The 1,153,433-nt window shown below is 48.0% G+C and overlaps 8 protein-coding genes and 2 long non-coding RNA genes across 30 annotated transcripts; 6 read left to right on the top strand and 4 right to left on the bottom strand.

Annotated features, from left to right (window-relative positions):
- Positions 1 to 100,750: 100,750 nt before the first annotated feature.
- LOC128825284 (zinc finger MYM-type protein 1-like) lies at positions 100,751 to 103,980 on the bottom strand. The gene is made up of 2 exons (XM_054007640.1): positions 103,572 to 103,980; positions 100,751 to 103,196 (listed from the first exon to the last, which is right to left on the bottom strand). Exon 2 carries the CDS (start codon positions 102,891 to 102,893, stop codon positions 101,634 to 101,636), a length of 1,260 nt encoding a protein of 419 aa, XP_053863615.1. The 5' UTR covers positions 102,894 to 103,196; positions 103,572 to 103,980; the 3' UTR covers positions 100,751 to 101,633.
- A 56-nt stretch (positions 103,981 to 104,036) lies between these two features.
- NSMF (NMDA receptor synaptonuclear signaling and neuronal migration factor) lies at positions 104,037 to 180,649 on the top strand. Of its 5 annotated transcripts, XM_054007637.1 has the most exons (15): positions 104,041 to 104,438; positions 122,371 to 122,432; positions 134,969 to 135,448; positions 143,699 to 143,774; positions 148,563 to 148,631; positions 155,479 to 155,531; positions 158,288 to 158,377; positions 160,658 to 160,779; positions 162,258 to 162,341; positions 163,143 to 163,176; positions 163,516 to 163,586; positions 166,210 to 166,289; positions 167,417 to 167,519; positions 169,222 to 169,297; positions 171,816 to 180,649. In XM_054007637.1, exons 1-15 carry the CDS (start codon positions 104,332 to 104,334, stop codon positions 171,911 to 171,913), a joined length of 1,605 nt encoding a protein of 534 aa, XP_053863612.1. In that variant the 5' UTR covers positions 104,041 to 104,331; the 3' UTR covers positions 171,914 to 180,649. The 5 variants fall into 5 exon arrangements, with proteins under 5 accessions (XP_053863609.1, XP_053863611.1, XP_053863614.1 ...); XM_054007634.1 differs by lacking the exon at positions 171,816 to 180,649 and having other exon boundaries at positions 104,037 to 104,438; positions 169,222 to 169,935; XM_054007638.1 differs by lacking the exon at positions 148,563 to 148,631.
- A 24,597-nt stretch (positions 180,650 to 205,246) lies between these two features.
- On the top strand, positions 205,247 to 210,571 carry LOC128825296 (uncharacterized). The gene is made up of 3 exons (XR_008442646.1): positions 205,247 to 206,612; positions 207,929 to 208,111; positions 209,455 to 210,571. It is a non-coding gene; the product is annotated as an uncharacterized LOC128825296 (long non-coding RNA).
- A 49,940-nt stretch (positions 210,572 to 260,511) lies between these two features.
- Positions 260,512 to 329,925, top strand: LOC128825150 (ectonucleoside triphosphate diphosphohydrolase 8-like). Of its 2 annotated transcripts, none has more exons than XM_054007310.1 (10): positions 260,512 to 260,572; positions 298,677 to 298,811; positions 301,841 to 301,958; positions 306,418 to 306,568; positions 308,443 to 308,602; positions 309,323 to 309,556; positions 310,552 to 310,824; positions 322,338 to 322,448; positions 323,505 to 323,642; positions 324,420 to 329,925. In XM_054007310.1, exons 2-10 carry the CDS (start codon positions 298,689 to 298,691, stop codon positions 324,600 to 324,602), a joined length of 1,491 nt encoding a protein of 496 aa, XP_053863285.1. In that variant the 5' UTR covers positions 260,512 to 260,572; positions 298,677 to 298,688; the 3' UTR covers positions 324,603 to 329,925. The 2 variants fall into 2 exon arrangements, with proteins under 2 accessions (XP_053863285.1, XP_053863284.1); XM_054007309.1 differs by having other exon boundaries at positions 309,320 to 309,556.
- A 780-nt stretch (positions 329,926 to 330,705) lies between these two features.
- LOC128825149 (ectonucleoside triphosphate diphosphohydrolase 8-like) lies at positions 330,706 to 351,190 on the bottom strand. Of its 3 annotated transcripts, none has more exons than XM_054007306.1 (10): positions 351,123 to 351,190; positions 344,461 to 344,586; positions 343,695 to 343,812; positions 342,653 to 342,803; positions 341,526 to 341,685; positions 340,687 to 340,917; positions 338,524 to 338,790; positions 336,457 to 336,567; positions 335,585 to 335,722; positions 330,706 to 333,455 (listed from the first exon to the last, which is right to left on the bottom strand). In XM_054007306.1, exons 2-10 carry the CDS (start codon positions 344,572 to 344,574, stop codon positions 333,243 to 333,245), a joined length of 1,503 nt encoding a protein of 500 aa, XP_053863281.1. In that variant the 5' UTR covers positions 344,575 to 344,586; positions 351,123 to 351,190; the 3' UTR covers positions 330,706 to 333,242. The 3 variants fall into 3 exon arrangements, with proteins under 3 accessions (XP_053863281.1, XP_053863283.1, XP_053863280.1); XM_054007308.1 differs by lacking the exon at positions 351,123 to 351,190 and adding an exon at positions 345,724 to 345,964; XM_054007305.1 differs by lacking the exons at positions 343,695 to 343,812; positions 344,461 to 344,586; positions 351,123 to 351,190 and having other exon boundaries at positions 342,653 to 343,685.
- A 23,456-nt stretch (positions 351,191 to 374,646) lies between these two features.
- ENTPD8 (ectonucleoside triphosphate diphosphohydrolase 8) lies at positions 374,647 to 399,234 on the top strand. The gene is made up of 10 exons (XM_054007730.1): positions 374,647 to 374,754; positions 378,702 to 378,833; positions 379,353 to 379,470; positions 383,012 to 383,162; positions 383,798 to 383,957; positions 384,926 to 385,156; positions 389,833 to 390,099; positions 392,436 to 392,546; positions 393,059 to 393,199; positions 398,694 to 399,234. Exons 2-10 carry the CDS (start codon positions 378,708 to 378,710, stop codon positions 398,883 to 398,885), a joined length of 1,497 nt encoding a protein of 498 aa, XP_053863705.1. The 5' UTR covers positions 374,647 to 374,754; positions 378,702 to 378,707; the 3' UTR covers positions 398,886 to 399,234.
- A 650-nt stretch (positions 399,235 to 399,884) lies between these two features.
- On the bottom strand, positions 399,885 to 441,119 carry NOXA1 (NADPH oxidase activator 1). Of its 4 annotated transcripts, none has more exons than XM_054007725.1 (15): positions 440,736 to 441,119; positions 439,458 to 439,540; positions 431,154 to 431,262; positions 420,160 to 420,294; positions 415,690 to 415,797; positions 413,274 to 413,333; positions 412,291 to 412,328; positions 409,227 to 409,368; positions 407,326 to 407,385; positions 405,988 to 406,072; positions 405,275 to 405,396; positions 404,093 to 404,256; positions 403,004 to 403,109; positions 402,788 to 402,911; positions 399,885 to 402,527 (listed from the first exon to the last, which is right to left on the bottom strand). In XM_054007725.1, the coding sequence occupies exons 1-15, from the start codon at positions 440,907 to 440,909 to the stop codon at positions 402,430 to 402,432; spliced, it is 1,608 nt and encodes a 535-aa protein (XP_053863700.1). In that variant the 5' UTR covers positions 440,910 to 441,119; the 3' UTR covers positions 399,885 to 402,429. The 4 variants fall into 4 exon arrangements, with proteins under 4 accessions (XP_053863700.1, XP_053863701.1, XP_053863702.1 ...); XM_054007726.1 differs by having other exon boundaries at positions 404,093 to 404,259; positions 405,338 to 405,396; XM_054007727.1 differs by having other exon boundaries at positions 405,338 to 405,396; positions 440,736 to 441,118.
- Positions 441,120 to 445,306: 4,187 nt separating this feature from the next.
- On the top strand, positions 445,307 to 1,044,195 carry EXD3 (exonuclease 3'-5' domain containing 3). 9 transcript variants are annotated; one of them, XM_054007606.1, is made up of 23 exons: positions 445,307 to 445,395; positions 451,910 to 451,977; positions 511,781 to 511,861; positions 551,963 to 552,062; positions 607,514 to 607,578; positions 612,347 to 612,517; positions 613,833 to 614,000; positions 629,493 to 629,546; positions 630,788 to 630,927; positions 633,326 to 633,417; positions 646,824 to 646,897; positions 648,244 to 648,282; positions 684,941 to 685,107; positions 688,477 to 688,618; positions 689,685 to 689,886; positions 690,616 to 690,725; positions 692,147 to 692,348; positions 693,551 to 693,717; positions 695,097 to 695,267; positions 719,065 to 719,118; positions 721,717 to 721,848; positions 1,025,237 to 1,025,330; positions 1,043,646 to 1,044,195. In XM_054007606.1, the coding sequence occupies exons 4-23, from the start codon at positions 552,026 to 552,028 to the stop codon at positions 1,043,978 to 1,043,980; spliced, it is 2,616 nt and encodes an 871-aa protein (XP_053863581.1). In that variant the 5' UTR covers positions 445,307 to 445,395; positions 451,910 to 451,977; positions 511,781 to 511,861; positions 551,963 to 552,025; the 3' UTR covers positions 1,043,981 to 1,044,195. The 9 variants fall into 9 exon arrangements, with proteins under 9 accessions (XP_053863581.1, XP_053863584.1, XP_053863580.1 ...); XM_054007609.1 differs by lacking the exon at positions 511,781 to 511,861 and having other exon boundaries at positions 612,350 to 612,517; XM_054007605.1 differs by lacking the exon at positions 511,781 to 511,861.
- A 37,406-nt stretch (positions 1,044,196 to 1,081,601) lies between these two features.
- On the bottom strand, positions 1,081,602 to 1,099,617 carry LOC128825037 (uncharacterized). 3 transcript variants are annotated; one of them, XR_008442579.1, is made up of 4 exons: positions 1,099,118 to 1,099,617; positions 1,085,534 to 1,085,667; positions 1,083,623 to 1,083,816; positions 1,081,602 to 1,083,184 (listed from the first exon to the last, which is right to left on the bottom strand). It is a non-coding gene; the product is annotated as an uncharacterized LOC128825037 (long non-coding RNA). The 3 variants fall into 3 exon arrangements; XR_008442578.1 differs by having other exon boundaries at positions 1,085,534 to 1,085,664; XR_008442580.1 differs by lacking the exon at positions 1,083,623 to 1,083,816 and having other exon boundaries at positions 1,085,534 to 1,085,664.
- Positions 1,099,618 to 1,099,710: 93 nt separating this feature from the next.
- Positions 1,099,711 to 1,102,842, top strand: NRARP (NOTCH regulated ankyrin repeat protein). Its single transcript, XM_054007311.1, has one exon. It carries the CDS (start codon positions 1,100,441 to 1,100,443, stop codon positions 1,100,783 to 1,100,785), a length of 345 nt encoding a protein of 114 aa, XP_053863286.1. The 5' UTR covers positions 1,099,711 to 1,100,440; the 3' UTR covers positions 1,100,786 to 1,102,842.
- The last annotated feature ends 50,591 nt before the right edge of the window (positions 1,102,843 to 1,153,433 follow it).

The following is a 1,153,433-nucleotide window of genomic DNA, read 5'->3' as shown; positions in this document are numbered from 1 at the left end:
ATGGTCAGATTTCAGAATGGAGAGAGGTAAATAGTGGTATCCCCTGGGGTCTGCACTGGGACCAGTCCTATTCAATATATTCATAAATGATCTGGAAAAAGGGGTAAACAGTGAGGTGGCAAAATCTGCAGATGATACAAAACTACTCAAGATAGTTAAGTCCAAGTCAGACTGTGAAGAACTACAAAAGGATCTCTCAAAACTGGGTGACTGGGCAACAAAATAGCAGATGAAATTCAATGTTCTTAAATGCAAAGTAATGCACATTGGAAAACATAATCCCAACTATACATATAAAATGATGGGGTCTAAATTAGCTGTTAGCACTCAAGAAAGAGATCTTGGAGTCATTGTGGATAGTTCTCTGAAATCATCCACTCAATGTGCAGTGGCAGTCAAAAAAATGAAAAGAATGTTGGGAATCATTAAGAAAGGAATAGATAATACAATAGAAAATCTCATATTGCCTCTTTATAAATCCATGGTACGCCCACACCTTGAATACTGCGTGCAGATGTGGTCGCCCCATCTCAAAAAAGATATATTGGAATTGGAAAAAGTTCAGAAAAGGGCAACAAAAATTATTAGGGATATGGAACAGCGGCTGTATGAGGAGAGATTAATAAGACTGGGACTTTCAGCTTAGAAAAGAGATGACTAAGGGGGGATATGATAGAGGTCTATAAAATCATGACTGGTGTGAGAAAGTAAATACGGAAGTGTTATTTACTCCTTCTCATAACACAAGAACTAGGGGCCACCAAATGAAATTATAGGCAGCAGGTTTAAATCAAACAAAAGGAAGTATTTTTTCACACAACGCACAGTCAGTTTGTGGAACTCTTTCCCAGAGGATGTTGTGAAGACCGAGACTATAACAGAGTTCAAAAAAGAACTAGCTAAATTCATGGCGGATAGGTCCATCAATGGCTATTAGCCAGGATGGGCAGGGATGGTGTTCCTAGCCTCTGTTTGCCAGAAGCTGGGAATGGGTGACGGGATGGATCATTTGATGATTCCCTGTTCTGTTCATTCCCCCTGGGGCACCTGGCATTGGCCACTGTTGGCAGACAGGACACTGGGCTGGATGGACCTTTGGTCTGACCCAGTGTGGCCGTTCTTATGTACAGGGATTGTCTGTGGCAGAGCAGGAACTTGAACCCAGATCCCCCAAGCACTAGCAAGTGCCCTGACTACTGGACCAGGCAATGCATGTGCACCAGGTCCTAGGCAGGCTGTCCTCATCATGGCAACATCAGATCTGAGCCTGTGTCACATCTCCCCCTCCTGTAAATCCCAGACTACATCTGCAGCGGGCTTGACATCAGCTCTCTCCTGCTGCTACACTGGCACTTTCCAAACTGGTTTCCTATCAGCCTTTCTCACTGACGCCTTAATTCTGCAGAGCTCATAAAGCATGAATTTCATTTTAAGCAGTGCCTGTGTCTATTCAGCAAATCATTTAAGCACGACTTTAAGTCCAAATGACTTCAGTGGGACTTAAGCACATGCTTAATTGCTTTGCTAAATAGGGAGATTTGCTTTTTGCATTAGGCCCTAAAGTTCTGTGCAATGAAATGTTCTGTAACGTTAAACATCACTTCCTCTATCAAAGTTGATGTTCATTCATAACACTCGCATGGGTGTACAATTAAATCATTATGTGTGTTTATTTATTTGTTCATATAACTTAAAAAAAAACCTGAGGGAAGTTCAAACCTGTATAACTGAATGAACATCGCCAACCTCCCTTCATACAACCACGAACATTAAATATACAGGAAGCCCTGAGTTCATTGTCATCATAGCAAATCCCAGAAGGACGAAGCCTCCTTGCAGATCTAGCATCATAAGCTGTTTCGCGGAGTCAGGACTCAGGAGGTGCTGGGGGGAGAAGCGAGGGCGCAGCATACTCGGGAAAGGGGTGGAACTGGGCAGGGGCGGGACAGGGGTGAGAAGAAGCAGGACAGGAGTGGGGCCTTGGGGGAAGGGGTGGAGTAGGGGTGGGACCCAGGCAGAGCCATGAGGAGCACCACCCAGCAGATTATAAACTCAGCGCCTATGTCTAGCATCCCCTGGATTGATCTCTAGCTAAAACCTTGAGTTCTTCAAGATGCATGTATTCCACAGTTTGTTACGCATGCGCACCATGCTCCCAGAGTCGGAGAATTTTGAAAGTAGTGTCCATTGATACGCGTGTGCCCTGGCTCACCTTGTGCGCCCGACTGAGGTGATGAGGGGCTTGGGGGCAGACTGGCCACCTCTTCAGTTCCTTCTCACCTCTGCATGAACCTTCAGTATCCTCATCTCAGATGTAGTTCTAAATAAATAGTTGTACATAGTTTTATTCTTAAATAACCTATAGATTAGTAGTTTTACTCATTTTAAATAGTTTTAGCGTAGAATCAGATTACAGGGATCCTCACCCCCCAGCCTTCCTTGTAGGCTTACTATGCCCAGAACGCCGAGCTTCAAACTCTGCACCCCCTTCTTGGTCAGCAATGACTGTCAACGCTGCCTCTATTTCCTGGGAGAAGCTCACATTGTGACTTGGTGCGGTATTTGCCAGTCCTTCCGCAGCCATACCCGAGAAGGGTGGGCACTTCACCTCCACAAGTATCTCATGGAGATGGCTATGAGACACCAATCGGACCCAGGCTGGGGAATCTGCCCCCGCTTTACCCCAGACATTGGCCTAAATCAGCAAGGAGGATGCCTCCTCCTGTGAAGTTGAGCTCCAGTGCTGGAGAATCCACCCCCACAAACCACAGGGTGGGGCCTACTCAGGAAGTTAGGAAGCTCTTTCATAAGCATTGGGCTCTAAATCCACTTAAAAAAAAACGGACGTCCCATCCACCAGCTCTGCCTGTGATGACTTAATATGTCCTAAGTTTCTTAGGCAGGAGAAGAAAGCCCAGAAACACTGAGCTCCACCAGCTCCAGACTGTGCTACCTTTAAATCTGCTATTGTGTGTCCAGGGAGGTTGAAGTGTTCTCCTACAGATTTTTGTATATTGCCATTCCTAATATCTGACTTGTGTCCATTTATCCTTTTACGTAGGGATTGTCCAGTTTGGCCAATGTACATAGCAGAGGGGCATTGCTGGCACATGATGGCGTATATAACATTGGTGGAAGTGCAGGTGAATGAGCCGATGATGTTGTAGCTGATCTGGTTAGGTCCTGTGATGGTGTCGCTCGTGTAGATCTGTGGGCAGAGTTGGCATCAAGGTTTGTTGCATGGACTGGTTCCTGAGTTAGAGTTGTTATGGTGCGTTGTGTGGTTGCTGGTGAGAATATGGAACACCCTTTCAGGTAGTTGAAGGCTGCTATCAAATCCCCCCTCACTCTAAGCTTCTCATCCACTGTAATCCCCAGGTCCTTTTCTGCAGAACTGCTGCTTAGCCGTCGGTCCCCAGCCTGTAGCAGTGAATGGGATTCTTCATTCCTAAGTGCAGGACTCTGCACTTGTCCTTGTTGAACCTCATCACATTTCTTTTGGCCCAATCCTCCAATTTGTCTAGGTCACTCTGTATCTGATCCCTACCCTCCAGCGTATCTACCACTCCTCCCAGTTTAGTGTCATCTGCAAACTTGCTGAGAGTGCAATTCATTCCATCATCCAGATCATTAATGAAGATATTAAACCAAACTGGCCCCAGGACTGACCCTTGGGGCACTCCACTTGATACTGGATGCCAACTAGACATTGAGACGGTGATCACTATCCAATATAGCCAGCTGTCTATCCACCTTATAGTCCATTCAGCCAATCCATGGTTTTTTAACTTGCTGGCAAGAATACTGTGGGAGATCATATCAAAAGCTTTACTAAAGTCAAGGTATATCACGTCCACCGCTTTCTCCATATCCATAGAGCCAGTTATCTCATCACAGAAGGCAATCAGGTTGGTCAGGCATGACTTGCCCTTGGTGAATCCATGTTGACTGTTCCTGATCACCTTCCTCTCCTCCAAGTGCTTCAAAATGGATTCCTTGAGTACCTGCTCCATGATTTTGCCAGGGACTGAAGTGAGGCTGACCGGTCTGTAGTTCCCTGGGTTCTCTTTCTTCCCTTTTTAAAATATGGGCACTATATTTGCCCTTTTCCAATCATCCGGGACCTCCCCCAATTGCCACAAGTTTTCAAAGACAATGGCCAATAGCTCTGCCATCACATCAGCCAACTCACTCAGCACCCTTGGATGCATTAGAGCTGGACCCATGAACTTGTGCACGTCCAGCTTTTCTAAATAGTCCTTAACCTGTTCTTTCACCACTGAGGGCTGCTCACTTCCTCCTCATACTGTGTTGCCCAGTGCAGCAGGCTGGGAGCTGACCTTGTCTGTGACATAATCTGTCACTATGTTGCCTCCCTCATTCAGTAAGGGTCCCTAACCACCTTCTTGTTGCTAACATACCTGTAGAAACCCTTCTTGTTACCCTTCACATCCCTTGCTAGCTGCAACTTCAATTGTGCCTTGGCCTTTCTGATTACATCCCTGCATGCTCTAGCACAGGGGTTGGCAACCAATGGCACGCGTGCCAAAGATGGCACGTGAGCCGATTTTCAATGGCACACTGCTGCCTGCCCGAGTCCCGAGGACACGCAGCCAGTGAGGGGCAGAGCCTGCGCCGCCCCAGAGAGGAGCCGCCTTAGCGGCCTGCCGGTGGGCTCCCGCGTCCCCTCACCCGGCGAGGAGCGCTGCCCGGGGGCGCAGAGGGGCCCGCTCACCAGGGCCGCCTTGGTATAGCTGGCCATGGTGGATTGGCGGCACACCTGGGGAGCGGGTTCGTTGCCGGACCCGGTCCTGACTCCCGGCGGCAGTAAGCTGGGGCGGTGGAGGCGGGAGAGGCCGATGGTGGCAGCAGCAGCGCTGGCTGCTGAGCGTCCCCAGGAGGAGGCGCCCGGGCGCGGCCATGGATTGGTACTTGCTGGGAGGAGCAGAGAGCCCTGCTGCCCGGCGGCGCTGAGCGCTGAGCAGGTGCGGGCGAGCGGGAATCGATGGTGGCCAGAGAGCCCTGGGGAGAGGAGCTCGCATACTGCAGGGTCATGCGCTGCCCGGAGTGGCTCCTCCAGACACACAGAGGGAGGGGACTGTCTCACCGGGTGGCGCTAGTTGCACTCGTGCGGTGTGCCACGGGGCCCCAAGTGGGTGAGCCAGCTGGGGGCCGCAGGAGTGGGGGGAGCCCTCTGCCCTGACCCCCCCCACACGCCCTCTGCCCTGATCCTGATTGAGAGGAAAGTGATCAGGAACAGTCAGCATGGATTCACGAAGGGGAAGTCGTGCCTGACTAACCTAATTGCCTTCTATGATGAGATAACTGGCTCTGTGGATGAGGGAAAAGCAGTGGATGTGTTATTCCTGGACTTTAGCAAAGCTTTTGATACGGTCTCCCACAGTATTCTTGCCGCCAAGTTAAAGAAGTATGGGCTGGATGAATGGACTGTAAGGTGGATAGAAAGCTGGCTAGATCATCGGGCTCAACGGGTAGTAATCAATGGCTCCTTGTCTAGATGGCAGCCGGTTTCAAGCGGAGTGCCCCAAGGTTCGGTCCTGGGGCCGGTTTTGTTTAATATCTTTATTAATGATCTGGAGGATGGTGTGGACTGCACTCTCAGCAAGTTTGCAGATGACACTAAACTAGGAGGAGTGGTAGGTACACTAGAGGGTAGGGATCGGATACAGAGGGATCTAGACAAATTAGAGGATTGGGCCAAAAGGAATCTGATGAGGTTCAACAAGGACAAGTGCAGAGTCCTGCACTTAGGACGGAAGAATCCCATGCACTGCTACAGACTAGGGACTGAATAGCTAGGTAGCAGTTCTGCAGAAAAGGACCTAGGGGTCACAGTGGACGAGAAGCTGGATATGAGTCAACAGTGTGCTCTTGTTGCCAAGAAGGCTAACGACATTTTGGGCTGTATAAGTAGGGGCATTGCCAGCAGATCGAGGAACGTGATCGTTCCCTTTTATTCGACATTGGTGAGGCCTCATCTGGAATACTGTGTTCAGTTTTGGGCCCCACACTACAAGAAGGATTTGGAAAAATTGGAAAGAGTCCAACGGAGGGCAACAAAAATGATTAGGGGTCTGGAGCACATGACTTATGAGGAGAGGCTGAGGGAACTGGGATTGTTTAGTCTCCAGAAGAGAAGAATGTGGGGGGATTTGATAGCAGCCTTCAACTACCTGAAGGGGGGGTTCCAAAGAGGATGGAGCTCGGCTGTTCTCAGTGGTGGCAGATGACAGAACAAGGAGCAATGGTCTCAAGTTGCAGTAGGGGAGGTCCAGGTTGGATATTAGGAAACACTATTTCACTAGGAGGGTGGTGAAGCACTGGAATGCATTACCTAGGGAGGTGGTGGAGTCTCCTTCCTTGGAGGTTTTTAAGGCCCGGCTTGACAAAGTCCTGGCTGGGATGATTTAGTTGGGAATTGGTCCTGCTTTGAGCAGGGGTTGGACTAGATGACCTCTTGAGGTCCCTTCCAACCCTGATATTCTATGATTCTATGATTCTATGATCCCTGACCCCCCTCACACACATCCAGCCCTCTTCCCTGAGCCCTGACCCCCCTCACACACACCCAGCCCTCTGCCCTGACATCCCCCACACCCAACCCTCTGCCCTGAGCCCCGCAGCCCTGCACGCCCCCCAGACCCCTGCCTTGAGCCCTGTACCCACCTCACACACACCCAGCCCTCTGCTTGACTCCTTCACCCCCCCCCACGACCTCAGCCCTGACTCTGGCACCCCCACACATACCCAGTCCCCCCTGCCCTGACACCTACACCCCCTCACATGCCCCCAGCCCTCTGCCCCGACTCTTGCACCCCCCCACATTCCCAGCACCCCCACACCTCAGGCACCCCTCACATCCTGGCTCTTGCACCCCCCGCATCCCCACCCCCACCCTGAGCACCAAATGGGAGCTCCTGCACCCCCACACACACATTCCCACCTGCATCCCTCGCACCAAATGGGAGCTGCCCAGGTAAGTGCCCCACACCCAAATCTCCTGCCCCAACCCTGAGACCCCTCCCTCATTCTAGTTCCTGGCCAGACCCTTCACCCCCAGCCCTGTGCTCAGTGCACTCCCACCCGCAGAGAGAGGAAGAGAATGGGCCAGAACCAGGGAGAAGGTAGGTACCCACTGAATGTGGGCAGGGCCAGGACCCCAGACCGGCAGCGGGCTGAGTGGGTCCGGCAGCCGGCATCCCGGCTGGCAGGAGCCGGCGGATGGAACCCCTGAGCGGCAGTGGGCTGTGGGGTCCCGGCCACCGGCCCCATACAGCCCGCTGCTGGTCTGGGGTTCTGGCTGCTGGACCCTTGCCAGCCGGGGTCCCGGCCGCAGGCCCCACTCAGCCCGCTGCCGGCCTAGGTGAACAGAACCCCAGACCAGCAGCGGGCTGAGTGGGCCGGTGGCGTAAGATCAACATTTTAATTTACTTTTAAATTAAGCTTCTTAAACATTTTGAAAACCTTGTTTATTTTACAATACAACAATAGTTTAGTTATATAATATATAGACTTATAGAGAGAGACCTTCTAAAAAACATCAAAATGTATTACCAGCAAGCGAAACTTAAATCAGAGTGAATAAATGAAGACTCAGCACACCACTTCTGAAAGGTTGCCGACCCCTGCTCTAGCAATATCTTTATACTCCTCCCTAGTCATCTGTCCAAATTTCTACTTCTTGTAAGCTTCATTTTGAGTTTAAGCTCACCGAAGATTTCACTGTTAAGCCAAGCTGGTCACCTGCCATATTTGCTATTCTTTCTGCACTTTGGGATCGTTTGTTCCTGTGCTCTCAATAAGGCTTCTTTAAAATACAGCCAGCTCTCCAGAACTCCTTGCCCCCTCATATTAGCCACCCAGGAGATCCTGCCCATCAGTTCCCTAAAGGACTCAAAGTCTGGTTTTCTCAAGTCCAGGGTCCGTATTTTGCTACTCTCCTTTCTTCCTTTTGTCAGGATCCTAAACTCAACCATCTCATGGCCTCTGCTGCCTAGGTTGCCACCCACTTCTACTTCCCCTACCAATTCTTCCCTGTTTGTAAGCAGCAGGTCAAGTGGAGCATGGTCCCTAGTCAGTTTCTCCAGCACTGTACCAGGAAGTTGTCCCCAACACCCTCCAAAAACTTCCTGGATTGTCTGTGCATTGTTATATTGCTCTCCCAGCAGATGTAAAGATTGAAGTCCCCCATTAGAACCAGGGCCTGTGATCAGGAAACTTCAGTTAGTTGTCCGAAGAAAGCCTCAATTGCTTCATCTTCTGATCTGGTGGTCTATAGCACACGCTCACCATGACATCACCCTTGTTTCTCTCACATCTAAACTTAACCCAAAGACTTATAACAGGCTTTTCTCCAGTTTCAAATGGGAGCTCTGAGCAATCATACCACTCTCTTACATACAATGCAACTCCTCCACCTTTCTTCCCATACCTGTCCTTCCTGAACAGTTTATACCCATCCAGGAGAAGTGCTCCAGTCATGTGAACTGCCCCACCAAGTTTCTGTTATTCTGTCATAGTTCCTTGATTGTGCCAGGACTTTGAATTCTTCCTGCTTGTTTCCCTGGCTTCTTGCGTTCATGTATGTGCACCTAAGATAACTAGCTGATTGCCCTACTTTCTCAGTATGAATCAGGAGGCTTCCCGTTTTGTAATCTCCTCCTTGTGTTTCCTCCCGGTATTCTACTCCCCCGTATCCTACTTACCTCTGGGCTTAGGTCACCATCCCCTGGCAAACCTAGTTTAAAGCCCTCCTCACTAGGTTAGCAAGCCTGCCTGCGAAGATGCTCTTCCCTCTCTTCATTAGGTGTGGATCCCATCTCCTAGCAGTCCTTCTTCCCGGAACAACATCCCATGATTGAAGAATCCAAAGCCTTCTCTCCGACACCACCTGCGTAACCATGCTTTCACCGCCACAATTCGATGGTCCCTACCTGAGCCTTTTCCTTCAACAGGGAGGATGGACGAGAACACGACTTGCGCCTCAATCAGCCATGTAGTCTGCAGTGACCCACTCAAGGTCATTCCTGGAAGTATCATTGGTGCCCATGTGGAGAAGTAGGAAAGGGTAGCGGTCCGAGGTCTTGATCAGTCTCGGCAGACACTCTGTCACATCCTGGTTTCTAGCTTCAGGCAAGCAGCACACTTCTCGAGTCTCCAGGTCTGGTCGGCAGATGGATGACTCCATCTCCCTTAGGAGGGAGTCCCTGACCACTACCACCCGTCTCCTCCTCTTGGGAGTAGTGGTCATGGAACTCCCATCCCTAGGACAATGCATCCCAGGCTTTCCGGCTGATGGGGTATCTCCTTCTGATACCTTCCCTCAGAGGGCTCTTCCAAATCCTTCTCCGCAGCAGTATCTGTGCAGAGAGCTTTCGCACCTCTATCTGGACTAGGGGTACATGAATTCTTCTCTTTCTTTTTCTGGAGGTCATATGCTGAAAATATTCTTCCCCGCTCTGCACTGCACTCTTTGATTCTTCAGCACGTTTTGCTTCCAGAACCAAACACTGACGTCTATCACTAGTGACCATGCTCTATTAAAGTCAATGAGAGCATTGCCATTGCTTTCAGTGAGTGAAGGATCATGCCCCAAGCATGCAAATCCCTGAAGAAGTCATTTTGCTGTGGGTAACAGGTCAGCTACTAGTGGGAATCCTGGGGTTCCAGCACCTCTCTGGTGGGGATCTGTGCATGCCACTGATACGTTGCATAGTGTGGCATAGATCGCACCAGGCTGGGGTCGAGTGGCCCATGGCTGAGTAACGGGGGTGCTGCAGGTCAGGGGAATGGCTTAGCGGAGCGGTGGGGGGCTCAGCAGTAGAGCTGCTGGAGCACTGCAGTGCAGGACTGCCGGCCCGCAGCGGAGCGCTCACAGCCTGCATACCTGCTCTGGGCTGGCACTAGTGCAGCCTCACCGTCAGGCCCACAACATTCACACAACGCATTGCATGAAAACCAAAGTAACAGAACTAGCCACCTGCCAGGGGCTGGGCTTGAGTTCCCCCCAAGAGGTGGGGGCCAAGAGTGCACTGGGCCAGCTGTGGGACAAGCTGTTAGTGGCATTGCAGTGTCTGAGGAGCTGGCTGGCCAGGTAGGGGGCGGGAGGGCAGGCTCACTGCTTGGAGTCCGATGATGATGGGTAGGGGTGATCATTGGTCTCCAATTAAGGGCCACTCTGAGCCCTGGCCAGAAAAGAGACCAGCCGAGATGTTTGTTGAGCTGGGAAGAGCCATTGGCAGAGCAAGCAGGGGCTAATTTCCTTAGAAGGGGAGAAATTAAACTCAGTTTAGTACAGGCAATGCATGGGCAATGGTTCTCCTATGCATCCAGGACTGAGCGTCACCTGGTTACCCCCTGCCAGCCTCCTGCCTGAGGGAGACCTGCGTGCGGTAGCTGGACCTTAGCTCCCTCACACCACCAGCCTTTCAGCGCCCTCCTGCGAGCTGTGCCAGCCTGGCTTTGCCTCGCAGATTAACAATAGCTGCACTGCAGCCCCCGCGATGCAGCCTCCTGTCTGCTATAAGGTTCCTTTTACCGCCAAGTGGCTTCAACAGCTTGCAGTTGTCTGTTTTACACAGACTGTGCTGGGGTGGGGACGAGGTAGACAAGTGAACCTTGCATTATATCAGCAGGAAGAGGTGAGCAGCCCACGGCATACGGGAGACGTGGGTCCCGGTAATCTCTGCGCAATACTGTGACTATCTTGAACACTCTGATGGGAACCTGGCTCTGACCATTGGCTCCGATTTCTGACTGTGGCCCTGACCCTTGGTTCTATTCCTGGCTACTGACACCTGCTCCCACCACTAGGTATGGCCACCCATGTCCTGGTCTCTGACACACCACTGCCCTTAGGCATAGCTTTGCCGCCTGGGCTGGTCTTGGTGAAACCCAGCGAGGACTCCCTTGGTCGCTGAGTGTAGATGAGCTCAGTGGGTGGTGGGCTCAGGTGGTCTGAGCAGATCTTCTCTGGGTGGGATGTCTGGTGTGGGTTTCCATAGCTGCTGGAAGTGGAGACACCAGAACACTTCACAAAGATTGAAGGGTCGGAAACCTCGAGCAACGTCTGTGCATTCCCAGTCCCCTGAGCCCCGCTCTCTACAGCTGTGCCTGCCCTAGAACAAAGGTGTGTTCTTCACCCAAGCCAACCAGCCAGCATGAGGACCAGTCCAAGGCTAGACAAGGCAGCTGCTGACTGTGAAAACTGCCAGTCATCTTCCCTAGGCCTGTTGCTGGTGCTGGCTTGTGCCATGTGCTGAACACACAGGGAGACATTCTCAGATGCCTGCTGCCCTCCCCCACGTGATGTAACAGGTGCTGGGGTAAGGCTAATCCCAGCCGCTTGCTCTGCCTCTTCCCTGCTCTGTACAAAGCCAGCCCCAGGAGCCAGTTATTAGTGTCATGGCTTTCTAACAGCTTGCAAAGTGAACGTGCTTTTGAAGGTCCTAGCTGATGTGTCCTCCCCCATCTCCTGTTCTCACTCTCCAATTATAGTCATTACAGTGATGCCTTTGTTTTCATCCCTTTGCAGAGAAGCAACATAATACAGCACGCTGCTGAGCGCATGGCCAGAGGGAGGGTTCCCATACCCCGGACTGAAACTGCTAGGGCTCGTGGCTCTGACATGCATGTGTTGGGAGCCTACGCAGGGTGGAGGGGGAGGCACTGTCTTGCCAGCATGTGACTCTTTGCATATGTGCAGGAGGAAGTGGGAGAGGGGTGGATATGCCTCCCCATCACTTCCCTGGAGCTCAAGCTTTCTTGGAGTCATGATACACGAACCATTTCTAGACAGGCTCTGAGGCAGGTCTCCTGAGTGACGGCCAGCCCCTTGCACCTGCACTAGGTTTGATCACCTGCCAGGCTCGGCCACATGTCAGCTGCAACATTAGCCTCTTTATGGCCAAATGCTTTCGGCTGCTTTAAAATGAGTCTATATTGCAGCTGTGCGCCAGTCCACTGGGTAATTCTGTCGGCGGCGTGTGAGGGTGCCTGGCACTGGAAGGCCTGAGCAGCATGTGATAATACTTCAGAGCAGAGTGTCCCACCAAAATGATCCCTGGGTGCACTGGCACCTTAAGTGAAGATGGCATTTGGCACCACTTCTCCCCTAGTCATCCCCAGTACCTTCCTACCATTACTCACCCACCTTCGCAAGTCACCTGCTCTGCTCTCTATCTCCTTCTTCAGGTTCTGCTTCTGCCTTTCGTGGTAGAAGAGACCTTTGCACTGGATACTACAGTGCTTCACATGCAATACCATCTGCATCACCTGATGCAGAGGATTCTGAGAAGCAGAGGTGCTCACAGCCCATTAGCAGAGCACAGAAAGGCTTCTCAGGCCAGCTGGCAGTCACTCCCCACCTAGAGAAGAGCAGGCTCAGGATAGGCATGGTGGAAGGTCCTTGCCAAGAGGAAGGTTACTAGTGACGTTCCTGAGGGATCGGTCTTGGACCAATCTTATTTAACATTTTTGTTAATGACCTTGGCACAAACAGAGGGAGTGTGCTAATAACATTTGTGGATGACACACAGTTGGGAGGTATTGCTAATACAGGAGGAGGACCAGAATATCATACAAGAAAATCTGGATGACCTTGAAAACTGGATTAACAGAAATGGGATGAAATTTAATAGTGCAAAGTGCAAGGTCATGAACTTAGGGACTAACAAGAATTTTTGCTATCAGCTGGAGACTTATCAGTTGGAAGCGACAGAGGAGGAGAAAGACCTGGGTGTATTGGCTGATCACAGGACAGTTATGAACTGCCAACATGATGTGGCCGTGAAAAAGGCTAGTGCGGTGCTAGGATGCATCAGATGAGGTATTTCCAGTATAGACAGTGCAGTATTAATACCATTATACAAGGCCCTGCTGAGACCTCATCTGGAATACTGCAGTTCCGGTCTCCCATCTTTAAGAAAGATGAATTCAAACTGGAACAGGTGCAGAGAAGGGCTACTAGGGTGATCTGAGGAATAAAATTTTTTTCTAACCATCAGAGGAGTGAAGTTCTGGAACAGTCTTCCAAGGAGAGAAGTGGGGGACAAAAAAACCTAACTGGCTTCAAGACTGAGCTTGATAAATTTATGAAGGGGATGGTATGATGGGACTGCCTACAATGGCAAGTAGCTGATCTGCAACTACTAGTAAGCAAATATCTCTAATGCCCGGAGATGGGACACTAGATGGGGAGGGCTCTGAGTTACCACAGAGAATTCTTTCCCAGTTGTCTAGCTGGTGGGTCTCGCCCACATGCTCAGGGTATAACTGATGGCCATATTTGGGATGAGAAGAAATTTTCCCCAGGTCAGATTGGCAGAGACCCTAGGGGTTTTTCACCTTTCTCTGCAGCATGGGGCACGGGTCACTTGCAGATTTAAACTAGTGTAACTGGTGGGTTCTATGTAACTTGAAGTCTTTAAACCATGATTGAGGACTTCAGTGACTCAGCCAGAGGTTATGGGTCAGTTACAGGAGTGGGTGGGTGAAATTCTGTGGCCTGCACTGAGCGGAGGGTCAGACAGATGATCATGATGGTCCGTTCTGGCCCTAAAGTCTATGAGTGTCCCCACCAACCCCTTTAGGTGTGTGTGGGGGTGCCATTGGCAGCATCCTGCTTCGCTTGTGCCTTAGGCCCTCTCTGACTGGCAATGGGAATTGTCCCAGGCTGTTCCTTGGAGACAGTCCGAGTCAGAGTGTCAGCACAAGGAGTTTAGATAAGAGCGGCTCTGTGCAGCTGGCACTGACAATGTGGGAGCACAGTGGCTGTGCTGTTTTGGAGTGCACCGAGCTTGCACTGCTGGGCAGGTGAGCAGCTCTGCGAAGGTTGTTTCTGGGAATGTGGAGTCCAGCATGGACACACTCTGTTTGGATACTGTTCAGTGACAACAAACTGCAGCAGACCAGGAAAACCTCCCTGCTGTGGCTGCTCCTGGGCTCCCAGGCCCCTCTCTGAGAACAGAGCTGCCTGTGAGGCTGAGATCCTTGCATGGAAGCAGCCATTTAAATGCAAACTCTCAGACTAAATTATTGTTCCCCTCTTTAATGCTGGGGCTAGTTCCATGAGCTGCTTGCCAGGCCTCTCTCAACAATAACAAGATTCCTGGTAGCGCTGGTGCTTGTGTCATTTGAAAGCTGTTCAGTGACGGGTGAACCCCCACAGCAGCAGAGGTCTGGCATGTCTGTTTATTCACAGCATTTTGGGCTGCAAAGCTTTCACAAACAGACTCATTTCCAGTCTTTCCTAGCTAGGACAGGGCTGGAAGGAGCCTGAGACCAGCTTCTGTCTCGGACACACATTACTGCTAGTGAGGAGCTGTGGGGAGAAGCACAGTGATGCACAAAAATAATGGTGCAAGGCACTGCTCTCCTGACTGTATCGAGCCCTGTCCAGTGCAAGGAGCGACCATGAGGATCGGTTCCTATTTTCCTCAAACTCCTGCCCTTGGTCCTGGCTCAGACAAGACAAGCAGTTGAGTTGTCATCACAATCCCCTTTCTCTTTGTTCAGGGTTATTGCTAAAAATGGCAAGCTTTTAACTAAGAGCAGTGCTGCTGAGCTTTCAGCAGGATGGCCTGGCAAGGCGCTCGGCCCCAGAGAATATAGTGGGGGAGAGGGAAAGCAAGCAGCAAAGAGGTATTATCCGTGCTGACCCACGTTTGATAACTCCAGGGGGAAAGTCACCTCATTTCCTGGTGTTCAATCTCAGATGGAGGCAGCTGGCTGGGTGCACGGCTGGGCCCCAGGTTGGGTCTCAGCCAGCTGGCTGGGCAGCAGGAGGTGCCATGTGAGGGGGCTTGTTGAATGGATTTAAAGTGTTGCAAGGGTGATTGGATGAGGTATTAATCTGCAAAAGGAGGAAGGTGTCTTAGGTGCTTCCTTGGAACCCCTGGGAGACGGATGGAGTGAATTCACCTTAGGGCTTGGGGATCTGCCAGTCTCTGCTGGGGATTTCGAAGATCTGGGGGGAGAGGGAGGGCGGGAGAGTTCTGTAGCTAAACAGGGTGAGACTCTGGAGTCAAGAATCCACAGGGCCCTCTCCAAGGGAAAATAACTCTTCACCCTTGAAGCTGTCAGTGCAGCCTTGCAGTAGCTCATCCTGGGAGGCTCTCTGGCAGTGGGGCCATGTTCCTGGTCATGATTCACTCCTGCACCTGGGTAGTGTCCCCTGACTCCCTCTCTCCAGGAGCAATCAGAATCATAGGACTGGAAGTGACCTCAAGAGGTCATCTAGTCCAGTCCCCTGCACTCAAGGCTGGACTAAGTATTATCTAGACCATCCCTGACAGGTATTTGTCTAACTTGCTCTTAAAAATCTCCAATGATTGAGATTCCACAACCTCCTTAGGCAATTCATTCCAGTTCTTAACCACCCTGAAAGTTAGGAAGTTTTTCCTAATGTCCAACCTAAACCGCCCTTGCTACAATTTAAGCTCATTGCTTCTTGTGCTATCCTCACAGGTTAAAAGAAGAACAGGAGTACTTGTGGCACCTTAGAGACTAACAAATTTATTAGAGCATAAGCTTTCGTGGACTACAGCCCACTTCTTCGGAAGCAGAAGTGGGCTGTAGTCCACGAAAGCTTATGCTCTAATAAATTTGTTAGTCTCTAAGGTGCCACAAGTACTCCTGTTCTTCTTTTTGCGGATACAGACTAACACGGCTGTTACTCTGAAACTCACAGGTTAAGAAGAACAATTTTTCTCCCCCCTCCTTGTAACAACCTTTTATGTACTTGAAAACTGTCATCATGTCCCCTCTCAGTCTTCTCTTCTCCAGACTAAACAAACCCAGTTTTTTTCAATCTTCCCTTATAGATCATGTTTTCTAGACCTTTAATCATTCTTGTTGCTCTTCTCTGGATGTTCACCAATTTGTCCATATTTTTCCTGAAATGTGGCACCCAGAACTGGACACAATAATCCAGCTGAGGCCTAATCAGCATGGAGTAGAGCAGAAGAATTACTTCTCATGTCTTGCTAATACATCCAAGAATGATGTTCGCTTTTTTTGCAACACTGTTACACTGTTGACTCATATTTAGCTTGTGATCCACTATGACCCTTAGATCCCTTTCTGCAATACTCCTTCCTAAGCAGTCATTTCCCATTTCGTATGTGTGCTACTGATTGTTCCTTCCTAAGTGGAGTACTTTGCATTTGTCCTTATTGAATTTCATCCTATTTACTTCAGACCATTTCTCCAATTCGTCCAGATCATTTTGAATTATAATCCTATCCTCCAAAGCACTTGCAACACCTTCAAGCTTGAATATCATCCACAAACTTTATAAATGTACTCTCTATGCCATTATCTAAATCGTTGATGAAGATATTGAACAGAACCAGACCCAGAACTGATCTCTGCAGGACCCCACTGGTTACTCCCTTCCAGCTTGACTGTGAACCACTGATAACTACTCCCTGGGAATGGTTTTCCAACCAGTTTTGCACCCTTATAGTAGCTCCACCTAGGTTGCATTTCCCTAGTTTGTTTACGAGAAGGTCATGCGAGACAGTAACAAAAGCTTTACTAAAGTCAAGATATAACACACCTACCGCTTCCCCCCTATCCACAAGGCTTGTTACCCTGTCAAAGAAAACTATCAGGTCGGTTTGTCACAATTTGTTCTTGACAAATCCATGCTGACTGTTACTTATCACCTTAGTATCTTCTAGATGTTTGCAAATTGATTGCTTAATTATTTGTTCCATTATCTTTCCGAGTACAGAAGTTAAGCTAACTCATCTGTAATTCCCTGGGTTGTCCTTATTTCCCTTTTTATAGATTGGCACTAGATTTGCCCTTTTCCAGTCTTCTGGGTATTAGAATCATAGAATATCAGAGTTGGAAGGGACCTCAAGAGGTCATCTAGTCCAACCCCCTGCTCAAAGCAGGACCAGTTCCCAGCTAAATCATCCCAGCCAGGGCTTTGTCAAGCCGGGCCTTAAAAACCTCCAAGGAAGGAGACTCCACCACCTCCCTAGGTAACGCATTCCAGTGTTTCACCACCCTCCTAGTGAAATAGTTTTTCCTGATATCCAACCTGGACCTCCCCCACTGCAACTTGAGACCATTGCTCCTTGTTCTGTCATCTGCCACCACTGAGAACAGCCGAGCTCCATCCTCTTTGGAACCCCCCTTCAGGTAGTTGAAGGCTGCTATCAAATCCCCCCTCATTCTTCTCTTCTGGAGACTAAACAATCCTAGTTCCCTCAACCTCTCCTCATAAGTCATGTGCTCCAGACCCCTAATCATTTTTGTTGCCCTCCGCTGGACTCTTTCCAATTTTTCCACATCCTTCTTGTAGTGTGGGGCCCAAAACTGGACACAGTATTCCAGATGAGGCCTCACCAATGTCGAATAAAGGGGAACGATCACGTTCCTCGATCTGCTGGCAATGCCCCTACTTATACAGCCCAAAATGCCGTTAGCCTTCTTGGCAACAAGAGCACACTGTTGACTCATATCCAGCTTCTCGTCCACTGTGACCCCTAGGTCCTTTTCTGCAGAACTGCTACCTAGCCATTCGGTCCCTAGTCTGTAGCAGTGCATGGGATTCTTCCGTCCTAAGTGCAGGACTCTGCACTTGTCCTTGTTGAACCTCATCGGGTTTTTTTCGGCCCAATCCTCTAATTTGTCTAGGTCCCTCTGTATCCGATCCCTACCCTCTAGTGTATCTACCACGCCTCCTAGTTTAGTGTCATCTGCAAACTTGCTGAGAGTGCAGTCCACACCATCCTCCAGATCATTAATAAAGATATTAAAAAAAACCGGCCCCAGGACCGACCCTTGGGGCACTCCGCTTGAAACCAGCTGCCAACTAGACATGGAGCCATTGATCACTACCCGTTGAGCCCGACGATCTAGCCAGCTTTCTATCCACCTTACAGTCCATTCATCCAGCCCATACTTCTTTAACTTGGCGGCAAGAATACTGTGGGAGACCGTATCAAAAGCTTTGCTAAAGTCAAGGAATAACACATCCACTGCTTTCCCCTCATCCACAGAGCCAGTTATCTCATCATAGAAGGCAATTAGGTTAGTCAGGCACGACTTCCCCTTCGTGAATCCATGCTGACTGTTCCTGATCACTTTCCTCTCCTCTAAATGTTTCATAATTGATTCCTTGAGGACCTGCTCCATGATTTTTCCAGGGACTGAGGTGAGGCTGACTGGCCTGTAGTTCCCCGGATCCTCCTTCTTCCCTTTTTTAAAGATGGACACTACATTAGCCTTTTTCCAGTCATCTGGGACCTCCCCCGATCGCCATGAGTTTTCAAAAATAATGGCTAATGGCTCTGCAATCTCACCCGCCAACTCCTTTAGCACCCTCGGATGCAGCGCATCCGGCCCCATGGACTTGTGCACGTCCAGTTTTTCTAAATAGTCCCGAACCACTTCTTTCTCCACAGAGGGTTGGTCACCTTCTCCCCATGCTGTACTGCCAAGTGCAGCAATCTGGGAGCTGACCTTGTGCTTGAAGAATTCCGTGGGGCTCTCCTCCTGCCAGGCTCCTGTTACACCTGTTGCCCCACCCCCCACATTTTAGATTTGTCTCCCATATTCAGTTCATCCCAGTTTTTTTGGCTCCGACCCTCTTCAGGGGAAGTAGCTTCTGGGTGGGGCCTGCTTCCTGCAGCTGGGGGATCAAAGAAGCCAGAGCCTCCAGCCATCACGGAATTGAGCTGAAGATCAAAGACACAGGCTCAACACACAAGGTTATTTTCTACAAAGAATCCTGGCCCTGAGGGACCCCAGCTCTGTTACCGAAGGGGAGGTACTACATGGCAACCTTTAAGGGGTGGAGGCTGAACTCCTTACCTCGTGGAGGACAGTGACAAAACTCCCAGTGACTTACTGGGGCCAGGATTTCATCTGCAGAACGTGCGGCATGAGTCGCTGTCCCTGGCAGACAGCTACCCGCCACACAACCATGGGAAGGCTTTCACACCATACAAATTGCTCAGGCTCCAAGACCTGCCTGCAATTCCCTCCTCCGGTTACAGATAAACACCTCGTCCAAAGAGCTAAACTCCCTTTAAATGCACCCCAGCAGGTCCCGTGAATCACACCCGTCTCCACGCTTTGCTAGCTGGAGGAGTCTGCATGGAAATGGCCTGCTGATTTGGCAGTGCTCTCAGCAGGCTGCCCTAGGAAGGCACCCATGATTAGGAATTCCGAATGTGACGTGTGCTATAGAAGAGAGGGTTTGATGGTACCTGTTCCTCAAGTGCATCCTGCTGCAGGATCTCAAATTGCTCTATCAGCATTAATGAATTAAAGCTCTCAACCTGCTTGGGAGGTGGGTATTTGTTATTATCCCCAAATACAAACGGGGAAACTGAGGCATGGAAGTGACTCTCCTGAGGTTGTCCAGAGTGAGAGATCAAGCTAGAACCCATCTTTCTTGACTCCCAGCCATTCCCCTGCCCTAATGAGTATTACCACCCTGGCTTCATGAAAGCATCACATAACCCCTTTGTCCTGAGCAAATACTTGGCGAATTCTTGCAGAGCATGGCCCTCAGGCCATACCATACCAATGGCTGCTGGGGGGAAGATCCCGTAAGTAACAGGGGAAAGGCTGATAAATGCTTTAGCTGCTGAGTCACTTTGAGCCTGCTCATTCTCAACTCCATTTGGCCTCCAGGAGAGTTGACAGCGCCTAGCACCGGCTCACATCCATGGTGAATACAGGGTCTTCTGTCTAGGCCCTTCTGCAGGGGAGGGGATAGCACAGCCATACACCTCCAGATCTTTCTAGTGGGAGACAACGGGTTCTCACAGTGGTCACAGCACAGTTCATCTACTGAACGTCCGGTCATGTGTGAAGGGAGCCCTCTGAGATAACATGGGCATCTGGTGATGCACAGCCCTTTGCGCTCATGCGAAGCAGGCACATTTAGCAAGGACAAAATGGAACAGTGGCCTAGAGATGCAGGTGCCTGCTAGGATCTGCTGCTTCATTTTGCTAAACTAGGTCATGCCATGAACTTGAAGGATGTGTCTGGTCCAGCTAAAAACGCAGGCTCAGCATAAAGTTTTTATATAGCAGTTGCTGAGAGTTGCTGGCACTGCTCTGCCAGGGACTGAGGTTGGATTACTGGGCTTGTGCCACCCCAGCTGGCAGGTAGCTAGGAGTGCTGCAGAGGTGCTGTGATCAGCCTCTGGGAGAAACAGGAACCACTCACTGCTCAACAGTGACCCGTTCGGGCACCCCAACTGCGGACTGTTGGGCCAAACTGGGGGCCACACAAAAGTCCCCTGGGGAACTAGATTGAGACCTTCCAGATTCATTTCACTTTGTGACCAAGCCAGGGCAAGCAGGTAATAGACTAGCGCATTGCTTGCCCTCCCTTACAGACCCCATCCTGGCCAGCTGCCTCAAGACGTCTTCCATACTCCCTGCTTTAATCCCCAGGGTGATCTCCTTGGCAAAGAGTAATTACCTGTGCCCCAGGGTGGCATTTCGGCTGGTGTTCTGCTGAGGGGCACTGAGACGGGAGGTGCCATTTCTGTTTGCTGTCATCTCTTTTATTTGTTTTGTAATTTGATTATTTTAGGAAACTGGAAACCTGCATTTGAAACAGGGAGGAAGGGGTTAACGTTTGCCCTCAGTGGGCTGACTGGTTTGCAGAGCTGTAACGAAAAGTGACAGCTGGAGCTTTTAGTCTTTCATGGTTTATGGATGAATTTTCCAAAGTGGCCGGAGGCCATCCCGCAACCCCTTTGCCATGTCAGGAGTTCTAAAACCTGCCTCAGCCATGGGTGAAATCTAGATCTGACCCAGGGAGCATCAGTGCCATTTCTAACACAGGTGCGTAACTTAGGTGTGTCGACAGCTGTGGCCAAGAGTGCTTTGTGTCCTTTGGGACTGGCAGGAAGCATGTGAGCTCTCACTTCGTTCCCTTGAGGTTAGACTGCTGCAGTGTGCTATGCTGCAGAACCTCGCAGAAAGCGAAGGGAGTACAGACTGGGGGCATGCCTGAGTTTCACGCCAGGAGCAGCACTTAGTGTTATGGTGTATATTACAGTCATGTCTAAAGCCCCATGTGCTAGGGCTGAATAAACACTCAGCCCCTGCCCCAAAGAGCTTACAATCTAAACAGATCAGGAGGGGAAACTGAGGCAGTGACCATCCCAATGTCACTTAGCAGGCTGGTGACTGAGCCAGGAACAGAACTCAGTTCTCCTGACTCCCAGGCCTGTGCCCCAATCCATTAGGCAATGCTGCCTCTCAGCACCGGCTGTGAATTGGCTTCTGGGAGGAATTGGAGGACTGGTTTATCCTATGACGCTCTAAATGGCAGGGAACCTGGGTACATGGGAGCTGCCTCTCTCCCTGCCATGCTGCTGCCATTGAAATCACGGGTGCGTCTCATACTGGCACCCCCTTGATATAAACAGAAGTGGGTGACTGGCAGGGTGGTCTCAGCTTTACAATCTGGTCCACCAGAGCCTGCAAGGCCCCTTTTCTCTCCTTGGCCTACGGGATAGGGGACTGGTAGTCCATCGTATTTGCATTTATTGTGGAATTATATTGTCAGGGTGCCCAGAGGGGGGATGGAGGCTGTTTCTGTTTGCACAGCTCTGAAAGAACTCGCTCCAGCCCATGCAGATGCAAGCCTTGCAGCTCAGAATTACAAGCTCAGCTTTATGGCACGCTTCCCATTGCGTCTGCCCCCCGCTCTTAGCTCCTTGGACTCTCTTTAACCCAGGACTGGGGCAGGGGTTTTGCAGCAGCTGCTCTCTCTTCTGGGTGCTATTGTCATTGCCTGGAGGGCCATCCCAGAGGAGAGAAGCTATTTGTGTGCGGGGAGTAAGGTGACACTTAGGAGAGGAAAATTCCAAAGGCTCATGCAGTCTGAGACAGCTGTGTGGCTACTGGCCCCAACTCGCTGTTCATCGCAGACAGGAGCTGGATTTTCCACTGTGTGCAGCAAAGTGGGTACAAAATACTGTTGAATTGCAATGGGAACTTAACAGCCAGTGCTCTGCATCAGCCTGGGGACGCGGGGCTGATTCTGCCTCTGCTCTGGTGGCTCACAGAGGCAGTAAAGGCAGTGCAGCCACTGGGAAAACTTCCACTGGCTGAAGGGCCACTGTATGCAGCCTACGCTGCCTCTTTCCCCAGGCAGTGCTTAGGTGGCAGTGTGTATCAGGGGAGGAAGGGATGTTCTGGCTGAGTAACACCGTTAAAAGCCTAATTCTAGTCTGAAGTTCTCTAGCTTCAGTTTCCAGCCATTGTGTCCTTTTTGGTTAGATTAAAGAGCCATCTACTAGGGTTACCATATTTCAATCCTGCAAAAAGAGGACACTCCATGGGGCCCCGGCTCCGCCCCAACTCTGCCCCCAGGGTGACCAGAGGGGGGGAAAAAACGGCGGCAGAGCAAAAAACAAAAAGCCAACCCCCCCCGCACCATTCCTCCTCCCTCCGCAAGTGCTGGAGGGAGGCCCAGGAGACACAGGGGGAGCGCGGAGCCGGGGTGAGTGTGAGTCTGGCCTGGCCCCAAGCAGGCAGGACTCGGGCAGTACCTGGAGGGAGAGTAGGGGGGCCGCGGTGGCTGTTCGTTCTCCCCACCTGGGCAGCCGGACTCGGGAGCAGCCACTGCTGCAGCTCCCACTGCCGCGGGGGGAGGAAGCGGCCATGGCGCTTGGCGGCTGCGGCTTTGGCGCCTGGGCCCGAACCCCCTGAGGCTGGGCCTGTTGTGGGGACCCAGCAGTGCGCACGCTGCACCCAGCCCCTGGCCAGTCACGTCTGGGCTGGCTGCCCAGCTGGTGCTGCAATCCCGCAGCGGTGCTGGGGCGGAGGCATCAACAGCCCAGCCCCGTTTGTTCCCCTGCGGGACCCGAGCGGGACGGGGGGGCTGGGGCCTGCTGCCCCCACTCCGGGGCCGCCTGCAGGATTGCACCAGCTGGGTCCCCGCAGCAGGCCTGGGCTCAGGGGGTTCATGCCCCAGGCGCCAGAGCCGCAGCCGCAGAGCGCCACATGCTTGGCACTTCCCCCCACAGCAGTGGGAGCTGCAGCAGTGTCTGCTCCCGAGTCCGGCTGCCCAGGTGGGGAGAACGAACAGCCGCCGCCTGGCCCCGGAAAGTTGGAGCCCGGGGAGGAGGCGGTTCCCTTACCATGCCTCCCTATTTTCCCGGACATGTCCTGCTTTTTGGAAATTCCTCCCGGATGGGGATTTGAGGACCAAAAAGCCGGACATGTCCGGGAAAATCCAGACGTATGGTAACCCTACTGGAGCAGGGCCCCTGGCCCTGGATATTGCTGGAGCTCGGGCACCACAAAAGAATATAACCCGCCGCCCCACCACCCCATATTCACACCCCCACCCCCAGACAGGCCCCCAGGACTCCCACGCTCCATCCAACCACTCCCCGCCCCCTGACAGCCCCCCCCCCGAACTCCCAACCCCCAACCTCCCCGACTGTGCCCTGGGACTCCCCTTACCATGCCCATGCCTGCTGGCTCCATGTGTAGGCAAAACACGCTGCTGGGGGGGACTGTTTTTGTTGTTACTCTGGGCTGCAGGCGGGGGGGGGGGAGCAGGGAAGGGGCTCTGGCTGCTGGAGGCCAATGGGAGTGGCTCAATCAGGCCCAGCCACCCAATCAGCGAGGCTGCACTCTGCATGGACAGGAGAGAGGGGAGGGAAGGAGGAAAAATCCCGGCCCTTTTAACCTTGTTACCAATTCCTCTCGGACAGCTATTTAAAGACACAAAAGCCGGACATGTCGGGGGAAATATGGACAGATGGTAACCCTACATCTACGATGAGAAATGTCTTTCCCATGTAGGTCCTTGTAGACTGTGATCAAGTCACCTCTTAGCCTTCTCTTGGATTAACTAAATAGGCTGAGCATCTTTAGAGTATGTCTACATTGGAGCTGGAAGTGTAATGTTTAGCTCAGGTTGCCTTATCCATGTTAACTCAGTCAGAGCTAGCACACTAAAACAGATGTGTAGCTGTTGTGGCATGAGCGGCTAGCAGCCCTACGTACGTGCCTAAGGTTTCGGATGGGATCGTACTCAGGGTGGCTAGCCTGTTGGGCCACCATGACTACATCTCTCTCTTAGCATGCTACCTCCATGATAGTTAGTGAGTTCCAACCCTGAGTTGGAAATTGCACCTCCTACTCCAGTGTAGACATACCCTCAGTTGCAAAAACTGTCAGGTTTTCAGACCTCGAATCATTCTTGTATCTCTTTCCTGAAGCTTTTCCAATTTTTCAACATCTTTTTGAAGTGTGGACACCAGAACTGGACACAATATTCCATTCACTAATGCCATCTTCAGAGGTAATACCAAATCCCTACACCTGTTTGATATACCTCTGCTAATATAAACAAGGACTGTATTTTTACCCACAGCATCACACTGGGAGCTCATGTTCAACTGGTCCTCCACCATGACCCCCTAAGTCCTTTTCAGAGTTTCTGGTTTCCAGGATACAGTCTCCCATTTTGTAAGTGTGGCCTACAATCCTTGCTCCTAGATTTACCTTGGACCTAGCATTTGGCTGTGTTAATATGCATATTGTTCAAATGATTGCTCTGTGTAATTGATCTGCCCCCAACATTATTTACCACTCCACCAGTTCTTGTGTTATCTGCAGATTTTACCAGCAATGATTTTATATTTTCTTCCAAATCATTGATAAAGATATTGAAATGCATTGGGCTAAGAACAGATCCTTGCCACTTGCACTAGAAACACCCCCCTCAGATGATGATGCCCTTTTGAGAATTACTTTTTGAGATCTGTCAGTTAGTCAGTTTTTAATCCATTTAATGTGTCTACCTTGATTTTTGTGTAAGGCTAATATTTTTACCAGTCAAATGCCTTACAATAGTCTGTCTGTTATGTCACTATGGTTACGTTATCAACCAAATGTGTGATAGCATCAAAAACCAATATCCTGTTTGTTTGACAAGGCCTAATTTTCATAAAACACGTGTGACTGGCATTAATTATGCTTCATTACTGGCAATTTTGAAATGAAGATTGGATATTTTTCTAAAGATATTGTGTAATTCAAACAGGAATTATTTTGGGGCAAATTCTGTGACCCGTGTTCCACAGGAGATCAGACTAGATGATCACAGTGTCCTTCTGGCCTATGCTGCCATCCTTTCATTCTTCTGTTTTTATGTCTTAGTTCTCTTCCATTCTTCCATAAAGCCCCACTCCTGCTTTCCCTGGCTTGGCTCACTGTGTTCCTTCCCCTCTTCCCCTCCTGACCTGTTCTATGCCTCTTCAAAGCACCAGGCAAAGGATACCACTGTGCTGTCCTGGGCACCTGGAAAATAGCAAATGCTACAGTATACATGGAAATAAACTGGTAATTTCCTGCTCCCATTCAGCTGCTCTGTCTTAGGAGCAGGGGGAGCCCCCTTCAGGATTGGGGGAGAACACAGATTCCTTTTTAATATCAAAGAATTGGAATGAGTAACACAGTGTTGTCAACTCTCTGTGAGTCTCATAATATCTGGTGCTTTTCTTAAAGCCCCAAGTCCTGGAGTCATGTGATCAAAAGAGAATCTCAACTTTCATTTTTAAAAAGTATGTTTCTAGCCCTAACGGTTGCAGAGAAAAGCTTGGGACTGTGATCCGAACGTCACCTAAAGCTCAGAAACCAGAAGGCAAATAAAAAGAACCCATTTTTTAAAGGATTTTAAGGATTTTAGGCCAATCTCATAATGTTTTGAGAATTGCCTCATGATTTTTAAACTCTAGGGTTGGCAGTCCTGAGCAGTGTTTCTAAGCCTAAAGGAATAAAGCTTTTATTTGGGGGGGCCATGTTTGCTGCTGCATGTGAACCTGGAGTCCTGAGGCATCAAATAATTCCTTAGGCCCTGCAGTCTTGTTTTAGAGTTGCCCCTTGCCCTGTTGTCAGTGGAAGGATGATTGATGTTCCTGCAGCAGGGTGAGTGATGCCTCACAAAGCTCTGTCAGTGGCATGCACCTGGGCCCTCATTTGATGCGCTGCAGCCATTCTTCATGCCGGCAGCAATCATGAAAACAGCAGAAATGTGGGACTGACAATACTAGCTAGATGCCAGTCCTGAGGCTAGACAGGTGCTCTGTAATCCACCCATCCACAGCTCTGCCTGCTGGCATAAATTAGACCAATATATCTTTCCCATTAGAAAATACATTGACAATCCACTCTGCAATCTATATGGTGTACACTGAGGAGTGGCCGGGAAATATGGGGGTTGTGAAAGCTCGTTTGAAGTAAATATGCCTGCCATACCCCTTCACTGTGATTGATGTTTCTGTTCCTTTGCTCTCTCCCCGCTCCTCTTGCAGGCGAGGGGAGCCCAAATCCCTAAGGTTAAACTATTGTAACAAATCTAGGATTTCTCACTGGTCACCATTCTGCACATCCTGCCCTGGGATAGAATCCTGTTCCCACTGCACCATGTGCCCAGGCCTGGCCCTGCTATTAGCACTAATGGGCCTTTGTTAGCTGGAGCACCAGATGGGAGCACAGCAAATCCCTAGAGAGCCTTTGTGCAAGCATTGGTTAGAGGCTCCCATCCCAATGCTGAAATCTAAGCTTTTGCTCACTGTTGTCAGTGGCTACCGCTGTGGTGCTCTGCTCTTGTTCGATGATGATAACAGTCGGCTGCGTGTGTGTGTTCCCTCTGTGTGCTGCCCCGGCTCTGCGCAGCTCGCTGGCACAGCAAACCCCGAGAGAACCCCCAAAGACCACAGACTCCGATAAGGTACGAAGGAACCTGAGCTAGGTTTATTGTTAAACGAAGCACAGTAATAGTTTCCCGTAGACTCTACAAGAAATACTACGAATTTGTGCCCCCTGGCAATGGACTGGCTCAGTCAGTGGCGGGACTTTCCACTGCCCCCTAGGCCAGACAAAGATGTGCACTCCGGGATCTATTTTTATACAGTTACAGGACAGATTACTCATCCCTACTGACATATTGAGGTACAGCCCCTTGACTTATTGCAGGCTGTCTCCCCCTTTGATCATGTCGGTTCAAACAAACAGATCTATCCATCATGTTGTCCTTTTGACCCTTTCTTTAAGATGCACCTGCCTTTCCTTGTTATCTCTGTGGAGTGTTCTGATGCCATTTTGGCACAAGTTCCTCTTTTTAGCACTTATGTGTGGGTGCACATGCTTCTAGCAGCCCTCTTCTTGCCAACTTCTGTGAGTCGGGCCTGCCTCTGGCTCACAGCCCAGCTTTTGCTTAGCAATGCCTGGAAGTACTTTGGTTCAGGCTTCAGGCCTCAGACTGGGCCTTTGATACAAGAGTTATATTTCAGGGCCTCATCTTACTACACTCACCTTTACCATCTTGAAAAATCAGATCATATCCATTGTATCCATAAATGCACCAACCCAGCATGCAGGCTGTCTACACACAGAAAAGTTCTATTTACACATTTATACAAAATGCTCACTGGCAGCGATGTAGCGCTATATGTTATTGTGAAGGAGCCATTCAGAAATGAGCTCAAGTTGGTAGGTCTGCCACATGAGAGAGTCTCCAAATCTTATGTGTGATGTCATCATAAGACAAAGCGCCATATTCAAAACTTAACTAACATTTTATCAGTAAATTTTATGTAGTAGAAAATCTGCACGACAGCAATTATGAGACTTTCTACATTAGTGATAAATACACATATCATAGCAACATAAAACACAAGTAACACAGCTTTTTCTGTGCCAAATTTTAAACTAAGTACTGTAGCAAGGCACATCCAAAGCACACATGTAGTCAGTCAAAAAGCCAAGCGCTTGAATCACTGTAGAGTTACTCTGGTTTCAAGTTGGTGCAACTCTCTAGGCACTAAATAACTGGGGTTACCTCTCAACAGAAGGGGAATAATGCAATGGGGAAATCAAGCCCCAAATCTTCATACCTCAACCCACAATTTTTCGTGTGGAAAAACTTGCAATCTGAGCACACACCGCATTTGCTTTGCATTCACTAATCGTGTGGCTGGGCACCAAAGGCAAAGATAGAGACCACTTTTGAAAATGTGGTCTCTGGATTACAGAAACCAAACACACAGCTCCATGCTGCCATGCAATTAAACAAACAACCCCCTGTTACAACAATTATGTCCTCAGCACTTTTCACAGATCATGATACCTAGTTGATGTTATATTAATAGCTTAATCAGGGACTTATGATCTCTCTGCTTATGTATCACAGAAATGATGCCTGACCTAGATAAAAAGCCAGCCTTCACCAACTATGTAACTTCCTTTAAATACAGTACAGTAACTCCTCACGTATTGTTACGTTGCTAATCAATTTGGGAACATACTCATTTAAAGTTGTGCAATGCTCCACTCTTACGTTGTTTGGCTGCCTGCTTTCTCCACAGCTGGCAGCCTCCCTACGCCCTGCTCCCCCCAGAGCCTCCCGCCCGCCAGCAGACCCCGCGGATCAGTGCCTTTCCCCTCCTCCCCCACCTCCTGCCCGCGGCAATCAGCTGGCTTGCGGCGTTTTGGAGGCAGGAGGGAGGGGGAAGGAGCGAGGACTCAGCACGCAGGCTCCCCCTCCCTCCTGCCTCCTGCCTGCGGCAATCAGCTGGCTTGCAGCGTTCGGGAGGCAGGGGCGGGAGGGGGACCCTGCGCGCCGAGTCCTCGCTCCTTCCCCCTCCCTCCTGCCTCCAAAACGCCACAAGCCAGCTGATTGCCCTGGGCAGGAGGAAGGCGGGAGGAGTGAGGACTCGACACACCTCCCCCCTCCCTCCCCTGCCTCCTACCGGTGGCAATCAACTGGATTGCAGCATTTTGGAGGCAGAAGGGAGAGGGGAGGAGCGAGGACTCGGCAGGCAGGGTCCCCCTGCCTCCCGAACGTGGCAAGCCAGCTGATTGCCCCGGCAGGAGGAAGGGGGAGGAGCCAGGACGCAGCGAGCGAAGTAAAGGGGGAGAAGGTGGGGGGGGAGAAGAGGCGGGTCAAGGGTCAGGGCTTGGGGGAAAGGGTGGAGTGGGCGGGCTGAAGGTTGAACCCCCGACGCCAGGTACTTGCAGAGTAGGGGAAGCTGCCCTGGAACCTAACCCCCCCACCATTTACATTAATTCTTATGGGGAAATTGGATTCGCTTAACATCATTTCACTTAAAGTTGCATTTTTCAGGAACATAACTACAACGTTAAGGGAGGAGTTACTGTACCTCTAAGGCTTGGTCTACACTACCCCCCCCAATTCGAACTAAGGTACGCAACTTCAGCTACGTGAATAACGTAGCTGAAGTCGAAGTACCTTAGTTCGAACTTACCTTGGTCCACACGCGGCAGGCAGGCTCCCCCCGTCGACTCCGCGGTACTCCTCTCGCCGAGCTGGAGTACCGCAGTCGACGGCGAGCACTTCCGGGTTCGACTTATCACGTCCAGACTAGACACGATAAGTCGAACCCAGAACTTCGATTTCCAGCCGTCGAACTACCTGGTAAGTGTAGCCAAGGCCTTAGATACATCTGCTGTTCTGGTAGGGTTGTCCATATGGCGCAAGATTCTCTTGTATGCTCCACCTACTTTTGGGCCACTTCATAAACTCAATTTAACTGATTGATCAGACCAAGATGACAATGGTTTTCCATTGTCAAAATGTTGCATAGGAGCTAGAGTCCACCAGTGAATCTAGCCTAGTTAGGAAACACACATTCTAACAGAGTAAAGAGATTAATTCTGATCAGGGGCTGCTGCCCATCCAGCCCTTGCAACCTTACCCTGGCCTCTTTAGCCTCTATCCACGGGGCCAGAGACCCCCTCCCCATCTGCCTTCCTAGCAACACTCCCCTGGCCTCCTGCCTCAGGGTTGGGGACCTGCTGCTCAGCCCCTCTGTCTTCCCTCTAATCTTTCCCCTGGAGCTGCTCAGCTCAGCTACAGCGGGACCCAGGCACCCCTTTGCCCCAGCCCCTTGCACTCTGCACCCCCATCCCATCCTGCACACCCTCCCTGGCCTCCCACTGCACCACCCCCCATCCCGTGTGCCCTGCCTGGCCCCCCCACAACACATGCACCCTACACCCCCATCCCATCCCAGCCTGCATGCCCTGTTTGTCCTCCCCACAACACATGCACCCCCCCACACACCTGCCACTCCCAGCCCAGCCCAGCACACCCGCCCTGCCTGGCTCCCCACAGCACCCCCCAGTCCACCCTCTGCACCTTTTGGGATGAGTTCCTTGCTGTTGGGCTCATAGTGTGCAGTGGCCACAGTGCAAGGCCAGGGTATTGACAGGGGCTGCCTGGGCTGCAGAGCCTATGGCGGGGAAGGGAGGCAGGCATGGATTGGCAGGTGTGGACTGCGCGCTAACGTGAAGTACTGGCAGTGCTCACCCAAGCCCCTCAGTGCGTGAGCCACAGCTACCATCTTACCTGCACTGGGGATGGGGAGCTGGGAAGCGGGCAGGAGCACTTCCTTAGCAGCCTGGCAGAGGCTGCTTCTTGCTCCTCAGAGCCCTGGCTGGTAGGCAGCTGCCTAGTCTGCCTATAGGTGTAACCACGATGGTGCCTAAGATAGAAAGGCCTATGCTGGGTGGGCCCCCATAACCCTGAGGGTCCTGGTGCGACTGCACCACTGTAGCTATGAGTGGCACAAATGTGCCCAGGCTGGTATATTCCATCTGGGTCTGACCATCTTCTCGCTATTACACCGAAGGGGGTCATATGGGAGCTCTGATGAGAGCTAAGACCTCCCTATTTGTCATGGTTACTGCCAGAAGGTCAAGAGCCATGTAAACTGTAAGCTGTTAGGTTGCAAACCCTTTGAAGTGAGCTGGGACATGTCACCTGTGGCGAGATGGGGTCTCAGGGCTAATGCACTCTGTGGTGAGACCAGTGCACATCCGTGGAGGTGGCACTTTTTTCCTATCTGGTTGAGCTTCACACTTGAGCAGTGAGAAAAGCAAACGAACCTCAGGAGGATTTTCAGGGGGAGGGAGCTAAGAGACAGTAGCTTGTGACTGGATAAGAAATGGCACCAGTGGCTAGTCGTCACAGGAGGACCTTCTGCTAGTGGGGAGAGCTCATGAAGGATTGGGCCCAGCTCTTTGGACAGGACGAGCACTGCAAGGAATAACCGTGAGAGACTTTATTAGCCAGGAAAGTAACTTGGTAAGATGTTATAGGCTATAGTGTGTGTGTGTGTTATGTTCTTTTACCTGAAACCTTACACCTCCAGGCCCTTATCCAGGCTTTCACATGAATCTCTGCACTGAGCTCTGTTAAATAAACTTCAGTGTAGTTTTACTATAGACCTGTCTCAGGGCCGTGTGCTTAGGAGGGTGTTGAACTAAGGTAAAACTGTTGATTGGGGTGCCCGGAGGCAGCAAATCGGTGTGCATTGTAGGGGGCCAGAAGATGGGGACTGGGCACTGAGTGTCACAATCCTGGGTGTGTATATTGCTAGCCTTCAGCAGAAAAGAGCAGGACTCCCAGATCAGATAGCTGGCACAGCAAACTTTGATCAAACTGCCCAGTAATCACAGACCCATTCACGGTGAAGGAACTCGTCAGGTTTATCATAGACAAAGCACAGCATGGGTGCCCTATACGTGCTACAAATACACTCAATGCATGTATGCCATGACAATGGACGCAACTCAGTGAATGGTGGAACGTTCTATTCCTCACTCAGCTGGCCAAAGACACCCCTTTGAGACCCCTCTTTATACACCAATACAAACAAGTTACGTGATGCCCCTCTGATGTAGTTAGTTGCTGCCCCTGATGTGGTTAGCTACCACCCATTATCTTGTACATGTTGATTTGATCAAAACATCTCTATCCATCACACTGTCATCCTGAGGGGTCAGTGTGTTCTCATTACCTTTGGGGGTGGGGGCTATACCATATGTGGTGTCAGGGTGTTCTGGTACCACCCTTCTGGAATGTGCTTGCATGAGTGTCCTGTGACTGTACTTTGTAGGAATGTGTGAGTTTTTTGCAATACCTTGTTCTTAACAGATTCTGAGAGCTAGCATGTAGGCAGAGCCTGACTTCTACTCACAGCCTGTCTTTTGCTAACTTTGCTTTTTATCTGCAAAGCTTGCTCACTACTTTTGTTCAGGCCTTAGGGTTCACACCAGGCTTCTGATACAAGGCCTTATGTCATCATTGAATATCAAGGTTAGAAGGGACCTCAGGAGGTAATCTAGTCCAACCCCCTGCTCAAAGCAGAACCAATCCCCAACTATTTTTTTTGCCCCAGAGCCCTAGCTGGCCCCCTCAAGGATTGAACTCACAACCCTAGGTTTAGCAGGCCAATGCTCAAACCACTGAGCTATCCCTCCCCCCCATGCCTCAGACTCTCTTTCTACTACACCTTGAAAAGTGGCACGCTGGACCACTGGAGAGGGTGACCAAACAGCATCAAAATCACATCTTTCGTTGTTTCCATTTCCCATTGAAATGTTGCCGAATGTGTCTGACATGCTCTAGTTACGAAGAGCCGCACACGGGCCATTAGGCCCAGCCCAGCTGTTCTGGTAGGACCCTAGGTGCACCATGACATGGAGCCCTTGTGGCTCTGGTCCGACCCCACATGGAGTGGTGAGGGCAGGGGGGCCTCTTCCCCTCCCAGGAGGCAGAGCTAGCATCTTGGGCACCTTGTCCCCCACTTGCATAACAGCAGCAAGGCACCCCTTTTCCCTGTAGAGAGGCAGCAACCCCCTCGGTATGTATCCCAGCAGTGCAGCATCTCTGCATGAGTGCGGAGGTGAGATTGGCCTGCTGCGCTCTCCTCTTGCCACACCCACACAGTTCCCTGCTGGGGAGGGGCACTGGCAGAGCTCTCTGGAGAAATCCTGGGATGGGTTGCCAGTGAGAAGCATGGGACAGCTCCCCCTCTCTCAGCTGTTGTTTTCAGCTGGGTGCTGACTGGTAGATGTCAGTGCATTGGGTCTACAAGGGTCAGGCTTTTCAAGCTTTTCTTCACAGTTATGGAGGCTTGGGACCTAGTTTGTTTTAAATGAAAGCAGATATCACAGAACTCCAGAAGCTAAGGCCCTGGTGCACACACACACTAGCAAGGTCATTCCTGTATTCCAGTCTATTTTAATTGAAGCAGCCGTTGGAATTTATTTTTCCTTGCACTTTGTGTCTGGACACTGGCTATTTGCTGGCCTACATCTGTGCATGGTACTGTAGCTGGGACAAGGGCTGTATGTTATGCTATGTCCTATTTGTATCTAAGAGCGGCAGACTGTCATAGAATCATAGAATATCAGAGTTGGAAGGGACCTCAAGAGGTCATCTAGTCCAACCCCCTGCTCAAAGCAGGACCAATTCCCAGCTAAATCATCCCAGCCAGGGCTTTGTCAAGCCGGGCCTTAAAAACCTCCAAGGAAGGAGACTCCACCACCTCCCTAGGTAACGCATTCCAGTGTTTGACCACCCTCCTAGTGAAATAGTTTTTCCTGATATCCAACCTGGACCTCCCCCACTGCAACTTGAGACCATTGCTCCTTGTTCTGTCATCTGCCACCACTGAGAACAGCCGAGCTCCATCCTCTTTGGAACCCCCCTTCAGGTAGTTGAAGGCTGCTATCAAATCCCCCCTCATTCTTCTCTTCTGCAGACTAAACAATCCCAGTTCTCTCAGCCTCTCCTCATAAGTCATGTGCTCCAGACCCCTAATCATTTTTGTTGCCCTCCGCTGGACTCTTTCCAATTTTTCCACATCCTTCTTGTAGTGTGGGGACCAAAACTGGACACAGTATTCCAGATGAGGCCTCACCAATGTCGAATAAAGGGGAACGATCACGTTCCTCGATCTGCTGGCAATGCCCCTACTTATACAGCCCAAAATGCCGTTAGCCTTCTTGGCAACAAGAGCACACTGTTGACTCATATCCAGCTTCATATCCACTGTGACCCCTAGGTCCTTTTCAGCAGAACTGCTACCTAGCCATTTGGTCCCTAGTCTGTAGCAGTGCATGGGATTCTTCCGTCCTAAGTGCAGGACTCTGCACTTGTCCTTGTTGAACCTCATCAGGTTTTTTTCTGCCCAATCCTCTAATTTGTCTAGGTCCCTCTGTATCCGATCCCTACCCTCTAGTGTATCTACCACGCCTCCTAGTTTAGTGTCATCTGCAAACTTGCTGAGAGTGCAGTCCACACCATCCTCCAGATCATTAATAAAGATATTAAACAAAACCGGCCCCAGGACCGACCCTTGGGGCACTCCACTTGAAACCGGCTGCCAACTAGACATGGAGCCATTGATCACTACCCGTTGAGCCCGACGATCTAGCCAGCTTTCTATCCACCTTACAGTCCATTCATCCAGCCCATACTTCTTTAACTTGGCGGCAAGAATACTGTGGGAGACAGTATCAAAAGCTTTGCTAAAGTCAAGAAATAACACATCCACTGCTTTCCCCTCATCCACAGAGCCAGTTATCTCATCATAGAAGGCAATTAGGTTAGTCAGGCACGACTTCCCCTTCGTGAATCCATGCTGACTGTTCCTGATCACTTTCCTCTCCTCTAAATGTTTCATAATTGATTCCTTGAGGACCTGCTCCATGATTTTTCCAGGGACTGAGGTGAGGCTGACTGGCCTGTAGTTCCCCGGATCCTCCTTCTTCCCTTTTTTAAAGATGGGCACTACATTAGCCTTTTTCCAGTCATCTGGGACCTCCCCCGATCGCCATGAGTTTTCAAAAATAATGGCTAATGGCTCTGCAATCTCACCCGCCAACTCCTTTAGCACCCTCGGATGCAGCGCATCCGGCCCCATGGACTTGTGCACGTCCAGTTTTTCTAAATAGTCCCGAACCACTTCTTTCTCCACAGAGGGTTGGTCACCTTCTCCCCATGCTGTACTGCCCAGTGCAGCAATCTGGGAGCTGACCTTGTGCGTGAAGACAGAGGCAAAAAAATCATTGAGTACATTAGCTTTTTCCACATCCTCGGTCACTAGGTTGCCTCCCTCATTCAGTAAGGGGCCCACACTTTCCTTGATTTTCTTCTTGTTGCTAACATACCTGAAGAAACCCTTCTTGTTACTCTTAACATCTCTTGCTAACTGCAACTCCAAGTGTGATTTGGCCTTCCTGATTTCACTCCTGCACGCCTGAGCAATATTTTTATACTCCTCCCTGGTCATTTGTCCAATCTTCCACTCCTTATAAGCCTCTTTTTTGCGTTTAAGATCAGCAAGGATTTCACTGTTTAGCCAAGCTGGTCGCCTGCCATATTTACTATTCTTTCTACACATCGGGATGGTTTGTTCCTGCAACCTCAATAAGGATTCTTTAAAATACAGCCAGCTCTCCTGGACCCCTTTGCCCTTCATGTTATTCTCCCAGGGGATCCTGCCCATCTGTTCCCTGAGGGAGTCAAAGTCTGCTTTTCTGAAGTCCAGGGTCCGTATTCTGCTGCTCTCCTTTCTTCCTTGTGTCAGGATCCTGAACTCGACCATCTCATGGTCACTGCCTCCCAGGTTCCCATCCACTTTTGCTTCCCCTACTAGTTCTTCCCTGTTTGTGAGCAGCAGGTCAAGAAAAGCTTTGCCCCTAGTTGGTTCCTCCAGCACTTGCACCAGGAAATTGTCCCCTACACTTTCCAAAAATTTCCTGGATTGCCTGTGCACCGCTGTATTGCTCTCCCAGCAGATATCAGGGTGATTAAAGTCTCCCATGAGAACCAGGGCCTGTGATCTAGCAACTTCTGCTAGTTGCCAGAAGAAAGCCTCGTCCACCTCATCCCCCTGGTCTGGTGGTCTATAGCAGACTCCAACCACAACATCACCCTTGTTGCTCACACTTCTCAACTTTATCCAGAGACTCTCAGGTTTTTCTGCAGTATCATACCGGAGCTCTGAGCAGTCATACTCCTCTCTTACATACAACGCAACTCCCCCACCTTTTCTGCCCTGCCTGTCCTTCCTGAACAGTTTATATCCATCCATGACCGTACTCCAGTCATGTGAGTTATCCCACCAAGTCTCTGTTATTCCAATCACATCATAGTTCCCTGACTGTGCCAGGACTTCCAGTTCTCCCTGCTTGTTTCCCAGGCTTCTTGCATTTGTGTATAGGCACTTAAGATAACTCAACGATCGTCCCTCTTTCTCAGCATGAGACAGGAGTCCTCCCCTGTTGCGCTCTCCTGCTTGTGCTTCCTCCCAGGATCCCATTTCCCCACTTACCTCAGGGCTTTGGTCTCCTTCCCCCGGTGAACCTAGTTTAAAGCCCTCCTCACTAGGTTAGCCAGCCTGCTGGCGAAGATGCTCTTCCCTCTCTTCGTTAGGTGGAGCCCGTCTCTGCCTAGCACTCCTTCTTCTTGGAACACCATCCCATGGTCGAAGAATCCAAAGCCTTCTCTCCGACACCACCTGCGTAGCCATTCGTTGACTTCCACGATTCGACGGTCTCTACCCCGGCCTTTTCCTTGCACAGGGAGGATGGACGAGAACACCACTTGCGCCTCAAACTCCTTTATCCTTCTTCCCAGAGCCACGTAGTCTGCAGTGATCCGCTCAAGGTCATTCTTGGCAGTCCCAGATCTGTGTGCAGAACTCCTGACGGAGCATGAGTCTCACTGCCCCAGCCACGCAGATTTGCTTTCCTTTCATGAGTACCAGGCCATGAGAAATATTCTGAGCCCAGGCCAGGCTGTCGGCTTTCCCCAGCTCACTGAGCAGTGGGATCCCAGGGCAGCGGTTTGGTCTCCATCGGTATTGACAGAGAGCCCCAGGACATGAGTAAATAACCACCACTACTCTGGGATGACAGATCCCACAGAATAGGTCTCTTGTAAACCTCAGCATGGGCACGGGAGGAGTCTCTCTTACTCAGATGTGCTTTCCTGCTGTGTGCCAAGCAGGATGGAGGGAAGCCATGGAAACCCCTGGAGACAGACAGACGAACACACTCTACGTATGGTAAAGCACAATGACCCCTTCCACCAGGGCTGTCTCCAAGTTTTTTGCTGCCCCAAGCAAAAACATTTTCCCATGGCCCCCCGGCCCTGCCCCAATTCCGCCCCTTCCCCGCCCCATTCCAACCCCTTCCCCAAATCCCCGGCCCTGCCTCCTCCCTCGGGCGCACCGCATTTCCCCTCCCAGGCTTGCCTGGGGGAGGGGAGAAGCAGAGCGGCGGCGCGCTCGGGGGAGCAGGCGGCAGTGGAGTGGAGGTGAGTGGGGGGGAGCGGTTCCTCTGCCCCCCCCGGTTACTTCCTGCGGCCCTCCCAGCTCACCTCCACTCCGCCTGCTCCCCTGAGCGCGCCACCGCTGCTCCGCTTCTCCCCCCCCCCAGGCTTGCCGCAAAACAGCTGATTTGCGTGGCAAGCCTGGGAGGGAGGGGGGAGAAGCGGCGTGGCAGCGCACTCGGGGGAGCAGCCGGCAGTGGAGTGGAGGTGAGTTGAGGGGGGAGCGGTTCCTCTGTCCCCCCCCAGGGTTACTTCCTGTGGCCCTTCTGCGCCCCCCACCGCTGCAGCTCACCTCCACTCAGGAGGCTTTTTGCGCCCTAAGCAAAAAAAAAGGAGCCGGAGTGCTGCCCCTTGGAAAGTGCCATCCCAAGCACATGCTTGGAGCGCTGGTGCCTACAGCTGGCCCTGCCTTCCACTCCCCTCCATGTCACCATCTCATCTCCCCTGCCAGGATCATTACAAATGGTTTCCTTCTGCTCATGGAAAGTGAAAGGTCTTCAGATGAATCTTACATCTGGATAGATCAGCTTATGTTGCTGCAGGTAGTCATTCTGGGTCATCCAGTATGAGTCAACAGTGTGCTGCTGTTGCAAAAAAAGCAAATGTGATTCTGGGATGCATTAACAGGTGTGTTGTGAACAAGAGACGAGAAGTCGTTCTTCCGCTCTACTCTGCGCTGGTCAGGCCTCAGCTGGAGTATTGTGTCCAGTTCTGGGCACCGCATTTCAAGAAACATGTGGAGAAATTGGAGAGGGTCCAGAGAAGAGCAACAAGAATGATTAAAGGTCTAGAGAACATGACCTATGAAGGAAGGCTGAAAGAATTGGGTTTGTTTAGTTTGGAAAAGAGAAGACTGAGAGGGGACATGATAGCAGTTTTCAGGTATCTAAAAGGGTGTCATAAGGAGGAGGGAGAAAACTGGTTCATCTTAGCATCTAAGGATAGAACAAGCAGCAATGGGCTTAAACTGCAGCAAGGGAGGTCTAGGTTGGACATTAGGAAAAAGTTCCTAACTGTCAGGGTGGTTAAACACTGGAATAAATTGCCTAGGGAGGTTGTGGAATCTCCATCTCTGGAGATATTTAAGAGTAGGTTAGATAAATGTCTATCAGGGATGGTCTAGACAGTATTTGGTCCTGCCATGAGGGCAGGGGACTGGACTCGATGACCTCTTGAGGTCCCTTCCAGTCCTAGAGTCTATGACTCTATGAATCCTCTCAGTACTCTTCTACTGTCTCCTCCTCTGGTGTCCCCCTCCTTCCCCTCACACTGTCTTCTCTGTGGCCAGAGCAATCTCTGTGTTATACAGTAGCTGCCCACTCTCTGCACGTCAAACCCACTTCGCAGACTGCTGCAATCAGCATTCATCAGAATCACATTGATGTGACAGGCAGATTGATCTTTAGCACAGCCATGTGGGCTGCAGAACAAGGATATTGTGTTCATAATCCTGCCTGAACCCAGTCTCCAGTCAGTCACTGGCAATGGAAATGAACACAGTAAGAGTGATGGGTATTGTTATGTTTCACACCATGCAAATAGAGAAATTAGATAACAACATAAATGCGCTTGCTGGACAATTGCAAAGTCACATGACTTTATTTCGTAGAATTCAGAATGATAACACACAAGAACCCAAAACAGAGAGAGATAAAGCAGGCTGCCTTCTAAAGCAGAGAGACAAAACTCACCACATCCTGCTTTAATCCGTTTCTTTTCAGCCTGATGACTGCAAACATTGATGCTGAGCCCTCCTAGCCTTCAAAGAAGCCTAGGAAACTGTCTTGCTCTTGAAGCGATGGCTTGCAATTCCAACATAGCCCTCAATGCACCACAGATACGATTTTGTTTCTGTGTACTCAGCATTGCCAACCACAATGGTCAAAAATCATGAGTTGGGCTCACCAAAAATAATGAGATTGGCTTTAAAATCATGAGATTATGTACAAATAATAGCTGTAGTGTTCTTTTTCTTTGCCTTCTGCTTTTTGAGCCTTTAGGGTTCACGGGAGTCACATTGGGAAGCTTTCTTCACAGACACGAGGGTTAGAAACTACTTTTTCTTTACGAATGAAGGCTGAAATCATCACATCGCCATTGGACTCCAGGAACTGGGGCTTTAAGGAAACAATAATTTATCATGAATCTCATGACAAGATCATGAGCATTAGCAACACACTACACCTTTAAATGTAGGCAGCCTGTCTGCACGAGGTGAGACAGTGGGGCAGGGCTGTGAGGGGGATTCAGGATGGAGGCTCTTCGAGAGAGAGACACTCTGCTTGCCTTCTCAAATAAATTTTATATTTGTTTTTTATTTCTTTGCAGTGTATGCAGATGGAAAGTGTGTTGTTTGTCTTATATGTGTGGAAAGTACGACAGACAACTTGGTGATGAGGGAGATTTGAGGAAGGAAAGAAGAAAAGAAAAAGAAAGACAGACTCCAATATCCTGGAGCAAGACAGAGAGCAGAGTGTGTCTGTTGTTGTGTGAGAGCTCACAGGCCCACACTCACCTCCCCGGCAGACAGGCAGGCTGGCAGAGTGCAGAATCATCGTGAGGGAACTACCACTATATTGGGTAAAAGGGCAGAGGGAAATCAGCCCAAGCCCCTACTGCACCTCCAGAGCTGACCTTCCTCACATGAAGCCCTTTCATTACTTCCATGGGCATGTCTTCACAAGAGAAAGCCAGAGTTAGCTCATGCTCCTGAGGAGCTGTGTTAACATGGTGTTAATATGACTTAGCTGTCAATGTGGACAGGGACTGTTGTGATTAACATTGTGACAGTTGGCTGTAGGTAGACTCAACTGGTGCCATAGCTGTTACTGTGATGGAAGTGGGGATTTTCTGTAGTAGTTTTATGACTGATGTAGGTTCTGTGACCTGCAATGAGCACGGGTCAGACTAGATGATCATGATGGTCCCTTCTGAACTTAAAGTCTATGAGTCTAGGCATCTATGTGCATGGAAGTTGACCCATTTGGCTTGGTATTGCTACCCTGTGGGTGCAGAGGGGTTAAAATGCTTCTTCTAGGGCAGACCAGGTGACACAAGGAGTTTGTGTCCTGTAGCTGTCTGGGGTGATATGAATGAGCCATCAAGGGCTGGCTAGAACAACACACATCTCAGTGTAGGATCCAGAAAAGACAATGGGACTCCATCGGGTAAGGAATGGTGTCCCTAGCCTCTGTCTGACAGAGGATGGAGATGGATGGCAGGAGAGAGATCACTTGATCATTGCCTGTTAGGTTCACTCCCTCTAGGGCACCTGGCATTGGCCACTGTTGGCCGACAGGATACTGGGCTAGATGGACCTTTGGTCTGACCCGGTACAGCTGTTCTTATGTTCTTATGTTATGTTCTCCAAGGACCCAACAATTGACACTTAACAATGGGAAGCTCAGGTAGCTGCACATGGGAGCCCAGCATGGGTTTGCAGCAAAAGGACAATGGGAACACAGATGTCATGAATGTGTGTCAAGAACCGGGCTCACAGAGACACAGCATCTCTCACTTGGGACTGATAAAGGGGGCAGAGAGAGTGAGGTTAGGGCTTATGGAAGCAGGGAATGGCGAAGCCACAGCTTCTTCCAATAGGAGGCCTATCCTAAGCCTGCCCCCTCATGCCAACCCAAAGACATTCAGCTTCTGTACTCCAGATGACTAATACATTGTTGCCTTGCTCTGAAAAGGCTGCTTGGTGCCGAGAGCACTGTGCCCCAAAGGAGTGAAAAGAGTCTCTTGAAAGAGTCTGGCTGGACTTGCTGCAGGGAGCCATGGAGAGAAACAGGGATTGGAGTCCAAAGGCCCAATTTTGGAGCTGTGGAGGCCACTGGCCTGCCCTGTGGACCAATGTGTGGATCCCTGGATACAACACACTAAAGGGATATTCCCAGGAGAATGGTTAAAGGCTGAGCCCCTGTGAATCTGTGACTGTGACATTCTATACCTTGGGGGAGCATCTTGCAATTTCCATTTACTGATATCCAGGCTGAGGGGACCATCCAATGTGAAAGATGCCTGCTGGTGGAATCTCTCAGGCAGCAGGTGGGAGAGCTACAGGAGGAGGTGGCTAGGTTGAGGAGCATCCGAATCCACGAGCAATTCCTGGACAGTGTCCATGTGGAGACCGCTGAGGTAGCTGTCCCAGTACACAGGACTGCTGATACATCACTGGTGGAGGAGGAGATGGCTCAGAGTGGACACTGGCAGCTGGTTACTTCTGGCAGCAGGCAGTGCTCCACCCCTGCTCCAAACCCTCCCGACGTGGTAATAGGTAACTCTTCTTGATACAGGAGAGAAGGAATCACACCCTACAGTAGAGGAGGAGAAGCCTCGTACCCCTAAGGCTGGGAGGTCTGCTGCCACCACTGCGAATAGGAAACGTAGGGTAGTGGTGGTCGGAGACTCTCTGCTGAGGGGTACGGAGGTGTCCATCTGTCGTCCTGACATTTCATCTCAGGAGGTATGCTGCCTGCCGGGAGCCCGTATCCGAAATGTTACGGAGGCATTGTCGAGGATTATCCAGCCCTCTGAGTACTACCCCATGCTACTCATCCATGTGGGCACAAATGATACTGCGAGGTGTGACATTGAGCGGATCAAGAGTGACTACAGGGCTCTGGGAGTACGGGTGAAGGAGTTTGGAGCGCAGGTGGTATTCTCTTTGATTCTTCCTGTCAAAGGTAGGGGCCCGGGCAGAGACAGATGCATCATGGAGGTGAATGCCTGGCTGCGAAGATGGTGTCACCAGGAGGGCTTTTCCTCGACCTATTTGAGGAAGGACTGCTAGGCAAATATGGTGTTCACTTTTCGAGGAGGGGAAAGACCCTATTTGGACACAGATTGGCTAACCTAGTGAGGAGGGCTTTAAACTAGGTTCGACGGGGACAGGTGAGCAAAGCCCACAGGTCAGTGATCTGGAGACTTGGGAGATGGGTCGGAAACAAGAGGGAGCGTGGGCTATAATGGCAGAGAGAAAGGAGGGTCAGGGCAAAACTGGGAGGCAAGATCAAACCAGTATCTTAGATGCCTATATACAAATGCGAGAAGTATGGGTAATAAGCAGGAAGAATTGGAAGTGCTAATAAATAAATACAACTATGACATTGTTGGCATCACTGAAACTTGGTGGGATAATACACATGATTGGAATGTTGGCGTGGCTGGGTACAGCTTGCTCAGGAAGGATAGACAGGGGAAAAAGGGAGGAGGTGTTGCCTTATATATTAAAAATGTACACACTTGGACTGAGGCGGAGACGGACATAGGAGACGGAAGTGTTGAGACTCTCTGGGTTTGGCTAAATGGGGTAAAAAACAAGGGAGATGTCATGCTAGGAGTCTACTACAGGCCACCTAACCAGGTGGAAGAGGTGGATGAGGCTTTTTTTAAACAACTAACAAAATCATCCAAAGCCCAAGATTTGGTGGTGATGGGGGACTTCAACTATCCAAATATATATTGGGAAAATAACACAGCGGGGCACAGACTATCCAACAAATTCTTGGACTGCATTGCAGACAACTTTTTATTTCAGAAGGTTGAAAAAACTACTGGGGGAAGCTGTTCTAGACTTGATTTTAACAAATAAGGAGGAACTCATTGAGAATTTGAAAGTAGAAGGCAGCTTGGGTGAAAGTGATCATGAAATCATAGAGTTTGCAATTCTAAGGAAGGGTAGAAGGGAGTACAGCAAAATAGAGACAATGGATTTCAGGAAGGCAGATTTTGGTAAGCTCAGAGAGCTGATAGGTAAGGTCCCATGGGAATCAAGACCGAGGGGAAAAACAACTGAGGAGAGTTGGCAGTTTTTCAAAGGGACATTATTAAGGGCCCAAAAGCAAGCTATTCTGCTGGTTAGGAAAGACAGAAGATGTGGCAAAAGATCACCTTGGCTTAACCATGAGATCTTGCATGATCTAAAAAATAAAAAGGAGTCATATAAAAAATGGAAACTAGGACAGATTACAAAGGATGAATATAGGCAAACAACACAGGAATGCAGGGGCAAGATTAGAAAGGCAAAGGCACAAAATGAGCTCAAACTAGCTACAGGAATAAAGGAAAACAAGAAAACTTTTTATCAATACATTAGAAGCAAGAGAAAGACCAAAGACAGGGTAGGTCCACTGCTCAGTGAAGAGGGAGGAACAGTAACAGGAAACTTGGAAATGGCAGAGATGCTTAATGACTTCCTTGTTTCGGTCTTCACCGAGAAGTCTGAAGGAATGCCTAACATAGTGAATGCTAATGGGAAGGGGGTAGGTTTAGCAGATAAAATAAAAAAAGAACAAGTTAAAAATCACTTAGAAAAGTTAGATGCCTGCAAGTCACCCGGGCCTGATGAAATGCATCCTAGAATACTCAAGGAGCTAATAGAGGAGGTATCTGAGCCTCTAGCTATTATATTTAGAAAATCATGGGAGACGGGAGTGATTCCAGAGGACTGGAAAAGGGCAAATATAGTGCCCATCTATAAAAAGGGAAATAAAAACAACCCAGGAAACTATAGACCAGTTAGTTTAATTTCTGTGCCAGGGAAGATAATGGAGCAAGTAATTAAGGAAATCATCTGCAAACACTTGGAAGGTAGTAAGGTGATAGGGAATAGCCAGCATGGATTTGTAAAGAACAAATCGTGTCAAACCAATCTGATAGCTTTCTTTGATAGGATAATGAGTCTTGTGGATAAGGGAGAAGCTGTGGATGTGGTATACCTAGACTTTAGTAAGCCATTTGATACGGTCTCGCGTGATATTCTTATCGATAAACTAGGCAAATACAATTTAGATGGGGCTACTATAAGGTGGGTGCATAACTGGCTGGATAACCGTACTCAGAGAGTTGTCATTAATGGTTCCCAATCCTGCTGTAAAGGCATAACAAGTGGGGTTCCGCCGGGGTCTGTTTTGGGACCGGCTCTGTTCAATATCTTCATTAACGACTTAGATATTGGAATAGAAAGTACGCTTATTAAGTTTGCAGATGATACCAAACTGGGAGGGATTGCAACTGCTTTGGAGGACAGGGTCATAATTCAAAATTATCTGGACAAATTGGAGAAATGGTCTGAGGTAAACAGGATGAAGTTTAACAAAGACAAATGCAAAGTGCTCCACTTAGGAAGAAAAAAATCAGTTTCACACATACAGAATGGGAAGAGACTGTCTAGGAAGGAGTACAGCAGAAAGGGATCTAGGGGTTATAGTGGACCACAAGCTAAATATGAGTCAACAGTGTGATGAGCAAACGTGATTCTGGGATGTATTAACAGGTGTGTTGTGAGCAAGACATGAGAAGTCGTTCTTCTGCTCTACTCTGCGCTGGTTAGGCCTCAACTGGAGTATTGTGTCCAGTTCTGGGCACCGCGTTTCAAGAAAGATTTGGTGAAATTGCAGAGGGTCCAGAGAAGAGCAACAAGAATGATTAAAGGTCTTGAGAACATGACCTATGAAGGAAGGCTGAAAGAATTGGGTTTGTTTAGTTTGGAAAAGAGAAGACTGAGAGGGGACATGATAGCAGTTTTCAGGTATCTAAAAGGGTGTCATAAGGAGGAGGGAGAAAACTTGTTCACCTTAGCCTCTAAGGATAGAACAAGAAGCAATGGGCTTAAACTACAGCAAGGGAGGTTTAGGTTGGACATTAGGAAAAAGTTCCTAACTGTCAGGGTGGTTAAACACTGGAATAAACTGCCTAGGGAGGTTGTGGAATCTCCATCTCTGGAGATATTTAAGAGTAGGTTAGATAAATGTCTATCAGGGATGGTCTAGACAGTATTTGGTCCTGCCATGAGTGCAGGGGACTGGACTCGATGACCTCTCAAGGTCCCTTGCAGTCCTAGAATCTATGAATCTATGAATCTTGTAACCCCATATTCCTCATTTTTTATATAATCGTGATCTTACATATAAAACATGCCTTGTAAGGTATCAGGGGAAAGATTATGATCTCCTGAAAGTCATTTCTCTGTCCATATATGTATATCATTAATGCATATGAAGTTATGAGAATTGTGTTGTATGGTTGTCACTACCACATGCTGTAAGTTGGGGAATCAGCCAGATATTAGCTCCCCATTGGCAACAGCAAGGAAAGTAAGCAACACCCAGGCAGGGTGTCAAACAACCATCAAAAGCCATTGTCCAGCAAGGGAGCTACAATTCAGTGACTCACCTGCCTGAGGCCACATCAGGGGAATTGCTCAATCTTGCCTGGAGACTCAGCAATGCCCCAGACATGTCTGGACTTGTGCTCCCTAAGCACATAGGACTGGGGGTATAAAATAGATATAGTGGCCACGTGCTGGGCCTTTCTCCTTCACCCACTATGCTGCAAGACTCCAACTGAGGGGACTGACCCAGATTTCAAGGGTGAAATCCGTATACTAGGGACTGCAGTATCCAGTGGGGTGAGAAAAACTGCTTAATCTAGATGTTGCCTAGTCTAATAGAGTTGAGAGTTTAGACTGTGTGGTTATATTTTCTTTTCTTTTGGTAATTAACTCTGACTTTTGGCCTATCACTTAAAACCTGTCTTCTGTATTCAGTACATTTGTTTTACTATTTATCTTTACCAGTGAGTTTGTATGAAGTGTGGGGCAAATCTGCTCAGGTTTGCAAAGGTTGGTGTATATCCACTTTCCATTGATGAAGTGGTGAACCAATTAATACACACCCTAATTTTCTAGTGAGGACAAGCCCATGTGTCTGTCATTAGTGACTTTGGATGTTTCACCTGCTGGGAGATGTAGGGAGGTGCTGGTGCTGCTTTCATAGATTGCAAGGCCAGAAGAGACCACTTTCATTGTCTAATCTGATCTCCTGTAGAACACAAGCCAGAGAACATCCCTGAAATAACTCCTGTTTGACTTAGAGTATTTACTGCTTTCCCTCTGGTTGGATGTGCACATGTGTACAAATACACGTCCATTAGGTCAGGTTTGCAAAGTGCTTTGTATCTGTTTATATTAGTGCTTTGTGTGACTATTATTATTTATGGCTGTGTGGCTGTAAAGTCATTCATGGACATCCCAAGAAGCAGCACAGAGATGGGGGCTGGGTGTGAGCTCCGGGGATGCAGATACCCGCTGGGTAGAACTATGACTTCTACTTGTTTGGAGAGCCTGGCCAGATTGTCAGCTGGAGTAAATCCTCGTTGCTCTGATACCAGTTTACACTAGTGGAGAATCTTGTCCTGATACACTAGCCCTGGTGTATGTGTGGCAGTGTGGTTTTTACCCTACATTAAGGTGAATGGAGTTGGATGGAGCAAAATAATTAGGATTTGGCCAGTTACTAGTAATTAATTAATTAATATAGCTCCCAAGACTGTACTGCGTGCTTTGGACACATGTAGCCCCTGTCCCAGGGATCTTGTAGTGCAAGGCTCCAGTTCTACACACCCATGCTTGGTGAGTGGTTCTTAGCCAGGTGAGTAGTCCCATTGAAATTAGTAGGACTATGGCCCAGGTCCCAAAAGGTATTCAGGTGGTAGTTAAGGGCCTAAATACCCTTTGAAGCTCTGGGCCTAGTCACGTGAGGTGTAGAATCAGGTTCTTAAAAGCCAAAATGCAGACAAAGGACAGACGAATGGGAGAGATGCACCATAAGCCTTCTTTATATTAGAACCCAGGCCCCTGCAGGTTGGTATTGCCTTTGTTTGGTTGATTTCTTTTATTTAATGCAGCCTCTTTCAGGTCAGTGAATGCATCACTAAGGAAGCGTGATAGTTAAGTCTTCCTCTGCTATAGCCAGTGCACATCGGACTGCCCCAGTCCTTTTATTTTATGTATCACTTCTTTTATTCTGGAAAACAAACAACAGTAGGATTTTAAAAAAATAACCAAAGCCTCCCTTTGCGTGTATCCCCCAGCTTTTCAGTCTCAGTGCAGCCTCCACTAACCCTGAAATGAAGCATTTCAATCCAGGCTCCTAATTTGCAGTTAAATAAAAAGTCACACACACAGTTATTATCCTTGCAACACAAGCTGACATTTAGGGATATGCTTTCAAAACCTATACAGCAGAATGGCCCACATAACACATGCAGGTCCTTGTGCCGAGACAGTGACTCTGGCCTTGCGGACCATTTGCAGTCTCCCGAGGCTCCATTTGCTAGTGCAAGTTTGGCATGCCAGGAAACTGAACACTGCATCTTTATGTCTGAATGCAGTGTAGTCAAATGCTTTTGCAAATGCATTCATACATGTCAAGAGATGCTGAGTTTGCAGCAGTATTCTGCGTGGGCAGTGCTATAAGAAGGTGCAGCAAATGATGCTATCTCCCTTCAGCTTTCAAAGGGTACAACGGGTATACTGGGATGACAGGTTTATGAGCTCCTGAGATCCTTCATTTGTATTTAGGAAAAATTCCTAGTGAAGTCAGTGATGGTGAGCCTGAGAATGCCTTCTATCCACCTCCACTCCCTGGCTCCTGCCACCCTCCCCATCTGCTGCTCTCCACTCCCCACCCCCGACCCCAGCTCCTCCCCTTTTCCATCTCTACTCTGTGCGCCCTCCCCACCACACCTTGGCTCCTGGTCCTTTCCTCCTACACTCCTAACCAGCTCCCCACCCCAAGAATCCTGCTACCCCTCCTCCCCCCACTGCTCCTACTCAACCACTCCACCCCGTGGCTCTTGCCTCCCTCCCTGTCTGTTCCTATAGATCCCCAGGCCCTGGCTCCTATCCACACCCCCCACCCATGCCTTCCTCCCCCTCTGCACCTGTTTATCCAGGTGTAATAACTGGGGCCCACAAATCTACCGTAACTGAGAAAATTCAGCCCAATCAGTTAAAATATGGCAAAGTTCTGAGCAACTGAAAACAAGGTTTAAAATGAGAAGTGTGGGCCAATCTTAATTGCACAGACTCTTCTGCCAGGTGTGCACCTGCTATCGCACTACACCGCTGCCTGCTCCCAGGTGCTGTGCCTGGGTTTGTGATTTACGCCTTGTCTACACTGGCATAGTCATGTAGCTACATGCTTCAGTGAAAAGCAAGCCACGTCCACACTCTGGTGCGTAGCTACAAGTGGCAGTGAAAGGCTCTGGCTGGGGGGGAAGCAGCGCGGAAAGGTTCTGGGAACAGGGAGCTGCTGGAGCCTTTCCCTGCAGCCTCCTCCTCTCTCACAACTCTTCTCTGCTGCCTCCCCTCCACCACAGCTCTTCCCTGCCGCCTCCCCCTCCCCCGCAGCTCTTCCCTGCCGCCTCCCCCTCCCCCGCAGCTATTCCCAGCCGCCTCCCCCTCCCCCGCAGCTCTTCCCTGCTGCCTCCCCTCCACCACAGCTCTTCCCTGCCGCCTCCCCCTCCCCCGCAGCTCTTCCCTGCCTCCTCCCCTTCCCCTGCAGCTCTTCCCTGCCTCCTCCCCTTCCCCTGCAGCTCTCCCTGCCGCCTCCCCCTCCCCCGCAGCACTCCCTGCCGCCTCCCCTCCACCACAGCTCTTCCCTGCCGCCTCCCCCTCCCCCGCAGCTCTCCCTGCCGCCTCCCCCTCCCCCGCACCTCTTCCCTGCCTCCTCCCCTTCCCCTGCAGCTCTCCCTGCCTCCTCCCCTTCCCCTGCAGCTCTCCCTGCCGCCTCCCCCTCCCCCGCAGCTCTCCCTGCCGCCTCCCCTCCACCACAGCTCTTCCCTGCCGCCTCCCCCTCCCCCGCAGCTCTCCCTGCCGCCTCCCCCTCCCCCGCAGCTCTTCCTTGCCACCTTCCCCGCCCCCGCAGCTCTCCCTGCCTCCTCCCCTTCCCCCGCAGCTCTTCCCTGCCTCCTCCCCCTCCCCCGCAGTTCTTCCCTGCCGCCTCCCCTTCCCCCGCAGCTCTTCCCTGCCGCCTCCCCTTCCCCCGCAGCTCTTCCCTGCCTCCTCCCCTTCCCCCGCAGCTCTTCCCTGCCTCCTCCCCCTCCCCCGCAGTTCTTCCCTGCCGCCTCCCCTTCCCCCGCAGCTCTTCCCTGCCGCCTCCCCTTCCCCCGCAGCTCTTCCCTGCCTCCTCCCCCTCCCCCGCAGCTCTTCCCTGCCGCCTCCCCTTCCCCCGCAGCTCTTCCCTGCCTCCTCCCCCTCCCCCGCAGCTCTTCCCTGCCGCCTCCCCTTCCCCCGCAGCTCTTCCCTGCCGCCTCCCCTTCCCCCGCAGCTCTTCCCTGCCTCCTCCCCCTCCCCCGCAGTTCTTCCCTGCCGCCTCCCCTTCCCCCGCAGCTCTTCCCTGCCGCCTCCCCCTCCCCCGCAGCTCTTCCCTGCCTCCTCCCCCTCCCCCGCAGCTCTTCCCTGCCTCCTACCCTTCCCCCGCAGCTCTTCCCTGCCTCCTCCCCTTCCCCCGCAGCTCTTCCCTGCCGCCTCCCCCTCCACCGCAGCTCTTCCCTGCCGCCTCCCCTTCCCCCGCAGCTCTTCCCTGCCTCCTCCCCCTCCCCCGCAGTTCTTCCCTGCCGCCTCCCCTTCCCCCGCAGGTCTTCCCTGCCGCCTCCCCCTCCCCCGCAGCTCTTCCCTGCCTCCTCCCCCTCCCCCGCAGCTCTTCCCTGCCGCCTCCCCCTCCCCCGCAGCTCTCCCTGCCGCCTCCCTCTCCCCCGCAGCTCTTCCCTGCCGCCTCCCCCTCCCCCGCAGCTCTTCCCTGCCGCCTCCCCCTCCCCCGCAGCTCTCCCTGGCTCCTCCCCCTCCCCCGCAGCTCTTCCTTGCTGCCTCCCCCTCCCCCGCAGCTCTCCCTGCCGCCTCCCCTCCCCCGCAGCTATCCCTGCCGCCTCCCCCTCCCCCGCAGCTCTTCCCTGCCTCCTACCCTTCCCCCGCAGCTCTTCCCTGCCTCCTACCCTTCCCCCGCAGCTCTTCCCTGCCTCCTCCCCTTCCCCCGCAGCTCTTCCCTGCCTCCTCCCCCTCCCCCGCAGCTCTTCCCTGCCTCCTCCCCCTCCCCCGCAGCTCTACCCTGCCGCCTCCCCCTCCCCCGCAGCTCTTCCCTGCCGCCTCCCCTTCCCCCGCAGCTCTTCCCTGCCGCCTCCCCTTCCCCCGCAGCTCTTCCCTGCCTCCTCCCCCTCCCCCGCAGTTCTTCCCTGCCGCCTCCCCTTCCCCCGCAGCTCTTCCCTGCCGCCTCCCCCTCCCCCGCAGCTCTTCCCTGCCTCCTCCCCCTCCCCCGCAGCTCTTCCCTGCCTCCTACCCTTCCCCCGCAGCTCTTCCCTGCCTCCTCCCCTTCCCCCGCAGCTCTTCCCTGCCGCCTCCCCCTCCCCCGCAGCTCTTCCCTGCCGCCTCCCCTTCCCCCGCAGCTCTTCCCTGCCTCCTCCCCCTCCCCCGCAGTTCTTCCCTGCCGCCTCCCCTTCCCCCGCAGTTCTTCCCTGCCGCCTCCCCCTCCCCCGCAGCTCTTCCCTGCCTCCTCCCCCTCCCCCGCAGCTCTTCCCTGCCGCCTCCCCCTCCCCCGCAGCTCTCCCTGCCGCCTCCCTCTCCCCCGCAGCTCTTCCCTGCCGCCTCCCCCTCCCCCGCGGCTCTTCCCTGCCGCCTCCCCCTCCCCCGCAGCTCTCCCTGGCTCCTCCCCCTCCCCCGCAGCTCTTCCTTGCTGCCTCCCCCTCCCCCGCAGCTCTTCCTTGCTGCCTCCCCCTCCCCCGCAGCTCTCCCTGCCGCCTCCCCTCCCCCACAGCTCTTCCTTGCCACCTCCTCCTCTCCCACAACACTTCCCTGTTGCCTCCCCTCCCCCTCAGCTCTTCCCTGCCGCCCCCTCCTCCCCCGCAGCTCTTCCCTGCCGCCTCCCCCTCCCCTGCAGCTCTTCCCTGCCACCTCCCCCTCCCCCGCAGTTCTTCCCTGACGCCTTCTCCTCCCCCGCAGCTCTTCCTTGCCACCTTCCCCGCCCCCGCAGCTCTTCCCTGCTGCCCCCTCCTCCCCCGCAGCTCTTCCTTGCCGCCTCCCCCTCCCCCGCAGCTCTTCCCTGCCGCCTCCCCCTCACCCGCAGCTCTTCCCTGCCTCCTCCCCTTCCCCTGCAGCTCTTCCCTGCCGCCTCCCCTCCACCACAGCTCTTCCCTGCCGCCTCCCCTCCACCACAGCTCTTCCCTGCCTCCTCCCCTTCCCCCGCAGCTCTTCCCTGCCGCCTCCCCCTCCCCCGCAGCTCTTCCCTGCCTCTTCCCCCTCCCCCGCAGCTCTTCCCTGCCTCCTCCCCCTCCCCCGCAGCTCTTCCCTGCCGCCTCCCCTCCACCACAGCTCTTCCCTGCCGCCTCCCCCTCACCCCGCAGCTCTTCCCTGCCGCCTCCCCCTCCCCCGCAGCTCTTCCCTGCCGCCTCCCCCTCCCCCGCAGCTCTTCCCTGCCGCCTCCCCCTCCCCCGCAGCTCTTCCCTGCCGCCTCCCCCTCCCCCGCAGCTCTTCCCTGCCGCCTCCCCCTCCCCCGCAGCTCTTCCCTGCCGCCTTCCCCGCCCCCGCAGCTCTTCCTTGCCGCCTTCCCCGCCCCTGCAGCTCTTCCTTGCCGCCTTCCCCGCCCCTGCAGCTCTTCCCTGCCGCCCCCTCCTCTCTCACAACTCTTCCCTGCTGCCTCCCCTCCACCACAGCTCTTCCCTGCCTCCTCCCCTTCCCCCGCAGCTCTTCCCTGCCGCCTCCCCCTCCCCCGCAGCTCTTCCCTGCCTCTTCCCCCTCCCCCGCAGCTCTTCCCTGCCTCCTCCCCCTCCCCCGCAGTTCTTCCCTGCCGCCTCCCCTTCCCCCGCAGCTCTTCCCTGCCGCCTCCCCCTCCCCCGCAGCTCTTCCCTGCCTCCTCCCCCTCCCCCGCAGCTCTTCCCTGCCTCCTACCCTTCCCCCGCAGCTCTTCCCTGCCTCCTCCCCTTCCCCGCAGCTCTTCCCTGCCGCCTCCCCCTCCCCCGCAGCTCTTCCCTGCCGCCTCCCCTTCCCCCGCAGCTCTTCCCTGCCTCCTCCCCCTCCCCCGCAGTTCTTCCCTGCCGCCTCCCCTTCCCCCGCAGTTCTTCCCTGCCGCCTCCCCCTCCCCCGCAGCTCTTCCCTGCCTCCTCCCCCTCCCCCGCAGCTCTTCCCTGCCGCCTCCCCCTCCCCCGCAGCTCTCCCTGCCGCCTCCCTCTCCCCCGCAGCTCTTCCCTGCCGCCTCCCCCTCCCCCGCGGCTCTTCCCTGCCGCCTCCCCCTCCCCCGCAGCTCTCCCTGGCTCCTCCCCCTCCCCCGCAGCTCTTCCTTGCTGCCTCCCCCTCCCCCGCAGCTCTTCCTTGCTGCCTCCCCCTCCCCCGCAGCTCTCCCTGCCGCCTCCCCTCCCCCACAGCTCTTCCTTGCCACCTCCTCCTCTCCCACAACACTTCCCTGTTGCCTCCCCTCCCCCTCAGCTCTTCCCTGCCGCCCCCTCCTCCCCCGCAGCTCTTCCCTGCCGCCTCCCCCTCCCCTGCAGCTCTTCCCTGCCACCTCCCCCTCCCCCGCAGTTCTTCCCTGACGCCTTCTCCTCCCCCGCAGCTCTTCCTTGCCACCTTCCCCGCCCCCGCAGCTCTTCCCTGCTGCCCCCTCCTCCCCCGCAGCTCTTCCTTGCCGCCTCCCCCTCCCCCGCAGCTCTTCCCTGCCGCCTCCCCCTCACCCGCAGCTCTTCCCTGCCTCCTCCCCTTCCCCTGCAGCTCTTCCCTGCCGCCTCCCCTCCACCACAGCTCTTCCCTGCCGCCTCCCCTCCACCACAGCTCTTCCCTGCCTCCTCCCCTTCCCCCGCAGCTCTTCCCTGCCGCCTCCCCCTCCCCCGCAGCTCTTCCCTGCCTCTTCCCCCTCCCCCGCAGCTCTTCCCTGCCTCCTCCCCCTCCCCCGCAGCTCTTCCCTGCCGCCTCCCCTCCACCACAGCTCTTCCCTGCCGCCTCCCCCTCACCCCGCAGCTCTTCCCTGCTGCCTCCCCCTCCCCCGCAGCTCTTCCCTGCCGCCTCCCCCTCCCCCGCAGCTCTTCCCTGCCGCCTCCCCCTCCCCCGCAGCTCTTCCCTGCCGCCTCCCCCTCCCCCGCAGCTCTTCCCTGCCGCCTCCCCCTCCCCCGCAGCTCTTCCCTGCCGCCTTCCCCGCCCCCGCAGCTCTTCCTTGCCGCCTTCCCCGCCCCTGCAGCTCTTCCTTGCCGCCTTCCCCGCCCCTGCAGCTCTTCCCTGCCGCCCCCTCCTCTCTCACAACTCTTCCCTGCTGCCTCCCCTCCACCACAGCTCTTCCCTGCCGCCTGCCCCTCCCCCGCAGCTCTTCCCTGCCTCCTCCCCTTCCCCTGCAGCTCTTCCCTGCCGCCTCCCCCTCCCCCGCAGCTCTTCCCTGCCGCCTCCCCCTCCCCCGCAGCTCTTCCCTGCCGCCTCCCCCTCCCCCGCAGCTCTTCCCTGGCTCCTCCCCCTCCCCCGCAGCTCTTCCCTGCCTCCTCCCCTTCCCCTGCAGCTCTTCCTTGCTGCCTCCCCCTCCCCCGCAGCTCTCCCTGGCTCCTCCCCCTCCCCCGCAGCTCTTCCTTGCTGCCTCGCCCTCCCCCGCAGCTCTTCCTTGCTGCCTCCCCCTCCCCCGCAGCTCTCCCTGCCGCCTCCCCTCCCCCACAGCTCTTCCTTGCCACCTCCTCCTCTCCCACAACACTTCCCTGTTGCCTCCCCTCCCCCTCAGCTCTTCCCTGCCGCCCCCTCCTCCCCCGCAGCTCTTCCCTGCCGCCTCCCCCTCCCCCACAGCTCTTCCCTGCCACCTCCCCCTCCCCCGCAGTTCTTCCCTGACGCCTTCTCCTCCCCCGCAGCTCTTCCTTGCCACCTTCCCCGCCCCCGCAGCTCTTCCCTGCTGCCCCCTCCTCCCCCGCAGCTCTTCCTTGCCGCCTCCCCCTCCCCCGCAGCTCTTCCCTGCCGCCTCCCCCTCACCCGCAGCTCTTCCCTGCCTCCTCCCCTTCCCCTGCAGCTCTTCCCTGCCGCCTCCCCTCCACCACAGCTCTTCCCTGCCGCCTCCCCTCCACCACAGCTCTTCCCTGCCTCCTCCCCTTCCCCCGCAGCTCTTCCCTGCCGCCTCTCCCTCCCCCGCAGCTCTTCCCTGCCTCTTCCCCCTCCCCCGCAGCTCTTCCCTGCCGCCTCCCCCTCACCCCGCAGCTCTTCCCTGCTGCCTCCCCCTCCCCCGCAGCTCTTCCCTGCCTCCTCCCCTTCCCCTGCAGCTCTTCCCTGCCGCCTCCCCCTCCCCCGCAGCTCTTCCCTGCCTCCTCCCCCTCCCCCGCAGCTCTTCCCTGCCGCCTCCCCCTCCCCCGCAGCTCTTCCCTGCCTCCTCCCCTTCCCCTGCAGCTCTCCCTTGATGCCTCCCCCTCCCCCGCAGCTCTCCGTGGCTCCTCCCCCTCCCCCGCAGCTCTTCCCTGCCTCCTCCCCTTTCCCTGCAGCTCTTCCTTGCTGCCTCCCCCTCCCCCGCAGCTCTCCCTGCCGCCTCCCCCTCCCCCGCAGCTCTTCCCTGCCTCCTCCCCCTCCCCCGCAGCTCTTCCCTGCCGCCTCCCCCTCCCCCGCAGCTCTTCCCTGCCGCCTCCCCCTCCCCCGCAGCTCTTCCCTGCCTCCTCCCCCTCCCCCGCAGCTCTTCCCTGCCGCCTCCCCCTCCCCCGCAGCTCTTCCCTGCCGCCTCCCCCTCCCCCGCAGCTCTTCCCTGCCCCCTCCCCCTCCCCCGCAGCTCTTCCCTGCCGCCTCCCCCTCCCCCGCAGCTCTTCCCTGCCGCCTCCCCCTCCCCCGCAGCTCTTCCCTGCCGCCTCCCCCTCCCCCGCAGCTCTTCCCTGCCGCCTTCCCCGCCCCCGCAGCTCTTCCTTGCCGCCTTCCCCGCCCCTGCAGCTCTTCCTTGCCGCCTTCCCCGCCCCTGCAGCTCTTCCCTGCCGCCTCCCCCTCCCCCGCAGCTCTTCCCTGCCGCCTCCCCCTCCCCCGCAGCTCTTCCCTGCCTCCTCCCCCTCCCCCGCAGCTCTTCCCTGCCTCCTACCCTTCCCCCGCAGCTCTTCCCTGCCTCCTCCCCTTCCCCGCAGCTCTTCCCTGCCGCCTCCCCCTCCCCCGCAGCTCTTCCCTGCCGCCTCCCCTTCCCCCGCAGCTCTTCCCTGCCTCCTCCCCCTCCCCCGCAGTTCTTCCCTGCCGCCTCCCCTTCCCCCGCAGTTCTTCCCTGCCGCCTCCCCCTCCCCCGCAGCTCTTCCCTGCCTCCTCCCCCTCCCCCGCAGCTCTTCCCTGCCGCCTCCCCCTCCCCCGCAGCTCTCCCTGCCGCCTCCCTCTCCCCCGCAGCTCTTCCCTGCCGCCTCCCCCTCCCCCGCGGCTCTTCCCTGCCGCCTCCCCCTCCCCCGCAGCTCTCCCTGGCTCCTCCCCCTCCCCCGCAGCTCTTCCTTGCTGCCTCCCCCTCCCCCGCAGCTCTTCCTTGCTGCCTCCCCCTCCCCCGCAGCTCTCCCTGCCGCCTCCCCTCCCCCACAGCTCTTCCTTGCCACCTCCTCCTCTCCCACAACACTTCCCTGTTGCCTCCCCTCCCCCTCAGCTCTTCCCTGCCGCCCCCTCCTCCCCCGCAGCTCTTCCCTGCCGCCTCCCCCTCCCCTGCAGCTCTTCCCTGCCACCTCCCCCTCCCCCGCAGTTCTTCCCTGACGCCTTCTCCTCCCCCGCAGCTCTTCCTTGCCACCTTCCCCGCCCCCGCAGCTCTTCCCTGCTGCCCCCTCCTCCCCCGCAGCTCTTCCTTGCCGCCTCCCCCTCCCCCGCAGCTCTTCCCTGCCGCCTCCCCCTCACCCGCAGCTCTTCCCTGCCTCCTCCCCTTCCCCTGCAGCTCTTCCCTGCCGCCTCCCCTCCACCACAGCTCTTCCCTGCCGCCTCCCCTCCACCACAGCTCTTCCCTGCCTCCTCCCCTTCCCCCGCAGCTCTTCCCTGCCGCCTCCCCCTCCCCCGCAGCTCTTCCCTGCCTCTTCCCCCTCCCCCGCAGCTCTTCCCTGCCTCCTCCCCCTCCCCCGCAGCTCTTCCCTGCCGCCTCCCCTCCACCACAGCTCTTCCCTGCCGCCTCCCCCTCACCCCGCAGCTCTTCCCTGCTGCCTCCCCCTCCCCCGCAGCTCTTCCCTGCCGCCTCCCCCTCCCCCGCAGCTCTTCCCTGCCGCCTCCCCCTCCCCCGCAGCTCTTCCCTGCCGCCTCCCCCTCCCCCGCAGCTCTTCCCTGCCGCCTCCCCCTCCCCCGCAGCTCTTCCCTGCCGCCTTCCCCGCCCCCGCAGCTCTTCCTTGCCGCCTTCCCCGCCCCTGCAGCTCTTCCTTGCCGCCTTCCCCGCCCCTGCAGCTCTTCCCTGCCGCCCCCTCCTCTCTCACAACTCTTCCCTGCTGCCTCCCCTCCACCACAGCTCTTCCCTGCCGCCTGCCCCTCCCCCGCAGCTCTTCCCTGCCTCCTCCCCTTCCCCTGCAGCTCTTCCCTGCCGCCTCCCCCTCCCCCGCAGCTCTTCCCTGCCGCCTCCCCCTCCCCCGCAGCTCTTCCCTGCCGCCTCCCCCTCCCCCGCAGCTCTTCCCTGGCTCCTCCCCCTCCCCCGCAGCTCTTCCCTGCCTCCTCCCCTTCCCCTGCAGCTCTTCCTTGCTGCCTCCCCCTCCCCCGCAGCTCTCCCTGGCTCCTCCCCCTCCCCCGCAGCTCTTCCTTGCTGCCTCGCCCTCCCCCGCAGCTCTTCCTTGCTGCCTCCCCCTCCCCCGCAGCTCTCCCTGCCGCCTCCCCTCCCCCACAGCTCTTCCTTGCCACCTCCTCCTCTCCCACAACACTTCCCTGTTGCCTCCCCTCCCCCTCAGCTCTTCCCTGCCGCCCCCTCCTCCCCCGCAGCTCTTCCCTGCCGCCTCCCCCTCCCCCACAGCTCTTCCCTGCCACCTCCCCCTCCCCCGCAGTTCTTCCCTGACGCCTTCTCCTCCCCCGCAGCTCTTCCTTGCCACCTTCCCCGCCCCCGCAGCTCTTCCCTGCTGCCCCCTCCTCCCCCGCAGCTCTTCCTTGCCGCCTCCCCCTCCCCCGCAGCTCTTCCCTGCCGCCTCCCCCTCACCCGCAGCTCTTCCCTGCCTCCTCCCCTTCCCCTGCAGCTCTTCCCTGCCGCCTCCCCTCCACCACAGCTCTTCCCTGCCGCCTCCCCTCCACCACAGCTCTTCCCTGCCTCCTCCCCTTCCCCCGCAGCTCTTCCCTGCCGCCTCTCCCTCCCCCGCAGCTCTTCCCTGCCTCTTCCCCCTCCCCCGCAGCTCTTCCCTGCCGCCTCCCCCTCACCCCGCAGCTCTTCCCTGCTGCCTCCCCCTCCCCCGCAGCTCTTCCCTGCCTCCTCCCCTTCCCCTGCAGCTCTTCCCTGCCGCCTCCCCCTCCCCCGCAGCTCTTCCCTGCCTCCTCCCCCTCCCCCGCAGCTCTTCCCTGCCGCCTCCCCCTCCCCCGCAGCTCTTCCCTGCCTCCTCCCCTTCCCCTGCAGCTCTCCCTTGATGCCTCCCCCTCCCCCGCAGCTCTCCGTGGCTCCTCCCCCTCCCCCGCAGCTCTTCCCTGCCTCCTCCCCTTTCCCTGCAGCTCTTCCTTGCTGCCTCCCCCTCCCCCGCAGCTCTCCCTGCCGCCTCCCCCTCCCCCGCAGCTCTTCCCTGCCTCCTCCCCCTCCCCCGCAGCTCTTCCCTGCCGCCTCCCCCTCCCCCGCAGCTCTTCCCTGCCGCCTCCCCCTCCCCCGCAGCTCTTCCCTGCCTCCTCCCCCTCCCCCGCAGCTCTTCCCTGCCGCCTCCCCCTCCCCCGCAGCTCTTCCCTGCCGCCTCCCCCTCCCCCGCAGCTCTTCCCTGCCCCCTCCCCCTCCCCCGCAGCTCTTCCCTGCCGCCTCCCCCTCCCCCGCAGCTCTTCCCTGCCGCCTCCCCCTCCCCCGCAGCTCTTCCCTGCCGCCTCCCCCTCCCCCGCAGCTCTTCCCTGCCGCCTTCCCCGCCCCCGCAGCTCTTCCTTGCCGCCTTCCCCGCCCCTGCAGCTCTTCCTTGCCGCCTTCCCCGCCCCTGCAGCTCTTCCCTGCCGCCTCCCCTGCCCCCGCAGCTCTTCCCTGCAGCCTCCTCCTCTCTCACAACTCTTCCCTGCTGCCTCCCCTCCACCACAGCTCTTCCCTGCCGCCTGCCCCTCCCCCGCAGCTCTTCCCTGCCGCCTCCCCCTCCCCCGCAGCTCTTCCCTGCCGCCTCCCCCTCCCCCGCAGCTCTTCCCTGCCTCCTCCCCTTCCCCTGCAGCTCTTCCCTGCCGCCTCCCCCTCCCCCGCAGCTCTTCCCTGCCGCCTCCCCCTCCCCCGCAGCTCTTCCCTGGCTCCTCCCCCTCCCCCGCAGCTCTTCCCTGCCTCCTCCCCTTCCCCTGCAGCTCTTCCTTGCTGCCTCCCCCTCCCCCGCAGCTCTCCCTGGCTCCTCCCCCTCCCCCGCAGCTCTCCCTGGCTCCTCCCCCTCCCCCGCAGCTCTTCCTTGCTGCCTCCCCTCCACCACAGCTCTTCCCTGCCTCCTCCCCTTCCCCCGCAGCTCTTCCCTGCCGCCTCCCCCTCCCCCGCAGCTCTTCCCTGCCGCCTCCCCCTCCCCCGCAGCTCTTCCCTGCCGCCTCCCCCTCCCCCGCAGCTCTTCCCTGCCTCCTCCCCCTCCCCCGCAGCTCTTCCCTGGCTCCTCCCCCTCCCCCGCAGCTCTTCCCTGCCTCCTCCCCTTCCCCTGCAGCTCTTCCTTGCTGCCTCCCCCTCCCCCGCAGCTCTCCCTGGCTCCTCCCCCTCCCCCGCAGCTCTCCCTGGCTCCTCCCCCTCCCCCGCAGCTCTTCCTTGCTGCCTCCCCTCCACCACAGCTCTTCCCTGCCTCCTCCCCTTCCCCCGCAGCTCTTCCCTGCCGCCTCCCCCTCCCCCGCAGCTCTTCCCTGCCGCCTCCCCCTCCCCCGCAGCTCTTCCCTGCCTCCTCCCCCTCCCCCGCAGCTCTTCCCTGCCTCCTCCCCCTCCCCCGCAGCTCTTCCCTGCCGCCTCCCCTCCACCACAGCTCTTCCCTGCCGCCTCCCCCTCACCCCGCAGCTCTTCCCTGCTGCCTCCCCCTCCCCCGCAGCTCTTCCCTGCCTCCTCCCCTTCCCCTGCAGCTCTTCCCTGCCACCTCCCCCTCCCCCGCAGCTCTTCCCTGCCTCCTCCCCCTCCCCCGCAGCTCTTCCCTGCCGCCTCCCCCTCCCCCGCAGCTCTTCCCTGCCTCCTCCCCTTCCCCTGCAGCTCTCCCTTGATGCCTCCCCCTCCCCCGCAGCTCTCCGTGGCTCCTCCCCCTCCCCCGCAGCTCTTCCCTGCCTCCTCCCCTTCCCCTGCAGCTCTTCCTTGCTGCCTCCCCCTCCCCCGCAGCTCTCCCTGCCGCCTCCCCCTCCCCCACAGCTCTTCCCTGCCTCCTCCCCCTCCCCCGCAGCTCTTCCCTGCCGCCTCCCCCTCCCCCGCAGCTCTTCCCTGCTGCCTCCCCCTCCCCCGCAGCTCTTCCCTGCCTCCTCCCCTTCCCCTGCAGCTCTTCCCTGCCGCCTCCCCCTCCCCCGCAGCTCTTCCCTGCCTCCTCCCCTTCCCCTGCAGCTCTTCCCTGCCGCCTCCCCCTCCCCCGCAGCTCTTCCCTGCCTCCTCCCCCTCCCCCGCAGCTCTTCCCTGCCTCCTCCCCTTCCCCTGCAGCTCTCCCTTGATGCCTCCCCCTCCCCCGCAGCTCTCCGTGGCTCCTCCCCCTCCCCCGCAGCTCTTCCCTGCCTCCTCCCCTTCCCCCGCAGCTCTTCCTTGCTGCCTCCCCCTCCCCCGCAGCTCTCCCTGCCGCCTCCCCCTCCCCCACAGCTCTTCCTTGCCACCTCCTCCTCTCCCACAACACTTCCCTGTTGCCTCCCCTCCCCCGCAGCTCTTCCCTGCTGCCCCCCCCTCCCCCACAGCTCTTCCCTGCCGCCTCCCCCTCTCCCGCAGCTCTTCCCTGCCGCCTTCTCCTCCCCCGCAGCTCTTCCTTGCCACCTTCCCCGCCCCCGCAGCTCTTCCCTGCCGCCTCCCCTTCACCCGCAGCTCTTCCCTGCCGCCTCCCCCTCCCCTGCAGTTCTCCCTGCCGCCTCCCCCTCCCCCACAGCTCTTCCCTGCCACCTCCCCCTCTCCCGCAGCTCTTCCCTGCCGCCTTCTCCTCCCCCGCAGCTCTTCCTTGCCACCTTCCCCGCCCCCGCAGCTCTTCCCTGCCGCCTCCCCTTCACCCGCAGCTCTTCCCTGCCGCCTCCCCCTCCCCCGCAGCTCTTCCCTGCCGCCTCCCCCTCCCCCGCAGCTCTTCCCTGCCTCCTCCCCTTCCCCTGCAGCTCTTCCCTGCCGCCTCCCCTCCACCACAGCTCTTCCCTGCCGCCTCCCCTCCCCCGCAGCTCTTCCCTGCCGCCTCCCCCTCCCCCGCAGCTCTTCCCTGCCTCCTCCCCTTCCCCTGCAGTTCTCCCTGCCGCCTCCCCCTCCCCCTGCAGCTCTTCCCTGCCACCTCCCCCTCTCCCGCAGCTCTTCCCTGCCGCCTTCTCCTCCCCCGCAGCTCTTCCTTGCCACCTTCCCCGCCCCCGCAGCTCTTCCCTGCCGCCTCCCCTTCACCCGCAGCTCTTCCCTGCCGCCTCCCCCTCCCCCGCAGCTCTTCCCTGCCGCCTCCCCCTCCCCCGCAGCTCTTCCCTGCCTCCTCCCCTTCCCCTGCAGCTCTTCCCTGCCGCCTCCCCTCCACCACAGCTCTTCCCTGCCTCCTCCCCTTCCCCTGCAGCTCTTCCCTGCCGCCTCCCCCTCACCCCGCAGCTCTTCCCTGCTGCCTCCCCCTTCCCCGCAGCTCTTCCCTGCTGCCATGACCTTTCCCTGCCGCCTCCTCACTGCCAAACGTTATTCCTGCTGCTGGAGCCTTTCCCTGTGGTGGGAAAAGACTCCACCAGTGGGACACTACACTGCTTAAAATAGCAGTCTAGGCGGGAGGCAGCGCTTGGGAAAGTAGAGAGCTGGGAAGGGAAGATACCTTAAGGTTCTGGTGTGTTTTTACTCCACTCAGCCAAGCAGTGCCTCCCCATCCACACTGCTCCTTCCACCCATGCTTGGGGTGGCAAAAAGCTAGAGCTGGCCCTGCTGCACAGTACCAGTTTACACAAACCAGGCTGGTTAATATTTCCATAAAGAATAACTTCAGGAATAAACGGTGCTAGACAATGCTTAGCTGCTGTGCTTAATTGTGAAATGGACTTATCTACACTAGGGCAGCTTTTCAAAATGTTCCCCCCTTTTGCTAACTCCATTTCATTTCTACTGGTATTAGCAAGGTTGGGAGACCTAGTGTAAACAGGGCCCTAGCTGGTGCTGCTGGTGTTGTAAGCACTGTATTGATCATACCCAAATCTGTGTAAGCGATGACGGGAAATGTTTACAAAATTGCCCTTGCATAGTGGGGCCCCTAGTGTATATGCATCCCCTGTTGGAAGCTCATTAGCAGTGGGGCTGTTGAGAGATCCTTCTTTTGGCTTGTAGCTGGTGGGTATGTTTGCAGAAACGCTGAGACCTTCAAAGTAAAACACACTTCAAAGAAGACACAAGAAAGCCAAGCAATGTCCTTTGGGAGGACTACAAAAGGATGTTGAGGGGGCTGTCTGCCTGATGCTGCTTTTAGAGCTGTATTAATGAAATTCAGTGTAGCGCAAAAATAGACTGGAAGGAAAAACATTCATTTTTCATGAGGGTAAAGTCACCAGTTGCTTCTGTTGACAAAACTATTCCACCTTTTCTAACTAATTATCCTGCTGAGTCTCTTCCCTGGCTATTCACCTGTTTACAAACAATGTCCCTAGTTTATGGCCCATATTTACCTCCATAGAATATCAGAGTTGGAAGGGACCTCAAGAGGTCATCTAGTCCAACCCCCTGCTCAAAGCAGGACCAATTCCCAGCTAAATCATCCCAGCCAGGGCTTTGTCAAGCCGGGCCTTAAAAACCTCCAAGGAAGGAGACTCCACCACCTCCCTAGGTAACGCATTCCAGTGTTTCACCACCCTCCTAGTGAAATAGTTTTTCCTGATATCCAACCTGGACCTCCCCCACTGCAGCTTGAGACCATTGCTCCTTGTTCTGTCATCTGCCACCACTGAGAACAGCCGAGCTCCATCCTCTTTGGAACCCCCCTTCAGGTAGTTGAAGGCTGCTATCAAATCCCCCCTCATTCTTCTCTTCTGGAGACTAAACAATCCCAGTTCTCTCAGCCTCTCCTCATAAGTCATGTGCTCCAGACCCCTAATCATTTTTGTTGCCCTCCGCTGGACTCTTTCCAATTTTTCCACATCCTTCTTGTAGTGTGGGGACCAAAACTGGACACAGTATTCCAGATGAGGCCTCACCAATGTCGAATAAAGGGGAACGATCACGTTCCTCGATCTGCTGGCAATGCCCCTACTTATACAGCCCAAAATGCCGTTAGCCTTCTTGGCAACAAGAGCACACTGTTGACTCATATCCAGCTTCTCGTCCACTGTGACCCCTAGGTCCTTTTCAGCAGAACTGCTACCTAGCCATTCGGTCCCTAGTCTGTAGCAGTGCATGGGATTCTTCCGTCCTAAGTGCAGGACTCTGCACTTGTCCTTGTTGAACCTCATCAGGTTTTTTTCTGCCCAATCCTCTAATTTGTCTAGGTCCCTCTGTATCCGATCCCTACCCTCTAGTGTATCTACCACGCCTCCTAGTTTAGTGTCATCTGCAAACTTGCTGAGAGTGCAGTCCACACCATCCTCCAGATCATTAATAAAGATATTAAACAAAACCGGCCCCAGGACCGACCCTTGGGGCACTCCGCTTGAAACCGGCTGCCAACTAGACATGGAGCCATTGATCACTACCCGTTGAGCCCGACGATCTAGCCAGCTTTCTATCCACCTTACAGTCCATTCATCCAGCCCATACTTCTTTAACTTGGCGGCAAGAATACTGTGGGAGACAGTATCAAAAGCTTTGCTAAAGTCAAGAAATAACACATCCACTGCTTTCCCCTCATCCACAGAGCCAGTTATCTCATCATAGAAGGCAATTAGGTTAGTCAGGCACGACTTCCCCTTCGTGAATCCATGCTGACTGTTCCTGATCACTTTCCTCTCCTCTAAATGTTTCATAATTGATTCCTTGAGGACCTGCTCCATGATTTTTCCAGGGACTGAGGTGAGGCTGACTGGCCTGTAGTTCCCCGGATCCTCCTTCTTCCCTTTTTTAAAGATGGGCACTACATTAGCCTTTTTCCAGTCATCTGGGACCTCCCCCGATCGCCATGAGTTTTCAAAAATAATGGCTAATGGCTCTGCAATCTCACCCGCCAACTCCTTTAGCACCCTCGGATGCAGCGCATCCGGCCCCATGGACTTGTGCACGTCCAGTTTTTCTAAATAGTCCCGAACCATTTCTTTCTCCACAGAGGGTTGGCCACCTTCTCCCCATGCTGTACTGCCCAGTGCAGCAATCTGGGAGCTGACCTTGTGCGTGAAGACAGAGGCAAAAAAATCATTGAGTACATTAGCTTTTTCCACATCCTCGGTCACTAGGTTGCCTCCCTCATTCAGTAAGGGGCCCACACTTTCCTTGATTTTCTTCTTGTTGCTAACATACCTGAAGAAACCCTTCTTGTTACTCTTAACATCTCTTGCTAACTGCAACTCCAAGAGTGATTTGGCCTTCCTGATTTCACTCCTGCACGCCTGAGCAATATTTTTATACTCCTCCCTGGTCATTTGTCCAATCTTCCACTCCTTATAAGCCTCTTTTTTGCGTTTAAGATCAGCAAGGATTACACTGTTTAGCCAAGCTGGTCGCCTGCCATATTTACTATTCTTTCTACACATCGGGATGGTTTGTTCCTGCAACCTCAATAAGGATTCTTTAAAATACAGCCAGCTCTCCTGGACCCCTTTGCCCTTCATGTTATTCTCCCAGGGGATCCTGCCCATCTGTTCCCTGAGGGAGTCAAAGTCTGCTTTTCTGAAGTCCAATGTCCGTATTCTGCTGCGCTCCTTTCTTCCTTGTGTCAGGATCCTGAACTCGACCATCTCATGGTCACTGCCTCCCAGGTTCCCATCCACTTTTGCTTCCCCTACTAGTTCTTCCCTGTTTGTGAGCAGCAGGTCAAGAAAAGCTTTGCCCCTAGTTGGTTCCTCCAGCACTTGCACCAGGAAATTGTCCCCTACACTTTCCAAAAATTTCCTGGATTGCCTGTGCACCGCTGTATTGCTCTCCCAGCAGATATCAGGGTGATTAAAGTCTCCCATGAGAACCAGGGCCTGTGATCTAGCAACTTCTGCTAGTTGCCAGAAGAAAGCCTCGTCCACCTCGTCCCCCTGGTCTGGTGGTCTATAGCAGACTCCAACCACGACATCACCCTTGTTGCTCACACTTCTCAACTTTATCCAGAGACTCTCAGGTTTTTCTGCAGTATCATACCGGAGCTCTGAGCAGTCATACTCCTCTCTTACATACAACGCAACTCCCCCACCTTTTCTGCCCTGCCTGTCCTTCCTGAACAGTTTATATCCATCCATGACAGTACTCCAGTCATGTGAGTTATCCCACCAAGTCTCTGTTATTCCAATCACATCATAGTTCCCTGACTGTGCCAGGACTTCCAGTTCTCCCTGCTTGTTTCCCAGGCTTCTTGCATTTGTGTATAGGCACTTAAGATAACTCAACGATCGTCCCTCTTTCTCAGCATGAGACAGGAGTCCTCCCCTGTTGCGCTCTCCTGCTTGTGCTTCCTCCCAGGATCCCATTTCCCCACTTACCTCAGGGCTTTGGTCTCCTTCCCCCGGTGAACCTAGTTTAAAGCCCTCCTCACTAGGTTAGCCAGCCTGCTGGCGAAGATGCTCTTCCCTCTCTTCGTTAGGTGGAGCCCGTCTCTGCCTAGCACTCCTTCTTCTTGGAAGACCATCCCATGGTCGAAGAATCCAAAGCCTTCTCTCCGACACCACCTGCGTAGCCACTCGTTGACTTCCACGATTCGACGGTCTCTACCCCGGCCTTTTCCTTGCACAGGGAGGATGGACGAGAACACCACTTGCGCCTCAAACTCCTTTATCCTTCTTCCCAGAGCCACGTAGTCTGCAGTGATCCGCTCAAGGTCATTCTTGGCAGTATCATTGGTGCCCACGTGGAGAAGCAGGAAGGGGTAGCGATCCGAGGGCTTGATGAGTCTCGGCAGTCTCTCCGTCACATCGTGTATCCTAGCTCCTGGCAAGCAGCAGACCTCTCGGTTTTCCCGGTCAGGGCGGCAGATAGATGACTCAGTCCCCCTGAGGAGGGAGTCCCCGACCACCACCACCCTCCTCCTCCTCTTGGGAGTGGTGGTCGTGGAACCCCCATCCCTAGGACAGTGCATCTTTTGCCTTCCAATCGGTGGAGTCTCCTTCTGCTCCCTTCCCTCAGATGGGCCATCTAGTCCACTCTCCGCATTAGCACCTGTAGAGAGAACATGGAAACGATTCCTCACCTGTATCTCCATTGCTGGTGCATGGACGCTCCTCTTTCTTCTTCTGGAGGTCACATGCTGCCAAACCTCCTCACAATCCTTCTGTCCCTGCTGCGCCTGCTCTGAATCTTCAGAACATTGTGGCCGTAGAAGCATCTCCTGACGTCTGTCCAGGAAATCTTCATTTTCCCTTATGCAACGCAGAGTTGATACTTGTTTCTCCAGCCCTCGAACCTTCTCCTCCAATATGGAGACCAGCTTGCATTTTGTGCAGACAAAGTCGCTTCTGTCCTGTGGAAGAAAGACAAACATGGCACAACCTGTGCAGGTTACAACAGCTGATCGCTCACCTTCCATATCACCGTCCTCTTAGGAGCTTCCTCAACTGTTGCAGGAACTACTCGGAGAAACCTGCAGATGAAAGCCTCAGTGCGCTCTCCCCACGCGAACTCCCAGGCAAACTCCCCCTGTTAGCCTCTGCTGTGCGCCGCTCAGCTGGTTCGCTGCTGACTGCCCTTATATACCAGTCAGGCCCACTCAAGGCCCAGCTGGAACAAAGCACTCCCAATTCACACTTTTCAAACAAACAAGCAAGCAATCAAGCACACGGTCAAACTGACCAACTGTCCCAGCAGCAGACACTCAGATACTCACCAACACAGCCCCCCTAATGCAGCACTTAGCGTACCTCCTCTCGGACAGCTCCCAGGCAAACTCCCGCTGTTAGCCTCTGCTGTTCGCCGCTCAGCTGGTTCGCTGCTGACTGCCCTTATATACCAGTCAGGCCCACTCAAGGCCCAGCTGGAACAAAGCACTCCCAATTCACACTTTTCAAACAAACAAGCAAGCAATCAAGCACACGGTCAAACTGACCAACTGTCCCAGCAGCAGACACTCAGATACTCACCAACACAGCCCCCCTAATGCAGCACTTAGCGTACCTCCTCTCGGACAGCTCCCAGGCAAACTCCCGCTGTTAGCCTCTGCTGTTCGCCGCTCAGCTGGTTCGCTGCTGACTGCCCTTATATACCAGTCAGGCCCACTCAAGGCCCAGCTGGAACAAAGCACTCCCAATTCACACTTTTCAAACAAACAAGCAAGCAATCAAGCACACGGTCAAACTGACCAACTGTCCCAGCAGCAGACACTCAGATACTCACCAACACAGCCCCCCTAATGCAGCACTTAGCGTACCTCCTCTCGGACAGCTCCCAGGCAAACTCCCGCTGTTAGCCTCTGCTGTTCGCCGCTCAGCTGGTTCGCTGCTGACTGCCCTTATATACCAGTCAGGCCCACTCAAGGCCCAGCTGGAACAAAGCACTCCCAATTCACACTTTTCAAACAAACAAGCAAGCAATCAAGCACACGGTCAAACTGACCAACTGTCCCAGCAGCAGACACTCAGATACTCACCAACACAGCCCCCCTAATGCAGCACTTAGCGTACCTCCTCTCGGACAGCTCCCAGGCAAACTCCCGCTGTTAGCCTCTGCTGTTCGCCGCTCAGCTGGTTCGCTGCTGACTGCCCAATCTCACCACAACCTTGCGGAATCACTGTACTGATGCCAATGCAGGTATGATGATATTACCTCTGTATATGGCATCAGTGAGACCATTACTAGGTACTGTGCCCAGTTCTGGTGGCCACACTCAGGGCCAGCCTTAGGGAAAATGGCACCATGGACAATCTCATATTTTGGCATCCCTGGCCCCCGCTGCCTCCCCCACATCGCCCCTGGGCCCTGTTGCTTCCCCCCAGTGCTTAATTCACAATGAAAGAGGTGCCCAAGCCCCAGCAAAATTAAGCACTGGTGGCGTGATTGCTGACCGGGCACCTGTGCTGAAGGCTGCATTGCTGCTGGCAGCAGCGCTGCCTTCAAAGGGGGGCATGGTATGGTATTGATGCCCTTACTTCTGCACTGCTGCTGGCAGTGGCGCTGCCTTCAGAGCTGTGTGGCTGAAGAGTGGAAGCTGCTGGCTGGGAACCCAGATGTGCCAGGGCTATGAACTGTCAAGCCCCAGCACAAATTAAGCACTGCCTCTCTCCCCCCCCCCCCCCATTGTCCCGAGCTCCCTTTACAGCCTCACACAAGGCCCATCCTGCTCCTTGACTCTTGACCACGGCGCCCACCCCTAAGGCCAGCCCTAGAGAGGTGACTTGATCACAGTCTACAAGTACCTACACCGGGAAGAGATTTCTGACAGTAGATGGCTCATTACTCTAGTACGGGGTGGGCAAACTTTTTGGCCCAAGGGCCACATCTGGGTATGGAAATTGTACAGCAGGCCATGAATGCTCACGAAATTGGGGGTGGGGGTGAGGGCTCTGGAGTGGGGCCAGAAATGAGGCATTCAGGGTGTGGGAGTGGGCTCCGGACTGGGGCGGGGGGTTGGGGGACAAGGAGGATAAGGGCTCCATCTGGGGGTGTGGGCTCTGGGGTGGGGCTGGGGATGAGGGGTTGGAGGTGCAAGAGGGTACTCTGGGCTGGGACTGAGGGGCTCAGAGGGCAGGAGGGGGATTAGGGCTAGGGCAGGGGTGCAGGCTCTGGGTGGTGCTTACCTCAAGCAGTGTCATATCCCCCCCGGCTCCTATGTGGAGGTGTGGCCAGGCTGCTCTGCACGCTGCCCTGTCCATGGGCGCCACCCCTGCAGCTCCCATTGGCCACAGTTCCTGGCCAATGGGAGCTGCGGGGGCGGCACTTGGGGTGGGAGCAGCGTGCGGAGGGGGGACATGCTGCTGCTTCTGGGAGCTGCACAGAGAGGGGCAAGCCCTGGACCCCGCTCCCTGGCGGGAGCTTGAGGGCTGGATTAAAACATTCAAAGGGCTGGATGTGTCCCCTGGGCCATAGTTTGCTCACCCCTGCTCTAATTGAAAAAGGCACAATGCGACCCAATGGCTGGAGGCTGAAGCTAGACAAATTCAGTCTAGAAATAAGGCCCTGATTTTTAAGTGAGGGCAATTAACCACTGGAACAACTTACCAAGAAATGTGGTGGAGTCTCCATCACTTGAAATCTTTAAATCAGAATTGAATATCTTTCTAATAGATCTGTTCTAGCTCAAACAGAAGTTATAGGTTTGGTGCAGGATTTACTGGGTGAGGTATTATGGGCTGTGCATGTGTGTGTCGGGTGGGTAGGGGGAGTTAATAGAATCATAGAAGATTAGGGTTGGAAGAGACCTCAGGAGGTCATCTAGTTCAACCCCCCTGCTCAAAGCAGGACCAACCCCAATGAAATCATCCCAGCCAGGGCTTTGTCAAGCTGGGCCTTAAAAACCTCAAAGAATGGAGATTACACCACCTCCCAAGGGAACCCATTCCAGTGCTTCACCACCCTCCTAGTGAAACAGTGTTTCCTAATATCCAACCTAGACCCCCCCCCCCCAAAAACTGCAACTTGAGACTCCTTCTTCTGTCATCTGCCACCACTGAGAACAGCCTAGCTCTATGGCTGCTATCAAATTCCTCCGTACTCTTCTCTTCTGCAGACTAAACAAGCCCAATTCCCTCAGTCTCTCCTCATAAGTCATGTGGCCCAGCCCCCTAATTATTTTTGTTTCCCTCTGCTGGATTCACTCCAATTTGTCCACATCCTTTCTGTAGTGAGGGGACAAAAACTGGATGCAATACTACAGATGTGGCCTCACCAGTGCCAAATAGAGGGGAATAATCACTTCCCTTGAACAGCTGGCAATGCTCCTACTAATGCAGCCCAATATGCCATTAGCCTTCTTGGCAACAAGAGCACACTGTTGAGTCATATCCAGGTTCTTGTCCACAGTAATCCCCAGGTTCTTTTCTGCAGAACTGCTGCTTAGCCAGTCGATCCCCAGCCAGTAGTAGTGCGTGAGATTCTTCCTTCCTAAGTGCAGGACTCTGCACTTGTCCTTGCTGAACCGCATCAGATTTCTTTTGTCTAAATCCAATTTGTCTAGGTCACTCTGGACCCTATCCCTACACTCCAGCGTATCTACCTCTCCCCCCAGCTTAGTGTCATATGCGAACTTGCTGAGGGTGCAATCCATCTGATCATCCAGATCTTTAATGAAGATGTTGAACAAAACCGGCCCCAGGACCAACCACTGAGGCACTCCACATGATACCGGCTGCTAACTAGACATCGAGCCATTGATCACTACCCATTGAGCCTGATGATCTAGCCAGCTTTCTATCCACCTTATAGTCCATTAATCCAATCCATACTTTTTTAACTTGCTGGCAAGAATACTATGGGAGACAGTATCAAAAGCTTTGCTGAAGTCAAGATATATCACATCCACTGCTTTCCCCATACCCACAGAGCCAGTTATCTCATCACAGAAGGCAATCAGGTTGGTCAGGCATGACTTGCCCTTGGTGAATCCATGTTCATAGAATCATAGAATATCAGGGTTGGAAGGGACCTCAGGAGGTCATCTAGTCCAACCTCCTGCTCAAAGCAGAACTTAATCCCAACTAAATCATCCCAGCCAGGGCTTTGTCAAGCATGACCTTAAAAACCTCTAAGGAAGGAGATTCCACTACCTCCCTAGGTAACCCATTCCAGTGCTTCTCCACCCTCCTAGTGAAAAAGTTTTTCCTAATATCCAACCTAAACCTCTCCAACTGCAACTTGAGACCATTACTCCTTGTTCTGTCATCTGGTACCACTGAGAACAGTCTAGATCCATCTTCTTTGGAACCCCCTTTCAGGTAGTTGAAAGCAGCTATCAAATCCCCCCTCATTCTTCTCTTCTGGCGACTAAACAATCCCACTTCCCTCAGCCTCTCCTCATAAGTCATGTGCTCCAGTCCCCTAATCATTTTTGTTGCCCTCCGCTGGACTCTTTCCAATTTTTCCACATCCTTCTTGTAGTGTGGGGCCCAAAACTGGACACAGTACTCCAGATGAGGCCTCACCAATGTCGAATAGAGGGGAATGATCACGTCCCTCGATCTGCTGGAAATGCCCCTACTTATACTGCCCAAAATGCCGTTAGCCTTTTTGGCAACAAGGGCATACTGTTTACTCATATTCAGCTTCTCGTCCACTGTAACCCTTAGGTCCTTTTCTGCAGAACTGCTGCCTAGCAACTCGGTCCCTAGTCTTTAACAGTGAATGGGATTCTTCCGTTCTAAGTGCAGGACTCTGCACTTGTCCTTGTTGAACCTCATCACGTTTCTTTTGGCCCAATCCTCTAATTTGTCTAGATCCCTCTGTATCCTATCCCTACCCTCCAGCGTATCTACCACTCCTCTCAGTTTAGTGTCATCTGCAAACTTGCTGAGAGTGCAGTTCATGCCATCCTCCAGATCATTAATGAAGATATTGAACAAAACCAGCCCCAGGACCGACCCTTGGGGCACTCCGCTTGATACCGGCTGCCAACTAGACATGGAGCCGTTGAGCCCTACCCATTGAGCCCGATAATCTAGCCAGCTTTCTATCCACCTTATAGTCCATTCATTGAGCCCATACTTCTTTAACTTGCTGGCAAGAATACTGTGGGAGACTGTATCAAAAGCTTTGTTAAAGTCAAGGAATAACACATCCACTGCTTTCCCCTCATCCACAGAGCCAGTTATCTTCTCATAGAAGGCAATTAGGTTAGTTAGGCATGCCTTCCTCTTGGTGAATCCATGCTGACTGTTCCTGATCACTTTCCTCTCCTCTAAGTGCTTCAGAATTGATTCCTTGAGGACCTGCTCCATGATTTTTCCAGGGACTGAGGTGAGGCTGACTGGCCTGTAGTTCCCCGGATCCTCCTTCTTCCCTTTTTTAAAGATGGGCACTATATTAGCCTTTTTCCAGTCATCCAGGACCTCCCCCGATCGCCATGAGTTTTCAAAGATAATGGCCAATGGCTCTGCAATCACATCCGCCAACTCCTTTAGCACCCTCGGATGCAGCGCATCCGGCCCCATGGACTTGTGCTCATCCAGTTTTTCTAAATAGTCCCGAACCACTTCTTTCTCCACAGAGGGCTGGTCACCTTCTCCCCATGCTGTACTGCCCAGTGCAGCAGTCTGGGAGCTGACCTTGTTTGTGAAGACAGAGGCAAAAAAAGCATTGAGTACATTAGCTTTTTCCCTTTTTTAAAGATGTTGACTGTTCCTGATCATCTTCCTCTCTGCCAAGTGCTTCAAAATTGATTCCTTGAGGACCTGCTCCATGATTTTTCCTGGGACTGAGGTGAGGCTTTAGTTCCCCAGATTCTCCTTCTTCCCTTTTTTAAAGATGGGCACTAGGGCTGTCAAGTGATTAAAAAAATTAATGAAATTATTGCGCTGTTAAACAATAATAGAATACCATTTATTTAAATATTTTTGGATGTTTTCTACATTTTCAAATATATTGATTTTAATTACAACATAAAATACAAAATGTACGGTGCTCACTTTATATTTATTTTTATTACAAATATTTGCACTGTAAAAAAACAAAATAAATAGTATTTTTCAATTCCCCCATTACAACTACCGTAGTGCAATCTCTTTATCATGAAAGTTGAACTCACAAATGTAGAATTATGTAGAAAAAATAACTGCATTCAAATATAGAACAATGTAAAACTTTAGAGCCTACAAGTCCACTCAGTCTTACTTCTTGTTCAGCCAATCGCTCAGACAAACCAGTTTGGTTACATTTGCAGGAGATAATGCTCTTCTTGTTTACATCACCTGAAAGTGAGAACAGGCATTTGCATGGCACTATTGTAGCCAGCATCTCAAGATATTTACATGCCAGGTATGCTAAAGATTCATATGTCGCTTCATGCTTCAACCACCATTCCATGCGTCCACGCCAATGATGGGTTCTGCTTGATAATGATTCAAAACAGTGCAGATCAAAGCATGTTCATTTTCGTCATCTGAGTCAGGTGCCACCAGCAGAAGGCTGATTTTCTTTTTTGATGGTTTGGGTTCTGTAGTTTCTGCATCCGAGTGTTGCTCTTTTAAAACATCTGAAAGCATGCTCCACACCTCATCCATCTGAGATTTTGGAAGGCACTTCAGATTCTTAAACCTTGGGTCAAGTACTGTAGCTATCTTTAGAAATCTCACATTGCGTTTTGTGAAATCTGCAGTGAAAGTGTTCTTAAAATCAACAACATGTGTTGGGTCATCATCCGAAACTGCTATAACATGAAATATATGGCAGAATGAGGGAAAACAGAGCAGGAGGCATACAATTCTCCCCGAAGGAGTTCAGCCACAAATTTAATTAACACATTTTTTTTTTAAATGAGCGTCATCAGCATGGAAGCATGTTCTTTGGAATGGTGGCTGAAGCATGAAGGGACATATGAATGTTTAGCGTATCTGGCACATAAATACCTTGCAACGCCAGCTACAAAAGTGCCATGTGAACGCCTGTTCTCATTTTCAGGTGACATTGTAAATGAGAAGCGGGCAGCATTATCTTCCGTAAATGTAAACAAACTGGTTTGTCTTAGCGGATAGCTGAACAAGAAGTAGGACTGCGTGGACTTGTCAGTTCTAAAGTTTTACAGTTTTGTTTTTGAGTGCAGTTATGAAACAAACAAAATCTACATTTTGTAAGTTGCAACAGAGGGTCCTGTGGCACCTTTAAGACTAACAGAAGTATTGGAGCATAAGCTTTCGTGGGTGAATGCCCACTTCATCAGACGCAAGTAATGGAAATTTCCAGAGGCAGGTATAAATCAGTATGGAAATAACGAGGTTAGTTCAATCAGGGAGGGTGAGGTGCTCTGCTAGCAGTTGAAGTGTGAACACCAAGGGAGGAGAAACTGCTTTGGTAGTTGGCTAGCCATTCACATTTTGTAAGCTGCACTTTCACGATAAAGAGATTGCACTACAGTACTTGTATGAGGTGAATTGAAAAATACTATTTCTTTTGTCTATCATTTCTACAGTGCAAATATTTGTAATAAATAATAATAATAATATAAAGTGAGCACTGTACACTTTGTATTCTGTATTGTAATATATTTGAAAATGTAGAAAACATCCAAAAATATTTAATACATTTCAATTAGAATTCTATTATTTAACAGTGCAATTAAAACCAAGTAATCGCTATTAATATTTTAATCATGTTGTTTTTTAGTTAATTGCGTAAGTTAACCGCGATTAATTGACAGTCCTAATGGGCACTATATTTGCCTTTTTCCAATAATCTGGGATCTCCCCCGATTGCCACAAGTTTTCAAAGGTAATGGTCAACGGCTGTGCAATCACATCAGCAAACTCCCTCAGCACCCTCGGATGCATTAGATCTGGCCCCATGGACTTGTGCATGTCCAGCTTTCTAAATAGTCCTTAACCTGTTCTTTCACCACTGAAGGCTGCTCTCACCTCCTCCCCATACTGTGCTTCCCAGTATAGCAGGCTGGGAGCTGACCTTATCTGTGATGACCAAGGCAAAAAAAGCATTGAGTACATCAGCTTTTTCCACATCATCTGTCACTCGGTTGCCTCCCCCATTCAGTAAGGGTCCCACACTTTTCCTGAGTAGAAACCCTTCTTGTTACCCTTCACATCCCTTGCTAGCAGCAATTCCAGTTCTGCTTTGGTCTTCCTGATTACACCCCTGGATGCTTCAGCAATATTTTTATACTCCTCTCTAGTCATCTGTCCAAGTTTCCACTTCTTGTAAGCTTCCTTTTTGTGTTTAAGCTCACTGAAGATTTCACTGTTAAGCCAAGCTGGTCGCCTGCCATATTTGCTATTCTTTCTGCACATTGGGATGGTTTGTTCCTGCACCCTCAATAAGGCTTCTTTAAAATACAGCTAGCTCTCCTGAATTTCTTTCCCCCCTCATATTAGCCTCCCAGGTCCCTGAGGGAGTCAAAGTCTGGTTTTCTGAAGTCCAGGGTCTGTATTCTGCTGCTCTCCTTTCTTCCTTTTGTCAGGATCCTGAACTCAACCATCTCATGGTCACTGCTGCCCAGGTTGCCACCCACTTCTACTTCCCCTACCAATTCTTCCCTGTTTGTGAGCAGCAGGTCAAGAGCACGGCTCCACCACTTGCATCAGGAAGTTGTCTCCAACACTCTCCAAAAAGCTTCCTGGATTGTCTGTGCATTGATGTACAGAGGTCAGGGTGATAGAAGTCCCCCATGAGAACCAGGGCCTGTGATCTGGAAACTTCTGTTAGTTGTCCGAAGAAAGACTCATCTACCTTTTCCTCTTGGTCTGGTGGTCTATAGCAGATAACACCCTTGTTGCTCTGGCCTCTAAACTTAACCCAAAGACTTTCAACAGGCTTGTCTCCAGATTCATACTGGAGTGCTGACCAATCATACTGCTCTCTTACACAGTGCAACTCGTCCATCTTTTCTCCCCCGCTTGTCCTTCCTGAACAGTTTATACCCATCCATGACAGTACTCCAGTCATGTGAGTTACCCCACCAAGTCTCTATTATTCCAATCACATCATAGTTCCTTGACTGTGCCGGGACCTCTAATTCTTCCTGCTTGTTTCCCAGGCTTCTTGCGTTCGTGTACAGGCACCTAAGATAACTAGCCGATTGCCCTATTTTCTCAGTATGAATCAGGAAGTCTCCCCTGTTGTACCCTCCTCCTTGTGTTTCCTCCCAGTATCCCACTTCCCCACTTACCTCAGGGCTTAGGTCTCCATCCCTCCAGTGAACCTAATTCTGCACTTAGGACGGAAGAATCCCATGCACTGCTACAGACTAGGGACCGAATGGCTAGGTAGCAGTTCTGCTGAAAAGGACCTAGGGGTCACAGTGGACGAGAAGCTGGATATGAGTCAACAGTGTGCTCTTGTTGCCAAGAAGGCTAACGGCATTTTGGGCTGTATAAGTAGGGGCATTGCCAGCAGATCGAGGAACGTGATCGTTCCCCTTTATTCGACATTGGTGAGGCCTCATCTGGAATACTGTGTCCAGTTTTGGGCCCCACACTACAAGAAGGATGTGGAAAAATTGGAAAGAGTCCAGCGGAGGGCAACAAAAATGATTAGGGGTCTGGAGCACATGACTTATGAGGAGAGGCTGAGAGAACTGGGATTGTTTAGTCTCCAGAAGAGAAGAATGAGGGGGGATTTGATAGCAGCCTTCAACTACCTGAAGGGGGGTTCCAAAGAGGATGGAGCTCGGCTGTTCTCAGTGGTGGCAGATGACAGAACAAGGAGCAATGGTCTCAAGTTGCGGTGGGGGAGGTCCAGGTTGGATATCAGGAAAAACTATTTCACTAGGAGGGTGGTGAAACACTGGAATGCGTTACCTAGGGAGGTGGTGGAGTCTCCTTCCTTGGGGGTTTTTAAGGCCCGGCTTGACAAAGCCCTGGCTGGGATGATTTAGCTGGGAATTGGTCCTGCTTTGAGCAGGGGGTTGGACTAGATGACCTCTTGAGGTCCCTTCCAACTCTGATATTCTATGATTCTATGATTCTATGATTCTAAAGCCCTCCTCATTAGGTTAGCCAGCCTGCCTGCAAAGATGCTCTTCCCTCTCTTCGTCAGATGGATCCCATCTCTCCCTAGATCTCATCTCTTCCTCTTCTTCTGCAGCATGTGGGTCCAGGTCACTTGCCAGGATTATCTCATTTAACCATTTCCCCGTGTAGCGGGGCAGTAACCCCGCTTCTGCCCTTAAGGGCTTAAAACAGCCCTGCGAGAGGGCTGTGGTGGGGAACCAGTAAGCCAGGGCTGATTGGGGAAGCAGCCACAACTGGGCAGGGTACCTAAAGTGGAGCAGGGCTGGGGAAAGGCCAGAGGAGCTGGGAAGCTCTGGCCTGGAAAACCCCCAGGCTGCAGGCCTTGTTAAAGGCCAAGAAGGATACTGGAGTTGCAGAGGGGCAGCTCAAGGGTAGGCAGAAGCAGCAGGTCCAAACCCTCCTTGCCAATGATGAGTGGCAATTATACTGCAGTCCACCCCAGTGAGCGGGGTCTAGATGGGGACTGGCAGTAGCCCAAGACTGAGGTGAGGTGGGGATAGGGGGTTGGGAGCTCCCCGGGAAGGGGAGACCCAGTGAGACTGCCGGATACTGCAGGGGGCAGAACCCCAGCAGAAGGGGCACTGGGGTCTGGAAGAGACACCGGGGACCAGCAGCAAGGCGAGACACCTGTAGAGGTTGCTCCGGAGGCTGGCGTGCTAATTCCCAGGATGACCAGCAGGAGGCGCTGCACCGGTGAGTCGTCGTCCCATTACACCCTGCCATTGGTTCACCTTGGTCCTTCCTGTTCTCTGCCTGTGGCACAGAATAGTCTAGTTTCCTGTGGGCTGTGATACTTCGGTTTAATTTTGGTTGTTGGGGCTAGTGAGCAAGTGCTGGGTGGTGTTGGTGGCCTGTGATCTACAGGAGATCAGACTATATGATTGTAATAGTCCCCCTTGGCTTTAAAATCTATGAATCTCATTTCTTAGTCCTGTAGACTATCAACCTCAGAGATACTGAAGTGCTGCAGAGTATTACACATGAGGTTGCAGAAATGTGCCTACCTTATTCCTGTTCTGTTGTTCTTGCTATTGTGTCTCATGTATGGCAACAGCCTACAACAAGAAACAGGCCAGTGTCTCACACCCAGCCTTGAAAACCTGAGAACTCTGCTCCCTGTCTTCACGTGGCTTGGAAACTGAAGATGACTCTGGACCTTCTTAATCCTTTGGTTAGAGAAATTGTTCTTCTTTCTTTTTTTTTTTTTTAAATATATGCGTGTGTAACAGTGCACTGGAGCAAATGCCAAGACTGCAATTGCAGTTGCAATTGCAAAATGAATGCCAGACATCTGCCACCTCTTCAAATAGTAATAGATGTTACTAGGACCAGAACCATTTGATGTGGGCTTTTCTTATAAACATAAAGCCCAGGGTAGCGTGGCCAGAACTGTTGCTGAGGTTCAGGACCATGGTCTGGTTTATGGGCTTGGATGGAAAGAAAGTGACTTTGCAAGGAAACTGCAGACTTGACTGTTCTGCACTGGGCATTTGGATTCATTTGAGCAAGGGTATAAACTTCATGTGGATAAATTCCCCCCCACCCCAAAAGGAATAAACCTGATTTCTTCCAGCTGAATTCTCAGCTCACTTGCCCCTCTACTTTTGGGAAACCTGAAGGCAGTTCTTTCTTCCTTGCTCTGTTCCAGTATGTCATGGAAAATGCAGCTATTTAGAGCTGTAATAATGGGGACACTTGTTAGATTGTTATGATGTTTTCTGTGAAGCACTTTATTTTGCAGACAGCCCCGCTAAGTACCTTGTCTCATCCAATTTTCTCCTCTTTCAAAGCAAATCAGTGGCAATTCAGAGTTCCATTATGTGTAATGGGCATGTGTGCAAAGAGCATTAAAGAGAAGATAGTTTCAGAAACTGTTTCCTGGCATTTGCAGCAGTGCACACAAAGGGGTCCCCCTACAAATGGGCAGATCAAATGTCTTAGCCCTGGTCTACACTATGAATTTAGGTCGAATTTAGCAGTGTTAGATTGATTTAACCCCGCACCTGTCCACATGACGAAGCCATTTTTGTTGACTTAAAGGGCTCTTAAAATCGATTTCTGTACTCCTCCCCAACAAGGGGATTAGTGCTGAAATTGACCTTGCTGGGTCGAATTTGGGGTAGTGTGGACACAATTCGATGGTATTGGCCTCCGGGAGCTATCCCAGAGTGCTCCATTGTGACCGCCCTGGACAGCACTCTCAACTCAGATGCACTGAGGTGGCCAGGTAGACAGGAAAAGCCCCGGGAACTTTTGAATTTCATTTCCTGTTTGGCCAGCATAGCGAGCTGATCAGCATAGGTGACCATGCAGTCCCAGAATCACAAAAGAACTCCAGCATGGACCGAATCTGATCGCTGTTTGGGGAGACGAATCCATGCTATCAGAACTCCGTTCCAAAAGATGAAATGCCCATTTTCATTTGAAAATATTTGAAAAAATCTCCAAGGGCATGAAGGACAGAGGCTACAACAGGGACCCACAGCAGTGCCGCGTGAAACTTAAGGAGCTCAGGCAAACCTACCAAAAAACCAGAGAGGCAAATGGCTGCTCTGGGTCAGAGCCCCAGACATGCTGCTTCTATGATGAGCTGCATGCCATTCGAGGGGGTGCTCCTACAACTACCCCACCCCTGTGTGTGCACTCTGTCAATGGATTCTCAAGCAACAGGGATGCAGATTTTGGGGATGAAGAAGATAGAGCACAGCAAGCAAGCGGAGAAACTGTTCTCCCCAACAGCCAGGAACTGTTTATCGCCCTGGAGCCAATACCCTTCCAACCCTCCCAAGGCGGGCTCCCGGACCTTGAAGGTGGAGAAGGGACACCTGGTGAGTGTACCTTTGTAAATATAATACATGGTTTGAAAGCAAGAGTGTTTAATGATTGATTTGCCCTGAAGACTTGGTATGCATTTGCGTACAGCTACTGGAAAAGTCTGTTAACGTGTATGGGGATGGAGCGGGAATCCTCTTTATCCCTCTGTGTTATCCTCAGGATTCATGGTCCGCATTCATGGTCACCTGGTTGAAATAGGGGAATTTTATTAAGGGGACATTCAGAGATGGACATTCCTGCTGGGCTGTTTGGCTTTGGCTGAACAGAAATCGTCCCCGCTGTTAGCTACGCGGTGGGGGGAGGGGTGAAGCAATCATCCCAGAGAATTGGGTGTGTGTGGGGGGGGTTAGTTAACCCGAAAACCTCAGCCCCTTCTTTTAAATGGCCAACCCATTGGTATGGGAAAGGAGGGTGCTGCTGTTTGAAACCATTCCCACATGTTATGAAGGTTAAAGAAGCCAAAAGACTGTGGCTTACCATTGCTGCCTGCAAGCCGAATTCTGTGTGTAATCTCTCACACCAAACCGGCAGGCCCTCAATATAGGAGGCAAAATGCGACCTTGTAAAGAAAGCACACGTGCTATGTAATGTTAACAGCTTGGTTCACCGTGAAAGAGTCTACCTATTGTTCTCTAAAATGTCTTTTTAAATACTACTCTTCCTTTTTTTTTCCTCCCACAGCTGCAAATGTTTCAACGCTCCCCGTATCATCTCCTTCCCAGAGGCTAGCGAAGATTAAAAGGTGAAAAAAATGCACTCGCGATGAAATGTTCTCTGAGCTCATGCAGTCCTCCCACACTGAAAGAGCCCAGCAGAATGCGTGAAGGAAAGCACAAAATGAACGCGAGGACAGGTGGCGGGAGCAAGATGATAGGTGGCATCAGCGTGATGAGAGGAGGCAGGAAGCAATGCTGAGGCTATTGGAAGATCAAATTGATATTCTCCGGTGTATTATTGAGGTGCAGGAAAGGCAGCAAGAACACAGACCACCACTGCAGCCCATGTGTAACCAACCGCCCTCCTCCCCAAGTTCCATAGCCTCCTCACCCAGATGCCCAAGAACAGGGGGTGGGGGGACCCCCTCCGGGCACCCAACCACTCCACCCCAGAGGACTGCCCAAGCAACAGAAAGCTGGCATTCAATAAGTTTTGAAGTGCAGTGTGACCTTGTCCTTCCCTCCTCCCCCACCCCACCCAGTACTTCCCTCCTTCCCCCACCCCCACTCCCAGGCTACCTTGGCAGTTATCCCCCTATTATCCCTTTATTAATGTGACAAATTAATAAAGAATGCATGAATTTGAAACAACAATGACTTTATTGCCTCTGCAAGCGATGATCAAAAGGGGGAGGGGAGGGCGGTTGGCTTACAGGGAAGTAGAGTGAACCAAGGGGGTGGGTTTTCATCAAGGAGAAACAAACAGAACTGTCACACCGTAGCCTGGCCAGTCATGAAACTGGTTTTCAAAGCTTCTCTGATGCGCAGCGCGCCTAGCTATGCTATTCTAATCATCCTGGTGTCTGGCTGTGCATAATCAGCAGCCAGGTGATTTGCCTCAACCTCCCACCCCGCCATAAATGTCTCCCTCTTACTCTCACAGATATTGTGGAGCACACAGCAAGCAGCAATAACGATGGGAATATCAGTTTCGATGAGGTCTAACTGAGTCAGTAAACTGTGCCAGGGTGCTTTTAAACATCCAAATGCACATTCTGCACTTGCTCAGCCTATAATTGAACAGCTCCTGACTAGTGTCCAGGGTGCCTGTGTTTGGCTTCATGAACCATGGCATTAAGGGGTAGGCTGGGTCCCCAAGGATAACTATTGGCATTTCAACATTCCCAATGGTTATTTTCTGGTCTGGGAAGTAAGTCCCTTGCTGCAGCCGTTCACACAAACCAGAGTTCCTAAAGATGCAAGTGTTATGTACCTTTCCCAGCCATCCCATGTTGATTTGGTGAAACATCCCTTGTGATCCACCAGTGCTTGCAGCACCATTAAGAAGTACCCTTGCGGTTTATGTACTGGCTGCCAAGGTGGTCCGGTCCCAAGATAGACCGAATGCATATCCCTATCGCCCCACCACAGTTAGGGAATCCCATTGCAGCAAAGCAATCCACTATGACCTGCACATTTCCCAGAGTCACTACCCTTGATAGCAGCAGCTCAGTGATTGAGTTGGCTACTTGGATCACAGCAGCCCCCACAGTAGATTTACCCACTCCAAATTGATTCCCCACTGACATGTAGCTGTCTGGCATTGCAGGCTTCCAGAGGGCTATCACCACTTGTTTGTGAACTGTGAGGCCTGCTTTCATCTTGGTATTCTTGCGCTTCAGGGCGGGGGAAAGCAAGTCACAAAATTCCATGAAAGTGCTCTTACGCATGCGAAAGTTTCGTAGCCACTGGTAGCCTGTGCTTGTTTCCCGGGCCCGGAATCGGTGTTCCACAGCATGAACCTGCCCCATTTCCACCATGATGTCCAAATTGCCAGGGCCCGTGCTTTGAGAGAAGTCTGTGTCCATGTCCTCATCACTCTCGTCACCGCGCTGCTGTCGCCTCCTCGCCTGCTTCTGAAGTTTCTGGTGCTGCATATACTGCAGGATAATGCGCGTGGTGTTTACAGTGCTCAGAACTACCATGGTGATCTGAGCGGGCTCCATGCTTGCCATGATATGGCATCTGCAGGAGAGCAGAGTGGCAGCGGAAGCGGTCATTCGATGATGACAGTTTGCAGTCCTACTGCACCGTCTGCTGCCAGCAGCACCCAGGACACAACAGCGACGGCTGAGCTGAGCGGACTGCACGCTTGCCGTGGTATGGCGTCTGCGCGGAAAAGGCGCAAAACGATTGTATGCCGTTGCTCTCACGGAGGGAGGGGCAACTGACGACATGGCTTACACAGTTGGCCTACAGGGAATTAAAATCAACAAAGGGGGCAGGTTTGCATCAAGGAGAAACACACACAACTGTCACACTGAAGCCTGGCCAGTCATGAAACTGGTTTTCAAAGCCTCTGTGATGCGCAGCGCACCTAGCTGTGCTCTTCTAATCGCAAACAGCCTAGTCAGCAAACAGTGCTAGCAAGCTTTTAAACATCCAAAGGCACATTCTACCACCATTCTGCACTTGCTCAGCCTATAGTTGAACTTCTCCTTCCTACTGTCCAGGCTTCATGAGCCATGGGAGCAAGGGGTAGGCTGGGGTAGGTGTGACAGCATGGTGGTGCCGGCTGGGAGAGCAGCCTGAGGCAGAAGCCTCCAGCTCGCATGATATTCCAGGCAGGACTGAATCTCCATGAGACAAAACTTAAAGAAGAGAATGACCTGGAGTCACTCCCATTTATGTCCAGGTGCCCCTGACCGACCTCACCGAGGTTGGCCAGGAGCACCCAGGAGATGACGGCTAGCAGTTGTATTGCACCGTCTGCTGCCGCGAAGGCAAGGAACTGCTGCTGTGTAGCAATGCAGCACCGCATCTGCCAGTGCACCCAAGAGACGTACGGTGATGGTGAGCTGAGCGGGCTCCATGCTTGCCGGGGTATGTTGTCTGCACGGGTAACCCAGGAAAAAAGGCGAGAAACGATTGTTTGCCGTTGCTATCTCAGAGGGAGGGAGGGAGAGGGGCCCTGTACCCAAAACCACCTGTGACAATGTTTTTGCCCCATCAGGCATTGGGAGTTCAACCCAGAATTCCAATGGGTGGCGGAGACTGCGGGAACTGTGGGAAAGTCGACGCTAGCCTCGATACTGTGGACGCACTCCACCGACGTAATGCGCTTAGTGGGGACACACAATCAACTGTATAAAATCGATTTCTAAAAAATTGACTTCTATAAAATCGACCTAATTTCATAGTGTAGACATACCCTTAGTGTAGGATGTGTACAGGGATGTGAATGACATGTCAGGGTCATCAAGCAGCCCCTGCTGTGTGGAACTGTTAGACTGGAAATCTGAGGGCATCTCAGTAAAGCATTAAGCAAAACAGGAACTGGAACATAGTTGGGAACATTGCATTGAGTTCAGACAGAGCACCATGGATTGCTTCAAATCATCTGCACCATGGATTGCTTACAAATGGCAGGGATGGAACCACTTGCGTGTGGTAGCTTGGATTCATTTGCTGGCACACTAGGCAGTGTGCTTACTGGTGGCATGATGGGATTCATGATATAGCTTGCTCTGGGCAAGCTGGCATGTTAACTGATATTATGATATGCCCAGCTGGTCCCATTAAAAGTCGCAAGAACCATAAGACCCTCCCAGACTATCCCTATCTCTCCTTGCCCAATAGAAGAGTTGCCAATTACTGAGTGACATTCTATGGCCAACTAAATGATCATAATGATCCCTTCTGGTTTTAAAATGTATGAATCTGTGACATGATTTATGCTGGCTAAGGAGAGGTTAAGATGAAGACAGCTGCAACTTTCCCTATAAAGATATGAAAGGTATATACATGTAAAAGTTGTGCGCATTTGATTATATCCTTCTGCCCTCACTCCACGCCTTCAGGTTTAGCTTGTCTTTTTAGATTGCAAACTTCTCAGGGCAGGGACCATGTCTCCATATAGGTTTGTACAATGCCTAACCTAATGGGGCCCCAATCTTGACTGCAAACTGTAATATCAATATAATAAACAATAACTATGGTTTAATTATGAGGCCTTCATTCTGATTGTTTGTGGGGGATTATTTCTATGCTCCAGCTGCTCTTGTACTTTGTTAATGATATCTGGATCCGGATCAAGCAACCTGGTTGGGAATACAGTACATGATTTCAATGAGAACAATAACTAATTAAGACTATCTCAGTCATGAAGAACAGAGAAAAAAACCAAACCCTTCATAGAATGGGAGCAAATTGAATATCAGAGAGATCTGAATGTGGGCAGATAATTAGAACTATATTTCATGGGAACATTTGCTGGGGTAAGTATGGAAAAGGCTGGCAACTTCACATATTCTAAGTATCATAACATCTTTCACCAGGGGTGGGCTCATGCCAGTGCTGATCACGGAATCATAGATTCATAGGACTGGAAGGGATCTCAGGAGGTCATCTAATCCAACCCCCTGCTCAAAGCAGGACCAATCCCCAACTAAATCATCCCAGCAAGGAGATTCCACCACCTCCCTAGGTAACCCATTCCAGTGCTTCACCACCACAGTTTTTCCTAATATCCAACCTAAACCTCTCCCACTGCAACTTGTTCTGTCAGCCTCCTTGTAAGCGGGGACTTACATTTGTAAGTTGCACTTTCACAACAAAGAGATTGCACTATAGTACTTATATGAGGTGAATTGAAAAAAACTATTTCTTTTATCATTTTTACAGTGCAAATATTTGTAATAAAAAATAACATACACTGATTTCAATTACAGCACAGAATACAATATCATAGAATCATAGACTTTAAGGTCAGAAGGGACCATTATGATCATCTAGTCTGACCTCCTGCACAACGCAGGCCACCGAATCTCACCCACCCACTCCTGCATCAAACCTATGTCTGAGCCATTGAAGTCCTCAAATCATGTTTTAAAGACTTCAAGGTGCAGAGAATCTTTCAGCAAGTGACCCGTGCCCCATGCTACAGAGAAAGGTGAAAACCCCCCAGGGCCTCTACCAATCTGCCCTAGAGGAAAATTCCTTCCCAACCCCAAATATGGCAATCAGCTAAACCCTGAGCATGTGGGCAAGACTCACCAGCCAGACACCCAGGAAAGAATTCTCTGTAGTAACTCAGATCCCACCCCATCTAGTGTCATATATGAAAATGTAGAAAAACATCCAAAATATGTAATAAATTTCAATTGGTATTCTATTGTTTAACAGTGCGATTAAAACTGTGATTAATCACAATTAATTTTTTTAATCGCAATTAATTTTTTTGAGTTAATCGTGTGAGTTAACAGCGATTAATCGATAGCCCTAGTCACAATTAATTGACCATGCATCACTGAAACCATGCAAAAAATACCGTGTAAATCGAGGCCTGACTGTATTTTGCATTTGTCCTTATTGAATTTCATCCTATTTACTTCAAACTTTTTCTCCAGTTTGTCCAGGTCATTTTGAATTTTAATCCTATCCCCCAAAGCACTTGCTACCCCTCCCAGCTTGGTATCATTCACAAACTTTATAAGTGTACTTTCTATGCCATTATCTAAATCATTGATGAAGATATTGATTAGAACTGGACCCAGAACTGATCCTTGGGAGACCCCACTCGTTATGCCCTTCCAGCATGACGGTTTGTTTATCAGAAAGTCATTCAAGACAGTATCAAAAGCTTTACTAAAGTCAAGATATACCACATCTACTGTTTCCCCCCTTTCCAAAAGGCTTGTTACCCTGTCAAAGAAAGCTATCAAGTTGGTTTGACATGATTTGTTCTTGACAAATCCATGCTGATTGTTACTTATCACTTTATTATTTTCTAGATATTTGCAAATTGATTGCTTAATTATTTGTTCCATTATCTTTCTGGGTACAGAAGTAAAGCTGACTGGTCTGTAATTCCTCGGGTTGTCCTTATTTCCCTTTTTATAGATTGGTACTATATTTGCTCTTTTCCAATATTCTGGAATCTCTCCCATCTTCCATGACTCATCTATCTCCTCAGTAGGCTCCTGGAGTATTCTAGGATGCATTTCATCAGGCCCTAGTGACTTGAAGACCTCTAATTTGTCTAAGTAATTTTTAACTTGTTCTTTCCCTATTTTAGCCTCTGATCCTACCTCATTTTCAGTGGCATTCACTATATTAGACGTCCAATCACTACCAACCTTCTTGGTGAAAACCGAAACAAAGAAGTCATTAAGCACCTCTGCCATTTCCACATTTTCTGTTTTTGTTTTCCCCCCCATTGAGTAATGGGCCTACCTTGTCCTTGGTCTTCCTCTTGCTTCTAATGTATTTGTAGAATGATTTCTTACCCTTTATGTCTCTAGCTAGTTTGATCTCGTTTTATGCCTTGGCCTTTCTAATTTTGTCCCTACTTATGTTATTTGTTTATATTCATCCTTTTTAATTTGACCTAGTTTCCACTTTTTGTAGGACTCTTTTTTGTTATTTTTAGATCATTGAAAATCTCCTGGTTAAGCCCCGGTGGTCTCTTGCCATTCTTCCTATCTTTCCTATGCAGTGGAGTAATTTGCACTTGTGCCCTTAATAATGTCTCTTTGGAGAACTGCGAACTGTCTTCAATTGTTTTTCCCCTTAGACTTGCTTCCTTTGGGATCTTACCTACCAACTCCCTGAGTTTGCTACAGTCTGCCTTCTTGAAATCCATTGTCTTTATTTTGCTGATTTCCCTCCTACCATTTCTTAGAATCATGAACTCTTCCATTTCATGATCACTTTCACCTAAGCTGCCTTCCACTTTCAAATTCTCAACCATTTCCTCCCTATTTGTTAAAATCAAATCTAGAACAACCTCCCCCAGTAGCTTTCTCCACCTTCTGGAATAAAAAATTGTCTCCAATACATTCCAAGAACTTGTTGAATAATCTGTGCCCTGCTGTGTTATTTTCCCAACAGATGTCTGGGTAGTTGAAGTCCCCCATCACCACCAAGTCCTGTGCTTTGGATGATTTTGTTAGTTGTTTAAAAAAGCCTCATCCACCTCTTCTTCTTGGTTAGGTGGTCTGTAGTCATAAGCACTGACTTGCCCTCTGCCCGGTGGGTGCTTGACCCTTCCACCCCTGCGCCACCTCTTCCCACCCCTGCACTGCCCTCGCCCCGCTCCCATTCCACCCCATTCCCCCAAGTCCCTGCCCCTGCCCTGCCTCCTCCCCTGAGCACGCCGCATCCTCACTCCTCCCCCTCCCTTCCGGAAAGTCCTAAGCGCCGCCAAACAACTGTTAGGCAGCGGGCGGGGGGGGGGGAACAGGAAGCACTGGGAGGGAAAGGGAGGAGTGCAGACATGGTGCACTTGGGGGGGGGAGAAGGAGATGAGGAGGGGGGAGCTTGGCTGCCGGTGGGTGCGGAACACCCGCTAATTTTTCCCCATGGGTGCTCCAGAGCTGGAGCACCCATGCAGTCAGCTCCTATGTCTGTAGTAGACCCCTACCATGCAATCGCTCTTGTTTTTTACCCCTTTTATCCTTTCCACAGAGATTTGCAACAAGTATGTCTCCTATTTCCATCTCAACCACAGTCCAGGTGTATAAATTTTGAATATAGAAGGCAACACCTCCTCCCTTTTTACCCTGCCTGTCCTTCCCTTCTATACCAATATTCCAGTCATGCGTATTATCCCAAGTCTGCCAAATTTGTCATAGTTGTTTATTTACTAGCATTTTGAGTTCTTCCTGCTTATTCCCCATACTTCTCACATTAGTATACAGCCACCTAAGATACTGATTTGATTCCCCCCCCCCAGTTCTGTCTTGTCTCTCCTTTATCCCTGCTATAACAGCCCATGTTCCCCCCAAATTCTGACCCTACTCCCAGGTCTCCATGTTTTTGACTTACCTGTGGGCTTTGGTCACCTTCCTCCTTCGAACCTAGTTTAAAGTCCTCCTCACTAGGTTAGCCAGTCTGTATCCAAATATGCTCTTCCCCTTCCTTAATAGGTGGACTCTATCTTTGCTTAGCAGTCCTTCTTCCTGGAACAACATCTTGTGGTCAAGGATGCCAAAGCCCTCCTGGCGACACCATCTTCCCAGCCAGGCATTCACCTCCAAGATGCATCTGTCTCTGCCTGGGCCCCTACCCTGGACCAGAAGGATCAAGGAGAACACCACCTGCACTCCCAACTCCTTCATCCTTAGTCCCAGAGCCCTATAGTCACTTCTGATCTGCTGAGGGTCATACAGGGAGTTTGCCTGGGAGCTGTCTGAGAGGAGGTACGCTCAGTGCTGCATTAGGGGGGCTGTGTTGGTGAGTATCTGAGTGTCTGCTGCTGGGACAGTTGGTCAGTTTGACCATGTGCTTGATTGCTTGCTTGTTTGTTTGAAAAGTGTGAATTGGGAGTGCTTTGTTCCAGGTGGGCCTTGAGTGGGCGACTGGTATATAAGGGCAGTCAGCAGCGAACCAGCTGAGCGGCGAACAGCAGAGGCTAACAGCGGGAGTTTGCCTGGGAGTTCACTTGGGGAGAGCTCACTGAGGCTTTCATCTGCAGGTTTCTCTGAGTAGTTCCTGCAACAGATGAGGAAGCTCTTAAGAGGACGGTGATATGGATGGTGAGCGATCAGCTGTTGTAACCTGCACAGGTTGTGCCATGTTTGTCTTTCTTCCGCAGGACAGAAGCGACTTTGTCTGTACAAAGTGCAAGCTGGTCTCCATATTGGAAGAGAAGGTTCGAGGGCTGGAGAAACGAGTATCGACTCTGCGTTGCATAAGGGAAAATGAAGATTTCCTGGACCGACGTCAGGAGATGCTTCTACGGCCGCAATGTTCTGAAGATTCAGAGCAGGCGCAGCAGGGACAGAAGGATTGTGAAGAGGTTTGGCAGCATGTGACCTCCAGAAGGAGAAAGAGGAGCGTCCATGCACCAGCAATGGAGATACAGGTGAGCAATCGTTTCCATGTTCTCTCTACAGGTACTAATGCGGAGAGTGGACTAGATGACCCATCTGAGGAAAGGGAGCAGAAGGAGACTCCACCGATTGGAAGGCAAAAGATGCACTGTCCTAGGGATGGGGGTTCCACGACCACCACTCCCAAGAGGAGGAGGAGGGTGGTGGTGGTCGGGGACTCCCTCCTCAGGGGGACTGAGTCATCTATCTGCCTCCCCGACCGGGAAAACCGAGAGGTCTGCTGCTTGCCAGGAGCTAGGATACACGATGTGACGGAGAGACTGCCGAGACTCATGAAGCCCTCGGATCGCTACCCCTTCCTGCTTCTCCACGTGGGCACCAATGACACTGCCAAGAATGACCTTGAGAGGATCACTGCAGACTATGTGGCTCTGGGAAGAAGGATAAAGGAGTTTGAGGCGCAAGTGGTGTTCTCGTCCATCCTCCCTGTGCAAGGAAAAGGCCGAGGTAGAGACCGTCGAATCGTGGAAGTCAACGAATGGCTACGCAGGTGGTATCGAAGAGAAGGCTTTGGATTCTTCGACCATGGGATGGTGTTCCAAGAAGGAGGAGTGCTAGGCAGAGACGGGCTCCACCTAACAAAGAGAGGGAAGAGCATCTTCGCCAGCAGGCTGGCTAACCTAGTGAGGAGGGCTTTAAACTAGGTTCACTGGGGGAAGGAGACCAAAGCCCTGAGGTAAGTGGGGAAATGGGATCCTGGGAGGAAGCACAAGCAGGAGAGCGCAAGAGGGGAGGACTCCTGGCTCATGCTGAGAAAGAGGGACGATCGATGAGTTATCTTAAGTGCCTATAGACAAATGCAAGAAGCCTGGGAAACAAGCAGGGAGAACTGGAAGTCCTGGCACAGTCAGGGAACTATGATGTGATTGGAATAACAGAGACTTGGTGGGATAACTCACATGACTGGAGTACTGTCATGGATGGATATAAACTGTTCAGGAAGGACAGGCAGGGCAGAAAAGGTGGGGGAGTTGCGTTGTATGTAAGAGAGCAGTATGACTGCTCAGAGCTCCGGTATGAAACTGCAGAAAAACCTGAGAGTCTCTGGATAAAGTTCAGAAGTGTGAGCAACAAGGGTGATGTCGTGGTTGGAGTCTGCTATAGACCACCAGACCAGGGGGATGAGGTGGACGAGGCTTTCTTCTGGCAACTAGCAGAAGTTGCTAGATCGCAAGCCCTGGTTCTCATGGGAGACTTTAATCACCCTGATATCTGCTGGGAGAGCAATACAGCAGTGCACAGACAATCCAGGAAGTTTTTGGAACGTGTACGGGACAATTTCCTGGTGCAAGTGCTGGAGGAAACAACTAGGGGCAGAGCTTTTCTTGACCTGCTGCTCACAAACAGGGAAGAATTAGTAGGGGAAGCAAAAGTGGATGGGAACCTGGGAGGCAGTAACCATGAGATGGTCAAGTTCAGGATCCTTACACAAGGAAGAAAGGAGAGCAGCAGAATACGGACCCTGGACTTTAGAAAAGCAGACTTTGACTCCCTCAGGAAACAGATGGGCAGGATCCCCTGGGAGAATAACATGAAGGGCAAAGGGGTCCAGGAGAGCTGGCTGTATTTTAAAGAATCCTTATTGCGGTTGCAGGAACAAACCATCCCGATGTGTAGAAAGAATAGTAAATATGGCAGGCGACAAGCTTGGCTAAACAGTGAAATCCTTGCTGATCTTAAACGCAAAAAAGAAGCTTACAAGAAGTGGAAGATTGGACAAATGACCAGGGAGGAGTATAAAAATATTGCTCAGGCATGCAGGAGTGAAATCAGGAAGGCCAAATCACACTTGGAGTTGCAATTAGCAAGAGATGTTAAGAGTAACAAGAAGGGTTTCTTCAGGTATGTTAGCAACAAGAAGAAAATCAAGGAAAGTGTGGGCCCCTTACTGAATGAGGGAGGCAACCTAGTGACCGAGGATGTGGAAAAAGCTAATGTACTCCATGCTTTTTTTGCCTCTGTCTTCACGAACAAGGTCAGCTCCCAGATTGCTGCACTGGGCAGTACAGTATGGGGAGAAGGTGGCCAGCCCTCTGTGGAGAAAGAAGTGGTTCGGGACTATTTAGAAAAACTGGACGTGCACAACTCCATGGGGCCGGATGCGCTGCATCCGAGGGTGCTAAAAGGAGTTGGCGGGTGAGATTGCAGAGCCATTATTTTTGAAAACTCATGGCGATCGGGGGAGGTCCCAGATGACTGGAAAAAGGCTAATGTAGTGCCCATCTTTAAAAAAGGGAAGAAGGAGGATCCGGGGAACTACAGGCCAGTCAGCCTCACCTCAGTCCCTGGAAAAATCATGGAGCAGGTCCGCAAGGAATCAATTATGAAACATTTAGAGGAGAGGAAAGTGATCAGGAACAGTCAGCATGGATTCACGAAGGGGAAGTCGTGCCTGACTAACCTAATTGCCTTCTATGATGAGATAACTGGCTCTGTGGATGAGGGGAAAGCAGTGGATGGTTGGCAGCCAGTTTCAAGCGGAGTGCCCCAAGGGTCGGTCCTGGGGCCGGTTTTGTTTAATATCTTTATTAATGATCTGGAGGATGGAGTGGACTGCACTCTCAGCAAGTTTGCAGATGACACTAAACTAGGAGGCGTGGTAGATACACTAGAGGGTAGAGATCGGATACAGAGGGACCTAGACAAATTAGAGGATTGGGCCAAAAAAAAACCTGATGAGGTTCAACAAGGACAAGTGCAGAGTCCTGCACTTAGGACGGAAGAATCCCATGCACTGCTACAGACTAGAGACCGAATGGCTAGGTAGCAGTTCTGCAGTAAAGGACCTAGGGGTCACAGTGGATGAGAAGCTGGATATGAGTCAACAGTGTGCTCTTGTTGTCAAGAAGGCTAACGGCATTTTGGGCTGTATAAGTAGGGGCATTGCCAGCAGATCGAGGGACGTGATCGTTCCCCTTTATTTGACATTGGTGAGGCCTCATCTGGAATACTGTGTCCAGTTTTAGGCCCCACACTACAAGAAGGATGTGGAAAAATTGAAAAGAGTCCAACGGAGGGCAACAAAAATGATTAGTTTCAGAGTAGCAGCCGTGTTAGTCTGTATCCGCAAAAAGAAGAACAGGAGTACTTGTGGCACCTTAGAGACTAACAAATTTATTAGAGCATGAGCTTTCGAAGAAGTGGGCTGTAGTCCACGAAAGCTTATGCTCTAATACATTTGTTAGTCTCTAAGGTGCCAAAAATGATTAGGGGGCTGGAGCACATGACTTATGAGGAGAGGCTGAGGAAACTGGGATTGTTTAGTCTCCAGAAGAGAAGAATGAGGGGGGATTTGATAGCAGCCTTCAACTACCTGAAGGGGGGTTCCAAAGAGGATGGAGCTCGGCTGTTCTCAGTGGTGGCAGATGACAGAACAAGGAGCAATGGTCTCAAGTTGCAGTGGGGGAGGTCCAGGTTGGATATTAGGAAAAACTATTTCACTAGGAGGGTGGTGAAATACTGGAATGCGTTACCTAGGGAGGTGGTGGAGTCTCCTTCGTTGGAGGTTTTTAAGGCCCGGCTTGACAAAGCCCTGGCTGGGATGATTTAGTTGGGAATTGGTCCTGCTTTGAGCAGGGGGTTGGACTAGATGACCTCTTGAGGTCCCTTCCAACCCTGATATTCTATGATTCTATGATACCTTGCAGTATCATTAGTACCCGCATGGATGAGTACCATGGGGTAGTAGAAGGCCAGATGATCCTCGACAATCCCTCCGTAAGATCTCAGATATGGGCCCCTGGCAGGCAGCATATCTCCCAGAATGCCATGTCAGGGTGACAGATGGGTGCCTCTGTGCCCCTCAGAAGAGAGTCACCAAGCACTACTACCCTATGCAGGGCCGGCTTTAGAAAGTGTGGGGCCCAATTTGAATACCTGGCAGTGGTACAGGTCTTCGGTGGCACTTCGGCGGCGGGTCCTTCACTCGCTCCAAGTGTTCTGAAGGATCCACTGCCGAAGTGCCACCGAAGACCCGGACTGCCGCAGGGTGAGTAAAAATTAAAAAGTTAGGCGCTCTTCTTGCAGACGCGGGGCCCGTTTCAGGGGAATCGGCCTAAAGCCGGCTCTGACCCTATGTTTCCTCCTTTGAGTGGTGGCTGCGATCCTCCCAGCCTTGGGGGTACATGGCTTCTCCTCCTCCACCATGCCTTGAATAGTACACGTAGTGCTGGTCGCCCCATCTCAAAAAAGATACATTAGAATTGGAAAAGGCACAGAGAAGGGCAACAAAAATGATTAGGGGAATGGAAGAGCTTCCATACGAGGAGAGACTAAAAAGACTGGGATTGTTCAGCTTGGAAAAGAGATGACTAAGGGGGATATGATAGAAGTCTATAAAATCATGACTGGTGTGGCGAAAGTAAATAAGGAAGTGTTATTTATCCCTTCACATAACACAACAACTAGAGATCAACAACCCATGAAATTAATAGGCAGCAGGTTTATAACAAACGAAAGTGCTTCACACAACACACAGTCACTCTATGGGACTCATTGCCAGGGGATGTTGTGAAGGCCAAAAGAATAACTGGGTTCAAAAAAGAATTAGATTGATGGACTATCCTCCACAAATCTAATCTATGGGGTCTTTAGTAATGGGACAGCCCAGCAACACCCAGAGATATTGGGTTTTAAAAGTATGACATTATTATCTAGATCTAGAAGATCTGTCTCTGACCCAATGTGACTCTTGCCCATTCTGGGTCTTGGGCAGCAATATTTTGGGGGAAATGCCACATTTATGGGGAGAAGGAGGAAATGTTTATCTGCCAGGTTGATCTTTTTGAAGCTGTTCTGTTTGAGTGAAAGTATAAGCTCTGGGGACACAGATTAGTTAATGGTCTGAGTGCAGGGGAAGCAGTCAAAGGTGGGCGATACATTCTGTGTCACAAGTATGTCATGCCCACATACCTGGCCTGTGTGCATGTACATGTGTATCTCACCAGACCTGTTGCCATGGTGAGCCTGCTGGCGGAGCAGCCCTCCCATGGTGCCAGGCCCTGCTCTAGTAGAGGCTGCGCCTGCCTTGGCTGTTGGCTACATCCTCTCTGGCTCAGAGTACCTGATCTGAAGCCAGAGCCACCTATTGCAGCCCCCTTCCCCAGCAAGAGGGACGTGGGGGAGAGGAGACCCCATGCCAGGAAGCAGCTGGGTCAGGGCCTAGCATTCCCCTCAACAAGGGAGAGAGAGGAGAAATTCTTTCCCCCCACACACTTTGGGGTGGAGATGGGGAATGGAGCAGAAAGTCCTAGTGGGGACTCTTTGGGATGCTACTCTGAGTAAGAGAAATGGGGATGGGGAGACAGACCCCCCGAGGGTTGGGAACAGCGTGGGGAGGGGGATTCCCCATGGAGGAATGAGAGGAAATGCAGAGAGAGAGAAGCCCTAGTATGGAGACCAGTCAGAGAGACCCTCAAAGTGGAGAAGGGGAATAAGGGGAGAGAGATCCCCAAGTGGGTAGGAGGACGAGAGAGAGACCCCAATATGGGGGGAGAGGCCTGCAAGAGGGAGAACCATAGGAGAGGAGAAACATAGGAGAGACCTGTCCCCAGAGGGTGTAAAGTGAGCGGTCTCCCCACCCATATAGGAGGTGATTAAAGGGGGAAGGCGAGTTGGATGAGCACCTGCAAAAAGAGAGAGCCCAGAGCAGAGGCCAGAAGCAAGCAGAAACACCAACAGGGAAGAAGAGGAGAGAGACCTCAGTTGGGAGACTCAAGATGGGGTCAGGATTGGGTGGGGCAGGAGCTAATAGGGCAGCCAGGGGTGGGAGAGTGTGGGAAAGGAGAAAAGAGGAACATAGGCAGCAAAATTAATCAGACCCTGAATGAGACATAAGAGGAGTGAGGAATGAAAGATGATTCATAGACTTTAAAGCCAGAGGGGAGAGCTATGCTCATCTATTCCAGGAGTTTGGGGCCACAATGGCTCTGCCCCTCCCATGCTGCTAAATGGGAAGGGGCTCCTGGCCAGCTGCCAATTAGATGACCAGGGGAGGGGGGGTGTCCAATGATGGAGAACCACTTAGTCTGATCTCCTGCAGATAACAGGCCTTAGAATTTCACCAAGTGCTTCCTACAGCTGAGAGAACTAATCTTCCCTGCTAGGTAAGTGCCACTATTGAGCCCAGTAATCTGTGGTTTGAACTAGAGAACAGCAGAAAAATCATCAGAGGCCCAGCACACCACTGTTATTTGTATTATCTGTGTGCCATGTACTTTACAGATTGGCAGGAATAGTGGGAGGCGTTCTGCTATGTGCTACGGCCGCGTACAGGGGCTTTAAATGCCCCTTTGCCAGCCAGGCAAGAATTCCCCTGGCACAAGCCTTATGCAGGACAGCTGCAGGCTGCCCTGTGCAGGGCCCTCAGTTTGGGAGGGCATGGGGCTGGGCACAGGTGCTAGAACTAGGGGTGCTGCTGCACCCCCTGGCTTGAAGTGGTTTCCATCACATACAGGGTTTACAGTTTGGTTCAATGGCTCTGAACACCCCCACTATACAAATTGTTCCAGTGCCCCTGGGGCTGGGAGCGGGAGGAGGCAGAACTGGGGTCTACCTGAAAGCAGGTGAGGGAGTGGTGGGGGTGGAAGCAGTAAAACAGAGCAGCTCCTGACTGCGCTGTGCTATACTGAGGGTTGCTTTGGACCACAAAGCACCCTAGAATAGAAGAATCAAGAGTGGTTTAAAGCCACTTGTGCCCTCCCTGGGCTGCGCCTTTCTGTACTGAACCTTCTGGAGGCACAGCACAGCATCTCTGCCAAGGTGCCTGCCCTGGAGAACTGGATCTAAATAGACAGCCTACATATGACGGAAGAGGGCAGCAATGAAAACCAGAGTGATGGAAAGGACATGTGCAGGATTGCCAACTCTTCCCATTTTATTTCAAGTCTTGAGATGTTTGGAGTTTTCTTAAAGCCCACCTCCTGGAAGATATCAGTATCCGTTTGCATTTGGAAAGGAAGATGATATCTGTCTGTATTTGTGCAAGTTTCTTCATGAGGTTGATAGATTTCCATTCCATACGGCTAAATGCAGTGCCTTGCATGGTGTCGAGTATCAGTTGCTCTGTTGCTCCTGGAAGATGGTGATTATGACAGCTTTTAGTTTTCAGCTTTTAGTTTAAAAAAGAATAAGTTTCTAGTCCTCATGATTGCAGAGAAGAGCTGGAAAAGATGACCTGAATTTAACCTAATGGCTCAGTAAATAACAGACAAATAAAAGGAACCCCAAAGTTATTACTTTTGAAAAATTGAATGATTTTTCACCAATCTCATGATTTTCTGTGGCCTGACTCATAATTTCTGACCATTTGGGGCTGGCAATGGTGGAAACTGTGCTTCACTCAGCCTTTAACTAGTTGGATGTTTTAAAGTTTTAAAATATTTTTATAGACTGTTGCCTAGAAAATACAACCGTACTTTGATTTTGTAAAGCAGGAACCCTATGGGGCACAATTCTGTACAATGAGGGTGAGGTGTTGAGTTCTGTAAATAAGAACCGGAATGGGTGCTCCACATCCCTGTGTGCAGGAAGGAGTATGATGCTTTGGTATTATGTTGGGTTTTGTTTGCTTTTTTAACAGTGATGCCATGCTTCTGAATCATTTTTGGATGTTCCAGTGTGCGACTGGTAGGAAACAGGCCAGCATGGTTCAGGCCTGCAGTTCTGTTGGTTTTCGTGTTTGTTTATCAGTGTTTTAAAGGAAGCAAAATATTAAAACACAGAGATAAATAACAGGCAGGTGGTTTTGCTTAAAAATTATTTTTAAATATCTTAAATATCTTCAAAATTGTCCAGTGAAGGCTCACTCGACCCTTCCTTTAAAAATCCTCAACGGTTCTTTTATAATCTCTTGCTTTGCTTGGCTGTATGTGTATTTCTATCATCTGCATCTGTGTTTGTCTGCATCACCTGAAGAAAGACTGACTATTCCTGCTCAGCTTCACCATAGCTATGCCATGCCTCAGCTATCGATTTGTTTCCAACAAAGAGAGGGAAATGGTCCATGTCTGGGAATCTAATCTCAACACAGATTGTTGAATGTATACAATGTTTGAAAACTGTCATCAGGGCCGGCTCCAGGCACCAGCTTCTCAAGCAGTTGCTTGGGGCGGCCGTTCCGGACAGGGGCGGCAGTTCCAGGTATTCGGCGGCAATTCGGCGGAGGGTCCGTCACTCCCGCCGAATTGCCGCCGCAGATCGCGATCGCGGCTTTTTTTTTTTTTTTTTTTTTTGGTTTTGGCTGCTTGAGGCGGCCAAAACCCTGGAGCCGGCCCTGCCTGTCATCAGGTAGTTAAACACAGAGAAAGGGAATAGTAAATAATATCTAAAAGGAAAAAAAGAGGTTTGTGATGCTGCATAGACCCCTAATCATCACAAGAGAAAGACCCACATAAAGAGAAAAGGCAAAGCAAAGCAATAATCGGGAGGAGCAGGAGTGGCTAGCTAGTAGCACTGATTTGCTCCAAATGTAACTCCATATGCAGCCCTCCATGGGGGTGGCCAGCATGGAACAAAGTGCTAAGGTGAAAGCTGTATTCCTGAGGGAATTCTGTGCCACTTCACAATGCAGAATTTTGCAGAAATTACCGTTGTGATGCAGAATTTCCTTACGCCACAGAAATTGGCTGCAGTGCTGTTAGCTGCCACTGAACCCGACAGAGCACAGTTTGCACATAGAAGATACTGCGGGGGGCGGGGGGGAGGGGGGAGCGGGAGCTAGAGGGTTCCTGACAGCTGCAGTTCCCAGCATGCCCTGAGGGAAGGAGAGGGTGGCATGCACGAAACTCCATGCAAGGCTGGGACCCAGCATGAGGCTGTTTCTTCCTCTGGATCCCTGGGCTCTGGGGGAAGGGGATGCGGCTATCTGGGCCAGGGGGCTCCTACGGCTGGGATCTGGAGGGGAGGGAGTGTGGGTATCTGGGCAAGTGGGGGACCCATGGCTAGGCTCTGGGGGGGAGGAGGAAGGGTATCTGGGTCAGGGGGTCCCATGGGTGGGCTCTAGGGAGGAAGGGGTTGCGGGTATCTGGGCCAGGGGGGCCCGTGGCTGGGCTTGGGGAGTGGGGGGAAGGAGGGAGTGCAGGTATTTGGACTGAGGGCCCCTGTGGCTGGGCTCTGGAGGGGAGAGGGTTGGGGTGTATTGGCTGGGATGGGCCCCGTGGCTGGGCTCTGAGGGAGAGGGGTTGTGCATGTCTGGCCACCCGGCTGGGCTCTGTGGGGGAAGAAGGCAGAGAAACAGGACTGGGTTGTCATAGGGTTGTTTTTAACTCTCTACTCTTGGGGGAATTTTTGTGTGTGTCTGTATTGTTACAGACATACTTGCTGACAGGTATTTTGAAATAAATTACCAAAATAATTGAAACCGGCATGATTATGTAGTGTTATTTTGACAAATAAAATTTGCAGAATTTTGCAAAATTTTAAAATATTGTGTGCAGAATTTTAATATTTTTGGCACAGAATGCCCCCACAAGTAAATCTCACCAGGGGCCTGATCAGAGAGACACACATGTCACACAGATGGGCTGAAACGTTGCCAAAAGCTTAACTAAAACAGTGACACTTAATGGTTAGCAAATTGGCTACAATTGGTTTTGTGGGTGCCCAGCATGTTGTCAAATCAAGCCCATTTTTGTCTGTTAGATGGAGATAACAAAATTTACCCATGCAACACAGCTTGAGGGTGTGAGAATTAATGATAGATATTGTTTGTAAAGAGCCTTCAGAAATGTAGATGATATAAAGATTCATAGAACTTAAGGCTAGAAGGAACTTTTCTGATAATTTAATCTGATCTGCCGGAGGCCATGGGATTTCACCCAGAAATTCCTGCAATGGAGGGAAATATTCTTCCCTAGTATGTAAGTGACTACTACTGAACTAGCTCATAGAAATATGCTGCAGACGGGCATAATATCTATTTATTTACATCACCAAGACTTGAAGCCATTACTGCCTATAGGTAAATTCATGTGGAGAAGCTGATATTTTTCTGAAAATTCATGAATTACAACCTGGGGTAAAGGGCTGCCTTTTCCTTCAAGTGAAATAAATGTTTTCATGGCAATAATTATTGATTTTGTAGAGAAATTTTGCAGTTTTTGCAACAAAATGGCCATTTTACAGGAGAAAAATGCTGAAGTGGTTTCCCATCATTGAGCCTGATGTTCCTCACAGTTACAGTGGAGTAAAGAGAGAGCAACTCCATTAAGACCAGCAGAGTTTCACCAGTGTAAAACCAGTGGGAGTGAATGGAGAATCAGATTAGTTGCATGGAGAAACTGCCATTAATTTGTATGAAGAATTTCAGGCAGGAATAGAAAATGATTTGCCTTTTAGTGGCCAGATAAACAGGTGATGTTTTTAACTAGTGATCATGTATTCTTTTCTTTATTATTGTGTCATAATAATGCAAATTACAGAAACATGTGCATACCCCAAGGAGTTTATCTTGTAGGTGCGTGAGGGGTGTGGACTGGGGAATATGGAGAGCAGGAGGTCCTGGGTTAGCAGTTTGGATGGCAATTAGAATCTCTCTGCATTGATTTCATATTGTTAGGGTTTGAGTGTGTCTCTCTCTGCCCCAACACAACTAGGGTGACCAGATGTCCCAATTTTTATAGGGACAGTCCCGATATTTGGAGCTTTTTCTTATATAGGCACCCATTACCCCCCAACTCCTGTCCTGATTTTTCACACTTGCTGTCTGGTCACCCTAAACACAACAAAGAGTTCAAACCCACTGGGGCAGATTCTGTCCCCAGCTGAGACCCCTTTATGCTACTATGGGGCCAGAAGAGCTCCCTGATATAGGCATCCCTACGCTGTCTCCAGGGCCGGCTTTAGCAAGTGCGGGACCCGATTCCTGGGGCTTGTACTCACCAGGTGGCGCTCCCAGTCTTCAGCGGCACTTCGGATTGCCGGCCAGGGGAGGGGGGCCGCGAGGCTTGCCGCGCTCCGGCTGGGGGAGCGGGGCTGGGGGCTCTGGCTGGGGTCGTGGGGCAGCCGCGCTCCAGCTGAAGCTCCAGCCAGGAGAGCGGGGCCGCGGGCTTGCGGCGCTCTGGCTGGGGTCATGGAGCTGAGGAGCGGGGCCTCAGGGCTTGCCGCACTCCAGCTGGCGCTCTGGCCAGGGGAGCTGGGCCACCGAAGACCCTGGAGCGGACCGCCGGCGGGGTGAACAAAAAAAATTAAAAGGCACCTAAGGCGCAGGGCCCGATTCCAGGGAATCGGGTGAATCGGCCTAAAGCCGGCTCTGGCTGTCTCACATACACAGGACCCTGGGTGTTTGGCGGTATAAAGGAGTGCTGGGGGAGTGGCTGAGGTGGCATGGAACAGTCAAAGAGTGGCTGTGAGGAAGCCACCATTAGCTCAGCCCCTTGTCCAGGAAAGCCCCACACACTTCCTGTTGAGATGCTGGGAGCCCTTAGCTGTCACTGAACTTAACTGGAGTTGAGAGCACTCAATGCTTTGCAAGGCCAGCCCTTGGGGTATGTCTACACTGCAAAAAAGAAAAAGAAAGTTAACTTGAGTTAAAATAGTAATGAAGACACAAAACTCCATTTTTAAATTTGGGTTAGCAGCTCAGGTCACAGCCTAAAGCTAACCCCAGTTAAGAACACACCTTTGCAAGTGCACTTCACTACATTGGAAGTGGTGGTGTGACTGTAGTGCAGGCACACGTATCTGTGCTAGCATGGGTCCCAACAGTAGTGTAGATAAACGTGGTAGCATGGTGGGCTTCAGCCGGTCCCCCACATCAGATAGCTTGAGAAGCACTGAGCTAGCTCACATCATCCCTTGCAGAGCATTAGGAGTAAGGTGGTTGGAGGCTGGCATGGGGTAGGTGCAGCTTGCTACTGTGGAAGTCACAGGGCTAAGGCGAATTCCCCAGTGGGACTGAGTAGGTGCAGCTGTGGAAAGGGGCAGCAGTATAGGTTAGAATATTAATGATATTTCAGTGGGCTTGTTTGTGAAAATACCTTGTGCTCAGGCTGTAGCTCCCTCACCTCCTTCTCCTCAAGGCTTCTAGCCTAGCAGCTGGATTTCAGGACTGAGTGTTGATTTGGATGGCCCACTCTGACTGGGAATTGCAGGTTGGGAAAAGGCTGGCTAGGGAGACCTGTTCCCAGGCAGCAGCCAGACCCTCTGCTCTGCAGTGCTGTAAAGGCTACTTTGATTTGGGGATGACTTCAGCATGGCTTTAAAAAGGGGATTGTTTGCAAATAAGGAATGAATTTAACACCCCAACCTGTGAACGAAGCACTCGCTGGGCACAGCTCTTACCAGTTTCAAAAGCCCTGCACACAGAGATAAACACAAGGCAAGAGCTGGGGGCAGATTTCACAGCTGGCCCCTGGCTTTCTAATGGGCTGATTGAAACCCCCTGCTCCCGCCACCCAGAGCCAAGTCCCAGCCATCTCCCCCTCCCAGGGCTGCAGCAACAAAGAACGTGGCCCCCTCCGAACATATGTCCGGGAGGGGCCCCTTACAATGCAGAAACTGGAATGCGGTATTTATTTTATACAATATACAGGGTTCATATTATGTGTACACAGGCCTACAGTGTACATGTATTCCGTATTTATGCAAAGCGCTTCTTTCGAGCCTTGTTTTCCGCAAATTGGTTAATCAATGCATCATAGTCCAGAGATCTGGCAATCTTTATTTCGATTGAGATAACTGCAAGCGCCGAAAGCCTGTCATCTGTCATGGTTGAGCGCAGGAAATTCTTGATCAGTTTCATTCTGCTGAAGCTCCTTTCAGCAGCAGCGACAGTAACTGGTGTGGTCAGAAGAATTCTGATGCAAATGCAAAGATTCGGATATATCTCCAGAAGGCTGTTCTTGTATATGTACGTTAAAAAATTGTTTGCCGTGACAAGTCCTCTCTCTTTCTTGATGACATAAATAAAACGATTCAATTCCATTATGAGTTCGTTGGCATCAATGTCTCCCATTTTTCTTTCAAAATTTTTGCTGTGATTCTCCAGTTCATTTTCTCTGTGACACTGCTTCAGGCTGTTAACGTTGTACAGAAATCCAAACAACTTATACCACTCCACAAGTTGGTCAAATCGCGACAAAACAGAAGATATGGCCTGATCAGTGAGAACAAGAAAGAACTGCGATTTGAATTTTTCTTCGGCAGAAAGACGACTCAAATCATCAGCACATTCGTAATCAAACATTCTCTTCTTTCATCGCACCCTGGTTTCTGGAAACACCTGATCAATACCCATATGCTCTGCTATTTCACGTGCATTTGTGACCACAGAGATATATCCTGTATTTCGATAGTCTTCCAAAAACTTCTGTGTAGCACCGACTTCTGCCTGCAGTACGTCAATTGACACATCTGGTGACTGAATTAATTTGCTGGTTTTATTGACATGAAATAGTATATCGCACCACGTGTACACAGTCAGAACAAAAGGCCATGTGGTAATGGTCTAAAAGCGCACCGGCTTCTGTTGCTGTATTGCCATCTTTCTTTTCGAGCGCATATTCTCGCAAAGATGACAAAGCATTGCACAATTCTTCAAGGTGATAACGCAATGGCTTCACGGCATCAATTCTCGACTCCCAACGAGTGTCCGATAACCCTTTAACAGATATTGGCATATGTTCTTGAAGTATATCCCAACGTGAAGGTGAAGAAGAAAAGATAACGTATATTCTGTTAATCAGACTGAAAAAGTCAACGGCATATTTCGATGACTTTGCCGCGTCTGAGATCACAAGATTCCAAGTGTGAGCTCCACATGGTACATACAAGGCACGATCATTTATTTCTAGCATGCGGGCTTGAACTCCTTTATTCTTTCCTCTCATATTTGCGCTGTTATCATAAGCTTGGCCTCTCATATCAGCAATGTCTATTCCTAAGTTGTTTGCCTTTTCAAGAAACGCTTCCAATAAGCCCTCGCCAGTTGTATCATGAACATTAAGAAAACCAACAAACGCTTCACGAATATTGACACCATCTTCACCGTTGCATTCAACAAAGCATAACACCATGGACAGCTGTTCTTCATGTGACACGTCGGGAGTACAGTCCAAAATAACTGAATAATATTTTGCTTTTTTAAGCTGCACTATGTTGGCCTCTTGAATGTTACTGGCAACAAGTTGAATCAGCTCGTTTTGGATCTGTGGACTGAGGTACTGAACATGTGTCTCTGCCTTCTTAATCCTCTGTAAAAGTTCGCTGAGGACAGTATCATACTTTGCAAGCAATTCAAACAGTCCCAAAAAGTTGCCATTCGAAGGATCGCCGAGCTTTTCATTACTTCCTCGAAATGCCAAGTTTCTTTCGGACAAGAAAATAACGACATCAACCATGCGTTTGACAAAATTTCTCCAGCAATCTCTTTCTTTCAGAAAAGCCTGCAATTCGAGTTGGTCAAAAGATGTACGGTTTACTATGCCTGACCGAAGGTCAAACCATTTCACCATACAGTCTTGATGACCTTTGCCTGTTTCATGCTGCTGAAGTCTTTTTGACAGTGCTTTCCAAGCAGATGTTCCACAACGTAGCGGTATGTCGCCAGTGCCAAATAATTTACAACAAAAACAAAAAATGGCATCTTTCTGAACTGAGTACATTAACCATGAACGTCTTATTTTTTCGCCATTTGCCATGGTTCGATAGAAATGAGTACTTGTGAACTTCCGTCTTTCCTCGTTAAATGGAAATTCGTAACTTTCATTCTACTGCGGTGAGCCACATGCAACAATGTCACACACTTGCCTGTCCGATATTATAGACGGCCAATCTCCTGGATCATCAGATTCAGATACTTCTTTCCCGGCAGCAGCTGGAATATCTGTCACAGTTTGTTTGGTAGAACAACTGGCTTCACCTTCGACCTCACTTGAAGCACTTCTGGATATTTCTGGATACGATTCGTCGCTGCTAGCGCTGTCCGTTTCATGTGCCTGTACCTGTATGTTGGATTGCAGCGCAAAATACGTTAACAACTTTGGAATTTTCTCAAGTTCCTTCTCGGCATCTTTTGCTGCCTTTCGTTTACTAGCGCCGCTCTTATACGTTCTCTTAGACATCACAAAGCACACTTCTGCGTTGGAAACGAATCGTTTCAAACGATAAAAAATTAAACAACTAAATTAATAACATTTATCCGCCGACCGCCATTATGAACGCAAATACACATTCTTTGAATGGGTCCAACTAAAATTCGAAACTGACCGACAGACAACTGATGTAGCCAATAGCATTATGATGTATCATAATGACTTCACGGTTTTGTCAGTAAAACCGACATGGATTGTGCAATAGCGTCAATAAATGTCACTTACCTAGTTATACCTTATATATTTTTTGCCACTTTTAGGGGCCCCCTTCCTTGCGGGGCCCCCTCCGGTCGGAGGGTAGAGAGGGCGCTTGCTATGCCTCTGCCCCCCCCCCCACGTGAGCAGCCTTTAAGAGTGCTGGCTTCGGAGGAACTGCCCTGGGCCCGGGTCAGGGTGCACACAGCTGATGCACGCGTTGTGAAGTGACACAAGCGAGGGCTGAGGTTGCTGGAGCAGATGCATTTTGCCTGCGCTGCCCCTAGCCGGCGGCCTCGGTTTCGTTGAGTCGCATCCTTTTCTCCTCGAGCTGGTTTTGCAGCTTTCACTCCTCGCTGCTGAGCGCCCCTTTCCCTGGAGACGAGCCCCCTTCTCCCCTCCTTCACATGCCTTCCATGATGTCAGCACGGCGGGGAGGGGAAGGGAGGGAGGGAGCTTCCTTAAACCTCCCATTATCCAGCCTCCTGCAGCCATCAATGAGAAGGCAGCAAACGGGGAAACAGGCAACGGCTTTGCTGAAGCGTTTTACTAGCAAGAGCCGGGTCTATTGTGCGTCTCCTTCAGCCTGCCAGGAGATGAATGGCAGGAGGCAATACAGATCTTGTGCCATGGCAGGGCTTGGCCCCTTGAATGCCAAGCTGGGATCCTGAGTACACATGGCTCAGCGACAGGAGGAATAAAGCAGCAGATCGGGGCATACTGCAGGACTTCTTGCCGTCTCTTTGTTATCGCTATTTCCCCTCAGCGTTATGGGCAGAGGTTTTGTGCAATGAATGTTGCCTCCAAAGCTTTTCTCCGAGCGAATATGGGCACAGCTGTATCCAAAAGGAAGACTCTGAGGAATGATGCTATGTCTTCTGTAGCAGCGAAAGTTAGGTGAGTGATCACCGCTGTCTAGACAAGTTTATAGCAAGGGTGGGATAAAAATAACTACCCAAGAAGATTCTGGCAATGCTGGGAAGAAAACAATGCCTTGCTCAACGAAATGCCAATTCAATGTGATACCTGGGGTGTGCAGTCTAACTGGGCTAACTGCATTACACATGTCAGCATAGAAGAAATCTGGGCATTTGCAGAGGGCAGGGTGTGTGTGTGAGGGGGCATAATGAGACTCAATATTGCAGGTGTTTGCATTTGTCTCCTCTCTTTCTTTCCGGTGAAATTCACCAGGCGAGTAGTGCTCGAACATGCAAACATTTTAGATGCCTCATTGTTTTTCCAGACAAGGTAATATCGCTGCAAAGCAAACTAAACTGACAAGACAATCAGGCTGGTTTGTGGGGTGAGGAGAGAATAAGATGCTGGTTTCCTTGCTCCCTTTCACGTAGGCTGACCTGCAGGCTCCAGTGGAGAATACTGCTTATTTATTTTTAGCTTTATTCTGGCTTTCCAGTGGGTTTAAATAGCAAATGACATGAGGTGTAAGGAACCATCTGCTTAGCGGGAGGCCTGTCAAAAAAACCCACTCATGGGGAATAACACAAACAAATCTCAAGTAATTAATGGCATTGATTTGCAATCAGGAAATCACATTTGGTATATGAACTTTACATATATAATGACATAACTTTTTGTGTTCCTCAGAAACACCCTGTGGGGGCAAAATCTCACTGTCCCTTTGGTTACTGTATGTGTGAGTGAGCACCTCAGGACTAATAAACAGTGCAGTTCATGCTGCATTTATTATGAGTGCATTAAGCTAATAGAAATAATCTCTCTCTCTCAACAGTCCTTCTGTAGGTAATGTAACTAATGGCTAGTTAGAGTAGGAACATTTTTCAGTAGAAACTACATTGTACCTCTGCATTCTAGAAATGCTGAGATATACATGCCATATACGTATGGCTAATATTTGAAAAATGTCTAATATATGATAAATATTTGCTTATCCTGTACAAAACAGAAAGTTCACTCCTAAATGTCTGACATGCATGATCATACCATGCAATTCTCTCAAGTGTCGTATAACTGTTTTCAAATTAACAACCTTCAAAGAGTTAATTCATCTGTGAAGGTTCTACCCAGGGCATATTCCCCAGTTTTGCTAGCATCATCAATTGGTATTGCTCATTATGCCCTCTGCCAAATGCCAGCCCCACTGAGGCAGGGGTTTAATGCTTTAATGAGCTAGTCATCAGAGTGGATCCTTTCAATCCTTGTAAATGGCAAATACTTTGAATTTGCCTAGTTTGATTTGCATCTGAATGTCTGACCACACAGCTGGTGGTAGCTTTCTCAGTGAGGTGATCTCCTGTAATAAAAAAGCCATCCTGTGAAAAGTCAAACCTACCAAATATCCCCATTTATTGGAATGTCTCATTTTACCCTTTTACCCTTTGAAAGGTTTTCTTTTCTTAGTACTTGGTCCATGCTATAGAATTTGGGTGTATATTGCCCATTCCTGTTACCTTTTAATATGGTAAAACTTATGAGGAAAGATTAATAAAACTGGGAATTTTCAGCTTGGAAAAGAGACGACTAAGAGAGATACAATACAGGGCTATAAAATCATGACTGGTGTGGAGAAAGTAAATAAGGAAATATTATTTACTCCTCCTCATAACACAAGAACTCGGAGTCGCCAAATGAAATGAATAGGCCGCATATTTAAAAAAAACAAAAGGAAGTATTTCTTCACACAATGCATAGTCAACCTGTGGAACGCCTTGCCAGATGATGTTGTGAAGGCCAAAATAGGGTTCAAAAAAGTCTAGATAAGTTCATGGAGGATAGGTTCATCAATGACTATTAACCAGGATGGCCAGGGAGAGCCTCTGTTTGCCAGAAGCTGGGAATGGGCAACAGGGGATGGATCTTTTGATGATTACCTGTTCTGTTCATCCCCTCTGAAGCATCTGGCCTTGGCCACTGTCAGAAGACAGGATACTTTGGTTTGACCCAGTGTGGCCGTTCTTATGGCTCCTGGGAGATCCTGAAAAACTTCTCTGTTGCTTGATGGGACTTGGGATTTTTTTTTTTAATATAGATGAGCTTCACATCTTAAACTGACTGTGGAATATTGGCCATGAAGATGGCAGAGAGCTGGCTCCATCCCTGCTGTGTGGCAAACACAGCTGCAGCCCTCTAAATATATTTTCCTTTTGCTTCTTAGTGGCTGCTGGGCTGATATTATATGGACAATCATAGAGGTCCATTAGTTAGGGTTACCATATTTTGTGCCTCCAAAAGGAGGACACTCCACGGGCCCCGGCCCCGCCCCCAGCCCCGCCCACGCCCCCCGCCCCAACTCCGCCCCCTCCCCAAAGTCTCCGCCCCCTCCCCTGCTTCCCGCGAACATTTGAACCGCGGGAAGCCTGAAGCAGGTAAGAGAGGTGTGGGGGGGAGGAGGCGCGGCCCAGGCTGGCCCCCCGGCGGCTCCAGCCTGGGTCGGCTCCAGCCCTGGGGTGCCGGCCCCGGCCGACCACCCCCGGCCCGCCCAGCACTGCCGGCCTCTGGGCCCCCGGCTGAGCACCCCTGGCCCGGCCCCCGGGTCCCCGGCCCAGCACCCCTGGCCCGCCCAGCACCGCCGGCCTCCGGCGGCCTGGCGCACCGCCCGGCACTGCCGGTCCCTGGCGGTCCGGCGCAGCCCCTGGCGGCCCGGTGCCCCCCCCCGGCGCCCCGGCACCGCCGGTCCCCGGCGCACCCCCCGGCCGCCCGGCACCGGCCGCCCGGCGCACCCCCCGGCACCGCCGGTCCCCGGCCGCCCGGCGCACCCCCCGGCTGCCCGGCACCGGCGGCCCCCGGCGGCCCGGCGCACCCCCCGGCCGTCCGGCACCGGCGGCCCCCGGCGGCCCGGCGCACCCCCCGGCCGCCCGGCACCGCCGGCCCCCGGCGGCCCGGCGCACCCCCCGGCCGCCCGGCACCGCCGGCCCGACGCAGCCCCCAGCACCACCGGCTCGGCGCACCCGCCAGCCCCGGCCCAGCCCCCGGCCCAGGATTTTCCCGGACATGTTCGGCTTTTTGGGATTTCCCCCCGGACGGGGATTTGAGTCCCAAAAAGCCGGACATGTCCGGGAATATCCGGACGTATGGTAACCCTACATTAGTAGCACTGGCTGCTTCCCCAGTCTTAGCCGTTCACTGCTAAGCAGATTGGAGGAAGTGAACTTTTCATATGAACCCAGGGGGAGGCTCTTTTTGCTAGAAAAAATTATAGCCGAGTTCTCTGTAGAGCTCAGTCGATGCTGCACTGACAAATAGACTTAAAGCAACTTGTCACTCTGAAGCTCTAAGGCACAACATTAAATCCCAATGATGGTAATAGTGGGGTAAGAAGAGAGGAAGTGATGTAGTTAGAAATGGACAGTGCAGAAGGCAATATAGTTCAGATTATTTTTAGGGCTGTCAAGCAATTAAAAAAATTAATTGTGATTAATCACGCGATTAAAAAAATTAATCACGATTAATCTCACTGTTAAACAATAATAGAATACCATTTATTTAAATATTTTGGATGTTTTCTACATTTTCAAATAGATGGATTTCAATTACAACACAGAATAAAAAGTGTACAGTTCTCACTTTATATTTTTGATTACAAATATTTGCACTGTAAAAAACAAAAGAAATAGTATTTTTCAGTTCACCTCATACAAGTACTGTAGTGCAATCTCTTTATCATGAAAGTTGAACTTACAAATGTAGAATTATGTACAAAAAATAACTGCATTCAAATGTAAAACTTTAGAGCCTACAAGTCCACCCAGTCCTACTTCTTGTTCAGCCAATTCCTCAGACAAACAAGTTTGGTTACAATTTGCAGGAGATAATGCTGCCTGCTTCTTGTTTGCAATGTCACCTGAAAGTGAGAACAGGTGTTTGCATGGCACTTTTGTAGCTGGCGTCGCAAGATATTTACATGCCAGATGTGTTAAAGATTCATATGTCCCTTCATGCTTCAACCACCATTCCAGAGGACATGCTTCCTTGCTGATGAGGGTTCTGCTCGATAACTATCCAAAGCAGAGTGGACTGACGCATGTTCATTTTCATCATCTGAATCAGAGGCCAGTAAAAAGTTGATTTTCTTTGTTGGTGGTTCAGGTTCTGTAGTTTCCGCATCCGAGTGTTGCTCTTTTAAGACTTCCGAAAGCATGCTTCACACCTCGTCCCTCTCAGATTTTTGGAAGGCTTTTCAGATTCTTAAACCTTAGGTCGAATGCTGTAGCTATCTTTAGAAATCTCACATTGGTACCTTCTTTGCATTTTGTCAAATCTGCTGTGAAAGTGTTCTTTAAATGAACAACATGTGCTGGGTCATCATTCGAGACCGCTATAACATGAAATATATGGCACAATGCAGGTAAAACAGAACAGGAGACATAAAATTCTCCAAGTCTTTCAGTTACAAATTTAATAAATTCATTATTTTTTTTAATGAGCATCATCATTGGGGGGAGGGATAGCTCAGTGGTTTGAGCATTGGTCTGCTAAACCCAGGGTTGTGAGTTCAATCCTTGAGGGGGCCACTTGGGGATCTGGGGCAAAATCAGTACTTGGTCCTGCTAGTGAAGGCAGGGGGCTGGACTCGATGACCTTTCAAGGTCCCTTCCAGTTCTAGGAGATGGGATATCTCCATTATTATTATTATCAGCATGGAAGCATTTCCTCTGGAATGGTGGTTGAAGCATGAAGGGGCATATGGATGTTTAGCATATCTGGCATGTAAATACCTTGCAACGCCGGCTACAAAAGTGCCATGTGAACTCCTGTTCTCACTTTCAGGTGACATTGTAAATAAGAAGCAGGCAGAGGTATCTCCCATAAATGTAAACAAACTTGTTTGTCTTAGCGATTGACAGAACAAGAAGTAGGACTGAGTGGACTTGTAGGCTCTAAAGTTTTACATTGTTTTGTTTTTGAGTGCAGTTATTGGGAGAAAAAAAAATCTGTTTGAAAGTTACACTTTCTCGATAAATAGATTGCACTACAGTTCTTGTATGAGGTGAACTAAAATACTATTTCTTTATAATTTTTACAGTGCAAATATTTGTAATAAAAATAATAATATAAAGTGAGCACTGTACACTTTGTATTCTGTGTTGTAAAAGAAATCAGTATATCTGAAAATGTAGAAAAACATCCAAAATATTTAATACATTTCAATTGCTATTCTATTGTTTAACAATGTGATTAATCGCAATAAATTTTTTTAGTTAATCGCATGAGTTAACTATGATTAATCGACAGCCCTAAATATTTTAGTTTATAAAGAAATCTGTCCATCAAAGCTTTCAATGCAGCTTCTGGAATGTCTGCCCACAACATGAGGCTAAAATGCACAGTGAGTAGTTTTTAAATATACATATTCTATAAAGAAGATGAAATTCTCTTCAGCATATGACAGCCCTGTGAGTTTAGCAAGAGGACAGAAGCTGGAGTGTAGATGTTTTAATGTGAAAAATACAACTTTGGTCCAATGGGATTAGAAAGAAATTCTATTGTGGGCCAGAAGAATTCAGATGATGGCATGGATTTTTGACAGATGGCTAATGCTGGGTGTATGGGAATCATTTTGGGGTGCTACTGTTTGTGACTTCATATCTGGAGGAGATAGGTGTTACCCAAATAATACAAATACCGTGGAATCCAGGATTGGGCCAAGAGACTCTTGCTTACTTTGGCATCTGCTGTACAGGTATGACAAGATGCTGTGGTGATTCTTATGTAGGAACTTTTAGATGCCCCTTAATCGGTTCCAGTTCACATTCTGGGATCAGGAAGCATAGCTGCGTGGGCCTGTTCTGGGTGTTCAGCCAGTCAGTTCACAGCTCTGGCTGTTCCTAGCTATGGCCTGTGGACCGCCCATACTGCAGAGACGCCAAACTGAAGGGGAGGGAAGGCAGAAAACCTCCTGACAACCCCCCTGCAGAATTCTCCCTGAACTGTTTTTTTTTGGGGGGGGCATGTTCTGTGTGGCAGTGGTGCTGCCCCCAAATTCTATGGAACTGAACACCAATAGCCAGGGTCCTCCATTCCTCTGCCCTGGTTCTGTGGTTCTCTGACAGTGTGACAAGGGTTTCCATGGCAAGTGCTGCCCCCTGGATTTCTGCAGCATGGAGGGGGCAAGGAAGTGAAAATTCAGCTCTGTTTCATTTCATGCTGCCACCTTTTTCACAGGGCTTTTAGGGGAGGATGATGCTTGGTTCGCCAGCTCCATCCTTGGCCCTTCTCCATTGGCCCCTGCCCATACCCTCTTTATCTAGGGAGAGGGCTCTGCAGCGCAGGAGATGGGCCCCAGTAGTGGATTGCACTATCCTCCACACAAAGAGAAGAAGACTCTCCATGTGGGCCTCCAGTCCCCTGTGATTTTATGTAGGCAGCCCAGGGACTATACTCTGCCCTCAGGAGGGAGATGCTCTGTGACTGTGTCACTGTAGCTGCTGAGCGGCTTCCCTTTAAGGTTTCACCTGAGGTGGGGCAGACATTTTTACTTAGAACAATTTCTAGTAGACAGCCTTTCTTCCATGTGAGATACATGAATATATCACCCTCAGGGGCAGTTCTAGCTTTTTTGCCGCCCCAAGCCCGGCAGGCAGGCTGCCTTCGGCGGCATGCCTGTGGGAGGTCCGCCGGTCCCATGGCTTCGGCATACCCACCGCCGAAACCGCTGGACCAGCGGACCTCCCGCAGGCATGCCGCTGAAGGCTGCCTGACTGCCGCCCTCGCAGGGACCGGCAGGGCGCCCCCCGCGGCTTGCCGCCCCAGGCACGCGCTTGGAGCGCTGGTGCCTGGAGCTGCTGCTGATGACCCTATTACTGAGCAGGGTACAGAATTTGTTTACTGTTGTGTGACAAGCACGATAATATGGTCTCAGCAACAGGTCTGAAATCCCTCGAACCGTAAATTCAAATCCCAGCAGGTTTGAGTCAGCCCTTCAGCTTTCCCAGGTGGATTCATTAACTTCCAAGCAGTTTACTGCAAGCTGTCTCTTTCAAACAAGTCTTTAAAAACCAAGGCCCTATCTGCTCTTCATGGACATTACCAATACCTTGATAAGAACAAGTGATTGCCCTGACATTCTTGGTCAACATTACCTCCTCTTCTGATGTAGTTATAGTATAAAGTGTAATGATCAGGTGCAATCTCCACTCCAGAAGTGGCTGCAATTCAGTGTTGCATTGCTCATACTTATAACGTCTGAAAGATCCTGTATAAGTGTAAGAGGGGGAGCCGTGTTAATCTGGATCTGTAAAAGCAGCAAAGAGTCCTGTGGCACCTTATAGACTAACAGACGTATTGGAGCATGAGCTTTTGTGGTATTCACCCACGAAAGCTCATGCTGCAATACATGTGTTAGTCTATAAGGTGCCACAGGACTCTTTGCTGCTTGTATAAGTGTAAAATAGCATCATTATTATATTGCTTTATTCCTTGTTAGAGCAATAAGTGGGAATGAAGTCTTCCCATGCTGTGTACAAATGAACAGAATGGAGGGATTTATGTTGCATGGCAGGTAGCCTCATATGATTATTCTTTGGGTGGACGTATAGGATGGCTTTCATGCACAACTCTTGTGTCCCTCCCTTGTTATATAGCAGACCTGTTTCGGTTGCTGTTGTGCTGCAAGTGAAGTCTTTACAATATACCAGCTTCTGCTAGGGTTCGTGGATCTCATGATGTTTTGTTACAATCTTAGTGGGAAAATGTGTGTCAATTTTATGAGCTTATAGCATAATACATGTGACCATCCCTTTGCTTCTTCTACACAGCTGCTGGCATGCACACAGGATACCCTCTCCCTGCTCAAGACCCCTTCTATGAGGTTACGTGAGATACAATATCCTATAGTATAAAGTCCTTCCAGATTCACCATATTGTACAGCATGCCAGCTTCTTGCCACCTACTGAACCTGTCTAAATCTCCTATGTTGCTTTGGAAATGTCAATGTCTCTTTTAAAGAGCTGAGCCCAGTGCTGGTACCTATAATAACAAAGAGCTGCAATAAGGAATCTGTTTTAACCAGCCAAAGGAAGCAGTGATAGACTTTGTATGTGTTCTGCCCTTGTCAATCTAGGCTAGGTGGAGGAAAATCTAAAGGCGTACGTTGCTCTTGGACATTAATAGTACCCTGGTTACGCCTTCTGACACCTCTGAGTTGGGGCAACATGTTTAGGCTCTTTGCAGTCACGTTATTTACCTGAGGCAAGTTTTCTCTTTTCATGCTTGACAGTTAAATGAATATCCCTTGCTCACTGTGCTCCAAGGTGTCAACCACTGTGAACGGTTTTCTGTCCAGGTCATGGATAATTTTGGTGGGTTTTGAACCACATTTGCTGAGTTCATAGTGGCAGAATTGAGGGGTGGGGGAAGTGGGGCAAACATAGAATATTAGGGTTGGAAGGGACCTCAGGAGGTCATCTAGTCCAACCCCCTGCTCAAAGCAGGGCCAATCCCCAGACAGATTTTTACCCCAGATCCCTAAATGGCCCCCTCAAGGACTGAACTCACAACCCTTGGTTTAGCAGGCCAATGCTCAAACCACTGAGCTATCCCTACCCCCCCCCAATAAGATATATTAATAAATGTTGCTAATAAAGCTTTATTGATTTTTGGTTTGAATTACAAAATTAGAGCATGATGAGAACACAGTAGCTGCCATATGATTGGTTTTAGTAAAACATTCAGTAGTATCTTATGAAATTGTTATGATTTCAAATTGGATTAGGTAGGAAAACTGCCATGTAGAATTGCGCATTTGTCACAGACTCTAAATAAAGAAAGGGTCATGGTAAACTGCAGTGCATAGGCGTGCACGTGGGGTGTGCCGGGTGTGCCCAGGCACACCATAATGCAGGGGTGGGCAAACTACGGCCAGGATCCGGCCCCTTGGGGCTTTGGATCCGGCCCGCAGGACTTGCCCTGCGTGGAGCCACAGGCCCCACGCCGCTCTCAGAAGCGGCTGGCACCACGTCCCTGGGGCCCCGGGGGTCGGGGGCAGAGGGCTCTTTGCGTTCCTCTAGGCACTGCCCCCTGCAGCTCCCATTGGCCTGGAACGGGGAACCGCGGCCAATGGGAGCTTCGGGGGAGGTACCTGGAGGCGTGGCAAAAGCAGCGCGTGGAGCCCTGTGCCCCTCTCCCGCTCCCCAAGGGGCTGTGCAGGGACGTGATGAGCGGTGTGGTGTGAGGCCAGAGTAGGCAGCCAGGGAGTGCGCCGCTGTCACTCCGAGCCACTTTAGGTAAGCGGCGCTGGGCTGGAGCCCGAATCCCTCCTGCACCCAGCCCCCCAACCTCCTGTCCTGAGCCCCCTGCTGCACCCCTGCTGCACCCCTCCTGCACCCCAACCCCCTGCCCCAAGGTCCCTGCCTGCACTTCGCACTCCAACCCCCTGTCCTGAGCCCCCTGCTGCACCTTGCATCCCCATGCACCCCAACTCCCTGCCCTAAGCCCCCTGCCTGCACTCCGCACCCCTCCTGCACCCCAATCCCCTTCTCTGAGTCCCCTAATACACTCCGCACCCCTCCTCTGCCCCAATCCCTTGCCCTGAGCCCGTTCCTGCACACCGCATCCCCTCCCACATCCTGCACTCCCTCCCGCACCCCAGCCCCTTGCCTGGCCCTGCATACAATTTCCTCACCCCGATGTGGCCCTCAGCCCAAAAAGTTTGCCCACCCCCTGCCCTAATGTCTCAAAAAAAAGTGGCTTTTTGTTTTAATTTAATCGCATGATACACTCTTTTAGTTTTAAAGTATGGATTGTTGTATTATGCAATAAGCGGCGAATTGCATAATATAGATGTTGTAGAAATGTATAGAAAGCCCGCGTTCGCTCGCATCATGCATCCCCACTACTGCGGCGCCACATTACCATTGCTCCTCCCCTCCTCTTCCAACTACTATTCTAGAAAATTCTTTGACCTATATAAGCGGCTGCGTCAGGCGTGCCCAGTGCAGTGTCTACAGTGTTTGTAATTTTGTCGCGTGTACTCTACTGAAATAGCATAACAAGCCCGTGGCTTTACGTTTTAATTCAATCGTATGATACCCCCTTTTAATTTTGAAATATGGATCGGTTCGTTGTTAAGATAAGAAAAGGAGCAGACAAACTGAATTATAATGAATGTGCTGACAGTAGTGCAAATACCTCGGTTAAGAACTTACATGAAGATAATGCCGCCACCAGTTCCAGTGCGTGCGATAAACTGAGTAATGACCAACAGAAACAGACTTTGTCTCTTAGGGTATGTCTACACTTACCTCCGGGTCCGGCGGCAGGCAATCAATGTTCTGGGATCGATTTATCGCGTCTGGTCTAGACGCGATAAATTGATCCCGGATCGATCCCGGAAGTGCTCGCCGTCGACGCCGGTACTCCAGCTCGGCGAGAGGAGTACGCGGCATCGACGGGGGAGCCTCCCTGCCACGTCTGGACCCGTGGTAAGTTCGGACTAAGGTACTTCGAATTCAGCTACGTTATTCACGTAGCTGAATTTGCGTACCTTAGTCCAAAGTGGGGGTTAGTGTGGACCAGGCCTTAGTTCAGGTCAGTGTAGTTCCTATTCAAAGCCATCAAACATTCCATCTGATGACCCGGTCTGTGATATGCCAAAAAATAGATTAGAACGCCAGTTTCAATTATCTAGAGGTCCTTATCAGCCTATATTGAGCATGTTTCCTAGAAGTAAAATAGGGAATAAACAAAGGAGTTTTCAGTCTGATTGGTATGAAAAGTATAGGTGGTTAGAATATAGCCCATAAAAGGTCGCAGCATTTTGCTTTTACTGCCGTTTCTTCTCCTCTAATGATGCAGCAAACAAAGGTCACACTGATCCAGCATTGATTGATAAGGGATTCAGAAACTGGCATAGGGCTAATGAATGTTTTAAAAACCACCAACTGTCAAAATCTCATGTGTTGAGCTGTTCTTCATGGTCAAGTTTTAATGAAGGGAAACCTATTGATGTATTGTTGGATGAGGGCAAGCAGGCTTATCTGTCTAAACAAGAAGAACGGTACCATAACTGAAGTGTAATAGAGCGACTGATTGACATTGTTCTGTGTTTGGCGAAAGGTGGGAGACCATTCAGGGGTCACAATGAGAAAGCTGACAGTTTTGAGAAAGGTTTATTTCTAAATCTTGTCAATATGCTCCAAAAAAATGATCCTGTAATGGCAAAGCATGTGCAACAATCTCCTCGAAACGCTACCTATCTGTGTAATCGCATCCAAAATGATTTAATTGTGGCCTTGCACAACGTTGTGCAACAAAAGATTGTGTCTTCGCTAAATGGAAAAATGGTCTTGATAATTGCCGACAACACTACTGACTGTGGACACCATGAACAGATGTCCATTATGGTGCGGTATTTTGACAATGAAAAACCTAGTCCAGTTGAACATTTTGTGTCTGTTCAGAGGCTATTAACAGTTGATGCTCAGTCTATTTTTGACCAGTTAAATGACATCCTTGGCATTCTTAAAATTGATTGGTCATCAGTGATGTCTGTCTGTTTTGATGGCGCATCTACTATGTCTGGATGTACTGCGGGAGTTCAAATGAAATATAAAGAAAGAAACAGTGAAATACTCTATGTACACTGCTATGCACATTGTTTGAACTTCATCCTAGTAGATGCATGCACTTCAAGTAAACAAAACAGAACTGTCTTTCTTTTTTTGGTGTTATTCAGACTCTTTATGCCTTCATGAAGGGGAGTCCTGTGCGACATGCAGTAATTGAATAGATTTCACAAGAAGTAGGATCCCAGTTGAAGACTTTGAAGTCACTATCAAACACAAGATGGCATGCAGAGCAGAAGCAGTGGCTGCTGTAAAACAAATCTACTCCATCATTTTATAAGCTTTACAAGAGATTATTGAAACAACTCGCCTTGCTGATGCTAAAATAAAAGCCAGGGGTCTTATCCATGAACTAAATTCATTCAAGTTAATCTTTGGCCTTTACATGATGCACCCTATTCTCCAGATGGTGGTAAAAGTGAGTAAGGCTCTTCAAGCTCCAGATCTCAACTTACTTACTGCAATGACAGGGGTGAAAAGCTTGCGTAACTCTTTGGCTGCGATGAGAAGTGGCCCAGAATATTTTCAATCTGTTTTCAATGACAGTGTGAAAATGTGTGTAGAGAATGATATATCGATTCCCCCAGTTAAGAAGAGAAAAACGTCCACTCGTATTGATGACGCGTTTGAGTCCCAGCATCACTTTGATACAAAAGAGGAGCAGGAAAGAATAACTTAATTTTACCCACTCCTAGACTCAGTGATTACCGGCATTGACCAGTGATTTGAACAGGAGATTTGTAAAATTGTGACTGCAAACGGAAAACTGCTGAACTTAGACATTGGTAGGGACGATATGAGAATCATTGGCAACAAATTTAAAGTGTCCTTGGATGAGTTGGAAGCTGAAGTCGGATTGCTTCGGGGTTATGACGGATCTGTTCCTAAAGGTAGCACTACGAACACCACCAGAGAGTGGCTTGATTGGCTGAAGGAATCGGATCAGTCTTCCATGTTCCAGGCCTTTTACAAATCTATTCAGTGCTTTGCAGTCTTACCTGTTACAAGCTGTTCATGTGAAAGAGCCTTTTTGAAACTAACACATGTAAAAAACAAACTAAGAAGTACAATGTCCCAACAGCGCCTCGACTCACTCATGATTTTGTACACTGAACAGGAATTGGCTTCGTCAGTTAATTACAATGATGTGATTGAGGAATTTAAGTCCATAACACCTGGTGAGCGATGTCTAGTTCCTTGACTGTGCCAGGACTTTCAGTTCACCCTGCTTGTTTCCCAGGCTTCTTGCATTAGTGTAGAGGCACTTAAGATAACTTGCTGAGCAAAACGATCAGCAAGTTATCTTAAGTGCCTCTACACTAATGCAAGAAGCCTGGGAAACAAGCAGGGTGAACTGGACGTCCTGGCACAGTCAAGGAACTATGATGTGATTGGAATAACAGAGACTTGGTGGGATAACTCGCATGACTGGAATACTGTCATGGATGGATATAAACTGTTCAGGAAGGACAGGCAGGGCAGAAAAGGTGCGGGAGTTGCATTGTATGGAAGAGAGGAGTATGACTGCTCAGAGCTCCGGTATGAAACTGCAGAAAAACCTGAGAGTCTCTGGATTAAGTTTAGAAGTGTGAGCAACAAGGGTGATGTCGTGGTGGGAGTCTGCTATAGACCACCAGACCAGGGGGATGAGATGGACGAGGCTTTCTTCCAGCAACTAACAGAAGTTACTAGATCACAGGCCCTGGTTCTCATGGGAGACTTTAATCACACTGACATTTGCTGGGAGAGCAATACGGCGGTGCAAAGACAATCCAGGAAGTTTTTGGAAAATGTAGGGGACAATTTCCTGGTGCAAGTGCTGGAGGAACCAACTAGGGGCAGAGCTCTTCTTGACCTGCTGCTCACAAACAGGGAAGAATTAGTAGGGGAAGCAAAAGTGAATGGGAACCTGGGAGGCAGTGACCATGAGATGGTCGAGTTCAGGATCCTGACACAAGAAAAAAGGAGAGCAGCAGAATATGGACCCTGGACTTCAGAAAAGTAGACTTTGACTCCCTCAGGGAACTGATGGGCAGGATCCCCTGGGAGAATAACATGAGGGGGAAAGGAGTCCAGGAGAGCTGGCTGTATTTTAAAGAATCCTTATTGAGGTTACAGGCACCTCCAGGAACAAACCATCCCGATGTGTAGAAAGAATAGCAAATATGGTAGGCGACCAGCTTGGCTTAACAGGGAAATCCTTGCTGATCTTAAATGCAAAAAAGAAGCTTACAAGAAGTGGAAGATTGGACAAATGACCAGGGAGGAGTATAAAAATATTGCTCAGGCGTGCAGGAGTGAAATCAGGAAGGCCAAATCACAATTGGAGTTGCAGCTAGCAAGGGAAGTTAAGAGTAACAAGAAGGGTTTCTTCAGATATGTTAGCAACAAGAAGAAAGTCAAGGAAAGTGTGGGCCCCTTACTGAATGAGGGAGGCAACCTAGTGCAGGTCCTCAAGGAATCAATTCTGAAGCACTTAGAGGAGAGGAAAGTGATTAGGAACAGTCAGCATGGATTCACCAAGGGCAAGTCATGCCTGACTAACCTAATTGCCTTCTATGAGGAGATAACTGGCTCTGTGGATGAGGGAAAAGCAGTGGATGTGTTATTCCTTGACTTTAGCAAAGCTTTTGATACAGTCTCCCACAGTATTCTTGCCAGCAAGTTAAAGAAGTATGGGCTCAATGAATGGACTATAAGGTGGATAGAAAGCTGGCTAGATTGTCGGGCTCAATGGGTAGGGCTCAACGGCTCCATGTCTAGTTGGCAGCCGGTATCAAGTGGAGTGTCCCAAGGGTCGGTCCTGGGGCTGATTTTGTTCAATATCTTCAGTAATGATCTGGAGGATGGTATGAACTGCACTCTCAGCAAGTTTGCAGATGTCACTAAACTAAAATTGGAAAGAGTCCAGCAGAGGGCAACAAAAATTATTAGGGGGCTGGAGCACATGACTTATGAGAAGAGGCTGAGGGAACTGGGATTGTTTAGTCTGCAGAAGAGAAGGATGAGGGGGGATTTGATAGCTGCTTTCAACTACCTGAAAGGGGGTTCCAAAGAAGATGGATCTAGACTATTCTCAGTGGTAGCAGACGACAGAACAAGGAGTAATGGTCTCAAGTTGCAATGGGGGAGGTTTAGGTTGGATATTAGGAAAAACTTTTTCACTAGGAGGGTGGTGAAGCACTGGAATGGGTTACCTACGGAGGTGGTGGAATCTCCTTTCTTAGAGGTTTTTAAGGTCAGGCTTGACAAAGCCCTGGCTGGGATGATTTAGTTGGGAATTGGTCCTGCTTTGAGCAGGGAGTTGGACTAGATGACCTCCTGAGGTCCCTTCCAACCCTGATATTCTATGATTCATTCTCTAGGACAGGAAGATGAAGAAACCTTAATCTGTTTTGGTCAATTTGGGTTAGCTCATTATCTGGTTAAAGATCATGAAAATTGACTGTATCTGTGTATATGCCTGGTTATCACTACAGCAAAAAATTGTTATTTTGTGTTGTATTTTTTAAGTAAAGTTTAGTTGTTAATTTAAAAAAAAATAAGTTTAGTTAAGTTTTAGTTTCTTTTGTTTGTTTGATGAATAAAAATAATGTCCTTTATGATTGAGTATTCAATAAATGTTTGCCTTTAAAAAACAAAAAATTGCCTGGGTGCACACCCTAATGAAATCTGCTGTGCACGCCAATGCTGCAGAGTATTGAGGAGTGGGCTGCCTGCTGCAGAGACTGGAACTAGGTCTGGTCTAATTTAACTTCCCAGTTAATGTTCTGAAGGAGGGAGTACCTAGTGCATCAGTGGCATTTGCAGATGGTGCTAAACTGGAATAGCTGTGAAAACTGGTGAGGGTAGAGAAATAACACAAAGGGTTTGGCATAGAGAGATTAGACATAAGGACAGCTACATGAGATGGAGCTTGGCAAAGTGCAAGCTAATACACCTGGGGGAAATATCTGAAACTCTGAGTCCATGAGAAGGAATTGGATACCAGAAAGCAGGAATGCAGGAGACCAAAGGGTTAGTGTGGACAGCAAATTAGACAGGAATTTGCAATGGAATTGGCTGCAATGTATTCATATAAATGGCTGAATATTGTATTGACTGGAAAAAGGCTAATGTAGTGCCCATTGTATTGATATTGTTCTAGTCTCACTGGGTGATAAGCACTGCCATGGCAGCGTTTTAACGTTGCTGCCCCGTTTGCCCCCCCAGGCCACCGATGGGGGGGAGGGGCAAAAGGGACAGCTGCTCTGGGGCCCAAAGGGACAGCTGCCCTGGGGCCCGACGATCTAAGAGGGCCTGGGGCTCCTAGCTGCCGCCGCCACTACTGCAGCAGCAGCCGGAGCCCCGGGCCCTTCTAAATCGCTGCCGGAGCCCTGGGTGCCACGGGCCGGGCAGCGCAGAAGGGCTGGCTGGGGGAGGCTGACCCCCCAACCCCACACCCCTTCCTGGGTCCCAGAGCTGGCCCCCATACTGGTAAGCCTTTTATGTTACTTTCACCCTTGCCCTGAGGCATGGGTCAGTCACATTAACAGCCCTGCATCCTCCTAAGTTTTCAAGCTAGACAAATTCAGATGGGAAATCAGGCATAATTTTTTAACAGTCAGAGTAATTAACCACTGGAACCACGTACCAAGGGTTGTGGTGGATTCTCCATCACTAACCATTTTTAAATCCAGGCTGGATGTCTTTCTAAAAGATCTACTCTAGGAACAATTCTGGGGCAGATCTCTGGCCTGTGCTATACTGGAGGTCAGCCCAGATGATCACAATAGTCCCTTCAGCCTTGAAATCTAGGAATGTCCCAAGTGCAAGGGTGGCTTCCTGCTGGTGTCCCTTGGAGTGCTACCCTGACAATGGGGTGGGGTTCTAGCTCTGCCCCTCCCCCCCCACTGTAACAAAGGCACAGGGGAGAGAGCATTCTGCACTCTCCTAAGGGGTGCTGCAGTGGGTGCTCTGCTGTGTACTTGGGAGCTCAGGGAGGCACAGGAGGGGAGCATTACCCCCAAAACAAGCCTGTCTCAAGGGAACATCCAGTCTTTGGACTAGACAAGTGTGTGGGATGGATGACCATATCAAAGCCTTAGCACACTACATTTGCTATCTGTAGCTAAGCAGAGAACAAAGCTCTGCTGCTTTCACAGGTGGAATCAGCTCTCCAGCTCAATACATTTTGCATCCTGCAATGCTGAAGTGATTAGTCCTGGGGAAATCAGATCACTTCCCTTCTTTATTGCTTTGATAGTCTCCATTCCCAGTGTAATATTGTTTGCGGCTCACAAATGGGCCTTCCATTCTTACCTATGCCAGGCACACTTGTGAATACACCCTGGGGAGATAGTGTATATGTGCAGCGTGGGTGAAGGGCTGTTGCACTGTCCTGTCATCAAGTGGCAGAATAGAAGGGGAGTCAGGAGCTGAGAGTAAGTGTAAATTTGAGCACAAGTGCTGTTGCTTTCACAAGCAGACTCTCATGGCAGCAACTGCAGCTTCACCTTGAGAGACAGAGGCTTACTCTGAGGTCAAGCACCTCCGATGGAGAAAGATAACAAAAGTCTCTAGCAGAGAGAGGAGAGAGAGCTGTCCCCATTGCAGCTCACCTTCCTGCTGTGCTACCTACTTGTTGTAAATGTAATTATTGTCATGAGCTTGTTTATTTTTATTGGTCCTAATTACCTCTTAAACAATCCTGTTCAGTAGCACCAGAGGAAGTGTAATGGGTGCCCCATAGCTTTGGGTAAGGTGAATGGATGGCTATTCATATTGTAGGAGCTGGAGCTGCTAACATGTTGGAACATAAAGAAAAAGGACCAGAAGATTGGTTGGGACTGGAATGTAGAGGCTCTCTCCACTAGGCTACCAGTCTGAATTTGACCCAAGCCAAGCTGGTAGCTGTTACCATCTCAGGGCCATTCGGCAGCTCTCGGAAATGAGGCAGTGCAGCCCAGTTCCCAGTGTTTCCAAGTCATAAGAAACAAGACCATATTGTACAACAGTTGGTCCCCTTGTTTGCAGTCTCACCAGAGGCCAAAGACTGAACAAACCATGGAGCTGCACTTCCATCTCGCTCCTAGAGATGTTCCAGTCCGATACAAGTTGAGGCACCCCTAGCCATCATAGTATACTTGTGTTGGCATCAGCTGAAAGTAGAGGGAGGAACAAGGAGACTTTTGGGAAATAGCACTTATTAAAATGCTCTTTGTGATCGCAAATAGCTGTTCCTACACTAACCTTTACTCCTCTCTTTTTGTATCTGCCGCTGTGTGTTCCCTGGCATTTGGACTTTCAGGGCAGCAAGGGCTTTTGGAGAGTATCTTTCACAAAACCACCCTGAGGGCAGAAATGGCTCAGGTAAGAGAAATCTTGTGTGACCTTTATACTGATGTGTGGATGGTGCTCGTGTGTCATAGTGGACTTTTTACCAGATGCCCTATTCTTATAAAGAGTCAGCATGGGGTGTCAGCATCTGAGAGGGGAGGGCCCAACCCCTTGGAGCCCATTATTAAAGCACTTTAGAAGAAAAGGCTGAGATAATCTACACATGGTGAGTGGGGGTATAAGTTCTGTTCATAGAGGACAAGTGCCATATCACAAAACCATCATGACAGCTGGCCTCCCTTGAAGGAAGTCTCAGCAGGGAGGATAAAGTCTGAAATGCACAAGGAGACTGAGCTGGCACCTCATGCTTAGGCCTTGTCTTCACTTGGAGAAAAGGTCTGTTTTAATGTGTTAAAAACCTAGTGCAGGCAAGGCAAGTTGTAGTGTTAACCCATAGTCGTTGGTTGAGATAAGCTCTAGGCTTGCTCCTAGGGTTTACCTTCACCAACGTGTTAAAATTACAGTTACCTTGTCTCTATTAGGATTTTAGCATGTTAGATAATGTGTTAAAATAAAAACACACTTGTGTAGTGTAGACACCCCTAGAAGTGGTCCCTTGTAAGCATGTAGGTGCGTGTGGCTCTCCGTCGCTGTCTGTCTCCGAGGGAGGCCATGCCCCTTTGCTACATCCCTACAGATCAGTGTTGAGGCATTTTGATGGGAGAAGCGTGCCCAGCTGCTCCCTTTGGTGTCCCTATTCTTAGAGAAAGACAAGAGGCTCCAAAGCTGTCGATACAAAACATTTCACTAGCAGTGCAGCCACTAAAACCCTCATGAAAACATCAGGCTCCTCCACAGGGGAGGAAGTTATTTAATAGGATGTAAAACCTAGCATTTGCAATTTGGGGCCTCAGCAACACAGCTGACATTTTGCATGTGTGGGGAAATATCTTTTGCCCCAAATGTATAAAATAATATGTCAGCTTTTGCCAGACAGCCAGATAACTCCCTGCTTAGTCAGTGCTGACAACCTACAGAATTGGTCTGCCTGCTGAAGAATGTTGATTTAAAACAATGCCCCTCCTGCTATATATTCTCTTCCCCATTCACAGAGTGTGATGTCCCTTTGCATTTGTTAGGTATGATAGTCTCAGACAAAATGACTCTGGGGTGCCGATGATTCATAGGTACCAAGGCCAGAAGGGACCATTGTGATCCATGAGGAGATCAGTAATGTCTGCTTCAATGCCGCATGCTATGGACAACAGGCAAGTGCCTTCAGCACAGTTGCCCTGAAACTGACCTAGCAGGAATAACAAAGAAACGATGGTTTTAGAATGCTCAGCATCACTGTACATGGGGGGGGAGGAGGGGGGAGAATGGAACTAACGGAGGCTCGTTATTCTCAGAACCTGTAACATGTATATGTGCACTTACAGTGGTGTATGCTCAGAAAGATGGTCTCCTGTTTCTGTTCCCATGTTCTTGGATCCATATTATTCTTGAGGGGACAAATCTGAGTGCTTGTGAAACTATCTGTCTGTGGGCACGGATCGGACAGTGAAAGGGTAAAATAAATTTACTTGTGCCTGGAGCCCTTATGGAAAAATCTTAGAGACTTGAATAGGAACTAAATCAATAGGATTCAATAGAAATTGGTCTAAAAGCCTGTAGAATATAATAGAGAATGCAGTCTTTTTTCCATAGATTTATTAATCATCCTATGACATTCTATATAATTTAGCGTATTCTGTAGGATATGATGGAGCAAAAATCATTACAGTAGGAAGGTTATTCTGCAAAATGCAGTAGGGATTTTGTGAGTGCAAAATGTGAGCACAGGTTTCTGTTGTCCTCACAAGCAGAGAGGTCAGATATCAGCCTTTCTGCAAATGTTCCATGCTATGGGTTTGATCCTTGAGTACTCTGTCTTTAATCCAGCAAAGCCCTAAAACGGTGTGCTTAACTTTAAGATAATAAGTAGTCCCATTGACTTCAATGGAATAAATTAAATGCTTAAAGTGAAGCTCATAGAATATCAGGGTTGGAAGAGACCTCAGGAGATCATCTACTCCAACCCCCTGCTCAAAGCAGGACGAACACCAACTAAATCATTCCAGCCAGGGCTTTCTCAAGCCGGGCTTAAAAAACTCTAAGGATGGAGATTCCACCACCTCCCTAGGCAGGGCCGGCTCCAGGCACCAGCTTAACAAGCAGGTGCTTGGGGTGGCCAAGGGAGAGGGGCGGCACCTGCGGCAATTTGGGGGCGGCAGGTCCCTCACTCCCTCTAGGAGCGAAGGACCTGCCGCTGAACGGCTGCCGCCGATCGCGGCTTTTTTTTTTTTTTTTTGCTTGGGGCGGCAGAAATGCTGGAGCTGTCCCTGTCCCTAGGTAACCCATTCCAGTGCTTCACCACCCTCCTAGTGAAATAGTGTTTCCTAATATCCAACCCAGACCTCCCCCACTGCAACTTGAGACCATTGCTCCTTGTTCTGTCATCTGCCACTACTAAGAACAGCTGAGCTCCATCCTCTTTGGAACCCCCCTTCAGGTAGTTGAAAGCAGCTATCAAAGCCCCCCTCATTCTTCTCTTCTGCAGACTAAACAATTCCAGTTCCCTCAGCCTCTCCTCATAAGTCATGTGCCCCAGCCTATACTTTATTGCTTTGCTGGACTGGGTCCAGAGTGCTCATCATCTTGCAGGATTGAACCTCGTGTGTGTGATTGCATAGCATGTGTGTGTGCACTATATGTGCGGCTGTGTTGTATATGTATTGTCACACTAAGAGTCATCGATTGGTGAGACCTGCAGGCTTTTTAGTGTAAAAACTGGTGTTCTAAAAAGGGATCATAGATTGCTCTTTTTATTATTTACTATTTATACTGTGGTAGTGCCCCAAAGCCGCAATCAGGATCCAGGCCGCAGTGTGCTAGGCATTTCACAAATGCATAGTGAGAGACAGTCCCTAACTTAGAGTCTACCGACTAATTTAAAACCAGACAAAACAAGTGTGGGTAATGGGGTAGGGAGGACCAGTCTGGCAGTGATAGAAACACCTGGCTACGTAGACTAGCTGTGCACACAGCATCACCACTTAACTTCCCACGCTGCTGGTATGATGAGAGAAACAATGGTGGGGAGAATTTATATTCTATTTCCTTGAAGTGTCAGTAACGGGCATTGCTGTTTACACTCCTTCACTCATTGGGATATGACTGATTCTGAATGATAAGAGAGGCCACATGTATGATAAATCCTCAACGGAGAGAAACTGTTTCACAGAACCCCTACTCGCACCCCATTGTACTAATCCACCTGGGTATCCCTTCGACAAGGGGACTCACGCAGCCATGCACACGCTGCTGGCCAGCTGTTTTAGTAGCACACTGCTAGATTGAGAGAGAGCTGAGGCATCTCTTTCAACCCTTGCTTAACAGAAGTAGGAGAATCCTTCTTGTTACCCATTTAAATCCCAACCAAGTCAATTATAGATTTTTTCCCCCCCCAGCTGTGTTGAAGGGCCTTCATCCAGTCTCCCTGCACAGCAGAGCTCTCCTGAGCACCCTGACTCACTCTCCTGTTTGGGAGTACCTGAGATATGTCTTGGCTTTGGAGGTGAATAGATTTTTGCCATCTGCAAATCACACTTGTTTCCTCTGGTGGGAATATGGCAGCTTCTTTCTGCAGGAGAGAAAGTTTCCAATGCTCTCCTGCCTATGTGTTCTTCCAAACACAGCTCTCATCTCACCCTTAAGGCATGCACGCCAACAGTCCGTGCTCTTTGAAGAGTGCTTGCCAAACTCTAACAAATTTTGCTATCTTTCATCCATTCTCTTGAAATAGCTGTGCAGTTGGTCTGTGCTCCCTTTCTCGTGAGTGCGGATTACTAGGATTGTGTGTTGTTACAGAGATCGTTGTGTTTGATCAGAAACTGCCTCCTTTCTCACTAGCCTGCTCCTATTGTCTAGTACCAGGGCCTGTGACACAGCAATCACTTTGTGGGGATGGTTGTGACATCACAGAATGGATCAGCTGATGGCTAAACTGGAGTTTATTTTCAGGACTTGAAGTATTTGAAATACGCATTCATGTTTCTTATATATTTCAGGAACCCTGGTAGAGACAGCATGGGTAGTCCTGACAACTATGGGAAACATGAATGTGTATTTCACTGCAATATTTTGGCTCTAGATTTTTCTATGCAAATTATATTTTTCACTTATTGAAAAAGAATTTCCATTTCTTCCTCCTCCCTCTTGTAACTCAGAAATAGCCGGAGGGGCATCAGCAGAGATGTATGATAGTTCAAGATTGGAATTGCAGGGGGTATTGTGTGTCAAGCAAGACTGAAAAGTGTTCCCAGAGCTCTCTGAGGGAAACTTGCTCAGTTCACATTCTGCCCGATTCTGACCGGTCCCCATCACTCTGCCCGATTCTTTCAGATGCAGCCTGTATCTCCATAACTCATGAACATTCATTTGCCCTAACATGAACCGCATGGATGCATTTTTGAAAGAAGCTGCAAATCCAAGTTTTCAAACCCTGCTGTTCCTTTCCATCTCACATTGTTAAGCGCCCAGAGGCAATAGCTGTCCCTTCATTTAATGGCAAAGCTATAATATAGCTGGAGAAATATAATAGCCAGAGAAGCATCACTGCAAAAAAAGGAAACACACATCTTCTGAAATCTGAGGTGATAGTTATTTCCTCTTTGCTCCCTAAGACGGTGGGGTTTATCTAGATGCCCATCTCTTCTTTGTCTCCAGTTCTGGGTTTGGGATTCTGGAGCCAGGATACTTTCATTCTCAGTTTGGTTGCTAATAGATTTGCTCCTTTTTATCTTCTGCTGTCCTCACTCAGTGGGCCAAATTCTGCTCTGACATACAACCTGTGCAGCCTCACTGAAGTCAGAGGGCTGATACAGAACAGAGTTTGGCCTGCTATATGGGGCCAGATCCCCAGCTGATGTAAATTGGTGACAGCCAGCTGAGAATCTGGTCCTGAGTCAGTACAACAGTGCAAGAAGGCAAGGGCAAGGTAATGCTGTTTTCCTCATTTGACAATGTCTCTGTAAAAAAAAGAGCATTTAAAGGAACATGTCATTGGGTCAGACAATGCACTCCATTTGACCTACACTGTTTTAAAATTATTTTACGCTGCGAAAGTCCTCTGGAGTCTAAGTATGTGATTTTTAGCTGGTGAAAATCCAGACTGCGCTGACAGTGACCAAGAAATATTTTTGTTCTGTTTCTGTATCCAGTCAAGGGATCACAAATGGGTTAATAAATGTTATTCACAGAATTATGCTGGTGTCACTGGCAATGTCTAATCAGTGATGCTCATGATGTGAGAGCTGTGTGGGCCTGTGCTCCATGCAAATTGGAAAAAGAAAGACCACTCTTTGCCAGATAGGAATGAGCAAAACCAGTATGGAAAGAAGTGTCACTTCGAAACTTCTGAGGAAGATGTTGGAGTGAATAAACCAACGCTAGTGGGCTGGGCTAGTGGATGGATCACAGGGCTGATAATGGGATATTGAACCTTCAGCCTCTTGATGGCCTGTTCAGATCCAGCTCCTGTGGGCAGCTAGGTAACATCTGTTACCATCTGCTCTTTGGTCTGAGGCCTCGTGGTCTCCTGTTCCTAGTGGACAAGTATCCCCACTAAAAAAACCACCACAACTGACACCACCTGGTGTCAGCAATCTCTGCAGGACTGGCCAAGCACAGACTAGACATGGAGGCAGAAAGCTAGATCCTCAGCTGGTGTAAATTGGCATCGCTCTGCTAAGTGCCATGGAGCGATGCTGATGAACAGCAACTGGGGTTTGGCCCTAAGATTCAAACTCCATGTGTCATGCCATTGCATACCAGTCAGTGTTACCAGACAGCCAAACTGAAGCACTGGAATGGGTTCCCTAGGGAGGTGGTGGAATCTCCTTCCTTGGAGGTTTTTAAGGTCAGGCTTGACAAAGCCCTGGCTGAGATGATTTAGTTGAGGACTGGCCCTGCTTTGAGCAGGGGGTTGGACTAGATACCTCCTGAGGTCCCTTCCAACCCTGATATTCTATGCTCCAAAGGGAGCAGCAATCAGGATGAAAAGGAATCCACTCTAGGAGCCCTCATCTTCCTGCTCCAATGTACTTAAGTAGATAAGATTCTATAGGGCATGCGTTTATTGTGTGTGGGGGGGGGGGGAGCAGGGAGAACAGGAGTGATTAACAAGTTGGTTTACACCATTCCCATTTGCCTCGAGAGAGAGGAGGGCACAATGCCAGGTTTCCTGAGTCCCTGCCCTAGGGCTGGCATAGCTATTGGTGGAGCAGCTGGTTGTGGGAGAGGTGGCAAGAACAACGTGGAGATGAAATGAAACTGAGCAGCAGTAACCAGGAAGAGGGTGTTAACAGAGGTCTGCTTCAGATGACTCTTAGAAGGCAGTTCCAAAAAAGCTCCTAGTTATTGCTTCTCTGCTCCCTGCAGTGAACATCACCACAGCTAATGTTTTATTCAGCTTTGGAGGGAAGTAGCTCTGCCTCCTGTATCAGCTCTGACTTGCTCCCCTTGGGGGAACAAACCATAAACCCAGCACTCTGTCATAACCAAGCCAAAGCCACCACAGTGCTCATCCGCCTGGCAACTGAACCTCATCTCTCACAGGAACAGAGGCGAAGACGGAACAGGATTGCAGTTGCAAGATGGATTCTTCAAACACCCAGTGAGCACACAAAGGCACAGGACTACTGATGCATAGCAGGAGGAACAATCCAGCACACAGACTCAGCATACCTGTGATGAGCATGGGTTCATTTCTGAGCAGGGTGGTGATTTCATGGAATTGATGGATGCATGAAAAAACCCAGTTTTTACATTTTTATTAACTTTCCTTTGTGGATTTAAACTTTCAGTTGAAAAAGAATTAATTGACTGTTCCTATTCCCTTGGCACATGAAATTGTTTTTCCTACATGTAGCTAAGCATTTGGCTAGGAAGAGAAATAATTAGCCACCCAATTGGTTGAGAGAGGCAGCACATGGAGGTGGCCTATAGAGATGTACAATATTTCTGTGTGAAAACTCCTTGCTCTTTAGAAGTCAAACCATTTTTTAATCAGGGAAAAGGAACAGACGTAGGAAAATCCATCCATCCCTCCAGTTACAACTTTAACAAATTCCATCACACTTTTTAAGTAGTTAGAACTAGGAATATTTTCACAAGAATTTTAACTTTCACAATTTACAGGTTGAATCATATGTCAGGCCAGTTCTGCTGTCATTTACACTGGTGTAAATCTGGAGTAACCCGACAGACTGCAGTGTCAATAATTGAAGTTCTGAAATCAGAATTTGAGACTGCTTAGAAATTCACACTATTAACACCAATATGCAGGCTTGTCTGACAGATGAACAGGGTGGGCCTATCAATGAAGTGTATATAATTAATATCATAAGGATGTGATTAGGGCTGTCAATTAATCATACTTAACTCAAAAAATTAATCGCGATTAATCACACTTAGAATAGAATACCAATTGAAATTTATTAAATATTTTGGATGTTTTTCTAAATTTTCAATATTGATTTAAATTATAAGTGAGCACAGTGCTCACTTTATATTATTTTTATTACAAATATATACACTGTAAAAATAATAAACAAAGAAATAGTATTTTTTTAATTCACCTCATACAAGTACTGAAATGCAATATCTTTATTGTGAAAGTGTAAGTTACAAATGCAGATTTTTTGTGGTTACATAACTGCACTCAACAAAACAGTGTAAAACTTTAAGAGCCTACAAGTCCTCTCAGTCCTACTTCTAAATACTACCAATCGCTAAGAGGAACAAGTTTGTTTACATTGACAGGAGATACTGCTGCCTGCTTCTTATTTACAATGTCACCTGAAAGTAAGAACAGTCATTCGCATGGCACTTTTGTAGCTGGCGTTGCAAGGTATTTACGTGCCAGATGTGCTAAACATTCGTATGCCCCTTCATGCTTCGGCCACCATTCAGGGGACATGCTTCCATGCTCATGATGCTCATAAAAAAAAAAATGCGTCAATTAAATTTGTGACTGTACTCCTTGGGGGGAGAATTGTATGTCTCCTGCTCTGTTTTACCTGCATTCTGCATATATTTCATGTTATAGCAGTCTCAGATGATGACCCAGCACATGTTTATTTTAAGAACACATTCACAGCAGATTTGACAAAACTCAAAGAAGCTACTGATCTGAGATTTCTAAAAATAGCTACAGCACTCGACCCAAGGTTTAAGTATCTGAAGTGCCTTCCAAAATCTGAGAGGGATGAGATGTTGAGCATGCATTTAGAAGTCTTAAAAGAGCAACACTTTGATGCGGAAACTACAGAACCCAAACCACCAAAAAAGAAAATCAACCTTCTGCTGGTGACATCTGACTCAGATAATGAAAATGAACATGCATCGATCCTCACTGCTTTGGATCATTGTTAAGCAGAACCTGTCATCAGCATGGACGCATGTCCTCTGGAATGGTGGTTGAAGCATGACGGGCCATATCAATCTTTAGCGCATCTGGCACATAAATCTCTTGCAATGCCGGCTACAACAGTGCCATGGAAACACCTGTTCTCACTTTGAGGTGACATTGTAAACAAGAAGCAGGCACTATTATCTCCTGCAAATTGTAACCAACCTTGTTTGTCTGAGTGATTGGCTGACCAAGAAATAGAACTGAGTGGACTTGTATGCTCTAAAGTTTTACATTGTTTTAATTTTGAATGCAGTTTTTTTGTACATAATTTTACATTTGTAAGTTCGTTCAACTTTCATGATAAAGAGATTGTACTACAGTACTTGTATGAGGTGAATTGAAAAATATTTTTTTTACAGTGCAATCAACAATAAATATAAAGTGAGCATGGTACACTTTGCATTCTGTGTTGTAATTAAAATTAATCCATGTGATATTTAATCCATACAGGTAACCTTTGAATGGGCCATGAGTATCTATAGCTGTCTGTGTTTTGCTATATATCACAATTCCTCTAGTTTGAGTGCACCCAGATAAATCTTGCAGTGCTTGTGCAGGTACTAACGTGTAACACAGAGAGGTACAGGCCTAGCACTGGTCTGAGCTTTTAACACAGGTTCTGGTGTGTGTAGCTCTTGCCAAAGCTGCAAGTGCTGTACGGTCTGGGTGGAATAGAAGCCAGAGTGGTGGTGGTTTGCCGAAGGCATGCTGGTTCTGGATCACTGCTGGAGGTGGAGCTGGAGAAGAAATGGAAAGCTGCAGTGTAAGAACTCCTTTCTCTGGTGTCTTGCTGCATTCTTAGGGGTGAAGAGTGACACAAGCCACTGCGGAGTCTGTGAGCTTGTACTAAACCAGCTTAGTGTGGGATGTCCAGTCTCCCAGTCCTATCTGAACCCAGGGAACAAGGAGTCTGCTGTTGAGTGACAAGCTACAGCTAATGGAGTGACTCCTGTCACTTGAGCACTAGGGGTTCATGTTGTTGGTGATGGAGGTCCTATCCACGATACTGCTGTTATCCGTGGTGCATGTCTGACTGTAGCAGAAGGTTACCTGAATGCTTCTCTTCCTCTACCCTCCACATTTTCAGTGTGTGACGTGGGGTCATGGGGAGCAGTTAGATGATTTGCCAGCAAAACCTCCCCTGTGAATGCAATGAAAAAATGATCACAGCTGCCACTGGGTGCAGGAAAACTGTACTATCCCTGAGGCCTCACCAAGTCACAAGTGAAATGAACTGGATGGGTCTGTTGCCAGCATAGGGGTGCCCGAGGCAAAGCAACAGCGGGTCCGTTGCCCGGTGTGCTTCGCGCCAATAAACACACCAGGTGGAGAAGCAAACAAAGTTTATTTGGGATCCCAAAGCGGTGCAAGGAGACTGGCAAGTCTCAAATCAAGCACATTAACAGGAACAGTTTTTCTTCTTTTATACATTTTGCAGTTAAGCCTCACCTCCCTCCCCTTTCCCCTCTAGCCCTCCCTTTCTCCCCCCCCTTCCTCCCTCTACCCCTCCCATCCCTGGTAATAGTTAAGTCATTCTTGGCAGCTATAAACCTAGCTTGTTAGTAACTTCTTTAAACCGTTATCTTGTCCTTTTTCCCTTCAGCCAGAAACATGCAGGCCTCATTATTACTGCTTGAGCAGGGGGTTGCACACAGATAACTGGTTGCTTACATATTCCAATTGCACCTGGCTTTTGAGGTTGATTAGAGTTTAAACATGGAAGGATAGAGTTTGGTTCACTTAGGCCTAGTGCAGGAAGGCTTCACTGACACTTTGTGGCCTTCCACCCTCCCGAGTTACCTAGGGTGAGGCCTAGTGACGTCAACAGGTCTTGACCTGAACTGTTCCTTAAACCGTTTCAGCCCATAGCCATGAACAGGATGACCAGTTTGGCCCCCCAGAAACACTTTCCTCTGACAGGGCCTAGTGGCTGTTGTGCTGTGTTCCTATGGAGCAGGGAAAGGAGCTGAGGGTCACGTAGCGTGTGCTCAATACCAGACATCTTAGGTGGGGGCAGTGCTGGGATCAGTGTTCAGCCCTTGGAACAAACCATACAAGATTAGTCCTCACTGCATGTGCAGGATCCACACTTGCCTCTAGTCCGAGAGCCATGGAATCAGGGGCGGCTCCAGGCACCAGCACAGCAAGCATGTGCCTGGGGCGGCAAGCCATGGGGGGCAGCCTGCCGGTCCCTGTGAGGGCGGCAGTCAGGCTGCCTTCGGCGGCATGCCTGCGGGAGGTCCGCCAGTCCCGCAGATTCGGTGGCAATCTGGCGGCGGGTACGCGGAAGCCGTGGGACTGGCCGATCTCCCGCAGGCATGCTGCCGAATCGGCATGACCAGTGGACCAAAAGCCGCCTGACTGCTGTGCTTGGGGTGCCAAAACACATAGAGCCGCCCCTGCATAGAATAGACACAGCTTGGAAGGACTCTCCTTCCAGTCAATCCAGACAGTGTGTCACCAGCACAAGAGCACCTCCCCCAGTCAAATGGAGGGACCAAATGGAGGGGAAAGGAAAGTGGGGTCGAGTGTAGGGATGAGGAGATGGGTTGGATGATTCAATGGAGCAGACTTATTTGCAGATGCATCACAGCCAGTCTCTGTCCTAAGGCTACTCCATTCATCCAGGCCAGCTCCTGCACTCTCTGGAGGGTAGTTACGGGGCTGGCCGGGATCCTGAAATCTTTTAGAGGTTCTTTCTAATCACAGCTCAGCTGCTAGAGGAAACATTTTCATTAAAAGTCTAATGAAGCAAAGGTTTGGGTTTGGTTTTTATTGTCCATGTTAGAAGTTAGTATCTCCTTGCGCTTCTCCTTGCTTCAGTTGGGAAGCAGCTAGGGATCTCATTAAAAAGTAATTGGCAGGGAATGCACCTCCTTTGCCCAAACCCCCCACAAAATGATTAAACAGCTCTCTTGGAAAAGAAAGAAAGAGGCTGGCAGATGGGTGGCGACAGCTGTTGGGTCTGTGCAAAGAATAATGCAGAGATTTACTGGCATTTCACTTACTGCATGTGCTCTGAAAGGAGATTACATTTGTAATTCCCCTCCACATGCTGGGCTTCTCTCTCTTGCTCAGCTCTGGCTACATTTATTCCATGCAAGGAGTCATTGCTTCTTCCTTTCAGTGCAGCTTTTGTAGGGATGCAAACATGGTTTACAAACAGTGATGATGGCTGTTTGCTGGTGGTGTCACCTAGAAAAGGGCTTCCCATCACCACTCCTCTTTGGATTTGTTGTGCATACAGAAAATCAGCCTGAAATCTCTGATGCTTCCCCCTCTCCTTCCGTTTGTTTTTAAATAACAGATGCAGAAAACAATTTCGTGCAAGAAGAATGCCCATACTAATAGCTTGTTCCCAGAGTCCAGAGGACATATACTCTGCCAATATGGCTGCCCATGTCTATACACCTGACCTAGGCAATCCCTGCTTTCTGGGAACAGTCTGAAGCCATGTGCATTGTGGCAGTACCAGAGCCAAGTTGGATGGTGTGTACATGTTTGCATGCCATTATTCAGAATGCCCTTCCAACTCTCCTCCCTCTCCCATGGTCGTTGCTGGGGTCTGCTCTCTGGGAATAGGCTGAAAGGTTTGGGCATGCTTTTGGGTGCATGCATGCCTTTGGTGTTTGTTCCACAAGTCAGGGCCCTATGAACCTTCCTCACCTAAGTAGCCCCTATTTAGGTGGGCAGCTCTGTTGAAGTTGATAGGACTGCTCAGGGAGTAAGCATTTGCAAGTTCAAGACCAGAACCATGAAGATGTTTGTTCCCCTGCTGTCAGCTTCCAGCCCTTTCTTGTATTTGGGACATTTGCAAGGAAATAAAATAGGCACAACTGCAAGAAATGCCTCTTGTTCAGCACCAGTTGTCGAGATTTATGAGGGCAATGGGTACACATGCTACTGCCTAGTTTCACAGGTGTATCTGCCCTCCTCTCTTTCTCCCCCTTCTACACAGATAACACAGGCTACAGCTCCATAGCACCTACTATGTCAGTGCCTGGGGTAAGCCAAGGGTCTAAGCGATAAATACCAAGTGTGCCCTCTGTTTCAGATCACCTGTTAGCGGACTCCTATATTGGACAGGAAGACTCCCCTGAGATGCAGCAGGCAGCTCAGAACAAGCGCAGGCTGTCCGTCATCTCAGATGGCAAGTTTGAGAGAAGCTTCTCTGAGGAGCAGGCCGAGAAGATCCCGAGCGAGGGGCCGAACGCACGGGTGTATACTATCTCCGGTGAGAGGCCGATGCTGTCAGACCACGAGAACGAGAGCATGGAATTGGTGGTGATGAAAGGCCCTGGCCGAGAGGACTGCCACCATGGCCAGCCTCTGCAGAGCGCTGGCAGCTCTCACAACATTAGCAGGCATTGCAAAGGCTGGGCAGGCCGTCGGCAGGGCTCCAAGGAGTGCCCAACCTGTGCTCAGTTGGCAGCCCACTCCCAGCACTCCTTTGACCTGGAGCAGCACCAGTCCAGCGAGACAGGATGGCGTAGGAAAAAACTGGAGAGGATGTATAGTATTGATCGAGTGTCTGGTAAGTGAGTGTGGATGTTGTGTGCACGAAGAGTACAATGGTTCCTATTGACATGGACTGCTGCACCTCTCTCCCAGCTTCAGAAATGAATCTCCAGGGAACAGTGATTGGCCTAGAGAACTTGAACCAGTATCCCTTGGGCTTTCCATTGAGTGCTTTGCTAGTATGTGGTGCCAGCACTGGGCAGAGGGAGGTGGCAAAACAGTGAGCATAGAATAAGTCAGGAGGATGCACTATTGGGATCTTCTGTTTGGCAGCAGGAGCAGGGTCCTCAGAGTGGAGAGCACCCAGCCTTAAACGCTCCTGATGTGACCAATGGGAGGCCTGCTGTTGGCTCAGCTCCCAGCCTGGCAGCAGCAGCAGCACTAATTGATGCCACAGAGTGTCCATAAGGAAGCCTATTGCACCATCCAATAAACTCTGTATGGTGATGCTGTAAAGTGTCTTTGATGGACGCTACATTGGGCAGACACTCTGTAATATACTGCTTCCCTGGAAACGCTATTGTGGGTGGAGTGACATAGTTCAGTGCTCCCTTGCAGTGTGATACCATACAGTGCCTTTCTATGGACACGACAGTGATATAAAATTGTACTTCTTTCCTCATCAGTGGTCTGTTTGCCGCTCACACTCGCACCATGAGCATCTTCAGGCAAAATGATATATAATGTCCTCATCTGGGACTAAGAAATTCTTTGATTTCTTTAATATCTAAAGCTTTCATCACATTTTACACCTCAATACGTACGCTGTGTGTGTGTGTTACATTTAATGCAATACTTGTATGTCTATCTCTATCTAGTCTATGCCAGTAAGAAAGGAGATGTTTGACTGTGTGGCAAAGGTGCTCACGTTGTTTTCTTGACTATTTTTTTACAAACAGCACAGACTTTAAGAGACAGGAGTCAAATTAACTACAGGAGGGCTCAGGTCTTGTTTGCAAGAAGAAGAAAATATAAGGGAGCTCAAACGATGGCTCTTCCCTGGATCATATCCTTATCTGTGTGCATGTAAAATGTCATGAAGATTAGGCAAGGGACCACGTTTTCAAACCTGGCTGCCTGAAGTTAGGCACCAAAATTTATACGTAGACTATTGTAAAGAAAAATCCCTGGATTTTCCAAGTTTCAGAGTAGCAGCCGTGTTAGTCTGTATCCGCAAAAAGAACAGGAGTACTTGTGACACCTTAGAGACTAACACATTTATTAGAGCATAAGCTTTCGTGGACTACAGCTTCTGATGCATATAGAGTGGAATAAATATTGAAGAGATATATATATACACACACATACAGAGAGCATAAACAGGTGGGAGTTGTCTTACCAACTCTGGGAGGCCAATAAGTTAGAGAAAAAAAACTTTTGAAGTGATAATCAAGATAGCCCAATACAGACAGTTTGATAAGAAGTGTGAGAATACTTACAAGGGGAGATAGATTCAATGTTTGTAATGGCTCAGCCATTCCCAGTCCTTATTCAATCCTGAGTTGATTGTGTCTAGTTTGCATATCAATTCCAGCTCAGCAGTCTCTCGTTGGAGTCTGTTTTTGAAGTTTTTCTGTTGTAATATAGCCACCCGCAGGTCTGTCATTGAATGACCAGACAGGTTAAAGTGTTCTCCCACTGGTTTTTGAGTATTATGATTCCTGATGTCAGATTTGTGTCCATTAATTCTTTTGCGTAGAGACTGTCCGGTTTGGCCAATGTACATGGCAGAGGGGCATTGCTGGCACATGATGGCATATATCACATTGGTAGATGTGCAGGTGAACGAGCCCCTGATGGTATGGCTGATGTGATTAGGTCCTATGATGATGTCACTTGAATAGATATGTGGACAGAGTTGGCATCGGGCTTTGTTACAAGGATAGGTTCCTGGGTCAGTGGTTTTGTTCAGTGATGTGTGGTTGCTGGTGAGTATTTGCTTTAGGTTGGGGGGTTGTCTGTAAGCGAGGACAGGTCTGTCTCCCAAGATCTGTGAGAGTAAAGGATCATCTTTCAGGATAGGTTGTAGATCTCTGATGATGCGCTGGAGAGGTTTTAGTTGGGGGCTGAAGGTGACAGCTAGTGGTGTTCTGTTATTTTCTTTGTTGGGCCTGTCTTTTAGGAGGTGACTTCTGGGTACTCGTCTGGCTCTGTCAATCTGTTTTTTCACTTCAGCAGGTGGGTATTGTAGTTTTAAGAATGCTTGATAGAGATCTTGTAGGTACTTGTCTCTATCTATCGCTTACAGACAATCCAGGATTGAATAAGGACTGGGAATGGCTGAGCCATTACAAACATTGAATCTATCTCCCCTTGTAAGTATTCTCACACTTCTTATCAAACTGTCTGTACTGGGCTATCTTGATTATCACTTCAAAAGTTTTTTTTCTCTTACTTAATTGGCCTCTCAGAGTTGGTAAGACAACTCCCACCTGTTTATGCGCTCTGTATGTGTGTATATATATATCCTCAATATTTATTCCACTCTATATGCATCAGAAGAAGTGGGCTGTAGTCCATGAAAGCTTATGCTCTAATAAATTTGTTAGTCTCTAAGGTTCCACAAGTACTCCTGGATTTTCCAAGGTGCTGAACACCACACAGCTCCCAGTAATATCCATGGCCAGTGAAAACCAGGGCACTTTTATTTGGTGTCTATCATATGGGTATCTAGGCTTAACCTTAAAAATCCACATTTGAAAATGTTGGCCTTAATTTATTATTTTGGTTTCTTCTGTACAAAAAATGATTAGTTTTCCTTCATTTTTGTCACACATGACTCTGCCCTGGTAAGGGATTGTTTTGTGTGTAATGACCGAGAGAAGGGTTGTGTGAGAGCACAATAAGAATGTAGTTTCTGTGGCTGGACTTATCAGAGTGAGAGCCCAGATTCTCTTTGGTTTTGTATAGGTAGTAATGGGAGTACGCTGCTCATAATTTGGGTCCAGTGTGAGCCAGGAAGGGATAACATTCTAAACTTGGTATATTTATGTTTTAAACCATTTTTTGGAATATTAAAGAATGCACTTTGCAGGAATGGAGCTCTTACAGATTACTCAATACGAAACAATGGGACAAAGCCATGAGAATGGTAGGTTGTAAAATTCAGTTATCAACATCACTTGTTGGAAAAAAAACCCAAAACAGAATTCCCAAAGCCAAACAAATGCTGTACTTGGAAGATTCCGTTCTCCATTCTGATCTTCTCCATGCAGACTTTGCCTCCTTAGACTTTAAGGGATATATTTTCATCTATGCAACCTTGTGAGGGGAAATGGCCTCTGCTAAACAGACAAATGGCCTCTACCTTTCTGAAACTTTACTTCTGAGAATGAGAAAAGTAATGACTGTCTGCTCAGAAGAACTAGAACCAACTGGGTGGCATTGGGCCTGATCTTGCAAACCCTTACATTAATAGTGCTTTCTCATGTGAGTAGCACTGCTTACCTGAGTAATGATTACACAGATGTGTAAGGGATTTGTGGGACCTGGCTCTTAAACCTCAGCAAAAACAGCAACTTTACATTTCTTGATATTAACTGCATCAGTTTTCCTCACTTATATGTGAGCTTATTGAAGGCCAGTTGGCTTCTGTCACTTCTTGTGCTGCCTTCTCAATGGCAGGCAGAAACCTCAGTCGCTTGCTCATCTGTGTCTCATTCTGCAATTCAGAGATCTACTCATGTTCTTTGGAGAGAGGGGTCCTGTGACTTGTTTCACAGCCTGAAAGTTCACATCAAACACTGCCTTGGTGTAAACAGCCAACAGCTGTCCTGTGTGAGTGTGATAGGCTTCATAGCACGCTCCATATGCACCTCGTCAGAGGTTTTGGATAGAGATGTGAGGATCTGCAAAAACTGGAAACTTTTTAAAGGGAAAAAACAGAGGGTTTTTTCTGGGTGTTTTTCCCCCTGAGGCCTGGTATGGGAAAAATTGAAAAGAAACTGTTACCTGGAATATTTTCTCTCAGAATGACCAGTAAAAGAGAAAGGAAAGAAGGAAAAACTTGAGCTATGCTAGCATTTCCCAGAATACATTAGCAACTGTTTGAATTATATTATACTGGTTCATCGGGTGGCTAGTTATGTCTACAATTTCAACACTTATGGCATATATGATAATGCACTATTAAAGAATCTGGTGTTACTAATATAAAGTTTGGCTATATATACACATTTACTCTTAGTCCTTAATATTGTACTTTGTTAACTAAATTATAAACGTTAATTTTTTGGGCTTTTTCTCTACAAGCATGAATTTCTTCTGTATCTGCCTGATAATGTCAGGTCAGCGCTATTTACATACATTTTTCTGAGCCCAAAGGACATAACCTTCCTTTTTGTTTACAACAGTATTGAGGCTTTCTATTTTCAACTATTTATATATTTTTCCTGTTCACCTTGGTGTGCAGCTGCAACCCCATCTTTATACTAGATATGTTTGTCATTATTATTCAAATAAAAACTAAATAATTTTACTTTATTTATTTAATAAAGTTGGAATTGGCAGTAACAGGGCTCAATATCTAGGGGTTTCTCTTCAACCATACAACACAAAACCAACTCAAGCCCCCACCCAGTAACATACCACCCTCTGGGCGCCTCTAAGAGGCAATACTTCCTCTCTCGCAAGCACAGAGTCTGAGTGTAGAAAATAATTTTTTAAGAAAAGGAGGGAATTAACCTGGTATTAATTTGGGAAAACGCCACAAACAGGGTTCATAAACATAAATCATGAGCAAAAGTCTGATCCCCAATAAGTTGGGCAGTGTCCTTTTCTGTCAGGTTCTTAAGTTCAGCAACCACAAGTCCCTTTAACATGCCCGTCCCTTCTCTGCACCCCACTCACAGTTGTTTTCCTTGGTCAGTGCAGACCCAGAGTCCAGAGGTGTATCTGCAGAGTTCATCTCCTGCCCTGAGTGGAGGGGGTGGGGAAGGCACTTTACTTGCTCCACTGCCCAGGCATTTGCTGCTCCTCTTCGCCACCACTCTGCCAGCCGATCAGTGCTCCGTTCCTTCCTGCCAGCTGCCCTGCTGGTCGATCACTGCACCTCTTCACTGGCCTCCCTGCCAGCCTCTCTGCTGGCTGCCCGCACGATCACCACACCTCTCTGCTGGCTACCCTGCCAGCCACTTGCTAAGCCACCTGGATGGTCCCACACCTTAACACAGCCCTCAGTGATGTCAGCTGTTACTGGAGAGCCTCACTGCTGGTGCACACTGGGCAGTCTCTTGCATCAGAGACACTGTCCCAAAGCAGGTCTAATGCTTAGACCTTGGTATCAGTGATTTCAGCTCTGCAGGGTGTAACAATACTCTCAATGGAGTCTGAATTAGCTCTGTTATTATAGAGTGGAGAGAGGAAGGGTCAAGTAGTGTCTGGGGCCCACACCACCAAACACAAGTACCTATCCCCACCATCTCTCAATTCACTGGGCTTTGGCGCCCATGTCTCCTGCCTAGCAAGTTCCATTTATATGAGGGTGAGTCCCTCAATCAGGCCATGCCAAGTACAGTTCTGCTGCCCTTGATTCACACAAGGATAACAACCCTTTGTTACTCCTGCCCCAATAACAAGGAGACTGGGGATCCAACACCAGCCAAAAGTGACCATTTGGGCAAGCAGTCCCATCATGCTGAGCACCTAGGCAGGGTGGGTGCAAACAAGATCAGCTCCTGATGTCCCTTCCACAGCTCACCGCTAGATGTCAGGGGAGAGCTCATTCAGACTCTGCTTACATAAGTACACCAAACAGTACTTTTGACATTCTAACTAAATTATAGATAATACATTTCTCATTCTTAAAGAAGTAAATAAAGTTTAGTTTTGATAAAGCAAGTAACTACTGCAGATATTTTGGTTTTTCCCAAAATTTCTATTATATTCCAGAATTCCCCTGGAAAAAAACCTGCTTTTTTCCCATGCCTTCAAAATTTCTGGAAATTTTACACCCTTAGTTTTTGATGGTTGATTCTTAGTTGACAGTTTATCATACTCTTGCCCAAAACCTTCAACGATCAAACCCCATTATACATATTGGCACCACATCCTGAAAGACTTTTCAGATCTTGTCTACACTAAAGGTTAATTCAGTATAACTTATGTCGCTCAGGGGTGTGAATAATCCACACCCCTGAGCAATGTACATTACACTGACCTAAGCCTGGTATAGATCGCCCTACGTCAGTGGGAGAGCTTCTCCCGGCGACAAAACTACCGCCTCTCGCAGAAGTTATTAAGCCGATGGGAGAGCTCACTCCCATCAACTTAGAGCATCTCCACAACAGGATGCATTGGCGCGGCTGTAAGTGCTGTAGTGTAGGTGTAGCCCTAGCCGTCTAGAAATTCACATCTGTACTGTAGTGTTACAGCCTAAGGCAAACCCATGGCTACACAGTGGAAATGCAACAGATTATATTAAATGTTGCATAGCAAATCATTCACACATGGCAAGAGCAAAAGTTATTGGAACTGTGCCCCTAGCAAGGCGTGGAAGCAAGAAATATATTCCCTCATTTCCCCAAAGGCTTGAATTTTAGTGCTGCTCTTGCCCTGCAGTGTAGGGATTCATGGTGTGAATTAAAGCTGCAATATCACTGTGCTGCCTACAGTTCAGTCTAAACCAGTCTCATCCCCTTGGTATCTGAACCCCATTCCAGAGGGTTAGGGGCTCTTGTCTCTTGTGCAGCTGCTGATACAGCCACTGAAAGGAATGTTGAGATGTTTCAAGCAATCTGGCTGGCTAATACGTCGTTGCTAATTCAGACAACATCACCCCTAAATAATTCCCTACGCCTATGACCATCCTCCAATTTTCACCATACAATAGCAACACCTGCACTGGCTCTAGTCATTTCATGGGGGTTAACAAATAAGTGGATCCATCATCTGCTTATAGCAACTGGTCATTAAACTCCAGGAAAAGCACTGCACCTCTGTTGTTTTTTGGTTAGATTGACATTTACAACTCTCAGTTTACACTGCAACTCTCAGATTGGGTGGATTATGACCTGCTTTAAGAAAAGGAGAACTTCATGCTTATAAATTAAAGTTTACCCTGCCAGATGAGCCCTGGAGTCTGAAATCTGCTCTCTAATTACCAAGCAAGCATAGCAGACGCTTCCTGGATGCCACTGTGCCTCAACCCTGACTTCTTTTAGGAGTGAGAGTATAGCTCAATCCTCCTATTCACTCTCTCTGCTGAGGATGGAGAGCAATGGGGGCAATTAATGTCTTTTGTGATGTGGACTTGTTTACTGGGAAGTAGATGGAGACTAGCAGCTCCCTTCACCCAGGCTATTCCCGGAGCTGTTGTCAGATGGTATTGACTGTTGCCCATAATTTTCCTGGTTTGAATCTGAACTAGTGACCTAGAGCTGAAAGCCTCCATAGCATAATCACAATCCATCACACTATCAGTCCCTGAGGCATCTATTCAGTAGGCGCTCTTCATCTAATTATGGGATAGGCAGGAATTCAGAGCCCCACCTGCTGGCTGTGGGTTCAAGGATCACAAACAGATATAAACTGTTTAAGGTCTGTGCTCCATTTTGCATTGGTTTCCTGTTTGTGTTTCTGGGACAAGCAGACTCAATGCTCAGTAATGATTTTGTTGCAAGCTCTTAGTCATTAGCAATGATGTGGAGATTGAGGTCCTGTTGCAAGGGAGCTGGGAAAAAAGTAGCCACTGGTTGGTGCAGGATAGTTTATACACAGAGGCGCCAAATGAGTGCCGGGGTGTCTCGGGTGCCTCCAGTCTCCCTATCGGATATTCCATTTGAATTCTAAAGGGGGGACAATCCAGATATACATGGCCTAAAACTGGTGACATTGCTTCCCAGTTTTCCTATCTCAAGAGGCATCTCTCTCCCTTTGATAGTTTCCCTTCAGAGTAACACATTAGGTAAACACATTGGAGAAGGTACAGCACAGTCCATGGCAGTTACATGTGCACATACATACACACATGCACAAACATGTCTAATGTCCCATTTAGCACAGGGCACAGTATAGGTGAGGCTCATGTGTATTTCAAGCTCAGCTGCTCTTTCACATTACTACAGAAGGTAAAAGATAATTTGTGTTGGCATGGAAGTAGCAAATTGTGTTCAGGATTCTTTCCTATGAATGGAAAGAAATTGCCAGCCTTCAAGCTTGTTTGGTTGTTGAGAAGACTGTTTTGGAAGGATGTCCCCATCACTAACTACATCTGTGTGAAACCTATGTATGTCTGGTTGGCACTCACTTTTAGCTCTGTCTCTTCCAGATGATGTCCCCATACGGACCTGGTTCCCCAAGGAGAACCTCTTCAGTTTTCAAACTGCTACTACAACTATGCAAGCGTAAGTGAAATGGCTGTTGCTGCACCAACCTCTTTTCTCAGAGTTAGTGTGTGGCCCATGCATGACTGCATCTTAGGATATCAAAACTTTGGACATGCTTGGACAACTTTGGACTGAAGTTAAGGACTGGGATCAACGGGAAACTACTGTGTGCTGCCCATTTCCTGGGGTCAAGCAGTGCTGCTGGTAGAATTCTGAGAGAAAGCTGACTTTTAGTTCCCGCTGATCTCAGTCCTTAACTTCAGTCCAAAAAACAGTGATTACAATGAGGAAAAAAAAATGCAGATGCCTTCTCCTGCACAGGGACTGTGATTGCCCAATCAAGCTACAACCCAGGATAAAAGTTCTGTTCTGTTCAGGCATACATATGCCATGTCTGAACCCTAACTATCTGCTCTGCACAGCTACCTTTTAGGAGAACCTAGCCATCGGTTTATTCATAAGTCCACTTCACACATTTAAAAGGTGATTGCTTCTGACTAGGCATGGACTATTGGACACTGAATCAGTTTATTATTAGAAACCAATATCCATTACCACTGATCCCCAAGCTAACGGACTACGTGGGCACTGCTTGGGAGTACACAAAACTAGACCTCCCGGGGGAAATAATCTAGTATGTATTAGAGCTGGGAATGAATGGAAGACTACCTTTCAAACTTCTTGTGGTCACTTTGAATATCTCGTGGTGCCCCTGTGGTTTGACAAGCATGCCTGCAATGTTCCAACATTTTATTAATGACGTTCTCCAGGACATTCTGGGCCAATATGTGGTAGCTCACCTGGATGACACACTTATTTTTTCAAACAATGCTGAACAACACACCATGTACATCCATTCCATCCTGAAGGTGCTGCGCCAACATGGCCTCTATGCTAAACTAGAAAAATTCACCTTTGATCAGTTCCCCCAAAGAATTCCAGGAGTTCATACAATCCCCCACTGATACTGAAATGGCAAAGGCAGTCTTCACCCGGGCAGCACCATGGCACATTTGTGTCCTACGCTGTTTTCTGGGGGCTGCAAATGTCTATCAGCAGCTCATCCCAAGGTTTTCAAATGGATTGTCCTTTTCACCACTCAGCTCTGCAAAAACACCAGGTTCCTTTGGTCTCCCGAGGCCCAGCAGTCCTTTGAGCAATTAAAATTCGCATTTACCACCACTCCTTTATTGGTCAACCCAGATACTGCGCAAGCCATCATAATGGAAATGGATGCTTCCAATCTGGCCATAGGAGCAGTGCTGTCCCAAAGATATGGTCCTCAATTATTGCCTTTTACTCCAGGAAAGTCACACACATGGAGCAAAATTATGAAATTTTGGACAAAGAAATCCTGGTAGTTAAGACTGCCTTTGAAGGGTGGCACCACTTATCTAGAAGGGGACCGATACCCTGTCCAGGTGTACACTGATCATAAGAACCTGGGCTATTTGCATAGGACTAAGGCCCTCTACCAACAACGTCAGTGGGCCTTATTCTTTTTGTGCTTCTGTAATCTCCTATTGTCCAGGACCCAAAAATAGCAAGGCCCATGCCCTATCCCAGAAGGGGGAAAAGTTATACTGATCCAAAGGACTCAAACCCTAAAACTTCCTGCATCCTCAAATCTCATAACTTTCTGGGCCTGGCTCCCCGCCAAGACCTGTTTAATACTCACACAATCAGCGTCAGCCCATGGGATTCCTCCTGATGAACAGGAAGCCATAATTAGGGAACCCCACAATGTTCAAGGTGGGGTAACTTATGTGAAAGGGCATATATACATTCCCCCTGGACCTCTGAGGACTACAACCCTACCTGACAGGACATTTTGGCTACTTTAAAATTCATGCCTAGTCTCTCATCTCTTTTGGTAGCCTCACATGAGGACTACAGTACAGATCTGCATCCGAAGAAGTGAGGTTTTTACTCACGAAAGCTTATGCCCAAATAAATCTGTTAGTCTTTAAGGTGCCACCAGACTCCTTGTTGTTTTAGTACAGATCTATGTATCCTCTTGCAATGTTTGCACCCACTCCAAGATACAACACAATAATCCCTTCGGACTCTTTCAACCCCTCAAGATTCCACCTGGCCCCTACATGTCATTGCCCCAGATTTTGTAGTAAAAGTACCAGAGTCCAGTGGGTTCATGACTGTTCTGACCGTCATGGACTACTTCTCAAAGATGGCTCATTTTGTCCCTTGCATTGGTCTACCCTCTCCCAGGAAGCCTCCCAGCTCTGGGTGGATCAAGTTGTCTGCCTCCATGGCCTCCCGGAGCGCATCATCTCTAATCATGGTACTCAATTTATTTCTTGCTTCTGGCGAGAAGCTCTCCAGATTTTGGGCATCTGCTCCTGTCTCTCCTTTGCCCATCACCCCCAGACAACTGTCAAACAGAACTAACCAGATCCCGGAGCAATATCTTCAATGCTACATAAACTTCCACCAGAATGGCTGGTCCTTGCTGGAATGCCGTTATGTTCTTACCTGAGACAGAGTTCACGTATAATAACGCAGAACACCCCTCTAGAGAACAAAGCCCTTTATTTTCAAACTATGGGTTCCACCCTCAGTTCTACCTGGAGCTACCACAACTTCTCAAACCCAGCAGTCCTGGGCTAAGTACAACAGAAATGTCAAGTCCAAGATTACCTAAAGGTTCACCTGGAGGACATCAAGAAGTGCTACAAATAATATGGGACTGTTGATGACAGGAGGGCCTGCGTTTTCAGTAGGCCAGAGGATGTGGATCTTAATGAAACATTTATACATGGAAAGCTATCTAGTAAATTGGACTTCCACTTCCTTGACTTTTACTGAGTTCATCTGTAAATTAACCCATTCACATCACTCAACTTAATCCATTCCCTCTGAATACACTGTTTTCCATATCTCTTCTGAAACCCTACATTCAGGACCCATTCCCTCATCAATTCTCACTCTATGCCCCCCCACTATGCAACTATGTGTATATTTTCCACGAGATGCTTGAGGCCAGAATCAGATTGGGGGGGGGGAGAGATACTCTGGTATCTTGTGGATTGGGAAGGCTACAGTCCTGAAGAAAGCTCCTGGGAAGCAGTGGAGAACATCCAGGCCCCTGACCTGGTAAATGCCTTCCACAAAAATTGCCCCGGGAAACCTGTCCCACTACCACCCAGGATGGGAGAGGGGTGATGTGAGGGATCATGGGTTTTGAATGCAGGCCATGCTCAGGCTACAGCTGCCACTCAGCATCTCACTGGAGCCGCTGGAGAAGGGGACTAGCGGACCTCTAGCTCACCAAGGGCTCCACCTACAAAGCTCCTGATTGGGAGATGTCCAGCCCCACCAATTGGCCTGGATGCTAAGCAGAAGGAGGCACAGGAAGTTGTCTGGCAGCCAGCCAGGAATTCACCTAGTTGCTCAGTCACTACAACTCTGCCTACTGGCCTAACTCCTGAGCCTGCCTTCCTGGCTGTTCCTGATTCCCACCGTCCTTATCCCACATCTGCGTTTTCCCCTGGTTCCTGCTTTTGCTCCAGGTCCCTGCTCCTATGCCACACCCCTGGCTCCCAACTCTGGCTCCAACCCTTGGCTTGACCCTGATTCTGGCTCTGGCTCTGGCCCCTGACTCCCAACTCTAATCATTAAGCATGCCTGCCCATGCCCCATCCTTGCACTCTGATCCTCATTCCACCTCGGTACTGAGGGGATAATTCCAGCTCTGAAAAGAAGCCAAAAGTTTTTCCTGGGATGTTCCTGAAGCCACGTCAGAAACGTCAGGGGCCAGTTCTCTGATGGCAGGTAGACGCCCAGGGAAGTGGTGAGGTGTAGGGTTGGTGCAAGAGGAGCTAGTTGCTGAGATGTGGAACAGGTGTGGACCAGAGAACAGTTTTCACCCACCTCCTGAACTGAACCCTGCATCGCTTGCCTGGCATATGAGCCTACACAGGGGAAACACTTCCTGATCAGAGCTGGTTGGCAGGTTCTGGTTAAGACCCTTGGGTTCAATATGCAGAATGCCCGGCAGTGGCTGAGCACTAATGCATGTCTCTTCTCTTTTCTTTCTCCGCTTCTCCTGGGATCTCTAGCATCTCGTAAGTATGGCCTTTGTTTCTGTTTCCTTGTTTGTTGGCGTCTTGGACAGAACCCCCCTGCCATCTCATTTTTCTCTAGGGCTTCCCCTGGTTGAAGGCTGCATGGTCAGCTTGCCAGATGATTGATGGCTGCACCTGGATGCCTAAATAGAACAGATTTCAGTCACCCTCATCTCCAACCTGGAGACTACAGGTCCCAGCATGCTTTGCCCTAACTTGATCCAGGCAAGAACAGGTGTTGCCATTGGAGCTGGAACTAGGAATGCTTGAAGTGGATTCCATCATATTGAGAGTTTACAGTTTAGTTCAGTGGCTCTCAGTACCCACCCTCCACAAATTGTTCCAGAACCCCTGGGTGTTGCATGCTGGATCTGTAGTCTCTAAGGTCCAAACCTCCATGTTAAGAGTGAGGACTAGTGTCAGCCATTTTGCAGGCCATACTTTGGGTATCCTTGTGCTAGCTTTGGGAGCAGCCACCTTCCCAGCCTCCTGTAACAGCTGTAAATAACCAATATGCAATGGTTTGATGGTCTCTTCTCAGTCCCTGACTTCTGAATGGTTCCATGTGGCCTGGGTCTCTTCCACAGAGCCAGACTGTGTGTTGGGAGGGTCATGCCTCTCTCTGTTGTCTGGTGAGAACTTGCTCTCTCTGTCTGTCTGTTTCATGTCTTCTTCAGTTCAAAGCTGTGTAGTTGGTTAATGGCTTAAAATGGTTTCCCAGGGCATTCAGGGGCTACGCAGAGAGGAAGAGACGGAAACGAGAAAATGATTCGGCAGCTGTTATTCAGAGGTAGGGCCTGTTTTCCTGTAACCTTGCCTGGCATTGCATGGGCCCGTCGGGTGTCATCAATGACGCTTGATGATGTTGAACATGGTTGTCCCTTGTCTGTGTTGCTGTTTTAGTGAGGACGCTAGCGGTGGCCATGCTGAAAGTCTGCAGGGCAATGAGTCTATGGTAAGCAAGCTAGCCAGTCTCCAGCCTTCTTAAAGGGACACTGTCAAGTACTTTAAGTTCCAAATCAAAACAGACAGGATCTTAAAGCTCAGATATGTAATAATGTAGGTGCATAACTTACAGATGCAATGAATTATATTAATTCAGTAACTCTGTGTGATGATGGCCAGTTAAATGCCTAGCGGGTCATTTCCATTTACAGTTGTTGAACTTTCTAACATCACAAATGTACCAGCACATGTGTATTTTTGGCAGCTGGATGGGCAGGATAAGACTCTGCATTAATGACAGCTGTTAAAAACAACCATATTCACTGCAGCTCTATTCAAAACAGAGGGAGAAAAAAACAATGTTTCTGCAACACAAAAGGATGAAATTGGCAGGGAAAAGAAGGCATTTTCTAGTGTCTAAAGTTTTCTTTTTTTAATCAGAATGGAAAGAAACGAGAGACAATTACAGACCCTATAAATGACTAGGCAGTGTTTCTTTAAAAAGGAGATGGCTCAGAGTTCTCTAGATGGCGATATGACTGTGTTAGAAAAGAGAGAGTCTTCATTGTTCATCCAGCCTGGCAGTATTTGAGCTGTGCACCTGCCATTGATGTACACAACAGTCAGGTAATTCGGTTACTGGGCCTTACCCTGAGTTGTTAGAGGAGAGAGTAAACGGAGGGTAGAGTGATGTGGTCTTTGTGGGACTATGCAATGCATCTCCTTACCTCCCACAGACCCTCGGGATCAGGGCAGGTTGTGGGGTCCAAGTCGGTTTGTATTCTCTCTTGTGGTGGAAAAGAGACAGGATTTGGTTGCAATGAATAAAGTGGATTCATTACTGAGGCTGCAGGACATAGCCAGGCCCCTGTGGTTCTCTCTAGCTCTTAGTGCCCCGGCTAACTCTGCTGCCTGCTCTGAACTAAGGGGTCAGTGCCATAAAGTTGAGCTCTCTATTCAATCCCAGCCTCTCCTCCATCTCAGAGGCTCACCCCAGCGTCCTTTCACTGTCAGGAGGAGTTGTAAGAATTTAAGCAGTGGAATTGGAGCTGCAGCATTGTGCTAACCATGGCAATGCGTCTGGTGCATTGGCAAAAACACTGCCTCAGTCGCTGGACTTGCACCTTGGCATTGTACATCCCCGTTAAAAGGGGTATGTGCCAGTGAAACCCTGGGGCTTGAGATTGCCTCAGGCAGCAACTGCAGGGGAATGGAGGGGTCCGTGGTGGTTGCAGTTAAATGTCAGGATTGTTGGGTTTAGGTCCTGTATTGCAGCAGAAGGGATCTGATTGAGAAGCTAAAGTACTTAAACAATTCTCCTAATAAAAGTGCTTCTATTGAGCATGCAGAGGAGTTCAGGAGAGCTGGCTGTATTTTAAAAAAGCCTTATTGAGGGTGCAGGAACAAACCATCCCGAAGTGCAGAAAGAATAGCAAATGTGGCAGGCTACCAACTTGTCTTAACAGAGAAATCTTCGGTGAGCTTAAACTCAAAAAGGAAGCTTACAAGAAGTGGAAACTTGGACAGATGACTAGGAAGGAGTATAAAAATATTGCTCAAGCATGCATGGGTGTAATCAGGAAGGCCAAAGCACAAATGCAGTTGCAGCTAGCAAGGGATGTGAAGGGTAACAAGAAGGGTTTCTACAGGTATGTTAGCAACAGGAAGACGGTCAGGAAAAATGTGGGACTCTTACTGAATGGAGGAGGCAACATAGTGACAGATGATGTGGAAAAAGCTAATGTACTCAATGCTTTTTTTGCCTCGGTCTTCACAGACAAGGTCAGCTCCAGACTGCTGCACTGGGCAACACAGTACGGGGAGAAGGTGAGCAGCCCTCAGTGGTGAAAGAACAGGTTAAGGACTATTTAGAAAAGCTGGACATGCACCAGTCCATGGGGCCAGATGCAATGCATCCAAGGGTGCTGAGAGAGTTGGCTGATGTGATTGCAGAGCCGTTGGCCATTATCTTTGAAAACTCGTGCTGATCGGGGGAGGTCCTGGATGATTGGAAAAAGGCAAATATAGTGCTCATCTTTTAAAAAGGGAAGGAGAATCCGGGGAACTACAGACAGGTCAGCCTCACCTCAGTCCCTGGAAAAATCATGGAGCAAGTCCTCAAGGAATCCATTTTGAAGTACTTGGAGGAGAGGAAGGTGATCGGGAACAGTCAACATGGATTCACCAAGGGCAAGTCATGCCTGACCAACCTGATTGCCTTCTGTGATGAGATAACTGGCTCTGTGGTTATGGGGAAAGTGGTGGATGTGATATGCCTTGACTTTAGCAAAGCTTTTGATACGGTCTCCCATAGTATTGTTGCCAGCAAGTTAAAGTAGTATGGATTTGATGAATGGACTATAAGGTGTATAGAAAGCTAGCTAGATCACCAGGCTGAATGAGTAGTGATCAACGGCTCGATGTCTAGCTGGCAGGCAATATGAAGTGGAGTGCGCTAGGGGTCTGTCCTTGAGCTGGTTTCGTTCAAAATCTTCATTAATGATCTGGATGATGGGATTAATTGCACTCTCAGCAAGTTCGCAGATTACACTAACCTGGGGGGAGAGGTAGATACGCTGGAGGGTAGGGATAAGGTCCAGAGTGGTTTAGACAAATTAGAGGATTGGACCAAAAGAAATCTGATGAGGTTCAACAAGGACAAGTGCAGAGTCCTGCACTTAGGACGAAAGAATCTGATGCACTGCTACAGGCTAGGGACCGACTGGCTAAGTGGCAGTTCTGCAGAAAAGGACCTGGGGATTATAGTGGACGAGCAGCTGGATATGAGTCAACAGTGTGCCCTTGTTGCCAAGAAGGCCAATGGCATATTGGGCTGCATTAATAGGAGCATTGCCAGCAGATCGAGGGAAGTGATTATTCTCCTCTATTCAGCACTGGTGAGGCCACATCTGTAGTATTGCGTCCAATTTTGGGGCCTCTACTACAGAAAGGATGTGGACAAATTGGGGAGAGTCCAGCGGAGGGCAACAAAAAAGATTAGGGGTCTGGAGCACATGACTTATGAGGCGAGGCGGAGGGAACTGGGCTTATTTAGTCTGTAGAAGAGAAGGAGTGGGGGGGAATTTGATAGCAGCCTTCAACTACCTGAAGGGGCTTTCCAAAGAGGACAGAGCTAGGCTGTTCTCAGTGGTGGCAGATGACAGAACAAGGAGCAGTGGCCTCAAATTGCAGTGGGGGAGATCTAGGTTGGATATTAGGAAAAACTATTTCACTAGGAGGGTGGTGAAACACTGGAATGGGTTACCTAGGGAGGTGGTCGAATCTCCATCCTTAGAAGTTGTTAAGGCCCGGCTTGACAAAGCCCTGGCTGGGATGATTTAGTTGGTGTTGGTCCTGCTTTGAGCAGGGGGTTGGACTAGATGACCTCCTGAGGTCTCTTCCAACCTTAATCTTCTATGATTCTATGCAAATTCCTCAATTCAGACAGACCTGCCTGCTGTGTAGTATAGGAAATTGTACCCCGGGATGGGCTGCATCTGTCTCAAGAATCTTTTGGATGGAATGCCTCCCAGGGGTATGGAGTCGTGGCTGTACAGACTGTGGTGGAAAGTTGGTGCTGGCAGCAGTAGGAGCGATATTTAGGAAGAGAAATAACAAATAGCGCCTCTTTCAATTTTTAATTTAACTGCTGCTTTCTGCATTTGGATGGATGAAGAGATTTTTGACAAGTTAAAAGATCAGATTGTGTTGTGTTGGTGAGTGCAGGCATTGGTAATTCGCCCCAAGCCCCCTCATCTCGAGTCCTGGGTGGGTCTTCGTATCTCCTGTGACTTCTGCTCCTCCAAGAGTAACTGCATCTGCTTCTTGGCTCTTTGGCTGCTCCTTATGGATAAGGACAGAGGTCAGACTCGAGACAGAGTGACATAGTTGTACAAATCAGTAAGGATGGAGAGGCCCAGCCTGCTGCCTAGTGGATGGGATGGGATCATGTCACTCCTTTCCAGAGCGTTTCTTTCTAGAGGGGCAGGGGAAGGGATCCTTTTACTCCCATGTTTACTCTCTCCTGATCTCCCACGGGCTTGTGTCATGGTGACCTTCCCTCCAGCTCTAGAGAGTGGGATACAACTCCCACAAGAGCCTGTTAGTGCTTCTCTCAGCACTGCACAGGGGATGTCTCTGGAGCTCTCACTTCGGGACAGACCATGCTGAACTTGTAGTTTTCAGCACAGTGAGAGAATGCTCTCATACTGCAGAGCCCTGTTCCCATGGGGCTGGGTCCATCCTCCAAGGGGAGCTGATCATTTACAGCAGCCTGGGTGGTTGAGATTAGCATGTTAGCTCTAGCAGGGCAATGCAAACATTTCAGCATTAACCTGGTACAATGTAGGTTTGAAAACTGCATTTTACTGGGCTCCCTTCCAGAAATGTTCCTATTTCCTTTCAAGGATGAGACGTTACACTGACGCCTCTGGCTGGGTACTGGCCAGTCGCCACAGGGATCAGGAAGGAATCCTGCCCCCACTCCAGATAGAGCACTGCACAATAGCCAGGGGCAGCATGTGTTTAGGAAGCCACAAGTCTAGGTCACAGCTAGGGACTGGATACCCATCTAAAAGGGGTGTGACAAAGTTCCTCCTCTATCTTGGTGGGTCCTGCGCTTATTGGCGGATTTTCTTGCCTCAGAAATTCACCATGTGGGTTGGGGAACAGCCCAGAGACCTTCCCCCCTGGGAGAATCCACAGTCCAGGTCAATCGGGAGGTTTAGGGGGAACCTGGGTTCCAACCCAGGGCCCTGTGGACTGCAGCTGTCTATAGTGCCTCCTGTAACAGCTGCATGACAGCTACAACTCCCTGGGCTACTTCCCATTGGCCTCCTCCCAACACTTTCCTTATTCTTCCTCCTGGTGTCTGATAACACTTGTGCTGCACTGCCACACCTCTTGCTCCCAGCTCCTCACACTCACACCACAAACTGAAGTGAGCTCCTTTTAAACCCCAGGTGCCCTGATTAGCCTGCCTTAATTGATTCTAGAAGCTTCTTCTTAATTGGCTCCAGGTGTCCTAATTAGCCTGCCTGCCTTAACTGGTTCTAGCAGGTTCCTGATTACTCTAGTGCAGCCCTTTTCTCTGGTCAGTCAGGGAACAGAAAACTACTCATCCAATGACCAGTATATTTGCCCTCTACCAGACTCCTGTACCCCACTGGTCTGGGTCTGTCACAGGGGCCAGTGGCCTGACCCATGATAATTAATATTGTGACCTCCCAGTAAAGCTGATCAGTCCTGCCAGGTGCCAGATGAGTGTAATTTACACACCAAGGAGCCAGATAGAGAAGCAAGTTGAAGTAGGATGGAGGCTTTTCTTTGTCCCCTCCCACATGCGTGAATTACACCAGCTGAGTCCCCTTGGAGCCAGCTCTGACATACTGCTCAGGTCCCACTGTGAGTCTGTGTCAGTCTCGGGGAACCTAGAGATGGCACAGTGTACCTTCGGGACTCCATCTGCATTTGGGCCTCGGCCTTGGTCTCTCTCAGGGTATATTTGCCCAGCCCACGGCAGCGAGCTCGCAGCCTGGGCCAATAGAGGTGGTCTGGTGGGACTCATGCTAGTGCCCTGACAATGGCTGTGTAGACAGCGCTTTGAAGTTGCGACTTGGGCTGGGGCTTGAACTCTGAAGCCTGGGGAGGGGGCTGGGCTCCCAAACTCAGCCCCCACTCGAGCTGTAACTAAAGTGCTGTCTGTCTACACAGCTATTTAGAGTGCTAGCGTGAGCCCCACTATTGTCCTGGGCTGGGAGGCTCCCTGCCGTGGAGCTATATCCTCTGGGCAGCTGCTGACACTCAAGTCAGATTTATATAGAACTGAGTCTGGGGTGATTTCCTGGGGGCAGTTGCCATGTATCAAGGTGCCATCCTGCGGCATCCTTTACCTCTGGGGTCTCTGCTTCCTCTGTATCCCCACCCATCCCCTGGCCTGTGAATCCCAGGCAGGAAGGTGCATGTTGAGAGATGCACTATTAGCAAGTAGAGGCAAAACACCTGCCCCAGGAGGACCTTCCTGCTTCATGACTGTCCCATTCTGGGGGGCAGTCCAGACCAGTGAGCCCTGTACCTTGGAGTGGAATTTAAAGATGGAAGAGGCCCCTGGGGGGGTCAGCACAGGAACCCACCTGCCTAGCATTCAAGTCACTGTGAATGTTAGCACTGGAAGCACCCCCAAATGTGCTTTGGGAATGGGCAGAGCTGTGAGTGTGGCATGAGCATGGGGTGGGGAAGAGGACCTCTGCACTCCTGCTGTACTGTCTGGGGCAGGGAGGAGTGGAACACCTGCCTTTGGTTTCCAAGTGAACAGGAAGAGTTAGCAGCTCCTCGAGCCCTTTGCCAGCTAAAGTGGGCAGCATGCTCTGGGGCCGTGGGAAGGTAGGTGGGGAAGGGTGAATCAGGGAGAGTGGAGGCAACAGCCCAGAGGACGTTGCGTGAGGATGGCTGATGCACAGCAGCTCCGTGGCACAGGGATTGAAAGGGAACACAGCCTCCCTTCAGCTGGCAGACGAGCCGCACTCTGGCCACTGAACAAATGCAGCTGGAGTTGCTCTGGGAGTTCTGTGGTGCCCTGTGTGACTGCATTTAAATGCCTGGAAAACGGGAGCCTTCCCCCTGCTGCTACTGCTTGGGTCAGTTGGTTTCTGACCCCAGCGCTCATCACTGGGTTTGTGTTACTTTTCTTTCAGGAATTTTCGGAAGCATTTGCGCATGGTGGGGAGCCGCCGGGTGAAAGCGCAACGTGAGTAAGAAGCCACAAGGCATGGCCGGGAGATGGGAGGCAGAGGGTTAATGCTGATGGGACATGAGGCTGGAGAACGGTGCTGAGGAACCAGACTCCTCTGTAATTAGTCATTGTTTTGCTGTCTGTTGTAAGTGGAGGGCTGGAAAGCGCCCGGCACAGGTGCTGAGATGAGGTTTTCCTCCCTCATTCTGCTGTGTGTAGAGAAGAGGCCAGCTGGTCCCCCAAGCCTCCATACACACCAATGTATGACACTGGCCTTTAACTGTGTGACGTGACATAGCATAGCATAGCAGGCAGCGTGGCGTGACGTAGACCCCTTCCCCTCATTGGGTAGGAGTCCCAACATACAGCGTCTCACGTTGTTGTCAGGGCCTTGCAGGAGCAGTCAGGAAGGGGTCCCCAGCTCTGTGTGGGATACAGGTGCAGTTGACTCCTGTACTCACTAATGCTAGAGATGGGTACATAAGAGGGCTGCACTGCACTACAGGGTTAGACTCCCCCATTAAGTCGCTCTGAGAGAGATGCAGCGCGTAATGAGGGCTGCCAGGCTTCTCACTGCTTCATGGGGCACAGCTACAAACCTGGGAGGCTTTGTGTTTTCACAGGGCTGAGCTGTCCCTTTCGCACCTCTCTCCTCCCATTCTGCTCACCGCTCCCCACCCCCCACCTGCTGCCCTCACCTCCTGCCTGCCTGAATTTAAGCTAAGAGGAAAACCCAACTCTGCCACTGTAGTGTGACTAGTGGGCTCTGGCAGCTGGGGAGCATGACAGTTTGCGCTTAAATAAAGAGTTATATCCATGGGGCCTGAAGGGCGACTGTAAGGGCTACAGACAGGGTGGCAGACATATGGGCCAGGACCCTGTCCTGCGGCAAGCAGTTCCCTCTGTAATTACCAAGGCAATCTGATTTGCAGCTCAGAAGTTGGGCACAGACCCCTGTCCCCTTCTTTCACCCTCCTCTTTCCTAGTAGTGGCCATTTGTACGCACCATGGCTGTGGGGGCCCATGAATCCCCACACCCCAGACTCAGAAGGAGTTGTTTTCCAGCTTCCTTCCCCCATCCCTTCTGCCGGTGCTGAGCCCTGTGATACCTTCTCTCTGCCTCTCCCCTACCACTGAGCCCAGCAGCACTGGGCCCGCGGAGGAGGCTGCTTTCCTACCAACCCTCCCAGCTGTTGCCACTACTGAGCCCAGGTTCCGGAAATCGCTGCTTCTTTCGCTGTCTCCAAGAACAGGACCCAGAGGGAGAACCCCTCATGGGGAGGTGTGAGATGGGTAGGGGTGGAGTAGGAAAAGAGATGTGAGGAGAATGACCAAGTGGGCCATGTGTGGAAGGGAGGAGGTGGGGGCCAGAGAGAGGCAAAGGTGGGGACCCTCATGAAAGGTGACTGGTATTAGGGACTGGTGAGCTAGTCAGCAGCAGAGGGGAACATTGAACAACACTTGGGGAAGTAGTGCCCTTTGCAGTCACACTGCCACATTTTTCTCTTGCCAGTGAACCATTTACTTCCGGCCCCCAAGCCCTATCAGCAAGGGCAGCTCACCCCTCAGCCCAGCACGTGTGTGACACCCCTGCATGGCCTGGTCCAGTTTGCTCCTGGGGGCTTGTCCAGGGAGGCCATTGCCATTGGGGTAAGAATCGAGTGTGCTGCACACAGTCATCCAGGATTTACTAAGCTCTCAATAGCTGAGCTCCCCTTCAGGCAGGTGACACCGGTTGTGCTCCCACTTGGTGCTGTCGTGCTGCTGGTCAAGGCCTGCCGAGAATGAACCACCACTCCTAGGAGAGGGGTGTGTCTTCCCAATATGACCCTTCCCCTCCTTTTGTACACACTGTGGGCACGTCTAACTGCACTCCCGGCGAGTGATTGCCACTTGAGCTAGCTATAATCTAGCTTTTACCAGAGGAGTGAAGCTACAGCAACATGTGCTTTGGTGTGGGCTCTACGAGACTGTCCAAGCCCCACGGGAAATTACCCAGGGTCCAGTCTGCGCTGATGTGGCTTCACTGCTTTGGCACCTGAGCTAGCTAGATTAAAGCTAGTCTGGGTGTGTCACATCAAACTGCAGTCACGCCCCCTGATAGCAGTCTAGACAATTCCTTTGACAAGTAATGTAATAATTAACAGTGGTGACATTTGAAGTGGCATTACTGGTATCCAAGTTAGCCCCCTTTGAAATGGATTGGGAACAACTCATCTCAGAACTATTGTTTCAGGCTCTCTGCAGACTCAGGCAGACAACATTGCGGATAACACTCAGGTCATGTTTTCAAGAGATATGTTTTTAAAATGAAAGCTGAGGCTGTAGAACAACTGCAAGGCTTATATGTGTCCCTCTACCTCCCAGCTAGTCCTTTACATCTCCCCCAAAGGTGCCCCCACATCTTGGGAAACACCCCAACAAATAATAAGGATCTTCTCATACTCTCATAGTGCATGTGCATGGAGATGTTGGAACTATAATTAATAAATTCAAGTTTGAGCAATAATGTTTAGGGGCAGATTACCAAATTCCTCTCACTCGCCAGCACACACTTGTGTGCAGAAATTGACACCTGTATCCCATCATGCATAGGCTGGACACTTGTTTGTCACATGGGATGGACTCATGTTTGTCACATGGAAGAACAAATATGCAAGCGTGTTTGTGATCTTTAGCTTTGATGGAACCCTGCTGGGTGTTTTGGTTTTTGCTGGCAGAGCAGTGGTGGCTTTGGAGTCTGTTAATGTCCCGGTTTGGTTTTATCCTAGCATTTGGTGAGCGGCGAGAGAGAAGCTTCAGCAGGTCTTGGAGCGACCCAACTCCCATCAAAGCTGATTCCTTCCATGACTCTCGAGAAAGTGAGTTCTGAGACTTTTGAGCTTCTTCCCATGGCCAAAGCTGCCAACCAAGGCATTGATTGGAATCTCATAGGAGTGAACTGTCCATCCTTCTAGCCCCCTATGATTGCTTCCTTTCATTAGAGCGAAGTAGTTAACACTCCGCATATGCACATGTAGCCTTACCTCTGGTGCTCTTTAGTTGCAGAATGAATGCCCATCAAAGTGTGGCCCATAGGCTTGTCACCACTTCCCGTGTTCCATGAGGGCTAACCACTGCACTGCACTGCCATGTTCACACACGTCAGCATTCCAGGGGTTAATCGATCGCAGTGAAGCAGGCTGGCGCACATGAGGGCCAAACACCTAGTGCCTACCTATCCCAGGCTGGCAGGAACTCCGGGCACAGGAGAGGTGGCCCTTGAGATGTGTCTTTTGGTTAACAGCTCTGCAGGTGGCACAATCTGGATTTAAAGTTTCCCAGCAGAGACGGTCTACTGGGGGGACCTGGTCTCCCATGGCCCTGCAGAGGTTTCACATAGGTAACCCCGCCCACACTGTGTAAATGCCCTGCATAGGGGATCAGATGCTTGGGTGCAGACGTCCCCCAGGGATTTTTAGTGCCCTCTCTCTGCCTTTATAATGGGGCTGTTGTTTTGTCTCAGCATGTTAGAAATAGTCCAATGAAACCACTGCAATCCCCTGGATTCCTATAGATCACTGACATATTCCAGGGTAGGGAAGTTATTCTCATGGTCGGGTAGGCCTGGGCCTTCCTGTTCTAGGGGTGGATCATATTGTTTAATCATTAAACTAATAAGCAAGGAACCAACTCCCCAAAGCCAGAGGGCATTGTGGGAGAGGGTGGGTGGGAAAAGTGTTAGAAGGACCAGGTTCAAAACATGACCTGATTGTTCCCAGGCAGTCTGAATTCTGCCCCTTCCCCAGCCATCTTAGCGACTAATGGAAAGGGAGCGTTTCAGAAGGGGTATGTTCTCCTCTGCACCTGTCACTGACCCTCTGGCTCCCACAGGCCTAGCACTGGGGGCTTGGCTCTCTTGCCTGAGGAGGTTTAGGTTGGATATTAGGAAAAACTTTTTCACTAGAAGGATGGTGAAGCACTGGAATGGGTTACCTAGGGAGGTGGTGGAATCTCCTTCCTTAGAGGTTTTTAAGGTCAGGCTTGACAAAGCCCTGGCTGGGATGATTTAGTTGGGAATTGGTCCTGCTTTGAGCAGGGGGTTGGACTAGATGACCTCTTGAGGTCCCTTCCAACCCTGATATTCTATGATTCTGTTGCTTAACAGTGCCTGAGTTGCTGGCTTCAGGAACCATTCTTAGCCTGTAGTGTGTTGTTATTTTATTTTGATTTCGAAGTATGTTTTCCCCAAGGAGCATCAAACAGCATGAGGCAGTGATTTATGGGAGCAGATTGAGGCCTGCTGGGTTTTTCTGGGACAGCTGCTGAGTGACTTTAGAGGGCTGCACCATTACAGTTTGGCAGGTCCTAAAAGTCCGATGAGTTTCTTTGACCTGCAAAGAAACTCTGAATCCTGGGTTGCCACGTTGCCACAACCTGCTGCGACACGCCAGTTCAAACGCCATCGTTTCTTGAACCGCAGGATTCCAGCTCAGTCTGGGTAGCATGTGGAGCTGAATCTAGCACTGACTGAGTAACTCCGGAGTGACTGAATGCAGCACAGCACTTCTGTGCCCCAGGGAGCGCTGCCATCAAATTGCCTCTAAAATAAGGGAGCTCTGTGCATTATTGCTCTTTCTTAGGGTATGTCAGCACTGCAGTCAAGGTGTGGGATTGTAGCATGTGTAGACAGACCCACACTCGCTTTCATCGAGCTAGCTCGGGTTCCTAGAGCCGTGAAGTTGCAGCAGCACGGACACCATCATGGGCTAGTTACCCGAGTCATCCCCCAGGGCCCTAGGAGAGCTGCTACAGGCTGCACTGCAGCCCATGCTGTTGCGGCTTCACTGCTATGTTTAGTCCTGCCAGCTGCATTCAGGCCAGCGTGGCTCTGCCTATGTGTGTTGCAGCCAGCCCCCCAGTTGCAGCACTGGCACACCCTATCGTTATCTGCCTGGTTAAACGGCCCAAAGGTTAGGGGTGAAGCACTGAACCCTTTGGAATGGTCCCTGTGCTGACTCTTGTCACTTTGGGAATGAAGGTTGTAAGTCATGATACATTGAACAAGTTAGTCACCCTGCCAACAGGATGGGGTGGAGAAGGCAAGAAGCCCTATGGCCTGGTGCCTGGTGTAATGCTTCTGTCCTGCTGTTGTCTGGCAGGCCATGATCTTCAGGACTACTGCTGTGCTCTGGATGATGACTTTGACTTGAACTGGGAAACAGAGAAGGAACTTGAAGCTATGGCATGTGATGGAGATGACTTTATTCCACCCAAAATAATGGTGAGGACTGTTCCCACCCTCCCTTGCCCATGCACCTCATTCATCTTTTCACAGTTGCTGATTAGGTATTCATGGAAGAAGGGCAGAACCTTCAGATCTCTCTTGGGGCTACTAGGGGGTAAGGGAGGATGCCATTTGTGATGAGGCATAGAAAGGAAATTACCCAGCTTGGTTCTCAGATCCTAGGGGGAGTGTGCAGGGCTGGCAGTTAGAAACACCCTCCCTTCCTCATTTGACTTGTACACTGCAGCTCCACGATGCCTTTGTGCACTTTAACCTGTTCTTATAGGCTAGGCCCTTCAGCCTTCCCTCCTTTACTCCTATTCTCGCTGGTCTGGTTTAGTGATGTCCTTACGTAGGGTCAAATCCTGACGTCCTTCCTTAGCCCTCACTCAGGCAAACGACCATTGACTGAGCAAAAACTGAGTACAGAACTCTGAGTTTGACCTCTACTCAAGTGGTTAGTTGGGCAGCAGAACCATTAGGGCATTGCTGATGCTACATCTGAATGGGCCAACTAGCATGCCATTGGGTTTCTAATATAGAGGATAGTGGTGGTGAGGTTGTCTTTTCCTTATACTCCTCCATTTTATTCTTTCCCTGGCATCCCCCCACCAAGGCAGATTTTTTTTTTCCCTAGTGCAAGGGATGGGGGTGTTAGGGTAAGACATCTCCCCCTAGGTTTAACAGGATATGGAAATATGGGGCCCGATCCTCCTTTAACTTACTGTCTGGGTCTAGATGAAGGGGGACTTGACTTGTGTCAGCAGAGCCACGATGGGGTGTACTCCCACTGAGCTTTGTCACTGGGCTGATGCTGCAGGCACTTCCTTAGTTAACATTTCACTGGTGCAGCTGACTAGCCTCCCTCAGTGCTGATGATGGCTGGCTTGCTGAGCTGTTCCCTTGCTACAGCCTGAATGCAAAAGGACAGGCTGGGACTAGAGAGGGTTTCTTAGTATGGCTGATGAAGTGAGCAGGCAAGGAGCCCAGGGGCTAGAGAGGGCCTAGCAGAGGAGTGGCCAAGATATTCCTACTGAGCAGGCTTTCACTTGAGTTACCAGCAGAGGGAGGAATCCCAGCTTTCCCCAGATACCAGTTATGAATTTTGGCTTGACGTCCTAGTTGATGCCATGTCAGGAGGGTGCCTTTAAGCAAAGGCCCTTGCTGCAATCACAACCATATTACATAATGTGTTTGGGGTCTTAGGCCATACCACTGTTTTCTATACATGGAGGGACTAGCTGAGCCCAGAGTCCCCGCTATTTGCTTTCTACAGTACAGAGAGAAAATAGAAATAGCCTCTTTTAGCAGCTTATTTCTGACCTGAAAGAAGAAATATTTGCATCCAGAGGCATTATGGAGACTTCTTATGGAATGAGGATGCAGACAACATCACTCCCACTGTACAGTACCTGCCCACAGTCCCTTTGTGTCTCTGCTCCTGACCCATTTCTATTTCTCATTTCCGTTCCTAGCTTATTTCTTCCAAGGTCCCCAAAGCTGAGTACATCCCAACGATTATCCGCAGGGATGACCCCTCCATCATCCCCATTCTCTACGTGAGTAGCCTAGCTCTTTGCATGGTCATTGGGTACTGGAACGTTGGGTTGGCTCATAAGTGGAAATGAGTTTAGTGATTGTATCCTAGTCTCTAGATGGCATCAGAATGCCTCAGAAGAACCATTGCACAACTGAGCAAAGCTGGCAAATACCTGCTCAAGAGAGGCACAGTATTTTGGCAGCAGACATATTAGGTCAGGATTCAAGTTTATTGGCAGAGCTCTGTGGGGTGTCCAGGACTGGAATAGTGGGGTGGCTGCAGGACACTATCCGAAGCATGTGTCTAGGGACCTGGGACTGGAGTAACAAGGGGGCTATGAGCTGGGACTGAGGAACATTGTCCATGCTGTGTGACACCAGGAGTTGAATAGAGTCCAGGTTGCAGGTCAGGACTGAGGCACATTAGCAGAGCTCTGTGTGTTGGAAGGCTCCACAGTTCTTTGCTGCATTTGACCCATTCCTAGACCATTCAGGACTCCACGTATCTCTGCAGTGGACCTCAGCCCTGGGCTCACTCAACACATTTCCCTATTCAACACACAAACAATGTGCAGTATTTACTTTTTGAAGTCCACCTACTTAATGTAACTTACAAAGTTTATGTTTATAGTCACACATGGGTCTTAACATAAGGGCAATGATGCTTGTGATGTTGACTGAGACCACCAGTTGGTTTAATTGAATCCCAATTTATGTGCTTACCTAGTGTAGCATTGTTCTCTGTTGCATGAGGAGATCTCTTTAAATGATGAGTATCTAGCAGCACCTAGGTTCGAAATATCCTTTCTGTTCGGTTCCAGGATCATGAACACGCCACCTTTGAAGATATTCTAGGTACGTGAGTGTTATTTTCTTTGTCTTTTCCCCCACTCAAAGTTTCACGTAAGCAGTAACAGGGAGCTCTCCAGTGCATGGGGGATTTCATTGTAATCCAGTGTTCTGTTGTATCCAGCCTCCATTGGGAAAAACTATGGATTCCTGACTCCCAAAGTTCTAAAGTCCGGGGCCTGTTTTGAAATCAGTGGGACCTGTGGGTGTTCAGTGCCTCTGAAAGTCAGGCCCATGATGTCTTACAGAATAAACACAAATGAGAGATAGTGAAAATCTCTGTAGAAGAGCCAGTGTTTCACCTTCTGTGTGGCTCACGTGTCTTTCCTTCACTGTTTTCTGCAGAGGAAATAGAGAAGAAGCTTAACATTTATCGGAAAGGCTGCAAGATTTGGAAGATGCTGATTTTCTGTCAGGTACGTGATCGGCATTGGGGCCCTTGGCACTTTGTTAAAAGCCAATATTTTCTCCAGGAACAAATTAACTCCAGAAAACAATATTCCAAAGCCAGCCTGCAGCAGGCTTTTATTAAAGCAATCACATCTATTCAATTCCCATTTCTCATTTGTTGACCTCTGAGCATCCTCAGCTTGCTGTAATGGCAGCAAAGGACATTTGGCTTAGTGCAGCAAATGCAGGTTTGGCAGCTTTTCAACAGCTTTCTAGCAAATCCATGCAATCTGACTTCAGCAGGAAACTCACAGACAAAGGGGCAGGGATTTGGAGCTTGATAGTTATTGATTACTTTCATAAAGCATCCTGCAGTATGCATTAATACAGGAACATAGGAACTTCTATACTGGATGAGGCCAGGCTTCCCGTCCCTGCCAATGGCCAGCACCAGACTGTGCTGTGAGCAGTTATGGAGTGACTTGCCCAAAGAGAGGTTTTTGCTGAGTCTTCTCATGCCCTGGAGCAGGAATGTTGCAATCCAACCAAACTTTTGAGATTTTTGTTTTTAATTTTTTGTGGAATAACTATGGATTTTCTCACAATCCATATAAATGTTGAATCCTTGTGTCTCCTACAATTAGAGTAATGATGGTTTTCCATGCCTCTGTTTGCCTATCATTTCCCTACCCCACACCATCAGAGATCCTTCAAGCAGCAATACCAATACCAGTCAGTGATTCAATGACTTTATCATTTTTGTGTAGGCTGTACTTGCTTACTAGATAGATTCATAGATTCCCAGGCTAGAAGGGACCATTGTGATAATCTAGTCTGATCTCCTGTGTAACACAGGCCAGAGAACCTCCCCAAAAGATCTTTTAGAGAAACAGCCAATCTTGATTTAAAAATTGCCAGTGATGGAGAATCCAACTCAACCCTTGATAAATTGTTCCAATGGTTAATTACTCTCACTGTTAAAAAATTTAGGCCTTATTTCCAGTCTGAATTTGTCTGGCTTCAACTTCCAGCCATTGGCTCATGTTACACCTTTGTCTGCTAGATTGAAGAGCCCATTATCAAATATTTGTTCCCCATGTAGATATTTACAGACTGATCAAGTCATCCGTGAACCTTCTCTTTGTTAAGCTAAATAGATTGAGCTCCCTGAGACTATCACTCTAAGGCAGGTTTTCTAATCCTTTCATCATTCTCCTGGCTCCTCTCTGACCTCTCTCCAATTTATCAACATCCTTCTTGATAGGAAATATCCCTGAATGTTCAGATAAAGTTTCCAAGTGAGACGAATTTCTTGGTCTCCCTTATTATTCCCCAATCTTCATACTTACACTGTGAAGATTTTAATCCAGAAATGTTATTGAGTCCTTCAAGAGCAGAGTTGGCTAAATAGTTAAAGAAAAACCCGAACTCTGATTATAAATATGTGCATGAATAAAGTGCAGAGTTCAGTTTGCTATGATCTGTGGGGGCATCCTGTTTACTATTCAAAAGTATAGGGGTGGCTACTGGGGGAAATGTTTTATATATTTTAAAACTTTCAAGAATTTAAGTGTTAAGGCTATTTGGCTGAAAATTCATACTGGGAACTGCATCTGTTGCCATTCACTAGTCTCCTGTCTCAGCCGTTTGAGTCATCCAGTCAGGAAGAAGAAACAATACCATGTGATTTAGGCAACCAATCACTCCGCATGCATAGCAAAGAGGTAATATTCTAAGCGAACAGTTTGTGGACAACCTGAAAGCTGAAAATTATTCAGCAACTCCTAATGTAGCAGCCGTGCTCCTGGAATCCAGGGGTGGTTCTCACATGAGACAGCAGCTGAAAACGGGACCAAGTTCACACCAAATTCAGGGCAGGGTTCTGTGCAGCCATGCTGCAGGTTCACAGTGGGGAAGCAGTGGCCATAAGGAGCCTTCCCCCCCTGCATGTGGCCATGTAAGAGCTGAGCAGAGCTGTAGCCCCGGCACTGTCCGGAGCACAAGGATGGCTCTCTAATGGCTCCCCTAGGGATATCTCGTGCTCCAGAGAGGAGGGGTGTAATGTAGGCTGAGCCAGGGCTCCATTCCCAGCTGGCTGGCTGGCCATCTACAGGGAGAGATCTGGGGGTCCCTCACTGAGGCAGACTGCCTCCAATGCTGCTCCTGGGCAGATTGTGCCAAATCCTGAAGCCTTTGCTGAGTTTTCACTCAGTTGTTACTCAAGAAAATGTCAAAGGGAGTTTTTCCTGAGTAAGGGCTGAGTGAAAACTTATTTGTTACATGGATACAGGTGCCCTTTGAATTCTTCAGCACCATACGGTCAGAATGCTGCACATCCGTGAGCCACACAGCTAGCCCTGACCACTATATTTGCCAGTCAGTTAACCAACATCTCTGAGGCTAAGATCCCACCTAAGGTGAGAAGTGGAGGCCAGGGCAGTTTATCCATCTGCCTGGAGCAAAGTCAACCTGCTTTGTGATTTTTAGTGTCACTCACAGACTGGAGAGTGTCAGCTCTGTCCCCTCCAGTGCTTCTCAAACAGTCCCACAGGAGCCTAGTGACTAGAGATGGGAAAAGCCAGTCCATTTCTCTGAGGCCAGGGCAATGTGGTGTGCTACCTTCTCTCTCTCTCTCTCTTCTCCTTGCAGGGAGGTCCTGGCCACTTATATTTGTTGAAGAATAAAGTTGCCACCTTTGCCAAAGTGGAGAAGGAGGAAGATATGATCCTGTGAGTCGCTTTGTTATTTCCCAACCCTGGGTGCCCTTTCTCTGGTCTATTTAATGTAGATGGGGGTGGGTAGGCTAAAGTTTTATTCCTATATTCATTGTGACAATCTAGTCTGACCTCCCGCGTAATACGGGCCAGAAAACTGCCCTGCATTCATTCATGTTTGAAGTAGCGCAGAGCTTTTAGAGAAACACCCCTTCTTGAATTAAACATGGCCAGTGATGGAGATCGATCATGATCCTTGGGAAATGGTTCCGATGGCTAATTCTCCTCACGATTGTAATGTGCATCCTAGTTCCAGTCTGGATTCGTCCGGCTTCAGCTTCCAGCCATTGGATCTTGTTACCCCCTTGTCTGCTAGACTGAAGAGCCCATTAGCAAATCTCACCAAGTCAGCCCTTAACCTTCTCTTTGTTAAGCAGACTAGCTTGAGCTCCTCGAGTCTCTCGCTTTGTCTACTGGGGTTCTCTATCTGGGCCTTTACTCACTACAACTGCTTTCGGCTGCTTTATTGCCCTCAGCATTCACCGATGCTACATTGTCTTTTTTTAAAATGTCAATGCTGGTAATATCATGCAGCACAATTGTCAGGGGCAATTGGGACAAGGGGAGAAAAGAGGAAATCAGAAGGGAAAAGATTAAAGGAAAGTGTATTTAAAAACCCTGGCAACTATGAAGATGTAAAATTTAAAAGGTTTGGGACCAGTATTGAGGGGAGAGGAGTCCAACTGTGCTGCCCTGCTTGGCAGAGGTGAGTGGTCAAAGAATTATTCTGTGGGGGGAAATGGCAATACTTGCAGCAAGTATTATTCACAACAATCAACTGGCCAAGCTCTGCTTTGGGAGCTCACCACTGTGCCATCCTGGAAGAGCATCAACAACCCACCACATGTGAGTGCAGATGCCCTGTGCTGCTTCAGACAGGTTCAATCCACCTTACAGGCATGGAACAGGTGAGGCAGGGGGATTTCCATGGAAAATCTTGAGCTCAGGGAGAGAGGCTTGTGTCTCCTCCAGGGTGGTCCCACTTTGTCTCCCTGGACAGCGTGTGTCCAATGCCAGGGTGCCTGACTCTGCAGAGGGGGTGGATTTTAAATGGTAATTTTGTTTCCTCACATTACTTCCAGCTTCTGGAAGCGGCTGAGCCGATTGATGAGCAAAATCAACCCTGAGCCAAATGTCATTCACATCATGGGCTGCTACGTTCTGGGAAACCCCAATGGGGAGAAGGTAGGCGGCCCTGGGCCATGGCCAGAAGCTCTCTATGGGCAGGTCAGCTGGTGTGGCACAGAGTTGGGATATTTGATTAAAGGGCTTTCCCCTCTAATATTGAGGGGCATGTTGTCCTTTTCCCAGCCACTCTTCTCTAAGGATTTGCCTGCTTTGCAGACATGTGCTGCACATCCCACCTCATGAAGAGAGTAGCTCGGCTGGTGTGTGTCTGTGAAAGGATAAGCCGCCCTGTGGGCCATACCATAGATCGGCAGGAAGGGACTGTTCAGTTTGGCCTTTCGGGGAAAGTGAAGAATGGGAACATCAGACTCTTCCTTGCAGCCGTAGACAAAGATCAGAGAATCATAGAAATGTTGGGCTGGAAGGGATCCCGAGACGACATCAGGTCCGGCCCTGGGCTGAGGCAGGACCAAATAAACTCAGCCCATCCCTGACAGGTGTTTGTCCAATGTGTTCTTAAAAACCTCTAGTGGCAGGGATTCCACAACCTCCCTGGGAAGCCTATTCCAGTGCTTAACTAGCATTCTAGAAAGAAAGTTTTCTCTAATAACTAACCTTGCTGAAATCTCCCTTGCTGCAGATTAGGCCCATTACTTCTTGTCTCCACTTTAGTGGATGTGGAAAACAATTAATCCCTCTCCTCCTTATAACAACGCTTAACATATTTGAAGAGGGTTGTCAGGTCCCCCCTCAGTCTTCTTTTCTCAAGACTAAACATGACCATAGGCCAGGTGCCCAGAACTGGACACAGTACTCCAGCTGAGACCTCACCCATGCTGAGTGGGACAGTTACCTCCCATGGCTTACGGACAACACGCCTGCTAATACACCCAAGAATATTAGCTCTTTTCCCAAGTGCATCACATTGATGGCTCATACTCAGTTTGTGATCCACTATAACCCACACATCCTTTTCAGCAGTGCTACTGTCTAGTGAGGTTTTTCCACCATTTGTCCCTACCAATAACCAAAAGGGCTGATCGGGTTAGCCTGGGATATTCAAAGGGAACTAGGGTCAATGTGAGTTGGGCACCTAACTCCCTTAGGTCCCTTTGAAAATCACAGCCGTACTCAGCTACCCCGTATAGGCAGGATTCTTCCAGTGGTTGTGTGCGCTGGCTCCTATTGTCCAGCACAGGAGCTGTGAGCTGCTGGGGCATGGGTGGAGCAGGACCTTGCCTAGTGGTTGTGGTGACAGCTCAGCATAATAGTGAGCATAGATCCAGGAGTCACCTACCAGTCGGAGGGTGACACCAGAGTCAGGGGCGAGAAGCCAAGCCAAAGGTCAGGGCAAGGCGTAGACTGGAGTGGACAGGAATCAGGTTGGAAGCAGAGGCTGGAGCAAGAGCAAGAGAAGGAAGTGGAAGCCTGCACAGCTGCAGCATGGCATGCTTTGAGCAGCCACTCTGCTGCTGCCACTGCAAGGCTCAAGTAGCAGGCTGCTGGCTCCCTGCCCGATCAGGAGGCATGGCCATTTGGAGAAGACTCACTGCGCTTGCTGGGTGGCCTAGCGACCAGGCTGGGAGCCAGCTGTTCTCCTGACGGGGCTGACCTAAAGGTTTGAGTCTGACTGCTCTGAAGAGTGCTGAGTTCTCTCGTTCCCCATTGCCCTGTGCCTGCCCATCAGTTATTTAATTTGAAGCACCTGGGCTGCCTCTTTTGAGTCAGCTACTAACTTTTAAATCTCGTCTCATTTCAGCTATTTCAGAATCTGAAAAACCTAATGAATCCTTATAGAGTTGTCTTTGAGTCACCACTGGAACTTTCAGCTCAAGGTAATTTCTTCTGCTATAAATGTGAGGGTGAGCTTCTCCAGCATCACTGCCTCCTCCATGGGCCTCTTTCACAAAGAAGCACTCTTCAACTTCCGGAAGCCCTGCCCCAAAAAGCCAAGTCGCTGAAACCTTCCCCGGTTTGTAATGACTTTATCATTGATTTGTATGGTGGATTCCTCCTGGTCCGGCTTTTCCCCTTTCATATTTCCTCCCCTTTTTGCCTTTCAATTGCACCTATCATTGTGTTTGTAGCTGGAGAGTGCTCTCCAAAGCTAATGCAGATCACCAAAAAGGGCCTGTAACAGGAGCTGAGCTAATAATTGATGTTTTGGTTTGATGGCAGTTCCAAACAATTGAAAAAAAATTCAGTTTGGGTTGAATCGAATCTGAAATTTTCAAAATTTTTGGTGACTCAAAAGAAGTCCATTTCAGGTCTGTGCCAAAGCAGGGACTTGAACCTTGAGCTCCTACATGAGGTAAGTGCCCTAGCCACTGGGCTTAAGGGGTGGAAAAGTTGCACCTCTTCCTCTGGCTGGTTTGTGACTGACTGAAGCTTTGTGTCAAATTTGCAAATAGTTTCAAGTCAACGGAAACTGCATTTTTTTGTCAAATAAACTTTTCTTTAAAAAAATGTTGCCCAGTTCTACATGGAACTAATACTGACCCTTCTGGGCAGAGGTAACTTAGGAGATTCGGTAAGTTACCAGAGCATGCTGAGCTCAATAGGAGAAAAGCACATGCACATCTGGGAGAAGAATCTTTTCCTTAATGATGCATGTGAGTATTTCTCCTCCAGAGGATGCTAAACAACAGCACTAGTTCTGAACAGACTTTCCATGCTAACAGAAGAGCTGAGTGTGAACCATCTTTTCATAGTCTCTTCTTGTCTGTAGTTTGAAAGACTTTAGAGGCTATAGACACCTTTTCTTTCCTTGTATGGTTGATATCTGGCTTGTGGCTTTTATCCACCTGCTGTTTGGTAGATTTTCACAGTTTAAACAGTCATAAATACAAGGGATGCATTGTTGGCCTTGCTGAAGTTATCCACTGTGGTTTGCCATTGCCAAAATCATAGTGATTAAGACCAGAAGGGACCATCAAATCATCCAATTTACCATGTGGTACTGTGTCCACATATTTTAGATCTATTTATTTGTATTACTGTAGCACAGAGGAATCTAGGCACTGTACAAATACAGAACAAAAAGACAGTCCCTCCCTCAAAGACCTTACAATCTGCAAGAAGCTGAACACCCTCATTCTGTTTGACCTTAACAAGATCATCCTCAACTCCCACTGACTTGAGTTGAGGGTCCTCAGCATTTGCCAGGAGGGGCCCTGCATTTTCAAAGTGCATGCCTAAGATCCACAACAAAACCATGCAGTGGCGCATGGCCTTGTGCAGAGAGTTAATTGTATCAATTCAACAGACAAGATTGTGCTTTCTGCAAACAATACATGTTGTAGGTGGTGCCCAGCAGAGCAGTTCTTGGCTCTGCAGGAGAGCAGGGCTTGAGACTGCATTGCAGTTTTTTCATCTCGATAAATCTAGGACACATAACGTAACCGCTTTAACCCCTGGCTACCCATCATGCAGACATCTCAAACTGACCTTAATCAGCTGTGAAAGAGAAAAGTCCTTCCCTCTGTTTTGCTTTTTAGAATCTAGGATTGTTTGTTTTTCTTATGCTTTGTGGGGGTTTGGGTTTTGTGAAGCTACACTGGCCACCTCCATTGCTGGATTTCTGTAAAGTGACTGTCCTAGTGAAATACTTCAGTCAAGCAGGTGCAAAAAGGATTCACACCAGTAGCGAAACCACCCAAGTCCACATTTTCCCCCAAAGTGTTCTGCTGAACTTTTCACTTTGGCAAAAGAGAGATCTGGGTAGTTAGTGATCTTTTGCCTTACCAAACTCACTGCAGCCATGGAGATTGGAGATCTCATAAGCATGAAGGAGAGGAGCCTCTGTTACTGTCTGACAGGTCTGACTGTACCTTCTTTTGGTCCATAACTTTCCTACAGGCCAGTGGCGTGTTCCCTGCTGTCATTCTAGCTAGTGTCTCCCAGAGCTGGAGTGAGTTGTACTGTGACTCTCGGCACCCACTGATTATCCCCTTTGCTGGCAGTTTGTGCAGAGAGGCCAAGAACAGAATGGGACATGGAGACAGAGCTGTATCTCACCTTCTGGGTGTGGGTGGGCGCACACTGGCAGGCTGTTAGGAGGGGAGCCCGTCTTGCTGTTGCTGTCTCCAATGTTGAGTATGAATAATATGATCACCCATTTTGGGGGTTGTCAAGGCAACACCTTTTATGGTTACTTTCAGATGGGGCATGTGATGCCCTGAGTGAGTGACAGCTGTCAGCAATGTCCTTACATGAGACTCACAGACAGACTCTCCTGTGCGCATCCATGAAACAGGGAGAATCAATCTTTTTGGCTGCTGCAGGCTGCTTGGTCTCTGCTCCGCCCAATGCATCACTGGGGTAATCTGTGCTTTGTTTTGGTTCTCATCCTAGGGAAGCAAATGATTGAAACTTACTTTGACTTCCGTCTTTACCGCCTCTGGAAGACTCGCCAGCATTCCAAACTGTTGGATTACGATGACATTTTATGAGCTGGAGAAGCCATTGCATGAGGAGAGTGATCACCAGTATCTCACAAGTCATGCTTGTGGCAGAGACTTTTTTCATTGGCACGGGGAGCCCTGCAGGAGGCAGCAGTGCTGAAGGGATGGAAGGAAGGGCTGTCGGGACGAAAGGCTTTTGGGTAAAGACAGAGGCTTGAAGGGGAATGGTGTGACTCCGCAGACACTGCCCGCAGAGCCTTTGTCTCTCAGAGGGAGCTGTGTCAAATGGGAAATTTCCTTGCAGGACTGAGCTGTTTCAGGTCATGATGGGCCAGAATCAATTCCAGGTCCTTTTAAAGACATTTAAAGCTCAGGTTTTCTTATAAAAAAGTAAAACAAATAATCCTTGCACTATAGTAAAGCAGCGACTTGAAGCCCAGAGCGGGAAGGGCATTGTACTGATGGGCGCTCCCCAGCAGCGATCTTTGCTGTGCTAGGGATGTTGGAAGGCAAGGAACGCCATACTTAATCCTGCAAGCTTTGACCGGCAAAGTTCAGCAACCTAATGTCAATACACATTGAAATACAGAATTAGAGTTTAACGTATTTTGGTTTAATAGAAAATAAGTGCAATTTTTTTACACAGAGGGGAAAACCCCTCCCAATATTTAATTAGTTACAAATAACACATCAGTAATCAATAGATGAGGTATTTTTTAGTCTGCTTGAAAATATATTCGAGATCGTAATATATCTTCTGTAGACATATTTAATCACCAGCAATATGATTTTAATGTTACTTAGCAGACCCTGCATGTCTGCTGCATTGATCAGTCCTGTTTGGTTTTGGTTTTATCTTTAATTTCAGAGTAGCTGTGTTACACTAATTGTATGTGTTCTTATGAATGTATTTTGCACCTCCAGTCAGACACAACTTTGTTACTTTATCTTTGCTACTTGCAAAACTGTATGGTTTTAGTTTTGCTGAAAGTTTAGATAAGTTTAGATTAGAAATACAGTACATGACTGAGTGGAATCTTGGTCAATTTCATTAAGATATAACAATGAAGTAGAAATTAATAGCCATGTTAATTGTTCACTCAGTATATTGCTACATTTTAGAAAGATGAGCTCTTCTTGCAGACTGCAGGATGGAACAGAAGTTTATTTGAGAATGAGAAATCCTCCGAGGAGGTTTAGGTGTTTGAATTAATAGAATGAAATACTTCTTGACGTAAGTAGCATTGGTTAGTAGCATTTTGAATCTTTCCCACATTCATCTAGTTGCCAGTTTTTTCCAGCAATCTATTGAGCCGTTTGTAGTTCTCAGCTTTCCCTTCCAAATCCTCTTTGTCTGAGACAAACCGCTTATATAGCTCTCATTTGTGAGCAGCTATGGTTTTCGAATCTGGATTTGTGCTGAATATCTTTTAAGATATTCCATAGTATATCCTTACTTTTTTTAGTCTTCTAGTCTCCTGAAAGTCTAGGGGCTAAATATTACTGTAGTCTGCACAGGTCACCCTGGCCATTTGGGGTGATTATACCCTTTCTCTTTCAGAGAGGTAAAATATACAGGAGAATAACCATGGAGGGTTAGTTTGGGCTCCTGGTGTGTTCATTTCTAAAAGTACCTGGCTGTGCAGTGCAGAAAAAAAATATGTATAAACCTTCTTTTGAATCATAAAAAAAAAAGATTAGTTCTGATCTGTGGAAAATCCCCTTTCTCTTTCCTGCCCCATGTGTTGTTGTAATACTAGGGAGCAGGCCACCTGCTAAAACTGCTGACCCATGTACATTAATGACCTTTTATGTCAAATTTTTATGAAATAATCCACGTACAGTTAGTAGTGGGGGAGAGGGAGAGCCCGTTTCCGATCATTAGAAATCACCATGCCGAAGCAAATAGTTCATCAATAGCTGTTTGCAAATGACATGGCCCCAGCTTTCGAGAAAGGTGAGCATGTTGCTCTGCTTCTCCAGGCAGCCATCAGGATGCTCTGCTAGCTGCTGGTCATTGGGGGCGCAATTCTTTTTCTAGTTGATTTATGCTCAGATTTTCAGACTAAAAGGATTCTTGGCATCACTACGGTGGCTTTGGAAGAAAATGTCATTGCACATTTTTTTAAAGCTATATGTCACTGAACTAGCATTTGGCATGTGATCACCTCTCTGCTACATCAGGAGGAGGTGTGAGTTGGATATTCTACGACAGCCTAGAAATGAAATGACAGTGACAGCATTAAGATGTTGACACAAAAACGCATCCATATTTGATTCTGTCACTTTCCAGTTTGCTTTCATGATTTGGGTTGTTGCTTACAATGTTAAGTGAAGAATGATAAACTGCTCTCTCATCTCAAGTAAAGCCCCACTTCAGTGAATGTGATAGCATAAATGTAGCATTGTGAAAATACTATGTCACTAGGAAAGGGCCTTTAATATATACACTTTGGTAATTTATCTGTATAACTATTGTATATCTATTATGATTGAGCTCTTCTAGAACTAGAGTTGCAGTAGAAAGGTAGACTGTACAGTTGCATAACCTATCCTATACGGAGATGTGAGTTTGAATGACTATTTCAGACTGTTTTACTGGTCCAATTGACTGTATAGTGTAGTATATTGAAAATAATGAATGCATTTCTCTCTTTTCCAAAGATCTATCCCATGTAGTTTTATATTATTATGACATGAGCAGATTCTTGTATTTGCAGTGATCATTTGACTAAAGGGATGAAAAAATGTTCTAAAAGCTATAATTGGGAGGACAGTATGGGGATTTTATACCTCCTGCCTATCAACTATTTAAAGCCTTTTGTGCTAATATCACTTTGCAAGTTAATTTTGAAAGGAAGAAATTGTGTTTTCATCCACTTCTAGCTGGCTGATCCTTTAGAATGCCTGATGGAACAGGAAGGAGTCAGCAGGGTGTAAGATGAAGAAAAACTTTGTAGCTATTTAGGCCTTAGAGGAAAACACATAGAATGTGACATCTTCCACTGGAACCAACATGTCAGCAGTTACACACAATGGGGCCTGCATTCATCAGTCAGTATATCATATGCACACAAGGTAAAATCCATCCTATGCAGAGGGACAGCCTCAGTTCTATGCGTCATTTCAAGCCCACCTAAGCTCTATGGAATGGGCTTTGGGTAGTGCATAGGCCTTGTACTGTCATGCTCTGTTGTGTACTCATTACGGCATGATGAGATACCAGAGGTACGTTTACTGACTGATGTGCGCATCCTAGAGTGTGTCATTGCACCTATAAAATGGTTCTTTTCAGTTTAAAATTTTTTTTAGCTATAAAGCTGTATTAAGCCATGCAATCTGTTCCCCAAATTAGTCCCCTCTCTAACAGTACTCTTATTTATAATTGCTATTTGAAACTTTTGGTGGAGCCCACTTCTAATAAATGTAGTGCAACTCTGTTTATAGTGGTTTCAGAGTAGCAGCTGTGTTAGTCTGTATCTGCAAAAAGAATTAGGAGTATTTGTGGCACCTTAGAGACTAACACATTTATTTGAGCATAAGCTTTCGTGGGCTACAGCCCACTTCATCGGATGTATAGAATGGAACATATAGTGAGGAGATATATAAATACATACAGAACATGAAAAGGTGGAAGTAGCCAGACCAACTCTAAGAGGCTAATTAATTAAGATGAGCTATTGTCAGCAGGAGAAAAAAAACTTTTGTAGTGATAATCAAGACGGCCCATTTTAGACAGTTTGGCAAGAAGGTGTGAGGATATTTAACATGGGGAAATAGATTCAATGTGTGTAATAGCTCAGCCATTCCCAGTCTCTATTTAACCCTAAATTGATAGTATTTAGTTTGCATATTAATTGAAGTTCAGCAGTTTCTCGTTGGAGTCTGTTTTTGAAGCTTTTCTGTTGCAAAATTGCCACCTTTAAATCTGTTACTGAATGGCCAGAGAGGTTGAAGTGCTCTCCTACTGGTTTTTGAATGTTATGATTCCTGATGTCAGATTTGTGTCCTTTTATTCTTTTGCGTAGAGACTGTCCAGTTTGGCCAATGTACATGGCAGAGGGGCATTGCTGGCACATGATGGCATATATCACATTGGTAGATGTGCAGGTGAACGAGCCCCTGATGGTATGGCTGATGTGATTAGGTCCTATGATGGTGTCATTTGAATAGATATGTGGACAGAGTTGATAGTGGAATCAGGTGAAAGTCCCTAATTGCTTAGCTACTTTTCATTTGGCTTTCAGTCCTTAAGAGCCTTGTCTACAGTGAGCTTTTTGTTAAGATTTCCCACCATTATGCTACAGCAGGTCAGCTCCACCAAAGGGAGTGCGCTACTATAGACCCAACCACAGGTATTTTAACACCTGTTTTGACTAAATCTGCTGTGATCAGGGGCTGGATGAAACAGTGGTAAAATGCCAGCATCCAGGTTATTCTGGCCCTTGTTCTGTTGCTAGCACAGTGGAAATGCACCTGGGCTAGGGCAGTGGTTGGAAATTTTAACAAAGATCACATGGTAGACCCATGGTAAACTGGGGAGACTCATGGTAGACACAGTTTATTGAGAACCATCACTCCACTCTAGTGAGTTTGAGTGCATGCAACAGTTATCAGTTCCCATGTAAATGTTCAGTACAGCTTTCTAATGGGATTGTCATCTCCTCCTCCTCCTCCTCTGCTCTGGCTGAGCAGGAGCAGAGAGAAGTTTGTTGGGCCCTGGATGGAGAAGTAGGGAGGAATCTTGCAGAAGCTGCTTCCAATAGGAAACTAAGGCTTTGTCTACGCTAACACTTTTGCTAGGAAAACTTTTGTCAGTCAGAGGTGTGAAAAAAACAACCCCGTCCGACATAAGTTTCACCAACAAAAGTGCAGGTGTGGACAGTGATATGCTGGCAGGAGACGCTCTCTTGCCGGCATAGCTGCCACTGCTCGTTGGGGTGGTTTGATGATACTGGCGGGAAAGCTCTATTGCACCAGCACAGAGTGGCTATGTGGGAAAGCTGTGCCACTGTAAGGTCTGTAGTGTAGACAAAGCCCAAGATACGGGTTTCCATAGAATGCCACTCCACTCCCACGGCAGCTACCAGCCCCCACTAGCAGGGGGTGGGGTGGTTTGGTAGGCAGGCCCTCTGTCATTACAGTGCAACTCCACTTACAGCGAAACCAATCAACCCCCCCATTTTGCTGCCACATGAGGGTTCCACTGTGCATGAACAGGAGAGCCCACCTCACTCTGCTTCTCCCCTATCCCTATCCAGGGGTCTCAGGAGTAGTTTGAGCCACACCCCCTGCAGTCTTTACTCAGCCCAGCTTTGCCTCCAAGGGCTGCTGCTTCCCTGGGTGAGACTCCAGGAATGAATAAATTCTTCTGGCTCGTCTCAGCCTGGGCCTCCCCTCCTGCTTGTTTGGGGCTTGTCTGAACCCAGTTCTGCCTGGTGTGATGCTTCTTGAAAGAGATGATGTGTACAGTATACAGGTGTTTTTGTAGACAGGCTGCCTCTCTCCCTGTGTGTGTGTGTGTGTGTGTGATGCATGTTCCCATCTGCTCTGTTCCATGCAGCAGATTGCAAGAGTTCTCTTAGTGCCTTCTTGGCCTCTCCAGCGTAACTGTCCAGTCACAGAATGATGATGTGTCTCCAGAGAAGGCAAACCCGAAGACACATCCACAAACTCCTCTTCTTAACTCAGCCTAACTAATACAGGGCCTCCAATACAGGGGTCCAATACAGGGTGGCTTGTTGCACAAAAATGAACCCTTCTAGGTCACTATAACAGGAATGGCATTGGCAGGAGTTGCCAGAACCATGCCTCAGAGATTTTCGAGGAAGTCCCTTCCCAGATCACAAATCGATTTATTTTGAGGATGCTGGGTAAAATCCTCTCTAAATGACTCCCTCCCCCCCCACACATGCGTTCAGATGAGTTGCATCAATATAAATGGGAGCACCTTCTTGCCTAGTGTTGGCTGAGGTCTATTTTGAATCAGTTTCCCATCAGTTAAACAAAAATTACAGGAGGCAAAGATCACTGAAAACAAATATAGATTGGCACTAAATTAGAGTAGCACATGCACATATGATCCCAGAAACAGTCTATTCATTTTGTCCCTGCCTTGCCTCTTAAAAGAATTGTTTAACTCTAGGAGCGTTCGTGATCAGAATCAGAATGTCCTTCATTCAAACCCTGCTGGCTGGACTTGTTATAGGAGGCCTGGACTGATGCAGCGAAAATCTGCTGAAGCCTAGGTTTGTTGCAGCTTCAAAGCATTAAAGCAGGGAGTTCGCCTGCTGGGAGACAGGCGGCCAGGGGCCTACAGCCTTCGATTTGGGGGTCTGAATGAGACACCATTGTCCAGTATGAATTTTCCTCCAACTGTTCTGTTGGATGAGGAAGTGCAAGCCAACGGCAATTGGAAACCAGTGCACCCACAGCTATGGGTCAGTCTGACTGCTGATAGCTTTGTCTGGCTCCTGGGAGTTTAATGCATACATATGAGACTTAGAGATGAGAAGCCTGATTTTGATCTCAGTTACACCACTGTAAACCTGCTGTGAAACCAGTGATGTTAAGTAGTGTGAGATTGGAGTCAGGGCCCAGGGTATAAAAACTAGAGCGCAATCTCTTACCGGTGCTGGGGAGAGACAACTGGAAGTTTTGATTCAAACATATGATACATGGGAGAGAATTTGTGAAATAGTGAATTTAGAGGTGAAAATAATGGATATTAAATTCTAAGAACCCATGTGAAGGGAAATTAAATGGCTTTTTCCTTAAATATTTAGTAAATGTCAGAGTTAAAAGATAATGATTGCTATTACACTGCTTTTAAAATATATTTTAAAATTGACAGATGAAAGGAAAAACATCTATGGGTCTCTTACCTTTGGTAAGTGATGTTACCATTCTGTTAGCACTCTAGCCTTTCTTCCTTATGTTCTGTGTTGCAAAGTGGTGGTGTCTTTAACTGGTCCCAGTATTTGACTGGTCCCTCTGCAGCTGGGGCCCTGTCCAACTCTCACTAAAGTAATTGGAAGTCTCTCCATCAACTTCAATGGGAGCTGTGTCGGGGTTTCTGTAACATGAAAACTTTTGCATAGAACCTCAAGCAGCTGCTGGAGAGGATTTTTTAATCGTGTACAACTGTGAGCCCTTCATGAGACTCCCAGTTCCTTCTGGAGTTTATATAGCAATAATGTGCCCATCTCTCCTCCACTGTTCCCACTCCCCATGTGATATACATGTTTTTTCGGCTTTTGAATGTAACCTTTCGCCTACGGCTGTGCAAATCAATTTGTGGAGTTCTACTGATGTACCCTGCGCTCTCCCTAGGGGGAGGAAAGTTCAGTGTTATTGCATTGACGGGCCTTTGGCAATTGGCTTTAAATCCTTCTGGCCTCTGGCTCCGGGGAAGAGCACATGGCTGGAGTTGGGATTCACAAACCATTGAATAGAAGATGGGGGAGCTGGAGTTTTGACTCAAACTCCAAAGACCGAGGTTGCATCTCCCTTCAAACATCCTGCTTACTCTTAAATGAGGCAGAGCAGGGGGTTTCAAGGGATACCACCCCAGAGATTAATCCTCAAATTTGAGATGTCATAAAAACATCCTAAATTAGTGTAGAAGAGGAGGGCTTTTGGTGACTAGGGAGAATTACACACATACATCTATATAAATAAGTTAGTGCATGTATACACACCCATGGAATCATGCCATTGTTTCTTGTACCCAATTATTTCCCTCAAAACCATGCACTGGTTTGTTATCAGAGCTGCTAGCACAGCCTGGATTCCTGGAATTGATTTTCCTTAAAGGAAAAAAGCCCCAAGCACTGATTAGAAAAAAACATACAGAATCACAGATCTACAAAGCAAAGAGAGAGTAATAGTAGCTCATGTCCTTTTATATTTGTGTATATCTGTTAGGAATATGGGGGAGATGGGCAAATTACCTTTCTCCCAATAGGAAGGAGAAAAAGTAAATACAACTGGCAGCATTAATGAAAACAACAAAATCTAATATATAACCATTACTTGACAATGCCATGCAAAAGAACACATGTATAGGGCCCAATTCTGTAAAGGGCACTCCGCACAAAACTCCCACTGATTTCCATGGGAGTTGAGGGCACTCAGCTTCTTGCAAAAATCAAGCCTTTCCCGAGGAGGAGTGTATGTATCCAACTTCACACATTGTGTGGCCTCCTCAGCACTGCTCTGAACAAAGCAGATGGCAGTAGCTGAGGATTCCATTTCAGCAGGCAGGCAATATTTTGGCGGGAGGAACAATCTTTCCTTTCCCCATCCCATTTCAACTGGAAATTATAGTTGGCTCAGTCCCATGCAGAGTGCTCCAAACTCTTCATCCCAAATTTCCAAAAACGGCCACTGCTACTCTCGAGTGCCCAACGTGACAGCTCAGGTGCACAAGTTGGCTACAGAAGATCTGAAGCACTCAAAATTAGTGGAGAGTTCGGAAGTGTGGGTCTTGCCTCTGTGGGGGATTTGAGCTGCGTTTCAGGGCAGATCTGCTAAAAGGCTGAAAGAAGAATCTTTCTGAGCATTCCCCCGCACCGCCCAAACCTTAAATGCCGTTTGCGATTGGTTACAGTGGTCTCCTTCCAGGTGAGATTTGCTGTGACGTGGGCTAGATCTACCCTATCCACTGGATACGTTCACACATTTCTTTGAGATGATTTGCTGCTTTGTGTATGATAACCATGTTTCAAATACATTAAAGTTTATAGGTTTTAAGATGTGATTTAATAAAAACTGACATTTTGGGGAAAGCAAGAGAAAAGCTTTTTTCTTTTCATACCCTCTCTCTCTCTCTCTGCCTGGTTACTAACACGATAACCAAGTGCTCCTTGACAAATCTGCTCTTTTGTGTCCAGTGAAGGTCTAAAGACTTTTAACATTTCTAAAATTGCAGCAGGCAAAGAAGTACTGAAGCAGAAACTCAGGGCTCTTACAGAGGGGAAGACAAGCCGGAGTGCTGGGTCCCAGGGGCCGGAGCAATTGTGTGACAGCATTAAACGATCTATAGAAAAGCACTGGTCCTTTTACCAACCACATGGCTATGTGAAGGGCTAAGCTCTGACAGCCATTGTGGCTCTCCTAGCAGAGATGGATGCACTTCTCAGCTGCACAACAGCTCCAAGTGGGTGATTCTCTTCAGAAACAAAGTATCTAGCTGCATCCTCCTGACATCTTTTGACCTTTCAGACCTTTCACTGTCTTTGTCCCTAGGTCCAACGTAATTGCAGTGACAATACAAGGGGATCCCTTTATAGAAACCCCTGGAGCCCTCCTGTTTTAATTCCCCATGTCTCCAGTGTAGACTTCTTTCCTAAACCAACACTTCACACTCCGCCCACTTGGTGGTGCTGTCTGACCACCATCCTCAGTCCCTGATAGTCTCAGAGCCAGCAACCAGAGCTAGGAATGAAACCAGCTCCCACTCCTGCAACTCAGGGAAAGAGGGGCCAGGACTAAGAATCATGCCCAGGACTCCCTTGGGTCAGTGGACAGCACTAACCCCTAGACAAACACTGTTGTCAGTTGGCTCGCGCTTGTGTTCTTTCCATGTGCTGTCCTGCTTTGCGCAGATAGCTGGCTCAGCACTACCCAGGGTGGTTAAGGGCTGGAGGTTGGAATGTTACTGCCTCAGTAGCGCTGCTTAGGCTGCTCACTCCTTGCAGCTTCAATGCTGTTAGTCAATAGTCTGCTGACCTGCTGCACCTCAGTGTTACTCATGAAGAAAGACCCCAGCCACAGCTCAGTGACAAAGGCACACGGACAGGTTCATTTCCCCCTAGACGCTGGCTCCATTGTTACAGGTACACTAACACAGGAGTGCCTGGTGTAGGGTGACCATACGTCCTGTTGTGGCCAAGACAGTCCCTTTTTTAAGACTTGTCCTATCTGTTCCAATTTCTTTTTTTTTTTTTTTTTGCAAAAATGGGCATTTGTCCCGTTTGCTCTTGCCAACTTAATCAGTTGGGATAAATGACCACTGGTGTCAAAAAGGTGGGGTGCGGAGGAATGTGCGCAGGGGACACCAGCAACCCCAGTCTCGGATGGGGGGCAGGCAGGGCTCCGGTGAGCGGTGACGTCAGCCTTGCGCTGGGGGCAGGCAGGCTCGGATAAGCCCTGTGCTATGTCCCATTTTCCCTTTGGGAAATATCGTCACCCTAGCCTGGTAGCAAGGAATCGCTCAGTCAGCAGCAGGAGTTTCTGCCATCCCCTAGGCCACACAATGAATTAAGGCGAAAACCACCAGACATATTTCCTGGCATGTCTGTTACCTCCCCTTGTTCCCTTCTATCTTGGACAAAACATCCCTATTAATTGTTTTGTCAAACCATCCCATCTTGTGCTACATTGGGATGTATCACTACTAGTGGGAATATGTTTATGTAAATCTCTAGTGCCTAGGACACTTGCAACAGCTTTGCCAAGTTCATGTACTGGGCAGTGAACCTGTGAGCGTCTGCTTTAATGCATGGCCTGACTTTTGTTCCCGGCCTCTGACTCAGGCCTTGCACCAGGCCCAGTGCTCCAGGCTCTACGCCAAACACAAGCTCCTCTCTCTCCATTTTCAAGGTTCTTTTGCTCTATAGTAATTTTAATTGGCCTCCCTGAAGGTTATTTACCATTTGGTGACTCATTCATACCACTAATCCACTGAATGCCTGAGGCAGCATGCTAGAGCAGTGGTTTTCAACCTTTTTTCATTTGCAGACCCCTACACATATTTCAAATGGAGGTGCAGACCCCTTTGGAAATTTTAGACATAGTCTACTAACCCCTAGGGGTCCACAGGTTGAAAACCACTGTTCTAGAGTAACACAGCACATAGCTGTTGCACCACAGCCGAGTTATTGGCTTTCTGGGCATACTGGTGAGCTCTTCTGTCTTCCTGGGTTATTGCAAAAGGTGACAGGTCCCTGCAAAGCTTGGGGTGGGGACAGTTGAAGTTTTAATGTCTGGTGTGTTAGCTCCAAGGTGACTGTGGGAAGTTTCATTGATGAAGGCACAAGAAGCTGGAAGATCTGAAATTCTGTTACAGGGAGTTTAATTTTTGCCTTTGTTAGACAATGTGAGGTGCCCCGCCTCCCACAGCGACACCGGACTACAGTGCAATAAATAGATTAGCAGCACTTCCACTCTGCACAAACACAACTGCCACAACAGAGAAAGGAAAACAGAGACTCTGCAAGGCGGGCTAAGCCTAGGGTGACCAGATGTCCCGATTTTACAGAGACAGTCCCTATATTTGGGGCTTTGTCTTATATAGGCGCCTATTACCCCCCACCCCCGTCCTGATTTTTCATACTTGCTGTCTGACTACCCTAGCTAAGCCCACACCCAGCTCTAAGACGTTGGGGCTCGTTCTTTGCTGCCCTCAGCTCCTTCATGTTCTGGCCATGGAGAAATACCTCTGTCATGAGGCATATCTGTCCCGTAGCACCTTGTGCGTAGGGAGGCATTGCAAATACTCCCTGCCTCTGTTCCCCTTCTCAGGAAGCCACTAACTTCAGCCACTTTTGCCTCAATAATATGAAGAGTATTAGGGCCTGTTTGTCACACAGCCTCAGACAAAAGGAGCCATAACAATAAGTCCCAAATAAACAAAAGTTGCTGCTGTAGCCTGCCCTCTAAGCATTGTTCCCAGTCCCCTTGGGGTTCTCTCTGTCTTTATGTCTCTCCTTAGGGAAGAAGTCTCCAGCCCTCTTCCTACAGCTGGGGAACCAGGGCCGGCTCTAGGTTTTTTGCCGCCCCAAGCGAAAAAAAAAAACCTCCGGGAACACAACTGACAAAGCAAAAAAATGCCACCACTGAAATTGTGCCGCCCCATGTGCTTGGTTTGCTGGTGCCTAGCGCCAGCCCTGTGGGGAACTCAAGCAATTATTATCCCTCTTCTTACCAGGAGGTCCCAGAACACTCCCTTGAGCTGGGTTGCCATTTATCTCCCTCAGCTGGCTCCACTGTGCCCTCAGGCTCAGAGGGTTCCCTGGCTGCACCCTGATAACTCAGGGCCCTGCAGGAGCCGCCTTACTCCTTTCATGCATGTAAGCATCTGCCCTGCTATGAGAAAAGGAGGCAGCATTTATGCTGGCCCCTTCTCCCAGCTCATTTCTTATTGACTGAGTGAGACGGGAGCCCTCACTATCCTATTTGCAAGGCTCCAGGTCTTGGGCCCTTAAAGATACAGTAACTTCTTCAAGGGACCAATTTTCTCTCTCCCCGTAGCTCCTCACACTTTGTGTATCACCCCCCCAAATGGTTAAAGGGCCATCTCACGTGCTGGGGTGGACTGACCAGTAGGCAGTACTGCCTGTAAGAGGCAGACTGCCCCATCACAACCCTACTGTCACCCATCTAATAACGGGCAGGGGTGGAGCACTCTCCTGTGCTAGTTGGTCTCAGCTGCTGGAAAAGCCTCTGTGGGAGAATCAGCAACCAGCTGTAACTTTTGCTGGAGTCCAGCCCCACTACAGCCCCGGTAAAGAGAGTTGCATAGTTGACACACCCCTTTGTCTCTCCTCTTGGCTGAATCCACAGCTGGGCCTTTGTCCTTCATCTCATGTCAAGAGGAAATCCACAGCCAGAGTGGTTTCTGTGCCCACTGCAGGGCTAGAATCTAGTGTCCGGGCTGAAGGAGGTCAGGAAAATCCCAGTATCGTTGACGCTGCCCCACTACAGCCTTCTGCCAGAGTAGAGGGCTCCAAACAGGGTGATGAATAGAGAAGGGATGACTCCTGGTACCACGTTGTTGCAGTGTAGCCCCGATGCAGTGGTGGGGGAAGCAGCAGCTTAGGTCTGGTGATAGAATTGGGGTGTGTCACAGCTCCAGTCAGGCTCCCCCTGCTGGTGGCTCACAAGATTGCTGTGAGGAGACCCAGCTGCTGCTCCCTGGGTGTTTTAACCTCCACAGTCTGAAAAGAGCCCAGACACTGACCCTGTTTGATGATTCTGGAAAGCTGTCTGTGCAACTTATGAATTCTGGCTGATATGAGGAAGTTATCATGCAGTTGTTATTATGAATCCCCCTCCCATCCTCTGAATCCCTCTGAGGCCCCGCCCCTTCTCCAAGGTCACTCAATTCCCCCATCCTCACTCTCTTGCTCATTTTCACCGGGTGAGGGCTCTGGCTGGGGGTGCAGGCTCTGGGGTGGGGCTGGGGATGAGCGGTTTGGGGTGCAGGAGAGGACTCCGGACTGGGGATGAGGGGTTCGGAGTGTGGGAGGGGCTCCGGGCTAGGGCAGGGGGTTGGATTGGGGGGGAAGGCTCTGGGGTAGGGCTGGGGATAAGGGGTTTGGAGTGTAGGAAGTGCTCTGGGCTGGGACCGAGGGATTCAGAGGATGGGAGGGGGATCAGGGCTGGGGCAGGGGGTTGGGGCACAGGAGAGGGTTGGGGTGCAGGCTCCGGGTGGCACTTACCTCAAGCAGCTCCCGGAAGCAGCAGCATGTCCCCCCTCCAGCTCCTACACGGAGCTGTGGCCAGGCAGCTCTGTGCACCGTCCCGTCTGCAGAGGCCGGCCCTGCAGCTCCCACTGGCCGTGGTTCCCGGCCAATGGGAGCTGTGGTGCTGGTGCTTGGGCCCGGGGCAGTGTGCAGAGCCCCCTGGCTGCCCCTATGCCCAGGAGCCGGAGCGGGGACATGCCGCTGCTTCTGGGAGCCGTGCGGAGCCATGGCAGGCAGGGAGCCTGCCTTAACTCTGCTGCGCTGCCGACTGGAGCTGCCAGGTTCTGTTTTTGACCGTGCGTTCTGGTCGAAAACCGGACACCTGGCAACCCTACTTCCAACTCACTTCAAAGCACAGAGCTTTGCTAGCTAGGTGCATCCGGCCCCTGTATAAATGCTTGCCTCACAGGCAGGTTTAGTTCAGCTGTGCAACCTTTGTATACTGCTCTACACACCAAATGGTACCTCTGCCACTAGCTTCAAAAGGACAACGGCAGCCTACTTATGACTGAAAGGGTATTTTTTCCTTTACAAGGGGAAAAAAGAGCTAAAAGCACATGCCTGCTGCTGGTTAGACATGCGGCTCTGTTGTGCTGTTAGACAGCTGGCCCTTGGCTGAGGCTTCTAATTGTGCCTTGTGTTTCCCCTCTGCCCTGGCTGCTGCACCAGCAACAGCAAGTTTGCACATGGAAGGGGACTGTTGCCCTTGCTAAAACTCTGTGTGGGGTTTTGGTTGGACATCTCCCAGTACCAAAAGAAAGGGGAGGGGTCAATGAGAAACCAGGATCCTGTGACTGACAGGTGAGCTGGAATTGCCTGGGTCAGACAGAGTGGGGCTGAGCTAAGGAGAGAGCAGGAGCAGGAGCAGGAGCTGAGCTGAGCTGGGGAGCAGAGCCGTGTCAGCCAGAGAGAACCAGAGAAGGGGATGGTACGATGGGATAGCCTAATTTTGGCAATTAATTGATCTTTGATTATTAGCAGGTAAATTTGCCCACTGGTCTGTGATGGGATGTTAGATTGGGTAGGATCTGAGTTACTACAGAGAATTCTTTCCTGGGTGTCTGGCTGGTGAGTCTTGCCCACATGCTCAGAGTTTAACTGATCGCCATATTTGGGGTCGGGAAGGAATTTTCCTCCAGGGCAGATTGGCAGAGGCCCTGGAGGTTTTTCGCCTTCCTCTGCAGCGTGGGGCACGGGTCACTTGCTGGAGGATTCTCTGCACCTTGAGGTCTTTAAACCACGATTTGAGGACTTCAATAACTCAGGCATAGGTTAGGGGTTTGTTACAGGAGTGGGTGGGTGAGCACAGCCAGGGCCTGGGCAGGGGCCTGGGCCGTGTAAGAGACAGACTGTGAACTGCCCGGACGTTCCAGAGACGCTGGTTGTGACGTCCCCGGGCCACAGAGCAGGGTTTTCCTTTCACATTCCCCATTTTTTCCTGATTTTTTTACTTCGTTGCTGGTTAATAAATTGTATTTGTTTGAACTGTATGGAATGATCAGTGGGTCAGGGAAGCGTCCAGTGCAGCGGGGATACTCTGACAAGATGGGGGGGGGGGTCGAGCCCCCCAGGAATCCTGGGCCCAGCCTTGTTGGGGTTCCGAGGACTCTGCCACACAGGAGAGTGGAAGGGGAGCCCTCGAGGTCAGGCAGGCCTCTGGGTAAAGGGGAGTGGGAGCGAGAACTCAGATCCTTTTGCCTGCCAGTTCCACCGGGATAGTGTATAAACCAAGAAAGTTCCCCACAATAGTGGGACCATTCCCCCGCTTACACACAGGAAGGACCAATATACTTCTAATGGAGAAAAGCACAGCAATGAAAAGGCCCATTGTGGTTTTCCCTCTTTTGGATTGTCCTTCTAGTGACTGCAGTGTGTCCAAGCAGCACGTTGTTCAGTGAGGATGGGGGGAGGATTGGAGTCCCTTAGGGACAAAATGTACAGCCCCCTGCTGGGACCTGCTGGGCCTTTTCAGAGCCAGCTACCCCGTCACTAGAAGACCCACAATCTTTCCCCCCTTATTAAACACTGGCCAGGGAAGCTGCTTCCAAAGCCAATGTGTATCTCCTCTCAGTCCTACCGTGAATGCTACACGTGCACACAAAGCACACAGCTCCCGCCTTGCGCAGGGAGAGAAGAGAGGGTCTGGGGAAAGGTGGCCTCCTTACCCAGGCACCAAAGCCTGGTTTACAGGTAGTTTACTCTGGATTTCCCAAATGCCCATGTTTCACTCTATGCTTTTCTGTATTAGTAAATGCTGCCCCTGCTTGGCAGCAGGAATAGATGCATGAAATAGTTGGCATCGCAGAGAATTGGTGGGGTAATATGTAGGCCTGGAATATTGGCAGAGCTGGCCCTAGATCAAATGGCACCCCAGGCAAGGAGTGTCTCTGGTGCCACCCCTTCCATTTGTTAAACTTCTGAATACCATATTTTTTATTGCATTTGTAGCCCATTTCACTACTTCGATGCACAATTTGCATGCATGATTTATCCCTGTCCTATAAGACAATACATTTGCATGCTAGGATCTGTAAATCTGTATTTTTTCATGCCAAAAAGTAACAGAATTTCTTTTATAGTATTGCGTAGATAAGGGTTTGAGGGATATCTCTGGTGTCTCATTAAATATGTCCTTTATTAGTCTCTACTTACACTCTTCAAGTCTTAAAACACAAGTACAATTACACAATAAAACAAGGTTCATAATATCGCAGCTGGGCTCGCACTTCACTTCGTTCTTATATGTCACTGACTGACTGGTGCCATCCCACCCTCTATATATCTACAAGGGCATAGCTCCAAGTGTCAGGGGGTAGCCGTGTTAGTCTGTAGCCACAAAAACAACGAGGAGTCTGGTGGCACTTTAAAGACTAACAAATTTATTTGGGCATAAGCTTTCATGGGTAAAAAACCCACTTCTTCAGATGTATGGAGTGAAAATTACAGATTCAGGCATAAATATATATTGGCACATGAAGAGAAGGGAAAAAGAAGAACAGGAGTACTTGTGGCACCTTAGAGACTAACAAATTTATTAGAGCATAAGCTTTCATGGACTACAGCCTACTTCTTCGGATGCATCTGAAGAAGTGGGCTGTAGTCCACGAAAGCTTATGCTCTAATAAATTTGTTAGTCTCTAAGGTGCCACAAGTACTCCTGTTCTTCTTTTTGCGGATACAGACTAACACGGCTGCTTCTCTGAAGAGAAGGGAGTTACCTTACAAGTGGAGAACCAATGTTGAAGGCCAACTTAGTCAGGATGGATGTCAGGGTTCCTTCCCCACTCTGAACTCTGGGGTACAGATGTGGGGACCCGCATGAAAGACCCCCTAAGCTTATTTTTACCAGCTTAGGTTAAAAACTTCCCCAAGGCACAAATTCCTTTCTAGCCTTAGTATCACTGCCACCACCAAGTGATTTAAACAAACATTTAGGGAGGGCCACTTGGAGCCCTACTTTCCCCAAATATCCCCCCAAACCCCTACACCCCCTTTCCTGGGAAGGCTTGAGAATAATATCCTCACCAAGTGGTACAGGTGAACACAGACCCAAACCTTGGATCTTAAGAACAATGAAAAATCAATCAGGTTTTTAAAAGAAGAATTTTAAGTAAAGAAAAGGTAAAAGAATCACCTCTGTAAAATCAGGATGGTAAGTACTTTACAGAATAACAAAAGACTCAAGAACACAGAGGATTTCCACTCTAGGCAAAACCTTAAAGTTACAAAAACAGGGATAAACCTCCCTCTTAGCACAGGGAAGATTCACAAGCTAAAACAAAAGGCAATCTAACGCATTTCTTTTCTGCTATTACTTACTATTTCTGCAAGACTAGATGCTTAGTTCAGATATACTTAAGAAGATGTAATTTCCCTGCCTGTTTCTTGGCTGGCTCCGAGAGACACAGATCAAAACGTTTCCCCACAGATTTGAAAGTATCTTCTCCCCTTATTGGTCCTTTTGGTCAGGTGTCACCCAGGTTATCTGAGCTTCTTAACCCTTTACAGGTAAAAGAGGAATTAACCCTTTACAGTGTAAAGAGGGATTTTATGCTACCCTTAGATGTATGTTTATGACAGTGGTTGTAGTCCACTCCCAATAATTGATGAGGAGGTGTCAATACCAAGGGAGGGAAAATTGCTTTTGTAGTGAGCCAGCCATGTCCAGTCCCTATTCAAGCCCAAATTGATGGTGTTAAGTTTGCAAATTAATTGTAGCTCAGCACTTTCTCTTTGAAATCTGTTTTTGAAGCTTTTTTGTTGAAGGATGGCTACTTTTAAATCTGTTATAGAGTGTCCAGGGAGACTGAAGTGTTCTCCTACTGATTTTTGTATGTTACCATTCCTGATGTCTGATTAGTGTCCACTTATTCTTTTATGTAGAGACTGTCCGGTTTGTCCAATGTACATGGCATACGATAGCATATATCACACTAGTAGATGTGCAGGTGAATGAGCCCCTGATGGTGTGGCTGATATGGTTGGGTCCTATAATGGTATTGGTAAAGTAGATATGGGGACAGAGTAGGCAATGGGGTTTGTTACAGGGATTGGTTCCTGGGTTGTGGCATGGTGTGTAGTTGCATGTGAGCATTTGCTTCAGGTTGGGGGGGTTGTCTGTAAGCGAGGATTGGCCTGCCTCCCGAGGATTGGCCTGCCTCCCAAGGCTTGTGAGAGTGAGGGATCGTTTTCCAGGATAGGTTGTAGATTGTTGATGATGCGCTGGAAAGGTTTTAGCTGGGGTGATATGTGATGGCCAGTGCTGTGCTGTTATTTTCCTTGTTGAGCCTGTCCTGTAGTAGGTGACTTCTGGGTACCCAACTCGCTCTGTCAATCTGTTTCCTCACTTCCCCAGGTGGGTATTGTAGTTTTAAGAATGCTTTATAGAGATCCTGTAGGTGTTTGTCACTGTCTGAGGGATTGGAGCAAATGCAGTTGTATCTTAAGGCTTGGCTGTAGACAATGGATTGTGTGATGTGTCCTGGATGGAAGCTGGAGGCACGTAGGTAAGTATAGCGGTCAGTAGGTTTCCGGTATATGGTGGTGTTTATGTGACCATCGCTTATTTTCACTGTAGTGTCCAGGAAGTGGATCTCTTGTGTGGACTGGTCCAGGCTGAGGTCGATGGTGGGGTGGAAATTGTTGAATCCAGGTGGAATTCTTCTAGGGCCTCCTTCCCATGGGTCCATATGATGAAGATGTCATCAATGTAGCGTAAGTAGAGGGGGGCACTAGGGGACGAGAGCTGAGGAAGCGTTGTTCTAAATCAGCCATAAAAATGTTGGCATACTGTGGGGCCATGCGGGTACCCATAGCAGTGCCACTGACTTGAAGGTATAGGTTGTCCCCAAATCTGAAGTGGTTGTGGGTGAGGACAAAGTCACAAAGCTCAGCCACCAGGTGTGCTGTGGCCTCATCAGGGATATTGTTCCTGACAGCTTGTAGTCCATCCTCATGTGGAATATTGATGTAAAGTGCTTCTACATCCATGGTGGCCAGGATGGTGTTTTCAGGAAGAACACCAATGCATTGTAGTTTCCTCAGGAAGTCAGTGGTGTCTTGAAGATAGCTAGGAGTGCTGGTAGCGTATGGTCTGAGGAGAAGTCCAAATAGCTAGATAAGGGCATGGCTGACAATATTCTAGGAGGTTCAAGGAAAGTGTAGTTCTCAGAGTCTGGAATGTTCCACAAGATTCTACAAAGGTCCAGAACATTCTAAGTTAGTGAAAAATAAATCCACATATGGTATACCTGAAACATGTTACTTCAAACATTCTATTTTCTCTTTTGGTGCTAACAACAAAACAGCACCCTGAGCCCGGCGCACCCTGAGCCTGGCATGCCAGTCAGTTGCCTGTGTCGCTTGCCCCTAAATCTGGCCTAGAATTTTGGTATAGAGGTACAGCTTGCTCAGGAAGGATAGGCAGGGCAAAAAGGGAGGAGGTGTTGCTTTGTATATCAAGGATGTATACGTTTGCACCGAGGTCAAGATAGAAAGTGGGAAGCAGACCTGTTAAAAGTCTCTGGGTAAGGATCAAAGGGGTAAAAAACAAGGATATTGTCATGGTAGGAGTCTACTACAGACCACATAACCAGGAAGTAGAGGTGGATGAGGCTTTTTTTAAACAACTAACAAAATAATCCAAAACACAGGATTTAGTGGAGAAATGGACTGAAGTCAATTGGATGAAATTCAATAAAGACAAATGCAAAGTACTCCACTTAGGAAGGACCAATCCGTTGCACACATAGATCACAAGCTAAATGTGGGTCAACAGTGTACCACTGTTGCAAAAAAAGTGAACATAATTCTGGGATGTATTAGCAGGAGTGTTGTAAGCAAGACACAAGAAGTAATTTTCCATTCTCCTCCATACAGTTCTAGGGACCATATTTCAGGAAAGATGTGGACAAACTGGAGAAAGTCCAGAGAAGAGCAAAAAAAATGATTAAAGAAAACATGACCTATGAGGAAAGATTAAAAAAATTGGGTTTGTTTAATCAGGAAAAGAGAAGATTGAGAGGGGACATGATAACAATTTTTCATTGTTAGGATTTCTTTTGTTCCTTGTAGACTCATAGACTTTAAGGCCAAAAGAACCTCACCCACCCACTCCTGTAACAGACCCATAACCAGGGGCGGCTCCAGGCACCAGCACAGCAAGTGCGTGCCTGGGGCAGCAAGCCGTGGGGGGCAGCCTGCCGGTTGCCGTGAGGGCGGCAGTCAGGCTGCCTTTGGTGGCATGCCTGTGGGAGGTCTGCTGGTCCCGCGGTTTTGGCGGCAATTCGGCATTGGGACCGGCAGACCTCCCGCAGGCATGCTGCTGAATCCACTTTACCAGCGGACCTCCCGCAGGCGTGCCGCCAAAGGCTGCCTGACTGCCATGCTTGGGGCGGCAAAATACATAGAGCCGCCCCTGCCCATAACCTCTGGGTGAGTTGCCGAAATCCTCAAATTATGGTTTAAAGACTTCAAGTTACAGAGAATTCACCATTTACACTAGTTTAAATCTGCAAGTGACCCATGCCCTATACTGCAGAGGAAGATGAAAAAAACCCAGGGTCTCTTGCAATCTGACCCGGGGGGAAATTCCTTCCTGACCCCAAATATGGTGATCAGTTAGACCCTGAGCATGTGGGCAAGACCCATCAGCCAGACACCTGGGAAAGAATTCTCAGTAGTAACAGAGAGCCCTCTCCACCCAGTGTCCCAACACTGGCCACTGGAGGTATTTGCTCCTAGCAGTTACAGATCTGCTACATGCCATTGTAGACAGTCTCAAGCATACCATCCCCTCCATAAAACTTATCAAGCTCAGTCTTGAAGCGAGTTAGGTTTCTTGCCCCCACTGCTCCCCTTGGAAGGCTGCACCAGAATTTCACTCCTCTGATGGTTAGAAGCCTTCGTCTAATTTCAAGCCTAGACTTTTTGACAGCCAGTTTATATCCATTTGTTTTTGTGTCCACATTGGTGCTCAACTTAAATAACTCCTCTCCTTCCCTGATATTTATTGCGCTAATATATTTATAGAGAGAAATCATATTTCCCCTCAGCCGCCTTGTGGTTAGGCTAAACAAGCCAAGCTCTTTGAGTCTTCTCTCATAAGGTAGGTTTTCCATTCCTATATCATCCTAGTAACTCTTCTCTGCATCTGTTCCAGTTTGAATTCATCTTTCTTAAACATGGGAGATCAGAATTGTACACCATATATACTTAATATATACTGATATACTTTAAAAATGCCTTCTTATTGTCTTTAGTTCTGATAGCCATGTTTTTCCCTGATATCTTTAGCTTCCCTTATCAGTTTTCTACTTTTCTTAACTTCTAATTGCTATTGATTGCTGTCTCCTCCCCATTTTTCTCATTTGTTTTATAAAAATGGAGAGGAGACAGCAATAAATAGGATGGACTAGATGACCTCTCAAGGTCTCTTCCATCTTATGATTCTATGATTTTATATATATAAATCATAGGATGGAAGGGACCTCAAGAGGTCATCTAGTCCACACACACCCCCCCCGCACTCATGGCAGGACTATATATATATATAATTTCTAAATGTGGCCTTTACTTCCCCTCTTAAACCAGATAGGCTTTAACCAACCTCCTCCTTTTTCATTGTGGAACTGTGGCTTTTTGGCCATCTAATAAATTCTTCTTAAAGAATTCCTAATATTAATTCCCATTTTATGTCTAATTTTTTTTCTTCCAATCAATTTTGCTTATAATTGACTTTAGCTTTGGGAAATTAGCACTTTTGAAGCACTAAGTATTTATACTAATGGTTGGGATTGTCCTCTATTTGCCCAAGGACACAGTCACTGGTCCCCAGGCAGCCACTAACTTCCAGTCCAGTAATCAATTCATCTTTATCCATCAAAATCAGGTCCAAAATAGTTACCTCATGTAGGGAGCAATATCTCCTATGTTAGGAAATGATCATCTAACTTTTGGAAACTCCAGTGATGTTTTACTACTGGCTGCATGAAACCTCTAGCATGCTGCTTACACTTAGGGATCTGGGGCAAAAATCTGTCTGGGGATTGGTCCTGCTTTGAGCAGGGTGTTGGACTAGGTCACCTCCTGAGGTCCCTTCCAACCTTGATACTCTATGATCAATGTGGCAGATATTGCAACTCCATGAATAACTTTGGAGGCCATGTTGTATTAAGTTTATGAATGATTTATGTATCACTGTGAGTAAGGGATTGTATGCAAATTGGGGGCAGCATAGGTGACCCCAGTTCCTCCAGAAAACCCAAAACAGTGTGTGTCTGGGGGGTGACTAAGGTGAATCATTTAGTTTATAAACACCTCCAGAGATGTAACAACCCCTGTTGAGGCTTCGTTCAAACTGGGTTTTTCAGAGACCAACAGACAAAGAAAGGACTTTTGATAGAAAAAGGCTGGGTTTAAGTTGACTCAGGGTCTTCTTACTGATCCAGGAAATGGACAGGATCTAAAGAACAGTGAGACCAAACATCCCAGCCCAGGCCCTCTTCATCCCACAGCCTAGCGTTTGGATGGTGTCACAACTAGAACATTTATATTTAGAGGCAGTTCAGTCTATTCTCAATCAAAGCAGAAAGAATTCCACCAGAAAATGCTATCTTGTCTAATTGAGATGTTTCTCCACCTGGACACAACAGAACCTATTATCCCCAGAATCTCCAGCAATTCCTGTGATTTTAGATGACCTACTCACCCTCAAGATATCAGGCCTTTCTGTTAGCTTGTTGTAGGTCCATCTTGCAGTAATCAGAGTCTTCCATCCTTAGTTGAGGGCCAATTTTTGTTCACCCAAAAGTCAGATTCCTGAAGGGCCTGGTGAGGGCTCTTCCACCACTGGTGAACCAACACTGCAACAGAATCTTTTTCTTTGAATACTTACCAGACCTGCCTTTGAACACCTGCTTCATATCCTACCTCTTGATGAAGGCCACCTTCTTAGTCACCATCTGTCACATTCTGGGGTGCAATCCAGACCAGTGAGGGGTTGTGTCACTGCCTCTCTGGTAACCTTGGGTGCCTCACAATGCTTTGCTGTTGTAGCTCCCAACCTGGGCCGCTCACAAACAGCCTGCCAGCATGCAGGTCACCCCCTGAATGTCTGTGTACAGCTGCAGCCATGCTCCAGTAGTGCGGACTCCAGCAGCCTGTGAGCTACACTCCAGCCACACTATGGCTTCCACCAGCCTTGGTTACTACCTGCAAGGTGACCTCAACACACTCCCAGTCCTGAGTTTTCCCAAAAACATAGTTTCTGCACAGTCCAGCCCTCTCCTGGGCAGTTTAGATATTAAAGGTTTGTTGCTCCTGTAAAGAGTCAATATTCAACAGTTTGTTACTTTAACTGAAGTTATGAACAGTTCAATTTAAACACAGCACAGGATTAGTTTAGATTAAAAAATAAAACAAATTTATTAACAAAAGAAGATAGGATTTTAAGTGAATTCAAGTATAAAAGATCAAATTAGAAATGGTTATCAGCAAATAAAAGTGAAAGAACACATTTAAAAGTCTAAAACTTAATCTAGCAGGTTTTGGTTCCAAGCTTTGTTCAGGATGGCCTTTCTGACGCCCAGTCTTCCACCCAGGTGGTGACTGATTCTCTCCTCAATCAGGATCTCTCTCTAAGGCCCAAAGGTGCTGATACCTTTGTCTTCTTAGGTGAAAGAGAAAGAATTTGGGTTCTCTGCCCCTTCTTTTATAGTCCAGTGAACCCTTGAAGTGGATTCTTCTGAATATTACCCCTCAAAGGAAAGTTTATTCAAACAGTAAAGAAGGCAACATGGAGTCTAGTGGTGAAGGAAGCTCCCGGCTCTTTCTTCCCACCTGTGTTTGCTGAAATGCAAGTTTGCTTTGTCTCCTGCCATCTCCTCCACCTGCTGTCTCGAGAAGCCTGTTTACTACTTAAATATAAATTGAGGTAAGCACACATGCTTTGTTTAGGAGAGACTTGTTTAACAACCTTTGCCTGGGCAGGGCTGTCTGATTTTGAACACGTACTCATAACATTATACAAGGGAATTTCATGATACATTTAATGTTGCTTCATACATTTCACCATGATAGTATTGACTAGAGAGTTAGTAGTTTTCAAATGATGCCCCACAAGGCATATTCTGTACAAAGATTATTACAATAGTGTGTAAGGTGGGAATATAGGGCTACTTTCGGTCACAGCAGTCAGACGGGTGAGCAAACTGGGAATGAATGCTCCCAGCAGAACTGCCATACACCACTTTTCATAAGGACATGGTTTCCCTTTGTCTCCACCTGAAGTTCATCCCAAAAGTAATTTCTAAGTTTCACATGAATCAACCTATCCACTTACCAGTATTCTTCCCAAAGCCTCATGCTTCTGATGAAGAGAGAAGACTTTTCTCTTTCGCCATCTGATGGGCTTTGGTGTTATATCTGCAAAGGATTAAACCAATTAGAAAGACGCCTAAGCTATTTGTTGCTTTAGCAGCACAATCAAGAGGACAGGCACTATCTGCTCAGAGACTTTCTAAGTGGACCTCCGGCTACATCATTCTTTGTTAGCATGTGGAATATATTCTCCTCCTGGATAGGGTGGGATCCCACTTCATTAGAGCACCAGCAACTTCTACAGCATCACTTTGAGACATACCTGGGAGCTCCAGCCATACTTGCACAAAACAGTAGGCACTAGTCCACATCTCTTTTACAGTTGCAGCTTGGAGGACACCAGTATTACAGACACCTGTACCAATTGCATCGTCCCCTCCTGTTTAACTACTGCTTACCAATCTCCCATGTGTGGAGTACATATAGGGATCAGCACTTGGAGAAGAAATGGATGTTACTTACCTGTAAGTGGAGGGTCTTTGAGTTATGCGGTCCCTGTCTGTATTCCACTACTCACCTTCCATCCACTCTGCAGTGGATCATGACTAGATTCATGGTAAGGAGCTGGAGAGGCATCGGTCCGCCCCCCCCCTTATACCTTCAGTTTGGAGCACAAGGAGAACAACTGCATAGGCACAGACCAATGGCCACTACTTGCTAGAACTCTCTGATTTCAGCCGCATGGTGCTGATGCCTACCCACATGTGGAATGTAGACTGGGTCTGCACATCTCAAAGAACCTCCAGTTACAGGAAAGTAACCTCCATATGTGATATCAATATCACATCATATCAATAACTCAAAATCAGGTAATGGTGTCTTGAATGGAGTATGCCTCACCCCCACAGCTCTTTTACCCATTCTATCCTTCCTAAACAGCCAATAACCAGTTACAGTCATGAGATACCCCCTTTAGCACTATCCCCTTGAGCTGTTAGTTTAATGTCTTTTTGCTGCTGTATCTCATCTTCAATCCAGATTATTAGCTCCCTATCTGTGAGATGCAGACCATTCCGTTCAGACTGCACCCTTTTCCATTGAAATGTGGCTCAGTATTCTCCAAAACCAAAACCTTCAGCTTCACACCAGTGGCAAAGCCAGCGGTTCAACTCCAGTATTTTCTTTCTTCTCTTGTTTGAGGGACTGGAAGGATCTCAGAGAAGATCACTTGAATGTTCCTGTTCCCCAACTCCCTTCTGAGATCCCTTAAGGATTCAGTATTCTGTGTAGTTCCATGGGATGCTCGATCATTGGTTCTAGTGTGTCTCATCACCAGGGGAGACTTGCCTGCTGATTGCATAATCCTGTCAAATCTTGTAGCCTCATTTTGTGTCTTTGCTCCAGGGAAGCAGCACGCTATCCTGTTATCCTTTTGTTCTTTGTTCAATTCTCGCTCCACTCTTCTTAACACGGAGTTTCTGATGATGATTGCGTTTTACTAGAATGGTTGAAGATCCTCTCTTGGTAGCTGTTTGCTTCATAGCAAAAGGACACCCATCAGGTATGTGCCCCCGGTAGCTTTCCATTTAATTTCTCCAGAGACAAATTCCTCGGTCATTACCTTGCTGAGTATCTGATAACAAGTTTATACTTTTAGCAGAGCTGATTGCCCCCTGGTTCTCTTTCCCCTACTTTTCACAGTAGCCTGTCTACTTCTTCACTTTTTACTCTCTTGTGTTTCCCTGTTGCCAGTCCTTCTGCGATCATGGGAGCCCCTCAATGGCAACTGCAGACGTCCTGCCATAATTCAATTCACATCAGGCCTGATACTCTCATGATCCCCAACACACTGTGGTCACAGTGTGTATCTAAAAGGTGTCGTGTAAATTATCACATGTAACCTGGTGACACACTGGTCCCGAACATGATGTATGGATGGGTTGTGTACAAAGAGTTACATAACTGTGCTAGAAATATGTTCTTAAAATGTGTTTGGAAGGCAATGCATAAACCCAGTCTGCCCTAGACAAAAGAATGTGCATTGAACTGTCTGACCAGCTTGATTACAGGCAGAGGACAATGAAAGTACATTTATGTATAAGGTATAAGCTCCAGCAAAGCTCTCTCTTGCTGAGACAGGGAGGTAACATAGTGGCATCCATGGCAATGATTTCCAAATCTGGTTCTCTAAGCTGTTATTGTCCTCTCAGTTGCAATATTGATGCTGGTGCTGCCAGAGCACAAATCTCCCCCTCCAGCATGGCCCCCAGCTTGCACTTCATATATGAGTATGAGAGGGGTAGCGGTGTTAGTCTGGATCTCTAAAAAGCAACAAAGAGTCCTGTGGCACCTTACAGACTAACAGACGTATTGGAGCATGAGCTTTCGTGGGTGAATAACCACTTTGTCAGATGCATGTAATGGAAATTTCCAGAGGCAGGTATAAATATGCAGAATCAGTCTGGAGATAACGAGGTTAGTTCCATCAGGGAGGGTGAGGTTCTCTTCTAGCAGTTGAGGTGTGAACACCAAAGGAGGAGAAACTGCTTTTGTAGTTGGCTAGCCATTCACAGTCTTTGTGAGCTGATGGTGTCAAATTTGCAAATGAACTGAAGCTCAGCAGTTTCTCTTTGAAGTCTGGTCCTGAAGTTTTTTTGCGGTAAGATGGCTACCTTTAAATCTGCTATTGTGTGGCCAGGAAGGTTAAAGTGGATGGATGTTCGGATGACTGGAAAAAGGCTAATGTAGTGCCCATCTTTAAAAAAGGGAAGAAGGAAGATCCGGGGAACTACAGGCCAGTCAGCCTCACCTCAGTCCCTGGAAAAATCATGGAGCAGGTCCTCAAGGAATCAATTATGAAACACTTAGAGGAGAGGAAAGTGATCAGGAACAGTCAGCATGGATTCACCAAGGGGAAGTCATGCCTGACTAACCTAATTGCCTTCTATGAGGAGATAACTGGCTCTGTAGATGAGGGGAAAGCAGTGGATATGTTATTCCTTGACTTTAGCAAAGCTTTTGATACGGTCTCCCACAGTAGTCTTGCCGCCAAGTTAAAGAAATATGGGCTGGATGAATGGATAGGTGGATAGAAAGCTGGCTAGATTGTCGGGCTCAACAGGTAGTGATCAATGGCTCCATGTCTAGTTGGCAGCCGGTTTCAAGCGGAGTGCCCCAAGGGTCGGTCCTGGGGCCGGTTTTGTTTAATATCTTTATTAATGATCTGGAAGATGGTGTGGACTGCACTCTCAGCAAGTTTGCAGATGACACTAAACTGGGAGGCGTGGTAGATATCTAGAGGGTAGGGATCGGATACAGAGGGACCTAGACAAATTAGAGGATTGGGCCAAAAAAAACCTGATGAAGTTCAACAAGGACAAGTGCAGAGTCCTGCACTTAGGACGGAAGAATCCCATGCACTGCTACAGACTAGGGACCGAATGGCTAGGTAGCAGTTCTGCAGAAAAGGACCTAGGGGTCACAGTGGACGAGAAGCTGGATATGAGTCAACAGTGTGCTCTTGTTGCCAAGAAGGCTAACGGCATTTTGGGCTGTATAAGTAGGGGCATTGCCAGCAGATCGAGGAACGTGATCGTTCCCCTTTATTTGACATTGGTGAGGCCTCATCTGGAGTACTGTGTCCAGTTTTGGGCCCCACACTACAAGAAGGATGTGGAAAAATTAGAAAGAGCCCAGCGGAGGGCAACAAAAATGATTAGGGGTCTGGAGCAAATGACTTATGAGGAGAGGCTGAGGGAACTGGGATTGTTTAGTCTCCAGAAGAGAAGAATGAGGGGGGATTTGATAGCTGCTTTCAACTACCTGAAGGGGGGTTCCAAAGAGGATGGAGTTCGGCTGTTCTCGATGGTGGCAGATGACAGAACAAGGAGCAATGGTCTCAAGTTGCAGTGGGGGAGGTCTAGGTTGGATATTAGGAAACACTATTTCACTAGGAGGGTGGTGAAGCACTGGAATGCATTACCTAGGGAGGTGGTGGAATCTCCTTCCTTGGAGGTTTTTAAGGCCCGGCTTGACAAAGCCCTGGCTGGGATGATTTAGTTGGGAATTGGTCCTGCTTTGACCAGAGGGTTGGACTAGATGACCTCCTGAGGTCCCTTCCAACCCTGATATTCTATGATTCTAAGTGTTCTCCTACAGGTTTTTGTATATTACCATTCCTAATATCTGACTTGTGTCCATTTATCCTTTTACATAGGGACTGTCCAGTTTGGCCAATGTACATAGCAGAGGGGCATTGCTGGCACATGATGGCATATATAACATTGGTGGACATGGAGGTGAATGAACCGGTGATGTTGTAGCTGATCTGGTTAAGTCCTGTGATGGTGTCGCTGGTGTAGATATGAGGGGCAGAGTTGGCATATAGGTTTGTTGCATGGATTGGTTCCTGAGTTAGAGTTGTTATGGTGCGTTGTGTGGTTGCTGCTGAGAATATGCTTAAGGTTGGTGGGTTGTCTGTGAGTGAGGACTGGCCTGCCTCCCAAGCTCTGTGAAAGCCAGGGATCATTGTCCAGGATGGGTTGTAGATCACTGATGATGCGTTGGAGAGGTTTAAGCTGAGGACTGTAGGTGATGGCCAGTGGAGTTCTTCATATATGAGAACTCTCCTCCTCTGCCTTCAGGCAGAAAGCAAATTATGGCACATCCCACACAAGTCATGACAGTTGCTCCCTTGTTGGCAATATATGCTGTCTGGTGTAGAATCATAACTTTCAAGAAGGAACCAAACTGCTGACTCTAAACTCCCTGGTTTGATACTCCTGTCCACCAAGTCAAGGGTTTGCTTGGAACCTGACTTATATATTAAGCCTCACTATTGCTGCAGCCCCTCATTGCCAGAGGATTAATCACTCTGTGACTTCAACACTAGGTTCCAGTCCTCACCGAGACACAAATAAACATACCGGTCTCGCCTGGCACCTTCAGGAGCTTAGAGCCCCTATCCACATGTGGAAAGGCAACCGATGTTGATCGATACACAGCTCTCAAAACTGGGTAGCTTTCAGGCAGAATGGTTTTCAGAGGTCTAGGAGCAGGGACAAAGGCTAAGGATGGCCATGCTCCCATGGAGAATGGAATCTGCAGATGTGCCCAGTTATGAAAATCCCTCTTCCTTCTCCCCCGCACATCCTGCTTTTATTTGGCTCCACTTCCACATCCCTGGGAGGAAGAAGAGAGAAGAATTGTCGTTTCCAAGATGTTTAGAAAGACCCTCTGCTCCACAATTAAAGGCCATATCAGAAGAAAGGGCATAACACAGCCCACCTGATACAATCAACAACGAACTACGCTCCCAGAAAGGGAGCACGTGCACTTTAAGCTTGCAGAGGACACAGGCACAATACCAGAAGGAGAATACAAACCCATGCAGCTTCATGCCCATTAGAGCATAACTCCAATAACCCATTCTGCTGAATGTGAAAAGGGAACTTCTCCACATCAACAGAAAACTCTTGAGCATGTAGGGGATTACACAGTGCCCTATGCTCTGTGAATACCATTACATGCCATATGCTTGTGCCAAAAAACTTTGAGGCCTGACTCTGTCGCTCAGGGATTATGAGTTAAAATCTTGCTGGGGGGGTCTACCCAAAGTGGTTGATTCTCGGAATTGCTCTCTTCTTCTAATCTTGCCTTGACTGCAAGAGCAGGGGAGAGTGGAAAAAGCTTCACTTAGTCTGGGAGGGGGAGGGGCAGGGGAAGAGCAAGGCAGCCAAAAGGTGAAACAGCACCCAACTACAGCTTGTGTTCATATATCAGAACTCTCCTCCTCTGCCTTCAGTCAGAAAGCAAATTATGAGAACAGCATGTCACCAGCAGGGAAATTTAAACCACAAAAATACATACCTGTTGCAACTTGAATCCTCAGTGTTAACAGCTAACCAACTCGTGACTCCATGAAGGTTCAACCAGCGAAACGATAACTTCTTTGGACACAGGTGCCGTGTAGGGTTGCCAACTTTCTAATCCCTGAAAACCGAACACCCCTGCCGTGCCTTTTCCCCCAAGACCCCGCCCACCTGTCTTGTCCCTCCGTTGCTTGCTCCTCCATCTCCCGGGGCTCACCTGCCACCTGCAGAGCCAGGCTGGGAGGAGCTGACATGGAGCCTGCCCACCTGTCCAATCGGGGCACATCAGGGTTCAGTCCCTGGAACGAGGGGCTGGGGTAGGAAATCAGGGCACAGCGGGGTGGGGAGGTGGGTCCCTGGAGTGAGGGGCCAGGGAAATTGGGGCACTGTGGAGTGGGGGGGCAGATAGGTTCCCCCCGCCCCCCAGATGGCGCTGGTACCTACTTTGGAGCCCGGTCTGGAGCCAACCAGTTCTCTCCATCAGGCTGGGATGGGCGGGAAGAGCAGTAGCTGCTAAGCAGAGCTGCTCCTCCAGGCTCCAGCAGCAGCTGCTGCTCTTCCCACCCCCCAGTGGCAGAGGCTGGTTACTGCAGGTTTCTACCGGACATTCAGGTTGAAAACCAGACACCTGGCAACCCTAGTGCAGTGCCACTCAAGGGCCACAAGTTACCCTCTAGGGACCGACTATTGAGCCTCCCATGTTCTTGTGCATCTCGACTATTAAGCCTTCCTCTGTGGCTTCTCATGGCAGGGAGCAGCATCCCCACTGGGGTCCGCTTTGAGAGACAGCCTGGCTGGAAAGAGTTGTGGCCACTAGGTCAACCAACTGGGTGTAATGGGCCTGGTTCCTGAGAGAGCCAGCGATGGCCGCCCTGCCTGGGCCCAAGTCCCTGTGGGCCCAGATGGGAGCAAAGGAGGTGGCTGGGCCCGCCTCCTGTGAGGGTTACCCTGCCCTTCTGCCCCAGGAGGGAACCAACCTCCATCCTGCACTGAGGGCAACTTTGCTATTCCACTGACGGGCTGCCCTGGAGCAGAGCTATTGGGAAAAGAGACAGAGTCTTGGGTCAAAGGCTGACTTTCAATAGGTGGCAGCAAGGTAGCTGCTTTGCTATGCATGAAACCTAAGAACCAGATAATCTACAAAGGATTTAGCACCAGCTTTCCCACAAACATGAGGTGTGCTCTGAGTAAAAGTCAGCTTCCTTCTGGCTGTGCTCCAGGCAAATGAAAAATCCATAAGAGTAGTGATACTTCACCAGCACTTCAGAGGTTCCCCATTTTTTCTACATCTTTCATGTCTCTTCACAGTGCCAAACTACAGTCAAGCTCAACATGGCCTTCTTTCCACTCTGATTTTGCCACTTTCATTCCCTTGGCTTTGGTTTCACTAGATAGGAGGTAGGAACAGTGGGGCTCTCATTCATCCATTCATGTGCATCACTAATTAGATGATGAGGCATTTAACTATTTTTGGGAGTTATTTTGGGTCCCATCTCCCCAGGTGGCCCATCTCCCATATTGTACAGCCACGTGAGCACTCATGATCTGTTGTGATCATTACGAGATTCTGTAGAAAATGAGAGGGGTAGGCAGACTGGAGGAAAGAAGTAGGACATCATATGAGGCAAATAACAGTCATGGAATCAGTATTTTCGGAACCTTCTTAAGCCAGCAGCACAAAGCATTTACTGGTCTGGTGACTCCCAGCCCAGTCCTCTATTCCAAATTCAGCCAGTGACTTCATAAACCAACCTCCAGTTCTGGTATCATGCTCAAGGATATTGTATCTGCAGAGTCCTCCTCAGCAACAGTTCACAGAGACCCACTATTGGTTATGATGTCAGGTCATCAAGTCTCCACAGTCCTGAACGCAGTGATTCAAGCACCTCACCATCACCTCAGACCTCACTTTGGACAGTCTGGGGGAGTGTACAGAAGAGTGAGCTCTGCTCTTGTGGGGTCCACCATCCCGGCAACTTGAAGTAACAGTTCTTAGTGCTTCAGACTATGCCAGAGTGGACAAAGAGACAATGTAGATGTTCTACTCAATGTTCTTAACCCAATGGTCATAGGCAGCTTTTCATGGCCTTATCACACAGATTTGTGTGGTCTGAACTATAGGATTTAATGCGTATCACAACCCTGTAGGAAAGGGCAGCTTGGCCTCCTCCATAAAGGAAAGTGTTACTGGTGGGCACCCCAGGGAGGCTGAGGTCTCTATAGTGCTGCCCTGGTAACTAGATCCCATTAAGAGAATAGTGGAGAACATTATCTTCTTACCCTAAGAGGATCAGGACTCAGTTGAAGGAATCTGCAAACCTCAAGAAGGGAGGTGCAGCCGACTTATCCAGCTGGACCAACAATATCCCAGCCACAAGAGGAGACAGCCCCCTCCCCTCCTGGAAGTCACTTCTTACAACCTCACGTGTCTGACTCAGCATAAGGAGAACCCTTAGGAAGGTCATAGTTACTCTTGCTGTTTACCTGTGATTCACTGATTCTTCACTCTGACATGCAAAGCACAGGACAGAAATCACCTAGCATCAACACCCATGGCAGGCCTTCATGGCGCTTTGTTTTAATTAAACAGTAGGATTCTCCAGTCCACACCAGTTCTAAGTCACTGCTAGGTGCTGGCCGAGCCAGAGTGCCACCTCCATTCCTGTCCCCATGGAAGGAGAGAGGAGCGTGATGCCCACTGCAGCTGGGGCAATCCACAGGAAGGGCTCGGCTCACATCCAGAGTTGCCACCTCCCCCACCCCCCAGAGAGGGCGGTGCCTTATCTAGCCGCGGCTCACATCTAGCTCTGCGTCCCAGCCTGACTGACCCAACCCTTAGAGCCGAGCCTTATCCTGAAGTTACAGATCCAGTTTGCCAACTTCCCTTAGTTACGTTGTTCTAATATGCTGTTCACTCTGGAGACCTGCTGTGGGTATGTGTAGGGCCATTTACACCATCTCCCCCAATGAGAGCTCACAGGATGCCACCAGAACCATGATGCATTCCAAGGCTCAGCCCCCCCTCTTGGGGTGAACCCATTGCAAGGTGCCCTGGCTGTCACAAAGAAAAGAGAACTCTCCCTATGTCTCCCACAAGCATCACCGGGATTGGCTGAGTTACCGCACTGGATGTCTCCTGGCACCCGTCTCTGCCCCTCTGCATTCAGGGATCTGAACCTGATTCCTTTTCTATCAGCTAAGGGCAACAGAGGCCATCGCCCATCCCTTCAGAATGGCACTCGCCTATCTCTTAGGACCTACTGACCATGTTCAACTGCTGTTTAACCCTTCAAAAGTTCTCCTTTTAATATTTGCTACTACCACCAAGATCTGCTCCTGCAGCAGTTCCACCCAGGCCCATGGCCTAAACTTCAAGGCCCATTGAAGCAGACCACCTACTTGTCACAGCACAGTCCCCACAGATCTCATTGCCAGCAATGGCTGGGTATAGGCCTGATGCTCCAGTACCTTCTGTTTTCAGGGCTAGTTGATTTTGGGGCTTCGGGAGTTGTTATACATTCCTTAGCGGGATTGAATTCCATGCCCACCGTCCTGCTGTGTGTATCAACCAACACCACTTCTGCTTACCAAAAGTGGCCCACGAGGCACTCCCATTTCATGCCCAGCTTCATGCCAGTGAGCCGGGTTTCTTACCCATTTAAAGTTTGAGCATAGGTTGAGATTGTTTCTGCCCCCAGACCTCTATTCATTCACTTTATCAGATAAAACTGCAGATATGGATGAGTGCCAGCTATCCTGAGGGAAACTTCAGAGGGAACCAGCTACTAGACGGTTCAATTAGTCTTTCACTCCAATGCCCAGGTTGGATGACTGATTTGCACGTCAGGACTACTACAGACCTCCACCAGAGTTTCCTCTGGCTTCATGCTGCTCAGGCGCAGTTCACCATCGTTACGGGTCTGTGATGGGGTGCACACTGGCCCTGCAAGAGCTGAACTGTGCCAAGTTGGCCAAAATAGCTAATTAGGCTGCAATATGGGAGAATTAAGGCTGGGAGGAAAGCCCTAACTGGGTTTATACAAAGACACAAAATTGGAAGCAGAGGGGGCTGCAGGGAGGTAGTCTGCAGTAACGCCCTGGAAGAAGGGCAGTGTGTTGGGGGCAGGGGACTATAGAGACAACTAGCCCATGGTTACTCCTTGGGAGGAGGGAGTTCAGAGGTTGGCAAATCCACAGGAGTGGGGGGAGCCAGGAGGTGAGGAAGAGGCTCAGGGAAAGGTGGCAGGGTACAGGAGGGAAACACACCATGGTGCTGTTTGGAGGGTCCCTGAGCTGGAACACAGTGTAGAGAGCAGGGCCTGGGTTTCCCTGTGAGTCACTGAGGGAGTGGGGCCTAGGGCAGTGAATGGGAGGGACGTCTGAGACTGCTGGTGAGCAGGGACTTTGATGCACATCCCGGAAGGGGACACCACACGTGACCTGGCCGGAGGGACGAGTTACGAAGAGGATGCTGCAGTTCCTGGAGTGGGAGAGGGGCCACAGGCTGAGAGAGACAGAATGTAACCGCTGGAAGGGGCATCGACCTGGCGAGCTATTCCCCAGAGTGACCAGGAGGACACACCATCTGCGGTGAGTACAGCGCCCCATCATAGGGTCCTAGCACGTACACTTGTGCACCACCGCCACGACAGGGCGGACAAGTCAGGGAAGTGGTGCACCCTCCACGAATCAGTGACCTCGGGAGCTCATCTCAGCAGGCACATGCCAGCCCTCTCTTTGCACCATGGGGCTTTCATTCAAGCATCTGACACACGCACATGTTAGACTCCTTGGTCCATGTTTCAAGACAGGTCAGGTGGTGAATGACATCGCTGCAGGCCCTGAGCACCTGGCATAGCCCTCCCAGTCCAGAGGTGAGATGTGGCTAGGGCACACTGATGACAGTCTACCCCGGTTGACAATCGCAGGGGGTCCCATCCCCCTTCAGGTCCTCACATCACCCTCACAAAGGGAGCCACAGGGGATAGTGAAATTGTGGTCATCTCCCTCAGCCCCAGGATGTGGTGAGAGCTGTGGCCAGGGGGCTGTAACTTTCACTGCTGTGAAGCAGTGAGCCACCTGCCCGCCAGGCCTTCCCAGCCAGCCCAGAGCTGGTTGTGGTGCTCCACCTTCGTGGAAATGCAACCTACTTGAGCTGTCCAGGCAGTAGTTCCCACCAAAACCCCCAGAGGAGGGCGAGGAGGATCTGTCATCTTAGGCTAGTCAACCAAACCCACTGGGTTGAATCCTGCAGGCAGACTGAGTGGACCCCACATGTTTACCTTTTACCAATTTCATGCCCTCTTGAACTCTCTCTTCAAAGTTCTTTTCAACTTTCCCGTATGGTACTTGTTGACTATTGGTCTCATGCCAGTATTTAGCCTTAGAAGGAGTTTACCACCCGCTTTGGGCTGCATTCCCAAGCAACTGGATTCCAAGGAGACTCATTCCCAGCACTCTAGGGGCCTCTACTGGCCTCACACCATTCATGGGCTGGGCCTCAATCAGAAGGCATCACCTGTCCCCCCATGTAACCAAAGCCATGCTGGTGGATGTCCACACTGGTCAGGTCCTGGACTGCTGTCTCAATGAGAGACCTCAGCGGTTGGCTTCAGAAGTGGGACCAATTCTCCTCTTTTCCTTGCCACCTCCACCTGTCTTCTGGGATAGCCTCCCCAGCTGGGAAGCCCTCCTCATTTGAACATTATCATAAGATCGGGGTAGTTTAACACAACCAAAAGAGAGGAGGAGCTCTTGGCTTGGGTTCTGTTGAGGTGATTGGCTCAGAGGGGCCAGCCATCTGTGCCGTGTTCTCACCCTCCCCCTGCTCCAGCCCTTTCCCTCTCATCAGGGTTTCAGGTGAAGGGGAGAGACAGATGGGCCATGATCTTTTGTCCCCACTACAGGAGGAAAGCAGGCTAGTCCCTCTCTGCCCAAGACTTCCTGTGGACTAGAGCATGCCAAGGGGATATGGGAGTCAGATGTTCTTCCCCACTCGATGTCCCTGTGGGTGTCCCTGGGCCACTTCAGGCCACACAAGTCTTTGAACCACTGCCTCCCCAGGCCATCAGTCTTATGGAGAGTGACAGGTACGTGGGACCTAGCTGAGGGAAACAAATCCATGCTATCAGAACTCCATTCCAAAAGACGAAATGCTGGAATATTTGAAAAAATCTCCAAGGGCATCATGGACAGAGGCTACAACAGGGACCCGCAGCAGTGCCGCGTGAAAATTAAGGTGCTCAGGCAAGCCTACCAAAAAACCAAAGAGGCAAATGGATGCTCTGGGTCAGAGCCCCAGACATGCTGCTTCTATGATGAGCTGCATGCAATTCTAGGGGGGGCCCCTACCACTACTCCACCCCTGTCCATGGACACCTGCAAGGGGGGAGTCTCATGCAACAGGGATGAGGATTTTGGGGATGAGGAGGTGGAGGAGGATGAGGATAGCACACAGCACGCAAGTGGAGAAACCATTCTCCCTGACAGCCAGGAACTGTTTATCACCCTGGAGCCAATACCCTCCCAACCCTCCCAAGGGGGGCTCACGGACCATGAAGCCAGAGAAGGCACATCTGGTGAGTGTGCCTTTGTAAATATAATGCATGGTTTAAAAGCAAGCGTGTTTAATGATTAATTTGCCCTGAAGACTTGGGATGCATTCGCGGCCAGTACAGCCTCTCCTTTTAAATGGCCAACCCAATGGGTGCTTGGTATGGGAAAGGAGGACTCTGCTGTTTGAAACCATAACCACATGTTGTGAAGGTTGAAGAAGCCAAAAGACTGTGGCCAGGGCCGGCTTTAGGAAGTGCGGTGCCCGATTCGAACAGTTTTGACGGGGCCCCGACAGGGATGACTAAAAAAAAAAAAAACCACGCTAAAAAAAACACGTGGGGCTTGTACTCACCGGGCCGCGCTCCTAGTCTTTGGCGGCGGGTCCTTCACTCGCTCTGGGTCTTTGGCGGCACTGAAGGACCCGCCGCCAAAGTGCCGCCAAAGACTCGGAGCGAGTGAAGGACCCGCTGCCAAAGACCTGGAGTGCCGCCGGGTGAGTAAAAATTAAAAAGGTGCCTCTAGCCAGGGAAGGGATTCTCTGCCACTTGCCCCCCACTCTGGGCGACCCTGCCACTGGGCATGGGGCCCTCTTAAGCGCGGGGCCCGATTCGGGGGAATTGGTGGAATTGGCCTAAAGCCGGCCTTGACTGTGGCTTACCATGGCTGCCTGCAAGCCGAATTCTGTTGTCCGGCCCTGCGTGTGTGATCTCTCACACCAAACCGGCAGGCCCTCAATATAAGAGGCAAAATGCGACCTTGTACCGAAAGCACATGTGATATGTAATGTTAACAGCTTGGTTCACCGTGAAAGAGTCTACTCGTTGTTCTCTAAAATGTGTCTTTCTAAATACTACTCTCCCTTTTTTTTCTCCTGCAGCTGCAAATGTTTCAATGCTACCCCTATCATCTCCGTCCCAGAGGCTAGCGCAGATAAGAAGATGAAAAAAATGCACTCACGATGAAATGTTCTCTGAGCTTATGCAGTCCTCCCACACTGAAAGAGCTCAGCAGAATGTGTGGAGACAAACAATGTCAGAGTCCAGGAAAGCAGAAAATGAACGCAAGGACAGGAGGGACGAGTGAGATGAGAAGGCTGGCATTCAATAAGTTTTGAAATGCAGTGTGGCCTTGTCCTTCCCTCCTCCCCTCATCCACCACCCCGCCCGGTGCTTCCCTCCTCCCCCACCCCTCCCGGGCTACCTTGGCAGTTATCCCCCTATTTGTGTGACGAATTAATAAAGAATGCATGATTTTGAAACAATAATGACTTTATTGCCTCTGCAAGCGGTGATCGAGGGGGGAGGGTGGTTGGCTTACAGGGAAGTAGAGTGAACCAAGGGGGCGGGTTTTCATCAAGGAGAAACTGAGGGAACTGGGATTGTTTAGTCTGCAGAAGAGAAGAATGAGGGGGGATTTGATAGCTGCTTTCAAATACCTGAAAGGGGGTTCCAAAGAGGATGGATCTAGACTATTCTCAGTGTACCAGATGACAGAACAAGGAATAATGGTCTCAAGTTGCAGTGGGGGAGGTTTAGGTTGGATATTAGGAAAAACTTTTTCACTAGGAGGGTGGTGAAGCACTGGAATGGGTTACCTAGGGAGGTGGTGGAATCTCCTTCCTTAGAGGTTTTTAAGGTCAGGCTTGATAAAGCCCTGGCTGGGATGATTTAGTTGGGATTAGGTCCTGCTTTGAGCAGGGGGTTGGACTAGATGACCTCCTGAGGTCCCTTCCAACCCTGATATTCTATGATTCTATGATTGAAACAAACAGAACTGTCACACCATAGCCTGGCCAATCATGAAACTTGTTTAAAAGCTTCTCTGATGCGCAGCACGTCCTGCTGTGCTCTTCTAATCACCCTGGTGTCTGGTTGCGCGTAACACTGGTCTACTATTTTTGAGAAGTCGTCTGCTTCAGAGATAAAATGTGCTATTTATTATGTATTTTGATGTGCTGAATTCAAATATGACAATTAAAACAACTGATTGGCTACTGTTTCTAAGATATTTAAGTTTTTACATTTTATGTCTATGTATATTGTGTAGATGGTAGAGTTTTAATCATAAATTGTAAACCTAGGTCTTTTCATGTGTTTATGGTTGCTTTACATGATAATATTTCACCTGTCCTGTTTATGTAACACTTTAAAAATCAGCAAAAGGGTTATATAAATAAAATGTATTATGAAACAAAAGGCAAAAAACTATTATGTACATAGTTTAGTCCTATTCAGTGTCTACTCGGCGCTTCTTGGCTCGTCTCTTGTATTCATTAAATGGAGCATCTCTTGTCACTGTCCAGTAGTAGTCTGCAAGCATTGATGGGCTCCATTTGCCCTGATAGCATTTCTCCATTGTTGCAATGTCCTGGTGAAATCGCTCATCGTGCTCGTCACTCACTGCTCCGCAGTTCGGTGGAAAAATATCTAGATGAGAGTGCAAAAAATGTATCTTTAGTGACATGTTGCAACCAAGGCTTTTGTATGCCTTGAGGAGGTTTTCCACCAATAACCTGTACTTGTATGCCTTGTTGTTTCCGAGAAAATTTATTGCCACTAACTGGAAGGCTTTCCATGCCGTCTTTTCCTTGCCACGCAGTGCATGGTCAAATGCATCATCTTGAAGAAGTTCACAAATCTAAGGATCAACAAAGACACCTTCCTTTATCTTAGCTTCACTTAACCTTGGAAATTTTCCACGGAGGTACTTGAAAGCTGCTTGTGTTTTGTCAATGGCCTTGACAAAGTTCTTCATCAGACCCAGCTTGATGTGTAAGGGTGGTAACAAAATCTTCCTTGATTCAACAAGTGATGGATGCTGAACACTTTCCTCCCAGGCTCCAATGACTGTCGGAGTGGCCAATCTTTCTTGATGTAGTGGGAATCTCTTGCACGACTATCCCATTTGCAGAGAAAACAGCAGTACTTTGTGTATCCAGTCTGCAGACCAAACAAGAGAGCAAGAACCTTCAAATCGCCACAAAGCTGCCACTGATGTTGGTCATAGTTTATGCACCTCAAAATTTGTTTCATGTTGTCCTAGGTTTCCTTCATATGGACTGCATGACCAACTGGAATTGATGGCAAAACATTGCCATTATGCAGTAAAACAGCTTTAAGACTTGTCTTCGATGAATCAATGAACAGTCTCCACTCATCTGGATCGTAAACGATGTTGAGGGCTGCCATCACACCATCGATGTTGTTGCAGGCTACAAGATCACCATCCATGAAGAAGAATGGGACAAGATCCTTGTGACAGTCACGGAACATAGAAACCCTGACATCACCTGCCAGGAGATTCCACTGCTGTAGTCTGGAGCCCAACAGCTATGCCTTACTCTTGGGTAGTTCCAAATCTCTGACAAGGTCATTCAGTTCACCTTGTGTTATGAGGTATGGTTCAGGGGAGGAGGATGGGAGAAAATGTGGGTCCTGTGACATTGATGGTTCAGGACCAGAAGTTTCATCCTCTTCCTCTTCCTCGTCTGACTCAAGTGAGAATGATTCTGGTGCATCAGGAACCGGCAGTCCTTCTCCGTGGGGTACTGGGGGTATAGCTGATGGAATGTTTGGATAATGCACAGTCCACTTTTTCTTCTTTGACACACCTTTCCCAACTGGAGGCACCATGCAGAAGTAACAATTGCTGTTATGATCTGTTGGCTCTCTTCAAATCATTGGCACTGCAAAAGGCATAGATTTCCTTTTCCTGTTCAACCACTGGCGAAGATTTGTTGCACAAGCGTTGCAGCATATGTGTGGGGCCCACCTCTTGTCCTGATCTCCAATTTTGCAGCCAAAATAAAGGTGATAGGCTTTCTTAACCATAGTGGTTATACTGCGCTTTTGTGATGCAAAAGTCACTTCACCAGAAACATAGCAGAAGTTATCTGCACTGTTCACAGAAGTACGAGGCATCTCTGCTCACTTTGGCTAAACAAAAATGTGTCCCTTTGGAAAATCAAACACTGACAAATAAGAGAGTACGACACTGTATGATTTCTAGAGCTGATATAGGGCCATTTGTTCAGCAGAGTGATGTAAGCTTCGTTATGATTGCATCATCCATGACTTCTAGGGATAACATGATGCAATTCATATCATGTATGACGCAATACCAGCTTCAGATTGCATCATTCATTGTTTTGCCTAAAAAGCAAATACTGTCCAAACCCAGTCATAGATTTATTCATAGATCCAGTCAAAGATGTATTTTAGTCATTTCTGATTTAAGTTGAGATCCCTTCCCTTTATAACTCACTTATCCTCCGCCATTCCCAAGTCAAGGGTCGTATATACTGACCCAATATCATATCTTGAAAACTAGAGCCAATCAACAATTTTAAGCATCATTTTTGTTCTCAGTGACCCAGAATTAGTAAAGTTTGACTACATTTATTTCAGAAGCATTTTGGCTGTAGAGCAGTGTAATCAGCGGCCAGGCGATTTGCCTCAACCTCAAACCCTGCAATGAACGTCTCCCCCTTACTCTCACAGGTATTGTGGAGCACACAGCAAGTGTGGAATATTGGTTTCACTGAGGTCTAACCGAGTCAGTAAACTGCGCTAGTGCGCTTTTAAATGTCCAAATGCACATTCTACCACCATTCTGCACTTGCTCAGCCTATAATTGAACAGCTCCTGACTACTGTCCAGGGTGCCTGTGTATGGCTTCATGAGCCATGGCATTAAGGGGTAGACTGGGTCCCCAACATCCCCAACAGTTATTTTCTGGTCTGGGAAGTAAGTCACTTCCTGCAAATGTTCAAACAGACCAGAGTTCTTGAAGATGCGAGCGTCACGTACCTTTCCCGGCCATCTCATGTGGTGTCGGTGAAATGTCCCTTGTGATCCACCAGTGCTTGCAGCACCATTGAAAAGTACCCTTTGCGGTTTATGTGCTGGCTGCCAAGGTTGTCTGGTCCCAAGATAGGGATATGCGTTCTGTCTATCGCCCCATCACAGTTAGGGAATCCCATTGCAGCAAAGCCATCCACTATGACCTGCACATTTCCCAGAGTCACTACCCTTGATAGCAGCAGCTCAGTGATTGCATTGGCTACTTGGATCACAGCAGCCCCCACAGTAGATTTACGCACTCCAAATTGATTCCCGACTGACTGGTAACTGTCTGGCGTTGCAAGCTTCCAGAGGGCTATCACCACTCACTTGTGAACTGTGAGGCCTGCTCTCATCTTGGTATTCTTGCGCTTCAGGGCGGGGGAAAGCAAGTCACAAAGTTCCATGAAAGTGCCCTTACGCATGCGAAAGTTTCACAGTCACTGGGAATCATCCCAGACCTGCAACACTATGCAGTCCCACCAGTCTGTGCTTGTTTCCTGGGCCCAGAATTGGCGTTCTCCTAGCCTCCTCACCTGCTTTTGCAGGTTCTGGTTCTGCACATACTGCAGGATAATGCGCGAGGTGTTTACAATGCTCACACCACCAGCGGTGAGCTGAGTGGGCTCCATGCTTGCTGTGGTATGGCATCTGCAGAAGAGCAGGAGAGCAGAGTTGCAGCAGAAGCGGTGGAGGATGATGTACATTTCCCAAGGAAGAACACACGTTCCCGGGAGCCCATGACAGACAACATGGAGAAATTCGCTATCAAGACATGAGCAGGAGACCAGAGTTGCAGCAGAAGCGGTGAATGACGACGGGATGCCACGAGAATAGATATTTATAAAGAACGATGAGAGGACCTGCGAGGTCGATTCACGGCACCAGGAGAGCAGAGTTGCATTGGAAGCGGTGGTTGGATGACGACGGTTAGCAGTCCTATTGCACTGTCTGCTGAAAGCAATATGGCATCTGCATGGAAAAAAGGCCCGAAACAATTGTCTGCCTTTGCTTTCACAGAGGGAGGGGCAACTGACGACATGTACCCAAAGCCAACCGCGACAATGTTTTTGCCCCATCAGGCATTGGGAGCTCAACCCAGAATTCCAATGGATAGCGGAGACTGCAGGAACTGTGGGATAGCTACCCGCAGTGCAATGCTCCCAAAGTTGACGCTAGCCATGGTACTGTGGACGCATTCCACTGACTTAATGCGCGTAGTGGGGACACACACAATTGACTGTATAAAATCGCTTCCTAAAAATCGACTTCTATAAATTCGACCTAATTTCGTAGTGTAGACATACCCTTAGTCTCTCGTACCCCTAGTGTCGGTGCAATGGACTCAAGCTCTGATGGTTGATGCCCTTGCCTGGGTTTGCCTTGGTTTGCTCTGCTCTCCTTCTGATCGATGTTTCTCATGTGTTTGCAGCTGGGAGGCCCACCATAGGCCAGAACTCCTCCCAGGTTGCGGGTGTTCAGGTGGAATGGGACCCTCTTTCTTTTCGCAAAGCAAACCCCAGGACAAATTTGCTCTTCTTGGGAAGTGGGGCCTGGGTGTATGCCTTGTCTCTGCCCCTCTCTCATTCTGATCAATGTGGCACTCCTGGTTGTGACAGGCAGGGGCTGCCACCATTGCCCCCTGTCTTTGAGGTGGGATCCACACTCTCTCCCTGGAGTGCAGCTTCTTGGTTGATCTTGCCAGTAGCACATGCTGGCCTCAGAGATTAAGCCATGCGTGTCTACGTACACACGGCCAGTACAGTGAACCTGTGAGTGGCTCATTAAATCTGTTATGGTTCCTTTGGTCATTTCAACTGTTACTTGTATAACTGTGGTCATTCTAGAGATACTGTATGCCAATGAGATGACCTCTGGGGACACATGCCTTTGTCAGACGAAAACCAACCCGGCCATGCTGGTGACTCTAGATAACCTCAGGCTTATCAGACACCCCCGTGGCAGCGATGATGCATTTGAATATCTGTCCTATCAACTTTATTTCCTGTGTACCATGGTTATCACAGGTAATGGGGAATCAGGGTTCGATTCCGGAGAGGGAACCTGAGAAACAGCTACCACATCCAAGGAAAGCAGCAGGTGTGAAAATTACCCACTCCTGACCCAGGGAGGTAGTGACAAAAAATAACAATACAGGACTCTTTCAAGGCCCTGTAACTGGAATGAGTACACGTCAAATCTTTTAAGGAGGATCCACTGGGGGGCAAATCTGGTGCCAGCAGCCATGATAATTCCAGCTCCAACAGCATATATTAAAGTTGCTGAAGTTAAAAAGCTCATAGCTGGATCTTGGGATTAAGCTGGCAATCTGCCGTAAAGTGATCTACTGCCTGTCCCAATCCCTTCCTCTCAGTGCTCCCTTCACAGAATCATAGCGAAATCATCTAGTCCAGCGCCATGCACTCAGGGCAGAGCTAAGTATTATCTAGACCTTGTTCATGTTCTCAACTAAGTGTCCGTGGGGTCCGAAGTGTTTACTCTGAAAAACGTTGAGTGTTCAAAGCAGGCCCCAGCCACGTCTGCCTCCCAGGCATGCTGGGAAAAGAGGGAAGCCCTGGATTCTACGGTGGTGGTTCCTCAGTGCACCTTCTGGGATCCAAGACACACAGAGGTGGCTTGTGAGTGCCACACACTACTCTGAGTGCCATCTGTCATGACATACCTTACTGAAGGTGGGAAGCAGAGGTGGGGGGGACACCCCAGAGGGATGAGAACCTTATAATTCTTGACGTCTGATTTGTGTCCATTTATTCTTTTGCGTAGAGACTGTCCGGTTTGGCAAATGTACATGGCAGAGGGGCATCATAGATTCTAGGATTGGAAGGGACCTTGAGAGGTCATTGAGTCCAGTCCCCTGCCCTCATGGCAGGACCAAATACTGTCTAGACCATCCCTGATAGACATTTATCTAACCTACTCTTAAATATCTCCAGAGATGGAGATTCCACAACCTCCCTAGGCAGTTTATTCCAGTGTTTAACCACCCTGACAGTTAGGAACTTTTTCCTAATATCCAACCTAAACCTCCCTTGCTGCAGTTTAAGCCCATTGCTTCTTGTTCTATCCTTAGAGGCTAAGGTGAACAAGTTTTCTCCCTCCTTTTAGATACCTGAAAACTGCTATCATGTCCCCCCCCAGTCTTCTCTTTTCCAAACTAAACAAACCCAATTCTTTCAGCCTGCCTTCATAGGTCATGTTCTCTAGACCTTTAATCATTCTTGTTGCTCTTCTCTGGACCCTCTCCAATTTCTCCACATCTTTCTTGAAATGCGGTGCCCAGAACTGTACACAATACTCCAGTTGAGGCCTAACCAGCACGGAGTAGGGCGGAAGAATGACTTCTCGTGTCTTGCTCACAACACACCTGTTAATGCATCCCAGAATCACGTTTGCTTTTTTTGCGACAGCATCACACTGTTGACTCATATTTAGCTTGTGGTCAACTATAACCCCTAGATCCCTTTCTGCCATACTCCTTCCTAGACAGTCTCTTCCCATTCTGTATGTGTGAAACTGATTGTTCCTTCCTAAGTGGAGCACTTTGCATTTGTCTTTGTTAAACTTCATCCTGTTTACCTCAGACCATTTCTCCAATTTGTCCAGATCATTTTGAATTATGACCCTGTCCTCCAAAGCAGTTGCAATCCCTCCCAGTTTGGTATCATCTGCAAACTTAATAAGCGTACTTTCTATTCCAATATCTAAGTCCTTAATGAAGATATTGAACAGAGCCAGTCCCAAAAATTATGGCATATATCACATTGGTAGATATGCAGGTGAATGAGCCCCTGATGGTGTGGCTGATGTGATTAGGTCCTATGATGGTGTCCCTTGAATAGATATATGGACAGAGTTGGCAATGGGCTTTGTTGCAAGGATAGGTTCCCAGGTCAGAGATTTTTGTTGTGTGGTGTGTGGTTGCTGGTGAGTATTTGCTTCAGGTTGTGGGGCTGTCTGTAAGCGAGGACTGGCCTGTCTCCCAAGATCTGTGAGAGTGAGGGATTGTCCTTCAGGATAGGTTGTAGATCCTTGATGATGCACTGGAGAAGTTTTAGTTGGGGGCTGAAGGTGATAGCTAGTGGCATTCTGTTACTTTCTTTGTTGGGTCTGTCGTGGAGTAGGTGACTTCTGGGTATTCTTCTGGCTCTGTCAATCTGTTTCTTCACTTCAGCAGGTGGGTATTGTAGTTTTAAGAACACTTGATAGAGATCTTGTAGGTGTTTGTCTCTATCTGAGGGATTGGAGCAAATGCAGTTGTATCTTAAGGCTTGGCTGTAGACAATGGATCGTGTGATGTGGTCTGGATTAAAGCTGGAGGCATGTAGGTAAGTATAGCAGTCAGTAGGTTTACGGTATAGGGTGGTGTTTATGTGACCATCGCTTATTAGCACTGTAGTGTCCAGTAAGTGGATCTCTTGTGTGCACTGGATGGAAATTGTTGAAATCATGGTGGAATTCCTCAAGGGCTTCTTTTCCATGGGTCCAGACGATGAAGATGTCATCAATGTAGTGCGAGTAGGGGCCTTAGGGGACAAGAGCTGAGGATGCGTTGTTCTAAGTCAGCCATAAAAATGTTGGCATACTGTGGGGCCATGCTGATACCCATAGCAGTGCCGCTGACTTGAAGGTATACATTGTCCCCAAATGTGAAATAATTGTGGGTGAGGATGTGATATATGCCAATGTGATATATGCCATTATGTGCCAGCAATGCCCCTCTGCCATGTACATTGGTCTCTACGCAAAAGAGTAAATGGACACAAATCAAGACGTCAAGAATTATAACATTCAAAAACCAGTCGAAGAACACTTCAACATCTCTGGTCACTCAATTACAGACCTAAAAGTCGCAATTCTCCAACAAAAAAACTTCGAAAACAGACTCCAATGAGAAACTGCTGAATTGGAAATAATTTGCAAACTGGACACCATTAAATTAGGCTTGAATAAAGACTGGGAGTGGATGGGTCATTATACAAAGTAAAACTATTTCCCCATGCTAATTTTTCCCCCTACTATTACTCACACCTTCTTGTCAACTGTTGGAAATGGGCCATCCCGATTATCTCTACAAAAGTTTTTTTCCTCCTGCTGATAATAGCCCACCTTAATTGATTAGTCTCATTAGAGTTGGTATGGCAATGCCCATTTTTTCATGTTCTCTCTCTATATATAGATCTTCCTACTGTATTTTCCACTCCATGCATCTGATGAAGTGGGTTTAGCCCACGAAAGCTTATGCCCAAATAAATTGGTTAGTCTCTAAGGTGCCACAAGGACTCCTCGTTCTTTTTGCTGATACAGACTAACATGGCTACCCCTCTGAAATGAATTATAATGTCATGTCATAGCTGCTGGGAGAAGATGTCAGCTGGTGCTCGAAGAAAAGCTCCCTCAAACTGCTCCAAAGTATGCTTTTTAATCAAACTATAGGTATTCTCTGAACAAAGCACAGAACTCACAATAACCCCTCATAGGCTAACAATTTCTCTAGCAACAGCCAGTAATAATTCATCATTCTCCTTCTCAGCATAGCAGCTTCAGCAAAAAAAAAAAAAAAACCCCACTTACAGACATAGACACCAGAATCAAGGTCAATTTTCCACACTCCTACCCCCCTCAACACCCCCATGACTCTGTCCTTCACTATATCTATCCCAGTCAGTAAAACTGAAGCTTGCAGCTGTTTTTGTCTGCCTAAACAAATCCAGATTTTTCTCCAGACTCTGTGGTGTTCTCGCTTTCAGCTTGGGGGTGGAGTGTTAAGGCTGTGGATTATGTCAAATCCAGTTCTCTCACAACATTGGCATTCTCGCATCATTTTTACCCCAGTGGTTTGGGTACTCACCTGGGATATGGGAGACCAACAGTTAAAGTCCCCTCTCTACCTTAGGGTTACCATATTTTGAGTGTCCAAAAAGAGGACACTCCACGGGGCCCTGACCCCGCCCCCAGCCCCGCCCATGCCCCCGCCCAACTCCACCCCTTCCCCAAAGTCCCCGCCCCAACTCCGCCCCCTCCCCTGCTTCCCGCGAACATTTGATTTGCGGGAAGCCTGAAGCAGGAAGCAGGCAGCAGGTAAGCTGGGGGGGTAGGGTGAGGAGGCGCAGCCCAGTCTGGCCCCCTCCAGCGGCCGGCCCCAGCATCTCCAGCCTGGCTCGGCTCGGGCCCTGGGGTGCCGGCCCCAGGCCAGCACCGCCCGCCCCGGCCCCAGCCCCCGGCCCAGCGCACCCCCAGCCGCCCAGCACCGCCGGTCCCCGGCGGCCTGGCGCACCCCCCGGCCGCCCAACACCGCTGGCCCCCGGCGGCCCGGTGCACCCCCCCGGCCGCCCAACACCGCCGGCCCCCGGCGGCCCGGCGCACCCCCCCGGCCGCCCAACACCGCCGGCCCCGGCAGCCCGGCGCACCCCCCCGGCCGCCCAACACCGCCGGCCCCCGGCGGCCCGGCGCACCCCCCCGGCCGCCCAACACCGCTGGCCCCGGCGGCCCGGCGCACCCCTCCCGGCCGCCCAACACCGCTGGCCCCCAGCGGCCCGGCGCACCCCCCCGGCCGCCCAACACCGCCGGCCCCGGCGGCCCGGCGCGCCCCCTGGCCGCCCAACACCGCCGGTGGCCCGGCGCACCCCCCTGGCTGCCCAGCACTGCTGGTCCCCGGCGCACCCCCTGGCCGCCCAGCACCGCCAGTCCCCGGCAGTCCGGCACACCCCCTGGCCACCCAGCACCGCCGGCCCGGCGCACCCCCCGGCTGCCCAGCACCGCCGGACCCCGGCGCCCCCCCCCCAGCCACCCAGCACCGCCGGCCCCCGGCCCCGGGCCAGCCCCCGGCCCAGCGGCGCCGGATTTTCCCGGACAGGTTCGGCTTTTTGGGATTTCCCCCCGGACGGGGATTTGAGTCCCAAAAAGCCGGACATGTCCGGAAAAATCCGGACGTATGGTAACCCTACTCTACCTGAAAAGAAGGAGTTTGAACAGGTATCTGCAACTCTCAGGTGATTGCCCTAACCACTGAGCTATAGAATATTCTGATGCGGGGGGGGGGGCCTCAGGCTCTCCCGTGGAAATTGTTCCACTGAGTATAACTAATTAAAGAGTCGTCGATGTAGGGGACTGGATCCTGGATCTCGCACATCCTGGGTAAGTGCACCAGGCTATAGAGTCAGCCTCAGAGACACACACTCTCTCTCCTCATCCCACCCTCTATGATTCTAATTATTTAATCCACATGGAACAGCTTCAACAGCATAGATTGAGGGACCCCCTGTGTCAGACTATCTGATAGTTCTGTGGTTAGGACACACTCTTAAGAGGTGGCAGATCCCCTGTTCAGGTTTAGCCTCCTCAGCAGACAGAGGGTAACTTGAAATGGGGTATACCATACTCCAGGTTATTACCCTATCCCCTCCTGCCCCATTTTGTGTGGAATTAGGTGTGCTCAGAATGGGCTCCACAGGGAAGTTAGGTGGAGGAATGCCTATCTTCCCTGGTTTGTGAATCTCACACTGGGCCTTAGACACCCAGGGTGACACTGCAGGGCACATGCCCAGAGGCAGAAACATAGGCACCTAGGGAATTTTTACTGCAAAAACCTAGGTGCTGAATGAGTTTAGGCACCTACAGGGTTCAGCAGCAGATGAATGGGGGTTTTGCGAATACCAGTGGTGCCTAACTCTGGGATTTGGCAGTTGGGCACCTAAATCCTTTTGTGGATTTAGCCCAAACAGACCACCTTAGGGACCTAGCTAGAGATCAATCCTGGTGCTGCTGGATCTCCAAGGAGCTATGTCCGTTTGGGATGTCCTGAATTTTCTTCTCACCTGCACTAGTAACTCCAATGAAGTCAATGGAGTTACACAGGCATAAAAAGGTGAGGTCAGAATCAGATGTGCTGTCTGCTAGGAGCAAAATGGGACCCTGCACCATTACCACAAACACAGGCGACTGAAAAACCATCACAGCAACTTTCAAAGACCGCCCACCTGCCCGGCATTGACGCTCGTAATCAAGAGGCAAAGAGCTTTGGGGTCTGTTCCAGCCCAGCCCTTTAACCAAAGTGCTCAAAGAAAAGAGCCAGGCCACCTGCCAGCTCAACGTAGTGCACCCAGGAAAGAACTGCAGTACTAATTGTAACTGAACAAGAGTGAGCTCGCTCAGTGGTCAGACAGTTCCAAACCAGACATGCCAAACCTATGGAAAAAACTACACAAATTGGGATTGGTTTTGGCTTAATTGGCTTGTGAGTTGCTTGTTGCTTGTTTGACTTGTAGCTTGTTGTTTGTTGTAGTTTGTTGCGTCTTTTTTTTTTTATTATTGGCTCCCGGCAAGGGGGACAAAGGGGTGGGCAAGCAGGGGCAAGAGTCAGGGGTGCCCAGCGGGCCCACCACAGTCCCAGATTGCATGCCGGGGAATCTAGTCACATAGAGTGTTGGGGTTCTTAGGGATTGGCTTGTTTTGGCCTTGTTTTGAAATGGGATTAGCTTGATTTTTGGCTTATTGTGAAAGTCTGGGTGCTTATTTACCACGTGAAAGTTGGCAACTGTGTTCCAACTCTATTCAGAGCTAGTGCCCAGGCAATGCCAGCCACTCTGGTGTTTGTGCCACTTTTCCAGTTCACCTTGTCTCCCCAGTTGGTCTGCGCCAGGCAGGGCGTTATGGACATATCCTCCATTTCCCATGACTGAGGAAAGCAAGAGCAAATAGCTGTGGTTTGGCCAGGGGGCTGTTACAACCCCAGTTTGAATGCTCAAAGAAAGATAAATATCAACCATGGCATGAGCTCAGCTAGGAACAAATTCCTACTCATATCAGATTACTTGTCATTGCACCATTGGCCAAATAAACTATCTGCCTTTTGCTGTCCTCCAAAGCATCAAGCAGGGCCATGGCAGTGTTCCTTGGCTATGGAAAAGAGCACGTGCTATATTCTTTGAAGGGAGCTATTACAAGGCACATTTTTCATGTGCACGGGAAGCTTGTGGCATTGCACAAGGCAGCAGTTGCTTCCAGGGCAGTTCAATATTTCTGCAAACTGCTTGCAAGACACAAAACACTCTGTGCAAATATCAGGATGACTTAGCAAATTTAGGATGGGAGGGACCTACTTTGGGCTAGTGGTGCACTAGCATTGAGGCTCCCCTACTACCAGCTCAAATCACTGAGAGCTGTGTTGGGGGGGGGGTGAGAAGACAAGTTGGTGAGTGGCTAGCAGGATGGCTCGTGGAAAGGAGTGGTTAGCAAAGAGGCATGGCAAGCAGAGCGGCTAGCAGGGCGGCTGCCAGAGAGACACAGCTGGCGGTGAAGACTGCAGCAGAACCCCATGGAGAAGCGGGGCATGTAAGATGCCCGCATACCTCCCCCTGCTTCCACCTAGGCTGGAAAGTAAACTCTGCAGAGAACTTCTGACCTCTAGGGGCTGCACTGACCAAGGTCAGAAACTCTGGGTGCGTTGAATGTTGGGTTGTTGGACTTAAGACTCTGAGGGGAAAAGGACACTGCAACTTACTTGGGGGTGGGTCTTCTGCGCATGGATTGTGTTATGAGTCCTGTTTGTGGTGATTCCCCAACATAATGCCGCATAGTTTCCCTCCTTTATTAAAAGGCTTTTGCTACGCTCAGACTCTGCTTGCGAGAGGGGAAGTATTGCCTCCTACAGGCGCCCCGGGGGGTGGTATGCAATTGTCCCAGGTCACTGGGTGGGGGCTCGAGCTGGTTTTGCATTGCGTTATTGAAATGGAACCCCTAGATACTGAACCCAGCCCTTGTTCCTGCCAACTCTGACAGGCAGAAGGGTTACATGTGCAAACAAAAGTCAGCTCCTCACGAAGCTCACAGTGCCTGTAAAAATCTCAAAGTGATCTCGCTCATGCCTGGAACAAAGAGAGAGTCACTACAGAGCAGCCAAACCAGTCTTGTGTTCAATCAATGCAAACCTCCACAAGTGCACAGTAGGTATGAGGTCAGTGCTTCTGAATGTGGTGTATTTGTAGTTTCAGCACAAAGGCACAAAGGGGTATTCCTAGTTACCAATGCATGTCTGTGCAAGTCAACAGCATGAGGCAAAGTCACCAAATCCCATGTTTAGGGAGATGCTGTCCTGTCTGTGCTTCGGGTCTGGATCTTCCCTCAATGGCTCCCCCTTGTCCTTCTTCCCCTTTAGGCCGTTAGAGTACTTCAACAATCTACTGAGCCAAAAAAGTGCCCACAGGGTGAAATTCCGCCCTGTGCAGCAGGCCGGCACAAGGTCAAGGCACCACTTAAGTTCTACTTATACCTTCAAAATACAGTTTAAGTGTGACTTAAGTGGCACATACACTTTGTGCTAACCTTCTGCCCAGTGAAGATTTCCATCCTAACAGAGCCTAGCTGGGGTGACTGGGTCAATGACTCCGAGAAGATACCCTGTGTGTATGCTTGTTGCTCTCACAACCTCTGTCATTATTAGACACTGTGCAGTGGCCAGGGCTGGCTCTAACTTTTTTGCCGCCCCAAGCAAAAAAAAAAAAAAAAAGAGTGCCGCCCTCCATAGCACCGCCATAACACACACCCTCAGCACTGTGACGCCCCCCCCCCCCCCGTGGAGCGCCCGGCCGCGCCGCTCCCCTCACCCCCTGCCGAGCGCCGCGCTGCCGAACCCCCCCCCGCCGCCACACCCACCCTCCTGCCGAGCACCGCGCTGCCAAACACCCCCACCACCGAGCCACGCTGCTGAACACCCCCCCCCCACGGAGCACCCCGCTGCGCTGCCACCCCCCCCCACGGAGCGCCGCTGCCAAATCCCCCCCCCCAGTGCCCCCCCGCGCACCCAGCCGACAAAACAAAAACAACCAACCCCACCCCCAGCGCCACCCGACCAAACCCACCCAAAAAAAAACCCCTGAGCGCCCCACCACCACCCCAAGATTGGCCGCCCCTTACCAGGTGCCGCCCCAAGCACATGCTTGGTCGGCTGGTGCCTGGAGCCGGCCCTGACAGTGGCTGATAGAAAAGCCCATGCTGCTGCGCTGTAAGTAGAAGCTTGAGCTGTTCAGATGCTTCATGATCTCATGGTAGGTCAAGAGCACTTAGAACAAGACTTAGTTACAGGGAAGTCCACCAATTTGCTGCTCCTGGCAGTGTCGCAGTCAGTCCTTTATTAACATTCAGTGTGAAAGCCCATTGTGCACAGGGTTGAGCTGGCTCAGGCTCACCCCACTTGACTGGTACAGGCTGGTGAGGATGGGAGAGAATCAGCCACTCTAACCTCATCCAGAGATTTCCCTTGAGCTCTGAGGCACGCATGTTTCTAGTAATTTCTGAGACAAACTGGGGGGGGGGGGGGGGTGGGATACGCTTTGAGATCACTGCAAATTGCTATTGCACCCGAAATGGGGGGGGAGGGAAATAGTTTGTTGTGGTTCTAGATCAACACAGAGTTTAATTAAAGGCAACCTGCAAAGGTGTTTAAAATACAAAGTGATGAAAGCCCCAAGGAAAGCAGAATGCAGAGCTACTACGGAAGGACAGCATCTGCTCTGTGTGGGGCCCCAGCAAGCTCTCTGCTGTGTGTAAGGTCACTGGCTCAGCACCTCCGACTTGCTGATCTGGTGTCAAGGGCAGCCCCTGTGACATCGCTAACTCAGCAGTTACAACTGCACTGATGTCCAGACACAGCCTCTGTTGTCACTGACTCAGCTGCTCTAGCTTTGTAGGCTTGAGACAAGGCCTAGGGGTATTACTTCGGGGGGAATTCTGCACCAAAAAATAAAAAATTCTGCAACCAAAAATGAAAAAGTATGCACACAATATTTTTAAATTCTGCATATTTTATTTGTCAAAATAACACAATATAATCACACCAGTTTCAATTATTTTTGGTCATTTATTTCAAAATACCTGTCAGCAAGTATATCTGTAACAACAAAAAGATTCAGGAAATGTTTTTTGACAAGTAGATTCCTTACTAGGCATATTAATATATAACTGAATAATAATTCATTTAAACTATAGTACAGAACCATATTTCCCGCACCCCTCAGAAGCAGTGCTAAGGCTTGGGGGAGTCAGGGGTAATGGAGGTGCTGAGAGAAAGAGAAGTAAATTGCTGAGAAGGAACCTGAGTGTGAACCTGGAGGGTTGTTGAGTATGGGTGGGAAAAGTATGGAACAGGTTTTTTGGGGTGGGGGCAGGGAGGGATTGTTAGGGAGCTTCCCCTATGCAGACTCTGGCTGACCCCTAGCCTCTCCCATTCAGTCAGGCACATCTGCCCCTGTCCCCATGTGTTCCTGAAGCCCCATGTGCCCTTGCACCCCCTATCCACATTTGTCCCTCCACCCACTCAGACACCCACTCCCCCATCCCCATGTGGCTCTGTGTCCCCACCCAGCCACTCCCCTGTCCCTATGTAGCTCTGCACCCCCTCCCCATCACCATGTGGCCCTGCACCTCCCTGCCCCCTGTGACCCTGTGCCTCCACTCCCATTCAGCCCCTGCCCCAGACTGTTCTCCCCCACTAGCCCTTATGAGCCCATCTGACCGCCCCCAGCACCCCACACTGTCTCCCCATAGCCCATGTCTCCTGACCTAGCCTGACAGGTGATGCGAAGAAGACAGGTTTTCTCTTCCTTAGTTGGCCATGAGCTGCTGCTTTGTTCTATCACCACAGCGTCCTCTGGTGAGCAAAAGGCAGAACTGCAGAAATATTTTGGCAGAAGCTTTTTTCTGTGCAAAAATTTAAAAATATGTGGGGCTCATTAATTATGCGCATGCACAAGAGCGCAGAATTCCCCCAGGAGTAGGTTATGTGAGCTTACCAGCTCAGCACCTCTAGCTTACGGGGCTTACCAAGCTATAGGCCTCTATGCTTATTGATTCAACCCTTCTAGCAGACTGAGCTGAGAGCTAGGACTCTGAGGTTACCTACACAGCACTTCTACCTTGCTGGTCTCATGTGAAGGCCTAGGTCTATAGAAAAAAGTCCCCCAGGAATATAATACAGAGTATTATTGTAGTAGCTCCTGGCAGCAACCACTATAGGTAAGGCTGAATTTCAGTTATCAGCCTATACTAGGCCTTTTGAGCTGCTCATATCTTTTGAGCTGCAGGTTTTCATGCTTGTTGAGAGGATAAAACTCACTGAAAGCAGGGAGTGCTGTGCAAGTGCTAACTATCATTGGCATCTCTGCCTATAGGAAGGTTGGTCTTGCCACTCCCTCTTGCCAGTCACTCTGTCTCTTTCTCAGTATCGCCAGCCTCAGATGATCGAAAATCATGAGTCAGACCTCCCAAAACCATGAGATTGGCCCAAAAAATCATGAGTTTTTTTTAAAAAACTATATTGTGTTTTTGGTCTGTCTTTGATTTTTTTGAACTCCCTCTGCCCATCCTCAGCATGTGTGACAAGTTGCTGCCCATGCTCCCAAATGTACTGGGAGAGGTGAGTTTGGCACCTGCTACAAGAGCTCTCACTCCCACATTTGTCTGCCCCCACATAGCAATTAATTCTGCCTCTCCAGCCCCCGCATCGGTTCAACCCCCCCAACTCCCAACCCCCTTCAATTTGGCCCCCGAATCCTCACCTCCATTTCCTCAGCCCCCATCAGTTCTGCCCACCCCAGCCTCATCTCTGTTCCTCCTGGGCTGTCCACTCCCCCCTCCCCCAGGCCTGGGGGGGCTGTAGCAGGGTTCCCCCTCCTTGGCTGGGGGGCAGCTCCAGGTGCTCTTCACCCCCCTTCTGCTTCTGCCCAGGCAGGTGCTGCAGGGGGGAGAGGGGAACAAAGGAAACACCCTGTTCCCCCAAGTTGCTCATGGGGGGGGGGCACCTGAGCTGCTGAGCTCCCCCTGTGAGCATGGCTTTAGTGGCTTAGGGGAAGGGGAGCAGGAGAGAGCTCTCTTCTTGCAGCAGCTCTGATTGGTTATCCTGCCAGTGCAGCAGGCAGTCTGTCAGAGGGCTCAAATTCACTAGCGGGTCTGAAGCTTCCGGCACCACTGTCCAGGACTCCAGCCCAGCCAAACTCACCTCACTCTGAACAAATGGCAAGAGCTGGTGAGGCTGGTGTGTAGGCCTCAGTTCCCCACTCACAGAAAGGGGATAATAAACCTTCCTGTCTGCCAACTCTGGTCTCTCTTGCCTGCTTGCATTATAAATAGAGTGACCTTTTCAAAATGCAAAAACAGGACACCTGAAATATACATTTCGGGACTGTCCTGCTCAATTCGGACACATGCAGGAGCCTCGCCCCCCTCCATGGTCCTGCCCCTGCTCCTCCTCTTCCCCCTGAGGCCCTGCCCCCTGCACAGGCTCCAGTTTCCCCTGGGTCCTGGGAGTGCTTAACCCCTCCCACTCTGCCCCAGGCCCTGCCCCCACCCGACCACTTCCCTCAAGCCCCCACCCTGCCTCTTCCCACCCCCGCTCCGCCTCCACCCACCCTCTTCCTGCCCAGTTCCACCCCCACCCCCGAGCATGCCCTGCCCCTGCTCCTCCCCCTCAGCACTTCCTGCACACTGTGAAACAGCTGATCACAGCAGGCAGGAGACGCTGGGAAGGAAGGGAAGGAGTTGATCGGTGTGGTCACTGGTGGATGGGAGTGGGGGAGCTGGCTTCTGGTGAGTGCTAAGCACCCACTAATTTTTTTTCGTGGGTGCTCCAGGGCTGTGCTCCAGTGTTGTTGGCCCCTGTGACATTGCTCTCCATATGCTTTGTGAAAATATGCTTATGAATGTGAATATAATGTAACTGGAATACGCTTTATGCAAAAGGTCTCCTGTAAGGTATCATTACAAAGCTTATAATCTACCGAGTGTGTTCATCTTATTTGTATGCATGTATCATTCTTGTATCTGAAGCTAGAAATATGAAGTACAACTCTGAGGTCCTATTGTAATTATGCAAAATATGGGCCATTGATGGTGGTTTAGAATCTTAATGGCTCCCATTGATTAGGACAATTGGTTGCAGATGGTTTGTTTACTTACAAACCTTCCTGTGTATGTGTAGGCCAGACCAGGAAGAATGGAGGCTGGGGTCTCACAGGACATTTGATCATGTCACCTGAAACTGGAATCCATCTTAAATCTGGTACTTTTCCATTTAGAAGGAGAGGTGGGGACCCAGAGAGACAAAAGATTCCCACCTTGTGCCAAAGCTATAAAAGGGGGTAGAACAGAACAAAGGGGGCTGCCAGTCATGAGAACACCCCCTGCTTTACACCTAAGATGCCTGCTGGAACTAACAAGGACTGTACCAGGGGAAAGGATTGGGTCCAGACTAGGAAGGAGCCTAGTCTGTGAAAGAAGCTTATTGGAACATCTCTGAGGGTGAGATTTTACCTTTAAACAGTTTCTTAATGTATTAGGCTTAGACTTTTGTGTTTTTGCTTTATTTTGCCTGGTGACTTACTTTGTTCTATCTTTGTTACCATGCAACAAACCTCGATGCCAACTCTGCCCACATATCTACACCAGCGACACCATCACAGGACCTAAACAGATCAGCCACACCATCACCGGTTCATTCACCTGCACGTCCACCAATGTAATATACACCATCATATGTCAGCAATGCCCTTCTGCTATGTACATCAGCCAGACTGGACAGTCCCTACGTAAAAGGATAAATGGACACAAATCAGATATTAGGAATGGCAATATACAAAAACCTGTAGGAGAACACTTCAACCTCCCTGGACACACAATAGCAGATTTAAAGGTAGCCATCCTTCAGCAAAAAAACATCAGGACCAGACTTCAAAGAGAAACTGCTGAGCTCGGCTCAGGATTAAGCAAAGACTGTGAATGGCTAGCCAACTACAAAAGCAGTTTCTCCTCCCTTGGTGTTCACACCTCACTTGCTAGAAGAGGGCCTCATCCTCCCTGATTGAACTAACCTCATTATCTCTAGCCTTACTCACTCTTGCTTGCATATTTATACCTGCCCCTGGAAATTTCCACTACATGCATCCGAAGAAGTGGGTATTCACCCAAGAAAGCTCATGCTCCTTGTAGTAGGTTTGGGCTGAGGTTCGGCCCTCAGCGGGGCTGTGGGGTGTCCCAGCGCCTCGCTCTGGTCCGGCGGTAGTCCGGGGCAATGGGCACACAGTTAGGGCCTCAGGCCCATAAGCAGGGGCTGAGTCCAGAGGTCCAAAACCCAGGCCCTCAAGCAAGGGCTGAGGCAAAGTCTATAGCGACCCAGGCCCTAAGTCAGGACGGGGCAGTAATCAAATAGTCAATCTGCGGCCCAGGCCCTTAAGCCGGGGCTGGGTCAGTAGCAAATAGTCAATCAGAGGCCCAGGCCCTTAAGCAGGGGCTGAGTCAGGGTTTGTAGCAGCCCAGGCCCTAGGTCAGGGTGGGGCAGCAAGCAAATAGTTAGTCAGAGGCCCAGGCTCTTAAGCAGGGGCTGAGTCAGGGTTTGTAGCAGCCCAGGCCCTAGGTCAGGGCGGGGCAGCAAGCAAATAGTTAGTCAGAGGCCCAGGCTCTCTAGGCCAGGGGAAACAGGGGGAGTCTGCCACCCAAGGAGTGGGTGGCAGGGGGGACGCAGGCCCTCCCACTCCACTGCGTCCCAGCCCGGGGCCCTAGCAGCGACGGAAACTCGCTGCTGTCAGTGGGGATCCTGGCCGCAACACACCCACATCGGCTCTGGCAGTGCAGCAGCCAGACTGGGGTCGGCTGCCCCCGGGCTACTTCCACACTCCCCCTCGGATGGTACCTGGGCCGTCCTACTCTCCTCGGTGCTCTCCACCAGCATGGGCTCCTCTGGGTAGGTGGCGAAGGGCAGGCTCGGCTCCTCCTTGGGGTACCTAGCATGGGCAGGCTTGGCAGTCCTCCTCAGGGTACCTGGCAAGAGGTAAGCTCGGCCGGCCTGGTGACTCAGCAGGCCGGTCACGGCCTGTGGCTGTTTCCCAAGCGGGAGCTCGGCCACGGACGTCTGCTCTCTCCGCCAGCCTGGGCTCCACTGAGCTCTGCAGGCGAGCTTTTATACTTCCGGGTCGGGGCTGTGACCTCTGAGGGGCGGGCACCTGACCCGGTGGCTCCGCCCACGTTGGGATTCAGGGAGTTTCGGCCCTCAGCGGGGCTGTGGGGTGTCCCACCGCCCCGCTACACTCCTATACGTCTGTTAGTCTATAAGGTGCCACAGGACTCTTTGCTGTTTGTTCTATCTGTTATTACTTTAAACCACTTAAATCCTACTTTTTATACTTAATAAAATCACTTTTGTTAATTAATGAACCCAGAGTAAGTGATTAATACCTGGGGGAGCAAACAGCTGTGCATATCTCTCTATCAGTGTTAGAGAGGGCGGACAATTTATGAGTTTACCCTATATAAGCTTTATACAGAGTAAAACGGATTTATTTGGGGTTTGGATCCCATTGGGAGCTGGGTGTCTGGGTGCTGGAGACAAGTAACCTGCTGAGCAGTTTTTAGTTGAAGTCTGCAGCTTTGGGGGCGTGAACCAGACCTGGGTCTGTGTTGCAACAGGCTAGCGTGTCTGGCTCAACAAGGCAGGGTTCTGAAGTCCCAAGCTGGCAGGGAAATGGGCTCAGAGGTAACTTCAGCACGTCAGCTGACAGTAATAAGGGGTCTCTGTGACCGAACCCATCACAGCCCCCAGGCAAGGCTGGGAGCCAGACCCAGCCCATGGGAAGAGCTTCCCAGGGAGCCCGGGCCACTGTGGGGAGCCCTGGACCCGCCACTTGCCCTGGGTGGGGGGGCCGGCGAGCACCACCCAGGACAGGTAGAGGGTCTGGGCTTCCTGGGTGGCTCTTACCATAGCCTGACTCCAGCTTCTGGCCTGGCCAGGGGGCGGGGCCTCATGGGGAAGAGGAGGGGCCTTGTGATGATGGGTGGCTAAGGCCCACCTCAGTCCCCCGCACACCGAGAAGAGGCTGGCACTGCCCCTGAGCCTTAGACAGGTGCGGAACAGTGCTGCAGGGAAACTGGGACAAATGGTGTCTTAGAGTCATTCAGCCTGGGACCAGGATTGAAATATACATTTCAGGACTGTCCTGCTCAATTCAGGATGGGTGGACATAAACGAGTTATAAACTCTCCAGGGTGGGACTGCCTCTTACTGTTAGAATGTACAGAGCCTAGCACAATGGGACCTTCATCTCTGCTGGGGCCTTGAGGCACACCTGTAATACAAATAATTAATAACAACTCTCATCTCCCCATCTAGGGCCTTCTATGGCCTGCAGCATCCATGCTAGCAGCAGACTGGCAACGATACACTGCCAGCTCCTTGGTCTGAGGTTGGGACTCCTTAGGGCTTGTCTACACTGACACTTTATAGTACTGCAACTTTCTCACTTAGGGGTGTGATGAAAAATGAAATTCAGTCACATTGATCTTCATGACACAATATTGAAAGACGTAATACAATGTGTATTTACATAAGAACATAAGAACTGCCGTACCGGGTCAGACCAAATGTCCATCTAACCCAGTATCCTGTCTACGGACAGTGGCCAATGCCAGGTGCCCCAGAGGGAGTGGACCAACAGGCAATGATCAAGTGATCTCTCTCCTGCCATCCATCTCCACCCTCTGACAAACAAAGGCTAGGGACACAATTCCTTACCCATCCTGGCTAATAGCACTGCTCTACAGCCAAAATGCTTCTGAAATAAATGTAGTCAAACTTTACTAATTTTGGGTCACTGAGAACGAAAATGATGCTTAAAATTGTTGATTGGCTCTAGTTATGCTATTGGGTCAGTATATACGACCCTTGACTTGTGTGACGAACTGGGCCTGTTCTCACGGTGGTCTGTGAATGCTGACAGGGGAGTGTGCTGGGATAGTCTGCATTGCAGGAGGGGATCTGCCCGAGGGCGCATACCTGAGTGTGTAACATGAGAACCCAGGAAGGGGTTGAAGGTGAGGTGACTCCTTAGCCCGGGAAACTGAACAAAGGCTGTGGGAGGGGTCGCAAAAGGAGAGTGCTGGAAGCAGGCTAGAAGGAGGCTGGAGAGATGGCTGGGAGGCAGAGATGGCTCTGACCCCCCAAAGGGGGGTGGGCTGGCATGCCCTGGGACCCCAAGCTGGACCTAACTGAGGGGGGCCCTGTTGTCTGTGCCTGCAAGACCTGTCTTGGACTGTATTCCTGTCATCCAAATAAACCTTCTGCTTTACTGGCTGGCTGAGAGTCATGTTGAATCGCAGGAAGCCGGGGGTGCAGGGCCCTGAGTCCCCCAATACTCCGCAACAACTGGTGGCAGCGGCGGGATCTACTGCACCCCGTGGATGGCGCTTCCTGCAGTAAGTGACTGGGGAGCAGTAAAACGAAGGGGGATTGACGGGGACCAGGCGCGCTGAAGAGTGAGAGAGAGACGGTTATTACCCCTGGGAGTGTGTGACCAGCGAGAAGGACTTTTGCAGTAACAGGGTCCCCCGAGGGGATCGCAGCGAGTGGTCCCAGGGGCGGAGGAGTCTGCAGCTCGACCCTGGCAGAGAGGTGGTGACCTCGAGAAGGGCTGGCACACTAGGGGGCCCCCTGGGAACTGTGGGGAGCTGTGAGCACACAGGCCGGTGAGTGGCCAGCAGGAAGATGTATGCCAAGCGGCTTAAGAGCGACCTGGTGGAGCTGTGCAAGCAGAGGCGGCTGCGCATTGGGAGGCTCACCAAAGAACAGCTCATTGCCCAGCTGGAGGCAGAAGATCGCGCGAATGAACTGATCCCTGTGTCTCAGGGAAGCAGCCTGGCAAATGCAGCGCAGGCACCAGTGTTTGTCCCAGCTGGGAGTGGTCAGCCGGCTGCTGAGGGCGTCCCGAGACCCCTCCTTCCTATGCCTAGGGGAAGGGTGGGGAGGAGCCCAGCAAATACCGAAGGCGCCGTGGCCCCCCCGGCCAGCAGGGGGTCCCCCCGGCGAAGCTCGCCGGCCAGCAGAGGATCCTCCCGGCGACGTTCGGCATCCGGGGAGCGGAATTGGCTGGAATGGGAGAAAGAGCTAAAACTGAGAGAGCTGGAGGATCGTGAACAACAGAGACAGCATGAACGGGAGGAGAAAGAGAGACAGAGACAGCATGAACGGGAGGAGAAAGAGAGACAGCATCAGCGTGAACGGGAGGAGAATGAGAGACAGAGACAGGAGAATGAGAGACAGCGTCAGCATGACCTGGAACTGGCGAGATTGAAGGGCAGCGAACCCCCGGCTGCGGTGAGTGAGGGGGGACCCAGGACTGCACGGAGCTTTGATAAGTGCATCATGGCCCCATACAAGGAGGGGGAGGACATGGATGACTTCCTGGAGGCCTTTGAGACGGCCTGCGAGCTGCACCGGGTGGATCCCGCGGACAGACTCCGGGTCCTTACCCCCTTACTGGACCCCAAATCCGTGGCATTGTACCGCCAACTGGGAGAGGCAGAGAAAGGGGACTACGAACTATTCAAAAAGGCCCTGCTACGAGAGTTTGGGCTGACTCCTGAGATGTACCGGGAAAGGTTCCGGAGTCAAGATAAAACCCCTGAGATCTCATATCTGCAACTAGCCGCCCGCATGGAAAGATACGCCAGCAAGTGGGCTGGTGGGGCCCAGACGAAGGAGGACCTGATTAAACTGCTGGTACTGGAGCAACTGTATGAGCGGTGCCCATCCGACCTGAGGCTGTGGTTGGTGGACAGAAAGCCAGAGACCCCGCGACACGCCGGGCAGCTGGCTGATGAGTTTGTAAAGAGCCGGTCAGGGGGTGGCAGGGAGGAGTCCCAAAGGAGCAATCCCACCACAACGCAGAGAGAGAGTCACCATGGGACCTCCCCGTGGGAAAATACAGAAAAACCCCATCAGAGGGGAACATCCGGCATCAGGACCATCCGACCCACTCAAGGGGACCCATGGGACATGGGCTGCTACCACTGTGGCCAAAAGGGCCACATACGGGCCCAGTGCCCCAGGCTCAGGGACAGACTGAGCAGGCCGAACCCACAGAGGGTTGACTGGGTAGAGACCCAGCCTGGCGAGAGGCAGCATTCCCAGGGAAGGGGGGCTGGCAGAGTACCACCTGCTAAGGAGGGAGGAGAGCCCCAGGCCAGCTTCTCTGGGGGGCCAGATGCTCCGGATTCAAAGTTCTCCGTTTACAGGGTTGGCGCGGGGCTGTCCCTGCGGAGCGAGTGCCTTGTTCCCCTGGAGGTGGATGGGAAGGAAGTTTATGGTTACTGGGACACGGGCGCAGAGGTGACACTGGCCCGGCCCGAGGTGGTGGCCCCAGATCGGGTGGTGCCCAACACCTTCCTGACCCTGACCGGGGTGGGCGGGACCCCATTCAAGGTTCCCGTAGCGAGGGTACACCTGAAATGGGGGGCCAAGGAGGGCCCCAAGGACGTGGGAGTGCACCACCATTTGCCCACTGAGGTGTTGATGGGGGGGGACCTAGAGGACTGGCCCAGCAGCCCCCAGACCGCCTTAGTTGTGACCCGCGGTCAGAGCCGGCGAGGGGCACTGCGCCCTGGCCTTGGGGGTGCCTTGCCTGAGGCGCGGGACTCTAACCTGGTGGGGAGGGAACGCCCAGGGACGCGGCTCAGGGAGGCTGCAGCTTCGGACCCAGCGGGCGAGAAAGAGCAGGTGGCCATCCCCGTCCCAGCTGCTGAGTTCCAGGCCGAGTTGCAGAGAGATCCCTCCTTGCGGAAGATAAGGGACCTGGCCGACCTCAATGCGGTACAGACCATGGGACGAGGTGGCCGGAAAAGGTTCCTGTGGGAGAAGGGGTTCCTGTACCGAGAATGGGCTCCCCCAGGGAAAATGGAGTCAGGGGGGATCAGGAGGCAGCTGGTGGTACCCCAGAAGTATCGCCGCCAGCTGCTGTGCCGGGCCCATGACATTCCCCTCGCAGGGCACCAGGGAACCTGGCGTACCCAGCAGAGGCTGCTACGGAGCTTTTACTGGCCTGGGGTCTTTGCTACTGTCCGACAGTACTGCGGATCCTGTGACCCCTGTCAGAGGGGGAGGAAGGCCTGGGACAAGGGGAAAACAGCTTTAGGACCCTTGCCCAGCATAGAGGAGCCTTTTCGGAGGGTGGCCAAGGTAAAAAGGGCGGCTCTAAACCAAGAGAGCCCAAAGCACAGACCTCCAGACTGGAGCGCTGGGAGAAGACCACAGCCCAGTTGGAGCCCCAGAGGTATGGGGGTGGGAAAAGGGCGCAGGCCGCATAAACCTTCCCACATGCGAACTGCGAGTGCCATCAAGCAACCCCAACCTAAGGGGGAGCGTGAAACTGGAGGGGCCTGGTGTAATTCTCACCAAGGAATGGGAGGGATGCGGGGGCATCCATGGGAACGGGGGTAGGTTCGAACTTCCCCGGGTCACTGGCTAAAGTGACCCTGCTCAGTTCGGTCTCGAAGGGGGGAGAGATGTGACGAACTGGGCCTGTTCTCACGGTGGTCTGTGAATGCTGACAGGGGAGTGTGCTGGGATAGTCTGCATTGCAGGAGGGGATCTGCCCGAGGGCGCATACCTGAGTGTGTAACATGAGAACCCAGGAAGGGGTTGAAGGTGAGGTGACTCCTTAGCCCGGGAAACTGAACAAAGGCTGTGGGAGGGGTCGCAAAAGGAGAGTGCTGGAAGCAGGCTAGAAGGAGGCTGGAGAGATGGCTGGGAGGCAGAGATGGCTCTGACCCCCCAAAGGGGGGTGGGCTGGCATGCCCTGGGACCCCAAGCTGGACCTAACTGAGGGGGGCCCTGTTGTCTGTGCCTGCAAGACCTGTCTTGGACTGTATTCCTGTCATCCAAATAAACCTTCTGCTTTACTGGCTGGCTGAGAGTCATGTTGAATCGCAGGAAGCCGGGGGTGCAGGGCCCTGAGTCCCCCAATACTCCGCAACAACTTGGGAATGGCGGAGGCTAAGTGAGTTATAAAGGGAAGGGATCTCAATTTAAACCAGAAATGACTAAAACACATCTTTGACTGGATCTATGAATAAATCTATGACTGGGTTTGGACAGTATTTGCTTTTTAGGCAAAACAATGAATGATGCAATCTGAAGCTGGTATTGCGTCATACGTGATATGAATTGCATCATGTTATTCCTAGAAGTCATGGATGATGCAATCATAATGAAGCTTACATCACTCTGCTGAACAAATTGCCCTATATCAGCTCTAGAAATCATACAGTGTTGGGCTCTCTTATTTGTCAGTGTTTGATTTTGCAAAGGGACACATTTCTGTTTAGCCAAAGTGAGCAGAGATGCCTCGTACTTGTGTGAACAGTGCAGACAACTTCTGCTATGTTTGTGGTGAAGTGACTTTTGCATCACAAAAGCGCAGTATAACCACTATGGTTAAGAAAGCCTATCACCTTTATTTTGGCTGCAAAATTGGAGATCAGGACAAGAGGTGGGCCTCACACATATGCTGCAACACTTGTGCAACAAATCTTCGCCAGTGGTTGAACAGGAAAAGGAAATCTATGCCTTTTGCAGTGCCAATGATTTGGAGAGAGCCAACAGATCATACCAGCAATTGTTACTTCTGCATGGTGCCTCCAGTTGGGAAAGGTGTGTCAAAGAAGAAAAAGTGGACCGTGCATTATCCAAACATTCCATCAGCTATACCCCCAGTACCCCACGGAGAAGGACTGCCGGTTCCTGATGCACCAGAATCATTCTCACTTGAGTCAGACGAGGAAGAGGAAGAGGATGAAACTTCTGGTCCTGAACCATCAATGTCACAGGACCCACATTTTCTCCCATCCTCCTCCTCTGAACCACACCTCATAACACAAGGTGAACTGACCTTGTCAGGGATTTGGAACTACCCAAGAGTAGGGCAGAGCTGTTGGGCTCCAGACTACAGCAGTGGAATCTCCTGGCAGGTTATGTTAGGGTTTCCATGTTCCGTGACTGTCAAAAGGATCTTGTCCCATTCTTCTTCATGGAAGGTGATCTTGTAGCCTGCAACAACATCGATGGTGTGATGGCAGCCCTCAACATCGTTCACGATCCAGATGAGTGGAGACTGTTCATTGATTCATCGAAGACGAGTCTTAAAGCTGTTTTACTGCATAATGGCAATGTTTTGCCATCAATTCCAGTTGGTCATGCAGTCCATATGAAGGAAACCTAGGACAACATGAAACAACTTTTGAGGTGCATAAACTATGACCAACATCAGTGGCAGCTTTGTGGCGATTTGAAGGTTCTTGCTTGGTCTGCAGACTGGATACACAAAGTACTGCTGTTTACTCTGCGAATGGGATAGTCCTGCAAGAGATTCCCACTACATCAAGAAAGATTGGCCACTCCGACAGTCATTGGAGCCTGGGAGGAAAAGTGTTCAGCATCCACCACTTGTTGAATCAAGGAAGATTTTGTTACCACCCTTACACATCAAGCTGGGTCTGATGAAGAACTTTGTCAAGGCTATTGACAAAACACAAGCAGCTTTCAAGTAGCTCCGTGAAAAATTTCCAAGGTTAAGTGAAGCTAAGATAAAGGAAGGTGTCTTTGTTGATCCTCAGATTCGTGAACTTCTTCAAGATGATGCATTTGACCATGCACTGCGTGGCAAGGAAAAGACGGCATGGAAAGCCTTCCAGTTAGTGGCAATAAATTTTCTCGGAAACAACAAGGCAGACAACTACAGGTTGTTGGTGGAAAACCTCCTCAAGGCATACAAAAGCCTTGGTTGCAACATGTCACTAAAGATACATTTTTTGCAGTCTCATCTAGATTTTTTTCCACCGAACTGCGGAGCAGTGAGCGACAAGCACGGCGAGCGATTTCACCAGGACATTGCAACAATGGAGAAACGCTATCAGGGCAAATGGCCCATCAATGCTTGCAGACTATTGCTGGACAGTGACAAGAGATGCTTCATTTAATGAATACAAGAGACAAGCCAAGAAGTGCCAAGTAGACACTGAATAGGACTAAACTATGTACAGAATAGTTTTTTGCCTTTTGTTTCATAATAAATTTTATTTATATAACCCTTCTGCTGATTTTTAAAGTGTTACATAAACAGGACAGGTGAAATATTATCATGTAAAGCAACCATAAACACATGAAAAGACAGGTTTACAATTTATGATTAAAACTCTACTATCTACACAATATACATAGACATAAAATGTAAAATCTTAAATATCTTAGAAACAGTAGCCAATCAGTTGTTTTAATTGTCATATTTGAATTCAGCACATCAAAATACATAATAAATAGCACATTTTATCTCTGAAGCAGACGACGTCTCAAAAATTGTAGACCAGTGTAGCCATTAATGGACTTAACCACCATGAATTTATCCAGTTCTCTTTTAAACGCTGTTATAGTCGTTGCCTTCACAACCTCCTCAGGTAAGGAATTCTGTGGTTGACTGTGCGCTGCGTGAAGAAGAACTTCCTTGTATTTGTTTTAAATCTGCTGCCTATTAATTTCATTTGGTGACCCCTAGTTCTTGTATTATGGGAATAAGTAAATAACTTTTCCTTATCCACTTTCTCCACGTCACTCATGATTTTATATACCTCTATTATATCCCCCCTTAGTCTCCTCTTTTCCAAGCTGGAAAGTCCTAGCCTCTTTAATCTCTCCTCATATGGGACCCGTTCCAAACCCCTAATCATTTTAGTTGCCCTTTTCTGAACCTTTTCTAGTGCCAGTATATCTTTTTTGAGATGAGGAGACCACATCTGCACGTAGTATTCGAGATGTGGGTGTACCATCGATTTATATAAGGGCAATAATATATTCTCAGTCTTATTCTCTATCCCCTTTTTAATGATCCCTAACATCCTGTTTGCTTTTTTGACCGCCTCTGCACACTGCGCGGACAACTTCAGAGAACTATCCACGATGACTCCAAGATCTTTTTCCTGACTTGTTGTAGTTAAATTAGCCGCCATCATATTGTATGTATAGTTGGGGTTATTTTTTCCAATGTGCATTACTTTACATTTATCCACATTAAATTTCATTTGCCATTTTGTTGCCCAATCACTTAGTTTTGTGAGATCTTTTTGAAGTTCATCACAGTCTGCTGTGGTCTTAACTATCTTGAGCAGTTTAGTATCATCTGCAAACTTTGCCACCTCACTGTTTACCCCTTTCTCCAGATCATTTATAAATAAGTTGAATAGGATTGGTCCGAGGACTGACCCTTGGGGAACACCACCAGTTACCCCTCTCTATTCTGAAAATTTACCATTAATCCCTTCCCTTTGTTCCTGGTCTTTTAACCAGTTCTCAAAGTCTTTTTAGCTCTCACTGCTTCTTTTACATGGTTGTTAAGCCACGGTGGCTCTTTTTTAGTTCTTTTACTGTGTTTCTTAATTTGGGGTATACATTGAAGTTGGGCATCTATTATGGTGTCTTTAAAAAGCGCCCATGCAGCTTGCAGGGATTTCACTTTAGTCATTGTACTTTTTAACTTCTGTTTAACTAACCCCCCCATTTTTGCATAGTTCCCCCTTTTGAAATTAAATGCCACAGTGTTGGGCTGTTGAGATGTTTTTCCCACCACAGGGATGTTGAATGCTATTGTATTATGGTCACTATTTCCAAGCGGTCCTGTTATAGTTACCTCTTGGACCAGCTCCTGCGCTCCACTCAGGACTAAATCTAGAGTTGCCTCTCCCCTTGTGGGTTCCTGTACCAGCTGCTCCATAAAGCAGTCATTTAAAGTATCGAGAAATTTTATCTCTGCATTTCGTCCTGAAGTGAAATGTTCCCAGTCAATATGGGGATAATTGAAATCCCCCACTATTATTGGGTTCTTAATTTTGATAGCCTCTCTAATCTCCCTTAGCATTTCATCATCACTATCACTGTCCTGGTCAGGTGGTCTATAATAAATCCCTAATGTTATATTCTTATTATTAGAGCATGAAATTTCTATCCATAGAGATTCTATGGAACATGTGGATTCACTTAAGATTTTTACTTCATTTGATTCGACATTTTCTTTCACATATAGTGCCACTCTCCCCCCCTCCCCCGCACGACCTGTTCTGTCCTTCCGATATATTTTGTACCCCAAAATGATTGTGTCCCATTGATTGCTCTCAGTCCACCAGGTTTCTGTGATGCCTATTATATCAATATCCTCCTTTATCACAAGGCACTCTAGTTCACAGATCTTATTATTTAGACTTCTTGCATTTGTGTACAAGCACTTTAAAAACTTGTCACTGTTTATTTGTCTGCCCTTTTCTGATGTGTTAGATTCTTTTTTATGTGAATGTTTATCATCTGATCTGGCCCTTACATTATCCTCCCCCATCCTCTGCTCCTGACTATAATCTGGAGATTCTCTATCATTAGACTCTCCCCTAAGAGTCGGCTTTCCCCCATCTCCTAGTTTAAAAACTGCTCTACAACCTTTTTAATGTTTAGTGCCAGCAGTCTGGTTCCACTTTGGTTTAGGTGGAGCCCATCTCTCCTGTATAGGCTCCCTCCATCCCCAAAGTTTCCCCAGTTCCTAATGAATGTAAACCCCTCCTCTCTACACCATTGTCTCATCCACGCATTGAGACTCTGAAGCTCTGCCTGCCTACCTGGCCCTACGCATGGAACTGGGAGCATTTCTGAGAATGCCACCATAGAGGTCCTGGATTTCAGTCTCTTCCCTAGCAGCCTAAATTTGGCCTCCAGGACATGTCTCCTACTCTTCCCTATATCATTGGTACCTACATGTACCACGACCACCAGCTCCTCTCCAGCACTACACATAAGTCTGTCTAGATGCCTCGAGAGATCCGCAACTTTCGCACCAGGCAGGCAAGTCACCATGCAGTTCTCCTGGTCATCACAAACCCAGCTATCTACGTTTCTAATGATCGAATTTCTCATTACTAACACCTGCCTTTTCCTAGCAACTGGAGTTCCCTCCCCCGGAGAGGCAACCTTAGTGCGAGAGGCAACCCCAGCACCATCTGGAAGGAGGGTCCCAACTATGGGAAGGTTTCCATCTGCTCCTGTTGACTGCTCTGCTTCCCTGGGCCTTTCATCCTCCTCAACAGAACAGGGGCTGTCTGAGCGGAGGTGGGACAATTCTACAGTGTCCCGGAAAGCCTCATCAACATACCTCTCTGCCTCCCTTAGCTCCTCCAGTTCCGCTACCCTGGCCTCCAAAGTCCATACATGGTCTCTGAGGGCCAGGAGCTCCTTGCACCAAACGCACACATACGCCACCCACCCACAGGGCAGGTAATTATACATGCTGTACTCAGTGCAATAAACTGGATAGCCCCCACTCTGCAGCTGGGCTTCTGCCTGCATTGTCTCCTAGATGTAGAGATCGTACTATGTATTTGTCTAACATTGATGATTACTAACTGCTTCGCAGAACGCTCTTTTTCTCAGCTGAAAAAAATAAAAAACCCTCATATCTATTGTGTATGAAAGTGGACATGCTTCGTCGAGTCAGTTTTGATGAACTTATCCAGAATTTTGCAATCAGAAAATCTAGAAAGAAGCTATTTTAATTTCAGCATACATGTAAGTTGTGTCATTTCGAAAAATAAAATTTTATTTTATGGTATAGTATTGTTTTTATTTTGAATTACATATGGAGGGGCACCATAATCTTTTCAGTGCTCCGACCCTGCATATCCTAAGGATTGAGCACGCTTCCTCTGCCTCACACCAGCCTCTACTGGCCTATGGAGTAAGTTTGCAATCAGACAGCAAGGAAAGAGAGCAGCCATTATTCCAGCAGGCCGGGCTTAATATAACTGAAGCCAATGGATTTCTTTTCTTCATGTAGTATAGCTTGTGAGAACAAACCTCCAATTGTATACTGCAGGTAGAGTTCTCCTCTTGCTGGAAGATAAACTCTTTGCATTAAATCAGATCAATACAACTATGCAGGGGGAATCAAATCCTCGGTTATTTTTATTCTTCCTCTATCTGTTTTGTGATGGGAAAAATAAATAACCTCACACAAAATGTTTGAACAGACCTGAGGACCCTTTTTAAATCAAATGTGCAGTGAGCAGGATTTCTGCAGTTCCTAAGAATTCAATTAGCTCAGCAAGATGGCAATATAAGAAATAAAGACAAGCTTCAGCAAGAATGTTTCTACTGCTGCTGTTGTGTCTCATGTTACCTGGAATGTCTTTGGGCTACAGGCTCATCAAAAGCACACAAGTGTCAGTGCTCCGTACGTATGACAAGAGAAGAGACTTAGGTCATGTCTACACATACAATTGATGACTGGTTTCCGCCCAGTGACCCCTCCCCTGCAGCGCCCAGCCTGGGGCCACAGCGCTTTCCCCACCCCAATTTATCTGGGGGGTGGCTCTCTGTCCTTCTCTCCTTGCGCCTCCCCCCGCACATTCGGCTGCTCTTCCTGGCAGACACGGCTCGGTCCCTCTCCCCACCCAGCTGCCAGGCCAAATGTGCTGGGGGGAGGTGCAGGGAGAAAAAGATAGAGTCCCTCTCCATTCCCACCCCCAGTAGGCCAATCTGGGGGGGTCACTTGACCCCCCTCCCATATTCCCCCCTGTGTATCACTCTGCAGTGCTGCACCGGCGCAGCTGTATCAATACCCCTGAGCTGCCGCAGCACATGTGGTGAAGACGCTCCCTGCCAATGGGAGGGAGCTCTCCCATCACCATCAAAAAACCACCCACATGAGCATTACCTAGGTCAGCAGAAGAAGCTCTCTCACTGACAGCGCTGTGCACACCAGTGCTTATGTCCGCGTAACTAGTTTTACCAGCTTAGGCGGTTTGTATAGACATAGCCTTACTTTACTGACAGTGGTGGAAACACATACTGGCAAAAGTGCAGAGATCATGCATACACGATGCACAGCATATGCAAAAACATCCCTCTTCGGGCCAAGAAACAAACATGGCCCAGACACTGCCTTCAGTAACAGCCCTGTAATCCCATAGGAGGGGCAGGAATACTTAAGGTACGTCTACATAGCCCATGGCAACGAGCCTCCTGCCCAGCAACAGACCCGGGCTAGGGGGCTTGGCACTTTATTGATGAGTGCAAGCACGTTATTGAGGTTGAAGTTGTCATAGTGTATTTGTGCTTGCGATATAAAAATTGATAGTTTTTTTTTAAATGAGGAGCTGGAAGTGATGGTAATGCCACCAGTAAAAACTAAGAAATTGAAGATGGCTGGAAAAAAAAGCCACATCAGTTCTGCAGGGAATCTATTGCTTTTGGATTCACATCTGCAAATAGTGATTCACCTAAAGCTTTGTGTCAAGCTGGAAGGGCATAACGGGTGAGGTCCCACAGGGTTCAGTTCTGGGCAGGGCCGGCTCCAGACATCATTAAGATACAATGCTACTCTACCACCTTTCCTTTTATCTTAGTGATGAGGTGTAAACAGTAGAGAAATTAGAAGCGATGGCATGGATAAGCCAGAGTCTGTTTGGGCCAAAATCACTTTGAGAAAGAAAGCTCCATTTATTCTTTTGCGTAGAGACTTTCCAGTTTGGCCAATGTACATGGCAGAGGGGCATTGCTGGCACATGATGGCATATATCACATTGGTAAATGAACGAGCCTCTGATAGTATGGAACATATGCCATCATGTGCCAGCAATGCCCCTCTGCCATGTACATTGGCCAAACCAGAAAGAATAAATGGACACAAATCAGACGTCAAGAATTATAACATTCAAAAACCAGTCGGAGAACACGTCAACCTCCCTGGTCACTCAATTACAGACCTAAAAGTCGCAATTATTCAACAAAAAAACTTCAAAAACAGACTCCAATGAGAAACTGCAGACTAGAATTAATTTGCAAACTGGACACCATTAAATTAGGCTTGAATAAAGACTGGGAGTGGATGAGTCATTACACAAACTAAAAACTATTTCCCCATGTTAATTTTCCACCTTCTTGTCAACTGTTTGAAATGGGCCATCCTGATTATCACTACATTTTTTTTCTCCTGCTGATAATAGCCCACCTTAATCAATTAGTCTCATTAGAATTGGTATGCAACACCCATTTTTTCATGTTCTATTGTATTTTCCACTTCCATTCCATTTTCCAGCTGATGAAGTAGGCTTTAGCCCATGAAAACTTATGCTCAAGTCTCTAAGGTGCCACAAGTACTCCTCGTTCTTTTTGCTGATACAGACTAACATGGCTACCACTCTCAAACCTAAAAAATTAAGGGAATTATTTAGGGAAGTGGACTGGACTGAAGAACTCAAGGATCTGAATGTGGAGGGGGCTTGGGGTTAGTTTCTGTAACTTCTGACTTAAAGTATCTGAAGCCTGCATCGCAAGCAAGGAAAAGGAATTCATAGGGGAGGGCTGCAGACCAAGCTGGATGAGCAAGCATCTCAAAAGGTGATTAAGAGAAAGCAGAAAGCCTGAAAGAAATGGAAGATGGGAAGGATCAGCAAGGAAAGTCAGAAACTGTAGGGATAAAGTGAGACCTGCCAAAAGCCAAGCAGAGTTGGACCTTGCAAAGGAAATTAAAACCAATAGTAAAAGGGTCTATAGCCACATATATACAAAGAAAACAAGGAAAGAAGAAGTGGGACGGTTAAGCACTGAGAATGGGGTGGAGATTAAAGATAATCTAGGCATGGCCCAACACCTAAACAAATACTTTGCCTCAGTTTTTAATAAGGCTAATTAAAAGCTTAGGGACAGTGGCTGGAGGGCTAATGGGAACTAGGGTATTGAAGTAGAAATTACTTCAACTGAGGTGGAAGTCAAATTCAAAAATCTGAATGGGACTTTTACTTCCCTGGTCCTTTTTGCTTGACCAGAGAGCAACAATACATGAAGTCCAAAGGTGCAACAATTTGATGTTTATTGGGGTGAACTTCCAGCAACCATGATTCCTGTTTCCTTCCTTAGTGTCCCCTTTCCCAGCTCTGACACCACAGAGCCTTGCCGGTGTCCCTGTTCCTGTTCCCATTCTCCCCCTTAGCAAAACATGATCCCAATTCCCCCACCTCCAGGCCCTGTTCCCATTCCCCCCCCTTACTTCCTGATTGACTGCAGACTATATAGTAAAACTTGAGTTCTGCTTAGCTATACCTTAACCAATCATTTTACTGAAATTTAACTAACCAATCCTAACATACTGTAACATGGTTATTTAACCAATTATATCCCACCACCTTAATTGGTTTACACCCAACAAAATTAATTATACAGCAGACAGAAACAATCACAGAACCAGACAGAGATTATACAGACAAACAATAGGGAAGTAGAGACTATAGTGATAGAACAATACAGAAATGAGGATTTTACATCCCAACTATTGATAAGTGAGTTCTTGCCAGACAGGATGCTATTAAACTAAGTTTTCTTTTACATTTTCTATGCTCTTCCCTTTCTCTGGAGGTGATAGAAATACAATTCTGTCCTGATATTCCTAACAGCCCAATAGCACCTTATTTCAATGTGAATAGTTTGGAATGTGAGGATGTGACCATACATTTCTCAGTTTATGGCTGGCCTCTGCTGCTTAGCCGAAGGCCTTAGCCTAAGAACCAGGCCTCAGACTGTCACAGTAAGAGAAGGCCCTTACACAGATAGACAGTGATTTTGATTTTTTTTATACCTCTATAACTAGCTAAGTGATAAGAATACACCTAAATTCTTAAAGTAAAGGCCTTTACAGACAGTCCTGAATATCTATATCCTAACAGGGACTAAATCAGATGGCCTGGATAATCTCCATCCAAGAATATTAAAAGAACTAGCACATGAAATTTAGAGTCCAATAGCAAGGGTTTTTAATGAATCTGTAAACTTGGGGGTCATACCCTATGACTAAAGAATTGCTCATAGACTCATAGACTTTAAGGTCAGAAGGGACCATTATGATCTTCTAGTCTGACCTCCTGCACAATGCACACCACAGAATCTCACCCACCCACTCCTGTAACAAACCCCTGACCTATGTCTGAGCTACTGAAGTCTTCAACTTGTGGTGTAAAGACTTCAAGGTGAAGAGAATCCTCCAGCAAGTGACCCGTGCCCCACACTGCAGAGGAAGGCGAAAAACCCCCAGGGCCTCTGCCAATCTGCCCTGGAGGAAAATTCCTTCCCAACCCCAAATATGGCAATCAGCTAAACCCTGAGCATGTGGGCAAGACTCACCAGCCAGACACCCAGGAAAGAGTTCTCTGTAGTAACTCAGATCCTACCCTATCTAGTGTCCTGTGACAGATTTATGTTACCAATCTGCCTGAGATGTCAGGTGATCAGGCTGAGGCCGCAGGATCTTTAGGGGAGGAGATGGAGGAGCATACCAAGTGTCTAAATTTTAAAGTTTTATTGATAAAATAATAAAATAACAGTGGTGAGCATTGGGACTGCTCCCACATCACTCAAAGGAAGCAAGAAAGCGCTAGTACCCCAGCCCTAACCCACTTTCATACGCACGCACAACCCGAGGCTGGCCAAGCCTGGGTGTAATGTAAGAAGAAGAGGGGGAGGGATGGACAGAAGTTCTTGTCCCGTGCATGGGTCATCTAGGGTCTGCTGTGATCTCCAACTTGCGTTGGCTCTCAGGAGGGTTTTAAGTCCTGGGTTCTTTTGGGGGTGTCTAGTTCAGGGACCTCTGTTCCTGGTGCTCTTTGTCCAAACCAGCTTTCTGTGGCCTCCTCAGCTTTCACAAAACACACAGGCTCCAGGGTTGCGAGAATCTGTTTTTTCCCCTCACCAGCCTTCACTGTCTCACTCGTTGTAGCTGCCTCTGCAAGTCTGTTCAGCTGAATCCTTCTTTCTCACAGCTGGTAGGGGTGGAATCCAGGCCCCCGTCCTACTTGGCAGGCAGCTGAGAGTCAGATGTGTGCTGCGGCCTTGAACTGGCTGGAGTCAGCATCTTATCTTCAGACTGAGCTAGCCAAAGTGTCAAGTTAAGCCATTCTCTCCCCCCCCCCCCCCCCCCCCGCCTTTCGGACTCTTGTAACCTGCAAAGGAACCTTCCACTCCACACCCACACCTTTGACCCTCCCCAACATGCTTTGTGATGCTTGCAACAGCGTTAGCAACATGAGAAATTCCATTAGTAACCTCCCTCCAGCCTGACAGTTCACCTTTCAGTGTAACCCATTGTGGCCACCCTTTTAACCGGTTCCTTATCCACCTTTCAGTTCTCATATTAGTTCCCATCTTCTCCACTTTAACTAATAATTTCTCATGAGGAACTGTATCAAGTGCTTTACTGAAATCCAAGTAGATTAGCTCTTTTGCATTTCCTTCGTCTACAAAAATCAGTTATCTTCTCAAAGAAGGAGATCAGATTGGTCTGGCATGATCTACCTTTTGCAAAGCCATATTGTATTTTTATCCCAATTACCATTTACCTCTATTCCCTTAACTACTTTCTCTTTCAAAAATTGTTGCATACAATTGAGGTCGAACTAACAGGCCATTGTTTCCTGGATCACTTTTTTCCTTTTCTTAAAAATAGATACTGTATTAGCATTCTGGCACTGTTTTGGTGCTTGTTGTGGGTTTGTTTTGCTCTGGGGGGTGGTGTTTTGGTTTGGTTTGTGTTTCCCGGACTTACAGGATTTAGGTGGGAAGGCTATGACAGATACAGAGACAGCAGTGGTAGTGACCCATGCAGTGGAAGACCCAATGAAGATGACTGGATGTGGAAGCTGCGGCATGTACGTGATCCTGGAGGGGGTACCTGAAAAGAGTTTTGTCTGCATGAAGTGCCACCTGATAGAGCTGATGGAAGAAAAGATCCAAGGATTGGAGATGCACGTGGAAACTCTGGTTGAGTTTAGAAGGGGGTTCGACCATGAGCTAATTCAGTTCAAACTAAATGGAAGGATAAACAAAAATAGATCTGTGACTAGGGTTTCTGATTTAAAAATGGCGAACTTTAAAAAATTAAGGAAATTAGTTAGGGAAGTGGATTGGACTGAAGAACTTGTGGATCTAAAGGTGGAGGAGGCCTGGATTTACTTCAAGTCAAGGTTGCAGAAACTATCAGAAGCCTGCATCCCAAGAAAGGGGAAAAAGCTCATAGGCAGGAGTTGTAGACCAAGCTGGATGAGCAAGCATCTCAGAGAGGTGATTAAGAAAATGCAGAAAGCCTACAAGGAGTGGAAAATGGGAGGGATCAGCGAGGAAAGCTACCTTACTGAGGTCAGAACATGTAGGAATAAAGTGAGAAAGGCCAAAAGCCATGTAGAGTTGGACCTTGCAAAGGGAATTAAAACCAATAGTAAAAGGTTCTATAGCCATATAAATAAGAAGAAAACCAAGAAAGAAGAAGTGGGACCGCTAAACACTGAGGATGGAGTGGAGGTTAAGGATAATTTAGGCATGTCCCAATATCTAAGCAAATACTTGGCCTCAATCTTTAATGAGGAGCTTAGGGATAATGGTAGGATGACAAATGGGAATGAGAATATGGAGATAGATATTACCACATCTGAGGTAGAAGCCAAACTTAAACAGTTTAATGGGACTAAATCAGGGGGCCCAGATAATCTTCATCCAAGTATATTAAAGGAACTGGCACCTGAAATTGCAAGCCCATTAGCAAGAATTTTTAATGCATCTGTAAACTCAGGGGTTGTACCGTATGATTGGAGAATTGCTAACATAGTTCCTATTTTTAAGAAAGGGGGGGAAAAGTGATCTGGGTAACTATAGGCCCGTTAGTTTAACATCTGTAGTATGCAAGGCCTTGGGGAAAAAATTGAAGGAGAAAGTAGTTAAGGACATTGAGGTCAATGGTGTCGTGGAAAAACAACTACACACCGTGTTTGGATCAGAATCGCCTGAGGCCTCTTTATTTTCATGCATGCACGGGGGTACCAGCGAACTGGCAATCCTCCCAATTACAGATTTTCAAATAGCTTATATAGCATAAAACCACAATTAGGTAATGCATACTTTCTGATCAACATTATTGCCATATTTGGAATACATTCCCCAAAAAAGGGAATATAGCTTAGCAAGCTTTCCTGTTTTTCACAGTCTGCTCTTTGTGGTTCCCAAGCTTCCCCCAAAACTATTAGTGAGCCGTTATGAATCATAGGCCTTGTGATTATAGATAGTTCTGCTTTTGTACTTTTCCTTCACCCTGCCTTTAAGAACCCTCTTCTCCAATAAACTTAACTAATGTTCATATCTGAACCAAAGTTCAGGCCCGAGCCAACTAAAGTTCAGGCCCTAGCAAATTTTCCCCCCACAATCCCCCCTTTGGCGCTTCTAGCACCACCTTTGGCCTAAACTTCCACATTTATGAGCCCTCTAATTTCCGTCCTTTCCTTTTCTCTTATCTCATCCCAACTTTTATCATAAACCTCATTAACAATTATTAAGGCTACTTGCTTCCTTGCAGAGGGCCTAGCAAAAAAATTACAGGCACAGCAATATCCCTTACAACAGCAATAGCAAAGGCACAATCCCAAAACAAGCAATCCTAATACAACAGTCCATCCACCTATAGCAACAACATAGTGTGGTTTGTGTATAATTTTGGTCACTGCACACAGCACGTCTTGACTAGTGCACAAGGAAGACAGTCGATAGGCTGTCTGAAAGGCACCTTTTTCTATTTGATACACATTCTTAAGGACATGAATTTGTCCCTGTAAGTCAGAAATTTTTTTAATTTTGGGTAACAATAAAAGCAGATTTTGGAAACAGTCTGGTACCAGGGTTGTCCAGTTAAAGGGCATTTTATACCTGAGAGTTGATTGCAAATTTTTATCCAAAGGCCAATAAATAACGTGGCTGCCTGCAGTCATAGTGAGGTTAAAATGGGCGTTGTGTACAATATGGGCCTTAACTAATACACAGCTGTTATTAGCCTGGAAGATCATGACTCCTGTCAGGAGGGTTCTCAGTCCCTTACCTTCCCAACAAACATTGTTATGGACAGTGACAACTTTTCCTGGCTTGAGTTTACATATACATTGGAGCTGTAGGGGTTCTAATGGCCAGAGTGTCCATTGGTTTTCTAATCCAATCCAAATATTGGGTGTTATTTCAGGAGCACTGGCTATGAATCAGCTAGGCATACCAGATGGCTTGATTTCCCAAATGTTTTAGTGAATAACCCAATCCCAGATGCATCCTCCCCATGGACCAGGCAGGATTCAATATGTGGGAGCCCACATCCCTCTAACCGGTCCATATGTTTGGAAGGAGCACTGTGAATATCCACACCTTCACCCGGAGAAGCTTCAAGTATGCCTCCATGGCCATAGATCAGATGGTACTCCTGAAGTGTCTGTAAGGGCAGTGAGCCAGGCCTGGTGCTTAAGATCACTCCAAATGGCCATTAGCTGGTTACTTAGAAAATCCGGGACTTTTGAACATGCAATCCCTTCCCAGCACCAGTGATATTTAAGACCATTTCCGTCAGCAACTCCTGGGTTATAAAACTAAGGGCAGAAATAACATACAATTTACCAACCCCAGCCTGAACCTGCATTAGCTGTGTTTAAATAAGACCAGTGGTTTTTTTTTCTTTCTAATTGACCTAATTTTCCCTTATGGTGTTGGCTTTTGTGAATATTCCAAATTACAGCTACGCCATTAGCCCCATCCCACAAGTATTCAGTCAAATCTCTTCTCTTTTTTTTGGGAGAAGCCAAGGTCTTTTGTTGTGCTAGCCAAATGGCAGCTCCTTTAGAGCAATTTGGATATATAAAGATAATTTGAAAACTGGATAAGGACAGCGTGAACTTAATGGTCCCTAATGTGGCATTAATTACAGTTCTCCGATGTCCTAACATCTTTTTTTTGTGAAGTATTATACCACATCCGTTGGTTAAACACCTTTACAAAGGGCATTAATATTAATGATATAAATAGGGATACATTACAATATGGTACAGGCTAAATCAAAGGCTACTGATTGGCTAAGATTTAAAAATATTACTTTCCCATTCCCACCCTAAGTTCGTTAAGAAGGAGAGGCTAAGGAAAAGTTTCATTTTTAGGTAGTTTTGGCTAGCTTCCGCAAGCTATTTTTCGAGATTCCGTAGTTTTAGTTCACTTAGCTGTTCGGCAGTGAGGCAGCAAGAGAGAGGTTACTAGCACAATCACCTTGCTTGGTTAGAGGCTTTATTATGTCCTCAGGTGGAGAGGTTGTTTTTTTCGCAAGATTCAAAGGCACAGTGGGTTTGTTAACGGACAAAGGAGAGGTTACCAGCTTTTTATCTTGTCCTTTTCTTCTGCTGTCCAGAAGAAACAGCAGCACCAGAAGGAGAAACAGCCAGTCATCAGTCGGAGAATCTTCTCACAGTGGAGGGGCCTTTTTGCAGTGCGAAGTGTGGGTTCAGGGTGGTTCCTCACTGATGAACCTTTATGTAGATCCAGTCTGCTGGTTTTAGCGAGTGGCAGGGCTGCTATATATAAAAAGACCTAACACATTTTATTAATGCCTGGGAATAATTAAGCATTGTGTCATTCATTAAATGAATGTTCATCTGAGCCAGGGCCAGTAGGGCAGTGTCGGTAGTTGCATCGGGTGCCCTGTTAGAATTTTATAAGGGCTGAGTTCAGTTTTTCTTTTTCTTTTTCTTTTTTTTTTTTCTCAATTGGGAATGGCCTTCAAAGGGCATTAGCCATATTGGATCTGTGAAGCTGCACATAACCTTTTTATAATCTGTCCAGGTATGCCAGATTGTGATACAGAATTCTTAAGCAAAAGTTTTACAACAGTTTTGGCATCTGCCTTTTTACAAAAAAAAAAAAAATACATTATTAAAACTAACACATACTTACAATTATAACATTTAAACATTTGAATAAAATTAATCTAAATATTTAGAAAAGATTCCCAAAGCGGAAAATGTGCTGCCTGCCTAAAATTATGTTGCTGGCAATAGTGCTGGGCCACAGAGGAAAAGTCTTATTCAACTGCAGCAATTAACGGTGCACGGTTATCCAGTGATGCATGCGAGCAAATAGGGCCAGAGCACCTGAGGCGCAACCGTTCAGGGAGCGCCAAAGGTGATCAGGGTGTAAGGTGTACCCAGCAACACTTCAAGAATAATTTACGGCTTTTTAGTTGATATCAGCTTTTATTTGCTATTTGTTACCAAAACAGATTTAAAATCTTCCATTCTCCTGGCTTTGACCACCCTACTGCAGCCACAACTTTGGTCTTTATTTAAAACAATTTACATCTTATAAAGCATTAAGTCACCTTAAGGATTAAATGCTAAATACCAACATTAAATAATATTAGTTTCTTTTGTTTGGCAAAAGTATTTTTTGGTTTTATAACCCCAAAACAACATTAATTTATTTTAAACTTATAAAACAAAGATTATACACACCAGGAGTGTTCTTTAACAAATTCGACTAACTTTTTCATAGTCAAATGATTTTACTTATATAACCTCTTGCCTGGACTATCTACAGACCTTCCCAAAGGAATGGCTGCAAAGAAACCAAGAATTTTTTCTTTTAACATTTATACATAGTTTAATTGCTTAATTCCCTCCAGTAACTACAGAGTTAACTTCTTCTCACTTTCCTTCTTTCAACTTCCTCAAACTGTGGTTGCCTGCTTGTTTGGGCCCGATCCTTTTTTCTTTGCTGCATTATTTCTTTCCATGGGCACAGGCATTGTTTTACTACCAATTTAGCAAGGAGGGTGGGCCTTTTGACTAACCCCCCTTTTATTTATTTATATACACCTATTTACATACACACATTACATCTAGATGCATCTTATTTAATAATAACTTTAATTCTTTATATCTGGACTTAATACAATCTTTTCTTGAGGCAATAATAACCCCTCAGCACTGGTGCATTATAAAAAAGAATAACAACAGCGCTAGGGACAACGGGAGAGGAATAAAGAACAACAGCATGAACAGCATAATAAAACAGGGAAGTCACACTTACTGACCATAAGAATAATGACTTCTTGTTAAATTAAGGAGGTAATAACAGATTGGATTCTTCCTTGGCCTGTTTTAATAGCGGGTACTGCTGCACCTTGGGAAGGGTTCTTGTTGGGTTGAGGCCAATCTTAACGGCTTGGGCAGACCCAATGCACCCAACCTGGTTGGCATGATTGGCTCACAAGGCCCACAGGGAGGGAGAGACCTTAACCAGCAGTTCCTGTTGCAACGAGGAAGGGCTGGGGTCAGTCTTCTCCTATAAACTGCCAGGACTTCATTGTGAGCGGGACCAGGCACGTCCAGATACACACCATCTGGGGTACAGCAGATTATACAATTTAATTTACACAACAAGTCTCTTTCCAAAAGGTTAACTGGCGAACAAGGACTAAAGAGAAAAAATGACAATAACAGGTTTATAAGATCGTCAGGAGGTGTGGAGGGGATACTTCAAAGGGGCTTTGCCTCCTGAAGGGGTCTAGATGGATAGAGCGATATCTGCTGGCTAGCGGGGTTACGGAAAAGAGTCAATTTCCTTTTTATTTTTTTTTAGTTGCGTTTTAAGCTTTTCTTGGGAGTCCTTGGGACTCCCTACTTGAGATTTATGGCGCCGTTTTACTGTTTCCTTACACCAATAAAAATATGCATCAAACTGATCTTGTCCGACTTTGTTGGCAAGAAGTGTGCCTCGGAGGTGCACAGTCCTGTCAAGGTCGAAGCTTTCTTCTAATGGAAATTACAAATTTGCATCATCTCTGGTATACCAATTACATTTTTTCCCCCCAGAAACTTGCAAGTAGAAGGACTATAATTTTTATACATATAAAACGCTGGTGTGCCTTTTGGCAGGACGGCAGGTTTTTTGGACTCACCGCCCCCCCATTTTCCCGGAGTCTACCTGATCCTAGGGCTTTGGTCAGCTATCCCTAGGTTACCGACTGTGAGATCCAATCTCACAATCCCTAAGTTTCCGATCGTGTGACCTGGACCCACAATCCCTTTTTCCCACGATCCTCAGCTCCCCTGAACACTATCAATCAGGCCACTCACACGGGTCATAGGGCTTGCTTTAGAGACATTACTGGTCGTAAGCCCCAAGTCCTCGCAGAAAGCTCTGGGCAGCTTCCTATGACCCTCACTCGTTTCAGTCATTCACACTTGCACACAACCACTGAGGTAAGGCCTACAACTGAGGCCTATTCTGGTGGGAACCCCGACTCCCTGCCACTTACCCTCCTGGGCTCCTCCCGGGGAAACCAAAGGGTTGTCAGACGAGTCTGGCAGCAAAGGTCCGTATCCAGCTTGCTACTCACCCAACCCAGGGCCTAGGGGCAGTCCTCCACCGATAACCCAAATAGAGATTTAAAAGGTCTCTCACCTATCAAATGCCGGCTGGGTTCGGAGGGGAACGGTCCGCGGTTTCCTGGTCCGGTGGACAGTCTGTGGATCCGAGTCACAGGCACCAAGATTGTCGTGGAAAAACGACCACGCGTTGTGTTTGGATCAGAATCGCCTGAGGCCTCTTTATTTTCATGCATGCACGGGGGGTACCAGCGAACTGGCAATCCCCCCCCGACTACAGATTTTCAAATAGCTTATATAGCCTAAAACCACAATTAGGTAATGCATACTTTCTGATCAACATTATTGCCATATTTGGAATACATTCCCCAAAAAAGCTTAGCAAGCTTTCCTGTTTTTCACAGTCTGCCCTTTGCGGTTCCCAAGCTTCCCCCAAAATTATTAGTGAGCCGTTATGAATCATAGGTCTTGTGATTATAGATAGTTCTGCTTTTGTACTTTCCTTCACCCTGCCTTTAAGAACCCTCTTCTCCAATAAACTTAACTAATGTTCAGGTCTGAACCAAAGTTCAGGCCCGAGCCAACTAAAGTTCAGGCCCTAGCAAATTTTTCCCCCACAATGGTAATTGGGACAAAATACAACATTGTTTTATTCATAGATTCATAGATTCTAGGACTGGAAGGGACCTCGAGAGGTCATCGAGTCCAGTCCCCTGCCCTCATGGCAGGACCAAATACTGTCTAGACCATCCCTGATAGACATTTATCTAACCTACTCTTAAATATCTCCAGAGATGGAGATTCCACAACCTCCCCAGGCAATTTATTCCAGTGTTTAACCACCCTGACAGTTAGGAACTTTTTCCTAATGTCCAACCTAGACCTCCCTTGCTGCAGTTTAAACCCATTGCTTCTTGTTCTATCCTTAGAGGCTAAGGTGAACAAGTTTTCTCCCTCCTCCTTATGACACCCTTTTAGATACCTGAAAACTGCTATCATGTCCCCTCTCAGTCTTCTCTTTTCCAAACTAAACAAACCCAGTTCTTTCAGCCTTCCTTCATAGGTCATGTTCTCAAGACCTTTAATCATTCTTGTTGCTCTTCTCTGGACCCTTTCCAATTTCTCCACATCTTTCTTGAAATGCGGTGCCCAGAACTGGACACAATACTCCAGCTGAGGCCTAACCAGAGCAGAGTAGAGCGGAAGAATGACTTCTCATGTCTTGCTCACAACACGCCTGTTAATACATCCCAGAATCATGTTTGCAGTAAGGCATTTACAAAAGGTAGATCGTGCCAAACCAACCTGATCTCCTTCTTTGAGAAGGTAACAGATTTTTTGGACAAAGGAAACGCAGTGGATCTAATTTACCTTGATTTCAGCAAGGCATTTGATACAGTTCCACATGGGGAATTATTAGCTAAATTGGAAAAGATGGGGATCAATATGAAAATTGAAAGGTGGATAAGGAACTGGTTAAAGGGGAGACTACAACGGGTCATACTGAAAGGTGAACTGTCTGGCTGGAAGGAGGTTACTAGTGGAGTTCCTCAGGGATTGGTTTTGGGACCAATCTTCTTTAATCTTTTTATTGGCACAAAAAGTGGGAATGTGCTAATAAAGTTTGTGGATGACACGAAGCTGGGAGGTATTGCCAATACACAGAGGAACCGGGATAACATACAAGATGATCTGGATGATCTTGTAAACTTGAGTAATAGTAATAGGATGAAATTTAATAGTGAAAAGTGCAAAGTCATGTATTTAGGGATTAATAACAATATTTTTTGTTATAAACTGGGGACTTATCAGTTGAAAGGGACAGAGGAGGAGAAAGATCTAGGTGTATTGGCTGATCACAGGATGACTCTGAACCACCAATGTGATGTGGCCGTGAAAAAGTCCCAGGATGCATCAGGCGAGGTATTTTACATAGACAGGGGAAGTGTTAGTGACATTGTACAGGATATTGGTGAGACCTCATCTGTAATACCGTGTGCAATCCTGGTCTCCCAGTTTAAGAAAGATTAATTCAGACTGAAACAGGTGCAGAGAAGGGCTACTAGGATGATATAGAACTGTAAAACCTACCTTATGAGAGGAGACTCAACCAAAAGAGGCTGAAGGGAGATATGATTGCTCTCTATAAATACATCAGAGGGATAAATACCAGGGTGTGGCAGGAATTACTTAAGTTGAGCACCAATGTGGACTCAAAAACAAATTCATATAAACTGGGCATGAACAAGTTTAGTCTTCAAATTAGGCTAACGTTTCTAAGCATCAGAAAAATGAAGTTCTGGAACAGCCTTCCAAGGGGAGCAGTGGGGGCAAAACAGCTGACTTCAAGACTGAGCTTGATAAGTTCATGGAGGGGGTGGTATGATGGCATGTATCTGATCTGCGACTGCTAGCAGCAATATCTCCAATGGCTGGAAATGAGACACTAGATGGGGAGGGCACTGAGTTACTACAGAGAATTCTTTCCCAGCTGTTTGGCTGGTGGGTCTCGCTGACATGCTCAAGGTTTAACTGATCGCCATAGTTGGGGTCAGGAAGGAATTTTCTCTGGGTCAGATTGGCAGAGACCCTGGCGGGTTTTCACCTTCCTCTGCAGCATGGGGCATGGGTCACTTGCAGGTTTAAACAAGTATAACTGGTGGATTCTCTGTAACTTGCAGTCTTTAAACCATGATTTGAGGACTTCAGTAACTCAGCCAGAGGTTAGGGGTCTGTTACAGGAGTTGGTGGGTGAGGTTCTGTGGCCTGCAATGTGCAAGAGGTCAGACTAGATGATCAAGATGGTCCCGTCTGGCTTTAAAGTCAAGAAGTCTATGAGGAACTCAGCTGGCTCTGGGTATGGTCACTGAGCAACCTAATGAGCTTGGCTGGGCCCAATAAATGGTCATTAAGTGACCGTGCTACCTGATTGGACAGAATGGCCAACAGCTCGCCCTTTAGCCTTGTAGCAACAGCAGCCCAGTGGCTGCTCAATGCATTCCATGCCTGCAGCTATGCCAGACTTGCTTCCTGTACCAGCCCTACTCCACCCTGTCGCTGCTCCCACTCCTGCTCCTGCCCTAGTCTCTGCCTTCCTCAGAACTCCTGACTCTGACTTGGCTTATCTCCTGACCATGACTCTGGCTCTGCCCTCCGAATCTGTTCCAACCACTAGTCCAGACTCCCATTCTGACTAGTAGCACTGCCTACACTCCTGTGTTTGACAAGAAGCCTAACTTCTGGGAGCATGCAAATCCCCGACCAAATCAGTTGCTTTATGAAGATGATCTCCAAACCAGCTACATATGGAGATTCCATGGAGCAGTTTCTAAAGACTGTTGCCTAATAACAGGTTTAGCTGTATGTGCTCCCTGCTCCCAATGACCAACCTTAACAGAGCATCGAGAACTCTGCTAATGTACAATATGTTTACACACACACACACACTCTCTCTCTCTCTCTCTCTCACACACACTCTCTTTCTGGCCCCAAAGTCTATGGGTCCTTTAATGCAGAGATCCCTTGCTCTGCTGGTGTTGACACAATGCTGCACCCTGCGTGGGTGACACTGACAACCAGCCACAAAACCCCACTGCAGGAGATGACAGGCATATGTGATAGAACTGAGATGGGTGTTAAAGCTGTTGAGACTTCCCCATCCACCAGTTTGCTTTTAGGGACTCCCCAGCCAAACCCAGAAGGGCTCTGCTGCCACTTGCTTTGGTTCTGTCACTAGTGTGAGGGTTTCCTCGGGCAATATTGTTTAATCACCATTCAGTAGAAATTATGAGGCGCCATAGCTGCTGCTTACACAATGCGTTATAGTTTCGAAGTACAGCATCAAATTAACTGAAGTGTAAAGATCAGAATTTGCCTAAATCCAAAGCCACAGGAGGGTTCTCTGTCCCTGAACCCATAACCCTCACAAGGACCCACGCCTGCCCATCACCCAGCAGCGAGAGGTGCTGAACCCCTGCTGGCACAATGGATATCCCGCTACATCACAAGCTGAGGTCCTGGGCAAATGAGCTCACAAATGCACCTGCTTTGACATTTGCCAGGCAAGACTGAGGAGCTGAGCCAGCAATCTCCCACTGTCCTGTGCCTTGGCATCATCCCAGTCAGATAGAGGTGCTGATCCAGAGGCCTTGCCGAATTCTGGGAATTCACATAAGTCCAGCAAACTCTAGGTGCTGAGCCAGTGACCAGGCAGGGTAAGTCTACACGGCAATTAAAAATGCATGGCAGGCCCATCCAGCTGACTCGGGCCCTTGGGGCTTAGGCTAAGGGGCTGTTTAATTGCTATATAGACATTGGGGCTCGGGCTGCAGGCCGAGCTCTGTGGCCCTCTCACCTCACATGGTCCTAGAGCCTGGGCTGCAGCTTGAGCCAGAACATGAACACCTCAATTAAACAGCCCCTTTAGCCCAAGTCAGCTGCCCCAGGCCACTGTGGGTTTTTAACTGAGTGCAAACATACCCACAGGGGCCTGTGCTTTGGCACAGGCCCAGCACGTTAGAGCTGTTGAGCCAATAACCTTTCATGGGCCTGAGCTTTGCCATCAGCCCAGCATGCTAAGCTGGTTCAGCTGGGGCTGGGCTCGGAACTGGGGGTCAGGGCTGTGGGGGGCGCTGGGCTCGGGGGGTGCCTGGCTCAGAGGGGCTTACCCCCGCCTCCCAGAGCCTCAGCAAGTCGCGTCCGGGAGCTCCTGCCGCTCGGCCCGCCGGAGCTCACAGCCCCGCCCCCTTACCATGCGACTCTGAGCGGGAGGACCTCAGGCCCTGCCCGAGCCACGCCACTGCAGCGGTGTCTGGGGCCGCTCCTGGACGTGGCGCGCTGAGGCGCCGGGGGATGGGGAAAGGTGGAGGCGGGGGGAGCCTCCGACATTCTTGTGGGGGCCCCTGCGGGACCCGGGGCCTGGGGCAAATTGCCCCACTTGCCCCCCCCTCTGGGAGGCCCTGGTCTGGCCAGTAGTCTGCATCCAGCATGTCTGAAAGGAGCTGCTCTCTTAAGGATAGAGTTGTTCTCTCTACACCTATTTCTCGTGGGGAGTGTTGCCAGTGTCAGGAGATCTCAATAATATTCAGAACCAAATTCACCCAGGTGTAATTGCATTGAAGTCACTGGAGTTACTCCCAGGGATGAATTAGATCCTTAGTGCTTACATAGCACTTCAGAATATTGATCATTAATGAATTGTCAATAATAAATAACCAATTCACTGATAACCAATAAATGATACTGATTTTAACTCTGATTATATGTCTAGTGAGAAGGGTTAGCAATTGCAACCCTGAATCGAAGTCCCCTTTTTGTACCAAGCCCCTTGGCACTTCAGTGCGTGCTGAGCTCACAGTGGAAAGTGGACTGTGGGCAGCCACAAGTCTGCCCCGTAGACAGGTGCTACATGAGCTATTTGGCAGTATTAGTGTCTGCTGAATGGGACCAAGAATGGGAACAGTGTGTGTGGGGGGCGAAGCCTGCAGGTCAGGACAGAGGTGAGCTGGCAGAGCTCTGGGGAGTGGGAGGAACTGTGAACATGGGACCAGCAAGGCTGGTGGGTTAGCAAAGAGGCGCATTGGCAGGTCCGTGAGGTCCCTTGGCTGCGATGTGCCTGGGTTCCCATGATGCGATTAGCCCCTCGCTGTTGCATGCATTACATTCACCCACCTCATTTACACACAGCAAGAGTCAAAGAAAACAAACATCTCATTTTAAACCTGTCAAGGAAATAGTGGGGTTTTCTTCTGCAAATGAGGCTATTGTGAGCTGATATGCTCCAGAGAAGCGTCATCACAGGAGCAGAAAGAGACCTGCCTGTTAATAAACAGACGGGGCAGGATATGACAAAGGGGTGTGTCAGGCAGGCACTGTATGGCAAGTAAAGATACTGCCATTGGGGGGGGGCAGGGGATAGGCTGATTGGCTGAGTAACTCTGTACGTGCCATCCACATTGTACAGCTGCAGAGTTGGATTAAAACTTCGCTGTGTTTACTTGCCAACAGATTCTCCAGCTGTGCGTTGTCAGCTCTCACAGGGCGGACTGTGCTCCCCAGTACTGCGCTGCGAAGGCAAAGGTAAGCTGAGAACCTCCTTCTGTCTTTCTGAATGCTCTGTGCAGTGATTTGTTATACTGCAGCACAACAGAGAAGTGACTTGCTTTAGGACTGGCTGCCCCAGGATCACAGCTCAGACCCAGCATCCTGCTGTGTTTACACCTGGGGAGAGTATAGAGCAGCATTTCATTACTTATTTCTCGTCCTATGGCTCAGTGGCATGAATGCAGTGGAATCATTCCTCCTCTAGAGGAACCATGTTTATCTCCAAACAACTGCACTCCCCACGGAGATTCTCCCACACTGGAGTTGCAGTCTGTGCAGTGTCCCACAATGAAATAGTTCAGGGCTGGTTTCCTTTCACTCCACCCAGAGTGTCAGCCCATGCATGCTCACAGGGAGCCTTTCCAGCATCTTGGAAGATGCTGAGGCACTAGAAACATTTCTCTCTCCTTCCTGGAGCAGAATGCTGTGTAAAGAAGTCTGTCCTCTCTGTGGTCCCTTCTTGTCTGGTTTCAAAGCTCCCTTGACCAGGATGGTCCCCCGGTCACGTCTGGAGGGTCGAGGCATGGTTACCATCAGTTACAAACAGGAAGAAATATGTTTGCTTGTTTCCTTCATTTGCAGACTCCCCATGACAGCAAGTCAATAAAGGGTTCCTATTCCAAGGTAGAGCTTTCTGAGGCCAGAAGTTACTTAATGGCCAGGTGAGGAGCAGGAGACTTGCCACATTTCCTCTGTCTCTGCATCCTGAGATGTTAACTAAGGGTGCCTGGCTGGCTCCAAGGGCAGTACATGGGAGCTGCAATGCATGTACTTAAGGGCCAATGTTGCCAAGTAAATATAAAAAACCTAGGGGCTTGATTATGTTGTTTAGACACAACCCTGAGTAAGGGGATGTGCAGAGCCCAGCTTCCCCCAGAGAAACATGGGGAGGTTTGTGCCTCAGCGAACAAATTGCTGCACAGGGGGTGGCACGTAATGCACATCTTGGTGCATGCTGCTCATGTGACACCCATGGGCTGATGCACAGGGAACACAATGTATTGGGGCTTTGACTCCTCCCCACCCCTTTGTAGGACTTATGCCCCATCCCTGGTGTCCCTGGAGGAAGCAGCCCCTGTTCCCCATTGATTGTGACTGTCCCTGGTACTCACACAGGGTTTTGTAGGCATGTGACAGAGACCTTGGCCTCTCATACCCACCTATGGGCTGGTCAAGCACCCCAGGCAAGAATGTGCTCTTCTGAGACCAAGAGACAGTGGGCTGGTTTTTTTTTCACTGTGGCACCAGTGAAGTAAGCCACTTGAGCTGGAAGCCCCTTCCAAACCAACCACCACTTCAGGGAGCAGGGTCTGCTACCTCAGCCGGGAGTCTGTGAGAACAGCCAAATGCAGACTGTGGCACAGTCTCAGCCACAGATTCTTTATTGGGCCAAACACAAGTAACTGTGTCAAAGCAGCAATGAACCAATGCAAGCAATGATAATGTTCCTGTGGGCACGTCTTCACTACCCGCCGGATCGGCGGGTAGCAATCGATCTATTGGGGATCGACTTATCACATCTAGTGAAGACGCGATAAAATCGATCCCTGATCGCTCTGCCGTCGACTCCGGAAATCCACCGCAGCAAGAGGCGGCAGCGGAGTCGACGGCGGCGCGACAGCGGTCGACTTGCCGCCGTCCTCACAGCCAGGTAAGTCGACCTAAAATACGCAACTTCAGCTACGCTATTCACGTAGCTGAAGTTGCGTATCTTAGGTCGACCCCCCGCTGTAGTGTAGACCTAGCCTAAGACTCCCTGTATATCATCTGTGCATGTAGCTCTCCTCACTTCCAGCAGCCTGCCTATATATGTTGACGTGGTGGCCCGCACTAGAACTCCTCTGACACTCCCAACTCTAAATCCTCTTGCTCTTGAAGCTGGGATTCCCCTGGGAGATTCCCATTGGTGGATGTGGCTGCCCTGAAATCAACAGCCACAGGGCTATTGTCACTAGGCCAGAAGAGGCTCCTTAGCTGCTGACTCAGGTGGTCCCAGGGAGTGTATGTAGTTATCCAAGGGTACATCTACACTACAGCGGGGAGTCGATTTAAGATACGCAAATTCAGCTACGTGAATAGCGTAGCTGAATTCGACATATTGCAGCCGACTTACCCCGTTGTGAGGACGGCGGCAAAATCGACTTCTGCTGCTTTTTGTCGGCGGCGCTTACTACCACCTCTGCTGGTGGAGTTAGAGCGCCGATTCGGGGATCGATTGTCGCGTCCCAACGGGACGCGATAAATCGATCCCCGAGAGGTCGATTTCTACCCGCCGATTCAGGCGGGTAGTATAGACCAGACCCAAGTCAGGCTGTGCCTCACCTCTCCATTCTTTCTGCTTCCTGGATCCTCCAGACAGGAGGCATTCTGGCTCTTTGTTGGCTTTCCCTGAGCTGACATTTCCAAGATACTTGCTGGAGTTTGCAGCGGGTGCTAGTGGCATGGGATAAAATGTCAGCTCCAAACACTTTACGCTTCTTAACCTGGGGCTGGATCTGATGTTTGGCCTGATAGGTTGGGAGGATTAAATGGTTAAAGGGATCTGGCTGCTCAGGACAAGCAGAGTTGTCTAAGGGATTTGTTACACAGGGTTACTAGCCCCAGCAGTACCTAGGCATTTAGACAAGGGGACCGTGCCCACTTTTCCTGGAAAAGTCCAGGGCTGTGAGGAAAATCTTCTAGGCAGATTTAGGCCAGAACAGGGCCCTGTGTTGGGCTTCAGCACAAGTGAATGGCCCTGGCCTCTCCTCTCCATCCAGAGCACAGAGACAGAGTCTTCCTGACACTGGGGCTAAGCTGCTAATGCTTCACCTCCTGCCTAGAAGGCACAAGCAGAACAAGCCAGGGATGCACTCATGCCCAGTGCTCACCCTGGGGTGCAGTGCCAGAGGGAGGGGCAGGAGCAGTTACATTATTAGAAGCTGGTTTTGCTGAATCCTCCTTTTCCGTCCATGAACCCACATCCTGTGGGTATTAGTAAAAGATCCTTGATCTTTGCAGGGCATCAAAACCCAGGTGCAAATTTTGGGAGTTGGGTTGAGTTTAATGCACAGGAAGAAATGCATCACTCATGCAGGGCTGACTATAAAGTCTAGGGTGTTGTGGGAGCATAAGTCTTCTAAAAAGGTACGTCCCATGCAAATTGAACACTGTGGCCCTGTTCCAACTGCTTTGCACCCTCTGCTCTCATCTCCATTTGTACAAAGCGGTGTAATTCACAACTAATTCAGAAAGGTAGCTTTTTACACTTATAGGGTGCTGCTGAAAATGATGACTCATAGTCAAGAATCAGGCTCGGTGTCTCTGGAAACCTCTCTATTGCTGGGGAAAAATCAGCATAATTAGATATGTTTCTGACATCAGGCAGACCAAGGGTTAGTCTGACTTGTGGAGGGAACCAGAACTCGCAAGGTGAATGCAGGGCTGTGAGAAAATCAGCGGCACTCCCCCACAGGCCTGCATTAGAGAATGAGTCTCTTTGTACACTCCTGTAAATGTAAATACTGAATTCACTGAAAATATCCCCTGCACATAGATTTGGAAACAGGTTCCACTGCGGAGCACAGCCCCAGTTACAGTGACCAGACAGCAAATGTGAAAAATCAGGACACGGGGGGGGGGGGGGGGGGGGGGGGGGGGGGGGAGGAGGGTGTTAATAGGAACCTATATAAGAAAAATACCCCAAAATCAGGACTGTCCCTATAAAATGGGGACATCTGGTCACCCTAGCCCTGGTCAGCACCGCTCATGTCAGACTCGTCCAGACAAAGCAGCACCGCCGTCAGTCCTGCAGGGAACAAAGTGACTCAGTCTCGCCACTCTCTGATTTCTAGTGTGCAGACCAAACGTACCAGCTATGATACAGCACCTTTCCAGGCTCCTCAGAATCTGTATTCAGGGACAAGGGTCTAGGTGCTTAGCCTATTCGAGTGATAGAAGGCAGCTGTTACATTCAGATCAGGAACTGGATTGTGGATGTTGCAGGGTTTGGGGTCAGGCCTATTTTTAAATAAATCTGGATCCCATTCCAACACCAAGTAAACCCACTCAGAACCACAGTATGCCCTTCTTCCTGAAGATCACATTGTAGCTCCCCTTCATTCCCCCCCTTAAAGTCAGTCAAGTCCAAGTTTCCCCAGGCTAATGGCTTACAGGCTGATGCCGCTAAGGCACCACAGTTTCACAGCCAACAGCACACAAGGGAGTGAGGTGGCCAGCCTTTGCCTGCCCTTACCCGAAGGAGCTATGGTCCTTTCTGGGTGAGGTCAAACACGACTCAGCCCCACGGCTTTCAGGCATGTAGCTGAGTGCCTTAGCCTTCTTAACGGCTTTGGGTAAAATACCAGGTGGGCCTGAGCTGCATGAGGAGAGATGGTAAGTTGCTGTCAACCACCATTCCGTCTCCTTGACGCCGGGGTCAGCAGGGACCAGGCTTATTATCAGCTTGGTCAAGGATGCAGTCTAGTGTAGAGCAAAGCACAGTGGCTCTTGCTTGCAGGTCAGCTAGACAAAAAGCTGCTCGCCAGAGATCAGCTGTGCATGGCCAAAGTAGAAATATCACCCAGCATGACAAGCAGAGGATGCACTCAAAGGCACTGCTGGGACAGGCCTTATGTCAGGGCCTGTCCCTATGGAGAGTTAAAAGCCATCAGCAAAGGGCCACCAGAGATCAGAAAGAGCATCAGCTTTAGAAAGGAAAATTACTAAGGGCTGGTCTACACTAGAATTGCTACAGCAGCTGTCAGATGTAGCTGCACCGCTGTAGCGCTGCTAGTGCAGACGCTCTATGCCGACCGGAGAGAGCTCTCCCCTCAGCATAATTCCTCCACCTCCCCATGCGGCGGTAGCTATGGCAGCGGGAGAGCTTCTCCCACTGGCAGAGCACTGTCCACACAGGCGCTGAGGTCTGTGTAACGTACAGTGGCCTGGGGGCGGTGGTTATACTGAAGTAAGCGCTAGTGTGTACAAGCACTAAGGCGCCTTTCTAATCAGCTGCAAACCAGTCGGATTGCCACATCACACACACCTGTTCGTAGGAATCCCATTCTGATTCAGCAGGAATCATTAGACTGCCTGACCTTTATGTTATATCTACATCATCAACTCTAAGAGCCACGTGTCTGCCTGATGGCTGACAAACCAGTTCCCCAAGGGAGGGCTGACTCTCCCCCGCTTCCTCTGACTGGGGAGGGGAGTGGGATTGGGGGCTCTGCAGAGCCAGGATCCGGGGGCTGACCACCTCTGAGGAGGACACCTGCTTTGTTTTATTATTTGTTTATGTGGATTTATGCGACCAGCTAAACAGGCAGCCTAACTGCTCAAATTACCCTCCCCTCCACAATTCATGGCCCTCATAATGCTCCCTCATTTTCAAATGCCCAGCAAAAAAGAGAAGGCCTGTAGCCTGCCTGGCAGGTCATCTCTATTTCTGATAGGGGAGCTAATTCACAGTTGCCCCCACAGCGAGTGCCCTGCAAATAGCCCCCTGGTTACACCAGCAGGGACTCTCTGTTAATACCCACTGTGGTAGCCAGTGCAGCAGTTAGGAAGTTGGCAGATGATTTCCTATGCAAGAAAGCAGATCTGGGTTCCATCACTCCCCTGTGAACTTGGGTGAGTTACTGAACCATTGCTTCCTTTTGTCTGTTTAGACTGCAAGCTCTGCAGGACAAGAACTGCCTCTTACCATATGTTTCTACAGCACATAGCACAACAGTAGGGTTACCATATTTCCACAATCAAAAAAGAGGACACTGGGGGGGGGGGAACCACACCTCCACTCTGCCCCGCCCCCATCCACTCCCTCCCACTTCCCACCCCCTGACTGCCCCCCTCAGAACCTCCAACCCGCCCCTGCTCCTTGTCCCCTGACTGCCCCCTCCTGGGACCCCTGCTCCTAACTGCCCTCCAGAACCCCACCCCCTACCTAAGCCTCCCTGTTCCTTGTCCCCTGACTGCCCCCTCCTGAGACCCACCCCACCCTAACTGCCCCCCTAGGACTCTACCCCCTACCTGTACCCTGACTGCCCAAAACCTTATCCACACCCCCAGCCAGACCCCCCCCGAACTCCCGACCCATCCAACCCTGCTGCCTGTCTCTTGACTGCCCCCTCCAGAACCTCTCTGCCGCTTCTCCGACCCCCTGGCCCCCTTACTGTGCCACTCAGAGTGCTGCGGAGTGGCGGGCTGGGCAGCAGGGGAGGGGGAGCAGGAGCAGGGGGAGGAGCTCCAGACTGCCGGAGGCCCGATGCGAACGGCCAGCCGGCGATCTGCGAATGCAGGGAGGGGGAGGGAGGGAGAGAGAGAAGGGGAGTGATTTCAAGCTGCAGGGGAGAGGAGGAGGGGCTCTGGCTGCCAGAGCCCCGTGCGAGTGGCAGGATTCGGCTGGCTGTGCGCGCTCTGCATGGGGGAGAAGTCCAGACATTTACAAATTCCCCCCGGACGCTATTTTTAACTCAAAAAAGCTGGACATGTCCGGGAGAATCCGGACGAATGGTAACCCTACATAATAGAGACCTGATCTCAGCTGGGGCCTCAAGATGCTCCCATGATGTACAGACTGATTATGCTAGTAAGGTCTGGGGAGAGAAAGTGGCAGACACATTATGTTACGTATCATGTACTGTGCACTCAGAACCATCACCGCATTAATGCTCACCCACAGCCTGCAAGGAAGCTCAGCACCCGCATCTGGCAGATGGAGAAACTAAGGCAGAGAACACTGATTTGTCCAAGGCAATACAGGAATTCCATGGCAGAGTCTGACTGCTCCTGAAGGCATTCTATGCCAAAAAATTAAAAATTCTGCGCTGAAAAATTAAAAATTCTGCACACAATATTTAAAAATTCTGCAGGTTTTATTTGTCAATAAATAAATGCGGAGACTCCAGCATGGCAGTGGGAGCACAGGCCACTGGCTGCATGAAGGTGGGAGATCACCCTTCAGCCCCTTCCCTCCCCCACGACACGGACTCAGTGGTGATGCTGCACCCGATCCTGACACAGCACAAGGGTTGGGCCTGCCCCAGAAATACCTTGGCGCCCTGCCCCTCTGTGCCAAGTGCACCAGGTGTGGGGAAGGCAGGCTCAACCAGGCAAGATCCAAGTGTGAAGGGACTCAGTGTGGGGAGGATCCAGGTGTGGGGTGTGAGGCTTCTGTGTGGGACAATCTGGGTTCTGGCAGCTCAGTGGGGGGGGGTCTATGTGTGGGAAGATCTGGATGCACAGAGGCTCGTTGCGGGGTTCCAAGTGCAGGGGCAATGGGACTCTACAGAGGCTTCCAGGTGAAGGTGGTTGGGGCTCAGTGGGGGGGGGTTGGGTGTGGGGTCTCAGCAGGAGAGTCTGGGTGCTGAGGGAGTGGGGCTTGGGGTGCAGCTAGCTGGGGGTCAGTGGGGTGGGATCTGGATGTGGAGGCTCAGGGGGATGCAGGAGGGTGGGACTTATCAGGGTGGGGGTTTGAATGCAACGAGATCAGTGGGGTGTTCTGGGTGCAGAGGTGGTGGTCTGGAGGAAGGGGGTCTGGTTGCAGTGGGGTGGGGTTTGGGCCTGGAGGGTCTGGATGTACAGGATGAGGTTTGGTGGGAGGCAGGTATGGGAGGTCCAGATGGATGGGGGTTGGATGGATGGGGGAGCAGCTCCCCATACAGTGACCCCTCCCCCTGTGGCTGAGGAACGATAGGGGAAGGAAGCAGGGGAGGATGCTGAGCTTCCTCCAGCTGGGGGAGATTTTGGGGGGTGGGTCTGACATAGTCCCAGCCACTCTTTGCAGGGGAAAAGAAAGCCCCTTTCCCTCCAGCTCAGCTGGGACTAGCTGCTGATCCTGGCGCAGGGTAGGAGCCACCAGCTGGGGCATCTCCAGCCCTGTGGTGATTTACTTCTCTGCCAATCGCTCCAGGTGATTGAAACAAAGTACCTGCATTGTGAGGGAGTACCTGCATGACTGCTCTTGCAGCTTCCCTTTGCTTCCCCGTCAGAAAGTCATTTTTCTGTCGGGAAGCAAAGAAATCTGTGGGGGACATAAATTCTGCGCACACGCAGCGGCACAAAATTCCCCCAGGAATAAGAGTCTGGATCGATTTCAGGAGCTCCTGGCTGTTAGCCTGTGCCTTAGAAAGCAGAGTTATTGAAACACACCATATCCGCTAAGGGACTGGCAGGCTGCCATGGCACCCCATTATACTGTCCCCCCTGGAGGCAGTGCTGTGGTTATGGAGGAGCCACAAAGGGAGCTTAAAATGAAAAGAGACTTTTTCTGCAGGTCCAGATTTCCCGGTACTCAGTCATCACCTACAACTGGGGCCAGATTTTCAAATGAATTCAGCACTAAACATGCACAGAACATGCTGAGTTCTTTGAACAATGTGGTTGCAGGTGCAGAGCCCTTCTGGAAATTCCAGCCCTAGTGTATGTAGAATCTCAGTTTCCTTGTTCAGCATTGTTGTGGTTAAGAACCTAAGAATGGCCATACTGGGTCAGACCAATGGTCCATCTGGCCCAGTATCCTAGCCAGTGGCCAATGCCAAGTGCTTCAGAGGGAATGAACAGAACAAGGCAATTTGTGGGTGATCCATCCCATGTCATCCAGTCCCAGCTTCTGGCCATCAGAGGCTTAGGGACACCCAGAGCGTGGGGATGCATTCCTGACCATCTTAGCTAATAGCCATTGATGGACCTATTCTCCATGAACTTATCTCATTCTTTTTTGAACCCTGTTATAGTCTTAGCCTTTACAGCATCCTCTGGCAATGAGTTCCACAGGTTGACTGTGCGTTGTATGAAGAAATACTTCCTTTTGTTTGTTTTAAACCTGCTGCCTGTTAATTTCATTGGGTGAGCACGAGTTCTTGTATTATGTGAAGAGGTAAATAACCCTTCATTATTCATTTTCTCCACACCAGTCATGATTTTATAGACCTCTATCATATCCCCTCTTAGTCATCTCTTTTCCAAGGTGAACAGTCCCAGTCTCATATGGAAGCTATTCCATACCCCTCATCATTTTTGTTGCCCTTCTCTGGTTTGGCACTGGCAGTAACGAACAGTGAGGCTGATATTAGCAGGATCTAGGAGGACAATATTCAATTCACCCCAGAATGAGAGAGAGGCACGTTTAGTCCTAGCTCAGTGCATGCAATCTTGTGTCCCTCTAGTGCAGTGGTTCCCAAACTGGGCTTCGTGAATCCCTGGGGGTTTGCGAAATGTTACAGGGGGTTCTCGGGAAAAAATTCCCTAATGGCGGACAGAGCTGTCCTTAGGGACCCCGGGCAGCACGGGACCAGGAGCCCGGAGCCCCTGGACTTCCAAGAGCTAAGCAGATCAAAGCAAGCGTATCTATCACACTGAGGAGATTTAAACTTCAAGACTCCTTATAAGAAATGGAAAGGGAGGTGGATATTTTTTGCTGTTTTTAAAATTAAATAGGCAGCTAGTATTGTTTTTTAAATTATTATGAGGAACAAGTTTAAGCTTTGTTGTAACGTGTGTTGTTTGCTTGAACTGCTCAAGACCTGAATGCTTGTATAAGAGGAACTCTTTGAGTTGGCTTCTTAGATACCTTCATGCTGTTTCACATCTGATACTTCTTGATGAAACATAGGAGCCTTGTCTTATAACAGGCTTATTCAAAGTGATACAAGCTACGAAAGTGAGATCTTGGAAGAGTGTTGCCATTTTCATAATGTAATAAAAATACTGTAATAATAAATAATAATTAATAATAAATAGTGTGTAATAAGCATGTCATAAAAACAAATTTTATATTTCCAAGATCACTGCTTTTATAATTTATACTCAGGTAAAGGAGAAAATCCCTGGAAATATTCTTTTTTAGGAGGGGGTTCGCAAGACTTGACATTTTGGTGAAAGAGGTTCACAGGTTGTTAAAGTTTGGGAACCACTGCTCTAGTGGGTGGTCATAAAGCAGTGAGGCCTCCTTGGTTAGCTCAAGTAGGAAGGGTTTTGGTTTATGAGCTGAAAGTCTCTGCTTTGATTCCATACCGCTGACTATATCCATATAGAAGCAGACCTGCTCGTTACGCAGGGGTGGTGATTGTTACTGCACATAACATAACTTCTGTGTGTGTCAAATGCACATTTTCTGCACTAGGCATCTTGGCTCCTGGTGCCTAGATTCTATGTGAATGGTGGGTGGGACGGTTCGCAGGTTCGCCCTGCGCATCTTTTTCACTGCTAGAGCTTGTGACTCTTGGCCTGCTGAGTTCCTGTTTGCAGAGGATTAGTAACTCTGGCAGCTGCTCCATCTCCCTTGTTGCAAATGGAGGTGGGTTGTTTTGTTCGTTTCAGGTCATTATTCTATTTACATGTGACAGAGAGAAAAACGAAAAGCAGAAATGACATGCATGGAAAGAGCTCTTTAACCCAGAGGCGGATGCAAGCTCCCGCTTCAATGGGTGCACAATATACTAAGGAGCAGGGGGCTCAGTAGGTAGATGTTGGGTCAGAGAGTGCCCAGGCCAGGGGGGTCTGTGCCCTATGTGTGGCTAGGGGGCTGCTTCCTGTTCCACCGCTCCCCGAGCTCTGGCCCACTGCCAGTGGGAGCATTATCCCCAACTGCACTCCTACCTCCAGGCTCCTGGCCTGATGGGTCCCCTCGGACCCAGCATGATGATGTCAGCAGCAGCAACAGTGGGATCCAGGCACACCCAGGGCAGGCCTGTCGCTCACTGCGCTAGCGTGGCAGGCACCAAACATGAATGGCACTGCAACCCTGTGCACTGGGTCGCCACATCACTCACTCAACTTTGGCTTGGCAGCCCCTCCATCATGAGGGATGGCTGGGTCAAACCTGCGTGGTGCTGGGACCCCATGTACCACATTGCATACCACTCACTACCAGGCCAAACCTAAATGGTGCTGTGTTCTGCTGATGCAACCCTCCTTAGAGCCACCAGTGCTTTCAACTGGTAGTGCTGTGGGCTGTGAGGAGAGCATAATGTACACCATGCACTGTATGCAGGCCAACCAGTGGATGCAGAATGGGTTATTGGCTGGGATTCTGTCTCTGCACCACTGATTAGTATCATCAGAGTTCAGCACATGCCTAGGGCCACATATGGGTTGCTATTGTCTACAATCTGCCTCCTTTCGCTGACCATATCCAGGACAGGCTTCCTAGCTCTTTCTTTGCTGAGCACAACTTGAACCTGCAAGCAGTGTGAGTGACGGATATTAGAACAGGAGTGCTTGTGGCACCTTAGAGACTAACACATTTATTAGAGCATAAGCTTTCGTGGACTACAGCCCACTTCTTGCATCCGAAGAAGTGGGCTGTAGTCCACGAAAGCTTATGCTCTAATAAATGTGTTAGTCTCTAAGGTGCCACAAGTACTCCTGTTCTTTTTGCGGATACAGACTAACACGGCTGCTACTCTGAAACCTGACGGATATTAGTAATTCCTATCAGACAGATGCAAATCTTTGGCTGAAGCAACACCACTGCAGGTCCTACCTATCTGCAGTAGACAGGGTCAGGAAATTATTACATTCTAATGGCCTCCATTTCTCATAGCCTGTTTGTGGCTGCTGCAGTCACACCATGTTAGGCTCCAGCTCTGCAATGTCTTCCGTTAGTTTACTGTCCATCCATACTGTGCCCCTTGTGGGGATGAGGAGATGGGAGCGAGTTAATAATGAAGATGAAGTGGATTTGTCATTGAGGCTGCTAGACACAAACAGAGCCTGTGGGTCGCTCACTCCGGTTTAAATAAACTCACCTGGAGATGGTTAGTGTTATCATACCAGGTATCTTAAATCCTGACCTGGATTTCCAGGCAGGGAAGGGATTTCTCACTGTGTTATGGGAACATTTAGCCTGAGCTGGGCTGGCTTATTCCAGTGGTCGCCAAACATTTTACTCCGGCCTCCCACCAACTGCATTGTCTGTTTGAAGGACCCACCATTCCATATTGTAATAAAGCTGCCCATGACCTGAGGACCCCCCCTACAGCCAGAGGTCGCCCTGCAGCACCCAGCCTCTGGTTACCAGTCTTCAGGGTCTTCTTAACCAGACTCCACACAGACTTGCCTTGTCGATTCACCACCCCTTCTCGGGTCCATGTTTAGTCACATAAATAAATAAAGCTCCAAAAGAAAATTCAAATTTTACCACAGTCCCTCTGTCTTACCCTGCCAAGCTTTTCCTGCCTGTCGTCTCAGGAGGGAAAGCCCACAGCCCAGCTCTTTCTGCTGGAGCCAGCTCACTCCCAGTAGTCTCCAATTCAGCAGAGTCCCTGGCTTTCCTGCTCTGAGCCTCTAGCTCTGACTTCCAAACCCCCTGGTATCAGGGTCTTCTCTGCAGGGAACTTCCCACAACATACTGCCCTTCTGTCCAGCCCCTGCTGCCATTTATAGGGAATGACCTGACTGAACCCAGGTGTGCCTCTTCAGGAATCAGATTTGGCTAGCCCCAGGCCTCCAACCCCTACAGGCAAGCCCCCTTGTTACACGTGCACACACATAGATATAAATTACTGTTGCTTGCTAGGAGCTGTCCTACCAGGCTGTGGAGTGCCCTGTAAGTGGGGGCACCATCCAGACCCCTGCTCCCCCTCTTCTCAGCCCTGCAGCCCTCTACTACTCCTCCTCCAACGATTTGGTCCCCAAGCCCTCTTGCTCTCCCAGCCCTGCTCTTCCTGCAGTCCCAGCCGGCATCTCTCACCAGACTGTCTGCTCGTTGGCTCCGGCCACTTCCTTTGTGCTGCTGCTGCCTGGGTGCCGCTCCATACACTGTCGCCTGCTGCCCCAGACCAACGGACATGCTACATTTCTCTCTAGAAAATCTCAAGCTGATATTTGGACTATTGCCTGCCATGTGTCCCACATTTTAAAAAGCAATTTCCCCTTCACGGTGTTCTCTCTCTCTCGTACTGGACATCATGTGAATCAAACAAAACCAAGAATATTTCTGATTTACATTACATTGGTAACTTGCATGGAGTTATATTGGGTAACAAATGACAATGACGAATAGATTGATAGATTTCAAGGCCAGAAGGGACCATTATGATCATCTAGCCTGGCCTCATGAATAACACAGACCAGAGACCAGCCCCCAAATAATTCCTTTTGAACTAGAACATGTCTTTTTAAAAAATCCAATCTTGAAATATTATCAGTGTGAAAGGGATGCGCAGATGAAATAACCACGTCTGTCATAGGGTCCTAGCCACTTACTTCTGGAGAATGTCCCAACTTCAGATGAGTGCTGCTAGCTTCATCTCTCTGGATTACCTGAAAAGTGTTTAGAATCACACAGTAGCCAAACAGCTGCCTCTAGGCTTCCAGTTGCAGAGGCTCCTATATGTGACTTATTCCAGCAGGTATACAAAGTAGGGTACGTTTATGAAAAGCAGCTCAGCTGACTTCAGTGGGACCAGGATTTCAGTCCAGCTGAGTAAATGAGCCTAGGACTGAAACCTCTCCATATCTGGGAAGCCAGAGCCTCTTGTTTTCTCAGTGTATTCCAGCACATGTGCCTTGGACATGCTGCATAGCTGTCCTAATGTGCCATTTTGAATTGAGTCGGCCCCACTTTGAGGGCTGTTATGCATATGTGAATCTGAGCTTACAGAGGAGCCTGCAGAATTGGACTGACATCACCAGGTTGTTTCATAAAGCCCATTGCAAGGCTATAACTTTCATTCACTACTAAATGGAACCAGCTTCGAAGCAGTACCTGCAAGATGAACAGCTCTGCATCACCTTAACAGTCCCCATAGTTATCCATCCCATCACCTTATATTCCCTAGGTCTTCCCCCCCCCCTTTCTGTCACTCACGCTTCATTATTTTCCCCTTCTCCTCCCCCCATCCTTTTTATCTTGGAACTTTCAGCCCCCACACACTAATTGGGATGAAGTGTTTTCCTGACTTTGATTAAAATATAGAAGTGGGCACTTTCTGATGTCCCTGCTGAGCTACATCCTGAAATTGTGGGTCAGTGGATGACCAGAACTGATCAGAGCATTCAAGCCAAAGGAGAGAACCTCAGAGTATTACTGTGTGCACCAAACAGAATCCTGGCATGGGGAAGTGGTGGCAATAGAGATTGGTTACCTTGGGTTAGCATCGACTCCCTTACCCTGGCATACCTGACTGGCTGCCTTTGCCTGGTCAGATCCTGCTGTGAAAATGTTTAGAAAGTATGAATAACACCTCCTCACCTGAACCAGGAACAGCATGATTAGCCAATAGTCTTTGTTTATCTTGTTGCAATCTACAGTATATTTAAGACTCATTCCTGGCTGAGTCATGCTATGAAACCTGCAAGCCTGCCAAGAGCAACACCATGTTTATAAAAAAGTAATCTATTCCAGTGCCTGGTAAGGTGTACAGCTGGGTGTGGAGTCAAGCAGCCTGTGATGTCACCATACAGGCAATAGTTTAGAGTTCATGACACTAAACAACCCTGGGGATGTCTGTCAGCTCCCCATCATTCTGCTCTCCAGGCCTCCTTTACATCTTGTAATTTATCTTAATAACATCCTCTCTCACAGAGATGTCTAGTCTACTCATGTGACACACACACTTTACTCACCTAAGCTGTTCGAGGTGTTGACATTGGGCAAAACTCTGTGCTTTCACTTTGCAAAATCTCAGGTATTTGGACACCAAGTTCCTTTTAAAAGCAAGCCACGTGGGTGGCTTTGGAAATCTCAGCCAGAAAGCAGAGATGGTCAACTTTTACCAAGTTCTGATTTTTCAACAAAATTTATTGTTGAGATTTTAGAAAAGGAATTTTCACAGATTTTTCCCTATGTTTCAAGAAACTTTCAAAACTTTTTTGCAGACGTGAGATTTCATTTGCTCCCACCCACGTTTCAGACACTCATTTTTTTTTTCAAATTTCACAGCTGTTTAAGAAACTGCCTGTTTCTACTGAAGTGAAAACTGCTTCTCACTTTCTGCCAAAAGATGCCAAGCAGCATTTGTGATTGAAAAGTGAGCTAAAAGGCAATTAGGCATTTTCTTTTAGGTAGAACAAGACAGAAAGCCAGAATCTACTGGTTTCTCTCCACATCTGAAACTATTCATAACAGCTAAGCTACAAAATATCAAAGACCGTAAATCCCTGTCCATTCACCGGTTCTCATTTTCCTCTCCAGAAGTGGCTGCATTTCAGAAGTGAGTGAAATGGTTCATACATATATACACATTTGTAAAGCTCTTTGGGCCAGACAGCCCCATTAAAGTCAATGAGATGACTGCTGCGAGTAACTGCTCACTGATGGGAGAAAGTTCCCAATCTGGCCCTTTGGGATTAGGGGCAACGTATAAACATCTTGCATACAGAACTCGTACAAGCATTTTACTGCACTTTACACCACCCCCACCGTGTGTTAGAGACTTTTACTAGAAGGAGCAAGTAGTTGAATGAAATAATTATTTGTTGGTCCTAGCAGCTGGCTTCCTGTGTAACCACTCATTCAATGATTTAGGAGCGTCCATGTGTCTCAGTTACAGACTCCACATCAGTGATACTTTGATAAGCTCCTTGGAATTTCTTTTTTAATTATTCTTCTCCTCATAAAAGAAAAGAGAGAAATCAGGAAATAAAATGGCGAAACCTGCTCCCTTTTCTGTTATCAGCAAAGCTACCCATAGGGTAGGGAAGTCAGAACTAACAAGATTGACTGCGTTCCAGTCTAGTCCCCTGTTCCACTTGGCCATTTCTAGTCATAACACAAGGCAATTGTCATGGCTGCAGGGCTAGCAGCATCTCCGTCCCGCCGAGTGGCCCACTCAGGTGTCAGGCATCAGGACTTTTCCTACCCTACTATAGAATCACTTGATTCTCTCACTCTTAAACCAGACCCTGGGTTACACACCCTGCATATCCACTGGGCTTACCCGGCAGGTCCAGCTGGGTTAAGTGCCTGTGGTTCTTCCCTTCAGGAGTCTGTGAGCAGTGGGGAATGCAGTAAACAGGAATTCCTTACACCCAAGGACTGTTTATTTAACAGTAGGAATAAAGCATTTAGAGATAGAGACTTTAAAACAGTCTGTGTACTTGTCTATCATACCTAAAACCATCCTGTGATGGTGGGCCAGGGAGACCAGTGGGTCCTGGGTGCTGGCCTGGACAGCCCCTCCACAACAACTACATTCCCTTGTAAAGAGCCACTTTTTTTCCATCCAGAGTGTGGTCATCCTATTTGTATAAATGTACCGCTCTTGTATCTGGGACTAGAAATATGAAATATAACTGAGGGTCTATTGTAATTATGCAAAGTGTGGGCCATTAATGGTGGTTTGGAATCTTAATGGCTCCCCTCAACCAGGACAATTGACTGGGGCTCTGTTTGCAAGCAAGCCTTCCCGTGAGTCAGGCTGGGAGGAATGAAGGCTTGAGGTCTTACAGTGACATGTGATCATGTCACATGAACTGGAATCCATCTTTAACATGGTGCTTTTCCAGTGAGGCGGGGTGGAAACCCAGAGAGAGACAAAGGATTCCCGCCTTATGCAATAGATATATAAAAGGGTAGAAGAGAAGAAAGAGAGATCCATCATGAAGAATCCCCTAGCTACCACCTGAGCTGGAACAAGAGCTGTACCAGGGGAAAGAATTGTGCCCAGGCCTGGAAGGTGTCCAGTCTGAGGAAAAAAAAAAAAAAAAAAAAACTTACTGAAGCATCTCTGAGGGTGAGATTATCTGTATTCAGTTTGATTAGACATAGATTTGCGCATTTTATTTTATTTTGCTTGGTGACTTACTTTGTTCTGTCTGTTACTACTTGGGACCACTTAAATTCTACTTTCTATATTTAATAAAATCCCTTTTTACTTATTATTAATTCAGAAAAAAGAAGAACAGGAGTACTTGTGGCACCTTAGAGACTAACAAAATATATTAGAGCATAAGCTTTCGTGGACTACAGCCCACTTCTTCGGATGCATATAGCGAAGATGCATCTGAAGAAGTGAGGTTTTTGACCCACAAAAGCTTTTGCCCAAATAAATCTGTTAGTCTTTAAAGTGCCACCGGACTCCTTGTTGTTTTTGTGGATACAGACTAACACGGCTACCTCCTGATACTTGGTCACTTGCCAAATGAGTTCTCAGATTTCTGTTCTCTCAGTTTTGATATCCAGTAGTTGGTGGCTGTCCAGGCTGTATCCCCACTTTGAACTTTAGGGTACAGATGTGGGGGCCTGCATGAAAACTTCTAAGCTTAACTACCAGCTTAGCTCTGGTTCGCTGCCACCATTCCCAGAATTCCCATGCCTGGGAAGCCTTGAGAAACCTTCACCAATTCCCTGGTGAATACAGATCCAAACCCCTTGGATCTAAAACAAGGAAAAAAATCAATCAGGTTCTTAAAAGAAGGTTTTTAATTAAAGAAAAAGGTAAAAATCAGCTCTGTAAAATCAGTATGGAAATTAACCTTACAGGGTAATCAAACTTAAAGAGCTCAGAGGATTCCCCTCTAGTCTTAGGTTCAAAGTACAGCAAACAAAGATAAGCACTCTAGTAAAAGGTACATTTACAAGTTGAGAAAACAAAGGAAAACTAACACGCCTTGCCTGGCTATTTACTTACAAGTTTGAAATAGGAGAGACTTGTTTAGAAAGATGTGGAGAACCTGGATTGATGTCTGGTCCCTCTCAGTCCCGAGAGCGAACAAAACAAAAGCCTTCCTCTCCTCCCCCTCCCCCCAAGATTTGAAAGTATCTTGTCCCCTTATTGGTCCTTTGGGTCAGATTCCAGTCAGGTTACCTGAGCTTCTTAACTCTTTACAGGGAAAAGGATTTTGGAGTCTCTGGCCAGGAGGGATTTTATAGTACTGTACACAGGACAGCTGTTACCCTTCCCTTTATAGTTATGACACGCCCCCCAAATCACAGATAGTGTTGGACATTCGGTTCTACACTGGCTGTGATTTCTTCCTGGAGTTCTAGGAGAAAACAGAGTTAAGACACATGTACCTTTAGACATACTACTGATTATATAAAAAACTAACAATATGTTTCATTCCAAGAACAATTGTTAGCCAGTTAACCCTGGGAAACTTTCCTGGGAGAGTGCATCAGCCATTTTGTTAGAAGCTCCTGAAATGTGTTGTATTTCAAAATCAAAATCTTGGAGAGCTAAACTCCACCGAAGAAGTTTTTTGTTATTTCCCTTGGCGGTATGAAGCCACTGTAGCGCAGCATGGTCTGTTTGTAGTTGGAAACGCCGTCCCCAAACATATGGGTGTAGCTTTTCCAGCGCATACACAATGGCGTAGCATTCCTTTTCGCTGATTGACCAGTGGCTTTCCCTCTCAGACAGTTTCTTGCTGAGAAACACGACAGGATGGAATTCTTGATCCCGTCCTTTCTGCATTAAAACTGCTCCCACGCCTCGCTCGGATGCATCTGTGGTTACTAGGAACGGTTTGTCAAAGTCTGGGGCCCTTAGCACAGGGTCAGACATGAGTGTTGCCTTAAGCTGGTTAAAGTCCTTTTGACACTCATCAGTCCACTGAACTGCATTTGGCTGTTTCTTTCTGGTTAGGTCTGTCAGCGGGGCGGCGATTTGGCTGTAGTGGGGTACAAATCGCCTATAATATCCAGCCAAGCCTAAGAAGGACTGGACCTGTTTTAGACTTTGGAACCGGCCACTTTTGGATAGCATTCACTTTGGCCTGTAGGGGATTTATAGTTCCTCGACCCACCTGGTGCCCCAGGTAAGTCACTCTGTTTTGGCCTATTTGACACTTTTTAGCCTTAACTGTTAGTCCTGCCTGCTGGATGCGCTCGAAGACTTTTTCCAGGTGCTCTGTCCATGAATCAGAAAAAATGGCCACATCGAGGTAGGCAACTGCAGATTCTCCCAATCCCACTAGGAGACCATCTACAAGTCTTTGGAAGGTGGCGGGTGCATTTCGCAACCCGAAAGGGATTAAGTCTAAAGTAGAGATGAATTGGGCATGTCCCAATTTCTCCAATAGCTCATCTGTGCGTGGCATTGGATAGTTGTCAGGACAAGTTACGGCATTTAGCTTACGGTAGTCCATGCAAAAGCATATTTCCCCATCGGTTTGGGAACTAGAACCACTGGAGATGCTCATGCACTATTAGAGGGGTGGATTATACCCATCTGTAGCATGTCCTGGATCTCCCTTTGTATAGCAGTTTTGGCATGAGGTGACTCCCGGTAGGGTGGGGTTCTAATTGGGTGAGCATTACCTGTATCAATGGAGTGGTATGCCCGTTCGGTCCGTCCTGGAGTGGCTGAGAAAATTCGTGCAAAGCTTGTGCACAGCTCCTTGATCTGCTGTCGCTGCAGACGTCCAAGGGTCGTGGAGAGGTTCACCTCTTCCACGCCACCGTCCTTTTTTCCTTCGTAGTAGACACCTTCAGACCACTCCACATCATCTGTTTCCTGGGCTGTAAACTGGCAAACGTTTAATTCTCTGGAATAAAAGGGCTTAAGAGAATTAACATGGTATACCTTAGGCTTTATGTTGGAGGTGGGGGAGGCTATGAGATAGTTAAGAGCTCCTAGGCGCTCCTGGACCGTGAATGGTCCTTCCCACGACGCTTCCATTTTATGGGCCTGGAGCGCCTTTAAGACCATGACTTGGTCTCCTACTTTGAAGGACCGTTCTCTGGAATGTTTATCATACCAGGCCTTTTGCTCTTCCTGAGCATTCTTCAGGTTTTCTTTAGCAAGGGCTAAAGAGTGTCGGAGGGTGCTTTGTAGGTTGCTAACAAAGTCTAGAATGTTAGTTCCTGGAGAAGGTGTAAACCCCTCCCATTGCTGTTTCACCAACTGTAATGGCCCCTTAACCTCGCGGCCATACACAAGTTCAAATGGTGAAAACCCTAAACTGGGATGTGGTACAGCCCTGTAGGCGACAAGCAACTGCTGCAACACTAGGTCCCAATCATTGGAGTGTTCATTTACGAATTTACGTATCATGGCCCCCAAAGTTCCATTAAACCTCTCCACCAGGCCATTGGTTTCATGGTGGTAAGGGGTGGCAACCAAGTGATTCACCCCATGAGCTTCCCACAGGTTTTTCCGTGGTCCCTGCCAGGAAATTAGTTCCCGAATCTGTAAGGATGTTGGAGGGCCAACCTACCCTGGCAAAAATGTCTGCTAATGCCTGGCACACACTTTTAGCCCTGGTATTGCTTAAGGGTACTGCTTCCAGCCATCAGGTAGCAAAATCCATGAAAGTCAGTACGTACTGCTTTCCTCTGGGGGTCTTCTTTGGGAAAGGACCCAGAATATCCACAGCTACTCGCTGAAATGGGACTTCTATTATGGGTAGTGGCTGGAGAGGGGCTTTAACCTGGTCTTGGGGCTTTCCCACTCATTGGCACACCTCACAAGACCGGACATAATTAGCAATGTCCTTGCCCATTCCCTCCCAGTGGAAGGACTTCCCCAACCGGTCTTTGGTTCTGTTCACCCCAGAATGGCCACTAGGATGATCATGGGCTAAGCTCAAGAGCTTTACCCGATACTTAGTGGGAACTACCAACTGTCTTTGAGGATGCCAGTCTTCCTGGTGCCCACCAGAAAGTCTCCTTGTATAAAAGTCCTTGTTCTATCACAACCCGGGATCGGTTAGAAGAGCTGAGAGGCGGTGGGGTGCTCCGCACCGCCGCCCAAGCTTTCTGAAGGCTGTCATCTGCTTCCTGCTCGGCCTGGAACTGTTCCCTTGATGCTGGAGACATCAGTTCCTCCTTGGACTGTGGACTGGGGCTTGGTCCCTCTGGAAGCGATGCAGGTGCTGGGGCGGTTTCCATTGACTGTGATCTGCTGTCCGCTGGTGCACTATGTGGTATCTCAGGCTCTGGCTGAGCCTCTTGGGTAGGGTTATCTGCTGCTTCCGCCAGGTCAGGCTCGCTGGTGCCCTCTGGCGTTGGAGTTGTAGACAGGTTTGCAAGCGCTGGACTCAGTGCTGGCAATGGTTCTGGTGCCGGTTGCGTTGCCAGTTCCGGTTCTGGGACTGGCTTTGGCTGGGTCTCTGGGATTGGATCCACTACGGCTGTTGCAGTCGTTGGCAGGGGATCTGGTTCCACCACCTTTGTTTGGGTCTCTGGTAACACAGACGGGGCCCTGGTGGACGGCTCAGGAACAGGGATGGGGGTGAAAGCTTGCTTAGCCTGGCTGCGGGTGACTATTCCCACCCTCTTGGCTAGCTTCACATGGTTGGCCAAGTCTTCCCCCAGCAGCATGGGAATGGGATAATTGTCATAGACTGCAAAAGTCCACATTCCTGACCAGCCTTTGTACTGGACATGCAACTTGGCTGTAGGCAAGGTTACAGACTGTGACACGAAGGGTTGAATTGTCACTGTAGCCTCCGGGTTGATAAGTTTGGGGTCCACTAGGGATTGGTGGATAGTTGACACTTGTGCCCCAGTGTCCCTCCAAGCGATAACCTTCTTTCCGCCTACTCTCAAGGTTTCCCTTCACTCCGAGGGTATGAGAGAGGCATCTGGGTTTTCCTTGGGATGTGGGTGGGGCCTTGGGTTGTCCCCGGTGGTAAGGTTTTGTTTCGGCTTGCCCCTTCTGATATTCGCTCCAACTGCTACTAGTTTTTTTCTTTTCTGCCACCTCCACCCATTTGGCTCCAATCTCCCCCGCCTCAGTTACAGTTTTGGGCTTCCTATCTAGGATGTACCTTTCTATTTCCTCAGGAACACCCTCTAAAAACTGCTCCATTTTTACTAGGGAAACCAGATCTTCCAGAGATTTAACATTTGCTCCTGACACCCAGGCATCACAATTTTTGTCAATGTGGTAGGCATGCCGGGTAAATGACACATCGGGTTTCCACTTTAGGGCTCTGAACCGCCGACCGGCATGCTCAGATGTTAGCCCCATTCTGATTCTGGCCTTGTTTTTAAAAAGTTCATAACTGTTCATGTGTTCCTTAGGCATTTCAGCCGCCACCTCTGCTAAGGGTCCACTGAGCTGCGGCCTCACTCTACCATGTACTGGTCTGTAGTGATGCTGTACCCAAGGCAGGCCCTTTCAAAATTTTCTAAGAAGGCCTCAGTATCATCGCCTGCCTTGTAGGTGGGGAATTTTCTGGGATGGGAAGTGGTACCTGGAGAGGGGTTGTTAGGATGGGCTGTTGTATCCGGCTTAGCCTTGGCTACTTCCAGTTCATGCTTCCTTTCTTTTTCTCTCTCCTCCATCTCTTTTTCTTTCAGCTCCATAGTTCTCTTGTGAGCCTCCTCTTTGGCTTTTTCCAGCTCCATCTCTCTTTCATGGGCCTCCTTTTTGGCTCTCTCTTCTCTTTCTCTCTGCTCTGTCTCGAGTTTTGTTAATTGAAGCAGTCTCTGATGTTTTCTTTCATTTTCTTCTGCTTCTAGTTTGGCCAGTTCTATTTTTTTAGCTACTTCTTTGGTAGTCATTTTCCTGTTTTCTTGTGCTGGGTCACACCCCTCTGCAGTTGGCTGAAACTGGGAAGCTCTCAGCTCTGCCTGCTGCTGAGTTAACAGAGACTTTCTAACTAGCTACTCCCGAGGATGTAAAAAGAAAAATAAACAATTCAGCTTGTAAATTCCTTTTACCGGTCGTTTGCTAATTGAACCCTTCTCTTAACAAAGGATCTTGTTAAAAAAAACTTAACACCTCTGCCTTCAGGCAAGGAGAGATAAGATATCCATCTACCTTCAGCTCTGCTTTTCAAGCAGCTAGAAGGAAAAAAAAAAATCTTACTGGCTTTTGGGTTTAAAATGATCCCACCACTCTGCCACCATGTCAAGGCTGTATCCCCACTTTGAACTTTAGGGTACAGATGTGGGGGCCTGCATGAAAACTTCTAAGCTTAACTACCAGCTTAGCTCTGGTTCGCTGCCACCATTCCCAGAATTCCCATGCCTGGGAAGCCTTGAGAAACCTTCACCAATTCCCTGGTGAATACAGATCCAAACCCCTTGGATCTAAAACAAGGAAAAAAATCAATCAGGTTCTTAAAAGAAGGTTTTTAATTAAAGAAAAAGGTAAAAATCAGCTCTGTAAAATCAGTATGGAAATTAACCTTACAGGGTAATCAAACTTAAAGAGCTCAGAGGATTCCCCTCTAGTCTTAGGTTCAAAGTACAGCAAACAAAGATAAGCACTCTAGTAAAAGGTACATTTACAAGTTGAGAAAACAAAGGAAAACTAACACGCCTTGCCTGGCTATTTACTTACAAGTTTGAAATAGGAGAGACTTGTTTAGAAAGATGTGGAGAACCTGGATTGATGTCTGGTCCCTCTCAGTCCCGAGAGCGAACAAAACAAAAGCCTTCCTCTCCTCCCCCTCCCCCCAAGATTTGAAAGTATCTTGTCCCCTTATTGGTCCTTTGGGTCAGATTCCAGTCAGGTTACCTGAGCTTCTTAACCCTTTACAGGGAAAAGGATTTTGGAGTCTCTGGCCAGGAGGGATTTTATAGTACTGTACACAGGACAGCTGTTACCCTTCCCTTTATAGTTATGACAGTGGCAGAGTAAATACATTTCTCTGATCCTTTTCTTATTGGAAGCTTTTTATGTGTTATTCATTTCAAGGATTTTATTTCTCTATTAACATATACTATGCATTGGAATTCCCCTTTTTTAAACAATTTCTTTTACTATTTCAAATGTATACATCAGGTAAGTGCTGCTATCTTTCAATATTCTTTCCTTCTGGTGCCATACAATTCCATATCACTTCTAGAGAAGATAGAAGCAAAAAAAAAAACCCAAATATTTTATAGCTCCTTGTTGCAGGGCAAGTACACCCCGTCATCCTGGGGATGGGGTAAGGGCATGGTAGCCCCGCGGTTAAGTCTATATGGCTGTCCTCAGCCTCAGGACTGCGTGGTCCAATGGCCGGCGCCTGTAGGACTCCCCTTGTGTACAGGGAAGCACGGCTCAACAGCCAGAGTCATCGGGGGGGGGGCCACCCCCCTGAAGCAGGGGCAGCTGGGTAGGGGGACCTGGGCCTTCCCTGCTCCCCTGGGTCCCAGCTCAGGGCCCTGGTAGTGGCGAACGGGTTCGCCACTAAGACAGTGGGGAACCCACCCACAACATGCCAATTTCTGCAGGGACACTGGCTAGTCCCTCCCTGGGATACTTCCTACCGTGACTCCTGCAGTTGAAGTCAGAGTGTCTGTGGAGTCTCGGGGCTCTTTGGGTAGCGACCGCAATCTCCCTGGGGCAGCCACAGGTACCTAGGTGCCTGCCTAGGCCTCAGCGTCTCCTGCTCCTGCATTCCTGGAGCTTGCCTGCTCCTCAGCTGGAGCCAATGAGGGCTATCCATCCTCCTTGGTGGTCAGCCCAGACTAAGCTAAGCTGCTCCCTTTCATACTGCTGCACCAATTGGAGCATGCCCAGCAGGGTCGAGGGGCTCCACTCCAGTGCGGGGCAAGTACACTCCCGTCTCACACCCTCCTCCTCCTTCCTTGTCTTCCTCCCTACCCCACCCCGAAAAGAAATCTGCATTGGCATGTGCCTTTCCCAGTCGATGGAAGACACAGAAATCATATGGCTGTAGGGAGAGGTACCAATGCATGATCCGGTCGTTGGTGTCTTTCATGTTATTGAGCCAGCAGAGGGGTGTGTGGTCTGTAATTAGCTGGAAGGAGTTTCCCAGTAAGTAATAACACAGGGCCTCCACTGCCCACTTCATGGCTAGCACTCTTCCTCGATGGTCAAATATCAAGTCTCCCTGGGGAACAGTTTCCAGCCCAGGTATAGGAACAGGTGTTCTTCTCTATCAGTTTCTTGTGAGAGGACTGCCCTGAGTCTGGTTTCTAAGGCATCCATCTGTAGGACAAATGGTCTCAAAGTCAGGATGGGTTAAAGCTGGTTCCTGTGCTAGCTGTTCCTTCAGTGTGTGTGGAAGGCTGCCTTGCATGTCTCAGACCACCAGACCTTCTGTGGTTGCAAGTTCTTAGTCTGGTCCGACAGAGGGGCTGCTAGTATTGTAAAATCAGGCACGAACCAGCAATAGTACCTCACCAGCCCTAGGAACTGCCTCACCTGCCTTTTTGTCATGGGGGCAGGCCAGTCCCTTAGGGCTTGTACCTTATCTACTAGGGGCCTCAGCTTCCCACTGCCCACTATGTGCCCCAGGTACGTCACCTCCCATTGGCCAAAGTGACAGTTGGCCAGGGTTGCCATGAGCCCAGTCTCCTTTAGGGTTCCCAGAACGTTGGTGTCATTCCTGGCAGAAACACTGGCAGTAGGACTTGGGACTGATCCCTGCCCAGTCTAAGATAGCACCTTTACCTTTCTGGGCGGCCTTGAATACAGAGTGTCCAGATTCCAGTATGCAGTCTGGGCCGGACCCATCAGGTAGGGGCCAGCAGCATGGCCCAGTGTTCAGGAAAGGCCTCAGGGTCATCTCTGGGCCCCCATCTTTGTGAGTTGCATAGGGAGGTTGTGGGTTAGGGTTCCAGCGTCTGCAGCACTTGCGCCTTTTTCTGCACCAACCGCTCCTGCTGAGTTTAGTGCTGGTCAGCCAGCTCATGCATCAGCTGTTGCTGCTGGGCAGTGATCTGCTGCATCAGTTACGCTTGGCACTGCTGCTTCTGAGTCGCCTGTTGTTGGTTCTCTAACAACCACTTCAATAGTTTGTCCGTCTCCATCTTGTTTTGCAGCAGTTAACAAGTGGGGGAACCCTATGCTTACTTCAGGTGGTCTCCCCTCAGTTGGGTCCTGTTAGCAGGCCCCAACTATTGCCTGCATTCTCCACCACGTGTCGCGGGGCAAGTACACCACGTCACCCTGCGGGGGGGGGGGGGGGAAAGCAGGGATAAGAGTGTGGTAGCTTTGCGGTTAAATCTATATGGCTGCCCTCAGCCTCAGGGCTGCGTGGTTCAATGGCTGGCACCAATGGGACTCCCCTTGGCTGCCGGGAAGCATGGCCAAATGGTCAGAGTCAGTTGGACTGTTACTAATTTGGGGTGAAAAATATTGGTGATATATATCTATATCTGTATACAAGGTCTCTCTATAGATATAAGATACATACTCTTTGAGAGATGAGTAGGTCTGTATGTCACCTAACAAGTTATTCTTAACAAGTATGAATTTACAAAAAGAACAGGAGTACTTGTGGCACCTTGGAGACTAACAAATTTATTTGAGCATAAGCTTCCGTGGGCTACAGCCCACTTCTTTGGATGCATAGAATGGAACACACAGAAAGATATTTATACATACAGAGAACATGAAAAGATGGGAGTAGCCATGCCAACTGTAAGAGGCCAATCAATTGAGATGAGCTATCAGCAGGAGATGGGGGGTGGCGGGGAGGGGAAAAAAACAACAACAAAACACCACTTTCTCTCCTGCTGATAGCTCATCTCAATTGATTGGCCTCTTACAGTTGGTATGGCTACTCCCACCTTTTCATGTTCTCTGTATGTATAAATATCATTTTTCTGTGTGTTCCATTCTATGCATCTGATGAAGTGGGCTGTAGTCCACGAACGCTTATACTCCTGTTCTTTTTGCAGATACAGACTAACATGGTTGCTACTCTGAAACCTATAAAATTTACAGTTTCTCTAAAACTTCTCCCTCTCTAAAACTTGATTAACTTACAGGAAACAATGGTTCACTCTGCAAAGGTCACCAGCATGTTACCCTTGTTTGCCAACATTTGGCGAGTTCTTTTTAGCTAGACCATTCCCTTCCTATGTAGATTAGGACAGACTCTTGACCAAGGGACTACCAATAGTCTGAAGATTTCATTTGAACAGCCCATTTCCTATTCCTGGGGGAATAGAGATGGGGTAAACAAAGGTATATCTTGTGATCTTGTTGTATCCTTAGTAGGAGAACAGAGTGATAGCTTTTCTGATTTAAGGGCCAGAAAGACCTATAGTTATTAACAACAGATTCCAGGTGTATTTGCTATCTATATGTGTCACATGGGGAGTAGGGGGGAAAAAGAAGGTGAAGAGGGAAAGTCTCTGCTTGTCACTGGCCCAGCCACGATTGTCAGAGAGGTTTTGGAGGCATTACAGTAAGGGCCTGATTCTCCTCTTGGCTACACTGGATAAATTAGGACTAACTAAAGTAACGGAAATCACACTAGTGCAAAAGTCATGTTCATAGAGGAGAATCAGACCCTCTTGCTCCACACAGCTTGCTTGAAATCTCTGCTTTCTCCCTCTAGCTTGGACTCTGCAGGTGAGCAGGCATGAGTCATAGGGAATGCTTGGAACTTTTATACTTTGATGAAAGTGAAAATACAAAGATTCAAGCCTGGCAGGTCAAGGTGCTAGAGTTGTACTGAAGAGTAGCCATGACAGCACTGGAGAGAAGTTTGATCCCAGAAGTTTTACAGAGACGTGTTATACAGAGAATACAGACTGCCGTGGGAGGCTGTAAGCACTTTGGAGCTTCAGGGTTGGAATGACCTCACTAGTTGCAATGGTGGAGAAATGAGGGAGCCCTGCATGCTGTTCCTAAAAGCACTGCAGCATTCAGAGGGTTAAGCCCAAGCTCTGTACAGTGCATCATTCTCTTTGCAGCTTGAGGTTGGCATGTTTTCCCTTGGGAAAGCTGATGTGAGTTTAATTACCCCAAATAATGCCAGTGCTTTGAGCTTTGGTTTAGAAAAACAGAAACCATCTGTTGGTATCATAGTTGGCAGGTTCTTATTGGATATTAGAAAAATTATTTAAGGGTTGCATTTGCATCAACATGATAATCACTACAGATAAGTTTATATTTTTTTTAGATACATAGGTTACAAATATATATTGTGACAAAGTCCCTCCTCTGCCTTGGTGGGTTCCGCGCTTTCTGGCGGATTTGCTCACCTCAGAGGTTTTCGGCAGTCCTCAGTTTGGCTCCTTTTGTTAGTGGCACAAACCTGCCGTTAACTCTGCTAACCTCATCACTGGCCAGCATGGGGAAAAGGAGGAGAACAATCCCCCGTAGTCTCTGCTGGCCCACCTAATGGGTCAGGGGACAGGCCAGAGACCTTCCCCTCTGGTGGGACCCACAGTCCAGATCAACTCCTCTTATATCAAATAGGGAGTTGGGAGGATGGAGGGGAACCCGGGCCCACCCTCTACTCCGGGTTCCAGCCCAGGGCATTGTGGATTGCAGCTGTCTTTAGTGTCTCCTGTAAGAACTGCATGACAGCTACAACTCCCTGGGCTATTTCCCCATGGCCTCCTCCCAACATCTTCTTTGTCCTCACCACCGGTCCTTTCTCCTGATGTCTGATAACACTTGTACTTCTCAGTCCTCCAGCAGTACACCTTCTCACTCTCAGCTTCTTGCTTGCCTATTGCTCCCAGCTCCTCGCACGCCCTCACTAACTGCAGTGAGGTCGTTTTTAAACCAGGTGCCCTGATTAGCCTGCCTGCCTTAATTGATTCCAGCGAGTTCCTGATTGTACCCTGGGAAAAGGGACCTGCTTAATCTGAGGCTAATCTATCTGCCTTCTATCACTCTCCTGTAGCCATCTGGCCTGATCCTGTCACAGATTTTTTTTTTTTTTAATTATATATATATATATATATATATATATATCACACACACACACCATACCAAACACTTTGTTAAAAAAGTAGAATGTTATTTCTGGGGCATCAAGCACTCAAAATTTATCATTACGCATGCAACCTTAATTTGACCCCCTTCTGCATCCATTCTGCTCACTGAATGAGGCAGACATCCTGTGGAAAATATTAGTTTGTGCTCAGGTAATGAAAAGCTGTATCATAATGCAGTCCCCCAGCAGGAAGAATTAAGGTTGCTAGGGCTACTGTGAATCTGGCATTTCCTAAGTTTCGAATGCTTGACTTTGGCCCCTAAACAACCTAACCTAGTAACTTCCTAGCACTTTTTTAAAGGAAAAGAACATATACAACTGACAATCCCACCACATCAGCACAATTTGAACCTTCAGCACAGACTGTGCTCACTTTAGCTATAGGCCTAACACCATTAGCTAATACCAGGAGTAGGCTATTATCCCAGAGGGGAGGGTGGATTGCTGGGTCCTGTAGCTGGGGCTGGGTGGAGTCTAACCCAGCTGGAGAAGCTCCTGTCCCATGTGGAACCTACTGAGAGGTGCATAGGACATTGGGGCCATGTGCCGAGTCTAGGAAGTGGCTGGGTTAGCCTGGCCCAGCCCTCTTTTCCTTTCCCTTCCAATCCCACTATGGGAGCTCCCTAGTATGGCCTGGGCAGTGTGCGATCTGCTTTGTCTGTAACCTGAGCCTGGTCTTCGAATGCTCCTGTGCTTTGTTATCTGCTGGCAGCCCTCCAACATTTTGCTGAGCATCAAAAGAGAGAGAAGGGAAATAATGTTTTTTAACAGATTATTGCTCAGCAAAAGCAGAACAGAATCTCATGGGCCAAAGAATAAGGCACTTCTCTAGCCCAGGGAGTTTTCCTCTTAACAATGGAGGTGTGAAAGCTTCTCAAAGAAAAGGCTGCAAGTATCCTTTCTAATGGAAAGTGTTAGGTACTCCTATACTTTGGTTGCCTACCAGCCCCACATCGTAGATGTGTAGATACATGTGTGTGCGCGCGGATGCATGTGCATTGTTTTTCATTTGTAATGTTAGTAATATCAGAAACAGGAGAGCAGGCCCCTTCAGTATTTCTTTCCCTCTGTCTCGATGAGCAGATGCTGCCACAGGCTATGATTTGATCCAATCTCTTAAGTCAAACCAGGCAGGGTCTTGTCAGTCCTTGGATAGGAGAGAATATAAGAACGGCCATACTGGGTCAGACCAAAGGTCCATCTAGCCTAGTACCCAGTCTTCTGACAGTGGCCAATGCCAGGTGCTTCAGAGGGAATGAACAGAACAGGTAATCAAGTGATCCATCCCCTTTGCCAGCTTCTGGGAAACAGAGACTAGGCACACCATCCCTACCCATCCTGGCTACTAGTCATTGATGGACGTATCCTCCATTAATTTATTTCTTTTTTTGAACCCTGTTATAGTCTTGGCCTTCACAACATCCTCTGGCAAAGAGTTCCACAGGTTGAATGTGTTGTGTGAAGAACTACTTCCTTTTGTTTGTTTTAAACCTGCTGCCTATTATTTTAATTTCATGACCCCTAGTTCTTGTCTTATGAGGAGTAAACAACACTTCCTTATTTACTTACTCTACACCAGTCATGATTTTATAGACCTCTATCATATTCCCCCTTAGTCTCTTTTCCAAGCTGAAAAGTCCCAGTCTTATTAATCTCCCCTCAAGGAAAACCAGAAGGGAGCAGAGTGATGGAGGATGGGTGACACGGTAGGTGGCACTCTTACCTATAAAGTCAGGGCTGAGCCAGTGCACTAAACCATTAGGGGTGCAGTGTGCTGCAGATGCTGACTTGCAGCTGAGACATATGGCCTGATCCTAAATCATATGCTGGTGCTAAAGATTCTATTCTATGCTACATAGTCTTTTATACCACTCAGCAGCATAGCATCTGAGTGCTCCCTTGCAGTACGTTAAGCAACCTAACATCTGTCATGAGTTCCTTCTCTTCTCTTCATACTCCCCAAAGAAGGAGAAGCGTATTCAGTGGAGTGTCTTGTTTTGGTAGGGTTGGGCTGGGGTTTTTTGATTTGTTTTTTTAATATACAAATTGCTCTGTGTTTGTTAGAGAAGGCAAGTAAAAGAAATGTGTATTGCACTTGGAGTTGAAGGAGGGCAGGTTTGGGGTGGTCTCATAGACTTAAACTCCAAGGCCATAAGGGACCATCATGATCATCTAGTCTGACCTCCTGCACATTGCAGGCCACAGAACCTCACACACCCACTCCTGTAACAGACCCATAACCTCTGTCTGAGTTACTGAAATCCTTAAAGCTTGATGTAAAGACTTCAAATTACAGAGAATCCACCATTTATTCTAGTACAAATCAGCAAGTGTCCAGGCCCCATGCTGAAGGCACAAAAAACAAAACAAATCAGGGTCTCTGCCAATATGACCTGCGTGAAATTCCTTCCCAACCCCAAATATGGATATCAGTTAAACCGTATGTGAGTGAGATCCATCAGCCAGATACTTGGGCAAGAATTCTCTGCAGCAATTCAGACCCCTCCCCATCTAGTGTCCTATCACCAGTCATTGGTGATATTTCATAATAGCAGTCACTGATGGACCATATGCCATTGTAAGCAACTTCATCATACCATCCCCGCCATAAACTTATCAAGCTCAGTCTTGAGACAAGTTAGGTTTTTGCCCCCACTGCTCCCCTTGGAAGGCTGTTCCAGAATTTAACTCCTCTGATTTCAAGCCTAAACTTAATTCTTAGTTCCAGTCCCAGACTGGCTCCCAAGAAAGGTCTGTCTTCCCCATGAACAAGATTTACCCTTATTGTAGAGAGTTCCCTTGTGTCAGAGGAACAGAGCTGTTGACCATAGTCTTCACTGTGGAGCATTAGATGGTCTTTTAGACATCCTGTGGCACTGTTTGCAAGCATGGTAATGCTAATCCCGGTGGCACACTTGGGTAGAATAATTACTGGAGCATTCCTCTCATTGATGTCAGTGAAGAGAAAGTCAGCGCCTTGACTAAGCCCACCTTTTGAGACAGTGATATTCTTTCATCGCCAGATAAGGCCAGTGGAAGAATGTCACTACAAGTTTATAACTGGGTGTTAGGTGGTGTAGGGAACTGTATGTTGACTAGGAATCTGGGGGTCATAGTGGATCACAAGCTAAATATGAGTCAACAGTGTGACACTGTTGCAAAAAAAGCAAATATTCTGGGATGTATTAGCAGGAGTATTGTAAACAAGACATGAGAAGTAATTCTTCCACTCTACTCTGCACTGATTAGATCTCAACTGGAGTGAGGTGTCCAGTTCTGAGTGCCATGTTTCAGGAAAGATGAGGACAAATTGGCTAAAATCCAGAGAAGAGCAACAAAAAATATTAAAGGTCTAGAAAACATGACCTATGAGGGAAGATTGAAAAAATTGGGTTTGTTTAGTCTGGAGAAGAGAAGACTGAGAGGGGACATAATAGTTTTCAAGTACATAAAAGGTTGTCAGAAGGAGGAGGGAGAAAAATTGTCCTCGTTAAGCTCTGAGGATAGGACAAGAAGCAATGGGCTTAAACTGCAGCAAGGGAGGTTCAGATTGGACATTAGGAAAAAATTCTTAACTGTCAGAGTGGTTATGCACTGGAATAAACTGCCCAGGTAGGTTGATCTTTTCCTCACTCACCTTGTTTCTCTAATATCCTGGGCCCATAACTACACCAATACTGCATATTTCACATTTATTTTCATTTTAACATAGAATTTCCTGGTTTTCAAACCACTTGTTTTTCTTATATCTACAACTTCCTCATAAGATGATTTTCTGAATATATTGTGACAAAGTTCCTCCTCAATCTTGGTGGGTCCTGCGCTTATTGGCAGATTTTCTTGCCTCAGAGATTCACCATGTGGGTTGGGGAACAGCCCAGAGACCTTCCCCTCTGGGAGAACCCACAGTCCAGGTCAATTGGGAGGTTTGGGGGGAACCCAGGCCCGCCCTCTACTCCAGGTTCCAGCCGAGGGCCCTGTGGACTGCAGCTGTCTATAGTGCCTCCTGTAACAGCTGCATGACAGCTACAACTCCCTGGGCTACTTCCCCATGGCCTCCTCCAAACACCTTCCTTATTCTCACCACAGGACCTTCCTCCTGGTGTCTGATAACGCTTGTGCTCCTCAGTCATCCAGCAGCACACCCTCTCAGCTCCTTACACCTCTTGCTCCCAGCTCCTCACACTCACACCACAAACTGAAGTGAGCTCCTTTTAAACCCCAGGTGCCCTGATTAGCCTGCCTTAATTGATTCTAGCAGCTTCTTCTTAATTGGCTCCAGGTGTCCTAATTAGCCTGCCTGCCTGAACTGGTTCTAGCAGGTTCCTGATTACTCTAGTGCAGCCCCTGCTCTGGTCACTCAGGGAACAGAAAACTACTCATCCAGTGACCAGTATATTTGCCCTCTACCAGACTCCTGTACCCCACTGGTCTGGGTCTGTCACAATATATTTACAACCCTAAAACTTAGTAACAAAGTTTTTGCCTGGGGAAATGATCATCCTAGCAAAATTATCAAGAAATTTACTTGAGGCTGCTCTATGCTTAGAAATTGTACTGACATAGCTATGTCAGCAAGAAGTATAAAAATATCACACACACCCCATCTGAAATAGCTGTGCCATCAAAAACCCTTGTGCAGATGCAGTTATACCAGCAAAAAATCCTTTTGTTGGTCTCAGTTAGTTTGGGGAACTAATGTAAGCTGCATCTCCAGTAACTCATTTACGCAACAGTACTATGTATTAAATATCAGAGGGGTAGCCGTGTTAGTCTGAATCTGTAAAAAGCAACAGAGGGTCTTGTGGCACCTTTAAGACTAACAGAAGTATTGGGAGCATAAGCTTTCATGAAGAAAGTGAGGTTCTTACCCACGAAAGCTCCATCACTGTGGCCAAAATGGCAGGTAAACATGGGATGCGTAAACATGGGAATCCCGAGTAGGAGTGGAAAGGTTATTTTCCTGCTGTATTTGGCAGTGGTGCGACCACTGCTGGGATCCTGTGTCCCCTTTTGGTGTCCACAATTGAAGGAGGATGTTGATAAATTGGAGAGGGGTCAGAGAGGAGCCATAAGAATGATTAAAGGATTGGAAAACATGCCTTAGAGTGACAGACTCTAGAAGGTTTCAGAGTAACAGCCGTGTTAGTCTGTATCCGCAAAAAGAAGAACAGGAGTACTTGTGGCACCTTAGAGACTAACAAATTTATTAGAGCATAAGCTTTCGTGGACTACAGCCCACTTCTTCGGATGCATATAGAATTCCATTCTATATGCATCCGAAGAAGTGGGCTGTAGTCCACGAAAGCTTATGCTCTAATAAATTTGTTAGTCTCTAAGGTGCCACAAGTACTCCTGTTCTTCTTTTTGCAGACTCTAGAAGATGAATCTATTTAGTTGACAAAGAGAAGGCTAATAGGTGACTTGATCACAGTCTATTGGTACCTACATGGGGAACAAATATTTAATAACAGGTTCTTCAGTCTAGCAGAGAAAGGTCTAACATGATCCAATGGCTGGAAGTTGAAGCTAGACAAATTCAGACTGGAAATTAAGCATACATTTTTAACAGTGAGAGTAATAAACGGTTGGAACAATTTACTAAGGGTCATGGTGAATTCTCCATCACTGACAATTTTAAAATCACGACTGGAGTTTTAAAAAAAGCTTTGCTTTAGAAGTGATTTGGGGCAGTTCTCTGGTATGTGTTATACAGGAGGTCAGACTAGACCAATGGCTCTCAACCTGTGGCCCAATCAGCACAGAGCTGCGGCCCATGTGACATCCTCAGGGCTGTACAGGTAGTACTGGATGCAGTCCGCAATGGTAAATAGGTTGAGAACCACTGGACCAGACGATCACAGTGGTCCCTTGTGGCCTGGGAATCTATGAATGAATCTGAATTCCTGATACTCCTCACGGAACAGCCCATCAGGCACATCTGAGACCTGAAGGGCCCTTCTGGAATTAGCACATGCTGTACTAAAGTAAATTTGTCCCATCATAGAGCTGCCAGCTCCTCACCAAACAAACCCCTCAGGGGATTCCTGTCCCTGCAGTGTGTGAGAGACCACCTCTCTGCATGTATGTATTCCTGTCAAATGGCAGCTGAATCAAACGTCATGCAGGCCAGCAGGACTCAGACACTGGTATGGTATCCTTCTGCAGGCTTCCCTCACAGCATTCCTGAGGATCCTCTGTGCTGAGCCCCAGTGCATTGCTGCTAGTGTCTCCCCCAGCCTGTGCACTAACATGGAGACAAGGCCATGGTCTTGGCCTTGAGATGAGGTTAGGGTTAGCCCAAGCAACATGGTGGGATAAAGCCAACACGTGTAGCGGGGAGGTGGCAGGTACAGCAAGGGCTAAGCTTGGAAAGTTTGGGAACAGTGATGCAGAGATGGTGTCTCAGAGCCCCCTCAGTGCAGAAAGTCTCTGGGTAACCCCTTCTGTGTCACACATGACATAAACAGAAGGGTCAATATGAGGCTTGAAATAGGAACACATTGCTGGCTCTCTTTACTAGGAAATTAAAGGTAATCATTACCTGTCCTTATCACCTGGGATGCAAATGAGATGTTATAATTTAACCTCTGGAATGTACAGTTCACTTTACAAGGATCCAGAGGGAGTTTATTGGAGGAACTGGGGAAAAGGCTATTTACCCCCATGAAGTCATTCTGCAGGAGTCAGTGGGGTTAGTACACAAGAGTGCTGCCCTTGCAGGAAGCTTTTCTCCACCCAGGGTGATAATCTAGGCTGTCTTGGCCAAGGCCATGTGCTGTACCATAATCACAACCCACCTTCAAAGGGAGACCCTGGGCAAAGTTCTTACTGCCACTGGCTCCCCACGGCAACAATTTGCCTTAAATCTGGAAAGGTTCCACACCTCTAAACCCTCTGGAGTGGAAAACCTGAAGCATGATGCTGCATCCCTCCAGGTGACCCCTGACAGGGCCAGCTCCAGGCACCAGCCTAGCAAGCAGGTGCTTGGGGCGGCCAACAGAGAGGGGCGGCATGTCCGGCTGTTTGGCGGCAATTCGGCAGAGGGTCCCTCACTCCCTCTCGGAGCGAAGGACCAGCCGCCAAATTGCCGCCGAAAACTGAAGCGGCAGTGGTAGAGCTGCCGCCGAAGTGCCACAGATCATGATCGCGGCTTTTTTTTTTTTTGGCTGCTTGGGGTGGCAAAAACAACCCTGGAGCCAGCCCTGACCCCTGAGGCCAGATCTCAGCACAGCCAGGCATGGGATTTCCACATCTCAGAGGCTGGCAAACTCTCCTCCCCTCCAGAGTCAAGGAAAGGGATAGTGATTGGGAGACAATAATAAGATTGGTGGTAATGATTCACCTGCAGCACATTGCAGGCAGCACGTAGCTCTGCACAAGATGGTTTGTCCAGGGAAGGGTGTGTCCGACTGGACATTTGCCTCCGGTCATGTTCAGCATGGACTTGGCCAATTTAGAAAGAGCTGCCAAACATCTGTGTATCCAGGTCTCATGCTGAGTGGCTCTGCCAGGTGGCCAAGTCCCATCCTCTGTCTGTGAGACTCTAGGGGAGCGAAGTCCAATTCTCCGCCTGCCTGAAATGACGTACTGCACGCCATGGAAAGCACCCCTTGCTACCATGGTGACAGATGCCTACCGACTGGGGTAATACATAACAAAATGAAATATCTGCCGTCACAAAGCCTCCCATAACAGTTCCCACTGGGGTCACCACCTTGTTCCCATAGATCCTCCATGAGTGACTATTAGCAAAATTTCAATATATTTCCATACCATTTTCCCTTGTCCCTGTGGCTTTCCCTTCAAAATACAGCTACTGTCATTGTTGTCAGACATCACCGGTGTGGTGCTCTGTTTTGTTCAATGTTGATAACAGTCGGCTGCATGCATGTGTTCCCTCTGTGTCCTGCCCTGGCTCTGTGCAGATCGTTGACACAGCAGACCCCAAGAGAACCCCCCATGACTCCGATAAGGTACGAAGGCACCCAGCCAGGTTTATTGTCAAATGAAGCACAGTAATAGTTCCCCACAGACTCTACAGGAAATACTACGAATATGTGCCCCCTGGCAATGGACCGGCTCAGTCAATGGCAGGACTCTCCACTGCCCCCTAGGCAGCACAAAGACGTCCACTCAGGGATACATTCTTATACACAGGTACAAACAAGTTACACATCACTCCTGATGCATCGAGGTACAACCCCTCTGCGTGTTGGGGTGCTGCCTCTCTCATAGTACATGTTGGTTCGAACAAACAAGTCTGTCCATCATATTATCCTTTTGACCCTGTCTTTTAGGACGGGTCAGCCTGTTCCTCATTATTTCTGTGGAATATGACTCTTCTGGTGCCATCCTGGTCCTTGTTTATCCTATTAGTGCTTGATACCCTTTAGATATGTGTATATGTCCAATTAGCAGCCTTCTTCTTGCCAACTTTTGTGAGCAGGGCCTGCCTCTGGCTCACAGATGAACTTTGCTTTATGTTAACAAAGTCTTGACCATTCCTTTGGTTCAGGCCTCAGGCCTCATACCAGGCCTCTGATACCAAGGGTTTATGTTTCAGGGCCTCATCTTACTACAGTCATCATCATCTGTCATGTGGGATCTGATGGATTTAGCAGCACAATCTGTTTCATACCTGGAGTTCCTTGGACAATATTACAAACCTTCTGCCCCTGCCTTGCTCTGCAAATGCTCTGAGATCCTCACAAGAGAATATCCCTGTCCTTCAGCTGAGCTGCTTGGTTGTGGGGACGGTTTGAGTTCAACCCTTCTCTTCACTGTGTATGAGGGTTGCCCTAGATGCATTTTTCTTCAGGTCACGCTGTATTTGAGATAAGATAGCTGGAAACTGGCAAATCTTTGCCAGCTCTTTCCATGGTATTAAGTCTTGTGACAGCCGCATTTAGGCTCCAAGCTGTTAAACCTTTATGAGAGATCATTTGCTGCCTTTAGTGCAGGGGGATGCATGGGTCAAACAGCCTTGGACACTGCCCCTTCCATTAATGCTAACAAAAGGCACCACATTGGCAGGGGCAGCACAAACTTCACCCATGCTAGCCCACACCTAATAGCCAGTTTCCCAGGCTAAGGAGTCCACGGTCACAGTGGAAGGGGAAGTTCAGCCTCTGCTGAAGCAGCCAGCTAGTGTCAGTTACAGTGGTAGTTTTTGCATTGCATTTTCATTGATTTGAGGATAAAGTCCAACTTAGCAATTGTAGGGCAGAGCACGGGGCTCAGGGCCAGGGATCAGAATGGACTTCTCAGCTGTATGTCTCCAAAATGTCCAGTTGAAAAAATAAGTCTCAAATGTAAAAACAGAGGCTGACCCATGAATGGCCAGTGGGGAACATTGCCTTTGAGGGATACTGATAATCCCTAGCTGTTCTACAGCATCAATTGATCTCAAAGCTCTTTACAAAGCAGGTCAGAATCATGATCCCCATTTTGCAGATAGGAAACCCTTGCTGTCTGCTAAACAGCGATGATCCCCAGTGGCCACATCAAACCAACCCTTTGAACTGCCCTTCTACTTTTCTGCGTGTGTGTGTGTTTGCAGGTGACTTTTAAAATGAGCATCGATTTGAGACGCTACATCCCTGCCATTCTGGTAGTGCTGGCTGTGTCTTCATCCATCGTCCTCATTCTCAGCCTGGTGAGGATCCAAAATGTTTCCTTTGCACCTAACAACAAGGTGAGTCCCTGAGCTACAGAATACAGAGGCCAGTAGCATTGTATGGATGCTTGGAAATTTTGGAGTTTACCAAAAATTTTATAAGTCAATACTTTTAGCAACAAGCAAAAGTGCATTGCCATAGCTTTGCAGGTATAGACTTCCCAACCTCCCTGCAGACTGAAGAAAAAGTGAAATACAGGCAGAACCCCACATGTGTTTGAAAAATACAACAGATCACACAAGAAATTGCTGGGTTATTGTTATTGCTGTTGGAACAAAAGGCCCAGTCAGCATCAGGGCTTCATTGTGCTAGGCACTCTACAAACTTCTAATCAAAGACCTCTGTCTGGGCCAGCTGGGAAGAAGAGAACATAAGTTTGGGCCTTTACAAATTAAGAACCCATCCCAATGCCATCCCCAATGCTGAATCCCAGCATATTTTCAAAAGGACTCTTACACCGTGACAGACTTGGTGGAGGTGCAGAAATTAACATGGAGCTGGAACATTATGTGCTCAGCCCTCTGTTTAAATCCATGCAAGCCCAGCTAGGGTGATCAGATAGCAAGTGTGAAAAATTGGGACTTTTGGGGGGGGGGGTAAGGGGTATAGCATAGACGCCGACTCCGTGGGTGCTCCGGGGCTGGAGCACCCACGGGGAAAAACCCCACCCTGCCCCTCGCCCCAGCTCACCTCCGCTCTGCCTCCTTCCCTGAGCGCACCGCTGGGTCCTGCTTCTCCCCCTTCCCTCCCAGCGCTTGCACCGCGAAACAGCTGTTTTGCGTGGCAAGCCTGGGAGGGAGGGGGAACCTGGCGCGCTTGGGGGAGGAGGCGGGGCCGGGGTGGGGATTTGGGGAGCGATCCAATAGGGGCAGGGAGGGGCAGAGTTGGCGCCTGTGGAGTATAGTTGCATATATAAGACAAAGCCCCAATATATCAGGATGGTCCCAATAATATCAGGATGGCTGTTCACCCTAAGCCCAGTGGGACTGCCTGGATAGGAAAGCTAGAGTAGAAGATGGCTATATCTACTCTGCTACCACTTTGGGGGAATGTCAGAAGTAGACATTCTGTGAGAGATCATTTTCATTCATTCCAAAGTTTCTCCATCCTTCCACTTTATCCTACAACAGCAGTGCTCCAGCAGTGGTCTGCAGAGACTTGCTGGTGGCGCGGAGACAGGTGGCTGCTCACGTGGTTCTAAGGGTACGACTACACTGCCCACATTACAGCGTGGCCGTGGCAGCGCAGTGACATGGGCAATGTAGTCACGCTTTATTGCTGGGGGAGAGCTCTCCCGGCAATAAAAAATAACCACCCCGAACGAGGGGTGGTAGTAGCTTTATCGACAGAAGCGTGGCTCCTGGCGATAAAGCGCTGTCTAGACTGGCGCTTTTTAGCACTAAAACTTTTGTCGCTCTGGGGAGTGTTTATTCACACCGCTGAATGACTAAAGTTTTAGCGCCGAAAGTGGCCATGTAGAGACAGCCTAAGTCTCCTTGTTTCTGGCTGCTACATCCCATAAACATACAGCTTAATGTACATCTAAACTGGGACTTTTTGAGAGCTCAGGTGCCCAGCCCCCGTTGACTTTCAAGATTTGGCCACTTAAGTCCCTTACGTCTCTTTGGAAATCCCAGCCTAAAGACTTTCCAAATGTTACTTGCTCATGTAAACAATTGTCATAGTTGCCATAGAGAGATGTTATATAACCATGAATGGGAGGGGAAGTGGTCCCTGAGATAGCAAATGGGAGATCAGGTGGCCCGGGTGATTGTGAATCAGAGGAGGGGTCCCTGAGATAGGAGTCCAGAGGGGCCAGTTGTGGCTCACCACAAGGAGGGGGGGGGAGAAAAAGAAAATCCATAATTCCAAATCAGTTAATATCTTGTGGTACAACATATACGAAAATGCCTGCATCATACTCCTATGGATCTGGCATGGTGTCACAAAGGCAGAGTTAAGGTTGTGTGGGTATCCTAATTGTGCAGTTTCATAGCTTAACATATTTAGATTTCTTTTAAGTGTAACTTTAACTCTGAACTTCCCAGGTTTATAATGCTTGGATTTGGGAATACTTACACAATCCTTGTGATGTATTTTACCCTAAATTACTCATCTGAACTCTCAACCTTAACTCTGTGTTAGCATAGTGTTTGTCTGGGAATCTCTAGTAAGTTGTGACCCATGCTTTGAAAAGTTCTGAGAAACCTCTGCCCTACAGCAAAGTCCTGTAACACGTCAGAGCCTCTGTAGATGCCACAGACATAAGATTGCACAGATCTGAATTTGTGATGTTGAAAATGCTGCATGATGGAATTGTTGGTGCAGTCACTGAGGGAAAGATGGATTGCTGAGAAGAAATTCTGGATTCTGGTCTCAGTGCACGTACGGATGTTCCCAATGAGCAGTGCAGTGACTGACCTTCCCTCAACCCCCAGACATGTACAGGGCTGCGGCACATGGAAGGGAGGAAGCTTACATCGTCGTAGCCTGTATTCTGGGGGTGAGCTCTTCAGGCCCAGGGCTGTCAATATGGCATCTTTGAACCACACTGACGAACATTAAACCAACAAAGAAAATAAAAGATCAGTAAAACTGCAACAAGGAAAATGCAGTTGCGCTGATGGTGTAAATTATCATCAGTCTGTGGACTGCAGGGGCAGGGCTGGAAACCGATTGACTTCAGTGGAGTTAGCCAGTGTGCATTAGCTGAGGCAACATGCTCAAGGGACCAGCCTGTTTCGACTTTACTTTCAACTGAGGCACAGGTTTTAAGGTTTTTAAGGCCCCGGCTGGGATGATTTAGTTGGGGTTGGTCCTGCTTTGAGCAGGGGCTGGACTACATGACCTCCTGAGGACTCTTCCAATCCTAATCTTCTATGATTCTATGACATCAGAGGGCCCATTCGGCTAAGGAGCAGAAGCCCATGTCTCTAACTCTCACTGACCTATTCAGCCCCTGAGCAAACATGAGTGCGGGGGGATGGAAGGCCCCAGTTTCTGCTCTGGCTTACCAGACCCATCATGTTTTGGTTATGCCTTCCAGTACGGGATGGTGTTCGATGCAGGCTCATCCCACACCTCTCTGTTCGTCTACCAGTGGACATCTGACAAAACGAATGACACCGGAGTGGTCAGCCAGACGTTATCCTGTGATGTCCAAGGTCAGTATTCCTGCCCCGCTGTGAGGGAAACACCATGGGTTCAGAGCTCCTCTGAGATTTCTTATGCAGCAGGGCACCTAGGTGGTGGAAATGTTGGATGAAGTGTAAGAGTCTGGTAGACAAGTCTCTTCTACAGAAGACGATCGTGCCCTACTGACACTGGGGAAGCACAGTGGTTATAGCAAGAGTTGCAGCATCTAGGTTGCCTGAAGTCAAGGGATTCCTGTTTCCAGTTGCTCCCTGGCACCATGCACAGCCTCTGGCCACAGCAAATCAACCTGACCTTGGGGGGAACTTTTCAAGGCAGCCTCCAAAATCTCAGCACTTTGGGGTGCATCACAGCTAGCCACAGTTGTCTATAGACACAGGCAACTCAGTCATAGAAATGACACTGCATGGAGAGATGAGTCCACAGCACTTATCCCTCACCCCTTGTCTGGATTCACTTATAATGGGAGGGACAACAGAACCCACCTCTAGTGACCCTCCATCTAATGTGAGTGGAAGCTCAGGGTGGCTTCATGGCATCTGCATAGGTTTTCACTCCTCTTATAGTGAGAGTGTACTATAGTGTACCACCAGAGGCAAGGTACACTGTGACAACCTCCTTGGAATGCAGGAATTATCACTGAGTTCTGCATTCCAAGAGGGTAATCACCTCCCTTTCCTCCTCTGCTCTGGCTGAGCAGGGGATAGGAACACTGCCACTACTCTTGAGGGAAAAGATAGGGAGGAATCCCTGGCTTCCAATCTTGCTCCTCACTGGGAAAGAAGATATGGCTTTCCAGAGTCTCCCCCGAACCTGCCAGCGCTCACTGCAACAACTGTGGTGAAGGAACCCTGCCAGCTTTTATGTTCATGGCACACACACACACACACACACACACACACACCAGTTAAAATGCTCTTGCTGGAAGGTTACAATGTAACTAGAGCTGTCGATTAGTCACAGGTAACTCACGAGATTAACTCAAAAAAATTAATCATGATTAAAAAAATTAATCGCAATTAATCTATTTTAATTGCATTGTTAAACAATAGAATCCCAATTGAAATTTATTAAATATTTTGGATGTTTTTCTACATTTTCATATACATTGTATTCTGTGTTGTAATTGAAATCAAAGTGTATATTATTTTTTATTACAAATATTTGCACTGTAAAAAGATAAACAAAAGAAACTGTATTTTTCAATTCACCTCATACAAGTACTATAGTGCAACCTCTTTGTCGTGAAAGTGCAACTTATACATGTAGATTTTTTTTGTTACATATCTGCACTCAAAAACAAAACAATCTAAAACTTCAGAGCCTACAAGTCCACTCAGTCCTACTTCTTGTTCAGCCAGTCGCTAAGACAAATAAGTTTATTTACATTTACAGGGGATAATGCTGCCCGCTTCTTATTTACAATGCCACCAGAAAGTGAGAACAGGCATTTGCATGGCACTTTTGTAGCTGACATTGCAAGGTATTTACGTGACAGATGTTAAACAATCGTATGACCCTTCATGCTTCGGCCACCATTCCAGAGGACATGCTTCCATGATGATAATACTCGTTAAAAAAATAATGCGTTAATTAAATTCGTGACTGAACTCCTTGGAAGAGAATTGTATGTCTCCGGCTCTGTTTTACCTGCATTCTGCCATATATTTCATGTTATAGCGGTCTTGGATGATGACCCAGCACATGCTCATTTTAAGAACATTTCCACTGTAGATTTCACAAGACACAAAGAAGGTACCAATGTGAGATTTCTAACCGAACTAAGATTTAAGAATCTGAAGTGCCTTCCAAAATCTGAGAGGGACAAGGTGTGGAGCATGCTTTCAGAAGTCTTAAAAGAGCAACACTCCAATGCGGAAAATACAGAAACCAAACTACCAAAAGAAAAAAATCAACCTTCTGCTGGTGGGATCTGACTCATGATGAAGAAAATGAACATGCTTTGGTCTGCACTGCTTTGGATTGTTATTGAGCAGAACCTGTCATCAGCATGGACGTATGTCCACTGGATTGGTGGTTGAAGCATGAAGGGACATACGAATCTTTCGCGGATCTAGCACGTAAATATCTTGTGACACCGGCTACAACAGTGCCATGAGAACACCTGTTCTCACTTTCACTTGACATTGTAAGCAAGAAGCGGGCAGCATTTTCTCCTGCCAATGTAAACAAACCTCTTTGTCTTAGTGATTGGGTGAATAAGAAGTAGGACTGAGTGGACTTCCAAGCTCTAAAGTTTTACATTGTTTTATTTTTGAATGCAGTTATTTTTTGTACATAATTCTACATTTGTAAGTTCAACTTTCATGATAAAGAGATTGCACTACAGTACTTGTATTAGATGAATTGAAAAATACTATTTTTGGTTTTTTACAGCGCTTGTAATCAAAAATAAATATAAAGTGAGCACTGTACACTTTGTATTCTGTGTTGTAATTGAAATCAATAGATTTGAAAATATAAAAAACATCCAAAAATATTTAAATAAATGATATTCCATTTTTAACAGTGCAATTAATCGCACAATTAATCACGATTAATTTTTTAATTGCTTGACAGCCCTAAATATAACACTACTTTATTTCTTAGAATTCAGAACAATCACACACAAGAACCCCAGAACAAGAGTGAATAAAGCAGCCTGTTCCCTAAGGCAAACACATCTCACTCCACCTCGCTGTAGGCTGGGTGTTTGCAGACAGACTGCTGAAGAGTCAGATTGCACATTTCCTTACAGAGCTCCCTAACCTGCAAGCAGGACCAGGAAAACCCCTGAGGACTAAAAGTGATCGCTTACAACTTCAAAACAGCTTTCAATGCACCACTCCACCAGTCCTCTGGGCAACATGGCATGAGATCTTGTGCCAGAATGTAATCCGTAGAACAAAGCTCATCTGCTGCTGCAGGGCTTTCCCCACTTCCCTGCAGGAGGGACTCTCACTGTGCAATGGTTTTCCCAGGTTAAATGAGATCTCCCTGATGTCAGTTTTTGAGTGGTGCTGGAAAGGGAGGCTGAGTCAGGCAGAAATCCCAGGCTTCCCGTTAGCAGGCAGGGCTGGGCCCTGGAGTCTTTGCTTGCTCACCTGTTGCTAAACTTATCCTGTATTATTTTGGGGAGGTTGAAACACTCCAGTATCTCTGCTTTTTTTTTCTGGGCCCAATTCCTCTTTCGGTCTCCACGAACAAATGGCTGCAATGAGGGCCAATGAACACAGATGCCTCTGCTGAGCTGGGACTCTGCGGCCTGTATCTCTGCCGTGAGCTTCCTATGTAGGAGTTTTGACCACAGGTTTGGGTACTGTGCTGGCATGGTGAGAAGCACTGAAAGGTTACAGGTGGCCCCTGCAGCACAGAAGTGTGCCATAAAGGTACAATATGGCCTCCTGTGATCTTACCTCCCAGTAGAGGGGAGCCAGGGCTAGTCTGTAATGGAAATAAAGAGGATTCATTATTGAGGCTTCTGGACACAAGCAGACCCTCTGATTCTGCGTGGATGCCTGGCTTTCAGAATAAGCCAGCCTGTGCTGCCTAGTGCCAACATGAAGGCGGTTCCTGTCTCCTGGCCTGGAGTGAGAGACTGCCCACTACAGCACAGCCTGCATGCCACCTGGCTCCTTCCACCTAATGATCATGCTTCAGGAGGCGAAGCAGAGAGTTGAGTGACGTGGTTACTGAGGGATTCACAAGCAGGTTACCCATCACACTCCCGTGAGGTACCAGGCCTCAGCCCAGGGTCGGCTCTAGGCACCAGCAAAACAAGCTGGTGCTTGGGGTGGCACATTTTTAGGGCTGGCATGGCCAGTGCCAGAATGCCACCCCTAAAAATGTGCCCCGGCCGCACTCGCTCACCTCCGCTGCTGCCACGGCACGCGAAACAGCTGATTCGCGCTCTGCTACTCGCCCTCCCTCCCAGGCTCTCAAACCAGGGAGGGAGGGGGAGATCCCAAGCAGCCGTTTCACGCGCCGCTGTTCCCCTCCCTCCCAGGCTTGGGCGCCTGGGAGGGAGGGGGAGAAGCGGCGCCCGCGCCGCGGCCACTCGGAGTCTCCCCCTCCCTCCCAGGCTCTCAAACCAGGGAGGGAGGGGGAGATCCCGAGCGGCCGCGGTGCGCGAAACAACTGTTTCATGCGCCGCTGCTCCCCCTCCCTCCCAGACTTGAGAGCCTGGGAGGGAGGGGGAGAAGTGGCGCCGCGCCGCGGCCACTCGGAGTCTCCCCCCCTCCCAGGTTTGAGAGCTTGGGGGGAGGAGGCAGGGCTGGGGATTTGGGGAAGGGGCGGAGTTGAGGCGGGGCCGGGGGTGGGGTAATTAAATAAGGGGGGGGGGGCACAGCCAAAATTGTTTTTGCTTTGGGCGGCAAAAATCCTAGAGCCGGCTCTGCCTCAGCCCTTTACGTCCTCTCATTGCACCCTGTCCCATCCCCAGTCACTCTTATCAACATAACTATGTTCCAGGACCTGGCATATCGAGCTACGCCAATGACCCTCCCAAAGCTGGTGTGTCCCTCCGGAGCTGTCTAGAGGACGCCCTGAAGGTCATTCCCGATGAGAGACAGAGGGAGGTACCAGTATACCTTGGAGCTACAGCAGGCATGAGGCTGCTGAGGTAATAACACAGGGTCTCTGGGGTAAACAAAAGTCTGTCTGTGGTGACACAACACCCCCCAGCCCAGTACGACTACAGCTGGCTCAGCACTCACAGGCACCCTTAGCTCCCGTTCTAGCACCTAAGAAAGAGACCAGATCCTCCGTAGAGCTCAGCACACTGGGTGCATGCTGGGTGCCGAGCTCTCCAGAAAACTTGGCCCTGATTGGGGATGCTAAGCCCTTGGGCCTCTGGCCCTGGATGTGGCAGTGGGAGGGAGAAGTTCACTGTTAATGATACCACCCATCCACATGGAGTCTCTCTTGCTGAACAGACTCCAGGTAGTCAGGGCCGGCTCCAGCTTTTTTGCCGCCCCAAGCAGCAATGTGGGGAAAAAAAAAAAAAGATAAAGCTGATCGGCGGCACGTTGGCGGCCGCTCAATTGTGCTGCTTCATTCTTCGGTGGCAGCTCTAAGAGGAAGAGAGAGACCCGCCGCTGAAGACCCAGACGTGCTGCCCCTTTCCATTGGCCACCCCAAGCACCCGCTTCCTTCGCTGATGCCTGGAGCTGGCCCTGCAGGTGGGGGCGGGGGCGGGATAGAGGATTTTGTGGAACCTAAACTTTGAATTGTTACTTTCAAAGCATCATCCTTAATTTGGAATTACATACATGGTCCCTAGTACTGTACTGTGTGAGCACAGCACAATCTTTAATGTATTTGTCCTCACGAGGCAGGACCATGCTATTAGCCCCACACATGGAGGGGGTAACCCCAGAGCAACTAAGTGACGTGTCCAAAGTAACACAGGACTGCTGCTGTGGTGGAGCAGGAAAATGAACAGAGGTCTCCTAAGTCAAAGGCTAGCACCCTAACCACGGGAACATCCATTCTCCCACAGTCTTTTATAACTACAAAGTTACAATGAGTTTGCTGTCTAAAGATTTTGTCTGGGAATAGACAGTGTAATTACAGCCTTTAATGAGTTCCCCCTCAGATGGGCAGCACCCTAGTAATAGTCCTGTTGTTGTCTATGGTACTTTCTTTGCTCCATTACTTTGTCACAAAATCTAGGTTCAAAATGGGGAACAAGTGTCTGCTGCTGTGAGGCACCTAGGTTTAGCTCTGACACTTTGTGGACAATTCAGCAAAGCTGATAACTTACACGTTTTTAAATCAAGACTGGATGTGTCTCTAAAAGATATGGCCTAGGAAGCTTTTCAGGAAAGTTCTATGTCCTGTGTTATAGCAGGTTAGACTATAACTATAGGTTGAAGTTTTAAATCATGATTTGAGGACGTCCATAACTCAGCCAGGGGTTAGGGGTCTATCACAGGAGTGGGTGGGTGAGGTTCTGTGGCCTGTGCTGTGTGGGAGGTCCAACTAGATGAGCACAATGGTCCCTTCTGGCCTTGGCAGCTATGAATTTCCCATCACTTGGAGTCTTCAAACCAAGGCACATGTCTTCCAAAAGAGACACTCTAGTTCAGCTGCAGTTCCTGGGCTTGATGCAGGAATTCTAGGATCTGTGCTATGCAGGAGGTCACACTAGAGCATAATTATTGCTTCTGGGCTTAAAAGCTACAAATCTATGAAATACTTAAAGCAAATAAAGACAGATGGTATGAAACAAATATACAGAACCTGGGGTGATGTTCCATGAAAGAAGGAGAGCAGTGTTATTTTTACCTTGCTTTTATCTACGTGATTCCAAATCAAGACAAAAATGCAGTTTGGGTTCAGTTAGCAGAAAGAGACATGTAAAACTACCAATCTCCTGCAGTGTGGAACGTTTGCTGCAAAAATCCAATGTCTATGAAATAAAATGTCCTTGCATTTTCTCAGTGCTGTTGATTCCATTGTTTTGGTGACTCTTTCCCTTTGCACACCCTTTAGCATGGAAAACAAGTCAGCTGCAGACCAGGTCCTGAATGAAGTCGCTAAGACCATACAACAGTATCCTGTGAATTTCCACGGGGCTCGGATTATTACAGGGGAAGAGGAAGGAGCCTATGGCTGGATCACCATCAACTATCTGCTGGACTCCTTCACCAAGGTGTGGCTAATGGGAGATGGAAACACCATCTGTGCTATTCTTATTTTAGATTCTTAAATGTGTAAGTTAATTCAGGCTGATGAAAGGTACAGGACTGACAGCAGCCCACAATGATAATGCCCAGGAAGGACTGGATAGAAACTATCTAACTTTGTATGGAGGCTACCACACTAAGCAGCAGTCAGATGGTGTCAACTTTCAGACTAGTTACTGCTAGTAACATAGGAGTGAAAGGTTCCTTATCCTATTAGAGTATCAACCCCCAAGCCAGCCAGCTCCTAGTATTCCAGTATGATGCAATATTCTCAGATGATGTTATAGTTTAAAAACCCCATGACCAATAAGCTATTGACACCTCAGAATCGCAATTATCCCAGAGACCGTATCAGATGACATAAACACAAACAAACCTGCCATTATTAAGCCTACAGATGAAAGAGAAAGAAAAATTATAAATAAGTTTCCCTGTTAAACACTAAAAGGAAATCAAGGGTCTCTCCTGGGTGAAACCAGATCAAATTTCAGTTCCAAGAGTTTTCAGAGGCTATATTTTCAGATTCTGTAGGCAGGTGACTTTTGCAGTGCAGTTAATCCCTTCTGTTTTATTCTATTTGATTCCATTCAATTTGTTTTTATACCAGTTCTTATACAGCTCACATCCCATAGGAATAACTCAAGACTGGACTGTCTCTCCATGTGATCCCTGTTTTGTCTTAGCAGTACTCTCCCAAACAACGTGACTGGATCCATCCTCAGTCAGCCAAGATCCTGGGTGCACTGGACCTTGGAGGAGCATCAACCCAAATCAGCTTTATCCCCATTGGTCCAATAACTGACCAGACAAAAGCCTCTAAGTTCAGGCTCTATGGGTTTACCTACACTATCTACACACACAGCTATCTCTGCTATGGACAGAATCAGGCGCTGAAACAGCTGATCCTGAAAATAACAGAAGTGAGAGAACGTTTGGTGGCAGTTTGACTCTTTCCTCATTCTATCAATAGGATTTTGTTTCTATTAAATGCAAATGGGAGCACAGGGAGCAGCATCAGAGGGGGCTTAGCACCTGCAGCAGGCTCTGTGGGGCCCAGGGGGGTCGTGAGGAGCAGTATCTGGTATAAAGCAGGCCTTGGGAGGAGCATGGGGGAGAGGAGGGGAGCAGAGGCTTGAAGCTGGGAAATTTTTCAAGATATCCCCGGGAGGCGAGGAGAGAAGCAGGGGCTTGGCTGATGGAGGCCTTGTAAGGCAGGAACAGTGGGGAGAACAGGAGGGATTGACTGATGCTGCCCTTCTGAGATATACAAGGGAGGAGGAGGAGATGCCATCTCCAGTCATGGCTACAGAGGTACCTACGCACTGTGGGGACCCTGAGCTAGGGCCAGGGCGAGGGGCTTGTCAAGGCTGCAGACACTGCCAGGGTTCAGAGACTCTAGCATTGTCCACCATTCAGCCTCCTGCTTTATAGGGATTCAGTGGGGAATCACATCACGCTCACCTTAGAGGCCACATGGCCATGAGGGTTTGTGTACGATGGACCTGAATTGCACTTTGCCAGATGAGTTGGGGAGGCTGCTGGGTCTCTGAGGCTTGGCAACACCTGTAGCCTCTAGGAGCCCCTGCACTCTTCTCCCATTCAGCTCAGCATGCATCCAGAGCTGCAAGAGGATTGCATGAGAGGGAGAGCAGGGGGCTGCAGATGCACAGATAGGTCTGGGTCTGACAAAGCCAACTATAAATCTGATGATAATACAACTCCATAGGAAGAAGCCCCAGCAGCTGGGCCAGTGGCCTTAAAAGGAAAACCTCTCACTGAGCTGCCTGCCTGCCTGTCCTCTGACTCCCAGTACATTCCTGCCCTCAGACTGGGATGCCCCATCATGTTTAATGAGGGCAGGGGATAGGAATGAGTCTTCACTCTATGAATGACCATGTGATTTCACTGTTCCCAGAACATGAGGGCCCAGGGCTCCATTAACCACCCCTGCTACCCTGAAGGATACCAGGAAACTACCACAGCAGCTTCCATTCACAGCATGCCCTGCACTGCCTCTCATGCACAGACCCCGTCCCAAGCCTCCTGGAACGCCACACTGGTGGGCACAGGGAATGCCTCCGAGTGCCGTATGACCATCAAACAGATCTTCAACTTCACGGCATGCGGCCAGAAGGAGTCCTGCACATTCAATGGGATCTACCAGCCCCCGGTCAACGGGGAATTCTTTGTAAGGCAAATCCTCTCTGACCCCTTTTCTGAACAATCTCTAAACCCTTGTTCTCTTTGGATGACCTTTTGTGCCCCTTCAGAGAGGCTGAGCATGCCTCCCTCACAGCCCCTAATTGCCCAGGACTGAGCTGAAGCCCCAAACTCAGATGCAGCAAACCCAAACCAGCCCTTTCAGACAACTGTGCACAGCTGATACCAGGGTGAGAGGTGCATCCCCACAGACCCGGGGGCATTTCAGGCTGGCTGCTGCCCTGAGCAAAGGGAATGCAGCTTCCTATGTGCCAGCACAGAGAGGGAATATGTATTGCAAAACAGAAATCAAAAGGGCCGCGATCGCGAGCTGCGGCGGCAATTCGGCGGGAGGTCCTTCGCTCTGAGTGGGAGTGAGGGACCGTCCGCCGAATTGCCGCCGAATGGCTGAACGTGCCTGGAGCCGGCCCTGTGGCCCAGGGTTGCCCTTCACTAGCAGTGGTAGGAAAATGGAAGGGAGAAGAGCTTTCCAGGGAAAATTTTAAAACTTTGTGTTAAAAACTCCCAGAGCTTGTTTGTTTTTTCAAGGCTTTTGTTTGTTTGTTTTGAGAATTGTTGATCTCAGTGACAGGTCTTGTTTCAGTTTGTGGAAGCAAATTTAAATATTTCATTTGGGTTGGTTGACATTAAACCACATCCTCTGGAGCTGCTGCTGCGACATGCAAATTATAGTTCGGGTGCCTCATGCCCCATTCCCTGTCGAGGCTGGGCTCTCGTCTGAACTAACATTTCCCATCCCATCATCTCCCCATCTTGCTGGTGCATCATGGGAGTCCCATGGAGGTGTTGGCTGGCTGGGTTGCACAGCCCATGGAGGAGAAAGGAGATGAGGTACCTGAACTACAAATCCCATGAGGCACTGCAAATTTTGGAATCAAAATTGCCAGTTTGTGGTGTTTGTGTAACCTTTGGGTGGGCTAGAGTTCACTTCATTGCCTTTCTCCAGTGCCTAAAAAACCCCAATTCACGAAGAAAAGCAGCTGGAGACCCAGAATTCAGTCTCTAAGGATTTTCAGTCAGGAGATTGCACAGGGTCAATCTCCCACATTCAAGTCCCAAAATGAACAAAAGGAATTAACTTAATTAAGTGCCTACTTTATAAAATCTTATAAAGAAACATAATAACTAATAACTTTGATTTTAAAACACAACATGGCTATTTTACAATCCGCATACATTATCTTCACAGTTATACGTAAATAAAGAAAACAAATCTAAACAGATCAGTCCCCACAGACTGCTAGACAAGGCCAGTTAGACAGGCAGAGCTGCAGGGTCTCAATGCGTGGATGAGACGATGGTGTAGGGAGGAGGGGTTAGATTTATTAGGAACTGGAGAAACTTTTGGGAAAGGGGGAGCCTATACAGGAAGGATGGGCTCCACCTAAACCAAAATGGAACCAGACTGCTGGCACTTAATAATCAAAAGGTTGTAGAGCAGTTTTTAAACTAAGGGCTGGGGGAAAGCCGACAGGTGCAAAGAAGCACATGGTTCAGACATCCCTTAGGGGAGGATCTATTAATAGAGAATCTCTATGTCCTAGTGAGGACGAGAGAATGGAAAATGATAAAATACAGGCAGGGTCTGATCAGAAACAATCAAATAAAAAAAAAAAAAAAAGAGTCCCATTCAAATACATTGTATAATGACAGACAGCTAAAAGGAGACAAGTTTTTAAAAAGTGCTTATATACCAATGCTAGAAGACTAAATAATAAAATGGGTGAACCTCGTATTAAATGAGGATATTGATATAACAGGCATCACAGAAACTTGGTGGAATGAGGATAATTAATGGGATACAGTAATACCAGGGTACAAAATATATCGGAAGGACAGAACAGGTTGTGCTGGTGGGGAAGAGGCATTATATGTGAAAGAAAGCATAGAATCAAATGAAGTAAAACTCATAAATCAATCAAACTGTACCATAGAATCTCTATGGATAGTAATTCCATGTTCTAATAATAAGAATATAGTGGTAGGGATATATTACTGACCACCTGACCAGGATGGTGATAGTGACTGAAATACTCAAGGAGATTAGAGAGGCTATTAAAATAAAAAACTCAATAATAATAATGGGGGATTTCAACTATCACCATAGTGACTGGGTACATGTCACCTCAGAACGGGATGCAGAGATAAAGTTTCTTAACATCTTAAATGACTGCTTTTTGGAGCAGCTGGTCCTGGAACCCACCAGAGCAGAGGCAATTCTTGATTTAGTCCTAAGTGGAGGACAGGATCTGGTCCAAGAGATGAATATAGCTGGACCGCTTGGTAATAGTGACCATAATATAATTAAATTTAATATCCCTGTGGCAGGAAAACCACCACAGCAGCCCAACACTGTAGCATTTAATTTCAGAAAGGGGAACTACACAAAAATGAGGTTAGTTAAACAGAAATTAAAGGGTACAGCACCAAATGTGAAATCTCTGCAAGCTGCATGGAAACTTTTTAAAGACATCATATGTGACAAAGTTCCTCCTCTATCTTGGTGGGTCTTGCGATTATTGGCAGATTTTCTTGCCTCAGAGATTCACCATGTGAGCCCAGAGATCTTCCCCTCTGGAAGAACCCACAGTCCAGGTCAATTGGGAGGTTTGGGGGGAACCTGGGCCCACCCTCTACTCCGGGTTCCAGCCCAGGGGCCTGTGGACTGCTACTGTCTATAGTGCCTCCTGTAACAGCTGCATGACAGCTACAACTCCCTGGGCTACTTCCCCATGGCCTCCTCCAAACACCTTCTTTATTCTCACCACAGGACCTTCCTCCTGGTATCTGATAATGCTTGTGCTCCTCAGTCCTCCAGCAGCTCTCACTCTCAGCTCCTTGCGCCTCTTGCTCCCAGCTCCTCACACTTGCACCACAAACTGAAGTGAGCTCCTTTTTAAAAACCCAGGTGCCCTGACTAGCCTGCCTTAATTGATTCTAGCAGCTTCTTCTTAATTGGCTCCAGGTGTCCTAATTAGCCTGCCTGAACTGGTTCTAGCAGGTTCCTGATTACTCTAGTGAAGCCCCTGCTCTGGTCACTCAGGGAACAGAAAACTACTCATCCAGTGACCAGTATATTTGCCCTCTACCAGACTCCTGTACCCCACTGGTCTGGGTCTGTCACATATCCTTCCCCCCTGCTCAACGCCAAGGGGTTGGGCAGCTTGGGACGCCAGACAGTGCACACGTGACAAGCCATCGGCGTTGCCATGACGGCTCTCTGCGCTGTGTTGCACACGGAACTGGAAAGGTTGGAGGGATAAGAACCATCTGGTCACCCTTGTGTTCTTCTCCTTGCTCCGCTGCATCCATTGAAGAGGGGCATGGTCGGTCACAAGGACAAATCTGCGCCCGAGCAGGTAGTAGCGCAATGTTTCCATGGCCCATTTTACAGCGAGGCATTCTCTCTCCACCACTGCATATTTTTGTTCCCTTGGAAGGAGTTTCTGACTGACGTATAGAATTATGTGTTCCTCCTCTCCGACCATCTGTGATAGAACGGCCCCCAACCCTACTTCCGATGCATCCGTCTGCAGGATAAACTCCTTGGTGAAATCAGGGGCTATCAGTACGGGGTTATTGCAGAGGGCAGTCCGTAGGTCTGTGAATGCTTCCTCTGCTGCGTCAGACCATCTCACCAGATCAGGTCCATGGGCTTTCACTAGGTCTGTCAGGGGGCTTGCCCTTGTGGCAAAGTGGAGGATAAATCGTTGGTAATACCCCACCACACCTAGGAACGCCCGGACTTGTTTCTTGAGACTTGGTCGGGGCCAATTTTGGATGGCCTCTAACTTGTTCACTTGGGGTTTTACCAAACCTTTTCCCACAATGTAGCCAAGCTATTTGGCCTCTGTACATCCTACAGCACACTTGGCAGGGTTTGCTGTAAGGCCAGCCCACCTGAAGGTATCGAGGACTGCCTCCACCTTCTCCAGGTGGGTTTCCCAGTCTGGGGTATGAATGTCCACATCGTCCAAGTAGGCAGCAGCATAACTGTTATACAGGCGTAATAGCTTGTCCATGAGGCGCTGGAAGGTAGCTGGGGCCCCATGTAGTCCAAAAGAGAGGAAAGTATATTGAAAAAGACCCTCTGGTGTAGAGAACGCAGTCTTTTCCTTTGCGTCTTCTGCAAGGGGAATCTGCCAGTACCCCTTTGTCAAGTCTAGGGTAGTCAAGTACCGGGCATTACCCAGATGGCCCACTAGCTCATCTATGCGAAGTATGGGGTACGCGTCGAACTGGGATACTTAGTTTAGTTGCCGGAGGTCGTTGCAAAATCTTGTGGTGCCATCAGGTTTGGGCACCAGCACGATTGGGGTGGACCACTGACTGTGGGATTCTTCGATGATCCCCAATTCCAGCATTTTTTTTTTTACTTCTGCTTTTATTTCCTCCCTTTTTGCCGCTGGCACCAATAGGGCCTCATTGTTACTCTGGCCCCAGGGTTCGTGACAATGTGGTGATATGTCTCAGTTGTTCGACCCGGTTTTGTTGAGAACACATCTTGGTTCCGGAAGATCATCTCAGACACCTCATTCTTCTGGTCTGGTGTTAAATCGGGAGACACTCTCACCTGTTTTCCTGGGTTAGGTCTTTTTGGACCATTGTGCATGCCAGGGTTTCAGAAGGTTAACGTGATAAATCTGTTCTTGTTTTCTGCATTCTGGCTGCTGCACCTTGTAGGTTACTTCCCGCACGGGTTCAACCACCTCATAGGGCCCCTGCCATTGGTTCAGAAGCTTGCTTTCTGCCGTGGGTACCAACACCATAACCCGAGCCCCTGGTTGGAACTGTCGCACTTTTGCCTGGCGATTGTAATGGGTTCGCTGGGCCTCCTGTGCCTTCTCCAAATGTTCCCGTACAATAGGGGTAACCCAGGCTATCCGGTCTCGCATCTGCATTACATGCTCTATTATATTTCTCCCCTCATTGGGTTCCTCTTCCCAGATCTCTTTGGCGATATCTACTATGCCACGGGGGTGATGCCCGTATAATAACTCAAAGGGGCAAAACCCAGTTGAGGCCTGAGGTACCTCCCGGATAGCGAGCATAAGGTAGGGTAGTAGGGTGTCCCAATCCTTCCCGTCCCGACTTACCACCTTCCTTATCATAGCCTTGAGGGTTCGGTTAAACCTTTCTACCAACCCATCAGTCTGCGCATGGTAGACCGATGTTCTCAGGGTATGTATATGGAGCAGCGTACAGAGGTCCTTCATTAGTTTCGACATAAATGAGGTTCCTTGGTCAGTTAATATCTCCTTCGGTAGCCCCATTCGGGCAAAGATCCCCACCAGCTCTTTGGCTATAGTTTTAGAGGCCGTGTTCCGCAGGGGGACGGCTTCTGGGCAGCAAGTAGCATAGTCCAAAACAACAAGTATATATTGGTGGCCTCGAGCCGTCTTCTCCAGGGGTCCCACTAGGTCCATGGCTATTCACTCGAAGGGGACCTCTATGATGGGAAGGGGTACTAAAGGTGCCCTCAACTGGGGACAGGGACTGTGCAGCTGACACTCTGGGCAGGAGGCACAGTACCTCTGCACTTCTTCATGTACTCCGGGCCAGGAGAACCATCGTAGGACTCGTGCCAGGGTCTTCTCTACCCCCAAATGCCCCCCAAAAAGATGACTATGAGTAAGACTTAATACAGCGTTCTGGTGTTTTTGAGGTACTAGGATCTGCTGTACCTTCTGCCCCTGTATTGGTGCAATCCGGTATAAGAGATCCTTCTTTGTTATGAAGTAGGGTCCTGATCCCTGGGTTTTCCCTTCCATGGGGACCCCATCTATTTCAGTCACCTCCTTCCTAATGTTATCATACGTTGGGTCTTTCGCCTGGTCCCGTCCAAAATTTCCTCTCCCGGGGCTAATCTGCCCAAGATCTAGGGGCCCAGTCTCTGTTGCCTTTACTGGGTCAGAAGCATTAGGGTGGGGGTCAGACTCAGGTGCTTCTCCCTCCTGCGTGGCCTCCTTTTCAGTTGCGTGGGTCCACCTACCTACAAGAGCGACCCTCTGGCTTTGGGTCAGTATTCGGGTTCCCAAGGCCTTAGCTGCCCTTCTTTCCCTTTTTGTTTTTCTATCCTGTCTGGGAGTGGAGAACAAATCTGGGGATATTTCAGAGACGACTGGGGGTTGACAGTCTGCTGTCTCACCAATTTTAGGGTCCCCATCTTTCTCCAATCCCCCTACTGGGAGTAAGTTTCCAAACCCTGGGAAGTCCCTCCCTCTGAGCACTGGGTATGGGAGTTTAGGGACTACACCTGCTGCTACCTCAGTAGTGTTCCCTTGGATCTCAGTTACTACCCCACCATCCCAGTAAAAATCAACTGTCCCATGGACACATGTTATCCCCGTATGTTTAGCCTGCAGCAGCTGACTATGCTTCACAAACTTTCCTGAGATAAGCGTGATAGCACTCCCTGAATCAATCAGTGCCGTGGTCCCTATCCCATTTAGTTTCACTGGTCTGGACACCCCACAAGGTGGATTAGGGAGCATGGATCTGCCCAGTTCCCCAGGTTACACTGCATAGGCTCCTCAGCACTGGGACACTGTGCAGCTATGTGTCCCCACTCCCCGCAGGCATAACATCTGTATGGAGCCCTAGGCGTTCCCCGGTCTCTTGGTTTGGGCAGTCTAACATCACGATCCTCTTCTCCCTCAGTGCTCTGACTCTTTGTGGCCTCTGATGGGCCTTCAGCCTCTCTTTTTTTCCACCTGGGCCCTCCTGGTGGCCCAGTCACCCGAACTTTAGGGCTTGGTGCTGCTAGTTTAACCAAGGGTGCCTCTTCCTTAACTGGTCGGGTCAGCTCCCTCGCTGTCCTTCGCCTCTCTACCAGGGCGACAATCTCGTCATAGGTAGAGGGTTCGTTCTGGCTTACCCAGGCACGAAGGTCTGGTGGTAGTCCCCTCATGTATCGGTCGATGACCAGAACCACTAGTATCTCTTCCGGACTCCGGGACTCTGTTTGCAACCACTTTTGTGCAAGATGAATGAGGTCATACAATTGGAACTGTGGGGTTTTGTCTTCCTGGTACCTCCAACCATGATACTGCTGGGCCTGCACTGCTGTCATTACCCCAGATCTGGCCAGGATCTCTGCTTTCAGCTGGGGGTAGTCTGCCGCAGCCTCTTCAGGCAGATCATGGTAGGCCTTCTGGACCTCCCCACACAGGAATGGGGCAAGGATGCCAGATCACTGATCTCGAGGCCAGGCCTCCCATAGGGCTGTCCTCTCAAAGGCCAGAAGGTATGCCTCTACATCATCTTCTCGTGTCATTTTCTGCAGCCAATGGCTGGCCAGTATGAGCCGCATCCCATCATGGCCACGATTCAGCTCTGTAAGGGACTTTACCTGGTTACCAGTTCCCGCAACATAGCTCGGTCTTGAGCAGCCTGGTCCATCAGCAGGCGATTAGTCTCTTGCTGCAGTGGCACTGCCTCCTGTTGGGCGGCTGCCTGGACACGGGTAGCCTCCTGCTGGGCCGCCATAGCTTGTATCAGTGCCCGCACTACATCATCCATTGTGGTGAAAAAAAAAAAACCCTCTCTTCTTTTTTCTTTTTTTTTTTAATCACCATCCTTCTTCCGCTGCGCTGTGCACCTCAAGATCCCACTGCTGACACCAGTGTGACAAAGTGTCTCCTCTATCTTGGTGGGTCCTGCGCTTATTGGCAGATTTTCTTGCCTCAGAGATTCACCATGAGTGTTGGGGAACAGCCCAGAGACCTTCCCCTCTGGAAGAACCCACAGTCCAGGTCAATTGGGAGGTTTGGGGGGAACCCGGGCCCGCCCTCTACTCCAGGTTCCAGCCCAGGGCCCTGTGGACTGCAGCTGTCTATAGTGCCTCCTGTAACAGCTGCATGACAGCTACAACTCCCTGGGCTACTTCCCCATGGACTCCTCCAAACACCTTCCTTATTCTCACCACAGCACCTTCCTCCTGGTGTCTGATAACGCTTGTGCTCCTCAGTCCTCCAGCAGCACTCCCTCTCACTCTCAGCTCCTTGCGCCTCTTGCTCCCAGCTCCTCACACTCACACCACAAACTGAAGTGAGCTCCTTTTTAAAAACCCAGGTGCCCTGATTAGCCTGCCTTAATTGATTCTAACAGTTTCTTCTTAATTGGCTCCAGCTGTCCTAATTAGCCTGCCTGAACTGGTTCTAGCAGGTTCCTGATTACTCTAGTGCAGCCCCTGCTCTGGTCACTCAGGGAACAGAAAACTACTCATCCAGTGACCTGTATATTTGCCGTCTACCAGACTCCTGTACCCCACTGGTCTGGGTCTGTCACACATAATAGAGGCTTAACTTAAATGTATAGCCCAAATTAAAATACATAGTAAGAGAACCAAAAAAGAGCCACCGTGGCTAAACAACAAAGTAAAAGAAGCAGTGAGAGGCAAAAAGGCATCCTGTAAAAAGTGGAAGTTAAATCCTAGTGAGGAAAATAGAAAGGCGCATAAACACTGGCAAGTGAAATGTAAAAATACAATTAGGAAGGCCAAAAAATAATTTGAGGAACAGTTAGCCAAAGACTCAAAAAGTAATAGCAAAAAAAATTTTTAAGTACATCAGAAGCAGGAAGCCTGCTAAACAACCAGTGGGGCCACTGGACAATCAAGGCGCTAAAGGAGCACTCAAGGATAATAAGGCCATTGCGGAGAAACTAAATTAATTCTTTGTATCGGTCTTCATGGCTGAGGATGTGAGGGAGATTCCCAGACCTGAGCCATTCTTTTTAGGTGACAGATCTGAGGAACTCTGAAACAGATCTGAGGAACTGTCCCAAATTGAGGTATCATTAGAGGAGGTTTTGGAAAAAATTGATAAATTTTTATCCACTAGGACCAGATGGTATTCACCCAAGAGTTCTGAAAGAACTCAAATGTGAAATTGCAGAACTACTAACTGTAGTCTGTAACCTATCATTTAAATCAGCTTCTGTACCAGATGACTGGAGGATAGTTAATGTGATGGCAATTTTTAAAAAGGGCTCCTGAGGTGATCCCAGCAATTACAGGTCTGTAAGCCTGACTTCAGTACCGGGCAAACTGGTTGAAACTATAATAAAGAACAATATTGTCAGACATATAGATGAACATAATTTGTTGAGGAAGAGTCAACATGGTGTTAGTAAAGGGAAATCATTCCTCACCAATCTACTAGAATTTTTTAGGGGGCCAACAAACATGTGGACCAAGGGGATCCAGTGGATATAGTGTACTTAAATTTTCAGAAAGCCTTTGACAAGGTCCCTCACCAAAGGCTCTTACGCAAAGTAAGCTGCCACGGGATAAGAGGGAAGGAGCTCTCATGGACTGGTAACTGGTTAAAAGATAGGAAACAAAGGATAGGTATAAATGGTCAGTTTTCAGAATGGAGAGAGATAAATAGTGGTGTCCCCCAGGGGTCTGTTCTGGGACCAGTCCTATTTAACATATTCATCAATGATCTGGAAAAAGGGGTAAACAGTGAGGTGGCAAAATTTGCAGATGATATAAAATTACTAAAGATAGTTAAGACCCAGGCAGACTGCGAAGAGCTACAAAAGAATCTCTTAAAACTGGGTGACTGTGCAACAAAATGGCAGATGAAATTTAATGTTGATAAATGCAAAGTAATGCACATTGGAAAGCATAACCCCAGCTATACATATAAAATGATGGAGTCTAAATTAGCTGTTACCACTCAAGAAAGAGATCTTGGAGTCATTGTGGATAGTTCTCTGAAAACATCCACTCAGTGTGCAGCAGCAGTCAAAAAAGCGAACAGAATGCTGGAAATAATTAAGAAGGGGATAGAAAATAGGACAGAAAATATCATGTTGCCTCTATATAAATCCATGGTACGCCCACATCTTGAATACTGCATGCAGATGTTGTCGCCTCATCTCAAAAAAGATATATTGGAATTGGAAAAGGTTCAGAAAAGGGCAACAAAAAATATTAGGGGTATGGAACAGCTTCCATATGAGGAGAGATTAATAAGACTGGGACTTTTCAGCTTGAAAAAGAGACGGTTAAGGGGAGATATGATTGAGGTCTATAAAATCATGACTGATGTAGAGAAAGTAGATACGGAAGTGTTGTTTACTACTTCTCATAACACAAGAACTAGGGGTCACCAAATGAAATTAATAGGCAGCAGGTTTAAAACAAATAAAAGGAAGTATTTCTTCATACAGTGCACAGTCAACCTGTGGAACTCCTTGCCAGAGGATGTGGTGAAGGTCAAGACCATAACAGGGTTCAAAAAAGAGCTAGATAAATTCATCAAGGATAGGTCCATCAATGGCTATTAGCCAGGATGGGCAGGAATGATATCCCTAGCCTCTGTTTGCCAGAAGCTGGGAATAGGTGACAGGGGATGGATCACTTGCTGATTTCCTGTTCTATTCATTCCCTCTGGGGCATCTGGCACTGGTCACTGTCGGAAGACAGGATACTGGGCTAGATGGACCTTTGCTCTGACCCAGTAGGGCCATTCTTATGTTCTTATGTTGTGTGTCAGGTGCCATTTCACGAGCCCCAATGTCCGTTTTTTTTAATCTGTTTTCCACGATGGCAGCCCTAGTCACTCACTGCTGATTTGAATTTAACTCACAGACAGACGCTTACCCAGTGAACGCTCGCCACCCTCAGGAGGAGGGGGACAGAGCCCAGCCAATCACAGCCCTGCACCCTGCCCGCCAAACCAATCACAGCCTACAGCTCTCCCTGTCCCACCCACTCCAGACAGCCCAACTGGGGAAAGTTTGGAAAGTTTCTCAGTCTGGAATTTGACAGGGTGCGGGAAGTGGGTGGGTGTGCAACAAGTGGGGGGAAGTGCTCTCCTCTTCTTCTCTCAGGCAGGTGTGCTGCAAATGGGGGAGCACCTGTTTCTCTTCCTTGCACACTCCCACTGTGCATGCAAGGGGTGGGACCTTCTTCTCTCTTAGGTACCAGTGCAAATAAGGGGACACTGTCCCCCAATTGGAGCATCCATGTAAATATAGCGAGCAGTCCTCCCTTTCACCCCAGCTGTATGTGCAAAACAGGGAGCTCCCTTCCCATGCTCCCCAGAACGGGTTTGCTAACGAAGCAAATCTGTGTGTGTGTGTGTGTGTGTGTGTGTGTGTGTGTGTGTGTGTGTAAATGAAAATCCCCCCATGGGGGTGCACATTGTGCTTATTTACCCCTAGGATGTGTGGGAGATGTACCTCAGAAGTGGCACCTCCAGGGCTGGGAGGGAGAGGAGCCTGTGATGGGGAAGGAGCCTCGGGAGAAGGAACAGAGAAGGGGGCGGGGCCTCAGGGGTCTGGTTACCAGCCATGAGAAAGGTGGCAACCCTAGCCTGGATTTCCCTGAGCTCGTAAAAGGGAGAAGTGGTAGAGCACAGTTTGCAGGCTGGTACTTTATGCACAAGATCATATTCCTCAAAGTCAAGCCAACAATGGAGTCCATGCTCAGGCCTCCTATTAACCTGTTGGTCTCTTGCTTTTCAGGCCTTCTCTGCCTTTTACTACACCTTCAGCTTCCTCAACCTGACCAGTGGCCAGCCCCTGGCCATTGTCGAGGACACTGTCCAGAAGTTCTGTGCGAGAAACTGGACAGACGTACGTGCTGTGAGGGGGGATGGAGGCTACAGGGGAACAGGCAGGGGGGATTGCAAAGCCAAGGGTCCTAAGAGGGGAGGGGGAAGGGAACTCTCCCAGGGGAGGCCCCACAGCACAAGGCAGGCCAGGGTTGTTGAAGGGGTAGGTGGTATCACCAAGCTCAATGCCCTGGGAATAGTCAGAGGGCTAGTGATCTCTGCTCTGAGCTGCCCACAGGGGTGCAGGCTCAGTTCCTAGGCCCAGCCACTCTCCCCAGGCTGGCAGGAGCCTGAAGCCCTGTGGATGCAGCACGCTCCCACTCTGGTGGGAGGCAGCACATCCTGTCATTCCGTGGTACCCTTTGTGGCAGCCAGAAGCCATGCTGATGGGCTCCCAGCTGGCCACCATCAGGAGTGAAATGGTCCTGAGTGATTAATTTAAATCAAGGGGAGGGGACAAAACTACCCAAAGCACCATCTCCCTCCTGCAGAAAACGTCCTGCAGCTTCCCCAGGATGACCAATGTCACTCCCACACAGGGCCGAGGAGTGGGAACAGCCAGTCAGCACCAGAGGAATTTTCACTGCTGAGGTCGCATGTACCCAGCTGCTGTGCTGTACAACCCCCTCCCCCCCCCCCCCCCCCCCCGTCTGGCCTGGCGCACAGGGACGCTCTCAGCGCAGATCCAGCCTACAGAAGGGCGGGTGTTGTTGGGGTGGGCGCACAGCCCCCTGTCTGGGGAGAGCAGGGCAGTGTAGAGGCAGACTGGACATTGGTCCCGCTGGGGACAGAGAATGAGGTCATGGCCATGTTGTACATGATTAACATTGGGGTAGGGCAGCCAGCCCAGTTGCTCGATCACAGCTCATTTGATGAGCTAGGAAATACCTGCCTGGTCCATGAGCAAGCACCTGTCTCTGTATCCTGGAGAGATGTGGGCCATCAATCCCTCCCTCCACACCTCAGACTGTCAGGGAGCTGCCAGGACACAGTCTGCCCCTGCTGTAGGCTCAGAGCTCCTGTCATGCTGCTGGTGTTAATGTCCCTTCTCTCCCCTGTGCTGATTGTTTACCCCCAGTTGAAATCCAGCTACCCCAAAGAGAAAGATCAGTGGCTGCGAGAGTACTGTGCCAACGCCAACTACATCCTGGTGCTCCTGCTCGATGCCTACAAATTCAACCAAACCAGCTGGAGCAGCATCAAGTTCCAGATGAAGGTAAGCGAGAGTCTGAGTGCAGAGGCTAGGAGGAAGAATCTCACATCAACCTGCTTGGAATCAGCACGGCTCAGTTGGGGGCACAAGTGCTCTCACCTCTGGGGCCGAAGGGCATGGCTGCCACCCCTGCTAGTCCATGCCTGCTCCTCTCCAGCCTTAACGATGCACTGCAGTGACTATGCTCCTGCTCTTCCAGCCCACAGCTCTGCCAGTGCACCTCAGTCCTGCGATTCTGGGTCCCTGCTGCATTTCAGCGAGGGCTGATGGACTGTGCGCAGTTGTGGCAAAAATCATGAGGTGGTTTTATGATGAGGACCCACAATGATGAGAAAGAGGGTCCAGATCCCCTGTGCCCCATGGCAGGGTTTGGAAGCCAAGAGCTGGGAAGGTGTTTTGCTGCCACAGTCTGTGTTCTGCAGAGCAAGAACAGCCTTTGTTCCTTGTGCCCATGCCAGTGATGCTCAGGCAGCATACGATGCACACTGCAGGTCAGGAATCTGGGCATCCCCATCTCTGTGTGGGAATTGAATCATAGACTATCAGGGTTGGAAGGGACCTCAGGAGGTCATCTAGTCCCACCCCCTGCTCAAAGCAGGACCAATCCCCAGACAGATTTTTGCCCCAGATCTCTAAGTGGGCCCCTCAAGGATTGAACTCCACAATGCTGGGTTTAGCAAGCCAATGCTCAAACCACTGAGCTATCCCTCCCTATTAGTAGCTCACACCTCTTGGGGACTGATCATCCCCTTAATACCAGGGTGCTCTTTCCTTGGGCAGGCAGCAAACACGGATATTGGCTGGACCCTGGGCTACATGCTGAACCTCACCAACATGATCCCGGCGGAGGCTCCAGAGCAAGTGAAAGGGCAGCAGTATGGGCTCTGGGTCGCTGCCATTTTCTTCATTGTCCTGACTCTGGCTTTCTGCCTCGTTGGCTTGCTCATATACATCCTGTGGTAGGAGTCATTCAGCAGGAGCAGATGGCCAGGGCTTCAGCACCTCGCACCCTCCACTAATGAGAGGCCTTAGACACCCTGTTAAATGGAGACTTGAGGGGTGGGCACCCACGGAACATAACTGACCCTACAGCAAGATTTAAACTAGGCCCTACATCACATGAGGAGTGGGAGCCACTACCCCCCGAGGCTGGAGTTTTCAAGGTATTTAGCCACCTAAAGATGCTGATAGGTACCTAGTGGGATTTTTTTCAAAAGCATTTAAGTGCCTAACTTAAATTTTTTCACACAACTCACAGTCAATCTGTGGAACTCTTTGCCAGAGGATGTTGTGAAGGCCAAGACTATAACAGGGTTAAAAAAATAACTAGATAAATTCATGGAGGATAGGTCCATCAATGGCTATTATGGGCAGGGATGGTGTCCCTAGTCTGTTTGCCAGAAGCTGGAATGGGTGACAGGGGATGGATCACTTGATGATTACCTGTTCTGTTCATTCCCTCTGGGGCACCTGCCATTGGCCACTGTCGGAAGACAGGATACTGGGCTAGATGGACCTTTGGTCTGACCCAGTATGGCCGTTCTTGTGTTCTTATGAACTCCCCTTGATTTCAATAGGAGTTAGGGGCTTAGGCACTTTTGAAAATCCCATTAGGTGACTAACTGCATCTTTGGGTGCCTAAATACCTGTAAAAATCTCGCCCTAGTGCCCCTAGTTGCAACCAGTAGCAGGCTCACAAGCCTCTCGCATGAACCAAACAGTGGAGGGAACAAGAGTAGAGCAAAGCATTATTTTTCAGAAAAATATGGTTTATTAGCTGAAAAATCAACCCAAAACTATTTGTGAATTTGACACAAATTTGCTGAATAATTTGGGCCCCCCCCCAAAAATCAGGCTGGAGTCACAAGGGGCTTAAGTGCCGTTCACCAGATGGCTGGAGTAGGATCTGACTTCCTACCACCTTTACACTGAGTGGTCAGCGCACTCACCTGCAATGTAGGAGATGCAAGTTCAATTCCCCCTGCTGTAGGGTGGAAAATGCACTTGGAGTGTGCTTACCACCAGGCTACAGGATATCTTGGTGTGGGACTTTCTCAGTCTCTCCTGTTGAAACTGTTCATTCCCTCTGAAGCACCTGACACTGGCCACTGTCAGCAGACAGGCCACAGGGCTAGATGGACCCTTCGTCTGACCCTGTGTGGCCGTTCTTATGAAACACTGTCACTTCGTACAACATACTCGAATAACATGGGCGGCGGGTATCGTAGGCACGGGGAAGCTGTGCCTCCCCAAACAGCCTAGCGTTGCCCCGCCCACGCTCCACCCCCAAGCCAGGCCCCCTCCTGAGGTTCCCAGCACTTTGCCCTGGCTGGAGCTGGCTGGCTTGCCTCCTGCAGGGACTCAAGGCAGCTGGTGCTAGGACCGTCCTGCCCGGTGCTCTGGGGCTGGCGGGGGTGCTCTGGGATCCTGCAGGAGAGAGGGGCAGAAGAGGAGGGGTGGGGCCTTGGGCACAAGGGGAAGGTTCGGGGTCTAGCCTCCCCCACCAACCGGGTCACCGGCTGCCTATGCTTGAATAGTCAATGGGTGAGAGAGAGAGACCAGCACAGACCGACTCCATAGCCCAGTGGTTAGGGCACTCACCTAGCAATAGATGAGACTCAAGTCCCTGCTCCAATAAATATTTATACACAGTGGGAAAGGTTCAGCAGCCGCTACCTAGAGAGCCCTGCGTCAGTGGCTAGGGCCCTTTTCTGTAAAGGGGGGAGACCTGAGTTCAAATCTCTAGCCCACCTCAAGTGGAGTGGGGGCATCAGACCCATTCTCCTAACGTCTGGGATAAAAGTTGTAAGAAGGAGTCCTCCTCCGCTGGCCATTGTGTGAATCTAGCCCTTTTACAATGCCTGAAAACAAAGCATTTGGGGTCAATCCAAACAATGGAAATTTTTGATCCACTGGAATTTTTGGATTCAGCTTGAGCAGAACCATATTTTTGTGGGTTTTTTCAAATTTTTGGAACTTGCAGAGATCTGAAAAAAGTCAGTTATTCACTGAGCTCTAATATGAGTCCCATGCTCTCCCACCGCAGGTTACATACATACATTGTCTTGAATGGCACTAGCTACTGGTTTTTAACAAACATTCTTGGGACGGGCAGGCCTGCGAAACCATATCTCTCTCTCTGCTCCCACACGTAGGGACTCTGGGCTGCTGAGGGACTCATGCTGCTAGCCCTCCCTTGCACTGTGGGTGCACTGGTACATGGTCCAGTAATTCATGCTAAGGGCTATACATTGCCATGCCAGGCTTTGCCAGGACCGACAGGTAGTGCAAACCCACCCTAGCAGTTAGGAAGGCATCACCTGAGTCTGCGGCAGTTAAATGAGATCCAAGCCCTAGCTCTGGTCTCTGGTAAATTTAGAGCTGACAGCTGCTCGATCCTGCATTTGATATAACTTTAATGAGACTTTTCCATTACAATTTATCTTATGAATTTAATCAATGGCACATTAATTAAAAGGCGAACTGAGTGTTAAAGTGTTAGTGAGGATTAGCAGCTATATCAGCATAACAGTCGGAGTCTTCCCACAGGGAGTCTATTCCCATCTCAGTCCCCAGGGGGTTTTCCTGGGATAATGGGGCCTTCAGTGGTTCCACCTTCAGTGGTTCCTTGGCCTAGGATCAAGTAGCACCTGGTTCCACCCTTGTGTACCACCCAAATCCAGTTAATCTCCAGTAGTTTCCCTCCCTCTGCTCACTCCCCCAGGCAGGTGGGAGGACTGTCCCCCAAAAATCTTTAAATGAGTCAGTAACGAGAGCCATGGGAATTTTGCTCTTGAGGGGATGTTTGAAGGTTGGCCTCTTTGACAGTTCCAATGGGAAAAAGGTCTCTGCACCAAAGAAATCCAGCCAGGGCTCAAGTGGGATACAAGTTTTTCCCTGGCCCATGCACTGGAGTACATTTCATCCTATTTCTTCTCTGCCTGCAACACCATCTCCATCACTGTCTTCCATTCCCTGCCTTCATTTTCTGTCAAGTTCTGTGATTTGTTTCCTAATCAATATTTCTGTTGCTAGTGCTAGGCCTTGGGTTTTACTTTCTCTGGAGAAAGTGCAGAGACTTTGCATTTATTCTTACTTTATTTCATTAGCAAACTAATTTTTACAAGGAGCAGAGAAGAGAAACTGTGACATGGTCTGTGTAAGTAAATGCCTGTAATTCTGAGGCATAAAAACATGAACCAATCAATATATCTAAAAGCTCCGACATGGCACTCCTGGCTTCGGCTCAGTCTGAAGTCTGGACTGCAGGCAAATAGCTGGGTGTCATGAACTGCTGCTTTCACAGAGATGAGAAAGACTACAAACCTTCCCAGGGTAATCAGCAGTGAAAGCTCGTCTTGCCAAGGTGCATATGCTGCATGGCTCCAGAGCGCCCTGCACATCTGCAATGTGTCATCATTGTTAAATGGATCAAAAGGAAGCCATCAATGGAATCACCATCCCATCCCAGACTGGCTGACAGGGTCGTGGGTGTGTCCGTGTCTGCATGGCTCTTGGACCAATAGTCTAGCTAAGAACAAGAATGAGCTGAAGAAAAGTAATTGCTGTGCACAGATCTCAATACAAGGATCCCCACAGGGCGGGCTCACTGTGCTGTCATGTGCTGAAGGGCCACCTGGGAAGACTTCTTACTGCTGCTCAGAGAGTGGTGGCCTCTAAACTGTGGCCGTCTCAGAGCTACTTCTAGCAAAATCCCCTGCAGCTCTCCAAACCCAGGAGTCCACAGCAGGGAGATCCAGCCTGCCCCATCCTCTCTGGGCCTTCCAGGGTGAGGAAGCTGAGGCAGCCGTGGAATCATCTGCTGCACTGTTGGTGACCCCGATGAGAACTCAGGAGTGGTGTTGGCTTTGCTGACTCACTCTTTTAAACCGCATTGCAGGCACCTCCATTTAGCCCCTTTGGCAGGCCAGGGCTGCCAGTCACGTGTCATGGCTCTGTCTGAACTTCAGGGAATTCTGTCACCCATCCTAAGGATGGTCACGAGTAAAGAATATGTCTATGAAGTTGGTTTGGATGGGTGGGTGGCTGTAGGTTTAATAATATTCTGTGTTACATGGCCCAAGAGATTGATTCTGAAATAATTTCAATGCCCAGGAAAGCTGCCCTGTCATTGATACATTGAGGAGGTTAGGGCCAGCTCCTTCTGGTTTGACTACACTCCACATACAAGCTGCTGTTACCATTGTATATTGTTGGTTGTGTGGACAATTGTTTGCTTGCAAGATTCCTTTGAAATTGCTGCACTCCCATGGGTCACGACACTGTGTGTGCCCTCCATGTAGCACAGCACAGCACTCCCGTGTGCTCTCCACATAGCACAGCACGGCAAGTTCAGTCTTTGTTCAATTACTGGGAGCCAAACATGATGAGCTGCTAAGACCCAGTGCACTCAGTATGAGCCCTTGAGAAAAGCCAGCTATACCAGGCCACCACATTCAAAGGAAGAGGAGGTGCGTGGCCCTGGACAAAGAACACTGAATTCCTGATGGGAGGCTGTCACCCAGCGGCCCGTTGGTGGTTCACTTCTCTGTGTCAGCTACTCAACAGGCCTGACATGTGCACTACACCTAACACGCTGGTGTCATGATATTTACCCAAAAGGTGGCATGAAATATGCCCTTGGACAACTAATTACTCACCATATCAGTAATATTCTGATGGCTGTATGACCAACTTGCAAAAGCTTATACAGCAGTGCTGAATTCATGACTCAAATGTATTTAAACTAGGCATGTCAAGGAGAGTTAATAAACCGGTCCCGTCCCGCCCCCCCTCAGAAAAAGGAATGTGGTTCCGCCAGCTTGACTGGGTCTCCATGTAACTGGAGCAAGGTGTGACCAAAGACAAAGAAAAGCACATCTGCGTGGCAGGCAAACAAAGCCGTCCAGAGAGCAAGTGGGGAAAAGGTGAGCATGTAAGAAGCTCAGCAGAAGATTGAGCCTGTACCCACAGGAAGGGTCAGTGACTATGAGAGACACTTTTCAAAGGTTTACTGCACTATAAGAGAGGGGCAGAGAACCCTCCATTATCCTTCACCTGAGGCGACAAAGCAAACCAGCGCCTGGGACGCTGGGGGATCCCGGCTCAGAGCCAGCCAGCCATCCCTGGAAAAGGAAGCTTGGTGAGGAAATTACCTTGAACAAAGACTGTGGCTTGTTAAGCCAAATTTTAGCTTCTTGTAGCCCTTTTATCTTTGCCCTTTGTAGTTGAACTTACTTCAAACCTGGCTTTGTAACTGAATAAACGGTTTTACTTTTTATCTAAACCAGTCTGGTGCTTTGATTGAACTGGAGGGACTGTAACACCAGGCAAGAGACCAAGCTGCGGTTCCTCTCTTGACAGTAGCAGCAATCATTTCAGTGAGTGTCCCAGGAGAGGCCTAGGCACACCAGGGAAACAGTTCTGGGAAATTTAGGACTGGGAGTGTTGGGGTCACTTTGAAACACTAACGAAGGGTAGAAACCAGGCTGTGCCCTGCATGCTTGTGTGTTGGCTCTTGGTGTCCGTGCCGTGCCCTGCACGCTTGTCTGCTGGCTGTTGGTGTCCAGGCAGTGAGCTGCATGAACAGAGCATTTAAGGCACCCAGAGTTATGCCAGACAGGCAGTGACACAACCCGTCACTGGTCTGGGTGGAACCCCAAAACAGAACAGAAGCGGTGTTGGGAAAGACCCTGCCAAGTCTACAGAATGTTGCTACAGGAAGCAGAAAACCCAGCCGTGGGTTTTAATATTATTGCAGAGCTCTCAGGGGCTCTAAGACAACTTGGGAGCTCAGTGGGAACGTGATCACAAGGTACAGTAGGGTTGTCAGCATGGGTGATGGGTTAGATGTGAGCTGAACTATGCCCCCAGCTTTGGCCATCCTACTGGATTCTTTTGACCTCTCTATGGGACTTTAAAGGGGGAGGCGGCTCTTCCTACCATCAATCTAAAAGCTGGGGTGCAAGGGAGAGCAGACAGGCTGGGGAACAGTCCCAGTATCAGCCCCTCACCCCCCACCCCGCAGAAGAGCTGATGCAGACTGTATGAAAGGGGATCCAGGCCCTGCTTGCGAGTCTGATTTTATCCTCAGAGTAGAATAAAACTTCCTTTACAAGGTGAAGTCCAGCATGACATGAGCATGTGTCACTGTCTCTTTAATGGCCCCCAAGCAGCAGGAGAAGAGATGCTGCTGCAGAAATAAGCAAAGCCTCAGGTTCCTGCATCCTATAGCCCATAGGGTTTAATGACTGCACAGGTAGCAGCCTGAAACCATAACACATTGTGCATTCATCAGCCAGGACATACACACCTTAGCGGGCCTCATCACAGAGGATGGCTGAGTCCCTTACCTACCTGCACTATTCTTACACTGACCCCTGAACCCAAACTGCTCCAGCTCCCCCAAATAATCTTGGGCCGTTACATTTAACTACAAGGCAGTCACTGATGCAGAACTACTCCTCCAGTTGGCACAGTTGTTTACAAGCTACATCCACCTCCACTGCATTGTTCAGAGGTTCAACTCCGCATGCAAACGCCTGGAATTGCCAGGGCTTTGGAATGCTGTCTCTCCGGCTGCCTGTCGGGCAGTAGCCACATGCTGCAGCCCCTCAGCGTTTGTGCTTGTGAGCGTGTTGGGGGTACCCAGAAAGAACTGGCGAGCACAGGATTTTCATTTTATTTACAAGCATGTTTAGTGAGTTATTTGGAAGTATGTACTGGGGGCCCTCAAACTTGGGCCCCCCCACCCTCTGCAGAGCCATAATTACATCTCTGCCTCAGTTTCCCCTAATGGACTTTCAGTAAGGCTAAAGAGACTGATGTATAGTGAGCAGTGTCCCTTCAGGGGTCTAGTTTAATCTAACCCAAAGGCAAACCATTACCCAAATAGGCCTCCACCCAGTATCCTAAGGTGCAGGAAGAGGCTGCATTAATTTTAGTCCAACAATTCCACTTATGTCCAGGTCCCTGACTAGCGAGTCCCTCATGATTCAGAGCCCTCTTCTGGAGTCAGGGCCACTTGTCATCAGCTCAGGAAGGGTCTCGGTCCTCTTGGGTCAAGGGCCACATAGCAGTTAAACCACAATGCCCCTGGTTTCCTCAGAGCAGCATCTAATTCCTCTCAGCTGGGGAGCCTACTGCTACCTGGTGAAGTCCTTCTATGGAGACAAGGCTTCAATGAGACTTGGCATTCATACCCCTTTGCTTTTGGAGCCTTTCACACCAGGAATACTCTTCCTTGGTTCAGGCTGCCAACCCTCCAGGATTGTTGAGTGTCCAGAAATCATGATTCATTGGTAATTAAAGATTATGTCTGTGATGAAACCTCCAGGAACATGTCCATCTAAACTGCCAACCCTATTCTTGGCTTCCTTTCCCGCTGTGCTTCCTCACCAGTCCCCACTCCTCCCCAGAAGCCCTCCCCTTTTCTGGGAACAGTTCCTCTCCCCAGCACCCCTGTTCCCTAGGACAGGCCACCAGGGGTAGATTCCTAGCCTGCTGCCCTGAGGAGTTCTTTCTCCAGGGGCCTCTTCTGGGCGTTGTTACCTGCCTGAGCCCCCATAACCCTTTAGAAGATCCAGGTGGTAATTAACTCATGTCCTGCTGCTTGGGCACTCACTTATCCTGAGAGGGAGCTGGGCTGGGCACTCACTTTAGCAGGGCCTGTCACACGTAGGCTGAAAGCCAATCACAAGGTGGCACAATGATCAGCTTGGGAAGAGGCACCCAATCTGGGTTTGATGGGAAATTGAGTTCTTTGTGCAACGCCCACAGCAACCAACAACTTGCAGCCTCACATGCCAGGGTGGCTTTCCCATGTGGCACCTGTGCCTGCCTCTCCTCTCTCCCTTACACATGTATAAGCGAGGGTAAAAAGAGTCTGACCACTGCCATATTAACCTTTTGTAACCCTGAGCCAGGGCAGCGTCTGGAGCCTGGCCCAAACACCCAGGCTGTAGCCAACACCCCGTGTGCCACAACCAGCCCTTTGTTAGTGACCATGAAAGGGCAAGTCCCTGCCCCTGCAGAGCTGCTGCAGCTGCCCCTGCATCCAGGCACTTCCAAATATATCAGCCGGTGCTCCCTGGACCAGGAGGAGACTCACACTCCCATTCCCTCCGCCTTGCCCTGGAGTCTCCTGGCACTCTAGCCAATGCTTCCTGCCTCACCAGCCCCAACTTCCCCTGCACCCCAGATCCAGTAGGTCATGGCGCGCGCGCGCGCACACACACACACACCACCCCAACTGGGCTCTGCAGGAGGCGGCAGCACCTCCTCAGGATAGACTCTGTTTGCACAGCAGGACTTGCTGACTGGAAAGGGGGCTGGGGGAGAGCAGGAAGCCAGCACAGCTCACAGGGCTGAGATTAGACTGAAAAGTGTCACCAATTTGCCAATAGATGCCATTTGTCCTTCAAACCCAATGTTCCTACCCTCCCTGGGGAGGGGTTTCTCTCCCAGACCCTGCCTCCAGCTGCAAGTAGGGGCACTGGGTTGTAAGGCCACAAACATCTAACACACAGGACTGCATGATGTCTGGGGAAAGCCTCGTGTGACTCCTGATGGCAGCAGGGCCCCAGCCTGAGGAGCATTGGCCAACTACAGCATAGTCTCATAGGTGGCAAGGGGCCACTGATAGCACAGAGCCAGGCCTGTCCACAGGATCATGGCCAGCATGAGGCAGGTGGTGACCACAGCCACTGCCCACAGGTCAGGCCGCTGCCCCTTCACTCGGTTGGGAGCCTCCAAGGGGATCGTGTTGGTGAGGTTCAGCATGTAGCCCAGGCTCCAGCCCACATCCACAGCAGCCACCTGAGAGGAGAGAGCAGAGAAGTTTTATGAACTCAAAGGGCGGGCACTCAGTGCTGGGCAGGGAAGGAGGCGAATCAGAGCCTTAGAATCATAGAATATCAGGGTTGGAAGGGACCTCAGAAGGTCATCTAGTCCAACCCCCTGCTCAAAGCAGGATCAATCCCCAGACAGATTTTTGCCCCAGATCCCTAAATGGCCCCCTCAAGGATTGAACTCACAACCCTGGGTTTAGCAGACCAATAGCTCAAACCACTGAGCTAGCCCTCCCCCCTTCTTCAGTGATTTACAGCAATACTGAGTGTGCTTGTTCTTATGTAGTCATTCTGCTGTTCAACAGCCACAGAACCTGCTCTGGAGCCCTCGCCCGGCCCTGGAGCCCACCCCAGAACCTGCCCCGCATCCTCCATTGCTGTGAAATTGTGCTCTAGAATTTAAATTTGCAACTTTAACTAAAGGGCATTGTAGCCCCCACAGTTGGGAGAAAAATGAGAGGGATGTAACTGGTGCTGGCTGTGAGCCTGCAGACAGCTCAAGATGAAAGCAGAGAGCCATGACCTGCCTCATTCATCTCAAGGAATTGTTAATTCTGAAACTTAAAGGTGGCAAGTTAAACATCAGCAGTTTGATCAGGGAGCATTTCAAGAAGCATCCAGCTAATGTGTTTCTCCCACACCACCAAACCCTGCCATGCCTTTCCAGGTACCAACACCCTCAGCTGTCCCCTGGCCATGTGCCAAAACCTCCCACCCCGCCTGACAGCTTCAAATGCAGTGCTGCCCTGTGAGTGCAAAATCAGGGGGCTGGAGACAGCATCAAAAAAATTGAATGGAATCTCAGCAAACCCAGGGTGATGGGACTGGTTTATTGATTTTCAGATTTCATTCATACAGTCTCCACTGAGCTGCCTCAGAACAGAACACAGGAGTTGCCAGACTGGCTCAGAGCCAACATCCATATGGTCCAGTACCCTGTCTCTGGCAGTGGCCAGCATCAGATGTATCAGGGGAAGGGACAAGAACGTGGCAGTTGGCAGTGATAGGATAATCTGTCCCGTCCTCCAGCACACAAATCACATTGGGGGGAGGGATAGCTCAGTGGTTTGAGCATTGGCCTGCTAAACCCAGGATTGTGAGTTCAATCCTTGAGGGGGCCATTTGGGGATCTGGGGCAAAATCAGTACTTGGTTCTGCTAGTGAAGGCAGGGGGCTGGACTCGATGACCTTTCAAGGTCCCTTCCAGTTCTAGGAGATGGGATATCTCCATTAATTATTTATTTATTATCCTAGTCTCTGATCTGCATAGAATGCAGGGACGCTGCTGCAATATTTAGGCCCACAGAGCTACAGAGGATACAGGGGCCTGGGTTAGTCTGAGCCTGTCTAGCTTAATTCACCATCCAGCTGCATGGGAATCAGCTACTCCAACCCTCATTAGGACCCAACTCACAGTGACTCCACTTACCATGACAGCTGTTGCCTCCCTGAAGGAGGACATATTTAAGGCCCTTTTTCTGCACTCTATCTGGGCTGGGTTACTGACATGCAGAGCACCTACCATCTGCAGGGTTTATAATCCAGACGGGGGGGTGGGGGGGTGAGGGGCTTGGATTCCTGTGACCTGACTGCCTCGTGTACCTCACGTGGATTTATGTGAGAGCCAGTGTAACGGAGGGACAGGCCTTAGGGGCTGCTGCACCAGACTGCACAACTAGGCTCCCGGGGAAGGAGAATCAGGGCAGGCAGGGTAACTCAAGTTGCCTTTTCAGTTCCTACTTTCTTTGGCCGTGGGGGGAGGGGTGGGAGGGGAGGGGAGAAAACACACACCAACTTTTTTCCAGACTGGCACAATTGTATCATTTGGATTGTGCAACGTAGCTGGGCAGCCACGATTTCAATGCCAAGAACTCCAGCGGGAGGGAAGAAGTGGAGAGCTATTCCAGTGCCCATGCTGGGCAGGGGGGGAGCAGGGTAAAGACTGCACAGGCCCTTTATCGCCAACTCCCCTCATCTTGGCACTGATGGAGCAGATTTCCCTCGGGAGCCCACAGTGGTAAGGCAGGCTGGGGACAGACCCGCTCCGGGGGGCGTGACCCAGGCAGTGCAGCAGACCCTGCCAGGGAGACGTCCTACCTGCCAGTGGAAATGGATGTTGCTCCATGTCTCGTTGTCAAACTTGTAGCCTTGCAGCAGGAGGGTGAGAATGTAGGTGCTGGCAGCGCAGTAATCCTGCAGGCGGGTCTTGTTCATGCCAGGATCCACCATCTGCACCTAGGGACATGGGGGGGGGGGGGGTCAGTGCAAACCTGCTGTTCCCATGTAGAGATGCCCAGTTAGCCCACTGGTAACTTTACTCTAGCGAGTCACAGGTCAGAGAGGCCCCCTCGCCCCACCCACAGACCTGCTATTTCAGCTCCAAGCCAGGCATGTGGCAGAGGCCCCCACTGTGCTTTAGATTCCAGTTGCTACCAACCTGGGCCAGATCCAAGCTGGGGACCTCAAGAGAGCAGTGAGGGCTCTATACCCTGTCACTGAACCCTAGGCATGCAGCCCCCACTCCCCTACCCTGCACTCACTACAATGACCCTCTGCTCTGCCACTGGGATAACTGGGACCCTCAGGACTTTGGGCCCAGCCGAGTGTCCATCCTGAGAGGGCAGGGTGAAGAATCTGTCGCCCAGGTTTTGTGTGAGAAGGAGCAGCAGGCCAGAGGGTTTCTCCACACACCATTGGGAAATGGTCTGCAGACCACTGATGCGCAACGAGCCAGTTAACCTTCAGAAAACTCAGGGGGGAGAAGTCCCAGAAGAATTTAGAACCCAGAAGCTAACGATTTGTCCCCCATCTTTCTGCCCAAGCCAAGGTTCCCCGCCCCCCGCCCAAGAAGATCCCAAGGGAAGGAGAATCCCAGCCTGTTAATGGTACCCTTGTGTTCTCCAGTTTCCCCATGCATCTAGATTCAGGCATTACACGACAGCACAGGCAGCTGCTAACCGGGGTCTCACCTCCTTCCAGTCCTTAGCACAGAAGTGCTCGATGGTGGCACTGACGTCACTCAAGGGATGCCCGCTGGTCAGGTTCAGAAAGTGGAAGACTGAATAAAATCCGGAAAAGGCCTTAAAACAACAAACAAAGCAGGTTAGCCAAGCAGCCACCCCTCAGCGACACGTTCTCCGCAGGCCAATGGCCTCAGCCACCCCAACTCTTCACTGCAGGCTCCATAAACCAGCTTCCATCTCCCCTAACTGAAAGGATGCAGCCACAGAAAGGAAGCGGGGCGGGGGGGGGGAGGAGGGAACGTGAGGAATTCTCCCACACTCCTCTGGGCATGAAATTAGTGCCAGTGAACAGGGCCTGATGCAGAGCAATGGGTGTGGGGACTCCATCCACAGCAGGGATAGAGCTAGCTAAGGATCTGAACACACTCACTGAGCCACTGCCCATGGCTGGAAGCATGACTTCCCAGGGCACATGCTCATAGGGCAGTATTATCACCAAGGCCTACAGGGCAGAGAGAACAGCCCAAGCTTCCTAGTGTCTCGTGAGTTCAAAGAACTGAGCCCAGGGAACCCCACTAGTTCTCCCAACACACAGAGCTGTAGATAAGATCTAAACGACAAGGGTTACATTCATGAGATGCAGCTTGCATCAGACGGAGGCAGCACTGGAATATAGTCTGATGGGTGCATGGATGGGCAAGAGGAGAAATGGGCATATGTCAGTCCAACACCTTCATAGTCTCTGCACTGGCCTGGAAGCGGGGAGCTAACAGGAGCTGGGGGAAAAGAGAGTTCAGGAAAGCGTGACTGTCCCCAAGAGACAGCATGGACTGAGGCACCAAGCTGCCCCAGAACCTGGGCACAGACATTCAGGAACATGCACTACTTCTCCCTAGGTACGATATGCATGTTGGGGAGATTTGGGATTGGCATGGTATGGGTTAGTGACGCCCATCTTTCCCTGCTGAACCACAGTGTTCATGCTGCGGGGACAGAGGGGTACCGTCCCACGTCCCTTTGATGGAAGCCACACGAGCACCACCGGCGTCTGGAAGTCTGTCTCCAGACAAGAGGGGCACTGGATTAGGAGCTGAGTGCTGTAGCTCAGAACTGAGGTGTGAGGACAGGAAGGTCCATATGACCTGCCTATTCACATACCCACAGCATGTCTGGGTGGTGCCAGTGCTCCAGAGCTGGGAGCCGCTTCCTTTCCTAAGGCCTTGTCTAGATGGCGACATTGTGTGGATTTAATGTATAGCGAGAATTTAAACAGAGCTAGGTCAGCAGATGCTCGGATTGCGGTTTGAGAGACTTATTTTGGTTTCGCTTTCACTAATTCCTAATCAACGTAGGCTAAACCAAAAAATAGCCTGGGTTGAACCAAGGGATGTCTAACCCTGCAATCTGAGGAGTGTAATCTCAGGCAGACTTACCTGCACTAGCTTCACCCACACTAGCATGGCTAAAACTAGCAGTGTAGACGCAGCAGTGGGGGTCAAGCGCAGGCTAGCAGGACAAACCCCAGGTCCCTGGGGCACTCGTGAAGCTGTGTGGCCACATTACACTGCTATGTGTAGTCGCTCTAATGCTGGTCAAACTAGCACAGCTCTGGCCACCTGTGCTGCAGTCACCCTGGCATTGCCATGTCGATGGGCTCTAAGAACCCACACAGGTTTGGGCACTGCTTTACTCACGTCGATTTAGAGTCTCACCTTAAGTTGAACCTTTGCAACTTGCCCAGGTAGACAACACAGCCACTTCACTTTCCCATGTTTACAGACAGTTAAAAATTGTAACTTGCCCCACACCCTGCCCCATGTGCCCCCAGCCAGCGATCACCAAGATGCCATATGCTGGAAGGAAAGGTCACGAGAGACATAGCAGCAGCTTGTTCTGTGCACTGGGCTGGTCCTGGCTTTCAGACATTTGCTCGCATTAGTACCAATGGGAATTTCCCCCCACAGCACCTCCCCCCCCAAAAGGTACAGGGACCCTCAGCCAGCATGAGAGCCCTCAGAACCCAGCTCCCTACAGTGTGGTAGCCAGCTAGAAGAGAAGGGAAGGCTCCCTTACGAAGAACTGCCCATGCTCCGGTGGCTGGTAGACCCCGTTGAACCCGCACGTCCTGTTGGCCCCACAGGCTGTGAAGTTGAAGAGTTTCTGGACGGCATTCCTGCACTCCGCTGGGGCTCCTGTCCCCCGCACCGTGAGGATCTGGCTGGGGTCGTGTGCAGCTGGTGCCGGGATACAGGGACTGTCATACAGGGCAGCGGCAGTGACGTTCTCCTCATATCCCCTAGGGTAGCACGGGTGGGAGATCTGCTGAGAGGTGAGGTTCTCCTAGAGAGAGGGGAACCCATTAGCAGCGCTCAGGCTAGGGATAGCAGCCAAACCCCCGTCCCCACCACTTCACACACAAGCCAGCCTTGTAGTCTGGAACATCCCACAGTGGAGAAAGCAGAGGGCAGCCCCGAGATGCTACCCAGCCCTATGCACGCTGGATTTTCTCTGGAATCCTGCTAATCTCTCAGAGGGAAACATTCCCTTCCCACTCTGGGCCCATTCAGAGCGGTGATCTCCTTACCCGGCTGCAGGAATTAAACTGTCGGATGGGGAACAAACAAACAAAGTCTGACCAGCGCCCCCGCTCTGCTCCTGCAGGCTGACAGTCCCTGTGTACACTCAGCAGAATGAGGGCTGGACTAGGACCAACCCCTCAGCACCAGTGCTCTGCATTCCTCCCCTTACGCCCCCACTGGCTCACAGTCCTGCACCCTACTGGCCTCGCTCCTTTGGGAGACACATTCATTCCCATGTAATGAAAGACCAAGACAAGATTCACATTATACTCTATGGGCAACCACAGAGATTCAGGACCATCCAGAGCCTCCTCAATGGAGATCCTAAGGCAGGGAGGGTGCTAGTTTTGCCATGGATCCTCCTGTGGTTTGCAGTTTCTCTTTCCTGTCAGGTCACCTCATGCTAGATCAGCTTGTTTTAAAAGGGAGAGCATGGGTGGGGAAGAGCCAAAAGCCAAGGGCAAGCACGGATTCATCTTTACAAAAAACACTCTGCACACTCTGACATTTTGCCCAGCATTTCTCATTCTTTCACCCAACTTTTAACAGTAACTGGAGCCAGCAAGCCAGGGGACAGCTTGTGGGCTGGCTCCCCCACCAGCAGCAGAATTTCAGTGTCACCTCAGTGGGCTGTGTCTCACAGCGACTCTGCCGCACCTTCCCATCGGCAGCCTCTCCCTGTTTAGGCTGCTAACCCTGTCCCTGCAGGAATCTCTTGCCAAACCTTTTGCCTGCCTAGTGCCAAGAGCCCCTGCTTGGTCCCTTCTTGACACTGCTGTCTGTCCCGACTGAGCAGGCTCCCTTTTCTAGGAAACGCTGCCTCCAAGCTGTCATGTGAGCTGTGGTCAGCTGTCTGAGGTGCAGAGCCAAAGCCTCGACAGAGGGCCCTGGGTTGCATGCATGTGCCCCAGCACCAGTGCCCTGTTACAGAAACCTGCTGATAGACTGAAAGGGCATCTAGTCTCCCTGCGATTCGCCCCTGTGCAGTCAGATCAGAGCTCCCTTCACAGGAAGGCCCATAGATCTGCCGTGGAAGTTAAACAGCACAGGGCCATGCAGAGCCTGCTATGCTGCTGGTATTCGTGGAGCTGGGTAAAGCTCTATGCTTCACGCACATCCCTGCCTACAGCCCGGGGAGTTAAGTGCCACTAGAACTCAAGTTCTGATCCCACCTGGGCCACAGACTCCTCCTGGAGCATAGGACAAGCCTCTTACAGCAGCTACTCGCACACAGCCACTATGTTTGGTGCCCAACGTGAGACACCTCAGGCCAGCTTTTCAGAGGTGCTTAGCATCCCCAGTTCTAGTCAGTGGGAGCTCCAGGTGCCACTTGGCTCTGAAAACCAGGCCAGAGGCACCTCCAGTGGGTACCCCACATCAGAGGTAATATTTTAAGGTGTTGTCCTCTCTGCCTGTTTCCCTTCTGCAGCACAGGGTTAACACCTCCTGCATGGGGAGCAATGGGGTAAGTAGTTGATGGGTATGGATCTCATTATATGAAGTGCCAAGTTATTACTAGCTTTGCCTTTTGCTGCACTGTACAGCCAAAGGTGCAATAGCTCCATAGGGCCATGTGCGCATCCCACTACACTTGTGCTACCAGACTCAGTGAGCCCCAGGTCTGGTGAAGAGGGAATAGGCAGATTCAGGAGAATACCTCTCTGAGGGATGCAATCAGCTTCTTCAAGGCTTGGTTTTCTCCGTAGCAAAGGTAGCTGTGGGTATAAAGCGAGTAGTTGGTCCCATACAGCCAGAAGAGGACTTCGGTGTTGTTGTCCTCAATGGCCCGACCAGGGTGAAAGGTTATCTGGGTCGAGGCTCCTCCAAGGTCCAGTGCTCCCACAACTGCAGCTGCCTCAGGGTGTATCCACGTCCCTGTGAAAGAGAACTGCCCCCACCACATGGAATCAGTTCACTGCTGGTGCTTAGAGTTAAGAACAGCGTCACTGGAGGGCCAGGGGATAGAGTGCCCATCTCCATAGGAAAGCAGCGTCACAGGCTGAGCAAGGAAGCATGTCTGTTAATCAGTGTCCATGACTCTTGCACTGGGATGTGGGGCCTAGGAGACCAGCTGCCACTCAGGGGGTGTCTTTTCCGCCACTTAACTAGACATGTCTCATCCAAAAGCTGAGGCCTGGCATGGGACAGGGTCTCCCTGAATCCCTCCTGCCATGGAAGTGCTGCTGCCTGAAGCTGAAGCAGGGAGAGACACCAGCACCCTCCTAAGTAAAGAAACACCAGCTCCTCTTGTGAGGGGTTTGGTCCTACGTCAGGGACTCAAAATCCAGCTTCCAGAGCCCTGGATTCTCATGCAGTGTGGGAATTCCCAGCTGGAGCCAAGAAGGGACAAGCCAGAGAAGGGAGCAGGTCTGGGAAATGAGCTAGGCTGAGACGACCTGCCATGTTGGCTCTTCGTCTGACCCGTTTTCTATAGAAAAGGAGCAGCCCTGCCAGCCAAGGTCACTCCCTTTCCTTCCCCCCTGCCCAGGCACTGACCTTGATGAGCGTCTCCAGCAGGTAGTTGATTGTGATCCAGCCAAAGGATCCTTCCTCATTCCCAGTGAGGATCCGAGCGCCACGGAAATCTACAGGGTACTGCCGGATGGTCTTGGAGACCTCTGCAAAGACCAGGTCGGCTTTTGTGCTGTTCTGCTCCCTGCGAATGGGGAGGGGAGAGATTCCACTGGGCCCCTGACGGATATGGTGTGGCATGCACTGTGACTGCCTAATCCAAACCCTTCCAGAGGGGTAATAAACCTGAACATGAGCATCTTCCCTGGAGGTGCCGAAGCAGGTGAGAAAAAGACCCTCTGTTCCTGATACTCCATCAAGTCAGCCAGTAACAGAAGAGGAATGTAGTTAATGCTTAATTACAAGTTTCTGGCACTTGCAGTTCCTCACATTGCCATGGCACCCCAATGGCAAGGGCCTTGCCTAGACCAACTGGTCCTGCAAGAGCCCCCCAGTAGTTTAGCAATGCACACGCTCACCACTGACATGCAGCCCACTCTGGAGTGGAGGGAAGGCAGTAGGTGGACAAGCTGCATGAGTGGGACAGAGGCACAGGGAAAATGTTACCACCTGTGCAGAGTATAGATTTGAGGTCTGTCCCCAAAGACTCCTGCAGTGAACAGCAGGTGACTGAAATGGGGGAACCGGCCATTCCCTGTGCAGAGCTGCCCTCCTCACAGTCACCTGGAGGTGCCGAAGCGGGTGAGAAAAAGACCCTCTGTTCCTGATACTCCATCAAGTCAGCCAGTAACAGAAGAGGAATGTAGTTAATGCTTAATTACAAGTTTCTGGCACTTGCAGTTCCTCACATTGCCATGGCACCCCAATGGCAAGGGCCTTGCCTAGACCAACTGGTCCTGCAAGAGCCCCCCAGTAGTTTAGCAATGCACACACTCACCACGGACATGCAGCCCACTCTGGAGTGGAGGGAAGGCAGTAGGTGGACAAGCTGCATGAGTGGGACAGAGGCACAGGGAAAATGTTACCACCTGTGCAGAGTATAGATTTGAGGTCTGTCCCCAAAGACTCCTGCAGTGAACAGCAGGTGACTGAAATGGGGGAACCGGCCATTCCCTGTGCAGAGCTGCCCTCCTCACAGTCACTCCAGGTACCTCAGCAGCCGCATGCCCGCAGTAGCGCCGAGGTAGGTGGGCGTTTCTCTCTGTTGCTCCACAGGGATGATCGTCATGGCTTTGTCCAGACAGGCCCTCAGGCTGGCTCCGGCCCTAGTGGGGTTGTCAGCGTAACTGGAGATCCCAGGTCCTGGAACGAAGCATCCCAGTGAGAGCCTGAGCTCAGCCAGGGCCCTGAGACAGGGACTGGCAATGCTGCTGGCACCTGGGGCTGGAGAGCCCAGAGTGAGGGTCAGTTGTTTGCTGGCATCAGCATGCAGGGAAGAGGAGTGTATAGATGTAGGAAAAGTCTGCGGAGCGCCAACCAAGGTCTGGGGGGGAACTGCCCTCCTTGCCCCATAGCAAATTACACTCCTGCAGCAGAGCACTGTGGGAGAGGCTGCTCCTGCCTGGCAGCTGGGCCATAGGACACCCATGCATCCTGGGTCTGCCGTCACCACGACATAGAGCTTGAATGCAGACAAAGGTCGGGGTGTCTGGGCCTGGGGCTGCGTTGGGGACATCTCATTCCCCCAGGCTCACTGCCTTTTACAGTACAGCTGGGTGTCACCCCGCTTTCCGGATAGCAGTCTAGGGATGGGGGAGGGTCACACTCACTTCTCCCATTTTGGCTTTGTAGGTCTTTCCATGGCACAGGGATGTGGTGGACAGTTCAGCTTCCACCTTTGCTCCCTGGAGTCCACTGCATTATATTGCAGGTAGCTAAAGGAGCAAAGTCCACCTGTAATATATGTGCTTGTGCTGCACCTATAATGTCAATGGCCAAACTCACACCTAGTCCAACTCCACTGACTTCTGTAGAGTCCCACCAGGGATGAATGGGGCCCAGTTGCTATCCCTGGAAAATAGAGATCCAGGCAGAAGGAGGTGGTGTTAGGCCTGAGGGGTAATCCAAGTGCAGGGCAGTAAATAGCACAGCAACCTTTGCCCCTGACAGAAGCATTTCACACACATTTCTTGGCACATGGACACAACCAAGTGGAGGGCATAAGGGTGAGAGAGCGAGAAACATCTGACTGACCTTGCACGGTGCAGGCCTCAGCCTGGCTGACGATGCCGGTGCCGTTCTCTTTATCCGCTGGCCACTTGTAGATGTAGAGAGCCGTGTGCGAGGAGCCGGCATCAAACACCATCCCATACTGAAGGGGGAGCCGGGAGGGAAGATGAGGTCACAGAGCTCACTGCTGCACAAGGGCTGCTGTATGTGCTCTCAGCTCTTGCATCCAAAGAATTGCACTTTCAGGCTTGACCTTCCAGCCTGGCTTTAACCAGGCCTTTGTTTCTATTCCTTGGGTTTTGCAGTTAGATAAAGTTCCGAGATGGAAAGGGAAGTGAGGTGTGAAACAACAAGTCTCACGCCCCTGCAGTGACATTCACAGAGCTCTCAGGAGTTGGAGACACATGTGGAATGGCTCAAACCTGTGGGGCTGTTCACCGGCTATCAGCTATCGGAGGCTGGGAAATCAGGAAGTGGTAGTTTTGCAACAGTCTTAGAAAAGTAAGAATGAAAGAGACAACAGGGAAGGAACATGAAACCCTGGGAAGAAGGACAGAGGAGAGGAAACATACAAGATGCTCATGAGATCCGAAAAGAGAAAGTGGAAATAAAAGTCAAGAGAAACTAGTTTAGTTACACAGCAGAACCACTAACAGACAGGATGACACACAGCAGGTCTGGGGACATGGAAAAGGGTGACACTATTTCTAACAGGCTATCAAACCCACACAGCTAGCAGAGGTTTCTGTATCAGTCATTGCAAGCAATGTACTCTAGCAACTGCACCTACCTTGGTTCTTGCAGGCAGATAAACGTCCTTCACTTGAACAAGGATGAGGATGAGGGTAGCTATTCCTGAAGCTGCAGCCACCGCAAGAAGGCACCTGGCATCCTGCCCTAACATTGCTGCACCAATCTGTGAGCAAAGCAGAAGCTGTGTCAAGACAAACACATCCCATCTTCCTGCTTTCCAGCCAGTTCCTGGTTTACTTTTAAAGAGAGTTCAGGACAAGGGCGGTGGGTGGCTAACGCGTCCCATTGAGCCTGTCCCCACTGCAGTGAGTCTGTTTCCAGCTTCACAAGCATACATTTGAGCAATTGTACATCCTGATGGTACAGCAAACTAGATGACCCTGGTGGTGGGTTTGGTGCAGAGAGGAGCAGAGGAGGCTCAGAGAGGAAAGAGCTCCCATAAGACCAAACAACAACAATATGCAGGCCTGGCCCAGCCCAGAGAGGCTCAACTGCTGGTGATTGCTACTTCTGCTCCATGCCACACCGTGCAGAACACAGCTCAAGTTGCAGTAGGCCCTTGGCATAACAACTTGAGCAGAACAGCCAATCACAATGCCACCCCCATTGTCCAACTCCATCATCTCTGACCCCATGGCAGGTTCTGCTCTCCTAGTTAGCAGACAGTCTCATCCCAACTGTAACCCAAAGTTGAAGTGCAAGATCCTGCACCATTTCTAGATTCACTTTCCATTCCTTGCCCCTCCCCACATTCGCCTCCCCTTTCTAGACTAGCAAAGCTGTTTGGGTCTGGTGGGAGACAGGGCACATACATTGGATCAAGGGCTATGGGATGGGGACGGGTTTGATTTTTGTTTAAAATATATTTAATACAGAAAAATAAAGAGGCTTGGGAGTGTAATTACATGCATGCAAAGAAAGCATTTTACATCATTCATAACTTCACACACACACAGCGGAGAGAAAAACCCTCATTTTACAAATGGATTCAAAGGTTAAACATTCCAGGCCCCAGAGGGAACAAGTGAACCCGGGAGTTCCTGGCGCTTAGTTCTGTGCTCTCGCATTAAGAGATGCCAGGTGTTGTCTGGGTGGGTGAGACCAGCAAGCTCAGCTGTGCTATCTGGCACTGTTTCAAGCCAATTCTTTGTTGTGAATAAGTCATTGGACAGGTTACTCCTGGGGAAATTCTGCGCTACTGCAGCGCAGCAGAAACCACCCCCCACCCAATCCCTTTACTTCCTTGCAGAAAATGGTTTCTGTGGGGAAGCAAGGAGAAGCTGTACCAGTGCTCACTCACCCCTCCAGGCAGCTCCGCAGCTCACATGCATCTGTTCAGGCAGCCAGGGGGAGAGGTAAATCACTGGCTGGAGGAGGGTCTGGGGATGGCCAGGCAACCCAGGGACATTAGTCACAGCTGGGGAAGGTGGGGGGGGGGGAGGAGAGCCGAGGAGGGAGACAGAGTCCCCCCTCCCACTTCCCTGCACAGAGCAGATGGGGCTGGGTCAGATCAAGCCCCAGAAACTTCCCCTGGCTGCACGAAGCTCTGCACTGTGGGGAGGGACGGGACGACAGGGTTCTGGGAGTGGGGGGAGGCTCAGCAGGAGGGTTTGGTGCAGGGGGGTCCAGATGCGTAGGGGCTAGGTGGAGAGGAGAAGCAGCTCCTTGTACAGTGACCCCTCCGCCCACCCGGAACCCCCCCCCCCCTTGAGCTCCCCAAACCCCCACCATGCCGAGCCTCACCCCCGCATCAGAAGCCCCTCCATACCCTGACCCCCACCCCACTGAGCCCCAACCAGCTGCACCCTGACCCCCACCCCACCAAGCCCCACTCCCTCCCCCCACTGAGCCCTAACCACCTTCACTGTGCCCTCCCCTTTGCAGAGTCCCATTCCCCCTGCACCCAGAACCCTGCACCAAGCCCCTGTGCCCCAGACTCCCCCCTGCACCCAGACCCCCCACCAAGCTGCCCACATCCAGACTGCGCCACACAGAACCCTGGTACTCTTGAGGGAATTTTGCACGGAAAAGTTTAAAAATGTAGAATTCTGAAAAGTTCTGCATATTTTAATTGTCAAAACAACAAAGAAACACAATATAATCACACCATTTTCAATTATTTTGGTAATTTATTTCAAATTACTTGTCAAATAATTGAAAATGGTGTGATTATAAAGTTGTTTTGACAAATAGGCAGAATTTTGCAAAATTTTAAAAACTTGTGCACAGAATATTTAATATTTTGGTATCAGAGGGGTATCTGTGTTTGTTGCTTTTTACAGATCCAGACTAAGAGTCCTGTGGCACCTTATAGACTAACAGATGTATTCACCCACAAAAGTTTATGCTCCAATACATCTGTTAGTCTATAACAGGGGTTAGCAACGTTCAGCATGCGGCTCGCCAGGTTAAGCACCCTAGCGGGCCGGGACAGTTTATTTACCTGCTGATGCGGCAGGTTCGGCCGATCGCGGCCACCACTGGTCCCGGGCCAATGGGGGTGGCGGGAATCGGCGCAAGCGAGGAATGTGCTGGCCGCGGCTTCCCGACGCCCCCATTGGCCCAGGACGGCGAACCGCGGCCAGTGGGGACCGCGATTGGCCAAACCTGCTACGTCAGCAGGTAAATAAACTGGTCCGGCCAGCTAGGGTGCTTAGCCTGGTGAGCTGCGTGCCAAACGTTGCTGACCCCTGGTCTATAAGGTGCCACAGGACTCTGATTTTTTGGCACAGAATTCCCTCAGGAGTAGACAGGTGGTGGGGTTTTTCTTTTGAGATCTTGTGTTCAAGTAATTTCATCACTGTTCGAACCACTCTGGTCTTTCTGTTCTCTCTGCCAGACTGGTCACACAACCCCGTGCCAACAAGGTAAAGGGCAGGGAAGGGTTAGGCAGGGAGAGGAATGTGATTGGGAAGGAAAAAGAGGGAAACAAACAATTCCTGATGCACGAAGGGAATATTCATTATCTGAATACAAAAGAAAATGAAAACATTTCAGAACAGATTGGCCATGTTCTTGCCATTTGTTTTCTAATGCCCCTGTCTTCTCGCGGCTGCACATCAGCTGAGAGGTCTGTTCTTGTCAATGGTGCAGCATGGGAAGAGCAGTCCATAGAGAAAGGTCAGCGAGCAACACACATGATTTCCAAAATGCTTCCGATTCCCCACATTCAATTCAATCCAAAAACAACACGGTCATCTCCCTGAGCTTTAACTGCCCGGGGGTAGGTACAGCTTCAGGAGAACCAGATGGGGAATGGTTTTCCTGTCCTGCAAAAATGTTCAAAAGTAAGAAATATTTTTGCGTTCTGAATCAGGATGAAAAGTCAAAACCTTGAATATTTGTGTGACTTGAAAAATCTGAACACAATTTCAGTTCAGGTCAATAAAACCATTTTGTTTCAACAATGTAAAAAATTTCATTTTGGTTTTGACCTTTTTAGTGTAGATTACAAAGCCAAAAGACATTTTGAATAGGAAAACTGGAATTTTTCATTTTGAAAAAAATCTCAAGATGAAACATCTACAGTTTCAAAACTTTTTGCTAAAAAAAACTTTAAAAATGTATCACAACCCACCGTTCCCCATGACAACGCTGGGTTTTGATGACTCGTCCATTCTTCAACACAAAACTGTATTGTCAAAAGGCTCCTGCTAACACTAGTATTGTAGCTGTGGTGGCCTGGGCAGCAGTGAGCAGGAGCACAGGCTAGCCAACCTGAGGAAGTTCCCACCGGGGCGGAGCAAGTGCTACCATGGCTACACTACTATTAGTGCATCAGCTCAATGGGAGCTAGCGCAAGCATGTCTGCTTGAGCTGGGAATCACACCCCCAGCTCCAAGTACAGCCACAGCCACGTCTACACTTACGGCAGCATGTAGAGGACGGCTGCATGCCCAGCTAGCACGGGTATAAATAGCAGTGTAGACAGCGAGGCACAGCTTAGGTGAGAAGAGTAGAGCTCCCTACATGCCTGAACCCCCACGGCAGGTACCCTACCTGGTTCTACATGCCCAAGCCGAGCCTCCCATGTCTATGCTGCTATTTTTAGCAGCTTTTTCTTACTGCCTCCCCCTGCTCCACATGTGGCTACACACTGCAGTGACAAGTGAGGATGCACCCTGCTTTCACGGCAGCATACAGCTATGCATGTAGTGCCTGTATCCTACATACCACTGCAAGTGTAGACAAGACACAAAAGTGGTATGTGGGGTGGGGTTCCTGGTTCTGCTTGCAGGTAGGGGGCTCTGTGGGGAAGCATGCGATCAGACTAAGTCTGAAAAGGCCTTTCTGCCTTGGGGAGCAGCCTGCTTCATCTCGCTCTGGTTTTGGTTTCTATATGTTATCGCTTTGGATTCTAAGAATAAAAGTAGTGCTATGCTGCAACCCTCCAGCAAGAGTATTTGATGTTCTTATTTAACTTCTGTGTTTTTGCCTTGAACACAATACCCTCTGAGGCCAATTTCTCTTGGGCTTGGAAAGAGCAATCACGTAAGATCTCTTCTTCCAAGGCCTCGCAAACGAGATAGTAAACGGATTTCAGAAATGGATCTTAGCCAAAATCTTGGGTCCCCAATCTGACTGAATCCCTCTCTCCCATCTCTATGTGTTGACTGCCTTTGTGGGGTGTAAGAATTACAGGTCTTACACCTAAGTCTTCCTCTGTTTGTATAGTGCCTGACACAACACAGCCCTGATCTGGACTGGGCCCTCCTAGCACTACCACAATCCAAATAAATAGCCATAGAGCCCCCAGACTTTGGGGGAATGTTGATCGCACTCAGGCAGGCACCAATCCCAGTTCACTAGTAGCTGTCAGCATTAGAAAGCCAGCATTTACCAACAGTCACCCCACAGCAGGATTTAAAACACTGTAATGGTCTCACCTCTTGGCAGACCCCTGGGCTTCCTCAGTTAAAACCAAGCCGGAACTATCGGGAGAAGTCCCTTTTTCACTGGCATGCACGAAGTGTGGGGCCTGGCAGAGGGATCGTACCCAGGGCAGCAGAGGAAAGCACATACCAACCACAAGCCAGCAGCTTCCGTTAGCCTGACCCAAAGCCCAGGGGAGTGCCCTGGTGGCATTGCACAGGGCACTGAAGAGGCGTTCCCAGCCACGGCCAGGAGAGTTAAGTGGAGGCTGAAGTCAACAGGAATGGTGCCCACTGACATGCGGGCTGAGCTTGGCCCCATGCTCTGCTGAGGTGCAGGGCAGCTGACAAACATGGGACCAGGGCCAGCCCTAGACCTTTTACCACCCAAGGAGGGAAAAAACAAAACCAACCTGGCCAAATGTTGCTCCAGCTGTTGGCACCCTAGGGCAACCTCCCTGGTCTCCCACCCGAAGGCCAGGCCTTACTGGGAATGGCAGCTCTCAGTGACGTGTCTGAGCCTGGTCCAAGTGTGACACTTGTTTGGCATGTCCAAATTCACCTCCCAAAACTGACCCCCCACAGCTGGCAGCCAGATGCAGCGCAGGCACAGGGCAGAGTGTCTCCACGTGCTCCTCCCCCTTCTCCCACCCTGCTCACCTCCCCAGCTGGAAATGAGATGCTGTGCAGGGAAACTAACTGGGCCATTGAGAATACAGCCATAAGGGAGCCAGTCGAGAGGAGGCAAAGGGCAGGTTCTTCTGGACTGCTAAGAGAGGCACAGGAAGGAAAGACGTGCAGGAGAGAGAGGGAGGAACAGGGCTGGCTAAGTCTAGCGACGCAGAAGCCTCGGTAGGGAGATCTCTGTTCCTGTCAGATCCTGTTGAGAGGGCCTAAAGCTCTGCAGAGTGTAAACAGGCAGGAGCCCGGGGGGGACTGTGGTGATATTGCTGAAGGGGAATAGAAATAAAGTTTCACTGAGCACACACCCGGTGGAGTCCATGTGGTTTCTGCAGGGAAGAGGATGGGGCGGAGACAGGTCCCCGTCAGACCCCCAAAAGGTGAATTATAGGAACAGCCCTGAACTAGCCCCAGGAAGATAGAGAAGATGATCTAACAAAGACCCAGTCTTAAATTTTAAATGTAATATAGGCTAGGTTAAAAGGTGGCAAATTCAAAACAGATAGAAGTCAATACTATTTCACACAGTGCACAGCTGGATGGTGGAACTCCCTGCCACAGGAAGTCAACAAGGCCAGTTTACTTAGATTGTAGGGCAGAGGCTGCCTTCTTGTGCCGTACCTGGCAAACTGGGGGTCCTGGTCCATGACTGGGGCTCCTAGGTGCTACCACAATACAGACAACGACAATGCAAGATTCAAAAGGGGATTGGGCAGTTACAAGAGGGATGGCTAACAGCATTCTGGCAGGGATCTTACAGTGCCTGTCTCCAGGTCTGAGCCAGTGCCCTGCAGACTAACGTGGGGGACAGATTATCTCACAGCTCCCTACTGCAGGGTTCTCGCCCTCCTCGGGAGCCACTGGGCCCTGTGTACCAGGACACGGGGCGAGATGGCCCTTGGGACGGATCCAGTCCGGCACTTCTGAGAGGTTTTCAGAGGAGCCGGAGGGAGCCACATGCCCAACTCTCGCTGCATGTCAGGGAACTTCCCCGGGCTCCTCCCAGTCCCGTCCCCGCCATTCTGCTGGGAGCGCCCAGCGCAGGGAGCCCGGGGAACACGAGCGACGCGCGCCCCCAGGCACCGACACGACACCAAAGGGGACTCGGAGCAGCCCGCGAGCCAGGGCAGCCGGAGTCCCGCGTTACCTGCCGTGCAGGAATCCAGGACAGCTGCGTCCCGCTGCGGAGCCTCCCGCCCGGCCCCCTTCCCCTGCAGGCAGCCCGCCCCGCCCCGCCCCGCCCCGCAGTGGCCCGGCCATCTCTTTCGCTTTCCGGCGGCCCTGCCCCCAGAACAGGGCGGCGGCGTTGCAGCTCGCCTGGGAGCGCCCCGGTGACCCCGCTTGGCGAGGCTGCTGCTCCCTGCTCCCTAGCAGCAAAGCGAAAGCAAAGCCCCTGCCAAGCCCCTCCCCGCCCGGGTTCCAGCCTCCCGCCCCAGCCCAAACGCCTCTGGTGAGGCCCAGTCTGTTGACTCGGGCTCTGAGCGCCAGGGCGTTTTCTTTCCGCTCCCAAGTTCTCTGCTGTTTTCCTCCTTCCCATCCCCTCTCCCGCTCTTTTCTTTACCATTGTCCAACAGTAAATAGACCCTTCTCAACAGGGCCACCCAGAGGATTCAGGGGGCCTGGGGCAGAGCAATTTCAGGGGCCCCTTCCGTAAAAAAAAAGTTGCAAGACTATAGAATACTATATTCTTGTGGGGGCCCCTGCAGGGCCTGGGGCAAATTGCCCCCCTTGCCCCCTCCCCCTGGACAGCCCTGCTTCTCAATGCCAAAGAGAGAAGTGCAGTCTGGGTTAAATGGGGACCGCTCTCCCGGGACAGAGGCCGAGAAATTCCTCCAGCAGACACTCAGGCCTTGTCCACACTGGGAAGCTGGGCCAGGCTCCTAGCTACAGCAGCAGAGCTATCGAACCCTGCTAGTGCACATGCAGCTGGCAGCCTACAGGACTAACCTGCTTGCTAATATCTTTCCTTATAGTTTAAGTATTTGATGTAATAGGTTTATAGATTTATATTAAAAATAAGTTTGGCTGTAATGCAGGAGACCTACAGGCAAAACAAAAACAAAAAAAAGTCACCTGTATGTTAAGCTAAGGCAAAGTTAGCATATCTATATTAGATGTTTTACCCAGAAAGCAAAGTTGACCTATATATTGAGACTTGTTACTTAAATAGATAAGCACCCATGCATATGTCTAAGACCTTTTATCTAGACCAATAGACAATGAAGAATGGCATAGGGAGTTTTTCAATTTTGTACACACAGACTTAACAGGTACACCACAAGGAAACTTGTGTATATAGAGGTCATCAATATGCACAAACATACTAGCCTATGGGGTAAGTGTACCCTAACATTTTGTGGATGAGGAATGAAATTTGGGCATAGGAGGAAGGATTTCCAGCACTTGTGCCCTATAAAAGAGGTGACCCGCCTTACTAGAGTATTCTCGCTGACTCTTAAGTACTTTCACTCACTCTTTATTTTATCTTTCTACTATGACTACTACTATTAGTAGGCTATACTTGTTTTTCTTGAAACAAAGTTTCAAGGGAACTAGGCTAAGCTTGATCTCCCTAAGTTTTATTCTTAGTTTATTTTATTAGGTATTGATTTTAAGTTTTAAGTTAGTCAAGTAAACCCTAAGTTAGAAGAAACTAATGCTAAGAGCTATCAAAACTAAGTACTGCATCCCTCACTCAAGAATTGAGAAACCTGAACCGCAAGGCTGGTCTTGTGTCTCTTATCACCAGGTCATCGAGGAAGGGTGAGAGTATATTAACCAAAGCTTTGTTGCATATAATTCTATATTACCATATGTATCTTTTGAATAGCAATAATGCAATTGTAACTTTGTAACTGATTATTTTACCATTTACTTACTATTTCATTGATTTTAATAAAGAGTCTTTATGGCTATATCGGTCTCAGTGGGAGCTTCCTGTCATACCTCCGAGGGTCCTTTGTAAATTCTGTGGAGCCTGATTCAGGACAAGAACTTTTATCTTCTGACCAAACAGACTGGCGAGCCTAAAACTCCTATGTAGTGAGGTGATGACTCACCAACGCGGCGCCTCCTGCTGATCATCCTGGGAATTAGTTCTCCAGCTCCAACGCACCCTCTGTTGGCCAATGTCTCACCTGCCGCTGGCCCTGGTGTCCCTCCCAGACCCTAGTGCCCCTCTATGTCAGGGTTCTGCCCCAGCAGTACCCACACTCTGGGTCTCCCCACCCAGGGGAACCCCCAACCCCCTATCCCCACCTTGCCTCAGTGACTACTGCCAGTCATCATCTAGCCCCCTGTGATGTTATTGATATAATCGGGGACCATATAGATCATTGTTGCAACCAAGGTCCTGTAGTGGCACCCAAATCTTGTATAAAGGGGGTCAAATGAGGTGTCTAAGACAAGGTTATGGTTTGCTGGTTATAATTATGCTGTCTATATGTGTGTATCAATTTTGTAGTTGAAGTTATGAATATTGGCTCTAGACTGCCTGTATTTCAAACTTATGCTATGCTTCTGGGTGATATCCCAGACAAGCTGGTGTTAGCTCTTCCTAGCCTGCTTGATGGCCCTTAAGGACCATCAGCTATACAATGAACCCATTGAGAGAAGGCAGATACACCTTGTAACTCAGCAAAGTATGCAGGGACTGACCCATGTGACTCCAGACTCCATTTTGCTGTAATTTTCCACAGTGAGAACAAAGAGATGTTCTTACACCTGGAAAAGACTGTATAAGGCTGATGCCTCATCTCCATTTTGTCTTCAATCCTGCTTCATACCTCTGGAGGGATTTCGTTACAAACAGAAGATCTACACCAAGAACTGATGACCCATCCCAGCTGGGGCTGTATTCCAGAGACTTGATTTGAACCTGCAGTTTATTCTATCTCTGCTGCAAGCCTGAACCAAGAACTGTGCCATTACTGTATGTAATTGATCCCATTTAACCAATTCTAGCTCTCATCTATATATTTTTCCTTTTATGAATAAACCTTTACATTTTAGATTCTAAAGGATTGGCAACAGCGTGATTTGTGGGTAAGATCTGATTTGTATATTGACCTGGGTCTGGGTCCTATGGGATCAGGAGAACCTTTTTTCTTTTATTGGGGTATTGGTTTTCATAACCATTTGTCCCCATAACGAGTGGCACTGGTGGTGATACTGGGAAACTGGAGTGTCTAAGGGAATTGCTTGTGTGACTTGTGGTTAGCCAGTGGGGTGAGACCGAAGTCCTCTTAGTCTAGCTGGTTTGGTTTGCCTTAGAGGTGGACAAACCCCAGCCTTGGGCTGTAACTGTCCTGTTTTTAGCAATTTGTCCTGAATTGACACTCTCAGTTGGGTCCCACCAGAGCCGCATCATCACACCCCTGCTCTCTGGGGCAGACTGCAGTCTATAAACCACTCATCATCAGCAAGGGGGGTTTGGACCTGCTGCTTTTGCTGCCCTGGGCTGCACCTCTGCAACCCTTCCCAGCCTTTAGCAAGGCCTGCACCCTGGGGGTTTTCCAGGCTGGAGCTCCTCTGGCCTTCCCCCAGCCCTGGTCCACTCTAGATATCCTGCTCAGCAGCCAAGCCCATCTCTCTCCACAGCTAGACTCTGTCAGCACCTGGCTCACTTGCTTTTTATAGGGCCAGCTGTGGCCTGATTGGAGCATGGCCCCAGCTGTGGCTGCTTCCCCCAATCAGCCTAACCTATTGGATCCCAGGGGAGTCCTTTCCCAGAGCTGTTTTAACCCCACCCAGGCCGGAGTGGGGTAACCACCCCGCTACACCATCCTATTAGTACACCCTAAATCAGGTTACAAGCTTACAGGGGATAAAAGTCCTGTTGCCAGCGTAGCTTATTTAATTTGGGGAATGGGTATAAGCTGTACCAGCAAAAGGACTTTTTGTTGTAGACCTGTGGCTGCACTCGGGCTTTTGCAGGCAAAGCTACATTGGCAAAATCATCATCATCATCATCACAGCCCTAACCAACGTAGCTATGCCAGCAAAAGACTAGACCTAACCCTGAGCTATGACGCTCCCAGTGGGGGGAAAAGGAACCCGCCAAAAGGCAGAGTCAGGGCAAGAGGCAGTGGCCAGAGGTGCATGATGCTGGGAACATCCCTTCCCCTCCCCAGACCTTTGTTTGACTTCCCATCACTGGTCTGTCTTGTCTACCCAGGGCAGGGACCATCTCTTACATACGGGCAAAGGCGTTTCTGCCAAGAGTGGCTTTTCCAATTAGAGCAACATTTTTATGGGAATTTTTTTAATTTTTTTTTTTAATTTTAACAATTTCAGTTTCCTGGATTTCCCTTCTCCTCACCCCTCTTCACCCAGGGGAAAAAGTAGGGGGGATGTTACTCCTGGGAATTCTGTGCCCTGTGGAGAGTGCAGAATTCATACCTTCTGCAGATTTCTTGGCTTCTCCGCAGAAAAATGGGGGAGCAAAGAAATCTGTGGGGAACACACACCCCTTCCGCGGCAGCCCGGGCGCATCTGCTGGGAGCAGCCGGCAGCAGAGACTGCAGATCACCTTGGGAGGGAGGAGACACGATAATTCGATCCCCGAGAGATCGATTTCTACCCGCCGATCCAGGCAGGTAGTGAAGACAAGCCCTTATTGTAAATGACAGTAACGGATTCCTCACCTAGTAAAGTCTATGGCCCTGTCTACACTGGCAAGTTTCTGTGAGTAAAGCAGCTTTCTGCGCTGTAACTCCCGAGGTTACACACCGCCAAGCCACTCAGTGTGCAGAAACTGCGCAGTTGTAGTGTTTTAAAAAAACCACCCAGACGAGAGGCAGACAGCTTTCTGTGCTGGGGCTAGGGTGACCAGATGTCCCGATTTACAGGGACAGTCCCGATTTTAGAGTCTTTTTCTTATATAAGCTCCTATTACCCTCACCCCCTGTCCTGATTTTTCACATTTGCTAGGGTTACCATTCGTCCGGATTTACCCGGACATGTCCTCCTTTTTGTGTTAAAAATAGCGTCCGGGAGGGAATTCGTAAATCACTAAAAATGTCCGGGATTTCCCCCCCATGCAGAGCGAGGCGCGGCTGGGAGGGCTGCAGGAAAGTCAGCCGCTCGCATGGGGCTCTGGCCGCCAGAGCCCTTCCCCCGCAGCTTGCTGGGCTGGACTCCGGAGCAGCTGTAGAGCTCCTCTTCCCCGCCCCTGCATTCTGAGCCGGCTGGCCTGCCGGGCCGTTTGCATTGGCCTCGGCAGCTCCTCCTCCCCTGCAACCCAGCGCCCCGCTCCGGCAGCACTGGGTGCGGTGGGATCGGGTTGTGTGTTGCGCTGGGGAGTGCAGCCATGTGTCCGGCTCCGCACAGAACCCAACACCATGTTCTGAGCGGCAGGGTAAGGGGGCCAGGGGGCAGGAGAAGGGGCAGGGAGATTTTGGAGGGGGCAGTCAAGAGACGGGGGGGTCGGGAGTTCGGGGGGGGCTTTTTGGTGGGTGTGGAGAAGGTTTTGGGCAGTCAGGGTACAGGTAGGGGGTAGGGTCCTGAGGGGCAGTTAGGGTGGGGGGGGTCTTAGTAGGGGGCAGTTAGGGGACAAGGAACAGGGAGGCTTAGGTAGGGGGTGGGGTTCTGGAGGGCAGTTAGGAGCAGGGGTCCCAGGAGGGGGCAGTCCGGGGACAAGGAGCGGGGGCGGGGGTTGGGAGTTCTGGGGGCGGGGCTGTCAGGGGGCAGGGGTGGGGAGAGGGATCGGAGCAGTCAGGGGACAGGGAGCAGAGGGGTTTAGATGGGTCGGGAGTTCTGGGGGGGCTGTCAGGGGGTGGGGAGTGGTTGGATGGGGTGTGGGAGTCCCAGGGGTCTGTCTGGGGGTGGGGGTGTGGATAAGGGTTGGGGCAATCAGGGTACAGGTAGGGGGTAAGGTCCTAGGGGGCCAATTAGGTTGGGGGGGAGGGTCTCAGGAGGGTGCAGTCAGGGGACAAGAGGCAGGGAGGCTTAGGTAGGGGGTGGAGTCCTGGGGGGCAGTTAGGGGCAGGGGTCCCAGAAGGGGGCAGTCAGGGGACAAGGAACGGGGGGAGGGTTGGGGGTTCTGAGGGGGGCGGGAAGTGGGAAGGGGCGGGGCTCCTCCCATCCTCTTTTTTGCTTGCTGAAATATGGTAACCCTACATTTACTGTCTGGTCACCCTAACTGGGGCTACAGCAGTGTAGACACTGTGGCGATTACAACACAGCGATTGGCCTCCGGGAGGTGTCCTACAATGCCTCGTCTCACCTCTTTGGTCATCGGTTTGAACTCTACTGCCCTGCCCTCAGGTGACCAACCATCATTCCCAACCCGTAAATTCCTTTGGAATTTTGAAAGTCCCCTTCCTGTTTGCTTGGCGATGCTTGCAATGGTCTCAGCGCATCTTTCCAAGTGGCCATGCCTGCTCCACGCACCAGGCGATCCCCCGCTTGGAGCAATGATGAGCTGCTGGACCTCATCAGCATTTGGGGAGAGGAGGCTGTTTAGTCCCAGCTGCACTCCAGCCGTAGGAATTATGATACCTATGGACAGATTTCACAACGCATGACAGAAAAGGGCCATGACCAGGACACATTGCAGTGCAGGGTCAAAGTGAAGGAGCTGCGGAACACCTACCACAAGACACAGGAGGCAAACCGCTGCTCCGGTGCTGCGCCCACGAGCTGCCAGTTCTACAAAGAGATGGATGTGATACTCAGCAGCGACCCCCATCTCCACTGTGAAGGCCCCTGTGGATACTTCGGTGGCTCACGTGCCAGTCGAAAGTGGACTAAGCCAGGAGGAGGAGATCTTGGATGAAGAGGGGGACCCTGAGGCAGAGGATGACTCGGAGGCCAAACATGCATGCAGCCAGGAGCTCTTTTCTACCCTGAAGGAGGCTAGCCAGTCACAGCTGTCGGAGCTTGGAGAAGTGCAAACAGGAGAGGAGTCCCCTGGTAAGTGGATCTGATTTTGGGAATTGCTGAAGCAAATTGTTGGGGGCAGGAGGGTTAGAATCATAGAAGAATCATAGATTAGGATTGGAAGAGACCTCAGGAGACATCTAGTCCAACCCCCTGCTCAAAGCAGGACCAACACCAACTAAATCATCCCAGCCAGGGCTTTATCAAGCCGGGCCTTAAAAACCTCTAAGGATGGAGATTCCACCACCTCCCTAGGTAACCCATTCCAGTGCTTCACCACCCTCCTAGTGAAATAGTGTTTCCTAATATCCAACCTAGACCTCTCTCACTGCAACTTGAGACCATTGTTCCTTGTTCTGTCATCTGCCACTACTAAGAACAGCCGAGCTCCATCCTCTTTGGAACCCCCCTTCAGATAGTTGAAGGCTGCTATCAAATCCCCCCTCATTCTTCTCTTCTGGAGACTAAACAAGTCCAGTTCCCTCAGCCTCTACTCGTAAATCATGTGCCCCAGCCCCCTGATAATTTTTGTTGCCTTCCACTTGACTCTCTCCAATTTGTACACATCCTTTCTGTAGTGTGGGACCCAAAACTGGACGCAATACTCCAGATGTGGCCTCACCGTGCCGAATAGAGGGGAATAATCACTTCCCTCGATCTGCTGGCAATGCTCCTACTAATGCAGCCCAGTATGCCGTTAGCCTTCTTGGCAACAAGGGCACACTGCTGACTCATATCCAGCTTCTCATCCACTGTAATCCCCAGGTCCTTTTCTGTGGAACCGCTGCGTAGCCAGTCGGTCCCCAGCCGGTAGCGGTGCATGGGATTCTTCCGTCCTAAGTGCAGGACTCTGCACTTGTCCTTGTTGAACCTCATCAGATTTGTTTTGGCCCAATCCTCTAATTTGTCTAGGTCACTCTGGACCCTATACCTATCCTCCAGTGTATCTACCACTCCCCCCAGCTTAGTGTCATCCGCGAACTTGCTGACGGTGCAATCCATCCCATCATCCAGATCATTAATGAAGATATTGAACAAAACCCCTGGGGCACTCCGCTTGATAGCAGCTGCCAATTGTTGAGCCTGACGATCTAGCCATCTTTCTATTCACCTTATAGTCCATTCATCCAATCCATACTTTTTTAACTTGCTGGCAAGAATACTGTGGGAGACCATATCAAAAGCTTTGCTAAAGTCAAGGTATATCATGTCCACCTCGTTCCCCATATCCACAGAGCCAGTTATCTCATCATAGAAGGCAACCAGGTTTGTCAGGCATCTCTTGCCCTTGGTGAATCCATGTTGACTGTTCTTAATCACCTTCCTCTCCTCCAAGTTCTTCAAAATGGATTCTTTGAGGACCTGCTCCGTGATTTTTCCAGGGACTGAGGTGGGGCTGACCGGTCTGTAGTTTCCTGGATTGTCCTTCTTCCCTTTTTTAAAGATGGACACTATATTTGTCTTTTTCCAATCGTCCAGGACCTCCCCCGATCACCACGAATTTTCAAAGATAACGGCTAATGGCTCTGCAATCACATCAGCCAACTCCCTCACACCCTCGAATGCATTGCATCCACCCCCAGGGACTTGTGCATGTCCAGCTTTTCTAAATAGTCCTAACCTGTTCTTTCACCACTGACAGCTGCTCACCTCCTCCCCATACTGTGCTGCTCATTGCAGCAGGCTGGGCGCTGACCTTGTCAGTGAAGACTAAGGCAAAAAAAGCATTGAGTACTTCAGCTTTTTCCACATCATCTGTCACTAGGTTGCTTTCCGCATTCGGCAAGGGTCCCACACTTCCCCTGATCTTCTTGTTGCTAATATACCTGTAGAAACCCTTCTTGTTACTCTTCACATCCCTTGCTAGCTGCAACTCCATTTGTGCTTTGGCCTTCCTGATTATATCCCTGCATGCTCGAGCAATATCTTTATACTCCTCCCTAGTCATCTGTCCAAGTTTCCACTTCTTGTAAGCTTCCTTTTTGTGTTTAAGCTCACTGAAGATTTCTCTGTTAAGCCAAGCTGGTCGCCTTCCATATTTGCTGTTCTTTCTGCACATCGGGATGGTTTGTTCCTGTGCCCTCAAGAAGGCTTCTTTAACAAACAGCCAGCTCTCCTGGACTCCTTTCCCCTTCATATTAGCCTTGCAGGGGATCCTGCCCATCAGTTCCCTAAGGGAGTCAAAGTCTGCTTTTCTGAAGTCCAGGGTCTGTATTCTGCTGCTCTCCTTTCTTCCTTTTGTCAGGATCCTGAACTCAACCATCTCATGGTCACTGCTGCCCAGATTGCCACCCACTTCTACTTCCCCTACCAATTCTTCCCTGTTTGTGAGCAGCAGGTCAAGAGGAGCATGGCCCCGTTTGGTTCCTCCAGCACTTGTACCAGGAAGTTGTCCCCAACACATTCCAAAAACTTCCTGGATTGTCTGTGCACTGCTTTATTGCTCTCCCAGCAGATGTCAGGATGATTGAAGTCCCCCATGAGAACCAGGGCCTGTGATCTGAAACATTCTGTTAGTTGTTCGAAGAAAGCCTTGTATACCTCATTCTCCTGGTCTGGTGGTCTGTAGCAGATGCCCACCATGACATCACCCCTGTTTCTCTCGCCTCTAAACTTAACCCAAAGACTCTCAACAGGCTTGTCTCCAGATTCATACTGGAGCTCTGAACAATCATACTGCTCTCTTACATACAGTGGAACTCCTCCACCTTTTCTCCCCTGCCTGTCCTTCCTGAACAGTTTATACCTATCCATGACAGTGCTCCAGTCATGTGAGTTACCCCTCCAAGTCTCTGTTATTCCAATCACATCATAGTTCCTTGACTGTGCCAGGACTTCCCATTCTTCCTGCATGTTTCCCAGGCTCCTTGCTTTCATGTACAGGCACCTAAGATAACTAGCCAATTGCCTTACTTTCTAAGTATGAATTAGGAGGCCTTCCCTGTTTCACCCTCCTCCTTGTGTTGCCTCCTGGTATCCCACTTCCTCACTTACCTCAGGGCTTAGGTCTCCATCCCTCGGCGAACCTAGTTTAAGCCCTTCTCACTAGGTTAGCCAGCGTGCCTGCAAAGATGCTCTTCTTTAAATTTTTTAATTTAAATTTAAATTCCCTCTCTTCGTTAGGTGGATCCCATCTCTTCCTAGCAATCCTTCTTCCAGGAACAGCATCCCAAGGTCGAAGAATCCAAAGCCCTCTCTCCAACACCACCTGTGCAACCAGGCATTTACTTCCACAATTCAAAGGCCCCTACCTGGGCCTTTTCCTTCAACATGGAGGATGGACGAGAACACGACTTGCGCTTCAAACTCCTTTATCCTTCTTCCCAGAGCCACGTAGTCTGCAGTGACCCATTCAAGGTCATTCTTGGCAGTATCATTGGTGCCCACATGGAAAAGTAGGAAGGGGTAGCAGTCCGAGGGCTTGATCAGTCTTGGCAGTCATCACATCCTGAATTCTAGCTCCAGACAAGCAGCACGCTTCTTGAGTTTCCCAGTCTGGATGGCAGATGGATGACTCCATCCCCCTTAGGAAAGAGTCCCTGACCACCACCACCCGTCTCCTCCTCTTGGGAATGGGGGTCGTGGAACCCCCATCCCTACGACAATGCATCCCATGCCTTCCTGTTGATGTGGTCTCCTTCTGATTCCTTCCCTCAGATAACTCTTCCAAACCATTCTCCGCCATAGTATCTGTGCAGAGAGCCTGAAAATGGTTTCTTGCCTCTATCTGCATTGGGGGTACATGGGTTCTCCTCTTTCCTCTTCTGGAGGAGGTCACATGCTACCAATTTTCTTCCCCGTTCTGCATTGCCCTCTCTGATTCTTCAGAATGCTGTGCCTGCTGTACCAAACGCTGTCTTCTATCCAGAAAAATCTTCATTTTCTCTGATGCAACGCAGGGTTAATACTTGGGTCTCTAGTCCTTGAACCTTCTCTTCCAATATGGAGACCAGCTTGCACTTCGTACAGATGAAGTTGCTTCTGTCCTCTGGGAGAAAGACAAACATGGCACATCCTGTGCAGGTCACAATAGCTGATCGTTCACTATCCATATTGTCTTCCTTCTAAGAGCCTCTTTTGATGTTGTATTTACTGCTCAAAGAAGCCTGAAAGGCAAAAAACTCTGTGGGAACACCCCTCAGACGAACTCCCTCTGTTTGCCTCTCCTCTGTTCACAGTCACCCCTCTCTCTGTTCCCAAAAAGTCGGCTGTATGATTGCCCCCCCTTTGGGAGGACAGTTACACAGTTTCCTCATAAAACCTGAGTCACAGGTTGGGTGCCTGGGAGCACAGATGTCATTCCAGCAAATTCCTCCTGGGCAAACCCTTCCCTGTAATTAGTGAGGAGACATTCCTGTACTCCCCACATTCCTTCTTAACTTCCTTCTCTGGGCTCCCCTCTAAGGCACACACCCCTGTGCTCCCTAGAGAGGACTCTGCCCCTGATCAGCTGTAGGCTCACAGCTAACAGCCAGAACAGACCCTTCACTAGTAAGCATTGCACCCTCCTCCCTCTTTAATTGGGTTTGTCTCCAGTTACAGAGCCCCTGAAATTTGCATCCACTGCAATGGCTTCTAGGATTCCATCACCCTTCTCTAGGGATTCCCTCCAGGACACATTTCCCTTCTGTCTTGGAGCAAAACCCGTCTTTAGCCACCAGGTAATAGCTGGTTTCAACCACACCCACCCCGTCAGCAGACGGTGTTTCACTGCTGCAGAGGAATTAAAAAGACACTCTCCCATTTCCCCAGCAGTTTCTGTGACTTTACTTTTTCCCACTGGGGCTTCACCACAAGATTCCTCCTTGTTGCTGACAGACCCCTGGACAGCCTGAGCCACATTAAAAAATCTGTTCCCCAAAAGAATTTGCGTTGGGTTATGAGGAACCACAGAAACTGTTAATTCAGCTTGTAAATCCTCAGGTTCCATGTGCACTTGCGCCAAAGGCACAAGGATTTTGTGACCTCCTACTAACAAAAGCTCTGCCATCTGTCCTGGCAGTATGTCTTTCTCCTGAACCAGGTCTCTCCTGACCACAGAAATTTCTGCACCAGTATCTCTCCATGCAGGGAGCTCTTTGCCATTTAGTCTGACCGTCTTTATGTGCTTCTTGCTAGGCTGTGCAGTGGCAACATTTACAAACCCTGTATGATAAGAGGCAATTGCCTCTGTACTCTGGGTAGCAGCATTTCCATTAATTGCCTGCTGTCTGTTCCCACTCAACATTGGGCATTTAATTCTCAGGCGAACAGTAGTATTACAATGATAGCACCTTCTGGGCTCTTCTGCTTTTACAGGAGATTTGGGATGAGGACTAGAGGAATGAATTTGGGGAGGTGAGCGTCCAGCCTCCCGTCCACCCTCCTTCTTCCCAGGGGTAAATAGAATGACCAGATCACAACACTAAAATATCGGGACATATTGGGGTGCCATCAGCCCTGCCCACAGTCCACCCCCGCTCCTCCCAGGCTCCTCCCCCACTCTGCCCCAGGTCCCGCCCCATCCCCGCTCGGCCCCCCCCACCGCGCCCTTCCTCATCCCCCGGCCCGCCATTGGCTTGCTGCATCCCCCCTCAGTCTCCCACCCACTACTCGCCTCCTCATCATCCCGGCCCGCCCGCTGCTTGCTCACTGCTCACCTCTTCATGCTCCCGCCCGCCACTCACCCCTGTGGTGCCGGAGGCGAGGAGGGGAGAGCTTGGCTGCAATTTTTCCCCATGGGTGATCCAGCCCTGGAGCACCCATGGAGATGGCGCCTCCCTCCCGCTCACCTCCTTACCTGAATATCGGGACAGATGGCATTCTGATCGTACATTGATCGGGACGTGGGACAAAGGGTTAAATATCGGGACAGTCCTGATTTTATCAGGACATCTGGTCACCCTAGGGGTAAAATGGGAACCTTGCTTCCCACCAGGCTTAAACCCCTCTGTCTGTGACTTATTCCTACTAGGTTCTTGGGATTGTTCAAATTTATCTGCAAAAGTTGGAAGTTCTTTGACCGTCTCTACCTTTATATCCCATCAACACTGTTTTACATCATCATTAGACATATTCAGATACTGTTCCTGAGCAGCCAAATCACACATTGCTTCAAAGCTTGTAATACCTTTTCCCGTTACCCACTTATCCAGTAAATCTCTCATTTGGTTCACATAAGCCCCTCTCTTAAGGCTTCCAAATTTTACTCTATAAACTAATTGGCATCTTACTGAATATGTCCAGAACTCTCCCAGACAACTTTGCAACCAGCATGGTCATCTGTTGATCCTCAGGAATCGCATGGAGCATACACCGTCTCTCAAAGGTGATGAAATATTCAGCAATATCCCCAGAGTCATTGTATGGAGGACACAACCACTCCCACTTTTGGATTTTTGGAGAGGTGGAGCCCCCTAATGTGGGGTTCTGTCTCTTCCACTCCATTATGGCCAGTTCATGCTTCATTTCTTTGTCTTTCAGTTCCAGGGCTAACTTCTGCCTGGCTGCTTCTGCTTCCATTTATTTGTCAGCCTCCAGCTGTCTCAGTTCCATGGCTCTCTGACGTGAAGCCTTTTTCCTGGATTCTTCTCCTTTAATTTTCATCCATTTTAATTCCATCTGTCTCTTATCCATGCTTTCATTTTCTTCTACTTGCAACCTGTGGAGCTCCAATTTTTTGGTAGCTTCACTTTCACTCATTTTCCTGCCATTCCTCTCCCTACTTCCCTTACCCGAAGTAAGCAAACAGAAAATAACAAACCAGTAATCACTTTGCCTATTCCACAGCCAACACCCTTAAAACTCACTTAAAATCACCACCAGTGTCTCAGAGCAATAAGTTGTGCACATTACCCTACCCGACTACGCCACTGTGACAGGTTGGACCCCCCATCCAGGATGCCTCCTGAAATACTGGCGTTTTACTGAGCCTGCCTGCTCCACTAGCCGGGACCCCTCTCCCTATTTTGCTGCATCAGGCTCTCCGGCGTCTGGCAGCACACACAGGTAGGAACCCACCAGCTGTAGAATCACAGAGTCTGTGAGCTGCTCTCTATGGGAAGATTCAGCTTAGAAATTGCCCACCACTCAAGTGTAGCTCCCCACTGGAAAATACACCCAAAATAATATTGTCTTACACTGTAGAGAACTCTGTACAATGTAAGCTCATAAATTCACCCCCTCCCTCAATGTGGAGGAAGATATGCACAACTTCTTGCCCCCCCCCAGTTATAAATTGCACAAACTGTTTTATGTTCTAAACAAGAAACAAGTTTATTAACTATAAAAGGTAAATTTAAGTGATTATAAGGGATAGCAAACAGAACAAAGCAGATTACTGAGAAAATAAAACAAAACATGCAAACTACGCTTGATTCATAAGAACATAAGAATAGCAGTACTAGGTCAGACGAAAGGTCCATCAGCCCAGTGTCCTGTCTACCGACAGTGGCCAATGCCAGGTGCCCCAGAGGGAGTGAACCTAACAGGTAATGATCAAGTGATCTCTCTCCTGCCGTCCATCACCACCCTCTGACAAACAGAGGCTAGGGACACCATTCCTTACCCATCCTGGCTAATAGCCATTAATGGACTTAACCTCCATGAATTTATCCAGTTCTCTTTTAAATCCTGTTATAGTCCTAGCCTTCACAACCTCCTCAGGCAAGGAGTTCCACAAGTTGACTGTGCGCTGTGTGAAGAAGAACTTCCTTTTATTTATTTTAAACCTGCTGCCCATTAATTTCATTTGGTGGCCCCTAGTTCTTATATTATAGGAACAAGTAAATAACTTTTCCTTATTCACTTTCTCCACATCACTTATGATTTTATATACCTCTATCATATCCCCCCTTAGTCTCCTCTTTTCCAAGCTGAAAAGTCGTAGCCTCTTTAATCTCTCCTCATATGGAACCCGTTCCAAACCGCTAATCATTTTAGTTGCCCTTCTGTGAACCTTTTCTAATGCCAGTATAGCTTTTTTGAGATGAGGCGACCACATCTGTACTCAGTATTCAAGATGTGGGCAGACCATGGATTTATATAAGGGCAATAAGATATTCCTAACATCCTGTTTGCTTTTTGACTGTTGCTGCTCACTGCATGGACATCTTCAGAGAACTATTCACGATGACTGCAAGATCTTTTTCCTGATTAGTTGTAGCTAAATTAGTCCCCATCATATTGTATGTATAGTTGGTTTATTTTCCCAATTTGCGTTACTTTACATTTATCCACATTAAATTTCATTTGCCATTTTGTTGCCCAATCACTTAGTTTTGTGAGATCTTTTTGAAGTTCTTCACAGTCTGCTTTGGTCTTAACTATCTTGAGCAGTATAGTATCATCTGCAAACTTTGCCACCTCACTTTTTACCCCTTTCTCCAGATCATTTATGAATAAGTTGAATAGGATTGGTCCTAGGACTGACCCTTGTGGAACACCACTAGTTACCCCTCTCCAATCTGAAAATTTACCATTTATTCCTACTCTTTGTTCCCTGTCTTTTAACCAGTTCTCAATCCATGAAAGGATCTTCCCGCTTATCCCATGACAACTTAATTTACATAAGAGCCTTTGGTGAGGGAGCTTGTCAAAGGCTTTCTGGAAATCTAAGTACACTGTGTCCACTGGATCCCCCTTGTCCATGTGTTTGTTGACCCCTTCAAAGAACTCTAATAGATTAGTAAAACAGGATTTCCCTTTACAGAAACTATGTTGACTTTTGCCCAACAATTTATGTTCTTCTATGTGTCTGACAATTTTATTATTTATGATTGTTTCAACTAATTTGTCCGGTACTGACGTTAGACTTACTGGTCTCTAATTGCCAGGATCACCTCTAAAGCCCTTTTTAAATATTGGCATTATGTTAGCTATCTTCCAGTCATTGGGTACAGAAGCTGATTTAAAGGACAGGTTAGAAACCATAGTTACTAGTTCCACAATTTCACATTTGAGTTCTTTCAGAACTCTTGGGTGAATGCCATCTGGTCCCGGTGACTTGTTACTATTAAGTTTATCAATTAATTCCAAAATCTCCTCTAGTGACACTTCAATCTGTGACAGTTCCTCATATTTGTAACCTACAAAATCTGGCTCAGGTTGGGAATCTCCCTAACACCCTCATCCGTGAAGACTGAAGCAAAGAATTCATTTAGTTTCTCTGCAATGACTTTATCGTCTTTAAGTGCTCCTTTTCTATCTCAATCGTCCAGGGGCCCCACTGGTTGCTTAGCAGGCTTCCTGCTTCTGATGTACTTAAAAAACATTTTGTTATTACCTTTTGAGTTTTTGGCTAGCTGTTCTTCAAACTCCTTTTTGGCTTTTCTTATTACATTTTTACACTTAATTTGGCAGTGTTTATGCTCCTTTCTATTTACCTCACTAGGATTTGACTTCCACTTTTTAAGAGATGCCTTTTTATCTCTCACTGCTTCTTTTACATGATCGTTAAGCCACGGTGGCTCTTTTTTAGTTCTTTTACTGTGTTCTTTAATTTGGGGCATACGTTTAAGTTGGGCCTCTATTATGGTGTCTTTGAAAAGTGTCCATGCAACTTGCAGGGATTTCACTCTAGTCACTGTACCTTTTAATTTCTGTTTAACTAACCTCCTCATTTTTGCATAGTTCCCCTTTCTGAAGTTAAATGCCACAGTGTTGGGCTGTTGAGGTTTTCTTCACACCACAGGAATGCTAAATGTTATTATATTATGATCACTATTTCCAAGCGGCCTGTTATAGTTACCTCTTGGACCAGGTCCTGCGCACCACTCAGGACTAAATCGAGAGTTGCCTCTCCCCTTTTGGGTTCCTATACCAGCTGCTCCAAGAAACAGTCATTTAAAGTATCGAGAAACTTTGTCTCTGAGGTGACATGTTCCCATTCAATATGGGAATAATTGAAATCCCCCACTATTATTGAGTATCAGAGGGGTAGCCGTGTTAGTCTGAATCTGTAAAAAGCAACAGAGGGTCCTGTGGCACCTTTAAGACTAACAGAAGTATTGGGAGCATAAGCTTTCGTGGGTAAGAACCTCACTTCTTCAGATGCAAGTAATGGAAATCTCCAGAGGCAGGTATAAATCAGTATGGAGATAACGAAGTTAGTTCAATCAGGGAGGGTGAGGTGCTCTGCTAGCAGTTGAGGTGTGAACACCAAGGGAGGAGAAACTGCTTCTGTAGTTGGAAAGCCATTCACAGTCTTTGTTTAAACCTGATCTGATGGTGTCAAATTTGCAAATGAACTGGAGCTCAGCAGTTTCTCTTTGGAATCTGGTCCTGAAGTTTTTTTGCTGTAAGATGGCTACCTTTATATCTGCTATTGTGTGGCCAGGGAGGTTGAAGTGTTCTCCTACAGGTTTTTGTATATTGCCATTCCTGATATCTGACTTGTGTCCATTTATCCTCTTGCGTAGTGACTGTCCAGTTTGGCCAATGTACATAGCAGAGGGGCATTGCTGGCATATGATGGCATATATAACATTGGTGGACGTGCAGGTGAATGAGCCGGTGATGTTGTAGCTGATCTGGTTAGGTCCTGTGATGGTGTTGCTGGTGTAGATATGTGGGCAGAGTTGGCATCGAGGTTTGTTGCATGGGTTGGTTCCTGAGTTAGAGTTGTTATGGTGTGGTGCGTGGTTGCTGGTGAGAATATGCTCAAGGTTGGCAGGGTGTCTGTGGGTGAGGACTGGCCTGCCTCCCAAGGTCTGTGAAAATGAGGGACCATTGTCCAGGATGGGTTGTAGATCACTGATGATGCGTTGGAGAGGTTTAAGCTGAGGACTGTAGGTGATGGCCAGTGGAGTTCTGTTGGTTTCTTTTTTGGGCCTGTCTGGTAGCAGGAGGCTTCGGGGTACATGTCTGGCTCTGTTGATTTGTTTCTTTATTTCCTTGTGTGGGTATCGTAGTTCTGAGAATGCTTGGTGAAGATCTTGTAGGTGTTGGTCTCTGTCTGAGGGGTTGGAGCAGATGCGATTGTACCTCAGTGCTTGGCTGTAGACGATGGATCATGTGGTGTGACTGGGGTGAAGCTGGAGGCATGAAGGTAGGCGTAGCGGTTGGTGGGTTTTCGGTATAGGGTGGTGTTAATGTGGCCATCGCTTATTTGTACGGTGATGTCTAGGAAGTGGACCTCCCGTGTAGATTGGTCCAGGCTGAGGTTGATGGTGGGGTGGAAGCTGTTGAAATCATGGTGGAATTCTTCCAGGGTCTTCTTCCCATGGGTCCAGATGATGAAGATGGCATCAATATAGCGTAGGTAGAGAAGGGGCATGAGTGGACGAGAGCTGAGGAAGCGTTGTTCCAGGTCAGCCATAAAAATGTTGGCATATTGTGGGGCCATGCGGGTGCCCATAGCGGTGCCACTGGTCTGGAGGTATATATTGTCACCAAATTTGAAATAATTGTGCGTGAGGATAAAGTCACAGAGCTCAGCAATAAGTTGTGCTGTGTCATCATCAGGGATACTGTTCCTGACAGCTTGTATTCCATCTGTGTGTGGGATGTTTGTGTAGAGAGCCTCTACATCCATGGTGGCTAGGATGGTGTTTTCTGGGAGGTCACCAATGCATTGTAGTTTTCTCAGGAAATCTGTGGTGTCACAGAGATAGCTGGGAGTGCTGGTGGCGTAGGGTCTGAGTAGGGAGTCCACATATCCAGACAGTCCTTCAGTGAGAGTGCCAATGCCCGAGATGATGGGGCGTCCAGGATTTCCAGGTTTGTGGATCTTAGGCAGTAGATAGAATAACCCCGGTGGGGGCTCTAAGGGTATGTTGATTTGTTCCTGTGTTAGTGTAGGGAGTGTCCTGAGTAGATGGTGCAGTTTCTTAGTGTATTCCTCAGTGGGATCTGAGGAAAGTGGCCTGTAGAATTTGGTATTGGAGAGTTGTCTGGCAGCCTCCTTCTGGTAGTCAGACCTGTTCATGACGACAACAGCACCTCCTTTATCAGCCTCTTTCATGATAATGTCAGGGTGGTTTCTGAGGCTGTGGATGGCATTGCGTTCTGCATGACTTTGGTTATGAGGCAAGCAATGTTGTTTTTCCACAATTTCTGCCTGTGCACGTCGGCGGAAGCATTCTATGTATAGATCCAGACTGTCATTTCGACCCTCAGGAGGAGTCCATGTGGAGTTCTTCTTCCTGTGTTGTTGGTGGGAGGGTATCTGTGTATCAGTGCGCTGTTCAGTGTTATCTTGAAAGTATTCTTTGAGTCGGAGGCGGCGAAAGTAGGCTTCCAGATCACCGCAGAACTGTATCATGTTCGTGGGGGTGCTGGGGCAAAAAGAGAGTCCCCGAGATAGGACAGACTCTTCTGCTGGGTTGAGTGTGTAGCTGGATAAATTGACGATATTGCTGGGTGAGTTAGGGGTACCCCTGTTGTGGCCCCATGTGGCGCCCTAGGCGAAACTTCCAGCTTGCGCCCTCCCCTCTCCCCAAGCCCTGCAGCAGCTCCCCAACCTCCCCCCGCTCTGAGGGCCCCCCTGCAGCAGCTCCCCAACCTCCCCCCGCCCTGAGGCACCCCTCCCGTGGCAGCTCCCCCCCCCCGGGGAGCCGTGTAGCAACTCCCCACCCCAGCTCACATCTGCTCTGCCCCCTCCCCGAGCCCTGCGGCAGCTCCCCACCCCCCCTCTGCCCTGAGGCGCCTCCCCCATGGCAGCTCCTCATCCCCGCCCAGGGAGCCGTGCGGCAGCTCCCCATCCCAGCTCACCTCTGCTCCGCTCCCTCCCCGAGCCCTGTGGCAGCTCCCCACCCCCCCCCCCTGAGGCACTCCCCCCCCGGTTGCAGCTCCCCCCCCCCTGCCGGGGAGCCATGCGGCGGCTCCCCACCCCAGCTCACCTTTGCTCCGCCTCCTCCCTGAGCACGCTGTTGCTGCTCCACTTCTCCCACCTCCCAGACTTGCGGCGCCAATCAGCTGTTTGGCGCCGCAAGCCTGGGAGGGAGAGAAGGAGAGCGGGGCGGCGTGCTCAGGGGAGGAGGCGGAGCAGAGGTGAGCTGGGGCAGGAAGTTCCCCTGCGTGCCGCCCCCCCCCTTACTTGCTGGAGGCGGCCCTCCTCGCGCCCCCCTGCCCTATCTCCCTCCGCCTAAATGCCGACAACAACCAGGGCGGCCGAAGATCCGGCCGCCATGGTCGCCGCCGAAGAAAATGCCGCCCCCCAAATGCTGGCGCCCTAGGCGACCGGCTAGGTTGCCTAATAGGTTGCACCAGCCCTGATTCTAGTTCACCCATCCTATTATTTAGACTTCTAGCATTTGTGTACACCCACTTAAAAAACTTGTCACTGCTTATTTCTCTGCCCTTTTCTGATGTGTCGGATTCTTTTTTATGTGAATGTTTCTTGTCTGATCTGGCCCCTACTTTATCCTCTTCCATCCTCTGCTCCTGACTATAACTTAGAGAATCTCTATCAATAGACTCTCCTCTAAGAGAAGTCTCTGTCTGATCCATGTACTCCTCTGCAGCAGTTGGCTTTCCCCCATCTCCTAGTTTAAAAACTACTCTGCAACCTTTTTAATGTTTAGTGCCAGCAGTCTGGTTCCACTTTGGTTTAGGTGGAGCCCACCTCTCCTGTATAGGGTCCCCCATCCCAAAAGTTTCCCCAGTTCCTAATAAATCTAAACCCCTCCCCTCTACACCATCGTCTCATCCACGCATTGAGACTCTGAAGCTCTGCCGGCCTACCTGGCCTGCGCATGGAACTGGAAGCATTTCTGAGAATGCCACCATACATGTCCTGGATTTCAGTCTCTTCCCTAGCAGCCTAAATTTGGCCTCCAGGATCTCTCTCTTACCCTTCCCTACGTCATTGGTACCTTCATGTACCACGACCACCGGCTCCTCCCCAGCACTACACATAAGTCTATCTACATGCCTCGAGAGATCCGCAACCTTCACACCAGGCAGGCAAGTCACCATACGGTTCTCCCCGTCATCACAAACCCAGCTATCTATGTTTCTAATGATCACTGATCTAATGATTCACTAAAGAAACAGGTTACAAAATGTAATTTGTCACCCTAAATGTTGACTTAGGCAGGATGCAGAGTTTCTGTAGCTTAGAGTTCCAGTTATTTCTCTTTACAGACTAGACTTCTCTGTCTCAGTCTGGACTCAGCCCTTGTCTTTCCTCAGCTTAGTTCTTTTGTCTCTTCAAGTACTTTTAGCAGTCTTTCTTCTTGGGTGGAAAGGCAGTGAAGGGAGAGTGCTGATGGCCTTGTCTCCCAGTCTTAAATAGAATTTACATAAGGCGAGAAGCCTTTGTTTCCAGTGGAAAAGTACCAGCAGTGTCCAAGCTGGTATTTTGCATCAGGTGATATATTGCAGTGTTGAAGCAACCATGAAACTAGGTTTATTGCAATGACCACAGGAAGGAACTCCAGAAAGATGGGAGATCCACATCTTCAAAGACTCATTGTCTTTTTCTAACAACCCATTGTTTCCTGCACCCTGGCTATTTCACAGCTGTTGGGGAATTCCATGCAGCCACCCAGAGAGGTGCTTGTCTTCTGCATGGCTGGCCAGCTCCCAGAACTTGTGTGCCAAGGCATGGGCTCCTCCACCATGATCTCCTGGACAGGCAGCCTCTGTGGCAGGGCTCCTGGAGCCCAAACCTGCTCTGGATGGGTTGCTGCTTCCTACCTGGTCATTTCTTCCAGATCCATGATGCCCTTTGCAGCTGCGTACCCAGCTTGTGCCCAGAACACTGTGAATCCAGCTCTGTGCTCACATGGCTTGCCCTGTGCCCCTGCTGTTACAGCACCTGACTTTCCACATAGCCCAGAGCAATCGTGCATGGGATATGGGGCCAGGGGCCTGGAACTCATGGAATGACCCCCACACACACACACATGTGCACTCAGCCAGCCCCCCTTACCCTCCCACCTGCAGCTTTGTGGTCTGAGGGTGCACGTCTGTGAGAGAGACCACCTCCAAGCAACAATGTGAATGTAACAGAGCCCTGAGAAAGGGGAGTCCATGCAGGGGGGTCACATTACAGTTCCGGCACACCTGTGGGTGAGTAGCGACAGCACTGAATACATCTCATGCTGGGAGTCTCATGGTGAGTGGGGGAACTACTCCACCCTGTCAGGAGACAGGAGGGGCTACAGCTCAGTGGCAAGAGAATGGCAGGAGGTGCCAGTTCCACCTCTCACCCAGCCCTGAAGTTTGCAGAAGGGCCCCATGGCAGTAACTGGATCTTCGCTGCACCATGGTCATCCTCGCAGTCCCTAGACATGCTGGGTACATGTAACAGAACTTCCCTGTGAATGCACCAGCGTGATCCATCGCTGGCAATGGGGCATGAAGGAGAATCCAGCAGTGGAGGGGTTAAATTGGCTGATTTTTGGCAAGGTGTTGCTTGGCTATAGCGCACGCACGTGCGCACACACACTCACACACACACAGTATCTCAGAAGCATGTGCTGCTTGCATGAAGCTGCCCCCTCAATGGCTAGCAATCTTGGGGTTAGTGCCCTGGTGGAGGGGAAATGACTCTGTAGGCTCGTGAGCATTCAGGGATTAGCAGTAATAGTGACAGTGGCACTGAAAGGCCCCAAGGAAGATGATGGCCCCATTGTGCAGGCTCTGCACAGACACAGACAGTCCCTGTCCCAAAGAACTTGGTGTCAATAGGCAGGAGGTGGGAGGGAAGACAGAGAAAACGTGGTGACAGCAGGTCCATACAGTGAAGCCAGGTCTCCTGACTTTCAGTCTCGTGCTTTGCCCACTGGGCTGCACTGCCTCAACCCTCTAGCAAAGCCCTGGTGGAGATCTGTGGGGGGTATGCCACAGAGCGTGACCCTGAATGCAGCATGAGGTGCAATCTCTGCCAGTCAAAACACTTAGCAGTGGAATAGCAGGGGGGGCTGGCAGGGCTGCCCAGAGGATTCTGGGGGCCTGGGGCAAAGCAATTTCAGGGGCCCCTTCCATAAAAAAAAGTTGCAATACTATAGAATACTATATTCCCGTGGGGACCTGGGGCAAATTGCCCCACTTGCCCCGCGCCCTCTGGGCGGCCCTGGGGGCTGCAGGCTGGGGTTGAAGGGCATTGGCAGAGCGTGGGGCGGGGGGAGGGAGAGTGTAGCAATGGTAGGAGGGCTGCAAGTCAGGACTGAGAGATATTGGCAGAGGTTGGGGGAGAGGGAGAAGACAGGACTTCAATAGCAGGTTGGGACTGAGGTCTCCCACTCTTTATCTCTCTATTTGCATTGTCCAGCAACAGCAGATCAGCTGGAGGGTGAAGCAGACCTGCCCCACAGATTGAGGGCCTGAGGCAGGAGGCCTCTTTTAAAGCACTGGGCCTGCAACTTAATTTGGACTGAAGACGCCTGGAGTCCTGAGCGAACATTGTTTCCACAGGGGCTCCCTGCCTGCCAGGCCCTGGGATTCTTCTAAGTGGCACAGGGTAACTTCCCGCTCTGGCTAGCACATTTACAATTGATTCAGTGAATAGCCATGTTAGCCCTTTCACTGCTGTCAGATAGTGCAGGGACACACGGAGCAGTTTCCACAAGAAGGTCCCCACCAGCTGCAGGTGAGACTTCGGATTGTATCAGGCATGGCAGCATCCAAAGGACAAAGCGAGATTCCCCAGCCCTGCTGCGTGGCCCCTCCTCCAGCAGTGAAGCAGTTAAAACCAAAGCCCTGTTTCTGTAGGTAAATAGTCCAGCCATCCCCTCACCTGCTGCGTCACCTTGGCCTGACAGGGAGAGGCTGCCAGGGCCCCTGGCCTGCTTCCAGGGGGCAGGTGATTGGTTGTGGGCCATAGGGAGGGGACTTTCCCTTGGGGTGTGCTGGGTGCTGGCAGCCTCTGTCCAGGCACACGGCACTGCACTGCCCCAGCAGCATGGACTAATGCAAGCACAGGAGAGAAGCACCACTGTGTGAGCCCAAAGGTCTCCTTATTGGCAGCGCAGGTGAGGTGCGAGGGCTGCAGGGGGGTGTTTCCTCGCAGAGTTTGGCATTTTGGGAAGCTCCTGTAAAGTGCAGTTCTGGGCTGAACAGTGACTCTGTACAACCCTCCTCTTCTCAACCAGCCACCCTGCTTCCTGTGTGTATCAGAGTCTGAGCTTGGGGACTTTGCTCTCCAGTTAGCACCACAGCTCCAGCCCGGCTAAGGGAGAAGTGCGTGTTCTGTTGTGCATTGTCAGTGGGCTACCAATACTAGGTGCAGTCAGCCATCCCTGTGCAAACCAATGCAGCCCTAGCCCCTTCACTGGGTGTGGCTGAGGGCAGAGTGAAGAGCCTGAAGAGCCCTTAGGTATAGGCAGACTGTGAGAGATGGAAAGAGTCTAGAAAAGAGCTTGGCTTACAAGTCAGCTGGGTAAAAGACCCCTGCAGAAATCACAGAATCATAGACTCGTAGGACTGGAGGGGACCTCAAGATGTCATCTAGTCCCATCCCCTACACTCATGGCAGGACTAAGTACTATCTAGACCATTCCTGACAGGTGTTTGTCTAATCGGCTCTTAAAAATCTCCAGTGATGGAGATTCCACAACCCCCCTAGGCAATTTATTCCAGTGCTTAACCACCCTGACAGGAAGTTTTTCCTAATGTCCAACCTAAACCGCCCTCACTGCAGTTTAAGCCCATTGCTTCTTGTCCTATCCTCAGAGGTTAACGAGAACAATTTTTCTCCTTCCTCCTTGTAACAACCTTTTATGTACTTGAAAACTGTTGTCATGTCCCCGCTCAGCCTTTTCTTCTCCAGGCTAAACAAACCCAGTTCTTTCAATCTTCCTTCACAGGTCATGTTTTCTAGACTTTTAATCATTCTTGTTGCTCTTCTCTGGACTTTCTCCAATTTGTCAACATCCTTCCTGAAATGTGGCACCAGAACTGGACACAATACCCCAGCTGAGGCCATATCAGCGCAGAGTAGAGTGGAAGAATTACTTCTCGGTCTTGCCTACAACACTCCTGCTAATATTTCCCAGAATGATGTTTGGTTTTTTTGCAAAACTGTTACACTGTTGACTCATATTTAGCTTGTGGTCCACTATGACCCCCAGATCCCTTTCCTCAGTACTCCTTCCTAAGCAGTCATTTCCCATTTCGTATGTGTGCTACTGATTGTTCCTTCCTAAGTTGAGTACTTTGCATTTGTCCTTATTGAATTTCATCCTATTTACTTCAGACCATTTCCCCAGTTTGTCCAGATCATTTTGAATTTTAATCCTCTCCTCCAAGGCACTTGCAACCCCTCCCAGCTTGGTATCATCTTCAAACTTTCTGAATGTACTTTCTATGCCATTATCTAAATCATTGATGAAGATATTGAATAGAACTGGACCCAGAACTGATCCCTGTGGGACCCCACTTGTTATGCCCTTCCAACACATTCCAGTGTGAATGTGAACCACTGATAACTACTCTCTGGGAACGGTTTTCCAACCAGTTTTGCGCCCACCTTATAGGAGCTCCATCTAGGTTGTATTTCCGTAGTTTGTTTATGAGGTCATGCAAGACTATATCAAAAGCTTTACTAAAGTCAAGATACACCACATCTACCGCTTCCCCCCATCCACAAGGCTTGTTATCCTGTCAAATTGTTCTTGACAAATCCATGCTCACTGTTACTTATCACCTTATTATCTTCTAGATGTTTGCAAAATGATTGCTTGATTATTTGCTCCATGTGTGCCAGCTCACTCCCTATGCTATGCAGGAGAAGCTCAGGTGCTGAGCACAATTGTCCTTTCTGGCCTTAACATCTGAACTCTATAGCTCTATGTGATGGGAAAGGTTTGGCCAATGACATCCTCCCTTCCAAGAAGCACGCAGTAAAACCTGACCACAGCACGCTTGTACTGACTGTATGTCACATATTCTAAGGCCATCTGCCCCCAACAAGACAATACAGCAAAATGCGCTGTGCTTTGCGCCCCATTGTGCAGTGAAATGCTGTGTATGTTCAGTAAACAGCAAGTGCAAAAACCACAAAACGGGGGAACAACTGTGAACTCCTACTAATGGAACCCATTTCCAATGGTTGCGTCTGGTGCTGGGCAGTATTAGATTTAAAAGGCCAACCTCCCATCACCATTGTATCCGAGCACCTCATCATCATCAATCGGGAGCACTAACCCTATTGTACAGATGGGGAAACAGAGACACAGAATAGATTAAGCAGTTTGGCCAAGATTATGTAGGGAGTCAGTGGTTCAGCTGAGAACTGAACATAGGGGATCTGTGGCCTTAGGCAACATGCCTTAGGACCACCCATCCTGCTTGCTGGCTTTTCTGTTTCTGTTTATTCCGCCCAACTCCTGAACAAGCAGAACCTAAGCAGCGGGTTGTAGGGCAGAGAGGGAGGGGAGGAAGCACAACATAGTGTCTTTACTGAGCTGTTGCATGTATTAGGTGGGTAGGCCATTGCACAGATAAAACCAGACTCTGTCATTTTCTCACACTGGTTATACTGCTGTGATTTCTCACTGAATTTTAGGTCCTGATCCTTGTAGGAGCTGAGCACCTCTTGCAATCAGTGGGAGGTGCAGGTCTGTAAGATTTCCTGGGGGCTCTCAGCACTCTGCTGGATTGGGCCCTGAGGTTGTAGGAAAGGTGTCTCATCACTCAGGTTCTAGTGCACAGTTCATGGGTATACTGAGCCTGGTGACTTTCGGACTATCCTTTGGCGCTGGATGGCTCTTTGGGACAGGTGGCCAGGATGTGTTTCTGGGACTGGTTCATGTTCTTTTGCAATAACTATGTACAGAAACAAATGAGTTTGGTTACCTACTCTGAATTCATCAGGGAACTGGACCACACACGAACGGAGTATGTGACAGATAATGGCTATGTAGCCTTAGCAGAGTCTAGTGATGCTTTTGGGGGTTCCCAGGGTCTGCTGTGCAGCACAACTCTGGCCTTGTTACAGCACTTATAGCTTGATTGAATAATGAGATGCATCTGGGATGAGGTCTTGACAGCCTGCAATTGTCTGAGCCATGTAACCCTCAAGGAGGGAGAATGATTATCTTGGGAGGTGTAAGGGGGAATGGGCCTACTTTTCTTCCTCTTTGACCCTTTCTAGTTACAGCCATGATCCCCCTCTTGATTTCACTCTGTATGTACATGATGGTAACTCAGCGACACAGACAGGGCCACCTTCCCACTCTGGCTGGGGGACCAACCGTGGGTTAGCTCACATCTCTCCCTCACTCTGGCAAGGCAGGAGCCGGACCCTTCCCAGACCAGCCCTGCATTTGGAACATTTCAATCTAGAGCGAGCAAAGCATTTTAGGGAAGGTGCCATATGGGCCCCAAGTGGAAAGCCTGGCCATGATGGTCTAACGCGCCTCCTCCATTGCTCACTGTTCTGATTTATTGATTCTGCCAGGTGCATGAGGATGGGGAATCCCAAAGGGCTCAGAGAGTCACTCAGACCCAGTGCCCCAATGCTCTGGGGGTTCCTGTTTGATTTAGAGAGCAGAAGTGAGAGGCAATGTTCAGACTGTGGGGGGAGGGGAAGAGATGGGGCAGCGGGCGTGGGGGTGGAAAACACTGGCCTAGAAATGCCAGGCTGTGAAGCTCCTGTGACTTGCAGCCTGAGAAGTGGGAAGAAGGGGGTGTCTGCCAGCAGATTGTGAGCGAAGGGTCCCCTGGAGAATCCTAGAGAGAGCCAGTGCTTTGGAGAGCTGAGGGTAGCTCGTTCAAGCCCACCTGGAGCTGTTAGCCTCACAAGACCCATCATATGGAGCTGGTCACTCTGCCCAGAAGGGCCTGAGACACTAAAAACAAAGCTATGAGCAGACGAATAGGAAGGCGATTGGGAAGTTCTCTGGCTTGTGGTACCTGCTAGGGCTGGTGCTGGGGTTAAAGATGTGACCGATCTCACCCGGGGTCCTTCATCTTGCAGGTCGCCATGGGATGCAATCCCAAGGCAGTTGCTGTTGGGTGTCTCCTGGCAGTCATTGTTGTTTCTGGCATCATTGCTCTCATCCTGGTGGTTGTGGGTGTGAAGGATGTTTATCTGCCTCCAGGCACCAAGGTAGGAGCTGTGGCTGTAGCTCAGGTATCCAGCCAATGCCCCATCAAGAGTTAAGCTCAGGCCTTTACAGGAGGTCTGAGCACGTTTGGGCACGTCAGTGAGGTGGGGGCGATGCCTGTACACAGCCCCATAGCCCAACGTGGCTAGTACTTTGGGCACTAGCGCCTGGTTTACAGGAGACAAAATCTTCCTATTGTTAAGCACTGACAGAGGCTTCCCTGCTAGCTCACGCACCAGGGGCTTGTGGTTTCAGAGCCAGCCAGACATATTGGTTTTTATCCTTGATGCTGCTCCTTGGGGGGTCTTTACACAGCTGCTACTGGCTAGTCTCTGCCCCTGGCCCCTGAACTTCCACTGCCTGCCAGTCCCCACCAGCTCCCTGTATTACCCTGCAAAGTGAAGCTGCGTCCCAGCTACCCCCTCCATGCTGCCTCCCTGGGACAGTCGGGAAATCCCCAAAGCCTGTCTGTAGCAGCAAGTGCTCTCTGACCCCATGTCCCTTTCCGGCTCCCCCTTCAGTATGGGATGGTGTTTGACGCCGGTTCCTCGCACACGGCTCTCTACATCTACCAATGGCCAGCGAATAAGGAGAATGGCACTGGCATCGTCAGCCAGGCTGAGGCCTGCACCGTGCCAGGTCAGTGTGGTCAGATGTTTCTCTGTTTCTCCTCCCTGAGCTCTCCCCTTAGGCTTTGTGCTGGGCATACTGCAGAATGGGAGAGCTGGCTTGGAAGAAAAGCCTTGATTGGTTGCTGAGCTCTGTCTTTGACACTGGAGAAGCCATCTTTATTGGGGGTGCAACCTAGAGCAAAGGGAAGACTTTACCCACAGGTTATTTGCATACACACAGACCCAGCATTAAGCAGGGCAGCATGACAGTCGCTTAGCTGGATATCCTGGCTTTACATGGGGCTGGATTATCAGTGAAATGAGTTTGCTGGTTCTCAGTCCCAGCCCCCTCAATGTTTGTCCATATCCCAAAATCACTGTTCAGATTTGACACAATGGTCAGTCTGGGCACGAGAGGCCCAGGGCTGGGCTAGCAAGGGGGCTGCAGATCGGGGTTGAGGGGCATTTGCACAGCTGTGGGGGGGAGGGGACCCAGAAGTGGACCAGCAGGGCAGCTGAGGGTCAGAACTGAGGTGCACTAGCAGAGCTGAGTGAGGACCCAGAGGTTGCTGCTAGTCAGGGTTGAGATGTGTAAGTAGAGCTGGGTGAGGCAAGACTGGGTCAGAGAGGTGTATTGCAGCACAAGCCTGAGCCATAGGTGCTGACTCTGTGGGTGCTGCGGGGCTAGAGAACACATCGGGAAAAATTGGTGGGTGTCCCCGCCCCACCCCAGCTCACCTCCGCTCCGCCTCCTCCCCTAAGTGCGCCGTGTCCCCACTTCTCCCCCTACCTCCCAGTGCTTGCCACCGCCAAACAACTGTTTCGCTACAGCAAGCGCTGGGAGGGAGGGGGGAGGAGGGGGAACATGGTGCGCTCCGGGAAGAGGCAGGGCTGGGGCGGGGATTTAGGGAAGGAGTCCAATAGGGGCAGGGAGGGGGCGGAGTTGGGGTGGGGACTTTGGGGAAGGGGTTGGAATGGGGGCAGGGCAGGAGGGGGTGGGGCAGGGGTAGGGTCAGGGCAGGGCCGGGGTCAAGCACACACCGGCGCTGGGAAAAGGTGAGGTGGGAGCGATGCCTGTACACAGCCCCATAGCCCAACGTGGCTAGTACTTTGGGCACCAGCGCCTGGTTTACAGGAGACAAAATCTTCCTATTGTTAAGCACTGACAGAGGCTTCCCTGCTAGCTCACGCACCAGGAGCTTGTGGTTTGGCGCCTATGGGCTGAGGGGTGGCAGCACAGGGACCAGTGGGAAGCTTAGCACTAAGCTTGTCTTTAACACTTTAACAGCATTAAAAGAGAACCCTTGGGGTGGGCCGAGCAGCACAGGGAGTGTTAGCCCAGCACTCCTGAGGTAACTGACTAGCTGAAATCAGTATGGACCATGCCCAGTGCATGTGGGAGCCTAGAATGAAGCACAGGCAAGCACTGCTGGTATCACATAGATTCCTCTGCTTTACAGCTCTGGATAAAAGACAAGGCTCCGAGGCCACAGGGAGCCAAGTTATTGGTTAAGTGAGCTCAAACCAAAGGTCCTGTGGCTGTGAGTGAGCTTGAACTAGTGGAACTGTTGGTCCATTGGAATCTGGGGAAGATAAATATTGACATACCCATTCCAGCTCCAGTCTCGGCCAGTGGGAGGGGCTGAGCTAATCTCATCAAGATGAAATCCCAGAAATACAATCTCAAAACAGAATGAAGAACGAGGAGTCCTTGTGGCACCTTAGAGACTAACAAATTTATTTGAGCATAAGCTTTTGTGGGCTAAAACCCACTTCATCAGATGCATGGAGTGGAAAATACAGTAGGAAGATGTGTCAAGTATCAGGGGGTAGCCGTGTTAGTCTGTATCTACAAAAACAACAAAGAGTCTGGTGGCACCTTAAAGACTAACAGATTTATTTGGGCATAAGCTTTCGTGAGTAAAAACCTCACTTCTTCGGATGCATAGAGTCTATGCATCCGAAGAAGTGAGGTTTTTACTCACGAAAGCTTATGCCCAAATAAATCTGTTAGTCTTTAAGGTGCCACCAGACTCTTTGTTGTTTTAGGAAGATGTGTGTATATATATATATACATGTTTTCTGTATGTATATATATATGTATGTGTGTATATCTATATATATATATATCTTCCTACTGTATTTTCCACTGCATGCATCTGATGAAGTGGGTTTTAGCCCACGAAAGCTTATGCTCAAATAAATTGGTTAGTCTCTAAGGTGCCACCAGGACTCCTCGTTCTTTTTGCTGATACAGACTAACGCAGCTGCTACTCTGAAAACAGAATGAGATTTTAATTGAGGCAAACAAACAGCCACGCCACATCCATCATGAACACAACTATTCGTGCCCCGTGTATATTTACTCTGTACATTCTTCCCTGCAAAGCTAACACCTGCCTTTCTCCTCCTTATATAAACAAGGAGACACCCCAACACAGGGCCGCCCAGAGGATTCAGGGGGCCTGTGGTCTTCGACAGTGGGGGGCCCCCACCGCCGAATTGCCGCCGAAGACCTGGAGCGGAAGAAGCTCCGGGGGCCTGGGCCCCACGAGAGTTTTCCGTGAAGGAACCCGCTCCAGGGCCCCTGAAAAATTCTCGTGGGGGCCCCTGCGGGGCCCAGGGACTGCCACTTGCCCCCCCCCCCCCGGGCAGCCCTGCCCCAACAAGTGGTTTCATTTACCAGAGCCAGGTGGCAATTCAGCCAATTGCACAGATCATGTGCAGGTTTAACGAGCGTGATAATCACTCCTAGCTTTATCCTCTCCTCCAAGGTGAGGAGCTCTGCCTTGTGCTCTTTTTGGCTACCTGACATCTTCTCAGGTGCTGTGCCTGCAGCCCGATCAGCTCTGAAAACTGCCTCAGCAAAAACATTCCTGGGGAAGAGTGGTACCAGCCCAGAGCTTCACCAGCCAATGGGAGAGCTTGTTGGGCTCACTTTGGCTGCTGGAGAGAATGGGACACATTTAGTCCTGGTGTCACCATTAGATAATGCTTCTGCCTTGGGTACCTCAGAGCTGGATTCAGCTCCATAACTGGATGGGACAAGGCTGTTGCTTCCTGTTCAGCTCCATTCGGTAGCTCCATTGTGCTGAACAATCCAATATTTGCAGGGTCTGACCCTTGCTGTGAGCTCTCCAGCCCCAGGGTACCAGGCCAGTCAGTGCTAGATTAGCCATTGGGACAACAGGGCCCATGTCCAGGGACCCCGGCCAATTGGGGTCCCCCAGAAAAATGAGTGCCTCCATGCCCCAACCCACCCACCCAGTGCTCCTGCAGGGGAGTGGGGTCGGGGCACGGGGGCTTGCCCCACTCTGCCTGCCTCCCGGAACTCTTGCCTGGGAGTGGGGGAAGCCCCCGCACCCCGCCCCAATTTCCCAGCAGTAGTGCCGAGGGAAGTGGGGGGTGTGTGGACTGCAGGCGGAAGGAGTGGGGAAGGGCCCCCGCTTGATCTGGCCCAGGGTCCCACACCCCTAATCCACCTCTGAGGCCAGGCCCTGGCAGCATTGCCAGTCCCTGTCTCAGGGGCCTGGCTGAGCTCAGGCTCTCACTGGGATGCTTTATTCCAGGACCTGGGATCTCCAGTTATGCTGAAAACCCTGCTAATGCTGGAGCCAGCCTGAGGGCCTGTCTGGACAAGGCCATGACGATCATCCCTGCAGAGCAACAGAGAGAAACGCCCACCTACCTTGGCGCTACTGCGGGCATGCGGCTGCTGAGGTACCTGGAGTGACTGTGAGGAGGGCAGCTCCGCACAGGGAAAAGCCGGTTCCCATCACACACACAGGCCTGTGCTCTAGAGACCATAATAAATACACGCAAATCAGGGCAATGGAGCTGGGAATGGGGGAGAGGCACTGGGAACTCCCACTGTCCATGCATGGTGGTTCTGGCAGAGGCCCCACCAATGGGGCAACCAGCAGCTGAAGGAGAGGAGAGTGGGGGATCAACAACTAGAAGGGGAGGGTACGGCAGTGGCCGTGAGGTAGGAGATGGCCATTATTGCTAGCTGATAGATTAACCATTCACCTCTTTATCCATGTACACACCAACACTGCTCAGTGGAGATGGTTAGGGCATCCCTGATCCCTCCATTCTCAGTGACACATGATTGATTGATCTTCCAGACCCTCCCCTTGTCCTCCTGAGAAGAGACATGTAACCAGATAGAGGAGGGTTCTCACCCTTCTCCTGAGCATCCCTGATGCTTTGCAATAGACATTAATGTCAGTATCCCTTGAAACCACAATGGAGTGCTGTATGCTAGGGGCAACTCTTCCTCCACTGCAGCCACCATGCATGCTGTGCTGTGTCTGTCAGGGGCCCAGTGGAATCTCTCCCCTCCCCATTTGCAGGGAGCAGAACAGCACAAAAGCCGACCTGGTCTTTGCAGAGGTCTCCAAGACCATCCGGCAGTACCCTGTAGATTTCCGTGGCGCTCGGATCCTCACTGGGAATGAGGAAGGATCCTTTGGCTGGATCACAATCAACTACCTGCTGGAGACGCTCATCAAGGTCAGTGCCTGGGCAGGGGAGAAGGAAAGGGAGTGACCTTGGCTGGCTGGGCTGCTCCTTTTCTGTGGAAAACGGGTCGGACGAGGAGTCAACATGGCAGGTCGTCTCAGCCCAGCTCATTTCCCAGATGTGCTCCCTTCTCTGGCTTGTCCCATCTTGGCTCCAGCTGGGAATTCCCACACCACATGAGAATCCAGGGTTCTGGAAGTTGGCTTCCTGACATCCCTGGCATGGGAGCAAACCTCTCACAAAGGAAGCTGGCATTTCATTTGGTAGGAGGGCTCTGGTGTCTTTCCACAACAGGGAAACCTTCAAATGGCTATAGCTGCAGTCAGTATTGCATCCATGGGGTGCTTGGACTCATGGAGGCCCTCTCCTGTGCCAAGCCATGGCATTTGCATGAAACAGAAGGCCTTATTCAGATAACTGGAGGAAGGTAATGCCTCCCCCTCAGCCCAATGCAGTAGTGAAGGTTTGCTCTTTACTTACATCTGTGTTGACGTTTGTAACAAACTCATGCAATTTGTTTTCCTTTTCAACTTAAAACCCAGAGGTGCTTTTCCTCTCAGTCAGTTTTGGAACCTTACAAATTTTGGAACATAATATTTCTACTCCTATAGGGTGCCTTTGCTGCTGCTATCACCTACAAAGAAACCACGCAAAGAGGCCTATGAAGGTGCTTTCATATAGCCAGATTTTCAGCTGGCGTAAATCATTTTAGCTCTTTTGCAGTCGGTGGATCTAGGCTGATGTACAGCAAGAGGGGCTGGCCTGCAGCTGAGGATCTAGCCCTGTGTACTTTGGCTGGGCATTGAGATCAATGCCCTGCCACTGAAGGTGTGGCTAGATAGGGACATGGCAATCCAGGCGGCCATCGCAAAGTTTACTTTACATGCAAAATCTTTAGTAAGTGATTATAACTTGGATTTTCTTCAGCCTGAATTAATCCTTAGTGTTTGGTGGGCCAGTTCTCCTTTGCAGGGAAATGGATACGGCCTCAGGCAGCTGAGGTTCTGGGAGCTCTGGATCTTGGAGGAGCCTCAACCCAAATAACCTTCCAGCCCAGTGGTACCATTGAGGACAACAGCACTGAAGTCTTCTTCCGGCTGTATGGGACCAACTACTCCATTTATACCCACAGCTACCTCTGCTATGGGCGAGACCAGGCCTTGAAGATGCTGCTGGTAGCCCTAAGGAAGGTATAAATAATTATAGTACAAGGCACTAACATTTTCCCCTTCACTTTCTGTAGGTCACTATCTTATAGTCAAACCCGATAGACCTGCTCAACAATTTTCAGTCAAAAAGAAATTTGGATGAAAAATGTCTTTTTGATCAAATGGAACATAAGTGAAAAAAATAGTTTTTTGTCAGAAAATTGGAGGCTTTCCTTTAAAAAAACACGAAAACTGATTTTCCCCCTCAGTTTTTAGCTGCTACAAACTGAAAAAAAAACATCAGTTTGAGGAATTTGGGTTTTTTTCATTCAAATCTGAAAAATATTCATTTTCACTGAAATTTTTCACAGGACAAAAATTGATCCCCAGTCTCTTCTCTACCCCAGAGGAGTCCTTCTCCAGTCAGGCCCATGTGACACCTTGCTTCCTGCTTCTGGGCAGTAAGTCAGCTGAACCATGATTGGTAGCAGAGAATAGCTGAAGTGCCAGAAGTCTCCAAGGGAGGTGCACACTTGACAACTGCCAAACCTCCAGGTGCCCCTGTGAAATGCCCCTACTCTGCTGCTCAACTGTCTGGATAGAGCAGAGTGACACACACACATGCCATGTGGCTAACTACAGCAGCTGTGTCCCCGCAGCGCACACCTGCTGCACTGCTTCCAATGCAATGATAAATGCATGCCGGCCGCACAACAGGCGCAGGGCAGGGACAAGAGCAGAAGAGTGCAGAACCCTCCATTAAATGTTTAAAAAGTTGCAGGCTGGCATGTACTGAATCTGGATGAATCAGACAATAGGTGACTAACATGTAATGGCCTTGCCCTGCTGTTATTGTGGCTCGCTTTATTCCTTGGCCCACCAGCTTATCCATGAAAACGTATTCATGAAAATGTCCAGCACCTTCTCAAACTTTAGCCTCAACGATTATTTGTCTGGAATTTATGCCAGACACCGTGTTTGTGAGTCACATTTTCTTATTTACCTGTTTTCAAGTTTGTCATCCAGTCAGGGAGTTCCCTTCTCCCTCCACCACACCCCACTCACTGTTGTTGTCCTTGGTCAGTGAAGATCCAGAGTTCAGAGGTGCATCTGTGTGCAGCATTCACCTCCCACGCTGGGGGGGAGGAGGCGGGAAGGCCCCTTGCTCTCTCCACTGTCCAGGCACTCATTCTGGCATCAACCACTCCACTTGCCACCCACCACCACCTGAATCTGCACCCTCTGGGATGTCTTGAAGGCCACTACAGGTTTTTAAGGTCAGGCTTGACAAAGCCCTGGCTGGGATGATTTAGTTGGGGATTGGTCCTGCTTTGAGCAGGGGGTTGGACTAGATGACCTCCTGAAGTCCCTTCCAACCCTGATATTCTATGATTCTATGACCACTTAATACAGCTCTCAGTGTTTGCAGCTGTTAGTGGGGGGGCCTCATTGCTAGTGCAAACTGGGCAGTCACTTGCATCAGAGACATTGTCCCAAAGCAGGTATAATCCTTACACCTGGTTATTAGTGACTTCAGCTCTGTTGGTCTGCAGCAAGACTCTCAGTTGTATCTTAATAAGGTCTGTTATTACACCAGAGCGAGGAAAAACCAAATGGTGTCTGAGACTCTTAGACAGCACCTACACCACCAGACACTTGTCCCCACCCTCTTTCAACTCCCCTGGGTTTTGGCACCCTTGCCTAGCAAGTGCAATTTAGTTGAGGGTACACCCCTCAATTGGGGCATGCCAAGCACAGTTCTGCCCCCCCCCCTTGATTCATACAACAAGGATAACAACCCCATGGATGGTAGGTGAACCACGGGCTTGGGGAGGCTAGTCCCAGGTCGGCCTGCTTCTTCTGCCTGGGGCCCCATCCATCCCACCCCTTTTCCCCTGCTGGAGCCCTGGTGGGCGGGCAGGCAGCATTGCCCCCAGCCCAATCCCCAGAGCAGCAGGCAGGCAGGCAGCTGATCGCAGTCCCCAGTGCAGCAGGTGGGCAGCGCCCCCCCCCCCCCCCCCGGAGTGCCGGGGGGGGGGCGGGCAGCATGGCCCCCATCCCTGGGTGGGCGGGTGGTGCAAGCACCAGCTCCAGCCGCCCAGAGTCCCTGGCTGCAGGCCAACCCCCACTAGCCCCAGCCCGGGGCCAGGGCACCAGAGCCCTCCCAAAAGTGTGGGGGGGCCAAGGGCCCCTCCCCGAGGTGGAGGCAAAGGCAGGCACCCCGTGCCCTTGTCCCAGGCTCCACACCCAGGGCAGGTGGAGGAACCCAGGCTCTCCTCAGCTGCCCTCACAGCTCTCCCCAACCCGGCTCCGGCTGGAGGAGGGGGGGGGGGGGGCACGGGGCTTGGAGCCACAGCCTGGCCATGATAAGCATGATAAGACTTGGGCAGGCTGCTGTGGGGAGCTGCAGTGGACCCTCTACCTGCCTGTGGTGTGGGGGGCTGGAGCAGTCCCCAGCCTATGTCCCCGCCCCCAAGGCTCCCCGGTTGGGGAGAGCCACATGGGTAGCTGAGGGAGTCGGTGTGGAGTCGCGGACAGCCCCCGACCCCCGCCCCAGGCAGCCAGGGACACGGGCAGGTGGAGGGTCTGCCGCGGCTCCCCAGAGCTGCCCTGGCTCCCCAGCTGGGCTCCACGCTGGCCTAACTACGAGGTGGGGCCTCGGGGGGAAGAGGAGGGGAAGGGGGCAGGGTCTGCCCCAGCGAAAAGTGGATGGGCCAGACGACAGTGGGAAGGCTATGGCCCCCCTGACCACCCTGGTTCTGGTGCCACTAGCCCGGGCCCCACAGCACAGAATGACGGGGAAACAGGAGGAGTCCTGGGGGTGGAGTGTGGTCAGGGCCATGCAGGCAGTTTGGCTAGGCTGAGCCTTCCCCTGCCTTTGATACCTGCCGCCCGTGAACAACCCTTTATTACCCCTGCCTCCAATAACAAAGTGACTTGTGATCCAACACCAGCCCAAAGTGATCATTTGGGCAAAGCAGTCCAGCCTGTTGTGTGCCTAGGGAGAGTGAGTGTGTCTGTGCAAACAAGGTTGGTTCATGAAGTCTTCTTCCAACTCATCCCTAGATGTCAGGCTAGAGCTCATGCAGACCCTGTGTACATTAACAAATGGGTATGGCTCTGACCTGCCAGAGAAGAGTGTGAAAATCCTTGAGAGCATCAGAAGATTGTGAAGTTGGGTGGACAGGGACTCTTTGCCAACTGCTTTTCTTTAGAGCATAGAGCAGGCAAAATAAAGCCTTTATCTGAGAAACTGAGCAAGTACTAGAGAAAAGCCCCAGTGAGGCAGGGTTTCCCTGTCAAAGCGAGAGATGGTTTCCCTTCTTTCTCCTAAGCCCTGGAAACTCCCAGAAATCACCGACGAGGGTGTGACTCATAGTTACGTGATTTATTACTCCAGCTTCCCCCCACCCCTCTTGCTGGCTAGTCCTTGGACTTGACACTGTGCTAACAATCTGCAGCAGCACCCAGGGAGATCAATAGGGGCGGCTCCTATAGCCCAGACAGCTACACAACAGTTCTCTCTCTGCCTTGGGATTTGTATTAACCCTTCACATGCCACAATAGCTGCACCATGCAACCAGCAATGGGGGAGCTATATAGGCTGCGGCAATGTGGTGGTGGATTTTCCACCTGTACTCTGGAGGATGGCAGCCCACCATGTGTCACCTTTCTACTCCTGAAGTCCTTCCCCTGACAGCCTGGCACCACCCATGTGTTTCAGGTGGAAGTAGCAAGAAGCCATGGATGTTACTGTACTTCTTCCCTTGAAACGCCCCAACCTGGGCAGTGCTCTGGTACCAGAGAGACTGTCCCGTGCTCCGCTAGGCTCTGACACCCAGGGCTGTGTCCTGCGCAGGGCACGTGAGAAGGGCTGTGCAGAGACATCCACACAGGAAGTGGCAAGCAGGGGAGCCCAGTCCTGGTGCTGGGCTGAGTGAGGCCTAACGGGGAGGCCTGCCAGGCAGGGCCTCAGGATGAGGCTGGTGCTTCGGTTCACTCTTCTTACCTTGCATAAGGGAGCTGGTGTGCAAGGGGGTAACTCAGCACAGCTCAGTGCACAGGCGACAGCTAGAGGTAGCTGGCTTGAGGTCACTCATACCCCTGTTTGTACTGAAGTACAACAGCCCTGAGCCCTCCCTCTTGTGTTCCATGTGAAGCTGTGCAGGGTCAAGACGTCTCACAGACAGCTGTGAGGTTGGCTCCCAAAGAGGCATGACCTTGGATGTGCTGGGGATGGACAAACCAGGAGGAGGATTGGGGAGTGGAGATGAAGGCCAACCCTCAGTTTGGCCTGGGTGGGTTGGGGCTGCAGAACTCCGGGAGGAGCATGTGACAAAAGCAGAGTAGGATGAGATGCCGAAGGGGCATTGACTTCCTTGCCATCATGTGTGTGTCATCTCTGAGGCTAGGCAGGGCCTGGCCTGACACTAGTGGGGGAGATGGTCAGATACCCAGAGTGGGGTTTGCATGGGCTTTGTGACCCACCCTATAGCATTCTATACCAGGATAGGGTTTGCAGTCTCAAATACAATGGGATGGATAAGAAAAACCATAGGACAGTTCTTGTTTTCTTCTAAATCCTATAGGACTTTCCTATAAGGGTTTAGCTGCCACTCTTTCAGAAGCGCCAAGCTGGATGGGATAGGGGAGAGGTGGGGAGGGGTTTGGCTGCTATCCCTGGCCTGAGCGCTGCTAATGGGTTCCCCTCTCTCTAGGAGAACCTCACCTCTCAGCAGATCTCCCACCCGTGCTACCCTAGGGGATATGAGGAGAACGTCACTGCCGCTGCCCTGTATGACAGTCCCTGCGTCCCGGCACCAGCTGCACACGACCCCAGCCAGATCCTCACGGTGCAGGGGACAGGAGCCCCAGCGGAGTGCAGGAATGCCGTCCAGAAACTCTTCAACTTCACAGCCTGTGGGGCCAACAGGACGTGCGGGTTCAACGGGGTCTACCAGCCACCGGAGCATGGGCAGTTCTTCGTAAGAGAGCCTTCCCTGCTCTTCTATCTGGCTACCAAACTGTAGGGAGTCACACTCTAATGCCTGGTCACAACTGGGGGGAGGGCTAGCTCAGTGGTTTGAGCATTGGCCTGCTAAACCCAGGGTTATGAGTTCAATCCTTGAGGGGGCCATTTAGGGATCTGGGGCAAAAATCTGTCTGGGATTGGTCCTGCTTTGAGCAGGGGGTTGGACTAGATGACTCCTGAGGTCCCTTCCAACCCTGATATTCTGTGATCCTATGAACAGGACTGTGGAGATAGATAAGGCAACAGCTAAACTGGAGGGAGGCTGTATCACTGTGTGCGCATAACCCCCAGCTAAACTTGACCTGGGATAAATGCCAAGATTCCCATTAGGAACCATGATGCTATGGAGGAGATGTTTGAAAATCTGCTGGGCCTATGTGCCAGGACTGTTCTTCCCCAGAGGGGAAGACGGGTCACGAGCAGAGTGAAACAAACTCGCCCCATCCCAGCTCTGTGTGCCATTCATGGCTGTTAATGTAATAATGCTGCCTTCCAGCAGAATCCTCCCTGGGGTCACTTCTGTGATCTGTCTGCCCTGGGAAACACTCCTGCCACTGAAAGGCCCCAAGGGAGTTGTGCCATTAGCATGACTTACGGGGGCTATGCACTGCCAACCACCGCTGAGGAATGAGGGACACTTTCAAAGCAGCCCTTAGTACAGGACACGTGCAGCTGCCCCCATTTTGTGCTAGAGTCAAGGCCAATCTGCACATGCATGCTTGAAGCTTACCATGTTGTATCATATCTCCATGTGTGATCATAAGGGCCTCCAGAGGCGCTCTGCGCATGGATTTGAATACACATTTAATTGTTATTGGGTTCGTTCTTGTCACTGCCTCTCCATAGTGCCCATCACACTCTGGAGTATGGTGTGGGAGCATTTTTCGTTTCCGTGTGTATTCAGTCACAATTCTCTTAGTTTTCTTTTTCCAAGTAAACAACAACAGAAGCAAAAACAAAGGAAATTCCATGCTAAGCAAAGAGGATTATTGCCACTTTGTGCTTAGACCTGGTCAGGGAATAGATATTAAAGTCTATTAACTTAATTTAGGGTTACCATATCTCATAAATAAAAAAAGAGGACCCTCCACGGGCCATGGCCCCGCCCATTTCCCCACCCCTAGCCCCGCCCCAACTCTGCCCCTTCCCCACCCTAACTCCGCCCCCTCCTCCCTCCCACTCCCAGCCAGGGGGAAAGGGCTGCCCCAGTGCTACCAGCATCACGGTTTCCCGGGCAGCCCCCAGCCCCTGCGCCCCCAGCCTGCGCTTCCCCAGCGCAGCTGGAGCCCGGGAGGGGAAGCACCCAGCCGGGGGCGCAGGGTCTGGAGGCTGCCCAGCAAACCGTGAAGCCGGTAGCGCTCGGGCTTTGGGCAGCCCCTGTGCCTCCGGACCCTGCGCCGCCGGAGCCCGGGAGGGGAAGTGCCCGGCTGGGGGCGCAGGGTCCGGAGGCAAGGGGGCTGCCCGAAGCCGGTAGCTCTCGGGCAGCCCGGTTCTTAAACAGAGCCTCCAGCGGCTGGGGCTCTGTGTAACTGACACTGGGTCAGTTACACAGAGCCCCGGCGGCTGGAGGCTCCAGCTGCCCCGGCTCTGTTTAAGAGCCGGGCTGCCCAAGCGCTACCGGCTTCGGGCAGCCCCCGTGCCTCCAGACCCTGCGCCCCCAGCCGGGCACTTCCCCTCCCAGGCTCCGGCGGTGCAGGGTCTGGAGGCACGGGGCTGCCCAAAGCCGGTAGCGTTCAGGCAGCCCGGCTCTTAAACAGAGCCGCCATTTTCCCGGACATGTTCGGCTTTTTGGCAATTCCCCCCGGACGGGGGTTTGACTGCCGAAAAGCCGGACATGTCCGGGAAAAAGAGGACGTATGGTAACCCTACTTAATTGAAACAAAATCTTCCCTGAAATCCACACCTCAGCCCCTCTGTTTTTAGGCCAACTCTGGCTGTAAATCAAATTGTGAGAATTTAAATGTATTAAAAAAAAAAAAAAAAAAAAGCCACTCAGGCAATTTGATGGTATAGTTTACTCTTGTTGACTGCTGACTGTTGACTATCATTGTCACCTAGGCCAAGTCACTTCACCTCACTGTACTTCAATTTCCTCATTTGTGAAATGGTGCTAATAATGCTGGCCTGCCTCAGACGGGGAGTGAGGAGAAATTAATTACTGCTATGAAGCACTTTGGGGTTCTCCTTGGATGAAGAGTTCTCCAGAAGGGAAAGCTAATTGTTGTTGTTATGCTCCTCTGCAGTGTCTTCTGAAAGGAGACAGGTTTAATCTCTCCTCTTCTTGCACAGGCCTTTTCTGGATTTTACTACACATTCTATTTTCTGAACCTGACTAACGGACAGCCCCTGAGTGCCATCAATGCCACCATCTGGGGCTTCTGCACTAAAGGCTGGAAGGAGGTGAGATTCTTGTTGGTAGCAGCCGAGAGCTCAGCATGTGTTTGCCTATTATCCTGTGAAGCCCCAGAGTTGCATGACGAGCCTCAAAACAGAGGAGCTCTGAAGGCCCATTAGCAGGTGGGAATCACACTCCTCACATTCTGGTAGAAAGGCTTGTCCTAGCAGTGTGCAGGGATTGATAGATTAGGAAGTGGGAGGGAAGGAGCCATGCAGGGCTCTCAGATCTGAACTGCAAAAAGTGTCAGGCCCTTTGGATCTCAGCTTCAGTGTAAAACTACTGGCCAAGTCCCAGCACACTGCTAAAAAGGCTCTTGGATCTGGGCTTCCTGCCCCAGCTGTGGTTTCTGCACCAGTGATGGGGCTGCTGGCTAAGCAATGGAGACAGACACTTCGTCTGTTTCATAGAACTGTATCCTGCTTGTTCCCCTTTGGTCCACCACTGGGGAAGCTGGGCTTTTTGCAGGGCCCTTGCTAACTGCTATCTGCATTGTCTGTCCCAATGGCTCTCTCAGCTGCAGGCCAGCTTCCCACAGGAGGAGAGTCACAGGCGCCTACACAATTACTGCCCCTCGGCCTTTTACATCCTGACACTGCTACACGAGGGCTACAAATTTGACGAGCAAATGTGGAGCAACATCCATTTCCGCCAGAAGGTAAGGAGCCATTGTCGGTCCGGCTTGTGCAGCCAGCTGGCAGCAACTGCCACTCCTCCCAGGGTCGCTGTCTCCAACCTTGGCCACAGTTATCACTACAGTGTGAGAATTATGCCCACTAACAGGGCTGGCCTTACCATGAGGCAAACTGAGGCGGTCGCCTCAGGTGCCAGACTGTGGGGGGGTGCCACTAGGACCCAGAGTGTAGAAAATTGTGTCTGCTGCTGGTGCATATGTATTCTCTCTGCTCTAGATGCACAGAGATGGTGGAGTGCTGTGCTGGAGAAAGGAGGGCAAAAGAGACATAACAGGCAGGCAGGAGAAAAGGAGAGAGGGAATAACAGAAAGCAGCAGGAGCTGCAGGGAGAGAGAGGAGGAGGAGCCTCTTATGTACCTCTCTAGCACCTCCAGGAGCCTGGACTGATTAACACCAGCTTCTCAGGGAGCTTCCTGGTTCCTGCTGCTTCCCTGAACCCACTTGAGGAGAACAGGCAGTCAACTGAAGTACTAGGAGCCAGTTAGGCCCTTAAGATGCTGATACCTTCCCTCAATCAGGCCCTGCTACCAGCCTGCTTATTTGTGCTCTTCAATTGAGTGTTGAGAGCCACTATAGCTGACGCAGAACAGCAGTCATGAGTGAAAGAAGAAAACACCCCTCTGGGGCAGCAATCAGAAAAAGAAAGAAAGCAAAGGAAGCTTTTCTATCTAAGGAGGAAGGAGCTCTCCTGAGATACATAGACACAAATGTTCTCGGTGAGCCTTCCGGACACAGTGAGGATGTGAGTGGTGAGGAGATGCCTGATCTTCCAGTTAGTCAGAGTGCAGGTGACCTGGCAGCTACTGCAGCATCCATATCTCCATCTCAAAAGACTAGATCAGAGAAGAGTGTGGTGGAGACGCAAGAAACAGCTGCTGCTGAGTTTAGTTCCTTAAGTCAAGATGATCCAGGACTGTGGACTGACTTGAGCAGTAGCCTGAGGGACTTCCTTGTACTGCATGCCGGGGTAAAAGTAACTTACAGGACTTACTGGTACTGCCGGAGTCCTGAGGGGGCGTGGCCTCATCCGGAAGAGGTGGGGCCTCATCCAGAAGAGTCGGGGCCTCTCAAGTTTTAAAGGCCCTGGGGCACCGGCTGTGGCTGGGAGCCTCAGGGCCTTTAAATCAACCCGGGGCTCCCAGCTGCAGAGGTGGCTGGGAGCCCCCGGGGCTCAGGGGCAAATTAAAGGGCCTGGGACTCCGGCCGCCGCGGAGCTCCGGGCCCTTTAAATCCCCACCGCAGCTCCGGCAGCCAGAGCTGCGGGCAGGATTTAAAGGGCTCTGGGCTCCCCAGCGGGGAGCCCAGAGCCCTTTAAATCCCCGTCGCCAAAGCCAGTGCGGTCCAACATGGTGTACTGGCTCTTGCCGGTACGCTGTACCGGACCGGACCGGCTTACTTTCACCTCTGATTGCATGGGCCACAGCAAGAGTAAAACTTCATGTTCCCCAAAGACAATGAAAATAGAAGTTTGCATCCAACACATTACTGGGTGAAATCCCCAATGGTGACAAAGTGTAGTGGCTTATGTACTCAAAAACCCAGAATGCTACATACTGTTTTTGTTGCAAACTCTTCCAGTCTAATGTTCCAGCCACATTGGATTCTACAGGAACAAAGGACTGGAAAAATCTGGCTAGAAATCTGTCATGCCATGAGAAGGCAGCAAATTACCAGAGAGCATTCCATAGGTGGAAAGAGCTTGAGGTTAAAGGCCACCATAGATGATCAGCATTAAGAGACGATTGCATCAGAGTCTCTTTACTGGCAAAATGTTCTGAAAAGACTCATTGCCATTGTGAGAATGCTTGCTACCCAAAACTTAGCACTGCATGGCACTTCAGATCAGCTGTATGTGCCAAACAATGGAAACTTCCTTACAATTGTGGAGCTGATGGCTGAGTTTGATGCTGTACTCTAGAAGCATCTAAGACGAGTCACCACCCAAGAAATGTACACACACCACTACCTTGGAAAAACAATTCAAAATGAGATCATACAGTTACTGGCAACAAAAGTCAAACAGAAGATTGTGGCAGATCTGAAGTCAGCAAGATATTATTCTGCTATTCTGGACTACACACCTGACATCAGCCATACAGAACAAATGACTTTAATGGTGCATTTTGTAACAACAACAGAACCTAGTGAAAATGTCCCTGCAATGGTGACTGTCAGAGAGCATTTTCTAGAATTTATTGACATTGATGATACAACAGCACACTTGGTATGACAAATGTGCTTCTTAAAAAGCTGGAAGATACAGGAATTGCGATAGCTGACAGGGCTACGATAATGGTGCCAACATGAGAGGAAAGAACAGAGGAGTGCAGACACGGATCCGAGAGTTAAACCCTTGAGCTTTTTTTGTCCCATGCAGTTCTCATTCATTGGTGGTCAGTGATGCAGCATCAGCTTCTAGTGAGGCTGCTGAATTGTTTAATGTAATTCAAAGCATCTATGTATTTTTCTAATCTCTGCATCAACTCATCAATGGCAAATTTTGAAGCAACACCTGGGAATATCCTCTCTGACACTGAAACCACTGAGTGCCACATGATGGGAAAGTCGAGTGGAGGCGATAAAGCCTATCAAACACCAAATTGGGAAGATAGATGATGCCACAGTTGCCATTATGGAGGATAATGCTATGACAGGAACTGTTTGTGGGAGAACAGTGGCAGAGGGAAATGGAATCACCAGAAACATACATAACTTCAAATTTCTGTGTGGCTTAGTGTTGTGGTATGACATACTGTTTGAAATAAATGTTGTAAGCAAGAGACTCCAAGGTGTTGACCTTGATATATCTGGAGCAATGGAACAACTGGACAAAGCAAAGTCAGACCTACAGTCTTATTGATCAGATGAAGGATTTCAAAACATTCTGAAGAGTGCACAGAAATTGGCAGAGGAACTTCACTCTGAAGCTATTTTCCCACCCAATCAAGAATACAAGAGTCACCGAAGAAGAAGACATTTTGATTATGAGGCACGGGATAATCCCATAAGAGACCCCAAACAACAATTCAAAGTTGAATTCTTTAACCAGGTGCTAGATTGTGCAATACAGTCGGTTGAAGAACGTTTCATGCCGCTCAAGGAAAACAGCAGTATACTTGGGATGTTGTATGATATTCAAAAACTCCTCACTATACCTGAAGAAGACCTATACCAAATGCAGGGCACTAGAGATAGTGTTGACACATGATGACATGCACGATATTGATGCGAGTAATTTAGGTGATGAACTGAAAGCCCTTTCAAGATACATTTCAGCAGGATCAACTCCAAAGGCTGTTCTGGAATATATGTCCACAAATAAGTTGACCACCCTCTTTCCAAATGCTTTTGTTGCTCTGCGCATACTTCTAACACTTCCCGTAACAGCTGCCAGTGAAGAACGCAGCTTCTCCAAGCTGAAGTTAATAAAAACACATCTATGCTCCACAATGACACAGGAGAGGCTGGTCGGCCTTGCAACCATCTCAACAGAGAATGAACTGGCCCAGACTGTGGACCTTCAGGAAGCAGTTCAAATCTTTGCAACCAAGAAGGCACGGAAAGCACCACTTTGATTATTCAAACAGATAAAAATGCCAGTGTTTACTATGCAGACAAGAAGTTACATTTGCTGTTCAGGTGTTTGAAAGTTAAGTGTTACTTAAAATTTTTGAACAAGGCATTTTAAGTTGTTAGTTCTCCTTTATTGGGGTAGGTAGCAGAGCAGTACCATGAGAGGCGTAGAACAGGAAGAAGGCAGAATTGAGATCTTTCATCCCGCCTCAGGTACCAAAATGTTGTGGGCCGGCCCTGCCCACTAATGCAAATGGCTATTCACCTGCACCTGGTAACTAAGAATCTGACCTGCTGAGTTCTGAGTGCCCTCAACTCCGACTGGTTTGCCTGGGAATCAAGGGCACTCAGCATCACACCAAAGGTGGCTGCACTTAGCAGGACTGAGCCCTGAAGAGGCTTGATTCTGGCTACATCCTTCCTCCTGGCTGTGAGAGGAAGAGCAGATCTTCGGTGGTAGCAGGCTATGGTGTGCTGTCATGGAAAGTTCTGCACTAGTGGCCACATGGCTTCACCACACGTTCCCTAGAGACCACACGGCCAAATTCTTTTTTCCTTTACACTGGCGTAAATCCAAATGAACCTCATTGACTTCAGTGGAGTTAGATAGGTTTCACAGCAGGCTTCTGTCACAGCTGGCTGAGGTAGTCCAGAGGTCACAGGGACATTGTGCAGGGGATGGAAGTGTGGAGAATGATGGCAGATTTGTAAGGGGAAAATAAAACTAAATCATCCATCAGAGGTGTCACTGCAGGGGCAAGGTCTGCTTCTGAATCGTTGCAATGGCTCCAGTCCCAAAGAAGTGTCACTGCTTGTGACCCCAAAGGCCCTGGGCCACAATGCTAATGAGGGCTGGCCTGTAATGGCCAGTTCGGGGTACAGAATCCAAGAATGGGGCAGCAGGAGGACGCTGGGAGAGCTGCATTGGGGGACACTAGCAATGAATGTCTGTGTAGGGCTGAATCGGCCCTGTGAGAGGAGCATTGAGGTGAAAGTAAGCCGGTCTGGTCCGGTACGGCGTACCGGCAAGAGCCAGTACGCTGTGCCGAACCGGACCGGCTTCCCCAGGCTGGCGATTTAAAGGGCCCAGGGCTCCCTGCAGCAGCCGGAGCCCCGGGCCCTTTGTCTCCCAAGCCCCGCTGCCAGAGCCCTGGGGTAGCGGTGGCAGGGCTCCAGTGGTGATTTAAAGGGCAGGGAGCCCAGGGCCCTTTTAATCACTGCCGGAGCCCTGCTGCTGCTACCCTAGGGGCTCCGGCAGCAGGGCTCAGGCGGGGCTTTAAAGGCCTGGGGCTACCCGCAGTGGCAAGAGCCCCTGGCCCTTTAAATCATTGCCGGAGCCCCAGGGCTCCCAGCTGCCTCTGCAGCTGGTAGCTCCGGGGTGATTTAAAAGCCCTGGGGCTCCCAGCCACAGCCGGAGCCCCTGGGCCTTTAAATCTTGATTTAAAGAGCCCTGGTATTTAAAGGCCCCATTTCTTCTGGTTGAGGCCACACCCCCTGTGCAGGACTCCGGTGTACCAGTAAGTCCTTTAAGTTACTTTCACCCCTGGAGGAGCACCACTTCTACTGCCCCTGTAGGAGCTGGGGGGATCAGAAGGGGATGCCAGGCTCCTGGTGTGCTGGCTCCTGCTGGCTGCATTTGCATAGCACAGTGACCTTGGGCAGAGCCATGGTAACGGCCCTCCTGCATGGGGATACATCTTTGATGCACATGGCTTCAGAGAAGCCAAGCTCCAGCTAACCAGGCCAGACTGTATTGGTCTCAGGGACCAGAACCTGCAGAGAGAGGCACAAGAATTTCTCCCGCACAAGCTCTGGAGGCAGCAGGGGCTCCAGGCTCCAAATACCTTGCCAGCACATTAACATGCTCGCTTGCTCTTTCCCCAGGCTGCGAATACAGACATCGGCTGGACCTTGGGCTACATGCTGAACCTCACCAACATGATCCCGGCGGAAGCCCCCGAACAAGTGAAAGGGCAGCAGCACGGGCTCTGGGCAGCCGCCATCTTCTTTATTGTCCTGACCGCTGCAGTGGCACTGATGGCCATTCTCGTCCTGTGCCTCTGGAATCCCACTTAGCAGCCCGAGTAATGCACGGAGAGCCCCTCTCACCAACCCAGGGAAGGGGAAGTGGCACAAATGATGGCAAGTGTTGGGAGGCCTTCAAGGCACTCGCCATCTCTTCAGGATACCTGCCTGGTTCCTCTCAGTGAACACCTCCCTCCAAAGAAGGCCAAGGGGGGATCTGATCAGCGTTTAGAACTATCTCCCGGGGGAAGAGCTCTGATCAGAGCAGACAAAGGATGACTGAGAGCCAGTGGCTGGAAGTTGAACTAGACCAATTTGGACTAGAAATAAGGCATTTTTTTAAAATAGGGAGAGTAACTAATCACTGCCTAAATATATGGGGGAGTTTCCCATCACGTGATGTCTTTCAGTCGAGACTGGCTGTCTTTCTAGACATGCTCTAGCTCACTTAGAAGTCATGGGTACAGAGCCGGAGTCCAGGAGTGTGGCTGGACAGCCTGTGTTACACAGGAGGTCAGGCTGGATGATGCTAATGCGCCCTCTGACATTCACTGCTGGATCGGAGACAGATTCTTGCAGCAGCAGCAGGAGGGCCAGCCACACATGTAGGCACGGATCCTGAGTGCGAGGAAGGCGTGTGCTCTGGCAGATCAGGATGGGGCCCTGTACCTTTACGTCATGTAGCCTGTTAGCCCTATGGTGCCCAGAATGATGCCTGCAGGTGTGTGGCAGCACTCTGGCGAGAAGATGGCAGCCTTCTCAGTGCCCTCTCCCTCTCCCTCTCCCTCCCCACGCTGCGGCATCAACTGTTCCTGCCTCCTTTGTTTTCTTTGTGCATGTTAAGCAGTACCTTCCCAGACCTACAGAAGAGCTCTGTGCAGCTCAAAAGCTTGTCTCTCGCACCAACAGCAGTTGGGGCAGGAAATATCTTTCATTGGACCACCTTGTCTCTCAGGATCGAAGTCAGTTATTTTAGAAATATTTATTGGAATTTCACAGAAGAGAAAATAATGAGCAGCTGATCTGAACACTGCAAAGGCTGCTTCCACTGGCCCTGTATGTATAGATTTGATTTAAATAAAACCCTCCACCCCACCCCAAAACCTCAGCTCTAGGCACACTGACACCTCTTCACAAAAACACTCCCTCCAACAGCATCACAGGCTCCTACTCAACTAAACCAACTCCAAGGGACCATCCAGGAATTCCCAGCAACAGAGAGCGTCGCCCCACCCCAGCCAGCCACCCCCTCAGCCCTCGTGAGGAGTGGTTTTTACAGCACCCCCTAAAAGTTAACGAATTCAGGCTCTCTTGGTCTAAGGGGAGGAACAAGAGCCAAACAAGGAGCCCTCCTGCTGGCAACTTCCTCTTCCAGGCTGCAGCTCCCGTGCCTGGGCTAGCCATGGCTGTGGCAGCAGGGCATGGGCCAGGCAATGCAAGGGGCTGAGTGAACTTACAAAGGGTATGCCAGGTCCAGGCTGTGAGTGACCTCAGAGCGGCTGTGCCTGCCAGTGGCCCTGGGGGTGGGTAAGGGTTTGAGGCAGCATACAATGGCCTGGACCAAGCAAAGGCCCTGCAGCAGGGCCGGCTCCAGGCACCAGTCCAGCAAGCAGGTGCTAGGGGCGGCACGTCGGGCTCTTCGGCAGCGGGTCCCTCTCAGAGGGAAGGACCTGCCACCGAAGAAGAAAGCGGTACGGTGGAGCTGCCGCCGATTGTGATTGCGGCTTTTTTTTTTTTTTTTTTTTTCCCCGCAGCTTGGGACGGAAAAAACCCTGGAGCCGGCCCTGCCCTGCAGGGTGGAGGGCAGGAGTGTCCTGCTCAGCCTGTTCCAGGTAAGCACCCTGCAGCGCTGAGAGGCTGTGTCATCAAAGAGCCGGCGCCGTGCACAGGCCGGTGTCAGTGAGCTGCAGGGTCAGGGGACGGAGCCACTGCGCAGACCCATGCTGGCAAAGGCTCCATGGTGTACATGGGTTGCACAACCTGTGCCAGCTGGGAGGCCTAGCACAACAGAGACGGTGTGTGATCTCACAGGGCCCTGAGCCAGGTGAGGGCTATGAAGGATTGATGGGCTGAGCAACTCCCCAGAGGCTTGGGCCAAGTGAGAGGCTAGGCAGAAAGGAGGGCCAAGGGAGCTCCCCGAGGCCAATGGGGGCTGAGTGAGCTCCCAGAGGCTCATGCACCGCATAGCTGATGGGCTGAGCGAGCCCCAGGGGCTGGTGCCCAGGAACCACCCTGCAGTTCCTGGGACCCTTTTTGCAAAGTAGAGACCCTAGGTCACCTCCCTTCTCCCCCACCAGGTTATTTTTATCTACTCCCATGAGCCCTGCTCTCTCTGTGTTCTTAGCTTCCCCATGGCTCCTTTCAGCTCCACTGACTACTTCCTTCTTCTGGCTCTCCCTGATCCCTCTGGGCTTTGCTAGGCCTGTTTCTCTGGCTGCCCTCCCCACAGTGCCTCAGCTCCTGTCACTTGTCCATCTCCCCCACCCTGCATTCCTTCCCTCCAACCCAGTGCTCAGTCCCTCAAGGTCTAGCTCCCTGCTGTGGCCCAACTTCATGGAACCGATTGGGACAACACCAGTGTTCACCTGACCAGGGACAATCCCCACAACCCAAGATGTCTGGGCACAGGGCCCTTTGCCTCTGGTCGATCCCTGGGGCTTGGAGGGGCCACCCACCCTATGCCTGATTCATGTGCATTCATTTACAGCCATGCAAAGTGGGTATGAAATGCTCCCCAACCAGAACAGCGCTGTTTTTACACTGCGTTGGGCCCAGGGAATCAAGACTGCCTCCCTGTCCTCTGAGTGGCATCTTGCCTCCCACAGTCTGGCCTCAATGGGTCTGTCGGCACTGCCATTAGACCCCTGCAGCAGGCCTGTGCCAGCTGACTCAAGCTCGTGGGGCTCGGGCTAAGGAGCTATTTACTTGCCCCAAGCCCAAATGTCTACACTACACTCAAACAGCCCCTGGGCCCGAGTCAGTTGGCACGGGCCAGCTGTGGGTATGTAACAGCAGCGTGGGCATATCCGGTGACGACAAGGTCCAGCTTCCCCCACTTCTATTCCAGCTGGTGGGAAGTGGGGATTAAGGCCTTAGCCAGGCCCCCTCTTCTGGAGGAGCCAGTTCTTCTTACCACTTAATCTGCATCTTTGAATCCCAAGTTCTTGCTACAGAAAGAGCTGGTGGCTAGGTCTGAGATGGGAAAACTCCGTTTGCTGTGTCAGCACCTCTCAGAGTGACCTTCATGAGACACCACCACCTGTCTTGCACCCAGATCCCACCTCACCCCCACTCTCCAGCCAGACCTGTCATTTCACTTTGATTATTGGGAAATACTGAGGCCAGACACATGCCATAGAAAATGCTATTTCTGCTACAGAAACGAATCCTGCAGGGTTTCTGGATAATGGGGTCCCACACTGGGAAGCGTCTTGTGTAGGCAGCTTCATTAAATACCTAGCAGGGCTGGCAATGGTCAGACCTGAATGAATTGGCGCAAGCTTCTCCTGTTCTCTGGGAGACATGAGTAAGGTGAGGTGGGGTTCCCAGCCCAGCTGGCTTCTTGTGGAGTCTGGCAGGAAGAAGCATCTCTTCTCTAAGGGCAAGCAGCCCCAATGCTGGCCTGGGCAGCAAAGCACTTGGGGAAAATGCCAAAGTTGCCATTGCAATGGCCTTCAAGCCATTCCTCATTCACTGGGAAAATACAAAGGAACAGGGTAAGGACCTAGCAATCCCCTGAATTGCCTAACCAGGGAGAGACAAGCCTTGCTAAGGGTGACATTCACCCCTGCGCAAAGGGCCAGTATAGGCCCATGCACATGTCAGTCCCCCATAAGGCCTAGTGGCTTAACTGTCAGGAAGCCTTTTGTTCCCCAACTTGTCCCCATCTCCCCCCTGCAAACAGACTCCTGAAGCTGCCCAACAAAGAACTTCAGGCGGAACTAGAAAGCTACCTTCGGAGAGAATGTCCAGCGTGTCTCCTTCATTGAATTCCAGATCCTCTGGCCTTTGCGCCGTGTAACCGTGGTGTGCTACCATCCTGTAGAGAACAGGTCTGTCTGAACAGGCATCTGTGCCCTATGGGACAAGGCCATGTTGTAAACCACAGGCAGAGCAGAAATTAAACCAGAATCTAGTGAGGCAGAACAGCATCCCAAAGGGACCCATACCTGGCACCAGAGTGTCAGCCTCCCATCTGTCACCTCCTGCCACATCTTCCCCATCTCCTCTTCTCCCGAAATCACAATGAACTGTTTGCTGTCTGAAAGCCTGCAGCTGAAGTAAGAGAGGAGGTCAGAGAGAACGTACTAGGGCCAAATTTAGAGATGAATCTAAGCTTGTGCAACTTGCATCTCCCTCTGATTCCCTAAGCATGTCAGTCCAGGAACTCCAGGGTATGTCTGTGCTGGAGCTGGAGGTGTAATTCCCCGTTCAGACAGACAGACCCGTGCTAGCTGGCCTCGAGCTAGCGTGCTAACAGGAGAAGTGTAGCTGTGGTGCCACAGGCGGGGGGAGGGGCTAGCTGCCCTGAATACGTACCTAGGTTTTCAGATAGGATTGGACACAGAGTGTTTAGGCTGGCGAGCCCATTCTGTTGCTTGTGCCACCACCACGGCTATGCTGCTATTCTTAGCACACTAGCTCAACCAGAGCTAGCGCATATGAAATTTACCCCTCCAGCTCCAGTAGACAAAACTTCAGTCTGCTTTAGACTTACACAAGACCTCTAAACTGGCCACACAAAGTGCAACTGAGTTGAACTTGGTGTGCCTTAAATGTTGTGCTGGCTGGGAGAAAATCATTTGTAGGTCAGGGGTGTCTACAATAGCATTTCTCTTTAAATTTCCCCTTCTTTCACTACTGCCGGTGCAGTTCCATATTCCTTTGGTCCTGTGAAACCTCCCTACTCACACATTCCCTGTCCCCAAGGAGTCACTGTTATGTTCTAAAGCAATGAGGTGGAATATCCAGGGACAGGGCTCTGTGTGACTATTCAGTTGGGAGAGGGGACACAGCGCTGGTTCGTATGTATTCATCTTGTGAACTGTGCCTATGGCTGTCTGAGCCCTGTTGAAGAACAACATGGACGGTAGACATGGCCTTAATGCCTAGCTCCTTGGGCAAACACCTCTTCGGAGAACTGCAATGACAAGAGGAAAGCTGCAGCTCACCAGGAAGGAGAAACTCCAACTCAGTCTTTGGCACCAGCTCAGAGTAGCCAGAGTGTGACCCTATTTCCAGTCTGTGACCAAGCCTACCTCAGCTTCCCAAGCTCTGCCTGCTGGCTGAACGTCTCCCTCAGCAGAGACCTGAGGTCTGACAGGGTCAGGGCCTTGTTCACTTTAACTGTATAGTCACAGTGGACTTTCAGCAGGATGGATCTGTTCTCGCTGGAGGATGCTTTGTCCTGAGCCAGTGGGACCTGCTGCCAAACAGGGAGCAAAGGAGAATCTGCTCTGGATGGGTTGGTTAGAGCAATTTCACCAGCAAATATCTGAATAACAATAATGCCTATTCTTATAACAGCAGAGCTCCAAGCACTTTACAACGTCCTTGTGAGGTAGGGAAATATTATTATCCCCCTTTTACAGCTGGGGTGTCGAGGCACAGATACATGAGGTGACTTACCCAGGAAGTCCCTGGTGGAGCAAGGAACCGAACGCAGGTCTCACACATCTCAGCCAGTGCCCCGACCACTAGCCCATTCTTCCATACCCGGAGTCAAGAGTAGGGGCCTAACCCAAATGCCAACCTCAGTGCCACCAAACTCCATGTGGCATAAAATCTGAGCCAGGATCCAGATGTGAATTTCACATATGGGGCCCATTTCTCAAAACCCTGGATCCAAACACTTCCATTTTTCCCCGAGGAAGAGTCTGGATCTGAATCCTATAACTCAGACACATCTACTCAGCACGGGAGTTCTGCTTATGCCAGAGGGGAGACGTACTCCCTGTGTTATCATGCAAACATGTCCCTACCGTGATGCTGCCAGGTCCCATAATTTCTTGTGGAAATTTCAGCTGCCAGTCCATGCAGCTTGGCACAGCACTGACTCCAAAATCACAGGCAGTCTAGTGGCTGTGCCAAATGAAGTGGGGCTACTGGTGACCTGACCAGCAGCTGCCTCTGACAAAGAAAGGCTCTGTAGGTACAAGTCCCACGTGAGGTAGGAAAAGGATACAGAGGTGATTTCACTGACCCCAGAAATGCACTGCTCTCTGTGATAGAACACAGTGGTTGTTAACAGCACAGAGCAACAGTATGGGCCTGGAAGAGGAAGATAAAGGACTCAGGGGTAACAGACAAAAGTCCATCTGGGAGTTAGGATCTCTCTGGGATGGGGGGGAGGGGAAACTGGTCTGGAAGAAAAGGCTTTCCAGTGAGCCCCAAAGTTTAGGGGTGGCTCTGGAGTTTTGGTGGAACTGGGCTGAATCTACCTTTATCTTTGGCACCAGTGATTTTATAGTCTTAATGGTTTGTGATGTTGGGGAACATTGCACCTGCAAGTCTGCTTGCGGATCAGCATCATTTGCAGCAGTGTCTTCTCCTTCAGCAGGTCCTGCAGAGCAAAACATTGCCAAACAGCCATCATGACAATGGGCAGGGCCTCTTTGGAGGAGATGGGGTTGGACAGCTTTGGGGGGTCCCACTGAGCCACATCTGGAGGGACTCCAGGCAGTGTGAGAAGCCACCGATTTTATTGCCTGAGCTGTCCATCCCTCCCCTCTCAGGGACTGGCATATAAAACCCTGCCTGCCCTCGTCACCATAGCAAGGGGGGCAAGTGACAAATGGCAGCAGCTACATTTATTGGACACCAGCTCTGAATCACCAGGTGCCTGCCAACCAGTTCGTTTCAATTTGGACACAGTCCTGGCCCCCAGTCTCTGTTCAGAGCAGAATGAGTGGGTCACAGCAAAGTGTGTGCAGTCATCCCTGACACGCGGAATCTACCCTGCTACCAGGGTGCTCTTGGGTTACACAGTCAGTCCCTGCCAGTAACCACATGCTGCAAGTGGGGAGCTAGCCTTGCTGGTATTGTAGGTTCCCTAGAGTAGTGGTGTTTTGGGGGACTGGTGGGTGATCCCACACAACTCCCATTGGGATCCTTATCCCCACATGCCCCTTCAGTCCCAGAAAGCAGGATTTACCTGGCTGCTGGTGGTCCATTTCTTGCAAGTGAGGCCGGTTGGGGGGCACTTTAATGGGGGGAAGAGGGATCCCATTACTGACTTTCTGCAAGAGAACAAAATGAAAACAAACTGATCAGACACATGAGGAGAGTATGGCTGAGGCCAGTGTCAAGCAGAACAGTTCTAAGGAACTAGAGTTTTGGGAAATCAGCTCCCTCGTTCCTCATTGGCCAGAAGGAGCAGGTGGCAGCTGGTTTGTGTCACTGAGTAGATTGCAGGCTATGACTTTAAGGGTGGGCAGAGCCTCAGGGATGGCTAATTCATTAACTCACTTATGAAGTGGAGCACTCAGGCTCCTCCAGGCTCCCCCAGAGTGTGGCTACCCACCTGGTACCCATATGGGGTTGTTTTATTTTGCTGCACTGTTCACTTTGTTAACCTCTCTGGGATCCCAACCCCACATTTAGCCTGGGGATGGCCACCTCCCCATCTGACCAAAAATGGAATCTGTCTTGACTGGGATTTCCATGGCTGATCCCTCTGACCCAAGGGCTCATCTGCCCCTCACTCAGCTCCAAAGTTCTGCACTGAACAGACTGGGTGTCTGCACTGAAATGGTTTACAGCAGGAAACCCTACCAACTCCATAGGATGGATGATAACAGAGTCATAGAATAGCAGGGTTGGAAGGGACCTCGGGAGGTCATCTAGTCCAACCCCCTGCTCAAAGCAGGACCAATCCCCAGACAGATTTTTGCCCCAGATCCCTAAATGGCCCCCTCAAGAATTGAGCTCACAACCCTGGGTTTAGCAGGCCAATGCTCAAACCACTGAGCTATCCCTCCCCCCAAAGAGCCAGTTTCTCAACCACAGTAGGGCCAGTGGAAGTTCATTCACTAGAGGCCACTAGTGTGTCAGAACCGAAGTGGGCTCTGAAATTCCCTGCTCACTGCAGTGGGCACGTGGGTGTGAGTCACACCTTGTCTGCTGGAGGATTCAAGTGGAGACAGCTTTCAGCCGGGTCAAGCCATTAGAGCAAGGCTGCATTGGTTACAATATGGTGGGTCCTAACTGTGAGGAGGAGGGGGTAAAAGAAATGGATTTTTTCCAAAATGGAAGCTTAGACTTTGCAGGAAACAGATCAGAGCTGTGGAAAAAATCCACCTTTTGCCTGCTGCTTGGATTTCCAATTGTCCCTGGCTGGTTGAAAGCCCTGGACCTACACATGGGGTGAGTCTGAAGAGAGAGTCCACTGCCTTGCTCTGTGGTTCAGAGCCCTGCCACTCACACAGCTCGAGTGGCCTGGCTGTGTTTTCTCTCCCTGCCTCATCCCATAGTCACAAGATTGTCCCCTTACCCACTTATCAGCCTTGGGGGCATAAACAGGCTCCAGGTGAGAGGTCGGTATACGCAGTTTCTGGGAAACACAGAGCAGAACAGAAAACAAGGTGAGACCAGGCACACTTGAAACAGACACTCTTCTGCCCGGTGCAGGAGATTCTCTTCGCTGGCCTTGACAACCCCACCTTGCCCCTCAGTCATTCACACCCTTGTGGCATGTGTCATTTCCTGGTACGCCGTCCTGACCAGGTCACTCTGTCTGCTGGCTCACTCTTCTCCATCATCCAGGGCCAGTGCAATCCATTAGGCGACCTAGGCGGTTGCCTAGGGTACTAGCATTTGGGGGACGGCATTTCAGGTCCTTCGGCGGCAGCTGGATCTTTGGCCGCCCCAGTCGGCGGCGGCATTTAGGCGGAGGGAGCTGGGGCAGGGCGGTGCGGGGAGGGCCATCTGCAGCAAGTAAGGGGGGGCGGCACGCAAAGGAACTGCTCCCCACCCCAGCTCACCTCTGCTCCGCCTCCTCCCCTGAGCACGCCGCCCCGCTCTGCTTCTCTCCCTCCCAGGCTTGCCGCGCCAAACAGCTGATTGGCGCCGCAAGCCTGGGAGGCAGGAGAAGCGGAGCAGCGATGGCGTGCTCGGGGAGGAGGCAGAGCAGAGATGAGCTGGGGCGGGGAGCTGCCGCACGGCTCCCCGGGCCAGGGGTGGGGGGCGGGTGCCTCAGGGCGGAGGGGGGTGGGGAGCTGCCGCGGGGGGGGAGGGGCCTTAGTGCGGAGAGCTGCCACAGGGCTCGGGGGGGGGGGGAGGGGGGCGCAAGGTGGAAGTTTCGCCTAGGGCGCGAAACATCCTTGCACCCTCCCTGCCATCATCACAAACACAAACTACTTGCCATCGCTTTCAAGGCCCTTCACAACCTTCCCATCATCGCTCAAGGTGCTGAATCCTGCCTGTGAGCCACCAGCCTTCCTCGCTCACTTGTTAACTTTTAAAGAGGCACCTTTGTGCTTCCTCCCATGTGGCCCCTCACATGCAGGAGGAGCTGCCTCCATCTTTCTTCAGTTTCCTCTTTATAACTCTCCTGTGCTGTGATGCCTACCAGAAAACTTGACAATGGTTAGGCTGCTGGTTGTGCCAAGACCACTGCCTGTCAGACTGACCAGTCTTACCTCACTGTTTCTTTGTGCTCCCCCATCTGTCTTTGGGCCCATCCGTTTTCTCTGCCTTATACTTTGATTGTAAGCTCTCAGGGGCAGGCACTGTCTCTTTATTCTGAGTTAGTACAGGTCAATCCTGGCCCATGACGGGGCTCCTGGCCTCTATTCTAATATAAACAGCAATGTTTACATTGGCCCACTGGGGATTGCACGTGGGTGGTGACGCCCACTTGGGGACACAACAGCACATTGGTCTCCCTTCTGAGGACCCTGCTTTCCATACAGCAGTTGCAAGAGGGCCACTGAATCAACCCTAGACACATTTTGTGCACTTTATTCTGCAGGAGGTGAGGCTTCACAATTGGTGTGAATTGTGCCCCTGCTAGTGGTTCTCACCGAATGTTTCTAGTTGCATAATCCCCATGCAGGATCCACGTGTGTCGGAAGGGATAAGGATCAGAAAAAGCTGAGGTCTCCAGTTTACTGGCCAGTGGAATTAGAGAGGTGACGGGGAAAAGTCAATGGGATCTGAACAGCCCTGAACAACTCTTAACAGCTGCTGCTATTAGTGTCCAATCCATGAAAGTGAACTGGCAGTTTCAGAGAAGGTATCGTCATATCCCATCCTCTTGGCTGCTCCAGCTCCTGAGAGCTACCAAAGGAACATCCTATTAAAGCCTCAGCAAGCCCCAGCTGGCAGGGAGCGCTGTAGTGTCTACTGATGCTGTGCTAGAGGCAGGAGCACCAGCCTGCCAGTTCCACATACCTGTCCATCACATATGGCAGTAGCCCAGCCGTCTGCCCCTTTATTTAGTACAAAGATGATAGTGCTGCCCTTCACTGCCATCTCTTCAGAGTCCTCAGGGTAATAATGAGTCACAACTTGATAGTAACCTGAGCCGCGGTCTCTGGAGAAAAAAATATAACAGCTTTATTCAGCACCCTTTGAGGCTATCACTCTCCCACTATGGGGTGTGGACACCACTGGGTTTAACGGGATTCCCTTCTCTTTGCTCCACTGGTTACCCTTCTTGGAGACATTCAGGCTAGGAATGGGCATTGCCATCCTGTGACCTCTCCACTGGCTCTTCTGTCAATGCGCTTTGAAACATAAAGAGTGGTAGGACATTCACCGCTCCTTAGGTGCCAATGCCCCCTGGAACAATGCCACTCTTCTCTGGGTGGAGTCCCCGCTGCATTCTGCTGGAGGACCTGTCTTTTTACTGGGGTCTAAGGAAAGCCACACCCTTCTACTCTGTCCATCTAGGTACTTACGTGCCTCCATCCCCATAGCATCCAAGTATCTCACAACCATCAAGGACTGTCTCCTTCCCACACCGCTGTGCATTAGGAGAGCATCATTACCCCCATTTGCAGATGAGGAACTAAGGCAAAGAGTGATCAAGGGACACATTTTCAGAAGAACTCAGGGCCAAATTTTCAGAAGAGCTCAGAACTTACAGTTGGGACTAGACTTTCACTGTGGCTCCACTCCCAGTTAGACACCTAAATTTGTCCAGGGTCCAATGACAAGAGGGTTATGGATACAGTGTCTCACTTCAGAGCTCTAACCACGAGCCCATCCTTCCTCCCACATGGTGATTCTCCCTCACCATATACTCTCAGTTGTGAGCTGAGTAAACTCGAGAATGCTTCTCTTGAGAACATCTCCCCTCATAGGCAGCAGTAGCCTTGGCCTGTGTCTCCATGGTGCAATTATCACATTTATGGTCCGTCAGAGATGATAATCCATTAACTTTTGGAGAAGAACATGCCATCAGTGGATGATGGGACAGACTGATGCAGACAGAGGTTCCCTCTTTTGCCTTCCAGCCATTTCTGAAAATTCACACAGTTCATTGCAAAGCCCCACAGCCGTATCACTGTGCTAACTAGTAGAATATAGTACTGAGTCAAACACAGAGCACAGTTTTAACTGTCCGGATCACTTTCTAGTGTGTGAACTCCAGAGCTGGGTGCAACTTTCCTGACGGAGCATTCTTCCATCAGAAAATGCCATTTCATCACAATAAAAACTTTCTGCAGGAATGTGTTGATTTTGACAAATTCTGTTTTACAAAATTTTTGCTTACAAGTGTTTCAATAAGGTCAATACGATCAGAAAGGAATATTTTGATTTTTTGTTTTGAAATGCCTTTTCATTTAGAAATGTATTTGAGTTTATACTCTATTATAAGTTATAATATAGTGTAAAATAAAAGGTTGGAATCAGAATGAAATATCTCAATTTTATTTAAATAGCACATTCTGACTGACCTGAAACAAACCATTTTGGAAAATTTCGTTTCACAACAAATTTCAATTTTTCATTTTTGTTTAGATTTGGAACGAAAACAATTTCAGAATGTTGGCATTCCTGCTCAATGAAAATGTTGAGTTTCAACTGGCTCTAGGAATAGGGTTGCCAACCCTCCCGGACTGGCAGGGAGTCTCCCGGAATCAGCCACGATCTCCTGGAGGCTATTGAAATCAATCCGGGAGATTTTAATAGGCTGCTAAAAGTCTGGTTGGTGGCACAGCGAAGCTAAGGCAGCCTCCCTACCTACCTTGGCTCCATATGGCTCCCGGAAGCAATCTGGCTCCTAGACGCAGGGGTGGCCAGTGGGTCTCTGCGCGCTGCCCCTGCCCTGAACGCCAACTCCACAAATCCCATTGGCCAGGAACCGCGGCCAATGGGAGCTGCGGGGCCGGTGCCTGCAGGCAGGGCAGCGCGCAGAGCTGCCTGGCCGCCCCTGAGACTAGGAGCCGGACATGCCAGTCACTTCCGGGAGCCACCAGAGGTAAGCGCCTCCCAGCTGGACCCCACATGCCTCAGTCCCTCCCACACCCCAACCCACTGCTCCAGCCCTGAGCCTCCTCCTGTACTCAAAATCCCTCCCAGAGCCCACACCCCCTCCTGCACCCCAACCCCCTGACCTAGCCCTGAGCTCCCTCCTGCACCCCAAACCCCTCATCTCCAACCCCACCCCCAGAGCCTGCACCCCAGCCAAAGCCCTCACCTTCTCCCACACCCCAACCCCTTGCCCCAGACCTGTGAAAATTAGTGAGGGTGGGGGAGAGCGAGCGACAGAGGGAGGAGAGTGGGGTGAGCAGGGGGCAGGGCCTCAGAGAAGGGGTGGGGCAGGGTGTGGGGTGAGCAGGGGGCAGGGCCTCTGAGAAGGGGCGGGGAAGGGGGAAGTGCACAGATGTTTGGGTTTGTGCAATTAGACAGTTGGCAACCCTATTCATGAACCACCTTCTGGCTTTTCCAGATGAAAACAATGGGCCAGATTCAGCCCTGGAGTATTGGAAGCACAAACCAGGGAAGTCAATGGAGCTGCACCTCCTTAGACCAGGGCTGAATTTGGCCACAGTTACAGCAGTGCTGATAGGAGCATTTGGAAGCCTTGTCCTGGGGGCTAGAGCCAGGAAACTGAGAGTCAGTAGTTGTGGGTTCTAACAGTGGTGCTGCCACTGACTTACTATGTGGCCTTGAATAGGTCACTTAACCTCTCTCTGTCTCTTGTTTCCCAACCTGTGACATGGTATTTAGCTGCCTCACAGGATGGCTGTGAGGCTTAATCAATGTCTGCAAAGGGCTTTGAGATCCTTGCAAGGTGTTATAGAAGTGCCAGGTGTTATTGTTATTAACTACAATGGCTATCACAGTCACACAAGTCTTTCACACACACAGTGTTTTCTCCTCAGTGATGGATCTCTGGGACTGGGATACTATAGCGTCTCCAAACCAAAACCTCTGGGGCCAAGACAAGGTGCCATGAAGAGAAATAGTGACAGAAGAGCAAAGCCACCTGGGGTTGGTCACTTACCGCACAGCATTGACACTGGGTTCGTAAAAGCCCTGTCTCTGTGGAGAAACAACAGCATCTATTTCATAGAGCCAGATTCCACGCCAGAACGGACCATTGTGATCATCTAGGCTGACCTCCTCTATAACACAGGCCAGAGAACTTCCCCACAATGATTTGTAATAGCTTTTATCAGACAGTAATGCAGAGTCTGAATGAGAGTTTCAGTCTCTGACATTTTCCCTCCTATTCTCCTGTCCACACTTGTCATGCAATCAATCACCATTCTAGGGACAGTCATCAAGGCCACTCCACACTGCTGAGCAGTGTTGGCAGTGGCAGCCCCCTCTTCTCTGCCCACCCCAGCCAGTGGAGACCAACCTACTTGCGCGTTCCCCTGCTCCTAACATTCACATGACAGTGCACCCCACTGCCCTGAAGGGTAGGTCTGTGGTGGTGCTGGGCAAGGGAGTTAAACATTACATAGACTCTGCTTCAGCAGCTTTAATTCAGTGCAGAGAAAAGAACGCTCTGCTCAGGGAACAGAGACTTATGTGCCTCATCTGAGCCCTTTGGAGGGGTGGAAGGATATCTGCAGTGATATGGCACTTAGAGGGCAGGAATTGCTAGGCAGGGGGAGACGTGCGGGACTCAGAGCCCCAGGGAAACCTCTCAGCTACACTAAAATATTATGCAAAAAGAACAGGAGTACTTGTGGCACCTTAGAGACTAACAAATTTATTTGAGCATAAGCCCACGAAAGCTTATGCTCAAATAAATTTGTTAGTCTCTAAGGTGCCACAAGTACTCCGGTTCTTTTTGCGGATACAGACTAACACGGCTGCTACTCTGAAACCTAAAATATTATGAAGTCCGTGACAGGTTCTCATCCTGATGGATGCCTTGGCTGGGGACTCTAAGTGGAGCTATATGACAGCGATGCCATTACATGACCTTGCCATGCATAAATCAAGTACCATCAGTTGTTGCACTGTCCCACTCACCTGTGGCCTGAGAGGCTCAAATCCGATGTACTCGTCATTGGGAATGACGGAGGAGATCACCTGCCAGAGGACAGACCAGATCAGATTCTGGATCACATGAAGGAACAGCAAGACCTTTGGGAATCAGCCACTCACCCTGGGTTTCCCATGAGCGAGTCCCTAGCACCAAGTGGCAGGGCTTAACAAAACGTCACTGCACACAATGGAGAGTGCAGAGCTGCATCCAGGCAGTAACCCCATCTACTCCAGGGGCCTGGTTTTCTAGCTCTTGCCACACTGGTTCCCTACATGTCTGTGGGTGAATCTGAGAGTACAACCATTCATTTGCGCTGCACTCAAGAGGCTCCTGGCCTGTGACACTTACACAAAGGGTGCAGAGGTCACAGAAATGAGAAGAGAAATCTTCTGATGACCTGCTAATATTCTCCGAAGGGCATTAACCAATTAACAAAAAAGTCATCCCACAACAAGTGGGAATCTGCTACAGCTCAGAGGGTCAAACCCTGTGGGACTGGTTAGGTGAGCCTGCTTGTCTTGAAAGTGTCATTTTTCAGCATAATGACAAAACCAAGGATTCCCTAAGTACCTGATGAGCACTTTCAGAGGCTCACAATCAGCAAAGATACAATGGTATCATCACACAGAGCAGTGTGGAGTCATGCTCTATTTACAGAGGGCCAGATCGTGTCTCTCACTGGGCATTGGCACAGGGCAGGGAAGGAAAGAAGCCCTTTGCTTGTTGCTCATCTGGAAGGTAGCAATGTAGTTGAGGGGGGAGGGATAGCTCAGTAGTTTGAGCAGTGGCCTGCTAAACCCAGGGTTGTGAGTTTAATCCTTGAGGGGGCCACTTAGGGATCTGGGGCAAAATCAGTACTTGGTCCTGCTAGTGAAGGCAGGGGGCTGGACTCGATGACCTTTCAAGGTCCTTTCCAGTTCTAGGAGATAGGGATAGGTATAGAAGCAGTGGGTGCCAGGCTGCTATTCCCACTCGTGGGCAGTGAGTGAATGGGCAGGGGTGGGCAGTAGGCATCTCCCTGCAACATGCCGGCCAGTGCAGCTGAGTCAGCTCAAAGGGGGAAGTGTGCTGTGCCAGGAAGAAGGCTAGCGCAGCTGACTTTTCCCCAAGAAGGGAGGGGGAAGCAGGGCCCAAACTGTGTCTGTCTTCACTACAGTGCTAAGAGTGTAACTTGAGTGTTGCCCCAGCCCGACTCCCACACAAATCTCCAATTGGAGCTAAGTGGTAAGTTGGCCTGTCGGGGGGTGGGTTGACGCTGGAGTGCTGCTGATGCAGCAGGTATGCAGCAACTCAAATTACAACAACTCATCAACTGCTAATCCACTCTGCTAATCCAACCAGGATACGTCTACACTACGGAGACTATCCTGCATAGCTACGTCAGCATAGCCCCATAGTGTAAACGCAGCTTACGCTGACAGAAGAGGTTCTTCTGTCGGTATAGGAACCCTACTCCCCAAACACCGTTAGCTATGTCAACAGAAATAGGTTCTTCCTTCAACATAGCTGTGTCTACACAGGTGTGCTTTTTCATGCCCTTGACCGACATAGTTGTTCAGCATAGACCAAGCTTCATTCTGTGCTGCTAATCCAATCGCTCTGTGTAATTTTAGTGTTGTTTTGCAGTGGGGTCACTCTCACTTGCATGTATTAAATCAAGCTAACTGTTGCAGTGAAGAAAAGCTCTTAGTTACTATTTGGTCCCTGCTCTGCTCCTCAGGAAGTGCAACTATGCACCACCTTCTACTACAGGCAGATGGTAAGGTTCCAAATGACCCATATTTCCTGCAACATCTTTCCACTCACAAACAGTCCTGTAACTTCAGCCACATCAGTTTCCCTGTCTGTAAAATGGACACAATAACCCTCACTTTGCTGGGGGCGAAGGAGAGGGTTACATAACTAATGTTTGTAAAGCACTTCGTGATCTTCAGAAAAAATGTACTACACAAGAGCTGGGTATTTATTTAGTATTTAATTTCAAAATAAATTTCTCCTGGATATAAAAAGCCCAACCACTGAGGAGCACTTTCCTTATGGACAAAAATGTTTCCAACAGAGCCCTGATTATTCCCCTCCACTTGTGAAATTCACCTTGCTCCAGGCAAGGACAGATGGTAGGAAAACACTCAAAGCTAGAAAAATGACAAAGGAAAACCTGAAAGACTGGTTCCTAACAATGGAGCCATTGCACTTAGGGTCTAAAGAATCTCAGCTGATATTTCCCAGGCACTGTGGCTGGCAGAGGGCCCAAGCAATGTTACTCTCAGGAGGCTGTCGGTGCTGTGGCTGGTAGAGGACCCTGGATCTTAGTTTGCTCATTGCTGACCTTAGTCATCAGGGCACCATGCTAACATTCTTACACTAGGATTGACCTTTCTGCAACCTAGGGGGCCTTACCTTTGGTTTACCCAGGAAATCTTTTGAATCCAGCTGCTCAACTTCCTCCTTTCGTGGTCTGAAAAATTCCCCCAGGGGAACATGTATGGGCTCCAGGAAGAGATGATTCTACAGTGAGGGGAAGAGATCAAACCAAGGACACTAGATATCATTAACCACAGCTTAACATTTAAAAGAGAAAAGTAAATACTGCTTCCCCATGGGGTGTGGTCAATCCAGGGAATTCAGTGTGGCAGAAATTATGGGCTTGAAAAAGTGTGACCTGGACTTGACCAACATGTAGAGGCTAAGACAGTTCACACTTCTGGGCATAAGCCAATTTCTGGAGATATCAGGGAGGGGTGAAGGGAAAGCGTGAAATAAGATTTGCTAAATAAATCTCTAATCTGCTTCTCCTGTTGATCTTCCTTGATTTTATTATTCTCTGTAAATTGTAACTAGAGTCTAGCACTCAGATCCCAAAACAAGCAAATAAATGTTTAAAAAAGTACAAAGAATGGGATGAAAATAATACTGAAAATAGCGTAATGCCATTTTGGGAATCAATGGTGCAGTCTTCTCTGGAATATTATGTTAGCTTCTAGTCACTCTACCTCATACAAGTCATGACAGAAATGAAAGGGGTTCAGGGATGGGTCTTAAAAGTCATTAGCAGCATGGCGAGAGATTTGTACAAGGAGAAAATGAAAACTGGGACTTTTTCCTTTGGAGAGCAGAGGTGTAAGATGAGACATGACAGAGATATACAAAATAATGACCAGTCTAGAAAAGGTAAATCAGGAGCTCCTGTTCATCCTCTTTGATAATACAAGAACAAGATATGAAATCAAAAAGCAACACAGTTAAAACAAATAAAAGGAAATACAGTGCTTAACTTGTGAATTAATAATTAACCTCTGAGGCTCATTGTGACAAGATATCACTGAGGGTAAGGATTAGCCATTTGTATGGACAATAAGAATATCCAGAGTTACATTCGACTGAGTTTTTAAAAGCATTTTATAGGGGAGAACATCACCGTGCTTTAGAACAGTGGTTCTCAAAGCCGGTCCGCCGCTTGTTCAGGGAAAGCCCCTGGCGGGCCGGGTCGGTTTGTTTACCTGACGCGTCCGCAGGTTTGGCCGATCGCAGCTCCCACTGGCTGCGGTTCACCATCCCGGGCAAATGGGGGGCGGCGGGAAGCGGAGGCCAGCACATCCCTTGGCTAGGGTTACCATACTTAACAAATAAAAAAAGAGGACCCTCCACGGGGTCCTGGCCCCGCCCATTTCCCACCCCAGCCCCGCCCCAACCCCGCCCCCTCCTCCCTCCCACTCCCAGCCACGCGGAAAGGGCTGCCCGAGCGCTACCGGCTTCACGGTTTGCCGGGCAGCCCCCAGACCCTGCGCCCCCGGCCGGCGCTTCCCCAGCGTAGCTGTAGCCCGGGAGGGGAAGCGCCCAGCCGGGGGCGCAGGGTCTGGAGGCTGCCGGCAAACCGTGAAGCCGGTAGCACTCGGGCTTTGGGCAGCCCCCATGCCTCCGGACCCTGCGCCCCCAGCTGGGCACTTCCCCTCCTGGGCTCCGGCGGCGCAGGGTCCGGAGGCATGGGGGCTGCCCGAAGCCGGTAGCGCTCGGGCAGCCCGGCTCTTAAACAGAGCCGAAGAGTCAGGGGAGGAGCAGAGCCGCTGCGGGACGGGAAGTGCTTGGCCGGCATTTTCCCGGACATGTTCGGCTTTTTGGCAATTCCCCCCGGACGGGGGTTTGAGTTAGGGTTACCATATTTAAAAAATAAAAAAAGAGGACACTCCACGGGCCCTGGCCCCGCCCCTTTCCCACCCCCAGCCCCGCCCCAACTCTGCCCCTACTCCGCCCATTCCCCCAAAGTCCCCGCCCTAACTCCCCCTCCTCCCTCCCAGCCACGCGAAAAGGGCTGCCCAAGCGCTACCGGCTTCACGGTTTGCCGGGCAGCCGCCAGACCCTGCGCCCCCAGCCGGCGCTTCCCCAGCACAGCTGGAGCCCGGGAGGGGAAGAGCCCAGCCCGGGGGCGCAGGGTCTGGAGGCTGCCCGGCAAACCCGTGAAGCCGGTAGCGCTCAGGCTTTGGGCAGCCCCTATGCCTCCGGACCCTGCGCCCCCGGCCGGGCACTTTCCCTCCAGGGCTCCAGCTGCTCCGCTCCTCCCCTGACTCTTTGGCTCTGTTTAAGAGCCAAGCTGCCCGAGCCAGCGCTACCGGCTTCGGGCAGCCCCCGTGCCTCCGGACCCTGTGCCGCCGGAGCAGAGCAGCTGGAGCCCGGGAAGGGAAGTGCCCGGCAGGGGGCGCAGGGTCTGGAGGCTGTCTGGCAAACTGTGAAGTCGGTAGCGCTTGGGCTTCAGGCAGCCCCTATGCCTCTGGACCCTGCGCCCCCAGCCGGGCACTTCCCCTCCCAGGCTCCAGCTGCTCTGCTCCTCCCCTGACTCAGACTTCGACTCTGTTTAAGAGCCAAGCTGCCCGAGCCAGCGCTACCGGCTTTGGGCAGCCCCTGTGCCTCCGGACCCTGCGCCGCCGGAGCAGAGCAGCTGGAGCCCAGGAAGGGAAGTGCCCGGCCGGCGGCTTGGGGTCCGGAGGCACGGGGGCTGCCCGAAGCCGGTAGCGCTGGCTCGGGCAGCTTGGCTCTTAAACAGAGCCGAAGTCTGAGTCAGGGGAGGAGCAGAGCAGCCGCGGGAGAGGAAGTGCCCGTCCGGTATTTTTCCCGGACATGTTCGGCTTTTTGGCAATTCCCCCCGGATGGGGGTTTGATTGCCGAAAAACCGGACGTATGGTAACCCTATGGGACTGGTGCCCGGGGCCAGGGGCGCAGCTCCAGCCCCAGGGGGACGCAAATCCGGACAGTGCTGGCTCCCCGCAACACGCTGGCGTCCACAACCCCCCCTGGGGCGCCCCCAAGCCCTGCGATGGCTGCCGAGCGGTGCCCAGAGACACCCCCCACCCAAAGGACAGGGGCCTGCGCTCTCCCTCCTCTCCCCCCCCCCCCCGGCTTGCTGCCTCACAGGGGCAGGTTGGTCGCGTCACAGGGGCCGCTGGGAGTTGTAGTTGTCGGCCGCTCCCCTCTCCCGGCTCTCCCTGGAGCATGAGGCCCGTCCGGACTACAGCCCCCAGCATGCCCTGGGCAGGAGCCAAGTGTCGCACCGAGATGATGTCACAGCGGGTGACCAACACACACAGATTCGGAGATCCTAGCCTCCCTATTTCCCCGGACATGTTCGGCTTTTTGGCAATTCCCCCCGGACGGGGATTTGGGGACCAAAAAGCCGGACATGTCCAGGGAAATCCGGACGTATGGTAACCCTGCCCTGGGCCCGCGCCGCTTCCCGCCACCCCCATTGGCCTGGGACAGCGAACCGCGGCCAGTGGGAGCCGCGATCGGCCGAACCTGCGGACGCGGCAGGTAAACAAACCGGCCTGGCCCGCCAGGGGCTTTCCTTGAACAAGCGGCAGACCGGCTTTGAGAAGCACCGCTTTAGAACACAAGCAGATCCCTAACTGGCAGCAGCTACGAAGAAACTTTCCCTATGACCAGATTATTCCATAACTGTCCACTATGGGGTTACTTTCCCCTTCCTCTGAAGCAGCTGGTAGTGATGGAGACAGGATACTAAAGTAGATGGACAATTGCTCTGGCAGGCTATCACACCTTCTATGCTTTGAAGGGAAAGGCACTGTAGGTAGGTGGCAGGCAGGGGCAGATAGAACAGCTGGAACATCCCAATCTTTGGAGTGCTGATAACCCAGGTGGAGGCTTTTTAACTTGGGCCCTATGAAATGTATCCCCAGGACTCAAATCCCCAGGGTTTAAACCTTTATAGTTAAGGCTAAGATTTTGTCACCGATATTGTTAGTAAAAGTCATGGACAGGTCATGGGCAAAAAAGAAAAATTCACGGAAGCCCTGACCTGTTCCTGGCTTTTACTAAAGATATCCCTGACAAAATGGGGATCTGCGGGTCCCCAACTTGCCTGAAGTGGAGCAGCTGTGCAGGAGCTAGGAGCCGCCTGCAGCAGCTGGGGGCTGGAGGGTACCCCGCCACCTGAAGCTCTAGGGGCCCACGGCGGTCAGGAACTCGGGGGTTCCCCTGCCGCCCAAGGGCTTGGGGGTTCCCCTTCCTCCAGCAGCTCTGCGAGCTCCACCACCCACGCAGCTGGAAGCTCTGGGTGTTCCCCCACCGCCCACGGTGGCCGGGAGCTCGGGGGTTTCCCCGCCACCGCAGCAGCTGGGAGCTGCAGGATTCCTCTGCTGTCTGCATCTCCTGGGGCCTCCATATGTGACAGCTTAGAGCTCTGGGGGCTGCCAGCGGTGGCAGGGGTACCCCTTAGCTCCCTGCCCCTGCGGGCTGCGGGGGATCCTGCAGCTCCCAACCACCGGAGGCTGAAGTCACAGAGGTCGCTGGAAGTCATGGATTCTGTGACCTACACGACCTCCATGATTAAATTGTAACCTTATTTATAGTCAGTCTCACCTGCACCCACTCAAGGGCAACATCCAGGCTTGTGGTTCTTCCTTCAGGCCTCTGTCTGATAGCCTCCTCCAGGGTTATTCTAGCTTCTTGCCACAGCCCAAGCCGGCACTGCACTGCTGCAGTATTGTACAGCACCTAAAACCAGCAGTAAGAGGATGAGACTCTCACCAGCAACTCAAGGGAATCAAAACAACAGGAAGTTCACTGAAGCCAACCAAGTGCAGAAACACAAGTGAAACAGAAAGGTGTGTCCAGAGCATCACAGACACAGCAACCAGCTCAGCCTTTCCTCTGCTATTGATCATGGGGATGCTGCTGCGAGAGCGATCTTATAAAACTTCACATACAGAGTTCAGAGAAAATAAACTCTGCGCTTCATGAAGCTATGCTGCTAGGCTGCTGTCATGTTATTGATTTAAACTGGGACCATATAGAACATGGTTGCAACCAAAGTCCTGTAGTGGCACCAAATCTTGCATAAAGGGGTCAAATGAGGTGTCTAAGACAAGGATATGGTTTGCTGGTTATGATTATGCTGTCTATATGTGTGTATCCATTTTGTAGTTGAAGTTATGAATATTGGCTCTATGCTGTCTGTATTTCAAACTTATGCTATGCTTCTGGGAAACATCCCAGACAAGTTGGTGTTAGCTCTGCCTAGCCTGCTTGATGGCCCATTAAGGACCATCAGCTATGCAACTGACCCATGGAGAGAAGGCAAATATGCCTTATAACTCAGCAAAGTATGCTGTAATTTTCCTCAGTAAGAACAAAGAGGTGTTCTTACACCTGGAAAAGACTATAAAAGGTTGATGCCTCTCCTCCATCTTGTCTTCAATTCTGCTTCATACCTCTGGAGGAACTTTGCTACAAACTGAAGCTCTGAACAAAGGACTGATGACCCATCCCTGGCTGGGGATGTATTCCAGAGACTTGATTTTGAACCTGCAGTTTATTTCATCACTGCTACAAGCCTGAACCAGGAACTTTGCTATTACTGTTTGTAATTGATTCTATTTAACCAATTCTAGCTCTCATCTATATCTCTTTCCTTTTATGAATAAACCTTCAGATTTTAGATTCTAAAGAATTGGCAACAGTGTGATTTGTGGGTAAGATCTGATTTGTATATTGAACTGTGTCTGGGGCTTGATCCTGTGGGATCAGGAGAACCTTTTTCTTTTAATGGGGTATTGGTTTTCATAACCATTTGTCCCCATGGCACTGGTGGTGATATTGGGAAACTGGAGTGTCTAAGGGAATTGCTTGTGTGACTTGTGGTTAGCCAGTGGGATGAGACCAAAGTCTTCACTGTCTGGCTGGTTTGGTTTGCCTTAGAGGTGGAAAAACCCCAGCCTAGGGCTGTAACTACCCTGTTTGAAGCAATTTGTCCTGAATTGGCACTCTCAGTTGGGTCCTGCCAGAACCGCATTGTTACAGCTGCATACAGCAAGCTCAGAGCCTTTGGGTCAGATCAGGATTAGCCACCAGGGTGCTGGAAGCAAAGAGGTACATGGGGCAAAAAGAGGAAGAGTTCTCAAAGAAGGATCATCTCTGACAACATAGGAGGCACTGTAGGTTAGTCCCTCTCTAGGCACCAGTGGCTCTAACATTTTCCCTGTGAGTGTTTCCTGGCTTTCTGCAAACGTGTATCCTGCTGCTGTGATTCCCTTGTTCTGTGGCAGGGATAGGCAACCTTTGGCACGTGTACGGAAGGCGGCACGCGAGCTGACTTTCAGTGGCACTCATACTGCCCAGGTCCTGGCCAGGGGGCTCTGCATTTTAATTTAATTTTAAATGAAGCTTCTTAAACATTTTAAAAACCTTATTTACTTTACATACAACAATAGTTTCGTTATATATTATAGACTTATGGAAAGAGACCTTCTAAAAACGATAAAATGTATTACTGGCATGCAAAACTTAAATCAGAGTGAATAAATGAAGACTCGGCACAGCACTTCTGAAAGGTTGCCGACTCCTGTCTGTGGCATACACTGTGCTCAACGACAGCACATTCACTAGTCACACCCTGGGAGGAAAAGCAGTGGGGAGTCACATGGACAAATATGTGCTCTTCTACAGAGTTCAGACAATAGCCAGGCAACTTAGTATGAGGATCCACCAAGTCTTGAATGCTGGCTGGAAGAGGCTGGCCCAGAGGTGCTAAGCTTGGTCCAGATGTCAATAGCCAGATGTTATATGGGGTGCCTGTAGCATTCCTGCAGCTCTCCCCGACCTCAAAACCCAACACTCTCCCCAGATCCCATGTGTTATTAATATGGCAGGTTAGGCCTGCACACACATGTACAATGAACACCAGAGCATGTAGCACATACACAGTTAGCAGTGCTATAATGGAACACACCTGGCCCAGTTATCAAATGTGGGCTTCCTAACAAGGTGTCCAATGCCCACATTTAGGTGCTCAAATCAACCTTTAGCCTCAATAAATTAGCATTTACAAGCCCAAGAGGCAATGTAAGCATCCTAATGGGAGACCTGCATGTAACTCTAAGGTGCCCACATTGAAAAGCTGGGCCCAGGATATAAAAAGGTAGGTCTGTGTCTGTGATTTGGAAGTAACCTTTGGGCTAGTGGAGATAAGCAGCATTAAGGAGGCCACAAGAATGAAGAGCATTACCTGCCTTCCCTAGGAGTGTGCATTGCTGGCAAACCCAAGGAGCAGCACTGGCTCCTGCCTCAATAGTTACTGCCCATCCTCCTGATCAGAGGGGAGAGACTGCAATGCTACTGTTCTTCTAATAGATAAAGAAAGAAGAAAAAGAGGTGGTGGGAAAGTTGACCAGAAGATCCCCCTCAGCTAGCATTTAAGTTGAGGACAGAGCAGTGGCTTGTTGGACAGTGACACCAAGGGGAATGGAGCTTGGGAGATGTCCGAGTGCAGTGTTTTCCTCAAGAATTGAAATTGGGGGGGGGGGGGTGTCGAATTTACAGGGGGGAAGTCAGGGCTGATGAGGGGTGAGACCAGGAGGATAAAGGTGAGCTGTATGGCATCACTGTAAAAATGGAAAAATGTTTCATGACCATTTTATTAGATTTATTCCATGTTTTAAAATCATCACACAAATTAAAGTTGGCTACTCAAGCCTTCTAACTACATCTACATCCTTCTTGGTTTCTTGTTATAATTTTGCACAACTCTGTTAATGAACTTCATGAATGCAATGTGTTCATCTTTGGTGGCTTCTCGTGTATCCAGTACTTCCATTCCTTCAACTGATCTGCTCATTAGTTCAGTCACATGATCAGGCAGAAGGTGACTTCTTTCAGAACATAAAATTCTATTCAATGATGAAAAAGAACGCTCAACTGTAGCTGTTGTGACTGGGAGTAGCAAGAGATGATTTCCTACCTTTTTCATCCCAGGAAACATAGCATAAAGATCGGGTTGAGCCACTAGTGATGATAAAAAAGAAGTTGAAGTCAAATCTTCATTCATTCGTCGTATGATATTCCACTGTGTTCAAATTCTCTATTCTATCCTGAGCACATAGCAGCCCCATTGCTGGTAGTGCCTCACTCCACTCAACTGTCGGTGTCTTATAGGACAGGGATCTGTAAAAGCTACATAAAGGTTGAGTAGAATTTAGAAGTCACTGTTGTAGATTTTTAAGAATCAAATCTGTGTATTTTTTCAGTTGTCTTAAACACTTCTTGTCCTCTTCACTTAAGGATTCAATATAAATGCCTTCATTAGTCAACTTCTGGACTGAAGTCTTTGTTTCTTCCAGTGCTTTTACAATGGATAGCTCTCTGATTGATCCAAATGTAGCTTTTATTGCTGGACAAAGATCTACTACTATTGTAGCAGATGCCTGGATGGCATTGTTTAATGACCAAGGTGGTTTCAACAGTAGACTTACAAGAGGGAGAGTGGCAATAGTCTTCTCTGAACGTAGTAGCAAAAGTAATCCACCAGCCTCACTACTTAGATCCATCCCATCTTAGTAGATACTTTCCAAAGCCAGTAATAACAGCTGGAGTAATTTTAAAACAACAGCCAAGGATCGCTCATGAGAAAGCCAGAGGGTTTTCCCAGGTTGGACTAATTTGAACTTCAGTCCCAGTGTATCTTCTATATTTTCCAAGATATTCAGTCTTTTTGGACTCTTGCTGAAAAAAGAATATAATGAAAACATTAAGTTTATAGCTTTTTAAATGTCTTTTGAAGAGTCTGCAGCTCATACTAGCACTAGTTGGAGTAGATGAACTCTGCAATGTGTATAGGAGAGATTAGGGTTACATTTTTTCTCTGAGCAAAGCTTGTACTCCACCATGTCTTCCAGAGAAGTTTGCAGCTCCATCAAATGCACAAGCAGCCATCTATTTGGGGTCCAACTGTCAAGCATTTAACTCTTCTCAGATGTTGGTTGTCACAGATGCAGCCGATGTGTCTTCTATAACTTGAACATCTAGAAATGCATCTACTGGCCTACCACTGACATCAAGATAACGTACACAGTGACTTAATACTTGATGTCCATTTGCATCGGTGCATTCATCAGCCAAGTATGCAAATTTTTTGAAAGTGGTAAGAGTGTTCTTCGCTTTTTCAACTGTTGAGTCTTTCACTGTTGCACCACATGCTTCTAGCCTAGGGGTTTCAAACACGCGGCCTGCGGGGTGATTTTCTGCGGCCCGCGAGCCCCTCACAGCCCCCCCACCCTCTCCCAGTGTTTTCCAGAGCGGCTCCAGCCGGACGTGCACCAGGAGCAGGGCATGCTCCCTGCCTGCCTGCCTGCCTGCCCTGCGTGGCTCCGAGAAGAGGCTGGAACATGGGGAAGGGTGGGGGCGGAGGGTCTGTGTGTGGCTGTTGCTTCAGGCAGCGCCCCCAGCAGCTCCAATTGGCTGGGAACGGAGAACCGCGGCCAATGGGAGCTGCTGGCGGCGGTGCCTCAAACAACAGAAACACACAGCCCCTCCGCCCCCCCTTCGCCACGTTCCAGCCTCTTGCGGGGGCAGGGCAGACAGGCAGCCTGCCCTGCCCCCGGTACGTGCCATTCCAGATCCTGCTCCCCGAAACCCTCCTGCAGCCAAACCCCCTGCCCTGAGCCCCCTGCCATACCCTGCACCCCGACCCCCTGCCTCACCTCGCACCCCTCCTGCATCCCAACCCACTGCCCTGAGCCCCATGCCGCACCCCTCCTGCACCCTGACCCCCTGCCATACCCTGCACCACTCCTGCACCCTGACCCCTGCCCTGAACCCCGTCACACCCTGCACTCCTCTTGCACCCCAACCCACTGCCCTGAGTCCCCTGCCGCACCCCACACTCCTCTTGCACCCCAACCCACTGCCCTGAGCCCCCTGCCGCACCCCACACTCCTCTTGCACCCCAACCCACTGCCCTGATCCCCCTGCTGCACCCTGCACCCTACCCCTTGCTGTACCCCTTGCCCCTCCTGCACCCCACACCCCAACTCCCTGCCCTGAGCCCCCACCACACACCCCTCCTGCACCCCCCCAGGGGCAGGGAGGGGGCAGAGTTGGGGTGGAGATTTCGGGGAAGGGGTTGGAATGGGGAGAGGGCAGGGGCGGGGCCTCATGGAAGGGGTGGAGTGGGGGCAGGGCCAAGGGCAGCAGGCGGGGGAGGTGTCGGTAATGCGGCCCTCGGGCCAACGTACTAGTCCTCATGGTCATTTGAGTTTGAGACCCCTGTTCTAGCCAGTCAGTTGAGTTTCTTGCAGAAAGGTAGTGAGCATTTGCTGGTCTTGTTTGGAACCAGTGTTCAAGTTCAGGATGAACAAGTGGCAATGCACTTAACATTGGCCTTCAGTTTGTAGAGTATGGTATCTCTTGCTTAAATAGAAAGTATGATGCCACAGCCATGTTTGTTCACATGAACTGTGTTGTGTCGCCAGCATTCTTAACAGCCTCATTAACACTCACCAGTGTTGTCCTTGGTCAGTGGAGACTCAGTTCAGTTCAGAGGTGCTTTCACATGAGTTCACCTCCCAGGTGGGGGGCCAGAAGGCACCTTGCTCGTTCCTCCAGCTGCTCACTGTTCGCTCTGGCCACGGCTGTTCATTGTGGCACCGTTCACTCCACCACTCTGTTGCCAATGGCCCTGCGCTGTCACCTTCTGCTGCCACCTGCCACTGTGACCTCTGCGAGTTGGTCTCTTGAGGTTCCACCAGCTCTCAGTGATTTCAGCTGAGCTCTCAGTGGGGGAACCTCACTGCTAGTGCAGACTGGGCCGTCTCTTCCACAGAAACACTGTCCCCACAGCAGGTCTAAGCACTTAGCCCTGATTATCAGAGATTTCAGCTCTAGTGATCACTTAACAGAACAAAAGACTATCTATGGAGCCTAATCAGCTCTGTCTTTAAACAGTGGAGAGGGGCAGGTCAAATAGTACTTGTGACTCAGGCAGACCATCAAGCAAAACACCTGTTCCCACCCTCTCTCTTGATGCCCTCAATCAGCACAGGCTAAGTACAGTTATTACTGCCCTTTACTCATATAATAAGAATAACAACATTTCATCCCCCCCCCCCCCACACACACACACATTCAAGTGATTTGTAACCCAATCCCAGCCAAAATCTATCACTTTGGCAACACAGCTCTGTTTGCTGGATACCTAGGTAGATTAGGTGTGAATGTAAATACAATCTGGTTCTGAAGCCTTTTCCCCCAGCCCTTAGCTCATCACTAGCTGTCAGGGAGAGCTCATTTAGACTTTGCTTATAAATCATAATTTGAAATTATTAGGTTGGCCAACATCACCGAAATGAATGTACTGACATGGTCATAAAAAACAACAGCCGTATAAGGAACCTAGTCTATGTTCATACTTTTCAAATCTATTATATTTTTTCAGATACACGTATTTTATTATACACTTTATATGCTTTTAAAGTATGTATTAATGTTTCAATTTCAATTCAAATTTCCAAACAATCACTAAATTGGCAACACTGTATGTAAATAGTTCACAAAACTAGGGGCGGGGCGGGGCGGGGCGGGAGGGGGGGTGTTGGGGAAATTCAGGGCAGGCGTAGGAAAATCCCTGTCCGAGTGGCAGATGCTGGAGCAGTGAATTGGTGTGAGGAAAATAAGCACATAACCTGAGATGGGCCATGGTCTGCCGGTAAGATCATAGGACTAGGAGCCAGAAGAACTAAGTTCTATTCCTCATTGTTATTGACACATGGATAATAATACTTATGCACCTCACAGAGGTGTTGTGGGGATTAATTAAGGCTAAACTATGGTCCAATGGATTTCAGTGGTAAAACTCTCATTAGCTTAACATAACATAAGAACAGCCGTACTGGGTCAGACCAAAGGTCCATCTAGCCCAATATTCTGTCTACCGACAGTGGCCAATACCAGGTGCCCCAGAGGGAATGAACCTAACAGGTAATGATCAAGTGATCTCTCTCCTGCCATCCATCTCCACCCTCTGGCAAACAGAGGCTAGGAACACCATTCCTTACCCATCCTGGCTAATAGCCATTAATGGACTTAACCACCATGAATTTATCCAGTTCTCTTTTAAACGCTGTTATAGTCCTAGCCTTCACAACCTCCTCAGGTAAGGAGTTCCACAAGTTGACTGTGCGCTGTGTGAAGAAGAACTTCCTTTTATTTGTTTTAAACCTGCTGCCTATTAATTTCATTTGGTGACCCCTAGTTCTTGTATTATGGGAATAAGTAAATAACTTTTCCTTATCTACTTTCTCCACATCACTCATAATTTTATATACGTCTATCATATCCCCCCTTAGTCTCCTCTTTTCCAAGCTGAAAAGTCCTACCCTTTTTAATCTCTCCTCATATGGGACCCTCTCCAAACCCCTAATCATTTTAGTTGCCCTTCTCTGAACCTTTTCTAGAGCCAGTATATCTTTTTTGATATGAGGAGACCACATCTGTATGCAGTATTCAAGATGTGGGCGTACCATGGATTTATATAAGGGCAATAATATATTTTCTGTCTTATTCTCTATCCCCTTTTTAATGATTCCTAACATCCTGTTTGCTTTTTTGCACACTGCGTGGACATCTTCAGAGAACTATCCACTATGACTCCAAGATCTTTTTCCTGATTTGTTGTAGCTAAATTAGCCCCCATCATATTGTATGTATAGTTGGGGTTATTTTTTCCAAAAAGCTTGCGTGGGACCTGGGTTTAGCCCTTATTTTTGTTAAGCTCTTTGAGATACTCAGATGAAAGCAGATCATTAGAGCATTAATCACAAATGATGATTTATCACCATCGCCATACATGTGTGCTGATGGTGAAATCCTCCAATGGGATTTTGTTTTCATATTTTGCAAAATGTGAAACCTTTTCAGAGGACATTAGAGGGTCAACATGGTGTGAATACACATCTTGATATCTTCTAAAGGATGCTTCATGAATAAATGTTTGTGCTTGCCAGCGTGTGCACCAATCCCATTCCCCCAGCCATCCTTCAGATGTGCCTGGGGCCCTGCACTCTCAAAAGGCATACCCATTGTTTTCAAAGGCATGACAACAGAGTGGAAGGAAATGCAGGGAGAGATCCATAAAGTCACACCTTCGCTGTATAGAAGCTTTAGCGCCTTGCATTTTAAGGAGCACATGCATGAATAAAGTTGCCTGACAGATTCTGGGACCTGTCTGACTGAAGACACACAATGACTCTTTTCATATTTAGGGGAGTCTAAATATTAAACTCTCTCTTTTTTCTACCTGATTTTCAGTGCATCCAAAAAGACTCAGGACACAGGAAACAAAGTAATGTAAAGGAGACTAGCTAAAAATATGCCCCTGTACAACAGCTGCATCTGTGTTTAAAATGTTTTCACTTCTCAAAACCCCTTTGTTACACAGACTGCACTAGTCTGTGATCTCTGTCCCTTAATTCCTCAGAGAGGTGTAAACAGAAATTCACTGTGCATGAGCTGGGGGAAGTCACAACAACCCATCACACCTGACACATGGGATAGAATCCCCAATATATACACTGAGTAAAGAACATACACAGACATTAAGATTATTTCCAGTGTTGTGTAAATTGTCTTTCTTTTATATGGTGCAGCAATAATTTTTGTTGTGTTTACATTTATAATTATTGGACAGAACATTGGGAGTTTAAAAGAATGTGCCCAATAACATTACCCGTTGCAGACTAGGCCTTGTTAACTACCACTTGGGATTTGTTCAAAGTTTGCATTCTTAGGGCCATGTTTTCCAGTTAGGCCCATGGGATGTGTGAAGAAATGGGAATTTTCTGTCCTATTTTTAGGAATTTATGTGTGCCTCAGTTTCCTTCTATACTTTGCATTGCTACCTTGTGGGTGCAAAAGGGTTAACACTGCTTCTGGAACAGCTCGGGAGTTATGAGGTATGTGTGTCACTTTGCTGTGCTGGGTCATTAACAGGTTGCAACTAATCCAGGTCAACAGAGGATGTGAAGAGACAATAAGACCCCCACCCCCACCCTTTGCCCCATCCTGAAGACTGAACAGTTGACACCTAACAGAAGGAACTCCGCCCCCCAGGCAGAACATGCGAACTCAGCTGGAGAACAAAGGCAAAAAGGTGTCAGGTGGCTCGAATAAGGGCTGCCCTGTGGAGGGACTCAGCAGCTCTCATCTGGAATGAAGGCAAAGAGCCAGAGCAGAACTGCAGTTGAAAACAGCTTTCATTGCATTGGCGTGGCCAGGACGGACTATGCCTTAACTTTTACTTTCCTGTGCTAACCTAAGAACTCTCAGATTCTGTAGCCAGGTGATTAATAAATTGTTACCTTGTTTTGAAAAGGCTGCCTGTGTTGCTGCAAGTACTCACTGTGAGCCTTGCGCTCTGACTGGGTACAGTACCAGCCTTTAGGGTTTCCAATTTTGGTTGGACGTATTCCTGGAGGTCTCATCACACGACATAATCTTTAATTAAAGATTAATCTTTCATTTCTGGAGACTCCAGGACAACCCTGGAGGGTTGGCAACCTTACCAGCCTCCTGTAGGTGTCTGGCTTGGCTGGATTTGCTGCAGATAGTCATGGAAAGAGACAGGGACCACTGGTGCCCAAAGGCCCAGTCTCGGAGTCTGAGAGACTACAGCCTGCCCTGTGGAACTGTGTGGTTCCCTGGTGCCCGGCCCACTAAAAGGGTCACTCCCAAGGGATGGGTTACAGGGTGGGGCATAGACCAGCCCTGTGAATCCATGACAGGTGGACCTGTGATAAGCAGCAGATAATGTGACATTTTTGTGTACAGGAACATGGATATGTGGTTTTTGCTCATGCTTCCATTCTCAACATTTATGCACAACACTGGTATTGGTCTCAAGGGATCTCTACAGAGACTGCAGTCTGGCCAAAGACCGTATCTTTAGCCCATTGCAACACTGATATGCATTCTACGGGGATGAAATTTAAGGAAAAACCCATGCCTCTCAGGAACTACTCTCTACTCCTTAACTGGATTAACTGCAACTCAACAATCTCAGTAGAACTAGAGAGAGAAAGTTGGGTGGTCTCATCTCCATTCACATGTTCTGTACACATTTCTTTTCAGCTACTCACTCTCTCAATATAAAAATACTGTTTGAATTTTGGAATTAGATCACTTTCTCCCAGTTTTCCCAAGCTAGCGGGTAAGCTCCAGGGCAGTGCTAATACACCGCTACCTCGATATAACGCGACCCGATATAACACAGATTTGGATAGAACGCGGTAAAGCAGTGCTCTGGGCGGGTGGGGCTGCACACTCCGGTGGATCAAAGCAAGTTCAATATAAGGCTGTTTCACCTATAACGCGGTAAGATTTTTTGGCTCCCGAGGACAGCGTTATATCGAGGTAGAGGTGTATTGTGCAATTTGGACTGGCAGCACACTCAGATCCTCATATAGATCTGGATATCAGGGTTTTACCGTCAAACACAGAAATTATGATGGACACAGCTTGGAAAGCATCTGGTTGGCTTTCCATTGCTGATAAGTAAAGACATATCTCCTACCCACCCACACACTCACCTCCCAGGCACAGAGCATATGCCTTAGTCCCAGTTGTTTGTAGTCAATGAAAGGGTTATTTCTTAGGTGAGTGAGGGCCATGCTGAAGTCATACAGAGCTTCTTCATACCTGCAGTGCACAAGGATAGAGATGAAGATGAGAACTGAATCCCCAAATTTGCAGGGAAAGTATCAAGCTCAGGAACCAGACTAGCAAAGAGGATTCTTCTCTTCCCAACAGCCGGGGTTAGAGGAAGCTTCACTGGAGAAACATGCAGAATCACTAAATTTAGACTATTGCTTCCCTTTCTTCCGTGATGATCTGGTCTTATCCCACTGTCGGAGTCTGTTAACTTTTGACATCCAAAATGCTGTCATGATACTGAGGAGTTTCAGAGTAACAGCCGTCCATTCCATACGGCTAAATGCAGTGCCTTGCATAATGACAAGTTTCAGAGTAACAGCCGTTACTGAGGAGATGGGAAAGTGGAAAGGCTAACAGTTCCTTGCTAACTGTAGAAACTGTTCACATTATGCTCCAATTATGGGAATTGGGATCCCTTGCAATTTTATCCTAGCTAGTGTCCTTGCAGAAATTTCAGAGAAAAAGGAAGTGCTGAAGGGTAATGCTGATATTGGACAACAATTCCCAACTAAAAGGGAAGGGTCTGAGAAAAACCTGCAGCTGGCCTGTGCCAGCTGACTTGGACTCTCAGGGCTCAGGCCTGTTTAATTGTAGTGTAGACTTACAGGCCAGGGCTGGAGCCTGGGCTCTAGGGCTCTAGGGGTAGGAGGGTCCCAGAGCTCAGGTTGCAGGCAGAGCCCAGAAGTCTATGCAGCAATGGAACAGCCCCGCAGTTTGAGCCTGAGTCATAGAATATCAGGGTTGGAAGGGACTTCAGGAGGTCATGTAGTCCAACCCCCTGCTCAAAGCAGGACCAATCCCCAGACAGATTTTTGCCCCAGATCCCTAAATGGCCCCCTCAAGGAGTGAGCTCACAACCCGGGGTTTAGCAGGCCAATGCTCAAACCACTGAGCTATCCCTCCCTCATGGGCCAGCTCGGGGTTTGTCTTTGCTGTGTAGACAAACAAACAATGTATGTATAAATACAGAGGAACTTCACTGACTACAAATGGAATTGCTCTGAATTAGAGCTGTGCAGAGGATGGACGTTCTGCTTGGAGAACGAATTCCAGAGTTCTAATTTGACTTTATTCCAAATTTGAAAAATGTGAAGTTCTCTGCAAAGGAATTTTTGTTTCATTTCAAGTTGCTGAAAACGTTTCATTTCCATACAGAATTTTAAAAAATCAAAATGAATAGTCTTTTCAAAATGAAGAATTGAAATGTTTTGTTTTGACATTGTCTAAACCTTTCCCCCCTTTCTTCTTCCTAAATGAACTTCTCAACAGAACGGTACATTCTAACAGAATATGATTCCACTGACGTTCCTCCAACCAGGTCTACTCTGAATTTACCCCAGTGTTGTTCAGAGCAGAATTTGGCTTAGCCATTTTGACCGACAGGAATGGCAATGGGCACCCTCCCTCAGCAAAGGGGAATGGCCACAGAGACACAAAGGTCACCCTATAGAGACAACTAAAATCATAATAGGGATGGGGGGAAGGGGAGTGAGGTATGTGTTGCTAGGAGCCCAGATGCCAGCTCATGCCAAGGCCCCAGGCCTCACTGAACACTGACAGATGCACAGCTGGAAACCAGTCTAACTCACCTGTGTGGTAGTATTGTTAAAATATGACTTAGATTTATAAGAATGCGTTTATTGTTTAGACTTTATGAAGACTTGTAGGATGCTGCATGTATTAATCTTACTTATAACATCTGTACCCCGTAAGGGTATATAAGATTGTATGAGGTGTTTGCATTGTAATCATCCGTAATTGTGTAAATCATCAAACAGAAAGGAGCATTAATTAATGAAGAAATACTGGCTTCCTACAGAAGGTGTTAGGTCCTGCCCACCAAGAAGACCCACAAAGGAGCCATTGTGAAACTGTCACGCTGACTGGAGTGGCTCACGACTACCTCAGGGCAGACGGTCAGAAAACAAGGGCAGACACCCCAAACTGGTGGTGTGGACGATAATTACATTTCCCCAAGCCAGTAACAAATGTGAACTCCTGGATCACTCTTACCAGGCTCACCATGGAATCACAGACAGTCCCCTTAGACTCTCCAGTCTATCTTGCCACCCAGGCAAGCTGAACTTTGTGATAAAAGATTCTTTAAACCCCAGACCACACCACATCAGGTTTCTCCCAGTCCCAAGAGACCAGTCACCCCAGATCAACTGGTACTACAGATCTTACACCAAAGACAAGGCTGGCAGCCAATTCAATAGTAAACTAACTATAGATTTATTAGCTAAGAAAAGGAAATAAGAGTTACTGAGGTTAAAGCAGGTAAAATATATGCACAAGTGAGTCACAGTTTGTAACTCCAAATGGTGTCAGTGATGTAATAAACTTCTGGTTTCCCCAAAGTCTTTTCAGGGTACCCAGATTGTCCCTGGGGATCTCTGCTTTGCATCCAGTACACTTCCCTGTAAGAGTCCAAACAGTCCAGACATGAAGAATCTTCCCCTGAATCCATTCTTATATCTTCTGACAGAAGACAAGCTGTCAGTGTCTCTTCCCACATGGGCTTTTCCTTTGATGATGGAGAGTGGGGAATGCACTTAGTCTATTGACCTTAAACCATCATACATAATGGCCACTTGCTTTTAAATAAGCGTTTTCTGTTAAAGTCCTTAAGTCCTTCCTTAGCATTTCACAAGATTTCTTTGATGGGTTATTAAGTTACAGAGGTGTACGCAATGTAGATGTTTGCTATTATATTATAGCAGGAACAGATAAGTGAAAACAATGCAAATAACATCCCATTGGTTTTCATGAAGTTTAAAAACCCAGTACACTCATTCATCTAACTATTTCTTTGATCTATAATAATACACAAGTGAATTGATCTGAATACATTGTAGCATGACTTGGTCTGCCAGCCTCACTGAAACATTAAAGAACATACAACATTGCTTCCCCTCACACTCAGGGAGAGTAGACCTGCAGGTGAACTCATCCCATCATCTTGAACTCTGGGCGAAGAGAATATAAATCCCTGACAAGAAGGAACAGTAACTCTCTGCTGCTTGAACTCCGAGAAGTGAAAATTCATATGTCCCTTCATGCTTCAACCACCATTCCAGGGACACGCATCCATGCTGATGATGGGTTCTGCTCGATAACAACCCAAAGCAGTGCTGACTGACTCATATTCATTTTCATTATCTGAGTCAGATGCCACCAGCAGAAGGTTGATTTTCTTTTTTGGTGGTTCAGGTTCTGCAGTTTCCACATCAGAGTGTTGCTCTTTTAAGACTTCAGAAAGCATGCTTCACACCTCGTCCCTCTCAGATTTTGGAAGGCACTTCAGATTCTTAAATCTTGGGTCAAGTGCTGTAGCTATCTTTAGAAATCTCATGTTGGTACATTCTTTGCGTTTTGTCAAATCTGCAGTGAAAGTGTTCTTAAAATAAACATGTGCTTGGTCATCTGCTATAACATGAAATATGTGGCAAAATGCAGGTAAAATAGAGCCAGAGACATACAATTCTCCCCCGGGGGGTTCAGTCACAAATTTAATTAATGCATTACTTTTTTAGCAAGTGTCATTATCATGGAAGCATGTCCTCTGGAATGGTGGCCGAAGCATGAAGTGCCATACAAATGTTTAGCATATCTAGCATGTAATACCTTGCAATACCAGCTACAAAAGTCCCATGAGAATGCCTGTTCTCACTTTCTGGTGACATTGTAAATAGGAAGTAGACAGCATTATCTCCCGTAAATGTAAACAAACTTGTTTGTCTTAGCGATTGGCTGAACGAGAAGTAGGACTGAGTGGACTTGTAGGCTCTAAAGTTTTACATTGTTTTGTTTTTGAGTGCAGTTATATAACAAAAAAAATCTATATTTGTAAATTGCACTTTCATGATAAAGAGATTGCATTACAGTACTTGTACGAGGTGAATTGAAAAATATTATTTCTTTTGTTTATCATTTTACAGTGCAAAGAACATAAGAATATAAGAATGGCCATACTGGCTCAGACAAAACGTCCATCCAGCCCAGTACCCTGTCTACCGACAGTGACAAATGCCAGGTATCCCAGAGGGAGTGAACCTAACAGGTACTGATTAAGTGATCTCTCTCCTGCCATCCATCTCCGCCCTCTGACAAACAGAGACTAGGGACACCATTCCTTACCCATCCTGGCTAATAGCCATTAATGGACTTAACCTCCATGAATTTTCTAGTTCTCTTTTAAACCCTGTTATAGTCCTAGCCTTCACAACTTTCACAGGCAAGGAGTTCCACAGGTTGACTGTGCGCTGTGTGAAGAAGAACTTCCTTTTATTTATTTTAAACCTGCTGCCCATTAATTTCATTTGGTGGCCCCTAGTTCTTATATTATGGGAACAAGTAAATAACTTTTCCTTATTCACTTTCTCCACATCACTCATGATTTTATATATTGGTATCATATCCCCCCTTAGTCTCCTCTTTTCCAAGCTGAAATGTCCTACCCTCTTTAATCTCGCCTCATATGGGACCCGTTAAAACCCCCTAATCATTTTAGTTGCCCTTCTCTGAACCTTTTCTAATGCTAGTATAGCTTTTTTGAGATGAGGAGACCACATCTGTACGCAGTATTCGAGATGTGGGTGTACCATGGATTTATATAAGGCCAATAAGATATTCTCTGTCTCATTCTGTATCCCTTTTTGAATGATTCCTAACATCCTGTTTGCTTTTTTGACTGCTGTTGCACACTGCGTGGATGTCTTCAGAGAACTATCCACGATGACTCCAAGATCTCTTTCCTGATTTGTTGTAGCTAAATTAGCCCCCATCATATTGTGTGTATAGCTGGGGTTATTTTTTCCAATGTACATTACTTTACATTTATTCACATTAAATTTCATTTGTCATTTTGTTGCCCAATCACTTAGTTTTGTGAGATCTTTTTGAAGTTCTTCACAGCCTGCTTTGGTCTTAACTATTTTGAGCAGTTTAGTATCATCTGCAAACTTTACTACCTCACTGTTTACCCCTTTCTCCAGATCATTTATGAATACATGAATAGGATTGGTCCTAGGATTGACCTTTGAGGAACACCACTAGTTACCCCTCTCCATTTTGAAAATTTACCGTTTATTCCTACCCTTTGTTCCCTTTCTTTTAACCAGTTCTCAATCCATGAAAGGATCTTCCCTCTTATCCCATGACAACTTAATTTATGTAAGAGCCTTTGGTGAGGGACCTTGTCAAAGGCTTTCTGGAAATCTAAAAACACTATGTCCACTGGATCCCCCTGGTCCACATGTTTGTTGACCCCTTCAAAGAACTCTAATAGATTAGTAAGACATGAATTCCCTTTACAGAAACCATGTTGACTTTTGCCCAACAATTTATGTTCTTCTATGTGTCTGACAATTTTATTCTTTACTATTGTTTCAACTAATTGCTGGGATCACCTCTAGAGCCCTTTTTAAATATTGGTATTACATTAGCTATCTTCCAGTCACTGGGTACAGAAGCTGATTTAATGGACAGGTTACAAACCATAGTTAATAGTTCCGCAATTTCACATTTGAGTTCTTTCAGAACTCTTGGGTGACTGCCATCTGGTCCCGGTGACTTGTTACTGTTAAGTTTATCAATTAATTCCAAAACCTCCTCTAGTGACACTTCAATCTCTGACAATTACTCAGATTTGTCACCTACAAAAGCCAGCTCAGGTTTTGGAATCTCCCTAACATCCTCAGCTGTGAAGACTGAAGCAAAGAATTCATTTAGTTTCTCCAGAATGACTTTATCGTCTTTAAGTGCTCCTTTTCTATCTCAATCGTCCAGGGGCCCCACTGGTTGCTTAGCAGGCTTCCTGCTTCTGATGTACTTAAAAAACATTTTGTTATTACCTTTTGAGTTTTTGGCTAGCTGTTCTTGAAACTCCTTTTTGGCTTTTCTTATTACATTTTTACACTTAATTTGGCAGTGTTTATGCTCCTTTCTATTTACCTCACTAGGATTTGACTTCCACTTTTTAAGAGATACCTTTTTATCTCTCACTGCTTCTTTTACATGATTGTTAAGCCACGGTGGCTCTTTTTTAGTTCTTTTACTGTGTTCTTTAATTTGGGGCATACGTTTAAGTTGGGCCTCTATTATGGTGTCTTTGAAAAGTGTCCATGCAGCTTGCAGGGATTTCACTCTAATCACTGTACCTTTTAATTTCTGTTTAACTAACCCCCTCATTTTTGCATAGTTCCCCTTTCTGAAGTTAAATGCCACAGTGTTAGTTTGTTGAGGTTTTCTTCCCACCACAGGAATGTTAAATGTTATTATATTATGGTCACTATTTCCAAGCGGTCTTGTTACAGTTACCTCTTGGACCAGCTCCTGCGCTCCACTCAGGATTAAATCGAGAGTTGCCTCTCCCCTTGTGGGTTCCTGTACCAGCTGCTCCAAGAAGCAGTCATTTAAAGTATCGAGAAATTTTGTCTCTACATTTTGTCCTGAAGTGATATGCACCCAGTCAAAATGGGGATAATTGAAATTACCCACTATTATTGAGTTCTTTATTTTGATAGCCTCTCTAATCTCCCTTAACATTTCATCGTCACTATCACTGTCCTGGTCAGGTGGTTGATAATAGATCCCTACGGTTATATTCTTATTAGAGCACGGAATTACTATCCATAGAGATTCTATGGAACATGAGGATTCATTTAAGATTTTTACTTCATTTGATTCTACATTTTCTTTCACATATAGTCCCACTCCCACCCCCAACCCCCCCCCCCCCCCCCGCACGACCTGTTCTGTCCTTCCGATATGTTTTGTACCCTGGAATGATTGTGTCCCATTGATTGTCCCCACTCCACCAGGTTTCTGTAATCAAAATTAATATACACTTTGATTTCAATTGCAACACAGAATACAATATATATGAAAATGTAGAAAAACATCCAAAATATTAAACAAATTTCAATTGGTATTCTATTGTTTAACAGTGCGATTAAAACTGCAATTAATGTTTTTAATCACGATTAATTTTTTTGAGTTAATCGCGTGAGTTAGCTGCGATTAATCGACAGCCCTAGTAAACAGCTTTTCCTGGGGAGGTGGGATACCAGACTTGATAGATCAATTGTCTGATTTACTACGGTGACTTCTATGTTTCTTGTCTTTGCTCAATGGCTGGAAGATTCTGGATGGACCCAGATACCAGAGTTTTAGAGAGGGTGTATGTGCTATGTCTATAAGTTATATGGTCTTTAAGTTTATTAACTTTTGCCTTTGGGGTGTCTGAGTACACATATAATGCAGTATGGTAATCAGAGTCTGTGTTCTGTACCTTGCTATGCCTGTGTAGTGGGATGGTCACCCGCTCCTGCCTGGAAAGGCTTAAAACAGCCCTGGGAGAGGTCTGTGGCAGGGGAAAAGCTGGGCTGATTGGGAGGAAGCAGGCTGAGCTGGGGCCATGCCGGCCCTATAAAAGGCTTGAGCCAGGCGCTCAAGCAGACAGGTCTCTCTCTGCATTCAGAGAGAAGGGCCTGGCTGCAGGGAGCTTAACCAAATACCTGGAGTGGAGCAGGGTTGAGGAAAGGCCAAGGGAGCTGGGGAGCTCCAGCCTAGGAAAACCCCAGGCTGCAGGCCTGGTAAGGCCTATTAGGTACTGGATTGCAGGGGGCAGCCCATGGGTCTGAACCCCTTTGCCTGTGATGAGTGGCTGATACTACAATCTGCCCCAGTGAATGGGGGCTAGATGGAGATTGGGTAGTAGCCAAGACTGAGGCAAAGTGGGGATAGTGGGTGGGGGTTCCCCTGGGAGGGGGAGACCCAGAACTGTGGGGGTACTGTCAGGGGGCAGCACCTAGAGAAAGGGGCACCGTGGTCCTGGGAGGGACATGGGGCCAGCGGCAAGGCAGATCACAGGCCTGCAGAGGGCGCTCCAAGGCTGGCAGAGCTAATTCCCTGAGATGACTATCAGGACGCGCCGCAGGGGTGAGTCTGCATGCTACAGCCACTGATTCACTGTGAGGCCTTGGGGAAGTCACTTCCTTTCTCTAAACCTCAGCTCCCTAACTGTAACAGGGAGATTATACTGACCAAAGATCTTCTGAGGCTTAACTGATATTTGCAAAGTGCATTGAGAACACTAGATAAAATGCACTTCAGAAGGGTGAAATATCATTAAAGAAAGAGAGGCAAAGAGTGAAATGAACAAGCATTACACTTACATTTCTAACTGCAGACAGACAAACCCTCTTTGAAAGAAGCCAACAGCTAGATGGTTGTCCTTGGTAACTGTTTTATCAAAGGCCTAAGAAGAAAAATACAGACATGACAAAAGTTAGCTAAACCACATAACAGAGCTGGTGCCTGAGAGATGTGATTGCAAGGCATTTGTTAGAGTGATGGAAGGGCATGGTGGCTGAAATCCAGGAGCAGTTCCTGTGTGGGGGAGAATGCATGTGAACCATCAAAATGATATCTTGCAGATTAGAACCAGTCCCAGGAGAAAGTGATGGAATGTCCCTAAAATAACCCTGTTAGGAATCAGGATTGTGGAATGCAGCTCAGGCTCCTGTAATCTGACGGCCTATTTGCCTGAAGCATAATTGGCTGTTCACGCCTGGAAGCACCTTGTATAGCCTGTTCTTGGCTACTGTGAGCAGACACAGGTGAGCCATGGGGAGAATCATTTTGGGAACCACTTGGTTTGAGAGGGGATCATTGAAAGCAGGTGGTGATAGGGTGGAGAGTGGGGGATGTGAAGGAGAAAATGGAAAGATTCCTCACCATGCACATAAAAGTCAGTATTCCTGCTTAACTTAAACCCACAGCTAATTTAGACACCATTTTATATGTATAGTTGGGATTATGTTTTCCAATGTGAATTACTTTGCATGGTGAGACTAATATAGTAATCCAGGAGCGCACATTTGTTGTTGGTTTGGTGATATCTAGTTATAGAATATACCACTAGTTTGGGGTGTCTGACTTGAGATTGGCCTCTCGGGTGTAACCACTGTGACAACTGCATAGATTTACCATTAATGAGCCACTATTAAGTCATAGCCACATTGGAAAAACCACCACTTTACTTAAATGTGCCATCACATATAAATCTAAGACACAGTTTTCAATGATCAAGGTCTTTACTGACTGAGGAAGGGGGAGAAACAGAATGTAAGAGAACCTGGCTTGTTCTCGGATTCATGAGCAGGAACGGAATTAGATTTGTCTGATATCAGGCAACCATAAATTCCTCTGAAATATGTACTGTAAGGTTTGTTCAGTAGCAAAGTATAATTTTCTTTTCCCCGTTCTATCTGCGCTATGGTAATTCAAATAATAATAACTAGAAAATCTCCTAAGAAATAATATAATGGCAGATTTCCACTTTCCATTCAGAGTTAACCATCTTTTCTCTTTCCCAGATAAAAGTAAACACAAAACACAAGATTCCCTTCCTATATTTTTGACTTGCTTTACTTTTTCTTTCTTTTGCTCACCTGCAAGGCTCCCTCGGGGTTCCCTGTTGAGAGATGCACACAGCCTATGTTGAAATAGATCCTGGAGGATGGCTCTTCGATACTGGAGAAGATTTTCAAGGCAGAATCCCAGTCCCCCTTATCCATAGCCAGAATTCCTTCATGCCAGCCTCTCACTAAGTCTCGATATGCCATTTTCTCTCTGTATACACAAATAAAACAGATTCCTCTCTAAAGTCCTTCAGGATCTGGCTATCTTGGCAGCTGCCTTAAAGCCTCACCCAGCTCTTTGCTGACAGACAGGTGCACCTGCCTGGAATTCAGGGCTAACAAGGAAGTTCAGCAGCCTCTAAGTCATACTTTGCTAAATACTCCCTTTATTACTCAATGGGTTCAGAAACACAAAGATTTCAAGGAAATGAGCAAAAGTAGGAGGAGTCAACCTAAATATTGACAGAGGAGACTGTTTAATCTCTGCCTGAACATAGACGGTGAGATTGCCATCTCAGTTGCACACACTTGTGTATAACCGAATGCAGGTCTGGCCTCAAATCTGTATAAAGCATATAAAACACAGATTTGTTCACCTATTGCATTGTACTCCAAGTATTTCACTGTATTTCACAAAGAAAAGGTGGAATGCATAAAATTAGATAGGAAGCACTTCTGGCCAGGTGCTCTGCCTTTCTCTGTGTTCTGCAAAGAGCCTGGTAAGCTTCTGGACACAGTCAAAAATAAAATAATCATATTAATATAAGACAGTAACTCCTTGCTTAAGGTTGTAGTTATGTTCCTGAAAAAGGCGATTTTAAGCGAAATAATGTTAAGCGAATCCAATTTCCCCATAAGAATTAATGTAAATAAGGGGGGTTAGGGTCCAGGGAATTTTTTTTCACCAGACGAAAGAGTGTATATATATATACACACAGTATAAGTTTTAAACAAGCAATTTAATACTGTACACAGCAATGATAATTGTGTAGCTTGGTTGAGGTGGTGAAGTCAGAGGGTGAGATATTTCCCAGGGAATGCCTTACTGCTAAATGATGAACAAGCAATCAGCTGAGCCCTCAAGGGTTAACACATTGTTGTTAATGTAGCTTCACACTCTGCAAGGCAGAACAAATAGAGGGAGGGGAGACAGCATGTCAGACAGACAGAGATACACTGTGTGTGTGTGTGAGATGCGCATTAAGTATGCTGACCCCACTCTAAGTATATTGCCTTTTTATGTAGATTAGCAAGTTGAGACAGCAGCTGCTGCCAGCAAACTCCCTCTGTCCTGAGCCCTGTCGTGTCCCCCCCCGCCCTATGGAGATGGGGTAAGTGGGGGGCAGGAGCAGGGGGGAGGGGGATACCCTGACAGCCCCCCTGTCCTCCCCCGCACAGCAAGCATGAAGCTCCCGGGAGCAGCTCCAAGGCAGAGGGCAGGAGCAGCACATGGCAGTGGGGGGGTGGGATAGCTGAATTGCGGGCAATTGATAGCCTGCAGGGTGGCAGCTGCACAGGGAACTTAGGAGAGTGGGGAGCTGCTGGAGGCAGGGCTGGCTCCAGGGTTTTTGCCGCCCCAAGCGGCGGTAAAAAAAAAAAAGCCACTTTCAGCGGCAGCTCCACCGCGCTGCTTTCTTCTTTGGTGGCAATTCAGTGGCAGGTCCTTCCCTCCGAGAGGGACCGAGGGACCCACTGCCGAATTGTCGCTGAAGAGCCCGACGTGCCGCCCCTTCCCCGTGGCCGCCCCAAGCACCTGCTTGCTGGGCTGGTGCCTGGAGCCGGCCCTGATAGGGGGGCTGCCGGGCCACCCTGGTTCCAAGCCCCGACCAGCTTGCTCTAACGGGCTGCTCTTTCTGCAAGCAGTGGACAAAGCAGGCAGCAGCCAAACAACGTTATAAGGAAGCATTGCACAACTTTAAATGAGCATGTTCTCTAATTGATCAGCAACATTACAACGAAACAACGTTAACCAGGATGACTTTAAGTGAGGAGTTACTGTACAAAAATGTTACAGCCAAATGACTCACCACAGGATCCTAAACTTCATGCACAAAATATGTTCAAACTCCACATTTCACATGTAAATGTAGGATTTATGTTCATAATTTAAACATTAGGGTTCTGGCTGAAATCCAATAAAAATGCTTTCCAAAGCCAGTTAAGGTTGCTAAATGACAACAGTATAGTTACCTATCACCTAATTTAAGTGCCAACCACTTAAAATCAAGGATATGAATAGTTAAGGACTCTGAAATGTCACGCTGCCCACATAATAAGGAATCTGTTATTCCTATGCAGTATAGAAAAGATATATTTCATCATAACACAGCAACCTCCTTCAGCAGCACAAGAAGGAGGGGCAGATAAACAGTTACTAAGCCAATTCAGCAGCAGGAGAGGTAACTCACTGCCCAATCTTCCTCTCTGGAATTTGGACCAGAGGAAGATAAGTCCTGGCTCCTTTGCCAGTTGAAGCCCTTTTCTTACTTGGAGAGACCCCCCACAAATTGTAAGCCTGCTGAATCCACCTGGAATATGTGGCTGCAAGGAGTGGGTGTGTGTTCTGAGTAACAAAAAGCCAATTTGATTAGGGACAAGAAGGGTACAGATAGGTCTCACTGTTTGTGCAGCTTTTTTGCATTGACTGATGTTGTGGCCTAGTGAACCAGTGGGTTCCTCTGCTTAGTGTTTTGGAATGACAGTCAAATCCTAGTCCCTCTTTCTGGGGATATTCAGGTTGAATAGCCGTATCAAGAGCCCATTTACAATTATGAAACATCTCCATTTTCTTTTCAGGGAGAGGAAGAACAGCTCTCCTTACGTGCTGTTTGGAAGGTTTCTTTCCTGTGCCAGTAGCAACAGGTTCTGTCAAATAGCAGATCTCCAACTGAGTCATTTTGTGGGGCACTTTATAAGATAAGAGACAGATCTTTCTAAGGGGCCATATTCTGTCAAATACACCCCAATCACTTATTGCTCATTTTACAAAAATTCTGCAGACTAGGAATTCCATAAATCATTGGTGTGCCTGAGAACTGCTGCTGCTCTCCTTTCTTTTTGGCAAGAAAACAGTTCTGTCGATTAGCAGGTTTGGGAAGCCATACTTCTGTATTTACATCTCATATCAGAATTTGATATTTTTCCTGTGCTACTTATGCAAAGTCTCTTACAAGATGCTCTTAAGAAAACTAAGTAGTCATGGGATGAGAGGTGAAGTTTTGTCTCATTAGATATTGACAGCTAGGAGAAAACAAGAAGTTTGAACTAATGATTGATCTTCAAGATGGCAAAAGGTTAACAGTGAAAAGAACATGTCCACGAAAGCTTATGTTCTAATAAATTTGTTAGTCTCTAAGGTGCCACAAGTACTCCTGTTCTTTTTGCAGATACAGACTAACACGGCTGCTACTCTGAAACCGGTTAACAGTGAGTTGCCCTAAAGTCTGTATTAGAACTGGAGTGGTTTAATATGTAAACGATCTGGAATGAGGGGTGACAGGGAGCTGGCAATATTGGTTAATGACACAAGATTATTTAGTTTTAGTCAAGGCTAGTAAGACTGAGGAACTGCATAGGGATCTAACAAAACTAGCTGACTGGGCAGTATAATGGCAGACAAGATACACTGGCAAATGAAAGGTTGCGCACAATAAGAAATAATTTAACCTATTCATACACATTGCTGGGATCTAAATGAAATGTAAGCACCCAGGGAAAAGACCTGGATGTCACTGTGGATAGTTCAATGAAAACTTCTGTTCAATACATAGCAGAAGTCAAAAAGCAAATAAAATGTTAGACAATCAAAATAACAGGAGAGAAAACAACACTAAAACCATTATATAAACTGATGTTATATTTTCATTTAGAATGCTGAGTAGTTATCCAAACTGAAAAAAGACAGAGCAGAAACATAGGGAACTGAGTACCCTGCAGAAAACAAACAAAACCCCATGACAGTGGGACTGGAAGTCTGGAGTCAACTGAGATTTAGTCTAAAAAGAGCAATATAGATGCTCCTGATGGGCTGGAATCTGGGCTCTGAGACCCTCCATCCTCCCCAGGTTTCGGAGCCCGGATTTTAGCACAGTCCGAATATCTACACTGCTAGTTTTAGTCCAGTAGCGGGAGTCTTGCAAACCCAAGTCAGTTGCCCCCGGCTCTGCGACTCACTGCTGTGGGTTTTTCTTATTGACTGAGACAGGAAACAAAGCGGTGGGGACTTGAAGGGCTCCGTATGAGAGCAGACTAAAAAGATTGGGCCTGTACAGAGAGGAGATAAGAAGAGGGGACATGAGAGGGGCACCCAAAGCAAGGACTGGAAGTACACTGGGAGCCCTCATTTACCATTTGCATAATACAAGAATGTTTGTGGGGCCATTCCGCAGGCGCTGTGTAATGTGGGACCTGAGGCTAAAGAGCGGGTCACTGAGAATGCCCCCATCCCCCGGACAACCTGCTGGGCACACGCGGGCACGAGGGCGGGGCCGGGCAGACACCGCCTGGGGGCGCTATTCAGCCAGGCCCGTTTCAGCGCCGTTGTGGGAGGGCCCCCAGGCTCAGGCCGGCAGGGGGCGCTGCGGCGAGCGGCGTGTGCCACAGGGAACCCGCCCTGCCGGGCTGCGGGGAAGGATTTGGGCGCCGCACCACAGAGCCCGGCCGCTGCTACCGGCTTCCGGCGTGTTGTCAGGTGAGTAGCCGGAGCAGCTCCGCAGATCCCCCCAGCCCGCCATGGGCCGGGCCGGCAGGGGGACGCGGAGCCCGGACCCTGCCTGGCTGAGGGACCGGCCTGGAGCTGGGGGCAGAGCAGGGAGCGGCTCGTCTCTGTGCGGGGCCGGGGCCCCGAAGCGGCCCAGCGAGGCCCAGGGGCCGGGAGCAGCTCGCTGCCGCGCGATTCTCAGCTTGCTGCGGGCGCAGCCCCAGGGACAGCGGGTCCCAGCGCCCCCCCGGGTCCGGGCAGTGCTGGGTCCGTCGCCCTCCGCGCTGGCGCGCTCCCGGGACGGACCGTCGCCCGCCGCGCCTGGCGTCCCGCGGCCTGCGCTGCTTGGATCCGCGCGCTGCTGGCTGCAGGGACCCCCCCCCCCCACACACACCGCTCAGAGCGGGGCCGCGCCGCGCCGCGCTGAAGAGGTGACTGGGTTGTGGGGCTTTGGCCAGCCCCTGCCTCCACCCCAGCGCTAAGCTGGCACTTTGGCTGGTTGCAGTCTGCGCAGCATGATTCAACACCTCACAGACTTTTCACTGGGGCTTCACTTGGTGAATAAAAACTTGAGACTTAAAAAGGGGAGACTGAACATACAGTGTTTATTGAACATACAACTGTGGCCAAAGGACTTTGGTGTTTTTGGAGACAAAAAACAGCTTCGGGAGACTTAATAGGAACCAACCTGTTAATTTATTGGGTTGTGGGGATTGTTTGGTTTTGTAAAACAGAACTGAGACTTCTTAGTTGGCAAACGATGCCTTAATGAAACTTGCCATGCAGTGCTGTTTGCTAACACACTACTAGCTAAATTCATGAAGTTTCCCATTTTTACCACAAAAAGCCACTAATGGTCAGTATTTTTATGTTGTAATCTCTGGTTGGGTTTATTATGACCCTTCATCTGTAAGCTGCTGTTGAAATCAAATGATGGAAATATATCACTACCATCAATCCCTCATTTCCTGGTACAGTGATGTACCTTCCTTTAAGCAGTGATGTGAATTTGCAATTTCCAGCGCTGCCATTAGATGTCAGTATGGCACTAAGGAGCTAGGAGAATTGCCGGATGTAAGACCGTATACAGTTCAATATTTATGTAGCATCCTTCTTACACAGCATCACAGAATGCTTTAGGGAAAAGAGAAAAGGAAGATTTACAGTTGGGGGGTTAAAAAAGAAATTGGCTCAGCTGACAGCATTCCAGTTAGTTGAGGCAGAATAAGTAAGAGTGCAAACAGGTGATGTTATCGGGAATATTATTATGCTAATCACAAGCTGCAGGGGTTTAAATAGGAAGAAATAGGCTTTGTCTACATTAGCAGTTTTGTTGGCAAACCTGTCAAGGGTGTGAAAAAACACACCTTTGACCAACGTAAGTTTTACCGACAAAAGTGCTAGGTGGACAGTGCTATGTTGGCAGGAGATACTCTCCTGCCAGCATAGCTAACGCTGCTCATTGGGGTGGTTTAATTATGCCCGCAGGAAAGCATAGAATTAATGGCACATTGCAAGATTTAAAGTAGTGTCCAAATGCTGAAACTGAGCAGTAGATGCAAAGAAGCTGTCCCATTATAGAATTTCTTTTGAACTATGTTGAAATGCCTCAAAAACAAACACATCTGCCCCATCTGATCAATATATAAACCATGGCCATGACAAAATCTTGTCATTGCTGAACAACAGTATATGCAAGTGATCAATGCAGTGTTTCACACTAACTTTTCTGTGCTATCATCTCCAAGACTGGAAATAACCATTGTCTCAGAGACAGAGAAATCTCTGAAGCATATGGAAGTCTCTAAAAATTAAAATGTTGGTTTTTTTTAATGCCATTGGGCCAGAGCTATGGTTTTTATTAAAAAAAAGTGACTTTTATTAATAATAATACTTTGTCCTTTTATATAATACCTCACATCTCAAAATGCTTCACAATTCTCCTGCCAGGTACTCTAGATAGATTGTTATCCACTTTTTTACTCTGAAGGAAGTGACTTGCTCATGGTCATACAACAGGTAACACGGGTAATTCCCAGTGCTTTTTCTAACAGTTACACACAGAGAACAAGAAGATACTCCAATACAGTATAGTGAAATGTATCCCAAAAATTCAATGTATGCCTGGGTATAAGTCCCTCAGACAGTCTTTTATAGGTGGGGAGATAATTTCTGCAGATTCTATGTGCAGAAGAAGGAGCCATATTTGGCTCACCTGGTGCACAGATAGTTTTATAAGCACTTTTTGTTGTAGTTTTGCACTTGCAGTAATTTAACAAAGGGTTTTTGTTAAAAAAAATCTGTTTTTATTCTAAGACATATTTAGTCAGGGGAAGGGTTTGAACAGTTCATTTGAAACTGCATCAGATTAACATTATGCACAGAACTCATTTGTGAGTTCTGAGGAGGAAACCTAAACCCCACAAAGTTTTGCTTTGAAGGTTCTGTGTGCAACCATGCCACAAAAAGTTTTTTTTCCAAAGACACTTAACAGTTTTTGTTAGTCCTTAAGATGAACTGTGTTAAAGGTGAAATGCAAAGATGAAATGAGCATAGCTCTTGGAAAAAAGTAGCCCCATGTGAGAATAGAAACATGCTCACTGTACTCAGTATATATCATGTTAGAATTCTGATGATCAAGGTGCTTGTTAGATATTTCATACAATAGAAAAGGGATAAACTGGTATTTCACATATATGTGTACATGTGCTCTTTGTCTTTTAATCAGCCCCTGCTCTTCATTATGCAGCTGTGACTAAATAATGTAAATATGAGGGTACTGACATTGTAGAGCAGTTCCTTTCTTGTTAACATACTCTGTGCTCTCATTGACATGTTCTTTACTAGTCTTACAGTGCAGTTTATTTGTGGACATTGTTGACATTTGTGTGAACATATCACAGTGCACTTAATGGCACATTAACCTAGCTGTGCAGATATGTTTTATAGATGGGATGTATAGTAACTAGACTATATGCATGCACTATTGAACCTCGCTACCATGAATTTCTGGCATGCATGTCTTGCTCTTTCTTCAGCTTATCAGATGAGAGGAGTAGCTGGTAAATAACGGTCTCCAGAAACTCACCACGATATAGTGTGAGGCTGTGGTTTCTCTGGTAGCAACAGTTAAGGTTGCAAAAGGTTTTCATTATTATCCCATATTTTCTTTTGCTCATATCTTTCCCCAAAATTCTCATTCTGGACTGAAAGTTTCCATGGTTGGTATACGTTCTAAGGCAGGGGTCGGCAACCTTTCAGAAGTGATGTGCCGAGTCTTCATTTATTCACTCAAATTTAAGGTTTCGCGTGCTGGTAATGTACAAGAAGTGGGGAGGAGTATAAAAATATTGCTCAGGCATGCAGGAGTGAAATCAGGAAGGCCAAATCACACTTGGAGTTGCAGCTAGCAAGAGATATTAAGAGTAACAAGAAGGGTTTCTTCAGGTATGTTAGCAACAAGAAGAAAGTCAAGGAAAGTGTGCGCCCCTTACTGAATGAGGGAGGCAACCTAGTGACCGAGGATGTGGAAAAAGCTAATGTACTCAATGCTTTTTTTGCCTCTGTCTTCACGAACAAGGCAGCTCCCAGACTGCTGAACTGGGCAGCACAATATGGGGAGAAGGTGACCAGCCCTCGGTGGAGAAAGAAGTGGTTCGGGACTATTTAGAAAAACTGGACGTGCGCAAGTCCATGGGGCCGGATGCGCTGCATGCGAGGGTGCTAAAGGAGTTGGCGGATGAGATTGCAGAGCCATTAGCCATTATTTTTGAAAACTCATGGCGATCGGGGGAGGTCCCAGATGACTGGAAAAAGGCTAATGTAGTGCCCATCTTTAAAAAAGGGAAGGAGGAGGATCCGGGGAACTACAGGCCAGTCAGCCTCACCTCAGTCCCTGGAAAAATCATGGAGCAGGTCCTCAAGGAATCAATTACGAAACATTTAGAGGAGAGGAAAGTGATCAGGAACATTCAGCATGGATTCACCAAGGGGAAGTCATGCCTGACTAACCTAATTGCCTTCTATGATGAGATAACTGGCTCTGTGGATGAGGGGAAAGCAGTGGATGTGTTATTCCTTGACTTTAGCAAAGCTTTTGATACGGTCTCCCACAGTATTCTTGCCGCCAAGTTAAAGAAGTATGGGCTAGATGAATCGACTGTAAGGTGGATAGAAAGCTGGCTAGATCGTCGGGCTCAATGGGTAGTGATCAATGGCTCCATGTCTAGTTGGCAGTCGGTTTCAAGCGGAGTGCCCCAAGGGTCGGTCCTGGGGCCGGTTTTGTTTAATATCTTTATTAATGATCTGGAGGCTGGTGTGGACTGCACTCTCAGCAAGTTTGCAGATGACACTAAACTAGGAGGCGTGGTAGATACACTAGAGGGTAGGGATCGGATACAGAGGGACCTAGACAAATTAGAGGATTGGGCCAAAAAAACCCTGATGAGGTTCAACAAGAACAAGTGCAGAGTCCTGCACTTAGGACGGCAGAATCCCATGCACTGTTACAGACTAGGGACCGAATGGCTAGGTAGCAGTTCTGCAGAAAAAGACCTAGAGGTCACAGTGGATGAGAAGCTGGATATGAGTCAACAGTGTGCTCTTGTTGCCAAGAAGGCTAACGGCATTTTGGGCTGTATAAGTAGGGGCATTGCTAGCAGATCGAGGAACGTGATCGTTCCCCTTTATTCGACATTGGTGAGGTGTCATCTGGAATAATGTGCCCAGTTTTGGGCCCCACATTACAAGAAGGATGTGGAAAAATTGGAAAGAGTCCAGCGGAGGGCAACAAAAATGATTAGGGGTCTGGAGCACATGACTTATGAGGAGAGACTGAGGGAACTGGGATTGTTTAGTCTCCGGAAGAGAAGAATGAGGGGGGATTTGATAGCAGCCTTCAACTACCTGAAGGGGGGTTCCAAAGAGGATGGAGCTCAGCTGTTCTCAGTGGTGGCAGATGACAGAACAAGGAGCAATGGTCTCAAGTTACAGTGGGGGAAGTCCAGGTTGGATATTAGGAAACATTATTTCACTAGGAGGGTGGTGAAGCACTGGAATGTGTTACCTAGGGAGGTGGTGGAGTCTCCTTCCTTGGAGGTTTTTAAGGCCCGGCTTGACAAAGCCCTGGCTTGGATGATTTAGTTGGGAATTGGTCCTGCTTTGAGCAGGGGGTTGGACTAGATATTCTATGATTCTATGATTTTTTAACATTTTTAGAAGGTCTCTTTCTATAAGTCTATAATACATAACTAAATTATTGTTGTATGTAAAGTAAATAAGGTTTTTAAAACATTTAAGAAGTTTCATTTAAAATTAAATTAAAATGCAGAACCCCCCGGATTGGTGGCCGGGACCTGGGCAGTGTGAGTGCCACTGAAAATCAGCTCGTGTGCCGCCTTTGGCACGTGTGCCATAGGTTGTCTACCCCTGTTCTTAGGTGATTACTTAAAATAAGTTTCAAGTAAATTCTTTGTCATGTTTGGGTTATGTGTCTCTGAAAGAAAAATTCCCACTTTAAGAACATTCAGGAGATTGTCTTTCCACTGCTGATCTTTTAAAAGTAGTCTTCCTCAAGGAAGGAGTTGTTAAGTCGGAAAAAGAATTGGGTGGAAAATAACAAAATCAATGCATGTGGGATTGAGTATAGTAGGAATTTTCCACTGCTTGCAAAATGCATATTTAAATGTTTGCTGGATACAACTGGCTCACTTTGGTTTTTGTCAGATATAAAATGGATTATAACTTTTGGGAAAATAATAATCATATTTATTATGGTAGTGCCTGAGGGCCGAATAGTAGTACTGTACAAACAAAAGTAGGATTGTATCCCTTTGGGATTGAAACTTCACATTTTTGGGACTAAAGGGGACTTTTCTTGGAAATGGAATGATTTTTGTCTTTTTGAATTATGGGACAGAATTGCAGCTTTTTTACTTTCAACTCAGAAATTATCAGTGTTACAAACTCTATGCAAGGCATGTTATAGTAGCCCTCAGAGGGAAAGAAACCCGTGAGAAGTCTGATAAAAATTCGCCACATAATTGAAAAATATTTTTTCCAATAAGCAATTGCTGCAGTTGCCAGAGGGACATTACATGAGTGTGAATGGGAGGGAGATGGTCTCTCTGCTAAGCTGTGGTCCATGTGGGATGTGGAAATGTGGCACAGTTAACATTGCTTTTAAAATGCTTACCTTTTGCATTTTTCACTCTTTAGTGAATTTAACTGTGCAACCCTAATATTACATTAGTGGAGATTTTGCATTTAGTAAGTAGTAGAGATGTTAGCAAGTGTTTATGGCCCCATTTCAGGAAAGCAATTAAGCATGTGCTTAAATTCATCCCTCTTCAGGTTAGCACTTAAGTACCTGCTTAACATTAAGCATGTGCTTAAATTCCATTGACCTCAGTGGGACTTGTGCATGTGTTTAAGAGCTGTCCTGAATTAGGGACTAAGTATGTAGAGAAATGAGTAAACACTAACAGGTTTGTTTAATTCCTTTTAGTGGTATACAGAGGTGGAATTATTCTGTCATCACTGAACAGGCAACACATGCACTATCCTCCTCCTTGGGTAAGTTTGCTGGTCCACTAGACCTAAATTTATTTAAGCTAATATTGACGGGTAGTTCTGCAAGCTGGATGGCTCTGTTTTCATAGTTTGACAGAGAAATTTAAAAAATAAACTCTGCTCTAAAGATCAATTTTATCATGACTTGTCCGGTGTAGAGTTCGTTCATGATGGGACTGCACCAGATCAAAAAGCACATGGAGCATGTTTGCAGGGTGTTCTACTAGCATATTTTGTTCATGTGGATGCATTGAAGCGAACCTGCACATAGGCAAAGTCACAGCTGTGAAAGCTTGTAGCAAGAACTTGCTCACAACCATTATTGTTTATATGGCCATTCTTACTGGTGATATCCTTTCGAACGAGCTGTGTTTTATGATATAGCGGTCATATCTGGGAACAGATTTGGGAGGTTCCTATACCTTTTGATCTGTGGACTTCATATGTGATTCCCATTGGTATTGCAAAGGTTGGATTCATCTGTGTCCGAAGTCATGCCATTTCATTTCATGATCCAGAATGTTCGAGTGAATTTCCATATTTAGTACATTCAGACGCCTTTGAACAGAGTAGAAGCCCAACTGGAGAAGCCTAGAGGATCTCAAGCAAATAGGATATCAGTTTATAAGGTCTCTTCAAAATGACCACTTCATTCCAGTTCCTCATAGACATAGTAAATTGCAGGGGGATTTGGAGCAATCAAATTTTTGAATTGCTCTGCTCCGGCTCCGCTCCAGCTCCAGGCATAAAACCTACTGGTCCGCGCTCCAGCTCCGGGCTCCGCTCCAAAGCCCTGGTAAATTGTGTAGAACTTAGTTTATCTGCCTTGGAAGGGCGACACTGAGCTATTGGAGCTTTGGTTTCAAGTGTGCGTGGGGGTGTGTGTGTGTGTGGTTCTAAGTATTTTTAATCTGAAGTTTAGACAACTAAACCATCCACCTAGCAGGGCCTGTGGATTAAAAAGTAACCCAAAGACATTTGCAAAGGAGCAATTCACAAATTAGCTCTATTTTATTTATTTTTCCCTGTTGTTCAAGTGGAAATGAAGTGTGGCATAGTCATTAGAAATGCCATAAAAATCTGATTCCATTCTGAGCACAGTCACCACTGTACATATTCTAAAACTTCATCTTTAATTTCACTAGGGGGCGGACTTTCATATTAAAAATATTTGGACTGCCACACAGATCAGCATTAGCAAGATTACATTTCTGTTAGAGAGAGCGATACTGATGTAAACATAATTCTTAATTTGATGTTCTGCAGAGTGCAAAGTTTAGGGTCTGGGATATATCATTCATACTCCGCGTGGGAGGTACTAGCAGTCTATCAGCGAATTATCACACTTTCTTAACTATGGATTTAATTACCTAAATAATTGCTTTTATCAATGTCGTTACACTAGGGATTGGCATGACCCCATACATGTGTTCCCTTGAGAGCTGTTACAGTTCCTTTTGTATTTTTTAATGCTCCCATCCCCCCAAAAAATCCTCTTTAAGTATAGAGCACCAAAAATCACCCCCATTAACTCTTGGGTTCTAATCCCAGCACTGACTCCCTCTATGACTTTGGGCAATTCATTTAATATCTCTTCTTCAGATTCCCATCTATAATATGCAGGATAATAATTCCTACCTTACAAGGAGATTGTGAGAATGAATTAATTAATGTGCATAAAGTGCTTTGAAATTGAAAAGTGTTTATATAAAGTGTTAAGTATTATTAAAGTATTGAGAAAAGTGGCAAACAAGTGCCCTCCTTAACTCTTACCAGTGAGGAGTGTGATTTTGTTTTTTGTTCTTTTAATACTTTAAAGTAAAGGCAAGTAATCTGCTTTAGCTTTGAATTTCCTAGCTATTGTCTCATAAGACCAGCCTTATTTGCATTTAGGAGTCATGGCCTTTCTGTGAATATACTCTATGACTTACTGACATTGATTGAAAAAAAAAATTCATACCCACTCAGTTTAATTTGATACAGTTTCTGAATAATTCACATTGGATCATACCCAGATTGAGTAGTCTTACTTAAGTAAATGGCACTTATTTCATATACCAGACCCATGGCTGTATAACACAAATCTTAATTTCAGTGCATCGCTTTACTCTAACTGTAAATTCCCTCTCCAGTTTCAGTAATATTCATTAGTTGCTGTATAGCCATTTTCATCTACAGACCTCAAAGCAGTTTATAAAGATGGGCCAGTGTTTTTATTTCCTTTTGCAGATGGGGAAACTGAAGTACCGAAAGAGATAGTGAATTGGCCTAAATCATACAATAGCTCGGTGACAAAGCTGGGAACAAAACCCAATTCTTCCCTGTCTACTGGGCCACACTACTTCATAGTGTCTTTCTGCAGAGCCTCTCAGAAATGCTTCAGAGCCTCTTAAGAAGTATGCATTATCTGGATTACACAGATGGTGAGAGGTTATGTGACTTGCCCGCGGTCACTGAGGACGCCTGTCTCTGAACCCACCATGGAATTCATATCTCCTAGCTCCAGATCCTGTGCTTTAGCCACCAGATCGTTCTTTGCTTTATGCCTTAAAGAGTTCTGTCATTTGCTGTGAACTCCTAAAATGCTACAGGTCTGTAATTTTATTTTTGGGATGCAGACTAATTTTTAAAGGTGAAGTACTGCCCACCCTATCCCCTCCCCTCTCCTGCTTTCCCCAGGTTTTCTCTGGTAAGAAGGGGAGGACTCTAGCAGACCCCTTCTCTCCCTCTAATATTGCTCCATAATCTTTGTAGGCAGGGAGTGCAATAATTTGGAGGGGAGGGGAGAGAGAGAATTTACTGCCCACAAGTCCTCGCCTACTTCCACTGATCAGATGGTGGCAGTGGGAGGAAAGCAGGAGCTGAGCTGAGCCCTGATGTGACTGACTACTGAACTGTGGGAAGGATGGGGTCTTGAGCCCCTCACACAGACCTCCAGGCAGTTGATTGGCATGAGCCAAGAACTGATGGACCTGTATCCCTGTTCAGCAGGGACTCAACTGGCCAGCCTTGCAAAGTGGAATTCTCCTACTCGGGGCAGTTGAAGACCATGGCCAGGGCTTTAAAAGCATTTAATTTCTGCAATTGTATTAAAAGCTTGGGCTTCTGAACTCATAAACAGCTTCTTAGCTTTGTTTCAGAGGTGGCTGCTTTTCAGTGAGAGGCAAAATGAATAATGTATATATTGTTCTGAAATGCTTTGGGATATTCCAGAATGAAAGGTCGTGTTGGCATGTAAATGTTAGATGGTATTATCACAATCATCATTGTATCTTCATCTTCTAAGAAAAAATTCTTTTGTGCCAGAAGGGCAAACATGAAATGGCATAAGCACAGATTTTCCAGATAGGATTCTGAGGTGACATTTTTTTACAGCATATTCACACTTAGGTGTAGGAAGGGGGTGGTTTTAACTCTTTCTGAAGGGCTTTACCCTCATGATTCCCATCAGTGATAACAGAATTTGATTGACAAAAACTTGTATCTCAAAAATTCTCCCCTTACTTACATACTATGCCATGTCCCTACTTACTTACTCATCCTCTCCCTACTTTACCACACACACAAGGTGGGCATTGTGGAACAAAATCATGGAGTATGGTTCTGCATATAAGCTGGTGAAGGGAAGCCCCAGATGCTTGTATGAAATACTTTTCTCTGCTCTGGAGTATTGTCTCCTACAATATTTTTCTCACAGTTCAGTTCCACAAACTAACTGGAAAGGCTAGTTTAGTTCTATGGCACAGTTTATATTTTGGTTTGCATCTTTCTTTGAAGACTCATCTGAGTTGTATAATGACAAGTTTGCATGTGTTAGCCAATGACTTAACAATGACATATGGGTGTTAAATGTCATTAATATGCGCCAGCATCCTCCTTCCTTGAGGGCTGTAATCAGTTCCAGGTACCATCTGATTTTTATTTAAACAGACTGCTACAGTCCTTAGTCCCATCTACAGTTACATTTCAGTATTGTGCTTAGAATGTTCTGCCAAGTTCTTCTCCTCATTTTTAGTATATATCGGCAATGGTGCAACTGTTTAGGATCTAGAGACAAATGGGGGTGTTTCTGGTGGAGTTCCATGGATGGAGTAATGATGGTAACTTCTTGAGCACCTCTTTAAATTTACTGGGAGAACCAGTGCCTAAGGATTTTGAGTCTCATGTGTTTTTGTTGGTTTCAGTACACCCTGCGTGTTAAGATGCTGTGCTGATGTGGATAGGCAGCGGCAGCCACTGCACAAAGTTTTATACATAAATAAGAATGTTTGTCTGAAAAGAAAAAGTGCTAAAAGCTATTTGGAAGAAAATAGGGCATGTGCTAGTAAAAAAGGGGAAAAACAGGAGAGGAAGAGAGGGATTGGCTGTTGGTTAGAGAAAAACATGGACTTTGTCATCTGGATTAGTGCAGGAAAATGGCAGGGTCTAATGTGATAATGCAAATTGAGTGAGCTGCTTTCTTGTCACCAGCAATGCTCCTTTGAGTGAGCTCTAACCCCCGCAATGAGTAGAGGAGTTGTTTAGATAAGAGCTCAATGGTTTTGGCAGCCTGACATGGAATAGACTACATACCAAAGAGTAAATAGCTCTAAGCAGAACAAATGCAAAACTTTTGGGAAATATTTAAAGAAAGTAAAATGAATAAATAATTTTGTGTACGGTGTCCAGAGTGATTTCAAAACACTCTTGTTTCCTGTCCAAATAAATGCTTCTTTCAGCCAAGCAGAACTCTTTCTCCATGATTTATTACACTAGTTAAGATATAAGCCCTGTGTGCAGAGCTGTCAGTTTAACAGAACAGCTTTCTTTCTCCTTTCAGATTTAAGCCACATGTTGTTGTATCAACAGAGTCTTTGCCTCTGCTCAGTTATGAGTTACCACTATTTTTTAAAAGCAAAAATATGTGATTTTTAATAGTCCCATTTAGGGATGTAAAAGGTTAACCGGTAAGCATTAGGCTTACCGATTAACCGGCCTTAACTGTTAACCCCGGTGGCCCTGTGCCAGCAGCAGATACCCCAGCCCTGGCCGCGCCGGGCCAGCAGGAGGGACCCCGGCCACACTGGGCCGGCAGGAGGCCGGCTGGCCAGAGGGACCCCAGCCCCAGCCATGCCGGTGGAACCCCAGCTACCTCAGTTAGTGGTTAACCAGTTTAAACAATATAATTTTAATAGTTTAACTGGTTAACTTTTTTAACTGATATTTACATCCCTAGTCCCATTACAGAAAAGCCAAGGGTGAGCTATATGGAGGTGAATACCAAATTGTGACTGTTTAAATAATGTGAAGGTTGTGAAGCAAACTTATCAGTCAAAGATGAGCTTTTTAGCCTCTACTCCCTTCACCATTGTGGTGGAAGACCCAACAATGTGACGTGAGGATACACTGTTATCCTTAGCATAGAATTTTCTAGCTTTTCCCAGCTTGTCCAGTGATATTAAGCATAGCTTTTTCTACTTAAATCTAATTTCCTTCCTTTTAAAAAATGGATCTTTTGTAGAAGCTTATAATTCACATTTCCTTCCTTCCTACTCCCCCGCAGAGAGCGGAACAGTCCTTTTTGCAGACCTCCTGCTTTCCCAGAAGAGGAGAATTTATCAATTGGATATTACTGATGTTCTTTTTTCTTGAGTAAATATAGATTTAGTTAGCAAAGGTGCAGCTTCTTAAGACGTCTGCATATAGGTGCAAAACTGAAAATTAGAGCTGGTCCAATAGAGTAAAACAGTACTCTAAATTAGCTGTGTCTGACAATTTGAAACCTAGAACTGGCCTTTCTCTCCAGCAGTGGAAGACATCACCTGACCATTCCCATGTATTGGAGTAGCATGGAGAAGGAGTTCAGAATCCCTGCTTCTCCCATTTCGTCCCTCCCCCTTCCCCAATCTGTCAGCTTGATGGGGTGGATACAGCCAAAGAAGGAACAGATGGAGTTTCTGTCTCAGAGGTTCCAGTTTGTGCTGTGCTGTTGTCAGCCCCCAGCACTTCCATTGTCCTTCCTCTGAGGTCAGTGCAGTGGATCCTGCCTAAGGTATTGAGATAGTTGTGTGTGGTGATGTGTAGAGAGGCCAGAATGAATATGGGTCCCAACCCACAAGGAGTCCCTCTGGTGTTTAAAGAGTCTGCACTATGGTCCAGTTCCATATGGAAGGGTTATTCTAAACAGTCCAAGAAAACGGTCTCCTTAGGGATTAGATAATCCATGGCAGGAAAAGAAAGAAGCTGTTAGAATCATAGAATATCATAGAATATCAGGGTTGGAAGGGACCTCAGGAGGTCATCTAGTCCGACCCCCTGCTCAAAGCAGGACCAATTCCCAACTAAATCATCCCAGCCAGGGCTTTGTCAAGCCTGACCTTAAAAACCTCTAAGAAAGGAGATTCCACCACCTCCCTAGGTAACCCATTCCAGTGCTTCACCACCCTCCTAGTGAAAAAGTTTTCCTAATATCCAACCTAAACTTCCCCCACTGCAACTTGAGACCATTACTCCTTGTTCTGTCATCTGGTACTACTGAAAACAGTCTAGATCCATCCTCTTTGGAACCCCCTTTCAGGTCGTTGAAAGCACCTATCAAATCCCCCCTCATTCTTCTCTTGTGCAGACTAAATAAATCCCAGTTCCCTCAGTCTCTCCTCATAAGCCATGAGCTCCAGTCCCCTGATCATTTTTGTTGCCCTCCGCTGGACTCTTTCCAATTTTTCCACATCCTTCTTGTAGTGTGGGGTCCAAAATTGGACACAGTACTGTAGATGAGGCCTCACCAATGTCGAATAGAGGGGAATGATCACGTCCCTCGATTTGCTGGCAATGCCCCTACTTATACAGCCCAAAATGCCGTTAGCCTTCTTGGCAACTAGGGGTTGTCTCATATCCAGCTTCTTGTCCACTGTAACTACTAGGTCCTTTTCTGCAGAACTGCTGCCTAGCCACTCGGTCCCTAGTCTGCAGCAGTGCATGGGATTCTTCCATCCTAAGTGCAGGACTCTGCACTTGTCCTTGTTGAACTTCATCAGATTTTTTTTGGCCCAATCCTCTAATTTGTCTAGGTCCCTCTGTATGTTATCCCTACCCTCTAGCGTATCTACCTCCCAGTTTAGTGTCATCTGCAAACTTGCTGAGGGTGCAATCCACGCCATCCTCCAGATCATTAATGAAAATATTAAATAAAACCGGCCCCAGGACCAATCCTTGGGGCACTCCGCTTGATACCGGCTGCCAACTAGACATGGAGTCATTGATCACTACCCGATGATCTAGCCAGCTTTCTATCCACCTTATAGTCCATTCATCCAGCCCATACTTCTTTAACTTGCTGGCAAGAATACTGTGGGAGACCGTATCAAAAGCTTTTCTAAAGTCAAGGAATAACACTTCCACTGCTTTTTCCCTCCTTCACAGAGCCAGTGGATCTATTGTCCATCTACCTAAAAATAAATACAAGCATTGCAGGCCTGGCAAAATGCACTGTTATCCTGGAAGGGGACATCTTCCCAAAGATCAGACAAACCGTGGGCTGGAAGACTCTTGAGGAAGAATACTGAGTATTTGGCAGCAGGCATGCAAACATTAGTCACAGAACTTACATGGTCCAATTATCTTCAGAGGACTGTTAAAAATACACAAAGAAGTGAAGTCTGTGCAAAAGGAAGCTGCTTCCTTCATTTCCAAGACATCGCTGAACATTGTCAAGTTCTCTGCATGAGCCAACGCTGCAAATGCTTCTTGCACAGACCTACTGTAGTTAAAGATTGAAAGGCAGAAAGCCAGGCTTGCGTGCTTTGTTTCCTTCCTTTATTTTCTTGCAGGTTGGCCTCCCATCTGTGCCCAGACCCTTTCCCATGATTGAAGTATGCCTCTCAAAAAAGTAATAAAACACTAAATTTTGGAAAAATACTCTCTTCAAGCTCACCAGATTTTTCATCAAGTCTTCCTTCTTTAGATCCCTTCTTAACCAAACTACCCCCTCCAAACATTGTGTGAATGCTGGATATTAAGATTAAATTCATCCACTTACCAGCTAGTCACTATTGTTATATGGGTACACAGATGTCTTCCAAGGGGTATGTCAACTCATCTAGATATTTGCCTAGTTTTACAACAGGCTACATAAAAAGCACTAGCAAAGTTAGCATAAACTAAAATTTCATACAGGCAATGACTTGCTCTGTATGTTATAGGGAATGTAAAATAGATATACACAGAGTATTAGATGTGTTTTATGTCTTTTACCGATGAGTGCAAGCACGTTAATGAGGTTGAAGTTGCCATGGTGTGTATGTGCTTGTGATATAAAAATAGATACATTTTTAAAATGAGGAGCTGGGAAGCAGCGGTAATGGTGACAGTGAAAGAAATTGAAGATGACTGAAAAAAAGCCATCATCAGTTCCGCAGGATCTGTTGCTTTTGGATTCACATCGGCAAGTGACAATCCATCTAAAGCTTTGTATTTCCTTTATGGAGAAACTCTATCAAATAACTGAAGCCAGCACATTTGCAATGACATTTGAAGACCGAACACCCTGTGCATGCAAGTAAGCCAGTAGATTTTTTAGCTTAAAATGAAAAGAAATGGAAAAATAAAATAAAAAAAAAAAGCTTCAGCTATTTCTACAAAAGCACTCATATGTAGATCATTTGGCCCACTTGACATCTGAGTTGAAGTTATATTTCCCCAACATTCAACACAACTGAGCTTAACTCAATGAGGTGAGAAACCCATTCATTTTGTCAGATGTTAGCAACAGTAACCTCTCTGTCAGTCAGCAAGAAAATCTTCTTTTGCTGTCCTCAGACTGTGGTCTGCAAATGAAGATAAATGACTCCACACTACTCTTGTTCTGGTGGTTAGTACAGAAAGAGTACAGTGACCTTGGGAACCATGCTTTGGATCAGGAGTCGGCAACGTTTGGCATGCGGCTCGCCAGCGTAAGCACCCTGGCGGGCCGGGCCAGTTTATTTACCTGCTGATGTGGCAGGTTCGGCCGATCGCGGCCCCCACTGGCTGCGGTTCGCCGTCCCGGGCCAATGGGGGCGGCGAGAAGCGGCGCGGGCGAGGGATGTGCTGGCCGCGGCTTCCCGCCGCCCCCGTTGGCCCAGGACGGCGAACCGCAGCCAGTGGGGGCCGCGATCGGCCAAACCTGCCGCGTCAGCAGGTAAATAAACTGTCTTGGCCCGCCAGGGTGCTTACCCTGGCGAGCCGTGTGCCAAACGTTGCCGACCCCTGCTTTGGATGTTCTGTTACCTTTTGGGTCAACATATCTTTGTGAAGTCTCATTTTCTGCTATGACTGCCTCAAGACAACGAGTAGAAATAGACTCAATGTGGAGAAAAACTTTATTGCTTCACTATCTCCCAGAATGACACAGCTCACAAGTGAAAAACAGGCTCAAGTATCACACTGAAATGCAAGTACAATATTTATATTCCAAATGATTTATTTTACAACTATATGGTAAAAATGAGAAAGTAAGCAATGTTTCAGTAATACTGTGCTGTGACACTTTTGTATTTTTGTGTCTAATTTTGTGCGCAAGTAGTTTTTAAGTGAGGTGAAACAAATCAAACTGCTGAAAGGGGGACAGTAGTCTGGAAAGGTTGAGAACCACTGGTTTAGACTGTCAGCGTGCTGCCAATTAGTGTGACTGTGATGTGGACCCTAAGAAATCTAACTCATTTCACACAGGTTATCAAACAGCTAGCAGACGTTAGGATAATGGTTTGGGGCCACAATTGACATGGTTTGGATTTCAATTTAGGGGTGAAAGGCTCTGTTTCTCTCTGATTACCAATCCCTCTGGGCCATATAGTTCCCAGCATCAAAAATTCTTTAAATTTACCCAAGAAGATGATGTAAAAATATTCTTTCTCTTTAAACCTGTTCTCATGATGTCTTGTATTCGTCTTTATTTTTTTATTTTAACTTGTCTTCTGTATTCAGTATTTTATATTGATGGAATTTCTTTTTAATTATAATTAAAATTAAAGGCTTTAAACATTAAATATAAAGCACATATTTTGAGCAAGAGAGGACTCCATACTTAATCCATAGGCAGGGGTTTAGTGCCATTCATGTTCTATAGAGGCGGTTTGACGTCCACAGAGTGCCTTGACAGAATCCCTGCCTGGTATGTATCCCAGGACAGATTTTTACTTTCTCTATTTTGGTGCCTTCTAATAGAACATACAAAATGTGGTAATCTTTGGCTTGCTTGGGTTTTTTGTTTTCCTTTGTTCTCATAATAATACAGATCTTGTTTGTACTCAGCAAACATATAAAATAAAGTTCAGCTAACAATATCGATAGAACTGGCAAAATGAAATACAGCCACCCTGCAGCTTGCTGTAAAGTATTAATCACTTTACCTGTGCACTTTGAAACAGCAAATGGAAAGTTACAGCTCAGCAAGAAACCCTGCACCAGGACAGAATTTAGCTGAGAATGGGCATCAGTTTTCCCCCATGCTAAAATGTATAAAGGTCAATCCAAAACTCTTGGAGCCAAAATTATTAATATTTGGATGTGTTATTTCAAGGCCATTGTTCCCCTGCTGGTTTTGCCATAACCATTCTGAATGTTCTTCGTATGTGCTCAGTCAATGCTGAGCTGGCTGGACAGAAGCACAGATCTTTTAAAAACTGACAATTTAAATCTTATTCTTCCACAATTTTGCTTCATAACTTTTCCACCATTTTGATGCAACAAATTGTGATCCAATTCCTTTAAAATATATATGTTGGATAAAAATCTGGATCTTTCAATTTTGAATGCTTGAAGAGAAGAAAGGAGCTCAGGGCTACATTCCATCAGCCATATTTTAGCCTCCTCCACCTATTTGGGGCTCAGCCTATGGCCTCTGTATTTGAGATGAGACACATTGACTAAGCAACTGAAAGTTTTCATAGCTTCTTTGATTCATATTTTAATATTATCCTTGTATGGGTCTAGTTCTGGTGTTAACAGACCAAGCCAGATTTCCACTGATACCATGACAGTAGTCAGTTGGTAATTTCAAGCCCCTTCAGAGCCTCTTTCAATTGTTTTGTAGTTTAGTATCTCTGAAGAGTTCATCCCATGTTGAATTCTGTGTTTTAACAAATTCATTATTGTTCTCAGTGCAAATATCAATAGACCTTTATGTTAGTTAGCTACAAATGTAGAGACCTCATCTTTCTGAGAATTCCAACAAGTGTTACTGAGAAGCTGGGGCATTCATTCTATGTTTTATATCATCCAGCCATTAGTCTTAAAGTAGTTGTGGAAGTAGTTTTGAACTTGGCCAGTGCACTTTATGACTATATGTGGTCAGGAGCGGCGCCACGGTTTTTGCCGCCCTAGGTGGCAGTGCTCCTCCTCTGAGCATTCGGTGGCGGGGGTCCTTCCGCTCCTCATCTTCGGGGCACTTCGGCGGCGGGTCCTGGAGCGAGTGAAGGATCTGCCGCTGAATTTCCGCTGAAGACCCAGAGCGGAAGGACCCCCTGCCGCCGAATTTCCGCCAAGGGCGGCAGAATGCCACCCCCCAAATCCTGCTGCCCTAGGCGACCACCTAGGATCACCTAGTGGAAGCGCCGGCCCTGTATGTGGTACTTCTTTCTCAGGAAGGTTTAAAGTTTAGGTTGATGGCACCTGAAAAGTTATTTCATCTTTTTCATTTTATTTCCAATGACCTAGCAAATAGCAAAGGTCTCCTTTACTCTGTATTGTTAGATAGCGTCTTCAGAAACTGGAGCAGAATATTCTGTGCTTTTCTTTTCAGATGGAGAAACAATAACATTAAATTGATAGCTTTTATTGATGCTTGTATCCATTATGGGATCATTTGTCATGTTCTGCCGAAACTGCTGTAGCCCACGAAAACTTATGCTCTAATAAATTTGTTAGTCTCTAAGGTGCCACAAGTACTCCTGTTCTTTTTGCGAATACAGACTAACACGGCTGCTACTCTGAAACCTGTTTTAATGTTGATTCTTTTAATTCTTGATTTACATTTCCTCTTTTCTTCCTTTGTAGGATCTCTTAGTTGACCTATAAGTTTGTCCTGTCTGGAAGAGTATATCCAGGATCGAGTGCTTCAGTCATTTCTTTACATTCCTAATTTTGTGCTACATTCAAGGCAATGTTGGCATAAAACAAGGTTGCAGATTTCTTCTTAATTTCATCTTTGCCTTGCAGTGATTGTTATGGCATTTTTGCTAACTGATCTTTGCTATTTTTGGGAGTGAGAGATGATCAGAGACAGGTTGAAGAACTTCTGGAAGGCTTGGAAGAGGTTTAAATTGTCATCACAGCTATGTTTAAATGACAACAGTGGCATCAGAAAGGTCATCATGCTCATAAGTGTTCTGCTCTTCAAGTTCTAAAGACAAAGTTTCGTTCACTTGCACATTTGTTCTTGAAAGATCCAAAGAAACCAATTTTCTGCATTTCTTGAGTTAAGCACACATTGCTTCTGTCTTACTGCTTAATCATTCTTGACAATGTTTACATTTTACTGTGGAGGATTTATCTGTTTTCATACTTCTGTCCATTTAATCTTTTGTTCTCTTCTAATTCCTTCAATTTGAAGCATGTTGAATCAGATAAATCCATACCTTGATTGTTGGTAATAACTAAAGACTAATCACCCATTTGCAATAGTGATCAATGACTTTCAGGTTTTCTACAGAATGAGTAACAATCACTTAGTGAACTCAATACTGTGAAGACTGAAGATGGGGGGGGGGGGGAGGGGAGGGGAGCTAGCCAGTTTCTAGACTGCCTTATATAATATACCTAGCATAGTTTCCAGTTGTTTCTGGATTCTAGCAAACTAAACCCACTAACAGTTCACGACTCCATCCCACTTCCCTTTTCAACATCCATTGAGAGTTGATTCTGCCCCCTACCTCTGCCTTTATTTCCTGTGATGTTCCCTTCTTTCCCTCTAGGCTTCTAAGCCGTTCTCTGTAGTAATTTTCTAATTGATTCTTAAGAGACACAACAAAAATATTGATGATCGTATCCCTTGTAACTTTTTAGAATATAGTTTTTACATCTTGAAATTATAGCCTAAAGTTTTTGGTATTACAATTCTTTCACATATATGTTAACTTCATGTTACGATTCAAAGTTATACAGAAGTTCAAAAAATGGGGGAAGAAAAAGCATTGGGTTGGTTTTTCGCAACCCCAGACAAAAGGGTGAAGAGTTTCTTTCTCTTGTGTAGTGATTTGCTAGTAGAAGTGTTAAGGTATGTTTGCTATAAATCCTATTTGTTCTGGGATACTACATTTATGACCCATTTGCTGGATAAAATAAGAGCCCAGAAACCCAGGAGATAGTGAAAAGAAACTAGAAAACCTGATGGAAAAGTTTATGAAGTGAGAAATTATCAAAGGAATACATCCCAGATCTTTTCAGCTATAGCTGCTAGTTTATTTTATTATTTTAATGTATAGCCAAGGTTTTTCCTTTGTTTGTGCAAAATTGTGCTTTAATGAATTTTTCCATCATATATGCTGGATGGAGTTTGTGATTCATTTTTTAGTTTACATGTACTTTGCTGTTTCTTACCTGCCATAATGCATCCAGCATCTTTCAAAAGCTCCCTCATGAAAAGGACAAATGGACTTTGTTTATAAGCTAAATAAGCAACTTTTGCTGACAGTTTTTGTGTAGAACACTGAGTTGCTATACATTTTGCCTACTCTATTGTATTTGATTGTAGAATAACGCGACCTTATATAACACGAATTATAATACCAGCTGGTCACTATTGTTATATGAGTACACAGATGTCTTCTAAGGGGTATGTCAACTCATCTAGATATTTGCCTAGTTTTACAACAGGCTGTGTACTCCGGCAGATCAAAGCAAGTTTGATATAACTTGGTTTCACCAATAACGCGGTAAGATTTTTTGGCTCCTGAGGACAGCGTTATATTGGGGTAGAAGTGTACTTGGACAGAAAATGGAGACATTTCCTAAACATTTCCATATGTTGACAATCATATCTTTGTTCACCTAATATAGTAACAATAAGAGTTTTAAGGTTCTTTAAGATCATGTTTTGATGTGTCAGTAAAGGGTAAGCACAGTAATGTACACAGGCTAAAATATGCACAGAGTCAGTCTTTGTCTCTCCTTTGGCTCCTAAGAAAGCTGTGTCAAATTCCACAAGGTTCTAAGTAATCTAGAGCTTTGTCTCCATGGATTTGGTGGCCAATGAGTTGATCCCTCCAGGAGACCTAGCTGAACAGGTTCCTAATCATGTTTGAACGTTAAAGAAGATTTAAGAATGTTAGCAAATTTTCCATTTGTAAGCGAGTTATTTGTTAGAAGTGCAAAGAACAATCAAAGCTTTGCCAAATCTATGATAAGAGTATGCAGCCCAGGTGGCCTCAAACACAATGTGTTGTCAATTTTATTTTTATTTAGGGCAGATTTGCAAAGGCTGGTATGCTGATAGAGATATAATGGGGTGTGTGATATGTCCTGTCTGTGTAAACTTTGCATTCTATAAACGGTCCTGTACAGCTGGGACTCTTTTATACCATGGTTTTTAGTATGCATTTTTAAACTGAAGATACTGGGTTTGGGAAGCTGTGCTGTATTAATTTAGTTACTGTGAAAGTCGAGTACCTTATTAAACTACCTTTGCAGTCTTCAAGATGCAGTAGACTTTTCCATTTTATAGCTTAAGAAGATAAATTAGGTTGACCCTTAGACTGTGGAAATCTGTTTTGCAGATCCTAAAGAATGATTGCTAAACATGTTTTGAGGTTTGTTTTAAGTCATGATAGGATGACCCCATTTTCATAAAAAATAAACTTTTCACAGGGTGGGGAGGGAGAAAGTGAATGCATGGGATGGCTTTGGTGGGCATCAACTGGAATGAATGGGGTGTTGGTGACAGAGAAGAGTATTGCCACCTCCTTTTCAACAGCAAAGTCACCACTCTCCTTGCACTTTCCTTACAGTCATATATTCTGAGTGAATCTACACTATTCCAACCATTGCTTCCACCAGTGGAGTGAACCAATCATTAGTGTAGATAGGGCTTGAAGACGCTGTTGTGATGTTAAACATCATCTCATCTGAATAGATTTATAGAATAGTTCACACTCTGGCGCCTGCGATTGCCTTGTTTATACTTATGAAGCATAAGTGTAAGTGGAGCTGAATGGAGTAGAAACAGTGGGGAAAGAGTTTAGGAAAAAATGCTAGTGTCGACAAGGCCGATGGCTCTTAAGTGAGAGGGTGGGGGAATCACTGGGTGCTCTGAAAGTCTGTTATCATTTCTGGTTAAGCTGGCCAGCAGCTCCTTCAGGTGGTTACAAAAACCTGTGCAAGGTTACAAAAACCATAACCAGACTGTTTTGTAAATTGTCTGGGGCACAGGAGACGTCCTGAAAATGGGGATAATTCTGTTTTTCTGAGATACATTTGTAAAGTTACACCCCATATTCTTCATAGAAATATGGTTATGATATGAATATGGCATAACTAAGACATACTTTATGCAAGATAGCAGGTTATGATTTACTGCATGTGATTATCCAATTTGTATGCATGTATCATTTCTGTATTTAAAGTGAGGAATATTAACTATGTAACCATTACAAGGGTGTGTGTACTTAGGGGCAACACCCACCAGACAATAGGCAATCATCCTGAATGACCTATTTAAGAAGAACAATAGAACTCTGAAGATACTAATCTCCCACCTTCCTGAGGTGCTTCCTGGTATACTGAATTGATACTACAAGGTCAGTTTATAATGTCACCTGATGAAATACCCCCTTGGACACTACTGATATTTTTCCAATGTAGGGGGATGGGGATCAAACAAAGGATTCCGGCCTTAGGTAAACCCTTTTTAAGGGCTGGGGAGGGGGTTGATTGGGACTCTCCTCCATTGCCTACCCAAGAAGAAGGACTGCTGAAAGAATCTGAATGGACAAAGGAACTAACCTGAAGGGAAAGGCAGGGGTGAGTCCAGACTGAGACAGGGGTCCAGTCTGTAAGAAGAAATCATAGAATCATAGAATATCAGGGTTGGAAGGGACCTCAGGAGGTCATCTAGTCCAACCCCCTGCTCAAAGCAGGACCAATTCCCAACTAAATCATCCCAGCCAGGGCTTTGTCAAGCCTGACCTTAAAAACCTCTAAGAAAGGAGATTCCACCACCTCCCTAGGTAACCCATTCCAGTGCTTCACCACCCTCCTAGTGAAAAAGTTTTTCCTTATATCTAACCTAAACCTCCCCAACCGCAACTTGAGACCATTACTCCTTGTTCTGTCATCTGGTACCACTGAGAACAGTCTAGATCCATCCTCTTTGAAACCCCCTTTCAGGTAGTTGAAAGCAGCTATCAGATCCCCCCCCATTCTTCTCTTGTGCAAACTAAACAATCCCAGTTCCCTCAGTCTCTCCTCATAAGTCATGTGCTCCAGCCCCCTAATCATTTTTGTTGCCCTCTGCTGGACTCTTTCCAATTTTTCCACATCCATCTTGTAGTGTGGGTCCAAAACTGGACACAGTACTCTAGATGAGGCTTCACCAATGTCAAATAGAGGGGAATGATCACATCCCTTGATCTGCTGGCAATGCCCCTACTCATACAGCCCCAAATGCCGTTTGCCTTCTTGGCAACTAGGGGTTGACTCATATCCAGCTTCTCGTCCACTGTAATCCCTAGGTCCTTTTCTGCAGAACTGCTTCCTAGCCATTCGGTCCCTAGTCTGTAACAGTGAATGGGATTCTTCCGTCCTAAATGCAGGACTCTGCACTTGTCCCTGTTGAACTTCATCAGATTTCTTTTGGCCCAGTCCTCTAATTTGTCTAGGTCCCTCTATATCCCAGCGTATCTACTCCTCCTCCCAGTTTAGTGTCATCTGCAAACTTGCTGAGAGTGCAGTCCATGCCATCCTCCAGATCATTAATGAAGTTATTGAACAAAACCGGCCCCAGGACCGACCCTTGGGGCAGTCCGCTTGAAACCGGCTGCCAACTAGACATGGCACCATTGATCACTACCCGCTGAGCCCGACGATCTAGCCAGCTTTCTATCCACTTTATAGTCCATTGAGCCCATACTTCTTTAACTTGGCGGCAAGAATACTGTGGGAGAACATATCAAAAGCTTTGCTAAAGTCAAGGAATAACACATCCACTGCTTTCCCCTCATCCACAGAGCCAGTTATCTCATCATAGAAGTCAATTAGGTTAGTCAGGCATGACTTGCCCTTGGTGAATCCATGCTGACTGTTCCTGATCACTTTCTTCTCCTCAAAGTGCTTCAGAATTGATTCCTTGAGGACCTGCTCCATGATTTTTCCAGGGATTGAGGTGAGGCTGACTGGCCTGTAGTTCCCCAGATCCTCCTCCTTCCCTTTTTTAAAGATGGGCACTACATTAGCCTTTTTCCAGTCATCTGGGACCTCCCCCAATCACCATGAGTTTTCAAAGATAATGGCCAATGGCTCTGCAATCACATCCGCCAAGTCCTTTAGCACTCTTGGATGCAGTGCATCAGGCCCCATGGACTTATGCTTGTCCAGTTTTTCTAAATAGTCCCAAACCACTTCTTTCTCCACAGAGGGCTGGTCACCTCCTCTCCATACTGTGCTGCCCAGAGCAGCAGTCTGGGAGCTGACCTTGTTCATGAAGACAGAGGCAAAAAAAGCATTGAGTACATTAGCTTTTTCCACATCCTCTGTCACTAGGTTGCCTCCCTCATTCAGTAAGGGACCCACACTTTCCTTGACTTTCTTCTTGTTGCTAACATACCTGAAGAAACCCTTCTTGTTACTCTTAACATCTCTTGCTAGCTGCAACTCCAGGTGTGATTTGGCCTTCCTGATTTCACTCCTGCATGCCTGAGCAATATTTTTATACTCCTCCCTCGTCATTTGTCCAATCTGCCACTTCTTTTTGCGTTTAAGATCAGCAAGGATTTCACTGTTTAGCCAAGCTGGTCGCCTGCCATATTTGCTATTCTTTCTACACATCGGGATGGTTTGTTCCTGCAACCTCAATAAGGATTCTTTAAAATACAGCCAGCTCTCCTGTACTCCTTTGCCCTCATGTTATTCTCCCAGGGGATCCTGCCCATCGGTTACTTAAGGGAGTCAAAGTCTGCTTTTCTGAAGTCCAAGGTCCGTATTCTGCTTCTCTCCTTTCTTCCTTGTGTCAGGATCCTGAACTTGACCATATCATGGTCACTGCCTCCCAGGTTCCCATCCACTTTTGCTTCCTCTACTAATTCTTCCCGGTTTGCGAGCAGCAGGTCTAGAAGAGCTCTGCCCCTAGTTAGTTCCTCCAGCACTTGCACCAGGAAATTGTCCCCTACACTTTCCAAAAACTTCCTGGATTGTCTGTGCACCGCTGTATTGCTCTCCCAGCAGATATCAGGGTGATTAAAGTCTCCCATGAGAACCAGGGCTTGCGATCTAGTAACTTCTGTTAGTTGCCAGAAGAAAGCCTCGTCCACCTCATCCCCCTGGTCTGGTGGTCTGTAGCAGACTCCCACCACGACATCACCCATGTTGCTCACACTCCTAAACTTAATCCAGAGACTCTCAAGTTTTTCTGCAGTTTCATACTGGAGCTCTGAGCAGTCATAGTCCTCTCTTACATACAATGCAAGTCCCCCCACCTTTTCTGCCCTGCCTGTCCTTTCTGAACAGTTTATAACCACTCATGACAGTACTCCAATCACATCATAGTTCCTTGACTGTGCCAGGACTTCCAGTTCTCCCTGCTTGTTTCCCAGGCTTCTTGCATTTGTGTGTAGGCACTTAAGATAACTCACTGATCATCCCGCTTTCTCAGTCTGAGACAGGAGTCCTCCCCTCTTGTACTCTCCTGCTCACGCTTCCTCCTGGTATCCCATTTCCCCACTTAACTCAGGACTTTGGTCTCCTTCCCCCAGTGAACTTAGTTTAAAGCCCTCCTCACTAGGTTAGCCAGCCTGCTTGCGAAGATGCTCTTCCCTCTCTTTGTTAGGTGGAGCGCATCTCTGCCTAGCACTCCTCCTTCTTGGAACACCATCCCATGGTCGAAGAATCCAAAGCCTTCTCTCAGACACCACCTGCGAAGCCATTCGTTGACTTCCACGATTCGACCGTATCTACCCAGGCCTTTTCCCTGCACAGGGAGGATGGACGAGAACACCACTTGTGCCTCAAACTCCTTTATCCTTCTTCCCAGGGCCACGTAATCTGCAGTGATCTGCTCAAGGTCATTCTTGGGAGTATCATTGGTACCCATGTGGAGAATCAGGAAGGGGTAGCGATCCGAGGGCTTGATGAATCTCGGCAGTCTCTCCATCACATCGTGAATCCTAGCTCCTGGAAAGCAGCAGACCTAAAAATAAAACAATAAAAAAGTTAATGGAGATATCCCATCTCCTAGAACTGGAAGGGACCTTGAAAGGTCATCGAGTCCAGCCCCCTGCCTTCACTAGCAGGACCAAGTACTGATTTTTGCCCCAGATCCCTAAGTGGCCCCCTCAAGGATTGAACTCACACCCCTGGGTTTAGCAGGCCAATGCTCAAACCACTGAGCTATCCTCTCGGTTTTCTCGGTTGGGGCGGCAGATAGATGACTCAGTCCCCCTGAGGAGGGAGTCCCCGACCACCACCTCCTTCTTTTGGGAGCAGTGGTTGTGGAACCCCCATCCCTAGGACAATGCATCTCATGCCTTCCAATCGGTGGAGTCTCCTTCTGCTCCCTTCCCTCAGATGTATCATCTAGTCCACTCTCTGCATTAGTACCCTGTGGAGAGAACATGAAAATGGTTGCTCACCTGTATCTCCATTGCTGGTACATGGACGCTCTTCTTTCTTTTTCTGGAGGTCACATGCTGCCAAATTTTTTCACCGTCCCTCTGTTGCCTCTGCGCAGCCTGCTCCGATTCTTCAGAGCATTGTTCCGCTAGACGCATATCCTGACGTCTGTCCAGGAAATCTTCTTTTTCTCTTATGCAACGCAGGGTCGATACTTGTTGCTCCAGACCTCGAACCTTCTCTTCCAATATGGAGACCAGCTTGCACTTTGTACAGACAAAGTTGCTTCTGTTCTGTGGAAGAATGCAAACATGGCACAACCTGTGCAGGTTACAACAGCTGAACGCTCACCTTCCATAATTTCTTCCTTCTAAGAGCTTCCTCAGCTATTGCAGCAACTCACAGAAGCCCGCAAGATGAAAGCTTCAGTGGTCTCTGCCCAGGCAAACTCCCTCTGTTAGCCTCTGCTGTTCGTCGCTCAGCTGGTTCGCTGCTGACTGCCTTTTTATAACAGTCAGGCCCACTCAAGTCCCACCTGGAACAAAGCACTCCCAATTCACACTTTTCAAACAAACAATCAAGCACAATAAACAACAAACTGTCCCCGCAACAGACACTCAGATACTCACCAATACAACCCCCCTAATGCAGCACTTAGCGTACCTCCTCTCAGACAGATCCCAGGCAAACTCCCTCTGTTAGCCTCCGCTGTTCATTGCTCGAAATAATTGGAACTCTGAGCTACAGAAACTTTTCAACCTGCCTAAAATAAAATTTAGAGTAAGAAACTACATTTTGTAACCTGTTTCTTTAGTGAATCAAGCTTAGTTTACGTGTTTTGTTTTATTTGTTCAGTAATCTGCTTTGTTCTGTTTGCTGTCCCTTATAATCATTTAAAATCTGCCTTTTATAGTTAATAAATGTGTTTTGTTTATTATTAAACCCAGTTTGTGCAATTTCTAACCGGGGGGGGGGGACGGGACATAAGAAGTTGTGCATATTGAGTGAGAGGGCGAATTTTTATGAGCTTGTGCTGTGCAGATTTTTCTATACAGCAGAAGACAGTATTATTTTGGGTTTATTCACCAAAAGAGGTGTGCACGTGAGTGCTGGGTGAATCCTCCCACACAGAGCTGACTTCAGTCTGTGTCTGCAGCTGGGTGTGGCCCTATCTATATGTGTGTGCTGCAAGAGGCCGTAGAGCCTAATTCAGCAAAACAGGGAGAGGGAATCCAGGCTGATGGAGCAGGAGGGCTAAGTGAAAGCCCAATACATCAGGTGGTATCCCAAGAGGGGGCTTCAACCCATCACAACATGGTCACCCTATGCTCTTACTTTCAGAATGTCAGTATGTTTAGGTTGGCTTCAGAGAGTTGCAGTCACAGATAATAGTGCCAGATGATTTGGTTTGAGGCAAGGGACCGAACAAGCACAGTTTAGATTTGATTCGCAATGTACACTTCTGCCACTTCATTTGGGGGGGCTTGGGGTTTGTTTCTGTGAATTATATCTCTTCTCTTTGTTTATCAACTGCAGAGGTTGTAACCTTCAGTTTATATGACATGATAATTTTGAACCAATCTTTTGTTTGAGATTAGAATGCCAGGTTAGAAATAGCTATCCTTGATATGGTGTTATACTGCAACCTCTAATCTTAAACCTACTTTTATAACATATGCCAGGATAGTCTTCTGTGTACCATGTGTGCATTTAGATTGAGACCAAAGGCATGAGCTGTCTTAGCCTTATTGCTAACATTGACTGCCATTAACTATTGTGATGGAGCAAGGCCAGATGGCTACAATAAAGTAGTGAGGAACAGGTATGTTAGCCCCAGGCTAAACAAATCCCTGGTACCATGGTAACCAAATGGCAGTTGCTCCAGGTTAATCAAGACACCTGGGGCCAATTAAGATCCTTCTAGCAGGCAGGAGAGACAGCTAGATTGATTGGGACGCCTGAAGCCAATTAAGGGCTGGCTGGAACTAGTTAAAAGCCTCTCAGTTAGTCAGTGCGGGGTGGGTGTCAGGAGCTATAGGAGGGAGCTGTGCTGTTGGAGGAATGAAGTAGTACGAATCCATATCAGGTGCAAGGAAGGAGGCCGTGAGGTAATTGTGAAGAAGATATTGAGTGGGGGCTGCTGTGGGGAATAGCCCAGGGAATTGTACATGCCCTATTTCCAAAAATTCAACTTTCATAGCTGCTAAGTTTCGGGTCCTTGGGCTGGAGCCCGGAGAAGAGGGCGGGCCTGGGCTCCCCCACCCCCGATTAATCACGGATAGTGGGAGACAACAGAGACTGTGTGAGGGAGGGTTGTTTCTTCTCACTTCCCTTGCTGGTTTATGATGAAAATGGCTCAGTAGACTGTGACCCTTGCCTCTAGAGAGAGAAGGGCTATGTGGAGGGTCACAGTGAGCCTCTGAGGCTAGCAAAAATCCCTCAGGAAACGCAGGACCCATGGAGTCAAGGACAGAAATTTGTCACACTATGCGTATTATGTCACTTAGGTAAATTGAATAATATAGATTTGCAGACTCATAGATGCTAAGGTCAGAAGGGACCATTATGATCATCTAGTCTGACCTTCCGCATAATGCGGGCCACAAAACCTGACCCACCCACTCCTGGAAGAAATCTCTCCCTTGACTTAGCTGTTGAACTCCCCAAATCATTATTTAAAGACTTCAAGTCGCTCAGAATCCTCCAGCAAGCGACCCCTGCCCCATGCTGCGGAGGAAGGCGAAAAACCTCCAGGGCCTCTGCCAATCTACCCTGGAGGAAAATTCCTTCCCGACCCCAAATATGGCGATCAGCTGAACCCCGAGCACGCGGGCAAGATTCTCTAGCCAGACCTTCTGGAAAAGTTCTCTGTAGTAACTTTTAATATCCCATCCTTGACCATTGTTATCGACCTATTGACTAAAATCACTGTATCCCATCAAACCATCCCCTCCATAAACTTATCAAGCTTGATCTTAAAGCCAGAGAGGTCTTTCGCACCCACTGTTTCCCTCAGAAGGCTGTTCCAAAACTTCACCCCTCTGATGGTTAGAAACCTTCGTCTAATTTCAAGCCTAAACTTCCTGACGGCCAGTTTATATCCATTCGTTCTAGTGTCCACATTAGTACTGAGCTGAAATAATTCCTCTCCCTCCCTGATATTTATCCCTCTGATATATTTAAAGAGAGCAATCATATTCCCCCTCAGCCTTCTTTTGGTTAAGGTAAACAAACCAAGCTCCTCGAGTCTCCTTTCATACGACAGATTTTCCATTCCTCGGATCATCCTAGTGGCCCTTCTCTGTACCCGTTCCAGTTTGATTTCATCCTTTTTAAACATGGGAGACCAGAACTGTACACAGTACTCCAAATGAGGTCTCACCAGTGCCTTGTATAACGGAACCAGCACCTCCCTATCCCTACTGGGAATACCTTGCCTAATGCATCCCAAGACGGCATTAGCTTTTTTCACGGCCACGTCACATTGCCGACTCATAGTCATCCTGAGATCAACCAGGACTCCGAGGTCCTTCTCCTCTTCCGTTACTTCCAACCGATGCGTCCCCAGCTTATAACTAAAATTCTTGTTAGTCATCCCTAAGTGCATAACCTTACACTTTTCACTATTAAATTTCATCCTATTTCTGTTACTCCAATTCACAAGGTCATTCAAGTCACTATTAAATTTCATCTTATTACTATTACTCCAGTTTACAAGGTCATCCGAATCTCCCTGCAGGATATCCCGATCCTTCTCCGAATTAGCAATACCTCCCAACTTTGTGTCATCCGCAAACTTTATCAGCCCACTCCTACATTTGGTTCCGAGGTCAGTAATGAATAGATTAAATAAAATCGGACCCAAAACCGAACCTTGAGGAACCTCCCTCCAGCCTGACAGTTCACCTTTTATACATAGAGGAACTTTCCAAAACAGAAATAAAAAATGTCCTTTACTAAAGTCTTTTGGAAGACCTATTAGATTAGAGCAGGGATCGGCAACGTTCGGCACGTGGCTCGCCAGGGTAAGCACCCTAGCGGGCCGGGCCAGTTTATTTACCTGCTGACGTGGCAGGTTCGGCCGAACGCGGCCCCCACTGGCCGCGGTTCGCCGTCCTGGGCCAATGGGGGTGGCGGGAAGCCGCAGCCAGCACATCCCTCGGCCCGCGCCGCTTCCAGCCGCCCCCATTGGCCCGGGACGGCGAACCGCAGTGAGTGGGGGCCGCGATCGGCCGAACCTGCCACATCAGCAGGTAAATAAACTGGCCCAGCCCGCTAGGGTGCTTATCCTGGTGAGCCGCGTGCCGAACATTGCCGACCCCTGGATTAGACCCCGATTTTGCAAAACTTGAGCATATGTATAAAGGGAGCTACTCACAGTGTGTATGTGTACGTTTTTGCATGATTGGGTCTTAAGTCATTTTTCTTTGGGTGGAGGGGCGGATGAAAGAGGTTAAATTGAAGTCTCGCTATTTCAGATATAAATATGTATTGTATTAGACAAATCCATTCTCATGTTCTTGCTGTTATATGATGAGTAATAAAAATATTTTAAATCTAAAGTAATACCCGTTTACTCTGAGTATCACAATACATTCTAAGCAACTTACCCTGAGAAGTGAAACCTTGCTGTAGAGAAAAGCAGCGCATATAGACCTTTGCTTTCAGCAGAGACTTTGGGCTGAGTTCCAGCCTGGAGGACGTATTTTTAGTTAATTTGAAAACCTGTTAAGAATAGCGAGCTGTAATGCCAATATCTGCAAACCCTTCACTATGGCAGCCCGGTCTTGCTATAATAAAAATGCTAATTTAAGTCTCTGTTGATTTTTTTACAGCATTTCCTCCCAAGAGATAAAGTAAATCAATGAGAATTAGTTGCTCAGATATTGTACTGATGGGAGCAGTATAACGTCTTAGGTAGATAGAATTACATACATTTGGTTTCTTTAGAGGAAGGGGAGTTGGGTGGTTTGGAAGAACCACCCAGAAAGGAAATATTACTTAAAAGCTATTTATTAGACAGTAACAGAATAAGAGCTCTGGCTTAGATGGCAGCACTCTTATGCCAGAACTAAAAGGAAACAGATTCAAGTTCTGCTTTATTTCAAGACTTGCTGATACAAGTGCTGAACTTCCAGTGGGGAGGAATAAGTTGGGTGACACTTCACAAGAATTGCCATCCTTTGGCTGAGACATGAATAGAAATCCCCTTTGCTCACTTACTAGTTTGAAGTCAAAGATATGCAGCACATAAGGGAAAAAAAGGTTCTCTTAATAAAAATTTTCCAAAGTGTGAGCTATTACTGTGTAGTAGCTGCTGTGTTTCCCTACAACCATTTCTCCATGCTCAGTATCTAATCATTACTTTAAGCCAGTGGTTCCCAAACTTTTTACCTCGCTCCCCCCTTATCCCTGTTTGCGTCTCTCCCCCGCCCCCCACCCACCGGGAGGGGGTGATGTGGACAGGGGTAAGGGGGCCGAGGCTGGGGCCACAGCTGGGGGCAGGGCCAGGAGCAAACCTGGATGGCGCTGTGACGGGTTGGATCACAGAACCCACCTTGGGAACTGCCAACTACTTCTGCCCCTGCTTTCCCTGCCAGCCTGGGACTCCAGCACCCTGTCTTGTTGAGCCAGACATGCAAGTCCGCTCCAACACAGACCCAGTGTCTGAACCATGTGCCCCAAAGCTGCAGACTTAACTGAAAGCAGCTTACAGAAGTGTTCCTGTCTTTAACACTCAGATGCCCAACTCCCAATGGGGTCCAAACCCCAAATAAATCTGTTTTACCTTGTATAAAGCTTATACAGGGTAAACTCATAAATTGTTCACCCTCTGTAACACTGATAGAGAGATATGCAAAGCTGTTCCCCCCCCCCCCAGGTATTAATACATACTCTGGGTTAATTAATAAGTAAAAAGTGATTTTATTAAATACAGAAAGTAGGATTTAAGTGGTTCCAAGTAGTAGCAGACAGAACAAAGTGAATTACCAAGCAAAATAAAATAGAACATGCAAGTCTAAGCCTAGTACAGTAATAAGACTGAATACAGATAAAAATCTCACCCTCAGAGATGTTTCAATCAGTTTCTTTCACAGACTGGACACCTTCCTAGTCTGTACACAATCCTTTCCCCTGGTACAGCCCTTGTTCCAATTCAGGTGGTAGCTAGGGGATGTCTCATGATGGCTCCCCTTTTGTTCTGTTCCACCCACTTATATATCTTTTGCATAAGGCGGGAATCCTTTGTCCCTCTCTGGGTTCCCACCCCCTCCTTCTCAATGGAAAAGCACCAGGTTAAAGATGGATTCCAGTTCAGGTGACATGATCACATGTCATTGCAAAGTATCAGAGGGGTAGCTGTGTTAGTCTGAATCTGTAAAAAGTAACAGAGGGTCCTGTGGCACCTTTAAGATTAACAGAAGTATAGGGAGCATAAGCTTTCGTGGGTAAGAACCTCACTTCTTCATATGCAAGTAATGGAAATCTCCAGAGGCAGGTATAAATCAGTATGGAGATAACGAGGTTAGTTCAATCAGGGAGGGTGAGGTGCTCTGCTAGCAGTTGAGGTGTGAACACCAAGGGAGGAGAAACTGCTTCTGTAGTTGGATAGCCATTCACAGTCTTTGTTTAATCCTGATCTGATGGTGTCAAATTTGCAAATGAACTGGAGCTCAGCAGTTTCTCTTTGGAGTCTGGTCCTGAAGTTTTTTTGCTGTAAGATGGCTACCTTTACATCTGCTATTGTGTGGCCAGGGAGGTTGAAGTGTTCTCCTACAGGTTTTTGTATATTGCCATTCCTAATATCTGACTTGTGTCCATTTATCCTCTTGCGTAGTGACTGTCCAGTTTGGCCAATGTACATGGCAGAGGGGCATTGCTGGCATATGATGGCATATATAACATTGGTGGATGTGCAGGTGAATGAGCCAGTGATGTTGTAGCTGATCTGGTTAGGTCCTGTGATGGTGTTGCTGGTGTAGATATGTGGGCAGAGTTGGCATCAAGGTTTGTTGCATGGGTTGGTTCCTGAGTTAGAGTTGTTATGGTGCGGTGCGTGGTTGCTGGTGAGAATATGCTTAAGGTTGGCAGGTTGTCTGTGGGCGAGGACTGGCCTGCCTCCCAAGGTCTGTGAATTCCACAATTTGTGCCTGTGCACGTCGGCGGAAGCATTCTATGTATAGGTCCAGACTGTCATTTCGACCCTCAGGAGGAGTCCATGTGGAGTTCTTCTTCCTGTGTTGTTGGTGGGAGGGTATCTGTGTATCAGTGTGCTGTTCAGTGTTATCTTGAAAGTATTCTTTGAGTCGGAGGCGGCGAAAGTAGGCTTCCAGATCACCGCAGAACTGTATCATGTTCGTGGGGGTGCTGGGGCAAAAAGAGTCCCCGAGATAGGACAGACTCTTCTGCTGGGTTGAGTGTGTAGCTGGATAAATTGACGATATTGCTGGGTGAGTTAGGGGTACTCCTGTTGTGGCCCCAAGTGGCAGGTAGGATTTTAGACAGCTTACGGTCCTTTTTCCTTTGTAGAGAGGTGAAGTGTGTAATGTAGATCTCCTGTCTTATTTTAGTAAAGTCCATTTGTGTGGAGGGTTGGTTATTTATTAAAGTCTCCAGGTTGGAGAGCTCTTTCTTGATGTTTTTCTGTTTGCTGTATAGGATGCTGACCAGGTAGTTCCTCAGTTTCTTTGATAGTGTATGGCATAATCTCTCACTGTGGTCTGTGCAGTATGTAGATAGCAATGGATTTTTCACCTTCAGTCCATTTGGTATGATGTCCATCCGTTTGGATTTGGAAAGGAAGATGATATCTGTCTGTATTTGTGCAAGTTTCTTCATGAGGTTGTCATTGTAAGACTTCATTACCCACTTGCCAGCACACATAGTATACAGGAAGACTTACAAGTAAAACAGAACAAGAGTACTTGTGGCACCTTAGAGACTAACAAATTTATTAGAGCATAAGCTTTCGTGGACTACAGCCCACTTCTTCGGATGCATACAGAGTGGAATAAATATTGAGGAGATATATATACACACATACAGAGAGCATAAACAGGTGGGAGTTGTCTTAGCAATCTACAGTCAATTGTCCTGGTTAATGGGAGCCATCAAGATTCCAAACCACCATTAATGGCCCACACTTTGCATAATTACAATAGGACTCAGAGTTATATTTCATATTTCTAGTTTCAGATACAAGAGTGGTACATTTATACAAATAGGATGACCACACAGTAGATTATAAGCTTTGTAATGATACCTTACAAGAGACCTTTTGCATGAAGCATATTTTAGTTACATTATAAAAAGAAGAACAGGAGTACTTGTGGCACCTTAGAGACTAACAAATTTATTAGAGCATAAGCTTTCGTGGACTACAGCCCACTTCTTCGGATGCATATAGAATGGAACATATAATGAGGAGATATATATACACACATACAGAGAGCATAAACAGGTGGGAGTTGTCTTACTAACTCTGAGAGGCCAATTAATTAAGAGAAAAAAAAAAAAAAAAAAAACTTTTGAAGTGATAATCAAGCTAGCCGAGTACAGACAGTGTGATAAGAAGTGTGAGAGTACTTACAAGGGGAGATAGTCAACGTTTGTAATGGCTCAGCCATTCCCAGTCCTTATTCAAACCGGAGTTAATTGTGTCTAGTTTGCATATCAAACTAGATATTGATATGCAAACTAGACACAATTAACTCCGGTTTGAATAAGGACTGGGAATGGCTGAGCCATTACAAACGTTGACTATCTCCCCTTGTAAGTACTCTCACACTTCTTATCACACTGTCTGTACTCGGCTAGCTTGATTATCACTTCAAAAGTTTTTTTTTTTTTTTCTCTTAATTAATTGGCCTCTCAGAGTTAGTAAGACAACTCCCACCTGTTTATGCTCTCTGTATGTGTGTATATATATCTCCTCATTATATGTTCCATTCTATATGCATCCGAAGAAGTGGGCTGTAGTCCACGAAAGCTTATGCTCTAATAAATTTGTTAGTCTCTAAGGTGCCACAAGTACTCCTGTTCTTCTTTTTGCGGATACAGACTAACACGGCTGTTACTCTGAAACTAGTTACATTATGTTCACACTCAGCATACTTTCATAAAATCATATAGAGTGCAACGTCACAGGTGCTCTCTTCCCACCCCCTGTGGGGACTGCCCGGGCCTCAGCCATGTGCCTCCCCACCCTACCCCGAAAGTTCCTCTGCGCTGCATTTGGAGGACCTTTGCTTTAAGCAATTTGGCATGGAGTATAGAATTTGCATCAGGAAAAGCTTTACTGTAGTGCTTATTCAGTAGTGACTGCTGTAGCTGAGGTTTCAAATAGTTTCCAGGTTTTTTCACATTTATAACTTTATGAAAAATTCACCTTTGGCCTTATATTTTCCATGCTTAGTCTTAACTCAAATGTGACTCTTTTTTTGGTAAGTTTTGAGCTAATCTTACAGTTTTTGAGGGTGTTTTAAAAAAAATAAAATATACACACTCTTTTTTTAGAGGACTACTGCAAAAATACCTGAAATTGGAAACTTGTCCTGGACACAGCCCTCAGTGGGGATTAGTACCTTTGCTCGGTTTGAGAAATACTGCTTTGGCTAGATTCATAGATTTTAAGGCCAGAAGGAACCATTATGATCATCGAGCCTGTTTCAGCTATAGCATTTGTTTTAGAAAGAGATTTATTTAGTCTTGGTTTAAAGACTTACTATACTAGTTTATACTCATTTTAATTGTGTATGGTAAGCATGCACAAAAGCATGTTACACTACTGAAACCTGACCCACACTAGCTCTCTGGCCACTGCTGGACCCAGTTCAGAGTTCTGGAGCTGATTTACAAAGCCCTAATAAAGCTTGACCGCACTGTCTCCTTGTCTCAAAGACTGATTATTCTAGAACCCACAACCATTTAGTACATTGCATCTAGCATTATGTTTATCACAGGCCAGAAACAAACCTAAGGGAGCCAGAGGAAGCGCCTTTTCCATATCAGGCCTAAGATTCTAGGAGATAAGGAATAGTTCTTCAGATCATGCTGTAAATCTTCTCTCTCCAGCAATGCAATACCTAAGAATGCCAGCCTCAAACACCCCTTTGGCCACTTCTTCTAGTTCCTTCAGCCTTTCTTCCATGCTACCCATATATAGAAAAGACCCTCACTGAACTACTCCATAAAGTTTCTCCCATTCCTTTTTAAAATCCATCTTCCAGACTAATACACTGGAGACCTATAGTAAATTAGGAACCGATCAGCAAAGTGACCAGTAGTGATCACTGATTTAATAATATATTACACACAAAATAACCACGTTAAAAGAACATTATTAAAATTACAAAGTTGAACACTCAGCAGTTAGGAAACGCCAGAATTAAGGTTGTCCCTTAGCCCCACCTATAGTTTAATTTATTTATAACTGAAAAATAAAATACAATTAAATGACTTGAAACCATCTAATTGTGCACACAGCTAGTCTGTGTAACCACATTTTCCTCCCACCAGCAGCATCCTCCTTTCCCTCCATTTGTTTGTTATATACACTTTTAGGATCTTCTCTTAAATTAGAGCCCAGTCCTGCAGTGTGCTCCAGTCTGGCTAGACCTCTGCACCTGTGTGGACTTCAGTGGGTCTCTGGGAGTGTAGGGATATTCCTGCCTGCAGCTTGCTGAAGGATCAGGGCCTTAGATTCTAATCTCTTTGAGGCAAGTGCAGTCTCTTTATGCCTCTTTGTCTTTGTGCCCTGCCTAGCATAATGTGGCCTAGATCCTGATAGGAACTTCTGGGTGCTACACTAACAGAACTAATAATAGGAAAGGACTAAATCAGAGAAGAGAATATTGCAACATCGTTCCAAATAGAAGCCAATGACTAAATCCAAAGAGCAATATGGAGATGTACTTATTCTGTCTGGAGAAAAAATATTGCTACTAGAGTTGTCAATTAATCACAATTAACGCAAGCGATTAACTCAAAACAAATTAACTCGATTAAAAAACCTAAATGTGATTAATCGCAGTTTTAATCACACTGTTAAACAACGGAATACTAATTTAAATTTATTATAAATATTTTTGAATGTTTTTCTACATTTTCAAATATATTGATTTCAATTACAACACAGAATACAAAGAGTACAGTGCTCGTTCTATATTATTTTTTATTACAAATATTTGAACTGTAAAAAAGATAAAAGAACTAGTTTCAGAGTGGTAGCCGTGTTAGTCTGTATCAGCAAAAAGAACGAGGAGTACTTGTGGCACCTTAGAGACTAACAAATTTATTTGGGCGTAAGCTTTCATTGGCTAAAACCCACTTCATCAGATGCATGCAGTGGAAAATACAGTAGGATGATACATATACAGAGAACATGAAAAAATGGGTGTTGCTATACCAACTCTAATGAGACTAATCAATTAAGGTGGGCTATTTTCAGCAGGAGAAAAAAAACTTTTGTAGTGATAATCAGGATGGCCCATTTCAAACAGTTGACAAGAAGTGTGAGTAACAGTAGGGGAAAAATTAGCACGGGGAAATAGGTTTTAGTTTGTGTAATGACCCATCCACTCCCAGTCTTTATTCAAGCCTAATTTAATAATGTCCAGTTTGCAAATTAATTCCAATTCTGCAGTTTCTCGTTGGAGTCTGTTTTTGAAGTTTTTTTGTCGAAGAATTGTGACTTTTAGGTCTGTAATTGCGTGTCCAGGGAACTTGAAGTGTTCTCTGACTGGTTTTTGAATGACATAATTCTTGACGTCTGATTTTGTGTCCATTTATTCTTTTGCATAGAGACTGTCCGGTTTGGTCAATGTACATGGCAGAGGGGCACTGCTGGCACATGATGGCATATATCACATTGGTAGATGTGCAGGTGAACGAGCCCCTGATGGTGTGGCTGATGTGATTAGGTCCTGTGATGGTGTCCATTGAATAGATGTGTCCACAATAATAGCCCACCTTAATTGATTAGTCTCGTTAGAGTTGGTATGGCAACCCCCATTTTTTCATGTTCTCTGTGTGTGTGTGTGTGTGTGTGTGTGTGTATATATATATATATATATATATATATATATATATATAGAATCATAGAATATCAGGGTTGGAAGGGACCTCAGGAGGTCATCTAGTCCACCCCCTGCTCAAACCAGGACCAATTCCCAACTAAATCATCCTAGCCAGGGCTTTGTCAAGCCTGACCTTAAAAACCTCTAAGGAAAGAGATTCCACCACCTCCCTAGGTAACCCATTCCAGTGCTTCACCACCCTCCTAGTGAAAAAGTTTTTCCTTATATCCAACCTAAACCTCCCCAACTGCAACTTGAGAACATTACTCCTTGTTCTGTCATCAGGTACCACTGAGAACAGTCTAGATCCATCCTCTTTGGAACCCCCTTTCAGGTAGTTGAAAGCACCTATCAGATTCCCCCTCCCCCTTCTTCGCTTCTGCAGACTAAACAATCCCAGTTCCCTCAGCCTCTCCTCATAAGTCATGTGTTCCAGCCCCCTAATCATTTTTGTTGCCCTCCGCTGGACTCTTTCCAATTTTTCCACATCCTTCTTGTAGTGTGGGGCCCAAAACTGGACACTGTACTCCAAATGAGGCCTCACCAATGTCGAATAGAGGAGAATGATCACGTCCCTCGATCTGCTGGTAATGCCCCTACTTATACAGCCCAAAATGCCGTTAGCCTTCTTGGTAACAAGGGCACACTGTTCACTCATATCCAGCTTCTCATCCACTGTAACCCCTAGGCCCTTTTCTGCAGAACTGCTTCCTAGCCATTCGGTCCCTAGTCTGTAACAGTGCATGGGATTCTTCCATCCTAAGTGCAGAACTCTGCACTTGTCCTTGTTGAACCTCATCACGTTTCTTTTGGCCCAATCCTCTAATTTGTCTAGGTCCCTCTGTATCCTATCCCTACCCTCCAGCGTATCTACCACTCCTCCCAGTTTAGTGTCATCTGCAAACTTACTAAGAGTACAGGCCAAGCCATCCTCCAGATCATTAATGAAGATATTGAACAAAACCGGCTCCAGGACTGACCCTTGGGGCACTCCGCTTGAAACCGGCTGCCAACTAGACATGAATCCATTGATCATTACCCGTTGAGCCTGACGATCTAGCCAGCTTTCTATCCACCTTATAGTCCATTCATCCAGCCCATACTTCTTTAACTTGCTGGCAAGAATACTGTGGGAGTATATCTTCCTACTGTATTTTTCACTGCATGCATCTGATGAAGTGGGTTTTAGCTCACAAAAGCTTATGCCCAAAAGAACTAGTATTTTTCAATTCACCTCATACAAGTACACTGCAGTGCACTCTCTTTATGGTGAAAGTACAACTCACAAATGTAGATTTTTTTTTTGTTACATAACTGCACTCAAAAACAAAACAATGTAAAGCTTTAGCGTCTACAAGTCCACTCAGTCCTACTTCTTGTTCAGCCAATCGCTGAGAAAACAAGTTTAGCATACAAATGTTTAGCATATCTAGCATGTAAATACCTTGCAATGCTGGCTACAACAGTGCCAGGTGAATGCCTGTTCTCATTTTCAGGTGACATTGTAAATAAGAAGCGGGCAGCATTATTTCCTGTAAATGTAAACAAACTTGTTTGTCTTAGTGCTTGGCTGAACAAGAAGTAGGACTGAGTGGAATTGTAGGCTCAGGTTTTACATTGTTTTGTTTTTGAGTGCAGTTATGTCAAAAAAATTCTACATTTGTAAGTTGCACTTTCATGATAAAGAGATTGCACTCCTGTACTTGTATGAGGTGAATTGAAAAATACCATTTCTTTTGTTTATCTTTTTTACAGTGCAAATATTTTTAATAAAAATAATATAAAGTGAGCACTGTACACTTTGTATTCGTGTGGTAATTGAAATTAATATATTTGAAAATGTAGAAAACATTCAAAAATAATAAACAATAATAGAATGCCATTTAAACAGTGCCATTAAAACTGCGATTAATCATGATTATTGTTTTTAATCTCACGATTAATTGCGATTTATTTTTTAAAATAATTTGACATCCCTAATTGCTACTGAATAATTAACCCCAAGTAGTTTAAAGGGGCAAAAATTCTTCAGACCATACTGCGCTTCCCTTATTTTTTTTTATTGTTTTCTATTTCCTGTACAATTGTTATAGCAGTTTTCCCAATGAGCTGTTGGGGATTTACAATCAAGGAGCCAATTTCTGGCTGCCATGTGCCCTAAAGCACTTGTCAGAAAACCTATGGTCAAAAGGGGAATGCAAGGCAAACATTTACCACTTCTCTTCTGCCCTCCTCCCACCAAAACCCACAGCTGTAAAACACAACTTGTGCCACCAATTATTTTCTTACCAATCAGAGACCACTATGCATCTAAATGCCACTGAAATGTGTTTTAAAAAAGCAAATACATTTCTCTCTTGCTACAGAGAATGGAAGGGACTTTATCCATGCAAAGACTAAATTAATCTGATTTTACATGTACATATTTTTTCTTAATTGGAGAATTTTTGTGGCAGTCACAGAATAATATTTCATTGTCTCATGGAGAGCTTGTAAATAAATATATAGAAAGTTTACGAATGATGAGAACTGCAGATCTTTCTTAACATCTTTGGGGTTGGAAGGGAGGTTTAATGCATCTTTATTTCATCCCTCTGCGTAGTAACAAAATTAATGCAATTCTTCTTAAATCTTCCCTACTGTGGCAGGTGAGGCTGGTTTTCAGCAGATATATCCAGCTATATTGCTTCAGGTTAAAGAAACATCCAGACTCTTTGTAAGCACAACAGTCCTACCCATTTCCTTTGTCAAAGGTTATACAGCATACATCTGGGGTGGAAATAAGAAGAGAGATTTAAAAAAAAATGTAATTACCACATTAAAGCAACAGAGAGAAACATTTAGGCCAGGTCTACTCTCAAAAGATAAGTCAACTCAGATATGTTCTTTGGACCCCAACTTTGACCAAGTGAAAATAGTTTTCTAATGGAGAATATTATCTATATTTGGGCCTTGATGTAGCAAAGGACTTCAGCATGTGCTTAACCTCAACATTGACATCAAGTTTGATTTAATAAGTTGAAAATTAAGCAAATGTTTTGCTGCATTGTAACCATAAAGCAATATTGGAGCAGTAAAAATTTTATTAAATGTTTGGTAGTGCCCTTTTTAAGTCAAGTGAAAGTATACGATAGCTACCTAGCCAACACTTAAGTTACCAAGTCTGTTTTGTACTCCTGAGGGAATTCTGCACCATTGTGCAATACAGAATTTATGTAAAATTAATGTTCTGTGCAAAATTTCATGTTTCCCTGAAGAATTGGTGCTGCAGAGAATCTTTTTTGTTGACTGTATTGTTACAGATATACTTTCTGACAGGTATTTTGACATAAATTACCAAAATAATTGAAACTGATGTGATGATATTTTTGACAAATAAAATATGCAGAATTTTAAAATACAGTGTGCAAAATTTTTAATTTTGGGGTGCAGATTTCCCTCAAGAATAGTTTTATATAGTGCAGCTTTCCTACATAATAATGTGGAGAACAAAATCCTGCTTTCTTAACCCTTGGTTACAGAAGATTAAAAATATTCTTGAGTTCCTGAGATGGCGGAAATTTTGGAATAAGGTCTTTCTATGATTCTTTATTCACAGGGCTTCAGAAATGTTTATTCCTTCCCTATCCGTATTGCTGGGTGCAACAGGCACATGTTTATGCAGCTTCCTCTGATAATCTATTTATCTCATTGCCCACTACTCTGTAGAATTCTCTGGAGAGCCCTTGGCCAAACAGCTGAGGGAGGTTAAGAGTGTTTCGCTCCCCTAAGTCCTTCCCAGAAACTTGCTTCCATTGTTCTCTTAATTAGAAAGTATTTAAATGACTATCCATGTTGGTGGCATGGGGACCACTTGCTCCCTTATTCATTTGACATTTATTACCTCTTTTAGAAACATAAGCATTCATTTTAGAGGAATCCGCACCAGCATGTGCCTCAACATCAGAGGCTGAAGGCTCTTTTCCAAACTTTTTGGTAATGGTTTAAAAGGAAGAATAAAAAGATATACAGAGGCTCAACAGCTGTGCCATCTTTGTACTAATGCTATCCAAAACGCTTTCACCGTTCTCTTCCTTGACTGGAGCAGATGTCCTAGAGAGTAATGCTGTTAGTGATAGCTGCTACGATAAAATGGTTGATGATAGTTAGCATCCTATCAACAACTGAACCTTCTCCATCTGTTAAATAACTAGTGCTAAAATTAACGTTGTGGGGGATGGGGAGAGAGTTCTTTAGTGACTGCAACCTGCACCATATCTGACTTTCTGCACTCCTGCTTCTCAGCCAACCTCTGAGCCACGGAAACTTTCATTGGAAATAAAGATAACCTTCTCCTGAGCCAAACATCTGTGTGATTGAGAATGCACACCAACAGTTTGGAGAGCTACCCAGGTTCAAATTTAATTCAGTCAGAAAGCCAGGTTAATTTGCCAGTTCAGAACTGTGCATACAATTTGGCAAAGCTAGCAGCAACATCTATTTATTTGTCACTAAATTGTGTTTTACATGTGCTCACTTATATGTCTCAAGGCACCTGTACAAAATGTTCATAGATGTATAGATTCTAAGGCCAGGAGGGATCATTGTGATTTAAAAAAAGCATTACAGTTTCTTTTCTATTTCAGAAGCCGGAGGAAAGTAAAGGAAGGTTCCAAAAAAATAAACAAACATCTATTTTCATAAAGATGAACCTTTCACTGTGCCCTAAAGTGCCACAGACCATGGCTCTAGTCCACCCAAAAGGGGACCAAATTAGAGAATCCAGTGCCCTACATAGACAAGGATAGCCCACCAGCTTCCAGACATTTAAATATATGGGATGTGTGACAGATATGGCCATTTACTGCAATATCCTGGGCAGACCTTATTGAATTAAGTTTAAGTATCTTAGGAGTTCATTGTATTAAAAATGCAAATGTTCATGTATTATTGTGGGATTATATGTAATGTCTGTGGAGGGGAGTCATGACTAATGTAAACCCTGAGCAATGTTATGAGCTTCAAAGGACTATTAGAAACAATGGGCCAGACAAGAATGAGCTTTCGAAGTTAAGTAGGTGTCCCAGGAAATCTCTAGGGGGAGGTGTAGGTAAATGTGCCCCTTCAGGTTAGGCAAGACCTCAGCCTTTTGAAGCTTTGCCCTGAGGAGAGGGGACCTTTCTTGGCTGATCACCTGTTACATGAGGACAAGTTCAGAAGCCCAAACTGCATAAAGGATGACTCTCAGGCTATGTCTATGCTACCGCTGGATTGACGCTTCGGCAATGGACGCACTGGGGATTGATTTAGCGGGTCTAATGAAGACCCGCCAAATTGACCGCATATCACTCTCTGGTCGACCCTGGTACTCCACCCTGAACAAGAAGAGTAAGGTAAGCCGATGAGAGAGTGTCTCCTGTCGACCCAGCGAGGGATAGACACCGCAGTAAGTCGACATAAGCTATGAGTTGCGTAACTTAGGCCAATTTACCACGCTAGTGTAGACATAGCCTCAGATTCATGGATTTAGTTATCTGATCCTTTAGTCCGAGAGAGAGGGGCTCATTATATTGGATACTGGTATCTATAGGTATGTCTACACTGCAACTAGACACCTATGGCTGGCGTTTGCCAGCTGGTTTGGGCTGCGGGGCTGTTTAATTGCAGTGTAGACTTCCAGGCTCAGGCTGCAGTCTAAGCTCTGGAACCCTCCCACCTCGCAGAGTCCTAGAGCCAGAGCGCAAGGCTTTTAATTTCAGTGGAGACATACCCTTTATCCATCCTGGAGCTTTGGCGCCAGCCTGGAACAGCAAAATGAAGTTTTGTACCTTTTTTGAAAATATTCAATCTGAATAACTTCTCCAGGGTAAAGTTAATCTCCTTCCTGTTCTTTCTGTGGTGGACTGAATTGCATTGAGAGGCCATTAAATTCAATGTGATACAGTCTCCAATGTTGGGACAAACCATTCTTTTGAGATAAGGAGGGCAAGGACATTTTAAATGGGACAGGGGTGCGGGTTTATGTATGGCTAATTCAGGGGTCGGCAACCTTTCAGAAATTGTGTGCTGAGTCTTCATTTATTCACTCTAATTTAAGGTTTCGCATGCCAGTAATACATTTTAACATTTTTAGAAGGTCTCTTTCTGTAAGTCTATAATATATAACTAAACTATTGTTGTATGTAAAGCAAATAAGGTTTTTAAAATGTTTAAGAAGCTTAATTTAAAATTAAATTAAAATGCAGAGCCCCCTGGACCGGTGGCCAGGACCTGGTCAGTGTGAGTGCCACTGAAAATCCGCTCGCGTGCTGCCTTTGGCATGAGTGCCATAGGTTACCTACCCCTGGGCTAATCTCTAGGTTAAACAATGTATCTGTTTGTTGCCATCTTGTTTATTTGGGTGTTGTGGCAACTCCCATAATGCGACCAGTGAAATGGAAGCTCTTGGCCTCCCATGATTTTCCCACAGCTGCTTCTCACACAGCTGTTCTGATTTCAAAGTGCTAGGTACACAGCATACCTACAATCAGATCAGAGGCTGGTAGGAACAGAAATTGTATTCCTATGTGTTACAGCATACGGGAACCCATCAAAACAAACAGCTGTTGGCACTCCTGCTGTATTTTGATTAATTGGACTTGACATTACAGTTTGGATATTTTTCACACTGGAGTAAACTAGAAAAAGCAATTTGCTCAACCAGTCATTTTCAGTATTTTCTTTGCTGCTATTTCAAATATTTGTGCTTGGAAAAGAGTAATCTCTCCCCAATTTGTTTCTTCAAGTCACCCATCCTCTTCCCGTCTGTTTCAAATTCAGACTTTTTGTCTTCACCTACAAACTCTGCTCCACATCCCATTGCTGTTTTCATTACTTACACTCCTTGATGCCACCCAGTGAATCCTGCCTCACAGAGTCCATGAATGTAAACTCACATCAGCCAGCCCACCATTATTAATAAAGAGATGCCCTAGATGCTTCCTGTTCTGTTGTGGCGGTCTTCCTATTTAGCCTGTAATCCTGCTAATGAGGGACTCTAGGCCCATGTAGGACAGTGCCTAATAGAAATACCTCCATTCCTCTGGATTCTGCACTGAAGTCATAATCTTTTTTCCACAGAAACTAGATCTGGAAATTGGCTTACTATGGAATCTAATCCTTTCCCCTCCCATTGTCTGAGTCTCTTCTGCTGTACATTGACTGGTGTCATTCTACTTTCATTCTAAATAATTCGAGCAAAGGCTTTTCCTCTGCTTCCCTTGGGGATGAATCCACATAATGAACCTCTCTCTTTAAGGTTTGCCCAGATAGTCAGCCTACAAATTCACTCTGTTAATTTCATCCCAATCGTTACTAGTTATCAGTACAGCCTTGTATGCAATCTTACACAACTCTTCTTCCTCCCTTCATATCTCCACCTCTCCCATACCTTGTTTAACTATTTTGAACACATTTATCCTCTTTAATCTTCCCTCCTAATTCAATACATCCAGCCCTCTGATCATTGCTGTAGGAGGTATTTGCTGAAGTCCTTCAAATGTCAATATCTTGCTGAACTGAATGCAGTATTCTAGATGTAGATGCACCATAATTACAATAGAAAGTGGTCTGTTATCTTCTTGCTCCATGAAATTATGTCTCTGGACATTCAGACCAAAATAGCATGAATGGTCTTAGCTCTATATTGCATTGTCTAAAATTGTGGCACATTCTCTTTTTTTTTTTTCTCTTAACTGAGAAATCTTCGGTGAGCTTAAGCCCAAAAAGGAAGCTTACAAGAAGTGGAAATGTGGACAGATGACCAGGGAGGAGTATAAAAACATTGCTCGAGTATGCAGGAGTGTAATCAGGAAGGACAAAGCACAATTGGAGTTACAGCTAGCAAGGGATGTGAAGGGTAACAAGAAGAGTTTCTCCATATATGTTAGCAACAAGAAGGAGGTCAGGGAAAGTGTGGGATCCTTATTGAATGGGGGAGGCAACATAGTGACAGATGTGGAAAAAGCTGAATTTCTCAATGCCTTTTTTTGCCTTGATCTTCACAGACAAGGTCAGCTCCCAGACTGCTGCACTGGGTAGCATAGTATGGGGAGGAGGTAAGCAGCCCTCAGTGGTGAAAGCACAGGTTAAGGACTATTTAGAAAAGCTGGACATGCACAAGTCCATGGGGCCAGATATTATGCATCTGAGGGTACTGAGGGAGTTGGCTGATGTGATTGCAGAGCCATTGGCCACTATCTTTGAAAACTCGTGGCGATCAGGGGAGGTCCCGGACAATTGGAAAAAGGCATATATAGTGCCCATCTTTAAAAAAGGGAAGAAGGAGAATCTGGAGAACTACAGAATCTGGGGAACAGCCTCACATCAGTCCCTGGAAAAATCACGGAGCAGGTCCTCAGGGAATCCATTTTGAAGCACTTGGAGGAGAGGAAGGTGGTCAGGAACAATCAACATGGATTCACTAAGGGCAAGTCATGCCTGACCAACCTGATTGCCTTCTATGATGAGATAACTGGCTCTGTGGATATGGGGAAAGCAGTGGACATGATATACCTTGACTTTAGCAAAGCTTTTGATACTGTCTCCCACAGTGGTGTTGCCAGCAAGTTAAAGAAGTATTCTTCCATCCTAAGTGCAGGACTCTGCACTTGTCCTTGTTGAACCTCATCAGATTTCTTTTGGCATCAGATGTCTAGGTCCCTCTGTATCTTACCCTCCAGCATATGTACCACTCCTCCCAGGTTAGTGTCATCTGCAGACTTGCTGAGGGCGTAGTCCACGCCATCCTCCAGATCATTAATGAAGAAACTGAACAAAATTGGCCCCAGGACCGACCCTTGGGGCAGTCTGCTTGATACCAGCTGCCAACTAAACACAGCGCCATTGATCACTACCCGTTGAGCCCGACGATCTAGTCAGCTATCTGTCCACCTTATAGTCCATTCATCCAGCCCATACTTCTTCAACTTGCCGGAAAGAATACTGTGGGAGACCATATCAAAAGCTTTGCTAAAGTCAAGGAATAACACGTCCACTGCTTTTCCCTCATCCACAGAGCCAGTTATCTCGTTATAGAAGGCATATAGGTTAGTTAGGCATGACTTGCCCTTAGTGAATCCATGCTGACTGTTCCTGATCACTTTCCTCTCCTCTAAGTGCTTCAGAATTGATTCCTTGAGGCCTTGCTCCATGGTTTTTCCAGGGACTGAGGTGAGGCTGACTGGCCTGTAGTTCCCCGGATCCTGCTCCTTCCCTTTTCTGAAGATGGGCACTACATTAGCCTTTTTCCAGTCATCCCTGACCTCCCCCAATCGCCATGAGTTTTCAAAGATAATGGCCAATGTTCTGCAATCACATCCGCCAACTCCTTTAGCACCCTTGGGTGCAGCGCATCCGGCCCCATGGACTTGTGCTCGTCCAGTTTTTCTAAATAGTCCTGAACCACTTCTTTCTCCACAGAGGGCTGGTCACCTCCTCCCCATGCTGTGCTGCCCAGTGCAGCAGTCTGGGAGCTGACCTTGTTTGTGAAGACAGAGGCAAAAAAAGCATTGAGTACATTAGCTTTTTCCACATCCTCTGTCACTAGGTTGCCTCCCTCATTCAGTAAGGGGCCATGCTTTCCTTGACTTTCTTCTTGTTGCTAACATACCTGAAGAAACCCTTCTTGTTACTCTTAACATCCCTTGCTAGCTGCAACTCCAAGTGTGATTTGGCCTTCCTGATTTAGCCTTTTTCCAGTCATCCCTGACCTCCCCCAATCGCCATGAGTTTTCAAAAATAATGGCCAATGGCTCTGCAATCACATCTGCCAACTCCTTTAGCACCCTCGGATGCAGCGCATCCGGCCCCAAGGACTTGTGCTCGTCCAGCTTTTCTAAATAGTCCTGAACCACTTCTTTCTCCACAGAGGGCTGGTCACCTCCTCCCCATGCTGTGCTGCGCTGCCCAGTGCAGTAGTCAGGGAGCTGACCCTGTTCGTGAAGACCGAGGCAAAAAAAGCATTGAGTACATTAGCTCTGACTTGCTTCAGCTCTTCGGAGGGTTTTAAGCCCTGGGTTCTTCCGGGGGCGTTTTTGTTCAAGGACCTTTGCCCCCCATGCTTTTGGTACCAGTCCAAACCGGTCTTCCGCAGCTCCCTTAGTTTCCCCAAAACACAGCGGTTTCAGGGTCGCGAGACTGTTGTTTTTCAGCTCACTGGCTTTTGCAATTTTACTGGTTTTGCCATTTCTTTAGTTCTGTCTGGCTTCTTTCTTTTTTTTTTTTTACGGCTGGCAGGGGTTGAGATACAGGCTTCTGTCTATTTGGCTGCAGAGAGCTTGTTTGTGTGCGCTGGCCTTGGGCTGCAGTTTTGTTCCTTATTTTTGGGCCCAGCTGCATCGTTGAGTTAACCCGTTCCTTTCTCCCTTCCTTCCCCTTTGGCCTCCTGTAACCTGCAAAGGAATCTTCCATTCAACTCTTACACCTTTAAGGGGGGGATAGCTCAGTGGTTTGAGCATTGGCCTGCTAAACCCAGGGTTGTGAGTTCAATCCTTGAGGGGGCCACTTGGGGACCTGGGGCAAAATCAGTACTTGGTCCTGCTAGTGAAGGCAGGGGGCTGGACTCGATGACCTTTCAAGGCCACTTCCAGTTCTAGGAGATGGGATATCTCCATTAATTTCATTTCATTTCATTTCCCAAGATACTTCCCAATGCATATAAAGGCGTAGTAATATACAACGCTACTGCTTACCCAGGGGACCCCATGAGGTGGGGGTGGGGGGCATTTTATTGTGACAAAATTGGAGAGAGTCCAGCAGAGGGCAACGAAAATAATTAGGGGGCTGGGGCACATAACTTATGAGGAGAGGCTGAGGGAACTGGGGTTATTTAGTCTGCAGAAGAGAAGAGTCGGGGGGGATTTGATAGCAGCCTTCAAGTACATGGCGGGAGGGGGTTCCAAAGATGATGGAGCTCGGCTGTTCTCCATGGTAGCAGATGACAGAACAAAGATCAGTGGTCTCAAGTTGCAGTGGGGGAGGTCTAGGTTGGATATTAGATATTAGGAAAAACTATTTCACTAGGAGAGTGGTAAAGTACTAGGGAAGTAGTGGAATCTCCATCTTCAGAGGTTTTTAAGGTCCTGCTTGACGAAGCCCTGGCTGGGATGATTTAGTTGGGGTTCGTCTGGTTGACCTAGACGACCTCCTGAGGTCTCTTCCAACCCATATCTTCTATGATTCTAAGTAGAATTTCCAGGACACCCTACCTAATTCCCCTTGTGGCACCTAACACTTTTATTTTAGCTCTAGACAAGCAGCAATCTTAAAAGCAATCACACAAATTGCTGTATGTGTCCTAACAGTTTAACATTACATGCACATAATCACCCAGGAGCATTAAATAATCATCTATATATAATAAATTAAACTCAGTCAGCAAATAGTTGAAAGCCTACAAAACATGCCTTTAATCCCCTTGGATCATATCTTTTATTTGTCTCTTCCCACCCCAAACCCTGTCAAATAAATACCTTTTGCATCATGCCCAGGAAGTCAGTATGCACGCGCGTGGGTGGGTGAATGTGTTGGGCTCGAGGGGGGATTCCACAATCCCAGAGCCCTCCATGAGGGCTTCTATAATCTTCTATAATAAGGGCATCCAAATTGAGCATCTCGGCTGACTGCAGCTGTGGCAGTATGTTAGGAAGAGAAATGATCCCTCAAATAGGTGATCTCCAGGCAATGTAGAGTTTTATAAGTCATAACCAACAGTTTAAACTCCGCCTGGAGACCAGTAGCAGCCAGTGCAGATCTCAGCACTGGTGCCATGTACTCCCCGTGTTATATCCTGCACAATAAGCAAGATTCTGCAGTCTGCACCAGCTTCAGTCTCCCAATAGTTTTAAGGTATAGCCTCATATAGAGTGTATTGCAGTAGTGTGTCAAATAATAGTGTATCAAATAATCTTGAAGTGACTATGATATGGGGAAGACATACAAGGGAGACATACAAAAGAAAAGGTCACATCCTTCTCATCAGATACAGCTAGAAAAAGCTGCTATGGTTACTGCTTTAATATGATCATCTAACAGCAGTCTGGTTTTATAACTTGGTTCAGAAAAAAAGAATTAGATAATTTGAGCAGGGGATTGGACTAGATGACCTCCTGAGGTCTCTTCCAACCCTAATATTCTATGATACTATGATAAGTTCAAGGATAATAGGTGCATCTATGGCTATTAGCAATGATGGTCAAGGTTGCAATGCCAGGCTCTGGGTGCCCCTAAGCTTCTGACTGCCAGACCTGGGACTGGAGAACAAGGAATGGATCACTCAAAATTGTCCTGTGCTATTCATTCCCTCTGTAGCATCTGGCATGAGCCACTGTTGGAAAACAGGATACTGGGCTAGCTGGGCCATTCTTATGTTTTTATTTAAAATTAGAACTGAGTGAAATTTGGAATTTCCATCTTGGGGGAATTACTGACATTTCAGCATTTGTGTTTGTCCTGAAATAGGATGAAAAGATGAAATTCTGAGATTTTTCACAGAACAGAAATTTGAAAAGTTTTTGATTCAGAAATGTCAATACATTTCAGCATTTTCAATCGAAATGAAACATTTCAATATTCCTAAAATCAAAATGTTTTGTTTTGTTGAATTGGCCAAAAATTCATTTCAGGGCAAATCAGCATTAAGCAGCATTTCTCTTCCTTATGGGAGTTGTAGTTTGAGCCCCCGTTGTAAAGCCCATCATCTCCCCCTTTCTCTCCTGTGGGCTGGCCTCCCTGGAAGACTACATTTTCCACACTGCTGACTGAGCTGCATGGTGCATCAGGGGAATCCTATGATTCTGGGTGTATCGTGGTAGGTGTAGTCTAGCTAGGGAGGATGGGGCATCAGTTTTTTTAAGAAACTGCATTTTCTATTAGAAAATCATTCAGACAGAAAATTCCTGATCCATTCCATTTAAAATCATCCCTAAATAGAGAATTTTCATGACCAGTGGAGAAACAGTGGCTCAATTAAAGGGGCTGACGTTACTGCCACCATCTCCTCTGACTGTTTCCTCCAACCTGTTGTCCTCACCTTAGTCTTGCTGAGCTGAGCTTCAGGCAGCTTGCTCTCAATCATGCCTCAGTCTTAACTGGTGGAAGTGCTGAACTGCATTGTTCTCCAGGTTTGAGAATTAGACACATACAGTTGTGTGTGTTCAACCGACAGAAATCAGTACATCCCATGTCTCCTTATTAACCCTCCTAGCGGCCCCATATATATTTGGAACAGAAGGAGTGACAGAATAGTATATTGGACTGGAGACCCTTCAGGGAAGAAGAGCAGTTGCTCACAGCTACTCGTGATCTTTCCAAGAGGAAAGAACCAAGACACTGGGGGGCAGTATGATCCATGGTCCATAGATGAGTCAGCAACACTTATGACTGGTGGTATCAAAGGCAGCTGATAAATGTAATGATGCTAGCAAGGACACTGGAACTTGATCCATTGTCAGTAGGAGATCATTTGACATCACAAACAGTGCAGCCTCTGTACCAAAATTAGGTCTATAGCCAGATTGTCAAGGGTCAAGGACATGAGAGGTATCTAGATACTCCGATGTCATATAGTATATTATAGTAGAGACCTAAATAGGTTAAGTGCTATATGGATGTATAAGAAAACACAATCCCTGCCCTGTAGAGCTTACTGTGCCCCATTGCTGGAATTCATATTGGGATTATATTGTGTGCTGGGACAGTGAAGCTCACTAGGGAAGAGTGATGGCAGCATGATCAATGTAAGGAATTTTTAAAAAATTCCTCATAAATGTACAACTTAATCTAAATTGGGACAAAGGGGAGGGAATGTCTGCTACTCTGAAACCTGCTATAGCTTGTTCTTTCTGACTATTGGGACCATTTACACCATCTCCAAATGTATTTTAGTTATGAGTTTTAGGACAATTTATTTAACCGTAGCAGTGGCACTAGACAAAATATGGAGGAGGACATGGTCTCTTCCCCAAGGACCTTACCGTCTACACAGGATGGACATGGCAATAAAGACACATTATATACCACATGATAGGATTTCCTTCTGAGTCACTTGGATGCTAAGGGGATAAGCACTATAAAAATGTGTTTGGGGGACTTTTGCTTTTAGATCTATAATTTGCAATGCATACGTTTAACTCTCACGATGTTTTATATGTGGTTCCCATTACAATGGAAGATTGAAATGGTTAATGGGGCAGGAACATTAATAATTATTTATCTGTTTGCTACAGCACTTTGATCATGTAATGTATTTTATAAGAACTAAATATTAAACCCTATCCTGCTCCCACAAAACAATTTTTGAGATTTGCTAGCAAGACTGGGGTTAGTTCTTAGCACTGCATCCAGCTGATTAGATGTGCAGCAGCCAGGAACACTGACATTGGAGTGCCTGATTTTTGGCACATTTCAATGAAAGTTTTACCCCACTGCTGTTTCCAACACAGCAATTTCTTCCCAGCAGTTAGATGAAAATTTCACATTTTCTTTTAAATAAAATTAAAACCACTGGTTCTAAGCCACCTCGCTTCGAAACAGATAATTGTATAACCTTCTTAACATAAGAGCTCCCCCTAAATGTAATGTGACTAGAGTCTTGTAGGAAATGGGTGAAATGATTTGTACTACACACAAAGCTAGAAGTTCTGTTCCTGCCATTCCTAGACTGTCTCTCGTAATTATGTATCCTGGGTTGCCAAGCATTTTCATTACTTTTATCAGATAATGTTTCTTAATTCTGGCAAACCAGTGCTGATGAAATGCACATCTTGACTACCAGTGCCAAGGGAGCTCTTCTTAGGAAGTGGAAGTGGGGATTCCTGCAGGATCAGTAATTGATTATTACTGGATTGCATGGCATTGGTTGAACAAATAAAAAAAAAATTAAGAAACTCCAATGAATTGCAGATGTAGATTGCAGATTTTTAACTGGGAATCCTAAAACCACTTGTCTGAGTTGAACCACATTAAGGGCTTGAGAAACAGCAGGTCTATGGGAATCCTGTTCATATTGGCATGATGTCCAACAGCCTGTTTTTAGGCTAGACACCACATTTTTAGTTAGAGACGTGTTGGGTTCCAAACAGATTTTTTTTTCATTTTGTTTTAAGTTAAATTGAAGGGGGAAAAAAGGGGGGGGGGAGGGGCAAGCAAGCAGCCAGGAAGAATTTTTGGCTTTTGTTTCTTCACCAGTTGTTTTTTTTTTCTTGGAAACTCATTTTAGCTCCTGGTGTGTTTCTTTAATTTGTAGCTTATGAATTTCAGAAGCATATAGATTCACTGTAGACTCCACCCTCTGTATAAAGCTGTGCGTGAGAAATAAGCATTTATGCACTAATTGCACAAATTAGTTGTTCAAACAACTTCTTTGTCGGGAATTCCTAGAAATTCCCTTTTAGATAAAAGTTGCTAGGCAAACTCTTGTAAATCAAAAAATTGACTACTTTTAAAATCTTGGTTTTAAGAAGGGTAGAAGATCTTTTTATATTTTCCAATTTTTTTAATGTAGCTGTGAATAATATTTGCTCCGGATCTCATTTATAGATCAGTGTGGCAATTTCTCATTCGTATTCCTGCAAATCAGATCTCGGATTTGCGAATCCTTAAAATGGAAACCACCATGTGGTGGCAGCTATTTTTAGTAGTCACTCCTGTCACTATTCCTAGTGTCAGCATTGCTCCACCACCTTTTCTTGTTCTTACTTTGACATCCCTTCTACTCTGGGAGAGTATTTAGTATCCAGCAGAGGCCAAGGCCCAATCGACCTTTCTGGCTGATTAAAACATTTACAAATATTTAATGAGGAAACATTAAGATGCTTAAGTAGATTAAAGATGACTCTCCAAGACGGCATGCAACAAAACAGTATAAAGACTCGGTCAAATAATAATAGAAAAAGAACTGAGCTCTGAACCAAGATTACTTTACCTCTAGGTAACTTTATTTAGGAACTGGATATAATGACAGCCTAATTTAAACTGAGAAGACATTAAACAGTTAAGAAACCTTCCCTTTATGAGAACAATTATATTTATGTAGGTTTAACTAGATTGCTGATATTTTTGTTTCAAATAATATCTCAACAGACCATAGAATCATAGAATATCAGGGTTGGAAGGGACCTCAGGAGGTCATCTAGTCTAACCCCCTACTCAAAGCAGGACCAATCCCCAATTTTTGCCCCAGATCCTAAATGGCCCCCTCAAGGATTGAACTCACAACCCTGGGTTTAGCAGGCCAGATGGCTGGTAGGGTATGATGGTGTCATGATTACTGAGTGACCTGCAGTTTTAGACCCCCATATAGCCCTTCTTGAATGCACCCGTTCGGTGATAGGCCTGGCTTCCTGCACCTCACTTCGGATGAAACCCACTTTTAGATGGCATCTCTGGTCTGCAGTCTTCCTACTTCCATGTTTAATGCAACAGACCCAGCTGCATTTGGCACTTGTAAGCTCTTTCATTTTGGGGTCTTGTGACGAGCAAGTTGATTAAAGCAACACAAAAAACGTCTTCAAACCACAGCCTTTATTTATTCATTCCCCAAAGGTGCAAAGCACATAGAGCAAAAGGTAAAAACAATAAAAGGCCTTAATTACACCTTAATCTTTCCTGGCCCACTTTTGTAAGTATCCCTAAGCCCAGCTAACCCCCATTTTTGGCTATGTCTGCTCTTAAAAAGCTACAGCGGCACAGCTCACTACAGTGACAGGAGGGGTTCTTTCATAATCATGGCCTGCAGCAGAACTAATCTCCAAGCAGCCTTATCAGTACAGGCACCCCAGGTTACAGTATCTGACCAAGGATCCCCGTTTATTTCCCACTTGTAGCGAGAATCTCTATGCCACCTGACTATTGAGGCCCTAACTTCAACAGCACCAGGGCACCAATGGACAAGTGGAGTGGATCAATTATGTAATTGAACAGTATATTGCTTCCTAAACTATCATCAAGATGATTGGCTGTCGCTCATGCTGAGTTTGCTTACAACAATGCCACAGGCCTCCACCAAGCAGAGTCTCTTCTTTGCTAACTATGTTTTCCATCTTCGTGCTCATCCAGAGATCCCCTCTGAATTGTCAATGCCCTTGGTTACTGAACTCATGGCCTACATCCAGCAAATACACCAAGAACTCCAGAGGTAGTTAGAAGTAGTCAAGAAAACCTACAAATGCTATGCCAACTGGTTCTGCCAGCCAATACCTGGGTTTGGGATGGGGAGAAGGTGAGGTTGTCCGCTGAGCTGGGACTGAGGGGTTTGGAGGGCGGGAGGGGGATCATGGCTGGGGCAGGGAGTTGGGACACGGGGATTGGCTGAGGGGTGCAGGCTTTGGGCGGCGCTTACCTCAAGCAGTTCCCAGAAGTAGCAGCATGCCTCCCTATGGCTCCTACACGGAGGCGTGGCGCCGGCAATACGACTCTGTGCGCTGTCCCGTCCTCAGGCGCTGCCCCTGCAGCTGCCATTGGCCTCGATTCCTGGTCAATGGGAACTGTGGGGGGCAGCGCTTGCGGCGGGGGCAGCGGGCAGAGAGCCCCCTGGCTGCCCCTATGCGTAGGAGCTGGAGGGGGAACATGTCGCTGCTTCCAGGAGCCATGCAGCAAGCCCCCAACCCTGGTCCCTGGCTGGAGCGCTGGAGCGGAGCAAGCCCCTGATCCCACTCCCTGGCGGGAGCTTGAGGGCCAGATTAAAAGGCCTGATGGGCCGGATGCGGCCCAAGGGCCATAGTTTGCCCACCCCTGGCCTAGCTCCACCCTGGCCTAGAACAGCCATTACTGGGAAAGTCCAACTTTGCCCATATATCTCTGGGCTGGAGTACGCTCAGTGGCCCTGTGGGGATGGTGCACATGTAGTCTTGTCACATGTAGGAGCTGTGACTGCTTTGAGCTTGCTCAGTGAGGATGAAATCTTCAGAAATTTTAGCTGCTACATTCTAAGAAGTCTCTATTGAGTATGTGTGAACTGGGATTTTTCAGAGGCTTATAACTTGTCCAAAGCTGGGTGGATTTTCACCAGGATGGCAAAGGATACATCTCTGACACAATGGTCACCCCTTCCCCCCGTCCATGCCACATATCAAGTCCCTGCTCCAAAGTATGGGAGTTTTAGTGTTTTTCAAAGAAAGGATTTTTTAACACAGGTAAAACAACATATCTTTCCCTAGCCTTGTGTAGTAGGAAGAGAGCCTGAGACATAAGCCCTTGTATCAGAGGCCTGGTATGAGGCAGGACCTGCTCACAGAATCTGACAAGAACAGGCCTGATATTGCAGAGATACACATTCCTAACAAGTGCAAGTCACAGAGTACTCACGGAAACACATACTGATATCAAGTGGTACCAGAACATCCCAATATCAAGGATGGTACGAAAACATTCCCCAAGGATAACAGGAACACACTCCCTCTCCTAAAAAATAAGGTCAGGATGACAGTACATAAGAGAGATGTTTTGATTGAACCAACATGTACAAGGTGATTGGTGATAACTAGCCACATCAGGGGGCAATAACTAACTATGTCAGAGGGGCAGTACTAACTTGTTTGTATCAAGGTATAAAGATGCATCTCAGAGGGAGTATCTTCGTCTGGCCTAGGGAGGAATGGGAAGTTCCACCATTCACCGAGCTGGTCCATTGTTACGGGCATACATGTATTAGTGGTCGGTTAGTCTGCGGGATACTAGTACTGTACTTCATCGACAATAAATCTGGCTGGGTGCCTTCGTTCCTTAATGGATCTTGTGGTCATTGTGTGGTTCGCTTGAGGTCTGCGCAGGGCAGCACACAGAGGGAACACACACACGCAGCCAAACAGCTATCAACATCTAACCACACCTTGTTCTTGGAAACGGCGGAACTGTTTTGGCTGAAATTTTCCAGAAAAGTTCAGCATGAGGTTGATACTCTGCATGGATAATTCAGCCTAGACAGTTATAGCAACTGAAAACAGAGTCCTGTAATGGGAAGTGTTGTGAAACCTTAATAATAGGCAGTGTTACCAGCCCTACCTATAATAAGTGTGGGATTTACTTTACTGTGGCAGAGTTATCTTTTACTCCAATGCCCTTTCACATCTCTACTGGCCTAAACAAGGATGATGTTAGTGTTGCTACCTGGCCATTTTGGACTGGCCTGATTGGGTCTTCAAGTAATGGTCCCTACTGTATTCCGCTGAGGGTTATGCATGCTTACCATGCGCCTAGAGCTGGAGAATTTGAAAGTAGTGTCTGTTGGTCTGCATATGCTCCCTGACTCGCCTTGTGCTTCCGTCTGAGACAGGCCACGCATGCAGTGATGTTGACTACTGGCTGCGCATGTCACAGCTGAAGGTGCTCTGTCACCACCTGGCCGGCACCTGAGTCTCGCACTGTGTGCATGCAATGTGCCAGGGGCAGACGCCAGCCAATAGGGAAGTGGCACCCTAGTCCTGCCCCAAAATCCCTCCAAGTTTCGCATAACTTTCTGAGAGTTGAACTCCTCCCCATAGTTGCCCCCAGCCCTGGGTCCTGGCCCCATCCACAGGTCAACTGGTTTTTCTGTGCCTTGGAGGTGGAACCCCTAGATGATGTGTAGTTGTGACAATGAGAATGCAGTGTCTGTCAGTTAAATACATCGCCTCCCATGTGTTAGGTAGACTTGGTGAGAGGGATTTTGTTTGGCAGTACTTCAGGAAGCACGTTTGTTAAAGGTGGAATGTTCTCCCTATTCTCATTTGCTGGCAGTTACTTCTATGAAAACTTTCCCTTCCCCACAAAAAACTCCAATTGAATGTATTAGGTGTTTTCCAGACGAATTATTCTACTTTGTTTTTACGAAGGCAGTCAGTCTCACCCTGCTCCCATATCATGGGTGTAGGAAGTAGTAAAAGTTTAGTAGAGCTAGCGGGGAGGTACTGATGATAGGGGAGATACTAGTGTGAGAAATAAGGCTAAATATTATTAATGCTGTAGCCCTACTAAGACAATAAACTCCTCTACTTATTTCCCAGTTTGGCTGAGGTGGAAATAAATGTGGTTTGAAGAAACACCATTAGTTTAAGCTTTCCTTGGGCCCAATTCAAGCCCAATGAAGTCAATGGGATTTTTTTTATTGGTGTAAGAATCCCCCCAACCTCCGCCATATACTATTCCCAAGAGCCATCTCTCCAACAGAGCTGTGTACTCGTCTTTTCTCATGGGGACATGGCTATTAAAATTATGAGATTAGTATAGCATGTATTATCTGTTATGCTTTATTTTTGTAACGTTATGCTTATTCAGAATTTTTATAATTAGGGCTTGTCTACATATACAGTGCTGCAAAAGCGCAGCTGCAGTGATGTAGCTGCACCGCTGTCGCACTTCGTGAAGATGCTGCACACGCTGATGGGTGGGCTTTGCCTGTCGGCGTAGGTACTATACTTCCGTGAGAGGTGGTAGCTATGTTGACATAGTACTGTCTGCACCAGGAGTTTGGTCAGTATATGCTGTGTCGCTAAGCTGAGCGACATGGTTATACTGTCATAAGTCTGTAGTGTAGACCAAGTCTTATTTGCATAGGAATTTAAAATATTGTTGCACTGTAAGGCATCAGTGCTTACAAACGTTTGACAAAATTGCTCAATATTTTTAGAGCACAGGACATGGCATTCATTCTGGATCTTTTTCTACGTCGTTTTAGTTTAAATTTATGATTGCTTTTAAGTGCTATATTGTGTTTGTTACTCCATCAGCTAAGAATGGTGAGGTATGAAAGGGGGCAAATGCACACTTAAAAAAATCTCCTATAAGGCATGTCTTTATGAACGTTAGTTTATTAGAATTATTTTGTTCCCTTTGGCTATGTAACTCTCTTGTTATTTATGTGTATAGTGGATTTTGAGGATATTTATTCTTTAGCAGTGCCATGAGAACATTCATACATCTTCCTTGAGTACTGCAAGCTCCTTACCTGTTCATCTACCTTTATGTTCTTCATCCAAAAACCTTTTTTTCCCCACATTGGAGCCCATCACATGGAAATAATTATTACTGAGAGGAGGGAAACATTTCTTTGTTGGATGACAGACAAGCCTGTTGTCAGTTTTTAACTTCAAATTTTTCATTGTGAAAAACTTCTTCTGTCTGTAGAAAAAGTGCTCACAGTAGTTTAGACATGTCAGAAGGACCTAATGAGAATGTTTTGATTTGTCTTAATAATCAGCCTGATTACTTTTAACTATTTATTATTATTTTTACCTTTCCATGGTATTTTCTCAATATGCTGTTTGGCTGGATGCCTGCTTTTATGTTTTAAGAGTGTAGCAGTGTACAAGAGAACATTTACCAGACTAGGCATAGAGTGACTTCTCAGGTGAACCACACCACCACTTACATCAGTGGACATTCATCTTCAGTAGAGTGCTGTTGCATTGTCCACTGAATAGATTATTTATTCTGGGGAGGAAAATGATTTGGAGACGTGATGGGTTGCAGACTATAAGGTAAGTTATTATTACTACTGGCGGGTGTTTCTGTTCAACTGGGTGAAATGCAAGAGAGATACCATTCAGCTACAGTTCCTTTTTACAATGTCAGATTAAAAAAAATGGGAGCAAGCAAACTTGAACTATTGAGAAGCTGCTGTTCAATCGCTAAATCTCTTGAGAGTTAAATACTTGACATCTTTATAAGGCTCTTACAGAATTTTTGTTGAGAAATAAGGTTTTTAAATACTTTGTTATTCTTTATAAGTTGCAGCTAAGGGTATTTCTGTTTGCATCTTAAGGAGTTAAATTCCAGAGTAATACATCAGAGTTTTGATGTAACTTTGGAAGACAAATGCCTACAATTTGGAGACTGTGAATTTTGTAATTGGCAGTCCTGCATTTATCAATAATCAACGGACTTTTCAGATACTTTATATTTATAGAACTCATTTCCTAATTTCAGTGCCTATTTAAAAGTTCTGGTTTAGTGTTTTGCTTTTCAGTGAACCTTTTGTATTGGTGATTCAAGTTTCAAATGAGAGGTCTTCTGAGTATTTCTGGATGGTGTCAAACAGTAATTATGTAAGAACACTATCCAAAGTATATTGAGTATCAGAGAGTGCATTTAGAAAAATATCTTGTTTGCTTATACGATATGTGAAATATAGCTGAGGACAGAGATTGTCAAATATTACTGTTCTTGTATAGTAACGATAATCCTGGAAAATTGTAGATGTGTGAAAATGGTCATAAACAGGCTCGGTAGCATGTTATGCACAGATGGTTAATAAAATATATTCCCTAATTTTTAAAAAATTCAGATTTAATCCATAAATTTTAGCCATAGTCAAAATGATATTTATGTGCAATAGATGATAGTTAAATGTTTCTAATGTATCACTTTGGCTTTCAGCTTTTGATTTATATTTGTCTAGAGAACCATGCTCGAAATAGGGACTTATTGGTATGTAGTAATTTCCAATGATCCTCATCGATAAATTTGTTGCTTAATTTATGATTTCTGTGATCCCGCCATCATTTTCATTGTAGTCTTAGTCAGTTTTGTATTTGAAATCTGCATTGCTCTGTGGAAGGCATATTTGGGCAGTGTAAAAAGAAAACAGAAAATTGAACATTTTATATTTACTGAAAAATATCTGTTTGTACAGAAGATTCAGCAAAGTTATCTGAGGGTCACCCTTTCCCCCTCTTTCCTTGCATGTCTAGCTCCCATGATTCAGATCTGATGTGATGGTTTATTGACTTAACCTGTCAATAACAACTTCCTGAATTTGGGGGTAAGGACGTGCAATTTATTGAATCTATGTGTGAAGCCATTGGCCCTGAAAAGGCTGTAGTTGGATCAGAATACAGCTGCTTGTCTAATAATCCTGGCAGGCCATTGAAAGCATCTGACCCTAGTGCTATACTCTTTGGATTGTTTGCACTGGAATATAAACATAGCTGTCCTCTATACAAGCATGACAATTCACAACAACTATTTTTCATTGGAACTATGGAACTCTTAGCCCCAAAAGTGTGACTCATGACTGTGAGGGACAGAGTATTCCTGGAACATGTTGGAATGAGAATGATTCCTGCCTTCCTAAGAACAAGATGCAAAGCTCACTTATTTGATTTACCATTCGTACAATAATAAAGGAAGGATCATGTGGGGGGAGAAATTAAGTTATCTGATACTTGTAAATAACAGATAGTGAAGGAAAGGTCCCATGATGCTGAGAATATGAGAAATGTGATCGATGAAAATGTTTTTCCCCTCACAAATATTAGACTTTTACTAGTTGTCAGTGGGCTGAGTGGCTGAAAAGATGCCTGTTTGCTGTCTGTTTTTACACACTTGGGGCCTACTCATGCTAGGGTTACCATATGTCCGTTTTTTCCCGGACATGTCCAGCTTTTTGGTAATCAAGCCCCCGTCCGGGGGGAATTTCCAAAAAGCCGAACATGTCCGGGAAAAATACTACCAGCTTTGCCAGCATCCCTGGCTTACCTTAGAGCGGGCTCCAGCGACTGCTGCTGCTCCCTGATTCCTCAGCTCTGTAAGAGCCGAGCTGCCCGAGCGCTATCGGCTTCACGGTTTGCCGGGCAGCCTCCAGACCCTGCATCCCCGGCCGGGCGTTTCCCCTCCCGTGCTCCGGCTGCACTGGGGAAGCGCCCGGCCCGGGGTGCAGCGGGTCTAGAGGTCTGGGGGCTGCCCGACAAACTGTGAAGCCAGTAGCACTCAGGTAGCTGTTTCGCGTGGCTGGGAGGGAGGAGGGGGAATGCGGGGCGCTCAGGGGAGGGGGCAGAGTTGGGGTGGGGCCGGGGTGGAGTTGGGGTGGGGAAGGGGTGGGTCCAGGGCCCCGTGGAGTGTCCTCGTTTTTAAAACCTTAAGTATGGTAACCCTAACTCATGCACTCCTTAGTCAGTGAGAGATTTTCATAAGGGCTCTGAGACTAGGCCAGAAGGTTAGTTTTTTCCTTTATTTATGCTTACCCACACCCCTACTGTAAAACAGATTCTAGCTTTTTACATGACAGGTCATTTTTGTGATGGTCAGCTCATAGAGTGAGTGAGCTTAGTGACAATGCACCTTCTGCAAGTTGCTGCAAAGATAAATTGGTGCTACCCTCTTCAGGTGGTGATGAGGCAACATTGTCCCCAAACCCATATGCTTTTCCAGGGGAGGACTTTCTTCACAGGGTTAACGTGAAAAGGTTTCAGAGCATTTACTGGAAAGAGACTTAAGCCTTAGAAAGTCCTCCCAGTTTTCTGTTTCATTTGTCGCCAATACAGTAGGTTCTGCTGATGCAAGAGAACCATGTGTAAAAGATGCTATTGCATTTTGTTTTGCTACTGCTTGTGCACTAAATGAGGCAAGAGTCCTGTACAAAAAAATATGTGACCATATAATTAAAGGTTAGATCATATGCCCAAGGGATGAAAATTAAGGTCACACAGGCATATTTCTCAACCTTTGCATCCTTGAATTGCAACTTTAATAGCATTTTTAACATAGTTTTAAATACTTAGCTCATATTACATATATTATAATATACTTACAGCTACTACAGGTAAGGAAAATTTCTTCTTTCAGCAATCGAACCAAATTTTTTTGGAAAAGCAATTTTTGTATTACTGGTATCAGCAGCACCAGTAGCTTTCAGTATTTATGGTAACATAGAGGACAATGTAAATTGTAAATAGATGCAACTTCTTTTTCTGAGAAAAAAGGTGCGAAATACTGGGATTGTTATACCCTCAAATGGGAGAGCGTGTCTTTCTGCTTTGCTCAAGAAGGAAGCAATAACCTCACATTTCTGTTCGCGTGTAGAGTTTTCCCATGATTGGCAACTCCTTCAGTCTGCCACATAGAATTTGAATTCACTGGGGCCAAACACATTTAATATATGCAGTTTGGGATGAATGCAAGTCTGTTTATAATCTGTTGTAATTTGAAATGAACTTTGATTTCTTACTATCTGGAAAATATACCTCAGGAAAAACAGGTATTTGTTTAGGCAACAGTTTCCTGAGCATTTTGATACTTGCAAAAGTCTTCAGCTTTTTGCAAGAGATTTGTATTGCTCCATAAATCTTTAAATTTGGAGAGGAAAATGGATCTCTCCATTTTTCCATAACCGCTTCATTCTTTAAATAATATGGATGCTCTTTTCTTTGGGCAGCAGGGGGGAAGAAGCTGACACAATAGCCAGTTAAAATTTTTTTGACATTTTTTTAAAGCGGTATAGCCTGCACTAATAAGCATTTTGAACCCTTCCCTCCAGAGTGCCCTGGGATGCCATGTGGCCTCATTAAGTTAGCCATTCCAGGAACAGATTGAAAGCTGCTTTTCCATGTGTATTGTTTAAAACTTGGCTGCAGTGATGAGGCTGGGGCAGGGGTATAGAGGAGGGGAGAGAAAAACAGAAAAGGGAGAAAGCAGGAAGAAAAGCCTTAAGGCTAATTTCATATAGGCTGCTTTGTTAAAAATATGGACATTTTTGTATGTTAGGATCACATCATGTTGGCTTTTCTTTGGTAGATTTCTTTTGGGATGTCTCCTTTACACTTGTTGAGTTTAACTTGGATTGAGATGAGGGGCACTTACTAATTGAAGCATAGCACTATAATCTCTCTCTTGATGATAGACTAAAATAAAAACCTTTACAATACTTCTGCAATTTTTCCTGCAGCAACCCTAGACCAGATGGAAAGTAAAACACAGACTTTTCTACTGTATGTATTTCCTCCTGGACTTCACTCTGCCTTCAGTAAAAGACACATCTGTGCAGTATCCCAGCATAATGCAACAGTATAAATCCCTAGTACACCCACACCTTGAATGCTGCGTGCAGTTCTGGTCATCTCTTTTAAAAAAAGAGAGATTAGAATTGGAAAAGGTACAGAGAAGGGCAACAAAAATGATTTGAGGTATGGAACAGCTTTCATATGAGCAGAGATTAAAATGACTGTGGCTGTTCAGCTTAGACAAGAGATGACTAAAACGGGGATATGATAGTAAAATCATGAATGATGTGGAGAAAGTGACTGGGGAAGTGTTATTTATGCCTTCACATAGCACAAGAGCAAGGGGCCACCCAATGAAATTAACAGGCAGCAGGTTTAAAACAAACAAAAGGAAGAACTTCTTCACACCACATGCAGTAAGCCTATGGGACTCATTGTCAAGGATGCTGTGAAGGCCAGAAATATAATTGAGTTCAAAAAAGAATTAGGTAAGTTCATGGAGGATAGGTCCATCAAGAGCTATTAGCCAAGATGGTCAGGGATGCAACCCCATGCTTGAGGTGTCCCTGGGCATCTGACTGCCAGAAGCTGGGACTGGATGATGGGATGGATCACTCAAAATTATCCTGTGCTGTTTATTCCCTCTGAAGTACCTGACACTGTCCACTGTCAGAAGACAGGATACTGGGCTAGAAGTTCTATTGATCTGACCCAGTATGGCCATTCTTATGTTCTTATGTAGAGGAGAAGCATCCCTATCTGAATTTCTGGCTCATAAGGTTCTCTTGAGTGAAATCAGGGAGACTGCCAGCGTGGAGAGGCAGTCACACTCTTAGGATCCATACTAGAAGTAGATTTAATGCATCTGTGACATTTTGGGGTTCAACTTAGACCAGTGAGAGGTTGTGCTACTGCCTGCCCTTTAACTCTGGGTGCTTAAATGCTCTGCTGCAGTGTCTTACAGCCAGGACATCAACAGCCAGCAGATAAGCATGCAGTTCCCTAAGGGTATGTATACATTGCAAATAAAAATCCACAGTGCTGACTCAGGGGATGGGGGGGACTCAGGATGTGCGGCTGTTTCCTTACAGTGTAGACTTCTGGGCTCGGACTGCAGCCTGAGCTCTGGGATCCTCCCACTTTGCAGGGTCCTAAAGCCTGGGCTTCAGCCCAAGCCCATAAGTCTACATAGCAATGAAACAGCCCCCCAGCCTGAGCCCCACAAGCCAGAGTCAGCTGGCACGAACCAGCCCTGGGTGTCTAATTGTAGTGTAGACATACCTGAGTGTCTGTATGCTGTGGAGCCCTGGTTCAACACCTTGACCCCAGCAGCCTGCCTATAACACAAGAGCCCCACCCTAGCCTCCACCAGCCTTGTTACTACTTACAAGCTGACTCCAACACACTCCAAGTCCCGAGTTTTCTCCAATCTGTCTGCCCTGAAGTGTCCAGTCCTCACCAGGAACACTCAGACAAGTAAGAAGGTTCATTGTTCCTTTAAAGAGACAGAAGCATCACATATCACTTTAATTGGAGCTAACAATCACTTCAGTTGGAACACAGCACTGAGTTGGTTTAGATTAAAAGTAAAATAAGTTTATTGACATAAAGCGAGTTTTTAAGTGAGTTCAAGTACAAGGGATAAAGATAAAAATGGTTACAGACAAATAAAAGTTAAAATAGGCTTTCTAATGGCTAAGATCTATCTTAACGAGCTACAGTCTTTGTTCAAGGTAGATTTCTTACCAACAGGGATCCTAGAAATCTGTCATGGAAAAATGCAGAATTTGCGTTTTTACAGAGACTCTTTAGTTTTTACATTTTGTGAAAAAATAAAAACATATACAGTGGAACCTCAGTTATCCAATCTAATTGGGAATGGGGTCAGATCAGATCATCAAAAATTTGGATAATCAGGAGAATGGATGGGGCTCTGGCTGTCAGCTTAAAAATTGTAATTATATCAGTAAAACATTGTTTTCAACTGATACCTATATATATCGTGGCCAGGGAAACTAAAGTTCAGCATTTCATTTTAACTGGGGGAAAATGCAGAATTTTGTGGTTTTTTTTTTTTTTTTTTTTTTATCACAGAAAACTAGGATCTCTGCTTACCAATCTTTCTTCTTCAGCCATGGCTGACTTTCTCTCAGTCAGTACCTTCGACAAAAGTACAGGGGCTGGTTTCCATTGTCTCCCAATGTGAAATATACAACATGGCTCTTTGTTTCCCCTTATTTCTCTCAGAGTTCATTGACCCTGTTTCAAGATGCAGAAGGACCTCATGCTGTTTTTCTTCCTGTGGAGTTTCCATCCCCCTACTGATTTGTATGTAAATTGGGCTTCCATTGTTTTGATTCCAAAATGCTTATTTTACATTGGAGACAGGTAGATAGTTTTCTTTCCTCCTGTCTGGGGGAAAACCTGCTTCTGCATGTGTTTGGTCACAGACTTTAAGCATAATATCAGTGAGTATTCATAATTCCTCATATAGTGCTAATGAATACATTTTACAATGATATTGATCGCCAATGTGTCACAGACTTCCTCCCCCACTCACTAGGTTGATGGCTTTGTTTACTTTTTAAGTAAATATACCTTAATTGTCTCTGTCTGACGACCAGCCTGGTCAGACAAAGAGTTGCTGATACAGAGTAGTGAACCACAAATGGGGCTCTGTGTCACAGAATCCTAACTGTCACGTGGCTTGGATAGCTCTGACTTGTCCTTCTGGTGGTATATTGGTATCAGTGGGTCTATTGCAGGATAAGGTTTTCTCACTCTATTGCCTTACTCTTCAGATTAGTGTTCTAGTCACAAACTCAGCCTCTGGAGATAAAACAGGTGCTTAGTTTGCTTGGCAGAGTACAGGGGTGGCTCTTTGAAACTTGTCTGTCATGAGGATAGAGCTGCTCAGGTGCAGAAAGAATTAACTGCTTACTTGCACTAAACCTTTCTCTTCCAGCTTCTTAGGCCATGACAACACTATGGGCACTACAGTGGTACAGCTACCGCACCGTAGCACTATATTTTAGACACTTCCTACAGGGACAGAAGGGGTTTTTCAGTTGTTGTCAGTTATCCACCTCCCCAAGTGGCAGTAGCTAGGTTGATGAAAGCACTCTTCCATTGACCTAGTTGCATCTACACCAGGGTTTAGGTTGGCATAGCTATGGCACATATGCTTGAGCAATGTAGTTGTGTTCATCTAAATTGTAAGTGTAGATGAGGTCTTAGCTTCTAAGTCTGTTTTTGATATTTCCTGGAATGCTAGTGAGGGATTTTATGTATCTATTGTGCCTCCTTTGGTCTTTATCATTTAATCTCCCTTGTATCCCACATAAACACTAGATCAGACCTTATCAGTGACCTGCTTGTAGTATGTTGCCCAGCTTAATAGTCTGTAGAGCCTCATGGATCATTTTTGTTTTGCTTACTCCAGGGTGTTTTGATCATCTCTTCACGTACTAATTGATCTCCCCCTCGCTCTCTGTTTACTTCTCACACAGAAGTTTTGGCTCTTTTGCTGTAATAAAACCTGAAGACATGGGATTTGATGTATCTTCTGGTTTCATATGAAATTGTTCTGATTGCAGAGACATATGTTGTCATCAATACTACTACTCTCTTGTGAGCTCTGCTGCAGCCAGCAAGGGGTGATTAGAAGTTAGCTTTAAGAAAGAAATATGCAGCCTTTGCACAGTTCCTACCTCTGGAGCCTTGGGAATGAGAGTCTGGTATTCAAAAGCGGGCTGTCCATTCCTGTTTTGAATCCCAGACTCTCAATCCCCAAGACTCTGGATGTAATAATTGTCCAAAGGCTGCATATTTTAAAAGTGATGTCATTTTATTTTTGGAATACCAAGTTTGGATTTTCAAATTCTAAATACTTGTATATTTAAGTTTCTTACACAAAACTTTTAACCTATCTTGCTCTTTATGTTACTATCTTGGTATATTTCAGAGTAGCAGCCGTGTTAGTCTGTATCCGCAAAAAGAAGAACAGGAGTAATTGTGGCACCTTAGAGACTAACAAATTTATTAGAGCATAAGCTTTTGTGGACTACAGCCCACTGTAGTGCAATAGACAAACAGAAACTCCCATGAAAGACGTTGTTAACTAGGACAACTAATGGCTATTAACATTATTATTTCTATAATAAAACAATGATAATTGAACTGTGACAGCTGGAAGTCAGTGGATTCCCTCAGCAGGAGTAACCAAAGGCAGAATTTTCACAGGATTTGCTGAAGAGGGAGGTACTCTGCCATATTTAAGCAATGTGGTATGAAGTGCATGTTGACAAATCTTTAAACTTTCAGGCTGCAAGAAAGTACTTTGGTTTAAAAAGGCTCACATTTCCAAAACTGATCTGTAATTTTGAGTAATGTAAAATGGGTCCTGTTTTTCAGTGGTGCTGGATACCCACAGTTCCTGGGGAAGCTAATTGGAATTGTGGATATGTAACGCCTCTGAAAATCAAGCTTGTGATGCTGACACTGGGCTCCCAGAATTGGAGATCATCTTTGAAAATGTGGCTCTTTAAGTCTTTAACTGTTGGCTAGTGACCTATAATGTAACAGACAGTCATGCAGGTGGAACAGTGAGCCAGCCTGGTGCCATCTTATATAAAGGCTTTTGCTTTTATCATTTTAAACTTCTTTCCTACTTGATGGTGAAGTCAAAAGTGTTTAATGGAAATGCTTGTATTTCGGCACTCTCCCTTGCAATTTGTAGATCAACGCAGCCTTTGTTGTCTTCCCCTACAGGAACCACATCTTCTTTCTTTCTAATTGTTCTCTCAGCTATTCAAAGACTGAGGAACTCTTTAGTGGCTTGGTAACAGATTGATTGCATGTGTATCTGAGGCGTTATTGTCTTCAGCTTGGCTTCTGATGCTGCTTGGAGCAGCGGTGATCTGCTGGACAGAGAAGAATGACAGATGAGTGGAGGCTTCCTGTAGGGCATGGGGCGCATCACCCAGCTGTTTAGAGGCATTGGAGAAAAGGGAGAAAGGCAGATTATCTCATTATATTTACAGAGACCTAGTCACACAAACAATGACTATCCCCTTTGACAAGAAGATTGTTTAATTAGTCAGGGATTTAATAAAGAGATGACTTAACACACTGTGCCCTTTTTAATACTGTGTACAGTAGCATGGTTCTCTACAGTAGTGTTTTTTCTTTCCTCTGCTCTCTCCAGTGGGCACTTCCATAGCTCTGTTTCAACTCTGTTGAGTAGTTTACTAGAGCTCAAATACTAGACAAGAACTGCCATCTGGAAAACAAAATTACCACGTCATTGCCTGAAAATTGGCTCTGAGCTCCCATGAGCATCCCACTAGCTGTACAGCTATTTTGGAGGTTGGGAGAATTCTCCACCACTCACCCACATTGCGTCCAGGTGCAGTATCTGCCTCTCCTTTCCTGCCTGTACCCGGGAAGACCAGACCCTGTGCCTTAAGATTCACCTCATGGATGTAGCCATGAGGCCATAGTCAGATCATGGCCGGGAACCCCTCCTGTACATTGGCCTGAGCAGACCAGGAGTGCGCCTCCTACTGCGGAGTCAGGGATCCACTGGTGCCAGCGCTATAGACCTCACGCCTGGGCCTCGCTGTGAAACATGGAAGCATGTGCATAAGCATGGCAGTAAGTCTTCCTCCAGATCCAAGAAAGAGGCTGTACCATCCATGTCAGAAGAGGAGCACATCCCAAGGCCCACAAGAGTGAGAAGAAGTCTCATTGTTCACTGGATCTGTTGGTCCCCGAACCATGCACCCCTCCTGCATTGGCTCCGCTGGCACAGCATGAATTGTTGGCATTGAGGCAGACCCCCTTCCCAGCCCTGGGTCCATCCATGGACTGGGTGGTGTTAACACAGGGGATAATCGGACGTGCTCCCAGGCCTCAGGAACAGTTTGCCCTGGATTGGATGAGGTTTCCACATGTTCCAGTCCATTCACCTGCTAAGTGAGCTCCCTCTCCTGTGTTGGATCTGTTGCCCTCTGGTCACGTTCCTACAGCACACCCTGTTCCATCAGTCCTGTCGGCACCCCGTTTGTACAGGACTCTGGTTCCTCTGAGTCTGAGGATTCGGACACTATGCAGAGTCCGCTGCTTCCATTCCAAAGGCATGCTTACCAGAGCATTCTGACGGCATTGTGGCAGTACCCTCCTTTGCCTCATCCCAGGAGCCACTGGTACAGCTGCAGGAACAGCAGGATCAACCAGGTTGGCCATATTGGAGCTCGTGGCCCCAATATTCACCTTCAGAACCATCTCGCTTCCCTGTCTCACCACCCTGCCCTTTGTCAAGTAGACGTTCGGAACCGGGGCTGGATGATACACTGGTCAGCCTGGCTCCGGCAGTACCAGCGAATCTGGAGAGGTTCCCCTCGTCATCCCTGGATGCAGCTGCGTCATCTATCATCAATTTCAGGAGTTGCTCAGCAGACTAGCTTGTCATGTTGGAGAACACCACTATGGTTTACTACGTAAACAAGAAAGGAGGCACAAGGTCCCCAGCACTGTGTGCGAAAGCTCGGCATCTTTGGAAATGGTGCTTGAAAACTGTATCCTCTTGTTGGTGGCTTACCTGTCTGGGACCAAGGATAGTATGGCCGATGTTCTCAGCAGGAACTTTGCAACCGATCACATGGTAATTGCAGACATTTTTGGTCCATGGTGAACTCTGATCAGGGACCTCTTTACATCTCACACCAACACCAAGTGCATTCAGTATGGCTCAAGGGGAGGACTTGGTGCCCATTCGCAGGATGACCCCGTGGTCTTTGACTGGTCGGACCGGGTCAACTATGCCTTTCCTTCTCTACCATTCATGTCACGCATCCTTCACAAACTCCCATGAGAGAGGGCGAAGGTCATCCTGATTGTTCCATTCTGGTCTCGCCAGTTCTGTTTTCCTCTGCTTCTCTGCATGTCGAAACATCCTTCACTCCTACTCTCAAAGTTCCCAGAACTGCTCACACAACACAATGGCAGACTCAGATCCCTCATCCACAGACGCGTCATCTGACAACCTGGTTTTTGGATGAACACTTCCATTAGTACGAGAATATTCGACAGCAGTATGAGAGGTCCTCTCCAATAGCAGGAAAGACTCCACAAGATGATCCTACTAAGGTAAGTGGGTGTGTTTTGCCTCTTGGGCCCAACAGAAAGATCTTGCCCCCGAGACTGTTGGCATCCAGATGCTGTTGGACTATTTCCTCTATCTGAAGGCATCAGGACTTGCTCTCAGCTCCATCAGGGTGAATGCAGCAGCTATTAGTGCTTTCCACCGTCCAGTGGAGGGTCATTAAGTTTTTACCCTCCCTTTGGCTGCCCAGTTCTGGAATGATCTTGTCTGTAAATACCGTCCATCCAACCTATCGTTCCTCAGTGGGACCTCAGCTTAATCCTTACGTCATTAATTAATTCTCCCTTTGAACCCATGGCCTTCTGCTCCCTTTCTCATCTTTCATAGATTCATAGATTCATAGATTATAGGACTGGAAGGGACCTCGAGAGGTCATCGAGTCCAGTCCCCTGCCCGCATGGCAGGACCAAATACTGCCTAGACCATCCCTAATGAAGGTCGCCTTCCTAATGGCTATCACCTCTTCAAGGAGGGTTGGTGAACTTGGAGCCATGATGGCACCCTCCCTTTCGCCACATTTCATAAGGATAAAGTTTCACTGCGCTTCCATCCCAAATTTCTACCAAAAGTGGTTTTCACTACCTCCTCAACCAACCCATACATTCAGGGGTGGCAGGTTTGTATAATTTTTGGTGGTGCCCAGAATGGGTCCATGTCCCGCCCCTCTCCCCACACCTGCCTAAGGCTATGGGAGGGAGTTTGGGTGCGGGAGGGGTGCGGGCTCTGGGATGGAGTTTGGGTGCTGGGTGCAGGCTCTGGTCTGGGATGGGGGTTGAGGTGCGGGAGGAGGTTTGAGGTTCTGGGTACGGGAGGGGGGTTTGGGTGCTGGGTGTGGGCTCTGGGCTGGGACAGAGGGTTGGGGTGCAGGAGGGGTCTTGGGGTGCAGGCTCTGGGAGGGAGTTTGGGTGCGGGAGGAGTGCGACCTCAGGGAGGGAGTTTGGGTGCTAGGTGTGGGCTCTGGACTGGGATGGGGGTTGAGGTGCGGGAGGAGGTTTGAGGTTCTGGGTACGGGAGGGGGGTTTGGGTGCTGGGTGTGGGCTTGGGCTGGGACAGAGGGTTGGGGTGCATGGCATGGGGCTGGGCAGGGGATGAGGAGTTTGGGGTGCAGCAGGCAGGCTAGTCTGGGGCTGGGGTGGGGGGCCAGAGAGGAGAACTTCCCCCAGCCCTCTCCCCTCTGGCACCAGTGAGCTCCGGGGAAGTGGGAGGCTCCTCCCTGGCACGACACTCACCTAAGCCCCACCAGGCTGCTGCTCCGGAGGTCCAGCAAGGATAAGCCTGCCCCCTCCCTCAGGCCCTCAGGGGGTCAACTTGGAGTTGCCTGTGGGGAGAGGAGGGACTGCCATTGTGACGAACTGGGCCTGTTCTTACTGTGGTGTGTGAATGCTGACAGGGGAGTGTGGCTGGATAGTCTGCATTGGGGGATGGGAGTCTGAGTCTGCCCGAGGGCGAATACCTGGGCGTGTAGCATGGGAGCCCAGGAAGGGGTTGGAGGCCAGGGGACTCCTTGGCCGGGGAAACTGAACAAAGGCTGTGGGAGGGGTCGCTGAAGGCAGAGTGCTGGAAGCGGGCTGGAGAGATGGCTGGGAGGCAGAGATTGCTCTGACCTCCCAAGGGGGGCTGGGATGCCTGGGACCCCCAGATGGACCTAACTGAGGGGGGCCCTGTTGTCTGTGCCTGCAAGACCTATCTTGGACTGTATTCCTGTCATCCAAATAAACCTTCTGCTTTACTGGCTGGCTGAGAGTCATGGTGAATCGCAGGAAGCCGGGGATGCAGGGCCCAGAGTCCCCCGATACTCCGTGACAACTGGTGGCAGAGGTGGGATCTACTGCACCCCGTGGACGGCGCTTCCTGCAGTAAGTGACTGGGGAGCAGTAAAACGAAGGGGGATTGACGGGGACCAGGCGTGCTGAAGAGTGAGAGAGAGACGGTTATTACCCCTGGGAGTGTGTGACCAGCGAGAAGGACTTTTGCAGTAACAGGGTCCCCCGGGGGGATCGCAGCGAGTGGTCCCAGGGGCGGAGGAGTCTGCAGCTCGACCCTGGCAGAGAGGTGGTGACCTCGAGAAGGGCTGGCACACTAGGGGTCTCCCTGGGAACTGTGGGGAGCTGTGAGCACACAGGCCGGTGAGTGGCCAGCAGGAAGATGTATGCCAAGCGGCTTAAGAGCGACCTGGTGGAGCTGTGCAAGCAGAGGGGGCTGTGCATTGGGAGGCTCACCAAAGCACAGCTCATTGCCCGGCTGGAGGCGGAAGATCGCGCGAATGAACTGATCCCTGTGTCTCAGGGAAGCAGCCTGGCAAATGCAGCGCAGGCACCAGTGTCTGTCCCAGCTGGGAGTGGTCAGCCGGCTGCTGAGGGCTTCCCGAGACCCCTCCTTCCTATGCCTAGGGGAAGGGTGGGGAGGAGCCCAGCAAATACCGAAGGCGCCGTGGCCCCCCCGGCCAGCAGGGGACCCTCCCGGCGAAGCTCGCCGGCCAGCAGACGATCCTCCTCCCGGCGACGTTCGGCATCCGTGGAGCGGAATTGGCTGGAATGGGAGAAAGAGCTAAAACTGAGAGAGCTGGAGGATCGTGAACAACAGAGACAGCGTGAAGAGAGACAGCGTCAGCATGAACGGGAGGAGAAAGAGAGACAGCATCAGCGTGAACGGGAGGAGAAAGAGAGACAGCATCAGCGTGAACGGGAGGAGAATGAGAGACAGAGACAGGAGAATGAGAGACAGCGTCAGCATGACCTGGAACTGGCAAGATTGAAGGGCAGCGAACCCCCGGCTGTGGTGAGTGACGGGGGACCCAGGACTGCACGGAGCTTTGATAAGTGCATCCTGGCCCCACACAAGGAGGGGGAGGACATGGATGACTTCCTGGAGGCCTTTGAGACGGCCTGCGAGCTGCACCGGGTTGATCCCGCGGACAGACTCCGGGTCCTTACCCCCTTACTGGACCCCAAATCCGTGGCATTGTACCGCCAACTGGGAGAGGCAGAGAAAGGGGACTACGAACTATTCAAAAAGGCCCTGCTACGTGAGTTTGGGCTGACTCCTGAGATGTACCGGGAAAGGTTCCGGAGTCAAGATAAAACCCCTGAGATCTCATATCTGCAACTAGCCGTCCGCATGGAAAGATACGCCAGCAAGTGGGCTGGTGGGGCCCAGACGAAGGAGGACCTGATTAAACTGCTGGTACTGGAGCAACTGTATGAGCGGTGCCCATCCGACCTGAGGCTGTGGTTGGTGGACAGAAAGCCAGAGAACCCGCGACACGCAGGGCAGCTGGCTGATGAGTTTGTAAAGAGCCGGTCAGGGGGTGGCAGGGAGGAGTCCCAAAGGAACAGTCCCACCACAACGCAGAGAGAGAGTCACCATGGGACCTCCCCGTGGGAAAATACAGAAAAAAACCATCAGAGGGGAGCTGCTGGCATCAGGACCATCCGACCTACTCAAGGGGACCCATGGGACATGGGCTGCTACCACTGTGGCCAAAAGGGCCACATACGGGCCCAGTGCCCTAGGCTCAGGGACAGACTGAGCAGACCGAACCCACAGAGGGTTGACTGGGTAGAGACCCAGCCCGGCGAAAGGCAGCATTCCCAGGGAAGGGGGGCTGGCAGAGTACCACCTGCTAAGGAGGGAGGAGAGCTCCAGGCCAGCTCCTCTAGGGGGCTGGATGCTCCAGACTCAGGGTTTTTGGTTTATATGGTAGGCGCGGGGCTGTCCCTCTGGAGAGAGTACCTTGTTCCCCTGGAGGTGGATGGGAGGAAGGTCAATGGATACTGGGATACGGGCGCAGAGGTGACGCTGGCTCGGCCCGAGGTGGTGGCCCCAGATCAGGTGGTGCCCAACACCTACCTGACCCTGATGGGGGTGGGCGGAACACCAGTCAAAGTGCCCGTGGCAAGGGTACACCTGAAGTGGGGGGCCAAGGAGGGCCCCAAGGATGTGGGGGTACACCCGTATTTGCCCACTATTTGATGGGGGGGGACCTGGAGAACTGGCCAAGCAACCCCCAAAGGGCACTGGTTGTGACCCGCAGGCAGAGCCGGCGTGGGGCACTGCGCCCTGGCCTTGGGGGGGGTGCAGGACCCTAACCTGGTGGGGAGGGAACGCCCAGGGACACGGCTCAGGGAGGCTGCAGCCTCAGACCCAGCCGGCGAGAAAGAGCAGTTGGCCATCCCTGTCCCAGCTGCTGAGTTCCAGGCCGAGTTGCAGAGAGATCCCTCCTTGCGGAAGATAAGGGACCTGGCCGACCTCAATGCGGTACAGACCATGGGACGAGGTGGCCGGAAAAGGTTCCTGTGGGAGAAGGGGTTCCTGTACCGAGAATGGGCTCCCCCAGGGAAAATGGAGTCAGGGGGGGATCAGGAGGCAGCTGGTGGTACCCCAGAAGTATCGCCGCCAGCTGCTGTGCCGGGCCCATGACATTCCCCTCTCAGGGCACCAGGGAACCTGGCGTACCCAGCAGAGGCTGCTACGGAGCTTTTACTGGCCTGGGGTCTTTGTTACTGTCCGACAGTACTGCGGATCCTGTGACCCCTGTCAGAGGGGGAGGAAGGCCTGGGACAAGGGGAAAACAGCTTTAGGACCCTTGCCCAGCATAAAGGATCCTTTCCGGAGGGTGGCCAAGGTTAAAAGGGCGGCTCTAAACCAAGAGAGCCCAAAGCACAGACCTCCAGACTGGAGCGCTGGGAGAAGACCACAACCCAGTTGGAACCCCAGGGGTATTGGGGTGGAAAAAGGGCACAGGCCGCATAAACCTTCCCACATGCGAACTGTGAGTGCCATCAAGCACCCCCGACCTAAGGGGGGGCATGAAACTGGAGGGGCCTGGTGTAATTCTCACCAAGGAATGGGAGGGATGCGGGGGCATCCATGGGAACGGGGGTAGGTTCGAACTTCCCCGGGTCACTGGCTAAAGTGACCCTGCTCAGTTCGGTCTCGAAGGGGGGAGATGTGACGAACTGGGCCTGTTCTTACTGTGGTGTGTGAATGCTGACAGGGGAGTGTGGCTGGATAGTCTGCATTGGGGGATGGGAGTCTGAGTCTGCCCGAGGGCGAATACCTGGGCGTGTAGCATGGGAGCCCAGGAAGGGGTTGGAGGCCAGGGGACTCCTTGGCCGGGGAAACTGAACAAAGGCTGTGGGAGGGGTCGCTGAAGGCAGAGTGCTGGAAGCGGGCTGGAGAGATGGCTGGGAGGCAGAGATTGCTCTGACCTCCCAAGGGGGGCTGGGATGCCTGGGACCCCCAGATGGACCTAACTGAGGGGGGCCCTGTTGTCTGTGCCTGCAAGACCTATCTTGGACTGTATTCCTGTCATCCAAATAAACCTTCTGCTTTACTGGCTGGCTGAGAGTCATGGTGAATCGCAGGAAGCCGGGGATGCAGGGCCCAGAGTCCCCCGATACTCCGCGACAGCCATGCACCTCCTTCCTCCCTCCGCAGACGCAGCAGGCGCCTCAGCCTGCCCCTGCCGCCGCTCCCTTGTAGCCGGCAGTGGCCAGGGAGGGAGCGCAGCGCAGAGCTGCTGGGGGCAGCTGCCTGCTGCCCAGGACAGGCATGGACACTCGGGGGAAGGGGCAGGCGGGGCCAGGCGGTGACCCCGCCCCAAACATTGGGAGAGCTGGGCCCCTAGGCCCTGAATTTGCAGGAGCCCAGGCACCATGGGCCCATACAACTCGCTGCCCGTGCATATATTTGCCAACCTTCTTTCCCAAACGGCACACCTCAGATGAGGAGCAGTAGCTTCATTCCCTCAATGTCTGTACGGCCCTAGTCTTTTACCTACAGAGGATGAAGCCCTTCCGGAAGTCTCCTAGACCAGGCGTGGGCAAACTTTTTGGCCCGAGGGCAACATGTGGGTGGGGAAATTGCATGCAGGGCCATGAATGTAGGGCTGGGGCAGGGGGTTGGGGTGCAGGAGGGGTGCAGAGTGGGAGGGGGCTCAGGGCAGAGGGTTGGGGTGCAGGAGGGGTGTGGGGTGTGGCAGGGGGCTTAGGGCAGGGGTTCGGGGTGCAGGCTCCAGCCTCGCACCAATTACCTTGAGCGGCTCTGAGGTGGCAGCGGTGCAAAGCGGGGCTCAGGCAGGCTCTCTGCCTGCCCTAGCCCCGCGCTGCTCCCGGAATCGGCCAGCACCACGTCCCTGCAGCCCTTGGGGGAGGAGGGGTAGAGGGCTCCGTGTGCTGCCCTCGCCTGCGGGTACCTCCCCTGAAGCTCCCATTGGCCGCGGTTCTCCGTTCTCGGCCAATGGGAGCTGCGGGGGGCAGTGCCTGCAGGCGAGGGCAGCACGCGGAGCCCTCTGCCCCCCCTCCCAGGGGCCTCAGGGACGTGGTGCCCGCCACTTCTTGGAGCGGCACGAGGCTGGCAATCTCGCGGGCCAGATCCAGCCCACAGGCTGTAGTTTGCCCACCCCTGTCCTAGACTATTTGTGGCCATAGCGGAGAGACTTAAAGGGCAGACCATCTCCACCCAGAGAATCTCGAAGTGGGTCTCAGGGTGCATTACACTCTACTATCAACAAATGGGATGGTCCCCATCTGATGCCTTTTCTGCCTCGTCCCTGCCCCTCCCCCCACCCCAGGCTGCAAGCCCAGGCTGCGGCAGCATCTGCTGCATACAAAGCTTGCTGTGTGTCAGCAATGTGTGTGTGGGGGTTCTTCTGGGGGTCTGCGGGTGGGGATGGCGGCAGTGCCCCAAGTCGGCATAGGGGCACCAGTTTAATACTACTACATAGGGCCTCATAAATCCTAAGGATGACCCTGTGTCTGGGTTCTTTCTCGCCCTTGTAACCACAACCAAAACTGGAAAGGGGAGAGGGGAGAAGAAGAGTTTTGTTACTTCTGTGAGTTGGTAACACTGGAATCAGGTGGTTCTTTTCTGCCCAATCAGCAGATGGAAAATGTGTCAATCTGAAGCATTCAAAAATAATGAGTTGGACTCTAAGAAATCATGAGGTTGGCTTAGAAATCACAAGATTTTTTTACAAGAATAAATGTTTGGGTTCTTTATTTGCCTTCTGGTTTCTGAGAATTTAGAGTTCATGTTTTCCAGATTTTTTTTCTGTAAAGCATAAAGGGTAGAAATGTTTTTTTAAAAAGAATGCTGAGATTCTTGCATAATCACATGACATCAGGAAAAAATCCTGTGACTTTAAGGAAAAAAACAAATATTGTTAGACTAATGATAAAATCCTTCTTTCACTAGTACTTTTGTGAAATGCTTCTATCACTTGGAAAAGCATTATCAATGTTAGCATGCAAATTGTCCACACTATTTGACGGTAACAGTTATATGGTCTTCATTACCCCACACCTATTTTGGATTAATGCATTATAATCCTGAGTCCCATCATTTAAAATGTGCCCATGCGGGCAAGCCTCACCTGATAATACCCTTGTTCAGTTTAAATAGCTCTGTGCAGTGGAATAGCCAGATAGCATCTGAGAAAAAGCAGGGTGCTTTACACTCCATTCATATGTGATGGGTATGCAGGAAGGCACAAACAAGAAACCAGGGTGAAAGAGGGATGTCTGACAGATAAAGAAGCCTTCTGGGCAGAAAATAAACATTGCTTTCATGGTGTGTTGAACATTTTGACAAAGGAAAGAAGCTGATGATGAGTGTAAGGAAAACCTCATCACAGGTGCCTAAAGAGAATCTTAGGCACATCTGAAATCTGTCACTTTCTTATTTGTAATGAGATCCACAGATCCCTGACATTGGGTCCTTTGCTCTGTGCAGTCTTGGAGGCAGATCAGATCCGTCAGTCAGAGGCAGGAGAGGTGTGTCTGGCTCCACTTCTGAGAAGCTTCCAGATTTTGTCTGCCTCTCCCAGCTTTAGTCAAGCAGACCAGCTCCTCCCTGCTGCAGAGCAAATTTGAATAAGAAGAAAAGGGGGGCAGGCTTAAAATCTCCAGGCTCTCAGGGGCTGCCTTTATCAGCAGAGAGGATTCCTTTTCTCCTCAGTCACTGGGATCGCTGTGCCCTGCTCACTCACACAGAGGGCACCAGGGCAGAGAAAGCGAAGTGAGGAAAAGCCAGACACTCAACCCGGCTGACAAGTGCCTGCCTGGAGATCTGTTCCTCTTCTGTTGAGACCCTCTCTCAAGTGCTCAGGCTTGGGCAGGGTTTGCAGCAGCCTCCCTCCCTGAGCAGGAGAGCACCCAGGAAGCAGTGGCAGCAGCTCAGCAGCAAAATCCCCTGAGCCTGGCACAAGCTACAGCTGCAGCGCCGAGACCAGCAAGAAGCCACTCCCTCTCTCCCCCTTCTCCCCATGTAAGTTGAGGCACAATAGCAAAGGGCCAGGGATGCTTCCCATTCAGCTGCTGGAGCCTGGCCTTCCCCTGTAGTACTGTGGAGGAAGGGAGCCCAGCCCTTTCCTTCATTTTACAGCATGCCCCCCAGCTCAGCCCTGCAGTGGATCAAAGCTACTCGCTGCCAGCAATGTCAGCCCAGTGCTGTCTGCCAGTGCAGCAAATGGCCAGGGACTCCCTGTGAACTTCCAGGGCTGCAGCCCGAGGCGCCTGGGGTGAGGTCACCATCTAGGAATCTGCCTTAAAGCGTGGGACCTAAGGAAGCCCTCTTCTGGAGCAGTCCAGCCCAAACCTCCAGTCTTTCTCAGGGCAAGACATCTGTTCAAAAGAGTAACTCCAAGATCCCTTCACCCCATTCCAGGTGCTGTCAGTCTGCAATTTCTCTCTCTGCTTCTGAGGTGGAGAATCAAAGGGATGCATAAGAAAGCGGTCTCACAGGTGTTCAGACCCCTTGAATCGCCCAAACGTAAAGGGATAAAAAACCCCAATCCCCTTCTTCTGAAGAGTCTGATTCAAGGGATTTTCCCTAGGAGATACTCTGACAGGTACAAAGTAGAATCTGTTTCCCTCAAAGTACATAAATTTGCAGAGTGCAGCAAAATAGGTATCCTGAGCAACTAGTTCCCCAGCATACCTTCACGGAGTGCTCCAGAGGGGCTAATCTGCCAGTGCTTGGGTTTGCCGGCTCATCTTCACTGAGTGCGGCATAGCAAATCAATGCAGAAAAGACCAGATCATAGGCAAGTGCGGTCTCCTCTTGGCATGCATACACACAGTCCCCACAAAGGAAATTCTTTCTCCTTACAGGAGAAGGCCAATGCTCCAAACCAGAGCTAAAGACTCAAATATTAAAAAAAAAAAAAAAAAAAAAAAAAAAAACCACAAAAAAGCCAACAACATCAAATCAAATCATGCAGAGAATAGACTTTCAGGCAAAAGTGTACTGACTATTCTGAATTGTAAAGGTCTGCAGATGCCTCTGACAAGCTATAGTTATACATCCCTCTTCATACAGCCCTGAGTGTCTAATAGTGGAATTGGGATTTTCCTGCCACATCTAAAAAGACTGATAAAGTACCAGCCGCTGCTGCGGGTTGCTGTGTATCTTAGCTTTTGGGCTGTCACCCCACAGCAGCAGCTGGGAATATCAGGCCCTACTGTCCTGGTTATTGCTTCCAGCTTCTGTTGCAGGTTGTCATGCCTTGCTACCACCTCTACCTCCTTCCCCCAGCAGATGACTGTGGAGTGATGAAAGGGACAACTTCCCAAATGTGGAACAACCAACTGACAGTGAGGATCCTCTTGGCCCACCATAACTTTCTTTCTACCCCTAACTTGCTGTGGCCTCCATTCTATAAGGTTCCTCAGTGTCCACCAGTCAAAATTTATCACTACCAAAGATAAATGTGCCTTTTCCCTTGTGATCAGGGGCTAATTGTTTCTAAGTGTGAAAAATGTTTACCTGAAAGAGTGGCATCTTTACTATCCAGGCCCATTCACAGACATCCAGGTCCAGGCAGGCATAATCTCAGCCCCCTCTTTTGGGCATGAAAACTATTGGGGGCATCAGGCCAACAAGAATAAATAAAAAACAACAACCGTGTCATCTGACATCCTAAGTGCCCCCACCTACTTTCATAAGCAGTGCTAATGTCCATGGACAGCATTGCAAGGATGGTCTCTTTCACCCTGTACATAAATAAATCACAAGCCTAAAAGCTTCTAAGGCTGAGGAAGAGGAGGAGTTAGGGTATGCAGACAATCATCTTAGATCTCTTTTGAATTGAAGCAATTGAAACTGTGCCCCTTTTCAGAAGAAACAAGACCTTACCCCATATTCCTCCTAGTTAAAAATAAATAAATAAGTCTACAGAGCAGTTTTTTGCCATTGAGTAGCTCTACAGGCCCATGAAGAAATCAAAATTCAAGATGGAGACCTTGATGCTGCCCTCAACAAGGACTGCCTGAGTTCAATAGATTTTAAAGATGCCTATCTCTGTATCCTAATTTGAAGTCTCACAGATGCTATCCCTTATCATCACTTAAATTTACCTTTTATAGTTAATAAACTTATTTCTTGTTTATAACTTAATCCAGTTTGTGCAATTTATAACGGGGGAGGGAAAGAAGTTGTGCATATCTTCCTGCACACTGAGGGAGGGGGCGAATTTATGAGCTTATGTTGTATAGATTTATCTACAGCGCAAGACAACATTATTTTGGGTGTACATTCCAGAGGGAAGCTGCACTTGAGCGCTGGACCATTTCCTTGCTGAGCTTCCCATAGAGAGTTGTTTGCAGACTCTGTGTGATTCTACGGCTGGTGCTTCCAGAGACCAGAGAGCCTGATTCAGCAAAATAGGGAGAGGGAGCCGAGGCTAGTGCAGCAGGCGGGCTCAGTGAAATCCTAGTACATCAGGTGGCATCCCAGAAGGTGGGGTCCAACCTGTCACAGTTACTTTCCCTGATTTTTATTTTATTTTTTATTTTATTGGTTTAGGGAGAAAAAGGAAGAAGAAAAACAAAACCCACAGTTTGCCAGTTAACATGCACCAGTCAGGCAGAAGGTGACTTAAGGATTGTTTCTGTTTGCAAGTTCCAAATGGGATTTCAAATAGTTGTAACTTGATGAGCTCAAAACCAAACAGCATTTAACCTACCAAAGCCCATAGGCCTCAGTCCAGACTACATTTTTAACTTTCAAAGTGACACCTTTAAAAAAAAACAACTAAACTTTGGACAAAGGCCATGCCTGCAAAAGTTTTGCCCAAATCAAAAATGTTCAGAAAGTTCTCAGCAAATGAAAATAAGGAGCCATTGTGGAAAACATTTTACAAACATAATTACTGTTCAGCAGTCACTGCTGACAATCACTACAATACATACAATATTAAATAGAAAACAACTTTAAGAAACCCAAGAGCCACTTAATATGTATGTTTAATGTTAAGGTGTGTATCCTCTTTTACTAATGAATACAGGCATAGTTTCTTTAAATGCTGATAATTCAAGGTCATTTGAGTTCCATTTCTTATTTTGCTTTGCTTTACTATTTCCATTTCCAGACTTTTACATAATTCTGTAAACAGAACTATTCTGGATACTCCAAATGTGACCTTTCTATTTCCTAAAACAGTGCCAGAATAGTTTCATGTTGGCTTGTTTAGAATCTTAGTTTGCACCCCAGTATTATGGTTAGAGGTTTAGGCATAAATGTTAAGCAATGGGTCCAAGGTTTTATCCACTATTAATTTTCTATTCAGTATTTTGCAAAAAAGAACATTTGAGGATTCTCTTTCAGGTTTCTGATGAAGCCTCCACAATTGGCCTCTGCAACTTTGCATCAGTGAATTTTGAGCATATAAAGATCACCAATACATTTGGGAGATGTAAGGTCTCTCATCTTTCATGGAATTCAATGGGTATTTAGGGTATTCAGAACCTCATAATATCATCCCCAAAGTGAACAAGATTAGTCCAAAGAGCAATCCTTACATATCTAATGAATTTTCTCTATCTTAAATTTTTCCCACTCAGTTTTTCTCTCTTACATCCCAGATTGTATGTATTAAAAGCAGCTCAGGCCATGCTGATTTCTGCAAAAAGAACAGGAGTACTTGTGGCACCTTAGAGACTAACAAATTTATTAGAGCATAAGCTTTCGTGGACTACAGCCCACTTCTTCGGATGCATATAGAGTGAAACATATATTGAGATATTTATACACACATACAGAGAGCATGAACAGGTGGGAGTTGTCTTACCAACTCTGAGAGGCCAATTAAGTAAGAGAAAAAAAAAAACAACAACTTTTGAAGTGATAATCAAGCTAGCCCGGTACAGACAGTTTGATAAGAAGTGTGAGAATACTTACAAGGGGAGATAGATTCAATGTTTGTAATGGCTCAGCCATTCCCAGTCCTTATTCAATCCTGAGTTGATTGTATCTAGTTTGCATATCAATTCCAGCTCAGCAGTTTCTCGTTGGAGTCTGTTTTTGAAGTTTTTCTGTTGTAAAATAGCCACCCGCAGGTCGGTCATAGAATGACCAGACAGGTTAAAGTGTTCTCCCACTGGTTTTTGAGTATTATGATTCCTGATGTCAGATTTGTGTCCATTAATTCTTTTGCGTAGAGACTGTCCGGTTTGGCCAATGTACATGATTTCTGCATAACTGTTTTATGCAAAATGTTACTGGAATCAAGGCAAAATAAGTCCAACCATCTCCTTGCAGGCAATATTTCACATAATGTGTTACCTTTGTCACTCACAGTGTTGCTGGACATTGTCTCCCTTTTGTAAATCCAAAACATTCCTCAAATCCTAACTTTCTAGACGACCACCTATAGTGCCGTCTTAGATCAGAGTTGACAGTAGCTTTTCCACTTTTGACATGAAGGTTACAGGTTTGTAGTTTATACAGGTGTCACATGTTTTACTTCAGTCTGCTGTTATCTCCCTGTCCCCTTCTCCAAGAAGGAATATTATAACCTGATAAAGGTTCCCTCGTACATTTCTCACATCATGTCCCTCAAACCCCAGGATTTTGATTTCTGGATTATTTTTTCTGGTTTGATCTAGATTTCTTTCATTATTTTTCTAATTTCTCACTGAGGATCTGTGACCCTAATGCTCCTTATTCAACAATAAAGAGCTAAATTTTTAGTAAGGTTTACATCTTCTATCAATTTATCTTTGGCATATCTCAGATCCCTGAGGGATCTCTTCTTTGTTATATGCTTGAAGCATTTATTATTTACAGAGCTTATCATAATGGATTGTATTTAACACAGAAATTATCCAGATCTTTGCATTTTCTTCCAAAACTGAGACTATGTCAAACACGCTGAATTGAAAGAGGTTGTGGGGTAGGAAGGATCAGTTAAACAGAAATACATCACCCCCCCATCTGCTCAGGGAAGGGCTTTATAGCAAACTCCCCTATTATGATGTTCAGAAAAGGCGCTCCCTAGGGAAGAGAATAGGAAAATTTATCCATGTCTTATCTGAAAACTTCCTTTCTTGGAGTAATGAATTCCACAGATCCATGACATTGGGTACTCTGCTGTTTGTAGCCTTGGAGGCAGACTAAACCAGCAATTAGAGACAGGGGAGATGGGGCTCTACCTCTAAGAAACCACCAGCTGAGACACTTCCATAGCCTAGCATAAAGTAAGCACTCTATCAGTAAGGGAAATTAAGCAATAAGACTAAATAGAACAACCTCCCATAGAGCAAGGTATTCAATGAATAGTAAACATTGAGTGACAATAAAGAATTCAATATATTTTCCCGATTAACACCCCATTCAGGGTGGGTTATGTCTGTGGAACTCATTACTCCAAGAAAGGAAATTTTCAGGCAAGATATGGATTAATTTTCCTATCCTTATTTATTGTGAGGTCTGCAGATTCATGGCACTGGAATTTTTATAGCAGTGTCCAGTTGTGGCAGGAACTATATACAGTTATACAAATGCAAAATGGAATAGCTCTTTCGTGATTGTTACAATGACACTACAGCAAGAAAGATCTGTGTACTGAAAGCAGCATCAGATGATGACTGATGCCCAGCTTGTAGAATTTGAACATGGTATGAATAGATGACCAGGTATCGGCTTTACAGATTTTATTATGTGTGAGATATGATCTTTCTGCTCATGAAGCTGCCATAGCTCTGAGGGAGTGAGTTCTGATATTGGAAGATGGAGTTATGATATTTGACTTAGATGCTTCTGAGATGCAGTACTTCAGCCACCTGGACATCAAGGATTTTTAAGCCTTCTTTTCATTTGACATTGGATAATAAAGCACAAACAAAATATTGGTCTCTGACCTGAGCAGTGGGGTCAATACATGCTTTGAGAGCTTTGCAGATATCCAAAGCATGGCATGATTTCTCTTTGGAATGTGATGGATCAGAGCAGAAGGATGGAAGAACAATTTCCTGTGCTTATGGAGTTTGTAGTATGAAGACAGAGTCAGTTCTGAATACCACCTTAGCCTTATGTTATGTACAGTATGGAGGATCCAGAAAAAGAGCTCCCAACTCAGAGACCCCATGAACAGACCAGATTGCTATCAAAAAGGCCACTTTAATGGTTAGAAAGTAAAGAGTCTCCTTTATGAGTTGTTCAAATGAGAAGCAGGTAAGATCCCATAAAAGAACCTGATGCACGTTCACAGGATGTAGAAGAAATGCTGCTCTCCTAAGCAAAATGCTGGACATCTGGGTAAGATGAAATTCTCTACTTGTCTGATGCACTAAGGATGCTAGAAAAAAGCAGCAACTGGACCACTGAGTGTCCAAACTGTCAGGCCCAGCCTGAATCCATCTTGAAGAAATTTGAGAATCTGTGTTACTTATGCAGATATGGGGGTGAAACCCTTGCCCTGGTACCAATGGTTAAAACTCAACCAGGCCCCTGAATATGCTGAGTTAGTAGATTCATTTCTAGAGTGAAAATTGTGCATATCATCTCTCTGAATAACCTCATTGGCTTAAGAGGCTCTGTTCAACAACCAGGCACCTCGGCTCATAGCATCTAGATTCTGATGCATGATTGGCCCTTGTAATGTAATATCCCTTTCGGATGGAATGTAGGTCAGAGAACCAATGCCTCCTTGGATAGAATGGGGATATCAGAATTATCAGTGTTGCTTCTCTCCTGATCTTCTGTAGCATTCTGGTGAGGAGAGGAGAGGAATGGAGAGAGAATCCTTTTTGGCCATCTTTGCAACACAGCATCCATTGCCTTGGCTCTGTGATCCCACCAGAAAAAGAACAACACTGAAACTCTGTAATTCAGTTGGGAGGCAAACAGATCTATTGCTGGGAGACTGAATTATTTTACCAGGAAATGAAGCACCTCTAGGTGTAGGTCCCAATTCTCGATGATCTAACTTTCCCCTGCTGAGCCAGTTGGCTGTAAAATTAAATTGTCCCTGGATGTGAAGGGTGCACACTGACTGCAGATACTCCTCTGCCCAAGTCATCAGGAGATGAGCTTCTCTTTGAAGGACTGTATACCTTATTCCCCTTTGTCTGCTTATGCATGGCATGACTGAGATGTTGTGTGTCATGATCAGGATGAGGCAAGTCCAGATATGAGCTTTGAGACCATACTGGGCTATCCTCAGCTCTCACCAGTTTTTGCTTTGCTTGCTCTCATTTGGATCAGATCCCTTGGACAGTCCTTAACTCTGTGTGAATGAACCGAGAATTCTCCTGGGTTGAGATACCTTCCTTGAAGGATGGATAAGGGATAGTTGAGGAAGAGATAAGAAGCGGCTCTGTAGTGGCCTAATGTGAGCACTGGCCTACTAAGAATGTCCATTTGGGAGACCATTGATCCCAGAAGCATATGAAATGGGTATTCCCCATGAGAGGCTGACTATTTTGTTAAGATTTCTCAGCTTCTCTTGTCTTTCCTGAAATAAGGAACTTTGGAGAGGACAGTGACTGTTTCTGGGAATGCATTGAGACTGTTAACTGCCTGCCTCTTTCACAGAACTGCGGCTCTGCAGCATGCTAATCCGACTGACTCTGAATGAGGTTTAGATAAGGAGGTCACCCAGGAAGAGAGAGACATAGATCCCTTCTTGTCTGAGAGCTGATTTTAACACTACCAATACTTTCATAAACATTTTTAGCACAAGCGCCTGTACTGTCAGAGCACAACTTAGAAAGCATCTGTGAGACTTCAAATTGGGATACAGAGATCTGCAAATAGAAGCAGATTACTGAGCAAATAAAACAGAACACGCAAACTAAGCTTGATTCACTAAAGAAACAGGTTAAAAAATGTAATTCTCACCCTAAATGTTGACTTAGGATGCAGAGTTTCTGTAGCTTAGAGTTCCAGTTATTTCTCTTTACAGACTAGACTTCTCTGTCTCAGTCTGGAGTCAGCCCTTGTCTTTCCCTCAGCTTAGTTCCTTTGGGTACATCTACTCTACAGGGGGGAGTCGATTTAAGATACGCAAATTCAGCTACGTGAATAGCGTAGCTGAATTCGACGTATCGCAGCCGACTTACCCCGTTGTGAGGACGGCGGCAAAATTGACTTCTGCGGCTTTCTGTCGGCGGCGCTTACTACCACCTCCGCTGGTGGAGTAAGAGCGCCGATTCGGGGATTGATTGTCGCGTCCCGTCGGGACGCGATAAATCGATCCCCGAGAGGTCGATTTCTACACGCCGATTCAGGCGGGTAGTATAGACCTAGCCCTAGTCTCTTCAGGTACTTTTAGCAGTCTTTCTTCTTGAGTGGGAAGGCAGTGAAGGGACAGTCCTGTTTGCCTTACTCCTCAGCTTTAAATAAGATTTACATACTGCGTGAATCTTTTGTTTCCCAGTGTTGACCTCCCTCTTCTTTTAGTGGAAAATTACTAGAAGTCCAAGATGGTGTTCAGTTCCAGGTGACAGGACCACCTGATCTAGTAGTGTCACCAGCTATGTCCCAGGACGCCTCTCAGGAAGGTGGGAGATTAGTATCTTCAAAATCTTATTGTTTCTTCCTAATGGCCCATCAAGGCTGATGGCCTGTTATCTGGTGGGTGTCTCCCAAATACGCACACAGTTGTATTTGTTCCAGAGTCAATATTCCTAACTTTAGATACAGAAATGATACATACATACAAATTAGATAATCACAGTCAATAAATTATAACCTTTCTGATGATACCTTAAAAGACCCATCTTGCATAAAATATATCTCAGTTATGCCATACCCATATCATAAGCATATTTCCATAAAGAATATGGGGTATAACGTCACAGTAACTTAAAAAAACTAGTAACAGTGTAAAGGTGGAAAAATCAAGCAATCCAAAATTATCAAATTCCAGAAACTCAGATTTCTATTGCACAATTTTGTGCACAAAGTATATTCTCTCTATCCCTTGTTTAATGGAAACCTTAATGTGTGATATAAAATATTTAGAATGTACTATATTACTGAGAATTCCAGCAGAAACATTCACTTTTGGTATCTGCTGACTGCAAAGTGCTTGATTTATCCCCTTTATAGTGGTCATTGCTGGATGTTTGTATTGAATCATGTTGTTTGGTGTTCATGCTGTGTATTTTATGCTTAATAGTACTCTGCATCCTCAAAACTTAATACTAAAGGAAGAGGTCACCTCCCTGATGTACACACATTTCTGAAAAGAAAGGAAGGGAATAGATGCCACACTTTTTTTTTTTTTTTTTTTTTTTTTAAAGCACAGGCGGTGGGTAAAAAAGGGAGAAGGGTAACACTAAGGAAGAGATGAGCACAGGAAGAATCATAGAAATTTAGGACTGGAAGGGACATTGAGAGCTCATCAGGTCCAGCCCCTGCACTAAGGCAGGACCAAGTAAATCTAGGCCATCTCTGACAGGTGTTTGTCCCACCTGTGCTTAAAAACCTCCAATGATAGGGATTCCACAGCCTCCTTTGAAAGCCTATTCCAGAACTTCACTACCTTTAGCGTTAGAAAGTTTTTCCTAATATCTAATCTAAATCTTCTTGGCTGCAGATTAAGCCCATTACTTCTTGTCCTCCTTCAGTGGACCTGGAGAACAATTGAAAAGTCCAATGGGTTTTGTAATATAGTGAATTTAATCTATGGACTGAAACATCAAGGGCAAGGATGACTATCTGTGATTAGTGTCAGTTTATAGGAACAGTTGGGAAAATATTTGAAGAGAACAACTTTGAGCAGTGAAGTTGTTCAGAAAAGAAAGGAAGGTGTGGGAGGGCTAGAGGGAGATGGGCCTTTCCATCCTAAAACTTCCTGTACTCACGTAGTAGTTTGTCAAATGGATTTTCTACTCTGAGCAATGTCTGTGATATTTAGCCAGCAGAGGGTGCTGGAGACCAGCATACAGACACTGCCCCTCTGTCTCTTTCCCGAACAAAGAGAGACCTGTAATGCAGCTCTGGAATTGTGGTCCAGAGTTAGCATCCTTTCTCTGTGTTAACACAGGGTAAGAAATGGCTACCCTGGACACTGAGAAAACATCCTTTGACTTAGGAACCCTTCCCTGTCTCTCAGCTGGTCCCCTTCAGTTCTACTTGATATTCCCGAGCAAACATGCTAAGGGACCAAGTCTTATTAACTTGAAAAAACAGCAAGATGAGCAAACAGAGCCTGGTCATTGGAGTTTTCAGGGTGTATCTGCTTGTGCTGCTGGCAAAGTGCTTTACAAGTTCTCTAAAGAAAGGGAAACCTAGAAGGTTAGGACCTGCGGCTGAATCACCTTTGCCTTTGTGGAAGGAAAAGCTCATTATTTCAGCTGGGGGTATGTATCCCCCTGCCCTGATGAAGCAGAAGGCTCTCTGTGGGGATTGGGCTCCTATAATAGGGGAGGCGTTTCCTGTACAGGGACTACCTACATTTTGAGGTGATGGGGAGGTGAAGATTCTTCCAAAATAGCTCAAATTAAACCTACATCTGATGATGTAGAAGAGGCAGATGTTCCCCAGCCAATGACAACTTCCCTTTCCCTGGGTGCAAATGAGGCCCTTCTAAGATCAGCTCTTAAACATGGGTTCCAGGACATGAGCAAGAAAACTGTCTGATAGGTAGATTTAAAAGTTGATTTGTGACAAGACTTGAAAGGCAGAGATGATATCTTCCTCAATAGCTGTATTCGGCTGTTCAAGGCTAACAAGAGGAAAGGGCCCAAAACTAATTTTGTCAAAAGATTTCAGGTAGAAGATGCACTGAGTGACACATGCATTCAGAGTCAGAATTTACCTCAAACCATAGCTGTTGTGAGGAAAAGATTGCAGAAGATTTGTATCCTTCCAGCAATGAAGACTCTCCCAGAAGTCATCATTTTAGAGCATTTTCCCAGCTGGGAAAAGATTTATCTTTTGAGAGCAGGGTTGTGTCGTCTTTATCAACCCTCTGAATAAACCTTCCTTATTTCATTTCTGGAAAATCAGTTAAGTGATATACCATTAAATTTGCTTCAGTTTGATAGTACCCGTGATCTATTTATCCTGGGCAGGAGGGAAAAGAGTGGGTACCTTTAACCTTGCTGCCTCTCTAATGCTGAGTAACTCAACTGCTCTGGAGTGGTCACAGGATCATGTGCCTGCTGTCTTGTGATCTGCAAAGATAATTACAGATTCTGAATGTATGAATGGTCAGATGTGAACCTCTGCTAGACTATTAGGCATTGGCATATGTAACTGAAAAAGTCATTTCTATAGATTTATTATTGTTTGTTTATTATTGGTATTCTTGGGGGGAGGGCTAGCTCAGTGATTTGAGCATTGGCCTGCTAAACCCAGGGTTGTGAGTTCAATCCTTGAGGGGGCCATTTAGGGATCTGGGGCAAAAATCTGTCTGGGGATTGGTCCTGCTTTGTGCAGGGGGTTGGACTAGATGACCTTCTCAGGTCCCTTCCAACCCTGATATTCTATGATTCTGTTGATACCCACAGTGTGGCATTATCCACACAGGCATGAAGACAATTATTGTCCCAAAGAGCTTGCATTAAGGTCTCAGATTTTATTTATTACCTTGATACCACAATAATTTGTGTATTCTTAATGCATGTTCCTTGGAGAGTGCATTGAGATAGTATAACTCCACTGACTTCAACCACGCTTGGTCTGTTCAGTGCAGGCAAGACACAAGGAGATCCACTGAATCCTGTTATAATTAACTGGTAATTTACATTTCAAAACAATCCAAAACATAATTATTTAAAAAAAGCTGTATGTATAAAACAGAGACCGAGAGTGATGGATCTGTTCATTAGATTGATTTGTAATAAACTAAATGATATGTTTAATTGAAAGAAGTCCTCCTCCATTTAGTTTGACAGTTCTGGCATTACATGCTCTGACTAATAGATCAAATGTTTCGGATTCTGCTGTGCTGCTGTGTTCTGGAATGCTCGGCAAGCTGGGTCCAGATGGGTCAGAGGTGAGCATCTCAGTCAATCCACTTTGGGCCTACGAAGTTTTATGTGCAGACAAGTAACATTCCAGACCATTGATAAAGAAGTGAAACTGCCTGGCGCTCCTTCTGCACAGAATTCAGACTGTTGCTTTCAGACTTCTTTTTTTCCCTGATGTTGATAGTTACCCTTCTCCCTTGCTGTCAAGAAATTAAGTCTAGGGTTTCTGTGTAGTTTTAAGATTTATGTATAGAGGGGGTTGGCCAAGTGAGAACAGTTTGAACTTGCCTTTTGCATTTCATACCCTTTCTACAATGAAAGGTATAATATACACACTCCCATGTATTTCTGATAAATAAAGCTGACCAAAGAAAATGTCTGGAGGTAGGCTTAATATACAGGTAACTGTACTGACGTACCAAAAAAATGTGATGACATTTGGATAACTACAGCAATGAAAACTATGACATAGGGTATAATCCCAAAACTGTTGAAAACAATGGAAATACTCCCATTGACTTCAGTGGGCTTTGGATCAGACCCATAATGCCTTTGCCAGGACCCTGAAAGCTGTGCATGTGCGTTGCTTTAACTAAAATGGACCTCCAGGACTGTTGCCCATCCCTGCCCTCCATACTCATGGTCCAGTGCTTTCTGGGGTGCGTTGAGTGGTGCTGGATGCCTCTCTGGCTCCATATCCTTCCATGTTAGGTGGTGATGGAGCAGTTAAAGGAAAACTGAAATGATTATTAACAATTAAATGTTTAATTCAAACATTGGTACTTGAGTTTGTGTAGATGACAGTATTGCCAAGCTGAAGCATTCAAAGATCATGATTTAGTCCCTAGAAAATCAAGAGATTGATTTAAAAATCATGACATTTTAAAAAATAATAAATGTTGGCTACTTTTTATTCTGGTTTTTGTGCTTTTAGGTTACATTCAATTAACCTTTTCAACCATTTCTTCACAATCATGGGGACTAGAAACTTACTTTTTTTTTTTTTTTTTAACAAGAGTGTCTCATGCTGTCTCTTCAATCTAGCAGTTGTGACTTAAAAAAACCACTAAATAATGTGATACTTGTGTTAAATTGCAAGAACTGGCAACACTGTATTTAAAAATGTCAAGGAAAAAGCAATACTTGTTTTTCTCTGCCTGCCTCCTGTTTCTTGCTTGCTCCTGCTTGTGACCCCTCTTGCACTGATAGCATTGAAAAGAAAACAGGCCCTTCAGTTCCCTGTATTGTGTTAGAATCACAGAATCGTAGGACTGGAAGGGACCTGAAGAAGTCTTCTAGTCCAGTCCCTTGCACTCAAGGCAGGACTAAGTATTAGTCATGACTAAGGCTGTCTGTCTGTCATGGAGGTCACAGAAGTCACAAATTCCATGACTTTCCGTGACCTCCGTGACTTCTGCAGCGGCTGGTGCTGACTCAGGGACTGCCAGAGCGGGCAGCAGCAGTTTGGGTGTGTGGGAGGGGGAACCTAGGTGTGTGGTTCCCGGCCAATGGGAGCTGCGGAGCTAGCGCTTGTAGTGGGAGCAGCACACGGAGCCCCACTAGCCGCTCCTCCCCCTAGGAGCTGCAGGGACATGCCGGTCGGAGCCAGGTAGGGAGCCTGCCAGCCCCGCTAACCCTGCCCCCCAGTACAAGCAGGGGTCCCAGCAGGGGTCTTGGGCCACACATCCCGCACACACGGCACCCCTGCCCCTCCCCCCCCCCCCAGAGCACCTGCAGACCCTCGGCCCAAGTTTTAGATAGGAGTATATAGTAAAAGTCATGGACAGGTCACAGGCCATGATTTTCTGTTTACTCTCCATGACTTTTACTAAAAATACCCATGACTAAAACATAGCCCTAGTCATGACCTCAGGTGCTACTAAGGCTTGGTCTACACTGCAGAGTTAAGTTAAGTTGACATAAGGTGGCTTAAGTCAACCTAACTCTCTAAGGGTATGTCTACACTACCCGTTGGATCGGCGGGCAGCAATCGATACAGCGGGGATCGATTTATCGCGTCTAGTCTAGACGCGATAAATTGACCCCCGAGCCCTCTCGTGTCGACTCCTGTACTCCAGCGCCACGAGAGGCTCAGGCAGAGTCGACGGGGGAGCGGCAGCAGTCGACTCACCGTGGTGAAGACACCCCGGTAAGTTGATCTAAGTACGTCAACTTTAGCTACATGGAAGTTACGTAACTTAGATCGATTCCTCCCCCGCCCCGGGTAGACCAGGGCTAAGTGTCTACATTACAATTAGGCTCCCACAGATGTAAGTCAGCCACTACGTTAACTTAATAACTCCACCTCCGAGAGAAGTATAACACTTAAGTCAATGTAGTTAGGGTGACACAGTGTCAGTGCAGACAGTGTGTTACTTACATCACTGGAGCCCTGTTGCCCCACACTGACAGCCTGAACTGTCAGTCCTGCGCGGGGCTCACAGCTGGAGCACTCCCTCCCTCCCTGCTCCCAGCCCTGGGGCTGTCAGATGAACTAGGCATTCATTCAGCTGACTTCAAATCATTTTCATTTTGCAAACTGATTGGTTAAATTACTGTGAAACTCATTATGGCATTTTGTTTTTTAAAAAAACCCAGAACAAAACCTGTCATTGGAGTGGTCTGACAACCATGAACTATAGCTCTCACAGCACCAACAGACCGGCAGGGTGACAGTTTCTTGGTAAAAAGAACAGGAGTACTTGTGGCACCTTAGAGACTAACAAATTCAAACAGTTTCTTGGTAGTTGCCAGTGAGATACTTGTTGGCGGGGGGAAATCATTGGTTAAACTCTGCAGTGATGAAGCTGTTTGTGGAACTCTTTTCCTCTAACTTTCCCATATAGGTTTATTTATAGGGAACTTTTTGAAGACACTCAAACACAATATGTACGCAATGACAATGGTCTGTTTCTAATGTGTCATTATTAACCACTGCAAAGCTAGTGACGTCTGTTGGAGCTGAGCTCTATGCAAGACCAAAGACAGAGACATTTCCCTCCTCCGGACATACTAGGCTCAGACCTTGATTAGACTAACCCATTGTGCGCAATCAAACTCAAACCTGAATGTAAAAATAGCAGACGTGTAGTGAGAAATGAGATAATACCTCTCTGCATGGAGAACAATTGAACTAAATTTAACATCCACTCCAAAATTACTCTAATATGATGTAAAAGAGAGATTTAAAAAAAAAAAAAAAAACTCAGGCTAGAAAGAAACCACAAACAGAAGAGAAATTGTGATTTTTACTGTTCAACAAAACTAGAAGCAGTGTCTGGAGGTTCTTTTTTCTGCCAAGAAACGTTAATGAATTATGGGATCTGTCCGTTTAATGCCAATGACTTGAAAAATTGCAAACGGCTGCAGAGGGAAACTAAAAACAGGTATTGTACAAAAAGCAGGGTTCCCCAGGCTGTCACGGTTGGAAAAAGACGGGGGGATGCCATTAACTGTATAGCTTCTTTGCACTGAAGCTAAACATTTCAAACATCACATTATGTCTGGATACCTAGTCTCATTGTGTGCAGCCCAAATGTGAAGAGTTTGTATGTTAAATAATTTCTTAGATTATTGTTTTACTAGGCTAGATTCTCAGGGCTCTATGCAATAAAAATAGTCCAAGCAGAATATGTAGAATGACAAGGTCCATCCTAATTTACATAGTTTTGAGGCAGTAGCCAAAATGGAGATATGACTTGCCTGTTTTTTCTGAAAGTATCTAAGAAAAAGGCGCTTTCCACAAATCATAATACCTGACCCACAAAACAATGGGATTTAATTAGTGCTCTGCATGGCTATATAGATGCCTGACTTAATTCCCAGTCTGTTTCTTCACACCTGAGTGAAAATGAGAGACATTTATTTCTCAGCAGGCTGCGTGGCTATAGAGCAGCATCAGTATGAGTTTCCCTGGTAGGTGACTCCTGGGAGGGACACAAAGGGGGCACCAGCTAAAAAGGGAGGACATGTGACCTCCCCACGTGACCTCCCCACATGACTCCACCCCGGCCCTAGCAAGGGCCCCCATGCTCTCCCCATCCCACATTACCTGGGGGAGGGAGGATGCTGTCCTACTGCTGCGCGGGCTCCCCCTGGCATGCTAGGCTGCTCTTCCTGACAGCCAGGTCCCAGAGCCACTCCTGGATGCTGTCCAGTGCAGCACAGCAGCTGCCTGGTTCTCACCTGGGCTTGGCTTCCAGGACAGCGGCTGAGTGAGTCAGAGCCCCCCCCGCCTTCCCCAGCATGCTCAGAGTTGGCTCAGGCGCACTCTCCCAGTCAGCCACTGCACTGCACCGGGCGGCGTCCCAGGCAGAGTGGCTGGAAGAGGAGAGGCTCTGGCCCTGCTTCTTCCCTTCCAGCTCTGGCACCACTCCTTCCTCTCCCGCCCTGAGCCAGCTGCTGGGGCACCTGACCCTGCTGGAGGGTCACTTGACGCTTTGTGCCCCTCTCACGAGTCACCACAGTGGGGTATTCTCAGGGTTCCGACTAACAAATAGAAGTAGTATTTGTGGGGAGCAGGAGCTGAAAATGTCATTTTAAAAACTATTCTATAGATCTCTGAACGTGACTCCTGATATTCTATGCAGTGGTCTTTCCTAAAATGGCTGCTCACTGAAAGAATATTGCCAATAGGTAAGAACTGTTACAGAGTTGGAATTCTGGAATTACTCAGCTAAATTCAAAAGGGAATTTGAAAGAAATCTTGTCAGAGTTCCAAAAATCTGCCAAAATACTGAGTGTTTGTACCAGTGACTGTGGTCTGGACCTCCTGCCACTGGACCTCATGCCGCTGACTACTAAATAAAACCATATTCCTCGGAGGGTCCTGTGCCATTTCAGTGGGTATGTTTGCTTGGACTGGTTAATAAGACTGCTCTACAGCCAAAATGCTTCTGAAATAAATGTAGTCAAACTTTACTAATTCTGGGTTACTGAGAACGAAAATGATGCTTAAAATTGTTGATTGGCTCTAGTTTTCAAGATATGTTATTGGGTCAGTATATACGACCCTTGACTTGGGAATGGCAGAGGATAAGTGAATTATAAAGGGAAGGGATCTCAATTTAAACCAGAAATGACTAAAATACATCTTTGACTGGATCTATGAATAAATCTATGACTGGGTTTGGACAGTACTTGCTTTTTAGGCAAAACAATGAATGATGCAATCTGAAGCTGATATTGCATCATACATGATATGAATTGCATCATGTTATTCCTAGAAGTCATGGATGATGCAATCATAACGAAGCTTACATTACTCTGCTGAACAAATTGCCCTATATCAGCTCTAGAAATCATACAGTGTCGTGCTCTCTTATTTGTCAGTGTTTGATTTTGCAAAGGGACACGTTTCTGTTTAGCCAAAGTGAGCAGAGATGCCTCGTACTTGTGTGAACAGTGCAGATAACTTCTGCTATGTTTGTGGTGAAGTGACTTTTGCATCATAAAAGCGCAGTATAACCACTATGGTTAAGAAAGCCTATCACCTTTATTTTGGCTGCAAAATTGGAGATCAGGACAAGAGGTGGGCCCCACACATATGCTGCAACACTTGAGCAACAAATCTTCGCCAGTGGTTGAACAGGAAAAGGAAATCTATGCCTTTTGCAGTGCCAATGATTTGGAGAGAACCAACAGATCATACCAGCAATTGTTACTTCTGCATGGTGCCTCCAGTTGGGAAAGGTGTGTCAAAGAAGAAAAAGTGGACTGTGCATTATCCAAACATTCCATCAGCTGTACGCCCAGTACCCCACGGAGAAGGACTGCCGGTTCCTGATGCACCAGAATCATTCTCACTTGAGTCAGACGAGGAAGAGGATGAAACTTCTGATCCTGAACCATCAATGTCACAGGACCCACATTTTCTCCCATCCTCCTTCTCTGAACGACACCTCATAACACAAGGTGAACTGAATGACCTTGTCAGGGATTTGGAACTACTCAAGAGTAAGGCAGAGCTGTTGGGCTCCAGACTACAGCAGTGGAATCTCCTGGCAGGTGATGTTAGGGTTTCCATGTTCCGTGACCGTCAAAAGGAACTTGTCCCATTCTTCTTCATGGAAGGTGATCTTGTAGCCTGCAACAACATCGATGGTGTGATGGCAGCCCTCAACATCGTTCACGATCCAGATGAGTGGAGACTGTTCATTGATTCATCGAAGACGAGTCTTAAAGCTGTTTTACTGCATAATGGCAATGTTTTGCCATCAATTCCAGTTGGTCATGCAGTCCATATGAAGGAAACCTAGGACAACATGAAACGACTTTTGAGGTGCATAAACTATGACCAACATCAGTGGCAGCTTTGTGGCGATTTGAAGGTTCTTGCTCTTTTGCTTGGTCTGCAGACTGGATACACAAAGTACTGCTGTTTTCTCTGCAAATGGGGTAGTCGTGCAAGAGATTCCCACTACACCAAGAAAGATTGGCCACTCTGACAGTCATTGAAGCCTGGGAGGAAAAGTGTTCAGCATCCACCACTTGTTGAATCAAGGAAGATTTTGTTACCACCCTTACACATCAAGCTGGGTCTGATGAAGAACTTTGTCAAGGCCATTGACAAAACACAAGCAGCTTTCAAGTACCTCCATGGAAAATTTCCAAAGTTAAGTGAAGCTAAGATAAAGGAAGGTGTATTTGTTGGTCCTCAGATTCGTGAACTTCTTCGAGATAATGCATTTGACCATGCACTGCGTGGCAAGGAAAAGACGGCATGGAAAGCCTTCCAGTTAGTGGCAATAAATTTTCTCGGAAACAACAAGGCAGACAACTACAGGTTGTTGGTGGAAAACCTCCTCAAGACATAAAAAAGCCTTGGTTGCAACATGTCACTAAAGATACATTTTTTGCACTCTCATCTAGATTTCTTTCAACTGAACTGCGGAGCAGTGAGCGATGAGTACGGCGAGCGATTTCACCAGGACATTGCAACAATGGAGGAACGCTATCAGGGCAAATGGAGCCCATCAATGCTTGCAGACTATTGCTGGACAGTGACAAGAGATGCTCCATTTAATGAATACAAGAGACAAGCCAAGAAGCGCCGAGTAGACACTGAATAGGACTAAACTATGTACATAATAGTTTTTTGCCTTTTGTTTCATAATAAATTTTATTTATATAACCCTTTTGCTGATTTTTAAAGTGTTACATTGTCAAGGCTGCTTCCCCACTCTGAACTTTAGGGTACAAATGTGGGGGCCTGCATGAAAACTTCTAAGCTTAACTACCAGCTTAGATCTGGTACGCTGCCACCACTCCCAAAGCTAATTCCCTTCCCTGGGTAGCCTTGAGAGACTCTTCACCAATTCCCTGGTGAATACAGATCCAAACCCCTTGGATCTTAAAACAAGGAGAAATTCACCATCCCCCCTCCTTCCTCCCACCAACTCCTGGTGGATCAAGATCCAACCCCCTTGGATCTAAAAACAAGGAAAAATCAATCAAGTTCTTAAAAAGAAGGCTTTTAATTAAAGAAAAAGGTAAAAATCATCTCTGGAAAATCAGGATGGAAAATAACTTTACAGGGTAATCAAACTTAAAGAGCTCAGAGGACCCCCCTCTAGCCTTAGGTTCAAAGTTACAGCAAACAGAGGTAAACACCCTAGTAAAAGGTACATTTACAAGTTGAGAAAACAAAGGTAAACTAACATGCCTTGCCTGGCTGTTTACTTACAAGTTTGAAATATGAGAGATTTGTTCAGAAAGATGTGGAGAGCCTGGATTGATGTCTGGTCCCTCTTAGTCCCAAGACCGAACAACTTCCCAAACAAAGAGCACAAACAAAAGCCTTCCCCCCCCCCCCAAGATTTGAAAGTATCTTGTCCCCTTATTGGTCCTTTAGGTCAGGTGTCAGCCAGGTTACCTGAGCTTCTTAACCCTTTACAGGTAAAAGGATTTTGGAGTCTCTGGCCAGGAGGGATTTTATAGTACTGTACACAGGAGAGCTGTTACCCTTCCCTTTATAGTTATGACATAACTGGATGCTCCATTTTATAGGTTTAATAATCTTCCTCCCATCATTGCATTCTTTTGCTGCCAACGTATTTGGTGGTCACAGAACCACAGTAGGAGGAGGAAGTCACATCTTAGTGCGATATATTTACACAGACCCATTAGAATCATAGAAACATAAGACTGGAAGGAACCTTGATAGATCTAGTGCAGTCTCCTACACTGAGGCAGGACTAAGTATTATCTATCCCTGGCAGGTGTTTAACCTGTTCTTAAAAACTTCTAATGCCGGAGATTCCACAGCCTCTCTAAGCTATTTGTTCCAGTGCTTACCCTGACAGGAAATTTTTCCTGATGTCTAGCCTATATCTCCCTTGCTGCAATTTAAGCCCATTGCTTCTTGTCCTGTAGCTAAGGAAAATTATTTATCACTCTCATTTCTATAGCAAGCACCCTTTTACGTTCTTGAAGACTGTTACCATGGTGTCCCCGCCCCGCTCATCTCCCCGTCTTCTCTTCTTCAGACTAAACAACTCCAGTTTTTTCAGTCTTTATTCATAGGTCATTTTTCTAGACCTTTAATCATTTTTGTTGCTCTCCTCTGGACTTTCTCCAATTTGTCCACATCTTTCCTGAAGTGTGGTGCCCAGAACTGGACACAGTACTCCAGTTGAAGTCTTTTATCAGTGCTGAGTAGAGCAGAAGAATTACTTCTCATTTCTTTCTTACAACATTCCTGCTAATACAATCCAGAATGATGTTAGCTTTTTTTGCAACACTATTACGTGTTGACTCATATTTAGCTTGTGATGCAATCTAATACACAGGTCCTTTTCTGCAGTACTCTTTCCTTGGCAGTCATTTTCCATATTTTTTGTGTGCAGTTGATTATGCCTTCCTAAGTGGAGTACTTTGCATTTATCCCTATTGAATTTCATCCTATTTATTTCTGACCATTTCTCTAGTTTGTCAGGATTATTTTGAATTCTAATCCTGTCCTTCAAAGTGCTTGCAACACCTCCTCCTGAGGGCATTCTGCACCAAAAAAATTAAAAATTCTGCGCACAATATTTTAAAATTCTGCAAGTTTTATTTGTCAATAAATAAATGCAGAGGCTCCAGCATGGCAGTGGGGAGCACAGGCCACTGGCTGCACAAAGGTGGAAGATTACTCTGCATTCCCCAACCCCCGGGACACGGACTCAGCGGTGAGGCTGCACCTAACCCTGACACTGCACAAGGCCTGGTCCTGCCCCAGAAACACCCTGGGGCCCTGCCTTTCTGCGCGAGGCACATCAGGTGTGGGCAGGCAGGCTCAATCAGGCAGGGTCCAAGTGTGGAGGGGCTCAGTGTGGAGGAATCCAGATGTGGGGTGAGAGGATTCTGTGTGGGACAATCTGGGTGCAGGCAGCTCAGTGGGGGTGGAGGGTGTCTAGGTATGGGGGGATCTGGATGCACAGAGGCTCAGGGTTTTTTTTTCCAGGTGCAAGGGCAATGGGACTCTGCAGGGGCTTCCAGGTCAAGGTGGTTGGGGCTCAGCGGAGGGGTCTGGGTTTGGGGGTCTCAGAGGGGGGGATCTGGGTGTGGGGAGTCGAGCTTGGTGGGGTGGAGGTCTGGGTGCAGCTAGTTGGAGGTCAGTGGCATGGGGGTCTAGATGTGGGGTCTTGGTGGTGCAGGGGGTGGGGCATCGAGCTGGGGGTTTGAGTGCAGGGAGCTCAGTGGGGAGTGGTCTGGGTGCAGGGGTGGGGGTCCGGAGGCAGGGGGTCTGGGTGCAGGGGGCTCCAGATATAGGAGTTGAGGTTCAGTGGGGTGGGGTTTGGGTATACCAGGTGAGGCTTGGCAGTGGTGTCTGGGTATGGGAGGTCCAGATGCACAGGGGTTGAGTGGATGGGGGAGCAGCTCCCCGTACAGTGACCCCTCCCTCCGCAGCTGAGGAGCAATCGGGGGAGGTAGCAGGGGAGCATGCTGAGCTTTCTGCAGCTGGGGGAGGTTTCTGGGGGGTGGGTCTGACACAGCTCCAGACACTCCTTGCAGGGGAAGAGGAAGTCCCGTCCCCTCCTGCCTCTAGCCCAGCAGGGATTAGCAGCTGATCCCGGCTCAGGGTAGGAGCCACTGGCTGGGGTCTCCTCAGTCCTGGGGTGATTTACCTCTCCACTGGCTGCTCCGGGTGCCTGGAACAATGTACCTGCAGTGCTAGGGAGTGCTGCATGACTGACCTTGCAGCTTCCCTTTGCTTCCCTGTCAGAAAGTCATTTTTCTGTGGGGAAGCAAAGAAATCTGAGGGGGACATGAATTTTGAGTATGTGCAATGGTGCAAAATTCCCTTGGGAGTAAACCCCTTGCAGCTTGGTATCATCTGCAGATGTTATAAGTGTACTGTCTGTGCCATTATCCAAATCACTTATGAAGATATTGAATAGAACCAGACCCAGGGCCGGTCCCTGCGGGACCCAACTCAATACGTCCTTCCAGCTGGACTATGAACCATTGATAACTGCTCTCTGAGTACGGTTTTCCAACCAGTTGTGCACCCACCTTATAGTAGTTTCATCTCTAGGCTATATTTCTCTAGTTTGCTGATGAGATGGTAATGTGAGACAATATCGAAAATCTTACTAACGTCGAGATATATCACATCTACTGCTTCCCCCTCCATCCACATGTCTTTTTATCCTGTCAAAGAAGAATGTTAGGTTAGTCTGACATGATTTGTTCTTGACAAATCCATGTAGGCTGTTACTTATCACCTTATTATCTTCAAGGTGTTTATGTACTTGAAAACCGTTATCATGTCCCCTCTCAGTCTTCTCTTGTCCAGACTAATCAAACCCAATTTTTTCAATCTTCCCTCATAGGTCATGTTTTCTAGACCTTTAATCATTTTTGTTGCTCTTCTCTGGACTTTCTCCAATTTGTCCACATCTTTCCTGAAATGTGGCGCCCAGAACTGGATACAATACTGCAGTTGAGGCCTAATCGGCACGGAGTAGAACGGAAGAATTACTTCTCATGTCTTACTTACAATACTCCGGCTAGTACATCCCAGAATGATGTTTGCTTTTTTTGCAACAGCGTTACACTGTTGACTCATATTTAGCTAGCTATCCACTATGAACCTCAGATCCCTTTCTGTAATACTCCTTCCTAGGCAGTCATTTCCCATTTTGTATGTGTGCAACTGATTGTTCCTTCCTAAGTGAAGTACTTTGCATTTGTCCTTGTTGAATTTCATCCTATTTACTTCAGACCATTTCTCCAGTTTGTCTAGATCATTTTGAATTTTAATCCTTAGTTACCAACTCCTTGAGTTTGCTAAGGTCTGCCTTCTTGAAGTCCATTATCTTTATTCTTCTGTTTTCCCTCCTACCGTTCCTCAGAATCATGAACTCTATAATTTCATGATCACTTACCCATTCAAATTCTCAACCAGTTCCTGCCTATTTCTCAGAATCAAATCTGGAATAGTTTCTCCCCTGATCACTTTCTCCACCTTCTGTACTAAAAAATGTCTTGAATGCATTCTACAAATTTATTGGATAATCTGTGCCTGCCTGTATTATTTTCCCAACAGATCTGTGAGCACTTGACATCCCCCATCCCCACCAAGTCCTGTGCTTTGGATGATTTTGTTAGTTGTTTAAAAAAAGCCTCATCCACCTCTTGTTCCTGGTTAGGTGGTCTGTAGTAGACCACATACCATGACATCACTTTTATTTTTTACTCCATTCATCTTTACTCAGAGACTTTCAACAGGTCTGCTTCCCACTTTATATCTTGACCTCAGTTTAAGTGTATACATCCTTGATATGCAAGGCAACACCTCCTCTCTTTTTTCCTGCGTGTCCATCCTGAACAAGCGGTACCCTTCAATACCAACATTCAAGTCATATGAATTATCCCACCCTGTGAAGCTAGTTATGTCATAATTGTGATTATTCACTAGTTCTTCCTGTTTTTCCCCATACTTCTTGCATTAGTAAACAGATATCTAAGATATCCATTAGATTTTTCCTTTATATTCCCTCTTGTCTCTACTTTCTCCCTTCTATGATTGTCCATATTCCTCACAGATTTCGACTCTTCACCCAGGTCTCCATGTTCTGGACTCCTCAGTGGGCTTTTGTCTTCTGCCCCGATGACCCTTGTTTAAAGCCATCCTCACTACTTAGCCAGTCAGTGTCCAAAGATCCTCTTCCTTTTCCTTCATGGGTGGATCCCATCTCTACTTAGCAGTCCTCCTTGGAACAGCATCCCATGGAAGAGGTTGCCAACGCCCTTCTGGTGGCACCATCTGTGCAGCCATACATTGACCACCAGGATGTGTCTGTCTCTGCCTGGACCCCTACCCTTGACCAGAAGGATTGATGAGAACACCACCTGCGCCTCCAATTCCCCGACCCTAACTCTCAGAGCCTTGTAGTCACTTCTGATCTGCTTAGTCTTACACCTTATAGTATAATGAATGCCCACATGGATGAGCAGCATGGGATCGTAGTTAGAGGGCCGGATGATCCTCGGCAGTCCTTCAGTAATGTCTTGGCTACAGGCCTCTGGGAGGTAGCACACTTCCTGCACTCTCAGGTCAGACATCCATCCCCTGGTATAGAAGATACACTGTATGTATTTGTGTGGAGCAGCTTTATCCAGCTGCAATAGAAGACTATAATTTTATTGACAGTTTCTGGTGACAGTGTAAACTGTGTGAGTGACACCCTCAGAGTGATGTGTATATCTCACTAGAACCCTGGGGTAAGTCATCTTCTACGGTTCCATATTGTCCTCTGAAGTGCTCATGAGCATAGGCGTGCGCAGAGGGTGTGCCGGGTGTGCCCAGGCACACCCTAATGCAGGGGTGGGCAAATGGCTCCACTCTCCTAGCGCGGCAAGCCGCGGAGTCAGCGCTCCCGGGCCGGAGTGCACGGCCGAACGCAGCAAGCCGCCGGCCCCTTCCCCCGGAGCCATGCTGCCGCGCGCAACACTCTAGGAGCTGGGGCTGCGCACTCCTGTGGGGCAGCGTTTGGCTCCGTGGTGAGGCAGACATGCTTCCCCCTCCCCTGGAGCCCTGCCGCCACGTGTAGCGCTCTGGGGGCCGGGGCTGCGCGCTCCTGCGGGGCAGCATTTGGCTCCGCAGTGAGGCAGACATGCTCCCCCCTCCCCTGGAGCCATGCTGCCGTGCGCAGCGCTCTGGGGGCCGGGGGCTCAGCGGGGAGTCAGACACACTTCCCCCTCCCCATGAGCCATGCTGCTGTGCACGCAGCACTCTGGGGGCCGGGACTGCGCGTTTTCGCGGGGCAGTGTTTGGCTCCAAGGGGAGGCTAGGAGCCTCATCTCATGGTAAGGGGTCTGGGGCCAGGGGGGTTGGCTAAGGGGTGGAGGTCGGGGCAGTCAGGGGACAGGGTGGGTTGGATGGGGCATGGGAGTCCCGAGGTCTCTCAGGGAGCGGGGGGTGGATAGGGGTCAGGGCAGTCAGGGGACAGGGAGCAAGGAGGGTCCTGAGGGGGCAGTTAGTGGGGGGGTCCTCTGGAGGGGGTGGTCAGGGGACAAGGAGCTGGGGAGGGGTTGGATGAGTCAGGAGTTCTGGGGGGGGGCTGTCAGGAGGCAGGGGTGTGAGAGGGATTGGGGGAGGCAGGGAGCAGGTGGGGTTCTATGGGTTGGGAGTTCTGGGGTTCCTGTCAGGGGGTGGGGAGCAGTTGGATAGGCGTGGGAGTCCCGGGGGTCTGTCTGGGGGCGGGAGTGTGGATAAGGGCCGGGGCATCAGGGGACAGGTAGGGGGTAGGGTTCTAGGGGGGCAGTCAGGGGACAAGGAGCAGTGAGGCTTAGGTAGGGGGTGGAGTCCTGGGGAGCAGTTAGGGGCAGGGGTCCCAGGAGCGAGTAGTCAACTCAGGGGACAAGGAGCAGGGGGGGTTGGGGGTTCTGAGGGGGGAAGTCAGGGGGCGGGAAGTAGGAGGGTGTGGATGGGGGCGGGACTAGGGCAGGGGCAGGGCTAGGGTGGGTGCATACCCTAATGAAATGGGCTGCGCACGCCTATGCTCATGAGACTACCATTCACTTCACATGGATTGTATTTATAACACTCAAAAAGTACACAGACCTGAAGTAAGCCTTTAACAGATTATCCAATAACTTAAATCCCTTCTCTTTCCTAGTATATTTGTATTCTGTGTATTGCTGTTTGCAAGAACACTAAATCTCGGTATTCTTGAGGGGAATTTCCTGACAAACAATCCTCTAATGTGAGTCAGCCGAAAGGATGTAGTTAAGGCACTGGACGGGGACTCAGGAGACCTGGGTTCTATTCCCAGCCACAGCCAAGATGTAATGAATGGGTGGGTGTGCAAACAAGGAGGTGGGGCAGTGTAACAGTGATGCAAACATGATTTTGGTTTCAACAGTTTGCAAAATTGGGAAGTTATGTAGGTTTTGTTTTTGTTAACAGGGGCAAATAGAGAACATTCAAGATGAGGCTTTGACTTACACTGAGGTCTGTGAAATATGAACCTAAAAATGAATGTTACATTGATGTAGAAATCAAGCTGCATTGTTGAACATGCGGGAATAATTGAGATGATGTGCTCATCTGATGTTGTGATGTCTTCCACTGCAGGTTTAGATTAATAATTCCTCACACAGTGTGTGTCTACACAGCTGCTGGAAGATGTGATTCCCAGCTTGGCTAGATCTACATGCTTTTTAGGCTCTGCTTGAGGTAGTGCCTAAAAACAGCAGCATGGCCAAGGTGGCACTAGCTAGCTGCCCAAATTCATGTCAGGTAGGATTATATCAGGTGGCTAGCCCGACCTGCTGCTGGGCTACCATGGCCACACTGCTGTTTTTAGTTAGAGCAGAACTAGCATGCCTAGGTCTACCCAAGTAGGGAATTACATCTTCCAGCTGCAGTGTAGATCTACCTTTAGGGGCCCCCATCCTTCAAACTGGAGGATGTGCTGGAGTTTCTATGAGAAAATAGATCCCAGGGCACTTTCTCCCCCACTTTGCCAAGGGTCAAACACCCCTTAGTTTATGAAGTGCAAACTTAGTATTTCCTTTGTCAAACTTGTGAAGATCTCACAGGCAGTAACTCTGCATTTTTCTTTTCAGAATTGAGAGCACTGACTGCACCATTTTAGCTCAACATTTTAACTTGGTGTCCATCTAGAAAGGATGAATCAGGAGAGCAGCCCAAGCGACCACACTGATGGTGAGTTTTCTGCCTGTGCAGGCGCTCAGATCTATCTGTAATGTTTTGGTCAGCAAGATTTGCTTTGTGTATGTTTTACTAATTTCTGTAGTGTCAGAAAATTAAACCCTAAACAGGAATAAAACAAAAACAGTGAATCAAGTGCTGAACCAGTCAAATGCATCTTGCATCTATGATTTTACAATGTACCATGAAGGTGACTGGACCTTCAACACTCTGAGACTAGTTTCAGAGTGGTCGCCGTGTTAGTTTGTATTCACAAAAACAACGAGGAGTCCTTGTGGCACTTTAGAGACTAACAAATACATTTCTTAGTTTGCCTAAATAAATTTGTTAGTCTCTAAAGTGCCACAAGGACTCCTCATTGTTTTTTCTCTGAGACTAGTCAGCTGTCAGAACGTTGGGAATTAGACTCTGATTTAAAAAAAAATGTTTGACAATTGTACTGTTTCAACAACCCCTATCTACTCACAAGAATATACAGTTTTAATTATAATGCCTTACACAAGTGATCATTCCGTTTTATCCATCGTCTAGTTTTTCTATTATTCAGTCATGTGTCAGCAGTAATTATCCTTCTAATGAAAGAGTTCCTATTTAGATTACAAAGTAACGTGCAGCAAAGGTATAGATGTGTGTCTGCACACGTACATGTGCACGTGTAATAAAAAAACAGTGGCGTCATGTCCCAATCCTATGCAGGAAAGAGGGACCTGAGAACTACGTTAAGTAGTGAGTAATTAACCACTGGAACTGTTTACTAAGGGTTGTAGTGGATTCGCTGGAAATATTAAAATCAAGATTGGATGTTCTTCTGAAAGATCTGCTCTAATTCAAACAGACGTTATTTCAGGGAAGTTCTGTGGCCTGTGTTATGCAGGAAGTCAGGCTAGAAGAACACATTTGGCCTTTCTGGCATTGGAATATATGAATCTAGAAGCAGTGACTCTAAAGTGTCAGGCTCCTACTCAGTTGTGCACTTATTTTGAGCTGTGAAGAGCTGTTCGTATTCTGATGTGAGGGCTAGTTTCATGGTTTCCATTGTTTCCAATTCTCTGTTTGTGGATGAGGAGCTTTTTTTTTTTTTTTTTTGGTCAGGTTTCTTTTGCAAAGAAGAGGCTGTTGTGAGAGCTCAGTCTACTTGCTGTTTTGGCTTTTCCGTGAGAGGAATAGTGAGTCTGTTTCTTTCTGGGTTTTTTGTTTGTTTGTTTTGATTTGGATTTTTTTTTTTTTGTTTAGGTTGGTTTGTCTGTCTCTGACTTTATCTACGTGAGGAAATTTTATCATTCTGATAGTGAGAGTGAAAATCCTCATGTAGACAAGGTGCTGGTGGCCACCATCAGCACTACATCACACAGACCTGCAAGGAACAGGGGAAGTCGACATAGTGCTTAAAAGCCTCGTGGCTGCCTGAGCCCTTTCTGCACTAGTGCTCCTATCAATGTTGTGACGACTGGAGCGGAACTGGTGGTTGTGGAGGAACAGTGAGAGGTCCCCTCCCCCTCTTTAATATGCATCCAGTCCTTGATCTAGGGCAGTGGCTGTCAACTTTTCCAGACTGCTTTACCCCTTTCAGGAGTCTAATATGTCTTATGTATCCCCAAGTTTCACCTCACTTTAAAACTACTTGCTTACAAAATCAGACATGACATAATACAAAAGTGTCACCACCACATTATTACTGAAAAATTGCTTACTTTCTCATTTTTACCATATAATTATAAAATAAATCCATTGGAGTATAAATATTGTACTTACATGTCAGTGTATAGTATATAGAGCAGTATAAACAAGTCATTGTATGAAATTTTAATTTGTACTGACTTTGCTAGAGCTCTTTATGTAGCCTGTTGTAAAACTAGGCAAATCTCTAGATGAGTTGATGTACCCCCGGAAGACCTTTGCGTACCCTCAGGGGTACGTGTATCCCTGGTTGAGAACCACTGATCTAGAGGAGTGAGAGTTCTCACTCTTGAGTGTCCTCTGTGTGTTTTGTTGATGTGGATGGAAGATGGCTCCTAGGAGGTTATAGGGGGCGTATGAATTAAGTGTGTGAGGGAGCAAAGTTTAGTGTCTTCGACAATACGTGCTAGGATGACTCTGTGCAAGGGAAGGCTCCTTAGGCAAATCTTTTTTTGTCTCCATTGAGAGAGGTGGAATGGTTGGCCAGAATGCTCCTGGGCTGCTCATTGAGGGTGAAAGCTTAACAAGATTTAAAAAGGCCTTGGGTATTTATATGGCGCTCATTAATATCTGAAGTTGTTATAATTAATGACAACAGAATTTGGGGAGGGATATTAAACCCTGTGCTTCGGGGCTTAAGCCAATCTCTGACTAATAGAGACCAGGATGAGACCTTCATGGGGGCGTGATATCCCACATGTACCTACTGGGGTGTTCTTACATCTCCATCTGGTGCTGGCCATTGTCAGATACAGGATACTGGACTAGATAGACATTGGGTCTGATCCATTGTGGAAATCCCTATGTTCCTGTGGTTTGCCAGCTGTGTTGCAAATAAGGCTGACAATCTATTTGAAAATGGCTGAAATCTGATCTCCATTTGTTCAGCTTCCAACACCTGATTCTGATTCTACATCTGCCTTGCAACTTTTAGGACCTCAATACAATTAATTCTCTTAAGCCCCACTGAGCCTACCACTTAGGTAGGAGTTATAGAAGAAGGATACTTTAATCTTTCTAAAGATTAAAATATTTTAATGTAATCCAGCTGGAATGGTTAGACTTTTCTCAGGGTCAGAGACAGCCAAGTTTTTTCCCCAGTCCCTCCTCCTCCCTTCATCTACAGGAAGGAAGTGCTGGCAAGGGCCCTCTCAGCTTCCTGTCGACTTCTGAGCACATTTCCAGACACAACCTTCTCCATCATCCATCACCCAGACCAGCAAAACAATTACTGCAGTGCAACAGGAAAAATACACGTCTCACATAAACAGTTTGGAGGCTGTATGATCCCAAACCACTGGAATTCACATACAAGCCAGATTAATCTGTGAGTTACATGTGACCGGAGATTATTCAGTACTTTCTTCCCTTCCTTTTGTAACCAGATGTCTTGGTCACTAAAATTCTCCTTTAAAGGACACTTAAAAAAAAAAAAAAAAAAAAAAAAAAGGAATAACATTTGTTTAATAAACTAGTTGCTACATGGGCAAAAGTCAATAGAATTTATACAGCCTTAGGCCAAGAAAATGACTGAGCTTGGTTTCTGGTCAGAAGCACAATGGAAGTGGTGCCTTTGGCTCCAGGGGTTACTCCTGGGGGCATTCTGTGTCAAAAAATTAAAAATTCTACATTTTTATTTGTCAAAATAACAGTACATAATCACACTAGTTTCAATTATTTTGGCAATTTATTTTAAAATACCTGTCAGCAAGTATGTCTAACAATACAGACACACACAAAAATTCCCCCAGGAGTAAAGAGTTAAAGAAACCCCATGATAACCCAGTTCCTGTTTCTCTGCCCCTTTGTCCCAAGCCCAGCCAGGGGGCCAGACACCTACAATCCCTTCCCCCTGCACAGCCCAGCCATGGGGCCCCCCTGCCAATACACCTGAACCCCCTCCCAGCCGTGGGGCCCCCTGCCCAGATACCCACACCCCTCCTCTCCAGAGCCCAGCTGTGCCCCCCCTCCCCCCCCAGCCCAGACACCCCCCTCCACCCTGAGAGCCCAGGGATCCAGAGGAAGAAACAGCCTGATGCTCGGTCTCAGGTTTGCATGGAGTTTCCTGCGTGTTGTCCTCTCCTTCCCTCAGGGCATATTGGGAACTGCAGCTGTCCGGAATCCACTAGCTCCCTCTCCCTTCCCACAGCAGTGTCTTCTATGTACGAGTTGGGCTCTGCTGGGTCCAGCAGCCCCTAATGGCGGCTAGCAGCACTGCAGCCAATTTCTGTGAGGGGAAGGAAATTCTGCATCATAAAGTTAATTTCCTCAAAATTCTTCATTGCGCAGTGGTGCAGAATTCCCCTAGAAGTACCTAGGCATAGTAAGTGACTGGTCAGTATCATATTACTAGGGCAAATGTCCCTGCCAGATGTTCAAGCAGTATTATTGATGGGTTCCAGGGCAGGGCAGGGATGAGAGCCATAAGGCTGAAGTGAGGCATCTTAAAAGAAGGAATAAATATGGTGGAGAACCTGAAGACCTCATCCCTGGTAGGGGGGCAATGGTTCTCTTTCAGAAAGGGTTAGGAGAGTCATTTATGAAATTCTGTTTCATAAAAGCTCCATATTTCTAATTTTGTTTCAGAAATTGCATTGCAACATTTAGCCACATTCTCAGTACTACGTGTTATGCATCTTTTGTCAGGCCAGGCCTTAAATCAACAGTCAGTTTTACATTTCTTTATAATATAAATCCCTTTTGGAGTAATATAGGTCTCTAAATCAAGAGATCTGCTAATCAAGCCTAGGCTGGGGTCTGCTCAGGAAAATCAGGAGCATTTGGATAAGTCTAAGTTTAGGGGAAAAACTACTTTTGAATATATTAAAACTTCAGCATCTGTTCTTAGGAGAACAGAATTCAAGCACAAGGGGCTAACAAAATCAACTAGCAACAGAGAGTCTTGTGGCACCTTTAAGACTAACAGATGTATTGGAGCATAAGCTTTCGTGGGTGAATGCCCACTTCATCAGATGAAGTGGGTAGTCACCCACGAAAGCTTATGCTCCAATACATCTGTTAGTCTTAAAGGTGCCACAAGATTCTCTGTTGCTTTTTACAGATCCATACCAACACGGCTACCCCTCTGATACTTAAAAATCAACTAGGGCAGTGTATCTCAAATGCTGCCACTGAGGCTGCATGCAGCCACCAGAGGCTTTTCATGTGGCCACATCCTCCTTGGTGGTGAGCAAAGCAGTGGCCCCTACCAGGGCTGCCAGTAGGGGTAGGGCCCTGTCCCCCTCTGGAGCCAGAAATGCTGGAGGAGCAGGCAGGTGGCGGGGCTTGGGTTTCAGATCTGGGGTGGCGAGTGGCAGACTCCAGCTGTGTGACAGCAGGCTCCATCCCCTGGCTATGGGCTTTGAGCCCTGACTCCAGGCTCACCCCCTTACCCCAGTGCCTCCTCTGGCCCCAGGCTCTGGTCGTCTGTTCTGACCCCCATCTGCAGGGTTTTAGATTCCACCCATGGGGCCACACAATCCGGCCCCCAGCCATATAGCAGTGACTGCCGGTCCCAAGCTCACCCCCCCCCCACATCGCCCCTGTCCCCACTATGTCCTCCGGCCCTGGACTCACTGGACTGTGCAGTTGCAGGGCTCCGGTCCCTGGACTCACCCCCCGCATCACCCCTGGTCCCGAGCTGCCTCCCTACCCACCTCCCCATCCAGGGCTTAATTTGTCCCCCAGCTTGCTAGGGCTGACTGAGTCTGTTGTGAAAAATGATATTTGTATGTTTGTTAATATCACTTTTCACTGCCTCCCTGCTAGCTAGCAAGTCTGCTGCTGTGAAAAGTGATATTAACAAAATACAAATATCACTTTTCACACAAACAGACTTACTAGCTAGCAAGTCTTATAAAAATAAGCAACCAAAAAAAAAGCAAAAGAAACAACAACAAAAAGGGACAAATACATGTAAAACACATTATTTGTTTCTATTGTGTTTAGGTCCAGTAAAAAATAGAGAAAACTGTACATTATTTTTATTTTTGAGTCTGCAAAAAAACACTTCATAAATAAATTACAATGATTTAGATATGTATATATGCATATTTATTTGTTTTTCCTAAAGTTAATTGAGTATTGTAGGAAAAATTGTCAGAGCAGCCACCAGCAATAGTTGGTGGTCGCAATCTGAGGCCACCAAAAATTTTCTTGTGAGAACCCCTTAACTAGGGTGTCTTCCATGTTCTAATCAGTCTTTCCATGATACCACTGAACTTTAGTTGATTGTCAGTCTTTGTTTGTTCTTTCTGAAAGAGCCATCATTATTAAAAATTTTCAGTGCGATTCTGTTTACAATGTTCCCAATGTATTACTAGCAGCAGTAAAAATGTCTGGTGGCTAAATTTGGCTAAATATGCTAAAACGTGAATAGATGCTGTAAACTCCGTACTCAGAGAAAGGGTTCATTGTGTTGATGAGACAGTTTCCAGGTTAGACTCGTAGAAGGCAGTTTGTTTAGGCTTTACTCTAAAGCCTTGTTATGTATTATTGAACCCTGGGTAGTATAGGAGAATCCTGCCTCTTCTACCCACTGGCCTAGGTAGAGTCATACAGTTTAGGGCCAGACAGGACCACCAAATCACCTAGTCTGACCTCCTGTATTTCACAGGTCACCAACACCACCCAGCACATGCACACTAAACCCATCAACCAAAATTAGACCAAAGTGTTACAGCCCATTGTGTTACTATTTTAGGTATAAAGCCCCCTGCCCCCGCTGAAGAGATCAAGGTGGTTGTACCCAATAATAAAACAATTAAAAGGCTTACAACAGCGGTTCTCAAACTTTTGTACTAGTGACCCCTTTCACATAGCAAGCCTCTGAGTGCGACCCCCTCTTATAAATTAAAAACACTTTTTATATATTTAACACCATTATAAATGCTAGCGGCAAAGTGGGGTTTGGGGTGGAGGCTGACAGCTCACAATCCCCCCCCTGTAATAACCTCGTGACCCCCTGAGGGGTCCCGACCCCCAGTTTGAGAACCCCTGGCTTACAACTTTAAAAACTTAGCCGAGGCTAGTCTAACCAAGGCTAGTCTAGCACAAGTGGAGCCTCCCCACTGGAAAGTACTATCCATGCCAGAACTGTGTGGCAGTGTCTACAGTGGTGCTGTACTAGTTGTGTGCTGGGTGGATTTCTGGCAGGATATCCCAGGGTTCTTAGTGGTGCATTAAACTGGGCCACTCTATAAATTTATTCACAGTGTATTTTGGGAGAACATGTCTGTCCTTCCTGAGCTCCTGTGCAGAAGTGTTCTTATGGGTCTTACTGATATCACACCACAACTTTACCAGAAGGCTGGTGTCAGCTTCTGGCCAGCTGGCAGCATGGACAAAGGCATCTGGATGGCATCTCTGATTCTGTGGAAGCGTAGCAGAAATAGAGCAGGCAAACATGAGGTTAAAATACAGTGTGGAATAAGGCAGGAATTAGACAAGAAAGTACAGCTCAGATGGAATTGTGGGATAGCATTGGAGGACTAACAGCCCCTGGTCTTGATTAGCCTGAGTTTTCACTGCAAAGCAGGTGGGTTTTCAGCTCAGGCTGAAGCAAAACCTGAGCTCATGCCTATATCCTGCTAGCCCAAGCTTAAAGCATCCTTGAGTCTGGGTTAGAGGATTTTTTATGTGGACGAGAGGGAGGGTGGGGCAACATCCATACCAGAATCTGGGCTAACTCTGCAGTGTGGAAAAGACTGTGTACCCAGCTAGTTTATCGAACAATCTGTTCCTGTCACTGTTAGCCTCATCCACTCCTCCATTAGTTTGTTTCATCTCCTTGTGTGTTTTGTCTTGGAGTGTGAGCCCTTGAGTCAGGGACTGTCTGCTACTTACATTATTTCTGTACAGCACCTAGCACACTGGGGCCCTTATCAGGGCTGGATTTGCACCTTACGCGTCCCTAGACACAGCATCATCAGTGGGCCCCCCCATGTGGCCCTGCCTGGAGCCCCCCTCTGGAGTCCCCATGTGGCCCTGACACCCGCCCCCCCCAGCAGCCCTGTGTGGCCCTCTCTGCCTCCTAACCTGGCTCCAAGAACGCTGATGTGACTTTTCACTTGAGAAAACAGTGCACCCGCTACCCACCTGCTAGCAGTTTGCCACTGCCTCCCAGACCAGTCAGCATCATCCAGCTCAGGCTGTTCTCGTGCCACACTGGCATCTAGTGGGCAAACGGCGGAACAGCAGCATATTTTCTGCAAAAAAAATATTCTGCCTTCCTTGGACAAGAATTCTGCGCATACTGCAAATGTCACCTAAGGAGAGGGGGCACGAAGTAAGACAAGCGGCGCGTGGGGTATCTTGGCAGGGGGCGGGGCAGATCAGGAGGCTCCCTCCCTCCCAAGAACATCCGAGCAGTGCGGCCAGTGGCAGCAGGACAGCAAAATAGCCCCAAATACCGCGACTTGCAGCTGCCAACCCCGCCCCGGCAACTGACAGCTAAAAATAGTCCAGTTGGGCTAGATAATCATATAGTTGACATTGTGATGACACCCCTAAATCTAGCCCTGGCCCTTATCTATCCTGATTATGGTCTCTAGGTGCTGTTGCAGTACAAATAATAACAATATATTTTTTCAAACCCTCTTAAAAATGCTGATTAAAAGAGTACAGTAACTAAAGAAGAGGCTAAATGGATTGGGGTAAGCAAGAAAGTGAAATATGGCATCAGATAGTTGTAATTTAATAAAAGAGACAGCTCTGAAATGCAAAAGGAATCTTGAGGTGTTTCTTTAGTGGGGGAAAATGAACTGAGACAACTGTCTATATAGAGGAGCAGTTTCCACACCCCATGGCCTTTAGCACCAACATCCCAAATACTGGCCTGGAACATAGCAGTAAAATCCCTAATATACAGAGGCATCAGAGCATGGATAGCCATCAGGATGAGGGTGGAGGAGGTGGTTAGAGGATTGTACAGCCCTCAGGGCTGTAAGAAACAATGTGTCAATTTGAAATCATGTCAATTTCAAAATTTAGTAAAAAGTATTTTTGGGTCCTACCCAAACCGTCAATTCATGTTGGTTTACAACGCTGCTCTGGAAATGTTTTCTTCTCTCTGCTTTATTAAACTGACTATACAGCCATGAAAATGGGCAATACACAAAATGTTATCATTGCAGAAATCTGCCTACTGTAGAGAGTCTTGAACCTTCTGGCCAGTCTCGAAGACAGGATACTGGGCTAGATGGACCTCAGGTCTGAGCCAGTCTAGCAATTCCTGTGTTCCTAAATAAAGTGAAAAAAGGGTTTGTCTTCATTCTTTTCAGTTACAGTTATCGAAACAGTACTTAAGATAATAATGGATAAAAAGAAATCAGCAGGAATGTGATTTTTTGACAATGTCTCATTGCCAACTTGAAATCAGTCCACCACATTCTAGCCGAGCGATGTGAGGAACGCAGGGCAGGAGTAACATGATCATAGTTACTCAAACCACTGAGCCAAAGTGCTGCTGCATTCTGAACAAACTGCAAGCAACAGAGATGCACTATCTCAAGGGAATGACAATCATCAGTTCTCATGGTCACAAAGTGTATGAAGCAGTCAGGGAGTTGAAAGTTTTCTAACAGCAGTTATGGATCATAACCCTGGTTAGAAGGGGAAGACAAGATGTCTCAGCACCAGTAAGAAAAACAGAAATCCATGGAATTCATTAGTCTCTGAGGCCTTGAAGAAATAGACTAGCTGTTGTGCTAATGCTGGTGTGGAATAGGCAATGCACTGAAACTCACCAAATGAGTCAGTCCAGCCAAAAGGGCTGACTGCTTATGTTTAGGATATGCCCAAAGACGCAGAGCATAAACCACCAATATCTGAGAATTCTTCCATGTATATCCTTTCATTGCTTGAGGGTCTGTACACAGCTGGACCATCAGCTGGCTACCTGGTGTATGGCAGAAGTAGCTAAAATGAAAGACCACAGCTTCCTCTTCCCATTCGTATTCTTCTGCATAAGATTAGTGGATTTCAGAATACCTGGCTAATCCCAGCTATACCAAAATGGCCTTGAGCAACATCCAGCCAGCTCCCCACTAGACTGCGGAAATGGACTGCAAATTGGAGTGATGCTGTGTGTGTCATAGACACTTGCAGCAATAAACTGGATACAAGTAACTAAACAGCAGTTAGAACAGTTGGTACAGAATTTGGTGACTACTGAGAAGGGCCAGATTTGAACCAGAAATGTATCTTTGTACCACCCCTGAGGTTGTTAATCCTCTTCAGTGGCTATTATCAGCATAACAGCTTAACAGTTAACATGTTTGCTGTTTTTCATCTCTCCCCTACTCCATAGACCTTCTCCACAAGATAGGCTGCGATTTCCTCAGTTTAAAAAGAATACCCAGCTATTTGTGTTCTGTAGGAGCACAAGAAAGTGACTGTAGCAACCAGTTTCAAATGTTTACATGTTAGGTATCTACACCTAAATAATAATGTAATAGAATAGAAACACAGCCTCCATGGGGCAAGGGGAATGACACTGCTATAATCAAGTTTCATTTTTATTTCTAAAGAACTATGAGGCTGTAGAAACACAACTAGTTCTGTCCAGGTTCTAAGCCAGTGTTTGCTCTTTGTGTGTATGTGATTGTGGATTTTTTAAATGAAACTATTTTGCAAGCACTTCCTTCCTGCATTTCTGAGAAAGAGGGAGGGGGGAATGTTTAACTGTTTGCCTTTGACAGAGGAGGAAAAACTGAAGAAAACAAGAGATGCAATCCTAAGTAACTTCTGACCTTTTACTTCAGACTGGTGATGTTTTTCAGTGGCAGAGCCTCCAGGGATTGACAGCATCCTCCTTGCTATTGTGCTGCCTGCTCAAAAAGGGGCTAAAGTTCAGCTTTTATGATGTTCTCACTCTGGGCTTGTCGGAAAAAAGGCCACATTCCATTTCTTAAGTCATATGAGTGCAAAAGCTGACGGAGTTCTACCGTCTAACCTCAGGGCATTAGGCCAGTTCAGAGTGAAACTGGGAACGACAGACAATTTAGGTAAATATGAAGCCAAATCTTTTTCCTGAAAGAGATTCACAGCAGGTGGGAGGATGAGGGTTCAGTGTATTTTCACTGTTAAATCAAAAGCACTGATTTATTTTATGCTGGCCTGTTGCTTTTTCATAAAAATGTGCTGCTTGTTATTACTCATAAAGGGCTCTCATGCTTTGTTGTTCAGAGAGTCTTTTCCATATTGGACTGCACTTACTGGAAATGAATGTTATTCCCCAAGACACCAGTAAGTGATTCTTTGATGGGGATTGGTTTTTTTCATCTAATATTCCCTAGTGAATCTTCTGTCCTGCAAGTCACTCTTCAGTCTGCTCTCTGATAGGGGCTGGATGGCCTTTTGTCTCCCTGATTAGTCGGGTGTCTCTCATTGGGCCAGCTAGGCGCTGGCTGGATGGCCTTCTTTCACTGACTATTATGGTTGCCATCTTTTCATTGATCTCAGTTGCTTCCACCATTGGACAGTGAACCTTATTTCCAGAAAAATTCCCTTCATTCTCATTGTGGAAAGGTCACTAGATATAGCTGCTTGGTGTTTAATATGATGATTCCCACTGTGAGCAAATGGATAAAGCTCTTCAAGGGGTGGGGCAACATTGTACGCAGAAGGGGCCACCAATCTCAAAGATGGGGTTAATATTTTACAGAGGCTCAGAGTTTTCAAATGTTGTGCAAATGGTTAAAAATAAAAATCTGGATGACCTTTAAAAAAAGGGTTCCAATCAGTTTGCATTCCTACTACAGTGCTTGTGACTTTACTCCTGATGAGAGTGTTTCTGCATTTTTGTGTAGCCCTCTTGTGACTCCCACAACCACATACTGACCAGTACTGTGTAATGGGCCTATCTGGGGAAGTAAGCTCCCTTTGCAGCTAGAATGTCCCTGGTGTATTGAGATGGGCCAGTCACTTGAGTTTGTTCGGTAGAAAACTCTTGTTGGCACATGAGAGATGCTGTGCTCTGGATTGTAGAATACAGAAATATAAAGAGAGTCCCTGCCCTAACAGGCTTACAACCAAAAATATAAATACATAGAAGGCCTGACACAATGGGAAATGTTGAAGTGAGGACATAGGTGTGGGTTGTTTTTTGAGATGGTGGTTAGTGCTGGCATGAGGAAAAAATTCCTGACAGCAGCAAAGAGATTAAATATCTCCAAAGATGTTAGTTCAAACATACTTTGGAAAATGGAACAGAGGCATAAATGCACCTCTGGATGAATGTTTTATAGATGCAGGACTGCCAGCCCTCCCCTAGCAATCACATTTCCACGTTCTCATGTGGTATACACCTGTGGCATGCCGATAGTGCATGTGTTGTGGTGGGGAGATGGCCAGCTTCAAAACCACAGATTTGTATCTTTGTTTCTTAATGTCAGTTTTTGTCCCAGTCTTTTTGTGGCTTTTCTGTACTCCTAGTTCCGTCAGTAGCATCTTTACAACAACTCATTTCCTCCCCTCAACCCTCAAATTTGGTAAATAATACTGTGGAAATAGAAATCTGTAGAGTTGCTAGCAAGGCACAAGTAGATGTTTCTGCAGACTGTGTAAGTAGTGCATTTTGAAGAACTCTTCATACTTAGTACTGAAGCTCACTGTGTAACTTAATTGTATCTCCTTTTGTGGGTAAGAATTGAGAAGCTCTGTGGATCGCTCAACCGTATGACATTTCCATTTTTATAATGAACAATGCAATGTTACAAATTCAGAGGACAAATTCAGAGGAGATGTGGAAGGGGAAGTCAGTTCTGTAACTTGGTTTTCTACAGCTCAGACCTTAAGTTTCTCCCAGAGAAAACAGACTGAAAGGGCCAGTGCACAGCTAGTCAGATTGCAGGATTCTGACAGCCACCAAAGACTTGCTCCCATCCCGTTTATTCCCTGATTTGATTTATTACCTGAAATAAATCCCATTAGTCTCATCTATTCCTCTCCTCTTGGAGAAAAATGCATCCTTTCCAGCAAGGAATCAGATTCCTCTTGGCTAGCTCAAGACATGCTGTTTGGATAAATTTACTTACATACATGTTTTTTTTGTTTCTGTATTTATCATAAGAACCATTTTCCTTTAAAGTAAGTGTAAGTAAGTGTGTGTGTGTGTGTGTGTGTGTGTGAGAGAGAGAGAGAGAGAGAGAGAGAGAGAGGTTCTGTTTACCCTACTGACAATTCATACCACCACCAGAGGTTCCAGAGGTACATTCTAGGACAGGGGTGGGCAAACTTTTTGGCCTGAGGGCCACATCTGGGTATGGAAATTGAATGGCAGGCCATGAATGCTCATGAAATTGTGGGTTGGGGGTGCAGGAGTGTGCTCTGCCCTGGGACTGAGTGGTTCGGAGGGCGGGAGGGGGATCAGGGCTGGGGCAGGGGATTGGGGTGCAGGAGAGAGGGTCAGGGTTGCAGGTTTCGGGCAGTGCTTACCTCAAGCAGCTCCCAAAAGCAGCGGCATGTCCCCTCTCCGGCTCCTACACAGATGCTCAGCTAGGCAGCTCAGCATGCTGCCCCGTTCGCAGGCATCGCCCCTGCAGCTCCCATTGACCGCGGTTCCCAACCAATGAGAGCTGCGGGGGCAGTGCTTGGGGTGAGGGCAGCGTGGGGAGCCCCCTGGCTGCCCCTATGTGTAGGAGCCGGAGGGGGGACATGCCGCTGCTTTCAGGAACCGCATGGAGCGGGGCAAGCCCCCGACCCCACTCTCCGGCTGGAGCTCGAGGGCCGGATTAAAACTTATGGAGTTTGCTGTAGTTTGCCCACCCCCATTCTAGGAGCAAGTGAAAAACTATGTGACTAGGGATGTGGTGATGACTTGGAGTCATGGGTGAGGTAAGTCCCTTGATTTAAGTAGAGCTATGACTATTAACACTAGCTGTGAATCTGGTGTGTAATGCATTCACCTCATTATGTACTTGTGCATCTGATTTTTTTAAATTTTATGAGGCGTATAAGAGCCAGTTATTATTATTATCCATTTCCATTCTGTTCTTGACATTCCTTGAAGTCAGCTAACCAGACATTATGATCAAAACTGTTAGAACTATTTATTTTTCCTGGGCTAACTAAACTAAAATAAGCATTATTATGTATCTTCATTCTACATTGTTTTACCTCAGAAAAATTTTGCACAAGGTAGTTTTCAAGTTTTGCTGCAATGAATGTAGCAGGATCCTAGAAACTCAGCACAACAGAAGTTCAGCCAGCTCCAAGTTTTAATGAGTACAGTGAAGCTTTCCTTGGGAATTTTTGAAACCTCCTAAGCAGAATTAAAACAATTCCCCAGCAAGGAAATGAGCAAGCTGGGGACTCTCCAACAGATGTAATCATTCAAGCAAATCTTTGTTTGGCTTGGCTGAGTCTCTCCTTCATTCTCGTCTGTTTCATCCTTGTCTCTCTGTGTCTCTATATCTGTCTTTGTCTCTTTCTCTCTCTATGTCCACCTCGCATCCAGTTGTAGTATCAAGCAATCAGTACTAACCTGGCCACTTCCAAGACAAACAGCAAATCGGATTGACAGAAGAGGCCTTTGGCTGTCACAAGGACTTGTGTCCACTCCTTTCCTAGAATGAAAGGCTGGGAGTTGAGCTGTCACCCAGCCAAGCCACAGACAATTACTAGGTTTCCATTTTGTGACTTTGATAGAGACCTAAATATATGCACCAAGTGAGAAAACAAAGTATATGGCAAAATAGATAGAAATCCACTTTCTCATATAGGTAGTTCCTTCCCTTTCCCCACTGAGATGCATTTTCTCTCTCAGCAGAACCAAAGCACATTTTGCTTTTTTATTAGAAATCCTGAGGTCAGGTCTATGCTGTGAAACATCAATTTGTAATCTGTCAAAGTAGTTACTAACTATGTAGTGTATCTAGTAGTTATAGCAAGGAACTAGGAGCTGAGGTTCTTGGGGCCTGATTGTGATCTCACACCTGAGTCAGTAAGGAGTAACTCCATTGAAATAAATGCAGTTACACTCATGCAAGTGTGGTGTAAGTGAGATCAGAATCAGGCCCTGGGTCTCTGTTCTCATTTCTACACCTGATTTACTGCATGACCTAGAGCAAGTCACTTAACTTCCTCAAGCCTCAGTTTCCTCATTTTTAGAAGGGGAATAATGCTTACCTGTCTTGGAAAGGTGTTGTGAAGCCTAATTATTCTTTACATTTTTTTAGATTTGCAAATTAAAATTACATATGTAGTTTAATAACAAATAACATAATCATTTACCTCAGGATACAGCTCTTTAGAGCTCTGTCATCCTCCTCAGCAGGGAAAAGCCAGAGAAAATACAGGGATTGCTATCACAGTCTTCACAATAGTCTGTGTTATTAACAAGTGTTGTGACATATCTTTTACTAAGTACAGAAACTTCTGGGAATATCATGGTAACAATAAAGACCTGCAGAGAGAAAGTATAAAGATGTTAATGACAATTACTGTAAAAGCGTTGTGCCAAGAAGGTCAATAAATTCTGACTCAACATTATGCCTTCAGATTGGTTGAGAAATCAGGTTCCAAAAACCAGAGCCCTCCAAATCCTCTGTGACGGGATACCTGGGGTGCAGTCTGGGAATCTGGGACTACTGTGCCCCCTTAACTGTCTCCAGCCTGGGCTGTCTCTCAGAATGCCTTGCTAGTGACCAGCAGCAAATCCCTCCAGGTGTTGTTATCACTCAGCACCACCGCATGTGAAGCCCCACACCCAGCTCTATTGCATGAATGCTTCCAGAGCCACTCATGAATCACACAGAGAAAGGCACCAACCAAATCCCCCCAGCTCCCAGCCTTGTACCTCTGGAATATACCGTCTTGCACTGCTCAAGATGGGGAGTGCAGATTTATTAATTGGTTCACTACTTCATCAACGGAAAGTGGATATACACCAGCCTTTGTAAACCTGAGCAAACACCCTTACCAAAAACTTCAGGCAAACTCACTGGTAAAGATAAACAGTTAAACAAATTTATTGACTACAAAAGATAGATTTAAAGTGATTATAAGTGATAGGCAAAAAGTCAGAGTTAGTTACCAAAATAAAATAAAATATAACCACTCAGTCTAAACTCTCAACCCTATTAGACTGGGCAACATCTAGATTAAGCAGTTTTTCCTCACCCCACTGGATATTGCAGTCCTTAATATACAGGTTTGTCCTTTAAACCTGGGCCGGTCTCTTCTGTTGAAGTCTTTAGACTTCTTCTGAGTGTCTTTGTTGCTTTCAGCACAGGTGGGGGCAGGAGAAAGGCCAAGCATGGGCCCCCTGTGTTCTGTTTTATACCCTTAGCCCATGTGCTTGGAGAACACAAGTCCAGGCATGTCTGGTGAGCATTGCTGAGTCCCCAGGCAAGGTTGAGCAATTCCCCTGGCATGACCTCATGCAGTTGAGTCATTGAATTGTAGCTCCCTTGCTGGACAATGGCTGTTGATGGTCGTTTCACACCCCGCCTGGACGTTGGTTACTTTCCTTGCTGTTGTCTCTGAGGAGCTAATATCTGGCTGATTCCCCAATTTACAGCATGTTTTAGTGGCAACCGTTGTATCTGAAGGAGTGAGGTTTTTTACCCACAAAAGTTTATGCCCAAATAAATCTGTTAGTCTTTAAGGTGCCACCAGACTCCTCCTTTTTTTTGTCGATACAGACTAACACAGCTACCCCCGACACTTGAAACCATACAACACAATCTTATAACTTCATATGCACTAAAGATACATATATATATATTTAGATAGAACAGTGGGTTTCAGCAGTTCATAACCTTTCCCCTGATATCTCACATGGCATGCTTTATATGCAAGATCACAGTTATATATAAATGAGGAATATGGGGGTTACAGGACACTCCCCCAAGGTATAGACTATCACACCCTCCTTCCCAAAGTTTAGAGAGGCTGTATGTAAGAGTGCTGAAGGTGATCTTAGCCTGCAGCATCATATATAGAGAGAGGTGGGTTTCTCAGGTAGCTTTGTGTAGTGCTTTATAGAGCTTGTGAGCTCCTTGAATTGTACCACAGAAGCCAGTACAGACTTCACGGGATTAATGTCGTATTCACTGCAGCAACACTACTCAATGTGACCCTCATCCTACAATGTGTTTCCTCATGACAGTTCCTTGCATCCACGTGGAGTCTATTACAGGTTTTGGGCCTACGCAACTACCTGGTTTTGCCTCAGCTATAAGTAATTAATTCTCATGGGTGATTTAAGATCCTTGGATAGAAGGTGCTAAAGAAGGGCAACGAATTGTCACAGTCAAGTGTTATGATTCCAAGTTATCCTCACATATCACCTGCCTTTTGGGGAACCCACCATTGTGTTTTAGGACAGCAGGCAATTAGGCTAAGGCCTTTGCTCTGTTGATCCCCGGCATATGCAACATGCTCCCTCTTGTCCATCTTAGTCCATCTCCCTCCTCTTTCCACTGTCCAGCTGTCTTAAATTTAACTGTTGCTGGCCCCACATTTATACCTGTTCCTTGTGACATATAGTTCTGTACATTTTGAATTTTAAGAGGGTGTTTTTATGTTCTCTGTTATCATGTTTTAATCATGTGCATCATTGTCAAGTCCATGCAACAGTGAACAAGTTCTTTGGCAGTTGGTACTTTATAAATCATATTGTATGTTTAGATGAAGACTCTGTGCCTAGTAGTATACAATGAAAACATGGTGTGATGCTCCTCAGGGCTATCCAGGGGATGTCAGGCACCTCACCACTACCTGCCCTTAGCATGAAGCAGTCTTGTCTGTGCCTGCTGTAGATCAGCTCCTTGAAATCACCAGCTTCTGGCAGCACAAGCACTGCCTTCCTGGCCTCTGCATGCCTTGCTCTCCCTGTACAGGCACACAGTAACCCCTGAGTGCTTGGAGCACGCCCTGCAGTGTCCAGTCCCTTATCCACTGAATGCTCACAGAATTACCATGCCTTCTGTTCCCAAATGAGCAATACATACCAGCTCATAAGATTCAACTCAGAATTACCACTTTGCTTAGCACCACAGCACTTAGATATATTTATAGTGAAAACGAGAACAATGTTGTTATCAAAAAACAGATTCAAGTAATAGTGAGTAAGACTATTGGAAACAAAAGGCTACATATAAAACAAAATCATAATACACTTTCTAGAGACTAAACTTTAACTAAGAAGTTACTCTCTAGTGTAAAGAAGCTTACAGCAGGTTCTCTTGAGCATTTTCAACCAAGCCTGCGACCCCTTGATCTTAAGTTCCCTCTAAGCTTTGTGGCCACCCAGCAGTCTATCAAGTGCGGGGGGGACTAATGTCAGGGTGCCCCCCTCCCTCTGTACCCCATCTCTGCAGAGCCGAGGCGGGGGGGAACACATGACAGGGCTCAGAATTGGGACGGAGCTTGCTGGCGGCTGTTGCTGTGTCTGAACAAGCAGGCTTCAGACTGGTGAGTGCCAATTTACTTAAAGGGGCAGCACATGTCTCTCTCTCTGTCTGATACACACACACACTTGCATACACTGTCTCTCTCTCTCTTTTGCACACCCTGTGTGTGTGTTGTCACTCTCTCACACACACACAGTCTTTCACACTCACCTCCCAATACATAATTGTATTGTTTTTACTTCTTGATACTTCCTGCAGTGCACATATATTTTCTGTAATTTTATTCTTTCAAAGTGCTGATATTTGAGGTTTTTGACTGGTCTATGTATTTCATAATTTGTATTTCTCTCTTATGCTTAAAATTAATTCTTTGAGTAGTGAGTTCTAAAATGTCTAACTTGTCCTGACTGGAGTAATTATACCTATGGTAACGTTTAAAAATATATATATTGTAGTGTGGAAGTGGAAAAAGGGATAAAGGGAATTTGACCACAGATACCTTAGTTTCTAGGAATAGAGCAAGAGTCAGGCTAACACTAACGCTAATAACGTGAGACTTTAAGGCAGGGCCTGGGTGAGTGGGAAGCGAGTGGAAAAAAATGTTAGATAAGAATGGAATGCAGACTGTAGCAGAAACTGCTGAGAAAAGTAAGATATCAGGAAGGAATATGTATAAACAAGACGCGGTTGTTGATCATTATGGTATTCAACCAAAGGTATAAATGCATGCCCTAATTGTTTATCTGGTGGAGACCTGCCTAGGAAGGGGGAATCCCTGTCCGTGTGCACTCTCCCCCTTGCAATTGCTTGAGAATAAACTGTCTCTGAAGTGTTGCAAACAACCTAAGAGTGAAGACTGTGTTTTCTTCCACAATATCTAGGTTTTTTGTTTCTACTGGTGGCGCACATCCACACTTTACCCCGGTAATTTGATGCACATAACAAAATTCATTCCGCACATGGATGGAAAAAATTAGAGGGAACATTGCCTTTGTCGTGAAGTTAAATCACTATCCTTTTACTTTCTTAGTGAATGATGCCCAAATGTCTTCTCTGCCTCCCAAATGTAGTGGAACAGACCTAGGGTGACCAGATGTCCCGATTTTATAGGGACAGTTCCAATATTTGGGGCTTTTTCTTATATAGGTGCCTATTACCCCCCACCTTCTGTCCCGATTTTTCACACTTTCTATCTGGTCATCCTAAACAGACCTCTGAAGTGCACCTTAAGAGGAAGTCTTCTCCTCCTCCCTGCTTTTTTTTCTCTTCCTGTTAGTTTCTTTCTGAAATCCCCAGAATCTTTCATTTGCATTCAGTTCAGACTGGTGATAGGAGACCCATTATGAGTGAGACATTTCTCAATGTGCATGTAAACAGATAGATGAATAAACATCTTTTGTCTGACAGAAAACCCATTTGTCACCCTTGCAGGTGATTAACCCCCAGGCACAGACTTTAAGAACATACTTTCAGTACAGATATGTAACTTCTTACATAGTATCTGTACATACATTTCACTCTGATATTGATGACCAGTGTGATACTGGTTTTTATTTGAGACCTCAGATGACACTCGTTGATGAACTAGAATATACATGTCAGACCCAACAGATCCCTGTAAGGCCTCAGCACTCCCTTGCCAGTTGACATTAAGAGGTTATTGTGTCCCACATGGTGCTTTGTAAGTGTTCAGGATGCCTATGTGCCTTATAGCCTTCTCCTGCAGAATGTGATGAAATGCAGAATCCCCTGTGTAGTTTTACTCGAGTAGTAACTGATTCCGAGAGAATAACTGTTCTTCTTCGAGTGCTTGCTCATATCCATTCCATTAGGTGTGCGCGCGCCGCGTGCACGATCGTCGGAAGATTTTTACCCTAGCAACACCGGCGGGTCGGCTGTGGAGCCCCCTAGAGTGGCGCCTTCATGGCGCTGAATATATACCCCAGCCGACCCGGCGCCCCCTCAGTTCCTTCTTACCGCCCCTGACGGTCGTTGGAACTGTGGAGCGCGGCATAGCTGTCCTCCACTCTCCCTAGCTTACTTAGTCATTCAAAGTTATAGTTGTAGTTGTAGTTCTAGTGTTTATAGTTAAATAGTTTTAAAGTTGTTATAGTTGTTATTGTAGTTCAGGGGGTTAAGGGGGTCGTCTCCCCCTTTCTCCCCCGGCCGCGGGCCCGGGCTCATGCCCAACGCTCCCGGCTTCAAGCAGTGCGCCTCCTGCGCTAAGCCTATGCCAACGAGCGACCCGCACGACTCCTGTTTGAAGTGCCTGGGAGAGTCCCACCAAACAGACAAATGCAAGATCTGTAAGGCCTTCAAACCAAGAACCAAGAAGGAGCGGGACTTTCGGCTCAGGCAACTCCTAATGGAGGCGGCACTTAGCCCGGACACTCCTTCCACGGGCCAGACTCCGACGCCTAGCACTTCGGTGCGCAGTGCCCCGGCGGCACCGGCTATGACGACCACGCGAGTGGCGTCAGACAAGCCTCCCCGGCACCGGACCTCGTCGGCACCGCAAACACAGCAAGTGCCGCGGCGCCGGTCATTATCCCCAGGGCATAAAAAAGCCCATAAGACGGGGACGTCCGTGCCGAAGACGCCGGCTCCCCCAGTGCCGGGGGTAGAGCCGCGTCCGCCGGTGGAGCAACGGAAACAGGCGCCTCCAGCACCGTCGACTCCGGCGCCGAGGCCGTCGAGTCCGGTACAAATAGCGTCTCCACCGAGGCCGGCGGTGATACAGTGTCTCCCGTCGACTCCAGAGACCTTCGCGGCGGCGAGAGACTTGATAGCTCTCACGGAGCCGGCACCGCCTCAACCACCGGCACCGACTGTACCGTTGACTCGCCCGGTACAGTCAAGAGGGAAACCTGCCTTGATGCGCCCTCCATCACAAGGGCTGGAACCTCGGCGCCGATCCAGGTCCCGAAGCAGGTCCCCACGCCGCTCGCAGTCCCGGCACCGAATATCGTCTCGGCACCGGTCGTACTCGCGGCCAAGATCTTCGTCGCGGCACCGGTCTACGTCTCGGCACCGCTATGATCGTCGGCACCGATCAACGTCGAGACGTAGTTCTCGGCACCGCCACGCTCGACGCTCGACGTCGAGAGGCCGCTCCCGGCACCGGGCATACTCTAGGTCCTCGTCGAGGTCCAGATCTGACTCCCGGCACCGACGAGGTCATCGGCACCGGTCGCGGTCCCGGCACCGATCGCCGGCACCGCACAGAGATAGATCATCTCCGGACCGGCACCGTGCGGCACCGCAGACCACGGGGATCGTTTCATCTTTTGCGGCACCGCCATGGCCGTCAAGATCGGCGTCTCACTCCTCGGAGGACCTGTCGAGATCGGCATACCCCCCTCAGGGGCAGGCCGAGGAACGAGACTTGGGCCATTGGCAGGAGAGGGCAGAGGACCACTCTCATGGACCATCTCACTGGTCGTTTTGGACCCCGTGGGCGTATCACCAGGAGCAAGGGGCTTCATTACCATCGACCTCTCGCTCGGGTCACTCGGTCAGAAGGGCCCCAGAATCCACCATCTCTCGGCCTCCGCCTGGAGGCGTGGAGGCTTCTGTGTCCACACCACCCGACACCGTGGACCCAAGTGCAGGTGACACTCCGACCCAAGACCAGGGGGACCGGGACCCCCCCTTGGATCCACTACCACCGGAGGCGTCCTCCTCCTCCTCTCCGGATGAGGCAGTGGCGGGCACTTCATGCACGGGTCCCCCTCCGATAGATCTTCGGGCTCACCAGGATCTCCTGCGCAGGATGGCCCGTAATATGGACCTGCAGACGGAGGAGATAGTGGAGGTGCACGACCCAATCGTGAATATCCTTGGATCGGATGCCCCATCGAGGGTGGCGTTACCCTTGATCCGCACGATCCAAACGAACGCGGATACGATATGGCAGACTCCTGCCTCCATTCCACCCACAGCGAGAGGGGTGGAAAGGAAATACTTTGTCCCATCTAAGGACTATGGGTACTTGTACACACACCCCCAACCGTGTTCACTGGTGGTGGAATCAGTGAATGCACGAGAGCGCCACGGCCAGCAGGCTGCAGCGCCAAAATCAAAAGAGGCTAAGCGGCTTGATCTGTTTGGCCGTAAGGTTTACTCAGCCGGAGGGCTACAACTTAGAGCGGCGAATCAACAGGCGCTACTGAGCCGCTACAATTTCAACTCCTGGAACTCTATGGGGAAGTTTAAGGAGTTGATTCCCCAAGAGTCCAGGGAAGAGTTTGGAGCCATGGTGGAGGAGGGTAAGAAGGTGGCTCGGACCTCCTTACAGGCCTCCCTGGACATAGCGGACTCGGCCGCAAGGACCCTGGCCGCAGGTATCGCTATGCGCAGGACCTCCTGGCTCCAAGTTTCGGGTTTGCCCCCTGAATTACAGCAGACCCTACAGGATTTGCCCTTTGAAGGACAGGGGCTGTTCTCGGAGAAGACGGACTCTCGATTGCAGAGCCTCAAAGACTCCAGGACAATCATGCGCTCCTTGGGGATGCATGTTGCGGGTCCCCAGCGCAGACCATTTAGGCCGCAGCCTCAACGTTTTTACCCCCCTCCACCTCGTCAGAGACAGGACCCTGCCAGAAGGCGAGGGCGAGGTGGTAGGAGAAGATGGGCTGGCCCTCAACCCGGTCAGAACCAAGGGCCACCAAGACCACCTTCAGGTCCTAGACAGAACTTTTGAAGGTGCGGTCGAGGACGGCGCCCCAGTCATCCCCCAGGATCCAGCTCCCTCCTTTCGGGATCGCCTCTCCCACTTCCACCGTGCTTGGTCCCTTATAACTTCGGACCGTTGGGTCCTCCGCACGGTGGAGAGGGGATACGCTATCCAGTTTTCTTCTATCCCCCCCTCCCACCCCCTTTCCCCGTCCCTCTTCAGGGACCCTTCTCACGAGCAACTTCTTATACAGGAGGTTTCTACGCTCCTGGCCATGGGGGCCATAGAGGAGGTTCCGATAGACTTAAGGGGCAGGGGATTTTATTCCCGTTACTTCCTGATCCCCAAGTCCAAAGGAGGTCTGCGGCCCATCTTGGACTTGCGTGGACTCAACAAATTCGTAGTAAAGTTGAAGTTCCGCATGGTCTCTTTGGGGGCCATTATCCCTTCCCTCGATCCTGGAGACTGGTTCGCCGCCCTCGACATGAAAGACGCATACTTTCACATCTCAATTTACCCACCTCACAGACGCTTCCTGCGATTCGTGGTAAACACGATGCACTACCAATTTACAGTCCTTCCCTTCGGCCTATCCTCGGCCCCAAGGGTGTTCACGAAATGTATGGCTGTCGTGGCAGCGTACCTTCGTCGGCAAGGGATACAGGTGTTCCCGTACCTAGACGACTGGCTGGTGCGCGGTCGCACCAAGGAGCAAGTTCAAGCTCACGTCCACAGAATAGTGCACACATTCAACAAGTTGGGCATCCTACTCAACAAGGACAAATCCACTCTAGAACCTACCCAGAGAATAGAATTCATCGGCGCAGTTCTAGACTCCAGACGTGCACAAGCCATCCTGCCAGACAACCGATTTGGCACCATCACGAACCTCATTCAAGGGCTCAAGGCCTTCCCAACTACCACGGTGAGGTCGTGCCTTACCCTGCTGGGTCACATGGCTTCCTGCACGTACGTAACCAGGCATGCCAGACTTCGACTTCGCCCGCTTCAAACCTGGGTGTCATCAATATACCGTCCACATCGGGACAGCCTGAACATGGTGGTCACGGTCCCGAACTCGGTCCTGGCCTCCCTCACCTGGTGGCTAGATCACACTGTAGTCTGCGAGGGGATGCCATTTCACGCCCCACAACCCTCCCTGCACCTGGTCACAGACGCGTCATCTCTGGGGTGGGGCGCCCATCTCAACGAACACCATACCCAGGGCCTGTGGACTGCACCCCAGCTAGCCCTGCACATCAATGTTCGGGAACTGATGGCGGTGCGCCTGGCGTGCCAGGCATTTCTCAACCTCCTACGTGGCCGATGTGTGTTAGTTCTCATCGACAACACCACGGCCATGTTTTACATCAACAAGCAAGGAGGAGCACGTTCGTCAATTCTATGCCAAGAGGCCATTCGCCTGTGGGACTTCTGCATCGCCCACTCAATCCATCTCACGGCATCGTTCCTCCCTGGAGTCCAGAACACTCTAGCGGACCGACTCAGCAGGTCCTTCCAGACGCACGAGTGGTCTATCCGTCCGGACATCATACATTCCATCTTCCAAAAGTGGGGGTTTCCCCAGATAGACCTGTTTGCATCTCGAGACAACAGGAAGTGCCACGTGTTCTGCTCCCTACAAGGTCGAGCTCCGGGCTCCCTCTCGGATGCGTTTCTCCTTCCCTGGAAAGACCACCTGTTTTATGCCTTCCCTCCGTTTCCTCTGGTCCACAAGGTACTGCTCAAATTGCGCAGAGACCAGGCACAGGTAATTCTGGTCGCTCCAGCGTGGCCGAGACAACATTGGTACACCACACTGTTGGAACTCTCGGTTCAGACACCGATCCCGCTTCCATTGTGTCCGGATCTCATCTCTCAGGACCACGGCCGGCTGCGTCACCCCGACCTGCAATCACTCCACCTCACGGCGTGGCTGCTCCATGGTTCACCCAGGCAGAGCAGCAATGCTCGCACTCTGTCCAACAGATTCTGCTGAGCAGTAGGAAGCCCTCAACACGCACCACGTACCTGGCCAAGTGGAAGCGGTTCTCCTGTTGGTGCGAACAACGAGCCACATCCCTGTTGCAGGCACCCATTCCCCTTATTTTGGAATATCTCCTCTCCCTAAAACAGCAGGGGTTGGCGATATCTTCAATTAGAGTTCACCTGGCCGCTATATCGGCCTTTCACCCAGGGGAACTCGCGTCCTCGGTATTCTCTAACCCGATGGTCGTTAGATTCCTCAAGGGCTTAGACCGGATGTACCCACAACAACGTCAGCCCGTTCAGACGTGGGACCTCAACCTGGTTCTCTCCAAGCTCACAGGTCCTCCATTCGAGCCACTGGCCACCTGTTCTCTTTTGTACCTATCCTGGAAGACAGCCTTCCTTGTAGCCATCACCTCAGCAAGGCGCGTTTCTGAATTCAGGGCGCTTACATCCGAGCCCCCTTATACAGTTTTCCATAAGGATAAAGTGCAGCTTCGTCCACATCCTGCCTTTCTCCCTAAGGTGGTTTCTCCTTTTCATATCAACCAGGACATCTTTCTCCCGGTCTTTCATCCCAAACCACATGCCACTCGCCAGGATCAACGTTTGCATTCCCTGGACGTACGAAGGGCCCTGGCCTTCTATATTGACCGCACAAAGCACTTTAGAAAGACGACGCAACTCTTCGTTGCAGTGGCCGACCGAATGAAAGGCTCACCGGTCTCCTCACAACGCCTATCCTCCTGGATTACGTCTTGCATCCGGACTTGCTATGACCTGGCAGGTGTCTCAGCACCGCACCTCACCGCTCACTCCACGAGGGCCCAGGCTTCCTCGACGGCTTTCCTGGCACAAGTTCCAATTCAGGACATTTGTAGAGCAGCGGTTTGGTCATCAGTCCACACATTTACAGCTCACTATGCACTAGTGCAGCAGTCCAGAGACGATGCTGCTTTCGGATCAGCGGTTTTGCACACAGCAATGTCTCACTCCGACCCCACCACCTAAGTTGGGCTTGGGAGTCACCTAATGGAATGGATATGAGCAAGCACTCGAAGAAGAAAAGACTTTTACTCACCGTTGTAACTGTTGTTCTTCGAGATGTGTTGCTCATATCCATTCCAAACCCGCCCCCCGTCCCCACTGTCGGAGTAGCCGGCAAGAAGGAACTGAGGGGGCGCCGGGTCGGCTGGGGTATATATTCAGCGCCATGAAGGCGCCACTCTAGGGGGCTCCACAGCCGACCCGCCGGTGTTGCTAGGGTAAAAATCTTCCGACGATCGTGCACGCGGCGCGCGCACACCTAATGGAATGGATATGAGCAACACATCTCGAAGAACAACAGTTACAACGGTGAGTAACCGTCTTTTCTTGTTCAGAGACCCAAGGCTGAGATATTTATAGGAAGCAGGCTTACTGCTGAGGAGGTTCTTAGCCCAGGATTTGGGTATTGCCCTGTAAACAGAGTGCACTCTCCAGAAATGATGCCGAAATGTGCTCTGCTCTCTCTTCTCTGTCATCTGCATGCCTGATGTAAATCCTTGTGCTCTGAATAACTGTTGCCCTCTGAAATCCCCCCATCCCTGTGTCCAAATCAAAGCTGGCCATCTCAGCTTCAGACACGGCTCCTATCCACCTTGTCAGATCACTTGCTGCACCCCCATTTTTCAACCACTGTATATAATCCTGTCTACTCCAGCTCTCTCCAAACTACCTCTATTTTAGGTGCCCTATCTCTGAGGTATCTGTGCTAATCTCACCCCCTGTCCTTGAGGAAGGCTTATTTCCTCACTTTGCCCAGGATTATATTAAGTGAAAGTTAATATTGGGTTAGATGAGAGTAGTCAGAATTTAAATTAGCTACCCTCCTGCATTATTATTTAATAATAGCTAGCAAACAGGAGCAGCTAACCGGGAAGTTTTGCAAGGTGAAGGAGGAGCAATTACGTGACCCTTTGGGTAAGTTTGTTGTCTGTAGTGTGTGTGTTGTGATGTGCTTGCTGCTTGACTGAAATATACCGTGTGTGTGCTGAGCCTAGCAGCCTGCTAGGCAAGGCTGAGCGATGGGAGCTTCTTAATGAGGCTTTGATTCCTAAACCTTTTAGCACTCATCAACCCTTAACCAGCGGGCGGGGCTACTCAGGAAGACCGGGGCTTTAAAAAGTCCTCTCCTAAGTGACCAGAGGAGCGGCTAACGGGAGTTTTGCGAGGGAGTTTACAGGGAGAGTGTGAGGGGAGCTAATTTAACATTCCTAAACTTCTTTAAACTTAAAGCCAAAACCACCCCCTGATAAAAACAAAAGAACAACAAAGGAGCGAGATTCAGGAGTTAAAATATAATGCAGGCAGAAGTCCAGCAACAGAGTGGGGGCTATCCACTTTATTGCACCCAATGCAGCATGTATGATTACCTGCCCTATGGGCAGGTGGCGTGTGTGTGCATTCGGTACAAGGAGTTCCTGGCCCTCAGAGACGGTGTACGGGCTTTGGAGACCAGACTGGCTGAAGTGGAGGCGATAAGGGAGACAGAGGGGTACATAAATGAGACTTTTTGTACACACCGTAAAACAGCTTCTGTGCTATTGAGGAGGATGAAAGTCTCAGGGAAGGAGAACATCCAACTGGAGCAGAGGGAAACAATCCCATAGTGCGGACCCTCCTTCCAGATGATGTCATGGTATCGTCTCGCACTGAGGATACCTCTTCTGAAGGGACCTCCAGTTATTAAAAAAGACAGGTATTGGTAATGTGCAATTCAGTTACTAGAAACATAGATAGCTGGATTTGCGTGGATAGAAAGCTGGCTAGATCGTCGGGCTCAACGGGTAGTGATCAATGGCTCCATGTCTAGTTGGCAGCCAGTTTCAAGCGGAGTGCCCCAAGGGTCAGTCCTGGGGCTGGTTTTGTTTAATATCTTTATTAATGATCTGGAGGATGGTGTGGACTGCACTCTCAGCAAGTTTGCAGATGACACTAAACTGGGAGGCGTGGTAGATACACTAGAGGGTAGGGATCGGATACAGAGGGACCTAGACAAATTAGAGGATTGGGCCCAAAAAAAACCTGATGAGGTTCAACAAGGACAAGTGCAGAGTCCTGCACTTAGGACAGAAGAATCCTATGCACTGCTATAGACTAGGGACCGAATGGCTAGGTAGCAGTTCTGCAGAAAAGGACCTAGGGGTCACAGTGGACGAGAAGCTGGATATGAGTCAACAGTGTGCTCTTGTTGCCAAGAAGGCTAACGGCATTTTGGGCTGTATAAGTAGGGGCATTGCCAGCAGATCGAGGAACGTGATCGTTCCCCTTTATTCGACATTCGTGAGGCCTCATCTGGAGTACTCTGTCCAGTTTTGGGCCCAACGCTACAAGAAGGATGTGGAAAAATTGGAAAGAGTCCAGCGGAGGGCAACAAAAATGATTAGGGGTCTGGAGCACATGACTTATGAGGAGAGGCTGAGGGAACTGGGATTGTTTAGTCTCCAGAAGAGAAGAATGAGGGGGGATTTGATAGCTGCTTTCAACTACCTGAAGCGGGGTTCCAAAGCGGATGGAGCTCGGCTGTTCTCAGTGGTGGCAGATGACAGAACAAGGAACAATGGTCTCAAGTTGCAGTGGGGGAGGTCTGGGTTGGATATTAGGAAACACTATTTCACTAGGAGGGTGGTGAAGCACTGGAATGCGTTACCTAGGGAGGTGGTGGAATCTCTTTCCTTGGAGGTTTTTAACGCCCGGCTTGACAAAGCCCTGGCTGGGATGATTTAGTTGGGAATTGGTCCTGCTTTGAGCAGGGGGTTGGACTAGATGACCTCCTGAGGTCCCTTCCAACCCTGATATTCTATGATTCTATGATGTCCGGGAGAACCCTATGGTGACTTGCCTGCCTGGTGCGAAGGTTGCGGATCTCTTGAGACATCTAGATAGACTTATGTGTAGTTGTGCTAAATGAGGAGCGGGGGGAGCTCCCTTTGATGGATACCCAGCCAGCCAGTTAGCTGTAAAATCCCTCTTGATGGCTGTTCTCTGCTTGCTTTACCTGTAAAGGGTTAAAAAGTCCCCCAGGTTAAAAATAAAAGTGGGCACCTGACCAAAAGAGCCAATGGGAAGGCTACAACTTTTTTAAATTGGGAAAGAAGCTGTCCCTTTGTTGTCTGTTGTTCTCTCTGGGCTGAAGAGACGGGGCAGCAGGAATGCTGTGTAATGTAAGTAAATTAGAAATGTTTTGAAAGATGCGATTAGTTTTATTTTTGCTTATTTTTTAAGGCTTGTGGACTCCTCTGTGCTAACCCCAGATGCTTTTGTTTACTTGTAACCTTTAAGCTGAACCCCCAAGAAAGCTATTTTGGGTGCTTAATTTTTGGAATTGCTCTTTTAAAATCTAGCAAAAGCCTAAATTCCAAATGTATTTTCTTTCTTTTTGTTTGTAATAAAATTTACCTTTTTTAAGAACAGGATTGGATTTTTGGTGACCTAAGAGGTTTTTGCATATGCTGTTTGATTAGCTGGTGCAACAGCTAATTTCCTTTGATTTCTTTCTCAGTTCTTCCCTGGAGGTAGGGGGGTGAAAGGGCTTGAGGGTACCCCACAGGGAGGAGTTCCCAAGTGCTCCTTCCTGGGTGCAAGGGTTTTTTTTACATTTGGGTGGTGGCAGTGTTTACCAAGCCAAGGTCAGAGAGAAGCTGTAACCTTGGGAGTTTAATACAAGCCTAGAGTGGCAAATATTAATTTTTAGAATCTTTGCGGGCCCCCACCTTCTGCACTTGAAGTGTCAGAGTGGGGTTTCGGCCTTGACAGTAGTGCTGGGGAGGAGCCGGTAGTCGTGGTACATGTAGGTACCAGTGACATAGGGAAGGATAGGAGAAAGGTCCTGGAGGCCAAATTTAGGCTGCTAGGGAAGAGATAGAAGTCCAGGAACTCTATGGTAGCATTCTCTGAAATGCTTCCAGTTTCACGCGGAGGGCCAGTTAGACAGGCAGAACTGCAGGGTCTCAATGCGTGGATGAGACAATGGTGTAGGGAGGAGGGGGAAAGGGGGAACCTATACAGGAAAGATGGGCTCCACCTAAACCAAAATGGAACCAGATTGCTGGCACTTAAAATTAAAAAGGTTGTAGAGCAGTTTTTAAACTTAGGGCTGGGGGAAAGCCAACAGGTGTTGAGGAGTACATGGTTCGGACAGTGACCAGGGCCGGCTCTAGGTTTTTTGCTGCCCCAAGCAAGAACTGAGTCCTGAGAGCGGAACTGTCCAAACAAACAAACAAACAAAAAAACTTCGGGAGCCCGGAATGCCGCCTCTGGAATTGTGCTGCCCCAAGCACGTGCTTACTTTGCTGGTCCCTAGAGCCAGACCTGAAAGTGATATCACTTAGGGGAGGATCTATTAATGGAGATTCTCTATGTCCTGGTAAGGAAGAGAAGATGGAAGATGATAAAATAGGGGTAGGATCTGATGAGAAACAGTCAAATAAAAAAAAAGTCCTGTTCAATTACATCATGTAATGGCAGACAGGTGAAAAGTGACAAGTTTTTAAAGTGCTTACATACCAGTGCTAGAAATCTAAATAATAAGATGGGTGCCTTGTATTAAATGAGGATATTGATACAATAGGCATCACAGAAACTTGGTGGAATGAGGATAATCAATGGGACACAGTACTACCAGGGTACAAAATATATCAAAAGGACAGAAGAGGTCGTGCTGGTGGGGGAGGGGCACTATATGTGAAAGAAAGCCTAGAATCAAATGAAGTAAAAATCTTAAATGAACCAAACTGTACCATAGAATATCTATGGATTGTAATTCCATGCTTGAATAATAAGAATATAGCTGTAGGGATATATTACCGACTACTTGACCAGGATGGTGATAATGACTGTGAAATGCTCAGGTAGATTAGAGAGGCTATTAAAATAAAAAACTCAATAATAATGTGGGTTTCAACTATCACCATATTGACTGGGTACATGTCACCTCAGGATGTGATGAAGAGATGAAGTTTCTTGACACCTTAAATGACTCTTCCTTGGAGCAGCTAGTGTCGGAACCCACCAGAGGAGAGGCAATTCTTGATTTAGTCCTAAGTGGAGCACAGGATCTGGTCCAAGAGTTGAATATAGTTGGACCGCTTGGTAATAATGACCATAATACAGTGGTCTCCAATCTTTTTATGAACAAGATTGCTTTTTGAATTTAAGATCAACCCAGGATCTATCCCACCCCTTCCCTGAGGCCCTGCCCCGCTCTCTCCATTCCCCCCTCCCTCCATCACTTGCTCTCCCCCACCCTCACTCACTTTTCACCAGGCTGGGACAGAGGTGGGGTGTGGGAGGGGGGGTGCAGGCTCTGGGAGGGAGTTTGGGTGCAGGGGACATATAATCACACTGCACCTAGTCTCATAGAATCCACTGAACATTTCATGAGTTTTACTTTTTATCAGTGTCATTTGTGGTTTATAGATCCAAAATTCTTCAAGGATTGTCACAAATCAGTGTAACATTTTCAACTGTGGGGTGTGCATTGGCTGAGCCTGGGGCAAGGATTGGTGTAGAGGAGTGAGGGGGACAAGCTCTGGGAGGGAGTTTAGGTGCAGGAGGGGGTTCTGGGCTGGGGCAGGTGGTTGAGGTGTAGGAGGGGGGCGAGGTGCAGGCTCTGGCTGCCTGCCTGAGCCCCACTGCATCGCCGGATTTTTAGCGGCCGGAGAGCGCGATGGACTGGCAGAGGCTCCAGGATCGACCAGTCGATTGCAATCGACCGGTTGGTGTCCACTGCTCTATATAAATCCATGGTACACCCACATATTCAATACTGCGTGTAAATGTGGTCGCCCCATCTCAAAAAAGATCTGTTGGAATTGGAAAAGGTTCAGGAAAGGGCAACAAAAATGATTAGGTGTATGGAATGGCTGCCATATGAGGAAAGATTAATAAGACGGGGACTTTTCAGCTTGGAAAGCAGACGACTAAGGGGGGATATGATTGAGGTCTATAAAATCATGTTTGGTGTGGAGAAAGTAAAAAAGGAAGTTGTATTTACTCCTTCTCATAATACAAGAACTGGGGGTCACCAAATGAAATTAATAGGCAGCAGATTTAAAGTAAAAGGAAGTATTTTTTCACACAACGCAAAGTCAACCTGTGGAACTCCTTGCCAGAGGTTGTTGTGAATGCCAAGACTATAACATGGTTAAAAAAAGAACTAGATAAATTCATGGAGGATAGGTCCATCAATGGCTGTTATCCAGGATGGGCAGGGAAAGTGTCCTTAGCCTCTGTTCGCCAGAAGCTGGGAATGGGTGACAGGTAATGGATCGCTTGATGATTAACTGTTCTGTTCATTCCTTCTAGGGTACCTATCATTGGCCACTGTCAGAAGACAGGACTGGTCTAGATGGACCTTTGGTCTGACCCAGTATGGCCGTTCTTATGTTCTTAATATGCTACAAAGCCAGTTTTGTACCTTGCATTTTCTAGCCAATAGTTTTGCCCACATATCACATGATCAGGAGAGGAGAAAAGAGGTGGCCCAACAGTCCTGTGCATCTGCTGTCATTTTATTTTCTTGGCACTGACAGCTTTGAATTTCAGCAGGTGAGCCCCTGTCCCCAACAACAATATAAGTAAGGGAAGAGGTAAGGAGTAGCGTTGGGAGGTTAGAGAAAGATGGCGAAGCATGTTTGCTGAAAGTGGAAGTAAGCAGTTATAACAAACACCAGCACTCTGAGACTAAGTGTCTACACTGCACTACACTTGTCACAGTGTAGACAAGACTAAGTGTGAGCTCTAAGGGCTGTAGGTATCTAGTGTTCTTGGTTTGCTCAGAATGTATTTTGATTATATTTTTGCAAAAGCTCGATAAGCCTTGACCTGTGTACAGTGTTATTTGCCTTTTGAAAGATGCAAGTATCAGGAAAGCTGATCTGCCTGTCAGAAGTAGAATATCTAGGACAAGGAACAATATGTTTTAAAGATATAGCAGCTTCAGTGCATATGTATAGTGTTTATACATTAATGCTAAGCTGCATAATTCATCGTTGAAATTATGCTGAGATGGTAAGGGCTGCTCCAAGTACTGAAGTCATTCTAAGTCCCATAGTTTCTGTGGTGGTTGCTCAGATTAAATGAAAGTTCCTTTGCCTCCCTCCCTTTTGGACCAGTTCCTGCAAACACTGCTGGGTCTACAATGGAGCTTACTACCACAAGAGTTGTACTGGGAGTACTTTGGGCAATGAGCACAACACCCAGCAGTTTTGTGACATCTTACTCACGCTGGGTAATACTTTACCCCTCCAGTAGTCCCTTTGAAATCAATGTTGGAGAAGCAAGGTACTACTCAGTATGAGTCAGGATATTACAAACTAATAGGATGTTCTCACTTTGTTACAGTAGCTTAATTCAGTGTCACAAATTCCTTTGTAAAGCAGTCTGTTCTGTGGGGTATTGTGAGAGGCTCTGCCTAGTGATACCACAGGGGCCAGGGTGTGACTTCTCTAGAAGTGACGTACATACAGACTTTACTTTTAAAACAAATTTATTTTCTTTGAAAAAACTTTAATAAAGAGGACTGCATTTTCCTGGAAAAAAATCTTGGAACATCTGCATATTATGTTCTAAACCAAAATGCTTTTATTTTGTAGTAACAGCCATGGTGCTCATGGATCATATACAATTTTCTGAGCAGTTTCTTCATTATTAGTGGGGAAACCCTGGTTCCATATTTTATATAATAACACTAGATAGTTTAGGGTTGGGGGAGGGAGTGTTGCCCCATAAATGTCAGAGTGCTTGCTTATCATATTCATTCAGATAAACACCTCTCAACATCCTGTTTTTGTCATACGAACAGGAAAAGAACAATTGTTTGAGATGTGCGTCAGTCATACTTGTAACCAGGCAGTCTCATAACCCTCCCCATTTACCATAGCAACCAACAGTCCTCTTAGAAATGTGTCAGTGGTATCTTGACAGGGATCCTTTCTTTTGTACTTCAGCTTCCAGTATGTGGGGTGTAATTTTACAAGCATCATGTATGTTGGGCACCAGAGCTTTTCAATTTTACCTCAGATAAAGGGGTAAACATGTCAGTTTTGCCTTGCATAAATAAATGGACATTGCCATTTTTACCTGATCTGTCTCTTTGGTGTTCCTGTACCTATTACCAGGAATCCTGAAAATTCAGAAGCAAATTATTTAGTCATCTAAAGCACTATCTAAATGGCAAATTTTAGCCTGAGTTTATTTGTAATGCACACAACTCATATTAGAGAAGGGGTTGTTTGAGCCAGCTGTTTGTGAAAATGAATTTGGTTCTTGGCTGAATTATTAAAAGGTGACCTGGAAAGCTTTGTATCTGCAAAAATCAGCCATCAAGGTTCTCTGAGCCTCCTGCAGCAGTTTATGACATTCTTAACATTAGGTCCCCGATGCTCACTGCACTTTCGAAAATCCCACCCAGGAACGTCTCAAGCAGCAGTATTGCCCATAATACCCCGTGTGAGATGTTGTAATTCACGGTTGCTGGGGAAAATAGCAACTTTGGGGTGTGAGTAAATAAAGGAGGGAATCATTTTCTAATATTTTCTTTTAAAATATAATGATTTGTAGTGCCAGTCTGCTTTTGGAAGACCTGATTCTTACTTATACTGGTGTAAATTGAGGTAATTTCATTAGCAAAGCAGAGAGGGGAACCGGGCCCAGAGTCTACTAATTATTTGGCAGGCAGATGGGCTGGGCAGTCTAGTAGGTCCTTTCTATCTCCAACTTCTGTGATTTTTAAAATTATTTTTGTCTAAGCTTTTTGGTTCACCTTTCCCATTATGCAATAAGACTTAGTTTGCAGCTTGTTGAGGGCTGACAATGTTTCTTCCAATTCAATTCTTCCCTTGAAAGAAAATGTGCTTACTTGGTGTGACAGTGTACCCTATAAGGCTTTATGGGGAGGGGGTGCTTATAAATGTGTTAGGTAAAAAGCAAGTCCTCACTCACCTCTCCAGCACCCGAGTTCGTGCGGAGTTGGTATGGGGCTCACAATCTGTCAGAGACCAGACACCAATTCGTTGATCAACGGGCTCACACTATCCTTAGCTTGAAAAGCTTCAGAGTAAGTGTGGCAAGTTTATTAGGGGTGAGCATCAATATTTATACACAGAAGTAAACAAAGTGATTAACAGATCATAATGGTCATGTATAATCAATCAAGATTCTACAGGATAAAACAGGTTAAAATGTAAATTCAGAAAGAGAAAAGGGGAGATGACTACTTAAGGGGAGGGGGGTGTCATGAGTAGTTCGCAGGTCAGAGCTTTGATTAAAAGTTCAGACAGAGACATCAAGTCTGGGTTAAGTTTAAGCTCATCAAAAGTTCAAACTCAACAAATGTATGTATGACATAACTGGAATATCTTTTGTGCTGCCTGTGCCATGTAACATATCTCCGTAAGGGTTATGATCTACTATATCTATTCATCCTATTTGTACATATATATCATTTTCTACTCGAGGTTAAGAATATGGGCTGTATGCTTGCCTGATTTCTAAGTAAGCTTTGTGAGGCATTTGGTCAGCTTCTTTAGGAAGGAATTCGCCAGGTTAAGTACCTGATCAGGAGACACTTAGGGAACAATGCATCTTGGAATGCTCCAATCCACATGAGAAGTCTTCCTGGAGACATGCAAGATGCCATGTGGACAATGGCGTCGGCCTGCAAAGACTGAGTCATGCAGGGGCATGTGACTTGCCCAGGTGACTCCAAAACTCCATCTTGGAGCTGGGCTTTGCATAGGAGGGAGGTCTCCACCCACAAGAGAGAGTCTACTTAAACCTGTGGGAGACCCCTCCATGTTGTCTTCAGCTGGCTAAAGAAGGAGCCTCTCCACCCCCCCCCCCCCAGGATACTTGAAGGAGACTGAAACAAAGGACAGTAACTACAGGGGGTGTGAGTGATTGCTGGACCCAGGCTAAAAGGAGCTTAGCCTGTAAAAGGGAGCACTCTGGAACTGGTGAGAAAATTATCTGTATTCAGTTTGATTAGGCATAGATCTGCGCATTTTATTTTATTTTGCTTGGTGACTTACTTTGTTCTGTCTGTTACTACTTTGAACCACTTAAATCCTACTGTCTGTATTTAATAAAATCACTTTCTATTTAGTAATTCACTCAGAGTATGTATTAATACCTGGGGGAGCAAACAACTGTGCATATCTCTCTATCAGTGTTATAGAGGGCGAACAATTTATGAGTTTGCCCTGCATAAGCTTTATGCAGGGTAAAACGGATTTATCTGGGTTTAGACCCCATTGGGAGTTGGGCATCTGAGTGCTAAAGACAAGCACGCTACTGCGAGCTGTTTTCAGGTAAACTTGCAGCTTTGGGACAAGTGATTCAGACCCTGGGTCTGCGTCTGGAGCCAGACGGGAGTGTCTGGCTCAGCAAGACAGGGTGCTGGAGTCCTGAGCTGGCAGGGAAAACAGAAGCAGGGGTAGTCTTTGCACATCGGGTGGCAGCTCCCAAGGGGGTTTCTGTGATCCAACCCGTCACACTTGGGTAAGGCAACAGGTCACTGCAGAAAACCTGCCACGTGGGTATGGCTCTTTGGATTGGGAAGGGTAAAAGCAGATTGCCCACTGCTGTCTGGATTGGCATTTGTCTTGATGAGGGAGGGTGCTTTACCCACATGAATCATAGAATATCAGGGTTGGAAGAGACCTCAGGAGGTCATCTAGTCCTACCCCCTGCTCAAAGCAGGACCAATCCCCAACTAAATCATCCCAGCCAGGGCTTTGTCAAGCCTGACCTTAAAAACCTCTAAGGAAGGAGATTCCACCACCTCCTAACCCATTCCAGTGCTTCAGCACCCTACTAGTGAAAAAGTTTTTCCTAATATCCAACCTAAACCTCCCCTACTGCAACTTGAGACCATTACTCCTTGTTCTGTCATCTGGTACCACTGAGAACAGTCTAGATCCATCCTCTGTGGAACCCCCTTTCAGGTACACCTCTACCCCGATATAACACGAATTCGGATATAACATGCTAAAGCAGTGCTCCGGGGCGGGGCAGGTCTGCGCACTCTGGTGGATCAAAGCAAGTTCGATATAATGCGGTTTCACCTATAACGCGGCAAGATTTTTTGTTTCCCGAGGACAGCGTTATATTGGGCTAGAGGTGTAGTTGAAAGCAGCTATCAAGTCCCCCCTCATTCGTCTCTTCTGCAGACTAAATAATCCCTCAACCTCTCCTCATAAATCATGTGCTCCAGCCCCCTAATCGTTTTTGTTGCCCATCGCTGGACTCTTTCCAATTTTTCCACATCCTTTTTGTAGTGTGGGGCCCAAAACGGGACACAGTACTCCAGATGAGGCCTCACCAATGCCGAATAGAGGGGAATGATCACATCCCTCCATCTGCTGGAAATGCTCCTACTTATACAGCCCAAAATGCCGTTAGCCTTCTTGGCAACGAGGGCACACTGTTGACTTATATCCAGCTTCTCGTCTACTGTAACTCCTAGGTCCTTTTCAGCAGAACTGCTGCTTAGCCACTCGGTCACTAGTCTGTAGCAGTGCATGGGATTCTTCCGTCCTAAGTGCAGGACTCTGTGATTGTCCTTGTTGAACCTGATCAGATTTCTTTTGGCCCAATCCTCTAATTTGTCTAGGTCTCTCTGTATTCTATCCCTACCCTCCAGTTCATCTACTACTCCTCCCAGTTAAATGTCATCTGCAAACTTGCTGAGGGTGCAATCCCCGCCATCCTCCAGATCACTAATGAAGATATTGAACAAAACTGGTCCCAGGACCAACCCTTGGGGCACTCCGCTTGATACTGGCTGCCAACTAGACATGGAGCCATTCATCACTATCCATTGAGCCCGATGGTCTAGCCAGCTTTCTACCCACCTTATAGTCCATTCATCCAGCCCATGCTGTGGGAGACCGTATCAAAAGCTTTGCTAATGTCAAGGAATAACACGTCCACTGCTTTCTCCTCATCCATAGAGCCTGTTATCTCATCATAGAAGGCAATTAGGTTAGTCAGGCATGACTTGCCCTTGGTGAATCCATGCTGACTGTTCCTGATCACTTTCCTCTCCTCGAAGTGCTTCAAAATGGATTCCTTGAGGACCTGCTTCATGATTTTTCTAGGGACTGAGGTGAGGCTGACTGGCCTGTAGTTCCCCGGATTCTCCTCCTCCCGTTTTTTAAAGATGGGCATTACATTAGCCTTTTTCCAGTCCTCCGGGACTTCCCCCAATCGCCATGAGTTTCCACAAGGTGGAAAGGTGAGGCTAATGACAATCTGGAGTTCTGAGGGTTCAAAGAGGAAAATGGCAGCCTCCCAACAGACCTTTGGGAAAGCAGTCACAGGCAGGAATGGCTAAGGAGTCCACACTTTGATACCTGAGAATGAGAGATGAAACATTGCTGGTGAGTTTCTGTGCACCCCTTTTATCTTTGCCCACTGGTTTAGATGCAAATTGCTGAATAAATAAACAAAACATAATGTATTTGGAGAGAATGTGACAGTAACATCCTTGAAAATGTAGCAGCACTGCACTTCTGTTCAGCATCTCACCGCAAAATGGGAGAAGAATAAATTGAAATATCTTCCGCTGTAAAAACTTCCTTTTGACACTAGTTCAAAATTTGAGCCATATTTCAACAGCCCCCATAATACTCCCCTACGGAGTATACGCCTTGTGACAAAGTTCCTCCTCTACCTTGGTGGGTCCTGAACTTATTGGCGGATTTGCTCGCTTCACAGATTCACCCTGTGGGTCAGGAAACAATCCAGAGACCTTCCCCTCTGGTAGAAGCTGTAGTCCAGGTCAATTCCTCCTGTGTCTGATCAGGAGTTGGGAGGTATGAGGGAAACCCAGGCCCACCCTCTACTCCGGGTTCCAGCCCAGGGCCCTGTGGACTGCAGCTGTTTAGAGTGCCTCCTGGCACAGTTGCACGACACCTACAACTCCCTGGGCTACTTCCCCATGGCCTCCTCCCAACACCTTCTTTGTCCTTACCACCGGACCTTCCTCCTGATGTCTGATAACGCTTGTACTTCTCCGTCCTGCAGCAGTATGCCTACTCACTCTCAGCTTCTTGCACACCTCTTGCTCCCACTTCCGCTCCCTGGCTCCCCCTGGCTTGACTTGAGTGAGCCCTTTTATAGCATCAGGGGGCCTTAATTAGAGTCAGGTGCTTAACTGCCTCACCTGACTCTTAGCAGGTTAATTGGAGTCAAGTGGTCTATTAGCTTGGAGCAGCCCCTGTTGTGATCACTCAGGGAACAGAAAACTACTTATCCAGTGGCCAGTATATCTCCCTTCTGCTACTCTGCTGTTCCCAACTGGTCTGGGTCTATCACAGCCTGTTTCTATACATTTGTAATTTTAAAAAGCCCATAAAGGTAAAGAATGAGGAATCATCCAGTTCAGTTTTCCAAGACTTTTCCCATAGCAAATTCCCAAGCCAAAAGATCTTTGATGGACTGGAGTTAAGATTGTAAATGTATATCTGTTACATCGTGGAATGAAACTGAATACATTGCAGTTGAAAGGCCTTGTGAAATCAGGCTTCAGTGGGCATTGAATCAGACCCCGAGAGAGGCAAAGCCCTACAAATATTGGAAAGATGGGACATTCAAAGTAAGATTAACATTTAACACACAACAGAAGCAATAGCAATGCAAGGTTAAAGTACCCCCAAAATCATTAACTCAGCTCCACTCACTGACTGCCATGCATGTTCTCCATGTCAAGCACAGTAGAGGGGATAGAACAAAACATGGTTTTTACTAGTTACAACCTTAACTCCAAAGTGACTAATGCTCTCTCTAGTACCTAATGTTATTGGGAATTTATTCTTACAGGTGACAGCTTTGGCCTTCTAGTCTATGTGTTAAGAAAAAGACACTAACTGTTATGATGATCTTTTTCCAGGAAGAACAAATACCATAAAATCTAGAAATACTTCATGTCAGAATCAGAATGCTGGAGGTTTTCCATTTTTTAAAATCGTAAAACATCTAGATCTGGCCAATTTACTAGGAACTGTAAAACAATTTGTTTAAAAAAACCCCAAACCCCAGGGTGAGATGCTCGATATACTGGTTAGCGAGGGAAAGTATTACCAAATAGGCGCAACGTGGATTAGTCCTCTCCCTTCACGTAACTGCCAATATCATCCAAGCCTGAGCAGAGCCTGACAGTGGAGACTGTACACTGTTAGTGTTTTAAGTTTAGATATACCCTTCGAACCAGAACCAAATAGCATCAAATCACTGAATAGAAGTCCTCACTATGGACAGGTTTCAGTGTAGCAGCCGTGTTACTCTGTATCTGCAAAAAGAACAGGCGTACTTGTGTCACCTTAGAGACTAACAAATTTATTTGACCATAAGCTTTCGTGGGCTACAGCTCACTTCATCGGATGCATAGAATGGAACATATAGTAAGGAGATATATATACACATACAGAGAACATGAAAAGGTAGGAGTTGCCCTACCAACTGTAAGAGGCTAATTAATTAAGAGAAAAAACTTTTGTAGTGATAATCAAGATAGCCCATTACAGACAGTTTGACAAGAAGGTGTGAGGATACTTAACATGGGGAAATAGATTCAATGTGTGTAATGACTCAGCCATTCCCAGTCTCTATTCAAACCTAAATTGATGGTATTGCATATTTCTCGTTGGAGTCTGTTTTTGAAGCTTTTCTGTTACAAAATTGCCACCTTTAAGTCTGTTACTGAGTGACCAGAGAGGTTGAAGTGTTCTCCTACTGATTTTTGAATGTTATGACTCCTGATGTCAGATTTGTGTCCATTTATTCTTTTGCATAGAGACTGTCGGGTTTGGCCAATGTACATGGCAGAGGGGCATTGCTGGCACATGATGGCATATATCACATTGGTAGATGGGCAGCTGAACGAGCCCTAGATGGCGTGACCGATGTGATTAGGTCCTATGATGATGTCACTTGAATAGATATGTGGACAGAGTTCTCATCGGGCTTTGTTGCAAGGATAGGTTCCTGGGTTAGTGTTTTTGGTGTGTGGTGTGTGGTTGCTGGTGAGTATTTGCTTCAGGTTGGGGGCTGTCTGTAAGCGAGGACTTGCCTGTCTCCCATGATTTGTGAGAGTGAGGGATCATCTTTCATGATAGATTGTAGATCTTTGATGATGCGCTGGAGAGGTTTTAGTTGAGGGCTAGTGTGACGGCTAGTGGCGTTCTGTTATTTTCTTTGTTGGTCCTGTCCTGTAGTAGGTGACTTCTGGGTACTCTTCTGGCTCTGTCAATATGTTTTTTCACTTCAGCAGGTAGGTATTGTAGTTTCAAGAATGCTTGATAGAGATCTTGTAGGTGCTTGTCGCTGTCAGGGATTGGAGCAAATGCGGTTGTATCTTAGAGCTTGGCTGTAGACAATAAATCATGTGGTGTGTCCTGGATGGAAGCTATGGATAGTTCGTTTTACATAGAAGAATCGGTATTTACGGAAAACCAGTTAAAGGCTATTAGTGTTAGGATTTGGGCATTTCCAGAGATGCTTGGAAGGGAGGAAATTGGTAAACTATATTCACTTTCTGAAATTATTTTGCATTTGATCCTTCCCTTTGAACTCCAAAGTGTTTAGGATACCTAACTGAAAGCCTGTAAACTTAGTTCCAGTCTACCATTTCTCCTGCTGTCCATTTATTGTGGTTTTCTCAGCACCATTGACTATGAAGAATAATATGTTTAGGATAAGAAAGGAAACTGTTTATATATTAATTTTAGAATTCATAATTTTTCCTGTTATTTACCAGGCTTCATGGGCTTGCAGGAAGACACTGTTGGCTTTCTATCATTGGGTTATGTTTTTCTATTGTAGTTTTGTGTCCTGTGAAACCATGATTAATGAAATAAAGGAAAATTTACTAATATTGTGATTTGGCTGAGTTGCCTATATTCTTAGATAATCAGAGATGCAACAAGGCTCAGCAAGAAACAGCACTGCTGAGGTTCGATGAGGGTCTGGATATTTGGATAGCCCATCTCTTAAACAAATAGCCCATCTGTTATTTCCGAATTATAATCCCCCATCCCACTCCTCCCTCCGTCAACATTATCATCCAAGGGGCATTTGCAGCAAGAGAAAAGTTGTCCCCTGCCCCTTTTTTTCCCCCTATCGCTTTAAAGGTATTATTAGAAAAAGTCACTAAACTGAGAGTTAAAATAAGTAAAAATTGTATTGCTATGTTCTTGGTGGGGCTTTGTGAAGTGGGTATTTTGGAAAGTGTAGTGCCTTTAAAAAAGACTTCTTAGTGGGACATTTTTTAGTACGGTTGTTGCCTTATGTAAGAAAAGATGAGTTTTGCAGTTTACTATGAAAAGATTAAAGGTGTTTTTAGGGTAAAAAATGTTTGCTTCATTTTATTAATTTGGACTTTCGTTAAACACAAGAAACACCTCTTCAAAGGCTTGAGATGCCCTTGAGCTTTAGTTTTTGTGTGATTTTTAAAGTTTTTAAATTGAATAAAAAATTAGGGCTGTCAAACGATTAAAAATAATTGAAATTAATTGCAAGATTAAAAAAATAGTCACGATTAATCGCAGTTTTAATCGCACTGTTAAACAATAATAGAACACTGTAATCTGGCGTGGCCTTCCGTCAGCTTCCGCCTCTGAGGGAGGCCATGTCTCCTCGCAGTTTGGTCTGCTATAGACTTTTCCAAGCAAAGAAAAAAAGGGGGGAATTAGTGGTTCCCAAGGGGCCCCGGCCTTCAAGTGGGGCAGGGCTATAAACAGTCTCGGCCAATGGTGGGCAACCTGCAGCCCGTGGGCCGAATGTGGTCCATCAGGGTAATCTGATTGCGGGCTGTGAGACATTTTGCTGACATTGACTGTCCACAGGCCTGGTCCCCTGCACCAGTGGCTGCAGTTTGCCGTTCCCGGTTATGTAGTTATGTAAAAAAATAGTTCTATAATTCTATATTTGTAAGTTGCACATTCACGATAAAGAGATTGCACTACAGTACTTGTACTTGTATGAGGTGAATTGAAAAATACTATTTGTAATAAAAAATAATAATATAAAATGAGCACTGTATATTTTGTATTCTGTGTTGCAGTTGAAATCAATATATTTGAAAATGTAGAAAAACATCCAAAATATTTATAATAAATTTAAATTGATATTCTATTATTGTTTAACAATGTGATTAAAACTACTAAGGGCGACTTTTAAAAAAAATCTAGTTAATTTGTTTTGTGTTAATTGCTTGAGTTAACAGTGATTAACTATAAAAAAATAACTGCACTTTTCTCAGTAAAAGTGGGGTATTTTGTGAACAGTGAGTTTTCCCTTTATTGACAACATTTTCATTTTGGGAGAGAAGTTCTGACCAGATAAATTAGCCTTTAATTTTATGTGAATAGATTTTATTTGCCTGTATTTAAAAAAAAAAAGAGAGAGAGTTTTAGCCATTTTGAAAACAAAAAATAGTTATGTGTTTAAATCAGATGCATATTTGTCTTTTTAGTATTTAATGCATATTTATTACTTAATAAATAATAATGTCTACATTCCCTTTCAATTTAAAGTATGGGGATTTTTTTTAACTGGGATGTTGCATTAGAAAAACATAAAACTTCTGACTCACCAAGAATTAGACATTTATTTGCATAATTGTCTGGTTTGCCATTTTGCTTTCACAACTTGCATTTTTGAAGAGTGGGTTGCATTTTGCCTGAGCAATAGATGAATCTTTCTTCCATTGGAGAGGAATGGATTTCTTTTTTTTTTTCCCCCAGAAAAGATGAGTTTTGCCTTCAAATGTGTGTTTTTAACAGCTTAGTCTTTATAAGAAGCTTCTCCCTTGACTCACTGTCCCATATTTTCTTCCCTTTTAGCCCTTCTGTCTTTTGCTGCAGTTGTTTGCCTTCCTCATGCTGTCTTTGTTTTACTCTTTTGTCCCCTCACCAGACTTTACCCCCTTTTTCTCTTCCCTTTGCTCCATTCCCTTTCCACTCTCACCCTTTTGTCTCCCAGTCTCTGTCTCCAAATTCCGAGTTCTCCTAGGTCTTTGCCATCATCTAGTCAACATGACAAACTCTTAGAGACATTGCAGAATGTACAGATCACGTGAAGGGTTGTTTTTGGCAATGGCCACCATTCGTTTCTGAGGAATTTCTCTGAATGTCTCAAATTTTTCTGCAGAGAACTTCAGTAAGAAACACTAGATCTGCTTAATCCCGAATACAGAAGTAACAACACAGTTAGGGGGGGTCTTCCTTTATTAGGTACTTGTGGCTTCACTTCATCCTCAAGCTCCGTCTCCAACTTCAGCTATAACTTTTGAACTGCGGTAGACTTCAAAACACTTGTCATTTAGAAAATTGTAGCTGAAGACTGAGCTTAAGGATGGAGTGGAGCAAGAAATACCTAATAAAGAAGGATCCCTCCGTTTGCTAGCCAAGTTGTTACTTCATTTTCTTTTCTTATTGCTCTGATCCAGTTAATGTCAGCATAGTTATGTATTTTAGAAAGGCATACTTGTCTTATTGGGTTTCAGGGAGAGAACCTTAAGAATTAAGAAGTACTCTTGGTAACAAAATATTGTAAATTCTAATATTTTTGTTAAAGAAAAAAGTTTGTTGCTTCTGAAAATAAGTAATCACTCATTTTGTATGATTTCATCCTTTTGTGTGTGTGTTTTCTGCAATTCATAATAAACATTGAGGGGTGAGGAACAGCTATTCTGTACAATTCAAACTTACCAGGCTCCTAGCAACTAGCCTCTACTGACTTAAATATTCCTTTAAAATGATCTGACATTCACACTGGCAACCTGTTATACATACATTAGGTGATTATTACATTATAGACAGCCGGAGGTCTCTGACTTTTTGGAGTGTGGGCTACATCTTAGTAGAAAGACCGTCCCAGAGACCATCTCCTTTTCCATTCATGAGTGCGTGGACCACCTCCTTTTCTATCCCATTGTATTTATATAACACCCTCATGGCAATGAACCTATTGATGTATTTTTAGCTGTGTGGAGAAGGTATGGGAGGGGTTGGGGTCACTGAGGGAGAGGCAGTTTTTGAAACTTCCCAAACATCAGAGAAGGGGGTGGGGGAGGATGCATCGTAACTAAACTGCTATGAGAAATCAAGAGAACTGGTGGTGCTGTTTGTGGAAATAAAGTGGAAACAGTATGGTTCCAGGAAGAATCACTCTGTCTTGGGCCTCAAGAACACACAATCTGTGATAAAAGGGACCAGAAGGTTAATAGAGTCTCTTCATGCAGAGTGAACTTTCAGATGAGAACAGTTGGAGAACTGAGTCTCTTTGTGTACTCCAAGGGTGTGGCTCTGCAAAGGCAATACACTCCTTATGCTCTAGTTCAGTGTTTCTCAACTTTTTTGATGCCAGAGACCAGCTTGCTGCCTTCCTAACCTGTGTCAGGGAGATCTTAGGGACCAGTGCCGGTCCACAGACAGTTTGTTGAGAAACACTGTCCTATTTCAAAAAGGAGTTACTTTGAGGAAGTTCTATTGTCTGTGTTATACAGATCAGACTAGATGATCACAACGGTCCCTTCTAGCCTTGGAATCTCTGAGCATGACCGTGACGGGGTGTACCTACTCCATACTGGTTCAGCGGGGGTTGATCACATTCTGCGGGTTGAGAAGGCCATGCCCCCTCATCCCTTCTGGGCATGGTCCAACTGGAGCCAGGATATAAAAGGGAGCTCAGTTTGGGCTGGCCGCCGAGGGGAACAGAGTTGCATTGCAGACTCCTGCGGAGGAACTGCTGGCGCTCGCAGATGCAGAGGCCAGGTGGGCTGCGGCTCCAACTGACCACCAGCCACCCAATGCTACAGACAGAGGAGACCGCAGAACCCCTGAGACTATCAGCCATGGAAGAACGGGTAGGAAGTAGCCCAGGGGGACTAAGTATTGATCTGGTTGAGGTACCGGGCTTTGACTCATTGTGTTTCAGAAGGATACCTGCTGACTCGGTGGCAGATAATTCTGCAACAGACAGGGCCTGGGCTGGGACCCAGTGGAGTAAGGAGGGCCCAGGTCCCCCAACACAGCCTGCAACCCACCCCTGGGTGGTAGTCCACCCCACTTTGGCCAATTAGGCCACACTGCCCTGCCACAGAGAGCGATTCTGTTGACTCTAGACACTAAGCTACACTGCCCTGCCACAAAAGGGTAGTCCTATTGACTCCGGCCACTAGACAACACTGCCTTGCCACAAAAAGGTAGTCCTATTGACTCCATGCACTAGGCCAGGGGTGGGCAAACTACGGCCCGCGGGCCTATCCGGCCCATCAGGGCTTTGGATCCGGCCCACGGGATTGCCAACCGTGGCGCTGCGAGTCCCGCGCTGCTCTCAGAAGCGGCCCTCGGGCAGAGGGCTCCACGTGCGTTGCCCTTGCCTCCAGGAACTGCGGCCAATGGGAGCTTTGGGGGAGGTATCCAGAGCCCTCTGCCCGCCCTTCCCCAGGGGCCGCAGCGCTTCCTGGAGTGGTGCGGGGCTGGGGCCAGGGAGCTGCTTTAGGTAAGTGGCGCTGAGCCGGAGCTTGAACCCCTCCTGCATCCCACCCCCCAACTCCCTGCCCTAAGCCCCCTGCCTGCACCTCGTACCTCTCCACCCCAACTCCCTGCCCTGAGCCCCCTCATACATCCCGCACCCCTCCTGCCCCCCAACCCTCTGCCCTGAGCTCCCTGCTGCACCCTGTACCCCTGTGCACCCCAACCCACGGCCACACCCCTCCTCCACCCCAAGCTCTGCCCTGAGCCCCCTCCTGCACTCCACACCCCTCTTGCATCCCAACCCCCTTCCCTGAGCCCCCTCATGTACCCCACACCCCTCCTCTGCCCCAATTCCTTGCCCTGAGCCCCTTCCTGTACACCACACCCCTTCCCACACCCTGCACTCCTTCCTGCACCCCAACCCCCTGCCCCGGCCCTGCATACAATTTCCCCACCCAGATGTGGCCCTCGGCCCCAAAAGCTTGCCCACCCCTGCACTAGGCCATACTGCCCTGCCGCAAAAGGGTAGTCCTATTGACTCCGGCCACTAGGGAACACTGCCCTGCCACAAATGGATAGTCCTATTGACTCCAGCCACCAGGCCGTATTACACTACTAGAAGGGTGGTCCTAGTGACTCAGGCCATGCTGCCCAAAACCAAAGGGCTGCTGCACAGACTCTGAGCATTAGGTCCCGCTACCCTAGGAGCCAGGTCTGCTGTGGTGACTTGGGAGACTAGGACATTTAGGCCTCCCAAGCTCTACTTTAATTCTCTCACAACCAGACATCCCCTGTACAGGTGGACCTACCCTGCGACAATGACAATTTCATGTTAGTAACTTTCCTTGCTTTGTTACTCATCTTTATGATAGAGTTTATCATTGCTTTGGAACTCTGCCTCTTCCATTACCTCCTGATGTGTTTATTTTTTGATCACTATAAAAAATGTTCATATTGGAAATCTGTATTTTTAATTTGTTTATATTTTTACAGATTGTAACTTATCACACCAACCCTTGTATACAACTATACCACATGATGCCGTGTTCTATTCAGTAAAGTGCTCTATGAGTTGTCTATTCAGGATAGTGACCAGAATGGAAATATTAAAAGAAAAAATGACTGTACAGTTGTAGAAAATGAATAGTGGTGATTTTAGCTATACTGTTCTAGCAGCATAAATACAAAATAAGCAGGGGTTGCATTTCACTGCGAATGTTCGGAAAGTATGTGGAAATTATGGCTATACCGTTAGATGTCATTTAAAACACATGTTCTTAGGAGGAGAATGCATAGTTGATTGGTCTGAAGGAGATGGAATGATAGTAATGAAAAACCCGCTTCTTAATGCTGTAGATTCTCCTAAATCCTGATGGGCTAAACCATTGCCATTCAGAGATTGAATTCCGCCTACTTATATTGCTTATTCTGATTTACTGATTGCTTGGCCCCATTCCTTCTCTCGGCAGCCAGAGAAGCTTTAAACCAGAAGAGGGTTATGTTAGTTGGCCATAAGTCTGATTTTTAATTGGATGCCCCTAGTGCTCAAGCATGATAAGTTTTGCAAAAGGAATTGGAAAAAAGCTAAAAGCAACAGAGAATCCCCAGTTCTCAGAAACATGTTTGTCTCCTTCCTTTGAGCTTCTAACTTCTGAGGGATTTCCCCATTTAGCTCCTATATTCCTCAGGGACCTCCTCATGCTCATACTGAAGCTGACAGAGGGTTAAATGAGTCTTTTGGGAGGCAGTGAGGCTTCAGCACAAAGCAAGGAGGGGGTAGCAGGATCCAACAATATTGTAGTAATAAGACCCTAACTTTAAAAATCAATGAATGATCTAAACTATGATCATTTCGGCTAGGTAACCATAATCTCTAATTGGTATGAATTTCCATTCCACCAGCTAGTCAGCATGTTGGCAGTGCTTTTCCTTTTTCCTACATGTCTGAGTAAAATCCGGTAGTAATGAGTTGTTTAATAAGCCTCCTATAAAGCACAGGGAGAGTAGCACTCCCTTCTGTATGCTTATATCCGGGTATTTATACATTCATCTTTTCTCCAGTCTCTCAAATTATCCAAAATTCATCTACCGCTTGTTTTGCCTCTCCTCTTAATGTCTGCTTTCTCTTAGCGAGCTCTTAAATGTGGTTATAATGCAGGGCTTCAAAATGTATATTGTGAAGTATAATGCTGGCTCTTATAAAATTGCCCAAATATTTAAAAAATGTCTCGCTTCAGGTGTTTGTTACATGTATTTATATGAATGAGTATATAATTACAAAGAAAAGTATGGAATTCACGATGGCAAGAGCAATTCTCTGTAAAATCATGTTCACAAGCTCAAAGAATCCCTTTACACAGTGTAGTAAAGATGTAGAGGCTAATTATTCCAATCAGTATGTGGTTAGATTGAAGTTTCTTTATGTGAGATGTGCGTACATTAAGAATAGGCAAGGCTGAAGACTTCAAGGTTGTAAATATCTATCCGTTACTTATGGAGGAACTTTGTATCTTTTTTTTTTTTTAATCCCCAATGTTAGTTTGAAAATTCAAAGTTAATGTTCTCTTAAAAAACAATATCTGATCATCAGAAAAGATAGAAATTTATCTTTAATGTCACCCAAACAATTTTAACTTGGTCCCTGAACCCACTAACCTTCCACTTTATGTATCCAGCGTACCTTGCGTGTCAGGATACAAATGTTTTGCTGGGAGACTGTTGACAAATCAGGTTTTGATAGAGACTTCAGTAAATCTAAGCTGTTTATTACTTTGCATGTGGAATCAAGGCAGTTGAGACAATGGCTTTGGTTTTGTACATTTGTGTCTGTGATACGAGTGTGATTGCCCACCACCCTGCACCTCCTAGCTTGTGAACTACTTATTTGTTGAGTTCTTAGCTCCAGATATGCTGCCTACATGTACGTACAGCTTCACAGTATGATATTTAAATATTTACAACCTTCTTTTCTTTTGCAGAATTGTCCCAAATGATCATTCTGTTAAACTGAAGATGTTCATTGAGGATAGGCTTGTTTCCTGGTTTTAGTATTATTTTAGGCAAAAACCATAAGGGGAGAGTTAAGGTTGTTTATGACCTAATTGATGGGTCGATTTGGTTTGGAAATCATTATATTTATTATCTGCCTCTTGTTAGACATGGTAATAAAGACTTAATATTAAAAAAAAAAGGAAAGCCTGCCCATTTTTCAGGCTAGAGATGTTAGTTAACATTGCCTTAGCGAAGGCCTGAGCATTGACAAATAGAACTTGACTAGCTATAAAGTGCAGCTGTAATTGACTGGTTGATGCAATCCTAAATTTCAATCACATTATCTTCTTTCTCTTACTTTCAGTTTATTTTAATTAGCTGACCATAACTCTTCCAGGCCTCAGGCTGTGTGGCATTTATTGGCTCTTGACACAAAGGAAAACCGCCGAGAGATTTTTCACTGGTGAATTTCTCCTTTGGGGTTTGTCGTCTCATTTCCCCCTGCAAGATACACGAGTGGCTTTGGTTAGAAAATGGATTTCTGTTGCCAGTACATTTCAGTAAAATTGGTGAATAATGTAATTGAATTTTGAGATGGCACATGACCAAACCATCATTTTACTTCACCAGCCTGTGTGTGCCAGTTTTGTCGTGATCAAAATGTGTTCTGAATGATCTATGCAAAAAGAAAAAAGAGAATGAATAGAAAGAAGTTTCTGGCTTTCCTGAGAGGCACTTTTCCAACTTAAAAATATAAATGCAACCACAGACATTGAGAACTGGGAAAGACTGGATTTACAGTCACCCTCTTTTATTACTGGACAAAGGAAGGGGGTTTATTTTCTTAATTAAAAACGTTGAATGCTATTGAATTACTGGAAAAAAAAAATGTAAAACATGAATGTAGTGTTTGGGGAAGGGGCCAGAGGGGAAGCCAGGTTGTTTGCGCCTGCAACGAGCAGGTGCAGAGTACAGTATGCTTCTTTCCCAGGGCTCCACCAAGGTACGTTAGCCTTTTTCTGCGGGACCTCTTCTAGGGCTCAGAGGTTCTGGAGTGCCCTCAGAGCTTGGCACTTCTGTGGATCCTGCCGATGAGGATGTAGATCAGTGCCCATTGCAGAGATTGTTTATGTGCTATTGATGTCTCTGCTCTGCCTTGGGAAGTAGAATAGATCACCAATCCAGGGCACTCTGGGACTTTTGACCACAAACTCATGGTCTCATTGGCTACACTGGACTTTGCTCTCCACTCTTCTAATTGGAATGCATGTTTTGGAGGCTAAGAGTGCAGACCTCCTCCAGCTCTCCCACACCATCTTCTGACACCTATTTGTTGTGGGTCCATCCCTGTGTCATTAGTTTATCTAATTCAGGACTTGAAAAACCCACTTGCCAGTAGTTAGTGGGGAGCTTCCCATAGCAAGCCATCAGTTTCTCTAGAATATAATTTTCATATGAAAAATAGCTAGTCTGGTTGAAAAGAAACCTGAGGCGATGCAGTGTGGTCTTCCTGAATCTGCAGACATTCAGCTCCTGTGCTGCTGCTGCTCCCCTTGTGCTGTTCATAGCACACAGCAGAATGAAATTGACAAGACCCTGCATGGGCAGTTATTGACAACCCTGTGGCAGCAGCACTATTTGACACTGTTCTGTCAAGAATAGTGTTGATTTCATGCTGTTGCTTGTGAAATCTAAGGGCTGCAGCAGGGATAGGCTCTAGAGGTATTCTCAGAGGAGAAGGGCCAAACCATGGAGGGAGAGGGAAAACATTGAAGAGATCTCTCCACCCCTCACAGTAGCCAGGGGGATGGGGGAGAGACCTCCGCCCTGCTCCCAGAGGTTCTGGTTGGGGAAGAGGAGACAGACAGCTCCTCCTCCCTTCCAATAGCCGGAGAGGGTAAGAACTTCAAATTTATATCATGTTTCCTAGCCCAATGTTAGGGGATTGTTAGCCCTTTACTAAAACTCATGGGGTTTTTTTTGGTTGGCTAGCTCCCAGTACCAAAAGAAAGGGGAGGGGTCAATGGGAAATCAGGACCCTGAGACTGATAGTCCCCAGGAACAGTGGGGAGAGGCTAATGCTCCAGGTCAGCCTGATTGACAGGACGGGCAGGCTAATGAGGGAGTCAGGAGGCCCGGGGGGTCCAGTCCTCTGGGTGAGCTGGAATTGCCTGGAACAGAGTTGGGCCGAGCTAAGGAGAGAGCAGGGGCCCGAGTCGAACTGGGGAGCAGAGCCGCGCCAGCCAGAGAAACAGCCCAGAGAGCTGGTCAGTGCTGGGAGCAGAGCCACAGAAGCAGCTCAGGGAGCAGACCTGTGCTGGGGGCAGAGCTGTAGCAACCAGGGCCAGAGGGGCCAAAGGAGCAGCCCAAGAGGCTAGAGGCAGAGCAGCAGCCATGCTGAGGCAGAGTGGAGTGGAGGTGGAGGTGGAGCTGGAGGGAGCCGGATGTGGTGAGCAGATGGGAAGGGCAAGGGGGACCCTGGGCAGCGGGCCCAGCACAGGGAGATGCCCCCAGCCAAGAGGCCTTGCGGGCCAGATTTGGGGGGGATTGTAACCCCAACGGGGGGCTGACACTGGGAAGAAGGGTCCTGCCACCTAGAGCCTGAAGGCGTGTGGCTTCCACCAGAGCAAGTGTCTGACCCGCAGCGTTCCTGCAGCACAGCCGGGGCCTGGGCAGGGGCCTGGGTAGTGAGGGACAGACTGTGAACTGCCCGGATGTTCCATAGATGGCTGGTTGTGATGTCCCCGGGCCACAGAGCAGGCTGATGGGTTTTTCTTTCACCTTTCCCATTTTTCCTTATTTTTTAAAATTGATTGCTGTTTAATAAATTGTATTTGCTTTGAACTGTATGGAATGCTCAGTGGGTCAGGGAAGCGTCCAGAGCAGAGAGCGCCCCCCAGAGTGGGGACCCTCTAACCCCTGCCTTAAGTGACCACAACAAGGTGGGGGGAGGGGGTCGAGCCCTCCAGAAATCCTGGGCCTAGCCTAGGACTCTGCCACACAGGAGAGTGGAAGGGGAGCCCTCGAGGTCAGGCAGGCCTCTGGGTAAAGGGAGTGGGAGTGAGGACTCAGATCCTTTCGCCAGCCCATTTCACTGTGGTCGTGTATAAACCAGGAAAGTTCCCCACAGTAGCGGGACCATTCCCCAGCTTACACAAAGGCTGATAGGACAGATAAGGGTGTCCAAGCAGAGTTCAGTACAAACTCCAACACTCTCCCCGTTTTCCTTGTGAACATTGCAGTGGGGCTGGGCAGCAAAGGGTGTTGACTCTGAGCTTCATTGGTGCCCCCCCCCCCCATCTGTCCTTTTGTCTGCCACCGGGTAGTAGATGATATATTCACTGAACCTTGATCAAATGTTCTCATAGACATCCTACGTCTGTATGAAGTTGTAGAGGAGAGAGGAGGGGATTGCTGCTGAGAATTAGGATTTGTGTAGTGTACCTACTATTTCTATATATGATTCCTTGTTCAGTAGAATCAAGCAGGAATTGCTTTTTTCTTGGATGTAAACACACGGATCTGCAGTGAGCTGGTGTGGTTGCTTTCCAGGAGAGAAACTGTAGTTTTGTTTTTTTCTCACTATTGTGCTCTCCCACATACACACACCCTGTACATGTACCTCTTTGTCCGATCCCACTCTCCACTTTCCTTTCCTATCCAATTGGCCCTGCTCTTTCCCTCTCTCCCATTGTTTTCCTCTGTTCTCCCACCAGACCTTCCGGCAGCAAGAGAGACTGCGGCAGGCAGTGCTAGCCTCCACTGCCACCTCTTTTTTTCTCTGTCAGCAGTGTGGGAAGACAGGACAGACAAGTAGAAGTAGCCTGGTTGCCTGAAACTGTGTCTTGACAGCAGCCCTGGACAGCCAGGAGAACATAAGAACGGCGATATTGGGTCAGAACAATGGACCATCTAGCCCAGTATCCTGTCTTCCAGTAGTGGCCAATGCCAGGTGCTTCAGAGGGAATGCACAGACGAGGACAATTTTGAGTGATCCATCCCCGGTTGTCCAGTCGCCGCTTCTGGCAGTTGGAGGTTTAGGGACACCCAGAGCATAGGGTTATATCCCTGATCATCTTGGCTAATAGCCATTATCCTCCATTAACTTATCTAATTTTTTCAAAGGAGGAGTAACTGCTGGGAAGATCTTGCAGTCTGCTGAATGCCTGGGTTCCACCAGGGCTGTGGTTATGCAGGAGCAGGATAGACAGGAGATAGCTCCAGGGATGACACTTGGCTGTTGTATACATCCCATTTAAAATTCTTTAATTATTTTTGAAGTTGGTTTGCACGTGTGATTGCATTGTAGCATTTATCCTGCATCTGAGGAGATGAGCATATGTTTTTCAGAAGAGCTGGTGACAATGCTGCATCACTGGAAGTGGACTGGAGAGACTATTTGCATTGCTGCTGTTCAATCCTTGTATTCAAGCAGTCATGAGATTTGGGTGGGATTTCCCTTCAACTGTGAAAAGATTAGGGGGGAAAATCACCAAAGAAGGAACTTGTTTTGATGACAGAGGTCTAGAAAGCTTGTAATGGGTTTAACTGTTAGCCTTATGCAAAGTCATAACTCTTAGTTTTTCTACATCATCCCAAAGTGTTCCACACATTAATAATGGTTCAGATTTGCAATGGATTCTATTAAACACTTCGGGCTATATATTGACTTTTCATGCGGGCACACCTCCCCTTTGAAATCAGTGGGAGAGGTTTATGTGTGTGTGTCTGCATGTGCGTGTGTGTAAACGATGCATTTTTATTCTTGCAAAAGTCAGTGACTCTACAATTGTTGTGGAGCCTGACTTTCCCAATGATGATGTAAAATATTATGCAATAAATTGTAAATATGACCGAGTCAAGCTCATTGTGGTATTTCCTAGAAGGAACTTCATGATAGAAATACCTGAACAAGTGATACAATGCTGTCAGTTCAACATGCAATCTACTGGCTTCTTACAATATTCTATAATGATCACACTTCATAATGTAGCTGAGTTGAGGGAAAAGTTTTGCACTTGAGGTAGCTTTTCTGTTGGCCGAAGTGGCATACTAAGATACAAGTCTTCCCACATTTTGAAGTCAGTTATTCAGGTTTTATATATAGCATACAGAGAGTAGTTTAATTGTGTCTTTTTTTCAAGTTTATTTAATTAACCAAGAAGTCTGAGCCTATTTTTAATAAGACTACATTCTGGACTTCAGAGTTTAGCAAAAAATTCCCCCGTAGCATGTTCTAATTGATGCAGAATTGAGTAAGAATATGCTTATGAAACATGCAGAGACCAATATTGAGAATTGTATTGCCTTTTAAATTAACTATGCCTAAATGTTGATGGTTCCAGGAACCCCATTCTGACTGGCTTGATGCATAATAAGAGATTTTAATTTAAATTTTCAAGTAGTTACAAAATCTACTTTTAAAACTTTCTGATGACACTTTTCATCAAGAAAGCTTTAAAAGTTGCTGTGATTATTGGTTTGGTTTGTAAAAGCAGTGGAAAAGCCTAGATGACGTTCCCATAATTTTAGTCTGCATTGAATTTGTGGGTTTTGGGTATATCATCCTCTCTCATCCTCCAATAAATTATGCCTTGCCAGGATCACCATAAACCTTGGGCCTAATCTAATAACACAAACAAGTATAGCTGAAGCACAGCAGCCTGGCAATTATTGCCAACTGACAGAGTGTCTCCTACAATTACTAAGGCGGTTTCCAAACAAATTCACCCACTCCTGTCTCTCGTCTGAGTGCTGGGATGAGGTCCAAGCCCAGGTCTATTCCATCTATTCCAGTGAAAGTTTCAGAAAGCATTGATAATCTTTTCTAAACCAAGCATGAAACTAACTCTTCTAGGACTGTACAGTTTTTTATTTAAAAAATGGGAGAGATCAGTCCGGTCATATTTGCTGAAGAGTGGTGACATGATTTCGTTGTAAATACACCCAGAGAGCTTTGCACTGAATAAGCATTTACGTGTGTGTGGGTGTTTAGTTAAACCTATGCATGGATGATGTCTGTTGTGGTTTTGTTAGGCTTCCAGAGTGAGGGGTTTTAGCACTTTAATCCTGAATGACAGTTGGAAGGTTGGTGGTTTCAAACAGTGGCATGGAGGGGCCTATTTCTCTTCAGCAGAACAGTGCCCCAGTGTATCTGGACTGCCTGTACAGAAGCACTAAATCTGTTTTGTTTTGTTTTTCTCCTATATCCCTCTTCCCCCGCCCCCCCAGGCCAGGACTCACTCCTATTGCTGAAAACCCTTCAGTCCCTCTGGACAAAGAAAGAGATGAACAAGGTAAGTCTGTATAGTGAACCTCCCCTTCACACTGGAGCTAATAACGGTATGCAAAACATGTCCAGCCTCAGAGCCCTTGGGTCAGACCCGCAATTCTTCATGATTGCTTTCAATTCCAATACATAGGGGAAGGACCTATGGATCTGCAGTGTGAAGGGAAAATAAAAGGCAGCCTTGTCCAATGTTCAGCAGTCGTGGGACACACATACAAGGGCTGCAGTAGACAGGCTGAGTTGTTAAAAGAAAACAAAGTCAATCTTTTATTTTAAACATTTTTTTTGTCCAATTAATGTAGAGAGTAAGAAATCTGAAGATGTGAAGTACCCTGTTATCCTTACACCTGTCAAGGAGAGTGTTGAAATTGCCAGCACATCTTCCCATGGTGGGGTTGGGGCGCTTTGCTAAGTGGATAAATATTTAAGCCTTCATATTTCATGACGTCTTTTCATTTTTGGAGCAGTATTCTGCGGTTTGGTTGGACAGTGTCTCTGTGAAATTATTGATATATTTTTAAACAGCCCTATGTTTTCTAGGTGCTATGTATAGATTTCTCCAAGGGAAAGATACATACTTCATCTAAATTTGGGAACTCAGAAAATTAACAAAAAAAATTAGATATAACTGGTTAGTGTTTAGCTTCCCATGCTTAGCAGTTTCTGCTTTGCAGCCAGGTTAATAGCATAAATGTTTTCCTGAAATATCTGGGAACGTGCAAAATATTATATCGTTGTGTGGAATATACCCAATCGACTATATGCTAGTATGCCCAAAGTACCATAGCCTACGTGCTCCAGCCTAGTTGTCAGATTTGCTTGGTCATCATACTTGACTGGTGCATTTCATAGAATCATAGAATATCAGGGTTGGAAGGGACCTCAGGAGGTCATCTAGTCCAACCCCCTGCTGAAAGCAGGACCAATCCCCAGACAGATATTTGCCCCAAATCCCTAAATGGCCCCATCAAGGATTGAACTCGCAACCCTGGGTTTAGCAGGCCAATGCTCAAAACGCTGAGCTATCCCTCCCCTCTTCCAGAATTTATACCTTCCAGCTCTTCTGGCTTGCAGTCCCCCACCCTTAGTAATTGAACAGCTGGAAATACAACAATCGAGAGGTATCTTTTTGAATCGTCAATTACTGACACAGACTAGAGCTCAGCAATTCTGAAGACTGAGGCTTTCTATCAAGTTATGCTAGAGCAAGAGGAAAACATTAATTGTTAGGGTTTGAGGACAGTTCATTCCACCAGAACAACAACAGAGAAAAATAATCATCAAAATCTATACACTGTGCAAACTGGAGTTTGAGTGGATTGCAAACCAAAATATTATGAAAAAGAGTTTCCCATTAAAGTGTCCTGGGCAGACTATACCACATCTTTTTTCAGAGTAACAGCCGTGTTAGTCTGTATCCGCAAAAAGAAGAACAGGAGTACTTGTGGCACCTTAGAGACTAACAATTTTATTAGAGCATAAGCTTTCGTGGACTACAGCCCACTTCTTCGGATGCATATAGAATGGAACATATAATGAGGACATTATATGTTCCATTCTATATGCATCCGAAGAAGTGGGCTGTAGTCCACGAAAGCTTATGCTCTAATAAAATTGTTAGTCTCTAAGGTGCCACAAGTACTCCTGTTCTTCTTTTTGCACATCTTTTTTGTAACTTAAGGGTCTCCATGACTCATCCCAGCCTACATAACATTTTCAGCAAGTCTCTCAAACTGTGTCATCCCAGGAATGCATGTGATTTCAGGTTATTTGCTGTGAACTGCTCCTGAATTACTCAAAAGGAAGACAGACCCCCTTACAGAGTAAATGTTCATCATACACAATGTGCGGGCTCATGACAGGCATGCACAGCCACATGGATCCCACTTACTACACTACTTTCCATATCTTCCAATGCAGATGAACCACTTCTCTCTAAAACTGAAAGATGGGCTTGCAGACCAGGAGAAAAGTAATTTGTATAGATGAGACAGGGAAGCATGGCAATGACAGTGAGGGGGTAAAACGATTCAGTCATTCTAATGTTGGGACTGTACTCTTGATGTCTACACACACTCCCACACACAGTCACTCTCTCTTTTCTCCCTCTGTTGTCATCAAGTTGCTGCCACGCAACGGTACTAATCAGTTTTTTGGGGCATTTCCTACCTTCAGATATACAGTTGTGTCCCGTGTTGATGCCAAGGGGCGTTGTGTGCATTCATTTGAGAACAGAATAAGGCCCTGAATTTGTAACCACTCACCCCATCCTTATCTACCATTTGCCATCATCACTGTTCCAGACAAAATAATTTGAAGCAAAGTGACCCTAACCTTGAATTTACAGTAAATGAGTAAAGTTAAAGATTAGATACATTGATTTCACCAAGGCACCTATTGCTTCAACCTGGCACAGGCTGTGGTGGCTTATGTATGTGATTTCTGTTAATGCTAAAGAGAGTTTATCACTTCCATTAACCTCCCCCACCTCTCCACCCCTTGAATACTGATTGAAAAATAGATCTCTACATTAGGCTAGGACTCCAATTCTGGGGGTTTAGAGAGTTCAATGATTTGTACATAGAAGAGAAATAAACTTAATTTTTGAGTAATCCAGCAGGATTAGCAGAAGGTTCTTTGCTTTTGTAACTCAGAATAATGGGCAAAAGAACATAGACTGGACATCAGCAAAAAGCTTCTTAACTGTGAGGTTTATTATGGGGGAGGAATACTCTCCCAAGGAAGCGTGGTTATGTGAATCATTGCTAGACTTGCCACATAATTGTAAATGTATTTAAGAAAGAATCCTGCACTGGCAGAGTGATGAGCATGCTGACCTAACAGGTATTTTCATCTCTGATTTCTGATATTCATTCAGGTAATACTTTCTGTACATTACATGCCATTTATCACTCCCTTAGATCATTAGCAGACTTTAAAGAGAGATTTTCCCACTGCTTAGAATATCTAAGTGATCCTTAATCAAAAATCAATCCAGACATATTGTCATTGCTGTTCTTGCCAGTTTTGCAACTTTTCTGAGATATGTGTGTGTGTGAGAGTGAGGGCTTGCTCTCTTATGAGGCCATTGTGTTCTGTAGCGCATCTTGCCAAAGCTTGGATTCTGACTCCAGCCAATGGAGATGCTGAGCTGTGCGGAGAAAGCTCTTGTTCAATTCCAAATGTGCTGAAGTGGGGCTTTGAAAAAAGAGACCATTTATACATAGTGCAGTTTACTTGGCTAGTCGCTTTGTTTTCCTTTGGCTGTTGTGTCAGATATTTGTGGTTGGCGTTCCACTGTAGCCTGGCTTCTTCTTCTGCTGAATTTTGCAGTGAGGTTAGAGTCCTGTGTTTGACATCACGATCCCTTGCCACAGGGAAAAATACTTAGGGAGACTTAGCTTAGCAGACTTTTGTCTAAACACACATCTTTGTTAGTCATCAGCATTGTTCTTGATGCAGTTGATAACCTAGTAAAGAGAAACAGATTTATATTTGTTATAGTCTCGAGGTTTTCCAACATGAAAGGGGATACGGAAAATTACTGGCAAATCACACTGTCTTCCAATACATATTTTAGATGAATAAAAAGGAAAAAACTGACTGACATATTTTCTCTAGATGTTCTTTTGTTTTCCATGTCATTCTTCAGTCTTTTTTATACTGTTTCCATTGGAAGCTGCAACTGGGATCACCATGTAGAATAAATTAGTAAAACTTGCTGCAAGCAGGAATCAGCATCCTTCAGATTTTGCCTCTTAGCCAGAAAAAAGAGAGCAGCTGCTGTTATTGAATTCTTCTCTTCTGTTTCTGCTCTCCCCTTGCTCCATGCATGTACCATGTGGTGACAGGTACTTGTGGGGCTACTGAAGGATGCCACTTCTTCTCCCTGCCAACCCTCTGAGCTCCTTGGAAACTACCCTCTAATGTAAACATTATAAAGATATTGCCCAGTACTGTTAATTTATCACTTAGACCAGATGGGTAGTAAGTTGCCTATTAACTTTCACAAAGTGAGCGTTCAGTTCCTTAACTTTTCTAAACAGATCACCCTGAAATTCCTTAGATTTATAGTATAATTTTTTTCCATGTTCCAAGCTTTTCAGCACTCCATCTTATAACTTTAATGAGATGTCCACTATAAAATTGCAATGGTAGCCTAAACCAAGTACCTCACCCTTCTTTGGAGAAGGGGAAATTGGATTTCAAATAAGGCAATTTGAGTTTTCAACAAGTCTGATGCTAAATGTTTTATCCTGTATTTAAAACCTTAATTATTTTAGTCTCAGGGTTTTCCACTCTAGTGTAAGGTGTTGCATAATTGTGATTGCAGTGGTTATGTGATGAATATAAACGTTTGCAGTGCAGGAATGGGGAGTTTTTTTTTTATCTGTGTTCTTATCTGTAGGTATATTAGAAGTGCAGATAATAGGATTTGTAAACCTGTCTGCCTTTACTGTCGCCACTTCTCCAATAACACCCCTCTCCCCCAAATCCTAAGCCCCTTTGTCTGTCCTGCAGAACAACTTCTCTGTCTTTATGGGATAATTAGTGTGGACAATTGCTGCTTTTCCCATTGGGTTTGAGGTGCAATGGGCCATGAAGGAATCTGTAATGACATGAAAAGTCACTATAAGCACGGATGGTGGTTAAATAGCAACAGTTACCTCCCTGAATAGATTAAATTAAATAATAATAAAAAATCTTTGTGTTGAGCTGGGGGAAGGGAGGATTCACTAATCTTTTGTACATGACAATGTATTTTTGTATCTCAGCAGCTCAAGGAAGAAACCAGGCGGGGTTTTGCAGCTCTGGAAGACCCATTGGCCGGACTCCTGGACATGCTGGAGAGCAGCAGTGACTGGAAGGGGAAAGGGCACTCCCTGGGGTATTACATCACCAATGAGTTGCAACTTTGGATAAAGGAACATCCTGCTGTTCAGGAGGTTAGAGAAAGAAAGAGACAGAGCCTGGAGAAAAGAGAGAGGGATTTTCATGCTCCCAAAGTGCCTCCCTCTCCTCCAATTACTTTATTCCATAGTCCAGTTCCTTTCCATTAGTGCACCCACAAGCATAATGTGACCTGCTGATGGAATTCATACTGAGGCAGTATGTCCAGTGATGCTGGCCTGAAAGTGAAACAACACCAATGGTGCTAAAATGCCTTCCCATTTCCTCCCACTGCCTGGGATTTCTATCTCCCCAAATCAAGCTGCCTTGCTGGAATATGGACCTTTCAGTCTTTTCCCTGGCTGGAGGCTTTCCCATTGGAACCAATGTCCCATAAGCCCAATCACTGTATGCTCTTCCAGTTTTGCACATAGAAGACAATTACTGAATAATTATTTAACTCTGGCAATGTGGTAGCAGCTTCTATCACTCAAAGTGCTGAAAGTGGTAACAATATGAATCTCCTGGTAGCTTGAGTGATCAAGCTGAAGTTGTAGGGTCATCAAAGTAGTAATTCATCCATTTCCTTGGCCTGTTGCATTCTGATACCTTGAGATTTTTCCTTTCTCTATCCTGCTCCCTGTGATTTTGTCACAGGTGGTTTTGTCTTTGTACTGTTTCATTTTTCATTTTTTTCCCAAGTGCCTTAGTTTGCGAGTTCAGCTTCTCCATTCAGAGCCCCAAGATCTCTATTTTCTGCCATTACAGTCTGTTGTAGTTGAATCAAACACAGGACTGAGAGTCAAGAACTTCAAAGTTTTAATAGAATGATCATGTATGAAAGTATGTATTAGTAGTTGTGTCCCTGTGTCATCACACCATCCTTTTGCCTCAAGGCCGCTCTAGGACCTGGCAACAAGACTGGGAATGAAATTGAGTTCTCATGCATGGCCGGGAAGGGTTGCCTGTGGAGAGCTGGTGAATGCAAGAGCCAGGAGGCTTGTTTCTGCTGAGGGCACTTATCACAAAAGGCACCTCCTCTGACCTGGTTTCCAACTCCCACGTTGAGTTGGAGGTGTGACTACTGCAAGAAGTTCTGTTAGCAAAAAGGGGTGTTCCCTATGCTCAGATTGATATTTGTACTGGGCCTCTCCAAGTTCTACCCCACCAACATTTAATGTTGTTTTAATTGGCCACTGTGAAGTGATGTGTATAGCATGTTGCCCTGATTTGTGTGTCAAAATCCAAGGGGGAACTGGAGAACCCCTTTCCAATGGATTGCCTTGTCTGATGTTTTTAAAAGCTACATTTTGGACTGTCATTGAATTCTGTTGGTCTTTATGAAACCTGTGTTTGACTCTGATTTCTTAGTCTGGCTTGAGGCTGAAGAAACTCCAGACCCGAGTGTTCAGAATACTAGCCCAGAGCCAAGTTAATCTCCTTGACCCGCTGATCAGCATTTTTCAGCTACATACGGCAGACCAGAACAGTTTGCTTGGACATGTCAGTCACGTTTACCACAAGGGCAAGTACAAAGAGGTGGGTCTTGGTTTTCAACTTGATTTTCACACTGAGAGCTCTGATTCTCTGTTAGTGTCTGGGCCTGTTTTTCATTATATTTCTGTGTAAATTCCATTTCATAACGGCAGCAAGGCCTGTGTGTGGTATAATTTAGTATGATTGTTGTACTTGTTGGTACTTATTTACTCTTCCTTCAGTCTCATGCCTCATACTGGGAGAGCACAAAACTCCTGTCAAACCCAACTCCCTTTGTGAATTTTGCAAGAATTTTGTTAATTTTTTGGGGTACTTTATTTTGGGTGCTTAATAAAATAAAAAATTATCCATTCCACATGTCCTGGTTTTGACCAGAAATGGAGTATTGTGAGGGACATCTTTTGTGGTATATATCACCTGACTGAAAATCTTAGCAGACAGATTCTCTGTTTCATGGGATTACTGAATCAAGGTGTTCAACTAATTTCAAGTGTGATTGTAAATAAGATTTTGCTGGACATTTGAGGCTCCAGGGACACAGATGAGTTTTTCACTGCTTTCTTTTGGAAATGCAGATTCCTTCAAGCATTTTGAACTTGAAAGCTCCAAATTATTTGTGAAGCTGTTTCTCTAGGGTCCTTTCCCTGACTTGAGCACTTCTCAGGCAGGAAGAGTTGGTTCACAACCTTTTTTCCTTAAGAAGAAGAACCAAATATGTTTTTTCTCAGTGTTGTCCCGTCCACGGGATATCAGAGCTATTTCATTTCCCTTACCCATATCTTCCTCCCAATTATAGTATCACCAAAAGAACAAATGCAGGTCCTGGCCTGTACACTCCAAGACAGAGAAGAGTAATAGAATAATGTGACAGACAATCCTGGCACTAGGACTATGAGGCCTCTGCTGCAAGCCATGGTGAGGATGTCTGCATTGTGCTGATTCTACTGTAACCTCTTGTAGGGCTCCTTTCAGGTGGGGCAGTAACAAACGTTCAGATGTGAGCCTCTTCGCCCCCTTCTGTCCCACCTTAAGTCTTCGGAAGGTTGAAATCCTTCTAAATATTTGATATTATTCTCTGCTTTCTCCAACCCGTTGTTTAAGCCCTAAGGGTTATCTAGAATGGGGCACCAACATTCCACCAGAGAAATACACTCCCTTTAGTCCACTGGACACATTTAATATTCTCATGTGAACAATGCATCCTTGCCTCCTGTGTTCATGTCCCACCTCTCACAAATCGCATAAGAGAACAGTGTCTCTGCAGACAATGAAGTCCCTGATGTTCCTAGAGACCGGTGTGCTTGTTATCTCATTTACTTCTAAAGCAGATCTGATCCCTCCCATGGCCTTCAATATTAGAGCTTCTCAAAGGCTGAACCAATTTATCTGTCAGAATAACAGTAATTTGTGCAGCTGAGCCAAGCATTCTCTTGGGATTTGTGAATTTTGGGTTGTCACCTCCAGTGCTAATAGAACACTCTGGCTATGGATGGAAGTAGTGGGGGGATAAAAAGTAGTAATGGGAGATAAATCTTGAATTATTTGGAGATAGCACCCATTTGTTGGCAGATGCCACAGATGTGAATAATTCCTGCTACTCAGAGTTATGAGCACCTCAGGAATGGAAGTTGTTTGCAACTCTGAAATGTTTGTAACTCTGAACAAAATGTTAGGGTTGTTCTTTCAAAAGTTTACAGCAGAACATTGATTTAATACAGCTTTGAAACTTTACTATGCAGAAGAAAAATGCTGCTTTCCCTTTAATTTTTTAATAGTTTACGTTTAACATAATACTGTACTGTATTTGTGGGTTGTTTTTTTTTGGTCTCTGCTGCTGCCTGATTGCATACTTACAGTTCCAAATGAGGTGTGTGGTTGATTGGTCAGTTAGTAACTCTGGTGTTCGTAAGTCTGAGGTTCTACTATAATAGTCGCGGCTAGTAAATGCATTCTGTGAGACACTCCTCTGAGTATGGGAGGATGAGATGAGCCTCACTGGCCACTGGATGGCACCACTGCTCCCAAAACACGTAGTGGGAGCTTTATTTTTCTGACTGTAAGTAAGGTGACAGTTAAGGAAAAAGGCAGAAGTGTCTGTGTGGCAAGTTTCTGGGTGTGTATCTGTTCTGGTGTGAATGCAGTTGATGGCAGCTGCTGATGGAATGCAGTACGATGGTGTTGACAAAAAAGGGTTTTAAAGCTGACAATTAGAGTGTATACTATTGTTTGGTAATGGGGATAGTATCTAAGCAGAGGGATTTAAAATGTCTATTTATATAGTTACAGCTGGGGTGCCTTTAGATATATTTCCTCTTTCTTATACAGCTGCTTTCATGAGCCAAGCATAGTTGCAAGGTGAGTTTCAGTAGTCATCCTAAACCATACATTGAGCTATCTAATGTTAGTGTATTAGATTGTTTTGTGTTCAGGCTGAGCCTGGACAAAATGCCATGCACACCATGTGTTGTGCAGGACTTCAGGGCGCTGATAGTATTGTAGTCTTTCAGAACTCTCTTTCTTGAGCTCTCCATTTCGGTGTTGGTGAATGGCTTTATGAAAACCAAGATGGCCGCCGGTATTTTTTAAACAATGATGGAATTCAGCAGACCAGAGGCTAATATAGTGCGATGCTATTCTGTGAAGAGACGCTGAATAGGCCAGGCTGTGCTTTAGAAGAATGAGGGGTAGGCAGAAGGCAAGCTAGTGTTTCATGGTCATCTTATGTTACACTTCAGCCTTTCAAAGAGTGTCTGGGGCTGGTTGAATGAACCTCTCCTGCACTCCAAATGCAGGAATCTAAAGACAAAGGAGACTCTTGTCACTTGCAGGCCCCTTTAGCGAATAAAAGCCATTGTCACATGAACAGGGGCAGTCTGGCAGGCTGTGCATGCTTCAGTGCCCCATGATATCGCTAAGTCTCAGCAGAAATCACATTCAGTGCCCTGTCAGCTTTGATTAGCGGGGTCTCATGACTTAATGTGCTGCGATATTTCATGTCTAAGGGTGGCGGCTGTCTTTCTGTGGGATGAATGCCCTCTATTGTCCACTGAGTTATTTTATTTACATTTTTTAAACAGCTTATAAAGGTAAAAAGATAGCTGTGCTAAAAAAAAAATCAAATTCCTTTGCTTGTGGATCAGTAGTAAGTACTTCTAGGGTCAGATACAGTGAAACTTGTTTTCGCAATCAGCATCAAAGTTCTGGTTTTGTTTAACAGCTTTATATTAAATTCTGAACAGGTGGCAGTGGAGCTGGGTTTAGGAAGGAAACAATAAATAATCTTTTTAGCCTCTGACAACCAGAAATATTCCTGGGCTTGAGGGAACTCCCACTCAAAGCTCTCTGCATTAGAAATCTAGGGACTTTTTTCTTCTTCTGTTTGTTTTTTATACAAGAACATTGGGGCGAAGGTTTAGCAGGGATGGGGAGATAATTTTTGTGTTTCATTTTTAACAAATAATGACACTCTCCTTCTGTATTTATTGTTTTTGTACAGAAAATGGATTTCGTAAATATGTTAAATTGAGCTAATATTTGCTAGTTTTCAATCAAAGAAACTGATTTGTTAATTATATCTAGGGCTAATTGCTAAAATTAGGAATTAGGTGATAAAGGCATTAAAATATAACATTTATTTATTTTAAATACACCCATCTTAGTCTTCTCAAACAAAAACTACATTAACACAGGGTTAGGGTTGAGAGTACATCAGTAATTTAGAGTAAAATACATTTCTGGGGTGGTTTAATTACACTGCTCTACAGCCAAAATGCTTCTGAAATAAATGTAGTCAAACTTTACTAATTCTGGGTTACTGGGAACGAAAATGATGCTTAAAATTGTTGATTGGCTCTAGTTTTCAAGATATGCTATTGGGTCAGTATATACGACTCTTGACTTGGGAATGGCGGAGGATAAGTGAGTTATAAAGGGAAGGGATCTCAATTTAAACCAGAAATGACTAAAATACATCTTTGACTGGATCTATGAATAAATCCATGACTTGGTTTGGACAGTACTTGCTTTTTAGGCAAAACAATGAATGATGCAATCTGAAGCTGGTATTGCGTCATACATGATATGAATTGCATCATGTTATTCCTAGAAGTCATGATGCAATCATAACGAAGCTTACATCACTCTGCTGAACAAATTGCCCTGTATCAGCTCTAGAAATCATACAGTGTCGTGCTCTCTTATTTGTCAGTGTTTGATTTTGCAAAGGGACACATTTCTGTTTAGCCAAAGTGAGCAGAGATGCCTCGTACTTGTGTGAACAGTGCAGATAACTTCTGCTATGTTTGTGGTGAAGTGACATTTGCATCACAAAAGCGCAGTATAACCACTATGGTTAAGAAAGCCTATCACCTTTATTTTGGCTGCAAAATTGGAGATCAGGACAAGAGGTGGGCCCCACACATATGATGCAACACTTGTGCAACAAATCTTCGCCAGTGGTTGAACAGGAAAAGGAAATCTATGCCTTTTGCAGTGCCAATGATTTGGAGAGAGCCAACAGATCATACCAGCAATTGTTACTTCTGCATGGTGCCTCCAGTTGGGAAAGGTGTGTCAAAGAAGAAAAAGTGGACTGTGCATTATCCAAACATTCCATCAGCTATACGCCCAGTACCCCACGGAGAAGGACTGCCGGTTCCTGATGCACCAGAATCATTCTCACTTGAGTCAGACGAGGAAGAGGATGAAACTTCTGGTCCTGAACTATCAATGTCACAGGACCCACATTTTCTCCCATCCTCCTCCTCTGAACCACACCTCATAACACAAGGTGAACTGAATGACCTTGTCAGGGATTTGGAACTACCCAAGAGTAAGGCAGAGCTGTTGGGCTCCAGACTACAGCAGTGGAATCTCCTGGCAGGTGATGTTAGGGTTTCCATGTTCCGTGACCGTCAAAAGGACCTTGTCCCATTCTTCTTCATGGAAGGTGATCTTGTAGCCTGCAACAACATCGATGGTGTGATGGCAGCCCTCAACATCGTTCACGATCCAGATGAGTGGAGACTGTTCATTGATTCATCGAAGACGAGTCTTAAAGCTGTTTTACTGCATAATGCCATCAATTCCAGTTGGTCATGCAGTCCATATGAAGGAAACCTAGGACAACATGAAATGACTTTTGAGGTGCATAAACTATGACCAATATCAGTGGCAGCTTTGTGGCGATTTGAAGGTTCTTGCTCTCTTGCTTGGTCTGCAGACTGGATACACAAAGTACTGCTGTTTTCTCTGCGAATGGGATAGTCGTGCAAGAGATTCCCACTACATCAAGAAAGATTGGCCACTCCGACAGTCATTGAAGCCTGGGAGGAAAAGTGTTCAGCATCCACCACTTGTTGAATCAAGGAAGATTTTGTTACCACCCTTACACATCAAGCTGGGTCTGATGAAGAACTTTGTCAAGGCATTGACAAAACACAAGCAGCTTTCAAGTACCTCCATGGAAAATTTCCAAGGTTAAGTGAAGCTAAGATAAAGGAAGGTGTCTTTGTTGGTCCTCAGATTCGTGAACTTCTTCAAGATGATGCATTTGACCATGCACTGCGTGGCAAGGAAAAGACGGCATGGAAAGCCTTCCAGTTAGTGGCAATAAATTTTCTCGGAAACAACAAGGCAGACAACTAACTACAGGTTGTTGGTGGAAAACCTCCTCAAGACATAAAAAAGCCTTGGTTGCAACATGTCACTAAAGATACATTTTTTGCACTCTCATCTAGATTTCTTTCCACCGAACTGCGGAGCAGTGAGCGACGAGTACGGCGAGCGATTTCACCAGGACATTGCAACAATGGAGGAACGCTATCAGGGCAAATGGAGCCCATCAATGCTTGCAGACTATTGCTGGACAGTGACAAGAGATGCTCCATTTAATGAATACAAGAGACAAGCCAAGAAGCGCCGAGTAGACACTGAATAGGACTAAACTATGTACATAATAGTTTTTTGCCTTTTGTTTCATAATAAATTTTATTTATATAACCCTTCTGCTGATTTTTAAAGTGTTACATAAACAGGACAGGTGAAATATTATCATGTAAAGCAACCATAAACACATGAAAAGACCTAGGTTTACAATTTATGATTAAAACTCTACCATCTACACAATATACATAGACATAAAATGTAAAAACTTAAATATCTTAGAAACAGTAGCCAATCAGTTGTTTTAATTGTCATATTTGAATTCAGCACATCAAAATACATAATAAATAGCACATTTTATCTCTGAAGCAGACGACTTCTCAAAAATTGTACACCAGTGTTATTCAAAAAAACAAGCATGATAAACCCAGGAAATTCAGACTTAGTGATAAACGCAAAATAAATCCAAACATGCTAAGGGTCTAGCAATTCACATTTCAGGCACGCAGACTACCTTAACTCAGCCCTCTAGTGATGCCTAATATGATTATGATTATGGCATATTCATGTTTGTAGTCTTAAATTGATTAGATTCAACTGATGTTAGAATATACATTATATTGTTCTTTTGCTATGGTGTCACTATAGGGCAAAGTTAAAGCTGTTTGGGTTCCCTAACTGACTTTCCAGACCTTAATATGTTTGGATTGCTTTTAAATTTAATCTTAACTCGGACTTTCCTGGGTTGTTTTGTGCACAATTAAAACATCCCTGTAATGTGTTTTACCCTAAATCACTGATATGTGAACTGCATTTTAATATAGTTTTTGTGTGGAAATTTTCTTTTTTTAATTAAAAAAATAATACGTGAACATAAAATAAGAAACTAAATGAGGATATTATCATGTGATAATTCTAATTGGATAATTCTAATAAGCTTAAATCTTTTAGGGCCAGATTCACAGATACACTCTTGATGCTTTATGCCACTCAGGTGCATCACAAAGAAACCTGGTCAGACATACTGACTAGTTAAACTGGGTTTAAAGCTGTGTTGTGTCATTGGAGCTGCACAAAACAGCCAGTGTTCAGTTCAGTTTCCCCCTCCCTCCTGTATTCCAACATGCTTATGTGCATGTGCATACACACAGGTTTCCAATACAAATTCCCTCTCCCTCCTGACCTCCAGATTCCTCTGCACACACAAACCAATTCTCCTCCATCATGTTCTCCACAGTCCCCTGCATGTGTACACACCTGATTTCCCATCCCTCCTGTGCTTTGCACTACGCTGTGCATGTGTGTGCTCACACGCACACAGATCTGAGTTTCCCCCTCTATTTGAGTAGATCTGGTGTAACAGGTAATATCTGAAGAGAAATACTTGCACTTATTAGTAAATGTTTTTATTTATTTATTTATTTGTTTGTTTATTTATAGCTTGAAGTTTTCCCATCAGTAAAGGATAACACATAAAATCTTCTTCAGATAAACAAAAAATCATCCTCTTTCAAAATGTCCCCCTCACCTCATCATTCCTAATGGTCACCTCCAAATTGTGCTCAGGGAAGATGATGGCCCCCTATGGGATGAGGTGGAGAAGAACACTGAGGAGTCAGTAAACAGGGTCATCTTTGCCTGTCATCCGAGTCCCACTGAGAACCATAGGAGATGGTAGCCATTTTAAGAAGAATGTCTTAAGTGAGGGCAAGCTGTGGGCATCTGTCCCCATGTGAATAGCACCTTGGATTATTTTTGTGTTTTGTCCAGATATGATGTTTATTCTGACTGCTGCTCGAACAGAGACTGACCCAAAGCCCTTGGAAGACAATAAAAGGACTCATTGACTTCAGTGGCTTTGAATCAGACCATTGGTCATCACCTTTTCCTCCTATCTTACCCTTTTTCCTATATCAGGCATCCCTGTCAGTACATAGCCCTCATCACGTACCTGCTCCTCCATAGGCTCGGGAAGGGAAATGGAAGAAAAGCATAAACCTTTCCCATGCTTCTGATTAGATCCACTTTGGAAATGAACGGGAAGGGGGGGGGGGGGGGGGGAGTTAATGTAGCCCAAATGCTTGTCTGGTATATTTCTTTGCTGTTATTTTTATTCATACTGGAAATTGGTATGCATTAGTAGGAGCAGAAAAGGCAGCGCATGCTAGTATTCAGGATTGTAAGAGGCATTTTCACATGTGGGTTATGTTGGTTTCAGAGTGCATATAGAGGCCTTCTTAATAAATGCATTGTGTGTGTAGACATTATAAGGATATTAGGGTTCCTGGATAATGTGCTGAGGGGATCATTTTTAAAAGGTAGCTGGTCTTGCTTAACAGTTGGAGGAGTGGTGAAGGCAGCTAGGATTTGGAATTGCTATTGCCTTGCTGATCCAACTTTGATCTAAGGCTTCTACAACTTAGTTAACATGATTACTAGTTTGCAGTTATTCTGGCTACTCCTGGTCCAGTGTAGAGTATGCACAAAGCTGTGTGATGGAGAAATACTCAGTTACCACAGTGGGGTGTATCTTTAAGTATCAGCTAAAGCACATAATCTATATGCTTAAAAACTTATCGGTCAGCAAAATTAGACATGAATGAGTTGAATCATAGAATCATAGAATATCAGAGTTGGAAGGGACCTCAAGAGGTCATCTAGTACAACCCCCTGCTCAAAGCAGGACCAATTCCCAGCTAAATCATCCCAGCCAGGGCTTTGTCAAGCCGGGCCTTAAAAACCTCCAAGGAAGGAGACTCCACCACCTCCCTAGGTAACGCATTCCAGTGTTTCACCACCCTCCTAGTGAAATAGTTTTTCCTGATATCCAACCTGGACCTCCCCCACCGCAACTTGAGACCATTGCTCCTTGTTCTGTCATCTGCCACCACTGAGAACAGCCGAGCTCCATCCTCTTTGGAACCCCCCTTCAGGTAGTTGAAGGCTGCTATCAAATCCCCCCTCATTCTTCTCTTCTGGAGACTAAACAATCCCAGTTCTCTCAGCCTCTCCTCATAAGTCATGTGCTCCAGACCCCTAATCATTTTTGTTGCCCTCCGCTGGACTCTTTCCAATTTTTCCACATCCTTCTTGTAGTGTGGGGCCCAAAACTGGACACAGTATTCCAGATGAGGCCTCACCAATGTCGAATAAAGGGGAACGATCACGTTCCTCGATCTGCTGGCAATGCCCCTACTTATACAGCCCAAAATGCCGTTAGCCTTCTTGGCAACAAGAGCACACTGTTGACTCATATCCAGCTTCTCGTCCACTGTGACCCCTAGGTCCTTTTCAGCAGAACTGCTACCTAGCCATTCGGTCCCTAGTCTGTAGCAGTGCATGGGATTCTTCCGTCCTAAGTGCAGGACTCTGCACTTGTCCTTGTTGAACCTCATCAGGTTTTTTTCTGCCCAATCCTCTAATTTGTCTAGCTCCCTCTGTATCCGATCCCTACCCTCTAGTGTATCTACCACGCCTCCTAGTTTAGTGTCATCTGCAAACTTGCTGAGAGTGCAGTCCACACCATCCTCCAGATCATTAATAAAGATATTAAACAAAACCGGCCCCAGGACCGACCCTTGGGGCACTCCACTTGAAACCGGCTGCCAACTAGACATGGAGCCATTGATCACTACCCGTTGAGCCCGACGATCTAGCCAGCTTTCTATCCACCTTACAGTCCATTCATCCAGCCCATACTTCTTTAACTTGGCGGCAAGAATACTGTGGGAGACCGTATCAAAAGCTTTGCTAAAGTCAAGGAATAACACATCCACTGCTTTCCCCTCATCCACAGAGCCAGTTATCTCATCATAGAAGGCAATTAGGTTAGTGAGGCATGACTTCCCCTTGGTGAATCCATGCTGACTGTTCCTGATCACTTTCCTCTCCTCTAAATGTTTCATAATTGATTCCTTGAGGGCCTGCTCCATGATTTTTCCAGGGACTGAGGTGAGGCTGACTGGCCTGTAGTTCCCCGGATCCTCCTTCTTCCCTTTTTTAAAGATGGGCACTACATTAGCCTTTTTCCAGTCATCTGGGACCTCCCCCGATCGCCATGAGTTTTCAAAAATAATGGCTAATGGCTCTGCAATCTCACCCGTCAACTCCTTTAGCACCCTCGGATGCAGCGCATCCGGCCCCATGGACTTGTGCACGTCCAGTTTTTCTAAATAGTCCCGAATCACTTCTTTCTCCACAGAGGGCTGGTCACCTTCTCCCCATGCTGTACTGTCCAGTGCAGCAATCTGGGAGCTGACCTTGTGCGTGAAGACAGAGGCAAAAAAATCATTGAGTACATTAGCTTTTTCCACATCCTCGGTCACTAGGGCTAGGTCTATACTACCCGTCTGAATCGGCGGGTAGAAATCGACCTCTCGGGGATCGATTTATCGCGTCCCGTTGGGACGCGACAATCGATCCCCGAATCAGCGCTCTTACTCCACCAGCGGAGGTGGTAGTAAGAGCCGCCGACAGAAAGCCGCAGAAGTCGATTTTGCCGCCGTCCTCACAACGGGGTAAGTCGGCTGCGATACGTCGAATTCAGCTACGCTATTCACGTAGCTGAATTTGCGTATCTTAAATTGACTCCCCTCTGTAGTGTAGATGTACCCTAGGTTGCCTCCCTCATTCAGAAAGGGGCGCACACTTTCCTTGATTTTCTTCTTGTTGCTAACATACCTGAAGAAACCCTTCTTGTTACTCTTAACATCTCTTGCTAACTGCAACTCCAAGTGTGATTTGGCCTTCCTGATTTCACTCCTGCATGCCTGAGCAATATTTTTATACTCCTCCCTGGTCATTTGTCCAATCTTCCACTTCTTGTAAGCTTCTTTTTTGCGTTTAAGATCAGCAAGGATTTCACTGTTTAGCCAAGCTGGTCGCCTGCCATATTTACTATTCTTTCTACACATCGGGATGGTTTGTTCCTGCAACCTCAATAAGGATTCTTTAAAATACAGCCAGCTCTCCTGGACCCCTTTGCCCTTCATGTTATTCTCCCAGGGGATCCTGCCCATCAGTTCCCTGAGGGAGTCAAAGTCTGCTTTTCTGAAGTCCAGGGTCCGTATTCTGCTGCTCTCCTTTCTTCCTTTTGTCAGGATCCTGAACTCGACCATCTCATGGTCACTGCCTCCCAGGTTCCCATCCACTTTTGCTATAACGTCATAGGGCTCGGGAAACAAGTATTGAATGGTGGGATTGTATCGTCATGCAGATGAGGAATGATGAGCCGTGGCTACAGATCTTTTGGATGTGGAAAGCCGCCTTCCGGGAACTGTGCGCGGAGCTCGCCCCAGATCTGCCTCTTGGTAGAAAAGTGTGTGGCAATTGCTGTGTGAGCAAAAGCTGGCAACTTTAGACTGCTACTGGTCGGTCGCAAACCAATTTGGGGTGGGGAAGTTGACCATTGGGGCTGCATTAATGCAAGTGTCCAGGGCAATAAATCGCATCCTCCTATGAAGGACCGTGACTCTGGGACATGTGTGTGAATTAGTGGATGCTTTGCAGAAATGGGTTTCCCAAACTGTGGAGGGGTGATAGATGGCACACATATTCCAATTTTGGCACCAGAGCACCTTGCGATGGAGTACATCAATAGGAAGGGGTACTTCTTCATGGTGTTGCAGATGCTTTGGCGTCAACGTGGCTGTTTCACTGATATCAACATGGGGTGGTCTGGGAAGGTGCGTGATGCATGCATCGTCAGGAACACCGGCCTGTAGAGAAAGCTGCAAATGGGGACTTTCTTTCCTAACCAGAAGATTACAATGGGGAGTGTTGAAATGCCCATAATGATCCTGGGGGACCCTGCATGCCCTCTACAGCCATGGCTCATGAAACCTTACATGGGACACCTGGACAGCAGTAAGGAGCAGTTCAAAAACAGGCTCACCAGGTGCCGGATGAAATGGAATGTGCCTTTGGCAGATTAAAGGCGTGCTGGCAATGCCTTTATGGCAGGTTGGTCCTCACTGAGGATAATATTCCTACGGTCTTAGCTGCATGCTGTATGTTGCATAATCTCTGTGAAGCTAAGGGTGAAAGGTTTGCTCGGGGGTGGAGTGCTGGGGTGGAGTGCTGAGGCAGACCGCTTGGCCGCTGATTTTGAGCAGCCAGATACCAGGGCTGTCAGAGGAGCCCAGAGGGGAGCTATTTGAATCAGGGAGTCTTTGAGGCAGCATTTTGACGATGACCACCAGTAACATATATCTCTGTCCGAGCTGCTTCAATGTTATGTTACATGTAGTTTTACGAGGGGGCAATCAATGTTTCCTTACATGTTCAATGTTACATTACATGTAGTTTTCCTAGGAGGCAATGGTGACATTTGGGGCCTTGTATTCCTGTAATAAAGTGATTACAATGCCTGTGCATGTATTGGCAGTGCCTGCAATCTCACCTTGTAGAAAAAAAATAAAGATGATTTACCATTATAAAAGTTTGCTTTCATTGCACAAGAAACAACACACACAAACACACAGATGCTTGGTGGGAAAGGAGGATCCATGGAAAGGCAGACTCTCACAGCTGTGTTTAGGCCCAGCTATCATTGTGAAAGTTGTCTGAGGAGGTGGAGTGAAGGGGAAACCGGGAAGCCCTGGAAGGTAGAAAGGAATGTGCGAGTGGAGTTTGGGGGGAGGCATGGAAAAGAGTTCTGAATGTGCTGCAGTGGAGGTTGAGCACTGATTTGCTCAGTCTACAGCACTTTAAGGACTTCAGCATCTGCGTTTGCTCCTCCATTACTTTAATCATCTGCTCAGTAGCGTCCTTAACAAACACATGATTCTCTTTTCTGTCCGACCGTTCGGCTTCCCAGCACTCCTTTCGTTCCTTTTTTCTGTATTGCAGCACTGTAGGACCTCCTGGAACATGTCTTCTTTGCTGCATCTTGGACGCTTTCTTATCTGGTGGAGATGCTTGGCCGGGGTGCGTGGGGTGTTCCTGAAGTCCACATCTGATGAAGCACAGGGGACAATGCACAGAAGTGGGATTGTTAAATTCACGCACAGCATTGAAACATTTCTGTTAAACACACCTTTTGCAACATTGCCATCACTTTCTCACTGACCCTAGCCAGGCACACATCTCCGCAAACAGCCAAAGCATGGTGAGTGTTGGCAGGGGAGCTGGGGGGTGGGGGAGGGCTACACCACATGTGGAAAAGAGCACATGCTGTTTGCAAAGGTTGTGGTGCAGTATTCTAGGGAACAAATTCTAAAATTCTCCCACACTTTTCCACAGGCGGGTGTAATTCTAGCAGACATCTCACTACTAAGAGTAAGCAGGGAAATGATGGTACATCTACTCCATGCTTGTGGCTTCCGCCCTGCTCCCTATGCTGCTCGCCTATGTGTTGCTTTGGTCTCTGCACAAGTGATTGATGAGTGGCGAGGGAAAGTTTCCTACAATGGGGGAAGGAACAAAGCTACTCTGCCATGGAAACTTCGGCAGAGGATTACCAAGTAACTCCAGGAAACTTTCCTGGAGATCTCTCTGGAGGATTCCCGTGAGATCTCAGCATGCAACAACACCCTGTTCCGCCATACTGATTAGCTGCACAGGGAAATGTCCAGCACACAGAAACACAGCCAACATCCCAGATTTCTATAGCTTGAACCCATCTCTACACTATACAAACCACAGCCATTTACCAGGAGTCTCATCTCCTGCTTCTTGCTTGCCGTAGAGCAACTGCTGAGACTGGCTAGACACATCTGGAGTGGAGAATAGTTCCTGGCTGCCTGCCCGCCCTACCGGGCGACTGCTGGGAGCTGCATATCCTCATCTAACTCCATCTCTTCAATAATAACTTCGTCCTCCGAGTTAGGTCCTCTTTCCACCGCCTCTGTGCCCTCCAAAGTATTCATGGGGCTCTTGGCCATGGAGGTGGGGTCATGACAGAGGATAGCATCCAGTTCCTTATAGAACCAGCAGGTCTTAGGAGAAGCACCTGAGCATCAGTTTGCCTCCCTTTCCTTATGGTACACCTGCCTCAGCTCCTTTATCTTCGCTCTGCACTTGCAGAGTGTCCCAATTACAGCTGTTTTCACAAAAGCCTCAAGAAATCTGCCCATTGATTCCTATGGTTCAAGCGCAGCTGGGACTGCACAGCCTCCTCTCCCCATATACTGAGCAGATCCAACTGCTCTGCAGTGGTCCAAGCGGGAGAGTGTTTGCTGCAATAAGCTGCCATGGTCACCTGGGAAAATACGATGAGACCTCTCCACGCCGAGCAAACAGGAAATAGAATTTCAAAAATTCCTGGGGCTTCTAAGGGGGAGGGGCGGATGATTGTTTACCTGGCTGCAGGGCAGTGGAGTTCAAATTGCTGACCAGAGTGGGTCAGGATGGGCATTGTGGGAAACCTTCTGGATGTCAATTAAGGTGATGAAATGAAGCATGGTGTCTACACTTGCACTTTGTCGACAAAAATGTAGAGGAAAAAGACTTAAATCTCTCTTGAGGGTGGATGAATTTTGTCACCCAAACCAGGCATTTTGCCCAGCAAAAGTCGCCTTGCAGTGTGTCTGCGCTCACTGTTAGGGTTGACAAATGGCAGTTTTGGCGACAAAACCTGGTAGTGTAGACAAGGCCTGAGACTTAAGTGCATGCTTAAGTAATTTTCTGAATAGGGATGGGCTTAAGGACTGTTTCTTTGCCTGGCTGAATCAGGCCTCAAAGAACATGTTTTAGCAACCATTTGGCAGAATAGTATGGGTGTATTGATTTTGAATTCACAAGCAACAGTTATCCAATGTTTTGCATCACCTTATTGTACTAGGGTGGGAGTTGCACCAAATAGAGGAGGGAAACTGAAGCCGGGATGGAAGCAAGTTCTTGGGGTTAAAATACAGGATGGGAATGCAGAAGATCTTGGTTCTATTCCTGGCTCTGCCACTGACTGCTTGTGTGACCTTCCTCAAATCATTTTGCCACTCTGTGGCTCACTTTCCCATCTGCAGAATTAGGATACTGATTCTGAGGAACTTCACATGGGGAGTACAAGACTTAGTTCATCATCATTCAGAACACAGCATAAAAGGGCACAATATAATTATTATCATCCTTTTATTTGTGATTCATAGCATCTAGGATACGTGGAGCTACATTTAAATGATTGAACCTAAAAATCTGATTTTTAGTTGTATTCACATTTATGAATGTAGTTGTATTCACATTTATGAATGAGATGTTTTCACAAAATATAACTGCATAGCAAATTTAAAAGCAGCAAGAATTGTGTTCAAGTTAACTCACAAATATCCTTTCTTGTTCTGTTTTTAAATTTATATTCCTGGAGAAAATTACCTATCAGTTGAGTCTTTCCAAACATTTGACTAGAGACTCTGTTTTTTTTGCTCTAAATTTTTTACTAGAGTGCTTGATCTCAGATTTTTTTTTTCTGAGGTTTAATACAGTTTAAAACATGTAATGCCACTGATAGTGTTTTTGTGGATTTCTAAATGAAATCTGTGCAGCCAATTGCATTTAATTAGCACATTCAAAATATAACAATAAATAGAATCATTCTGCGACTAATGTGTAGAAACCATCTATACTTCAGTTTAGAAACACATCCGTTTATAAGCTCTCCCAAACACACATTCTCCTCTACAACCAGAAATGTTTTCTACCTTTTGTGTTTTCTAGGCAGCCATTCTGAGTATAAAGCTAAAATTACAGCTGGATCTAGATGTGGAGAAGGTAAGTCTGTTTCCCCTGTAGTCTTCTCTATCATCAGATGTATCCTTTGATAAACAAGACGCACAGTCTTGCACAAAAGTGGAAGTTATATACCAGTACTATACACTAATATCTAATTTGCAAGAAGTTGCTAGGGAGCTGCTAAAAATGATGTTTCAGTCTGTGAAGTGACTGAAAGATTTTTTATACCACATTCCATCTTAATAGAATATTTTTCTAACTGGAATCTGAAACTCCAGCTGTGTTGATTCTGTTTTCATAGATTCATAGATTCTAGGACTGGAAGGGACCTCAAGAGGTCATCGAGTCCAGTCCCCTGCCCTCATGGCAAGACCAAATACTGTCTAGACCATCCCTGATAGACATTTATCTAACCTACTCTTAAATATCTCCAGAGATGGAGATTCCACAACCTCCCTAGGCAATTTATTCCAGTGTTTAACCACCCTGACAGTTAGGAACTTTTTCCTAATGTCCAACCTAGACCTCCCTTGCTGCAGTTTAAGCCCATTGCTTCTTGTTCTATCCTTAGAGGCTAAGGTGAACAAGTTTTCTCCCTCCTCCTTATGACACCCTTTTAGATACCTGAAAACTGCTATCATGTCCCCTCTCAGTCTTCTCTTTTCCAAACTAAACAAACCCAATTCTTTCAGCCTTCCTTCATAGGTTTTGCAAATTATTATTTCTGTAATAAGGCTTATTAAATGCAAAAATAATCCCATCTCCTCCCCTGCTCTCCCCATTCAGAATAATGGGTGTAGGAAGATAACTGAGGTATTTTCTACCTATGTGGTGATAAGAGGTGGCCTGGGTTAAATAAATTCTAATGCCGAAGGTTTGTAATGTTATTGGTAATATTTGTGTTGAAAATTCTGTGTAGAAAACTCCCTTTAGGCATATTTGGATGTAGAAATATTTTTCTAACATTTAAGCAATTTGGAACACTTTTCTCAAGCACTTACAGACCTCAGTATGGAAGACTTCGAGCTAGAGTGTGGCCCATCCCGAGCACCCATGCAGGGGTATAAGCTCACTATCCACATTCTGAGCAGCAGCAAAATGGGCCGGCTCCTGCTCCTGTGCCTGTGTCTATAGGCTGGGAGTGGCTGGAGACTTGGCTCTGCCTCTCCAGTGCTGCAGCCAGTGCTGCTGAGGCAATGCAATGGGAAGCAGTTTGCACCAGGTATAGAGCACAATGTCTCTGTAATGCTTTACAAGTGCAAAACTATTTTTCTTTCTAGATGTGCACTCCATTGCTACTTCAAGAGAAAACTAATCTAGTAGAGGCTTATGTGGCAGAATATCCTGATCTCCAGCGCAAACTCTTGCAGATCCTGGATATGTGGTGTGAACCTAGTTTTAATACTACAGACATCTCAAGGTAGAAGATTATTCTATTTTCCAGTGTTTTGTCCTTCTTATATCCAAACAGTATACAATATTATATGACATTATGAGCAGGTGCTAAATAGCTATCAGCTAAGGACAATATGTTTCCTAGTCCTCTTTCTACATTCACTAATAACATGTTGAAAGCCACGGAGTAAATTGCTAAATGTTGTACAATCACTTCCCATCAGAGAAGGGAAAAATTCTGGTAATTGTGAAATTTGGTCTTTCCAAAGGCCTTATCCTATGAGGCACTGAGCACCTATCACTCCCATTGATGTCATTGGAAGTGGCAGGGGCTGAGCACTTTGAGGCTAAACATGAAAACATTGCAGTAGAACTTATCCAGGAGACCTCAACAGCCTGACTCTGGTGCTTTGCTGTGGAAGGCTGAGTCGCAATATCCATTGTGCGTATCTGGCAGTGAGCTGTGGGGAGGGGAATAAGGATCATCAGTTGGTAACCCTGATTTCAGTTGAATTCAGTTGGTAACCCTGATTTCAGTTGAATTCAGTTGGTAACCCTGATTTCAGTTGAATTTTCAACTGAAAATTCCCTTTCCGTCAGCTTCAGATAGCAGTGCTAAACCAGGAAATGGTGCAGTTGTGAGGGAGCCATCCGCAGATAGTCCTAGTCAAAGTAAAAAGCCTTTGCACTCACTCCATGCGTGTGTGTCTAGTATTCCCATGATACAGTGGCAAAAAACAAGAAATAAATATACTCATCATTCCTTTTCCAGTGAAATTATCAGGGTTGTTTTTTAATATATAAACCACCTCTCACCAAAGTGGCTTATGCCAAGTAAGCACCAGCAGTGCAATCAAAACAACAGCATACATGCAGCAGATACAATGCTAATAAAAGCAGAGTGGGTCTTAATACCAGGTTGCTGGAAATCAGGTACTGACATGAACTCTTAAAGCCCTTGAATGGAGAATTGGAGACTGATGAAGATGCGAGTATCAGCTAACTGATGGGAAGAGCAGCATTTACCTTAAAGTAAGCTCTCCACCTTGCTGCTGTCTCAGAAGCAGTGTATTGAAGGTTTAATTGGACCAGATGGTGGCTTTATTGGCTAGGACTTTCCAGAACATAAGAATGACCAGATGGGTCCGACCAGTGGTCCATCTAGGCCAGTATCCTGTCTTCTAACGGTGGCTGATACCAGGTGCTTCAGAGGGAATGAACAGAACAGGGCAATTATTGAGTGATCCATCTCCTGTCATCCACTCCCAGCATCTGGCAGTCAGAGGCTTAGGATGCCTGGGGCACAGGGTTGCATCCATGACCATCTTGGCTAAAAGCCACTGATGGACCTATCCTCCATGAACTTGTCTACTTCTTTTTAGAATTTAATTATACTTTTGGCCTTCACAACATCCCCTGGCAACGAGTTCCACAGGGTGACTGTGCGTGTGTGAAGTACTTCCTTTTGTTTGTTTTAAACCTGCTGCCTATTAATTTCATTGGGTGACCGCTGGTTCTTGTGTTATTTGAAGGAGTAAATAACACTTTCTTATTCACTTTCTCTACACCATTCAGGATCTTATAGACCTCTATTATATCCCTACTTAGTTGTTTCTTTTCCAAATGTAAGTCCCCAGTCTTTTTAATCTCTCATACGGAAGTTGTTCCATATCCCTAGTAATTTTTGTTGCCCTTCCCTGTGCCTTTTCCATTCCTAATAGAACTTTTTTGAGACGGGGTGACCAGAACTGCTCACAGTATTCAAGGTGTCGGTGAACCATGGATTTATATAATGGCAGTATGATATTTTTTGTCTTGTTATCTGTCCCATTCCTAATGGTTCCTAACATTCTGTTAGCTTTTTTGACTGCTGCTGCACATTGAGTGGATGTTTCAGGGAACTATCCAGGATGACTTCAAGATCTCTTTCTTGAGTGGTAACAGCTAATTTAGACCCAATTGGAGGAAAGAATGGTATAGGCCAGGGGTAGGCAACCTATGGCACGCGTGCCAAAGGCGGCACGCGAGCTGATTTTCAGTGGCACTCGCACTGTCCTGGCCACCGGTCCGGGGGGCTCTGCATTTTAATTTAATTTTAAATGAAGCGTCTTAAATGTTTTAAAAACCTTATTTACTTTGCATACAACAATAGTTTAGTTCTATAGTATAGACTTATAGAGACCTTCTAAAAACATTAGAATGTATGACTGGCATGCAAAACCTTAAATCAGAGTGAATAAATGAAGACTCGGTACACCACTTCTGAAAGGTTGCTGACCCCTGGTATAGGCTCAGCTGTGATGGATGAGGAGGGAAAAGAAGTTGTCACCCAGCATCAGACAACATCCCTGCTATTAAAAGGGAGAAGTATCTTATCTGCTTGCATTGATGTTTCTTCCTCGCTTTGCTTGTTTTGTTTACAGGCAATATCAAGGTTTACGACCTAACAAACTCAACCATAAAATGTTAAGCAAACTGGTCTTCAGGCTCCTAGAACAATATAACCTAGATCCAGGTATGTGATATTACACTAAATCATTTAATCACCTTTCCTGTGAACAACAGATAAAGCTAGTCTGTCTTCCCACGTGTCCAGCAAGGAATGTCTACTGTCATTTGGAGCTTAATTGATGTTGTTTAAAAACAAAGCACATAAATTATGGAAATTTTCACTTTGTGTTGTTGAAAAATTAGATGTTGGTGACTAATCGGCTGTTTCTTCCATAATATGACATAAATCTTGGCTTCAGAATGGTTCTGCATAAACATGTGATGGTCAGTTTTGAGTACTAGCTCCATCGGGCTCACATAAGAGGCCACACGTTACTCATTTGGGGATTCTGACTTTGTGAGTTACAAGACCATCAGCTTAAAAGAGAGAAACCATGAGAAGAAGGAGGCACATGTAACTTTCCTGTGAAATAGGGGTGGCTGCTGCTGAAGGGAATTTAAAGGGCTGTTGCAACCTTACGGGAGAAGTAATACAGTTTACATTCTTCTAAGGGATCTGCTTCACTCCTAAATGTCACTTGAAATCCATTCTCTTTAACATTTTGCATTGCTTATTACTGTGAGATGTGTTAGGTTTCCTTGCATTGTGACATTAACAAATAATGACTCCTGGCAGAAATCCTCAGGTGTCCCCTATAATTTGCATCCGGTGTAGGTCCCTCACTCCATCAGCAACACTGAATATTGCATATTTCCCTGTTTTCTGGGACTGAATATTATTTGCTAACCTAAGCTGCGAATTCCATTCCATCTTGTAGTGATACTGTGTTGCATATTCATCTTCACATCTCCAAAATGCTGCTAAACATAAATGAATTATCCTCACAAACCCTCCCTTGGAGCATGTAATTGTAATTAATTCCCATTGTATTGGTGGGCAAACTGAGGCACAGAGGAATTAAGAGATTTGTTTAAAACCATACAACAGGTTGATGGTTCATGCAGGGTTAGACCTGAGGGTTTTCTTCCTCGTAAGCCTGGACATCCACTAGGTCATACGTCCCCTGTCAATTTACAAAGGGAGTTGAAAGAATTGCTCTCCCAAACCCGTGAAAGACCCACACACACAGGAAACTGACTGTACAGGAGAAATGATGAAATTGTCCATGCATAAACTGCTGTCAAAGCACAGAGCGAGCAAACTGAAAAAACAGAGATTTGTGTCCTTTAACCTCAGATGTTACTTGTAACAACAGTAAGAAAAAAATGTGAAGCCAAAAATGTGCTTTTGGAGTTGATAGTGCCTGTTTAATTGTCAAGGTTTTATAAATCATACTGAAGGTATAAAACACGGTACAGTATAACTACAAAGCATCATTATTATTGTCATCTCCTGTTGGTGAGTTTTTAGCTTCTCCAGGATTTTTATTCATACACTGCCAGATCTGTCTAGCTGCACCTGCTGTATTAATGACTGTAGGGTAGGGGTTCCCAACACGGTGCCCACGGGCGCCATGGCACCCGCCGGGGCATCTAAGTGCGCCTGCGTACTGGCCGGCAGACGAGCATCCGCCGAAATCCCACCGACAAGCAGCGTCATCCAGAGGCGTCAGCGGCATTTCAGCGGCGACACCTCTGGATGATGCTGCTTGTTGGAGGCATTTTGGCAGTGACGCCTATTGACATTGCTGCTTATTGGCGGCATTTCGGCGGATGCTCATCCGCCGCCACGGTCCTCCGTGGCTCATCCTCTGGCACCCACCCGACGAAAAAGGTTGGGGACCACTGCTGTAGGGTATGTACTAGTGGTTCTGCAAAAAGAGATTGTGAGGGTAGAGCAGATGGGGGTAGCTGGATCCGCCAAGGCAATGAGTGACCTTGAAAGACTCCAGCAGTTTGAAGGAGTCTGCCTGTTCTAATGGAACTTCCCATGTGGATCTATCTCTGAACCCTGGGTGGGACTTTAAATGCACTGCCCCAATGTATGTTCATATTTCCAAAGGTTTCCCACATCTTTTCCTCAACAAGGTACCTGCGGTGTGAAAGAGGTTTGGCCACCAGCTTGATCTGTAACACTGTTATTTGTATTATTGTTAGTGCAGGATAATAAAAACAATGCCTCAGTTAAAAAATTCAGCCCTTGAATTTACCTGTGGGTATTAACATACAGTATAACTGAAGAATTACTTTGAACCTTTGATTCAATTTTATTTTTATTGTAAAGAAATTCCGTGCATATGTGCAGGCTAATGTTCCAGAGACAGCTCATGCTGCAAGTCAGGACATGCATTGCCAGATGTTTGCGGTTTTTGAGGATTTAATTGGAATTGTTCTTCTTTGAGTGCTGTCCCTGTGGGTCCTCCATTTTAGGTGTTGGGGCGCCCCTGTGCTCATACTCAAAGACTTTTGGTGGCAGTGCCCGGTTGGGTCGTACATGCGTGGTCCCTGTCTCCTGCTGCTTCAGGCAATTAATTGATGCTATGCTAACGACCCCCCCACCAGAGTTGGAGCAATCAGCAGTGCTTCACTACTTATTAGTTAATTAGTTTAACAGTTAGTTACTTAGTTTCCTTGTTAGCAGCCATTTACATTGTTTTCCTTTTCCTTTTATCCCTGTCACCATAGCTTCAAACCAAACCAAACCCTTTTTCCTTTTACTTTCCTTTTGAACTACCAGCTGGGGAGAAATTTCAGTTGAACCTCCGCATACGCAGCTGCTCTGAAGGTGAAAGCCCCCCACCCCCCCCCAGGAATGCCTGGTTTCCCAGGCTTTAAAGGATGTCTCAACTGCAAGCTTGCTATACCTGTCTCAGAGGGCCACAATCAGTGTGTTCTCTGCCCAAGTGAAAGACACACAACTCAGAAGTCTCAGCACTGCCTCAAGCTCACTGCTGGGACAAGAAGAGCTAGAGATTTGCTGTTAAAGCTCCTCCTTATGGCGAAGTCTCTCAGACCTGCATCTGAGCCCGGAACCCTCCTGGTGAAACTTCGCCAACCACGGCTTCTGACATGGGTCCCTCCTCAATCCATGCATCTGAGCAAACTGTCAAAAAGGCAGGCACCTATGTCCCCAAGGCAGGAATCCGCCAAGAAGTACCGTTCCGTGAGAGGACACTCAGCACCGGCAGGTGACCCAGCGGGACCACCCGGCATCGCTGGTACCTCTGGAGCCAGAGACTCTAAAAGAGCTGGCTCCGACAGAGGCACCAAGGGGAAATCTGAACCCAATGCCTCGGCACCGCCAATACCAAAGCTGCGATCCACATGCAACGGCACAGCACCGGGACAGATGGCGGCTCCTTCAAAGACACGGTTGGTGCACACAGCGGCGCAGCCTTCAGTACCAGCTTATACACAGCAGCTCCAAGCATTGGAGCAAGGGCCAATCAAACAGACATCACAGCAGTTTCTCAGACAAAAGGGTCTCTTAGTCGGTTCTGCCCCTGACTCCCCTATCATCGGCACCAATGTGAACATGTCACCCTCGGCACCGAGTCTCCTCGCGTCTCCAATACAATCCACTCCCCCCTATTCGAGTGAGGATGAGAGTGAGGAAGGAGATCTCCCTCCAGAATCTCTACTGTGAACCGACTAACTCAGGACCCCCTCAGGGAACATATTACACTGATTCCAAGTATTTTCAATGTTATGGCCAGCCCTGGGGGCCCCCCCATGTCTCCCCCACCCCAATGGGCATACCCCACACAACAGGGACTGCCTGCCACATCCAGACCTGGCACACAGCAGTCACCTGTGCCTGGACCTTTGATGGTGGCAAGGGAACTGGGGGAAGATGAGGAAGACCCCTGATCGTGGAAGGGGCACCACCTACCCATTTCCCATCACTATCTACAGATGACACTGTTATGCCTCCTCCCCATAATAAAGGGGATGATTTCAAACTATTCCAGGATCTATTTAAAAGGGTGGCTAGCTCCCTGGACATCTCCCTTCAGGAGGTCCAAGTGACACAACACAAACTAATGGACATTTTGCATACATCTGCTTCATCCATAATCGCTATGAATGATGCGCTGATGGACCCTGTCAAAACCATTTGGCAGAACCCTGCCACTGCTCCTCCAACCTGCAAGAGGTCTGACAAAAAATATTATGTACCAGCCAAAGGCACCGAGTTCCTCTTTTCACATCCAGCGCCTAATTCCCTAATGGTGGACGCAGTCCAGGAACATGGTAGGCAACAACAGCCCCAAACCACACCTCACGACAAAGAGTGGAAAAGACTTATCTTTTTGGTCACAAGGCTTATTCCTCGGCTACACTACACCTCCGCATAGCCAACTGCGAGGCATTACTGGCAAAATATGACTATAGTAACTAAATGTCTGAATTGACTGATTTTATTTCTGAGGACAAGCGAGAACAATTCACAGCACTTGTATCAGAGGGACAACTCATCTTCAAAACAGCCCTGCAAGCCGCACTTGATTCTGCGGACACAGCTGCAAGTTCAGTGGTGACGGCTGTCGTGATGAGCAGGGCCTCATGGCTCCACCTCTTCAGCTTTCCTAAGGAGGTGCAATCCACGGTTGAGGATTTGCCATTTGAGGGTCCCAAACTCTTTGACAAGAAGACAGATGACTCTCTCCACTCATTCAAGGAGTCACGGGCGAAACTCCGATCCTTGGGAATCTATACACCCAAACCCAGGAAAACACAGAGAAATTATTATGTACCCCAACGTTACTGCCAGACCATGTATTCGCAACAACAATGGTGATTTGAGTCACAGGCCCACAAACACAGGCCCCTGAGGGGACGCCAATCCACTTCTTCAGTAGCTGCGTTCCAACCATCAACCTCCAGACAACAAATTTGAAGCCTTGGTCGAGGGCACGAGAACCCCAGGTCTATCTGTGCTGGTGACACCATCTTTCTCCCAACCATTCAGATATCGTCTAAAGTTCCATTTTATCCAATCTGGAAGACCATCACATCCGACAAATGGGTGCTAGAAATCGTACAAACTGGTTACTCCATCCCCACCTCTTTTCCCCAGCCCCCCTACCCATCCTCCCTCCCTGTCCCTACTGTACCAGGAGGGTAAGACACCTCATACAGCTAGGAGCAGTAGAACCTGTTCAAAGAGAACACAGAGGGAGAGGATATTATTCCCACTATTTTCTCACAAAGAAAAAGTCCGGCGGATGGAGACCAATACTCGATCTATGACGACTCAACAAGTTTGTCAAAACACAATTCAAGATGGTCAAACTAGGCACCATAATTCCAGCTCTAGAAAGAGGGGATTGGTTCTCGTCCCTCGACCTCTGGGACTAGATGACCTCCAGAGGTCTCTTCAAACCCTGATATTCTATGATGCGTATTTTCATGTAACAATACATCCCTCTCATCGCAGATTTCTCTGTTTTACCATCGGACAGGACCACTTCCTTTCTGCCTCTCTACTTCCCCTCAAGTGTTTTCGAAGGTACTGGCTGTGGTTGCAGCATACCTGCACAGAAATGCAATTATGATATTCCCATACTTGGACGACTGCCTGCTAAAAGCGTCAACATGGCAGGCAGCAATACAAGCCACCAAACAGATGGTAACCCTTTTCATGAGATTGGACCTCCAAATAAATACCGAAAAGTCCACCCTGACTCCAGTGCAGGAGTTGGAGTTCATTGGGGCCCATCTCAAATCTACCGAGGCCATAGCCTCTCTACCAAGGCGATGGTTTCTCACTCTCACCAGCCTCATATCCATGACACAAAACAGTCCACAGATATCAGCCAGGACTTGCCTACAACTTCTCGGTCACATGGTAGCCACAATGTTTGTCGTCAGACACGCCAGATTAAACATGCATTGCCTGTAAGGATGGCTCCTTATGAATTATGTCCCACACAGACACAGCATAAACAAGTGTGTTACGATGCTGGACAAAATAAAGGGCTCCCTACTCTGATGGATACAGGAGTGCCCTTCCTTCAGAAAATGCCAACACTAAACATCACTGCAGACGCCTCACTGTTGGGATGGGGTGGCACACATGCATCCACATCCAGGGCCGCTGGTCTCCTGCAGAATCCCTTCTACATATAAATCTATTAGAACAGCCTAGCTCCATCCTCTTTGGAACCCCCTTCAGGTAGTTGAGGGCTGCTATCAAATCCCCTCACACTCTTCTCTTCTGTAGACTAAACAAGCCCAGTTCCTCCGCCTCCCCTCATAAGTCATGTGCCCCAGCCCCAGGGCCAGCTTTAGCAGGTGCGGGGCCCCAAGCCAGGACGTGAATTGTCTCGCGCGCCCCCCCCCGCCCCAACCCCGCACCACCCCCTTCCCGACTCCGCCCCCTCCCTGCCCCATTGGATCCCTCCCCAAATCCCTGCCCTGACCCCGCTTCTTCCCAAGCACACCTCATTCCTCCTCCTAACCCCTCCCTCCCAGGCTTGCACTGATCAGCTGTATGGTGGCGCAAGCCCTGGAGGGAGAGGGGAGAAGCAGGACACGGCTTTTTTTTTTCCGCTCCGCCGGCAGCCCTGGACATTGTGGGACCCACTTAGGCGTGGGGCCCCATTCCGGGGAATCGGCTTAAAGCCGGCCCTGCGCAGCTCCCTAATCATTTTCGTTGCCCTCTGCTAGACTCTCTCCAATTTGTCCACATCCCTTCTGTAGTGGCGGGCCCAAAACTGGACGCAATACTCCAGATGTGGCCTCACCAGTGCCAAATAGAGGGGAATAATCACTTCCCTTGATTGGCTGGCAATGCTCCTACTAATGCAGCCCAATATGCCATTGGCCGCCTTGGCAACAAGGGCACACTGTTGACTCATATCCAGCTTCACATCCCCTGTAATCCCCAGGTCCTTTTCTGCAGAACTGCTGCTTAGCCAGTCGGTCTCCAGCCTGTAGCGGTGCCCGGGATTCTTCCTTCCTAAGTGCAGGACTCTGCACTTGTCCTTGCTGAACCTCATCAGATTTCTTTTGTCCCAATCCTCCAATTTGTCTAGGTCACTCTGGACCCTACCCCTACCTTCCAGCCTATCTACTTCTCCCTGCAGCTTAGTATCATCCATGAACTTGCTGAGGGTGTAATTCATCCCATCGTCCAGATCATTAATGAAGATATTGAACAAAACCGGCCCCAGGACCGACCCTTGGGGCACTCCGCTTGATACCTGCAGCCAACTAGACATCAAGCCATTGATCACTACCCGTTGAGCCCGACAATCTAGCCAGCTTTCTATCCACCTTATGGTCCATTCATCCAGCCCATACTTCTTTAACTTGCTGGCAAGAATACTGTTGCTGGGTTATTTTTTATGGTTTTTGCCATCAGCTTTTCCCTTAGATTTAATCCTGAATTGCATTTTGTACAAACCTTTAAGCCCTAGAGATAACAGTGTACAATATATACTGAGAATGATTATTTCTCATGTATTTAAACAGTAGAGGGCAGAAGAGAGCTGCTCAGAACTCTGTGCATTAGTTCAGGTATGTCACTACCATCCTTAGACATTGCGAGAATGCAGTGTGTACCAGAGGACAGCCAGCATGGGACGCTCCACCAGTACTTCACAGGGTTTCTTTGAGTTTAGTATTTTCAAAGGATGTTACTCTGGAGTCAGGTGAACGAGTGTAATATTAGAACTAAAGAGAAAATGCCTGATCTATCAGAAGATGATAGGCAAAGTAACTTTTGTTCCCACAAATATCATTCAGTTGTGTGCAGGCAGAGTAGAAGGATACGCTCTTCCATTAAATTAGATCACCCGGGGTTGTAAACCATTGTTTCCCACCACTTGTGGATGATTTTCCTGCTGCATGTCTCAGCCCTATTGTCAAATACCAGGGCAACTTTGTCTATGAAAATTGCCTGTGTGAATTCACATTGTTTAGGAGATGTGAGCCTCTCACACAAAGTCAGGAGCTTTTACTTGGCAGTGACCACTGGCTTGTACACCCACCTTCTCCCCAATAGGATATGAAATACGGCATAGGCCAAATCACCACTCAGTCCGTTCAGGCTGCTGAAGGAGAGTTGGGCTTGGGACATGCTGCTGACCTTGACCCTTCCCTTATCATTTCCCCTGTTTTTCTAAAGAACTGTTTTTTCCTTTTGAAGTACAAGCTACTGCTGAAGATGACCCCTAAAGGGCCCTAGTTAATCTAGGGAGAAGATAGAAGTGTGAGGACTCTGGTCAAATCAAAGCTCTCTTGGTTTCTGCACTCTGTTAGGGCCAAATCCACTCTTGCCTTCTTGTTCTGAAACAGCATTTGCCACGTTGTCAGATGCGCCAGAAGCCCACCGTGCGGCACTCGTTCTTTAGGCTCTCATCTAAGTGCCTTCTTGGGAGGCCCAGCTGGTGTCTGGACTACAAGTTTAATGGGATGGTCAAGAGCCTCCAAGAGTCTGTGGATTTTTGCTCCCTTTCCCCTATGGAGACTGCTTTTCCTGTTCTCTGGGGCCATGGAATGAAATGATGTAAAATCAGTGAGTCCTGGAAATTACACTAAAAGGATATCCTATCCTGCACTCTATGCCACTTCACCCTAATCTGCATGAGGAACTCTTCTCATCAGAAAGTGCTATGGATCTAAAACATTTCCCTCCTCCAAATAGACCATAGCACAGAAGGTAAAGGCTTTAGTTCTCTTATTTCCAACTATTTCAGCTCTTGAGGGCTGGTTCTTGTTTATACTAAGGCCCCTCAACATTGCAAGAGCAGTGGGAACCGAGTTAGTGCAAATGAGAATCAGGCTCTTGGTGTAATGTAAAGACAGGGTTGAGTGGGACCTAATAGTGAATCAGAAGGAATGCAGTGCATCGTCAGTTTTATACAGTCAACCACCAGATCTACAAAACTGAAAAGCTGTCATCCCAAAACACACACACACACCATGTAACACCAGTGCAATGTGTGTCCATTTCAAGCCCTGTATGTAAAGAGGACATCACATTTGGTTTTGCTTTCTGGCTGTTAGTATCAGGCTTCCTCCCTACCAAATGCTGAAGATGGGTGGAAGGGTAGAATTCTGGGTTCTACTTTTGTGTCTATCCCAAATGCAAAATGCAATCCAGACTAGATCCCATTATGGTGCTACTGCAAGATTTTGTAATAATACACATCCAGTGATATATGTTGAGGGAGGGAGTATTTATTAGAATCATAGACCCATAGGGTTAGAAGGGACCACAGGGGTCATCTAGTCTAGCACCCTGCCAAGATGCACGATTTGCTTTGTGCTGATGCGTAAGAACCTCAGCCATGGAGCAGGCCCAGGACCATACAAACACGTAATGAAAGTATGGCCCCTTCTCCAAAGCGCTTACAATAGATCAGGGGTTCTGAAACTGGGAGTCGCAACCTCTCAGGGGGTCGCGAGGTTATTACATGTGGGGTTGCGAGCTGTCAACCTTCACCCTAGAATATTCAAGGAGCTAATAGAGGAGGTATCTGAGCCTCTAGCTATTATCTTTGGAAAATCATGGGAGACAGGAGAGATTCCAGAAGACTGGAAAAGGGCAAATATAGTGCCCATCTATAAAAAGGGAAATAAAAACAACCCAGAAAACTACAGACCAGTTAGTTTAACTTCTGTGCCAGAGAAGATAATGGAGCAAGTAATTAAGGAAATCATCTGCAAACACTTTGAAGGTGGTAACATGATAGGGAATAGCCAGCATGGATTTGTAAAGAACAATTCATATCAAACCAATCTGATAGCTTTCTTTGCTAGGATAACGAGTCTTGTGGATAATGGAGAAGCGTATCAAATGCCTTACTAGACTTTAGTAAGGCATTTGATACGATCTCGCATGATATTCTTATCAATAAACTAGGCAAATACAACTTAGATGGGGCTACTATAAGGTGGGTGCATACCTGGCTGGATAACCGTACTCAGAGAGTTGTCATTAATGGTTCACAATCCTGCTGGAAAGGTATAACAAGTGGGATTCCGCAGGGGTCTGTTTTGTGATCGGCAGCATTTCGGCGGTGATGCCTCTGGATGACGCTGCTTGTCGGTGGCATTTTGGCGGATGCTCGCTCGCCGGCCAGTACGCAGGCGCACTTAGACGCCCCGTGGGCGCCATGGCACCCGCGGGCACCGTGTTGGGGACCCTTGGTCTAGAGAACATAACCTATGAAGGAAGACTGAAAGAATTGGGTTTGTTTAGTTTAGAAAAGAGAAGACTGAGAGGGGACATGATAGCAGTTTTCAGGTATCTAAAAGGGTGTCATAAGGAGGAGGGAGAGAACTTGTTCACCTTAGCCTCTAAGGATAGAACAAGAAGCAATGGGCATAAACTGCAGCAAGGGAGGTTTAGGTTGGACATTAGGAAAAAGTTCCTAACTGTCAGGGTGGTTAAACACTGGAATAACCTGCCTAGGGAGGTTGTGGAATCTCCATCTCTGGAGATATTTAAGAGTAGGTTAGATAAATGTCTATCAGGGATGGTCTAGACAGTATTTGGTCCTGCCATGAGGGCCAGGGGACTGGACTCGATGACCTCTCGAGGTCCCTTCCAGCCCCAGAATCTATAAAACTCCAAACCCCGCTTTGCTTCCTAATTTATAAAGGGGGGTCACACTCAGAGACTTGCTATGTGAAAGGGGTCACCAGTAAAAAAGTTTGAGAGCCACTGCAATAGATTGTCTTATGCTATCTTGGAGAGGGCACTGTGCTGGGACTCAGTAGACCTGAGTTCAATTCCCTGCTCTGTCACTGGTCTGTGTAACTATGGGCAAGTCACTGTATCTCTCTGTGTCTCAGTGTCCTCATTTGTAAAATGGGGATAATGATATTGACCTGCTTGGGAATCTGCTGATGAAAAGTGCTGTATAACCAGGGGGCGGCGTTTCAGACTCAATTCTGAGTGCCAGAGTGGAATTGGTTGCAAATCTAAAGGCAATTTGAGTGAAAGTGATCACGAAATTATGAGATGTCATGGTTCTAAAGAAAGGAAGGAATGAGAACAGCAGAATAAGGACAATGGCCTTCAAAAAAAGTAGACTTCAACAAACTCAAAGAACTGGTAGGTAAGGTCCCATGGTGAGAAATTCTGAGGGAAAAGGATGTTTGGGAGACCGGGCAATTTTTCAAGAAGATAGTATCAAAGGCACAACTACAAACTATCCCTGTGCAAAAGAAAGATAGCAAGAATAGTAAGAGGCTAATATGGCTCCATCAGGAGCTCTATAATGTCCTGAAAATCAAAAAGGAATCCTACAAAATGTGGAAACATGGACACATTGCTAAGGAGGAGAACAAAAGAGTAGCACAAGCAGGCAGGGACAAAATCAGAAAGGCTAAGGCACAACAGGAGTTACACCTAGCAGGAGACATAAAAAGCAATAAGAAGACGTTCTTTAAATAAATTAGGAGCAAGAGAAAGATGAAATAAAGTATAGGTCCTCTAGTGTCTTAGTCTCATAAGCAAACTAGGGAAATGTGATCCAGATGAAATTACTATACAGTGAGTGTACAACTGGTTTAAGAAATGTACTCAAAGAGTATTTATCAATGGTTCTCTGTCAGACTGGGAAGGGCATACGCAGTGGGGTCCCCCTGTGGAGAATATGCTTATAAAATTTGTGAGTGATACCAATCTGGAAGGGCTTGCAAACACTTTGGAGGATAGGCTTAGCATTCAAAACAAATTGACAGATTGGAGAATTGGTCTGAAATCAACAAGATGAAATTCAATAAAGACAAGTGCAGAGTACTTCACTTAAGTAGGAAATATCAAATGCACAGCTACACAATGGGGAATAACTGGCTAGGGGGTAGTATTGCATAAAAGGATCTGGAGGTTATAGTGCATCACAAATTGAAGATGAGCCACCAATATGATGCAGTTGTGAAAAAGGCTACTATCATGCTGGGTATATTAACAGGAGTGTCGTATGTAAAAGACGTGGGAGGTAATTGTCCCACTCTACTCAGCTCTGGTGAGGTCTCGACAGGAGTACTGCATTCAATTCTTGGCATCATGCTTTAGAAAAGATGTGGACAAATTGGAGGGAGTCCAGAGGAGAGCAACAAACATGATAAAACCTGTTGTATGAGGAAAGGTTAGAAAAATTGGGCATGTTTAATCTTGAGAAAAGATGACTGAGGGGGGAACCTGATAACAGTTTTCCACTATGTTACGGGATATTATAAAGAGGATGATCAGTTGTTCTCCATGTCCACTGAGGGTAGGACAAGAAGTAATGGGCTTAATCTACAGTAAGGGAGGTTTAGATTAGATATTAGGAAAAACTTTCTGACTATGAAGGTAGTTAAGCTCTGGAACAGGCTTCCAAGGGAGGTTGTAGAATCCCCATCTTTGGAACTTTTTATGCCCAGGTGGGACAAACACCTGTTGGGGATGGTCTCGGTTTACTTGGTCTTGCCTCAGTGCAGGAGGATGGACTAGATTACCTCTCAAGGTCCTTTCCAGCCCTAAATTTCTATGATTCTATAAGAACTGAGAATTACTGTCGCTATTTATTTATTTATTATGCCAACTTAGCAAAAAACATAATAGCTAGATGCAGGGCAGCCGAGTTCAAAACAGTGAGCAGAGCGGTCACGATGGGCATTGTGGGATACTGGGTGAGTATAATGAATGGCCGCGTCTATGCTGACGTTTTGTCGCTTTAACTTTGCTGCAAAAAGTTCAATGCCTCTCGTTGAGGTGGTTTTATTTTTTCAGCAAAACAGCAGAGTTTTGCCACGAAAAGTAGCTTTGTAGAGTGTACACCTCCCCTGTTTTGTCAGCAAAAGCTGCCTTTTGTTGACAAAACTGTGTAGTGTAGACAAGGCTTAAGTCACATTTTTAAGGTGATTTACAATCTTAAATCTCACTGAAAGTCATTTGGGCGTTTTTGAAAATGTACCCCTTGAGTTTACTCTTTTGTATTAGCTTGTTTTTGCTACTGGAACATCTTGGTGCATCAAAGATGTGTGTAGTGTGTCTATTGCAAACCTATGACTTTCTGCTTCGGGTGTTGGTAATTCTATTTTCTTTTGAATTTGTTCTTGGAATCTGTGCTCCCCAGCTTTTAAATTCTTGTACATTTTCATCTATATTGGAATGTATCCTGGATGTTTAGGATATATGTTATGTCCAGTGTACATATCGCTACGACTTAAATGATTTTTCTTACCACCCCCTCCAAAAAAAAAAAAAAAAAGAGAGAGAGAGAAGCAAAAGTAGCAGGAGCAGAAAACCGCCTATAGTAGCACATGCCAAATTGCAAAATATATTTATGGGCTTGTTTACACTACAAATGCTAATCTGGTTTTTAAACACAATTAGCAATTTTAATATAGGCAAGGCCAGAATGCTTCTGGCCCTCTTTGTTTCAGGTTTGGATAGTGTCTTTCTGTGTTGGCATCATTTAAAGTGATTTTTATATCAGGGGAGGAAAAAAGTACTGTCTAGAAAAGAACGCTTCAAGCAAGTTCATATGTTGTGTTGACTTAAAGGCCTTTCTTTCGTTTCAGCTCTCTGTCCGAATGTCATAAATCAGCGGCACCTAGGATCTCTGAAATATCTCTTCTACAAGAGGTTTGTTGAGGTATGTTTGTACAATGTATGTATGGATTTATTTTTGTTGTGATTTGAACAATATAATAGAGATGCTGGAAACATGAGGTTGGTATGCAAGCAGGGTGTAGTCATGCTGTAGTGATACTGAAAGGCATTGAGACTCAAATCTCTGTTACGAGTGCTTGGACTGAGATATTATAGACTGATAAATCTAGTGCAGAATTATGGATATATTTTATTATACTATTATATTTATGATAGGGACCAGTCCTGCAAGGCAGTAAATGCCGTCCACTCCCACTGACTTCAGTGGCAGTTAAGGGTGTTCAGTAAACTGCAAGAGATGCTCTCCCAATCAACTGAGGACCCAATCAGTTGGGTCTCAAGGAGGACAGAATTGATCCACCGTGTTTGGCAGTGTAGTCATCCTAAGTACATTAACAAAGACAAGGCTGGTGTTCAGGGGAAGGGTACCTTCCATTTGTTCTGTGCAAAGCTCATTAATTCCCTGAATATAAGCACACTCATGTTTTAGAGGGATGCTTCTCCGTAGTACCAATGTGAACATTTTTTGCAGTATTCAGTCGCTCAACAGCAGCCTGAATAGGCATGGAGGCTTCTCCTGTGTTTCTGGGAGATTGTGTTGAGTGTGCTAAAAGCATCATGAAATTTAAGTATTCTGTTGCTTTACTGAGTCAGTCTTTACTCTGTCTTTTTTGCCGCCCCAAGCATGGCAGGCAGGCGGCTTTCGGCGGCGCGCTTGCGGGAGGTCCGCCGGTCCCGCGGCTTCGGAGTACCCGCCGCCGAATTACTGCCGAATCCGCGGGACCGGCGGACCTCCCGCAGGCATGCCACCGAAGGCAGCCTGACTGCCGCCCTCGCAGGGACCGGCAGGGCGCCCCCCACGGCTTGCTGCCCCAGGCACGCACTTGGAGCGCTGGTGCCTGGAGCCGCCGCTGTACTGAGTTCAGCAATGTCTCAGTTTTCAGCAGTCTTACCTACCTGTGCAGTTGGAAGTTATCTGTAGTTTTGCACCCACTACAAAGTAGGTCTGGTTGGATTATCTCTATTTTATAAGGTATATGAGGAGTTTCAATATGATCTGGATAGGATTCTGTGTGGCCTTCATATTGTAAGTTCAGATTGAGGTTTGGATAATAGTCTTGTGCTGTCCTCAAACATTTCTCTGAATTAACTAATCTAAGCAATATTTTTCTAATGTGCCCTTCATGTTGATATATAAGAACCCAGAGATTTTCAGTGCATATCAGATTGCATTCCTATGTCATAAATGCTGTCTGTGTGTTAAATTTCCACTTGGTGTGTATAATATGCTTTAAAAACATATTTTAGAGATTTTTTTTGTCTTTTCAGAAAACCATGACTCAGGAGAATTGGGCCGATCATGTTCAGGTGAGTGTGAAATGGTCCCTTACCACTTTTTTAAGGTTTCTTTGTGTGGACCTCATTTTAAGACCATTTAAAAATATCCCATTCTGGTGTTAAAAGAATTTGCAATATGTTACACTAGTACAGCTTTTTAGCTTTGTCAGAACTGCCTACACACATGTGGCACAATTGTGTGTGTAGAGGGGTATGTATGTGTCTATGCATTGGCTTTTAAAAACTTGCCATTTTTACCTAGGGTAAATAGGTAAGATTACTGTGGTCTTCTCCTGTGATTCTCTGTATTTACTGTAGGAAACACGCTGAACACTGCAAATACTGAGGTTATCTAGTTACAGATACTTATTTAATTATCTAAGGCAACTGTCAAGGGCTACCAGTAAACACAGTCAGAAAATCATCTTCTTTGTCCTGAGAATTTTCAGCAGGTTTACTATATAAATGTAAGGTATTTATGGTTTCTGGGTCTCATGGTACAGTATATAGTAATGATTCAAACATCATTAGAGCAGGGGCGGGAAGAGGCAGGGTGGGGGCTTGCGGGAAGTGGTGGAGTAGGGGTGGGCCTGGGGCGGAGGAGGGGTCGAGCGCCCCGTGTAGAGTGGGAGTCAGTACCTATGCATCTCTAGGACTGTAACCAGATTATGAAGGGTCTAAAGATGTGGTAGAGGGAAAGGAGCTGCTGGAGTTTCCCTGACTCTGCCACCTCAGGCCGTGACTACACTACACAGTTTTGTCAACAAAAGTCAGGTTTTGTTGACAAAACAGTGGAGGTCTATACACAACAATGCTCTCCCTGCCGATTTAACTCTCCTGCTACGTCAACATAATAAAACCATCTCGATGAGTGGCATAGAGCTTTTTGCGACTAAGTTAGAGCGATGCAGTGTCATTGTAGACAATGTGCTTGCTCGTGTCGCCCTAAGTGGTCTTCAGGAGCTGTTCCACAATGCCCATCATGATTGTTCTTGTCAGCAGTTCCTACTCTGCTGCCCTGCAGCCAGGTACACAGGCATGCACCCCTCTCCCTTTAAAACCCCAGGAATTTTTGAAATTCCTTGTCATGTTTGCTCAGGGTGGACAGCTCACATTGCATCTTCCCAACTGTCCATGCCAGCTTTCCCCAGCAAATGCGATCCCGCCTGGAGTACACTGGAGTTGCTGGATCTGTTGGGTCTGTGGGGAGAGGAGACTATGCAGTTGCAGCTCTGTTCCAGCCATAGGAATTTGACACCTATGAGCAGATTGCTCGTGGCATGGCATGAGAAGGACATGCAGCAATGCCATGCTAAGATCAAGGAGTTGAGGCAGGCATATCAGAAAGCAAGGGAGACTGATCGTCCCTCTGGTTTGGTGCTGAAAACATGCTGCTTCTACAAGGAGCTGCATGCCATCCTTGGTGATGACCCCACCTCCACCGCCAAGAGCCCTGTGGATACTTTGGGGGGACTGGAGGCAGTGGCCAGCAGAGTCAAACCTGTGGATGAGGAGATTGAGTTGGAGAAGGATGTGCGACAGGCAACAGGCTCGTCTGGTGGTGTGGCGAGCCAGAGCCTCTTTTTAACTCCGGATGGGTCTAGCCAGTTCCAGCAGTCTGGCTCTGACGTGCTTGAAGCCGAAGAGGGAACTCTGGTAAGTACTCATTTTTCTTTGGTACTGCACGGTGACATGAAGTAGAGGAGTCCTTTATTTTGTTACATGATGCATATGGGATTGAAATTAACAACACTAGATATTGTTTGCACCTGCTTTGCATTCCCCTGTGCAGCTATGCAGTGGAGGCCCTGCAGAAAAGATTGTTAATGTACTCCGAGATCTCTTGGAAATTCTGCACGGAGATTTCTTGGAAACTTTCCTGCAGGTACTCTGCAATCCTCTGCCGAAGGTTCCTTGGCAGAGCTGCTGTGTTTCTTTCCCCGTTGTAGGAAACTTTGCTGCGCCAATCAGCATTTACTTCTGCAGGAACCAAAGCAGCATACAGGCAAGCAGCATGCGGACCTGGTCTGAAGCCACACGCATCCAGGAGATGCATCCTTGCATCTTCAGTTACCCTCAATAGTGTGATTTCAGCTTCGATCACCCCCGCCTGTGGAAAATGGTGTCAGTATTAAGAATAGTGTCCCTAAGTGCTTGTACTGATCCCCTTCTGAAGCCACCCAGACCCTTTGTCCCACCTTCTCTCCCGCCCTCACCATGTTTAGTTCTCGGGCCGTGCTTCATGCTTGCCAAGGGAAAATGAGACAGAGGTGTGTGTAACTTTTATGATTCAAGACTCTGAGTGCACATGCAATACTGACTCTGTGTATTGTTTCTTTTGCTTCTGCAGATGTGCCTTTGAGGGCCAGCTCATACACACCGGTGGAGTGCATCTGTCAGATAAGGAGGCAAATGAGGAGGATTCAGGAGGACATGTTTTGAGAAGTGCTGCAATCATCTGATCAGGCTGATAGCAAGCATAGAGCATGGAGAGAGACAATAAATGAAAAACTAGAAATAGATAGCTAGGAGACGAGACAGGGGCAAGAGCAGAAAATTGAGGGCCAGGAGAAGACGATAAAGCTCATAGAGGACCAATCAGAGATGCTCAGGTCCCTGATTGTGCTGAAGTTGGAGCACATGCATGCTTGACTCCCCCTACAGCCCTTACAGAACTGCTTTCTATGCCTTCCCCAAACTCCCCCCACACATTCCTCACATATTCCCAGCCCACCGCAGTATCCCTGGCACTTCACCCCTAGGGACATTTTCCATAATGACAACTGGACTTACACACAGCTGTGAGGTCCTCATTTCTGAGAGTGCTACTCACTGTTATGTCCCTTGTAAGAAATGTTAATCTGTGTATTGCTGTTTAATAAAAATTTAGTCTTACAAAGACAACGATTCTTTATTTTTGACCTACACAGGGCAGTTTCAGCAGAAATTCATACACAGTGGCAATCAGCACATTTTCAAACTACAATTAATGCTCAGGCAGGAATCATTACAAGGGTCATTCAAGGTGGCAAGTAAACAGTGCCTGGCTGCATGCATTACAGCAAGACACATTACTGTCAAAACCTCCCTGATTCGAATAGCCTTCCGTTTAGCCCCCCCCTACTAGCCCTGGTGTCTGGGTGCTCAAAATCAGCTGCCAGGTGATACAGATCAGTGTTCCACCCCTGGGGAAACTTTTCCCCCTTGACTCCATAAATGTTATGCAGAGCACAGCAGGCTGCTATGACCATGGGAATATTTTCCTCATTGAGGTTTAACCAGCCAAAAAAGCAGCACCAACGGCCCTTTAATCTGCCAAAATGCACATTCTACAGTTATTCTTCACCTCCTGAGCCTGTTGTTGAAGTGCTCCTTGCTGCTGTCAAAGTTTCTGGTGTGAGGCTTGATGAGCCACGAGAGTAAGGAGTAGGCTGGGTCTCCCAGGATCACTATGGGCGTTTCCACATCCCCTAGTGGAATCTTCTGATCTGGAAAGAAAGTCCCTGCATGCAACTTTCTATATAGGCCGATGTTCCTGAAGATGCATGCGTCAAGCACCTTCCCTGACCACCTCGCATTGATGTCAGTGAAATGACCCCAGTGATCCAGTAGCGCCTGCAATATCATAGAGAAGTATCCCTTTCTGTTGATGTACTCTGTCACAACATGGCCTGGGGCCAAAATTGGGATATGCGTGCCATCTATCGCCTTGCCACAGTTAGGGAATCCCATTGCTGCAAAGCCATCCGCTATTTCCTGCACATTCCCCAAAGTCACAGTCCTTTGCAGCAGAAGGCGATTAATGGCCATGCACACTTCCATCACCGCAACCGCCCACAGTGGACTTCCCAACTCCAAACTGATTCACGACTGACCGGTAGCAGTCCGGAGTTGCCAGCTTCCACACAGTGATCGCCACTCGCTTTTCCACTGTTAGGGCAGCTCTCATTTTGGTGTCCACGTGCTGCAGTATAGTGGTGAGCTTCGCACACGGTTCAAGGAAGGTGGCTTTGCGCATACAAAAGTTGTGCAGTCATTGCTTGCCATCCCAGACCTGCATCACAATCCCACCACTTAGTGCTTGTTTCCAGAGCCTGGTAGCGATGTTCCAATGTGTGTAGTTGCTCCGTGAATGCCAACATCAATCTTGAATAGTTTCTTTCCATGGCACACAGCAGGACAGGCACCATGGATTCCTGTTCAGATTCACAGCTCATGAAATACTGCAGGATCAGCCATGTTGTGTTCATAATGCTTATCACAAGACTGGTGCAGGATCTGTGCTTTCAGGCAGAGATGGCAGGTGCAAAGTTTACAGGGGTAGTTGAAAAACGTCACAAAATGTAGTTGGAAGCCCTTGGAATTATGGGATGGAAAAAACTGCCTCATGAGGCAGTGATCCCACCCCCATGATGCACTGCAATCCATTCCCAGAACTCCTAGTGGGAGAAAGTGGCAATTTGAACAGTGGGATGGCTACCCACGGTGTGCTGCTCATTCTGTCAGTGCTAGAGCACCAACTGTGGACATGCTCCGCCAACACAAGGGGAGCGCTGTGTGAACAGGCACAAGCAATGTAATTACAGTGGTTTATGATTGTCAATGTAACGTAAGTCGGCTTAACTCTATAGTGTAGACATGGCCTCAGTTACCTTCTCTTTTAATGCCCTCAGTCAGCAAGGTATATAAGCATGCGCCTAATTTTGAACATGTGAATGTTCCCCTTTACTTCAGTGGGCTTACTCAGATGCTGAAAGTTAGACATGCTCAAATACCTTGCCGAATCAGAGCCTGATGAAAGATTAGCAATGGGTTGGTAATCGTCATCTTTGCAAAAACCTCTGAATTCCCGTTTGTATTTGAAATGAAGGTATCTTCAGTGATACTTGTTAAACCCAATATTATTCATGTCTTTGTTTCCATTATCTAACATTGACATATAGAAAACAGTTGGTATAAAATTACAAAATGTATCAGCCAGTTCATGGAGAATGTGTGCATTACATATACAGTCTCATTGAAGGATTGTACCTACTCCAGGAGCTGAGACACCTACCAGTACCATAGCAGAATCTATCTTTGTACATCAAGAATTAAATAAGGCCTCACTAAATGATGAATGTAGCCAGGAGTTTCTTTGTACGTCTCTAAACTAGAGGATATGCAAACGCTGTACTGTCTGAATCTAGAAGGAAATGTATGCATTGGTTTCTGCAGCCAATTTATATCTTTCTGACAACTAAATAATAATCACAGCAGTACCCGTGCCTGTTATCAGCCCTGACTCTTATGGTTATCAGTGATTACTGTCTTTGGCTTTACATTAAAGAAGCTAGAGTGTGTACCCGTACTTCTGAAGGGAAACCTAAATAATCCCACATGTAGATATGCTTCTGTTTCACAGTGCCAACAACACGACTGCAGTAAACAAAGGAAAGGTCAAAGCAGCAATGTGCTCCATGCATGTTTCAGAAATCCTGTTTTCTGTATTGTTATTCTTGGGTGATTTTTCAGCACAAACTCAAGAGTTGTCGCTGGCCCCTTCTAAACATTCGGGTTTTGACTAAATGAATTTTTTCACACAAAGTATCTGCTTTCAATATGTGATACAGCAGGGCCAGAGAGCAGCAGGAGAGTGATAGATGTGAGGTATATAAACCCTAGGATGATCAAGGCCTTATTCCCTACTACAGGGTAATTGGAGCACCTGGAGCCAATTAAAGCCCCACCCAAGACCTAATTAAAAAACCCCCGCTTCAGTCAGACAGAGTGGGAAGGAGAGCTGACTAGAGTTTGGAGGATTATTGTTGTTAACCAGTCGTACAGAGGACTGAGGGAAACCTTACCCAAGGTAAGAGAGGATAAGCAGGCCACAACGCTGAAGGGGCTGGGCCCCGGAGCAGGAGAGCGGACCTGGACCCCTTCCCTGCTCCCCTCTCCCTCCCACCGGGCACTAGCGGAGCCCACAACACACAAGAATAGGGGCAAGGGGCGGCGCCCTGACCCACCACACCAAGAAAAAGTTCAGGACCCACAACAGTAGCATCAGCCATTTGCCACACATGGAAAATTTTGACTTTTTGTTGAAAAACAACACACACATACTGAAAATGTTTGACTGAAAATTTAAATTTGGGTGTGCTGCTGCAGTGCTACATGGGAGATGGAGTTCAGGTGCCTCCTCCGCATTGGCCAGGCGCCACAACCTGATTATATCTCTCATGATACACTGAGCAGCGCAGCAAGGGGGAGACTGTTGCATAACAGGTGATACAGTCTAGACAAAGAGCCTACAGGAGAATTAGGGCATGAGGCATCTGGACTATAACTCCCAAGAGGCACAACAGCGACATTTCTGAATTAACCAAAAATTACTCCCTTCTCTTTATGTGTCATTATATAATGCCTGCATCTGTAACTTTCACTCCATGCATCTTAAGAAGTGAGGTTTTTTACCCACAAAAGCTTATGCCCAAATAAATCTGTTAGTCTTTAAGGTGCCACTGGACTCCTAGTTGTTTTTGTGGATACAGACTAACACGGCTACCCCCTGATACTTGAAACCATGCCAGGCACTAAATTTAGCTTTATGGAGTGGAAATCCATCAACCTCAACAAAAAACTCGCACAGATGCAGACAGACATCATTTTCCTCTCCAAGTGCAAACAGATGGACATCATACCAAATGGACTGAAGGTAAAAAAAATCCATTGCAATTGACATACTACACTGACTATGATGAGAGACTGTGTCACACGCTCTCAACAAAACTGAGGAACCACCTGATCAGCATCCTGTACAGCAGACAGGAGAAGATCAAGAATGAGCTCTCAAAATTGGAGACTCTCATACAAAACCAACCTTCCATACAAACTTCCATATGGCTGGACTTTACAAAAATGAGACAAGCCATTTACAATGCACACTTCACTTCTCTACAGAGGAAAAAGGACAGTAAACTATCTAAACTCCTACCTGCCACAGGGGGCTACAACAGTGCTACCCTCAATTCACCTAACAATATTGTTAATCTATCCAACCACACACTTAGCCTGGCGGAAGAGTCTGTCCTATCTCGGGGACTCTTTCTGCCCGACCATCCCCACGAACATGATACAGTTCTGCAGTGATCTGGAAGCCTACTTTCGTCATCCCCGACTCAAGGAATATTTTCAACACACCACTGACCCACAGGAACCCTCCTACTAACACTACAGGAAGAAGAACTCTGCGTGAACTCCTTCTGATGGTCTAAATGACAGACTGAACCTCTACATAGAGTGCTTCCGCAGACATGCACAGGCTGAAATTGTGAACAAACACCATCACTTGCCCCATAACCTCAGCGATACAGAACACAATGCCATCCACAGCCTCAGAAACAACTCTGACATTATAATCAAAGTGGCTGACAAAGGAGGTGCTGTAGTCATAATGAACAGGTCGGATTATGAACAGGAGGCTGCCAGTTAACTCTCCAACACCACATTCTACAGGCCACTATCCTCTGATCCCACTGAGGAATACCAAAAGAAACTACACCATCTGCTCAAGAAACTTCCGGCTACAGCACGGGAACAAATCTACACAAACATACCCCCAGAACCCTGACCAGGGGTATTCTATCTGCTACCCAAGATCCATAAAACTGGAAACCCTGGACGCCCCATCATCTCCGGCATTAGCACTCTTACAGCAGGATTATCTCGCTATTTGGACTCTCTCCTCAGACCGTATGCTACCAGCACTCCCAGCTATCTTTGAGACAACACCGACTTCCTGAGGAAACTACAGTGCATTAGGGATCTTCCTGAAAACACCATCATGGCCACCATGGATGTAGAAGCACTTTACACCAATATTCCACATGAGGATGGACTACAAGCTGTCAGGAACAGTATCCCTGATGAAGCTATAAGGTGGATAGAAAGCTGGCTAGATTATCGGGCTCAACGGGTAGTGATCAAAGGCTCCGTGTCTAATTGGCAGCTGGTTTCAAATGGAGTGCCCCAGGGGTCGGTCCTGGGGCCAGTTTTGTTCAATATCTTCATTAATGATCTGGAGGATGGCATGGACTGCACCGTCAGCAAGTTTTCAGATGACACTAAACTGGAAGGAGTGGTAGATACGCTGGAGGGTAGGGATAGGATACAGAGGGACCTAGACAAATTAGAGGACTGGGCCAAAAGAAACCTGATGAGGTTCAACAAGGATAAGTGCAGAGTCCTACTCTTAGGACGGAAGAATCCCATGCACTGTTACAGACTAGAGACCGAATGGCTAGGAAGCAGTTCTGCAGAAAAGGACTAGGGGTTACAGTGGACAAGAAGCTGAATATGAGTCAACAGTGTGCCCTTGTTGCCAAGCAGGCTAACGGCATTTGGGGCCGTATAAATAGGGGCATTGCCAGCAGATCGAGGGACGTGATCATTCCTCTCTATTCGACATTGGTGAGGCCTCATCTGGAATACTGTGTCCAGTTTTGGGCCCCACACTACAAGAAGGATGTGGAAAACTTGGAAAGAGTCCAGCAGAGGGCAACAAAAATGATTAGGGGTCTGGAGCACATGACTTATGAGGAGAGGCTGAGGGAACTGGGATAGTTTAGTCTGCAGAAGAGAAGAATGAGGGGGGATTTGATAGCTGCTTTCAGCTACCTGAAAGGGGGTTCCAAAGAGGATGGATCTAGACTGTTCTCAGTGGTACCTGATGACAGAACAAGGAGTAATGGTCTCAAGTTGCAGCTGGGGAGTATTTGCTTCAGGTTGGGGGGTTGTCTGTAAGCGAGGACTGGTCTGCCTCCCAAGGTCTGTGAGAGTGAGGGTTGTAGATAGGTTGTAGATCGTTAATGCGCTGGGGAGGTTTTAGCTGGGGGCTGTACATGATGACCAGTGGTGTTCTGTTATTGTCCTTGTTGGGCCTGTCCTGTAGTAGGTGATTTCTGGGTACCCGTCTCGCTCTGTCAATCTGTTTCCTCACCACATCACAGAAACACCAACCCAGGAACCAATCCCTGTAGCAAAGCCCATTGCCTACTCTGTCCCCATATCTACTCTGGCGACACCATCAGAGGACCCAACCACATCAGCCACACCATCAAGGGCTCATTCACTTGCACATCTACTAATGTTATGTATGCCATCATGTGCCAGAAATGCCCCTCTGCCATGTACGTTGGCCAAAAGTGGACAGTCCCTACCTAAAAGAATAAATGGACACAAATTGGACATCAGGAATGGTAACATACAAAAGCCAGTAGGTGAACACTTCAATCTCCCTGGACATTCTAATAGATTTAAAAGTCACTATTCTTGAACAAAAAAACTTCAGAAACAGACTTCAAAGAGAAACAGCAGAACTAAAATTCATTTGCAAATATAACACCATTAATTTGGGCTTGAATAGGGACTGGGAGTGGCTGGCTCATTACAGAAGCAGCTTTGCCTCTCCTGGAATTGACACCTCCTCATCTATTATTGGGAGTGGACTACATCCACCCTGATTGAATTGGCCCTGTCAAGACTGGTTCTCCACTTGTGAGGTACTCCTTTCTCTTCATGTGTTATTATATAATGCCTGCATCTGTAACTTTCACTCCATGCATCTGAAGAAGTGAGGTTTTATACCCACGAAAGCTTATGTTCAAAGAAATCTGTTAGTCTTTAAGGTGCCACCAGACTCCTTGTTGTTTTTCCAAAAATTTTTGCATTTTGATTTTTCGCTGAGCAGCTGAAAGTTTCCATGGGGTTAAAAACCATTTTGTGAGCAGTTCGATGCAACAAAGATCTAAACTGAGAGTCAGAACCTTGGAGCTCCCTGTCCTCATGGTGCTGGCAGTATATCACATTTGTGTGGCCAGGTGACATAACATATCTATGCTGAGTAGTTGAATTAGGTTTATGTTCAGCCAAAAAGGCATGATAGAGCTTTGTGTCATTTTCCCATTGATGAAATCCCTTCACCTGTGGGGTAGAATGGTGTAACTTTATAACAGTACATAGCAACACTACCTGTTACTAACAATAGTGGTGGATGCAGTTGAAACTAGTTAGTGTATTTAATGTTGGCAGAATATAATTGTCCAATGGAACATAGCCAGGCTGTCAAGGTTGAAAATAGTGCCCTGGCATGTTTTATGAGCTCAAATGATCAGGGCCTTTTTACATTGTCCGAAAGATGTCCTGTACTAATTGCTAAAGAGATGTTTTCATGGGAAAGGACATTGTCTAGTTTCTCAAAACTGAAACACCTGCAAAATTTTATATTCAGACCATGAACTGACATTTCTAAATTATTTCACTGATTTATTAGGCACCCATTGTGAAGCTGTAGTTCATCATCCTTTCCTGTTTTAGGTTAGCTAATGCTTGGCAGCATTGTGTACTTTTAAGTTGGTATGCACTGCTGTACTATCCTAGAGTACCTACAAGAGTACATTTGTTCAGACCTCTGATTTGCAGACATTCAGCCTACCCTAGTCTAGTGTTAATAGTAATGCATGCTGGACTCTGGAGCCAGCTGTTAGCCAGGTTCAGCTCTGGAAGAAGCCGCAGCTAATCAGGGTCTCCTTTCCCAGCTGTGACAATGAGAGAATTTATTTATTTATTTAAAATTTCTGACCATGAAAATCGAACATGCTGAGCTCATAAGCCTTGTTCTCTGAGGGCCCTGGAGTCAGATGCTAGGATTTGCTGCAATTATATAACTCTATTCCCACAAAAATTCTAGGCTTGTTACTAATGTGACTTTACAATATAAAGTAACCACAAAATGTAAAACAAAAAAAAAAACCTACCCAGAATACCAAGTTCTAGACCATATGAAATGCTATTCCAATAGAAGTCCTGAGATAATATTCAGAAATAGGCATGGACCATGTACCCTCCTTTATCTAAAACATACTTTAATGATTGTCAGAATTTGAGACCGCAGGCTTAAATTTTCTTAGACTATTACAAGGACCTGATGGAGCCTTATTATTTATCTGTTTGTCTTTCAAACATCTTAAAGAATAATACCCTATAGTTATAGAACACCTTCCATCTCCAAAGACCTCAAAGTCCTTTAGCTAAAGATCCTTTAATCCCTTTTAATCCCAAACGATCTACAGGGACCTCTTCATCCTCCATTGAAATGTAGCTATCCCTGGAGTTAAAATGCAACAACCCACAGTGGTTGCAGGATAGGAAGTGAAGAAGAATCCTGTTGAAACTATGAGGGGAATTGAAATAGGCAGAAAGCTATTACTTAAGTTGTTTGGCTATGATAACAGGCTAACAGGCTAATGAGAACAAGAGGTCACAGGCTCAGTTTGTAAACATGTTCCATTCGGGCTTCTGACTTCTGTCAACCACTTTAGTTGACCTGAATTCCCTCTGATGTACTGCAAGGAACTCAAGTGCGTGGTAGCCATGTTAGTCTAGATCTGTAAAAAGTGACAAAGAGTCCTGAGGCACCTTATAGACTAACAGACGTATTGGAGCAAGGAACTGAAGATCTACAAGGCATTAAGCAAATTACAGTGTCATTCAAGGAATAGTTATCAAGTGATATATTGATGTCTTTCTGTACCTGTCTGTCTAGAGAATCTATTTTTACTCTATATTTGAGTCAACTATTTACCTAGCGATATGGTAGATTCTCCATCACTTGAAGTCTTTAAATCAAGGCTGGGTGTCTTCCTGAAAGGTAGATTAGATGATCAGAATGGTCTCTTCTGACCTTAAAATAAATGGGGTAGATCCTCCACTGGTGTAAATTGTCATAGCTCTACCAGTGGAACGGTGACAGTTTACACCAGCTGCAGATCTGCACTTAGGATCTATGTAGCTGTGACTACAGTGTGTCTATGTGACAGCTGTCAGTCACCTTTGACTCCTTGCATACACTCTGCCTGTTAATCCATCTGCACCAGAGCTGCTTCTAACATTCCAAAACTTGGAGCAGCTTTTAAACAGCTGCCATTTTTACAAAACGTGAAAAAGGGGGGTTTCTTTCTCATTCTCCCCTCGCTTGGGGAGTTGCAGAACGGGCAATATTCAATCCTGGATCCGTGACAGATTTAAAGTCCAAAATCTCATGAACCTAGGAATGAGATCATTGCTTTATACCAGTTGAGAGCTGGCAGTATCGCCCCGCTTGCAGAGGCTGTTTCAAGTTTTCCCTCGCTGCTGCTACTATTCCTTTCATTCTGCTTCCTGCCTTTTGTGTCTGACTTGTGACACTATCATGAACTGACCAGAAGCCCAGTAGTGGAGGAAGTCTGGAAGAAGCAACAACCATGAAGATCTCTCTGCTTTTGTTTGTTGCCTCTTGTGTATACATTACTCAGTATCACAGAACTTTGGAGAGAGTGTGTAGTTTGTAGATAGGTTCAATCTGAAATGAGAAGGAGCTCACAGAAGTCAGGGGAATGGAAGTAGCTGAAACATTGGTGTTATAGAGATTTCAGAAATAGTTTTCTTTATTTTTTCCAGTTAAATTTGGTGAGTAGTTTCATTTCTTTATTTATAGCTGACATAACATCATGGGCATTGAAAACTAACGTAATTTGATGAGCACAGTGCCTGGGTCTGATCTAGAAAGCAGGTACATCTGCATATACTGGGAGACAAGCACCACTTAATCTTTAATTACATTCTGCTTTCTATACTGACCGCAGTAAAATGTGCATCCATATTCATAATGTTAGTGTTATTGGTCTAAAGGAAATTGGACCTTCTTATTCAACAAACCTGAAGCTGTTTGGGGGGAAATATATGGGAAAAGTTGGACAAATGGCATGTTCTGCCCCCCCCTCCTCCCAAAGACCCGGCAAAGCGTGATTTGTGTCACCAAGTGTAAATACCAAAACATACCTGCTGTATGGCTTGATGGGGGATTGCTTGTTAAAATAACTAGAGAGCTGGCAGTTGTAATTATAATGGTTTGTATTTTTGACGACAAACTAGCTATTTCCAGAGCAGTCAGTTGTCATGAGGCACAAACGAGCTAATGGCTTGACGTGAGGCTGGGGTAATGGAGCAGGAACCATTGAACGTTTTAAAGGAAAAATAACCAGCATTTTCAAAACTGAATGCCAAAAGGTTTGAGAATGGGAGTAGGGTGGTTCTCAAAGGTTCTGAGCAGCTACAAAGCTGGGAGCTGCAGCTGCACAATATCTTTGAAAATCAACCCTCTTTTATTTAGCTGGGATTTTCAATGTGAGTTAGATATCCAACTTGCATTTTGGGGGGATATTGACACCTAACTCCCTACACCTCAGCTTTGAAAACAATGGCCAAAGCTCCTTAATTCATGTATCCATTAGCACGCAGGAGTGAGAGGAGAGCTGGGGAGAATGTACTGCAAAGAAAAATTTCTTTACACTGTTTCAAAATGTTTTTTGGTGAGGCAACATCAGCTTTCTAACCCTAAAACCCCTAACCTAAGGTGCTAGATTGCTGGTACAGAGTATATACAAGTTTTGGTCACTAATAAACACGCCTTTGAAAGTACAGCTTCACCAGAAAGTGATTTTATACTGAATAAAGAAGAAGGTAATTGGCTTATGGCTACAGGTTCAGTAGGGTCAGTATTAGATTAACAAATGCAACTGTCAGCAAACTGTTAAACTCTACAGCAGGGGCACATAGGAACTTGTTAGCTAGCTAAATATAAGGAGCACAATTGCTGTGAATATTACAATACAAAGTGCAAAGCATCCCAAGACTTTCAGGGTGATGTGAAAAAAGCAGAAGCACACTGAGGACCAAAGGCCATTAAAGCCAAATGGAGGATCTCATGGATGTATTTGTTTCCGCAGTGCCTGTCACCGCCTACTAACAGCAATTGCCAGAGGAATATGTCAGTTACAGTTATAACCAAAAAGATGAAACTTACTAGGCATAAATCCTAATAATCCCCCATTTTTGGAGTATAGGACTGCACTCTAAATAGTAACCTGTACTACACATCTAAACTGGACTCCACCTAACGCTTGAAAACACAGCAATCCACAGGATGACTGAAAAACCCAAGTCTTTGTGCTCCCATTGCACCAAGACAATGGGAGTCTAGGAGCCACAGTGATACTGGACTCCCCAAAGGAGGCAGGGAGATGCACACAAGAGGTGGGGGGCCATGGGCCTGCCCACTCTTCCATACTGGCTAATGCAGAGGAAAGAGGAAGTGCTCCCTGTACCATAAAAAGAGGCATCAGCAGTCCCTGCTACACATGTTTTCCCCAGAGCTCTAGAGGCACCCTGCGCATATCTTAACCTACCCCCTCCCCCCCCCCAGTTTGGGGAGGGTCTTACTGCTACAATCCAGTCCTTTATAACTATGTTATATGTGCCCAGAAGAGGCACTTGGTTATCAGAGCTACATTTGCTCAATGTTATCAACATTTTATACACACAAACAACCCTCTCCCCTGCATTCTCTTTCCTCCAGCAGTAAAACAGTCTAGTCATCCAATAATCATCCTGGATTATTTCATAGCCCTGTAATGGATCACTACCTATCTGAGTGCTTCTGCAAGAAATACACTGGATTGTGAAGGGACTGTGCAAATCCTAGGCATTTCATAAAGGAGTTTGGGCTATTTTCAGTTGATACTTTGTCTGTGTTATACTTTTAGGCAAGATTACTTCACCAGTTTGTTGCCAAGAAGAGAACCACATAAACAGATGATTGTTTACAAGCAAAAAACAAAACAAAAATAACAGGAAACTAATCTTTGCTTGTTTGGTCTGAAAGAATGTGTGTCTCTGAGGAATGTTGTCATTATGGATTTAGGAAATCAGTCCAGTTTGCCAGGGTGTGAATTTCAGAGTTCATTCAATCTGCCCTCTCAAGCATTCCTTCAACAGAACAAAAAGCGCCAGGAGTTTAAATGCACCAAGAGAGATTAAAGAAAAAATATCCACTGCCGATCCTTCCATTTGCTAAAGATCCCACAAACATACTTATTATAGCTCTGGCTTGCTGCCAAGTGAGCTCCTTGACTGGTGAAATAGAAATGAGATGTTGTAAACCAAGTCTTGGTCATTAACATAGGCTTCTATTATTCATACCCTGCCAGTGATGGGAGTCAGTACTATTGGACAAGTATTTTCCTCTTCATTCTTTTATTTAAGCATTTTGAAGAATTTTAAAAATAGAAAATGTCATTCAGTGGGAATCTCATATTAGCATATTCTTGGAAAGGAAAATGTCTATAGCCAAGTCTCCAAATAATATGAAGCAAGAAAGAGGAACCAGAGTGATAATAGGAAAAAACATGCTGCCTAATACACGTGTGAATTTAAGAACACCTGTTCTGTTGTCAATATTCCACATTGTTTCATCAGGCAAAAAAGATAGGTCTTGCTAGGTGACTCTTCCATCAGTAGGGGGTGGACCACACCCCATACACATAGCACATATCAGTGGACATGGTGGATGTGGATTGAAGACACAATAGGGCCCTAAAGAATTATGCAAATAGTATATACTGTTCTATACACTACCAAAAACGACCCAGAGCAGAACTCTGAGCTTGAACTCTCAGAGGCCAGTTGAAGTGAGAGGCAGCTAGTGAAGAAGACTAAATAAATCATAGAAGATTAGGGTTGGAAGAGACCTCAGGAGGTCATCTAGTCCAACCCCCTGCTCAAAGCAGGACCAACACCAACTAAATCATCCTAGCCAGGGCATTGTCAAGCCGGACCTTAACAACTTCTAAGGATGGAGATTCCACCACCTCCCAAGGGAACCCATTCCAGTGCTTCACCACCCTCCTAGTGAAATAGTTTTTCCTAATATCCAACCTAGACTTCCCCCAAAGAAACTTGAGACCATTGCTCCTTCTTCTGTCATCTGACACCCCTGAGAACAACCTAGCTCCATCCTCTTTGGAAACCCCCTTCAGGTCATTGAAGGCTGCTATCAAATCCCCCCTCACTCTTCTTTTCTGCACACTAAATAAGCCCAGTTCCCTCCGCCTCTCCTCATAAGTCATGTGCCCTAGCCTCTTAATTATTTTCGTTGCCATTTGCTGGACTCTTTCCAATTTGTCCACATTGTAGTGGGGGGCCAAAAACTGGACACAATACTCCAGATGTGGCCTCACCAGTGCCAAATAGAGGGGAATAATCACTTTTCTTGGTCTACTGGCAATGCTCCTACTAATGCAGCCCAATATGCCATTAGCCTTCTTGACAACGAGGGCACACTGTTGACTCATATCCAGCTTCTCGTCCACTGTAATCCCCAGGTCATTTTCTGCAGAAGTACCGTGTAGCCAGTCAGCCCCCAGCCTGTAGCAGTGCATGGGATTCTTCCATCCTAAGTGCAGGACTCTGCACTTGCCCTTGTTGAACCTCATCAGATTTCTTTTGGCCCAATCCTCCAATTTGTCTGCATCATTCTGGACCCTATCCCTACTCTCCAGAGTATCTTCCTCTGCCCCAGCTTAGTGAAATCCGCGAACTTGCTGAGGGTGCAATCCATCCCAACATCCAGATCATTTATGAAGATGTTGAACAAAACTGGTTCCAGGACCAACTCCTGGGGCACTCAGCTTGATACCGGCTGCCAACTAGACATCAAGCCGTTGATTACTACCCGTTGAGCCCAACCATCTAGCCTGCTTTCTATCCTCCTTATAGTCCATTCATCCAATCCAGACTTCTTTAACTTGCTGACAGGAATACTGTGGGAGACCGTTGTGACATTGCACTCCATATGTTTATGGAAATATGCTTATGAGTGTGAATACAATGTAACTTGGAATATGATTTATGCTAAAGGTCTCTTGTAAGGTATCATTACAAAGCTTATAATCTACTGAGTGTGTTCATCCTATTTGTATGGCTGTATCATTCTTGTATCTGAAACTAGAAATATGAAGTATTACTCTGAGGTCCTACTGTAATTATGCAAAGTGTGGGCCATTAATGATGGATTAGAATCTTGATGTCTCCCATTGTCTAGGACAATTGGTTGTAAATGGCTCTGTTTACTTGCAAGCCTTTCTGCATTCCTGTGAATCAGGCCGGGAAGAATGAAAGCTTGGGGTCTCACAGGACATGTGACCATGTCACCTGGTATTGGAATCCATCTTAAACCTGGTGCTTTTCCATTTAGAAGGAAGGGTGGGAACCCAGAGAGAGACAAAGGATTCCCGCCTTGTGCCAAAGATATAAAAGGGGGGTGGAACAGAACAAAGGGGGCTGACAGTCATGAGAAATCTCCGAGTTACCACCTGAGCTGGAGCTAAAAAGGACTGTACCAGGGGGAAAGGATTGGACCCAGACTAAGAAGGAGTCTAGTCTGTGAAAGAAGCTTATTGGAACATCTCTGAGGGTGAGATTTACCTGTGTTCAGTTTCTTAAATGTATTAGGCTTAGACTTGCATGTTTTGTTTTATTATGCTTGGTAACTTACTTTGTTCTGTCTGTTATTACTTGAAACCACTTAAATCCTACTTTTTATACTAAATAAAATCACTTTTGTTTATTAGTAAACCCAGAGTAAGTAATTCATACCTGGGGGAGCAAAAAGCGGTGCATATCTCTCTATCAGTGTTATAGAGGGCGGACAGTTTGAGTTTACCCTGTATAAGCTTTATACAGAGTCAAATGGATTTATTTGGGGTTTGGATCCCATTGGGAACTGGGTGTCTGTATGCTGTAGATAGGTGACTTGCTGAGCAGTTTTTGGTTAAAGTCTGCAGCTTTGGGGGCATGGTTCAGACCCTGGTCTGTGTTGCAGCAGGTTTGCATGTCTGGCTCCACAAGACAGGGTTCTGGAGTCCCAAGCTGGCACGGGCTCAGAGGTCGTTTCAGCACATCAGGTGTGTAGCGGGGTGGTCACCCGCTCCTGCCCTGAAGGGCTTGAAATCAGCCCTGAAAGAGGGCTGCAGCTCTGAAAGCTGGGCTGATTGGGAAAGCAGCCACAGCTGTAGCTGGCTTAATAAGGGCCCAGCTGGCCCTTATAAGAGGGCTGTGGGCTAGGAGCAAACAGTCTCCCTGTAGCTCAGGAGGGAGATGGACCCAGCTGCCTGAGTGCTAAAGGGTACTGGAGTGAAGCAGGGCTGGGGAAGGCCAGAGGAGCAAGGAAGCTCCAGGCTGGCAACTCCCCAGGCTGCAGGGCCTAGTCCAAGGCCCACAGAGGTACTGGAAGGCAGAGGAAGGAAGCAGGTCTGAACAATCTTGCCTATGATGAGTGGCTTTTACACTGCAGTCTGCCCCAGGGAACGGGGGCTTGGTGATGACTGGCAGTAGTCCAGGCTGAGGCAAGGTGGGGATAGAGGGTTGGGGGTTCCCCTGAGAGGGGAGACCCATAGAGACTGGTGGGGTATTGCCAGGGGGCAGCCCCAGGGTAAAGGGGCACTGGGGTCCGGGAAGGACACGGGGCCAGTTACAAGCAGGACACCGGCCTGCAGAGGGCGCTCCAGAGGCTGGAAAAGAGCTAGTTCCCTGGATGACCAGCAGGAGGCGCCGCAGGAGTGAGTCGCACACCTTTACAAGGTGACAGTCCCAAGGGGGTCTCTGACCGAATCCATCACAACCGTATCAAAAGCTTTACTAAACTCAAGGTATATCACGTCCACCACTTTCCCCATATCAACAGAACCAGTTATCTCATCATAGAAGTCAATCAGGTTGTTCAGGCATGACTTGCCCTTGGTGAATCCATGTTGACTGTTCCTGATGACCTTCCTCTCCTCCAAGTGCTTCAAAATGGGTTCCTTGAGGGCCTGATTTTTCCAGGGACTGAGGTGAGGCTGTAGTTCCGTGGATTCTCCTTCTTCCATTTTTTTAAAGGTGGGCACTATATTTCCCTTTTTCAAATTGTTCAGGACCTCCCCCGATCGCCACGAGTTTTCAAAGATAATGGCCAGTGGCTCTGCAGTCACATCAGCCAACTCCCTCAGCACCCTCGGATGCATTGTATCTGACCCCATGGACTTGTGCATTTCCAGCTTTTGTAAATAGTCCTTAACCTGTTCTATTACCACTGAGGGCTACTCACCTTCTCTCCATACTGTGCTACCCAGTGCAGCAGGCTGGGAGCTGACCTTGTCTGTGAAGACCGAGGTAAAAAAGCATTGAGTACTTCAGCTTTTTCCACATCATCTGTAACTAGGTTTCCTCCCCCATTCAGTAAGGGTTCCACACTTTCCCTGACCACCTTCTTATTGCTAACATACCTGCAGAAACCCTTCTTGTTACCCTTCACATCCCTTGCTAGCTGCAACTCCAATTATAAAATCATAGAATATCAGGGTTGGAAGGGACCGCAGGTCATCTAGTCCAAAAGCAGGACCAATCCCCAACTAAATCATCCCAGTCAGGGCTTTGTCAAGCCTGACCTTAAAAACCTCTAAGGAACCTCCACCACCTCCCTAGGTAACCCATTCCAGTGCTTCACCACCCTCCTAGTGAAAAAGTTTTTCCTAATATCCACCTAAACCTCTCCCACTGCAACTTGAGACCATTACTCCTTGTTCTGTCATCTGGTATCACTGAGAACAGTCTAGATCCATCCTCTTTGGAACCCCCTTTCAGGTAGTTGAAAACAGCTATCAAAGCTCCCCTCAATCTTCTCTTCTGCAGACTAAACAATCCCAGTTCCCTCAGCCTCTCCTCATAAGTCATGTGCTCCAGCCCCCTAAGCATTTTTGTTGCCCTCCTCTGGACTCTTTCCAATTTTTGCACATCCTTCTTGTAGTGTGGGACCCAAAACTGGACACAGTACTCCAGATGAGGCCTCACCAATGTCGATAGAGGGGAATGATCACGTCCCTCGATCTGCTGGCAATGCTCCTACTTATAAAGCCCAAAATGCCGTTAGCCTTCTTGGCAACAAGGGCACACTGTTGACTCATATCCAGCTTCTCATCCACTGTAACACCTAGGTCCTTTTCTGCAGAACTGCTGCCTAGCCCCTCGGTCCCTAGACTGTAGCAGTGAATGGGATTCTTCCATCCTAAGTGCAGGACTCTACACTTGTCCTTTTTGAACCTCATCAGATTTCTTTTGGCCCAATCCTCTAATTTGTCTAAATTGTGCTTTGGCCTTCCTGATTGCATGCTCGAGCAATATTTGTATACTCCTCCCTAGTCATCTGTCCGAGTGTCCACTTCTTGTAAGCTTCCTTTTTGTGTTTAAGCTCACTAAAGACTTCTCTGTTAAGCCAAGCTGGTCGCCTACCATATTTACTATTCTTTCTGCACATCTGAATGGTTTGTTCCTGCGCCCTCAATAAGGCTTCTTTAAAATACAGCCAGCTCTCCTGGACTCCTTTTCTCCTCATATTAGCCTCCCAGGTGACCCTGTCCATCGGTTCCCTGAGGGAGTCAAAGTCTGCTTTTCTGAAGTCCAGAATCCATATTCTGCTGTTCTCCTTCCTTTTGTCAGGATCCTGAACTCAACCATCTCATTGTCACTGCTGCCCAGGTTGCCACCCAATTCTTCCCTGTTTGTGAGCAGCAGGTCAAGAGGAACACAGCCCCTAGTTAGTTCCTCCAGAAGTTGCACCAGGGAAATTGTCACCAACACTCTCCAAAAACTTCCTGGATAGTCTGTGCACCGCTGTATTGCTCTCCCAGCAGATGTCAGAGTGATTGAAGTCCCCCATGAGAACCAGGGCCTGTGATCTGGAAACTTCTGTCAGTTGTCCAAAGAAAGCCTCATCTAACTCGTCCTCCTGGTCTGGTGGTCTATAGCAGATGCCCAGCATGACACCAACCTTGTTGTTTTTGCCTCTAAACTTAACCCAAAGACTCTCAACAGGCTTGTCTCCAGATTCATACTGGAGCTCTGAGCAATCATACTGCTCTCTTACATACAGTGCAACTCCTCCACCTTTTCTCTCCTGCCTGTCCTTCCTGAACAGTTTATACCCATCCATGACAGTGCTCCAGTCATGTGAGTTACCCCACCAAGTCTCTGCTATTCCAGTCTCATCATAGTTCCTTGACTGTGCCAGGACTTCCAATTTTTCCTACTTGTTTCCCAGGCTTCTTGCGTTCGTGTAAGGCACCTAAGATAACTAGCCGATTGCCCTACTTCTCAGTGTGACTCAGGAGGCCTCCCCTGTTGCACCCTCCTCCTTGTGTTTTCTTCCGGTATCCCACTTCTCCACTTACCTCTGGGCTTAGGTCTCCATCCCCTGGCAAACCTAGTTTAAAGCCCTTCTCAGTAGGTTAGCAAGCCTGCCTGCGAAAATGTTGTTCTTCACTCTCTTCGTTAGGTGGATTCCATCTCCTCCTAGCAATCCTTCTTCCTGAAACAACATCCCATGGTCAAAGAATCCAAAGCCGAATCATAGAATATCAGGGTTGGAAGGGACCTCAGGAGGTCATCTAGTGCAACCCCCTGCTCAAAACAGGACCAATCCCCAACTAAATCATCCCAGCCAGGGCTTTGTCAAGCCTGATCTTAAAAACCTCTAAGGGAGGAGATTCCACCACCTCCCTAGGTAATCCATTCCAGTGCTTCACCACCCTTCTAATGAAAAAGTTTTTCCTAATATCCAACCTAAACCTCCCCGACTGCAACTTGAGACCATTGCTCCTTGTTCTGTCCTCTTGTACCTCTGAGAACAGTCTAGATCCATCCTCTTTGGAACCCTCTTTCAGGTAGTTGAAAGCAACTATCAAATCCCCCCTCATTCTTCTCTTCTGCAAACTAAAGAATCCAAGTTCCCTCAGCCTCTCCTCATAAGTCATGTGTTTCAGCCCCCTAATCATTTTTGTTGCCCTCCACTGGACTTTTTCTAATTTTTCCACATCCTTCTTGTAGTGTGGGGCCCAAAACTGGACACAGTACTCCAGATGAGGCCTCACCAATGTCAAATAGAGGGGAATGATCACGTCCCTCAATCTGCTGGCAATGCCCCTACTTATACACCCTACTTATGCCCTCTCTCTGACACCACCTATGTAACCACACATTTACTTCCACTATTCGATGGTCCCAACCTGAGCCTTTTCCTTCAACAGGGAGGATGGATGAGACCATGACTTGCACCTCAAACTTCTTTATCCTTCTTCTCAGAGCCACATAGTCTGCAGTGACCTGCTCAAGGTCATTCTTGGCAGTATCATTGGTGCCCACGTGGAGAAGTAGGAAAGGATAGCAGGTCAAGGGCTTAATCAGTCTCGGCAGACACTCTGTCACATCCTGGTTTCTAGCTTCAGGCAAGCAGAATACTTCTCAAGTTTCCCCGTCTGGACGGCAGATGGATGAGTCTGTCCCCCTTAGGAGGAAGTCACCAACCACCACCAGCCATCTCCTCCTCTTGGGAGTGATGGTCGTGGAACCCCCATCCTTAGGACAATGCATCCCATGCCTTCCGGTCGATGGGGTCTCCTTCTGATCCCTTCCTCAGATGCCTCTTCCAAACCATTATCTGCCATGGTACCTGTGCAGAGAGCCTGAAAATGATTTCTTACCTCTATCTGCATTTGGGGTACATGGGTTCTCCTCTTTCTTCTTCTAGAGGTCACATGCTACCGATTTTCATCCCCATTCTGCACTGCCCTCTCTGATTCTTCAGCATGCTGTGCCTGCAGTACCAAACGCTGACTTCTAATGCTAAGAATGAAGGGAGTTTGGTCTGAGGGGGGGCTAGTGCCAAAAGGTGGTGGATCTTAGAAACAATACAAAAAGCACAAAATTGGCTTCTTTGGCTCAACAGATAGAAGAGTTTTTGAATTAATGATACCTGAGAATTTACAGATGTTTTTGTTGTGATAATGGTAAGGATGAGAACATGTTGCTTATTTCAAATATTGTCAGTAGAATGTTGTAGCTTAAACGTCACCTAAATTCTAGGGTTCTTTGCCGTGTATTACAAGGATGTCAGGGCAGATTCTTTTATCTTTGGTATTTGAGATTCCTGTTTGAAAGGGCTCCTGAATTTGTCAGTGGACGATTGTTGAAGTCCAGCTGCTGGTGGAAGATGCAGGACCCACGGCTGAGATATGTATAGTGTGATTCTTGGCCTCATAATTTGGTGGCTGATCTGAGAGAGTGGGGAAGGTGGGCTCTGGAAGCTGTATGATGCCTGAAGAGCAAGGAGCTGCTGAGCATGAGGCCCTACCCACACTCAAGTCCCCCTCTATGCTCCATGGGCTTAGGGCTAAGAAGGTCTGCACCAGCTATGTAGAGTAAACAGGGTCAAGACAGATAACTGGATTGTATATACATGGTAGGCTCTCTGACCTCTGTTGGGAGGGACCCCAGAGTAAGTACAGTGGGATTTCCAGCCTGTTTGGAAGGGGAGGATGAGGTTATGAAGGATGTTGGGTGGTGGTATATTATTTATAAATACTGTTTGGGACTGGGTTGTGGGAATATTGCCTGTGTGACTATATTGGGTTAATTTACTGTTTGCATATGTTAGTTTCATTTAATAGCAGGGCTGTTAGGAGACAGGCAGGAAGGTAGCACAATGGCTCCAGATAAAACAGTTCCTGGTAATCAGGTCAGGAGGTTTGGAGAGACTACCTGAGCTATTGGCTGTGAGGATGAGACTTCTGGGTCCCAGACACAGATACACATCAGTTTTGCCAAGGCTGGGAATACACCGATCAGAAGGACTGTAAACAGTTAAAAATCTCTCACTGTCTGGAGCTGGGGACAGTGGTCACGGAGTTTGTGAGGAATGGAGGGACATAGACCTAGAGGGAGGGTCTGAATCAGTTACACCTTGCCTTGGCTTTCAGGGGATGGTAAGCCTTCCGTAGATAGACATGCGTGCAGATGTTTTGTTATTTTAAGAACTTTTTTCTCTGTGCTGTGTCCCTACTGTTATATTTAAACAACACTGTTCAATACAAAACAAGGCTGTTTATGTCACTGTATTCACCACTAGTCACAGCTCCCAAAGGACAGATTTGCAGGTGCAGAACCCAAGTGGACCAGCTGAGAACTCTCAGTTCTCAGCTGGTGGGAGAAGCATGGGATTCCACCCTGAGAGAGGTGAAGGCACAAGCCTGACACCTGAGGGAATGCAGCCTGCCAACCTGGTTTTAACCAAGCAGTAGCTCCTGGACTCTGCTTACCCAGTGCCTATCCATGCATCCCTCTATGCCTCCTTTAAGCTTCCTTATACAATATTTTTGGTACCAAAGTTCTTTCCTACACAATTATATTTGGGTCTGTCACAAGGTGTCAGGTTGGCATTGGGGTAGCTATCCTCCTGTGTAGGGCACTGTGGCCTAGTGGCCAGAGTCAATAGGGCTGGGCAGGCAGCCCTCACCAGTTAGGGTGCAACAGCCTCCTGGCTGGGGCAACTCAGCAACAAACTCGGGCCTTGCGACCAAAGGAGAGCAAGTCGCCAACCAGTGCTGAAGCTGGCGGCCAGGGGTAGGGAGACAGACAACCCCCCAACCTAAAGCAAATACTCACCAGCAACCACACATCACTGAACAAAACCACTAACCCAGGAACCTATCCTTGTAACAAACCCCGATGCCAACTCTGTCCACATATCTATTCAAGTGACATCATCATAGGACCTAATCACATCAGCCATACCATCAGGGGCTCGTTCACCTGCACATCTACCAATGTGATATATGCCATCATGTGCCAGCAATGCCCCTCTGCCATGTACATTGGCCAAACCGGACAGTCTCTACGCAAAAGAATTAATGGACACAAATCTGACATCAGGAATCAAAATACTCAAAAACCAGTGGGAGAACACTTTAACCTGTCTGGTCATTCAGTGACAGACCTGCGGGTGGCTATATTACAACAGAAAAACTTCAAAAACAGACTCCAAAGAGAGACTGCTGAGCTAGAATTGATATGCAAACTAGACACAATCAACTGCGGTTTGAATAAGGACTGGGAATGGCTGAGCCATTACAAACATTGACTCTATCTCCCCTTGTAAGTATTCTCACACTTATTATCAAACTGTCTGTACTGGGCTAGCTTGATTATCACTTCAAAAGTTTTTTTTCTCTTAATTAATTGGCCTCTCAGAGTTGGTAAGACAACTCCCACCTGTTTATGCTCTCTGTATGTGTGTATGTATATCTCCTCAATATATGTTCCATTCTATATGCATCCGAAGAAGTGGGCTGTAGTCCACGAAAGCTTATGCTCTAATAAATTTGTTAGTCTCTAAGGTGCCACAAGTACTCCTGTTCTTCTTTTAATGATAAAGAGTGTATGAACATGTGGGTTTGGGTGTGTGTGTGGGGTGGTCCTATGGAAAATGCAAAAAATCAAAACAACCTCAGATCACTAACCTACACAAACAAATTATCCGGATTCTTCTTTGAGTGATTGCTCATGTGTATTCCACAGTAGGTGTGCGTGCTCGCCACGTGCACCGGTGCCAGAATGCCCCAAGCCCGGGATTTAAGTCGTGTGGTTATTGTCGGCGTTCTATGCCAAGAAGCAACCCACACACAGACTGTTTGCACTGCTTGGGAGAAACCCGTATCAGCGAGAGGTGCAAGATCTGCAAATCGTTTAAGCCTCGGACCAAAAGAGAGAGGAACATTAGGCTCCAAGCCATTCTGATGGAGTCGGTGCTGACCCCGACCCTGGCACGCCGCTCCGAACCGGTACCCGGCACCATGGTGTCGGTACGCAGCGATCCACCAATGCCATTGACCAGTCGGCACCACTCCCCGTCCATGGGGCACGCCAAGAGGGCCAAGAAGACTCCCTCTTTGCAGGCACTGGCACCGAGGGAAGCTAGGCCCATGTCGGGCAGTCCTCAATCCCCACTGGGCCCTAGGCCTCCGATTCACGTAGAGCGGAGTAGCCCGGCCCCTTCGGAACAGGCCTCTCCGGATGTCCGGATGCTGTCCGCGCCCAAAGCCCTCCAGGTGGCCCGGGATGTCTTGTCCATGCCAGTGCCTGGAGCGCTGCCGATGTCGGCCCCACGCTCCAGAGGCAAGCTGCCGCTGGGATCTCCGCAGTCGCCCCTGGCTCAGTACTGATCTCAGTCGAGGAAACATTCCCCATGCTGATCACCGCCCAGTGTCCGCTTGGGGCAGAGTCCAGGTGGATCGCTCTCAACGCCGAGCAGATTCTTGGGCTCGGTTCCGGTCGGCCATAACTCGTGGCACCGGTCCTCCTCATAGAGAGCGGATATCGAAAGGACCGCAACGGACATAATCGTAGGTCCTCGTCCCGGAGAGGGTGCCACAGTCGGTCATGGCACGGTAATTGATGCTGTTCCCGCTTGGGCTCCTGCTCCAAGTCTCCGCCAAGGCACCGCAGCCCCGGGCACCGATCGCCGTCGCCTCACTGTCGCGGGTCCGCCCGTCGAGGCCGTTTGTGGAGCAGCTATTACCGTCGGTACCGGTCCTCCACGTCGAGATCGTGGTCCTGTGACTGTCGCAGATCTCCGCACTGCCGCTTCTCCCGGTCGAGAGACAGCAGCGGATCCTATGCCAGTCTGGTCTCCATTCGTAGCCGTCCTTCGATGGGCCAGACCGGCCAACCCAGGCAGCCGACCCCGCCGGTATCATAGCAGGTGCAGTGGCACCAAGCGTCGAGCCGGCCCAGTGGTACCAGTGGGCACCGTGGCCTCTTGCGCAGCCCCCGGTGAGAGCTCATTCAGTGGCCGGAGCTTTGGAAGCACTGTCGGCCTCCCTCTCCAGACCCCGACAAAGGAGTTGGTCGGACACTTGTCCTCGGTATCGCGCCCGGAGTCCGACCAGGTGGTGGATCCTCCGATGCCAGCCGACACCCAAAGCACCGCATCGGCCTCTTTGTCCTGCCCGGAGGAGGCAATTGCAGCCCCACCTCCCTTCATCCTGCAGGATTACTTCAGGGCCCACCAAGAGCTCTTAAAGAGGGTGGCAGCAAGCCTCCACTTCCAAGCAGAGCAGCTGGAGGAGCCCTCGCACTCCCTGTTCAACATGTTGTCCCCTGCAGCACCGGGTAGGGTGGCTAAAATTTCAAATGCCCTGTGGCAAACACTGGCCTCGTTGGCCCCCATATCAAAAAAGGTAGAACACAAGTACTTTGTACCCACTAAAGGGCATGAGTACCTATATACCCACCCGGTGGCCAACTCCCCTGGTGGTCGAGTCGATCAACCACAGGGAACGACAGGGTCAGCCAGCTCCGACCCCAAAGAACAAAGACTCTCGGAAGCTGGACTCTTTCGGAAGAAAAATTTATTAGTCTTCGAGCTTCCAGTTACGAGTGGCAAACCATCAGGCCCTCTTGGGTTGATACAAATTTAATCTGTGGGGCTCCCTGCCTAAATTTAAGGTCTCTCTGCAGGAGCACAATAAGGAGGAGTTCAGGGTGCTGGTGGAGGAAGGGGCAGCGGCAGCTCGGGCTTTCCTGCAGGCTGCCTCGGATGCTGCGGACATGGCCGCACGTTCAATGGCCTCCATGAGATAGGCGTCATGGCTCCTGCTCTCCGGGCTCTCCAGTGAGGCGCAATCTTCCATGCAGGATCTCCCGTTTGATGGGAAAGCTCTGTTCGCAGAGGAAACAGATACAGGGCTGCATGGCATGAAGGACTCCTGCATGACTTTCTAGACCCTGGGTCTCTATGTCCCAGCTCCGGCAAAACCTAAGTTCAAGCCTCAGCAGACTCCAACCCCGGCCGCCCTCCCGAAGTACGAGGCTGCCCATAAGAAGCAATGGGACTATAAGAGACACCCTCACAGGCAGTCTCGGCCTGCCCCCCAGCCTGGACCCTCCAAAGGCAAGCAGGCGGGGAAAAGACGATTTTGATGGGACGCTCGGGGGCAACCCCCCAGTCCTCATCAGGGATCCAACCCCAATAAAGCTTCCCTTCTCCAACCGGTTGTGTGCTTTCCTTCCGGAATGGTCTCGGCTTACTTTGGACTGATGGGTCCTCAACACCATCTCCTGGGGTTACACCCTCCAGTTTACCTCCTCCCTGCCCAACCACCCCCCATCCCCGTCCCTCCTGGGGGACCCCTCACACGAATCTCTGCTCGAGCAGGAGGTGGGGCGGCTCCTAGGACTAGGAGCGATAGAGGTGGTGCCCGAGGAGTTCGTGGGCAAGGGGTACAACTCCTGTTATTTCCTTATCCCGAAGGCCAAAGGGGGTCTCAGGCCCATACTGGATCTATGGGGTTGAACCAGCACATGGTGAAGCTCAAGTTCCGCATGTTCTCCCTGGCCTCCATCATGCCTTCCGTGGATCCCGGGGACTGGTACGCTGCCCTCGATCTACAGGACGCGTACTTCCACATCCACATATTCGAGGGGTACAGGCTCTTCCTCCATTTTGTGGTGGGACAGAATCACTACCAATTTACGGTCCTCCCATTGGGCTGTCCACTGCCCCCAGAGTGTTTACAAAATGCATGTCGGTGGTAGCGGCCTACCTCAGACGGCGGGGATGGGGGGGGTACAGATATTTCCCTATCTGGATGATTGGCTTGTCAAGGGCACCTCCCGGTCGCAGGTGAGGGATCATGTGGCGCTCCTCCTGTCCACGTGCAGTGCCTTGGGCCTATTGGTAAACAATACCAAGTCCACATTAGTCCCGGTCCAATGCATAGAGTTTACCGGGGCGCTCCTGGATGCAGTTTCGGTCAGGGCCTCCCTCCCGCCAGACAGGTTCGAGACCCTGAAAGGTCTCATCGACTCGGTCACAAAGTTCCTGGTGACAACAGCCAGGGTTTGCCTGCAGCTCTTGGGTCATATGTCGGCGTGGTCTATCACTCCAGCCTCAGGATGAGGCCCCTCCAGCTCTGGCTGGGTTCGAATTTCTCCCAGGCCATGGACAGGATGGACAAGGCCCTCACCGTGCCAGACGCTGTGATTACCTCCCTGCGATTGTGGTCCACCCCGAACAACATGCTCCAAGGGGTCCCATTCAGGGACAGGGTCCCGTTGCTGGGACTGGTGTCCGATGCGTCGGACCTGAGCTGGGGGGGGCCCATGTGGGGAGCTTTCAGACCCAAGGCCTGTGGTCGGCTCAGGATCTGACCCTACACATAAACGTTAGGGAGCTCAGAGCAGTGCAGTTGGCATGTATGGCCTTCCGCTCGCTCCTGGAGGGCAAGGTAATCAGGGTCATGGACAACATGGCCTCGATGTTTTATATCAACAGGCAAGGCGGGGCCTCTGCCCTCTGCCTCGGAGCCCTCAGGCAACGAGAGGGTGGATCGCTTGAGCAGGGACTTCTGGCAACACAAGCACTTCTTCCACCTGGAAGTGGCCCACTGGCTCTTCCGAAGGTGCGGAACTCCCCAGATGGACCTATTCGCGACTTGGCAGAACCGTCAATGCCCCCGGTTCTGCTCGGGGGGGGCCTGAGGAGGGGCGCTATCGCCGATGCCTTTCTCCTGTCCTGGTCAGGCTGGCTTCTCTATGCCTTCCCCCTGTTCCCTCTAATCAGCAGGGTCCTGGAGAAGATAAAGTCGGACAAGGCCCGGGTCCTCCTGATTGCCCCGGCGTGGCCCAGGCAGTATGGGTACGGGACCCTCGTGGGCCTGGTGGTAGTTCCGCCATGGCCATTGCCACTATGCCCAGACCTGCTCTCACAGGACCAGGGCCGCCGCCTTCACCCCAACCTAGTGGCTCTTCACCTTATGGCGTGGCTGCTCAATGGTTAGGTGGAGAGGAAAGGACATTCTCACAGCAAGTTCAGCGCATCCTCCTCGAAAGTAGATGGCACTCCACTCGCCACGTTTATTTGGCGAAGTGGTCCCGGTTTTCTAGGTGGGCGACAGACCAGGGTGTCTCCCCGGTGACCGCCCCAATCCAGCTTATCCTTGATTACCTCCTCCACCTGAGAGCCCAGGACCTGGCGCCCTCATCCGTCAAGGTGCACCTGGCGGCCATATCGGCCTTCCATCCGTTGGCACAAGGACACACGGTGTTTTCCCATGCTATGACTGGCCGGTTCTTTAAGGGTCTAGACCATCTTTTCCCGTATAATAGACCCCCGGTTCCACAGTGGGACCTAAACCTGGACTTGGCTCGTCTCACGGGGCCCCTGTTTGAACCACTGGCCACGTGTTCCTGGTCTCACCTCTTGTGGAAGGTGGCCTTCCTCACATCGGCCAGGCAAGTCTCGGAGCTCAGGGCCCTGACCTCTGAACCACTGTACACAGCCTTTCATAAGGACAAGGTCCAGCTCCGCCCACACCCCACGTTCCTCCTGAAGGTGGTCTCTGCCTACCACATGGGTCAGGACATTTTTCTACTGGTCCTCTGCCCCAAGCCTCATGCATCCAGTGAGAAATGCCGCCTCCGTACACTCGACATGCAGCGGGCTCTGGATTTCTGCCTAGAGTGGACTAAGCCGTTCAGAAAGTCCTCACAACTGTTTATTGCTTTGGCTGAGCGCACGAGGGGTCAGCCGATTTCCACTCAGCGGCTTTCCAATTGGATCACTTCGTGCATCCGCTCCTGTTATGAGCTGGCGGGCATTCCCCCGCCACCCATTGTGAGGGCACACTAGACCTGGGCACAGGCCTTGTCTGCTGCCTTTGTGGCCCATGTCCCAATCTAGGACATTTGTAGGGCCGCCATGTGGTTGTCGGTTCACACGTTCACCTCACACTATGTGATCGTCTCCCAAACCAGGGATGACACTGGGTTCAGCAGAACTGTCCTTCATCCTGGGAACTTGTGAACTCCTACCCACCTCCAACAGATATAGCTTGGAATCACCTATTGTGGAATACACATGAGCAATCACTCGAAGAAGAAAAGACAGTTACCTTTTCCGCAACTGGTGTTCTTCGAGATGTGTTGCTCCTGTCTATTCCACATCCCGCTCTCCTTCCCTTCTGTCAGAGTTGTCTGGCAAGAAGGAACTGGGGGGGGGGGCGGGAGCGCGAAGCTCCCCTTATACCGCGCCAGGTAGGTGCCACTCCAGGTATCGCAGGGGGTGCTCCCCCCTACGGGTACTGCTAGGGGAAAAACTTCCGGCACCAGTGCACGTGGCGAGCACGCACACTTATTGTGGAATAGACATGAGCAACACATCTCGAAGAACACTAGTTACAGAAAAGGTAACTTTTTTTTTCCATTCTGGGTTCTTCTGGTACTTAATAATATTTTTACAACACCTCCTGAACTGGGTGGCAGAAACACTGAATGGCACCATTAGCAGAAATGTTTTCCAATGTTACCAATTTATCTTACTGTAGCTGAACAATTTAATTACAGCAGATTGTTTTCAAGGCTGGTTTTCAAATCTCTCCTTTGGGTGTTGTGTAGAGTAACTCTCTTCATAGATTGATTCATAGAGTTTAAGGCCAGATGGGACTATTAGGTCATCTAGTCTAGTGCGACCTCCTGTCTAACACAGGTCATTAAATTTCATCCATTCACCTTGGTATTGAGTCCAGTAACTTGGTCCAGACCCTCAGCTGCTGTAAATCGGAGAAGCTCCACTGAAGGCAATGCCATTTTATGAAATCTGTGGGGCTATGGCAGTTTACACAAGATGAGGATCTTGCTCACATTATCTGTTTAGTACTAGCAACAGCCATCATTGCTCTGTATCTGACCAGGAGGGTAGGAATGTCTGCTTGCTGAGAAAAGGGGTGTCAGCCCATCTGTCAGTTAGTAAGAGTGCTCTGATTCCGGTGATGTCTGTTCCATAGAAGCTGAGCATGCATATTTCATTCTGTCTTCATTCCTATTTGTTCTCAATCTAGAAGGTATTTACACATCCCAATCAATCCCTGTAGAACAGAAGAAAACAGTGGGTCAATTCTCTGCTCACATTCACTCTCACTACTGTCCAGCAGCACGGCTGTTCGACAGTTGGTATGGCTGTTATTGCAGCACATTGCTGTGTGTTACTACATCAGGTGGACTTTCTGGAGCTGGTTCTTGTGGTAAAAGTTTATTCTCCTTAGATATATGATCAGAGTGTTTTCTGGGTAGAGTCCCGTGTTCTGATATTAATCCTTCAAGAACTTCTAATGTGACAAAAAAGTCACATTTTCCTTGTGAAGACACCTCAGATCTCAAGATACAAACCAAAATCCAATTATTTTAGGGGTGATGTTTGTGCAGTTGTTTCTGAAGGCGCTTCACAATGTTACCTGTGTCACTGTCCTTTTGTACAGTGTCATGGTAAGAGAGTTGCTGCACCGGCCCATATTTTAGGGTTTTGAATCAGCACATTATGGGTGCAACACAGTACTCCTCCCTTTGAAATCTGGTTCATTTAATAATGGAGCAGTCTGTTAGTCTTTTGTAAGCACTTTTTCTCTTGTAGAGGTAACTCCTACCCTCTCCTGAGTAGTGTGCTGACTCTGGGGAGGGAAGTGGTGTTGGGAACCTTATTCCCTCACACACAAGCAGGTGGACAAGTTCTTTGACTATTCTGGAGGACTGGCTAATGAACCATCTCACACGTCCCCTAAGGGTGTGATCTGCTGTTTGAAGGGCTTGGTCTGGAGGAGAGTACAGGCTAGGGAGGTGGTGTAGTCTGGAGGAATCGTAGGGTTAGAAGGGGCCGCAAGGGTAATCTAGTCTAACCCCCTGCCGAGCTGCAGGATTTGTTGTGTCTAAACCATCCAAGACAGACGGCTCTCCAGCCTCCTTTTGAATGAGCTTCCAGTGAAAGAGCTTCCACAACCTCCCTAGGTGTCTGTTCCATTGTCCGACTGTTCTGACAGGTACGAAGTTTTTCCTGAGATTCCATCTAAATCCGCTATGCTATGGTTTGAACCACCCAGTGCCTCTTGTCCTGCCTTCTATGGCAAGAGAGAATAACTTTTCTCCATCTTTTTTCTGGCAGCCTTTCAATATTTGAAGACTGCTCTCATGTTCCCCCTTAATCTCCTCTTCTCCAAACGAAACATACCCAGCTCCTTCAGCCTTTGCTTGTATGGCTTGTGTTCCATCCCATCGGTCATCTTTGTCGTTCGCCTCTGAATGCTCTCCAGTTTCCCTACATCCTTTCTGTCCATTGGTGACCAAAATTGGACACAGTCCTCCAGCTGAGGCCTAACAGGCACAGACTGGGGAAGTAGATGTTCCTGAGTTCTAATTGTGGCTTTGCTGATGGCTCTCTGAGAGGCTTTGGGCAAATGACTTTCCCGCCCACCTTCATTTCCTCCTTTGTGAAATAATGACACTAATGATGATGGACCTGCCTCACAGAGGGGTTATGAAGATTCCTCAGTTTGATTACAAAGTGCTTTGAATATGTGGAATTCTGGTTCTGCGCTGGGAGGTGCATGCTGCTGTTCCTATTTCCAGCAGCAAAGTATGTTCCAACACTCATCCCCTAGGCCTGTGTGTGGCTGTGGATTAAGGGTAGGATGATATGTCTAGGAATCTGAAAGGGATGTAAACATGCCTTGCTGATGTATAATTTTCTCTTGCTTGGAGGAACAGTGGAGCAGGTCATTGTTGACATTAATCAGAACAGACCCATTGTAGTCTGGTTTGCTAATAGACCCATGGGAAAATACCTATTTTCTCTTTTAATTTACAGAAACCGAAATATTTGTGTAATGGCAAATGTCATCCAGGAGGTATGTTCCCATCTCCATCAGTTCACATGCCATTCTGGAGACAAAACACCCCCATGATAGCCTCCTGCAGAGTCATTCATTTGCAAGCCTTCTCCCTCTATGGAATAGTTAGTTTTGCAGCAAATGCATTTTTTTCTGTTGACCAAAACTACTTTCCATTTCATGCAGATTCAAAATGTAATATCTCTGAGGAAATTTAATTCTGTTACCATTTAAAAAAAAAACCCTCATCCCTCCCAGATGTAAATCACTGAAACAATAATATTTACCTATTAAGTACTGACTATGTGCAAAGTAAAGGCAGTCCCTGGTCCAAAGAGTTACGTTGTGAACGATGGACAGAGAGATGACAGGACAGAGGCTGTGAAACCCAGAGGAAGGACTGACTTTGTATTCTTACTGTGTTATTAATTCATTGCAAAAGAAGTGTGTGTTCAGGAGGGACTTTGAATGAGGATAAGGAAGTGGCTTGGCACACCAGGACAGGGAAGAGATTCAGGTTCTAATTCAGGAAAGTGCTGAAAAACATACTTCAGTGCTTTTCTGAAGCGGGGCCGCATTGCATAAGGTGCCATAGAAGAAGGTACAGAGATGGGAGATGGACAAAGCATCCAGACTGGCATGCTTAGTAAGGGAGGTGTGGAGGGGGAAATGAGTTATTATTACAAATACCTAAATCAAAAAAAGTCATGGATATGAGGCCACAGAAATAATCGCTTTATGACGAGATTGGTCTTCTGTGTGGTGAATAGGAGCCAAATCCAATAGCCATGCTCGTCCATGGAAAGACTCCCATTTCTGCAGTGGGTGCTGGAACTGGCCCGTGGGAAGGCCAGTCCTGTCAGGTTTATTGCTGCTCTTTCCTGTTTTATTCAGATTTTTTTCCCATGTGCATGATCACTGGGGGATTATTCTCTCCCTTCCGATCATGGTAACCCCATCCCTTGCCAAGCAGCGCTGCTTCTTCAGCCATGAGGAATACAGCTCCTATGATCCCCATTACCTATTTTTCCCCTCCCCAAGATCCTGCCCTCCTCCTTTCTGTGCAGAAATATGCAGACATAGAATCATAGAATATCAGGGTTGGAAGGGACCTCAGGAGGTCATCTAGTCCATTTCAAAGAGAAGACTTCAAAACCTGCTGTGACCTCTCACCTCCTCCTCCTCCATCGCTCTCCCCTCTAATACCCTCTCCTCCTTTTCCCCCAGGATAGACACTGACTTTCCTTGCCTGCTAATCTCCACACCTGCCTCTTCCATCTCCTGTTACACCGGTCTACTTGTGTCTCCTCCTGGATGTCTCTCCTTCACCTTAGCAATAGGGTTGAAAATAATGATGCTGTCATGAGAAAAAAAAATGTTTCACCATTTGGCAGAGCCATGGAAATGCGACATTAGAGTTTAGCCAGTGATACTTGCAATGAGGTTAACTTCATGCAGCTATCTGTCTTAACTCATGTTTGTCACCTGCAAACATGATTCCTCCTCTTCTTTTTCCCCAATCACTAGCTCCTTTGCATCTCTGTGTTTTTCTTTTCCCTTTTCTGACTTTGGGCCTTCAGCAGATTTATTTCCTGATCTGAAGCAGGAGTGTCTGTTTTGAAGACAACTTCTTACCTTTTCCTTGCTAAAAGAATCTCAAGAATGAGGCCTGATGGCCCTAGCAGCATTCCACAGGTTCAGACTTTGTTTGCACATGTCCTGGGTGAAAAAGCAAGGTTCAGAGAATCCCGGGGATGAATTCCGACCCTGCAAATACATTTTAGGTGCAGCTGTGCTACTGGGCAGGGATCTTTGGTGTATGTGTAGAAGGAACATGGAGCTTTCAATAAAAATGCATGTCTGTACATTTAGCTCCTGTGGCCTTGTCTACACTAGAAAGGGTTTGCTGGTATAGCGTATATTGGCAAAACAGTTCTTTTGCCGGTATAGCTTATACCAGGTCCCCAAACAAAATAAGCTATATTGGCAAAACGCTTTTTCAAAACACTATGGCTTTTGCTGGCTTAGCTATTTTGGTTAGTGAGTGTTCTTTTCAGACTCCTAACTGACAGAGCCATGCTGTCAAAACTTTGACCAGGTCTGTAGTATATGGCCATTTGTACAGTATTTTTGTTCTTTGGTAGAACCACCATGTCTGCAGTTATGAAGAGTGGCATGTAGTGTCACCACAATAAGGATGCCATTCTGCTGATGTTCTCTCTGTGGTGCTAAGTATCAGAGGGTTAGCCATGTTAGTTTGTATCCACAAAAACAGTGAGGAGTCCGGTGGCAATTTAAAAGACTAACAGATTTATTTAGGCATAAGCTTTCGTGTGTAAAAAACCCACTTCTTCAGATGCATGGAGTGAAAATTACAGATTCAGGCATAAATATACTGGCACATGAAGAGAAGGGAGTTACCTTACAAGTGGAGAACCAGTGTTGACAAGGCCAATTCAGTTAGGGTGGATGTGGTCCATTCCCAATAATTGACGAGGAGGTGTCAATACCAAGAGCGGGAAATTGCTTTTGTAGTGAGTCAGCCACACCAGGATTATCTGGCTATTTGGACTCTCTCCTCAGACCCTACGCTACAGGCCTGATCACCTACACAGATGCTTCGAGGTGGGGGGAAGAGCCCCATCCTACTATTCCTCCCTAGGAGGGGAGGAGAGCCAGTGGGGTAGTGTCATGGTGAGACCACTGTGGGCCCTGTGTCATGGTGTGCCTCAGTCCAGACTGCCTTAATCCAGTCCTGTTTCAAATAGCTAACAGACTCTGGAGACCTTTGCTCTCTGGCTGACCAGCTGTTCATCTGACTCTGCTTTATTTTGTCAGTATGTGAGATGAACCGGACGTGCTGGTCATCACCCAGTCTGAATTGCATTGTCCTTCAGTACACTGCTGGCACGCGTCCTCTCTTTGCTTTTCCTATAGTCTTTAGGGCACTCCAGCTCATCTGGTCACATGCTCCCCAGGAGCAATCCATCTGCATGGGAGACAAATAGGCCTGAACAGTAAGCTGTAGCAGTCTGGGCTCAAACAATGTTACTTCTAAAGTGGAAAGGACATGCACATGCTCATTTCTTGCTCCCTCCTCTGCCACGCAGCAGGGAGTCAATTCAGGCTGCCAGTTCCCGTCCTGAGACCGAGAGTTCCTCACTTCGGGCACTCTGTCCTTGGAAATGTATAGTCATGTGCTGAAAATGGAACCTGCACCAACAGTTTCTGTTACTCTTGCTTCCTTGCAGAACACAGTTGGGGAGAATCGATGGCTACAAGAGCAGCTGATCCAACTGCTAGTCAGCTACTGTGATCTGAACACAGCAGCCAGGTGGGCTCTCCGCTATAGCTTACCTGAGAAGACCCTGCCTTATGGAGTGGCCAATGAACTTCAGAAACTCAAGGCCCAGGAGAGGTAAATATTGTGGATTATACTGACTTCAGAAATGTCTGAATTATGCCAGTGACCTCTCTGGCTCCCAGAGCAGCTCGGATCTGGGAGGCACAAAGGTGGCTTAAAGTGCCCTCAGGAGGAGAGTTCTGTACTTTCTCTCTTAGAGACACAATACAGAATCTCACCCTCCGCCCCTGTTTGAGTAAATTGGAAATCCCAGCCTGCAGAGAGAGAGGCTGCATTTGGATAAATGACCTACTGCAAATGATTGTCTGAGCTCCAGCTGTTCAGTTAAGTCCATAGTATAAAGTTAAATCCACCACACTTTCTGAAGAATCCATGTGCAAATATCTGAGAACAAACTGCTGAGGAGTCTCTTAGTTTGGCGTTCCTCCTCTTTTTGCTTCTTTCTTGAATGTTGCTTTTCCTTCCTGACTTGTGTCTCAGAGTATATTTTACCCCCTTATTTCAGGCAGTGTACAATCAACAGCGAAACATCTAGTAGCCAGATCTTAGGGTGGGAGCACTAAGTTTAAAGAATCCAGAAGTTGCATGATACTGGTGGTATCGCTACCTGAGGGGCACATCCTGCCCATTCCCTCTAGCACGTAGGATATAAAAGATAGTAGAATTGGTGTGGTTATGCGGTGCAGGGAGGCAGTATGCAGAGAATCCATGCAATGGTGTCCATGACTCCATCTGCAGTAAAAATGTGTTCCATGGGGCTTAAGCCATGAGAGCATGAGGAGGTGTTTTGGATATGAGCCAGGCTGGAGGAGGCATGTCCACCAGCCAGATTGTCACAGCAGCCAGATTCCTGCAGGGGTGCAGAGCCTCAGTCAAGGCTATTGCGGTCCTCTGGTCTTGCAAGAAGGTGCTGGTGGCTCTACCAGCCCACTGCAGCCAAGGAAAGAGGTATTCTTTCCCCCATCAATCACCCCGTGCATTTACTTGGACTTTGCACAAGGAAGATGATCTGGCGCTGAACATTTGGTACAAAGCCGGAGAGCTCTAGGCTGTGTCACTGAGTGCAGAGCAGCACTCATGCTTGCAGAGATTGGGTGCAATGGCGGGCCTTGCACTTGGGGACTCATGGACTGCATAAGGTTATCACTCCTGCAGCCGCTAGCCTCTGCCAAAGGAGACAGATGATAGCCTGCCCCCACCTCATCACCAGAGCCCAGAGGAAAGGGAAGCACAGCAGCTATGCTCAGGAGACACTGAAATCTGGGCCTGCAGGAGGCTGCCCGTAAGGGGGGACAGTGTCTCACAGGCAATGTAAGCCCCCAAACAGTGGGTAGGTGGGGACCATGCCTGCGAGAGAGCCACAAACTCTGGGCATGTACCACGGCAGGAAACCAACATCAGAACTTAACATGTCAGTAACCTCATTGCATATGCCAGCTCTGCCATTCTCAGTGTATTTGGATGGGTAAGTGAAGCCCTCTGTACCTCAGTCTTCCCACCTGCAAAATGGGGATAAGAATCCTAACCCACTATGGTGAAGTGCTTTGCAGTTCATGGAGCTCTGGATCCAAATGCAGCCACTTCTCTTTTCTTAGCAATTGAAATAGTCTAGCAGCAGGTTCCCACAGAGGGCATTCACGCTGCAAGGGAAAGAGAGATGGTATCAGAGTATAAATGATGACATCATCTCTGCTGTGGTCCTACCACATGCTCCTCTTGAGCTGTGCAGATCAGAATATTCCCGGAGACATGAGATTTCACACCTTCATTAAATATTTTACACAAATATTGACTTCGCCGTGCACACATACCGTCTCTGCGAGGGAATGTTTGCACAGCACCAAGCTGCTATGTTACAAAATTAGTCACACAGTCCCCGAAACACAAGGTTAGTAAATATTTTCTCAAATAATAAACCATTTAAAGACTCTGTGGGAAAGAGACTAGCCAGAAATTCATGATACGTACAAAATAGCTGGGTTTTCTCTTGCTCTTACTTTCCTCGGATTGCATCATCTGGACGGGACACAAGTGCAAAGCTGTTACAGCATTTACAAAGCTATTGCAAGAGCCTCTGCTGTATGGGGAACCAACTCGTGCTGTGTAAGATCCTGTTCTAGGAAATCCGTGATAACTCGCAAAGCCCATTTCGGCACGCATCTCCCTAACAGTGCCAGGGTGTTAATGCACTTGCATTACACCTCTCTCTGGGACATGGCCTGAAGTCTTAGTGTGGGAGGGGAGGGATAGCCCAAACAGGTGGGGAATCTGTCTGGTTGTGAGTTCAGCTTACCACTGTTCTTAGCATGTAGACCCAAAGTGCAGGGAGATGGTGGAGTAGTGTGAACACCTTCTCAGGGCTTTTGTATTTCCAGCTCCATGGAACAGAGGGAACAGCAGGTGTAGATGCTGAACAGGAAAAGGGCTGGGGGAAGCTGGCATAGGAAGGAGAGATTAGCGAAGCCTTTATGAGCCATTCCACTCTAAGCTCAATGGAGGAGGAGGCCTCTTGAGCCAGAGGTGGAGCAGCCTGTGATTCTCTGCCTGTTCCTGTCTAATGAGAAAACCAAAGCTCTGGTTTGGGCACTGAGCCGGTCAGAGCCAGCCTGTCCATGTGGATGGGGCCATGCCAGCTAGTGGCTTCCTGGGGGTGAGGGGTCCTTACAATGTGCTATCTTTGAAGCCGGAGCTCACTTGCTGGCTTTACGTTCACATCAGTTCTGGAAAAGGGAGTGGAGTGTGAGCAATGCATGATGAGAAGTCTGGGTTTGGGAGGCTTTTCTAGTCTGGAGGTTACTTCCAATGTGTATGTGTTATTGAATGGACTTGTGCTCCAAGCTTCCATCTCTGTCTCACATGCACTAGATCAGGGGTAGGCAACCTATGGCACGGGTGCCCAAGGCGGCATGTGAGCTGATTTTCAGTGGCACTCACACTGCCCAGGTCCTGGCCACCGGTCCAGGGGGCTCTGCATTTTAATTGAATTTTAAATGAAGCGTCTTAAACATTTTAAAAACCTTATTTACTTTACATACAACAATAGTTTAGTTATGTATTATAGACTTCTAGAAAGAGACCTTCTAAAAACGTTAAATTGTATGACTGGCATGCAAAACCTTAAATTAGAGTGAATAAATGAAGACTCGGAACACCACTTCTGAAAGGTTGCTGGCCCCTGCACTAAATGTTTTTGTGGTTATTTTTTGGTGGGGGGAGGGAGAGAAGGTGAGTCAAGACTGAAAGGAACAGAGAGAAAGAGTAGAGTAAGGAAAGGGTCAGAGAAAGTGGAGAGAGAAGAGAGATCGAGTGAGAAGAGGTGACAGAGGGATGTGAGGAGAGGGGCTCTAGGACTTTCTGATGTCCCTTGGGCCCTGAAAACTTAGGATGGCCCTGTTAAAAGTTGCTGGCTCTTCTTTTGTGCAGGGTAGAAGATGCTGAGAGCAGAGTGGGTGACTATGAAAAGGATAAGAAGGAGGGTTATTACCAGCTCCCCATTCCCAGGGAGAACATTCACTTTCTGCAGACATGGGAAGGGATGCTGAGGTGGAGGGAGAAGGTGCTGCAGGTAAGTGTCTCCCTGCTGTTGGCTTTTTAATGTCAATCATGTAACGGAATATTTGTGACCTTCATCATCAAATACACATCAGTCTGTGCCAGGAGCAGCAGGAGCACTCCTGGCACTTTCAGTAGGAAATCTCTGAGGCCTGTGGGCTCGGAGATTGACTGGAATAGCTATTGTGGAGTAAGCTATCGCAGGGGTGGGCAAACTACGGCCCACAGGCCACATCCGGCGCTCCAGCCAGTTTAATCCAGCTCTCAAACTCCCTCTGGGGAGCGGGGTCTGGGGCTTACCCTGCTTCCGTGCTCCAGCCGGGGAGCAGGGTCGGAGAATGCTGCGCGTGCGCCGCCTGGAGCCTGCACCCCTGACCTCCTCCTGTGCCCCAACCCCCTGCCCCAGCCAAAAGCCTCCTCCCGCACCCTGAACTCCTCATTTCTGGCCCCACCCCAGAGCCCGCAGCCCCAGCCAGAACCTTAACCCCCCCCATGCCCCAACCCCCTGCCGCAGCCCTGATCCCCCTCCTGCCTTCCGAGTCCCTTGGTCCCAGTCTGGAGCCCCCTCCTACACCCAAATCCCTCATCCCCAGCCCCACCCCAGAGCCCACACCCCCAGCGAGAGCCCTCCTCCCACTTCCTCCCCCCCCCGCCCGCACCCCAACCTCCTGCCCTAGCCCAGAGCCCCCTCCTGCACACTAAGCTCCTCACTTCTGGTCCCACCCCAGAGCCCGCACCCCCAGCAAGAGCCCTCACCCCGCCCTGCACCCCAACCCCCAATTTCATGAGAATTCATGGCCTACTGTGCAATTTCCATACCCAGATGTGGCTCTAAGGCCAAAAAGTTTGCCCACTCCTGAACTATCGGAAAAAATCCTATGGGACACTGTATTCTGGATAAAAGCCACTTTATTCACAATAATTAGTGCACTTCCAAAGCAGAGTAATTATTCTGCAATAAAGTCATTCTTAGTCCAGAGTAGTGTGTCCAGCCGGGGAGTTGTTCCACCATTGCTGTTCCAGTCTGTATCCCATGTGGACAAGCCCTGAGTAAAGACAGCGTTTTGTGTGTGCTGCAGCCCGGCCAGGTTGTTGGCGTCGATATGGAGTGGAGGCCGTCATTCGGTGTGGTTGGAAGGCCACGCGTCTCAGTGCTGCAGATTGCTATCGAGGAGCAGGTGTTCCTCCTGGATTTGCTGCAGCTCCTCAAGCCAGATGAGATGGAGGAGCTTTCTCACTTTGTCCAGACCCTCTTCTCAGATCCAACCATCATTAAACTAGGTAACTTAAGCTTTCCCCTATGCTCTGCTTTCCACTGCAGGAACTGTCAGCCTTTCTCACTACTTCACATACATAGGAACAACATCCTCTACCCTGCCCTCTGTACGTGGGGCCTTCCCCTAGTAGGGTATAATCTAGTCCAGTTAGAACATTCTTCTCTTATCGCTTCGGGAGCCCTCTAGATTAGATGGCTGCCATGGCAGGCAGCAGGGTGAACAGCTTCCACCACTGCCTGCCCCACATCAGAAACTACAGCTCTGTGGGTTAACCCATCTGGTATCAGAACAAACATCAGTCTGGGTTAGCCTGCTCCATACCAGAACCCACAACTCCCTGGGTTAGTCCACCCAGTATCAGGACCCAGAACGCTTGGGGTTAGCCCACTGAGTACCAGAAATCAAACCAGGCTAATCAAGAGAGCACCCAGTACCAGAACCCAGAGCTTTCAAAGTTAGTCCATCCAGTTCTAGAGCCCATAGCTCCCTGGGTTAGCCCACTCAATACCAGAATTCATAGCTCTCTGGGTTAGCCCACCCAGGACCAGAACGGATATCTTTCCGGGTTAGCCGACGTGGAACCAGAATCCCATAGCTCTCTGGGTTAACCCACCCAGTACCAGAACGGATATCTTCCTGGAACCAGAACCCAGAGTTCTTAGGTTAGCATGCCGTGCACCAGAACCCAGAACTCATTTTTCTATCTGTGTGATTTGAGGCTTTGTCTCTGCAGGTTATGGGATGTCCGGAGACCTGCACAGCCTAGCTGCTACGTGCTCTGCTTTTAAAGAAATGGATAAGCACGTGCAAGGCATAGTGGACCTGCTTGCAGTAGATAAACAAGTAAGAATGGGAACCTGAAGATTTGGAAGAGTCCTTCTCTTGACTGTACTGGAAGATAACTCATCATTTCACAGCATTTTCTTTCTGCATCCTATATTGGCAGGGAGATGGCTAGATGACCTAATAGGTCTTTTCCATCTTTAGTTCCTAGGGTGTTGTGATTCTTTAGAGAGAGACACAAGCATTTAGTTTTGATTAGCTAAAAAGACATGGCTGGGCATTTTAATAGCTCTCCACTTTACCTTTAAAAAAGGAACTAAAATGGAGCCAGTGGTCCATTCACCCAAGAGGGGCTTTTTGAACACAGCCATCACACTCATACTTGCTATGAGCAAATTCTTGTAGAATGATCTTTAACTTATAAAAGTTTCATTATTCTAGCATTTGGTAGTGTCCATAGAGTTGTTATGGATTTAATAGACAGCTCCTTATAGAGCATGGAGTATGAGCCTAGGACTCAGTGCAGTACAGGATTTGCATTCATCTGCTACTAAAATGCAGCTGGCTCTGGATTAGAACTCAGCAGCTATGTAGCAGCATGCAGTAATTTTAGTAAGAAAATGAAAACATGCATCTGTTTGAAACTGCAGGGGACATTTAAGGAGGTAGGTTGGGATTTAGCGAAACTCCTGGGGTTGTCATCCCAACTCAGGAAGTGCTGAGGACACTCTAGTGTCCATAAGTAGTCACAGCCGTAGTTCTATCCAGACCGAGTGGGGGACATTTCAGAATCATCATTTGCTCTAATCCTGGGGCACCTTTTCTGTTTAACATATTAGCTCAGAAAACAAAATGGGGAGGAAGATGCTGGGGTTCTGTGGTTATTATTTCTTTATTATTTGTATTGCGTTCGTGCCCAGTGGCCTCAGTTGGCTCAGGGACTCTCTGCTCTAGGTGCTTTGCAAATGCATGAGAAGAGACACTCCCTGACCCAACTTCTTAACATCTTAGGAAAATGCTCCAGGAGAAATTTGGTCACCCTTTTTAGCATACTCAGAGGAGGAAGACTCCACAGTCAGCAAGCCAGAATCTTTAGCCAGGTTCTTTGAATATGAACTTGATCCTGACTAAGTAATAGATAATGTACAATGTCGTTTGTTAACATTTTATTGTAAGTTTGCTTTAATAAAAAGTTTCAAATAAAAAATTTCCAAAAAGCGCTCCAGATATGATGCAGTCAAACTAGGCCGTTGTTTCCCTTTCATGCTTTGAAACCAAGTTCATTTCCAACAAGTGTGTTTGTCAAACATATATCCAATATCTGTTCGGGTATCCAGTTTGCCATGCCAGCCCTTGTCTGAGATGGCTGGGCTGTGTATACCCACATGCCTTGATTGTACTTTCCACCCCACTGCAACGTGTGATATTTTCAGGCTCTGTTTTGAAATCTGTTTGTTTTGCATCTTTCTCTCCCTCTTCAGTTACAGAAATGCTGGAGGAAGAGCAGCCTTCAGGTTGACGTACTGTCACAGGAGAAGGGCTGTGGAGACAGAGGGTTCAGGCAGCCGGAAAGAGGGCTCAGTCTGCTGGTGCAGCATGTCCTGGGGAAACCTCTTGATAAAACTGAGCAGCTCTCCAACTGGGAGAAACGGCCGCTGCGGGAGGAACAAATCCTCTATGCAGGTCTGGTTAGCATGTAACTGTAGAGCAAGGTGCCACGCACAACTCTGTCATGGGCCTGCATTTCATTAGATGTGTAGATGTGGAAAAAATGTTAACCAGCAGAGGGGAAAATGGCTTTGCAGATTAGTTCCTGTTCAAAGAAGCCAGCACATGTTTTGTTTGTCCTTTTATGGACCTAATTTTAATGGCTGGAGTATAAGCTGTTCAATGAATCATTATTTCTCTGATAAAAGAATTTCTTTACCAGTCAAATTATTCTGATGAAACATAATCTCAATGGGAACTCCTCTGAATAGTTGAAAAGGAAAAAAAGTCCACTTCCTTCTGCCTCATTTCACTGCATATGGCTTTTCTGGGAAACCACTATTATGTCCCGTATGTCAACTGAATTCAAGATGGGCATGGATGGCATTCGGAGCTATAGTACAGGGGCCTTGGTTCAGGCAGGTCAATGTGAACTGTAGGTATAAATCCAGAGATGAGTCACAGTGAGACAGCGGAACTCCATCGAGTGATAAAAAAGTACCAGCCCAGTGTTAAATTCAGCCCTTCTGTAAGCAGGGGCAACTCCCAATCAGGTCAGTGTTTGAGATTTGCATAGCTGACTAGGAGATTTAGTCACACAACTTCCATTGAAATGATGGGGGCTGCATGGCTAAATCCTCAAGTTAGAATTGTATCAGAGGGGGAGCCGTGTTAGTCTGAATCTGTAAAAAGCAACAGAGGGTCCTGTGGCACCTTTGAGACTAACAGAAGTATTGGGAGCATAAGCTTTCTTCAGATGCAAGAAGTGAGGTTCTTACCCACGAAAGCTTATGCTCCCAATACTTCTGTTAGTCTCAAAGGTGCCACAGGACCCTCTGTTGCTTTTTAAGTTAGAATTGAACATCTCAAGCAGTGGTAGTTGCAGCTTCTTTGTGTCAAGGCTGAGTGTGGCTCCGTGTCTTTGAATTCTGTGAGGGGAAAGATACCACATTTGTGCTAGTTCTGGATTGATGAAATGGGATTCTGGGTCAAAGCCTATTTGATTATTATATTTACTGAATCTATACAAGACTGTAAGATACAATGCTAGATACCTGCAGCTGCCAAGGGCGATTGGATGTAGTTGCATTTATATAGGTGTAGACCCTCTTCTTTTCATCACAAAAGCCTTTCTTTCTTGGTCAAAGCCAAACTAATGGGGATATTCTGTTTTGTAGCTTCTGATGCGTACTGCTTGCTGGAGGTGTATAAGAAACTGTGTGAGGATCCATCAGGCTTTGGCCTGTGTTCAGATCTCACTGAGAGCCTGGTGGGTAAACCTACCACAAAATCCAGGGCAAAGAAGCAGCTGAATCAACAAGAAATGCCATCACCTTCCGAGCAGGTTTGTAAACATCTTCAAAGAACTGTACATTGCTCCCAATCTCTTCAAACTATACATTGGCATCACCTCTCAAGCAGGCTATTAGCCATGCCTGTCAAGCCTGTCTGCATGCCTTTCTCTAGTCCTGGGGTAGCAAAAATCCTTCTCACTCTCCTATTTTACTGGGTAAATGTGTTTAACCCCAATAGTGCCAGTACTCAAAGTTCCCTGCATAGGTCAGTGCATTTATTTCCTCCGCTGGAAAATGTCATTTAGAAATATGAACAACATAGCAAGTTGCCATTGATGTTAGCACCTTCCTATTTGCATACAAGGTTTTTCAGCAGAATTTACTAGCCATCCTAAACTAATGGGAATATTGTAAATTAAACATATTCAGGCTATTGCTGCAAAGGTTGCTACAATAAGTTTTACAGTCTTGGTCTTCCTTGTGAACTCAGGATCCATCACTGTCACCTCTATAATCCAATTAATTAGTCAAGTGACTATTGTTGATGTTTATTACAGTAGTGTTCAGGGACCCACTGAGATCCGGGCCCTACGAAGTGTGAGAGGCCCTGCCCCAGAGAGCTTCAAGTCTCTTTGAGAAAAGGCAGTAACATAGATTTAACAGTGTAAGTATCTTCATACTGTATCACCGTCGAAAAGTGAGCATTTACTCACAGCGACCACCCACTGGTATTTGAGATAGGAACATAAGAATGGCCATACTGGGTCAGACCAGTATCCTGTCTTCTGATGGTGGCCAATGCCAGATGCTTTAGAGGGAATGAACAGAACAGGTAATCATCAAGAGATCCATCCCCTGTTGCCCATTCCCAGCATCTCGCAAACAGAGGCCTGGGAGACTTTGGAGCATGGTTTTGCATTCCTGCCCATCCTGGCTAATAGCCGTTGATGGACCTATACTCCATGGACTTATCTAGTTCTTTTTTCAACCCTGTTAGTCTTGGCCTTCACAACATCCTCTGACAAAGAGTTCCACAGGTTGATTGTACATTGTGTGAAGAAATACTTCCTTTTGTTCATTTTAAACCTGCTGCCTATTTCATTTGGTGACCCCCAGTTCTTCTACTGTAGCAATACTGCATATAATAACGGATCCTGCAGCAATTCCCTGTTCTAAGCACAGTAACCACCTACAAACTGTAAATATGTCTTCAAGCAACCCAGCCTATTAATTTTAAAGATACTAGAAGCAAAGCTGAGCATTGGAGGCTGGTTTGGGGTTGTAGCCCCAATTATCCTGAATAGGTTACCTGCTACATTAATACAGCCTCCCAAAGACGGGAGGGTATCTCAGGGGACTCTCCAGGCAGCAGACATTTGAAATAAAATAAACAAACTTCAGTCATTCCTGTATGTCTTTTTTTCTGTAGCAAGCCAAAGTGATAGGCATGGAGGCCTTGAGCCCCCCTCCTTCCATCTCCCCGAAGGAGTTCAGCGTGGTCTGTGATAACATGCTGCAGGGACTTGGACGCCATCTTCGCTGCCTCGGAGTGGACGTCCGTATGCTAGAGAATGATGACAACCATAGAAAAGCTGCTGAGGTCAGTCCTGGGTTGGGTCACTTTAGCTGTCACCATGTAGGGAAAGCACAGTGTTTAAACGAATGTGATTTCAATGGGTATTAATATTCCCGTGTCCAATGAGCCTGGGAGTGTTGCCTGCTACACGCTTACCCTGTGCCTTTGCTAACACCCCACTGTCACAAGTGGTCTCGCAGACCTGGCCATTATCATTTTGGCTATGCTTTCCACTTCCTGGGGAGAGAGGGTGGGAACAAACCCTGTTTGCATGGAGCTCTGTGATTTTGTGGCTTGTTCATAGCTGCACTTTTCCGTCATGGACAGCAGTGCTGGGAGCTACCAAGCAATTAAGAGAACAAAAGTGCATGAGGTGTGACCAATAGTTTATGAGCATTTATAATGGTGTAGTGCCATCATGGCTAGGGCAAAAGACGGGGGCCCAGAAGGCATTTGGTCTGTAATGGCATAGAACCACAGGAAGTGAAATAATTTGTCTGGCTTGTTCCTTAGACACCCCAGATGGAATGTAATCAAAGCAGGACTGTGCTGCGTGTGAGTGAAGATTTCCGGATAAAATATCAGGAAACTTCCTAGCTAGGTAGCATAGGGTACACCCAGCCTAGCTAAACAAATCTAGGATGTCTAGAAATGAATCAGAATTGAACATTCAAGAAGGAATTATCTGTAACGTGCTGGGTTGGCTAGCACTGAATCTGGACTCCCATAACCACTCTGTCTGACCCTCTGTTTCTAGGAGAAAAGAGACACATGCTCTTTCATTTCACACATATTTCTGCTATGACAGAAATGGAGATATCCAGCCCACACAATGTGTTGCTATCAAATATGCAGTGATCACCAAGCCTAGAGTACAGGATGTTTCCTCTTCAGATGTCTGCTTGGCTGGAATCCTGAGCAGTCCTTAACTTCTGAAGAAATAATTAATATCTCATCCCTGACTTACATGAGTCATTAAAACACACTAGCTATCCCTCATTCTCTCCCCTCCCCCCCATCCGTCTCTTCTCCTTCTGATGCCTTATCATGCTTCGGACAGGATATTTTAGATTGTACTCTCTATGGTAACCAGGCAGACATCCTTTTGCTATCAAAAGCCCTTGCAGAGTTACTGCATTGCAGAGGCTTTGATGTGTGCTTGGATAATCAGAGATAAAAATGGATATCTCTGCCTCCTTAATATCTGAGAATCCTGATTTAAATAAAAATCTAACACTGAACATGGCACATAGAGAAAGTCAGCAAGCAACTCTCCCAGGGACAGGAGAAAGATTTGAATAGTGATCACCAGGGCTTGGTATGTTTGAAAGAAGCTATCACAATAATATACCAATGTCACCTGGGCTCACAGCACGCACATGCAAAATTAGGGTTTGTTTTTCCATTACAGTTATTGCAATTATATTATTAATCAAACATACATACACACATGTACATCTTTCTTGCTCTCATATTGCAAAGATCACCCTAGCAACTCAGAGACTAACAAATTTATTAGAGCATAAGCTTTCGTGGACTACAGCCCACTTCTTCGGATTTCCACTCCATACGGCTAAATGCACTGCCTTGCATAATGACAGGTTTCAGAGTAGCAGCCGTGTTAGTCTGTATCCGCAAAAAGAACAGGAGTACTTGTGGCACCTTAGAGACTTACATGAGTCATTAAAACACACTAGCTATCCCTCTAATAACAAATTTATTAGAGCATAAGCTTTCGTGGACTACAGCCCACTTCTTCGGATTTCCACTCCATACGGCTAAATGCAGTTAGTCTCTAAGGTGCCACAAGTACTCCTGTTCTTTTTGCGGATACAGACTAACACAGCTTGTACTCTGAAACCTGTCATTATGCAAGGCACTGCATTTAGCCGTATGGAGTGGAAATCCGAAGAAGTGGGCTGTAGTCCACGAAAGCTTATGCTCTAATAAATGTGTTAGTCTCTAAGGTGCCACAAGTACTCCTGTTCTTTTTGCGGATACAGACTAACACGGCTGCTACTCTGAAACCTAGCAACTCATTTGCCAAGCAAGGCCCCTTAAATAGTCTTGCATTTGCTTCCTATGGTTTTTCCTGCACCAGTTGCTAAAGCAACTGTGAATATTACTAAGTGGATGGTCTCACTTTTTGGATTTTATCTGAGATGTTGCTTAAAAGCAAGATGCAAGCCTGAATCTACGGGTTTGCACTGTACCCTCTTGGAATAATGTGTATGGTAGCGGTAGAGCAATATCCCTCCTTTGGTTTGGGAAATACTGCTCCCTAAATCCACACCAAACCCAGTGTTGGTGCTGGGTGGTGCTTCGTAGTCTTCTGCAGTTATCTGCAGAGTGTCTTCTTCTGCATGGTTGCTATCCTAGCAAGACTTGTCTCATCAGACCTGTAGTTTCAAATCTTATGTGCTGCACTGAATGTGAGAGTGAATTAAAAATATAGAGGAATTAGAATTTCTTATATAAATCTCTTTTCAATTAAATCTGCTCATCATGGGAAGAAAGGGTCTCATAAACTGACTTTCAGTGAATAAATCCTTTCCAACTTTCTTTGATTAGCCATTAACTTGCAAGTGAACAACTATTTTGTGCTAGACTGTGGGCACAAGATTAATTTTGGAAATCCTCTATTTTTGAGGCATGGCTGGGCAAGTGATCGACAGTAGCAAATATCTCCAATGGCTGGTGATGGGACACTAGATTGGGAGGGCTCTCAGTTACTATGGAGAATTCTTTCTCAGGTGTCGGCTGGTAGGTCTTGCCCACATGCTCAGGGTCTAACTGATCGCCATATTTTGGGTCAGAAAGGAATTTTCCCCCAGGTCAGATTGGCAGAGAGCCTGGGGTGGTTGTTTTTTTGCCTTCTTCTGCAGCACAGGGTATGGGTTATGTGCAGGTTTAAACTAGTGTAAATGGTGGATTCTTTGTAACTTGAAGTCTTTAAACCATGATTGAGGACTTCAGTGACTCAGCCAGAGGTTAGGGGGTCTATCACAGGAGTGGGTGGGTGAAGTTCTGTGGCCTGAAATGTGCAAGAGGTCAAACTAGATGATCATGATGGTCCCTTCTGGCCTTAATGTCTGCGGCTATGAGCATGTTTATACTGTGTGTCTAGAGGTCTAAGCCCAGATCCCCAGCTGCTATGGAGCAGCCCACTGTGTAGCTTGGCAGAATGGATTCAACTGTGGCTCTTAGCGTTGCGTGTCCTAATCCTGCGCCAGGTGAACACTGAGCTGATCTCTTGGCTTTACATAGAGCAGCCTGGGGGCCCCAAGGAGTCTTCAAGAGCAACTGGGGATTGATGAGGTGCAAAGAAGTCTTGGCCACATATGGCCTTTATGTTAACTGTGGGGGGTAGCATAGGAGCCATTACATCAGTTCTACACCACTGGTAGATCCCAGCTTCAGGAATGCTTTCAATAATGGGCCCAGAGCAACCCTCACACAGGAGAATCCTGGCCTCTGTGTCTCTAACCAATGCATAACTCCTCTGATAGGGATAGGAACTATCTAAAATGGGAATGCACCTCATTGGAAGGGCTGCACGCTTTTGAGAATTATTCATGATGAGGCTTTGAACTCTATCTTGAGCCCAGTATTAATTTAAAATACATCTCCACTTGGAATAATGTTCCTTTCGTCTTTGACTATTTGTCCCTATGGGTGCTCCACCAGAGGACGCACATGTATCTGAACGCGCTCGACAGAGAAGCAAAGCAGTGTGCACAGGCCCATGCCTGCGCAGGGCAGCGCCTCGTACCTCCAAATGAGGACATGTAAGGAAGTGTGGGCCCACGACAACTCAGTTGCTTCTCGACTGCCTGTGCCTTGAGACAGAGCAATTGCATGCCCGCTGATTCTCAGCTTCCCGCCTTTCTTAACTCAGTCATTTTCATGTTTTTTTCTTTCTTAGTTTTCCTTTATTTTGTTTAGATATTTTATTTCTCTTTTAGTCTTAATGCACTTGTGTTTAGAAGGTGGGTTGGTTGCCCTCTCCCCCTTTTTTTCAGTCTCCTATTTTTGGACCATTACACTCCAGGTTATGCCACAGACCATGGGATTTAAGCCCTGCCAGAATTAGCACAGGTTTTTATCCCCATAGCAATGGACATTCGAGCTGCCTCTGCTGCCACGGAGACATCCACATCCCGTCACGGTGTAAGGTCTTTCCGGGATTTAAGGCAGGTCTCAAAAGGAGAGAAAGGAGAGACTGAAGCTCCTTGTAATGGAATGCTCACTAGCTCTGGGGAGGTGGGGTCCATTTCCCACCCCATAAATTGGCATCACCTTGCTGGGCTGCTCCACCGGCCCACCATTTTCAGAAGCTAGGACATAGAGGAAGAAAAAGCTTCTTTCTCCTACCAGGGAAACAATAAATTTCACTCTGAGGCAGGGGTAGGCAACCTATGGCATGTGTGCCAAAGGCGGCATGCAAGCTGATTTTCAGTGGCACTCACACTGCCTGGGTCCTGGCCACCTGTCCGGGGGGCTATGCATTTTAATTTAATTTTAAATGAAGCTTCTTAAATGTTTTAAAAACCTTATTTACTTTACATACAACAATAGTTTAGTTATATATTACAGACTTATAGAAAGAGACCTTCTAAAAACGTTAAAATGTATTACTGGCATGCAAAACCTTAAATTAGAGTGAATAAATGAAGACTCGGCACACCACATCTGAAAGGTTGCCGACTCCTGCTGAGGAGACCTCAGGTCCACTCAAGGGATACAGCTGAGGCTCTGTCTGATACTGGTACCGGGTCACTGGTACTGCACAAGAAGCAGCAGGTGGAGAGGCCTTCTAGTAGACAGCACAGGGAGCCCTGTGTCAGTACTGACAGACCCCTTTTGGCCCCGAGATGCACACAGCCAGGAGGCACTCCAGTTCCTCCATCTTCCCTGCACCAGAGCTCTGAGGTCAGAGAATTTCCTCCACAAGTCGCTCTGGTACCATGCTCACCATTTTGGCACTGACCCCTTCTCCAGACCCTGATACCGACTCAGACTTCTGAGGAACCACAAATGGAGGGAAACTCACAGCCATCAACAAACACATCTTCATCTCCAATAAGGCAGTAATGCCCCACCACCCTCTTCTGCTGATGACTTTTGGCCCATCCAAGACCCCATGAAATGCCTGTCAGAATCCCTCCAGATCCTGTTAGAAAAGGTTCAGGAGTCTCAGCACTCCTTGATAGCCATTATAAATATCACCCCTCAGGGGAAATCCCCTCCTAACCAATGAGGCTCTGTTATTGCCTACTCTCACAGTCTGGTAAACACCTGCCACAATCCAGCCCACCTGTAAGCAGGCAGATAAAAAGGACTATATTCCATCGAAGAGAATGGAGCATTTATTTTCACACCCCACTGCCAATTCTCTGGTGGTGGATGAAGCTAATGAAAGAAATCAAACAACCCACTCCAGATCCTCTCCTTATGATAAGGAGTCCAAACATTTAGACATCCTGGGCAGAAAGAGCTGTTCTCCAGTTTTGGGTGGTAAACTAGCAAGCCCTGTTGGCGAAATATGATTTTAACACGTATTCCAAGTTCACCCATTGTACTGAACATCTGCCACTGGTCCAAAGGGAACAATTTCAGGCCGTTATCTCTGAGGGTCAATTGGTATCTAAAACCTCCCTCCAAGTTATCCTAGATGCCACAGACATGGCTTCTAAGTCCTTAGCCATGGCTGTGGTTATGCGCAGAGCATCCTGGCTCCAGTCTTCTGGTCTCCCAAGGGAGGTTCAGAAAACAGTTGAAGACCTTCCCTTGGAAGGCCCAAGCTCTTCTGTGCTGACACAGACTTCTCCCACCATACCTTGATGGACTCAAGGATGACCTTACTGTCTCTTGGAATTTATGTCCTTTCAACAAAAAGATGGTTTAGTAGGTCCCAAATGTCCCAGGTTCTTGACCATGCCAGTGCTATCTGAAACATACTCTTCTCAGACATTCTGTCTTTCAGAGGAGATCTGCCTCCCCCTCTACTTAATCATCATCTGCACCTCCCTCTAAGAAACAGTTTTGACATCTTGGTTGAGGGCCTTAAGCAGCCTACTTTCCCATATCCTGTGCTGCACAATTGCATCCACCCCTCTTTGAAAACCAACCAGCCCACTTCCTCCCTGTCTGGGAACAGCTTACCTCAGATAAACGGACCTTGGAGGTGACTGATGTAGGATATTCTGTCCACTTCAATACTATTTCCCCCTACCACCACCCTTTTCCTATGCCTCTTCAGGGACCCCTCTCATGATGATTTCTTAACACAAGAGGTCCAGTCTCTCCTACTCTTGGGGGTGATCAAACTGGTTCTCCCAGGGTTCACTGGAAGAGGATTCTATTCCAACTACTTCCTAGTTCCAAGCGGGGCAAAGAATGGAGACCTCAGATCTTGACCTCAGAAACCTGAACACCCTGTATCCTTTCCCAGCACTTCAGGATGGTGACACTAGCAACCGTAATCCCATCCTTATATCTGGGAGATTGGTTTGTCACCCTTGACCTTCAGGATGCCTACTTTCATGTAGCTATTCACCCATCCCCCACTAACGTTTCCTACACTTCAGAGTAGGCTCAGAACACCACCAGTACCGAGTCCTTCCCTTTGGGCTTTCCACAGCCCTGAAGGTCTTTGCAAAGCTTTTCTTAGCAGTGGTGGCCCATTTACGTTAATGGGGCATAGCAGTATTCCCATATCTGGACAGTTGGCTCCTCGGGGGTTGATCAGCTCTAGAGGTCCAGTCAGTAGCCTCCAAGGATGTAGCCCTATTCAGTCTCTGGGCCTTCGCATCAACTGGAAGAAGTCTACATTGACCCCAGTTCAAAGAATAGACTTCATCAGAGCCCCTCTAAACTCTGATCACCAGAGCCTATCTTCCCAAAGAGAGACTCCCCACTCTGCCAAGTCTAATCTTGATGATACAACACAGCCCACAAACAGCTGTGAGGACCTGTCTACAGCTCTTGGGCCATGTGTTGGCCTCTACTGTCATCACACCTCATGTGAGACTGTGCAAGTGCCTTCAGGCATAGCAGAAGACTGTATACATCCCAAATGCATCACAATACCTCAGAAAGTTCTGGACTCTTTCAGGCGGTGGAAGGATCCATTTAACGTCTGTGCGGGAAACCCATGCTTACATCCCCCATGTCAAAGATCCTCATAACAGATGCTTCTCTTTTGGGAAGCTCACCTTCAAGGGGACACAGCCCAGAGCAAATGGTCTGCACAAGAGGTCACGTTCCACATCAACATTCTAGGGTTAAGAGCAGTCCAATACGCTTTTCAAACCTTTCTTCACACCATACAGGGCCACCATCAGAGTAATGCCAGACAACAGGGCAAAAATGTATTATATCAACCGATAGGGCAGAGCAAGATCCCAGTACTTATGTACAGAATCACTAAAGCTATGGAACTTGTGCATTTCCCATCAGATAGAACTCTCAGCAATTTGTCTTCCAGGCCTTTAGAATAGAATTGCAGACTCCGTGAGCAGAAACTTCCATCAGGACCAAAAACTGGAGCTCAACAATTCTGTCTTCCACAGCATCTGCCAAACCTGAGGTATTCCAGAAGCAGACCTCTGTGCCACCCCAAACAACAGGAAATGTCACCTTTTCTGCTCCAAGGGAGGACACGGCCACAACTCATTTGGAGATGTTCTGATAATACTATGGCCCCGTATCCTGCTGTTTGTTTACCCATGTCTACTGCTAATTCTCAAAACCTTAATCAAACCATGACAAGAGAGAGCAAGATTTACCCTCAGAGTGCCGTCCTGGCCAAGGCAAGTGCCTTTAGTGCCAGGTCATTGACATAAATTAACTTGTATATAATTTAAAAAGGGATGATGCTAGTACTGATCCCTGTGGGAGGCCATTGTGCAGACTGTGCTTTTTGTTAATCTGATTCCAAGACGGACACAGAAGCTTCCGTCTGAAAACACCGACATAATGAGTTGAAATGTCTAGTTGCCTTAAAGCAGGTTGGATAGCTTCAACACTACCTCCTCCACCTCTCCGCCTTCCTTTCAGGAAGGGTCTTCTGTCACAGAATTCTGGGACCCTGATCCATCCCAGCCCTTCCTCCCTGAACCTGAGAGCATGGTTCCTAGCTGGTTCTTGAGCACAGAAGTAACCTGCTCAAATAAGGTTCCAATCAGTTGTCCTAACTATAAGAAAACTCAGTACCAACAAAACCTACCTTCAAAAGTGGAAATGCTTCCATTCCTGGTGTTCTCTTCGCCCTTCTCAAGAATTGGAGGCTCACAAAAAGAGAGGTGAAAACTGCTCTTAAGGACTCCAGCACACAAAGTGCCCCTTCATCAAGTGTCTGTCAATCCTTCACAAGAGCCTAGATCAGTACTGCCCTTTCTGCTACCAAAGCAGGAAAAGTAGCGGCATTGACAGCATCCTTCCAAACTTACTTAAATATGTTGGGCCAAGAGGGTGCAATTGGATGGCATCACTATTCACTGAAGTCATCATCAGCAAACTCCCAACAGCTTGGAGATGATAAACCGTCTTTTTAAAACCTGGAAAGCTGCCTGATGACCCAAAACGCTACTGCCCCATATCTTTCCTTTGTGAAAGAAACAAATTACTGGAGCAGGTTATCCTGGTGAGGCTGACCTCCATCCTAGAGACTGCAGTCCCCCTGGAACAAGCAGGTTTCAAGGCAGAGAGAAGCTGCTGGTATCAAATGTTTCCACTGACTACACATATTGAGACCTGCTTCCAGCAGAAGCTTAAAATGGCTCAGCTTTTAACAACTTGTCATCAGCCTCTGACACCATCTGGCACAAGGTAGTGTTGAAGCTATCCAACCTGCTTTAAGGCAACTAGACATTTCAACTCATTATGTCGGTGTTTTCAGACGGAAGCTTCTGTGTCCGTCTTGGAATCAGATTAACAAAAAGCACAGTCTGTACAATGGCCTCCCACAGGGATCAGTACTAGCATCATCCCTTTTTAAATTATATACAAGTTCATTTATGTCAATGACCTGGCACTAAAGGCACAGGCCGCACCACTCAAGGAAGCAAAGACTCCCTTAGTACTGATCTGAAGAGGATGGAAGACTACTTTTGGTACTGGTGCCTCAAACATACTCCCTCAAAAATGGTGGTGTTAGCTTTCCATCTCAGCAATTCTGAAGCTGAAAAGATGCTGAATGTCAATTTCTATGGCAAGGCACTCACCTGCTATGTAGGAGTCACTCTCAATCACAGCCTTACCTGTCAACAACATCTGAAGCAGGTGAGCCAGAAAATGAAGTGTCACATCAGTATCATCCAAAAACTGGCAGGTTCTAACTGGGGTTATGGTGCTCAAACGCGACCAATGGCAATGTTGGCTTTAGTTTATTCCATCCTGAAGTCCACTCCTCTGCCTTGGCTTCCAGGCATTACAAACATCCCTCCTCCAACCATCCAGTGAGAGATGGCTACTTTGTACAGGTACAAGAAGACTCTCACTAACCAAAAGCTCCTGCTCCAGGTCAAGCTTGTTCAGCCACCACGTATTCATCTTAAGTCCCACCGACCATTCTGGGCAGCCAGAGAAGTTCTTCTGTTATCCAGTTTCAAACCAGAAGACATCTGGCAGATGCAGTGGGCAGGCTCTGATGTAAACAACAACAAGCACCTCATAGATGATCCCACTGTCAAACCGACTGGTTTCTTTCTCCACTGAAGACAGTGTTACCTGATGCACAAATGGAGAATCAAGGATTTGCCACAGTATGAATGTGGAGACCCCCAAACCATCTAACACATTGTGAACTAGTGCCCCCTCTTTTCATTTTCAGGGGTACAGCAAAGGTGCACTCTGCATCTCCTAAAGCCCTCAAATGGATTTCAAACCTTTCTATTAACTTGTAAATGTTGCTATTTCCATACAAAAGAGGAAGAAGGGGTTCCACTTTCCAAGATCCTAGACTGCCTTTTGGATTTAAAAACAAATGGCCTATCAGTGAGCTCACTCAGAGTACATTTGGCCACCATCACATCCTTCCATTTGCCTATCAAGACTTACTAGTATTTGTCCACCACACTCCAGCCAGATTCCTCAAGGTCTTTGTAAATGATTGGGGCCTACCTTATTGCCCCTTCTTCTAGCTGACCCAGGCTTGTGTCTGTTGAGCCTGCTCCCTCCCTGGGGGAATTCTGCCTGGAGCCCTCTCAAAATCTAGGGAAGGGAGTTTCCAGACAGATGAATTGTTGTGAGTTTCATTTCAAGCCTTTTTAATGAAAACAAGATTCACAGCCTCTCCCCTCAAAGTCTGTAAGGTTACATCCCTTTCCCAAGTTTGTCCCTCACCCCACGAATTCATCAACCCCAAAGTTCCTGGCTCTTACCTCAGAGCCTTTGTGATAACAGGACTTTCCCCAGTCTTCCTTCTGTCAATCTGTTTCTTGGAGCCATTCCTCCCAGTAGTTGCTCCAGCCTCTGGCAAATATTGCAACCCCCTTCCATTTCTTGCTCCTCCTTTTATGAGGATCAGCTAATTAAGTTTGTAGGTTTTTCTCAGGTGTAGTGGTTGGGGCTAATTAGCCAGCCAGTTGCAGGCCCCAGAGGAATGGTACCGCGTATGGCTTTACAGGCTTACACAATTTATTTCCTTACAGAACTAGCCCTCTCCATTCTCCTGTGGGACCTTAATTTGGTTCTCAGTGCCCTGAGAAAATCTCCTTTGAACGGATGGCTACCAGTTCTCTCCTCCATCTCTCCATCAAGACTTGGTTCCTCATAGCCATTACTTCAGCTAGACAAATGGGAGAGGTTGGTGCTCTTATGGCAGACCCACCATTTACGACCTTCTGTAAAGATAAGGTTACACTGCGTCCCCATCCTTGCTTCCTTCCTAATGCCATATTAATCAAGAGATCCGCCTATAAAAAGCTTCATGCCTCCAGAGGGGAGACCAACCGACATATATTAGATGTCAGAAGGGCTCTCGTCTTCTACTTTGAGAGGACTAAGAACTTCTGGGCCTTTTCTAGGCTGCTTGTATCATTTTCTCAGAGGATGAAGAGACAATCTGTTCCCACTCAAAGACTATCAAAGTGGGGTTGGGTTGCATTTTAACCCATTATGAATCTGCTGAGATGCAGTCCCCTCACAGAGTGACTGCACATTCCACTAAATCTCAGGTAACATCTACAGCTCTACTTAAAGACATTTCCATAATAGAAATCTGTAGGACTGCAACTTGGTCTTCCACCCATACGTTTGTCAAGCATACGTTTGTCATTTGCTTTTAGGGATGAGGCTACTTTTGGTGACACAGTCCTTTGAATTGTCTTGGACTTGCCTCCTCAGCACCCAGCCTCCTTACTGAGTTACTGCTTGGGATTCTCCTACAGTGAAGCACCCATAGGCACATATACTCGAAGGAGAGGGAGAGGTTACTTGTCTTAAAGCAATTTGAGATGTTTGAGATGTTTTGTCCCTAGGGATGCTCTGCTCCTGCCCCTCCTTCCCCTCAGCTGTGGACACTCTGCTTTGCGGTTGAAAAGGAACTGAGTGGTAGTGGGCCCGCACCTCCTTTTATGTCCTCGTTTGGAGGAATGAAGTGCTGCTCTGCACAGGCACAGACCTGAGCACACTGCTTTTCGTTCTGTGGTCAAGATTCCAAGGGTATGCGTGCATCTTACAGTGGGGCACATCTCAAAGAACTCCATTTACTATAAGGTAAGTAACTACTCATAGAATACTAGGGTTGGAAGAGACCTCAGGAGGTCATCCAGTCCAATCCCCTGCTCAAAGCAGGACCAACACCAACTAAATCATCCCAGCCAGGGCTTTGTCAAGCCAGGCCTTAAAAACCTCTAAGGATGGAGATTCCACCACCTCCCTAGGTAACCCATTCCAGTGCTTCACCACCCTCCTAGTGAAATAGTGTTTCCTAATATCCAACCTAAACCTCCCCCACTGCAACTTGAGACCATTACTCCTTCTTCTGTCATCTGGTACCACTGAGAACAGTCTAGATCCATCCTCTTTGGAATCCCCCTTCAGATAGTTGAAGGCTGCTATCAAATCCCCCCCCTCACTCTTGTCTTCTGCAGACTAAATAACCCCAGTTCCCTCCGCCTCTCCTCATAAGTCATGTGCCCCAGCCCCTTCCCCCCCAATAATTGTCGTTGCCCGCCGCTGGACTCGCTTCAATTTGTCACCTCTCTTCTGTAGTGGGGGGACCAAAACTGGATGCAGTACTCCAGATGTGGCCTCACCAGTGCCGAATAGAGGGGAATAATCACTTCCCTCGATCTGCTGGCAATGCTTCTACTAATGCAGCCCAATATGCCGTTGGCCTTCTTGGCAACAAGGGCACACTGTTGACTCATATCCAGCTTCTCGTCCACTGTAATCCCCAGGTCCTTTTCTACAGACCTGCTGCTTAATCAGTTGGTCCCCAGCCTGTAGTGGTGCATGGGATTCTTCCTTCCTAAGTGCAAGACTCTGCATTTGTCCTTGTTGAACCTCACCAGATTTCTTTTGGCCCAATCCTCCAATTTGTCTCGATCACTCTGGACCCTATCCCTACCCTCCTGCGTATCTACTTCTCCCCCCAGCTTAGTGTCATGTGTGAACTTGCTGAAGGTGCAATTCATCCCATCATCCAGATCATTAATAAAGATGTTGAACAAAACCGGCCCCAGGAATGACCTCTGGGGCACTTCGCTTGATACCAGCTGCCAACTAGACATGGAGCCATTGATCACTACCCATTGAGCCCGACAATCTAGCCAGTTTTCTATCCATCTTATACTCCATTCATCCAATCCATACTTCTTTAGCTTGCTGGCAAGAATACTGTGGGAGACAGTATCAAAAGCTTTGCTAAAGTCAAGATATATCACATCCACTGCTTTCCCCATATCCACAGAGCCAGTTATCATAGAAGGCAGTCAGGTTGGTCAGGCATGATTTGCCCTTGGTGAATCCATGTTGACTGTTCCTGATCACCTTCCTTTCCTCCAAGTGCTTCAAAATGGATTCCTTGAGGACCTGCTCCATGATTTTGCCGGGGACTGAAGTGAGACTGTAGTTCCCCCGTGTTCTCTTTCTTCCCCTTTTTAAATGTGGGCACTGTATTTAACTATATTTATATTTAAACTACATTAACAATTAAACTATATTTATATTTATATAACTACTCCTTATTATTAAGGAGGGCTAAGCTTTGCCCCCAAGATGCAGTATTCCATCATGTTTATAGCTGATAGTAAACCAGTCCTTGCCTAGGGAAGCTGCCCAGTGCTTTAGCTGCTATTCCTATTTGAAATTAGCCTGGTTTTCAATACATGCTTTTTGTTCCTTGGTTTAGATGCTCCAGTAGTGCCAAATTCCTATTGCCCCAATATTTTGGGTTGTACCATTGTTTCTCTTGCAAATTCTGATATGCGAGGCATTCTAAGAACCCATAAAAACTGGCTCCTGAGTGAAACTTGTCTCCTGATGCAGATCACCCCAGGATCGCTCTGGCCCACTGGAGGCAGGAAGTCTCAGAAATCTCATGGGAGAGCATGTTTTCTTGCCCAGTTCTTCAGATTCAGGAAGTGTAGCTACAAACCCAATTGTCTGGATACTTTTCAGACAGTACCCTTTGGTGGTTCACCTGTCACCCTGTTGCTGGCAGCACTTGCTATAGGCGTTACAATGCCATCCATTTAAAATGGAGCAGGATCTCACAGGAAATGTGCATTAGTTTCCCAGTTCATTGATTTCCAATGAGAGGCTTGTGGGATCCTGCAAAACACTATAAACTTTCTGGAGTCTTTTTTTTAATGGACAGTATTGTGTGTTCAAAATCATCTACTCTTCAGAGCTACCTTCCATGCCTAGGCATAACTTGGTGTATTGCATTGTGATGGGGTGTCCCAGGCTCTTTAAGGCCCCATGTTGGAGGCCTCCCTTTCCTACTGCACCCCACCCCGGTAAAGGAGCAGTGACGGTGGGTCCTCGTGGTCTGCCTAGAAAGGCTGCAGGGAAGCAGCCAATCAGAGCGCGGCAGGCTCAGCAACCCAGAGCTGCAGAGTGAGCAGGTCAGTTCCTGGCTGGGACCAGAAGAGTGGGGTAGGAAGGCGTGAAACTCTCCAGCCAAGGAGGCTTGGGGAGACCCAGGGAACAGATGGAGGGAACCCAAGACCTGTGACCCTAAGGTAATGAGTGAAGGAGATGGGACCAAGTAGGAAGCAGCCCAGGGAAGGCAGTAGCAGCAACTACCAAGGGAAGCTTTTTATAGAGATCCTGGGCAGGGGCCTGGAGTAGTGGGTGGGCCCTGGTCTCCCCACCGGCCACTGGGGAAGTGGCCTTAGTCCCAGAAAGTGAACAAGACTCTTTACTAAATGCCTGAGAAAGGGGCTGGAATTTAAACCAGCCCAGAGCCAGGACTGAAGACCTTTGTGAGGGCTGACCATTTGTAGAACTTTGTTATCCCGGAAGGGGTTCATCCATTCACCTATTAACTGGGTGACTTAGCTGGAGGACCAAGCCACCGAAGACCTATCTAGGAAGCTCAACAACCCACAGGGGGCGCCAGAACCAAGAAAAGATTGCAGCACCACACTCAGCTACTGGGAGGCATTCACAAGAGCTGAGTGCACCCCATCATGCGTGCAGTGTTGTAAAGCAGCCAGAAAGCTGGTAGAACAGGGTGCCCATTATTTCCCTGGTGCAGGAGAGTCATTGTACACCAGCCCACTCCCCATTCCTACCCTGCAACTCCAACATGTCAGGGGATGGCCAGGATAAGTGGCTCTCTGCAGCTGAAGTGGCCCTCAATTAGATCCAGGATCAAGGGGCACAAAGGTGATCTCCTCTGTCATTGTGTTGAGCAGAGCCTGGCCAGACCAGAGTGTCAAGTCTGTAAATCTCATCTTCAGCTTTGAATTTCTTGTCCTTTTATGGTTTAAAAACAATACTCTTGGTAGCTAGACAATCTTTTCTCTCTCCCATCCAGAGAAAACATAAACAGAGAAGACAAGTGGAGAATTGAAATAAGGTCTGAATGTCAATGCTTAGCCTCTGGGTGAAGGTGGAGAGGATCCAGGAAGACCCTTTCATCTCTAGAGATCTTGGTACAAATGAGTTGGGTGGTTTTGGTCTGGTCCATAAGTCAGTGTTATGAAACTACTGCCATGATTTGGTGCAGTTGCTCATTTTCAGGAATGTGTGCTTAGGAGAGATCTAGGATGGGAATAGCAGGTCAGGGATATAGCAAACGCACAGCAGGTCAGGACTAAGGTGTATTTATAGTTGTTTAAGGCTCACAACTGTTGCTGGCTAGCATGAGATACATTTGCAGGGCTATATTGTGCTCAGGCCTGGCATAGCAACTGGGTGCAAGTGTGGATTGAGATGTATACTGTGACAGACCCAGACCAGTGGGGTACAGGAGTCTGGTAGAGGGCAAATATACTGGTCACTGGATAAGTAGTTTTCTGTTCCCTGAGGGACCAGAGCAGGGGCTGCACTAGAGTAATCAGGAACCTGCTAGAACCAGTTCAGGCAGGCAGGCTAATTAGGACACCTGGAGCCAATTAAGAAGAAGCTGCTAGAATCAATTAAGGCAGGCTAATCAGGGCACCTGGGTTTTAAAAGGAGCTCACTTCAGTTTGTGGTGCGAGTGTGAAGAGCTGGGAGCAAGAGGTGCAAGGAGCTGAGAGTGAGAGGGTGTGCTGCTGGAGGACTGAGGAGCACAAGCGTTATCAGACACCAGGAGGAAGGCCCTGTGGTGAGAATAAGGAAGGTGTTTGGAGGATACCATGGGGAAGTAGCCCAGGGAGTTGTAGCTGTCATGCAGCTGTTACAGGAGGCACTATAGACAGCTGCAGTCCACAGGACCCGGAGTAGAGGGCGGGCCCGGGTTCCCCCCAAACCTCCCAATTAACCTGGACTGTGGGTTCTTCCAGAGGGGAAGGTCTCTGGGCTGTTCCCCAACCCACATGGTGAATCTCTGAGGCAAGAAAATCTGCCAATAAGCGCAGGACCCACCAAGATAGAGGAGGAACTTTGTCACACTGGTGTCAGGACTGGGATCTTGGGGTGCACAGCGCAGTGGAAGAAGGAGGGTGATTTAAAAAACAACAACCACCACCAAATTTAAAAAAAAGGGAGAAGGTTTATTTATTTTTTCACCACAATGGATGACGTAGTGCGGGCACTGATACAAGCTATGGCGGCCCAGCAGGAGGCTACCCGTGTCCAGGCAGCCGCCCAACAGGAGGCAGTGCAGCTGCAGCAAAAGACTTATCGCCTGCTGATAGACCAGGCTGCTCAAGACCGAGCTATGTTGCGGGAACAGGTAAACCAGTTCCTTACAGAGCTGAATCGCGGCCATGATGGGACGCGGCTCATACGGGCCAGCCATTGGCTGCAGAAAATGACACGAGAGGATGATGTAGAGGCATATCTTTTGGCCTTTGAGAGGACAGCCCTACGGGAGGCCTGGCCTCGAGATCAGTGGTCTGGCATCCTTGCCCCATTCCTGTGAGGGGAGGCCCAGAAGGCCTACCATGATCTGCCTGAAGAGGCTGCGGCAGACTACCCCCAGCTGAAAGCAGAGATCCTGGCTATATCTGCGGTAACGACAGCAGTGCGGGCCCAGCAATATCACGGTTGGAAGTATCAGGAAGACAAAACCCCGCGGTCCCAATTGTATGACCTCATCCATCTCACACGAAAGTGGTTGCAAACAGTGTCCCGGAGTCCGGAAGAGATACTAGTGGTTCTGGTTATCGACCGATACATGAGGGGACTACCACCAGACCTTCGTGCCTGGGTAAGCCAGAACGAACCCTCCACCTATGACGAGGTTGTCGCCCTGGTAAGAGGCGAAGGACAGCGAGGGAGCTGACCCGACCAATTAAGGAAGAGGCACCCCGGGTTAAACTAGCAGCACCAAGCCCACCAGGAGGGCCCAGGTGGAAAAAAAAGAGAGGCTGAAGACCCATCAGAGGTCACAAAGAGTCGGAGCACTGAGGGAGAAGAGGATCGTGCTGTTAGACTGCCCAAACCAAGAGACCGGGGAACGCCTAGGGCTCCATATAGATGTTATGCCTGCGGGGAGTGGGGACACATGGCTGCACAATGTCCCAATGCTGAGGAGCCTATGCAGTGTAACCTGGGGAACTGGGCAGATCCATGCTCCCTAATCCACCTTGTGGGGGTCTCACTAACCCTACATATGTATACCAGACCAGTGAAACTAAATGGGGTAGGGACCACGGCACTGATTGATTCAGGGAGTGCTATCACGCTTATCTCAGGGAAGTTCGTGAAGCGTAGTCAGCTGCTACAGTCTAAACATACGGGGATAACATGTGTCCATGGGACAGTTAGTTACTACCCCACTATCCCAATAAAAATCGAGATCCAAGGGAACACTACTGAAGTAGCAGCATGTGTAGTCCCTAAACTCCCATACCCGGTGCTCATAGGGAGGGACTTCCCAGGGTTTGGAAACTTACTCCCAGTAGGGGGATTGGAGAAAGATGGGGACCCTAAAATTGGTGAGGCATCCACAGCAGACTGTCAACCGCCAATCTTCTCTGAAATATCCCCGGAATTGTTCTCCACTCCCAGACAGGGTAAAAAGACAAAAAAAGGAAAGAAGGGCAGCTAAGGCCTTGGAAACCCAAATACTGACCCAAAACCAGAGGGTCGCTCTTGTAGGTAGGCGGACCAGCGCAGCTGAAAAGGAGGCCACGCAGGAGGGAGAAGCACTTGAGTCTGACCCCCACCCTAATGCTTCTGAACCAGTAGAGGCAACAGAGACTGAGCCCCTAGATCTTGGGCAGATTAGCCAAGGGAGAGGAAATTTTGGATGGGACCAGGCAGAAAACCCAAGGTATGACAACATTAGGAAGGAGGTGACTGAAATAGATGGGGTCCCCGTGAAAGGGAAAACCCAGGGATCAGGACCCTACTTCATAATGAAGAAGGATCTCTTATACCCGGTTGCACCAGTACAGGGGCAGAAGGTACAGCAGATCCTAGTACCTCAAAAACACCAGAACACTGTATTAAGTCTTGCTCATAGTCATCTTTTTGGGGGGCATTTGGGGGTAGAGAAGATCCTGGCACGAGTCCTACGACGGTTCTTCTGGCCCGGAGTACATGAAGAAGTGCGGAGGTACTGTGCCTCCTGCCCGGAGTGTCAGCTGCACAGTTCCCGTCCCCACTTGAGGGCACCTTTAGTACCCCTTCCCATCATAGAGGTCCCCTTCAAGCGAACAACCATGGACCTAGTGGGACCCCTGGAGAAGACGGCTCGGGGCCACCAATATATACTTGTTGTTTTGGACTATGCTACTCGCTAACCAGAAGCCATCCCCCTGCAGAACACGGCCTCTAAAACTATGGCCAAAGAGCTGGTGGGGATCTTTGCCCGAATGGGGCTACCGAAGGAGATATTAACCGACCAAGGAACCCCATTTATGTCGAAGCTAATGAAGGACCTCTGTACGCTGCTCCATATACATACCCTGAGAACTTCGGTCTACCATCCGCAGACTGATGGGTTGGTAGAAAGGTTTAACCAAACCCTCAAGGGTATGATAAGGAAGGTGGTAAGTCGGGACGGGAAGGATTGGGACACCCTACTACCCTACCTTATGTTCACTATCCGGGAGGTACCTCAGGCCTCAACTGGGTTTTCCCCCTTCGAGTTATTATATGGGCATCACCCCCGTGGCATAGTAGATATCGCCAAAGAGATCTGGGAAGAGGAACCCAATGAGGGGAGAAATATAATAGAGCATGTAATGCAGATGCGAGACCGGATAGCCCGGGTTACCCCTATTGTATGGGAACATTTGGAGAAGGCACAGGAGGCCCAGCCAACCCATTACAATCGCCAGGCAAAAGTGTGACAGTTCCAACCAGGGGATCGGGTTATGGTGTTGGTACCCACGGCAGAAAGCAAGCTTCTGAACCAATGGCAGGGGCCCTATGAGGTGGTTGAACCCGTGGGGGAAGTAACCTACAAGGTGCGGCAGCCAGGACGCAGAAAACAAGAACAGATTTATCACGTTAACCTTCTGAAACCCTGGCATGCACAAGAGGCATGCACAACGGTCCAAAAAGACCTAACCCAGGAAAACAAGCCTTCCAAACAGGTGAGAGTGTCTCCCGATTTAACACCAGACCAGAAGAATGAGGTGTCTGAGATGATCTTCCGGAACCAAGATGTGTCCTCGATAAAACCGGGTCGAACAACCGAGACATATCACCACATTGTCACGAACCCTGGGGCCAGAGTAACAATGAGGCCCTATCGGATGCCAGCAGCAAAAAGGGAGGAAATAAAAGCAGAAGTAAAAAAAATGCTGGAGTTGGGATCATCGAAGAATCCCACAGTCAGTGGTCCAGCCCAGTCGTTCTGGTGCCCAAACCTGATGGCACCACAAGATTTTGCAACGACTTCCGGCGACTAAACAAAGTATCCCAGTTCGACGCGTACCCCATACCTCGCATAGATGAGCTAGTGGACCGTTTGAGTAACGCCTGGTTCTTGACTACCCTAGACTTGACAAAGGGGTACTGGCAGATTCCCCTTGCAGAAGACGCAAAGGAAAAGACTGCATTCTCTACACCAGAGGGTCTTTTTCAATATAGTGTCCTCCCTTTTGGACTACATGGGGCCCCAGCTACCTTCCAGCGCCTCATGGACAAGCTATTATGCCTGCATAACAGTTATGCTGCTGCCTACTTGGACGATGTGGTCATTCATACCCCGGACTGGGAAACCCACCTGGAGAAGGTGGAGGCAGTCCTCGATGCCTTCAGGCGAGCTGGCCTTACAGCAAACCCTGCCAAGTGCGCTGTAGGATTTACAAAGGCCAAATATCTTGGCTACATTGTGGGAAAAGGTTTGGTAAAACCCCAAGTGAACAAGTTAGAGGCCATCCAAAATTGGCCCCGACCAAGTCGCAAGAAACAAGTCTGGGCGTTCCTAGGTGTGGTGGGGTATTACCGACGATTTATCCCCCACTTTGCCACAAGGACAAGCCCCCTGACAGACCTAGTGAAAGCCCATGGATCTGATCTGGTGAGATGGTCTGACGCAGCAGAGGAAGCATTCACAGACCTACGGACTGCCCTCTGCAGTAACCTTGTACCGACAGCCCCTGATTTCACCAAGGAGTTTATCCTGCAGACAGATGCATCGGAAGTAGGGTTGGGGGCCGTTCTATCACAGATGGTTGGGAAGGAAGAACACCCAATTCTATACCTCAGTCGGAAACGCCTTCCAAGGGAACAAAAATATGCAGTGGTGGAGAGAGAATGCCTCACTGTAAAATGGGCCATGGAAACATTGCGCTACTACCTGCTCGGGCGCAGATTTGTCCTTGTGACCGACCATGCCCCTTTTCAATGGATGCAGCGGAGCAAGGAGAAGAACACAAGGGTGACCAGATAGTTCTTATCCCTCCAACCTTTCCAGTTCCATGTGCAACACAGAGCAGGGAGCCGTCATGGCAACGCCGATGGCTTGTCACGTGTGCACTGTCTGGCGTCCCAAGCTGCCCAACCCCTTGGCGTTGAGCAGAGGGGAGGGATATGCGACAGGCCCAGACCAGTGGGGTACAGGAGTCTGGTAGAGGGCAAATATACTGGTCACTGGATGAGTAGTTTTCTGTTCCCTGAGTGACCAGAGCAGGGGCTGCACGAGAGTAATCAGGAACCTGCTAGAACCAGTTAAGGCAGGCAGGCTAATTAGGACACCTGGAGCCAATTAAGAAGAAGCTGCTAGAATCAATTAAGGCAGGCTAATCAGGGCACCTGGGTTTTAAAAGGAGCTCACTTCAGTTTGTGGTGGGAGTGTGAGGAGCTGGGAGCAAGAGGCGCAAGGAGCTGAGAGTGAGAGGGTGTGCTGCTGGAGGACTGAGGAGCACAAGCGTTATTAGACACCAGGAGGAAGGTCCTGTGGTGAGAATAAGGAAGGTGTTTGGAGGAGGCCATGGGGAAGTAGCCCAGGGAGTTGTAGCTGTCATGCAGCTGTTTCAGGAGGCACTATAGACAGCTGCAGTCCACAGGGCCCTGGGCTGGAACCCGGAGTAGATGGCGGGCCTGGATTCCCCCCAAACCTCCCAATTAACCTGGACTGTGGGTTCTTCCAGAGGGGAAGGTCTCTAGGCTGTTCCCCAACCCCCATGGTGAATCTCTGAGGCAAGAAAATCTGCCAATAAGCGCAGGACCCACCAAGATAGAGGAGGAACTTTGTCACAATAGACAACACTGTACAACGAAGCTTGTACAACACCTACCAAACCTAGATTGTGCTTTCATATTGAAGAACACTATTCTTATTCCATAGCTAATGCCATTGAAAGTAGCTCCACAGCAGGACAGGACAGTTCTTTTGGCATGTGGTGCCTTTTCAAGTAATAAATACTAGTAGCTAACTCTTATACATCTTTCTTCCTCCAGAGAGCTTAAAGCGCCTTACAAAGACAGGTCTGTCTCATTATCCCTGCTCTACAGAGCGGGAAGCTGAGGCTCAGAGAGGTGAAGTGACTTAGTCAAAGTCACCCCGCTATTTCCTGGGAGAGCTGGGAACAGACCATGTCCCCTGACTCCCGGTCCAGCGTGCTGTGCACTGGCCACACTCCAGCTTGCTGCTACAGCCTGGAGTTTGGTGTCTGTCCGTTTACTTGACTCCTGGCCAGTTAGTACCAACGTTACATTTGTTTATTTCTCTCTATGAAGAGGAAAGAACATGCTCTTCTCCTTGAATTACGTTTCCCATTGGTTTCCGTCTAAGGGTGCTATCCTACATGGCTCCTCTGGCCTGTGTGCACTTCAGGCAGGCATTGTTACAAAAGCTGACAAACATTTCAGGAAAAAATATTGCTTTTCTTATTTTTATTTTGTGTGACTTGCCTTGTCTTTCCAGTGCCATTTAGATAAGAGGCTTTATCAAGCTTGAACTAATTAACCGTGGCAGCAGGATGTCTGAATGGAGTGTTCCCAAGCTGTGAAATCCTCAGACTTATCTTGAAATACACATGGGTTTGAGGGAATTTAAGAGAGCTCTTTTCTCTTGTTGGCAAATCCTTGTAATTTAATTGAGCTATAAAGGTCCAGCAGGGCAGGCACTAATGTGCCATAAGCTCTAGCAGTGATTCACCATCAACCAGTCACATTGTGGATTTCCTGATGCTGTTTCCTAACGCTCACTGAACAGTGTGAGTTGGAGCTGACTTGGGAATTTCACTCCCATGGCCCCAGTTCTCTAGAGACTTGTGCCTTACTAAGAGAGTAAACTTGTTGTCTGCGGTAAGAGCCACCATCCAGCATGTTAGAGGGTGGCCTTGAGTGCTCTCTCAGCGTAGTGGTGGTAGCTAGTAACTGTACAAAGGTAAGAATAAAAAAGGACCCTCTGGCAAGACATATTCAGAACAAAGCTCTGTGTAGTCCACCCTTATGATGCTCCATGTGATGGGCAAGCTCCTGACGATTTAATAATGATAATAGTACCTAGCTGAATCATGGATGAATCTACTGCAAAGGGAGGTTATGACTTCAGGGATTTGTCTCTCTTCTAATGTGTTTCTCTAGGCTGGATGGGCCCAAGAAGAACATTCAATGGTTTGTAGCTGAGAGAGAGTTGAAGTGGTTTTAAGAAACACACAGTTTAATTTCTAAAGCTTTGCCTTTCCTGTTTACACTTAATGACAGCCCAGCTCATTCTGGGGTGAAAGGAGAGAGACTGCATTGCGTTGAGCTCTAGGCATTTCCTTTTGCCAGCATAAGGACTTGTGTTGATAGGAGCCAGAGGGAGCTTCCCAGACTCCTAACGAGAGGAGAGGCCTCAGTGACTTGAGGTCGGATACATAGAGAGAGAGTAAGGTCTCTAACAGAATACAGGTCAATGCATAGAGATGAGAAGTAACCCCATTCCTAGTGCAGTCTCTGTTAGCAGTGAAACTTAAATCCATATACAGTAGCCAAGGGGAGATGCTGGTTTTACATGTTTCAGAGTGGTAGCCGTGTTAGTCTGTATCAGCAAAACCAGCGAGGAGTCCTTGTGGCACTTTAGAGACTAACAAATGTATTTGGGCATAAGCTTTTGTGGGCTAAAACCCACTTCATCAGATGCATGGAGTGGAACTATATGGAGGTACTATAGGGAGGTACCTACTGCATGTTCCACTACATGCATCTGATGAAATGGGTTTTAGCCCACGAAAGCTTATGCCCAAATACATTTGTTAGTCTCTAAAGTGCAACAAGGACTCCTCGCTGGTTTTACATGGGAAATCTTCTATCACTATAGGCTGTAGTACATTTACATGTGGGGATACTGCTCTATCACATAGAGATCAGGCAAATTTTCATCTTCATGAAGCATCTTGGGGTTTCAGATTCACAAGACTGTTTTGTTACCAAAGCATTCCAAATGAATCTTACCAAATCATGAAAATCAAGGGTATGGCCCTCAATCGTTCTGAGCAAACTCTGTGCTGGAATGATGGTCTTGTGGTTAAGGAATTGGACTGGAAGTCATGAGATAAGCTCTGCCATAGACTTCCTGTGTGAGCTTGGACAAGTCTTTGTTCCCCATCTGTAAATCGGGATAATAGCTCTGCCCTATCTCACAAGGGTGTGAGGCTCATTTCATTAATGTTTGAGGCTTTCTGGCATGGTAGGAGAGCACTTCTCCTACAGAGTGAGAGTTTGTGTCACCAAATGTGTTTGTTTTTTAATATGATCTGATTGGGAGGTATTTTTCATTGGTATTTTTTACCCGTGTTAATTATGGCTTTTCCGTTGTTCCCAGATTGCCAGGCAGGAAGGAAGGGTCATTTTAACCTCTGGACTCCCATATCAGACAGTAAGTGCTAAGTGTTTCTGGCAGTTCTCTTGTCTAGTGTCATTTCATGGACTCGGGTGCACAAAGTGGAGGAGAGGAAAAGTCAAATGTAAAAGCAACAGCTGGACTGACTTTTTTATCTGTTTCCTCTATTGAAAGCCATTGATATATAAAGAATTTTGTAAGGCTTGTTCTAGCTCTCAATGTCAGAGGTTTGAGAATAAGTTTCTTTTACACTTTATATTCAGCCAGAGGTGAGAGCAATTACACTGCATCTCAAAATGTAAAATAAAGCAAACACATCCCAGCACAAAGTGGCTCTGTGCAGCTTATCCATCATGATTCAATGCAATTCACTTTCCATCCATTTCACCAAGGAGTCAAAAGAGATTCCTGTTTCGTGACTGTATCAGTACTGACAACACGATCTGCTGCTCTAATGCCCTGGAGCTTTTCTTTAGGCTTGGAGCAGATAGGCTGGAAAGGCCAAACACAGGCCCAGTTGGAAGCTTGAGTTGCTTTATGTGCATGGAATAAATAAAACAGCTCCTGCACTCAGACCCATAGCAAATGCCCATATCCCTCAATGAAACGGAATGCAATTACCTTCCCAAATACCATTAATGCAATGTTGGGGGCATACGTTTAACTATACCATTCAGTAATTGAAATGATACAATACCCATTGTAGAAGGTCGTGTGCCCTGTATTGTGACCCACAAATTCATTTAGAGCAGTAAAACCGCTGGGGATCATGAGGAGGATGGATTCCAGACTGCAGATACAAAAGATCCTAACTATCTTCACTTTCTGTTTGTACCTGGAACTGGAGTAGTCATAGAACCTACCTTGCGGGTTTACTAGTTAATACAGTTTGTTGCTGAGTGCATGAGAGAACCCTTTAAATACTGAGGCTATGTCTACACTAATGAGCTTGCAGCTGGACTGATGTAGCTGCGCTGCTGTAAGATCACTCGTGTAGCCGCTCTATGCTGATGGGAGAGAGGTCTCCCGTTGTCATAATAAAACCACCTCCAGGAGTGCTGGTGGCTGTGATGGCGGGAGAAGTTCTCCCACTGACATAGTGCTGTGCACACTGCCACTTATGCCGGTGAAACTTACGTTGTTTAGGGGGATATTTTTTTCACACCCCTGAGCAACATAAATTAGGCTGACATAAGTGATAGTATAGACATGGCCTTTGTCTGGTTATTTAGAGCTCAATCTGCAGTCATAACAGAAGTAGAGCTTCCATTGACTCTACTTTTATCACTTCTCGTGTCTCTGTAGATCAGGGTCGGCAACCTTTCAGAAGTGGTGTGCCGAGTCTTCGTTTATTCACTCTAATTTAAGGTTTTGCATGCCAGTAATACATTTTAACGTTTTTAGAAGGTCTCTTTCTATAAGTCTATAATATATAACTAAACTATTGTTGTATGTAAAGTAAATAAGGTTTATAAAATGTTTAAGAAGCTTCATTTAAAATTAAATTAAAATGCAGAGCCCCCTGGACCGGTGGGTCAGGACCTGGGCAGTGTGAGTGCCACTGAAAATCAGCTCGCGTGCCGCAGGTTGCCTACCCCTGTTATAGATACTTCACGATCAGGCCCATTGGTAGGAGGCAGAGTGAGGGAATGGCACTAGGAAAATAACTACTTTAGGATGTAGAGTATTGTATTGGGAATTGACTGCTGCCATTTGATACATAGCACTTGTACGTCCCTTGTGTATATACAAAATGACAGCAGGATTGTACACTAGTAAACATTAGGCTTGTTTACTAAAGTTAATTGATTGCCAATTATCTCAAGTAGTTAACACATTTACAAAGGCTAGTCTGGACATTCCCTAAATGTGTGTTCCAGAATACAAACATCTGTGCTAAATCTGTCTGTGGAACACATGTGTGGGGAGTGGCCACATTCACTATCCAAGCTAAATGGCAACCAGCTAACTTGAGGTAAAAAGGTGCAGTGCAGATAAACCTAGGAGGGTGAGGTGGTGCCAAGCAGTAGCGTAGCTAGGGGGGTTCTGGGGAAGCAGCCGCGGGCGCAGCATGGCCGCAGCGTGGCCGGAGGAGCCAAGGGGGACGGGGCGTGGAGCGGCCGGAGGAGGAGCCAAGGAGGGGCATGGGCAGAGGAGGAGCCAAGGGAGGGGCGCCTTTTTTATGGTTGCTCCCCCTGCACTGAGAAGCTGGCTACGCCACTGGTGCCAAGCTATTGTCAAGTGCTATCTTCTCATTTCTTAGCTTGTTTTTTCTCATGCCAGTGTACAGTCTTCCAGCTGACCTCAGTTTGAGAGCCATGGTTAAATAAAATCCCCCATTGTCATCTTAGAGAGCACCACTACAGTTGTGTATCTAAATTAAAGGGGAATTCAAACTGGCTATCATGTATGGTATATTCTGAACATTATATTGCTCCAACAAGCTCAACGTTCTTTACAAAGGTGGCTAAGTGTTAAATTACCTTCTGTGTTAGATCTGAATGTACTGAGTTAACACAATAGCATCAAACTTTGTTATTAAAACCAAAGCTACCATATGGGAATGAGCCCAGATCCCAGTGGTGTGAGTGCATTGATTGACATCTCTTTGGTGTGTGATTTTGTCTTTTGAAGCTACAATCCCAGGTAGGAGAAGGAAGGTGTTTCTCTGTGGACTGCTCGGAAAAAGCAAAGGAGCAGGCCCTCCAGGTTCTGAAGCACTTCAATGTTCAAGTATCCCTTGCAGATGTCTTCAGCCGTTGTCAGGTAGGACTCTTCCTTTCTGAATTAGCAGCACTGCTTGAGCTGTGCACAGCTGACACCATTGTAGTACTCAGGCTTCACATCCTTTGGTCGTGCTTTGAGTTCGCAGGTTTCCCACCTGGACTTGGGAAAGGTTTCACAAAGGAGTGTGTCTTTTGGAATGTGCTAATATCCTTTAGAAACATCGGTGAACAAGTTAGAATAGCACAGATGCACATGAAGAGTGTTAGCCTCTGGTTTCGGATCTTCTTTTAACCTTAATGTTCATGGATATAGTCTTCTTTGTTCCTCCTTTCTCTACCTAGCATTTGCTGTTTTAATTGTAAAGCATGGTTAATATGGCTCTGTCATTTTGATAACTATTAATTACATTGATGGGGAAGGATCTGTAAGTTTTGAAGGCTAGGTTTTTTTGCCTCAGGGTCTGTTAAGTTAGTTCACTTCGTTGCCAGCTGATAGATTCAGATTGTGTTTGGCATTGGATACTCTTGGATTGTTTTTTTGTTTTGTTTTTAATAATTATTGATTGTGTTAGGCCTCAATCTTCTCCATACTCTGATCTCCTCCAGTTTCACTGTTTCAGTCATTACATTAACATGCTGAAATCGATTCCTTTGAAAACTGTAATATAAGCCGTCTTGTGACTTGTAACATCTCTTATCTTATCAGGGTTTTAAAGAGAGGAAGGGAAGAAATACACAAAACTAACTAGAAAGGAAGCATTCCCTTGTGGGTAAATGAGCCAAGTCTAACGTTTCAGTATCTTCTGTTTCATTCCCTCTGGTAAATAGCTAGCAGGGTCTCCCAGCACTGTGGAGCTTGCGAATTTTGCACCAAATGCAATGAATATTGGGAAAGCACATCAGTGTGTAGTTTCCTAGAATTCCACTTATATCTGATTTCAAAAGCTGTTGAAACAGTGTCTGTAAGTCACTCGGAAAATGAGTGGTCCAGCTGTTCAGGAGCACTCATAAAATGGGAATATCACAGTGCTGAGCAGATGGTGTAGACATAATCTGGGTCAGATACTGCATCAGGACAAATGGATATATTCAGATATCAGATAATGTACTTGTTCTTGTGGTTTCATTCTTCTCAGAAGAGATTTTAATATTTTTCTAAAAACACAAGCAGGCTTCTTGGTTATTTTTGTTTACAAATCTTCTAACCAGCCATGTAGCCTCTAGTAGTGGGATTGCTGAAGATTCCATAAAACAGGAATGTTCTTCCTGAAAACCAGTAAAAATCCATTAGAACAAATAAATGCAGAGGGTATGAATGCTGCAAATACCAGTTGGATGATCTATAATAACTGCAGTTGGGTATCAGAGTAGTAGCTGTGTTAGTCTGTATTAGCAAAAACAACAAGGGGTCCTTGTGGCACTCTAGAGACTAACAAATTTATTTGGGCATAAGCTTTCATGTGCTAAAACCCACTTCATCAGATGCATGGAGTGAAAAATACAGTAAGCAGTATATATATTGCAGCACATGAAAAGTTGGGAGTTGCCTTATCAAGTGGGGGGTCACTTTTGTAGTGCTAACGAGGTCAATGCAATCAAGGTGGATGTTGTCCATTTCCAACAGTTAACAAGAAGGTGTGAGTATCAGCAGAGGGAAAATTACTTTTTGTAGTGACCCAGCCACTCCCAGTCTTTATTCAGGCCTAATTTGATGGTGTCCAGTTTGCAAATTAATTCCAGTTCTGCAGTTGCTCGTTAAAGTCTGTTTTTGACATTTTTTTTATTGAAGAATTGCCACTTTTAAGTCTGTTATTGAGTGTCCAGAGAGATTGAAGTGCTCTCCTACTGGTTTTTGAATGTTACAATTCTTGATGTCTGATTTGTGTCCATTTATTCTTTTGCGTAAAGACTATCCAGTTTGGCCAATGTACATGGCAGAGGGGCACTGCTGGCACATGATGGCATATATCACATTGGTAGATGTGCAGGTGAACGCGAGCCCCTGATGGTGTGGCTGACGTGGTTATGTCCTGTGATAGTGTCCCTTGAATAGATATGCGGACAGAGTTGCAACGGGGTCTGTTGGAGGGATTGGTTCCTGGGCTAGTGTTTTTGTTGTGTGGTGTCTAGTTGCTGGTGAGTATTTGCTTCAGGTTGGGGGGCTTTCTGTAAGCAAGGACTGGCCTGTTTCCCAAGGTCTGTGAGAGTGAGGGATCATCATTCAGGATAGGTTGTAGATCCCTGATGATGCGCTGGAGAGGTTTTAGTTGGGGGCTGTAGGTGACGGCTAGTGGCGTTCTGTTACTTTCTTTGTTGGGCCTGCCCTGTAATAGGTGACTTCTGGGTACCCTTCTGGCTCTGTCAATCTGTTTCTTCACTTCACCAGGTGGGTATTGTAGTTTTAAGAATGCTTGATAGAGATCCTGTAGGTGTTTGTCTCTGTCTGAGGGATTGGAGCAAATGCGGTTGTATCTTAGAGCTTGGCTGTAGACAATGGATCGTGTGATGTGGTCTGGATGAAAGCTGGAAGCATGTAGGTAAGTATAGTGGTCAGTAGGTTTCTGGTATAGGGTGGTGTTTATGTGACCATCGCTTATTTGCACTGTAGTGTCCAGGAAGTGGATCTCTTGTGTGGACTGGTTCAGGCTGAGGTTGATGGTGGGGTGGAAATTATTGAAATCCTGGTGGAATTCTTCAAGGGCCTCCTTCCCGTGGGTCCATATGATGAAGATGTCAACAATGTACCACAAGTATAGTAGAGGCACTAGGGGACGAGCGCTGAGGAAGCGTGGTTCTAAGTCAGCCATAAAAATGTTGGCATACTGTGGGGCCATGTGGGTACCCAGAGCAGTGCCGCTGACTTGAAGGTATACATTGTCCCCAAATGTGAAATAGTTATGGGTGAGGACAAAGTCACATAGTTCAGCCACCAGGTTTGCCGTGATATTATCGGGGATACTGTTCCTGACGGCTTGTAGTCCATCTTTGTGTGGAATATTGGTGTAAAGAGCTTTTACATCCATAGTGGCCAGGATGGTGTTTTCTGGAAGATCACCAATGGATTGTAGTTTCCTCAGGAAGTCAGTGGTGTGTTGAAGACGGCTGGTAGTGTAGGATCTGAGGAGAGAGTCCTCATAGCCAAACAATCCTGCTGTCAGAGTTCCAATGCTTGAGATGATGGGGCGTCCAGGATTCCCAGGTTTATGGATCTTGGGTAGCAGATAGAATACCTCTGGCCGGGGGTGTGTCTGTGTAGATTTGTTCCTGTGCTTCTTCAGGGAGTTTCTTGAGCAGATGGTGTTGTTTCTTTTGGGAACCCTCAGTGGGATCAGAGGGTAATGGCCTGTAGAATGTGGTGTCAGAGAGTTGCCCAGCAGCCTCTCGTTCATATTCTGACCTCACCCACCTTGTCTCGCTAATATTCTGGGCCCACATGGCTACAACAATACTCCAGTTTATGATACAGGTGCTAGAACTACTTAACTTTGCAGTTCTGTAATGTGTGCTGCTCTTCAATCATTGTTATTTATGTTGTTTAAAGCAATGCCTAGCAAAATCCATTATGTACCCTCATCCTTCCAGAAGAAATCTGCACCTGTGTATTATGATGGTAAAAGAGCTGTATTTATTCACACATGCTAGGGGACAGGCCCTGCTTTTGTGTCAAACTGGTTTGTATTTTTGAAAAGATATGTAGAGGGAAGCACACAGGTAAATATATATTTATAAAATAGAGAGATAGGACTAAAGCTTGTAGTATAGCGATATGCATGTAGGGACTCAAGTATGCGGTGCAGTATTGTTCTATATAAGAGGCTGCCTAAATATTGTTGCAGTATCTTGTTATACATTGATATGTCTACACGTAGTTGCTGTACTTGTGTAATTTTAGCTCAAAATCTGTTTGTTGGATGTTACAAGTAGCTATTGGCTAAAGCCCTACTGCTTCTCAACCCGCTCTTGGGGCAGTCTAATCCACCCTGTTGATCTCATCTATATCTTATATTAAATTTAACCACATTGTAAGGATGTGGCATTTCAGTGCTGACTTGCATACAGATTCAGATGTCTCTGAGGTTGCACTACTAACTTAATTTGTGTACAGTACCTTTCCTCTCACATGGAACCCAAATCCCTTACAACTCTATACTACAGGAATCGCTTCCTCACTAGCTATCGCCTGATTCCAGTGGGAGTAGTAGGTGCTCAGGACCTCTGGAAATCAGGCTACCAGAGCAGATCATGCTGCATAACCATGTTGGTGGGCCATTTTTAAACCCCCCCCCCCCCAAAAAAAAAAGAGAGAGAGAGAGCCGCGGGGCAAAACCCTACTGTTCCTTGGGATCTTCAATACGAACACAGAGTATGCAAAACTTAGTTTTTAAGATCTTATCTAAAAGGCCCCACTGCACTTCCCACAACAAACTTAATGGAGTTAATTGTGTTTACTCAGGATGAATGAAGGACAGACTAGACCTTAAACCACTATAAGCCACCCCATCCCCACCACATTATGTACTCTGACTTTGTCTTGACCGGCTTATGGACCATAGCCTTTGAATATGAGCTCACTCTGGTGCTCCCTTGGCATGAGAGCTGTCACTTCTGCAAAGGCAATCAAGAGCTTTCTACTCTTGCACAAGTCCATGGGGCCGGATGCGCTGCATCTGAGGGTGCTAAAGGAGTTGGCGGATGTGACTGCAAAGCCAATAGGCCCTTGTCTTTGAAAACTCATGGTGCTCGGGGGAGGTCCCAGATGACTGGAAAAAGGCTAATGTAGTGCCCATCTTTAAAAAAGGGAAAAAGGAGGATCCAGGGAACTACAGGCCAGTCAGCCTCACCTCAGTCCCTGGAAAAATCATGGAGCAGGTCCTCAAGGAATCAATTCTGAAGCACTTAGAGGAGAGGAAAGTGATCAGGAACAGTCAGCATGGATTCACGAAGGACAAGTCATGCCTGAATAACCTAATTGCCTTCTATGATGAGATAACTGGCTCTGTGGATGAGGGGAAAGCAGTGGATGTGTTATTCCTTGACTTTAGCAAAGCTTTTGATACAGTCTCCCACAGTATTCTTGCCAGCAAGTTAAAGTAGTATTGGCTGGATTAGTGGACTGTAAGGTGGATAGAAAGCTGGCTAGATCATTGGGCTCAACGGGTAGTGATCAATGGCTCCATGTCTAGTTGACAGCCGGTTTCAAGAGGAGTGCCCCAAGGGTCGGTCCTGGGACCGTTTTTTTTTCAATTATCTTCATTAATGATCTGGAGGATGGCCTGGACTGCACTCTCAGCAAGTTTGCAGATGACACTAAACTGGGAGGAGTGGTAGATACGCTGGAGGGTAGGGATAGGATACAGAGGGACCTAGACAAATTAGAGGATTGGGCCAAAAGAAATTTGTTGAGGTTCAACAAATACAAGTGCAGAGTCCTGCACTTAGGACGGAAGAATCCCATGCACTGCTACCGACTAGGGACCGAATGGCTAGGCAGCAGTTCTGCAGAAAAGGACCTAGGGTTTACAGTGGACGAGAAGCTGGATATGAGTCAACAGTGTGCCCTTGTTGCCAAGAAGGCTAACGGCATTTTGGGCTGTATAAGTAGGGGCATTGCCAGCAGATTGAGGGACGTGATCATTCCCCTTTATTCGACATTGGTGAGGCCTCATCTGGAGTACTGTGTCCAGTTTTGGGCCCCACACTACAAGAAGGATGTGGAAAAATTGGAAAGAGTCCAGTGGAGGGCAACAAAAATGATTAGGGGTCTGGAGCACATGACTTATGAGGAGAGGCTGAGGGAACTGGGATTGTTTAGTCTGCAGAAGAGAAGAATGAGGGGGGATTTGATAGCTGCTTTCAGCTACCTGAAAAGGGGTTCCAAAGAGGATGGATCTGGACTGTTCTCAGTGGTACCAGATGACAGAACAAGGAATAATGGTCTCAAGTTGCAGTGGGAGAGGTCTAAGTTGGATATTAGGAAAAACTTTTTCACTAGGAGGGTGGTGAAGCGCTGGAATGGGTTACCTAGGGAGGTGGTGGAATCTCCTTAGAGGTTTTTAAGGTCATGCTTGACAAAGCCCTGGCTGGGATGATTTAGTTGGGGATTGGCCCTGCTCTGAGCAGGGGGTTGGACTAGATACCTCCTGAGGTCTCTTCCAACCCTGCTAGTCTAAGATTCTATGATACTCTCCTCATAGCACAGAAGTCCCATTGGCAGTCTGGCAAAGGCTAGTGCTGAGATTTCAGGGTAACAAATGGCAACGCCCAAGCACTGTATAGTATTTATTCAGCAGGGTCAGCTGGGTAATGTGGATGTCTGACCTCCTTCCTTGTCTTCATGGAGCTTAATGGTCTCTGAACTACAGGCCTTTGGATGAAGAAAGTTTCTATTCCACTGCCAGAGAGCTGGAGGTTCATTATCAGCTGTGATAGTCAATCACAGATAAGCATTTTCTGTGTGTTGCAGGAAGCAATGTGGCATCCTGCCTGACTCCCTGTCGCGCAGAGCAGGGGTTTGTTTTGTCTCTTGGGCTCATGTTCTGTAAGTGATTTGATGAATGTCAGCAAATATTGTCACTGTAACAATTACCACATGTAACACGGAATGCATTAAAAATAGCCACCAGTTCACTTTGGTATCCAAGATTGTTATAAAGTGCACTTCCTCTTATCAGCTCCCTTGGCATGGATGGGGGATCTCTCTTTGGAGTTGAGAGGAATCTGTCTTTCTTTTTTCCCCAGCCATGAGATCAAATCTTTCTCAGTTAAAACAAGTGCAAATGCTAGTTACCTCTGTGTGACTTCTCCCTGGAGGCTGAAGAAAAGGTTCACCTGCATGCTCTTCTTCCTCTGCTCTGCTTTGTGTTTTGATTTCTGAAGGATTTATTGATTTGTGCAAGTGATAAGCCTCATAGGGTGCAAGTCACTAATTGCCTTGCTGTCTTTCTCAGTCTTACCGTTGCATCTCTCTGTTGAGAACTGCATCTTCAGGCCTGTGTGATCAGCATGGATAACCCATCAGCACTTAGTATTGTTAGTGAGGCCTGTTCTATGGAAGGTTCTACCTTTAGAGGTGAGAGGATCTCCTTCAGCGAGCTCCCCCTTGGAGAAGTCTAGATGGTTTCTACTCAAGGCCCGTTCTTTATGGGTGAACAGAGACCCCCCAAGGGTCTCCCAGTTTTTCTCTGTTTTACTCCCCACACGCCAGATACCTTGCTTGTATAGAGGCAACTCCACTGGTTTCAGTTGAATTCCATGTATTTACACCAAATAAGAATCCTTGTTCCTCAAAGCTCATCAGAGATAATCCACCAAAGGCAGTACTAATATGTTACCTAACTTTAACATCTTTGCAATTAACCATTTAAGTTAAAATGTGGTATTTACATCCATTTGAAAAGTGGGTCTCTTCTGACCATCGGCTGTACTACATATTTCTGAACAGTCCTGTCTGTACTACTTACTTTTCTCTCAGATATACATATGCAGCTGAAGTGAGTGGAAGTGGTGTGCATGTCTCTGAGTTTAGAAGATGGATTTTAGATCATACAATTCATATACTGGTGCCTTTGCTCATCTTGAAGGACCTAAAGAAGTTCTTAGGGACTGCCCTGGGATTTTTTAAGGTCAGTTACCAAACCAGGTTTATGAAGCTTAGGTTGTAAAGTTATGCCTCAGCAGACCATTGTGTGTGTCTGTCTGTACACACAGGTACATCTAGCTGAAATCTAGGACATTCTAAATTAATTGTAAAGTTTGAGACCCCATATCAATGCCCATTTCCACTGTTCACCAACATCAGCTTGTTGTACAGCATCCTGAGCACCTTGATGGGTGAGGTTATTATATGCTAGCCATGGGATGATCTCTGAAGGGAAAGAAGTCCACTGCTGGGACATTTAAAACTAGATTGGATACAGCACTGAAGATACTGTAGGGAACGAACCTGTCCTGCAGAGACTGATGACTTACTAGGTCTTTCTTCTCTGCCTCCTGTGGTTCTATGAAATCTCTGTCAATGAAATCTCACATGAACTCTAGTGAAGCAGCTGCAGATAGTTAGAAATGTAAATGAAACTATACAGTGCTAAGTTTGTTTAATGATCTTTTGCAATGGGACTGAGGTACATAGGACTATCATTTCCTTTTACTGGCTCAGGTGTGATGTCTGGGCTAAACAAATTTTTGCCAGTGAAAAAACACTTGTGACAGTGAAGCTAAATTCAGGACAGGGGAGCAGGAAACTTTCCACTGTGAGTAATACTACTCTATGCAATATCTTATAGGCAGAGTTGCAGTTTCAGTGGTGATGAACTGAGGAGATATGCAATGGAAGTTATTAGCTTCAGAGCCCTGGTAACCTTCGTACTGCAAGTGCTTGTCATTGTGACTCAAAGAGCAAACAGATAGATAAAAGTTGTTCTTGTTATATAAGCGCACAGTCTGTAAGGGTTTATAACTTGGCTGTAAAATCTTGCTGGCCCGAGAGCTTACACACACGTTCTGAGCCAGGAGGGCCTGTTCATCTCCAGATGTGCTGGGTTTGTTCTCCTTGGATACAAAGTTCAAGCTTTGAACTGGAATGGCAAAGTGCTTGTAAGCTGCTGTTTGAATGTCTGGTGTGAAATGTTGCTCTTCCATTGAACGTGGAAAGAATTCTCCCCCTACCCAGGGCTGCCCAGAGGGGGGGCAATTTGCCCTGGGCCCCGCAGGGGTCCCCATGAGAATATAGTATTCTACAGTATTGCAACTTTTTTTAATGTAAGGAGCCTCCAAAATTGCTTTGCCCCAGGCCCTCTGAATCCTCTGGGTGGCCCTGCCCCTACCCGCTTGGAAGGCAGTATTGTCTAGGGGATAAATAACTGCATGGGACTCAGGAGACCTGGATTCTATCCCTGGTTCTACCACTGAGCTACTGGGTCACCTTGGTCAAGTCACTTCCCCTGTTTGGACCTCTTGTTTCCTTTCCCACCCTTTGTCTGTTGCGTCTATTTAGCTTTGAAGCGGTTTGGGGCCAGGATTGTTTCCTGCAATATGTTTGTACAGCACCTAACACAATAGGGCCCTGATCTCAGTTGGGGCTTGTAGGCAATTCTGTATCATAAACAAAAGTAATACCCCCTCCAAAATCAAACCTGCAGAAAAGAAAATTACATCTCTGATGCCTACTGCAGTTTTTGCATCTGAACCTCCCTCTGTTTATTGTGTAACTATCTATGTTCTAATAGCTTGTTTCTTTCCCTTCATTGAATGCTCTGATCCCCAATAAGCAAACCACTTCATCTTTACTGATGTCCTGTTTAGCTTATGACCTCGGCCTAAGTCCTGCAGGATGTTATTTTTCATTGTCTGGAGATCTGAGATCTAATGTTCTTTGCCCTTTCAGTTTCAAAGCGACTTGCTCCAGCCTTTTTGAAAGGCATTAGTGTGGGACTGGGGGTGAGAGGAAACCACCAAGTTAGAAGCTGAAATGGTACAGCAGTTTCAGCAAATGTTTCCATCTTTGTGCGGTTCAGGTAACAAACCTCATGGCTGTGAAGCTCATCATGTGCAAGCTCTGATTTATGCAGAGTGAACATGGCACGGAGCAATCCGTTTGTCTGGGACAAATATAAAGGCCTTATGATTAGATGAAAAACCCTATGCTTGGGGCACTTTGCAGGAAGCTTTGAAGCCAGCCTGGGAACCCTGGCAATATTAGTCGATAAGTAATAATATAGATCCCTCAAGCTGTAGTTTAGCTTGAAAATGTGCATGTCTTTCATGAGCTTCTATCACTGCAATCTGATCAGCAGGCTTTTTTGTTCCTTTTATGTGGGTTGTGCTGTTGGTCCAGATGAGGATGAGAACATCCAGCCATCTCCTCTCTCACAAACTTGTAAGCTGAGTAGTTATCTCCCCATTTTATCGTGTTTTGGAAGCGGGACCAGAGCAATTTTGTTTTGTGGTCCTTTTTCTGAGCTTGGGAAGGCTTGACAGAAATTTTACAAAAGGGCAATAAGCATGGGTTTTTAATGTAACTGTTGTGCTTTCCGTTATGCTCTGCACAAAACCTGGAAGATTAAAAGGAGCCAAATTGTATAAGGCCTTTCTTCTTCTCCAGAGACAGAGGGATTCTCCCACTGGGGTTGTGCCATCTTTTTGAAATAACAATTCTCACTCAGTTATCTTTTTAACTAAAGCATGACCCACAAGATCAGCAAAGAGTGTAAAAAACCTGAAATTCACAGAAGCCGCAGCATTGCAGTGTCACCAATTGTTGTGTCTCCAATTCCTACTTCTTGGCTCTGTAATCTCTCTGGGAAGGGCTGTGTCTTGCTGTGTGTGTAAAGCGACTAGTACTATGTACATAAAGAAATAACAAGGACCATATGCACTCTTTTTTACCAGCTTGAGAGCTTTGTGAAATGTAATATTGCTTTGAAACCCTCTGGGGTTTAATAAAAGGCTCATCCATCGGCTGCAATTTGTCAGTGCCTGCAGGTGAAGAAGACCTATGATTAACAGCATTCATGGTTTCCCCAGATGGGAGTTAGCAGCTTAGTCCTCCCACCCTCTCATCTTGAGATGAAAAATCAGTCCGATTCTTGTCCAATGTGGTTGATTTCTTGCTTCAAAGTGTAATTGTTCAACACAAAGGGTGAGACCCTCTTACTGTTTATCCTGGGCCTTGCACTTTAGATATAATCTAAACTGCTTAGATTCTGACTGGGAAACAGAGAGCTGGTACTGTTCTCTCTTTCTAGGGCAGCAGAAGGAGTGAATTGACCTCAAAAGATACTTGTCCATGGGATTGTTTTGCGTTTGAGATAGCAGGCTTCATCAATGATTATACCTCTCAGTTACATAGTGTTTTCATCTTCAAGCTCCGTATGGACGTCTCTAAGAGGTGGGCCTCCTTTTCAGTGTGGCAATTTTACACAACAGTGTTCAGTCAGCAGCAGGTTTGTACTAATTTATCAAGGGCAAATTGCACTTCTTTAGGACCTTAATTTGAGGTACTGTATTTGTTGTTCTCAAGTGGTTTACAATCCTTAATTAAGCCTCATAACATCTTATAATAGGCAGGTGTTGTTCATACCCATTTTATAGATAGGTTAACTCAGGCATCCAGAAGATACATGCCTTGTCCAGGGTCAAAAATTTAGTTAGCTGTGGGGATAGAAGTCAGAAGTCCTGAGACTCAGGGCTGGTCTACACTTAGTCCGGACTTCGGACTAAGGTACGCAAATTCAGCTACGTTAATAACGTAGCTGAATTCGAAGTACCTTACTCCGGACTTACCGCGGTCCAGACGCGGCCGGAAGTCTCCCCCCGTCGACGCCGCGTACTCCTCTCGGCGAGCTGGAGTACCGGCGTCGATTGTGAGCACTTCCGGGATCGATCCCAGAACATCGATGGCGTGCCTCCGGACCAGCCGGTAAGTGAAGACTAGGCCTTAGTCTCCTGTTCTAACTACTAGAGACTACCAGTCATGAATACAGATCCCTTTATTCTCATGCTGTAGCATGTGATAGGAATCACTAATGCATTGTGATAGGAATCACTTTTGCCAGCTCTTCCGGAAATGGTGCTCACTTGAAGCTGAGGGAAAAGTCAGGGACAACTCTGCTTCTTTCTGGGGTACTGGGAACACATTCCAGTGAGCTTTACATGTAATGAATAAAGATTCCAGTGAGTGTGTAGCCCTGTGATGAGTGTAAGAAAGTGCCTTGGGGTTCCTTGTTTGTGTTACAAAACCTCACCTAAGTTGTAAGCATTAACACCTGATGCTTACAAAGAAGGCAAAGAAAAAAGCATAATGCACCAACCAGTTCTGCAGTGTGATATACAAGTAGAAAAAAAATCTCTTCCTGACCTCTGCTGCTAATCAGCTTATGCCCTGGAGCACAAGGTCTGAATAATTTCCAGCGTGAAACTAGCATTCCACTGCATTATCTTACATGTATAGCACAGGGCCAAAAAAAAAAAAAAGGAAAAGAAAAAGAAAAAGAAAAAGAAAAGAAAAAAAAGGCTTGACTGGGCCTAATTCTTAGCAGCGAGCCTGGAGAATAGTGCCTGGTTCCCACAGACTGTACACTTTCCTGCCAAGATTTCAGTATCTTCAGAAATCCAGTGGAGCATGAAGGTCACAGCAAGGGAAGAATGACAGCCTGGGATTTTTTTCCCCTTTTACCAGCTATGAGCAGACTGTTGTTTCTCTAGCATGTTGACTATTTTCATAGGGTTAGCATGAAGTTTATATTTTTCACAGACCAGTGGAAGTCAAATATGGGAATTCAGCAGATCAGCTGTGTTTCTTCAAGGAAGACAATTTGAAGTTTTTCTTCTTCAGTTTCTGCAAAAGCTTCACTTGCAGTGAAATTTCCCATTCAGAGTTTTGACTGCAGATCCTTTTTGTGTGTGTGTATGAGTGTCTATCCAGGTTCTGTTTTGTGTAGTTGTATACCTTTTTCTCATTTCTCTTGATAAGGCCAAATTAGCCATTACAATTTAATTATCCTCAGCTTACAAAGCAAATGTTTTCATTTGAGGACTCTCATCCTTATTTCTTGGAGCTGGACTAGTCCTGCTGCACTGAATACACTCAAGGTATGGATATGCATTTTTTTCCTGGAGAGCAATACCAGTTGGAAATATGCTGGATTTAGCCAGTGGAAACAGAGCCAATGAATAATGAGCCAAAGTGAAAATGGCTTATGTATTTAGACTAGCATAGTAGAGGAGACGCAATGTAACACAAATTAAACTTCCTTTTATAGAGCTCTGCATGAGGCTTTTCCCCTTTTCTTGGTTTTGGACAGATCAGTGAAGTATATTGGTCAGCAGTGATTCTGGTGCACAGGGAGAAAGTAAGGAAAAGTCACAGTGACAGAGTGACTGTAAGGAAAATGCAGAATGCTCTGTAGAAGGCACTGACACAGCTATAATTCCCATGTATCTGAGAAAAACTGTCCCCTATGTTTTCTCTCCAATTGCATGAGAAAACAGGAGATTTGAGGCCAATTTAAGTTCTGTTGGTTTCTAGTTCCTGGTGTCTCTTAAAGGTCAGAGTTCAGTGTGTTGACTATGTCAAGAAGTAAAAATTCTGACTCCTATTTCTCTTTCCGTCTGTAAGCTTGAGAGCTTTTTTGTGTGTGTCCATTGTTGCCCTTATAATGTTTATTGTTCACACATCATGTCATATTAATGATTCAGTGCTCAGTTCTGCCAGTGTAATATAGTACAGTATATCATACCTACTGATTCCAGTCATAGACTTCGTCAGATCGGTAATTTTTTGACAGCATCAGTTTTGCATTGAGCATTTGTTTTGTAATACTATTACTTTGGACTTGCACAGCAATGATCATCTGTGGATCTTAAACATTAAATCACACCTGTCCAGAAAATGGACAATTTCTACCATTCATAGTGTTGGTCATATGAAGTATATCACACCCAAAATCAAAGAAAACCTTGTTGCTATGTACCATAATTCAAAATAGTATGTCTTTTGATGCAGGTGCATTTCATCTGTTGATATGAAGGCATTCTCAGTCAGAAGCTAATAGATGTTAAAATTAGTGAGCAACATATACAGGGCTTGGGCCTTTCAGGGAGACTTTACAGTAACTCCTGGCTTAACGCTGTAGTTCTGTTCCTGAAAAATGCGATTTTAAGCGAAACGATGTTAAGCGAATCCAATTTCCCCATAAGAATTACTGTAAATGGGGGGGGTTAGGTTCCAGGGAAAATTTTTTCACCAGACAAAAAACTATATATATATACACACACACCATATACATTTTAAACAAACAATTTAATACTGTTCACAGCTATGATGATTGAGAAGCTTGGTTGAGGTGGTGGAGTCAGAGGGTGGGATATTTCCCAGGGAATGCCTTACTGCTAAATGGTGAACTAGCACCCGGCTGAGCCCTCAAGGGTTAACACGTTGTTGTTAATGTAGCTTCACACTCTACAAGGCAGCAGGAATGGAGGGGAGGGGAGACAGCATAGCAGACAGAGACAGACACACACCTTGTGTGTGGGAGAGAGAGAGAAATGCAAACTGCCCCTTTAGGGAAGCTGACCCACTCTTAAGTGCATTGTCTTTTTAAGTGGATCAGGAAGTTGAGACAGCAGCTGCTGCCCCAAGCTCTCTCTGTCTCTCTCCGTCCATGTCCCTACCCTGCTCTATATGGAGAAGGGGTAAGCAGGGTGTAGGAGCAGGGGGGAGGGGGACACCCTGACATTAGCCCTCTTCCTTTTCCCCCCCCTGCACAGCAAGCAGGGGGCTTGGGGAGCAATTCCAAGGCAGAGGGCAGGAGCAGCATATGGCAGAGGTGGGAGGGACAGCTGAACTGCCCGGCAATTGATAGCCTGCTGGGCAGCTGCTGCACAAGGAACTTAAGGGAGTGGGGAGCTGACGGGGGGCTGCTGGTCCACCTGGTTCCAAGCCCCCACCAGCTCACTCCAACGGGCTGCTCTTCCTGCAAGCACTGGACGAAGCAGGCGGCTGCCAAACGACATTAGAAGGGAGCATTGTGCAACTTTAAACGAGCATGTTCCCTAATTGATCAGCAACGTAACAATGAAACAACATTAACTGGGAAGACTTTCAGTGAGGAGTTAATGTACTTCCCAAAAGGTTCACTGCTGTAAGTGATATAACAGATGACAGTAAAATAATGTGTTGGACAGGGAGAGTTGATCCAGGTGGGAGAACAACAGGCAGATGGAATGTTAACATAGAAACTGAAGTCCCTGAGGATGAGTGTTATATGGAAAAGAACTGTAAAAAACCACTAAGGCCAAACATGCTGATGTTTTGCTTTTTGCACACTGGGCTAACCGTTGATTTCATTTAGTTTGCTGCTGTTGCCATGATTTCTCACACTCTTCCTGATTTTGACTATTTAAACAAGTTGGGTAATAAGCCAAAAGTAAAAAGGCACAATGAATTTTTCACCATTCAGAGAAAAAGATTCTGCTTCTATGGAATGATCCAGAACTCCCTACCGATGGCAAACCCATGTCTTTACCCTGCATTATCCCTCCATGTCTCTGGCAGATCTCACATTGCACCAGGTTCTGGTGTTAGGCCATACCTCCCCAAAACAGGGCTTTCCCTGTATCTGCAGCATATAGTGGCTTTTGCTGGAAAGCTCATATTACCCCAATGAAAATAATCGGTTATGCAAAGTTCCACCATTTAGATTAGATTTCTTATTTGTGGCCATTGAGGTGTGAAAGTGAAAGCTAATCTGCACTGCAAGCCTGGGGCCACTATGTGTATGCTAACTCCTTATGATACCTTTACATTTGGCTCATGGGAACGGAGCAGGCCAAGTCCTGCAATACAAGTCAAAGGAAAACAAAACACAGGTGGTCAGTTTACATCAATGCTCTGAGGCTTGGCATGTCCGCAGAATACTGCTCTGCAGTCCAGACAGGCCCAGAATAGCCTTAACAAAGAATAAACCAAAGGAAGTGGTGAGGTTTGGGCCTGGCATTTGGCCCAAGGATTTTCCTAGTAATTTCAGTTAAGAAGTGTCGGACCATTATTCCCGGGGCCTTGCACAGATTAGGCCAGGTTCTTTCCCCAGAAGTAGTACCTGATGGCTGATGGTTTCTCTCACAGGCTCACCTGGCTGCCCACTTAGGTGAGCAGTACAGAGCCGTAGGCATTGTTAAATGCTTCTTTTTGGGATGCAGATTCCATGCAGACAGAATGAGCAGGTTTGATTTCATAGGCTTCTGTCATGTGCTTTCTTTTTTTATTACCACCACATCACTGCCAACCTCAACATTTTACTGGGGGAGTCAGGAGAGGAAAAGTCACTCTTCATATCAGCCCCCCAAATGTGTCTGAAGCACATCACTCACTTCTGTGACACTAACATGACTTTTCTCCTGTTAGCGCTGTAGATCCAGTATGATAATAGGGGAGAAAGTGGCAGTCTCTATTCTACTTCAGGCATCCTCAGCAAAACAGTCAGCTGCCACACTTCCGAGAAAAACTGCTTGAGCAATGTTTGTAGAGCTATTTATTGTTTCCTTCCCCCGTAAACTCAAGTTGCTTTAGTGGCATGACCCAAAGAGGCTTCAGAGAGAGAAAAATTATAACCAATACATTTACAAAACTCAAAACATTAATTAAAAGAGATTTCATATACACAGTGTCATCTTAATGCCTGGTGTTGCATAATCTGTCAGGGCTAGCAAAAGATCATCCACCTTCTACCATTGGGAAAGAGGGTTTCCAGTTCTCCAAAAGGATAAAGCACCCATTTCTAGAACTAGCTCTTCTCAAAATACTGGACCTTAAACCTGTCTCTAGTGCCCATCCTGTGCCTCAGAGAGCGGGGGAACAAATTGTGTGGGTTTTCTTCTTCAGTGGCAGATGTTTGGCATGTTCAGAGGAGTGAAATGATAGTTGATGGATTATGACAGAGTGCAAGTGATATGGTCAAAGGGGAACGATATATGTAAGTTATCACCTGGATGAAATCTAGAATAGCAAGACTTAACTGAACTGAGCTCTCCCAATCCTCTGGAGAGCTTTCTGCACCTTTAGCTCTGGAGTTGTTAGTAAAATATTTGTTCTGGTTTGGTATAGTGCTTACAGCAGAGGACTGGGAATCTGGATTCCTGGATTCTACCTGAGTCTCAGTCTTTCACACACTGGCTGACTTTGGGCAAATCACTTACTCTCCCTGTGTGTCTCTTTCGTTGGGGAGGCGGGAACAAGAGTGATCCACCACCACAGGGGGCTGTTTGGCTAAACCTTAAGCTGTCATGGGATAAGAGGGAAGGTGCTCTCATGGACCGGTAACTGGTTAAAAGATAGGAAACGAAGGGTAGGAATAAATGATCAGTGTTCAGAATGGAGAATGGTAAATAATGGTGTCCCCCAGGGGTCTGCACTGGGACCAGTCCTATTCAACGTATTCATAAATGATCTGGAAAAAGGGGTAAACAGCGAAGTGGCAACATTTTCAGATGATACAAAACTACTCATGATAGTTAAGCCTGAGGCAGACTGCGAAGAACTACAAAAGGATCTCACAAAACTGGGTGACTGGGCAACAAAATGGCAGATGAAATTCAATGTTGATAAATGCAAAGTAATGCACATTTGAAAACATAATCCCAACTATACATATAAAATGATGGGGTCTAAATTAGCTGTTACCACTCAAGAAAGAGATCTTGGAGTGATTGTGGATAGTTTTCTGAAAACATCCACTCAATGTGCAGCGGCAGTCAAAAAAGAGAACAGAATGTTTGGAATCATTAAGAAAGGGATAGATAATAAGACAGAAAATATCATATTGCCTCTATATAAATCCATGGTACACCCACATCTTGAATATTGCATTCAGATGTGGTCACCCCATCTCAAAAAAGATATATTGGAATTGGAAAAGACTCAGAAAAGGGCAACAAAAATGATTAGGGGTATGGAACGGCTTCCGTCTGAGGAGAGATGAATAAGACTGGGACTTTTCAGCTTGGAAAAGAGACAACTAGGGGGCGATATGATAGAGGTCTATAAAATCATGACTGGTGTGGAGAAAGAAAATAAGGAAGGGTTATTTACTCCTTCTCATAACACAAGAACTAGGGGCCACCAAATGAAATTAATAAGCAGCAGGTTTAAAACAAACAAAAGGAAGTAGTTCTTCACAGAACGCACAGTCAACCTGTGGAACTCCTTGCCAGAGGATGTTGTGAAGGCCAAGACTATAACAGGGTTCAAAAAAGAACTAGATGAGTTCATGAAGGATAGGTCCATCAATGGCTATTAGCCTGAATGGGCAGGGATGATATCCCTAACCTCTGTTTGCCAGAAGCTGGGAATGGGTGACAGGGGATGGATCACTTGATGATTACCTGTTCTGTTCATTCCCTCTGGCATTGGCCACAGTCGGAAGACTGGATACTGGGCTAGATGGACCTTTGGTCTGACCCAGTATGGCTGTTCTTATGTTCTTGCCTTAGGATCCCCTGATGATAGGTGTGAGGGAGGGGTCACGTTCTGTTACGATGGTCACCGTTTCCACAGGTGAAAAAACGGAATAATGGTAATACAACAGGAAACAATGAACATATATTTGAAAGGTGTCAGAGGTTTATGCTTTCTGTGTTACGTGCCTTTATACAGTGTCATTCATATTCAGTTTAGTGTCACAGACAATACTCAGTTGCCTTCTTATTTGTTAACAAAAACACATCCTCAGTGACCCTTTAAAGTCCCCAATGAAAATTCCCAGTACCTTGTTATTGTTGATGTGACGCATCCCTGCCTATAACAGGAGCTTCTCCTGACAGCTACTTCTGCGCAGCTTTGTAAAACTCTGCGATTCAAACCCAAACTATAGATAGTTTTAAATGGCTAATGATGGGCCTCCTGGGAGATTTCTGCCAAACTCTTGAAGACCGCCGAGCTTTAGAAGTTGCAGGATGTCCTTTTCCAGAGCCCCAGGGCAGGAGGAATTGGCAGAGACAGATTCTCCTACCAAAGCAGGATCATACTGGTTATTTTTTCAGTTACAAGCAAAGTATAATTCATTCTGTTGCTTAGCAGAAGAGAGAGAGCTGTGGGATATCAAATAATTTATATAATAATAAATAAATAAAGCAGATTTGGGCAGAAATCCTTAGAAGACTTGAAGTTTAATTACTTTGAAAATCTGTCACTGTTACTCTAAAACAAACAAACAAACAAAACCAAAAGAGCTTGAATAATTTAAACATTGGATTATTACTGAACTTATATAAGAGCTATAACTATATATTTTCTAATGGTATAACAATAGCATGGTAATATTTATAGACTGAGAGTAACATTTTCAAAAATGTCTACGTGACTTAGGAGCACAGATCCCATTTTCAAAGTGATATAAGCACTTAGGAGCCCAAGTCTTGTTGAAAGTCAGTGACTAAATCACTTTGGAAAGTGGGACTTAGGCTCCCAAGTCACTTAAGTACTTTTGAAAACGTTACTCTCAACTCAACTTATTCATGATATGGCTTTCACAAGAAGGTGGGGTTTCTCCTTCCATTTGGGTCTCTTCTTTATGTCTGAAGTTTGGTGGCCCTTAGTGACAGTGAATGTCAGTCTCTTGCTTAGCTCAGATATTGTTCAGAAAATCTCCTCAATTTAAAACAGTCAGTTGTGGGAGAGGCTGGCACAGTGAAAGGCTCCGCAACAAGCTCCTTCCATCCCAGCAAAACCCACACAAAGGTTTATTTTTAACTGTGACACTGGCATGCTGTTGGCTGCCATCGCATTGATCAGGCAGCTTGCAGCAGGCTCAGCCTTTAACATTGGTTTCCTTTCTATTATATTGAAGCCTTTTGCCACAGGGACTGCTTCTTACTTGAGTACAACGCCTTGCACTGGGGCCATGCCCTTAGTCCCTGGCACTACCGTAACACAAATAATAATAGAGGAATGACCCCCACAACTACGGGCTTAGGAATGTCACCAGTTTACCAAGGTGAGCCAAATTCAGCCCCAAGTGTCCTGGGGTAAGTGGAGGTAGCTCCCATGGGAGTCTGGGCCAAATGCCAAGATGATATTAACAGTGGTGTAACTTACTCATCATGTTGGTCAGAAGGCAGGTGTAAGTGGAATTAATGCAATTAGCATTTGCTTGACAGTCAGTGGGTGTGCAAAATGAACTAAGGGTATGTCTTCACTAGCAACGTTAAAGCACTGCTGCGGCACCAGCGCTGTAAAACACCCCCCCACGAGGGGAGTAACTGGGATTGTTTAGTCTGCAGAAGAGAAGAGTGAGGGGGGGATTTGATAGCTGCTTTCAACTACCTGAAAGGGGGTCCCAAAGAGGATGGATCTAGACTGTTCTCAGTGGTACCAGATGACAGAACAAGGAGCAATGGTCTCAAGTTGCAGTTGGGGAGGTTTAGGTTGGATATTAGGAAAAACTTTTCACTAGGAGGGTGGTGAAGCACTGGAATGGGTTACCTAGGGAGGTGGTGGAATCTCCTTCTTTAGAGGTTTTTAAGGTCAGGCTTGACAAAGCCCTGGCTGGGATGATTTAGTTGGGGATTGGTCCTGCTTTGAGTAGGGGCTTGGACTAGATGACCTCCTGAGGTCCTTTCCAACCCTGATATTCTAGTGAGTGAAAGGAAATCAGCTCTTCCTGTGGGTCTCCAGCCCAAGCTAAACCCTTTGTTGAGGTTGGTTCCTGTCCACGGAGGGGAAAAATGAGGGAGCCTTTTGTGTGCGTGTTGCACTGTGGCAGAATCCTCATTGAAACAAGGGCCATGTGGGCAGAATTGCTGGGCCGTTTTGTCAGTGTGAGGATTGCTCCTGCATTCCCACCACAGTGGGTGCACCTCAAGGAGAGACTCTCCTCCTTCCCATTAATGTACTTCCAATAACAGTGTGAATGCAGGGAAATGTGTTCCCAATTTGTGATTGCGCCAACAGATAATTATCACTATCATAGGGCTGTTATTTTGTTGTTTCCAATGTTAGTTATTTGATTTTGTTGGGCTGGGATTTTCCAATGAGTCTACAAGAGTTAGGTGCCCAAGTCCCATTGAATTTCTATGGGAGCTGGGCACCTAAATCCCCTGGGCTGTTCAGAATCCCAGCCTTATTGGGATGTATATACAGGAGGGAATTGAGACCCTAATCAATGCTCAAGGCACCCGGCCACAGGCTCCAAAAACAGAAATAAACAGCCAACTAACAAAGATGAAAACCCTCCCCAGTCTTGAATAATCCAAACACAGCCTTACACATTAATGTGTTTGTTGGCCCAAGTGCAACACTTTGTCTTTGGAGTAGCCTAAAGCTGAACAAGAGCATTCTGAAGCAATGGAGACAGTGCCTGTAAGTGGTGGCACGTGGTTGAGCTGCTGTGTTAAACGAACAACCTCCTGCGGCAGAGGGACAATCTGATGACATCCTTTTGAGACTGTTTGTTCTGGGGGATTTCCTCCCTTAGACCAAAGGCCCTAATTTACCTGTACTCATTCAGCAACAAAAGCAAGCAAGAAACCCAGTGTCTTCCCCTTTGAGAGAGGCTGGAAAATCTTCCCTGTATTTAAAGTTCCCATGGCTGCAGTTAGAAATTGGCACAGAGCTGGCCAGGGGGTTATCTGAGGTCATGTACTCAAATAGTTGTAGATAAAACAAGGGCCTGTTTGCATTGGAAATCTCCAGAGGGCTTTTCCTTTGTGAGAGGGGTAATGATATTGCACGAGGACATGAGCCAAAATAAAGATTCGACTCTATGTGCAGTAGCTCAGTAGAATAAAATGAGTGATGGAAAAAAATGAGATGTTATTTTTCTGAAGTTACTATTGGGATGAAAGAATTATAGCTGAGGAGAGGGAATCTTGCAGTGAGGCCACATCTAAGACTAAGGGCTGGACTCCACTACGGGGAGATGGATACTGCTGCGATCAATGCAGCAGGGGTCAATTTAGTGGGTCTAGTGAAGACCCGCTAAATCTACGGCAGAGCGCTCTCTGGTAGACCCCGGTACGCCAGCTCTCCAAGAAGAGTAAGGGAAGTCGACTGGAGAGTGTCTCCCGTCGACGTAGCACAGTGAAGACACCGGGGTAAGTCAATCTAAGCTACATCGACTCCAGCTACATTATTCATGTAACTGGAATAGCGTAACTTAGGTCGACTTACCCCCATAGTGAAGACAAGCCCTCAGTTTACAGTGCTACCACTGGATGAAAATCATACTAGCTGAAAGAGGAAGAAAAGAGGTAACCAGTCTGGGGCCTGTAATAACCATTCTTTGCATCTGTTTATACATCTCTGTAGGCTGTTATCCCAAAATGAACCTGGGTTCCATTCTGGGCAATGCTGAGCCACTGCATTCCCATATTGCAAAGCCATTTGGGCATTGTGGACCAGTAATCAAATGCTCAGTGTTCTGGTCCCTGCTTGAAAGAGTCGTCCTTTGTTACCTGTTGATCCTCCACTGAACATGCTCCATTTCCAATCAAACCGTATCCGTTGTGGCAAATGCACAAAGAGAACTATTCAATGGGTTTTGGAGGCTAAAGAGGGAATAAGACTCAGCCAAGCCCTTCTGCAGACCCTTGGGAAACTATTTATTCAATATACAGGCCTGTACACTAAAGCATATTAGTACATGACGTTCCTGCCAGGTTTTTTCCCAGTTCCTGTTAGTGAAAAATGTATGCTTGTAATAACAACTTTCTCCCTTGCAGCTCAGCTTCTGCAGTGATGTTTATGGTTTCATAGTCAGTTATGAAAATAAATGAAATTACAAACAGAAAATAGCAAAGCAGGGAGGAAATTTGGACTTTGGGGGCTTTCCATCTTCCTGTGGCAGTCTCAGATGCCACATTTGATGGACACTGCTGGAAGAATATAAGTGGACAGACTGAGAATGAGTAAAATGGAGAGCAAGAGGCAAGAAGCCCTGGACATACATTTTGCCACCCCTCCCTAGCATCCTGAGTGTTTAAATGCTTTGAAGAGCTGTTTACTGAGCATCTGCACTAGAAGCTCTATCTTTTGGGAGACCTGAATGGAATTCCTAATTTTGGTGCATGAACCCTTAACCCTTATCCCCACTTGCGACAGCACTCAGTGACAGTAGCAGCTGAAGCTGATGTGGCAGCAGTTCTCAGGCCTCAGAGGTGTCCACTTTGGGATAATCCACACAAGCAGGCTGTGGAGAACCAGTCCTCTTGGGCATTGGTGGAGGCTCTTCCTATGTTGCTGAGTATTCATTACTTTGCCTTTTAGTTCCTGCATATGGTCAAAGTGAGAGGAATCCCTTTGTACACTGTTAAGATCTATATTCAGTGTGACTGGGCAAGTCCTGCAGACCTGAGGGGTTGTGGTTATGTACTTCAGATTTTCTTTGTGGTGGGTAGCACGTAGGCAGCGTACATGCTTTAAGATCAGAAAGGGGAGAAGGTTAGTGCTAAGTAAGCTGATACTATTTTTGTGCCATAAAGAATATTGCCTGACACTCAAAGGGACACCGAGACTTTTGGGGGACTTGCTATATGTTCTTCAGGATGTTACACTGAAAATTATAATGAGAAAATAATATACTTTATTAATTTCACTTCTGAATCTTGTCAGAAATTTCATACAAACTGCTTACAGTTTTTCTCCATTCAGTAATTTGTACGCGACTTGAAATTATTTGCTGATGATTTTCAGTCTGGGATCTTTGAAGGCATCTGTGAGAGTTAGGATTCCAATTCACACTGCATTTCAATGGGATTTGAGCACAAAACTCCTTTAGGGTCCTTTGAAAATCCCAGACTCAGTCAATAGTGCTTGGTCTGTATATTGGCCCAAGAAGTTCATTGGAGTATTTTAACATTTGACTTGCTAAATTGTTTTATTGGTATGTTTCTGTTCCCTGATTAGTTGAGAAGAACTGTTAGAACCAGGTTTTCAATGCATATTCTAATATTTACAGCTTCAAAATTCAATTTCTGGGAATATTCTCCAGAATTTCCTTAAAATTCATTGTCTGTGCACATTCCTTCCAGTAAACTAATGTGTTAGAGATGGAAAGACATAAAAGGAGTTCAGACAAGGCTATTGTGTCTTTGAACCCTAATCTTCTATGACTCTCTGAATGTGAATTCATGGGTTTTGTTTAAAAAAAAGGAAATCTCTTTGCAGTGTTCCCCCAACTCCTCTTATTCTGCAGATCATCATCATAATGGCAACTCAGCTGCCAGGATCCAGCTCACACTGACCTATAACAGTGTTATAGAGGAGTTTTTACTAAGCTGGGAAAACAATTTTAGTTTTTAACTAAGGTGATCAGGAGATTCTGTCTATCTGATCCTCTTAGGGTTTTCTATAGCAGTAACTGCTCCAGGATCTGAGTTCTGGATAGACACTACATGGCATATTTCTTAATGTATTTGTTTTAATACCCTCTTTATCTCAAAAGGCAAATTGGTAATAAAATACTTTTGATGCACAATCATCCATCAAAAATACTTATGGACCACTAAGGTTCTTTCCCTGTATGCATGGACATACTGGGGACAAACACTAAGTTATCAGTAGGGAGGAGAGAGGCTAAAAATAGAATATTTAGCACTTATAAAGTTCTTTATGTCTTCAAAGCTCTGTGCAAACCTTAGTCTTTCTTCATAGGAGACCTGCATGAAAATCCTTGTCTAGGTTGCTGATAGACAGGCATCTGAGTGTCATGCTTATTCCCATTGGACAGTTGTCCATTTTACAGTATCACTCCTCAGTTTAGTAGATTTGTTGGTCACTGCTCAAAAGGGACACAGGAGTGGCACAAGAGTTGATGTCACAGGTCAAACTTGAAGTGGGAGAGAGATTTTGCCATCTAAGGAAAAACTGAGAAGCTCTTTATGACAGGTTTCAGAGTAGCAGCTGTGTTAGTCTGTATCCACAAAAAGAACAGGAGTACTTGTGGCACTTTAGAGACTAACCAATTTATTTGAGCATAAGCTTTCGTGGGCTACATCCCACTTCATGCATCCGAAGAAGTGGGATGTAGCCCACGAAAGCTTATGCTCAAATAAATGTGTTAGTCTCTAAGGTGCCACAAGTACTCAAGCTCTTTTTGGTTTAATTGAACTTACAGTCTTTGATTGGTTTAGGGTGGAGGCATTTTCTGCTTGTTTCGTGCCCAGTGGAAATGCAGTACTCTGAAAGCATGACTTGTAAGAATCTTACATTTATATACCCACAGGAGATGGACGTCAGATACTGTGCCTGCCATCAGCTCAGCCTGATGGTTAATTTACTAACAAATTGAGCTGGATTTTAGCTTTTTACTGGAGAATTTCTGCATTTTTGTTTGTAGGTGACATGTGCTAATTTGGCATCTGTTTCCAGGGCAGTTTTAGTTTTTTTTTTTTTTTTTTTCCAGCACAAACGCTTAGTTGGTACAATAATAGGAAAACTCCTGTGCTTTTTTTGTTGTGGGGAGAGGTGTTGGTGAAAGTAGCTCACTAGAAGGGTGAGTCACTAGAAGGGTGAGTAGGGGCAGCTGTTGTCTTTGGCTCAGGAGAGCTTTGGCATTTGTTGAATCTACTGAGGAAACACATGCTTAAAATCTACAGCAGTTAAACCCAGCTTCTAAAACAGCAGATAAAAGAAAGACCACATGTTCAGTTTCAGTTGGTTCAGTTCTTGTTAATAACTATAGCGTGCTCTGACTATAGAGCCATAGGTGTGGGTGATACTTTACCAGGTTCCCAGTCTCGAGGGACTTACAGTCTAACACAGTATAGGGTCTAGTCTGGTATCACTCTGCTGAATTAGAAGATACTGCATAAAATAGTTGGGACATGAGGCTGTAAGAGCATGGAGCTAAACAGGTTTCATCCCTACATCTGAACTTGGAATGATGCCCCCTCTAACTATAATGGGGGTGAACTTCAGCATGTTTTTAGCAGGTTATATAACATGAATCCTAGTATCCTGGCATCTGCCTTCTCCCAGTTTAGCCAGTGCATTTGGTCCTATACCATTGAGGTCAATGGGAGTTTTGCTGTTAAGAAAAATAGATGCAGGGCTGGACCCAACATGTTGGAACATCAAATACATAAAACAAGCCTGAGCCCTCCTAATGCCGTGTGTATGACTGAACCCAAGGAGCATACTAACATAATCTAAGTGGGGCATCTCTAGCCCAGAATGAGGCACAACAGTGGGCCCAGAGGTACGTTCCTGTTCTGCAGAATGGGGAAAGGACCTGCACCCTCACCACAGACACTGAGTAGGGAGTTTCTAAGAACATAAGAATGTCTTCCAACAGTGGCCAGTGCCAGGAGCTATAGAGGGAATGAACAGAACAGGGCAATTATTGGGTGATCCATCCCATGTCATCCAGTCCCAGCTTCTGGCCATCAGAGGCTTAGGGACACCTAGAGCATGGGATGTATCCGTGACCATCTTGGATAACAGCCATTGATGGACCTATCCTCCATGAACTTATCACTTATTTTTTGAACCTAGTTATAATTTTGGCCTTCACAATGTCACCTGACAACGAGTTCCACAGGCTCACTGTGCGTTGTGTGGAGAAGTACTTTTTTTCTTTGTTTTAAACCTGTTGCCTATTAATTTCATTGAGTGACCATGGATTTATATAGTGGCATTATGATATGTACTGTCTTATTATGTATCCCTTTCCTAATGGTTCCTAACATTGTTAGCTTTTTTTCTGCCACTTCACATTGAGCAGATGTTTTCAGAGAACTAGCCACAATGATTCCAAGATCTGTTTCTTGAATGGTAACAGCTAATTTAGAACCCATCATTTTGTATTAGGGCTGTCAGGCAATTAAAGAAATTAATTGCAATTAATCATGAGATTAAAAAATTAATCAAGATAAAAAAAATTAATCGCAGTTTTAATCGCACTGTTAAACAATAATAGAATACCATTTATATATATGGAGATATATCTATCTTATAGAACTGGAAGGGACCCTGAAAGGTCATCGAGTCCAGCCCCCTGCCTTCACTAGCAGGACCAAGTACTGATTTTGCCCCAGATCCCTAAGTGGCCCCACTCAAGGATTGAACTGACAACCCTGGGTTTAGCAGGCCAATGCTCAAACCACTAAGCTGTAACTATCCACCCTCCGCCTCCTCACTTTAGGTCCTGGAGAACTCCCAGGTCGAGTTCCTACAGGAGGAAAGACAAGGACAAGGGGCATAAATGGAAATATCCTTCATCCTGCTCAGTTGTGCAACCTGATGCCCCCCAGAAACCAGGGAGGCCAGAAGCAGTCGTTTTGCGGATGCGCCGGGAACAATGTCCCAGTCAATCTGCTGGATCCATCCCTATCTTTCCTCAGCTGCCTCCACCCTTTCCAGTCAGCCTGGTCTTGTATCATCTCGGACCATTGGGTGTGCGACACCATTTCGTTGGGCTAGACCCTGCAGTTTTAGCCGGCCCACCCCCCTTTCCTGTCCCTCTTCAGGGACTCTTCTCACAAGCAATTGTTATTCCAGGAGGTCAAGAACCTCCTGCGCCTGGGGGCAGTAGAGGAGGTTCCTCGGGACATGGTGGGAAAAGGATTCTACTCCTGTTATTTCCTAATCCCAAAGGCAAAAGAGGGTCTCAGATCCATCTTGGACCTGTGTCTCATGAAGTTGAAATTGTGCATGGTCTCCCTGGCTTCCATCATCCCCTCTCTGGATCTGGCAGTCTGGTACACCGCCCTCGATTTAAAGGACATATATTTCCACATTTCCATTTTCCGGGGGCACCGGTGCTTCCTCCATTTCATGCTGGGCCAGTGCCATTTCTAGTTCACGGCAATGCCTTTTGGTCTCTCGTCAGCCCCGAGAGTGTTCACAAAGTGCATAGAGCCAGGGGCCACTTACCTGTGACATTGAGGAGTCCGAATTTACCTGCACCTTGATGACTGGTTGATAAAGGGCTGGACCCAAGATCAGGTGTGGAGGCATCTTGATCTGGTCTGTTCCACCTTTCGTGACCTGTGGCTGGTAATAAACAAGAAAAAGTCAATCTCAACCCTGGTGCAATGCATAAAATTTATTGGGGCAGTCCTCGACTCCACTCGGGCCAGGGCCTTCCTCCCTGAGACCAGGTTCCAAGCCATAGTGGACCTCATCTTGTCTGTGTGAGCCCAACTTCTCACCACCGTCCACACATGCCTGAGACTGTTGGGTCACATGGTGGCATGCATTTATGTGGTCTGGCACGCACAGCTCCGCCTCAGTCTATGACCCCAACTGGCACAGCATGGACTGGGTGGTCAGGATTCTGGACAGCTTTCTGTCATCATTCACGTGGTGGCAGGATCCCGCATCGGTGCTGGAAGGGGTCCCCTTCACAACTCCATCCCCGTCGGCAACTCTCGTCTCCGATGCCTCGGACCTGGAGTGGGGAGCCCATCTGGGCACTCTCAGCATGCAAGGTCATTGGTTCAGTCGCGATGGCTCCCTGCATATCAATGTCAGGGAGCTCAGAGTGATTTGCCTGGCCTGCCATGCCTTCCTGCCTCAGTTGGAGGGCACCGTGGGGCAGGTCCTGATGGACAACATGGCGACCGTCTTTGATATCAACAGGCAGGGTGGAGCCAGGTCATCTGTCCTCTGCCAGGAAGCACTCTGGCTCTGAGACTTCTGTCTGCAGCACGATAGCCATCTTGTAGCTGCTCACCTGCCTGGAGCCAAGAACGCCTGGGCAGATCGCCTCAGCAGATCCTTCTTGTCTCACCACAATTGGTCCCTCCATCCGGCTTTATCTTCTGCAAGTGAGGAATTCCCCGGGTGGACCTGTTCGTGCTCAGGCAGAACAGGAAATGCCGCGCTGGTGCTGTCACAGATAATGGGTCCCCTCTTTGAGCCTTTGGCTTCCTGCTGTCGCCTCCTCCTGTCCTGGAAGGTGGCATTCCTGGTCGCAGTGACATCAGCCTGCCGGGTCTCAGAGATTAGGGCGCTCACCTCGGAACCACCCTATACGATCTACAGAGACGAGGTCTAGCTGAGCCCACACCCGGCCTTCCTGCCAAGGTGGTCGAGCCAGGACATTTCATACAAGCCAAGACATTTTCTTTGTCTTTTTCCCAAAGCCGTATATGTCAGAGGAGAGTAGGCTACACTCCCTAGACGTCAGGAGGGCGCTAGCCTTCTACATTAAAAGGACCAAGCCATTCTGCAATTTGCCTCACTTGTTTGTCATAGTGGCAGGCGGGCGGACGGAGGGATAGCTCAGTGGTTTGAGCGTTGGCCTGCTAAACCCAGGGCCGGCTCTAACTTTTTTGCTGCCCCGCCGGAATCCCCCTCCCCCCCCCCGAGCGCCGCGCCGCCGGAGCCCACTGAGCGCCGCGCCACCGGAACCCCCCCCCCGAGCGCCGCGCCCCGCGCCGCCCCCCCGCCAAGCGCCGCCGGAGCGCCCCCCCCCCGCGGAATGCCGCGCTGCACCCCGCCACCCCAAGATTGGCCACCCCTTACCAGGTGCCGCCCCAAGCATGTGCTTGGTTGCCTGGAGCCGGCCCTGGCTAAACCCAGGGTTGTGAGTTCAATCCTTGAGTGGGCCATTTAGGGATCTGGGGCAAAAATCTGTCTGGGGATTGGTCCTGCTTTGAGCAGGGGGTTGGACTGGATGACCTCCTGAGGTCCCTTCCAACCCTGATATTCTATGATGAGAGGCCAGCCAATGTCTGCGCAAAGAGTTTCATCGTGGATCACCGCCTGAATCAGGCAAAGGTGCCACCTCTGGCAATTGTAACTGCCCACTTGACCAGGACACAAGCCTCTTTGGCAGCCTTTCTGGCCCAAGTGCCTATTCATGACATCTGCATGGTGGCCACCTGGTCATCCGTCCATATGTTCACATCCCACTATGCGCTGACCCAGCAGGCCCCAGGATGATGCCGGCTTCGGTAGGGCAGTACTGCAAGGCGCCAGATTGTAAACTCGAGCCTGCATCCAAGGATACTGCTTCTGAGTCACCTAGAATGCAATCGACATGAGCAAGCACTCGAAGAAGATAAAACGGTTACTTACCTGTTGTTCTTTGAGATGTGTTGCTCTGTCCATTCCATTACCTGCCCTCCTACCCTTCTGTCGGAGTTACCAGCAAGAAGGAACCGAGAGGGCCTAGGGTTGGCGGTACCTAATATACCAACACATGAGTGTGGCACTCAAGGGGGTGCCATGGCCGACCCTTTGGATACCGCTAAGGCAGAAATCTCTGACAACTGTGCATGTGAGCGCGGATACACCTAGACTGGAATGGACATGAGCAAGTATTGTAGTGCAATCTCTATCATGAAAGTTGAACTTACAAATGTAGAATTATTATTTTGTTTACATAACTGCACTCAAAAATAAAACAATGTAAAACTTGAGAGCCTACAAGTCCTTTAAAGCAGGAAGAGGGTCCAGGAGGAGACAACATGAAGGATGAGGTGGGAAGGGGGAAAGCAAGCAATGACTTGTGCAGGAGGAGGGTGAGGGATATGTCTTGCTGCTGCTTCTGGAAGGGTGGTTTCTGGTACTGAGCTCGCTGGGCTCGCCTCCTTTTACTGAGCTAGGTGGGCTTCCTTCAGCTGAGCAAGCCCTTGTTTGGAAGGGAGTGTGGATTTTACCTCAGGAACTCGGCATGCAGCAGGGAAGAAGGGGCTGGTTTAGGGGGGGCCGAGCTCGCCAGGCCCCTGTTCTCTGTGGGGTACTGTCTGGGGGCAATGTGGCACGGTGTGGGATGGGGGAGTCGGTCCCTGGAGTAAGAGTCTGACCAGGGGCAACGGTGCATGGTGTACAGGAAGTAAGGAGGGTCCCAGAGCAAGGGGCTCGCTGGGGCAATGGGGCACGGTGTGTGGGGGGTGAGGGGCCAGCCGTCTGGGGGCAATGGGGCACGGCTTGGGGGCATGGGTTGGTTCCCGGAGCGAGGGGCAGGCCGGCCGGGGGCAATGGGGCACAGCCCCAGGGGGCAGGGAGGGGTTGGTCCCCGGAGCGAGGGGCCGGTCTCAGAGGCAATGAGGCACAGCATGGGTGAGGGGTGTTGGTCCCTGGGGCAAGGGGCCAGCTAGGGGCAATGAGGCATGGTTGCGGTAGGTGCCTCTCTCTGCTCTCAGAGATATGCGATTAACATCGTTAAAAAAATAAATTTTTAATTTTATTTTCAGTTAATCGCAGGCATTAATTACAATTAATTGACCGCCCTATTTTGTATGTATAGTTGAGATGATGTTTTCCAATGTTCATTACTTTGCATTTATCAAAGTTGAATTTCATCTGCCAATTTGTTGCCCAGTTCCCCAGTTTTGTGAGATCCCTTTGTAACTCTTTGCAGTCTACTTTGGACTTAACTATCTTGAGTAACTTTATATCATCTGCAAACTTTGCCACCTCACTGTTTACCCCTTTTTCTAGATCATTTATGAATATGTTGACCAATACTGGTCCCAGCACAGATCCTTGCAGGACCCCACTATTTACCCTCTGTCCATTCTGAAAACTGACCTTTTATTCCGACCCGGTGTCTCCTGTCTTTTAACCAGTTACTGATCCAGGAGAGGACCTTCCCTTTAATCCCATGACTGCTTACTTTGCTCAAGAGCCTTTGGTGAGGGACCTTGTCAAAGGCTTTCTGAAAGTCCAAGTACGCTATATCCACTGGATCACCTGTGTCCACGTTTGTTGACCCCCTCAAAGAATTCTAATAGATTGATGAGGCATGGTTTCCCTTTACAAAAGCCATGTTGACTCTTCCCCAACAAATCATGTTAATCTCTGTGTCTGAGAATTCTGGTTCTTACTATAGTTTCAACCAATTTGCCTGGTACTGAAGTTAGGCTTGCCAGTCTGTCAATACCAGGCTCGCTTCTGGAGCCTTTTTAAAAAACTGCCATTACATTAGCTACCCTCCAGTCATCTCTATAGAGGCTCATTTAAATGATAGCTTACATAGCATAATTAGTAGTTCTGCAGTTTCATATCTGAGTCATTTCAGAACTCTTGGGTGAATACCAGCTGATCCTGGTGATTTATTACTGTTTCATGTATCAATTTGTTCCTACATCTCCACTAATTTTACCTCAATCTGGGGAAGTTCCTCAGATTTGTCACCTAAAAGGAATGGCTTGGGTGTGGAGATCTCTCCCACATGCTTTGCAGTAAAGACCAATGCAAAGAATTCTCGGTGGGGAACTGCAGAGTGGATTCTGATTTTCTGCTGCCCTGTGCCTAGTGTTATCATTTACACTGGGGTGGGTGTGAAACATGACCAGGTCACCATGGTAGCATTTTACACCCATTTTGCATAGGAGTAAATGACAACACAGGAACACAGAGTGCAGGGCCTAGGCCAGGCCCTGAAACTGTTAGGAATAGGCTCCCCCAGCCACCTTCTGAACAGCCCAGGAGGGAGCTAGCATCACCCCTAGATACATTGCAGGGAGACAGGCAGTGCATGCCTTCCCCTCAGAAGAAGCTACAAGAGGAAGAGAAGACTGAACGTGGGCCCAGGATCCTGGAAAGGGTTGCAGCTCTCCTCCTCCAGGCTACTGAGCCTGGCTACCACAGGCTCCAGCTTCCAATTTTCCCTGGGGGGTGCTCAACCCCTGCTCAGTCCCAGGCCCCAGCCCCCACTCCACCCCTTCTCTTAAGATCCTATCCCTGCCCTGCCTCGCCTCTTCCCACCCTTGCCCCACTCCGCCCATACCCACCCCGCCTCTTCCCCACCCAGTTCTGCCCCCTCCCCTGACCGTGCCCTATCCCCTTTACTCCCCCAGTGCTTCCTGCATGCCGCAAAACAGCTGTTCCGCAGTGTTCAGGAGGTGCTGGGTGGGGGCTGCTGGTAGGCAGGAGTGGGAGGGGGGGACAGCTGGCTGCCGGTGGGTGCTAAGCATCTGCTAATTTTTCTCTGTGGTGCTCCAGCCCTGCAGTAAAAAACCTGAATGTGGACGTGTTTGACTTGGCATTAGGTTTCATCACACCAAGTCTGCACAACTCTTCGCCAGCAGGTAAAGTTAAAGATTTCTCAGCATTCCTTCCCTCCTGCCCTACCTAGTGTCTCAAGTATCGGTCACTGCGGTGAAGTTTCATGTTCAACTAGAACCTCACAGAAGCTCAGTCCAGGGGCAGGTCTTTCTACAAAGTCTGAGAAATCATCTTTAATTTGGGGCAAATCCACAATTCTTGGATTTCTGCCACCTCACCACATCTCCCCCTTGCAGAAGTGAGGCAAGCAGCTGGGCAGGACAGCAAACAGCTGGGGCCAAAAAGGTTCAAAATCCAGGACACCCTGGGAGAGAAAATTAGAGATCCTTGATCTTCTCTGTGGCAGGACCATCTGTGGGTCTCCCTGCCCCCACACCTGCTCTGAGGCATTTCCTTTTGTTGCTCTCAGCCCCCTTATTGAGTGTTTAAAAGCTGTGGAGGGGAGTAGTCAATGGTCCTTATGATGCCTCGTAATTCTTATGGAGTTCAAGGGAAACATGCTTCAAAGAGCAGCTTTCCCCTGACACAGCCAAAGGGAACAGGGCTTCATCACAGCACATGTGGCTAGGTGAAGATGGATGCATACTGCATAGCCGCCTTGCCTTCCTTGCATTCTGTCCCTGTCTCCAGGAGATTGGCCCTTTCAGCTCCCCTCCACCCTGGCTGTTGGTGCTGGTGGGGAACATATGGCTCATTAGTATTATCAGCTCTCTTATAGCATGCCTTAAAAATAAATAAAGGCCCAGTACAGCTAGAGTACAGCAACAAAGTACAGGTGCCTGTTGTGCTGATGAAGCCCTGCATTGGTGTGCCCAGGTCTGGGCATGGCTTGCAGAGGTGCCTGCACACTCACCCTTGCTTTCTTTGCTTTGCAGCAGTGCTGGTGTTGTAAGTTTGGGGGAAGAAGGGGTGTGTCTTCATTTTTGTGGGTGTGCCCATTCCTCCTCCCTGTGAACATGTGTTCCCAAAGGTCTGTTCTAAACTCAGAAGAAGCAGGAGGTGTAGAGCAGAGGGTTCGAATCCAACCTAGTGCCCTTGCTGTAACACCTAGCAATGGAGTGTTGGTTGCTGTTTGACACAGCACCAGCCTGCACTTGGGCCAGGCAGGCCACCCTCTGAATTTCCCTGCACATCTCAGCTGCTCCTTTGGAGTCCAGCTTAGTTGTGGGAGATTAATATTATTAATCAGCGAACCCTTAAAAAAAATTCTACTGGGCATTTTGTTTTCAGTGCCTGGCTTGGTGATGTAAGTGTTTCCGTGGCTGCTGCTTGCTTTCACAGGTTGTGGGGAAGGGCTTGTAGAAAGGATTTCCCAAGAAGAAAGCCTCCCTCCACCCCCAATGTATCTTTGTGTAGCCCTCCTCTGTCGCTTGTTTCCCATGGCAAGAAGTGTCTAGTTCAGAAAGCATCAGCCCCAAACCCTTTGATCTTTTCTTTCTCTAGAGAAAAAGATTAAAAAGAGACAAGAAGTTAAGGATTTGCAAGGGGGCCTGGAACATGAATAGCTAATTCAGCGGCAGCGGTCACCTCCCCCTGCAGCATTCTTCCTGTGTGATCAGAGGGACAGTGGGGTGTGGGAAGGGCACCAGGGAGGCCTATTGGTGCATCACCAGGAGGGTTGGGGAAGAAAATGGGGGCAGGAGCGTGAGGGCTATAGTGGTGAGCCCTTCAAAAGAAACAATGACTCCAAGCTTCTCCATTGTTAGGCGGTCTTTTACAGAGAGTGCCATGAATACAGGTTATAAATTCTTTTCCATTGAGAGAGCTATCCAAACCTGACTTCATCCTGCCCTAAACCAGGCCATGGTATGCCTGAGCCCTATCAGTTGCATAGCAATGAATTCGTTTATATCTGGATACTTAATCTCCAATTCACTTGCCGTTTATCTTACCCCTGGAACAGTGAATAATGCAGCTCTATTGTGCTGAAGTCCATCTGTAATCATCAGCTAGGAAAGCACTTCTTTTCTATGCACACCAGAGATGAGGAGGATGGTTATAAGATATTTTGCTTTTGAACCACATAGTTACCAGAGCGAGGCTTTCACCACGGCTTTGCTTACTCTTTGATTTGGGGGAATTTATCATTTGCTTCCTCAGAGTCTGGAAAAGCTGTCTAACTATATCCCTTCTGAAGGTTGAGTCATTAAATATTGGCACAAGAGGTTAGAACCTTACTTAATATGTTTCCAATATAATTAGCAAATACAGACCGATTTAGCTAATCCACAATAACATTAAAATAAATGGGAGTGCAAAATGTTCAGATGGGGCAGCAATGGGAAGAGGAGGATGATTAATGCTGCAGGGGAAGTGTGGGTCAGGATAACAGAAGGTGTGACCCATTTCAGGAGGTGGAGCCAGAGTAGAATATTCTACTCCTAACAGGAGGGTGGGTCAGGAAAGAATGACCTAACAGGAGGGTGGTGAGGACAGAGTTAAGGATGAGAATTCTTTGAATTGTACTTTAAATCCCAACTTTAATTCCCATGATCAGTAGATGTATACGTGCAATTTGGGTTGTGCATAAGCCAAGGAAACCCACTCTGGCTGCAGTGTCCTTTTGCTTTTACGTGGAGTGGATAAAATTTTTAGAAAGTCCTCTTAGCTTTTTGTTTCCTCCAACACCAATGCAAAAGGTTCTGCTCTTACCAAGAAATCGTGACTGGACGACTTAGTTCTGTCAGCCCAAGCATTCAAAATTAATGAGTCAGGCCCAAACAATCAGGAAACTGACATAAAAAATCAGGAGATTTTAAAAATAATGTTTTTGAGCCTTTAGGGATCAGATTTTCAAGCTATTATCCATAACCCCAAAGGCTAGAAACTGGCTATTTTTTAAATGAAAGCTGAGAGTATCATATAAGCACATGACTTTAGGAGCTGGAACTTAAAAATACCAAATATTGTGAGACTTCCATTATAGTCACAAGAGTTGAGGCTCTCTAATTACATCACTCACTGCCATAGTCCGGAAGGCCTGCAGCGTGAAGGTCATGTGAAGGCTCATTCTGTTCAGGGCAGAGCAGCTTTGGCTGTCAGCTTCAGATTGGCCTCAGTCCAAGACTTTTGCAAAGCACCCACATAGTCTTCTCTTCAGTGGTGGCCCGAGCAGTGGGAGAGGGCTGCCCCAACTACAAGCCTCTTGGACAGTGGCGGACTATCCAGTGGCCCCAAGGGCCCTGGCCAGTTGGGGGGCCCTGGAAAATGGATGCTGCAGCAGAAATCTGTTCGAAAGCCCAGCGTCTGGCTAAAGCCGCAGGGTGGACAAGGGTAGCTCTAGCACCTGGGACAAGGGAAGCCCCATGCCTGACCCCAGTCCCTGCCAGAAGCTGTGGGGTGGGCAAGGGAAGCCCCAGTACCTGATCCCAGTGCCTGGCAGAAGCCGTGGGCAGGGCCGGATTAACTTTTTGTGGGCCCAATGCCAAACATATTTGTGGGCCCCTCTGGGGAATGATTGTAAAAGGGGCTGGAGGCAAAAGCACAGAGGGGTGGGAGCTAGGGTAGGTCCCTGGAGCAAGGGAGGGGCCGGGGGTAAACTGCAAGCACAGCAGGGCTGGGGAGGGGGTAAACAGGATCCCCATTCCTCCGCCGCCCACATAGAGCAGGTACCTACCTGGTTCTAGCCCATTCTCTTCCTCTCTCTCTGCACTGAGCTGCCCCTCCTCCCGCAGCAGCAGAACAGGTTCTCTTCCAGCCCTCTGGGGTGGTGTTGGGAGTGGGAGGAGCGGAGGCTAATGTGGTTACTCCTATAATCGGACTTTTTGTTTCCAGTCAGCACTGCTAACCGGACACTCAAGTCATGTTTTCTACTGGAGTTTCCAGTCTAAAACTAGATACCTGGCAACGGGGCTGCTAGAAAAGCGTGGCGGAGGGGAGGGGGGAAGCAATCATTTTTAAGCGGGGGCGGGGAGCAAGTGGTGGGTGGGCTAGGGAGCGGAGAGGAGCTAGTGCGCAGGACCATGTCTGCTGTCCTGCCCAGGTAGGTTGGAGACTGTGGGGATCAGTCGACATAGTATCCCCAGCCCAGGTGACGTGACAGCCAGTGGTGGATTTAGAGTTACTGGGGCCCCCCAGCCCTGTGCTCAGCTTCATTTTGGGAGCCCCTCCTTAGACCCAGCCAAGAAAAAGAACATTCTCTCTTACCTCCCCCACCCCCGTTTTTCAGTCTTTTTTTCTTCATTCTTCTCCCACTGCTCTACAGCCAAAACGCTTCTGAAATAAATGTAGTCAAACTTTACTAATTCTGGGTCACTGAGAACGAAAATGATGCTTAAAATTGTTGATTGGCTCTAGTTTTCAAGATATGCTATTGGGTCAGTATATACGACCCTTGACTTGGGAATGGCGGAGGCTAAGTGAGTTATAAAGGGAAGGGATCTCAATTTAAACCAGAAATGACTAAAATACATCTTTGACTGGATCTATGAATAAATCTGTGACTGGGTTTGGACAGTACTTGCTTTTTAGGTAAAACAATGAATGATGCAATCTGAAGCTGGTATTGCGTCATACGTGATATGAATTGCATCATGTTATTCCTAGAAGTCATGGATGATGCAATCATAACGAAGCTTACATCACTCTGCTGAACAAATTGCCCTATATCAGCTCTAGAAATCATACAGTGTCGTGCTCTCTTATTTGTCAGTGTTTGATTTTGCAAAGGGACACATTTCTGTTTAGCTAAAGTGAGCAGAGATGCTTCGTACTTGTGTGAACAGTGCAGATAACTTCTGCTATGTTTGTGGTGAAGTGACTTTTGCATCACAAAAGCGCAGTATAACCACTATGGTTAAGAAAGCCTATCACCTTTATTTTGGCTGCAAAATTGGAGATCAGGACAAGAGGTGAGCCCCACACATATGCTGCAAAACTTGTGCAACAAATCTTCGCCAGTGGTTGAACAGGAGAAGGAAATCTATGCCTTTTGCAGTGCCAATGATTTGGAGAGCGCCAACAGATCATAACAGCAATTGTTACTTCTGCATGGTGCCTCCAGTTGGGAAAGGTGTGTCAAAGAAGAAAAAGTGGACTGTGCATTATCCAAACATTCCATCAGCTATACGCCCAGTACCCCACGGAGAAGGACTGCCGGTTCCTGATGCACCAGAATCATTCTCACTTTGGTCAGACGAGGAAGAGGATGAAACTTCTGATCCTGAACCATCAATGTCACAGGACCCACATTTTCTCCCATCCTCCTCCTCTGAACCACACCTCATAACACAAGGTGAACTGAATGACCTTGTCAGGGATTTGGAACTACCCAAGAGTAAGGCAGAGCTGTTGGGCTCCAGACTACAGCAGTGGAATCTCCTGGCAGGTGATGTTAGAGTTTCCATGTTCCGTGACTGTCAAAAGGACCTTGTCCCATTCTTCTTTATGGAAGGTGATCTTGTAGCCTGCAACAACATCGATGGTGTGATGGCAGCCCTCAACATCGTTCACGATCCAGATGAGTGGAGACTGTTCATTGATTCATCGAAGACGAGTCTTAAAGCTGTTTTACTGCATAATGGCAATGTTTTGCCATCAATTCCAGTTGGTCATGCAGTCCATATGAAGGAAACCTAGGACAACATGAAACAACTTTTGAGGTGCATAAACTATTACCAACATCAGTGGCAGCTTTGTGGCGATTTGAAGGTTGTTGCTCTCTTGCTTGGTCTGCAGACTGGATACACAAAGTACTGCTGTTTTCTCTGCGAATGGGATAGTCGTGCAAGAGATTCCCACTACATCAAGAAAGATTGGCCACTCCGACAGTCATTGGAGCCTGGGAGGAAAAGTGTTCAGCATCCATCACTTGTTGAATCAAGGAAGATTTTGTTACCACCCTTACGCATCAAGCTGGGTCTGATGAAGAACTTTGTCAAGGCCATTGACAAAACACAAGCAGCTTTCAAGTACCTCCGTGGAATTTTCTAAGGTTAAGTGAAGCTAAGATAAAGGAAGGTGTCTTTGTTGGTCCTCAGATTCATGAACTTCTTCGAGATGATTCATTTGACCATGCAATGCGTGGCAAGGAAAAGACGGCATGGAAAGCCTTCCAGTTAGTGGCAATAAATTTTCTCCGAAACAACAAGGCAGACAACTACAGGTTGTTGGTGGAAAACTTCCTCAAGGCATACAAAAGCCTTGGTTGCAACATGTCACTAAAGATACATTTTTTGCACTCTCATCTAGATTTTTTTCCACCAAACTACGGAGCAGTGAGGGACGAGCACGGTGAGCGATTTCACCAGGACATTGCAACAATGGAGAAACGCTATCAGGCCCATCAATGCTTGCAGACTATTGCTGGACAGTGACAAGAGATGCTCCATTTAATGAATACAAGAGACAAGCCAAGAAGCGCCGAGTAGACACTGAATAGGACTAAACTATGTACATAATAGTTTTTTGCCTTTTGTTTCATAATAAATTTTATTTATATAACCCTTTTGCTGATTTTTAAAGTGTTACATAAACAGGACAGGTGAAATATTATCATGTAAAGCAACCATAAACACATGAAAAGACCTAGATTTACAATTTATGATTAAAACTCTACTATCTACACAATATACATAGACATAAAATGTAAAAACTTAAATATCTTAGAAACAGTAGCCAATCAGTTGTTTTAATTGTCATATTTGAATTCAGCACATCAAAATACATAATAAATAGCACATTTTATCTCTGAAGCAGACGACTTCTCAAAAATTGTAGACCAGTGTAAGTAATAGCAAGTAAATGAAAATAAAGTGAGGTACCTTGATCTTGAGTCTATCTTATTTTTCCACAGACCACTTGAAAATCGCGGAGGGTCTCGATGGACCACTTAATGATCTTTCCAAATATTGTTTGTACCATTAGCTAACTATCGTAAAGAGCTTTGGATAAGAGTGCTTTATTAAAAAAATTTTAAAAAGCATTGGGGTGCGGGATCTGGCCAGGAGCTAGGGTGAGGGGGAGGGGGCTCTGGGTTGTGGCAGGAGGTTGGGGTGTGGAGCGCTTACTTGGGGCAGCTCCTGTTTGGTGCTCAGGTTGGGGATGTGACAGGGTGCAGGAGTCAGGGCATGGGGTGTGTGGGGGCTGCAGATGTGTGCGGGGTGCAGGAGTCAGGGTAGGGGGCTGGAGAGGTGTGAGGGGTGCAGGAGTCAGGGCAGGGGGCTGGGTGTGTGTGTGGGAGCATGCAGGAGTCAGGGCAGGTGGTTGGAGAGATGTGAGGGGGTGCAAGGGTCAGGGCTGGGAGTATGTGAGAGAGGTGCAGGGGTCAAGATGGGCAGAGGGCTGGGGGTGTGGGCTGGGGTTGTGGGGGTGCGCACGGCAGGGGGCTGGAAGGGTATGCCCTGATTCCAGCCCCACCCCCGTGTCTTCTCCTCCCCCACCCCCCGAGTGGCAAGTGTGCTGAGGCTCTGCTCTTCCCCCTCCCTCCTGCCAGCAAACAGCTGATTGGCGACAGGGAGAGGGGGAGGGGAGGGAATGTAGCACCCTCCGGGGAAGAGGTGGGGGAGGAGCTTGGCTGCCAGCAGAGTCTGCCCTGCTGTAGCAGGAGCCGGCAGCATCAAGCTTCTGCCCCCACAGGACAGAGTGGGGGGAGGGGCGGAGAAGAGTGGGGCGGGGCCCCTTTGGACTGTGGGCCCGGCGCCATGGTAAATCCGGTACTGGCCATGGGATGGGCAGGGGAAGCCCCAGTGCCCCGACCCCGGACTCTGGCAGAAGTGCAGGGTGGTGAGGGAAGCCCTAATGCCTGGACCCCCCGCTGCAGCTCCAGGACTGGAGGACCTCTCGTTCCCTATTGCAGCTTCTGGGCTGGAGGAGTTCTCACTCCCATCTGTGGCCCCGAGGCCATGGTAGGGGGACAGAGCTTCTCCGGTTTTGGAGCTGCAGTGGTGGGAAGCAGAAAGGAGCAAACAGGAGGTGGAGCAGAATAGGGCAGGACCATGAGTGAAACGGGAGCTGGGCTGCAGGGAAAAGAGGTGGAATGGGTGCAGGGCCACGGGGGAAGGGTGGAACAGGGGCGGGGCCATGGGGGAAGGGGAACAGGGTGTGGCTGTGTGTGAAACAGGGGTGGGGCTGCAGGACGAAGGGGCAGAATGGGGGCGGGGCTACGGTTCTGATGCTGGACCTCGCCACTTGCTCTGGCCCAGGGCCCTAGGAGAGCATCTGCCTCTGCTGTTGGAGACCCTATTTTTGGTTACTTATAATTTTGCCAGACTTCAGTCATTTGGGCAGGTTAAATTTTCAGTAAAGTTTCAACCAAAACAGGTCAGCTGTTTCCAAGAACGGAGGCTAGGGAATAATACGTCGTTTTCCAATATTTAAAAAAAAAGTGTGACCTTTTGTTTGAGAAGTTCTAGTGCCCCCAGGCTTTGGAGCAGGACTTGATATTTGACAGGTGCTGTTTCTGTGAAAATCTGCTCTACTTTGGGACTCTGACAAGGATCCAGAGGGGGAGATTAGGGCTATTGGTTGGTCAAATAGAATGGGATGGGGTGAGAAGCCTGAAAAGTGGAACAAGGTAGGCAAGGTGAATGGGAATGGGGGCCATGTGTAGGGAAGAGACAGGAGTGGGACAAGGATAGGTTGGCGAGGACAAGGCAGAAGGGGTTAAGCTTGGGCGTAACAAGCAGAAGCAGGAACCCAAGATTCTTGAGTGTTATCTTTCCTCCACTGTCAGCAAATATTTGTGAAACCTCCTGGCAAAGTGTGTATCTCATCTCCTTGGGTTGCTGGTCCACATAGAGGATGACAATCTATTACTGCTCTCAGTTACTCCATTAAATCAATGGCAGAGGTCTGTGCAGTGGATTTACGGGGTCCAGCCCTGCAGATGACCCATGTGGATGTCAGAGTGATGGCACATGATGGAATTTCTATTTATTTTTTCCATTTGCTGTTTTAAAAATCTAGGAAATTATACACACAAAAACACATTAAAAGAAAATTATTTATGTAATTAAAGACTGTCATAATGCATATGCACAAGAGGGTTGAAATAAGGTTGTACGGGTAACCTTCATTCTGGCATTTCCTAACTCCTGAGTGTTTGACTTCGCAATTGTAATAATGTTTTTAATGTAGTTTTGTGTCTGTAATTTCTCCACATAGCTTCAGAGAATAAGAGCAATAGGCTATTTCTTTTATTGGAATGAGTGTTGGGCTGGCAGAGCCTCTCTGCATGTCAGTATGCCCACTGCCAGAGCAGTTTAATACAGTATTTAACATGTTGAATGATGTCTGAGAAACCAGCTTCTTCTGACAGAATGCACCTTCTGTTCTGCCTAGTGTCTCCTAGTCATCCCCACCCCCAAAAATGTCCAGCAATTGGCTAAGGTGACACCCTGCCCTGGAACAGCTGACTGTGACTAAATAACCTGTCCCTAACCCCATGGTGTTTAAGTGGATCACTCTTGTCCACAGTCTGTTACTGCAGGTTTCTTCCCATTTCAGGGGGTGGCCCAGTGGTCACAGTTCCTTGTTATTCACCTTCTCTTTCCAGTAGGAGGTGGTCTGAGAATTTAGGTGCTAGTTGATCGTTTCTTTGAGGCCCTCTTGCTTCCTCTTGGTATTTTACCCAGTGAGGCCTGTGAAAGGAGCAGCACAAACCAGTTGAGAGTATCCTTCCCACTTTTAAATACCCTTGGGAGCTCACCCTTAATGGCCCTTCTCATTGAGCGTCCATAAAAGGTGGGAGCCCAAAATGTCATTGACAATGCACAGTGAGGACAGTTTGCAGAGGATGGGAATGCCCTTTGGCTGCATCACTGTGCACTCTCTCAGGAACTGTGGGTCTTGAACCCAGGTCCATAGGACTCTTAAGAGCTAGGAAGCCCCAACCTGACACCCAGTGACATGCTAACAGTTCTTAGGGCGGAAGCTGAATCCCCACAGAGGACTTCAGTCCTGGAACCTGATTGGCAGAATCCTGAGAGTCCTGATTGGTCCACAACTTATATATAAACCCATCACAGGAACAAGAAGTTGTTCATACAGCTGGGATTCAGCCTACTCTGAACTATGTGCTTCCCGCTCCCGCCACTTGACTTCCTGGCATCCCAAGCCAGCTTGACTCCTGGTGTCTGACTTGTGGTTCTGATCTCCAGTTTGTCTCCTGCCTCTGACCCCTTGGTATCCAGACCCAGTCTGACTCTGGTTACCAATTTGTGGTTCTGCTCTCAAGTTTGTCTCCTGCTTCTGATCTCCTGGTATCCTGACCCGGCTGACTCTTGATTCCCGTCCCATGATGGTGGACCCCTGTTCTGACAGCTGAGACACACTCACACCACACTGCTTTGAAAAGCAAACCACAGGCTTGCCACTGCTGGGTTTGTGTCAGTGTCCAAGTTACCAGGTAACCAGCATCCTATCTTCCAGTTCAGGGAGCAAATCATAGAATCATATGACTGGAAGGGACCTCGAGAGGTCATCTAGTCCAGTGGTTTCCAAACTGCGGATTGCGACCCAGTACTGGGTCGCGGAATGTAAGGCACTGGGTCGCGGCGGCTCTGATAAGCACCACCGACTGGGCTGTTAAAAGTCCCGTCGGCGGTGCTGCCCGGCTAAGGCAGACTAGTTCCTACCTGTTCTGACACCGTGCTGTGCCCCGGAAGCAGCCAGCAGCAGGTCCAGCTCCTAGGCCAGGGGGCCATGGGGCTTCGCGTGCTGCCCCCGCCCTGAGCCCCCTCCCCCAAACCCTGAGCCCCTTCCTGCACCGCAAAGCCCTCATCCCCAGCCCCACCCAAGAGCCTGCACCCCCAACCCAGAGCCCTGACCTCCTCCTGCACCCTGACCCCTTGCCCCCATCCTGAGCCACCCCCCAAACCCGGAGCCCCTTCCTGCACCCCAAACCCCTCATTCCTGGCTCCACTCCGCACTCCTCACGCCCACACCACAACCCTCTGCCCCAGCTCCGTTGGGTCATGGGCATCAACAATGTTCTTCAACTGGGTTGCCAGAAAAAAAGTTTGAAAACCACTGATCTAGTCCAGTCCCCTGCACTTGGTATTATCAAGTTACCTTAATTAAAATGAAAAGCCCTACAGGACAGAGGACTGTGAAACACCACTTGGGTTTAGCTGAGGTTTGGAAGAAGAGAAGTTACAGTCTCTGAATGAAATCCTGCCAACGCCCCCTTGCTGTTAGGATTACTTTTAAATTTGGTGGGGCTGTTGGCTAGGCTGGGATTTTACTGGCATCAGTAATAAGCAGCACTTTCCCATGGCTGGTGTTCCCTGGGCTAAGTGGTAATGTGAGTAACAGCTGTAGCTCAGTCAAGGTTGAGTAATGCTTTTATCCTTTCACCATTCCAAGACACAGGTCCCCCTCTGCCCTTAGGACCAAGGTCAGAGTTCACTGACAAGTGTCACAGGAGCAATCTCCTTGCAGCCGGCTCGGGAATGTCATTCACCCATCTCTCTGCCATTTTACTGGGTGTGATTCGAGAAGTTGCCGCTTCTGCTCCCAAGGAGTCAGAGGCAAACAAACAGGAAAACCTCCCAAGAAATAATAATATGGGGGACGAGGGGAGAAGCGGAGGGGATTTATTAAAGGGAGAGAAAACAAACATCATGGGTCCTGTTTGTTAAAGATACAGGGTGGATGAGAAGCAGTGATATGAGTTCAAAGGGTGGCCCTGCAGGGCTTCCCATCAAGCAGCTTGTGATCCTCATCATCACTTATTGATTATGCACATTCAGAGAAATGCCAGTGTTTTGTAGGTTGTTATTGTTATCTCTGTACTGACTGTATCCCTTGATGTGCTGTTTGCTAATGGCAGCTCTGCATGTATGCACTAGTAGGAGGTTAGGAACATAGTATTGCCAGACCAGGGCACTCCAATGAGCCAGGAAGTCCAGCAGCCTGCCTCCAACACCCACCAGTAGCAAGTGCTCCAAAGGAAGGTTCACAAGAGCCCCTGACAGAAAATGATGTGAACTAGGAGGTAATTTCTTCCTTGCTCCTGCCAGTTGCTGGTTGGCTTCTGTATAAGGGCTTAAAAGCTTTACAGCCTTGGAGCTAGGTGACCAGATCTCCCAGGTGAAATATCGGGATGCAGGGGGGGGGCGCAAAAAAAAAAGGAGAAAAGCTGCCGGAGCTCTACGCCCCACCCCCCCACCAGCTTGCTTCCACTCCGTCTCGGAGACACTCTGCCACAGCTCGTCCGCTGTGGGCCCGTGCCCGCCCGGCTTGCCTCCCCCACCAAACACACACACACACACCCCTGCACAGACACCGGTCACCCCGCCTCACGCACACACACACACAGCCCTGCACAGCTCCACTAGTCACTAGACCAGCCCCTTTCTCAGCTAGCAGCTCTGGTATCCCCAGACCAACGCGTCTCACTCGCCCCAGCCCAGGCCGGGCCCCTCCCGCCGCCACTCGCTACCCAGCCCAGTGCACCTCATCCCTGCGGTGGGACGGGCAGGGGACCGGCTCCCCGACCCGCTGCGGAAGAGGCTCTGCGTGCCAGCAGCCAAGCTCCGGCTTCTGGTCCCTCCTCAGTCACCCGCCCCACACGCTGAGCCAGCTGCGGCCAGGGGAGCAGACCAGGCTGGCTGCAGCGTGCCCAGAGAGTGCTTGGGGAAGAGGCGGGGTCAGGTCAGGGATTTGGGGAGGGATCCAATGGGGGAAAGAGGGGGCGCAAGCGCCAGAGCGGAGGGCAAAATTGTTTGTTTGTGCAGTGTCCCGGCCGAACATCAGTCGGGACGTGGGACAAACAAGCAGATATCGGGACAGTCCTGGTAAAATCGGGACGTCTGGTCACGCTACTTGGAGCAGACTTTGCTTGTTGGCTCCTAGGGCTGCATCTGTACTCAGCTGTTTCTGAAAACTCCACTGTGGAGGAAGCCCTGGAGCAGCCCTAGGAAATGGGTGGTGGGGGCAGGAGGGGGCAATTTTCAGAAGTTCAGCGCAGATAGGGCTAATATTTGGTTAAAGCAAACTGTCAAAGGGGACATAAACATTGATGGGATACTCCTGATGGGGACAATGCGGAGGTTCAAATGTGGGTTTAGAAAAATCCCATGAAATAGCACTTTGGGGTTTATTTTTTCAGGCTAAAAATCTATTTTTCAAATTGAAGATGGGGTTTGTGCCGGGGGAGGAGCAGGTTTCGGGGTTTGAAGTTAATAATTTCTCCAAGTTCAATTTTTACTAAAACAAGTTGAGAAGCATTGTCACATCAGTGCCTCACCAAGGGCCCTGAACTCAGTGGTAGTTCTGAGGTTTTACTCCAGTGGGAGCAGATTCAAACACCCAAGCAGATTTTGTCACCTTGCTTCCTTCAAGATCTTCACTAATTATTAACAATGTTTACACACAGCTTGGGGGAAGTTGGGGGCTGGCAGCTCCTCATGGGCAAAATCAACAGAAACATCCTTGGGCACTGATGTTTTTGTCAGTGGCAGCAGGCTCTCCAGTTGTAGAACCAGTGCCATTTGCACTCTGGCTGATGGCCACCACTGGTAAGTTGAGCCATAGGCCTGCTAGTTGGCCATTGGTAATGCAGCAGCAGCAGCAAATAGCCCAGGGAAGATGGCATCCAGACACACAGGGAAAACTTTCATTATCAGGGAGAGATTAATTTTGATATGTGGATTCAGGGGATATAGCTCTTACTTTTTTTAAAAAGGGGGAAGGGACAAATCCTTCATCAACTTTCTGATTAAAAGCCTCACTCTACAAGGTGCTAAGCACCATGGGAGTTGGGGGCGCAACACTTTTTGGGGTTGGGCCTTCAAATTGTAAACTCCTCTGAACAGGGACTGTGTTTAGCACCAAGCCATTACGTAGAAAGGAGATTTTGGTTTTGGCTGAGCAAAATTACAGGGCTGAACCCAGGGTGCAAAGCAAATCCTGCTGTGAAGTATAATATGAAAACTCTAAATACTGCTGTTATCATTGTGCTAACTTGATTTGTTGCTTTCTGTCTGATAGCTTTGTATTCTGTACCTCTGTAACTATGTCAAATGTATGGTCTTGCCAAATGTTCGCCTTTTCGTATAAAGACAGTAGACCCCATTTACTAGTGTAACCATCTCTACTGAGGAGTCCAAGTAGAAGTGATCATTCATGCACAACAGTGGCCTAACTATTAGCAGTTGCTACACATTTTCAGTGTGGTGCTGGGAGCTGATAGTCAGTGAGAGTGCTGTTTTGTCTCAAGTCATTTGTTCCATCTTGCTGAGTATGGATGCTGGGTCACAATTCCTTTACCTTTGCTAGACTCTCATTGCTGTGTGAGCCACGTATCAGTTCTGCTTCCTGCTGCAATGGGATTAATGTGATGTCACCTGAGCCAAAAAGCTATGAGAAGCATGTGAGTTATTCACATACAGAATGAGCCCAGCTCTCCAAGACTCTGTGGCTTGATTCTTCTTCGAGTGATTGCTCATGTGTATTCCACAATAGGTGTGCGTGCTCGCCATGTGCACCGGTGCCAGAAGTTTTTCCCCTAGCAGTACCCGTAGGGGGGGAGCGCCCCCTGTGACCCCTGGAGTGGCGCCTGCCTGGCGCGGTATAAGGGGAGCTGCGTGCTCCCCCCACCCTCAGTTCCTTCTTGCTGCCAGTGAAGGTGCGTCGGAACTGCACAGTTCCAGCTTTGCTGCAGCTTGTCCCCAGAACTGTTGTTACTTCATTAGTACCTTTAGTCAGTTAGCTTTTCAGTTAAGTTTTGTTAGTTAGTGAGCCCAGCGGGGCATGCCCCGTGCCCCGGGATTTAAGTCGTGTGGCTCTTGTAGGCATTCAATGCCAAGGAGTGACCCGCACACAGACTGTCTGCTCTGTTTGGGAGAAACTCATATCAGCAAAAGGTGCAAGATCTGGAAGTCGTTCAAGCCCCGGACTAAAAAAGAAAGGGACATTAGGCTCTGGGCCATCCTGATGGAGTTGGCGCTGGCCCCGACCCTGGCACGCCACTCCGATCCGGTACCCGGCACTGCGGTGTCGGTGCGCGGAGACCCTCCGGTACCATCGACTAGTCGGCACCGCTCCCCTTCCATGGGGCACGCCAAGAGGACCGGAAAGACTCCCTCTTCGCAACGTCACCAAGGGAAGTCTGGGATAGAGACTAGGCCCATGTCAGGTAGTCCTCGATCCTCACCAGGCCCTAGGCCTCTGACTCATGCGGAGCAGAGTAGCCCGGCCCCTTCGGAGCAGGCCTCCATGCCGGTGCCCGGAGCTCCGCCAATGTCGGCCCCACGCTCCAGAGGCAAGCCGCCGCTGGGATCACCGCAGTCGCCGCCGGCCCGGTCTCGGTCTCAGCTGGGGGAATGTTCCCAACACTGCTCACCACCCAGCGACTGTTCAGGGCTCAGTCCATGTGGATCGCCCTCGACACCAGCCAGGCTGTCTGGATGGGTGCCATCCAATTAGGACTTCTGGCCCATTTGTCTTCGCGGAGCGAGCACAGACGGGACCATGGCAGACATCTCAAAGGAGGTACCGCATTTGGTCACTGTTCCCTCTTGGACTCCTGCTCCAAGTCTCCGCCAAGGCACCATAGCTCCGGGTGTCGATTGCTGGCGTCTTGCCGTCGCGGGTCCGCCTGTCGAGACCGTTCATGGCGCAGCTACTGATGTCAGTGCCGTTCCTCCGCCTCAAGGTCGTGGTCCCGTGGTTGATGTAGATCCCGGCATCGTCACCACTTCCAGTCCAGAGGCAGCAGCGCGTCGTACGCCAGCCTGGGTTCCACTCACAGCCACCTGTCTACAGACCAGGCTAGCCAGCCCGATCAGCCGGCCTTGCCGGTGCCTCAGCAAGTGGTACCAGTGGGCACCGTGGCCTCCAGCGCAGCCCCTGGTGGGGACTCGCTCCATGGCTGGGGCGTCGGAAGCACTGTCGGCCTCCATCCCTAGACCACTAAGAAAGTAGTCGGTGGGACTCGTATCTTAGGCGCCGTGCCCAGAGTCCGACCAGTTGGTGGATCTTCTGGTGCTGTCCAACACCGGCCTCCTTGCCCCATCCGGAGGAGCTGATTGTGACCCCGCCCCCCTCTGTCCCGCAGGAGGACTACCGGGCCCACCAAGAACTCTTAAAAAGGGTGGCAGCGAGCCTCCATCTCCAGGCAGAGGAGATGGAGGAGCCCTCGGACTCCCTGTTCAATGTGCTGTCCCCCTCGGCACCGGGCAGGGTGGCCTTGCTGCTCCATGAAGGGGTGGCAAGAATTTCAAATGCCCTGTGGCAAACACCAGCCTCTTTGGCTCCCATCTCTAAGAAGGCGGAGCGCAAGTACTTTGTACCCACTAAGGGGCATGAGTATTTGTTTACCCACGCGGCACCCAACACAGGGAGTGGCAGGGGCAGCCCCGACCCCTAAGAACAAAGACTCTCGGAGGCTGGATGCTTTTGGGAGAAAAGTTTATTCGTCATTAAGCTTCCAGCTAAGAGTAGCAAACCATCAGGCTCTCCTGGGTCGCTATGAGTTTAATCTCTGGGGATCCCTCCCCAAGTTCGAGGACTCCCTCCAGGAGCACGATAGAAAAGAGTTTAAGGCACTCGTGGATGAAGGGGCAGTGGCCACAAAGGGCATCCCTGCAGGCCGCTTCGGATGCAGCGGACACGGTCCATGGCCTCGGCGGTGTCCATGAGACAGGTGTCATGGCTCCTGCTCTCTGGGCTATCCAGCGAAGCGCAGTCATCAATGCAGGAGCTCCCTTTCGATGGGAAGACGCTGTTTGCGGAGGAGACGAACACCGCCGGCCCGGTCTCGGTCTCAGCTGGGGGAACGTTCCCAACACTGCTCACCACCCAGCGACTGTTCAGGGCTCAGTCCATGTGGATCGCCCTCGACACCAGCCAGGCTGTCTGGATGGGTGCCATCCAATCAGGACTTCTGGCCCATTTGTCTTCGCGGAGCGAGCACAGACGGGTCCACATATCTATTCAAGTGACATCATCATAGGACCTAATCACATCAGCCACGCCATCAGGGGCTCGTTCACCTGCACATCTACCAATGTGATATATGCCATCATGTGCCAGCAATGCCTCTCTGGGGGGACTAGGGTGACCAGACATCCCGATTTTATCGGGACTGTCCCCGATATTTGCTTGTTGTTGACCGATGTTCGGTCGGGACACGGGACAAACAAGCAATTTTGCCCTCCGCTCCGGTGCACAGGTGGAACACGGAGGGGCTTGCCCCCCACCCCGACTCCGCCCCTCTCTCCCCCATTGGATCCCTCCACGAATCCCTGCCCTGGCCCCGCCCCTAGCCCTGCCCCTCACTGCCCCATTGGATCGCTCCCCAAATCCCCGCCCTGGCCCCGCCTCTTCCCCAAGCATGCCGCATTCCTCCTCCCTCCCAGGCTTGTGCTGATCAGCTGTATGGCGGCGCAAGTGCTGGAGGGAGGGCGTGACACCAGCACGCATGGCGCGTCCATGGAGAAGGTAGGGCCAGGGCGGGGATTTGGGGAGGACAAAATTGCTTGTTTGTCCAGCGTCCCGAGCCATGTGAAGGTGGGAGAGGCTGCGGGGCACCCAGCCGGGCTGCCAGTGCCACGCCCAGACCCTGCACCTGAAAGACAGAGCTGCCGCCCACCAGCCCCCTCCCCTGGGGCGGCTGACGGCCCCCGTTCCTCGAGGGCTCCCGTGTCCCCTGGCCCCTTTGTCCAGGAGTTTCACATGCCGTGTGCCCTGCCCCGAACCCCCCAGGGCCGCAGCGCAGGGATGGGCCTGCAGCTGCTAGATCACATGTCAGTGTGCAAGTATGTGGTCCGCCACACCAAATTCAGAATGAGGCCCCTCCAGCTGTGGCTGGCCTCGCAGTTCTCCCAGGCCACGGACGGAATTGACAAGGTCCTCACCATGCCGAACTCGGTGATCACCTCCCTGCGGTGGTGGTCCGCACAAAGCAACATACTCCAAGGGATCCCATTCAGGGACAGGGTCCCGTCATTGGAGTTGGTGTCCCATGCATCGGACCTGGGGTGGGGGGTCCATGTGGGGAATTTTTAGACCCAAGGCCTGTGATCTCCGCAAGACCTGACCATTCACATAAATGTCAAGGAACTCAGGGCTGTGTGTATGGCCTTCCGCCCACACTTGAAGGGCAAGGTAGTCAGGGTTCTCACGGACAACACGGCCTCCATTTTCTATATCAACAGGCAAGGTGGGACTCGATCCTCTGCAACATCCACCTAAAAGCCTTTCACCTGCTGGGCACCCGGAACGTGAGGGCGGATCGCTTGAGTAGGGACTTCTCCTCTCAGCACAAGTGGTCTCTACACCCAGAAGTGGCCCACCAGCTCTTCCAAAGGTGAGGAACTCCCCAGGTGGACCAGTTTGTGACCTGGCAGAACCAACGATGCCCTCGGTTCTGCTCCAGGGCTGGTCTGGGGAGGGGCGCTATCTCTGATGCCTTTATCCTGTCCTGGTCAGGCCAACTCCTATATGCCTTCCCCCCGTTCCTGCTGATCAGCAGGGTCCTAGAGGAAATAAAGACGGACAAGGCCTGGGTCCTCCTCATTGCCCCGGTGTGGCCCAGGCAGCCCTGGTAGTCGGTCATGGCGGTGGCTCTGCCGTGGCTGTTGCCACTCCGCCCAGATCTGCTCTCTCAGGGCTGCTTCCTCCACCCCAATCTGGCAGCTCTTCACCTCACAGCGTGGCTGCTCAGTGGCTAGGTGGCAAGGAGAGGACATGCTCAGAACAGGTTCAGGTTGTCCTCCTCGAAAGTAGACGGCCCTCCACTCGGCGCTCCTACATGGTGAAGTGGTCTAGTTTTTCTAGGTGGGTGGTGGACCAAGGTGTGTCCCCAACGGCTACCCCGATCCAGCTTATCCTTACCTCCTCCACCTGAGGGCCCAGGGCCTGGCGCCCTCGTCAGTTAGGGTACACCTGGCAGCCATATCGGCCTTCCATCCCCCGGTGCAAGGACACACTGTGTTCTCCCATGCTATGACCAGCTGGTTTGAACTAGCTTTACCCATATTCTAAGCCCCTGGTCCCATAATGGGACCTGAATCTGGTGCTGGCTTGTCTTACGGGGCCCCCGTTTGAACCGTTGGCCATGTGTTCCTGGTCTCACCTCTCGTGGAAGGTGGCCTTCCTGGTTGCTATCACGTCGGCCAGGCGGGTCTTGGAGCTCAGGGCCCTGACCTCCGAGCCACCGTATACGGTCTTTCATAAGGACATGATCCAGCTCTGCCTACACCCCGCATTCCTCCTGAAGGTTGTCTCAGCATACCACATTGGTCAGGACATTTCTCTACCAGTCCTCTGCCCCAAGCCTCACGCAACTAGTGAGGAGCGCAGTCTCCACACGCTTGATGTGAGGCGGGCTCTGGCTTTCTACCTCGAGCGGACCAAGCCGTTCAGAAAGTCCTCGCAACAGTTCGTCGCCTCAGCTGAGTGTACGAGAGGCCAGCTGATTTCCACTCAGTGGCTTTCCAACCGGATCACTTTGTGCATCCGCTCCTGTTATGAGCTGGCGGGTGTCCCCCTGCCGCCCATTGTGAGGGCACATTCGACCCGGGCACAGGCTCGTCTGCTGCCTTTGTGGCCCATGTCCCTATATAGAACATTTGTAAGGCCGCCACGTGGTCTTCAGTTCACACATTCATCTTGCACTATGCGATTAGTCTCCCAAACCAGGGATGACGCCGGGTTCGGCAGGGTGGTACTCTCAGTGGCATAGCCAGCTTCTAAGAGGAGGGGGAGCAAACATAAAAAAGGCGCCACCCCTTGGCTCCTCCTCTGGCCATGCCCCCCTTGGCTCCTCCTCCGGCTGCTCCGCATCCTCTCCCCCCCTCATGGCTCCTCCGTGACACCCCCGTGCCCACCCCCTGGCTGTGCCCCCCACTCCTCTGGCCGTGCCCGCCCCCCCCCCCATGGCTGCTGGCCGCGCTGTGGGCCACCGGCCCCCTGCGCCCCCCCTCACTCCTCCAGCCACACTGCGGGCCGCATGCCGCGCTCTTCCCCCGCCCCCGCTTCTCCGGCCGCACCGCCTGCGCCTCCGGCCGCACCCGCCGCCCCCCATGGGTGCCGGCCGCACTGCGGGCCGCCAGCCTGCGCCCCCCCTCGCTCCTCCGGCTGCTTTTGGAAAGACGGGGGAAGCAGCTGCTTCCCCTGCACCCCACTAGCTACGCCACTGGGTACTCTGTCCGAAGAACTTGTGAACTCCTACCCACCTCCAGCAGGTACAGCTTGGAATCACCTATTGTTGAATACACATGAGCAATCACTTGAAGAAGAAAAGACAGTTACCTTTCCGCAAGATGTGTGTTGCTCATGTCTATTCCACATCCCTCCCTCCTTCCCCGCTGCCGGAGTTGTCTGGCAAGAAGGAACTGAGGGCGGGGGGAGTGCGCAGCTCCCCTTATACCGCGCCAGGCAGGTGCCACTCCAAGGGTTGCGGGGGGAGCTCCCCCCTACGGGTACTGCTAGGGGAAAAACATCCAGCACCGGTGCACGTGGCGAGCATGCACACCTATTGTGGAATAGACATGAGCAACACATCTCGAAGAACACCAGTTACAGAAAAGGTAACTGTCTTTTTCCAAGGCTGTGCTAAAAGCTTCCAAAACATTCCCTTTCCCACATTATGGGGAGCAAGGGTATGGTTTCTATAGAAATCATCCACTGGGCTTGACCATCATTCCTTCCTTTTATGATCTATCATTAAGTTACTTTATATAGACAAAATCACTATTAAATATGCAGGAGGCATCTTATAGAAGATCGACCCTTTCGCACAGAATAAAACGTGAAGAGGCCTATTTTATATTCACGTATTCAGTTCAAAAGAATTTCTTTGAGATGGTTTATTTTTTGCTTTTTGTGTTCAATCAACATCCGCCGTTAGTGGTTCCAGCTTTGCACCTGAGGTCAGTGGGTGGCTGAACTCTTGCCAGGGTGGCTCAGACAGTGTGGAATTTGCTCTGCTTGGAGCATCCAGGCCCTTTAAAAATAAAGTGGTTTTAGTTATTGTTAATTAGTTATTACTTGCCAGCTCAGCTTTCTAATTACATATACTTTTCACTGCATTGTGCACTCATTTCACTGGTTTCTTCCTGTGCTTGTTTTCATTGCATTTCTCCACAGATTTTGAGTTGGTGCACCAGAAATGCATTATATTAATTGACTATTTAAGATGTCAAATCAGTGACAGTAGGCTTTGAAAATTACAAAAAAAAGAATAAACAAGATATTTCAGTTTCTCCTTTCTTTACCTACCAGGACGTGGCTTGTGGATGCCATGTTTTCCTGATACTTTAGCTAATGCCAGGAATCATTTTTAGGTCTATGCGTTTTTGTACCGTACATTCTGTGACTGATTTAGGATCTTAAATCTTTGTTGTCACATTAGTAAATGTCTCTTTCCACTTCGACATGTAGTAATATTGCAACCAAATATGGTCATTTAGGCTGCAGTTCAGCAAAGCATTTAAGCACTTGCTTAAGTCTCATTGACTTAAGGTTCTCAAAGTTCATTGCACCACGACCCCCTTCTGACAATGAAAATTACTACACAACCCCAGGAGTGGGGACCGAAGCCTGAGCCCCAATGCCACGGGCTGGGGAGGGGGTGCCAATGCTGAAGCCCAAGGGTTTCAGCCCCAGGTGGGAGGCCTGTAACTTGAGCCTCGCCACCCAAGGCTGAAGCCCTCAGGATTCAGCTTCAGCCCTCGGCAGTGAGGCTTGGGCTTTGGCTTTGGCCCCAGAGCCCAACAAGTCTAATGCCAGCCCTGCGACCCGATTAAAATGGAGTCATGACTCACTTTGGGGGCCCAACCTACAGTTTGAGAACTGCTGATAAAGTTAAGCAAATGTTTAAGTGCTTTGGCTCAGGAAACACACCTTTTATAGGCACAGTTCTGGCACAATAAAGATTTTCCTGGTGCAGTACTTTCTGTTCTCCTATAACTTTCCCCCAAAGCATCCCAATGAACTTTAAATACCTTATTGATCTTGATAAGTTACTGAGGAGGGTAGATGTATGGTGTTAAGCCTTAAAGGAGAGAGGACTAAATCTGTTTGATCAAAGGAAGAGAACTGCAGCTTGAAGGGATACGACAGCTAAAGCTCAAAATCTAAGCGTTTTGAGCTTGTTTCTAGGAGTCCCCGGAAGACTAGCATTGCTAGACTTCAGAGAAAACCACAGTTGTTGTCTATGGGAACACAAGGTCACTAAGATACTCAGGTCAGGGAGCTTTCATGTTGTCAAGACAATTTTCAGTGCAGTGTAAACTGTAATGGAAAGCCAGTGTAAATATAGTAATGTTGGCTAAATAAGCTGATAACTCAGTATGAGTCCCTTGGGGGCCAGTGCTTTGCACCTGCTGATGTCTGTGAAATGTTTTGCCTGTTACTCCATAAAGTGAGACCATAGTCAGAGAATTTCTTAGCTCAGAAGGATGGGTTATCCCCTTTGCATAGGTTACATACCACACAGGTTATTTCTAGTGTTGGTTCAGGGATGGTAACAGGAGATTGTGCCTACAACATCAGTATAATCTCCTTTTTCTTTCCTCTGGTTGTATAGATTTCCATTTGTGTGGTATAGTCATTGTGGGAGTATAACAAAGACTTAAAGATGTTAATTAATTAATACAGGTACTTCAGATACTTCCTCCAGGGTGAACGCCTCATGTGAAAATTACACAGCAGGTGTGCCTGCTCAGCCTGACCTATCCTGGTGTAAACCACAAGGAGAGAATTCAGGAAGACACTTGGATGACTTACAGGCCTATAATTGCACCTCCCAGCTATGGGTTGGTTTGTGTGCCCACTGCTCTCCCTCTGCTCTGCAGTCTGTTTTCTCTCTGAAAACATGAATAGAGTTTAGTTGGTGACTTCATTTGGTTTAAACAAGCCAGGCTGGTTTGTTCGGTGGGATTTAGTGTGTGGGTAGTGGGTGGTGTTGGTGGCCTGTGGTGTGCAGGAGGCCAGACTAGATGATTTGGTGGTCCCTTCTGGCCTTAAATTCTATGACTCTCTGAGTATAATGGGATCAGATACTTAAACCTGGTGATTCTTGCTCATATGCACACATTTGGAAACCTCAGCCAATGGGGAGTTGGGAAGGCATTTCCCCCATGGAATATGGGCACAGACCATGGGACTTTTCACTTACCTTGGGAGCACTCAGGAATTGTCCATTGGTGTCAGGCTGTTGCCTCCCTTAAGACTGATATCCCTCAGTTATAGGGGTCTTGAGCATTGATAGACATTGGTCCTTCAGATCTGCTTGTTCCGTGACAAGTTTTTAGCAGTCTTTCATATTGCATCTGACGAAGTGGGTATTCACCCACGAAAGCTCATGCTCCAATACGTCTGTTAGTCTATAAGGTGCCACAGGACTCTTTGCTGCTTTTACAGATCCAGACTAACACGGCTACCCCCCGATACTTGATTTCATATTGCTGTTTATCATAGGAGCAAATTCTTCCTTCTCCTGAACTCAAACCAGTGTCTGGGGACCCAAACAAAGAAAACTATGAATAAGAAAGATATTTGCTATCTATCTGATCTGGCCTGTGGTTTGTATTTTAAAAGCTGTCAGACACAGGTTTTTTACTCTTTCCTTAGTGTGTGTTTGAAATAAAAATACGATAGATTAAATGCTAAAACTATATTAATGCAAACATTATGGTTAAGATTTAAAACACACATAAATCAGGAAATTCAAAATGGTATTTTTCACAACAGCTATAACTAGACACCCGCACTTATGCTAGACTTTGTGTTACTTGATAAAGTGATAAATATGTGCAATGTGCTTTTGTTACAGCTCCTGTCAAAATCATAACTTGAATTTCTTGGCATTTGTTCATTTAAAATATCATCTATGGTGTCACACTAACTCAGTTGCTTGGATTTAATTTCCTTAGATATTGTAATAAAAACCAATCTTTAACTGTACATTAAATAAATGCTTGAGTATTGAATGACATAAACACGGCTCAATCAGTACGTAAGGCAGTTCGCAGTCTCATAAAGGGTTAGAATTTAAACACTTATGTTATTATTTGTAAATCATATTGGACATGTGAAAGACTCCAGTCCTTGCTGAGGACTAACTCCATGCCAGGGTTGAAGATTTAGGTTTTGGGCGATACAAGGAGTTGCTCTTAGCTGTGCTGTTTTTAAAGCAATTTTTAAGTTACTCAAGCACAAAGAATGTACCTGGAAAATGTCTTAATTAACTAGTGATAAACACAGGATTTTTATGCTCCGCAATCTCAAAAATAGCTATACAGGATTGTGTCAAATACTCTCATCTGGATGCATGTTTGTCAATTTTTAGATCCTGGAATTACTGTAATGTTTCCTCTTCAAATTTAGCTACTGTTCCTTCAACATACAACAACTTGACTATCTAGTGATTTGCATGGCTATTGCTGTGTAACGGAACAGTATTCCTCTTTTATACTGTATGTCTTGCACTGGCTGAGAGTTTGTGTGAATATTGTTGTTCTGCTTGGCAAAACCCAGTTAAATGATGACTGCTTCTTCTGCTATTGAACTTTCCAAAAGAAATTCAGCCTGGGATAAGAACAAGCATCACAAATTTCAGCCCAAAGGATTTGGTGTGTTTTAAATTACAAGCCATTGAAAATAGGGACTTTGAATGGAAAATGACTCCGCTGCCATAACGCTAGCTTTTGTCAGGGAAGTGCTGGACCCTGTATAAACTGTACAGCTACAAGAAAACACCTTTGGTAGTAGAGCAATTGTTCATGCGTAAGATGCAGCCTCTCTAACTGTGTACTTGGTGTGGATTCAGCTAACAGGCAATCATAAAATAACATCCTTTTACACTGGGGGTAAAAAAAATCCCACAGGTGATCTTTAGACAGTAAATATATGTACTGACTTTTTTGTGAGAGGTGAAGCACAAGGCACGTGGCTGGAAAAAGCCACCAATTTGCTTCTAGGACTGTACACCTGAACTGAAACAAAACCAAAGAGATGAAATATACATTCACTAGAGCGATTATGGTGGCTTTTCTTCCATCGCTCTCTGTGTTTTGTGTGTTCCCGTGTACTCTTGGGAGGGCTGTATGATGAGTGAGAGCAGTATTAATCAGAATGGAGATGTGCAAACAGCATGGGAAAGATTTATTAAGTGCTAACTCTCCCATTCAGCAGGGAGGGCCCAGTCGTGGCCTTCTCTCACTTCTGAATGTGCCCCTGGAGTATAGCTTTTCTATAGCAGGCAGGGTGGGAGAGGAGTTTGTCTTGGGGGCAAAAGTGGCCGGAGAGGATGTACCCTTTCTCCTATCTGTTCATTGATGTAGGCATCCTTTTTCCTTTGCACTCCCCTCCTGTCTGATCTGATTGATGTGGGGAGACCAGTGCCCTGCCCTGATGCCACAGAGAGCTGCTACCTCAGAGCTGCCACGGAATCCATTTGGATGTACTTGTTGTTGCTGGAAACATGATACAATTTTTCCACAAAGCCTGGAGTCAGTCCTGACCTTAGTGTTAGAGATCATTATTTCTGCATTTTTTCCTGGTAGGCCAGAAGAGGCCAGCAAGCCTGTATTCCCTGGGGATGGGAGAGAGGCTGCAGTCTGGAGTCCCAGCACTCACAGCCAGCTTTGGTGGTGGTGGGGAAGAGATGATGATATGGGGATTCGTCACTCAATACCAGAACATGAGAATAATGGTGTCAGTGCCGAACCATAGGCAAGCAATGGCTACTGCCGTCTGTGGGTTAGGTCATGATGCAGAGCCCAAAATTATTGTGGCAGAGGACCACAGAGCAGAGAGAGTCTGAGAAATGGGCAGAAGTCTGGAGAGGGAAGACTTTTTTCTGTGCGTTCTTGGAAGTCATGATAGTAACAGAGGAATATTGGGACACCAATGAATTTGCCATTTTACAATGTTTCTGACACTGTAACATATGTGATGTGTGGGTGCACATGTTGCAAGGGATACTTAGATAAAAGTCACTTCAGTCTTTCAGAAAGTATAAAGTAGTGCTTTCTAGTATAAAAATAATAGAGCTAAGCTCTGAAACATTCTCTTCTAACTTTCAAATAGGAGGGAAATCATTGATGTTTTAAAAGAAAACAGTGAATTTCACATACTAACTATTTGAGCTGCTTTTTCCCCAGTTTCATTCCATTTGCTGTCAACAATTTCTTAGCCCTTCTCAAGATGCATCTGTCAGTTTAGACTCATCTGTTCATAAATCTTAGTGGTTGGAAATGGTTGGAAAAGCCCAGTGACCAAGCCTTGGCAGTGTGAGGTTGTCAATGTCTCTCATGGCTCCATTCTTACTGACAGCCATCTGAGCTGCCAAGGAAGGGCAAATTATGAAATATAAACATTTTTTTTTATCTTCAAACAAAGGCTGTACCTGCGTGGTGGTGGCACTGTACTGTTGCATAGGAACTTGGTATTGCCAGACTGGATCAAACCCAAGCTCAATCTAGCCCAGTATCCTGTCTCTGGCAGTGGCCAAAACCAGCTGTTGCTGAGAAAGGGGCAGGAACTATACAATAGCAGATGTGAGTTAAACCTCCCGTTACGTTTCATCCTGATCTCTAAAGAAAGAGACTGGTTTAATCCTGAAGCGCAAGGTTTAATTGCTTTTTGCTATCTTTTATCATCTCAATTGTATGCAAGGTCTTAGAACAAAGTTTGAAAGAGAGGGTAACTAAACACATAGAGGTAAACAGTAATTGGGATAAAATACAATATGATTTTACAAAAGGTAGATCGTGTCAGACCATCCTGATCTTTTTCTTTGAGAAGATAACTGATTTTGTACTGGGTATATTGGTCGATCCCACAATGACTATGAGCTGCCAAAGTGTTGTAGCAGTGGAAAAAGGCTAATGCAGTCCTAGGATGCATCAGGTGAGGTATTTCCAATAGAGATAGAAAAGTGTTACCATTGTACAAGGAACTGGTGAGACCTCATCTGGAATACTGTGTGCAGTTCTTATTTCCCACGTTTAAGAAAGAGGAATTCAAACTGGAACAAGTGCAGAGAAGGGCTACTAGGATGATCAGAGGAATGGAGAACCTGCCTTACCAAAGGAGACTTAAGGAGCTTGGCTTGTTTAGCTTAACAAACTGAAGGCTGAGGGAAGATATAGTTGCTCTCTATAAATATATCAGAAGGACAAACACCAAGGAGGGAGAAGAGTTATTTAAGTTAAGAGCCATTGCTGGCAGAGTAACAAATGGATATAAATGGACAATCAACAGGTTTAGGCTTGAAATCTGACAAAGATTTCAAACCATCAGAGGTGTAAAGTTCTGGAATGGCCTTCCAAGGGAAGTAGCAGGGGCAGAAAACCTAACTTGTTTCAAGACTGAGCTTGATAAGTTTATGAAGGGATAGTATGATGAGTTGCCTACAATGGCATATGGCCCAATTGCAACTGCTATTATGAAATTTCTCTAACGCCCAGAGATGAGACACTAGATGGGGAGGGCTCTGAGTTACTACAGAGAATTCTTTTTTTTTTTAAATTAAATTAAATTAATGGAGATATCCTATCTCCTAGAACTGGAAGGGACCTTGAAAGGTCATCGAGTCCAGCCCCCTGCTTTCATTAGCAGGACCAAGTACTGATTTTGCCCCAGATCCCTAAGTGGCCCCCTCAAGGATTGAACTCACAACCCTGGGTTTAGCAGGCCAATGCTCAAACCACTGAGCTATCCCTCCTCCCGGAGGGATATCCTTTCCCAGGTGTCTGGCTGGTGGGTCTTACCCATATGCTCAGGGTCTAACTGATCACTACATTTAGGGATGGGAAGGAGTTTTCCTCCATGTCAGATTGGCAGAGACCATGGGGGTTTGTAGCCATTGCGGAGAAACTAAATGAATTCTTTGCATTGGTCTTCATGGCTGAGGATGTGAGGAAGATTCCCAAACCTGAGCCATTCTTCTTAGGTGATAAATCCGAGGAACTGTACCAGACTGAGGTGTCATTGTAATCGTGCCTTTGTGGGTCACAACTGAGAATACCAAATTCAGGACAAACTGCTGAGAAATAGGGCGGACACACCACAAAACTGGAGGTTATTCTCCCATGAGATATACCAAACCAGCAACAAAAGTAAACTTCTGTTTCACCACACTGGCTAACAAGAAGCCATAAAAGCAGTTTCCTTGGGTATTTCAGTCCTTGTATCACCACCAAAAACACTAGACGCAGAGATAAGTGGTTCTTTAAAGCCAATCTCCTCAAATAAGATTTTTCTGATCCCAAAGGACCAGCCTCACACCCAGATCAATATACAACTCAGATCTTACCCAAAAATCAAGCTGTTGCCAATCCTTTAGTATCTAAAATCTAAAGATTTATTCATAAAAAGAAAGAAAGGTAAGAGTTAAAATTGGTTAAAGGAATCAAATACATACAGTAATTGCAAAGTTCTTGGTTCAGGCTTGTAGCAGTGATGGAGTAAAAACTGCTGGCTTAAATCAAGTCTCTGGTTGCTTCTGTATCATTGGAAGGACCTCAGTCCTTTGGTTAGAATGCTCCCATTAGTATAAGTCCATAGTCCAGAGGCCGGAGGAGGAAAGAGGCCAAATGAAGGTGTTTCCAGTGCCTTTTATAGCTTCTGCCATATGGAGGGAAACCCATTGTTTCAAACAAAGCCCTCAGCATAGCTAGTGGAAAATTACAGGTAAAGGATGGGCGTTTGGAATCACATGGGCAAGTCATGTCCATGGATAATTTTGCTTAGTCACAGCAGGAAATCATTACCTATACCCCAGACAGAATGTCTACAGGACAGTCCATTCAGTGTAGATGGGCTCTCCCATGGTCCATTGTCAGTTAAGTGTTCCTTGATGAGCCACTTAATTTGAATAAAGAACAGGAGTACTTGTGGCACCTTAGAGACTAACAAATTTATTAGAGCATAAGCTTTCGTGGACCACAGCCCACATCTTCGGATGCATACAGAGTGGAATAAATATTGAGGAGATATATATACACACATACAGAGAGCATAAACAGGTGGGAGTTGTCTTACCAACTCTGAGAGGCCAATTAAGTACTCTACAGGTAAGACAACTCCCACCTGTTTATGCTCTCTGTATGTGTGTATATATATCTCCTCAATATTTATTCCACTCTGTATGCATCCGAAGAAGTGGGCTGTGGTCCACGAAAGCTTATGCTCTAATAAATTTGTTAGTCTCTAAGGTGCCACAAGTACTCCTGTTCTTTTTGCGGATACAGACTAACACGGCTGCTACTTTGAAACCTGTTAATTTGAATAGTCCCTTCAAGATGTGCTGGCTAACTACCTTGTGGGCATTACCCCAGGAGCAAACATTTTAAATACAGGTATAGAGCCAATACTCATAACTTCAAATACAAAAATGATACTTGGATACAGATAGCATAATCATATTCAGCAAATCATAACCTTTCCATAGACATCTTACATGCCACATTTGTACTAGATTTGTTGCAAATATATAACAATGATTGCAACAATGATCTATAGGGTCATATTTTTTACTCAGATAACGTCACAGTCATTAGAGGATGTTTTGGAACAAATTGGTAAACTAAAGAGTAATAAGTCACCAGGCCCAGATGGTATTCACGCAAGAGTTCTGAAGGAGCTCAAATGTGAAATTGCAGAACTACTAACCGTAGTCTGTAACCTATAATTTAAATTAGCTTCTGTACCAAATGACTGAAGGATAGCTAATGTGACGCCAGTGTTTAAAAAGGGCTCCAGAGGTGATCCTGGCAATTACAGGCCGGTAAGCCTGACTTAAGTACCTGGCAAACTGGTTGAAACTATAGTAAAAAACAAAATTGTCAGACACATAGATGAACATAATTTGTTGGGGAAGAGTCAGCATGTTTTTTGTAAAGGGAAATCATGCCTCACCAATCTACTAGAATTCTTTGAGGAGGTCAACAGGCATGTGGACAAGGGGGATCCAGTGGATATAGTGTATTTAGATTTTCAGAAAGCCTTTGACAAGGTCCTCACCAAAGGCTCTTAAGCAAAGTAAGCTGTCATGGGATAAGAGGGAAGGTCCTCTCATGGATTAGTAACTGGTTAAAAGACAGGAAACAAAGGGTAGGAATAAATGGTCCATTTTCAGAATGGAGAGAGGTAAATAGTGGTGTCCCCCAGGAGTCTGTATTGGGCCCAGTCCTATTCAGTATATTCATAAATTATCTGGAAAAAGGGGTAAACAGTGAGGTGGCAAAATTTGCAGATGATACAAAAGTACTCAAGATAGTTAAGTCCCAGGCAGACTGTGAAGAGCTACAAAAGGATCTCACAATACTGGGTGACTGGGCAACAAAATGGCAGATTAAATTCAGTGTTGAAAAATGCAAAGTAATGCACATTGGAAAACATAATCCCAACTATACATATAAAATGATGGGGCCTAAATTGGCTGTTACCACTCAAGAAAGAGATCTTGGAGTCATTGTGGATAGTTCTCTGAAAACAGCCACTCAATGTGCAGCGGCAGTCAAAAAAGAGAACGGAATGTTGGGAATCATTACGAAAGGGATAGATAATAAGACAGAAAATATATAAATCCATGGTACACCCACATCTTGAATACTGCGTGCAGATGTTGTCGCCTCATCTCAAAAAGGGTATTTTGGAATTGGAAAAGGTTCAGAAAAGAGCAACAAAAATGATTAGGGGTATGGAACAGCTGCCATATGAGGAGAGATTAATAAGAATGGAACTTTTCAGTTTAGAAAAGAGATGACTGGGGGGGGGGTATGATAGAGGTCTATAAAATCATGACTGGTGCGGAGAAATAAAAATAAAGAAGGATTATTTACTCCTCATAACACAAGAACTAGGGGTCATGAAATGAAATTAATAGGCAGCAGGTTTAAAACAAACAAAAGGAAGTATTTTTTCACACAACACACAGTCAACCTGTGAACTCCTTGCCAGAGGATGTTGTGAAGGCCAAGACCATAACAGGGTTCAAAAAAGAACTAGATGAGTTCATGAAGGATCGGCCCATCAATCGCTATTAGCCAGGATGGGTAGGGATGGTGTCCCTAGCCTCTGTTTGACAGAAGCTGGGAATCGGTGACGGGATGGATTACTTACCTATTCTGTTCATTCCCTCTGGGGCACCTGGCATTGGTCACGGTCGGAAGACTGGATAATGGGCTAGATGGACCTTTGGTCTGACCCAGTGTGGCCGTTCTTATGTCTTCCTCTGCAGCATGGGACATGGGCAACTTGCTGGTTTGAAGTAGAGTAAATGGTGGATTCTTTGTAACTTGAAGTCTTTAAATCAACATTTGAGGACTTCAGTAACTCAGCCTGAGGTTATGGGCCTATTACAGGAGTGGGTGGGTGAAGGTCTGTGACCTGTTGTGTGCAGGAGGTCAAACTAGATGATCATGATGGTTTAATCCTCATGCATCCCTCTGAGTAGGTCTCTATCATCCTCTTTTTACAGATGAAGAAACCAAGTCAGTGAAGTGAAATGACTTGTCCAGCGCCCCATTAGAAAGTTAGTGACAGAGCCAGGAGTAGATCAGGAATCCAGACTTGAAGCACTGGCCACACTGGTTGAAGAAATGTAGTTCTAGGCCACTGTTGTAGTACTAGGCAGCAGTGAAAATCCAGACAGCAAGTCAGATTCCTGACAGGGTCCAGAAGCCAGAACCCCTAGCATTGCCCAGCAGTGCCTTATCTGCAACTCTTGAGGAAATAAATCTCAACTGATGAATCTCTTCAATGAGAATTCTGATCAAATAAATTAGCTTCCTTCTCACTGTTTTGAAAGTAACTTTGTGAAACATACTGAGCTGGAAGTTATCAATTCTTATCCTAAAGCGTCTCCTGCATGAAATTTTGATTTACAACGTATATTTTCTGATCAACACATTTGCTTTATTAAAAGTAGCAATAGACCCTCTATGTCTGTCTGCCCCAGGATCAGGATGTCTCTGCATGATGGAGAGCCCTGAGTTCCTCCATATCACTTTTGATTCATAGATTATAAGGCCCAAAGGGACTACTGTGATCCCCTAGCTTGTTCTGCTGCCTAACACAGGCCATAGGACGTCCCTGAATTAATTCCTGCTTGTATTGCAGCCATCTTAGAAAGCAATCCAGTCCTGATTTTAAAAATGCCAGTGATGGAGAATCCACCACAACCTTGGGTAAATTGTTCCCATGGTTAATTACCAATCTACTGAGGACTGGATAGGACACCCTTGACAGCACCCCATCAACTCTCTTAATGGTCTTGAAGGGTCCCTGCTGAGCGATAAAAACTTCACTTCCTGGGCCTGCCATACTTCCCACTTCTATCCCCAGGAACCTGGGGGATCGGGAGATCTGCAAAGTGATGCAAATTGTACCACTAATTTAAGCTTCTGACACAATTTGTTGTTAAGATTTATAAATTCTATGGTTTTTATGCAACAAGTGTTTGTTCATATTTTAACAAGTTCTCCTAAGTAATTCTGACATTCAGTCTCTAATTATAAACAAGATTCAAGGATAACTTTTCAAAGGGTCATCATAAATGTTTGATTGTAGTTCAATATCCTCCTCATTTCCCCTCTGATTCTTGCCCTTGGCTATTATGAAGCCTGTCTCTTCCACCATCTAGTCATCCATAACAGTGTCCCTTTGTACAAATTATGCTAAATGTCATTGCTGGCAAATTGGCTAATTTCCTGCATACTGGTTTTTGAGTGGATGCATTGTGCTTGCACACATCTCACTGTGCCTAAGAATCATCTGCACTGTGGAAGTGTGTCAGCTAAACTAAGGCATGTCCACAGGTCAGCCCTTGAAGTACACTTCAAATGCACTGTGTTGTCAAACCACATTATTGTAATAAACTCATCCAGTAGCAAAGGAAATGTGCACTTCACTGATTTATGCCAAGACCATCATTAAGGACAGCATTAGAAAAATTCCAGAGGTGGCTCAGATTAGATTGCTGGGTCTAGTACTAGGTAACCATGGAAAAATGCAAATTTGACTTGGAGTCCAATCTCCAGTTGTTTGTGAATGTGGAGTCTTTTGACATCTTACCTTTCCATCCTGAAAAGTTGATATTTTTAGGTTTATGCTGGATTATTTTCAGTGCTCGAGGCCATAAAGCTATTGTGAAGGGAGGGTGGGCTGTTCTTTTAGCTTGTGGAATGAAGTCTGTACTGAGCACTTTGTTTTGTAAGATACTGTATGTTTATTGAAATTTACTAAACTACACTTTTAGTTCTTCTTCGAGTGATTGCTCCTGTGTATTCCAAAGTAAGTGTGCGTGCTCGCCACGTGCACCGGTGCCGGAAGTTTTCCCCTTAGCAGTACCCATAGAATGGGAGCACTGCTGCGACCCCCAGAGTGACGCCTCTATATCGCGCTATAAGGGGAGCTGCGCACTCCCCCCACCCTCAGTTCCTTCTTGCCGCCAGTGAAGGTAGTCGGAACTTTGTGCTCCAGCCTTGCTGTAGCTCTTCTAGTAGCCTTAGTAGTACTCAACTTCTCCATAGTTGGATAACTTCTTTAGTTAGTTGCCTGGTGCAGGGCATGCCCCGTGCCCCAGGCTTCAAATCGTGTGACTCCTGTCGCAGTTCTATGCCAAGAAGCGACCCGCACACTCAGTGTCTTCGCTGCTTGGGTCAGACCCACGTAACAGATCGCTGTAAAATCTGTAGATCGTTCAAGCCTCAAACTAAATGTGATATCTGGCTCCAGGCCCTGCTAATGAAATCTGCGTTGGCCCCGGCACCGGCACGCCAACCGGATCCGGCACCGGGCACCACGTCCTCGGTGCGGAGCGAGGCTCCTTCCACTAGCCAGCACCAGTCACCCACTAAGAAGCAGGGAAAGACTCAGCAGCGCCGACAAAAGGACAGGGGTGAGGCCGGACCCGAGTTGGGCAGCCCATGATTCCCCCCAGGACCCAGACCTCCGACTCGCGCTGAGCAGAGTAGCCCAGTCCCATCCGCACAGTGAGAATGCCGGCAACGTCGGAGGCTGCACAGGCCACGTGTGACATCCTCTCCCTCCCAGTGCTGGGTGCGCCGCCCAAGATGGAAGCCCTCCCCGGCAAGACACAGCCCGGGCTCCGAGGACCATGTGCCCCATTCAACGAGACCCTCACCTAGCTCACGTCAGCACTCCACTCCGCTCAGACTGGCTGACTTGCCCGCGCGGGAGTCTCGAAGGTCCTCCACTCCCCATTGGGGGCACAGGCACCAAGACAAGAGGCGTCGACGCTCCTTCTCGACTCAGAGCAGATCTCGACACCACCGGCACAGATGTTCGGGTTCAAGTGTCCGCTCCACCAGACTCCATGCTCGGAGCTCCCCTCGAGCATTACTGGCACCAAAGCATCGTAGCTACGATAGCCAGGATGACTACGAGAGCAGCACCTCGGTCGAGTACCGCTCCTTGTCGTCATTGAGGTCCAGATCTCGAAGTCGGCACCGACATGACCGTAGACGCTCCTGCCGCTCTTACGGCACCGTGCGGTCAACGGCGACCTCAGCCTCGGCACCCAGCCGCCCTTCCCCAAGCCGCAGTGCTCCTCAAGAGCAGCCTGCACCCCTCGGCACCCAAGCTGGTCCGTGGCAAGGGGCACCGTGGCAGGGGCAATGGTGTCAATGGGCATCATGGCTGCAATTGCCCACCCAGGCTAGACCCCGTTCGGTAGCTGTAGCGTCCGAGGCCCATTCGGTGTCCCTCCTTGACAGAGTCAGAAGTCGACCGGCACCGATCTGGTGGCACCGGGCCCAGATTCGGTCTTGGGGGTCGAATCTCCAGCACCTCCTGACGCCCTGGGAGCTGGACCGGCCCCCTTGCCGGTACCGGAGGAGACCATAGCGGCCCCTCCGTCCATCCTACAGGAGGACTTTAAAGCTCCTCAAGAGCTCCTCATGAGGGTGGCCTCAAGTCTTCAGCTCCAGGCTGAGGAGATGGAGGAGCCATCAGACACCCTTTTCAATGTGCTGTCTTCCTCGGCACCGGGCCATGTGGCCCTACCTCTCCACCAAGGGGTGGCCAACATATCGACCGCCCTATGGCAAACCCCAGCTTCCTTGGTGCCTATCTCCAAGAAAGCGGGAAAAAAAGTACTTTGTGCCGGCCAAGGGATACGAGTACCTGTACTCCTACCCGGCACCCAACTCGGATGCGGCCAACACGGCAGCCCATTCGATGGCCTTGGCCATATCCATGTGCAGGGCGTCATGGCTTCTCCTGTCCAGTCTGTCTGCAGAGTACCAGTCACTGATGCAGGACCTTCCCTTCGATGGGAAAGCATTGTTTGCGGACCAAACCGATGTCCGCCTGCATGGGATGAAAGACTCCCGTACCACCCTGCAAACTCTGGGCCTGTATGTCCCACCACAAAGGACAAATCTAGGCTGCAGACCTCCGCTCCTCCCGCTATGGGCAGATATGAACCCCCGCCTAAGAGACCGAGGGAGCAGAGACGCAGGTTCCAGCGTCAGTCCCACTCAGCCCCGAGACCAGCCCCTCGAAGGGCAAGAGGCAGGGGACCAGTGGGTCCTCAGTATGATTTCCAGGGGCTACATGTTGCAGTTTGCCTCACACACACCCCCCCTCCACCATCTCCCGTCCCGGGAGGACCTCGGGGACCGGAACAGGCCCTCCTTCTAAGCCAAGAGGTGGCACGCCTCCTCGAGCTGGGCGCTGTGGAAAGGGTACTGGTAGAATTCCAGGGCAAGGGGTTTTGCTCCCGGTATTTCTTGATCCCGAAGGTGAAAGGCGGGCTCTGGCCCGTCCTGGACCTGCAGAATCTCAACGGCTTTATGGTCCGCTACAAATTCCGCATGGTATCCCTGACCTCCATCATCCCCTCCCTGGACCCGGGGGATTGGTTCGCGTCCCTGGACCTCTAGGATGCGTATTTCCACATTCACATTTTCGAGGGTCACAGGCGCTTCCTCTGCTTCCTGGTAGGGCGGGACCATTACCAGTTTGCGGTCGTCCCTTTCGGCCTTTCCACGGCCCCCAGGGTTTTTACCAAATGTATGGCTGTGGTGGCAGCCCACCTCCAGAAGAACGGGCTGCAAATTTTTCCTTACCTGGACGATTGGCTCCTCAAGGGCAGCTCTCGTTCCCAGGTGCAGGCCCAGATGCAATTCCTGCTGTCCACATGCACGGGTCTGGGCCTAGTGGTGAACGAGGCCAAGTCCACGTTGGTACCAGTCCAGCGCATACACTTCATAGGTGCTCTGCTAGACTCAGAAGAGGCCACAGCCTCTCTTCCCCAGGACAGATTTGAGACACTCAAAAGTCTCGTAGCCTCAGTCACAACCTTCCCCGTGACGATGGCAAGGGTGTGCCTTCAAATTCTGGGTCACATGGCAGCATGTACGTCCATGGTGTGACATGCCAGACTCAGAATGAGGCCCCTCCAGCTCTGGTTGGCCTCCCAGTATTCCCAGTCCAGGGACAGCCTGGACAAGGTAGTCACGATGTCACCCAACGTGGTGGCCACGCTGCAATGGTGGTCCCTCCCGAGCAATATGCTAAACGGGATCCCCTCCGGGAAACCCCTCCTTCACTAGACCTGGTGTTGGATGCCTCGGACCTGGACTGGGGAGCCCATATAGGGGACATTCAAACCCAAGGCAGGTGGTCGACCTTGGAATTGTCTCTGCACATAAACGTCAGGGAGCTCAGGGCAGTACGCCTGTCGTGCATAGCGTTCAGTTTGCACCTTCGCGGGAAGGCGGTCAGAGTCCTCACGGACAACACGGCCGTGATATATTATATAAACAGGCAGGGGGGCACGCACTCCTTGGCCCTATGCCGGGAAGCCCTGGATCTCTGGGAGTTATGTATAGCCCACGATATCTCCCTACGGGCCTTCCACCTACCTGGCGCACGCAATGTGCAAGCCGATCACCTCAGCAGGGTGTTTTCCCACCAATACGAGTGGTCACTCCACTGGGAAGTCGCCCAACAGCTCTTCCGAGAGTGGGGCGCTCCCCGGGTCGACCTCTTCGCTACCGCCCAGAACAGACGCTGCCCCCAGTTCTGCTCCAGGGCAGGGGCAGAAAGGGGGGCGATCTCGGACGCATTCATCCTCCGGTGGTCAAGCCAACTGTTCTATGCTTTTCCACCCTTCCTACTGATAGGCAAGGTTCTGCAGAAAGTAAAAGCAGGCAGGTCAAGGGTTATCCTCATAGCCCTGGATTGGACCCGTCAACATTGGTACGAGACCCTTCTGCAACTTTTAGCGCCCCCCACCCCCGCGGAGGCTGCCGCTTCGCCCGGACCTCCTCTCCCTGGAGAGGGGATGCCTTCTCCACCCCAACCTGGCTGCGCTCCACCTGACAGCGTGGTTGTTCCATGGTTAAACGAGGAGGAGGGAAGGTGTTCGTAAGACGAATTCTGCTGGAGAGCAGAAAGCCGTCCACATGGCGGACGTACCTTGCCAAATGGTCTAGGTTCTCCAGATGGGCGGGGGAGCGGGGTGCCTCCCCGTCATCCGCATCTCTCCAGCTCATTCTCCGTTACCTCCTGTCCCTTAGGGCCCAAGGACTAGCTCCTGCCTCCGTCAGGGTACATTTAGCGGCCATTTCAGCCTTCCACCCTCTGGTGCAAGGTCACTCGGTGTTTTCCCATCAAGTGACCTCCCGTCTTTTAAAGGGCCTAGATCGTGCATTCCTGTACGCCAGGGCCCCGGTCCCGCAATGGGATCTGAACCTAGTGTTATCCCGCCTCACGGGTCCTCCCTTTGAACCCTTGGCCATGTGTTCCGAGTCCCACCTATCATAGAAAGTGGCATTTTTGGTGGCTATCACCTCAGCCCGTCGGGTCTCGGAGCTTAGGGCCTTGACCTCGGAACTCCCGTATATGGTTTTCCACAAGGATAAGGTCCAGCTTCACCCACATCCCGCTTTTCTCCCAAAGGTGGTCTCCACCTTCCATATGGATCAGGACATTTTCCTACCAATACTCTGTCCTAAGCCCCATTCCTCCAACGAGGAATGCCGCCTACACACGCTAGTTGCACGTAGAGTGCTCGCCTTCTACCTGGACCGAACCAGGCCATTCAGGAAATCCTCGCAACTGTTCGTTACGTCGGCCGAGCATCTGAAGGGGCACCCAGTTTCCACCCAGCGCCTTTCCCGCTGGATCACCTTGTGCATACACACGTGTTACGACTTGGCAGGGGTTCCCCCACCGCCTATCGTGAAGGCGCATTCTATGAGAGCGCAAGCCTCGTCGGCCGCCTATGTAGCCCACGTCCCTATCCAGGACGTATGTAGGGCTGCCACGTGGTCCTCTGTCCGCACCTTTTCCTCGCACTATGCGATCGTCTCCCAAGCACTGGATGACGCCGGGTTTGGTAGAGCGGTACTCCATCCCACTAACCTTTAAACTCCTACCCACCTCCATCAGATATAGCTTGGAGTCACCTACTGTGGAATACACAGGAACAATCGCTCGAAGAAGAAAAGAGAGTTACCTATTCCGTAACTGGCGTTCTTCAAGATGTGTTGCTCCTGTCTATTCCACATCCCGCTGTCCTTCCCCTCTGTCGGAGTTGTCTGGCAAGAAGGAACCGAGGGTGGGGGGAGTGCGCAGCTCCCCTTATAGCGCGATATAGAGGTGCTCCAGGGGTCGCAGCGGTGCTCCCCTTCTACGGGTACTGCAAAGGGAAAAACTTGCGGCACCGGTGCATGTGGCGAGCACGCACACCAACTGTGGAATAGACAGGAGCAACACATCTCGAAGAACAGCAGTTACGGAACAGGTAACTGTCCTTTCCAATTCAGCACATCATTTAAGCACATTGGCTTAAAGAAATCACATGGACTGGGAGGAAGGTGAGCAGGACTTAAAATGAATCAGAGACTTGAGATGGTTAGGGCCTGTTCTGCAGAAGTGCTGAGCACTGTTGGCTTTCATTGATAATCTCTTTCTTTGGCTATAATTTGGAGGTAATTTCAAAAGTGGTTACAGTGGACAGTCCAGCTGGCACCCAATTGGGATATAAACTTCTCTCAAGTGCTGTCAGGAATACAGAACCTGTATCTGCTCCTCATTTGGCTAATAATTGTGCACATCTGATTATTTTTGTTACCCCATTTTTCCTCCAACTGAATGGAAGAGAATCCAGCCTGCTGGGTCTTAAAGGTCTAATTTCAAGCTAGCCTACTCTGCAGTGAAACAACTTTTCAGTTGTTAATTCCAGAGCATACTATACTATGGAGCTACTATAAGGTGGGTGCATAATTGGTTGGAAAACTGTTTCCAGAGAGTATTCATCAGTGGTTCACAGTCATGCTGTAAGGGCACAACAAGTAGGGTCCCGCAGGGATCAGTTCTGGGTCCAGTTCTGTTCAATATCTTCATCAATGATTTAGATACCAAGATGGGAGGATTTTCAAGTGCTTTGGAGGATAGGATTATAATTCAAAATGATCTGGACAAACTGGAGAAATGGTCTGAAATAAATAGGATGAAATTCAATAAGGACAAATGCAAAGTACTCCATTTAGGAAGGAACACTCAGTTGCACACACACAAAATGGGAAATGACTGCCTAGGAAGGAGTACTGCGGAAAGGGAGCTGGGGGTCATAGCGGATCACAAGCTAAATATGAGTCAACAGTGTGACACTGTTGCAAAAGAGTGAACATCATTCTGGGATGTAGTAGCAGGAGTGTTGTAAGACACAACAAGTAATGCTTCCGCTCTACTCCACACTGATTAGGCCTCAACTGGAGTAGTGTGTCCAGGTCTGGGCGCCACATTCAGGAAAGATGTGGACAAATTGGAGAAAGTCCAGAGAAGAGCAACAAAAATGATTAAAAGTCTAGAAAACATGACCTACGAGGGCAGATTGAAAAAACTGGGTTTGTTTAGTCTGGAGAAGAGAAGACTGAGAGGGGACATGTTAACAGTTTTCAAGTACATAAAAGGTTGTTACAAGGAGGAGGGAGAAAAATTGTTCTTCTTAATTTGTAAGGCTAGGACAAGAAGCAATGGGCTTAAACTGCAGCAAAGGAGGTTTAAGTTGGACATTAGGAAAAACTTCCTAACTGTCAAGGTGGTTAAGCACTGGAATAAATTGCCTATGGAGGTTATGGAATCTCCATCATAGGAGATTTTTAAGATCAGGTTAGACAAACTCCTGTCAGAGATGGTCTAGATAATACTTAGTCCTGCCATGAGTGCAGGGGACTGGACTAGATGAGCTCTCGAGGTCCCTTCCAGTCCTGTGATTCTATGATAAACCCCTTTCCTAAAATAATCACTTGCCAGTAACTTTGACAAATCACACATGAAACAAGAAAGATTTACAAATAATAAAACTTGGAGCTCTTATGGTGCTTTTAATGAAATAATTGCAAAGCATTTTACAGCCTAGTAATCAAGGTGTGCACTCATTCTGTCACATACACGCTGAATGCTGGTCTACCCATTTTACAGACTCGTAAACAGATGCACAGAGCAGATACCAGACTTCCTGAAGGCTACACAATGAGGCAGTGGCAGAGCCAGTAGACTATAACCAGTAGACAACACCTCTTCCCTTTCCCTTTAAAATGTGTAAAGCCTCCCCACAGGTGACACTGTTTTGGGCAAGGCTGATAACAGACCCTTTATCGTGGGCACTTGCTCCAACTCCTACTTCATGCAGTATTTTACAGGTCACACCCTCTCGCTAAGATTACGGTGGAACTAGGGATCTAAACTATTAAATGGTTAACCGATAAGTATTAGTCTTACCGTTAATATATTGCAGTTAACGTTTAAAATGATTGGCAGCAGTCCTGCCCCCTGCTGTGTGGGGCCATGTGACAGCCCTGGACCTCAAGTTCTGAGCCCCGCTGTGCGGCAGCCCCGGAACCTGAGTCCTGGACCCCAAGCCCTGTTGTGCAAGTCCAGGCGGCAGCCCCGAGCCCTGCTGTGTGGGGCTGGATGGCAGCCCCAGACTCTGACACACACACACCCTGGTGGGGCTGGATGGCAGCCCCAGACCCTCACACACACACGCACACACACGGCAGCCCCGACACCAGACCCTGACACACACACACTTTGGTGGGGCTGGGTGGCAGCCCCGACACCAGACCCTGACCCCCGTCTATTACACAGTTAACAGATATAATTTTAATAGTTTAAACAGGTACTTTTAAAAATGATATTTACATTCCTAGGTGGAACAGGGGAAAGAAGATAAAGAACCTTAAGTAAGGGCTAGGGTTTTCAAAGGACACTAAGGGGGTTAGACACCCATTGAGGACTGCTGGGATTTGGGTATCTTACTTTTCTAGAGTCCTTAGAAAATGTCATCCATATAGAGTATCAGGGGGTAGCCGTGTTAGTCTGTATCTACAAAAACAACAAGGAGTCTGGTGGCACCTTAAAGACTAACAGATTTATTTGGGCATAAGCTTTTGTGGGTAAAAACCTCACTTCTTCAGATGCATAGAGTGAAAGTTACAGATGCAGGCATTATATACTGACACATGGAGAGCAGGGAGTTACTTCGCAAGTGGAGAACCAGTGTTGACAGGGCCAATTAATCAGGGTGGATGTAGTCCACTCCCAATAATAGATGAGGAGGTGTCAATTCCAGGAGAGGAAAAGATGCTTCTGTAATGAGCCAGCCACTCCCAGTCCCTATTCAAGCCCAGATTAATGGTGTTAAATTTGCAAATGAATTTTAGTTCTGCTGTTTCTCTTTGAAGTCTGTTTCTGAAGTTTTTTTGTTCAATGATAGTGACTTTTAAATCTGTAATAGAATGACCAGGGAGATTGAAGTGTTCACTTACTGGCTTATGTATGTTACCATTCCTGATGTCCAATTTGTGTCCATTTATTCTTTTGCGGAGGGACTGTCCGGTTTGGCCAATGTACATGGCAGAGGGGCATTGCTGGCACATGATGGCATATATGACATTAGTGGATGTGCAGATGAATGAGCCCTTGATGGTGTGGCTGATGTGGTTGGGTCCTCTGATGGTGTCGCCAGAGTAGATATGGGGACAGAGTAGGCAACAAGGTTTGCTACAGGGATTGGTTCCTGGGTTGGTGTTTCTGTGGTGTGGTGTGTAGTTGCTGGTGAGTATTTGCTTCAGGTTGGGGGGTTGTCTGTAAGCGAGGACTGGTCTGCCTCCTAAGGTCTGTGAGAGTGAGGGATCATTTTCCAGGATAGGTTGTAGATCGTGGATAATGCGCTGGAGAGGTTTTAGCTGGGGGCTGTAAATGATGGCCAGTGGTGTTCTGTTGTTTTCCTTGTTGGGCCTGTCCTGTAGTATGTGATTTCTGGGTACCCATCTTGCTCTGTCAGTCTGTTTCCTCACTTCCCCAGGTGGGTATTGTAGTTTTATGAATGCTTGATAAAGATCTTGTAGGTGTTTGTCTCTGTTTGAGGGGTTGGAGCAAATTCGGTTGTATCTTAGGGCTTGGCTGTAGACAATGGATCATATGATGTGTCTTGGATGGAAGCTGGAGGCATGTAGGTACGTATAGCGGTCAGTAAGTTTCCGGTATAGGGTGGTGTTTATGTGACCATCACTTATTTGCACTGTAGTGTCCAGGAAGTGGATCTCTTGTGTGGACTGGTCCAGGCTGAGGTTGATGGTGGGGTGGAAATTGTTGAAGTCCAGGTGGAATTCTTCAAGGGCCTCCTTTCTGTGGGTCCATATGATGAAGATGTCATCAATGTAGCGCAAGTAGAGGAGGGGCATTAGGGGACGAGAGCTGAGGAAGCGTTGTTCTAAGTCAGCCATAAAAATGTTGGCATACTGTGGGGCCATGCGAGTACCCATAGCAGTGCCACTGACTTGAAGGTATAAGTTGTCCCCAAATCTGAAGTGGTTGTGGGTGAGGACAGAGTCACAAAGCTCAGCCACCAGGCTTGCTGTGGCCTCATCAGGGATACTGTTCCTGACAGCTTGTAGTCCATCCTCATGTGGAATATTGGTGTAAAGTGCTTCTACATCCACGGTGGCCAGGATGGTGTTTTCAGGAAGATCCCTAATGCACTGTAGTTTCCTCAGGAAGTCGGTGGTGTCTCAAAGATAGCTGGGAGTGCTGGTAGCGTAGGGTCTGAGGAGAGAGTCCAAATAGCCAGATAATCCTGCTGTAAGAGTGCCAATGCCTGAGATGATGGGGCGTTTATGGATCTTGGATAGCAGATAGAATACCCCTGGTCGGGGTTCTGGGGGTGTGTCCATGTAGATTTGTTCCTATACTGTAGCTGGGAATTTCTTGAGCAGATGGTGTAGTTTCTTTTGGTATTCCTCAGTGGGATCAGGGCATAGTGGCCTGTAGAGTGTGGTCTTGGAGAGTTGCCTGGTAGCCTCCTGTTCATAATCCGACCTGTTCATTATGACTACAGCACCTCCTTTGTCAGCCCCTTTGATGATAATGTTAGAGTTGTTTCTGAGGCTGTGGATGGCATTGCGTTCTGTACGGCTGAGGTTATCCATATAGAATATTTGTGTCTTACAGAAAACATATGTGAATGAGGTGCTTTGAAAAAGCACAGGCTGCGTCCAGGTTTGTGGAATAAACATTTTTAATATTAAAAACATTGAGTGAAATGTTTGAAGTCCCCTGGAGTTTTGCCATTGGCTTCATTGTGGCCAGGATTTCACCCTGTATGTGGAAACAAATCTTCTGCTCTTTTCTGGACATCGTATCAAAACAAGATCCTCTCTTCCTATGCTCTTGGTGCTTATTTCTTGCTTGCAATTTTGACACCCTGTGCCACATCATGGACCAGTATTTCAATAGCAACTCACTGGAGGGTCTTAGGGCATGGATCCTGACTTCAGACTGCAGCTAAGCAGCAAGCACAGACACACAGAGTAGATATGAAACCCTACATCCATGCAAATCACTTTCCCTTGGAATAATGTGGGGAAGAAAGAAACAGGTAAATAGCTCAGTGGCTAGAACATTGGCCTGCTAAACCCAGGGTTGTGAGTTCAATCCTTGAGGGGGCCACCTAGGGATCTGGGGCAAAATCAGTACTTGGTCCTGCTAGTGAAGGCAGGGGGCCAGACTCGATGACCTTTCACGGTCCCTTCCAGTTCTATGAGATAGGTATATCTCCATATATTAATTAATATTAAAACGGTCTCTAATTAGAATGATCCTCAGAGGTTTCCAGGAGATGCTTTCAGTATAGGTAAATACCAGACTAGCACTCTGCCTTTACCAGAGGGAATGACTGTTTGCTGAAACTTATCTAATTACACAGTGAGCAAGTCTGAGAGAGTTGGTTTGGTAAGAGAGAAGAGCAGCCTCTTAGAAGCGAGACAGATGCATGGAAGTAATGACAGGGATAGTTACTTTCAAGAATCCTGCTACAAAAGAAAAATGAGAATTATTTGTGTAAACACATGCAGACAGTTTACTCAGAGTTAACTATCATGTTGGAAATACAGGTACAGTGTAAATAACAAGGATACTGGAATATATTTAGCTACATAAGGGGAGTAGACTAGACAGTTCTGGGGAAATATTTTAGGACAATGACTTACCATCTTTTTTAATGTTAAATACCCCCAAACAAAGCAAAGCCTCTTATGGTGTGTCTACACAGCTGCTGAGCGCGAGTTTCATAGCCTGGGACAACAGGCTCTCGCTAGCACGCTAAAAATAGCTGTGTAGACGTTGCTCTGATATTTCAGCTCTGAAGCACCCCCCTCCTAAATGTGAGAGCCCAAGCTCCAGCCTGAGCCAAAACATTCCCATTGCTATTCGTAGCATGCTGGCGCGAGCCCCACTAGTGCGAGTCTGTGAGACTCAGTCCAAATAGCTGTGTAGACATATCCTTTGTGACTATCCTTCTCTCCAGAAACACACAACTTTGTCAAGTGACTTCACTCATTCATGAATGTCCTTTGAACTTGATATTGTCATAGATGCACTTGCCTGGACAAAAATGTACAAGCAATGAGTGCATGATTTTTGCATTCAGTTACCATGACGAGTGCACACATGAATTAGGTATTTGCACACACAAATGGGCAGAGATGCACATTATCAAGGGGCTTCTGAATGCAGCTAGCCAGTTTATGCAATAAATCATGGTATCTGTGCATGTAAATTAAGTGTGCACTTGTGTGTGCATTTTGAAGCTGTGTTTCTAAGGAATGTAGATAGTTCTAGATTTGAAACCACTAAGCTCTTCTGTATTCCTTTTTTTAACCATAGTTCTGAGATCACTGGAAAAAGAATTACCCATTGCTCATTATCCTTTCATATTTTGAACACCCACATATTCAAAATCACAAATCTCAGCCATACAGGGAAAAGAGGATAGAGAGAGAGAGATGGAAGTGCAAGAGAATCCACAGAACATGTGCACTTGTGATGGGAAGGGAATGCTTCATTGCAGGGCAGCCACAAAGGGATTGAAAAAAGTATAGAAAATATCCATACATTGTTCACAAGTAGTCTTCTATCCTGTTTCTTGTATCATCAGTGTTTCAGACCATAGGTTGGTTCCGAAGAGGCAGTAACTCTGGAGGCAGTTTCTTTTGAGTCTTCCCAGCAATGTCACCAGACTTTCACCCTCCCCCTCCTCTTTGACTATCCCACCAGCCTTTAAACTGAATATACAGAACACTATCATGTGCGAGCCAACAATTGTTTTCAACACAGTTGTCCATTCAAGCTGAGGAAATAGGACTTCCTCTAAGACAGTTGATCCATTCATTACGTATGGAATTCAACTTCTAGCAGTGGCCAATAGCTGATGCTTCAGAGAAAGGTGAAAATCCCCATATTGCTCCAAGCCAATTGTGTAATGCTATGGGAGGAGGTAGGGGTCCTTCCTGACCCTGTGTGGTGATCAGTGTGGCCCCTGGAACAAGGGAATTGATTATCAACTTAGTCCCCTTCCCACCTTCAGTCCTACCTCCATGACTCTGTGTGTGAGATAGAACTAGATGTTGCTAAGATATAGGCAGCCTCTTATGACACTCTCATGAGTGATGTACCTGAATACTTGGATGCTAATATCTAAACTGTATTGTTAAATTTATTCACCTAGATTTGGGTTATTGCTGATTATGCACTATATGCATTGTGACAGACCCAGACCAGTGGGGTACAGGAGTCTGGTAGAGGGCACATATACTGGTCACTGGATGAGTAGTTTTCTGTTCCCCGAGTGACCAGAGCAGGTGCTGCACTAGAGTAATCAGGAACCTGCTAGAACCAGTTAAGGCAGGCAGGCTAATTAGGACACCTGGAGCCAATTAAGAAGAAGCTTCTAGAATCAATTAAGGCAGGCTAATCATGGCACCTGGGGTTTAAAAAGGAGCTCACTTCAGTTTGTGGTGGGAGTGTGAGGAGCTGGGAGCAAGAGGCGCAAGGAGCTGAGAGGGTGTGCTGCTGGAGGACTGAGGAGCACAAGTGTTATCAAACACCAGGAGGAAGGTCCTGTGGTGAGAATAAGGAAGGTGTTTGGAGGAGGCCATGGGGAAGTAGCCCATGGAGTTGTAGCTGTCATGCAGCTGTTACAGGAGGCACTATAGACAGCTGCAGTCCACAGGGCCCTGGGCTGGAACCCGGAGTAGAGGGTGGGCCTGGGTTCCCCCCCAAACCTTCCAATTGACCTGGACTGTGGGTTCTTCCAGAGGGGAAGGTCTCTGGGCTGTTCCCCAATTCACATGGTGAATCTCTGAGGCAAGAAAATCTGCCAATAAGCGCAGGACCCACCAAGATAGAGGAGGAACTTTGTCACAGTATCTTATGAATTTAAAAACAAACTTTGTATTTGTGGATAATCTAAGCACTATGCCCAGATGTTCACACACTCTTTTCTTAACCTGTGTATTATATCATTTTTTTAACATTAGCTTTAATACAATTTTTATATCCAAGTGAAGAGTTACTGTTCCCCAAGGCTAATGCATCCCTGGGTGCTGCCTCTGCAAAATTGGAAGGCTAAAGCCATGTCTTTCCTCATGCTGGTCAGCACAACTGGCCAGACATGGAAGAGAGTGTACACTGCACCCTTCAAAAAGTTATACAGTGCTCAGCACATCCTGGGGCCCTTTAGCCCTGGGCTTTGCCTTAATGGCACAGTCTGGCTGTTTTTTAAAGCAAGGTTAGTATAAAGTGGGGACTAATCATTTTGTGGTAGTGAAGCATCGTGCATTCCAGTCTGACAGGAAGGGGCTTTTCTATGGGTGGGAAACCCATATCTTCATAAGGAAGAGAAACTGGTCAGTGTGCTCCAGAAATAGGAACCCTAGAGTCCAGATGTGAGAGACTCAGAAGCAGGCAGGCTTGTCTTCCCAATAGGTAGAGACATGCAGTATCGTTACACGTTTATAATCCTCATCTTGATTTTGTATCCCAGTTCAAATGGCTTGATTGATCTTCCAACACATTGACCATGCTCTTTGAATGGACTCTCACCAATTTGGAAAACTACTTTTTTTGATTTATTTTCATTTTAATTATCCTCATAAGAACTTAGTGAAAACACTCTGCCCTGATAACCCACCTTTCCATATACATAAAAATGTCAAGACTCTAAAGTCCAATGTCTCAAGATCCTGCAGGGCTATAAATGGGAGTTTCCTCCTGTGGAAAGAGGGCCTGGCTCTCAATTATTGCCAGGAAAGGGCCTGGGATACTGGAGTTTAAAGGGATGACATCTTTAGGTCTAGAAAAACTATTTTAGGTTATGCTGGGTGGGAAGTATATTACATTTATTAGCTTTAACCGAGTTCTCCCCCTTAGCCCTGCACAGCTAACTAAAGCACTTAGCTTTACAGGTGGAAGGATACCAGAAATAGTCATAATAGACACTTTTAAATACTCCTACATTGTTTTTTTCCTGTAAATATGCAGCATATACAAAGTACACAGTAATGTGGCAGGGTATCAAGGCTTTTGCTTGTGATGATTTTCATAATTCATGTGGCTTCACCATCTATGAGTAACTTGTCCCAGCCCAACTCCTGTTGATAAATCCCATCACAATCCACTCTCGTTTGTTCTGGACACACACACAATATACATGTAGCCGTTATAGCCATTTGTGAGGCCCCTTTTCCCACCTCAGCTCCCATGGGTCCTTCCAAACACTCCAACCCCTGGAGCAGCCTCAGAAGCAGACTCCTTTTCACTTTTTTTTTTTTTTTTTAAATATTTAACTTGGTTAAATAAAGTTTTGCTTCATTCTCTGAAGCAATAGTATCAAGCCTTGTGTTTTGTAACCAACCTGAACATGCCCTGTAAAGTCATGCATCAAGCACCCCACAGCCTGCTGAGTCTTTGAACAGGTTGTTTTCTTTCTTGTTAACCAGTGGATAGTCTAGTCCATTGTCAGGGTTGGAAAAATAAACTGCTCAAAACTAAGATATCTATATGGCCCTCATCCACATAGTACCTGAGCATCTCACAATCATTAGTGGACTTTCTCCTTAACACTCCTGTGAAATAGGGAAGTATTATCCCCATTTTATAGATGAGAAGCTAAGGCATGGAGTAGTTTATCTGATTTGCTCTCACAGAAAGTCTGTGGCTGAGCCAGGAATTGAATCTAGGTCCCCAGAGTCCCAATTCCATGGCTATTCACGAGACCATCCTTCCTACTTATACAAGAGAAAGAAGCCACCAATAAATTCAACAATATATTAGGTTGTTTATGGCGCTTCTGTCAGCCTGTTGTCCCAGTCCTGGTTTCCATGACCCTTCATGCTCACCTGAGGCATAAAAGTGTTTGTCAGTGCTAAGGGTGCCAATCTTTGTTTATTTAAATGTATGTAGGTATTAGTAACTAGGCTTACAGCTGGTCAAAAATGAGGGGAGAGAGTTCCAATGGAAAATGTTGGTGTTTTGGCATAAATCTGAATACCTTTTTTTAACCATAGTTCTGAGATCACTGGAAAAAGAATTACATTGATGTAGAAATGCTGCCATATTGCCTCATGGGAGTTGCAGTTCAGGTGCCTTAAGCTCCCATTCTCTTCTATAGGTTGGGCTCCCGGTTGTACTACATCTCAGTGATACCCTATAGTCTCTCCTCTTGGAGAGGAGAGGCAGTGTATCATGGGGTTCCTGGCCATGGTGCATCATGTAGTCTGGCTAGAGAGCCCAGCACATAGAGGAGATTGGGAACATGAGGCAATTGAACTACAACTCCCATAAGGCACTGCAGCAAGTTTTCCAAATTTTAATATTTCAGTTGTGGACTGAAATATTTGCTTTTCAGGTGTTTAGTCATTCAACATAAAATCTAAATTTTCCATAGAAAGCAGACACTCTTTGCAAAGAATGTTGTTTAGCTGAAAGCCCAGTTTTCCACTGAAAAATAGTTTCAAGGAAAATTGTAAGCACCTGTACTGAGTGTTGCTTCTTGGCCTTCTGACTTTCTTGGTGGAGGCAAAGAAAAATCCTCCAGCTTGTTTGAATTCCATGATTTTCCTTCACACAGAGCCTCTATCTGCAACTTCTTTGGAAAATTCTACTCAGCAGTTTCCTGTCGTGAGTTCCATATTGCTTGCAAATGATGGGTTCCTTGAATCTTTAACCAGTATTAAATTTTGGTATGCCTTTTAAATTAGCATTTTAATAGTATGTTAGAATTACAGGAACTCTGACAACTTAAAATTCATGCTTCTGTCTGAACACTTTTTTAACTACTTATTGTGATTTGTAAACCCTAGGATGTCTATAAATGAAACAGTTAGAAAAAAGTGCTTCTCTTTTATTAATTTTTTTAATTGGGCATTTAACAGCACTTTGTGTGACCTCACTTTCACTGTTTCCCTTGATTAATTTGCTAGGCAGTTTGCCCGTTTGTTTGTTTGGGTGTTTCATACAGCAGCAGGTTAGAGAAAACATTTTAAAAATTAAACAGAAATATGTAAAAGTAAAACCAAAAAAAGCTGGCAAAGGGACTCAGGATAGGTATAGTATTTGATTTTATTAAAATTAACTAGATTTCAAGTTCTCCCTATCATTGTAAAGAGTTATGCATTTGGTTGCTTTTACATATTGATCTTAACTTCATTTTCAGCAGTAGGAAAGCTATGTACAAAAACTACAAATGTTTCTCTCTTTACCTAAGGATTAGATTCTGTATTTAGAGAAACAAAGCAATTACTTCAAAGTAAATATGCAAACACCTTGGTGTAATACAAACAGCATAACTTGCCCACAAAAGACAATTAAAAGCAAACACATTTAAAAAACCAATTGTTTTCATGAAAGCAGCAAACAGTCACATGCTTTTCCAGACAGCCTTTAGGGTAGCAAAGAGAACCGGCCTTGTATCCCCTGAAAAGGAACCAGAAGGATACCAGGGAAGTGAAACTATGATAATTCATTTAGTCCTCAGAACAGAGTCCTATGATTGGACACAGTGTTGTCACATGAAAGGTGGGAGAATACTGAGAAGTTGGTTACGCTTGCATTTCTAGAGTCAAAAATAGCAAGCGAACCAGACAGTTACTTCATTAATGAGGCCGCTCTCATGAAACAAACTGACCAGAGGGATCCGCAGAATTTCATTGAGATCTTCTTGGGAGGCATCCCACATAGTACAAAGGGTCAGGACAATAAAAAGTAAGTCCTGCTCCTCCAATAGAGAAATAGTCCATGATTACACACACACAGTGGTTTTAGACCACTTGGCTAGAATTATAAGTGAATGGAAGGCTCTGGTCAAAGGCATCCAGATGAAAAGGTATTTTCCAATTCCTCATCCGATACATCCCATCTCAATGCTGACTTTATAACAAAATAAAACCAGAGACTAATTACACTGATTCTAAAGAATAATGTTTAACGGCAGTTTAACCTGCAGCAGTTCTCCAGGTGTATTGTATTTACTGCCCTAATCCCCACAAACTATCCAGTTGTCAGTCTGAGGTGTAAATGGGCAATGTTATGGAAGTCACAGGTCTATAGATTTCATTACTGGGTGCGGATACTTTAGAGCTCTAGCGTATTTCCATTGCAGTCAATGGGAAACTTTGCAGGATGAAATCCTGGCCCCATATTAGTGAACAATAAAACTCCCATAGACTTCAGTGGGGTCAGATTTCACCACTGTCTTCGACAGCAGCAGGATCCATCCCTTAGCCCTTTAGAAAATCTGGAATCCCAGCTCAGCAGTGGGGTAAAACAGCTGGGTCTGGCCTGGCTGGTTCACCAGGTGTTAGACTGTCTCTGATTTAGAGCTGAATATTGCACTTGGGCGGGGTGGGAGAGGAGGGGAATTCCCTCCTGGGGGGGATGGAAACCCGTTTTAGTGAAAGATCATGTCAGCAGTGTGAAGGTGCCCAGGGGGCCACCCTGTTAGTAATGGGCTGTGTGGAGTAGAGTGCTGGTGCCCACCATACACAATCAACTTATAAAGCTGATGTCCTGACTGGTAACTGAGCCTATCTGACATATGCACCGCTGAGTGTCGTTTCCGGTCTTAGGGAGCCCAGATTGTTCCTGACTGGCCCTTGAACAGTGTGTTTAATTCTTATCTTTAGTTTATTTCCTTTGATGCTGGAGCTGTTCTTCATCTCGCTCCCCACTAAATCTCCTTATCACACAGCATATGAGAGACACTCAGCAGCTACTGCAGCTTTATTTATGTGCTGACCTCCTGTTGGGTGTGCTGATACAATAATGCAGAGGGCATGGGTGGGGGTAGCATAGTCAGGGGAAGGTGTGCCACCCCAAACAGCCTGGCGTTGCTCTGCCCCCAGGCCTCCATCTGCCTGTTTCCAGTTCCCTTCCCAGTGTGGACGAGAGGCTGGGGCCAGTGTTCACAAGGCCCAGGGTTGGGGGAGCTGGGGCCACAGCTGCGCCGTCTGGCACTGGGGATGCTGGGACTGAGAGCACTCCGGATTCACCGCCCACCCAGTGCTGGGGCTGGGGGTGCTCTGGCCGCGCCAGCCACCCACCCAGCGCTGGGGCTGGCAGCTGCGGGAGGATGTGTGCTCCAGGAGGCAGGAGGGGTGGGGGCGGAAGGGGAAGTGCGGAGCAGAGGGCGAGGGGGCAGGGGCTAGCCTCCCCAACTGCACATTCACCCACTGCCCATAGCAGAGGGGGTGTTTGTGCAAAGCCTCCCTGAGCTCTGGGCAGCGTGGTTCCAAACACTGGGAGCACAGCCCCTCCATAAGCAGCTGCATCCATGGCCTAATGCTAAAAGCAGGACAAGGATATGGAGAAAGGCTCTCTAGCCCTGTGGGGTCCTGCCTATGACTAGGCTCCCAGGTACTACAGAAATACACATAAATAATCTGCACCTGTGAGGGCAGGAAGATGTAAGTCACCAGCCCAGTCTGGGTGAACTGAAGCTAGTGGTTTAAGGGCTTAGTGGGAAGGGAAGGGAAGCCCCTTTGTGGGTTGCTTGCTCCGATTCCAGCTCCCCAGCACATTCAGGGAGTTAAGTGGAAAGTCAGTAGCAGCAGCAACCACTGGACTCAGCCAGCAGCAGCTGCAAATATTTCTGCCCATGAGCTTAGGCTGTCTATGCAGAGCCACGGCAGCAGACGTTTCAAGCCAGCTCTGTCTGCTTGTGTTTCTGAGGGAAGCTCTCCACTTTGAATCCTCTCCAAGGCAATTTATTATTAATTAGCAACTTCTGGCTTCACTATATAGCTTCTCTGTTTATCTTTTGTCTGAATTAGTTCTCCTCTCTTCCTCTTGTTGTTTCTTCTTCCTCAGTGGGATGGGGGCCATGCAGACTCTCTCCCCATATCCCGGTCAGTGCACTGTGCAGCAGCCATGCAGATCTCTCCTTGCCCTTCGCCCAGCCTATTCACTGCACTATACAGGGTCCATGCAGATCCCTCTCCACTCTACAAACATAAGAATGGCCATTCTGGGTCAGACCAATGGTCCATCTAGCCCAGTATCCTATCTTCCGGCAGTGGTCAATGCCAGGTGCTTCAAAGGAAATGAACAGAACAGAATCATCAAGTGATCCATCCCCTGTCATCCCATCCCAGCTCTGGCAAACAGAGGTTTAGGGACACCCAGAGCATGGGGTTGCATCCTTGAGTATCTTGGCTAATAGTCACTGATGGGCCTATCCTCCCTCAACTTATCTAATTCTTTTTTGAACCCAGTTATAGTTTTGACCTTCACAACATCCCCTGGCAATGAGTTTCACTGGTTAACTGTGCATTGTGTGGGTTGTGTTGGGTCTCTTCACTTCATAGATTCATAGATTCCAAGGTCAAAAAGGACCATTGTTGTAGTCTAATCTGACCTCCTGTGTAACACAGGCCAGAGAACTGCCCCAAAATAATTTTGTAGAGCAGATTTTTTTAGAAAAACATCCAATTTTGATTTTAAAATTGTTGATGATGCAGACTCCACCAGGACTTTGTTCTCATTGTTAATTACCCTCACTGTTAAACATTTACATCTTATTTCCAGTTTGAATTTGTTTAGCTTCACCTTTCAGCCATTGGATTATGTTAAACATTTCTCTGGTAGACCAAAGAGCCCAATATTAAATATTTGTTCCACATGTAGGTACTTATGGACTGTAGTCAAGTCATCCCTTAACCTTTTCTTTGTTAAGCTAAATAGATTGAGCTCTTTGAGTCTTTCATTACTAGGCATGTTTTCTAATCCTTTATGTAGTCTCACCAACAAAAGTAGGTCCAATAAAAGATATTACCTCATCCACCTTGTCTTTCTAATCCTTTAATCATTCTCATGGCTCTTCTCTGAATCCTCTTACAATTGTGGAAACCAGAACTGGACACAGTTTTCTAGCACTAGTAATGCACAGGTAAAATAACACCTCTACTATTTGAGATTCCCCTGTTTAGGGATTCCCAGGATTCCATTAACTCTTTTGGCCACAGCATCACATTGGGAACTCATGTTCAGCTGATTATCCACAACTCCCTCAAATCTTTTCTCAGAGTCACTGCTTCCTAGGATAGAGTCCTTCATCCTATAAATATGGCCTACATTTTTGATTCACAGATGTCTGTATTTACATTTAGCTGTATTAAAATGCATATTGTTTGCTTGCGCCCAGTTTAACAAGCAATCCATATCAGTTGGAATCAGTGACCTGTCCTCTTCATTATTTATCATTCCTCCCATTTTTGGGACATCTGCAAACTCTATCAGTGATAATTTTATGTTTTCTTCCAGGTCATTGATAAAAATTAGGGCTGTCAATTAACCGCAGCTAACTCACGCGATTAACGCAAAAAAGTAATCACGATTAATCGCAGTTTTAATTGTATTATTAAACAATAGAATACCAATTGAAATTTATTAAATATTTTTGAATGTTTTTCTACATTTTCAAATATATTGATTTAAATTACAATACAGTACAGTGTACAGAGCTCACTTTATATTATTTTTATTACAAATATTTGCACTATAAAAATGGTAAAAGAAACAGTATTTTTCAATTCTCCTCATACAAGTACTGTAGTGCAATCTCTTTATCGTGAAAGTGCAATTTATAAATCTAGATTTTTTTGTTACATAACTGCACTCAAAAACAAAACAATGTAAAACTTTAGAGTCAAAAGACAAACAGGTTTGTTTACATTTACAGGAGATAATGCTGTCAACTTCTTATTTACAATGTCACCTGAAAGTGAGAACAGCCTTTCGCATGAGACTTTTGTAGCTGGCATTGCAAGGTATTGATGTGCCAGATATGCTAAACATTCATATGCCCCTTCATGCTTCGGCCGCCATTCCAGAGGACATGCTTCCATGCTGGTGACGCTCATTAACAAAATAATGCATTAATTACATTTGTGACTGAACTCCTCAGGGGAGAATTGTATGTCTCCGGCTCTATTTTACCCGCATTCTGCCATATATTTTATGTTATAGCAGTCTCGGATGATAACTCAGAAAATGTTCATTTTAAGAACACTTTCACTGCAGATTTGACAAAACGCAAAGAAGGTACCAATGTGAGATTTCTAAAGATAGCTACAGCACTTGATCCAAGATTTAAGAATCTGAAGTGCCTTCCAAAATCTGAGAGGTATGAGATCTGGAGCATGCTTTCAGAAATCTTAAAAGAGCAACACTCCGATGCGGAAACTACAGAACCCAAACCACCAAAAAAGAAAATCAACCCTATGCTGGTGGCATCTGACTCAGATGACGATAATGAAAAAGTGTCGGTCCGCACTGCTTTGGATTGTTATCGAGCAGAACCCGTCATCAGCATGGATGCATGTCCTCTGGAATGGTGGTTGAAGCATGAAGGGACATAAGAATCTTTAGCGCATTTGGCATGTAAATATCTTGCGACTCCGGCTAATAGAGTGCCATGAGAATACCTGTTCTCACTTTCGAGTGACATTGTGAACAAGAAGCAGGCAGCATTATCTCCTGCAAATGAAAGCAAACTTATTTGCCTGAGCGATTGACTGAACAAGAAATGGAACTGAGTGGACTTGTAGGCTCTAAAGTTTTACATTTTTATTTTTTAATGCAGTTATTTTTTGTACATAATTCTACATTTGTAAGTTCAACGTTCATGATAAAGACAAGTACTGTAGTGCAATCTATTAGGTGAATTGAAAAATACTATTTCTGTTTTTACGGTGCAAATATTTGTAATAAAAAATAAAGTGAGCACTGTACACTTTGCATTCTGTGTTGTAATTAAAATCAACATAGTTGAAAATGTGAAAAACATCCAAAAATATTTAAGTAAATGGCATTCTATTATTGTTTAACAGTGCAGTTAATTTTTTTAGTCGCTTGACAACCCTAATAAAAATGTTAAATAGAGTATGGCCAAGAAATGATTCCTGCGAGACCCCCCTGGAAAGACATCCTCTTGCTGATGATTCCCTGTTTACAATTACATTTTCAGTCATATCAGTGAGCCAGTTTTTAATCCATTCAATGTGTGCCATGTTAATTGCATATCGTTCTGGTTTTTTAATCAAAATGTCATGCAGTACGGAGTCGAATGCCTTACAGAAGTCTAAGTCTATTCCTGCAACGCTTTTACCTTTATCAACCAACCCTGTAATCTCATCAAAAAAGATATCAAGTTAGTTTGACAGGATATCTTTTTTATGAACCCATGTTCATTTGCATTAATTACATTACCCTCCTTTAATTCTTTATTAAGTGAGTCCCTTAGCAGCTGCTCTGTTATCTTGCCCAGGATCGATGTCAAGCTGACAGGCCTATAATTACCTGGATCATCCCATTTATCCTTAAAATTAGTAAAACGTTAGCTTTCTTCTAGTCTTCGGTAACTTCCCTGATGCTCCAAGAGTTATTGAAAATCAACATTAACATCCAGTGAGTTCCTCAGCCAGCTTTTTTAAAACCATTGGAGGCAATGGTGTTTTCAAAATGTCTAATTTTAGTAGCTTCTGTTTAACATCCTCCCAAGCTACTAGTGGAATGGAGCATTATCATCACCATGTGATGAGATATCTGTTTTTCCCCAGATAGAGAATAGAAATATTTATTCAACACTCCACTTTCTGCCACTATGGCTATGTCTTCACTAGGAAAAAGGTGTGTTTTTAACTCTACAGAGCCCCCTTGGGTTAACTAACTCACAGCACAGTCCTCGGGAAGACGAGGCTGTTTATAGTTTTCACATGAGCTCACAGATGGAGTTAAAAATGATGGCGGAGCCTAGTCCTTAACTCAACCTGCAAACTCATGTGAAAACTACCAAGCCAAAGTGAAACTACTGGACGTGACCTTTCAATCCGTTAATCAAAGCGCCTGCCATTACAGGGCAGGTGAAACAACAAGATATTGAGCAAAGAAAGATCCTCTCTTTCCAGAGCAGTTTATTCAGTTGAAAGTGACCCCCATATCCATTCCATGCAGATCTGTTGGCTCCTGTGAGCTTAGCTGTTCCTTTTGGGATTTCCACCTAATCAATTAAACTGCGACTGTGTTTACTGGAATTGTTTCTTCTCTCCTAATGCTTCTGTCCTGGTTCCTCTGTCTCGATCCTTTCTTATCCTTCCTCATAGAGGATGGAACACCCTCTCCATACACATCTCGGCTGGACTGGGCTCAGTCTCTATTAGTCTGTTCTGAAGTGATGGCTGCCCTAATAAAGTCTCCACCAAACCTAGTTTCCTCTGTTGCAAAGGGAACTGTGGCTCCCTTTTGACCAGTTCCTCATTGCAATCCCTCCTGCTCTCCTCTCCCGGTTGCCCAGTACAACATGCAGGCAGATGGTTTCTTTTGCAGCTGACACTCCGCAGCTGTGCAGACTGAAGCTCAGGAACTCTAAACAGTAGCACACACGGCATCCTGTTCACTCAGCGCTGTGTCATGTTTCCAGGCTGCTCCTTCCCTTTTCCCAGTCTGGCCACTACACAGGTGACATGGGCTCTTCAAGCTAAAAGCCTGAAATAAACAGGATGGATCAGATTCTCCTCTCCTTTCCATTGGAGTCTTTTGTGGAGTTACGCCGGTTTTACACCTGTGTAGCGGAGATTGGAATCTGGCCTGATGTCTGCAGATTAACACAGTCCTTTGTTTCTCCGTTTATAAAATCCACCCCCCAACCTTCAAGTAATTTTGTGTCGTGCTTTGTAGGTCTCTGCCACTCAGGCCCTTCTCCAGAGGCTGATTTCTTTTTCCTTTTGTTTTTTTGTGTTAATACTTTTCGGGGTAACCCAGAATTTCCTTTTCCCTTTGCAGGCCTGTAAAACAGTGGTTATCAACCTATTTACCATTGTGGGTCACCTATGTAGCGCTCTCTGTGTTTGTGAGCTGTATCCACACAATATATATACTACCTGTATGGCCCTGAAGACGTCACATGGACCGCAGCCATGTGCTGATCGGGCCACAAGCAGGCTGCAGGATGAGAACCACTGCTGTAAAATGTAGAGGACAAAATTATAGTCATTGGGGATTGTTTGAGATTCCTTAATTCCTAAAGTTCCTCACTGTTTCTGATCAGGTCCTGAGCACACAGACAGCTCTGCTAATGCACCTCAGTCCTGATCTTAGGCTCTGCCTGCGGTTCCATTCATGAACCCCCTTCCCCAAGTGCTGCCAGTGCATCCCAGTCCAGTTCTGCAGCCCCCTTGCTATTCCAGTCCCGAGCAAAGGATTGCAACCATAGAATCATAGAATATCAGGGTTGGAAGGGACCTCAAGAGGTCATCTAGTCCAACCCCCTGCTCAAAGCAGGACCAATTCCCAACTAAATCATCCCAGCCAGGGCTTTGTCAAGCCGGGCCTTAAAAACCTCCAAGGAAGGAGACTCCACCACCTCCCTAGGTAACGCATTCCAGTGCTTCACCACCCTCCTAGTGAAATAGTTTTTCCTAATATCCAACCTGGACCTCCCCCACTGTAACTTGAGACCATTGCTCCTTGTTCTGTCATCTGCCACCACTGAGAACAGCCGAGCTCCATCCTCTTTGGAACCCCCCTTCAGGTAGTTGAAGGCTGCTATCAAATCCCCTCTCATTCTTCTCTTCTGGAGACTAAACAATCCCAGTTCCCTCAGCCTCTCCTCATAAGTCATGTGCTCCAGACCCCTAATCATTTTTGTTGCCCTCCGTTGGACTCTTTCCAATTTTTCCAAATCCTTCTTGTAGTGTGGGGCCCAAAACTGGACACAGTATTCCAGATGAGGCCTCACCAATGTCGAATAAAGGGGAACGATCACGTTCCTCGATCTGCTGGCAATGCCCCTACTTATACAGCCCAAAATGCCGTTAGCCTTCTTGGCAACAAGAGCACACTGTTGACTCATATCCAGCTTCTCGTCCACTGTGACCCCTAGGTCCTTTTCTGCAGAACTGCTACCTAGCCATTCGGTCCCTAGTCTGTAGCAGTGCATGGGATTCTTCCGTCCTAAGTGCAGGACTCTGCACTTGTCCTTGTTGAACCTCATCAGGTTTTTTTTGGCCCAATCCTCTAATTTGTCTAGGTCCCTCTGTATCCGATCCCTACCCTCTAGTGTATCTACCACGCCTCCTAGTTTAGTGTCATCTGCAAACTTGCTGAGAGTGCAGTCCACACCATCCTCCAGATCATTAATAAAGATATTAAACAAAACCGGCCCCAGGACCGACCCTTGGGGCACTCCGCTTGAAACCAGCTGCCAACTAGACATGGAGCCATTGATCACTACCCGTTGAGCCCGACGATCTAACCAGCTTTCTATCCACCTTACAGTCCATTCATCCAGCCCATACTTCTTTAACTTGGCGGCAAGAATACTGTGGGAGACCGTATCAAAAGCTTTGCTAAAGTCAAGGAATAACACATCCACTGCTTTCCCCTCATCCACAGAGCCAGTTATCTCATCATAGAAGGCAATTAGGTTAGTCAGGCACGACTTCCCCTTGGTGAATCCATGCTGACTGTTCCTGATCACTTTCCTCTCCTCTAAGTGCTTCAGAATCGATTCTGAGGATCTGCTCCATACCAAAATATGTAGAGTTGTATGACATAGTAGTCAAAGCTCCATTAGGAACTAGAGCAAAACTGCTCAATCCAGGGTCTGCTCCTTGGTCCCCAGTAACCCCCACTGCACCCTTTAATCCACAGAAATCCTGCTCATGAAAAGCATATGTAATACATTTCATACTCTCTACCATTTCAGATTTCCCCAGAATTTCAGCGGTATCTAATGCCATTCATTGCCAGTTCCTGCAGTATCGCAACTCTGTGATTAACCACCAAAAGCTTTGATCTGTTATTGAGACCTTCCATGTAAGGGTGGGTAGCTGAGGGGCACTTTTCCGTTATGGAAGAGCAGTCTAGAAGACCCATTACTAATTCCCTGTGTCATGCCAGCTTGGCTGTCGAAATGTGCACTTACCACTGTAAAATGCACCAGGATTTCAGTGTCATTTTCAGCAGTTAACACAATCCAGCTCAGCTTCTGGACTTGGGCTAGCAGAGTCTTCTTTCAGCTTTGTGCTAGAGAGTTTGCATCTGGAGAGACAACCCATTCATAACACTAAATGGGTCTAATATCATTGCGACCAAACTTGATCCCATATATGGGAGAAAAAAGTTCTGGCATAGAACTGTCCTTTGCTCTTCTCTTCTCCTCCCTCCTGTAGACTCTCTCCCACAGTGTTGAGCAGTGAGGACATGCTCCCCCATTCCATGTGGTCCTATCTAGGGGAGCTGGAGGATTCTTGTCCTGGCCTACTCTTGGGCTGCTCTTCTGACTAACCTGCCAGGTGGCATTTCAGACTATTCCTGGAAGTTGCTGCTTTTAATAGCGTCAGGGCTCATCTGAATTCACAGCACTGTGGTGCCCCTTTCTGTGCTAATGTCCTGTCCTTTATGCAAGCAGAGAAGGCGTGTGGTTGACTGTCGATGCTGATGGGCTTTGGATGTGGCAGCGCCACATCCTACCATTATGATTACCCAGGGTTTGGAGAGACCCTCAGACCACGTCTGCACTGCAGAGGCACTGTAGTGTAGACACTTTTGACATCAATGGAAGGGGTTTTTCTGTTGGTGTAGGTAATCTACCTCTCTGACAGGAGACAGCTAGTTTGACCAAGACCACATCTACACTGGGGGATAGGTTGATCTAACTATGGTGCTCAGGTCACAACATTTTTCACAGCCACGTAGCTAGGTTAGTCTAATTTTTAAGTGTAGATAGAGCTGGTTTCAGCCTCCCACACCCTAGCCTGGTGAGACTATACATTGCAGAGGTGGAGCAGTTTTGGCCACTCTGAGAGGATCCCCTGCTAGCTGAGCTATAGAATGGCACTAGCAGCCGCTCTGGTCTGCAGAGCGGGGCAGCAGAGGAGATCAGTGAGAGGAGGGATGGCTCCAGAGTGAAGGGGCTGTGTGCTTCCTTCCCCACTGCCTCCCGTATGTATAGAGGGATGCATTGTTTCTGATTCAAGATCCTTGTTCATCATTTGCACCTTCAGAGCTAGATCCTGGGGAAGAGCCTTTAGCCTTCCCCTTCCAAGCTGTTTCAGACCTAGGAATGTGCAGGGCATTGCCATCCTGCTAAATCATGTGAGATTAACTCATGGTGATGGAAACCTCCCCGTTCCAAGATTTTCCTACCCCCAAGGCAGAGGGTGCCCCACCTTCCCTTTAGGGAAAGAAGAGCATGGCCATTCCTGTGGAACAGGCTCCGTTTCTGCACAGGGGACTACAGCCATGGTGAAAACTAGAACAATGGAAAATATCCCAGCCAAACCAGGACACTGGCCTAAACCTGATCCCAGGGCAGGTGTCCTTGTACTAAGGGGATTTTGTCTCCTGGCCTTCTGGAAAATGATGACCGAGAGAAAGGGGGACTGTAGCGAGGAGATGTCGCCTCCCTCCAAGATTGACAAGGAGGGGCCACAATCCTTCCCTTGGTTTGCAGAGCCAGAAAGGCCATGCTCGCCCCGCTGGAAGCTGAGGGGCGGGACAGGAAGCGGAAGTATAAAAGGCGGGCCCTGCAGCTCAGTTGGGCTGAAGCTGCTGAGGGAGATAGATGTTTCCCGCTTGCTGCTGGAGCCCGAAGAGGACCCCGGCCATACTGAATACTTGCCATAGCTGCTAGTTAACCAAGACGCCGAGTAGCTGCTGGGGCTGCCACTGGCCACCTACCTCAGGGAGATGGAGGTACCTACCTATCAAGGGGAAAGTAGGAAGTAGCCCAGGGAAACTAGACTATAATCTGGTTGGGTTTTGGCCTGAGACTAAGTCAGCATGTTGCGGGTGGATCCCTGCGGATCCCCAGACTCTGTCACTGTTAGAGCCCGGGACTGGGACCCGGTGGAGTAGTATGGATCCAGGTCCCCCTACTACCCCACCCCTGGGATGGCAGCCTCCCCACTCTAGGCCACAAGATCTGTGTTTATTGGCGGTCTGCCGGAGTCAGGATGCCCAGCTGTTCGATGCTCTGTGCTGCCTATGGGCCGGGCCCCCTGACTATTTACTGCTCTGACCTCCGCAAGGGCCAGGGCTCCCGACCATTTACTGCTCTGACCTCCCTGAGGGGGCCACCCACTATTCATTGCTCTGCCCTGCTTGAGAGCTAGAGCCCTCTAACTGTTTGCTGACCCACCCTGCCTGAGGGCCTGGGATACTAGACTTTTGTTGCCCTACCCTAACTGCAGAGCCCCTAACTGTTTGGTGCCCCGCCCTGCCTTAGGGTCAGGGTTCATAGACTCATTATTGCTCAGCCCAGCTCATGTGACCTGAGCTTCAGAGATGGCTAATTCCCCCCCAATTGATTGCTGTGCTAAGGGCGTGACAGCAAGGAGGTGTGGCCTCCCTCAGATTGACAAGGAGGGACGTCCACTCACTCTTAAAGGAACCCACATGGTCCTTACAGAGGAGCCAGTCCACATTAACCCATAGTTATCTTTATTGGGGTCCTGGAGCTGGATTTACTTCTCTCTAGGTCCTCTCCTCCTCTTCCTCCCCACATGCAGGAGTCGGGCCACATTGCCCTCAATCATACATGCCTTTTCCACATCCCTACCTCCTCTGCCAAGTGTGAGAACAAGTCCTCCTTCCCTGAGCTGGACCATAGCCTTGCACTTAAATCATCACCAGTAATAAAAGGGTTGAAATGACCCCATCCCTGGCAATTGTGTTGCTGATGCACAGGGCAGATCAAATGCAGCTCACCTTCGCCCAACTGGATCATTTCTGCAGGGCTAACCGGACACAGTCCTGGTTAACGTCTGTCAAATTTGCAGTTAGGACTCAAGGACACGCAGGGTCAGAGCGCCTCAGTTCACAGGTGCCACGTCGGTAGTCACATTTCTGACTGTAATTGTATAACTGTTGTCTAAAATCATCACTATTCATTGTTGGGTAATTTGGCTCAAATAAAAGGATGGGTTAAGAAATGGGAATGACAACTTGCCAAGATGTGTCATTTTTTACCTGAGCTTTAATATATGCATCAGACTAATAAATAAGCAGTGAGAAAAGTAATTACAGGACTGGAGCCATAAACCTTGCAGGGTTGATGTATGAAACTAAAGCCCTCAGATAGCTTGGTCATTACCTTCCTCGCCTTTCTGATTTTTCCAATAATCTCTGTCCAAGTATTTCCTCACCCTTCGGAAGGCTAAGCTTTGTCCATTACATGCAGAAAATTACCCAGTGCTGGAAGACAGTGTGGTCTAGCGGTTAGAGCTGGGACTTACAGGTTCTGGACCCAGACTTATCATTGATTCACTAATTGACTGTGGGTAAGCTGCTGTGCCTCAGTTTCCCCCTCTCTAAAATGGATGTCATGCTGTTTATCTTTCACTGTGTGATACTTAGTTAACTTTTATCCAGAGCATTCAAATCTTTGGTTGAAAGCCTCTGCCTGTGACCATGGTATATTATTAGTATTAATTAATTGAAATGCATTTTCCATTCCTATTCTATTGCAATTATTTTCATGTAAATCAGAAGTCTCACTGCAGTAGTTTGCAAGAAGCCCAGAGACTTGGCATTTTGTTCTTATCCTGAAGGCTGGTATCCTGCACATGCAGGGCCGGCTCCAGCATTTCTGCTGCCCCAAGCCAAAAAAAAAAAAAAAAAGCCGCGATCGCAATTGCGATCGCCGGCGGCAATTGGGGGGGGGGGGGGGGGGGGAGCCGCGATCGGCGGCGGAAGTTCAGTGGCTCCTAGAGGGAGTGAGGGACCTGCCGTCCCCGAATTGCCGTAGGTGCCGCCCCCTCTCTTGGCCGCCCCAAGCACCTGCTTGTTAAGCTGGTGCCCGGAGCCGGCCCTGCACACATGGGTGTGAAGAAAATAAAGCAAGCTTTGCAAGAGAAAATGCTGAGCTGGCTCTTGACAACCTGAACCCTCACTCTGTGGCTTTATCTAGCAAACTGTTACCTATGATTAAGGGCCCGTATCAAGCTTAATGTCGTGAAAGCCACACAGCCCATAAAATCCCCGTGTTCAGTGCGGAAATGGGACATTGGATGCTTTTTTGTCTGAAATTTGTTAAATCTGAGTTTGGGAGGGGTGCCCCAGGCCCTTTCAGCCCAGAGGAATTGTATTGTTTCACTCCCTTTCAGAGCAGAAATCTCAGATTCACAATAATTTACAACATTTTCCCCCCTGTTCATCCATGACAAACTGTAAACCCAGGGGAAATTTTGCCATGAAATCAACCTCCTCTTCTAGGGATTAAGAACGGTCTCTCACCATGGTACGATGGGCAGTTCACTGATGTACAGAGTTGGGATGTGCCCCTTCTGTTGGCAGCAAGGTGGCAATTTTCTTACCCCCAGCTATCACAGCAAGCAGTGTCCTGTTGGTTATAGGGACAAATAACCAGAGAAAAATTATAGAGTAGGACAGCGTGTCTCCTGTTCTACTAAAAAGCTGATGGTTAACAGGAAGGAATTTCACACCCTCATGGCCCTGCACCAGCTAGTCATGGTGCTGCGCTCAGTTTGGACACTGACCCAGCACCTTCTTTCCATTTTCTGGGCCAGATCCCCAGCTGGGGTAAACAAGAGTAGCTCCATTGAAATCAATAACATGACACCAATACACACCAGCTGAGGTTCTTTTCCTCTGTGTGGCCCCCAAGAGGCCAGTAATTCCCAATGTGAGGGATGTCTCAGCCCATCCTCCTTTCCCCTATGAAGTCCCCCTTACATCAGGGGCTGGGGAGGGTGAGAGATGTAGGAATCACTACTGTGGCTCTGCATCGCTAAGGAGTCTGCAGTATACAGCGGTCTGCAGCTCTGGCTTTATGGCTGCTTTGTGCCGCTGGAGTGAGGCTCAGGATCTAGCCCAAAGACTTTTTATCTGGCTCAGTTGCCTATAGGCAATGCTAGAGTCACTCCCAGGCTTGAGGCCCTGGTTTAAATCTCTTGGGAGTGCCCCAAACACATCTGGTTCTTTAGCGTTTCCCACGAGAGGAGCTGAGATTGGGGTTGTCCGAAAAGGGGCATTTAGAAGAGTGCAGAGCTGGATCCCTTTCTGAGCGCAATGGCCTGGCAGCATTTGTTTGTGCGAGGTAGGATTCTCACGCTATAAATATACAGTCTGTGATAAGGGAAGGGAAAAAGTCCAGCATGGAAATATTCCTTCTGTAAGAGAAATAATTTTGCTGCTGCTAAAAATATATGTTCATATTATTCCTCCCTTGGTCTTTAGTATGATGGGAGAGAGTGCACGCACGTTGCCCTCAGGGGATTGAATACTCTGCGCATACCCAAAGCATTCAGAAAAGCCATGTATCCACAGGGGATGGAGGCATTACAAAGATAAGAGAGGGAGAGAGCAAGGGGGCTGGTCCCTTTCTCTGCGTGATCATCCTCATCTCTTTCAAGACAGTAAAATCTTGGTAAAGGGTTACCCACAAAGATCCCAGAAAGCAACCTCTAAGCAGGTGCTGGCAGTGGGAAAGGAAAATTATCTGCTGTGTTCTCTCCTTTCCCAGCCCTGGCTTTGTTGGATGGCTTTGTTCGGGGGGAGCACACCATAGGAGAGGAAGGGTTTATGTGATATGTGGGGTTACCATCTTTTAATTTGTAAAAAGGAGGACACTCCATGGGGCCCCGCCCCAACTCTGCCCCCAGCCCTGCCCCAACTCTGCCCCCTCCCCTGAACGCTCCGCCCGCTCCTCCCCCTCCCCTGCTTCCCGCGAATCAAATGTTCGTGGGAAGCCTGAAACAGGGAGGCAGCAGGTAAGCTGGGGCTGGGGAGGGGTGCAGCGCGGCCCAGTCCGGCCCCCCTGGCTGAGCGGCTCCCTCCGGCGGCCGGGCCAGGCCAAGAGGCTCTGGCCCTGGCGTCTCCCACCCGACTTGGCTGGGGCCCTGGGGCACTGGCCCCTGGCCAAGTGCCCGCGCCCCCGGCCCCAGCTGAGCACCACACCCCCAGCTCTCGGCCTCAGCCCCCGGCCGAGCACCGCGCTCCCGGCCCCAGCCCCAGGACCGCGCCCCCGGCCCGGCACCGCGCCCCCGGCCCCAGCCCCAGCCCCAGCAGCCCCGGCAGAGCACCGCCGAGCCCTCCCTCCCTATTTTCCTGGACATGTCCGGCTTTTTGGGATTTCCCCCCGGATGGGGATTTGAGGCCCAAAAAGCCGGACATGTCCGGGAAAATCCGGACGTATGGTAACCCTAGTGATATGTCTAATCCACTCCTGCCTCATCCCCATGCCTCCTGGGCCTGATAGTTCCTTCCTGATTGACACTTCTGGTATCTTAATTCTGCTGTGCGGTGCTCTCCTTGCCTCGCTGGGAGGGTGGTGCAGAGCCAGATGTTCCTGGTGACTGTTGTGAAGTCACTGAGACAGTGACTGTGTTGTAAAGTAACGCATGCTCACTTTTTCTCAACTTTCCGTCCCTACGTGGGAAGCCAGCAGGGTTTTCTGCTAATCCATAATCTGAGAGCCAGATCCTCAAATAGCATGAGTCAGCATAGCTCAATTGAATGTCGGTGAAGCTATATCAATTTATACCAACAAAGGTTCTCTCCCCTGAGCTCAGTGGAGCCATGTCGGTCTACGCCAGAGAGGGATCAAACCCTGGGTATTTTTTGTGGTGATAACCCCATCACTGCTGGCCACTCTTGCATCTTCTTTGAAAAATCCCTGGTGGTTCATTTTGTATCATGTACCTGGGAACCCTCATAACAATAGGCCTGGGCATGGGTAATGTGGCTTTATTCCATTTAACGCTGGGTGTGAAATCTCAAGTATACAAACATCTTTAAGTCATGACATAGTCACATAGTTGTCTGCCAGTTGGTACACACACAACACTGTTATGAGGCTGGGCAAAACCTCGAGGAGGTATTTCTTGCACATTGGCAAAATTACATTATTGGATATTTAGGGTAGAGTAAGATCAGTTCCATTTCTTTCTGAACCTCTGTTTATGTCCAGGGAGTTAAGAGCATCTTTCAGGAGGATCTTTGACACCTGAAGTGACTGTTTTCGCTCTCTTATTCCCATTATAAATCATCATGTCCCCCATCTCCTAGACGAGCCCAGGTTCAAGAAGCTGACCTGTTAGGGTCTTAAATACTGGGGAACCTTCAGAGCTCTCTGACTGTAAAGCACAATTCTTTCCCCATTTTTTCTGTCATCCCCCTCTCCCCTCCCATTGCCTTATTGACTAGTTATCAACCTTGATAACTTCTGCTACTTCTAAGCCAGTCCTCTCTACCTGCTTGATCCTGGAGTGAAATCATTATAATGTGTTTGTGATACTGCATTCACTTGTGATGGGTTATGGCAAGGTCATGATTTCAGCGCTCGATCCAGCAGTTAAAGTAGCTGGTCTGGGAGGATATCATCAGTAGTAACAAAGAGAAATATGAAAGATGCTTTTCTTGTGTATATTCTCTTTTAAGGACTCTGTGCAGCTCAAACACACACATAAAGGCAAAGTAGCTTTTACTAACCATGCTCAGTAGAAGAAGGAAAGGAGACTGATCTGTACTGTTGGAAGAGAAATGCATCAGGGAAGCCATAATTTTTAGCTGGACATGTCCTTGATTATTAAATGTATTTATTGAACCACTCCTGATGTGTCCCGGTGAAGCTGATGGAGAGCGATATACAACACTTCCTCCAAGGTGAGCTCAGAACCCTAATTGGGTTTCCACCAGGGCAGCTGGATCTAATTGACCTTAGTACAAGCTCCTTCAGACAGTGTGCCCTTATAACAGAATTTGTCAGAAAACGTCCAGCATAAGTTAAAGAGAAAGGGAAGATTTGTATTCTTTTTAAATAGTTAGAGTAAATAGTATCTGGTGGGAGGTGCGGGATTGACAGCCTGGAGGACCACAGTCCTCTATTTATCCACACCATATGGATAACAGTAGTAACAGTAACAGTGCAGGCTTCCTCAGCACTGTCCAGCAACGTGCCTCAATCTTCACCCAGAGGGCCCAGTTAAGAGGGTGAGAGGAGAGTTCATGACCTGCTCCTTCGTTGCTCTGTCTGCTAAGACTGCCCAGAAGGGGGCCAGTCAGGGCCCACAGTGGTCATGGGATTTGTGATGGCGAAGGAGGGCTTTGCTGTGAGCTTGAAGAGGAATCACAACGTGTGTTTGTAGGGCTTCACTGTGTTGTGCTCCTTGCATGGTGGGATAGACACACTGCTTACAGCACCATTACAGACAAGGCAATAGAGCCATCTGTTTTAGTTCACATTAACCACTGGCACAAATAATGATAACAGAGAAAACAAAATGTCTGCCTATGTCTGCTGGGATTTTCTAAAGGAAAAGGACTTTGGGGGACGGTTTATGAAGAAACTTCGCCTGTTTGGCTAATGCTGGGTGAGTGAGTCAGTGCCTTGTATCGATCTTAGTAGCAAGCCTGCAAGTTTCCTTCTGGCCTCTGAGCAGCATGCTGTGACTTCGCCTACTCCCAGGTGGAACATTCACTCAGCTCTAATATGCCATGGTTTTAATTGTCTAATGTCCCGTCTGGTGCAGTGATAGGAGTATCTGGGTGGTGGGAGGGAGGGGAGAATTGCTGCAGAAAGGAAAGGGAAAAGCTGCCTCCTTGTTTTTCCAGCTCCAGACCCTCTCCCATTTCCATTGCTGGGAAAGGCAGGGTTCAGCCCAGCTCAAGGTTACGTCCTTCTGCTGCCGGCCTGGGTTCAAAAAGCGTGAGAGAGAGCTAGACACAATAACAAATATGTCAAACGTACAATCACTTCCTCTCGGGCTTCTGGGGCTTTTGTGCAAATGTGCGAGGGGGGGAGGGTGGAAAATATTAATGGAATCAAATAGGAGCTGTGCTGGCAGTAGGGTTAGAGTGTGTCGGAAATATTTGCTTACAGAGCCTAAACCTTAGGGAAGCAAGATTCTGGGGCTTTGTGCGTCTGAGGAGATGAGAAAAAAAGGCATTCTTAGATTCCCCACCTGTTATAATTCTCAGTAGAAATAAGTCATTTTCCATGGAGAAGCTGCTCTGAATAGTGCTGGATTTCTGTCACTTTAGGAATAGTTGAACCTTTCTCTAGTTTTGCTTTCAGGTACATTTGTTATACGTCTGTGAGGCAGAAAAAGCCCCTCAGAAAACTGGTCAGAATTTTTCAATTTTTGAATCACAACAAGGAAAAAAGGGAACAAAATTTCCTGACCAGTTTGGTAGAGAGCATTTCCTGTTACTCACAGCTGCGCTCTGAAATCCGCAGCCACCAGGAATAGCTCCTTGCATGGATAGATATGTAAAGCCCATTGACATGTTTGGTTCGTTACCAGGGACAATTTGCATTTGGGAACCATCCATTGTTTCCTGCAATAGGCATTGGTGCAATGGACAGGAAATTGTTTTTATTTAGCTCACCCTTTCCTCTGACATGAGACTGATCTGTCATAATTTAACCTTCTGGGGCAATAGGAGACTAAGTCCTTCAAACACCTTGACCCAGCTGTGTCCCAGGGGCTCTGCATCTTCCTGAGGCTTTGAAAACCAGTTTCAGCAATGAGCCAGAGTAATGTGACACTTATCTGTGTTGTTCCTTACCAAATTGTCCCCTCTAGTGCATTTTCTCCTCTGTAAACTCCACCCCCACCAACCACCATGTGCTGAATGATTAAAGAGCCTTTTCTCCTCAATCCGATAAGTTTTATTATGCTCACAAACACACAGAGACAGCAAAGAAAAGTAAGATAACCTGGGACAAAAGGGCTGATAACACTCTGGGGGGAGAAACAAGGAAAGGTTGCTTACAGATGCACTGCAGTAGCAATCAAAGGTGTGGGAATGGGCATCTTCTGGTCCTCTCCCCTGGTATTGAGTGCAAGGAATACTTAACTCCAGCCCCCACCGCCTCATAGGACATTTCGGGGAGGAGGATGTAGAACTGGGCGATGATGGCAGCAGGTTCAGCATTGGCTTCAGAGGGACTCTAGCATCCAGCAGCCTTTCTTGAACCTCAACCAGACTCCTCAACATGCCTGTTTGCTCCTTCATAATCCACAGCATCTCTTCCCGCATGGCACGCTCTTGTTCCCTGCATGCTCTCCTGTCCTCCCTGTCCATGTCCAGGTTCTTGGACAGTGTAATCCTCCATGCTCTGTGCTCAGTCTTGTCACTCTCGGAGGCGCGCATTAATTCATTGAACATGTCCTCCCAAGTCGTCTTTTTCCGCCTTCTAATCTGGAAAGTCTCTGTCCCAGTATGGAGGATGCACCGATAGACAAGATTTCAGCTGTAAAGAATACAAAGCACAGGGGTAGTATTGACAGTACATGCATTGTTTCTGGTGCAAGGTTAATTCTTTTTATTAAAAAAACACCCCTCGATGCACTTCCCTGCCAGCCACAACGTAATCACAACCACTGGCTATTGCAAGAGTTGGTTTGCTGCTCCAGCCATGGTGAGTAAGGCCATGAGGCATGGGCGAGAGGTCTTGTGCTGCTGCTTTTGTGAAGACATCCTTGGGATCACTGGTTGGAACTTGAGAAAAGCCCCCTTTCCCCTAGCAACCTGGATGGTGCTTGAGGACAGGCACCAGTGTAAAGCCCCGCAAATAGTTTGATTGTTACAAAAGTGGCACCAGATTGGGGGGAAGGGAGACAAACAGGAAGCACCTCCCCCCCCACCACCACCCCTTTTTTTCCCAATGCTGCGTGCGATACACAGTGATCTCTTCCAACCACAACCACGGCACGTTTGGGAAGCGTGGTTGTGTGACCCAGAATTCACCAAACAGGGTGGATTACTTGTTGAATTGCTTGCGGTTTAAGGGGTAGCATTCAAAACTTCCTCCATTTCCCAAAGATGACCACATATGATATCACTGTCCTGAGGGTAGCGGAGGCAGAAAGGGAGCAGATGCTGCAAGCATCTGGATACAGACCTGGTCTTTATGCTGCAATGCCACCAAGAACCACATGGGGCTATATAAAAGAGAAGGTAGGACTATGAGGATCCCTTGCTCTGGCAATCACTGCTTCCAGTCCAGAAGTCCATGAATATGTTCACCTTCAGGACACACTGCAAAGTCTGTCTGTTGGTTTGGGCCCTAACAGAACTGGAGTGGATTTGATTTTTTTTCTTTGCTGGGGTAGGATATTATTATTCTATTCTATTATTATTACAGTAGGCAGGGCCCCATTGTGTTTGGCACTGTATTGGCATATAACAGAGACACTCCCTGCCCCAAAGAGCTTGCAGTGTAAGACTGTGGGCAGCAAACAGATGAGGGGAGAACAAGGAAACGGTGAGATGACTGTGAAAAGCATGAAAAGTAGCAGTCATGGCACACAAGCTGCCTAAGCATTCAGGGGTTTTCTGTAGGCATCACGGCAAAGGAGAATTTGAAGGAGGACAATGAGTTGGCTTTGCAGAAGGTTACAGGGAGCTCCTCGCAAGTGTATGGAGCAGCGTGGGAGAAACCACAAAGTGATTGTTCAAAAATGTAACACGTGGGCAGTGAAAACTGGTACCATTGGCAGAGCAGAGGTGGGAATGAATATCTCAATATAAAGGATGGTAAATTGAGTGGGATTGGGCTGTGATGGGCCTTACAAAGTGAAGACAAAAGTTCGTGCTTGATGCGGTGGAGATATATTTTGCTGCTGTGCTTTACTGCCAGGTCTTGTGTAAGGTGGGAGGGGGGTGCTGGATGGATATCCTTGTAAAGATGCTTCTTTAAACAGTGCCAGAGATCCCCACCAAATGCTCATGCCTGGCTCAGTGATATGACCTCCTCACGAACCACTTGCATTCCACAGAAAGGAAATGCCCAAAAAACTCAAACCACTTTGAACTACCTTTTTAGAGATCTGTCATGGTTAATGCAGACACTGAAGATAGATATTTTGCTTTTCTTCCCCTGCCTTTATTCTAACCCTCTTTACTGACTCTGGGTGTTACAATGAATCTTGTGTTTTGGCGTATCTGTTATATTTGAAAAAAAGAATAAAACATTATAATTTAAAAAATATAGTGCCAGGGCCCTCGAGCTTCAGAAAGGTCCTGTTTTGCAATTCAGTTCAAAGACCTCTAATGAAGAAGCAAAATGAACAATACTTTTACCCATTTTCATCAGATGTTCACTTTAAAGGGGGCTCTCTTGCATCTCTACATCTTGTTTTTAATGTGCAAGTGTTTTTGTTCTTTGAATAGGCTCCAAGTGTTCACTACTGTAGGATGGAAGTAAATGCAAAGGAGACTTATATGTAAAATGCAAATGCAGCCAGGTTTATGCAGCCAGATTAAAATAGTTCCCTAAGATGGTTAAATGTTGCCCTCAGCCTTTGGCTCCAGACAACTCAGCACCAACAGTGAGCTGTTCTCTCACTCTCACTCTCAGTCCCAGTCAGTATTTGCTATGACAAAATGTTATATTTCATTATGGTTGGAGCTTGGGCTTAGGGGTGGTGCTTGAGAAGAATACAGCCATTTCTCCCCCCACCCATTCCGACCCGAGTTACACCATCTTTTATGATAAATTGTTATTTGTCCCTAGATGACTCATTTCCACCATTACCAGAAAGAGGACAAGGAGACAAGATGACAGGTGTTTAAGCAGCAAGAAGTAGGTTAGGTAACCGGAAGGAGATAGTGGAGTAGGTGAGAGGGGTTTATAGGGCAAAGAATTTCTAGAGACTTCTGCCACCTCAAATTTTGCAGTAAATACTATTTTAGGAAATTGTTTTAATTATTTTAATGTTTTCGTTTTTTACATTAATGTTTTTGTAACATTGGTGCTGTTTTTGTGTGTCTGCTCCTACAAAGTTTTGTTGCCTTAGTTACCATGAGTTATAGAAATAACCCCTGGTCTGCCCACAATCCCAGAATAGCTGGCTGATCTGCTAAAATGATCAGCAGTGAAATAATTATCAGTCGCCATCATTGGTCTTTAGAGTTAACAATCAATTGAGGTGATGTGTCAGTTCACACCTCTCATAAGGTTTAGGGTTTTACTGTGTCTGTCCGCAGACTCAGGCAGACAGCACTGCATCAGTCACAGACAGACAGTTTCCTTCACAGCCGTATGAGTTAGAAATTTAAATGAAATGTTAAATGCTGCAGAAACTGGTGAAGTCACCACAGAAGGGCTGCAGAATTACCAGCTCAAGTCAGCTCATGGGTGTAATTGCACTGTACATTGTGTCTTTGTGCTGTGTTTGAAATAATGTTTACTGAGTACAATCTATACCACACTGAAGAGCACCAAGTCAGAATGGCTGTTTATGGAAAAACTGATACTTTCCTGGGCATTTCTGAGTTTCATCCTAGCTGTAAAGTCGCCATGAAGAAGACTTTATGCTTCAATATTGGTGCATTTCGCACTGTCCACTGTTTCTACAGATTTGCAGCCCTGCCTTGCTGACAGTTTGACATGTTTTGTATGTGCAGCTCTAAATCAAAGGCAAGAGAGACAAAACGTGCTTTCTCCAATACATTATTCTATATTTTACTATTATTTGTATTATGGTAGTGCCTAGAAGCCCTAGCTGAAGTTGAGGACCTACTGGGCTATGTGTGAGACACATAATAAGCGACAGGACCTGTCACAAAGAGTTTACAATCTAAATAAACAAGGGAGAAAGAGACTATTACTATCCCCATTTTACAGTTAGGAACCAAAGCCCAGAGAGATTAAGTGACACACCCAAGGTCACACAGAAAGGCTGTGACAGAACTAATCTTCAGAGTCTGTCTGGTGCCTGAGCCACAAGGCCACCCTTCCTCCCTGGCAGTGAGCTAGAGGATTAAATCTCATTCACCTCTTTCACAGCTTTTAAAAACTACATTGTCATATTGTTTTAATATCAATCCAGCTTGAACTGGAAGTTCTTACTCTGCTGGCCATCTCCATACTTTACTCCAGACTCTCAGCGCAGTTGCAGTAATGCAGGGAGTAAGGCAATAATGCAAAATCTAGCAAGCTCACGTGTCATAAGGAGGATTTAAACCCAGATCCCTAGCCCTGTATGCTGATAAGTCTTTATCATTGGTTGGACTCAGTCACATCTGCTATAACAATGTCACTTTCAGCAACACCCTGTGGAGTTAAAATTCTGATGCTGATAACTAAAAGCTGCTGTTGAGAATGCTTCCCCCATGTGCATGCCTTCATTACAGCAAGAGGGAGCTAAAGTTCTTTTGTCCTGGAGTAACCATGGCCCCTGGGCAGAGCACTTGGAGCCCAGGTAAATCAGGGTTAATGCCAGCTAGGTATCCCTGTGTAATGTCCTTTTTAGCTGATGTGATACAGTGCATTTCCTGGCCCAGCGGCTCTCGTCCGGTCGTTAAGGCTGCTTGGCAGTTGAGCAGAGAGGAAGACTGTAAGTAAACATGGCACTCTTGGATCAGTCACTGGGAAAGCCAGCGAGGAGCTGCATGGGATTGCTGTCTCCAAAGCCTTCTTGTTTCCTTGCCTCTCAGACATACAGCTTCCTGCCAGGGAAGGCACACACTGCTGAGGTCCAGCGACACAGCTCTCTCCCTCTGGCCCAGCGCTGCTGACAGCCATTCCTTCCCTGGGCTCTCCTGCCTTGCTTGACATTCTTCATCCTCCTTGTCTCTGGCAGGCTTTTCCAAGGATCCCAAGTGAGTTGGAACCCCAACTCCTATTGAATTTCATAGTACCCTTGCAAAATCCCAGCGAGTGAATACAGAAGTGTGTAGCCATGGATGGGGCAATCTGCCCTCCCCAGACCATTTCTGCCTTTCATTGATTTCAATCCTTACTGTTCGGTCTGCATCATCTTTACATGTTGGGGCCTGGATTGTTCTGACTGTGTTTGGTTTCTAATGTCCATGTTTCTCAACTTTCCCGTCTGAGCCTGATATTTGCTGTGAACACTTTCTGGGGCTCTTTGGAATCAGTCAGGCTCTTCCCTGGGGTCCGAGTAGCATGAGAAGGAAATGTATTTTTGTGTCCCAGACTTTTGGGGGTTTAACAGGGAGAAATCATCACCAGTTCTTTAAGTAGCTCAGTGCGGAGTCATTAAAGATGGCTTCAGGTTTGCTAGGCTAACTAAGCAGAAGAATCATAGAAGATTAGGGTTGGAAGAGATCTTAAGAGGTCATCTAGTCCAATCCCTGCTCAAAGCAGGACCAATCCCAACTAAATCATCCCTGCCAGGGCTTTGTCAAGCCAAGCCTTAACAACCTCTAAGGATGGCAATTCCAGCACCTCCCTAGGAAACCCATTCCAGTGCTTCACCATCCTCCTAGTGAAATAGTTTTTCCTACTATCCAACTTAGACCTCCCCCACAGCAACTTGAGACCATTGCTCCTTGTTCTGTCATCTGCCACCACTGAGAACAGCCTAGTTCCATCCTCTTTGGAATCCCCTTTCAGGTAATTGAAGGCTGCTATCAAGTCCCCCCTCACTCTTCTCTTCTGCAGACTAAATAACCCCAGTTCCCTCAGCCTCTCCTCATAAGTCATGTGCCTCAGCCCCCTAATCACTTTTGTTGTCCTCCGCTGGACTCTCTCCCATTTGTCCACATCCCTTCTATAGTGGGGGGACCAAAACTGGACACAGTACTCCAGATGTGGCCTCACCAGTGCTGAATAGAGGGGAATAATCACTTCTCTGGATTGGCTGGCAATGCTCCTACTAATACAGCCCAGGACGCTGTTAGCCTTCTTGGCAATGAGGGCACCCTGTTGACTCATATCCAGCTTCTCATCCACTGTAATCCCCAGGTCTTTTTCTGCAGAACTGCCGCTTAGCCAGTCAGTGTCCAGCCCAAGAAGCACGAACAGGCCTTGATCCCCATCTTCTCACTCCTCCATAGAACTGTCTCCATGAAAAAGGGGATAGGAGCAACACTGGCTACGCAGTGTGCAGTTATCTGCACTTGATTTGTATACATGGTGCCTATCACAAACAGTCTAGGTGCTCAGTGCATCTAGGCAGTCATGTCCTTTCATTGAGGTTTTGTTATAGTCTGACTTTAAAATAACAACAAGGAGTCCGGTGGCACCTTAAAGACTAACAGATTTATTTGGGCATAAGCTTTCGTGTGTAAAAACCTCACTTCTTCTTTTTACCCACGAAAGCTTATGCCCAAATAAATCTGTTAGTCTTTAAGGTGCCAACAAGACTCCTTGTTGTTTTTGAGTAACAGCCGTGTTAGTCTGTATCCGCAAAAAGAAGTGGGCTATAGTCCACGAAAGCTTATGCTCTAATAAATTTGTTAGTCTCTAAGGTGCCACAAGTACTCCTGTTCTTCTTCTTGTTGTTTTTGTAGATACAGACTAACACGGCTACCCCCTGATACTTGACTTTAAAATGGGAAGGCATGTGTTTCTAGTGGTTTCTGTCTGGATTTATGCTTAAGTGTAAGCTCCTGGATCAACTGTGAAGAATCAGAGGTGTTAGTACAGGTAACAGGAAGATACATAACAAATGGGGGAGGGGGATGTTTGCAGTTCATTGTGCTAGATGGATGAGCTACAAAGATTCCCAAATCATGAAACTGTTGGTCCGAATGTGCTGTCCTTCATCTGGGTAAAAAACAGGAGCGTAAGTCAGAGTAGAGTAGTGTTACATTTTTTTAAAATGTCTCAATTTTTAAGTTGAGTAGCTAGATTTTTGCTATAGAAAAATGAAAGAAAACTTTGCTTTAAAGTCTCCCCCTGCTTTTCTCTCACATCCAGGGCCTAGCTGAGGCTCACACAAAGCTGTTGTTTATGCTGTCCAAGGGGTGTAAAGAGAAGGAAGGCAGTCACTCCGGCTGACTCACTATAAATACACTTAGTTTCATGGAAGTATGAGATAAAAAGAAGCCTGTTTCCTCAGCCCAAGCTTTCAAATACAAGCTCACTGAATGCAAAGTGCATCAAATTGGATGGCACTGGGATCCCAGTCATAATATGTTCCATGTCATAATGTTGTTTTGAAGCATTTCTATAGTTGTGGCAATCACAGGGCTAATACCAAATTGAAATTGATCATGGCATCACTAGTCTGCAGTGTAATCGCTGACTGCTGTTTAAACATGACCTTGTATCCTGATGGTAAGTTTACTTTAGATTCCCCTTGCACCTCACTTGGGTTTCACGTCTTGGTGTCTTGACTCTTTTTATTTCCCCAGACTTTTCCAGGCTTTCCTTGAAGACAAGTCCAGTATGCCATGCTTACCGTCTCATTTCCTGCTCATGTCACTTCTCTCTTGGTTCACTGCTAGTTGTGTGAGAAGCTGTTTGGCCACTTCACATTACTCTGTAAACATGATGGAGGCTTAGAATTAGGGCTTCAGCTCTGGAGTCTGCTGCTGTAAGACACGAGATTCCACGAGGGTGGGTGCCATAGAAATGTCTCTCATAATTACCAATCCAGAAAAGCTGGCACCTGAGCAGCCAAGGACAACTCAGAATCCACATCTGAAATGGGCGCTGTGTAGACTGCTGAGCACTGTTGTGTCAGGGTATCCACAGCATTCCTGTGGAGTTGTTCACAGAAGGGGCTGGATTGTTCTCCCCATGGCTGAGATGTCCAGCATGGCCAAAGGAAATCTTGCTGTGGTAAAAACTGGACTCTGATTCTGCCAAACATATTAAAGGGATTTGTTTTGTGTTTGGGCTTTGCTATTGACATATGTAGGTGGTTCTCTCATTTAAGCAGCTTTTCCCGTAGAATTTCACTATGCTAGAGGGATTTCCCCCTCATGACTAGGCACTGCATGTGAAATGGCAGTGCCTGCTCCATGCAGTGCCACAACCCTGACCGAATGGAACTGCCAGCATGCAGGGTCTGGGGGCATCCAGGTCCAATGGCTGGAAGCTAAAGATAGACAAATACAACTAGAAGTAAGGCGCCCATTCTTCTTCGAGTGCTGGTCCCTGTGTGTATTCTACTGTGGGCATGCATGTGCTCCCTGCATCCAGAGCCAGAGTATTTTGAAAGCAGTGTCCATTGGTCTGTCCTTACCTCTGCAGATTTTAGATTTCATTGGAGAGTCTCTAAATTAAATCAAGGCAGGGGCTTATCTGCCAATGGACAAGTTCCAGGTGATGAACGACCTCATAGACCAAGTCATAAGAAACCCTTGAGCACCTGTCAGTATCTGCGTTTCCCTCCTGGATCATATGTTTTCATGCACTTGCATCACACCACTTGCCCAGACTCCATCTTCGTTGCCTACAAGTGTGGCTTCAAACTGTGTAGTCCCCGGACCAACCATCCAAGAACACCTCAGTAATTGTTCACACCAAAGAAATACCCTCTCTGCTATGGTGGAAAGATCCGCACCTGGAGTGCTTAGGCGTTCCCTCTCTTCCCTCCACACCGAACAAGGCAGTCATTACAGATGCCTCCCTTCTAGGTAGGGAGCTCACATGGACTACTGCACAGCACAGCGCACTGGGACATCTCGAGAGTCCAGGATTCATGTCAATATTTTAGAATTGCAGGCAGTCTGAAAAGCTTGCAAGGTCTTTCTCCCGTCACCATACCCTCATAATGTCAAACAATATCATGACCACCTTCAATATCAACAAACAGGGAGGAGTGAGATCCATCCCGTGTGCAGAAGTGGTTAGTCTGTGGAATTGTGCATCAGCAATCAAATCACCTATTGGCAGTTTACTTCCAGGGAACCAGAACTTGCTAGTGGGTTCCCCCTGCAGCCACTTTGCTATTGATCACGAATGATAGTTCTACAGCTCTGTCATGAACAATGTCTTTGCCCTGTGGAGGACCCCCACAAGGGACCTGTTCACCTCTATGCAGTATATTCTGCTCCAGAGGAGACCTAGGACTCCACTGTCAGGACGATGTCCTACTTATTCCATTCTCAGACAATCTGAACTATGCCTTCCATCCATAACCACTCCTACCTCGGATCTTACAGAATATTTCTTGGGACAGGGCATGAGTCATCCACATCGCCCCCAACTGGCCTAGGCAGTTTTGGTTCCTGAGCCACTTCCGCACAGCATCATGACCACTGATCATAAGAAGGGCCATACTGGGTCAGACGAAAGGTCCATATAGCTCAGAATCCTGTCTTCTGACAGTGGCCAATGACAGGTTCCCCAGAGGGAATGAACAGAACAGATAATCATCAAGTGATCCATCATCATTCAGCCCTTTTCCAATTTCCTGATCCAGGGGAAAGGCAGAATCAAATACCCCAGTCCCTAACCACTCCATCTCAGAGTGATTTTTGGATGAGCATCAACCTTAGAATGGTCATGTTCTGAAGTTGTATGATACATTTTTACCAATAGTACAAAGAAATCCACTGGAATAGGATGTTAGCCAAGTGGAAGTATTTCTCTGGGCAGAGCTGCGGATATTCCTCTTACCTCCAGTTACTAGAGGGTAAGTAATTTTCTCTTTTTAACAGTGAGGGGAGTTAACTATTGGAACAACTTACCTATGGATGTCGTGGATTCTTCATCATTTGATGTCTTCATATCAAAACTGGACGTCTCTTTCTATAAGAGCTGCTTTAGCTCGTCTGGAAGTTATGGACTTAATTTAGGAATCACTGGGTGAAATACTTCGTTATGTATTCTGCAGGAGATCAGACTAGATGATCATAATAGTCCCTTCTAGCCTTAAAATCTGTTAATCAGTGGTAATTTCCAAGATCCATTTTCTCATTACACATAGACCATCATACAGCAAAGCTTCTTGGTCCCTAAATGTCTGCCCCTTATTTGACTTGGTAGCTTAAAGACAGTGAAGGGCTCCACCATCTGTGACCCAAAGCCCTCAGCTCTGTCTATTGTATTTCTGTTTAGCATCATTGCAAGAAACAATTTGAACGAAAGACAGAAAAAATAATCCACCCAGAATCCTGTAAGTGCTTCTCCAGAGAATGGCCAGCTGTCAAGGGACTGTAGGGTGTCCTTTGAGCTGTAGCAGGCAGCCTCCCTTTCTGCTGGGGAGCTGCCACAGCTATATTCTCAAAGTCTTCATGTTGCAAGGGTGAAGAACAGCTTCAGATTCAGTGCTGTGGTTTCGGTCCAGTCTGAGTTCTGTTTTGTAGCGGTGTGCATGTAACTGACCAATGCCTCAGGAGAGCAGCCATTCGTGTAGCGGAAATACTGTGAGAATGGCTGATCCCTGCAGTTTTTTCTGCAGTCTGGTCAAACCAGAATCTGTAGCTCTGAGACGTCTCAAAATTCAGCCTTACCTGGATCTGTGTCTGAGTCCCACCTTCTAGGCCCATCAAGTCCAAGCCACGTGTGTTTTCCTGGGAATCTTGCCAGGCATATGAAATTTAAATGAACATCTGGAGACATTTGTTTTTTCATGGAGGTGCATTGAGCTTGTCTTCTGAATCTACTCATAAAAGGCTCCACAGTTCTCTGCCAGGCAGTTTCCGTCTTGTTGCAACGTGCACACCTTTGCACAGATTCGCATGTCTAACTGCTTACTAACAACTCAGGGACACACCACACTGGGTCTTACTCTGCTGATTGGAATGGGCAGACAGTGGCATGACCAGTAGTAAACAGGTTTCTATGTGATCTATTGTGGTGGGAGAGGTGTGTGTGTGGGGGGGGGGGGGCGTATTCTACTTCCTTTGATGGGGATATTAAGGGAGGAATGTCCGTGTCAAACCAGCTTTCAGGTTGTGCTGTTTAGATCTTTAATTGCATTGGATTTCAGTCCCTTGTCTACTCATCCATGATTAACCAGCCAATTAGCTGGAAATCATCTCTTAACAGGAGCGGTGAGCATAGCTTGAAACCTCCTGTGGCTGGGCCAGGAAAATATGCTGCTGGTCTGAGTCCCTCTCATCCTCTTCACACATTTCCATACATATTGTTCCCCTGATTACACAGCCCTGGGATTAGGGAAAATCCAGAGAAAGCACAGCTGTAGTGTGAGCGCCATTCCAAAATGTACTTATCTGGCACATTGTTTATTGTGCCAAGTGTTAACTACAGGAATTTAAATTCCCTTCTTAGCTAATCATTGGTGCCAAACCTTAGCATATAGCAATCCCTTGACCTTCTCTGGTACTTTCCATTCGAGGATCTCAAAGCCCTTTCCTAACATTAACAAGTCAACACTCACAACACCCCTGTGAAGCACATGATTCTGTATAATCCTCATTTTAGAATGGGGGAAACTGAGGCATGTACCGCTTAAATGATGTGAGATCACACCCCAGGTCTTTAGCAGTGTCAAGATTACAACCGGGATCTCTTCACTGTTGATTCTGTGCTTTACCCATTAGACCATAGCTGTTTACTCAGAGGGTGAACCCTATTGCTTTGCATAATCATCACAATAAAAATAGTATATTGTCAGACTTTCTAGTTACTTCCCACCAATACTTGTGAATTCTCCCTTTGAGTGCTGCCTTGCTCAGCTGACCTACCTGTTTAGGGTCAAACTACCTCAAAGGCCACTGAGATTGGGTACTCCTAGCTGAACTGCAAGGTGAAATGCACAGACTAGGTTACTTACAAAGTAAACATTTTGCTAACAGGCAGACTCCCAAGGTGAGTCTGCTTCCAAGGCTGGTTTTGCTCCAGAATGTCAGGAGCACCTGGAATGTGCCCCTCCTAAGATGGAACAGCCCTCAGGAAATGACATCCCTCTATTGTTACATTGGACTGGACTGTTCTTGGCTGCAGTGGGAGTTTGGAAGCACTCCCAATATCTGCCACACATCCAACATGTTTCTATTTCACAAACTGTTTGAGGATGCTATTCTGCTCACCACCCTCTTCTCCTCTGAGCCCCCCAGCTCTGACTGCTTCCTATAGCCCTGGTTCCCAGCCGCTGGCACGGAATCTCGGTCACGTGCAGGGAGTGAGGGACAGGCTCTCTGATTTAGCTGTCATTGTAAGTGGAAGGAAGTAGCAGAGACTTGAAATCTCTGAATATCTTCCAAGGGGACTCCCATCCCCTTCCCAGCAAAGGCTGGACAGTTTCCAAGGGTTGAGGTGTTTTATGTCTTTTTCTGAAGCACACTCTTTCCTTTTCTCCCCTTCACTGCAAATCTTCCAAGGTAGCAAAGTACTGAGTTCTGGGGCCCCATCTAGCATCCTCTGGCCAAGTACTATCAGATGGAGGTATAGCTGACTAAAAAGTTCCTGTAATGTGTTACTGCTATAAGGACTAAATGTTCTAGGGCACTGGATTCTAAAAGATGTTCCTAGGAGTGATCTTTCACAGCGTTAACAGGTCCTGAGTCTTGGCTCTGACTCTTTGCACACTATTCAGGATGAGCCTTTGAATCTGCGAGCCAAAGAAGGAATTGTAGTGTGTAACCCGCTGGCTCCCTCTTACCTGCGGTGGTCCTTGTATTAGCTTGAGCGGCTGGCACTCTGCACACCCTTCCTCCAGACAAGTCATGCTAATGCAAGAACAGATTCCTGCTGCAAGATTCCCATGCCAGCTGACTCCAGCTCGCAGGGCTCAGGCTAAGGGGCTGTTTAATTGCTGTGTAGACATTAGGGCTCAAGCTTGAGTCCAGGCTCTAAGACCTTGCGAGGGTCCCAGAGCTCAGGCTGCAGCCTGAGCCAGAACTGCAATTAAACAGCCCCACCGCCTGAGCCCTGCAACCCAAGTCGGCTGGCATGGGCAAGCTGTGGGTTTTTAATTGCAGTGTAGGCATAACCCTAGTCTCACACTCCCGGGGCCAAAAGGAGATAGTACTGCTGTGACGTCATTGGCCTCATCACTAGGATCAAGGCGATCATGCTAACTCAAGAGCAACCCCCTCCAGCGAATGAAAATGGCTCTCCCATTTTCCATGGCTGTATTGCAGAACCTCAAGGATCTGTACAAGCCCTAGACCGGTTAGTATGTCAGCAGAAGTGATATGGAGGGTATTGATTTCATGTGCGTCACCACCAGATATTAGATAATGGAGAATGATGTCTGTCCATTGTCTTTAAGTATCAGGGGGTAGCCGTGTTAGTCTGTATCTACAAAAACAACAAAGAGTCTGGTGGCACCTTAAAGACTAACAGATTTATTTGGGCATAAAATATGCCCAAATAAATCTGTTAGTCTTTAAGGTGCCACCAGACTCTTCATTGTCTTTAACTTTGCTTTTGTGAGTCAAGGCATCATAGCACAAGTGATATCTAGCATCTGAAACCCCTGCAACGTTTGGACACCATGGGGAGAACACAGGTGCTCAGATACGATAGTGATGGGCATGGAATGAAATCCTTGATGGATGGAGAGAGTGCCTTAATTCCAAATTTTCTTTTGCCTTCTCATTTGAGTTAGAGCCTTATGCTTGTGATTCCATGTTTGCTGCATGCACGTGTGGGCTTCTGCAGACACAGTGGCTACTAGCACATTTCTGTGAATTTGTGCATTACTGAGACTGGAAGCTCTTTGAGGCAGCAACTGACTTTTTGTTCTGTGTCTGTACAGCACTGAGCACAATGGGTTCCTGACCCGTGGCTGGGACTCCAAGGCATTATGTATAAATAATAATGTCTAAGAAAATCTGCCCTGAATATTGTATTGAACACTGTTTTTGTGATTTGCTTAATTTAATAGCAGTTTGCGCCAAGCCCCCAGCAGCTCCCGGGCTGTCATAGTATGGTAGAAAATTGACGGTTTGATCATTCCCCCCCCTCCTTTTTTTTTTTCTTATTATGAATAATCCCATAAAGGATTATTTTGTATTGCAGCACAGTGGATCACCTGAGGCTGCAGAATGGTGAGAAAATCTGCTGATTAAAATGTTCAAGCTTATTTAACTTGCAGACAACCTCAGATGACAGAGAGGGAGTCTTAGGACTGAGTCATGTCATCCTGCATGGATGTCACAGCTCATTGCAGCAGTGTTTGGAACAATGTCAAGATAATTAGGGGAGCGAGACTCATTTTTAGTGAAGTTTAAGGCTTCTTACTTAAAACTGCAAAGGGTCAGTGACCTGGCAACCTCTGATCTGAGAGTGTTAGTTAGTAACCCAAGTCAAACCACTTGATCCTAAACATAGAATCATAGAATATTAGGGTTGGAAGAGATATCTCAGGAGGTCATCTAGTCCAACCCTCTGCTCAAAGCAGGACCAACCCCAATTAAATCATCCCAGCCAGGGCTTTGCCAAGCCAGGCCTTAAAAACCTCTAAGGATGGAGATTCCACCTCTTTCCTACGTAACCCATTCCAGTGCTTCACCACCCTCCTAGTGAAATAGTTTTTCCTAATATCCAACCTAGACCTCCCCCACTGCAACTTGAGACCATTACTCCTTGTTCTGTCATTTGTCACCACTGAGAACAGCTGAGCTCCATTCTCTTTGGAACCCCCCTTCAGGTAGTTGAAGGCTGCTATCAAATCCCTTCTCACTCTTCTCTTCTGCAGACTAAACAAACCCAGTTCCCTCAGCCTCGCCTCGTAAGTCATGTGCCCCAGCCCCCTGGTCATATTCGTTGCCCTCCGTTGGACTCGCTCCACTTTATCCACATCCCTTCTATAGTGTGGGGGACAAAACTGGACGCAATACTCCAGATGTGGCCTCACCGTGCCGAATAGAGGGGAATAATCACTTCCCTCGATCTGCTGGCAATGCTCCTACTAATGCAGCCCAGTATGCCGTTAGCCTTCTTGGTAACAAGGACACACTGCTGACTCAATTCCCAGGTCCTAGTCTGCAAAACTGCTGCTTAGCCAGTTGGTCCCCAGCTTGTAGTGGTGCATGGGATTCTTCCTCTGCACTTGTCCTTGTTGAACCTCATCAGATTTCTTTTGGCCCAATTCTCCAATTTGTCTAGGTCACTCTGGACTCTATCCCTACCCCTACCCTCCAGCATATCTACCTCTCCCTCCAGCTTAGTGTCATCTGCGAACGTGTTGAGGGCATAGGCGCTGACTCTGTGGGTGTTCTGGGGCTGGAGCACCCATGGGGAAAACTTAGCAGGTGCTCAGCACCCACTGGCAGCCAAGCTCCCCCCGCTTCGCCTCCCCCTCCCCCAAGCAAGTTGCGTCCCTGTTCCTCCCCCCCCCCCCATCCCAGCGCTTCCTGCATCCCTGCCACCTTACAGCTGTTTGGTGGAGCTTAGGAGTTTCCCAGGGGGAGGGGGCGGAGGAGCAGGGATGCGGTGCACTCAGGGGAGGAGGCGGAGAAAGGGCGGGAACTTGGGGGAAGGGGGTGGAGACTTTGGGGAAGGGGTGGAATAATGGGGGCAGGGAGAGGGTGATGCAGGGGTGGGAAGAGGCGGGACGGGGCGGGGGACTTTGAGCACCCACGGGGCAGAGGGGAAGTCTGCGCCTATGGCTGAGGGTGCAATTAATCCCTCATCCAGATCATTAATAAAGATGTTGAACAAAACTGGCCCCAGGACCGATTCCTGGGGCACTCCGCTTGATACCGGCTGCCAACTAGACATGGAGCCGTTGATCACTACCTGTTGACCTGACAATCTAGCCAGCTTTCTATCCACCTTCTAGTCCATTCATCCAGCCCATACTTTGGGGGGAGGGATAGCTCAGTGGTTTGAGCGTTGGCCTGCTAAACCCAGGGTTGTGAGCAGGGACGGCTCTGGCTTTTTTGCCCCCCCGCCCCTCCCCCCCCCCCGCGCGGCAGGGGAGGGCGGCCGGAGCCCCGGGGGGAGGGCGGTGATCCCCGGCCGGGGCTCCGCTCTCCCCGGCGGCTGGGGGGAGGGCGCCGGGGGGGCGGGCGGCCGGAGCCCTGGGAGGAGGGCGGCGAGCCCGGCCGTGGCCCCGCTCTCCCCGGAGCCGGAGTGCTGCACCGCGCCACCCCCCTCCAGGTGCCGCCCCAAGCACAAGCTTGGTGGGCTGGTGCCTGGAGCCAGCCCTGGTTGTGAGTTCAATCCTTGAGGGGCCATTTGGGGATTTAGTTGGGGATTGATCCTGCTTTGAGCAGGGGGTTGGACTAGATGATCTCCTGAGGTTCCTTCCAACCCTAATAATCTATGATTCTTTAACTTACTGGCAGGAATACTGTGGGAAACCGTATCAAAAGCTTTGCTAAAGTCAAGATATATCAAATCCACTGCTTTCCCCATATCCACAGAGCCAGTTATCTCATCATAGAAGGCAATCAGGTTGATCAGGCATGACTTGCCCTTGGTGAATCCATGCTGACTGTTCCTGATCACCTTCCTCTTCTCCAAGTGCTTCAAAATGGATTCCTTGTGTACCTGCTCCATGATTTTGCCAGGGACTGAAGTGAGGCTGACTGGTCTGTAGTTCCCTGGGTTCTCTTTCTTCCCTTTTTAAAATATGGGCACTATATTTGCCCTTTTCCAATCATCTGGGACCTCCCCCGATCGCCACGAATTTTCAAAGATAATGGCCAATGGCTCTGCCATCGCATCAGCCAACTCCCTCAGCACCCTCGGATGCATTAGATCTGAACCCATGGACTTGTGCTCGTCCACCTTTTCTAAATAGTCCTTAACCTGTTCTTTCACCACTGAAGGCTGCTCACCTCCTCCCCATACCATGTGGTCCAGTGCAGCAGTCTGGGAGCTGACTTTGTTTGTGGAGACGGGCAAAAAAAGCATTGAGTACTTCAGCTTTTTCCACATCATCTGTCACTATGTTGCCTCCTCCATTCAGTAAGGGTTCCACACTTTCCTTGACCTTCTTCTTGTTGCTAACATACCTGTAGAAACCCTTCTTGTTACCCTTCACATCCCTTGCTAGCTGCAACTCCAATCATGCCTTGGCCTTCCTGATTACACCCCTGCATGCTCTGGCAGTATTTTTATACTCCTCCCTAGTCATCTGTCCAACTTTCCACTTCTTGTAAGCATAAAATCAGTGTTTGATTGCATGCAGAAAAAACATTTGGTATCTAATGTACTGGTGAAAAAACAGTTCTTTTGTAGTAAAATGATGGGAAAGTCGCCCATTCATCACCAGCCACTGTAAAGTATTTTTTCAATCTGTTCCTGTTTAAGCAGCATGATATCAAGGGGATAATTGCTGTTTGGATTTGATCCCAGAAGAAAAATTATTCAGTTCTTTCTTATCTGGTCCTTCCCTGCAGAGTTAGATACCCACAGACTTTATCTCCCTCTTCAGTGTTGGCCTCTAATTACTTTTTAAACAGCTCATTAGAAAACCTTCATTAAAGTGTGATAGCTAAGTCTGGAAATAAATTAAGGATTATGCTGCTATAAACTGCTGCCCTCCTACAGTGGTCACTGCCCTGTGTGGATGTAAAGAAGGGGTTATAGCGTTGTATGCAGCATAGAGTCACACAAACTTGTAATGTCTCATTATGCAGAAGTGGGGTCAGATCTTTGAGGCACATACGGATACCAGGGTTGCTTGTCAAAGAGCCGGCTATGCTCTTAAGTGTTCTGGTTGCATCATGGCATGACTCCAGTATGTGCGGGAAATATACCAGGACTATAGCTACAAGTCAGCCCATTTCCATGCATAACACACTATTTCAACAGCTGTGAAGCATTGCACAGTTACGATTACAGTCTAGAGAAAATTAGAGACCATAGCAATCCCATTTTAAAGAAAAAAATACATACATGGGGGAAATGTTTTATATTAATTTGGTGCTGGTGAAATGTCCTTGAATGCAGGACTAAAGGACTCTCTTTATCTCTAGAATAGGTGCTGGCAGTGTCAGTGTAAGTTTCCCCCACAAATGCATTTCAGACCTGATTTGGAGGGATTGCCGTGGTAACAAAGGAATGGATGTGCAGTCTCTCTGTTTTTGCAAATTCTGGCATCTTGTCAATTTCACCCAAGAGTCACTCTTTGGCATTGCTCTTTCACATGTTTTTTTAATCAGGAAATCCACAAATGTTTAATAAATATAATTACAAAGAGCATGCCAGCCAGCAAGCATATGTGTGTGCACTGTGGAATGTTGTATGGACTTGGCAGAATTTGGTCCTGCAAATATTTTCACAAAATTCATAGCATTTTACGGAATGTTTTTCTTTTCCTGCCAACTTGATACCATAAAATGAGAAACCCAGAAATTGTTTGCAGCTCTGCCCCCTACCTAAGGCAGCAGTTTCATGCATCTTTTACATCATGTAACAGAGGGCTTGTCTACATGGCAACATCCAGGAAAGTTAATCCAAATGAAGGTGTGAATTTGAAGTGTTTTACTTAATCCTCATTAAATCCCTGTCTTGATGCTATTATTCAGAATTAAAGGGGGCTTAATTTAGTTTAGTTTAATTCATGTTGGAATGAATTCACACCTTTAATTAATTTCGATTAATTTTCCTGGATGTCCCCATGTACACAGGACCAGAATTATCTGTTCCCCAAGTGAATTTGCTGCTGGACCACGAAGAGTGAACACATTCTACACAACAGTTACAGCATGGAGAAGGAGACTCCACCGATTGGAAGGCAAAAGATGCACTGTCCTAGGGATGGGGGTTCCACGACCACCACTCCCAAGAGGAGGAGGAGGGTGGTGGTGGTCGGGGACTCCCTCCTCAGGGGGATTGAGTCATCTATCTGCCGCCCTGACCGGGAAAACCGAGAGGTCTGCTGCTTGCCAGGAGCTAGGATACACGATGTGACTGAGAGACTGCCGAGACTCATCAAGCCCTCGGATCGCTACCCCTTCCTGCTTCTCCACGTGGGCACCAATGATACTGCCAAGAATGACCTTGAGCGGATCACTGCAGACTACGTGGCTCTGGGAAGAAGGATAAAGGAGTTTGAGGCGCAAGTGGTGTTCTCGTCCATCCTCCCTGTGCAAGGAAAAGGCCGGGGTAGAGACCGTCGAATCGTGGAAGTCAACGAATGGCTACGCAGGTGGTGTCGGAGAGAAGGCTTTGGATTCTTCGACCATGGGATGGTGTTCCAAGAAGAAGGAGTGCTAGGCAGAGACGGGCTCCACCTAACGAAGAGAGGGAAGAGCATCTTCGCCAGCAGGCTGGCTAACCTAGTGAGGAGGGCTTTAAACTAGGTTCACCGGGGGAAGGAGACCAAAGCCCTGAGGTAAGTGGGGAAATGGGATCCTGGGAGGAAGCACAAGCAGGAGAGCGCAACAGGGGAGGACTCCTGTCTCATGCTGAGAAAGAGGGACGATCGTTGAGTTATCTTAAGTGCCTATACACAAATGCAAGAAGCCTGGGAAACAAGCAGGGAGAACTGGAAGTCCTGGCACAGTCAGGGAACTATGATGTGATTGGAATAACAGAGACTTGGTGGGATAACTCACATGACTGGAGTACTGTCATGGATGGATATAAACTGTTCAGGAAGGACAGGCAGGGCAGAAAAGGTGGGGGAGTTGCGTTGTATGTAAGAGAGGAGTATGACTGCTCAGAGCTCCGGTATGATACTGCAGAAAAACCTGAGAGTCTCTGGATAAAGTTGAGAAGTGTGAGCAACAAGGGTGATGTCATGGTTGGAGTCTGCTATAGACCACCAGACCAGGGGGACGAGGTGGACGAGGCTTTCTTCTGGCAACTAGCAGAAGTTGCTAGATCACAGGCCCTGGTTCTCATGGGAGACTTTAATCACCCTGATATCTGCTGGGAGAGCAATACAGCGGTGCACAGGCAATCCAGGAAATTTTTGGAAAGTGTAGGGGACAATTTCCTGGTGCAAGTGCTGGAGGAACCAACTAGGGGCAAAGCTTTTCTTGACCTGCTGCTCACAAACAGGGAAGAACTAGTAGGGGAAGCAAAAGTGGATGGGAACCTGGGAGGCAGTGACCATGAGATGGTCGAGTTCCGGATCCTGACACAAGGAAGAAAGGAGAGCAGCAGAATACGGACCCTGGACTTCAGAAAAGCAGACTTTGACTCCCTCAGGGAACAGATGGGCAGGATCCCCTGGGAGAATAACATGAAGGGCAAAGGGGTCCAGGAGAGCTGGCTGTATTTTAAAGAATCCTTATTGAGGTTGCAGGAACAAACCATCCCGATGTGTAGAAAGAATAGTAAATATGGCAGGCGACCAGCTTGGCTAAACAGTGTAATCCTTGCTGATCTTAAACGCAAAAAAGAGGCTTATAAGGAGTGGAAGATTGGACAAATGACCAGGGAGGAGTATAAAAATATTGCTCAGGCGTGCAGGAGTGAAATCAGGAAGGCCAAATCACTCTTGGAGTTGCAGTTAGCAAGAGATGTTAAGAGTAACAAGAAGGGTTTCTTCAGGTATGTTAGCAACAAGAAGAAAATCAAGGAAAGTGTGGGCCCCTTACTGAATGAGGGAGGCAACCTAGTGACCGAGGATGTGGAAAAAGCTAATGTACTCAATGATTTTTTTGCCTCTGTCTTCACGCACAAGGTCAGCTCCCAGATTGCTGCACTGGGCAGTACAGCATGGGGAGAAGGTGGCCAACCCTCTGTGGAGAAAGAAGTGGTGCGGGACTATTTAGAAAAACTGGACGTGCACAAGTCCATGGGGCCGGATGCGCTCCATCCGAGGGTGCTAAAGGAGTTGGCGGGTGAGATTGCAGAGCCATTAGCCATTATTTTTGAAAACTCATGGCGATCGGGGGAGGTCCCAGATGACTGGAAAAAGGCTAATGTAGTGCCCATCTTTAAAAAAGGGAAGAAGGAGGATCCGGGGAACTACAGGCCAGTCAGCCTCACCTCAGTCCCTGGAAAAATCATGGAGCAGGTCCTCAAGGAATCAATTATGAAACATTTAGAGGAGAGGAAAGTGATCAGGAACAGTCAGCATGGATTCACGAAGGGGAAGTCGTGCCTGACTAACCTAATTGCCTTCTATGATGAGATAACTGGCTCTGTGGATGAGGGGAAAGCAGTGGATGTGTTATTTCTTGACTTTAGCAAAGCTTTTGATACTGTCTCCCACAGTATTCTTGCCACCAAGTTAAAGAAGTATGGGCTGGATGAATGGACTGTAAGGTGGATAGAAAGCTGGCTAGATCGTCGGGCTCAACGGGTAGTGATCAATGGCTCCATGTCTAGTTGGCAGCCGGTTTCAAGTGGAGTGCCCCAAGGGTCGGTCCTGGGGCCGGTTTTGTTCAATATCTTTAATAATGATCTGGAGGATGGTGTGGACTGCACTCTCAGCAAGTTTGCAGATGACACTAAACTAGGAGGCGTGGTAGATACACTAGAGGGTAGGGATCGGATACAGAGGGACCTAGACAAATTAGAGGATTGGGCAGAAAAAAACCTGATGAGGTTCAACAAGGACAAGTGCAGAGTCCTGCACTTAGGACGGAAGAATCCCATGCACTGCTACAGACTAGGGACCGAATGGCTAGGTAGCAGTTCTGCTGAAAAGGACCTAGGGGTCACAGTGGACGAGAAGCTGGATATGAGTCAACAGTGTTCTCTTGTTGCCAAGAAGGCTAACGGCATTTTGGGCTGTATAAGTAGGGGCATTGCCAGCAGATCGAGGAACGTGATCGTTCCCCTTTATTCGACATTGGTGAGGCCTCATCTGGAATACTGTGTCCAGTTTTGGTCCCCACACTACAAGAAGGATGTGGAAAAATTGGAAAGAGTCCAGCGGAGGGCAACAAAAATGATTAGGGGTCTGGAGCACATGACTTATGAGGAGAGGCTGAGAGAACTGGGATTGTTTAGTCTCCAGAAGAGAAGAATGAGGGGGGATTTGATAGCAGCCTTCAACTACCTGAAGGGGGGTTCCAAAGAGGATGGAGCTCGGCTGTTCTCAGTGGTGGCAGATGACAGAACAAGGAGCAATGGTCTCAAGCTGCAGTGGGGGAGGTCCAGGTTGGATATCAGGAAAAACTATTTCACTAGGAGGGTGGTGAAACACTGGAATGCGTTACCTAGGGAGGTGGTGGAGTCTCCTTCCTTGGAGGTTTTTAAGGCCCGGCTTGACAAAGCCCTGGCTGGGATGATTTAGCTGGGAATTGGTCCTGCTTTGAGCAGGGGGTTGGACTAGATGACCTCTTGAGGTCCCTTCCAACTCTGATATTCTATGATTCTATGATTCTATGGGCAGCTGCTCTGCAAGATTCCCCACAGTACTTCAGCAATATCCCTGAACCTTGACCTTTTTATCATCCATTGTGTGAGCTCCGCAGAATTGCAGCAACTACCAAATATGTATCTGCTGTCGGACCCACCAGTCACCAGAGCTATTAGTACTAACCTGCCATAGCTTACGTTAAAGTAATAAGCTATTGCTATATAAGCACCTTTGTACACATATAACTGTGGCTATACAAAGGACGTGCACGGATTTATCAACATCCGTTTCCAAACTTATGGTGCAAAAAATGCTGTATAACGTTTTCTGCAACCTCACTTTTGAAATTCGGCATTAAATGAATAAATCCTGCTCTCTTCCAACCTATATTTGTTGTACAGATTGACAACCTTGCAGAAAAGATACATTCCTACAGTTGCAAAGAAAAATAATGAACAACACACTGGAAATCAGAGGCTTCTGTAGGATTTAATGACTATTATTTCTTTGGAGCAGGGAAAGAGACTTTACGTGCCTCAGAGCATGTACTGTCTTTATATATATCCATATAGTACCTAGCACATATGAGCACTGTCGTAATACAAATAACTCATTACAAAGCCAAAAAGAAGTTAAGGGAATCTGCAGATATATATGGGCTTGGATCCTTTCCTCTGCTCACTGAGAAACAAACATATTGATCAAGGAGAATTTTCAAGTGCTGATAAAGGACTGGGCCCAATGCCCATTGAAAAACAACAGAAAGACCCCATTGATGTCATTGGAGCTGGATCAGCCCATAGAATCTTATAAGTAATAACTAACCTTACCAGTACAAAACTAAATTGTTACAATCTGTTCTATACAATGTTTGCTTTACAATAAGACTATTGTGATTGGAATAATAGAGACTTGGTGGGATAACTCACATGATTGGAGCACTGTCATGGATGGATATAAACTGTTCAGAAAGGACAAGTGGGGGAGAAAAGGTGGACGAGTTGTACTGTATGATTGTTCAGAGCTCCAGTATGAAACTGGAGAAAAGCCTGTTGAGAGTCTTTGGGTTAAGTTTAGAGACAAGAGCAAAAAGGGTGATGTCATGGTGGCCGTGTGCTATAGACCACTAGACCAGGAGGATGAGGCAGACGAGGCTTTCTTTGGACAGCTAACAGAAATTTCCAGATCACAGGCCCTGGTTCTCATGGGAGACTTCAATCACCCTGACATCTGCTGGGAGAGCAATACAGCAGTGCATAGACAATCCAGGAAGTTTTTGGAGAGTGTTGGGGAAAACTTCCTAGTGCAAGTGCTGGAGGAACCAACTAGAGGCCGTGCACCTCTTGACCTGCTGCTCACAAGCAGGGAAGAATTGGTAGGGGAAGTAGAAGTGGGTGGCAACCTGGGCAGCAGTGACCATGAGATGGTTGAGTTTAGGATCCTGACAGAAGGAAGAAAGAAAGGAGAGCAGCAGAATACGGACCCTGGACTTAACTGTTGGGCAGGATCCCCATGAAGGCAAGTATTAGGGGGAAAGAGTCCAGGAGAGCTGGCTGTACTTTAAAGAAGCCTTATTGAGGGCACAGGAACAAACCAATCCAATATGCAGAAAGAATAGCAAATATGGCAGGCGACCAGCTTGACATAACAGAGAAACCTTAGGTGAGCTTAAACACAAAAAGGAAGCTTACAAGAAGTGGAAACTTGAACAGATGACTAGGGAGGAGTATAAAGGGAAGAAGGAGAATCCGGGGAACTACAGGCCAGTCAGCCTCACCTCAGTCCCTGGAAAAATCATGGAGCAAAGCTTTTGATACGGTCTCCCACAGTATTCTTGCCAGCAAGTTAAAGAAGTATGGATTGAATGAATGGACTATAAGGTGGATAGAAAACTGGCTAGATCGTCGGGCTCAACAGGTAGTGATCAACAGCTCGATGTCTAGTTGGCAGCCAGTATCAAGCAGAGTGCCCCAGGGGTCGGTCCTGGGGCCGGTTTTGTTCAACATCTTCATTAATGATCTGGATGATGGGATGGATTGCACCCTCAGCAAGTTCGCAGATTACACTAAGCTCAGGGGAGAGGTAGATAAGCTGGAGGATAGGGATAGGGTCCAGATTGACCTAGACAGGTTGGAGGATTGAGCTAAAAGAAATCTGAGCAGGTTCAACAAGGACAAGTGCAGAGACCTGCACTTAGGACGGAGGAATCCCATGCACTACTACAGGCTGGGGACCGACTGGCTAAGCAGCAGTTCTGCAAAAAAGGACCTGGGGATTACAGAGGACAAAGAAGCTGGATATGAGTCAGCAGTGTGCCCTTGTTGCCAAGAAGACTAATGGCATATTGGCCTGCATTAGTAGGAACATTGCCAGCCGATCGAGGGAAGTGATTATTCCCCTCTATTAGGCACTGGTGAGGCCACATGTGTAGTATTGCGTCCAGTTTTGGGCCACTGCCCCACTACAGAAAGGATGTGGACAAATTGGAGAGAGTCCAACAGAGGGCAACGAAAATGATTAGGGAGATGGACACATGACTTATGAGGAAAGGCTGAGAGAACTGGGGTTATTTAGTCTGCAGAAGAGAAGAGTGAGGGGGGATTTGATAGCAACCGTCAGCTACCTGAAGGAGGGTTCCACAGAGAATGGAGCTAGGCTGTTCTCAGTGGTGGCAGATGACAGAACAAGAAGCAGTGGTCTCAAGTTGCAGTGGGGGAATCATAGAATCATAGAATATCAGAGTTGGAAGGGACCTCAAGAGGTCATCTAGTCCAACCCCCTGCTCAAAGCAGGACCAATTCCCAGCTAAATCATCCCAGCCAGGGCTTTGTCAAGCCGGGCCTTAAAAACCTCCAAGGAAGGAGACTCCACCACCTCCCTAGGTAACGCATTCCAGTGTTTCACCATCCTCCTAGTGAAATAGTTTTTCCTGATATCCAACCTGGACCTCCCCCACTGCAACTTGAGACCATTGCTCCTTGTTCTGTCGTCTGCCACCACTGAGAACAGCCGAGCTCCATCCTCTTTGGAACCCCCCTTCAGGTAGTTGAAGGCTGCTATCAAATCCCCCCTCATTCTTCTCTTCTGGAGACTAAACAATCCCAGTTCCCTCAGCCTCTCCTCATAAGTCATGTGCTCCAGACCCCTAATCATTTTTGTTGCCCTCCGCTGGACTCTTTCCAATTTTTCCACATCCTTCTTGTAGTGTGGGGCCCAAAACTGGACACAGTATTCCAGATGAGGCCTCACCAATGTCGAATAAAGGGGAACGATCATGTCCCTCAATCTGCTGGCAATGCCCCTACTTATACAGCCCAAAATGCCGTTAGCCTTCTTGGCAACAAGAGCACACTGTTGACTCATATCCAGCTTCTCGTCCACTGTGACCCCTAGGTCCTTTTCTGCAGAACTGCTACCTAGCCATTCGGTCCCTAGTCTGTAGCAGTGCATGGGATTCTTCCGTCCTAAGTGCAGGACTCTGCACTTGTCCTTGTTGAACCTCATCAGGTTTTTTTCGGCCCAATCTTCTAATTTGTCTAGGTCCCTCTGTATCCGATCCCTACCCTCTAGTGTATCTACCACGCCTCCTAGTTTAGTGTCATCTGCAAACTTGCTGAGAGTGCAGTCCACACCATCCTCCAGATCATTAATAAAGATATTAAACAAAACCGGCCCCAAGACCGACCCTTGGGGCACTCCGCTTGAAACCGGCTGCCAACTAGACATGGAGCCATTGATCACTACCCGTTGAGCCCGATGATCTAGCCAGCTTTCTATCCACCTTACAGTCCATTCATCCAGCCCATACTTCTTTAACTTGGCAGCAAGAATACTGTGGGAGACTGTATCAAAAGCTTTGCTAAAGTCAAGGAATAACACATCCACTGCTTTCCCCTCATCCACAGAGCCAGTTATCTCGTCACAGAAGGCAATTAGGTTAGTCAGGCACGACTTCCCCTTCGTGAATCCATGCTGACTGTTCCTGATCACTTTCCTCTCCTCTAAATGTTTCATAATTGATTCCTTGAGGACCTGCTCCATGATTTTTCCAGGGACTGAGGTGAGGCTGACTGGCCTGTAGTTCCCCGGATCCTCCTTCTTCCCTTTTTTAAAGATGGGCACTACATTAGCCTTTTTCCAGTCATCTGGGACCTCCCCCGATCGCCATGAGTTTTCAAAAATAATGGCTAATGGCTCTGTAATCTCACCCGCCAACTCCTTTAGCACCCTCGGATGCAGCGCATCCGGCCCCATGGACTCGTGCACGTCCAGTTTTTCTAAATAGTCCCGAACCACTTCTTTCTCCACAGAGGGTTGGTCACCTTCTCCCCATACTGTACTGCCCAGTGCAGCAGTCTGGGAGCTGACCTTGTTCGTGAAGACAGAGGCAAAAAAATCATTGAGTACATTAGCTTTTTCCACATCCTCGGTCACTAGGTTGCCTCCCTCATTCAGTAAGGGGCCCACACTTTCCTTGATTTTCTTCTTGTTGCTAACATACCTGAAGAAACCCTTCTTGTTACTCTTAACATCTCTTGCTAACTGCAACTCCAAGTGTGATTTGGCCTTCCTGATTTCACTCCTGCACGCCTGAGCAATATTTTTATACTCCTCCCTGGTCATTTGTCCAATCTTCCACTTCTTGTAAGCTTCTTTTTTGCGTTTAAGATCAGCAAGGATTTCGCTGTTTAGCCAAGCTGGTCGCCTGCCATATTTACTATTCTTTCTACACATCGGGATGGTTTGTTCCTGCAACCTCAATACGGATTCTTTAAAAAACAGCCAGCTCTCCTGGACCCCTTTGCCCTTCATGTTATTCTCCCAGGGGATCCTGCCCATCTGTTCCCTGAGGGAGTCAAAGTCTGCTTTTCTGAAGTCCAGGGTCCGTATTCTGCTGCTCTCCTTTCTTCCTTGTGTCAGGATCCTGAACTCGACCATCTCATGGTCACTGCCTCCCAGATTCCCATCCACTTTTGCTTCCCCTACTAGTTCTTCTCTGTTTGTGAGTAGCAGGTCAAGAAAAGCTTTGCCCCTAGTTGGTTCCTCCAGCACTTGCACCAGGAAATTGTCCCCTACACTATCCAAAAATTTCCTGGATTGCCTGTGCACCGCTGTATTGCTCTCCCAGCAGATATCAGGGTGATTAAAGTCTCCCATGAGAACCAGGGCCTGCGATCTAGCAACTTCTGCTAGTTGCCAGAAGAAAGCCTCGTCCACCTCATCCCCCTGGTCTGGTGGTCTATAGCAGACTCCAACCACGACATCACCCTTGTTGCTCACACTTCTCAACTTTATCCAGAGACTCTCAGGTTTTTCTGCAGTTTCATACCGGAGCTCTGAGCAGTCATACTCCTCTCTTACATACAACGCAACTCCCCCACCTTTTCTGCCCTGCCTGTCCTTCCTGAACAGTTTATATCCATCCATGACAGTACTCCAGTCATGTGAGTTATCCCACCAAGTCTCTGTTATTCCAATCACATCATAGTTCCCTGACTGTGCCAGGACTTCCAGTTCTCCCTGCTTGTTTCCCAGGCTTCTTGCATTTGTGTATAGGCACTTAAGATAACTCATCGATCGTCCCTCTTTCTCAGCATGAGACAGGAGTCCTCCCCTCTTGCGCTCTCCTGCTTGTGCTTCCTCCCAGGATCCCATTTCCCCACTTACCTCAGGGCTTTGGTCTCCTTCCCCCGGTGAACCTAGTTTAAAGCCCTCCTCACTAGGTTAGCCAGCCTGCTGGCGAAGATGCTCTTCCCTCTCTTCGTTAGGTGGAGCCCGTCTCTGCCTAGCACTCCTTCTTCTTGGAACACCATCCCATGGTCGAAGAATCCAAAGCCTTCTCTCCGACACCACCTGCGTAGCCATTCGTTGACTTCCACGATTCGACGGTCTCTACCCCGGCCTTTTCCTTGCACAGGGAGGATGGACGAGAACACCACTTGCGCCTCAAACTCCTTTATCCTTCTTCCAAGAGCCACGTAGTCTGCAGTGATCCGCTCAAGGTCATTCTTGGCAGTATCATTGGTGCCCACGTGGAGAAGCAGGAAGGGGTAGCGATCCGAGGGCTTGATGAGTCTCGGCAGTCTCTCAGTCACATCGTGTATCCTAGCTCCTGGCAAGCAGCAGACCTCTCGGTTTTCCCGGTCGGGGCGGCAGATAGATGACTCAGTCCCCCTGAGGAGGGAGTCCCCGACCACCACCACCCTCCTCCTCCTCTTGGGAGTGGTGGTCATGGAACCCCCATCCTTAGGACAGTGCATCTTTTGCCTTCCAATCGGTGGAGTCTCCTTCTGCTCCCTTCCCTCAGATGGGTCATCTAGTCCATTCTCCGCATTAGTACCTGTAGGGTAGGGAGATCTAGGTTGGATATTAGGAAACACTATTTCACTAGGAGGGTGGTGAAGCACTGGAATGGGTTACCTAGGGAGATGGTGGAATCTTCTTCCTTGGAGGTTTTTAAGGCCCGGCTTGACAAAGCCCTGGCTGGGATGATTTAGTTGGGATTGGTCCTGCTTTGAGCAGGGGGTTGGACTAGATGACTGCCTGACGTCTCTTCCAACCCCAATTTTCTATGATTCTATGATTTAGGGTATAGCTCTGCCTTTTTGAGAATCCTTTCTATTAAATGTATTTCCAGTAAGTGGCTTTTGCATTGGCAACACTTAATTTATTATCTGCACAATCAGAAGATGGAGAAATCTTGTAGAGTTGGAAGTTTTGCCAATGTCTCTATTTTTTAATACATAAAATGAGTGTTTTAATTACATGGTTAATTTTAAGAGTGATTCAATTAAACAAAATATTCACGCAAGAGGACAGCTTGTGCTGTGTAATCAGGATAGTGGAAACCTAGCCTTCGGTTGGGACACGTGGGGATCTTAAAGCATATAGTCTATGGGTTGCATTCACTTTCTTTCGCCCATTTTTGCTCCTTTTTTTCCTCACCCTCACTCTGTTTGTTTTTCTGTCTCCTACTGTACCTTCCACAATTTCTCCTAAGCAGAATCAAACATTCTTACTGCTGCTTACAAAAACTAAATGAACCTACCCCAGTCAAAATCAGCAGTTTTGGCATTATAGTAGCGTCCGCCGAGGTTCGGCCCTCAGCGGGGCTGTGGGGTATCCCACCGCCTCGCTCCGGTCCGGCGACAGTCTGGGACAGCAGACACACAGTTAGGGGCTCAGGCCCTTAAGCAGGAGCTGAGGCAATGTCTATGGCAGCCCCTAGGTCAGGGCGGGGAAACAATCAAATAGTCACTCAGATACCCAGGCCCTTAAGCAGGGGCTGGGTCAGTTTGTAGCAACAGGTTCCAGCCTCTCTAGGCCAGGGAAAAGGGGGAGTCTTGGGTGGCAGGGGGGACGCAGGCCCTCCCACTCCACTGCGTCCCAGCCCGGGGCCCTAGCAGCGGCGGAAACTCGCTGCTGTCAGTGGGGATCCTGGCCGCAACACACTGACATCGGCTCTGGCAGTTCAGCAGCCAGACTGGGGTTGGCTGCCCCCGGGCTACTTCCACACTCCCCCTCGGATGGTACCTGGGCCGTCCTGCTGTCCTCGGTGCTCTCCACCAACATCTGCCCCTCTGGGTAGCTGGCACGGGGCATGCTCGGCTCCTCCTCTGGGCAGCCGGCACGGGGCAGGCTTGGCCAATCCTCCTCGGGGTAGCCGGCACGGGGCAGGCTTGGCCAGTCCTCCTCGGGGTAGCTGGCACGGGGCAGGCTTGGCCAGTCCTCCTCGGGGTAGCTGGCACGGGGCAGGCTTGGCCAGTCCTCCTCGGGGTAGCTGGCACGGGGCAGGCTTGGCCAGTCGTCCTCGGGGTAGCTGGCACGGGGCAGGCTTGGCCAGTCGTCCTCGGGGTACCGGGCAAGAGGTAGGCTCGGCAGGCCTGGTAAGTCAGCAGGCCGGTCGCAGCATGCGGCTGTTTCCCAAGCGGGAGCTCGGCCAGAGACGTCTGCTCTCTCCGCCGGCCTGGGCTCCACTGAGCTCTGCAGACAGGCTTTTATATTTCCGGGTCGGTGCCGTGACCTCTGAGGGGCGGGCGCCGAACCTGGTGGCTCTGCCCACATTGGTATTAGAGAGGTTCGGCCCTCAGCGGGGCTGTGGGGTATCCCACCGCCTCACTACACACACCCCCCTCAAGGCTGGCTCCCGTCCCTTGGGGCCAGACCCGTCCAACTCTCCCAGGCAGGACAAGAAGTCCGCGTTCGCGTGGTCCTTACCGGCGCTATGGTGGATGGTATACGCATAGGATTGTAATGCCAGGTACCACCGCGTTAACCTCATATTATTGTTCTTCATTCGGGCCAACCACTGAAGCGTGGCATGGTCAGTGACTAGTATAAAGGGGGCCCCTAGGATGTAGTAACGCAGGGCATCACAGGCCCATTTTACTGTTAAGGCCCCCTTCTCTATTACAGCATAGTGTCTTTCTTGCGGGAATAATTTCCGGCTGAGATAGATAACTGGGTGCTCCTCCCCATCCACCTCCTGAGACAGGACCGCCCCTAGTCCTACCTCTGAGGCGTCAGTCTGGAGGACGAACCCTCGGTCAAAGTCGGGGCTCTACAGGACAGGTTCGCGGCAGAGACAGTCTTTAAGGCCCAGAAGGCGCTGTCACACTCCGGAGTCCATTCCACCCATCTGGGACTGGTTTTGGTGAGGAGCTCTGTTAAGGGGGCCGCAATAGAGGCAAAATCGGGGATGAACCTCCGGTAATATCCTGCAAGTCCCAGGAATTGGCGTACGTGGCACTTCGTAGTAGGTGGTGGGCATGCCGCTAGGGCTTGAACCTTTCCCACAAGTGGCTTCACTTGTCCCCCTCCAATCGTGTAGTCCAGGTAGGTGGTCTCCTGCCACCCGATATGGCATTTCTTTGGGTTGGCGGTTAACCCTGCGGCTTGTAAGGACCTCAGGACAGCCGCTACCCGCTCCAGGTGGTTCTCCCACCGGTCACTATAAATGGCGACATCGTCCAGGTACGCGGCCGCGTACTCTCGGTGAGGAAGAAGGAGGCGGTCCATGAGCCGCTGGAACGTCGCAGGGGCACCATGGAGACCGAAGGGCATCCGGGTGAATTGGTAGAGGCCCGTGGCAGTGGCGAAAGCAGTTTTCTCCTGTGACATGGGGTCGAGGGGAATCTGCCAGTACCCTTTGCTTAGGTCGTGAGGAAGCAGGCCTTGCCTAAACGGTCCAGCAGCTCATCTACCCAAGGCATTGGGTAGGTGTGACGAACTGGGACTGTTCTTGCTGGGGTGTGTGAATGCTGACAGGGGAGTGTGACTAGGATGGTCTGCATCGGGGGATGGGAGTCTGCCCAAGGGAACATACCTGAGCTTGTAACATGAGAACCCAGAGGGGTTGGAGGCCAGGTGACTCCGGGGCCCGGGAAACTGAACAAAGGCTGTGGGAGGGGTCGCTGAAGAGAGAGTGCTGGAAGCAGGCTGGAGAGATGGCTGGGAGGGAGAGATGGCTCTGACCCCCCAAGGGGGGTGGGCTGGCATGCCCTGGGACCCCAAGCTGGACCTAACTGAGGGGGGCCCTGTTGTCTGTGCCTGCAAGATCTGTCTTGGACTGTATTCCTGTCATCCAAATAAACCTTCTGCTTTACTGGCTGGCTGAGAGTCATGGTGAATCGCAGGAAGCCGGGGGTGCAGGGCCCTGAGTCCCCCAATACTCCGTGACAGTAGGCGTCGAACTTCGAGATGGAATTAACATGTCGGAAAGCGTTGCGTGCCGTCCGGTTTGGGAACCAGGACTACTGGGCTGCGCCACTCGCTTTGTGATGGTTCAATGACACCCAGTTCTAGCATCACTCGAACTTCCTCCTCGACGACCTGCCGCATACGATAGGGTAGGGGTCTAGTTGACTCTTGGATCACCACCCCCGGCTCCGTCTGAATGGTATGGTATACGAGGGTCGTGTAGCCCGGCTGGGCGGTGAACGTCCCACGGAACGCCTCCAGGAGGCACCCGGTCTGTTTCCGTTGTTCCATAGTCAAGGACTCTCCGAGCTGAGGTGTTGTGACGTCTTTGGTCGGTGTAACCCGGGACCCTAACTCGGGCTCTGGTGGACAGGGATTAATTAAGAGGCCTTCCTGTTCCCGCCAGGGTTTCAGAAGGTTGACGTGATACCGCTGGACCTTTTTTCGGCGGTTTGGCTGGTTGATCTCATAGGTGACCGGCCCGATCTTCCGGATCACCTCATATGGCCCCTGCCACTGAGCCAGTAGCTTGGATTCACTGGAGGATAAAAGAAGTAGAACCCGGTCGCCAGGTTGGAACTCGCGGACTTGGGCCTCTCGGTTATATGTTTGGGCCTGAGCTTCCTGCGCGGCCCTCAGATTCTCTCGAGCTAGAGTTCCAGCTTGTGCTAGGCGTCCTTGAAGCTGGAGGACATACTGGAGAAGGCCCTGAGTGGGTGACGGGGCTTGTTCCCAGGTCTCTCTCATGAGATCCAGCAGTCCCCTCGGTCGACGGCCATATAACAGCTCGAAGGGAGAGAATTTGGTGGAGGCCTGGGGTACTTCACGGACAGCCAGGAGCAACGGGTGGGAGCAACTGGTCCCATCGGCGCAGGTCCTCAGGGGAGAACTTGCACAGCATGTCTTTCAAGGTGCGGTTGAACTGCTCAACCAGGCCGTCGGTTTGCGGGTGGTACACAGAGGTGCGTAGCTGCTTAATCCCAAGGAGTCTGCAGATCTGCCGCAGCAACCGGGAGGTAAAGTTGGTACCCTGGTCGGTGAGGCTCTCCCGGGGCAAGCCCACGCGGGCAAAGACCTTGACGGTCCTGGCGGTGATGCTCCGGAGCGGGACGGCTTCGGGGAAGCGGGTAGTGTAGTCCACTATGACCAGGATGTACAAAAACCCGGCCCGGCTCCTCGGGAGGGATCCCACCAAATCCATGGCCACCCACTCGAATGGGGTCTCCATAATGGGCATGGGGATTAGTGGGGCCGGGTCCGTCCGTGGGGGAGCAGTGAGCTGGCACTCCGGACAGGAGCTACAATAATTTCGCACCTCCTGGTGCACCCCAGGCCAAAAAAACTGGGACAGAATCCGGGCGAGGGTCTTTTCCTGACCCAGGTGCCCGGCCGCGGGGACGTCGTGGGCGAGCTTCATCATCGCTCGTTGGTGGCACCGCGGCACCATCAGTTGTCTCTGGACCTCCCCAGTGCGGGAATCTCGGTCCACCCGATAGAGGTGGTTGTGTCGTAACTTGAACCCCATACCTTGGCCCGGGCGGGATCAATCAGAACGTCGTCTACTGCCGCCAACTGTTCATACGCCCAACTCAGGGTAGGATCCTCCCTCCTAGTCTCGGCAGAAGTCCGTGCCGATCTGAGGGTCATCTGTCGATGTTAGTGGGAGGTCTTTAGGCATGCCTTCCTGGCTCCGATGTCCTGCTCCTTCAGCCTCTTCTGCGGGGTCCTCGCGGCAGTCCCCCTCCAAGGCTGGAGTGATATTGGGGCTCTCCTGCGCATGGGAACCCAGGACGCATGGGAACTCTGGACAGTCCCGCCCCAAGATCATGGGGTAGGTGAGTCGCGGGGCCAGCCAACCACCATGGTCCATGTGACGGTCAGTGGGACTCGGGCACTGGCGTAAGGTCGAATGTCACCATGGATGCACTGCAATAGGATGTTCCCCAGCTGGGGGTCTTCAGGGAAGCCCAAGCTTTGGCGGACTAGGGTTTGTCCACAGCCAGAGTCAACCAGGGCCCGCATCTGGCAGTCTCCAACAACAACGGGCACGGTGACCTTGGCAGCCTACGGCGGTCGGGCACGGTTCTCTCCGGCACAGACGTGCCCAAAGCTGCAGTCCATCTCATTGCAGTCGCGTTGGAGATGCCCATGCTTCCCACAGGAGAAACAGGGCCCAATTTTGGGTCGCCCGGGTCGGGCTGAGCCTCCCCCCCTGGTTCCTAGGGGGACTCCGCAGGCCACGGCCAGTCCCGGTCTCGGGCCCCGTGGGGGCAGGCCGAGGGGGACCCTCGGGACGTCTATACCGGGGCTCCTGACTCCACGGGGGATTCCGTGGTTCGGCTCGGGTGCTCGCCCGTCTCTCAGGGTTAGGGTGCTCGAGCCCTGGAGGGTGGCCCCGCATAACCGGCCCAACCGGGGTTTCCGCCGCCAGGAAATCCTCCATGAGGGCGACGGCAGCAGCTACAGTTGGAGGCCGGTGGCGGAGGACCCAAGCCCTCCCCCGTGATGGGAAGATGTGGATGAACTGCTCCAACAGGATTTGCTCAGTGAGCTCCTCGGGGTCCCGCCTGTCGGGTTGTAGCCATCGCCGACTCAGGTCTCTCAGCTCCGGGGCCACCAAGCGGGGTCGGGCGCCCAGGGTGTAGGACAGAGCCCGGAACCGCTGCCAGAAGGTTTCCGGGCTGATGTCTAAGACGTCTAAAATTGCCGCCTTTACCCGGGTATAGTCTCTTACATCCTCCATGGATAACCCCCGGTAGACCGTTTGCGCCGTCCCTGTCAAGTATGGTGCCACCAGGAGGGTGGCCCACTGGTTTGGCGCCCACCCGGCAACGTGCGTGACTCTTTCGAAGGTCACCAGAAAGGCTTCGGGGTTATCCTGTGGTCCCATCTTGGTCAGTCTTACAGGCAAGGTGAATCGGGGAGCCCAGTCCAGGTCTCCCGGCTGGGGCCCCGCGGGCCGGGGCAGGGCTGTTGCCAACTGCTGTAAGCATTGTTGCTGGAACTCCCGGCTTTGCACTGTCAGATCCTGTATCAGCTGCTGCTGCTGGGCTCCCAGCTGCTGGACGAGCTGCTGGTGCTGTTGGAGCTGGCCGCCTGCTGTCACTCCTGGCTCTCCGTCAGGAGCGTGAAGAGCTTGGTTAAATCCATGTCTCCTGTGGGGGACTGCTCCCCCCCAGACCCTTTCTCACAGGGGTCAAGGGCTCATGCCCACATTCTGGGCAAGAGGGCCCCACTTCTGGTACCACGTGTAGTAGCGTCCGCCGAGGTTCGGCCCTCAGCGGGGCTGTGGGGTATCCCACTGCCTCGCTCCGGTCTGCCGTCAGTCCTGGTCCGGTGACAGTCTGGGACAGCAGACACACGGTTAGGGGCTCAGGCCCGTAAGCAGGGGCTGAGCCAGTAGCTCAGAGACCCAGGCCCTTAAGCAGGGGCTGAGGCAGTGTCTATGGCAGCCCCGGCCCTAGGTCAGGGCAGGGCAACACTCAAATAGTCACTCAGGTACCCAGGCCCTTAAGCAGGGGCTGGGTCAGTTTGTAGCAACAGGTCCCAGCCTCTCTAGGCCAGGGAAAAGGGGGAGTCTGCCACCCAAGGAGTGGATGGCAGGGGGGACGCAGGCCCTCCCACTCCACTGCGTCCCAGCCCGGGGCCCTAGCAGCGGCGGAAACTCGCTGCTGTCGGTGGGGATCCTGGCCGCAACACACTGATATCAGCTCTGGCAGTGCAGCAGCCAGACTGGGGTCGGCTGCCCCCGGGCTACTTCCACACTCCCCCTTGTATGGTACCTGGGCCGTCCTACTCTCCTCGGTGCTCTCCACCAGCATGGGCTCCTCTGGGTAGGTGGCAAAGGGCAGGCTCGGCTCCTCCTCGGAGTAGCTGGCACGGGGCAGGCTTGGCCAGTCCTCCTCAGGGTACTGGGCGAAAGGTAGGCTCAGCAGGCCTGGTAAGTCAGCAGGCCAGTCGCAGCCTGCGGCTGTCTCCCAAGCGGGAGCTCGGCCAGAGACATCTGCTCTCTCTGCCGGCATGGGCTCCACTGAGCTCTGCAGGCGGGCTTTTATACTTCCAGGTCGGTGCCATGACCTCTGAGGGGCAGGCTCCGAACCCGGTGGCTCTGCCCATGTTGGTATTAGGGGAGGTTCGGCCCTCAGCGGGGCTGTGGAGTATCCCACCGCCTTGCTACAGGCATCCATGACAGAGTGACAAATGTGAGATTCTACCAAGTTTGTGTAGAATGAAAGTAAATTTACCCATATGAGTGAAAAGCTAGAGTAGAATGAACAAAGTGTTTGTAAAGTGCTCTGTATATGCACACTACAAATACCCATGCCTTTCTTCTGAGAAGGGTCAGATGGGACTCTTTCCTAGCTCAGTGAGTCCAGAATTGAAGGGACCCTGGCTGACCTGGGGAAGAATGAGACACAATGATTAATAAAGAGTGTAACTAACAGATTGAATGTGATAAATCTAGGTTGTCTAATGTCAGGTGCTGTGTTTCTTAGTGAGAAAATTGGTTTTAGTTCAGGAAAATTATCACGAGGATAAAACGTGTCTGGATGAGTAGTTTCCAGGGATGGTCTTTTTCCATTCCTGGCTGTTCACTGGGAAGGATGTATTAACTCATTTCTGTTTCCATTCTCTGAGAACTTCATGGAGACAAACTGGAGACAGCTGTAGAGGGTTATGGGAAAGAAAAGAAAGAGACACTTAATTGACACGAATGGCAAGTACCAAAGCAATACATGTTGCAGTGCAACTGGAATCTTTTCTGGGGTTTTCAAAGGTGGGACTCCAAAATGCATTCATTCATGACTAAAAACCTGCCAGCTGAAAGCGATATATTTACAGCACTGTGGCCAAGAATAGCAGTTGTGCTCATTAGATGCTTTATTTCTCAAGACTTTAATGTAAGCCATTCTGGTTAAGTAGCACATGCCCTTCAAGCCCTCAAGGAGGATGACAGTGAATATGATGTGTAGGTGAGATTTTTACATGGAGGCTTAGCCTATAAAGAAGCCTGAAGTGAGTGGAGAGCAAGGGCTGTTTAGCATCTCTTGTCAGACAGATACTAGTGAAATGGAAGCTAAGAGTGGTAAACCTTCAATTGACTTCAGTGGAGATGAGTTAGGCCAACAATGATTGTATTTGAAAACTCCACCCTAAGTGATTTTCCTGTAATTTTGATCTATTATTATTTCAGACTTGTAAGCACAAAAGTCGTTTACACAGTTTAGTTTGGGTCCCCTGCTTCCAGGTTTTGCCGGTGGTACTGAGAAGTTCTGCCTTTTAGATGAAATCCACCAAAATGTACATGGTTGCTGCTCAGATTTCACAAACCAAAATGCCCTGTGGTTCTTAAAGCAATAATTTGCATTCTGTGTTGTTCTGCGTGAGATGAAGAACCCAGGTGATTTTATAAGGCTTGAAGGCTGCAGAAAGGGAAAGTTTTCTCCAGGAAAGGCAGTGGTTGGATTAAGAAAAATATCACACTCTAATGTTAAGAAGGCATGTCTGAAAATGGCCTTCCCAAGGTGATTGTGCAATGGGTTACTTCCTGGGAGTGTGTCCATTAGCAGCAGTCACAGTCCCCTTGGCATAAGGGGAGTCGCTTAAAAGCATGCAACAGAGGCAGGACAGACTGTTGAGTTAGAGATCACCGGAGCTGGACAAAAATTTTCCATCAAAACGTTTTTTTTCTTGGAGTGCTGGTCCATATGTGTATTCCACTGTGGGCGTGCACACATGCTCCTTGCACCCAGAGTCGGAGACTTCTTGAAAGGAGTGTCCGTTGGTCCATGCATGTGTCCTTGCCCTCCTCATGTTTCCAACCATGGGCCTAAAGGGCAGCCTCTCCAGTTCCTTCTTACCACCACATGCCCTGGGTGAGAACCTCCAGTCTCCAGAGTCTCCTTCAGTTTCTCGGATCTGATATTTCAAAGATTGCCTTTAGTGCATTTTGTATATAGTTCTTTATAGTTAGTATGTTTTTAATAATATAAAAGGTTTTAGCAGTGTTTTCCTTGTTAGATAGAGTCTCTCCCTCCTGGTACCCATTATGGGAATTGGATTATGCCCAGAACTCCAGACTTCAAATATTGTGTGTCCTGCCCCCATTCCTGCTTGGTCAGCGACAACCATCAACACTGTTTTCAAAGAATGGGGCAGACAATCCCCAAAACTGGTGGTTATTCTAATACTTAGATTCACCAAGCAAGCAACAAAACAGCATCCACAATACCTTACTGGCTACCCAGAAACCAGGAATAAAGTTCCCTTAAAGCAGGGGTTCTCAGACTTTTGTACTGGTGACCCCTTTCATACAGCAAGCCTCTGAGTGTGACCCCCCCACTTATACATTAAAAACACTTTTAAATATATTTAGCACCATTATTAATGCTGGAGGCCAAGCGGGGTTTGGGGTGGAGGCTGACAGCTTGCACCCCCCATATAATAACCTCGCGACCCCCTGCGGGGTCCCGACCTCCAGTTTGAGAACCCCTGCCTTAAAGCAACTTAGCCTTGGGCTTCCAGCCAGACAGCCAAGTCAAATATGATGAGGATTACGGAAAATCTTTTTCATCATATAAACAGTTCTACCAAACCCAAAGAATTGGACACATTACCCACCAGGTTAATGAATGTCTCAGATCTTACCCAAATATACGTTTATAGCCAATTCTTATTAACTAAACTAAGATTTATTTAAAAAAGGAAAGAGAGGGAGTATTGGTTAAAAGATCATTATACATACAAATATGAATAGCGTTCTTAGGTCAGTTTCAAAGTAGAGATGGTGGACTTTAGAGTTGCAAAGAGTTCTTTCCAGAATCAGTTCACCAGATTATAGTTCTGTGTCCAAATATCCAATAGCTGGGTGAACCAGATTGGAACTGGAGACCACAGTCTTGCAACTCAAACTTCCCCCTGATGAAGCTTAAGCAGATCTGAGGTAAAAAAAAAAAAAAAAAAAAAAATCAAGGCCCACGAGTCCTTTTTATAGATCTCTTACAGCCTCTTGACAGTATGCAATCCTTGGGTGACAATAGGTGAAGCATTATGGCTTTGAAGTAGACCTATTTCCTAAGCATCACCGATAATTAGCTACATTGATTAGCATAAGGCTATTACCCATCTTCAGCCATTTACTCGTAGTTTGCTACAAACTTAAAGAGAAATCAAGACAGTGATGGTCCTACATTCACAGTTCATCTAACTGTTAACATCTTCTTTTGATCTCTGAATTAACAGAATACAGAGATAGACAGGAACTGTTTGGTTACATTGTCAAGCTCTAACAATATATATGTAAACACACAAACACACAATCATTGTCTATCAGTATGTCTCTAAAGGTTGAATCTGGGTCAATTAGCTGCTAGTTGTGTAGCCCTTTCTGGCCCTGTATCACAGTGAGGTTCTGTGGTCTGCAATGTGTAGGAGGTCAGACTAGATGATTGCGATTGACCCGTCTGATCTTTGAGTCTATGAGTCATCCTCATCACCCCCAGCTGGTACAGACAGTTTTAATTTCCAGATCTCCTATTACTGTCATCTCATCCTCTGATCAGCATCCACCCCTTTCCCAATCTCTTGATCCAGGAGAAGGATAGGATCAAGCATGGCAACCTCAAATCTCATGGCTTGGTTTTTGGATGGGCATCAAAACTAGAACGTTCCTGCTCTGAAACCGTACAAATCATTCTTAATAATAGCAGAAAAGATTCCACGAGGAAATGCTATTCAGCCAAGTGGAAGCATTTTTCCATCTGGGCACAGCAGCAAAATGTATCTCCTGAGTCCACACACATTCCCTGGACTTCAGAAAAGCAGACTTTAACTCCCTCAGAGAACTGATGGGCAGGATCCCCTGGGAGAATAACATGAGGGGGAAAGGAGTCCAGGAGAGCTGGCTGTATTTAAAAAATCCTTACTGAGGTTGCAGGAACAAACCATCTCCATGTGTAGAAAGAATAGTAAATATGGCAGGTGACCAGCTTGGCTTAACAGTGAAATCCTTGTTGATCTTAAACACAAAAAAAGAAGCTTACAAGTAGTGGAAGATTGGAAAAAAGACCAGGGAGGAGAATAAAAATATTGCTCAGGCGTGCAGGAGTGAAATCAGGAAGGCCAAATCACACTTGGAGTTGCAGCTAGCAAGAGATGTTAAGAGTAACAAGAAGGGTTTCTTCAGGTATGTTAGCAACAAGAAGAAAGTCAAGGAAAGTGTGGGCCCCTTACTGAATGGGGGAGGCAACCTAGTGACAGAGAATGTGGAAAAAGCTAATGTACTCAGTGCTTTTTTTCCCTGTCTACACAAACAAGGTCAGCTCCCAGACTACTGCAGTGGTCAACACAGTAGGGGGAGGAGGTGACCAGCCCTCTGTGGAGAAAGAAGTGGTTCAGGACTATTTAGAAAAGCTGGACGAGCACAAGTCCATGGGGCCGGATGCGCTGCATCCGAGGGTACTAAAGGAGTTGGCGGATGTGATTGCAGAGCCATTGGCAATCGGGGGAGGTCCCAGATGCCTGGAAAAAGGCTAATGTAGTGCCCATATTTTAAAAGGGAAGAAGGACGATCCAGGGAACTACAGGCCAGTCAGCCTCACCTCAGTCCCCGGAAAAATCATGGAGCGGGTCCTCAAGGAATCCATTCTGAAGCACTTGAAGAAAAGGAAGGTGATCAGGAAGAGTCAGCATGGATAAACAAAGGGGAAGTCATGCCTGACTAACCTAATTGCCTTCTATGATGAGAACTGGCACTGTGGATGAAGGGAAAACAGTGGACGTGTTATTCCTTGACTTTAGCAAGGCTTTTGATACTGTCTCCCACAGTATTCTTGCCGGCAAGTTAAAGAAGTATGGGCTGGATGAATGGACTATAAGGTGGATTGAAAGCTGTCTAGATCATCGGGCTCAACGGGTAGTGATCAATGGCTCGATGTTTAGTTGGCAGCCGGTATCAAGCGGAGTGCTCCAAGGGTCAGTCCTGGGGCCGGTTTTGTTCAATATCTTCATTAATGATCTGGAGGATGGCGTGAACTGCACCCTCAGCAAGTTTGCAGATGACACTAAACTGGGAGGAATGGTAGATATGCAGGAGGGTAGGGATAGGATACAGAGGGACCTAGACAAATTAGAGGATTGGGCCAAAAGAAATATGATCAGGTTCAACAAGGACAAGTACAGAATCCTGCACTTAGGATGGAAGAATCCCATGCACTGCTACAGACTAGGGACAGAGGGGCTAGGCAGCAGTTCTGCAGAAAAGGACCTAGGGATTACAGTGGATGAGAAGCTGGATATGAGTCAACAGTGTGCCCTTGTTGCCAAGAAGGCTAACGGCATTTTGAGCTGTATAAGTAGGAGCATTGCCTGCAGATCGAGGGATGTGATCATTCCCTTCTATTTGGCATTGGTGAGGCCTCATCTGGAGTACTGTGTCCAGTTTTGGGCCCCACACTACAAGAAGGATGTGAAAAACTTGGAAAGAGTCCAGCGGAGGGCAACAAAAATGATTAGGGGTCTGGAGCACATGATTTATGAGGAGAGGCTGAGGGAACTGGGATTATTTAGTCTGCAGAAGAGAAGAATGAGGGGGGATTTGATAGCTGCTTTCAACTACCTGAAAGGGGGTTCCAAAGAGGATGGATCTAGACCAGTGGGGTCCAAACTTTTTTGATCGCGCACCCCTATCAGTTAAAAAGTTTTCAGCACGCACCCCCTGCCGTGCTGGCTCTACCATTTTTGCTGAACCAAAAAGAAAAAGCCACTCCGACTCCCTCCCGAACTGCAGAAGCAAAAAAAAAATGCTCCTCCTGCCGCGCACCCCCAAGGATCCTCTTGCATGCACCCCACTTTGGAGACCACTGATCTAGACTGTTCTCAGTTGTACAAGAGGACAGAACAAGGAGCCATGGTCTCAAGTTGCAGTGGGAGAGGTCTAAGTTGGATATTAGGAAAAACTTTTTCACTAGGAGGGTGGTGAAGCACTGGAATGGGTTACCTACGGAGGTGGTGGAATCTCCTTCCTTAGAGATTTTTAAGGTCAGGCTTGGCAAAGCCCTGGCTGGGATGATTTAGTTGGGGATTGGTCCTGCTTTGAGCAGGGGGTTGGACTAGATGACCTCCTGTGGTCCCTTCCAACCCTGATATTCTATGATATTCCTCTTGTTTTGGACTGCTTCTTTCTCACAAAATGGCTGGGCTTTCCCTTAGTTCTATATGTCTACCTCGCAGCCATCAGTGCATGCCCTCCACCATCAGACTTAAACCTTGTACTTTTGCATTCACTAACCTTCCCTTCACACTATTAGCTACATGTTCCATGTCTCACTTATCAGTGAAAGTTGTATTCCTCCTGGCCATTACCTCAACCAGCAGAGAAGGTGAGCTGGGTGACCTAGTGGCAGATCTGCCATACGCTATATTCCATAAGGGTGAAGTCTATATCACTACATCCAAAATTCACCCCCGAAGGAGTTTCAGATTTTCACATAACCCAGCCTATCCACTTACCTGTGTGTTTTGTTTTGTTTTTTCCTCACAAAACCACATGCATCTAAGGAGAAGAGACTTCATTCCCTCGGCATGCGACATGATCTCATCTTCTATCTACAGAGGACAAGACCACTCAGAAAATCACCAAGACTATCAAGCTGTAGCAGAATGAGTTCAAGATCAAGTTGTTTACTCCAAGAGGATCTCTAAATGGATCTCGGATTGTATCCTGCTGTAGCCGAGCACAGCAGGGTCTCTGTGGCTCCTGCCTCTGCTAGGTTCACAAAGTCATTCTGAGACCCTAGGGTTAGTAACCACTGGTGCAGTTAATTCACAGACTTGTTCCCACCACCGTTGCACTATATACAGTTGGTCCTTCACCATCTGCAGGCAGGAGGAAAGGAAGAGCTAGCTCCCTCCTTCCATTCCTTGCCTTTTCCCTTTCTTTTTGCTCCGCCTTGGCTTCCTTCCCCTGAGGCTTTTATACAGCCCCAGGCTAATTAGGTGGCAACTCTCTCTACTTCCCCAATTAGGGCCAGATTATCTCCAGCCAGCTCTAATTTATTCCCCTAAATGGGAGCTGGCGTAACAGAGGGCTGAATCAGCAACCCTTTGCCCAGCACCTTGTCACACCTGCTCTGGTACCAGTTGTTGTGTCTTCCTTCACCTCATGGAGTGATGGCTTATTCTACAAAATCCCAAGCAATTCAGTGGCATTGCTTCAGGAAGTACCTTTACTTGACCTTTTCAGGGCAGCTACATGGAGTTCCACCCACACGTTCATGAGACATTATGCTCCAGTGCAGAACTCCAGCACTAATGTGTCGTTTGGTACAGCAGTCCTCCAAATGGCTCTTCCATCTGCATCCTCCTACATGAAAACTGCTTGTCCGTCACCCACAGTGGAATACACACAGGGACTAGCATTCGAAGAAGAGGAAGTTACTTGCCTTGTGGTCAGTGGAGGTCCTTTGAGATGTGTGGTCCCTATCTGTATTTCATTACCCGCCCTCCTTCTCCTCTGTTTCAGACCTTTACTGGATTTGTGGTTAGCAAAGGAACTGGGATTGGTCCACTTTGCTTTGTTTGCCCTCAGTTGGAAACACGATGCGGGCAAGGGTACACACATGGACCATCAGACACTCTTTGCAAGAATTCTCTGACTCTGTGTGCCTGGAGGGCATGCATGCACCCACAGTGGAACACAGAACTCAAAGAACCTCCACTTCCCCAAGGTAAGTAACTTCCTCTTTCTGTGTAAAACAGCTTTTTGACATGGAGATTTTTGTGAAAAAAAAAATTTGTCCAAAAATGTGGGTTCTCATCAAAAAAACAAACCCCCTAAAACTGAAAAAATAAGTATTTTCTATTTTAGTTTTTGACAATACCTCAAAACATTGTGAGGAAAAATATAAACAAAAAAGAAAAAAATATAATTTTTTCAAAATATTTCAAACTGAAAAAAAAAATTTTTCTCAAGAAGTTTTGGATATCACACAGTTTATCACTGATGAATAATTATCTTTCTGGGATAAAACCGCAGAACACCATTTGAGATCCCTTCCAACCCTAGTATTCTCTGAGAAGTACATTTCTGGGGAGATATATCTATTTATATTATGTGATTGATTTATTATTCATTATATTAGGATCCATTTAAATAAGAAATGAGTAATTTCCAAGTGCTAATTCTATGCCATCAGCATCTGGGAGTTTACATCATAAAGAGCGGCTCTTTTTCTCCTATTGAACTTTCCTCTGTTATTCTTAGGGCAGCTGACCAGGGTCATCCACAGCCAGAGAAATGAAGTCTGGGTCTTGTGGAAAACTGGGACCCCAGCGCCACCTCCTATTATATAGATATAAATGGAATGGAAAATTGTTTCAAATAAAAGTGCACTGCCCTCTGAGAAATGTTCTCACAGAACCGCTTCTGAGAGCTTCTTAACTCTTTGTCATTGTAGAGAGCCTTGCTTTTGAGAAGAGGGCTTTCAGATAGCAATTACAGTCGATGCAATGTGCCAGGCAGAGATTAAAGGATATTCCAGAAGGGCTTCCCAGTGCAGCTTGCCCTGTCTGTTTGTACAATGTGTGCAGTATCACTCACAGACCAGCCCAACCCTATCTTGTTGTTCCTCCAGACTAGGCTTGGTGGGCCTGATTCTCCTCTCCCCCAGCTGGTGACTTCAGCAGAGTCACTCCTGATGTACACCACTGTCACAAAGAGGAGAATCAGACCCAGCGGAGGCTCTTCTGATGTACACTGTACTGAATGAGAGGACAATCCATTCCACTGGTTGTAATTTTCTATGCAAAATGTGACTCCCGTCTTAAAAAGGAGGCCGCAGGCTCACTCCTTGATTAGGTGTAAGTAAACTGAGACACTAATCATGGGACTACACTAAATACGCCATTCTCCAGTCACTCATCTATTCATCAGCAGTAACCCTGCTCAACCAATTCCTAGGTTCATCTCATTGCACATGAGAATTAAGTGATCATCCTAACTGACAAACATAGAAACACAGCATCATTCTTCTATAAGACTCACATGCCTTATCTTGACTCCAATACGTTTGTCACAGTTCAGAGCAACTGCACCTGCATTCCCCCTCTGTTGTCCAGCAAGGGCACCCACTCTAGACTCTGGCTTCTCAGCCTCACCTCTTTTGGGCTGAAACTCACATCTTTCTCCCTCTTGACCAAGATATTTCCAGGTTGCACAACTCCCTGCCTACACTGTGATATCCCCAGCAAAAGACAGGCAGCTTAAGCAGGCTTGTTTTGACTTCTCTTCAGAGATAGTTAACAGTGTAATTACCACAATTAATCTACCCCATAGCTCTTTCTAAGCAAGCATGTTTTATTTGTAAGGTAAAAACAATACAGAGAAAACATCATAAAATCAATAGAAGAACCTACACATATGATAATAAGTTTACCAAAGATCACCCCAACTCCAGCACGGGCTCTGGCAGGTGAGCAGTCCTTCAAATCCCACATAGGGGTTTTCCATTGGTTTCAGGTTTATAAAACCCTTTTCTCAGAACAAGAACTCTCATTACAAAGTTTAGTCCATCCTTTATACATTTTGGGGGGGTCTTTGATCCAGAGTTTCCAGGAGCAGGTAATCAGTAGACAATGGGTTTCTCTCTTCAGGGTTTAGCTTCTAAAGGCCTGCCAAGTGTCTCCTAGGAAACTCACTTCACATGTGTTGTCCCAAGCAGTTCTTTGAAGTTAATAATGCTTCCCAGAGATTGCATTAATCGTGTTTTCCTCCTAAAGAACTTCCATGCAATCCCACATGAATACGTAAACATTTGCATTTGTAATACAGTGAACTCCTAAATACTTACACTTAATTCAGTAAGGCTTAACTTAATTCAGTACAATTTGCCAGGAGATTGCAGTAGGTTGCGCTGTTTGTCACAACATTCGTCTATGTATGAATGCGGAGCTGAGTGCTGAAAACAGAACATGGATATTGAGATGTGTTGTGCTTCCCTGAGACGGTGTAGTGGATAGAGGGAGGAAGAAAGGGAAAGACAGAAGGTGGTCAGTGCAATTTCTGTCATTTGAATCTGTAAAGTAACTCTTCTTCTCTACTCCATGATGATTAGACCTCAACTGGAGTAGTGTGTCCAGTTCTGGGTGCCACATTTCAGGAAAGATGTGGACAAATTGGAGAAAGTCCAGAGAAGAGCAACAAAATGATTAAAAGTCTAGAAAACACAACCTATGAGAGAAGATTGAAAAAAATGGGTTTGTTTAGTTTGGAGAAGAGAAGACAGAGAGGACACATAAAAGTTTTCAAGTACATAAAAGGTTGTCTCAAAGAGGAGGGAGAAAAAATTTTCTCCTTAACCTTTGAGGATAGTCAAAGAAGCAATGAGCTTAAATTGCAGCAAGGGCGGTGTAGATTAGACATTAGGAAAAACTTCCTAACTGTCAGGGTGGTGAAATTCTGGAATAAATTGCCAAGGGAGGTTATGGAATCTCCATCACTGGAGATTTTTAAGAGCAGGTTAGACAAACACCTGTCAGGGATGGTCTAGGTAAAACTTAGACTCGCCTTGAGTGCAGGGAACTGGACTAGAAGACCTCTCGAGGTCCCTTCCAGTCCTACGATTCTATGGTTCTATGATTGTCAGTGCCATTATACTTGCCCTCCACACCTAGGGAAACATTTCTTTATGGGAAGATTGAATTCAGAAGGATAAGAGGAAAGGCTGAGCTGTGTGCCAGTCCCACTACTGGGGAAGGCCTGTGGGAAGGGAGGAAAAGCATCCCAGAGAAAAGGGAGGCTTTGTCCTTGTTTGTGAGTCTACAGGAATTCAGTAAGACTCTGATGCTCGTCTCTGCATGATCCAAGCTACACCTAGTCTCTCAGACTGCATTCCAGAATCACTCCGTGAAGTTGTGGACCAAAGAGTGGAACCTCTACTCATTTAGATATTTTAAAAGCAGAAAAATCATTTTCTGGTCAGTGATTACAATAGTAGCTATGAAGTCTAAGATTGGTATACTCAGTTCTCGGGTTTCAGTTCATCAGTTGATTGCAGCACAAGTCAAAAAGTTTACACACATGCTCATTGCACACACATCATGTACAGCAGGGCACAATCATAGGACTGGAAGGAACCTTGTGAAGTCATCTAGTCCAGTCTCCTGCACTCATGGCAAGACTAAGTATTATCTAGACCATTCCTGACAGGTATTTGTCTAACCTGCTCTTAAAAATCTCCAATGATGGAGACTTTCTCCTATTTGTCCACATCTTTCCTGAAATGTGGAGCCCAGAACTGGACAAAATACTCCAGTTGAGGCCTAATCAGCATGGAGTAGAATGGAGGAATTACATCTCATGTCTTGCTTACAACACTCCTACTAATCTCAGAGTGATGTTTGCATTTTTTTTTTTTTGCAACAGTGTTAAACTGTTGACTCATATTTAGTCTGTGATCCACTGATTCCCAGATCCCTTTCTGCAGTACTCCTTCCTAGTGTGACTGGATCATGCCAGATGGCTACAGAAGAGTGATCCTATTGTGGGGGGGGTCCACAGGACCAAAAAATTACGGGGGACAACTAATAAAAGAACAGGGACAGGAGTGAGGTCAAAGGGTCAAACGAAGTGAACCAGACAGGGACACCGAGCAGAGAAGCTCGGACAGCGCCCACTGCTCCTCGAAGGCGTCAAGGGAGCCAGCGGACACCGCCCAGAGGAACTCTGCCTGGATACGTGAACGAACGGAGGACCTGAAATAGGCCCCACAGTCACAGGAGACTCCATCGGCCAACCTCCTCACTCTGGTTTTATAGATGGCCAGTTTCGTTAGGGCCAGGAGGAGGTTGACCAGGAGGTCCCGTGACTTTTGGGGCAACGGATAGGGAGTGCATAAATAAAAAGGTGAGGAGAAAAGTGCGACCAAAATCTTAACAAAATATCCGTGAGGAGCCGGAATAGGGGCTGCAGCCTGGCGCACTCCAGGTAAATATGCGCCAGGGTCTCCCTCACGCCGCAAAAGGGGCAGGTGTCTAGGATAGGGGTAAACCACGCCAAGTACACGCCCGTGCTCACGGCTCCATGAAGGAGCTACAGAAGAGTGATAGAAGGCAGATATATTAGTCCCAGATCAAGTAGATCCCTTTTCCCTGGGTAAGGTAACAGGGGCAGTTCCAGAACAAGCAGGAACTTGCTGGAACCAGTTAAGGCAGGCAGGCTAATTAGGACACCTGGAGCCAATTAAGAAGAAGCTGCTAGAATCAATTAGGGCAGACTGGCTAATCAGGACACCTTGAATAAAAAGGCTCTCACTCCAGTTAGTGAGGTGTGGGTGTAAGGAGCTGGGAGTGAGAGGATGTGCTGCTGGAGGACTGAGGAGCACAAGCGTTAACAGACATCAGGAGGAAGGTCCTGTGGTGAGGATAAAGAAGGTGTTGGGAGGAGGCCATGGGGAAGTAGCCCAGGGAGTTGTAGCTGTCATGCAGCTGTTCCAGGAGGCACTCTAGACAGCTGCAGTCCACAGGGCCCTGGGCTGGAATCTGGAGTAGAGGGCGGGACTGGATTCCCCTCCAAACTTCCCAATTGACCTGGACTGTGAGTTCTACTAGAGGGGAAGGTCTCTGGGCTGTTCCCCAACCCATATGGTGAATCTCTGAAGCAAGAAAATCCTCCAATAAGCGCAGGACCCACCAAGATAGAGGAGGAACTTTGTCACACTAGGCAGTCATTTCCCATTTTGTATGTATGCAACTGATTGTTCCTTCCAAAGTGGAGTACTTTGCATTTGTCCTTATTGAATTTCTTCCCGTTGACTTCAGACCATTTCTCCAGTTTGTGCAGATCATTTTGAATTTTAATTCTATCGTCCAAAGCACTTACAACCCCTCCCAGTTTTTTATCATCCACAAACTTTATAAGTGTACTCTCTATGCCATTATCTAAATCATCGATGCAACTACTGAACGGAACCATACCCAGAACTGATCCCTGTGGGACCCCACTTGATACGCCCTTCCAACTTGACTTTGAACCACTGATAACTACTCTCTTTTCCAACCAGTTATGCACCCACCTTATAGTAGCTCCATCTAGGTTGTATTTCCCTAGTTTGTTTATGAGAAGGTCATGTGAGACGGTATCAAAAGCCTTACTAAAGTCAAGATATAACACACCTACTGCTTCCTCCCTCTCCACAAGGCTCGTTACCCTGTCAGAGAAAGCTATTAAGTCGGTTTGACACGATTTGTTCTTGACAAATCCATGCTCACTGTTACTTATAACCTTATTATCTTCTAGGTGCTTTCAAATTGCTTAATTTTTTGCTCTATTATCTTTCTAGGTACTGAAGTTAAGCTGACTGGTCTGTAATTCCTGGGTTGTCCTTATTCCCCTTTTTATAGATGGGCACTATATTTGCCCTTTTCCAGCCCTCTGGAATCTCTCCCATCGTCCGTGACTTTTCTAAGATAATTGCTAATGGCTCAGTATCTCTCCTCATTCCGCTCCTTGAGTATTCTAGGATGTATTTCATTAGGCTCTGTGACTTGAAGACATCTAACTTGTCTAAGTAATTTTTAACTTGTTCTTTCCCTATTTTATCCTCAGAGCCTACCTCATTTTCACTGGCCTTCACTATGTTAAACATCCAATCGCTACTGACCTTTTTGGTGAAAACTGAAACAAAAAAGTCATTAAGCACTTCTGCCATTTCCATATTTCCTGTTGTTAATCCCCCTTCCCCATTCAGTAATGGGCCTACCCTGTCCTTAGTCGTCCTCTTGCTTCTAATGTATTTGTACAATGTTTTCTTGTTACCCATTATATCTCTAGCTAGATTAATCTCATTTTGTGCCTTGGAGTTTCTAATTTTGTCCCTACGTACTTGTGTCTTGGAATGTCCCCTAGGGGCCTTGCACTTATAATGCAGTTCTCTGAGTAATTCAACAAAAAGTGCAATATAAATGCAGGGAGCGTTGTCCAATGATTACAACACGAGGTTTGGGGTCCAGATTCCAAGGTTATGTTCCCAGGTCTGCCATGTCTTCAGGGCTTTTTGAAACACTTGTCTTTGGGAGCACTGAATTTTAAAACATGGAAGACAAACTCCAAGTAGGGCCCTGTGTGTAATGCCCAGAATCTGTATGTGAAAGCAGGAGCTGTTTTTCTAAGACACTCAGCCGTGTATGCTCACACACTGGAGAGGACTCTGAACCTTTGGTCATTACCATAGCCTTTCTTCTTTCAAAGGCCATCCCCTGCCCTCAATCCAGGCTCCGACCTTCCACTGATGTGAATAGGATAGTATGGCTCCAATATTTGAAATAAGGCTGTGATAGAAATACTGTGAAAGCAGTTTGCTCTTCCCCCTGCATGTTAATCTGAACTACTCTGAACTGTGACAGTCAAATGGACTAGCTCACAAATACAGTTGAAAGTGCTCTTTTCCCAAGAGAATTACGCAGCATTTTTAATTTTGATTCTTCCTTTCTCCTCCCCCCCCCTTGATATTTTAGTGCCATTCCCTAAGGGAAACTTACTTAGCTTGTACAGTGTTCCCACCAGAAAGGCTAACCTCCCCCCTTTATTGGGGGGAGGGAGTGGTTAATGGTAACATGTCCCATGACAAAAGAAGCATAAATCTTTCCAGTGGGAGGATTGCTTTTCTCCTGAAAGAGTCCTTCTCCAAGGCTGGCACAGACCCTCAGGCTGCTCTAACTTAGGGCCAGATTCTGCCACAATTCAGTGGTGTCTGAACAGATGGGAATGAGCGTAGAATTTGACCCTTTCTGTTCAAGGTAAATGCCAGCTCTGCCTGTAAGAGTTATCTCTGTCATGGTAACAGGCCAACTGAATGAGGACATTTGTTTCTGGAGGTGGGTGGTTGAGGGAAGGAGGGCAGTTTGTAGAGGAACCAGAGTTTTACTATTAGAAGCGGAAGTTGCCATCTAGAATTGGTTGCTTACCATGTCCCAAATCTTATGCACATACATGCACACACCCATGCATGTGTGGGTATATTTGGAGGTTCTAGTCATGGCTACATACATAAAGTTGTGTTACGAAGTTAGCTTACAATGGAATATAAATCATGTAAATGACATTTTTGAGCGTGAGCTTTCACACAATTTCAGTTTTCAAGCCTCCGAGTTTCCTCTGTCATTTTTGTTTGGTTTGGTGTTAAAAATGTTTAATTGGAAGTGTTTGGTATTGGTGTCTGGCTGGTATTCATCAAGCTTTCTCATGTTTTATTGCCATATTCCTTTAAGACAACATGCTCTGCACAAAAATTTGCAGAGGCGAATCTTGGCTAGATCTAATACAATGATTTTTTTAAAAGAAATATTTATGATTAAGCATGATTTTTGCCATCTTCCCAACACACTGTTTTGCCTGCAGCAGAAGTGGAGGCATAAAATCTTCTCCACAGAAACTAATGCAGAGTCAGGCTGTCTGCATGATTGTCATTTCCCTACAAGCTGGACTGAAGGATGTTTAGGCTGCCCTTAGCAAAGATGGCCTCCATCTCATAATGTCCCAGTCGGAGTGAAGCCAAGGGAAGATGGCAGCCTCGATGCTGTCAGGAGGCAGAGAAGGGCACTGTAAAGGATAATTGAATAAATGGTGGGTGGGAGGGAGAAATATGTGTAGGAGTGTAGAAGAATGTAAGGGGATGCAGGAGGGAGCATAAGGGGGCAGGAGAGCAGCAGAGAGAAGTAGGGAAAATATTGGCAATGGTTCACACGGAAGACAGGAGACTATGCAGGGAGAATATGACTGAGACAGAGATTTGAGACAGGGAGGAGAAGGGGACTGTGATGAGTTATGCCCCTTAGGAAGCCACCTGATGTGCTGAGATACCACTGAGTCGACCTGTTCTGCCAGCATGGGCCCCCTTTAACCTGTCTTGCTGAGCCAGGCTATTAAAGCAGGGCTTTGGAGCGGAGCCCAGAGCTGGAGCGCGGAGCAGCTCTGGAGCAGTGGAGCTGTAGGTTTTTGCCTAGAGCTGGAGTGGAGCCGGAGCACAGCACCAAAGCCCTGTATTAAAACCTCCTCTAACACACACACACGCACAGGCAGGGTCACACCCAGCTGCAGATCAGCTCTGGGAAGATTCATCTTAAGGGACTTGCTCCAACACCCTGGTGCTCACTCCTTTTAAGGGGTACAAATCCAAAGATTTTATGAAATTTGCCCCCTCCCTCAATGTGGAGAGAGGTGTGCACACTTCTTGCCCCCCACCCCCAGTTAGAAATTACAGAAACTGGGTTTAATAACAAATAAAATTTGTTTTGTTTATTATTAAACTATAAAAGACGCAGATTTTAAGTGGTAAAAGGGATAACAAACAGAACAAAGCAGATTACAAGCAAATGAAATCAAACACGCAAACTAAGCTAGTTTCACTAAAGAAATTGGTTACAAATAGTATTTCTCACCCTAGATATTGTTGCAGGCAGGTTGCAAAGTTGCTGTGGTTCAGAGTTCCAGTTATATTCCTTTTCAGACTGGACCGCTGTCTCAGTCAAGACTTACCCCTTGCCTTCCCTTCAGGTGGCTTTTGCAGTCTTTCTTCTTGGGCAGATAGGCCATAGAGAGGAGGAAGCTTTCCTTCCTTCCCACCCTTAAATAGGATTTACATGAGGTGAGAATCCTTTGTTTCTCAGCCTTGACCCCCCCCTCCTTTCAGTGGAAAGTTACAAGAAGTCCCGGGTAATGTTTAGTGTCAGGTGACAAGACCACCTGCCTCTGTAGTATCACAGCGTCCATGAGTCATTGGCAGTATGGAGAGCCCACAGGAAGGCCAAGCTTTTCACAGTCTGTTGTCCTCGCTGATGGGCCATGAGCCCGGTCTGGCTTTTCCGTTGTTGTACCTGAAGTGTTAGCAGTGGGCATCACCCAAAGTAGCATAGTTGAAATACAGATACACAGTCAATATTCCTAACTTCAGATACAGAAATGATGCAGGCATACAGATTGGATATTCACATTCAGTAAAACATAATCTTTCCAATGATATCTCACATGCGCCATCTTGCATAAAGTACATCTCAGTTATGTTATATTCATATCATAACCATATTTTCATAAGGAATATGGAATGTCCCGTCACAGGGACAGAGGTAGGACAGTGATAGCAGAGGGCGATGGGGAGAGAGAGAGAATAGTGTGACAATAAGACCTGTCAATCCAGCACTAAATTCACTTAAAATCACAGTGGTCACCATTAAAAAGTCAGTTCACCAACAACTGCTGCACAGTGATGTCTGAGAAACCACAGCTATTTTCCTTATTTGTTACTGAACACAGTAGAATGAATGACATCCAATCTTTAGGGTTGCGGGTGTTTTCCCCACTTTTTTCTTGTTTTAATTTTTCCTTTTCCCACTCAGTAACTTTTCAAAGTGAAATGTTATCACTTTGCCACTCTGTAACTTTTCCCAAGTTGGAGAAGTGTAGAAAAGTTACTGAGTGGGAAAAGGAAAGATGAAAAAAAGAAAAAGTAGGTTGAAAAAGCTGAACCCTAGACATAATTTATTCTAGGGGGGAAAAGGGGTGGAAACAAATTCAGAATAAAAAAATCAGTTTTCTTTTTAAAAAAAATTTATTTCAAAGGAATCAAAACCCAACTTTTGTTTTGTTTCAAAATTTCCTCTTGGAAAAATACAAAATGTCAAATGAAGCTATTTTTGTTCAACATTTTTCACAGAAAAAAAATTTGACCAGCTTTGGCCCCAACCAAGATGGGATCCCATTTTGCTGGGTGCTGTAAACCCACACAGGAAGAGAGAGCCCTATCCCAAAGAACTAAGCAGATAAGGCAGACAAAGGATGGGAGAAAGGAATACAAAATACAAACAGAAAATTGGAAACTGTGGTACAGCGAAATTGAGGTGGATATTTTGAAAGGGAGAAAGGACAATTAAGCACCCAACTTCCACTGAAAGGCATTTGTGCCTTTGAAAATCTCTCCTTAAGCCAGCTAGAAGTCAGTGGTGGCGGCAAGAATAGAACTCAGATCTTGTGGTTCTCAGTCCAATGCCTTACTTACAAGACCATCATCCTTTCTTCACCATTTATTTCCAAAATGGCATTCTTACCATAAGACGTATCCCTCTTATCTAGTATATATTAATATACGACTTTCTCGGCTCTAAGGTGTGTATGTGAGAGTGAGAATTCTGGAGCATGGGGAATACAATTCTGCTGGCATGCAATCTGTTGAGAGCCTGGATCATCCATCAGGAATGCCATTGTGAAGGGGACATTCCAAGTGTTTTTCAGCATGGGAAAATATTTTATCAAAGAAACTTGGAATAAAAAAAAAAAATCTAAACATGAGCCCTTGACACAGTGCCACATGCTGGCTATTTTTAATTTGCTTCTTGATCGTTCCACTTGTTCTCATCATGGTCAACTCTTAGAATGATGGAATTAGTCACCATATATGAGATGAAGTAAACAGATAGTTCATGGCTTCAAAATTAGCATGAAGTTAACTCTTCAAGGGAATTGAAAGTCATGGTGGGAAAACACTGAGCCACATAGATTTACTACAGAAAAAGCAAGATGGACCATGGCTGTGTTTCCTTAGAGTCTGCTCTTCTAATCATGGCCATTGGGATTGAGAGAGGCCATGGCTGTGCCAGTCTGTTACAGACAGAAATCTGGAAGACATTTATTACTGTTACTTTTGTTTGTGAAGCCACAATACCCAAGCTCCAGGATAGATTCCTAGATTTCAGAAGGGACCACTGTGATCATCTAGTCTGACCTGCATAGCACAGGTCAGGGAACTTTCCTGAAATAATTCGTGTTTGATTTAGAGCAGATCTTTAGAAAAACATCCCATCATCAGGGCCAGCTCCAGGTTTTCTGCCGCCCCAAGTGGTGGGGGGGGAAAAAAAAAAGCTGATCGGCGGCACTTCGGCAGCGGGTCCTTCGCTCCCTCTCTTCCTCTTCGGTGGCAGCACAAAGAGGAAGAGAGGGACTGAGGGACCCACCGCCAAATTCCCACCGAAGACCCAGATGTGCCGCCTCAAGACAGGAGGGAGTGCCGCCCCTTTGTATTGGCCGCCCAAAGCACCTGCTTCCTTAGCTGGTGCCTAGAGCCGGCCTGGCCCATCATGATTTTAAAATGACCAGTGATAGGGTTGGTTGTGCTGGGTGCTGTGCAGACACACAAGAAGAAACAGTCTGTCCCCCAAATACTTGCAACATAGTTTGTAGCAAGATACATGAAGTGACCAAGAATGGAAAGAGAGGGGAGTGCCCATGTGGATTAGTTCACGGAAGGTGTTTCCTGTGTAAGGACCAGCGCAGAAGAAAGCCCAAAGTTTTGATGGGAGAAGCAGGCCAGTGAACTGCACTCTCCCCCATGCTGTTTACGTGAATGGGGGAAAAAAGGCCAGATTTCAAGTTTCAGAATAGGTGAATGCCAAAGCTAACTACTCCTGAACGGCAGGTCCCACATGGTAGGACACCGGTAGGAAAGGGTGGGCTTTAGAGATGAATTAAATTCCAAGTCATGAATTATGTGCAATAAGGCCCACAGAATGTGTGCTCCTGTTAAATCAGATTGGAGCTGAGTGCTGCCCTGGGCTATGCCCACATTGCAGAAGCAGGTGATGCACTAACTGTTCTAACTACTAACTAGAAATATTTCAAATGTCCAAATGCCATTCACTTTAAATCAAGTAAGTACTTTGGATCTGCAGATTACTTAGTAACTTTCCTCCAAACTCTCTGGCCACTGAGTTTCTTTTGATTATACTTAACTGCCATATTAATAATGTATGCAATTATCTAATTGTGTTGCTAGGTCTGTATTTGCTGTTTTTGCTGGACAGAAGAAAGGTTAGCTGGCTGATGTCTTAGCTGTAAAATATTCAGCAATTTTTTCCTTGGTGTGCAAACCGTAGTTCCCCAATAACAATAATGATATTAGCATATGTGCAATGTGCCTCAAGCGGCACGTGACTAGGATTCATCGCCAGATTTGATCCGCTGGTTGGATCATTAGCTTCCCTGGCACGGGCTGGGTACTCACAGGGAGTACATCCTGAGCACTGATCCATACCACCATGATAGTAATAATAATAATAATAATAATAAATAATACCTACCACTTACACAGTATGTTACATTGTCAGAGCACAGTACAAACATCAGCAATCTATTTTATGGATCCCTTGAGTTTAATGGAAGTTCATGGAAAGCATTAAAGTGGTGTGTATACACCCCAAAGCCTTCAGAGTTGCTTTTGGATAACACCTGTAATGTATTTTTGGGGATCTAGACAGCGTCTGATGAATTTAAAATATGATGATGATGATGTTTTTAATTTAACCACCTAGGTCTGTTACATGACTCTCCTGCTATCCAAGGAGCTTTAATAAAGAATGGTTCCCATTTGCTGAAATGCTAAATTAAACAACTTACTATCCAATTAGGGCACTTATTCTAATTTTGGCATCGGCTGTTACTTTGGAAACATAATAAAACAATGCTTAGGCAAGTCAAAGGAGAGTTAAGTGAATGCAGTTTTTCAATGAATACCCTAAATATCTATTGGCAAAATCCAGTGGAAAGGAAAAGAATAAATCCATTGATTATGGAGAAGTTTGTCAGTTCCATTCCAAATGGCTTTGTCTTCTGTTTTTTAGAATGGAAGATCTGTGGTGGGTTTTGGCCAGCTTGTGGTGCTGTAATGATGAACTAGAGAGGACCAAGGGCTTTCAGTAGCATTGAACAGTGTAACTTCCATTTCTTTATAAAGAAACCAGCTATTAAAACCATGGCAATTGGATTTTTGGAATCTTCCCTCCAATTCTGATGAGGTCTGTGTTTTATGGAATTTTATGAAGAATGTCTACATTAGCATCAGATTATTTAAAAAAAACAATCTCATGCACATAAGGAGACAGTTTGTTTTTACAAAAGTTTGAATTTTCCTACTGTGAATTGTTAGATTTGCCGGCTCCTTGAAATGACATCCATACAGAACAGTAAAGTAACAATATTTCTGAGTTTGGGGCCCTTTCTTATCAGGATTATTACAATAATAATAGCAACAAACATTTCCTAATTAGTCATTAATTATAGGTTAGCTTTTCTTACATGGCATAGAGGTAATTCACTAAGAACTAACACTCGCAGCATTATGGACAGACCCATAGCTTCTGCACAGTTAAGGTTGCAACTGGTTTGCATCATGAGGCGATTTTAACCCCCTTGTTCATCATGAAATGCATATCTCTCTCTACTGCCAGATTTTGAAGGTTAGGTGTCAGGATGGAGATTTTCCTCCAGCTGGTGGCAGGAAATCCAGGACAGGCCTACAGAGCTGCAAACTGACAGATCAGTCCTCCTTCAGAAAGTGTCAATGATCAAAAGGCCTTTGCATCTCTCTGTATTTCTAGTGCAATGAAATTTGATGTGGGGATCTCCATCACAATCTCCTGTACAGAGTTCGGTATGAACCAAGGAAGCTGTTTAAAAATAGGAAAAATTAGCAAATTTGCTGTTAGGGTGAAATTAACTTCACCTGCATTTGCAGTCTATGCTAGGGAAGTGCAGGGCATTTGAGGAAGTGAAACTTCTCAGGGGCCAGGCACAGGCCATCCCCTACAACCGTTTTAGCCTGTGGGATGGAAGAGTAGGTACAGCCCCTTCAAGCAGATTGTATCAGTTCCTGGGTCACTGGATCCACATAAATCTGGATTTAAACCCCTCTCCATGTCCACCTCTGGAACACCCCTGGACCATTATATTTTTTAACACTAGCCTACATGAGGCTGTCATGGCTATTCCCAGATCAGGTCCTATGCAGAGCTTACGTGATGTGGAGGGTGTTGCATCAGCCCTCTTCCCCGCTGTGCAGCTGATCTGCTGTGTGACCTTGGGCAAATCACTTTACCGCTTGGTGCTGCTGTTTCTCCTCCTACCCTTCGTCTGTTTAGACTGAAAGCTCTTTAGGGCAGGGACAGTCTCTCACTCTGTGGCTGTACAGCACCCAACACATTTATTATTGTTATTGCTGTACCAGCTAGGACCCCTAGGCTGGCCCAGTGCCCCATGGGGCAGTACACTACAAAGGGACAGTCCCTGCCCAACGGGGCTCATAGCCTAAGTATAGGACAAGAGACACCAGATGGAGACAGATGGGGGAATGCAAATAAACAATGAGGCAGTATTGGTCAGTATGACAGGAAATGGCCTCTGCACACCAGGAGCCTAAACATGGTCAAGGTTTTATGGAGGCACCATGGCAAAGGAGAGTTCTGAGGAGGGATTGGAAGGTGTCTAAGGAGGTCATTCCGCAGAGATTTACAAGGAGCACCTCCTAAGCCTGGGGTAGCATGGGAGAAAGCACCATGGTCTTTGTTTGAAAATGTATCAAGTCGGCAATGAAGGGCCATCATGGGCCAATTGGAGACGAGCACCAACAGCAATGTCTCCGCCCAGACTTCTAGGTTCTGCCACAATATTACTAACAGTAAGTACAAAACTCAACTCTTGCTAAACTATGGGGCTGTAACAAGCACTTCCAGAATAATGTAGCAATCTGTACAACAAAGAGCCTTCCAGTCATAAAGGGCTATGTGAACAAAAGATTTCATGAGCTGCATTGTGCCTTGTCCTCATTGCTACTGACTTCCCCAGCTGAAATCAAGTGTGAAGTGTTGGAGGGGGAAGGGCTAGCTCAGTGGTTTGAGCATTGGCCTGCTAAACCCAGGGTTGTGAGTTCCATCCTTAAGGGGGCCATTTAGGGATCTGGGGCAAAAATCTGTCTGGGGATTGGTCCTGCTTTGAGCAGGGGGTTGGACTAGATGACCTCCTGAGGTCCCTTCCAACCCTGATATTCTATGATCTGCATCTCCTAGCTGCAGTTGGGGCTAATGCACTTCAAAATCCCATCTCTTGGTCTGTGTGGCACAGCTGGGTAAGTCTACTGTTCGAGCTGAGGAGCTTGAGGGGACAGGTCTGTGCTAGCTCTGACTGAGCTAATGCACTAAACATAGAGCAGCATCAGGGGCTAGCTGCCTGAGACGGTGCTTAGCATCTCAGACAGGTGAATAGTTGAGGCAGTTAGCTCATCCACAGGTCTGTCTCAAGCTGGGATTTACACCCTAAAATCAACATGCAGACACACCAAAGAAGCATCACACATCTGGGTCTCCTGAGAGGAGATGGGAAAAGAAAGTATGCTGGGTTTCACCTGGAGGAGTGAGAGCTAGACTGGGACACTTCACTGTGTACAGTTTTATATGATAAAGTCGAGTGCTTGTAGGAGTCTGTTTTGCTTTTAATAGACCTTTACACCAGTATTTTTAAAGGCATTTTCTAGACCAAAAACTTCCTTAACGTAGTGGGAAGTGTATTAGAATAAGTAATCTCCCCACTCGAAAATAACACAGACTATGAATGCTGCATCTGAGAAATCCAAAGCATGAAAAATTACATCAATTAAAACTATATAAATACAGGGTTGGCCTAACTGTGCTCCCATTGGAGTCAATCAAAGTTAGGCCACTGCTGAACCCTTTTAAAAACCCTCCCCAAAGTCTCTCTTGCCTTTGCAGCTCCTGCAGTCTCTTGAAAAATGCAGACGTGTGAAAACTCACATACAGCATATTCCAGTGGCAGCCAGTCATGAGCTGCCAAAATCTTAACAGCCAGTTCCCTATAAAAAGTTCTGATTTAAGGGATGTGCCACAGTATCTATTTTTTGTACCAATAGAGTTACCATACATCCGTATTTTCCCGTATTTAAAATTTTAAAATTCCTCCCAGAGCGCAATTTAAGAACCAAAAAGCCTGACATGTCCAGGAAAATACGGATGTATGTTAACCCTACCTAAAGTTCTTTTTTAAAAAGATGGGCCTGAACTAGAAATGAGCTCTGTTTCACATGTGTGGGTCCCTGTCACTCCCTGGGGGTGTGTGTGCACATGTGTGGGTCCCAGCTGCTCCCTGTCCCCCTCATTGAAGCAGGCGTGCAGGGTTACTGCCCTGGGACCTGCAGGGCACCAGTGGACGTGGGGCCGGCTGCAGACAGGGGCGTGGGGAGGGCTAGCTGGAGGCAGGGGTTGCAGGGCTGGCTGCGGGCCGGACAGGGAGTGCAGAGCTGGCTGGAGAAAGAGGGTGCGGGGTTGGCTGGAGGCAGGGGATGTGGGGCTCGCTGGAGGCAGGGCAGGGGCTGACTGGAGGTAGGGGCTGGCTGCAGGCAGGCAGGGCAGGGGGTGCGGCAAGGGCTGGCTGCAGGCAGGGGGTGCGGGGCTGGTGCGGGCAGGGAAGGGGGTGCGGCGCTCCGGCTCAGCCTTTTTTTTGCTTCGGCGGCGCTCCGGACCTGCCCCCCCCCATGTGTCCCGATATTTTGTTTATGTAATCTGGTCACCCTAGGGCAGGGCAGGGCAGGGGGTGTGGCAGGGGCTGGCTGCGGGCAGGGAATGCGGGGCTGGCTGGAGACAGGGGCTGGCTGCAGGCAGGGTGGCGGGTACTCACGGGGAGAGCGGCTTGGAGCAGCCCGAGCATCAGGACGCAGCCCAGGCCCAGCAGAGCAGCTGGGGACCCACCAGGCAGCAGCGGGAACCCCAGGGTTAGGGGCAGGGCTGGCTTTAGGCCGATTCAGCCGATTCGGCTGAATTGGGCCCCGCGCCAAGAGGGCCCCGCGCTGCAGCTGTCCACCCCGCCCCCAGCTCACTTCCCCCTCCTCCCCTCCCCTGCACGCTCCGCCCCCTCCCCTGCTTCCCGCGAATCTCTGAGACGAAGCAGGGGCGGGCCGGCAGCACAAGGTAAGCTGGGGTGGTGGGGGCGGGAGAAGGGCTCCGGGGAGGCGCGGCCCGTTCCCGCAGGCCCCAGCGGCTCTGGCCCGGCTTGGCTCCAGCCCGGCCACCGGGTCGTCCCCCCCCGGCGCGGCTTCTGCGGCACGGCTCGGGTCCCCCCCCCGCCCCGCGGCGCGGCACGGGTCTCCCCGTGTCCCCCCTGCGGCGCGGCTTGGGTCTCCCCGTGTCCCCCCCGCGGCACGGCGCGGCTCGGGTCTCCCCGTGTTCCCCCCCGCGGCGCAGCTTGGGTTGTCCCCCCCCCCCCCCCCGCGGTGCGGCTCGATTCCTGGGGGCGGGGCTTGCAGCAAGCCCCGCCCCCAGGAATCAGGCCCCGCTCTTGCTAAAGCCGGCCCTGGTTAGGGGTCGGGGGAGCAGCAACAGCAACAGGGCCCGTGCCCACATGGCTCCCGCTGTGCAGCGCCCCCAGTGGCCAGAGGAGTTCTCACCATCAAAGCCACAGCGCCCCCCTCGCAGGGAAGCGGGTTAACAACTGGTTCTAAAACTGCTTCAAAATTTAACAACTGGTTTGCGTGAACCGGTGCGAACCGGCTCCAGCTCACCACTGCTGGCAGTCTTAACTCTGACTTTCCAGCTGGTTCTGATGCCCTTAGGTCCTTTTGGATAAAAGAGACAGAGCCTAAATCCCATTTGCAGAAATAACTTAAAGCTAGATTTTCAAGGGTATTTAGGCACCCAAAGATGAAGACAGGATGGGAGTTATGTGCTGAACTTGCAAAGGTGCTTTTTGAAAATCCCACTAGACACCTGTCTGCATCTTTACACTACTAAATACCTTTGAAAATCTGGCCCTTGGACCCAGATCCTCAAAGGTATTTAGGCATCTAATTCCCATTGAGAATCTGGGCCTGAGGCATCTAAGTCCCATTGGCTTTAAATGAGGTTCCTAATTCCTTAGGTCATTTTTTGGAAATGGGATTTGAGCTCCTACATCATGAAGATGCTTTTGGAAATGTTAGCACCAGTATCTAAATGTAAAATGTTGTTTTGGTATTTGTTGTATTCAATTGGGATGTTCACTAAATTTCAGCAGTTGGTTTCTTTACTAAGTGTCAAAGTCAAACTTTATTGAGTGTGATAGGAAAGGTTTTAGTTCAGATTTTGCACTGTGGTACTGAGGTCTTCAGTGGTAAAATTCTGTTTCACCGTTAGGGCCACACTCCTGCAAAAACACCCAGTTAACTTTGTGACATGAGCGAGGCCTTTGACTTCAGTGAGCCTGCTCACATGTACAAAGTAGCACAGGACACAAATCTGAGTGGGATCGAGGCCTAAGATTGTGGGCAGCTATAAAAAGGATCATGATCCTTGTATTATATGTGCTACATTTTAGAAGTTATCAGAGAGAAAGAGACTGAGATTATCAAAGCCAAATGAATGGGAGTTGGGTGTCCCAGTCTCGTAAGCACCTTCAGAATTCTCAGCCAGAGTGACTATTAGGATTGCCAGGTGTCTGGTTTTCGATCAGACCCTAGGCTATTAAAAGTCCGGTTGGTGGGGCTGGCAGGCTTCCTACCTGGCTCTGTGTGGTTCCCTGAAAGCAGTGACATGTTCCTAGGTGGAGGCGCAGTCAGCGGGGCTCTGTGCACTGTCCCCACCCCGAGTTCCGGCTCTGCAGCTCCCATTGGCCAGGAACCATGACCAATGGGAGCTGCGGGGGCAGCACCTGTGGGCGGAGGCAGCAGGCAGAGCTGCCCGGCTGCACCTCCACCTAGGAGCCGAGGGACATGTCGCAGCTTCCGGAGGGCCCCTTGAGGTAAGCCTGGAGCCTGCACCCCTCACCCCCTCCTGCACCCCAGCCCTGCCCTGAGCCCCCTCCCGCACCCAAACTCCCTCCTGGAGCCTGCACCCCCCCTCCGTGCCCCAACCTCCTGGCCCAGCCTGGAACCCCCTCCTGCAGCCTGAATCACTCATTTCTGGCCCCACCCCAGAGCCCATACCCGCAGCCCAGAGCCTGTACCCCCTCCCACAACCCAGCTGCCTCCCACACTCCAAACCCCTCAGCTCCACCCCCCCCCCAGCCTGCAGCCCCCTCCTGCACCCCTGGCCCACCCTAGAGTCTGCCCCCAGCCCGCAGCCCCTTCCCAAACCTTAAGCCCCTCATTTCTGGCCCCACCCTGCACCTCCAGCCGGAGCTCATACCGCCTCCCGCATCCCCTGTCTCAGCCCGATGAAAATGAGTGAAGGGGTGAGGGTGAGGGGAGAGCGAGTAACAGAGGGAGGGGGGATGGAGTGAGCGGGGCCTCGTAGAAGGGGCAGGGGCGGGGTAAGGGTGTTTGGTTTTGTGGGATTAGAAAGCTGGCAACCATAGTGACCATAGCAACTACCATGAGGAGTATTTTGTATTTATATGTATTCCTCAGACTTCCCTGGCATTACTGGGGTATGATTATACTCATCTTTGATTCTTAATATGTCCTTTTGTTTACTATTTTATGTCATACCTATGTATTTAATTGTATTTCAAGTGTACAATGAGTTGTAGAGCAAAACTGCCTTTGAAATTTGTCTGAGGTATGCTGGCCATGTTTAATGGATGAGCCAGGAGAGGTGAGCAGTGTCAGACCTTATGGGAATGACTTCTGTTGGGATGTTTCAAGGGGGAGGGAAACCCGATCCCTATTTCTGCTATTTGTAATTCTGATCTCTGCCCCAAATGGAAAAGCAAGTGAGAGGAAGGAGCTAAAAGCAAAGCAATATTCCAGCAACCCCTCGGTCTCCCCAGCACCGCTCCTTCTTTCGAAAAACTCAAGCTTGAGCTGTTTTCACATTGGCTTTTTTTCCCCCCAGACTTTTTCTCTCTTTTGTCAGATACCAAGGCCCAAAGAACAGTGCAGGGTACCCTGATAGACCTCGTTCCCACACTCATCATTACTGGGTCACAGGAGACACAAAAGGAGCTGCTGTGCTCATCGGACTTTGGGGGAGGGGGGGAGGAGCACAAGAATTTTTTTTAAAGCTGGCTCTGCTGGCATTACCTCATTTCTTTCTCACTGAAGATGACCTTCAATTTCTCCCTGGCTAATCCCTCCTTTTAATTCCCCTCCCCTCTCCTCTTCCAGGTCAGGGTGTTTATCATATTTTTCCCCCTCAGTGACTCTGTTCCTTTTGGTGGTTTTGAAGTTCAGACCCAAACTCCAGATGTCTCCATCCTCCCTGCAGAGTAGCACCTTCCTGGGAGGCAGGCGCCATAAAGTGTTGTTTGAACTTTAAAGATACTGCCAGGAATTCAGGGCTCTGCTCTTCTGTGGGATGTGTGTGTAGATATTGACAAAAAGTCCTGTGGCACCTTATAGACTAACAGACATTTTGGAGCATAAGCTTTCATGGGTGAATACCCACTTCGTCAGATGCATGTCAGATGTGTAGATATTGTTAACATGAGTTATACATACACACACAAAGGGGATTTCTAAGCCCCCTAAGATGAAAGACATAAACAGAAACCCAGCAAATGCATGAGAATCATATCATACATTACATCATCTATATTTGTATAGACAAATATTCATGCAGACTGGTTAACCAGCCCTTGCTAGAATTAACCATACAGCCCTGTGTGCATTAACCGTCCCTGATTGTTGTCCAGCATTGATTGGGGCTGCTTAACACCAGAGCACTCATTTCTGTAGCAGTGGTACTGTGCATGATTTGTTATTTTAATGAGAAATTCTTGTTCTGTGGTGTTAATTTCCAAAGGATGTGCACGCAGCCAACAAACCAGCAGAACAAAGTAATTCCCCTCATTGGATAAATGCTGAAATCACAGCTGGGCCCAAGCCAGAACCTTCTATCTGAACTTCTCTCCCTGTATTTTGTTGGCCTGGATGAAATGTCCTGAACCACCCTTGACTTTGGTTTAGTAAAATGTAAACCTGACTTATGAGGTTTAGTTATACCCTACCCACTCTGGCCTGTCCAGTACCTCTGAGTCTGGACAAACATGGAAGGTTTATCTGAGCGCACAATCATGCCGAATTTGGGGGTTGGATACGATGGGTCCTGATCTGAACCAAAATATGGCTTGAGTCTCTCTCGAGCTAAAAGGAAAAGATTTAAAACCACAATCCCATACACTGCGACTGTAACTAGAACTCCCTTGCATCATAAGGTGTAAACGACACCCAGGTCTAGTGCACACACACCTAGCTGCAGATTACTAACATTCTGGCTGTTGGATTACATGGGCTCAAACACAAAGAATGCTGTTAGAGATCTAACCTGATATGCAACTAAGATACGTTTCTTCAGGGAATCTTCAATCAAAACTTGCAACCTTGACTGTCCAAAGTTAGGGCTCTAATGCTGGGATTCTCAGAAGAGTTAGGCATCCATTACTTACACTTAGGTTGTAAGTGCTCTGAGGCAGGGGCCATCTTTTTGTTCTGTGTTTGTACAGCACCTAGCACACTAGGGTCTTTGTCCATGACCAGGGCTCCTAGATGCTACCACAGTAATAATAATAATTAATTAATATCTAGACACCTTAATTAGAATGGTCTCATTTTAAGGTGCTTAGTGCCTGCAGTTAAAATTGACTTCAATGGATGATTAAATATGGGTGATTAAATATGGATTTAGTTGTGACTTTAGATACTGAAATTTGAAAACTTTGGCCATAATACCTAAAATACAGCTCTGTACTTACATTATTAATCATCCTTATGCAACTGACTTTCTGTTCTATGCCATAGCTATTAGAAGACTCAGCACTGTGGCACATAAAGGACAAAGGGAGTCAGAATTAAGGTTGTTATTGGACATCTAATATTAGTGTTCACATGTCTAGATTTTTGTTAGCAAATTTATGAACTTGTAAGGATATTCAAATCATTATACACATAACCTTTATTTAGCACTTGCATTCTTCTTATTGGTTATGTTTTGGTGGCTTTTTTAGCCTGTAATGAAATGCTGATAGTACTTACTATAGCAATCTTAGGTATGTTAACAATTTTTGTTTGGGAATATAAGCAGGGTTTCAATATGTACAGTCCTGATGGGCTATAATTCAGTTTATATATTAGCAGGTATTAAAATGGTTTATTAACTGGTCAAAAACTGATTGCTATCCCCCATCATTACCTAGGCTTGCCTCCTGCATCCACAAAAGGATGGGGGAGCTGAAATGTATTGACAGCCCCTTACAATCTGAATGCAAATATCTCTGGGCTTTTAAGAGATGTTTGTAAAGCTGCCTATATGTTTACTCTAGCGAGATCCAGATACTTCATGGTCTTTTGTGGTACATACAGAAGGAGCTATCAGAGGCTCAATCACAATGCACAAACACAAAGCCACCTCAGCCTAATGTGTATCTTTTTATATCAAACAAGCCAATGGAAAAAAGAGAGGCTATGATAGCTGCATGGGATGAGAGATAAAGTCTTCCTGTTTCCCACAACACCCTGGTATTCTTATCTGCTCAACAGTGAATATAAAACATGGAGCTGGAGAGTCGATGTCCCACAAAACGTGGAGAACTCTTCTGCATCTGTTTTCACTGCAGCCCTATTTTGTATGGGGATGGGGGATGCTAAGAAACCAGCACAGGACTCTGGCCCTGTGAACCCTGAAGGGTTAAATGTCAATGTGTCATGCAGAGAGTTAGGGGCACAGCTCCCATTGAAATCATTCACCCTGCTTGCTCACAAAATTCCTCATGCAGGGCTTTGAAAGTTTCCCCTACATGCACAGCAAAAATAGGACTCCCAAGAGAACAATGCAAGAGGGATAGGGATGATCTGGCACAGTGCATTAGCGCTCTCACCTAGGGCTCTAACTAGCCATTTTGGAAGAGGCTGCATCTGAAAAACACTTAGGTGTTCCCTAAGCTGTTCAGCAGGTGCTATTGCTCTGTTATTTCATCTGCTCGCTGGTAATTCTAAGAATCAGATCCCTCCTTGTTTTGCTTTTTACGTCATCCTCTGGACGCCGAGGAGACACACACACATACAGCCAGTTTCTACACAAGTTAAAATCCAGAGTAACTCCATGGACTCCAGTTCAGCTACTCAAATGTACACTAACATCACTGAGATCAGAATCTGGCCTGCAGCCTCTTAAAGCCTTTTGCTGGCTGCCACGCTGGAAAATGCCAGCATCCTGGTGTCTAAAAGACACTGTAAAATCATTTTATTGAATTGGTTTGATCTATTTTCATTCTCTTTGTCTTTGACTTTTCATGCAACAGTAACAGCAATGACACCTCTGCATTATCCTAATGCATAACCAGCATTGCCAAACCCATGCATTCCAATGTCATGAGTCAGGGCTCAAAAAATCACGAGATGGGCTTAACAATCATAAGATTTTTTTTAAATGTTGATTTTTTTTTTTTCTTCTGGTTGCTGACCCTTTAGGGCGCACATGAGTCATGTTCTCAGGCTTTTCTCTGCATCCACAAAGACTAGAACCATACTTTTTATTTTCAATGGAATCTGAGCTTCTCAGGTGGTTAGTTACATGACTCCAGGAGCTGGGGCTGTAAGAAAGACACCAAATATCACAAGACTTGTGATACAATTGTGAGGGTTGACAATATTGAATAACCTTGGGGCTTGCTGTTTTGCTCAGTTGCAGTAACTGGACAAACCCAGAATGTGTGATTTGTTATCTGTCACAAAAATGGAGGGCATATGTTTTCTATGTAAACCCATCAGAAATTATTTAATTTCATCTTCTGTATTACCCTGTTCTGGCAGTATGTAACTGTACCTTAGCAGGGACCGTTGTGGTTCGTTGTCACTTCTCAGCCCAGTGACACTTAACAGCAGAAATGGGCAAAAAATCAGGGTGCTTTTTGTGTTGTAAAACCTCACCAGACAGGGGTTGGTTTTGTAAATCCCAGGGCAGTTTGAATCCAGGTTCAATTTTATCTGAACCTCTAACAGTCCTGGGGAGGAGGTTCAGCTAAACAGCTCAAGGATTGACCAGTCTGCCGTGAGCTGTGCAGAATTAGCCCTGAACTATGCTCAGAAGTGCAAAGGTGAGACCCACAATGGAAGGATTGTCACTGTAACTGAGTTAGGTTTTAAGCCAATGAGAATTTGGTTGGTGAGGAAACGTGATCGTGCTATAGTGGCCTGATTTTACAAGGGGAGAGCTTTACTAAGAGTTTTTTTTTTTTCTGCCCCTTTTATCCCACCATGTTAGAGCTTTTAAGTATAACAATGCAGAAATCTCTAAGCAGTTGTACAGAGTTTAAAGGTATCTCACCTTTGACTTGTTTGAAAGAAGCCAGAAGGAACTATTCTTTTTTGCACTGGAATCAGTCCAGTTTGGCAGGCCGTGCCCAATTAGCAGCAAAAGCCAGTAAAGACACAGCATGTGCAGCTTGGGCTTCTGAGTATTCTCACAGGCCCCATGAACTCTGCTGATATTTTCCTTTCAGCAGCCATTCATTGGCAAAGGAAAGACACTCGATGATCTCGCCCAGTAGAAATAAATTGGTGGAATCTGAACCATTTCAGAAGGGGAAGGGCAGCTGTTGGGTCTGTTGGGCATCCTGCTACTGAAGGCAGGGAACTTTCCTGGAGTAGAGCTGCTGAGATTTGTCTGTAAGCTCACAAAGAGCTTCACCAGAAAGGCCAGTCCATATTAAATCAAACCAGACCTGGAGAACCAATTGCATCATCTCCTCTGATGGGAGTTAGATTTTTCTTCATTGAACATCAAAGGAAATGAGGAATGTAGGTCTTTAGACTGGGCTGCTTGCACCTGGTGTTGAACTCGCTCAGGCCAGGGGTAACCACAGCTGGGTGAGTCTTTCTGTTCGTCTCTTTAATAGTTAAAAAATATTGTTTATGAAGAACAGAGAATGTTGCTCCTTGGCTGTTGCTTTCAAAGTTGTAGTATTAATTCCTGCTCTTGGTGAAATGTCAGACTTCCCACAGAAAGCCACAGTGCTGGAAGGTGGGGCGGTGCATTCTGTCCATTTAAGGCCAGATTCTGATGCTCTAACTCAGGTTGAACATCATTTTTCTTTCTGAATAGTCCCATTGAAGTCAGTGGGGTGGACCAGGGTGCTACTGATTCTGATTAAAGTTCCAGATTCAGGCCTTTATTGTTCAAATTAGGGATGTCAAATGATTAAAAAAATTAATTGCACTGTTAAACAATAATAGAACACCATTTATATTAATATTTTTGGATGTTTTCCACGTTTTCAAATCTATTGATTTCAATTACAACACATCATACAAAGTGTACAGTGCTCACTTTATATTTATTTTTATTATAAATATTTGCACTGTAAAAATAAAATAAATATTTTTCAATTCACCTAATACAAGTACTATAGTGCAATCTCTTTATCATGAACGTTGAACTTACAAATGTATAGCTGTGTACAAAAAATAACTGCATTAAAAAATAAAACAATGTAAAACTTTAGAGCCTACAAGTCCACTCAGTCCCATTTCTTGTTCAGTCAATCGCTCAGACAAATAAGTTTGCTTTCATTTGCAGGAGATAATGCTGGCTGCTTCTTGTTCACAGTGTCACTTGAAAGTGAGAACAGGTGTTCTCGTGGCACTGTTGTAGCCGGAGTCGCAAGATATTTACGTGCCAAATGCGCTAAAGATTCTTATGTCCCTTCATGCTTCAACCACCATTCCAGAGGACAACATCCATGCTGATGACGGGTTCTGCTCGATAACAATCCAAAGCAGTGCGGACCGACACTTTTTCATTATCATCATCTGAGTCAGATGCCACCAGCAGAGGGTTGATTTTCTTTTTTGGTGGTTCAGGTTCTGTAATTTCTGCATCAGAGTTTTGCTCTTTTAAGACTTCTGAAAGCATGCTCCACACCTCATCCCTTTCAGATTTTTGAAGGCACTTCAAGTCGAGTGCTTTAGAAATCTCACATTGGTACCTTCTTTGTGTATTGTCAAATCTGCAGTGAAAGTGTTCTTAAAATAAACAACATGCTGGGTCATAATTTGAGACTGCTATAACATGAGATATATGGCAGAATGCGGGTAAAACACAGAGCAGGAGACATACAATTCTCCCTAAAGGAGTTCAGTCACAAATTTAATTAACGCCTTTTTTTAACGAGCATCATTGGCATGGAAGCATGTCCTCTGGAATGGTGGCCAAAGCATAAAGGGGCATACGAATGTTTAGTATATACCTTGCAATGCCAGCTACAAAAGTGCCATGGGAACGTCTGTTCTCACTTTCAAGTGACATTGTAAATAAGAAGCAGGCAGTATTATCTCCCGTAAATATAAACAAACTTGTTTGTCTTAGCAATTAGCTGAATAAGAAGTAGGACTGAGTGGACTTGTAGGCTCTGAAGTTTTACTTGTTTTGTTTTTGAGTGCAGTTATGTAACAAAAAAATCTACATTCATAAGTTACACTTTCATGATAAAGAGATTGCACTACAGTACTTGTATGAGGAGAATTGAAAAATACTATTTCTTTTACCATTTTTACAGTGCAAATATTTGTAATAAAAATAATATAAAGTGAGCTCTGTACATTTTGTATTCTGTGTTGTAATTGAAATCAATATATTTGAAAATGTATTAAAACAGCTAAAATATTTAATACATTTCAATTGTTTAACAGTATGATTAAAACTGTGATTCATTTTTTTAATCACAATTAATGTTTTGAGTTAATCGCGTGAGTTACCTGCAACTAATCGACAGTGCTGGTTCAAATACAAGCTGCGCGAACCGTCCTCTCATCCATGGCTGACTCCTCCTAACAGGGACTGGGTCCTTTTTATGGGAAGGTATCGTCTTCCTCCCATCCCTGCTGGGTTATTAACGGTCAGCTACTTATCCTGTAATAAGCAACAGAGAGTCCTGCGGCACCTTTAAGACTAACAGATGTATTGGAGCATAAGCTTTCGTAAAACGAAGTGGGTATTCACCCACGAAAGTTTATGCTCCAATACATCTGTCAGTCTTAAAGGTGCCACAGGACTCTCTGTTGCTTTTTACAGATCCAGACTAACACGGCTACCCCTTTGATACTTATCCTGTAATGTCATTCGTCCCTTGACTTTTCCCAAGGTGAGATATTGGGTAGATCATCTAGGGACTTATCCCTTCTCTTTGGCCTTTTATCAAAGATCCAGTGTAGTCCAGTTGAATCTACTATGATATCCGGCCATGGGATGGATATGATGGGCTACTGGGTCTTTTCTCTCTCTAACTGCTATGAATTTCACAGTAATCAGCCAAAACCTGATCATTGCTCAGTTTTAGGGCCTCACTCTGCCTTGTGCTGAACATACACTTAACAAAAAGTTGGCACCTTCCCTAGAGACTTTCCAACATAAGAATGAGGTGAGCTCTTAATTTTGTCACTCGACATATGCTAAATTTGCAAGCTCCTTGGGGCAGTGACTGGATACACAGTGTCTAGCACTATGAGGTGCTGATCCCAGAAGGGTGTCTCTAGAGCATCTGTAAAGCAAATACTATATAATCATTCAAGGAGCAGGTTCCTGAGGATCTCTCTTTTTTCATTACAATAAAAGAGAGCACCCAACGGTCTGATCTGTCTTTGGGCATGAGAACAAGGGCTCAACCCAGGTCAGTCCCACCGGGCACTATGGGCATAAGCCAGAGAGCTCCAGAGTTCCAGGTCATTAGTGGGGCAGCAAGGGAGAAGCTTGCTGTGCCAACACTTAGGCTATATCTGATCTGTACAGAAATGAAGTCAACTCCCTAGCCAGAGCTGACAATCAGGCACTGTTATCCAGCACTAACATGCACTAGAGACAGTTGATTTTTCAGCATAAAAATCAATGTGGAGCTCTGGAGCGCCAGAGTATGGAAAGGTAACTGTGACAGATGTGAGTAAGGCCAGCTCAGCCTGACTGGTGACATGCTGAGTCTGGCATGGGGACTCTGGAAACTGGCGAAGAAAAGAGATCTTTTGGCAAACAGACAAGTTGGAAGGGAAGTTTCCTTCACAAGGACTGATGTTGCTAAGGGAGAGGTCAGAGACCTCAGGGAACTGAAACTGCCGTTCTCCTCTGAAAGATCACCCCTTCTACAGGAGGCGGCTGCATATACATATCCAGAGTCAGCTTTGCTGACTCTAGTGACAGTGTTTGAACTCTCCCTGCCCTTTGCTGGATGAGTTGCTCCTCAGAGCAAGCAAAGACCAAGCAGTCCTTGCTCACAGAGACTGCTACTATGCCCTGGCCTTGTATTGGCTGTGGCAAGTGAAGAGAAATTTCTTACATTTCCCTCCTCTCCTCTACTCCCTCCTCCGCACACATACAGAAGGACGGATCACAATCTGGCCCCATGGAAGCTTGGGGAATTTTTCCAGTATCCAGTAGTATCCTAGGATACTTTCCGTGTTTTAATGACATAGGCCTGGAATGTCAGACTTAGGAGCTCTCTTTTTTATTGTGATGAAAAAAGAGAAATCCCCAGGTTCCTGTTCCTTGAATGATTATATAGTATTTGCTTTACAGATGCTCTTAGAGACATCCCTCTGGGATCAGCACCTCATAGTGCTAGACACTGTGTATCCCGCTGGTGGAACCATACATTTAAATCATAGAATCGATGAAATATAAGTCTGGAAGGGACCTCAAGAGATCATCTAGTCCAACCCACTGTGCCGAGGCAGGATTAAGTGTACCTAGACCAACCCAGAACCCAAATGGCCAAATTCACTAGCATCAGTAATGGTTCAGCAAATGCCTGGTAAGGAAACATCATCCTTTTCCTGTTACAGAGCCATAGTAGCTCTGGGAAGGGATGGTCTGGTGAAGCAGCCCGTTAGCAATCCCATAGCGTTCAGTGTGAAGGTCACTGACACTGGGAAACGATTCGGTTCACTGAGTGCCAGGGTGTGTTGGAACTGCCACAACTGGTCAGATCCCTGTGTCAGGCTGTGATGTGATCCACTAGCTGTACTGGTGCTGCATGCTAAAACAGAGAGCACCCCAACACAGGCCCTGCAGAACATACCCCATTGCACACCAGTGCTGTGAGTAGGAATGGGCACACGCCATGCACAGCATACAGACCTGTCATCTCCTATTGAGTTCCTGAAACAACAAGAAGTCTGGTGGCACCTTAAAGACTAACAGATTTATTTGGGCATAAGCTTTCGTGAGTAAAAACCTCACTTCTTCGGATGCATAGCCGAGTTCCTGGGAAGTGCGTGGGTGGAAGTCTGCCCACCTCTAAAGGCCCCTCCTCCAGCCTAAGGGGAGGAGCCACTGAATCCAGGGCTCAAATGAGGTCGGGGGACAACTAATGAAAAACAGGGACAGGAGAGAGGTCATAGGGCAAAATCTGGGAGTCAGAGCGGGACACCAAGCAGAGAACCCTGGACAGCACCTACTGCTCCTCAAAGGCATCCAGGAAGCTAGTGGATGCGGCCCAGAAGAACTCTGCCCAGATATGTGACCTGAGGGAGGAACAGAAATAGGCCCCACAGTCACAGAGCATCTCCCCATCCAGCATCCTCCTCCTGATATGGTGGATGAGCACCTTGGCCAACGCCAGGAGAGGGTTTATGAGTAGGTCTTATGACTTCGTGGGGCCATGGATGGAGTGAGCGTAGATTAGGAGGTGTGGGGAAAAGGGCAGCCAGAACCTAAGGGAAAGGTTCTGGAGGAGCCGGAAAAGGGGCTGCAGCCTGGTGCACTTGATGTAAATGTGTGCCAGGGTCTCCCTCACACTGCAAAAGGAGGGTGAACTGTGCCAGGTACGTGCTCGTGCCCACAGCTCTGTGAAGCAGACACCAACTAATATCCCCAGCGGGCTGTGGGACCAGGGTGGAATACAGACCTGCCCATTGGGCTCCTCACTCTCCATAGGTAGTAGAAGAATAGTTTAGTGCAGTTGAGACACACACTTGCATTAGCTAGTTAATAGCTCGGTGTTAGAGCCCTAACCAATGCCATCTGTTCAAGGGCTCTGTTGTGTATTCTACCCTGCAAAGGGCTTTTTAAAATACATTTTCCCTTGAAAAGGATTGTCTAGTAGGGCGAAGTCACTATTGTATTAAGAAGCCCACATGACCCTTTTGCTTAAGGTAGTAAAACTGTAAACGCTGCTAAAAGCAGAGATAAAACTACTAATTATTTTCTCATTAAAAAAGAATCCCCAATAAATCCTTTTAAGATGATCCCATAAATCCCTCTGAGCATCATTAAGGTCATTTGCCTTCAGCTCTTATCTTTCCCCCAGGCAGGTTTTTATGGGTCTACAGACACCATGTTTTCAGGATTTGTATCTCAAATAAAACGAAGGTTTGAGGAGTTCATCCATCGAAGGTGACCCACTGTTCCCATGGCAATAATCAGAGAGCAGCAGACCCATGACGGGTGGGAGGAAACAGATAAAGCCAATTCCTTTCAAAACTCCCATAATACTGGGAACGAATGGACTCTGTTCTCACATCTTCGGCAGCGATCACTGAGATACAATTATTATGCCAGGCGTCCTAAAAGGACATGTCCATGCCTAAGGCTGGCTCAACATGCTGCAGAAGGATTGCAGTGAGCTTGTACAAATGTTTGAGTTCAGTTTGACTCTGCATTCAGTTTGACTCTGCATGGGAGTTTTTCTATTGACTTGAGTGGAAGCGGGATCAAGCCCATAGCCCCTTAAACATAAACCTGCCCTTCCTCTCATATTTAGATCTGCATTTTAAGTGCCATCTGTGTCAAAACGGGCCCCTTCCGTGATTCACTCTACAGAAGCTGCAGACAGGATTTCAGTCTAGTTATACCAGAATTCCCAAAGTCCCTATTTCAAGGCAGTTGGATCAATAATAAACAGGGAGCAGAGAAGGTGAGTCTGTGAGCCTGGGAATATGCCCCCTTGCAAACTCACCCAGGCACTTTCCAAGGAGTTTAAATCTCTTGTGAAAAAGGCTTTTAGGCTCTTGGATCTTGGTGGCTGGGGTGTTGCCCAAGGTGACTATTTCATTCAAGGGCTTGTTTTCATATCACGCCCCACAGAGGGAATGTTTTATTATGCTTTATTTTGTTTTTACCTGCAACCTTCTCTTTGCCTGGCAGCTAACCCTGCCTTGTTCTCTCTCTCTCTCTCTCAGCTCCAAAACATCTCACTGTCATTCAGAAGAGCCAGTGGCAAAGTCAGAACTGGCACCTGCCAGAAACCCAGCCCTGGTAGCATTGCTGGGCTGATTTTAAAGCGCCAGTCTCCTATTGGGCAGGGCTAGGTGGATTTTTATGTCCATCTCTGCCAGCGATGCTGGCTTCAGGTGCCCATTTGTCAAATTTTCCAATCAGCACCTTTGTTATTATGCATCATTTCATTACAATCTCTTCTTATAGCCCGCCTATGCCATGATGCCTACGGCACACCTGCTGATTAGGCAACTGGTACGGTGTGATCTCTGCATATCCCGCTAACCATAACAGGCTCACGGATTTGTTGTGCTCCCCCCTTCTGTTTGTCATGTCCACGTGTTGTCTCTGGTCTCAGACTGAGACTGGAAGCTCTTTGGGGCAGGCATATCTTTTCATTCTGTGTGTACAGCACCTTGCACAGTGGAGCCAGGGTTCTTGGCATTACTGCAGTATAAATCATAAACAGCCATTGAGAATGCTTCCAGCAATCATATCTGCAGAGAGGCAGGTTGGCCCCATGCTTAGGGAGCTAGCCTAGGATTCAAGACCCTGATTCAGGTCCCTGTTCTGCCACTGACTTACTGTGTGACCTTGGGCAAGTCACTTGGTCTCTCTGTGCCTCAGTTCCCCATCAGTAAAATGGAGGTCATAGCACTACCCTGCCTCACAGATTAAAATATAGTCAGGTAGGCCTCAATCCGGCCAACTGATCCATGTGGGAGGACCTCTGTGCCTGTGTGGAGCCTTGCTAGCATCAACAGGCCCATACTGAGCCCCTGTAATCTGCTTCTTACAGAGCATCCGCTCTGGGTTTCTGCTCTGCTCCAGCACTGCATGAAGCTGAGCAGAGACAAGATTGCTCTCATAGCATCACTGGATGGTGTACTCTGCTGGGTCAGAGGGTGGGCACGTTATCCATTCATCCCCATACACACCTATCTACCTGCCTATCTATCATGCCCCCCCCCCCCACCATTGTATCTGAGACCCTCACAAGCTTTAGTGTATTTATCCTCAACCCACCTTCACCGACCGGGGCAGCTATTAAATTCGTGCTGGCCCCGCTCCTGTCCACTTATCCGAGGGCTCCTGTTTCCCATGCTTAAGTGAGTAAATCAGGAACGTGGAGTGACACATGTTGATTTGCACCTGGATCATTGTATTCAATAAAACAAACAGGTTCCTCACTGCCCTGCTGCTTGGTGCCTCCAGCCCATTGGGTACTGGGGAGGGTGGGATCTGCGGGACATGGAGCCCTGGGGTCTGGGCTGGTACCGGATACTGGGGAGGGTGGGCTGTGTGGGACACAGAGCCCTGGGGTCTGGGCTGGTACCGGATACTGGGGAGGGTGGGCTGTGTGGGACACGGAGCCATGGGGCCTGGACTGGTACCTGGTATTGGTGGGCGGGCTGAGAGGTGCAGAGCATTGGCCAGTACGGGATGGGAGGCAGGGTGAGAATGGTAGAGAGGTTCTTCCACCTGAGGCTGGGGGAGTCTCCATGGGGAAAAAAGGGCAGTGTGAGGTTCTGAGCCTCACCCTCTTCCCCTAACTCTCTCTCATGGGTTCCCTGTCCCCTGCATTACCCCACCAACTCCTGAGGATCAAAGCAGCCCCTGCTCAGGGAGCTCCAGTGAATGTGTAGGGGAGACGAGGCCCTTCTTACTCCCTGGGGTGAGCATGCACCTGGGCCTGCCCTGGGGAAGCTGTCTGGCTGGTGGCAGGAGCTTCACAGTATCTCTGTAGTGCCTTTCCCCGGGGAGGTGGGGGGGTTAGGCAAGTCTCTCGCCCCCTCACGTGATAGGTGGGGAGATGCCCAGGGCGCTTTGCCTAAGTGGTTAATTCTGCTAGGAAGGGAGACAAGAGGCTAGTTGTGGGACAGACAGATATAACAGACAGATTCCAAATATTAAAAAATTGTAAATCAGCGCCCCCAAAATCATAAGATTTTAAAAATATGAGATGTTTTGTTCTTCGTCGTTGCCTTCTGGTGCTGGAATGTTTAGGGTTCATGTTTGAAGATTTTCTCTCGAGTGGTGAGGGCTGGAAGCTATTTTTAAATGGAGGCTGAGATTCTCTGGTAATAACACGATTTCAGCAGCCTGGCTCTAATAGAAACCCAACATTGAGACTCCTGATAAAATCATGACAGTTGGCGACATTGTTGAGAAAGGAGGCACATGCATATGTGTGAGTTAGTGCCCCAGGATACATGCAGCCTTCACTATGGAGCAGTGACTGGCATCTCCATAGTAAATAAGCTAGGACTGGACCAACTTTAACAAGTAATGACATTGTGGTAATTGACTTGCTGTTCCAACCCAGGGTAATACCCCCAATTTTAGGCACTGTTGCCTAGCGGATAGCGCACTAGACTAGGAGTCAGAAGACGAGGATTCTACTCCTGGATCTGCCCATAACCTACTGGGTGACCTCAGGCAAATCACTTCATTGCTCAGTTTCCCCAACTGTAAATGGGGATAATGTTCATGATCTCCTTTGTGAAGCACCTTGAGATCTACTGGTGAAAAGTGCTAGAGAAGAGCTAGGGGGCTTTATTTGTTTGTTTGTTTATTTATTTATTTGGCTTCGGGGAAGATTTTCAAAGGCACATGTGGCCATCAGATGCATTGATTTCCAATGGGAGTTGGGTGCTATTTGTACCTATGGCCTTTCCCCCTTCACCTACTGGTTCAGATTTAAAACAACAGATACTTAAATGAAAAGACCGTGGGTTTGGCACCCGGGTTTGTTATGTAATAGATATTCTGGGAGGCACTACAGCAAAAGAAAGGGTTCTGTCTGCAGCATTCAGTTTCTTGAGTGCCATTCCTTGTTGAAAAACGCATTGAGGAGATGCCCATCTGCAGTGTTCAGGGTACCCATCAGCAGTATTTAAAATGTGGTGTTAGTTCCTTGATTACTGTGGTGCTCTGCAAAGGAGAGACTTGTGTTGTCTCTCATCATGACCATCTCCTCTCCCCCATGTAAATTATGATGATGATTATTTAATTGTATGTGTTACTTACTTTCTGAGCTGCCTGCAGTCCAGTTGCTGGGCAGTTTCACTGCCTGAGTTCCAAAAGATCTTTATGACACCATTTCTATTTCCTTTCATCTGGACATTTGTTCAGCCATCTCTGGAGCTGGAGATGCTGCAAGATCAGGCGAGATGAGATCCAGTGAGCTGGGTTTTTTGCCCCAGCAGAATGTGTGGAGATGCACTCGTGTTAGAGCTGTCTTCTCCAAATATAGCTGTACCCTCCCATGCTGCTGCCATAAAGGGTCTGTGAGTATTCCCACTATAAAACCTCATTAGCAACCTGACTGAAACTGACAAAAGCAAGTTTCAGAGTAGCAGCCGTGTTAGTCTGTCTCCACAAGTACTCCTGTTCTTTTGACAAAAGCAAGGAAATTCAGATTTAATGCTGAGATTGTCCCTGACTTACCCTGCCTCTCTCCTGCTCAACCTGTAGTCACAGAAATGTGAAGCACTGTTCTGAGGCAGTCTTCAGGCAGTGCAAAGGGAAATAGGGATGGACTCTGAATGATCTTGTTTTTACCGAGCAGAGTATGTCCCATCGTTAGAAGTTAGCATTTACACAACTAAAGTGCTTTTTGTATATGAGATTCCCAGCGTCCCCTCAATGGACTCCTTTCAAGTGTCATCACTCCATCCAAAAAAATGCAGATGTCAAGAAACTCATTATATTGCATCTCAGCATATCCAGAGCCCTACGGCTCTGGACAAGGATGTAGACCACTTCTGATGTTCTGGAGAACTGTAACAGCCCCTATTTTGTGCCCAAAACATTCCAGCCAGCTCCCAAATAGGAACATGAAACATACTTTTGCATTGAGGCTTAAGGAAATTGTAGGAGTGGGAGGAGACCAGACTGTAAAGATCTGTTCCCTGTTATTAGAGCACTGGTGCAGGAGACTGGGAGTCAGGACTGCTGGGTTCTATTCTGAGCTCTGAGAAGGAGTGTGGTCCAGTGGTGAGAGCAAGTGATGTGGAGTCAGGATTTCTGTATCTGCGAATGATTCTCTGTGAAACCTTGAGCAAGTCACTTCCTGCACCGTACCTCAGTTTCCTCATCTATAACATGGGCAAAATATGGGCCTACCCCACAGGAGTGTGATGGGGCTTAACTAAAGTCACGAAGCTCTGTAAACTCCTCAGGCAAGAGAAGCGGTGCCCATTGTTGTCAGCAGACTGGTCCCAATGACAATAGTGCCAAAGCTTTGGTATTTAAAATAAAATCAAACCTCTGCAAGCTTGGCCCACAGAAGCCTGCTTTCCCAGCACAGCTCTAGAAGCACCCCCAGTGCCAGTGGGGGCTACTTCTCACTGATGGTGTTGCAGTGCTGGAGAAGGCCCTTTCCTTGGTGACATGCTGAACTATTGCAGCAAAGCCGAGGAGCTCTCTCGCTTGCTCTCACTCTCTCTCTGTGATGTGGCTGCTAAAGGATGTGGTGGCAATAAAAGTGTTAATATGATGAGGTGCTAATGTATGTGAAGCAGTTGGTTTCCTGTTAACACCAGCGCGACGTGATGCTCTTCCCCCACTACCTTGAGTGAATTGGTTCCCATCCGTCTCTCTTCATCCTGTTCCCTGCACCGCAAGCTCCATTTACAGTCATTTACTAAAACAACACAGTGTGTGAACTCCCTTTGGGCCAAAACTAACTGCTGTCCCATTAACTCAAGCTATTTGTTTGTAGATGTGCTGTCCCCCGATCCACCCAGCGTCCGGGAAGGCTGGGCAATGGGAACTCTCATCAAGAGAGCTAACGGCACTGAGCCTGACCAGTGAAATACTGTCTGTTCTTGGGCCTCCTGGGTTTTGAACCAACTGAGCACCTCGCTGTTTGATTCGGGGAAAGATTTTCCTGTGATGAGTGAAATGTACAAAATAATTGTATCCAAATAACACCGAGTATCTTGTCTTCATTGTAGATGGCCTGTTTCACCCTTTGTTTGTTATTGTCTCCCTTCCCTTCTGGTGGAATGGCTGATGCATTAATTGTAACATTGCCTAGTTTCATTGTCTGGGCCCTTATGCTGAAATAGGATTTGTGGTCCCTTTATACAGCCATGCTCAGGGAGTCACAGCTGAGAACCCAATGCCTCCAGTAGCTATGAAATATTAAGGGAACACAACCAAGTCTTACAATTGTTAGGTGTTAAACTGTATCTACATGTTGCTAAGTGAAGTTTCCAGTCCTATTAAACTAACTCAATTGAGCTAATTTCATTTTTAAAAGCACTTTTTCTCCTTGTGTAAACAGGGCTTGTGAGGCCTGTATAGTTGGACTCTGGGGGTTGAAGGAACTTTCCTGGAGGAGGGATACAAAAATGAATGCCGATAACATTTTCAAAACTTAGACCCTTCTGCAATACTGACACTGAAAGATGTGGCCTCCGGAAAACACAGGATGCTGTGCTGGGGTGGAATGGTTGTGATGACCAGCATATGGCTCCTTCCGGAGTACTCCCCCATCACACAATGCTTCCGCAGTGCTGTCATTTTCACACTCCCTGAGTGGAAGTCACTAACATGTGTACACCTTTTGCCTCCTCTATACAGAAATACAGCCTAGATGGAGTTACTGTAAGGTGGGTGCAGAACTGGTTAGAAAACCGTTCCCAGAGAGTAGTTATCAGTGGTTCACAGTCAAGCTGCAAGGACGTAACCAGTGGGGTCCTGCAGAGATCAGTTCTGGGTCTGGTTCTGTTCAATATCTTCATCAGTGATTTAGATAATGGCATAGAGAGTACACTTATAAAGTTTGGGGCCGATATCAAGCTGGGAGGGGTTGCAAGCGCTTTGGAGGATAGGATTATAATTCAAAATGATCTGGACAAACTGGAGAAATGGTCTGAAGTAAGTAGGATGAAATTTAATAAGGACAAATGCAAAGTACTCCACTTAGGAAGGAACGATCAGTTGCACACATACAAAGTAGGAAATGACTGTCTAGGAAGGACTATTGCAGAAAGGGATCTGGGGACATAGTGGATCACAAGCTAAATATGAGTCAACAGTGTAACACTGTTGCAAAAAAAAAAAAAAGTGAACATCATTCTGGGATGTATTAGCAGCAGTGTTGCAAACAAGACATGAGAAGTAATTCTTCCACTCTACTCTGCACTGATATGGCCTCAACTGGAGTATTGTGTCCAGTTCTGGGCGCCCCATTTCAGGAAAGATGTGGTCAAATTGGAGAAAGTCCTGAGAAGAGCAACAAAAATGATTAAAGGTCTAGAAAACATGATCTATGAGGAAAGATTGAAAAAAAATGGGTGTGTTTAGTCTGGAGAAGAGAAGACCGAGGCCTTGGCTACACTTGCAAGTTGCAGCGCTGTAAAGCCGCTCCCAGCACTGTAACTCACTCCCCGTCCACACTGGCAAGGCATTTGCAGCGCTGTATCTCCTTGGGTGCAGTGCTGCATGTACTCCACCTCTCCGAGAGGAATAGCAAGTGCAGTGCTGCCGCTGCAGCGCTGTGGTGCCAGTGTGGCCGGCCAATGCGCTGTGAATGGCCTCCAGAATTATTTGGCAGTATCCCACAATGCCTGTTCTAGCCACTCTGGTCATCAGTTCAAACTCTACTGCCCTGGCCTCAGGTACCAACCATGTGACCGACCCTTTACATTCCCTGGGAATTTTAAAAATCTCCTTCGTGTTTGCTCAGCCCGGCGTGGCGTGGAGTGCTATCAGCGAATCTTTCCAAGTGACCATGCCTCCACGCGCCAAGCGAGCCCCAGCATGGAGCAATGGCGAGTTGCTGGACCTCATCAGTGTTTGGGGGGAGGAAGCTGTCCAGTCCGAGCTGCACTCCAGCCGTAGGAATTACGATACCTTCGGGAAGGTATCAAAGGACATGATGGAAAGGGGCCATGACCGGGACGCCCTGCAGTGCAGGATTAAAGTCAAGGAGCTGCGGAGTGCCTACCGCAAAGCCCGCAACGCAAACGGCCGCTCAGGTGCTCCCCCTGCGACCTGCAGATTCTACAAGGAGCTGGATGCGATACTTGGGGTTAACCCCACGTCCACTCCGAGCACCACCATGTACACTTCAGAGCCGGTGGGGGGGAGGGAGGAAGAGGAAAATGGGAGTGATGGTGGTGGGCCGGATGGAGACACCCTGGAATCCCTGGAGCCATACAGCCAGGAGCTCTTCTTGAGCCAGGAGGAAGGTAGCCAGTCGCAGCGGCTGGTACTTGGTGGAGGACAAACAGAAGAGCAGGTTCCCGGTAAGCGTTTTTTTTTTCGGGAAGGAATTTTTTTGGTGTGGGCTCTTTGGGAGAGGAGGGTTAAGCATGCATGCCTAGATGCAGAATAGTGCATTGATGTAGTTTATCACATCGCAGTATTCAGCCTCAGTAATCTCCTCAAATGTCTCATCCAGAATGTGTGCAATGCGCTTGTGCAGGTTTATAGGGAGAGCCGCCGTGGTCCTTGTCACAGCCAGGCTAACGTGTCCGCGCCACTGTGCCGCGAGGGGTGTGGGGACCATTGCTGCACACAGGCAAGCTGCATATGGGCCAGGGCGGAAGCCGCATTGCAGTAGAAGACCCTCCCTTGCTTCCCAGGTCACCCTTAGCAGCGCGATGTCGTTCAGGATGAACTCCTGTGGAAAATGTTGGGACAGTGTTCAGTGTAGGTGCCCCCTGAAGCTGTTGGCTCTCCCCAAGACACAGAAACCCAGAGGACAGTGCAGCCCTGAAACAATCAGCCCCCATTACTCACCATTTTGAGGCTCCCGTGGGATGTGTGCTCTGTTTCGGACGGGAAAATTATGCTATTGTATAGATCCTGTGTGTTTTCTACTCCTTAAGTGCAGAGGGAATCATTACTCTGTCTGGTATAAACAATGCTGCCTCTGTTAAATGTTGCATTTTGCCTATACAGCTGCATCAACCTTGAGACCTCCGCCGTCCCTCTTATCGCCTGCTCAGAGACTGCAAAGACTCGGGAAGAGACCGCGAAAAAGCAAAGAAGACGTGCTGCAAGAAGTGATGCGGCAATCTATTAAAGAGAACGAGAAAGCACAGGACTGGAGGAAGAGAGAAAGCAGGATCCGCCAGGAAAACGCAGTGCACCGGCAGCAAAGCACTGATAGGCTCATCATCATCCTGGAGCGCCAAGCAGATGCTATCCAGGAGCTGGTAGCCATGCAGAAAGAGGAGCAGTACCGCAAATGCCACCTCCCCCCCCCCAGCCCTTGTCCCAGAACTCTTTCCGTTGTGCCCCACTGTCACCTCCAATCCACTTTCCCCAACTTCCATGTTCTTCACGCCACCCGCTGCCTCCAACACCAGGGTCTTCACCACCCAACCCTGAAAACCATGACCCTTACCCTCTGCACTCAACCCCCATCACCGTGCAATATAGCTGCCCTGAAGTGCAACACTCACTGCACAGCACACCAGACAGGACATACACGAATCTGTGATTGTACTGTTCCCCACTCCACCCCCTTTTTCCTTTTCAATAAATAATTTTTTTTTCTTTTCAATAAATGGATTCTTTGGCTTTGAAAACATTCTTTATTATTGCATAAAGTAAAAGACTCCTTAGCCCAGGAAATAAACAGGCACTGCAAGTCTGCTTAGCAAACACTGATTCCTAAAGATTGGAACTACTGCACTTCACTCCCGTGCAGGGCACCAGATATCACTGCTGGTTTTCAGCCTCAAATTGCTCCCTCAAGGCATCCCTAATCCTTGCAGCCCCGCGCTGGGCCCCTGTAATAGCCCTGCTCTTTGGCTGTGCAAATTCAGCCTCCAGGTGTTGAACCTCGGAGGTCCATGCCTGAGTGAAGCTTTCACCCCTCCCTTCACAAATATTATGGAGGGCACAGCACACGGATATAACCGCGGGGATGCTGCTTTCGGCCAAGTCCAGCTTCCCATACAGAGATCGCCAGCGGGCCTTTACACGGCCAAAGGCACACTCCACAGTCATTCGGCACCAGCTCAGCCTGTAGTTGAACCATTCCTTGCTGCTGTCAAGGCTCCCTGTGTAGAGTTTCATGAGCCGTGGCATTAACGGGTAAGCGGGATCTCCAAGGATCACAAAGGGCATTTCAACTTCCCCTACTGTGATCTTCTGCTCTGGGGAAAAAAATCTCAGCCTGCATCTTCCTGAACAGCCAAGTGTTCCGAAAGATGCGTGCATCATGCACCTTTCCGGGCCAGCCTGTGTTAATGTCAATGAAACGCCCATGGTGATCCACAAGCGCTTGGAGAACCATAGAGAAATACCCCTTCCGATTAACGTACTCAGATCCTAGGTGGGGTGGTGCCAGAATAGGAATGTGCATCCCATCTATGGCCCCTCCACAGTTAGGGAACCCCATTTGTGCAAAGCCATCCACTATTTCCTGCACGTTACCCAGAGTCACGGTTCTTCTGAGTAGGATGCGATTAATGGCCCTGCAAACTTGCATCAACACGATTCCAACTATCGACTTTCCCATTCCAAACTGGTTTGCGACTGACTGGTAGCTGTCTGGAGTTGCCAGCTTCCAGATTGCAATAGCCACCCGCTTCTCCACTGGCAGGGCAGCTCTCAATCTCGTGTCCTTGCGCCGCAGGATGGGGGCGAGCTCCTCACACATGAAAAGCCCATGAAAGTGGCTTTTCTCATCCAAAAGTTCTGCAGCCACTGCTCATCATCCCAGACTTCCATGACGATGTGATTCCACCACTCAGTGCTTGTTTCCTAAGCCCAAAAGCAGCGTTCCACGGTGCTGAGCATGTCCGTGAATGCCACAAGCAATTTCGTGTCGTACGCGTTACGCGGCTCGATAGCATCGTCGGACTCCTCACCCTCACTCTCACTTTGGATCTTAAGGAATAGTTCGATAGCCAAACGTGACGTGCTGGCGAGACTCGTCAGCATACGCCTCAGCAGTTCGGACTCCATTTCCCGCAGACAGATCGCGCTGCACAGAAACCATTGAAAGATGGCTCCAAAGGTGGACGGAAACAAAGGGATTTCTGGGATGCGAAGCGATGCATCACGGGGCATTGGGACAGGACCTAGAATCCCCCACACCCACGCCCCCTTCCCACAACCCACGGCGCCAGAATGGGAAAAGGTGCTCTGTGGGATAGCTGCTCATAATGCACTGCTCCCAATAGCGCTGCAATTGCCGCAAATGTGACCATGACAGTGCGCTGGCCAGCTGTCAGTGTGGACAGACTGCAGCTCTTTCCCTACTCAGCTGTACGAAGTCAGGTTTAACTCACAGCGCTGTACATCTGCAAGTGTAGCCAAGGCCTGAGAGGGGACATGCTAGTTTTCAAGTACATAAAAGGTTGTTACAAGGAGGAGGGAGAAAGATTGTTTTTCTTAACCTCTGAGGCTAGGACAAGAAACTGGGATTAAATTGCAGCAAGGGAGGTTTAGGTTGGACATTAGGAAAAACTTCGTAACTGTCAGGGTGGTTAAGCACTGGAACAAATTGCCGTGAGAGGTTGTGAAATGTAATTGTAGGTTTTTAAGAGTAGGTTAGACAATGACCTGTCAGAGATGGACTAGATAATACTTAGTCCTGCTATGAGTGCAGGGGACTGGACTAGAAGACCTCTCAAGGTCCCTTCCAGTCCTATGATTCGGTGATTCGATATGGTGTTTTACAGCATGCTCTCTTTGCATTGGAGAAATAAACTCAGTAAATAGAAAATAATGGTCATCAAGTTGTACATTAAAAAAGCAATCGGACATGTTTGCAGTACAGCCTTTGGGGTGCTGTGTGTCATCAGACAAGTCTGCTATCACTTCTGTAGTGCACCGTTTCCTTGGGATGATTGATCACTGCTCAAACTCCCAGGGCCGGCTCCAGGCACCAGCTTGTCAAGCAGGTGCTTGGGGCAGCCAATCCAGAGAGGGGTGACAGTTATTCGGCGGCAATTCGGTGGACGGTCCCTCACTCCTGCTTGGAGCGAAGGACCTCCCGCCGAATTGCCGCCACAGATCGCAATCGCGGCTTTTTTTTTGGCTGCTTGGGGCAGCCAAAACCCTGGAGCCGGCCCTGCACGCTCCCATGCCAATCCCATTGTAGCAGTTTCTTATTTCTGTTTTGCTTTTTGTTTTTAATCGCACTTTATAAAAGTGTCTGGAGGTTGTGGCACCATAAAGTACACAGCATGGAGTAATGCTGGCCCCAGGAAAGTTTTTCTTAGCAAGGGCCAGACTGAAGCTTGGAGTCTGCAATAAGGTCTGTGTGGATGGAGCTCTCTTGACTTTAGTGGGCTTAGGCGCAGGATCAAGGATGTGTTCAAACAAAAGAGAGACCACTCGGAAATAGCATATACATTGGAGTAACTCACTGCTGTCTTTTCGCTGCAAGAAAGGCGTGTTGTTACATCAAGACAGCTATCTTGAGGTAAAATCATAGTGGAGACAAATTGCAGGTAGTTTTTACCTTGATGTAGGCAGTTGAGATCAACCCTTTATCCCTTACTTGGGATTTACCTCAACTAGCTAAAAACACCAATGCCATATCTCACTAGGAATTTACCCAAAAAAAGAAGAGCTCAGTTGTCTCCTAATGTAGCAAACTCTCCACTTGTGTTTCACTGACAAACGCCAATAGCAGAGCTGATCAAAATATTCTGTATTTCACTTTTTCATCATTTTTGGTCATTTAATGAAAAAAATGATGATTTTTTCAGTTTTCATGAAAAATTCATCCAGCTCTGGAGTTGATGAAAAAATGTAAAAGTAAAAATTGCCACGAAAAATGACATGGGTGTGTGCCCAGGGGGTGAATGTTTTGCAAAAAAAAATCCCATTTCCCCCCCAGCTCCACTGAGCATTACTGCCTTTCTGATGGGGTTTGTATTAAAGTGATACAGATAACCTCTGGATGGCCAACAGCGACAGGTTGTCCAAACCACTTTCATAAATGCTATTGGTATTTGTCAATAAGGGGTCAAGTTAACTTTCCCATAATCCTTATGGAGGGAGCTCTTTGTATCTATTCAGTCTCTCCGGGAAGAGTACTCCATTTCCAAGTTCCAGCAATATAAAGTAAGTATGAAGGTAGTGAATGTCAGAAAGTTGAGGCAAATGCATAAATGAGAAGTAGTTGGAGAGAGAGGAAGAAAGTGTCTTTATTCTGTCATTGTTTTGATACTCTTACTGAGATGAACTACTCCCTTGGGTTAGACACTTACTTGGGTGATCATTTTGATTCTAGAGAAACAAGGTGGGTGAGGTAATATGTGTTATTGGACCAACTTCTGTTGGTGAGAGAGACAAGCTTTTGAGCCCCACAGAACTCGTCTTCAGGTCAGCTCTGTGTGTGTGTGTGTGTGTTTGTCTCTCTCTCTCTCTCAAAAAAAAAAGTTGGTCCAATAAAAGATATTACTACACCCACCTTGTCTCTGTAATATTGTCAGACCAACATGTCTACAACAACAGTGTATACAACATTTTGATTCTGACATTTTTTCCTCTATTGTCTGGGAACATTAGCGAAACCTTCTGGGGATCATTTGTTTAATCTTCATAGATACATAGATCGCATGCACCAGATGAGATTGATTCCTGCTATACCCATTTCCTGCCTGGATCTTTGTGCCAGCCTCTCACCCTAAGTCTGCCATATGGTTATAGTCTGTCAAAATTCTGACTCATAGACTTTAAGGTCAGAAGGGACCATTATGATCATCTGGTCTGACCCCCTGCATGCTGCAGGCCACAATACCGTCCCTACCCCTTCCCTGGGCTCTGCTGTTGAAGTCCCCAATCCTGTGTTTTAGTGACTTCAATTGGCAGAGACCCTCCTGCTAGTGATCCCTGCCCCATGCTGCGGAGGAAGGCGAAAAACCTCCAGAGGCTCAGCCAATCTACCCTGGAGGAAAATTCCTTCCCGACCCCAAATATGGCGATCAGCTGAACCCCGAGCATGTAGGCAAGAGTCTCTAGCCTGACCCCTGTTGGCCATTATACTATTTACCTACCATTGCTTGTTATTCCTTGGCTACTATGTTTTACCATTAAACCATTCCCTCCATAAACTTATCTAACTTAATCTTAAAACCAGACAGGTCCGTCGCCCCCACCGTTTCCCTCGGAAGGCCGTTCTGGTGTGCATTTAGGCTGAGATTTTCAAAGCTGCCAAGGGATTTGGGCACACAGTTCCAATTAATTTTAATGTAGGCATCTGATTCTTTCTCGCAGCTTTGAAAATCTCAGACTTAATTCCTTCCCTTCCCACCATTCTCAAGTTACTCCCCACTCCAGGATTCCAGTGCACCTGAGAATTACAGGGAATTTAGTTTTGTGCCTTCAAAGCACTGTTCTTCACACTGCAGTGTCTTTGTCTGTATTCCACTTTTTCCTCTTTGTTCGCTGTCTAATTTACTATTAGTAATGTTGTCAGCATTGTAGGCTATTTCCAAAGACCAGCCCTCCGCATCCTTAGCCCCTGGTTGTTGGAACTATCTCCTCCATATGATGCCACATTTATAGTTGCAAATCTCTGTGCTTATAATTGATTTGAAATCTTCTCTACTTGCATGTTAAAGCAAAGCATGCTTTAAAGCATGGCAAAGATGCAGGCATAAGAAAAACACGGGCAGAACGTGAACTAAAAATATGGAGCAGCCACATCCCTTACAACAGCCCACTGAGAAGAGATTCCTTTTGTCTACCATAATTCGGATTTAGTCTCCATTTGTGTTTGCTCGAACTTTTTCATTTCAGTTCCAAAGGGGTTTGCAGCATGTTCCATTTTGGAGATGAGGTTGTGTGTAATCACAGTCCCACAAGTTTGAAAAGCCTCATTCTCCCATGATTGAATCCCTCTGTTAGCCCATCGTCCATCCTAGGGCTCTCTGGACTGCTCTAACTCCAGCCGGCACTAGCAGATATACAGGAAAATCCTACATGACTTGCTTTATGTGGAAGCCTTTCCCAATAAACACAGAGAAAAGTCTACATGCAGTGGCAGAGAGAAGCCACACAATATTTGCAGATACCCTTATAGCAGGCTGAACTTAAACCAAAGCTGATTTTGAGTGCCTTGGAGCTTCCAGTGCCATCCAACTCTTGGCCTCTGTATTGGGACTTCCAACGCTGGGGGCCATAATGTTCTTTGCAGTAGAGATGGTTGTCCCCTACGAACGGGCTGGAAACAACCAAACTCATTTCACTCTGACTGCTGAATAGTTGTCAAATGGTAATTTTTTGTTGCCAACACCTCAGCTATATTTGATCCAGAGAGATGGAAGACTCTGTATCCCGTTACCATGCCCTAAAACATTCAGGGCCAGATCTTCAACTGGTGGAAACTGAGATCTGTCCATCAAAATCGGTAGAATTTCACTGATTTACAACTGCTACAAGTATGCCTTTGGTCTCTGAGGTATTGTCTACTGATCTCTGTGTGGTTCCCCTTCCTTGTAACCCATCCCCACTCCCCAACATGTGTTTCTTCAGCTAAAGGAGGGAGCAGGGTTTTTCTGCTGGCATTAACATACTTGTTATAAAATTTGGCTATCCTTAGGGGTGGACCTCTTTGTCTAATGTTCCCTAGCAGAACTGGAAGCTGTCCACACCTAGGCACACAATTCCTGGTGTGACAAAGTTCCTCCTCTATCTCGGTGGGTCCTGCGCTTATTGGCGGATTTTCTTGCCTCAGAGATTCACCATGTGGGTTGGGGAACAGCCCAGAGACCTTTCCCTCTGGAAGAACCCACAGTCCAGGTCAATTGGGAGGTTTGGGGGGAACCCGGGCCCACCCTCTACTCCGGGTTCCAGCTCAGGACCCTGTGGACTGCAGCTGTCTATAGTGCCTCCTGTAACAGCTGCATGACAGCTACAACTCCATGGGCTACTTCCCCATGGCCTCCTCCAAACACCTTCCTTATTCTCACCTCAGGACCTTCCTCCTGGTGTCTGATAACGCTTGTGCTCCTCAGTCGTCCAGCAGCACACCCTCTCACTCTCAGCTCCTTGCGCCTCTTGCTCCTAGCTCCTCACACTCACACCACAAACTGAAGTGAGCTCCTTTTTAAACCCCAGGTGCCATGATTAGCCTGCCTTAATTGATTCTAGAAGCTTCTTCTTAATTGGCTCCAAGTGTCCTAATTAGCCTGCCTGCCTTAACTGGTTCTAGCAGGTTCCTGATTACTCTAGTGCAGCCCCTTCTCTGGTCATTCAGGGAACAGAAAACTACTCATCCAGTGACCAGTATATTTGCCCTCTACCAGACTCCTGTACCCCACTGGTCTGGGTCTGTCACACTGGTTTTAAATATATAGATTATGTGAGAGTTTGAAAGTCTAGCCCTTAGATGTTAATTAGGTTGATTATCACACTTCACACTAGATACCTTTAGAGTACAATGTTTTGTAGGTGTTTCATATGTTTTTCACAGCTTTGCAATATATTTGATCACATATACGGGGAATGGTTGTTATTTTCCATAAAGGCAATTGTAATATTTCAGTTATCGTGTTCATGAGTCTTTCTATCACTGAATTGAGTCTCGGGGTTAGAGCAGAATACTGGGATTCAGGATTAATGAGTTCTAGCCCAAGCTCTGCCATTGACTCACTGTATGACCTCATATGTCTTTTCACCCTTCCATGCCTCATTTCTGTAAAATTGGATGACATTGTTTATTGCACAAAGTTATTAAGAGACAGTGTTTGCAAAGCACATTGGGATCTTTGGATGGAAGTTGCTACATAAGTTTAGAATATTGCTGTTATTTTATTAATAACTCACCTTTAATGCAAGTCCAGGTCAGAATCATCCACTCCGGAGTGCAATAGTTTATTCAAAGGGTTAACTGCTGGACCTGATTGAGAATTTAAATTTTAATGCACAAGAGATGTGTAACAAGAAATCACTTTTTTGGAACTGTTAGCTGTGAAAGGATTTGGAGATAATTGTATGACAGATCCCCTGGAAAATTAATTGACATGACTGATGTCCCAATACCGTCCATTCATGTTTTGTATTCCACATGGTACATATATGTAACATTTCTTTCCTATTCAGAGGAATTCTTTGTTTAGTCAGTTTCACTCACGCTTGAAGCTCCATGCTATCAGCCTTTTTTTTTTCTCTCTCTCTCTAACTTGGTCCTGTATTTGAAGATGTAGGATTGGATTTTCAGAAGTGATCAGCTTTGGTCTAGCATTGCTCCTGTTCAAGCCAAGTTCGGCTTGAAGTTCGGCCAGTGCTGGGTGCTTTTGAAAATCCCTTCCGTACTGCTCAGTGTGTGACACCTCAGCTATCCCTCAGAGTCAGAGCAGACACTAATGCTATGAACACAGCATCTTTGCTTCACTACAGGAGCAAGCAGAAAAGCAGCAGGACTGTTGGGGCATCACGTCCTACCCAGTACAAATATCTCAAATAGCACAGAACAGAGATCATTACAGGCCAAGTGAACTGTTACGCTGTAAATGTTCCCTGTTTTGCAACTCCACTGCAGCCAGAAAGTCCCTGTTTACCCTGTTCCATGGTTAAAGAGAACAAAGAAAGGTGGGTGTTTTACAAAGAGGAAGGGAATATTTTGTTGGTTTGGTCAAATCTTAGCTGGAACCATCAGAACGCTGCTGCAGTGTGGGCTGTTCTCAACCACACCTATGTGAAGTCTCTCCACCTCCCCAAACCACATATTCTTCTTCATCTTTTGCCTTCTCAAAGTACATGCAATGGATTTGATAGAAGGGTTGGTAAAAATCAAACTCCTTCAACATTACTGAGTTTATTGGAACTCTGTGTGTGTATGTGATTAAATTAAAACAATAGTGTGGGGATTTTGACAAAAACTGGCAAAAGCCAGGAAATTCAGTACAAGTGGTAATGTTTTGCATTTCTGTAACATCTGTCAACTGAGGATTCCCAGAGCATGTTATACCTCATATGGGTATACAGTTGGGAGGGTCTGATTCTCTCCAGTATGCGTCTCTGTGTTCATTGTTGGAAAGGGCTTTTTGATTATTAGCAGGAAAGGTATCAGATGCTTTGGAATGCTCTGTTTGCTTCTGAAGGTCTGTCTACACTGCAGCTGGGAGCGTGCTTCTCAGCACAGGTAGACAGCTGAACTAGCTCTGTTCAAGCTAGGCACTCAATGCAGTGTACCTGGGGTAGCCATCAGGGTACAGACCCATGTGGTCCTCCTGTGCACTCAGGCCAGTAACCCAAGCTGCTGCCTATGCTACCTCTGGCTATACTACTATTTTCAGCACATTAGCTTGAGCACAGCTAGTGCATGGTCTACCCAAGCTGGTAGACAGATTCCCAGGTCCTGTGTAGATCTCACCTGAGAGGAGGATCAGGCCATGTGTCCAAATTATACTTTCTGTAGGCTGATATCACTGCGAGTGTAAAACAGCCTCTACTAAAAACTCCCGTGCCATTTGAGATCCACTTTGTAACCAGCATAAAGCACTGCTTCAAACTACCGTTGTTCTAACAGCCCTACTGATGCCCTTGGTAAAGCCAGAGTAGCAGCTTTGATTGGGAAGGTAGTGGACCTGGAAGAAATATTGGGCAGTGAGTTGTTCAGATACTGTAATTGGAAAGATGCAGTATCGCACTGTTAGCTTTCTCCTGGCAATGATGCCAAAGCAGTCAAATTTCAGAGTAGCAGCCGTGTTAGTCTGTATCCGCAAAAAGAACAGGAGTACTTGTGGCACCTTAGAGACTAACAAATTTATTAGAGCATAAGCTTTCGTGGACTACAGCCCACTTCTTTGGATGCATACGAAGAAGTGGGCTGTAGTCCACGAAAGCTTATGCTCTAATAAATTTGTTAGTCTCTAAGGTGCCACAAGTAAAGCAGTCAAAGTATTCCCTTATTGTTACTTGTCCCTCTGTGGCTGAAAAGGTTAGAGAAACATCTGTCAGGAATGGACTAGAATAGATATACTTTATCCTGCCTCGGTATGGGGGGATGGAGTGGCCTCATGATCCCTTGAGGTCCTTTCCAGCCCTACATTTCTATGATTCTGTGACTGGAATGGCTTGGACTGCCATTGCCCTGTGGATTGGCCTTCAGGATCATTCTGTTTCCACTGTAGTGTTTGAAGGAGGAGGTTGTAAAGGTGTCTGAACCAGAAACTGAGCTCTTGGCTCCAAAATATGCAGCAAGAAAACAGAGATGTTCTCTTCCTGTTCGGAGTAACTAGGAGACTCGATGGTTTGGGGTCTCATTTGTGCAGATATAGCAAACGTGGCTCAGACTTTTTTCACTTGACCTTGTTGAAATGTTTATAGTTGTCACCAAAGTGACTTCCAGTTTCAGAGGGTTAGTTCCAATATTTCTCTCCTCTTCTGACAGTTGAACATTTTCCCACCAAACCAGCTTCCTCTTACATGATAGATGATGATGATTTCTCACTGCACTCCTCACCTTCTTATTTTACAGACTGTAATCTACTCTGGTTTAAATTCGGCAGGTCTCATTCTTTTTCTTTGCAGTGAGATGCAAAACGTTTTCAAACCATGAAAAAAAATTCTTAACTTCTTTTAGGTCCTTCTGAGACTTTGCAGGGAATAATATTAAAAAAAAAAAAAGTATCCCATTTGGAAATCTACACCACATTTGTACCAGTCTCCCCTTACAACAGGCCGACTAGTGCAAATTACATTTCACAATCATAACTTTCAAGGGTCCCTCTTTTTGGGTGATGACACTCATTTTAATCCCAAAGTTCTTACATATTCCTCCCGTGATATGTTTACGAACAGGATGATATCACAGGGTTGTCTACAACAGCGGCACTGGACTCAGTGACCCAGGAGGGCCTGTCTAGGCCTGAGTCCTGTTTTCCTATTTTCTACACACATTTGGTGTCCCCCTAACTTTAATTGTCAAAAATGATTTGGGTCAGAAATAAGGAATCATAAATCTAATAGAAAGTTATTTATATTAAAGTAATTAATATCATTTTAAGTTTTCTACATGAATAATTTTTGGTGTCCTTCATTTTTGTCTTTGTCACATATTGTAACCCACATCTGAGCCATGACAAGTTCAGAGATAGTTCACAGTGGGTTGCTAGAGCAGCTGGTCCATAATCCAGATTTTATGGCTGATTGTGGCTGAGTCTACATTTGTACTATTTGTTCAATGGGAGAATATAGCACAATGTCTTTCCTGCATTTTCCCCAATATTTTATGGAGTCTCACGCACACCTTTGTGTTTTTTAAAACAATACCATAATATTTGCATGAAAACAGATTTTTATAAATTAGTTTTTCTATGTCTCTTGCCCCATGTTTCCATCATCCACTGATGTCATTATCATCCCCACAGCAACTAGCTGTGATACACTATCACAGACAGGATGGTAACTACTCCCTGGGATTAAGCAGTTGGCGCCAGTGAATTATAAACTTCAAGGATTGTGTTTTCATGCAACTATTCCAGATTTGCATGAAATTACCTGCAGCATCCCTAATGCTCAGTTTCTGGGATGACTGTGGTGGGCTTGTTAGTGTTGTATCAACAATGATCAGTGGCTGAGAGTATTTGAACTGCATTTAATATACAACCTGAGCAATCCTACCACACCACATAATGCTCTATTTGGTGTGGCTCATAGAAATTGGTTAGCCAGTTCTGTCTTTTACATAAGGAGCAGACCCTGCCTAGTACCATTAGGATTCCAGCAGCTGAACAAGACGTAATTCCAAATGCTGAATCAAGCTGGCTCCTTGGCTCAGCCAGACATTGTTACAGACATGAGCTCCCATGCCAAGTGACAATGGAAGCCAAGTATCTTCCATGGATTTTGTGTTGACCTGTGGGATAATGGTGCAAACACAAAGGTTCCACGGTGTCCTCCATAGACTGGCTCTTAGAACTGCATTGGCAACAACTGCAGAGAGTTACTCGTTGACCACAGAGCAAAAGGAGAGTGATCAGGTGGTAGACAGTGGAATAATGGAAGCAAAAATAAGTCATCTACATAGATGAATGCATTTTTGACTATAGAAGGAGACAGGGTATCTTAGTGTGATCTACAGATGATGCATCTAAGAAAAGAATCTAATTTGGTTTGTCAGAGCTGCCTTTTTACTTTTTGCTGCCAGTCTGTGTGAGCTGCTAAGAGGGAAACAATCTATGGATTTTGTTTCTCTTCCCTGTGATAATATTGGCAGAAGGTGAAATCAGCCTGGTGGCGTCAACATGGGCTCTAGCTGCTGCACCAGATGCCTTCTCTGTGTGTAATGTGTGTAATTCAGTAACAGTTCTCCATCTCTCCCTCTCACTCGCTCAGTTTCTCTCTGTTGGAGAAAATGGGTTCTTGTTTTGCTCTGTTTTTTCCCATGAGAGTTCATCAGCTGATGCCATCAACCCACAAGTCTGTGATTGGTGTTTATTTTAGAAGGGCGTTGTGGGTCTGTCACAGGATATATTTTAAATCACCTTTGATAGCGTCAATAAACAAAACTTGGCTTTTCTCTGTATTCCTGCCCCCCACCCCCACTCCAAAAAAAAGAGAGAAAGAGAAACTCTTGTTGTCTCTCATTTATTATTTTTTTTCTGTGAGAATTTTCCCAGATGGGAAAGCAGAAGTGGCCTTTTTGAGAACAGTGTTGGCAAACGGCTTCTGAACAGAAGAGAGGAGCATCGGCAGCCTGCCTGGAAACACCCGTGAAATATGGCTCTAGGGATGGGGCAACAATGATCTTTTGGGTCCAATTTGAGTCAGCAGAGTCCAGTCAAGGAATAAAAGCCAACTATCACTACAGGGATTTTTCTTAATGTTCATATCTTTGAAATGCTCTTGAAGAGGGATTGGCTGACTCATAGGAATGCTCCTAGGCTGCAGAGCCAGCATGACTGCAGCCCGTGGTGGCAGTGGCTGTATGCTATTACTATGTGGTGGCCATTCGGTGGCCTGTGTAAAGTGACTTGATGGTCTCATTCCAATCTCCACATCAGAGCAAGTGCCATTATAGCACTGCCCCCTCATTGGCATTCCAGCAGAGAGACCAAGGGCTGAATGGGCCATGGAGGTAGATCTCTCAGATCTGCAGTTAGTTTCTCTGGATCAGGTCTGAGATGCGGTAGCACGGTGAAGAAGCTGGTAAGGCCACTGCCTGTGCTGTATTTGTGCTGGGGACAGAGGCCTTCACTGCTGAGGCTTTCAATGGCATCACCTGATACAAGAACTTCATTACAAAGGATTGTAGCCACTGAATTTCCTGTTTCTGCAAGCAGGAGTCTACAGAGAAGCCTGAAGGTCTCAGACCCTCATAGATGGTCAAAGGAAGTACTGGGGCATGTAGCTTTAATTAGACCTGCTGTGTATAATTATTCCAGGCACATGCGAGGACCTTAATTGTCCTGTAAAACATAGCAGGCCAATGAAGCTATTTGCTGCGCATCAGTATTAGCTACATAGGGAAGTAGAACAGTGTATTTGGGACCAGATCTACCTAACACATAGGGCAGTTACCTAACTTGACCTAGGATTCAGGGGCTCTTTGAACAGTTGAATAATCAACTGAAGAGCTGTATGACAGCAGAAGAGAGTAAAGGTGTTACTACAAATGGGGAAACCTCAAGATGCTGCTGGTGCTGTTGAAAATGATGGAGATCAGCATCTGTTTACAATCGAGGACAGTCAAGCACAGATGATTACAGAGGATTTGTCAAGTCTTTCCTTATCAGAGGGCAGAGAGAACTGATTTCAAAGTAACATGGTCATTGTTAATTTCATTGGCTATATGATTAAGTAAGGTTGTAGGCACCAAGAATCCATGCATATTTAAGGTGTAGTGACTGATACTTTGTTTCTGTATTGAATGGTAACAAAGCAGTAATAATACAGTATCATATACATAAAAAGGCAAAGTACCCAGACTGGATGGGTGAAACATCTAATTTTACTCCTCCTAGAACCTGCTGCCATGTGGTTGGGATACTCTGGATAACAGTAAAGTTATGTGATGTGAAAGCTGCCTGCTGTGACATGGACTGAGAGCCTCCAAAATCACCTCATATGGGTTACTGACTAGCCAGTGGGTGCCAATAAAGCTGATTTACCTCCCCTGTGAATCTGGACTGGACTCACACAGGCAACCTATACATGAAAGACGCTATATCTCGCTAACAGTCTCCTGAGCCAGCTAGTCAACCTTAAAGAGCATTTTATTACACAAAGTACAGAACACATTTAACAGGACTATAGAGCCAGGTGACTGTCACCAAGCTCCTATCTTAACAGGAATTCATTGATTGAAACAGAACCCAGAGATGAAGTCCAACATCTTCACACTTGATTTCCCAATATTATCCTCCTAGATCCATATTTAAGGGTTTAACTGGTGCCATCCAGGCATAGGAATTTTGGTCTCAGTGCATGTAACATCCCCGGGAGGTTTAGGCAACTGTTATCCTCCTTTTTTTTCTTTGTAGGGTAGCTGGTGACATTTCTCCTTTTTATGATGCTTTCACACAGTGAGGTTCTCCAGAAGGTCACTTCTGCTTTCCCCTCTGGGAAAATGTTCACAGAATGAAAAATAATAAATTAAAGACGACAAGAGTTTCTCTGTTTTAGAGCTCAGCGGAAAAAGCAGCATTCTGTTTATTAAAGATAACATAGGTGATGGAAATTTACCATGCAGAAGAAGCCACGCCTGATCTGATCACAAATGTATCATTTCCATAACCTCCAACATTTCACACACAGTGTGGCAGAGAAATCAGAAGTATTGGAACCATGTTTATAGCAGAAATGGGCCCAACCCAAATCCTGGGATCCCAACACTCCTGACCTTTGTCCAGTCCCTAACTCTGTAACGAGCCAAACCAAGACCACTGACTCAAACCTCCTGCTGAACTTCTTTGTAATGCAGAAGAAGTTTGAAATCTGACTAGGAATTCTTTGGCTCAGGTAGTGCAGTAGTGTACAAGTCTCAAGTTGGTTCTCCCATACAGGAGAAGAAAATGATCCCCTTATGGGCCTCATCCTACTGCAGTTATTATCAATGATAAATACACAGTCATGTCGAGGTAGTAGAACTGGCCCCTATGGATTGGGACTTCTTCTGTCTCTTCCTGTTTGATTGTATCTCATGCATTCAAGGCAGTGGTGGAGAAATTGCTAGAAAAGTATATTTAAAGACTATGTAATACTGAATGGGTAGTTTAAAGATGCTGGTCTCCAGGAAATGTGTATGTGTGTGTATGCGTGCCTGCTCATGCATGCACCTCTGGTGATATATGTGTATATGATCATGTGGATGTGTGTAAATGTAACCACGTGGAGGTGTGTGTACTCATACCTATGTATTGCGTCTGATGAAGTGGGCATTCACCCACGAAAGCTTATGCTCCAATACTTCTATTAGTCTTAAAGGTGCCACAGGACCCTCTGTTGCTTTTTATAGATTCAGACTAACACGGCTACCCCTCTGCTACTTCATACCTATGTGTATATCTACATGCGCGCGCACACACACACACACACACACAATTGCAGCTGTCGAACTCCCGCTTCCCTTATGTGATCTCTTCCGCTTATCACACACCTGATAAGAATTCTTGACCAATACTTGGTTCCTGCTTTCCATGAGCTGCCTCCATAACGGACTTATGGTTTGGTGCCTCTGCAATCCACAGTGTGGTGGAAGGTCAGTGATATAATCGGTGGGCATAGGCATATCCACTCTGTGTGTGAATAAATGCTAACTTTTGTCCCCTGTCCTACTGACATAGTTTCAGGTGTTCTGAAAAATGTGGAAAAGTCAATTATTCCTGCCTGCAGCATGAATGCAAATATCTAGTGCAGTGTCTAGTCACTGGCTGTGAGCTCATCAGATCAGTTGCCTGGAATGGAAATTTTCTAACCAGTGTGGATCCTGCCTGCGTTCATACACTTCTTGTGGCAAAACTGGCTTGCAAAGACAAGGGCGTATTTTAAATTTTATAAGCATTGTGTTGATAGTGAGGCTTCAGTACAGTATGTGTGTAGTGTGAACTTAGGGTAAGAGCAGACTAGACCTCTGAGTGGTGCAGCATGCTCAGAGTGCAGGAGCATGCAGGGCCGGCTCCAGCATTTCTGCCGCCCCAAGCAAAAAAAAAGCCGTGATTGCGATTGGCAGCGGCAATTGGAAAAAAAAAAAAAAAAAGCTGCGATCGGCGGCGGCAGTTCAGCGGCAGGTCCTTCGCTCCTAGGGTTACCATATCTAACAAATAAAAAAAGAGGACCCTCCACGGGCCCTGGCCCCGCCCATTTCCCCACCCCAACTCCGCCCCTTCCCCCCTCCCACTCCCAGCCACAGGAAAAGGGCTGCCCAAGCGCTACCGGCTTCACGGTTTGCCGGGCAGCCCCCAGACCCTGCGCCCCCGGCCGGCGCTTTCCCAGCACAGCTGGAGCCCGGGAGGGGAAGCGCCCAGCTGGGGTCGCAGGGTCTGGAGGCTGCCCGGCAAACCGTGAAGCCGGTAGCGCTCGGCTCTTAAACAGAGCCGAAGAGTCGGGGAGGAGCAGAGCCGCCGTGGCCGGAGGCTCTGCTCCTCCCCTGACTCTTCGGCTCTGTTTAAGAGCCGAGCTGCCTGAGCGCTACCGGCTTCGGGCAGCCCCCGTGCCTCCAGATCCTGCGCCGCCGGAGCCTGGGAGGGGAAGTGCCCGGCCGGCGGCTGGGGTCCGGAGGCAAGGGGGCTGCCTGAAGCCCATAGCACTCGGGCAGCTCGGCTCTTAAACAGAGCTGAAGAGTCAGGGGAGGAGCAGAGCAGCCGCGGGAGGGGAAGTGCCCGGCCGGCATTTTCCCGTACATGTTCGGCTTTTTGGAAATTCCCCCCGGACGGGGGTTTGATTGCCGAAAAGCCGGACATGTCTGGGAAAAACCGGACGTATGGTAACCCTATTCGCTCCTAGAGGGAGTGAGGGACCTGCCGCCCCCGAATTGCTGCAGGTGCCGCCCCTCTCCCTTGGCCGCCCCAAGCACCTGCTTGTTAAGCTGGTGCCTGGAGCTGGCCCTGGGAGCATGGGGGATCACTGATTTGAGCTACTGTGTTGTAATTCTCTTACAACTGCCCTGGCTCCTCTACAGTGGCTGGATCGACTTTAAGGAAAATCTTTAATGGTGCTAACTCTAGCTTCATTCTCAGTCTGCTCCTTGAGCCTGGCACTGGAGGGTGTCTGAACTCATGCCACTGACCTACATTTATTGCCTTGCCTTCCAGTCCCTTTCGTTGCATTTTTAAAAATTGGGGCCCTGGATTTGTTTTGATACGTCGTATTTTAAGAGGCTGGAACTCTACTCTCATGTTTGTTTCCATTGTGGTGTTTGGCCTCCGAAGCCCTTCTGGCGGGGTGTAGAGAGGATGATAAATATATACAAACACTATGACCATTATTTATTTATTGTTATAGTCCTGTAGGCCCCCACCCCAGTTTCTTGGCACTTCACCCACTTAATCTCTCCATTGCTTTGTTCACACGTCTCTCTGGACACTGCGGAGAAGCTGCTTTTTTACATCTCTGTTTGTTTTGAATGACAAGGGAGAGACTGTCAGATTCCCAGCCTAGACCACGCTGTGACTGCCGCTTTGAGACACAAGACAGTGTAGTGTGAGAGCAACTGGTGAGAAAAAGCTCATGCTGTAGCAAGAAAGCCGTACGTCTGCAACCATCAAACCATTCATGTGGTTGGAACTGCTGCTGGTGCAGAGAGAAAAATATGAAGCCAATTGGGACTGCTGCACTGGCCTACTGATCACACCGTGCTTCAGAACCCAGCTCCCAGTGCAGACGGAAAGGCAGAGGAGACCAAATGGATGGGAACAAATTTAATGGAGATGCTTTTAGCTATGCAGGCCTCCTGACTCATGCAATTCTGCTAAGCCAACCATGATGGAATCTCATACGTGACCCCCAAGGCAGAAAAGCTGGGGATTTATCCATTTGATTCTGCAGTACTAGAATAAGGGAAAGAGGACGGACCATTCTTGCCACAGGTGTGAGCAGCTAGAAGGGCTCATAACAGGCATGGGGAACCTAATGCTCAACCCAAGAACTGTCCAGGATTTGTGAATGAAGTTGATGTCAGAACAAGTTGATATTGGTTAAGTTGATGGCTGGCAGCTCACCAGGCTCTTCCAATGCCATAGAGCTCAGCCACCACCCAGCTGCTCCAGGCACATCTGTAAACCTTCGCCATCAAAGCTGTGCAGTGTCTGAGTTTTTGGCATGCCAGTGAGATGAGCCACTGTCTCCCAATAGGAGGAGATGGGAAAAGAAAAGAAAAGATGGGGTAGCTGTTAGGATGGATTAGCTGAATACAGAGCTGAGCATGGGAGAATGAAGATGTGCATTCTTTTGTAGTTCTCAGGGACCATCATTTCTGATTCATTCAGGTATTGCGCCAAGTTGAATCCTGGCTTACATTAGGTTCCAGTGGTAACTGTATCTGCTTACTCCAAGCATGGATTGCCCCACTGCATTTCATTGACCTGCAGGTTCTAGATGACTTTAAACCAGCCTGCAAGAACGGTGATGGGCGAGCCTCAACCTCTTGCTCAGAGAAACACACCAGCACCTTTAAAATAATACCAAGGAATTCAATGCCAAGCACAAGGGCAACAGCACATTATTGTCCCGCATAGAGCACCCTTCCAAATCCCTATCTGAGTATGTGAACACTCACCTCTCAGCTGATGTCTCTGGATCCTATGGTTGGCTCAGTTCCTGTGGTCCTTTAGCACTGGCTGACAGGCTCGGCATATTCAGTGAAGGCCCATTGGCATGGAATGCCTTCGCAGAGGGGATCTCCTAAAACCCTTGGCTGCTCAGCAAATCCTGTCTGTCCCAGCTGGCCTTTCCTTGACCGTTTTTAGGGGCCCCTCCCTTTCCAGCCCCATTTCTTTGTGTATCATTTGGGAGAATATCCTGTTCGTAGGTACCCTGCTCGGTGTCATCCTCTGAGACATTCCTTGTTTCTCGCTGGCTGTATAGTTAAGATGATTGGTTCTTTTGACTGATTCTTAATAGTTTCTGCTTTGTTCAATATTGCTCAGGAACTGAACTGCTTTGTCACAGGTTCCTTCTACATCAATCCAGCGATAAATAGAAATAACACCACGGCTGAGAATGCGCAGATACAAAAAGCAAGAAATTCAAGGCTATGACTCCTTCCATAACTGTAACGTGGGCAACGCGCCTAAGTAACAGCACTTTGCCCTACTACCGCAGCGTCCATCCAAGGGTCTCAGAGTGCCTGACAAACATTCATTATTTAAGTTTCTCTTCTTCAGTGAGAGACAAGATGGTCTGGTCGATAGGGCACTGGGCTAAGATTCAGGAGAGCTGGGTTCTGTTCCCAGCTCTGCCATTGATTTCCTGTGTGAGCTCTAGCAAGTGGCTTCCACTTTCTGTACTTCTGTTTTCCCCTCACACCTTTTGTCTGTCTTGTCTACTTAGAATGCAGGCTCTTTGGGGGAGGGACCATGGCTTTGTCTTTGTATAGCACCTAGCACAGTGGGGTTCTGTTCTCACGTGGCGATTCTAAGCACTATTGTAGTACAACTAATCAATCACAGTACATATTATCCCCATCATATGTAAGGGGAAACTGAGGCACAGAGTGGTGACTTTCCCAAAATCACACAGGAAAATGTTTAGAACCAAAGGTCTCCTGGCACCCAGTCCTGGGCACTAACCACGTCCTTACTCTCAGGTATCCATTTAACAGCATGTGTAGAGTATACTCAGGACAGGAAGTTACAGCTGTGTGGGAACCATGGTTTGAGTATGTAAATGATCAGACATCATTGTGCGTTCACATATTTTCTCCATGGATACATTGGTGCGTGTACCTGAGCACAGAGATTAAACTGACGCTGGTGAATGAGTCAATGGGGGTAGCTGAGGAATACCCACCGGGAAATTTCAGAGTAACAGCCGTGTTAGTCTGTATCCGCAAAAAGTTTGTTAGTCTCTAAGGTGCCACAAGTACTCCTGTTCTTCTTTCACCGGGAAATGGCAGTGCTTCAGGAGCTCAGCATTGCAGCCCAGGGCTGGTCTATTATCTCTGGCTAAGATCAGAAGCGCTATTGAGCCTCAGGGAAATTGTAGCTTCTTGCTGATAACATGGATTTCCTTTGTCCCCAGAGCAGTTACCAACATGAGGAAGGTAAACCTAGAGGCTGTTAAGAATCAGGGGGTAGCAGTGTTAGTCTGTATCTACAAAAACAACAAGGAGTCCGGTGGCACCTTAAAGACTAACAAATTTATTTGGGCATAAGCTTTCGTGCGTACAAAACCTCACTTCTTCAGTTAGTCTTTAAGGTGCCACCGGACTCCTTGTTGTTCTAGTGGCTGTTGCAATTGCCTGCCACTGCTAACCCAGTACCAGTAGCTCTTTGTGTTGTCTGTACTGAGTGTCCTACAAATGCATTGTCTGTCCACTGAATTGTTAAGCCTGATCCTCAACTGGTGAAAATCACTATCGCTGTGTTAACATCAGTGTAGCTCAGCCAATATACCCAGCCAGGCTGCTGGATCTGGCCCTGTGACTGCAGCTGAAGTGGGAGACTTGATTACCCAACATTTGTCTCCTGAACTGGTTATAACTCAGTTAATAGTTGTTGTATAAACAGAGACAATACTGGGGTTAAAACCCTGCATAGTCCAGGGCTTTAACCTAGTCATAGGCATGTGGTAGGGTCCCATCTACACTCCATCTTTATTCTGGAACTGGGTCAGATCATGCTTGACTCCTGTACAGCTGCAGTGTGGACGAAGCGTTAGCGCCCAGGGCAGGCGTTCCTTCGAGCCTGCTAGAGGCAAGACAAGAAAGGGGGCTGGGCTACAAGGAGGGGAGATGTGTGTGGCTAGAAAGGGGGGTTAATTGGATTTGATGAAACTAACAGAAAAATAATAACACGGTTAGCAGAGCTAGAGAAAAACTGAAGGGATTTAAAGTAAAGCCAGCAGCTAGTCATTACTCCCTTGGGGTCCCCAGAGGCTGAAATCACGCCTTTACGAATTTCCCAAGCGTCCTCATTAGCTAGCAGTGCCTCCGTCACTTTAGTGATTTTCCTACACTGCAGCCTCTTCCTAGTCCCTACGCATGTGAGCCCCAGGTTGTGCCCAGAGCTGTTTTGATTCCCAGGACAGACTTGAGTCTCTAACAAGCTGAGGGAGGAAAAAACACAGCCCTAGTTCTCCCAATCCCAAATTACAAATATGGGCAAGTGCAGTCACACGTGGCTGTGTGTGCAGATTGAGACATTGGGAGCAAGGGGTTGGCACTGTGCAGTTCCAAGTCAATGCCAGCCCTGCCGTTTAGCATCATCAGTTTTCACTCTTCCCCACCTACTGATTAACTTGCCCTTGTTCTCCAGAGCTCCACAGAGCTGCTGCTTGGGGCAGGAAACCCAGCCCAGCACCTTGCATGACTAGATCCAGGCAGAAAAGTGAAAGCTGCAGAAGTTGCCCTCTTTCTCCCCACCTTTTTCAGCTGACATTGAAAAAGCACAGTCTGCCCTCCACAGTCTCCTTTCTCAGCCAAGATGACAGATGGATAGCTGTCAGGGGCATCATGCTACGGGTGCCAATTCCACTCTCTCTCTCTATTTCTGCTATCTTCTTAACTTTCAGAAGCCCAGCTCATTCCCAGTGCCTGCCATCTGGTTTGGCAATTGAAGTCAACTTGCTAAGCCTCTTGACAGCAAAGTTTAAATAGAGTATGAAAATCTTGAAAACATTTAGCACCAGCACACTAGGTTTGCAGGATTCCCAGAGGGACAAAGGGTTCCCGCCTTATGCAAAAGATATATAAAGGGGTGGAAGAGAACAAAGGGGAGAGGAGCCATCATGAAGACTCCCAGGGATCCCCTGGATTGTAACACAGCCTTTGCAGGCCAAGTTTGGAAGGGTAAAAGCAGCATTTTATAGCCAAAGATCTGCAATATTTGTCAGCTAAAGTACAAAGGAATGAGTGGCTTAGCAATACTTCCCAAGCAAGATTTTTTATGGGATCATTTGCTCCCTTGTCTAGTTCATATCAGAGAAAAGCTGGCTAGAGCTGTCATTGCAAAGGGGAGAAAGACAGTAATCAGAGCGATCTTCTGCAATGGGTCGTGTCATCCATGTCAGCCTGGCCTCCCTGGCCTGTATCTACACTGTTCTGAAGATGCATATGGAGTAAGCTTGACTTATCACTATCCATGAACACAGGGACCTGTGGTTAAGGCAGTGCCAGTACAAATGTGCTTCTGTGCTGGGAGATAAGTGGGCAAAGCTGTGGCCCAGAGGGCTCTGCCCTTGTCTCTAGTATAGAGTTGAGTCTGTGGAGGCTGCAGGGCCAAGCATGCAGGGATGATTGGATCAACAGGGAGCATTGTGTGCTGAGGCCTCGTTTCCATGGGCTGTGCTTCCCTAGTAAAGATGCGAGCAAATGCGTCTACTCTGTTTTCTGCAGCTTGCCCTAGGGACCGGGCACGCTTCCAGTTGGACAAGATGTGGGCTCCCTGCGTGTCAGCTGGAGAGGGGGTGATAGTCTCTGTTACAGGAGCCTAAGGGAGTGAATGGTACCACATTGGAGTAAAGGCTGCTCCCAGGCACCAAGGGGTTTAATCACCACAGGCCAAATGCAGAGCTTTCCTCAGGTTTTACTAGCCCTCACTCCCACTAGCTCCAATAGGGACCAGTAAGGACCTCAGGCTTTGGCTTTAATATTTTAATGTCAGTTGCAAAACTGAATCACTTGTATAAGTGCAATCAGGTTATTTCATATCAGACCCTATTTCTGGGGGCAGACCCAGCACAGACCCTAAGATACCATGGCGATGGCTGCAGGGAGGCCTGAATAGGACAGGGCACAGCCTGGTGAGAGCAGGAGACTGGAAAGTAGACCTGTCAGTGTTAACAAAGCACAACTATATCCCTAGTAACATAGAACATGGTGTTCCCCTTGGAGCCTGTTTCAATGTGAAATGTCAGAATCTGACCACTTTCACCTGCACTCCTTAATGGCAGTTGATTTTGGGTGGGCAATGAGGGAAGGGTGCAGATATATGTGGAGATCATTGTGGCCCAGGCTGCTCAGGGGGCTGTGGTATATTGTAGTACACAACAGTGGCCTTCTAAAGCCTAAAAACCATTTTCTAGCAACACCCATTTGTTTTTAGGGAGTCAGAAATTAAAATTCTCTCTATATGCTGGTCACCTGATGCCCTAGCAGTGCCAGCATTGGACTCACTGGGCAGCATTTCAGGCTATCTCGGAGCTTTGTACACAGAAAGCATCCCAGGCTGCATCTCTGTGAGTGAAGTGGGGATGCTGCATCCCTTCCAGTGAGTGGCAGATTAGTTGTTTCCTTATGAATCTCTTGATTGCTCTGCTTTGATCCGAGTGCCCTCCTCTCCCAAATACTGTAACTCACTCGCTCTGATGTAGTGCTGTGCGTGCGCACACAGAAGTTCCCAGCCTTGGCCACTCCTTCCTGCTCTCTCAGGCTGTTTGTTTCCCACTGCCTTTACTGTGACTAAAGCCAGTCTGCTTGGCCTGCCCATCCTCCCACTTTCCCACACTGCTTAGCAATCAGCAGGTTCTCACACTCAGCTCCCATGGGGCCACGTCTGCTCTCAGGCAGGCATGTCCGCCTGGCCTAGAACTTCCCCTGAGTCTGGGAACTGGGCCTCACTTTCTCTCAGCTTAGCACAGAGCTGACACTTTTCTTTTCTGTCCCTCCCGATGAAAAAGCAAGAGAGAAATAATCGTAGCAGCAGCTCGAGCTCTTTAGGAATGTCTCCAAACATCAGGATTCATGGGGATGGGACAGAAAGGAAACTATATGCTTCTGCTTCTGTTTGTAAAACAACCAAAGTCTCTGGGGTATGGGAGGGCTTTGGGATGTGCAGAGTGTGACATCTGTACCCAATTCGAGGCCGCTTCCTAGCCAGGTGGGTTTTTCTCTTGCAGTCATAATCAAGTGCAGAAGTCAGGTAGGGTGTGGGCCTTCTGCATAGGAGACACACCCCTAGGTCAGGAGCAGAGTTATCTCGTTTGCCAAGTGCATTTGATTCCACAGGTGGCTGAAACTGAAATCCCCAGATGGCAACATTTGTGGCTCAGGCTGGATGCTAAAATTTTGTAAGTTAAACATCAAAATATGTGGCCTGAGTTTTAGCGCAGAGCACGAGTAGCTCCCATGCGAAGCCAGGGCCATTTCAAATCGGGCTTGTTACTTAGTCGTCCATATATGGATTTAGGTACCAAAGTGCAGACACCCACGTTTCTCTGAGAGACCGTTAGTAACTCGGTGTTGCTACATCCTTCAAGGGACACTTCCCAGGCTGGTCCTAGCGGGGCTGGCCCTGCTGTGCTGGGATTCCCAGCAATGGGACACTCCCATGCTGGTGTCACTCTGGGGGAGCACAGGGTTCTTGTGGGCATCCTTGTGGCTGGAGTGGGCAGAGTGGAGGGTCTGCATTTGCTAACTCACCCAGACTTCAGCAGTATCCTCCTTGGGATTGGGTTTATAGTAGGGCTGTCAAACAATTAAAAAAATTAATCGCGATTAATCATGTGATTAATCATACTGTTAAACAATAATAGAACACCATTTATTTAAAAATTTGTGGATGTTTTCTACATTTTCAAATATGCTGATTTCAGTTACAACACAGAATACAAAGTGTACAGTGCTCACTTTATATTTATTTTTATTACAAATATTTGCACTGTATAAAAACAAAAAAATAGTAATACAAGTAGTGTAGTACAATCTCTTTATCATGAAAGTTGAACTTACAAATGGAGAATTATGTACAAAAAATAATTGCCTTCAAAAATAAAACAATGTAAAACTTTAGCGCCTACAAGTCCACTTAGTCCTACTTCTTGTTCAGCCAATCGCCAAGACAAACAAGTTTTTACATTTGCAGGAGGTAATGCTGCCTGCTTCGTGTTCACAATATCACCTGAAAGTGAGAACAGGCGTTTGCATGGCACTGTTGTGGCTGGCATGGCAAGATATTTTTACATGCCAGATGCACTAAAGATTCATATGTCCCTTCATGCTTCAGTCACCATTCCAGAGGACATGCGTTCATGCTGATGATGGGTTCTGCTCGATAACGATCCAAAGTAGTGCAGACCGACTGCTCTCCTGAGAACAGAAACTGCTCCCTGTTGAGGCTTTTTGAGGGCAAAGCACCCACCCTTGGGAGAAAGTGGAAAGTACTGGCACTGGTTCCTTTCCCCCCAGCCCAGCCCTCCCCAGACTGAACCTGGTCTGGTTCAGTTCAGGGGGTTCGGTCTGGGAAGGGATGCGGCTTGGGTCTGATTTGGAGGGTTGGCCTGGTCTTTTGGGGGCACAGCTGGTCCTGATCCTAGTTTCTATCCCTCTCTGCCTGGGGGGAAGGACTAGTATGAATAATGACACTGTAAATAAAATGTATTAAAATTTTTCATATTTTTTATTTTTAAAATGTTTTAAACGGCTTTTAAATTCGCCCCAATTTCATACAAAAATGTAATTCAAGCCCTGGTAGTTCATATGAGAAATGTGAAGGAAGAGATAGTGTGATGAGTCCCTTTTAGTGGGAGCCGCACACGGCTGGTGTTTTGGCCAGCTCTGGCTTTTGTTAGCTGTTTTTACCCCCACACACTCTCTCTCACACACAGTCCTCCCAACACACACACCCCAGGGCTTCCTGCATGCAGGTCACTTTCCCCACCTGGACTGTGCTGTGAGGCATCAGAAGCTGCTGCTCTCATGCCCTCTCCTTAGGCAGCCCAGGCGGGGAAAGTGACCTGGATGCAGGGAGCCCTGATGTTGCTCCTCGCTCCCCCTCACAGTCTCCAGGTGTGTGTGGGGCAGAGGAGCAGCAGTCCGGGGGGGAGAAGGGGTGGGGCTGGGGTGTTTGGTTTGTGTGATTAGAAAGCTGGCAACCCTATGGCTAGGTAGAACTGGTCTCCATCTGGACAGCAAATGTAAGGGATTCCTTTGGGGAGTTGCCCTCTGGAGAAGGCTGCTGACTGTGCTGGAATCAGCACTCTGTGAGCGAATGGCAGGGCATGAGGGTCAGCCAAGTGGCCTGGAAGAGGGGATGGCTGTAGGATAATTGCCGTTCTCTGTGCGGTTCTGGAGCTCCCAGCGTCCTAAGCCAGCTGTTTGCCTCAAGCTGGCTGAGTTTGGGAAGTAGCGAGGGATCAATGAACCAATCTGGGGAAAGTACAAACCTCCCCCTCTCAAACGAAACCGTTCTGAACTCCCTTTCGACTCTGTCTTGGGCCAGGCCCAGAAATGAATGCACTGACACAGAGGCCTTTCTCGTGCCTCTGCCACCCCAGTGGGAGCAGCATGTGCTGCAAATCTAATATGAGAGCCTGTCTCACTGCAGAGCCAGCTGGGCTCGCTTTGCCCAGCAGATTCTCAGGAGTTTCTGAACCCTAGGCTGAGATTTGCCAAGCCTCCGAGGGGATTTAGCTCACCAGTCCTATTAACATTAATTCATGGGAATTGCATGTCCAAATCTCCTTCGAAAATTGCAGCCTTAAGGTGCTTGTATGAACTCAGTTTCTGAGCAGATTGCACTTCCCTGTGCTCCTGTTGGGAGCTGCACCCCAGGGGGTACCCCAGGACCCTCCTCCTGAGGTTCCTCCCAGTGGAGTGGCTTTAAAACTGGCTGGAGTTCCACAGAAGCCCTGCCTTTGGAGACATTCTGGGAGATGCACTCAGTCAATGCATCTCCCAGCCTGACTTGTCCCATCCCCACCAGGGAGGCTGGGGATAAGGCAGAATGGGCGTTGTTGGTACTTTTTGTTGTTGAGTCCCGTGCTACAACCAGACTCTTCTCTACCAGAGGCCTGCAGCCCTGTCCTGTTGGCAGAACCCAGGCCAGGAGCTGGTCCCATTCGTTGTGAAGTAGTTTGCCTTCGATGAAGGTTTTGCCTGCATGCGGCCTGTGGAATTTTCCCCATTATACTAGGGTATGTATATGGTTGCGTGTAGGGCGGTGACATTTGTGTTTGTGCTGGGAGCCGCAGGCCCTGTGTTTGAACTGGTGCTGTACTGCTGAGCTTTAAGTGAGTGGCTCTCAAGCAGAGTTGGTCTCATACTAAGGGTTATTATTTAAATCAGCAGCATGTTTGGCATCTCAGGGCCTGGCCATACCGTACGTACAGCGGCACAGGGACCTGGCATAGGCCTGTGAACATGAGAACCACGGCAAATCCTACTGAGGATGAATTATTTGGTGGCTCTCTGGCCATTCCCCATGGCCAGCCCTACGCTGCGATGGGGAAGGGACTCTCCAGCTGGGGAATGGCACTCCTTGAGCAAGGTGCATTTGTAGAGCTCTTTGCTGAAATGAACCGCTGGGGTTTTTTACCGAGTCTTCATCCCGTGGTGCCCTTCATTCTGTACATTAGTCTCCCAACTTTTACTGGGCCTTGCTGGAGGTGGGACCTGGAGCCAAGGCTCACAATAGCTTTATCCTGGAGAGACAATGATGGCAGCAAGTAAATCCCTAACCAGTCTCTCAGATCCCCACATAAGGGGCTGAGTTCTGAGCATTTATTATAACTCTACTTTCTGCTCACTTTTGTGACACAAAGACCAAAGCTGCCAGTTTGCCCGGAATGACCTCTGGTGCCCTGCAAATCTAACCTCTTCCCAGAAAAGACAAAAATCCCATTGCCTTATATCTCCATCTGTTTAGAGAACAGTTTGACCTAACAAGATTAGCATTTGGGGTTGTCTCTTCCTCTTTTACTTTTTTTTTCCCTGCGGTTTGCAAAGAAAACAGCATTGGATTTAGGACAATGGGTTGAAAACCACTCATTTGTAAGTAGCACAACCCATGGAAACTGTTTTGTTCCCAAGTTATCCCGGGAAGGGCTCAAGGATCCTCTGTTAATGCACACAGGAGTCAGTAGAGGGGTTTAAGTGGGGGAAGGAATGGTGTTAGTTAAAAAGTAGCTGTAGGCAGCGTCCAGTCAAGCATCCAGCTTTGGTCAGTCTGCACGCAGAAAGCATGTTCTGGGATATAGTTGTCATTGCTCCTGAAGCGAGACATTTGCTCAGCAGAGATTGTGTTATCCAGGATGGACTATGGTCTAGTGGTTAGAACAGGGGACTGAGTCTCAGAACTCTTGGATTCTATTCCCAGCTCTGGCACTGACTGGAAAGTCCATTAGTGCAAAATTTGTAACTGTGGTTGCCTTAAAGTAGGAACCTGGATCCACATTTAGGGCCCTATATACAAGTGATCTGATTTCTTAGAGATGCTGAAGGAAGTCATTGGGAGTTAGAATGTGCTGGGCTCTGAAAGAACACAGAAGAGACTCAAAGCTCGATTAACCTGGGAGAAAACAACTAGCACTTTTTGTTAACACAGCCTAGAGTCCAGTCACCAGCCGCTTAGATTCTTCCTGGCTTCCTTTCCACAGGTTAGCTCTACAAACAAAGGTAAAGGCCTAAGAGTGCGGCGGGGAATTGCCATGGAAAGGTGAAGGGTTTTAATTCCTTCTTTGGGGCTGTTTCTCTTCCCCCGACCCTTTTTGCTACATTGTACTGAGCTTGAATCAGAGCTTCACAAAAGGGATTAGAGGATCGGTGCTGATAAATAGAGGAGCAGGTTGAAATCCGTGGGAACCGGTCATGGCATACAGTGTAAAGGGACATTCTTCCTCCAGAGGGCCAGGCAGTAGCAAAAGTCCAGGCTAACCCCAGGTCACCCGGGGGACCCCAGTGCCTGAGAAGATTTGTTCGGACACTGGCTTTTGTTGTGCAGAGTTCCGTGTCAGCGCAGCATGTGTCTCGCTGCCTATTGATGATGGGGGAAAGCTCTATTGTCACACTTGAAAGGGCCCCTCTTTCACTCCCTCTCTCTTGGGTTCTGTCATAGCAGTACATGGGAACTAGCATCCCAGAACTCACCAGACGCTCTGGCCTAGGCCACTGTCACTGGGATCCTCACGGGCGCAAGCTGAGATTCCCATTCGGTTTAGGGTCTGGCTGATGCTGAAGGCAAATGTGCTGACAGACCTTGTGCTTCATCAGTTCTGCATGAGGTTCGAGTGTAGGTGTACACAGAATAGCCTGTTTCCTGGTGAGACCCCAGCCTATAATTCACTGTACAATAATATTCAGGATGAGGAAAGGTTGTAGGAGCAATCTCAGAGCAGTGAGGGGGGACTCTCCAAAGGATAAGAGGTGCCTTTCCATTTGCAAGAGGATCCTGAATTTGGGGTGCTAATCCACATCTCTAGAGCTGCGGTGTTGGGATGTTCCTGCTTGTGGCCAAGGCACAGGTCTCACTAGAACAGCCTTCCTGGTTGCCTCTCCGCCGGACTCCCTGGAAGCAGGAAGCCAGATTGAAGCAGGTGAAATGGAAAACAAGTGACTCAGACTTTATCTGGCCTCCAGGAAAGGCCTGAGGGAAGGTTTGGTCAGGGGCTTTGTCTTTTATCCTGGCCATTTGGTATATCCCTGTAGCAATAACATTTCTTCTTCGAGTGCTTGCTCATGTGAATTCCACAGTAGGTGTACGTGCTCGTCACGTGCACTGGTGCCAGAAGTTTTTCCCTCAGCAATACCCATAGGGGGAGTGCTGCTGCGACCCCTGGAGTGGCACCTCTATAGCGCGCTATAAGGGGAGCCGCGTGCTCCCTCCACCCTCAGTTCCTTCTTGCCGCCAGTGACGGTGCATTGGAACTACTTGCTCCAGCTTTGCTGCAGCTTGTCCCAGAACTCGTTTCGTTGTTAGTAGTACCTGTGTGTGTTAGTTCAATAACGTTTCAGCTTAGTTAGTTAGTTAGTGTTCGGGCCGGGGCATGCCCCGGGCCCCAGGGTTTAAAATGTGCGAGTCTTGCGGGCGTTCGATGCCTAGAAGTGACCCGCACACCGACTGTCTCCACTGCTGTAAGATCTGCAGGTCCTTTAAACCCAGAACTAAAAAAGAGAGAGACATTAGACTCTGGGCCCTTCTCATGGAGTTGGCACTTGCCCCAACCCCGGTGCGCCGAGCGGAATCAGCATCGGGCACTTTGTCTTCGGTGCGCAGTGATCTCCCGGCACCTTCCGGTGGCCGGCACCGCTCCCCGTCCAAGAAGCAGAGAAAGGCCCCGTCCTCTCAGAGGCATCGAGAGAAAGCAAGGGGTGAGGCTAGACCCACGTCGGGCAGCCCCAGTTCTCCCCCCGGGCTCCAGATCTCCGACTCAGGTTGAGTGGAGCAGCCCGGTTGCGTCGACTCAGGCCTTTCCGGACGTCCGCATGACTTCGACGCCGGAGGCCCTGCAGGCGGCCAAAGACATTATGACTCTGCAGGAGCCCCGGGGCAACACCGGCACCCGGACCCTACTCTAGAGGCAAGCCGTCGCTGGGCTCTCGTCAGTCGACACCGACCCGACGCAGATCCTGGTCAGGGGATCGCTCTCGGGCCCGCTCACCGCTCAGTGTCCTGTCAGGACACAGCCTCCAGCCTCCGCTTTCGTTGCCCAATAGATTGTCTGGTCGGATGCTGTTGGAGCAGAGTTCCAGGCCCCGCTCCACGCCGAGTACAGAGTATCAGCGGGACAGGCGCAGACGCCGTAGATGCTCCCATTCCCAGCGGAGCTACTGAAGCCGCTCCTGACATGGGTGCCGTCGCCGGTCACACTCCAGCTCTCTCACCTCGAGGCACTGTGCCCACGGCTCCCAGCGGGGATCGCCAGCTCCCCATCGTCGCGGAACCAGGCGTCGAAGCATCTCGAGGAGTAGCAGCTCGAGGCAGCACCGTTCGCCGACGTCGGAGTCCCGGTCCCATGGCAGACATCGCTCTCAGTACCACCGCTCGTACTGCTCCCATGGCACCGATAGGTCATTGGTAACCCCGACCTCGACCTCCATGTGGCACCCTACGACTCAGCCAGGCCAACCCGACCAGCTGGTGCCGCCGGTGCCGCACCAGAGTCAATGGCACAGCCCACCATGGCAAGGCCAGTGGTGCCAATGGACCCCCTGGCTTCCCATACATGCCCAGCAAGGCCCTCAGTCAATAGGAGGGGCATCGGAGGCTCCTTCAGCCACACTATCCAGACCTCCCTCGCCCCAATACCGAAAAAGGCAGAGCGCAAATACTTCATACCCACTAAAGGGCACGAATACCTTTATACTCAACCGGCCCCCAACTCCCTAGTGGTGGAGTCTGTAAATCATAGGGAAAGACAGGGTCAACTGGGACCCACACCCAAAAATAAAGACTCTAAAAGACTGGACTCGTTTGGCAGGAAGCTTTATACGTCTGCCAGCTTCCAGCTCCGGGTGGCCAACCACCAGGCCCTCCTCAGTCGTTATGAGTTTAACTTGTGGGGGTCACTGCCGAAATTCGAGCCCTCCCTCCTGGAGCGCGAAAGGAAGGATTTTAAGGTGCTGGTGGAGGAGGGCGCCGCCGCCGCAAAGGCTGCTCTGCAGGTGGCAGCGGATGCAGCTGACATGGCTGCTCGGTCCATGGCCTTGGCCGTGTCCATGCGCAGGACGTCGCGGCTACTGCTGTCCGGGCTCTCCGCGGAGGCGCAGTCTGTGATGCAGGATCTTGCCTTTGACAGCAAGGACCTGTTCGCAGAACAAACAGACGTGAGGCTCCATGGCAAGAAGGACTCATTTACCACCCTTCAAACCCTCGGGCTCTACGACTCACCCAAGGAAAAGCCTAAGATGCAGGCCGCCCTCCCTGCGCCCCAGCCGAGAGTCGAGCCTGCCTCCAAGAGGTCCAAGACCCAAAAGAAGCGACCTCAGAGGCAGTCTCGCTCTGCCCCGCAGCCTGGGCCCTCCAGGGGCAAGCAGCAGGGCAAGAGGCGGTTTTGACTGGTTGCAGGAGGGTACCCCGGGGACCCCCGAGAGGACCCTCCTACCAATGAAGTTTGCCTTCAGCAACCGCTTGTGTGCATTCCTTATGGAATGGTCCCGAATAACATTGGACCGATGGGTCCTCAAGACCATTTCCCAGGGTTACACACTACAATTTGTCTCACCCCCACCCTCCCTCAGACGGCAAGGGGGATCCATCGCATTTACCCCTGCTACAGCAGGAAGTGGGTCGGCTCCTCAGCTTGGGAGCTGTGGAGAAGGTTCCGTGGGAGTTCCAGGGGAAAGGGTTTTAATCCCGTTACTTCCTGATACCCAAGGCGAAAGGGGGGCTCAGGCCATCCTGGATCTGTGAGACCTCAATCGGTTCATGGCCAAATGCTGGTTCCTCATGGTCTCTCTGGCATGTATCATACCCACTCTGGACCCTGGCGATTGGTAAGCGGCCCTGGACCTTCAGGACACATATCCATATATTCGAGGGGCACATATATCCTCCGTTTCCTAGTGGGCCAGGACCACTACCAATTAACGGTCCTCCCGTTTGGCCTGTCCACCGTGCCTAGGGTATTCACAAAGTGTATGGCGATGGTGGCGGCCTACCTTAGACGCCAAACAGTACAGATATTCCCCTACCTCGACAACTGGCTGCTCAAGGGCAGCTCGCAGCCCCAGGTACAGAACCACGTGGACCTGCTCTTCGCTACGTGTGCCAGCCTAGGCCTGCTAGGGAACGAGGCCAAGCTGACATTGGTTCCGGTGCAGCGCATAGAATCCATAGGCGCTCGCCTGGATGCCTTCAAGGCCACAGCTTCCCTTCCCCTGGACAGGTTCCAGACCCTGAAGGGGCTTATAGCCTCAGTCATGGAGTTCCCCGTCACGACAGCTAGGGCATGCCTACAGCTCCTGGGCCACGTGGCTGCATGCACGTACGTGGTCCGCCATGCCAGGCTTCGGATGAGGCCCTCCAACTCTGGCTAGTCTCAGAGTTTTCCCAAGCCAAGGACAAACTGGACAAGGTCCTCTCAGTACCGGCGCCGGTGATCGCCACGCTACAATGGTGGTCTTGTCTGGCCAATATGCTCCAGGGAGTTCCCTTCCAGGACCCGACCCCATCATTAGACCTAGTGTCCGACGCATCGGACCTGGGCTGGGGGGGGCCCCATTGGGAACTCACAGACCCAAGGGATGTGGTCAGCCACGGAGCGGTCCCTTGACATAAATGTCAGGGAACTCAGGGCAATACGCTTGGCCTGCGGGGCATTCAGCTCACTGCTGCACAGCAAGGTGGTCAGAGTACTCACGGACAACACCGCCGTGATGTTTTACATCAACAGGTAAGGCGGGACGAGGTCCTTGGTCCTCTGCCTGGAAGCCCTCAGCCTCTGGGAGTTCTGTATAGCCCATGACATCTCCCTGAAGGCTTTCCACCTGCTAGGCGTCAACAACATACAGGCCGATTGCTTGAGCAGGGTTTTCTCCTCCCAACACAAGTGGTCGCTCCACTCGGAGGTCACTCACCAGCTCTTCCGAGCATGGGGCTCTCCCCAAGTAGACCTGTTTGTGACCGACAGAACTGCCGTTGCCACAGGTTCTGTTCCAGCAGCGGGGTGGGGAGGAATGCAATCTCAGATGCCTTCCTCCTGTCAAGGTCAGGTCAACTCCTCTACACCTTTCCCCCTTTCCCCTCATTGGCAAGGTCCTGGAGACAGTGAAAATGGACAAGGCGCGCGTCCTCCTGATCACCCCAGCTTGGTCCCGGCAACATTGGTACAGGACCCTCCTGGGCTTGCTCGTGGCCCCGCCGCAGCTGTTGCCGCTCTGCCCGGACCTACTCTCCCAGGACAAGGGCCGCCTCCTCCACCCCAATCTGGCCACCTTCCATTTGACAGTGTGGCTGATCAATGGCTAGGAGGAGAGAACGTGTTCGGAAGGGGTCAGGCGTGTCCTCCTTGAAAGTAGAAAGCAATCCACATGCCGAGCCTACCTGGCGAAGTGGCCCAGGTTCTCCAGGTGGACAGGCGAGCGGGGTACTTCCCCAATGTCTGCCCCACTCAACTTATCCTCGAGTACCTTCTTCACCTTAGAACTCAAGGCCTGGCCCCTTCCTCCGTCAGGGTGCAGCTGACGGCTATTTCGGTGTTCCATCCGCTGGTCCAGGGCTGCTCGGTTTTCTCCCATGCCATGACCAGGCGTTTCCTCAAAGGGCTAGACCGGTCCTTTCCTTATGCTAGAGCCCCTGTCCTTCAGTGGGATCTAAATTTGGTGTTATCCCGCCTCACGGGGTCCCCATTTGAACCCCTGGCCACATGCTCATGGTCTCACCTTTCATGGAAGGTAGCCTTCCTCGTGGCCATCACGTCAGCCCGGCGGGTCTCACAGCTCAGGACCCTGACCTGCGACCCCCCCGTTACACAGTCTTTCACAAGGACAAGGTTCAGCTCCGCCCACACCCGACATTCCTCCCTAAGGTGGTCTCCGCTTTTCACATGGGCCAGGACATCTTCCTGCCTATCCTCTGCCCCAAACCTCATGCCTCTAACAAGGAATGTCACCTCCATATGCTCGATGTGCGCAGTGCACTGGCTTTTTATCTGGATCAGACTAAGTCATTCCGCAGGTCTTTGCAATTCTTTGTTGCTTCAGCCGAGCGCATGAAGGGTCAACTGATCTCCACCCAGAGGCTTTCCCGGTGGATTACATCATGCATCCACACATGCTACGACCTAGCAGGGGTTCCCGCACCACCTATCGTAAGGGCTCACTCGACAAGGGCTCAGGACTCAGCAGTGGCCTTTGTGGCCCATGTCCCTATCCAGGACATCTGTAGAGCCGCTACCTGGTCCTCACGTTCACGTCGCACTATGCGATAGTCTTCCACGCCAGGGATGATCCTGGTTTCGGTAGAGCTGTGCTTCAGCCAGGGAATCTGTGAACTCCTACCCACCTCCATCAGACATAGCTTGCAATCACCTACTGTGGAATACACATGAGCAAGCACTCAAAGAAGAAAGGAGAGTTACCTGTTCCGTAACTGGTGTTCTTCGAGATGTGTTGCTCCTGTCTATTCCAAATCCCACCCTCCTTCCCCTCTGTCGGAGTTGGTCCGGCAAGAAGGAACTGAGGGTGGGGGGAGCGCGCGGCTCCCCGTATAGCACGCTATAGAGGCACCACTCCAGGGGTCGCAGCAGCGCTCCCCCTACGGGTACTGCTGAGGGAAAAACTTCCAGCACCGGTGCACGTGGCAAGCACGCACACCTATCATGGAATACACCTGAGCAACACCTCTCGAAGAACGCCAGGTACGGAACAGGGAACTGTCCTTTCTCAGACAGAGGGGATGGGGAAGGTTCACTGCCTGAGTAACACAAATGGACCTGAGAGGTGTTGGTTTCCTTTCCCTTTACCAGCCGATTCTCAGAAACGCTAAAGAGGGCTCACTCAGACAGACCATCCTGATTCTGGATATGACTGGCTCGAGCAGAGTCTCCAGTTCAAGTACAGGGAATATCTCGGAAACCTTTGCTCTCTCTGCAACCACAGCAGGCAGGGCGGGAGGGATCAGCACCGCCTCCATTTGCAGGGTTCTTATCTGACCAATCGAGTTGCAGCAAGACATGAACTTGGAAGGGAAATGCCCTATTTTCAACCTGCTGCCTTTGTGGGGGAGAAATTCCCTGGAAGCTGCACAGCTCAGGTCTGGATCTGAGTTTCATCAAAGTCCAGGTTCTTGTTTCTAGAGCTCAGAACCAGGCAGGAAGTTCAGATGTAGATCAGAACTTCCTTAACCCTTAACTTAGCAGTAAGGCAACGCTGCCATAGAAAGTACACGTCACACCAAACCAGGGAGCGTTAAAAACACCGTGCACATTTGGCTAATTGACTAACCAAGTAAAAAACCCAAACCAAAGTGAAGCTAAATCAAATCCAGCTGTCTTTGCATCAGGCTGTGATGCTTGCTGGAATCTAGCAAAGCACCCAGTGGAGCAAATTCCCTTGACTAAGTCCTGCCACCAGTCATAGAGTGTTCAATCCCCCTAGCTGACAGCAAGAACCCCACAGGCAATCTTAAACTCTGTATAGGTTCTACGGCAAGAGGCTGCTAATAACAGTGGGATGCTTAAACATTTCTATTAGGAATATTGCATGTTTCATCCAAAAGGATTCAAACCACTTTTCTGGTCAGGGTGTGGGTGCACCCCAAGAGATTACTTCATCAACATTGAAATGCATCCATCTTTGGGGTCAAACACAGCCAATGTTAGCAGCTTGCAGCAACACTACACCACAGGGGAGAACAGGCAATGAAGAACACTGTATCCCCTTGAAGGGCACCGGGATTAACTACTCTTACAAAAAATGCCACAGGTCCTTTAATGACCACATGTGGTCAGGGCCTTGGATTTATGTCTCAGTCAACGAGTGACTCTTTAGGAGATAGCTCCTGCCTCTCTCCTTTGCTCTTACTCCTGTTGTTGGAACTGAGTCATTCTGATGAGTTATATTTGCAAAGACTCGCCTAGAGGTGAGGATGCAAGCTTGCTTCTGAGCATCTGCAAACACTTGGAAGGTGGTGAGGTGATAGGGAACAGCCAGCATGGATTTGTGAAGAACAAATCATGTCAAACCAATCTGATAGCTTTCTTTGATAGGATAACGAGCCTTGTGGATAAGGGTGAAGCGGTGGATGTGGTATACCTAGACTTTAGTAAGGCATTTGATACTGTCTCGCATGATATTCTTATCGATAAACTAGGCAAATACAATTTAGATGGGGCTACTATAAGGTGGGTGCATAACTGGCTGGATAACCGTACTCAGAGAGTTGTTATTAATGGTTCCCAATCCTGCTGGAAAGGCGTAACGAGTGGGGTACCGCAGGGGTCTGTTTTGGGACCGGCTCTGTTCAATATCTTCATCAACGACTTAGATATTGGCATAGAAAGTACGCTTATTAAGTTTGCGGATAATACCAAACTGGGAGGGATTGCAACTACTTTGGAGGACAGGGTCATAATTCAAAATGATCTGGACAAATTGGAGAAATGGTCTGAGTTAAACAGGATGAAGTTTAACAAAGACAAATGCAAAGTGCTCCACTTAGGAAGGAAAAATCAATTTCACACATACAGAATGGGAAAAGACTGTCTAGGAAGGAGTACGGCAGAAAGGGATCTAGGGGTTATAGTGGACCACAAGCTAAATATGAGTCAACAGTGTGATGCTGTTGCAAAAAAAGCAAACATGATTCTGGGATGTATTAACAGGTGTGTTGTGAGCAAGACACGAGAAGTCATTCTTCCGCTCTACTCTGCTCTGGTTAGGCCTCAGCTGGAGTATTGTGTCCAGTTCTGGGCGCCGCATTTTAAAAAAGATGTGGAGAAATTGGAAAGGGTCCAAAGAAGAGCAACAAGAATGATTAAAGGTCTTGAGAACATGCCCTATGAAGGAAGGCTGAAAGAATTGGGTTTGTTTAGTTTGGAAAAGAGAAGACTGAGAGGGGACATGATAGCAGTTTTCAGGTATCTAAAAGGGTGTCATAAGGAGGAGGGTTTCAGAGTAACAGCCGTGTTAGTCTGTATCCGCAAAAAGAGAAGAACAAGAGAGACTGCAGAGCTAGAATTGATATGCAAACTAGACACAATCAACTCCGGTTTGAATAAGGACTGGGAATGGCTGAGCCATTACAAACGTTGACTCTATCTCCCCTTGTAAGTACTCTCACACTTCTTATCACACTGTCTGTACTCGGCTAGCTTGATTATCACTTCAAAAGTTTTTTTTTTCTTCTCTTAATTAATTGGCCTCTCAGAGTTGGTAAGACAACTCCCACCTGTTTATGCTCTCTGTATGTGTGTATATATATCTCCTCATTATATGTTCCATTCTATATGCATCCGAAGAAGTGGGCTGTAGTCCACGAAAGCTTATGCTCTAATAAATTTGTTAGTCTCTAAGGTGCCACAAGTACTCCTGTTCTTCTCTTTTTATAAGGAGGAGGGAGAGAACTTGTTCACCTTAGCCTCTAAGGATAGAACCAGAAACAATGGGTTTAAACTGCAGCAAGGGAGGTCTAGGTTGGACATTAGGAAAAAGTTCCTAACTGTCAGGGTGGTTAAACACTGGAACAAATTGCCTAGGGAGGTTGTGGAATCTCCGTCTCTGGAGACATTTAAGAGAAGGTTAGATAAATGTCTATCAGGGATGGTCTAGACAGTATTTGGTCCTGCCATGCTGGCAGGGACTGGACTCGATGACCTCTCAAGGTCCCTTCCAGTCCTATAATCTATGAATCTATGAATCTCACTCTCCATATCAGCTTGGTGGTTCTCAGTACTGATCCCAGTAATGTATGACTCGAAGGCCTTGGCCAGCTGAAGCTGCAGTATAATGAAAGCTCAGATGGGTTGATACATAAGCGTCTGAATAAGCCACGTGTATGTGTGACCCCAGGACTTGGTGTTAGCTTTCCAGCAGTGAGACAAAGCGGGAGAGCGACGAACATGTTTGCTGCTGCCCACCCTCTGGTTGTGCTTCTCCAGATGAGAAATTTCAGGGATGAAAAACAAAAGCCTCCTCTAAGAGTCAGGATTACGCTGGAGAAACGAGGAAGCTTGATATGCGACTGGGCCGGCAGGGAATATGATTGTCACTGAGATGCCCAGCACAGCTCGCTAAGGAGACACATTTCCATCTCTGAGAAATCTGTGTGGGCAGCAGTATAAATAGTCTTAGAGGCCACTTGGGAGTCTAGGAGCTGAAGAAGCAGCTTAGATCTAGTCAGGCTGGGCAACAGCCAGTTCTTTCAAAGAGCTGTGAAGGAAACGGGTCTGACTTCCGAGAAGCGGGATTTTGGCTCGCTGGTGGGTGGAATGAGAGAGTCACCACCTGTCCTGATTTTCAGGGCAGCTTAAAAGTGCTGAGTCATGGCTTCTGGGACCTGTCAAGTGTGCCCTGGGTTGGAATTTGGAAGGGCAGAAGCCAGCCTTCTGAATCCAGTGGGTTCACTGTGTGCCACCACCAGCGACTCAGGAGTGTGATCGGTGAGGAGTCAGCACTTGGCAAGCGCAGGGGTTTCTGGTCATGGGAGTGGAGGGGGTACACAAACTGTTCAGCTTTCCTGCACCACTCGCCAAAAGGACTGAGCTGGGGGCTGGGGCAGAGGGACGGCACAAAAACAACTAGTCTAACTCTGTTCCTGGAGCTGGCCAGGCTCAGGAGCTGGGATTCTGTGCGTTCTAGCGGCTGATGCTTTGGTCTGGCTTCCATGCTCGGCCTTAGGTACCGCACCATGCGAGAAGGCAGTCTAGAGGTGATGGGGGTATGAATGGCCTCAGATAAGGCTGCAGCTGGAAGAAGAGCGCTTAGGCATCTACGCAGGCGAAGGTTCCTGGGCGTTGCTGCTATTCGGGTGACAATTCTAGTAGAGCCGTCTGGGCACCATCTCGGGGTTGGTGGGCAGGCACCCTTGCTAGTGGATGGGGCCAGGATTTCTGCCATTTCCTCAAATCACTTCCTCCCAGGGTCATCTCCAAGTGGTCAGCAGGGGGAGAGGGCACCAGCCCTGCTGGAAGGACCCCCACTCAGCCCATCACACTCTGCCTGTATCACACCAGCCGCTCAACCACCACAGGCCATGGCATCTCCCCACAACCAGTGGTTCCCTTGGCTTATCTGACCCATAGATTAATCACATGGTATTGGGCTTTGAGAGGGGCTGTCACTCAAACCCCTCCCTGCAGATTCTAGAAAGGGAGTGAGGGAAATGTTGGCTCTCTCCCTCACCATGTGACATGGGTGTTTACTTTCTGTTTGATTTTCTATAGAAAAGAAATAGCGCTGGAGCGGGAGCTTTTTTCCCAGGCTATCGGAGTCACCAAATTAATCCGGACTAATCGAATACAGCTGTTTCCTGTTCGCTCAATAACAGGTCTAACACTCCCCTGTCCTCCTGCGCTGTTTATTTCAGTAGGTAAAAGCTGGTTTTCCAGAGCGAGAAAACAGCATTGATCCTCCTCAACCATTTCAGCTCTGGCGGTCTCTAAGCCCCTCTGCTCACAGCCCTCCCATCCTGAGCCTTTAAGGCTTTCCCACTGAGGAGCTCTCTGTGGTGTTAGTCAGGACACAGAGTGACAAAAATCCCAGGCCATTGAAGGCGCATCCATGGAGGCAGATAGCTGTGCCGCCCATTTCACACCTTTATTCCCTTCCTTACACATGCACATGCACACTCCTCCATCCACACACACACACTTTTATCTCCATCCAAGAGATGTGCAGACTTTTCACACTAAAGCTGAGGCAGTTCTGCTGTTCCTGACAGCCAGAAGAATGAACCTTTTAATAGCGTCTCATTCATAATCTGCTGCGCTGGGGATAAACAACGGAAACTGGTTTCAGATAAAGGCAGCAGCAGGAGCCAAACTGGAAATGGATTGAAAAAGTGCAGGCGTCCCGAGTGACCCTCTCCAAGAGGGGGAACTCCCTGCTTTGTTTGTTTTCTTTAATTCATTCCATCCCTCCAGAAAGTTCCTGGAGCCCAGGGCACATCAGTAGCAACCGAAGGCAGGTTTCTCCTTTTCCCCAACCACTCCCACCAAATATGTGTCTGTCTCTCCCTCTGCCCCCAGATTGTCCTAGCTAATTACTCTGGTACCTGGGGAGAGTGAAATGACAAGGGAACCTCTGACTGATCAAGTGGGACAGCTCTAGAACTGCCCTTGTGGCTTTCAGTTTCTTGAACTGCAGTTCATTCATTTCTGCAGAACAAGTTGTCATCTAGTGTGTGTGGGGAGGAATCTCTGAATAAGTTGGTGGGACACAGCTAGCGATTGGATGGGTTGCAGTGGGGAAACTGAGTCAGAACTTGAGCTTCAGTGACTTGGCACATTTTCCAGGTTTTGCATCCACTAGACTTCCTTCTTAAAATTCCTCAGCTGTCACCAATGGGGAGAACACTCGTGTATTCCAGCTTCTGGAATCTCAAGTTACATGCCATTGAACTGCTCAGCGCAGGGCCAGATGAAATGGCAATTAGAACAATTTATAACTGCACTCCCACCAGCAGAACTGAACTGATGGGACCAACAGTGCAAAATGCTCACACTAGAGTCTTCTGCAGTGAGTGAGTGGTGGATGTGGGAAGAGAACATGGGGAGGGGAACTGGTGTGAGGGGAAGATGGAGGACAAGTTGAGAATGGAACAGAAGACAGTGACAGGGAAAGAACTAAGGGAGAAGGAGAAATAAAGGGAAAAAAAGAATGGTGGAGAAAATAGTAAGGAAGAAGAGAGAGAAATTGTTCCAGGTAAAAAGAGCTAAAAGGAGAAAGCCCAGCTGGGAAAGCAAAGAGATGTTATGAGGAAAGAAAGTGGGGGTGGAACAAAGAGGGAGAGAGACCCTTACAGAAGGATGAAAACTGCTGGGAAATTAGCATCAGGGAAACAACCAGAAAGAGTGGAGAGAAGATTGCCTGGAAGTGTAGAAGGCAAGGTGGAGGACAGAGAGCAGGGGCACTCCGTGTGAGATAGAGAACCGGGCACAAGGCCTGAGTGAAGAAGGAGAAGGTGCCAGTCACTGATTTGTTTGAAGAGAGCTTGGTTTATTAGCTGCTTTCAATCTGTTCTTCACTAAGAGTTTGGCTATTTGTAGCAGAAGCAGGAAACGCCAACCCCACCATCGAGACCCATTAAGGTGTCTCAAGTTGGGCATCCAAAATCACTAGTCGCTTTGGAAAACCTTGGCCTATGGACCAGCACCACAGTTGATGTAAATCAAAGTCAGTGGAGCTCCATCTATCCCCTCACAGCTTAGGATCTGTCTCTATGTGTCACTCTTGTTCTTGTTCTAAAAACTGGACAGATACAAGGTAAACAAACCTCATGAATGACAGCAAGTCAATTCCATTCATAAATCTCCTTCCAGGGTCAGGACTCGTGATCTAAGACAGAGAAGGAGATGATCTATTGCCTGGGACAGTTGTTTACTTTGAAATGACTAAATTCAAAGCAATCAGAAAAGCAAATAGAGTTCATGGAAGTATTTCTGAAAGTGTTTTAAGCCCCCGCCCCGACTCCTTTCCCCCTTTCTTATTCCCCCTCCCATCCATCCTCCTTCCACCCCAGGATTCTTGACACCATCACAAACAGGTTTACAGCTAACTATGACCAAACAGCCTCATCCTGGCTTCTTTTGTCCTCCCCCTGGTGTTTTCTCAGCCGCATCTCAATTGCTTCATAAGTGTCTTTGACCTCGGACCCAAGACATTCTCCTGTAGGCTGGGATGTAGCTATGTCTCAGCCCGGCTGTGTAAAGTGGTAAAGGCTGCATTTGCACCCGAGCAGCAGCACTAAGGGCTGGTCTATAGTAATGCTGCAAATCGATCTCAGTTACACTAGTTCAGGTACATAAGTTATGTAACTGAAGTTGATGTAACTATGGTTGACTCAGAGCGGTGTCTACATTGCGCTATGTCGACGGGAGAAGTCTCCCACCAATATAGCTGCCGCCTCTTGGGGAGGTGGGGTACAGACGTCGACGGGAGAGCGTCTTCACATCTCTCCCATCGACTTAGCGCATCTTCACTAGACCCTCTAATCAACACCGCTGCATCGATCGCAGCAATGCCAATTTAGCCGGTAGTGTAGACATGGCCTGACTCAGCAGATCATGCCCAGGTACAAAGTGACCTCCATGTTTCTTCCCCAGCTGAGTTTCTTCCCAAGCCCCCTGAATTTGCAGTGTCACCTCTGGCTTGGACTGGGCTGTCTGCTGTAAACAAAGGCAGCAATTAATTGGTCACAAACTGTTTTGTTTTTGTCTAACCTGCTTGGCTTCCCTTATGCCCTTCTGCCTCCTCCAGTGTGCCTACAGCCCATTCTCATGCTCACCATTGGGTGTTGCAGTTAGATTCCCATCCCATTCACTCCCTGTCACAGTACCAATGCTGAGCTCATTTCACATGACGGGGAGGGAAGGGTGACCAAATAGTTCCGATGGATGACATTAAACACTTGCCTTATGCTTGGTACAAAACCTGTTTGGTCAGACTGGTGATGCCAGTCTGAGCCATTCCAGCCTCCTAGCTGTTAGCTTAGCTTTAGTGTCTATAGGGTGGGTACAGTAAGAGCTTGTTATTAGACTTTATTAATAAAATCCTGCTGCACATGGTGAGAGGGGCATGGTTTGTTACTCAGGGCCACATTCTGACCTCAGTGACACCACTGGTATCTGCACTAACTTCATTGAAGCCAATTGAGTTACTCTGGTTTGACACTGGTGTACATGAGATGAGAATCTGGGCCATGATGTGTGTCTGTGTGTGCACACACGTATACACTGGTACTTTACATTGACCCTACAGGGTATCTGTCTGCTTTATGAAGGGCTTGCAGAGGAAGATTGACTTACACTTTTTAAAGCCAAGCTGGGAGCCATTGGGTGGAGGCTAAGTGATTGAGGAGTGTAAATCCTAATGATTTTCATTGAGGCTCCTAAATCACTTAGATGCTGTTGAAAATCCGACTCGTGTTTTCCCCAAGGTTAGTGGGTTGTGGAACCATCAGTCCCACACACCCTCACACAGCTTTTTAGGGGATCCAGCCAGATATTTATTTTGTATTCGGTGTCAATCCCTCATCTCCCTCTTGGTTGACATTGCATTATAAAGGTTTTCATCCTTATTTTAAGAGCTCCTAGCATTTTGTTGACCATGCGTTCTCTTCTCACCCTCTCTAGGAGTAGCTGTGGTATCTTCTGTTCTTGTATCTGCTAGGATCCAGCCTGGCCTGGGTCCTGCTTTGTCACCCCAACATATATTTTGATCATGGTTTGAGTTTGATTTTAGGGCCTCTTGTGGTTTTCATGCCTCCAGTCTGACTGATCTTGGAGACTGTGGCCAGGGAGCCCTGCCTCCTGCAGTGTGACTGTGCTGCTGGCATGTGCAGCCTATATTTGCATTATTGATTCTTTCAGCTTTGGTCCTGCCTTGTGCTAAACCAGCATCTCCCCACATCACCACTGCTTCTGCACCTCTGTGCATACCTGCTCCAATGTCCAGCTGTGCTTCTAACCAGGTGCACCCTCCTCTTTGGTTTCCTCTCCCATCTGCCTTTCTCCTTTTCTTCTCCCTGTTATGCTCCCACAAACTGTGCCTTTTCCTGTTCTCCCAATGCAGCCTCGCTTGTTAGGGCAGGGCCCTTGTTTGTACTGTGCTGGGTTTGGTATAGTCTGATATAGGTAATGAGAAATGGTGACAGTGGCTGGGGTAGTCTCCCCTTCCTAAGTGAAACAAGTGTGCCGTCCCTGATGCCTTTGGGTTTTTGCATATGACTGATGAAGAAGCAGTTCTCAACCTCCATCCCCACCATCTGCACAGCATAGAGTCTGAGACACCTCATCCCAGGAAGCCTAGGGAATGAATGGCATGCCTGGGTTATACCAACAGCAGACAGGTACGGTTCCTCCTCTAATCTCTTCCTTTTGGAGTATCTCAAAGCACTTCATGAGTCTTGACTAATTTGGCCTCACAACATTGCTGTCATGTGGGGAAGTATAATACAGCCAGGGAGACTGAGGCACAGGGAAGCTGATGCTATGTCTATGGTCACACAGAGAGTCATCAGGTAGCAAAGAATAGAATTCAGGCATTCTTACTTCCAGTACTTTTCATTAAGCACAAGATCATTCTGTGTCTCTTCAAGGTGCAGCAAGGGTAACCTAGAATTCAAGTCACCACACAACTATCTCCCAGCAGTGGCTATGAATTAATAGCCTCTGCTGCTCACCAGTTCAGAGTCCCTTGTGCTGCTAGCTAGGGAGTAGCAGCACTGGCAAAAACTTGGCTGTGGAATGCTCTGCTGGTGGACGCTGTATAGTTTAAGGCTGTTTGCTGAATCATTATTAATTTTATTCTTATTTATGTGGGTAGATGTGAGAGCTAATGAAAATCCTGGCTTCTTGTAAAAGAACTGGCAACTTTCTATGGCTAGTGATTTCTGTATGGCTAGTGATTTGAAGACTTCAATGCAGAAGGGATGACTTTCTACCAATGTGTTCTAATTAAACATATGTTGTTGGGTTACTTGAAGGAATCCCTGGTGAAATTCTCTGGCCTGTGTTACTCAGGAGGTCAGTCTAGATCAGGGCGGGCAAACTTTTTGGCCTGAGGGCCTCATCGGGTTTCGTAAATTGTATGCAGGGCCAGTTAGGGGAGGGGGCCTGCCCCCCCACCCCCCCCGGGGACTCCTGCCCCATTCAACCTCCCCTGTTCCCTGATGGCCCCTCTGGGACCCCTGCCCCATCCACACACACCCACTCCCTGTACCCTGACTGCCACCGGATCCCCGCCGCCCCATCCAACCCCTCCTCTCATTCCTGATGGCCCCCCCAGGACCCCTGCTCCATCCAACCACCCCTTCTCCCTGTCCCCTGACTGTCCCCGGAACCCCTGCCCCTGACTGCCCCCTGCCGCCCCATCCAACCCCACCTCCTTCCTGACTGCCCCCCGGGACCCCTGCCCCCATTCAACTCCCTGTTTCCCCCCCGACCACCACTCCGAACTCCCCTGCCCTCTATCCAACCCCCTCTGCTCCCTGCCCCCTTACTGCGCTGCCTGGAGCAACGGTGGCTGGTGGCGCTACAGCCGCACTGCCGTGCAGCACAGAGCACCATGTCAGGCCGGGCTCTGCAGCTGTGCTGCCCCAGGAGCTCACAGCCCTGCCGCCCAGAGCATTGCGCCGGCGGCGGAGCAAGCGAGCTGAGGCTGCGCGGGAGGGGGGACAGCAGGGGAGGGGCCGGGAGCTAGCCTCCAGGGCCAGGAGCAGGCAGGACATTCCTGCGGGCTGGATGTGGCCTGCAGGCCGTACTTTGTCCACCTCTGGTCTAGATGATTATATTGGTATCTTTTAGCGGCAAATCTATGCATCACCTGACAATTCTCATTGAAAGTGGCCTTCCAAATGTGTTGTGGAAATCTACCAGCCCAGGTATAGTGGTCCTGCTCTTATTTAGGCTGGGGTTTACATCAGTGTAACTCCATTGAGATGAGTGGAATTATTCATGGTTTACAGTGGTGTGAGTCCAGAACAAAACCTGACATCGTCTTATGCTTCACAACAGCAGTGATGAAAAGGAAGAAAGGCCAAAAATTTCAAACCGTTCTTACCGCGAGCTAGGCACCTAAGCCTGTTTGTGGGCACCAAAGTAAAAAGGGTCAGATTTTCAGGGAGCTGAGCACCCTAAGCAGGTGTTGACTATGTTGAATATAGGTGCCTACGGGTGGTTTCAGGCACTAGCTTTGGCCAATGATATGTTCCTTCCTCACCCATCTGAAACTGTTCCTTGCACATGAGCAGTTTTGCCAAGTGACCCAGACTGATGAAAACAAATGGGGGAAGTGGTGTTATTTTGACTACAAGCCATTTGGTCCCAGAGGTTTTTATCCAATTAACCGCCAAGGTACTGTGGAAATCACTAGAGCTGTTTGCAAAGAGTGAAATGTTGCTGCAATCAGAGAGGAGCTGCTGTGGATTCTCACCTCGTTGCAGTTCGCTTGAGATGAAAGGGCCACTTGCTCTTTCAGATGAAAGAGTCCGCAGGCAGCAGGGCTGAGAAATGCAGAGGTGATGAGAGATCGGGGAAGCTCAGCAAGTGTTTCCCTGCTGTCTAAGCCTTGTGGCTCTCAGCACAGAGTGAAGGTATCCTCTGAACTCTGTACTTTCCCAGGGTAGCAGAAGTGGCTTCCTCACTGTGCATAGCACACTCACTGCTCACACTGAGACAGGCCTGGAGCAGACTGCACTGCAGCCCTCTTCAGAGCAAAACTACAGGCTGGCACTCAGCTTCCGCAAGATACAAAGCTCAGAGCAGCCGTTCTGTCAACTGCAGAAGGAGGCCTGTGACACGCAGCCCTTGCAGTGCGGTCAGTATGTTGGCTGAAGGGGTGTAAGTCTCCGGGGGGGGTGTGCTAAAGGAGTTGTTCATCCCATACAGCATGGAGGCAGGTTCGTGCAGAGCCGAGCTCCTGTATGAAAAGGTCAGATTGGACCCAGGTTTCTTTGTCAGTGCTCCATGTGGATCCCAGCGAGTTGGGTTTTCTGCACATTTTATAAACCAAAATAACCTTTACTGGGTTTTCTTGGAAAGAAACATACATGAAATTCCTGTAGCAGCCCATACTGCACTTTGCTGCATGCCAAGGCTACTCAGGACATCACCGTGACAGGAGGGAGAGAGCTCAGGTTCTCCTGCCCCCACAGCACAGGCTCTATCACTTGAAATAGGAGACTGTTCCCTAGCTATCAGCAGTGTATGGACTATGAAACATAGTTGAGGAATTCTGGCTTGCTCCAGCAGTGGGGCGTGCTACACTCATGTGCATGAACACACATGCACTGGCCAGTTCAGTACAGTCATAAAAAGGTTTGTACGTTGCAAACAGAGTATAGTGAAATATTGTGGTAAAATCCTGGTGAAAGGAATTTATCCAGCAGTTCTCTTCACCTGGTGTGGGCCTTACTTGGTTAAAGTTCAGCAGGAGGAGGTTCGATCAGTATGGTCACAGGGGTTTGTTGATTTCCAGCAGGGCTGTATAGAGAAGTGCACTGGCTGCAGGATAATTTACATAATTTTCAACATGCCCTCTTAATCCCAAGCCCTCCCTGCCTATTCCAAACTCAAATTCCCTCAGCAAAAACCATTCTCCCAACTGCCTTTCCGTGGTGACTCCACTCCCCTGTGTTGTTTAATCAAACTCTTGCTCTGAATTTGACTGCTCTGCCTTTACCACTAGTGCATTATGGGGGAGGGTTTGCCCTGCTAAAAGTTGTCCCAGAAGCACTGTACACCACCAGATATGCCTGGGGTGTTGGATTTATCTCATGTCTGGCTGGCTTCACAACAAGAGTGCCCAGAGTTTCATAAAAAAGATTAGAGGTCCTTATCGGGAGGATCTATGCAGGGAACCTAGGTGGGGTAAAGGAAAAGAGGTCACATTGGGCGGGAAGAAAAATCCAGGTGGGCTGAAGTGGAAGGAGAAGTGATGAATGTTGGTTGATTTCATGCCCTCTAAAATGGAGATGGGAGGGCTGGATGACTTGTGGAATTAGTCAGGGGATACACACCCTTTCACTCTTCCTCCTCTAAGGCCCCAACTCCAATCTTAAAGCTGTTACCATCTGGTAGCTGATGTGAAATGAGCTGGTGACCTCAGCCCACTGCTCAACAAACACAAGAATGGCCCTATTGGGTCAGGCCAATGGTCCATCTAGCCCAGTACCCTGTCCTCCAACAGTGGCCAATGAAATGGGAATGAACAGAGCAGTCAGTCATCAAGTGATCCATCCCCTGTTGTCCACTCCCAGCTTCTAGCACTCAGAGGCAGGACACTCTGGCATGGGGTTGCATCCCTGACCATCTTGCCTAATAGCCATAGATGGACCTATCCTCCATGAGCTTACCTAGTTCTTTTTTGAACCCATTTATACTTTTGGCCTTCACAACATCCCCTGGCACCAAGTTCCACAGGTTGACTGTGTGCTGTGTGAAGAAGCACTTTGTTCTTCTTCGAGTGCTTGCTCATATTGATTGGAATGGATATGAGCAACACATCTCGAAGAACAACAGTTACAAAGATGAGTAACCGTCTTTTTTGTTTGTTTTAAACATACTACCTCTTAATTTCATTGGATGACCCCTAGTTCTTGTGTACTTCCTTATTCACTTTCTCCTCACCAGTCACAATTTTATAGACGTCTTTCGTATCCCCTTTAGTCGTCTTTTTTCCAAGCTGAAAAGTCCCAGTCTAAAGTGCCAAATTAAACATTTCTCCTCATATGAAAGCTGTTCTATACCCATAATCATTTCTGTTGCCCTTCTCTGTAACTTTTCCAATTCTAACATATCTTTAGATGGGGTGACCAGAACTGCACACAGTATTCAAGGTGTTGGTGTGTATCATGGATTTATATAGTGGCTTTATGATATTTTCTGTCCCTGTTTGAGAATCTTGGAAGCTGCATGGGGAGTTTTACCGCTGTAATTTTTGCTCTTACTCAACACTACATGTACATTTTATACGCTCACTTAACAATGCAGACTCGTTTTTCTCAGTGAATCACTTTATTCGTTATGAAGGCTCCTTTGGCTTCATTTCTACTTCGCTTCCAGGTTGGAAGCACTCCAGAATCTCCTGTGTAGAGAATGGCTGCAGTCAAATTAATGGCACTACCTAGGGTTATGCCTTGGCTGAGATACTTGTGGGGCATCATAACAGGGCAAGTCACGAGTGCTGGTTAGAAGGTGCTCGACAATCAGAACTGGTGCCCAGATTCTGCAGTGGGGAGCTGATTAGCAAAGCCTAACCTTGATTGTATTTCGGCTGCTTTTGCCAGTTTTCCCGCTGTTGCTATCACTGACTCAGTTCCACTAATAGTAGCAGAGTGTAGGAGCGCTAGCATAGGCAGGGGAACAAGCAGCCAGCAGTGTGTTAAGCTCTGTGCCAGGTAGCCCTGCTGTGAACCGTGTTCGGTGGCACAGTGGTTATGTTAGGGCTGACTAAAAATATTTTGTAAAGTCAGTTTTCGTTGACAAATCACCATTGCACCTAAATGAATTTTTTCATGAAAAATGTCTGCTTTCTGTGGGGAAAAACTGATTTTTTTGTTGAGAAAACAAACACCTGAAAACCAAAAAGCTTGATTTGGCAATGCCTCTGATGTGCCTCAGGGGTACTGTAGTTCAGGTGCCTCATGGTCCCATCCTCCTCTATGGGCCAGACTCCCCCAGCCAGACTACATCTCCCATGACGTACCACAACAGTTCAGCAAGATAGGCAAGATTAGTGCATCTTGGGATATGTAGTCCAGCTAGGGTCCCCAGCCCATAGAAGAGAATGAGGGCATGAGGCACCCAAATTAGAATTCCCATGAGGCACCACAGTGACTCAGAAGGACACTGTGTCATAGGGCATGGCTGCCCTGTAGTGTCCTCAGCTGGCTAAACATAGCATGGCTACCGGTCCCTGCCTCAGTTTCCCTCCCCCCTTGGTTTTCCACAGTCTGTGCTGGAGATGTAGCTTAGCCCTCTGGCCAAATGATAAACACACATAACCCCTTCCAGGGTAGCAAAAGTCCAACTGAAGAATCCCAGACAAACAAAAAGCCCTTCGGGTCTTTACTCCAGCTTGCTTTCTGGGCCCTGTTCCCAGCCCCTGCTGGGCTACCTTTGAGAGCCCAGAGCACTTGGCTTCCAGGCTGGTTTCCTAGAGTACCATTCTCAGCCCTTTTCTAGGCTCTGTTTCTTGCATCCTTCCCTGCTCTGCTCTAGAGCCCGAGGCCCTCAGGCTGGCTCCCCTTGAGCACTCAGCCACTTGTTGAGCCTGGCTCAGGGCCGTCTGCAGGAGCTTGTCTGCTCCCTTAGCCCCACACCCAGACTGTGCTCTCTCAGTCCTTCTATAAGGCCAAGTTGTCTGTCCTTAGTCCTGCCCAATCATACTGGGAAGCATCTAATTCATTATGGCATAGCTGTGGCTGGCGGCTGTCCCCATTTCCACTTACAGGGGCCCATTGCCATGTGACACACAGTTCAACAGTGAACAAAGTCAAAACTAATAAATACTTTGGTTTGGTTCCAGAAACGTCAATGAAACATTTCCATGCAGGAATGTTCAATGTCATTCCGAGAGAGAATTTCAAAATCAAAAGTTTTCAGGTTTTGGTTGATCTACAGAAAGTTGCAGTCTTCTCACAAACGCATTATTGTCGTTTGCTAAGCAGCTGTAGTTAAGACACTAGAACTCACACCATGGCACTACTGCTGGAGCAGAACCAAACAATCATCTGGTTGTGGAGTGGGAATTCCAGACTGACTGTATTGTACAAACCCGATTTCTTTAGCAGATTCACAAACACCAGAGCAGAAACGGAAGAACAGATCAGACAAAAAATGCACCCAAATGTGACAGGTAGTGGTTGCATCTCATATTATTAAGGGGGTTTAGTTCACTTTGGCTGAGCCCTAGAATTTCAGATGTGTATGTGAATTTAGCAGATCTGCTTGGGCTGGGGATGTGAGACTGAGGTTTTCCCATGATATTCAAGGACCACCTGGTGTCCTCAGGGCTAGGAATCAGTACTCTCACTAGAGCCTTTCTGTACTTCAGCTTCCCTTCACAGCCAAAACCAGGAAGTGGGAGTGTGTGAACCCTTAAAGTCAGCAGAACTTTTTAAAGCTTAGTGAAAAGCCACTTGCTACAGTGCGCGGGGGAGGGGAGATGCTTCCTTTGACGCTGGGATTACTGTGCTCTAACTGTTCATTGAGGAAAGAATTGACTACAGGGCAGCCTCTCAACCTCATAAATGTTCACTATGGACACAGGAAAACTTGTGTTTCATTCCAGATGCAGAACCCAGCACAAGCTCATCAAGAGCCCAAACATCTTCAAGCCAATCTGAGCCAGATTATGGCTCCATGTTGAAAGCAAGAGAACTTTGCAGCTTTGCACAGATGTGAGCGCATGCAAAACTTGGCAGTTTGGGCTGAATTGGGCTTTGGATTCACACCTCAGTCAGTGGGGAATGGCAAGACTGGAACCCTGTGTGGATCATGATCCAGGAACCACAGTGACCAGAAACCACCAAATGGCTCTGTCATCATTCAGAGCCAGGGAGAACTTAGTGCCCAGGAATGAAACCATATTCATAAATGATCTGGAGAAAGGGGTAAACAGTGAGGTGGCAAAGTTTGCAGATGATACTAAACTGCTCAAGATAGTTAAGAGCAAAGCAGACTGTGAAGAACTTCAAAAAGATCTCACAGAACTAAGTGATTGGGCAACAAAATGGCAAATGAAATTTTATGTGGATAAATGTAAAGTAATGCACCTTGGAAAAAATAACCCCAACTATACATACAATATGATGGGGGCTAATTTAGCTACAACGAATCAGGAAAAAGATCTTGGAGTCATCGTGGATAGTTCTCTGAAGACATCTACACAGTGTGCAGCGGCAGTCAGAAAAGCAAACAGGATGTTAGGAATCATTAAAAAGGGGATAGAGAATAAGACGGAGAATATCTTATTGCCCTTATATAAATCGATGGTACACCCACATCTTGAATACTGCGTACAGATGTGGTCTCCTCATCTCAAAAAAGATATACTGGCATTAGAAAAGGTTCAGAGAAGGGCAACTAAAATGATTAGGGGTTTGGAACAGGTCCCATATGAGGAGAGATTAAAGAGGCTAGGACTTTTCAGCTTGGAAAAGAGGAGACTAAGGGGGGATATGATAGAGGTATATAAAATCATGAGTGATGTGGAGAAAGTAAATAAGGAAAAGTTATTTACTTGTTCCCATAATACAAGAACTAGGGGTCACCAAATGAAATTAATAGGCAGCAGGTTTAAAACAAATAAAAGGAAGTTCTTCACACAGTGCACAGTCAGCTTTGGAACTCCTTACCTGAGGAGGTTGTGAAGGCTAGGACTATAACAGCGTTTAAAAGAGAACTGGATAAATTCATGGAGGTTAAGTCCATTAATGGCTATTAGCCAGGACGGGTAAGGAAGGTGTCCCTAGCCTCTGTTTGTCAGAGGGTGGTGATGGACGGCAGGAGAGAGATCACTTGATCATTGCCTGTTAGGTTCACTCCCTCTGGGCACCTGGCATTGGCCACTGTCGGCAGACAGGACACTGGGCTGGATGGACCTTGGTCTGACCCGGTCTGGCCGTTCTTTTGTTCACGTTTTGTCCCAGTGTATGCAGACTAAGCAGCAGCACTTGCAAAAGCCTTTAGATGGAAGGGTCTTGAGCATGGGTCAGACAGCAGCTGTGGGAATGTGCATTGGATAAAAGGGCATATTTGAATCAGTGTTGCTCGGCTGCTGGACTTCATTGAGACAATTGGATATTTGAGATGATATCTTCTAAACTAACCTATCAGGTCAAGCATTCAGTGGGCCTGTGTAATAGGTGAGCTATGCAAACTGTGCACAAATCCACTGCACCAAGCTAGCCCCACGTAACTACATGACAGGAATATTAGTAGAGAAGAGTACAGCTTGCTCAGGAAGGACAGGCAGGGGAAAAAGAGAGAAGCTGTTGCATTATATATCAAAAAATGTATATACTTGGACTGAGGTTGAGATGGAAATGAGAGACAGACTTGTTGAAAATCTCTGGGTAAGGATGAAAGGGGTAAAAACCAAGGATGATGTCATGGTAGGGGACTACTACAGACAGGGCCGGCGCAACCCATTAGGCAACCTAGGCGGTCACCTAGGGCGCTACAATTTGGGGGGCGGCGACCACAGCGGTATTTCGGCGGCGGGACCTTCCGCTGCTCTGTGGGGAGTAGCATTTCGGGGTGGGACCTTCCGCCGCCTAGGAGTGGCAGAAAAGCTGGTGGCGCTCCTGACTACAGACCACCTAACCAGGTAGAAGAGGTGGATGAGGCTTTTTATAAACTAACAAAATCGTTCAAAGCACAGGACTTGGCGGTGATGGGGGACTTCAACTACCCGGGCAGCTGTTGTGGAAAATAACACTGCAGGGCACAGATTATCCAACAAGTTCTTAGAATCCATTTGGAGACAATTTTTTATTTCAGAAGATGAAGAAAGTTACTAGGAGAGAGGCTGTGGAAATATTTGAGCCATTAGTGATTATTAGGGCACTACCAAATTCATGGCCATGAAAAAGGCATCACAGACCATGAAATCCGGTGTCCCCCCCCCGCCCCCCTGTTAAACCTGGTATTTTGTGTGCTTTTACCCTATACTATATAGATTTCATGGAGGAGACCAGCATTTCTCAAATTGGGGACCCTGACCCAAAAAGGGAGTTGCGGAGGGGGGTCTCAAGGTTATTATAGAGGGAGACATGGCATTGCCAACCTTACTTCTGCACTGACTTCAGAGCTGAGCAGCTCGGGAGCAGTGGCTGCTGGACAGGAGCCCAGCTCTGAAGGCAGCACCTCACCAGCAGCTGTGCAGAAGTAAGGGTGGCAATACCATACTATGCCACTCTTACTTCTGCACTGCTGCTGGCAGTGGTTCTGCCTTCAGAGCTGGACTCCTGGCCAGCAGCTGCCACTTTCCAGCTGCTCAGTTTTGAAGGCAGCGCTGCCGCCAGCAGCAGCGCAGAAGTAAGAGTAGCAGAACCGCAACCCTCCCTACAATAACTTTGCGACCTCCCCACAACTCCTTTTTGGGTCAGGACCCCTACAATTACAACACTGTGACATTTCAAATTTAAATAGCTGAAATCATGAAATCTATGATTTTTAAAATCCTATGACTCTGAAATTGACCAAAATGGACCATGAATTTGGTAGAGCCTTAGTGATTATCGTGAAAAGTCATGGAAGATGGGAGAGATTCCAGAGGGCTGGAAAAGGGCAGATATGGTGCCAGTATATGAAATGGGGAATAAACACAACCTGGGGAATTACAGACCAGTCATCTTAACTTCAGTACCCAGAATGATAATGGAGCAAATAATTAAGCAAGACATCTAGAAGATCATTGAAATCAACATATTTGAAAATGTAGAAAACATCCAAAAATATTTAAATAAATGGTATTCTATTATTGTTTAACAGTGCGATTAATCTCACAATTAATATTTTTAATTGCTTGACAGCCCTAGTTATCAGTGGTTCACAGTCAAGCTGGAAGGGCATAACGAGTGGGGTCCCGCAGGAATCAGTTCTGTTCAATATCTTCATCCATGAGATAATGGCAGAGAGAGTACATTTATAAAGTTTGGGGCCGATACCAAGCTGGGAGGGGTTGCAAGCGCTTTGGAGGATAGGATTAAAATTCAAAATGATCTGGACAAACTGGAGAAATGGTCTGAAGTAAATAGGATGAAATTCAACAAGGACAAATGCAAAGGACTCCACTTAGGAAGGAACAATCAGTTGCACACATACAAAATGGGCAATGACTGCCTAGGAAGGAGTCCTGCGGAACGGGATCTGGGGTCATAGTGGATCACAAGCTAAATATAAGTCAGCAGTTAACACTGTTGGGGGACATGTTAACACTAATGTCAGGTCATCAGCAGAGGAAATTGCAAATCTCACTTTGAGGAATTAAATGCCAGATCCCCAGTGTTGTTATCAGGGCCGGCTTTAGGCCGATTCAGCCGATTCGGCTGAATTGGGCCCCGCGCCACGAGGGCCCCGCGCTGCAGCTGTTCACCCCGCCCACTTCCCCCTCCTCCCCTGCCCTGCACGCCCCGCCCCCTCCCCTGCGGGAAGTCTGAGACTAAGCAGCAGGGGCAGGCCGGCCGGCAGCATGAGGTAAGCTGGGGTGGGGGCAGGAGAAGGGCTCCGGGGAGGCGCGGCCCGTTCCCGCAGGCCCCAGCACGGCCCCCGTGGCCCGGCTCCGGCCCGGTCCCCGCGGCTCAGGCCCCCCCATCCCCCCCCGCGGCGCGGCTCGGGGCCCCCCCGGCAGCGCAGTTCGGGGCCCCCCCGGCGGCGCGGCTCGGCTCGGGGCCCCCCCCCCGGCGGCGCGGCTCGGCTCGGGGCCCCCCCGGCGGCTCGGCTCGGGGGCCCCCCCGGCCCCCCCCCCGGCGGCGCGGCTCGGCTCGGGGCCCCCCCGGCCCCCTCCGGCGGCGCGGCGTGGCTCGGGTCCTGGGGGCGGGGCTTGCTGCAAGCCCCGCCCCCAGGAATCGGGCCCCGCTCTTGCTAAAGCCGGCCCTGGTTGTTATTTCTGTGAGGGGTTTGTCAGGCCCGAGCGTACTAGCAAAGGGGTGTCCTGGCAGCTGAGCAGTTGGCAGCAGTTGTGGATGGAGTTTTGCGCCTGTGTCTGGAGCAGGGTGTGGCACTGGTGGGGCTGGATGGGGAGGCCTCGTCCGGCAGGGCCAGTGTTGCAGCTTGCAGCACAGTCTCCAATCTAAAGGCTGGATGGGTTCAGGGAGTAAGGAAGGGATTGGGATGTGGGATGGTGTTGGGGAATTCAGGAGGTCTCTCCAGCTGAGCAGCTTTCTTGATTCTCTAGATCAGAGGTGAGCAAACAAAGGCCCACGGGCCCATCCTGCCCAGCCCTTGAGCTCCCAGTGGGGCAACTAGCCCCCGGTCCCTCCCGTGCTGTTCCCCCTCCCCCACAGCTACGCCGCTGCGTGGGCAGCACTCTGGCGGTGAGGCTGTGCGCTCCTGCAGGGCAGCGCGGCAGCGTGTCTGGCTCTGGCCAAGCGGCACGGCGGCCAGCCGGGCGGTGCAGCAGCCAGACATGCTGCTCTGAGTGGCATGGTAAGGGGGCTGGGGCCGGGTGGTTGGATAAGGTGCAGGGGGTCCCGGGGGACAGGGAGCAGGGGCGGTTGGATGGGGCGGAGGTTCTGAGGGGGCAGTCAGGGGACGGGGAACGGGGGGGGGGGGCGGCGGTTGGATAAGTGTGGGAGTCCTGGGGGGCCTGTCAGGGGGCGGTGGTGTGCCTAGGGGGCAGGGCAGTCAGGGGACAGGGAGCCCCCCTGGATGGGGGTGAGGTCCCAGGGGGGCAGTTAGGGGCAGGGAGTCCCGGAAGGCAGTGGCGTAGCCAGGTGGAGGGAACCGGGGGAGCGGGGAAAAAAAAGGCACCACCCGCCGCGGTGCTTTTACTGACGGGGCAGCGCTCCAGGTCTTAGACGGCACCTCGGCAGCTGGACCTTCACTCGCTCCATGGGTCTTCGGCGGCCGGACCTTCACTCGCTCCGCAGGTCTTCGGCGGCATTTCGGCTATGAAGCTTCAGTGCCGCCGAAGACCCGGAGCTAGTGAAGAGCCCACCGCCGAGGTGCCGCCGAAGACAGCCAGAGCTAGTGAAGGGCCCACCGCTGAGGTGCCGCCGAAGACACCCAGAGCTAGTGAAGGTCCCGCCGCCGAGGTGCCGCCAAAGACCCGGAGCTAGTGAAGGTCCCGCTGCCGAAGTGCCACCGAAGACCCGGAGCTAGTGAAGAGCCCACCGCCGAGGTGCCACCGAAGACACCCAGAGCTAGTGAAGGTCCCGCTGCCGAAGTGCCACCGAAGACCCGGAGCTAGTGAAGAGCCCACCGCCGAGGTGCCACCGAAGACACCCAGAGCTAGTGAAGGTCCCGCTGCCGAAGTGCCACCGAAGACCCGGAGCTAGTGAAGAGCCCACCGCCAAGGTGCCACCGAAGACACCCAGAGCTAGTGAAGGTCCTGCCGCCGAGGTGCCACCAAAGACCCGGAGCTAGTGAAGAGCCCACCGCCGAAGTGCCGCCGAAGACCCAGAGCGCCACTGGGTGAGTAAAAGTGCCGCAGCGCGTGGATCCTTTTTTTTTCCCGCTCCCGGGTGAGTAAAATTAAAAAGGCGCCACTTGTGCTCGGTGGGGGAAGTGGGAAGGGTCGGATGGGGGCGGGGGCCAGGCTGTTTGGGGGGCACAGCCTTCCTTACCCGGCCCTCCATACAGTTTTGCAACCCCAATGTGGCCCTTGGGCCAAAAAGTTTGCCCACCCCTGCTCTAGATGCTGTCTCTAAACTAGGCGGTTCCTGATGAGGGTGAATAGCCCTCTACAGATGGGGTTAGGAGCTGTGTACATGGGTTAAGGACCAGTCTAAAAGGAGAATTACTGGGGCGTGTGAAATGAGAGACCCCTTCAGCACTCACTCCTACCTGGTGGCTTGACCTTTCCTTACTGCTCCAAAGCAGTACCCAGGCATCTTGTTCCACGTGGAAATGAACAATGGCCTTACCCTGAAAGGACTGGAGCTTGGGTTTGGTTTAGATAAGCATCCCAAAGTTCAGACTCTTATCCAAACCCCTGGAGATCTCACCAGGTAAATCCACCTAGCAGGCCTCAAGGTCCCCAGCCCTCCAGAATACCTACCACAGCAGAGAGAAGAGTGCCTGACCAAGACATGGTTGAGCCTACAAAAGGGTCAGTCCACAAGGGAGGGCTGGATTCTGAACTCACTGCCTTGTCTCTAGTAGCAGCAAATCTACAGAGCCCACCACTCTGGATCTGCTCTCATCATAGGAGCGACAGCTCTGTGAATGGGAGATCACGATTCCGTCACCCCATTGCACACAGCACTAGACCCTCCTAGAAAGGTGCCTTTATACCTTCAGCTGAGGCAGGATGGAAGGACAGGGTGCGACTGCACCAATCTCAGCTCTGGTGGTGCTTTCCAAAGCATCACTGCCGACCCTTGGTGAAGGTGCCATGTGATTGCACTTCTGCCCGAGAGCTCGTTTCCCTTTCTGCATCTGAGCCTCCCTTGCCTCTCACTCCTGGCCTTTGAAGCACCTACTTGCCCAAGACTGAGGGGAGAAGGAAATTAATAGCTGACTGCCAGCCAAGGATGCATGCTACTGGTAGGGATCAGCCAACAGGGGTGCACCGTGAGCGCGCTCTCCTCTCCTCCCCTGAGAGCTGCATGGGTCTTACTGCCTCCTCTTCACTCCCTGTCTCCTCGAGTTGCTTTCTGGGCCCCTGGGACCAGGTCATTCACTCCCTGGGTTTTCAGCCATCCAGTTAGATCCCACAAATGAAAGGGGTGGTCACAACACTACGAGCAGGGTGTGTCATGGCTCCATTTACTGTAGCCCTGGACCAGCGTTACTGCCTCGGGTTTAGCTGGGACTGTGCCAGGTGATCGGTGGCCAGGATGGATTATCCCCAGGCTCAGCTACTCGGCCAGCTTGCTCCTAGATCTCAGCCTCCAGGAGATGATCTGAGTGCCCTGGCAACGGGGCTGGGAGGCAGCCTCTTCCCACTTGTGCTGACAAACTACGCACCGAGCTGCTGGAAACGTGACAGACAGTGATGGTGTCTGCAGTGTTTTTAGAACCCAAACTCAGGCCCTTTTGCTCTTTCTCTCTCTATTTTAATCAGCGTCTAATTAGCCCTGGATGCTCGCCAGCGGTCCGGCTGCATGCCAGGCTAGATGTTTCGATGCCTTGTCTGTTGTTCCACTCGGACTCTATAACTTTAGCAGGGCACAGACGGCACGGAGGCAGAGGTGCCCTTTTATTATGAATGATCCTTTGGCCAAGACAAAAGCCAGAGCAGCAGTGATCCTGAGAGGAGTCAGACTAAACATGAGCAAGCAGATGTGTCTCTGGCCGACGTGTCGCCAAATGGCGTTCTGCTTCAGAACTCCCTGTAACTCTCGCTTTTGTGGGAATCGTTTTCAACATCTCGTAAAGTGAGTGCAGACCGCAGGCTGGGAGCCCTGCACTGGTGTGGGAGCTGCATACCTGCCTTGCACAGTCACAAAGCTCAAACCACACTGCCTAGGCTCTAGTCAGGGCCCGGGATGTGGATCTTTTCATGTCGTTTTCATGTTGCTTTTGGTGCAATATGAGGGCTGGGGAAAGGGCTGGACCGGCAGCCTTTGGGGGTGCACAAAACAGAGACAGAAAAGGTAATGGCAGGCTAAGCTTTCCCTGCACGGCTCTGCCAGTGCGCCTGACCCCCGAGGCAGGCCTGCCAGGGCCAAAAGGCCAGCGTGGTTCCCGTGGCCCAGGCAATCTTCAGCCTCAGGGATAGTGGGTCTGGTGATTTGTGACCATTTGCCAGTGGGGACAGTTCTTCTCCCAGCCCTTCGCCCTCCCTTCCCCCGCCAGCTGAGGTAGGTTTGACCCAACAGCCTAGAGCTGACCCGCTCAGACTCCCATAGCAGTGCTCCCATAGCAGACTCTCAACTCCCATCTTAAGGAGACAGTTCCCTCCGAGAGGTTTGCTTTGAATTTCCTACATCAGACCCACTGCTGAGGCCGGGAGCGAGATGGACAGAGCGCTGCAAAGCGCTGCTGCTATTTGTTCCTGGAGGAGGAGCAATCTGAGATGAATAGGGGATCAGGCTGCCTTGTATGTTTCAGTTCCCATGCTTAAAACCAGAGGTACTTACTGTACCTCCAACTGCCCATTCCTGTCATGTACGGTGCAGGTACCACTGGTTTCACAAAGCCAGTCCAAGCCAGCTGGGAGCATCCTAACAGGTTGTAGTGACTCGAGGGGGCAAAGACATGTGCCCCCTGGAAATAATAATGGCCAGGCTTGACTGGATAAACACTGCAGGGGAGGATGAATCCTATAACAGTGTTCAAAAAAGAACTAGATAAATTCCTGGAGGATCGGTCCATCAATGGCTATTAGCCAGGATGGGCAGGGATGGTGTCCCTAGCCTCTGTTTGCCAGAAGCTGGGAATGGATGACAGGGGATGGATCACTTGATGTTTACCTGTTCTGTTCATTCCCTCTGGGGCACCTGGCATTGACCATGTCGGAAGACAGGATACTGGGCTAGATGGGCCTTTGGTTTGACCCAGTAGGGCCATTCTTATATTCATGTAGCCACTGTGCAGGGCTAGGGTGTTGTATCTCTTCAGCTCCAGTTAACCCAGTGAAATCCATGGCTGGCTGGGATTGGCTGCAGGAGCGCTTTGGGGCTGTAATCACAGGACAACAGGAACTTCCAGCCAAAGGAGAAAGGCAGGGCTGAGGCAAGCCGGGCTCCCACCAGCCCCATGACGCAGCACTGACATCATCAAGGCCCAGTCCCACTGAGCTCTCACACCATCTCTCCCATGCTCTCCATGTGCAGCAGGAGGTTGAGCTGCTGTGCAGCCAGCGCAGACCCTGTTCCCTGGACCCCTCCCTCCGGAGCCCCTGATGAGTTGCGCGGGCTCGGAGCAAAGCAGAGCATAAGAAGGGCCATACTGGGTTAGGCCAATGGTCCATCTAGCCCAGTATCCTGTCTTCCAACAGTGGCCAGTGCCAGGTACCCCAGAAGGAATGAACAGAAGAGGACATTTTTGAGTGATCCATCTCCTGTCATCCAAATCCAGCTTCTGGCACTCAGAGGTCTGGGACATCAGAGCATGGGGTTACATCATTTCTTGTGCGGAAGGCACTGAAGCTGAGCTGAGCATAATACACCCCGCTGGCTGAGACCCTGAGAGCCCAGGGCTACGAGGTCCAGATACACGCCCTGATGGTGGGAGCCCTGGACTCGTGGGACCCCCACAACGAGCCGGTTCTGAGAGCGTGCAGAGTCGGTCGACGCTATGCCCGGCTCATGAGACAGCTCATGGTATTCGACACCATCAGGTGGTCCAGAGACATTTATACGGAACACATCACAGGACACCGCCAATACCACACTGAGTAACTGAGACCACTGACCAGGGAAATAACCCACTTCCTTCCTTGACGGACCAAGGGACACACCCCACTCATGTACTTATCCGCTACACCGATGCTGACTTGGATTCCTTATTTATTCCATGGGTGGCGTACCTGAGCACACTTATCCACTGACACTTGAAAAACCGTTGCACTCCAATCTGGGTCTATGCAGGTTATGCGATATGTATATATCTTTTCATCTTTGCAAACGATACCTGTACCCCCCATAACCGAAGCCTGACCCCAGATGTACAGTACCTTCCCTCTTAACATGTGTCTATTTAATTTTAAACATTCACTTTATTTGTAGAGTTAGCAGTGGAGTCCATGTGCACTGCCCAGGCGGATTCTGCTGACCTGCTTGGAGATTCTCAAAGGCCAGAATACCTTCAGCATCAATGGGTGCTGTATTCCGCTCAAAGGCGAGCACCAGAGAGCCAGAGTCTCTCCTTTAGTGTGCAGGCGCTGGGCTAGCTCCTTCATCCTCCCAGCACACGTGTGCAGCTAGAGTTACAGCATGTGCTTACTGAGTGCATCACTCTCAACCACTACAGCCGTAGCAGCAGTGACCCAGGAGGCCACTTACTGAGCTACCCCACTGGAGCTAGGCTGTCAACAGCTACAGCCACGTCCAAGCCCAAGAGCCATGGCTGGAAGCCAGCCTTCAGGCCAGGCCCCAGTGTGGCTGGTGAGAGACCACATTTAAATGCCTGGGGTTGGGGCAGCTGCACAAGGCAAATATTTGTGTCAGTACCATGAATATGTACGTTCCAGGATGCCTGGCCAGATAAAGAGCAACAGGAAATTGAGCTCCCTGGTGGACTAGCCTCATGGAAAGACATTTTGCTCCATCCATTCATATACAGAAGGCACCCCAAGGAGGCTGGGAATCAGGTCTGTAAGAGGAGGAATGGGTGAAACTGAGCAGAGGATAGTTTAGCCTGAGGACATGGGTATTGTTATGCTGAAAAGTGCTAATGGCCCGCATCGGGTCTTCTGTGCAAGACAATCACAGGCCTCAGTGTGGGGAGGGCAGAGCGGGGAGAAGAGTTCTTCATAGAATCATAGACTATTAGGGTTGGAAGGGACCTCAGGAGGTCATCTAGTCCAACCCTCTGCTCAAAGCAGGACCAGTTCCCAACTAAATCACCCCAGCCAGGACTTTGTCAAGCCTGACCTTAAAAACCTCTAAAGAAGGAAATTCCAACACCTCCCTAGGGAACACATTCCAGTGCTTCACCACCTCCTAGTGAAAACATTTTTCCTAATATCCAACATAAACCTCCCCTACTGCAACTTGAGACCATTACTCCTTGTTCTGTCATCTGCTACCACTGAGAACAGTCTAGATCCATCCTCTTTGGAACCCCCTTTCAGGTAGTTGAAAGCAGCTATCAAATCCCCCCCTCTTCTCTTCTGAGACTAAACAATCCCAGTTCCCTCAGCCTCTCCTCATAAGTCATGTGCTCCAGCCCCCTAATCATTTTTGTTGCCCTCCGCTGGACTCCCTCCAGTTTTTCCACATCCTTCTTGTAGTGTGGGGCCCAAAACTGGACACAGTACTCCAGATGAGGCCTCACCAATGTCGAATAGAGGGGAATGATCACGTCCCTCGATCTGCTGGCAATGCCCCTACTTATACAGCCCAAAATGCCGTTAGCCTTCTTGGCAACAAGGGCACACTGTTGACTCATATCCAGCTTCTCATCCACTGTAACCCCTAGGTCCTTTTCTGCAGAACTGCTGCCTAGCCACTCGGTCCCTAGTCTGTAGCAGTGCGTGGCGCATCAGTAGGAGCCAGGGAGTTTTGTAGTGCAGAACAGTTGGACACAAACAAGGGGGGCTCATGCCTGGAGCCAGGTGACTAGCCCATGCAGCCAGGGTTGAGTCCATGCTGTGTGTGAGTGGACAGAGGCAGTTGCAGTGGGTCCCTGAAAAAAAGGAGCAGAGTCACGGGATATTTCTACACTTAAACCGCTACAGCGCATGCTTCAGTTTTTAAGGTCAATCACTATTGTGATGGGCAGGGTTCTCCTGTCACTGTAGTTAATACCTCTCCCTGAGAGGCGATAGTTGTCTACACTGGGGCTTAGGTTGGCTTAACTACATTGCTCAGGCGGGTGGATTTTTAACACCCCTGAGCGGTGTCGCTGGGTCAGCTTAACATTTTAGTGTGGACCTGGCTGCAGCTACCCCTTGGCACAGGACTGGAACGTCTGGGCTGAGGATTTCTGCTGAGATTGGTGTCTATGCTCGTACTGCTCGGGGAAGCAGGATATGGGGTATATTCCTGTAACTAAGCAGAGTGCCCCATGAATGTCCCCCTGAATCTGTCACAGATTTCTGATCCAAAAAGAAACTATCCTGCCAGGCCCTAATTTCAGCCAGAGGGGCATCACTAGGGTTCCCAACTCAGGGGCATCTAACGTTCCTGTTCAAGGGAGAAATGGGCTGCGAGGTGCGGGCTTATTGCCCTGCCTTGACCACCTGCATCAGCAGCCTGGGAAAAGGACTGGAACATGGCAGATTCAAAACGGAGAGAGAGCATGGTGCCCGCATTGGAGCCTCCCTTAAACAAACATCAGGGAGGCCTTTCAGACACCCAAACCCACCCTCATCCAGGACATACACAACCTAGGCCCACATCCTCAGAGGTACTTAAGAACCTAGATGTCAATGGAAGTTAGGAGCCTAAATACCTTTGTGGATCTGGGCCTAAATCTCTAGATTAAAAGGACACTTTGGGTCTCAGATTGGCTGTCCTGTGCCAAGCCGCCAGCATATACTGTGGTGCATCAGAACAGGGCAAGCCAGCTGGACATTAGGGGTCAGGACTCCTGGGTTCTATTCCCAGTGGTGCTCCTCACTTGGCTGTGGGCAAATGGCTTCACCTGCAGGGCCTTAGTTTTGCCATCTGCAGTATGGGTCTGAGAAAGCCAACTTCTCAGGACCGTTGTGAGATTTAACACATCCCCTTTGGTTAAAGCATTGTGAGCTCCTGATGGGACATGCGTTCATTGGACAGGGCATTGTGCTGAGATTTTTAACACCACTGAGCAACATCGCTGGGTCAGCTTAACTGTTTAGTGTAGACCTGGCTGCAGCTACTCCCTCACTGACCTGAGATTACCTGAGTTCTGTCCCTGGCTCTGCCACTGGCCTGCCATGTGACCTTGGGCAAGTTTCTGTGCCTCAGTTTCCCCTCCCACCTTGTGTCTTGTCCATTTAGACGGTGAGTTCTTTAAGACAGGGACCGTCTCTCACTCTCTGTACGGCACCCAGCACAATGGGGCCCTGCTCTAATTTGGGGTCTTCTGTTACTGAAATACAAATAGTAAATAAGAAGTGCATATTAGCTAAAATATTTATTCTACACATACAGTGGGGTTTGCACACATTGTCAGATCCTGAGGCCGAACAATGAGTTAAACTCATGCAGTGTTTCTCAGCGGGTTTTTGTGACCAGCATTTCGCAGTCATAGTGAACCTGACTGCTTAACTAAACTCACCGCAACAAACCAAGCCCAGGAAAGGCCTCTGTATAGAGTCTGCATTTACCTTACCTTTGCTTCTCTCTGAATTCCATTCCTCTGACATGTTTGGATCAAACCCAATGACCCAAATCAGACTACAGCAGCTTAAAAGAAAAGTGACTTTCCTGTAAGAAGCGACAAAGCACCTTATAGATTAACAGAAGTATTGGAGCATAAGCTTTCGTGGGTGAACGCCCACTTCGTCAGATGCATGTGGTGGAAATTTCCAGAGGCAGGTATAAATATGCAGGCAAGAATCAGTCTAGAGATAACGAGGTTAGTTCAATCAGGGAGGATGAGGCCCTCTTCTAGCAGTTGAGGTGTGAACACCAAGGGAGGAGAAACTGCTTTTGTAGTTGGCTAGCCATTCACAGTTTTGTTTAATCCTGAGCTGATGGTGTCAAATTTGCAAATGAACTGAAGCTTAGCAGTTTCTCTTTGGAGTCTGGTCCTGAAGTTTTTTTGCTGTAAGATGGCTACCTTTAAATCTGCTATTGTGTGTCCAGGGAGGTTGAAGTGTTCTCCTACAGGTTTTTGTATATTGCCATTCCTAATATCTGACTTGTGTCCATTTATCCTTTTACGTAGGGATTGTCCAGTTTGGCCGATGTACATAGCAGAGGGGCTTTGCTGGCACATGATGGCATATATAAAATTGGTGGACGTGCAAGTGAATGAACCGGTGATGTTGTGGCTGATCTGGTTAAGTCCTGTGATAGTGTTGCTGGTGTAAATATGTGGGCAACGTTGGCATCGAGGTTTGTTGCATGGATTGGTTCCTGAGTTAGTGACTATGGTGCGGTGTGTGGTTGCTGGTGAGAATATGCTTAAGGTTGGCAGGTTGTCTGGGCGAGGACTGGCCTGCCTCCAAAGGCCTGTGAAAGCGAGGGATCGTTGTCCAGGATGGGTTGTAGATCACTGATGATGCGTTGGAGATCTAATTTGTATATTGACCTGGGTCTGGGGCTTGGTCCTGTGGGATCAGGAGAACCTTTTTTCTTTTACTGGGGTATTGGTTTTCATAACCATTTGTCCCCATGATGAGTGGCACTGGTGGTGATACTGGGAAACTGGAGTGTCTAAGGAAATTACTTGTGTGACTTGTGGTTAGCCAGTGGGGTGAGACCAAAGTCCTCTTTGTCTGGCTGGTTTGGTTTGCCTTAGAGGTGGAAAAACCCCAGCCTTGGGCTGTAACTGCCCTGTTTGAGCAATTTGTCCTAAATTGGCACTCTCAGTTGGGTCCCGCCAGAACCAGCATCGTTACAGGTGTGTCTGGGATGGAAGCTGGAGGCATGAAGGTAGGCATAGCGGTTGGTGGGTTTTCGGTATAGGGTGGTGTTAATGTGACCATCACTTATTTGTACCATGGTGTCTAGGAAGTGGACCTCCCATGTAGATTGGTCCAGGCTGAGGTTGATGGTGGGGTGGAAGCTGTTGAAATCATGGTGGAATTCTTCCAGAGTCTCCTTCCAATGGGTCCAGATGATGAAGATGTCATCAATATAGCGTAGGTAGAGAAGGGGCGTGAGTGGACGAGAGCTGAGGAAGCGTAGTTCCAGGTCAGCCATAAAAATGTTGGCATATTGTGGGGCCATGCGGGTGCCCATAGCGGTGCCACTGGTCTGGAGGTATATATTGTCACCAAATTTGAAATAATTGTGCGTGAGGATGAAGTAACAGAGCTCAGCAACCAGTTGTGCTGTGGCATCATCAGGGATACTGTTCCTGACAGCTTGTGGGGTGGTGGGGCAAAAAGAGAGTCCCCGAGATAGGGCAGACTCTTCTGCCGGGTTGAGTGTGTAGCTGGATAAATTGACGATATTGCTGGGTGAGTTAGGGGTACCACTGTTGTGGCCCCATGTGGCAGGTAGGATTTTAGACAGCATACGGTCCTTTTTCCTTTGTAGAGAGGTGAAGTGTGTAATGTAGATCTCCTGTCTTATTTTAGTAAAGTCCATTTGTGTGGACGGTTGGTTATTTATGAAAGTCTCCAGGTTGGAGAGCTTTTTTTTGATGTCTTCCTATTAGCTGTATAGGATGCTGATCAGAGTGGGTCAGCTTCCTTAAAGGGGCAGTGTGCATTTCTCTCTCTCTCCCCCACACAAGGTGTGTGTCTGTCTCTGTCTGCTATGTTGTCTCCCTTCCCCTCCATTCCTGCTGCCTTGTAGAGTGTGAGAGGCTACATTAACAACAGTGCGTTAACCCTTGAGGGCTCAGCCGAGTGCTAGTTCATCATTTAGCAGTAAAGCATTCCCTGGGAAATATCCCATCCTCTGACTCCACCACCTCAACCAAGCTTCACAATCATTGCTGTGTACCAGTATTAAATTATTTGTTTAAAATGTATACTGTGTGTGTGTGTGTGTGTGTGTGTGTGTGTGTGTGTGTGTGTGTGTATATATATATATATATATATATATATATATAGTTTTTTGTCTGGTGAAAAAAATTTCCCTGGAACCTCACCCCCCCCCCATTTACATTAATTCTTATGGGGAAATTGGATTCGCTTAACATCGTTTCACTTAAAGTCGCATTTTTCAGGAACAGAACTACAGCGCTAAGCCAGGAGTTACTGTATAGAAGTCAAACTATGGCTCTGGTTACCATCCCTTGGCGCTCCAGAAGCCCTAGGGAAATGACTCAGTGGTCTCAGTCCAGGATCTAGTGAACATGTGACCACAGCACAAAACCCACCAACCCCCTTCACAGTACGGTCAAGGGCTGAATGAACCATATAGTGTGCACTAATTTCTCATCCTAAAGGATGGGGTACCAGCTCTCAGCATAAGCCTACCATTGCTAACACAACAGGTACAGCTACAGAGATGAATAACTTGAGAAGTGAGTTACAGGAGATCTGCAAAAGAAATAACATGGGCTCATGGCCCTTTTTGTTTCTCTATCGTGAAGAAAGAAGGGCCGGGAGGGGTGTTTGTTTGTTTGTTTGTTTGTTTGTCACATTAGAAATTCAGGTTTTCTCTACTCTGGAAGACTAGGGACACCCAGGAAACGTGTGTTTCCAACAGCAGAAGTGAGGCTGTGACACCTGATTAAGTGAGAAGGGAAGCAATTTTTATTCAGAGTCTTTGGGTACATCTACACTACAGGGGGGAGTTGATTTAAGATACGCAAATTCAGCTACGTGAATAGCGTAGCTGAATTCGACGTATCGCAGCCGACTTACCCCGTTGTGAGGACGGCGGCAAAATCGACTTCTGCGGCTTTCTGTCGGCGGCGCTTACTACCACCTCTGCTGGTGGAGTAAGAGCGCCGATTGGGGGATCGATTGTCGCGTCCCAACAGGACGCGATAAATCGATCCCCAAGAGGTCGATTTCTACCCGCCGATTCAGGCGGGTAGTATAGACCTAGCCTTAAAAACTCTTTTTTGTTTCCAAACCCTCTGGGGAAAAACTCTCTTTGTTAAGCATTCAGCACCCCAACTCCTTCAATTCAGGGCTGAGAAATCGCTCAGCTCCACTTCTCCAAGTCATCCAAAGAGGTCTCCAGCAAAAACAGGGATGACAAGACTTAACATTTCTGATTATGTTCAAGTTTTTAAAAAGTATAAAAATACTCCTGTTTTCAATTAACACAGGACCCTCTGGAGGCCACTTTATTACATCAAGAAGAAAAAGAAAAAAAAAGGCACAAACTCAAGTTTCTACCCTTTGCCGGTCACCTTCAATACACAGCCTGAGAAGGAAAGATATTCCCACAGAAAATTAACAGTGTTCACCTTCCTTCCTGCTATATGCCATAGAGGGATCTCCTATCCAGTGTGACGTGTTCCCTGTTCCTCCTCCCCAGAGTTCAGCAGCCAATGCGCACCCATGAAGACCTGGCCACTTACGGGCTTAACCAGGAGCTGAGCCCTTCTGAAAACGGGGCCTTTGGGTTCCCCGTGGGTAAAATGGGCGTGGTAACAGTTACCCAGCCGCACTGAACAATAGCTGCAGAAGCCTCCATATGGGCTTTTTTTTCATCTGGTGGCCTGGGAATCTTGCTGGCCAGAGTTGCCAGAAGAAGTGTGGTGCTTTGGTCCTTCCAGCTTCCATCTGGGCTGAAGTGAGGACATGGGCAAAAACAACTCAGAGAAACAAGCCAAGCCCCTGAAGCTTCAGTTCACTTCAGTGCAGGTTGCGGTTCTGCTGATTCTTTCACTTGCAGCGGATATCCCAGCCACTGCCTCATCTCTGGAGAGTGCATCTCTGTCCCTCCCACAATGCAGGCTCTGTGCATCAACTGCCTGCTCCCACTATTCCTTGGCTGGGTGATTAATTAGCTAGGAAGCCAATTACCACAGCATCCACCCACAAGTGGGGCCCTGTAACCCGTTCCCTTGAACCCCACTGGACAGCAGGGAATAGGAGAGAGGAATCTCTGCTGGTGATATGCCCAGCCAGCTTCTGAGATGTGGCTCTGTTCTCACTTAAACCAGGATGCATCAGAGGGGATGCTACTGAAGTCAACAGAGGCCCATGGTCTGCATAGCCGACAGTTCACAATAAAGGACCCATCCTCCCACCCCACCATTGGAGTTAGAACTCGGGTTCAATTCTCCCAGACAGATGTGTCTCAGCTTCACCAGGGACCCTGCTGCTGTCCCTCCAAATTCCTACCTCAGCTTTCAGCCATAGCACCCCAATCCTCTGGCTCAGTGGGTTGAGCTAGCCTGAGCCAAGTCAGTACAGATCAGCACGGGCTCCTACTCTGGCTGGGGCTGGTGTCAGAGGGTGTTGCCCCCCTATAAGGAGGCTTCACACACAGCCCTTGGCACCGGGGCGAGGGAACTGGAGGGTGCCCGTCAGCACTTGGCCATTGATCTTGACAGAGCGCTAACAGGGAAAGCCTGCCTGCCCCAGAGCCTCTGCTCAGGATTGTTGGTTTCCCCCGTGCCTGGGAACTAACTCTGAGCTTTTGTTGGAGAACAAACTGTAGCTTTCATGTGAAAAGGTTAGTACAGTATGTTAGTGCCTAATGAAGGGATAAAGAGTCTCATTCTCACACCCCAGGGACTATGAGGTGACAGCAGCCCGGGGAGAAGGGTATTGAACACCTACTCTCTGGGAACCCTTCCCTCCCTGCCAACGTTCCTCCTTCTGTGTCAAGATGACAGGAGGGCAGAACATGTCAGGGTCTTTGTCTCAGTTTCCTTTTCTTTCTTACTCCTGATATTCTCTCATCAGGAGTGCGCTTCCTCAAGGGGAGTGAAGGGGGGCATTGGCAGGCTGTGGAAAGCCTGAGAAATTGGCAAATAAATCAGTGATCAGCCTGGTGACACCTGATCTGAGATTCTGCAGCAGGGTGTTTAAAAACAAACAGTAACAGGATGATGGGGTGCAGAGACGAATACATGAGTGAGGTCACTGGCTTTGGCCTCGTGGCCACCCTGGAGCAAGCTGCCCCGGGCGGGGGATGCTGATGCATGTGTCCACCATCTGCGCTCCACCTCACTGGTGGGTACCTAGCAGCAGTCAGAGGTTGGCATTCAGCAGCTGCCCAGGGCCCCATGTTTGCACTGCGGTATTGCACTCTCTTGACCCCAGTTACTCTAGCCTGGCCAGGGAATTCTGATCCTCCCTCTCCGCTCTCCAGCATGTCAGTCAACTTGTGGGCTCCTGCAGCCTCCTTCTGTGCTGGGTGTGACTAATGGGTGCAAAGGAGGGTGTGAGCTGGCCGACAATGGGAAGGTAACAAAGCAGCCAACAGGTTCCCCTGCATTTGTGTGCACTAGCGGCACTAGTTATAGTTTTAGATTCTAAGGCCAGAAGGGACCACTGTGATCATCTAGTCTGATCTCCAGCAGAGCACGAGACGCAGGGCTTCCCTGAACTAATCCAGTTTGTATCGGAGCAGATCTTTTACACAATGGTGTCCCCATGGCCATGAGAAACACTCCTGACCCAGGGCAGAGGGAGAAGTGGAGAGTGAGACCCAGGCACAGCTGGGACCATTTGCAGCAATAACTCTGCCACTTAGCACTTATAAATTGCCTTTTCATCTGAGGCCATCAAAGCGCTTGAGAAGAGCAGATAAATGTCCCTAGCCATTTTGTACAGGTGGGGAAACTGAGGCACAAAGATCACCCACGGTCACTCAACAAGTGTGTGGTAAAGCTGAGAACTAGCTCTCTTGATTCCCATCCCTGGACCCCTGCCATACAACCACAGTAGTAGCTGTGTGCTTTCAGGCCCAGGCTAAGGGGAGATATACTTCTGCAGTTCAGTACAGTGCATGTTAAAACAGTGCAGTTATAAACTTCCCACCCCTAAGGAATGGGATCAGGGTGGAAGCTGCATCTCGCTGGCCCCTGCAGGCTCAAGGGGATGCAAATTAGCACAGAATACAAAACGTCAGCATTAGGAAAGATCTGTTAGGTTCCGTGTGGTCCATTCCCCAGGATTGTGCCAACAGTAAATCCTCCAGTGATTTGCAAACCTAGTTCTCAATGGCCCGTGCATGGAGCATGCACCTCTCTTCCTTGGGGAGACTGTTCCAAAGCTCTGATATTGTGAGTAAGATTTGTGTGCGACAGCATCTCTACAGGTGAGGTGGTTGAAATTAACCAACATCCACTGCTTTCCAGTGAGGTCCACTTTCGCTTGGCTACCTTAATAACCCGACTGAAGGATATACACAGAGTCGCATCGTAACAGAAATGAACGGTGCAAATGACGCCTGCAAATACAGAACTTGCAGCTTCCAAGTAAAGATCTGGCCTGTAGCTCTCCGCTCTTCAATTGTATTGCTAGCCATTCTGCTGCAGCAACTTATTAAAAATGTAGGGAGTCCTGTGACCCCTTGTGCAACTGCAGTGATGGGGGATTGTGCACCCCTCAGAGTCCATGGGCTGTGGGCAACGATTCCTTCCTGCTGCTCACACAGATTGGCACAGATTGAGGGTGGTTTTTCTCTTTTTCTTATGGGAATTCCATGCTGGTGAAAAATGCCACATTACTAGCACCATAGATTGCAGTCTTGAGTGCATGAAACAGGTATAGCATGGATAGCAACAATGCAAGCCTCCCACGGTGCCCTCAACCGGTGTGTCTCAACTCTGAATGGGCCGGAGCCTCTCTGGGGGAGAGGAAAGTTCAGTTGCCCCTGGCCAGTGCTGTTGTGCTGGGGGACTGTTGTGTGTTGGAGCAATAGTTAAGAAGCTCTAAGGTGAATAAGAAAAGAACAACTATATTTACTAGGGGAGTTTAATTCCAATTACGCAAGTAGGGAGGATGGAATGCTCTCAGAGCAGGAGAGACCAGTTCCACAGAATTCCACCCACCCAAGATTCTAAATTAGAACCATTGCATCCCCAGAACAAACTGTCACTGTCTGGTCGGTGACCGACGGGGCAGGACAGGGTTCTAGGGCCTTGCAATTTTGGAATGATGGATTTACATAGTAACTCTTTCCAGGGGGCTGGGGCTGTTAGCTGTAGTGGTGGTTTTTATTACATGGATATCTATGCATAAGGGCATGGGCTGAAACCGCAGTTTATTTCACGTTGGCTAGCAAAGAATTGTCTAGTGCGAATGAGTTTGGGTCCAGAGCTGAGCCAGTGATCTGCAGGTAAAGGGCATTGTATCACATTGCCAGGCTTGATGGAAGGTTTCAAGGATTTTCCTCATCTTTTGGTGGGTTTAGTTTTTATACTTTTTCAACACATTGCAATGGTCAATTGTGTCATATCATTGGGAGCCACCAGATGGTGATATCACAAATAGTCTTTGGGCTTGTCTTCACTGCTGCGTTAGCTCAGGTTATCCACACTGGAGTTAACTCCTCTCGAGTTAGCCTAGCTCAACTGAGAGCGTCACCTGCAAAGCAGTCCTGGAGCTGCACAGGGCCATTGGATTAGCTGAGACCCCACTGCGTTAGTAGCTCTAGTGTCAGTGGTGCTCAAGCTTCAATCCTGCCCCCAACAAGCCAGCTAGCTTGAATTTAAAGCACCACATAACTCGAGCTAGAGATTATTGTGTGGACAGGAGTTGGGCTGCGGCAACACTCAGGTTCTACCTTGAGCTAGCACTGCAATGAAGACAAGCCCTTAAAAGTTCTGCTTACCTCAGCTACGTCTGCACTTGGAGCTGGGGGTAGGATGCTTGCGCAGACATCACCTAGCACACTAAAACACAGGCACCCACCTGGACTCTGGGCACGCACTTGGGGTGGCTCGCCTGTGTCTCCATTGCCTGGACTACCGCAGCTGTGCTCCTATAGCGCGACAGCGTGATGAGAGTTAGCACAAGCATGTCTATGCAAGCTGGGAAGCAGACCTCCAGCTCTACGTGCACACAGCCCCTCCATGCATAGGCACATACAGCTCTTGGAGAATGCTGTGCTGTAGAGGGGTAGTCGGGCAGCTCTCTTCCAAAGGTGGGAAAGTTCAGTACAGTTGGTTCTCTCTGCCCCAGCCTCTCTGATTGAATCACGCCTCAGGTGCAAAGCTGCTCCCTACAGAATACACCCAGGCAAACAACATGACGTAGTGCCAAAACATTACCGCTCGCAGTTACTTACCTAAATCAGGGCACTGGAATGTTGCTGTCTCTTAAAAATGGCATAAGCAGGTACTGGAAACTCAGGCAAAAAATAGCTCAGCAAACAACAGTTTGGGGGCAGCTACTTTGGCCTGCAAAGTGGAGACACAACTTTTGATGTGGATTCAGCCTGTTACTTTTTAAAAGAGCCTTTTAGAGACATGCTTTGTACAGTCTTATAATTCAATCCAGTAACAAACTGATTATACAGACCCAATATGGACACATGAACTTGCTGGAGTCCATGTGAGTTGTTGTGTTTTGTTTGTCTCTAAGTGTCTGGGAACAGGTACAATAATATATTATTGCAACTAATATTCAAGCCTCCACCTGTGTTTAATAAATCTAGAGAGCTGTGCAAAAAAAAACCACAGCTGAGAGTTGGCAGTTACCTAGATGTTGGTTCCTCAGATGTTTTGACTCTTCTTTTTTTATCTCTGCCAATTCTTGTACTATTTCTATGTATTAAAGGTGACCTTGAAATCAATTAAAAATATTGGTTTTTTTTTCCCTTTTTTTTGCTTCCTTCTGGTGGATAAAAAAGCGCTCACACCTTTTCTCCACCATTTTGTTTTGTTTTTCTGCTTGTTTTTATCTTAAAAATATCAGGAATGTCAGCTCTGCTCTTGCCTGGTTCTTCTGAAGCACTTAGAATCATAGAATATCAGGGTTGGAAGGGACCTCAGGAGGTATCTAGTCCAACCCCCTGCTCAAAGCAGGACCAATTCCCAACTAAATCATCCCAGCCAGGGCTTTGTCAAGCCTGACCTTAAAAACCTCCAAGGATGGAGATTCCACCATCTCCTTAGGTAACCTATTCCCGTGCTTCACCGCCCTCCTAGTGAAATAGTGTTTCCTAATATCCAACCTAAACCTCCCCCACTGCAACTTGAGACCATTACTTCTTGTTCTGTCACTTGCTGAAATCTGTTCCTTGTTAGCAATCACACCTTGATTGGAAGAGCCAATTAGCTCATTAAATCTTTAGCAAAGTCTTCCTTTCTCCAGAGTGATAAGTTATTGTTGAAGTTACACAGACATTAACAACAAAGAGTTTTGAACAGTGTGAGTCAAACCCCAACTCAGCATAACCGCATCTTTCGCCTCTTGCTGTGCCATCATTTCACTAGTTCTCCAGTCAACATGATCTTAAACTCTAGATGAGACCTAAGGATGAGATTTTTCAGAATGACTCATTGTTGGCCTAACTCTGTCCCTGTTGAATGTAAAGTTAGACCAAGCTGCACAATTCTGCACATCACCCCACTCTGCTGAGCCTTGGGTATTTTTGTTTAAAAAAACCCAACACACCACCTTTCAGGGTCCCTTTGTCCACTGTGAAAAAGCAGAAAAGGGGCACAATCCCCATTTTGTTTTACTTCAGCTTGTCAGGAAATGGCGGGAGGAGGTTTCAGGAGGCAAAATGGTCCTGGAAACCTGCTCACCATTAACAATTTGTTTTGAATGAAAATTCTTCTGCTGGCTCCAGTGTTAATTTATTATTATTTGTTGTTAATAGTTCAGAAGCGACTGCAAGTCAGGGTCCAATAATGTGCTGCATTCTTTGTGAATGAAAACCAAGAGGGGTGCCTATGAGCCCTCAAAACACAAGACTGAGCCCTGTAGATGTAGCCCAGTGTCACTATATTACAGACACTGCGATTTTATCACAGATCTCATGCTATTTGCTGTTTCCCTTAAAGCCCCAGCTTCTGGAGTCATGTGATTATATAATAATCTCAGCTTTCATTTACAAACAAACGAACAGACAGTAAGTGTCTACCTCTCCTGGTTGTGGACAGAAGTTTGACAACAAGACTCCTCAAGGCTCCAGCCCCAGCAGGCAAAGAAAAAGAACCCAATACCCCAGCACAGTATGGGGAGGAGGTGACCAGCCCTCTGTGAAGAAAGAAGTGGTTCGGGACTGTTTAGGAAAACTGGACGAGCACAAGTCCATGGGGCCAGATGCAATGCATCCGAGGGTGCTAAAGGAGTTGGCGGATGTGATTGCAGAGCCATTGGCCATTATCTTTGAAAACTCATGGCGATCGGGGGAGGTCCCGGATGACTGGAAAAAGGCTAATGTAGTGCCCATCTTTAAAAAAGGGAAGAAGGAGGATCCGGGGAACTTCAGGCCAGTCAGCCTCACCTCAGTTCCTGGAAAAATCATGGAGCAGGTCCTCAAGGAATCAATTCTGAAGCACTTAGAGGAGAGGAAAGTGATCAGGAACAGTCATCATGGATTCACCAAGGGCAAGTCATGTCTGACTAACCTAATTGCCTTCTATGATGAGATAACTGGGTCTGTGGATGAGGGAAAGCAGTGGATGTGTTATTCCTTGACTTTAGCAAAGCTTTTGATACGTTCTCCCACAGTATTCTTGCCGGCAAGTTAAAGTATGGACTATAAGGTGGATAGAAAGCTGGCTAGATCGTCGGGTTCAACGGGTAGTGATCAATGGCTCCATGTCTAGTTGGCAGACGGTTTCAAGCGGAGTGCCCCAAGGGTCGGTCCTGGGGCCAGTTTAGTTCAATGTCTTCATTAATGATCTGGAGGATGGCGTGGACTGCACTCTCAGCAAGTTTGCAGATGACACTAAACTGGGAGGAGTGGTAGATACGCTGGAGAGTAGGGATAGGATACAGAGGGACCTAGACAAATTAGAGGATTGGGGAAAAAGAAACCTGATGAGGTTCAACAAGGACAAGTGCAGAGTCCTGCACTTAGGACGGAAGAATCCCATGCACTGCTACAGACTAGGGACAGAGGGGCTAGGCAGCAGTTCTGCAGAAAAGGACCTAGGGATTACAGTGGATGAGAAGCTGGATATGAGTCAATAGTGTGCCTTTGTTGCCAAGAAGGCTAACTGCATTTTGAGCTGTATAAGTAGGAGCATTGCCAGCAGATCGAGGGACGTGATCGTTCCCCTCTATTCGACATTGGTGAGGCCTCATCTGGAGTACTGTGTCCAGTTTTGGGCCCACACTACAAGAAGGATGTGGAAAAATTGGAAAGAGTCCAGCAGAGGGCAACAAAAATGATTAGGGGGCTGGAACACATGATTTATGAGGAGAGGCTGAGGGAACTGGGATTGTTTAGTCTGCAGAAGAGAAGAGTGAGGGGGGGATTTGATAGCTGCTTTCAACTACCTGAAAGGGGGTTCCAAAGAGGATGGATCTAGACTGTTCTCAGTGGTGGCAGATGACCGAACAAGGAATAATGGTCTCAAGTTGCAGTGGGGGAGGTCTGGGTTGGATATTAGGAAACACTATTTCACTAGGAGGGTGGTGAAGCACTGGAATGGGTTACCTAGGGAGGTGGTGGAATCGTCTTCCTTAGAGGTTTTTAAGGTCAGGCTTGACAAAGCCCTGGCTGGGATGATTTAGTTGGGCATTGGTCCTGCTTTGAGCAGGGGGTTGGACTAGATGACCTCCTGAGGTCCCTTCCAACCCTGATATTCTATGATTTTTTTAAAAACATCTCATGAGTTTAAAGTTAGTCTGATTATTGCGCGGGGGGCGGGGGGAACTCGTGATTTATGAATATTGGAGGTTGGCGGTGCAGGGTCAGGACAAGGTACAGGCCTTGTGATTACACAAATGATTTGTGCACTAGTTTGTAGCAGCAGTTGTGTGTCCTGGGCCATGACCGGAGTTGCTAGGTGCTAACGTAATACTCCTGTGACAGAGGGCCTGGAGATGGCACTAATTGATTTCCTCAGAGAGGGCAGATTGGGACTGGGATGTAATTAACTGATCTGGTTGTGCTGAAGAGCCAATTAGCCCATCAGCTCCCGACTGCTCAGAAGGGCACAGAAAGGAAGTGAGGGACAGGCCCAGGGCTAGCTGAGCCAGTCTCACAGAGACCTCAGTGAAGGGAGACATTTGTTCCTCTCAGGCCCTGGAGAAAGAGCCAAAAGCAAACGAGAAGCTGTAACCAGCACTGCTGCTTGGGACTGTGAACGTGTTGGTGGAGGGAACACAAGTAAACGGCAAGGTGTGGATACATAACCACTGTAGTTGGAGAGGTTTCTGTTGTGCTAGAAGTAGGGTTACCATATTCAAACATTTAAAAAAGAGGCCACTCCATGGGGCCCCGGCCCCACCCCAACTCCGCCCCGCCCCCGCCCCCGCCCCCGCCCCTTTCCTGCCCCCATTCCAACCCCTTCCCCTCCTCCCCCCCCCCCCCCCCCCCCGATGGCCATTTAAAGCTGAAAAAGCCGAACAGGTCTGGGGAAACCCGGACGGATGGTAACCCTACTAGAAGGCAGGATCGGAGTGCGGCCTGCTACAAAACCTAATAAGAAATGTACAGCGTCTAGCGCTGTGGGGCCGGGGCCGGGGCCAGGACTGGGGCTCCTGCATGCTGCCATAATACATTTAATAAACAATGTACAGCGCCTAGAACAATGGGATAATATAAATAACTAATAAGAGGGAGCCAGCTGCCCACCCTAGTGCAGCTGCTAAAGCTCTATTGTATAAATTGTTACAGGCCTCGATTGGATAACGAGGAGCAGAGCTTACCTTGGCATTCCCCACACACACTACCCCACACATAACAGATTCCCGCTCACTCCTCTGTGCACAGGGTCAGGCCAAAGACTGAGGAGTTTATTATGTGTGTGCCATGAGCGCGAGACTGACCCCTCCTCAGGCTGCTCCCGGGCTGGGCAGAGGGGAAGTGTCATTAGCCCTCTCTCCCGAGGGGGAACCGAGGCCTGGAGCCTCATCAGCCCCAGGCATCTCTCGGGGTCAGTATTCGTGCAAGCACGTTCCCACTGGAGGGGAGGCTGAGGGGGATGTTTTCCAGCTGAGTATCTGGGCCTGAGAAGCAGGCGTCCCTCAGCTCGTGCGTGCTGAAATGTTTAATTAGAATTTAACAGCAGCCTGGGAAAGAGGTGTCTTGTCATATTTCTGGGCTGCGTTTTGTTTTTTAACCACTAGCCCTGTATGAATACAGCTGAGAGGGCCCGGTCGCACAATGAGTCCTTTATGTGCCTATCCCCATTGCCCTCCTCACCCCCTGACCTTTCCCATTAGTTGCTGGCACTGTGCCCAGGAGGGAGTGTTGCTCTGGAGCCAGGATGGTGGCTGTCCCTTGCCCTACCAGCAGGCGTTGCTGTGGAGTGGTGTTGCTGGGAGGGCCCTGTGGGTTGAATGGGAGCCCTGCTGTCTCCCACTGCGAGAGCTGCAGGCCCAGAGAGCAAATCCCCTCCATGAGAGCGACACAGGGGGCTGGGATGACAGAACCCCCCGAATCTCCCTCAACATGGTGCCTGGGGACAGCACTCCTGGAAAACTGCTGATCCTGCCCTACCAGCCATGCTGCGGGACGGTGATTCAGTGAGGGGCACTCTTCCCTCTGAGCTACTGTTGGATGAGAGGGGAAGCCAATGTCCCCACGCCCCTGTAGACAGTAGAGCTCCTTGGCTAGAGAAGGGCGTTGACCCTAGAACCCAGCAAACTCCATTCCTAGCAGTCATGTCCTTCCTGCCTGAAATTCCTCATGTGGTTCCCACTGGCTGTGTTATTCTTCACTTCCTGTCTTAAACTTCTGTGTGATGTCACTGTGGAGAGGGTTTTCCTCCAAATCAAGGTGTGCAGAGCGCACTCCACAGGGTAGCCTCTACGGCTTCGTAACATGGTTCCCAAACATAATCCCTGGCTACACTGGTCAGGGAAACTGGACTAGAAGCCTGCTGTGTTTGAATGTAAACATAGCTAGCACAGCTCTGCTCCCAGCAGACATGGTCTAGGTGTCACAGACTAGCTTGGCTGCCAAGCCGGTTCCCCTTAGGCAGTAGGATGGTAGGAGCTCAGGCTGTCAGCATGCACTGGGGCTGGCATTAGGGGACTACTCCAAAGTAAGTGGCAGGACTTTGGCTCTTTAGCCGTTCACACAGAGCAGAGATTCCCTTCTGTGAAGTGGTATCCAGAGTTCAGCACCAGCAGCCAGCCTCTGCCTCACTCAGGGGGTTTAGCTGCAGAAAAACATATTCAAATGATATCCTCGGGGGTGGAAGTAGGACATCAGGCCTCTTTCTCGTGGCTGCACAGTGCTGCTTGGTCCTGTGCAGCTCGACAGACCCACATCAGCCATTGCCTGGCTTCCTCCTGCAGAGCTGCAGCCTTCCCAAGGCAGGGTCATGCTGCCTGCACGCACGCTGTGCCTGGCCACTGGCCAGAGTGCGTGCATGGACTGCGCAGCCATGCACTGCCCTGGCCCAGCTTCAGGGAGCCAGGCGAGTGCTGCTGTGGCTTCTGCCAGCTGCATGAGACTTGGGCTGTGACGGAGCTTTACCCAGACGAATACTTTGCCCAAATGAGCACGGAGGGTTATTGGAGCACCCTGGTGTTTCAAGGGTGTTTGATAGCTCTGAATTGGACCTGGACCCTGTGTCCTAGATGTGAATCCCAGCCCTGATTGTGACTTAGACTCCACTCCCAGACTGGAAAGCTGTGCTTGCTGGGCTGAGTCCGGCTGCGTAGTTGGCAAGTAGGTAAAGTTCCCTTTTTCTGCTGTGTGTCGCCTCTGTGGGACTAGGAGAGGTGGGGCCGGTTTTCTCCTCTTGCTGGCCTTGATCTTCTTCCATCCCTGATCTTCCTGAGCAGGCTGTGCTCCCAGTAGCCCCACTCCAGCCTATTTAATCGAGCCAGGCCCACCACAGTGGGAGCAAAGGGGGCAATTGCCCAGGGGCCCCCGGCCGCTGCTGCCAAGAACCCCAGGTCCTTTTAAATCATCCGGGCAAGCCACAGGGCTCCTATCCCCAGTACTCCTCCCGCCATCCGAATCCCTCAGTCCCAGCCCGGAGCACCTCCTACACCCCAAACCCCTCATTCCCAGCCCCACCTCAGAGCCTGCACCCCAAGCCAGAGCCCTCACACCGCCACATGCCAACCCCTTGCCCCAGCCCAGAGCCCTCTCCTGCACTCTGAACCTCTCAGCCCCAGACTGGAGCCCCCTCCTGCACCCCAAATCCCTCATCCCCAGCCCCACGCCAGAGCCCTCACTCCCCCCTGCACCCCAACCACCTGCCTCAGCCCGGAGCCCCCTTCCACATTCTGAACCCCTCATTTCTGGCCCCACCCCAGAACCTGCACCCCCAGCCCCGAACCTATATCCCCTGTACCCCCTCCCACACCCCAACCCCCTGCCTCAGCCCAGAGTCCCCTCCTCTACTCCAAACCCCTCACCTCCACCCCCAGCTCTGAGCCCCCTCCTGCACCTCAAAGCCCTCATCCCTGGCCCCACCCCAGAGCCTGCAGCCCCAGCTGGAGCCCTCACCCCCTCTCGCATTCCAACCCAGTGCCTCAGCCCGGAGTCCCCTCCCGCACCCTGAACTCCTCATTTCTGGCCCCACCCTGGAGCCTGTACCCCCAACTGGAGCCCTCACCCCCTCCCGCACTCCAACCCCCTGAGCCAGCCTGGTGAAAATGAGCGAATGAGTGAGGGTGGGGAGATGAGCAACAGAAGGGGGTGGGATGGAGTGAGCAGGGGTCGGGGGTCTCGGAGGAGGGGCAGGACAGGCGGTGAGGGAAGGGTGTTCGGTTTTGTGCAAGTAGAAAGCTGGCAATCCTAATAGGCACTGAGTCGAGCCCTAAGTCTTCCAGTCACTTCCAGAGGAGGCACAGTAGAGACATCAGCAGAACAAGCTTGCCAGTTGTTGTGTATTTTGCCCAACACTAATAGCACAAAGAAACCCCAGGGGTAAGGGAGGATCCAAATAACGGTTTGTTCACTATACACAGCATGTGTCCGCACTGCTGCTCTGGCTGGGTTCTAAAACTCAGAACACAGGGAGCACCACTAAAGGCTCTCAGACTATTTAAAAAGATACCACCCAATTGCTTTGCGCTCACAGTGCCCCACCAGTGTGACTTAGCCCCCACTTAGGGCAGGTAGGGGAGTTCAGTCTCCAGGGCCTGTTTAGTCCCTGGTGTCTGGTGAAATTGTCACCAATTAGTGCCAACTGCGGTGGTGTTTTTGTGCTACGGACACCAACTCTCACTGACACTGGAGAGTCCCCCCCTCTTTCCACCAAGAAGCTGGTCGTCATTTTTGGTCATTGCCAACCTGGGTTTGATTTGAATCATCCATATTCCACTCTTGATCCCTGAAGCATTCAGTGGTCCTTTGCCCAGAATTTGATCTCCACTAAAACTGATTGTCCACGTGGTTAAAACAACAAATCCACCACTCTGTCTCTGAATTAAAAAGTAAGGCAACAGTCACTGTTTCTGGAGGACCTACATTTTTCTGTGCTTTGCTTCTGCCATGCCAGTAAATGGACTGCCCATTAATTCACAAACCCTCCCCTATTGCCAGGTGTAGGGCGAGGCAGGTTTCAAAATGCCCTGGCAAGATAAGCACCAAAGCAGAGCCAACCTGGGCTGCCATGTATTTCCCCTCTTCCAGGAACTAATCATCTGCCTCCACTGTCTCCTGTACACTGTCTCCAAAGGGTTTATTGGTAAAGCTTTTTAAAGCTTTCTAAGACTGTTGTTTTTCCCAGGGATACGATGCATGTTTACACCTCAAGCATAGCTTCAGGTGGAGCCTCCGGGAGCTCGTGCATCTCAGCAGGGGTGCCAGTACAACGGGAGCTCGTGCATCTCACCAGGGGTGCCAGTACAACGCCCTTCTTTCATACCAAGCCCTCTCCCTTTTGAGCTTCCCTCACCTTAGTCTGACCGGTGAAAGCAGCATTCTCTCAGCTCCCCCAAGCTTAGGGTTACCATATTCTGTGCCTCCAAATGGAGGACACTCCACGGCCCCCGGCCCCGCCCCAGCCCCGCCCATACCCCCGCCCCAACCCCGCCCCCTCCCAAAAGTCTCCGCCCCCTCCCCTGCTTCCCGCGAACATTTGATTCGCGGGAAGCCTGAAGCAGGTAAGGGGGGTGTGGGGGGGAGGAGGCGCGGCCCAGGCTGGCCCCCCGGCGGCTCCAGCCTGGGTCGGCTCGGGCCCTGGGGTGCCGGCCCCGGCCGACCACCCCCAGCCCGCCCAGCACTGCCGGCCCCCGGCGGCCCGGCGCACCCCCGGGCTCCCCGCGGGCCCGGCTCCCCGCAGGCCCGGCTGACCTGCTCCCCGCCGGCCCGGCTCCCCGCGGGCCCGGCTCCCCAGCTCCCCGCCGGCCCGGCTCCCCGCGGGCCCGGCTCCCCGCCGGCCCGGCTCCCCGCTGGCCCGGCTGACCGGCTCCCCGCCGGCCCGGCTCCCCGCGGGCCCGGCTGACCTGCTCCCCGCCGGCCCGGCTCCCCGCGGGCCCGGCTGACCGGCTCCCCGCGGGCCCGGCTCCCCGCGGGCCCGGCTGACCTGCTCCCCGCCGGCCCGGCTCCCGCGGGCCCGGCTCCCCGCAGGCCCGGCTGACCTGCTCCCCGCCGGCCCGGCTCCCCGCGGGCCCGGCTCCCCGCCGGCCCGGCTGACCAGCTCCCAGCCCGGACCCCGGCCCGGCACCGCGCCCCCGGCTCCCCGTCCGGCCCCGCGCCCGGCACTGCGCCCCTAGTTCCCGGCCCGGCACCATGCCCCCGGCCCCGCACCGGCCCCGCACCGCCGGCCCCGGCCGAGCACCACCCAGCCCTCCCGATTTTCCCGGACATGCCCGGCTTTTGGGGATTTCCCCCCGGACGGGGATTTGAGCCCCCAAAAGCCGGACATGTCCGGGAAAATCTGGACGTATGGTAACCCTACCCAAGCTTCCAAAAGCTGCTTGGCATTACCACGTTCCTGACTGAAATGTCTGCCTTTTCTACTTGCTCTTCCAAGGGTTCAGTAGAAACATCTAATCTGTTTGACAATTCCTAGCATGTGAGCCTTCAGTTCAGCATGGATCCTAGAGACAGCTCCAATCCAGAACTAACCCTGGAGGTGTGCAAGCCCATCTCCAATACAACAGCTGTCAAAGGGCCTTAATAACAAGCCTGTGTATGATAACATGTCTCCTGGAGAGCTCTTCTGGCTGCCGGCTGACAGCTCCTCCAGGGCACTGGGAAATGCTGGTGACTCCTGGAGGGGGAGCAGTGGGCTGTGAACAAGCCCAGGAAATGCAGAGGGGGAAGGAATTTGGTTTCTTCCATGCAGGATCCTTTTCACTTACAATTGTGCCTGGTCAAAGGTCTCCGCGGGTCTGAATGGGATTAGACCCGTAACCTGAGGATTCTTGCCCAAGTGTGAATTGATCAGCACGTTATGGGCTCTGGGAGACATGGCTAGTTGGCCGGCTTTGGTCCGTCTGCGGTGCTGAGGGTCTAGCTACATGATAAATGTTCTGTGTCTGCAGGGGCTGGGGACGAGGCACCTGGGTCCTTTCTCTGCTTTCTACAGCTCTGTAACTGAGCAGTGTGGGCCGCAGCTCAGTCCATTCAACAATGACTAGTTGGCGGAGTCTGGTGTAAAGTGGGCTCGCGCCATTGAGGTCACTGCAGCTACACTCATTTACAGCAGCTGAGAAACTGGCCGTGTGTGTTCAGAATTGTTCCCAAGGTTTAGAGCGGGGAAGAAATCTCCCGCCTCGGCCTTAGGGAGGAATCCCAGGCAAAGGTTGGCTCCCTCTGGAGTTCTGACATCCCTAGCAGAAGGCCACCTGAAAGTGCTATGTGGAGCACAACCTGAGAGCTCCTGCTTTAGGGTAACAGGTTCTGTGAAAGTGTAAGATTGCTGTGATTTATGAAACAAAAATCCTGCTAAAACCAGAGCCAGAGCCCCGGTGTCTGTGTGCTCCTCCCCCAGCAGAAGGCACAAGGGGAAATGCATTTGAGCAGGAAACTGATCATTCGAAATCTTTGAGGATTTGATGGCAGGACGTCGTGTTACCCAGTTTGGGTGGTTGGGAACCTGCTGGTCACATGCTAAAGCACTGGTCAAGCCACAATGACCAGCAGCACAAGACTGTGTAATAGTCCCCTCATTTGACAGCTGCGCAGTTAGCTAGCTGATCCCAGACTGGTTCTGCACTGCAGACATTGCAGAGCGTTTTCCAAGGGGTGGTAGAGCTGTTACTGTAATTTGGAGCCCTTTGAATTTTTCTTGCTAAAAGTTCAAGATGCCATTTGTCTGCCTTGCTTAAAATTGTATTTACACAGTACTGCTTACAAATCAGTGTGTAGCAGTGGTCCAGTGGGCCCCTCAGTAACCCACAGACTTATCAGGCAAGCCCTTTGCCAGGGGAAGAGCTGTTTGCCCTGATTTCTGCCTACAGCCTAGTTCAGAGTCACTGCTGCTGACTTTAGAGTGCTCCCTGCTGGCGCTCACTGTGTGCCAGGTGCCTTGCTCTCTCACCCATGCTCAGCATAGGACAGGGCTCTCAGAGGCAGGAGTGCCTCGGGAGGCGACCTGTTTTTAGTGGCCCAGGGAAATCTCTCTTTTCATTAGTCAAGCAGGCAGTGAACTATTCTGAACACTCCCCAGCACAAAGGAACCGAGCCAGGCTGGAAGAGCTGGGATGGAACTGGAATTTGCTGGGGATTGTAGACTCCTGCTGCTGTCCATTTTCAAGGAGAAGTTGCTCAACCTGTGATTACATTGTTACTGTTATTGTGGATGAATTTGTATTGTCATAGCACCTGGGACCTCCGCCATGGCCCCAGCGCTAGGTGCTGTACAGACACAGAACAAAGAGAGCCCCTCCTCAAAGAACTGACAGTCTGAGACAAGAGAAAACGGGGATGGAAGAGCACATGGAAGCAATGAGAGGCCTTGTCATGGGGGAGACCTTCACCACAGCCTCCTGCTGCTTTCCCTCAGCCACTCTGGTCACCAGTGCTTCCCATGCTGCTTGGCCAGAGCAGGGAGCTGGGCACTGGGGAAGGGTCCCCTCCTTGCCCTGCTTAACATCCAGGAGTGCTCCTCCGATCAACGCTTGCCTCCCTGCTCTGTCCCTGTCTCCCAGGCAAGCAGGGCTCTGCTGAGATCTAACACCATGTGTGCATCTTTCTATAGCCAGCGTGGGAGGGAGCAGGCTGGCCACATACCGGGGGAACGCAAATCACAGAAGGGAGGTAAAGGGGGCAGAGACATTAATTCACATCTCTCCAGAATCGAGACAGCTCTGAACAAGGCAGCAGCACATCACTGGCATTCCTGGGGCAGGTCAGTTCTTTTCTCCAATGGCTGCTGCGCAAGGAGCTCGGAACATGCGGTGTAGTGCTGGTGGCGATGGTGTGGTGGGCAGAGTGCAGGTGATCACAGTATATCACATGGCTCCCATCACCACACAGGTGGCTGTGTGCTTTCTAACTGTACCTGCACACACTTCATTGGCTTTCCTTGGGTCAGGGATTAATGAGCAAGGATCTAATGGCACCATCATTTCTACAGGGTCATTGAGAGGGTTAGCAGCTGCCGTGCGCTAGTCTTAAATGAAAACCACTTCAGGTATGTGGGAGGCAGGTGCAGATAGAGAGCAAGGAAAGAGAGTTAGCAAATAGGACATGGCACAGTGAATACCGAATTCTGGGCTCCAAATAAACATATCTTGTCTTTGTTGCAGGCTGTTGCACATCTCTGAAGGCATGGCAAGGCTTAGCCTGCTCCCAAGGGAAGGAGGGCAGATTTTGAAATGTCTTGGGAGAGTATTTTTAGCTTAAAAGCAGCTCAAGGGCTTCCCGAAGTGATCGCAACATTCCTGCTAGTGACGGCTTTGTAGAAAGCTCAGACGCTGGTCTCTGACCTTCACTCTCTCCCTTTACCTTGGGGAAGGGGGAGGAGGGGCCCAGACATGCTGCACACAGCCGTGCTTCGGCAGTGAATGAAGAAGGAAGTGTTGCCCTGCTCATGGTGACACCTCTTAGCAGAGTGGGGGCTGAGCCAGAGAATGTCTCCTTCTCAGCAAAGCCACCAAAACCCACAGACAGTTTAGCTAATAGTTGTTGGCAAACTAAGAGCTTTGATGTGCCTCCCTCCAGGTCAGTTATTGCAAACTCCTCTGCTCACTAATGAGTGTGTGTAGGTGTGCGTGCGTGTGTGTATGTGGGGGGGGAGGTGTTTACAGAAGGGCAGCCAGTCTAATGAGATTAACAGCCCTTGTCCTGTGTGGTATCCCATCTCCTGTTGCGAGTGCAATGTGTAGCGAAAGGAGTCGTGCTGAAGTGCCCTGAATGGTTAAAATATCCAGAGGCAAAGAAAGGGCTTGATCCTGCATGGAGCTGAGCACCATGGCCCCAATCCAGCAAAGTGCTTTAGCATGTACCTAACTTTAACCTAAAGAGTCACATTCTGCACCTATGTATATGAGTGTGTGTGTGTGCACATGTGAATGTGTATGAGTCTGGGTGCGAGCCCGTGTGTATGCCCACGAATGTGTGAGCTTACCCATGGATGTATGTGTGTGAGTGCATGCCCATATATGTGTGTGAGTGCAAACCCATGTATGTACATGTGAGTGCATCCCCATGTATGTGTGTGTGCATCCCATGTGTGTATGTATGTGAGTGCATCCCCATGTATGTGTGTGTGCATCCCATGTGTGTATGTATGTGAGTGCATCCCGTATGTGTGTGTGTGTCCCATGTGTGTATGTGTGTGAGTGTGTCCCATATGTGTTTGTGAGTGCATCCCATGTATGTATGTGTGAGTGCATCCCACGTGTGTGTGTGTGTGAGTGCGTCCCATGTGTATATATGTGAGTGTAAACCCATGTATGTATGTGAGTGCATACCATGTGTGTGAGTGCATCCTGTGTGTGTGTGTGTGTGTGTCCCATGTGTGTATGTGTGTGAGTGCATCCCATGTGTGTTTGTGTGAGTGCAAACCCGTGTGTTTGTGTGAGTGTATCCCATGTGTGTATGTGTGTGAGTGCATCCCATGTATGTACGTGTGAGTGCATACCAATGTATATGTGTGTGTGTGAGTGCATCCCATGTATGCTCGTTAACCCTTTTCACTGCATCCAACACAAAAGTGAAGTTTATGCTAAGTGGAAGGACTGGGGTTTGCTGGGCTCAGACTAGACTCTTGGTGGGTTTTGTCCACATCGTGAAGCCACCAAATGTCCTTTGGAAATGTGACATCTCCACTCAGGAGATGTCCATTATGGGAATAGTAGAGGATGCTGATAACAACTGAGGTACTGCCCACAGCGTGCCTACCAGTGGCGTGTACACCAGATGCAAAGGGAAATACACGCACAGCTAAACTGGACTCTTAGGAGTGATGGGCATGTCCAGGTTCAGCGGACTTGAGATGCAAACAACTGCAGTGAATTTGGCCAAGTGACTTTGACTCCAGGTGCATGGCAGTTCAGTACCAGGACACCAGTGCTGCCTGCCTCGGGTAGCCGAGCATGGGGCAGTAACAGAAACTGTGATGCAGAGTGCTGATGCCCTGGGAGTTACTTCTGCACCAAAAAGGACTCCAGTAGAAATGAGAAGCTACACTAGGCCCTCTGCTGCCAGCTGGCTGATGGGAAAGAGACCATTCCGATAGCTGTCCCAGTACTTCCCACACCTCTGGGGAGGGCCCACACTCATTGGACAGTTCTGGGAGAGAGATGAGGTGAAGAAGGACTGTCAACAACTCACTGAAAAAGGGCGATGTAAGCTGGGAGGTGGCACCAAGAGTAGTGAGAAATGGAGCTGCCATGCTGAATGGGAGACACAGCCAAGGTGAAACCATACAATCCTCACCACCACTAGTCGCTCTGGCTTTCTCTGGTAAAACAGCTCCTGCGCCTCCCGGGAACTGACTATGTTTGCTGGGTGGAAATGGCCCTAGGGAATAGCCCCGGGGCAAGGGAGCTCTCCACCAGTGCCTGCCTTGGTCCAGGCCTTGCATTGGGGTGGCGGAGGGGAGGGGCGACATGACTGGAGCACATTGTGCAGTGGCTGTTCTGTGCTTCCCAACACTGCTCTGAGTGACGCTGGCTGGCAGGCAAACCAGACAGCTGCAGTGCACGGGCGACTTAAAGCCACCTTCCAACCCACTCTAATTCCTTCCTTCATCACAGGTCCAGGGGGCTTGGAATCTGAAGCCCATAGGCCTTGGAAGTGGAAATATCCCTCCTAGGTCCCATGGTGTCCATCTCCTGATTGTCCCTTGCAGACCCTTGCTCAGTGCATCCTGTTAAATGTCCTCAGGAGTGTCACTCCCTCAGCTGGTGGGCTCCAGCCTGGGGCGCTGCCTCCCAAGCAGGTGGGAATGTGCCAGGAGCACATCAGGGCCTGACATCAGCAAAACACAACCAGCATGGCTGCCCTGTGGAGCCCTGCAGCTCTTTGGTCCAGGGCCGATTTGGCCCCGTCTTGTGGAAGATCCCATGTGTGGGTAGAAGAGAGAGACCTTTTCCTGCAGCTGGATGAGCTGAGGGCATCTTCTCTGCCTCCTGCCACCAATGGAGCACAAGCCCTGATTGCTGAGCTGTTTGTCTCTGCATTGTCCCAGCCCTGCCAGATGCTGTGTCCATTTACAGACAGTCAGCCGGTTTTACTAGCTTTCTGGGCAACTGTTTAAATGGGCAAATGAACAGCCCTCTTGTCAGGACAAATTGGCAAGTGTGCTTCTGTTTTGTGAGTAAATAGCATTCTCTCCATGGGCCCAGCTCCTGGGCATGGGGAGGAGGTTGGGGCCGGTGAGGAAGCATCCTGAGAAGAGGGTAAATAAGAAGGGAGAGAATCATTCACTCCCATGAACTCTGTTGTTTGCAGTCACTGCGTTGGTAAGGGAATGTGTGTGTTTGGATGGGCAAAGGAAACATACAGGAATGAGCCCGCTGGATTGCCAGATAGCAGAGAAACGCTCCTTTTATCGAGCTGACCTTTGCTGCCTTGCTGGGTGAAATGACAGCAAATGGAGCAGAGTGTAAAATAGTCCCCATAAAAATCAGGACACCTGTGCATTCAGTGCAAAGGTTACCATTTTTCCTGCCTTTTTCCACTGCCCATTCCCCATCCCCAAAATCTTGATTCCAATCCCATAGGTCACCCCATTCCCCAGAAGGAGGATCCTTATCTGAACCTGGCAAAAAAATCGATCCAGGGCATTGAATTCAGAAAGCTTTCTGTGTTTTTTCCTGCCCCGTCCCCTTTGCAACCCTTGTGTCCTCTAACATGGGGAACAAGAACAGCAGCGTGCCCTGTTGCAAAAAGAGCAATAGTGGAAAGGACACAAACTCAGGAGGAGGCTTACTGAAAGAACTTTGTTCTTTATCATATAAGCCAAAGCCGGACCCAGCTTCTGGTGCTGTTCCTGTGCAGCGTGTGACAAATCATGTCATTTGCTGAGCCCCAGCCATGCTGCACAAGGATCCAGCCGTGCACTCAGAACAGGCCTGTTTCTACCAGCACCACTCAAGTGTGGTCCCCATCACCCAGGTGCAATGACAACAGAAAGCAGAATGTCCAACATTGTGCAACGTGTGTCCCTTATGTTAGGCAAAAAAATCCACATTTCGGTCCTGTAGCAGGGCGGCTTTGCCTTGGGTTCAGACCCTGGGTCCAAGCCAGCCCTGCTCACAGAGTGAGCCCCACCTTTGCTAGAAAGGGGGCTGGTTGGTGGCTGTGGGAAGGGGGAAGCTCAGGAGGCTGTAATGAGACAGGGGAAGTGAAAGAGGCACCTGCAGGGAAGACCCTGAGAGCAAGGGAATGGCTCCAGCTAGATAGGGCGGGAAAGGACTCGGAGAGGGGTGTTGGGCTGTGCTTGGCGAAAGCTGAAAGGAATCATAGACTCATAGAATATCAGGGTTGGAAGGGACCTCAGGAGGTCATCTAGTCCAACCCCCTGCTCAAAGCAGGACCAATCCCCAACTAAATCATCCCAGCCAGGGCTTTGTCAAGCCTGACCTTAAAAACCTCTAAAGAAAGAGATTCCACCACCTCCCTAGGTAACCCATTCCAGTGCTTCACCACCCTCCTAGTGAAAAAGTTTTTCCTAATATCCAAGCTAAACTGCCCCCACTGCAACTTGAGACCATTACTCCTTGTTCTGTCATCAGGTACCACTGAGAACAGTCTAGATCCATCTTCTTTGGAACCCCCTTTCAGGTAGTTGAAAGCAGCTATTAAATCCCCCCCTCTTCTCTTCTGCAGACTAAACAATTCCAGTTCCCTCAGCCTCTCCTCATAAGTCATGTGCTCAAGCCCCCTAATCATTTTTGTTGCCCTCCGCTGGACTCTTTCCAATTTTTCCATATCCTTCTTGTAGTGTGGGGCCCAAACTGGACACAGTACTCCAGATGAGGCCTCACTAGAGGTCTAATAGAGGGGAATGATCACGTCCCTCGATCTGCTGGCAATGCCCCTACTTATACAGCCCAAAATGCCGTTAGCCTTCTTGGCAACAAGGGCGCACTGTTGACTCATATCCAGCTTCTCGTCCACTGTAACCCCTAAGTCCTTTTCTGCAGAACTGCTGCCTAGCCCCTCTGTCCCTAGTCTGTAGCAGTGCATGGGATTTTTCCATCCTAAGTGCAGGACTCTGCATTTGTCCTTGTTGAACCTCATCAGGTTTCGTTTGTCCCAATCCTCTAATTTGTCTAGGTCTCTCTGTATCCTATCCCTACTCTCCAGCGTATCTACCACACCTCCCAGTTTAGTGTCATCTGCAAACTTGCTGAGAGTGCAGACCACGCCATCCTCCAGATCATTAACGAAGATATTGAACAAAACCGGCCCCAGGACCGACCCTTGGGGCACTCCGCTTGATACTGGCGGCCAACTAGACATGGAGCCATTGATCACTACCCGTTGAGCCTGATGATCTAGCCAGCTTTCTATCCACTTTATAGTCCATTCATCCAGCCCATACTTCTTTAACTTGCTGGCAAGAATGTTTGTAGTTAGTTTTGAGTGTTACGGTAACAAATTCAGTTCCAATTGCTCTGGTCTCTCTCTCACACTCACATACTCTATCACAGGGGTGGGCAAACTACAGCCTGGGGCCACATTTGGCCCTTCAGATGTTTTAATCTGGCCCTCGAGTTCCCACTGGGGAGCAGGATCGGGGGCTTGCCCCGCTCCATGTGGCTCCTGGAAGCAGCAGCATGTCCCCCCTCCCCATGCTGTCCCTGCCCCAAGTGCCACCCCTGCAGCGCCCATTGGCTGGGAACTGTGGCCAATGGGAGCTGAAGGTGGGGCGCCTGTGGACAGGGCAGAGCACAGAGCCACCTGGCCACGCCTCTGCATAGGAGCTGGCAGGCACATGCTGCTGCTTGCTGGAGGATGGCGTGGACTGCACTCTCAGCAAGGATGGAAAAATCCCATGCACTGCTACTGAATGCTGGGGGCAGGATTGTGCATGCAGCCTAGGGATAGCGTTTAACAGCGTTGTGCCCTTTTGAGCCTAGACTGTTCCAGGGGCTGGCACAGTTCCTGATACAATTTAGCTCGCCCGTCCCTGGCTGCCTCACCCAGGATCTACGTACTGCACCCCGCCTCGTCCCATCTCCGGCACGCCCCTAAGCTGTGATTTACCAGAGGCATTGAAGCCTTATGCAGTGCCTCCACCAGGAGTTATAAGGGACTTCCTCAGTTCCCATATGCTGCTGCAGTAGCACACAGAGCTGGGCTGGGAGGACCAAATCCTTCCCAAGACACTTTCCCTCGCTGTTTTTACTGAGCAGTGCCACGTTCATGGTCAACAGATGGCTGTAATCCATGTGTCATGCTCCCCCTGGGTCCTTCCACCTGTGCCTTGCGTAAATAGGTTACCAGTCCCAGGCCTGTGCAGTGGGGAGACACCCCACAACCCTCTGTCCCCCACCCCAGCAGCTAAGATTGTTTCCCAGAATGCACTGGTACAAGCACAGTTGTTCGGGAAGGGTGTAGATACAGAGGCCATCCATCACAGCTTTGCTGGGGGCACCCTGCAGCATGGCTATGCTATGCTGTATTAGCAGGACCCGGCTCAGTTTCACAGTGGAATTTAAGGGGCTTGGGTGCAGAACCCAGCAGGGATCCATGCCCGAGATCTGTGGTGTTGTTTTGCTACAGAATGCAAGGGACTGGACTCCTTGGGTGCATGTTCTTTATATAGGCAGCGGGATTTGGGGCACAATAAATGGCAGGATCCAGCAGCTTCCACATAGCTCTCACTTTTCACTTTTCCCTCCAGTGAGTGTTTCAGTCTCTTCTGGCTCTCTCTGCAGTGGAGATTGGGCCTCTCAATTGGCAGCGTCCCAAGAGAATAGCGTGCTGGGGCACCGTGCCTGTCTCTTTCTACATCTCCCACATGGTGCAACAAGACCTTTCCCTGCCACACACTCATCATGTCTCGCTTATATTGCTCAGACGTCAGGCATTCCTACCCACCTGGCTCCAGCCCCATCGCTGGGAACAGCTCGCCTGGACAGAGAGCAGATCTGTTTTCTGTGAGCTAGGAGATCCCCTTAGATTCATTCTCTTCACCCCAGCTGTTGGAGCCAGAGGGAGCCTTTCTCTGACATCTCATCAAAGTTTGATGCGTCAAGTCATTGCCAGAGATCAGTCATTTGTGAATCACAGCCTGTGGATGCTGGAAACTGAAATGTATTTGCTTGCCCCCTTTTTCTCCATATTGGTTTCTTCTTGTAGGGTTTCGTATGGATGGGGGTTCAACATCCTAGTTTAGTATTGTAGGGTTGCTCATGAGCACTGGGCTGCAGGGTCCTGTTTATGATTGTGGGGTTGCCCGTGGGTTGCTAGCTATTTGGGTGCTTTAAGGAAAAATGCACTGAACCATTTGTTGTGGCGAAATATATAAAGAATTCCATAAAAACAGAAGAAAAACACTGGGGATTTGGTCAGTTTCACACTCATCCTCATGACACACCTCGGTTCTATGGTTGTATTAATCCAAGGAAGCAATCTCTTAAAATGTCCGGGGGCTGGTTCTGCCCCCCATGCTGCCCCAGTTATAAATTGCTCCGGTGGCAGATAGGGGTGATCAGTGAGCTGTAGGGGGCCAGCATGGGAGCAGTGCAAAGCTGCATTCGGCTGCACTCACCCATGCTCTGCCAGTGGCAGGAGGGGGAGCAGCCACAGTGCTGGGCATTGTGGGCTGTGATGCAGGCCATGGGCACCTAGGAAAGGCTGCTCTGATTTATGCCACTTTCACTCCTGTACCAGCCCAGAATCCAGGTGGCACAATGCACCTTTAAAGCTGCCTTTTCCCCTGCTCCTCCCGGGCTTCACTTTCTGTGCCACAGCTCACAAAACCTGGCCCCAGCATGGAAAGCAGGCACGTGAGCTGAGTGGCATCGGCCTCAGAGAAGTCAGAGATTCCAGGGAACCCGGCAGGCCTAGGGGCAGATGGTAACCGCATGTCTGTGCTGAGTGCCACAGGATGGATTTTGGCTTAGTTGATTGCACAAGCAGAGCTGTATGGTTGGGTCAGCAAGATAGAGAAACAACATGTTTGTGTTGAGCCTACAGTTTTTGCAGGCATGTCTCCTGTTATTGTCATTGATTGCAGCCATGAGCTCATCAGCTGAGCCTCCTGCCCTCCGAAAGGGGACAGACAGGGGAGAGTTGGAAGCCAGGGATTCCCAAACATTGTAAAAGCAAGGGCTGGAACAGTAACCACTGCAGGCAGCATATACTGGCCCTGCCATGAGGCACAGGGGTATTAGCCTGACCCGGGTCATGAGGCTTGTGAGTAGGAAGTCAAGACCGGTCTGACATACTGGCATTCCTGTGTGTCGCACCAGTATTACATGGTGTCACATGTAAATGACATCTCTGATCAAAACAGAGCAAAGGAAGCCAGCCGAATCCCTGTCTGGAAGGGAACCTGGCAGAGAATGGGAGCAGGTGGCTGCAGCCCAGCCAGAGTGGCATCAAAGAGAAATCCAGTATTGCCAACGCCACGAGTTCACAGATCACATCAGGCTCACAAAAAACACAAGATTTTAAAAAATCATACATTGGGTTCTGCTCATTTGCCTCCTGGGTTTTGAGCCTTCAGGCCTCATGTTTCTAAGCTTTAGTCCACAACCAAGGAAGCTACACTTTTTTTCTAATTAAAACTGAGATTATTGGGTAATCATTTAACTCCAGGAGCAAATGCCAAAAGTCAGGAGACTCATAAGAACGGCCAGACTGGGTCAGACCAAAGGTCCATCTAGCCCAGTGTCCTGTCTTCCAACAGTGGCCAATGGCAGGTGCCCCAGAGGGAATGAACAGAACAGGGAATCGTCAAGTGATCCATCTGCCCATTCCCAGCTTCTGATAAAATAGTGTGTGTTGGCAACTCTGGGAGGGTGAAATTCTCCACAGTGCTGCGTATAGTAGGTCCAGAGGCCCTAGAGAGCGATAGCATGTCCACAAGGGCAGGAAGGACAGCAGACTGCCAGGCGGAGGTGAAGGTCCTGTGACCCATACAAGGACGGCACGTGGAAAAGGCACGTTTTCTTCACCAGAAACCAGGTGCTAGGTGAGAAGATTGGCCAGTATGTTACTACCTATGGAATAAAGCGAAGTTGTGTGAGTTTGAACAGTTCACAGAAAGGCTGATGGGATAACTAATTTTGTTGTGGCATAACTGATAACAAGGGTTATTATGAGAAATAGGACCTGGCTTTGAAAAGAAAAGTGGATATTTGGAGAGCTTGGGAAATCTGCTTAAGTGAAAGCATCAGCAAGCAGTGAAAGCACTGAAATGCATCTAATTGAAAATGCATCCCAAGGCACAAAGATAGAACATATGGGGAAACAAATGGCAGAGAAAAGATTAGCTTGCAACCAATGTGGAGATGATCACAATATCACACAAAGCTCTGTAGCACAAGGGGCTGAGGTCAGGTATACAATAAAAGCAGCCCTTTTGCAAGTGTGTCACTCAAAACATACATTGCAGGGAAATCCCATCATGAAGTGTACTCCTCTGATCCAAAAGTTCTAGTCACTTTGATTAAGGAGGAGAATTGCATGCTTGGAGCTGTAGTCTCTGTGGGTCTTAATGCACACCTTTGCATTCAAGTTGAGTTGGCTATTTGGCCTGAATGGCACTCTTTAGCCAACACTATCTTACGGAAACTGGGAGCATTTGATCACTGTAAGTAAATGAGGCTTTCGAAATGGAGATTCCAAAATGCGATACAAGGGTCAGTAAATGGGAAGCACTTAGTATTAGAGTAGACAGCAAGTGTTCTACTCTGAAATGTGATTGCATTCAATGGCATTTTCTCACAGTTGGCTCCTTATCTGAATCAGAGCTGGATCTGCTGGCTTTCCTCGCTGCAGTAGTGCTGCAGAGACAACAACATGGTTTTGGGAGAGGGAAGTGGGTCCAGTTCCAGCTCACTGAGCACAATGCTCCAGTTGGAGATGCTTTATTGTTGAGGATGTATGAGCTTGGACTCCCCATGCCATTGACACAGAGGAAAACTCTGTTGTGAGGCTTCTCTGTGAATTGTTCCCAGAGCCCAGTGTTTTCTTGTTGGCCTTTTAGTCTACTTTTGCTGGGCTGCCGAGAGTGCAACCTGCAAGCCCGGAATGCATCTGCAACCCCTTCACTCCGCCTCTGTCTTTAGAGAGCCTAGGTATCATCCTTGTTGTGGAGCTACAAGTCCAAAGTGCCATGTGGAGAAGGAGCGCCCTGCAGAGCAGGGTGACATGGATCCCGTACTCCGCCCTATACAGGCACAGCTACACCCATCACATGGAATGGCCATTTGGGTTTATTTCTGGGGTAGACCACATGTATGTGAGTGTGCAACATATATGCCACCCTCAGGCTACTGGAAAGCTGCCAGTGGAGCCCACAGTGTTGCAAATTTGGGATCCCCGCCCTCGGATCTTTATTCCTTTATTAACTGAAAGGCTGAATTTGGATGTCAGGTACCCAGGTCACATATCTGCAGGTGTCTCGGACAAGCTGCCATCACACAGCAGCCGATCACTGTGTGGCCAAGATTCCAAGCCAACTGTGAGTTATCAATAAGTGCTAAGATTGACAGGTTACAGGAGTAACCATGAGATCTTCAGGCTATCATAGGGTGACCAGACAGCAAATGTGAAAAATCAGGACAGGGGTGGGTGGTAATAGGAGCCTATATACGAAAAAGACCCAAAAATCAGGACTGTCCCTATAAAATCGGGACATCTGGTCACCCTGGGCTGTCAAGATGCAGATTCCAATTATTTAAAAACACCCCCACACACACACCCTGGACAGCCGTCTTCTGTTGCATTCAGACAGGTATTTTGAGAATCCAGGGCCCCCTTTGTTGGTCTCTGGGAGCGAGAGAGCTCTGCCTCCTGGAAAGCCAACTCAGCATGATGGGAAGCAGCAATCCAGCTGCAGTGTTCTGAGGGCTCACAGCGTGTCAAAGCAGAAAAATCTGCTGGGAACAGAGCTACATCCTCACTCTCTTCTGAGCTTCAGCAAAAACTGGAGAAGTGCACGTGGAACAAGAAGCAAATCCTGCTGTATGCAGAGAGCTCTGCCTCCTGGCTAGGTTTTGGAGCTGGCCGCTGCAGGGTTAGCTGACTGTTTCTGCCCTCGTTTAGAGAGACAAGGTGGGTGAGGTAACAGAAGTTGGTGCAATAAAAGATATTGCCTCATCCATCTTGTCTCTCTAATATCCTGGGGCCAACAGGCTACAGCCCTGCATACTGTCCCAGTTTGTGAGGCAGAAGGATTTTTGTGTAGTGCTGAACTCTTGCTTGGCCTGTAATAGCCAGAAGGAAGGGCTAGGACTGTGCCTTCCCATACTGTTTATATCGGCTCACTGACCTGAAGGACAAACTCAGGACAGTCTGTGGAAACATGATGTCATTTCATTGTCCCCACATTGGTTTGACTACCCATGAATTGTTCGTACCTAACTGAGAGGATCCTGGAATGATGCTCAGATCCCATGGCCATGGGCTCTGCATTCGAACCAAGGAAGAAACATTCATGCAGGCTGTGTACTAACAGCCGGGGCAATTGAAATCAACAGGGTAAGAAAAGTCCCTGCAGATTTTTTGCATATTGTGTTGTTTTCTACAGTCTAAGCTTCTCTTCTAAAAACAAAAGTCTCTGCCCCTTCTGGTTACTGAGATACCATCTAGTGTGTGAGTCAATGGCATTTGACTTCACTCCGGACTGAAAGGCAGAAGCCATGTGTCTAGTGGTTAGCCCAGGGGACTGCGAATCGACACGCAGGGGTTCGTTCTGAGCTCGCCCAGTGACTCTTGTTCGATTCCCCTCTCTTCTCTGTGCTGCACTTTCCCTGTGTATAAAAGCCGGGCTAGTGATGATAACAGCTGACTCGGAATCTCAGTGTGAGGTCCAGGCCAGTGCTGAGCTGCTGCAGAAACTGCGTGGTGGAAGGGCAGATGCTTGCTCCTGGCTCCTCCTCAAGACTGTATAAACCTGAGGGAGCAAGCTGTGGTGCACACTGCCTAGTGAAGAGCATCCCAGGCCGAGTCAGCCAGCCAGGACTTTGGGAACTAGGGGATCCATCGATGTGACTTTCTCGGGCATGTAGAGCGCATCTGTTACCTCTGGCAGCCAGCTATCCCCTTGCATTGTGGACCTCAGAGCTGAACTGGGGATGGTATCGGTGGGGAAGTGTTCCTAGCACAGACATGGCCAAACAGCAGTACCTGGCGAGTGCTGATGAGACAGTGCCAGGGAGGAAGGCACTTCACACTGCTCCCATTTATTGACAAGGAGCAGTAGGAATCCTGTTGTAATAACCAGTAGCCTGGACCTGAAGAGGAGGTTGAGGCATTTCAGGACACAATCAGTCCTCTAGGAATATAGATGGCATCACTAGAGCCAGACATTCCATTAGCCCCGCCATCAGCGTTCCCCTCCAGCAGTTCTGGTGGCCAATAGTCTTGTCAATCTTCTCAGGTTGGTGGTTGATCTCACAACAGAGAGGGAATCTGGGCTTTAGTCCTGTGATAGATTCCTCCTCCTTCCTTGGAGACCCATCACTCATTGTGTCAGATGCAGGCCTCTGCAGTTGGCTCCGTTGCAGCCATCAGGCTCTGGAAAGTTGCCAGTGCGCTCCCGGGCTGGGCAAAGTTTGGACAGCACTACTGGATAAATATCGAGGCCCCCTTGGGCAGGAGTAGTTAGTTTGCCACTATGAGGCATTTGTTACAGCCTAGCTTGCTAGGCCTTCACACTGCACTCGCCACATGCCATGGGCGCTCCTCAAGGAGGTGTCTGAGAACATTAGCAACTTGGAACCAATCTGTGGAGATGATTGACTGGCTGTCCTGAGTATAGGTCCATAGACAGCAATAGTTTGTATCCTTATTGGCCCTTGAAGAAAAAACAGACCAAGTAGATAACCCCATTAACTGACCTGGCTAACAGTTTATACTCTGCTGGCTTGTGTCCCAGCAAGACCCTATTGGCTTATGTGCCATGGAGAGACAGGTGGACAGATTACCTGTGTCATTTATTGATGATGATTTCTGAAACATGCTGATGAGAAGACATTCCTACCCTCTGTCCAGTCCAATCCCCATCCACCAGAATTCAGTGATGTTCAGCATGTCCCTTTCCATCTCCCCAAAGGACCATCCTTGTATCTCCCAAAGCAAGGTTCCTGGTGGACCCAAAACCTGTGCGTTAGGAGTTAGTAGCAGACAATCTGCTTTGATAGAAATACATCCCGAGATGGGGCCAGATGCTTAAAGGAGGCCAGCTCCCATTTAGGCTCCTAAATCAGGGCTACCTTTTCCCCAGGGTTCAATGCCCGACATGTACACACACACACACTCACACACACGCATGCACACCCATGCATACTTATACATGTGCACCCCCAAGCGCACTTAAACATGCACGCCCATGCACACATACATACACATGTACACATGCATGCATACACTTGTGCACACACTGGCACATACACACACACACACACACAAGCGCACATACGTGCATGTACACACGCTCACACGGGCACGTGCATGCACACCCGCGTACATGCGCACACACTCTCCCCAAGAGCCCTTTGAAACTCGGATCCCTTAGTTAGGTTCCTCAATGGGAGCCCTTTTGACAATCTGGCCCCGTGGTGGGACCTAGAAGGCAGCTATTGTGTCACTCCGCCAGACCTCCCATCATAGTGACGGGCAGGCAGGGACTTTTGGGATGTCAGTGTCTTGCCCGCAAGTAGCAGCGGTTTCCGGTCAGGCTCCCATGACAAGTGGCTTAGGGGACGTCTCCACAGTGAAAGAAAACCCTGAGCACCAAGTCTGAGAGCCTCGGTCAATTGACTTGAGCGTGCTGCAGGGCTACAAACAGCAGCGTAGCTCCTGAGCCTGAACATCTACCACTGTTGACCCAGGCTCTAAACCTCCCTGCGCAGAGTGTTTCTACTGTGGAGATCTGCCCTCAGACAGCAGAAATCCTGGCACCCCAGCTGCTTAGCCAGTTTGGGAAGTGGCCGGGGGCGCCCCGCAGCCCTGCCGTCTGGGAAGGCACATTTGCCATGCTATCCATCTTGATTTCACATGGGCCCCCAGGGAAGGGGGGAGCGTTGCCCTTAGCAGCTCTCAGGCTAATAATCGCCTTGTTGTTTTGCAGTGCTTGAAAGTGCACTGGGTTTGCCTTTCCGTGCCCTTCCCCCTCCCTCTGCCTGCCTATTCCACCTTGTGTGTAGGAACTGGTTTTTCTTCCCGAGCTATTGTTTCTGCTGGATTGGTTACATCGCTTCAGGCCTGGCTCACATTTCCTTTCTCACGCTTTTTTTTTTTTTTTGTAATTCCCATTTTCTACTGCAGCTTCTGTTTAAGTCTCTCTAGAAAAAGCAGCATCTGAAACACACCTAAGGATCCTAGCACTTGGGGCGGGTGAGGTGCCATGCTCTGCCCTGATGCCATCCATCCCACAAGACCTGAACACGAATGGTTACAGGGCCACTAAACTGCAAGCCTTAAAGATCAAGAGATTGGCTTTAAAATTGAGAGAGTCATAACAATAATAAATGTTGGGTTCCTTGTTTGCCTTCTCTTTATTAGTGGTAGGAGCAGTACTTATAGGAGCCCCAGGACAGGTCTGGCACAAACGCAGAACAAAAAGACAGTTCCTGCCCGGAAGAGCTGAGTAAGCTTCTGGAGTTTGAGTCTTTAGGCCAGGGGTTCTCAAACTGGGGTCGTGACTCCTCAGGAGGTCACAAGGTTATTACATGGGGGTCGCAAGCTGTCAGCCTCCACCCCAAACTCCAGCATTTATAATATAAAAAAAGAGAGTTTTTAATGCATAAGGGGGTTGCAGTCAGAGGCTTGCTGTGTGAAAGGGATCACCAATACAAAAGTTTGAGAACCGCTGCTTTAGGCTTTATGTTACTGTGTTCAGGACGCAGGGGGCTGCCTAAACTTTGCATAGCCAGGAGCCATCTTAACCGCTTGCTAGGATCCAGTGGGCTGCACTTCATTTGCCGAGCAGCTGTCCTCATCTTGGCTACAGCCTATGGAGACTGTAAGTCCCAGCATGTCTTGCTCTCTCTGGCTCCTGTCGAAGATGAGGGTGGCCATAGACTGCACTGTTGGAATACAGTGGCTCGTGCTTTGGGCCATCCCTGTGTTGTAGGGAAGGGGTCTGAGCATTGTTGGGGGCATGCCAGAGCCAAGCCGTAGATACTTCTGACTGAGGGTACAGAGGGACAGAAATAGCAGGTTCTGGCTGTTAGAAGTCCAGCGCTGATGTACCCTGCCTAATCCAAAGCCTGGCTTGTGTATTGTTGTAGGCTCTTCTTCCTTGTCTGGAAGGATCTTCAATTTGCTCCTTGTTTGCTGCGTGATTACCCATTGCCTTGCACCTTGCACAGTCATTCACACCAGTGTAAAGTGGGTGTGAAACCCACCCAGTCTGATCTGGGACTCAGCTCCTAATGTCACACCAAAAATGACAACAGGACGGGGACACGCCCGACTTAGCGATGCCTAGGAAGCAAGCTCCTTGGCAGCAGCTGCCATCGGCATGCTGGCTGATGTGGAAAGGTGAGCTTGGAGCAAACACACAGCAGCAGGCAGAGATCAGCTGGGATCCAACTCAGATGTGCGGGGCAGAGTGTCCCCTTGGGACTCCATATTGCGCCATACAGGTGTTTGTGTTCCCAGCTTAAAACAACAGCTGAAATATGATCCCTCCCCTCCCACTCCCTAGTGCGTGCTTGTGCCCCCCAACGCACTGCTGCCCCTTCCAGACAGGTCACTGCACCAGTGGGGACGCGGCTGTAATGAGTCAGGTTGAAAGGGAGCTGGGCCCTTCTGGTCTGCCTCAGTCACATCCACAGCACTGGGTGGGGGGCAAACAGGGCTTGGGAGGAAGAGGCGGTGTGGGGGCGGGGCCTTGGGGGAAGGGACGGTGTGAAGGCAGGGCCTCTGGGAGATGGGGCGGTGTGGGGGCGGGGCCTCGGGGAGATGGGGCGGTGTGAGGGCGGGGCTTTGGGGGAAGGGGAGGTGTGAGGGCAGGGCTTTGGGGGAAGGGACAGTGTGAAGGCAGGGCCTCGGGGAGATGGGGCGGTGTGGGGGCGGGGCTTTAGGGGAAGGGGCAGTTTGAGGGCGGGGCTTTGGGGGAAGGGGAGGTGTGAGGGCAGGGCTTTGGGGGAAGGGGCAGTGTGAGGGCGGGGCTTTGGGGGAAGGGGTGGTGTGAGGGCAGGAGCTTGGGGAGATGGGGCAACATGAGGGCAGAGCCTTGGGGGGAAGGGACAATGCTGGGGCGGGGCCATGATTCAGGCTCTGGTGGCCCACCCACTTTTAGGGAAATTCCACTGCTCCTGCTCTGAAGGCTTGTGCCGACTATTAGACACAGAGTCTGTGTTATGTGGTAATCTGAAATGTGCATGCTGTATGGAAATTCCAGTTTTGTTTGTATCATGTTTTGCGTTATTTGATTAATAAGATACAGTGTGAAAGGAGAGGCCATCATTCGATGTCCATGCATACTTTAGAGGGCAGAGTTAAGGGTGATCATTCAATCTTCATTTTTAGAATTATCTGATATTTCAAAGCTTGATTTCATGACCTGAACTTTGCAGTAGTATCGTTATATAAATAAATATATAATAGTATTTATATTAATTATTACTGTTAGTATTAATAAAACTAGGGTTTCTTTTTTTTAAGAAGTAAGACACCCAGAGTTTTTCAGCTTCCCAGGACGCATAATTTTTGTGGTCAGAATTTCCGTCATGGTGCCCCCAGTACACAGCATTCTTGAACTTTTGGTCTCAGTGAGATCTGCAGAACAAGCCAACTTCAATGGTTTTCACTAGAGCTTAGGTTGTGTTTTAGTTTTCTGAACAGAACGTTTCCAGTTGGAGCTGAGGGGCAGAACCCTGATTTTTGTCACACATGAATAACTCTAAAGCATCTGGGTCAATTTTAGCTAAAACGTATTAAAAAGAAGAAACCAAACAAATCCAAATTCACCAGGCCTGGACATCTTCAGTCCAAATAGAACAGATCCCTGGTATTCAGACATAGAGGTATAGCTAGCTAGATAAAACTCAGCATGATTAAGAGTAATAGTAATTAGATACATTACTGAGACAGAGCCCAGGAATGTTAACCCTTCTTCTGCCAGGCTGTAGTGGCAAGTAAACCAGCTCACTTTTTGAAGGTGGTCCTGCTGCTGTCAGTCACGTGAATGGTCAGGAACAGACTTGTGTGTTTCACATTTCCAGCCTTTGATGGTGTCACATTGCATATTCACACACACAGGAAAGGTCCATCCTGTTCTGGGAGTTGTATGGCATCACGAAGTTGCTCTCAGCCAGGCATGAATGCGACGTGCTGAGCTGGTGCAAGGCATGTTATGTGCATGGGCAGGGTGCAACCAGGTGCAGCAGGAATGAGAATGGAAATGTGCTGATGTACAGAGCGAGATGTTCCTACAGTCTGGCTGAGACCAGCCCCTCACCCACCCTCCTGGTTGCCTCACAATGATGAACCATGCACAGCTAAATGGGGCATGGTACTCTCTAAACTAAAGCTTGGGTGATGCTAGGCAACACTCTTTCTTCCTTTATTATTTGTGTTCCCATAGCCCCATAGAAGCCCTAGCTATCATGGACCAGAACCCCACTGTGCTAGGTGCTGTACAAACAGTACTCCCACTGCAGCGTTTGCTGGGCTGCTGTTGTGGTTAAGGTTTTGTTAGGGCTTCTGCAGACCCAGCTTTCTAAAAGGGTTTAGACCACAGCTGTTCTGCATATGTTCTGATTTGGACCAAACTTTAGCTGGCAAGATGTCAAGACGGATGCAAGTTTGGCTGCTTATTGGTTTGGCTGCTTATTGGTGTGCAGAAGGAGAATAGCAGAAAAATAAAGACATGCAGTTTGAGATCTGTGTTTTCCCCTGGAAATTAAATTCTGCATGTGGTTTTAGTGCAAGATAGGGACAGAGTCTCATTGACATGAAACCCTTCATGTCAGTGAGACTCAAGCCCAGGAAGTTCCGCTGTATATCCCTAAGGCAATGAAATATGAAGGCAGTAGAATGGGGGGGGCCCAGTGGTCAGTGTGCTGCACGGCTGTGCGCATGGTTTGCAGGACAGCGTATATATACATAGAAATGGAAATGTACTGCATGCCATTGCCATGGTTCTGGTTCTGGAAGGTTAAATGCTTCATTGCTGGATGTGCCAGGCATGTCAGACAAAGCCCTGTGTGCCAGGATCAGCGATACGTTCTGTTCTGAGCTCAGTGGGATGGTGGATCATCCATGGATTGCAGTGTAGCATTGTTGGGGGCGGGAGGTGCACATGCTGGGGATGTTGTGGCTCAGGGTGTCCAGTGCATGCCGCGAGTGTGTCATGCTTCACAGGCTGTAGATGAGTGTCGGCAGTGCACCCTGGGGATGTGCTTGGTTGGGGTGTTCTGTGGGTCTGGGGATGGGTGCCATGCGCTGTGAACCCATGAATGTGCTGCACACGGGGATGCGTGCGGCAGGTGCATGCTGGGAATGGGTATGTGTGGCGTGTGCATGCTGTTGTGTGTACATGGTGCACACTGAGGAATTGGGTATGTGTCACAGTGTGGCTGGCCCCAGTAAATGAAGTACAGTAGGTCCAGCTCTCCTGTGACAGAGCAGTGCTCCCAGCTAGCCAGTTAAGAGGGTGTGGCAGCACCTTGGGGCTATGAAAGGATCTGGTAGAGGAGAGACTTGGTGAAATAGAGGCCAGGGGGAGGTTCCAGTGCATCAGAGGAGACTGGTTCAGCCAGGAAGGACAGGTGAAAGCTGCCAGAGACCAGGGAACTAGAGGAGTCCTGGAAGGAAGCAGAAGGTGGTTCCTGGAGGAAGGCTGAAGGCAGGCAGGCAGCAAGAGGGGTTTACCGCTGGCTGACATCCCCAAGCCAGAGAGTGCTAAGGCAGAAGCAGCAGCAGAGGGCCTTGCCTGCTGGCTGTAAGCTGGAGAGCTGGTGCCAAGGGCTAAAGAGGGCTGCATGCAGGGGAGCTTGCCCACTGCCATCTCCAGGAGTCAGAGAGCTGGACCCAGGGAGACAGCGAGAGGGCAAGGGATGCTCCCAGCAGAGAGGCTTTGGGGCTCACACTGGGAAGAGTGAGGTTGCACTTCAGTTGAAAGGGCTGGGGTGGCTGTACTGGTACCAGGGTAGGGGAGGACTGACAGCGAGTCCAGGTGCGGCCAAGGCACATTAAGTGATGAGATGTCTGGAGTTTTAGTGACTGTCTGCACTGGGGTGAGGAATGGACTGCAGGTTTGGGACTTTCATTATGGACTATTTGGACTATGCTGTTGTAATAAACCAGCCGCAAGGAGAGGTAGTAATGAGACAAGAAAGCCTGAGAGGGGGAAGTGAAGCAGGTGTGCCTGTCATGCTGCAGCCCACGGCAGGAGGGTGTGCCAGGCAGGGCTACCCCATGACAGCATGTATCCCAGGCTATGTGCATGCTCAGCAAGTGTCTGAACGTGACAAGCTAGGGACAATATTGTGGGTGTCACGTATCCAGAGCATGCAAAGAGCTTTGCCTTCCTCAAAGAACTCAGTACCATTCCCCAGGTCCACTGTATTTCCCACACCCTCTGAGCACTGGAACATCACTATGGTCATTGAAAGCAAAGTTCCTTCATGTATTTCTAAACCTCCCAAAATAAAGCTGACAGATGACAATGGCGTGGCCTGTGCTAACTGACTGGGGGATCCAAGGAGCTGCTCTGAGTTCTCCTGTAGCATACTCAGATAGACCTAGAATAACCAGTGTGTGCCGGAGCTGATATCTTATTGGTAGATACCAACAACTTTGTAAATGAGTGAAACAGCTGCCTTGGCTACTGGATTCTCAGGGTACAGCTGACTTGGGCAGCAACCACTAGAGACCCTGATCTTGCAAGGTGCTGAGCACTTTTTGGGGGGTGCCCAAAGCTCTGAACTCCCATTGGTGTCATTTCTGTTCTGGTCCATCGAGGTTCTTACACATGTCCGTCCCCAGGGTGTCTGTGCACCTCGGGGAGTTGTAGGTCCCAGAATATGCTCAGCACCTCACAGGATCAGGCCTCTTGATATTAACCTCTTGATATGGGCACCCGTAAAAAAAATGCCAGTATAAAACAGGAGGAGATGCCTTCAAAGGGGCAATTCTTCAGAGTTCTGAAAATAAAATGCAACTGGAGATGGTACCTTAAAAAGTCACCCAACATGTCTTGCCTTCAATTCTGGCCAGTTTTTCTCTGACCCATGGATGACCTCCCTCCAGCTGTATCTCCCAATCTTGTCATCACGGAACCTCTGCTAATCTGCTCCATTTGAATGCACTGTGGTTCTTGTTTCGTGCTCCCAAACAAATGAGGCCCTTTTAGCAATCAGTGAGCCTCTCCCACTACTATGCAAATGAGACTAATTAAAGACATTCCTTATATGTTTGATTTCCCACACCTTTTACCTCCAAGGGGAATAGAAACATCATGTTTCAACTCTGTATTTCACGGTAGCTGGAGTGGGTCACTCACAATAGGAGTATTTGGCTGATATAAGTTGAAGCACTTTCTTATGCATGAGAAACTTTCCAGAAACCTATGACTAATAGTGAAGAGGGAGCAGAGAAAGCAGTGGGAACGCTGGATTGTCATGGGCTGTGATCCCACAAAATTTACCAGCTGAGCGGGTTGGGCTAGCTCAGTACTTGCATGAGAGACCTCTAAGGAACGCCTGGTTGCCAATGGGGGAAGTGATGCTGATGAATCAGTAAATAGTGTACCACTGCCCCAACACAACCCCCATTTCCCTTGCCTCTCCCATTTCCCCAGTGACAGGCAGGGACCTGCCTCTTATGGTCATAACAATACCATCGTTCCTTGAACAAATAGGGATGTTAGTCCTGGCCAAATTCCAGCTTGGGACGTCACATTCTGCCTCCCTAAATTCCCCCTGCAGATTTAATTTAGGACTAAGGGACCTCCTGGGTCACTGAATCCTGGCCCTTGCTCTCACAGGCCACCCTGTCACATAAACAAACGAGGATACAATGCTCATCAGTGTTTGTCCTCAATGGTTCACTTGAGCTGTTGTGTGCTGTCAAATCTTTGCTGCTTTTCTGTGGTGAGCTAGCAGAGCCTTGCGTGTGATCTCTGATCAGTCAGATGTAGACTGTAGGTGTAGAGCACGTTAGGATCCTTCAGGGGATAGGGGATGGAAAGATGTAAGATCATTTTAAAAGCAACAAGAGAAAACAAGAGCAAAGAGCGTGCCATCTCTTCACTGCCCCACCACTGCCTACACTGGGATGATATTAAATCTTGCCTGAGTGCCACAAGTTGACATCAGCCATAGAATTCCTGACTACCAGGATGTCAGTAGCTCAAGATAAAAGTTGCCTAGTGCAAAGGGAAAAGAGAAACCCCTCAGGATGCTCAGAAATGTGTTGTTCTCTGAAGCCGTGTCTGAGTGGTGGCCATTCTCTCCAAGGGAAGGAGTGGCTGTCCACAGGCTGACTCTCCCTCCTCTGCACTTGCAAATGTCATTAACACCGGTGTAAATGACACCACAAGGTGCACGATGGCAGCAAGAATCAGGCCCAGTGAGCTTCTGAGAACGAGATGGGATTGTCTGAACTGTGTATGTACAAGGAGGAGCTGAAAACTTGGGAAAAGAGTAATGGAAAATATAAATATATACAATGGTACACACACACACACACACTTTCATACACCAACACTAATAAACAAATACACTCGCACACACACAGGGGCTGGGCAAACCAATACAGATCAAATAAAACCAGGCACAAACCTTCAACCCAAACTGAGACCAAACCAAAACGCAAACCTTTATTTGAAATGTGTAAAATCTCGTTACCCCTTTTTTGACTTAATTTTTCCCCATGTCTCTGCACTTCCTGCTTTTGGGCAGGAGCAGAAGTACCAAACTCTCAAGAGGGACCCTTGTTCTTCTCCCTGTATTGCCTCTGGTAGTGGACGACAGTTTGCTCTGGTGAGCCATTAGAATGAGGAAGCTTAGCCAAGCTTTTCAGGTCCATTTCATTTCCATTCTGGTGAATTTTCTAATCTGGATGCACAATTGAATTAAGCTTTGGATGCCCAGGGCCCTGTGTTTAACGGCAGGCCCATTGATTGTAACAGCTGAAATGAGACCTGCAATCTGCATTCATCAGGGAGTGGCCCTTTCTCCAGGTCACTCCACCAGATGACATCTGTCTCAGCCATATAGTGATGATGGGGAAGGAAAGTAATGGAAGAGATTGGGAGGTGAGTAGGAAAAGAGATATGCTAAGTAAAAGATGCCTGTTGTGTTGCGCTGACATCAGGTGCTACTAGGAGTTAACTCATTGCACTTGGAAACTTATTTGACATTTACAATTTCTTTTGACTTACCGAGGGTTTTCCAAGCCAGAAAGTCCCAGGGGAGCAAGGAGGTGACACTTCACCAGTGTAGACCCAGCCAAACCAGGTTCTCACATTCAGCAAGGGAGGGACAGCTCAATGGTTGGAGCATTAGCCTGCTAAACACAGGGTTATGAGTTCAATCCTTAAGAGGGCCATTTAGGGATCTGGGGCAAAAATTTGTCAGGGACAGTACTTGGTCCTGCTGTGAAGGTCCCTTCTACTTCTATGAGATAGGTATATCTCCATATTAAAAAAAAAAAAAAAAACTCACAGTCCATATAATGGCTTAAACAGGCAGCATGAGGTTCACATTGTTCCATTTAACTACAAAAATAATGAAACAACCTCTGCAGTTATGGGGCCAAAGAGAGGTGGATTTTCTTTTGGACATTATTACAGCTGAATAACTTGGTAGGTGGCAATACTGCTGAAAAACATCTGGGGGGTTATTATAGTGAATCACGTGTTCAATGAGAGTCAACAATGTGATGCAGTTACAAAAAAGGCTAATATTGTTCTGGATATATTAACAGGAGGTAACTGTCTGAATACCAGGTTGATGGGCCTCCTAGGACTACCAAGGGTGGGCAGATAAAGGGCTGAGCAAAAATGGTTTTGTTAAAATATGAACCACCAGAACCTTGACCTAAATATGAACCAACCCACCCCCAGAACTTCAGCCAAGCTCACCCTGGCCCCTGGGAGCTTTGCAGAATTCCAGAAAGTTTGGCGGTTAAAGTTGTGTCTTGTAAGTTTTTTATTAAGCTTCTCAGCTTCCTGGGTTGGAGCTGGGATGGAAGCCCAGATAGAAGAGCTGTTCCCTTGTGAGTCTGAGAGAAGCTGGAGAGCTCAATGAACCTGTCAGGATTCCAGCTCAGAGCCTCCAAAGCTTGGTGCTCTTTGAGGTTTCAACTGTCACTTGCTCAGACATTTAGCTCTGGGAAGGGAAGAATGTCAGCTGTGGTTTGCACCACCTTCCCTGTCTGAAATAACCTGTGGGGCAATTCCCCGCCAGGTGGGTATCGTTCTCCAGAAGAGCCAGTCCCAAACCAGCTCCCCAATTGGTCCTGCCGTTCCAAAGCCGTTCTCACCTGCATTCTCTTCCCTGTCCAATAGTTACAGAGAAAATCTGACCATCAGGGGTGTTTCCCCTGGCTCAGTTTGGCTCATTAATTCCTTTGAACTGTGTCATATTCAGTATGCACTAAACAGGGCAGTCCCAGCATTCAGCTCTGTCTGAGTCTGCTCAGACTTCTGGAGATGTCTAGTTTGCACTGGGCATGCTTGCAACTTGATGCCTGTCCTAATAGATTTCAGGGAGCTCACAGCAGTGGCCATGGTCAGAGGTCTTAAAGGATCTCTGACATGTTCCAGCCAGCCTAGGCAAAGACACTAACCACATGACACGGCCAGATCCGCACTGAGTCTGTAAGATGGCTGGGTAGAAACAGCCGTTCCTCCTGCAGGACTCACTCCGTGGTGTCACAATCCAGCGTTGGTGACATCACATTCACCAGCACCTCAGTGTCGTAAACACTGAGTTTTGACATCATAGAGTAAGCCGGTCAGGAGAAGCAGGTTTGGTTGAAAAAAGGGGAGTTTCTACAGGAGGAGGCTGAAAGGCTGTGGTGGGGCAGAAGGGAAGGCTGTCAGTCACCCCTATTTTTCCTCTTTCTAATGAGCTGGGAAATTATTCATTCCCCCAAAATCACCTTCCAAGCTAGGAAACTTGGCTTTCCTGGCTTCTGACCTAGCCCTTGTCAGGCAGACAGGCCATGCATGAGATGCCTGATTCCTGTGCCCGATGGGACTAGCGCCGTGCACTCTGCCCAGCCTTTGTGCCTAGCAATTGGCAGCTGGAAGCAGGGCTGCCGTGGGAACACACACCTGCCACGGCTCCCGAGGTCTGGGATTGCCTCAGCAGGGGCGCAGCCAAGATCCATTTCACAGGGGGCAGAACGAAGCTAGCCTGGGATTTGCCAGTGACTAAGCATGAGCTGGCAAGGGCTGCCCTAGCGTGAGAAAGGGAGGGCTCCTCCTCTGCTGTGTGCTCACCTGGAATAAAGGCTCTGCGGCGACCTGCATTTCTCTGCCCATGCTTGGTGCCAGCCCTCTCTCTCTAGGCACTTCTCTGCCCTACCCACGTGTCCCAGACCCGGAGCCCTGTGTTTTTGGAGACCTGCGGGGTTTGGGGCAGAGTTTTTCACCTCCAGGTCAGCAAAGTGAAGCCAGCCCCAGCTGGCAGTCGCCACAGGGTATCCCCCGCCGTCTGCCCTCGGTCCATGGAACAACATCCAGTTAACAGTAGCTGGCAGCCATCTGAGTAGAGAGCCCCCCAGAGACTGTGCTCCCTAGCCCTAGCTCTGACGCTACCCAGGACAGGGCTGGGGCGCCTGGGGAGATGATGCTCTCCCCGCTCTATAGGAGCTTGTGTTTATGTGACATTCACTTCACCTGAGATGTTTTGCATGGAGGAAGAGGTGAGCCATTGGCTGCTCTGCTCCTGCCCATTCGCTGGGCATGTGCCAGGGGTTTGGAGTCAGCAGGTCAGCTCATCGCTGTGTGCGGCTGTTGCAGAGGCAGTGCTGACACCCTCCTGAAGCAGCTGCAAGCTCTAGCAGGTGTCGTGCGCCGGGAAGCCAAGCAGCTCTCCAGGCTGAGCTCCAGCCCGTCACTGTCACGCTCAGGCAGCTCTGATTGATGCCCTCTTGCTGCTGCTCCAAAGGAGACATTGTCTCTCCCTTTGCTACCTGATGAACTGCTCGCCTGCCCCTGTTCAAATGCAACCCCTTCCCAGTCCCATTGGCTGAGGGGAGTCATGTGACCAGGCAGTTGTATTCCACCTTAGCTGTCTCAACCCCTCTGAATATTTTCCCATCGGAACTGCAGGTCTCGTGTTAGCTCTGTCATCATCATTAAGGGCTAAAGAATGTTCCCATGAATTTTGGCTTTAATTATATCTGCACCACCTTTTCTGTGCCCTGTTTTTTTTTCTAACCTAGCACAACAGGTCCAGGGAAAACAGACGTATGCAAGGAGGGGGAAGTCAGTCCTTTTCCCATTGAGAGGCTCATTCCTTCCCCACCAGTACCCCTTTAAAACTCCCCATTAGCAGAGCTCAGGCTCTGGGAGAACACTGCCAGTGCAGCTGTCTGCCCCTCCCACCCCAGCAGGCTCGTCTCGCCCCTTTACGGGAGATGGCTGGTGAGCTCTGGTAGCGTTCCTGACGGGGGGTTGCCCGCGCCGTTCGATGGGTTCCACCATGTTTAGGGGGGATATTAAAACCATTTTCATTGAAATTTTTATGATGACTAATTGCCTTTGCCACTAAGTGGTTATCTGTCTGCTGTGCCCGCCCCACTCCTTTGGGAGCTGGAGCCTGGTGATGGCTTTGTTGGTCATGGCATTAAAGGCTCAGGCGGTGGGGGTGTCGCAAGAGGGAGGGTAGCCTTATAGCAAGAGAGGGTCTAGGACTAGGAGATAAACCTTATTCCCCCTATAGGCCACCAGGTCACCCAGTTGATCTGTGGCCATGCTGGGGATAGAACCCAGGAGTCCTAGTCCTGTGCCCCGTCCACTGGAGCACTCTGCCAAACAGCGAGGAGAGATTTCATTTTGAACAGTCGAAATCATTGCTAATGTGATTTTGTATTCTGGAGATGGCCGGTCTGTGCATATCCCCACAACAGGAACATCAGCCTCCTCCTCCCACCAGTGTGTTTCAGGTCTGACCACTTCTTGAGGCCAGAGGGAGGTTATGCCTCCATGGCCCATCCAGCCCTTGGCCTCTTATTGAGACTATTAACAATAGGGACCAGCAAGTGCTGGGATGAACAAGTAGACAATGCACTGGGCTGGGAGCCAGGAGATCTGGCCTCTTCCCAGTCCTGTCCCCTTCCTCCTCCTTTGTCTCCTCTTTCCACCCTCAGGTCCATGGCTACCATCACACTGCCCCATACTCCTGCAAGACTCTCTCTCACTCATCTCCCAAGAACCTTTTTCTCTCCTCCTTTCTGAGCACCTCAGCTCCTTTTTTCTAGACCTACACCACCCTCCCCTGAGTTCTTCACCTGTGGAATGGCTTAGGTTTGCTTGTCTTATTTAAACTGTCAGCTCTTCGGGGCAGGGAACGTTTCGTTATCTGTGTTTATACAGTGCTGTGTGCACTTGCGACACTCCGTGTTCTGGAAGAATGATACTGATCGATGGAAAACACACCCAACAGCCTGACTGTTTGCTCTCCCAGGCACACATCTGGCTCAGTCACCTTGTAATCCCTTCTGAACAAATCAAACAAGGTGCTTTTTCTTTCTGGATGGAGCTGGGAGCTGTATAGTGAGGGAGGCTGCCTCATGCAGACTTTGGCACAAGCTTCCTGAGCTGCTTGTGTGACAAGGAAGGGAATGCAATAAATGTGGCCAATTCACCTTTGTCTGCTGTGTTGCAATCCAATACAATTTATAAGGCACCTTCCATGCCAGATGTCCCAAGGCGGCTTGTGAGACATACAAGGACCTTAGGTAGGTCACAGGTGCCTTGCAGAGCAGCAGCCTTTGTAGCTCTATTCAGCATCAAATGCAAATCTTGCCCAGGAGAAAATTTCCTAGCCTGTAGGGGGCAGCGTCGCCCAAAAGAGGCCTTGCCTAGCAGTCTTCCGTGCAAGTGGAGTGTGCAAACGCAGGAGATGCATACGTGAGAAGGCTGTAGAACCTCCCCACAAAGGGGTCTGCTCACCCACGGCAGGGAGGAGCCTGTGATGGGCCTAACTCACAATAAAATTCATGAGAATTAGGAGAGGACCCGCCTCAAACCCATGAGTGGGAGAACAGGTCTCCATTATGTGTAAACGGAACCCAGTGTCATACCCAGGAGTGTCAGAGCAATAAGGAGGGTAGAGGGGAGTGAACTGGTTTCCTAAACTTCTCAGGAAAGAAGCTGCAGTAGGTCTCTGCTCTTGGAGACTCTGGAGATTATCATAAGCCCTGATCCTGCACAGTGCAGGAGCTGAGCTTCAGACAGTAAACCCTAACTGACCTTCAGTCAGCCCAGAGCTTCTGTTATCAAGAACTTGGAAATCAGCATTTCAGCTGGCCTCAGAGATGGGAAATACTGATGGGAGTCCACGTCGATTCCCAGCTGCCGTGCAGACGGAGCTCATGTTCAATGAAAAGAGAAACAGTCTCTTCCCTGTGGTCAAAAAATGCACCTGTTTTTCTCAAACATTTTTCAGGGCATTTCAGTAAATTGGTCCCATCTCAACCTCACCTGCAAGTTGTGCAGAAGCATTTCTGAGTTTCTGTCTAAGCCCTAGCATGGTTACACCTTGAAGAGATGCAGTTAAAATGCAGGAGTGGCACGCAAATGAAAAGTGAGACAATCATGAGATTTAAGGTCTGTGTTTACTCAAGACAGTTAAACCCTGAGAAGATCAGATCCGATAACCTCCTGAAGTTATAATTTAACTCTGCCTTATGTTTTGTTCCTCGGGAAATCAGAAGTGACTCCTCCCTTGTGATTCTTCGCAGTGCAGACCTGGCTTCTCTGAGAATTCTGGTTCTCCCAACCAGGTTCCCCCCTGAGTTCCTGGTGTTTCGGAAGAGCGCATTCGGTGTCACTTTTTCGTTGGTTGAGTCTTTTTTAAAAAAGAGAGTGAAGGAGGAATGTTCGTTTTCAGTGGACAGACATGGTTCCTTGGAATGGGAGACTTGCAGGCATTTCTCATGTGGCCCAGAGCTGGACCTAGATTTTGCTCCTGTTGATTATCATGAGCACGCTCAGCTCTCACGCTCCCCATGCATTTGCTGGTGCCTGAGTTGGCCAACATTTCTTGAAATGTCAAGAAAGAAAAGACATAGAAATAAAGTGCCTATGGTCCAGATTGGCCCAGTGAAATCCATAGACGTTAGGAGCATAAATACCTTTGAGGATCTGGGTCTAAGTGACCTAGGAGCCAAAGCACCATTTTCAAAAGTGCTACGGGCATTTGGAGCCTAAGTGCCATTGAAAATCTGTGGGGTTTAGGTCACATTGGAAAACAGGGCTCAGGATCCTACATCATTTAGGTGAATTTGAAAATGTTTCCTTAAATGTTTTGCAAAGCTCTTTTGCCCTTTTCCAACCAGCTGCAACTCCCTCCCTGGGCTGTGTGTTTCCCAGACTGTGGCAGGAGCTCTGGGTCACATCTGACCGTTTGTGTTCCTACCGCTGTGGGGAGTCACTTGGGCACCATCCACTGCACCAGATCCATTCCATGAAAATGTCAAAAAAAAAACAAAACCAACCCAACCCCAAAAGCAACGAGCCTGTGCAGGTTTTCAGGGAAATGAATGCTTGGGAAAGGAACGAAAGCTGCTTGTTCTGCAGCATCTGAGAACTGGAACAATTGGGAAGCCTCATGTTCTAATACAGAGCATATAACAAGAAATGAGGAATCAAATTGCAGGGTCCCTCTTTCCATGTGTGCTGACAGCTTGCAAATCATGTGGCATCAAAAAGTGACCCTGGCATTGTTGATTTAGAACTGTACTTGGGAGGGGAGGAGGCCATTGAGTCTGTCTGTCTGTCTATCATCACCATGTTTCTATCTCACTCTCTCGCTAATGAAGTACTGTATGTAGGCTCTGAATACTTAGTGACACTAACCTGCAAAGGTCTCTTTTCTCCCCTACGCTCTCGGAATCAGGTGCCATTACTTAGATTTCCTTCTTTCACTTATTCTCTCTCCTTTCTCCATCCTCATTGCCTCAAGCCAGCCCTAGCTGTTGGGATCAGGCTGTGTGAAAAGGGAGGTCTTACACTGAGTGTAAGTGGAGACAGGTTTGAGTCCAATCTGATTTCCATTGGTGTGACGGTCCACAGCTGAGGGCCTTTCCCTGAGAATGTCCTGCCCCACAAATCCTATCATCTGCAGAGCCCCCTGGAGAGCAGTTGGGTCACAGATGAAGCAGCATTCTCTGAGGTGCTATTACTAGGGATGTAAAGTTTCAGAAAATTTTGAAGGCATGGAAAAAAAATGTGTGTTTCTGGGGGTTTTCAGAACCCCCCCAAAATTCTGGGGAAAATTGAAATATCTGTACTAGTTACTTGCTCATCAAAACTAAACTTTCTTTACTTCTAATACTGTATGTTCCTAAAGTATCTTCATTTTCGATACTTACCAGTATTAGAGAGCATTAGAAAGGCAGCAGTAACATTGTTTTAAACATTACTCTAAAAGTTCTTCCACTGTTCATTCTGAGAGAAAAATATTTTATATAACAGTTTTGTTTATATTTGTCCCAAAATTTCCAGTTCTTCCATATCAGGCCTCAGAAAAAAACAGGGGAAAAATGTCCCCCTGCCCCCCAAGTTTCTGTTTTTCCCTGGCCCCTCACATCTCCAGTTGTAGCTAGGCCTGAGTCCATTGAAGGCCTTAAAGATCAGGACCAGGTCCTAGATTGTGACCAAATGTTGAATGAGGAGCTAAAGCAGTGGGTTAAAGACTGGTGATGTGCCCTCCTCTGCCCTTGTTGCGTAGGAGACGGGATTCGCTGGGCTCTGTAAGCTGTCATTCCTCTGTGGCCTTTGCCTTCATGCCAGGCAGTGATCTGTTGTAGGCTGGCTTGGAGGGATTGAAGAGTGGTCAGGCCCTGCCTGAGAAGAGGGGATCAGGCAGAATGGTAAGCCAGCATTTCATAACACTGTTGTAATCTGAGAGTCGCAGATCAGTGCTGAGACCAAGGCTGTCCACTACCTGGCTGGCTGGAGGGCAGAGACCTCCGATGGCTGAAGAGGTTAATACCCATGCAAGCTCCTCAAAGTGAGCTCCTCTTCCTGCCGCATCACCTCAGCTCCCCAGGTTATGCCTGCATCGTCCATGTGCTGCTGTCTCAGACCCTGTGACCACTGGCTGACGGCATTGTCTGAGCCTGCTGACAAGAGAGGAAGCTGCAGGGCATTGGCAGGTTGTGTGCATTGGAGTCCACACAAGGCCTCAAGTATGCAGAGCGTTTGCCTGTCAGGCTGTTCTCTGGTCTATCCACCAGGAGCCAGTGAAGCCAGTCTGGGGCTGCACTGTTCCCTTCCCACAGCTCTGGGTTCAGTGGATAATACCCTGGGTAGCTTTGCAAACCAAGGCCACTATCATGGTCTCTAGAGTCACTGCCACGGTAGGGAGAGGTTTGGGGAGCCCTCAACACCGTCAGTGGGTGGGAGGCTCCCTGCACCAGGCCTCCAGGGCACAGAGGTGTGGTTCCCACACTCCTTTTTGAGCCACTAGCTGGTGCAGAAAGGGGTGTGGCCCTGGGGCCATTCTTACTCAGCCACACCCCCTTTGGGGCATCTGACTCCCCAGTGCACTCACTTAGGGTTAGTCAGTGGGAGCTTTGCCACGGACCAGGTGTGCAAGGGAGCTCCCTGCTTCCTCTCTCCCCCACCCAGGGAGAATCCCAGAATCTGGCCCTAAAATTATAACCTAATCAGTTTTTCTTCTGAAGGGCATAAGCAAGGTCTGAGGGGAGGCTTCCTTCCAGCCCTCCCTGTACAGCACAGTTCAACGGGTCAGCAACCCTGGGGGCATTCTCCTTCCTTTACAAAGGTTTTGGTCACTGCTGGATTCCAAACCAGTCTAATCTGATCCAGCCATGTGGCAAGACCCATGCACTGAGGAGGGGAGGGGGGAAATTGATGTTACTGCATTCAGGGCACCTTGTACTCTGCAAAACAGCCGTGCAGGGCTGGAAGGAAGTGGCTGATCAGAGAACTCAAAGCATTTGCCACAGTGCGTGGAAAGTGAGTTCTCTGAAGAGTTCTCGTCCCCGATTGCATGGCCGTCTCTGGGGCTTTCCGTTTTACCCACTGTCTCAGGCTTTGCTTGAGGTGCAGCTCCAGAGAGCAGAAGGCAGAGGCCTTTTACAGTCTGAGTCATGTGCAGGCTGGGGTTTATTGCCTCATTTCTTGGAGTGCCTGACTGGGGCTCTGCCCCATCCCTCCCTGCGTGTGGTTGTATATTTTTTTCTAACCAATAGTTGTCCCACTTTCCTCTCTGATTCTCCCACTTGTGGGGAAGGGGAGCCATAGCCCCCGGCTGTGACCTCTCTGCCCCGTCCAGTTAATGCTCCACAAACATATCAAAAGTGCTCAAGACCTGATCCGAAGCCCTTTGAAGTGAGTGAGACTCTCACTTCCTACAGTAGACTTTGGATCAGACCCCAACCAGGTAACTCGCTGCATTTAAAATGCATGTGTCATTCTAATCACTTGCCTTGGCTGCAGCTCTTTCAAGGGACTGGTCAACCTGAAGCCTAATCCTTTGGGGATTGTTAGTAAGTTACAGGTCACTTTGGGAATCACACCCGAGTCCCCCTGTACATTTTTGTGGCATTAGTCACATCGTCCTGAGTTTTAAATGGTTTCTTTCTCCCCTTTTGCTGTGTGGAATGCCGGTACAAGGGAGAACAGTGAAACTGATGCAACAGGGCGAAATCCAGGCCCCATTGAGGTCAGTGGGAGATTGAGCATTGACTTCACTTGTGCCAGGAGTTTTACCTGCAGTCGCATCCGACTGGAAAAGAGAAATATTTTTCCTCCAGTGTCAGTGCTAGGAGTCTTGGCAGAGTGCAGAGTGACACGGTGGTGTTCAGTTCTTGAGGCCCAACCCCAGCACACTATGAAGGGGTCAGATTTTCACAGTGCTCAGCGCTTTCTGAAAACCAGGCCCCTTTAAGATGTCTCAGATTGGGACCCCTAAATCACTAGTCATTTTGGAGAATGTAGGCCCATGTGTGTTACTCGTGGTAAGTAAAATCTGTCCCAGAGGAGTGATTTGCAAGGAAACGGTGCCCCATTAAGAAAGCTCATTACCTCAGCAAGCTTTTCAGTTCGGTGCCTATTGATGCAAATAGGGAGCGCCAAAGAGTGAGTGTCAAAGCTGTAAGTCAGGCTCTTGGGGTCCTGCTGACATTTCCAGACAGTCTCAGCTTTTGGTGCTTTTATGGCAGCATCCAGGTCCCAGCTGAGCAAGCTGTACCCCAGGTGTCTGTCCCCCCAGTGCTGAGCTGGGCTGGAGTTGGCTAGCCATGAAAGGTTGAAGGCATTCATTTATTTGGGGGGCAGGATGGGGATTCCTAGAGAGCACTGCTGGATTTGCCATGTTAAATTATGGGCTCTTAATGAATAAGCCCTATCATGGGCTTTTAATGGGCATCTCAGTCCATTATTCTTTATGGGAGCGTTCCACAATAAAGCTGGGCAGCTATTTTTTCTCTTGAGACTTTGACCCAGAGTTCAAGCTATAAACTGGGTTTGCCAAGGAGTGGATCAGAAGCTGTAAGTGACTAGCTGGGGCAGAGTGCCTCCCCCAGCTACCTCCCTCCAGACCCACATAGACAACCCACTCTTCTCTTGGAGCTGGCTGGCATCTGGGGAAGCCTGAACAGATCCCTTGAAATCCCTGGGCTGGGGCTGCACTGTCAGAAGGGTCAAGAATTCACATTCCATCTAGCCAGCTGGCTGTGGAGGCCATGGCAGAACCCAAAGTGGGCACAGGCAGCATGTTGCTGCAGGCCTGACGCAGGGCACAGCTCATCTCTGTGGCTGACGCTGGTCTGGGGATGCAGTGTCATTGGAGGAGTGTGTGGCAGCCCTGTGACCCGGGCAGCAGGCTGGGAGTGCCACCCCGGCTGCATAGCCAGTGTGAGCAGCAATGAATTGCGGTGGGGTGTTGCTTTTTCCCCCCTGATCTCGTAACTTTCTTGTGGGTTTCCCTATTGCCCTCCACTACAAGAAGGAGGGTCAAAGTCTGGGACTCCAGAGATCTGTGTCCTACCCTAGTGCTGTCACAGCCTCACTCTGTGACCCCATGCCTCAGTTTTCCCAGATGTAACATGCTGATGATGCTGACCAACCTCAGAGGGCCATTGTGAGGCTGAATTCATTGGTTTGCAAAATGCTGTGAGATCCTTGGACAGAAGGTGCTTCAGAGCGGCAGAGGACTCAGCTACCACCCTCTTTCTAATCTTCCTCTCTCTTCCTTTTGCCAGTTGTGTAATTGTGACAAATACTTGAAGATCTCCAAAGACCAAATGAGGCAACTGATGCAGCTCAGTGGACTCTTAACAGAAGAAGATAATGCAGGTAACTGAGTGGGCACCTAACAGGTTAATGCAGCCTGGCCAGGGGGTTGCGTTCCTGCCTGAGCCGGTGAGTGGACTGTACTCCTGCACTGGGAGCACCTTTGCACTCAGTCGGCAGGATTTACAATAGCCCAAGGACCAACTCCTAATTTGTAAACGTCTCAGCATCCTGAGGCTCTGTGGGCCAGTTCCTCGGGTGGTGTAGCTCCGTCAGATGCAGGGCACTGATGTCAGTACACACCAGCTGAGAACCCAGCCCTAAGAACTGAGGGATGGTGATTGTGCTTAAAGCGGACATTTTATAGCAGCTTTTTTGTGCATGTGATTTGTTGGTCATTTGACTTCAGTGCAAAAATAAGTTACAAGGATTTAGACCCACACAATCGTATTGGTGTGTAGACAGTGTTCAGGTACGGAGGTGCAGTAGGTGAAGTCAACACTAGGTTGCAATTCCTCGATCATCTCTTCTCCCCAGCAATTTCCATGCAGCTGGGTATTGTGAAGATAGTAGCAGTAGCCGCTCCTAAAGCCCGTTGTTATTTTGTATGGCCTTTTTAATTGAAGGACTCATTTCCAGATTCTTTTTACTGAGATTGCAGCTCCATAAAATATAAACGTTGCACAAGAACTACAGCTGGGCTTTCCAAAAGGAGTTATGCACCCAACTCAAAGCCAATGGGAGTTGGGGGGCTAGCTCCCCCTTTGGAAAAACCCAGCCCACACAGACAATATTCTAGCCCTTTGTAGACAGGAAGGGTCTGATTCTCCAGTCTGCACCTTCTGGTGCAGCGTGTAAAACGTTACCAGATCAGACTCAGAGTCTTTCACCCCCCTTTGTGCTGGTGTACCTGACTGCACGGGGTGCAGGGTGCCAGGGAATCAGGCTCAGCCAGCAAAGAGCATTTCCAGACCTGGTGTAGGTTTGCCATGGACTTGCACAATAGACAAGGCCCTTCTGAACGTGCGAACAAAGACCCTGATCAGCAAAACTCCAGGACCTCTAAGCACAACTATAGTAGTACAGCCACACTGATTCTTTGCCTTTGCACTCGTCCACTGGCCGTTGGGTGGAGAGGGCTGTTTTGAACGCTGGGTGTAGTGATTTCCCGTAGGTGCATAAGTTACAGTCTAAGGACTTTCCCATCTAACTCTCTGCAAACTGTGTCAACCACAGGCTGCAACGTGGCTTCTCATTGCTAGTGTCTCTAATGCCCCATATGCTGCCTCCATGGCTACTCTTAAACTGGGTCAGATTGCAGCTGGAGTGATTACAGTCTAACTAGAACTGCCCTTAGAGACATGGTGGGGAGTATTCTTCATTTCCTGTCTTAGTCTGCTCTGGTGTGGTGTTGGCTCCAGCTGCCATGCTTCACCCCAGTTGTGGCAGCGTTTCAGTGAGTGACATAGAGGCACTTTGTGATTTAAAAAAAAAAAAAAGATGAGAGGCAGTGAGTTCCAGTGGGCAGTGCACTGGAATAGCAGTCTGGAGATCTGAGTCCATTGCTGGATCTGCCTCTGACCTTCAGCGCAGCCTTAGGCAAGCCACTTAACCTGGCCTGCCCTCAGTTTCCCTGTCTCTGTAGTGTGTAGACAATGATCATTCCTGTACTTTGTGAAACACTTGGAGCGCAAAGGATTTACTATTGATTAAGTGCAAGGACCCTTCAGTTGAGGGGAAGATGCAGTAGATGTGTGCCTGTCATTCCCAGTACTGTGCCTGGCTGGGGGGAATCAGAGCTTTCCCTGCTGAGAGCTGTTCCTGTTCCACGGTAGCCCAAGACTGGCCCAACCTGTACAGCCCGTTTCAGAGTCCTGGATGGGAAAGCAGAAATGCTTTGGTTTATATTCAGCTGTGACAGGTGCCCCTTTCTCCCCAGAGCGCAATGCACAGGGAATGTGATGTGACTAGAGGGTCTTGCCCGTCATTGCTTCTGCCAGCTGAGCTCATTGCACACACCTGGGGCTTACTGCATTCCCCCATTCTCCCCCCCTCAAACTTCCTGTGCCCTCCCCTCCCCCTCTTTCAGGGACTCCCTGCAACCACTTTGTGTGTCCCCTCCCTCATACCATTGTCCCACACATCTGCCATGTTCTGTGCCCCCCATTCGCTCTCCCCTCATGCCTGGGTCCCGCATTCCTCCCCATGCCAGAGCTCAGTGTGTGTTCCAGGTACCAGGGGCTCTGTGTGTCCCCCAGGTTCCCCTCCCCCATACTGTGCCCCCCTTCCTTCAATGCTTATTTTATTTTTTCCTGTCTGGGAAATCTGGTTTTCTGTTTTTTATTGCAATCAATAGGTTCTGCGCAGTGATTCCTAGAACCAGAGGTGCTGGAACAATTTATGTAGTGGGAGTGCGGAGAGCCATTGAATCAAACTTGTAAACCCTGCATATAATGGAAACCACTTCAAGCCAGAGGGTGCAGCAGCACCCTCAGCACCCTAGTTCCAGCACCTATGCCTAGAACATGCCTGAAATTTTGGAGTTGATCAGATGCAGTGTCCAAATGTTACTGCATTACATGTAGACAGGCATGTAGGCAGGCAGAGAAAGGCCACTGAGTTGAGCATAGGACCTCACTTTGCTAAGCCAACAATCTGAATCACATGCCAGCAATTCTGGCTGAGAGATTTTAGGGGAACCTTGATTCATAGATTTTAGGACCAGAGAGGGCATGCGGCATTAGCTCTGTGTCATGGCAAGGTCCCCTTTGCACTGGGGCAATACTCCTTGGGTTGTGGTTGTAGACAGACTATGCTGACAGTGCAGCACAAAGCAGCCACTCCGTCCTGGAGGATCCAGCCCTTTGCATCCCACAGTTACTTGGAAGGCGAATGATCTCCAGTTTCTCCACAATAACCCGTGCATCTCCTCCAGTCTCTCCAAGCAAGGCTGGGGACTGTCTCCTCAGATGTTTTCAACTATGGGACTGAACAGTGAGAGAACGGAGTATGTGATGCCAAAGCAACTGTCTGTGTGAGTCACATATGGATGGAGACCATGCCCGAGGGACTGAAATGCAACTAAAGGCTGCAGCTAGCACAGTTTTGGCCCTCTGCACCCAGATGGACCTGAGGCTGCAAAGGGCCGTTTGTCAAGGGTGATCACTTTTGGGGGAGGTCCTGGCGGTGAATGACAAGAACCCCTTGGTGCTTGTCATGTTGGATACATCTCTAGTAAGGTATTTTTCTGTGCCATTCTGTTTGACTTGTTTCCATTCCTTTTTATGGCCAGGCTTGTATGTTATTAATAGACGATTAATCCTTGTATAATAACTCATTTGAATTTTTACTTTGGGCTTTGTACAGGTTTCCCAAGGTTTAGGCACATTTTCCAATCCAGTCTGTTCAGGGCTTATCCAGATTTGCTAGAAATTGCTCACAAGCCCAGACAGAACTGCCTCAGATGGAATTCCCAGCATGGTGGTCCCCACAGCTTTCCCAGGGGTGGCTTATGCACCCGTGCCACAGGGGAAACAATGAGCAAGTCAGTTTTGTGTTTGTGAGTTGTGTCGCAGGCTCACGGAGCTGTGCCTTCCCTTAGTTTTGTGCTGAACCCTCACCCCATTGCTATGAACCCCAAGAACGTCACTGGGGAGGATTCTGCTACAAAAATGATTTTGCAAAAACAAGACTGAAATGATAAGATACTTAAAAATTACATGGGCAGTAACATGGTCCTTAATGAGGCAACTTGGCCCAGGCAACACATGTCCACACCTAGGTCACCACGTTTCCAGGGACTCTGACATGCCATCAGCTGGCCAGCCTTGTTTCAGCCACAGTGTGGAACGGGAGACCATCACATAGGTCATTCTAACCAGGCCAGGGGACATCAAAAATATTACTTGCCTAGTCTCACTGTAATGGGGCCCAGCTCTGTTCATTGATATCTTAGTAGGGCTGTGACAGGAGAAATCAGACAATGTGAGAACCCAGACACGGGCCATGCTTGGGCACTTCAGATTAAACATTTGAATTTTTTTGTGAAAAATTGTCATCATTTTTGCTGACTTTTGTAGACATTCCTGGCTGTGTCCCATCTATGCCATGCACTTAGACACATTCATGTCTGACTGTCTTCATTCTGGCAAGCTCTGGTAATGGCTTCGCAATAAATCAGGAGCAAACATATAAACAGCCAGCCTTGTTCTGCCTCCCAGTAGAATTTTTTCATGGCCTTTGATATTCTTCTTCCTTTAAAAACATGCTTTAGCTCCACCAGGAGTTATGGCCTTGATACAGGATTTGATGGGAGAAATTCTAGGCCCTAAGTTATGTAGTTGGTCAGACTAGATGATCAACAGATCCCTTCTGGCCTTCAAATGTGAGTCGGTTTTCCTTACTGCACCTGTGATTTTCCTAAGCAGTCTTTGGCTCCTTTTGCCATTCCAAGCTAGAGAATGGTGAAGGATCAGATATATCAAGCTAGGACATATGAGGAGGGACCAGACGGTTACCTTGGGATGCCCTATTCCTGATTGCAAAGCTGTGCAGAGCCAGGCTATGGACACTCTGGGATGGATGTGTTGCTGACGTGTTGGATGTCAAGCTCACAGCTGTTTCATAGCATGCAGAGTGGGTATCCTAGATCTGAGTACAGAGTGCAAATATTTGGCTATGTTGTGTGTAGAATTTTTGTCTCAGCTGATAGCTGGTGTGCAGTGTTTCCAACTTGCATTACAATCTTCATCACAAGAGGTTGCCACATTCAGGATTTGCAGTTGCTCATATGAGCTGTGTGGTCAAGTGGCTTAGCTAGGGGATTGGGAATCTGGAACTAGCTGCAGATTCCAGCTCTGATGCTGGCTACCCTTAGGTAAATCACTTGATTTCTCCGTGCCTCAGTTTACTTATCTGAAAAATGGGAATAATACTGGCCTGCCTCACAGGGGGATGGAGGTACAGTGAGCCAGGACTTGTAAAGCATGTTGAAACTGTAATTAACCATTGGAACCACTTACCCAGAGTCATGGTGGATTCTCCATTGCTGGCAATTTTTGTATCAAGGTTGGCTGTTTTTCTAAAAGAGCTGCTCTAGTTCACAGTGAATTGTTTTGGGGATGTTTTCTGGCCTATGCTATGCAGGGGATCAGACTAGATGATCCCTTCTGGCCTGGGAATCTATGACGTTCTGAATCTATGTGACGCACTAGTATAAGCAAACTGCAGAGCACTTGTAACAATAATAACTTAGTTTCAGAGTAACAGCCGTGTTAGTCTGTATCCGCAAAAAGAAGAACAGGAGTACTTGTGGCACCTTAGAGACTAACAAATTTATTAGAGCATAAGCTTTCGTGGACTACAGCCCACTTCTGCATCCGAAGAAGTGGGCTGTAGTCCACAAAAGCTTATGCTCTAATAAATTTGTTAGTCTCTAAGGTGCCACAAGTACTCCTGTTCTTCTTTTTGCGAATAATAACTTACTCTGTTGCATTTTGACTGGATCTCCACCGCCCTCTTCCTCACAGCTTGCACTGAAAGCCCATGGAAGGGAAATAGGTCAGACCTTTCTGAGAGACCCATCTGTGCCCCCCAAGCTCAACCAGCTGTAATAGAACAGCCTTTTCAGCAGCAATTGGATTTCTGCCTCTCCCACTAGAGGGGTGTGACTCTCGCCTGCTGCCCAGTGAAGAGGGCTGCCATGTGACAAGTCTGACTTTACTGCCATGGTTGGCCCAGGTGGGGATGGCTGTCCACTGAGCTACCGCATCCGCCCTGCAGCTGCTGCATAAGGTGCTGTCACCCTCTGAGGGGGGTGCCCAGAGAGAGAAGTCAGTGCATTGTGGAGCCTCATTCTGGTGGCTGAGATTGCAGGGGGAGGAAGAGAAGGTGGCAGAACATGGCCCTTCTCCTCTACCAGTAATGGTGACCCCAATGGGAAGTGGAAGATCGTGGCTAAGGCTCTCGGCCCATGGACTCACAATGGATTCATCCACTTGGCATTCACTCCTAATGGGTTCCAATCCTCTCTAGGTCAGCTTGGTGACCTCATCCTCATCTCCAGTGGGTGTTTTTCCACCTCGCCTGTATATTGTGCCATGGTTCCTTTGGCAGGGGTGGGAGTCTTTGCTGAAGGGATGTCCAGACGTGGAATAGCCGGGGGCGGCATGGCAGGCAGTGCTGGCAGAGGTGGGGAGTTGTAGATCAGGACTGGCAGGCATTGACAGAACTCAGGGCAGCCCAGTCTGGAATAGCTGGGGGTGTTGTGTGGCAGTACTGAGGGGTGTTGGCAGAGGCTGACATTAGACAAACAGGAATATTTCATCTCAAGATTGAGGTGCACTGGCACAACATGTGGAGGCCACGACTGGACTAGCAGAGGATGCTGTAGGTCAAGACTGAGATTCCTGCACTGAGCCAGGCTTAAACTGATACCACGGAGCCTTCCAGTCCTCCCAGATTTTGCTCCATGTAGCAGCAGAGCTGGGACTAAATCCCTGGGGAGACCCAGGGCTGTTCATTAAAAGGTCTGGTGGTTGTGAACGCAGCACTGTGCAGTGTGGTGAGCCCCAGAGGCACCCTTGGCATGGGACTGTGCAAATGGCAAGAGGGTGGATGAAGGATCCTTGTTTGTGTCACATGAACAGCATGGGAAAAAGGACTGTTAAGATGCGGTTGCTGCAGATAGGCTGCTGTGTATACAGCCCAGGAGTGCTCCCCTGGCTGTGACCCTGGACACCTGTTTGGTCAGCACGTTTCCCACTCACTTGCCTGCAGAAGTGACTCAGTATTTCTTTCCCTTCCTCCCCCCAGCTTCTTAAGGTCACTCTTCTCTGCACTGCTGATTACAGCGTGAGAATTTTCTCAGCCCTTCACTCTGCGGTGTGGCCTGTGATCTCAGGAAGGGGGGAGGAAGCAGCCAAACGGGGAAAGCTTTACAGCGATCAATTGTTCCATGCTGAGGTTTAAGCTGCATGTCTCCCAGAGAAGGGTTGGGGTCTTTCTACATCTCCCCCTTCTCCACCAAAGCTCTCTGGGGCCAGGCCAGTGATTCTGAGGCTAGGGGCTGCCAGGGCAAACCCACCGACACTTCCTCACAACTTGGTGAACCCCACAGCCTCCTTAGCCATGGACTCAAGTCTGCACCTAAAGAGGCATCAGTCTGTTTAGAGCCCTCAGTTAATTACACTTGAAGCTGGGCTGGAGTGTCACTTTAAAATAAGGTAGGCTTGAGGTCTCACGAGAGGGCTACAAAATCTCATGCCTGACCCTTGCATGCTACCTTGGCTCACTCCGTATTGAATGTTGTGCCAATCCGATTGCCACATAAGGATGGACATGCAGTAACACAACCCAGACTTCCATGAGCGTTCGCAGTGGGGTTAGGATAATGACCCCAAGGGGCAGTGCTCAGGGATCTCCAGCTGAAGGAGCCACGTAGCTCTTTTCACCCATAGACTGCAAAAGTGGATGAGCACTATTATCCCTGCTTTGGACATGGGGAAACTGAGGCACGGTTAGGCGATGGAGCTTCCATGGGGTCTGGCAGTGAGTGGCAGAGCCAGGGTAGAAGCCAGAAGTCCTGATTTTCACTCCTATACTCAACCGTTGGACCAAGCTGCCTCAGAAAGATACGCATTTAGTGCAAGGTTGAGTGTACACTAGAAAGAGCAACCCCATAACCATAATATGTTGTTCTGAATTATTATTATTTATTACAGGCTCACCTAATGGCCCCAAATGAGAGTGGGTCCCCATTTTTTCCTATAGGTTTATACAGCACCTAGCACAATGTGGCCCAGGCCTTTTTTAGACCTCTAGGTACTCCCACAATATAAATATCAAATAGTCATGGCATTGAACTGTGCCGGGCACTGTACACGCACAGTGAGAGAGTCCCTGCCCCGAAAAACAGATCGGGGGCAGAGATGGGGATAGACCTAGAGCCCAGCAGGAATGTCTCAGAGGCTGGATGTTCATTAGAAATGTCTGTCAGCCCCCTTCCCACTTCCCTCTCCCATGGTGCAGATACCCGGACAGGTAGTAGCCGTGGGTTCCCAGAGCTGAGCAGACATGACATCCGTATTAGCCTGACGCTGAGCAGAGAATAAGCAAGAGCCAACTGTGTCCTTTGCTGATGCAAGAGTAAAACCCAGCAAAACAAAACACTGGGGGCAGGAGGTGCCAGGCAGGGTTTCTGGGGGGCTGGGGGGAAGGCAGAGAATCCAATAGGATCCCTTTCCCTTCCATGAAACCCTATAGAGAGCGAGGAGAGTTTTGGACTGCTTCATGCCATTTTTTGCCTTGTTGCTTTGCATCAGCAGAGCAAAGGGGGACACAGGGCTTAACTCCCAATCTCCGTCCTACCCAGCTCTGAGAAAGCCCTAAGAACTTGGCCCCTCCTCCGTTGAACTGGTTGCACAATCCAGAGTCCTTTGTCCTTTTCTTATCACGGTTATCTGGAAGGAAAAGATAATCAGGCATCTTCAGTTCCTTGCAATAGAGTGTGTTTCTCAGGCTCGTAACTTCCCTTATCAGGAGCCATCTCTCACCAAGGGAAGGTTTCCCATGGACCTTTGTCCTCCAAGAATGCTCCCGGGTGTGTTTTCAGACTTGTGCAAAGTCTTTATGACAAGTGCTTTCTTCAGAACACCTAGCTCTTAATTGCCAAATTACAAGGGAGTGTGTTACGAGTGTGAAGGAAGTGCTCACAGTGACAGCCCTGAGAGCCGGGCGAGGCTGTGAGCATGTCAGAACCTCCTGGCAGAACTTTGTGTATCTCAGGATATGGCAGGTGTCCATTATTCCTCAAGGATCACACTTCCACAGGGACCTGCTGCTGCTATGAGCCAGTACAGACACAAGACCATTGGTGCCCAGGTCCAAGCTCTGCGGCCTCACGGGTAGGAATGCAGGCTGTCTGCCACAGGTGGGCCTGTACAAGAAGAGAACAGGAGATGGACCCTTTGCTGGGGTGGCATTAGCATCCCAAGTGAGACTATGTTAATACCCTCTGACAGGGTCCAAGTTGGGAGAGCCTCCTACCCCGGCCTGGAACTCACACGACTTATGGAGAGCATTTTTAAAGCGCGGTTTCTAACATTGTTTGCCCTAAGCAAACATTTAAGGGTGGAGCTTTCAAAATGCCTAAGTGATGGAGGAGCAAAGCCCCATTAAAAAATCCCATCCTTGAAAACCACCTTTCCCTTGCTTCTAGTCCATTGCTCTTCCCATGGGTGTTATACTAGGAATTCCCCAGTCCTGTGCCCAACTCAGTGCTGGTATGTGGGGGATCCCGCTAACAGTGGGATGCAGGCTCGCCGGGACCTGGCTCTGCCGAATGCCCTGTAGTGAATAAAGGACATTGCGGGGACTGGTCAGCTCATGCACTGGCGACCTTAACGAGGTGGGTAGAATGTACCACGGTCGTATTTCTGTAGGGAGAATTCAGTGCTTCTGATCACCAGCTCTCCCCCTGCCAGTTTTCCGTCTCCCAAACAAATCCCCCTCAAGCTGGGCCAGCCTCCAGCCTGGCTCCTCATTAGCCACCACTGTACACAGAGGGCAAAGAGCATGGGATAGGAGTCTGGGGTCTGGTCCCAGCTCCGACACTCACTTGCAAGTTACTTACCCTCACAGGGCCTGGCTACTCTGTCTATAACATGGACTTAATGATGTCCCCCTTTCCCTCCCACCCGCACGCACACCGCAGAGTGCTTTGGGATCGGTAGCTGGACAGTGAGAGTGGGTTGTTATTTATGTGTTTGTCCAGGTGGGGAGAAAGGAGGTCAGAGAAGCACCCCCTCACACTCCAAGTTGGATTGCCACCAGCATTGTTTCCCCTGTCTGGGGGGCTTCATTTCCCCAAGAAGGAACCTCATCAATAACAATACAGTAACCACCTTTCTTTTTACCCCTCATGGCCTCAGAGCTGCCTGGGCATTCAGCTGTCCTCACAAGGTGTAGACCTGTCCCTCTCTCCAGAGCCCCAACTCCTCTTCATGGAGATTAGTTGTCTCCCTACAACACTGGGTTTGTCACAACAGGCAAGAAGTCCCATTTCACCCCAAGTAGCGCGGGATTAAGCACTGCTGCCAGTGTGAAATGAGGCCCTGGAATAGGCCATGAAAATTGTTACAGTGGGACCCCGGAAGCTGGAGTGCCACTCCTTCCAGCCCTCTCACAGTCTCTTTGTGATCCACTTACTGCCTCCCAATAGCAGAACCACTCCGGCAGTTTGGCTAATCTGGATTCTATGGCACTAGCAACACCTGCCGTCATGGAGACCGTCCCGTTGTTCCAGTGCCACCCTCATCAATATTTACTACTACTGCTAAGTGTCAGAGCAGCCGCTGCAGCTCATTTGGACCCTGGAACCCAAGCATCAAGTCGCAGCCCTGGCAGAGATGACTGGGAGAAGACTCTTAGATAAAGATTGGAGGGGAATGAGGATTTCTGGTCCTGTCAGTTTCTCTTTTTTCATGGGCATAGGACATCACATAGGGCATGGGACGTGGCCATCGCTTGGCTTATCCAGTTTCCTAGGCTGAGCCACCATTGTTGGGTTTGGACAGCAGAAGTTTGGTTGCTGTGTGCGGTGGGGTAATGAGACCCACATCAGTGGGTGTGCGTGAAGGAGTCTGCCAGCCAGTGCCCAAGAGAGTCTCATGAGGTAACCTGTGTCCTGAGGGGAAACTCAGCATTGCCAATGCCACTGAAGTTGTGGCACACAGAGCGTGGGGGAAGGGCATGCATATTGTGAAGTTCTGTGCACGTTGTGCTGTCCGTAGCATCTCATTTTGGCAGCTCCAGTAGGCGGAGCTTGGTTTGTGGGAGGAGTTTGGAAGAATAGCTCTACTTGTCACTTCCCAATTCCACTCCTGCTTTTAGCACACTTCTTAGGTGTTTAAAAGCAGGGAGATATATTCTACCTGCCAAACCCTTGGTTGGCTATACAGAATAAAATGTCAGAAATCCCTTTACACAAAGGCTGTTGGACTCTGTCGTCCCAGAGTGATCTGGGTGGGCGGGGGAGGAGGAAAAGGCCTTTTTCATTTAAAGATGTTTTGTAATGGGATTATTAGTTCCCAAGAGGTGTTTCTAATTGATTTGATAGGCAACAGAATTCATTTCTGCCCCTCAGAGGGCGGCAATGGGAATCCAGGCACTGGCATGACTGGTCACAGACAGGTCCCTTGAAAATGCAGCTGTGAGAATCTCCTGGGATGTTGTAATGATGCGCTTGGCTCCCCTTGGTCTCCCATGCCCCCCCCCAACCCACCTGGCCATTGCTTGGTCTCAGTGAAGTGTGGGGGTCTCAGTGCTCTGCGCTGGGATTTCAGTAGTTTGTGACTGTGCCGTAGGGCTTAGACAGCTGTCTCAGACACATAGCAAGCGCCAGCGCCCTCAGCCACACTGCTGCACGCCCACCACAGACCGTGCGTTTGCAGTCTTGTCTGGCGGTGCGTCAGCCAGCGCACGGACACAGCAATGGACAGTGCCAAGGAGATTGCAGCACGAATGGGGCTCACGATGAGCTGTCCTCTGCCTTTGAACTATGAAAGGTGCACGTGCGCGTGTGTGTGCACGCGTGTGTGCCCGGGTCCAGCCAGTTTGCCTTGTAGTCAAGGTGTGGCTCTTTGTTTCCGTGCACACTGCATTCCCGGAGGCCCCAGTGCAGCAGCACATGATCGCTGGAAACCCAGAATTCCCTGTGTGGGCGCCCCAGCTCAGAGCCATGCTGTGGATTTTAGCACTCTTACAAGATAAGGCGCCATATTTACCCTGCTTTAGGAAAGAAGGGGGGAGAAAAATCCCTCCTTAAAGAAATCTTCCCCTCTCCTCCCCCAGCCCCTTTCTCTCCATAACCACCACGGAGATGACCTTTTCACAGTGACTTTTTTCTAAGATTGTTTGCCGAGCTGGCACCCTGCTTACTGGCTCCCAGTGGCCTTTTCAGACAGACTGCCACAGGGACACAGGCTTCTTCAAAAGCCTTTGAACCGAATTCCATCGTGGGGGAGGGGGACTTTACAAGCTTCTATTGAAAAATTGTTACTTTGAAGTGATGTTGCATTTTCAACCCATTGAAGTGCCACAATTAAGAGGGGGCCGGGGCCGATCGAAAGGCAAAATGCTGGGTGTCACAAGCCTTTCTCTCCTTTTCTTTGTAATGACCCCCCCCCCCCCCGCCCGTCTCACCAGCCACATCCCACAGGGGAAGGGGAGTGTGGCCGGGCGGGCGGTTGGTACTTCACACTTTACAGGGTGCCTTGAGGAATTTTTTTTAAATCCCACACGCTATCCTCTGTGCCGGTGGGAGAGTTGTGAAGGCCCGTGGCTGAGAGCTCGCAGGACTGCACCGGGGCTGACAGACAGGGAGATTTCCAAAGGGGGGGAAATGCCAGGCATTCCTCGAAGAGCACAAAAGCTCAATGGACTATCAGTAAAGCCCAACCATGACAGCCTGGTACCTTCAGAGAAGAAAATAACAGAAAGGGGTAATTATATTTAACCATTTCAGGGCTGAACATGCATTTTCAAAGACAGAAGGGGGGCGATATGGTAGGGCAGACCAGGGGCTTTTACCACATCCCCAGCACTAGAACTGGTGGATTTTTTTGGCAAATAGCGCATTTTGAAATGTTGCCTCGTTCAGCCCAAATGACATTTTTGTGGGTTTTCATTTCAGTGAGACAAACAGATCAAAATTCAGTTTGTCTTTTTTTTTATTTTATTTTTGAGTTCAGCCACCGACCTGAAAATCAGTGATTCGCTCAGGTGTCCCCAGCCCAGTGCAATACTGCTGGGGACTGCGCGCGGCTGTGTTTGAGGTCATCATTATTATTGATCATTATTAGAACATAAGAACAGCCAAACTGGGTCAGACCAAAGGTCCATCTTGCCCCTATCTTGTCTTCCGACAGTGGCCAGAGCCAGGTGCTTCAGAGGGAATGAACAGAACAGGACAATTATCGAGTGATCCATCCCCTGTCATCCAGTATCAGCAGCTGGCAGAGGCTTAGGAAACCCAGAGCGTGGGATTATGTCCCTGACCATCTTGGCTAATAGCCATTGATGGACCTATTCTCCATCAATTGACCTAGTTCTTTTTTGAACCCTGTTATAGTCTTGGCCTTCACAACATCCCCTGGCAATGAGTTCCACAGGTGACTGTGCGTGTGTGAGGAGTTCTTCCTTGTGTTTGTTGTAAACCCGCTGCCTGTTAATGTCATTGGGTGACCCCTGGTTCTTGGTATTCCAGTAGCATTTAGAGGCTCTAGCCAAGGTACAAGGCCCCGTCATGCACAGATACAGAGTGGGAGCCAGTCTCCACCCCCAGGAGCTTACAGTCTAAATTGGCAAGACAGAAAAAAGGTGGGCAGGAGAAAGGAAGGATTATTCTCTCCATCCTGGGTCACACAGTCACTCTGTGTTTCAGACTGGAAATAAGGGGGAAAAGGTTTAATAGTCAGAGTAATTAACCACTAGAACCACTTACCAAGGTCCTAGTGCAGGGGTCAGCAACATTTGGCACACGGCTCGCCAGGGTAAGCACCCTGGCAGGCCGGGCCAGTTTTATTTACCTGCTGACGTGGCAGGTTCGGCCGATCGCGGCCCCCACTGGCCGCGGTTCGCCGTCCCGGGCCAATGGGGGCAGCGAGAAGCGGCGCGGGCGAGGGATGTGCTGGCCGCAGCTTCTCGCTGCCCCCATTGCGCCGCGCGGCTTCTCGCCGCCCCCATTGGCCCGGGACGGCGAACCGCAGCCAGTGGGGGCCGCGATCGGCCGAACCTGCCGCGTCAGCAGGTAAATAAAACTGGCCCGGCCCGCCAGGGTGCTGAACGTTGCCGACCCCTGTCCTAGTGGATTCTCCATCACTGGCAGTTTTAAAATCAAAGACTGGAGGTTTTTCTAAATGTTTTATTGTAGGAATGAATGGGGCAGGTCTCTGGCCTGTGCTGTCAGGAGCTCAGCCTAGATGATCACAGTGGTCTCTTCTGGCCTGGGAATCAGTGCCTCCCTCGGCTTTGCCTGCCCCTTGTCAAACAGGCAAAATAAACTGAAAAGTCCCTGCCTAGATTTGCTGATTTTAATGCCAGAAGGGACCACTGTGATCATCTAGGCTGAGCTCCTGCATAGCACCGGTCAGAGAACTGCCCCAGTGACTCCAGCACGTGGCTCCCTTCAGAAGACATCCAGCCTTGAGTTAAAGACTCCATGGACGGACTAGAACACAACAAGCTTAGGACCGGTGGTGTCTTAAGCCAGCCATAGACTGTGTCCTGAAATCTTCCTGGGTGGTGTTGGTTTGAGTGACAGCCCTCATGTCTTTACATTTTGGTCAGGGTCTGTCATCACATTTACCCAGTTCTTTGTTTCCTTTCCGTGGTGGTCGGATAGTTTAGGAAAGAGATCCCACATGGACTGTTAGAAAAGGCATATAATACATTGCTAGGGCATTCCCGTCTTCCCGATCAGCAGCGCTTGGGTCTGGTCACAGGGTGCTTAGATATTTTTAAATGTATCAGCTAACATGGTAGCGATGTCTATCGTGACTCTCACACACCTTGGGGCCAGGATAATAGACACGTGCTGAGAAACCTCTGTTATTTTAGAATAATAATACTGGATCCTTCTCCAGCACCTTCCATCGAAGGATCTGAATGTACTTTATACATTAATTTGTGATGCCTCTGAATACCACTGTGGGATAGGGAGGGAGGGATTATTACTCCAGTTTTACAGATGGGGAAACTGAGACACAAAGGAGGAATTGGCTTCTCCAAGGTCAGCTCTATCAGAGTTGGAACCAGGCACCTGGGCCCTTGAGTGCTACCATGTGCTTTGACCACACAGCCTCTGGTTTGATAGCAATTCACAGCCTCTTGCGTACACATAGCCAGGCACTCGGCATATGCTTAGCAGCACTCCTGGCTTGGGAATGCTCTATTGAGTGGGGCCCGAGCACAGCACGGTGGGAGCTGAAACACAGAATATGGGGGTTCAGTTTTGCACAGTGGCCCTTCATCTTTCCATGCAGGGTCACACAGCGCTGTGGGCAGGCAATCAAGAACTCTCCCTGCCATGGAATTCTAAGCAAGGGTTAACCAGCCCAAAGGAAGGACAGGGCTGATTCTGCTCCACTCCTGCATGCTGCTCTGGGACATTCCTGGGCCACAGAGGGAGCTGGAAGAGGCAGGGGAAAGATTCCCTCGCAGCTTCTGGCTTAGGGCACGCTGGGCTCAGCAGGGGAGTATCAGCGCACTGAGTGCTGGGGCCGGGGGGATTCTTGGCTGTCCCTGGGGCTGCTTTAGCAGCCATGCAGTCCCCACAGCAGCACAGACTCTGGAGGGTGTAAACGTGATGTAAAGCTCCCCACCTCCACCCGGGCTGTGGCTCCCAGGGGACAGAACAGAATTTATCCCCATAGGATTTCAGAGGCATTTCCACAGAACATATTACATATGTCTCTAGAACCCTCTTGGTTTCAACCCTAGGATTTTTCCCCAGTAACACTGCCCTGTGTTTGAATTCCAGTCTCCCCCCACACGGGGCATTATGGGCCAGTGGAGGAGTCGCTGGCCCAGGAGTCAGTCCTGGCTCTGCTTTGTGACCTCAGGCAGGTCACTTCATCCCTTGCCACAGGCACTGGAGAATGGCACTGAGCGCTCTGTGCAGAGTGCTTTGAGATCCAGGGCTGAAGAGCTAAGGACGATTCCTGTATTACTCTATTGCACTCCCTGGAACATTGAGACAACTCCTGACGGAGCTCTCTTGTGCCCTGGAGAGGAACAGCCTCAGTGATGTCATACCAGATAGATGTAAATTGCCTTTTGTTGTATAACTTTTGTCTAGGCAAGAGAGCTCCCCATGCCAAGGATGAATCAGCCCCTGCTAATATACTCAGTCTGCCTCCCTGCGTCACTTTCTGCCAGACTTCTTGATGGATGACAGTCAAGTCAGTCTTGGACTTTTGCCTCCTGGACCCAGCTATGCCCTCACCACTGGGACACAAGCAATGAGAACCTGCACTGCAGTGCCAAAAAACGAATAGGTGTTGTAGCTTTGTTGGCAATGGCATCGGTCCCTGCGCCCACAATGGGATTTTAGATGGAAACACGTACGCTCTAGGAAGTGCCCAGCCAAAGCTGCCTGCCGGGAGCAGGTGCACAAACTGAGCTCCCCCGGGAGCTATCCATGCAGGATCACATCATCTGGAGTCAGAGGAGCATGTCTCTTTGGCTTCTTTCACCTCAGAACAAACATCACCGTGTTGTTGGGGGGCAAAGGGGAGGAACAAGAGGGTTGCATAACTGTGCTCCAATTCTGTGTTTCTGCAAAACACAACGCCTAAACCATCTAGTGCCTGATGCCTTTAGGACCTGAATCTAGAACAATCCAGTGTAGATTGTTAATTGAGTCAATTACTTTTCCAAAACTGATTGCTAATCCGGATAATTATTCATAATGATATCTAACATTTCCACAGCTCCTTTCATCCTCACAGATCACAAAATACTTTGCAATCTTTCTGCTTTCTTTCTCTGTCTGTCCCCTTTGGAATGCAGCCACCTCTGGGGTGGAGTGCCACAACAGTTTGAAAGTACACAGCAACTTCACAACATCTCATGTCAGTGAAGGATACCATATCCACATAAACTTGAGAGGGAATTACAGAATGTATTGCCCAAACTGGCATTTATCCAAGACATTGGTTAATATCCCTCCTCTTGTGGAATGTGCAATCTGATATTTAATGAGCTCCAATTGTTTGGGCCTCAGTTTCAAAGTACACGTAACAGACAGCACTGCCATGAGCACTCGACCCACAGCAACACATTTTGCCATTGGTTCAGCAGAGACCTTGCCTCTGATCACCAGGACCTGCGTTTTCCTTGGTGATTTCCTATCCAAGCACATCCAGGCAACCCAAAGTGACATGGCTGCAGGCCGCCTGGATGAGCAGCAATTGCTAAAGCTTAACTTGGGGCTCTGTGTGTCCTCATTTGGCCACAGCAATCAGCAGGGTTCCCCAATACCATACATTATAGAGCAGCTGCAGATGATACTCTGGGGATAGGATCCCCCCAGCTCCTCACTCTGACCCCTGTATGCCATTAGGACCAAGGGAGAATTCCTTTGGTGTAGGCACACACAATAGGCCCACACCCTACACTTCCCCCTAGGTAGGAGCATGCAAGAGGTGAAGCCAGTGCCTGGGAAGCAGTGCCCATGACTACAACTGGTCTGTTTTGTGGCACCAGCACCAGAGAGGCTGCTGTAACTGACACCCTGGCTGAGTCACGATTTATTTTTTTAGAAAATTCACAGCAGTGTAAATGACAAAAATCTTGAATTTCACAGAGTTTCCAGAACGAAGTTTACAAGTAAAGTTAATCAATTTCAAGGCATGTGCATGGAATGAATTTAACAATTGAATGTCAATGATTTTTTACAACTAAAATCTGCAGCAAACACAAACATCTGCAATCCCCTAAATGTTCATTTATTTCTGTTTTATTTGTGAATTAAAGTTAAGCATCATTAGTCGTTTACTTGTTCCTCATTCATGGATTGCCCTGCATGTGCACAGCACTGTAAGATGAGGTCATCTCTTCTGTTAAATATTTGATTAGAGACATTTTCCTTTTAAAATATATTGTAAATATCACGGTTTGGAGGCATTACCACAATTTCTGTGCCCTCCATGAAATTGTGATTTACACAGGGTCCTAAACATAAGATATGTCTACACTGCAAGGGAAGGTGTGATGTAGCACAGGTCATTTTACCCAGGCTAGTTTTAATCTAGGTAGTTTTAATCTAGGTGGCAAGGGCTTTAGCCTGGGCTACCAGTTAGATCACAAGCCTGCCAGAACCCTGGGTACATACTTGGGTTTCTACCCTGCTCTGAAGCCTGCGCCACCATGTCTTCACTACTGTATTTACCCAGGCCAGTTAGAGTAAAGCTAGCATGGTTATGCCTGCCTGCACATTCTCTTGCAATGTGGACAGGGCCAGCCAGGCCTCTGGATATGTATTCAAGCGGCTAGTCCATGCTGCTGTGGCTTCACTGCTGTTGTTATCAGAGCTAGCTAGATCAAAGCCAGCTTGGGGGCATCCGCCCGTGCTGCCGTCACATCTCTGACTGCAGGAGAGACAGACCCTCAAAGCAGCCTCCAGAGTTGCACCGGCCCATGCAGCAGCCCAGAATCGGAAAGGCTTACCGTCTTCTCAGCTCTCTCCCCGCAGTCCTGGTTTCTTGGCTGGCTGATGAACCTAGAGTAAAGGTCACATGGGGGGAGTTGTTGAGCACCAACCCAGCTCATCACACCTGTTACTCAGTATTTAGTGTCTGTTCTCTCCTGTTTCCACAGATTGGCTGACAAAGTCTGAAGAGAAACAAGAGACAAACCCAGCATCTGACACCTCAGAATCCGACTCCCTGCAGCCAGTTTATAATCCAAACTGCCAGTGGCTAGAGGAGTCAGACGTCAATGTGGAGACCCTGACGCTGGCCACAGGTGCCTCCCTTCAGCTAGCAGCCATCCCGGCTGGGGTGCTGGGCAAAGCCGACCTGTCTTACTTCTACTGTTGCACCCAGTGTGGCAAAGTGTTCTGGGAGGGCTCACACTTTGGGCGAGTGGTCTCTCAGTTTAAGGAGGCTTTGGGCACCGCAGAGGGAAGCCAAAGCTTCTATGAGCTGAGCTGAGGCAGACGGTTCCTGACTAGGGACTGGGAATCTCAGCTGGATCCTGATTCCCCGATGAGCCACTGCGGTTTTAACAGGAAATGGACTTTGATTTGATGTTACGGGCTGGGAGTTTGGGGCAAAGGGTGCTCACGATACTGTAATGGGCCATGGAACCTACGGGCCTGATATCAAATGGCCTCCAAGGAGATCATTAAATCTGAGACGTTCCGGGACCAATCCCTGTCCTCTGTTGCAGTGGTGTCACTGGGGGAAGGGTTGTTGCTCCCTAACCACCCATGGAGCCATGTCCATGCTTCCCTCAGAGAAACCCCATCCGCACAGCCCTCCTGCCACAGAGCAGCTCCCTCCAGCTCCAGAGGGGGGCGTGAGTGTGATGTGAGGAACTCCACTGCCCCCCAACACCTCCCAGCGCTGCAGGCACTGAGCACCTCCTCAGTCCCAAGGCTTCAGCTCTCTCGGGCCTAATTCTGAAAGGCACCGAGTGCCTGCTCCTCCAGGAGGCGCTGAGTGCCTCCCCTCGCTCCCGTAAAGCACTGTGTCATTTCTTGTCTCCCCAGGACATTGCCCTGTGGCATGGGTGATGCCCAGGCCCTGCCCAGCCAAGGACCCTTTGGCAAATCGCCTGGACCCCAGGGCTTCACCTAGCTCATCTGAAATGCAACACATTGTGGCCATCTTTGTCCAAAGGGCTGGCTGCTCAGCTAAGAGGGAGGCAGTAGATGCTGGGCCTCCCAGTCTGGGTAGGCAGGGCCAGGGCTAGGACTTTGGGGACTCCCAGCGAGGTTATTCATTGGTGGGGATCTTGGTCTCCATTCCCCCATCTTCCCCTCCCAACCCCCGGCAGAGACAGTGGGGGGGGGGGCTCAGTCAGCAGCAGACCCCCATCCCCAAAGTAGGCTTCACAGGTGCCATGTGTCACGCTGACTGGAGTGGCTCACGACTACCTCAGGGCAGACTGTCAGAAAACAAGGGCAGACACCCCAAACTGGTGGTGTGGACGATAATTACATTTCCCCAAGCCAGTAACAAATGTGAACTCCTGGATCACTCTTACCAGGCTCACCATGGAATCACAGACAGTCCCCTTAGACTCTCCAGTCTATCTTGCCACCCAGGCAAGCTGAACTTTGTGATAAAAGATTCTTTAAACCCCAGACCACACCACATCAGGTTTCACCCAGTCCCAAGAGACCAGTCACCCCAGATCAACTGGTACTACAGATCTTACACCAAAGACAAGGCTGGCAGCCAATTCAATAGTAAACTAACTACAGATTTATTAGCTAAGAAAGGGAAATAAGAGTTACTGAGGTTAAAGCAGGTAAAATATATGCACAAGTGAGTCACAGTTTGTAACTCCAAATGGTGTCAGTGATGTAATAAACTGCCAGTTTCCCAAAAGTCTTTTCAGGGTACCCAGATTGTCCCTGGGGATCTCTGCTTTGCATCCAGTGCACTTCCCTGTAAGAGTCCAAACAGTCCAGACATGAAGAATCTTCCCCTGAATCCATTCTTATATCTTCTGACAGAAGACAAGCTGTCAGTGTCTCTTCCCACATGGGCTTTTCCTTTGATGATGTAGAGTGGGGAATGCACTTAGTCTATTGACCTTAAACCATCATACATAATGGCCACTTGCTTTGAAATTAGGATTTTCTGTTAAAGTCCTTAAGTCCTTCCTTAGCATTTCACAAGATTTCTTTGATGGGTATTTCACTACAGTGGTGTACACAATGTAGATGTTTGCTATTACATTGTAACAGGAACAGATAAGTGAAAATAATACAAGTAACATTCCACTGGTTTTCACACCTGAATACACTTACATTTACACTCATTTTCTCTGGACTAATACACAAGTGAATTGGCCTGTGGCTCTGATCAGACCTGGTCTGCCAGCATCACACCAAGAACCAACTCTGGCCACACTGCCTGGCCTTGTGCAGAGCCCAGGGTCACAGGTCACCTTACAGAACATGGTGGCCCCACTAGCAGAATGGAGCTCTGTAGGAGACAGGTAAAGGTTTGGTGAGAAGCAGCCAGCAAGCTCCAGTTGGATTCCACAGGGCAGCCATGCAGTGCAAATGGATGGGTGGAGATGGAGGCAACAGTCATAAGCAGGGGTGAGGCCCGGGTCCCCCCAGAATTGAAGGGCAGGCCCCCATCAGCACTGTCCCCTTGCTGTTTCTGAGATGGGCGGGACCAAAGCCCTGAGGTAAGTGGGGAAATGGGATCCTGGGAGGAAGCACAAGCAGGAGAGCGCAACAGGGGAGGACTCCTGTCTCATGCTGAGAAAGAGGGACAATCGATGAGTTATCTAAAGTGCCTATACACAAATGCAAGAAGCCTGGGAAACAAGCAGGGAGAACTGGAAGTCCTGGCACAGTCAGGGAACTATGATGTGATTGGAATAACAGAGACTTGGTGGGATAACTCACATGACTGGAGTACTGTCATGGATGGATATAAACTGTTCAGGAAGGACAGGCAGGGCAGAAAAGGTGGGGGAGTTGCGTTGTATGTAAGAGAGGAGTATGACTGCTCAGAGCTCCGGTATGATACTGCAGAAAAACCTGAGAGTCTCTGGATAAAGTTGAGAAGTGTGAGCAACAAGGGTGATGTCGTGGTTGGAGTCTGCTATAGACCACCAGACCAGGGGGATGAGGTGGACGAGGCTTTCTTCTGGCAACTAGCAGAAGTTGCTAGATCGCAGGCCCTGGTTCTCATGGGAGACTTTAATCACCCTGATATCTGCTGGGAGAGCAATACAGCGGTGCACAGGCAATCCAGGAAATTTTTGGAAAGTGTAGGGGACAATTTCCTGGTGCAAGTGCTGGAGGAACCAACTAGGGGCAAAGCTTTTCTTGACCTGCTGCTCACAAACAGGGAAGAACTAGTAGGGGAAGCAAAAGTGGATGGGAACCTGGGAGGCAGTGACCATGAGATGGTCGAGTTCAGGATCCTGACACAAGGAAGAAAGGAGAGCAGCAGAATACGGACCCTGGACTTCAGAAAAGCAGACTTTGACTCCCTCAGGGAACAGATGGGCAGGATCCCCTGGGAGAATAACATGAAGGGCAAAGGGGTCCAGGAGAGCTGGCTGTATTTTAAAGAATCCTTATTGAGGTTGCAGGAACAAACCATCCCGATGTGTAGAAAGAATAGTAAATATGGCAGGCGACCAGCTTGGCTAAACAGTGAAATCCTTGCTGATCTTAAACGCAAAAAAGAGGCTTATAAGGAGTGGAAGATTGGACAAATGACCAGGGAGGAGTATAAAAATATTGCTCAGGCGTGCAGGAGTGAAATCAGGAAGGCCAAATCACACTTGGAGTTGCAGTTAGCAAGAGATGTTAAGAGTAACAAGAAGGGTTTCTTCAGGTATGTTAGCAACAAGAAGAAAATCAAGGAAAGTGTGGGCCCCTTACTGAATGAGGGAGGCAACCTAGTGACCGAGGATGTGGAAAAAGCTAATGTACTCAATGATTTTTTTGCCTCTGTCTTCACGCAAAAGGTCAGCTCCCAGATTGCTGCACTGGGCAGTACAGCATGGGGAGAAGGTGACCAGCCCTCTGTGGAGAAAGAAGTGGTTCGGGACTATTTAGAAAAACTGGACGTGCACAAGTCCATGGGGCCGGATGCGCTGCATCCGAGGGTGCTAAAGGAGTTGGCGGGTGAGATTGCAGAGCCATTAGCCATTATTTTTGAAAACTCATGGCGATCGGGGGAGGTCCCAGATGACTGGAAAAAGGCTAATGTAGTGCCCATCTTTAAAAAAGGGAAGAAGGAGGATCCGGGGAACTACAGGCCAGTCAGCCTCACCTCAGTACCTGGAAAAATCATGGAGCAGGTCCTCAAGGAATCAATTATGAAACATTTAGAGGAGAGGAAAGTGATCAGGAACAGTCAGCATGGATTCACGAAGGGGAAGTCGTGCCTGACTAACCTAATTGCCTTCTATGATGAGATAACTGGCTCTGTGGATGAGGGGAAAGCAGTGGATGTGTTATTTCTTGACTTTAGCAAAGCTTTTGATACTGTCTCCCACAGTATTCTTGCCACCAAGTTAAAGAAGTATGGGCTGGATGAATGGACTGTAAGGTGGATAGAAAGCTGGCTAGATCATCGGGCTCAACGGGTAGTGATCAATGGCTCCATGTCTAGTTGGCAGCCGGTTTCAAGTGGAGTGCCCCAAGGGTCGGTCCTGGGGCCGGTTTTGTTTAATATCTTTATTAATGATCTGGAGGATGGTGTGGACTGCACTCTCAGCAAGTTTGCAGATGACACTAAACTAGGAGGCGTGGTAGATACACTAGAGGGTAGGGATCGGATACAGAGGGACCTAGACAAATTAGAGGATTGGGCAGAAAAAAACCTGATGAGGTTCAACAAGGACAAGTGCAGAGTCCTGCACTTAGGACGGAAGAATCCCATGCACTGCTACAGACTAGGGACCGAATGGCTAGGTAGCAGTTCTGCTGAAAAGGACCTAGGAGTCACAGTGGACGAGAAGCTGGATATGAGTCAACAGTGTGCTCTTGTTGCCAAGAAGGCTAACGGCATTTTGGGCTGTATAAGTAGGGGCATTGCCAGCAGATTGAGGAACGTGATCGTTCCCCTTTATTCGACATTGGTGAGGCCTCATCTGGAATACTGTGTCCAGTTTTGGTCCCCACACTACAAGAAGGATGTGGAAAAATTGGAAAGAGTCCAGCGGAGGGCAACAAAAATGATTAGGGGTCTGGAGCACATGACTTATGAGGAGAGGCTGAGAGAACTGGGATTGTTTAGTCTCCAGAAGAGAAGAATGAGGGGGGATTTGATAGCAGCCTTCAACTACCTGAAGGGGGGTTCCAAAGAGGATGGAGCTCGGCTGTTCTCAGTGGTGGCAGATGACAGAACAAGGAGCAATGGTCTCAAGTTGCAGTGGGGGAGGTCCAGGTTGGATATCAGGAAAAACTATTTCACTAGGAGGGTGGTGAAACACTGGAATGCGTTACCTAGGGAGGTGGTGGAGTCTCCTTCCTTGGAGGTTTTTAAGGCCCGGCTTGACAAAGCCCTGGCTGGGATGATTTAGCTGGGAATTGGTCCTGCTTTGAGCAGGGGGTTGGACTAGATGACCTCTTGAGGTCCCTTCCAACTCTGATATTCTATGAATGTGCTTCACACCCAGCTGCTCGGAGGAGGGGCTCTTCTTTTCCCCCAGGCTTGGTGGTGGTGAGGTTCTTGGTGACTGCTCCTCCCTGCCTTGTTGGAGGGGGTGTCCACCTCTTGGAATGGCTCCCACCAGCACAGAGCTAGAGGCTCCTGGCACAGGTACTTGGGGCTCAGCTCCCTTTGTTCTCAGGCAGTGGGAGCCAAATGCTGAGCAGCTAATTCAGCATAAAATCATAGATCAGTAGGGCTGGAAAGGCCCTCGAGAGGCCATCTAGTCCAGGCCCAAGTGACCGTAGCCCATCCCTGACGGGGTCTGCCCAGCCTGTGCTTAACCCTCCAGTGACGGGGATTCCGCAGCCTCCCTGGGAAGCCTGTTCCAGAGCTGAACTAGCCTTAGAGTTAGAACGTTTTTCTTACGATCAAACCTAAATCTCCCTTGCTACAGATTAAGCTGATTTCTTGACCAACCTTCAGTGGACACGGAACGCAACTGAACACAAGGCTCTTTGTAACAGTCCTTAACATGATGTCAGGTCCTGTCCCCTGGGTCTTCTTTTCTCAAAACTAAACATGCCCTTTTTCTTTTAACCTTTCCTCACAGGTCAGGTTTTCTGAGCCTTTTGTCATTTGTTGCTCTCTTTTGCACTCCCTCCGGTTTATCCACATCTTTCCTGAAGTGCGGCGCCCACAACTGCACACTCTGCTCCTGTCGAGACCTCACCAGTGCCAAGTAGATGGGACAGTTACCTCCCATGTCTGACATATGACACTCCCGTTAATACACCCTGCATGATAGTAGCCTTTTTCCCAACTGCATCACACTGGTGGCTCATATTCAGTTTGTGATCCACTATAACCCCCGAGCCTTTTTAGCAGTGCTATCACCTAGCCAGTTATTCCCCATTTTGTAGATGTGCATTTGATTTTTCCTTACTAAATGAAATACTTTTCACTTGTCTTTATTGAATTTCCTCTTGCAGACCAATTCTCCAATTTGTCAATTCGAATCCTGTCCTCCAAAGTGCTTGTAACCCCTCCCAATTTGGTGTCATCTGCAAATTTCAGATCCTACTCTCTTCTTCATTGTGCAAGTCATTAATGAAAATACTTAATAGAACTGGGCCCAGGACTGACCCCTATGGGACCTCACTATTTCCACCCTCCCAGTTTGACAGCCAACCACTGATAACTAATCTTTGAAAATGAGGGGTGGGGATCCTGGGGGTGCTAATCCCACACAGCAGAGGGTGGATCCCCAGAACTGCATGCTCCCAAATCCATCGAACTCAGGGCCCTGGGATCCTATAGTGCCTGCGCTAATCTGCTACTGGTTGGAGAGATGCATGGCTCAGCTCTGGACCATGGAGGGGTTACTGGAACCCTGGTCACTCCTGCTCAGCCTCACAGCCAACATCCGGAGTGCAGCAGCCTCTGGCCATTCTCAGGGAGAGGAGACGCCCACCCAGAGCAAGCAGCATCCACTGGGGCTGTCAGACAGCACAGCAGGGCAGGTGGGAGGCCACTTAAGGCCCGTCTACACAGCCAGTGGCAGCAAGCATCCCCACCCAGAGCGAAAGACTCAGGCTCATGCTACCGTGTAAAAATTGCTGTGTAGCAAGCGCTTTGCTGTGTGTGTGTGGGGGGGAGGGGGCTACAGAGCCCAAGCTCCAGCCCACACTGTAATGTCTACACAGCTGTATCACATCCCATGAGCCCATATCTGTTGACCTGGGCTTGGAGGCTCACAGCTGCAGGCTGTGTAATCGTACCCTTGGTGGCAGCATGGCACCCCCCCTAGCTGCTCTGCCCTGCCGTGGAGGGACTGGGGGAACACTGGAGCAAATGGAACTCTGAGTTGGGCCCCCTGTAACTCAAGGGGCCTTGGGCCATACAGGGTTTTGGAGGCCCTGCTCCCCAACCTGCTCTACATTACCATCGGCCCCACGCCTCAGAGGACACAGTGCAGTGACCGTGCAAGGCTGCGAAGCCACTGACTGGCTCTGGTGAGCTTTCCCCTGCTCCCTCCCTCCATTGCCAACAGGGTTGGACACTGTGGGTCTGCAGAAGAGGGACTCATGCACCCTAGAGTGCCCAGTGCTGGTGCCCAAAGCAGACACCAGGAGGCACTGGCCTGGCGCTCAGCACCGGGTGGCTGTGCCACTAGCAAAGCTAGATAGAAACCATGTCATAGGCTCTGACATTCCAGCAGCACAAACCAGGCCCTGTGCCAGCTAGGCTCCCAATGGGGGCAGAAGCCTTGGCAATGCCCATGGGCATTAAAGCTGTATGCAAACCCCTCTTTGAATGCACTTTGCTGCACAAAATGGTGCTGCCTCTGTCAGGCCCCAGTGGAATACGGTGGGCCGATTAAAGGCGAGCTGCTCTGTTTTTTTAGCCAGCCCTTTGCTACCCCAGTTAAGGCAGTGCTGGTTGTGGCGGGAGGGAAAGGATGTGGGATGTGCCCTGAATCCATGGCCAGATACCAGCCTCGCACCTCAGCAGTTCTGAATGCTGTTGACAACAGAAATCAAAACCCTCTGTCCACATTACGCCACCTGTTGGCACCAAGTGGCAGAATTTCCCCCAGACCAACTCTACCTTACTTCTTCCAGTGGCCCCAGTTTTCAATCATAGAATCACAGGATTGGAAGGGACCTCGAGAGGTCATCTAGTCCAGTCCCCTGCACTCATGGCAGGTCTAGTATTATCTAGACCATCCCTGACAGGTGTTTGTCCAACCTGCTCTTAAAAATCCCCAATGATGGAGATTCCACAGCCTCCCTAAGCAATTTATTCCAGTGCTTAACCACTCTGACTGTTAGGAAGTTTTTCCTAATGTCCAACCTAAACCGCCCTTGCTGCAATTTAAGCTCATTGCTTCTTGTCCTATCCTCAGAGGTTAAGAACAATTTTTCTCCCTTCTCCTTGTAACAACCTTTTATGTGCTTGAAAACTGTTATGTCCCCTCTCAGTCTTCTCTTCTCCAGACTAAACAAACCCAGTTTTTTCAATCTTCCCTCATAGGTCATGTTTTCCAGACCCCTAATCATCCTTGTTGCTCTTCTCTGGACTTTCTCCAATTTGTCCACATCTTTTCTGAAATGTGACACCCAGAACTGGATACAATACTCCAGTTGAGGCCTAATCAGCGCAGAGTAGAGTGGAAGAATTACTTCTCATGTCTTGCTTACAACACTCCTGCTAATACATCCCAGAATGATGTTTGCTTTTTTTGCAACAGCATTACACTGTTGACTCATATTTAGCTTGTGATCCACTATGACCCCCAGATCCCTTTCCGCAGTACTCCTTCCTAGGCAGTCATTGCCCATTTTGTATGTGTGCTACTGATTGTTCCTTCCTAAGTGGAGTATTTTGCATTTGTCCTTGTTGAATTTCATCTTATTTACTTCAGACCATTTCTCCAGTTTGTCCAGATCATTTTGAATTTTAATCCTATCCTCTAAGGCACTTACAACCCCTCCCAGCTTGGTATCATCTTCAAACTTTCTAAATGTACTTTCTATGCCATTATCTAAATCATTGATGAAGATATTGAACAGAACCAGACCCAAAACTGATCCCTGTGGGACCCCACTCATTGTGTCCTTCCAGCATGACTGTGAACCACTGATAACTACTCTCTGGGAATGATTTTCCAACCAGTTATGCACCCACCTTATAGTAGCTCCATCTACGTTGTATTTCCCTAGTTTGTTTATGAGAAGGTCATGCGAGACAATATCAAAAGCTTTACTAAAGTCAAGATATACCACATCTACCGCTTCCCCCCTATCCACTAGGCTTATTACCCTGTCAGAGAAAGCTATCAGGTTGGTTTGACACGAGTTGTTCTTGACAAATCCATGATGACTGTAATTTATCACCTTATTATCTTCTAGGTGTTTGCAAATTGATTGCTTAATTATGTGCTCCATTATCTTTCCAGGTATAGACGTTAATCTGACTGGTCTGTAATTCCCTGCGTTGTCCTTATTTCCTGTTTTAGAGATGGGCACTAGATTTGCCCTTTTCCAGTCTTCTGGAATCTCTCCCGTCTTCCATGACTTTTCAAAGATAATTGCTAATGGCTCATGTATCTCTTCAGTCAGCTCCTTGAGTATTCTAGGATGCATTTCATCAGGCCCTGGTGATTTGAAGACATCTAACTTGTCTAAGTAATTTTTGACTTGTTCTTTCCCTATTTTAGACTCTGATCCTACCTCATTTTCACTACAACCTTCTTGGTGAAAACAGAAACAAAGAAGTTATTAAGCACCTCTACCATTTCCACATTTTCTGTTATTGTCTTTCCCCCTCATTGAGTAATGGGCCTACTCTGTCCTTGGTCTTCCTCTTGTTTCTAATGCATTTGTAGAATGTTTTCTTGTTTCCTTTTATGGCTCTAGCTAGTTTGATCTTGTTTTGTGCCTTGGCTTTTCTAATTTTGTCCCTACATACTTGTGTTATTTGTTTATATTCATCCTTTGTCATTTGACTGAGTTTCCACTTTTTGTAGGACTCTTTGTTGAGTTTTAGATCATTGAAGATCTCCTGATTAAGCCACGGTGGTCTCTTGCCATTCTTCCTATCTTTCCTAGGCAGTGGGGTAGTTTGCTCTTGAGCCCTTAATAATGTCTCTTTGAAAAACTGCCAACTGTCTTCAATTGTTTTTCCCCTTAGATTTGTTTCCCATGGGATTTTAGCTACCAACTCCTTGAGTTTGCTAAAGTCTGCCTTCTTGAAATCCATTCTTTATTGTGCTGTCCTCCCTCCTACCATTCCTTAGAATCATGAACTCTACCATTTCATGATCACTTTCACCCAAGCTGCCTTCCACTTGGAAATTCTCAACCAGTTCCTCCCTGTAGCAAAGCGAAGGCTCACCAGCACAGCGCCTCCTCCTGGTCGTCCTGGGAATTAGCTCTTGTCCAGCCCAGAGTGCTCTCTGCAGGCCGGTGTCTCGCCTGCCTTAGGGCCCCCGTGTCCCTCCCAGACCCCAGTGCCCCTTACCTTGGGGTTTTGCCCCAACAGGACCATCACTCTCTGGGTCTCCCCTCCCAGGGGAACCCCCAACCCTCTATCCCCACCTTGCCTCAGTGGCTACTGCCAGTCATCATCTAGCCCCTGCACACTGGGCAGACTGCAGTCTGTAATGGCCATTCATCATTGGCAAGGGGTTAGGACCTGCTGCCTTTGCCTATCCTTGGCTGCCCCAGTACTTTGTCATAGGCCTTCCTCAAGCCTGCAGGTTTACCAGGCTGGCGCTCCCCAGCCCTATTCCCCTGCCCTGCCCTGCTCCAGTACTGTGTTCCTAGGCAGCTGCCCTTCCCACTCTAGGACTAGAGTCAGACTCCTCCAGCTTCTGGCCCACAGCCCTCATATCAGGGCCAGCTGGGCCCTAATTGAGCTGGCCACAGCTGTGGCTTCTTCCCCTATTAGCCCAGCTTGTCTGCTTTTATCCTGTTCTCTAGGAGTGGGGCAGCTGCCCCACTACACTCCCTATTTGTCCAAACCAAATCTAGAACAGCCACCCCCCTAATAGCTTTCTCCACCTTCTGAAATAAAAAATTGTCTCCAATACATGACAAGAACTTGTTGGATAATCTGTGCCCTGCTGTGTTATTTTCCCAACAGATGTCTGGGTAGTTGAAGTCCCCCGTCACCACCAAGTCCTGTGCTTTGGATGATTTTGTTAGTTGTTTAAAAAAAGCCTCATCCACCTCTTCTTCCTGGTTTGATGGTCTGTAGAAGTCCCCTACCATGACATCAACCTTGTTTTTACCCCTTTTATCCTTACCCAGAAACTTTCAACAAGTCTGTCTCATATTTCTATCTCAACCTCAGTTTAAATGTATACATTTTTAATATATAAGGCAACACCTCTTCCCCTTTTTCCCTGCTTGTCATTCCTGAGCAAGCCGTACCCTTCTATACCAATATTCCAGTCATGTGTATTATCCCACCAAGTCTCCGGGATGCCAACTATGTCATACTTAAGTTTATTTACTAGCATTTTGAGTTCTTCCTGCTTATTCCCCATACTTCTTGCATTAGTATACAGACATCTAAGGAGGGCCGGCTTCAGGGTTTTGGCTGCCCCAAGTGGCGCAAAAAAAAAAGCCGCGATCGTGATCTGTGGCGGCAATTCGGCGGGAGGTCCTTCGCCCCGAGCGGGAGTGAGGGACCTTCCGCCGAATTGCCGCCGAATAGCTGGACGTGCCGCCCCTCTCTGGAGTGGCCGTCCCAAGCACCTGCTTGGCAAGCTGGTGCCTGGAGCCGGCCCTGCATCTAAGATACTGATTTGATTTCCCCCCAGTTCTGTTTTGTCTCTCCCTTATTTCTGCTATAACAGTCCATGCTTCCCCCGATTCCGACCCTTCTCCCACACCTCCATGTTTTTGACTTACCTGTGGGCTTTGGTCACCTGCCCCCATCTAACCTATTTTAAAGCCCTCCAACCACACATGCCTGCAAGCCATTGCCCGAGGGCACTCCAAAGCAGCTTCTCTTGGGCTTGGAGCTAGCCTTACTCGGGTTCTCATGGGCAAAGCATGCATCAATGTAGGCAAGGGTGCAGGCTTACTGCCCTAAATGGATGCCAGAGCAGGCCCTGCCCAGGAGAGCAGCAATGGCCCATTCATCAGTGCACTAGGAGGTCCCCAAAGCCAATTGAAATGAAAACAAAGGTGAAGGGCTGGGGAAGGGGGATGTGCAGCAAGTGGGGGCTGGTGGGGGACACTGAGCTCAGCACCCAAGCTAAGGAACAATGGAGGGAGTTATGGGATGCCCAATGGCAGACCTCTGTGAGCGAAGGGCCCTGGGCACACCCCCGCCAGCCACAGAGAGTCTCCTTGTGGTCAAGAGGCCTCCTCTGGGACCCGCACCGGGCAATGTGGCCAGTGTTAGGGGAGCCAGAGCAGGGGCCCTGCTGGAAGGCACAGAGGTAACTGTGACATTGCCAACGGCACTGGGAGGCCCTCAGCCAGAGGAGCTGTGACCTGCCTGGTGTTATTCTCAGCATTAAGGCCCTGCTGGCTTTGTGCTGCTCACACCCATGGCAGGCTGGAAAAGCTCCACCCTCGTTTATGGAAGGAGCATTTGCAGAAATTCTCACTTAATCCTCATTAACTGCCAGGCACTGCTGTTATTACTAACAGGGCCTGAGGGGCTCTTGGCTTCAGCATGACATTTACGGGCCAGTGGAATTCCTGCACAGGCAGCTCATGCTGCACTCCCAGACATGTCTTCCAAATGCTTCTCACCATGCTAACGCTCCATCTCCCGCCCCCAAGGCCACAGCCAGCGGGCAGCCAGTGTTCACCCACAGTGCTGAGCTGGCAGGGGCAATGACCCTCCAATGACCTCTGCTGCTTTCGGCAGGGCCGGCTCTACCATTTTTGCCACCCCAAGCCAAAAAAAAAAAAAAAAAAGCCGCTCGGATTGTGCCGCCCCAAGACTGGCCGGAATGCCGCCCCAGGCATGTGCCGCCCCAGGCATGTGCTTGCTCCGCTGGTGCCTGGAGCCGGGCCTGGCTTTATTTAGTCATTCGTCCCTGTTCAAGTCCCCACTGGTGATTACTAAAGCTTATGCTCCCAATACTTCTGTTAGGAGCCCTTGCTCCTCTGGTCTGAGATTGGCGACGGCCACGCTGCCTAGGAACAGGAAACTCCTTGGCTTGTCCAGGGCCTCAGCAGCTTGCGGACCTCCCCCATCGTGCTGACAAGGCTGTTGCCGTCTTGTAGCTCCCCAGCACAGCAGTGACAATTGCAGGGGTGATGACATTGTGTTTGGGGCACGATTGCCCATCGGCTGGTGGAGGAAACAGCCAGTTTCTTTTTGAGCTCCAGGAGCGAATAAGAGGTGTCAGTTCCATCGTGAGTCCCAGCGGGAAGTGTCCCAAATGCGCAGTTCCTGCTTTGCAGGGAGGGGGGGCAGCCCTCTAGACAACGCACACACCAGCCATGGGGGAAAGCGTGGCCAGAGCACATCGCTGCTTTCTCAGAAATGCCCTGGGGGCTTCAGGGTCTATGTCGAACAGGGCTGTAAAGGCTCATCTGACAGACCCCCATGTAACTAACTGCATGGTACTCGGCAACAGAGGGTCCTGTGGCACCTTTAAGACTAACAGAAGTATTGGGAGCATAAGCTTTCGTGGGTAAGAACCTCACTTCTTGCGTCTGAAGAAAGCTTATGCTCCCAATACTTCTGTTAGTCTTAAAGGTGCCACAGGACCCTCTGTTGCTTTTTACAGATTCAGACTAACACGGCTACCCCTCTGATACTTGATTGCATGGTACTCGGGTTCTCTACAGCAGTGGTTCTCAACCAGGGGTCCGGGGACTCCTGGGGGGGCTGCAAGCAGGCTTCAGGGGATGTGCCAAGCAGGGCTAGCATTAGACTCACGGGTCCAGGGTGGAAACCAAAGCCCCATTGCATGTTGTGGCACAGGTGGGCCATGGAGTTTTTATAGCATGTTGAGGGGGCCTCATAAAGAAAAAGGTTGAGAACCCCTACTCTACAGTACTTTGCAAGGATGAAGAGGTTTGTTGACCCAGCTCGGAGTGAGTCCTGGGCTTCCAGAGAGTCTGTGTAGTTCAAACCTAGGTTCACACCCTGGGGGCTGCCATACTGGGAAGAGAGATTAGCTCAAATACAGGAAGATAGGATGGTTTAGGGGGCTCGTCCCAGGTTTAAGTGGGTCCAGATTGCATGTAGCTGAGTACAGCAGTAGGAGACCAGAGCCAGCACAAGGCAGCCAGCTCAAACCCACCACCCCAGCCCTGAGATTCTTGTGCATTCAACTTCTAGGCAAGTGTAACATGCTCAGGTCCCAGGCCGGCTGAGGGGTAGAGCAATAGCTCTGCCCCTGGCCATTCTGCTCCTCATCAGTGCAGCTAAAATAAACCACAACTTTTCTGTTCCTATTGCAAATGCCAGTGTTGTTAGCGCAGAGGCAGAGCACGGTCTAGCGTATTCCAGACACACTGACTACACGGTAAGGATGTCAAGGGAATCATTCGGAAGTGATAAAGCAAAGGTGGTTGTTGCCTGCATGAAGTACATTTGTTAAGGCTCAGCGAACTCAGCCCGCCAACAGGTCTGTGGGTGACCTGGGGACGATGGCTCCCGCAGCCAGCACAGCATCTCAGCCGTGCCTAATGTTATGCACCAGAGTAACCAATAAGTCCCTAGGACTATCCACATGCTGAAAGTTGAAGCGCATGTTGGGCGGGGCCTTCATCCCTCTCACAGGGGCCATCAGCCCTCACTGGGGCACGAGAGCTGGTCAAAAATGTTCACGTCATTTTTTATGTTAGCAGAAAAATGGCATTTGTTTTCTTTTTCAGTTTCTGTACTTGACAACAGCTCAGCCAATTGGAGACATTTTCAGAGAACAATGGCTCCCTGACTAAACGCAAGCATGCTGAGAGTGCCCATACTGAGAGCAAGCGTATGGTGAGCGAGCGTGCTGAGCATTAGCATGGTGAGAGTGAGCGTGCTGTGAATGAGCATGGGGAGCTCGCGCATGCAACGTGTGACCATGCTGAGCACAAGTGTACAGTGAGTGAGCGTGCTGCACGCACCAGTCCTGATAACTCCGCTGCTGAGTGCGCGCGCTAAGAATGAGCATTCTGAGAGCAGGCACCTCGAGAGCAATGGGACTGCTAAAAAGCATGCTGGTAGCAAGGGCTTGTCTACACTACTGCTTAAGTCAATGTATGTTATTTTGCTCAGGAGTGTGAAAAAGCCACTCCCCCCCACCCCGAGCAACATACGTTACATTGACTTAGGCCTCATCTACACTGGGGGGGGAGAGGGGTCGATCTAAGTTATGCAGTGTCTTCACTGCGGTAAGTCGACTGCTGACGCTCTCCTGTCGACTCCGCCTGCGCCTCTCACTCCAGTGGAGTAAAGGAGTCGATGGGCGAGTACTTGCCGGTCAATTTATTGTGTCTTCACTAGACACAATAAATCGACCCCTGCTGGATTGCTCACTCTGGAGGTAAGTGTAGACATGCCCATGTCCACACTGTGCTATGTCGGTGGAAGAGGCTCTCATTGAGGTGCAGTAATTATGCTGATGGGAGACGCTCCCCTGTCGGCATGGCATGTCTTCACCAGATGCACGACAGCAACCCAGCTGCAGCAGTGCGGCTGTGGTGATGGAGCACAGTCCTGTAGACTAGCCCTTCGATCGGTTGTGTTGAAGTTGAGCGTACTGAGAACAAGTGTGAGAACATACTGCCAACTTCAAACCTTGGAGAGAGTTATAAGAAGCTGAAAATGACCTGTTGGACTGGAAATGCTTAAACCAGTAGAGGGCCCGAAGGACTAAGCACTATACCTAGATGTACAGACACTCTTTCCTTAACCTTAACCTCATTTTTAACATTAGCTTTAATAAAAAATTCTTTTGAGCTTAAGCTTAGAGTACAAGTTGACTATGAGTTTGTCTTAAAAAATGTGAAGAATACTGTTTACAAAAAAAAAAAAAAAGATTTCAGTTTCACACTCAAGGATTTAAAAGCCAGAGGTTAGGAGTTTATTACAGGAGTGGGTGGGTGAGGTGCTTTGGCCTGCGCTGAGCAGGAGGTCACACAGATGACCATGACCTTCTGACGTTAATGTCTATGAGTCTATAAAAGTTTTGCCATGTCATAGGATTTCAGACATAGTACATCAAGTCCAGGTTACCCACAAGCTAATGTGCTAGCTGAAAATAGTGTTAAACTAGTAAGATTACTAACAAAAGCTGAAGACACAAATACGATTTATATCTGGGATTATTAAATTATAGACCATCGCCATTACAACCAGGTTTATCACCTGCACGCTTGTTACTTAACAGAACGCTTAGAAACAGATGATCTAGGGTTTTCCAAGAAGGCTATAGTGAAAGGTCTAAATATCAGTCAAGTTTGTATCAAAAGAATTATTATGATTCACGGAATCACATGAACTGCCTTATTTGAAACCGAATGATAGACTATGTTCTGAAATGGTAGAAATTGGGCTCAAAAAGCCACTACGGGGAAAAAGGTAGCACCACTAGCTTCTGATGTCATGGCTACTAATGGACAAGTGTCTAGACGAAATCAGAGACATTGGCAAGTGTCACCTGCAAGGCTAGACTCATCTGAAAGACGAAATGATATAGTAGCCCTCCAAGAGCTGCAAGAAAATGCATCATTCCTCCAAGTAACAAGAACAACTTCAGTAATACAGCAAATGTAGAAGCTCGATGGTCATTGTGTCAAAGAAAACTTGTGGCAAGACTTACAGAGTGCAGTTAAGTTAATTCTGAGCTATAGATATATAGTTAAATGTAAATAAATTAATGTGGTGTTACTGTGGCTTTAAGAGAATGACGAGAATCTCCAGGGTGCGGGAGCTGACAGTGGCTGTTGGGTTTTCCTTAGTCTGACAGTGACCACAGTTAAGAAGCTCTGGCTAGATGTTAACTCCCGTTAGTCAGTTACTATCAATGTGTTAGTATTAAGACTAGTGAATGACATGACTATAAAACACAACACACACACACCCCAGCGTTTCCCACAGGGTGGGGTGATGTGCAGGCCTTTACCCACACATGGCAGGATTGAAGGGGAGCATGATTTTCTGAAGCAAGGCTCAGCTTTCAACCCTTTGGGAAACACTGGCTAAGACAACTTGAACTGTGAATGGCCCTATGCCACTTGTATCACCCTGTGCAGCTCTAGTCCTAGAGCTCACAAGCTAACCCAGATCACACTGGTCAAACCTTGCATGGGACCTCCAAGAAACAGCCCCAACGTGCTACAGAGAGCAGTGTTCATGCTATGGGAGAAAACATTCTGTCCTCTGACCCCGTGCTGCACCAAGGCTGAAGGTAAGTGTGATACTGGAGGTGCCATCTTTGAGATAAGATGTAAAAGCCAGGCCCTGGCCAGGTGTGATAATGAAAATCGCGTGGCATTTTTAAATAAAGGTAGAGGTGTGCCTCAGAGTCATGGCTGAATTCCCACATCTGTAATTCCATTCTCCCAGCAATATCAAGTGATTACAAGATTTGTCTTAGCTTCCAGCACTGACCTATTGTGTAGTGTTGCCCTGTGCTATTAAACAGCTGCTGTGTTCCACCCCAGAGATGGCTGCATTTCAAATGGTGGGTGCCATAATCCCTGCCAATAATACACATTCTGTGTTTGTAAAAGGCTTGGACTCCTGTGGACTGAAAGGCACTGTAGAAATAATAATCATCCCAATCTCTTACCGAGCGCATTCATCAGTCGTGCTCACAGCACTTCACAAGCTTTAATGTATTTATCCACCCAACACTCTGTGAGCTAACGAAATCGTATTATCCCATTCTTACAGATGGGGCACAGAGCAGTTAAGTGACTTGCCCCTGAACACACACACAAAGTCTGTGGCAGGGTAGGGGACCGGAGTCTCCCAGGTCTTAGGGTGACCATGCTTAGAATGACTGCCCCAGAACTGTCTGACATTCTCCTGGGTTTCCTTGGATGAACTCACCAAATGCCTGGGATGTCCCTGGCCAGTGGAAAGGGAGACATGGCAGCAATCAGTTGCCTGGGAAAAGGTACGGGCTTCGCTTTCCTCCTTGGCAGAGTCCATGGACGCCAGCCTGAGCCTTCTACAGTTTGTTGAATAGAATTGAAAATTGTGGGGTTGAATTTGTCCCATTGCATGAACTAATGGGGTAAACACTGGAACGCCCCCAACTGCCTGCTGATCAGACAGGACCCTGCCCTGCTCTGCCTGCTGGACAGATACATTTGTCCTCTCTGCTGTATCCCTGAAGCAGAGCTGGTAGTAAACGGGTGCTGCTCCGAAAATGCTGTCTCCGCTCTCAGGCAGTGACACGGGGTCAGTTGCTGATGGGATCCCCTCAAAGGGAAGGGAGGAGGGGAGTTGTGCTCATGCCCCCATCTGGACACAGAAGGGCTGAACATGTGCCCTTGCCGTTCGGGTGGCTCCTTGCTACGTACGCTGTGTGGGTAATTGCAGCAAATCGCACCCCAGCCCTGCAGGACAGGACCATGGAGTCGAGCCCTCAGCAAATCTAGTTACCATTAGCAAGAGTCAGTCTCAGTGCTGCAGCCCCTCATCTCACAGGACAATACAGCCAGGGCCTATTAACCTTGTGTGGGCCTGGCACCAAACATATCTGTGGGCTCCCTTGGGGACAATGGGGCATGGTGTGGGGGGAGGGTCGGTCCCCGGAGCGATGGGCTGGCTGGGGCAATGGGGATGTCCCTTCAGGGAGGGAATCACGTCAGCCCCTCGGGAACAGTGCAATCAGACAGGCCAGAGCAAGCTGGGGCCTGGCTGGGCTGGGCTCCCTCAGGACCCACTTGCCTTGTGGGGCCTGACCAAGCCCCTTGCGCTCCTCCCCTCCTACTGGCCAAGACAGGCCAGGCCTCTGCACCAGTCCCAGGTGGCTCGGCCCCAGGGAGGCGGGTGGGGCCCCTCAGGTGGTGGGCAGCAGAGATTGCTTGGAGCCGGAGCCGGAGCCATGATGGGGAGCGGGGCAGACCCTTGGGACGCAATCCCCCTACGAGCCTGACTGGCTGGCCACGTGCACTGGCCCCACAGCCAGCAGCCCTGCCCAGCCCACATGGCAGAGCCCAGCTGCTGGGTGGCCCTACAGGCCAGCGGGACCTGCTGGCTGCGAGCTGCTCGCGCAGCAAGGCCTAGGCGCTGGACTGCCCTGGGTGAGGAGCCAGACCTAGTTGTGGGGATGGGTTAGATGGGTCCATAATGGGCCCCTTCACAGTGTGGGCCCAGCACCATTGTAAGCCCAGTACTGAATGTAGCCACCAGCTTTGATAAACAGATGCCTCCTACTGGCCTATGGGGCACAAGGTATCAGGCACAATGGCGCAAGGCTCCGGCCCAGCACTGGGTTCATGGCCAGCCTACAGCGGGGCAGGGCTACAAAGAGGAAGGTGAGCCAAGCTGGCCCAAAGACTCAGTGAAGCTGTTGGTTTGGCTACTCTGGGGCAGCCTACAGCTCTTGGGGGGAGGGGAACCTATCCACTCTGAGCAGCCTTTGGTCTAAAAAGATGCCGATGATTTTACCCCCTCAGCCTGTTGTTACCCTTTGGGGAGCTGCATACGGGGTAAGAGGCTTGTGGTTGACGTCCCTTCTGTGCCTCCCACATCAAACCGATGGAGCTTTCAGAGCAGACAAGCCAGATGTGTCGATATTCTCCTTCTCAGAAACCCCCTGAGTGATGGGGAGACTATTCCCTCATCCTTCTTCTCTGAGGTCAGGTCATGGGGCCGATTGTGAGATGGGCTTCAGCATAGGCACAAAGTGCTTAGCCATTTGATTGCAGCAGCAGGCAGGCGGTGAGCCAGCAGCCCGCTGTAGTAAGCCAGCGGGCAGTCGTCAAGGCTAAGCAACACAGTCTGAAGCTGACTGCAACTGCAGCACAGGGTGTTAGAGAAACCCCCTTTGAAGTGATAGGCTGCACAAGTGCCCTGTCCTGTTTGAAACTGGTTCAGGGACCTTGGCGGGTCAAAACCTGGTGGGCTGACAATAGTATCAGTGACGAGAGAGTGATTAATGCCTATCGCAGCTGATCACTCACTGCACCAAGCAGATTTCACCGTGGTCTTCTAAGTGACCATCAAGGACCTCTGGAAGTCAGGTGACCTGGCGGGTGGTTGAAGAGGTCTGCGTCCAAAGGCAGGTCACTGTTCTCACTGATCTTAGCTGGAAGTCCCCGCCCAGCGAGTCTGGGTTGGTGCTATGTTAGTATTGGTTTTCCCGGTAACAATGCCCATAGCTGTGCTGAGCTCTCCATCACCCAGCCTCATGTGAGACGAGCGACACCAGACAGCAGCGCAGTGCTTGGCTGTTGAATAGCAGAGGGTGAGGACAGATGTTCTCAGCCATAGGCGCTGACTCCGTGGGTGCTCCAGGGCTGGAGACTCAGAAAAAATATAGCCCCGCCGATCAGCTCAGAGGTGGACACACTTATCCTGGAATTTACAGCGTTAATCTGATGTAAAGTAAATTGCAACAGGCCCCTTTTACCGCCAAATGTGCGTGTCCACTCCCAACCTCACATTGAACTGGCCGTGGCTGGGACTTGATGTTATTTCGGTGCCTCTCCACTTGCAGACCAGCCCTTAGCTACTTCTCACACCCTGCCAAGCTCTTCATCTGTGATAACTAAACAAAGCCGTGGCTAGGAGCTGCCAGGCACAGACCCCTGTGTCTGGCCCAGGGCCCAGTGGAGGCATGGACAGCTGTAAGAGATGGGGACCCTGTTTCCTGCAGCCAAACCTTTGGCTGCGTTAGGGCAAGAAGGGAGGGAAGTCAAATTCACAGCGGGAATGCGGTGGTTTTCTTGGCAAGCCTGATTAGTGTGAATCTCACTGCACTCTTCCTGCCACTTAGCATGTGCCACGTTTTTCTCCGTGGGGGATTCTTGTCCATCGTCCTTTTCACAGCTAAAGTGACTGAGCATTTGCACAAGGTCACATCAGGCAGAACTGAAATGAGAACCCAAATCCCTAATATAAGAGCCCCGTCTTCCAGCCACTTTACCTTACAGCAGGGGTTCTCAAACTGGGGGTCGGGATTCCTCAGGGTCGCAAGCTGTCAGCCTCCACCCCAGACCCCACTTTGCCTCCAGCATTGATAATGGGGTTAAATATATAAAAGTGTTTTTAATGGATAAGGAGGGTTGCGCTCAGAGGTTTGCTCTGTGAAAGGGGTCAGCAGGACAAAAGTCTGAGAGCCGCTGTCATTCAGCATGTGCTTGTGTAACCCACCCGAAAACGCTGGCTGTGTCCCTCCCCCAACCAATCCCCTAGAAACGTTTGTGGCTCTGCTAATGCTGTCAGCTTAAGTAGTAACAGCTCCCTGTTTATAGCCAAATGGCCTGGTTGCAGGATGATTGTTACATGGAGCTATGCTGTCTGTAACCACTAGACCTTACAGTTCCTAGAGGGCTAGAAGCCAGAACTCTGCTAGATCACACATCCTTGTGCAAACCCTTGGTAGAGCTATGCATTGGCTCCCTGTATGGACTGGCCCACAAAGAGAATGGCAACGTGTTTTTTTCCACCTCACCAGTTATACTGATGGCTGATGTAGAAGCGGCCTTGGCTGTGATCTGCAGGTGGTGGCTCCAGAAGTTAATGTAAAGATCTGGAGTGGGAGGTAGAATTACTTTGTATGGGCAAGTGTCTGTCTTTAGAAGTGAATCATAGAATCATAGAATATCAGGGTTGGAAGAGATCTCAGGAAGTCATCTAGTCCAACCCCCTCCTCAAAGCAGGACCAATCCCCAACTAAATCATCCCAGCCAGGGCTTTGTCAAGCCTGACCTTAAAAACCTCTAAGGAAGGAGATTCCACCACCTCCCTAGGTAACCCATTCCAGTGCTTCACCACCCTCCTAGTGAAAAAGTGTTTCCTAATATCCAATCTAAACCTCCCCCACTGCAACTTGAGACCATTACTCCTTGCTCTGTCATCTGCTACCACTGAGAACAGTCTAGATCCATCCTCTTTGGAACCCCCTTTCAGGTAGTTGAAAGCAGCTATCAAATCCCCCCTCATTCTTCTCTTCTGCAGACTAAACAATCCCAGTTCCCTCAGCCTCTCCTCATAAGTCATGTGATCCAGACCCCTAATCATTTTTGTTGCCCTCCGCTGGACTCTTTCCAATTTTTCCACATCCTTCTTATAGTGTGGGGCCCAAAACTGTACACAGTATTCCAGATGAGGCCTCACCAATGCCGAATAGAGGAGAATGATCACGTCCTTTGATCTGCTGGCAATGCTCCTACTTATAGAGCCCAAAATACTGTTAGCCTTCTTGGCAACAAGGGCACACTGCTGACTCATATCCAGCTTCTTGTCCACTGTGACCCCTAGGTCCTTTTCTGCAGAACTGCTGCCTAGCCCCTTAGTCTGTAGCAGTGCATGGGATTCTTCCGTCCTAAGTGCAGGACTCTGCACTTATCCTTGTTGAACCTCATCAGATTTCTTTTGGCCCAATCCTCTAATTTGTCTAGGTCCCTCTGTATCCTATCCCTACCCTCCAGCGTATCTACCATTCCTCCCAGTTTAGTGTCGTCTGCAAACTTGCTGAGGGTGCAGACCATGCCATCCTCCAGATCATTAATGAAGATATTGAACAAAACTTGCCCCAGGACCGAGCCTTGGGGCACTCCGCTTGAAGTGAGTGGGATGTTTGTGACTAGCAGCTTGCTGTGGAGCAAAAGGATTCACTGGACTGGAAGTGTTATGTGCAGCACCTGTCCCTGCCTTGCAAGGTCATTGCAAGGTCACTTGGTGCTGTCTGATTACACTGCTCTACAGCCAAAATGCTTCTGAAATAAATGTAGTCAAACTTTACTAATTCTGGGTCACTGAGAACGAAAATGATGCTTAAAATGGTTGATTGGCTCTAGTTTTCAAGATATGCTATTGGGTCAGTATATACGACCCTTGACTTGGGGATGGCGGAGGATAAGTGAGTTATAAAGGGAAGGGATCTCAATTTAAACCAGAAATGACTAAAATACATCTTTGACTGGATCTATGAATAAATCTATGACTGGGTTTGGACAGTACTTGCTTTTTAGGCAAAACAATGAATGATGCAATCTGAAGCTGGTATTGCGTCATACATGATATGAATTGCATCATGTTATTCCTAGAAGTCATGATGCAATCATAACGAAGCTTACATCACTCTGCTGAACAAATTGCCCTATATCAGCTCTAGAAATCATACAGTGTCGTGCTCTCTTATTTGTCAGTGTTTGATTTTGCAAAGGGACACATTTCTGTTTAGCCAAAGTGAGCAGAGATGCCTCGTACTTGTGTGAACAGTGCAGATAACTTCTGCTATGTTTGTGGTGAAGTGACTTTTGCATCACAAAAGCGCAGTATAACCACTATGGTTAAGAAAGCCTATCACCTTTATTTTGGCTGCAAAATTGGAGATCAGGACAAGAGGTGGGCCCCACACATATACTGCAACACTTGTGCAACAAATCTTCGCCAGTGGTTGAACAGGAAAAGGAAATTTATGCCTTTTGCAGTGCCAATGATTTGGAGAGAGCCAACAGATCATACCAGCAATTGTTACTTCTGCATGGTGCCTCCAGTTGGGAAAGGTGAGTCAAAGAAGAAAAAGTGGACTGTGCATTATCCAAACATTCCATCAGCTATACGCCCAGTACCCCACGGAGAAGGACTGCCGGTTCCTGATGCACCAGAATCATTCTCACTTGAGTCAGACGAGGAAGAGGAAGAGGATGAAACTTCTGATCCTGAACCATCAATGTCACAGGACCCACATTTTCTCCCATCCTCCTCCTCTGAACCACACCTCATAACACAAGGTGAACTGAATGACCTTGTCAGGGATTTGGAACTACCCAAGAGTAGGGCAGAGCTGTTGGGCTCCAGACTACAGCAGATGATGTTAGGGTTTCCATGTTCCGTGACCGTCAAAAGGATCTTGTCCCATTCTTCTTCATGGAAGATGATCTTGTAGCCTGCAACAACATCGATGGTGTGATGGCAGCCCTCAACATCGTTCACGATCCAGATGAGTGTAGACTGTTCATTGATTCATAGAAGACGAGTCTTAAAGCTGTTTTACTGCATAATGGCAATGTTTTGCCATCAATTCCAGTTGGTCATGCAATCCATATGAAAGAAACCTATGACAACATGAAAAAACTTTTGAAGTGAATAAACTATGACCAACATCAGTGGCAGCTTTGTGGTGATGTGAAGGTTGTTGCTCTCTTGCTTGGTCTGCAGACTGGATACACAAAGTACTGCTGGGTTTTCTCTGCAAATGGGATAGTCGTGCAAGAGATTCCCACTACATCAAGAAAGATTGGCCACTCCGACAGTCATTGGAGCCTGGGAGGAAAAGTGTTCAGCATCCACAATTTGTTGAATCAAGGAAGATTTTGTTACCACCCATACACATCAAGCTGGGTCTGATGAAGAACTTTGTCAAGGCCATTGACAAAACACAAGCAGCTTTCAAGTACCTCCGTGGAAAATTTCCAAGGTTAAGTGAAGCTAAGATAAAGGAAGGTGTCTTTGTTGGTCCTCAGATTCATGAACTTCTTCGAGATGATGCATTTGACTGTGCACTGCATGGCAAGGAAAAGGCAGCTTGGAAAGCCTTCCAGTTAGTGGCAATAAATTTTCTCAGAAACAACAAGGCAGACAACTACAGGTTGTTGGTGGAAAACCTCCTCAAGGCATACAAAAGCCTTGGTTGCAGCATGTCACTAAAGATGCATTTTTTGCACTCTCATCTAGATTTTTTTCCACCGAACTGCGGAGCAGTGAGCGACGAGCACGGTGAGCAATTTCACCAGGACATTGCAACAATGGAGAAATGCTATCAGGGCAAATGGAGCCCATCAATGCTTGCAGACTATTGCTGGACAGTGACAAGAGATGCTCCATTTAATGAATACAAGAGACAAGCCAAGAAGCGCCGAGTAGACACTGAATAGGACTAAACTACGTACATAATAGTTTTTTGCCTTTTGTTTCATAATAAATTTTATTTATATAACCCTTTTGCTGATTTTTAAAGTGTTACATAAACAGGACAGGTGAAATATTATCATGTAAAGCAACCATAAACACATGAAAAGACCTAGGTTTACAATTTATGATTAAAACTCTACTATCTACACAATATACATAGACATTAAATTTAAAAACTTAAATATCTTAGAAACAGTAGTCAATCAGTTGTTTTAATTGTCATATTTGAATTCAGCACATCAAAATACATAATAAATAGCACATTTTATCTCTGAAGCAGACGACTTCTCAAAAATTGTACACCAGTGTTATCACATACATTGGCTTTGCATCCCCCATACAAACACCAGAGAAGCCTGGCATTTGGCAGCCATGCGAACAGATCCATGGAAATGGGGAGGTAGGGTACATGTCTGACCTCCCTATGTTAGGAGCATAGAGTGAAATTCCCCTGGGCACAGAAAGTCTCACTGAGAGCTGAGTGGGAGTTGAATGGTGCCCAAGCCTTGGGTTTGCCCTCTAAATCTGCTGGGTTTAGGAGCCTGATTAAATCATTACGCCAAACCTGCTGGCCCTTTGCTAGGGCAGCATGGTCCCTTTCCTGTTCTCCAGGATGCAGCCAGCTTCTTCTGTCCCTTCCAACTTCAGCACCAAATGGCATTGCGTCAGTGCTGCTGTTCAGTTCAGCCCCCTTTGTGAGCAAGCCCCTGAGTTTGCCACTGCTTTGTCTGCACTCCATGCCCAGGCCCACTGGGGCCCTTTGAGGAGTTCAGCCAAGAAGAGAACAAGACTGGATATTCACAGGTGTGGCGTCATTTGTTCCTTATCCATCCCTGCAATCCCACAAAGCTGCTGTCGCTGGACCCGGCTATAGTGCAGGCTGGCTGTGCACAAACATGCCCTCCCACGGCTCAGGCCAGACCAGAGCACAGGACTGGTCCAGCGAGTCTGGGCTCCTTCCTCCAGCACAGGCCCATTCCACAGGCTTTAGAGGAAGATGAAAAGTCCCTATAATACATTTAGCCAACTGTGCATGGGAAACATTCCTTACACCAGGGCCCATGCCACCAGCACGGCAGTATCCTTTAGAAAGGGGATGAGTCAGGTGCCTTGATTAAATTGGTGCTATGACATTGTCCTTCCTGATGGCTTTGGAAGAAGCTGCCTGGAGCGGAGCACTCAGTCACTAAGGGAACATCTACACTGCAGCTGAGCGCTGTGATTCCCAGCACGGGAGGCAGCTCGAGCTAGCGTGGACAATAGCAGCATAGACCTGGCTGTGTGAGCGGTGGCTCAAGTTAGCCGCCCATGCTCAGACCTGGGGGGGGTGGGGGGGGTCAGGCAGGCTTGTCCTCAGGTGGCTAGTCTGAGCCACTGCTTGTGCAGCAAGGTCCACACTGCTATTTTGGAGCTGCTTGCACAAGCAGAGCTAGTGCACGGCTGTCTGCCTGCCCGGGGCGTCACAGTAATCTCCCAGTGCAGGATAGACAGACACGAAGGGCTGAGCCAGACCCACTGAAGTCAGCTGGAAGAGCCTGACGGGCGTTGCGGGCTCTCGCTCAGTCCCTGTGCAGTGGCAGGGTTCCTGCCAATGCCTGTTCCTAGCAAGAGCACCTGTGTGCTCGCTCCCAGTGCCTTGGGGCTCGGCTCCACCTTGCACAAAGGCCACGATGTTGGAGATGTAATCTGCGCGCCAAGCTTATCTCTAGTAATAAAGGTGGATTCAAAGCCCAGCTCCTTGCCGAACTGGCCTTGAGCAGCACCCAGGAAGTCATAAACTGGCCCGTTTTGAATGGCGGGTAGACATCAAAGAGAATTCAACCCAGCTTTTTAATCAGACAAAAAGTACTGTTTTCCTAATTGGCGGCTTTTTTTGAAGCCATTGTTGTTGCCGTACTACTGTTTACCATTGATTAGCATGGTAACAAGCCCTTTCTCTGGGTTGTTTGAGCCTATGTGGCAAAGGCAGCCGGGCGTGTTAAGCAAACGTGGTGCATAAATGAGGTGGAAGGCACTCACCTGAGGGACACTGGCTGCCCAGGGACGTTGTGTCCTTTCTGGCGGGGAGATGGCCTTTCTCCATTGAAAAGCCCCTTTGTGAAAGCTCCTGTTAATACTCATGGTCGGACATCCCCTTCCCGCCATGGCTACCAGCAGTAATAGTACCACCTCCTTTTGCACAAATATCACAAAGCACATAACAGCCCAGGCACCCAGGACTGGCCAGCCCAGTTTAGCTGCTCCAGCAGCACGGCTCTGCCTGTGCTTCGTGCTGGATGGAAGATGTAAGGACCCTACAGCTGGCAGCAATGAGATAACCTGCCTCTGAGGATCCCCTCTATGTGAAGGTGGCTCAGTCCCTGAAGCAGCAGGGTCTCTTGCCTGTGCTCTGCAGGAGGTCAGACTGAGGAGCAGAATGGGCCTCTGAAAAGCTCCTGTTCTACCAGTCTGATGCTGGACTGGCTGCCAGCCATATCAATGGCCAATCTCTTTTTGAAACTTGAAACTCAGTGAGGCAATGAGTTCCCCAGGTTAACTGTGTGCTCGGTGACAACGGGTAACACCCTGGCAGAGAGGGAAGGAGCTATTGCGATGGCATTTCTTACTTTTGGGGAAACTGAAGCCCAGAAATGGGAAGTGATTCAGACACAGCCAGCTGCGAACCAGTGTCACTGAATCCCAGTCCTGTGCTAGACCCACTTGATCACACACTCTCCTTGGCCTACACTGAGCAAATAGCTTGATTGCTCAACCGTCCCATTTGGCCTGGCTGGTTTTATTCCAGTGGGGCAGTAGCACCAGTAGAAGTAAGGCTCAGACTAGCTTACTGTGGAGCAGTTGATTTTTCAAAGTGCTCTGAAATCCACATTCTGACAGGGATTGTCTTGAAAATTGCTTGCCTCCCGGGGGTCTGAGTAGGGTTCATGGTCTAGATTAGCAGTGACGCTGCACTGTTGACACTGAGCAAGCAACCCAGAGCTGGATTCCTTGCTTTGATTAACACAATTTGCCCAGCTGAATTGCAAACACTGACCAATTGCATGCTACTTACACTGGTTGAGTACCGTTTTCCCCCCGGTGTATTCCCTGCATAGCCTTATGAGTTTGATGGGGACAAGGTGTTTGGCACTCCAGCTAACTTCAGTTTACAAATGACTATATAAACACTATTCCTCACCAGCCAGGAATGTGCTTCCCTCCCTTCTCCCCCTACCTCAGCCCCATCCCCTTCCGAGCCAACGTCCTTCCTGGTGTAATCTGGAGCGGAAACCATGCTGCATATTTGACTGGCTCAGCGAGCAAGCAGCGTAGCTGTCCATGCCGTGACTTTGTGGCTTGAATTGAAGCCGGGCTGGGGGAGGTCAGACCCACACGGGGGGACACGTCTGTGGAGCAGAGGCTTTGACTAAGCCCTGTCCTCGGGAACTGTCTCTGGGCTCAGAGCACTGAGCAAAGGCAGCTCGTATAGCTACAGAGTTTTGCTTCCTTTACTTGACCTCTGGCTGGGTGGGTTCAAGAACTAGGTGCCGTGATCGAGTCCCCAGATGGCCTTGGCAGCCTTTTAAACGAACGCTAACAGCAGCGCGGGGAAGACAGACTCCGGCTATGTACCCACCGGGGGCTACAGCAAAGGCAGTGGCAGTGCATGCTGCCCTGCATTGTGCTGACATGCTGACCTGGTCAGGTGGGGTGTTCTCCTTGGGTTGGCTGCCAGCTGGAGGCCAGTTAGTGCCTGGTTGTGGGCGATATTTTCATGTGCAAAGTGGATATTTGCCCCCTGGTACTTAGGTTGAAGGCAAGGCAATACTTCTCATAGACGACCTACAGGCGCAAACAGCTTTTGGTCTATTAAACATCCTCACTCAGCCATGAGTATGCCCTGCTTCAGGGCTTCCCTTTGGGGTGTCTCTGAAGGAAGGTTATGGTTACATCCCAGAGGACAGGAGAGAGCCTCAAATCAAGGCACTGACTTAGGCAATGAAATATATACATCACAAGCCATGCCTGGACTTCATGCAGACCTGCGCTGTCCTAACTTGCCCTGGGCTCACGGCAAAGCCTGGAATGGAGATTTCACGGGACAAAGTTCTGGTTAGGAATCAAACGTTCCATTCTGGCTGAACATTCCCTTTATAACATGAACAATGTCTGGGACTTAGCTGGCTCAAGAGACCACTCAGAAGGCCCTGTATTCAGCCTGGCTGGTAGTGACAAAAAGTTGTTACCATTTGATGTCTATATAATACCTCCCTGAACATGGCATCCCAGGGATCAGGCGGTAGCCAGGGGATCCACTGAACATGGCTCCCAGGGATCAGAGAGCTGCTGGAGGATCCACTGGACACAGATCCTAGCCAAGGAATGAGGGGGGAGATTTCTCCATAGGTAACTGTATTAAAACTGTGAAGCCCATGGGCCTAGAACAGAGGTTCTCAGCCCGTGGGCCACTTGCAGTCCAATCAGCACACAGCTGCGACCCATGTGACATCCTCAGGGCCATGCAGATAGTATAGATATTGTGTGGATGTGGCCTGCCTAACATATAGGGAGCTGCATATGCAGCCCACAATGGTAAATAGGTTGAGAACCACTGGCATAGAAGCATTTTCCTGCTGTCAGATTGCAGGTTGCCATTATCAACCTTTAGTGTTAGGGACTGAGTATTAAACGGGCCATAAAATTATTTTCAAGCTAAAATATGGCATAAACTCCAGAGCAAATAAAACCACATAAACAGAAACCGTTTCTCTTATATTTTACTGGTGCCAACAGTCCCTGTTTACCATTTTTGACAAATGTCTGTTCCTGGCTAAGCCAAATCCACTCGGATGGTGTTTGACTGAGCCGGCTCATCATGTAGCCTCGGGACTGTTGCCATGGAGAGGAAATGGAAACACCTGATGTACACCTCTACCCCAATATAACACAAATTCGGATATAACGTGGTAAAGCAGTGCTCCGGGGGGATGGGGCTGCGTGCTCTGGCGGATCAAAGCCAGTTTCATATAATGTGGTTTCACCTATAACGCAGTAAGATTTTTTCACTCCTGAGGACAGCGTTATATCGGGGTAGAGGTCTATTAAATGTCAAAGCATGAAATGCCGTTTGCAAACACTTTGGGAGGCCTAGTGTGAAGCTAAGGCCGCGCGACGGCAATTAGCTCTGCACTGCTACTCTCAGTGCCCGTGCAGACACCTGCTTGGGGTCCAGGGCTCCCCGGGAAGGCCTAAGGGCCCTCTGGCTTGGAGCCCATTGCAGGAGCAGCACCTATGGCCCTGCTTAACTTTATGCACTGTGACTAATCCCACTGACGTCAGCAGAAGAGTGAGTGTAAGTATGTGCGTGAGTCTTTCCAGGATCAGGGCCTCTATGGATTCCAGGGTAACCAGGAATATACAATTTCTAGTTTCCCATGAGACTTTCAAAGGCTGAAGTGTCATTCAGACAGCACGTGTTACCCAAGCTGCCCCATGCCTTTCTCTCCCACCTTTGTGTGTGCGAAGGGGTTAGCAGCAGGAGTGGCAGCCTTTGCTGGGTATCAGCTAGGCCTTCCCTGCAATTCTTCAAGCAGAATTCTTCAATTCTGGAACGCACTGGCTACGTGATTCCTCCAAGCACTTGCCAACTTCAGGCTGGAGCTAGTAAGGCGCGGAATATCTCAGCTCCCCCAAAATCAGTGGGATTTATGCACATGCAGACATTCTGAGCTGAACTGGGGCCTAACTCACCCTGGGCCTGGTTCTAAGCAGGGTTTAGAACTCGCACTCCCTGACTCAGACAGGATTGATCCTGAAAATTCTTCCCCATGTGAGTAGTCTTTACTCCCTGAGTAGCCCCAGCTGTTCCAATGGGCCGTTGTAGGTAAAGATTGGCTCAGACCTTTGAATGGCGAATGATTTCCCTTCATTGTCTACACTCTCTGAACTCTTCCTTTTGCATCTGTTTGGTAGGGCTGCTCCAGCTAGATTGGGATTTTGGGCAGCAGCAGCTCTGATACCAGAACCGCACTGTGCATTCTCTGGCAGTGCTCTGAGATGACTGGTTTGTACACTGGTGAGGGCACATTGGGTGCTGTGTAAACATGATGCACAGAGTGGCTGAGAGGCCACTACCCTGCATGGTATTCACCACCTTCAGGTTCCATTGAAGCCAGGGGGCATTGGGGGTACTCGGCAGCTTGCAGGGTAAACCCCTAGATTTCTAAATCCATGGCCAGCACTTGTCTCCCCCCGTGCACTCCATCTTCAGCCCTTGTTGTTTATATTATAGGGATGCAAACTGCCAGTGACTTGGGAATCTGGATCTGTTTCCTGCAGCTAACAATGATAATTGAACATTTTTTGCATTTTTTTTAAATCACAAGAAAAAACCCAGCAGCAAAGAAAAATGCCCAAGAGCTCAGTCCAGGACATCCAAGCCGGCCCCCTGCCCCGTGCCAGGGCGTCAGTCAATATCCCTTCCCCCTCCGAGATACGTCTTCAGTCACAAATTCTGATTGACTTTCATGTTGCTGCTCTAAGGACTGATTGGCAGTGAAGGCCAACACCAAAGGCCTATCCTGCCCAGGGCCTGTCTGCCACAGTTCCTGCACTAGGCGCAGGGCTTCCTCTCAGCTTGCCCTGAGCCTGTTTGTTGTTTGATCGCTATCCACTCTCCCTCTCTTTCTCCTCTGGCGCTGGGAAGAAAAGCTCTGGTCTTTCCCACGCTCTCTCTGACACATTTCAATGAATTAACTGGGGGCCACGCCCCCATCCTGATTGCCTCTGGCCCCTCCCCCGGGTTCTTCGGCTCCCTTTAAGGAGGCCTCGGAGGGTTGCTGGGCTCTCTTGTGCCTCCTTCCCCAAAGGACACTGCCTGGTTGCTGCTCTTTGCAAACAGAAATCCAGCTCGCCCAAGCCACAGCGCTGAGTGTTGTAAAGCACATTTAATCCCAAAGATTCAACACGTTCTCAGTCAGTGCAACTGGGATTAAGGAGAAGCCAGGGGAACATCGGCCCCTGATCTCTGGCACCAAACTTTCCTAAGCAGGGAAAATATTTTCTTGGTCTCTCTCTCCCTCTCTCTGTTGTTTTGCATGGTCGTTTGCTAACCGTGTTACAGTGCACTGTTCATCCCCCGCCCCCACTCCCATGTCTGCAGCATCCAGCCCTTTGTGTGACATCCCCCCACCCCCTGCAGTCCTAGAACATAACAGATAAATCACTGGGTGCCACTACTGGTTTTGCAAGGGAAACCCAAGAGTTGGGGGAGGTGGAATGTCTGTTGGGCTTTTGAAAGTTATTGCCACCAGTTTGTCTACAAAGCCAGCTCTAAACTCCCTGATGTCAGAAAGCCGACCTGGGTTTGGGAGAGACACAGAAACACATCACGTGGTTTGCCTTCGTTCAAAAATTGAAACTTCAAAAACTGTTGTGTGTTAAACTGGAGTTTTTTCTGGCCTTTTCCCAACGTGGATTCCAGCCCCTCTGCCAGTAATTAACATTTGTACTGTGCCTTTCCTGGCTGATTAGTTATTTTGCTCACCAGTTTGCTTGCAGTGGCAGTACTCCTGCAGTCAGGGCCCAATCCAGCAAGGTGCTAAGCATTCCCATGGAAATTTGAGGGTGTTCAGCACGTCACAGGTTGGGCCCATGCAGATGCCCAGCTTTCTTGTAGCAAAATCAGCTGATCTGGAATATTTAAAGACAGGGCAGAAAAATAACACAATGAGGTGATGTGAGTAGCTGATTGACACAGGCCCTAGGAAGGAGCTTACTTTGGGCTCGATTCTGCCACCTTTGGGCCAGACTCAGATACCCTTACTTGAGTAACAGTTTACTCCACGAGCGGCCCCTTTGGCTTCCAGGGAACTGTTTGAGCAGCCGGGTGCTACTCAGCCAGAGAAAATGTGGCAGAATTGGCCCCTTTAGAAGCAGAGGGTCTCTTTGTGCTGAGGAATTCACAGCTTGCGTGGTTAAACTCCAGCTCACTGCAGCTGCATCAGGAAGACGATGGGGATTTAACAACGCTAGGTTCTATCAGTGCCACTTTCCCCACATTGGGTATCACAGAGTGGCCTTGGTCTGCTCACACTGCGTCTGTCAAACGTCAGATGCACACAACAAAAGCCATTTCCCCCTTTTTCCAGCTTTTGCTTGCTACCTCCTGAAAGGAAGGAGACAAGTTTCTCCTGAGTAATACCCTCGTGGGAAATTCTCTGTTTTAAGGGGTTTCCCTTTAGCCATGGATCTGTGCTGAATGTGATAACTTGTGCATCTGCAGGAAGCAGAAACACACTAAGAGCCACAGGTTAAATAATGCAGCACTTCAAAGGCAGAGCTGAAGCACCGACAGTGCTCCAGTCAGCTCATGCCAAACACCCTGTCTCGCTTAGCTGTCATTGCAGGCTAGCTTTATGCTTGGCCTTCCTTATTGCATGGACTCCTGTGGTATAAAGATTCAGCCCAAACACTGCAGTTTGGCTTGTTGCATAGCTTGGTTAGGAAACCTTTCAACACAGCTCAAAGCCAGGGATAGGCAGGAGACTTTGTGAGTCAGAGATCTCCCCCCCTCCTCTAAGCCACAGTTCCCTCCCTACTGCCCCCTTGTTCCAGGGACAGGGGAGGAGGAGAGGGAGGGGAGATAACATTTGTGGCTGCCCTAGACCATCAGCAAATGGCAGCAACCACCCCAGGCCAGCTCAGCTGGCCAAGAGGCTGAGTCATAGCTGCTCCATACCACTCCCCACCCCTCTGTTCACTCACACCCACAGGGCCAGGTGTCCGCACCAGGGTGTGTTAGGAGTTCTTAGTCCCCATTATTCCTGGGCAGAGGCATGGAGTCCAGGTCCCAGTCTGGCCCTAATCATCATGGCTCTTTCCAATGGTGGAGGGAGCCTGAGTGGGCCAAAGCGAGCTCATTCCAAACCCCTGTTGTGCATGCTCGGGGGGGGGGGGGGGGGGGACGACAGCAATGCTGCACATCCCGCATATTCTGTGCTATAGAAAAAGAGCATTCGCTAAGGCACACACTAGCACTGACAGTTGTATTCACACCTTTGCCAACATGATGGTGAGTCATTCACACCTTTCAGAGTCTTAACCAATTTCAGTTAAATCGGAATAGAAAACTCTGAGAGTCCACACTCAGACGGGCACTGAAATAACAAGTCTGAAATTCACCCCATTTTGTTATTCAGTGCCAGTCTGTGTGCAGACAACCCCTAAGATTTATAGTTCTATTACACACACAAAACTATGTTCAAAGAACATTATTAAGGTAACAAAGTCAAACCCTCAAAAATGATGTAATGCCAGAGTTAAGATTGCCTGTGCTGTCTTCATTTGCTCCCCTTTGTGTGTATGCATTAGGAGACAGTCTTTAATGACATGATCACATGCTGTTTTTGCCCATAGGACCCCTGCCTCATTCAGTGCACAGGATGGATGGTGCTCACTTAATGAGCAACTATTTTTGTTTTATCCTCAGTCTTCAATGGATGGCCCCATACTCTCATTTACTATTCAAACCATCCTCTCAAGACAGAATTATTTATTTCCTCATGGGCTTTTCTCTGGTGCCCCCCATGATATCATTGGAGTGCTGCACAAACATTAATTAATTTATTTTCACACTGCCCTTGTGAGATCAGTGGGTATTATCCCCATTTCACAACTGGGGAGCTGAGGAACAGAGAGATTAAGGTAAAAAAAGTATCCTCTGATTTTGGGTGCTCAATTTGAGACATCTAGGACCTGTTTTTTCGAGTCCTTAACATTCTATAGCACTTCCTAGGTTCAAAGCCCAGCTCCCAGTGCTCAGCGTTTCTGCAATCAGACCCCAGGATCTCACACAAAAGGGGCGGTGCTTGTGAGGCAGAGCGGAGGGGGTAGCCGTGGGAGGGAGGAGCAGGGAAGGAGAGGCTGCACTCATGAGGCAGGGCACGGGCAGGAGTGGGAGAAGCTGTTTGGGAGGGAGGGAGGAGACAGGAGTGGGAGGAGGTGAAGGGGATGTGGCCATGGTGGGGAGGAGACAGGAGTGGGAAAGGCTAAATCATAGTTCAATCCATGAGGTGGCCATTTAGGGATCTGGGGCAAAAATCTGTCTGGGGATTGGTCCTGCTTTGAGCAGGGGGTTGGACTAGATGACCTTCTGAGGTCCCTTCCAACCCTGATATTCTATGATTCTATGATAGACAATATGAAATCAGTGATGGCCAGCAAAACTCAGGGTATGGAATAGTTTTGAGAGGTGCCGGCTATATCTCAGTTGATGTAGAATGCTCCTGGAAACCTATTTCTTGGATTGCACCTGACCTACAGCTAGGTGACCAGATGTCCTGATTTTATAGGGACAGTCCCGATATTTGGGGCTTTGTCTTATATAGGCTCCTATTACCCTTCTAGCCCCTGTCCCGATTTTTCACATTTGCTGTCTGGTCACCCTACCTACAGCTATCTTCCCAAGTCATGGAACTCCTATGCTGAGTGGTCCTATCGCAAGCCCCTTGCAGGCCATATTATGGTCTGAGTAGTACTCTGGCATGACAAGGGCTTTCCTTCCTAAGTGGGGATGGCTAGTGGAAATCCACAGAGAACCACATTGCAAGTGTGCCCATGGCACCCAATGCCCACTCTGGATAGTTAGGTCGCAGAAAGTTAACTCCAACTGACTCTACCATGTGAAGAGCGCATTCCGGGTGGCTTGGAATGAAAAGGCCGTTTGCAGGGGCAGCTCTAGGCACCAGCGCAGCAAGCACGTGCCTGGGGAGGCAAGCGGCGGGGGACGGCCTGCCAGTCGCTGTGAGGGTGGCAGGCAGGCGGCTTTTGGTGGCATGCCTGCGGGAGGTCCACTGGTCCTGCGGCTTCGGCGGCAATTCGGCGGTGGGGATGCTGATGGCGTGGCACCGGCGGACCTCCCCGCAGGGATGCCGCCGAATCCGCGTGAACAGCGGACTGCTGGCAGGTGCGCTGCCGAAAGCCGCCTGCCTGCCATGCTTGGAGCGGCAAAAAACATAGAGCCGCCCCTGGCCATTTGACATGTGTTGTTGTCTTAGGAGTGGTGATATTGTAGCTCCAAGCATCAGCCTGCTGTTTAGGTCACAGTATATTTCGTTCAGGAGATTTCATTTGGGGTTTGACCTCTTTTTTACTGTACCTCTCCTAATCACAGAATCCTGGCCTAGCCATGCCAGGCAGGAAAAACATCCTCTGAAAGCAACCTGCAGGCAGCTCGGCTATTCTCCGTGGTGATGCCAGAACAGAGGAGTTTAGCGCTATGCAGATACTAAGCTGTCTTTACCAGTAAGATTTGATCATGTGACCCTTTATTTGGATGTATGTATTTTTATGCTGCCTGTTTCAGTGGACGTAATTGCCACCCAACGTTTCCAATGTGGTGGCCAACTTTACATTTCCCAGCCAGGTTTCACCATTTGCTCTAGATCTGGACCAAACGGAAGACATTATTCTGCCAGATCCACGGCTAAGCCTGGCTTTCCCAGCGGCCATATGGAGAGACACAAGGTGGTGTCAGAGGTGACTAATGCTGGGAATTAGAGGAGTTTGGGATGTTTTGTTTTGGGAATGAGTTGGTAAGAATAGGGATAGCCTTCGTAAATCAGAGATAAAGCCCCAGAATCAAATGCCAAAAACACTAGTTATTCAAACGTAGTTTTGTTACCCAATCTGATGTAATATTTTAGGTACATTTTCCCCACGCTTTCCATCCACATTCAGTTTCATTCTTGCATGTTGTTCCCAGAAACATTTATAGTCAGCAATTCCTGCACTTTTATCTTCAGCAATTCAATGATTTGCTTTGAAAGAGATTTGATCCTAGATAAAGCACATTGTGACTGAATTATATTGAGTGAGGCCTCTCTGGGCAGGGTGGTGGTCTGGGTCAGCCACCATGTTCACTGGGGAAGACAAGCAGCCTCTAGAGTGAGTTTAGACCATCTCCACACAATAGAAATCAGACTCGCAGCTTTCAGATGGGCATAGAACACTTTGGCACAGGAACAGTTAAATAGCAATTAACATTCCTGAAGGGTAGGCAAGATTCCACTGGGCTAAAGTATCCCAGGTTTCTGATCATGCTGTTTGCCTGTAAACCTTTATCACTTGTTCAAAATAGTGGGCACAGTAATCCAAAGCACCCAGTTATGTAGTCTTGCTGTCCCTGGAGCCAAAGCAGAAGGCACATATACAATAAAGGACAGCATCCACCCAGAAATATTCCACAGTTCATACTGGTTTCTCTCTTGATTAATGATCACTCATCTGTGCAGCCAGGAAATGGTCTCTAGTTCACCAGGCACTTTAACTAAAAGGCTGTGTCTGCTCCCAAGCATTGTTCCTAGAATCTACCACCATGGCACTGCCATTAGTGGTGAGAGCTCTGGAGTAGACCATGCACGTGTCTAGCCATGTTCATAGCAAATTCAATCAGCACTGTGGTGAAAAAGCCATCTCGTTCTTTACACTAACCAGCTCCCTCAAAATTGCTACCAACCAAGGAGCTGGTCTGGTGGCAGCAAAAAGCTCAGTGTAGACAAGTACCCCTAAGTACACCACAGTTTTCCAGCTTACTCCCTTTCCTCCCCATGTGGAAGCACTTCCCTCTCCACTATATGCTCTCACAGGACTAGAATCTGCCTCCCATCAGCCCTAATGAGACAGAAAGTGAGCAGCCATCGTAACATGTGCTATGTTCCCTTGCAAGCCCAGACAGATTCAAGGTCCACTACCCTCCCCAGGGGCCCTTTACTGTTAGAGATCTAGAAGGAGCTGCCAAGGAACTCAAGGGCAGAGAAATATGAATTGAGATGTGTTATGTTCATTGCACACACATCAAAAGGGTAGATGAAAACATAAAATACTCTTTCTGGAAGTTGCAACATAACACAACTTTATTTCTTAGAATCCAGAACTCTAACACACAAGAAACAAAAACAGAGAGAAACAAAGCAGGTTGCACCCCAAAGCAGAGAAACACAACTCACCCCACCCTAGAGGCCAACTCTGCAGCTGTAATCACTTGCTTCTTCCCTACAGATTTCCCTAGGCTACCAGCAGAACCAGGAAACCCCTTATAACTTAAAGTGATAGCTTGTAATTTTAACAAGTTTTTAATGCATCACAATACACATTATCAAAGTTGGATCCCAAGTTATTTAGCCACTTGTCAATTATTTCAGGTACATCCAGGGAGAACTCAGCTGCTGTGCTGCCAAACATTCTGGGTATGTCAAGGCACCTGTCTATTTGTATTTATTTAAATATATTACCTGTTCTTTTCTTACAGAGTGGGGATGAGGCTGGAATAAACCAAGCTCTGTGGCATCATCTACCTGTAAACCCAAGGGGCTTTCCACAGACTCTCCCCCACTCTGTGCTGTGCAAGCCCTACTGAAGAGGATGGTTTGCCCAAGCACAACATGGATACTAGTGGGGGCTAGGCTGTGCTGCCACATGGAGGCACTAGACCGCTAGATGCCCTGGGACCCACAGGATTTCCCCATGGATCTTTTGTATATCCACAACCACTGCCTGCTGCATGGGGGCAGTCCCCCACCCCCCCAAATGGGATGATTCCAAAGAAACTTGGCAAGGTGAAGCTCCCAGAGGTCCCTGGCTCCCCTGACAGGTGTTTTTATGGAAGGCTCTGATTGGCCTTAAGTGCATTATACTCATAACCACAGGGAGGCAGAGGTAGGAGCCTCTAGATTGCAGGCCAATAACATTAGGAAGGGCCAGCCCCACAAAGGCAACAAGGAGAGAACATGCCTTTGTTGGAATCTTAAGGACATACAAATTACCATACTGGGTCAGACCAAAGATCCATCTAGCCCAGTGTCCTGTCTTCCGACAGTGGCCAATGCCAGGTGCCCCAGAGGGAGTGAACAGAACAGGCAATCATCAAGTGATCCATCCCCTCTCATCCAGCCCAAACTTCTGGCAGTCAGAGGCTAGGGACAGCCAGAGCATGGGGTTGGGTCTTTGACCATCTTGGTTAATAGCCATTGCTAGACCTATCCTCCATGAACTTACTGAATTTGTTTTTGAAGCCTATTATATTTTGGCCTTCACAACCTCCCCTGACAAGTTCCACGGGTTAATGGTGCGCTGTGTGAAGAAATACTTCCTTTAGTTTGTTTTAAACCTGCTGCCTGTTAATTTCATTGGCTGACCCCTGGTTTGAGTGTTATGAGAAGGGGAAAATAACTTCTTCTTGAGTAGTGTCCCTGCGGGTGCTCCACTGTAGATACGTCTGTGTTCCTGCACTGCCGATCAGAGAACTTTGGTAACAGTGTCAGTTGGGTCAATACATGCGCAGTCTCTCTTCCTGCTGCGCTGTCCTCAGTGCCTTCTCAACTGCTCTGACTAGAAATGGAACCTTTAGCTGTCCATTAGCAGATCATTAACTCTTCTTTTCAGTTGTTAATCTTTAGCTTTTAGAAACCCTTTAGCTTTCTTTTGGCTTTTATATGGCTGTGCCTAAAAAAAACAGAAACAAACAAACAAACAAAAAACCAACAAAATCAACAATTACAAAAAACCCACCGGACAAGCAGGTGGACAAGAAATATTATGTCCTCACAAAGGAATCAGAGTTCCTGTTCACCCACCCACCACTCAATTCCATTGTGGTGGACGCTGTGAACTTTGTGGCCGACAGCACCACTCTAGGACAACACCCTATGACAGAGGTTGGAAGCGCCTTGATCTCTTTGATAGAAAGGTGTACTCCTTGTCTACCTTGCAATTTCACGTTGCCAACTACCAAGCGCTCATGGCAAAGTATGACATAAATTACAATAAATTACACAACTTTATTGATAAGCTGCCGGAGAGCTCCCAGGATTCCTTCAAGGCCATCATCCAGGAAGGGCAACTGGTGGCAAAAACATCTTTGTAATCGGCCCTTGACCCTACCATCACAGCTACCAGGACCATCTCCATGGCAGTGGTGATGAAATGGGCGTCATGATTCCACCTCTCGGAATTCCCAAAGGAGATGCAGACCATGGTGGCGGACACCCCCTTTGGAGGCGTGAAGCTCTTCACTGAGAAGACTGATGCCTCTCTCCATTGAAGGGTCCCAGGGCCATTCTTGGGTCACAGAGAATCTACACACCAGGGCAAAAGAGACAGTTAGCTCTCAATACCCATAGAGGCCTTATTCATCCCAATTCCTGTCACAATGGAACTATGAGCCCCAGGGAAAAAGGGAAAGTTCTCAAAGCAAAAATCTTTGGGCTCTCAGACCTCGACCCATCCACCTGCCCGTAAACACCACTTCTGATGGGCAGGTTGAGGCGCTGCGAAACCACTCCCCACTACTATCTATGACCATGCACCCATTTGGCCACCGTTTGACAGCATTCTGCAGTGCCTGGGAGTGCATAACCTCGGACAGATAGGTCCTAGAGATCATCAGATCCAGCTATTCCATCCACTTCACCTTCCTACCCCCTCCACAACACCCTTCCCCGTCTCTCTTCAGGGACCCTTCTCACGAGAGTCTACTATGCAAGAGATGGATTGCCTCCTGCAGTTAGGAGCCATAGAACCAATACCTCAACATCTACAAGGCAAAGGGTTCTACCCGTGCTACTTCCTAATACACAAAAGGAAGGGATGTTAGACACCCATCCTGGACCTCAGAGTTCTCAACAAGTTCGTCAAAGCTCAGAAGTTCAAGATGGTCAGATTATTGACAATCATTCTGTCACGGGAACAGGGAGACTGGTGTTTGGCCCTTGACCCACAAGACACCTCCTTTCAATACTACTGGCTCACAGATGTTTCTTCAGGTTCACTCTGGGAAATGACCATGACCAATACAGGGTCCTCCCCTTCGGACTTTTATCATCCCCAAGAGTATTTTCCAAAGTTCTCTCAGTGGTAGTCACCCATCTACAAGCCCAAGGGATAATGATCTACCTGTACCTGGATGATTGTCTCCTCAAAGCCCAGTTGCTTCTGGAGGCTTGTCAAGCCACCGAGGACATGATACACTTGTTCACAGAGCTGGCCTTACAGACCAATTCCCAGAAATCAATCCTTACACCAGTGCAACACCTGGAATTCATAGGGGCTAACCTAAGACGCAGGACAGGCCAAAGTCTTCCTACCTCAGGACAGGTTTCTATCCCTGGTATCGCTTATAGAAATAGCTCAATGCAGCCCTTGAGTGCCAGCTAGAATCTGTCTCCAGCTCCTGGGGCATATGGCAACCGACACAGCGGTGATTTTATACAGCAAACTTTACATGCTGTGGTTCAGCTTGGTTCACAGACCGAACAGGGACAGTCTGGCCAGACCCCTGTCACTGCCCACCCGGATCAGGATCTCCTTGGACTGGTGGAAGAACACAGCCATTGTAGGCAAAGGCACCACCTTTGTTCCTTACCACCAACACATCCCTCATAGAATGGGGCACGCATTTAAACGGCCTCACAGTGCAAGGCAAATGGAGATATCCCTGTATATCAATCTCCTTGAGTTGAGAGTGGGCAGGAACACCTGCGCCCATTTCCTCCCACTGATAACAGGGTTGCATATAAAGATCCTAATGGGCAACATAGCCTGTATGTATTATTTCAATCACCACAGAGGAGCCAGATCGCCCTCTCTTTGTACAGAGGCAATGAAACTGTGGAACTGTGCATTTCTCACAACATCTCCTTGTACATGGCTGACCTCCCGGGCATGCACAACAAGATAGTGAACAAACTCAGTCACACATTCCCGCATGACCACCAGTGGGAGATGCACTCGTCAGTACTTCATGACTTATTCACGTGGTGGGGAACACCATCCGCAAACCTGTTCACCACTTACCAGAACAAGAAGTGTCCATGATACTGTTCTGGGGTTGGGGGGATTGGACACTCTCTTGGCAATGCTCTTCTTCTCCCCAGGACAAGGACTGTCTTTACGCCTTCCCTCCATTTCCTCTTCTGCTGAAGATCCTGCTGAAGATAAAGAGGGACGGAGCTCATGTAATTCTGATTGCTCCTATGTGTTCAAGACAGACCTGGTCCCCTTGCCTGATGCAGCTTGTGATGTGCTCACTGATCTCCCTTCTGGCCACTCCACACCTTCTCTCTCAGGACAAAGGGAACACCATACATCCCAACTTGGGGATCCTTCACCTCAAGGCATGGCTCCTATGTGGTTCCAGCACCTAGACAGCTCATGCTCAGAGGAAGTGCAAGAGGTTCTACTGCACAGCATAAAGTCCGCCACACGGCGCATTTACCTGCAGAAATGGTCCAGGTTCTAGATTTGGTGCATGTCCCAACAGATCTCTCTGGTGTCAGCAACTCTTCCACATATTCTGGAATATGTCCTGACCCTTACAAATTGGGGTTATTCCTGAGCTTGCTCAGGGTCCACCTAGCATCTATGACAGCATTTCACCAAACCTTAGAAGGGTACTCAGCAATGTTCCCTCTAATATTTTACATCCACATGCGGAATGAATTTTGTTATGTGTACCAATATGGAGGTGATGTGTGGTGGGGGGTGGGGCCAAGGATTTGGAGTGTGGGAGGGGGGTAGGGGCGGGGGAAGATGTTTGGGCTTGGTGTGCAGGGGGGTGATGGCTCTGGCTCGGGGTGCAGACTCTGGGGTGGGGCTCGGATGAAGGATGAGGGAGGGGACTCAGGGCTGGAGCAGAGGATTGGGGTGCAGGGGTGAGGGCTCTAGCTGGGCATGAGGGCTCTGGGGTGGGGCTGGGGATGAGGAGTTTGGGGGGCAGGGTGTCCTGGGGTTGGGGCCAAACGACTCCCCCCAGCCCTCTCCCGCCAGCAGGAGCTCTGGGGCTGGAGCCGAGGTGCCTCTCCAGTGGCAGGAGCTCCAGGGCTGGGGGAGAGGCCCGCGGCAGCCCTGCATGCCCCAGCTTGCTCCCCTCTCCAGTCACTGCCCACCCCTAACTCTCCAGACCCTTGTGACTGCGTGACTGCGTGGCCCTTTATAGCCTGCTGTGCAGCTGCGCAGCTTAGAGGGAACTTAGGTGCTCAATACTATCGCACCCAACCACTAAGAGGTTTCTTAAAGGAATAACAAACCTCTTCCCTCAACCTCAACTTTCTTCCCCTTCGTGGGACCTAAACCTAGTGTTGAAAGGGCTGACTAGGCCCCCCTTCGAACCTATGGCCACCTCTTTGCTAGCACATCTATAGATGAAAATGGTCTTTCTGTTTGCAATTACCGCGGCTAGAAGAATAGGGGAAATAGCAGCTCTGATGGCACATCCCCCGTATATAGTATTCTTTCCTGACAAGGTTACATTTAGGTTGCATCCCACGTTCATCCCTAAAGTGATCTCCTTGTTTCACATGAATCAGTCTATTCACCTTCCTGCCTTCTACCCTACGCCTCATCGAAACAATAGGGAGGCCATACTACACACCTTACATCTTAGGAGAGCCCTTGTATTCTACCTCCATAGGACAAAGGCCTTCAGGAAGTCCCCTAGACTATTTCTCTCTATGGTGGAAAGATCTAAGGGTATGTCTACACTACAAAATTAGGTCGATTTTATAGAAGTCGATCTTTAGAAAGCGATTTTATACAGTCGATTGTGTGTGTCCCCACTGAGGGCATTAAATCAACGGAGTGCGTCCTCAATACAATGGCTAACATCGACTCATGGAGCAGTGAATTGTGGGTAGCTATCCCACAGTTCCCGCAGTCTCCGCTGTCCATTGGAATTCTGGGTTAAGCTCCCAATGCCTGATGGGGCAAAAACATTGTTGCGGGTAGTTTTGGGTACATGTCGTCAGTCTCCACCCCCTCCCTCCCTCCCTCCAAGAAAGCAACGGCAGACAATCATTTCACGCCTTTTTTCCTGGGTTACCCGTGCAGATGCCATAGCACGGCAAGCATGGAGCCCGCTTAGCTCACCGCTGTTGCGGTGAGCATAGTAAACACCTCGTGCATTATCCTGCAGTATGTGCAGAACCTGGCTAGGAGCTGCCAGCAGGAGGATGATTGTGAGGAGGACATGGACACAGACATTCCTGACAGGACTTTGGAGCTGTGCTCCGGCTCTGCTCCAGCTCCAGGCAAAAACCTGTAGCTCCACTGCTCCGGAGCTGCTCTGAGCTCCAGCTCTGGGCTTTGCTCCAAAGCCCTGGTTCTTGAAAGCATGGGATGTGGAAACTGGGACATCATGGTGGCAGTGGGGCAGGTTGATACAGTGGAACACTGATTCTGGGCCCAGCAAACAAGCACACACTGGTGGGACCGCATAGTGTTACAGGTATGGGATGATTCCCAGTGGCTGTGAAACTTTTGCATGCATAAGGCCACTTTCCTGAAACTTTGTGAGTTGCTTTCCCCCTCCCTGAAGTGCAGGAATAGCAAGATGAGAGCTGTCCTGACAGCTGAGAAGTGAGTGGCGATAGCCCTGTGGAAGCTTGCAACACCTGACTGCTACCAGTCCATCGGGAATCAATTTGGAGTGGGCAAATCTATTGTGGGGGCTGCTATGATCCAAGTAGGCAAGGCAATCACTAACCTTCTGCTAGTAAGGGTAGTGACTCTGGGAAATGTGCAGGCTATAGTGGATGGCTTTGCTGCAATGGGATTCCCTAACTGTGGTGGGGCAATAGACGGAACCCATATCCCTATCTTGGCACCGGACCACCTTGCCAACCAGTACATAAACTGCAAGGGGTACTTCTCAATGGTGCTGCAAGCACTGGTGGATCACAAGGGACGTTTCACTGACATCAACATGGGATGGCCAGGAAAGGTACATGACGCTCACATCTTTAGGAACTCCGGGCTCTTTGAACAGCTGCAAGAAGGGACTTAGTTCCTAGACCAGAAAATTACTGTTTGGGATGTTGAAATTCCAATAGTTATCCTTAGAGACCCAGCCTACCTCTTGCCCCCATGGCTCATGAAGCCATACACAGGCACCCTGGACAGTAGTAAGGAGCAGTTCAACTATAGGCTGAGCAAGTGCAGAATGTGCCTTTGGACGTTTAAAAGCTCGCTGGCGCTGTTTGCTGACTAGGTTAGACCTCAGCGCAACTAATATTCCAATTGTTATTGCTGCTTGCTGTGTGCTCCATAATATCTGTGAGAGTAACGGGGAGATGTTTATAGCGGGGTGGGAGGTTGAGGCAAATCGCCTGGCGGCCGATTTTGAGCAGCCAGACACCAGGGCGATTAGAAGAGCACAGCTAGGCGTGCTGCGCATCAGAGAGGCTTTGAAAACCAGTTTCATGACTGACCAGACTACGGTGTGACAGTTGTGTGTGTTTCTCCTTGATGCAAACCTGCCCCCTTTGTTGATTTTAATTCCCTGTAAGCCAACCACCCTCCCCCCTTTGATCACAGCTAGCAAAGGAAATAAAGTCACTATTGTTTTGAAACCATGCATTCTTTCTTTATTAATTAAAAAAAAGTGAGATAACTGACAAGGTAGCCTGGGTGGGGTGGGGGAGGAGAGGAGGAGGGAAGGACAAGGCCACATTGCTTATTGTAGCCACACTACAAATCAAAACTGTTTGAATGACAGCCTTCTGTTGCTTGGGCCATCCTCTGGAGTGGAGTGGCTGGGTGCACGGAGTCTTCCCTCCCCCCTGCGTTCTTGGGCATTGGGGTGAGGAGGATATGGAACTTGGGGAGGAGGGCAGGCGGTTATACAGTGGATGCAGCGGTGGTCTGTGCTCTTGTTGCCTTTCCTGCAGCTCCACCAGATGCCTGAGGATGTCCGTTTGCTCCCCCATTAGCCTCAGCATTGCATCCTGTCTCTTCTCATCGTGTTCACTTAATGCTTTCCTGGGCTTTGTCACTGTATGCCTCCATGCATTCAGCAGTGCCCTATCAGTGCGGTAGAACTGAATGAGCTCGGAAAACATGTCATCGCGAGTGCGTTTTCTCCGCTTTCTAATTTGCGATAACCTCTGGGACGGAGATGATAGGGGGAGCATAGAAACATTTGCACCTGTGGGGGGGATAAAAAGGGAGAGTAGAATTTAAGAAGATACATTTATGAGAACAAAAGGAAGACTCTTTCACAGTGAATCAACCAATTCACAGCAGACAGCACATGTGCTTTAGGTACAAGGTCACATTTTGCCTTTTATATTGAGCACCTGCCGGTATGGTGACACATCACTCACTGCTGGGCAACAGAATTCGGTTTCCAGGAAGCCATGGTAAACCAAAGGGTAAGCGGGGTTGGCTTCTTCCGTCTTCATAACATATGGGAATGGTTTCAAACTGCAGCACCCTCCTTTCCCATAACAAGCAATGCTGGTTGAGTTTGCCATTTAAAAGGAGGGGCTGCGGTTTTCGGGTGGATGTGAAGCACACCCCTCCTCCCACCCTACTGCATGGCTATTCTCTGGATGATCCCTTCACCCCTCCTCCCACCGCATGGCTATTCTCAGGGATGATCCCTTTTAGCCAAGCGCAAACAGCCCAGCATGAACGGGGTTCTTTTACTGTTCCCTTACAAAAATTCCCCTATTTCAACCAGGTGACCATGAATGATATCACTCTCCTGAGGCTAACACAGAAAGATATAGACCGAATGTTGCTTGAATGTGACCAAAACCCAGGATCATTTGCTGCCATGCTTTGTGCTGCAATGATTCCAGGCTACTGGCTTGGCATGGTAAAGTGTCCTACCGTGGAGGACAAAATAAGGCAGCCCTCCCCAGAAACCTTCTACAAAGGCTTTCAGAGTACTTCCAGGAGAGCTTCATGGTGATGTCCCTGGAGGATTCCCGCTCCATCCCCAGACACATTAACAGACTTTTCCAGTAGCTGTACTGACTGCGAATGCATCCCAAGTCTTCAGGGCAAATCAAGCATTAAACACAATTGCTTTTAAACCCTGTAGCATAGTTACAAAGGTGCACTCACCAGAGGCGCCTTCTCCAGCTTCAGGGTCCAGAAACCCACCTTGGGAGGGTATTGGCTCCAGGGTGATGAAAAGGTCCTGGCTGCCAGGGAGAATGGATTCTCCGCTTGCCTGCTGCACATTCTCCTCCTCCTCTTCCTCATCCACAAAATCTTCCTCCCTGTTACGTGAGACTCCCCCTTTGCAGGTGTCCACGGATAGTGGTGGGGTAGTGGTTGGGTTCCTCCCTCCCCCCACCCCAGAATGCCATGCAGCTGATCATAGAAGTGGCATGTATGGGGCTCTGACCCGGAGCAACCGTTTGCCTCCTTTGTCTTTTGGTAGGCTCGCCTGAGCTCCTTAATTTTCACACAGCACTGCTGTGTGTCCCTGTTGTAGCCTCTCTCCACCATGCCCTGTGCGATTTTGGCATATATATCAGCATTTCTTCTTTTTGATCGGAGTTTGGCCTGCACAGATTCTTCTCCCCATACAGCAATCGGATCCAGTGCCTCCCATTCGGTCCATGCCGGAGCTTGTTTGCGATTCTGAGACAACATGGTCACCTGTGCTGCTGAGCTCGCCACGTTGACCAAACAGGAAATGAAATTCAAAATTTCCCAGGGCTTTTCCTGTGTCCCTGGCTAGTGCGTCGGAGTTGAAAGTGCTGTCCAGAGCGGTCACATTGGCGCACTCTGGGATAGCTCCCGGAGGCCAATACTGTCAAATTGTGTCTGTACTACCCCAAATTCGACCCAGCAAGGTCAATTTTAGTGCTACTCCCCTCATCGGGGAGGAGTACAGCAGTTGATTTTAAGAGCCCTTTAGGTCGACGGAACGGGACTGGTTGTGTAGATGCATTGCTTATAAAATCGACCTAACGCGGCTAAATTCGACCTAACCACATAGTGTAGACAAGGGCTAAGGACTCAGCGATATCAGCCCAAAGACTCTCCAAGTGGGTCTTGAATTGCATCAGGCAGCTACCAAATTCGTAATGTGACCCTCCTTGGGTCACTGAGCACGAGGTCGATCTCCTCATCTGTCACCTTCCTCAAGGATGTCCCCATCTCGGATATTTGCAGAGCAGTGAGGTGGGTGTCAGCCCACACCTTTGCAGAACACTATGTGATCACTGGGGACTCTGCCTCCGATACCATCTTTGGCTCCACAGTACTGTCATTTGTGACTGACGCGACTCTGAAGTCTCAGCCTTCCAAGGGGACACTGCTCAGGAGTCACCTACAGTGAACACCCATAGGGACAGTACTCAAAGAAGAGGTAGTTACTTACCTTGTGCAGTAACAATGGTTCTTCGAGATGTGTGTCCCTGCTCTACGACCCGCCCTCCTCCCCTCTACTTCGGAGTTCTCACTATGACTCTGGGTAGAAAAGGACCTGAGGATGATTAGTTCCCACGTGCTGGCTCGCCTCATGGCACAGCATGAGGAGAGATGGTGCATGTGTGGGCCCAATGGACACTGCTACCAAAGTTCTCCAATCAGCAGTGCAAGGACGCAGACACACCTACATGCAGCACCAATAGGGGGACACATCTTGAAGAACCATCGTTACTGCACAAGGTGAGTAACTTCCTCTTCCTTATTCACTTTCTCCACATTAGTCATGTTTTTATAGACTTCTCATATCCCCTGTTAGTCATTTCTTAGATGAACAGTCCCAGTCTTTTTAATCTCTCCTTGTACGGAAGCTGTTCTGTACCCCTCATAACTTTTGTTGCCCTTCTCTGCACTTTTTCCCAATTCTAATATATCTTTTTGGAGATGGGGTGACCAGAACTGCACACAGTATTCAAGGTGTGGGTGGGTGTGCCAGGGATTTATATAGTGGTATTATGATATTTTCTGTCTTATTATTAAGGTTAAGATTTTGTCATGGGCATTTTTAGTACATAAGAACATAAGAACGGCCATACTGGGTCAGACTAAAGATCCATCTAGCCCAGTATCCTGTCTTCTGACAGTGGCCAGTGCCAGGTGCCTCAGAGGGAATGAACAGAACAGGTAATCATCAAGTGATCCATCCCCTGTCGCCCATTCCCAGCTTCTGGCAAACAGAGGCCAGGGACACCATCCCTGCCCATCCTGGCTAATAGCCATTGATGGACCTATTCTCCATGAATTTATCTAGTTCTTTTTTGAACGGTTATAGTCTTGGCCTTCACAACATCCTCTGGCAAGGAGTTCCACAGGTTGACTGTGCATTGTGTGAAAAAATACTTCCTTTTGTTTGTTTTAAACCTATTGCCTATTAATTTCATTTGGAGACCCCCTAGTTCTTGTGTTATGCACTTCTTTATTTACTTTCTCCACACCAGTCATGATTTTATAGACCTCAATCATATTCCCCCTTAGTCGTCTCTTTTCCAAGCTGAAAAGTCCCAGTCTTATTAATCTCTCCTCATATGGCAGCCGTTCCATACCCCTAATCATTTTTGTTGCCCTTTTCTGAATCTTTTACAATTCCAATGTATCTTTTTTTAAACGGTGCAACCACATCTGCATGCAGTATTCAAGATGTGGGCGTATCACGGATTTATATACAGGCAATATGATATTTTCTGTTTTATTATCTATCCCTTTCTTAATGATTTCCAACATTCTGTTTGCTTTTTTGACTGCTGCTACACATTGAGTGGATGTTTTCAGAGAACTATCCACAATGACTCCACACTCTCTTTCTTGAGTGGTAACAGATAATTTAGACCCCATCATTTTATATGTATAGTTGGGATTATGTTTTCCAATGTGCATTACTTTGAATTTATCAACATTGAATTTAATCTGCCATTTTGTTGCCCAGTCACCCAGTTTTGAGAGATCCTTTTGTAGCTCTTCGCAGTCTGCCTGGGACTTAACTATCTTGAGCTCTCCATGTGTCAGTATATAATGCCTGCATCTGTAACTTTCACTCTATGCATTTGAAGAAGTGATGTTTTTACCCACGAAAGCTTATGCCCAAATAAATCTGTTAGTCTTTAAGGTGCCACCAGACTCCTTGTTGTTTTTGTAGATACAGACTAACACGGCTACCCCCTGATACTTGAGTAGTTTTGTATCATTTGCAAAGTTTGCCATCTCACTGTTTATCCCTTTTTCCAGATCATTTATGAATATGTTGAATAGGACTGGGTCCAGTCCCCTGGGGGACACCACTATTTACCTCTCTCCATTCTGAACACTGACCATTTATTCCTATCCTTTGTTTCCTATCTTTTAACCAGTTACCAGTCCATGAGAGCACCTTACCTCTTATCCCATGAGAGCTTACTTTGTGTAAGAGCCTTTGGTGAGGGACCTTGTCAAAGGCTCTCTGAAAGTTCAGGTACACTATGTCGATTGCATTGCCCTTGTCCACATGCTTGCTGATTCCCTCAAAGAATTCTAATATATTGCTGAGGCATGATTTCCCTTTACAAAAGATGTGTTGATTCTTCTCCAACAAATTGTGTTCATCTATGTGTCTGATAATTCTGTTCTTTCCTAGAGTTTCAACCAATTTGCCCGGTACTGAAGTTAGGCTTTCTGCCCTTCAATTGCCAGGATCATGTCTGGAGCCTTTTTAAAAAAGGGACCTTTCATTAGCTACCCTCCAGTCATCTGGTGCAGTGGTTGATTTAAATGATAGACTACATAGCACAGTTAGCAGTTCTGCAATTTCATATTTGAGTTCCTTCAGAACTCTTGAGTAAATACCAGCTGGTCCTGGTGACATTACTGTTTCATTTATCGATTTGTTCCAAAATCTCCTCTCTTGACACCTCCATCTGGGACAGTTCCTTAGATTTGTCACCAAAAAAGAATGGCTCAGGTATGGGAATCTCCCTCATGTCCTCTGCAGCGAAGACAGATGCAAATAATTCATTTAGCTTCTCCATGAACGGCTTAGTGTTTCTTGGGTGCTTCTTTAACACCTGACTCATCCAGTATCCCCACTGATTGTGTGCCAGGCTTCCTGCTTCTGTTGGACTTTAAAATAAAACCCTGATGCTAGTTTTTATGTATTCTTTTTTGGTCTGCCTAATTATACTTTCCTTTTCCAGGGAAGCAAAATCCTATACATTTTGCATTATATTAATGAAAATTAGAGCTGTCAAGCGATTAAAAAAAATTAATCACGATTAATCGCGCAATTAAAAAAATTAATCACGATTAATTGCACTGTTAAACAACAATACAATACCATTTATTTAAATATTTTTGGATGCTTTCTATATTTTCAAATATATTTGTCCGAGACCAATACAGGTTCGAATGAGGATCAAGTGGAAGGGGGAAAATTGAGAAAGAGGCACATTGCAATTCAAAAACAGGTGGCCGTTTATTGATGGGAAAAAAATCACGACTTGGGCTGGGGAGGAGCACTTTTACCAACCAACAATACAAATTCAAACCAACCAACCAGAAATATCACCAGAGCAGTAATATAAAACAAGCTATATACATTTAACAACAAGGAATCTACAACCAACTATTTACCAAAAACCAGAACAAACATACAAAACTGAATAAACTGTAACAATTTGCCCTCTATACACTGTACAAGAGATTTGGTATCAAGTAATAAAGAAAAAGGGCCTAACCAACAGAATATCTACAAAAATTAATACATGCATACCACACTCCAGGCGCAGCTGACCAGCAGTACAGACAGCAAGGACGTGATGAGATGGAACCCAAAATTACACGACACGAGCTAGCTAAATCCGGAGGAGATCCTGGCTGAAAGGGTGATCAGGCCTTTCAGCTAACACGCGGACACTCCTGCTGATTTAGACCAGAGACATAGTTTTGTTCAAAGACCCTTGCACATGCTAGCATCTAATTGGTTCCCCGCTCCGACACCAACCAGGCTCCGAGCTGGTGCCCTCTACGTAACAGGCACTGCACACGGCACACTAGGCTTATGCACACGGCCCGCTGGAATTGTAGCACACGGTACCAATGTGACCTACAATTGACCAGGCAGAAGGTTCGAGAATGGTCACACGGCCCCAATGTGTTGCACATGACACCAAGGCGCTGCAAACAGCACCAAGGTGCTGCACACGACACCGATGTGACCTTCTGACGGACAATTGGCCATCCGGACGCCATGACAGAGCATAGGGCTGCGACAATATTAATTTCAATTACAACACAGAATACAAAGTGTACAGTGCTCACTTTATATTTATTTTTTATTACAAGTATTTGCACTGTAAAAAACAAAAGAAAGATGGTAGTATTTTTCAATTCACCTAATACAAGTACTGTAGCGCAATCTGTTTATCATTACATTTGAACTTACAAATGTAGAATTCTGTACAAAAAGCTGCATTCAAAAATAAAACAATGTAAACTTTTAGAGCCGGGAAGTCCACTCAGTCCTACTTCTTGTTCAGCCAATCGCTCAGATAAACAAGTTTGCTTACATTTGCAGGAGATAATGCTGCCCACTTCTTGTTTACAATGTCACCTGAAAGTGAGAACAGGTGTACTCATGGCACTGTTGTAGCCGGCATCGCAAGATATTTACATGCCAGATACACTAAGGATTCACATGTTTCAACCACCATTCCAGGGACATTCGTCCATGCTAATGATGGGTTCTGCTCAGTAACGATCCAAAGCAATGCGCACCAACGCATATTCATTTTCATTATCTGAGTCAGATACCACTAGCAGAAGGTTGATTTTCTTTTTTGGTGGTTCAGGTTCTGTAGTTTCTGCATTGGAGTGTTGCTCTTTTAAGACTTCTAAAAGCATGCTTCACACCTCGTCCCTCTCAGATTTTGGAAGGCACTTCAGATTCTTAAACCTTGGGTCGAGTGCCGTAGCTATCTTTAGAAATCTCACACTGGTAGCTTCTTTGCGTTTTGTCAAATCTGCAGTGAAAGTGTTCTTAAAATGAACAACATGTGCTGGGTCATCATCCGAGACTGCTATAACACGAAATATGTGGCAGAATGTGGGTAAAACAGAGCAGGGGACACACAATTCTCCCACAAGAAGTTCAGTCACAAATTTAATTAATGCATTATTTTTTTAACGAGTGTCATCAGCATTAAAGCATGTCCTCTGGAATGGTTGCCAAAGCATGAAAGGGCATAGGAATGTTTAGCATTTCTGGCACGTAAATACCTTGCAATGCCAGCTACATAAGTGCCATGCAAATGCCTGTTCTCACTCTCTGGTGACATTGTAAATAAGAAGCAGGCAGCATTATCTCCTGTAAATGTAAGCCAATGTGTTAGTCTTGGTGATTGGCTGAATGAGAAGTAGGACTGAGTGGACTTGTAGGCGCTGAAGTTTTACATTGTTTTGTTTTTGAGTACAGTTATGTAACAAAAAAAATCTACCTTTGTAAGTTGCACTTTCATGACAGAGAGATTGCACTACAGTATTTGCATGAGGAGAATTGAAAAATACTATTTCTTTTGTTTATCATTTTTATAGTGCAAATATTTGTAATAAAAAATAATATATACTTTGATTTCAATTACAACACAGAGTACAATATATATGAAAATGTAGAAAAACATCCAAAATATTTAATAAATTTCAATTGGTATTCTATTGTTTAACAGTGCGATTAAAACTGCAATTAATCGTGATTAATTTTTTTGAGTTAATCGTGTGATTAATTGACAGCCCTAATGAAAATCCTCTACAGCAACATTTCAGCCATTGAAAGCTCCATATAAAATGCCCTCAACTAGTTTCACTTGAGCTCCAAATACAGCTCCAAAGCAGGCCTGGCCTGTGCTTCCCTCATTGCATTTGCTGTTAGCTATGTCTGTAGTGTAATGTTGCTCAGAAACTCGATCTGATTTTCAGGTTTTTGTTTGCTGAATCTGTATATTAATTAGCATTGGCTCAGGCTGTTAGTCCATGTTATCCACCTGGCTATAAAGCACTGATGGACGCAGGGCCAATAGTCTGTATGCAAATGTCTTTTCTCCAGGTCTTGGCTTCGCTGATGCTGTTGTTTGGAGGAGGGGTCTGTATGAGGAGTCATGCTTGCAGTCTGCTCAGATATTTATGCAATCATAAATTTTCTTCCCCTTTCACTGACTGCAGCCCCACACTGGAAGTTGAGAGAATTCCCTCACAAATCTGAATGCCAGCAGGACTATTTCAAAGGGGACACAAGTTGTAACATGCCATACGATGCAAGGATGTGTATCTTGTTTTGTAAACTATCAAGAATTATTTCTTTTTAATTTCCAGCAACCACAGGACAAGCCATAAACTGTAAAAAAAACTATAAAAAACTAAGAGGAAACCTGATGGCTGGAGCTTGCTGCTGAAAAATGTATTAGAAAAGGCGGAGTCATTAATTTAAAAATATGGGGCTAGATTCTGCTCTCAGCTACACGGGGAGTACAATGCAGTGTTCCTACACATTTTTACCCTGGAGTTTGGGTGCTTGGCACTTCCCAGGATCAGGCCCTTACGTCAGTCACATAGCAGTCTAACTGAGTGCAGAACTCCACCCAAGTTTAAGACAAAGGTACATCTCAAAATTGCCATTACATGATATAAGGAGAAGTGATACCTTTTATTTGTAGAGAAGGAGTGAGGCTTTTAAAAGCACTAAACATACTGATAGCTAGCTAGCACTGTCAGAAGGAAGGAGGATATGGCTTTCTCACATTTTTACTATCCTGGTGAGTCCTCCTCAAATTAGTTGCAAAACCTCCTGTTTCTCCACCCCCAGCATCTGTTCAGTATCCATATTCTTAAGGCATTTTTGCTTTTATTAATATGCTCAGAGATCTCACCCTGATTTGGGAGTGCTCCAAAGAAACCAGAGTAATCACAGGATTCGACTGGATCTTGTGCAACAGCCTATCCTGGCTTTTCCGGGGCTAAGAGTTTCCTTACTTGTAGTCTCCTTAATGACCAATCTTCAGCCTTCCCCAGATGGTTGGTTTTAGAGGATTGGGAAATAATATATTAGTAATAAATTGGCAGAAATTCCTTAGTTGTATTAAAGTCCACCATCTGAATCTGACTGGTAGTCAAGGCAGCCTCCCCTTTCAGAAAAGACTAGGGTTTGATTAATTATAAGGAGCTGATCGGGAGATTATGACAGGCAGCAGCAACAAAGGCAACCCCCGCCACCCCCCCAGCTAAAATGCTGTACAAGTCTGTGGTTAAAAGGAACCCATTTCCTGCAGTGATCAACAGGAGTGAAACGAAGAGATTGTCTTATTTTTCTAAATAAATGCCCCTCCCCCCATTTTTGTATGTTAAAAACTGTAGACCTGTTTATAATTGATGTTGTGTGTCACTTACAAATCTGCTCTATATTTGTTTAGCAAAGGCTGTGCTGGGTTTGTGGGGAGAATTATTACAAATCCCCTTGATGTTTTACAAAGGAAGAAAAGCAGTTCAGGATCCTAGTCCGAGTTTTTGCCTCTTCACACTGTAAATAACTGACCCCGGGTCACATTGCTTATCCACTTCACCCTTTGTAGGCTGTTTCCTTGAGAAGCACAGAAATTCAGAGCCTTCTGGTTTCCATTTCTGTGCACTAGCGACCCCTACCTTTAGAGAGCGCAATAATCCGACATGGTTTGAATTCTTTCCACGTTGATTTCAGATCAAGCGAGCTGTATTGGGTATTTCCAAGTACATAGGCCACGGATCCTTTGCATTCGGGGGCACCAAAAGGAAAGCACGACGTGTATGTAGATCAGAAGGCAAAATAGTATTGCACTCTGCACGTGATGGTCTTTGGAGCTTAACACGCTTTACAGTCCCCTGTCACCAGAATCAAATCTACAGAAACCAGGAATTTCAAGCGCTGTATTTCTGTCCCAAACAGCATCTCTGACTGTTCCGAACTGGTCATGGCAACGTGTGGACAAGAGCGCTGCGCAATGCGTACACCCCAACGCCTGCGCTCCCCCGGCTCAGCTCCCCACGGGGGCTAGTTACGGGGAACGTTGGGTTTTTTTTTTAATGTCTCAACATTCCATCGACCACCGCCCCTCCCCCCAGCGGGGTCCTGGGGGAAGAGGGGTAGCTCCGCCCTCTGCAATGTATCAAAGTCCCATCCCCTCTCCCCCCCTCCCCGTTGGGTGAAATCCAATCACCGTCTTTCCTCCCCGCCCCTGTGGATACGAGGAAGCGTCACAGACGTGCTATTGTTATGCAAATAAAAGGCTGCCTAAAAGGAGCTGCCCAGGGTATCCTGCCCTCTAAAGACGCCCAGGGAAGTGGCTGAGGGGGGATTCGCCCTGAGGGAGCACTAAGGAAAAGGGGGGGATCTGCTACAAGACAAGAGCCCCTCTCTGGGATAAGCACAGCAGCTTCCCCCCATCTCCCCCTGGCTCCGGGCACAGCAGCAGAGACTCCACACCCCCTCTCCCGGCCAGGAACCAAGCAAGGCGGCCGGGCTCCAGCTGGATGCGCAGCCGGGGCAGATAGCAGCAGCGGCGGCAGCAGCAGGGCGCTTGCCGGCCGCCAGCCTCACGCACCCTGGGAGCCGCACGGAAGCTGCTGGGCCGCGCTCGGCACGGGGCGCGGGGGGGCGCGCAGCCGTACCGCGGGGGAGCTCGGTGCCCGGGGAGTCTCTTAGCCGGGCCTGATCCGATCCGCCAACCCCCGAGCTGCCCCGCGCCCCGGCCCCCCGCCACCGCCACCGCCACGCTCGGATCTTTGCTGGCTTCCATGAGCATCCGCGCCCAGGGACTTGTCCGGAGGCCGCGCTCTCAGCCGCAGGGTGCACCGCTTGCGCGCCGAGCCCCCGCGCCTAGCTTCGGGCTCGCGGAGCGCCCGTGCCGAGCTGGGTGAGGCGGAGCGGGGCACGGAGACCTGCGCCCACCCGGCACCGCTGCGCCCGGATCCAGCTGCCCGGCCGCGGCCATGAGCCAGACGGAGCTGTCCACCTGCTCGGCCCCGCAGAGCCAGCGCATCTTCCAGGAGGCGGTGCGCAAGGGCAACACCAAGGAGCTGCAGTCGCTGCTGCAGAACATGACGAACTGCGAGTTCAACGTGAACTCGTTCGGGCCCGAGGGGCAGACGGCCCTGCACCAGTCCGTCATCGACGGCAACCTGGAGCTCGTCAAGCTGCTCGTCAAGTTCGGCGCGGACATCCGCCTGGCCAACCGCGACGGCTGGAGCGCGCTGCACATCGCCGCCTTCGGGGGCCACCAGGACATCGTGCTCTACCTGATCACCAAGGCCAAGTACTCCGCGGGCAGCCGGTGACGCTGCGGCCGCCGGGGCCGGGCAGTGGCTCCTTGTCCCGGGGAGCGGCGCGCTCTGCAGGACAGGCTGGGCTGGCGGCGTGAGCCCCCCGGGGCGGGGACAGGGGCCGTGTCTGCTCCGATCGCGCTGGGAGCGGATAACCCCCCGGGACACGCACACGGCTCCCCGCGCGGGGCTCCCCCTGCCCCGCTCTGGGCGCCCTGCGGACTCCAGCCCGGTCTTCCGCAGGGGCCGCCCTGGGCCAGCGGGCTGCGCCAGGTGAGGCAGGCGGGGCAGGACCCGGCCCTCCAGGAGCTGGGGGACCTCTCCAGGGGCGGCTGGGCCCTTCCTCCCCCCGGCTGCCTAGCCCGGGACAAAGGTGCCTTCCTAAATCGAGTCCGCTGACACGAGCTGCGGGCGGCCCCGCTTTGCCCCTCCCCTAGGTGAGGTTAGCCGGTGTGCCGCTCCTCGGTCCGGGAGCAGTGACTGACCCGCCTTGGGCCCCGGCTGCCGGACACGCCGACTCGGGGCCGCATCGCCGGACACAGGGGCGAGCTGGGGGTTGGGTTGATTGTTTGTTTTTGTTTAAATGACAAAGCTGCTTGGACTCCATGTTTTTTGCAAAGAAATCTGGGGGCCCACAAAGATTTTACTGAAAAAACATTTAACTGCTTTCAAAGGGGTTTTGTCTTTCAAAGGTTTTTTCTCCTACTGTAATTTGTTTTCTATTTTTTTTTTTTTTGCCATCTACCTCGGCTGCGCTCACAGTATTCATGGTTTCAGTCAGAGATCTGGTCAGATGCTTTAAAATGCACTCGCATTTTCCCCTCCCTGAACTCTCCCCCCTCCCACCCATAAATTTGGTGGCTTGTCAGTCCCGGGAAGCTGTCCCCGATTTTAAAGTACTCTGGCTCAGAAGTGAAGTCATTTCAGCATTTTTAACAGATCAAAATGTAATTTGTTTAAAAGCAATCGGTGCTTTTTTTAAATGCAAGTTCTAAACTACAGCATGAGCAAAGGTTCTGTCTTTCATGAGTGGGGTGGGTGGCTAAGCTGACCTATATTTCCCTGTAGCAAAGAGTGTAAAAGTGTCTCTTTTGCAGCCTTCTCCCATTGTTTTTACACAGTAACTGATCTTTAATTTTTGAGGCTCTGTATTGGAATATGACACCCTATTTTCCCCACCTGATCTCTCTTCTTTTTTTAAATTTTCTCTTGAGTGTATGATCCAGCCTAGGCCTAGGCATGCTAAAATCACAGGAAAGACAGTTGATCCTTTTATATTTTTCTTTTTAAAGTATAATGCTGGTGGGATTAGGAAATCCTGGATTTAAAACAATAAAATAAAAGTGAAATGAAATAAACTCTAGAGGCAGAGGAATTGCTTTTGCACAGAAAGAGTGTGAGCACCCCCTGCAGTCTAGGAGGAAAGTTTCAAGAACAACCTGAAAACTACTGAGAAATAGTTTGGGATTATTTTTTTTTTTATTTTTATTTTTTTTGTGAAACTTGGCTAACACTTCTCAATGCAGAATGATTCCATCTGACTTTATATAAATGAAAGGGAGGAAGAAGAGGAACCCATCTTAAACTGCATTTGGAAGTGACTGCACATATAATTGCAATGCTGCTTTTTGTTGTCATGGCACAATAACATCCATTTAAAAAATGCAGAAAAGTTCAGAAGTCTCCTTTCCACTGTTGGTCTTTATCCCTCTATGTTTGTCTGCACTAAAAACCCTTATCACTGCCATCTCCTTGCTATCCTCTCTTATCCCCCTTATCCAAACCATTACAATTAAAAAAATAGTTATCTACTGGTTTTTTTTGTTGTGTTATAACTATTTATCATATATGTATATATTTGTGGGTGATGTTTGTGTGCCTGGTTTTGTTTGAAGCTATCTGTGAGTGGTTCAAAAGTACGGTTTGGAAAATATGCATTTTTTCTAGTCTTAAAACTAAACTTGAGTCTGCCATGGTTTTTTGTTTTTTTTCATTGCACTGAATATTCTGCTTTGTCTATGATGGTTTCACCTGCAGTTTTTTCTATCTTAAACAATTTATATGATTAAAAAGCTCCAGATTAAAAAAAAAAAAAAGCCCTTTGAAAGTGTCTATTGTTAATGCTGTAATTTACAAGGAACTTCTTAGTTTGCAAACTTTCTCTGTGAGCATTGAAGATGGTGTTAAGCACTTTTGTTGGTGCTTCTCTGTTATAGGGGGGAACAATATCTTTTCTAATGAGGTTTTATTATAGTTACCAGATGGTTGCACATTTTTTTAAATAAATGGATTTGCCACAATGATATGTCATAACATTTATGACATAATATTAAAAAAACATAGTGTATTTTAAAGCCAAGTTCTAGATTGATTTTTTTAAAGAAATCTTGGTTATAAACCCAATTCTAAAGGGAGTTCTGTCCAATGTTGTAAAGACAACATAATGTAACCCATATTTATATTTTTATAAAATACCTATTAAGACTGTGAATCTCTTGTGTGAATTGCTAAGTGAGTTTAAGAAAAGTATTGTTCCTCTTCAGCTTCTTGGAGCTTTAGGCATGATTAGAATTTGAAAATTGTACATTGGGGAAGGGGGTTTGCTCTGAAATTGTGCGTTGATGTATTTTTGCATCACTTTTTTTTAAATTTTATTTTACTGAAAAGCTGCTGCCTTTCCTAGTCCCTATAGTTTCAATTTTCTATGCAACCCCACAAACCCCATATATATATATATATAAATATATATATATATATATATATTTTGTTATCCTGAGAAATAAAAGGGATGCTGATTTATTCAAATTTAAATGAGGTTTTTTTCCCCCCTCTTGTTTGGCTCATAGTGCTGCTGACCCTTCATGCCAAAATGGGGAGTACAAGAAAAAAGACAGGTTGGGGGAGGCTCTTTTGTGCATGACTGGTCACCTTTTGGCAGTCATCTTTGTTATTATTATTTTTGTAAGAAGAATATATTGATAATGTCAGTGAAATAAGCAGACATTGAAGCTGATGCACAGATTGCTCCAGAAAGGAGTTTTTCTGTAGATTTTTCTCTAGATGCGAATACCTTTTTTAATTATGTTAATTAATGTGAAGAATTTTTAGGCTTATATTGAAGCTGTATGTGGGTCACTATCTGATCATTTCTAACTGGATAAAGTCTGTACAGTGCAGCGTATTCCTGCGTGTATGATATAGACTTGTAGCCCCAGAGTGAGAAATTTATAAATAAATTTTTCATTGATCTTTTTATAAAAAAACCCGTGGCTTTTTGGTTTGTTCTTTCCCACACGTACATCAGTGAAGCTACAGTCTTGGTAGTGACAACTCCTCATGTGCCTGGGACAAGAAAGCAGTTCGCTGTATTGCAAAGGTATTGCTCCTGTCCAGTGTTAAAAACGTTGATCAGAAGCTTGTGTTATACACTGCTTTCATCCAAGTGCCCTTGAATGTATTTGAAAACCCGGAACCTGGAAAGCCAACACATCTGTTGAACTCTGGAGTAAATAAAGATTTGTGAAGTGTTTCCAACCAACAGAGAGTGGAATAAATCTCAGGCTTGTAAATGCTACAGGATTGTACTCTCATTTTCTGACAGTGAACTAGTTAGTCTCGCTCTCTCTTTAAATCACATGTTGCATTTTCCTTTGTGCGAATTAGTCCTTGAATATGCTGGTTTAGAGCAGGATGATGATGAGCAAATACTGTCTTCCTCTAGCCATGGCTTCAATACAGTTATATCCCCTAGATTTGAAATCCCATGTCTGAGTTATTAATCCACTGTCTCCATTTGTATAGAAAAATAAATATAGCCGCCTTCTTGCATCAAACAAACCCCAGAGGTGTCATTCAGTGGTTGCAAGGCAGTGTCATCATTCAGTCCCAGCATCTAGGTTCTGATCCTGCGAGGTGCTGGGCATCCTTCGCTCCCACTGTGAAGTCTATGGGAGCACCTCCTGGATCAGGCTAATGGGCTTGTAGATATTCCCCATCACATTGTCCCTGAGCCACACAGGCTGATGAGGGTGCTTTAGGTTACACTTTAAGTTGCTGGGTTTAGGGGTTGAAGTCACTTCCTGAGTAGAGTGTTTGGGGTTTCATGTGCTGAAAATAAAGTTAAATGGGAAAACCCAAGCTCTGTGGCAATGTGTGACAGGGGTAAGCTACCTGGGCAGCTGCCCTGCCCAGCCCCTCTGGCCTTGTAGGTGCTCAGTATTCTGCAGGAGGCTCCGCTGCTGCTCTGTGGCAAGCTCTGTTCATGTACCCTTCTAGATAAAGGCTCTTGTTACTGGAACTGTGGGCCCGAGCTTACACCCATTGAAGTCAGTGGATGTTTTGCTGTTGATGTCAATGGGAGCAGGATCGGGCCATACATCATGCAAAGCATAGGACCCTACTCTGAACATTCCCAAGGGCTGGTGGAGATTAACTCCAGGTTTGGGGTTGCCCCATCTTTCTATAAATGCCTAATCCTGCACCCAGGGATATCCATGGGAGTTTTGCTGTTGGCTTCAATGGATGCCGGATTGAGCCCCAGGCTAACAACTTTGAACCCCGCACATAGGCTGGTGAGAGAGCATTTCCTGATGTGCATTACCAGAGCCCTGAGCGTCGTTTGCCAAAATGTTAGTAACCCTAGCAAGCTGACTGCCCAGCTGCGCTGGGAAACGTTCGGCATTGTCTGGGTCACATCTGTGTGATACCAGCCTGGATGCAGTACTGATGTGATACCAGCACGGGCTGATATGCCTTATGAAGTAAGACCCTGTCCGTTTTATTTAGACACATATTTCAGTTAAATCCCAGGAAGGGGCAGAAACTGCCCAGCTCCCTCTAGAATGCTGCCAATCCCTTGACTACAACAAGCAAATGGTTTTTATTTTGAAAGCTGCATATAACTAATTGCAGCCCAGGCTTCAGCCTAGAGCAAACACTTATGAACCCCTGAAAAGGGGTCAGCCCCTTAACTCCACTGCTTCGCTCCCAGTGGGCTCCCATAGGCTGTCATGGTGTGAGGTTAGCGTCTTCCCTGGGCAGGAAGAGTGGAGAGAGCAGCATTCTTTTCACTTCAGAGTTGCCCAAAGGCCCAGCACATGGAGGCAGGATCCCACGCTGCGTTGTCTTTGCTCAGGCAGTGTTAACAAGGAAGACGATTGCAGGTTTGGCTGAGTCAGGACCAGGCCTTTGCTTTTGGAGCATTTTTCATGATAATTTTGCTGGCACTGAAAATGTCTTAATTACAAACCTCACAGCACTTAGAGGAGGAAAAATAGCTGTGTCCACAGGTAATTAATTTCCTCCAGAGCTTCCTACCTTAATGAGGCTTGTTCTTGCAATGGCTCCTGCATGGGTGGTCTCTTGCGCTATTGGGAAACTGAGCTATGCTGAAGAGTAACATAGAAAAATGCCACAGGTAATTCCAGCTGGGTGTGTGTGGAGTCATCTACAAACTATTAGGGCCCAATCCTGCTTCCATTGAAGCCACCAGGAGTTTAGCCAGCCAAGGGTCAGGTCACTAGCAAACTGCAGCCTGCCACAGCCTCAGGAGCGGCAGGTGAGGTGCGCATGCAGTTGTGACTTAGCAGTTGCAGCTGCTGTCTGCTGTTTACACACAGACTGCTTGCAGCTTACAGCCCTTGTGTACGGCTGGGGTGGAAGAGCAGCACATCAATAATCCCTGTTTTTATCGGGAAAAATTCTTCCAAAACCATCAGTCATAACATTTTGTCTCAATGCATTTGTATTGCACAGGGCTCTGAGCAGCAGGCCAATTCGGTGGGGCTAGTGCTTACAGGTGGTAACTGGACTGGGAGCACCTGGGAAGCAGCAGCAGTGGCCAGGCTCAGGTGCTGCTCTGCTCTTGAGCTACTAGACACCCCCTCGACTCCCCCTCGCAAAGGGGCTGAGGCCGGATCTGGTGAAGCCTAGCTTAGGCGTTCCAGGACAGCGCTTTCTCCAGGTCCAGCCTTCTAGGGGCAAAATAGTAAAGAATCCAAAGTGCTTAGTGTGCAGGAGAGGACGATGGCGTGTGACATCCGGGGGCAGCTGGTGGCCCTTCTGGCCTTAAACTCTATGACTCTGACCAGGGTCCCAGCTTTATTTTGAAACCTTAACAAATCCAAACCCATGGGAGCCACTGTCACTAGAGCAGACGCATCAGTGGGAATAGGCTGGAAGCCTCTCCAGCACAGCGCTCCCATTGGCTTCACAGAGAGCGCCAGGTGCACAGCGCTTGCAGAACTGGCTTCTGCCTTTGGTCTTACATGCTCCTGTTTGTGGGCGAGAGCCGAGAGCTCGGCCCAGAGCCTAAGCACTGGGTAGAATCTGTACCAAACCGGACACCCGGGACTAATGCTGCATGCTTCGTAAGCTGAGCCACTCAACAATCCCCCTTTGAGGCACACAGGGCGTTTTCCCCATTACAGCGGGGGAAATGGAGGCACACGGAGGCCAAGGCACTAAGCCCACATTGTAATCAAGGCTCTACAAAACATACCCAAATCCAACTACTAGCCTACTTCGCATCTTACAGCCATGTAGACTGCACTGCTGTCCCTTCTGGAGTGTGAGCAAATCTGGCCTGCCTTGCATGGACACTGCCATAGTCACTATCCAGTGCCAGTCAGAAATGTCATGTGAGCGTATAGCTGTGGGCCAGTGCCATGGTTTTCAACCTTTATCCACCTGCAGACCCCTTGGAAATCGTAGACATAGTCTGTGGACCCCCAGGGGTCCAGGGATCACAGACTGGAAAACCACTGGCCTTGTGTGCTGATCATAGGATCAGCTCTAATCCAATCCTGAGCTCCCTCTATGGTCTCAGGCACAGGGTGATCTGATGTCTCGATTTTATAGGGACAGTCCCGATTTTTGGGTCTTTTTCTTATATAGGGTCCTATTACCCCCCACCCCGTGTCCCGACTTTTCAGATTTGCTGTCTGGTCATCCTACTCAGGCACATCTTTCACATACTCCTTCATGCCTCTGTCTATAACAGTTCAGTTTCCTTATCCTGGCTTCTAGTTATCAGCCATAACCTTTGCTCTGCCCTCACTAGCTCCTCTCTGAGAGGCACAGCTGAGGAGGGTACACTGGGATAAGTCAGTCAGAAAAATAAATGTTAAAAGCCCAAATGTCCTATAAGGCCAAATACTTCAGGCCAAACTCAGCCATGGAGTTATTTACACACTGGCCAGGGAGTCTCCACTGCTGTCTTTTCTATGCTGAGCACCCAGAAGAGTTGCTAGTGGAAGTATTGGCTGGCCTATTTTACCTTCCACCTTCCTGCGCTCTCCTGCTAGCTGCTTTTCCTGCAGCTCCCACGGTCTTCAGCTCCCTTGGGAGTTACTCCATTAACTGTAATTGGAAATGGATTTGGCTCGTCAATTCCCTGGTACCATACAGAATCATAGAATATCAGGGTTGGAAGGGACCCCAGGAGGTCATCTAGTCCCACCCCCTGCTCAAAGCAGGACCAATTCCCAACTAAATCATCCCAGCCAAGGCTTTGTCAAGCTGGGCCTTAACAACCTCTAAGGATGGAGATTCCACTACCTCCCTAGGTAACCCATTCCAGTGCTTCACCTCCCTCCTAGTGAAATAGTTTTTCCTTAGACCTCTCCCACTGCAATTTGAGACCATTGCTCCTTGTTCTGTCATCTGTCACCACTGAGAACAGCCTAGCTCCATCCTCTTTGGAACCCCCCTTCATGTAGTTGAAGGCTGCTATCAAATCCCCCCTCACTCGTCTCTTCTACGGACTAAATAAGACCAGTTCCCTCAGCCTCTCCTTGTAAGTCATCTGCCCCAGCCCCCTAATAATTTTCGTTGCCCTCCACAGGACTCTCTCCAATTTATCCACATCCTTTCTGTAGTGGGGGTCCCAAAACTGGAAGCAATACTCCAGATGTGGCCTCACCAGTGCCGAATAGAGGGGAATAATCACTTCCCTTGATCTGCTGGCAATGCTCCTCCTAATGCAGCCCAAAATGCCATTAGCCTTCTTGGCAACAAAGGCACACTGTTGACTCACATCCAGCTTCTCATCCATTGTAATCCCCAAGTCTTTTTCTGCAGAACTGCTGCTTAGCCAGTTCGTCCCCAGCCTGTAGCAGTGCTTGGGATTCTTCTGTCTTAAGTGCAGGACTCTGCACTTGTCCTTGTTGAACCTCATCAGATTACCATATATCTTATACCACTGTAAATCTCACCTCTGAATCCAGTGCTTTGTAGCTCTACAGCCAAATCAAGGCGGTAAAGCTCAGCTGTTCAGTGTGGCAGTGTGTCCAATCCTGCAGCCCCTACTCACCCTCCAGTGGCATGACCTGTGTGAATAAGACATAGAACCTTTTCAGGCAACAAATATGAAATTGGCCCAGTACATGATAAGCTACGTCACATCTCCTGCATCAGGAGAAACTCACAATATCATGGGAATGTTTTGCATCTTGCTGTAGAGATGGCAATGGAAGAGAATACAATGTAATCACAACTGCAGGAGTGGAAAGTTGTTTTCTAGACTATGTTGCACCGCTTTAAGGAAAAACACAATCTGGCGCCATAAAAGATTTTTCCTCTATCAGAATTATTAGCAGAGGTTTCACATGGCTACATTGATTTGCCGTCCTCTGCTCTACAGAAACCAAATCCAAGAAATCTAGGAACTCCAAATGTTTTTTCTCCCCTTTTCTATTTTTGTTCCACAATGTCTTTGTTTCGTGTCGTAAGCACATTCTTCTGGTATTTTTGTGCGTCCCTGGCTGCATGTTATTGTCCACTGGCCACATTACGTAGATTCTGCTGTTCCAAGAGAAACCAAAGAAAGAATCTGAACTTTCAAGTGTTTCCTGCCATTGTCTCTTGCTTTTGTTTGGACTACTGACTCCAAAACAGATGGATCAGTCTCCCCAGTCCTCAGGGGTGATGGGAAGTCAACATAGCCCACAGCTTTGTCTTCTGTTAGATTCCCCTTCATTTGTCAAGCTTAGACATCAGGGTTGAATCAAACAACACATATGTGGGGGGGGGGGGGGGGGGGGAAGGGAGGAGGGGGAAGGGAGGTGGGATTTTATTTGAATTTCAGGGAGCTTAACACAGTAAGTAATGAATGAGAAAGAAAGCCTGTGAGAGAGAGGGGAAGGTCTGTAATCAAAATTCAGCACATTTTAAATAGATGCTTTGTTGGGAGTTTCTATGACTATGATAATGCACCAGACTGGAGATCAGAATAGGAGTTACCTTTTTAAAAAACACAATTGACTACTGTTTAGGGTGGCGGGGAGGAAGAGGGTTTAAGTACAGAAGTTCAAGGCAGCTATGTTTGCAGGCTTACGTTTTTGCCTCTGCTTCTCTATGCCTTCAGCAATTAATCCCCGTGCTTGGGGAAATGCCCACCAGGTGGGACTAGTGGAAAATGTGACAGTTTTGCTATTGAGCTACTATGAAAGTGAGACCAAAGGCTCATGGAGCTGGTGCTTGGAGCGCAAAGGGTGGGTTCGTATTCTGCACTAGGACCTGAGTGAGCTGAGCCAGCTTGGTTTCATCCTAGGCCTCATTTGTGAGGAGCCCAAAATCAATTCCAAATGGGACACTAGTTTTCAGCTCAGTTTTCAGTTCTTTCCTGAGAAAGGCCCAAGACCAAACTAGGTAGGGAGTCCTGGTGGGAGGGGCTCCCAGCCTGGACTCCCCTGCCAGTTGCTAACCTCCCCAAAAAGATGAACCCCGTGTGGAGGAAGTCCAAGAGACACCAGGCCTCAGAGCTTCCTTGACGCCCAGGCCTAACCACAGGGACATCCCATACTGTCCCAGTACATGCCCTCCCCCCAATTCCAGTTCACCACACCACTGCCTTCTCCTCATTCAAACCCTTCCTAAAACATCTGTGTTGCTACAAGGCCATCAACAAGCTTAGCTTTGACATTTGATGAAGGTTTCTAACCATCAGAGCAGTGAAGTTCTGGAACAGCCTTCCAAGGGGAGCAGTGGGGGCAAAAAAACCTAACTGGCTTCAAGACTGAGCTTGATAAATTCTATGATGAATTGCCCTCAATGGCATATGGCCCATCTGCGACTGCTATTAGCAAATATCTCTGATGCCCGGAGATGGGACACTAGATGGGGAGGCCTCTGAGTTACTACAGAGAATTCTTTCCCAGCTATCTGGTTGGTGGGTCTTGTCCACATGCTCAGGGTCTAACTGATCACCATATTTGGGGTCAGGAAGAAATTTCCCCCCAGACCAGATTGGCAGAGACCCTGGGGTTTTTTTCACCTTCCTCTGCAGCATGGGGTCACTGGCAGGTTTAAACTAGTGTAAATGGCGAATTCTCTGCCACTTGAAGTCTTTAAATCATGATTGAGGACTTCAGTGATTCAGCCAGAGGTTAGGGGTCCATCACAGGAGTGGGTGGGTGCAATTCTGTGGCCTGCGCTGAGCAGGAGTTCAGACGAGATCAGGGATTCTCCCAACAAAAATGTTGGTAGCCTCAGAGTGCGGCCACCAACTCTTGCTGGGGGTTGCTCTCACCATTTTTTCCTAAAATATGTAATTAACTTTAGGAAAAACAAATAAATATGCACATATACGTGCCCAAATCATTGTAATTTATTTATGTAGGATATTTTTGCAGACTCAGTATTAAAAATAATGTACAGTTGTCTCTATTCTTTACTGGACATAAACTAATAGAAACACAAATAAGGTGCTTTGCACATTCCTGTCTTTTTTCTTGTTGTTTCTTTTGCTTTTTTAGTTGCTTTTTTTTTAAGACTTGCTAGAGAGTACGTCTGCTGTGAAAAGTGATATTAACAAACATACAAATATCACTTTTCACAGCAGACTTACTCAGTCCCGGCAAGCCTGGGGACAAATTAAGCCCTGGATGGGGAGGTGGGTACAGAGGCAATGGGGGAGGCAGCGAGGGCCACGGTGATGGAGGAGGGGGTTGAGACTGGGGCCAGAGCCTGCCACCGCGCGGCCAGGGAATGGAGCCCGAAGCCCCACGGCTGGAGCCTGCTGCCCACCACGCAAAGGCTGAATCCTGACCCCACTGATCCCGGGAAGGCGAGGAACTCACTGGTTCCCTGCTCCTCCAGCTTTTGTCTCTCCAGAGGGGTGCAGGACCCAACCACTCCCCCCTCCTCCACATCACAGCCCAGGCAACTGTGACCACAAGAAAAGCCCCTAGTACGCATTTGAGAAACACTGGACTAGGTGATCATGATGGTCCCTTGTGGCCTTAAAGTCTATGACTCTAAAGAGTGAGCTAATTTGCTATCAGCTTCAATGTGCATTGAAACATGCACAGCCCTAATACGTGATCGTATCCCTCTGACGTCCCTGTGCTGCCTCCCCCAGGTTGGTATTCTCACCCTTACCGCAGAGCTCAGATTAGCCTGGAAGCTCCTTGGGGCTCTGGGCTTGTTCTGGGCTGGGTCCAGCATGCTGCCAGGATCTGTATGAGCAATAGAAACAATGGTGATGTGAGACTAGGCTGGGACCGCCCAGATTAAGATCTGGGAATGAATTTGGAGCCTAAGAGGCATAATTGTTTCTCTGGTCTCCCCTTGCTCCAGTGGGGTGGGAATATGTTAGAGACCTTGGCCAGCTCAGCTCCACTTACACCTCCCCCTGCATGGCATTCCCTGCAGTCCTTCCCCCTTCTGTGCCATGATCCACGTAGCCCACACACGGCAGAAGGGGGTACCTAGTCCAGTCTTGCCCATGAGGGTGACTCATCACCATCAATAGGGTGGGAACACACAAGCAACGCTTGGAACCCTTCTGGTCATTAGTTGTCATTCTAGGTAAAAGTTCTTCTTCGAGTGATTGTTCACGTCCATTACACATTAGGTGTACGCGCGCCGCGTGCACGGACGTCGGAAACTTTTTCCCTTAGCGGCTCCCGTCGGGCCGGCAGGGTCCCCTCCTTCCCGCCAGAGCGGCACCCCGCTCCAGGGTGTATATATCCCTGCCGACCCGACCACTCCAGTTCCTTCTTACCGTCCGTGGCGGCGTTGGAACAACTCTGTCTCTCGTCTGAGAGTATCCCTTAGCATAGTCATTAGTGTTATTTAGCAAACAGTTAGCAGTTATTTAGTAGTAGTGTTGAGCTTAGTAGTTAACAGCTCATTAGGTACTTAAAGTTCCTGCTGTGGTTGCTTGGTCAACCCCGGCACCGGCCCTGGGCGGCGGGGCATGCCGCACGCCCAAGGCTTCAAGGCTTGTGCCACGTGCCGCAAGCCTATGCCATTGAGCGACCCCCACGACTCGTGTCTCCGCTGCCTGGGGGAAGCTCACCAGAAAGAGCGCTGCAAGATCTGCAAGGCCTTTAAGCCCAGAACTAAGAAAGAAAGAGACTTTCGCCTTAAGCAGCTGCTCATGGAGACGGCGTTGCAGCCCTCCACTTCGGCGGCACCGTCTGCCTCCGTGCGGAGCGCCCCGGCATCGGAGCGGGAACCGGCGCCGGCGGGTCACCCGAAGCCCACGGCACTGACCCAACGGGGGCATGTACGACACCGGTCGTTTTCGCCGGCAAAATCGAAGGGCCAACCCAAAGCCCGAGGACGCTCCCCGCATAAGAGGACGGCGCTGGTGAAGACCTTGAGTGCGCCTAAGGCCGGTACGGCCCCGGCACAGACCCCGGTAGTGGCTCCGGCGCCGAAAGGCCTGTCGAGCCCCGGGATAGGCGCGTGGAGTGAGGATGAAGGGCTGGAGGAGCTCTTGGAACAGCCCTCCACTCCGGACACATTTGAGGCAGCTAAGGACCTCATTGCATTGTCCGTTGAGGCCCCTACACGTACTGAGGACGCTCCGCCGAAGCTGCCACACAGAGGCAAGCCGGCGATGGTGCGCCCATCACGGTCACCGTCTCGGCACCGTTCAGGGAACCGGTCCCGGTCGAGCTCCGCCTCGGTGAAATCCCGGTTGCCCTCGGCGCAGAAAGCACCGCAGCAGTCGGGCTTCAACAAGCGGTCGGCACCGACTCAGCAACCAAGCACGAGTCGGCACCGCGAGGCGTCGGCGGTACGTTACCCGAGGCCGACCAGCCGTAGTCGTTCCTGGTCCCGTGATCACTGGTACCGATCCAGGTCCAGGTCGGTGAGACGCTGCTCCAGGTCCTGGTCGCAGAGGCGCTACTCCCCAAACCTGGACCGGCACCATCCTACGACTCCGCCGTGGCCTTCCAGGTCACCGTCCGTGGTCTCGGAGACTGACTCGGACCGGTACGGCGGGTATGCCCATAGGGCGCAGGCTAGCAGGGACTATGAAGCCTATGGCCATTCCCAGTGGGGCCAACCGAGCCAATGGCCCTTCTGGACACCCTGGGCCTACCACCAGCAAGGGCCCCCATCGAGGACCTCGAGATCCGGGCCATCAGGGTACCGATCCCGCTCCCCGCGGTACCGCCCGCCATCGCATAAAGAGGCAACGGTCTCTAGACCGCCGGAGCGGGAGGGAGTGGACTCGGCACCGAGCACGGTACCGTCCCAGTCCCACACGGTGGGTCAGGCCCCAGAGGAGAAACCGGTCGATGCCGGTTTGCAGGAAGATGAGGATGGGCAGAAGGCCCCGACCTCTTCCTCCTCGCCGGACGAGGCAGTAGCGGGCACGACGGTGTCCGGCCCTCCCCCGATTGACCATCGGGCGCACCAAGACCTGCTTCGTCGGGTAGCCCTCAATCTGGGCTTGCAAGCGGAGGAGACTGTAGAACAGGAGGACCCCATGGTCGATATCCTGAGCCCGGAGGGGCCCTCCAGAGTCGCTCTCCCGATTATACGGACAGTCCAGTCCAACTATAAGACGGTGTGGCAAACGCCGGCCTCCAGTGCACCGACTGCAAGAGGCGTGGAGAGGAAATACTTCACCCCATCTAGAAGGTTTGACTTCCTCTTTTTACACCCGTCTCCTTGTTCACTGGTGGTCTCAGCGGTCAACGAGCGAGAGCGTCATGGCCAGCAAGCTCCTGCGCCCAAGGGCAAGGAAGCTAAGCGATTAGACTTGTTCGGGAGGAAAGTCTATTCATCTGGGGGCCTTCAGCTGAGGATCGCTAATCAGCAGGCGATTCTAAACAGACACAATTTTAACTCTTGGGCATCAGTCTCCAAGTTTAAGGACTCCCTACCGCCTGACGCGCATCCTGAGTTCACGGCCCTGGTGGACGAGGGGATGGCGGTGGCCAAGACCTCATTGCAGGCCTCCCTCGACTCAGCCGACGCAGCGGCTAAAACAATCGCGTCAGGGGTAGTGATGAAGCGTTCGGCATGGTTACAGGCTTCAGGCCTTCCGCCAGAGGTGCAGACCACACTGCAGGACCTCCCCTTTGAAGGTTCGGGCTTGTTCTCCGACCAAACGGACGCCAGGCTACATAGCTTTAAGGACTCGCGAGCAACCCTTAAGTCGTTGGGTATGCATACCCCGGTGACACAGCGCAAGCCCTTTAAACCTCAACCACCACAGAGGCAGTACCACCCTCGCCCTTGGCACGAACCGTACCGCCGTCGTGGCAGGGTTAACAGGCGGAGACGTAACAATACGCCTAACCAGGGCCAAGGTCATGGCCAGGGCAATCCGCAGCCAGGGAACAAACCAGGCTTTTGAAGCTACGCCCGAGGACAGCGTACCACATTCCATACCGGATCCTCCTCCGAGTTTCAAGGACCGCCTGTCCCATTTCTACCGGGCATGGTTGCGCATAACATCGGACCGCTGGGTCCTGCGCACAGTGAAGGCGGGCTATACCCTCCATTTTTCCTCGCCCCCTCCCTGCCATCCCCCTTCCCCATCCCTCTTCAGGGACCCCTCTCACGAGCAACTCCTCATGCAGGAGGTACAGACCCTTCTCACAGCAGGAGCAGTGGAAGAGGTCCCATCAGACCTAAGGGGAAAAGGATTCTACTCCAGATACTTCCTGATTCCCAAGGCAAAAGGGGGCCTCCGTCCTATCTTGGACCTGCGCGACCTAAACAAGTTTCTGATCAGAGCGCACTTCCGCATGGTCTCCCTTGGAACTATTATCCCATCCCTGGATCCGGGGGATTGGTACGCTGCCCTCGATATGAAAGATGCCTATTTTCACATCGCTATCAATCCGGCCCACAGACGGTTCCTGCGCTTCATTATCAACCAGCGCCATTTCCAATTTACGGTCCTGCCTTTCGGCCTGGCATCAGCACCACGAGTATTCACGAAATGCATGTCCGTGGTAGCAGCCTTCCTTCGGAAGAGAAGGATGCGTGTGTTCCCGTACTTGGACGACTGGCTTCTCGCGGGCAGGTCAGAGGCCGAGGTCTGAGCTCACGTGACACTGGCCTTGCAGACGTTCGACAGACTCGGCCTCAGGGTCAATGTGCCCAAGTCCACGTTAGTTCCCACACAGAGACTGGACTTCATAGGTTCGACCCTAGACTCGGTGACCGCGCGGGCAAGCCTCCCAGAGTCATGGTTCCTGACAATTCAGAGGGCTGTAAGCTCAGTCCAAAAATTCCCCACGACAACGGCGAGGTGTTGCATGCAGCTCCTGGGGCATATGGCAGCTTGCACACACGTGGTCAGACATGCCCGCCTAAGGCTCCGGCCTTTGCAGTTGTGGTTTGCCCAAACGTACCGCCCCAACAGAGACCCATTGGATCGAGTGGTGACGATCCCAGATCAGGGGTTGGGCTCGCTCCGCTGGTGGCTCGATCAACAGCAGGTCTGCGAAGGGATCCCCTTCGCTGCTCCACAGCCCACTCTGACGTTGGTAACAGATGCATCGGACCTGGGTTGGGGAGCGCATCGGGGGGAACTGCGGACCCAAGGGCTGTGGTCCAGAGAAGACAAACTGCTTCACATCAATCTAAAGGAGCTAAGAGCAGTTTGCCTCGCCTGTCAGACCTTCCACGCCACCATAGAAGGTCACAGCATGGCAGTCCTGACGGACAACACTACCGCCATGTTCTATATAAACAAGCAGGGCGGGTCCCGGTCTTCTCCCCTCTGTCACGAGGCACTCCAATTATGGGACTTTTGTATAGCCCATGCGATACACCTCATCGCGACGTATCTTCCGGGGATTCAAAACGGCTTAGCAGACCGCCTCAGCCGATCCTACCGAATGCACGAATGGACGTTGAGGCGAGACGTCCTGCATTCAATCTTCCGGAGGTGGGGCTTTCCCCGGGTGGATCTGTTCACCACCAAGGACAACAGTCAATGCCCTCAGTTCTGCTCGTTCCAGAACCTCAGCCCGGGATCATTAGCAGATGCCTTCACGATCCCATGGGGAGGGAGCCTGAGGTATGCCTTCCCTCCGTTCCCGCTCATACACAAAGTCCTCCTCAAGACCCGCAGGGACAGGGCGACAGTTATACTCATCGCCCCGGCCTGGCCATGCCAGCATTGGTTCACGACCCTGCTGGAATTGTCCATAGCCGACCCGATCACCCTCCCCCTCCATCACGACCTAGTCACACAAGACAAGGGTCGCCTGCTCCACCCGAACCTGTCTTCGCTACATCTCACGGCATGGTATATCTCTGGCTGAACGATGCGGAACACAGGTGCTCTCACCAGGTTCAGCAAATCCTCCTTAGTAGTAGGAAGCCCTCTACAAGAGCGACCTACCTGGCCAAATGGAAAAGGTTCTCCCACTGGTGCGAGCCTCAGCACATACAGCCTTTACAGGCCTCAGTTCTGTCGATCCTGGACTACTTACTGCACCTCAAGCATCAAGGGCTTGCGCCCGCCTCGATTAGAGTGCATTTAGCCGCCATTTCGGCTTTCCATCCGGGAGAGTTGGGAGTGTCAGTGTTCTCCAACCCCACAGTGGCCCGATTCCTCAAGGGGCTGGAGAGGGTGTTTCCCTACTCGCGCCCGCCTGTCCCTGCGTGGAGTCTGAACCTAGTCCTAACAAAGCTCATGGGACCCCCCCTTTGAACCCCTAGCCACTTGCTCCCTCATGCACCTCTTGTGGAAGGTGGCGTTTCTCGTGGCCATCACATCGGCCAGGAGGGTATCGGAATTGAGGGCCCTCACTTCAGAACCCCCTTATACAGTTTTTCATAAGGATAAGGTGCAACTGAGGCCGCACCCCAAATTCCTTCCGAAAGTGGTATCGCAGTTTCACATGGGACAGGACATTTGTCTACCGGTGTTCTTCCCTAAACCCCATACGGACCCTCACCACCGCAGCCTACATACCCTTGATGTTCGAAGGGCATTGGCATTCTACCTGGAACGGACCAGGTCGTTCCGCAGAACACCCCAGCTGTTCATTGCCATTGCGGAACGTATGAAAGGCTTGCCTATCTCGACACAGCGCTTGTCGGCATGGATTGTGCATTGTATACGCACGTGTTATGAGCTCGCCGATGTTCCAGCCCCAGAGATCCGGGCCCACTCGACTAGGGCCCAAGCGTCCTCAGCGGCCTTCTTGGCGCAGGTTCCTATCCAGGAGATCTGTAAGGCGGCCACCTGGTCGTCCGTGCATACGTTCACAGCCCACTACGCGATCCATCGTCAGACCAGAGAGGACGCGATGGTCGGACGGGCTGTGCTACAGTCAGTTGTACCTTGACTCCTACCCACCTCCAATGGTAAGCTTGGGAATCACCTAATGTGTAATGGACGTGAACAATCACTCGAAGAAGAAAAGACGGTTACTTACCTTCTGTAACTGTTGTTCTTCGAGATGTGTTGTTCACGTCCATTACACTTCCCACCCTCCTTCCCCTCTGTCGGAGTCGCCGGCAAGAAGGAACTGGAGGGGTCGGGTCGGCAGGGATATATATACCCTAGAGCGGGGCGCCGCTCTGGCGGGAAGGAGGGGACCCTGCCGGCCCGACGGGAGCCGCTAAGGGAAAAAGTTTCCGACGTCCGTGCACGCGGCGCGCGCACACCTAATGTGTAATGGACGTGAACAACACATCTCGAAGAACAACAGTTACAGAAGGTAAGTAACCGTTCTTTTCCCTTCCAGGCCAGGTTGTCAAGGTTTCATCCCAGCTGCACGTTTCCCACAGGGACCTGGTCTAAAATCACAGGGTTCAAAGGGAGCACTGGGGCTCTGAGCACATGGGCATGCTGGGAAACAGGTGCAGGAGACTCCAAAGCAGAGACTCTTCAGAACCAAGCAAGACCCAGATTCACAAACCAGGCATCTCAGCCCAGCTCACATTTTCCAGGCAGGCATGTGCAGTGTCCGTGTCTGGCTCAAAATACCCTGCTAGGCTACTGCTCCTTCTCAGGCCTCATCCTGCAGTCTGACCCCATCATCGCTCCATAGCCAGGGACGGTTCCGGAGAGCCTAGCGTGAACGATCTAAGGAGACACATGCACATGCCCATACCATACGCTGTTGCAGCTCTCTGGGCAGATCCCTTCAGGGGCTGTGCTCTTGTGGAGCTGGAGTGCCTGCTGCTGCTGGGGTCTGTCTGCCTCGCAGTGCCCTTGCTTGTGGGCCCTCTCTGGAATTTGCATTTCCTTTCCCCACTGTACACACTTGTTCTTAGTCATCTGGCCTTTCCCTCTGATACAAGTGACTGATCCAGCAAGTCTCAGTTGTACTAAGCAGAGTTCATGCTTATTGTGAGACAAGCCCTGGCTTATTTGCACCATCTTGCATGGGCACAGCACCAACATGTAGGCAAGTTTTGCCATAGTGCAATGGTGGGCATGGGGGATGTTTGGAGCCAGTTACAGCTCCCAGATTCTCTGCACATTTTAGAACAGTTGTGTGTGTGTGTCTGTGTGTGCGGGGGGAGAGGGGTAGCATCTTCCAGCTGAGAATAGTTGGATTGCAGCATTTTCCACTCACACCCCATTCTGCTCGGACATGGCCCCGGTGACATCTGCACAGGGGCAGGGCCGGCTCCAGGCACCAGCTTCTCAAGCAGGTGCTTGGGGCGGCCACTCCGGAGAGGGGCGGCAGGTCCAGGTATTCGGCGGCAATTCGGCGGAGGGTCCCTCACTCCGCCTGGGAGTGAAGGACCTCCTGCCGAATTGCCGCCACAGATCGCGATTGCGGCTTTTTTTAGATCGCGATCGCGGCTTTTTGTTGTTGTTGTTGTTTTGGCTGCTTGGGGTGGCCAAAACCCTGGAGCCGGCCCTGCACAGGGGCAGCAGGGAGGGAGATATAGGCACCAACTGTGCCAGCTTGCCATCCTTGAGGCACTTCAGTGTAGTTAGCCCTGCGTTGAGAGTACCAGCAGGCTGTGCATCACGTGTATATTGTATTGTATATTGTATATACTGTCACAGGTATATTGTATTGCCCTGGGCAGGTTTGCATTAGTGTATCTTGTTTGAACGGTGCCTAACCAGAGTGTGTCTCTGTAATGGCTTTCAGTTTGCATGTACATATTGCAACACAGGCTGTTCACCTCTGTAGCTAATTAGACCCTTAGCAGTGGCCTAGGGTGAGACCTGCTCTCTGGATTTGCACGCTCTCTGTTCCGAATGCGGCCTTGGGCTCCACAACCAAGCTGAACTCTAACAACGGTAGCAGAGCCCCAGGTGTGCCCTTGTGCAGCTGGGAACCGGCGGGCAGTCAGGCCCTGCTTACCCTCCTGTTGCAGAAAGGGCTCCAGAATCATTTACAAAAGAAACCTGGAAGCTGTGGTCAGTGGGGCCCAGAGTAAGTCAAATGGTGACACAATTCACTATTTCAGCTCTGTGCATTGCAACAGAAACACCCAGTGAATGTGCTTATCCCACCAGCTCTAGCTACCTCCCTCGCCAGCCCAGCTCCCAAGTGTCCCACCTCTAGCTGCCCCAGTTCAGTGATGCAGTTGTGTATTGTCAATACAAAAATCTGCTGCCTGTTGATTACTGAGAATGAGCACAGCATCCAGTCAGTGGAACCGAATACCAACCTACCCGGCCCCGAGCACCGGGCTCAGCTTCAGGTTTAATCTGCTCCAGACCTCCACTTTGACAGCGGAAAAGAACTGCCTGCACAATTTTCCATTGGCCACTGCAGAGCACCCCGCCCCACAGTGACCTGCGGGGGGATTTCAGTCCAGTTTGCCAGTGTACGCAGGGCCTAAAGGGCCCAGATCTGGGCCCAGTGGAGCAGCAGCTTGTGCATGATCGTGTCCCCTACTGAATGTGGGATCAGTGCAGAGCCATTGCTCCCTGTCCCCCATTGCTCAGTACCATTGGCAGCCTTCTTTGAGTCTGCCTGCCTTTCTCGTGGGCAGGCTCCAGAATGTGCAGACCTTGCCCAAGTGAGTGTGCTCTGGCCTTTCCCCAGCCATTGTGTCCAGTGGGGCTCTCACTACATATGCTTTTCGCTGGGCCTTTCAGCCTCCATTTCTCTTTAGCCTGAGGAGGCTTCAGATGATCCTGCAGCCGCAGTCATTAGCAGGCAGTCCTAGTTCTGGGGGAATGTCCCTGTGGTCCTTGCCCTGGTCCTGCATCAGTGGTGAGGCTGCTTTTCACCTGACATATGCTTGGGACTGATCAGGACTCAGGGCCAGGGGGTGCGCATGGCAGGAGACAGTGGCGGGAGCCAGGCACAAAGAGCATCCTCGCACTCAGGGTGCCTGGGATTAGTGGTGATCAGCTCCACAAAGGGCAGGAGGGACTTGGTGCCAGGGCCCTTTTGGCTTCCCCAGCTGCACTGGCGAGAGGAGCTGGTTGGCCATGCATGGGCTGACATGCTGCATCCTCTTTGGGGGTGTTATAGACCTGCACCTCAGGTGCGCTAGGGGGCATGACATCTGCAGGAGCTCCCGCTGGGACAGTGCATCTACTTGCTAGAAGACACCCATCAGCACTGTCCTTGCCCTCTCCCTCCTCCATTGTGGGCTTCGAGGGAGACATATGGTGAGTGGCCTCTCTACCTGGTCGCTCTATTGAACCACATACCCTCCATCCAGCATGTCTTTCAGGTGTGCCAAGCTCCATGCTGCCCAGGCGGGGCTGGAGTGGGGAATCTGCTAGAGAGCTGTCCCCTTGAGAGGCAGCAGAGCTGAGACAGGCCCAGGACTTGTGCAATATAAGGGCTGGTCTGCTTTATAAAGTTAGGTTGTCTTACTCCCACACCCTGTGCGATGGAAGTAGGTCAACGGAAGCCGCAGTGTAGGCAGTGCTAGGTCAATGGGAGAATGCTTCTGTTGACCGAGCTACTGCCTCTCAGAGAGGAGGATTTCCTGCAGTGACGGAAAGTGATGTCTACACAACAGTGCTGTAGTGTTTCTAGCGTTCACATCCCCTCTGGCTGATACAAAGAGAGATGCAAGTCAATGCAGGGCCCAAGCAGCGACATCAACACCATCTTTATTATTATTTCTACAGCACCATTCATGGATGTACTTTATACACAAATATGAGAAACCTCAGTGGCAGGTGCCTTAGAAATATGATAGATTAGATTAGATTAGATTAGATTATTTTTGCACTGAAATATATCCACATTAGCAGGTGCAGGATTTGGCATTAATTTCATACTCACTCCATAAACATTGAGCTTCTCCAGTCTGAAACTTCACCCGCTAAACTCTCCTACTGCTGAGCCCCAGGACTCCCCTAGACCATCACTGGGTTTTCCCCAGCCAAGGAGCAGCTCAATACCAATTACTATTAACAGAGACTTGGTGGGATAACTCACATGACTGGAGTATTGTCATGGATGGATATAAACTGTTCAGGAAGGACAGGCAGGGCAGAAAAGGTGGGGGAGTTGCATTGTATGGAAGAGAGGAATATGACTGCTCAGAGCTCCGGTATGAAACTGCAGAAAAACCTGAGAGTCTCTGGATTAAGTTTAGAAGTGTGAGCAACAAGGGTGATACTGTGGTGGGAGTCTGCTATAGACCACCAGACCAGGGGGATGAGGTGGACGAGGCTTTCTTCAGGCAACTAGCAGAAGTTACTAGATCACAGGCCCTGGTTCTCATAGGGGACTTCAATCACCCTGATATCTGCTGGGAGAGCAATACAGCGGTGCACAGACAATCCAGGAAGATTTTGGAAAGTGTAGGGGACAATTTCCTGGTACAAGTGCTGGAGGAACCAACTAGGGGCAGAGCTCTTCTAGACCTGCTGCTCGCAAACTGGGAAGAATTAGTAGGGGAAGCAAAAGTGGATGGGAACCTGGGAGGCAGTGACCATGCGATGGTCGAGTTCAGGATCCTGACACAAGGAAGAAAGGAGAGCAGCAGAATATGGACCCTGGACTTCAGAAAAGCAGACTTTGACTCCCTCAGGGAACTGATGGGAGGGATCCCCTGGGAGAATAACATGAGGGGGAAAGGAGTCCAGGAGAGCTGGCTGTATTTTAAAGAATCCTTATTGAGGTTGCAGGAACAAACCATCCCGATGTGTAGAAAGAATAGTAAATATGGCAGGCGACCAGCTTGGCTAAACAGTGTAATCCTTGCTGATCTTAAACACAAAAAAGAAGCTTACAAGAAGTGGAAGATTGGACAAATGACCAGGGAGGAGTATAAAAATATTGGTCAGGCATGCAGGAGTGAAATCAGGAAGGCCAAATCACACCTGGAGTTGCAGCTAGCAAGAGATGTTAAGAGTAACAAGAAGGTTTCTTCAGGTATGTTAGCAACAAGAAGAAAGTCAAGGAAAGTGTGGGCCCCTTACTGAATGAGGGAGGCAACCTAGTGACAGAGGATGTGGAAAATGCTAATGTACTCAATGATTTTTTTGCCTCTGTCTTCACGAACAAGGTCAGCTCCCAGACTGCTGCACTGGGCAGCACAGCATGGGGAGGAGGTGACCAGCCCTCTGTGGAGAAAGAAGTGGTTCGGGACTGTTTAGGAAAACTGGACGAGCACAAGTCCATGGGGCCAGATGCACTGCATCCGAGGGTGCTAAAGGAGTTGGCGGATGTGATTGCAGAGCCATTGGCCATTATCATTATGACTGGAAAAAGGCTAATGTAGTGCCCATCTTTAAAAAAGGGAGGAAGGAGGATCTGGGGAACTATAGGCCAGTCAGCCTCACCTCAGTCCCTGGAAAAATCATGGAGCAGGTCCTCAAGGAATCCATTTTGAAGTACTTGGAGGAGAGGAAAGTGATCAGAAACAGTCAATATGAATTCACCAAGGGCAAGTCATGTCTGACCAACCTTATTGCCTTCTGTGATGAGATAACTGGCTCTGTGGATATGGGGAAATATCTTGTGGACATGATATATCTTGATTTTAGAAAAGCTTTTGACATGGTATCACACAGTATTCTTGCCAGCAAGTTAAAGAAGTATGGGCTGGATGAATGGACTGTAAGGTGGATAGAAAGCTGGCTAGATCGTCGGGCTCAACGGGTAGTGATGAATGGCTCCATGTCTAGTTGGCAGCCGGTATCAAGCGGAGTGCCCCAACAGTTTTGTTCAATATCTTCATTAATGATCTGGAGGATGGTGTGGACTGCACCCTCAGCAAATTCACAATTACACTAAACTGGGAGGAGTGGTAGATACACTGGAGGGTAGGGATAGGATACAGAGGGAACTAGACAAATTAGAGGATTGGGCCAAAAGAAACCTGATGAGGTTCAACAAGGACAAGTGCAGAGTCCTGCACTTAGGATGGAAGAATCCCATGCACTGCTAAAGACTAGGGACCGAATGGCTAGGCAGCAGTTCTGCAGAAAAGGACCTAGGGGTTACAGTGGATGAGAAGCTGGATCTGAGTCGACAGTGTGCCCTTGTTGCCAAGAAGGCTAATGGCATTTTGGGCTGTATAAGTAGGGGCATTGCCAGCAGATCGAGGGACATGATCATTCCCCTCTATTCGACATTGGTGAGGCCTCATCTGGAGTACCGTGTTCAGTTTTGGGCCCCACACTACAAGAAGAATGTGGAAAAATTGGAAAGAGTCCAGCGGAGGGCAACAAAATTGATTAGGGGGCTGGAACACATGACTTATGAGGAGAGGCTGAGGGTACTGGGCTTGTTTAGTCTGCAGAAGAGAAGAGTGAGAGGGGATTTGATAGCTGCTTTCAACTACCTGAAAGGGGGTTCCAAAAAGGATGGATCTAGACTGATCTCAGTTGTAGCAGATGACAGAACAAGGAGTAATGGTCTCAAGTTGCAGTGGGGGAGGTTTAGGTTGGATATTTGGAAAAACTTTTTCACTAGGAGGTTGGTGAAACACTGGAATGGGTAACCTAGGGAGGTGGTGGAATCTTCTTCCTTATAGGTTTTTAAGGTCAGACTTGACAAAGACCTGGCTGGGATGATTTTGTTGGGGATTGGTCCTGCTTTGAGCAGAGGGTTGGACTAGATGACTTCCTGAGGTCCCTTCCAACCCTGATATTCTATGATTCTATGAAAAAGTGACAGTCAGATACAAAGGAGTAGGGTTAAGCAGAGCCTAGTGTCGCATTGGGGAGACAGACTCTTCCCAGAGGGGTTTGGTTGCAGGATTGAGGCCTTAATTTATGCTGATCTAAAATGGGAATCACCTTCGATACAAATCCGAGATCTCACTTCTCCCCCTTCTATGTCTGGCCTGCCCCAAACACCGGCTGGGCTCCATGCAGCCTTTCCCAACTGGAACTTTTGTGATTTGTTTATTTATTCATTGATTTAATTTGAGCTCTAAACCCACCAGCATTTCATTCTAGGAACTCTGTTAATTACCAGTCTCTTAATAATCATTTCCCTCACCCAGGAAATCTCATTAAAAAGCCGATGACAAAAATAGAAAAAAAAAAGGGGGACAGTATATATTTTTTGTGGTACGTTAAAGGGACAATATCAAGATTAAAATAAGTCATATATTTAAAACAAAATCCTACCTTCTGTTGCTAACACGTGAGTTGATTTAAGACCAAACAGATTTTGCTAGTCTCCTCTGCTTTCCACCATTTACTTTTAGAGGATTTCACTCAATCTGGACAGTGAACTAGATTGGTCAGGGTAATCAGGTCAGTTTCATGTTCTGCATCTCTTCCATTGCATTCTCCATGTCTTGAGATGCAGTTGTGTTTAGGTTGCAGGCAAAGGATTAAACAGAACTTGGGGTGGGGGTGGAGGTGGGGGTGGGAGTGGCAGGAGGGGGGGGGGGAAGAAGTTTTAGACCTGTCTTCACTCAAAACTTTTATTTATTTACTGAGAACATTCTGATTAGTTTCTCCAAACACCAGGCTAGATTCCCAGCTGGTGTAACTCACCCTAGCTCTCTTCACACCACCCAAGGCTCTGGCCTTCCCTTATTTTGGTTTAGTTACAAAAAATAAATTAAAAAATACAGACAATTAAGAAGACAACATTGTGGGCCTATACTACTTGACAGCATCCTCCTTAGTAAACAGGTGTGCTCAACCAGCATCTCTTTGGTATGATATAAATACCCAAAGGACAGGCAGATAAACAGATAGATTAGAGGAAGAATTTCATGAAGCTCTATTGAAAATGCATGGTGACTGTGAAGAAAATACACCCCTGGAATGATTTCCCTCTTCTGGTGTCCCCATATTCACACCCCCAACCAGGAAAGAGGTGACGAAACAATAACAGTACAAAAGGCAATGACACCAGTGTGACACGACGCCCCATATTCTTCACAGAGATATTGTTATGACAGGAATATGGCATAACTAAGATACGTTTTATGCAGGCTGGGTCATGTGATGTATCATTGGAAAGGTTATGATGTACTGACTATGATTATCCTATTTATATGCAGGTATCATTTCTGTATCTGCAGTTAGCAATATTGACTCTGTATCGACTACTAAAGTGTATGCACCTGGGGAACGCCCACCAGACAGTAGGCATCAGCCTGGATGGGCCATTAGGTGAAGATGCTAATCTTCCACCTTCCTGAGAAACTTCCCGGGATGCTGCTTTGACCCTTCAGGGTCATGTGATCATGTAACCTGGTACTGGACCCCATCTTGACCTGCTAGTATTTTTCCACAAAAAGGGGTGGAGCCCAAACTGGAAAACAAATGAAGTTGTGCAGATCTTCCTCCCCACTGAGGGGGGGATGAATTTCATGAGCTGACGCCGTACAGATCTCGGTGCAGCGCCAGACAAGACAACTGGGGGTTTGCACCGCAGAGGGGGTGTGCACTTGAGTGCTGGGCAATCCCCGAGCTGAGTCTTCCCAGGCAGAGCTGATCTCAGTGCCTGTGTGTGCTGGAGGGGGCTTGAGGGCCTGGCTCAGCAGGACAGAGTGAGGGAGCTCAGGCTAATGGAACAGGCTGACTCAGTGGTACCCCAGTACACCAGGTGGCACCTTGGAGTGGGGGGTAACCCATCACAACTGCGTTTTCCCAAGAGCTCAGGGCCAGATTTCCAAGGGCTCAGTACCTATAATCAGAGCTCAGTTTTGTGGTGAACTCAGCACTGATGGGCACTCTTTGAAAAGCTGGCACTAGGTGGCTGTAAACCCTCCCAGGAGGCATTCTGCTGCCACAAGGCTCAGCAGACCAATGCTACGAGAGACCACAAGAAGCTTGCCGCTCCTTTGATCCAGGCCCCAGTTGTACAGGGCAGAGAAGGTGGGAGCAGCAGTTCATTGGTTATGGAATCGTGACAAACTTCTCCTTCCCATGAAAATATCCTCCAAATCTCTCGTAAAGAGAGACAATAGTCAGAGGGCATTATCCTTTGTGCCACACAGAGCCCGTTCTGCGTGCCAGCACAAAGAGAGAGAAAGTCAAGACTCTGCAATATTCCAGCTTTATTCCTTCCTCCATATTTACTATCCTCCCTCATCAAGCACTTCCCGAAAGTGAGTTCTCCAAGTTCCGAGACCTGCCCTGTACATCGTCCCATTGTAGTGCCACCTGCTGGGAAGCTAATCATAGCATCCCTTTTATCAAATTGATTGGAGAAAGCAAAATTAAAAATGAATATCATAACCTGCTTCCATACTTAACTTTCTATTATATCCCCATTAAGAGTGTGTGGGTGTATATGCATATAACATTTAACACAACTTAACACCAACTCTTTTTTTAAAAATTAAATAAATCTTAACTTTCTTGGAAACTAAGGTATTTTCCTCTGGAACTGGGTGTGTTGTTATTTCATATCTTTGTATTATATAGTCTTGCATGTACTTTGCAGACAGTTTGAAGTTAAGTTGGACATTAGGAAAAACTTCCTGTCGAGGTAGTTAAGCACTGGAATATATAGCACAGGGAGGTTGTGGAATCTCTGTCATTGGAGATTTTTAAGAGCAGGTTAGACAAACACCTGTCAGGGATGGTCTAGATAATACTTAGTCCTAACTTGAGTGTAGGGGACTAGATTTGATGACCTCTCAAGGTCCCTTCCAGTCCTATGATTCTATGTTGGAGCATGTGTGAGTCTTTCTTATGATGACAGAAGACTGCCTTGCATTTCTTTCTCCTGGTGGGGTAGTTCTGACAGTCTGTTCCAAGACCTATCACTCACTCATCAACCTGGGTTCCTTCTGGGTCCTGCGGATCAAGTCTCAGCAGAGGATGTATGTCACCGTCCTCCACATCATTATTTTTATCTTGTGTTCATAGTGGGCATATATAATTGTGTTTCCTGTGTAATATATGCCATTATATAAACCAGGATTGATCTGTTTAACACATGGAGCTTGTTTCCAAGTGCATGATTTGTTCTGAGGAAATAATTTGATCCTCAGCAATTTTAACTGCTGATTTGGCATTGCCATTTAATTGACTGTGGTATGCTGATGATGTGATATGACTAAATTCCCATCCCCAGGTAAATTGCACAAACTCACTGCAAGTCAACTGGGGTCCATTTTCTGAACCTATACAGCTTGGGATACCATGCCTGCTGATTTGCTTCCTTGCTTTGTCTGTGATGGTTGCTGCATAGTGTCTGACAGGTCATCTATTTCCCAGAAGTCTGAATAGTCATCTACAAGAATGGGGTAGTCTATGTGGCTTGTGGTGAAAAGGTCCGTTCCTACTTTCCAAGGTCTGTTGAGGAGGGTGTGTATTTTCATTGTTTCTTTTTGCTGCTGCCTGCATTTCCCCACATGGATCACAACTGCTCACCAGTCCTCGGATACCCATGGTTCTGTTTGGCCCATATACGTATGGTATCATAGGCCTCTGGGACACATGCTTCTATTGCAGAATGGCCCCGATGTATTCTTGAGTGAGGTTCTGTTCTCAATGATCTAGATAGTTTGATCTGACTGCCTTTATATCTGATGCTACATAGTAGTTGAATTCATCTGGATAGTTCCAATATCCCTGAGAGGCTGGCGGGGCTTGTCCTTGGATGCCAGGCCATCCTGACAGAATGGCAGATATTAGCACTTGTAAAGCTTTGTCTTGGATCATTTGTTTTCAGATTTATTCAAGCCCCTCCTGTGAAATCAGCACATATCTGACTTGGGTGATGATTTCTGTATCTTTCTGTGTTTTCTGTGTTTCTAGCATGTTGAGGATTTGATATTCTTGTTCAGTTGTTCTATTTTCATGCAACAAGGCTGCTCTGGATAAGAAGTCAGCTATGTACATTTCAGTCCCTTCCTTGTAGCACACAGAGAAGATGTAGCATTGCTGTTTCAGTATCATGCACTGAAGATGCTTAGGAGTTATCAGCAGTAGCTTTTAAAAATGCTCTCTAGTGGTTTCTGAGCACTATCTACTCGAACGGTTCCCATCCTGGCCTGGCTAAACTTGTCACATGCGAACACTATTGCAAGACATTCCTTTCCCATTTGGGTATATCTCTGCTCTGTTGGTGACAGTGACTTTGATGAGAAAGCTACAAGCTGTCCCTTTTGTAGGAGTAATGTCCCAAGCCCTGTCACATTGGCATCACATTGTATCAGTTGCCTCTTCATTCAAACTGTAATATTTCAGAGGGGTAACTGTGTTAGTCTGGATCTGTAAAAAGCAACAAAGAGTCCTGTGGCACCTTAAAGACTAACAGACGTATTGGAGCATAAGCTTTCGTGGGTGAATAACCACTTCGTCAGATGCATGTAATGGAAATTTCCAGAGGTGGGTATAAATATGCAGGCAAGAATCAGTCTGGAGATAACGAGGTTAGTTCAATCAGGGAGGATGAGGCCCTCTTCTAGTAGTTGAGGTGTGAACACCAAGGAAGGAGAAACTGCTTTTGTAGTTGGCTAGCCATTCACAGTCTGTGTTTAATCCTGAGCTGATAGTGTCAAATTTGCAAATGAACTGAAGCTCAGCAGTTTCTCTTTGAAGTCTGGTCCTGAAGTTTTTTTGCTGTAAGATGGCTACCTTTAAATCTGCTATTGTGTGTCCAGGGAGGTTGAAGTGTTCTCCTACAGGTTTTTGTATATTGCCATTCCTAATATCTGACTTGTGTCCATTTATCCTTTTACGTAGGGACTGTCAAGCAAGGTATAACCGCATTTGCTCCAACCCCTCAGACAGAGACCAACACCTACAAGATCTTCACCAAGCATTCTCAAAACTCAAAGCTTATGCTCCAATACATCTGTTAGTCTTTAATGTGTCACAGGACTTTTTATTATTTCAGAGTGGGATAGTTTGCCGCCAGTTCCTTGGTACGTGTGATGGCTGCATCATTCTGAAGTGATCGTGTGCATGTTGTATCTTTGTCCAGTAGTCACCTCAGGAGTTCGCACACAGCTGAGAGGCTTGGAAGAAATTTTGTTTACAAATCCCAGTAGTCTCTGAACTGATTTAATATCGCTAAGTATGGGCATCTGCTGTACTGCTTTTATCTTTTCAGGGTCAGGTCGTAGCACATGAAGGTCAGCATGAGTCCCATGTATAGGACGGAAGCCAGTCACAATATTCAGTTTTAGATGTTTGTCTGTGTCTGTTTGTAGCAGACAGATGAGGTTGTGGTCATGATCTCTGCCTCCGCATCTCTACACCAAGTGTCATAAGCTGTGGGCCGATCCCTGCAAGTCCGGTCTGCACATCCTGTGGGTGGGTTTGATATTCTTCCATCACAGGTTTGATCCCAAACGGGATTCTCAGCCTCTGTAGCTACCTGCTAAAGTCCAGAATGTGGAGCAACAGCTGCTTTTTTTATCCAGTAGCACTTGCCAATATCCGTCTTTGTCTTCAGTACTGACAAGGTTTTTGCTTTTGCCAAGTCAGGTAATAGTTCTTCAATTGTAATTATTTGGTAGTGATCTCTTTGTAGTGCTTTATTTAAATTGCTTGGATCTATGCAAATATACAACTTGCCTGGCCACTCAATGGCTACTATGTTGTTTATCCAATTTGTGGGCTCTGTGACTTCTTTTTCCATTTGATTTATTGCTCCTATTATTTTTTTCTCTTAATGCAGAATGGGGGATAACTGGCTTCGCAACAGCACTGCTGAGAAGGATCTGGGAGTTGGGATGGATCACACCTCAACATGAGTCAGCAATGTGATGCTGTTGCAAAAAAAGGCATAGAATGTAAGTCACGGGAGGTGATAGTATGACTCTACTCGGCAATGGTTAGGTCTCAGCTGGAGGACTGTGTCCAATTTTGGTCACCAATGGTTAAAAAGGATGTAGGGAAACTGGAGAGGATCCAGATGCGAGTGACAAAGATGATCAGAGGGATGGAACACAAGCCATACAAGCAAAGGCTGAAGGAGCTGGGTATGTTTAGTTTGGAGAAGAGGAGATTAAGGGGGGGACATGGTAGTGGTCTTCAAATACTTGAAAGGCTGCCATAAAACAGATGGAGAAAAGTTCTTCTCTCGTGCGACAGAGGACAGGACAAGAGACAATGGGATCAAACTACAGCATAGCAGATTTAGATGAAATCTCAGGAAAAATATCCTAACAGTAAGAACAGTAGGACAATGCCACAGACACCTTGGGAGGTTGTGGAAGCTCCTTCACTGGAGGTTTTCAAAAGGAGGCCGGAGTCACCTGTCTCGGATGGTTTAGACACAACAAATCCTGCATCTTGGCAGGGGGTTGGACTAGATGACCCTTGCGGTCCCTTCTAACCCTATGGCTCTAGGATTCTATTGTAAGAATTGTCTGTCCAAGGTTTAGAAATTGCTTTAGCTTCTGTGTTGTCTGTGTTACCTGAAATTTCTGCTTGTAATTTACACAGTCATTTAATGGCATTCCAAACATTCTAGCGTCTAATTTCAATCTGGCTTTGCTTGGGTGCAATTTTGCTTTCTCCTCTTACTGAGGAAGTCTTTGCAGCCTCACACATTCCTGGATGCCCCACTATCTCGATGGCATTCAATTTCCTGTTTGGTTGTGGGCTGCTGCCTTGGCTTTGCATTTGGTGCTAGTCTGTACTATTTTAACGTCATGCACATACAAAATCTCGTTCTTTGAGTCACTGCTTGTGTCCTCAATTGGGTGCATTTGTTTCTTTGCTTTACTTGCCGGCAAGCTTTAGCATAATGATTTGTCTTGTCACAATAATTACATATGACCCCATAGGCAGGGCATTTGCCAGTATCACGTTTTTCTCCACAGCACCCTCAGGTCTTCCTTTGCATTTTGCTTATTTCCTTTGCTTTGTATTTGTGCATTTGCTTTTGCACAACTTTTGGTGTATTTTTATGCTTTCCTTGTGCTACTTGATGAATTATTTCTGTCTTATGCTCCACTTATGCTCTGTGGGAGTTTGTTCACTACCTATGCAAGTCTATAGCTCTTGGTGAGAGTGGGTTTTCTATGCATTCTGATTCGAGCACCTGAGTCTTTCGTCCCTATTACTAATCTCTCACGAATCAGTTCATCTTTTAAGATTTGACAATCACATGAGTCAGCCATTTCACACAGTTGGGCAGGATATGGCTGTGTTGTTTCTCCAGATTTGTGATTACAATGATTAAAAGGGTCTCTTTTGGATATATGCTATCTTTTGTGGGTTGAAAATGTTTTTGGAGCATTTCTAGGATTTGACATCTCAGTCTGCCTCTGACATCTCCAGGTGCTGCTGAAGCACCTGACAGGCTTTGCCCATTCCTGCTGCTCTTCTTTTCTTTTCCTTTTTATCCAGACCTGTTGCAATTTTCTAGTTTTCCCATAATACTCTAAAGACTGTCCAGTTGCTGAATACATCCTCTTTCCTGTCCATCTGCTCAGGGAGAGGGGCAGGTTTGCTGCCAGGATTACTGTTTACTCTCTGGGGTTTGTTTGTTTTTTGCAGTAGTCCTAGTTTCTGATTTCACATGCCTGCGAGAGCTGACTCCCTTCTGACCCCATGTTATGTGTGTGAGCATGAAGGCAGAGCCAAGAAAGTGCATCATTCCATCTTTATTTCTGCCTCCACAGGTACCGCGTTCCTAGACATGACCTTACACATAAGCATACTACAGCACCCTCTGCTGGGAAGCTGGCTAGCGTAACAGCACCCTGCTCCAGGGGGGAATTGGGGCAGGAGTCCTTTCGGCCTGTGGGGCTGGCTGGTGGGGCTGGTCTGCGGGACAGAGGTGGCCAAAGGACACTATTTTAAGGGCTGCTGACAGAGGTGGATGCCATGCGCACGCTCCTCTCCAGGTGGGTTTCAGCACCTTCCCCTGCTGGCGGCCCGAAGGGAGGCCCATAGTGATCCCTGCACTCTGCTCTCTAGGGTCAGATCCCCTCCATTCTGCCCCCTCACCCAGCGCTCTCTAGCTGTTATTCCTGCTTTCTCCTGCCCTCCAGCAGCAGTCACCCTGGGGGAGGGGGTTGTCCCTCCCACCCGCTCCCCTTCCATGGCTGTCCCTTTGAGAGCGCCCTCTTATTTCGCTCTGAACAAATTCAAAGCTATAGCGACATCTTTCAGCCTCCCCCCATTCAAAGCCTCCGTCCTTTTCAGCTATTTTCCCCCCTATTCATTCCCAGGACGCCTCTGTCCTTTTCTCTTGACTAGCCCTTCTCATGGAGCAGCTGCTATGCTAATGAGTGCAAGACAGAAAGGAAGAGAGCCTCTGCGAGGGGGAGAGAGAAAGACCCCGAGCCCTCCAAAAGCTAAATAAATCCACCACGGGAGCAGCATTCCCGAACAAAGAGGGCAGCCCCCCTCCCCTTCCCCTTGCCCTCTCCCCAATCTCCCCACCTTTTCACATTCAAATCCATTAAACAGTGAGCAGAAAGGCCCGGGGTATTCATAGCACTGCATAAAACCCAACCCAAAGCACGCGCGTATCTCCCCCAAGTAAGGCAGGGCTCCCAGATGCAGGGCTTCGCGGCCCCGGGCTTCTACATGCCACACTTCTTAGCCCCTTGTCTGAGCAGGACCTGCGCAGCCCACAGGCAGATTCTTTTCTGTCACCTGTGTTGCTAATTTCATTTTTCTTTGGTGGCCGAGGCCTCTACTCCTCCACGGAGATTTTGTTCTTTGCAATGTTCAGGTTTCTGCCAAGCAGTGTGCGCAGCTGCTGGTTTTGTTAGGAAATCAGATGTAAACACTCAGGCTTTGCACTGGCTGGAGCAGAGCAAGGGGGGAGCTCCCCATCTCCTGTGCGCTGGAGGAGTCACTGCAGCAAGGGGCTCGTGTCTGTCTGTCTGACTGTCATTCAGAACTCTCTGCTTGCCAAATGTGGAACAAACACCCCCAGACTGAGGGACACAGGCCCCAAACTAGCCGAGAGGAATGAGAGATGGGACCATTGTGTTCATCTAGCCTGAGCTCCTGCATAGCATCGGCCACAGAACCTCCCCCCCTTGTCCAACAAATTGCTGAGCTAGCGTGTGTCTCGCAGGCCTGGGTTACACACAGTGTTTGTCCTGGTACAGTGACATCGTTAGGGGTGGGATTTCTGACTCAGCTAATTATACTTATATAGTTATAGAACAACCCCCAGAGTGGGTGCAATTCTACCAGGATAAACGTGCTTTATACTGGTATAGCTCATTCCCCTTCCCGAACTGGGAAAAACTGTCCTGGGATAAGCACTTGTGTGCTAGTACCAGAGTGGCCCACACTAGGGTCTGGTTTACACGTCATAATTTTAGCAGCCCAGCTATGTCAGTTGGGGGGGATTTTTTACGAACCTAGCTATGAGATGCTGTTATACTGGGAGAGCTGTGCTTGCACCAGGACTGCTTGTGCTGGCTGGGGGAATGGGCCTGGTCTAGGTAGACCTGGCTGCATTGCTCAGAGCTGTGGAAATGCCAGACCTTGTGCTAGGTGTAGTTAGGTTGATCTTCCTCCCTGCATAGACACAGCCAGGTTGACAGAAGAAATCTTCCATCTACCAAACTACCACCTCTCGGTGAGATGGTTCCCTACATCGACAGAAACTCCCTTGTGTTGATTTAGGAAGAATCTACACTAACGTGCTTCACTGTCTACGCTGGAGCTGTATTTGCTGTAGTGTAGACATATCCTTATACTGCTAGGACTGGGCACGGCGGAGGTTATTGCTGGTTTAACTACATCGGTATAACTATATCAGCAAAACCCAGCTATTCCCAACACCCAAATTCCTTCTCACTTCCTAGTTAGTTTTCCTTCCAAGTTCTCATACACTAGCCCAATGCTGCAATGTTTAGACTGCAGGAGAAAGCTCTGTCCACTGGTGCACAAACAGACACATGAAAATATCGGTATTCATGTATGTTTAAAAAATCTCCCCCCCATCCCCAACACACTATTTGCGAACTCCAGCTCCCTGACAATGTCTCTTTAAGGGCTAGAAGTTCAAAAGCGCTCAGCCCGCTGGATAGCTGCTCTTAGCAATATGATTGTGGATGCCAAGCACTTGAGACTCTGGCTTAGAGCTCTTCTGAAAATCTGGCCCCATGTGACTTGCGTGTGTTCACGCAGCAGTTGGTAGAACGCAATTAGAAGCCTGATTCCCAGGGCTCTGCTTGGGGCTCTGATTCAGCAAGGTTTGTAAGCACAGGCATAACTTGAAGCATGTGCGTATCTGCAAAGACTTTCATGTTTAAAATTACACAGATGCTAAAGGATTGGAGCCTTAAAAAATCACTCACCTTAGTCTGCATGTTCCCTGTCACAAGTAAACTGATCATTCAGGTTTTCTTATGCAAATAATTTCTGAGCTCATTGAGTGGAATAACACCAGGTGTATGTGTGTGTGTCAGATGGACACATGGATGTGTGTTTGTATGAGGTGTGGGTATACATGGGTGCGTGTATGAGCTGGGTGTGTGCATGAGATGTGTTCTTTGCCTCCAGTTTTAGAGTCATCTCCAAAGCGGGGGATCTTGGGTGAAATTCAGCCCTGGATCTGGGCCAGATATCATCTGGTGGAAGCAGCCAGCAATGGAAAACTTGCCATGAGACGGGAGGAGTGGACATAACCTCTCCTTTGGCAGTGGCCTGGCGGTGGGCAGTACTGGTTGGATGGGTCCCTGCTCAGGGAGGCCAGGGGATGAACTGATTCAGCCTTTGTCAGTGGGGCTGAGATGGTACCAACTCAGAATATCCTTGCTCCAGCCTTATGAACTTTGATAGCTGCTTCCGGTAGGTTCCAGGGTGTCCATCTCATGCAGTGCACATTTCATGGCAGCATAGCGTGTGCTGGGCTCCAGCAGGGACGGTGTGTCTTGTGACTTGCCATGTCCATAATCTGGCATCCTAGCCATCAGCAAGAGCGCAGACAAGAACATGTGACCTCAGCTCCCCTAGCTTGGACACTTTAGTCCTAGCACTACCATTGGGCCATACATTGAGTTTGTAGAGCCAAGCCACTAGAAGGCAACATGACCATACACAGTTGAGCAGTTCTGATTCCATCCAGCAGAGGGCAGTAGTGCACATTATTCCCGTCCATCTATTCTATTAACCTGGTGCAGCTTAAATTTTCGAAAGTGATTCGTAGTGTTGGGGGCCCCACCCAGAGACACTTTCTAGGCGACTGGGTTCCAGAAGTGCTGCGCACTCACCCTCTGAAAATCATGTTCCTTTAAAGGGCCTCTCTTGGAAAACCCAAAGATGGAGGCACTAAAAATCACTCACCGTTCTTGCAAAATTGCCACACCCAGAGTTCAAAACCTAGGAGTAATGCTGCAAAAGTCATGAGCTTGGTTTAAAAATCATGAGATTTTACATAATACTAAATATGGGGTCCTCCTTTGCCTTCTGATTTCCAGCCTTTATGGAGAACTCAGGATAGGTTTTTAAACTTTTCTGCGCTACAAGGGCAAGAAACGTACTTTATTAAATGAAAGCTGAGATTCTGCTCATTCCCATGACTCCAGGATCTGGCGCTATAAAGACAAATGCTCACTATAATGAGATTCATGAGAGAATTGTGAGAGGCAGCAGCACAGCTTTTGTGAATTTCAGCTTATGAGCTTACAGCTGCTGAGGGCTGGAGAGGTTGGAGGAGTTCAGAAAACACAGAGAGTTGAAAGAAAAATATGGGCTGGAACTGACCCAGAATGGGCTTAGTCATGGAGCCTTGTGGCTGTGGTGATATGGCCCTTGAAGACCTCAGAACCTACTGACCCAGGGGTGACCAAAAAACACACCAGGGGCTTGTCTATGTGTTGTGCTAGTCTGCACGGCAGGGTGTAAATTCTAGTGTGTTGCACACTAACTGGCCTGGGTGGACCCTGGTGGCACACACTAAAAACTCCCTAGTGCTCAGTAGTGGAGGCCTGTTAGACACAGGATGACATTATGTGCACTAGGGAACTTTTAGTGAGTGCCAATAGGGGCCACCTGGGCCAGTCAGTGCGCAACATGCCAGTGGGTACTAGCATTTATACCCCTCTAGTGTGGACTAAAGCATCATGTGGACAAACCCTCGGCCAGTTGGCAGCTCAACTTTGTACATTCAAGAAGGCTCCTGTTAAAAAAAACCAAACACTTCTGTGCTGGAATGAGAATCCAAGGAGCATTGTAGCAAATCCTGCAACTGGCACTTTTAGCAGCACTGCCAGTTAAGCCCAGCAAGGGTTAGGAAAGTAGTTCAGTTTACACTATTTAATCTAGCCCAGGAGCCCAAACGTTGAGGAAAGACTTGCTATTCTTTTTCCATTCTTCCTTGGTGGCACTGCACTGTGGGGTCCCTGGGCCACTAGAGCCTTCTCTGATCTCCACTTCTGTGGGAGACATGCAATCACACAGCACAAAAAGGGGCACACAGGCACCTCTGGTAGTGAGATTCTCAGGAGAGCCAGCCCCAGAGGACAACTAGCCAACATTCGCAGTTACTGACGGGAGTTCGACACCCAGCTCCCATAAGAGATTAATAGGAAAAGAGCATCTAAATTCCTAAGGCAGCTTCAACTTTTATATATTGTGTGTGCGCGTGCTTGTGCACACGTGCGCCCGTGTACTTACAGATCTAGAGAAACCCACCTAAAAATAAAAGTCATGTAACTCACATGACATCTGCCAGCCTCTGATCATTTGCATGTATGTTGCATCCCTGCCCCCCACCCTTTCTCAGGGGCTGGGCCGCTGGGCCCTCTCTTACCAAGTACATGCAGCACTTGGCACAATAGGGTCCTGATCCTGGCTGGCGTGAATGGGCACTACTGCAAGACAGATAGTAAATCAGAGTAACTGGGAAATTGACATTGGGTTCCAGCAGCTCACTCAGTGTGTGGTGGATTTCCTCAGTTTATTCCTAGTGTTACACAATCCCAGAGGATCTCTATTGAGTCAGTGCTTGCAGTGTTACCTTCTCAGCATTTGTTGGTCCTTGTGGTATATTTGAATGCTCATGTGTTTTCACCCTCCCTTTCCTTGCCAACTAGGCTGGTCAAAAAGTTTTGGGGATGAAAAATGGCCTTTTTTTTGCATAAAGAACATAAAAATGGCCATACTGGGTCAGACCAAAGGTCCATCTTGCCCAGTATCCTGTCTTCCGACAGTGGCCAATGGAATTTTCCGTGGAACGCTATCGACACCCACCTTCCCCACTGTTTGATAACAGAATCGGGCCTTTTTTTCACTACTGTTTTCAAAAATGTTATTGACATTTTTCATTTACCAAAACCTCAGCTCTGATCGCGTTTGCAATAAAAACACTGCGGGAGAGAAACTGAAATAAAAGCTTTAAAAAAAGCTGAAAATGGGCAAATGGGCTTGTTTGGAAAACCATAACGACTAAAAAACTTTGTGTGAAACTAATTCTTCATTTCTCAACCAGCTCATCTGCCAGCTCTTCTGGGCAGCCAGCAAACACTGCCCCGCCCAAGAGACATCTCCCTGGCAATGGGCGGGGTAATTGCAGCTCATGGGTAGACATACCATAGCTTTAATCCAGCTAGTATAGCCGTGAAGTCACAGCAGCACAAACCGTACAGGCCCTACTCACACTGCTAGCCTGGGTAGCTGCATCTTCAGTCACACTAGCTAGATTACAGCTAGCATCAGTATGCCAGCCCAAACCCAGCCCTAAGTAATTGTAGCGCAGACCCAGGCTCAAAGCACAGACTCCAACTCTGGGGCCTCCGGGGCTCTTTGTAAAACCGTATGCAATCAGGATGTGAATTATGAGAACTTCAACCCTGGAATCTCAGAACTAGAGCTGACCAGGGAACAGTTTTCCCAGCCTGTTGAGTCAGATTAGGGACTTAAAAAGGGGCCTCCTCCATTACAGGTGCTGTCTCTAACCATTGGCCTATTGGCAAGTCTGGGAAAGGTGGCGCTCTCTGCCTGCCTGTCACTCTGCCTGTCTCTCTGCCTGCCTGTCCCTCTACCCATCTGTCTGTCTCCCTGCCTGTCTCTCTACCTGTCTGTCTGCCTGCCTCTCTGTCTCTCTGCCTGCCTGTCCCTCTACCCATCTGTCTGTCTCCCTGCCTGTCTCTCTACCTGTCTGTCCGCCTGCCTCTCTGTCTCTCTGCCTGCCTGTCCCTCTGCCCATCTGTCTGTCTCTCTGCCTGTCTGGCTGTCTGTCATGACCAGAGACCCTGGCCCTGAGAGACCTTCCCAATATAAGTTGAGTTGAACCGACCCGTTCCCACAAAAAGTTTCAAGTTCGATGAATGGGCTTTTCCTGACCAGCTGCCGTCAGTCAGGGCCCAGTTGAGCTTCTCCCAGCAAGCTTCTCCTCTGCCCGCTCAGTGGGAACAGGGGCTGTGCAGAACCCAAAGAGCTCTGGACTTCAGCTTGTTTTCCCCAGACGTTGGGGGTGTTTTGCTTTGGGAGTTAACAAAGGGCGTATCTGCATTGATGGCGGGGGGGATTGCAGCCCAGGCAGACACACCCAAGCTTGCTGTCACCTAGCGGCAGGGTTGCCAGGTGTCTGGTTTTCGACTGGAATGCCCAGTCAAAAATGGACCCTGGTGGCTCTGGTCAGCACCGCTAACCAGGCCGCTAAAAGTCCGGTTGGTGGCACAGCGGGGCTAAGGGAGGCTCCTAGGGTGATCAAATAGTAAAGTGTGAAAAATCGGGGTGGGGGTGGGGGATAATTGGCACCTATATAAGAAAAAGCCCCAAATATCGGGACTGTCCCTATAAAATCAGGACATCTGGTCACCCTAGAGGCTCCCTGCCTGCCTGCCCTGGCTTTGTGCCGCTCCGAGGAATCTGCCATGTCCCTCTGGCTCCTAGGTGCAGGGGTGGCCATGATGGCACCACGTGCTGCCCCCGCCCCCAGTGCTGGCTCTGCAGCTCCCACTGTCTGGGAACCGCAGCCAATGGGAGCTGTGGGGGTGGCACCTGAGGGTGCAGGCAGCTCGCAGAGCCCCTATGGTTGCCCCTGCGCCTAGGAGCTGGAGGGACATGTCACTGCTTCCGGGAGCCACCTGAGGTAAGCACTGCCCGGCCATCCCATACCCCGAACCGCTTCTCACACCCCAATCCCCTGCCATGGTCAGAACCCCCTCCCGCACTCCCTGCCCCAGCACTCAGGCCCCTCCCTCACTCGAACTCCCCCCTGGAGCCCGCATCCCTCTCCCCCTCACACACCACAACCCCGTGCCCCAGCCCTGAGCCCCCTCCTGCATCCCAAGTTCCTCATCCCTGGCCACATTCCAGAGTCCACACCCCCAGCAGGACCCTCACCTGCTTCTGCACCCCAAGCCCCCCAACCAGAGAGCAAGAGAAGCAGGGAGGGGGGATGGAGTGAGCAGGGGCGGGGCCTCAGAGAAGGGGCAGGGTGGGGGCAGGGCCTCGGGCAGGAGCTGGGGCAAGGGTGTACAGTTTTGTGCAATTAGAAAGTTGGCAAACCCACCTAGCGAGCCCGGCTGCCAATAACAGTGAAGCCATGCCATGGAAGTCCATTCTGCAGCGTGGGCTAGTTCTGTGAGTAATTCCCCAGGTCTGAGCCCTTTCCCCAGCTTCTCACGTCACTTTGGGCTGAACCCTCAGGCTGGGGTTTTCACAGGAGTCGGGGCAAGTCGGTGGGAATTGGGTGCTTCATGCTGAGCCCCGTTGGACAGTCCCAGCCCTGGCCTCCACTGTTTGCCCATCTATCACCCTCTGGGAGATTTGAAGGTGGTTTGAGAGCAAAGGGCACCACAGAAATGCAAAGCATTGTCATTGACGCTCCATAAATGGCTCCTTTAGCCTCAAAACAAGCCAGCAGGTGATGCCAATGCACCTGCCCGAGCCTCCAAGCGGTTGCTGTGGCCTTGGGCAGCGCCCGGCCCCTGGGGTGGCACAGAGCTGAGCAGACCTGGGGTCACAGGGGAGCTGACCCAGCACCAGAGGCACTGCTGCATGGGCAGCTGAGCTCCCCATGGGGGGTGAGGGCTTGTGCTAAGCCCCAGCCCCTTCTCGCCCTGTCAGTAAGGGGGCGGGCGTGCACCTGCACACACAGGCAGGCTTCATTCCTCATCCAGGGCACACGTACAGGCACTTGCTGCTGGGCGTTGGGGGCTGGGCCAGTGTGGTGCCGTCTGACCAGCCACTCAAGCTCCAGGGAGGTGACCAAGGTCCAGTCCTGGCTCGCCTGGCAGCAGTGCAGGAACAGTGCTCAGCCATGCAGAGGGAGTCAGGTGAAGGCTCTTTCCTTCCCCGGTGGATCTGTGGTACCATGGTGCTGGGAGGATAAATATCTGCCTGTTTGGGAGCACGGGAGCACCACAGCTGGAGGCTTCTGAGAGCTCAGCATCGGTGTTGCAGTGGGAGCTGCTGGGCACTGAGCTGGCCCCATGGCGATGGGGTCCTGGAAGAACCCAGACTGCGTTCCTGGCTCCAACCTGCCAGAGCATGCGGCCTTCCACTTTCTAAGGGCACAGCACAGCTGCCACGGTGTCCCGTAGGCAGAAACCGCCGCTCCCGTTCCCAGGGCCTCCCACTGGGACCACGGACGGGACAGGGAGGCTGCTGATCCCCAGCACCATTGGCAAGGGTCACGGAGCAGATTCCAGCAAAGGCAGCTCCATCCCGCAGGCCAGGTGTCTCCTCCTGGACAGTACTGGTTTGGGTTAGTGACAGACAGTGAGGGGCACGTCCCACCACTGTGCTGGGCTCTCACAGCAGAGCCACGGTGACCCCTGCTTCTCCACCCCGGCTAATCACAAGGGGATCAGGGAAAGGGCCAAGTGCCTGCCAGTCCCGCTGCTCCACTGTGCAGCCTCAGCCTTGTGAGTAGGGGACGGGGGCCAGCAGTGCCCAAGGTTTTCATGGAGGCCAAGGCCCATGGTCAAGGCCTGATTTAAGTCACAACTGCAAAGCCTGGTGCTGGACTAGCAAGAGGAGACTGCGGGCAGTGGCAAGGCTGTGTGGTTGCCTTTCGGTCCCCAGTATGTATCGCTCCTACATGCAGGCTAGTAAATGAAGTATCGGGCTGGCAGCCAGGCCCCCGCATCTGTCAGTGCATTGTTGCTTCAGCCGAACCATTTCATCCCTCTGTGCTGTGACCTGTGAAATGGGGCTCTGGGGATTCCATTGCTAGCACCTGCCCAGGACTTCAGAGGTCACCTCAGCACTGATCAGCCTGGCACACGGTGCCAGGCCAAGCCTCAGGTCATAGACGTGGGCTGGAAGGGACCTCCAGAGGCCATCTAGTCCAGCCCCCTGCGCTGAGGATGGACCAAGTAAACAGAGACCTGCCTGGCCAGGTGTTTGGCCCACCTGTTCTTAAAAACCTCCAAGGACACAGATTCCACAACTGCCCTGGGAAGCCTGTTCCAGAGCTTGGCACCTCTGAGTTTGGAAGGTTTTCCTAAAACTTGACCTAAATCTCCCTTGCTGCAGATTACACCCTTCTTGTCCTACTGGCACTGGTCGCAGAGAACAGTGATTCCCATCCTTTTTATAACAGCCCCTAACAGATTTGAAGACTATCAGGTCCCCCCTCAGTCTTCTGTTCTCAAGACTAAACATGCCCAGGTTTTTTAGCCTTTCCCCATAGCTCAGATTTTCTGAACCTTTTACCATTTTTGTTGCTCTCCTGTGGACTCTCCAATTTATCCACCTCTTTCCTGAAGTGCAGTGCCCAGAACTGGACACAATGCACCAGCTGAGGGCTCATAAGTGCTGAGCAGAGCAGGTCGGTTACCTCCTGTGTCTTACACACAACACTCCTATCAATACAGCCCACAACACCAGCTTTTCTTGCAACTGCATCACATTGGTGACATTCAATTTGTGACCCACTATAACCCCCAGATCCATTTCAGCAATGCTGCTGCCTCGTCAATTACTACCCACTTTGTAGCTGTGCATTTGATTTTTCCTTCCTAAGTGCAGTACTTAGCACCTGCCTTTACTGAATTTCATCTTGTTGATTTCAGCCCATTTCCCCAGAGTCTTAACCCTGTCTCCCAGAGTGGTAGCCTCCCCTCCCAGCTTGGTGTCCTCTGCAAATGTTATACGCGTCCCCATCAGAAGCAGAGTGACTGCCCGAAGGCAGGGGGCACGGCCCTGCGCTGAGAAGTCACCGTGTGAGCAGGGAGGGGAGGAGGGGAACTATTCCCTAGCAAAATGTCTTTGCTCCTTTTCTTCTGTCCCCCATCCCTCTGACGCACCCCCAGCGCTCACTGGGCCTGGCACCTACAGCTAAACCCAAATACCAATGGACTATGTGCAGTCACACAGAAAGGACCCTCCCCCCATGCCTACCTGCGATGGCAGGTGCACTACAAGGCAGCCTGGAGCTGGCAGGCCTGGCTGTGGGGAGAAAAGGCCCTGCTTAGCAATGCAGGAATGCAGGCAGGACTGAATGGGGGGAGGCGTGCTGATCTGGTGCCCCACTGAGCCCCCATTCTTTCCCAGCCGGTGCATCTTGCATTCAGGCTGCCTGTTCCTAACCAGTGTGCCTTTAATCCTGCCCTTGTCTCCTCTGTTCCTTTTCAGGCCCCTGGCCAATGAGCATGTCTCCCCGGGAAGGAATTGAAAGCGAGAAGGAGGGTGGGCAGGAGGGGAAAGGCAGGGGGAGGGGGGAAGGGGAGACAATCCCTTCTTGGAGGTGCCCGTCGTCAGGTTCTCAATGGCCCCATTCACCCTGCCCAGCCACACAGAAAATCAGGGTCACCAGGATCCATGCCCTGCCTGCAGACAACTGTTGCTTTATTCTCTTTAATTGCTGGAAAATGCAGCGAAGTTCACTTGTGTGTGTGGTTTGAATCGGGGTGGGTGGGGGGAGACTGAGGGGCGAGGGCGACACAGAAGGGAAGGCAACAAAAGGAAGTTGCATGTCAGGGTTAAAACTGTAGCCTGTGGGGCTGGTTTGGAGCCATCTGCAGAGCCAGGCTACACTGTCAAAGGTGCAGGGAGAGTAGCGCTCTGACTTCCCTGGGGCAGCGCTCACAGACAATACCTGAATGGGGGACCTGGGCCCCCTTAACACCTAGCCAGCCAGCCAGGGCTGGATTAACTCTCCTGTGTGCCCGGAGCCAAGAGATTTTGTGGGGCCCCTGTATACAAGTATTTTTCCTGGGAGGGAGTTTGGTGCAGGAGGGGGCTGGGGCAGGGGATTGGGGTGCAGGAGGAGGTGCGGGGTCTGGGATGGAGTTTGGTGCAGGAGGGGGCTGGGGCAGGGGATTGGGGTGCAGGAGGGGCATTCTGATCTGGGGCAGAGGGTTGGGGTGGAGGAGGAGGTGCAGGGTCTGGGATGGAGTTTGGTGCAGGAGGGAGCTCCGGGCTGGTGCAGAGTGTTGGGGTGCAGGAGAGGGTGAGGGGTGTGGGCTCTGGGAGGGAGTTTGGTGCAGGAGGGGGCTCCGGGCTGGGGCAGGGGATTGTGGTGCAGGAGGGGGTGCAGGATCTGGGAGGGATTTTGGGTGCAGGAGGGGCTGGGACAGGGGATTGGGGAGCAGGAGAGAGTGTGGGGTCTGGGATGGAGTTTGGGAACTGGCCAATGGGAGCTGCAGGGATGGTGCTGGAGGCAGGGGCAGCGTGCGGAGCCACCTCCCCCACTCCCGCCAGTGGCCGCAGAGACATGCCAGCAGCCAGACGCTTCTGGGAGCAGCCCGGGGCCAGGGCAGGCAGCCTGAGCACCCTGCCTGTGATTTATTTTTGTGGGACCCCCCTTGAGCAGGGGCCCTGAGCTGCAGCCCCTAAAGCCCCTGCCTTAATCCGGCCCTGAAGCCAGTCAGCCAGTGGGGGACGCGCACCCAGCCAGCCAGCCAGCCAGTGGGGGACGCGCAGCCAGCCAGCCAGCCAGCCAGTGGGGGACGCGCACCCAAACAGATAGACGAAGAGTCACTCACACACGCAGACACAGAGGGGCACCTGACACACATGAACACTAACACATGCGGACGCGCACACACTGACATGCCCAGACAAAGAGATGATCTCTCACCCTCACACATACGCACAAAAATGCACTCTCAAAGAGACATCGGGACACCTACTGCCACACGCAAACCCACAGAGCCGACTGCCACACATACACACACACAGAACCAGACAGACATGCTGACACAGAAGGTGCATCTACACTTCGAGCTGGAGTGGGGTTCCCAGCTGGGGCAGATGAGCTAGTGTGCTAAAAGCAGCCTTGTAGCGTGGGTGGCAGGACGTACTAACCACCCAGGTGAGCTCATACTCAAGATGATGCACGTACATCGACCCATGCTGGGAACTGCACGGCCAGCTCCAAGTACGGACATACCAAACCAGACACCCCGCCACTCGCTTGCTCCGAGTCTCTTCTGCTCTCTTGTTCAGCTCCAGGCAGCCCAAGTGCCTAGGCTAGGAGCTGGGTGTACTGGGCTGTGGGGCGCCCACTCCAGGTGATCAGGAATGGAGCTTCCCAGAGACATTCTCTCCCTGTTCCTCCCTCGACCCGTTTAGCACCTGATTCAACTCCCACTGACTCCAGTGAGGCACTTTCCACTGGGGGGTGGGAGTGGGCTCTGGTGCTTAACCCCTGGAGGTAGATTTTGGCCACATTCCTCTGTGGGGGGCAGGGCAGTGCCAAGCACAGCGGAGCCCTGGCAGGATGCCAGTAATAGCCCCTCTGGTGAGCAGGAGATCCTGGGGAACGTGACGGGCCCTGGGACAGGGCTGCTCTCACTAAGGCCCACAGTGCTTGGATTTAACAGTTAACTGCACCCTCAGGCAGACATCACACTAGGGCAGCCGGATCCTGCTGCCTGGTGCACTCTGCAGAATATGGTTTTATAGTTGTTTATATAACTAGATAACCTGTATAACTTCCCTGCTATCTGTTGGATGACAATTACAGCAAAACAGAATATGTCCTGCAAATTCTTAGCATGTGTAGAAACAAAGTGGGGGACATCAATTTTGGATTTGGTTTTGACCAACAGGGATGAATTAATTGCGAATGTGAAGGTGGTTTGGAACTTGGGAGGAAGCAAGGGTAGCACGTACCATTGGCTGGGGGAAGCTGTGCCTCCCCAAACCTCCAGGCATGGCCCTGCCCATGCTTTGTCCCCAGCACCTCCCCCATTTCCTTCTCGGTGTGGCTCCAGTCTCCCTGTAGGGTGGCCTCAGCTCGGGCTATGCCGCTCGCCTTCCCAGTGTTCCAGGGCTGGGGGGGGGGCACAGAAGGGACAGCGCCTCGAGAAGAAGGGGCGGGGCTGGGGGGCTATCCTCCCTCAGCTGGCGGTTCATGGGAGGAAGTGATCATGATCTGATAGAATTCAAGATCCTATGGAAAGGAGGACATGAGAACAGCAAACAAGGACACTGGACTTCAGAAAGGTGGATTTCAACAGACTCAGAGAAATAGCAGGCAAGGTCCCGTGGAAAGACCAATTAGGAAGAAAAGGAGTTGAAGGGGGTTGGCAGTTCCTAAAAGATGTAATAGTAGAGGCCCAACATCAAGCTATTCCCTCGCAGAGGAAAGATAAGAAGAGCCACAGGAGGCCAATGTGGCTGCACAAGGAGCTTTTTAGCTATCTAAAAACCAAAAGGGCTCCATCCAGGAAATGGAAAGAGGGTCATGTCACCAAGGAAATATACATGGGAATAGCGTGAGCATATAGTGACAAAATCAGGAAAGCGAAGGCAAAGAATGAGTTACAGCTGGCAAGAAATGTTAGCGATAACAGGAAGGGGTTCTTCAAATATGTCAGACAAAAAGGGAAAATCAAGGATGGTGTGGGTCTGCTGCTCAATGGAGGTGGTGAGCTGGTACAGACATCACCACCAAGCACCTGAAGCGCTGATCAAAGGGGAGAGCCTGGCAAAACGGCAACTAGCCAGCCTGTGGTGAGAAGCACCTAAGTTTTTAAGGGCACTGAAAGTGTTAAAACCAGCTTAGAATGTGTTTTACTTTTATTCCATTTGAGAAAACCTGACTTATGTTTTGACTTATAATCGCTTAAAATCTATCTTTGTAGTTAATAAATCTGTTTGTTTATTTTACCTGAAGCAGTGCGTTTGGTTTGAAGCATGTCGGAGACTGCCCTTGGGATAACAAGCCTGGTACATATCAATTTCTTTGTTAAATTGACGAACTCATATAAGTTTGCAGCATCCAGCAGGCATAACTGGACCCTGCAAGATGGAGGTTCCTAGGTAATGATGGGATTGGAGATATTGGCTAGTGTCATTCAGCTGCAAGGAGCAGCTTACATGCTAGAGGCTGTGCGTGAACAGCCCAGGAGTGGGGTTCTCACAGCAGAGCAGGGTAAGGCTGGCTCCCAGACTCAAGGATTGGAGTGACCTAGCAGATCACTGGTCCAGATAACACCAGAGGGGAACGTTACACCAACCCCAACTAAATCGTCCCAGCCAAGGCTTTGTCAAACTGGGCCGTAAAAACCTCTAAGGATGGAGATTCCACCACCTCCCTAGGTAACGCATTCCAGTGCTTCATCACCCTCCTAGTGAAATACTGTTTCCTAATATCCAACCTAGACCTCCCGCACTGCAACTTGAGACCATTGCTTCTTGTTCTGTCATCTGCCACTCCTGAGAACAGCCGAGCTCCATCCTCTTTGGAACCCCCCTTCAGGTAGTTGAAGGCTGCCATCAATTCGCCCCTCACTCTTCTCTTCTGCAGACTAAATAAGCCCAGTTCCCTTAGCCCCTCCTCATAAGTTATGTGCCCCAGCCCCCTGATCATTTTCTTTGCCCTCCACTGGACTCTTTCCAACTTGTCCACATCCTTTCTCTAGTGGGGGGCCCAAAACTGGATGCAGTACTTCACCAGTACTGAATAGAGGGGAATATTGCCTTGATCTGCTGGCAATGCCCCTACTTATACAGCCCAAAATGCATTAGCATTCTTGGCAACAAGGGCACACTGTCGACTCAGATCCAGCTTCTCATCCACTGTAACCCCTAGGTCCTTTTCTGCAGAACTGCTTCCTAGCCATTCGGTCCCAAGTCTGTAGCAGTGTGTGCGATTCTTCCGTCCTAAGTGCAGGACTCTGCACTTGTCCTTGTTGAACCTCATCAGATTTCTTTTAGCCCAATCCTTCAATTTGTCTAGGTCACTCTGGATTCTATCCCCCCCTCCAGTGTATCTATCTCTCCCCCCAGTTTAGTGTCATCCACAAACTTGCTGAGGGTGCAATCCACACCATACTCCAGATCATTAATAAAGATATTGAACAAAACCGGCCCCAGGACAGACCCCTGGGACACTCTGCTTGATACCAGCTGCCAACTAGACATTGAGCCGTTGATCACTACCTGTTGAGCCTGACGATCTAGCCCGCTTTCTATCCACCTTATAGTCCATCCAATCCATACTTTTTTTACTTGCTGACAAGAATACTGAGTGATACCATGTCAAAATTTTTTCTAAAATCAAGATATATCATGTCCACTGCTTTCCCCATATCCACAGAGCCAGTTATCTCATCACAGAAGGCAATAAGGTTGGTCAGGCATGACTTGCCCTTGGTGAATTCATATTGACTGTTTCTGATCACTTTCCTCTCCTCCAAGTACTTCAAAATGGATTTCTTGAGGACTTGCTCCATGATTTTTTCAGGGACTGAGGTGAGGCTGACTGGTCTGTAGTTCCCCAGATTCTCCTTCTTCCCTTTTTTAAAGATGGGCACTGTATTTGCCTCTTTCCAATCATCCGGGACCTCCCCTGATTGCCACGAGTTTTCAAAGATAATGGCCAGTGGCTCTGCAATCACATCAGCCAACTCCCTCAGCACCCTCGGATGCATTGCAACTGGTCCCAGGGACTTGTGCGCGTCCATTTTCTAAATAGTCCTTAACCTGTTCTTTCACCACTGAGGGCTGCTCACCTCCTCCCTGTGACGGGTTGGGTCACAGAAACCCCCTTGGGACTGCCACTTGATGTGCTGAGACTACCTCTAAGCCCGTTTTCCCTGGCAGCTTGGGACTTCAGTACTTTGCCCGTTTGTGCCAGACATGCTAGCCTGCTACAAACACAGACCCAGGTCTGAACCATGTCCCCCAAAAGCTGCAGACTTAACTGAAAACAGCTTAAGAAGGGCTCCTGTCTCCAACACCCAGATACCCAGTTCCCAATGGGATCCAAACCCCAAATGAATCCGTTTTACTCTGTATATAGCTTATACAGGGTAAACTCATCATTTGTTCGCCCTCTATAACACTGATAGAGAGATATGCACAGCTGTTCCCCCCCCCCCCCCCCCCAGGAATTAATTACTTACTCTGGGTTAATTAATAAGTAAAAAGTGATTTTATTAAATATAAAAGTAGGATTTAAGTGGTTCCAAGTAATAACAGACAGAACAAAGTAAATTACCAAGCAAAATAAAATAAAAACATGCAAATCTAAGCCTAGTACAGTAGAAAACTAAATGCAGGTAAATCTCACCCTCAGAGATGTTCCAATTAGCTTCTTTCACAGATTAGACTCCTTCCTAGTCTGGATCCAGCAATCACTCACACCCCTGTAGTTACTGTCCTTTGTTCCAGTTTCTTTCAGGCATCTCTTTAGGATGGAGAGGCTATCTCTTGAGCCAGCTGAAGACAAAATGGAAGGGTTTCCAGGGCCTTATTTAGTCTTTCTCTTGTGGGTGGAAACCCTTTGTGTTCTCCTGTGCAGAATCACAGCTACAAGATTGAGTTTTGGAGCAACATGGGCAAGTCACATGTCCATGCATGACTGAGTTCTTTACAGGCCGACGCCATTGTTTACATGTTAGTTTGAACGTTCCCAGGAAAGGTCAGATGTGGATTGGCGTCTCTCAAGGTCCATTGTTAGCTAAGTACTCCCAATTATTTGACTAACCCCTTCACACTTTGTTGACCAAATCTGCTTTATGAGCTTCCTACAGCAAACACTTTAAATATAAGCATCAGGCCAACGCTCATAACGTCAGATATAAAAATAATAGACGCATATGCATAGGATGAATACATTCAGTAGAACATAACCATTGCAAAGATATGTTACATGGCATATCTAGCATAAAATATATTCCAGTTATGTCATATTTACACTCATAAGCATATTTCTATAAAGCGTTATGGGGTGCAACGTCACACTCCCCATGCTGTGTTGCCCAGTGCAGCAGGCTGGGAGCTGACCTTGTCTGTGAAGACTAAGACAAAAAAAGCATTGAGTACTTCAGCTTTTTCCACATCATCTGTCACTAAGTTGCCTCCCTCATTCAGTAACGGTCCCACACTTTCCCTGACCTTCTTCTTGTTGTTGACATACCTGTAGAAACTCTTCTTGTTACCTTTAAATCACTTGATAGCTACAACTCCAATTGTGCTTTGGCCTTCCTGATTACACCCTTGCATGCTTGAGCAATATTTTTGTACTCCTCCCTAGTCATCTGTCCAAGTTTCCACTTCTTGTAAGCTTCCTGTTTGAGTTTAAGCTCACTGAAGATTTCGCTGTTAAGCCAAGCTGGTCACCTGCCATATTTGCTATTCTTTCTGCACATCGGGATAGTTTGTTCCTGCACCCTCAATTAGGCTTCTTTAAAATACAGCCAGCTCTCCTGGACTCCTTTCCCCTTCATATTAGCCTGCCAGTCGATCCTGCCCACCAGTTCCCTAAGGGAGTCAAAGTCTGCTTTTCTGAAGTCCAGGGTCCGTATTCTGCTGCTCTCCTTTCTTCCTTTTGTCAGGATCCTGAACTTGTCCATCTCATGGTCACTGCTGCCCAGGTTGCCACCCACTTCAACTTCTTCTACCAGTTCTTCCCTGTTTGTGAGCAGCACGTTAAGAGAAGCACGGCCCCTAGTTGGTTCCTCCAGCACTTGTACCAGGAAGTTGTTCCCAATACTCTCCAAAAACTTCCTGGATTGTCTGTGCACTACTGTATTGCTCTCCCAGCAAATGTCAGGGTGATTGAAGTCCCCCATGAGAACCAGGACCTGTGATCTGGAAATTTCTGTTAGTTGTCCAAAGAAAGCCTCGTCTGCTTCATCCTCCTGGTCTAGTACTTAAGGAATTAGCTGAAGAAATCTTGGCAATAATATTTGCAAACTCATGGATGACAGGAGAGGTTCCATAAGACTGGAGAAGAGCTAATGTAGTGCATCTTTAAAAGGGGGAAAAAGGAGGAGCTGGGGAACTATAAACCAGTCAACCTGAGTTTGATACCTGGGAAGCTACTAGAGCAATGTATAAATCATTCAATTTGCAAATACCTGGAGGATGAAGGGGTGATCAAAGAATCATAGAATATCATGGTTGGAAGTGACCTCAGGAGGTCATCTAGTCCAACCCCCTGCTCAAAGCAGGACCAATCCCCAACTAAATCATCCCAGCCAGGGCTTTGTCAAGCCTGACCTTAAAAACCTCTAAGGAAGGAGATTCCACCACCTCCCCTAGGTAATGCATTCCAGTGCTTCACCATCCTCCTAGTGAAAAAGTTTTTCCTAATATCCAATCTAAACCTCCTCCACTGCAACTTGAGACCATTACTCCTTGTTCTATCATCTGGTACAACTGAGAACAGTCTAGATCCATCCTCTTTGGAATCCCCTTTCAGGTAGTTGAAAGCAGCTATCAAATCCCCCCACAGTCGTCTCTTCTTCAGAGTATCACTAGCAGCCAGCATGTATTTACCAAGAACAAATCATGCCAAACCAACTTGATTTCCTTCTTTGACAAGGTTCGTGGATAGGGGGAATGCAGTAGACATAATATACCTGGACTTCAGCAAGGCTTTTGACACATCCTACATGACATTCTGATAAGTAAGCAGGAGAAATGCAGGCTCGGCGGAACTACCATTAAACTACAATGGGTAAACATCCACAAGCAAAAAGTAATTATTAATGGAACAATGGTGGATTGGAGGGAGGTCTCCAGTGGGGTTCCTCAGGGATCTGTTCTGGGTCCGATGTGGTTTATCATCTTTATTCATGACCTGGATGTAGGTATAGAGAGCATACTGGTCAAATTTGCAGATAACACAAAGCTGGGGAGGGGGCTGTGCCAGCACATGGGAGGCTAGAGCTAAATCAGTGGGATCTTGATAAATTGCAGAAGTGGGCTATAGACCAGTGGTTCTCAAACTTTAGCAACCCAAGGACTGCCATTTTGATTTAAAACTTTTCACGGAGACCCAAGCCTGCTCCTCATCCCCAGGCCCCACCCCCACTCCACCCCTTCCCCTAAGGCCCCACCCCGCCCCACCTCTTCCCGCCCCTGCCCCCCCCTGCCCCTCCTCTTCACTGCCCCCTCCCCTGAGTGTGCCCTGTCCCTGCTCCTCCCCCTCCCTCCCAGTGCTGCCTGCACACTCCTGAACAGCTGTTCTGTGGCATGCAGGAGGCACTGGGAGGGAGGGGGAGGAGTTGATCAGTGGTGCTGGCAGCCCCGGACATGATTCCGCCTCCTCCTCTGAGTGCGCCCCCTCCCTGCTCCGCCCCCTCCCTCCCAGCACTGCCTGCCTGCGGTGTGTGCAGGAGGTGCTGGGAGGGAGGGGGAGGAGTTGATCAGTGGGGCCCTCAGACCCCTGGAATACCCTCGCAGACCCCAGTTTGAGAAACGCTGCTATAGACAACAAAATGAGATTCCACAAAGACAAATGGGAGGTGCTACATGTGGGGAAGAAAAACCAAACGCACAAATGCAGACTGGGGAGAACTGGCTTGGCAGCAGCGCTGCTGAGAAGGATCTGGCAGCTGTGGTGGATCACACCTCAACATGTGTCAGCAATGTGCAAAAAAAAGCACATGCAATGTTAGGTTGCATTAAAAGAGGCGTAACACGCAAGGCACGGGAGGCGATAGTGCCGCTCTACTCGGCGCTGGCTAGGCCTGAGCTGGATGACTGTGTCTAATTTTGGTCACCAATGGATAGAAAAGATGCAGAGAAACTGGAAAGAATCCAGGGTCAGAGGGATGGAACACAAGCCATAGAGCAAAGGCTGAAGGAGCTGGGTGTGCTTTGTTTGGAGAAGAGGAGGAACATGATAGCTGTATTATATTACATATGGCGATATCCATCTCCTAGAGCTGGAAGGGACCCTGAAAGGTCACCGAGTCCAGCCCTCTGCCTTCACTAGCAGGACCAAGTACTGATTTTTGCCCTAGATCCCTAAGTGGCCCCCTCAAGGACTGAACTCACAAT

This window comes from Malaclemys terrapin, chromosome 17 (assembly GCF_027887155.1).
Source record: "Malaclemys terrapin pileata isolate rMalTer1 chromosome 17, rMalTer1.hap1, whole genome shotgun sequence".
Classification (NCBI taxonomy): Eukaryota; Metazoa; Chordata; order Testudines; family Emydidae; genus Malaclemys; species Malaclemys terrapin.
Note: the sequence above shows the minus strand (reverse complement) of the source record. Positions and strands in the feature narration are given on the sequence as shown.

Bases quoted from the DNA above. Each gene is read 5' to 3' on its own strand.
- LOC128825284 (XM_054007640.1), bottom strand. From the start codon at position 102,893: ATGGCAAATGGCGAAAAAATAAGACGTTCATGGTTAATGTACTCAGTT.
- NSMF (XM_054007634.1), top strand. From the start codon at position 104,332: ATGAATGTTGCCTCCAAAGCTTTTCTCCGAGCGAATATGGGCACAGCT. The intron at 148,632-155,478 runs GTAGGGCCTGTT...CTTTTCTTTCAG, and splicing joins TCGGCAGCTGTTATTCAGAG to GAATTTTCGGAAGCATTTGC. The intron at 163,587-166,209 runs GTACGTGATCGG...TTCTCCTTGCAG, and splicing joins AGATGCTGATTTTCTGTCAG to GGAGGTCCTGGCCACTTATA.
- LOC128825150 (XM_054007309.1), top strand. From the start codon at position 298,689: ATGAGCATCGATTTGAGACGCTACATCCCTGCCATTCTGGTAGTGCTG. The intron at 322,449-323,504 runs GTACGTGCTGTG...GTTTACCCCCAG, and splicing joins GTGCGAGAAACTGGACAGAC to TTGAAATCCAGCTACCCCAA. The intron at 323,643-324,419 runs GTAAGCGAGAGT...TTCCTTGGGCAG, and splicing joins GCATCAAGTTCCAGATGAAG to GCAGCAAACACGGATATTGG.
- LOC128825149 (XM_054007305.1), bottom strand. From the start codon at position 343,176: ATGTCCCCAACGCAGCCCCAGGCCCAGACACCCCGACCTTTGTCTGCA. The intron at 340,918-341,525 runs GTCAGTGCCTGG...TGGTGGGGGCAG, and splicing joins TGCTGGAGACGCTCATCAAG to TTCTCTTTCACAGGGACGTG. The intron at 338,791-340,686 runs GTATTCTCCTGA...CCCTCTCTCTAG, and splicing joins TGATTGCATCCCTCAGAGAG to GAGAACCTCACCTCTCAGCA.
- ENTPD8 (XM_054007730.1), top strand. From the start codon at position 378,708: ATGGGATGCAATCCCAAGGCAGTTGCTGTTGGGTGTCTCCTGGCAGTC. The intron at 379,471-383,011 runs GTCAGTGTGGTC...GCTTTATTCCAG, and splicing joins TGAGGCCTGCACCGTGCCAG to GACCTGGGATCTCCAGTTAT. The intron at 392,547-393,058 runs GTGAGATTCTTG...TGGCTCTCTCAG, and splicing joins GCACTAAAGGCTGGAAGGAG to CTGCAGGCCAGCTTCCCACA.
- NOXA1 (XM_054007725.1), bottom strand. From the start codon at position 440,909: ATGGCATATCGAGACTTAGTGAGAGGCTGGCATGAAGGAATTCTGGCT. The intron at 439,541-440,735 runs GTGAGCAAAAGA...TTTTCTTCTTAG, and splicing joins ACCCCGAGGGAGCCTTGCAG to GCCTTTGATAAAACAGTTAC. The intron at 415,798-420,159 runs GTGAGACTGACT...CCCTCACTGTAG, and splicing joins TTGCCCTTGAGTGGGTGCAG to AATCATCTCTTCCTGGAGCC.
- EXD3 (XM_054007605.1), top strand. From the start codon at position 552,026: ATGAATCAGGAGAGCAGCCCAAGCGACCACACTGATG. The intron at 612,518-613,832 runs GTTAGAGAAAGA...CTGATTTCTTAG, and splicing joins AACATCCTGCTGTTCAGGAG to TCTGGCTTGAGGCTGAAGAA. The intron at 646,898-648,243 runs GTATGTTTGTAC...TTGTCTTTTCAG, and splicing joins TCTACAAGAGGTTTGTTGAG to AAAACCATGACTCAGGAGAA.
- NRARP (XM_054007311.1), top strand. From the start codon at position 1,100,441: ATGAGCCAGACGGAGCTGTCCACCTGCTCGGCCCCGCAGAGCCAGCGC.